The following is a 1,000,000-nucleotide window of genomic DNA, read 5'->3' as shown; positions in this document are numbered from 1 at the left end:
ACACAGTCACGACACTCTGTACAAAGATTAAGTGTACGCATTGAATAAAGATAGAGATGTATTAATTTGTCTAAGTTGAGGTAAGAACATAGTAAAATATTGAAAACAGTGGTGTTTTCCTTTAAATTTATGGATTGGTCACCCCCCCCCCCACAAATTTTTTTATTTAAAGTCACTGCCCCAAAACTGTCTTTTGTACAACCATTTAAAAAAAAATTCTGTTAGTCAAACTTTATACAGGTTTGGAATGACATAAATGGGAGTAAATGTTTAAAGAAGAAACATTTTAGGGTGAACTATTTGTTTAAGTTAACAAATAATAAATACCAGAAAACTATAAATAAAGGTAATAAATTAAAAGTTTAATAAAAAAAATTAACCTTATATATGGAATAATTGTTAAGTAAAAGCATAATCTTTTCCTCAAATGTTTCTGTTATTTTCCAGCTTCACATAAAGAAAACAAAACAAGATCTTTCTTTGTCTAATGCACAGGTTGTAGTTTTATTTTACCTCATTCACTAAACAGGTCAATGGTGCAAGATTACCATACATAGAGTTAAGATATATGCATTACACATCTAAGCTATACAGCGAATGGATTATAATTATTACAAATACAGGAGACATATTTACATTTTAATCCAAGTTCCATACAACATGTAATATTTACAAAATAAGTATGAAAATGAAGCCAATCTGACAAATAATGTACAGTGTTAATGGTTTAATGTTTTCTGTTGTTTTACCACAATGATATTGTGAGCATGATGCTTATTTGGTAAAATTAGACCTCTTTTGGGGGGGGGGGGGGGGTGATGATGTTATAATGCAAGGTTTGCTTTAAAGGCAGTATGGGAAAATGCATGACTGAGCACAAAAAAGTTTATTCCCTGATTTTAGAAAATAAAACTAACAATCTTCATCATAAATCTGCTCTTAATAACTATATCTCTAATCTTAAATTAAGTGCTCTTACACTATAGCCAAATTGTGATGAAGAAAAGCTCTATTAAAAAAATAAACCTCAATAGTCAGTCCCTAATAAAAATCTTTTTATCCCTTGTCTGATGCGTTTAAGGTACATTCAAAGAGTAAAACATCAAAATCTAAAACCATTTTCCTTTTGGGAAAACAACCAAAACATAGTTCAAGCTTTATTTGATCTGTTAGTTGTATAAACACATATTATGTGCAAAGAGCTGCAAACTAATATATATATACATTGCAAAATAAATACAGATAAAGAAATTCATTATGAATATCTATACACAAATCACTCAACAAAGATGGTAGAAAATGCTGAAAATCTTTGCCCTGACAAATAAATGTAACACACTCTTCATAAGTTAACTTGTACCTTCAATGCAAACATTATGAACTCATTTTTTTTTTTTTATAATATTCAATATGAACATTTTTACAGATGCTGTAACATTCAAACAGCTCAGTAAAGCTCCTTGGGTTACCCGACCCAAAGGCCAAATTTTCCCAAGCTGTTTTCATGCTTTCTCTGTGAAAATGTGTCTATAAGCAGCAAGAATATTGACTTGACCTTTCTGTCTGAATCTGATGGGCAGTAATTCCTGCTGGTTGTTTGGCCAGAGGACTCGTACACACCCAAAATCAAATCCATTTCACCAGACTATAACTCTGGCGATTTCACGATTTTCACTGCCTATCCTTTAAAACCTACAGAGCAAAGATTTTCATAACAACAATAAAAAGCAAAACACAGACCATCTGTTCCCTTCACTGCAAATATTGCCTGCATATACGATCTGTGCAGTGCCAATTTCTTCAAAACCCATTTTCTACCGACAGTGATGAAACAAACATTAGTGTTAGTGGTCAAAGTAGATATGTTTAAATAAGCAACAGAGAACCACTGAATAAAGTGTGAGTGCCCTTGCACAGCCTTCCACTGTACAGAATGAATTCGCCATTCATATAATGTAAAACACTGTATGTTGTTAAAAATAAGTTAAGATAATCAGTACAGTTAAGAGATACACTGAATGATCAATGATAGGAAAATCCAAACCCCTCTCATACTGTACTGTAGTGGGGAAGAAAGGCTGGTTTAATGATTTTTTTTGTTGAGGTTTATGGAGTACTTAAGCTTTTTTACTTGGCCAGAGGCAAAACCGACAATCTATCATTCATTTGTAACCAATCGGTATCTTACTTAAACATATCTCCTTCAAAAAAATCCAAAACTTATAGGCAAACCATCACAGCCACTGTGGCCTTATGCATTGTCTCTTAGTAATACAGTGAGAACAAAAAGCAAGGACTGTTTTTTCATGAGAAATTATGTACAGATTTCCATTCAGACTGATGTTCTGGTTAAGGTAATTTTTTGCACCATTGTTTTCCTAATCTACTGAGGGACTCATGTCGAGCACAACCCTCCTGCAAGCTACAGAAAACTGAGATATCACCACCGTCTTTCCCTGCTATCGTACTTCTCACGATTACATACGTTGCAAATGTTATGTTTTACATCCTTGATATTTGGATTTTGTGCCAAGCGACATTGCGACATGGTACGGTTCAGGTCCTATGAATAAACTGGTGTATGTACACGGCATAAGCCTCAACTATCTATCACAGCTTGCTCAGATTTAGCAAATCCATTAAGCCAATACTGAAATAACATTCAATTTTATAAAAAACAAAACAAATCTTTAAGCAGTGCTTTGGTCCATCTAAACATCTTCATTTTTTTATACACTAAATAGATCCCTTGTTGGTACATCAGCGAACTCGGTATCTGAAGCAAAGCCATTTTCTTTTTATATCTTATATCAGAGAAAGTTGATCATTAAGTTAATATTATTATTTATTTTGACCCAACAGAATATTTTAGGGGCTTTTATAGCAAACCAACTTTCTCTCAAGGCTTAGAGCGAGATGTTCCCGGCGGACAACACTGTTAAGGACGATCTTCACAGACAAGAGTAACTCAAGATAAAGAAGAACCTGCTCTGAAGATTCGTGCACACACAAAGACTATTACAACATGCTACTTGAAGGAGGTTCGGTTGTGACAAAACTGAAGACAGAATCAATCCGATTAATAACACAATGGGTTGGGAGAGAAATCGAGAGAGGGAGGAGTTTGGTGTTCACTGAAAGTTCATTTGTTGGAGAGGAGAAGAGAGCCACAGGTCTACATACAAGAGAAACTGTCAAGAACCACAAAGATTTAGAAGTCTTCACACACTTGGTACGTTGTAAAGGTAGACAGAGAAAATATGAGCACTATTTTAGCACGAGAGAAGATCGCCCGCTTAGTTCTTCATCAGACCGGACCGTCTCCTCGCCAACTTTGACCTGAAGATATAGGGAGGTGAAACAGATAATCATGCAAAATCATCAAAATACAACTAGCGGGTCCGTTTCGTGTGAGTTTACCTTATTGTTCCCGCTAGCAGTGGGTTGAAGGCATACAGCCAGTCATTCATGTCCTTGTCATTATTAGCCTGGAGCAGAATCCCTCTGTGCTTAGTGCACACAGCAAATGTGTTGGGTGTCTGAAGGGTATTAAAAATAAACAATCAGTTTTATTTTTTACGCAGGCATTTACACAACTACAGGTGCTGGTCACTAATTCCATTTTAAAAGTAAAACTTGTATATTATATTCATTCATTACAAACAGATTGATCTCAAATGTTTATTTCTTTTAATTTTGATGATTATAACTGACAACTAAGAAAAATCCGAAATTCAGTATCTCAGAAAATGTGAATATTGTGAAAAGATTCAATATTGAAGACACCTGGTACCACACACTAATCAGCAAGTTAACTCAAAACACCTGCAAAGGCCTTTAAATGGTCTCTTTTGTAGGCTACACAATCATGGGGAAGCCTGCTGACTTGACAGTTGTCCAAAAGATGACCGTTGACACCTTGCACAAGGAGGGCAAGACACAAAAGGTCATTGCAAAAGAGGCTGGCTATTCACAGAGCTCTGTACCCAAGCACATTAATAGAAAGGCGAAGGGAAGGAAAAGATGTGGTAGAAAAAAGTGTACAAGCAATAGGGAAAACTGCACCTTGGAGAGGATTGTGAAACAAAAGCCATTCGAAAATGTGGGGGAGATTGACAAAGAGTGGACTGCAGCTGGAGTCAGTACTTCAAGAACCACTACGCACAGACGTATGCAAGACCTGGGTTTCAGCTGTCGCATTCATTGTGTCAAGCCACTCTTTAACAACAGACAGGGTCAGAAGCGTCTCAAGACAAAAAGGACTGGACTACTGCTGAGTGGTTCAAAGTTATGTTCTCTGATGAAAGTAAATTTAGCATTTTCTTTGGAAATTCCAGAGTCCGGAGGAAGAGAGGAGAGGCACAGAATCTACGTTGCTTGAGGTCCAATATAAAGTTTCCACAGTAAGTAATGGTTTGGGGAGCAATGTCATCTGCTGGTGTTGGTCCACTGTGTTTTCTGAGGTCCAAGGTCAACACAGCCATATACCAGGAAGTTTTAGAGCACTTCATACTTTCTGCTGCTGACCAACTTTATGGAGAGGCAGATTTCATTTTCCAACAGGACTTGGCACCTGCACACAGTGCCAAAGCTGCCAGTACCTGGTTTAAGGACCATGGTATCCTTGTTCTTAATTGGCCGGCAAAGTCGCCTGACCTTAACCCCATAAAAAATCTATGGGGTACTGTAAAGAGGAAGATGCGATATGCCAGACCCAACAATGCAGAAGAGCTGAAGGCCACTATCAGAGCAACCTGTGCTCTCATAACACCTGAGCAGTGCCACAGACTGAACGACTCCATGCCACGCCACATTGCTGCAGTAATTCAGGCAAAAGGAGCCCCAACTAAGTATTGAGTGCTGTACATGTTCATACTTTTCAGTTGGCGAAGATTTCTAAAAATCCTTTCTTTGTATTGGTCTTAAGTAATATTCTAATTTTCTGAGATACTAAATTTGGGATTTTCCTTAGTTGTCAGTTATAATCATCAGAATAAAAAAAATAAACATTTGAAATATATTACTCTGTGTGTAATGAATTAATATTATATACAAGTTTCACTTTTTAAATTGAATTAGTGAAATGAATCAACTTTTTGATGATATTGTAATTATATGACCAGCACCTGTAGATGACACACTCACATAACCAGGTTTTACCTTAAGCATGGCCTGCTGGTCTTCGCTGTATTCCACCTGGGCGGTTGACAAATTCAGCACGCCCCTCTCCACCGGGTCCTTGTCACTGTTGTAGATAAACACGTATGGCCGACGAACCACCACAAAGTGCTTTACCCAAGAGTTAGAACGGGGCTCCATGAAGCTGAGGAATCCCTTTTTAGACACCACAGACCTGTGCGAGATCACCGGGCGGGTCAGTCACGTACATTTGTGAATAATACATTAACACAAACATAAACACGTTAATCGTACCCAGGTCTCATTTCCTCGATATCAGGCAAAAGGTTTAGGAACTCGTGTTTGCCGGCACGTGCCAGGTAGGATGTTTCCAGGATGGGCACCATGGGGAAGTTCTCGTAGTCGGAACAGGAAGGGCTGGTGGCGCGAGAGTTAGCTTCAGGGGTTCTGAAAATAACATAGATGTGAGAATCCTATAGATATATATAATAAATTAAAGTGTATCCAATGCACAAAACCGTACCGAGAGTCTGATAGAGAAGGGCAGGTGGAGGATGGGGTGAGAGTGGCACTGCTGAAACTAGTGACTGATGGGTCACGGCCCATAGGAGAGATATCTGATAACTGAGAAAGACAAGATCATTAAAGCCATGTACTGTATGTATTGACAAACTTGCAACTGCTGATTTTTCACAACATTACCTTGCAATCACTGATGCTGTTGCACATCTGGTTATAGTCACTGTTAAAGGTGTGCGTCAGGAGCCGGAGGCACTGAAACAAAAATGACATATTGTGTATAACGTGGTAGATGAACACAAATGCATGTAAATAAAAAAATTGTCCTTCATTTACCCTGGTGGCCAACTCCTTCTCACGGTCTACCAAGCTCTCGATGTCTGTGGAGTCGTATCCGCTGCTCTCGCTAGGCGTGATGGCGCTTTCGTAGGTGGTGGAGGAGATCTGAGAGGAGATGCTGGTGGAGGTGCTGAGGGTTCCACTGCTCAGACTGGGAGACAGAGACTCGCTCAAAGATTTAAGAGGAGTCGTCTCACCCAGTTTCTCACGGAGCAGCAGCAGGTGACGGGTCTTCTCCACCTGTTCAGAAATGGACATCAGAGTGTGATCACAGTTGCCTACATGATCTTTGGAAAGATATGATCCTCAATCTTCATACTGACCTCATGCAACTGCTCGAGTTTCTCCAGTTCCCACTGGTGCTCGAGGATCAGACTGTCTCCTCTGGGCCTCCAGCCAGCCAGGTTCTCCTCTCCACGCACGTAAGCCACTGACGTATCCAGAATCTTTCTTCTTCGGCGCTGCATGCCTGAAAACATTGTGTAAATGTAGAATGAGTGATTTGAAATCGTATCTTTATTGTAGATAACTATTTCTAGAAAAATAGCAATTGTGTAGTGACAGAATCAGATGTTAATAATTTTTCTCTGTACCTTGATACACCATAGAACTAAATAAGTACTACATTAAAGGAAAACACCAATGTTTTCCAATATTTTACTAAGTTCTTACCTCAACTAAGACAAATTAATGCATACCTATCTTTTTTAATGCGTGCACTTAATCTTTGTACAGTGCATCGTGAATGTGTTAGCATTTAGCCTAGCCCCATTCATTCCTTAGGATCCAAACAGGGATGAATTTAGAAGCCACCAAACACTTCCACGTTTTATTTTGTGCCACCATACTTACTCGTGTAACTACTCATGTAACAGTCTTTAAATAGGGAAAACATGGAAGTGTTTGGTGGCTTCTAAATTCATCCGTGTTTGGATCCTAAGGAATGAATGGGTTTAGGCTAAATGCTAACACATTCACGATGCGCTGTACAAAGATAAAGTGCACAAATTAAATAAAGAGAGGTATGTATTAATTTGTCTAAGTTGAGGTTAGAACATAATAAAATATCCTGGTACTGGTATTCATACAATATCATGGTATGAAAAAACATTGTATTGTATTCAATAAATCACTGTACTACCACATTACCTTCTTCGTTAAGGCTATGAGGGTGTTTCACACCTAAAACAAATGGCATAAAATGATATACAATACCGTTTCTAAAAAAAGAAACTAACCTGGGCTTCCTGTGTCGGCTATCTTGCACAAGCTGAGCTCATAGACGCCAGTTACTTTATTACTGTAATAGAAACAAACCAGAAATGTGTTGGCAAAGGTTGCACAACATTTACTAGAACCTAAAGCCCATTTTTACAAGCAGGACTTGTATAGGACTGTATAGGAGTATTTGGATATTCCTTTATTTAGACATTTTTTATATTGACATTTAAAGGTCCAGTGTGTAGATTTTTAGCAGCATCTAGCGGTGAGACTGTGAATTGCAACCAATGGTTCAATCCACAGCTCACTCCTCCCCTTCGAAACGCACACAGGGACGACGGCTGTGTCTGAAACCAGCTACTTCCAAAATAGGCAAAGAGTAGTAGGCGAGGCGAGTAGTATGTCCGAATTCATAGTATTCCAAAAACAGTAGGCAAAAAGTACCCGGATGACCAGCTACTTTCAGCAAGATCCCGCAGTGTTCATTTGATGGACCCTTTACTATTCCATGTGTCCCTGGGAGAGGAGTTTTCCACCGATAAAGAACAAGGAGATACTTTGTTTTATTTAAAAATGTACAAAAGCGGTAACGCAGCTCTATTAAAATGCAAATGCATATATTAAACAGCTGTCCCTTGTAGTGAAATTGCGCTAGTTTAATGTAATTTCAATTAGCAACTAACTTGTTGTTATGAAGACGTGTGTAATGTGATGTATCAACATGGCGGATGTGGTGCATCCGAATTCATACTATCCATATTCATACTATACTCTAGAGCAGTTTGTCCATTTAGGGCTATTGTAGAAACATAGTGGCGCAAAATGGCAACTTTTATGTAAGGAGACGCGGCGTATGTAGATAAAAACATCTCATTCTGAGGTAATAAAACAATACAGTTCATTATGTAAGGTCTTTAGACACCACTGATAATATAGTTATGTATATTATATTGCATTTCTGTCAAGAGATCCTTGTAAGTGTTACACAAGGCACCTTTAAGGTTTGATGGACTTAAAGGGACATTCCACTTTTTTGAAAATATGCTAATTTTCCAGCTCCCCTAGAGTTAAATATTCCCCTGCTATTAAAAGTAACCAAAGGGACTATTTACGGGCACTGCGTGATATCACTACGCCTGCTGCAGCCATGTTACATCAGCAAAGTCCTTGATTATTACGCCAGAATGAGAGAATAGTCCCTAGCCATATCTGCCTAGAAAATCACAACTTTTAATTTTCCGTCTGTCTTAGTACACAATGTAACTACAGAAGAGTCAAGTTTTAAATAGGAAAAATATCAAAACTCTTTGGTTATTTTTTAGTGCGATGCTAATTATCTAATCAGATTCAATGGATTGTGCTAAGCTATGCTAAAAGTGCTAGCGCCAGACCCGGAGATCAGCTGAATGGATTCCAAAACTGTAAAAATCTAATGTATAACTCTAGAGGAGCTGGAAAATGAGCATATTTTCAAAAAAAGTGGAATGTCTCTTTAAGATTTAATGAGATTAATATGAATGTATGTAAGGCAAAGTTTACACAGTATTTTAAGTGATACGAGTGGCAACTTTGTATAAAGTTTAGTTTTTTGTCAATATTTTGTCTTTTGTCTTGTCTCGTTTCATTTGTACAGCAAATGTTAAGGAACAAACAACGTTTTTCAAATATTATGACATGATTAAAGCTGCAAGCATAATAATTAAACATGTTATAATAAATATAGCTAACAAATTATGCAAAATGTATTTACTGAAATATAGAAAGTTAGATGAAAATAGAAGAAATACAACATTTACCCCACATTTTATCATTTCTCTTACTAATACAATTTGTTACCAGTCAGGGGTTTTGGAGTAACCACTGCCAAACAGGTTCCTCAGGGAGCGTGGAGGGGAGATCTTAGCATCACGGGAGTAGAAGACCATGCAGATGTCCTTGGTTATGATAGCAGGCTGGATACAGTGGTCAAGCTGCAGGGTAGAGGTCACAGTACACACGTCATGTGCGTGTTAAAGCTGCATACTAAAAAAATACTACAGTCCCGTATGTGTGAACAAGCACAGACACACAGAGTACCAGCTGACCTCCAAATATGCAGACAGGGTCAAGTAGATCTTCTCTCCGTATGGGGTGACGCGGTTCAGCAGGAGAGAGTTGTGGAGGGAACTGTCCCACACTGCCTCAAAACGGTAAAAGGTCCTAAACAGAGTGAAAGATACTTCAGTTTTGGGCTGGTATGAAAGTATATCATGTATATCTACAGACATACTGTATTATGTATCCTTTTTGAAGGAGACATTTCTATGAATCATTGCATTGGCAAATGCAATTCTACGCCATGAAAAGCGTGTGATATTTAGCACGTAGTTTCTCTAGCTTTACCTAGTCAGTCTATCTCTATTTGATGTATGCTAAACCATGTAAAATGTTAATATGTGGACAGGTGTTATATTACTAGCGATCGGGTGTGAGCTTGAAGCAACGTATGTGTTAAACTGTACTAAATGCAACAACAGTATTTAAATGGCACATACAGGTGCACACACAGGCCTTTCTGTGTCTTTATCTGCACTCACAATGCAGAAACGGTGGCTAAAACTCTTTCTCTTGAAAACCTCATGAATATAATTGGAAAACGGCGTTTATCTTTGCTTTCCTGATGTATTTCCTATTGAAACAGAAAATTGGGACAATGCCGGTCACTGAATTTTTTTTTTAGATGGGCAAAATGTTTTAGTTATATCACAAATATAATCTCCAATTGATTTCATGAGGTTTTTACTTTATTCTTTTTAGTAGAATGATTTAAGAGGGAAGCAATAGGTGGGTAAACAACAACACAGATGTACTTTAACAGGCCTGCTACTGTGACATCTACGGTTCACATAATCCTAAGAGTCTCATAAAGCAGTTTATGTTCAAATTGCTTTATGATCTGTTAGTTTTGATACCTAGAAATATCACAATCAATACACAAGCTGAAGAAAACCAAGAGTCCAACCGCAGCAGGAAACGTTCAAGAACAAAAAGAAAGAGACAAAACAAGCACAAACAGTCAGCCAACAGAAATAAATAAGATGAAAACAAGCACTGAGATTAAACGTCTTAATAAAATTGAGTGCATTAAAAAAACGACATGCACAGAATATATAAAGCATATATAAATATAGCAAATATAACATAACAAAATATATTTATATATACAATTACTGGCATAAGTTTTGGGCTCTTTGGATATCTTTGAGCCTGGAATCGTTGCCACCTTTTACCCCAAGTTACATATAATGCATATACTATCAATTTCATCCTATGTATTTCAATTATTATATATTTGCCTGCACTACTCTGCATTTACTGCTAAAATGCAAAATTGTGGGGGAAATAACACAGATGTTAATTATAAAAATATTTTGAGGAATGTTTGTAACCAAACCGATTAGAAGCCCCATCGACCCCATAGTATTCTTTTATTCTACTGTGTAAGTCAATGGGGCTTCTGATCGGTTTGGTTACAAACATTCCTCAAAATATCTTCCTTCGTGTTCATTAGAACACAGAAATTTATACTGGTTTGTAACAACATTAGGGTTACACAATGGTGACAGAATTATCCCTTTTGGGTGAACTATCCCTTTAAATTGAAATTATGTTTTTTATTGCTGTTTCTTATTTGGTTCACTAGATGTCGCTCTTGTCCTCTGCAGGTTTTTCTGCACTAATGTATTATTTCCTCTTACTGACAGCAGCAGTGATTCATTTTCAGTAAACTCTCCTTAATCCTAAGCAGTTAAGCAGATGCATTAGGTGAGCAGACCTTTCAAGCATGCCGTGTAGCCAGACAACCTACTATTGACTGCAGACATGATAAACTGATTTTAAACGACCACCGAGTACTGCATTCTGCATGTTTGTACATAATGTTCCGGTTGCCAGATTGTAATGTGGAAAACAAGTGTGACAAACCTGCTGGAGTTGTGGGAAGATTTCAAGTTTTTAGCCGAGATGATGTTCAGAGACAGGACTGCATCGGTAGCCGAATCGTCCACTTCTGGTTTATTCCTGATTCGACCTACAAGCGGCACAATAAATCACTGTCAGAGAGGAGTATCTAGGATACAGATTTTATACCTGGTGAGATTCTGAACATTCATATAAAAGACCTACTCAGCTATTCAATTTGTATATTTAACTGCACAGCACTCATACAAGACAACACGTACCGTTAACAATGTTGGATTTTTATAATAGGGACATAAACCTTTAAAAAAGGCATCTGTAGTATGATTATCCTGACATGCTTTGTCTGACTAATAGCATTGGTTTGGAGCAATACTCAAAGTTTGTAAAAAAAAACAAAAAAAAACTCACCAACCACCAGCTCTCTGACATCCTTCCAGTGCAGCTCACTGCCTTTCTCGTGGATCAGCGTGACTATGATTCTTCGCTGGATGCCCTGAAAACAGACACAAATAACAGACGCAGTCATTTAAAGGGAACATTTCATAAAGACTTTTTCCATGTTTAACTGCGATTACTGGGTACCCAGTGTTTTATCAACCTAGAAAATGTGAAAGCCCAGTAACTTAGTTTTGGTAAAGCATTCTCTGCAAGCATGTGAAAAAAATAGGTAGTTGAAATTTGGCTCCCCTTGTGATGTCAGAAGGTGATAATACCACCCCTTAATCTCCAACCACAGCGCTGCCATTTAGTGTAGAGATCAGCTCATTTGCATTTAAAAGGACACACCTAAAACGGCAATTTTTTTGCTCACACCTACAAAGTGTCAATTTTAACATGCTATAATAAATTATCTATATGGTATTTTGAGCTAAAACCTTACATATGTACTATGGGGAGACCAAGGACTTATTTTACATCTTAAAAAACTCTTGTGAAATGTCCCCTTTAAATGATTTACCTTGGCCAATGACAGCAAACAAAATTATCCAGTTAAACTACAGATGTACAGACTGTAGACATAATTTGAATAATAATAAAGCAGAGTAGAGCAGCAAAATATATAATTTCAGCATTAACATTGTGTGCACCTAAGCAATAGTGTAGTCACATCACAGAAGGTAAACATATCAGTCTACAATATATTTTTTTCTAAAGGAAAACTAGCATTGAAAAAAGGCATTTTTTCCAATATCGTCCAGTCTTAGAACAAAGAAGCAGTGGGAAATGAGCATTTAGAAATTATGTGTAATTTCTAGATACTGATAATATTCGATCACTTATTTTATTACAGAGCAGCATTCTAGAATTTGTGATTGGTACTTGGTCAAATACTTGACCACTGTATCCTTGGCCACCAAAATGATTCACTATGCTAGTAATTTACATAAAATATATATATATATATTTTTAACTAATGCTATTATTCGTACAAAATCAGATTTTGTTTACATATTTTATCCCTCCCAAACAACCCAGAACACTGCCTATTATAAATGATAACATTAATGATGGTAATAATAAATAAAGTGATGTTAATCATGCAATAGTTGTGTGTGCATGATATGATGCAATAGTTATAGTGAAAATAATTCAAAAATAATTTAAATCATGTTTATTTACTAAGAAGCTGCATAATCCAACAAATACAGTAAGTCAGATGAATATTATGACAAAATTAATCTTGGTACACATACCTGGTGCAGTAGGTAGGTACCGTGGCAGGGGAGACCGCCTGTGTGATCTACCACTGCAGGAATATACCTGTAAAAAAATAAACGCATTTAAAAACATGCAGACCTATCAATGAAAAAATACTGGGGGCATGTCTGCTGTCTCCACCGAAACCACACCCACTCGCGGAGCGGAATACGGTGCATGCTGCTGATGTCACCTGCTGACGTAGTTGCCAGCATACAGAAACAGAATACGCTGGCAAGTATATTGCACATTTATACTGGCTGTTTAAGTATTGTTTACAATTTTTGCATAATGCTTTAAAAAAAGTGGAAAAAACATTGGCATCTACGTCAGCGATATAGTCTAGTCGCGAACGTGCTTTGAACAAACAACCAAGGAGGAGAAGAAATTGTAGAATAAAAACGTTTTTCTTTGCGCACAAAAGTGTTCTCATCGCTTCATATTATTATTCTTTTCATTCTTTTCTGGGAAACGGATTGTGAACCTAACTGAAGTCAATGGGACAGACAAAAGCCTCACGGTTTTCATCAAAAACATCTAAAAATGTGTTATGAAGACAATCGGAGCACTGGGTGGTTTAGAACGACACAGTGGTAAGTGATTTATGATAAAATTATCATTTTGGGGTTAACTATCCGTTTAACTTTCAAATATTGCTACAACCTGAATGGATGCTCGTGATTGTGTTAGGGGCGGGGCCATGTTCTGTGGCGCCAGTGCATCATCGAACCACTGTTTTAGCCCCGCCCAAATAAACAAAAATGTGGATAAACTGTTTAACGTATACTCCACAACTAAGTACTAATTTACAGTCTTTGTAACATGTTTTCACAATACATTTTTAATTTTTATAAACAATTTCTAAAATGACTTTACACAGACCATCTATATATTTTGCTCTCTTTATTAATTAAAATACAAACAGAAAATAAAGGAAATAAGTGCACAAAAGCTAAAAACAAAACAAAATGGCTTTTTCAGGTCAAATACAGCATTTAGTGTGACCTCTCTTGTGACTAATCACTTAAAGTATTTTGAAAAGACTGGAGTCCTAAAGAAATTTGGGTTTTATTTCATTTGACCTAGCAGGTTCCTGTTATTGCTCAAATGTAAGGGGAGGTCACACTAAATATTTGACACTTTAGCTTCTGTTTATAATACTGCATACACATTTCCTGTATTTTCTGAGTTGCATTCTAATAAAAAGACATAAATTTGGTCATGATTTTAGCATTGCACAAACAACTCTAAAGGTGTAATGGTGGTCCTGTAAATGCTTCCTTACTCTCCAGTGGGCTCCAGTTCACTGATTTCGAACCAGGCTAGCAGGTCATACTTGCTCACACACTGACCCAGGTTGGACTTGGTGATGGTGTTCAGTTTAGTGGCTGGCACTGCAGAAAAAGCAGAATATTGATGAAGCTGGACATAATAACCAGAATACGGCATCAGGAGGCATAAAAACAAACCTCTTTTCATAACTCAGAAGGTCAGTTTCTATTCATATCCATTAAAAACCTGAGTGTGATTGATAAACACTGTAAACACTGTGAGTCATGTAATGGGAAAAAAACAAAGTGAAGGTTTAAGGGAGGGCCGTGAACCACAAGCAGCTCTACACTACACGAGAAGATCAATACAGGGTGATGTTTCTAAAAAGCGCAGCTGTTGTCCCGGACTTCACTTCCTGCTACGTGCGGCTTTAACTCAACGTATGACATCCGAGGTGGTAGACGAAAAAGCTGCGAGACGTCTAGAGCTCACAGATGAAAGAAAAACCCTTGTCACACTTGAGCTGTTCATAAGTGAAAGATCTGCTTATACAACGGTGGAAACACAGAAACATATTCATAGCACTACAGCTTCAAAGCAGAAAAAGGGAACACAAAACATCTGCCACCTACAATCTAAAGCTACCAATCACAAAAGAATTGACATCAAAAGTGACACTGAAAAACACAGCATTGGTAAAAGCTCATGTCTGAAGCTTTTTCTAATCCTGCAGGGAATGGGAATGCCTATGTTTAAAACACTTCCAGTGGGATTTTCCAGGGATGTAGATGAGGAAGGGTGGAATGTTGACTGTGATTGGGTGGGATTAAAATGCCTCACTAGGGTGATGCCAGGGACCGCCCACTTTAATAGGAAGACACCAGGTGATTGACATATAAAGCGTCCAATCAGATTTAAGCCAGATCTGCATTAAACAGACTGTGGGTGGCCCATGGCCATGCTGTTTGAGGCGTTGCACAGCACTAATTACTATCAAACTGAACTACGCTGCTCCTACATGTACCAACCGTGGTGTTTGGGCACTTTGAAAACCGGGCTGTTGGGTACGGGTAGAAAGGGGAAGTGGGCGAGCTGGTCTGCCCCGTCTTCCAGATTGGCGATGGCTGTGGAGGCCAGCGCATTGGCATGCTCTGAGAGAGTGTCCAACACTTGGCCATGCACGTACCCGCTCATCAGGTACTTGATCAACTCAATCTTGCGTGCATGGTCTGGCAGGAGGATGCCAGGAAAGAATATAGGGAGTGTGGATAGAGACAAAGATGAAAATAAATGTATGTGAAAAATTAAAATAAAAGAATGAATCATAAAGTGGCTATAAACATTTAAACCACACTAAAATGTTTTAAACGTAGTGAAATGTATATGTTTTGTTTCATTGGATGTAGAAATTATACATGCTTAATTTATTTAAGTGTTCAAAAATGTCTAAATACTATTTGGGCCACTCTTTAAGAAAGGCATTTTATCCTTTTATTTAAAGCAGATTTTATAAGACAAGTGTTTATAAACACTGTTTCTACAATCTACAGTATAAATCAAAAGAGCTCTACAGCTTTTTCAATTATCTCCAGCCTCTCTGCAGCACCTTCAGATTCATATAGTGATACATGTGACTCCATAAAATTGGGGCAGCTTGAGGTAAAAATCAATACTCTGTCAAAAAGGATGACAATTCAAGGCAGATCCCTTTCTTTTACAAAATGAGATTTGTTACCTATCAAAAAACAGACACAACATCTTTCATAATTTGATATATGAATCCCTTTTGAGAGGAGATAATGTATCAAATAAGATTTCAGCATTATTTAGAAAGTGTGAGGTATTGTAACCCCTTGTTTAATGAGCCATGTAATAAAAATGTAATAAGCATTAGTGAAGAGATAGAGATGTATGAATGCTCCGGGCAAGGATTATTTAGTTGATAAAAAATTAAGCCCTTTTAAGTTGAACATTCATAAAGACAAAGTGTCTGTTTCCGAGTTGTGCAGGTGGTGTACCTGGTTTAGACAGAGGCATAGGTGGTGGGTAGTACTTCCTGGAAGGCTGTGAAGGGCTAAAAGAAGCAGAAAATTCAATTAGACATTTAAAGAACCACAAACCTCAACCTGTATGTTGTTACAAAAGATTTAAAGTAGGCATGAATTAAAAATTTACCCTATTTGCTTTCTTAATACATTGTTTTAATCTATTTGATAGATTTTTCTTATCTTTCGGCTAGTCTTTTAAAAATGTTATTGTAAACTTAGGAATTTAGGAATTTTCACTGCATGTCATACTGTGTATGTGACCCATAAAACTTAAAACTGATAAAAATGTTTGTCATTCCAGAGAAAAAAAGTGTCAATATAACATATATTTGTTATTAGTTATAACCTAAAACATAGAACAAAATGTACATCATAACCCACTACATGTAACAACATTACACAACACATAAAACAAAAATTAACTCTTTCCCCACCAATGACAAGTAATCTCTCAGTTAAGACTTGTGGCAATCCATATTTCCGCTATTATCCACTAGGTGGCGTTCTTACCCAACTTTTAAAACACTGAAGCATCCACTGATCCAAAAACAGTAAAAACTTTTTATCATCGTTCTGAATCTGATCTCGAACAAAAGTCCTTTACAAAAATGCAATTATGTCAGCTTTTTGCTCAAAATTTGCTATTTTTGAAGAAACCTACCCATATTTGAGAGGTAATTAAAAGAGAAAAAAACTAAAGATAGGATATTTAAAGGGGTCATATTATGAGTTTTTTTTAAAGATGTAAAATAAGTCTTTGGTCTCCCCAGAGTACGTATGTGAAGTTTTAGCTTAAAATACTCCACAGATAATTTATTATAGCATGTTAAAATTCCCATTTTGTAGGTGTGAGCAAAAATGTGCCGTTCTGGGTGTGTCCTTTAAAATGCAAATGAACTGATAAAATGCAAACACTGATCGCAATGATGGTGGTTTGTAGCAATTGAAACTTAATTGTGCTGTCAATTATTATCTCTCTCTCTCTGCACTAAATGGCAGTGCTGTGGTTGGATAGTGCAGATTTAGGGGCTAATCACACCAACTGCGCTTTAAACGTTTCGAAACGCAAGGCACGACGAACTGCCTTTTTTAAAAAAGAGCAGTGCGACGCGGCTTTTTATATTGCTAAGCAACCACCGAGTCAGCTGTCTTTTCAATCAAATATTCAAGCGTGAGCGCTCTTTTGCTGTTAACTGTCATATTAGCAGAAACTTTAAAAAGAGGGCGCATGCTCTGACCTTGTTTGAGGGTGAGAGGTACACAAACGCGCAGTAGAGAGTGAGCGAGTGTAGTCCACCACAACATAAGGCCCGCCTCTCCCCTCATTTGATTGGACAATGGAAAGACGCCCATAGAATATCATTCAAAAAAGCCGCCTGCAACTGCCATAAACGCTTTTGATGTGACTGGCCCCTAAGGGGACGGTATTATTATAATTGGCCTTGCTACCTACCTCACAAAACAGGCGAAATCTGAACCACCTAATTTTTTACATGCTCGAATGGCTTACCCAAACTTAGTTACTGGGTTGATCTTTTTCACATTTTCTAGGTTGATAGAAGCACTGGGGACCCAATTATAGCACGTAAACATGGAAAGTCCGATTTTCACGCTATGACCCCTTTAAAGATAATTTTCTGCAAGGTATTCAGGGTTCCCACACCTTAGGTAACTTCAAATTCAAGGACCTTTCAAGGACTTTCCAGGGCCAATACCCTCAAATTCAAGGACTAAATGTGGGGACACATTTCAAGTGAGAGCAAGGTTACATCGTGTTACCTTTTAAGATACATTGTTACAGTTCCCTTTCAAGGGAACTCGCACTGCATCACTGCGGTGACACTTTGGGGACGCCTCCAGGGGTAAGTGCGTCTGAATGTGTATATCAAATTCAACCAATGGTGAGGCTTAACGACAAAGACAGGGTGACATGGGAGCCAGGAAGTACGGCGGCGTTACAGAGACGCAGGAAGTATTGCAAGGGAGACGCAGTGTCTCGTTCCCTTCTCAGGGAACAACAGTTACATACGTAACCCGAGACGTTTTCATGTGTCAAACAAAAGCATTTTGGTACGAGTCAACATTCGCATACATAAGATATAAGCATTTAAAAGCAAACAGCACGTGTGCTCAAACATCTAGAATTTTTATGATATTATCCTACACTACACAGGGAATAATATGGATTTTTTCCCAAAAAAACTTCTTGCATTAAATAGATTCAAGCACTTTCAATGACCTGCTTCTATGTATGTATTTTTTCAAAAACTTCCCCGGGCCTTGAATTTTCCCCCAGATTCACAAACTTTCAAGAATTTCAAGGACCCGTGCGAACCCTGGGTATAACACTTTTGTGAAAATCATTAAAAAAAAATGTTTTTTAAACGCTGGCAGAGTTAACATAATACAATACAACAACATATGACTATCACATATTTAATAGCAGACAACAGTATGTTACCTGAACATGTCCTGTCCATGAAGGTGCATTGGATGTTGTTGGTAATGGCCAAAGACTTCAAACACAATTGGATTGGTCTTTATGTATTCAATGAAGGATTCTGTAACCTCCACTGAGATCTACACAGGGCATAAAAACAGTACATATTCATATCTACCAAAAGATGTTCTGTAATTATCAGTCTGTAACTCTAGGGTGGTTATGTCACTTTTATGTTCATTTTCCCTCTCTTAAAAGCATCTTTCTCACTCCTTTTGACACTTACATTCTGTACATGATAGAAGCCCAGCGGGGAACCTTTTCCTGAGTTTTTCAGCGGCTCTGTGCTGAACGCCTCATCGTGACGATGTAGGAAACTGTTGGCAGCATGAGACGGGATTACTGATGGAAGCGTGACTGCGTATGCCTGAATCGTGTGTGGTGCGTAGGTGTGTGTGCTCTGTCTCAATAAAAGACGATGAGATGGGAAGGGTTGCCATGGAGACAGGCTTACTCACTTGAACTGGCAGAAGATGTCTGCGTACTCAGGCGGGACTCCGCTGGCCTGCAGGACGGTGACGCGGAAGGTGAAGGTACTGCCCACCTCCAGATGCTCTGCCAAGCTGTCGCCCAGCTTTGTTTCTACGTTCCCAAGCTTCAGGTCTTTCAGACAAAAAAATCAACACATTTATTAACTTAATATATGTGTGAACAGATTCAACCTGATATAACAGGAATTCTTAAAGGGATAGTTCACCCAAAAATGAAAATTCTGTCATCATTTACTCACCCTCATTTTGTTACAAACCTGTATAAATTTCTGTTCTGCTGAACACAAATGAAGATATTTGTAATGAAGCAGGAGACAGAAGCACCATTGACTTCCATAGTAGGAAAAAATACTACTATTGAAGTTTGGTTAAAAAATCTTTGTGTTCAGCAGGACAAAGAAATGAATACAGGTTTGAAACAACATGAGAGTGAGTAAATGATGAAAGAATTTTTTTTTATGGGTGAACCATCCCTTTAACTATTTTACTAGTAGGTTAATACTTATGAATGTATGTTTATTAGAGAAATAGCAAAAGCAAAACCCCTAAACCCAGACTGGGGTGAATACAGATTTTACTAAAACGTACGAATGAGGTCGTACAAAATCATACAAATATGCAATCTCATAAACAAGTTATGCATTGCTGAGACATATGTTGCCAGATCCCTGGGGATGCAGTTATTGCATTGAAAGTTTAGTTATATTGAAATTGTAAGTATAATAATAATAATTTTATTGCTTTTTTTATTCAAATCTAACCACATTTCTTTTTTATGCAAGCACTAGAAAAATACAGAATACATTCACATTGTGTCATTTTCTTTATACGGTAAATCTGCTTCTGTGGTTCTTATATAACTTCTATTGCTTTCTACTGACCTGGTAAAAGCCATTAAAAAAAATCTAGAAAGTTTTCAGGTCACTGAATCTGTAAATCAAATGCGACATACCAAAACACAACAGCATCTGTCTGAACGTGTAAGCGATTCTTTTCACACAGCATTTTGCAGAGCTCAGGGTTTGCCAGCTGCCTCATACTCACCCATTTCATTGATTCTGTTCATCTCTTCTGAAGGGGTAATGACCTCTGAACTCTGACCTTGGCCTTCTACGATTCGCAGCTCTTCCAAAGAGAGCCCGGAGCGTGTCATGACCACAGACGAGAAATCACTCTGGATGGGATAAGAGTAAAAGAGAGGGGAGAAAAAAGAAAAAGCTATAAAGGTGGGACTTTCTTATCAACAACAGCAGTCATACTGATGGGAGTAGTTTTTATATGGTTGCCATACATTTACAGGTTATTTAAAGTATACATTTTAACAGTATGCATTCCCTGGGATTAAACCCACATCCTTCGCGCTGCTAACACAATGCTATAATAATTGCATTTAACTCTTTCCCCACTAGGCCTGGGGCGGTAACCGAATTACCGCCATACCGCGGTCACGTGACCCATGCCGCGGGTCTGAGCTCCTGACCGTCATAACCGCAAAAAAAAAATACACTTGAAACATTGGCTTGCACTTGTGTGTATATGTGGGGATGTTATACACGCAGCTTGTTAACAACCGCAGCTTGTTAACTGAACATTAACTGATATGATTTTCATATTAAATTGTCATTGAGTAGAAATACAGGTGACGTTGTCTGTCACTCGTTAAAAGTAATACAAAGATTTTATCTAATTTGAACGTGCAAACAGCCGCAACAGATCAACAACAGAATCAGGTTTCATACATTATTAAATTGTCACGCAACATAGAGCACGCGATCAGTCCGAGGATTAATATCCAAAGAGGTTAGATTTCTCTTTTTCATCTAGCCTACAACAGTGGCCATTTCTAAAGCAGGACACATTTCAAAAAGTTTTGCTTTTGCGTCTTCTTTCTCCGTTTGTGGAAAAAAGACAGATGTTTATGGTAGGACAGACGCGGACTGCCCGGGTGCGCACGAGACAGAAAAAACGTGTTCCTGATGAGTTTTTATGGTTATCTGTAATACTGTGATTATCCACTAGATCCACTTAACCAGTTTTTTACACTTTGGTTATGTTTTGATAATCGTTCTGAATCTGATCTCTAACAAAATTTCTTCACAAAAATGCAATTATTTCAGCTTTTGCTAAAAAAAAAAATATTTTTGAAGAAAAATGCCCATATTTAAGAGTTTACAAGCCGAGAAAAAAAAAATAGATAAAACAAAGTTTTTTCCCGTTTTGTTTATTGTTTGTTTGAAAGCAGAGGGTCTGTTTTTTCATTTGATATATTTGTATGTTTATATATTTTAGAAGAAAATTTTCCTGGAAGGCATTTTGTGTATCTTTTGTGAAAATCACAAAAAATGCTGACGCGCAACTTAAAAAAATAAGAAAAGCTGGCGGGGAATGAGTTAAAGGGGGAATTACATGCTTGATTGAGAGTACCTTTTTAAAATACTCATCATCGAAGGAAATCTTGGCAGTGCCTGACTGACGCACACCGGATCCATAATCAGGAGCTTCTTCATCAGCTACATAAAAACAAGAGAGAGTAAATACACACGTGGCTAATCCGGTTAAAACAATCTAAAATAGTAACAAATACAGTACTGTGCAAAAGGCCACCATCACCAGCTTTTTTGTTTTATCAAAGTTTTAATGTCCATCCATATTTATTTTTCACTCTTTTTTGAGATACAAACAGAAAATACAGGAAATATGTACACAAAATTAAAAACAAAACAATTTTTAGAACTAAATGTCTTCTTCAGGCTGCAGGCATCAGTCAGTATTTAGTGTGACCTTTCTTGGCACGAAACACATCTTGAGCTTTTTTGAGGAGTCATTCGATTAGAATTAGCAATGAGGATTTAATTTCATTTAGGTTTAAGAGATCCTGCAGCTGCCTGATATTGCTCAAGTGAAAGGGGAGTTTACCCTAAATACTTGACACTTCAGCTTATACTTCTATACTGTTTTTAATACTATATACTTGGGCTGTCAATAGATTAAAATATTTAATCTAGATTAATCGCATGATTTCATGAGTTAACTCGCGATTAATCGCAAATTAATCTCACATTTTAGCTGTTCTAAATGTATCGAAATGTAACACTTTTCAAGTTTTTAATGCTCTAATCAACATGGATTTGGACAAATATATATGCTATATGCAAATTTATGTTTACAACAGCCTGTTTACATTTTCAACGCAACCATAAGCCATAGTTTTATATATGATTTTCCCTTTAGAAGACCTTCTTCTTTCTCCATTTCTGTTTGCTGCTGCATCATTTGTGACCTGTTCTGGCAAATTTAGTTGGGATGAGCAAATTTTCAAAGATTATTTATTTATAACTTAACATTCTCTATTAAAAAACTTCAAAACAATTGGAACAATTGTTGGAATCTGACAAAACATGACAGAACTACACCTGTTTACGCAAAGCAAAAACAATATCAATAGATGTTAAATATATGTTTTTCTTTAATTGTTTAATTTTGACATTAAAACAGACCACTTTATGATACTGTAGGCTAATGCAAGGGTTTAATATAATGTTACTAAACAGATACTTTTCCTTAACAGTTAACCAAACATTCACTTCAGACATAACAGATTATAGGTCCTACTTGCGTGGATTCTTGTCAAAACATTTTAAAACTGTAATTTTGTGAAGATGTCTATATCGGGGTCGCGCACTCGCGCGTTTGTGTGCATGCGCTTCAGACGTCAGTGTCAAGATTGCTTTTGAGTCTTGTCACTCTTAAAGTCGCCATGAAGTAGCGATTGCCTTATTTTCCTCGTGGTGACGTATATCCGAATGAAACGGCTTTTGAGATGAAATAAGGCAGGGCTGGATTTGAATTTGTCCATCGAGATCTGATTGGATTGTTTGAAGTTGGGTCGTGTTGCTAATTGCTAATCGCTGCGATCTTCTCCCGGACCCCGCCCACCTGCCATACTTTTGACCGGAAGTGAAGATTAAAGATTAACTTTTTAATCATTTTTGATTAAAGATTATGAGCACACACATTTTTTTTTAAAATAATGAAGCTCACAGATAAGTCATTTGTTAATAATACCACAATATAAAAAATATATATATAGTTTTTCATTTCAATTTCATTGCGAATTTAATAACTCGTTTAACATTAATCAGGTCCCAAACTATATTCTCTTCATAATTATTTTAACATCAAGCAAGCACTGCGGTCTATTTTCTATCATTTTTGAATGCTTTAAAAATGAAACCAAAATACGTATTTGCTTTAGATTATGTATTTGGGACAGTACACCTCTCAGGAAACATGATATAGATAATTTTAGATGTTTAATGACCATTTAGAGCATTGGATTCGTTAGACGAGAGCTTAATGTTCTTATTTTTATAAAAACCTCCGACTCATCTAGACAGCGCGGGTCACTTGCTGTGTCTCAATTTATCCAGCTGTGGGCTAGACCAAGGGTCAAACGGAAATTGCGTGTTGCGTTAATCGCTCTTTAATAAAATTAGTGCCGTTAAAATTAATTTGCGTTTATGGCGTTTTGACAGCCCTACTATATACGCATTTCCTGTATTTTCTGGTTGTATTCTAATAAAGAGACTGAGAAATAATTATATATGATCACTATAACATTGCAAAAACAAATACATATCTACACAAATCTAATGGTAGCATGGTGGCCTAAGACTTTTGCACAGTAATGTATATGTTTTGCACATACATGTTTATACCAAGTCTTCATTCATTCATGAATACAGAGCAGTGCTCACCAGCGATTGCTTGAACCCCCACTCGCAGGAATCCTCGCACATCTCCCTTCTCTGTTACTATGGCCACACGATGCACCAGGGGCACAGGGTATAGCAGGTTACTCAGGTACACGAAAGCTCTGGAGGAAAAGGGATGGGGAATTATAAAGCCGTCTCAGTGTCTGAGTCTGTCACGCACACGTCAAAGCACAGAATGTATTAGTATGGAGGGAACGGGGGTGACGAAAAAACAGGCTTTCGCACAGTGATTTAAACCCTTTCACAGCAGGGCCGTGAGTTCATTTCCATTTCACTGATTAACACCATCGCAGACTAATGAATATAATGTGGCAGAAAACAGTTCACACTAACAAATAACACAACACTATCAAAAAGATAAAAAAATAAAACACTAACATTATAACAGAAACTAACAAAAACATTATATTGTATGATTAATTAAGATCAACTATAGAAATGTGTATATAAGCCATATGTAACTATAAATTAAATACATTTTTATTTTATGAAACATGGAAGCATTAAATAAAAATTTTAGTCATGTAAATTTCTTTTTTTGATGTTGTAAAAATTTATATTACTTCATATATATAATCAGGCATAGTTAAGTCAAAATGAAATTTGTATAAATTATGTTAAATAATAAAACCTTGATGCATTTATGTTAGTATGTATCAAACCTGTGTATCAAACCCATGACCTTTGAATTGCTAAGCTCAACCTAAACACTACACTGTGTCCAAGTCAGTTCAGGTTGTATTGCCAAATAAAAAAATATGTCAGTATGTTGTAAGAGACTGAAGTATTTTTATGTTTTGATGCTAGGGGGCACACCGAGTCTTTTAATAGAGTGAATATCATGGTTTGCAGTCTGATAGCTCGCCCTCCCCCTGTGGGCAGCGTCAAGGCCAAGATGGAGGAGAGCTATCGCTGCATCACATCAGTGATGTCACAATGACGCAGGTCCACATACGCCTCTGCATTGATTCAGTATGTTGCCTCCCATTTATCTTTTTCATTTTGTATAATACACTGAAAAATTATAGCTCTTGCAAACATTGCCATACAATTATCAAAAAAAGAAAATACAGAGGGATTATAATGAAATGAAAAAAAAAAAACAATTATAAAATAAATGAAAATGAACAAATGCATGAGTGCTAAGGTTAAACCAAACCAGACATATGAAGGTTAATGAAGGCTGAGCTCTAATATGATGGACTATGGAGAGATGGAGGTAGTCGTATAGCTTTGCAAGCTGTTTTAAGGGGTCAGCATCTCATTTGCTACAATTAAAATTCAACATAGCTACTGTAAATACGTATGTGTATGTTTTCTTTAATGGTTAACGTTAAAATCAAATCCAAATTTTATGCAGTTTAAGCAATATGACTTGTTAACTGCATAATTTTTTTGTTTTTGATGTTATTAAAAAGAGAAAGCCAGGATTATCCAAGGTGAATTAAACAAAAACGTAAAGAAGTTTTAGAACTCTGAGATGCTAGATCCCAACTAACAGTTACACGCTACACTCTTTCAATCCTCAATTCTCTCTCAAGCTTTCAGGTTTTCCCTCAGCGGTGGTCGCCACCAACCTGCCCACCAGGATGAACCATGGGGATCGGTCATAAAAGGGGTCCTGCCCGTCGCTGAAGATATCTGAGCCCTCTTCCGTCCCAGCATCCGAGCTGGTGTCATCTACGAAGGCCTCGTCATCTATTAAGTCGCTCATCTCGCTCTGTCGTTCGTCAGCCAGCTCTGTAATCTCAGAGTCACTGGTGGAGAAGGTGGGGGAAGGAGTGCGGTCCACCAGATGCTCATTTACACAGCCGTGGAAAATAGGCGAGCTGAAAAGGGCATTTGGGTAGGACGCAGCACAAGCAAGAGTTTAAAAAGTTATTTCAGTGGCCCCTAAGAGGCAAAAGTTTAGATATCACATAATACAAAACATTATCATATTGCAGATGCCTCAGGGCTCCCACACCTTGATTGTTGTTTATAACCGATTATTGGATAAGAAATATTAGGAATATTTCAAAGCAAAATGCATCCACAGAGCAATTTGTAGCCTATTAAATCTTTTAGAGTTAAAGGGACACTCCACTTTTTTGAAAATATGCTCATTTTCCAGCTACCCTAGAGTTAAACATTTGATTTTTACCGTTTTGGAATCCATTCAGCTGATCTCAGGGTCTGGCGGTACCACTTTTAGCATAGCTTAGCACAATCCATTAAATCTGATTAGACTATTAGCATCGCGCTAAAAAAATAACCAAAAAGTTTTTTTCCTATTTAAAACTTTTCTTTAGTTACATTGTGTACTAAGGCCGACGGAAAATTAACAATTGCAATTTTCTAGGCAGATATGGCTACGAACTATACTCTCATTCTGGTCTAATAATCAAGGACTTTGCTGCCGTAACATGGGTGCAGCAGGCGTAGTGATATTATGCACTGCCCGAAAATAGTCCCTTTGGTTACTTTCAATAACAGGGGACTATTTTCAGGCACTGTGTAATATCACTACGCCTGTTGCAGCCATGTTACATCAGCAAAGTCCTTGATTATTATGCCAGAATGAGAGTATAGTTCCTAGCCATATCTGCCTAGAAAATCACAACTTTTAATTTTCTGTCGGTCTTAGTACACGATGAAACTACAGAAGAGTCAAGTTTTAAATAGGAAAAATATCCAAACTCTTTGGTTATTCTTTTAGCGCTATGCTAATGATCTAATCAGATTCAATGGATTATGCTAAGCTATGCTAAAAGTGGTACTGACAGACCCGGAGATCAGCTATCAGCTAAATGGAGTGTCCCTTTAAGTAAATGTTTTCATTCACTATTGAACTATCCAATTCATTTCCAGGCCTGGAAATCTTTATTTAAAAAATTCCCTGATTTTCCAGGTTTTCCATGACTGTGGGAACCCTGGCAACTGCGTATTTAATTTGTTTGATGTTTATGGATAAAGAAAAGCTGTTCTAATTTAATTTATGAAAAGATACAAAGAAATAAAACATGGAGAAAAAATTTAAAAAAACACATTCAAAGCAAATCCTACAAAAATTGGGTAACAAAGGACAAAAAAATATTATACATAAAAAATGAACATGAAATGAACATGAATAATTTAAATAATTACAAATGGATAAAAACATGACTATTATTCTAAAAGAAAAACGCTTATTAATGACATGGAAAACAATGTAAAATAAACATAACTTACAAACATTTTTAAAATTAGTGCTGTGCAAAGATTAATCACGATTAATTGCATACAAAATAAAAGTGATTTTTTTTTGCATAATATATGTGTCTGTACTGTGTGTAATTATTATGTATATTTAACTGCACACACATACATATATTAATTTCAGAATTTTTTTATTTATATATAATTTTTTAAAATGTATAGATCATATAGAATATATAAAACTAACAATATAAATACACATGTAAATGTTTCTTAAATACATACATGAATGTGTGTGTATTTATTTAAACATAATAATTACACACAGCACACACATATATTATGCAAAAAAAGCACTTTTATTTTGTATGCGATTAATCGCGATTAATCTTTGCCCAGCAAAATTAATGATTTAAAAATGAAAAAAAAAATATGACAATGCATGAAAAATACCAATCATACACATAATGAATGAATTACAAGCTTTCTCTTGCACTAAATAAAACACACAAGTATAAAATACATAAACTGCTTTAACTCAGATCAATGTACATGTCTGATATCATTTCACAGGTTTACAAAGCAAAACGTAAAAACATAAACCACAAAACAGGTTTGGAGATAGCCTACCTCCCGACCAGTTTAAACCAATGGAAACGGTCATAGAACGGGTCACTTCCAGTCAGGGCACATTCCCCATCTTCTCCCTGATTGGACGAGGCCATCTCCCCAGCACGATCATACATTTCTCGCATCTGGTCCAGCCTCTGCCTACAAGAGCCACACAAAAACATTCATTCATAAATAAAGGCCAAAATCTGTTTCTTTTGGAGAAAAGAAATGATGCATACTTGAGCTTCTCCAGGGACCAGTAGTGGGTGGCTCCATTCTTCAGGTCCTGGACTTCCACAGCCACCACAGTTCGAGGGAAAGGCCTTTCGTCGCGCTCTTTCTCCGGCTCTGACGGTAACAGCTCAGGGGGCAGCGGAGAATACAGTGTGTCCGTAAGTAAGACAAACTGAAACTGGACCTGTGACAGATTGTAAGGGGAAGGAACATTAAGATAGGAATCTGAATACATGAGGACTTTAAGCAAGACAAGAGGGTCAGTTTCAGTATAGGCCTGCTTTTGATAAAGTTAGAATCTAATGTAAATAATAAAACTGAATACAGATTTAAAAGAGCATGAGACTGTTCATCTATCCACTGGCTAATGAAAAACACATGAATAATTCCCCTAGCTCTCGCTGTAGCTATAAATACTAGCAAGCTAGAAAGAGTGCATGATAAATGCATAACAGCATTGTCTCAGTGCTCCACAGCAGGGGTCTTATGAGGTTATACACTCAGAGGAACTGAACGAAAGAGACATATGCAAACAACAGTTAGAAAACCAAGCGTGAAGTAATTGTTTATTCTCTTTTTGACCTTTGTGAGAACTGCTTAAAAAAAAAACAAGTCGTGTGAAAGCATTACAGATCTGTCCAACTTACAAACATAACCAAACTATTATAAACAATCATTTTATATCCATCAAGTTTGTGTTTTACCTTTTTCTTGAGCTCAACGCTGATGGCATTGGATTCTTTGAGATAGACAGCATTGCCCCACAGCTGGTCTCTGAGCGAGGTGAACTGGTGGTATCTCCACTTCCTGAAAGCCCACTGGGCCAATTCATACTCATGTTGGGTCCAGGGAACTGCAGCGGGTGAGTTCAAATATAGTCAAAACAAATACAAGGTAATGCGACTAGATTATGCCAAGTAAGATGCATTTTAGGATTGACATCTTTGGTGGTCCTGCAGCAATACTGCACCAACCAGTCTTATTTAAGGGATAGCAGTCTGTACATCATCTCTTTTTCCTTCCCCCAAAATCTGATTAGTGAATATGTAATGTCAATACAAAAACAGATACGGATTTATGCAGATGAATTAAATCAGACACGTCTTTGGACAATGAACGTCCGGCAATAATGTAGCAGAACACAAAGATGACAAAATTGTATTCAAAACACTACCTTCATCCTCTTCCTCTTCTTCTTCTTCTTCATCGGGTGTCTCTGCAGCCAGTGAACGCGTCTCCACCTGTTTCTGTAGCTCTTGTAGTTTACTCTCATAATCCTTTGAGAAGGTGTGATGAAGAGAGAACACAGCCGAAATGAGCCAATCAGCAGACGCTCCAGAGAGTCACATGTCACAAGCAACAGAGACACTCCAGTATTGATAGACAGGTTACATTTAATACAAAACCTTACTTAAAGCTCACTCCCTGTCTACAGAGGACACTGTTAATGACATTTCCCTACATGTGTACTGTCTGGCACCACACTTAATTATATGAATTTTAAGTTTGATTTCCTACTGTGGGGGAAAAGTGGCACCGGCACCAAAAATAGCTAGACTTTTACTACTTTAAATGCAAGTGACATTTTATTACATTAAAAAAAGTAGACTGGGAGAATTGCATTGCAACTGCGGTTATACATAATATTTCCTGACATTTAAAATGGATTTAGTTGTCCAATTCTCCAGCACATATGAATTTACTGTCCCAAAATAGCAATGGAACAGTACATTTACTTTATACTTTAAATGAAATTGATCTTGTACATTCAAAGTTAACTGGAAATAATACATACTGTGGATAATAAAACTTGCCCTGTGCATTTACAATGCATATCATCATGACTGGCAGTTTAAGACATACATTAATCAGAGAAACAAAATGGTACCAAGCTGTCACCATGGCAGCACACTTTAAAAAGATCCTAATATGTACCATTTAGGTACATTTATGTACCTTTGAGGTACTAATATGCACTCTTTGGTACCAATATGTACCTCTGAGCTACTAACATCAGGGTTCCCACACCTTAGTTAACTTCAAATTCAAGGACCTTTCAAGGACTTCCAGGTCCAATACCCTTAAATTCAAGAACTAAATGTGGGGAGACATTCCAAGTGAGAGCAAGGTTACATCGTGTTACCTTATATATACATTGTTACAGTTCCCTTTCGAGGGAACTTGCGCTGCGTCACTGCAGTGACACTTTGGGGACGCCTCCAGGGGAAAGTGCGTTTCGATGTGTGTATATCAAATTCAACCAATGGTGAGGCTTAACGACAAAGACAGGGTGACGCAGGAGCCAGGAAGTATATTGCTATCTGAAATATTGCCAAAGACGGTGTTACAGGGACGCAGGAAGTATGGCACGGAGACGCAGCGTCTCGTTCCCTTCTAAGGGAACAACAGTTACATACGTAACCCGAGACGTTTTCATGTGTCAAACACAACTATGCAAAAAAGCATTTTGGTATGAATCAACATTCACATATAGAAGATATAAGTATTTAAAGCAAACATTTTAGCACGTGTGCTTAAAAAGTCTAGATTTTTTATGATATTATCCTACACTACACAGGGAATAATATGGATTTTTTTCCAGAAAACTTCTTGCATAAAATAGATTCCAGCACTTTCAATGACCTGTATCTATGTATGTAGATTTTCAAAAACTTCCCAGGGCCTTAAACTTTTCCCCCAGATTCACAAACGTTCACGTATTTAAAGGACCTGTGGGAACCCTGTAACATGAACTCTTTAGGTACAAAGGTGTAGTTTTGAAAGGGTACCAGCTCAGTGACAGCTAAGGACCATTTCTGACCACTTTTTTTTTAAATCAGTATTAAAGCAATGTAATTTTAAGTTATTTGGCTCAGAGTGCACACAGTCATTACATTTCAAACTTGTCCACTTTATTTCAGCCATTGTTTGAAATTTGACGTTCAACAATATTCACAATGTAAAAGCATTATTAGTAAACCATCAACAGATCTTAAAGATCACATGTTGCACAAAAATGCCTCCCAGAACTACACACTATAATACATTTTGAGGCCATTTTGAGGCACTTGATGTTGCTATTGTGTACAGACAAAAACTGAACAAACATAATATAAAGGGTCAAAATGACTTTATACATTTCCTTAGCTCAACTTGTGGTTGTAAAAAGTTGCTGGCAGCACCGGATATCACCATACATGACTGTTATGGTAACGTTCTTTATTCAAGAAGGGAAATTTAGATAGCTAGTATAGCTAGATTTAGTCAGTTTATAAAGCAATGATTTTAAAGCAGTTTGTTATGACAGAAATCTGAGTGACTTATTTCTGTGCTACGCTAACATCATGCTAAAAGTGTTATTTCTATGCCATTTGTGACCCTAAGCCACAAAACCTCTTATATGAGTACATTTTTGAAATTGAGATTTATACATCATGAGTTTATAAGTAAATAAGTTTCCATTGATGTATGGTTTGTTAGGATATGACAGTATTTGGCCAAGATAAAACTATTTGAAAACCTGCAATCTGAGGATGCAAAAATGTAAAAAATATCTTTATGAAACATGATTGTTACTTAATATGCTAGTGATTTTTGACTTCAAAATCTATAAATTTGACCCGTACAATGTATTTTTGGCTTTTGCTACAAATATACCGATGCTACTCAAGACCAGGTTTTGTGGTCCAGGGTCACATTTGTGTAACAGAATTGCAAAAATAAAGACTGTAATAAACTTCTCATATTTCATTAGTCGGACTACCAAACTGAACAAAAACAATTATACTTTAATATAAGAAAAAATGCATTATAATATTTTAACATGGAAAAATTTCACCTTTAACCTCCTAAGACCCGAGCTTTGGTTTGGCTTGCATTTTAGATTTACAAACAAACTGATTAATCCAGGTGTGTCTGATTATTGTTGTTGTGACTACTGAGGTCAGGCACACCTGGATTAATCAGTTTGTTTGTGACTACTGAGGTCAGGCACACCTGGATTAATCAGTTTGTCCAATAATGGCAGACAGGAAACAAGGAGCTGGCTGAAGTTCAGGAAGTAGTGCAGCTGGGCATAAAGCCTATTGTTTTGCACCCTCAAATAGCTTTATTTCAACCAAATATTGACCTATCCTAACAAAACATACATCAACTGTAAAGCTTATTTATTCGGCTTTCAGATGATGTATAAATCTTAAAAAAAGACCCTTATGACTGGTTTTGTGGTCCAGGGTCACAAATAGTATGGTTCATTATACCATTTCCAATGGGCTTAAATAGAAAACAAGGCAGTATTTCTGGTAACAAAAACATTCAAGTTCTGTGCTGACATGAAATTTCTGACCTAGTTGGCTAACTCTTGGCTCTGGCCAGATGAGATGAAAAGATTTTTAGAACATGTGCTTTGGTAATGCAGATCTAGTAATGGGTCAGACTTGAGCGCTGAGGCAAACAGGTGCAAAATTTAGTTGAGGAAGAAAGTACAGTTTAACAATGTATAACTACATTAACCCTATGTGGACATAATTAGTAGAGAAGATTGTGAGTAAAGAAAAATCAGTGGTAAATTTAATTCAAAAGAGGAACGTTAAGTGGTCTTACATAAGATGTGAATTCAAGTGAAACTAAATAATCAACTGGTGTAGTGTTATCCATTTTATGCATCATACACCTGTCTAGCAAATATAAAGGCTCTCCCTAAAACTCACATAGTTCATCTACAAGGTTTTAAAATGAGACTTGGAAACCATGAAAATAGTCCTGTTAGAGTCGTTCCATTGGATGTGCTTGTAGCAGACACCAGAAAATAAACGCAACTGTAATCATGTCAAGAAGATCAACAGCCAAGTGTTCTAGAACACTGACTCAATCCCGTGGGAACAGATTGCACCCCCTATTGAGGATCAGAGTCTAGCAGACAGCACAGAGACAATAGATGCAAAGCACTCTCTGAAGCAGGTCTTTTATGGGGTTTCTAAATAACATTCCCTAAACTGCCTTAATGGACATGTTTGAGCCGAGTCTTTACTCAAAACTTTATCATTAGGGTTATAAATGGGGAAGGTGTTTGTGCATTAAAAAGAGATTTAAATTTAGTATTCAGTGTTAGTGTTTTGTTTATATATTGCTCTTATATTTAGGAGCCGAGTATAAAGCGTGAATTTCATTTTGACAGGCTACGTTAATGACACACTAAGGCACTTCGTTTTAAAAGCACTCCATAGTATTTTACTCATTTACATAGGGCAGTAAGGTAAACCTTTGCTGTCAGCGTTCATATTTAATTTACCATTAAACAGAACTAACCCAGGGACCCCAATCATCATGTGCTCAATTGATTTACATAAAAAGCAACAGTAAAAATGTCAATTCCATCTATGACACGCGTTTAAAAACATTCAAGGAGATAAAATGTAGGCTGTTAACCTTGTGATTCCAGCATTTTTTGAATACGTTATCTATGCACATTGAATGCACATGATTGTAAATATACTACTTCTACAACTTAAAATTCAAGTAATGATTCAACGTTAAAGGGACACTCCACTTTTTTGAAAATAGGCTTATTTTCCAGCTCCCCTTAGGTTAAGCATTAGATTTTTACCATTTTGGAATCCATTCAACTGATCTCCAAGTCTGGCGCTAGTATAGCTTAGCACAATCCATTGACTCTGATTAGACCATTAGCATTGCGGTAAAAAAAATAACCAAAGAGTTTCTATATTTTTCCTATTTAAAACTTGACTCTTCTGTAGTTACATCGTGTACTAAGGCCGACAGAAAATTAAAAGTTGTGATTTTCTAGGCAGATATGGCTAGGAACTATACTCTTAGGGGTTGCGTACACCAAAACTTTTACGCCCGCGGCCGGCGCATGTTTTAAATTGTTTCCAATGGAAGCTCGGCGTTTTTCAAATAAGCCAGCAGCTAGCGGTTTTTTTCCGCGCTGAAAACTTGCGCTCGACGGTTTTTCCGCGCTCGGCGCTGACCGTCGAGAGTTGAAAGAGATTCAACTTTGGGAGAAAAGCTCCGCTCGTCAATGTCAGTTCTCACACGGCCGCCCAATCACAGTGGAGGAGGGGCGGGACATTACCACAGCAACCAACCGGCTCGCAGCTGAAGTATCAATGCTACCAAAGCGCTCAGCTGAAGAAAGCTGGCACTCAGCTGAAAAACAGCTGGCATTCGGCGTCCTCAAGGCGTTTTCAGCCTCGTTTAAAAGTTTTGGTGTGTCCAGCCCCTTATTCTGGTTTAATAATCAAGGACTTTGCTGCCGTAACATGGCTGCAGGAGGCGCAATGATATTACGCAGTGCCCAAAATAGTCCCCTGCTATTGAAAGATACTTTCGGCTGCTGCATAATATCATTGCGCCTCCTGCAGCCATGTTACGGCAGCAAAGTCCTTGATTATTAAACCAGAATAAGAGTATAGTTCCTAGTCATATCAGCTTAAAAAAAAAATGCAAATTTAAATTTTTCGTCTGTCTTAGTATACGAAGAGTCAAGTTTTAAATAGGAAAAATATCGAAACTCTTTGGTTATTTTTTAGCGCAATGCTAATGGACTGTGCTAAGCTATGCTAAAAGTGGTACCGCCAGACCCGGAGATCCGCTGAATGGATTCCAAAACGGTAAAGATCAAATATTGAACTCTAGGGGAGCTGGAAAATAAGTTTATTTTCAAAAAAAGTGGGGTGTCCCTTTAAGAATTCCCATTGTACAGTTTTTATGAAATGTTGCAGTGGTTATTGCCCACTTCAATGGTTAAAGGATAGTTCACCCAAAAATGAAAAGTCAACGGGTGCTGTCAATTTTGTGCTTACAGTACCATCATTTATCAACATATCTTCTTTTGAGTTCAACAGAATAAATAAACTCACACAGGTTTAAAACAACAGGATGGTGAATAAATGAAAGTACTTTCATTTCTAGGTGAACTATCCCTTTTAATCTACTTAGACTGTCAGAACCAGCAGCAAAACAATGTTAACTGAGAAAAATCAGTGTGAATGTAGGGCATTTTTAAAAATCTGTGGTGGCATCTTCAAAATTCTCTAAAAACAGCACAATACAAAGTTCAAATTCAAACAAAGTTAATACTACATCAAGAATTGATGTGCGTCTCAAAATACTTGTAGTTTACAATACTTTGATCAAATGATTATTTGATTCATTAAGGTTCAAGAACACTGTGGAAGAACACTGTTGTGGTGGCTTGGACATCTTTTACCTGCCCACTTATTGCTAGACTTTCAACCCATTTGCATAGCTAACGTGGATAGGGGATCATGTTGATGTGAGGCGCTCGTGAAATGTGGTATTTTCCTGACAAATCAATGCAATTTGGATCACCAAATGACAACAAGAACATGTTACATTTTTTAAAACAAGAGTTGATGGGGACAAGCTGTCCAATGCTGTAATGAATCTCATGAAGTGTGAATTGTAGTGTCATAGTTCTGTACATGTATGTTCCCTCACACTGCGGTTTCTCGACCACCCTTTAAATTTGGGGCAGACATTTGCCTACGCATGCGGGGTGGGTTGTAAAAGTTGCTATGGTGGTTCGGGTGCTGATTGGGTGGGTACTGCTGGTAGTGGTTGCTGGGATCGATATTGTTATAATGATAGGGCAGTGGATGCTGGGGATGTTGGGGATAATGGTTATAAGGCTGGTTTTGGTTGTTGCGTGGCTGGTAGAAAGCCTGTTGGGGGTGAGGTGGCTTTCGGTTCCAAGATTGCAAAGACTCAGTGTCTGGGGATCGCTGGCTGCTGTTGAAGGAGTTACTGCGGCTTCGTTCGTGAACTTTTTGGCCTTGGTTATGTCTATGACTGAGGCCTTGCTCCAGATCTTTGCTTCTACGTTGTTCCATGGGATTGGGAAGGGTATGGTAAGATTGGACTGTGGGTAGCACCTGTTCTCTGGGCTCTGCCTCTTCACTTGTGCACTCCTCTTCCTGGACTGCTTCTTTGGGAACTTTTAACTCAATGACCTGTTCGTCTGTAATGATGATATGAGTGCCAGGGGTCCAAGAGTTGCGATGTTTGGGGTTACTCTTGAAGGGAAAGCGTAGCTTGCGGTCTTCAGGTGGGATGAAGCGGTGGGGGCCGCTTTGTCTGCGGAGCTGCTTGGAAATCTCTTGTTGCTGGAGGTTCTTCAGGCGTATCTGCTCTTGGCGCATCCACTGCATGCGTCCACGTCGGAATGAAGAATCATCATCTATTAACTTGGACACTTGCTCTTCAGTTTGTTCACCATTAGGCTTGTCCTCAGGAGCTCTACCTTCGCTGGAACTACGGGCCCGTATGGGTCCACCACAAGTGGGTTTCTCCTGGGCCTCATTGGAGATCAGCGGGATCACTTGTTCCATCTTCAGCATCTTGTTCCTGAGAGCTTGGATTTCTTCATCCTTCGTGTTGTTCTGCTTTTTAACCTCTTGCAAGATATCTTCCAATTTGTCTATGTGTACCTTCAGGTCATCCATATCATTTATACCTCGCCCATTGGTTATGACATCTTCAATTCGTTCATCCCCAACCCCTACAGTGTCCCACACGTCTCGGGCGACGGCTCTCCAGGAGTCTCGCTCATTTGGGTCTTTCTTGTTGTAGGCAGCACACAGTTCCTTCATTTTTACTATGGCCAGAGCCTCAATCTCTTGACGAGTGTGACGGAAATCATTCAGTGCCACCTCGTAGCAAATTTCTTTGACTGCCTGGATCTTTAAATCCGAGATGGTCACCCATTTGGAGTCCTTCGTGAGGCGACGACGCTGGGGGATTTGGTACATTTTGACCGGCTCCCGTCTTTTACCGCTGCTGGGTAAGCCACACTTTTTGACAATGGTTTGGAGCTTGCTGGGAGGAAGTTTCTCCCGCAAAGAGGTGATGAGTCTCCAGCTCTCCTCGCACGATCTCTTATCAGAGTCATCACCACTATCAGAATCTCCATCCTTGAGTAAACAAAACAGGAAACAAACCAAAAGAGTGCGAAAACAAAATGGGAAATTAAAAAGGGAAATCCAAATCAAAAGGAATGTTTTCTGTAAAGAATGAACAGTGTTGTGATATGCAAAATGGGAACCACTAAATATGAGCTGATGTTTTGCGATAATGAGTTATGATGAAAGCAGAAGCACCACTACAAAGTTTGATAAGTGAACTTTCATAATAAGCAGCTTATATATGTACCCTTTTGATGTATCATAATGATTATGTACATCGAACAAACAGTACTTTTAAATTGTATGTGAATCTTTACAATGATTTTACAGTAAAAGCCAAAGGTTTAAAGGGACACTCCACTTTTTTGAAAATATGCTCATTTTCCAGCTCTCCTAGAGTTTTTTACCATTTTGGAATCAATTCAGCGGATGTTCGGGTCTGGCGCTACCACTTTTAGCATAGCTTAGCATAATCCATTGAATCTGATTAGACCATTAGCATCGCGCTCAAAAATAACCAGAGCTTGGATATTTTTCCTATTTAAAACTTGACTCTTCTGTAGTTACATTGCGTACTAAGACCGACAGAAAATTAAAAGTTAAGATTTTCTAGGCCGATGTGATTAGGAACTATACTCTCATTCTGGCGTAATAATCAAGGACTTTCCTGCCGTAACAAGGTTGCAACAGGTGTAATGATATTTCGCACTGCCCGAAAATAGTCCCCTTGGTTACTTTCAATAGCAGGGCACTATTTTCAGGCGCTGCGTAATATCATTGCGCAACTCTAGGGGAGCTGGAAAATGAGCATATTTTCAAAAAAAGTGTAATGTCTCTTTAAATTATCAACAATTAAATACAGAAAATGTTTATGTGTTTAATGTACTTTAATAAACTTCAATAAAAAATTATCATTTATTTTATTTAATTCGAGTTAACACATTAATTCCCAAATTGCATATCATTATATAAAAAGTAAATGCAAGGCATGACTGTCATGATTATGAGAAAAATGCCAACAAAAAGGGGACAGATGTTGCTCTGATCTGCTGTTTTTGTTGTCACGATGGTTTCGTTCTTTTTGTACGGTTCAAATTCGTGATATCCTCTTCAGTAAAAGCTGCACCCCAAACATGCTTCAGTGACATGCAGCAAAGCTTCAATTCCTCATAAGAAGTCCTTGACAGAGAAGATTTGCTTTTAGAGGTTTTAGCTCTAGCAGTGGGTTAGACTCTTGCGTGTTTAATACGGGTCAGTAAAGAAAAAGAGAAAGGACAGGCTACAAGGTGGTTAAAAGCACTGACTTCATCCACTAAGTTAAGGCGGTTAGTTGAGAGAAAATGCAGTTTCTCATTTTCCAGTTCAAGAAAACAAAGGACAATACAAAAATCACAGTCAAATAACACAGGAGACAGCTGGTGATCATGTGTAATCGGTGCATTGTGGGATATCTGTCGTTCTGTAATGTGAGATTCTATGGATGAGACCATCGGAGCATTGGAGAGCTTGTCATCACTGATTAAGACCCCAGCATGGATAGCTGTGTTATAGCATGCCCTCTGTGTCCGGCCAGACACAGACGCTTACTCCAAATCAACTCAAAATGAAAGCTACAGACACCAATGAGAAACCACATTGTCACTAGCCTTCATCAACTACAGCAGAAATCTGGGTTATGGCCACAATGCATTGGAAATATCAGCAATTGCATTGAGAAAACCGACAAACAAAATCTACTCGGGTAAATAAAATCTGCTTATGAACACCGTTCAGCAACAAATGCTAAAATGGGGGTGATAGGTACCCTGTAAATTAATCTGTTAAACATGCTACAAAAACAAACCATGCAAAAGCAGCAAACAGAACTAACCAAGGAAAGGCCAATTTTACATCGATTTACATGGCAATCCAGTGCCTAATTCAAAATAGTGATGGGAATTTTAAGCATTTGGCCCATAAATAGTCGACTATTTTGATCTACACAGTATTATGGTCAGTATTTAAATATATATAAACTAGGAAAGGCGATTATTATTATAATCAGTACTCACTGACACAAGAATGCTTACTAATACAAAAGCCAAATTGGTTTTCTTCTGCTAATGCTGTTTTGCAAAGTTATATTCTCAAATCTATAAGAAGAAAAAAAACCTTGCTGTATTAAACTGAAAATCAGTCCATATCAGCAAAGGAGGCCATCTGGTAGCTCAATCCAGACAGTGTGGATTCAGTTTACATGCAAAGAGATTCAGCCATGCACTTGGAGAAGTACTTCTCTCTTTCACACACAGACACACACACACAAAAGTCTCAAGGTGTCAGAGCTAAGAGTGCAGAATTAGTGCTGCTTGGACTTCAGCAGAGCAAGTAGAAAACTATTGGCCCATTTCTCTTAAAAGAATATGGCACATCTTTCCCCTCAGTCTAATGAAAAAAATTGATTTTGGGAGGACAGTTAAGGCCCAATTGAATCAACAGAACACGTCACTATATACAAAATAAAAGAAAACGAGTATCAAACTAAATAGAAAGCACAAAGAATCAGCCTTACCAGTCGCTGTTGTTCGAGTAGTTGGTCCGCCTCTTCTTTCTCTTTCTTATACAGGATCTCCATCTCGGTTAGCCTGAATATAATACAGTGAGAAACCAATGAATCAAAAAGCTCCTCAGTGTATTTTCTTACCACTAGATAATCCTTCTTACAATTCATGTGTTCACATACCAAGCATCTGTGAGAGCTTAAACTTCACAAAAATGTAGATTTGGCCTTGTGTAGCTGGTGGGTGACTTCTTACTTTGCAGTGCATGCTGGCTTTGGTTGGCTATTCAACCCTAAACTATAAGTTAGCTGGGATTTGTACCACTGCTGCACTTAAAAATATTCTGGGTAATATATACAGTACTGTGCAAAAGTCTTTTTAGGGTAAATCCCCTTCCATTTGAGGAATAGCAGGAAACTGCTGGATCTCTTAAACCTAAATAAAATTACATCTAATTTCTTATTTTAAAGAAATTAGCCTTTTACTTCATTCTGCTCAAAAACACCCAAGATGTGTTTAGGGCCAAGAGAGGTCACACTAAACACAGACGATGCCTTAAGACATTTAGTCCTGAAAAAAAAAATTGTACATATTTCCTGTATTTTCTGTTTGTATCTTAATAAAATAGATTGAAAAATAAATATGGATGGACATTAAACTTCTAAAACAAGAAGTCTGGTGGTCTAAGACTTTTGCACAGTACTGTATGTATATATATATATATATGTATATATATATGTATATATATATATATATCCCATAAAATTGTTTAAATGAGTATCTATTATATAACAGGGCTCAACATAAAGGACTGCCCTTTTGCCCGGGGAAAGCGTGAGAGACGTTCGGGCCAGTAAAAAGTATTGTCACTTTCCCAATCGGGCCAGTGCATCACCCTCAGTCACTAAAATATATTTTCATCAATATATATATAATTTAACATCTTGGAAGCAGACATTTACTTGGGTAAAACACGACGAAAGAAATTATGCAATATTTTGCACAGTTTGCTGTCAGTTTACAAGTAAAGCAGAAAAGTTTTTCGTTGGAACATGTCTGTTGTATACAATTATATTTGACTTTTGAATTATTATTTTTAAATATGTGATAGACACTGAAATTTTTTTATTGGGGCCAGTGAAAATTTTGGCAGGGCAAGTGAAAACCTGAACCACTGGCCCGACCGGGCAAGTATAAAAAATGATTTGCGTTGAGCCCTGTATAATAACATCCTTTATAAAATCAGCTATTTTATTTTTCTTAGGGTTTTTTTTCAACCCCTAGGGACTCAGCTGACATTGGCTTAACTTAGCACCCACTTCTATACATCACATTATTACTACGCTCGCCAGTGCGGTTTAATCTTAGCCGCTTTATTGTGCTGCTTATGTTGTCCATCGATTTTTTTGGGGGGTGTTTTCACCTGCATCTATTTAACAATTGTGAAAAGCGGTAAATAAATAAATAAAATAAAATTGAATTAATTTTTAGAATACACTAAAAATGCAGGTTTGTTTCAACCCTTGGTGGGTTTTGACCATATTTGACCCAACCTTGAATTAAAACGACCCACATTTTTTGTACAACTTACATGATGTACTTTATTTTTAACCTGTAATTAAAAAAAAGAGGTTTCAAGGAATAAGTCTGAAATAATTTTTTGCAATAAATCAACACAATCCTTCAAATTATGTCCGTGAAGCTTTGTACTGCTATTAAAGGGGACGTTTTCGTGATCCCATTTTTCAAACTTTAGCTGGTGTGTAAGATTGCTGTTTGAGCATAAATAATGCCTGCAAAATTATAAAGCTCAAAGTTCAATGCCAACTGATATATTTTCTTTAACATAATTTGCTTTTAAAGCTTACTGCGAATGGCTGGTTTGTACTGCAGTGCTCTATTTCCTGGATATATGACGTCAATATAAGAGTTTTTGACTAACCTTCGCCGACAGGGATACTTCAGTCACCAGCTAAACTTAAATGGCTCTGGCTAAGCTAAGCTGCTGTACGATCACACCACACTAAACAAACTACACAATCAGAACTCATTACATATTTTTAAAGGAAAGACTTCATAGAACAAGGAAGACATCAGCCAGTTTTTAGGACAGTGAATACAGCGCTATACAGATAGGTAAATTGTGTAAAAAATTATGTGTTTTTTTTACACACGAAACATGAACATGTTATGTTGTGCACCGTAAAGACAATCAAAGCTTTTAAAACGCAGGAAAAACTGCCGCTTTAAAATCCCATTTGGACTTTAGTACCTTTTCTCCATCTCTTGCTTCATGTCGATACCCTGTTTCTCCAGCAGTTCTCTTTGGGCAAAGGTCCAGTCGACCGGCTCCACGGGGGTCTCAGCTGTCGGGGTTTTCTCACGCTCAGCGCGAGCCTGTTCGGGGTGGTTAAACCGGAACACGTGGTTCTTTCCCATGATAATCCGGTTACCTGAAGAACAAGTAGGTATGTATACCTTAATTGACACACTGTAATATACAGTCTCACATAGCAGAAATAAAAAACTGATCATTTTTACAATTCGACCTGCTGTAGCTGTCAGTGACTCACCTGAGCGCAGCTGGACTGCCGAATTCACACGTTTGCCGTTGACATATGTTTCAGATCCTTCACAGGGTTCCAATGTGACGATCACTATAGAAACAGCAGAGGAGCCATTAGCTCCAAACCAATATCTGTTTTTTGTGTCATCAACAGTTAAAATTCAGTCTGATTAACAAGGAAGATAGCAGTCGGGATAATGTAAGCTTGATCTAACCATTTCCATTGGCGTTCCTCTCACTGCGGAAGATACAGTGTTCTTCCTTTATGTGTGCTCCGCTCAGAACGATGTCCTGTCTTCTTTCTGCATCTGCCTGACCCACCCTGTCAAACAAAAGACATCCATCTCAACTATTACAAAAAATCCTCTAACATAGGCCCAGATCTTTTAGCAGGCGGTACTTTTGCTTTTTCTTACTGTTGCACCATGTGAACGGTGTGACCCTAAAGCCTCGTGTTTTTTATGCAATACATGAGCGTGCGTGCACAGTGCATTGAAAAGTGCTTCCTTAAAAAGCAGTTCATTTGACATACACGACTATATACTCCTGTGCACACATGCACGACCTAAGCATACAATGTTTCAAAAAAGCTTTCAAAAATCAGGCGATGCGCTACAGTACGCGCACACTTTTCTGATGACGGAAATTGCACCACGTGCACTGTACGCCAACCCTCGCATAAAAAAATGGACCATACTTCAGACTTAAGATCTGACTTTAAGAGCTGCTGTAGCTTAACCATGGGTGCAATTCCCATGGGATGCATGTTCCGAAAAAATTGAAGTTGCTTTGAATAAAAGTGCTCGTCAAATGTAGGTAATGCATAGCAGACAAAGTCCTAAGATCAAACATCACTCAGGGTTCCCACACCTTAGTTCACTTCAAATTCAAGGACCTTTCAAGGACTTTCCAGGTCGAATACCCTCAAATTCAAGGACTAAATGTGGGGACACATTTCAAGTGAGAGCAAGGTTACATTGTGTTACCTTATAAGATACATTGTTACAGTTCCCTTTCGAGGGAACTCGCGCTGGGTCACTGCGGTGACACTTTGGGGACGCCTCCAGGGGGAAGTGCGTCTGAATGTGTATATCAAATTTCAACCAATGGTGATGCTTAAAGACAAAGACAGGGTGATGCAGGAGCCAGGAAGTATATCGCTATCTGAAATATTGCCAAAGACGGTGTTACAGGGACGCAGGAAGTATGGCAAGGGAGACGCAGCGTCTCGTTCCCTTCTCAGGGAACAACAGTTACATACGTAGGCCGAGACGTTTTCATGTGTCAAACACGACTATACAAAAAAGCATTTTGGTATGAATCAACATTCGCATACAGAAGATATAAGCATTTAAAGCGAACAGTTTAGCACGTGTGCTTAAAAAGTCTAGAATTTTTATGATATTATCCTACACTACACAGGGAATAATATGAATTTTTTTTCCAGAAAACTTCTTGCATAAAATAGATTCAAGCACTTTCAATGACCTGTATCTATCTATGTATATTTTCAAAAAATTCCCAGGGCTGGGAATTTTTCCCCCAGATTTACAAATATGCAAGGATTTCAAGAACCTGTGTATACGCTAAAAACACTGGAGACGAGTCAATGTAGCATACAGAACATAAAACATCTGATATTGACGGACATGCTTTCATACCTTGTTATTCCATCTTTGATATAATAGAGCAGACATTCTGACATCAAAGGATCTTCATTAAGATTCACCAGGTGAGGTGTCTGTAGAGAAAACGGGGTCAGTGAGATCCTCAAAACAACATGAAATGATTCGAATGGCACAACATCTGCGGTTAGACTAATAGCAATATCAGATAAAAAAAACAAATTTAGGATTTAACTTTGGGGCTTTAAAACTACGACACGTCACAATCTAACACTACATGACCAACCTTTTTGGGAGAAAACACCCCATTAAAGTCAGTATAGAGTTCACACGGCCTTTCTGCGAATAGCTTTTGACAGGTAGCAAAAAACAAAAAGATGTCATAGACAAATAAATATGGAGACTAAAAAATGACAGAAGAGAGCTCTTGAGTGGGGTTGTACAAGAGGCAAGTGTTGATGTCCTTGAGTGTTTTTCCCTTGAACACATAATGTGATTATTGTTAATGGTGCTGGCAATTTGAACTAATGACAGCTTTCTGACGCACACGGGAGAAAGCACAGTGCCCGAAGATTCCAGATGCTGTCATCAGTCTTACCAAACGGCTTTATTTCATTATCTGAATAGCAGTCTATCACTAAATGTTTCAGTAACTGTAGTTGTCCATTTGCCCAAGGATTTGGAAAAACCGATTCCTCTTTTTGTCATATGAAATATAGCTGATCTACATCCGCTATGGAGAATCATGTCATTAACTACACCAAGAAATTAATTACCGCATACATGAAATGTTGTTTGTCATTTGTCTTGTACACTAAAAGGTACTAGTTGAAACTACAGTTAACAGTACAAATATTCACAAATCTATAACTAGGACTTTTCTACAGGAACTATTTCTATTAATATTGTCTTGTTATGACAAAGTTACTCTAAAAATGGGTAACACTTTACTTACAGGGGTGTTCATAAGACTGACATGACACCTTCATAATCATGACATGACACATGTTATGAACATGAAGAAAGTTTTATGCACTTTTATGACAACTGTCATTAAATGTCATTTGTTCAATTATGTAAATTTTAATGCCATGATGTCATTATTTGAATTAGGGATGCACCGATACCACTTTTTTGGAATACGAGTACGAGTATGAGTACTTGCATTTCAGTACTTGCCGATACCGATACCGAGTACTTAATAAAAAAACATGATTTAAATTTACAGGTAACAGCTTTAGTCATATAATTTAACAAAAAAACAAAGGACTAGTTTTCCAGTTAGTTGTAAACTCTGCCCCTTTGGACAACACAAGAGGCATTAACCCCTTACACACCGCTCAAACATAGACAATTCTCAAACCGTGGTATCGTTTCTAGGTATCGGGGGACTTTTAATGAGCACTTTAGAAAATGTGGTATCGAGGCCGATACCTGATACCAGTATCGGTGCATCCCTAATTTGAATTGTCTTTGTTATGAAAACCTGACATAAACCATATATCATAACTTGTCATAAATCTGTCTTAAACTTGACATAGCAGAACAATTACCATACTTAAGAAACTACCTAGCTTTATGGGTTAACATTACATTAAACTGTCATTTAAATGTCATTTAGTGTTAATACTGTGTCAAATAATTTTAAATACCTTAACAAAATGCAACAGACACATCAAAATATTAAACTTAACTTTATGTATGTGCACAATACAAAAACTGACAACTAACAAAAAATGAACAAAACATTTAATCAATTTAATTGAACGTAGTTAACTTTGCAGCGATATGGACCCAACGCTGCATGGCTTTACCCATTAATGTACCCTTTTCATTTAATTTTAGGTGAATCAGTTTTCCAAATGCAATAAAATATAATTTTATAAATTTGAATTATTATTATTATTGAAATAAAAAAATTAAAAATAAAAAACATTATGAACTGAATAATATTCATGATGTTGTTATAAAACTATTTGACAAAGTATTAACACTTAATGAAATTTTAATGACAAATTATATTTGTACCACTGTAGTTGAGGTCAAGAAAAATATTTATGATGCTGTTATAAAACTATATGACAGAGTATTAACACTTAATGACATTTTAATGACAAATTCAATTTGTATCACTGGTAAAAAGTGGTCAGTTATGTTGTCTTGGTAATGTCAAGTTGTCATGAAAAGTTATGATTTATTGGTTAATGTCAAGTTTTCATAACAAAGACATGTCAAACAATGTCATCTTTGCATTAAAAATGACATAACTGAACGAATGACACTTAATGACAGCTGTCATAAACGTGCATAAAATCTCCTTCATGTTCAAAGCACGTGTCATATCATGATTATGAATGTGTCATGTCTTATGAAAACCCCTTTAAGTAAAGTGTTACCTAAAAAGGTATCTCAGGAAACTCCACAAACCTGATTTGAAAAATAAACACTAAAGTCTTCGACTGACAGTGATGTTGGCCTATCAGGACCAAACTACAAAGAAATCCATTGCCAAAGGCATCAACGCAGTAAAAGAATAAAGAAGAGTGATCAATGATGAAATGTGATGAAAGACAAAGACTCAGGATGATGTGAGAAGAAAGGGACTGATGCAGATAGCGCGGTGAAAATTTGTTTACCTTTTTAGGAGAGAAGACACCCAGGGTTCCCCCATCCTCTCTTATGGCCACACCCATCTCTGCAAGAAGCGCTTCTCTGAGGGAAGACAAAAACCAGGAATATGAAATAACCAATACATCTGGACAAAACATTTTTTATACTGCATTCACAATGTAATTTTGGGAGTAAAATACTTCTTGTATGACAGGGCTTAAATTTCTGGTATGGTAAGATGACCAAGTGTGTCTGTGAGAGTTATGACCTGATGTGATATGAATGTGCATTTGATTTGGGCGAGATTTCACAGCTGAGCTGTGTCTGGTACAGGCAGGCACCAGCTGAACATGAGGGCACATAGCAGACACTCTACATATAGGCATGATGGGCACGGCCACAGGGACAATAGGAAGGGAGCCAGATGGCACCCAGACCCTCACTGACCTCTCCATACGGATGGCCTCGGTCTTCCTGAGCTTCTCCTCCCAGGTCTCATTCAGCTCAGCTATGATCTTCTCTGACTCCTGCAGAACCACAAATAAAGATCAGTGTAGGTCTATGAGATTTTTTTCCAACTATTTTATCACCTACCAGTCGAAAATCATCTGATCTCAAGAAAATGAAACAGCCTGTCCGTAGCACAAAGTATGCAAGACCTTTAGTGGGCAAAATGTCTGTACCAGATTGGCTTTTCCTCAAACCTGCCATTGTAATCTGCTTGACTTGTGTAATGCCAAGAAGCTTATTATGGTTTTAATGTAGTGAGCTTTTGTTTTCAGTCATATATGACAAGTTTTGAGCAGGTCATAAATTTCAGGGTTACATAGCAAATTCATTGATATTTGGTTTAAAGAGAACGAGACAGGGTCATACGTTTGGGAGCAATAAAACAACAGACTGTGGGGTAAAGAGCAGTAAATACGGTTTACTTAAACGTTTTAACTTTAAACGTGCCTCTATTATGTCTGGCTCTTATTGTCTTTGGATGTAAGGAAAAACGGAAGCATCTGGCCTGAGCAACAGGAAGCTCCCCCTAAATCCTTCCTAAAAGGGTTAACACCCCTGCCATCTGTTCTTCTAGCAAGTAACACTGTAAGATCTCAACTTAAACATGCATTGATTTTTCTAAAAAACAGATCATGACAAAGGCACGCTGTTAGAAACAGATCATTACCATAATATGCCATTATAAATGTACAAAATGCATCTTTTAAGGAAAAAGCTTTAATATAATGCCAACTCAGGGCTAACAATAAAACCCAGACCAGTTTTTAATTATTTTGATATCTGTAAGTGGGTGATTCTCGCAAAATTAGACTTATGAGCTGTCATGAAACATTTTGATAAAAAAGTAAATATAAAGTAAGAGTATCAAAAAAATAAGAAGCATACAGTTACAAACATCTCTTCACGTACTATTTTGCACATAATTTCAAATAATATCAAACAATTTGGTTGTTTTTTCCACATTTAAGGGTAACATTTTCATTACAGCAACGTGTCCATGACTGGATTTGGGTTCTTTGACATGGATATATTTATAATTAAAAAATCTAAAAAATAAAAAGCTTCAGTGCATGTTATACTATAAAAATTTACAGTAAAGAAACATGTGATGTTTGGTGATCATTGGTAAATGTAAAGACAATAACAAGGAATATAAATGTGTCCAAGACTAATTTTCTCATCCTCCGCAACAATTTTCGATCATTGTTTAAGCCCTCAAGGAACTAACATTTATAAAAAATGTTGGAAGGGACATAATTGACTGTGACACTCAAGATGGCTACCAGGTAAGCAGTTCTTATTTTTTCTCTCCAGATAAAAATTGAAATTTTGTTTGTCATAGTACAAGTAGACAATTTTTAGTTCTCATTACCAAAACATGAGTTTGTAAATGCATATATTTAATGTAATATCATGTTGCGGTAATGATAATTTTTGATAATGATCATTTAAAAAAAATTAAATAATTCTATAGGAAATATTTTTTAAATCCTTTAAAAATAATGGTTATAGTAAGTTCTGACCTTAATCTTATATGTGCAAATAATAATTGGCTTCAAGGGCTTTTTAAAAATTCTGATGCTAGGACACCTTCTAAATCTGGATTTCGTGAGAATCACCCAATTGTACAAGTGACTATGATGGGTTATGGACAGCTATTTCTGCAAATTCCAAATTTAAATAAAAGGTATAACAGCTGTAACTGGGACTGTATCGTTTAGGAAAGGTCCATATTATTTAAATACAGATCGGTTTCCTTTTGAGGAACTACTATTCACCCTTTTAGGTAAGGTCAGGTGTACTTTTAAAAAGGTACCACCCCAGTGACAGCTCTCTTACCTTTGAATCTGAGAGTTTATTGTCTAACGTTGCCAAAAAAAAAAAAACATATTTTGTGCCGTGGCTGGAAAGCGAACATGAAATGACCTGCATACCAAAAATTAGACACATTGTAAGTTTAACCAGACATCTCATCCCATTATGATACCTGAGGTAAAAGATGCACTTGTATCTGAATATAGAGTCATATTTCTGGCATATACACAAAGAACAAATCTATTTTTGTCCAATATCCTCCTGAACTGCGTCGTAGGTTGACGTCACGGCTGAGATTCACTTGCTGTAACCATGGAAACTAAAGGCTCTAGCCACGTATACTCTCCCTCCCTCTTTCTCTCTCTTTAATAAGGTGAATCTTTGGCGTATAAGTCCTATTACACAGTGTCCTAACCAGACGTGACGTGATATGATACCAAAGATGGGCAATTTGTCTATCCATACTGAACGTGAAACAGGGACGTAGCGGGTTGCAATCTATCCCTAAACACAGCAAATCAGAACAGTTTTGCTCTGTTTGAGATTTGTTCTGTTTTATGCAAAACGCACACATATACAGAAATGCATCCCTCTAGTTTTTATGTCTTTTCTTGTGCAACATCTTATATATTTTTGCTTTTAAACGTGTCTCTCCTGAGGGGCAACCTTCCGATCTTTCTGATGAAGCCAATACGGAAGTGACTTAAACTGCAATTCATCGACTGGCCGCTAGAGGCAGGCTCCAAAATGGAGTCAATTCCCATAGACCTCCATGTTAAAATAACCAACTTTACAGTAGAAAATAATATGTTTACAGCCTGGAACAAAAAGTGTTTTTTGGTCTATATAGCTAATTTTGACCTTGATGACAACTGTGAGGAGGGTGAATGTTTTTGTGACTCAGTTTAAATTTTATACAGCCTTAAAGCTCTGCATAATTTAGGGTGTGGCCACTTGAGTGACGGTTGAACAGTCAACGCTGTCACTAGAATCGAGCTAGGCGGGTGTAGTTTCAGCAAACAGCCACCTCAGCTTCACCCATGTCCCACCTCTTTAACCATTTTCGGTTGTTCAAGTGATGCGCGGTAACGCATGACCAAAATGGAGACGGCAGGCAACATCTACTTTAAGGTTTCAAAAATGCTCTTCACAAACCAATGGGTGACGTCACGGACAGTATGTCCAGATTTTTTTACGTTTTATGATTAATATTTATAATGTGCAGAACTTGAGATCACTGTCGCGACTAGGGATGCTAAACAATTAATCGCGATTAATCTTTAGCAGAATAAAAGTTTTTGTTTACATCATATGTGTGTGTGAACTGTGTATAATAAATTTGTATAAATAAATGTACACACATGCATGTATATGTTTTAGAAAAGTTTACATGTGTATATACATTTGTATATTTATGTATAATTTATGTTATATATAAATATAAATACTTAATATATACTTTTTTTTCTTAAAATTATACATGAATGTGTTCATATTTATATATATACATATTTATTATACACAGTTTACACACATATGTGATGTAAACAAAAACTTTAATTCTGCTAACGATTAATCGCGATTAATTGTTTAGCATCCCTAGTCGCGACATCGCAGAAATAAAAAAACGTTTCTAAATTTAACAGTGTTGTGGCAGGTTACGACAAAAACTACGATTAATATCGAAAAGATATCTGTTATCGCATGTCACGTCAAATCGGTTTAGGACAGAGTGTTATAAACATAACAGAAACACATTTTTTGTATCAAGTAATTTCATTTTACACTCCATTATTATTTGCCATTTCTAATTATTCACTACACTGTGCTGTTCGCTTAACTTTTATTTAAATTTTTTACGTGTTTGGATGGAGTGTATGTTTGCTTAATGTACAAACTGTTTTAATACAGACAGACTGTATATTTCTTTTCATGTTAATAATAACTTTGTAGAAATCCCTTTAAACTGCACATTTCGATTTGTTTACTTGACAAACAGCTGGTTTATCAAATATCACATTAAAACAGTTGTCAGAACGAAAGCACGTTAATTCAGGATGCCATTTAAATACCTCCCAGGTAACCATGGTGATCCAGAACAGAACATGCATATGTATGAGAAATATGCAAATCATTATTAGTGGAGCACTGCAAACATAAAAGGTCACCGGTTTCCTGAAGCACCTTTATAATCTCAATTTTCATTAATTCAAGAGGAAATGTCTGCAATGCCAGGAAACGATTATTCATTTAAACCCTTGACTTCTCTTTTTGTCATTTGGAGATGTACCTTTAGCCTCTCGATGGCCTCCTCTCCACCCGGCGTAGACATGATGCGTTCCTGGATGCTGGAAACAGACTGTAGACCTACTTGACTGCACAAAGACCCGGAGGACGGAGAAGCTGTCAGGCAGCCCATAGGTGCTGTGGAGAAATGGCCAGGCCGTTGGTTCTCTGAGGCAAGCAAGTATCTATGCTTATTGTTGTGTATATCTTTCAGGTCTGAGCCACAGAGGAGAGACAAACACGAGGAGGAAAGTGAAGCAGAAATGATGGAAACAGAAACGTGAGAAGCACAAAAGAGAGAAAAAGGGAGAGAAAGAAGAAAGAGGAGGAAAGAGCCATGTAAGACACAGAGTTCACATCGAAGGATTAAAACAAACAAGCAAGTCAAGACAGACAAGATACACAGGGCAGGAGTTTACACACCAGGTTGTTCAATAAGCTTGTTTAGATGTGCCACACTACAACTGTAGTTATCCAATTATAAATCAGTACTTGTTGTCAAGACTTGTTTTCAGTTTACTAGCATATTTATACTAAAATAAAATTGTAAAAAAAATGTAAAAATTTTTCTACAGATAAAAAAAGCTGATTATTTAGACTGATACAGATTGCAATGTCGATAGTTTGGTGTTATATTCCCTTGCATTAACTAAATTCTAAAGATTTCTATTCTTTCTGAATGTAATTCATTTATTGACCATTAATATTTAAGATTGAACAACATTGAACTAGTGCTGTTTCTTTAAATTTTCTATATATAGAGCTGAAGTTCATTGCATTTTTCTGGTCTCTTTTGATTAACAGGATATTTCTCCCATGATTATCGTCCGTTTTCATTTCGTTTTTGCAAAAGCTTATATTGCCTTATACCGATTATTAGGCGATATATTGATGTATCTCTAATGTATACATTTATTACCTTTAAAAATGTGCTATGTGCTAAGTGCTATGATTAGGTCCCCAGTGCTTCTATCAACCTAGAAAATGTGAAAAAGATCAACAAATAAATTATTTATATGATATTTTGAGCTAAAACTTCATATATGTGACACCAAAGATTTATTTGACAACTTAAAAAAAGTCTTGTGCCATGGCCCCTTTGAAGGAAATAATCAATATTAGTTAATGCCATTAAAGGTAAATGATTTGTGCGAGTACTGCGCATCCCGAGCGAATTATCATCAAGTTGTCGTTATCGTCCGGTGGCGTAGACGCTAATATAGTTATCATTATAGGTAACGCTATGGTTAGCGTTAAATTGTGGACGGCCTTTTAGTTTCAGGTTTTATGTGTGAATTATTTATAAGTTTTCACTTTAAAAGATAAAAGTACATTTTTGCAATCTTCAAATGAAATCAAAATTGCAATAATTTGCTTTGCTTCTGAAACTAATTTCTCTTTCCGCCGAAGCAGCTAGCTCACATGGGCTATTAAAATGTCAACCACTAACCAAATAGTTATTTAGACATGTAGTTCAATATTCAGGTCTGCCTTAATTTGGTATGAAACACCAATGTTTTACAATCCAATCAATTTATATTTTTGCCTCACTTTAATATCCTCCTTCATTCTTATGTGTGTCAGAAAACGGAAATAATGGGGTGTGAATGCGGTTTCATATTGATTCAAGATAAATTCTCTGAGAACAAGTCTTAATATGTCCTCGGGTAAACTTTGTTTTAAAAGTATTTAGACATGCATGCCGATTATGAATTGCATTTATCAAAGTTTAAAATTATATAATAAATATGCGCTTTAAGTGAACATAATCATTTCTTTATGGACTTGATTTTGACCTGGGTGAAAACTGGCATCCCTTCTCAGATGACAAAGAGAAAAGATGTTTAAAGGGGGAATGGAAGAGCTGCATAAAACATGCAGGCTAAAATGTTTTAACATCTTCACACCAGCCAATCATTCAAAATATCAGAACGCTTTCCAAAAAAAACCTCTGGTACACCTATAGGGACTGAAGGTTACAAAACCTCTCCCAGCATGCTTTAGTGTGAGTTTTCTTCTGCATGATTTTCATTCATCTGAAAAAAACTCTCCTGAAGCAACTAGGTCGGCATGGCGGCATTGCAGTGATGCATTTCAATACTACCGCGTTCAGATGATGCGGCTGAAGCCACACAGACCACGTCACGCATTTCAGTAAAATAAAAACTCTCAGAGCAAAATGGTTGTAGCGATCCAAAGCACATTGTGTATTCATCTCTCTGTGCATACCAAGAACTCCCAGACAGACTGAAAAAAACAACAGTCGACTGAATTCTGATTTGGACGTTTTTTGCTTCTGAAGCTTTCAAAAGAGAAACACAGCGTGTATAAGAAGATATGGAGAATATCAGGGAAAGGAAGGAGACACAGGTGCAATGAGGGCAAAATACAAACTAAATCTATGTAGAAATACTGAATATAGGTAAGTCTACGGTATTCCTACACTGCATGGCCAAAAGCTACCACTGCAAATCTATTCTGGAAACATAAGATGATAAAAACATGCACCTTTTTTCCGAAAGCTCAACGCTTCAGTTTGTAAACATAGTAATGCTTTAACATCGTGAATATCGTGACCTGCAATAAATAGTTAAACACAACACCTTTACTGGGAGAAGAAAGAGAGACGATAAGGGACAACAAATGTTGGAGATTAAAGGAAACGTGACATTAAAGGCATAGTTCACCCACAAATCAACAATTTAACCCACGTGAAATCAAAAACGCAAAGTGCACTTTTAAAGCCACATGAAAACACAAACTGAAGTTCATAACAGACAATCTTATCATATGGATTCAGGAGACTTTTTATGTTCAATAAAAATAGGCAAAGTGTCAAAGATTCGTTTCATTTTGTCTTTCACGGTGCAAAAAAATACTACCGGATTAGAACAACATTTGGCCTACCTATTGCATTTTTGTGTGTACTATTCCTTTAAATGCTTCCAGATGAAGTCTATTAGGTCTGTGGTTTGGGAGTATATAAAAAAATACCCGGCAATAAAACTGCGCCATCCCAGACGGTCTATCAAAGCTCAAAGCCTGCAAACGGCACGCTACCCAAACCCCGCCCATGCTATCCCTAAATTTGTCTGGGATTCCTTGCATCTCAAGCTTCAGCCATAAAAAAACGGAGGCATGCAGAGCCAGCATGTTTGTATTTCAAAAGGGGCAAAAAGCAAGAAACAAGCTACTGTTAGCGAGCAGAGAAAAAGAGAGAATGCGATCCTGTTGCTCGTATACACACATTTGCTTCCACTTCCAAGGCAATCATCCTCCATCGGATCGACTGAAGGGAAGGAGGAAGAACAGGAAAAAGTTGAAAGGACTAGTAAAGGAATGACTGAGGGAGGTAGTTAGATTAGACTTAGACTTGAGAACAAACATGAGATGGAAACATGACTTTACACAACAGCTGGCATGCAGATGTGTGGTTATACTTGACGTATTGTGTGTAACTCATCATAACACAGAAACGTACTCTACGCAAGTACACAAACGCAGGCGTTTCCAGTTGTACGGACTTCATTTCATGCCTCCTTGCATTGTGAAATGTATCAAAGCGCTATTAATAATGTTATGCAAGTGTATCCTCAATGTAGGCACATGAGTCAAAAATTTTTGTTTTGGAGGGCATCCTTGCAATGCAACGGCAAAGTATTCACATTTGCGTACTTGGAAAGAGTATGTTGTAAAACAGTCTTGTTAAAGGTCATCAGAATGCAATATCAAGCTGTACATAAACAGCAAACATCTTAATCACATGATAACACAGTGGGAATAACAACACAGGACAACACAGACTCTGTAAGATCAAAGCTGAAGAATTTGCCACTTGTGGGCACTGAACGAGACCTTGTATTTGTCTAGCTTTGGCCATCGGGGGTGCTGTGATTTGACTTACTGTCCAGAATGTCCCCAAGACCCTGGGCACGGAGGAGGTCCTTCAGCCGGAGTACCTCATCTTTAAGCTCACGCACCAGTTTGGCGTTGGGATCTTCGTTGATGACAGCATTGCACTTAATCTGCTTGGCCCTATCAGCGTATCTGTATAAACAAAAAATACATTTATGAACGTTATATTTACATGCACAACAAACATTTGGAAGGTAATTTTAACCAACACGACATGCAATGCATTCAAGCTATACATTTTGAGTGTGCATTGCTTGGGAATCAAACCTATAACCTTTATGTTGCGAGTTATCACTAGAAAACTAAAACTAGAAAGTCTTGCCTTAGGAGAGACTTATTACAGCACATCACAAACAAGGATGGTGAGTAACAGTGGACACAATGACGTTGAGTTGGACTGAGCACAGCAAGTGAAATCTTACCGGAGTGTGCTGAGAGTTTCATCATAGTTAATATCAGCAGGGCTCAAAGCAGCAACCATAGCGGTCCTGGAGTTTCCTCCTGGTGAGCAAGCAAACAAACAAAAACGACACAATTGAGTTTAGGTATGAAGCTAGGGACACACCAAGCTGACGGTCGGTGGTCGGGCAGGTTCTGAGTGTCGAATCGGTGATGGAGCTTGCCTAGATGTTGGATCATTGTGATTGGCTGTTTGGCATAGTGAACCAGTGCACCAGGAAAATGGAAGTGATGCTCATCTCTTTTTTGCATCTTTTATTCTAATACGGGACTATTTTAAAAAAGACTATAGCTCTTAATGCTGCCTACACACCAAATGCGAAGCATCACGTTCCTTGCTCTAGATTACTTGCCTGGATTATTTAACTCCGTGTCATGCAAGTTTTTTGCATGAGTTGAATATTTTTTAACTTGCACAAAGATGAGCTTGAGGCCGAATAGCGCATGTATTCGCCGCAATCGCACTGCCCATTTCGCATCCCCACACGCGTATTCGCATCTTTGGATTGACTTTGTGTGTAATCTACTCTCGCAAATCATCAAATTTGCATTTGGTAAGACATTACAGATTTGTCACGAATCCATCTGTGTTGGGCGAGATTTGTATTAAATTGTTAAAGCAACACCAAAGAGTTTTGGCTCTTTGCTCCCCCTACAGGTTAGAAGCGTAATTGTCCATTACCCACTGTCATAAATACTGAGGCATAGCTGGCTCTGATTGGATTGTAGGTCTGCCGTAAAGCAAGTTTTTGTAGTATTCACTCGGACTACAGGACCACTACCCGACGTTTGGAAACTTCTTTAGTGCGGTTTTGGCCGATAGAGGGCTGCAAAGCGAATGTGAAAGTGCTGTTCACCCTGTTTAGAGTGGATGAACGACTGAAACTGTTTTGGAAGCGTTATTTTAAGGTAAAAAAACTCTTTGGTGTTGCTTTAAGCGATCACTGCTTTGTTTGTGTTTTGTATATCACTCCAGCTCTTTTGGTTACCCGTTTTTAGTAATGAATACCAACTACTGCCACCTGCTGGTACGGAAAGGTATCTCACCCTCCGCAGGTGCAAACGGACATGCTACTTGGCAGCCAGCACTGTCTGTGTTATTTGATGGCATTGGTTTGTTGTGTCCCTACCCTAAGATGAGCCAATGAGACACCTTTCCTGAATCATAAAAAAATAAATCACATAGGAAGAGGTATTAATGTAAATAGTAAGCAGAATGTTTTGTTTGCGTTTCATTATGTATCCAATTATTAATATTTCTGTGATAACGGTCAGTACGAGCATAAAAACAAAACAGCTTTACTTACTAAGTAAATTTCTTTGATGGCTTTTTTTCCCCAACATAATAGTTGAATGGTTGTAATATTTAATGGTGCATTCACCCCAGACGCAGAAGAGCGAGTGATTTACATGTTAAGGCAATGCAAGGACGCGAATAGGCATCCTGCGTTGTGGTAAGTGCGAATGACGCGGCGCAGATGACGCATTCCACGCAAATTGAGCGTTGTCGCGTGATCCGCGCGAGTTGAAAAATCTGAACTTTGGCGGGAGCTTCAGGAGCCTGCTCTAGCAGTGACGTGATTACAGAAAGCGTATATAGGATTCAGATATGGGTGGGGACGGGGGACTCAATTATGTTATTATGAATCAACATTCATACCTAGATTCTCTCTGAGCAGCCATGTCAACACTGAGTCTCGATAAGGAATAAAGTCAGTCTTCTTTTTCTTCTTGCTCTGTTTCAAAACAGCCAGTAAACATGTTGGAAATAGCACTTTAAAAGTAGTTTTGAGCACTAGTGGTATAAGAAAGGAGTGATGGAGAAAACTATAAACACTTGATGCGGCAGGAACACAAATAAAGGGACAAGTATGACAAAATGGAGTTAAAAAATGTGATTCAATAGTTAGTGACAGTACATGGGTTACTGTGCGAAGATTACCTTGCTGGTACAATTATCCTGGGTAGGAAAGCATTGCCAAGAGAGAAAGACAGACAGCACACAGAGGTTAAGCACTGAAGACAGGCAGAGGAGACAGACAGGTATAATAACTACTACTCACCACTTCAGCCAATGCTGAAATAACCTTTCCAAGAGTGGTTAGAGATTTATTGATGTTTGCTCCCTCCTAAAAAGCAAAATATTCATGTTAAATCTTAATGACATTGTATATACATTGTATAATAATTCAGCTGCCATCATTTAGCCTTCACTTAGCCACACTATGACTTTAGCCTTTGCTGATGATATGACCAATTAACATTTCTGAAAACTTTGTTTCGCATTCCCAAAATATTTGTGGAGTTAAGAAGAGCTCAGTCTATTCCACATATGGCATGTAAAGCTGTGGGAAAGCAATAAAATGAGTCTTTACCTTCAGTCTGGTTCCTTTGGCTCCTGTCGAGTCAGCACGTTCACTTCCTGCCAGATCCACCAGGCTGATTTTGCTGACCTGAGACCAGACAGCAGAGATACAATAGGACAGATTAACACAGTGCAAATGAATCATTCGTTGAAGAGGGTTCTTTTAAATGTTTCAGTCAAACTGTTAACCACGCTCTTTATTCAAATGAATTGATTCACTTAAATGATTTTTGCTGCCTAATGACATTCAGATTAACACTAAACTAAATAGCAATTCGTATGGTACTGCATGTAAACTCATTGGTGCATGCCAACAAAACTGAGTTTTCATTTTATTTCTTTGCCCTTGAGTTTAGGCCAGCAGTGCTGCTGCCAAACCGAATGTGTAATATTATAGAGAGAGACAGAGAGGGGGGAGCCGAAGCGAGACCCGTGTAGTCAAATCTAATGTAGTAGATCTGTACAATAGCCATTGTATCCATGAATCCTACAGAGCCGCCTTTGTGTCCACAGATTAGACAATGAGCATCACAAACACAGACCCAGCTTTATCAATCTCTCTGAGTTTAGTTTTGTTCAGTACAGTTTTTGCTTTGACCTCTGTTAAATATCATAATGGCCAGGTTAGTATATAAGATCAAACCTTCTCTGTGGACAGATCTGTATCGGTGTCGTGCCTTCTCTGGGTGAAGACGATAGTGAAGACGGCGTGAGAGCGGCTGCTGGTTTCATTCATGTTGGTGGCGGCCACAGTTCTGAGGATAAAAAGTATCAAATGAGTAAATGTACCTTAAATTTCTGAAACTTACATGAAATGCAATTTAAATGTAATACATATTAAAGTAATGTTTACTTTCCAGACTATTTAAAAACCATTTTGGCAATATTTATTTATTTTTGAGTTTAAAATTTATCTAAATTTTCTGCTTTTGCATTTATACATTTTTAGGAAATCAATAATTAAAAGTTTGAAATAATATGACATTTATTATGGTATTATACCAAAATCCTGTATTTGTGTCACACTACATACTCTAGAAAGTGATGCCTAAAATGTTTATCAGCAGATTATAAACATTAATCCTGGAAAGTACTAGTAAGTGCAGAAATAAGACATCAACACAGCTCATGTGCCGGATGTGGCACAGGATAGGATATACTCGAGAGAAACAGGCATTACACGTCACAAATCCCAAAATAAATCCTTAGAATAGGCACGGGAGGATTAAAGGCACGTTATTTCATCCCAAGAGTCACATTTACACATGACTGTCAAGTCAAAGGCAGATCATCACAGGAAGAAAACATCACAAAACAATTCCATTTCCCACATGTCAAAAAGTCTACACCAATACCAATACTGCTGCCTATAAACCTCAGGTTTTCATAAAAATGTGTACATTAAGCCCTCATTTAGAAATCCCAATGCTCTAAATAGTCATAAAACATCTAAAATTATCTTTGTATATTTGTAGGTTTTCTGAAAGGCGTACCATCTTAAATGCTTAATCTAATACAAAAATGTGCGCACCCACATGCGCATCTGACATTTTGGTTTCGGTTTTAAAACATGCAGGAATTAGAAAATAAATTAAGGGTGCACCGATAAATGCCAATATACACTAATAATACGTGGCCGATAACTATTCTGAATCGCACAGACGATATTATTCACAACTATTTCATGTACTATGGCTTTTGATCAGTAAGTCCTTATCGATCTGAAATCACTGGTAGTTTAAGACGTTTAAAACATTAATTTGAAAAAGCAACACTTGTAAAACATAATCATTATTACATATTCTTAATTATCATCATGAAAATACCTAAAAAAGGTTTTAAGAAGAGCAATATAAATATATCCTTAAGCCATTTCCTGGAGCTGCGTGTCATAGCTACATGTGTATAGTTCTTCGTTTCACCGTAATTCATTGAGAAGCATAGCAAGCATCATCGACCGATATATCGGTGCACTACTAAAATAAATTGCAGGACTTGCTTGATGTTAAAATAGTTATTAAGAGAGATAAAGTTCGGTATCTGATTATGCTAAAAGAGTTATTAAGAGCGACAAGATTCGAAAACGATCTTCCTCACACTGACTGACAGAGTTAAAGCATGCACGCGATATGCGCGATACATAGACATATACAAAGGGCTCTATCTTACACCCGGCGCAATGCAGCGCAATGCGTGACGCAAGTGTCTTTTGCTAGTTTCCACTCTGCGCAATTATAATTTTCACGTTAAGCGCCACGTTGTTTAAATAGCAAATGCATTTGCATCCCCTTTTGGGTCCATAAGGGTTCTGGTCTGAAAACGAGGTGTGTTCAGGCGCATTGCTATTTTGAGGCAACTAAAATAGACTATGCCACTGACCAAAAAAAACCTGGTCTAAAGTCTAAAGTCAATGAGTACGTTTACATGCACAGAATAAGCGGATAACTATCAAAAATCTGCATATTATAGAAAACTGTTTTCATGCGTTTATATGCAAATCAATAAACCGGCTATGCAGACATCTGCGTTTACATGGTACTTGGAGAATTATCAGTTTTCTCGCAGGCAGTGACGTCACCACCTATAGTACATAATAGTCGATCAAAAAGCCAATGGCATATCTGTCTTAAGCTGTACTGTTGTATCTCTTCTCGTGTCTACAGAACCAGTAAATGTAACATAAGCTTCTATTTTCACAGTTTCTCTGCCAATTGCTTTAGTCAAGCGGGGGGTTTTATGCGTTACTTTGCGCTTACTTCCGCATGTGACATTTATCTTACATACGCGGAGACATGCGCACATGGACAAAACCGTGAGAAAGCAGGTTAAGGTGTTTACATGCCACGCGAAATCGGCGTAATGAGCAAAAAACTACCTGTGCCGATCGGTTTTTGCTTACGCCGTTTATGAGCTTTCCCCGATTAAAGAAAACAGTTTTACGCGTTTACATGACCCCACGTGTTATCAGTTTATTGAGCATAATCGGCGTAAGACTGTGCATGTAAACGCACTCACTGACGCAATATGTTTTTTGTTATTTAAAGAGCGCATTAGTTATATGCGCCTATAAACGGGAAGACAGCGTGGGTTTGCTTATCACATACATGAATGCGCAGCAGCACAAAAATGCTTTAAATATGAAAGACTAAAGGATTGAATGTAAAAGATTATTTTTGAGTCTCTTGGACATAAATGAGGACTCATTATGAGACGTTAGAAGTTGTAAAGAGCTGCTTCACCTGTAGCCTGGTAAGTAAATAAATGCTTTGCTTTAAACAAATGCATCTATTTTTAAAAGTTTTTTTTTTTTAATTCTACCTCACAGATTTATTGTACCTGAACATTTTTAATTAATGCTTAAAAAAACTGACGCTGTCCAAGTGCTGAAACGTGCGGAAAGCCGTTTGTAAATTCTTTATTTCCTGTTTGTTACAAATAAAGTATTTTTAGAGTACAAACCTTTTCTTACATACTTGTAAATTATTTTTTTGATGATATTGGATAGCCATACATTTAAAGAAATTAAAAGCCTGCTTTTTTACTTCCATGACTAAAAGAAAACGGGTTTTAAAAATTTTAATAAAAAAATAACAATTGCAATACAAGTGGAAAACAACACAATTATTTAACTTTAATCTTAAACTGGGGATCTTCTTCCTCCGCTTAGTTTTTCAGTTTACAAAGTCCGTCATCTAAATAGGAATTAGACATAGCGCCAGCGCAACTTGCTTTTAAAGGGGATGACAGCTGAGACTTGCACGTTACTCCTATTACTCATTAATAAAATAGGACCAACCCTTTTCGACCATGCACTCGGCGCACAAACCATTTTTCCCGTCGTTAAATTAGCAAAAGTGGATTTGGGCACGCCCATTTAGACGTTGTGCTGTGCGCTTTAGACAATGCGCTTAGATCATTAAAATAGGGCCCAAAGAAGTACAGTTTTAAAAATATCTGTATTGACAAGAATTTACCCAGATATAATCTGTTGGTATGTCTTAAGTGAATGTTAGGTTAGTTTATGTGTACCATTATAATTGATCCTTGCACTAAAGTAGATCTTAAAGCTGTCTGTCTCAATGTCAATCAAACAATAAAAGAAAGAAAAAAGTTGAACATATTTTTTCCTGTAGTATTGTTTTTGACATTGTTTGTGCCAAATCTATTCGTTTTACCAGTGATTTTAAGGTATGGATGTGGTGATTTTGATTTTGAACCTTGAAAAATATTTGACTTGGCTATTTATTTTGCTAACTATATCAAACAGGTGTAGCTCTGTCATTTTTCTCAGATTCTAACAAATCCTACATTGTTTTGACTTTTTAATACCTCATTTTCAACAATACAGTGTGGCTTTATTAAGTTTTATACCATGGGGCTTTAAAATGCTTTATTCTGATTGGTTGAGAAATGTTCCGTGGGTGTTGATTATTTTTCAATAACTGCACACCTATGTCTTAAAAATAGGCACAAAAGCGGAATAATTTACTCCGGTCCTTTGAATTAATCGAAAAAATGCACACCTGCTTCGCGTTGTGCAGCATAACCACTTCGAGGGTGCATTATTTTCTTATAATTCAACGGCCCGTCATCAATTATTCCTTACACTAAGAATGTCACGAAAAATCCAATAGTTGTTTGCTCTCACCTGGCTTTGTTACCAGCATCCATGAGGTCAGCAATGTCTGTATAAGACGTGACGGCCAATTTCGAGAGGTCTTCTACATAAGGCCCGAGCAGGGGATGTTCTCTGACACGTAGGTTTCCTTTGTTCTTAGGGTTAAGCAGATCCCTTACCCGCTCACAATATATCTCCATATAAGCCACCTACAATAAGCATATACAAAATCAACTTATATGTCTTATATGTGTCTCCTTAGTCCTACTTAGTCATGTTACATGCCATATCTTATGTAAAAGACAAAGCCACAACAAAACCACCAATTAGAAAATTTGTGGAGGATATATGTTCAATGATTCTGATCAATCAACACCCAATCGATTATAAACAGCAAGATTCATTGTAAGATGCATCTAAAAATTGGGTTGTTTTAACTATGGCTGGGTAAAATTTGGACAAACCTAACCTTTGGGAAATTAACCTATGCTGGGTTATTTCAACCTATGGTTGGGTCAAACCTGGACATTTATCTTCGGGTTTGTCCATATCATGAACCATGAATTTGCAGTGTGTTATTGTTACCAAACCATGAATAAAAACAACACAGCATTTTTAAGCATAAACTGTCCATCCGTACATTTAGTTTCAAATTAAATATAGTGTCAAGTGAAACTAAGGTCTGCAAACACAACTGCATTTGACATGTTAAAAACTAAATAGAAATCCATTAAAATGCGTTTTAATAGATCATGACTCAGTATCCAATAAGTCACACAAATGGACTGATGCTGTGTTCGCTGCTCACCTCCACCGAGTACGAAATCTCCTCATTGTTATTGTCATTGATTTTCTCGAAGAGATCTTCACAGAGCTGGTAGAGGGAAGAAAAAAGCACATTAGAGAGGAGAGAGAGCGATCGATAAGGAGCACAAATAACTCCAGGCCTGCTGGACCCACTGGAGAAGCGCTAATGCTTTAATGTCCTCTGCCAATGTCTGAGATCAGAAACATCTCAGTCATTGTGGAGCTCTTAAGCATGTCTTTTACTCGCTATCCATTAAGGTGACACGGATATGGTGTGCGTACCAGAGGAATGATTCCTTCCTGCCCCTCCTCCTGCTTTCCCATCATGGTGTAGGACTTGCCAGCTCCGGTCTGGCCGTAGGCGAAAATGCAAACGTTATAGCCCTCGAAGGCATGCTGCAACATCTCCTTCCCGATGTCATTGTACACAAGGCTCTGTGATGCAAAGCTGGGGTCGTCCGGCTGAAAGGAAAAAGAGGAAAACATTACAGACTGCTTTATTTTGTAGGATGATTAATTACAGCAAAAAATCTGACTACACAGATTTATTGTGCAAAGGGCCAGCTCAGCAGGAATATAAAGAGACACAGAGAGATCTGGAGGACTTACCGAGGTATGAGACCAGTAAGAATAGTCAAAGCTGAAAGATTTGGGTCCTTCTTTTGGGTTCTTGGGGTTCAAAATAGCTGGAAAAAAAAGATGTGAAGAGACATCAGTATAGACTAGACAAAACGTATTTTTTGCATTGTGTTTCACACAAAAAAGCATTAAAAGTTCCTTGAAATTACGACAAAACAAGATGATGCCTTTATTGTTTATTGACCAAGCTATTGTTGGATATAAATGTCTCATATGATCAAGTGACACACGATCAATTTGCACTTAAACATTGTATAAACCTTGTAATGAAGACTTTTTATTAATGACCCACACAGTAGATGCAAATGACAACTCCTAAAAATTATACACGTATGCCGAAATAGTTAGCTTGTTCGGAACCAAGCACACCTTCATCCAAATACTGTATGACACTTGCATTATATGTGAGCGCCCCCTACACTAATAGTATTTTGTTTCTCTCTCCCAGTCTCGTCCTCGAACCCAAGGACACGGAGACTAACAGACCCAATTCCTGCTGCCGTGAAGCACACCACTGATCTACTGGCCCCCCATCATCGTGATGCCCAGCCGATGTCTGACAAGCGACCACCGACCCCTTCCCTTTATTTCTAAATTTTTTAATTCTTAATAAATCTTATAGTATCCACCTTATTCTTGCAGGGCTCCAGACTGCCACCAAAATTTGAGAGTGTGCCACTGAATTTTACATCCAGTCGCCCATGTGTGACCAGTAAATTTGACTTTTTAGTGATGTGACACTGAATTTGCAACAGCACATTGTACTTTCTGCATCTAGCATTAAAGTATTTATTAGTAATACAGTGGAAATTAGTAGAAATGTGAATTTTTTGGTTAGAATGTTGATTTACGGTGTGTGCCCCTAAATTTTCTGGTTGCGCCCCTAAAATGTTCAGTTGGGGGCCACTGTGCTCCTAGTGAAAAAAGTTAGTCTGGAGCCCTGTCTTGGCGTAAATGCAGGCGCTGCCATCTATGAGCTCATATGAGTGAAACCTCCGGTGAGCCACTACAGCTAATGGTAGTCCTATTGCAAGGGATACGAATCTGCCGTTTTGACTGGCATTTTAATGCTTATTATGAAATTCAGGATGACGGGCATAATTTGTGCAGTTAGGGGTTGCCATAATAGCTGATACAAACGCAGTAAATCTCTACAAAACATTTGTTTTAACCATAATACACGCACAAGAACTGTGAATAAATGTGTATGTGGCGCACATGCATCTATTAACTGTATCCACACATCCATCCAGTAAAACTGACAGTGAACAATAAATACAATAATTTTTCAAAAACAACTAATATTATGCTGATAAAAGTATGCCGGTTTATTTATTCTGGTACTTTATATAAAATGCGATTACAGTACAGAATATATACGACATAAACTGCTTATTATTTAACGTTTATAATAGTTTGTGATGTGTTTGCATACTTTATGTTTTAAATGTTTTTTTAATAAGCAAATAATTTCATAAGATCATGTCTTCTGTACTGCATAATAACATTTCCATAAAACGAAAACAATGCTGAAAACATGTAATAGTAGTTTAATATGTTTATTATGGTTTGTTTAAATAACTTACAATGTGTTGAATGAGAAGCATAAGTTACTGCTGCTGTCGGATCGCATGAAGCGTCGCCATAAAATTCAAACAAGTCGATTAAAAATTGCCGTTTAAAAAAAAACTTACACCAGTTGTGACATTTTAAACCATCACCTGAAAAGGTTAAAAACAAGAAGTCTCTGTATATTCCATGTATTAAACACTCGACTGACTGTCCCACTGTAGAGATACTGGTATGTCTCTGTGCTTTTATATTTGCGCATTGAAGACCCGCCACCCCTGAGGAACAATATGAAACGATTGAATATATTTTCATATGATGTATCAGGACAATTCTTAATTTCATCCTCACACTGGCTCATATATGAAATTATAACCGTAATCATCATGGAAAACGGCACTTCTGGTTCAGTGACAGTACGCCCCGGAAGTTGCACCCATAATTTGCGTAAAGGGTCATGGGGCGTAGGAATAGTGTGGATAGTATTTTTTTACTGGAATGCCCAGTTCTGCATAGCGAAAACCAACCGCTTCCTTTAACTTTTAATTTAAATTATTGAAACTTTTAATTCCCATATTCCAATACTTAGGATCAGCTAAGTCTGGCTCTCTAGGGTTTTTTTCCTAGGCATTTTCCCCTTTAAGGGTTTTTCTCCTAGAGGTTTTTTTGTTTTCTTGGTTTTATTCATATAAAGCTGCTTTGGAACAATTGTGAAAAGCACCATATTTGCCCTACAGAAAATATTGCAATATGTATATTGCAACGGTGTGCAATAATTTGCATATTTTAATACTTTGAAAACCTATAACTGACGTTTCACTATTTAAAAACTGGACAAACTTTTTATTTAAGGCTTAAAATATAAAAATTAAAGATTATTTTAGTAAAACTCAGTGTGCGGTTTATGCACTTTTTAAAGTACACCTCTACACATGAATGCTCTCAACTTTTATTATTACTTAGTTATAATAGGTAAAAATCTAATTTATTAAAAGTTTAGGTTTAATTACAATAAATTGGAAAATAAATAAATAAATAAATTGTCTGATTAATCGTATATAAAAAATAGTTGCAGCCCTAATTAAATATGAAAAAAATTTATAATATTATTATAAAATAATTTATTTGCCAAACTTAAAGCATTATCATACTACTACATATTTATTACTGCATGTCCTTTTACATAGCGCAGTCCAAGTAAATAACACTGATGACACAAAATGTACAAGATCATATCTGTTGCATGTGACAACCCAAAAATCTTTCTTGTCTAACCACTCAATATTTCTTGCTGTTGAAATATGTTTGACATTTACATCTATGCATTTGGCAGATGCTTTACCCAAAGCATTTTATAGTGCATTCACATTTTTATAAGTGTATTAAACATCCTCCTCTGTCAATAAATCATAATGATGATAAATCTTCCCAGACAGACATCTAACTACCGTCCATCCACTCTTTCTGCAGGTTGCTAAACATCTCCGCAATCCTAATAAACGGGAATTTAAAGGCTTCTCTGGTATTTGGTGCATCCCAAACACTCAGCTCGGCCCTCATCTCGACAACTCCACGCCACCATAATGTTAAGCTTGGGAGCGAGCCGGCCATAAGGCTGTGGGACCGCAGGAATCTACTGTAGGATATTTATAGGGATCAGAAAGCCAGCTGCTACAGCAGTCCTTTTGGCTGACTTGGAGAACCCTTTGCGAGAGTGTGTCCATGCCCTGATCGGATCCAGACAAGCGCATTCCTCCGCCAAAACACGGGGTGGCGAGGTCAGTTGGCTGGGTGGGTGGAAAAAGGGAAAGGGTGTCTGACAAATGGGATGTGCATGCTCCCGTCCTAGCAACGATATAAACAACACCATAACAAGATGCTTTAGCCATGCCTAGTCCCACTTTAACAGAAGTGACTGACCGGCCCAAGAATAGAGAAACGTGGCATTTTTTCCACTTCAAAGCAGAAATGGAAGAAAGGAAGGTTTAGATTATGCTCTAAAAAGTCAACAGACTAATTAAGCACGAGTCTCACTGCAGTCGATGGTGCTTGAGGACCCCTGCTATGAGAAAATCCCTTTGTAGCACCTTTGGGATCTGGCTAATCTCACAGCATTCATCTATAATTCAGTACAAACGTGAGAGAGGGTGCAGCTTTACTTTCCTAGGGAAAAAATTAATTGAAAAATGAACATCTGTTTAGTTGCATGTCCATTTGGAAAGGCAAGCAATACGGTACGGTCACAGCTGTGAAAGCAGGTCCTCTTTTCGTGTCCTGCGTTCTCGCACGAGCCATGTGACCGAGGACAGCCCTGGGTCAGTCAGGAGAAAGAGAAGCTAAATAAAGAGTGATTACACCTCTGACCTAAGGGTAACTGGAAACTGGAGCAGTGGGTAAAACACATGGGGATTTACATTACCACGGTACCTCAGTTCCTCTTTCCTGGAACAAAATGCACAGAGGGGCTATAAATGCTTCACCTATCATGCACTGTCTTCATCAGACATATTAAGCCACTGATGAGATGGCAAGAGCAACATAAGTCTGGCCTTGCTCACATACTTATACTCAGAAACATGTGTCACTTACTCACACCTGTTCCTGCATCATTCTTCAGCCTCTTCTCGTGTCTGTCTCTTATCAGAGGCCAGCAGGTTCATTCCTGTATTTCCCTTTTATATTCAATTTTGCGATAATGTGATAAATAAATGTGATGCAGCTTGAATTATCATTCACACATTGCATCTCCAGATCCATCTGGTTTAAAAAAAATACAGTATGGTGCTAGTGGAGATCGCAGATTGCTTTGATGTTGCAGGCAATGTTTTAAAGTCCATATATTCACTTACTGCATAAAATGCATTGGGGAAACTTACTGACTTCTAACTAAACTCTGATATCTTTTTTTTTAAATCTCAGAAACACATCCTGCGTCACTGCTGCACTTTGGCAAACCATAGCAAAACCGAAGAACTGCTACCATGACAACCACCACAGTGAACAGTGGGCTTCAAAAACAAGAGCTGTCATTTGTGCTCCACAATTCAACATTTGCTTCGGCCTCAAAAACATGCACTTTATTTTCATTACAGAACTCGAAACCAAATTAAGTGATAATGGTTAAGTGACAAGATAAAATCCCTTAGAATGATACTACTAGACTGCTGGATAGTTGGATATTAAACCAATGAACACATACTAGATTTTTAATGAATAAAATGTTTTTAACAGAAACCTCTAACCGGAAAAGCTGCATGATGAAGTGAAACTAAAGGGTTAATAAACACAAACCGAAGCGCTTTCTATATGACGCACTCTGCATAATATTAAGCCTTTATACAACATAAATGTACAACATGCATCTATCTGCATAAAATGCAAGACTTCAACTAAGTTATTAACTAAGTTATGTACAGAAACTTTACTCCCTTTGTGGATGTGCATCATAAACAGCGAACTTTTAAACACGTCCAGTCAAAGCACAAGCTTCATAACATTAACCAGCTTTAAGTGTTTTGCTATCATTTTAGCGATTAGCTGTGTCGTCCTCTTACCTCAGTCAAGATGTAATGTTAATGCTCGTATGGCTCTCTGGTATCTCTTGACATTTGATGTTTAAATATAAGATGATAACCCATTGAACTTTTGACGGCGCTGTACATTTTGCACATGACTGACTGTATTTCAGAAAATCACAGCATCCTTTTAAACCATAGTGCCTCAGTGATGTGAGTTGTGGCCGTCTTCGCGGGCTGGCAGGCTGCCGCGCATTGCGTGGATCGGCGGGTTGCCGCGGCGCGGTCGCGCGGAATAATCTGTTTGTTTTTGAATCACGCATGGTTATGTTAATGATGTCATATGTCGGTCTGCGTAGCTCGACACGACGTCAAACACGCATCTCCAGACCCAGTCTTTACTACCATGTGCGCTTGTAATGCTAACCTGACATCCAAATGCCGCCATATCCACAATAAATAAATAAACCCACATGATGATCGTTTTCGTGATCGATCATCGATGCCACGTTCGAGTACTCGAGCAATCGTGCCCATCCCTAATATTTACTGTGTGCATAAAATGCAAATTTTCTGTATGCATGTGATTTTACTGAGCATATTAGCTAATTGTATTTATGTATGTGATGGTTTACTGTATATGGCTAAATTTGAAATCAGAATTTACTTTAAGTTACGTCAAGATAGCTTTTTACTTGCATGATTAAAAGAGTCTTTACATTGTCAAACCATAGAAACATTTAATTTATATATTTACAAATACATGTTAAAAATGAAAATATGTAAAGATATACATAATATATATATATATATATATATATATATATATATATATATATATATTTTTTAAGACCATAAAATACCAAAACATTCAAATACTATACTAAATAAAGTACATGATCATTTTGTACAGTGTTATACATTCTTTTGTTTATTTCTCAGTCATGGTTCTGGATCAAAACACCAAGATCTATAACACCTTTAGCCTAAATAAATCATTTAAATCAATGGTGCATTCACACCAGCCACGGGAGAGGTGGCAAAAACGTGATATTTGCGCGTAGTTGGACACTAGAAAATGTTAGTTTACTTTAGGGATGGGCATGATTAATCGACGATCGATAATTGATCGTTAAGAATTTAGTCGATGACGTTAATTTGTTATTGATTAATCGAATACTTTTTTTATCTAATGCAGGTTTCGTTGCCAAGCGTAGCGCGTGTCTTGAAGCAATTAAATGAATTTCACTGTGTGGCAGCAATTCAACATTTTACCACCAGGGTGCAATATTTGACACCATACTCTGTTATGAAAAAAAATAATCATGAAGAGGTCATGATTTTTTTGAACAAATGAGGTCTCTGTTTAAGAATGTGGCTCGCAGCTGCTGGTTCCGCTGCTTTAGAGCGCCGCATATTCAAGCGCATATATGGTCCGTTTGTCTATCTAAATGTAGTTTAACTGTTTGCCACAAGTTGATCTTGTAATAAAGGTCTCATGGAGGAAAACACGCTGTATTTTTGTATTCAACATTTTTGAATAGTAAGTTAAATAATTATTTTTTATTATAAAAAATGTATGATTAATCGATAGTCGATTGTTAATTCTCCCGACAATTGACTAAAAAAATTTAATCGAATGCCCATCCCTAGTTTACTTGCTTCATTCGCGTCAAATTCTAGACATTCTCTCTGAAATTCGCGTCATGGGAGGGGCTTCTGCGACTCCGCTGAGACCCGCTCACTTCTTGTAATCACGTCACTACTACAACAAGGTCCTGATTGGTTAACACTGCGTGGAAATCTGCCAAAGTACAGATTTTTCAACTCGCATGTTTCCCCAGGATGCCTATTCATGTCTTTGCATTGACTTAACATGTAAATCACTTGCGCTTGCCGCCTCTACCGCGTCTGGTGTGAACCCTGCACAAAAGTGTTTACTGCTAGAGGTTGCATTTTCAAAACAATAACAAAGAGGATGCTTGATGACACTATGAAGTAGAGTGGAATGATGGGAGATGTTGTTCTCACCATCCACAGATGCATGGAATTCCCAAGCAGAAACTGAGGATAGTTCGCATATAACATACGAGCCATTATTTAAAAAAAAATGGAAATTTCTCTAGATTTACAAATCCTTGGGAACTTTTGAGATAATGTAAGTACACAACTGAAAACACCTTTAGCCTAAATAAATCATTTAAATCAATGGTGCATTCACACCAGCCACGGGAGAGGTGGCAAAAACGTGATATTTGCGCGTAGTTGGACACTAGAAAATGTTAGTTTACTTTAGGGATGGGCATGATTAATCGACGATCGATAATTGATCGTTAAGAATTTAGTCGATGACGTTAATTTGTTATTGATTAATCGAATACTTTTTTTATCTAATGCAGGTTTCGTTGCCAAGCGTAGCGCGTGTCTTGAAGCAATTAAATGAATTTCACTGTGTGGCAGCAATTCAACATTTTACCACCAGGGTGCAATATTTGACACCATACTCTGTTATGAAAAAAAATAATCATGAAGAGGTCATGATTTTTTTGAACAAATGAGGTCTCTGTTTAAGAATGTGGCTCGCAGCTGCTGGTTCCGCTGCTTTAGAGCGCCACATATTCAAGCGCATATATGGTCCGTTTGTCTATCTAAATGTAGTTTAACTGTTTGCCACAAGTTGATCTTGTAATAAAGGTCTCATGGAGGAAAACACGCTGTATTTTTGTATTCAACATTTTTGAATAGTAAGTTAAATAATTATTTTTTATTATAAAAAATGTATGATTAATCGATAGTCGATTGTTAATTCTCCCGACAATTGACTAAAAAAATTTAATCGAATGCCCATCCCTAGTTTACTTGCTTCATTCGCGTCAAATTCTAGACATTCTCTCTGAAATTCACGTCATGGGAGGGGCTTCTGCGACTCCGCTGAGACCCGCTCACTTCTTGTAATCACGTCACTACTACAACAAGGTCCTGATTGGTTAACACTGCGTGGAAATCTGCCAAAGTACAGATTTTTCAACTCGCATGTTTCCCCAGGATGCCTATTCATGTCTTTGCATTGACTTAACATGTAAATCACTTGCGCTTGCCGCCTCTACCGCGTCTGGTGTGAACCCTGCACAAAAGTGTTTACTGCTAGAGGTTGCATTTTCAAAACAATAACAAAGAGGATGCTTGATGACACTATGAAGTAGAGTGGAATGATGGGAGATGTTGTTCTCACCATCCACAGATGCATGGAATTCCCAAGCAGAAACTGAGGATAGTTCGCATATAACATACGAGCCATTATTTAAAAAAAAATGGAAATTTCTCTAGATTTACAAATCCTTGGGAACTTTTGAGATAATGTAAGTACACAACTGAAAAATAACACTGTGCAAGTGTTTTTGGGATATTTAATTACAAAAATTTTATATACTGTGCCTTTAATATAACCAGTCTATAAACCACACTGCTGTGAATAACAGTTCAATACTGACATGTGGCTATGCTGTGAAGGCATCTGAGATTTTTCATAACCTCTCAAAAAACAAATCTCTCCATTCAACCAATTATGTTCAGACAAAGCAGATAAAACAGCCCTCAACCCTTCAACCAAGTGAGAAGCTGTCATTACGCAAATGTAAATTTAAACATGCTATTCACCACTCCCAGACAATATCCTGACCCCAATCCTCAAACCTCTCCAGTTCAGGCCAGCTTAAGATCATGTGATTACTAAACAGCAGTTCGGTTGCGTTCCAGGATATTCCAGACAGAAACAATTAAGCAAATTTGACCTTTATTGGTATTAAAGGCAGTTCACAAACAACAGTAGAGCTGGATGAAGTTGGCACAACATAGACACACATGCTTTATTTTTTTCACTGTAGGAAATTCAGACAGGGTGATTTTAACAGATTTTACCAGCTGACTAACATTTGTAAAGACACTGCACTGCATATACTCCTAAAACTAAAGGGTGCTTAAAAGGATCTTCATAGTGATGCCATAGAAGAACCTTTTTTGGTTCCTTAAAGTTATCTTTTCATAATCTAAAGAAACCTTCAAACAAAAAAAGGAAAAAATGTTAAAGGTTCCTAATGGAATTGTTCAGCCAAAAATGATTATTTTATGGCATCGTGAAGCCCCTTAATTTTTATGACTGTAGGGGCAAGCAAGCAAAACCCGACTGCCTGTTCAAAGTGAATCAAATAACAGGTGGTGATGATGCTTGAACTTAATTTGTACATAGTGCTGGATGACCTGAGAATAGCAGTCCTGTTTGACCCAATGTGTGTCTTTGCTTAGAATCCCATTGACTTCCACAGTCAAATCAATATCAACTGTTAACAGCCACAAACAGGAAACGAGAATGCTTTTTGCTTACAACGAACAAACACAGACTGCTGGAAATGTCACTGATGCAACTATTGATCCAAAATATGTTCGGTCACTGTGGGTCCACCACACTGCAAAACCAAGCCAGTTTCCACCTGCTAAGGTTTACGTCTCAAAAGACATGTGTGGTGGTGACAGACCCCACCTGTGAGGTCTTAAAGAGGAAAGCCTAAAGAGGGCAGAGCGGGTTCCCATCTGGAATGATCTGCAGCCTGCACATGCAACCATCTGCCTGTGGAGGCAGCAGAGAGCAACAAGCTACACATTCCCATCACAGGTGCTAAAGATCACAAGCGACCACAAATCACTCAGTCTGAAATTAGCAAATGCTAATGGACATTCAGAAGCTTGTCATACTAAATTCAAAACGTAAAGACTGTGTCCAAACTCCTTCCTCTGTACATAGTATGCAAGCTTATAAAATTATTTTGTATGCATTAATTCTAATGAAATGTCGCAATGATATATTTGCAAATAAATGAAGTAATGATGAATTTAAGTTAGCTACATCTGCATACACATGCAACCAGCAGTGACACACATATGATGACAGTGTCCTGCAATGGACATGTCTGCACATTTAAAATGCATGCTACAATGAAGTATACTTATACTGCGAATGGAAACACAGCCAAGTTATGACTCTCCAAAATAGTGTACACAGTATTAGCATATGGGCTTATAATTACACGAGTAATGACAACGACAATTCCTCTTGTGATCATAAGATAAACATCTTCCTCATAAACAGAATACAGCTGCATGAAATCATAACACTAACATTTGCCATCCATTACCCCGTGCCATCTGAGAAGGGCTTTGAGCAAGGGTGCATTTGAGGATACAGACAGATCAAGCCTGTTATATGCATTAAAGGCAGAGTATCTGATTTGATCCAGAAACATTTTTAGTTATGCTGGTTAAAAGTCTCCGCACATCCTGATAGCAATCACTATGTTAAGTTGTTTAAATGTATTTGTAGAAATTTATGTCATCTGTGAAAGACGTAGGAGCAAAAAAATGTTCGACCAATCATAGATCTCGGTCTGAATGGACGTTGCCTTTTTTGTCCCTCATCCGTAAGCGTGATTTGAATGCCACCACGCAGTCTGTTCACGCAGACACCATACGTCATCAGTGCGTTCACATGCGTTGAATTGACAACCTGCACAGGAGCCAACAAAACAAAAGATATCTTTTAAAACAACAACAGCAAAAACTGCCTGGATCAGCAAAGAGCAAAAACCCAAATTAAGATTGATAACTATACTGCTTTACCACGAGATGCAAAGAGCTGGCTGGATTCAGATATTCTACTTTGATGAAACATTGTGTTGCTTATGAAATTTGTGTTCATTTACGGTCGGATTAGAGTAATGATATAGTTACTACGTCTACACAACCGGAAGTGTGCTTTAACTAATTCTGATGTAAACCAGTTGTTTCTGTTGGTTATTTTGGAAATGTTATTTAAATTGTACTGCAAAGTTTTCTCACTGGTGAATGTGACATGAGATGTGACCGTCTGATCTGTGCGTGTTCATGTGTTTTGAAAGAGGCGTGACCTTGGATGGCGATTTGAATGGAGGGTGGGATCGTAATTTCAAAAATTAGATACCCTGCCTTTAATCTCATTTTCCCATGAAGAGCCCATAAAGGACAGTTCCTGTATGGCAAAGCTCAAATACTGGTTTTGACAGCTGGAAATTCGTACATATTTTACAAGTTGGCTAATTCATATGAATTTATATGAAGTTAATCGTGCAAAAACGTCCGATTATCATAAAAAACAATAACGAAACCCCAACCCCAACGTCACAGGGTCAAGGCAAATCGAACAAAAATGTAGGAATGTGATGGTACGAATTTGCCACCTCGTAAAAATACGTATGAATTGCCATGAGATAGCGTTGTTTTTTTAATAATCACATCACACTGAGAAGTCAGTTTAGCCTCAGCTTGCCATCCTCACAGTTTTCGAGTCGCCTGGTTTAGGAGAACAAAAACAGGAAGGCTGAAGAACAATGCTTCGGGTTCGAGCTCATTACATCATCAGTTATGCCTGTATGGAGGTCCACCTTATTTTAGAGCATGAATGATAAATGACGACTATCGTAAAAATTTTTATTTCAAACATTTTACAATGTTGTTTGTCTGGTAGGATATAAACATGACATAAAACAATAAAGTTCCCAGGGTTAAAATGATTGTTATTTGCCGTTGTAAAAACAAGAATGACTCACAGTACCTCTCCATCTGATCTCATTGTGTCTGATCATGTTTGATTATTATGTTTCATCACATGTGATCAAAGACGAAAGATTAGTGGACAAATAGAGACCAGATGTGAGTGAACATACTGGATATACGATATAATACAGAAAAAAATCACTAGAAAATTGAAGATCTGCCCAGCTGCCAATAAGATGTCCAGTGAGCCGCATCTATTTTCGTAGCACCAGATGGCCTGACATACTGACAACTTCTCAGTGAAAGGAAGGAATGGGCAGATTTCTGAACCTGGACCTTTTTGACACACAATACTCGAAGAACAGTCATGTGACACGCGCTACATACATGTGCAATCCCAAGAGTATACAAGCAGTAACAGATTTCAAATACATGCCATTTAAAAGGTTCAAGAATGCTGGAAAGTTGCATTCTGTAAATGGCTGATCATGAACTATTTCTACTATTCAAACTATAATAGTTTTAATACCAAGTCTCAAAAATAAATGTCAACAGTTGTACAGACATTGGCTGTAACAGGACCCTCTGTATCCCTTGGGGGGGGGGGGGGTGTCAGACATCGAAGAAAGATCTAACATACAGTAAGCAATGTGACACTTGCAAGAGTGTGCGTGACAATTACAAACAAATGCAAACATACAGATCATCAAAGGGAAACAGCACTGTGTGTTTCAGTACAAGTGAATGTGTATAGAAACAGATATGACAGAAAGGCTCTGTCAACTCTTTAATTTCAGCCTGGGCAAATAAACTTCTTCCACTCCTTATAAATCACAATCCATGCCAGTGGAAGGGGAATTTCCAGGAAGCAAGTCGGCCTTGTAACCAGAGAGTTGCCGGTTCGAGTCTCACAGCCAGCAGGTTGCAACTGAGGTGCTCTTGAGCAAGGCACCTTAACCCAAATACTCCCCAGGACGCTGTAGGGATAGCTGGCCACTGCTCCGTGTGTGTGATTGTTCATGACTTGCAGTGCATGTGTTTACTACTTACTGGGATGGGATAAAGCAGAGGTCACATTTCGATCTATGCGTTCCATTCTTGGCAAACATGTCACTTTCACGTTCACACCCTTACCCAAAATGACTTGAAGTCCAATTAAGGTCCTGTATAGTTTATAAATGTATGCGTTTCCTGGGTTTGAACCCATGACCTTAGTATTTCTAGTGCCAATGTCTACCAGTTAAGCAACAAGAACATGACCCATCTCACACTAAAGCAGTGTTCACACCAGACGCGGTAGAGGCGGCAAGCGTAAGTGATTTACATGTTAAGTCAATGCAAAAACACGAATAGGCATCCTGCAACACGATATGCGCGAATGGCTGAAGAAATTTGCCCGATTTTCACGTCGCCTTTACCAATCAGGACCTTGCTGTAGTGACGTGATTACAGGAAGCGAGCGAAGTCGTAGAAGACCCTCCCATGACGCAAATTTTTGCGTGAATGTCTCAAATGACTAGAATTTCACGCACCAATGAAAGGAGTAAATGCAAAATGTTCAAGCTTCCAACTACGCGCGAATAGCGCATTTTTGCCACCTCTACCATGGCTGATGGTAAGACAACACAAAAATGTAAGAACAACGTTTTTTGAAAATACTTAAAAAGCGCAAAAATGTACAGCCCACATTAACGTTTAAGATCCTTTGAAGGTTGTAAAACTGCTTTTTGCTTTATTTCACAATAGAAATGCCAGAATACTGTCAGAAAAAAATGGTCCCAAGCTGTCAGTTGGACACGTTACCCTATAAAAAGGTCCTAATATGTATAATATAAAACCGCTAGAGTGACAGCTAGGGACCATTTTGACATTTGTTTACTGACAGTGTAGAAATGCATTCTCCCATACAACAGAATATATTCTGCTAAGCCCTACAAATTCAAAACACTAGGGGGAAAGATGAAAAACAAGCCCACAAGTATCTGTCCGTTAGTGTTTGAATCTGTTCATTTCTTTGTGTCTCCACCAACACCATAATGTCTTTGGCCTAGCATGAGCTGAGAGTTCATTAGACTCCGCCCACCACCGACCCAAGGCTTGCAGAACAATGAATTGAACTTTAAAAAGGCCTGTTCACCGTCCCACACACTATAAACAACAACACCATTAGATGTTGCCATTTCGGGTTGCAGAGCTGGAGTGAAAACCTTCCAGATGGCGACTTACTAGCAGCAGAAACAAATCTGTGTCAGCATTAAATCCACCTAAAGTTGCTGCTAACACTGGGAAAAATTAGACATACAAGGATGCTTCCTGGGAATCAAACCCATGGCCTTGCTGTTGCTAGTGTCATACTCTTCCTGCAGCTCAAATGATACCCTATACACTACAACAGCTTTACAGTATGTGATACCATACCTTAAGACCAGAAAACAGACTGAATGTTTTGCCTTCTAAAATCTGCTTTTCATTCCCATGAATACAGAACGAAAAAGAGTAGTAGCCATGACCAGTCGTGCATGGACTGCAAAGCAAAGTTTACTCTGGGTCTGATGCACAAACCAGTGCTAGAGAGAGTGAGAACGAGAGAGCGAGAGAAAGAGAGAGAGACTGAGGAGAAGGCAAAAGAAAAGAGTAAACCACAAGAGATACAAAGAGACTAGGCTCTGCTCCAAAAGCTTGTGAGCTGCCTTGCTTCCGACTGTCTACATAGTCAGCTGACTTGTAAGGCAGTGTCCTAATCGAAAAACCTCACCCTGTTGAAAAAAACAGCAGCAAATCAGCATGGACATGCATGTGAACTATGCTGGTCTGTGCTGGTTTAGCTGGTGCTGATGCTGGTTTGGTGCTGGTTTAGCTGATGTTCACTAGCTAACCAGCACCAAAACACAACATATGCTGGTCTTGCTGGTATGCCCTTCCGCAACATTTTAAACCCGGAAGTATTGCCCTATGGCAAGCGGCTGCATGTCCGTGTCTGTTTTAAAGATCGCTCTAAATGGGATCTCTATGAAAAGTCCGTCACAAAAATGGAATTATCTCTGCTTTTTGCTCAAAATGTGGTGTTTTTGCAGAAACCTACCCATATTCAAAAGCTCATTACAAAAGAACCACTAAAGGTAGGATGAAACGTTTTTTTTTTTTTGAAAGCAGAGGGTCTGTTCTTTCATTTGGTATATTGTATGTTTATATATTTAAAGAAGAACATTTTCTGGAAGGCATTAAACTTTGGTGAAAATCATGAAAAACGCTGGCGCTGGCTGGCAACTTTTTTTAAAACCGCTGGCAGTGAAAGAGTTAACAATATGCAATAGGTACAAACCCCAAAGTAAACAATGACGCGAGTTATTGTCTCCAATGTTAATCTCTTTTCTTGACTTCAACAAACACATGGATTGTAGGTAACATTTTACTTTCTGGGATTGGTGAAGTAGACAAGACCCACGTTATCATAATTCCTCCCACTTGGACTCACAGCCTGTAAGTTAACTCCTGTTAGCATTGCGACCGAATCTTTCAAACATGGTAAGTCGGTCACAATTCCAGCTGATGTCAGAGGTATTCAGGCCAATCACAACATACAGATTAGCTGGCCAATCAGGGACACAGAGCTTTTCAAATCTGTGCGTTTCAGGAAGAAAGTGAAGTCTGAAGCTACAAAAATTTATGATATGTGGAAAATAATGTTTTTAACCATAAACCACGCAAACACATTGTATTAAACCAAATACACAAAAGAACGTTGTTTTTAGCAATTAAATAGGTGCACTTTAACTTAGATAACTTAATGGCTTTTTACACAACAATATTTGCAACTGAAACTGGGAAAGTCTTTATGCGGTAAGACAGTTAAACGCAAACTTTTGAAGATGGGTTTTAAAGTGTACCGTTTTGAATACAATTCCAGAATCACTTTTTGTAATAAACCTACCCAATCATCCATCTAAACAAAATCCTGCTTGATGTTTTTTGCTTATATTTATTAGTCTGTAGAAAAAATTTGTGAGTGTGAAGGTGTGAATTGTTTGTTTATAAGGTAACATAATCGCAATTAATCGTTAGCAGAATAAGTTTTTGTTTACATCATATATGTGTGTGAACTGTGTATTATAACTTTGTATAAATAAATGTACACACATGCATGTATATGTTTTAGAAATGTTTACATGTGTATATACATTTGTATATTTATGTATAATTTATATTATATATAAATATAAATACTTAATATATACTTTTTTTCTTAAAATTATACATGAATGTGTTCATATTTATATATATACATATTTATTATACACAGTTTACACACATATGTGATGTAAACAAAAACTTTTATTCTGCTAACGATTTATCGCGATTAATTGTTTCGCATCCCTACCATCTATGTAACATACCAATCACGTATTTATCTATGTAAATAAAGTGTATCTTTTTGAGAGCATTATCATGTGTATGTGAAAGTTTTCAGAAACTCAAAGGAGAAACTGTTTTTGTGTTTTCCCAAATCGTTGTCGTGTAAACTTCAGAAAAGAAAAATTAGAAAACCAATTACAACTTAAAAAACCTCTAGGTGACTATCAACCCATTGAGTCATTCATTAGAAAGTCATTCATTAGAAAGACACACAATAACACAGGCTAAACATGATAAACATCATTGCCATCTAGCACTGCTTGTTCTTATCTGCTTTAATTGTACAATCTTAATTAAATGTGCAGTATGCAATTTCCACACCACTGGGAGCAACAAAAGGAGCAAAATAAAAAACGTTTCTCAAAAATCTTTCATGCAAGCAGGTTACACCTCGCCAGTCGCCAAATCATCTCTGCACATTAGACTGGAAAGTATTTTGACACTGAAAAATGGCATCAACGTAATATTTTATTTTACATATGATATATATAATAATTCAGAGACAGGTCATCAACAAAATGCCAAATCATTTATTTATCACTTTCTGCCTCAGTGCAGATCAGGAATGTAGTCCTCACAAAATATAGCTAGGCCTCGATTCTTCCTGTGTAAGAGATGTTTTATGGACTATAACTGATTTTTGTTTCTAGCAAGGGAGACGTAAACATGAATGGATAGCTATTTTGTGCCATTACTAAAAGAGGAAATATGTCATGATAGCAGAGAAAAAGCCCGCCAAATTTAGCACAAGCGTATGATGCTTCCTCACGCTCATGCACATGACAGAGGCTGTTCTCAGCATCACCGCTGCATCTCACCCCCCTCCACATCTCATCATATCCCTCCTTCACTCATACATGAGATCATCTGACTGCTAGGAGATCAACACACAGCCACTATATGCAAACATACACGGCAAACACAGCTCTCCAAACGAGAATGTGTGAAACCAGTTTTCCTGCCCGCAAGTAAATGTGCTTAGTGTAAATACACCTTTGAATGACAACATATCAGTAGAGTATAGTTACAAGAAGCCGACCACAATGGTTTTATGATTGATGCAATATTTAGTTACATTTAATATGGCAGTATATACGGTTACTGTGAAATAAAATGGTCATCCATAACAGATTTTTCTATTCTGTGTATATCGCAGAATGCAAATAAGTGGGCGTGGCCAACTCGAGTGTGAAATAATGTGACGGAGAAACGTGAAATAACAAATAAACAAGTTATTTATGTAATTTCATAAGAAGCCCCAGTGAATCCACCGTGGGTCTCTCTTCTTTCAATACACAAGTAGTAAAAACAAAACTGATGTCAGTTCCCATTTTCTCTGCCCTAAAAAACATTCACTGTATATTGTAGGTGCATGTCACCCTTTCATGGTGCTAAAGCTGTTGGTTTCTGCAGCTGCTCACAGAGCTCAAACCATAGTATTACAAAAATGAGATTTTCCATCATGACTTTTCTTTCGCATGCTGTTAGTGAGGTTTTATTTTTGGCCTGCAGTAAATCTAAAAAACTTTCGGTGCTTCTCAAAGCCGCTAATGAAGACGAGCTGTGAGCAATCTCTCAAATCAGGTCACAGTACATCTGTGGAAAAACATTAGGGTGATTCACCTCTGACAAGCACTTATAATAATATACATGAATCAGATGCTGCAAATTACTGTTGTGGTCAAGAAAGAGACTGCATGGAGCACTAAGGATTTGAAGTTATTGTCTCTAAGTATTGTCCATTGTGCAAGCCTGGCTGCCAGCAGAATGCAAATCAAGAAATTTTCCCAGAATGCACAGCTGGACAGCAGCAGATGAAACCGAAAGAGACGTTTACATGCAGGTGGCATGCAATTTGCATTCCACAACACTTCTTTCTGCTTTTTCGTTGTCTTTTATCGAGGGTGAAGTCAAATATGTTTATGCTTCCTAAATCACTATTGCTGGAAGAACATGATAAGAAACAGCTTAAATAACTATGGGGTTAACCCATGTGTTCAGAGTTTAAATGGACATTTATTTAGGGGATATTGACACAGTGTCTCTAGTGTAATACGTCTGTCAATAGCGTGAAGCCAGTGTGTGTAACGGTCTACTTTAATTTAGATGTGTGTATATGTACAGTCCAGGAAGTTAGATTTTTAGAGACAGCTAATGTTAAAGAGGTAGAGATTGATAAAGCAGGCCTTGTGTACTAAGACATGAGCCATCTACTCTGCAGACTGAGGTGCTTCCCTGATGGTTCGCAACAGCTGTTCTACATCTAACCTTTTCTGTTGCGAGCACCAAGAGGTACCAAAAAAGGAAGCCAAACAGGAACTTTCAAGCAGCTGACAGGGAGAGAAATGAAGCATTACAGAAAAAGCAGAAATTGAGACTGAACTGTGAGAGGAACTATTAGAGAAAACCTGAAGCCTTATTCCTAGTCAATCATTAAAAGCCATAGATCATCCAGATGATTCAATAAATAAATAAAATGTACAATCGTAAGATCTACACATTTAAGAGTTGCTAATCCAAACCAGATGCATTTTATTCTGTATAAGTACATATATACCGTATTTTCCGGACTATAAGTCGCACTTTTTTCATAGTTTGGCTGGTCCTGCGACTTATAGTCAGGTGCGACTTATATGTCAAAATGTATTCATACTGACCATAAAACTTTAAACGATGATACAGAGGCCATTTCTCAATCTGAAGGCTGCAGCCTCCGGAGGTCGTGTTTCTAAGCTCATCAAGCTTCTAAGTCATCAAGACTGTCTTAATTCAGAATATTAACAATTATAAATGTAACTATTATTCTTAGTTAACCGTAAATTGTTGTCATATGTCTATGACTTGCGAATGTTTTGCTCAGTTAAGATAAACCAGGCTCGATGACGCATGCAGCTTGCATATGCGACGTCCGGAGGCTGCAGCCTTCCGATTGAAAAACGGCCAGAGATAACTTATTTCCTTGCTTTTTTCATAACCAATATTGTTGCATCGTCACTTTCTCCGTCGTCACCAGGATTTTCTGCAATGTTTTTCCTCTGATTTTTGTGAAAATTCCCGCTCCAAATCCACCATGTAAACCGACTGTGTTAAGGTTTGCCGCTTTGTTATACGTCATGCGAGTGACAGCCAAACACAGCAAATGAGGAGAATAGAGGAGATAAACGATCTGTTCTGATTGGTGAATGAATAGCATTTGGTTTTACACTGTGTGGGTGTAAGCAAGTTTGACTGACATAACATTTGGATTGTTGTAATGTAAATACGTGAAAACGTGAATGCAGCATCTAAATACTAGGGCTGGGCCGGTTTGGATTTTTTCTTCCCGCGGTCGGTAATCAACAAATTCCCGCAGTTTTGCGGTTTAATGGCAAGACAACCAGTTAAATAACATGCATGATTTATTTATCTTCAATACAAAACATGTGCAAATTACTTAAGGAACATGTAAAGTGAAATATTATTTCCTTCCACATTTCTTCAATTTCAACATTCAACAACTTGAACAATTAATATTATCAGTTTAAAAAAAAAATGTAATGCATTGTGCGTGTCTACACGTGCCTACAGACATTTCCCCACTTTTCTATCCTTAATTTATGAATGGCCTGTAAATGACGCAAATTATTGCTGCCCTGACGGTCTGGTAAAGTAACCATTTGTATGAGAAATCACTTGTACTGCATATGTGTCCGTGCTTGATTATAGCTTTGAATCTGCAGGGAGACGCGTGTGTGTGCGCAAGATGACGCGGTCCGTCTCTGTCTCGCACACCCGGGCAGTCCGCGTCTGTCTCGCGCGCGCCCGGGCAGTCCGAGTATGTCTCGCGCGCGCCCGGGCAGTCCGAGTATGTCTCGCGCGCGCCCGGGCAGTCCGCGTCTGTCCTACCATAAACATCTGTCTGTTTTCCACAAACGGAGAAAGAAGACGCAAAAGAAAAACTTTTTGAAATGTGTCCTGCTTTAGAAATGGCCACTGTGGTAGGCTAGATGAAAAAGAGACAATCTAACCTCTTTGGATATTCATCCTCGGACAGATCGCGTGCTCTTTATATTGCGTGACAATTTAATAATGTATGAAACCTGTTGTTGATCTGCTGCGGCTGTTTGCACGTTCAAATTAAATAAAATGTTTATATTGCTTTTACGGAGTCATAGACAACGTCACCTGTATTTCTACTCAATGACAATTTAATATTAAAAATCATATCAGTTAACGGTTCATGTTCAGTTAACAAGCTGCGGTTGTTAACAAGCTGTGTGTATAACATCCCCACATATACACACAAGTGCAAGCCAATGTTTCAAGTGTATTTTTTTTTTTGCGGTTAATTATAATTTCCTGAATAAATGTGACTTATAGTCCAGTGCGACTTATATATGTTTTTTTCCTCTTCATGATGCATTTTTTGACTGATGCAACTTATTGGCAGCACTGATTTACCAGAAAGGTTCTGTTCACATATGACCTGTTTAAGCAACACCAAAGAGTTTTTTTACCTTAAAATAACGTTTTCAAAAAAGTTTCAGTGGTTCATCAACTCAAAACAGGGTGAATGGCACTTTCACATTCGCTTTGCAGCCCTCTATCGGCCAAAACCGCACTAAAGAAGTTTCCAACCCTCGAGTAGTGGTCCTGTTGGAGTGAAAACTACAAAAACTTGCTTTACGGCAGACCTACAATCCAATCAGAGCCAGCTATGCTGCAGTATTTACGACAGTGGTAATGAACAATAACGCTTCTAACCTGTAGGGGGAGCAAAGAGCAATAAGTCTAGTGTTGCTTTAACTGCAATTTACCAGTAAAGACTGTATGTGTGAAAGGGACTATTGAAACCAATGGCATTAGTTTGAAGATGGGACTATCTGTTTACATTAATGCATTTGGCAGATGCATTTATCCAAAGCGACTTTACAGCACATTCAAATATAAATTTTTGGAATCGAACCCAGAGCCTTTGAGAAGCCATTGCGATGATGTAATACAGTGAGCTACAGGACTGCAATGTTTGCCTGAACAACTTTGCCAATGGCAAAGTACAATGACAGGTGTCGACAGGTGTAGTTCTGCGGCTCATTTGAGTCGACGGCCGCAAACCTGCAAGGGTCACCGAGATTACCGCTGTAGCCTGCTGACCTCAGCGAGTTCACAGGATTACAACCCTTATCAGGTCAATTGTTTTGCATGCACTTAAAACCCAAAGGCAAGATGACCTTCCTAGTGTGAAAATCCTATACAAATTCTTATCTCCTCCCTATTTCACTAGCTCGAGATCGATAGAGCACTTCGGTCTCTCCGTTTCAGAGTGCATAGCTTTAACAGACAACTCCTCCCCTCCTTTCCCTGTACAGGCCGTCCCTAAGGGTTTCTTGTCAGAATCACTCCGTGTACTGAGCACAGCAGAGTTGGAACAGCCTAAAATAAGGTCAGACTAGCATTAGCTGGGAGACAGAAGAGAATGTTTTATTTACATAAAGCAATTATATGTGCAGTCTGCTTTATATATAAATAATACTATAATACTATAATTTTCGCAAGTTTTGCAATTGAACATAATCTAAGGATGCTCTAAATTGTTGTCAGGGTATGGCTGTGATGTTTCTTAGGTGTTTCCAAGTGGTTCTCAACATGCAGCTACATGGTTGCTAGTTGGCCTAAATCAAATAATCCCACCCTGATATGAGTTAAGTCACTCATTTTGTGTAAATCTAGAGAATTTTAGATCTGTCTGTAGGTCAGAGGCATCATTCGTGTACATAGCACAAGCAGTATGTAATGCATTATGTAATAGATGCTTGCCTTGTTACTTAAGTCAATGAGGCATTTCATACATAGCTCACAGTATCTGCTCTTCTGCCAATCTGTCATTGATTTCGAAAACTCCCCACTCAATAGTTCTTGGTAACATTTATTCACGACACTATTGCTTCGGAGAAAATTATGAGTTTATTCCCTCAACACTATTCCTTCATGAGGAAGAAAAGGTCACAATAACAATAGATTCACTGTTGGATGAGGTAAGAAGCACAGATCTCTCTAGGGCTGTCACAGTGATTAAATAATCGTCTATCGTCGATTTCAGATCACCACAATGATTGCACAGCTCTCTAAAAAACACAAGGGGGAGCTGCAGCACCTGTATAAACGAAACCGTATCAGATTACTTTTAAATGTGTGTATTAATATTTACTGCCATGTAAACCTTACAAAAGATTTAATTTAAATAATCACAACAATGTGTGAAAATTATTTCAAACAAAGAAAAAAATTAAAAAGAATTAAATGTCAAACTAATAAAAACCAACTAATCTTTACAATTGTCACAATTTATTAAACAATTAACCGTCAGCCAAATTTCATAATCTTGACAGCCCTACTCGAGAGAAGAGTTTTACATCTTAAATCTCCATGCAACACTTCTCAAATACAAATGAGGCAATTCAACATGATCTCACGGGAATCCATATGTATTTAATGATTATATGGCTAATTTATTATATGGCTAATTTGTATAAGGGAATCGCAAAAAAACATATGATTTAAAAAAAAAAACAATAATAGTACCGCACACCTAACCCCGCCCATAAATCCAACGTCATAGGTGCGAAAGCAAATCATACAAAAAAGCCAACTTTATCTCCAGTCAAAGCTGAAGTGTTAATTTTAGTTAAAAAATCAGAACAAAAAGAAAAATCTTCATAGGAAACTGACAAACAAACTACATCCATGAACAAATCATGGCCTATGAAAAACCGTATAGAGACAAACATTCCTCTAAACACCCATCCTATGGATTCAGATCAGTGGATGCTACCTTGATTACCAACATCCAATGCAAATGAAATCCTTCTAGGACAAAACATTGAGGTCATCCGACTTTTCCTTTAACACTGTACCATGTGTGTATTTGTCAGGAGAATCCCTGATGGTTCATCATCACTGACTGTACTAAAACAACATTCCCAGCATACCATCTGCAATAGTGCCCTAATCAAAGGGGGGTGGGCCAAATGCCAACCTCACGCTCGGGTTTCAGTACGCAGCCTGCGCATGTGTGCTGTGTGACTGCAGTCTCTGAGCTTTTCTTCCTGTGAAACAACATTGCTTTGGCTCTCAGGTGATCTTCTGCTCCCCATAGACCTTTGTTTTCACAGAATCAAAGGCTCTTATAAGTAAACTGAGAATGCAAAAACAAAGAACGTGTGTAATGTTGACGAAATCATGTATGGCATGACCACTTAGGATGAGATAACACAACTGAATTTGGGTTTCTTTTATTCATTATTACAATTATTAATCCACAGAGAAGATATATTATTATATTGAGCGAAAAATTAGCATGACAGAAAGTTAAATCCCGCAAGTAATCTAGAGCGAGAAACGCAATGCCCCGTGTTTGGTGTGTATGCGCATAAGGCCATGTCTCCACCAAAGCATTTAGAAGCAGCTAATGTTGATATGATACTTCTTTTGTGTTTATCAGTTGTTGTATGATTCGCTGGTTGGTGGTTTGGGCTAGATGGGATACAGCTATGGCCTAAATCTCGCAAGATGTTGGGTTTAGGGTTAGGTTTTGGGGGAGAATGAAAACAGCGGTTCTGGCTACATGAGATACAGCTACGTCCTAAATCCCGTGAAACGCTGGGATTAGATTTAGGTTTTGGGGTAAGATTAGGATAAAACAGCGCTTATCCAACGAGATTTCATAAGATTTTAGCCGTTGCTGTATCCCTTCTAGCCACAAACCCAGTTGGTTGGTCCCTTCTCCACTGTGATTGGATAGCGGAGTGAAAAGTGTCATTTGTCCTTTAATTTCAAAAGGTTCTGTATGTGAACTAGGGTGGTCCCCATAATAGGTAAAAAAAATTTTTATGTTTAACTCTCACCCCCTAAATGTGTTAGGATCAATAAAAACACACTGTGCAAAATTTTGAATTGTTCCTACAATATCTAGAGGTTGCTCAAAGCCTTTGAATACTTTTGCAAAAACTATACCATTTAAAAACACACATAAAACTTGCTTCTTGGAGGGTAACTTTGTTCCAGTTATTTTAGTCTCTTCTGATCTGAGTAACCATATAGCGGACTTGCTCCGGTTGAGCTTCAGCCATTATCTCAGTGTATATTGTCTATTGTGCTTCATTCACATTGTGAATGTGAACAATACCTTTTTAATATGCCTTATGAATTTGCAGACCAGCATGTCTGTGGTCAACTCAGCTAATGTTACCTTGACCAGCTCTATGAATCATGTCTCAGTGGGCACCATGACTCACTGCTTAATATAACCAGCATGTTAAAAACCCATATGCTGATCTGATAACACCCAATGTACACTGTACACAGTCATAATATACATGCATAAGACTTATTCATCAGTCTGTATAGATTCATAAGCTTTTAATAAAAGCATCTGCCAAATGCAAAAATGTGACATCAGCTGACTAGTTATTTTTCTCTAACAGTGCAGTAATAATGAACATAAGGCCTAAGCTTCAGGTCAAAGTCATACATCATCTTTTCAATAGACTCAAAGATTCACCATCTTTTCAACAGACCAGCTCAGCACATCAACACACGGCCGACCCTCAGGCAAGAATTCTTTAAGTCATCTCACTTTTCAAAGCAAGGGGATTTCACACAAAAAGGCTTTTCTTTCCCTCCTTTTCTAAACAGAATATCATCTAAACTTATGGGCATTTCCAAATTTGCAATATAATCTATCAGCTTTAAGAACGTCTGTATCTTCTTTACACAAACTAAAGCCAGAAGTCATCCTGAACACTCTGTCTGGTATGTGACAAAATATGAAAAGCATATTGCAACAAGTATGCAAGCCAAGGTTTTCTTGAAAAATACTTACTGGTGGAGTTTCCTTGCATTTGTATAATGCATTTTGATTCTTTGCTGGTCTCCCTTGAGTTGAAGGGCCGTACTCTTACGGCCACTTTCACTGAGCCAGACATGGTTGAAGCTGTTTTGTTTCAATCCCACAGAAAGATATCCTACAAAGACACAAAATGTTTTTGTTCAGCATCAGAACTAAAGGTAAACACAGGTCACAGGTATGATTTATATGATATCCATAGACTGATTCTCTAAATCCATTGAGAAATCAAGACATGACCTTCAAAATGATCAGTGTCGAATAACATTATTTAACAGTGACACTGGAGGGCTGTTCCGAGCTATGCAGCATTTTAATTTAGATTATACATGAAATAAAAATTTGGGGGGTTTTATAAAAAATGTTTTATTAAAAACATGCATTAAAAAACTAGTGTGCACTATAACAATAGCAAGGATCATATTTAGAAAACAAAAGCATGTCACTTTTACAGTCTCTCATGTTTTTATGACATCACTCTGCACTCATCAGACTCCAGGCTCAGGTAAACTAAACACTATTGGCTATGTTAACAGGAGGAGGAGCCATAGTGCGCTCTATAACAATAACAAAGATCATATTTAGAAAATAAAAGCATGTACATTTTACAGCCACTTATGTTCGGCATGTTTTTATGACATCACTCTGCACTGTCAGATTGGCTCAGGTAAACTAAACGTTATTGGCTATGTTAAAAGCGGGAGGAGCCACTCATTACGCCCGACTTCCTGTTTCAGTAGAAATTACGTCAACACATAAAACAAAACTGCACATTTTAAGACACTCGGTGTATTTCTCCATATTAGCATAGCTGAGGTATCATGCACAATATTTGCACTTCTAAAAACACTGTCGCACCACAGAAACATTGAAAATTATTAACAAGTATAAAAACACTTTAAACAAATGGCCCAGGACCAAGAAAAAAACATTTCCCTCACACATGTAAAATCTTAATGTCCAATTAAAGCCTACTTAACACAAGGGTCTGTTGGGAAAAGCAATAAAAATCGTGTAAATAAAGAGTAGTGATTTGGAGTATCTGTTATATCTGGTACCGTTAGATGGTTTCTTCACAGACTCATAAACATGGCTGCCGCTCGCCTGCAGTTGCAGGGCTGGGCCTACATCACAGGACTCATTATTAAACACATTTTTCTGACTAACTGACACATAACAGTGATGACGTACCAAAATACATGGTCTGACACATAACAACGTCAGACTGTCTTTTTAATTTTTTACATAAGCATGCATCACTTAGGTAGGCGTGAGATTGGTTGCCTATTTAACTTGGTTTATTCGACCGGTTGTGGATTAAAACACAATTTGACTTTTTTATTATTTTAAATTTAAAATATTTTATGAGTTAGGAACAGCTGAATAGCATGATACCAAAAGAGGATGTTTTCATCTTTGCCCTTGTAGTCATTCATTGCATTAAGCATACGCCCATGAAATACAATCTGCCTGACTCTCGATGGAGAAAACACAAGCAAATATAACTGTTACTTCATTAAAAGGAATTTGTTTTTATGCTTCTCTTATCTCTAAGGAATATTGTGGGACTGAACACAATAATATGTAATGATACGCCGACTTTGCTGTCTGTTTAAGTGTTTAATAACACGGGTCATGATATTGATGCACTGCCATCATGTATCCGGCGTTGCTATAGCTGCACTCTCATCATAAAAATGTTTCGCAAAGCATAAAAATAATATAATAAGAGTATATAAACGTTTATTTACTGTAAATAATTTCAGTCAGGTGTTACATTGTGACCTTATGTTACATCCGACATCTCCTATGAACTCGCTGACATGCTTTGCATAACCCTCATACCGTTTTAATCATTCTGTCAATATCCATATTGTATGTGTAAATATGATCATTCATTATTACTTACGTAATAACACGATAACTAAGAAGATAGGGAGCTAGGGATGAGCAAATAAATATCCCGTAAATATCCATTCACAAAGGCGACTTCGCGGAAGCTCGAACCCGAACACAAACGTATGAGTAAGATGATTATTTCAGCGGAAATAAAAGACCGCACTTACCTCTATGTGTGCACGCGCAGAGAGGACGAGAACACCATAGAAATTCTGCACGATGCGAAATCTCCGATGCCGTCTACTACCAGCAGAAATAATCAGAAACGATTGACGGCTAAGTTCGTAATAGTTCCCTTTTTGCTATAAACACCCATTATAGCTGCGTTTCATTGTCCTCCGGGCGTCTCGCAGCGCTTAGTAAGCTCGCAGTTCTGTTCTATTTTACTTGAATCGTTACACGGCTCCTCTACCAGGCTTAGGATGTGGATGAATGCCTTGATTTACTGAAATGATTACGTCAACTGCCCTGTCAATATCGTGAATGACAGCCGGTCTGACCAATGAGATTACAGTAATGCATGAGCAATGCGTTACTTAGCCAATGAGAATTCCGGAAAATATAATGTGGGATGGATATGGGTGACGTAACACTGCAGGGTCGCTTACGTTGCGTGCCATTTCGCTGTGGTGTGGCACCGTCAAACACAAAACTAAAGGGCGCCGCCTAGCAGGATTATGTTTAAATAAGCGGTAATGAAAAATATCTTAAAAATTTAATATTTTGAAATCATAAATTGCTCACTATAATAAAGGTTTTAATGTTCTTAAAAAAGGGTATACATCTATTATCTGTAAAATAATATCAAAACAGACTGATGATGTCATCAAACAAATTTTGTAAATGATATTAACCACCTCAAAATTCATGTATATTAATTTATTTCAGCAACGTGAGGCAGAAGTGTTTAATTGTTAACCATTCATCTATATTTATGTTGCCAAGTATTGCCAATCTAATTTAATCAAAGCCAGTATGCATGAAAAAAGTGCAAAAGCTATTGTGTGTGCATTACCATTTATTACAGTTCAAAGACCTGGGTCCAAAAAACCTTGTAGCAAAGGAAGCACATACCTGTACAGTAAAACCTTTTCAAACGTCACTGAAAAACAATTCATTTCCACTCAAGTTGAACAACCGGGGTTAATATTAATAACAAGAGTTGATGGATATTTTTAATCCGAAATCAATTTTGGTGAACACAGAAAAAAACATGGTGTACTGGCATTTGTATGACAATCATGATACAACACAACTTCACATTCTCTCAATCGATCCTTGGTTTTAGGCTCCAATTAGAAAAAAGCTTATATAGAGGCCATACACAAGATATACTGCATCACTCCCAATCTGATGCTCCTCCAACATATTCCCCATCAATCCAAACCAACATGTTTTACATTTAGGACAATCTAGAGCTTTGAATCTGACATACTCCCTTCTTTGTGTTTAAAGGCAGGACTGGAAATGTGAACTACAGTATGTCTACAGCTAATGTTTTGTGAGGATACTGAATGTTCAAATGGAAATACGGGTATTGATTAACAATTTTCTTCCAAATAACACACAAACATAAAATGGATCCCATCCCTCAATGTTTTCCATTTAAAAAGACCCATTTAATTCCAGCAAAACAAAACATTTTGAATATATTAAATTTTTCTAACTGTAAAACTGCCTTTTTGTCGTGGTATGAACTAATTCAAAAATCAAATCCAAAATCAAAATGTTTCAAAAAAGTCTAAACTTTATTATGTTTCAATTTAGAACCACAAGCCTTGCAGACAGAGGCTCAATGAAGAAGATAAAGAGAGGCAAAACAATTTAGGTAACGTCGTATTTTTTCCCATTCAATTCAGTTCACTTCCAGCGTGGTGAAAACATTTCAACTGACGGCAAGCTTGGTTCACTGAGAAAAACGTCCACTCTGCTTCCCTCTCATCCAGGCTTGGATTCGCTCTTTCAGCTCTGGGACTGCAGAAAGAGAAAGAATATAACATTACAGCCGATCTCAACTACCAAAGTGTCACATGTGTGGCTACAGGATGATTACAGACAAATGTCTATCTGTTATGTTTTGTATAAGCACATGTGTGAATGTGTTTGGTACCTGGCTCCAGCATGCTCTCATTTAGAGGCTGTCTGTTAAAAGGATCTGTGGGAGAGTTCAGGAGGTGTCGCAGGATGATGGATCGGTCCATGATGTTGCCAGAGGGCAGCTGAACGGGGTCCGTCATGAGAGTGTCCATCAGTGGATCTAACATACAGGTAGGACGTCATTGTTATTTAATGATCAACAGTGCACTCCTGTTAGTTCATGTTGAGGTATTTATGTGTGGCGGGTTTAAGGGCTCATATGATGTTGCTAAAAGAACATTATTTTGTGTATTTGGTGTAATGCAATGTGTTTATGCAGTTTAAAAGACACATTTTCCACATTGTTGCTCCTCTAAGCCCCGCCTTTTTGAAACGTGTCGATTTTCACAAACTCATAGTTTTGAAAAGCACTATGTGGCTATCCAGTGCTTTGTGATTGGCCGAATACCTCAAGTGACGGAAATGTTATGCAAAATTATTGCAAAGCAGCTCTAGTTAGCAAGTGCTTTCGGCGGTGGCTTCAGCCTCATGCGCTGATTGGCCGGACTCATGACTTCCAACAAATCAGATGGTCGGTGGGTGGGCACTAGATTGCCTTGTTCCAACGTCTCTCACTAAATCCTTGGCTGCATCAGTGTCAAATAGCACATTTCAAAATTACATTACTTACTTTTTCAGCAAATTTGCTTTTAAAATGACCAATGTCGATAATCGGCAAAATGCTTAATATCGACGTCAATAATCGGTCAACCCCTAGCGTGGATAAACCTTTTTCTTTTACAAAGAATATCTCTCTGGGTTTGAGACTTTAATCGAAGAGGGCTGTCACAATGATTAAATAATCATCTCATCACGATTGTTTGACTTCATCGTGATGATTTCAGATCAATGCAATGAATACACATCTTTTTAAAAAACACAAGGGGGAGCTGCAGCGCCTGTATAAATGAGACCGTTTCAGACGCACTCCTTAACTGACAGTGTTATATACTTTATTTATATTTATTTAATTTATATTTACTGCCAGGTAAACCTGGCAAACGCTTTAATTTAAATAATCACAACGTGTGCAAATTATTTTATGAAAAAAAATTAATTAAACGTCAAAGCAATAAAACAGAAAATTAATTGTCATAATTGTCAAAATCCTAAACAGGCAATTAATCGCCACAATTTATTAAACAATTAACCATCAGCCAAATTTCATAATTGTGACAGCCCTAATTGCGACTTTACGGATCTTCTATATGCACGAAATACTTCTAACACTCCAACGTCCAAGAAAAACATGTCGCATCATATGACCCCTTTAAATCAGAACATGATCATTTAAACTTTATAGCAGTTGACACCTTCAAATATTTTTTATGTTACGCTTAAGACACTTGGAAATAATGTGAATTTAACAGAATAGACTGTATTTAAAATGATACAATTCTAGTTATACATTTTATTTTTCCTAGGAATTAAACCCATAAATTTGGAATTGCAGGTATATTGTCTTACCAACAGAACCACAGGAAGCATTTACTGTTTTGGATCTAATCTTTCTAGAAAGTACCAAGGACACACTCCACTTGACTTATGGTACCCACCTTTAAACTCATCTGGGGCGTCACTGTAATCCATCTCAGACTGAGAATTACGGGCTACGATCTCCTCTACCTTCTCAGACAGGAGTTTGAATTTCTCAATAGCAATGGTGGATTTTATGCCCGCCTTTCTCATTTTGGAAATGACCTCTTCAAAGAGCTCCCTGCTGTATGAGCGCTGAATATGAGCAAACAAACAAGAAAGGTGAAATATGCAAACCTGACCAAATTTCTTTATTTAAGGGATAGTTAAAAAATTCTGTCATCATTTACTCTCCTTCATGTTGTTCTGAACCTGTATTAGTTTCTTTCTTCTGTTGAACACTAAAGAAGATATTTTGATAAAAGATGGTAACCACACAGTTGACGGTACCCACTGACTTTCTTTCTTTTCTTTTAAATGCCATGCCAGCTTCTAAGGCTATATTCATGGAGAGAATAAAGTCTAATTATATAAAGTAAGACTAGAAAAGATGACCCACTGACTTCCAAAGCAGTAAAAACAAAAGCTATGAAAGTTGATGAGTATCGTCAACTGTGTGCTTACCATAATTTATTAAAATATCTTTTTATGTTCAAAAGAAGAAAGAAACTCAGGTTTAGAACAACATGAGGGTTAGTTTTTTATTTTTGAGTAAACTATCCCTTTAAGGGACAAAATGTCCTTCTTAGAAATAATTTTTAGGGTCTTTTTTCACCGCCACATTTTGTTTTTAGGTATATATTTTATACTTTCATTCCATTTTTCTTCCCAGCCCCTGATCGAGTTATACTTTTGGTGAGTGACTACAGACCTGGTCATCTGCAATGGCTTTAGCAAATCGGGCACAGTCCAGCTGCAGGTAGATATCAGTAAGCTGATCCAGGAGCTTCTTTGGCTCAAAACCGTACTTTTCTGGGTTTTCAACCTTCAAGTCTCGACATTTAGGCCCACACAGCTGCTGAAGGTTATAGTTCAACATGGCAGCTAGACGAGGGCCTAGTTCCTGTTGAATGCAACGGTGGATGCGTCAGCCATCATTCTAAAAACTAAATGCATTTATGTGCACACCAGGGGTGATTCTCGCAAAATTAGACTTATGAGGTGTCATGAAACATTTTGATAAAAAAAGTAAATGCAAAGAGTATCAAAATAAGAAGCATACAGTTACAAACATCTCTTCATGTACTATTTTGCACAAGATTTCAAATGACATCATACAAACCAATTTGGTTGTTTTTTGTGCACATTTAAGGGGAAAATTTTCATTACCGCAACGTGTCCATGACTGGATTTGGGTTCTTTGACATGGAAATATTTATAATAAAAAAATCAAAAAAATAAAAAGCTTCAGTGCATGTTGTATTATAAACATTTACAGTAAAGAAACATGTGGTACTTGGTGATCATTGGTAAATGTAGAGACAATAATAAGGAATATAAATGTGTCCAAAAAAAAAAAGTCTCATCCTCCGCAACAATTTTTATTCATTCTTTAAGCCCTCAAGGAACTAACATTTAAGAAAAAAAAATTGTTGGAAGGGACATATTTGACTGTGACACTCAAGATGGCTACCAGGTAAGCAGTTCTTATTTTTTCTCTCCAGAGAAAAGTTGAAATTTTGTTCATCATAGTACCTAGACAACTTTTTAGTTCTCATTACCGAAACATGAGTTTGTAAATGCATATATTTAATGTAATATCATGTTGCGGTAATGATAATTTTTGATAATGATTTTAATAGTTCTATAGGAAATATTTTTTAAATCCTCTAAAATCAATGGTTATATTAAGTTCAGACTTTAATCTTATATGTGCAAAAAAGCCTGGACACCTTCTAAATCTGGATTTCGTGAGAATCACCCATATACCCACAGAAAGCAGATACGGCATTGGTTTATTAATGTCAGCAGAACGATCTTTCTCGCACCTCCTCTGAATAAACTCAAAGTTCTGACCCTGGCAGCAGCTCAATTTTCCCTGACGACTATAAATACCTGCAGAGAGCAGAGCGCAGGAGATTCGTTTACATGCATGCAGCAGATGACAAATCTGCATGTTTATATCCAATCATCAAAGCTACATTAAACAGATTTCACTATACTGTAACTGTACCTGTTATGAAGGTTCTTCCCTTATTTGACTGTCCTGCTATGCTCACATACGTTTATTACGACAAATTACAAAATATGGTTAATTAACGTGTTGGTTTTTGTACTTACAGGCCTCAGGAAGGGCTTCTGGACCTTTTTGGTGAGGATATGGAACATGTCTACCGTCTCTGTGGCTAAAGCCAGGTAGGAACGTGACACCCGCTCATCCTGAGTCAGCTGGGATTGACGCCTTTGCTGCTGATCCTGAGGATCAGAATAACAATGCTTTGTTTAAAGGGGACATTACACAAGACTTTTTTTAAGATGCCAAATAAATCTTTGCTGTCCCCAGAGTACATATGTGAAGTTAAAGCTCAAAATACCATATAGATAATTTCTTATAACATGTTAAAATTGCCACTTTGTAGGTGTGAGCAAAAATGGGCCGTTTTTGGGTGTGTCCATTAAAATGCAAATGAGCTGATCTCTGCACTAAATGGCAGTGCCGTGGTTGAATAGTGCAGATTAAGGGGTGATGCTATCCCCTTCTGACATCACAAGGGGAGCCAAATTTCAATGATTTATTTTTTTCACATGCTTGCAGAGAATGGTTTATCAAAACTAAGTTACTGGGTTGATCTTTTTCACATTTTCTAGGTTGATAGAAGCACTGGGGACCCAATTATAGCACTTAAACATGGAAAAAGTCAGATTTTCATGATATGTCTCTCCTTTAATATCATTATCAGGATGCGGTCTCCTCCTTTTTATACAAAATACAAGTTGTTGCTTGTAATGTCTGATGTGCATGTCTTTATGGTGAGTTGTAAGATGAAGTAGTGATGTATCATCCATCACCGATTATGCAATTTAATGGCTTGGCAGTTAAATAATGGGTGTGGCTGTTATATCTGCTAACCCTAGGCAGAAGGTCCCACTGCTCTTTGTTCTTCATCTCCTCCTGGATCTCATGGATGCGTCTTAGAGACTCCAGACTCTCATCCAGCAGGAAAGTTGTGTCGTTAATCAGCATGTTGATGTAGCGCACAAACTGCTTTCCAGAGCTACGTAATGAAAGAAAGAATCAATGACTTATCTCATAATTAGATGAAGGGACTTCAATCTCAAAAAGGCCAAGTTTCATCCAATCAATATTGTCTAGATATATCAGTTCATAATAGAGGCTCACTTACTTGAACTCCTCCAGAAAGGTCCCTTGATGGCTAATGTTTTGCCACAGGCTTTTGAATATGGTGCTGATGTGGTAGCGAATGGTAAACTTGTCATAAAACTCACTAGTGGCTCCAGTGTGCTCCACATCTAGGAAAATATATTTGAACAATTAGTCTAAAACATATATAAATTGCTTAGATTAAACCAGTCTCCTTGGTGATCAACAGGAAATGCCCCCTTTTACCTGTGTAGAACTTCATGAGGGCGGGCACGAGCTGATTGATTGACAGCTGGTGGTTCTCCATCATCTCGAAGAACCTCTGGGTGCGTGGCTGCACTGCTGGGTTGGTGACAAAGAGCACCTCCACCAGCTTGGCGATCAAGTATGGATTCTTTATGTAGTTCTGACTGCAAATAAAGACCACCAGGAAGGTCACAACGTCTTCGGTGCATGGCTCGTAAAGGACCTGGGGAAAGTACCTAAGATACAAAAATCTGGATCAAACACTCAATATCTGGCATGATGATTCCACACAAGGAACCTTTGAATAAATATTGAACTGGAATACGTTATGGCTTTAAACGTACTGCACAATAAACAGCAGGAACTCGGCCACATCTTCAATGTAAAACTCAGGCAGTGCTGCAAAGCTTTTGGGAATTTCTGGATTCAGAGGCAGGCTAACGCTGGATGGAGATAAAAACACAGGAAATCAGGACAGGGTGTCATCTTGACCCTGAATAACACATATATTTATATATAAGATGATGTCAGTAAGGGTACTGACTGTGGATAGGCAGGCTCCACCATGCGCAGGATAAGCTGTATGACCATACTAAAGAACTGCAGACATCTGCGCAGCAGGTTCTCGTCCAGCAGCCCTGCATCTGCGCAGGCTTTAGAGCGTACCAGTTTCTGTTAACACAACAACACGGAATGATTTTAAATATTTAGACATTTTGGACAAATTATAATAAATGACCTGTAGGGTATTTTAAGCTGAAACTTCACAGACACATTCTATGCACACCTGGAACGTATATTAAATCTTGTACAAATGGGCATAATAGTAAGGGTGTCACGATTTCGTTTTTAAATCAAAATCGATCGAAATTAAGTCACAACCTCGAACTTTGAATAAAAAAATTGGAATCGTCGATGCTGCATGCCCCCATTTCACATCCGGTCTGCTTGCCAAGAGGAAAAAACACACGTGTTGAGTGCTGCGAGTCAACCTCTTTTAACTTTGCTAGCTACGGTAAGTTAAAAGATAGCAAAGATAGCGAAACTTCGCCCCGGTGGTAACAAGTGTGTAGAAAGAGGACCGTTCCTACGTTGTTGTATGTCAACTGATACTAATTAATGTCTTTGTGTCAGTTTATTGTTTACAATGGTCCGCAAATGTGCGTTTTATATATGTAACACGTGACCTCCCTACGTCACTACGCATTTACGTTAGGTCACGCTGGACCGGACCTAGACGAAAAGTTGTGGTTTAAAAGAGCATATTTTTTATTTTGTTTGTCAAAAATGACAATCGTTTCACTAGATAAGACCCTTATGCCTCGTTTGGGATCGTTTAGAGTCCTTTGAAACTCCGTTGAAAAAAACTGTTAAGTTTTGAGTTAAGTATTAAATGTTGGGCTCTATTAAAGTCCATTAAAATGAGAAAAATCCTGCAATGTTTTCCTCAAAAAACATAATTTCTTCTCGACTGAACAAAGAAAGACATCAACATTTTGGATGACATGGTGGTGAGTAAATTATCTGGATTTTTCTTTTAACAAAATGGAATATTCCTTTAAGAGTTATGAAAACAGCATTTAAACATGACTTATTTGGGTATAGTCTCACAATCTTGTCTGACGGTAATAAAAGCGCGTTTTTAAGGTGCAAAGGAATTTGACAGAAATTTTTTTGTTTAATCAGGTATGTGCGTGTACCATATTTTTCCACTGGCAGCACGACTAACATAGCAGGGCATCTCTGGGTTCAAGGTCAGATATTAAATTTCATAAAAGTCTAGTCTAAAAATGGCATAGCAACCTGTTATTTAAAAAAATAAATATCGAGAATCGAATCGTGGCCTTAGAATCAAAAATGTAATCGAATCGAGGATTTGGAGAATCGTGACACCCCTACATAATAGGTACCCTTTAACGCCAAAGACTGAAATCAAACATTAAAGCTACTAAATGCTCAAGAAAGTCTAAATGAATGAATATAAAATATTTCATAGAGGCGTTTGATAGTTGTGGCTTGAAAGAGACTCTGCACTCACCTTCAGCTGTGCTTTACATCTCTTCAGCATTTCCCGATGACGACTGGCCAATGGGGAATCTTTCCACTGGTTCTCACTGTTCTTCAGCTCCTCAACCGATCTGTAACACACACACACACACACACACACACACACATTTAGGCATTTGATCAATGACTTTCTGAACTTTTAAGAATTTTAAATGAGCACTTACTTTTCTTTTGCTATTGCTTAACTTGTACTATCAGTGTATATACAACAAAACCCAGAAGCACTTTGTCAAAATATTTTTTTCTATTTATTTATGAGTAAATTTTACTGCTATTGATTTTTAAAACTTGTATAATGAAAAGAAAATTACTGAAAAAACATCACAAGGAATATTTCTGGCTCATTGTTATGACTCCTGCCACCAGCAGATGTCACTAGTGATTAACCAAGAATGTTGCATCACGATAAACAAATTTAAGTGGTCTAATCCAGAGGCGTCCAGTTTATTGTGATGGACACAGCAGTAATAAAAAAGCTTTTATTTCAGGCATTAAGCCAAACAAAGATATGACATTTAAGCTACTCTTCAATAGTGCTACAACCTACAAACTTATCTTCATCACGAGACACAAAACAGAGCCGGATTAACCTGTCTCATCAGAAAGAGATTAAAAGCTTTTTTAGAAAGCATGACAGTCTGTCATATCTACAGCTGGCTATCTCACATCATCGATAAGTAATGAAAATATAAGCCACAAGTCAGAGTATCACAATAACTACCCAATTTGTTAAGCATAAAACATTTAATCACAAATCAAACATCAGAGATCTCTTCTCCTTAAACTACACAATGAAGCATATTCATGCCAAAGTGTGACAAAATCTACATTTGGACCCTTACATATGAAGCCCACGGGACTATACGGTGTCCCATTGTCCTTTGTACAATTCAGTAGGACACTAACAAGCACACCCTGTGACCTTGAAACTGAAAAAGGTTTCGGATGGTAACTTTCATTATCTTTTACAAAACCCTAAAGTCAAGCATGTTGGTAACATTATTACACAATTGGCACACACTTATATCCAAAATGACATGCATATACAAAGTATACATTTTTATCCTTTACCACTGAGCTGTACAGAAGCGCAAAAGCATCTGTGTGGCTCACCTGTTTAGATCCCGTATGGCCCTCAGTCTGCGTATGTAGCGACGACAGCAGGGCAGGATGGACAGGTGATGTGCGTGTAGCGTCAGGAAGAAACACTCAGTGGGAAACTTCGGCTCTGGAAACTTAGATGAGTCCGAATCTGCAGAATAACAACAAGAACGTTAAATAGAGGTCCTGGAAACAGACGCCAAACACCTATTATATGGAAACCTTTTTTATTGGGTTAAAGGGATAGTTTGGCCAAAAATTATATTAAACCCATGATTTACTCACCCCCAAGCTGTCCGAGTTGCATATGTCCATCGTTTTTCAGACAAACACATTTTGGGATATTTTAGAAAATGTTTTAGATCTTTCAGTTGATTAAATGTAATGTTACAGGGTCCACCCATAGTCCACGACCTTCAAGTCCAAAACAAGTGCGTCCATCCTTCACAATATAAATCCAAACGGCTTGATGATAAACAAAGGTCTTCTGAGGGTAATCCGTGCGGTGTTGTTGTAGAAATATCCATATTTAAAACTTTATTAACGAAAATAAATACCTTCCGGTAGCGCCACCATCTTAGTCGCGTCCGCATTCAGGATGAGAGCTTACGCAGCCTACGGAGGCTACTCTGCTGCTGCTCTGTGCCCCCGCCCTCCGAATTTGTCATACGTCACTAAGAAAAGTGCGTACACTACGCTAATACTCTCTCCTGAATACAGAGGAGTCTAAGATGGCGGCGCTACCGGAAGTAGGGCTGTGCAAAAAATCGACTGCGATTATCATGCGCGTGTCATCAGTAAAGCCGGTTCCGTGATTAGTATTAAATCGCCATCAGCTGCTTTCAGATGGAGCGGCATTTATTAAACAGACCCGTAGTTCACCGAGAAGCTAGGCAAAATCGGGTTCATAATCGAGGAAAATCGATTCCGATTTTCTATGCGATTTTGCCTAGCTTCTCGGTGAACTACGGGTCTGTGTAATAAATGCTGCTCCATCTGAAAGCAGCTGATGGCGATTTACTTCTAATCACGGAACCGGCTTTACTGATGACACGCGCATGATAATCGCAGTCGATTTTTTGCACAGCCCTAACCGGAAGGTATTTATTTTCGTTAATAAAGTTTTAAATATGGATATTTCTACAACAAAACCATGCGGATTACCCTCAGAAGACCTTTGTTTATCATCCTGGAGCCGTTTGGATTTAATTTGTGAAGGATGGACGCACTTTTTTTGGACTTGAAGGTCGTGGACTATGGGTGGACCCCGTAACATTACATTTAATCAACTGAAAGATCTAAAACATTTTCTAAAATATCCGAAAATGTGTTTGTCTGAAAAACGATGGACCTATGCAACTCGGACAGCTTGGGGGTGAGTAAATCATGGGTTTAATATCATTTTTGGCCGAACTATCCCTTTAAATGGCTTCGCCAAGAGCACCTGCAACCATTTGGTTAGACACAGAGATCTTTAACCACTAGGATACACCGTGATTCATCTTTTCAAGAGAAAAGCCCGCACTTACGCATCTCCGTGAGCCAACTCTTCAGCTCCTCCATTGTGGCTTTGAGTCTGGTTTCTTCTGGGCTGACGTTCAATCGACACTTGGGGTGAAAGATGTAGAGAGGATCCACCGTGTCCAGCTTGATCTTCATACTCAGCTGCTGAAGCACCCACAGGAAGTTCATCATGAATCCGTCTGTGGACACCAGCTTATCATCAGTCTAAAACAGGGGGAAAAAAAAGAGGAAAACTATTAATGCACAATTATTGCAACATTTCTCAAGCTTGAATGCAGTCTCCATTGCCTGTTTAAACCATTTTTGCTCACATTTTAGAGGCTTGAACCAATCTGCATTTAACTAGCCAAGATGGAAGAGACTTGCGCAACATACCTGCATCTGAGCCTTCTTTACATTACGGTTCACCAAAGCTGCCATGTAGCTCAGAGCTGCTTCTCTTGTTTCTCCATTAAGCAAGATGTTGTGCAGGATTTTAAATAGATCACCCTGGCAAAGTATACAGCAAGTGTTAAAGGGCCCATATTATGCAAAAGCCTTTCACAAGATGTTTGGATGTAAATGTGTGTTGGCAGTGTGTGAACATAACCCCCACCCTACAATGAAATAAAATCCACTCATTCTTTTTTTAAATCCCCCCATTAAACCAAAGCGGTCTCATTAGACATCCTATTTTGATTCTCTTGTTTTTGTGATGTCATACTGACAAAGCCCCACCTACAGTCACTGACTGCCTGTGTAACTTTTGCCAGAAGCTTTTTTAAATTTGTTTGTTAGCAAGCTGTAGCAGCAATGCAGCTAAAGATACTATTGTCTCAGACTGTATTCACAAGAAACAGATCTATTTTTAATAGAAAGCTGTAGCTCATTTGCATTTAAAGGTACAATTAAAGACAATTTCTTGCATCTGTAGGGTATTTTGAGCTGAAATTTCACAGACACATTCTAGGCAAACCTGAGACTTGTATTTTATCTAGAAAAATTTTTGGTGTTGGAATAAAATCATTATGATTTCTTGATCTAGGCCCTTAGGAAGCACCAATAAAAGAAAATATAAAACACACAAAGACCCTTTACTTGCAGTCATGCTCTAAATAAAAAAATCCTCAGATTGGCCCAGTTCAATATAAAGCTATAAGCAGTTGATGGTGTGATATCTCACCCTGGCAGACTCCAGATAGTGCTGAAGCGTCTGGCTGACCACACGAGTGTTCTCCATAGTTATGGCAGGGCCTGAAAAGTACTTGTCTCCCACTTTAGTCTAAACAACAGAAGAAGAAAAATAAAGCACTTTGTTCCATCATTGTTCTTTAACGTTGTACTTTACATTACATTGGTCTGATTTGTCTCATTAGTGAAATGACTTACGTCATCCTCTGCGAACACAGAGAGACTAAAGAAAGATCCGAGGAAGGAGAGTCTTTGAATTTCTCTTCCTGTACCAGGACTGAGAGGGTCAGGACACCATAATGGCAGAGAGGTCATCTAAAAATACACACAGATAAATATCACAGGCGTGACTTAAGATTATTAACAGCAACCTCTGTAAACCTGCGTGTCTTGAATTTTTCGTTAGCTCCTGCAAAAACCTACCAAACTGCATATGGGGTGAGTCTTCCCAAACTTGATTTCACAAAGCTCAGCTAAAGCCTGTAAAACAATGAAACATCAGTGAGAGATATAAATAAAGCCTGTGAAAAATACAGAAGAACGGTCTGCTGTGTAAACATATCTGGGTCGTACCCGTTATAAATGTACATTTTCATGTCAACCTAATTTGTTGTTAGATTTCTTTTTTCTAATTATTTGATACAAATTATTCTATATTATTACACGGCTTGCTGGAATGCTTGCTTCTGATTGGCCAGATGTGACATTTGCAGGTTTGTTTTTCCAACAACTGCTTAAAACGTATAAAGTAACCCGGATGCTGCAAATAATTTTGACAAGTACATTTTAACATTACACAAAAATGTAATATAAATATGTCTTTTAACTCTTTCCCCGCCATTGACGTGTTATCTCCCAATTACCCAATTTATGAAAAAAAAAATGAATCCAAACCTTATTTACTAATTTTAAACACTGTGTATGTTTTGATAATCATTTTGAATCTGATCTCTAAGAAAATATCTTCACAAAAATGCAATTATTTCAGCTTTTTGTTTCTGGCAGGCAACTTTTCAAAAAATGGCTGGCGGGGAATGAGTTAAAAACATATTTGACATTATATTTACAAATTATTAAACCAAATAATGCGTTTGAACATCTGTAAGTAAAGGGTTTTTCCTTACCGAAGATCTGCATTTGTTTAAAATGAGAAAATAAAATATTTCAAATCAATATTATATGAGTATCTTACCTTACTTATGAGCTAAATAGCAGTGTAATAAGCGGGATAATGTACAGGCAGCCAGTTGTTTTCACAAAATAAGCCCCTTCAGTGTCATACTTGGTCCTGATCACACTGTCGGGACAATTTTTTGCGATAACACCCTGCTGCCTATACATTATCCTTAACTTACAATACAAAAATTTATATATTATATTTTATATATATATATATATATATATATATATATATATATATATATATATATATATATATATATATATATATATATATATATATATATATATATATATATATATATATAACAAGACATTTTTACATTTTTGCAAGTTACAGAGCTCAAACGCTAAAGGCCGATTCATACTTCTGCATCAGACTTATGCGTAGTGCACCTCTCCAAGAATACATCAACTCTACGCGGACCGCAAGTGCCGTAATATGCATCCTCATATGCATTTCCACTTAGGGCACTAAAAACAAAGATGGACCAAGGTAAAGAGTGATATTTAAAAACTTAAAAGCTGATGCTTATTTAGCAACATGTCTCTCAGTTTTTGCCTTGATACCACAGGTTACAGCAGTAAGGGCGCACTCACCCCGGATTTCCACCGACTGCGGAGCAGCTGCAGATCAGCTCCGCTGCGTTACGGCTCCGCACTCCGCCGTCCGTCAATACCCACCAGATCCGTATTTGTTGCAGAGCGGCTGCGTGCTGAAGTGACGAGGACCCATGAGGTCTCGCAAATTCACGTGAAGATCGCGCGATACCTAGTTCTGTCTCTGCCCATTATTCTGTTGAATTATGACGTTTTTACAAACCAGCCCAGATCACAACACGAGAACTCACGTAGACAGAGCAGTACATCATATCCATCCAAAATTCAAAAAATAAGAAGGCTGCTAAACCATTTATTTATGCTATATCTTTAATGTATTTATTTGAAACTCCCACTGGCTCGGTTCTTGTCTATTATTTGTTGTTTCTGTATTAATGACTTTATTTGTGTGTGTTTGCAATGTTTGTATTGCAAATATTTAATTTAAAAAAACACGAGTTCTCGCGTATTCAGGTATGATCACGCGATAAAGTCATGGCTCCGCCCTGCGGAGCTGTCCGGCATCCGTCAAAAATAGAAGCTCTGCGTATCTGTGCCGGAGGGCTGCGGATGGCCGGAGCTGTGACGGATTCGGAGCGCAGTCAGTGGAAATACACACATTGACTTGAATGGAAACCAATTGACTCCGCCGCCGTTCCGCAACGGATCCGCAGCCGTTCCGCAGTCGGTGGAAATCCGGGGTCACACTATCCAAACCAAACCGCGCTCGGGCGCGTTTGACCCCGAAAGCCTGGTTTGATTGACTAGTGTGATCGCTCTGATCTGTGCCCGGGTGCAGATTGATTAATCGCGCCGCGGCCGGGTTGCAGAGGTGGGCCGGAGCGCGAAAGGCTGTGGTGTGAGCGCAATCGCGCCTGAGCGCAATTCAAAAGGTGAAGACGTCAGTTGCGCGACCACTCACCTTCATCTGCCTCGGTAAAAACCTTTTGATGCGCGCAGCGGGGTTACGTGAATGTCCGAGCTGCGCACGTGACACATCAACTAAGCAATATGATGACATGTGAGAGGGCTGTCCGTAATCGCGCACCGAACGACTCCGAATAAAAAACACAGACTTATCATTACGGTGGGTTCCAGTGTTAAGAGAGCGCTTTACTTCCTGCTTTTTTCAAAACAATCGAATCTTAATGACGAAAGCTCGCCCGGACTCGGATCGATAAAAAAGTACAGTGTGAGTGCGTGCATTTGGGGGAGTAGGGAGGGGTGACAATCGCGCTGGGGCATGGTTTGGTTTGGATAATGTGAGTGCGCTCTAACATGCACATGGACACTGCCTAATAGTGCCCTGAATAATGCACACAGACGCAGATATGATACAGACTATGGTGTATGTCTGATGCATTAGTATAAATCAGCCTTAATGAACAGGAACATCCTATTTAACAGCCATAATTTCACAGGCTGCATTTGTTTGGATTAAACCTCATATCTCAGTATGTTTTCAATAGCACAGCATGCAGTCTCGTACCATCAGAGGATACTTGAAGTTGTCACAGTCAAATGAACACTCTCTTGAAGCTTGAGCAAGCCCTTGCAGAATAGGAACGAAGATCTGAAAGAACAACAGCACTGATCAGAACAACAGACTTTTTTTGGGATATATGTGTTATTATACTGGCAGCCAATTACTTATTCCTTAAATTACCTGTTGTGTCATGAAAGATTGATGCTGATAGACAAAATGGCCACAAAATGGAGGTAGGCAACTTATAAATGTAATATTACATTTAGTTATTTAGCAGACGCTTTTGTCTAAAGCGACTGGATTAACATACATTAAGTATGTCTAAATAGACTACATGATCTACATATAAATAAACATTCTTCGAATGCAGAACTGTCTTTCCCACCTAGAAACACATCAAACACGTTTAATATCACATATTTCTATAATCTGCTGCAACCCCCACCTGTTTAAACACATCCTCCTCCTGGTGAGTCATGCGTACCAGCTCCTGGATAAAGCCGTATGGAAGGTTCCGGCACAGCATGTAGGGAACCAGCAGGGAGGGCTGTAGTGGGGCCCTGATTGATTGAAAGGAAATTGTGCATTATACTTTAGTACCCAAACAACAAGTGCAAAATTAGTTGATTCTTTTCATGCTGATTTTAAATTGTGCGCTTGACGTTTCTCAAAATATCTTCCTTCATGTTCATCAAAACGAAGAAGGTTATACAGGTTTGTAGCATCATATAGGTGACTAAATGATGACAGAAGTTTCATTTTTTGGTAAACTATCCCTTTAAAGTTTGTTTATGATCTGCGATTTCTCTCGAGAAACCACACACATACATTTTTTGTGATTTGATCATAAGATTACGTTACTGACCTGGGTTGTGTGAGGGCACCTTGAAGCACAAGTGCAGCGTGGGAAATACACTGGGAACGTATGTTGCTCAGCAGCTGACTGACAACTGGTTGACTGCACACCTGAAACAGTATAACATAACACCTAAAATGAGACTTACAATGACAACACAAACAATTTAGAAGCCGGCCAAGCCACTGAGGGAATTTCCCTGTGCTCGGAGATGTTTTTTGCTTTTACTTTCACATTTATGCCTCTCCTCTGGCCTACTGACAACTGAGATAAACAACTTCAATCAAAAGCAGTTCCTTATCATTCACACTATGCAGGAACTACAAGAGATTTAAAAGCAATGCTATTATGCATTGTGACACTGAACACATATTGAACAGTATTATACTGTATACAGCCAAGAAAAGGGCAATTTTGTTTATATTTCTTCCAAATTTCTAACAAAAATAATGTTGTTGTTGTTTTTTTTACAGAAACCTGAAACCAGGCAAACTAACAAAAAGATGCAATGTTTTCAGATCTTAAAGTTTATATTCATTTTTAAACAACACATAATGCAAATATTTTACATGTATTTTAGGCACAATTAAAAAACCCTGCTTTTTAATTTTCCATGTGTCTTCGTCTTCTACATTGCTTTTGGGTGACTTAATGTCACTCCTAAGGTTTGCTTTTGTTGGAATTCAACAGACACTGGGCTAAAATGGTCACAATACAGAGAGAAATGATGATTAAAGCCAAATCTAGAGTGGTCTCTTAAAGGGATAGTTCACCCAAAAATGAAAATAATGTCATTAATGACTCACCCTCATGTCGTTCCAAACTCGTAAGACCTCCGTTCATCTTCAGAACACAGTTTAAGATGTTTTAGATTTAGTCCTTAAAAATCTACGTACAGTTTACTGTCCATGTCCAGAATGGTAATAAAAACATCATCAAAGTAGTCCATGTGACATCAGTGGGTCAGTTAAAATGTGTTGAAGCATCGAAAATACATTTTGGTCCAAAAATAAAAAAAATGATGACTATATTCAGCATCGTCTTCTCTTCCGCGCGTCTGCTGTGAACCACATGAATAAGACTGAAGTCACGTGACTGCAGTGACGCTGCTGACGTGTTATCTGGTACGCCCCAGCTGTTGTTTTTTTTTGTGTGCCCGAGCTTCGTTTCTGAGGGAGACGCATGCTGCGAGTTTGAAAAAAACAAACACTTCGCAAACATATCTGAGGATCCGCGTCACTGCAGTAACGTGACTTTAGTGTCGCACATGCGCTTCACAACAGACGCGGAAGAGAAGACAATGCTGAATAAAGTCGTAATTTTTTTTATTTTTGGACCAAAATGTATTTTCGATGCTTCAACACATTCTAACTGACCCACTGATGTCACATGGACTACTTTGATGATGTTTTTATTACCTTTCTGGACATGGACCGTAAACCGTACATAGATTTTCAATGGAGAGTCAGAAAGCTCTCAAACTAAATCTAAAACATCTTAAACTGTGTTTCGAAGATGAACGGAGGTCTTACGAGTTTGCAAGACATGAGGGTGAGTCATTAATGACATTATTTTCATTTTTGGGTGAACTAACCCTTTAACTTTATCCATGGCTGTATATAATTATACAGAATTATCAGCAGCTACCTTTGGGGCTTTCCTCTCCTCCATACCAACACTGTCAAAACGCTCGATGAGGTAGTTCAACATCTCAGTCTCTTTACAGGACTCCATGGTAAATCGGTCACCAACCATGCCCCCTCCAGTTGCACCCACGCTATAGAGAGAGAGAGCGAGGGGATTTTTTTATATTTTTAAGACACAGAAACGCCCTTCTAAAAGGGATTTACACACTTGGGGGTTTCAAAAGTATAACCACAACCACACTGCTTCACCCCTCAAGAGAATGTCTAGAGTTTCTCAATTCTAAGCTTCCCGTTTTTAACTGTATAAGACAACATGGCCATCAAAAACCATACGAAAATCTAGTATAGGTAGAGTTGGGAAATATGGCAAATATTAACTTTATATACTGTACATACAATATATTTCCCTGGCAATGTATAACTGTACTAAAGCATATTAAAGGCAGGGTGCATGATTTTTGAGAAACGCTTTGGAAAAGGGAGTCGGGCCGAGTACCAAAACACACTTGTAGCCAATCAACAGTAAGGGGCGTGTCTACTAACCGACATTGTTGCCTTTGTTGCGTATGTGTGGGCGGGTCTATCAAAAGAAGGTCCAGATTCTATTGGGGTAGGGGCGTGTTTGTTTAGGTGATTTCAAATGTTAAAATTGGCTTTCAGAGATCATGCACTCCACCTTTAAAAACAAGTTTAATTTTATATTTTATCTGCCAGGTTTAAACCTCTAAAAAAACTAATGATAGATTTGATACCCTTAATACTATAAACAATGTAAGTGATGGCACAAACAAATCATGAATCAGTGTTTTAAAACAGATTCACTAAAGCAGATGGATTAAAATAACTTTGTAAGAAATATTTTTAAAAAATCGATGGCTATTTTAACTGAATGAAAAATCAAGGCATCGTCAAAAGACAATATTCAAATCTGTCATTTGGACTGGGTCATATTGCTAAAAAAATATTTTAGAGTAATGGTTAGAACACACTCAACCAACAAACCAAGCAGTGTTTGGTGATCAAATAAACTGATCACGTCTTGACATGTTATCATGTAAACAAAAGCAGAAGCTTTCAATAAATGAGATCTGGAGGCCAATAAACATCACGTCACGTCGAGGCAAAAAAGGAGACAGACAAGTTAAAATAAAATCGATTAAAAGATCAAAAGCAGGCCTCTCTCTCCATCCCTCCTGCAGATGTTTGGTCATGAGACGGCATGCGTTAGTGGACTCTAGTGTGAGCAAACACTCCACAGCACGCTTCTGACTCTCTTATTAGTTTGGTTAAACAAGTCAGCTAGCAAATCTCCTTAACCAGCCTAATTTGAATGCTTGCCAGTCAGTACTTAAAAACACAGATATCCTGTAGCACGTTTATCCTGCAAGAGAGTTTGAAGGTCGGATGGATCATATTTCTGCTGCAAGGACTTAAAAATCTTCATGGAATTGACAAGATTCCATCCACGAAAAGTGAGAAAAATGCTGATTCCTATCTGGGATGAGATAATCAAACTTTGCCCATCCAGACTACATCTGGCGTATTCTTTTGGGCGTTGCTGTGCCGATGCTGGGCGCGGCGGACTGCTGTTAGTGGCCAGGCGGCACGCTGAAGCATGCAACACACGTTGGCACAGGTACCTGGACCCAAACTGAACCGCAGAAAAATCCTCCTCCTCTGGTTCTTCATCACTGCTATCATGAGACAGGTCGGACAAGTTGAAGAAGAGGAGGGAGAAAGGACTGGTGTGGCCGTGGTGCGATGAAAGGAAAGAAGTGTTTGAGAATGGAATGACACAAACAGGCTATATAAACAAGACTAAAATGGACTGAACAAACACTGGAGAACTACGCAATGGATTTGCTAAGCTTGAAAAATTTAAATTATTTTTATGACACACGCACATCCTTATAGATGTCATGTTAGGCATGCAAATGTAATGCTTTTACATTAAGTGGGCACAACTGCACATCTAACAGAGTGAAAAGGTACCTAGATGACATCTGAGCAGCTAGCACAGTTCTTCTGGCCACAGTGTTGGGGGAGCTGGGTGGAAGGGGTAACGGCACGGAGGAGCTTTGATTGGCACCGTGTCTGGAGGAGGGGCTAGAGGGCATACCTGTGGTTGGCGGGGGCGTAAGCATACCGGATGGGACGGATCTGGGGTTTGGGCTCGTGGGAACAGAGGGGCTAAGGGTGTAGGGCCTGTACCTCTGGGAGATGGGCACAGGGGCAGTTGGAGGTATAGATGGGAGTGTGGTGGGAGTGCGAGAGACTGGAGGACTGGGGGGAACCAGAGAGGCTGCTGTAGAAGGGGTCGGAGGAGCCGGTGGGGCAGTTTGGGCACTCATTCTGGCAGAGCTTGGAGCTAGAGGGTTTGGGCTACTACCGTAAAGACTGAAAACAACAGGGATTGCACATATTATGACATACTGAAAGATAAAATACAGTTTATTGGATAGGTTTGGAATAACATACTAGTATTACTATTGATGAAGCATATAGTATGCGTGCTGTGCACAGTATCCAATTTACGTAGGAAGTATACAGTGTATAACATGCTAGAAATCTTGCGATTACCAAAGAAGATGGAAACAAAGAAACAGCAAATAAGAAAAATAGTACAAAAACAAATACATTTGGGAATGTGAGATGAAGTTGAATGTGAAAATGTTCCCATTAAAAGGACATTTTGGTGTAAATTTCTAATTTAACACACTTGCCTGGACAGAGAGCTGGCACCGAATGAACCTGCGCAGGGCATCATGGGACTGTCACTCTGGCTGGAGGGCGGGACGAGAGTCAGGTGACGATTCGGGGATCTGGCAGCAGTAATTGGCTGAGATGTGGCGGTCAAGCTGGCAAAGGGGTTACAGTCACGCGTACGGGTGGACATCATAAGAGCCTCCATTAAAATCTGGCCAATCAGGTCTTTGAAGTCAGAGTAAACTACGAGACGGAGAATTGTACTTTGATTACAGAAATGACATTTACCCCATACCCCCCATATTTCTCTGTAACTTCATACCATCTCTAGGATTCTTCTGAAATTCAGCAGCAAGTGAAGGAAGGAAGATGACATCATGGTCTTGCTCCTTCCAGGAAACACGCAAGATCTTACATATGAGCTGCAAAGCCTGCTCTTCAGAGACGTCAGGATTAGATAAAGAGTCCTGCAAATTATAACATCAGCATCATTTTTCACCCATCGTCCTTTTATTAATTTCTTCAGTTTGTATACAGAAACATTGTGATTGAAATTATATTTTGTGTGATGGCTTGGTCCAGTAGAGCTGTACTGCTGGTTACCTTGTCAGACAAGTTTCTTTTCTCTCTGCGGTCACTGTCTTCCACCTCCATGTTCTCTATTCCTGAGTCCACATCAACCTGGGACATGCTGAAGATCACGATAACATCTAATTTAATCGACTGCTCTCACTCAACTTTAACAATGCTTATACTTTTTGCAACTAATGAGACAAACATTATATGCAGTTTCTGAAGTCTATTTACAATGAGACATCTGGCATTCAGTGAGTGAGACAAATACTTCATCTCCAATAGCGTTTCATGTGTCCCAGCCTCTTTCGTCTTTGATTAGGAGTTTCAAGCGGACAAAGGTTCACAGATGTCTCACCTCTTCTCGCAGGAAGCTGTGTCAATGTCCATGCTTTGAGAGCGGGACAAAGATTGGGACTGTGTCTCCAGGCTGTTAGATGGTGAGCTGGAGAGAGAGCTTACCCCCTCGCTGCTCTGACTGCGGTAAGCAACCCCTGCAGTAATGGACAGCACAAAAGGAAAAACATAAGTATCTTTTCTTTAAAAACACTCTGCTTGCACTGCATCATGGAAAACATTGAGCAAGCAGTAAATGAGTTCAAGAAAACCTTTTGGAAACTTTTGTGCAGTGTTAACAAACACAGCATATGTTTAGTCAAAAAACAAATGTGAACACAAAATCGTATAAAAGATTGGATTTTGCAAGTTAACAGTGTTGTCAAAATTGTATCTTAAAGTAAAAAAAAATGGATAGCTGAGGCTGAATCGAGCATATGTATTAAAGGGATAGTTCTCCCAAAAATAATGTCATTAATGACTCGCCCTCATTTCGTTCCAAACTCGTAAGACCTCCGTTCATCTTCGGAACACAGTTTAAGATGATTTATATTTAGTCAGAGAGCTTGTTGACCGTTCATTGAAAATCTACGTACGGTATACTGTCCCTTGTCCAGAAAGGTAATAAAAACATCATCAAAGTCGTCCATGTGACATCAGTGGGTCAGTTAGAATGTGTTGAAGCATCAAAAATAAATTTAGGTCCAAACAAAACAAAAATTACGACTTTATTCAGCATCTGTTTTTTCCGCGTCTGTTGTGACGCGGATGACATGTTATCCAAAGACATGTTTGCGAAGACTGTAAATGAAGCCCGGGTGCAAAAACAACAACAACAAAAAAACTGCTGGGGCGCACCAGATAACACGTCAGCCGCGTTGTATGTCATGTGCGTCACTGCAGTCACGTGACTTCAGTCTCGCGCATGCCCTTCACAACAGATGCGGAAGAGAAGACAATGCTGAATAAAGTCATAATTTTTTTTCTTTTTGGACCAAAATGTATTTTCGATGCTTCAGCACATTCTAACTGACCCACTGATGTCACATGGACTACTTTGATGATATTTTTATTATCTTTCTGGACATGGACCGTAAACCGTACATGGATTTCAATGAAACGTCAACAAGCTCTCGGACTAAATATAAAACATCTTAAACTGTGTTCTGAAGATGAACAAAGGTCTTACGAGTTTGGAACGACATGAGGGTGAGTCATTAATGACATTATTTTCATTTTTGGGTGAACTATCCCTTTAAGTGATTAAGTAAGAAATAACTGCTGAAGACACAGGCTTAGAACAAACTCAAGCTTGTACTTTTGCAATGAACTGCTTTTTAATGTCACACCAAACTGAATCTGAATAGGTGTGGTACATGGACACAAGACGTAGTTGTTCCAAAGACAACACAGTCCAGCTCAAAGCAAATACACTTTCCATTATTTAGCCAGCAAAACAGGCTCATTGTTAATTAACCATGAAAAACACAAATGATTTAACTTTATGGTATCACAATGACCAGTGCAGAAAAGTAGCGAAACTTGTTTTCATCAATTGAGTCATACACCAAGTTAATAAAAATCTATATCATCCAAACTCCAAAAAACCATAAGAACCGACAGGCACAGCACAAGAGCGATTCGAAGAATCATGCAGTCATCAAATCTCTTTCAATGCGCTCTCGCTGTACTTTGATGTAATTCGCCTGTCGGTTCTTGACGAACACACCCATAGACTTTCTCCATCAAAATAAACACCCAAAACATTAATATGCTAAAGCTTGTTTAATAATCCCTGGACCAAAGCAAAAGGTCCTTAAAGGAATATTCCACTTTCATAAAAAAAAATCCAGATAATGTACTCACCCCCACGTTATCCAAGATGTTTATGTCTTTCTTTGTTCAGTCAAGAAGAATTTTTTTTTTTTTTTGAACACCATTCCAGGATTTTTATCAATTTAATAGACTTTATTTCAATGCGGTTTAAAACTGCAGCTTCAACGCAGCTTCTAAGGGTTCTAAACGATCCCAAACGAGGCATAAGGGTCTTATCTAGCGAAACGATAAAAATATGTACTTTTAAACCACAACTTCTCGTCTTACACTAGCCGTGTGATGCGCCAGCACAAACTTAAGTAAGGTCACACATGATGTATGCTAAGCTACCGCTCCAGTGTTAACAAGTGTGGAGAAAGAAGATCGTTCCTACGTTGTTGTATGTGGAATGATACTAATTAATGTCTTTGTGTCAGTTTATTGTTTAAAATGGTCCGCAAGTGTGCGTTTCACATATGTAACGCGTGACCTTTCAACGTTATTACGCAATACAAAAGGTCGTGCTGGCGCATTACACAGCTAGTGCTGGACAAGAAGTTGTGGTTTAAAAGTACATGTTTTTAATTTTATTGGCAAAAATGACTATCATTTTGTTAGATAAGACCCTTATGCCTCGTTTGGGATCGTTTATAGCCCTTTACGCTGCGTTGAAAATGCAATTTTAAACTGCATTGAACTGCTGAGGTTCAAAACAAAGAAAGACCAACATCCTGGATGACATGGGGGTGAATATTCCTTCAATACTGTAAAAATGAAACCAAGGAGAACCTTAAACACAGCTAACATGGCACACTGACCTAAAAAATAAATCGACTAAGAGACGGTGTAATCAAGACAAAAGATTATAACAGAGTGAAATGAAGCTTGTGTGTCTGTGTCCTGGGTTAAACCTTTGCCAGGGCCTGAGCTACCTCCAGTATGACTCTGCATTTTTCTCCAGAGCAATACACAGCGGGCAGAAAGCACCTACCTTAATATAAACCCGGACTTAAAAACCTTAAAAAATGGGATGTTGAATAAAGCAACTAACATCACTGACCTGCAAGCAGAGTATGCCTCATATACTCAACAATAAAGTTTTATTCACAACACATTCGAAGTAAAGACTCACTGTCCCATATTAACATATGCAACATTATCACGCAAAAAAAAAAATTCATGTTGCAGCACCCCAGAGTTGCAGATAACAAAGGCGCATTGGTCAGCCTGGTCTAGATGTCATATAAAAATCATGCTAAATGTATTAAAAATGTTGTCTTCTCAGGTTCTATTAAGTAAATTATTAACTCAATGACAAAATGTTGAATACTATCTCATTGAATAAAATGATAAACGCATCTGCTAAATGAATCAATCTAAATGAGTCAATACGATGGACTTTTACCTATAGCCCTATAACCCTTCCTGAAGGAAAAAGCCAGCGAAGCACTAACCTGATGCCCCCATCGGAGAGGTGGCAGGAGTGACATTTTGGGCATTAAGGCCCAGAGTGTGAGATGAAGCTGGTGGGACAGACTGTGATGGGGCTCCAGAGGGCCCGGGTAAGGGTCCTGGAGGGGTCTCTCTCTGTGGGGAGGTCAAAGGGGTACTGAGAGGGGTGCTGGGCTGAGACGTCTGCCCTCCGGCTAACCGGGCCAATCGCCTTCTTCGAATCTGAACGAGACAGATTAATCTTATTATAGATCAATAATTAGCACCTGTTTACAGTCTGGTCTCTAGTTGGCATATACAAAGGCAAAAGATTTGTAGGAAGATCTTTTTCTTTAACACTTTAAGTTAAATTACATGACATTAGACTATTTCAGGGATTTTATTTGGAGAAGACACACTCATGGCTTTAGCTTCCATGGCAAATACTGCCAGTAAAATGCCAAGGACATAAATTCGTGCAGAAAGGCAAGACCCAGTTTGAACCTGCCAATGATGTTTCATCTCTATTCACCAAAGAAATAAAGGTTTCACAGCTCACATTAAAATGAATAATTGTACCTACATGTAAGCAGCCATAATAATAATAATAATAATTATTATTCTAATAATTATAATATAGCAAACACACCAATAAGGCTACATATTTTGAAAAGTTGGAAAGTTCTGCTTTAAAATACTCAAACGGTTTGATGATGATTTTTACACTTTCAAGACCATTTTAAAAATAATGTGTCAAATGAAAAAAATAGTTAATTATTAAGCAAGCATGGGATCTATTTATTAAATCATTAAAATGAACAAGTATCATAGGTTAGACCTTATTTGCTACAGCAAAAAAAGGCCCCACTGAATAAACCAAACAATGAAATTCTGTAAAAAAAAATAGCAGCAAAAAGTGTTCAAGATTTAAAAGCTAAATGCTTAACATATAATAAAACACCAAATGATATTAAAATAAAACGACTTTATATTAAAAATGACGCTTGAAAGCACTGACAAACAAACAAGCCCATTGATTTGACGACTGACAATGCTTGTTGCGCATGATTTCGGTTTCTATATCAATATGCATGCTTTATTAACTTTAGTGTCAATAATTCAATATTTTACCATAACTGTAGTTGTAATTGATTAAATATCACATCCAACAATAATAACATTTATTTACACGACATCTTTCAGCCATTTTGATTTGCCAGTAAAGAAAACCTCCACAGATAAATATTAACTCGTGCATTTTCCAGTCGACTTCAAACGATAGATTATGATGATATTGTTAGATTTATATTAAAGAGAACAAAAGCAGATGGTCGAGGCGTGTGGCAGATCCCGGTTGGCAATTTATAACTTGCTAGCCAGCTGACATGAAATAACCAAATTTTTCACTATTTCACGTCTATGTCGGCACTGAAGTGGCGTAAAATGATGACTCAAACCCAACCATATATTTCTATGTGAACTAAGTTAATTTAATCAGAATTTGTGAGCTGTTGATTAGCTTGTGCTCTGCTAGCTTATCCAATCATTGCTGCGATTGTAAAAAGGGTGACAATGACAAGCCATTACACCTTCAATAAAACACAGAAACGTAACAGTCATGCCATGATGTGAACTGTTTCGAGCAGATTTGCTAAAAACTATGTGTAAATACTCTTACCTCCTCGGGACTGAGCTGCTCCATCGATTTTCTTTTAATTTTCAGCTTAATTATGTTGCTAGCCAGTCAGCTAGCTGCCTTATAACCAGCAAAAGTGCATAGTCTGAAGCATAAAACAAATATTAATAAGCGGTGATTGTCTAATTTAAATCTTTCTATTAAAACATCAAGCACGCGTGGTTGTTTTTCCTGACCAGGAAACGTTTTCTTCGATTACTGTGGAGAAGGTAACAAACACAAAAGTATTATTCGTCAAAACACCGACGCGGCCATTTTGGATCTGGAATCACGTGACGTGAGATCGACACATTCTAGGCTGCGGCAGTTCAGGAAACTGATTTCACTGCTGGGGAGACCTCAAGGGATTTGTTTACTTCAAAGCAAAGTTTAATTAGGTTAACTGAATGGCAAAGTTTATATTTTATGCAGATACTGTAGAGAATAAAGTCATTAGTTATTTCATAACAGCAACTTTATTAACAATTTATTGCCGAGATTTAAGGAAGTGTTTTCTCTATATTCTACTAACTACGGTAAATGTCGAGTCACTATTAAAATCCAGTGCGTCATTTGGTCTTGTAGGCTAGGAAAATTTATAATATAACTGTTTTTAAGATTAGTGGCGTTATATTACAGTAAAAAAACATACAATGTTTATTATATTTTTTTTTGTTTTTATTTCACAATAAGGAACTTTGACTGATGAAATGAATTGATTGATGGCCCTGTTTTATCTTAGCACCGATATAAAACTACTCCTAGAAACTTAAAAAAGAATAAAGATCAAATAAAATATAACAATAATTTAAATAGTAAAAAAACACAATTAAACAATATTAACAAGTAAAATTTAAGTGAAATAATTCTGGCAAACCCATAAACAAATACACACTGACAGCATTACGGCCACAGGCCATTAAGAAATCCTAAGCACTTTTCTCCACGTTTGTAAATGTAACTCTTGTTTCTTGATGTGATTAGAAAATGGAGGCACACAACAACTGACAACATTCAGAGCATACAGTGTTTCCAGTTGACAAACTAATGTTACATTGATTAAACAGTTACAGTGACCAGTTACACTGATACAGTGTTTGTAAATGGTCTCATGTCGCCCTCTAGTGACAATGTAATTCATGCCATGTATTCAATTGTTTACCAATCCTGGCTCAGAATGTATGTCTCATTGGTTGTAATTGATTAGTCTATGTTTTGGGACACATGTCGTATCCCCTTGCCCCACATTCCTTTGATTAAGAATTGAACAATTATGTTTACATCAGTGTATGTGTGTTTTTCAAGTAGTAAGCTCCTCCTCGGGACCTCAGACAACCCGTTTGAAAACTTGCTTGCAGACTTGATCTTCACAGTACAACTCCTGTGAAAGGTTAAAGAGTTTAATTATTATCGAAATAAACTCATAAATGACAAAGGTCTATGGGATATGAATTTCACTCTTACCAAATGGAGTTTATCATCCTCGATCCAGTGTGCCCAACCTCGGTTCTTTTTCTCACCGTTTTGAACACACACAATCTTGTTCCCCTCCCATTGAACCAGGGACTATTGACAGATAAAATTCAGTGTCATTTTGTCCTTCATCAGTTCAAGAGTGCATTAACGCAATAGTTGTGATCATTTACTTTAAACCCATATTACTTTATTTTTTAGAATACTAAAGGATTTTTCTGCAAATCATCCAAGCTGGTTTTTCATACAGTTGAAGTGAATGGTAACCACTTGTTATGCATGCAAACAATATGTGTTTGGAGTGCAAATAATTCACTTAATGCAAATATTTGAATTCGAACAGACAAACTAAAAGGAGATCTGAATTTTTCACTGGTCTGGTGCTGTAAAAATGTAAACATTGTATAGGCTACATCCTATACTGTCAAGAATTAAAGACATTTCATTAATTAATACAAAAAAGTGAATTGAATTCAGTATTACCTTGCAGTGTCTGTTATCCAGTCCCTTGGTAAACTCTTGAAACTCCTCATTCACCCTGAATGAAAAAACATAGTTTCTAAAAGTGCTGAGGGTCTTGATGACATACTGATCCCCCACCTGCTCGATCACTTTACGCAGTTTCAGCTTTAGGGCGACCTTACGGGTATACATGCCGATTCCTAAAAGATAACAGAGTTTTGGAACTATTAAGAGGGCACATTAAACAGAACATTGCATGAATACAAAAAAAACCCCCAAAAACACGATTTGATTTAACTTTAAAAAGTAAGTTGCCTGGTTGCCTTAAAATATTTGAGTTCATTCAACTTAAAAATATTAGTTGGCTCAGGAAAAGTTGTAAAAATTAAACTAATAATTTTTAAGTTGAATAAACTCAAAATTTCAAGGCAAACAGGTACAGTGCATTACAGTGCAGAAAGCAGTAATCTATTGTAATAGAAAAATTGAATTTTACCTAAAGCAATCATGTATCCTTCAAAGTTGACATTGCTAAGCATATCCCATGTACCACACATACTGGCAGGCATATTTACAAGAGACCGGATTCAATATTTGTAGTAATCTGAAGAAAGAAAGGTGAAGGATATGACAGAGAAAAAGATCCTCAGCATTTAAATCTGTGGCCGGCTCTGTGGGCGGTTCTTTAAACTTTTATTTGTATTCAGTGCTTCAAAGTTATCTGTCTGCGTGTTTTGCGTAAAGTAAAAACGTGTCTGACGGGTCTTTGTGTGTAAATATTTCAAACACACCTTCGAGCACAACACTGCCTGCTCAAAATAGAGTTTCTTACGCTGTGAGTGACGCTCAACATGATGATAAGACTTAAGTTTATACAATACTTATTGTCAAGTCTGCATATTAAAATAAAACAGGTAATAATGGTTAAAGGAATTATACGGCTTTAATTGATGACATTATTAGCTCATGAAAAGCTTAGATTTATACTAAACACATCTAAATACATTTATTTATTTTTTGAATCAAAAGTCCTTGTTGTGAAACTTTTGTTAGATGCTTTCAATCAACTGTTATTGTTTTCTTTTCCTCACATGTCATCTTTACTAAAAAATTCTTTCCACTGCAGTCAGAGAACTCATATGACACCATCACATGAACTGCACACGTAAAACATGATGTCAATTTCCAGAGAAAGATAAAGATTGATGCTGAAACGTAATTTCAAACAGACAAAGTTAAATAGGTCTAATGTAATTCCAACAAAACTAAATTAAATGGTATAATAGTAATACTGTAAATGTTTTATTATAATAACGATACCTTTTGAATCTTAAAGCCTCTTGAGAAATGAGACAAATCTGATCACAATCAACAAAACTACATAAAAGTGTCAAATGTGACTTTCAGGTGACTATTACACCCGCTAAGCTCTTCATATTATATGCAAATGAAATCAATCAGATACAGACAGAACCATAGAAAACAATGTCATTATTTAATCAATACATAAAGGCGAAAATCTTCTATTATTAGGGTTGTAAAAAAATATAAACTGGTAATTTTACTAGATCTATAAGACTAAAACACATGGGTCACATCCACATTTCCTTAGGCAACTCCTGGGGAATGATATAGAGACAACAGACAGTCGTAAAATAGATATGATCAGAGATCGTCTGTATACTTACACAGAAAACAAACTACTTTATAGTGCATGACAGCAAATAAGCCAAGAGCAATGTAGATACTCACTTTCTTCTTATTTACCTAACTTTTATACTATCGGGGGTGGTAGCCTTAAAGGGATAGTTCACCCAAAAAGGAAAATTCTGTCTTTTATTTTAAGCAATGTTTGTAACCAAACCCATCAGAGGCCTTCCTGAGTAGTTTTAAAGAAGTCAATGGGGTCTCTGATGGGTTTGGCCACAAACATTGCTCAAAATAAATGACAGAATTTTCATTTTTAGGTTAACTATCCCTTTAAGCCCTGTTAAGGCATGTGATCAGTTTGACTCTCTTATATTTTATGGATCATAATATTAAAGCAAATATAGCAATATTTGCCCCACCACATAGCTCTGTGAGCATTGCGTTAGCACCACAAAACGTCATGGGTTTGAACCCAGGGAACACACAGGGAAGAGCGGGGCACAACCTAACGCTTTTTGACTTTGGCTCTATCATTCAAAAAATATTTAAGTTAGATTAATCTTTTTTTTTTACACAGTCAACACACCTCTCTGCTACAAATGAACATTTAAAGTTTATTTGTGAGACCTATCATTATTGTACAATTACACCGAAAGTGACAGGAGTGCTAACGTTACAACTTACCCCATAGGTGGGGTTCATTGTAACAGATGGTTTGTTGTAACACCTGCTAGAAAATGTTGTTTAAACACAAATAATTCAATAAAATTCTGTCTATATAATATTGATGCACCGATGTATCGGCCGCCGATATTTTTCGGCTGATTTTTGATGAATTTGAAACCATCGGCATATCGGCTATGGCACGAGAAAGGCCGATACCGATTGTTTATTAATTAACTGCATAAAGAAATCCATTATATATAAAAAATGTTGTTAATGTTGTTAATAAAATAAAGGCTGAATTGCAAAAACCACCTTTGAAGGTTGTCATGCTCTCTTATTATATTTGTTTTAGCTTAATTTGTGCCTCTTTTATTATGTTGGTCAGTTGAATGTTAATTAGATCCAATCCATGTTCAGTAAAACTAATTTGATGCAGAAATAAACTAGCTTATAGACCAACTGTATAGTATTGTATACAAATGTTTAATATCGGTATCGGCATCAGTATCGGCCATAAGATGTCTGTTTAAATCGGTATCGGCCCAAAAAAATCATATCGGTGCATCCCTACTATATACTAAAGGTGCATATTGTTTATATATATCCATGATCCTTCATCTAACCATCCTTGTATTAAGCATCAATGCATATAAATAGATTTTTTAAAAGGGCTGCACAAGTAAGACAAAAAATTATTTTTGTCAGTTATTTCCCTTGATGTTATATTAACAGTTATCATCTTGATGAATAGTATTTACATTGTTTTCATTTCATTATCATTGTATACTGGAGGCTTAGTTGTAACACTGTGTTACAACTTACCCCACTGTGTAAAAATGTTTTCAATCCCACCTATCAGTTACTAAGAGTTGCTGACATGTTTTAAAATTGTTTTATGTTTTAGGTAACAAGACAGTGACTAAAATAATATAAGGTTGGATTTGGTGACTTACACACTAACTCAGAAATCGAAAAAAACTTAAGACGAAGAAATTTACTTTTTATGCCTCCAAAACACTCTTTGTTCAATATCTTAACCAATTCTTTTCACTAATTCACAGGAGATCATATTCTGATAGTAAGAAAAAATGACCAAAAGCACAGATTGCTCAGCCTTGTATAAATATATAAAGTAGCTGCGTTACAATTAACCCCGTGTTAGTTTGTGCCCCGCACCCCTACTGATAAAAAGTATAGATTGTGATGGAACATAAGTCACTTTGAGTAATAAGTGTCCTCCAAATGCATAATGTAATATTTTCTGCTTGGAAGACTCATCACATAGCACTTTAATAGCTCTAAAACACAAAATCAAAAAGTCAAACTTCTATATTTAGCATGTTGCAGTGAATACAGATAAAAACGATCTGATGCTTAGATATTTTTAGACGTCAAGTAAATGTCAGTGAACAAATGTAGCATAACCAAGGTTTGCCCTTTAGATTGCATTCTAGACTATAACACTTGTTATGTAAGCATTATTATGTATGATTAAATAAAAGCAAAATTATGCCACACTGCAGGTTTATTACCTTATAAAATGCAAAACGAATGATATAAAGATGTAGTGACTTTTAACATTTAAAACAATCTTCTTTATTAAAACATCTTTATTTGGATTTATTCATCATAAATTATATTCTACAAACCTCATGATATTGAATCAAATATTATCACCTATGATGATTCACAATAAAGTCAAATAATGGGTTAAAAAGAGCAGAAAAACTATGAATCAACTGTCAGACTGTCTTTGTAGGTAACAGGCCCGTTCTCCATCAAAGTCAGAGCTGGAGTCAAAGATGACCAGACTTATTAGTGCAAGTGTATCTTTGGAGAGGGGCAAGTATGACATCAGCATTCTTCTTCTCACTCTCTGCACTGTACAGGTTGTTCTCCTGAATATAGTTCACCACAGCGTCGGGCAGAAGGTAGCGTACACTCTGTCTCCTGCGCAGGGACCGCCGCACATGAGTGGCTGAGATCTCATTGGTCACCCATTCTCGAATCACATGTATGTTCTTGCGGTGTCTGTACAGCACATCAGACTGATTGATGAATTTCTCAGGGTCGCCACCACATCTGGTAATGCACGCCACGCCGTAGCGTCCCACTATCTCTTCAATGTCTTCTGGCTTCCAAAGGTTGGGAACACCAAAGGACTCCAGTACATCGGCACCACATAGTAGTTTCAGCTGGGGAGTGACTAAAAGTATATGGATGAAAAAAAAATAAAGAATTCATTTTAAAAAGGTTACCTTAATTGCAATTAAATTTTAAAGGGACACTCCACTTTTTTGAAAATATGCTAATTTTCCAGCTCCCCTAGAGTTAAACATTTGATTTTTACAGTTTTGGAATCCATCCAGTTGATCTCCGGATCTGGCGGTACCATTTTTAGCATAGCTTAGCATAATTCATTGAATCTGATTAGACCATTAGCATCACGCTAAAAAAAAAAACCAAAGAGTTTCAATATTTTTCCTATTTAAACTTGACTCTTCTGTAGTTATATCGTGTACTTAGACTAATGGAAAATTAAAAGTTGCGATTTTCTAGGCCGATATGGCTAGGAACTAAACTCTCATTCTGGCGTAATAATTAAGGACTTTGCTGCTGTAACATGGCTGCAGGAGGCGCAATGATATTACGCAGCGCCTGAAAATAGTCCCCTGCTATTAAAAGTAACCAAGGGGACTATTTTCAGGCAGTGCGTAATATCCATACGCCTGCTGCACTGCAGCCATGTTACAGCAGCAATGTCCTTACGCAAGAATGAGGGTATAGTTCCTAACCATATCGGCCTAGAAAATCGCAACTTTTAATTTTCTGTCGGTTTTAGTACACGATGTAACTACAGAAGAGTCAAGTTTAAATAGGAAAAATATTGAAACTCTTTGATTGTTTTTTAGCGTGATGCTAATGGTCTAATCAGATTCAATGAATCATGCTAAGCTATGCTAAAAATTTTACCGCCAGATCCGGAGATCAACTGAATGGATTCCAAAACTGTAAAAATCAACTCTAGGGGAGCTGGAAAATGAGCATATTTTCAAAAAAAGTGAGTGTCCCTTTAAAAAGGATATAGAGAGTGCATACAAAACGTAGTTAGGGAACTAGGGAATGCTGCAAAAATCATGTAGGAAGCTTGTGCTTAAAAATGCTTCATTGGTTACAAAAATCTTTGACATAAGTGTTACAAAGGTTAATTTAGAAAAAAATGCAGTCAGACAGTGCTAAGAGATGCAGACTATGCAAATAGTGTAAAGGCTGATAAAAGTAACAATGCATCTATACCGTCCCTTGAGGGAACATCAACCTGTAAACTTGTCAAATGGTGTGACATTTTAAAATACCCTCCCAAATAAATATTTGTTTCAAATGAGCTGTAAGGACTAGGTCTTAGTTAAATTAAGATGTTTAGGCATCTTTTATTAACATGTCTAAGAACAAGACCATATTGGTGTGTACAAATCAGACTTTTTTCATGTTTAAGTGCTATAATTGGGTCCCCAGTGCTTCTATCAACCTAGAAAATGTGAAAAAGATCAACAAAGTAACTAGGTTTGGTAAAGCGTTCTCTCCAAGCATGTGAAAAAATAAATTTGGCTCTCCTTGTGATGTCAGTAGGAGATAATACCGCATGTGTTTTAGTCTAGGACTAGCCTTGTCTGTAAAACCGGGGGAAGGAGTATTTAGGAATTATTTGCTGTACCTTCATTTGTGTTAATATAAGATGAACTCTGACAGATGCTTTCGTTTTGCTTCAGTTTTCGTCTCTTCCCACCTCTCACTGTGTCCACATCATCATTGTTGTTCTCACTGGAAATGAGTTCTTCATAATGGTGCCTTTAAAAATAATATCAAAATCATATAAAACATTATTTAGTGACAGCTAGTGCCACTCTTTAAAAAATGTAAACGATGCAAATGAAGTGGTTAATCCATCACTTAAAATGATAAAGGTTGTTGATGCTGACATCCAATCAAAACACCACAACTTTTTAACATGTGACATTGATTTTTTCACCAAAATGAAACCATTTCCATATTCTCCAAAAACATGTGATCTGAAAGATTCTCACCGTACTACTTTGGCTGTCTCCACCCACTCTGGCTGCTGACACTCCCAGTCATCCACTGTGATCCAATCAGAATTCTGGGTGGCAAGTCTGGCCATCTTCAACCGATGAGAGGCGTCAATCAGACCTTTCTTCTTATAGCTGTCTCCAACTGGAGATATTATACCCTTTACCACCCTGTATTTTCCTGAAATAAACATACACCAAAATATGCATCAAAACAGGATTAAAAAAAAATCTTGTGTATTACACAAGTGACAAATGGATTTTGAAGCCTATCACTATGCTGTACAAGTAAGGGATAATATACACTATAGTTTGTAGGGGTCTTGTATCACCCTAAAGGGACTTATACAAGCAATGCATGCGAGTCTGTGTTGTATTGTGGAATAACAACACTAGCCTGAAGTATCTTATTGCTTTTATTAAAGGTCACGTTTTTTCTGATCCCTAGTTAGTGTGTAATGTTGCTATAATAGCATAAATAATACCTGTGAAATGATAAAGCTCAAAGTTCACTGCCAGGCGATATATTTTCTTTAACAGAACTCGCCTTTCAATGACGTCAGTAGAAGCATTTTTGACTAAACTCCGCCCACAGAAATTTATGTCAGTTGCCATAGATATATACACTAGATGTCGCCTTGGGGTTTTAAGCATGCATCAAAACCGCCGCCATTTTAGAACAGGTGTCTTGTCATAGGGAGTAACTAGGTGAAGCAATCTGCAATCTCTGCCTGTACTTTGAATTCATGGACGACGACGGACTTTTGTGCTGCGTATGGATGTTAGGCCTACTATGCATTATAGTTAGAAAAAGTAGATTTTCATAATATCAAAACTTCAAAAAAATGTCTGGACTCAATGCTTAATACATGTCTGACTGTTGAAACGAACCAAAAGAAAACCAAGAAAATCACATTCATGACGATTTATGGTGATTTTATTTCCGTTACACCATTGCCTACAATGACGCTGATGCGGGGTTCCCCTGTTTCAAGATGGCGGCTCTAGTTGGCGCATTCGGTCCAATGAACTGCCATAGCCAAGGCGACATCTAGTGTACATATCTATCGAATCACAACACACTAAACAAACTACACAATCAGAACTCGTTACGTATTTCTGAAGGAGGGACTTCACAGAACAAGGAAGACATCAGCTAGTGAAAACAGCACTATAAAGATAATAAATTGTGTGAAAGATACCGCGTTTTTACCGAGGGGCAATCTTCCGATCTCTCTAATGAAGCCAATACAGAAGTGACTTAAACTGCAATTCATCGACTGACCACTTGAGGCTGGCTCCAAAAGGGAGTCAATTCCCATAGAGTCTCATGTTAAAAATACCCAACTTTACAGCAGAAAATAATATGTCCTGCCTCTTTACCCATTTTCGGTTTTCCGCGAGTGATTCGCGGTGACGCGCGGCCAAGATGGCGACGGCAGGCAACGCCTACTTTAAGCTTCAAAAACGATCTTCGCAAACCGTCACGGACGCTACGTTCATATTTTTTACGGTCTATGGTTTTTACACGTGAAACATGAACACATGTTACATGCGCACTGTAAACACAATCAAAGTTTAAAAAACACAGAAAGAACGGGACCTTTAAACGGTTACCACACAATACAAATATTAAAGGTGCATTGGGTCACCTTACATGTAAGTCACCGCCATGTTTCTACAGTAGCCCTAAATAGACAAACATTTCTATAGCGCGAGCTTTGTCACTACGTTGTCTCAGATTATGATTTGTTCGTCCTGAGGCGGCTACCGTAGCTTCTATGCGTTTCAAAAGGGAGGGGTGAGCTATAGTAAGGACTGAACCGTAAAATCTTTAGATGCCGCTAAATATCTACACAGTGGATCTTTAAAACAAATATTTTGTATCAACGCAACTTTCGCGAAGTAAAATCACTCAAAGCCTCCTTTCCGCTAGGTTTTGGCTAGATGGGATACAGCTTCGCCAAATCTCGCGCGATCTTGAGTTTAGGGTTAGGTTTGGGGGTAGGATTAGGATGAAAACAGCGATTCTGGCTAGATAGGATACAACTACGGCCTAGATCCCGTGAAATGTTAGGTTTAGGGAAGAAAACAGCACTCATGCGGCAAGATTTCACAAAATTTCTGTAGCTGTATCCCTTCTAGCCACAACTGGTTGTTATCCATGGATAACAGATCCCAGAATGAGACAGACCAATCAGAATAAAGTATTCCAGACAGTCGTGAAATAATATTTTTTATTTTCTTGCACGTACCACTGTCTTCAAGGTGGTCACGAGCCAGTTCAAACATGCGCAGGTGCATGTTTGTGATGGGGTTGAACGACCCGCATGCCAGCAGCACAACTTTGATTTCCTCTTGCGATGTCATTGATCACATAAAAGATGTTTCCTGCAGAAAAAAAATGTAAATGAGCTAGATATAAATATATGCAAGATATCTTTAATAAAATGTACAGGTAAAAACTTTAAATGCATGTTTATAAATTAACGGACAAATGTGTGGTAATAATGTGTCAACCGGCTAAAAACTGTTAGCTCTTACCAAATCAACAACACAGAGTCTCGTGCTTCCTATTTTAGTTGGTGTTGCTGTAAAACTGCCTCACGGACCCACAGACTTTACTAAACCCATAAACGCAGCGAAACGTTGTTCAGCGACAATACGACACACAAATGTAAAGTGTTTATTAATAATAGATCTTAATGTGACGGCTGTAAAAGTATGTGGAACAAATTATCAGTGCGAGTGACAGAGTTGCGTAAATCCGGTGAGTCGCTTCTCGTATTCAAGAACCTCAACTCTGCGCAACATTTACGCAAAAAGCAATGACGTGCTAGCAGTAGCAAACCACACCTTAGCATCTAGATTAGATAAACAGTACCGAACCTCACTCCTATTTTTGTTTCGACATAAGGACTTTTATTGGAGAATAAAGGACGGGTGGGAATTACGTCATTGCACTTTTAAATAACGCATTCGTGGACTATACAGTGTGCATTGTTTTTTTAGCTGGTTGTGTGCTAGCTACGCTAGCTGCGCAGGGACATGAAGAGTTGGATTTCTTTTATGAATGTGATATTGCCTGAATGCTATTAAATCTCTTTAGTCTAAAATAGTAAACGAAACTAAAATAAAAACATTTACTTTCATACTGCCAATCATTGTGTACTTATTCTAATTATATACAGAAATAACTGTAGTAGATATCAGATATAAACAGCTGATTCAGAACAATAACATAAATGTCATGTTCTGCATGAATAGATGAGAATGATAAAATGTGATATATTTTAGGATTTAAAGAATGGCGTCTCGGGGTAAATCAGAAACGAGTAAACTGAAACAAAACATGGAAGAACAGCTGGACCGGTTGATGCAACAACTGCAAGATTTAGAGGAGTGCAGGTACAGTAATGGCATCCTTTAAGTGAGACCTTTATTGATCTGCAACCACCAGTTCTGTTACAAAAACCAAAAAAATGCATGATATTTCTTTTACATTTGTATTATTTTAAGGTACATTTTTCATTTCAGGGAAGAACTTGATGAGGAGGAGTATGAGGAAACTAAAAAAGAGACATTAGAGCAAATGAGCGAGTTCAATGAATCCCTGAAGAAGTTTATGTCTGGGAATATGACACTAGTAGATGAATTGGGGGGAATGCAACTGGTGAGAAATAAAACTTTATTTACATTCTTTCAGACATATTAAAATCTTAGCCAAAAGTTTTATAATGTGAATGATGCCTATATAACTGTGCAAATATTCATCCTTCAGGCGATCCAAGCTGCCATCAGTCAGGCATTTAAGACGCCTGAAGTTATTCGGCTGTTTGCCAAAAAGCAGCCAGGGCAGCTGAGGACAAGACTGGCTGAGGTGAAGTTCTTTTGCATTTATGATAATAATATACAGTGAGATTTAACCCTATATATTTAGGATGATGATGATGATCTCAGATGTTTGGACACTCACTGTATATCCAAAAACTTGAACAATCATATCACACTGCATGCATTTATCAGATGGACCGTGACGTAATGGTTGGAAAGCTTCCTCGAGATGTCTATACTCAGCAGAAAGTGGAGATCCTCACAGCTCTTAGAAAACTTGGCGAGAAGGTGAGAAAGTTATTATTGACAGCATAACCCTGTCCTATAGCCACACCTGTTACTGAAGATTATATTGTATCATTTTTTTTAACAACTTTTAAATGTATCCATCATCAGTGTCTTACATTTTATGCATTCTTAAATGCACAGCTTACACCAGAAGATGAAGCGTTTCTTGCTGCCAATGCTAGTGCTAAACTGAGCCAGTTTGAGAAGGTCACTGCTAGCCTAGGTAAGATTACCCAGCAGTACTTTTACTATTACTGTTAATATAATTCACAAACAAACATTTTGTTGCCTTTCCAGGATCGGAAGATAAGATTATGGCATTGGCCAGTTCTGGCGTCGAGAAAACCCAGACATAAACATGTACATGGGTTGACATTTGTTGTGAGTTTTACTGTTCTTTTTTTTTACAACGACTGCAATTTCTTAGTTGATGGATGTGGTTAAATATGTGCTTAGGAATATTCATACAAGTATTTGTGTTGTATGCATCCTGCACATTTTATGACCTATTGTACTGATCTGGGTACAGTGAAAAACTGAGTTTACATTGTTCTGAACACTTAAACATGAAAGATACCTGATATTTTAGACATGATAGTGTTGTCTTTTCTTTTTAATTGTTATTGTTCATTTTTAGTCCTCTAGTTGTAATGTAATGTATTACAGACTGTGCAGCCAATTACTCTTTTGGTACGGAGTATTTGAAATAATACTATGAATTTTATTCTTATGTTTTTTTTGTGATTTTAACCAGTGTGATGTTTGTAAATATTTTGTATTAGAATATAATTGATGAAAACCTGCCAATGTTTGTTGTTTTATGTGCTCCACACATCTCATTTATTTTATTGCTTTGCACAACAGTATTGATTGTATTTTGGAAACAAATCTCTCCAAAATATATTGAGGACTAGACTGTGGTCTTTGCGGATCATACGTAAAAAAAAGGTAAAAAAGAGGAAACTAAAGACGTTTAGCTGTGCCAGTGCACTTTACAACCATGTTCAATTCATCAAAATTATTTAGGTATCATAATAACATTTGATCTGCATTTATCTAGGTTGTTCATTTTCAAGTATAATAATATAATTTAGTTAGCTACAGAATTAAATGATATTAATGAATTTAATTTTACAATAAAGTGTTACTGTCATATTACCATAAAACAGCTTGTCAACCCAGTAGTTTTACTAGGACATTAGCTGACTCTAAACCATTTGGCAGCATTGGATATATTATACTGTTCAACACTAGGAGGCGCTCTAATTCCAGAAACTTCTGCTATGATCTGCAATTCACTTTGCATTGATGCCTCATAAAAAATTATTTAAGCAAGATGAATGTAAATTGATTAAAAATCTTTTAGTGGTGAGCAAAATCTTCCTATCCTTTAAATCTTTAATAAATGTGGGAATGATGGATATTTTCCTTTAACGCTAAACATTAAAGTAGGCCTATCTGTTTATTACTCAGTATCATATAATTATGGACATACATTAAAAAGCATCTTAGTATGTAAGCATCTCCAGGGTAAAGCCTCTTGGAAAAGGAGCATCGAAGTCACTGATTTCACATTGATATCAATCTTTCACACAGCCTTACTCAGCCAATATTAAAGATATCAAGGTTATGTTTTCAAAAAATATTTTTATATTATGTAAGATGACTTTATGTAGAAAACTATGGAGGATGAAAAATGACTTCAGTGTATATAAATACATAAATCAATAAATGTAGATATACGTAAATAAATGAATAAATAAATGCAGAAATTAATAATAATTAATAAAAATGAATAAATAAAATATACATAAATAAAAAATGTAGAAATCAATTAATTATTGCAAAAACTATATATATATATATATATATATATATATATATATATATATATATATATATATATATATATATATATATTTCTACATTTGTTTATTTATTCATTTAATTAATTATTTATTTCTGCATTTATTTATTTATTCATTTATTTACTTATATCTACATTTATTTATTTACATATTTATTCATTTATTTATTTATATACACTTAAGTCATTTTTCGTCCTCCATAGAAAACAGTATACAACAAAAATCACTAGCTGATTTTTCAAAAGGGTCAATTTTTTTGAAATATAAAACCCTCCATATAACGCTGCAGTGAATGTGGACATGTAGTGTAGCATATATATATATATAAAAAATGCATTCAAACATTTTTCCCCATCTCATTATCCTTTATTTTGTTCATTAACAAGCATCAACTTCACTATAATTTTCCAATTTTAGAAAAGTGAATGAGCTTGAGGGCAGCATCCAACAATTCTACAACATCCCCAGTTTACATTTCTAGAGCAAAAAATAATTCAAAATGTGAACAATGACCACTGAAGACTGCAAATTCATAAACGCTAATCTTTGATTCAGTAGTATAATCGGTCCAGACCCATCTTCAGCTTCAATGTGTCATTTACAGAAAATATTTATATCTGTTACACATGCAAAGACGATGCCCCTTTAAATACACACCACCTGCAGCTGTTCACACCGAAAATATTTCATCTGGGAACGTTTCTGTGTCAGCATCCTAAAATTGTCAAACCACGTGACAAAATCACATTGTTTAAAATGCATTAAACACTGTTTCCCCTTAAGAACCTGCAGATTAATATTTGTATTGGGGAGGGGGGAAAGGACGACAGATATAAAGATTTGTGCGATTTTTAGTATAAACATCAAACAAATTTTGGTCTCATGAAGTGATCATCTGATCGGAAACAAAATGATTGAGAATACAATATGAAAACAAACATTCTGTGACTGTTATATTTGTGTCTTGTTATGAATTTCATGCTGCCCTCTTTATCTTTATCAGGAAATACACTTCAAGATCACCTTGCACTATACACAAATTGTTAAAATTGCCTAAAGTTCATTTCAATAAAGTACATCTTTTTAAAAGTGACATGATTTAGTACAATATTCATTGATGATACAGTATGGACCTATTTTAGCTACACATCAACATGAACACAAGACATCTATGTTGGACAATTAAAACGTCCACTATTGAGAAAACTAGCTGTTGACCCCCTAGTATAACATAAATGGAAATCAAATCAAATAAAAATCGCTTCTGTGTGTCTATAAGAAACCTAATGTTAAAATATATTATAAAATAAAATTACTAAAATGGCATGGATGAATGTTAGCTCTGTTATTAATGGGCTGTGATAGGCAAAAGGCACTCCTAACTCTTCCAGCTGAATTTATGAGGGGGATCTGTTGACCAAATCGTCAAAAGAAATAAAAAAAAATTAATACATAGGATAAAAAAAATAAGAGTCAACATTTCTGAACAAATCTTTCATTCTTCGCCCTTTCATTGGTCACAAAAACAGACCTTCTTCACAACTCCCCATCGTACCTTTCCTCATAACATAAAATTATATTTATACCACCTATCACTTTAGATCTTAAACTGAGAAAATTCGTGCCTATAAACAATACATCGACAAAAATGAATAAAGTACACCCTAAAAAATGCTTGGTTATCATCAACCCAGCATTGGGTCAAAAAAAAAAGGGATAAGCCCAGCCGTTGGGTTAAATTAACCAAGAAATGTTTATATTTGACCCCACAATGGGTTAAAAACCCTGCATTTTTAATAGTGTACCCTAAAGCTTTACTTCTCTCTTAACTAAACCATCAAAATTCTCCCAAATAATTAACATTCTTTTAAAGCCCACCGGGAACTGAATATATTCTCTGGTTTTCCAAAAACTGGATATTTTTTCCGAAAAATACGACCATTTTGGTAGTACGGAGCCCCTAAGGTGACATGGAGCAAAAATTAAATAAAGTTTAGTTTCGCGTGCACATGTGAAACTATTGCGTGCGCACGTAAAACTATCACGTTTAGTTTCGCATGCGCACGAGAAACTATTGCGTGCGCACGTGAAACTTTCGTTTTCACGTGCACACGCGATAGTTTCACGTGAGCACGTGGAACTTTCACGTGAGCACGCGGAACTTTCACGTGAGCACGTGGAACTTTCACGTGAGCACGCGCAACTTTCACGTGAGCACGTGAAACTAAACATTTAAAAAAATTCTGCACATGAAGGTTTCGCGTGAGCACAAACTAAACTTTAGATTTTTTTACTCCAATGTCAACTTAGGGGCTCGGTATTACGGAGAAGGGTGCATCCTAAAAAAATTCCAAATCGCAGTCAGAAAATGAAACTGATGCCACTACATGGAGAAATGCAAACCTGGAGAAGACACCATCACCAAAATAGAATAAAAGTTTACCAAATGTAAACAAATATCATTACACAACTCTACAGTACAGTTCCATGTACAATAAAATCTAGCGGCCGTACTGCAAAAATCTCATTTATATTGTATGTTGTATTTTTTACTAGTAAATTGAAATGTGTTGTGATCGAGGAAGGGTTAGCCCTTTTAATGTTTAAAAGAGTTTTAGGGGCTTTAAAAAGACAAGAATTCAATACTAAAACTAAACGTCATTGGGTTAACCCTGAATTTACGAACGAAAATGAATTAAATACAAAAATAAAAACATCCCCCCATTACTTTATTTTCAGTACCGTTCAAACGGACCATCTTGAGCTAAAATTGTCATCAACACGAGTCTGTTAAATACATCACAGACCTAACAATGCTCATATAACCGATCATCGATAGCACATCATCTCACACGGTAAAAAATAATTTTTGCGCCTACATTTTTAAGTAGCCCAACTTGGAAGTCACATCAACTTGTGACAAAGACTTAGCTTAACTTATTTTAACTTTATTTGATAAGTTACAGCAACTCATCACCTGTCAAGATTAAAGTACATGACTTCCATGTTGATTATACTTATGAATTTAAGTGCAATTTTGTTTTTTACAGTCACTACAGTCGCAAAATGTTTCCCAAATTGGTGCATACTGTGATTCCAATTGGTCTTTATGTATTACAGAAAACACAAGCACTGACTATCACTTAAGAATGGCTTAAATAATCGCAATGTTCCTAAATTGTACAACATACAGTACCACGCAATAAACAACAGTATATTCATCACCTGAATGTGATTATTAGTCCCCAAAACAAAAACGTCTGCGCCACCACTCGACTAAAACACAGAAGCTGTGGTAGCGTTAATGCCATTGCGAGCTCAGCTAGTATTAGCGTACGTATAGCCGAAACACCGAACCGATTCCACGCCTAAATAAAAATAAGATGCACACCCACCCGAGAGGAAAGACAATGGAGTCTGTCACAGAAACCTCAGCCGCTATCATGGGTTTCTCTATCTGTGAAGCGAACGTCTCGTACGAGCATGACGGAAAAGTTGAACTGAACATGCGAAAAGCATTTTTGACAGAAATATTCTACAGCAGTGTATTTTTGTCGTCGGATAGGCTTTCACGAACACATTGACTAATTACATGGTTTCATCATATTTACAAAATATCAAAAAGCAATTGTATTCTTTCATACCCATGATTGCAAATCTTGCCATGCAATATAAAGAGAGAAGAAAAATATAGACAAAAATGCCAACTTATTTCTCTTTCCGAAGTACTCGTGGATAAAGCAAAGAGTCCAACCCTTTTTTCCTCTAGATTCTGTAGCAAATCTAGCTTAAATTCATGTGCAAGGATTATACATTAAATCGTTCTCCCGACTCCATAGTCAAAATAAAAGTGCAGGGATGTGTCCTTACACGGCTCCAAAGAAAAGCAAATCGAAATAAATTAATAACTTGGATCTTGTGATAACTACACTACACAGAAAATCACCACGATAAGATGTCAGCCTCGGCTGGTGGAAAATAAGCTGCAACACCTGTCACGACAGACACCAGATATATTCGCATCTATATTGTACATATATTGTATAATTATTACGTTGTTGTTTGTACGCATGGCTCTGTAGGTAGGGGCTGAAAGGGAAACATGGGCTTCCATATTGGCAGAGTGGTGTGACTGTGCGAGAGTGTGAGTGTACTGATCTGTGTGTGTGTGTGTTTTAGTAGGTAAGGGTGGAGTCGTCCCATTCCAGCTGCTGCTGTCTGCTGGAGCTCTGCTGGTCTTCAGGCTCACCGGCCTCATCCTCGCTGCTGCCTGACTCTGCGCTGGTGATGTCATCTTCCTCCTCGCCATCCTCGCTCTCCTCCTCTTCCTCATCGCCTTCTTCCTCGCTGCTGTGCTGGTCCTCATAAGTCTAAGAGGTAAAAGAGAGTCTTGATCTTATGTACTGTGAAAAAACTCAAAATCTTCTGAACATAAAATCCTCAATTTGGTATTGAAGAACTTGTTTGAGTCACTAAAGTAAAAAAAAAATACTATTGTTACTAAACTCATGAAGTTTAGTAATGTAGCTCCACAAAATAGAAAAAGGGATACAAAAATGGGAAATTTTGATAACAGTGCTGTTTTAGATGGTTTGGCCATTTTAAAATCCTCTGCTATATGAGCGAGTGAGTTAAGTTAAGGACACACCTCCATGGGGTTGACGGTGATGGTGAGAGCCGAGTCGTCCCAGTCCATCTCGTTCTCTTTTCCGTTCTCCTGGTCCCTCATGGTGCGCTGATGAGCTGCGCGGATGCGGAACACGCCCAGGATAATCATGAACACCAGGAAGCTCACGCACACAACGATGACGATGGTGGCGGCACTGGGGACAACTGTGAAGAGCACACAAAGTGATGTTTCGAATAAAGCCGTTCAGATGACTCCATTTTTAATAATCCTTAAACTGCCCTACTTTTTAAAAACTCGAAGAATATTTTTGGCCACAACATTAAACAGATTATATGTTTGATTACAAGGTCTGGATTATGTTTTATAAGAGATTAGTGCAATAATCTGGAGGAGATACAGTAGGGATTGAGGTGGCCAATGAAGAGAGAAACACAACAGATGGGTCAGGGTTGGAAAGGTTAAAGGGACACTCCACTTTTTTTGAAAATATGCTAATTTTTCCGCTCCCCTAGAGTTAAACATTTGATTTTTACCGTTTTGGAATCCATTCAGCTGATCTCCGGGTCTGGTGCTACCACTTTTAGCATAGCTTAGCATAATCCATTGAATCTGATTAGACCATTAGCATCGCGCTCAAAAATAACCAAAGAGTGATATTACACAGCAGGCCAAAATAGTCCCCTTAGTATCTTTCAATAGCAGGGGACTATTTTCGGGCAGTGCATAATATCACTACGCCTGCTGCAGCCATGATACAGCAGCAAAGTCTTTGATTATTACGCCAGAATGAGAGTATAGTTCCTAGCCATATCTGCCTAGAAAAACACAACTTTTAATTTTCCGTCGGTCTTAGTATACGATGTAACTACAGAAGAGTCAAGTTTTAAATAGGAAAAATATCAAAACTCTTTGGTTATTTTTTGAGCACGATGCTAATGGTCTAATCAGATTCAATAAATTATGCTAAGCTATGCTAAAAGTGGTAGCGCCAGACCAGGAGATCGGCTGAATGGATTCCAAAACGGTAAAAATCAAATGTTTAACTCTAGGGAAGCTGGAAAATGAGCATATTTTCAAAAAAGTGGAGTGTCCCTTTAATGCTGGGTAAAGAATAAATACCTGAAGCCTGATGTGTGTTGGCGAGGTTGTGTCCTGACAGGTCAACTGAAGCATGCTGGACTTGGTTGATGAACTGAGGTTGGACCATTGCATTGTTAGCATGATCCATGGGGTTGGCTGTGTGGATCACGTTGACCTGATTATGTAAACAACAATGACGATCAATCTCCTGCCATATCCTTCTTTCAAATAGTGTAATGGTGCGTTTACACCAACCGCGGTAAGGGCATGAAGCGCGAGTGATTTCAATGTTAAGTCAATGTGAAGACGCGTTGAAGCGCGTCAGGAGGTCCCGCGGCGCGGAAGACGCGTTTCCGCCTCATTCGCCCGTGAAGCTCGCACGAAAGGCTCGAATTGAGCGTTGTGCGCTGTACGCGCGAATTGTGCTTTTGTGCATTTTGCGGTACACGCGAATTTGCGGCTGACGCCCGAGTTGAAAAATTTGAACTTTGGCAGAATTTCGCCCCGCGTTAACCAATCAGGAGCCTGCCTGCTGCTGTGGTGGCAGCCCCGCCCGGAGTCACTCACTCAACCAAGGCTTGATATTGTCCGTGCGCAGTCACCCAGAGCTATACGACACAAGTTCTTATTTCTATAGAGGAGACAGGAATAAAAAGGACCTCGCTTGGAAGAGTGTCAGTAAGGACTTTGGGCAACCTGGTAAGTTGTAATACACACTTCACTTTTAAGTCACGTGACGTTTATCGACCCGCGCCGTTTATTTTCCCCCTATAGAAAGGTTACCAAATACAAACTGGTAACTCTCTCAATAAATGCACAATCAACATCAGTCACCTTGCAAACAGACAACCGCATAGCACTTGCCCCTCCCACAAGAAGCAGAGTTTGCCTCTGACGCGCGTCAAATGCTTGCTTTTTCCGCGCGTCCGCGCGCGAATGCATTCAAAGTGTTCAAGCGGCAAACTAGGCGCGGTAGACGCGATTTTGACGCCCAAAACGCGTTTGGTGTAAACTCAGCATAAGAAGCTTTAGCAGTCTTTTGAAACCAGAAAAGGCTCATCACACAATGAATGATAAATCTGGCACCAGCTGCTTTATACAACATTTCTAAGACTCAAAACTGTAAAAAATAAATCTGATTGGACCCTTTATAAAATAGCACAATGAGTGGCAAAATGCAATTGAAAATGCAATTATGCCCTTATTATGAAGTAAGCTGACTACACTGGAAACTCCCACTGATCTGATATCAGTAGGCTATATATATATTTTTAACCCCTTCATACCCTGCGTCCACTGGAATGGACGTCACGTTTTGTGGTTCAAACCAATAAAATGCTCATGAACCAACAAAATTAGGCACACTGATTAAACACCTGAAAAATCAGGTCTGAAAGTGTTAAAGTCTTAATGCACATATACCATGGAATATTTTTAGCACCTGACACATTTCCACCAATTTATATCCCATCATACTGCTCAGCAGTGTGTGGTCAGCCATACCTCCACTTTAAATTCATTGCTGATGTAGCGGCCGTTGAGCTCAGAGCAGACCAGTTTGAACTTCCTGTCAAACAGAGCATCGGTGTGCCAGTTCCTATAGCGAATCAGATGCAGTACCTGTTCATAGTTTGCCATCGTGTTAACACCTGCGGACAAAGACGAGAACATCTTCTGAATCTTATAATGTTCAGTTGCTTACATCTGCCACAAAGTCAAACCTGACCGTTTTACCAATATAAAATTTATAATTACTATTATAGCTTCCATTATAACCAAAACGTTATGGGGCGTAGCTGTAATTTTGGTCAGTATGGCAAAGCCCTATTCTATATACCAAATTCCAATGACCTATTTTTCACATGCTTGCAGAGAATGCTTTACCAAAGTTACTGGGTTGATCTTTTTCACATTTTCTAGGTTCATAGAAGCACTGGGGACCAAATTATAGCACTTAAACATGGAAAAGTCAAATTTTCATGATATGTCCCCTTTAATAATTCTTCAGTTTTTCTGTGGTTTCTTTGTCTTTCAAGTAAAGCTGCTTTGAAACAATGAAAAATTGTAAAGAAGTGCTATATAAATCAATTTTACTTGACTATAAGCCAACCAAAATGTGATGCTGAATCTAATCTACCATGAACAACGCTCACAAGAATGATCCAACTCATTGATCCTATTGTAATAAAAGGATTAGTCCATTTTCTTAAAAGAAAATCCAGATAATTTACTCACCACCATGTCATCCAAAATGTTGATGTCTTTCTTTGTTCAGTCGAGAAGAAATTATGTTTTTTGAGGAAAACATTAAAGGATTTTTCTCATTTTAATGGACTTTAATGGACCCCAATACTTAACAGTTTTAATGCAGTTTAAAATTGCAGTTTCAAAGGACACTAAACGATCCCAAAAGATGCATAAGGGTCTTATCTAGCGAAACGATTGTCATTTTTGGCAAGAAAATAAAAAATATGCGCTTTTAAACCACAACTTCTCGTCTTCCTCCGGTCCTGTGACGCGCCAGTGCGACCTCACGTAATACGTCATCACGTCAAGAGGTCACGGATGACGTATCGAAACTACGCCTCAGTGTTTACAAGTGTGGAGAAAGAGGACCGAGCTGACATTGTTGTATGTCGAATTAAACAAATTAATGTCTTTGTGTCAGTGTATTGTTTAAAATGGTCCACAAATGTGCGTTTCATATATGTAATACGTGACCTTTCGAAGTTATTACGCAATTACGTGAGGTAGTGCTGGCGCGTCAAAGCCAGAGGAGGACGAGAAGTTGTGGCATATTATTTATTTTTCTTGCCAAAAATGACAATCGTTTCGCTAGATAAGACCCTTATGCCTCGTTTGGGATCTCGTTCTAGATTCCTTTGAAACTGCATTAAAATTTTTAAGTGTTGGGGTCCATTAAAATGAGAAAAATCCTGTAATGTTTTCCTCAAAAAACATAATTTCTTCTCGACTGAACAAAGAAAGACATCAACATTTTGGATGACATGGTGGTGAGTAAATTATCTGGATTTTTTTAAGAAAATGGACTAATCCGATAATAGTAGTTTGTTGACTGTTGTAGACAGGTTACCTGTGATGACAATGCCCATGTTGGAAGAACTCATCTCCAGACCTCTCTGCTGAATTTGGACCAGATCCACATCCAAGCTCTCATGATCTCCATTTAGATCATCTCCAACCACAGTCACCTCACAGGTGTCCAAGTTATGCATGATCTCCTCAGATACCACCGTCTCTTGCACTGCAAAAAACAAAAGTAATGGTATTTTATCTCTGATATATATGTGAATGGGAAAGTAAACTAGGAAATACTTACACGCCTTTCAACTAGTAGAAAACCTTACTGACTTTTTATTTTCCTCATACATAAGCTACACATTTCATCACAGAAACCATTACAAACAGTCACACTAAATTATCACATCAACATGATTATTCAAGCATAAACCTCTAGTATCACTCCAACAGTTTAGTAACTCCTCTTGCAGCCAATAGGGAAACAATTTAAAATTCTTCCCTTCTAAATTAATTTATTTAGCAGATGCTTTTTCCTCAAGTGGCTTATATTTAACATTTTGCCTTAAGAGCCAACAATCTTCCTTTTTTTGCTTTTTCTGCCTTCTCAACAAAATCGGAAACACTCTCATCATACCTGTAGGATCATCCTCTCCCTCAGCCTCTGCCTCAGCATCCACCTCAACCTCGCGGGTGATGGTGCTGACGATGCGTAGCTCGGGGAACAGCGTGACGCCCTCTGTGCTCTCGAACTCGGCTGCTCCGCGGGCAAAATGGTCAATTCCACTGAGGCTGATCTTTGGCTCCTCTGGCTGGAGGACCATCACGTAACCTTCAGAGTCGGGCACGGAGATACACGTCTCCTCATTGAAGCATCTGAAGAAACACCATATAGGAAGCAAATCATCAGCATTTTCACAACTATGATTGGATTTTTTGGAAAACAAACATTGTGCCCTAACTATCCTAAGCGCTAAGTAATTTGTATGTGCAAGTAAAAGCAAAACACTGCAGAAACTAAACACTTAATACCAATTATAACATATTTGCTGTTTAATATGTGGTTATGTAAGGTTTTAACTTAATGAGATTTCACTTTGGGTGAAGCTCTCTAGATTTTGATTTAATTGCATTGTATAGTACACAGCAAGTCAAAGTGTAACTCTACAATTAAAAATTAAGTTACTGTCAATCATTTTGTTGCTTAGCACTGAATGGCTGCTTAATTAATGAATTCTCTGTTGATGGAAACTAACTTGACTGTGGTGGTGACACGAAGATGACGGATGCCTGGTGTGGGGAACTGTCGGGAGTTCAGGTAAGAGATGTGCTGCATGACCTTCTCAAAGCTCTCAATGTCATCTCCCTCTAGGCTCAGAGAAGACTGGTTGGGGTTAAACTCCACCTGCAGACAGACACGAACAAACAGATCAAACAAGATGCCATGAGTTACAAAAACACTGGAACAGAACTTATTAGAATTAGAATAGAACTTATTCTTAGTTCCTTTCCTAGAACTTAGTAATTACTCTGTAATCATGTACTATGTACTATAATCCAACTGGTTCTATATAGCTTTTAAAAACAAAGCATTTTTGGTGTATTGTAATGCCAACGACTGGCAGACAGACAGACAGACAAAGCATAGACTAATAGATAGACTAACAAAAATTTAGATAAACAGACAGCGAAAGATTGGGAAAGAGTGAGACAGATAGAGTGTGATAGGTAGACAGACAGACAGACAACTAAGCAGACAGATAAATAGACTAACAAAGATTGAGATAAACAGACAGCGATAGATTAGGAAAGAGTGAGACTGCTGGAGTGAGACAGAGTGAGATAGGTACACAGACAGACATACAGATAAGCGGCAGACAGATTGGAAAAGAGTGAGACAGCTGGAGAGTGAGTGAGATAGGTAGGTAGACTGATGGAAAGAGTGAGACAGATAGAGTGTTATAGGTAGACAGACAGACAGATAAATAGACTAACAAAGATTGAGATAAACAGACAGCGATAGATTAGAAAAGAGTGAGACTGCTGGAGTGAGACAGAGTGAGATAGGTACACAGACAGACATACAGATAAGCAGAAAGACAGATTGGAAAAGAGTGAGACAGCTGGAGAGTGAGTGAGATAGGCATGTAGACTTATAGATAGACTAACAAAGATTAAGATAGACAGCGATAGATTGGGAAAGAGTGAGATAGCTGGAGAGAGACAGAAAGACAGCAATAGGATTGGGAAAGAGTGAGATAGCTGGAGTGAGACAGAGTGAGATAGAGAGACAGACAGACAGACCGATAGACATAGACAGATAAGCAGACAGACAGATAGACTAACAAATATTGAGATAGATAGCAATAGATTGGGAAAGAGTGAGACAGCTGGAGTGAGACAGAGTGAGATAGAGAGACAGACAAACCGATAGACACAGACAGATAAGCAGACAGACAGATAGACTAACAAATATTGAGACAGACAGCCATAGATTGGGAAAGAGTAAGACAGAGTGAGTGAGACAGAGTGAGATAGAGAGACAGATAGACATGGTCAGACAGACAGATAGAATAACAATAATTGGGATAGACAGACAGTGGTAGTTTGGGAAAGAGTGAGACAACTAGAGTGAGACAGAGTAAGATAGAGAGACAGACAGACACAGAGAGACAGACAGACAGATATATAAGCAGACAGACAGATAGACCAACAAATATTGAAATAGACAGTGATAGATTGCGAAAGAGTGAAACAGCTGGAGTGAGACAGAGTGATAGACACTGACAGACAGACAGACAGACAGACAGACAGACAGACAAACAAATATTGAGAGATTGTGAAAGAGTGAGACAACTGGAGTGAGATAGAGAGACAGAGAGACACAGACAGACAGACAGACAGACAAGCAGACAGACAGATAGAATAACAAAGATTGAGATAGACAGACAGCCATAGATTGGAAAAAAAATTAGACAGCTGGAGTGAGACAGAGTGAGATAGAGAGACAGACAGACCGATAGACACACACAGACAGACAAGCGGAAAGACAGATAGACTAACAAATATTGAGACTTTCTAGCGATAGAAAAAGTGAGACAGCTGGAGTAAGACAGAGTGAGATAGACAGACAGACAGACAAATAAGCAGACAGACAGATAGAATAACAAAGATTGAGATAGCCATAGATTGGGAAAGAGTGAGACTATTTTGAGATAGAGTGAGATAGGTAGGTAGGTTGGCAGGCAGACAGATATGGATAGATAGATTGATATGGATGGATTGATTGATTAATATGGATGGATTGATTGATTAATATGAATGGATAGATAGAGATATAGTGAGACTGGGAAAAAGTGAAACTGGGAAAGAGTGAGACAGCCAGATGGATAGACGAACTGCCAAAGAGTCAGATCCAATACACTACAGCTACTACACTTCTTGAAGTTACCCACCTTCACAGCTGAGGCCACTTCTTCTGGAAGCTGCACATCAAGACCTTCTTTACAGGTGTAGAGGCAGTCAATGACCTTCTTGTTCTCCAGTTTTCCAGTACGGATCATGAGTCCAGCCAGGCTGCCCCGGAAGTACTGAGTCATGCGGGCGCTGCCACCTGTTCAAACCCAGAGATAAACAGATTACAGCTGTGAGACTTCAAACATATGCCCTGCCGAGGGTTCAGCTCAAGCATGCTCTCATGACTGATGTTCATGCATGTTAATTCTGTCGTGCTGGCCCGGCCCGATGCATCTGGGCTTCTGCGGTCACACTGGATGATGGATGATCTGATTAAGGCCTGTGGCCACATGCAGCTCTTGGTGGGCGAAGTAGAAATGGCAAATGAATGGGGATTAACACAAATAAAGCACATGAATAAATTAATTAAAGCAGTTTGCATATACTTATATGGTTTGGTGGGGTAATTGATGATGTGTTTTGAAACATCATATTATTAAGGTTTTAAAAATGGTTCACCCAAAAATCTAAGTTTTGAGTGAACTGTCCCTTTAAGGGAAATGAAAGCCAAGTGATACTTTATCTGAATGTAATGTCTTACTGTATATACTATGACTGCATCTGAAAGACACCGAATGATGCAGGAAGGGTCAAAGTGACCTTAACCAGTAATATGACACAGAGTGATGCTCTAAAGTGGCTCCCGTGGGTAGCGAGGTCATTCGGTGAGATCAAATCACAGACACAACTGCGCTGACACGGCCAGCATAAACAATCCTGTAAACTGCAGCGTGGCTTGAAGCCAAATGCTCTGATTTGTCAAAGACACAGATACCTAAAGTCAGCTGAACTTCTTTTTGTGTAACTTTAAATTTACTGAGCAAAATGAGATGAAGCTAGTTTGATGAATGAATAAAACAGAAAGGTGAATAAAGAATATGACAGGCGGGTTTATGATCTGGCATCTCTTGTCTGGATTGCATCATGCTACACATGTTATGCAAGCGCAGACTAAAGCTGCATGCACATGCAGCCCTTCTGCAGCTGTGTGGCTTTCAGCTGCAAAAGAGCTGTACATGTGCAGGGATATATTGGGATGATGGGAAAGACGTGGGCAACCTGTCAAGGGCTCTGAGAGTGTTTGAGTTTCATTGTCATGTCCTGAGAGGTCTGTAGAGGTAAGACAGAAGAGCAGGAGAACAGCAAGGCTCATTATAGTCAATCATTTGATGCATTTTCATGAACACACAATTTCTTAATACTTTTAAAATACTCCACAGCAAACACAACCTACTTCCTAATACAGTGCATGTTTCAATTCCAACAAAAGCTTGCGGCAAGGGTTTCAAATTCAACACAGAGTTTCCATCATTGTGTACGAGGAGGAGATCAATAGATCATTAGTAAGTTTACCTTGCCAGCAGGCACCGATGGTGAGCTGGGTCTCAATCTTGGCGGCATGCAGCGGATAATCCTCTGTGACCAAGAAAGGCTCAAAGGTGGAACCATCCACAAACAAAGTCACTGCCGGGAACTCGATGTTCAACACGTAGTGATGCCATTCTTTATCACACACCTAGGAGAAGAGACATGGATCAACAAATTAAATCAAAGCTTTTTACTTATAATTGTGATGACTATCAATTTATTTTAAGATTATAAACACTAATTCATGTTTAGAGGAACAATCTTCTCCATTCACATTTGTGCATTAATCTATACATTTCTTTTATCACTATCTGTGTTTCCTGTGATCGAATGCATGACCCTTGTGTTGCTCTACCACACAAAAATGACATATACCTACCTTGGGAATAATCGTAGTAATGCTCTGAATTTTCTAGACTTGTATCATGGTGATACTGTATGTTTTGGTCTTGTATCATGTACTAGTGTTGGGTGAAATGCCCCATTGTGAAATCGTCCTATTATTAGCCTGTGAGGGGTGGGGCAATATTTTACTCCTTTTTTATGTGTTTATTTTTTACTTATTCATGAGAAGCCACTTGATTGGTGGACAAAAAAAGACTGTCATAACCGCAACCTTCTTAAAACTGATGCCATTAATCCGAGTGCATCATTAAACCCCAGGTGCTTTAATATTTCCTGCGTGCCCGGTAGTGTGAATAACACACTTGCTGGTTTTAAACCCCTGCGCACCTAACAACCTCTTTAGTGCAAGGAAATGTCAGGGCCACGCGTATTGCAGGCACATGTGCGAGGAAGAGTCCGAGTTAGGCGCATTACAAGTTCAGGTGCTGGGAGGAGTCCATGATGCGCGTTAAGGTCCGAGCAAGAGTCAAGGGGCTTTATGTATAAAAATATGCGTAGATTTTATCCCTAAGTTGCGCGTATGCATATAAGGCAGATTTTGCATATTATGCACAAAAGCTTTCAGGTTTATAAAACCATGCATATTCAAGAAACTGCGCAAAATTCTGTTCATAAATCCTAGTGAGCATCTTGTTCCCGAAACAACAATATATGGAGCGTGCAACGCTTAGTTTTACTAGGCATAATGTCGTCTGCATATCATTTTAATATGGAAAATATTGTTGTTGTCCCATTTCCAAAAAACGCTTCTTTTCATGACATTACAAAAACACTAATTTATATTAGCTTGGCTAAAGTATGTTAACATTTTTAAACAGTACAGTAAACATATCAACAAGTAAAAGAAAAAAAATCAACAAGTAAAACAAAAAGTTTTGAGTAGACTACATCAGAAAGTAGCCCTCCAGATTGTTTTATCCATTGTGGTAGCCCTTGCTCACAAAAAGGTTGGAGACCCCTGGTCTAGAGCATCTGTATGGTGCGCACTCATTAACGCGAAGTTTATTTTTTATAAATCCCAATATGTACGTGGAAAATTGCACATGCATATTTCTATGTCCATTTTGTGCGTACACAACTTTTATACATCAGACCCCAGGTAAGTGCGAGAAGGCAGTGGTGTAGTCTAGATTTTTGTAGTGAGTATACTGTGATTTTTCCCTCTCACCCTTATGCTCACTCGTCCTAGCGCGACACCTCATAAGCACCACCACACTCACAGATGCATACAGTAAAGATATTCATGTAACTTAGAGCATTCTGAAAGTGTACTCATAAACTCATAAACTGAATGTGTTATCAACATGTCAGTTTATTATAAGAAAAAAAAAAGACTTTAGAGCCAATGGGTTTACAGCTGGGGAAACTGGACTGATTTTTAGACTGGTTTAGTGTTAATCAACATCTAACTCAGGAACAAAAGTTACTTAACTGTTAATTAAAATTAAATAAACTGTTTACAATCTTCAATCCGTGGCAAACACATGCATTGAAGGAGAAAAAAATATTCACTCTTTCAATAGATATTATCTGACAACTATATGTTTTTAATTAATACACATTTAAGATGACCATGAATTAACTATAATTTGCATAGTCATTGATATTAAAGCTTATTTTTTGCATATAATATAAGCATTGTCTAAAAATGAAAATAGGCTTATACTTAATTATTATTACAAGACCATCCTGTAGCCTAAAATTTGCAAGTCTAAACTGAAGATCAACGCAGACATGAATTTCCTCACAGAAGTTTAAGATCATATACATCTTGTCAAGATGATCTTGAACGCAGATATATAAATGAAAACAGAGAAGGAAAGTTTAACAATGTGAAGCACAAGCAAACATGCAGAGGAACTGAAGGCAGCTAAAAACCATCAGGATATTATCACGGGCTTATTTTATTGCATTTGGAGCCTTACCTCCAGATAAAGTAATAAACTGGACTGATGATTTAAATGTTGTACTCACATGTGCGTTGTAAGCTCTATGGATTTTATGTTGCAGCACTGCTTCACTCGTTCACTTCTCAGTGTCGCGTGAGCAGCTACACTGCAGGTTCGACTTCATTTGGCGCTAAGCAGACCTCTTGGTGATGTCAGAGTACCGCGAGAGCGATTCAAAGCAGATTTCTCCATGTGATAACTGGAGTCGCTCTCGCGGTGCTTTGCTGTCACTTACCTGTGGCGTCACACCAGTCTGCTCCCCAGTCACTTTCGCGTCACTATAGTAATTTCATTTCATAGAAATTCATACGCCGATCGGATCGCGCAGTTCGGCAGGAAGTATATAGCCTAATATGTATTTCAACCCGCTAAAGTGGCAAGTGTAGCATGCTAATGATCAGTGCTTCACATGTATATTATGACTAAAAGTTTAAAAATGTCAAAAAACCATGCTGTTACGCATCCTCGCGCTATTTTTAGTGGGTATACGGAAATCCTTGACCATTTCTAGTGGGTATACGGCGTATACCTGCGTATCACGTAGACTACACCACTGCGAGAAGGAATCCTCTTAAATGAAGAAAAGCATGCAATGCACATGTTAATGTGAAACTATGATGATAATAAGAATAACTATAGCCAACAATCATCATGAAAGCCCGCTATTGGCCATATGTCTGACTATCGGTGATACACAATGGTATGGTCTATCAGCACAACCATATCATGTACCATGGTATTCTTTTAAATACCTTGGTGTGATGTGCAAATATGGTAATCACTGAGCACAATGCATTAAAGTATGCCCATTTGATACAAATAAGCTCATTTTTTTAACATAAATTTGTTAATAATAATTTCCTTCAGTAAGGTTTTGAGAGATCTGTTGGACCTTTAATAAAGTATTTTCACTGCCATACATGAGGTGCTCTATTCATAGCTTGGGTGCTTAAATTTAGTATGTAAGCAAATCACACAGAGGTGTCTTTCAAAAGCGACTGCTTGTAAAGAGGCACCAGTGGACTTACTTGGTCAAGTTTCCAGTGAAATTCTGCAGGTTTGTAGTTCTCGGATTCAGTCGGGTCCTGACGCAACAACAGCACAAGACGACAGTTGTGTACGTATAGAGAATAGTGGTGTCTGTTCATCTCTGCGGACACATAAACACAGAAATAAATCACAGAAATACATTTTGCAATTATAGCTTATGCTAACACACTTATCACGTGTGTCCTCTTAAGATCTGCATGTTATTTTGTATATATAATCACCAATTATATGATTTAACATGTGCTGCATGTATTGTACACGTGTCTCAATCTGCATAAACTGATACAAGCCTACTCACACAAAAAAATAATGAAACAACTTTCCATAAACAGGCACATAACTATGATGTAATCACCCTTACATAAGAGGCTCTAATAACTGGACAGTCTTCTTGACTCACAAAACTACAATGAACCATTCATAAGCTACAAAATTGATGTTACGAGGCCATTATTTTAGCGATATATTCCTATACGATACTAATCTTATTATTAAACATTTAAAGGGATAGTTCAACCCAAAATAATTTTTTTTACATATACTCATGTCATTTCGTTTTTTCCCTTCCGAGTTGTTAACTAGCAGAATGTCCAACCTGGTTTTATCCATTCAATGAAAGGAAACGATGACCACTGCTTTCCGCAGTCCTCATCCACTTTCATTAAATAGAAACAAGTTTTGGACAGAACTATCCTTTTAAATAAGATGAAGAGGACACAGAAACAGTCTTGGTGTTATGTCAATGTCATTACCGGTTTTGTCAGAATTGCAGAGGATGGTTTCTTTCTCCCTGCTTCCAGGTCCATGCCTCATCCACACTGAGATGGTAAAGGGTTCCTTCAGGCTGGTGCTTACCACACCCTCAGGGACCTTTGTGGCCTGGGTGCCATTGAACTCAAACACCTGGTCGCTGTCGTGCCCGTTGTCAGTGGGCAAGCCAATGGTCCAGTTGGCAGAGTTGCCAGGAGCTGGCAGTAACTCCACAGTACCGGCACTTGCACCTGTATGTGCATAGAAACAGTAATTGCATTATGGTTTTTATAGGCCTTTGAGATTATGCAATGTTTGCAGGTAATCCCATTGCTACAGTTTTAATGATATGCATTTTTGAAAGTATGCTAATTTGATTTTTATAGTTTTGGAATCCATTCAGCCGATTTCCGGGTCTGGCGCTACCACTTTTAGCATAGTTTAGCTTAATCCATTGAATCTGATTAGACCATTAGCATCACGCTAAAAAATAACCTAAGAGTTTCAATATTTGTCCTTTTTAAAACTCAACTCTTCTGTAGTTATATCGTGTACTAAGACCAACAGATAATTAAAAGTTGCAATTTTCTAGGCAGATATGGCTAGGAACTATACTCTCATTTTGGCATAATAATTAAGGACTTTACTGCCGTAACATGGCTGCAGGGGGCGCAATGATATTACTAGTCCTCTGCTATTGAAAGTAACCAACTTTTAATTTTCTGTGGGTCTTAGTACACGATGTAACTACAGAAGAGTCAAGTTTTAAATAGAAAAAATATCAAAACTCTTTGGTTATTTTTTAGCGCGATGCTAATGGCCCAATCAGATTCAATGGAATATGCTAAGCTATGCTAAAAGTGATACAGCCAAACCCGGAGATCAGCTGAATGGATTCCAAAACAATAAAAATCAATTGTTTAACTCTGGGGGAGCTGGAAAATTAGCATATTTTCAAAAAAAAGTGGAGTGTCCCTTTAATGGTTTATATTTTAATCTTATACGTTTGTTGTGATTTACCACAGAGCTTATGCAAGGATTTTTCGGAATACGTGTCTCTGTCGCAGCCCTTGCCGATGTGGTTTGTCTCTAACATAATAGTGGCCTGAATGGAGGTTATTGGCTCATCGCAGGTCTCCAGGTGCATGCTAGGAAACAATGCAAGACTTCCTGTGCCAGGTTCATATTCAATCCTTTTGTTAAATCCTGTTAATAGAGAGACAAATGCGGGTGACTCAAAACATACACAAAATGCTTTGCAATATGGATGTATATGTTGGTTGTACATGTATTAATGCATTTTATCATTCAGGCTTCGTAGCCTTATTGCAACTGCAAGGCTTATCAAAGAGTGCTTTCATCTAATTTAGCTTTATCCAACAAAAAACACAGCTGTGTTGTCCTTAAATGTCTTTCGTACCTTGCCAGCTGGGTTTACAGGTGGGCTTGATGTTGATTTTGACAAGGACGTCCTCAGAGGCGCGGTTTTTACCGCAGTCATACGCGGTCACTGTAAGTTTGTACATGCGCTCTTTGCTGTAGTTCAGCTTCTCTGTGTTCTTGATGTTGCCTGTTTGTTAATAAGAAACGACAAGCAATGAGCTCATGCTCTTTTCTTTAATATGACAAAAGAAATGCTATACAAACATGCAGCTGGGTGAACCATAACATCGAAGTGAAAGTTAACAGTACATTTATAGTACGATCAACCAACATTGATCATGCTTAAATTCAGTCAACACCTCAAGGTGACATACGACCAACATCAAAGATAAGGTGTGCTGAGGATTCTGAAATGGCTGCTTGTTTGCACAAATCAATTTTTATAGGCACACTATAAGTGTCATGAATAACAATGACCCGCAAGTCAATATCACTGTAAAGTCTATAAGCTGTAGCTTTAGCAGGAGTGTCAGACTGGCGGTGTCATAAACAATTTGGAAGGGTAGCAGTAGACATTTGTAGGGTACAAGTAGCAGATTAAGCTAGAAGTATAGTCCAGCGAGAGTTTGCGTGCAGTGTGTGACGCAAATTTTATCTTCAGAATAGTACGCCACTGCCGGATTTGCGCATACTTGTACGCATAGGCAGGAGAATGTAGTATGCAACCCAGGAGATGCATTGCATTTTTGCGTAGAACGTCCGCATACACGTACGAGTTAAATGCACATACGTGCAAACAAACTATATTCCGAGCTTAAGCATACCAGCACTTTTCTCTCAACTAAATGGCCGGATCAAATCGTTCATGACAGCGAACAACTCTACTTACCATCCTTGTCAATACTAAAGGGCACATCGGGGGTGACAATCTCATAGCTGCAGATCTGACTGAACTGGAACGAGCAGTCGGCATCCACGGCCTCCACCTTCATGATGCTGTCGTACTTTTTGCCCTCGATCACTGTGGCTTTGTAGGACTTCTCTTTGAAAACTGGAGAGTACTCGTTCATGTCATTTACTTGGATGTGGACAGTGGCCCTATGGGACATTAAAGCGTGTTTAATAAACTAGAATCAGATGAGGGGGGAAAACAGGCAAGTGATGTAAGTCAGTAACAGCTGGCTGATTGATCTGGACATTAAATGATGGTACACTGACATCCCCAGGGCTTTGTAGTGTACTGTCAGCTTGATCTCTTACATAATCTTTTATACATCTGGATCACATTTCACCCCATAAGAAAGATTATAAATGAATGCAATTCTACATATGAAGCTTTTTAGTGACAATTAAGATTATATTATTTATATATTTGCATGACAATTAAGAATCCGCCAGTAGTTCTCATTAGCAATGGCTTCAAGACATTGAGTTTTTTGCATTAGTGATTCTCATTAGATTCTTATTGCTGTTATAATCTTTACTGTTCATTAATTTTTAATGATTCTTATTTAATAGTGCATATATTTTAAAAGTTGTTTAACAATTAATTCAAAAACATTTTACTAAAAAACAAGATTTTTTAGTAAGAAGTATTAAGCAATAAGATTTAATTTGTGCATTATTGAAATGAGAAATGGGGTTGGGCATTATACAGTAGCATTTCTTCTTAATTTGGGGTTAAATATGACCCAGACAACATGTTATATTTGCTATCATGTCACATATCATTTGACATTTATTGCTGCTGAATGCAAAACAAAGTATTATATGCGAATTATTAGAGTGTTCCTGTAGCATTGCATTAGTAAAACATGAGGTCATGGGTTTGATCCCAGGAACATACATAGTGATAAAATGCATAGCTTGTAATGGACTGTGTGATTTAGATAAAAGCATCTACCAAATGCATACAAGTAAATATGTGACCCTGGTCCACAAAACCAGTCTTCCTCAGTAGCATGGGTATATTTGTAGCAAAAGCCGATACATTTTAGGGGTCAAAATTATTTATTTTTCTTTTATGTCAAAAGTCATTAGGATATTAAAGGGACACTTCACTTTTTTGAAAATATGCTGATTATCCAGCTAGAGTTAAACTTTTGATTCTTACCGTTTTGGAATCCATTCAGCTGATCTCTGGGTCAGGCGCTACCACTTTTAGCATAGCTTAGCACAATCCATTGAATCTGATTAGACCATTAGCATCTCGCTCAAATATTTTTTATATTTAAAACTCGACTCTTCTGTAGTTACATCGTGTACTAAGACCGACGGAAAATTTAAAGATTTTCTAGGCAGTTATGGCTAAGAACTATACTGTCATCCCGGCATAATGATCAAGGACTTTGCTTCTGTAGCATGGCTGCAGCAGGCAAAATAATATTACGCAGCAGCCTAAAATAGTCCCCTTAGTAACTTTCAATGGCAGGGGACTATTTTCGGGCACTACGTAATATCATTGCGTCTCCTGCAGCCATGTTAAGGCAGCAAAGTCCTTGATTATTATACCAGAATGAGTGTATAGTTCCTAGACCATATCGGCCTAGAAAATTGCAACTTATAATTTTCTGCGGTCTTGGTACACGATGTAACTACAGAAGAGTCAAGTTTTAAATAGGAAAAATATTGAAACTCTTTGGTTATTTTTTAGCGCAGTGCTAATGGTCTAATCAGATTCAATGGATTATGCTAAACGATGCTAAAAGTGGTAGTGCCAGCCCCGTAGATCAGCTGAATTGATTCCAAAACGGTAAAAATCAAATTTAACTCTAGGGGAGCTGGAAAATGATCATATTTTCAAAAAAGTGGAGTGTCGCTTTAAGAAAAGATCATGTCCATGAAGATATTTTGTAAAGTTTCTATCGTAAACAGATGAAAACTTTATTTTTGTGAGTGGATGCCATTGCTAATGACTTCATTTGGACAACTTTAAAGGTGATTTTCTCAAAACATTTTATCCAAAGGGACTTACAGTGTATACAGGGTACAAAAGTGTTTTCCATAGGTTTAAACCCATGACCTTTTGCATTGCTACTTATCGCAAACACTTCAATAGCAGCACCAGATCAAAAACAGAGCTCCTGGCCTTCCATTCATTGGAATACACTCTGATCAAATATACCCACTTGTGAGATTTCTTCATGTTGCCTCCATCAGGTCCTTCCCCACAGTCATATGCCTGAATAGTAAAGGTGTGCTCCTTCTGTAGTTCACAGTCCAGTTTGTCCTTAGCCCGGATCACCCCCTCTCCCGTCGACTTATCCAGCACCACCGCCTCAAACGGAACATTCTGGCCGTGGATCTTAAAGCCGCAGATCTCCCCTGGAAATGGCAAGGTACATACCAGTTTAGTCAAGCCCACCCTTATGCTAAAGGAAATGCTGTTTAGTGAAAATGAAACTCCACAACAAAACCAATAACACGCCACACGCAGCCAAAGTTGGTTTGGCAGCCAAAGGGATTGGGACACTGAGGGTGGGTGGGGGGTGAAGGTGTCTGTGGAGGAAGCCAGAAGCACTGTGGGATGGGTGAGTATACGGGAAGTGGAGGGGACGAGAGTTAAATAAGGGAATATTGAGTGTCTGGTCCAAGCCATTTGATCACATCGCATCCAGTCATGCAGTAAGAAACCCAGAATGCAGACAGGCATTTCACAGGAATACTTAATATACAAGGACAGAAAGGAAATGATAGAAACATATAGCTAATATCTGCAAAATCCTATTTAAATCTGTACACTTAAAAAGCTCACTGCTCATAAAACAAACAAAAGAAAACAAGGTTAAAATGTTGAAGTTAATCATGGGGCAATGAAAAAGATTTATGACAGACATCCAGCATCCTATCAGAAATTCAGGCAGTGCCACTTTAAAAACAAAAAGGAAAGGAAATATCAAACAAACAAGCAAACCCCCTCATATGGAGCATCAATTTCTCCTTAAAACTAGATTTTGAAGTGAAGGAAGTCTTCCTGTGCAATGTTGTCTCACGCAAACCCTTTGAAACGAACTGAAAAATGAAACAATAAAGAAATAGAGGAACAAAGGCAGTGGAACTTAAAGACTGGATGAGAGCAGGGGTTAGAAATATCCAATTGCTTGACATCCACATCAAACCGCAGTATATATGCCATGCTATATCTCATATGGTGTAGGAGATGCTTAAACTAAAAGTCAGACCACATCACAGACCGTACAGCAGAGAGAGTTTGCATCATTTAACAATCTCAGCAACGTTACTTTCTTTAAAAAAATGTAGGTTTGTTTGTTTTTTTACCCCAAAAGGTACATAAGTAAAAATACCCTTGCCCCTTAAAGTAAAGAAAAATCTAGGCTGTATCAGTAAACTCGTGCATTTATTTGGTTTTGTAGCTGATGCACTGTTAGGATCTGCAAACTTCAATGGATGTCTCATGCATTGATATTTCTAAATTCTGTTATGCCCCACGTCAAACTTGTCATCCAGTTGCTAAAGTTTCAATCGCAAAAAATTCAAAGGTGAGAGAAAACCAAACAAAAGAAGAACCGGGAAGAGAATAAAGAGCATGGCAAGAGGTTCTGCGTGAAGTGCCGATTTCTTATAATTGCGTTAGTGGGTTAATAAAACAAGGTTACAATGCGGAAGAAAAAGCCCATCATCACCTTCTTTGGTGAAGGTCACCTCAAAACTCTCTACAAGAAGGGAGAAAAGATAAACCCAGATCAGTCAAGAGAAAGAAGGAGATTGACAGAAACACAGAAGCAAAGAGAAGAGAATGAAGACAGATGTTACAGAAGCAGTCAAATGCTCAGAATACCTCAAATGAATTAATCGCACAAGTACAGATCGGTTTTAGACCGCCTTTTGCCGAGTATGTGAAACTTTACCTGCGCTGCCTCTATACTATACTGAAAACATAAATAATCTTAAAGGGATAGTTCACCCAAATACAAATTCTGTCATTATTTACTCACTCTCATGTCGTTATAAACCTATATAATTAACACAAAGGAAGATATTTTGAGGAATGTTTGTAACCAAACCGATCAGAAGCCCCATTGAATTCCAAAGTATTCTATTATTTTATCCTGCTATGGAAGTCAATGGGACCTCTAATTACAACTAATTAAAAAAAAATCCTAAACTGATCCATTTTTATAAAACAGATGCAGTACTGGATTATGAAAAAGTATCTTCTGTGTAAATACAATAATATCTTTTATTTCGCTATTAACTCTTTCCCCGCCATTGACAAGTTATCTCGTCAATTAAGAAAAAACATTTGCATAAAAAAGTGTTCCTGATAAGGTTTTGTGTTAATCTGTAATACAGATGGCTCTGTACCTGTGGATATGGTGAGAAACATTTTAAGTAATGCTTTGTAAAAATCCCATGGCGCTGTCCGAGTGCTGAAACGCTTCGGCTCTCCGCACGTTTGTAAATCCTTTATCTCTTGTTTGTATTTTTAGAGTACAAACCTTTTCTTTCATATTTGCAAATTATTTTATGAGATTACAATGATTATGTAGGATATCAATACATTTACAGCAATTAAAAGCCTACTTTTTGTACTTCTTTGACTGAAAAAAAAAGGCTTTTCAAGGTTTTAATCCAAAAAATTAAAATTTCAATAAAAATGAAAAAAACACAATTTTTCAACATTATTCTTAAACTGGTGGTCTTCTTCCTCCGCCTAGTTTTTCAGTTTACAAAGTCCGTTATCTAAATAGGGATTAGACATAGTACAACTGGCTTTTAAAGGGGATGAGAGATTAGACTCTCATTGGTTTATTGCACGTTACGCCCAAAACACACCCATTACTCATTATGAGAATAGGAACAACCCTTTTCGACCGTGCGCTCGGAGCACAAACCATTTTTCCCGTCGTTAAATTAACAAAAGTGGCATCAGACACACCCATTTAGGTCGTGCGCTTTAGACAATGCGCTTAGATCGTTAAAATTGGGCCCTATGTATGTTTTGATAATCATTCAAAATCTGATCTCTAACAAAATTCCTTCACAAAAATGTAATTATTTCAGCTTTTTCCTAAAAAAAAAATTTATTTAAAAAATAGCCATATTTAAGAGTTAATTTGATATATTTGTATGTTTATATATTTTTAGAAGAAAATTTTCCTGGAAAGCATTTTGTGAAACGTTAGTGAAAATCACAAAAAATGCTGGCGGGCAACTTTTAAAAAAATGGCTGGCGGGGAATGAGTTAAGTAACAATCCATTTGACATATTTATCCCAAGAGAGACCGATTATCTGATGGCTGTTATGCGTAAAGATGTTGTACCAATCTGCACCATGCTAATCTTGAGGTCAGTCTGAGCTGGATTATGACTGTATATAAAGCACAAAACAGCATAGATAGTTCACATTCACACTGAACAAAGAACAAAGACACAGAGTAAAGTAGGAAAATAGGAGAAAACTGCTGTTCATAATCCCTGTTGGGGTTAAAACATTACATTCTGCAGCCTTATGAAAATACAAGATTAACCAAAAATGTCTCTAAGCCTCTTTTCTGTTAGCTTGGCTGACAAGTTAAAGTCCAGTTTGACCCCATCATCGGCCCTTTATTGGTGGAGCTGTCCACCTTGTTTTTACCTCCACAATTACAGATGGATTTTCCATTAGGATCTGCTGTTGAAAGTAAGCCATCCGACTGAAGCCTTATGCCTCATTGGTGCATTCTAAAAACACTGATGACTGTACATCTGTACACCTCCCCAAAAATCCAAGTGCGTACTCCTTCACTTCCCATAAGTCGAAACACAATGAATATTGATTCCTTTCCTCAGACTGCTTTACTGCACGGTGGGAATCGATTAAGATGCAACATGAGAAACGATTCTGCCCGAGATGTGAGAAACAAAACCCCTGGTGGAGGGTCTTAATTGTTTACTTGATTATTTTTTGCTTTATGACCGTCTTAAGATTTGACTGTCCTGAAGGTCAACAGACCCGAATAAAGTTAATAAGGAAAAATTAACATCGAGCTGGCACTGCAGAGTCCTCCACTGATAGGAACGTAAAAGCTTTCGATAAAGTGCGTCATGTGTGCAGTGGAAATCAATGCTTGGGGCTGGTTTATAAAACACCAGCAGAACATCAATCATGATGGTGCATTTGTGGCCCTAATGGGACATCATTTTCACATACACAAAATGAAACAAACACAGCTGGGAAATGACAAAAGAATGAGGAATTAAAAAGGGTTTGGGAATTTTTTTTAATAATGCAGGGTTCCCACACCTTAGTTAACTTCAAATTCAATGACCTTTCAAGGACTTCCAGGTCAAATACCCTCAAATTCAAGGACTAAATGTGGGGACACATTTCAAGTGAGAGCAAGGTTACATTGTGTTACCTTTTAAGATACATTGATACAGTTTCCTTTCGAGGAACTTGCGCTGCGTCACTGCAGTGACACTTTGGGGACGCCTCCAGGGGTAAGTGCATCTGAATGTGTATATTAAATTCAACCAATGATGAGGCTTAACAACAAAGACAGGGTGACGCAGGAGCCAGGAAGTATATCGCTATCCGAAATATTGCCAAAGACAGCGTTACAGGGACGGAGGAAGTATGGCAAGGGAGACGCAGCGTCTCGTTCCCATTTCAGGGAACAGTTACATATGTAACCCGAGATGTTTTTATGTGTCAAACACGACTATGCAAAAAGCATTTTGGTATGAACCAACATTTGCATACAGAAGATATAAGCATTTAAAGCGAACAGTTTAGCATGTGTGCATAAAAAGTCTAGAATTTTTATGATATTATCTTACACTACACAGGAAATAATGTTTTTTTCCAGAAAACGTCTTGCATAGATTCAAGCACTTTCAATGACCTGTATCTATGTATGTATACTTTCAAAAACTTCCAAGGGCCTTGAATTTTTCCCCCCAGATTCACAAACTTTCAAGGACCCGTGGGAACCCTGATAATAGGAGGGGTTCCAGGAGACCAATCACAACACTTGCGGCCCACATTGGAACGGGGTTTGTGACATTTTTAGAGAGGAGCACGTCAGGCTACTCAGTACAGTCTACTGTATAGGTATGGCTGACATTCGGCAATGCTCCCTTTATTCATTACCAATATGCTTAAAAACTAATTTGCATATCCACCACCAACATCCATGAGAATGTAATGTCTGGACTTTACATCTAGATGTTCCATTTATCTATAGCTTAATATCTAGAGACAAGAAAACTCACAAAAAAGCAAAACCAGTAAAGCATTAACAAACAAACCCAGTAGCCCCGAGCATCAGAGCCTGTAAGATCATCTACAAGCTAAAGCTGTCCTTGCAAATCAGATTAGGATATAACAGCAAGTTTAATATCAGCCTGACAATATTAGAGATACTGTAAGATTTTGAATGAAAGATCTGGCAAATAAAGAGTGGGCTATATTCGCTCATTTTCGAAATGCTAAATCAGAGAAAAATTCATCAAAACCTATTAAATTGAATTATAGTTTTTGGCTTGCAAAATAAAAAGTTAAAAACCAACTAAAATTATTATGGTTACCTTCAGGAAAATCCTGCAGTGAACACAAAAATAGCACAATTTATGTTTCGATAATCAAATCACGGGAAAATGATCATGTACTCAATAGTAATTTATAAACTTAAAATCAGAGTAGCTTATGACTAAATGTTAAGGTTTAGAAAGCATGAGGAAGCAAAATGGCTGACAGCTTAATCTGCAAGCATAAGATGGAGGGTCTTACCTGCGTAACGTAATGGTGCATCTTTATCCAAAGCTATCAGTGGAGGGTCCAGGAGAACTTTGTCGTCGTTTTCCGTCACAATACCATGATACGTGGTCTCGATCCATGGCTTGTGCTTATTTACTGTGAAAAATAAGGAGAAGCAGTTTATTTGGTGCTGACTGCAACCAACCGCAGGGCAACTGACTATTATTTTGGTTTTCTGCGAGTGTAAGTACAACACTGCACTATCTTCAAAAAGGAAAATCACACACTCAGGCTAGGCAGTACGATTTTATGTCTTTTGTTCTGCTGTTTTACTTGAACTTACTCATGTGGCTATTAGCAGGCAGAACTGTTTAACCATATTTACATGTTAGAAAAATAGGGATAATGCAGAAAAAAGGATAACGCAAAACAAAAATTGACATACTGCAAAAATACAGCTTCAAGTCAAGAAATAAAGAGACAGGGGTGCAACACAAAGAATAGTTTGATTGTTTATGGTATCTGAGCAGGCGAGCATATATGTCACAGACTTGAACACAGAGAATTTAAAGGGGAAGTTCAATGATATTTCATGCATTCTGACTTATTAACACAGTTATAGAGTTGTTCCCTCATGCTTAACGTAGGCAAAGTGTCAAAAAAGCAGTTGAATGTGTTACTGAGTATTTCTTTGCGGAATGCACTTTGCCAGGGTTCATACAAGTTTCGGAAAGTTTTTTCGATTAAGGGTCCAGCTGATGTTCAGGGGTTTCCATACGTATCACTTATTTTTAATGGGCACTTCCCCCGGAAATCCCAAGCCCACCCGTCAATTAGTGGGAGACTCTAGAACGTGCAAACACCACATCATGCGACACAGCTTTGTTTAATCTCAAAACTCAACAATGTCATGAATGAAGAAATGTGTTTTTGGATGTAAGGAGAAGAAAGTCAGCCTTATGGAAACAATGGATATAGTTTATTATCCGGGGTAGCAGCGGAGTTTTGCGTGTGTGTTTGATGCGCTGGATTTCATTGAAAAGTCCCAACCAGGTCATGAGTTGCATGCGGTAAGTAAGACTTCTGTCTTATGTTGGAAATAGACACGTGCTGTTATATAAATGACACGAACATGTAGTGAAACATAAGTTTAACAGTGTTGTATAGTGTTGCATGACTCATACTCGCTCCTCCCGCGGTAGTCCCTCCTTCTTAATTTTTTCGTACGTTATCGGAAAGATTCGGTAAAGCTAATTTTTCTTTTATAAATCTGATTAAACTAAAGACTCTTTGGAGATATAAAGGATGTAATACTACTCTATAGGTACTCCAGATTAACATTAGAAATGCTGATATATATAGACATCTACACAAAATTAATTTTTTTTTATATTTATTTTGACAATATTTCATGCAAATATAATCTGTTATGTCTTAAGTGAATGTTTGGTTACCTGAAAATATCTGTGTGTGTAACATTATATTTGTTCCTTTTATTACAGTAGATCTTAAAGCTGTCTGTCTTAAACGTCAAACAAACAATAAAAGAAAGAAAAAAGTTGAACATATATTTTTTCTATAGATATTGTTTTGACTTTGTGTGTGCTAAATCTGTTAGTTTTACCAGTGATTTTAAGGTGTGGCTGCGGTGATTTGTTTTTGAACTTTCAAAGAACTTTATTTTTCTCAAAATTGACTTTGCTGACTATCAACTTCAAACAGATCTCTGTCATTTTTGTCAGATTCCAACAAATCATACATTTTTAAAAAGTCAAAATATAAATAAAACATGTTTTGCAAATGTTCTTATTACGACTCATTTTGCCAGCACAGGTCACATATTTGTAAATATATGGCTGAGCGATATTTAATAGGGGTGGAACGATACTGATATAGACGGTAATGTCACATTCCATATCCTGCTGGGAAAAACTACAGACGAATTACGAAAACTCAATATACTGCCCAGCCCTAGTAAAGAATTTAATGTATTACATTATAGATACCAATACTGACAAAATTGAAGAATTAATATCCTGTTAATAAGAACATTTATGATCATATCAAAACTGATGTCATGTTAATATTATGATAATATCGTAAATAATTCAGTGCCAGTATGCGATTTATACTTCAACATGCCGTTTAACATCTTGCCCAAATCTGCCTCAAAAAAATTGGCCAAAAGCAAAAAAAACACACACAAAACAATTTGACTAGTAATTGTTAAATTAGTCGATAGATTAGTTTATATAAAAAAATAGTTGATATTAAATCATTAGTAGCAGCCCTATATTGTAACATATTTAAAATAACCTATATTTGGTTATCATACCGTAGCTGTGTTATAAATTGACAATATAAGATTTTGGTCACAGACCCCACTTCTACTAACTGACATATCGCAGTTCTAGCGTGCTGTGGCATTTGCCGCCTCTGTTTGCTCAGCGTGTGGAATCTCAGTGGCTCATTATTGTTGACTGAAGGCTTTAAGCTCTGCTGGCTCTGAAAGGACAGAGGACAGATGCAGTTGCTGTGGTTTAGCTGTAGACTGCAGATTGACTGCAGCAGCACTGTCTGGACGCAGAGGTTGATGTGAAGGGCATATTGCTCTGTTCACAGGCTAATCAGTGCCCACACCCAAAATGTGAGGACATCAGCAGTTGCAGGGTGAAAGGCGATACTTCTGCAGTGCTGATCTCATTGTGTGAGCAACTGACAGTGAGGCAGAAGCAGGAAGTGGGGAATGAGCTCAGCAGATTGATGCTGTCATCAGCAGGGTCCAGAGTTGGCTAAATTTGAGCTTAGGGTAAGTTGAATCATTTAAGAAGCATAATGCACTTCCTAAAAGACATAACGTGTGTCATGTGTGTCTTTCAAAACATGACTGAGTGCCCAACTAATTTATAAGCATCAGCCATTTCAAAAAATAGTTCTGGTGCCGGTTGTTGATTGACTGGTCAATATGACATTGCAGTTTTGCTATAATACACAATGCAGTTACAGCTATGATGCAAAACTTGTTACTTTGATACTCTTGGAATACTGTGTGGAATGCTTGGAACATTCCCAAATCCTGCTGGGATCATATGGATCTGCATGTTCTGCCCAAACTTGTGAAGCTTCTGCATGCTGTCATGACATGATATTTACTCACCACCATGTCATCCAAAATGTTGATCTCTTTCTTGTTCAGTCGAGAAGAAATTATGTTTTTTTGAGAAAAACATTCCTTGTCTTTTCTTATTTTAATGAACTTTAATGGACCCCAATACTTAAAGGAATAGTCTACTCATTTTCAATATTAAACTATGTTATTACCTTAACTAAGAAGAGTTGATACATCCCTCTATCATCTATGTGCGTTCACGTAAGCGCTGGAGCGCGCTGCGACACTTCGATAGCGGAGTGAGGGAGGGTGTTACTGCGCGGAGTCGAAGTACTCCCATAAGTGCTATTACGCCATACAATATAGTTCCTCTTTTGAAATCCTCTTAGAAAAGCACTACGTTTTATTTTGTACCACCAAACTTGCTCGTATAACTACTCGTCTTAAATAGGAAAAACGTTGATGTGTTTGATCACTTCTAACTTTATCACAGTTTGATACCATTGAATGAATGGGGCTAAGCTAAATGCTATCGAAGTGTCGCAGCGCGCTCCAGCGCTTACGTGCACGCACACAGATGACAGAGGGATGTATCAACAATTCTTAGTTAAGGTAATAACATAGTTCAATATTGAAAATGAGTAGACTATTCCTTTAACAGTTTTAATGCAGTTTAAAATTGCAGTTTCATAGGATTCTAAACGATCTCAAACGAGGCATAAGGGTCTTATCTAGCAAACCGATTGTTTACGATCATTATTGTTTAAAATGGTCAGCAAATGTGCATTTTTATATATGTAACACGTGACTTTTGTACCTCATTACACAATTACGTGGGGTCGCGGGCTAGCGCGTCACAGGACCGGAGGAAGACGAGAAGTTTAAAAGTGCAGATTTTTTATTTTTCTTGCCAAAAATGACAATCAATTCACTAGATAAGACCCTTATGCCTCGTTTGGGATAATTTTGATTGCTTTGAAGCTGCGTTGAAACTGCAATTTTAAACTGCATTAAAACTGTTAAGTATTGGAGTCCATTAAAGTCCATTAAAATGAAAAAAATCCTGGAATGTTTTCTTTAAAAAACATAATTTCTCCTCGACTAAACAAAGAAAGACATCAACATTTTGGAGTACATGGTGGTGAGTAAATTATCTGGATTTTTTTTTTAAATGGACTAATCCTTTAAAGCGTAACTAAACCCCTGGTCAGAGCCTGACTCCACCCACTGCAATATTTGAAAAATGCAAGAAAAGTGGGCAGATCCCAACGGAGATAGAGGGGACGAACTAAGTGTGTGGTGAGATCGTAACAAGGGCGTGGTGAGCTTGAACCTGCTTACATCACGAGTCATTTCTTGGACCCAACATCCAATAGGAAAATTCAACTGCAGTAGCCACCGTTCAACCTCAAGAGGGCAGCACTCAGACGTTTTTACACCATATATTGTAGTATTAAAACACTTTATATCCAAATGTCAAAAAACTTACTAAAATCAATGAACAGCACTAATAAAGCATCATTCTTACAGATCATTAACTAAAAAAAGTTGGTTTGGGGTTTAGTTACTCTTTAATGTTTATATTTTTAAACCAGCCTGATCTCACAAATTTCTTTGTTAAAATCACAGAATATTTTGCTTATTTATCCAAGTCATTGTTACGGATGCATTTTTCTGTGTCCGTACCACAGACTTCCTTTTCTTTGTCAGTTTCACGTATTGGTTACTCAGTTGTTTTTCCTATGTTCTTCCTATTTTTCTTACGACTTTCTGTTACATAAAATGACATTCTAACCCAAACCCAACTCTTACGCTAACATTAATAGTTTAAAAATCCAGAAAAAAAATAGTATAAACCAATAGTTAAAGTGACATCCTAACCCAAACCCAAGCGACAATGGTTTAAAAATAGGAAGAACATTTGAGTAACCAATACGTGAAACTGACACAGAAAAGAAAGTCTGTGCTACGGACACGGAAACATGCAGAGATCCGTGACAATGACACGGATAAACGAGCAAATATTCCATGACTATACCACGGAAATTTGTGAAATCAGGTTGTTATGCTAATAAACATTTTTTGCAAAAGAACATTTGTAATGAAATACAAAAATCCTAAATTTAAGAATTTTTACTAGTAGTGATCTCAGATTTTTGGGCCACAAATGTAAATGAAAACATGCTAAATCTAAGAAATATCCATTCACTAAAAACAAATACCTTATCGACAAACATTTATAAACTCGTTCAAGAGAAACAACATCAACATCTAAAACTGCTGTACTGTACATGTAAATTGTACATCCACTGTAATAACATCTACCATCTCAAACTTTCCTGAAAATTGCATTCTGAAAATATCTGTGCCTTGTGCACCTGCTTGAGCAATTCTGAATGATTTATTGGCTTCTCTGTGATTTCTCACAGCTCACCCCGCAGGCGCAGGCCGATGCGACGCTAATTGAAGGATATAACCTCCAAAGCAATAATGATACCATCATATTCACATCCGCTCCCATTACACACCATATCCAATTTCACACCTTTAGGAAAATAACATGCTTGACAGAGCTATCGCTTCATTTTCATGTTTCTGTACCCTGTTAATTTTCAGATGCAATACCTTTGGGATTTAAATCTATGAAAGTTTAAAAACCAACAATTATATCTGTCTATCGACACTGCTAATGGTTGGGCTTTATGTGTTTGAATTGTGTTTAGTGTGTTCGGTAGAGTAGAAGCTGGGAGGGAGGGCAGTGCTATTGTCTGTGAAATTTGGGATCTGGCTCATAATTTGTCTTGGCAGGACTCAGGTGACTTGGGGCTGCTGCTTGTTGTCTCTGGACAGACTGTTAGACCGGACAACCCGGATAATCTACTTTAAACTCCCAGGTTAATAAAACCTTAAGAACTAAAATGAGTCACATGCACAAAAAGAGTGGATGGATTTCTCATCACTCCCGCCAAACTCCCTGCCATACCACAAACATACCGATAATACTGTGTATCATCACACACAAATGAACACAAGAAAAGTAGTTATCAACACTGAAAACCTGTTCACAAACAGCCACAGTGTGAATTCTAAAATGTCTAAAGATGCTCTACGGACAATTAAGTCAATGTGTCTTTATTTGGTGATGTTGTGGTTCATCTCAATAAGGGTACTTGAGACCTCTTGGAGAGCATTCATCCATGGCAGCGATCCCAGCTAAAGAGAACCACTAAACACACCAGCCAAACACCTGCTAAATACAGGCAACACTCCCACATATACACACACAGAACCATGTGCAAGCAGTTGTAAACCATATGGTGGTTTACATATCACTCACTTCGCTCACCAAAAACACATTAACCAATCAAACAGCAATCAAACCTTCTTAAATTTCCTTAAACCCCTTATTGAGTAATTAAACAGTTTATGCTTGAAACCCCGTGCAAATTTCCGGCTTCCATCATTACCGACTGAATAGTTGGGCATCAAAGAGGAAGGTCTGGTTATGAGGCTGGCAGTAAATGAAACGCATTACCAAAAGAGCTCTGATGTGGTTGATATAATTTTGGAGTGCTGTGCAATTCTGGCACATGGCATCATGCAGCCAGATGCTTCACTGTTAACGATTTCCCTGTATTTTTACAGTACGGTACTGGCAGCACGGTTGCCAGTAAGTTACTGTATTTTGGGTTTACAGTACTGTACTGTAATACCATTTTACAGTACACAAACTAGTACTGTATAGTTACAAAGCAGTACTGTACTGTAATTTTACAATATTTTATTACAGTAGTCTATTTTTACAGTAATTTACTGTAATGTCTATATTGACCCATAAATACTATTTATTACTTATTACAGTTAATACAATAATATTATATAAAATAGCTAGAGATTTAGGTTTAAATCTATAGTTATTAATATGGTAAAAATGCTATCCTTGACATGACATAATGAATTAAAAGGCAATCCAAGCAATGTTTGTATCAAAATTTTATTTAAAAAAACATTTAATTGAAACAAAACATTTAAAACAAGATTTTAAACAATAATAAACATATAATCAAGTAACATAAAACAAAATCAACAAGTATAAACAAGTTTGGAGACCCCTGCTGTAACATATTTAACTCTGGCAAATAGAACACTGGTCCATAGTTTGAAGTTTTCAGTTTAAAGTCCATCATCGACTAAAAGGTAACATTTCACTGTGGTAAAAAGAACACTGGCCCATAGTTTTAAATATTCTACTTGAATTTCATTTAACACTAAAAATAAATGCATTAAACTGGCAGACAGACCACAGTGGCCTTTACTTTGAAGTCGTCCATTCGAACTCAATCAGGGACTGCATGAAGCTGTTCACATGGGGGTCAATGGCCACAGCTTTTCTCTGCACCAAGTTCCTTGTCTTTTTGCTTGCTCCTTGTCTGGATGTGCACTTTTTCCCATCTTTGGAATTAATTCTATCCAGAAACCTGTTAGAAATATCATAAACATTAAGTCAACAAATATAAGATAGAAAAAGATTCTTAAAAAATTTAACTCAGCCTTGAATTTACCCCTATTCTGAAACCTTTTGCTCTTATTCTACTGTTCCACACCTAATTACATAAAAATACAGAAGATTCACTTACCGCTGAACAAACTCTTTCCTCAATGGACAGCATCCACATGGATCATGTCATGATTGAATGTCCTGAACAGAAAGTACAATTGTTACTGATTTGGACACAACTTTTTATTCTGAAAACAAAATCTTTTGTCAATAAAGTCCAGGGACACCTCTGCTAAATAAATACAATTATTAAATTAAATTTCTTATAACCAAAGTCTGAATATTTCTGTTTGTATATTTCTACATGGCAAACTAAGACAATTGTGTACATGTTGTGTATGGTCGTGTTACAGTGTTGTGTGTGGGAATTGTGAATGAGTGTATACATGGGTATTTAAAGAAGCTGTAGTGGTAAAGTGCAAACTTACCGAACAATGTGCTTGGTGTGTGTCTGGTGTCACCCATTGTGCCTCCACATCTGCCTTAACTCCTGAAAAGTGCAATGACACTCATGTAAACTACAAATAAAAAGTGATCAGCACATTCCTGTGTACTTTTACATGTGACGTGAAAGCATTTAATATTGCAGTCGAAAAAATACATGACTTGTAACTGTACATCATGTACTTGCCTGGTGCCTTTAAAGATGATCCATCTTACCCAATCCAGCTTACAAGCAATGGTAAGACTGTAAAAAAGACAAATGTTACAAAATCTGTTAGCCATAGAAATAAGTAGACATTGTGAAGGAAATGGTAAAAGAAAATTTAGTAACACTTTACTATAAGAGTTTATTCCTTAACATTTGGTAATGCCTTAGCTAATATGAACTAACAATGAACAATATATTTTACAACATTAATAATATTTGATAATGTTCATTGTGCAGAGACAAAGTGATTGATTTAAAAATGTATTAAGTGTTTAAATCTAATATCATGCTATGCTAACAAATAAAACATTACTGTAAGTGTTAAGTCAGTTGTAAAACAAATATATATATATATATATATATATATATATTAGTTGTTATATTATATATTATATATAAATATCTAAATAAGTCTTTTTTAAATTATTATTCTATAACATCTTGTCTACAGAAAATCTCTGAAAATGTCTCGTTTAGTGCAGAAAATAGCGATTTATAGTGACAAGGTAAAAAGACTGTCCCTTTAATGTTTTACCCGGACGGCTGCGGTGTAACACTATTTCACGCAAAGTTTTTTAACAAGTTAGTAGCTAGCTGCTCACTTTAAAGATAAACATGATCGCCTAAATCTGAGCAATCCTGGTGATGCCAGTTTTCTACACGATGTTATAATGGACTATTTTTACATCAAGAGATGAAGGATCAGATGACAGAGACGAGAAGACAAAGGTACGTAAATGCGGAGCCCATTCTCTTTTCGTGCATTGATTTGATGTGTTTTGGAAACTTATATATACAGCGTGTAATGCATCTGAAGTGGTGGAAACAATATGCCATAAAAATGTACTGGACAACTTACTGGGCGTGTAAAACGCTTAAGAGAAGATATTCTCTGCTTTTGCTGATATAAGTTACCGTAATATAATAACAACAACAATAAGCGCGGCAATCCCTTTCGTTCATCTGATATTAAGATGAGCCCAGGTCTGAATTATATTTGGTCGAAGTTAAAGCTGCGATGAGTTCGATGCATGTATCCAGTTAAATATGAGGTTTCTTGTTTTCACTTCTGTGGAGTAGTTCGGTATGCTGTGTACGGCGTGTCAAGTCCTATCTGTTTACAACCACGAGTCAGCCTTACCAAACAGTCGAACTTAATACTTTTCTCTGACGCTAACTGAACGGATGAAACGCCGTCAACGACCGTTATGCTGGGACCGCAAGACCGCGCTGGCGGGTTGTCTTTGTCCATTTCGTTAAAAATAGTTTCATTGTCACCACACTTTCAACACAATATAAACTCACCAAACCGTCATAATTTAGTTAAAACAACCCTATATTCATTTAAAAAGGTGTAAAGCGAGTTAAAGCAGCGGTAGACATCTGTGTGTAACGTTTACGTTAGCTTACTTTCTGAGGGAGATTGAAACTTTGTTGGCGACCGTTTTTCTCTCTCATTGCACGTTTAAAACAATATTGTGACAAACTATTGACAACATTCTTAAACTAAAAATTAAGTTTTCATGAAACAGAAATATTTCAAACTTACCGAACTGACAGAAATCAATCGTCCTCCTTCAGCTGCAGCCAGGAGTTGTGCTCTCCCTCTGTCTGTGTGATTTGACGTTGGCGCACTTTCTCTGATTATTGCAAGTACACCTGGCACATTACAGCAATGGCTACAGCAAGGTTACATCAAGACCAAAATATACTGTAAAATTTTCCCGCTCAAACAAATTTACCCAGAATGCATTATGAACTGCAGTACTGTACTGTAATGTACACATACAGTATAGTACTGTGGATTTTTACAGTACAGTGCTGCTAAATCTACAGCGACATCTAACAGTGTTGTTTTACATCCATTTCACATAGAAGCACTTCAGTCATATATTATGGGCTCATGGTGATGATTACTGCACATCATAGCATCTCATAATGGCAATAGCCGTTCAAAAAGTGCTGAGACATGTGTATGTGAAACAGATGACTATAAAGGGAAACACTTAATTCTGTCAAAGTCTAAAGAGGTTTATACAACGTGCAGTAAATATGTATGCTTTAAACAAACTCCTAAACCCCAAGTATTATAAATAAACAGTTCAACCAAATATGCAAATTCCCTCACCCTTATGCCATTCAAGATGTATAAGACAGTTGAGCAATTAATAATTTTATATTAACACAGTAATTAGTAATGCTTTTGTTAAAGGGGACATTTCACAAAACCTTTTTAAGATGTAAAATAAATCTTTGGTGTCCCAAGCGTATGTATGTGAAGTTTTAGCTCAAAATATCATATAGATAATTTATTATAGCATGTTAAAATTGCCACTGCGTAGGTGTGAGCAATAATGTGCCGTTTTTGGGTGTGTCCTTTTAAATGCAAATGAGCTGATCTCTGCACTAAATGGCAGTGCCATGGTTGGATGGTGCATATCAAGGGGCGTATTATCTCCTTCTGACATCACAAGGGGAGTCAAATTTCAATGACCGATTTTTTCAGGTGCTTGCAGAGAATGGTTTACTAAAACTAAGTTACTGTGTTGATCTTTTTATATTTTCTAGGTTGATAGAAGCACTGGGGACCTAGCCTGGGTGCCAGCTGATCTTAGCCCCGCCCACAACATTTTGAGAACGGGAAGATCGGTCTGGGGTTTCTGCGTTGAGGAGCTGCTATGCTAGACCCAAAGCTGGTCGAACCAATCAAATTGTCAGGGCGGGCTTTATACGATGATGGACAGATAATCAACAGTAACGTAATGAACTGCGTCACCAAAGAGCGCGTGTGTTGAATGGCTGCTGCTGTAGTGTTCAGATGTGTGGATTCTGACATTGAGTCTGTTCTAAAAGATATCGACAGAGCATTGACTTTTAAAGAGGAACAGAGAAACACGAGCAAAGCATTTGTTGATGTTTTTGTCCCTCCTACGGGATTCGGCAAAAGTTGGTCGCAACTGAAATGGGTAACGTTATCACGGCGATGCAACTCGGCGTGCATGACGAGATGGATATAATTAGCGGTCGTTGCCAGCTTTTTTTCGGAAGCCCAGAATCGTGGTTGCTGAATAAGGGGAGGGACATGCTAGGCTCCAATATTTTCAAGCGAACGTAATGGGTATCGTCGTGGATGAAGTTCACCCAACGTACAAATGGTAAGAGATAGTCTTAATGTATGACTTAGTAAATACTTAATGTTGTGATATAAACGAAATGTTGTAAACATAGTAGGTGTTGATGTACATTCGCTAACTCAGACTTAGTATAATCACAATGTTAGTGTCATTGTAGCGAAATAACTAGCAGTTCGGTCAGACTCAGGCTGCAAAAAAGACGCCTCACACCCCGTTGCTCTGATTGGTCGTAGGTCTATCCAATTGAGTGCAGAGGCATTTTTCGGTTGAGACACGCCTCATAATTATAGCTCAATGGAGCGGTATCAGACTCAAATTCTGACTAGAATTGAGTATGACAACGTCAGGCTACTGGGGACCCAATTATAGCACTTAAACATGAAAAAAGTCAGATTTTCATGATATGTCCCCTTTAAAAAAATAAACAAAAATCAACTATAAGCAAGTACATAACAATTAGTGTTCAAAATTTCTTCTTACCATACCACAATTCAATATAACAATGATTTTTAAGTTGAGCTTTCAGGTCTAACTTCATAGGAAGTTACGTGTATTTTCAATACGTATACGTTCAAAAGATAAGTACGTAAAGGAACCTGCAATTTTATGTTTCAAACAGAGATGGCGACAAAGAGGCAAAAGTTACAAACGGGAGCTTTAAAATGCTGTCAGTGTTGTTTAATCTTTTTTGCTCAAAACAGTGAAACTCAAAAAAGCACATCCATCCATCATTAAAGTTTTCCAAAATAATCCAGTGTGTTAATATGTTTTCTGAAGCAAAATGATACTAATGTGAAAGAAACAATTAATATTTTAAGCGTTTTTAGCAAAAGAAAAAACTTTCCCCGCCATTGAGAAGTTCTAGCTAGGGATGTAAAGCTAGGGATGCACCGATACCACTTTTTTGGAATACGAGTACGAGTACGAGTACTTGCATTTCAGTACTTGCCGATACCGATACCAAGTACTTGTTTGTAAAAAACAAAGTCTAGTTTTCCAGTTTGTTGTAAACTCATCCTCTTTGGACAACACAAGAGGCATTAACCCCTTACACGCCGCTCAAACATAGAAATTTCTTAGACCGTGGTATCGATTCCAGGTATCGGGGGACTTTTAACGAGTATGAGTACTTTAGAAAATGTGGTATCGAGGCTGATACCCGATACCAGTATTGGTATCGGTGCATCCCTAACTAAAGCCAAAACGTTTCTCATTTTAAACTCTGTGTATATTTTGATAATCATCCTGAATCTGATCTCTACCAAATTTCCTTCACAAAAATGCAATTATTTCAGCTTTTTGCTTAAAAAGTTGTATTTTTAAAGAAAAATACCCATATTAAAGAGTTTATAAGCAGAGAAAAAGTATAAATAGGATGAAACGTTTTTCCCCATTTTGTTTATTTGTTTAAAAGCAGAGGGTCTGTTCTGTTTCTTCATTTGATATATTTAAATGTTTATATATTTTTAGAAGAAACTTTTCCTGGAAGGCATTTTTGTGAAACTTTGGTAAAAATCACAAAAAAATGCTGGCGGGCAACTTTTCAAAAATGGCTGGCGGGGAATGAGTTAAAAACCTATTTCTAAAATCTATTTAAAGCTAGATTCAAAGAAACTGGTTCTGAAATATCTTTTAAAGAAAAACATATGACAACTAGACTTGACTTCTAGACATGCGATAACCAATGAGATTTAAACTTTGTCATTTAAAATATCTAGCTATCAGAATATCAGAGATGCTTGAGAGTGAAGTCTTTCAAACCACACCCAATACTCTAGCAGCAGGGTGGTAAGTTTTGGACCAACCAAATCGAGTATTGTGTTTGCTTACAATCTACTAAACATGATCATTAGAGCTAAATGGCCTACTTTCCAAAACTGCAGAAAACAATATTTTAACTTGACAAGCGTAACCACCATCCAAGCTCCAGATTACTGTGATTTGGCTAATATCAGCAAATTAAGCCATTTAGCCCTCATTAAACCTTTTAAATGCATGCGGACTGAAATTAGTGGCTAATGATGCAGTGGAATAGGAAGACACGGTTGACTCGGAACTGTCTCCCAATTACTAGCACTCAGAATTGGGGGATTTTAGGCCAAGAAAACGTCTGGCTAACTGCTTCCTGTGTGTGTTTTGAGGATAGATGTCTATAAGCGCTGTCTGCCACATTCATTTGGAGTCACCCGGAACAAGCCAGCATCCTTATATCTGAATGCAAACTGCTAATCTCAGCATTCCAACCCACATATTGAAGCTGGCAAACAGAGAATCGCATAGTTACAGTTTTTTACATGCCTATCCATGCTCAACTCACTTAGACAGCGCCACCAAAATTTAGGTTAAGAAGCAGACCACGTGCAGCCAAAGTGTTAGTGACTGATCAAAAATATTATTATAAGATGACTCGGCAGACAGCATGTGCCCAACACAGATGGAAGGTCTGGGTCACGGACTGTTGTGCTATGCCTGGCATGCAATCCTGTTAGCCAACATGTAAACCCATTGACATCTAATCCCATAATGAGATGCTCTTGTTTCATTTACTCACAAGGTCACAGACCTGTGCAACTTTACAAAGTGCTGTGATGTGACACATATGCTTTGAAGTGAGTCATAGGTCACAGACACAGTTATTCTCGTTTCATTCAGATCACACTATAATTTTTGGAACATGAAAATGGAAGCTTAAATTACAGCAAATGTAAGACACTTATTACATTTAAGCATTTGGTAAATTCTTTTATTTATAGCGAGTTCATTTAAGCTATACATTTTTTCGGTATGTGTGTTCGCTGGCATCAAACCCATGACCTTTGCACTGCTAACACTTTGCTCTATCAATTGAGCTATAGGAAGACACATTTTTTTTAGGAACTTTCTTAACTCTTTTTCCGCCAGCGTTTTAATAAAAGTTACCAGCCAGCAACAACATTTTTCATGATTTTCACAAAAGTTTAATGCCTTCCAGAAAATGTTCTTTTTTAAATACTATACACTGAAAAAAATTATTCATTCAATTTACTAAATTTTTTTAAGGTAAGTGGTTGCAATCAATTTATTTAAGCTACATTTAAACAAAAATTATTTGTTTTGTTTTGCCTTTCTAATTTTTTTCGTTTAAATGTAGCTTAAATAAATTTATTGCAACCACTTACCTTAAAAAAATTGAGTAAATTGAATGAATAATTTTTTTCAGTGTATACAAACATGCAATATATCAAATGAAATAACAGAACCTCTGCTTTCAAACCAAAAACACGTTTCATCCTACCTTCATTTAGTTCTCTTTGTATCACTTCTTAAATATGGGTAGGTTTCTTTAAAAACACCAAATTTTAAGCAAAAAGCTGAAATAATTAAATTTTTGTGAAGTACTTTTGATAGAGATCCGATTCAGAGCGATACACGAACATACACCTGTTTGCCCTATAGGGCGATACTTCCTGGTTTTATAAGTTGCGGATAATAGCGGTATTGGGGATTGCCGTAAATAGTCGTCATTGGCAGGGAAGTGTTTTCTCTTAATTGACGAGTTAACTCGTCAATGGCGGGGAAAGAGTTAAACATGATCAAATCTTATCAGGAAAAAACTTAAAAGCTAATTATTATTTTTTATTGTTTTATCTAAACATTATTGATTAAAGGCCAGCAGAGTTTTGGGTTTATTTAATTTCAACAAATAAAGCATAAATTTATGTATGGTAGCGGAAAAAAAGTCAGGAATAGTTAACGACAGGTCATTGAATTATTGAAAAAAATGCACCCCCGAGGTGGTAATGGACTTAAAGGAGAGTGGCTGTTAATCGTGGATATGCACTATTTTCGGATAATTAAACGGACCAAAGTAAACCATATGTCATTGTTTGGATGTTTTATTTTAAATCTAAAGTCAAAACTATAAAAAACTATAAAAAGCTTTTTAAATAATAATGTTGTTTTTAATAAACTTCTAACCATTGTTTAAAAGTCAAAAACCTGAGAATATTACATTTAGGTGGAGGGACTCCAAAGGAAACCAACAAGACCTATTCCGGCAATTATTTGGCCATAAATTACTCCACAGGGCAAACAAAATTCATCATTAAGAGCAAACGGAAGCAATTTATTCAATGTTGGCTCAGGAACCCATGAGAAATTGTTTGTATTGCAGTCAAGCATAAGCAATTACAACAAATACTTCTGTTCGGTCTAATTTAATCCACTATTAGAGATTGGGGGGGGGGGGTGGCGGGGCCAGTTAATGGCCATCTTAAAAATAGTAAGCAAGTCAAAATGATATTCTCAAACATGTGAATTCAACTCGCAGACCTCCGAAACAATAACAAGAGTTTGAATGTGTGCGCTCTTTGCATCGTGATGTTTGATTGATGAGGGCAGAGCAAAGGTTAGTGTGTCATCCATGCTCGTCCATCCATCTGCCAGAATCTCTCAAGAACCACCATAAAGATGGGACAGCATGACGTTTCACATCAGTATGCAAATCTGTGCTTGTTATATATTAAGCAGTCAAAACCCTCCAAAATTTTTGAGGAAAGCTTTGACCTAGCAGAACGAACTTCCTCCTGTGTTCTGTTTACGTATGCCTACATTTAAATAGGCTAGTGAGGGTGGCTATTTCCGGTCAGTATGGCCCAGAAACATTTTCTGTCATAGCGATCACACTCAAAGTGTGATCTACCATCTCCTTTGACAATTAACACTGCAGACGCCTCTGTTCTCACCTACAGTGTGAGCGAACTGCGATTTCTCACAGACCGTCTCATACAGCTGCTTCACTTGAGCGTCTATCACAGATAGTAAAAGTTAATGGTTGATCTACACCTTGGCAGATCACTTTTAAGCAACCCTCTTTTTGAAGTATCATAGGCAATCTGCTAATCTGTTTTGACATCTTTACTGAGTAGAACCCATTACCATGTAAAAAACGCAAGATGAAGACAAACCTAACCCACCATTATAATGGTCTGATCCGATACAAATTAGAGGTGTAACAAATCGTCATGACACACATTAATATACCTGTTTGATATCGATTCTGAAGTGCAAAGGTTATATGCACAATTCATGTACTACTGCTCTTTGATCAGTAAGAAGTCCTTATCAATCTAAAATGTGAGTTTAAGAGGTTTATAACATGCATTTGAACACAATCATTACAAATATTCTTTATCATCATGTAATTTCATGAAGAACAGCTAAATAAATGTGCTTATATGCATTTTCTGAAGCAAGCTGTGTGTATAAATGGTACTTCTTCTGTCGCGCATATTGATTTTCTGCACGAGAGCGCCCTCTGCCTTTTGGCCTTTTAACGTAATTCATTAAGCAGCATAGCTAGCAGAATCGCATGATTAATCATCCCAGCCCTAATAAAAATCATAACTATTTATGCTTTAGAACAAACACAGAAAGCTATTTAGCATAAAAATTATGACACATGACACATTATGACATAATTTTGGGTGTTATCTAAAAAAGGACATAAAGATAATTGTTTAAATTTTGATTATGTATGCACACACGGAAGACTTTTATACAGGTATGTTGATAAAACAACAATGTACTAAAAAAACAGCTTTTTGCATTTTTTTCCATATTGTTATCTAGAGGTTGAACAAATCATTGGATTTGCCGATAACGATAACTATCATTTATCTGCAAAAATTCAGACTGATAATTTTTTAGTTGCGCAACAGGGAAGACGGCGGGAAGCTCTGCATTACAAAGTAATAGAGCGCCCTCTACTGGCGAAATTAATACTAACACCATTAACGCCTAGTGCTGGATGTTTTGACACGTGATGTGATCCTAAGAACCGCAGGGATCAGGGATACATCGCACGTGGATGTAAAACAAAGTAAAAAGGTACAGTATAATACAGTTCATGTTGTCATATTATAGACGGTTTCAGCACTAACAACATAAACAAGTGGCTTTCGTGGTCAACACATAACTTACGGTAAACTCTGCTGAGAATAAATAACAACAAACTACTTTAAACGTAGTTTATTTATATAACAAGCTAAATAAACAACACGTAGATTACCTAGAAAATCAAAACATTAGTTATTTTCGACGAGATATTTGTTTAAGAGTTCAGTTTAGCAACTAGTCAGACCATTAAAAAAACTGAAACCGGAAGTAAAGTTCGGACCAGATGCATATCGTGTCAACGCACATGTGTGCGATGAAACGTCTATATATTACAATAACATACCTATAAAAGTAAGAAATAGATTAGATTAGGACTGAATGATACATCGGATTTTCATCGTCATCGCGATATGAACTCACGCGATGAACACATCGCAACAGACAGCCTTGACGCGATGAATGAAGGGAAAACGGTAAGCACATGTAATGAACGTTTGACCCGTCAGGTTTAGTACTGAAGACATGCCCTGCGTCCCAAACCGCATACTTCCATACTATATAGTAGGCGAAAAGCACTACTTCTCGTACTCTTTGCATACTATATAGTATGGAAGTAGGCAGTTTGGGACGCACGGATGGTTTGCCCGTTCATGCTATTAGGCCAATCAGGGGAACCCCCAAGTCAGCTACGCTCAGATTGATTTGTGATGTGTAAGTTGCGACGCTGTGCCTGTTAGCAAAAATGATGGCGAGGAAGGAGAGAAGAGTGAGGAAAATGTGTTGTCAGACGAAGACCTTGTGGTGAAAAGGAACAGCACTTCAGCTGGAATTATTTTGGATTTAGGAGAGATGACGCTGCAAACACAGGTACTGTGGAAGCGGTGATTCACATATTGCGTCTATTGTAGGCATGGGCCGGTATAAGATTCCGGCGGTATGATAACCTTTAGCAAAAATACCACGGTTTCGCGGTGTTGCGGTATTGCCATTACAACACTAATATGTGTTATTTTCAAATGCCAGGTACAAATAAAGCCTTTAAATTATAATATGCTTTCAAAAAATATATAATATTTTCGTAATGGATATTAAATGTAAACATCAAATCAATCACATGACTTAATGATTTGATGAATTTTGTATAAACACAGCTCATACCTTGGAGACGGTATCACAGAACATTTTAGTGGTTTTGAAACCTTGACTGTTTAAAACCTCGGTATACCTTGAAACCGGTAACCGGCCCATGCCTAGTCTATTGCACGCTCAAGTTCATTATTTCAAATGTATCTGCGCTCTGGAAGCGCTGTGGTCGCGACTCGCACGCGGTGCGACGCGCTCGTTATTTCCAGGTATTTCAAAAACATTTTAACTTTTCAGAATGACACAAGCGCAGCGTGCAGGTCATGTGACAATAACCTACGTGTCTAACGTTTTCCACGCATTTTTAGGTGCGACATGTGAATGGCCCATAAAACATGAAAAAATATAAAATATTTATCGCAACTCACATCGTCATCGCAACTTTAAACAATGTCATCGCACATCGCAACTTTTCCAGACATTGTGCAGCCCTAGATTAGATGCTGCATTAGTTGTAACTTATATGTTTCCAAACTGGGAGGATTTGAACATTAATAGGCTACTTTAAGCGTAGAAAAAATTTATTTTAATTAAGGTGCTCTTAAGGCATTAGGAGAAATCACAGGACTCGAAAGTACAATCGTTTTTGTCATAGGGTTGCACAGCGTCTTTTTTATACAACGCCAGTGCAAGGTTTTATGCCGTTTTATGATCGATGTACACACCGCAGTATAGTCAAACAGACAGAGCATGCTGTAGCGTTATGACAAACTTCTCAAGGTAACATGTCCGACCAAAATTTGCGTACCTAGGTCAATTTTTTTCAACAGTTTATGCGATACTGTTTATATATTTTGAATCTGTTTTTATTGTTCTTTGGTGTGTTATTTTGGTTTAGGATTATTTTAGTTTGTTACTTCAAGGTTTATTGATAGTTAAAAAAAAGTATATATATATTTTTTCCTTTTTACTTAAAAGTACAAATTATTTTGTCAATTCTTAAAAACAACAACAAAAAAATCTATCTGTTATCGGCAGTTAGTGCCAACCTTGGTTATCGTTATCGGCAAAATCCAATATCGGGCGACCTCTATTGTTATCAAAACAATTCCCGTTAACGCGCATGATGTCACTATTGTTTACACAGACACGATAGCGTTGTCGTTTTTAAAAGCTTGCACTTTGAAACCCCTTTTTTAAAAGGTGTAATTAAACAGCCAAAACAAAGCCTGCTGACCTAACGAGTAGTTTTCTAATTTGTTAGCGGTTTAACCTGACAGCCACATTTAAATGTTTGCACGGGAATTAAAAAATGGCACTGCCTGTTAAAGCGAACCTCATCAGTCACAGAGAATTGATTGTTCATTGAGTTTAGACACCCTCTGCACAAACGTAGGGTCTCTGTTCTGCATTGCCCAAACTATCTACCAGTTATATAGGATTCTTCTTAGCCACACCATAGCAGGGGTTCAATGTGTACTCAAGAAAGTTTCTGTTTGTCCACCAGAGCAAATGCAACAGAACAACATGGGAAAGCCGTTTTAGGGGCGAATGGGGGTAGGGCGGTGTGAATGGTGCTCAATCACAGTTTAGTATGAGGCACACAATGGCCCAGTGAGAGTGAAAATGAGCCACAGTCACAGAACACAGAGTTGTTTTTCAAGTCTCCGGAGGCTGTGTGGCACAGAGCTCTCCGCACAGGTAACACCTACTCTCTGGTTACCTGTTCCCATGGAGCTCACGGCACTGACGCCATGAGCTGCAGGATCCAGAGGGATGTATTTATCAGGCAAACAAAGGTGAAAAACAGATAGCGAATGGATGGGCTCTCTTTACAGTGTGTGTACTAGCTTGACCTGAAATGAAATCGGGTAATGAGGTTAGGGATAGGGTTACATTACGGCACTAAAAGGTTTCCAAATGGTCCACATTAAGATCTTGCTGAAGAATGATCTGTAAGCCTTTGTTCTGTTGTTCTTCAGTGACCCCCCTACAAAAAAGATTTTCATAGCATAGCATAAAGACTTCCACATCTGTTGGGCATATTCCTTTAGCTTAACTGCTAGTTAATTGGTAATAGAAAACAGACATACTGATGAAATCTATAGCCATAAGTGGCACTGGAAAAAGCATTCACATAATAAAATCAAGCAACAAATCATAAGCCAACTTCTCAGCAGATCACAGTAAGCAAAGCTATCATAACTAAAAATAAATCTTTAATTAATATGCTTTAGTAAGATCAACAATAGACCAAATATTCAGTATGACCCATTATTGACAGATCACTGACTCAATTCAGCTCGCAAAGAGGTCAATGAAACTACAACTGACTGCCAGCCGCCACTGTGACTTAGATGATTGTCTAAAGGCATCTCTGTCACCCCTGCCCTCACCAAAATCACAAAGTGCAGCTATATTTTTTAAAATAGACGCAATGGTTTGTTATCTGTTATGCTTACAAAGCCCTTGGAATTCAAGATTTGATATACATGATGAATATTTGAGTTGTGCCTAACAGCGGGCACATTGTGACGTTCTTATTGCGGCACGCGGCTCTGGCCAAGAGACCCTTTGTTTCCCAGAGTTCAAATTCCATGAATAAATAGCATAACATACATTATGGCAGACACAAAAGATAAACAACTAAATGAAACCAAGTAAAAATAAACCTTAAAAATATTTTAAAAGTAAATCAGACAGCGACTGTAACTGTGTGGTCTATGTTTCTCTGTGAGGAACAATAAGAGAACCTCCTCCTGAGTCCTGAGGAGAGTCTGCTCAGCTTTTTTTATCCTTCTTCTGCTCCCAGAATTAATGTGTGCTTCAAACAGCCTACACTGCAGAAGAGAAGTACTAATGGATTTCTAGATGCAAAACCAACGCTTGAAAAATGTTCTAGTAGTTTTTTATGAAAAGCATCCTCTGAGAATTTCCATCAAGCAATCTGTAACTTGGTAAGAAATAAAGCTACAGGATTCAGTCTGCTGAAACAGGCAAAACATTTGACCGGGGGCACGGGTGCCGACTGAGCAGCTGTTTATGTGAAACCTCCTCCTATCTGAAATGTGTTGCTGTGCTTAAGGGCTGTACAAGTTAAAATCTTCCTCTCAGACTTAAAGACTTTTGTTAACACATAAATCATGAGCAAGTCTAGTTTGAGAGTTTGGATTTTGTAACATTGTCTATTAAAACTTAAAATCTGACAACCATCTGTCAACAGCAGGAGTTCACTCTTCAATTTTAGTTATCCAAAGATCTTATCAAACTGAGATTTCATTCTGTCATCAATTTAACTTTAACAAACTTTAAAATTACAATTAAACTGCTCAAGATTTGAAAGTAACAGCTGTGTACTGACTTATGGCAGGTGCATCATGCACCGAGTATGAAACTACATTGCAACATTGTTTATTGGATGCACAACAAATGTATAAATGTGCATTTAAAATGTTATGGACGATAAAACATAAAATCCAGCAGCCATCTGTGAAAGCATTGAATAACTGTTAAAATAAACAGAAAGTAAATCACTTCAAAGCTGGTCATCTCATGACTGTTTGCCAGGCTACACAATTCAGTGTAAAGGTGCGGCTTTTACTCCACTTAACTGATAACAGCAGGGAAGTGAGCAGGTGTGTTTAAACAAAGCTGGGCAAACTCAAAGAAACCCTGTGTAATCCATCAAGACTAATAAACTTATCCTAAAATAACAAAAACCATGTCAGACACCCTTTGGAGTCTGCATACATACACAACAGAAACTCGAAATTTAGAGGAACCAAATCTGAATTTGCTGTCAACTTTAAATGGGAATTAGGTTTAAATAAAGTAATATTGATGTTAGAGCATTCAACCCACTCATGTGAACATTTTAGGCTAAAACAGGCTGTTCCTGTTGCTCATTTGGTAGAGCTTTCGCATTAGCAACGCAAAAGTCATTGGTTCGATTCCCACAGAACAATCATACTAATGAAAAATGTATACATAGAAGTTCCCTTGGATAAACATCAATGGTTAAATGTTATTGGACTCCTCCCATGAACAGAACCACAGAAAAGTCAAAAAATGTTTACTGACGGCATGCACATGGCAAAAATGAATATTATCGTATTTATTAATAAACGCAATGCATTTACATCACACATAAAGACATAATCACATTTCCACATTAAACAGTAATGTATAAGAGGTGTGTGTGTGAGTATGTGTGTGTGTGTGTGTAAGGTCTGCGCGTGCACCTGCAGCGATGTCCTTCAGTGCTATTTGGCTGCGAGTGTGCCGTGACAGAGATGAAGGTTTAAAATCAGACCACATACAGTAATCCACGCGGGATCTGCAATGCGCGCGGCCCTTTATCTCTACCCTTAATCATTTTATCAGTTCAAATAACAAAAGAATGACACATAAACAATGTATCGTATAAAACTGAATTAGTAGGTTGGGTATATTGAGTAGTCAAATTCAGACACATAAAAATTCAGATTTAAAGCAATATGCCTTTTGTACAAATATCTACATGTCTAAATTCTTGGCCACGGGTGTGGGCACCTAAAATTGTTGATGTAAATGATTGACAGTTAAAAATAGATGTCAAGAGACACGGATACTATAAGGTTGACATCCACTGCAATGAATTAAAGATAAATTTTAGCACGAGACGAGAAATTACAGAAGAGATAGATTTTTTATTAAGGTGCGATCGATGTATGAGTGCGCGTGACACTGGTGGACGCAACATCCACGCGCTGCGACTGAATTATTTCAGATATTTTTAAAGAATTCTCTCTTAAATGAGCATACTTACAGAAACATAAAAAATGTTTCATACATATCATAAATTATTATTTTCAGCTATTTTAATCTTCCAGCTCTTATATTACGTCCTCACTCGAGAGAGAAGGTTAATAAAGAGACAACGCTTTAAAACATTGAAATATAAAGAGATATTCTTATTTGTATATAAAAAAAATAATAATATTTTGGTCTCGCTTACCTTTAACTGCCTCCACCGCGCATAATAGTCCCAAAAGCAGACCGACTGCAGACGCGAAAGGTTTTACCTCACGGTTCCGCATCCCGTCGTTGTAAAGAACCGCGTAAAGCTTTAAACAGTATGATTCTGGCTCCTATCGGCCGAGAAAATCAGATTTCACTCAGTGTTATAATAATATCCAGAAGATGTGAATTTGGGATTAGTGCGGTAGATCTAAGATGGCTGCCGCCGCTCTGCTCTCTCAATCACCGTTCAGTCTCTCTCTCTCTCGCAGCTCCGCAGCTGCATCCAACGGGAGCGGTGCCCGACTGACGTCATCACTGTTATTGTGGGCGCGCGGGCCGCCCGCTTTGCCCTTTGCATAGTCAAACCACAGAGCAAAAAAGGCAGGGTGTGCATTAAAAACATGCGGTTTGGGTGTGTAAAAACAGTATATATATTCACCCTAAAGTGCTCAAGCGTAAACATTATGATTTGCTGTGCACATTCGGATTTATATTGTAGTGCTGCTGCATCGGGGCGTTAATTACCATGTAGCCTATATAATGATAAATGTAATTTTAGGTAGGTTACCCAGAAGAAATTTTGGTTTGCTGTTTTATAGATTTTGATGAAGCATTTAAGTATCAACTTATTCTCATTTGTTTCAAAAATAAATTAAAATAAAGTCTAATATAGCCTATCATTAGAAGTGATTTTTTTTATTTCCTTCTCATGACCTTTTCTGTATAAAACATTTATATACATTTGTTTCATTATTGCATTTTATTAACCCCGTTGGACTATGAGTTATAGGATATGTGTTGTTTTTTTTGTTTCTTCTGAGTTGAAGGACATCTCAAAATGAATGAGGGAGGCTGAGGGAGAGGGGTGGGGGTATAGATTTTCTTGAATGAGAGGTTAGAGGTCAAGCCTGAGGAATAAGCTATAGTTATTTTTGGTCCCTTTAAGAAGCTGTGTAAGATGCTGTTAACTGTCCTTACCTCTATCTATTAGTATTGTTTTTATAGCAACCAACTTTCTTAATAATGTAACCTTCATAATATTTTCAATTAGTGTTTTGGCTAAGTGGCCAATTATTTATCCTATTATTTATCAGCATTTCTCTGGTCACACCCAGAAACTCCTATTATTATCATAATGGCTGCAATGTAATCATAAAAAATCATACATTTTCAACAATTTAACACAAATCTGTTTTCTTGTTTTCCTGTTTTCTGAGTTTTTCTATATCAAACTTTTTTCTGTGTACTTTAGAATGATGACACCCAAAATTTTCCAGCCCAGCAATTTTTTGGTGTTGAAGATTACGAGATAGCTTTGTTCGCCTGCTGAGCCCACCCGTGGCTCTATTTACAGGGAGGAATTCTTTTAATTTTTCATCCATGTTGTTTGCTCAGTGAATCATCTTATATTGTAAAGAAAAATCTTTACAATAAACAACAATTCTCTATCAACCACTCAAGACATGCAAGAAAAGTCTATGTGAAATAATGCTATTCACCAAGCTTGATTCATCATCCCTTCCTAAAAGCAGGGGAAAATTTAGAGACCCATCTCCTCATGTCAAGCATTGCCTGCAGAGATAATAAGACTGGGTCACTTTAGTAGAGTTTGAATGTGCCACACTAAAACTCCAGTGCTTTTCTTTTATAACAAGCTTCAGTGTCTTCTTTCCTCTGTTTCCAATAGTAACAGACAGAAGAACGGGCAGTCATGGTGATATGGGCTGTTATGTGATGGAGGAACTTTATAAACAGGAATGTATGCCAGATAGACAGAATGCAGGAATGCACAAAACAGTTAGCTGTTACCGTAGCATATTGGTGCATTGCTCAAGTTTATGGAAACACCTTATTAAAGTCGCTTTGGATAAAATTGTCTGCCTAATGCATAAATGTAATTGCATTAATGAAATAAAATGCATGTCTGACTCACTTTTATTTTATTACCACAACAACTAACTAAACCTTATATAACATTTCTCAAATTTCCCACTACAGTTCTGCTCCTATTAGCAATTTTTGGCTTTATCTCGCATATTTGGCTGTACACTGGAGTTATACCATCCATCTTTAACTTTGGCTCCTGTCTGTTCGAGTACTGAATACATTATTAGTTAGTAGTCAATGTCATATTCTTCATCCTTTGTGCTGTTTTTAAATTGTCTTTGTGTGACGATTTGCTTTGGATGATAATAGGAGGAAAATTTTCCTCCCTTACGCTTTGTGAACCAGAGAGCTTCTTTGTTTTTGAAATCCTGTGCGACATTTGTTATTGAGTCCACCATGATTTCGGCTCAACAAAAGAGAAAGACTAGTGCAGTGGTGGGTGTTTTAAACCTGTTTTGAGACATCCAAACAGATAACATTAGTGTGCAGAAAGTGTTCAAAAGAATTTTTTGCATTTTGACACGCATTTGTGTGTGTGTGTGTGGTGTGTGTGTGTGTGTGTGTGTGTGTGTGTGTCTGTGTGGTCCCCTGAGACACAAAAACAAAGGAAAAGAGGAAGAAAAGGAAACAGACAATCATAAAAAACACATTTTAAAGACAAGATGTACTTGTTCAGCCTGTCACTGTGGTAAACAAATGTTCACACATTGCTGATATTTAATGATACTTTTTGCCTCTTGCTTTCTATTTTTGCCAGTGTGATGTTCTGTTTTTAATGTTTAGGGTTTCACTTTCAAGTGTGAATCTAATTCAAAATATGAGATAAGTTGTGGGTACTTTTAGTTGAGTCCTTATACAGTGTTGAATCATTTCTTGACATTAACATTGCCTCCATTGTATTTCATGCATATTCAAATGTGCTAAAAGGAGTCAATATTATGATCCATTTTAATTTATAACACATAATGCAAATCAGCTTCCGCTGATGCCGAACCGGGTTATTTACCTACACTCTAAAAACAAACGGTGCTAAATAGCACTAAAAATGGTTCTTGGCTGGTAATCATAGAGGCACCATTTAAAGTTCCATATAGCACCGATGAAGTACCTGTATAGCACCGGTGTAGAACCATATTGTGCTATGTTGAACCATCTGTGGTGCTATAGTGGTGCTATATTAACCCTGTATGGTTCTTCATAGGTGCTTCATAGGTGCTACATAGCACTAAAAATGGTTCCTCTATGATTATGAACCAAGAACCACTTTTAGTGCTATTTAGCACTGTTTGTTTTTAAAGTGTATAACATCTATGTTTCCTTAAGAGAGAGATAAGCTTCTGGATTCAGCACATGTTCTGTTCTCTACCAGGAATCTTGCAATGAAAACAGTGAGAGTACAGTGAGATAAAAGCCTATTAAAACTTTCCACTTATCAATTGCACTGTGGTGTCGCAGACTCGCAGACACTACTATTTTATTATTTATTTGTACATTTTGTTATATATATGTGAATAAAAAAAATCATGCACACTTTTCAACCCACAAATCAATCCATGCAAATCATTAAAAAAAATCCAATTCAAAAAGTATTGCAAGCTGAGAAAGCAATCTTCCTTTATTGATAACAAAAAATAAAATGCATTTTAAAAACAAATGTTTCGATTACACACTTTCTTCAATGTTTTATTTTACCAAATAATGTTCCTATATTTTCAAAGCATAAACCATATTGTGACGCCCAAGAAGTAAAATCAATAGACAAATAGACCATGTTTCCATGTTTTATTATTATAAAATAATAATATAAAACGACTCCTTTATTATCTAGTTTGATCTCCTGAGGGAAAATTTTTTTTCTAAAGTTTTGTGTTTCATTTAGCTGGTCATGATTTTTGTTTATTTAAACACTAAATTTATTGTTAAATCCATTTTCATTTTGCTAGTCATGATTTTTGTTTATTTAAACACTAAATGTATTGTTAAATGCATTTTCATTTTGCTAGTCATGATTTTTGTTTATTTAAACACTAAAGGGTGGTTTCTCGGACAGGGATTATCTTAAGCCAGGACTAGACCTAGTTTGATTAGGAAATCTAACTAGTTAATTAACATGCCTTAGTAAAAACATTACTTGTGTGCATTTTGAGACAAAACAAAGGGCACTGATGTATTTAAATATATGTAGAGTTTTGTTGCAAAACTTTTCAGATTTTTTTTTTCAGAAATCTCGTTTTTTGGTTGTGCATTCCAATTAATATAAATTCAACTGCAGTTGGTTTGTTTTGATTTATACCTTCATAACTTAAAAAATACAGCTAAGTAGCACCATAAAACAAAATAATAACATGATAACATAATAATAAACATGTTTTGGCAAAAATGTTAAAAACGGAGTTATCTCGTTTTGCAATGAAACTCTATGTCAATGCAAGTTGTTTTCAGTTTGGACAGCTCTTGCATTTATTTCAGTCTAGGACTAGTCTGGGAAACCACCCCATAATTTATTGTTAAATGCATTTTCATTTTGCAGTTTACTAAGAATTCAGTCATGCATATAAGTTTAAAACTGTGAATTTAAAATATTAATTCACATACTTCAGTATATTTAAATTATATGTGTAAGTTTTGGCAATCATTTGTGCACCAGAATAGATATTTAGACATATGTTAAATACAGGCTAAAGTCTCAAAATCTAATTATGATATTAAGAGCATCAAAGTTTTATTTCAGTCATTGATTTCAATTTTACATTAATTTTAATCTTTGGCATGACCTTACTCTTGACTATTAAACATATCAAGGTTATGTTTTTACAGAATGTTCTTTACATTTTTTTTCTCTCACAAAAATGACTTTCGCTGTGTTTTTAAAGACTTGGTCACATATTTAACTAATAGATTCAAACTTTATTTTTTCACATCTCATCACAAGGTTAGTATTTCAAAGGTTTTTGTACACCTGGAGAGATTTTCCTGCACTGTAAAAAATTACTCTGGAGGGTGTTAAATTTAACCCATGAAAATTAGTTATAATTTAATTAAGTATATAAGCTAGCAAGTAAAATAAAAAATAATGGGTATATTCTACCTTCACTATCCAATTTTTAACAGTAATAACTGCAATACTAAAAAAATAAGTAACATATACCCCAAAATATTGGCCTTAGCACCGCAAAGTGCGCATGAATCAACATCCAGGCGGGACTCGAGTCACCATTTTTTCATATCATATCGGCGGGAGAACTGCGGTTTGTTGACAGGTAAGTTTTTATTTAACTTGTTGATATCATCATGAATGGAATGTTAAGTTGGTTAACTGTAAAATCTACCAGAAGTTTAGTCATTTGCGTGCTTCTCTGTCTCTGTTGTTGACAGATTGATAGGTTAGAATATGTCAGTCAGGTTAGCTTTGAATGAAACATCGCCCAGTTCTTGCACCTGCGAATACGAATAAATATCCATATTTATGATTAAAATATTAACTTCCATTATTATTATTTACATGTCTGAATCTCGTGAACAGCGGAGCTGCTCAATATGAGTGGTTGAACTTGAGCAAGCCACGTGACGAGAGAGAGCAGCGGACGGTTGATGTACGATACAGACGGGAGGGCGTCGAGCAAACAAACAAACAACGGTAAAGCTGTCGATGCTAGATAATTACTGTAAAAGTTTTCTTGCATTTATCTGTTAATATATTGAGTTTTGTTTTAGAAGGGATCCATTTATGAAGCCATTTTATTATTATTATTATTATTATCATTTACGGATATATACTTAACGTTGCCTTTCGCTTTTTAATGTCTGTTCAAAAAAGTATTTCGGAGTTCATATGTTATATATGAGACTTGTATATGAAGTTGAATCACTTAAAATTGAATGTAAGTACTTCTTGTTAGTGTTCAATGTTTTATGCACGTGTACTGTGAGTTATAGCATAATATGAAGTTGTATTTTTGCACTTAATAAGTTTTAAATGAAGTTGAAATGTTTGTTTGTATCGATATAGCATGCTAGTCTACTGAGGTAAATGAGATCAGTTTTTCCTCTCATATTATTGTCTTCTTTAATTTTCTAATGATAACGTGAAGAACAGTATTTAGGAATCTTGCTTTTAATGGTTTTTAACATCTCATGAAGCCTTGGTTTATTTTGTTTTATGAAATAATATGTTCAAGAAGCTTTATGTAAAACTATGATATGTTGTATTTCACTTGAAATGTATTGGGGTTATTATACGTCCAATAATTAGTTTTAAATGTTTACAGAATGTTATTTGGTCAATAAAGCAAGCAATTTATGCAATCTTGTGCATGACTATTTTCTTATTCAACCCTCTCTGAATAAGTAATATGTAATGTTTCTTAATGGCTTATCATTATTAATAATAATTTAATAGATCTGTGCCTTAATACCAATAGGGTTAATGTTATTCATTTTTTTATAAGTAATTAGTTATGAAAAAAATAGGTAGACCTTACCTAATTTTTTTTACTTTATCATAGTAATTAAATTTAGGTACTTTTTAATCAAATATATAGGATATAATTTACTCAAACAAAGTGAGTGCAAATTGTTACAACAATTTTTTTGAGTAAATTCTATAGGTTGTTTTTTACAGTGTGTGCAAACATGTCATACACGCACAAACTGTGAGAGACAGAGCTGTCAGACGCCTGTCAATTATTGAGCTGTTATCTTTAGAGATGTTGCCAGTCCGGGTTGGAGAATATTTTCATCTGTTGCCTGGCAGTGGTGCCCAAAGAGAAGAGACAGAGTATGACAAAGTCAAAGAGAGCAGAAGACAGGAACTGTAGTCTTTGAAGCCACAAGGTCTTATTAGGATGGTGTTCAAAAATGCTGGTGAAAGAAAAATAGATTGCTTTCCCTGGAGATAAGACTAACTGGAATATGACCTACATTCAACCTGCCCTAATATCTTGTAATGTGCTCTGACTTGTTTATTAAAAATTGGGCGAGAACATCTACTGTCTTACATGAATAACTCTAGATCAGTGCTTCCCACTTGGGAATTTACGGGTAAGGGGGATGGATCCGATATGCTTTGAGCTCAAATAAAGATGCCTAAAATGTTTCACTAATAATTTTATAAAAACAACAAAAGTGTTTTATAAAATCATATGCTTACAATGACAAAATATGGTACATTCTCTCGTTTAAAAAAATATTTCAATTTTGCTGGCTCCATCTTAACGTGCATGTAACAGAAAAATCAATCAGAAAGACTGCTTTGGATCACAAAACATATACACTCTTAAAAATTAAAAGTCAATTTTTGGCTAAATGTTCCAAAACTAACCTTAAACATCTAAAAAACCCTTTCAGTTTCACAAAAGCTATATCTATCTATCTATCTATCTATCTATCTATCTATCTATCTATCTATCTATCTATCTATCTATCTATCTATCTATCTATCTATCTATCTATCTATTTATCTATCTATATATATAAATAGCTACCAATATGTACATCTGAGGTACTAATATTAACTCTTTAGATGCAAAGTTGTACTTTTTAAAAGGGTAACGTCCCAGTGACAGCTCATCTTTTTCTGACAGTGTATGTATTTGATATTATGGCTGTGTTGTCTTAAATCCAATTTCTCCATCTGTTTTGTGCAGGTGGGAATTTCTTTATGTCTTTGATGAAGGCAGCATCTTAAAAAGGGGGTTGATTATTGAATTTAAAAGATGGTTTAAAAGATCTCTGGCCAACATAAAAGCCCAATGTTGACATGCTCGTTCATGCCCCTCTGTCTCCCAACACAAAGCAGTCAGGGGCAATGCTTTTGCCATCAGACAATCACACACAACCACACATACCCCATCAGTCACCTGCAGACAAACATCCCCCCCGACACCTTTTTTTAGGTAACCCGAAAGCCCTTTACGGGTGAGAGCAACCCTGAAAGGGTCACTGGAACCTTGGCATGAAAAACCAGATTCACATACAATAGGAATGCAGTGTGCTAAACACTTACACACTTTAGATCTTCACACTTTAATTGCTCTATCATCTGCACACTGTTAGACAAAATGGTCAAAATATGTACCCCAGCTGTCACTGAGGCAAAAAGTCCAGCTTCAGCTTTGGACCTAAATACTTTTTTACTGGAAAGACAGTATATGAGAAAATCTGCAGCCATGGATATTCACATCTGTCATATTGTAGCCATGTTTATATGGAGCGTGGGTAAAGCTCAAGGTGGCTGGAGGGAAGAGGGGGGCGGTTGGATTTATGACCGTTTTCTGTGGAAGGGACAGTGGGCTTCTCCCTGATGAGGAACAGACCGTAATAGAGCTGAAGCTTGATTTAGCGAGGGGTATATCAAAAAAGATGGCAACAGTGTAATCCAGATAGATGCTCGGCCTCAAGACAAATCAGCAGCAAGTCGGCACAATCACAGAAAGATTTGGCTGAACACACCTCACACTATACTGAAGATAAAAAACTGAGAATTAATTTCCAGTTACTTAAGCCTCACATTTAGGATCTTTTAAAAACACGTTCCTTTGAAAATAATGAAAAAATATTAGTGTAAATAATATATAGTAATAAATAATAGTATAATAATCTTGAGGTATGTCATGCTTTTTTGTCAAGACTATTAAAAGTGAGCACACTAACTATAACTAATGTGTAAGAAAATATCCTTTGAAATTACAAACATTGTATACATCAGTGGTTCTTAAACTGGGGGCCGTAGCCCACAGGGGGGATACGAGATGGTATCAAGGGTCCCCAGTTTTATGACATTTTATAAAATTCATTAATTGATCATAAATTCTGTGTATTTTCACCTTAGAAATAGGCAACAGCAATACATAATATGAAATTAATATGTTTTGTTTCATTCAAATATTAAGTTTTAGATTGTTAATGTCATAAATTCTTTTGAGGGAAGCAAAAAAGTTTTAGAACCACTGGTATACATAATCTAACCACTCAAATCCCATTGGGCAGCTGTTTCTTCGCCAGTCAAAGATAAAATTCTGACACATCTGACGAAAAAAAGTCTTCGCTTTTTCGTGAATAATCATGGCAGTGTTCATGGCTTCTTGAAAAAGTTCAAACCTCATTGGACGGTCTGTTTAGACACAATGGTCAAATGAAGTCTTCGCTTTTTGTAGTACGAATAATAATGCCTGTAAGCATGGCTTCATGTGAATCTATTGTTTTATTTAAGCTTCTGCTTATCGCGAGAAATATTCCTGCCGAACATTCGCAGGAGTGTGAAGTATGATATACAAAAGTAGGAAGGATTCAAAGTCCTAGACATAGAAGATAAAATTTGCTTTTGCATTTTTCGAATAAAAAATACAAAGACTTACTTACCAGTATAACAATATTAGAAAGAAAGTAAACAGGATAATTTTCATTACTGACTTCATGCACAAACTGGCACCACAAGGTCATGAGTATGATTCCCAGCAGGGAGTACACACCAATAAAGCTTCAATGCACGGTTAGCTGCTTCGGATAAAAGTGTCTGGCAAATGGATGAATGAAACTTAAACATTATACCAGTATGATTTAAAGGGAACATATCATGAAAATCTGGCTTTTTCCATGTTTAAGTGCTATATTTGGGTCCACAGTGGTTCTATCAACTTAGAAAATGTGAAAAAGATCAACCCAGTAACTTACTTTTGGTAAGCCATTCTCTACAAGCATGTGAAAAAATAGCTCGTTGAAATTTGGCTCCCCTTGTGATGTCAGAAGGGGATAATATCTAGCACTATCCAACTACGGCACTGCCATTTAGTTCAACGATCAGCTCATTTGCATTTTAAATAAAAATTTCATTTGCTCTATTAAATAAAATATAGTGACATAATATAGCGACAGAAAATAAGTGTGTCATCATCCACACATTCCCAATAAACCTCATTATATCTGTACCATGATGCTCTCTCTCTCTCTCTCTCTCTCTCTCTCTCTCTCTCTCTCTCTCTCTCTCTCTCTCTCTCTCTCTCTCTCTCTCTCTCTCTCTCTCTCTCACACACACACACACACACACACTGTGTGAGCAGTAGTTCAGCTATTCTATGTGACCTTTCAGTTATTGATCTTCTCCAGCACCCATAGCTCTTCTCTCCCATCAGCCGCATATTAAATTCCTGACTGCTTGTATACCTGCAGAGTCAGCAAAGCTGAGTGATTCATATGTTTGTATAGAGGATATTTACTTGAAACAAATCGAAACATTAGCTTACACAAAAAAGTAAAGAACATTAGCGCTTATAAGTCAAAGTCATTAAATCACATCCAGACAGCTTTAACTACTTCCAGCTTTTCTTTTATACCTAAATATCTTTAACCGGGGCGCTTTGATGTCCCAGTGGTTCATTTTTATTACAACTTTGTTTAGGAAGGGTCAGAATTATAAAAAAATATTGTCCTGTTATGTTTGTATTTCTGTTGGTTGTTGTTAGTGGATGAATGAGATACTCGATAGTGACCCAGCAAGCAATAACCATTTTATCATCTATGTGATCTATCTACCATTATATAAACACACAACAGAATTGTAGTTTACAGTAATATACAAATCAGAATGAGCTTGCATTTGGTGATATTATGCATCTGGGTAATTCCCACGAAATCCAGATTTAGAAGGTGTCCAGCATCATAATTTTTTAAAAGCCCTTGAAGCCCATTTTTTTTCATATATACATGTCTGAACTTACTATAACCATTATTTTTAGAGGATTTAAAACATATTTCCTATAGAATTATTTACATTTTTTAGATTATCATTATCAAAAATTATCATTACCGCAACATGATATTACATTAAATATATGCTTTTACAAACTCATGTTTCGGTAATGAGAACTAAAAAGTTGTGCTAACTTTTGACAAACAAAATTTCAACTTTTATCCGGAGAGAAAAATAAGAACTGCTTACCTGGTAGCCATCTTGAGTGTCACAATCAATTATGTCCCTTCCAACTAATTATTTTTGAAAATGTTCCTTGAGGGCTTAAACAATGATTGAAAATTGTTGCAGAGGATGAGAACATTGGTCTTGGACACATTTATATTCCTTATTATTGTCTCTACATTTACCAATGATCACCAAATACCACATGTTTCTTTACTGTAAATGTTTATAGTTTAACATGCACTGAAGCTTTTTATTTTTTAGATTTTTTAATTATAAATATTTCCATGTCAAAGAACCCAAATCCAGTCATGGACACGTTGCGGTAATTAAAATGTTTCTCCTTAAATGTGGAAAAAACAACAAAATTGGTTTGTATGATGTCAATTGAAATCATGTGCAAAATAGTACATAAAGACATGTTTGTAACTGTATGCTTTTTATTTTGATAGCATTTACTTTTTTTATCAAAATGTTTCATGACACCTCATAAGTCTAATTTGGCGAGAATCACCCATATTTATTTATTCATTTAGCAGACTTACAAATGAGAGAGCATTAAACATTTTGTCTAAGATACCCAAAACCAATAAGAAAAGCATAATTCAGAATATCTGTCAACCAAAACTAGCCTGTTTAATTAAAAAATGTCTTTTAAATGTCATTTTCCTACAGTCCCACTGACACCTTAGGAAGAGTGGACCAACCTGTCCAGAATGATCCTGTCTGGAAAAGTCTCCCGTTGCATTCTTCAACCAAGCACGGAGGTATTTTGGGAATATGTCTTAGGATAAGATACTGTGAGAACAGCTGCTATCTAATTTTAAGTTTAGTGTTCGCGGATCTGGGTACTATGAAAACTATCCACAAGTCAACAGAGGTTCACAGTATTTATAAGTGTAGCACAGCTAAGCATAACATACCAGGTTCAAAATTATCCCTTAAGTTATGCAGTAGCAGGGGTTTAACTGCAGATGTCAGACTTCTGGGCGAACTGTAAAACTATGTACAACGATGACTTCATTTGAAGATTTTTATTAAGATGGCAAATGTAAAAATAAAACAGGAATGATTTACATGTGTTCCTGTAGCTCAATTGGTGCACACAGTCTGACCAATGCCAAGGTCATGGTTCATGTCAGGGGTGTATAGTGCTAATATGTAAAGCTTGAAGGGACACTCCACCTTTTTGGAAAATAGGCGTTAAAGATTTGATTTTTACCATTTTGGAATCCATTCAGCTGATCTCTGTGGTAATGATATTACGCAGCACTGCGAAAATAGCCCGATGGTAACTTTCCATGTTACGGCAGCAAAGTCCTTGATTATTACGCCAGAATGAGAGTATAGTTCCTATCCATATCGGCCTAGAAAATCGCAACTTTTAATTTCCGTCTGTCATAGAACACGATGTAACTACAAAAGAGTCAAGTTTTAAATAAGAAAAATATCAAAACTCTTTGGTTATTTTTGAGCGCGATGCTAATGGTCTAATCAGATTCAATGGATTATGCTAAGCTATGCTAAAAGTGCTTGCGCCAGACATGGAGATCGACTGAATGGATTCCAAAATGGTAAAAATCACATGTTTAACTTTAGGGAAGCTGAAAAATGAGCCTATTTAAAAAAAAAAGGCTAAAGGCATCTCAAAGGTGTGAACATCTGAGCCCATGGCAACAAGCTAAAGACAGTATAAAAATATAGCTTATACATTTAAGAAACACTAAGATAAGTATATCTTGTTGCTGTGGTTCTTCTTTGCAAAGAAAACAAGAACATACCGTCTTTATTTTTAGTGCCAGTAAGGACAAAAATACTGAAGCATGCCCTGGTGAGACACTGAACCCATTTTACATCTACACCCCTGTGCCAAAGAGCTCACTGGGATGTATTAAACTCTACAGTTTAGTGCTCCATCGAAAAGCCCAAGGCGATAAAATGGGTTGTTTAATTCTCTTCCAAACATCCGAGACACACCACTAACAGTAAACAGGCAAAGATCAACCTTATTGACTAGGAAAAGACACACATAAATTATTCATCCATCACTTCCATCACAGACCACTTTGGTTCACGGCCCATAACAAGATTCAAATTACACGCAACGAAGAATCAAAGAGGCTGTGCTCATCCGATGCCAAAAACATCTATGATACAGGAATGCGACGCAAGTGGAGGAAGCTGTCTGATTGAATTCAGGATCCTCGACTCTGCTCAGCAGGACATCATCAGCCTGGAGTCAGAAGAACAGCAGGATCTCCAGCATCTCTCTGCTGACTGATGAATGCTACGTCAGGTTATGCTGAGAGTCACTGCACGCCTGTCCTGACATCACCAGGATTAAACTAAAGACCATATTAACTGTTACACTCTCAGAAATAATGATATAAAAGCTGTCACTGGGACCGTACCCTAATATGTACCATTTAGGTACAGATATGTATAGATTTGGTAACAATATAGAGGTACTAATATGCGCTTTTTAGGTAAATAAAAGGTGTAATTTATGAAAGGGTACAACTCATCTGGTGACTGCTCATCCAATTGGCTCTATTTCAAAATAAGTGTTCGGAGTGTCATGTGTGTTGCTTGCGTTTTCAAAATATGTGTTTGTTGTGTCATTTAAATCTAATGGCTTTAGTCTTTAAAAGAGTTAAAAATGTGCTTAATGCCAAGAGAGGTCACACTAAAGACTGACTTTTACCTAAAGAATCCATTTTGCCAAATTGTGGGGTATTTTTAGATTTTGTGTACATATTTCCTGTATGTGACGTCACCCATTAGTTTGTGAAGATCGTTTTTGAAGCTTAAAGTAGGCGTTGCCTGCCGTCGCCATCTTGGCTGCGCATCACTCGCGGAAAACCGAATATGGGTAAAGAGGTGGGATGTGGGTGAGCCTGGCTCCGCCCTCCTACGTGCTTCCGCTTAATTTTCATTTCGCTTCAGCAGTACGTCTGGGACTGCTCTGTAGTGTTTCGTTTTCTCCTGCAAAAATCTGCAGGACCAATCAGCGAACAGATGGGGGTGGCTAAGAACGATGACGTTGAGGTCGTGCGTCAGTTTGAGTTGTAGTTCAGTAATGGCAGCGGAGAAAGACGTGAGAAAAGCTATTCGGTCCGTTGTTGCAAAACTGCAGAATATACAGAAGTTAAAGCCGGAGCAAGAACCAGGTTTGCTAAGTTTTGTTGGTCTGATTATTCGTACTTAACACCGGTTTCGGCGCATGATATACGTCACGACCACACGTTAGCGATTGGCTTTGGCAGATCCTGAGTGACTCTGCGCAGATCCAATAGTTTTAAACTTCAACAGAGGACCCTCTTTAACGGAAGTAACGCTTTGCAGTGGAGCTTGGCCAGACTCTCTGTATAAATGAAATGAATGTACGAGTCTGGTTGGGCCAGGCTAGAAGCCGTGGTGGCTGGTTGCTGAAACCACGCCCGCCTAGCTCGAGTCTAGTGACAGCAGTGGCTGTTTAACCGTCACTCAAGCGACCACATCCTTAATTATGCAGAATTTTAAGGCTTAATATAATTTAAACGGATGAGTTACAAAAAAAAGTATCCCCCTCACAGTTGTCATGAAGGGCAAAATTAGCTATACAGACCAAAAAGTTATTTTTTGGGCCATTTTGCCTTTATTTGATAGACAGTAACTGAGAGACGACAGGAAAGTACAGGGTGGAGAAAGGGGTATGGGATCGGCAAAAAGACCTCGAGCTGGAATTCAAACTCGGGTCGCCGGAAGTGCATCTGCACCATATGTCGGAGCACTGTCCACTACACCATCGGCTCCGACCAAAAACACTTTTTGTACCAGGCTGTAAACATATTATTTTCTACTGTAAAGTTGGCCATTTTTAACATGGGAGTCTATGGGAATTGACTCCGTTTTGGAGCCAGCCTAAAGGGGCCAGTCGAAGAATTGCAGTTTATGTTACTTCCATATTGGCTTCATCAGAGAGATCGGAAGGTTGCCCTTCGATTATGACATCCCTCCGATGTTGGGTTATGACGTCAATCCAACGTTGGGCTATGACATCACTTCTACAAAATATGCATACTACATAGTGCGTCCTTCAAAGTATTCATACTTCAAAGGATGCGTCCTTCAAAGAATGCATACTATAAAGGGTGTGTACTAAAAAGGGTGCATACTACAAAGGATGCATCCCTCAAAGTATGCATACTACAAAAGGTGTTATGACGTGAGTCCGATGTTGGGTTTTGATGTAAGGCCGATGTTGGGTTATGACATTACTCCGATGTTGAGTTATGACGTCCCTCCAATGTTAGGTTATGACGTTAGTCCAACATTAGGTTTTGACGTCACTTTGATGTTGGGTTATGACATCAGTGCGAGGTTGGGTTATAACGTCAGTCCAACATTGAGTTGAGGTTTGGGTTATGACGTCCCTCCGATGTTGAGTTATGACGTTAGTCCGACATTGGGTTTTGACATCAACTCGACGCTGTGTTTTGACGTCACTCTGAAGTTTGGATTATGACGTCCCTCCGATGTTGAGTTATGACGTTAGTCCGCCATTGGGTTTTGACGTCACTTTGATGTTGGGTTATGACATCAGTCGGAGGTTGGGTTATAACGTCAGTCCAACGTTGAGTTTCGACGTCAGATGGACATTGGGTTTTGACATCAACTCAACGCTGTGTTTTGACGTCACTCTGAAGTTTGGGTTATGACGTCCCTCAGATGTTGAGTTATGACGTTAGTCCGACATTGGGTTTTGACATCAACTCGACGCTGTGTTTTGACGTCACTCTGAAGTTTGGATTATGACGTCCCTCCGATGTTGAGTTATGACGTTAGTCCGCCATTGGGTTTTGACGTCACTTTGATGTTGGGTTATGACATCAGTCGGAGGTTGGGTTATAACGTCAGTCCAACGTTGAGTTTCGACGTCAGATGGACATTGGGTTTTGACATCAACTCAACGCTGTGTTTTGACGTCACTCTGAAGTTTGGGTTATGACGTCCCTCAGATGTTGAGTTATGACGTTAGTCCGACATTGGGTTTTGACATCAACTCGACGCTGTGTTTTGACGTCACTCTGAAGTTTGGATTATGACGTCCCTCCGATGTTGAGTTATGACGTTAGTCCGCCATTGGGTTTTGACGTCACTTTGATGTTGGGTTATGACATCAGTCGGAGGTTGGGTTATAACGTCAGTCCAACGTTGAGTTTCGACGTCAGATGGACATTGGGTTTTGACATCAACTCTACGCTGTGTTTTGACGTCACTCTGAAGTTTGGGTTATGACGTCCCTCAGATGTTGAGTTATGACGTTAGTCCGACATTGGGTTTTGACATCAACTCGACGCTGTGTTTTGACGTCACTCTGAAGTTTGGGTTATGACGTCCCTCCGATGTTGAGTTATGACGTTAGTCCGACATCGGGTTTTGACGTCACTCTGATGTTGGGTTATGACATCAGTCGGAGGTTGGGTTATAACGTCAGTCCAACGTTGAGTTTCGACGTCAGATGGACATTGGGTTTTGACATCAACTCGACGCTGTGTTTTGACGTCACTCTGAAGTTTGGGTTATGACGTCCCTCAGATGTTGAGTTATGACGTTAGTCCGACATTGGGTTTTGACATCAACTCGACGCTGTGTTTTGACGTCAATCCAACATTGGGTTTTAACGTCATCGCAATTTTCATATACAACCGAAACGGAACATTTGCCCACATTTGCAGCTTGACGTCAGGCCGCTTTGGCCCGTTCCACCTCATCCATTGAAATACAGACATTTCTGGTCACCCAGAAACCCCCAGAGCCGGCATTGTTAACATTAATAAATAGATGCTATGTGTCTCTAACTTTCTGCTCTGTCAATCATGATACTGCTGGTTGTAAAACCGCTTATCTAGCATTTTTTTGTTCCTTGTATCCCAAGGAAGAATATTTGTCAGGCTTTGTCAGGAGTTTCTCCAGTTTTCCCTTAAGAACCCAAACAGAATGATGATAAATATGCCTGGAAAATAAAAACAAATGCATTGCTGTTAACAAAAGTTTCCGAATGTGTTTTTAGGGATGGTGCAACTTATTGTAATTGTGCCACTTTCTTACCTAGGCATTTTAACCTTTATTACACGAGGACAGGTCATTTCAGGCCATCTTTTAAATTGTCAGCGAGACAAAACATCTCATGAGAATGCAGTAAATGTCGAACGTGTTTTGTGCCTAACATAGCATCTTAAAACACTCATGAAGCTAGGACGCTGGTGGAAAAGCATGGTATCTTGCATAGATGTGTGTTAAAAATATGTGACAAATGAATATAGCCCTACAGTATAATCTAACCTATTAACTCACCCTAGTAAGGATCTCATCATATGGTGCTTTGTCAACAACCATTACTGATCAACCATAACAGCACCTCTTTGAGATTCTCGGAGAAGAAATTTAGGTTAATGAATCAGCGAGGCCCTTAGTTAAAGTCTGACCGCTGCATAATTAGCATGTCATGTACTGTTTCTATGGTAACCACAGATAGCAGCTATAGTGATGTTACTTGTCCTGACAGGTATGGACACATGCTTTTCTATTAGGCCTACTTCTCACATAAGCAACACAACTGATATGAGTGAAAAGGTTTCAAAGGAAGCTTATTTTATATATCCTATATGGGCAATAAAACTGCATCCTGTCCATTGTCTTTCCTATTTTTGACTTTATCCTCATTTTCCCACGTGTGTGTCAAACCTAGAGTGGAGGTGGAAGACCTGATGGCAAAAGCAGAGGACATGTGAGATTGTGAGAAGGTGGACAGAAATGATGGGTAGCCTCTCTATATAATATACAGTATGAATGGTACATCTATTGCTTAGAATATAAAACGAATTTTGAGGAATATATTGATTTCTTAAAAAGACTTTAGCTGGGTTTTCAAAGATTGGGTCAGATATAGCCTGCTTATAAAGAGAACGTTGATAATATAAATAGAAACCTGAAGCATGTTGGTTTGAATATATCTTCTGATAACTTCAAAACTGTCTAAAGTAAGTAAACTGGTAATAAGAAACTAAATTAAATACATGGTGATTACGTAAAACTGCTTTATCCTATTCGTTCTTGAAAAAACAAATTCGGAAGACAGATGGTAAGGCTAATGTCCTCTTTGTAATCCAGGACAAACGGATGTAGAGATCTGGTTAAGTGAGATGAGAAGGATCCTGGATTAATCATCACGAGTTCAACTCTGGATACTCATTTAAACAGAGAGCAGTTTCAGGACAGGAACCACAGACGAGAGACAGCATGAAAAAACATTGGCTCTCCACCCACATGAGTCATTAAAGTCAAGCAAATCCGTAAAGTATACGACCGAAAATAATAAAGAGGCGTGCAGGAAGAGGATTTCATGACCTCTATTATCACATTTCGGTTGAATATCAGCTCTTTGTATTTGGATCTGTATGTATATTTAGAAATGAAAATAAATAGAGATGCTTTTTATATTCACAAAGAAAATGATCATTTGAATGATACAGCACATGACCCAAAGTGACTCAATAACATTATTATATCATATTTAGGTCAATGACGTGATGTTAATTATTTTGTATGGTTCAATTAAATGTAAAAGGGTAAAATTTCAAAATACATTTGCAGATTATTTGCATACATTCTCTGTTTTGAGGAGCAAGTCTAAAATGTCTGGTTTCATTTCATTTTGAAAAAAATATTTGTGTGGAGGACAAAAAAATGACAAATAAATAAATGAATAAATACGTAAATAAATAAATAAATGTAGATATATGGAAATAAATACATAAATACATAAATAAATACATGCAGAAATAAATAAGTAATTAATTAAATGAATAAATAAATAAATGTAGTAATATGTAAATAAATAAATAAATAACAAAAAAAATTGATATACGTAAATAAATAAATAAATAAATAAATGCAGAAATAAATAATTAATTAATTAAATGAATAAATAAATGTAGTAATACGTAAATAAATAAATAAATAAATGTAGATATACGTAAATAAATGAATAAATAAATAAATGTAGAAATCAATGAATTGGTGCATATATTTATTTATTTATGTCTTAATTTATTTATTTATTCATTTCTACATTTATTTATCCATTCATTTAATTAATTTCTTATTTATTTCTGCATTTATTTATTCATTTATTTCCATATATCTACATTTATTTATGTATTTATTTATTTATGTATTTATTTCTGTAAATCTACATTTATTTATTTTATTTAAAATACAAATATATTCATTACAAATGTGGAATAAAATATAATCATCATATAATTACATACATTTTTACATCCTATGTCAAAGATTATTTAAAAACAGAGCTGTTTTCAGCATATGTCCGGACTTATATTACAAAAACGCATTGGAATTTACATTTAGAAATAACTTAAAATTATATAAAATGATTAGCTATATAAATGATTATATAAATGATATAATAAGATTTTTTATGACTATGCTTACATGCCATCAAGGTGAATATAATATTTCATATTTCTCATTCTTTGGCACAATTAGCGGTTACACCATTTGACATTTTCAGCTCCATTCAGGCTTAACTTTCATTAGAATGGGGCAAATTAAATTTTTGAATTGCATAGAATCAACATAAATACATTATGTGCATCAAAGTAAACTTGATGCATGCTTTACATTTTTTTTTATTTAATATTATATATATTAATGTTTTTGAATTTCTCATCTTTACAAATTTTGCCACTGACCCATTTAGGTTAACATGTATTCACAGCATATTGCATTTTTCATATACTTTAATAAGCGTCTTTGAATTAAGTGTGTTATTATTGCCAGAGGGAGAAACTTCAGTCAACACGTTGAGTCCTGCTCTCCACATAAGCTTATTAAATGTCTGTTGGTCTACTAATCTAAATTTAGCAGTGACTCTCAGAAAAGAAAATGGTCAAAAAATAATCTCTAGCTGTCACTGGGGTGTTCCCCTTTCAAAAAATACATAACTGCACTTAAAAAGCTCACATTAGTACCTCTAATGTATACATCTGTACCTAAATAGTACATGTTAGGACTTTTTTAAAGGGTCCTGCCCCAGTGACAGCTTTTGTTGATCATATTTTCTGATCATATCTGACAAGTTTTCATTACTACTTTCCAGAAATGACAATTCCAACTTTCAGGGTTTTGTCATTTTACATCCCCTGTCATCAGAAATGTGTCACTTCTGTAAACCTTTTAAATGTATAATAAACCCTGTGGACCGGCACAGGAGAGACAGTTACAGATTTTATCGAGCCTCCACGCTTTCGGAGAAACATCAGGACCCTTATTTTGCACTCTAATCTCCCTTGACTATCAGGACAGCTTTTTAAATCAGCCAAAGTGACGGGCACTCATCCGAGCATACAGCATGCCTTCAAACCATCAGGCAACTTTTTAAACCAACATCATGAATACTCAAGTTATATCCTAGGGCAAGAGGCTTCATCATTCAAAGATCTGAGATGCATGTAAGCGTTTACAGTTTTCAGGCAGATCTCTGATGGATCCAGGATGAGGATAACTAGTCACGTGATGAAACTGTGTCTCCATGTCAAGCTCTTAAATTGGCGATACATTTGAGGACGATTCATTCCCATTTATATTCCACAGCAGCTGGCGCTTCAAGACCACAGCCAGCCTCCTCTAAATCACAGGATTTGACCATCTGTGAAAGATGGCATGAGGAACAGTGAACAGATGTTGGATATTATATTGGGAATTCCTGTAATCAAAATCTGCTGCAGCCCATACTGTACTGTACTGTAAATGGTTGTTTTGGATGGGTTGGCATCTAAACATGAAAGTTACATTATCATCAAGGACAGTATTGTAAATATTAGTATGATGTTTCTTTTTTTTATAATGTGCATACACCGGAACTGGAACATTTTTCAAGGGGGTACTATGCGAAGCTAGTCAGAACATTTATGTAGTGTCTCGTAATGTCAAAATATGTGTTTGGGGCATCATGTAAACTTATGTGCATCACTTGTCATGTCAAAATGTGTCTGCTGCAGACGCTTCGAAAGGGTTTAGGATTAAAGAACTCACATTTGCCAGATACTCGTTTAATCTTATGTGTAATCAGAGTTTACTGTTCATTAAGTCTCTTGTATTTTGTGAACGTGAGCGTCTCTTTTATCATAAACCCTTTCGACGCATGTGGAACGAACACATATTTTGACATGACGAGCAACACACGACACATATTTTGAATTTGCGCCCCTCGGAGGAGAGGTCGACGGCCGCCACTGCTTAAAAATGGCTTAAACATTTGGTCAACTGTAATGGACATCATGTTTTCAAACTTTATGATGGCAGTGAACCCACATATGATTAAGCTTTATTTTCTTAAATATATATCCATATATTGTATGAAGAAACATTTAGACTGTGTAAGCTAAATAGTTTTTGTTATATCAAAAAGGTAGCAAATTGTTTACAGACTTATATAATTGGCTACACACTCGACTTTTACAGTTTTTGCTTTGTCTTTTTTAATTTCTGGGGACCCCTTGGAACCTTCTGGGGGACCCAGTTTAAGGAGGATTTAAAGGCGGGGTGCATGATTTTTGAGAAACGCTTTGGAAAAAAAACACTTGTAGCCAATCAGCAGTAAGGAGCAGGTCTCCTAATCGACATCGTTGGCTGGATTGCGTATGTGCGGATCTATCAAAAGAAGGTGCAGATTCTATTGGGGTATGGGAGTGTTTGTTTAGGTGATTTCAAATGTCAGCATTGGCTTTCAGAGATTGTGCACCCCACCTTTAACTCTTTCGCCGCCATTGACAAGATATCTCGTCAATCAAGAGAAAACGCTTCCCTGCCAATGACGAGATTTTCCGTCTTTCCTCAATACCGCTATTCCTTCCGCAACTTTTTAAACCCGGAAGTATTGAACTATGGCAAGCGGCTGCATGTCCGTGTCTGTTTTAAGATCGCTCTGAATGGGATCTCTATGAAAAGTCTGTCACAAAAATGGAATGATCTCTGCTTTTTGTGGTGTTTTTGCAGAAACCTACCCATATTCAAGAGCTGATTACAAAAGATCTACTGAAGGTACCCAGCAAACATTGGTCGGACGGCAACGTCGTCTCCCTGGCCAAAAGAGGTCGCGGCAGGACGCCACAAATGGTGTACTATTGGTCCGAAATCAACGTCGTCTCCCCGTCCAAAATTAGTCGGTGCTGGACGGCACAAATGCACAACATGTCCTAAAATGCATTTATGTAGTCCTTGTGAAATATGCAAATGCTGTGCGTACACCTTGGTTAATACTGCAATAATTAATTTAAGTGAACAAAGTATATTTTTAAGAGGTTATGAATAGACGTCCACTCACGTCTTTTACACGTCTAGACTACACTCGTAGGAAAAAAAACATAATAATCTTTATGAAATACACGATTTGTATGCAAAGTAAATATATAAACTTTATCTTGTTTAAATAAATTATAATCACAAAGTGCCCAGTGTGATTGCAAAGCCACGCTGCATTTTAGTCATTATTTCAACCAGTTTTATTATTGAATGTATCCTCGTTTATACTGGCATTTTAAAAAGAATCTTCATCCACACTATACACCACCATAAACCCATGAAACATGACCAATCATGTAACTGGGCATGCGCATAAAAGTGTAAAATAACTTATTACTCTAATAATAGCTTACCTTTGCGTTTACGCAGCCTAGGGGTGTGCGATATTGACAAAAAGTCATACCTGGGTCCTTTGCTGGCAACTGTAACAGACACTATTTTTGAACCTATAAAAATGTGTTTGGGAAAGTCTTATACTGTTCTAGCTCCCCCCTACAACATATTAATATGATTAATAGGTTAATTTTGATTTTATAACTAAACAGAAAGGTCTTTATGATTTAAAAAGAAAGCATTCAAGTGAACCGTACTAAACAGTAGCGAACTTGAAGCAAAAATAAATTTTAGCAAATGCAAACTTCAATCAAACATAGTAAGAGGTGAAGTATTGCTTTAGCCTATACCAGAAATGCTTATTGCATTAATTTTTAAAAGTGTGCGAGGTCCGTGCACGTCCTCCGCTAGCAACACAGAATAGCTAAAAGCGCAAGCGCCTAAACGAGCATTATATATTAATGACGTTGAGTTTATTGTTTTTATTAATTTATATTCACAAAACTTATCAACAAAACATCGATTCAAATTAAGAGACAAATTATCTGAAACGAAATTCATTTTAAAGTAGCAAACAAAACTTAAATTAAACTCAAAAATAATGTCTGACCCATTACAATTCTCCCTTCATACTGGCCTTTACAACGCCTATATGGCGTTTAAAATGACAGTCTATCTTTCGTAAGCTAACTAAATTTAAACAAAACATAAACACATTAAACCCAACAATACTCAAAATTAATATAAAACAGACATTATCTATAAGGATACATGTTAAAACAATATAGCGATATAGCGTATTGTATAACAATATAATCCGATATAGCGTTTATAATAGCTGGTTGGTAGATGTTTACTATTTTTGGCAAAACCTCCGTTGCAAACCAACATTTACATGAATAAAATAATTTTTACTTTGAAAATGATGCGTTGTCAGGTTAACATCAGCTGTTCGTTTACATAAGACTCCGTCTACGTTCATTTACACTCAGAGCAACGTCTGAGTTCTCAAACTAAAACAGGGTCTTCAGCGTTTGGGAACGAATCCGTTTATGAGGGTCAAAAACGGTGATGTAGTGTAGATGAAAGGCGTAAACGTAGCAAAAGTAACGCGTTTTAAAGGATAAACGCATTAATGTAAACATAGCCTTAGACTGTACCCTTTCGAAAAAGCACATCTTTGTAACTAGAGATTTCATGTAAGTACCTCAGAGGTACATGGTGGTACCCACGAGCGCTTATTAGTACCTCAAAGTAACTATTAGTATCTCAGAGGTACAAAATGTATATCCGTACCTAATGATACATTTTAGGATCTTTTTAAATGGTACTGCCCCAATGATAGCTTGGAAACAAATTTTTACCATTTTTTTTTTACAGTGTGTAGGCTATCTTTGTAAGATTAAAAGATTTTATATGAGGAACTTTTTAAAGGGTACTGCCCCAGTGACAGTTTGGGAACATTTTTTGACAGTGTATTTAAATTTTCTACAGAAAACACCCATCACGATTACATATGTCACAGTTAAACAAAAATAAAAACTTAAGTGTCCTTCCTTTATTTATGTTTCCACACATTCTTGTTCTTCTTTGTAGTGTTGTATCTTATCAGACCTCAGAGAAGATTGCAGGGGCTTTCAGAAAGAAGAACAAAATGTGCCCTTATTATGGGCAGCTTGACACAATGTGATCTCTCCGGCTTACTGTTCTTATCACAAAAACAGGAGGTTTGGAGCCCACCGCTCTTTCATACTTCATGTTTTTTTTTTAGAAATTCCACTGGAAGCAAAAACATTCAAAACAAAAGCAATTTTAAACTCCTTTAATGGTTCAGTTGGTATAGATCTGGGATGCGTTTAAGTCAAGGGACGGCATAAAACAACCACTCAATTCGATTTTAAAACAATAAAAAAGCAATTCACATTAAATAGTTTACAGCTCGAGGGAACCGGGACGACATGCAGTGAAGTCAATGAACCCAGACATTCATATTTATGAATCATGTACGACATATGGCAGTTAAGACAAGTTGTATGCATCTGAATGGTTAAAAAAATCTGCATAGCCAAAATAAGAATTTAACAATGACTTTCATTGAGATAATGTGGCTGACAAGTGGACATTCATTAAGATAATTGAATTACTGAAAGAAGATTATTTAGATCTACAACAGCAATTTTTGTAAAATGTTCAAAAGGACGTCCACAGATTAAAAAAGGTGTACATTGATGTTTAATGCCGCTATAGGCTCTCATGACCATTACAGAGCTACTCAAACATACACCATAAACCATAAACCTCAAGACAAGCATGCGTCAGTTCAACACAGAGATACAATAATTATCTTAAGCAAGTTAACAAAACATTCAATACTGATGTAAAAAAAAAAAATTCAATTTATTCAAGTGTTAAAAAATGTTTGGATTTGAATCATTTTGTTATTGAGGACTGTACTTGAGTTTTACTTTAATTAAAAGTTTACGGTGGTGGGGCTCATGTTTGTCTACGCTTTAAGACATTGGAAAATAAATAAGGACCTAAGACATTCATTAGATACCTTTAGAAATATTTTACAAAAAAAATCACTATTGGCACAATTCATTCACTTTGCTACTTTTTTCTTATGTTCTGTACAAAAAAAGTATTCGAAAACATCGAAAAAACCACATTGTGATACATCAGGTCATTTGTAGTACATCGTTCTGTGAGTGTGTGCTTGCGTGCGGGCCTCGTATACATTTTGACGTATATATAAGTTATTCTGAAATTACGATGTAAACGGCTACTTAACTGCTAAACCCTGAAAATAAAAACAAACGAACACGTCCTGCAAGGACCCTGTGGACAACAAAACAAAAAAACTGCTAAATTAAACAGATTTGTCTCTAATAACGTAACCCATAAGGCGATTTAAATCTTTCTCGGTTTGACCAGAAAAATTAAACTCTTGGTCCGTCCAGTCTCTCATGGGAACAAACACGAAACGTCACTCACTGTAGCAACAGAAACGAAACTGAAAATCAAATAAAAAAACACCTAAATAAAATGGTTTACTCGCGGTAGCTCTTCCTGACTCATTTGCCATAAAGTCATCAGGTACTGAGGCCGCGTGCCCTGATAGTGTAACAGTTAGTGAGTAAGAGGAGGAAAATGGGGAAGAGACGGGAAGTGTGGCAATAAGCACACAGCAGAGCCCCGCCCCTCTCCCATCTCAGGCCCCGCCCTCTCCATCAACAGTGTTATGTTGTTAACTGTAGTGATTTGGCACGGCGAGAGGTCACTGTCTCCTGTCCTCAGTCTCTGATCTTGAGAAGGCCATCACCACGTCCTCAGCACCTGGAAGACAGACAAAACTCTTAAACTCACAAAATAGAGATTTTGTGTATTCGAAGCACGCAATAAACACATGTACACATACGATTACCCAATTGCACCACATTTGATACCCATCTTAACAACAGGCCCAAACCAGAATCTGGCAGCTGTGGCATAGGATGGTAGTGAGATAATCTCTAAAGACACGACACCTGCTGTACAACCTGCTGCATGCCACAGATAAGAGGCGTGACTAGATCTGCTCAAAGGCACCCAAAACAAACGCTCCTCTCAAGACACCACAATGTCACTGTTGCCTTGCAGGAAGTCTGCAGGGTGTTTAAAGGAGGAGTGAGATGGTTTGTGATTTCAGTCATGTTCGGGCCTCGCACCGAGAGGAGGCGCTGATCAATTCCAATCCCGAATTAATGATTCAGCTTGGGGTCGGAACACAAACCCCTGCAAGCCTGGTAAACAGGATTTGTGGATCCAGTCGTCCCGAGATGAACATGGATTAATAACATTGGCGCAAATGTGTAAACAGTAAATAAATGGTAGGTACATGAGGGGATTATTTCATGGCAGGTGGATGTTTGAAGGTCAAGTGATGTTTTCTGCACATGAAGAGCTCTCGTGTGCTTGGGTGTACCCACACCTTAGTTATCTTCAAATTCAAGGACCTTTCAACGACTTTCCAGGTCCAATGCCCTCCAATTCAGGGACTAATTTGGGGACACATTTCAAGTGAGAGCAAGGTTACATCGTGTTACCTTTTAAGATACATTGTTACAGTTCCCTTTTGAGGGAACTCGCGCTGCGTCACTGTGGTGACCCTTTGGGGACGCCTCCAGGGGTAAGTGCGTCTGAATGTGTATATCAAATTCAACCAATGGTGAGGCTTCACGACAAAGACAGGGTGACGAGGGAGCCAGGAAGTAAATCGCTATCTGAAATATTGCCTAAGATGGCGTTACAGGGACTCAGGAAGTATGGCAAGGGAGATGCAGCGCCTTGTTCTTTTCTCAGGGAACAACAGTTACATACGTAACCCCGAGACGTTTCCATGTGTCAAACACAACTATGCAAAAAAGCATTTTGGTATGAATCTACATTCACATACAGAAGATATAAGAATTTAACGAGAACAGTTTAGCACGTGGGAATAATGAGAATCTTGCATAAGATAGATTCAAGCACTTTCAATGACCAGTATATATATTTTCAAAAACTTCCCAAAGCCTTGAATTTCACAAACTTTCAAGAATTTCAAGGACCCGTGGGAACCCTGCTCACAGGTACATGTACCTAAATGGTACTTATTTCCAAATGGCCATTTTTTCTGAAAGTGTACTGTACAATGGCAATTGTGTTTTTAAATCCCAGTAACATATCAATAAAAGCCTGGGTGTTCAAATTGAATGAAGTGTTATGAAAGACAACATGACAAAATTGACTTAAATCAGCCACATCTCATCATTCGAATAAACAGTAAAAAAAATTATCTTTGAGCTAAAAAAATCCCTTTGCTATAAAAAGGTTTCACAGCTTTTGGCTTGAAGGGTTTTATTAAGAGGAAAGATAAAAGTAGTGCGCATTAGACTCTCAAACACACCCCTGTGTGTTCTTGTACCAGACTGCAAAGCGGCGGATGGATTTATATGCAGTTTAGGTTTAATGGTGCAGTTAGGACCTGGCATAGGTGGTTGTCTTTTTGGCAGACATCAAAGATTCTTTTAGTACATGTATACCGTGTTTTGACTGACCCTGGATAAGCTTAATAAGCAGAATGCAGAAAGTGGGCGGGTTCACATTTTAATTCCCTCTGCCTTTTATGTTCTCTAGTACATAAAATCAGACCATCACCTCCTCTTTGAGATAAAATTACTAATTTCATATTCTAGGATTTAAAGGGCCCCTAACCTAGTTGTTTTTAACAATATTAAAATAGTCTCTGGTATCCCCAGAATGTATCTGTAAAGTTTCAGCTCAAAATACACCACAGACTTTTCAATATACAATGTTGCGTAAAAACATGCTGTTTTTGTGTGTGTGTCTCTTTAAATGCAAAGAAAGCTTCTGTTCCCCTCCCTGTATGCAAAGTAGGGGGTAGAGCGCTTACACATGTGCTTTGGACTACATCAAAACATGTGTCTCTGGCAGAAAGTTGAACTACGTGCTCATAAGGCAGTCCCTCCAGAAAAACGTGATTATGCGATCGCATGATTCAACGCAAAATCAGCCAAAGTCCGCATACTTATGCGGGGGAAACTTTTTTTTTTTAAAATGCCGCACTTTTGCAGCATAAAATCACATATATCTTAGCAGAAAGTTGAAAAATTTTGCATTATCTCACACAAGCACAGCCATGTCCCCTGTTGCCATGGGAACGTTATGAAGTGACGTGATTATGTGACGTGAACATCATTGAAAAGCTGCAAACAGTTTTTGCAAGTCGCGCAGTTTTTGCATGTTCCTGCAATTTCTTTCCATAAAATTGCATAAAAATCCCGCATATTCCATCACATTTTTTGAAAAAAGGATTTTTGCCCGCAACGATCACAAAAAAACTCCATGTTTTACTGATAAGGACTGATAAGGCGGAGTCTTTGAGCGGTTATGGTTGGGGCATAATCACATTGCTAGGGGATCCCAAACAGCCTGTTTTGTATGACTGTTGCGGAGTAAAGTAGATCACAAAGAAGAATAGATGGATTTGTACAATAACAGGATTTTTCTGCACACACACTGGCGACTCACTTTCTGATAGAAACGATAGAAACATTTAAAAGTGAATGAATTAATTTTAGGTTAGGGGGACTTTTTTTAATCACCAAAGGTGCACTTTGTAGCTCACTCAAAGCCAATGTATAGCCTGTAGAGTTTTGAATGGTCACTTTTCTGGTATCTAGAACTCTGCAACCTTCGGGTTACAAGCCCCATTCTCTAACAATTATTCAACAAAACTAAGAATTTTCAATAAAGGAACAAACAAACCAGAAACATTAGCATACAGAAAAATGTGAGTTTCATCCCAACACGTTCAGGCGAGAGTGTTAACACCTTACTGAGAACTGAAAGATCACACGCTGTCGGCAGAGTTCACACTTATACAAGCTGTATGCCGTCTCCATGAATATGGGTCTGATTTGTGCCCATTTACACCTGGTGTTATAAGCCATTTTAGGGCCCACTCACACCATGGCCGGCTTGCAGAGGTGGGCTTGGGTGCGGTTTACTAGGGCTCAGGCAAGGACATGCAGTGTGATCGCAAATTGTGCCAGAGAGCGGTTCAAAAGGAGAGATGTCAATTGCGTGACCACTCACCTTCACTTGCCCTCGTCTGATGTGCGCAGCAGGGTTACGTGAAAGTCTGAGCTGCACACGCAACAGATCAACTAAGAGGCTGTTTACACTTGGCATTAACATGCGTTTTCGTCGATCGGATCACAAGTGGACGACGTTAATGCCAGGTGTAAACGGTGTTCAAAACGTTTTGAGCTCGTCCACTTTCGACCACTTTCAACCACATCCAGAGGTAGTCGAAACCACTTTCGATCGGATCGCTTTGGAGTTGCGGAACGCAATGTGGTTGAATGTGTTCGAACAGCCACACGCGACCGCCTTCTCTCCGCCCATTTATCTAATCTGAGGTATTAAACACAAGTTTTACGTCTTTTTTTGACTTCTGGCGTGAACATACAGTGAATAGCGCTATTTTTAGCCTTTCATTGATAAAACTACTGCGGGTGTTCTCCGTAGTTTCGTTTTGAAAGGGTGAAAGTTGCGCGATCCTATTTCATCAACTGCACTGAAAATTCAGAGAAAGCTCTTACATACACACGTACAAAACTCTATGCAGCATGTTTACTTGCTAAACAAGCAGTGTACTCCGACATAATATTAGTTTGCGTCCATATAAACTCATAATTACTCCCGCTCGCGTTTGAATGACCGACTCGCCCACCGTCTCATGGACCGTCCCCTCACAGTATTCAGGACAGAAGCGGTCGAAAGTGGACAAAAGCGACGGATTTAAATACCAGGTGTAAACGTAATGTGTCCCTCTCGTCCACTTGTGATCCGATTGATTAAAACACATCTTAATACCAAGTGTAAACAGCCCCTAAGCAATATTATAGGCATGTGAGAGGGCTGCGTGTCATTGTGCACCAAATAAAACAACAGACTTAACATTAGGATGGGCTCCAGTATTAAGAGAGTGGTTTACTTCCTGTTTTATTTAAAACAATCGCATCCTAATGACGCAAGTGCGCCAGGGCTCGGATCAGTCAAGGTACAGTGAGTGCATGCTTCTATGGGAGGTAGGGACAATCATGCTCGGGCACGGTTTGGTTTGGTCTGATATGACTGCGCCCTAAACACAGGTGTGTGATTCTCGCGAAATTAGACTTATGAGGGGTCATGAAACATTTTGGTAAAAAAAGTAAATGCAAAGTAAGAGTATCAAAATAAAAAGCATACAGTTACAAACATATCTTCATGTACTATTTTGCACATGATTTCAAATGACATCATACAAACCAATTGTTGTTTTTTCCACATTTAAAGGGAAATTACCGCAACGTGTCAATGACTGGATTTGGGTTCTTGACATGGAAATATTTATAATAAAAAAATCTAAAAAATAAAAAGCTTCAGTGTAAGTTAAACTATAAACATTTACAGTATAGAAACGTGTGGTATTTGGTGATCATTTGTAAATGTTAAAAACACTAATGAGGAATACAAATGTGTCCCAGGCCAATTTTCTCATCCTCCACAACAATTTTCAATCATTGTTTAAGCCCTTAAGGAACTAACATTTTCAAAAAAAATAGTTGGAAGGGACATAATTGACTGTGACACTCAAGATGGCTACCAGGTAAGCAGTTCTTATTTTTTTCTCTCCAGATAAAAGTTTTGTTATGTCATAGTACCTAAAAAACTTTTTAGTTCTCATTACCGAAACATGAATTTGTAAATGCATATATTTAATGTAACATCAAGTTGCAGTAATGATCATTTTTTATAATGATAATCTAAAAAATTTAAATAATAATATAGGAAATATTTTTAAAATTCTCTAAAAATAAAGGTTATAGTAAGTTCAGACCTTAATCTTATATGTGCAACAAATAGAAATAATTATACAAAAATTCGGATGCTGGACCCCTCCTAAATATGGATTTCGTGAGAATCACCCATTTGGTTGCTAACATTGTCTTCAGCTTTCAGTGGGATAAAATGAAAGAGCTTCATTTAAGAGCAAATTAGAAAAACAAAGCAGTAAAGACTGCTTTGTATCATAGTGGCTATACATCAAAAGACCTAACCGTCGCATCGAGACGTGTCTACCTAATACCATCACCACATCTTTGATCTTGTTCATCTTAGGCTTACATAACGCTTATATAACATCCAACCCGGCTAGGAGGGGTCACGGATAAGCACAAGGCTTTAAAAGCATCGACAGACCATGCTTAAAATCCTCAGTTGTACCAAAGTGTAAGAAAAGCAGAGGGAAGCACAAGAAACCGTGAACAGATTGATAACATTTTCCCTCTCCATCTTCTGCTTTCCATCCTCACGATTGTGCCACTCCCCGTGATGCATGCTGTGTCACAGGGGCACCAGCCAACACTATACAGACGTCAGAGCCCTGATGAGCCGTTGCCTGGCAACAGCTCGAAATCCGATTGCATCACGAGCTGGCAGGCTACGAACACCTATGAACAAACAGCAGCTATCTGCCTCCCCACATCACAGTCTCAATCACATAACTCCATGCTAGCTGGTTTAACCCTTTAATCGCATCTGTGATTGTGTTCCTGTAGCTGGAAGAGCATTTTGTAAGAAACGCAAAAGTTATGGGATTGAATTATAAATTGCTTTTATAATAGCAATAATATGATATTACAATCCTTGAACATCTCTGACAGTGATAGAAGCCAGTGGATCATGGCTGAAGACTTGATAGATGGGAATAGAGATGGTATTAGTGGATCAATGAGTGAATATGACCAGTGGTGATAAATCATGACCAGTGTGTGTGTGGGACTGACACACCACCACACATACACCCTCACACCCTGCAGCGCGAATGACCGTATATTAGATCTACAAAGAGAGATGACTCACAATCCCAGACTGTTCCACTAAGGTTTCATTGCTATTCAAGTGCTAAACTCTAATTTTATCAAATCAAATTAAGAGTTTTATCCTATAATACACCCATTAGCTACATTTACATTACGCATTTGGAAGACCCAAGACTTTAACTATTCATTAAAAGGTACATATTTTATTAGCATGCGTGTTCTCTGGCATACAAACCCATGACATTTGTTGTGATAATGTAATATTCAACCAATCAGCTTCAGTAATCTTTAGCTTCAGTAAAGATTAATGAAATATGATTTATGTTTGTGTTTTTTATGACATTGTGTTATGATTGACTAAATGTTTCTGTTGGAAGAGAACATGTGTTGGTGATTTGGCATAACTAGTTGATTCTGGGACATGTTTACAGTTTTTTGGTAAACAGTGTGAGAGTTTTGTTTACAATTTGTGATTTTGAGCATGAAATTAATGATTTTGCAAGTTGTGTGTTTTAGTTGTGTTGCTGCGTTATGAGTTTTGGAAACTTGTTAAAAGTATTGAAAAAAAGTGTCATAGCAATTGTAAAAAACTGTAAATATGGTCATTTTCCAGCTCCCTTAGAGTTAAAGGTTCTCTAAGCGAATTCACGCGGTTTAGACCATAAAACATTTTTTGTTACATACAGCACACATCTCCTCACTATCTGCTTGCTACCTGACCACTGATCAAACTGTAAAAAAACGCGATCTCTGTAGACAGCCCAGGCTCTACAAACTTCAATATACACAAATTGGCCAAACCTACACCACGAAACAAAACAAAGTTTTACAGCCAGTAAACGCCAAGAAGGATTTGGGGGTGGGGGTTGGTCGCATTAACGAAAGCACGGAAGGGAGGGGGAGGAGTTAGCTAAGCTCCGTTTGTTTGAAAACAGTTCAAATATCAACAACAAGTGACGTCGAACATATTCGCTTAGAGAGCCTTTAAACATGTGATTTTTACCATTTTGGAATCCATTCAGCCGATCTCCGGGTCTGGGGGTACTACTTTTAGCATAGCTTAGCATTATCCATTGATTCGGATTAGACCATTAACATTGCGCTAAAAAATAAACGAAGAGTTTCGATATTTTTCCTATCGTGTACGAAGACCGACGAAAAATTAAAAGTTGTGATTTTCTATGCAGATATGGCTAGGAACTATACTCTCATTCTGGCGTAATAATCAAGGACTTTACAGCCATAACATGGCTGCAGCAGGCGTAGTGATATGACGCACTGCCCGAAAATAGTCCCCTTGGTTACTTTTTAATAGTAGGGGACTATTTTCGGGCGCTGCGTAATATCATTGCGCCTCCTGCACACATGTTACGGCATAAATATGTGCCTTTTAAATGTTTTTATTTGCACACTACAGTATTCATCCTAACAGTATTGCAGTTTGTACGCTCAGCACTTCATGACACTTATTTGAAACATGGAGTAAAAATAAAACTATCGGTAACTAACAGTTTCGATATATGTCGTTCAAAGTATTGAATATTACACTGTAAAATCGTTAACTTAAAGTCGTTCTAAGCGAATCTGTGTGTTGATTTTTGAAATGTGTTTTCAAACAAACTGAGCGTAGTTAACTCCTCCCCCTCCCTTCCGTGCTTTCATGAACGCGCCCAAACCCAACCCCCAAATCCTTCTTGGCGTTTATTGGTTAGAATACTTTGTTATGGTTTCTGGTGTAGGTTTGGCCAGTTTGTTATTATTGCATTTTGTGGAGGCTGGGCTGTCTACAGAGATTGCGTTTTTTTACAGTTTGATCAGCGGACAGGAAGCAAGCAGATAGTGAGGAGATGTTTGCTGTATATAACAAAAAAAATGTTATGGTCTAAAACGCGTGAATTCGCTTAGAGAACCTTTAACTCAAACCATTTAAGTAAACCGCTTGCATTAGACCATTTTAGTTTGAAAACACATACATTTTAGTACTGTGAACTTGAGTCATGTGCAATTATGCACTTATATTTAAGTAGTGTGAACTTAAATTTAAGTGCACAACTGCATATGACTCAATTTGTTTAAGTTCACAGTACTCAAATGTATGTGTTTTAAAACTAATGCAACCGGTTTACTTAAATGGTTTGAGTTGAGTTAACTTTTAGGTTTTACAGTATCAGCCAAGATATCGGTGCATCCCAACATTTATAGTGCCGGTATTCCGGACAGGGTTTAGGCTAATCCAGGACTAGGCCTTATTTATATTAGGTTTTTACAAACATACCTTAAAAAAAAAACACTACAGGTGTGCATCTTGAGACAAAAAAACTAAAGTCACAGATATGAGATCAAATTAGTCAGGAACAGGTGCTTTTAAATTAAAGCAACTCAAACATGCATTTTAGTCTGGACTAGGATAAGCCCTGTACGGGAAACCACCCAATAATGTTTCTGTTAATAGCTTGACTTTATTCACTTCCAATACTTTTCCAAACTTTGATTTTACAATTGTTAATGACCATGAGAACCTAAAAATAAACATACTTTTTGATACACTGCATCTTTGTTTCTTTCTTTTCCATTTCTTGTGAATTAAAAAAACAACAACAACACAAATTTCAGTGAGAGTAAACTATAACCATAAATATTAGAATAGGCACAGGTCACAATCTTTAAAGGTCACGTTCTTTCTGATCCCATTTTTTAAACCCTAGTTAGTGTGTAATGTTGCTATAATAGAATAAATAATACCTGTAAAATGATAAAGCTTAAAGTTCATTGCCAGTCGATATATTTTCTTTAACAGAATTTGCCTTTCAAAGCCTACAGCGAACAGGACTTCCTCCTCTACTTCCTGCTTTAATGACTAATGACTGTTTTTTGACTAAACTCCGCTCACATGAATACGTCAGTCTAACGGCAAGATAAGTGTTGCCATCGAATCACAACACACTAAACAAACTACTACACAACTCGTTACGTATTTCTGAAGGGGGGACTTCATAGAAAAAGGAAGACATCAGCTGTTTTGAGGACAGTGAAAAACGTGCTATACAGATAAGTAAATTGTGTGAAAAATACTGCGTTTTTTGAAACATGAACACATGTTATATTGCGCACTGTAAACACAATCAAAGCTTCAAAAACACAAAAAGAACAGGATCTTTAACATCAATAGACGATAATAATATGAACAGCAGGTCTGTGATGGGACAGGCTAACAAATCAACCATCTACTCAGTTTTTCAGTTTTGCTAGTGAGCTACAGCTGGAAAACAAAATAACTGTAAATACATTTAACAATACAAATGAACAGATTTAGGCCTACAATAATAGCCTGAGAGCAAATGCATTATAAATACCTTAATGTGCTATTTCTCCTTTTTTATTTTAGCCAAAAGCAAAAGTAATTCATTCAATCCGTCCTGAATTCTAAAGCAGAATGCTGAATATTTTTTTCTTTGAGATTTTATGCGGTGCAGACATTACAGGAAAACAGCTTTTCGGGCATGGTTTTATAAATGCCTGACTCATTGGTTTGGTAATGAAGCTTCTTAAGAATGCTCCATGTCGCTCCGAGTGCAGTCTGGGATTACGCTGTCTGAGAAGGATTATACCAGCAGACGCAAGAAAAAAAAATGTTGACTCTGCTTGCAGATGGATAATACACACAACTAAATGAAGCATTGCTTTGAACTCTGTTTTTGAAGGGCAATCACTTACACAACGTTGCTATTGAGTCGATACGATCTTCACCAGTCCAAGAACAATTAAAGCTTGTAAAAGAGCAGCATCCTTTCAAACGCAGCGTGTCACACATACAGGGCAGAAAGCGTGAGTGTGCTGTTCCTACACCATTCATTTGTAAATAACAATGTGGCTCGCCTGAAGGTCCACTAATGAGACCCGTTCCTCACCCTCATTCACACACCACCATGGAGCCTCTGTCCACCCTGATCGCAACCCATTCCGTCGCCATGGAAACTGACTACTGTACAAAACCCAAGGCTAATGACAAAGGGATGCCAGTCTGTTTTCAATGGTGAGGTTCAGAGCTCAGACATGCTACTCACAGGCTTTCAACATAAATAAAATATATACATTTATATTAAGGATGCATCAATATATAGGGCAGATTATAGAGGTGGGAAAACACATCAAAACTCTTTTCAATTTTTTAATTAGGTGACAATGACAAAAGAATTGCAGTTTGCATTTGGGCTGTAAAAATATTAAGCCTCATGATATTTTGTTGGGAAATATTGTTTCTTTAAAATGCAATATTGATATTTGTAAAATAAAAATCATACAAGATTCATGACAGTTGTTTCGTTTGGAGTTTACATCCCGATCACTAGATAGCGTTCTTCTAATCTCTGAACTTAAACTAAGTACTAGCATAGGGGTGCGCCACAAACTGTTTTGCCAAGGTTTGCATGTGGTGGTGTGTTCTCAATGACAGCTTTCCTAAAATGATACTCTATTGCAGTAATCTCTAACATGTTTCCCGCAGGCACCAGGCGGCCCTCACAGAGTCTGTGAGTTGCCCCCCAAAGCACATTCTATTAATAGCCTCGATTTTAATGTTTATTTATTACATATTTTTATCTTAGCTTGGCTTCTTTTATGAATTTTAACATGTTAAACAATGCTAAAACATATCAACAAGTAAAATAAAATTATATCAACAAGTAAAACTAAAAGTTTTGGGGGGACTAGATAAAAAAGTAGCCCTCCAGATTGTTTTATCCATTGTGGTAGCCCTTGCTCACCAAAAGGTTGGAGACCCCTGTTGCATTCCTAAAATAGGTAATATCCCAATATATCGCCATGCTTGACAGTAACGCAATGCATCACAACATATTGCAAACAACCTCTGTATCATGAGACGCATTTTATTTTTGTGTTGCCTGGGTTTTAAAATACAATATGTTACATGGAACGAGACGTATCTTATGTATGTATATGAATATATACACACGCACAATCTAGGATTCAAATACATGCTCTTGGTGTTGCTAGCCCTATGCACTTTCAGTTGAGCTCCAGGAAAGCTGCAGCTAAGTGCAAAAGTTCCCTCCTCTTCCTCCTTTCCTGACATCACCATTCAGCCTCATTCCTTAAACTTCAAGGCCTGAGAACTGATTAAAAATACATAACATTTATAATATATGCCTATGGTAATAAGCTAATTAGATGAGCCCTAAATGCAAATGCCAGAAAGAAACACTAAGGTGTTGAAATTTCAACACACAACATCTTCATAAAATGTTATTATGCCCGTTTTTTTTTCTCATAAACCAGTGGTTCTCAAACTAGGGGGGTGCGAGATGGTGCAAGTTTTATGACATTGTATAAAATACATTAAATTATTATAAATTCTGTATAAAAATATACCTACAAACCAACAGCACTACACTGTATCATTTAATGATTTGTTTAATTCAAATTCTACATTTAAAATTGTTTTATGTCATGATGGTTTTTTTTTTGGTGGGGACGCGCGAAGGGTTGCACCCTACACAAGGCGGGACGCACAGTAAAAAGTTTGAGAACCACTGTCATAAACAAAGATGGGTGGGGGCTCCATTACACAAAGGGGTCTGTTCACATGAGAGAACAATAGCGGTTTACAGAGTGAAAAAGTTGCCACAGTGGTTGCCTCTATAGACTCAACAGTACATCTCTAGTCTATTTATTTCACTGTGTTGACTGCAAAATGAATTCCCATCCATATACGGTATTCACAAACCATAAAGCCAGCCCTTTAAATTTATGCCAAAAGTCTGAGAGACCTACAGATCATTCATATTTATAAATGAAAGGCCACGTAAGAGCTCACAAGAGCTAACTCGCAACATATCAGAATGAAGGGCAAATATAGATTTATCTGCATAGATCTATTAGCCGCTGGGTGACTCATTTTCCGAGGTGTTGCATGCAAACACGGGCAGCCCTCTGAGACATCTTAATACGTAAATAATTTATCTAACTGCAGTATATTCCCTCGAGATCCTGCTTCATTTTGGTCTTTTGCGAGAAAACATTATCCATCTTAGATCTAAACTACCATCCATTTGCAACAATATTACCTCTTACATTATCGGCTTTATTTGCTTAAAATAAGTGCCTTCGCTAAATGCATTCTTAGTGTTCACCTCAGAACACCCTTTAGCATTTCCATCGCCAGATTTATTTTTGGGTTCACACAGATAGCAAGTTTGTTTTAATGGAAACTGACAAATCTCAGAGCACATCCTTTAACAAGAACAATAGTCTGTGCATTGAATAAAGATCACTAACCCCAGTAATGGCAAAATAAAGAGTTTGTTCTCACTTTGAGAAGGGCTTACAGACGACTATTGTGTTGTTAAGTAAATGCATTTCTCTTTCATCTCAGCTTCATTAGACGGTGGATGATCACACGCTCTTAGTGAGTTTAATAAACAGAGATCGCTTTTATCTGAGGCAGCCATTTTCATTTGTTATTGTAGATGCATCGCATCGCTGTATCTTATTAAAATCCCACACATAAAAAATGTGTTCATCGGCGATGGAAGATTTCATAACAAACTCGAGCAAGAAGATGAGCAAGAGTATTTGTGGAGGAAAAATCCCAGAGGTGCATCTCTATTCTGCTACTGCATTATTTATTAGATCCTACCAAAAAGAGCTCAACATTGATATGCTTGCTTAACAACCGAGCTAGTATACATAATTAACGAGCACAAAATCTGTGCTCCATCCTTTTATACATCTAGTGTTATATGCATCTGTTTTTTCCAAAGCATGTGAATTTCAGGCATGGTGGATAAAGATGATAATGCAGTCTCATCCTAATTATGTGATATGATGCAACTAACAAGTTATTTCGCTATAACTTATCATCTTGGTTGAAAACAAAGGAGATCATCTTTGCAATACATGGAGCATTTGGCTGACAACAGGAACAATTTATGTTGTGCTAGTGCCCCCTTGTGTTGGGTCAACACTTGTGCAGCATTAAAAGCACATCCTTCAAATTTCTACTAGATTAATAATTTTATTGATTAATATGCATTTACAACAATCATTTACATGACCAATGCATAGTCAGAGTAAAGCATTGATGTTTTTGATTTGATAAAAACATATTTATTTTTTATTTTTTTTATTTTTTTTAAGTTAAAGTTCACCCAAAAATGATCAACTACTCTCCTTCATGTTGTTACATACCTGTATACAGTTCTTTGTTATATATTGTTTGTTAGATATTTTAAGAAATGTTTCAAACCAAACTCATCAGAAGCCCCATTGACTGCCATAGTATTCTTTTTCCTACCATGGAAGTCAATGGGGCTTTTGATCGATTTGATTTAAAAAATATCTTCCTTTGTGTTCATCAAAACAAAGAAATGTATACAGGTTTGTAAAAACATCCCAATGAGTAAACAATGACATAATTTTGGGGTGAACTACCCCTTTAAGATAAACCCTGTGACCTATGACAAGGACAAATTTCATTTTGTACATTTATGATCTCGAGTTACCCAACCCAACAGGCATGCCATCTTATCACCTATATCAGATTATAAACTAAAACATACAATCAGGAAAGAAAATAATCCTTCCCTGGCTAGTGTAATAAGAACCACAGTATCTTAAATATGCAAGGGTGGATGTGTGATGTCTCAGCTTTGCCATGTGGTGTTCAGGGCTGTGGTAAATGTTGACTTACCCTGGTCAATGGGGTGCTGTGGCAACTGACTCATCTGGCTGTGCACCACGCCTGCATAATTTCGCAGAAACGCTTCCTCATTTGGTGTCAGCTGCAAGGGTGGGGGAAAAATCATAACACATGGCAATGAAAAGTCAATGCTGGGTTCATAATCATTTTGAGACAATAAACTGTCTAGACTAGCTAAGGGTTAGTTTGAAGGGACAATGAAATGGTCACGAAATCTAGAAAGGCAGCAAGTTTATACTAAGCTTAGACTAAAACAACCTTTTTGCTTATTTAAATGTATCCAGTGTGTTGGCATTATTGATCAGAACATGTTAGTATACAAAATTTGTAATAATATTTCAAGCAAAAATTATCCAACATATATAAATAAATGACATTAACCCCTTAAAATGATACAGTCTACTACATTAAATATCAAGACCTTTTGGCTCACATGCTGAATTAATATGAGTTGGCAATGACATTTTGGGATGACAATAAAGCTCATTACAACTTAAACGCTTGTTGTTTGACTTACGTTTGATCCCATTTTCTTGAGCATGAGCAGCACCCGCACCTTCTGCTGGATGTACATCTCCTCAGGAGACTTGCCAGGGGCTTCCTCACGGTTCATCCCCCCTGCTCCTGAAGCACCGCTAAACCACCACACATAAACAGAAAGATAGTTTTCACTTTCATTTCAGAAACTGAAATTAAATGCATTCAGACTTAAAGTCTTACATCATCTATAGTCACATTTGTGGTTATTTTGTTAACTTTTATAGACACAAAATTATAGCAATGCAATTTAATGCATACTCGAAGAGCGAAATTTCTCTAGTTATTTTAGTTGGCCAAAGAGTCTGAATACTTGTGATGAAAATAAAGTGATCCAAACAAACTCTCAACAGCGCGAGACATGCCTCCCCAAGGGACCACCAGAGAAAATTTGGGGAGACGTGGAGTGTAAAAATAGGTTTCACTATATCGTACTAACAAGCTATTTCACATAAAAGATGCTCACATAACTCACATCATCGAAAAAACCTGCATTTACAAAAATAACCCAGTTCAAAAGACACAAACATTTCCTGATGCAAGAAGGCAACACAATACATTTAGAGCCAGGGGTATGTAAACTTTAAACAGGATAATTGGTGTAAATTGATAATATTAAGTTTCTCCCAAAGAACCCTGGTAATGTTTAGTTTGCTTAAAAAGGGAATATTTTTAACAAAATATTAACTCTTTCCCCATCATTGACGATTCATCGTCAATTAAGGGAAAAAAGCTTCCCTGCCAATGACGAGTATTTTCGGCAATCCGTAATACCGCTACTATCCACAAACTTATAAAACCCGGAAGTATCGCCCTAGGGCAGGGATTCCCAAAGTGTGGTACGCGCACCCCCAGGGGTACGCGAGCTGCCACCAGGGGGTGCGCGAGAGGAAAAATGTAATGGCGGTCTGTTTCTTTAAGTGGGATTTTCCATACAATAAATAAATAAAAAAATGAACAGTAAACATTTCCTTTTTAATCGCTTTTATTTTAAATAAAAAACTATAATTTATTAGTTTTTGATAGAAACGTAGAAGACAGCTGCTGTCTTTTTCTACGCACTGCTCTTCTGTTATGCACTGCAGCCGCTATATGCGTGCCAACTCGTTTCATTCATTCCATATATATTATAAATATGCTTAACTGACTGAAATCAGGGAAACTGTCATGTGGGACGTCTTATGATAAAGTTGTTAGTCACGAAGGAGGAGAGGGACCAAGAGAGAGAGACTTTTTTATGGCAAAAATAGAAATAATGAAATGTGACGAGACATGGGCACAGGATACGCGAGCAATGTGTTTTCATGCATGGTAAAGAGACCGCCAATGAATTATATAATAAAATACATAAATACTTACTGTAGAGAACTTATTAAAAGCTTTCATTTAATTTTGTTTGAAACTTGAGCTGTTATAATGAATCTGCAAACTATTATACACCTTTTGTGCGAACAGTAAAGGCTTTCGTGAATGTGTTTGATGGGTCTGCACGTGACGCACTGGTAAACATTAGGAAACCTCTCATATGTCATCTATTAGCTGACGGCAGTAAGTGTACGTTTTTTACCATAGTAAACTCGAATGGCGTCTAAATATCACAGTGGTTAAACGCATACACGGGGGCGCGCATCATCTACCAGAAAAAAAGTTTGGGAACCCCTGCCCTAGGGCAGGGGTGTCCATTCCTGCTCCTGGAGGACCGGTGTCTCAGCAGAGTTTTATTCCGACCCTAATCAAACAAACCTGATCCAGCTAATCAAGATCTTACAGACTAGATACTTTGAGGCAGGTGTGTTGAGGCAAGTTTTAGCTAAACTCTGCAGGACACCGGCCCTCCAGGACCGACTTTGGATACCCCTGCTTAGGGCAAACGGCTGTATGCTCGTGTATGTTTTGATTATTGCTCTGAATCTGATCTCTATCAAAAGTCAGTTAGTTTTATGGTGCTACTTAGCTGTATTTTTTATGTTTTTTTTATGTTTATATTTTTCATTTCAAAATTCCATACTTTTCCACACTTCCCTACAGATTTTTCAGACCATATTTAACTTGTTCTGATAAATTGTTTAAAATTTAACTGCTAACAAGTATGTTACATTCTAAACATTTAGTATTGGTGGTTTTGCCTTTTATTAGGATAGGAAAGTAGTTAGGAAGTGAGGTGGGGGAGAGAGGGGGGCGGGATGGGGAAAAGTCCATGAGCCAGGACTCGAACTACACTGTAAAAAGTGTTTCTGTGCCTTAGTAGATTTAACTAAATAAAATGAGTAAACGGTGTTACAATTTTTTAATTTTAATTTTTTAAATCAAAATATGAGTTAAAATAACATAATAATTTGAATAATTTTAGTAATTCTAAATGAACACATCATTGAGTAAATTCAACTTCATTTTATCATGTATAATCCACTTAAATTTGTAAGAAGGAAATTAACTTAATAATTTTGTGTTGAAACTACGTGATTTTATTATTAAACATAACAAACTAGGCAGTGGACTCGTAGTTCCCAGCATGCTTTCGCAGGACTGCATTTGGAGAGTATAATTTGAATTTAAACTCTATTTTATGTGTTTTTAACTAAAAAGAAAGTTTTGTTAGTTTTTAATGTTTATTTATCTTCGAGATTTGGAAGAGTTTCTGTTTCTTCTTTTGAGTTTTGTACTAACCATTGTTCAGAAGGCTGGTGCTTGTGCATAGACTGCATACTGAATTATGTCACGCTTTACAGCTGCCCAAAACGAAATTGGGTGGGCGCATTGATTGAATAAACAATTCGTGCCCTCATCTCACAGAAATATGAAGTTTAAATCAATGTTTGTGGAAACAACAACAAACCATAAAAAAAGTTACTTGTAACAAGAAAAGTAAATTAAACTAACAGAGTAATACTAGAACTATTAGTTAACTAAACTTAATTTTGTTGCATTTGTATTAAGTAAGTAAGTAATATTACAGTGTTTATTATACTTAAAAAAGGTTGCAAGTTGACTCAACCTTAAACTTCCCATGCAATCACTTGCCTCAATTTTTAGAAGTTAGATCTAGGTATTACTTTTTACAAGCACAACAGCCCTACATGGCGACGCACTTACCCACAATGCTATCGGCGCAAAACCTATGTAGGCTTAGGCTATCGTGTTAAATTTTTAAATACAGAAACAGAAGGGATGTTTATGTACAATTAAACAGAAAATTTGAAAATAGAGCTGAAGTCAAATGACAATGCTTTATTTGCTGTTAGGTACAGCAACCCTGAAAAGACTGTTTAAACAATACGCTAATTATAAATAAAATATTTAGAAATTCTATATAAAAATATTGCCTTTTGTGACCTTAACGTACAAAATGCTAAAGCAGTCATAATTTTTAAAGGGTTATTAATTTACCCAAAAATTAAATGTCTATCATCATTTATTTACCCTCACGTCATTCCAAACTAAAGCTGGCAGACTGATCCAATTGCCATAAAAAACGATTGAATATATAATATATATTTATTGTATACATATAGAAATTCTTAATTTTATATTTAGAAAACGAAAAAGGGAAATAGTCTGGAAACATAAATATTTTCCATACTTTTCCAGACCTGGAAATTACTCGAATCAAATTCCATACTTTTCTCCCTGTTTTTTTATGCAATAAAATCGGGGGTCACTAAGACTTTATAATTCTCTAAACAACAGCTGACACAACATATTCTGCTTTAAACCAAGATCTTTGCAGAAGCTTTAAACCATGACTGCGTCTGAAGTCTGAACGCTCTTCAGATCAAGGAACAAGCTGACAGCATCACAAATGGCCCTCATACATATTTAACGGTGGATCTATCCACGTTCCTGCTTTTAATCGTCTTCCTTACTTCCTAATGACCTGTTTTCAAACTCATACCCAGCGTGAAGTATACTCAAGGAACCTGACAGGAGAAATATAATCACAGGAGAGAAGATGTTATAACGTTACATTGCAAAGTATATAGGCAAACGATTCACGCCTGATACTGCAAAATCTATTTTCCAGAAAGCATCATCACAAACAAAGGCACAGTCTGCAGTAATACCATTTAATCCATAATCAATGCAATAATGCCTCCCACATCAATTCAATGTGAATAGAAATCACAAAGGGGAAGTACATCTTCCATTGAAAGAAAAGACAAATGGAGGATTGAAAATGAATGGCAATGGCAATGGTTTTTTGCAGGTTTTGTGAATCTGTCAGACTCGATCCTTTGGCAACATCCAGCCTGTGATGTCTCGCGCTCTTATCCGCACAAAGAGCCTCTAATACATGTTGACAGCTTGTTTGATGTGAGGTTATATATAATTGAAAAGCTGGCTCATCCCTCTATTTCAAGACAGACAACCGTAGGCTGTTCAAACACATCAGTCTGGTCCTGACTCCCCTCCCATGGCCTATCGCCGTGCATTGATGGTATAATAATTTCTTCAGGCGTTTAAAGCTGAAGTGTAAACTGTGTGCCATAAATCACCAAACATAATAGCAAAAACAGTCGGATGCCCAAACAGATAGCTATGCGGCAATCTCGCCTCATTGGTCGAGCCAATGCTGCACCGTTTCCATTTTCTTGCATCTTGCTTATGCATGTTAATCTGAGATTATGAAATCAATTTATACCGTTAATGCAAGCTGTTTTTAAAAACAATATGGTTTTATGTCATTTAAGACGTAAAGCGGTATCAAAACAGATGACACTGGCAAAATATCTAACCCAGATTTCATTCACAATCAATGAGCTGTGGCATCAAAAAGGCCCCCGTATTCAATAATAAAGCAAGCACTTTATTCTGCCGTGTCTCTCTGGCAGTCATGGGGGAAGAGAAGCGAGTGTTCGCTGAACATCAGGACTCAGATGAAAGCCAGAGAGGGACTGGTGTGTCAGCCCTGCTGCTCTGTGACACCAGGCACACCTTCAGGGGGGAGTTGGATCTCTCTCTCTGTCTTTTGATCATGACTGTCCTCCAAGCTGGAGACGAGGCAGACCAGACAGCAGTCATACACACTGCAGCTCACTCATCCCCAAACACTAGCTCACCAGATTTATACCCGTGTAAAGACCTGTGCACAACAACAACAACAATATCCATTCCAAAGGTTTGGGTGTTTTGGGTCTTCAGTAAGTTTAGGGGTTTTAATAAGATCAAGGGATGTTAAACTGGCAACACTGAAGTGGAGTGAATAACAGATTGATGAAATGCTGTTTATAGACTGATGATTGATGTTTCAACAATAAAGAAAGACATGACACATGTGTGACCTTGTTTGTGAAAACTAAGGCTGAAATGATGCATCGCGTTTCCCATTAAAAATATCTGTCTGAAATCGATTCTGTGTTTCATGCACAGCTTGTGCGTGTACTGAGGCTCTTTGATCAGTAGGAAGTCCTTATCAATCTAAAAACACTATGAGTTTGAGTCGTTGCAAAAAAGCAACACTCGTCAAACACATTTTTTTAAATAGTCGTTATTATCATGAAAATACCTGAAACAATTTGAAAAACAGTGATGTAAATATGATTATAGACATTTCCTGGAATAGCGTATCCCTTGTAACTGTACTTCTTTTGCAGCACAAATGCATGAGAGCGCCCTCTGGCTTTTGGATGTGGCTGCATTTTACCGTAATTCATTCATTGATAAGACACTCACTAACACGATTAATCGTCCAAGCCCTAGTGAAAACCCAACTAAAGTCATTTTTTGTGATTTACTATGGTCTACATAAAATAATACTACATAATGTAATAAATTATTTGAAATATAACCTAATCTCTTTAATATTGACTAAGTAAGGCTATGTCAAAGATTAAAATCAATTACTTTAGTTTACAACTTTTTTCCATTTCAATTATTTATTTATTTTCTTATCATGGTAATGCAACACGAAATATCACAACAACAATCCAACAAACACAACAAAAATACATTCCATGACAAAGATTACGATAAAGAAAAAATCGTATAAACTCCTAGCCCAAAATTCGAATTTTACATATTATTTATATTATTACACATTATTATATTGTATTATAGGCCATTTAATATTTAGCTATGTTAAGTAGGGATCGACCGATATGGACTTTTTTAGTGCTGATGCCGATACCGATTTATGTTTCATCAGACGTAGCCGATGGCTGACGATTTTCTTGAGCCGATATTTGGAGTCGATACTGCTTTTGCTCACTCAATTTACATCATAAATATGACACAATAGCCCTTTTCACACACAAATTCCGTAAAATACATGGGAAAGGCATCCGGGATTTTTCCAGGATGATTAAATATTTTGTTCATTCACACTGCCATGACTACCCGGCTTCTGATGGTCCCGGAAAGACACGTGACCTGTTGAAAGTCCCGCCCTCTCTTCTACGCAGCGTCTGAAGTTTGCATATTATTTGAAGAGTTTGGTTCCAAAACGCAATAAACGCCATTTTTGAAAAAAATGAGTTACTGCCAGAATTTTACGCAAAATCCATTATCCGCCGTGTTATTCTGTCATCTTTTCTCCCTTTTTTTCCAAAATGCAACAAACGCCACTCCCCCTTTTCTACAGAATGCCATAAATCCACTCCACAGATTACAGCGCACCATTCACGCAATGTAAACAAACAATGGCGGCGCGCTGAGTACACGGAATCCTAGTTTTCCTCATCTACTTTGTACTTCGTGATCAAACAAAAACAAAATAATACTTTAATAGCATTGATAAACCTGTGATGGTTTTCTGTGACGGGAAAGAAACGTAAGCCATCAACATCTAATAATTTACGCAAAAGGCACGGGTGCTTGTTTGCCCGGGCCGACAGCATCAAGGTTCTGTCATGATAACACATTGACCCCAGGGGATCTTATGAAAAAATTTCCATAATTTTACTCAAAGTCAACGAAAATCGAGCAGGACCAAAACATTTTACAGCTGATCGCTGTGAAAAACATTAAGCCACGACGTCAAGTATAACCGCAGCAATGACAGTGTTCTTAATATGACAAAGTAAATGTTTTGATTAATGACATTAATGTTTATATTTTTAATTAGTGTGTACAACTAGTCAACTAAATGAATATAACATGGCAAGGATGAATGCACATTTATATAGGCTATTGATTCAATAGATTTATAGCATTTTGAATAAAAACTTGTCATGGATTTATTGCATTTTGTGGAAAAAATAATCAGTTTTTATAATAAATCTTTGAAAATCAAGTTATGGATTTGAATTTTTTATGTTTTTATAACCTAAAGATGCTATGTGAAAGTTTGTAACAGAAAATAGTGGTTTTCATCTTGTCACTTTCTTGGTATAGAAAACATGTTTTTACCAAAATTTGTCAAAATGGATTTATTGCGTTTTGGAACCAAACTCTTCATTTATTATTTCTCTCTCCAGAAACAACTCGCGTGCATTTTTGTTTATGAAAAGACTATAAAGGAGCGCGTGAACGCACAGTTCTATGCTGGTGAATGATCTCAGCTTCAGAGTGGATATTTGACGAGCTCCCTGATCTCTGCTTTAAAACGGTTTTCAGACATTTCTTATCATGATTGTTTATATGCATTTAAAACCCGCATTTTGAGGAGCAGAACGATATATCTTGTTGGTATGACGCACGGGTATTTTCGTTTATTATAGCTCAAATGAGCACGTGACGCGATATTCTTTTATGCTGCTGAATGATCTCTGTTTCAACGCAGTAAGTAACCAGCTAACTTACCTGATATCTGCTTCAGTCCAGTTTGCTGTCATTTCTCGTCGTGAATGTTGTAAATCAATGTTGTGAACCAACTTCATGTTGCCATGACACGCGCGTCCTCACTGCGGCACGTGCGTCATTGTTTATGCGTCTCATTTATCATTTCCTGGTAACTGCTTCAATCTAGTTTGCAACATTTCTCGTGGTGAATGTTTATATGCATGTTATCTCTCGTTGTAAGGAGCTGAACCATAAGCTTTTGGTTTGATGACGCGCGCTTCCTCACTACGACACGCCCATTACGGCATTCTTGCGGCTTCTTGTTCACACAGAGGGTTATCCGGGTATCTGACTAGGTCCTCTTTCCGGCAACGATCCCAGAAGATTAACGGAACGAGTTTTTGTTCACACAGACGCTTGTCTGGCAATTTTACGGGTATTTTCTGGGACCAGAGGTCTGTGTGAATGGGGTTATAGATGCCAAATGTTACAAGTTTCAATTTAAAAAAGTAACATTTATTGAACTTACAAAAAACTATATTTAACAAACAGTAAAAACAGGTGAGGGTGCTATGGAACCATGAACTGCACCCTCCACAATGACGAGGAACTATCAGCAAAGGATATTGATTTCTAGCACTTTACTACTACAAATATATAGAGATGAGAAATAAAACCCTGTTTTGTCCAGGTATGATCAGCTGTTAGCCCGAGCTTTCGATGTGGTCATGGAAAGGTTGGTTGTTTTTAGTCACATGACCTGCAATCGCTTGTGGCTTTTTATTGAAATTATAGAAAACATTCCCCTAATATTACAAAAATTACATAGAAATTTGTTTATTTTGTTTTCTGATACATTGGGTAAAAAATTGACAAACCCAATCCACTATGTTGCAATTAAACCTATTCTGGGTTCTTTCAACCCATTGTTGGGTCAAATATAAACATCTAGGGTTAATTTAACCCAGCATTTTTAGAGTGAAAACTTTCTGCTACAACAGTAAATGATTTATAAGTATACATTTACGAAAAACTGAAAACCCTTTCTAGAAAATAAAATATTTAAAAAGAACATAATTAATTAACTTTTAAATAAATTACCATTCAAAAATGTATCATGGCTCACACTATCCTTTTAGCAAGCCACACACAGAATTTCTAAGTAATACTGATATCAAGTAATACATAATTTATTTGAAAAATATCATCACCAGGGTCATGCTTGCTTCTAAAGAGATGTCTAATCATGTGACTTTGTACAGTCCTTTGGGCGGACTTCTAAAAATAAAACACCTATCCACTGTTACAGTCATGACCCAGGTTGCACTGTGAATCCTCATTTGGTTGCACAGTTAAATTGTAGATAAATTCGAATTACACTTGTGTGCACCACAGAGTGCCTGTGTATAAATCCCACGCATAAGATAACTCCTCACATGGTGTCTTAGCCGAAATAAACCTGTGCACTGGTGCGAAGTCATAATACTGAGCAAAACAGACAAAAGATCAACTCATCCGTGACTTCTGCCACCATCCATGTAGGGATGGTGCACGAGCCCTGCAAGAAGATACACAAACCAGATATCGCTGCTATTTATAGACTCATCAAGACATTTGAATCCTCAGCTTGCAGCGACAGATTCCTCAATTGTACTTTGAATTCAATATGATGCCAAATTCAAAAAACAAATTTGTAAATATCTGATGTTTTTTTTTTATTACAGCAATAAAACCATCCTAAGGTTTACGTAAGGGATAATCCACGGCTAGCCATGCATTAAAGGGTTTTAATGCACGACGTAGAGGCGAAGAACCACCCGACGCGTAGCGGAGTAAAAACACACGGGTAAAACCAAACCCTATTCATTCACAAATCTTTTTATATGACTTGTGTGACGTATAACAAGGTGCAGAGAGAGAAAATTAGCGCCATGGCAGAAAATCATTGTGGCGACGGAGACGATGGACAACGCAACAATATTGGTTCTAATATAATAAAGACGATCACGATGTTTCAAACAATTCTTACAATTCTTACTTTTTCAAGAAAAACATTTATTGCAGGAATTTTTAGCAGGAATCGTGCAGCCCTAGTATTGACTATGATGTTTCCATAAGAAAATCCATTAATGACCACAAATAATCCCAGAGTTGTAATTTAGCATAAGCTGCATTCTAGCATCTGATGGTCGGCTTCAGAAGTTTGTTGACTTATTAAACCTGAACTTATCATGGTTAAAAAAAGTCCAACAACTTTCATCTTTAGTCCTCCTCAGGCAAGCATAGAGCAAAAGCTGTGATCAAAGAGCGAGAGTTTGAAACTCTGTTACTTTAAATTTACAAGTTGCTCCAATACTGTAATACATCTGCAAATTGTTGTATTTGTATCACAAAGGCCATTAATAAATAGACAAGCACTACAAAGACATATGCACGAACGGCAAATTTACTGCCTGAGGTGCCACTATAGATTTCTATGGCAAACAGAGTCAGTCCACAAGACAAATCATATGGCCAGAGAAAGTAAATGTCAGTGAGCCTTTTCAGTAGCATTAAAGGGACACTTCAACCATTTGCATTCATCTTTGTATAGTTAGAACCCCAGTCATGTTTTTAAATGGTCGTACATCATTTCCTCAGTTGCCACTGAGAAAGGAGAAATACAGATTTCAGTGCTGCACCTCCTTCTTTCAATGATGTAAAAATCATCATTTTGCATAATTGAAAGAAGGAAGTGCTATATCTTTGTTGAGGGAGTGAGACTACAAACACCCCTTTTCTAAGTCAAATAGGCACCAAATTCGAAATGTATGTTACATTTTGACTACAAATATGACGCACTTTAAATAAAGATTAATGTTTCTACGGGTGAAATGCTCCTTTAAGTTCTTTGAGCAGCTTTGCTGAATGAATAATGAATATAAAAATCCTAAAAATGCTCAGTTTTCGTTTAAGCTAAAGGTAATGAACAGGCAAGCAGAGGGTGCTAGTATAGGTTATCTAACCTTATATCAACTAACTCTTGACTAGACTAGGGTTGGACCAGAGTCATGGGGATTACTTTTAAATTGGATATATCTGCTTTTGAGCTCTCAAAGTGGCAGATCAGTTGACTTGCATTATATGAATCACTAGGGGTGTGACGAGACACGTAAGGGCTGGTATAGTCGTGCGTAGGTTTTCATTTATACTTTTGCGTCGTTGTCGCGTCAACGTGCAAACACACGGGCGACCGCTGGTGGGCAGTATCCACTCGTGTAACCACAGTAGCAGCGCGACCGTCAGAGAAGAAAAAGAAGCTTGGCAAGTTAACTCACAAACGAAGAAGAAACAGCAACTTGTTGTGTATAATTTGAGAAGACCAGCAATGATAGAAGTAAATAAACAGCAACTTTTGATGCAGTTTGAGTTAAATCACTTCTCAACTTGGCTCATCTTTGTTTTCACCATCACGAACGGAAATACCTATGACGCAGTTTTTTTTTACCTGACGGGAGGGGTTCTGGTGGACCAATCACAGCGCTTGCGGTCCACGTAGATCTGACGCACTGTTAAAATTTTTGCGAGGTGCGCGTCAGGCTACGAAGAGCTACGCACAGGCTATGGATAGCCTACGGTGTAGAACCTACGCACGACTATAAATCGCCCTTTACTCCACAAGACTAGACGAGAAAGGTTGTGTTAACGAGAACGAGATTTTTACACTTTTAAGAAATCCTTAATGATAAAATTTATGAATGGAAAACTGAAATCACATAATTTTGAAAAGTTTGAACTAATCTAGAACTGTCCCTAACAACTATTCTGGTAATTGATAACTTTCTTCAAAGTTTATTAATTCTGAACATGTTGCGTCTCATAAATGTTATGCAGAATAATTGTTTATTTAGTTTCAACAATTTTCACTCATTTACTGTAGTTACATTTGTGTTATAATAGCATCAAATCAGCCAATCGGCCACATTGCTTTCTCAATATTGGTATTTTCCATTAAAAAACGAGTATTGGCCGACCACGGACTGGCTCTGCATATTGTAAATCACAGAAAATGTAGCGTAACCAATTGTTTAGACATTTAAGGAAAAAGCAAAGTTTTTAGAATTAGTGTGGACACAATGTCACTGTATTTAACAACAATATAGATGAGAACCGATGATAACTAGGTCATAATTTATTATCAACGTATAACCCAGCATTGCAATCCTGCAACTTTAAATTTCAGAAACATGTAACTTGTTCAGAAACCAAATTAATTTAATCATAAACAACAATATGTGTGACGCTGACACAATTAAATGAAAATACCTCCAATAATACCATACAGATGATCCAAAATGAGCCCAGAAGCATTGTAAGACTTATTTTGCTAATACATCAAATCTGTCATCGGAAAGTATTTCACAAGATGGTTGCCATGCACCAGAGCGCTTGTCATGAATCGCAATACAAAACCAACTGCGGAGGGAAGGTCCCTTGAGGAATCCCGGTTGCAATGGCTGTTGGAGATACAGCTACACACTGAATGATAATACGATTGTTTTGCAATTAAGGAAAATATTAACTAGTTGGGATACAGACATTGGGTCCAAACTACAAAATCACGCTTTTCCTCATTATGTGACCATTTCAAAATGACCCAAACATAAATGATCACACGAGCGAGACCATTAACAAAGTGACAAGTGAGATCCCGCAAAAGGTCTCATCTTCAAAGTCAATGGAAGGGGATTGATGAAAAATTAAGCAAGCAGAGGAGGATTTCACTAATTGCCACAGAAGATGCCAGATTTAAGCCTGGATTTCAGCCTTGATCACGCAAAACAGCCCTTAAAGGCATAAACCAGCATGCTTAGCGTCTGACAGACAGAAAACCGAGAGGGTGGGGTGCCAAGCGACACGGGGGGCTGGGCACCCCTACCAAAAATTTGTTGAAGCTTGGCAGGAGGTCTGAGCCAATGCTTAAGCTTGTAGCTCAAAGGCAGCTGATGATCTCCCATTGGGACACAGAGGTTGAGCAGTCCATGAGCCCCACCTGCCCCCATCCTGAAACAGAGGAGGCTGTCTGTGATTCAAAATGACAGAAACCTTCAGCAGAATGTCAAGACTGAAGAAAATACAGTTTCACATCCAAGTTCACAAGTTGCTGGCCCTGCCCTGTTGGCTCTGGAAAGCCACAGCAATTTAAGTGCCCACTGCAGGCAAATGGCCAGATTCATAGCCACACGTTTAGATGACAGATGGAAGTGCGGAGGTATTTTGTATTCACAATGAGTTGACAGGGTGTGGAAAGACTAAAAATAGATGATCATCACCACTAAGACACAATAATATGGCATAAGTCATTGTGAGTCTTCTCTGTGCTTAAAGGAATAGTTCACAATATGAAAATTGTCTTGTCATTATTTAGCATCCCAGATGTGACTTTTCTTTTTTTTAGTTCAACACAAATAGTTTTATATTAAAATGCTGTCATTTTATCTTATATTATGGGTTTGGAAAGACTAAAAATAGATGATCATCACCACTAAGACACAATAATATGGCATAAGTCATTGTGAGTCTTCTCTGTGCTTAAAGGAATAGTTCACAATATGAAAATTGTCTTGTCATTATTTACCATCCCAGATGTGACTTTTCTTTTTTTAGTTCAACACAAATAGTTTTATATTAAAATGCTGTCATTTTATCTTATATTATGGGAGCCAACCTGGCAAATCTACGGAAACCACATCCATCCATGCATCACATAAGTACCCATATATTTTCATATTTAGATGAACTTTTCTCAATTTCTCAATTATTTATGTTTTTTAATACACATATTGTGCATTTGGCATTACTAAGGTGGTCCTCAAAATGAACTATTTCTAACCAATGAAATACCTCAGAGATGAGCATGAGGAAAAACAAAATTTCTATGGCTTTCCAAGACATTATCAATTCCGATGTGCTGTCTAGGCCTGGAAATCACGACCATAATATTTCCATAATATTTACACAACCATGGGAATTAAGGAAGTCTGAGATGACCAAATAAACAGATAAACAGTTAATAGGCTAGATAAAATAGATGCAAAAAAAGTAATGCAACTACGAAACTCAAACTCGGTAGTTTAGCAACTTCACTAATGAAACGATATCACGATAAACCTGGAACCACAAGGAGGTCTGAGGGCATTCAAACATATCTGTGCATTCACCAAAGCAGATTCATGAACTGAAATAGGTCGAAACACAGCAAACGCAGGAAGACCAGATCGCAAACAATATCAATGCACAAATAAGAAATAAATACGGTAATAAAGTATCTAGATGGCAGCCTGGAATGACTCCAGTCTCTCTTCCTGTCGCTTCCAGTCACTAGTCTAAGCGCGTGCATATATCTCTTATATCTCTTCAAAACGCATCACGTCAGTAAAACAGACTTTAATTTTTATCCAAGACTACATTGTTAAAGAAAGAAAAGTTAGTCCAGACGTAACACAGAAGGTGTTTATAGGCTAACTGTACAGTCGGGCTCTAACAAAGCCCTGAATGAAGTTCCCACAATTCCCATTCACTCTCAAACACACATTAGCGCGCTAGCAACAGAAAAACAGCCACATCGCTCCATTCCTCGCCTCGTTTCACGAGTTACATTACATATACAGTCACAATAGTCTCCGGTTTGACGCCTTACCTCTCCTGGTCCAGGATTCTGTCGTTTTTGTTGTATTTGAGAGCTGTGTTTTGTGTAAAGAGGCGTCCGGTTCCGGGGTCACATCCCGACAGTCGGTAGCGCTGGAGTGACTCAAGAGCGTACACGGTCTGCTGCTGAATCAGATCCTGCCGGAGCGGCACTGTTGCCAGCCACTAGAGGGCGCTGTTATCCTGTCATAAGCAATACTGTTCTTATTTGTTATAGCTCACCTAAATATGAATGAAAAGTCTTAAAAAAGATTTTTTGGGGGTGGACGGATGCAGCAGCAACAACACAAACAAACGGCTTGTGTGAACTAAACCCAACTTCCGGTAGACTTTCACATAGAATCAATAACAACAGAGTCCTTTTACAGTAGTTTATTTCTGATAACAAGGGAAGTAAATGACCATTGTTCATATATCATATGCATAAACCTATTACAATGAGCTAAAGTTATGTTATTGTGTAAAATAAATGTATATACAATGTTAGCTACTGGTCCTTGAAATCCTATCTGTCAAACCTTTCCGCACAGATGTGATCCATGCTCGTCGTCTCCACTCGTATTTAGCAAACCAAAAGAGTTTATTTTCGACAAGGTTTCAGATATCTTAGCCACTAGCAAGACCAATAAATAATTACCGGAAGTTTACTTCGGTTCAGGCGCGTAATCAAGTCAATGAAACAGTCTATTTAGGAGCCAGTTTAAGAGGGTTTAAAAATATATATATATTTTTACAAGTCAAATAATGCATTGTGGGCTTATTATAGTATTATATTGAATTATTTTGTATTATATTTAAGTACATTACATTATTACACAGCTACCTTGAATACTTGAATATGAAAATTGCCACAGTGCAGTTGACAGTGATGAATTAATAAATAATGGGCCAGATTATAAAGATCTGTCTATCAGCATTTTGAAACACTGAGGGCTTTACAATGTGTATTTAAAAATAGCACACACTGGGTATTCCACAGTAGCAGAATTTACCCACCACATACAGGGTGCGCGTACACAAACCACTGCTTTTTATTTCCCTCGTAGCAGCACAGGGGTACCACTAAACATAAATAGGTCGAACTATTGTTCAATGACTTTTATATTTGCACCTAGAGAAGTATTAGTAAACCTTCCTCAGAAATACGTACAGTATTGGTACCAAAGAGTGCATAAAAGTGCCTACAGTAAAGGTATATCTTGGTCCTAAATGTATCTTTGAACCTAAATAGACATACCAGTATTTAAAGGGTACTGCCTCTTTATGCTTATGTGATGCTTGGGAAATTTTAGACCAAACAGTCTTGCTTTGTCAATTTTGTTTCCCATTTCTCTTTTCCAGTCTCACTGTATAATGACTTTCAAATGCTGATCTGGCTTTTTGAACTTTCTGTCGTATGAAACATAAAATGATCTATTAACCTAGGGCCGGTATGACCAATTATAGTTTTACTTTTCTGACTGAAAGGAGATCTGTGTACATTTTTATGCAGCTGACTTAAAGGGGGCATTTCACAAGACTTTTTTTAAGATGTAAAATAAATCTTTGGTGTCTCCAGATGTGAAGTTTAAGCTCAAAATATCATATCGATAATTTATTAAAGCATGTTAAAATCGCCACTTTGTAGGTGTTAGCAAAATGTGCCATTTTGGGTGTGTCCTTTAAAATGCAAAGTAGCTGATCTCCGTACTAAATGGCAGTGCTGTGGTTGGACAGTGCAGATTAAAGGGAGGTATTTTCCCCTTCTGACATCACAAGGGGAGCCAAATTATAATGACCAATTTTTCACAAGCTTGCAGAGAGTGGTTTACCAAAACTAAGTTACTGGGTTTTTCTTTATCACATTTTCTAGGTTGATAGAAGCACTGGGGACCCAATTATAGCACTTAAACATTGAAAAAGTCAGATTTTCATGATATGTCCCCTTTATGTAAAAAATCTAGTCTAAACTTTTTATGCAACCAGCCACTAAAATTCTAAATTACAATGAATTCAGGTAAAGCAGTATAGTTTTAACATTTAAATGACCTAAATTCACCCTATATATTCGTTCACCTTACATATTTCCTACATAACGCTCCTCTCCAAAATCCATGTGTCCACGACTCCATGTGTTTCCATTTAAATATCAAAATCAACACTTTCAGGTTCAGAATCAATAATTTATGACAAAACAGAAATGGAAACACACTTCAAACCTCAAAACACATCTTATAGCAGTTGCAGCTTAAAAATGAAAACATCACATTTAAAAAAACAAAAAAAACATAATCCAGAAGTTTCACGGTTTGAAATGGCGTAAAATCATGGTGGCACACAACTAATGTCCAAGAAACAATGAGAGTTACCCAGTTAGTTGTCCAGTAGAGAATAATCCAAGCAAATACAAAAATCCCTTCATTATGTGACAACTGTTCTTCATTGCATTAAGGTGCCTTACATTATTACAATGATATGCAATGGGTAATTATAGCAGTATGTTTATATAAAGATTAGATCAATTTGAATTAGGCTTTGAATCTCTTCTTTAAAAATTTACATTCGGACATCTGAACATTCAAAATAAACAATGTTTACGCGTCTTTTGATGAAAGCAGATATATTTTCATGAGTCGGGTAGCAGTGACTACTGTGTTAATACATTCTGGAACTGTTAAGGTGTAACCGGAAAAAAACTTTTCAAGACTTGCTCAAAATAAGCACACAAAAGGCTCAATTCTTTACAAAGCAATAATACTGTTTCTCACACTGCCCTGATTTATAACACAATAGTACAAGACTTACACCCTTTAAATTCATTTCAGCAAACTCTTTGGACACGTCTTCAAGATGGCTTGTGTGTCACATCCCAAAGGCACAGAAAACCCACAAATACAAAATACTTAAGGCTCATTTTTACACACTGACATAAAAATGTCATATACACCACTATACAAAGGCTTTCCCGATAAACAATTTACCTATCATACAAATAATTTGAAACAATTGGAAATACTGGAATGTAAATATAAGACAAAATATTTACAAACAAACACGTTCATGTAAACTGATAAACAAAAAATGGCAAAACAAAATGTAAACGATACGAACACACAGTAATGTGCCTTCTTGTCCAGCTATTTGTAATTTATGTTGTACAGTTAAAAATGATAAATACATTAATCTCAATTGCTCTGAGCTTTTCTCTGTGCATGTACTGTTTTACACAAACAAACCAGTGATGCTAGTTAAATTAGTGGCACGCCAACCGTTTGTTAAATTAGTAGCTTGAATTTTCAGTGCATTGTGTCGCAAATACAACATATATCTGAAACTACACTCATGTGTAAGCAGTACATCTCAGTACTTTGTTTATCCGCTATTAAATCGCAGTTGTAAACATTTTATAAACAGCTGTCACCTATAATACAATGAATAACGTACACCAGTGCAACATATATTTTGTTCAAAGCTGCATCACTTTAAATTACCGCTGAGCAAGAGGATTTTGGTCGGTCTCCTTTTGCAGTGTGTGAACAAATGCCGTCTATCTGTTATCTTTGGCAAAAGTGTGCATCATCCAGTTCACCTTGGTCTTCCAGCTCTCTCGAAGAGCTTCATTAAATTTGACTTTAAAATTCTTCAGTGCTTCGTCTTCAGACTTTCCCAGGGCCAAAGAGTCCTTTGAGAGATATAATAATATATATATATATATATATATATATGCCTTATATACATACATAATCACAAAAAAATCATTAAAACGTTTCTCTTGACAAAGCTTTGATCAGACAAATGTTTTTAAATAATATTTTTTGTACATAAAAATGCAATTGTGCCTTTGATTATAAAACAAGTTTTAAATATGGATGAGCTTCATTATTTGTAATAGATGTTAGCTTCATTATTGTTTAATAAGCATCTCATGGTGTCACCTTAAAGTTCTCATGAAAGTGAAAAACTTTACTGTGGTATTCTTCTTACTTCTTTCTTATCTGTTAGTTTCATTATATTTTTAATTCACGTGTCCTTACTCTTTAATTACAAATAGTAATCTTCTTCTCTTCTCAAAACACTTTTCTTTCATTCCTGTCACAAGGAATTGGGTGTGGGCAGGCCCAGGTAAAGATCGTAGCAATCCGCAGTTGAAAACGTGACCCAACTTGGTTGTGGCTAGAAGGATACAGCTACGGCAAAATCTCACTGGATAAGCACAGTTTTCATCCTAATCCTACACCAAACCTAACCCTCAACCCAACATTTCATGGTGTTTAGGCCGTAGCTGTATCCTATCTAGCCAGAACCGCTGTTTTTATCCTAATCTTACCCCCAAACTTAACCTTAAACCCAACATCTTGTGAGATTTGTCCGTAGCTGTATCCCCTCTAGCCAGAACCACCCAACTTTTAACGATTCAATCAGTTCTAGAAGGACGAAATCAACCTTTTTTCTCATTTAAATAAAATAGCCATTTTACTTGGATATACAGCACGCCACGACAGGGAAAATAAGACAATCGCTACTTCCGTTTCATGACGATTTTAAGAAACTGCTTAATAAATGGCACATTTAGTACATTTACTGAAGCTGCTAAAACATACCTTCGATTTATTTTAGACTATGTATTTTCAATAGTTTCATTAATGAAGTAATTTTTGTTGTTATGCCTCTGGCTAATGCTTTAATCCCTTAAAGTGGCTTACAGTATATGTGTGTTGCCTGGGTTCGAACCCATGACCTTTTGACATTTGCCAACACAATGCTCTAACACTGAGCTATACATGAGCACATACGTGTACTACTATTTAAATGTTGAAAATAAATGACCCTTAACCTCTGAATGGTATTATAAATGATTTTGTTCAGATGTGATTTACCTTTAGATACTGGATGTCTTTGGAAGAACTGAGTTCAGGGAGACCGGCAGCTTTCATTAAGGCAAAGAGATTCACAAAAAGAGTCCCATTCCGACAAAGGATCTTATAAGCCTGTTCGCAACACTCCCGAAACCTGGCCAAGACAAGCGCGCACACATTAACATGGGAGTCATTTTTACATTTTACACCATTAAACTTCTGAATATGGTTTGATGGATTATGTCCCATAATTCATTTCATTCTATTTACATACTTCCTCATTATTATGGGCCAATAGGCTTTATGCCCAGCTGCACTACTATAGCTACTTGTTTCCTGTCTGCCATTATTGGACAAACTGATTAATCCAGGTGTGCCTGACCTCAGTAGTCACAAACAAACTGATTAATCCAGGTGTGCCTGACCTCAGTAGTCACAACAACAATAATCAGACACACCTGGATTAATCAGTTTGTCCAATAATGGAAGACAGGAAACAAGGAGCTGGCTGAAGTTCAGGAAGTAGTGCAGCTGGGCATAAAGCCTATTGTGAAATCAAGACATACTGTAGATAGATATGTGTACTAACCGTTCAAATTTCTCACTGTTGTTGGTCCGCCCCTCCTGAATAACATGGACGAAGTCGTACGTCAGGATAAAAGGGACACGTTCCCTGTTGATCCCAAATTTGCTCTTGAAGTTCCCCAAAAAGTGCCCAAAGTCTATATGGAATAACTACAGTACAGAGAAAATCCAAGATGTTAATTCTGGCCTTCAGTTTAAGAAATCATTTTTTATTCTAATTATTTACATACTTTATTATAAAGTGACAGCAATCATATGTTTCATATGATCTGATAAACTATATACGGTGGAGTTACATGCAGTTGACATCTTTAATCATTACTGAACATTATAAAATTACACTTTTTGGATGGGCAGTGAGTTTAACAAGTTTTCTTCCTACCTGACCCGTTTCCCTGATCATAATATTGTCACTATGCCGGTCTCCTATTCCCAGAACATACGTGGCTACACAGTAGCCTGCACAGGAAAGCGTAAATTCCTCAATGGCCTGATCCAGTTTATCCCTGTAAAAAAAAAGAAAAATAATTTTAATTTCAATTTTTCACCAGCTTTCATGCCAACTATTTTCAGTCTGCAAAACCTCACACACATATGTGCCAATGTACAGTTGCCACATATATGTTGCCTTTCTCATAGTGTTAAAGATTTTCAGATATTGGTTTTACGCTTGATGTTTTTTAGACTCAATGACTCACCTGTGACACTCAATGTTAATCTGAGAGGTGAATATATAACCATGATCATTTCTGCTCGACCCCCTTTTCTCATTAGCTCAAATTTCATAAGAAGCTGTACTACAATGAATCACTACAATTTACAACACATGCAAGGTAGATCTTTGACTACATTGTAAGATCCGGTGCACATCCGAGTTAACGCAACGCGTTCCGGTCTTAAATCTAGGATGGCAAGAGGGTGAGCTAATTATTAGAGAATTTCATTTCTTGGTGAATTACTCATTTAACGCTGCAATCTGTACGTTTTGACACTTAAGGGGGTCGCACACCAGACAGTCCGGTGTGCACCCCCCTTTAATCGCATCTTAGTTTGAAACAAAAAATTGCAGGTATCTGACAGCTCAACTTATAAATCATTATTATAAGCTTACTGACTGTTGTGAATCATGATACGGTAATGAGACTGAAAACCGATTGTTTGTGTAATTGCTCAATAGCTGATACATATTTTTTAATAGGTTTGCATCTTTATCCGCTTGTTTGGTCAGACGTCATGCACCTCTTCTGTGTCCAACGTACAGATACACACAAACAAATCCTATTATACACTCATACCATAATGAAAACTACCTAAAACACAGATCCTAATTTTTATCTCCATATCAAAATCCGAGGCCACAGTGCTAGTAGATGGCAAATTTAAAGTATTAAAGGAAACCACCACATTTTTTCAAAATTTTACGATGTTCTTACCTCATCTTAGACAAATTAATACATACCTATGTTTTTTCAATGAGTGCACTTAATCTTTGTACAGCGCGTCGTGATTGTGTTCGCATTCAGCCTAGCCCCATTCATTCCTTAGGATCCAAACAGGGATGAATTTAGAAGCCACAATATTACTGCGCCGAGTGCTGCAAACTAAGTGCTCTTCCGCCATACAATATAGTTCTCATTTTATCAGCTTAAAAAAATCGCCACGTTTTATTTTGTGGCACCATACTTACTCGTGTAACTACTCATGTAACAGTCTTTAAATAGGGAAAACATGGAAGTGTTTGGTGGCTTCTAAATTCAATCCTGTTTGGATCCTAAAGAATGAATGGGGCTAGGCTAAATGCTAACACATTCACGACGTGCTGTACAAAGATTAAGTGCACACATTGAAAAAAGATAGGTATGTATTAATTCATCCAAGTTGAGGTAAGAACATAATAAAATATTGAAAAACTGTGGTTTTTTCCTTTAAATCATAAAAGTCTTTATAGCGGAGGTACCCTTTAAAATAATTTTACCAAGAGGTCGAGGTTCGACTGGCCAAGTCAGCCCCTGCTACAACTACGTAATCTATACATTAAAAGCATAAAAATCTAATAAAATTGTTAATAGCCTTCTCCTTATATGTCAGACCTACTTCAATTACACATAGAAATGGATGCGTAATGTGGAGGAGGGATGCAATTGTCAGGAATGAGACAAGTGGCTGTACTGTGATTGGTTGATTCTGTAAACATGCTTCCCAATAATGTTTAAGGTTCAATACAAGCTAAGCTCTGTTGACAGCATCTGTGACATGCTGTCGATAGAGCTTAGTTCGTATTGAGCCCAGACCATTCCTTTAAAAACAACATAATCCTCCATCATTAACCTTCTGACCTATAGTGTGCCGGTAGCGCAACATTAAAGCCAGATCTGCTGTAACATTCATAGATAATCATCATAGTTCATTTTATTTGGGTTAAGAAAGAGTCACTAAATAGTGTTTGTAGGCCAATATGCTAAAACATTACACACACATTATATAAAAGATCACTGATGTATACAAGTACACTATATACACTAGGCAAGATAGGGTTGTGTTAAGCAATGCATGCAACACACTTTGTGGTTTTTTCTTGGAACTCGGCGACGTGTATCTTTAGCTGCCTGCTTAAGTTATCAACACAAACACAATCTGCACTTTAAGCCACTTTGGTGAAAAACACCTGCCAAGAACAAATGCAGTTGTAAACACTGCAGAATGCAGGGTACATTTACTTCACCGCTGCATCGTTTGCAACCAAAGTGCTATGAAAGTGTCAGATACACTAACAGGTCAAATGAGATGTTGTACTCTGCGTGAGGTTTAAAAAAAACCTAAAAAACAATACACACGGCTAAAGCAGGCGGCTACAGTCCACCACATTCACACCACACGGTCCTGTGTGTGAGGAAGAGGGTGTGATGCTATTGCTCACCCGGGGTTTTTGGACTTCAGCCAGTTAAGAAGAGCGTCCTTGTTAAAGGCAGCGGTCGCAGCGCTGTTGCTGTTGTTCCTCTGGATGTTGGCGATGGTGTCCGAGTTCTTCACCACCTCTATGAGACCCGTCTTATTCCCAGTCGACAGGCATCCGTACGGAAGCATCCTGAAATTATTGATTTTAAAATTGAATTATTCAACACGCCATCGTTTCCGAATCGATGCTAACCATTCAAACCTTTTCAATACAATTGTGTTTGTGGTTCACACTACTTTCGATTTCATATGTGCAGAAAGTCAACGATACGAACCTGAGGTCAAGTCCCTCTGTTTTCCACAGAACGTCCATTAACTGAATCATCTGAAGGGTTAACATATCCTGCCTCAGATCTAAAACCAAACACGACATATAAATATGTGCATTATGTGTACAAAAAACGTGCACCACATGAATTTGTCTTCATACCGTCTCCATTTTTAAAAATAAGTCCCAGGGTGTCATATTTGTTTTTGTACATCAGCCACAGTGGTTTCATCTTGGAATCCATGAACTTGCATTTGTCTGCACTGAAGGCAAAAAGGTCAGACATTAGAAAACAGAAAGCGTACACCCACACAAACTACCTGTAGTCTTTTCTTTCTAGTACTTTTAGTAGTCTTGACTTGTAGCCAAGCGAATGCACAATGAAATGAACTATAAGCAATTTTATCCTTCGAATCTTGGTGACTTCTTAGAAAAAAACGATCACAGATTCTTTGCTGCTGTATCGCACGCCATCGAAGTCACATTGACCACGAGTGGAGATAAGGTAACACTGAAACCGACTGAGATCTGATACGACAGCTTCTTATACGCTTTCTTACATAGCATCAAATTAAAATATACAAAATAGTATGGAACACATGGGCGTCATGCCTGGTGGATGTAAGAGGGGATGTGCCATACTCAATTTAGCATTCAATGTTATCATTTCAATGCAAAAATTTAAATGCATGAGGGAATTTAGAATGCAACATGCTATAAAAGATGGACATAGTAAATATAGTACCAGATTTCACACAGCACGATGCTCGGGTTAAGTGGCGATACGACATCAGAAAGGGCTTCCATGTAAGTGTCCTGTTTGATGCAAACTTTCATGTCTTCTGTAGTCTGTATCCTGGTTGCCTTCTGACTTCCTGACTTCACAAAGTCATTCAGAGCCTTCATCTTATTCAGAGCCTCATTCTACAGGAAACAGAATAGATGTAAGTATTTATGCATGTACGAAAATCCATGCTTGAGCGACATTCTTCAGTTCCCCTTTATTACAGTAAATCGGCTATTTTTAAGGTAGTAAGAGTAAGAGTGGGATTTCTTCTTCACTAGTGTCATCAAAAAAAATGAAAAGAAAGAAATATGATTTGAAACAAACTTTTCTCAAATTTTCCATTAGTTGTAGATACAGACAACCTAGCCAATAATAAATTGCAGTGTCAGGTTGGTTGGACTGTTCAAGCAAAACAACATTTTAATGGTACCACAGTGTTTTCTTTAACAGGGGTATCTACTTGCAAATAGCTTGCATATTAAGTTAAGATAGCAAAAAGTATTTTATTTAGGAAATTGCACACTTCTTTAACAATGACGAATCACAATCACGGAGGAGGTGCTGCTATCAAGAAGACATTTTTTTCCTCACCACTGGGCAAATGTAGCCACAAGATCTATTTTTATACACGTACATATATGTTCTTGAAAAAAATGCACTGTTTTGCCACTAAAGCAACTTCCAAGAAATGCCCCAAAGTGACAATTACCAGAAAAAGTCAGAGGCTAAATTTGGGCCCCAAGTGCCAACAAGAGCAACTGAGAGCAAGATAACATGGTTGCGCATTTTACATTAGGTGACAAAAGACGAGTCAATACCGATCAGTGGTGGCTCGTGACTGCTCATCCGAGGGGCGCAAATTGTGTCGTGTGTGTTGCTTCCGTTTTCAAAATACCGGTATGTGTTTGTTGCATCATGTAAACCATGTGCATCACGTGTTTTGTCAAAATAAGTGCCTGCTGCATGTGCGTCAAAACCATTTATGATAAAAGAGACGCTCACGTTCACAAAATGCACGCAAGACACTTCCATAACAGTAAACTTTGCCAGATACTGCGTAATCTCATGCGTAATCAAACGCAAGCGTCTCTCTTATCATAAACCCTGTAGACGCGTTTGCAGCAGGCACTTATTTTGACAAGACACGTGATGCACATAGGATCACTTGACGCGCAGAACACATATTTAAAAAAAGGAACCACACACATGACGGGCTACATACGTGTTGTGGCGAACTTCGCATCGAGTGCCCTCGAAAAAAGAAGTCACCGCCGCCACTGATACAGATTTACATTTAATGCTCAGCTCTACAGAGCGTGTTTGTCACTATGTAGTCTCAGATGATGACATGTTTGTCCTGTGGCGGCTACCGTAGCTTCTCAAAGCGTTTTGAAATGGATGGGTGACTTGCAGACTGAACCGTTGGTTGCAATTCGCAATCTCGCGACTAGATGTCGCTAAAATCTACAAACAGCACGTTTAAGACAATAAAGGCAAGATTTACTAAGAGCTTGCCCCAGCGCAAACCATCATTTTGGCATTAAATAACGAACGTGTGATTTACGAAAGACACGCAGTGGATCATTAACACGGAAAAGGTGTGGTCCAGTTGCGGACCTTATAGCATGTACATTTCTAGGAGTTTCCCTTTCAGACGCAAAATTTATTGGAGGAGATTATTTAAATGATTCACGCAATGTGATTTACTAACGTTTGCGATTTCCCTTTTAGCCGCAAAATTTATTGGAGGAGATTATTTAAATGATTCACGCAATGCGATTTACTAACGTTTGCGAGTGTGATATTACTGGTATTTGCGCCATATTTAATGCAGAAAAAAGCATGTCTTAAATAATTTTGTGCTTGAAATGGCTGCAATAGCTGATAGGAGGCTTGGCAGAGATCAGAGAGTGCGTGGTACAAGGCAGAGGATTTTTCCACATGTAACAGTTCATTTGTAATGCCAGAGGAACACATTATTCCAAAATATAGTTTTCCAAGCCATGTTATTTTTATTTGCTGAAGTAAATAAAAGAGGAGTCACTAGAAGTCACACAATCCCAGTTGTTTCAAAACTTCTTATAAACCTTGTTTTTTTTGTCCTCCAGTTTTTAGTGCACTATGGCTTAATTCATTAGCTGGGATTACACACCCAGCACTTTCTGTTGCAATATCTGTGGTGCTGAACTCAAGCATATCAGGTGTTAGTAGATTGTGTTAGTAGATCACCGCTCTGCTTATTTGCGACCCTGAATAACCTTGGTCATTATGGAAATCAGCTGTTGCGCCTGTGTTATTTAATTTGCACCAGTTTAATAAATATTATATATACACACACACATATACACACTATATTGCCAAAAGTTTTGGGACACCTGCCTTTATATGCACATGAACCTGAATGACATCCCATTCTATAACAGCTTTAACTCTTCTTGGAAGACTTTTTACGAGGTTTAGGAGTTTTTGACCATTCATCTAGGAGTTTATTTGTAAGGTTAGACACTGATGTTGGCCTTGCTCGTAGTTTCTGCTCTAATTCATCCCAAAGATGTCAGGACTCTGTGCAGGTCAGTCAAGTTCCTCCACACAAACTCACTCATCCATGTCTTTATGGACCTTGCTTTGTGCACTGGTGCGCAGTCATGTTGGAACAGGAAAAGGCCATCCCCAAGTGTTTCCAGAAAGTTGGGAGCATAAAATTGTCCAAAATGTCTTGGTATGATTAAGCATTATGAGCTTATGAGCTATTTTAATACAATTTATAAATTGTGTCTCCATATGTGAAATACAACCTATGGCCTCAATGGATTTATGACATTTGGAGTATTGATTTCAATCTTTGTCATGGCCTTACTAAGTTTAATATTAAAGATATCAAGGTTATATTTTACAATATTTTTTACATTTTGTAGGATGACTTTATTTATGAAAAACTGTAAATTGCAAGCAGGGTTAGAATTGTTCTTCTCATTATCCAACTGAGGCGACTATGAATTATTATGCAAAATAAAAATCACACCAGGAGGATACACACCAGCTACTTAAATCTCCATTCAACCTTGTTGTTTCTCTAAACACCACAAAATCATGTAGCATGACCGTGTAACATCTGTCTTTAAGGACTAAGCCTACTCGGGCAACTAGCATATAAATCCATCAAGACCATTTGAATCCCTACACATTAGCTATCTTTACATGCACAACATTTTGTCAAAACCGACTGAATTTAATCCGATTAAAGGTTATGACAATACAATTTACATGTTAACTAAACATCGCAATCTGATTCAAATGTTTGTGTACATTTCCGGAACCAAACGTCTGCGCGAGTGCACAGCCAGGGTTGCCAGATTCGCGTATCAAAACCATCCCGTTGGACAAAACTATTCAAAACTAACCCAAAAGCATTCCATGTCTTTATGGACCTTGCTTTGTGCACTGGTGCGCAGTCATGTTGGATCAGGAAAAGGCCATCCCCAACCCAAAAGTTGGGAGCATAAAATTGTCCAAAATGTCTTGGTTTGATGAAGCATTAAGAGTTAATTTCACTGGAACTAAGGGGCCAAGCCCAACCCTGCAAAACAACACTACACCATAATCCCCCCTCAACAAACTTTACACTTGGCACAATAAAAAAGTTTGTCATTCGTCTTTGCGTGAAGATGTCACGTCCGTAAACAAACAAGAGGAGCCGGCCGCTTCATTGCATGGCTCCAGCAAACAGTTGCTTAGAGTTTAAAAGTGTCATCTAGATGCCGGCGTTTAAACTGTAAATATTCAAAAAGGCGTCACGTAAATATATCTGTTTATTACGTTCTTACACATAGGGAATCCTCTGTTAAAACAGTAAAAAGCTCAAACTGCGAGGTAGTGCTAAAACAAGAGTTAATATCAGCCAGGCTTTTCAACATCTGAAGGGATTAAATACTGGAGCAAAGACGGCTTTCTCTGAACCGCTAAGGCATCTGGTTAAACACGTGCGTTATCAATAAGTCACAACAAACGCTGGAGATATTACTTTACTTCCGTTTTACAATAGATAACTAATATGAGTTTAGATGAGGGGGTGGAAGTGGCTCAGTGGTTCATGTAGGTTGTCTACAAATCAGAAGTTTGGTGGTTTAAATCCCCGGCTCCACCTGACCAAGGGTCGAAGTGTCCTTGAGCAAGACACTCCCGACGAGCTGGATGGCGCCTTACATGGCTGACACCGCCGTCGGTGTATGAATGAGTGCGTGAATGGATGAATGTGAGGCAAAACTTGTAAAGGGCTTTGGGCGGCCATTGGTCTGTGAAAGCCCTATATAAATGCAGTCCATTTACCATAGATCGATCGTTTTCAGATGCAGATGTACTAGGATGTACTTCTGTCATATGGATGTATAAAGAGAAATCAGGCATCAGATTAATCCGCAAATAACTGCAATTTTATATTTCAATCGGAGATGGCGACTTAGAGGCCATTGTTACAGACTGCTGCTTTAATATACTTAAAGGACAAGTTCGGTATTTTAGACTTAAAGCCTTGTTTTCAGATTGTTTATGGTCAAATAGAATGGTTTTGACTGAAATTTCGACATTTTCGGCTGCCCTGAGAATTTTCGCGTGTTTGTGTTTCAGCTCAGACCTCTACAATGGGTTTAATGGTGCACTGGAACAATCCTTCCTAAAATGCATTAAACTTTCGTTTACAAAGACGTGAAACTCACCGAGTGGTCAGGGGTGTTCACTGATATGCTCACACAAAAATCGCTGCAAAAGATGCTTTCCAACAGCTGTTTTAGCATTCGTTGTTAACTTGTGGACCTATTTACCCAAACGCCTCACACCCGTACATTCTTCCGCTTAGAGCTTGAATAATAGACACTCCAGCCCAGGTGGTGGCGCTAATCCGCCATTGCCAATTGCAAGAATAGAAACAAAGTTCCCGGCGCGGAGTAATACCGTACCTCACAGGACGTCTAATACAGTCAATGGAGTTGGTAAAAACTACGATAAAACCTGTTGGAATGCGTCTTTTGGAGCAATTTTTGTGTGAGCATACCAGTGAACACCCCTGACCACTCGATGAGTTTCACGTCTTTGTAAACGAAAGTTTAATGCATTTTAGGAAGGATTGTTCCAGTGCACCATTAAACCCATTGTAGAGGTCTGAGCTGAAACACAAACACGCGAAAATTCTCAGGGCAGCCGAAAATGTCGAAATTTCAGTCAAAACCATTCTATTTGACCATAAACAATCTGAAAACAGGGCTTTAAGTCTAAAATACCGAACTTGTCCTTTAATATAAAGGTGGAAATTCGTAGGCTGACTAGATCAAAATAACTGTCTGAATTGAACAAAAATGTGTTCTTGTAAAGCATTGCGTTAGCTAGGCGAAGATCATGGGTTTGATTCCCAGGGAACAGATATATACTAATAAATTGTATAGCTTGACTAAATTGCCCTGACTAAAAGTGCCAAAGTCGGAAATAAAATAGCGCTACGAAACCATTGCCCTGTTTGTCAGCGACGCTGGTTTAATCGATGACACAAATTTGTAGTGAAACCTTATGAAAACAATTCCACTTGTTACACTTCCACAGTAGCGTTAGTATTGCAAAAAAAAACATCACCCTTGAACACCAGTCTAGCAGCAGAATTTCAAGATTTCTTTAGAGGATGTTTATCTTCTCACCAAATGTCGACTCATTTCATGACTAAGCTAAAGTTGACTCTGTGCAACATCCATCACGTACAAACTAGCAGTATTTTACAATTGCTGCTACACTAGAACTACAGTATATATTCAGCTACAGTTTTAACGTTTAGAAGAAAATACATTGCTGTAGGTAATGCAAAAGAAGTCAGAAATGAGAGCAACATACCTGCTTCATCAAGCTCTTTATGTGGTAGATGCTTCCACGGCAGTAAGCCTCCAGAATAAGTCCAAATCTCAAGCTGACAGAAGGTACGTGCATTTCTGACCTTTAGAGAAAGCGAAGAAAAATTACACTTAAAGGAACGAAAGGGCAGAAGGACCGCAGATCCCTGCAATATTATGAAGCCATATTTACCTGAGGTGCCAAAATAAGAAGTGACCTATTTTCTTGCTGGCCAGAGCTCTTTCCAGCAAGAAACTGGTCAAGTCACAATCGAGGTAAGATTCATACTTCAGAACCTGCACCACTTGCAAGAGGTACTGAAAGAGCTCTTCATCACTGTTGGGGAAAAAACACAATTATTTTTATTTATTTATGGGCTATTTTAATTCAATTTATAAATTGTGTAAAATCCAAGCTAAGGTCTTAATGGAAGTTTGATTTCAATCTTTGTCATGGCCTAACTAAGTTTAATATTAAAAATATCAAGGTTACATTTTACATTATGTAGAATAATTTTATTTACGAAAAAACTGTAAATTGCAAGCAGGGTTAAAATTATTCTTCTCATTACCCTATTGAGGCGACTATGAATTATTATGCAAAATAAAAATCACACACCAGCTACATTTAAATCTCCATTCAACCTTGTTGTTTCTCTAAACACCACAAAATCATGTAGCATGACTGCGTAACTTTAAGGACTTAGCCTACTCGGGCAACTAGCATATAAATCCATCAGGGCCAAATCCCTCCACATTGGCTATGTTTACATGCACAACATTTAGTTATTCTGACTGAATATAATCAATAAAAGTTTACGACAATACAGTTTACATGCTAACTAAACATTGCGATCTGATTAAAATGTACAGTACTGTGCAAAACTCTTAGTTTTAATGTCCATCCAATCAATTTTATTAGAAATTAGGACTAATTTTATTTAGGTTTCAGAGATCCTGCAAATCTAATTCTGGCATGGTGGCCTACTGTAAGACTTTTGCAGTACTGTACATTTTATATAATCGAACCAAGTGTCTGTGCGAGCGCACTGCCAGGGTTGCCAGATTTGCGTATCAAAACCATCCCATTGGACATTCAAAGCTATCCCAAAAGCATCCCATTCACAGGCTCAGCCCAAATGTCAATAACTAATAAAGAAATCGTTTCATGTTTATCCTGCAGAAAAAACAACAACTGAAAAAGCAGAGGACTTGGCAACGCCACGCTGCACACAGCATATCTCATCAAGTTCACACTTGATAACACTCTTGATAAATGTACAAAGTCAAAGCTGAGTTAGAGTTGTTCTTAAGCAGTTTTCAGATATAGGAAATGAAAACAAAATTTTCGACTATTTGATTGTTTTATGTGGCCTAATGTTATTACAATACAGATGACCGCTGCATGACCACATTACCTTAATAATGCGTGTTGCCATTGCATTGCTACTCCATGTGTCTGTGGCGAGAATTATGTGAAAATACTATGTTAATATAAGATGTGAACTTGAGCACAATTGTTCTGCGAATGTGCACATTGTATTTTTGCATCCGATTTAAAAACAAAATACTAAGATTCAAGCATTTACATGCATACGTTTCTCCTGATGATCAGATCACAGGCAGGCTACACCACCCCTTTAAATACATGAAACCTTTTCAATCCGATTGAGCCATCAATCTGATTACAAATGGATTATTTGGTTGCATGCAAACATATCTATGAAAAAACTATATGAATAAAGAGGTTTCATCCATCTACAAAACAACATGCATGACACGGTCTGCATACACACACAACCCTCACTGTTTTTCAAAAAGTAGCTCAGTAAAGAGAGAGAGATAAAGAGCAGGTGTTGATCAGAGAGGCAATGTGCCACCCACCGCAACTTCCTGAGGCAACGGATGGTGAAGGAACGCACGTGAGGGTCAGGAAAACTGTAGTCCAGAAGCTCGAGAGCATGCAGAGCAGGAAGTTCTGGCCATTGCCGTAACAAACAAACCATCTGAAAAAAAAACAATACCGCAGTACTGAGAGGAAGCATGATGCCACAGTTTCCCATTCTTAAAAAGTCTAAACCAGGTAAAAAATATTACACTATCAACTCTATCATCACACATGAACACATGCAGTCGTATCACATGAAGCATTTGATCTCAAGCAGTTGTTCATCTTACCTGAGCCACATCTTCGTGTTTATTCCACTTAGTGATCAGCAAAAGTTTGGAAAGGCTTTCTGGGTAGCGCTGCCTCACTTCTGCTCGTAACTTCCACAAAAGCTCCTTCTCGTCCTCAAAAAACTCTGTGTAGTTTTTATTGTCCACTATCTCTTTCAGTTTCTGTTGCTGAGGAGAAACGAGACAGAATTTGGGCTGAGTTGCTTAGTCACCTTAAGCCTCGAACTAATTCATAAAGTCTGCACCAATAAAAGTCTGAGCCGAAAATCATAATAATAAACGTATTAAATGCCTTACAAAAAATCTTTAAGTCTTAAAAAAAAGATCAAAACAAATAACAATAATAAGATATTGGTCATATTTATAGACGGTTTCTGCAGCAACAACATAAACAAACGGTTTTTGTGGCCTTTACTTAACTTCCATTAAACTTTCGCAAAGAATCAACTTTTAAAGTAATTTTAGAGTAGTTAATTTCTGATAAAAGCAAAATTAATAACCACTAAATTAACTTCAAATTATATAGCGTGTATATAAGCGTATCAACTAAGACAGAGCTAAAAAACAGTGTAATATTAATGTATACAATGTTTGCTATAGATCCTTGAATTCTTGCCTGGCTGCCAAACCTCTCTTCACACAGTGATCTATGCTTTCACCCCTCGTCTTAAGGAAACCAATTTGTTTTTTTTTTTGTTTTCGACAAGATATTTGTCCCAGAGGTCAGTTTAGCCATCAGCCAGGCTGATAAACAAACACAGACCAGAAGTTGCGCTCCAGACGCGCAATTGTGACAACGTGTGTGCATCTGATAAAACCGTCTATGGTCCTGTACACACTGCATATTAATTCGGTTGTCAGTTCACCTTTAAATGCTTAATCCTGTTCTGTACACACACAATTCAGTAATTTACAAGAATGACAACCGCATTCTACAACCGAATTAACTCCTGCAAAATGCAGGTAGTGACAACCGCATTTACAGAAACTCTGCATAGTGTGTACATAACCGAACTGAACAACTAGTAGTTAATAAAGTGTTTAAACGTACATCATGGACATGACCGCTCTCTCTTCTGAAAAAATAAATCCCTAGAAGGGGAAAAAGTATGCGCGGTGCAGAAAATGACAGAGGCACGAGCGTTTGCTGACTAGTGTTGCCAGATCTTGCACGAAAAAAAAACAGCGAACAAGAAAAATCCAATAATAAAATGAAATAAATACCTCAAAGATCAAAATATTGGGACAGGCCCCTTCACACTTTAATAACACCAAAAACTTGATCGCTTCATGAGCCAAAAGCTCGGTATGTACGTACAAAAAAGACGAGGACCTGGCAACACTGCAAGACTTTGCTGTGGAGAAGCCCAAAAATGCGTACAACACACAACACCTAGACGGAGGTTAATTGCAAAACATAACGCTGTTAAATATTTTTGGTCAAAGATGTGAGTGATAAGCACGCGAGAAGGCAGAACGTTGCTATGGTTGTCTTTGTGTCAATCATCACATTGGAGTCTTGTTCCGTACAGACATGTAATGAACATTTAGGGGATTCACTCCCGCATTTAAATGCGATTGTCACTCCCGAAAGTTTGTAGTGTGTACGAGACATATATTTTGTTCGTCTTAAAGACCAACACATTTTATGTCTTACCTCTTCTTTTGTAGCAACAACTTTGTCACCGTTAAGACTAAGTTCGTTTAGCTGAAAACAATTTTAAAAAAATTATCAGCATATTAACGTGACATATTTTTAAAACATAAATATATTGCATAAATATGTGAGAAACCACAAAAGGGCACCTTTTCAATTGGTGGATAATACAGTGGGTGTGGTCTAATGTTGGGAAAGCGAACCAGGAGACCAGCAGCGCTGTCAATGTTTGGATTTTTCTCCACAGTACCCATTGGATTCAACAGATCACCCTTATCATCTGAAATTAAAAATACAGGCCTATTTAAACCAAATGGGAGGTCCTGTTTGTATATAAATGATCAAAAATTCAAAATGAGGGAACCAGTTTTGGAAGTGAATTATTCACACGTACTGCAGAATTCTTAAAATATCAAAGTTATGAAAGGTCCGGCTTTAGAAACATGACCCATCTTTTGGTTATAATTTCACTGTGTACGAGTACTGTACCTGGAACAGAGGGCCAAGTGGACAAGGAAAATTCCCCAGTCTTCAGTTGGTCCTTATAGTCAAACACCATCGTGTTCACCCAGGCCAAAGGGCAGTCCTGTGGAAAGAAGGTTCATTTAGTTCATAAAGAAAGTGAATAATGACGACATAAAACATGTACTACACAACAGTTTTTTAACATGGTAGCGGGGGCATCTAAACTCTTTTAGGTTTATAAAAACATGAGGGTGAGTAAATGATGACAGAATTTTCATTTTAGCGTAAACTATCCCTTTTTTTTCCAACTTTTAGAATAATAGCACTCTTAAAAAACAATATCTGCGTTTCCAATAGCGTTTAAATTGCATAAACTGATAAAACAAAATAAAAAATTGAGCCAATGGAAACACTGCAAATTTTGCATAAACTCCCATGTCTCATAAAAAAAATGTATGCTCAGGTATGTATGCTCAAATATCGCATTTTTTGCATTTACAGTAACCTGATGTGTGTAAGGGCGCACTCACACTATCCAAACCAAACCGCGCTCGGGCGTGTTTGACCCCCAAAGCCTGGTTTGTTTGACTAGTGTGATCGCTCTGTTCCGTGCCCAGGCGCGGATTGTTTAATCTCGCCGGGGCCGGGTTGCAGAGGTGGGCCGGAGCGCGGTTCACTTGGGCTCAGGCGCGGAAGGCTATGGTGTGAGCGCAATCGCACCTGAGCGCGATTCAAAAGGTGAAGACGTCAGTTGCGCGACCACTCACCTTCATCTGCCTCCGTAAAATCCTTTTACTGCGTGCAGCGAGGTAACATGAATGCCCGAGCTGCACACGTGACAGATCAACTAAGCAATATGATGACATGTGAGAGGGCTGTCTGTAATCTCGCACCAAACGACTCCGAATAAAAAACACAGACTTACGGTGGGTTCCAGTTAGGAATGCTAAACAATTAATCGCGATTAATCGTTAGCAGAATAAAAGTTTTTGTTTACATCACATATGTGTGTAAACTGTGTATAATAAATATGTATATATATAAATATAAACACATTCATGTATAATTTTAAGAAACATTTTTTATACATTAAGTATTTATATTTATATATAATATAAATTATACATAAATATACAAATGTATATACAAATGTAAACATTTCTAAAACATATACATGCATGTGTGTACATTTATTTATACAAAGTTATTATACACAGTTCACACACATATATGATGTAAACAAAAAACTTTTATTCTGCTAACGATTAATTGCGATTAATCGTTAAGCATCCCTAGTTCCAGTCTTAAGAGAGAGCTTTACTTCCTGCTTTTTTCAAAACAATCACATCTTAATGACGAAAGCGCGCCCGGACTCGGATCGATAAGAAGTACAGTGTGAGTGCGTGCATCTCGGGGAGTAGGGAGGGGTGACAAATCGCGCTGGGGCATGGTTTGGTTTGGTTTGGATAATGTGAGTGCGCCCTAAAAGGCCCATGATCATTCTTGAATATATCGCGGTATATTTGGTTGGAAGACAAGACAGAAAAGGTGTGTTCGACTCATAGACTGCCAAAAAATATGTCCGTAGTGTCCGCGATTTTACCCATAGGTTCGTGATGAGCTTTTTTGAAGCCATCTTGGCCGCACGTCACTTGCGAATAACCGAAAATGGATAAAGAGGTGGGATATGGGATAATCTGAGGTGGCTGGTAGCTAAAACCACGTCCACCTAGCTCGACAGTAGTGACAGTTCACATGTCACTTAAGGGGCCACTCCCTTAATTATGACAAATTTTAAGCCTTAGTATAATTTAGACAGATGAGTTAAAAAAAAGAAGGGTAAAATTAGCTATATAGACCAAAATCACTTTTTGTACCAGGCTGTATACATATAATTTTTTGCTGTAAAGTTGCGCATTTTAACATGGGGGTCTTTGTGAATTCACTCCCTTTTTGGAGTTAATCTTAACCATTTTTTAGATCATAAAAAAAACATTTCACTTAAAGTGACCCTTGAAGTTTAGTGTAGTGTACCTATTTCAATATGAAAATGGTCAGACAGAGATGCTTTTCCTCTTCTTGTTAACACTTATGTGGACTTCTCCTCTTGTTCGGTTAAAGAGAAGTAATACTGAAAGCAGAAGTGCGTGTATGTGCTGGCGTTGAGCCACAGCAGCCCACCATATACACACAAACACACACATACACTTTGACACCTGGGAATTTCAACATTGCGGCTTCAGTTACACGGCATACTATTTAACACGCAAAAGATGCATGTCGGTGAGTTCTGATTTGACTTTAACCAAGTGATCTTTCCTAACATTTACTCACATTAGACAGGCAATGGACCGCAACATCCTGTTATAAGGGTCTTAAATATTGCATCATGCTACTGTGTGCATCAAAACAACATGTAGTTTTATTTTAAGTGACATGAGAAAGTAAATGACTCAACAAGACACATCTACAGTCTAAATCTATGTTTATCAACCTTGTTTGTCTTATAAACTCTATGGGGTGGTTTCCCGGACAGGGATTAGCTTAAGCCAGAACAAGGCCTTAGTTTAATTATGAAATATAACTAGTTTGAACAAACTAAAAACATTACTGGTGTGCATTTTGAAGCAAAACAAAGGGCACTGATGTATTTTTAGATATGTCAGTGCAAGTTGTTTTCAGTTTGGACAGCTCTTACATTTATTTTAGTCTAGAACTAGTCTAATTACTGTCTGGGAAACCGCCCCATAAGGGGTCGTTCTCCCCAAAATGAAAATCTGTCATTATTTACTTGCCATCAACTTGTTCCAAACCTGTACAAATTTCTTTGTTCTGCTGAACACAACGGAAGATATTTGTAATCAAGAAGGAAACAGGAGCACCATTGACTTCCATAGAAGGAAAAAATACTATGGAAGTCGATGGTGCTCCAAAACGGTTTGGTTACATACATTGCTCAAAATATCTTCCTTTGTGTTTAGCAGGAAAAAAAGAAATAGATACAGGTTGAGTAAATGATGATTTATATATATTTTTTAGGTGAACTATCCCTTAAAGTAGCACATAAATAACTGCTTTAAGTTTTATATTGATTTAAATGTCTGTGACATTTGAAGGGATGAAAATGCATTTTTTTGTTTTACAGGTATAGCAAAGCAAAATCGAATGGATCTAAACAACATGGATTGTTTATTACAAATCTTTTGATATTATATTTTGATCCGAAAACTTAAAGGAAAACACCACCGTTTTTCAATATTTTACTATGTTTTTACCTCAACTTAGACAAATTAATACATACCTATATTTTTCAATGCATGCACTTAATCTTTGTACAGCGCGTCATGAATGTGTTAGCATTTAGCCTAGCCCCATTCATTCCTTAGGATCCAATCAGGGATGAATTTAGAAGCCACAAAACACTTATATGTTTTCCCTATTTAAAGACTATTACATGAATAGTGGCGATTTTTAAGCAGCAAAAAATGAGAACAATATTGTATGGTGGAAAAGCACTTCGACCTCGGCGCATAGTATCATCACTCCTGACTACGCCCCATCTCGCTCAAACTTCGGCAATATTACAGCGCCCAAGGTCAAAGTGCTGCAAACTGAGTGCTCTTCTGCCATACAATATAGTTCTCATTTTTATCCGCTTAAAAATTCGCCACGTTTAGTTTTGTGCCACCATACTTGCTCGTGTAACTACTCATGTAAAAGTCTTTAAATAGAGAAAACATGGACGTGTTTTTTGGCTTCTAAATTCATCCCTGTTTGGATCCTAAGGAATGAATGGGGCTAGGCCAAATGCTAACACATTCACAACACGCTGTACAAAGATTAAGTGCACGCATTGAAAAAAAAATAGGTATGTATTAAATAGTCTAAGTTGAGGTGAGAACATAGTAAAATATTGAAAAACTGTGGTGTTTTCCTTTAAAGTGATAGCTCACCCAGAAATGAAAATTCTGTCATTATTTTCTCATCCTCATGTTTTTCTAAATCTGTATGAATTTCTTTTTTTTCTGATGAACACAAAAGAAGATATTTTGATGAATGATTAATGAATGACAGCTGATTGTAACCGTTGACTTCCATCGTATTTGTTTTTCCTACTATGGAAATTAATGTGTACTGTTAGCTGTCTGTTGACCATCATTTATCAAAATATCTTCTTTTGTGTTCATCAAAATATTTTTTTAAACAGGTTTAAAACAACATGAGGGTGAGTAAATGATAATTTTTGGGTAAACTATCCCTTTAAGTGACTTAATAACAGCATTCACTATGAATGTGTTCATCAGTCATGCATCAACGAAGCATTATCAGCATTAATAGCGTCTCATTTCTCGTCACTCTGTATGTCTGTCTGGTTGCTAAGTGACAGTTTTGAGCTGAAACATACCGCACGTTTGTTCTTCTTCTTGGTAGGGCGCTTCTTGGTCTTTTCAATGACGCCGTAGAGGGCGAAACAGAGGCGGCTCATGCGAGGCAGGTCACTAACACTGATGTCGAACACCAGCTTCTGGTCCCATACTGGGTCAGAACAAACGGAGACCTCATTGCTGATCACCACTTTGCAAAGGAGCTCACTGCCGTGAAAAAGGCCAGCCTGAACCACCAGCTGAGAAACAGATTAGAATTTCAATGCTAAATATACTGGGAAAACAGCGATACAGTTTTAGTGAGAAAAAACTTCCAGTTGTCTGAAAATGAAATAATGCATGAATGAACGCAGTGAATGAGGAAGTGAAAGAGTCTGGTGGGAAAAAAGTAGCTTGCAGGAGAAAATAAGAAAGTTGTCACAAGAGCTGTTATCTCTGTAACTATTAGGTTTTGGGTAAAAAGTCAATAGATTTAAAGCTGTCCGTCTTACATGTGAAAATTATATTTGTGTAACAGCTGTAACATAAACAAGCAATGTTACAACACAACGTAACACATTAAGGAAAAAATGAACAATATAACAAAGGTAGATTTTGTGGGAAAAGTTATTGCATGCAATGTTTATATAGTTGATTGATAAACATATCTTTGGACAAAATAATGTGATTTTTTAATAATTAATCCTTATTTTTCTATTTAATGACAAGTTCTCGTTGTGACAACTTACCCCTATGTACTATCATGCTATTCAGCTATTCTTTTTGTGCATGTGCAAGAATTAAATGTTTCAGTAGACAAGACTTGGGCTACAGTATGTACCCAAAATGAAATACTGTAAACCAACTGATAAATATAAATATAAAAGCTCAAGTGGTTGTATAACTGTATAAAAATAGCTTTACTATAATAGTCTTAATATACCAGAACCATTCAACTATTTACGAGAAACACAAAGAAAGAAAATGCACAGTAATATTCAAATAGTAGCGTTAATAAATAACGATTAATGCTGGCATTGCTGAAAAGTTAAATGCAAAAAATTTTTTTTGCATAAAACAGTCTGAAAACAAAAGAGGAATTCCAATAAAGATTTTGATTGATAAATGCTTTGTCATCCCATTATATTAATTCAACATTGTCCATCACTGCAATGTTTGTTCCTCATGCTAAATGAATAAGCAGATAAAGCAGCCTGTAACTTGAGCTAGCGTGCGTTTCTCACGACTTTTATAAAGACGACCAATGACTGTTTGCATTGTTGTTGAACTAAAAAAAAGAAATGATGCAAGTGTTGAACATAAGCAACAGTGCTGGCCTTTTCTAAGAATCTAGGCCCAAGAGAGAGCCGTAAAGCCAGATAGTCACTCCCCACTTCCTGTTTTGATGTTTCACTTAACCGCTTCTGATGAATTATGGGAAATGTGTGGTCAGGGTCACATGACCACAGTGTTCATGATTTCACCCCTCACTACCTGCCACAGTTGAGATGCTAAACAACATAACTGCATCCTACCAACAATACACAGACACACACACAAACAAACAAACAACTAAACAAAGTAGCACACTAACCTTCATACCCTCATCCGCATTGACTCGACTGCCCTGTAAAAGGTGTATGTAGAACGGCTCCTGAATAGACCATAGCGATGATGTGTTTTGCTGTTGAGAAAAAAAAAATGTGTATTTAAAATTATCGCCCATTTCTTTTTTCGTTTCAAGCCTAAAAGCAGGTGTGGGAGTGCACCTGTGTGCGCATGTGAGCGTGCTCTCCGGTTACAGAAAAAACAAAACCAAACATACGAAGGGGGAAACCAACACGTGTGAATCTAGTGTTTCAAAAATTAACCAAGCGGTGACTTTGGTATAGTAAACATTCTTCAAATGAAAGTCTGGTGCATCAAACCACCACAGCAGAATACGTACTGTATTTACAGTAGAGGGGTGCTTTTTTAACACGGTCGCTTTTATGTCCCGGGGTAGATTGGATTCATTATATAAACACATTTTATACATTAATGAAAAGATTCAAAGGAAGAGCAGATGTGGACAGAATAACTTTTTTAACATTCCAGACTAAAGTCTCAATCAAATTATGAGATTGGGGCATTAAAAAATTTCAATTATTAATTTCACATCGAGTTAACACAGACTGGGTCACATTTATTATTATTATTATTATATAGAGGAGAACCGGGGCAAAAGTAACAAAGCGATTTCCTCCGAGCCCTGCTAACATTTGCATCCCAAACTATGACAGCGTCTTAAGCACATAAACCCTTGACAGAGCTGACAAATATTGCGTTATTTGTAGGGCTGGGCAAAAAAAAAATCGATTTTTCAATTAATCGTTTTTTTTTTAAACGTGGTCGATTAAAAATCTATTCTCAAAGGCCACAAATCGTTTTTTTTTTATGAAATGACCTGATCCTGTTTGATCAAGGAATTGCACTGTTTTGACTTTTTTCAGCATACATTTTTCATCTTGCATCAAAATTATATTGTATTTAACAAGTGTAATATACAGGTTGGTGGCTCTTAATTTCTTTTTATTAATTATCCACTTGTAAACTTATGTTCAAAGTTTTTTTAATAAATAAAGTATTTGTATTAAATCTATATTCATTGAGTTGAATCGAGAATTGAGTATAAAAAGTGGTCCGAGAATCGGAATCGAACAAAGAATCGATATCGAATCAAATTCGAATCTATAGCTTATGGATCGATCCGTAACATCTAAATCGATTCCCAGCACTAGTTAATTGCTCAATGTTTTCCGCGTGTAGATCCAGAAAGGTATTTTCAACCATTATAAGTACATTTCAAAAGCAGTCATTTTTGTCTTATAACGCGTTGTGTTTCTCATTTCATGTGTTACAATACTGATTAATCTACAGGTTATTTAGTGACCTAATACATCCTAAAGTTTGACTTCTTAGTTTTTCAAAATAAAAGTAAATGGTGTTTAAATGTGAGGAGATCCTGTCGGGACAAAAGTAACACTTGTTACTTTTGTCCTGCTGCTTATACTGTCGTATATGTAGAAAATGTATATTATTCTAATTTGATTTAAATAAATTTTCATAGTGTTCAAACTGTTGAAATTTTTTTTATTCTCAACAATTTAAGTTTGTACTGTTGGTTGCTTTTGAAAGATTTGATAAAACTAAAATTTAAAATGAAAATGTGATTTTATTATTTTTTACAAAGATAAATGACAAAAAAGTTTGCAGTTACATATTAACTAGGTCATAGTCATGTATATTTAATAAAAACATGTGTAACACAAAATCTCTTGTTTTGTTGTGTTACTTTTGACACATCTGTGTGTTACTTTCGTCCATGCTGTCCGGGTCAAAAGTAAAAATTCAGTACTTATGTTTAAAGTGAAATTATAAAGAAGTCGTTTTACATTTTTTCTAAATTCCACCTGGTATTGATAGACCACACTTGTGAGTTATTGACCACAGCAAAAATATCTCTGTCAATAACATTATCATTAAAATTAAGTTTTTCTGAAATATTTTACTTAATTGATTAGATCTGCACATCAAGAACCTATACCGCTTCCCTGGGGCGAAGAATTCAAAGTTAGCATTCATTAGGGCAGTGGTTCTTAAAACTTATTCGGCGTGCATCCCCCCAAAGAAAATTTATGACATAAAACCTTCCAAAACGTAATATTTGAATTAAACAAAACATATAAATTATACAATTTAGTGCTGTTGGTTAGTAGCCTTATTTTTTATTTATTTAATTACACAGAATTTATGAAAAATTAATTTCTTTTACAAAATATCATAAAACCGGGCCACCCCTGGCACCATCTCAAGACCCCCATTTGAGAACCACTGCATTAGGGGTTTTATCCACAACAATTTTCTTGGCATGGTTTAAAATTGAGGTTTATTTATTCCATTTAAAGATTCCCTTTATTTGGAAGTTAATTTCTATAGGACAACAAAAGTGCCTGAAAACCTTAACAAAAAATATACTCGTATTAAAAAAAAAATCTATTTCACGATTCAGAAAACGCATACAACCTGCAAGAAAGACATTTTTTGCCCTCTCTCATTAAGTCAAAACACTCCCGTGAAGAGGTCACATATGGCCAAACGGCCCTCAAGAGTAAATGATTGTGCGTGTGTCGCACTGCAAAGCGAGTTCAACGGGGTCGGACGCTATAGCACAAGCAACAAGAGGAACATGAAGAGCAGTTCCCCTGTTAATAACAGATCGTATCTGGTGTAAAACCACCTTCTTACCCTTTTCAGAGGCAGAGGGGGAGGTTTGGACTGAGCTCGGCTTCTGGACACCTGATTACTGAGACCGCCCTGTTCCTCCTGGTATTTGACGATGGACGAATGATGGACCATAGTCAGATGTGGAGTGACACCTCCACGCAAACAAGTAAAAATATACTGGAAAAAGAATTGAAAGAGTCGGTGATCACAAGGGAGATTCAGGTTCAAATCTGTCCCACTTCCCACATTACACACAAGTGTGACGCTGTCTTTGAAATAAACGCTGAAGTCTCAATCTTATTTTGAGATTAAGAGCATCAAAGTATTATTTCAGCCACAATCTTTGTCATGGTCAATATTAAAGATATCAAGGTTATATTTTCACAGAATGGTCCTTAAATTATTTAGAATGGTTTTATATAGAAAAAATAAAACACCTTTAGCTGCATCTCACAAATAACAAATCCCCTTTTTTAAATAAAATGTGAATAAACAAACTTAACATTATCATTGCTGAAAATATGACCACTTGTAATAATTTCTTAGAAGTACAAGCATTGACAGTACAGGACGGAAATGGTAGCAGAGATACCACTGCTTTTATCAGTTCCTGCTTTTCATAACATACAGACTATAAAGTACAAACCGACCAGACCCAGTAGTCCTGTAATAATCGCTGTCTAATCCTGCAGCCTGTTATGCAAGTCATATTATCCTCAATGTAGTTGATGTTTTGCAGGCTGGTAAATGTATGTGACTCATTTCTGCAGGTACTGGCAGTTTCTGAATCAACAACTCCTTTAGAGGTTTGAAGTCCTTATACTTGACGACCTTTTCAAGTCAAGGCCTCTGAGAAGCTTGAAAACTTGCAGATAAATTGAATATAAGAGAATGTAAAGAATAAGGGACAGAATACTGTAAGACACAAAACGGGGGTAACCGAAACGCGTTTTGGGTAGAGCAGCCTGGCGTTTTTAGCGTAGTAAATAAAGTTGACGTCAAGAAGATGCTTACTTCATTTCCAGTGACTTACTTTGAACTGGCCCAGTGGATAATTTCCATAAATGAACTCCGATCTCCCGTTAACCTGCAGGGCGTAATCCTCCGGCTTGTCCTGCTTCAACGACCGAAATACGGTGGACTTTTTTCTCAAGGCGTTCCGCTTTAGAAACATGGGTAGGTCCTGAGGATCTTGCTGGAGAACGAATGTCTCCTATAAAGAAGAAATACACACAATTAAGAAAATATATATTCTTTTGAAAATTGTACCCACCCAGATGACCTTTTAAATAATCTTAAAAAAAACTTTTACTTCAATGAGCACGTTAAAGGGACACTCAACTATGCTAATTTTCCAGCTCCCCTAGAGTTAAAGAGTAACTAAACCCTAAACCAACTTTTTTTAGTTAATGATCTGTAAGAATGATGCTTTATTAGTGCTGTTCATTGATTTTAGTAATTTTTTTGACATTTGGATATAAAGTGTTTCAATACTACAATATATGGTGTAAAAACGTCTGATTGCTGCCCTCTTCAGGTTGAACGGTGGCTACTGCAGTTGAATTTTCCTATTGGATGTTGGGTCCAAAAAATGACTCGTGACGTAAGCAGGTTCAAGCTCACCATGCCCTTGTTACGATCTCACCACACACTTGGTACGAGCTTAGTTCGTCCCCTCTATCTCCGTTGGGATCTTCCCACTTTCTTGCATTTTTCAAATATTGCCAGTGGGCGGAGTCAGGCTCTGACCAGGGGTTTAGTTACGCTTTAAACATTTGATTTTTACTGTTTTGGAATCCATTCAGCTGATCTCCGGGTCCGGCGCTACCACTTTTAGCATAGCTTAGCATAATCCATTGAATCTGATTAGACCATTAGCATCGCGTTAAAAAAATAACAAAAGAGTTTCGATATTTTTCCCATTTAAAACTCTTCTGTAGTTAGATCGTGTACTAAGACCAACAGAAAATTAAAAGTTATTTTTTAGCACAATGCTAATGGTCTAATCAGATTCAATGGATTATGCCAAACTATGCTTAAACTAAAAGTGGTAGCACCAGACCCGAGATCAGCTGAATGGATTCCAAAAAGGTAAAAATAAAATGTTTAACTCTGGGGGAGCTAAAAAATTAGCATATTTAAAAAAAGTGCAGTGTTCCTTTAATGTTTAATTAAAAAATTTGCAATCCTTTATAAAAGTGGGTGGTCACTGTTGAGCCAACTCTTACATGTTTGGTAACAACGACTTTTCTATGGGCCCCGAACTGTTCGTGATTACGAAAGAGGTTGACGATTCAAAAGATCTGGAGAAACCCATTAAAGAAACCTAAGTGATACTAAAAATGAAGAAGTCTCTTTTATAGTAAGGGTTCACTCACAATAGTAAGATTAATTACTCAGAAAGCATTCTTTTTCTCTACAACTACATTTCGGCTTTGATCCATGTTATGCAATATCAAAACAAGTGCTGCTGGAGTTTTTCTGACTCTTTCACATGCCATGAGGTTGAAGTAAATAAGTAAATGACATTCATATAGGAGTGGGTGGGGGATTGACAGGCAACACAGCACATATAAATACTATGAAAGGCTATGGAAAACTGGGTCACTTTGTGTGCCTGCAGATGCTGCTTAGTGACATCATCAACGTGTCAAAACGACTGTTTTGAAGATTTGGAATATCAAAGGCAGAAAACACATCAATCTAAAATTAGACTTCTGCATGTTTTGTGGCTAAACGTGCTTGTTAGCAGCACAAAGAGAAAGAATAAGTAATGCATTTCATTGTTAAATTATAATAGAAATTCAATTAAATCTTGTAGACTCACATCGCTGCCTTCGAACTTCACATTGACAAAAATCTTTTTAGCACTGCGTGATTTCCCAGAGTGTGTCACTGTACCGCACGGCTCCAAGTCACATGGGAAGTTGTACTCCATCCACTGATACCATGGCAACATCTGACGCACCTGAGCGCGGTCTTCACAAAACGCCCGCATTTTTGTTCGGAATTCGTTTACTTCGTGGTTCTTCTGAGAGTCAAATTCATGATGACCTGTGGAGACACGGTACATTTACATTTATTATTTGTTCAAAGCGACTTACAAGGTATACATTTTTATCAGTGTTCCCTGGGTTCGCACCCATGACCTTCTGCACTGCTATTGCAATGCACTGAGCTATACAGGAGCTATACATGACAAAGTGTGGATGCTAAAACACCTCTCGTTAAAATACTCAAAATATTTCAAATAAATACTTCAAATAAATGAAAAAAAAAATGTTTATATATTCAATTGCTATTTTTAATCCAGCTGCATAGATAATATAGTCAATAATAACACTGTAAGTTGTCATTAAAGTAAGAAACTTGAATAGTTTACCAAAATATGAAAATTGTGACATAATTTACTCCACATCATGCCATTTCAGATGTATATGACTTCCTTTCTTCAGTTTAACACAAACAAATAATTTTAGATTTAAATGTTATCTTCTTACTAGGTCAAAGTTAACTTCATGAAAACATTTATTAGCACACTGGAGTCTTTGGATTAGTTTAATGATGAATGGATTTGCTTTTTGGAGCTGTTGTCATGCTGGCTCCTATATAAGAAGATTACATAATAGCATTTTAATATAAAAAAAATGTGTGTTCAACTTAAGAAAGAAAGTCAAATACATCTTGGATGGCATGAGGGTGAGTAATAATTTTTATATTTTGGTGAACCGTTTTTTTAAAGAACATCTAGTAGTATGTTTCTATGATGTATGGACGGATACATATGAACTCGAGATCAATGCAAAATTAACCCTTCACATTTTTTCCTAAAATTGTTCCCCCAGCAAAAACAACATAATTGTAGAGCGGTGGTAAGCAACAGCAAAGCCATTTACGATCTGGCCGTGCTACGTGAAACAGACCTTTTCCTATGAGCGAGCTGATCTGGGTGGTGATGAGCTTCTCAACTCGGTCCCCTTCTCGTGCCACCAGATAGAAAAATAGCATAAAGGGTTGGACGTCACAGAGTCGACGCCGCTCGTCTTCCAGCTCCTCCCGCTCAGCGGTCATATTGATGCAGGTGAAGACGTAGGCATCAGGGTCACCGAGCGCACTGAAAAGCGGCTCTTCCTTGGCATTTTTCCACAACATCTAAGTCAAAAAAGTCAAAGTTAAAATGTGTTGCAATGGCAATGCCGCTTAAGCTTGGCATTCACAATCCGTCTGTTGTTTTGGACACTGGTCACCAACAGGCTAGGCTCTTAACCATCAACCAGCTTTTTTGACCAAAACCAAACAGCACTTTCAGAACTTGGACTAGCATCCCCGGGGAACAAAAGTTTAGAAATATGCTTTGAAACATTGAGCTACATTGAAGTTGTAATGTTTACATCAATGCGATCAGAGGTCTCCTCACCTTCTTGATGGAACTGATGGTGTCACTACGAGCTACGGGAAAGCTGAGGTAGATCCCCGTGGGGAGGAGGAACTCCATGTTGACCTGTTGCGGACCCTCTCTGTCCCAAACATCCTGCATGCCGTAGACCCCCGGCGGCATGATGCAGGAAACTCATCTACAGCCGAGCTCACTGCTAAACACAGACGGACACTTCAGCAAAGATCGAGTGACACAATAACGGACACGCAAGAAATGTTTACGGGCTGTTACAAACCACCGAACCATTTACACAGAGGCAGGGAGCGACCTCAAGAACCTCAATTAATTTGCAGCAAAAAGATATAAAACACAGCATATGGTGCCTAACAGGACATTCTGCTTGTAAATGTGTAGCAAGGGTTCACCATAATATCATTTTAGTGTTCATATCGACCCAAGAATTGGATTAAGTGAAAGTGAGCAGTTAGGGGTTAAACCAAAATAGGCCAAAATGAAAAGCATCTCTTGTATCACAGCTCTATGGTTACAAGTAGTTTTACTTTATCAATGGCAAAGAAATATAAAGGAGATTTCGAATGCACTTAGTCATAAACAACATAGGTTACTTTCCCACACGAGATACAGATTAATATTTATGGATCTATATCATGTTACATTACATTATAGCATATAATATTATATTGCCTATGTCTATGGCATACACTCCAGCTCTGTGATAAATTGTCTCACAGTATAGGGTTACAAAGCCAGAGGGCCAATATCCGAGAAACGTGGCGCACATCATCTCAATATCACCATTTTATAAATCAGTAGGTTAACGTACATTTTATAAGTCGATACGTATGTGATGCAAGAAAGTCGTAGCGATTAAAAAAAATGCACTTGTTCATTATGATGCATTATTTTAAAATGGCAGGTGTCAACATGTTTTTTGCATAATGCATCACGAATTATCCTACCTAATGCACATCGTGATGGTAAACATGAAACAAATGTGATAGTTGTAACTTGCCTTCAAGCCTCGCCGGTTGTTTGATTCATTTGTTCACCATCTTCACCATCTGCGATGCTCCTTTACTTTGACATTGAAAATGAATGTCTTCCGGATGATAATTGTGGCCAGTGATACAGAAGGTAGGGTTTGGAGGATCTGGTTATTTTGGAGATGAAGTGTTTATAATTCCTCTGGTGATTTGTGGAGGTAAAGTGCCTGTCTGCAGTGCGCGTTGCACACCGTGCGTTCCTAACTCGTAGGGATCGTCGACAATAGTTGTGTGGTTTCTCACTCTCTCTTCCTCTTTCTCTCTTCCTCCCGTCAGTCCCCCTCTCTTTCTCTTTTTTCTCTTTCTCTTCTCACTTGTCATGCAAAATAACACTTACAATTAATCATCTATATGTAGACAATGGATCCCACAATGTTGTAAAAGGCGTTTTTCTCGTTTGTTGTTGATATGTAAAATATATTATTATCAATAAATTACCATTTTATTTTATTTTTGCATATGCAGTGGCGTAATTTTGTCTAGCGTAAAGGGGCAATAGTGATTGTTAAAAATTAAATTTTATACGTACGTAACAAAGATTTACATTTTTACGACGGTGTGAAACTATAGTAACGGTCCCTAACTGTTTCTCAGCAGCACGCATCGGCGTCTGGCTTCCTTGTCATTTGTGTACACGGCACGAGTGTGACACGCTGCGTTATATTAAATAAATACTGGCTTTATTTTATGTGCAATCCGTTATAATAATTTCATAATTACTGTAGTCATCTAATACTTAATATTTTTACAGAGCATCTGTATGATTATTTACATCATCTCCTCTATATATTTTATATTGAATGTTCAAATTTAAAATTCAATACAAAAATGATTGCAGTGGAATGATTCTGTATGCTTACATTTTTAAAAATCTTAAAATAAAAATATTTTCTTTATTTGACCTAATTTTGCCACTTGTGTAAATTTTGCTGTTTACTAGCTGAACTATTTCCTCGTATTAAAAAAAAAACTGGACAGACTTGTCTTCCTGTGAGAGAGTGAAGGAAGATCTATTTCTGGATGCCAATGCCAGCGAATTACGATTATGGGTCCATGGGGAAGTCACTCAGCAGTACCAGTCATTCAAAAAAAGCTGTCTGCTCTCAGTTAGGAGATGTCTGTTGCTTAAAAATACTTGAATTAAACGACAAGGCCCTAACAAAACACTGTGTTAAAAACTTTACAGTGAATGTTAAATGCATTTATATAAAAAAGTGTCTTATTATCTAATTTGAGTAGGTTTATAATTCTCACACAATCTCTTTTGGATCTGGATCTGCTTGTTATTGGCCACATGCTGTTAATTAATCTGCATAGACATTTATAGTTTGTACATTATACTTTGGCCATCTAAAAGCAGACTGTGCTATGACGATAAATGGCTTCTTAATGCATGCCACCATTGAGAGTTTAGCAGCTCACAGCTTGTAAAAACAGGAAGTGTGTGTGCAGAACAGAAACTCACAGTCAAATAAAGCTAAGACCCCTGTGACCACATCCTCCCACCTTCACCCCTGCCCACCAGTCACTGCAGGGCAAAGTGCATCAGTCTGGCAGACAACCGATTACTGCAGGAAGATTACTTGAGGTGATGGGACAACCCAAAGCATGCAATGTCATTTCAGATTCTGACTTATGGCATACATAGCACATTTAATGTACAGTGTACATTTGAACAGATATGTTTATTGACCTCTTATTTTTTTCCCAGTTTGATGATCAGGAAATCCCAAGCCTGTTATTATATTTCCAAAAGCAAGACAATGTTGTATTAGTTTATGTTAGTTGTAAGTTTAGTTATGCACTCGGTTGTCTTTTAGTGTTTTAGTATGTAGGGTAAAATTAATAACTTAATAACATTAATATTAAATTTATAACCACAAGCTCCAATTATAAAATCAAAATTTAGTAATTTCCTCATCATGGCAACAGTTTTATAGCCTTGTCTATCCTTGGGTCTCTGGCATCCTGTCTTTTGAATTAACTTTTGTTTGTTGAACAAGCTTGTATTTTAAGTTTGACTTTTTATTGCCATTAAATGATTACATTATATTTTTGTCTTCAGAGTCATTTGAGGTCAGTACTTAACTGCTTAATCAGTCTTATGCATACCACATGACTAACCAAATGTGGGGGCAGTGGAAAATAAAGATTAGAACAATCACATTGAACAGACAGTATAAGTTTTTTGTGAACCGATGCAGTCCATTTAGAAACTAAGTTATAGAAGAATAATCCGCATTTTATTAAAATGTAATTAAAATTATGTTTAAAAATATTTAATATATTTATTGATTAATCAAACAAAAATAAAGACGAACAAAAATGAAGATTTATATAAAACACAACATTCAGTTAATATTCAGATACGGTTAATATATCTAAAGGCTACAAGGGGGCGCCATTAAACCTTTTAAGATATTTTAGAGGTCGTTACAGAAAGAAGTTAGCCTAATGTGGTCTTGTTTTCGATTACATTTTTTAAATTAAATGCTCAAAAAAGTCATAAATATATTTACTTTATTCGTATGGAAGAGCTAAATCATTTTTGTTTATTTTTATAAAATGTAATAAGTGAGATAAAAATGAATTATCTAATAAATGAGAGAATCCTGTGCATAATTATCAAAATTTTATCAGAGGAAAATCAACAAGTTACGAACATTTGCATATAAAAATATTTTTAAACTCCAGAAATACAGATAATAAACCTCTATTTAATATATAAAACATATTTAAAGAAAATACACAATCCAATGTATAAAACATTCTCGTAAACCAGAGTTTTAAAACAAGAATTTCCAACTGTCCTAAACAAAATATTTTTACAGTAAAATTGCTATGCAAATCGTAGATCCAAAAGATTTCAACACAAGATAAACAAATAAATATGCTTCATTAGCTTGATGCTTCCTTTAGACATTTGCAAAATTTTATAAAATAAAGTCTATCGGTTTCAATCAAATGCTCTTCAGATTTTTGTTCCAATTATTTAAAAATTTTTGTCACTTTCTTATAATGTAACAATCACGAATTAACCCATAATGCCAAATTTACCACAAAATAAAATGTGTTTTTCTCTTTAATCAATTTTAACTTCGTTTTCATTCATTTGTGAACATTACGTTTAACGTATTAATTCCAAAAACAATAGGAACGGACTTAACATGTCCAGGTATCAACATGAAAAATCTCGTGAACTGAACAAATAAAGATCCCAAATCTGTCCATCAGTCAAACGGATGATGCACGACTTCAGGATGCCTGCTGTGATGCTGCGGAAAGCCGCACGTGGAGACGGAGCTCGCGCCCGGACTCACCGGAGGGGTCATTCCGGTGTACGTACGCGCGCTCAAAGGCACCAAAGCACCCGGATGCCGGTGGTACGACCTGTAGGGAGGGTGAATGTGAGGGTGACCATGATAATAACTCACAGGAGCGTTGGCGTAATCATTTGGCGATAGGGGACGTGCGTTACCGAGCATAGGCTGCAGGTGCTGGAAGTTGGCAAGCTGCGTTGGAGAACCGGACTGGTGCTGACTCCAGGTGGGGCTGCTGAACGGGGTCTGCCAGAAAACGGGCTCCTGCTGCAGGCAGTAAGAGTCGGTGAGATGAAATCCAGACGCGCCCGGTAAATAAGGTAAAGCGGGCGATCGGTAGGGTCTCTTGACGCGCCTCCTGCGCCTGTAGTTTCCATGCTCAAACATATCTTCATATGCAGGATCCAGGGTCCAGAAGTTGCCCTTTCTCTCCCCACCGCTCTCCCGGGGCACTTTCACGAAACACTCGTTCAGGCTCAGGTTGTGTCTGATGCTGTTCTGCCAACCCTTTTTGTTCTTCTCGTAATATGGAAACTTGGAAACGATAAAGCTGTAGATATCATTAAGGGTCAGCCTCTTGTCCTCGCTTTCTTTGATGGCCATTGCAATAAGGGCCACGTATGAATAAGGTGGCTTCTCTGGGGCTTCAGCTCCAGCCGGTCTGTCCTCTGTGGTGCACCTGCACGCGTGGCTTTTAGTTTGATTCCCGGTGGTGGACACTGTGGAGTCCGACTGATCGCTATCCATTGTGGCAGCTGGTAAGTCCACTTGATATGGATGATCCAGGTCAGGTCCAGCACTCTGTTCTGCACTTCACATGAGTAAGGATGAAACTGTCCAGGTGTGCTACAGGTTCGATGAGACTCCGCCCACTCGTTCTCCCTCCCGTCTCTTTTTCCCACGGGCCAATTTTACTAAAACTCAGGTCAAAAGTTCGCAAATATGACATGAAAGAGGGTCGCAGGTGTGTTTTGTCTGGTTGTTGTATGTTTTGTAAACAGTCGTTTGATGTTCTTTTGTGCTGGACGACATTTGGTGGTGGTTTAATAAAATCAAAAGATCCATTTATTTAAAATTGACAAATACAGGCTGCTGCTTACACAGGGTTTCTACTGCCACATGAAATAATACTGTAGTAAATTTTGTATTTAATATAGCAAACTGTAGTAACATGACTATAGTACATAAGTTTTAAAGTATACAGTTTATTACAATAATGAATACGACAGAACACTAGCCTACAGTATACACTAAAGTTTAGTAATTTACTAAAATATGCCACACTATAATACTATAGTAAATACTACAGTATTTCCTTCTGAAATTATCTCTCCTTTATTCCTGACCTTTATAATGATGTTTTGCATGATTGCACAACTTATTGTACAAATTCAAACTTTTTCTAGATTGTAACTTCTTTGGGTTTTATTCATGTCTGAAGATCAAATACAAATAAAGTTTGTAAACTTACTTCAGACTCACCACTGCTGGCCTGTCCAATCATAGATCAAATGAGAACAATCAAAGCCAGCACTACATAAACAAACATCGGCATCTCTGATAACAAATTTTTGTTTATATATTAACCTGTTAATGTGTGATACGGTGTCATTTCACGAGATTGTAGCCTTCAATATTCTTGTGAACAGGATAGTTTTTAATTAAATGTCAGTTAGCAATAAATGTAGTTAGATTTTTTTTAATTGTTGCATGGTTATAGATTTCCATGTATATACTAATGTAAATAAGTTTTTTACCATCTTTTTATACAATTTAAGTTCTTGTGAGAATTTGGTTGTGTTTTAATATACTATTTGCTAATGAATATGATTAGGTCTGTAAATGTTTATAGGATAATTGATTAATATATAAAAACGTTGATTAAGAACTGATATACAAATATGAATGGGTATCATTTTACAATAAGGTTGTTAACAATTAGTTAATGAATAAGCTAACATGAACTTGAACCATAAGTCTACAGCATTTATTAATTTTAGTTCATGTTAATTTTAGCATTTACTAATATATTATCAAAATCAAACGTTTAATTAAACTGTTAACTTAAACCTAATAAGTCCCTTGGGGTCAATCTTACCCCCAAGCCACTTTTATTTAGTTAAAAAACATGGTTCCCCTCATCTCAGTGGAATAAGATTTTGTGACTTTTCCAGATTATCTGTCAAGATTCATACAAAAAAAGGGGGCTTGATTCGGTCCTTCTAAAGAGGTGTAAAAAAACACCAAAAGAGGCCCTTTGGGGGTAAAAATGACCCCAATTGAAATGATTGGAAAATGCAAAAAAAATCGTTTTTTTCTTGTTATTCATCAAATAAAATCAATGCATCCAGAATAAATCAGGAAATTTTGACACAGAAAGGTAGGCCTGGCACTAGAGCATAATGCAATATAGAAAAGACATGCTCAATCACACACACACACACACACACACACACACACACACACACACACACACACACACACACACACACACACACACACACACACACACAGGTATGAATGACACAGAGAGCATTTTTTACAGAATTTGGCAAAAAACAGCCATGCAAAACAAAGATGTAAAGTGCCCACACACATACAAACACACACAGACGCACAAACACACAGACTCACACACGCACAAAGTAAAACTTACACACACATAAAGACACAGACATACACAAAAAGACAAAGTCACAAACACGCACGCATGCGCACGCACACACACACTGACACACACACACAGACAAACACCCTTACATTTAGTCAAATTTCTGTGGCATTTTGTAAAAACAGACATTTCAAAATAGATTCAAAACGACAAAAAAATTCTACTATTTGAAATTAGTTTCTATATTGAATTTATTTTTAATGACCTTTCTAATGTTTATATAAACATAAATTCACAAAATGTTTCACTTAAGTATTGATGTTGAGCAGTTGGCCACATCCAGTAAAATGAATGGGTCTCTATGGGCATCTGCTGGTCAAAATGATTTATTTCCTAAACTGTAACCATAAAACGTTTTTTTTTCTATAAACCAAATGGTTGAATTCAACACATAACAACTAGATCAATATCTAAAAACAATTTAAATCAAAGATAATCATTTATGTGAATTTTTCATAAAAAATTGATATTTTACAGGCAAGCTAATGGTGTAGTTGAGGAATTGATTGGTAAACAGGTACAAAAGTACTTCACATCTCCCAAAACACGCATTATTGTATAGATGGGAAGTAAACCAAAAAAATTAAATATTATTTGTATCATTAAAAATGTATATATTTTTTGTAATCACCGTTTTAATTTCTATTGTCATTTTTACCCCCAGGGAACTCTAACATATACAGGAAAATAGGGGCTTATGAGGGTTAATAAACTAACATGATTAACTGTATTGCCATTAACAAGAATTAATAAATGCTGAAAAACTATATTGTTCATTGTTTGTTCATTTACTAAAGTTTAATAATACAAACTTATTGTAAAGTGCAAATAGAGTAAATAGTCACATGCCAAACTGTCTTCTCATGTCTGGCTAACCTCAAAACTTCAGATTTTTAGGAATGTAAATTACAATATCATCACAACTGTTTGTTTTACTTATCCTTATCTAACTGCCCAAAAGTTAATATGTTTTTAGTCTTAATAATTGTCTTACAATAAAATTAAACACTCTTCACACAATGATGCGTGTGTTAACTTGCCTATATTTCGGAATTTCCCACTCAGCTAGTTTCATCCATGGTGATTGCGACTTATGCGTGTGGGCAAATACATTGGCGTGTATGTTTCTCAATGTTAATAAAGTCCTAAAATTCATCTTCTCTACATAACTTCTGTGGTCAGTTTCCATAATAATAATAGCACAAAGCGGATTGCTGCTTTGTAATTCAAATCATGTTCTCCATTTCTGGGGAAATGGACATTGATGTCGTTGTAGTCTCTCACACAACCACCCACACTCAGAGCTGAAAACATACAATGTTGGAAGAATTGAGATTGTTATCACTGTCTCTCAGTAGACATACTGACGACACTGAACCAGTCATGAAGAAAGATAAACATTGAAAGTTCCAGTGTATTTTTAAAAATTCAGTTTTGTCGTTTAGTACATTTTGTTTGCTATAATTACACTTGAATGTAAAATTATTCAAATGCAATAAGTACTTTATTATTTAATTTATTAAAATGAAACATACCCAAATAGAAATTTTAATTAATTTTAATATTCAAACAAGAATACAATCAAATAAGACGACTAGTTTGACTAGACGACAACAGAAATGGCAAATGTTGTCAAAACAGTAAATGCAAAAATTTAAATCGACAACTTGACACATTATATCAAATGCCTCAATTATGTAACTTTTCACTTACTGCTTATTGAGAAAATATCAGACCATTACGAATTAATTTTAGAGGTAACATGCAAGAACAACTCAGCTTTTCCAAGTACAACGTACAAAAAAGCTCTGTAATTATTTTTTCAACAATTTTTCCCCAAAACACACATACTCAAAATGATCTGGAATACAGATTAAGCCACCTGAGGATTTTTCTGATGTTCACAAAGCAACTAAACCGTCCAATAAATGATAAACATATCTTATGCCTCATAAAAAGGGACAACAAAGTATTTTAGCAATGTTCACAAAAAAGGTGAAATGCTTATGGCCCGATATCACAGACAAGGCTTAAGTCTAGTCCCAGAATATAATGAATGTTTGAGGTGCCTTAACTTAACCCTCAATTGGTCTTTGGGGTCTATATGACCCCAATCAACATTTCATTAGTTGAAAAAGTGGTTTCCTTCCTTATCAAAAATATTTTTTTTTTACTTTTCCTACATTATCAATCTATACATATACAAAAAACTGGGCTTGATTCAGTTGTTCTGAAAGTATGTAAAACATTTTTTAAATAATCTCTTCTTTGGGTCAATATGACCCCAATTGAATAGGAAATGCAAAAAAAATCAATAAATCCAGCATAAATCTGAGGCCTTGTACTTGTGCACAAATGCAATGTAGAAAACCAGGCTCACACAAACATATATGGTACAAAAACACAAATTCTGTGGCATTTTGTAAAAACAGACATTTAAAAATGCATCGAAAACTACAAAAATTCTACTATTTGAAATAATATTTATTTTTAATGTCCTTTCTAATATTAATATATACAAAAATTTACAAAATGTATCACTAAAGTAGTGTTGTGAGCAGTTGGCCATATCCAGTAAAATGAATGGCTTTCTATTGCCCTCTGCTGGTCAAAGCTATTTCTTTCTTACCCCGGGGTCACACCAGCCGTGTCAAATTCGTGTCTACCACATCTAGTTTGCCGCTTAAACATTCTGAGTTTATGCACTTCATTCGCGCGTAAAGCGGCGTGTGAAATTCTTGTCATCGAGACATTCACACAAAAAATTCGCATCATGGGAGGGGCTTCTGCGACTCCGCTTGCTTTCTGTAATCACGTCACTTCTAGAGCAAGCTCCTGATTTGTTAAGGCAAAGTTAAAATTTTTCAACTCGCGCGTTCGCCGCGGCAATGATCAATTTGCGCCATTCGCGTTGCAAAATTTTTCAACTTGCGCGTTCGCCGCGGCAATGATCAATTCGCGCCATTCGCGTTGCGAGACATCCAGATGCGTGTCAACGCGTCTTTACATTGACTTAACATTGAAATCACTCGCGCTTGACGCCTCTACCGCGGCTGATCTGAACGCAGCATTAAACAGGAATTCCTTTAGGTTTATCTCTAACCAGCAAAAGGTGGAATTCTACACCTAACACCTAGATCAATATATCCATAAACAATTTAAATTAAATTTAGATAATCATTTAAGTGATTTTTTCATAAAAAAAATCTATATTTCACATGCACGCTAATGGTGTAGTTGAGGATTTTTGTGGTAAATGGGTACAAAAGTACTTCAAATCTCTCGAAACACAGCTTGATGGTATAGATGAGAAGTAAACAAAACAAAGATATATTATTTGTATTATTGAAAATTATGCTTTTAATTTTGGGGTCACATAGACCCCAAAGACCAGAAGTGTAAACAGGAAATGAGGACCATTTGAGGGTTAAAACATCTTGCATTAACATTTCTTAAAATATATCAGTTAAATGTTTGCAAAAAACAACATAAATGTCCCAATTTAAATAAGGCTTACTCCTAGTCCTGTCTTCACACCTAGTTAGTTTGAGCCCTCCAAACGCTCTCAGAGCAGTTCAGGATGTAAATGTGAACAAACCAAGTGATCTCAGACCCCCCTAAAAGGACCCAAAAGCGAACCGAACTCAGACCACGTCTGGAGGTGGTCTGAGTACGGTTCGGTTTTGGGTTCTTTTGTGGTTCGATTTCTTTTTGAGATGCGAAATCAATGAGGTCCCGGTCCGTTTGGCGTGGTTTTGACATTGTATCAAAATAAACTGCCGCACAGAAAGCTGGGTTCTGAGTTCTTCTGAAGTTGTGATGTGTACAAGAAAGGGTCTGAGATCACTTCGGTTCTGAAGAGGACTAAAAAAAGAACTGGGTCCTCTTTTGAGTCATCAAAAGGACTGATGTCACATTCAGCTAGTTCCTTTTCCGGTTCACTTTAAGTGAACTGGGTTTGGTTCTTTAAAAATGAACTATATGTGAAAACACCCTAAAACAAGGCCTATATGTCTTAATCTGCTTTGAAACACAGATTTGAAATGGAATAAATGTATAATGTAAGGTACAGGAGGATTAAAACAATGACTACAATATCCACAGACTCATTTAAATGTTTCATTGAAGTCATACAGAAGACACCAAAGCCAGCATAACTAGAACAAGATTTATTCAATCCTTTATGTACAAACAGTGTTGTTATCCTTCTTTTCCTCTGAGACGCAGCTGACATGATTTAATAATAAAACATCACATTGACAGTCTCAAACGCAAAGACACATAATCTAACTAGAATAACACAAACATATTGCACCTTATCAACTTATTATGATAATGACATGACGTGGTATTATCCTGAGGACGTAGGATAAATGAAAATACTTTATGTACATCGGTAACTGGCAAAGAAGCTGAATGAAACGTTTAATACAATCAGTCCAACATTCATCTGTTAAATTAAACACAACACGCTCATTCTCACACACATCCAGTGTTTAAAACCACCAACAAACATGCACAAAAAACATGTTTTTACAGAGCGAGCGAGCGAGCGCCATACTTGGTTTTAAACAGAGTTTAGGAGAATAAGATCTTCTCATGATGTATGTCTCATGATGTAGTTAAACTGCTATTAAACAATCCTTCTGTTGTCTAAAAGCAGCAATCGTCCTCCATATCGTTTTTCCGTAAGAACCCAGATGAGCTGAGCAAGGGACAGACCGGTGCACATTGCAGATGAGCTTGACCTCCTTTCTGACTTCTGAGGTCTGATCCTCATTTTCATCTCCAGTTGTAATACAAATAGAAGCTGATGAAGCTTAGGTTAACAGTCAGGCTGGCGAACAGTAGCCCGGGCCAAAGGGACAAGCTCAGAAAACCTGAGAGAAGTGACAAAATAATTTAAATTATATAGAAGAAATATCCAAAACAGAGCAACAATTGAAATTCCAATTTGGATCGGGCTCTTACCCTTCCATTCAGACTTGTTATCCGGAACATTTCCTGTGGTTGTGTCTGCATGGCAGTTTGAAGACCCAGAGGAGCTTCCCATTGGCTTTACTGCATGCTCAAACACACTGCCTTCATCAATCACAGAACCTGTATCAAATGAAATCAAATAAAAAATGTCTGAGCAAAACAACAAAAAGAAAATACTCAACATAAGCAACAGAAACTGTATTAATAAATTATATTTACTACAATAGAACTAAAACAGCCAAACAACAAATAAATATAACAGCCAGGAATATGTGAATAATGTGTTAACCATAACCTGTGTTATGTGAGCTTTAAGTATTGAAATCTAATCTGAGTCCCATACCATGATTTTGTGAGTGGAAGTGTGGCACATCAGGCAAAAATCCTCCACTGTGTACGTGGTTGTGTTCAGACAGGAACAGAGGTGGTGATGCCAAACTGAAAGGCTCCACAGAAGAGGAGAAAAGCTGCAGCTTTTGTCCACTAATGTTGAGTCTCGCTGGGCTGATGAGCGGCCGACGCTGCCTGGCAGAGCTGGAGGTGGAAGTGACAGAACCTGCCACTGAAGGGGCTGGAGATGGGGCAGGAGAGGAGGGCCGGCTTCCAGATTTTAGGGAAAAGTAGTCTATTTGATAAATGAAAGATTTTAATGTTGATTTTACTTACCGACGTTAAAATCAATTTACATGCAGTACAAAATTAAGCATGAATTTGGTTTAAATCAGGTCATCAAGAAAGATAAAACACCATTTCAACTAGTTCTTTGGAGTTACCTGATGGTGGCGACTCTTTGCATTGTGAAGATGGTCTACTTCCACTAAAGAGAAAACCAGAATCTACAAAAAGAAAGAATACAATGTTTTATATGCTACTGTATAAACCACAACATTTTAAACATTGTTATGGATTCTTGGAATGAACATGCGTGCACTTCATCTTTGCACAGCGCGTTGTGAATGTGTTAAACGTGTTACTGCGCCAGAGGTCAAAGTGCTGCAAATAAGTGCTCTTTCGCCATACAATAGTTCTCGTTTTTTATCTTCTTAAAAAATCACCACGTTTTATTTTGTGCCACCATATTTACTTGTGTAACTCCTCATGTAACAGTCTTTAAATTGGGAAAACATTGAAGTGTTTGGTGGCTCTTAAATTAATCCCTGTTCGGATCTTAAGGAATTGAATGGGGCTAGGCTAAATGCTAACAAATTCATGACGTGCTGAACAAAGATGAAGTGCACGCATTGAGAAAAGATAGGTTTGTATTAATTTGTCTAAGTTGAGGTAAGAACATAAAATATTGAAAAACTGTGGTGTTTTCCTTCAAGAGTGCATGATTTACGCCAAATTTTAAGTAAGTCGAACCTTTTCCTAAATCCCAATTCGAATATGATCATCCAAAATAGTATTTGAAATTACAATTAGTATGTTGAAATGGTTGGCTAGTGTAGATTAAGAGGCAGATTTATCCCCTTCTGACATCACAAGAGGAGCCAAATTTCAATGACCTATTTTTTCACATGCTTGCAGAGAATGGTTTACCAAAACTAAGTTACTGGGTTGATCTTTTTCACATTTTCTAGGTTGATAGAAGCACTGACTGGGGACCCAATTTTAGCACTTAAACATTGGAAAAAGTCAGATTTTCACGATGTCCCCTTTGACTGAAATGTAGGACTTTAGTCCCCAGATCAGCCATATTGAGCATTGCATTTTCATATCTTTGATATTATCTATAATAGCTGGTGGGAGGAGTTAAGTGACCAAACAATTATTTTTTTTCCAAATACAGTAATCATTACATAAGAAACAATGAAGAAAAGCTGAAATTAGAGTTTTTTATGTGCATGACTTAAAGGATTAGTCCATTTTCTTAAATGAAAAATCCAGATAATTTACTCACCACCATGTCATCCAAAATGTTGATGTCTTTCTTTGTTCAGTCGAGAAGAAATTATGCTTTTTGAGGAAAACATTGCAGGATTTTTCTCATTTTCATGGACTTTAATAGAGCCCAACATTTAATACTTAACTCAACACTTAACTCTTTCCCCGCCATTGACGAGATATCTCGTCAATTAAGAGAAAACGCTTCCCCGCCAATGACGAGATTTTCCGTCTTTCCGCAATACCGCTATTATACACCACGTGGCGCCCTTCCGCAACTTTTTAAAACCGGAAGTATTGCCCTATGGCAAGCTGCTGCATGTCCGTGTCTGTTTTAAAGATCGCTCTGAATGAGATCTCTATGAAAAGTCCGTCACAAATATGGAATTATTTTTGCTTTTTGCTCAAAATATGGTGTTTTTGCAAAAACCTACCCATATTCAAAAGCTGATTGCAAAAGAACCACTAAAGGTAGGGTGAAACGTTTTTTTTTTGTTTGAAAGCAGAGGGTCTGTTCTTTCATTTGGTATATTGTATGTTTATTTATTTAAAGAAGAACATTTTCTGGAAGGCATTAAACTTTGGTGAAAATCATGAAAAACGCTGGCGCTGGCTGGCAACTTTTTTTTTAAAACGCTGGCGGTGAAAGAGTTAACAGTTTTTTAAGGACTCTAAACGATCCCAAACGAGGCATAAGGGTCTTATCTAGCAAAACTATTGTCATTTTTGACAAGAAAAATAACAAATATACACTTTTAAACCACAACTTCTCGTCTAGATCCGGTCCAGCGTGACCTAACGTAAATGCGTAGTGACGTAGGGAGGTCACGTGTTACATCTATAAAACGCACATTTGCGGACCATTGTAAACAATAAACTGACACAAAGACATTAATTAGTATCAGTTGAAATACAACAACGTAGGAACGGTCCTCTTTCTCAACACTTGTAAACACTGAGGCGGAGTTTCGCGTTCGTCCTCTGTCACCTCTTGACGTCATGACGTATTGCGTGGGGTCACCCTGACGCATCACGACCGGATCTGGACGAGAAGTTGTGCTTTAAAAGTGTATATTTGTTATTTTTATTGTCAAAAATGACAATCGTTTTGCTAGATAAGACCCTTATGCCTCGTTTGGGATCATTTATAGTCTTTTGAAACTCCGTTGAAAACAACTGTTAAGTGTTGATTTAAGTGTTAATTGTTGGTGTCCATTAAAGTCCATTAAAATGAGAGAAATCCTGCAATGTTTTCCTCAAAAAACAAAATTTCTTCTCGACTGAACAAAGAAAGACTTAAACATTTTGGATGACATGGTGGTGAGTAAATAATCTGGATTTTTCTTTTAAGAAAATTGAATATTCCTTTAACACAATTTGCATCTAGTTAACATTAAATGCATAAACTTACTAGTAACAAAAACAATATAGAGTCGGCGAATTGGGATGTACCATTTGTTTTCAATGACTTTAGATGTCCCATACAGTTTAAAACAGCAGCAATTTCTTGTTTGAAACGTTTCTGTGAATACCACCTCAGAAAAAGTAGCGCTCCCAAAAAATATGAATAGAAATTCCAAGCAACTTTTAAATAAAGATCATTTCACGCTTTTATGCCGTCATGCCAGGAATGTCTCTTTATGAAGCCAACACAGCTGCGACCATACAGAGGAGCTTCCCCATCAAACCAATTAACATTTCAAACCAGACGGGTTGAGATACATGATGGAGCAGGTACAGTACACAGTTCACATAAAAGCTTGTGATGAAAAGCAGGCAGGGAGATGAGTGATACACGTCCTGCCGTGTTTAACAGAAGCATTAGTGCAAGATCTCATTAAACTCTCAGATCTGTACAGAGAAGAGATTAATGCTACGTACACACCAAACGCGGGGCATCGCGTTACTCGCTCTAGAATACTCGCGGGATTTAACTTCATGTCACGTGAATTGTTTGCTTGAGTTGAATATTTTCAACTTGGATGAATATGCGTTTGAGGGGACCACTGTGTGTTATTACAGCAATAAGTTGTGGCAAATACTAGGCTTTGGCCTTTCTAACACACCTGCCGAGGCGTTGGATCTGATTAAAGGAGGCTATCTGAGACTATATCGGATTAAAGCGTGCCATCTTATCTGGTCTCGTCTGAAGATCCAAACATGAAACAAACCGTGATGCTGCTGCAGTCTCACAACAGTCATTTAAACACCACTCCCAACATCCCTCTGATCCCCCCGGCTTTAAAAAGCCTGCGTGTATTACAAAAAAAAAAAACATACAGTTGGGTTCCTAAAGCACAGAACGAAAAAAGCCAAGGTCATGGTTTAACATTTTTAAGAAATGGGATGCAAAATATATAGATTTAAACAAATTTTATGTCACTTTTTAAAACATACAGAAATCAAAGCAAACACATACGAGTCTAATTATAACATTAGATGACACCGATCATCTATGAGCAAACTAACGTAAAGTTACTTCCTGTAACTCAAAACCCATCAGTGGTGGGAAAATCCCGTTAACATGCAGGTAGCCGCTTAACAGACCATTTCTCAAACACACTTTCCCTGTTTTTCGGTTCACTTTCAGTTGGCAAAATTCCCCCGTAAGGTGCGGCACAGTCTGGGGTGAAGAGTGAGCCGAGTAACTTCAGTCTGTCAGCCAGTGACCCATATCTTTCCCATCATGCACTTCTGCACTTCTTTCACAAAACAGCACCTGGGGCCTTTCCATCAGCACTCAGGCTTACCTCACGAACAAAATGAAGGATTTTCACAAGTAATAAAAATAACAGTACTCTAGTTTTTAAGCAAAATACTGTCAGTTGTGCTCACAGTAAAAACCTAACAAAGAAATGAAACAGGTGAAATGTAGTCACTCGATTTCATTTGACCTCATCCCATCGTACATCAGACATGCACTCACCTGCTCGGGCGAGGGAGGGGATGGTTCCCAGAGAGAGGGCTCTGTTAAGTCGCCCAGGCAGCGAGGAGGGCGAGGCCTTGCGTGTTCTGTGGTTTTGTTGGCGGGCGAGCAGCTGTGACAGATTTGGGGGAGGCGTGGGGATGAAGGAAGACGACCCAGACACAGGTGCAGACAGCAGAGGAGAACGATTACTATAGTACAGGTCAGAAGAACTACCAGACAGATACCTGCAACAGATATGATCCACTGCTGAGTTTTTTTTTAACAGAGCAAATCACCCTTAAAAATTACTCATTTGTTCAAATAAGGTAACTTGTTACATTGTCAAACATTTATACTGACGGCAGATGAGGGGTTTGTGAACGACTAGATAACTGAGTGCTAGATCTGCCTGGAAAATTCAGTAGATTTTCACATGTCATTCACAAATGTCTATGCATTTTCTGCCATTGACAGGTTTATTCAGGAAATTTGGGAGATATTTGACTTTGCTTTTAACAACAAATTAGAGAACGATACTCTGTATTTTTACGATTTTGCCATGTTTTATTGCAAGCAGCAGAATTATGCCAAAATTTCTTTACAATCAGCACAGCAATTTTGAAAATATTCCATGTAAACTTAAAAATTTGAAAGTTGGATCTAGTTAACAAAATAATTCAATTCTTAAGACTTGTCAACTTGTCAAACATTTTCTCACTGAAGCGAGTGACCAAGACCAAGTGAAAAATTTAAGGTGAAAAAAAATGACTTCAATTGGTAACACCTAATTTTTCATTAGCTTTAACTTAAATTTAAAAGCATTACTTAAAGTAAAAAATATTAAGTTGAATTTTTTTATTTTGGGGTGATATGGGCATATCACACTGTATGCGGCAAAATTGCTGCGTGGCAACACACTGAAAAAAAATTCTGGACATCGGTTGCACATGATTGAATTAGGTTTTCTTAAAATTAAATTAACATAAATTAACAATAATTTCATATAAAAAAAACTTAATTTAATCATGTTGAACTGGTGTACATAATTAAATTATGTAGATCTAACAACTTTAAAAAAAATTATACTTTTGAGAAAACTTAATTCAATCATGTGGAACCGGATTTTTTAAGTGCAGTTTTTCTTGTGTAGTGGAAGCGCTTAAGCAGCATTTAGTGCAAACATGTTTATCTTTAATGGCGCCTTTGAAAAGAGCTGTGTCCGAGGCAAAATTTTGGGTACAAGAGTAAGGCGTGCGGACCAACTCTGTAAGCGCCCCTGTTTTGCCACTTTCCGCACGTCTCCTATTGAAAATGAACTAGAAACTCGTGGCTGCCGTGTACCGTGTAAAATGCCTATTACCGATTAAGTTAATCCAATTTTTACTTTTAACAGTGTAGACTCGTTGGTTGTATTGATGTATGCTGTATAAGAGTATATATTTAATTATAGTTCATGTGAAAAAACTATAAACTACAACAGTAGATTTTATTGATAAAATCTTGTCAATGCAAAGTAATGTAAAATTTGCACTCCACATTACACTGCAAAAATGATTGTTTTCAGTAGAAATATCTAAAAATTCTTAAATTAAGATGCTTTTTCTTGATGAGCAAAATGACCTAAGAAAATAAGTCTAGTTTTTAGACAAAATGTATCAAATTTAAGTGAATTTGTGCTTAAAACAACAAAATATCTGCCATCTAAAAATAAGTTTAAGTTTTTCTTAAAAGCTTAATTCAAGAAAAAAATTCTCACCCCATTGGGAGTGTAAAATGAGTGATGTAACAAGAAATACAAGTAGCAAATATGTCAACAAAAATCTTGCACAAGATGCTGTCTGTAAAAACCAGATAAAGTCTCAATCTAATTTAAGATTCGGACCATCTAGGTTTTATTTCAATTTTTTTTTATATTAATTTCCATCTCTGACATATTGTCAGTCAATATTAAAAAGACCAAGGTTATATTATAAAGAAAGTTTACGTTATGTAAGATGATTTTATGCAGTAACAGTAAATCACAAAAACAGCTTCTATCTCAAACAATCTTCAATGTAATTTTTATGTCCAGCCACAATTCAGAAAGAAACGCCAAGCACACAGTTCTCAATTTAACAGTATTTTATTTCACTTGTGTAAAATTGGATTAAATATAGATTAAATAAACATGTATAAAAACACACCCCGAGCAGAATTGATGGATTGCTTTACCATGCATCTTTACTCAAAACACCTCAATCCAACACATTACTACTATAAATCCCAGCTTATGATTGATTCTGGACGGAAACGGTTTCACACACACTTCACAATGCATTTGCTTAATTCACATTACTTTGTAGTCAATCCAGATTAAAACCACTCAGTGTGACTGATGTATCAGAGAAATCACAGTACATATATTGAATGGCTAGTGTGAAATGAAATTTAATAAAATGTGTACCTAATAAATGGCTTTACGATCACTTTCAATTTGGTAACTAAACTTAGTTCATATTCATTCATTCTATATTGATTCTGGGTGAAAAGAAAGTTGATCTTAAATGCACCACCAATATTAAAATAGTCAACATTGCATACAATTAGTTTTTTGTGCTAAATCTTGCAGCCAATCTTTGCATCACCAGATACCTTCTGATACATCTGTGATTTAACCTTGACAGACTCAACTACATTAAACCATCGGTATTAAATTCAGTTTCACTTATCTGCTCATATTTGCAAACATGTGAAATATAGCTACCAAATTGATACAAAAGGAACATGAAAATACAATGAGTAAAATACAAGAAACTCATTTTTAGACTAATAAACAAACTACAGTGTAAGTATGATATCAATAAAAGCAAAAGCATCAAATATAAATACTAACAATAAGTGTAATGCTAAATAAATCTTTGGCTGTTTACCAGTCAACATGATCTTGAGCTAAAACAATTTCAAGTCTAGACTTAAACTACAATTAATAACCAACTGCCAGCTTTTGGGCGTTAGGAAGTTTTAGAAAAACACCAAACTAATTGTATTTTTAAGAATTGTATAAAAATGGGAAATGTGCCAGTACAACAAACGATTAAACTTAATCAAGCTATTAAAAAAATGAAACCTACTGTGTGCATTTACAGAGTATTACATTTAATTGGTTCAAGCACATGTTTTGGTAACACTAAATAAATATTTCAAGCTTATCTCTATGCCAGGGTCTCTAAAGTAGGTTGAGAGCCTGTTTGTAAAAGTTGAAATGGCTTTTATAACGGTCCATTGCATATCAAAAGATCAACTTATTTCAAACATCACAAAAAAGAAAGTTGTAGACATTGTGTAAGTGTCCATGTCAAATCAATAAGTCATATTAAAAGCGAACTTCACAGCACGTTACAAGCTACGTGGGAAATACAGTGATGCAAAACTAGAAAAAAATACAATCTGTAGTCATTCTTTTACATGATGTTAAACTCACATTCAAAAAAAGACAATTACATTTCCTTCCACAATACAACAATCAGCCCGATCCATCATTGTGAACAAAAAGTTATGAAAATGTCTCACATTTAGCATCAGGATTAGAGTCTACATTTATTCTTTTTAATTTATGTTTTTAGAAATACTTGAGTTGAGTGTTATTAGTAGTATAAAAAAAATGGCACATCATTGTATAATATAGTATACAACATGTCAAAGAGTGTCCCAATCTACCTCCATTCACATTATTTTATGTACAGGTTGATTATATACTATGCAAAGGTTAGCTTATTTAATAAATATTGCATCAATTTTGTATTAATAAAGATGAAATCAAACTGAATGAACACTATAATAGCCGTAATAATGATTAGGTTATGGCAAAAATCATAATTGTCGATTAATCCATTTGGTATAGTAATTGCGATTATTACTGTCGACATTTCGAAATGTTTTTAACTTTCTCTGAAGCAGCTGCTTGGTCATTTTTAGGGCTGCATAACGATTAATCGCGATTAATCGTTTGCAGAATAAACGTTTTTGTTTACATCATATGTGTGTGTGTACTGTGTATAATAATTATGCATAAATAAATACACATACATGTAGATATTTAAGGGCGTATTTACATGTGTATATAAATTTTTATATTTATAAATAATGTATATTATATATAAATATTTAATCTATAAATATTTTTTTCTTAAAATTATACATGCATGTGTATATTTATTTATACATAATTATTATACACAGTACACACACATATATGATGTAAACAAAAACTTTTATTCTGCAAACGATTAATCACGATTAATCGTTATGCAGCCCTAGTCATTTTTAAACATCCGAAAAAAAATATTAAAATGTAAAAAACTAATAATTGTGAGAGTTATGTTATGTTATTAGTGTAAAATCCTAAATTAATTGCTGAAGGACACGCCAACTTATCGATTTTAAAATCTGATTCACCATTGTGTTTGGTTGTGCTGCACAATTAATTGGTAAAAGATCACAATCTCTATACAAGCATCGATTTCATTCCTAACTTATAACGATTCGTGTGTCTATTAAACCTTTGACAGAAATTTTACCAGAACATTAAAATATGCGTGGGTGCTTTCGCGGAAAAGTCGTCATATAAAGTGGGATTTTAAACAGTGGGTTGCAATGACAACTTTTCATTGGATCAATCGCAAGCTTCATCTGCGTTTTAAACATGCTGTTTAAATATTCACACGCTTTGCTTATACGAATGCACAAGCGATGTGTTGAAACTTAAGCACGGATAAATTTCACGTTTAGTGTGCTTTGCTTTCACAGATGCGTAAGCAGCACGTTTAAAGCGCAAATGAAGTGTGCTTTGCTTTGTCGCGTCTGTCTGTAAATACAACATAAGTAGTTAGCTTTAGTATATTTGCAAACTGGGTTAAAATTAACAACCAAGGAAGCCTCTTCAAAATAATTATTTTAGGCTACTCTTGCTTTGTTTTGTTAAAGGGATAGTTCGGCCAAAAATGATATTAAACCCATGATTTACTCACCCCCAAGCTGTCCGAGTTGCATATGTCCATCGTTTTTCAGACAAACACATTTTCGGATATTTTAGAAAATGTTTTAGATCTTTCAGTTGATTAAATGTAATGTTACGGGGTCCATGACCTTCAAGTCCAAAAAAGTTCGTCCATCCTTCACAAAATAAATCCAAACGGCTCCAGGATGATAAACAAAGGTCTTCTGAGGGTAATCCGTGCGGTGTTGTTGTAAAAATATCCATATTTAAAACTTTATTAACGTAAATAAATACCTTCCGGTAGCGCAGCCATCTTAGACTCCTCTGTATTCAGGAGAGAGTATTAGCGTAGGGTACGCACTTTTCTAAGTGACATATGACAAAATTCGGAGGGCGGGGGCACAGAGCAGCAGCAGAGTAGCCTCCGTAGGCAGCGTAAGCTCTCATCCTGAATGCGGACACGACTAAGATGGCGGCGCTATCGGAAGGTAGTTATTTACGTTAATAAAGTTTTAAATATGGATATTTCTACAACAACACCGCGCGGATTACCCTCAGAAGACCTTTGTTTTTCATCCTGGAGCCGTTTGGATTTATTTTGTGAAGGATGGACGAACTTTTTTGGACTTGAAGGTCATGGACCCCGTAACATTACATTTAATCAACTGAAAGATCTAAAACATTTTCTAAAATATACGAAAATGTGTTTGTCTGAAAAACGATGGACATATGCAACTCGGACAGCTTGGGGGTGAGTTTTTGACCGAACTATCCCTTTAAAAAATGTGTGGGTCTTAAGATAGATTTTTCCTGCCCAGGTGGGTCCAGGATTGAACAAAGTTTGGGAAAATTATATATATAAAAAAACATTATAAAAAAATAATTTTTAAAGAGATTGCAGCAATTAATTTTGTTTCTGTTATTTAGTTTAGTTGGAATTCAAAATCGTGATAAAAAAAGTTATTCAAATTGCAATCTTAGTATTTGGTGCCTAAACATACTGCCGAATGCACAGAAAATAGCATATATGGACAGAAATGGGCTGTTATGGAGGATATTGGCAATTACATCATTGTTTCACCCATAATTGCAATCCCGATTAGTTTTTTGAATAATTGTGCAGCCCTAATGTTTATTTATGTAGACAAATACTAACCCAATCACTCTCAAACATCTACCCTGGCTTAACCATAAAAATGTCATTTACAGCGTCAAAAGTTACAGTCAGTGATTCTCTACTATCTTAGAGCGGTGTGATAAAATACCGAATCTAATACAGCTGACGAGTATGAAGTATTCAGTCCTTCCAGAAAAACGCAGAGTTTTTTGGTGATTGTTGCAGGTAAAAATCCTTGATCTTGTGGCACGTTTTCTTAAAAAATGCGATGGAATATGCAAGGATATTTATGCAATGAAATTGCGGGAACTTGCAAGAGATCTATCTTTCTGCTAAGATATATGTGTTTTTTGCTACGAAAATGTGGGAATTATGAAATCATACAAGCCCCGCATATTTTGCGTACGGAAATCTGCAATTTATGCTGCGAAAGTGCTGCGTATTTGAAAAAATAATTATGCTTTGAATCATGCGATCGCATAATCACGTTTTTCAGAAGGGACTGAGTATTACATATAACATATGTGACCAATATGTGATTTACTGCTTTAAATCTTACATAATGTTAAAAACATTCGGCGACAATATAACCTTAATAATTATCTTCATGCCAAAGATTGAAATCAATGTAAAAATCAATAATTGGAATCAAACTTTGATTCGCCTAATCTCAATACTAGATTATGAGACTTCATCTTGAATTTACATAGGGTCACATGGTTAGCAATGTACTTAGTGTTATCTATTTAACATAAGATATCCTCTATGAGTTTACACAGAGAAAGAAAGTATAATTCAGTGCTTGTATTATAGTTAGATAGATAGGGTAGATGGCACAATAGTGTAACTTTAACAAACAGCTTTGTACATATTAGGTGTGAATTTCATGCTGCTTTTGAATCACAAAGTCAATGTAGATGAGGAAAGAACAAAATACTCCTGGAACGGCATTACGTTTCTAGGTGAACAATGCACTTAGTACAGTAGTGCTTTAGACAGCTAGAAATATCTACTCGTGATTGAAGCTGTTACTTTACCAGCCAGAACAACATGTACCAAAACAAGAGGTCAAATGTCTCATTGATCTTAAGCCTTTAGCTAGGAGTGGTGCAACGGATCGCAGTTGATCCGTGATTCGTACGGATCACGACCCACGGTTCGGCTCGCATGTGATTCGCGGATTAATACGCAACTTTAAATAGGGAAAGTTTATCATTTGTAAGTATTATAAAGGTTTGCAAATGTTAACATTCAAGTGATTTTAAACAGTTTAACTGCAAAACGGCGCTAAAGTGATCAGTTTACTTTACGCACAAACGCACGCGTGCGGTTGAATGCGTCCGGTCCAGCTCGAGTCAGACATCATCCTTCAAAGATCAGAACTCTTGATGTTTAAATTTCAGAGAGTTGCGCTACTCTCTCTCATACTGTAGTGTATTAAAATACATTTGGCTAATAGAGCAATGAAAAACAACGTAACGTTTTTATGTGGGACGACTGTAATGCTGCGCCGTCTGTAATTCGCCCTCTGTCTGTGTCTGTGCGCTCGTTTAAGGGGACTCGGTAGTGCACAAACGGAGAGATGCAGTCTGTGCATATTTGGTCTTAAAGAGACAGTAAGCTCAATTGACCTACTTAAGTCTGTGTCATTAATGTTAATCAAAGAACCCAAGACAAAGAGAAAATCACTGCTGAAGCTTTAAAAAAATAATAATTACATTTAATTAATACAATAAATGCAGTGTTATTATTCATTTGATTTCTGTAACTAATGATTTTAGACCTTACTTAATGTGCAACCTTGTTCTTTTTATAAATGTTTGTAATTTCTTGATTTGTTATTAGAATTTTCCCATACTTTTTTTTTGCTGATCCGAAAAATGATCCGATCTGTGCCTCAAAATCCGTAATGTGATCCGAACCGTGAGTTTTGTGATCCGTTGCACCCCTAGATAGCATAACGAAAAACTACACATTTTAAAACAACTGCTTGCTGCATTACAAAAATGTCTGTCTTTGTCAAACTATGGATGCATAAAGTAAACTTTTCCTAATACTTCATCAAAACCACATATCAGACAGATAATATTCTGTAAAGCTCAGATTATGGGCATGGTGGTTCAAAAGCCTATATAAGCTCTAGCGAGTGTCTTAAAGGCCATGGAGGTTAATACTGTAGTGCATTAGTTTGTTAGTATAATGTGAAACTTTAATTAAAAGCACCAAACCCTACTACATGTCCCAAAAGTGTCCTCCCATACATATCCCATAATGCATCTTAGTGTCACTGTTCAGATTCTGACCTGCGACCTCTGGCTCTCCTCTGATTTGTCGATTTACGGGTTGCCACAGCGGCAGCGAATCCCACCAGACAACAAAGAGAAGTGATGCCAAACTTGACCGCTTCCAACCAATCAGGGATTTCCGCTTTAAGGTAAAACTCAACCAGGTAGAAACATATCACCAGGAGCCAAAGCACAGACGCCACAGCATCAATCCTCCTCAACCTGGATAACAAAGCAAGGAAGAAATACTTAGTTTAGGACATGTTGACACAAATATACTTTACAAGAAAAGCTCAACTTGTTTACCTGACAGGTCCTGCCATTAAGACGGCTGTGATGCAAGTCAGGAGACCAGCAGAGGCCACGGCCATTTGATGCTCACTACCGGATTGCCAGATCAGCCGGACGTTTTCCCTGGTCTCTTCTGGAAGAAAACCCACGAGATCACTCCACATCTTGCTGCTTTGGTTGGCTTTGGTTTCTGGGTCATTTTTGGGGGAAGGTTTACGCGGGGCAACTTCAGATCCAGACAAAGCCACGACTACCAAAAAGGCACAGGCGAGAAACGCAAGGACCCGGAGCAAGATCAACCAACCCGGTGTAGTGAGGGAATACGTGCTCTGTACGGATGCAAAAAAACAAAGACTACCTGATATGAGAACAGATCGCTTGATACATGCATGCCAAACTAGACATGAATCAACAGCAGCTGTACAATACTTGTGACAAGAGAACAAGCAAGAGAGAACAGGCTTTTCCTTATCTCTGGCAATCACTTACATCCATCTAACTGTAGTTTAAGAAAACACTACTGGTCATTAATCACACTTAGTACATGTTACACATGATGACTGTAAAATGACAGGTTCATCTGAGAAACTTTCGTAACATTAGTCATGTCACGCATCTGGCACCCAATCTAGTATCCTTGCATTGAACACTGCAACGTGTTAAAAAAATAAAAAATTTAATTAATGCATCTTCACGCCAAGTAAAAACGAACAATGTAGTCCTATAACGCTGGGAAGATCACCTTGACGAAGGCCTTATCTGCATCCCGGGTGCGTCTTAACTGGTGGTTGAACAGCACAGCTCTCAGTTGTCGGTTTTGGTGTTTGATGTAGTACTCCACTGCCGTTTGACACGGCCGACACAGTTTGTATGTCTGCTCGAGGTGATGCTTATACAACTCGATCTCTTCATCATAGTTTTCCTGGAAAAGTGACAAACAGGACGTTATTGGTCCTCACCTCTTATTTGTTAAAAAGCTAACAAATGTACCCAAGCAAATATCTGCATTATTTTTGAACCTGCTTAGTTTAGCTGCAATAAACAACACTGACCAACAAAAAAAAATGTAAGTATTCAATATTAAGAGAATGAGTGAGTAAATTTTAAACCTACATCATCCCTGGGGATGAACGATGCCAGCTGCTTGATCTTTAGAGTTTGGTTGGTGTTGCATTTCTTGCACAGGAGCATCTGACAGTTGACCCACTGCAGAGGCTTGGGAGTCTCAGGGACACCGGCTGAAACTCCGTGATTGAGATGCTCCATGTATTGAGCAGGAATGGGTTTGTTGTAGTCCCCATTCTACGGATCAAAAACATGTGCAGGACAAATCCTCAATTGCTGGTCACCAAAAGCACAGATTACATGTTGCATATGATAAACATCAAACTTCTTTCTGAACATTAACATAAAAAAAACCATTAATATTATCTAATATACAGTACTAGCCAAAAGTTTGGAAATACTTGCTAATTTTTAATTTATATTTTGTCCAAATTGTAATATAATAGTAAAGTCATCAAAACTATGTAATATCACAAATGGGTGATTCTCGTGAAATTAGACTCGTAAAAGTAAATGCTATCAAAATAAGAAGCATACAGTTACAAACATCTCTTCATGTACTATTTTGCACATGATTTCAAATGACACCAATTTTGTTGTTTTTTCCACATTTAAGGGGAAAATTTTCATTACCACAACGTGTCCATGACTGGATTGGGTTCTTTGACATGGAAATATTTATAATAAAAAAATCTAAAAAAATAAAAAGCTTCAGTGCATGTTATACTATAAACATTTACAGTAAATAAACATGTGGTATTTGGTGATCATTGGTAAATGTTGAGACAATAATAAGAAATATAAATGTGTCCAAGACCAATTTTCTCATCCTCCGCAACAATTTACAAACATTGTTTAACCCTAAAGGAACTAAATTTGGAAAAAATTAGTTGGAAGGGACATAATTGACTGTGACACTCAAGATGGCTAACAGGTAAGCAGTTTTTATTTTTTCTCTCCAGATAAAAGTTGAAATTTTGTTTGTCATATAGACAACTTTTTAGTTCTCATTCCCGAAACATGAGTTTGTAAATGCATATATTTAATGTAATATCATGTTGCGGTAATGATAATTTTAGATAATGATAATCTAAAAAATGTAAATAATTCTATAGGAAATATTTTTTAAATCCTCTAAAAATAATGGTTACAGTAAGTTCAGACCTTAATCTTATATGTGCAAAAAATTGGCTTCAAGGGCTTTTTAAAAATTCTCATGCTGGACACTTTCTAAATCTGGACTTCGTGAGAATCACCCAAATGTAAATATAACACTGTTGCTTCAAGTCCCTGTGAACAAGAAGTCGCGATCTACTTGACTTTTGTATTGTGACATATTTCCAAGTGAAACAGATTATCATACGAGGAGAATAGCGAGCGTGGCTTGTGTTTTCCACTGTGGTTTCATTCAGAAATGGAACTTGCAGCAGAAGATGGGGGTCTCCCATGCCAGCAAGCTGACATCATCAAAAAATGATCGGGGAAATACATTTTCAGATTTTACTTAACGTTTATGAGGACACATGAATTAAAAATAGAAATAAAGACCCACCCTGATAAATTGTATATAACAAACACCGCAATATTCCATTAAAAAATAAGAATTGTCCATTTTGATTTCAAGGGGACTTTGGGGCGGTTTCCCGGACCAGGATTAGCTTAATCCAGGACTAGGCCTTAGTTTAATTAGGAAAAATAACTAGTTTTAACAAACATGCCTTACTAAAAACATTACCTGTGTGCATTTTGAGATAAAACAAAGGGCCCTGATGTATTTTAAGGTATGTAAGTGCAAGTTGTTTTCAGTTTGGAGAGCTCTTAAAAGTGTTTAAGTCTAGGACTAGTCTAATCCCTGTCCGGGAAACCTCCCCTTTAAGTTTAGTCCCAGACTAAAATCTATGTTCAAGTGGTCTTAACTCATTGCCATTGTTTTGTCTCAAAAATCAAGATGCACACAAGTAATGTTTTTCTAAGTCACATTTATAAAAACACACAACACTTATTTTGAAATAGCGACGACGAGCCGCCACTGGTAATTTCAAACATTTTCACAAGAGTTTTAAGTTTTAAGGTGTTTCCAAACTTTTGACCAGTATCTCAAAACAATCCGCATGCAATCTATCTATACCTCTTGAAAACCATTATACTGATCACAGTATGGACAATCCCAGCAATTCCTATTCCCATAGGGGACCACTGTATCCCGATCGCAGAACCAGCAATTTACTTTGACATGAGTTGGTTTCTTTCTGTAAAATAGAAATAAGTAAAATTCAGTTAGGTATCAACAGCACTAAATAAGTGTAAATACACCAGCACAGGGTATTTATTTAGAAGCCAAGTCGAAGTTAACTAATGTAAAATCTAATCTATACTTCTATTCTTGTTATTTTTACCCAAACCCTGTAATGTCACAAGCAGTGTCTTTTCTCAGGTGCAGCAGGGATCTGATTAGTAAATGATGGTCACTATATGGGTTACTGATAAGGGAGATTACATTAACAAGATCAATGTAAGAGAATACAAATGACAAGAAAACATGGCTAAATGCACCAATTAAACAATCATTCATCACTTTGTAAACATTACTCAGAAACAACAAGTAATGAAAAAGTGCTTTTGTTAGTTAGAATGGATTAAAATCCCCGAAATTATATATAATTTATTCAAATATACTAAATTGTGTGGCTTCTACGTTAGGCTTGACTTATTTACAACCAATACAATTTCCATTAAATCCATTAAAATTCGTGTGATGGGTTTTATTGTTTTTTTTTTCAGCAAAGTTGGCATTAGTGTTATCTTATAATTAGTCACCATTGTGATACAAAACGAAATTCACAAACACTACACTACACTAAAACATTTTAGGAATTTCGCCCGCCACTCAAATGAATGCAAGTGTTATAACTGTTACATGCAAATACCGTTGCATGTTAACAATAGAAGACTAGGATTTACATACAGTCATATGTAAAGCATTTTCTACTAAGCAAAACATGGCTGTTATGCGAGGCCCAGTAGGGACACCATACCTGGTTGCAATCTTATAAAGCAGCGCTCCTCCCGCAGCAATCGCCGTCGCTCCCACACCACCAACAATAAACGGTGGATATTGTAGTAGTATGTGGTTAAAGGCCTCCATTGCGAAACCAAAAACGGATAGTAACGTTATTATTTACAGAAAACCACACGCTGCAGGAGCGCGTGCAGCAACAGATGCGTGCATCAATCTACAACGCGCTCAAAACAAGGTCATGACGAGGGCAGTATAATGATCTGTCAAAATAAAAGTCACTAAACTAACGCAAAAAAAGAAATAACAAAAACACAGGTCGTGTTTAAGCAATCTCGGGTCATTTCTAAACGAAAACTTTGGCATTTAAATTGCACTTAAATTAAAAATAATAGTAGTATACAAAATAGTATACTAATACTAGTAGTATACATTAACGCGTTTTCTAGACTTCAATAAAAATTAAATGCAAATTAATAATCATGAACATGTCAATAGTTATAGAAATCTTTTTTTTTTTTACAAAAACCATATTGTACTGCACACCTGTTTAGCACAGTTGTGACATTTTCTATTTTTCTTAATATATGTTAATATATTTATATTTTATATATTTTTACTCATATCAATTAATTTGTTTTTTAGATAACTGTTATTTTCTTTAGTTTGTTGCTTCTATTTTTCTATTTACTACTATGTATATGGCAGAATATCTACGTATATTAACTGCAATTACAGCTGCATTTATATGTGTATTTAAATTAATTTACTTAATTCGCGCTCGTACAAGAAAGTGAACTAAACAGAAATCATGTTTATATGGCATAAACGTCTGCCCTCTTTTGGCAACATGGGTAACTGCAAGCACAAGCTTTAAATGGCAACATATTACAAATGTACATTTATTTTCCTAAAACCTTGCTTTCCTAGGTATGCTTTGTGACTTAAAAATTAAGTCAAAATTTTTATCATATATAAGAAACTTCACAGTTTGTTTACTTGTCATTTAACACACAATGATAGTAGACGGCATGATCAATATCTCCCATATCACAGATTAACTCATGCCTTTCACCTTGTGTACAGCTTTGTGACACAAGAGATAAAACCTCGAACATTACTAGTAGGCTCAAAGACCATGTTTTCGTAGCTTCGAGTAAACAACAGGGATCATGGAATTATTGACAAATTTAACTGTGATAAATTCCTTCCAACAGGCTTGAAGGTGCACGGACCACATCTGGTAGTACGCATAACACAGATACAAAAAACTTTGTAAATTATTTATTAAACCATTGGATGGCTACATCAATGCTTGTCCTGATCTGCAGAACCTCTCAGACATGCCTCAAGAAAAAAAAAACACAGTAAACCGACAAAACATGTCTAATAAGGTGAATGGAATTAATTGGTCAGACACCAGAATGCTACAAAGTACTGCAAAGAGATGTAATGTATGGCGCATGATGAGATTTTCTACGCATTTATGTCAATATCATATCTATTCCAAGAACATAAAACCAAGATTTGCTAACAAACCAAAACCATACAACATTTATCATACAGATCCAAAGAAGTCAATGCCTGCATCCAAAAAGCTGCTACTTACAAATAAAAATAATTTACTTAACTTAAAAAGCACTTTCGATTTTTTATAGATGACCTTTTTCTGTACAATGATACAGTATACACAGACCCCAGGAAAAGCTATGCCATATGCGCCGTTCACATAACACATAAACAAGCAAAACGTGTTTTTGATAACATGTGCATTCAACTTAAATAAAAAAACGCTCCTTAAAGTCTTTGGATAGTCGAACGTTCTTCACAACGCAACATCCCTGTCAGGTCAAAATGTCTTTGTGTGCTTGTCGTACGAAGCCTCATTTGGAGGAATCACCCAGCAGATGGACTATGAGCTCATAGGTAGACAACACTATGGCCGTGTTGGGGATCTGTCTGATGAGCTGTGGAATGAGACCTCTGTAAAAAGCAGCGTAGCCTTCCTCTACTGCCACGAGCCGTGCCGTCTGAAAGAAGTACTTGTATTTGCTTCCCTCTTCTCGTAGTCGTGTCCGAATGACCTCTGGAGGGGAAATAAAGATTTTTTCATCATTAAACATAGTGCCCTGCGTAATCAAATGATTTGAATATGAGAAATTCACTTTTAGATGCTGTTTGAACATAATTGTGTGTCACCCATGTGTACACAATCCCAAAATCTGCCCACTCCTTTTTTAAACTCTCAACAGTGTCTTGGGACAAGCTTTTGGTGTTTTCTGAGCAAACTGACATCACTTTGCACAGCACAGGCCCCGCCCACAATTGCTAGAAGGCCACAGTTAGGTCATCATTTCTATTTTAAATCTTCTTTACATAATTCATTACTGCACGCTCATTATGAACAAAGAATTAACGTGATGTCTTATTAATTAAGTGTATGTTTTTGGTATAGATAACAGTAAACTGTGATGGAAGCAGCAGCTCATTTGCATTTAAAGAGACACACACACACAAAAAAGGGGCAAACCCAAAAAGGGGCTTTTCAACATGGTATAATAATATATATAGGGTATTTGGACCTGAAACATCATATGCACATTCTGGGGACTAATATTACAAAATATTATTTATATAAAAAATTGCCATCTTAGCTGACCTTTAATGGGACACACCACTTTTTTGGAAAATAGGCTTATTTTACAGCTGCCCTTGAGTTAAGGGTTTGATTTTTACCGTTTTGAAATCCATTCAGCTGATCTCCGGGTCTGGGGGTACCACTTTTAGCATAGCTTAGCACAATCCATTAAATCTGATTAGACCATTAGCATCGCGCAAAAAAATAACCAGAGTTTCGATATTTTACCTATTTAAAACTTGACTCTTCTGTAGTTACATTGTGAACTAAGACTGACAGAAAATTAAAAGTTGAGATTTTCTAGGTCAATATGGCTAGGAACTATACTCTCCTTCTGGCGTAATAATCCATAACTTTTGTGCTGTAACGTGGCTGCAGGAGGCACAAAGATATTACGCACTGCCCGAAAATAGTCCCCATGGTATCTTTCAATAGCAGTTTTAAATAGGAAAAATATGGAAACTCTTTGGTTATTTTTTTGTGCGATGCTAATGGTCTAATCAGATTCAATGGATTATGCTAAGCTATGCTAAAAGTGGTAACGCCAGACCCAGAGATCGGCTGAATGGATTCCAAAACGATAAAAATCAGATGTTTAACTCTAGGGGAGCTGAAAATGAGCATATTTTCTAAAAATTTGAAGTGTCCCTTTAAAATCCCCATAAAGGCACAGCTTACAACTATGATAAACAATAAGGGACAGGAGTGTCTTGTGAAAATTCCCAATTTGGAAAAACAACATTACGTTGGTTACGATCAGCTTTGTCAGTTTTTAGTTATTTACATCCTTGTGCAGCATGTTATTCCACTTCTGTTCTGATACACACCCAAAGCCTGTCATAAAAGTGCTGTCTTATTGCTACAGAAAAACCAACACGTCCATGTCTTTCTATAGACATTAGCTGATGCTTGTTTGTGCTGGATGATGGGTGTTTATGCATACCATGTGGATAAGCTATGCAGGACGCACAGCCCTTGGCGAAGGCAGCAGCGAGCATCAGGCCCAGGAAATCCGAAGCTCTCTTTTCAGTGTCAGTGGTGGGCGTAGTAAACCTGCTGTGTGCTAGGTGCTTCTTCAGCGTCTCGTAAATGAGAAAACATATCATGGTCTCGGAGATGCCAGCGTACGACGCCGTCAAGCCCCGGTAAAAACCTCGTATGCCTTCTGTCTTGTACACGTAGCGCGCGCATTGCAATGCATTCATTTTCTTCTCCCCTCGTGCCCTGGAGAAGAGACAGACAGTTCGGTGATTAGGAAAGATCAGGAATTTAACACACGATTAAATCTAAAGTAACAGATCCTGTCACTGATCCTGCGTGTGCAGGTCAAAACAAAAACTAAAAGGTTAACACTCGTAACCTTAAGTTGGGTTATGCAATATGAATGGAGTGTCAGAGGTACGGACTATTTATAGAGTGCCCCGTCTTACATACTTCTTTCATATGACCCTACCCAGCTACTGCCCAGTGTTCTTTATACTGTAAATATAGATCACAGATGCCAGACCTGACTTGTGCGTCAGGGTGGATATTTATGCAGTGGCTGTGGATCACATGCTAATCATCCTGAAACTTTATAACGGGTAGACAGTGGCAAATGGATTTCACACCCCCCATCAAAAAAACTCATTAACTTTCATGCTATCTGGGGATGCCCTCCAACTCACCCGCCACAAGGATAGAAAGGGACCCGACCCTTGATAATGTCCTTAAAGGGACACTCCACTTTTTTTGAAAATATGCTCATTTTCCAACTTGATTTTTTTTACCATTTTGGAATCCATTCAGGCGATCACCACTTTTAGCATACTTTGCATAATCCATTGAATCTTATTAGACCATTAGCATCATGCTAAAAAAGAACCAAAGAGTTTTGATATTTTTCCTATTTAAAACTTGACTCTTCTGTAGTTACATCGTGTACTAAGACCAACAGAAAATTAAAAGTTGCTATTTTCTAAGCAGATATGGCTAGGAACTATACTCTCATTCTGGCGTAATAATCAAGAACTTTGCTGCCGTACCATGGCTACAGCAGGCGCAATGATATTACGCAGCGCCTGAAAATAGTCCCTTTGGTAACTTTTAATAGCAGATGACTATTTTCGGGCACTGTGTAATATCATTAAAAAAATATCAGAAGTCTTTGGTCATTTATGATCGTAATGCTAATGGTCTAATCAGATTCAATGGATTATGCTAAGCTATGCTAAAAGTGGTACCGCCAGACCCAGAAATCAGCTGAATGGATTCAAAAACGGTAAAAATAAATGTTTAACTCTAGGGGAGCTGGAAAATGAGCCTTTTTTTTTTTTTTTTTTAAGTGGAGGGTCCCTTTAATGGCATCTATATAAACTATTTAGCTCAAGTCTGCTCCTGGATACCACTTAAAAAGATCATGTGTGTTAGAGCAGGGATTTTCAAACTTTTTGTGCGTGTGGACCACTATTTGTAATCAAGAATTTTCGCGGACCACCTCATAATACTCATAATAAAATATGTCTACACAAAGTTCTGAATATATCTGCACTTCTAAATAGGCTTACTAGCACTAAAACTATAACTGGTCATCACATCAGTACAACAGATTCTTAAAAAATATATCATTTTCTTAATAAAATATATTCTTTTATATTTTATTTTGCCTTTACACGGACCACCTGCAGTTCCCTCACGGACCACTAGTGATCCACGGACCACAGTTTGGGAATGGCCGTGTTAGAGTACGGTTGAAAACCAACATCTTCAGAAAGGTTATGTAATGAAAATAAGAGCAAAACGTGATAGCATTAACATACTTCTTCTCAAGCTGCATTCTTGTTTTGACCATCCAGATTGGATTCATCAGAGAGTTTGTGACAAAAGCTGAAAAACAAAACAAAATCGGTATCTAAACATTCACTTTTGAATCTATTGAAGTGTCTATTGGTTGCACATTAAGAGTCTGATAACTAACTCCCAGTTATTAAATGTACTGCTTTAAAGCGATTACGTAACACTTTTGGCAAAGCTTTACCTGCAAAGCCCGCCGAGGACATGTGGACCACTCCACTGTTTGGCACGAAGATGCCATTGAAAGTCTCCTTTGACTTTGAATAAGCAGCGAAATAGATGGCCCTGTAGACAAACAAAAAGCAAATATATCAGCTGAGCGATTATCTTTGTCTTTCTTCTGTTGAACTCAAACCACCCGCCACATCCCCCCTTCATGCATGATAGTGCAGAGTTCATTTGAATGCAAATCGTGCCGCTGAAATTGAAAGGCTGCCAATGTTTTAACTATCTGCCAAACAGCTTAAAGTGAGAGTTCCTGACAGTGCAGTCTGTTCCACACTGTGGAAGCGTCTGGAACAGACTGTGGGGACATCGGCACAAAAGCTCAATAAACACCCAGATTCACAGCCTGTGGGACACATTGGGCAAATCTGCTCATAATAGACCTGTCCTAAATTTATGGGCCAAAAGAGTTACAACGTCTTCTCAATGTCTTCTTACAACGTCTTCTTCGAATCAACTCCTTTATCTCTTTTAAAATGATTTTTATTGCAAAACAAGTTACAACAGGATGACATCAAGTTTGCTTTTAGTCACATACTGCATCGTTTAATGTTTTATAGCCGTGTTGTTATTGTCCCCATGTTTCCAAGAATAAGGCAAACGCAGCACTTATTTATACCAGTTTCATAAGTCCACCCTTCGTACTCAAACATGTCTTACCAGGAAACCGAATGCACAACAGACCTCGAGGGCCATTAAATAACTGCTTCCTCTTTAGTTTGACTTCACGTAAATCTAAACTCAGATTAACCTTGAGATTACATTCACAGCCTTTCTTTTCTTTACCTTTGACAGGAGCAATGTATATCAATTTCATTACCTTGAGGGTGCAACACCAACAAGATTTGGACCCAGTCCTCTGAATAGAGATCTTGGTCCTTCTTTCTCTAGTATTGATCTGAAGACAGAGAAGAGAAAGATTTAGACGGATGAACCCATAATGAATGGGAATGAACACAACATTAGATTAGGTTTCGTAAGTTTACTAATAATACTGCAGTGTGTTTTTCCCCAAAAAATTATTTCCTTCCTGATCCACCCATGACACAGACTCCAAATTGTTGAAATAATGCTTTTTCTTCATATCTTGTCCGGCAATTATTACAAGACTGAAACGCTACATGTAACACACAGAGTTGATGATACAGCATATCCTAAAAGGAAAAGTTTTCTCTTCCTGTTGCTCAACTGTTAAACAGAGCTAGCAGCACCAAGGTCATTCCCAGATTTGATTCCCAGGGTGAATTTTCATGACCCATGTCTGAGATGCAGTGAGCCTGATGTAGCGTTTGTGAAAAAAATTGCTTAAAAATGAGAGAAAAAAAATGCAAATAAACGGCTGTTTAGATTTAAGTACTCTCAGTTGAAATCAGTGATGGCTTGGACTCGGAAAGGCATTCCTTATGTCACAATTTAACAATCAGATTATTTTGATGAATGCAAATTAAAACAACAAACAAAATCGTTGATATTCCATAACTTGGAAAAAAAAAATCCCTAACTTTCAATGTTTGGAATACACCTTTTAAAATTCCATGATATTCCAGAAATTCCATGATCTGAGGGAACCCTGCATATTGATAAAATGTATACATTGAACGCACTGTCATTTGTTTTGGATGTAAGCATCTGCCAAATGCATTATATGTAAAACACTTCCTACCATCAATACTGGGTTTTTAAGTAACTAAAAGTTATTTTTTCCTAAATGTTGCACATAATTACATTTTTGGGGAGGAGGCGTTTAAGCGCAACTAAATAAAAACTTGTCTCTCTGGAGGTTTGACAGTCACGTAGACCAGTACACTCCCTGTGAGATGGTTGGTCAGTATCAACATGTGCGTGCAGACAGTAATTGGAGCACAGCAAGGAGGAATCATGTGACAGTGCAGGTTTTTGAAGGCCTTTGCTACTTCTGTGCGGTGACAAACTACCCAGAATAGACATTTACAGGGACATTAACGGCTCATGTACTGAACTCTTCTGCCCTGCCTGCAACCGGCTTGCACCGGCTTTAAACACCCCTTTATCAAGTGCAGCTGACGGCAGGATAAGAGCTGCTTGCATCATCACCACGAGGCTCTCAGTGTAATCTGCTTTCATGTTAAAGGGGAACAAATCCAGTGCCGCACTGGATATGTTGGCATATGCTTCTCAACAACAACAAAAAATGTTTAATTAATTGATTTACCTTTTGAACATTTTTCAGACACCAATTCAAGTAAATCCTAATTCAATTACGATTGCTGGATACAATAATCACTGAAGAAAATATGTGCATGTTCGCTCTCAAAAAAAATTTGTCCTCTGATAACTGGATTCTGGAATGTATTAACACCCTCCAGTGCCTTTCAAACATAGCAGGTATGTACCAATGATTTATTGCTTACTTTAACACCTGCAGCAGGCCGGGGGTGACGGTTCCCGGTCGTATGACACCGGCACCACTGACTGTGCCCAGCTGGACCTGAAACACAGGTCTGAGGGTGAGGCCTGAAGACTGTAGTCTGGTCTTTAACACCTCCAGGGGGCAGGTCATGATAGCACCCACTGTTCCACCACATCTGTGAATGTCAACAAAACAACTGTAAACAAATAGTTATGCATTTCAAAGACACATATATACATATATACATATATACATATATATATATATATATATACATATACATATACATATACATATACATATACATATACATATACATATACATATACATATACATATACATATACAGGTACTATTTACTATCAGCTTGCATAAATTGCATAGATGACATGCTAAGTAAATATATATATATATATATGGGTACTATTTACTATCAGCTTGCATAAATTGCATAGAAGATGACATGCTAAGTAAAATTGTAAAAAAAATATTCGTTTTAGAGACAAATACACCCCCATATATAAGAAGTTCGATGAAGGTTCACAATGCACATTTTCTTCATTTTACAAATTCTTTCAGGCAAATTCAGCTCGAACAAAACTTTAAAAAAAAAAAACTTGTGCATGCAAGGTTCAGCAATGCTCAAAGTTGTTTTAAGAGTCAAACAGGTCAAGGAGAGCAAACTAAATCACAACAAAATTACCCAAATGTGACGCAGGCAAAATCAATTGTAGGATCACTGATCAAAAAAGCAGCACCAGATAGACCTACATTAAAAATTGAATAAACCCAGATGCAAATCCTGATAACAGAAATGAAAATAAAAAGACGATGCCAATCTAAGAGGAGGAAAATTTCCAGTCAAACTGGCAGGGCAATTTCAGTAACATAAAATGTTTTTATCGCAACCTTACATAATACATGTTTATGTAGCTTGTTTATTCTTCCAGCTTGGACTTAAAGCAAACAAATTGCAACATAACGAACCCAGATCATGTTATACAGAACATGTTGAAAGATCATGAGTTCTGCCAGAAGCACAAGGTGCGTGAAGAGGAGCACAATGGCTTTAACCTCAGTATTGCAAATGGGACAGATTAATTACAAATCTGTTTAAGAAGTGCAAACTTCCCTAAATCAAACTCTGCAAGTATCATCTTGCTTTACAACCACAGAGAGCATGCATTTAAGGATAATGTTTTGTAATAAGCTTTTTGGAACAGACAAATAAGGCATGATTACATAACTCGTGACAAAGAAAAAACTAAAAGCGTGACAAACAACAAAAGAAAAACCCTGACGTGCCATTCAATGCAAGCGACCTAAATCGAACTAAAGGGTACAACTGAAACTAAAGCTGTGGTCAGTCTGGCACTGCATATTGATGCACTAATGTCTGCTATTTCTGCATCTAATAATTACAGGATTGTATATACACAGGACCTTTTCTGACTTCATCTGCACTTTTAGCAACAGTGAATTTTACAGAATTTTGTTTTATAATATTTGATAAACTACCTTGCTGTGCAAACTTTAAGTCTTCATAAAATTTCATAAACATAAAGATAGCAATAATAAACTGTATTTATTAACACATGCACTCCAATTGTCTATTTAAATATTAGTCACGCGTTAATCTAGATTCAAGGAGTAAAACTAATGCACAACTTGTTTGGCATGTAGAAGTCGTCTCCTGTGGGATTATAAGCATGTTTGGCATGGGTATAAATCTCTTTGCCCTTGCAAGAGACAACCGTTACAACACTCTTTACTGAGAACAGGTGGCATGAAATACACTGCGTAACACTGACGCATTAAAAATGCGCTAAAGGCACAAAACCGCTATTGAGAAAATGTTGACACATCACTGAAGTGAAAAACCTAAATGACCTTGAACATGACCATTTAAAGACCCGAAAAGAATCAACCAAGAGCTTCTTTTTTAAATAATCAAACATTTCTCAAACTAAATTATACAATACACATTTATATATGGGTTAATGAGGAAATTTTTTTTATATTTTAAAAATTGATGGAATTAATATTTTGAGTCAGGAACAATGCATTTTAAAAGCATCTTATTTTTATTTTATAATTATTTAAACACAATTTTTAACAGTTGTTAAACTTAAAATTTGTACGGACAGTTATGCCATTTACAAGTTTAAGATACCAAAACAAAAATTAGTTGTATTATTAAAAAACACTTAAAAATGTTTCAAAAAAACTAAATTGGCTTTACAGAATAAAGTGACATGTGATTAATGTACACAGTGGATCTTATAGTACATATGACCCCGATTACAAAAAAATATGCATGTCATATGCATTTATATATTTTTTGCTCAACGAGACAACATGTTTTTACATTTTACGTATTTATAGCAGCACGTGAACAGCTCGCGAGAGATGCGGCGCGTGGTCTCTCGCAAGGATGTCATTACCTAACGCGATCCTGCTAAGTGTCACTGACAGTACACACTGATATAACATTCGTCTACTCTCCAGACATCACTTTACAACATTTTTTTCAGTTTATCCCTTTACATTAATGCAATTTAATCACATATATGCCTGTTTATTATACATTTAAACACATCGCTTTAGCCGCGTCAATGCTAGCTAACGTTACAAGCTAGCAAGATCCGTCCTGTATTTATTTAAAAATATATATATATTTTGACACATGAGCGAAATCAATTATTCTTAAAATTGCTTACTCACAAGATAAGCTTGTGACATATTTTTAAAAAGCCATTACATAAACGTTTAAAGTTGCTTTCGACCTTCCAGTCTGGCAACCAATGTCGATTTTGATCCGGATATAAAAGACGTTTGAATAATTACACTTACCCCCCTGCGAAGAGATGTAACAAAGTGTCTTTCTGTGCCATTTCAAGCAGTCATCGTAATCCGATAAACTGTAAATGAATAAACATAAATAAATGCGGTCGCTCGGGCCAGCGGCCTGATGTGGTGTCCGCTCAACAACCGGCTTCACTGAACCCGGAACAAGGTGCTGAACTCGAGAAGTACCCCGTACTGATGCACGTCATAGGGCAGGACGGAGGTGTTGTCCATGACGTCACGTCATCACATCAGATCAGTCCACAAACAAACCTGTAAAAAATGAGCTGAAGAAGATGTAACACGATACTATGTATGTGAAATACTGTATACAGTAAGATAAATTATAATCAAATAGACAAAACATAATTTAATTGTGGCTGGAAACGTGCATTTTGTTGTATAATAACTACGTTATCCAGTAACACAAAATCTAAGAAATCATCACCCAACCTTCTTATAGTATAAACTATCATGGTGAAATATTAAACAGCATTATTCAATGCCATTCATGCTATTGCTTGATAATCACTAAAACATATAGGCCTATATTTTTTTTAGTTATTTTTTAGAATTTTATGATAAAATATGCTGTACAATAAGAGTTCTACAGCAAACCAAATGGAGAAGGGAGATAGTGAAAATTCATGCAAGGTCTCTGTTGTTGATTATGATATGAATGTTATGACCACTTGCACAGGCATTTCTGTCATAAGAGAGGTACGTTGGTTAACCAGAGCAGCCTATAAGAGTAGGGGGTGTGTAATGGGAGGTGAGCATGAAAAACTAAACTCACACTTATTAATGATGAACTGATAAATGGGTCATTTAGTGTTGTTGACACTGGCTTGTTTGTCTCTCATTTAAGGCAATTATCATCTTGTTGAAGATACCCCCGGTAAATCATCAACAGAAAAAGGGAATAAAACAACTAAAGGTGTCTATTGGTTGCACTTTTTAAAGTTAGACAAGTGTAAATATTTATTGTGAACTCATATGGGCATCCTGTGTGACTGGTTATTCCAGGTGTATATGCCAATTAAGATAAAAAGAAAAACTAAACACTTTTTTTGTTTCTATGTGATAATAAATATAACCATGAGCTCCAAAACTTTTTAATGACGGACATAAGAATACCTAATTATATATACTTCATAGCTATATGAACAGTTGTGGATGTTAGTGGTCACAGGCTTTACACCTGAACTGTTGGATATGTATCCTAATCCAAAAATACTGGCCATGTGCATAAGAGTTCACTGACCAACAATCTTGGAACGGTTGGAAAACACTTTACTTGCATAACATGGTTTGGCAAGTTATATTACGATCACAGATAAAGGTTAACCTTGGATCTGCTCAGATGAGAATGTCTGAGTCCAAAATTTGATTCAAGTAGTTGGAATATCAAACATAAAATAACACATATTATGGTCTTTGTATTAGATTATTCAAGATTCAAATTGTCATATACCCAGTGAGGAAAGCAGATTTCCCTGAGCAATGGAATTCTTACTTTGCCGTCCACAATAAATGCCAAGAGTATACACACATACACAGACTACAAGCATACATACATACATACATACATACATATAATGAAAGAAACATAATAATAAAAACTATGCTGCCTAAATTAAGACTATGTATAAGATATCTGCATAAGCAAATAAGTATGAGTGCGAGTATGAGTGCAAATACAATAAAACAATGGCAGTAATAACCTTAAAGGGGACATATAATGAAAGCATGTTTAAGTGCTATAATTGGGTCCCTGTACTTCTATCAACCTAGAAAATGTGAAAAAGATCAACCCAGTAACTTAGTTTTGGTAAACCATTCTCTGCAAGCATGTGGAAAAAATAGGTTATAAAAATTTTGCTCCCTTTGTGATGTCAGAAAGGGATAATACCACCCCTTAATCCGCACTATCCAACCACGGCACTGCCATTTAGTGCAGAGATCAGCTCATTTGCATTTGGGAAACACCCCAAAATTGCACACTTGGCTCACACTTACAAAGTGGCAATTTTAACATGCTATAATAAATTATATACATTGTATTTTGAGCTAGAACTTTACATATGTACTCTGGGGACACCAAAGATTTATTTGACATTTTAAAAAAAGTATTGTGAAATGTTCCCTTTTACAGATGTGCAACACTGAGATGAGGCTACATGAGTAATATTAACCAATATATAATGGTGGTATAGCGGCAATAACTTTACAATGTTTAAATGAGATAAAATAATTTAACTGATTATTCTCTGAGATGTATTTCGATTTCATATTCACACTATAAAAAAATTGAACAACAAGTTGAAATTGTTTAACTTATTTTTTTAAGTTAAAGTAACATTTAAAAATATATGTTGATGTTAAAAATAGCATTTTTTACAGTGCATGTTCATCTTTATGTTTAAAATTCTGCACATTTTAGAAACAATTAATAAAGTTAAAGAGTTAGCCTTGTTTCATGTTTATACTTGTCTTGAAACACAAAAACAAAGTTGTTTTACAAGAATGATCTTAAAAGAGTTAAATCCACATGTTATCTTTATCCTTGTTGTGGATTTAACAGCTTTACAAATTGTTAAATAATGACGTTCTGTTATAACTATATGATTCTAAATAAATGATGCATACAAAAATGTTATATTCTATTCAGGTTGCCTTAAATCATGCTGTATCTCCCTTTTGTCTATTTGAGACACACCTTTCCACCTACACCCTGTTAATCATGCACAAATTCATAATAACAATAACCACAAACATCACAAACAGCCTGCATAAAGAGACAGTATTTTAACGTTAATCTGAATAATGAATAGTTGGCTACTGAAAAGAAAAAGCATTTGCTTTATATATTCAGGAATCATAATCAAATTATTTTGATGTTGTGCTTTAATATTGTGAGTTTGTAATCTATATGTTATTAAATAAGCCACAATTACAGCCTATGTCTCAAATTCACACTGCTGACTTTTTGAACCAAAAACAAGTTGACTCTGAGATTTAAACCTGTAATCGATAAATTGTCCATATTGGTTTATCTACTACGGGGGGCAGGAGTATAATGGACATCGTCCTGCTTCACCTGACTGTGAAACAGCGCCATCTTCAGGAGAAAGTTTTGGAGCTAACAAGCATGCTCTCCTGCAATTCTCCTTCAATTCAAATAAATGTTTAAAAATATTTTATTTGGATTTTACCTGACGAGGAAAGCACTAATACGGTTTTGTCAACCAAAATTTATATTTTTGATTTCAAATCTTTCCAAGACAAATTAAACCGATCGATTACCAAACTTCAAACTAATTAACTGTTTGTTTTGACTAAAGTGATAAAGGTATACGGCTTGTAATCTGTTAAATTGTTATCTGTAAAGATAACAGTGATGTTATTTCAAGTAAAACTAAAAGACCGTGGAGAATTCCGTATGTAATTTTGCGGTAATTCAGAAACAATAGAGCATGTTATTTTACACTGTACTAAATATCAGGAAGAAAGACAAAGATTAATAGCACAATTGCAAGTAGAACATATGAGGTTAAACTTACAGGACATTTTACAAATAAGCACAGGTGGAATTTGTTTTAAGTATGTAATTTACTTTTTGAGGAATACAGGATTAATTAAAAGAATTTAGAATTATTATTTTTTTTTTTCTCATATTTGTTTATCTCATATTTTGAAAGGATTAAACTCTAGTACCACACTCCAGTCCAGATGGTGGCGGTAATGCACTATTAAAGTTAGTTGCCAACCGCCATTAAAACGGAAAAAGAAGAAGAAGAAGAATTCCGTATGTGGGAACCTTGGAAGGTTACGATCGTTGCATGGCGGTACATTAATCCAGCGGACCGGAAGTACATCGAGTCACATTGAACATTTTTGACATGACGAGGTATGTGTTACTGTTGAATTTTAAAACAAAAATTACATTTTATGGTTAGTTTATAGTTCTCTGTTTTATATTTAATTATTATATTTTGTTGTTATCATCCACGTGATTTTCCAGTAACATTATTTATGATTAATCTATGAGTCTGACTATGAACCCAGTCGCTGTTGGGTTTGAATGAAAGAAGTTCCTGTACTTTGTATTATAAAATCTCAGTTTAGCCCTACTAGACACTGGTAAAGGTTTAGTTACTTAACTAGTATGCCATTGGTTGAATAACTAAGCATTGGGTTTAGATATTCTATTTATGTATTGACTATTTTAAGGAACTTTCATTTTATTTCAGTTCATGATGCTCTGAAGGTGCACCATCCGTAAGACCATGTTTCTCTCAAGGGTGGTTTCACAGCTAAACCAGCTTTCCAGGGCATCTGGTAAGCATTTGCATCTTACAGTACTGATAAGCGTATATTTTATATGTTTGACTATGTCTCATAATCTTTATATTTCCCAGGTTTGCTGCAGAAGCAAAGCCAGGCGTTATGCAGTGCTGTACAACACTGTCATTCTATCCAATTCAAAGCTTTTCACTCAACAAACAAACGCCTCACATCAGCTGCTGACAACAAGTATCCACCAAAATTATTGACACATCTTGAGCCAGAGTTAGAGGAGGTCCTTGTGCCCCGTAAACTGTCAGTTTCTCCTCTGGAAACCTGGCTTTCCCTGCGCTATTCTCTCCCCCCTTTCCTGGAGGCTTCACCGCCTCTGGAAGAAGGTGAGATTATAAGTGAATCCATGATGCTGCCCCCGTGTGCTGTGCCAGTTCTGGAGGATGGAGAAAGCTCAACACCGCTACACTGCAAAAACGTGCTGGAGATCAGACGCAGAAAGATGAACAGGCACAAATACAGGAAGCTGCTAAAACGGACCAAGTTCCTGAGGAGAAGGGTAAAGGATGGACGGAGGAGGAGAAAGCAGGTTAGTTGTCTTGGTCATCTAGTACATTTGATATTTTTTGAACGTTTTATTTTTATGAAGATGTCATTTTTTAAAACCAGTCCTGTGGGAGTAATGCTTTTTGTAGTTGGGAATATCAAGTGTAAAATTATGTATTTTAAGATATGTCAGTGCAAGTTGTTTTCAGTTTGGACCGCTCTTACAATTATTTAAGTCTAGGACTAGTCTAATCCCTGTCCGGGAAACCGCCCCTTTAAGTATTGTGTTTTATTGAATAACTTGAAAGGTAACATTTTATTTGATAAGGGAAAGGCAGTGCGTACCTTGGTAACAAAATCATTGTTAACATTCAACTCTTTGCTGTGTTATTACAGGCTGAGTTTGAGAGAGATCTCATCCGAATTGCTAGACGAGCTGGACTGAAGAAAACCCCAGAAGGATGGACAATACCCAAAGTCTTTGTCAAACTGAGCCAGTCTAAAAGAGATTGAAAGGTTTAGGCAAGATGTAAATTGTGTAACTTAAATATTTGTGACTTTCATAATACATCTCATGTTCCCTCTACTGTATTTTGTGCAAAACCGTAAAATGACATCCATGTGTACTTATTACGGCAATAAAAATACTTCCCTTCTAACGTTTCATTAATGTAAATTGTTTTAAAAAATGTGTATTGCAACAGAAGGAACCCATTTCTAGAGATGTTTTGAAGGAAAATTAGGAATTATATGTGACTCTGTCTGAAATTCATAATCTATTTATGGATTAGAAGCACATATCATGAAAATCTGACTTGTTGAAGTGCTACAATTGGGTCCCCAGTGCTTCTATCAACCTTGAAAATGTGAACAAGATCAACCCAGTAACTTAGTTTTTGTAAACCATTCTTTGTAAGAATGTGAAAAAATTGTTCATTGAAATTTGGCTCTTCTTGTGATGTCAGAAGGGGATAATAACGCCCCTTAATCTGCACTATTTTTAAAGGACACACCCAAAAAACAGCACATTTTTGCACACACCTACAAAGTGGCAATTTTAACATGTTATAAATTATCTATATGATATTTTGAGCTAAAACTTCACATACGTACTCTGTGGACACCAAAGATTTATTTTACATCTTTTATAAGTCTTGTGAAATGTCTCCTTTAGTTTAAATTTTTTTCATGGTCTTACTCAGTCATCAGATATCAATGTTATATTTTTTACTGAATGTTCTTTACATTATATAGGATGAGTTTATGTAGAAAACAGTGAATCACAAATAAAGACTTCAGTTGGGGGTTCACAGGCAGAGTCACATATTCATCAAATCACCACTAGAGGGAAGCAAATCACCTGTATGCATACTGTTGTTTTGCTCTTTGTACTGTAATATAGTGTAAGGCCAAAGTTTACACCAACACTTAAAATTTATGAAACACCTTATAACTGGCTTTTAATGTAATGTAACTTTTTTAAATGTTTATTTACACGTTTAGTTAATTATATCAATTAAGTAATTAAGTAGTTATTCAACTCCAAACGTATAACTCCATATTAAAGAACCTAAAATAAACTCTTTCCCTGATACATGCAAACTTTTTAATCTGGAATTTTGTTGTTGAGAAGTTGAATGTTGATGTAATTGGAGAGAGTGTAGTATTTCATTATGTTTAATATGCAGGAGGAGGGGCATGTCAGGGGTAGCAGACGGCACGCTTTTGTTTTTGTCGCGGGTCGACAAACTCATCAGGTGAGGTATCAGACCTTTAAACGACGCAATTTCATCTGCCAATAGAATAAACGATCATCAGCACTTTTCTCGACATGTTCCTTGTGGTATACAGTGAGTAGACTAATTATTTTCTTGTTCCCATACCTTTTATTTAACGTGCTTACGTTGTTTAAGTTAATATTATTTTATCCAAACTTATCAAAGAAACAGTGTTCTTTGAGGTAAAAAAAGTTACATTAAAAAGTTAAGATGTAAAGGCTGCACACGTTGCGCTTGCGCAGTCTGGTGCAGGCGTCATGCCATCACATTCAGCCTTTATTCTTTATTACAACCATTTTTCATTATATACTACTCATGGAGATCACACTTTACATTGCTGTTCTGTTTTCTGTATAGATATGATATACTTATGCGTATATTTTTGGCAAAAGATAAAAAACACAAGTTTCTTTGTTTCCCTCTCTGTGTTTACACCTCTTGGCTCTTCTTCCCCATCTCTGTTTATTAAAGTCTGTGTATTTGCTTATTTAAGCACTTATTTTTGTGTTTTGCTAAATGAATTCTGTCATAATATTTGTTTTGTGTTATGAAAGAGTGTCTGTTACATCAAAGTGATTATCCAGCATCTCAGCAATAGTAAACAGTTACATATGCTGTGTTTCATTTCAAGGGATGCTGCTTTTCAGGTTTGTCAGTGCATGGTAAATTTTTGCAACTTTTTTTTTATTTCAATTCAAGTACAAAGCATGTGTAAATATTTAAGATTGATATATTTAGTTAAATCACTAAAGGGAAAACTTTATAAAAATCTTGATTTTAATTCTGGACTTGTTCTAAATGAGTCATCTGAGTCAATTGTAGTCTTTTTGTGTGACAGAGTCCGACACGTCATTGTTTAGTGCTGCCTGAGTCATGTTTAGACACTGTTATAAGTATAAAGAAAATGAAAGGGTTTGGGGTTTTGAATTTCCCTTTTTTTGGTGCCCATAATTTTCTTACCAGTTCAATGCTTAGACTGTGTTAAAGCCACAATATGCACCGTGTGATATATGTGATGTATTCTGGGAAATCCCATCACATGGTAAAATCTTACCAATTTTAGGTTTTGATACGATACAAATTCAAAATTTGTAGTTTTTGTTTTTGTTTCTTTCACAGCTTGTCTAAACAAAAGTTATGGTTATCTGAAGTCAGCTGATCGCTGTGATTTTCAGAAACGTAATTTAGCAAAAAACAGGTTTAAAGAGAGGTAATGAAAATAAAAGCAGAACAATCAATTATTACATAAAAGTCACTTTACTGTGGTAAAAGACTTATTTTAGGCACTATAAAAAAATTTAAAATGTTCCAAGATGACATCTGACAGGTTTTCCCAGAACGCATCACATCTTTCATGGATTTGTGTTACATTATCCACATAACTCAATGTACAAGACAGAAATTAAGCTCTGCTTTTTGCACAGGCCTACTAAATGGTTATTGGTGCCACATGGTGATCAACAGTAAAAATGACAAATTTTACCTCTTTGCAAAAGGAAAAACCACCAACAATCAAAAATGCATGATCATGCAATCAAAAAATGTCTTTATAATGGAAGTCAATGGGGCAAAAACAGCCACAAACAGCAAATGGGAGAGAAAAAAAATCTGATGCTGCACAAAAAACTAAAAATGCATCAAAGCCGATGTTTTTACTAATCTTTGGCATGCCCAAGACTATGAAAAATGTCAAATAAATCCAGTCCACAATCACACTTTATATTGAAAATCTGTGATTTTGTGTGTTTTTTTCCAAATCAGTGACGTCACTTATGAACTTGACAATTAAAGAGTTAAAATCATGGAATTTTTCTAAACATTTGTTAGTTTTGACCAGTACTGAGGTTGATTAACAGATGTATGCAAAAAATGTGAAAAAAGTTAGTGGCTTTTTTCGTTCATGATTTCCTGATGCCTGTCTGGGCTTCATACTACTCCCTTACTTGACTTTTCCAAAGGTCTCAATATGTACCATTTGGTACAGATATTTACCTTTAAAATACCAATACATACCTTTGGGGTATTAATATGCACTAATACACAAAGTACGATTGTTTACATTTTAAAAGGGTACTGCCCCAGTCACAGCTGAGAATGTGGAATTGAACACATTTCGTTTGCACATACATTTGCAATGCTTTAGATCTAAATAAATAGATTCTGTAGTTTTGTTTTTTTCTTAGACAACATTTGCTTAAAGTTATGGTTGTGCGATGCCCTTCAAATAGTCTGACTGGTTTATTCAATGTTTAGCTGCTGGGTTTCAGGCCTGACTGCTGGAAGAAAATAAATGGAACCTCTGTGTCACAAATTTCTTTGTGTTGGCGTAGCAGCAAATGAAACACTAGTTACAGTTCTTCTGCAGTTTTACCATTGAAATTTACAATCTTAAACCTTTTTTTATCTCTTTTTTTATCTTCATGCTGTTATTCTAATGCTTGCATTTCTGTTTTCATTTCAGTTTGGCCTGCTTTCCTCCTACCATGTGGTGAGTGAGTTAGCATACGGAGACCACTGGATTAGAAAAGCTGCATGTTTTTCATATAAAACAAAATAAATAAAGCACTGTGTGTCTTTAATTTTAGCCTGGGCACAAACCGGCACGCAGAGCGTCATCGTGGAGGCGAGGAATCTTACTGTTGCAGCGGGGTCAGATGTTGTTTTACCATGTCATAACCAGAAGATCGTTTGGAGGCAGGATCGCCTGAGGGACCGTCAGCGTGTCGTGCACTGGGATGTGATCCGGAGTCGACCGGATTACACTGTGGAGCGTGTTATAGATATGTTCTCAGGGGGAACAGAGCGCTTGTACAATGAATACAACAAGGGCCGTATTACGATCTCAAAAGATGCCTTTAGTGATGGCAACTTCTCACTGGTTATTAATAGTGAGTTTATACCTTCAGATCACTTAAATGTTATATTGTATATTTTTCACAATTTTTTCTGAAAATGAACTCCTGACCTTCACATATCCTTTTTTTTTGCAGACGTGGACATGAATGATAAAGGCGTTTATATGTGCAACCTACATCACCACTATTGCAAGGTCCACCAGTCCATGCAAATCCAACTCAATGTTACTAAATCACGTAAGAAACTTATTTCACGAGTGTTGGGGAAAGTTACTTTTAAAAGTAATGTATTATAATTTTAAGTTACTGACAAAGAAAGTAACTAATTGCGTTACTTAGTTACTTTTCATGGAAAGTAATGCTTACGTTACTTTTTAGTTACTTTTGCGTTACTTTTTCTGGGCTGAGGCTTGATCTCTTTCAGGCAGGAGTTTTTATGACTGAAAAGATCTGCATTTAGAAATTGCGTATTTTATCACAAAAATGTCGAGCTCTGGCTTCCCAACTGTTGAGTGCATAATGTGACTACGTTTAGTTTAATTCATTACATAATTTTTTTTAAACCAAATTAATTAAACTAAAAAAGTAAATTGCATTACTTTTTTAAAAACTAAATTGCATTACTTTTTTTAAAACTAAATTGCATTACTTTTTTTTAAAAAAGTAACTCAAATATTAATGTGTACATTTATAAAGTAATACGTTACTTTACTTGTTACTTCAGAAAATAAATATTATTATGTAATTCATGTTACTTGTAATGCGTTACCCCAACACTGGTGGCCATATTAAACAATGATCAATAAACAGTTTAGCTTTAAATCATTGCATACATTTATGCATATGGCAGACTCCCTGGGAATCGAACCCACAACCTTTGCACTGCTAATGTAAAGCTCCACCAATTAAGCTATTGAAACATCAAAAACATGAGCACGCTACTATATATTCAAGCATCCGTTTTTTTTAAATTTTAATTTAGCAGACGCCTTTATCCAAAGCGATTTACAAATTTTGTCTAATCCATCCTAAATGTCTCTCTCTGCAGCCCGAAAGGAAAAGCGTGTATTTAATGGCGACAAGTCCGTGTTTGTGGTTCTGGAAGGAAAGAGTGTTGTGCTGCCCTGTGTGAACCGTAGACCACTGTGGACGGATGGGCACAGGGATGAGGGCCAACAGCAGGTGGTTCACTGGGACTGGCAGGCTCCAGGGGTCAGCCGTGACCGAGCAGACCGCCTCGTCGACATGTATGCCTCCGGAGAAAACCGGCAATACGGACCCCTCTCTCTCCGGAATAAGATGAACATCTCGACCGATGCTTTTAAATTGGGGGATTTTTCCCTCAGCGTCCATAACATTCAACCCTCTGATAAAGGCCTGTTTTCCTGCCATCTTCACCATCACTACTGTGGACTACATGAAAGAAGAATCTTCCGGGTGATTGTCGGTCCAGCCGTCCAGCCATTCCCTCCGGCACGCACCCCTACCAAAGCACCAGAAACACCCACTGCCCGTCCTGCCCTGTCTGCTGATGATCCGAGTGAGAATTCTTTCATATTTTGGGAATTTTTGTTTTTAATTAAAGTTAAGTTTAATGGAAATATGCTTCTGGGGGAGGAATGTTGCTGGAGATCTGGGTTATATTTAAAGCCTTCATATTTTATGTTGTTTACTTTGTTAACATCTCACCCCCTCTCCCTCTTTCTCTCTCTCGCTCTTCTGATTGGCTCTCACTTGTTATTTCGGCTCTATCTCCACTGTCTCTTCAATGTTACAAAACTCTTCTAGAGTAAATGTTGTGAAAGTTTGGGAGCTTATGTGAATGTTTTCAACATTCACGCGGTGAATAGGTCATATTTGGCGGGGGAGGTTTTATTGGAAAAATGCTTCATACTTCCTCTGTTTAGCAATGGCTGAGCTCACTTTATTAACTGTAGCAGCCCCACAAAAGGTCAGAAAAAGTGCCTACTCTCGTGGGCTTTGCAGATTTCTTCATTATTCCTCGGACACTTTATCCCATCTTGCACAGGCAGTGAGCTGTTTGTCGACACGGAAAGCAACAATCTACAACATCTGTACAACATCTGGCTCGCCGTAACTTGAAAGCAAACTAGGGGAATGTTGTGTGTTAGATTCACATCTTTTCTTGTCTGTGAACATTTTACGCCAGCCCTTTACAGTACATAAGCAGAACAAGATGACTGGACAACTGTATACCATACAGATTTACTGTAGTGTCTGAATGTGACCATCTGGTAAAAAGCACAAAATTTAAACTCAGTTGAGATTTTTTTTGGCTGGAACAAGTACATTTAAAGTGCACTACAGAAAAATATGATATTTACCACCCAGACAAATTTGAATGATTAAAAAACCCGCCAAATAAATAAAATAAGTCTTGAAAATCTTGGAAAAACAGGCTGCTTTCAAACTCTAGGGGCGTGTCTACGGTCGGCACTGAAACCACGCCCACTCGTGGGAAAGCACTGCATAAAGTTCATTTTCTATAATCAAATTATCAACTGCATTAAAAAACAAAATAATTAACAAGAAAAATAAAGTTAAATACATACTTAAGTTCATAGCCTTACTACTTTAAAATTAAGACATTATTAAAAGTGCTGTAAAATTAATATATGTGCCTTTACCCCTGATCATTTACATAGATCAGTGGTCTATACATGAATATTAAAGGGGCAGTGTGTACATTTTAGAAGGATCTTTTGACAGCAATGCAATATTATATAGATAACTATGTTTTCAGTGGTGTATAAAGACCTTACATAATGAACTGTATTGTTTTTATTACCTTAGAATGAGCCATTTTTATCTACATACACAGCGGGTCCCCTTACACGGAAGCCGCCATTTTGCGCCATCATGTTTCTACTGTAGCCCCAAATGAACTGTTATAAAGAGCGTGTTTTTGCCACTATGTTGTCTCATACGATTACATGTTTGTCATGTGACGGCTACCGTAGCTTCTCTATGTGATTCGAAAGGAAGGGGTGCAATTCACAACCTCACCACCAGATGTCGCTAGGGGTGGGCGATAAATTGCCTGCGATTATCATGCGTATCTCATCAGTAAAGCCGGTTTTGTGATTAGTAGTAAATCACCATCACCTGCTTTCAGATGGAGCTGCATTTACTACACAGAGTTGTATTTCACAGAGAAGTTCGACAAAATCGCATACATAATCGGAGGCGATTTGTCCACGATTATGAATGCGATTTTGCCTAGTTTCTCTGTGAAATACGGCTCTGTGTAGTAAATGCCGCTCCATCTGAATGAAAGCAGGTGATGGTGATTTACTACTACTCATGAAACCGGCTTTACCGAGTAGATACACATAAGAATCGCAGCCGATTTATCGCCCACCCCTAGATGTCGCCAAAATCTACACAGTGCAGCTTTAAATATAGCCTACTGTCTAAAACAAGTTTACATTTACAATATTTTAATGATTAATAGCAACATTTATGTATGTTTAAAGACGTGTAGATGTGAAGGGGGGTTTATATGTGCGTCAGGTTTAAATGATACAACACTTCCGCATACTGTAGGATTCATTTATGTATCCTCGCTCATGACTCCTCAAGAGCCACTTCTCTTTCCTTGCCTATTTGTGGTGCAATAAAAAAAGAGATAAGATCGATCGGTTTCCAGGTCATAGGGTGTAGGACATAGAAGCAAAAAAATTTGAATGGATGTTCGCGATCGTGTTAGGCGCGGGGCAATTGTCTGTGGCTTTGGTGCGTCATTGAGCCACTGTTTTAGCCCCGCCCAAATATTTCTGAACACTTAAATATGAAAAAACGGAGTAACGCCACAATTCAGTACAAGCGTGCCGCACAAGCCCTGAAAAGTGATGCCAAAATGTCTCGATCGCCCCCCAGTGACTGGTCCCAGTATAGGTCATAAACCCCGCCCCCCCATGTTATTCAATAGGACTTGAGACCAACTAAACAATTTAATTACACTTCAATTATCCTTTTTCCAAAGCTGGCTTCTGTCATGTAATGTAGTTTTTATCATGCTGATGTAAATTCAAGTGTTTGTTTTTAAAATAAGTTTGTTATTAGGTAGTTATGCTATAAAATTGGTGGTGTCACGTCATGATTGACAGCAGTGATATGCACATTCTGCAAGAGCGAGGGCGGGGCCTTGATTTTGCGGCTTTACTTCCTGCTCACTACTGCGCAGGACTGGTCCCGAAATCGCTACTGCGCAGACTTAAGACCCACTATGTCAGCGATGTATCGGGACACTGGGGGGTGCACTTTTTACTAATGGAAGAGTGCCAACGGGCATTGTCCATCTTTTATTACAGTCCATGATTCAGAACTACACCGTGAAAAGTGTAAAAAAATACTTAGATTGGTAACACTTTAAAACATATACGTTTTATTAACTTAAATTTTCATACTTTAAGTGAATTTTTTTTACATTTCTAAGGTGTTACTAATTTAAGTCTTTTTTTATTTAATTCAACTTTCACTTTTTACAGTGTACATAGTTCATAGTTTTTGTAACTTGATTCAGCAAAACATTTCTAACATTTAGTAAAAATTCTCTGAATTGACTTTACAAATGAATTGCCTTGCCTTGCCTTTACACAACAGGTCTTTAGATTTCAGAGCTTTTAGACAACATTACACAAACAATTCACTAACGGCGAAATTCAGTGTCTTTATTTAGTTTATTCTGGCATTCTGACACTCAATTCCAAACACTATGGCAGATAAAATTCCTATGGTTGTGAGGCAGGAAATAAATGGAAAATTTCTCCAGACAGACTGACTGACCGTGGAGTGGTATTTCTCTCCGACTTCGTATTCTGGTTCGTCTTTTTTCTCCATTGCTGTAACATGACATCAGGTCTGGAACTCATTATGCCTGTTTTGACCATTTGCACATGAAACCCCATCCCTCTCCCTCACGCCAAGGCTTGGGTAAAATGGGAAAACCAAACATGCATTTTTGCTTACACAAAACAGAGACGGAACACATTTAGTTAATCAATCATATGTGTTTTTTCTTGCTTTCTACCTTATTAAGTACAGTGTAGAGTAGGGAAATATAAAAACAACACATCTTTAAAGTGGTCTCTTTTATCTTTTTTATTCTTTTTTTTTGTCTTGGTGAGCAGAAACAAACATGGTGGAGGCACCTCACGTCCTCAATGTGATTCTACCTGAAAATCAAACTCACCTGCTGTATCAGGTGGGCTACATCCTGGCCATCTTTCTGATTCTGCTCCTCATGCTCATAGGAATCATTATGAGCACGAGACACTGTAAGAAAAAAGGTAAAATGTGGATTAAATTAAAAGTCGATTAAATTAAATATGTTGTATAAAAGTGTTACCTTTAAAATCACAAACTTTCTTTTGACATTTCATCAAATATTAATTTCAGGGCATGAGTTTCAGGTTCAGAGGTCTCACCGGTAGGAATTAAAAATCTACTATATCAAAATATATATTATTATAATATTAATGGCATTGCTCGTCTACCAGTTCAGCTACAGCAACACAGAAGGTTTGAAATAAAAAGCATTGCTTTATTTTCTTGGCAGGGGTCGTAGGACATCCATTGAGCTTTGTGCCACAGAACTCCAACCCTACCATCAGGAAGACTTGCGGCTGGGTAAGACTTTCCATAAACGCTCTCAACTGCATCTCTGAAAGCCAAAATAGGTCATTTAAAAATAAAGTCACCAGAACAGATGCAAAGACTCTAACTAGACCTAGACTAGCTAAGACAACTGTTGTACTTAAAGGATTAGTCCATTTTCTTGAAAACAAAATCCAGATAATTTACACACCACCATGTCATCCAAAATGTTGATGTCTTTCTTTGTTCATTCGAGAAGAAATTTTGTTTTTTGAGGAAAACATTCCAGAATTTTTCTCATTTTAATGGACTTTAATGGACATCATGTCATCACGTATCGAAACTACGCCTCAGCGTTTACAAGTGTGGACCGTTTCGACGTTGTTGTATGTGGAATGATATTAATTAATGTCTTTGTGTCAGTTTATTGTCTAAAATGGTCTGCAAATGTGCGTTTCATATATGTAACATGTGACCTTTCCATGGCATTACGCAATTACGTGAGGTCGCGCTGGCTCGTCACACAGCTGGAGGATGAAGAGAAGTTGTGGTTTAAAAGTGAATTTTTTTTTGCTTATTATTCTTGCCAAAATGACAATTGTTTCGCAAGATAAAACCCTTATGCCTCGTTTGGGATCGTTTAGAGTCCTTTGAAACTGCAATTTTAAACTGCATTAAAACTGTTAAGTGTTGGGGTCCATTAAAGTCCATTAAAATGAGAAAAATCCTGGAATGTTTTCCTCAAAAAACATAATTTCTTCTCGACTAAAAAAAGAAAGACATCAACATTTTGGATGACATGGTGGTAAATTATCTGGATTTTTTTTTAAGAAAATGGACTAATCCTTTAAAGGAATACTTCACCCAAAAATGAAAATTAGCCCATATTTCGCTCACCTTTAAGCCATCAGATGTATTCGTGACCCTGGACAGCGAATCAGTCATAAGGGTAATTTTTTTATGAGATTTATACATCATCTGTAAGATGATTAAAAAAGCTTTCCATTAATGTATGATTTGTTAGGATAGGATTTTTAAAAATCTTGAATCTGAGGGTGCCAAAAAATCTAAATATTGAGAAAATCAATTTTAAAGTTTACAAATTAAGTCCTTAGCAACACATATTACTAATAAAAATATATTTTTATATATATTTATGGTAGGAAATTTACAAAATATCTTCATGGAACATGATCTATACTTAATATAATGATTTTTGGCAATAAAAAATAGATAATTTTGACATATAAAATATATTGTTGGCTACAAATATACCCGTGCTACTTATGACTGGTTTTGTGGTCCAGGGTCATATGACTTTCTTCTTTTAGCTGAACACAATCTGAGTTATATGAAGTAATATGCTGGTTCGTTTTAGCATTGTAATGGAATTGGAAAGTGCCCCATTTTAAAGCTCCAAAAAGCACATCCAAAAATAAAAACTAATCAATAAAGTTATTAAAGTAATTTTAGGGTGAACTATCCCTTTAATATGATATTTAATAAGCTGACACCTGACATAAAACTTAGTAGATCTTTCTGTACTGTAATGTTTTCATAATATTTACATACTTACTTTAGCTTCCACTGCTACTGTAAATAAAATCCTTGACTTGTTTGTCTTTAGACTACAAGAACAACATAATGAAAGAAAGAGCAGAAGCACACATCTATCCCCCTCCAAAAGTTATTGATCTTAATAGAGGTGATTACCCATAATTCCCAAGTCCTGAGTTCTTTATATAATGTAATGTATTTGCATTGTACTCATTTTTGCTTTTTCTCTCTTTTACAGAAATGGAAAGAATGTCATGGAAGTGATGGATATCGAGCTGCTGGCTGGTCCAGAGCAAAATAAATACAGAGATTCAGAGACTGAGGTTTACATTTGAGAACATAAACAGAAATACTGTCTTTCAACTGCAGCATAATTACGGCTTACAAGATAAAACCGAAACACACATCTTATAACACTCAAGTTTTATTATTGTTAACTCAGATTGGTAAGTTTTTGTCATAACCACAGTGTAGTGTAATAGGTGGGCAATTTTGAGTTAAATGAACGCATAGGTAAGAAGTGGTAAGGACATTTGCTAAATTCAGCTCTTGGTGATAGTCTAGAATTAAAATGACTGCTTGTTTTACAGTTCAACAACTCAATCAGGCCATTACACTGTGGCGCTTACCCATGCATTTATAGAGTTTTTTCCTCTAAGAATGATTTTTTTTCTAATAAAACTCAGGAAATAAGCTGTGGCATTTGAAGTAAAAATAAAAGATGGTACAGTACACAAGTACACCCCAACAACCTAATGGCAATTGTACTATTCTGATGTGTATATGTATCTACAGTATATATGTTTTCTTTCATTTTGAGTCTAGGCCTACTTGACCAGGACTTTTTTGGTCTATTGTCTTTGTTTTACAGTTTTAGTTTTATATGAACATGGCACAGAGCAGTTTATTTGGTTTTGACTCTTTTTTTGTTGGTGTCAGTTTTTTTCCTTGGTCACTAATGCTCATTTACATACTGTATGTTAGGAAGCATTTTATTTGATTTGAAGTGTATATTTATCATTAGTGTCAGTAGATGATCAGGCTGGTATAGAGGACCAATGTAAACTTTTAATAAAGTTTATTCTGATTAATATTTTATGTATGTGTTATTTATGGCTTATTATATAAACTATGTAGCTCCATAATTTCCCTTCCCACTGTGAACAGTTTTTGTAAGTTTATTTTATTTTATTTTATTTCATACAGTATGTTCTGCATATAGTTGTCAATGTGGAACTTATTCTAATCAGGAATTTGAGAAGTTTAAAGGAGTGGGTTTGCTTGTATTCTAAACCAAGCTGATAGAAAGTTGTTTAAAACTGTTTAAAGCATATTTAAAAAAAATTAATTTGTGTTAGCTAATGCATTAACTAATATTAACAAATACAACCTTGTTGTTAGGTGTGTTCATTGAGACAAACTCTGTCTGAGTACAAAAGAGTAGTCAGTGTGGATACTAACTAATAAGTAATTATATAATTATGTAATTTAGTTGTTTTGTTTTATTGTATTATAATTGAATTAGATTGTGACCTGGATATTGCAATACTATTGTTATGCGGTTGTTTATTGTCTGCCTTACTAAACCATGACTTCAGGAGTATTGTGTAAAGAAGAGCTGCCCCCTACTGGTAATATATGCATACACACTTACTCTAGAAGAGTAATGCAGTTATTGCAGTAAATCATGGCTTAGTTATTTTACCTACCATTAAAGCTACAGGCCAAGATACTCTAATGGCCAACAATGAAACACACACTGACAATCCATTATAAAAATAAAGTCTCGGGTGTGCAATAAACTATAATACATTTCCCCTATGATTTAATAGCGCTAAATGTATTTTTCTTATCGAGTACTTTAGAGTGCGTGTGTGTGTGTGCATCTAAACTGTGTCTTAGGTAAGATGGATTTAAAGTAGAAAAGTATAATTGATAAATGTATAACCATTAAATTGGGCTATAATGATCAATGATAAAAGACAGCAACTTTTAAACACCAGAATACAGAAGATAAACAAATGTGTACACCCATTACTCAATTACAAAAAGTAAAAAATAAAAGAGGGAGAAATAAATAAATAAATAATAAAAGAAAGAAGGAAATAAACAAATAAAGAAAAAAAGCTGAAAAAGAAAGAATAAAAACAAAAAAGAAAGATGGGTAAAAGGATGGAAGAAAAGAAAAAGAAAGAATTAAAGGTGGAATCAGGGAAAAAGGTAAAACAGACAAAGCTGAAAAGAAAAAAGAAAATGAGGAAAGTAAGAACTAAAGAACGATCGAAGTTAAAGAAAGTTTTCTTTTCGAAAAAAAAACCTTAAAAAGAAAAAACTAAAAGATGGAAGGAAGGGAAGTAAGAAATAAAGAATGGTCGAAAGTAAAGAAAGTTTTTTTTTCTGAAAAAAAAAACTAAAAAAGAAAAAACTAAAAGATGGAAGGATGCGAAAGAAAAAAAGAAAAAGAAAGAAAAAAGGATGTAAGGGAAAGAAACCTAATAGAGAAAGAATAAAAGGTGGAATTAAGGAAAAAAGAATAAAACAAACAGAGCTGAAAAGAAAGATTTAAAGGAGGAAAGTAACAAATAAAGAATGGTCGAAATTAAAAAAGCTTTCTTTTCTGAAAAAAAAAACTAAAAAAGAAAGAACTAAAAGATGGAAGGAATGGAAAGGAAAAAAAGAACAAAGAAAATAGAAAGAAAAAAAGGATGTAAGTTAGTAAAAAAACCTAATAAAAGAAAGAATAAAGGGTAGAATGAAGGAAATAAGAATAAAACAAACAGAGCTGAAAAGAAAGATTTAAATGAGGAAAGTAACAAATAAAGAACGGTCGAAATTAAAAAAAGCTTTCTTTTCTGAAAAAAAAACTAAAAAAGAAAAAACTAAAAGATAGAAGGGAGGGAAAGAAAAAAAAGTAACTAATAAAGAATAGTCGAAATTAAAAAAAGGTTTCTTTTTTGAAAAAAAAACTAAAAAAGAAAGAACTAAAAGATGCAAGGGAGGGAAAGAAAAAAGTAACGAAGAAAATTGAAAGAAAAAAAGGATGTAAGTTAGAAAAGAAACATCATAAAGAAAGAATAAAGGGTACAATGAAGGAAAAAATAATAAAACAAAGCTGATAAGAAAGAATAAAAGGAGGAATGTAACAAATAAAGAATGGTCGAAATTAAAGAAAGAAAAAACTAAAAGATGGAAGGAAGGGAAAGAATAAAAGAGGGAAATAAATAATAAAAAAATGAGGTGAAGAAAAAAAGCTTTCTTTTCAAAAAAAAAAACTGAAAAAGAAAACTAAAAGATAGAATCAAAGGAAAGAGAGAAAGAATAAAAGCGGGCAATACATAATAAAGAAATGAGGTTAAAAAAGAAAGCTTTCTTTTCTAAAAACCCTAAAAAAGAAAGAACTAAAAGATGAAGTAAAGGAAAGAAAGGAAGAATAAAAGAAGGAAATAAATAAATAATAAAAGACAGACAGAAAGAAAGAAAACTTAGACCGAAAGAGGGCAGTATAACTCTACAGTAAACTGTGGTAAGAGAGAAATCTCGTGAACTCTAGCAGCAGCTCATAGGGATGTGAAGCGTCCCTTCCTGTTTTACTGGCGATCAGACAGAAACATTGACGCTGTGATATAGACGCGCGAGGCTCGATTATGTCTGGAAACAAACTCCGTAAACGACCGGCAGGCTTTTTGCTGAAAACCAACAAGCAGTAATGTCGCCTTATAGGGCGTGTATGACACTTCACGAGTTATAGTCTACAAATATATTTTTGTACCGCGCTACTGCTGCAACCCTTGCTCCTTCTGTCAATGATTGTCCTACTCATATAAGCCTACTCATGGCGGAGACCAAAATCATATACCATATCGACGAAGAAGAAACCCCGTATTTAGTGAAGCTGACGGTTTCTCCGGAAAAAGTCACGTTGGCGGATTTTAAAAATGTCCTCAACAACCGACCTGTCAATAGTTATAAATTCTTCTTCAAATCTATGGATCAGGATTTCGGGTGAGTAGAGGATTGTGATTTGCTCATATTGTACTGTCTGTATTTATTTAACGATCACACCCATGATCGAGTCAGCATTATGGCAGTGCTGCCTGTCAAACCGTTGTGAACGCGCTCGGGTCGCTTGGTTGTTCGTTGTGACGTCGCTACAGTTGTTGCGGGCACCTGCTTTGAACCTGTGTTCTAATGCGCGCGACTGAGAACCCGTCACCACATGCACTGCAACAGAGCTAATTTTGTCAACTCCAGTCACACACCTAAAGTTGTCCTCATGGTGCATAGCATATACAGTACAGTAAATCATGCTGGTTTCCTTATAGCCCACAGGTTCACGTGATCACCTGATATTGACGTGCTCTGGTTCCCTTTAAGTTTAAAGCGTACGTCGGCCTGCATGGTGCAGGTGCTGTCATCGTGAAATATAAACACCTCAAAATGATCTATTAAAACTACGACAGCACATTTATTTATACTGCCGTATCTGACAGACGTGTACTTATATGCTGGTCAGATCAATGAAAGACCATGGCGTTGAATTGATTTCTTCAACATCAAGTATAACCTTTTAATCCAGTGAACTAAATGAGATCCTCATCTGTTCATACTACAACCCTTTGCAAACTCTTAAGTCATGAGTCACAGTCTTTTGTGTTTCAGTCATTTGCTGTCACTATAAAATGATCAGTATTTAGTGGAGAGAAACTAAAAGGGACAGCAGCTGTCAAACTATACTGTCACTTTCCAATTTGTCACTGTCTAGAGCGGATTAGTTGCCAAATATTTCCAAATGAAAACAAACACGCTGTCAGGTAATATAAAAATTAGCGGTTCTCTTTGATTTTCTGCTATAAGGTGCAGCATTGTTTTTGTTAAAATAAAGTCAGGTATGAGAAGCGTGCTTTTTTAGTCATACTTTATTCAAATTACATGGAAATGTCAACCCATGAAAAAAGTAAAAAAAAAATGTTTTTAGCCACATGTGATATCTCAGATGTCCATATTTGGCAGCTTAAATAATTATTCCGCATAGTTAGTGCAACTTTCAGAATTGTCTCATCCATGATGGAGAAAAGTGACATCCATAACGTTGTTTCTTCCTCATAAATGCACACATGACAATAAAATAAAATAAATATTATTTTTTCTTCAAAGAGCCGTCCCTTCTCCATTTGTTTTGGCATTTTAGTTCACAGAATTCCTACAAAGTATGTTGTCCTTTTTTCACATCCATTTTTTCTATTATAACAGAAAATATGAGTATAGATCTGAAATTTTTTGATGTCAGGAGGACTCATCAGAGATTTAGGAAAATTTAATCAGATGGTTCATTATATTGGTAATAAATACTTGTGTTGTAGTACTTGAGACCAGTCTTGGTGGTCTTGATCTTTTATCGGTCTTGACTGTCTTTGGCCTTGGTCTCAGCCCCTCAAAGTTTTGGTCTTGTCATCTTCTGGTCTTGGTTTAGGTGGTCTTGACTACAACACTGATAAATACTTTCTTTGAGAAATTATGTTGTAATTTTATGTTGTAAAGGGGACATATCATAAAAATTTGACTTTTTTCATGTTTAGATGCTATAATTGGGTTCCTGGTGCTTCTATCAACCTAGAAAATGTGAAAAACATCAACCCAGTAACTTATGGCGCTTTTCCATTGCATAGTACCCCACGGTTTTGTTTGGGTCAGGTCGGGTCAGCTTACCTCACTTGGCTTGGTTAGCTTTTCCATCTAGTTTAGTAACACTTCGGAGTGGGAGGGATTATAGGCGTGTCGTTATATTTGCGCTGCCTACTGCTGTGACATCATACAAGTGAGAGCGTCTTTGTACATCCCCATACATTCATTTATTCCTCAGTCCGCCACAAAATTAAAATTGACCACCACAAATAGATGTTTGCACATTGCGTTTATCACTACCTGCGTATCTCACATGACAGTTTCTGTACAAACACCTCAGTCAACGCACTCCGCTGAGCCTCATTAAGTTGCATTTAAGTATATATGCGGACGTGCGCGTCGCGAATGTGACGCCACAAACTGCCAGTCTGGAAAAAACAGTTATGGTGTTTCATCGCTAAAATGGAGTTTGGGAACTTACAGCAAAGCACAAATGACAATAGGTTTACTTGGAACAGCGAAAGCTAGCATGAAGGTAAAGCTAATCTTTTACATTAGAGCGATGACCGAGGTGGTGCTAAAAAAGTATTGGGTACTACGTACTGCACCCAATGGAAAAGCCCCCAAAAGTAAGCTGACCCAAACCAAACCATGGGACACTATGCAATGGAAAAACGCCATTTATTTTGGTAAAGCATTCTCTGCAAGCATGTTAAAAAATTGGTCTTTGAAATTTGGCTCCCCTTTTGATGTCTGAAGGGGATAATACCGCCCTTAAATCTGCACTGTCCAACCACGGCACTGCCATTTAGTGCAGAGATCAGCTCATTTGCATTTTAAAGGACAAACACAAAAACGGCACATTTGCTCACACCTACAAAGTGGCAATTTTAAAATGCTATAATAAATTATCTATATGATATTTTGAGCTACAACTTTACATATGTACTCTGGGGACACCAAAGATTAAAAGTTTGTGAAATGTCCTCTTTAAAATGTCATAAGGCTAGAATAGTTCTTTTTTTGTTAGACAATGTTGGCAATAATGTTAAAATATTAAAGTATTAAAAAGTATATTGCATCAGAAAGTGGTTTGATAGTTACAGACACATTATTACAGTTTCTTAAGCATAGCAAAACATTGGGTTAGATTTTTAGCTGACCCACCACAAAAATAACAGTAAAATACCTTTAAGTTTTTTGTAGCGTTTTCCCAAAACCTGACCACAGGGTTATGGATGACTCAGTTTGCACAGGTCTGTGTTTTATTTGATTCCTATTCAAACACTGCAGTGTTTCCAGATGTTTTAAAGTGATAGTGTTAAGCATTGGTGTAGCTGTACCTACAGTCTTTTATGTACTGCATGTATCCTCCCATGTACTTATAGTTCTCCTTGTACGTTTAATGTGTTTCTGGATCCCTAATTTAGATTCAGAGGTCATAGTCTGCTTTAATCAAAAGAGGCACACAAGCAGGGATTTTGATTAATGTCGAAGATATTTTAATGGAGTTTTAGGGAATGTTGTGGATATTTGTCACAGTTTCAGCCTCCTAAGCCCACTTAGAATAGCTAAGACTTACTGATCCTAAACTTTTTAAACATTATAGGCAAAACTTGCACATGACGGTGTTCTAGCGCAACCTTTCAAACAAACTTGCTTTTCCTGTTAACATAAGATAGTTTACTAACAGCGTTGCTTTCCTGTCACACCTAGCATTGAGTGCGTGGTTGGCAATGGTGATTGGAGATTGCGTGAACGAATACAACATTTGACATTTAAAGTCATATGTATAGCACTAATACCCTGTTCTAAACCTAAACAATCTTGACAAACTATATACTGTTAGAAAGCTCTAAGTGTGTAGTTTTCATATTTCATCACCATTTTGGGAGAATTATGACGTAGTGAGAGTCAGTTTCTAAAATGTCACGGGGCCACAGGTAGGCCAAATTTAATTTTAAATATTTCTACCACAAAAAATCATGACAAACTATATATCACTAGAAAGCTCTCAGAATGTAGTGTTCATATTTCAAGGTCATCTGATGATATAAATAATATAGTGACAGATTTTTTTAGTTTCTTCCTGGCACTTTCCTATGCTAAAATTATTTGAAGCTGGAACCTGGATGGTTTGAGTTTCAAGACAAATTGGCATATGGAGCAAAATTTTAACAGTACATAACTACAGAACTATGCTGACATGAGTCACAACACATAATTCAGAAACAGAAAGCAGTCCAAGATAAGTTGTTTCAGTTGCATTTGGTTTAACCCTTAAGTGGCGCACATACCCTTTGGGTGGGGGGGTTGCCACTGAAAAAAATGATTCATTCAAATTAATCAATTTTTTTAAGGTAAGTAATTTGCAATCAATTTATTTAAAGGTGCAATTTGTAAGATATTTGCAGTAAAATGTCCAAAAACCACTAGGTCAGTGTTATATATTTTGTCCATCTGATTACTATCAATATCTGTAATGGTTTCAACTACTTGTAAATCATGAGAAAATTTCCATTCAAAACATTGACAAGGGGCAGTGCAGTCTCCTGTCAATGACGTTAATATCCATGTGACCCTTTGTCACCGCCTTTACTGACGTAAATAACATGACAACAGTGGTCGAGCTCGAAAAAATAAAATGGCGGCCAAGGAAGCAGCTGGAGCACAAATTTAGTGAAAATAAACGTATATTTTCACTTTTTAAGCATTTTAATTGCATTTCTAGCGAGAAATTAGTATTGTAGTTTTCAAATATGTGATTAGTTATCACAAAGGCGCTCTCTGTTTATATTTCAAACACGCTGCCTTTGAAAAGCGTCGGAAAGCCTTTCTCTGAGCGGCCTACAGGCCTCCGAGGCCGAAGTCATTTCCTCAAGAGGCAGCGAGGCAACAAGTCCTCACTGCCTTGAGTTTTCGGACGCAGCGAGCCAGTGTTGTGGACAAATGCGGAACTATGTGATAGCGCCTGTCGGGCTACGCGCTTGCTTATGAACTTATGGATATCTCTGTACCGTCTGCCGCTGGTTGTGTCAGCTCCTGTAAGCGTACGGGCCAACCAAACGACCCAAGAAGAGTTTGGAACAAAACGAGGGAGGATCAATTTGTTGTTGCATTATCTGGATGGAGAGAGCTTCACGACAACATTTAACTAGACCGAGATTCTGATCCTGCTTGTGTTTTACGCGATGGGTGAGTTGTTTTGATTCGTAACCCTTCAAAAAACGTATGCTATTATATTGATCACAACATTAGTGTGTAGATTGTAATCAGCGCGTCTTCCCGCGGACGATATGCACATCAAAGGTATTGTACAGCAATATAAATGGTCATTTTAAGACACTTCACAATAAGATTTGTACTGTCAATACATTATGTCAAAAATCATTGTAGATTGTAAGTTGAAAACTTAATTCTGTGCTGTGTTTACCATCGAATTTGGACTAATACTGTAATATCAATATGACTAACAATTTCGTTTTGAACATCACATATAAACTTACATAATGAAATAAACGATGTCATCAAACGCAACATTTATAAGACTTGATTACCTTACGTGATTTCTCGTTCGCGTCTGATTGATGGCCATCAGTGGTTGAGTTAAAGACTACAAATCCCATAATTCCACGCTGCTTCAGAGCGTCAGTAAACAACATCATTGTTATTGTTTGATCTGGCGCCATCTAGCGGCGAAAATAATACAAACTGCATCTTTAAGCTACATTTAAACAAAAGTTTTTTGTTTTGTTTTGCCTTTCTAATTTTTTTGTTTAAATGTAGCTTAAATAAATTGATTGCAACCACTTACCTTAAAAAATTGAATGAATCATTTTTTTCATGATATTCACCTACAAATTAATATAACTCTGGCATTTTTTTTGGTCTAGACGCCTAATCTTGGTCTTGTTTTATAGACACTTTGGAGTTTTCACAGAAGTACCAGCAAGTGAAAATATTAAATAAATAAATTGTTATCACTGAAAAAAATTATTCATTCAATTTACTCAATTTTTTTAAGGTAAGTGGTTGCAATCAATTTGTTTAAGCTACATTTAAACAAAAGTTTTTAATTTAATTTTATTTTTCTAATTTTTTTTGTTTAAATGTAGCCTAAATAAATTGATTGCAACCACTTACCTAAAAAAATTGAGCAAATTGAATGAGCCATTTTTTTCCAGTGCAGTTTACATTTATTTTAATAATTACAAATAATTCAATAACATATACATTTTATAAATAAAATTATAAAAATGTAAATATTTAAAAAAGTAATAATGCAAACATGAAGCCATAAGTCTCAAGTAGTTCTGAATCAAATTTCAATGGTTTGCTGCATACTCTTGTCAAAAATTCATAAATTACTGTCACTACATTATATTACTGCAATAGGTTTTGAAATATGAAAACTTTCCAACAATATATAGTGTGTCAACATTTTTGAAGATTTTAAATAGTTTTATGAATATATAATAATTAATATGCATTCCTATGGGGGGGTCATGTAACAAAAAAAAATTCACTATATTGTTTCTGTTATCAGATGACATTGAAATATGAAAACTACATTCTGAGAGATTTCTATTGATATATAGTTTGTCATGATTTTTTAGGTTTAGAGTAAGGGTTTAGTGTTATAAATATGTAAAATCAAATTTGGCCTACCTGTGGCCCTGTGACATTTCAGACTCTCAATACACTGTAAAACCTAAAAGTTAACTCAAACCATTTAAGTAAACCGGTTGCATTAGTTTTAAAACACATACATTTGAGTATTGTGAACTATAACAAATTAAGTCATGTGCAGTTATGAATTTATATTTAAGTTCACACTACTTAAATATAAGTGCATAATGCACATGACTCAAGTTCACAGTACTTAAATTTATGTGTTTTAAAACTTAAATGGTCTAATGCAACCGGTTTACTTAAATGGTTTGAGTTAAGTTAACTGTTAGGTTTTACAGTGTACCTCATAACTCTCCCAAAACAGTGATGAAATATGAAAACTACACACTTAGAGCTTTCCAACAATATATAGTTTGTCAAGATTGTTTAGGTTTAGAGCAGGGTATTAGTGCTATACATATGTAAAAACAAATTGAGTGTACCTGTGGCCGTTTGACATGTTAAAAAACTGACTCTCACTACATCAAAATTTTTCCAAAATGGTGATGCAATATGAAGACTACACTCTTAGAGCTTTCCAGTGATATATAGTTTGTCATGATTGATTAGGAACAGGGTATTAGTGTTACAAATATATAATAACAACGTGGGCCCACATGTATACCCGTGGCATTTTAGAAAATGTCTCTCACTATGTCATTCCTTTACCAAAAATGGTGATGATAAATGAAATCTACACTCTTAGAGTTTTCAAACAATATATAGTTTGTCATAATTGGATAAGAATTCACATGCAAAACACTGAGGTAAATGTAGGCGTCCTTCTGGCGGAACAGTGACATTTCGCAGGATATAAATGTTTTGAGGCACACTCTCCTCATAAATGAATCAATTACTCTTCCTACGTAATTTATTTTATAAAACACTGTTGAAATATGTATTCTAGAGGCTTAGACCTTTCCAACAATATATTGAGGTAAACTTAGGTGTCCCACTCACGGGACAACACCACTTAAAGTGCTTTAATGCATTAAACATTATGTGTAGTCAATCATGCATTGTTCAGTCTTTAACCAGAACACAGGACAACATCTCAAATGAGGCCTCAAATGTCCAGCATCTGGTTTTAGAAAATCCTGATTTTTTTTTTTTACCTACACTTCAATGTTATTATTTCTTCACCCAGTATTTTAAGGTGAACTGTCCATTTAAGACTTAATCTAATTACAGGTTTACATTGATATGAATTGATAAAAATTGTTTGTAACAGATGCCTTGGGAAACACATCACTAGAGGCTGTTAATACTTAGACTTTAGCAATGTGTAGAATAACACAGCTATTAACAAATCAGCGATGAGGTGAACCCATGAACTCAGGGATGAAGACCTAGTCCTTATCAACACAGCATAACTAGCCTTACTCCATCCAAAATAAACCTCACTAATCCTTCTGTTACTGCCATAGAGCTCAACTGTGTGTGTCCTTTGTAATACTAAACATTGTATTGCTTTTGATAATATCTTTTATTATTATAATCCACCACAATCTGATAATAACCTTTCAAACCCGTTTGGAGGATGGACAGCAACGGCACATATCTCTGAGGGGCAGATCTGTGTCGGTAAACCTCAGTTGTGGTTGTTGGTTAACTTAATCCAAGATATCAGTTACAGTCAGGAGGTATATCAGTGGTGTGTATGTATGAATGAACACTGGAAATAATGGTTTTTAGAAATATTTAAGGTATCATGTATCCCCAACACTTATGTTTTAACTAACGGATACTCAATAATGGATTTTACAGTCGTGCCAGGTTAATGTATTTTTTATCAGGCCCTTGCAGACCTCACAGAAAGATTTCAAGTGTGTTTAATCTTTAAAGTGCTGCTGTCACGTGTTGTATTAAGAGATGCACTCATGAAAGACTGAAAGGGATGTGGCGTCCTGCTCCTGAAAGCTTGTAGGTTGATAATCTCCAGATATTGTCATACATATATAGAGAGAGATTTTTAGCAGGGGTTTCCTCCATTCACTAACGGATTATCTGGAATTAATCAGGTCTGGTTGGCTTGTTGCGTCTAGGTTCGGATTATTAGTTATAGGGTCATGCTGAGCTGAGCCGTATTTGATTTGGATATAGCTGGCAGCTGACGGTCATGCGTGGGATAAAATCCCTAAAGTAGATAATAGCATGATCACGTTATTGTCAGTCAGAAAATCCAGAAAAATGTGGATTTTCGAATAAAAGCTTATGTTTACATGCTGTAATTGACTTACGCTTGCTAGATCTAACTGCAAGCTTGCATCAGATTTACAGTTGTACATTTGGCAGGTGTGTTTATCCAAAGCGGCTTATGGTGCATGTGAGTTATTTAAAGTTAGTTTTGCAGCATCCCCCCTCCACCCCATCGCCTCCCTCTCAGTTGGTACCCAATTTAATTAAGGAAGGGCTAAAGTTTAGAGCCATTATATCGAACAACATGCCAGATATGTTTGATTTTGATAATGCAAATTCATAAATTTAAACAATATGTGAGTTCACTTAGGATTGAACCCAGGACCTTGGTGTTGCGAGCACCATGTTCAATTAATTAATTTCCTTTGTATAAGCCAAAAAGGCTTTTGGCTAAAACAAGAATGAAATAACTAAAATTGCTCAGTTTGTTAGGTGGTGTGCTGTTATTTTCTAAGTAACAGAATTTGTGATTTGTGAACTCGAAAAAAAATTGGGAACCTAATGTGAACAATTTGGATATGTCTATATCTCGAAAACCAAAGGTCTGATCGATTCAAAAACTTCACCAACTGGTTCGGCACCCTCGAAAAGGTATATCCAGATCTACATTTTGTATAAAAAAAATGCAGTACCGTATCTCAACTGGTGGAGGGGCAATTGAGTCAAAACCTTGTGCAATCGATTGGGTGTCCTCCAGTTAGTATATTTACCAAGTTTCAAGTCCAGGGGCGTCGCTAGACCCCTTTTACTGGGGCACGTGCCCCAGTGTAAATCTTTTGTGCCCCAGTGTAAATCTCAAGTTAAAATTTTAGCAGTTAACTAGTGCAATCCTTTACAAAGACAATCGCGCCAAAAACGGATCTTTATGCAAAGTAGTTATCCAATTTAGGCTTGTAAAAGCAACGAAGCATTCGCATTGACGCGTGCACGCACGTATCCATGGCCGCGCGCGTTTGTGTTCACTGCGCACAACCGCATTCAAAAGGTGACGCCACACGAGTGCTTATGAAAGCATAACGAAACTAAAGTAAGTTTCTAAATAATAATGCTAATATTATTTTGACTCGATCATTATTGGCTTCTGTAGATGGACATCAGAAATGTTTTGTGCAAAGCAGGGAAAGGGAAGAAGAAAGGAGAGATGATGAGTTTAAGTTAGACAAACTACATCCTGACCCTGTCGGGTCTCAAACATTAGGGGAAAAATCTCAGGAAAACCTCTTGTCAAGTCTATAGAATTGCATTGTTGCCGAGAAAATCAACAGATGTATGTGTTATACTGTTCTGTATTTTCAGATATTAAATTAATATTTAGTTCACTAATATTTAACTCTAGGACACTAACTTACATAACAGTTAGCAGTAACTATGACTGAGATTATTTAGTATAGGAGTCAAAATGACTGGTTTCTTAAAATATTCTTGTAAAAATATTCTTGTAAAAATAAGTTGTTAATCATTGCTATCATTGTATAATGTAGAAAATATTTTTCTGCTGTCATTATTTCCAAACATGTTAATAATGTTAGGTATGATGAAGATTACATTTGTACATATGTATCTTTCACAGTAACTGTTGCACTGTAGAAAAGTGGGTTAAGCAAAGGACATTGTATAGAAGTGTTGCACACTTCTTGCACACAGCAGGCTTTCAAAAGAAAGTCAGCAAAAAATGGGGGGCCTGTGCCCCAGTAAAGCTTTATGTCTAGCAACGCCCCTGTTCAAGTCTCTACTATAAATTTTTACATTTATATAGAAACTACTCAAGTTGGACAAGTTTGGGGTGGAGTTGAATGAGTTGCAGAAGTGCTATAATAGCGGTATTGCGGAAAACCGGAAATTCTTGTCATTGACAGGGAAGCGTTTTCTCTTAATTGACGAGTTATCTCGTCAATGGCGGGGAAAGAGTTAATACAAAAATGCGATTACAGTACAGAAAATATATGACATAAACTGCTTATTAGTTAATTTTTTTAATAGTTCTGAATGTGTTTGCGTGTACTTTTGTAATGTTTTAAATGAAAAAGCAAATAATTTTTAAATAACCTAATAATTTCATAAGCTCATGTCTCCATTTAGTGCGTAAGAAGTGATGTAATAATATTTTCATAAAATGAAAACAATACTGAATACAGTGTTTCCGCTATATACATTCTACCGTGGCGGCCTGCCACGCCTAAAACATCCCTGCCACGCCTTCGGTTGTGGATAGAAGCGATACAGCAAACGAAATCATGCCGGATGAACACTGTTTTATCCTAATCCTTCACCCAAACCCAACTCTAAACACAAAATTTCACACGATTGTAGGATGTATTTGTATCTCATTTAGCCAGAGCCGCTGTTTTCATCCTAATAATCCTACCTCCAAATCTAATCATTAACTTTTCTGCATTTACTGTATCCCTTCTAGACAAAACCCACGGCGGCAGCTCGCAAAATAGCCCTGTCAGACTGGCTGTCTTTAAAAATAAATAAATTCCTTTCTGGATTCGCGTTGTAAACTCATTTATAAATAAATCGCCTAAAATATCATAATTTCCCCCATGGGTTTAGTTTAATGCACAAATAGATTTAAATCAACAGATGATGATTAGGCTACGTCTCTGTTTTGAGAAATAATAATAAAATAAATAAGCCTACACGAAATATGTTACACTTAAATAATTATCAGATTGACAAAACGAATAAAAAAGTATTTGAGTTTGTGTTCTTTTTTTGTGACGCGCTCTAAAACCAAATCAGCAGAAAGCACGTCATGTTTTTAATTATTTTAAATAAATACAATGTTTTCTCCTTATTGTGAGTTTACACAAATAAAAATACAAAATTTACAGTTTCGAATGTTGTTTTACTTTTATCTGTATGACAATAAATTTAGGGTAATTTGAGGTGCAAGGTCATCACGCGTATGATGTTCACCGGCGCATATACACAGAAGCAGCGCAGGGCTACGAGAAATGACATAATTAAACTTTCGATTTAACATATTACGAGTTTTTTGGACATTCATTTGTAATCACTGTACTCATATTATCAACTTATCTGGCCATTAGTTATTCAGTATAGGCTATAAACGCAGCGCACTGCTGACCACTCAGCTGTCAATCTTCTGTGCTTTAGATCGACACTCACAAAGTTTCACATTAAATGATAAGATATTTGTCTAAAAACAAAAGGCTAAATACTGAATACTACTTATATGGGACTGCAAGACATTAATAGTCGAATCTGTTTGGAAGGAAACTTACATTATTCCCGTGGGAAGAGAAGTACGTTGTTAATAAAAACTTGAAGCAGAAGGTGAGACTGTTTCATCTGTTTCAGATAGGAGGGTCGGGGTACCCGCGGGTAAAACGCATAATATTTGAGGTAACGAGTGTAATAATATTAACGTGTCATTTGCGTTGTAGATGCAGGTTGGGACTCAATAGAGTTAATTGCGGGTCTAACATCCAACACCAAAAGGTTAGACCGTTAAAGGTTTATATTTAACTGCGCGATTTGCGGTGTGACCGGGTCGGGGTCTTTATGTCAAACAGGCCGGGTGTGGAATAAAATTGCTGCTGATGTCGGATAACTGTTCGGATGTTCTGTCAATCACAGCGGTGCGGATTATCAAACAGGAGTGCGTGACTTTTCTACAGCTCTGTAACACTAAACTTGCACACTACATTAAAACTACAATGAAAGATCCGTACGAAACACGTATTTTTTAAGAAAATACAATTTAGATCAATGATAGAAAAGCAATATGCTATAAATATAAGGAAAAGAAAATGACAGTATGAAAATTATATAAAAAAATACATGTTAGTTTACTGTAGCCTATTTTCTAAATTAAAAAAAATAATGTACATTTATAATCATCATGGGCGCCCCCTGCCGCCACACCTCTAAAAAATCCTAGAGGAAACACTGTGAATACATGTAATAGTTTAATATGGTTTGTTCAACTAACTTAATACAGTGTGTTGAATGAGAAAGATACTGCTGACTGTCGGAGCGCATGAAGCTTTATGTTTCGCCATAAATATGCAAACAAGTCAATTAAAAATTGCAGTTTAAAAAAAAACTCACACAAGAGGGACAATTGTGACATTTTTAACCATCTCCTAAAAGGTTAAAAACACAAAATCTTGGTCCATTTCATGTACAAACACGCGACTGACTTTGTGCTTTTAGAGTTGTGCATTGAAGACCCGTCACCCCCGAGCAACAACACAAAATTATTGAATATATCTTCATATTATATATCAGGCCACTTCTTAATTTTATCATCCCACTGGGTCATACATGGCAGGTGTACACTCTAAAAACAAACGGTTCTATATAGCACCAAAAGTGGTTCTTTGCTCGTAATCATAGAAGAACCGTTTTTAGTGCCATATAGCACCGGTGAAGCACCAGTGAAGCACCTGTGTAGAACCAAATAAGGGCCATATAGCACCACATATGGTTCTACATAGCACTATATGGTTCTACACAGGTGCTTCACTGGTGCTTCACCGGTGCTATATGGCACTAAAAACGGTTCTTCTATGATTACGAGCAAAGAACCACTTTTGGTGCTATATAGCACCGTTTGTTTTTAGAGTGTAGTCAATATTTACCATAACTGTTGAAATCATGTTTTATGCATGCTTCCACGACACTACCGGCCGGCTATTGAAACGGACGTCTCGCAAAAAAAAGGGAAATACGTCACATCTCTTACTTCCGTATTCAAAAATAAGGTGAATAATAAGAATAATTATTTGAATAATCGAATTTCTGACCCAACCCTAATCTCTCCATAGCTCGGCAAGGAAATATTTTTATTCAAGAAATAAAAAAGCCAGTAGCTCCGCCCCTGAAAGTGTCACACCCTCGACATTGGGCTCGTTGGAAAGGTCTAGTCAGGGCTATCCAGGGGACCCATCTACAAGTGTCAAGTCAAGTTGCGCCAAACGTTCCATAGAGCCTATGTTACTCGTTTTTTTACACATTTTATGCCCCCACCATCCCCTCCACAAAACTTTGGGGAACATCTTTGGGGAAAAGGCATGTCAAACTATGAAATCTTCTTGACTCAAAACACTAAAAATCACCATAGAAAAAAAACAAACACTTGATTGCATGACCAAACACACAAAAAAATTGACTCTTCTCAAAAATCATCTGAAATGACTCTATTTGACCAGAAACTGGCATAAAATCATGTTTCTGATCAACCAAAATGGTCATCTGAAACTTGAAAAAATTTGAAAAAAGTATATACTAAAATTTTTTAGGAGTGAAACAAATCACATCTAGAGACCATGATGATGTCATAGATTTTACAATTCAGAGAATCAGCTTTATTAACAACTGTATTGTCTTGTAGCCTATATTACCCAGAATAACAGATTTATACACTTGTAACAAAAGGCGTTAACTTTACTTGGTCAAACCACACTTCCTTATGGTCACCCTCCTGGTCCTTACTGCATGTTGTTGTATATGGAGGGGCCTCTTGAGAGGACACAAACACTTCCTAAACTTGGCTAAAGTTACACCCCAGTTTCCTGTGCTGGGCTCAGGGTTCTGGAGCAGAATGCAGAAACTCGCCTTGTTTTGTAGCTCTATTCACAAAACCCCTTTATCATCATCCTTCAGTCTCGCTCAACCCACTTTAACAGTCTCACAGCCGCATGGGTGACGTGACCCGGAAGTTCTGAAAAAATAGAGAGGAAGATGTTGTCATTTCAGCAGTCTGCTGGATTTTTTTAAGACATGAAGCTCTCTCAACACTTTATAAGCCTTGATACTAGGAATGCACTGCTAGAGTCGATGCTTTAATTTGTGTATTTTTCAGTAATCTTACATTTGTTCGTTTTGCAGATGGAGACTTTAACAGAATTAGAAAAAGTAAGCCTAGGAATGTACAGAGATGAAGGGATGACGGAGCATAAAGGGAGATGTTGTTAAGAAGTGTTTAGTCATTTTCAATGCCAGCCCAGGAGGCTAATTCACCACGGTTTCCCTCAGGAATCGCTAATGGGCTTTTAGAATAGCAGTTAGCAATTTATGAGTAAAATAGCATCTGTGGTAAACATGACTAAAGATGCACCACAAATCCTTCCTTCCTTCAGTTGAACACAAACAATTTTATATTAAAATCCCATCATTTTATCTTCTTATATCAGGCTCAACAAGGCTAAGCAACAAAATCACATCTATCCACCATTAAAGGGACACTCCACTTTTTTGAAAATATGCTCATTTTCCAGCTCCTCTGGAGTTAAACATTTGATTTTTACCGTTTTGGAATCCATTCAGCTGATTTCCGCGTCTGTCAGTACCACTTTTAGCATAGCTTAGCATAATCCATTGAATCTGATTAGACCATTAGCATCACGCTCAAAAATTACCAAAGAGTGATATTTTTCCTATTTAAAACTTGATTCTTTTGTAGTTACATCGTGTACTTAGACCAACAGAAAATTAAAATTAGCAATTTTCTAGGCTGATATGGCTAGGAACTATACTCTCATACTCCCATGTTACGGCAACAAAGTCCTTGATTATTACGCCAGAATGAGAGTATAGTTCCTAGCCATATCTGCCTAGAAAATTAGAACTTTTAATAGATAAAATAGATAACTGTTTACTAAAATGAAAGTATACACGAAAAATAATCCTTTATACTTTCTGCATGTAATATCAGCTTAGTCAAATATGGTCACGATCATATTAATTCTGTTTGCTCATGTGCAGTTAAAGCTTTCCAGTAAGGACATTATGGGCTGGTTTGTATGTGTATGTGTAAATGTGCTGGACCTGTGCTCTGTGACAGGAGACCAGCAGGTGTGTGACTGCTGAATCGTGCCTTACAGGGTTAAAGGGTAACCGTGTGGTATTTCTGTAGGGAATTTACAGCCTGGACACTCTGCCAACACGCTAACTTACTCTATTAATAACCTCCTGTGCCCCTGACACCCTAGCTGTGCCTTTCACACAAACATGTGCGCTCATTCCAATATATATCAACACACTGATCCTTAACACCCATACACCCACACACAAACACACAATATTTGCTTTACATGTATGTTGTTTATACTAAGCCACTGTATACATCAAACAACTTCAGTTTCGGTAGCTAATGTGAAAAGTGCATGGGGTACTAATGAGGCTGGGTTTATAAAACAGAGTAGTCGATCAACAGGGGCATTCAGCATTCCCATCAGCCCGGATTTCAGAACTACGTGGAAAATTCCAGGATTTGAGCGTGACACGATTTTAATATGCCTCCACTTTCTGCAAATGGACTGGAAAACTGGTGTGAAATTTTAGGTGCTGGTTTCACAGAATCTCTAATGGTCTGTGTTCTTCTCACAGGGTCGTTAAGGAAGAAATTTCGGATGATAACGCTAAGCTGCCTTGCTTTAATGGGAGAGTGGTCTCCTGGGTAAGTTAGATGCAAACTGATCTGTTTTTGCAAAGTTGCAAAACCTCAGTATATTAAGCTTGTAAATGCATGAAGCCCCTATAAAATGGCTGGACCGCCATCAAGTTTATTTCCTGTTAAAACAGGAAGTTGAAGAAGAACATATGGAAGAGACATATTTCTTTTTGTTTAAATAGCCAAAAGCCTTTTGACATCTAAAATGTGTTTATGAAAATATGTAATAACATTATCTTATTTTTTTAACCCCCCTACAACCACCTGTCATTTAAGGACCACTTTTCACAATCATATAAATCCAAAATCCTTGCAATTCTCGTCATACATTTAATAAAAATGTGACCCTGCCTATATAATTCAGGTTAAACGATCTTAATCTAATATAGATTAGGAGCATCAAAGTTTAATTTCACTCATTGATTTCAATCTTTCACATGACCTTACGTAAGGGATAATGTAGAGGCAGCCAGTAGTTATCGGGAAATAAGCCCCGACAGTGTGATCAGGACCCGACGCAAAGCGGAGGGTCTTGTATTACACTGAAGGGGCTTATTTCCCGATAACTACCAGCTGCCTCTACATTATCCCGCTTATTACACGGCTACTTGTCACATAAGAAAAAAAACGGACATGAATATGAATTTGAAACATTTTATTGGCATATTTGTTTTAAATTAACATTTTTATCCTTCCGCGAAACTTTGCACAGATGCATAAAATGATCGTAATACCTTATTAAGATCCTCTGCTTCATGCTTGTCTGTCTCCATTTTTTCTCTTTTAGCCAGTCTTTGAGAAGTTTTAATGCCCATTCTGTATTTTTTTGGTTGTTGGCTTCGCTGTCATGCTCTATTTTGTCAAGTTCAGTCTCAGTAAGCTCTCTGTGTCTTGTCGTGGTTGTCCAGTGTTTGTCACAAGATGGCGCCAAACAGTAATCTTTATTGATCTTTATTGGCGCGGAGCGATTTTACTCGTACAAGTAGTACCGGCTATGCGTTATTACTTTGGAGAGGTTATTATTTGAAAAGAACGAACCTGCAAATGTCTCAACTGACCAATCAGAATCGAGCATTCTAGAGAGCCGTGTAATAATCAGGGTTAGGACCTTACCTTACTCATGACCTTACTTAGGATTTATTTATTTTCATTTAAAAGGAATGTGACCATGTCTGTGAAATCCAGGCTAAAAGGGCACCTACAGTATGGTCCGATTGGTGTGTAAAGCCCTATTTGGACGAGATTAGTTTTACCGTGGTAGATGGTCTATTCACATGGGATTAGAAATCTCAGTAAAACATTCAGAAGTGGGAGGGGTAACTCGATTACGCAGCGCGTCACCTCTCTCGTCGTCACGTGCACATTACCTTGCTTCCTGATATCACATGTGCATATAACATGACACAGAGAGAAAAACTCAAAACACTGTGTTTAATTTCAATTTTGGGAGAACGTCAGTTTTAGAAACAGTTCCATGCCTTTGAGAAGTGAATTTGACTTTTTTGGTATTCAGGAATTGACTTGCCACTGACTTGTTTTCCGCCTAGAACGCAAGTAAATGCTTCTTTAAGTGCTTTTATTTGAAAAGAAACCCGCAAAATAATAGGTAGTGATGAAATTTACATGTATATTTACAGCTGGTCTATTCGCACTGGAGGTAATTTCTCCTGACCTTTTTAGAGTAGGTAAAAGTCGCTGTAATGATTACTGACATGGAGAATTCGGACGGGACTAAATCACTGAGAAGTTCTGATAAAAGTTGCTTTACCCCAGCTCCCTATGTTAAACTAATCCCGTCTGAATAGTACTTAAGTGTGTATTAGTACATGTTAAGGATATGCAAAAGGTACATACCCCAAAGTAATGATGCGAGTTATGACGCGTGTTACCAACACACGGAATGTAGTCAACAGTTTACTTCCTGGGATTTGTGACGTAAACAAGACTGACATTATCACAATTCCTCCCGCTTCGGACTCACAGCCTGTAAGTTAACTCCTGTTAGCATTGCATTGTGACCGAATCTTTCAAACATGGTAAGGAGGGTCACATTTCCACCTGACCTCAGAGGTATTCAGGCCAACCACAACATACAGATTAGCTGGCTAATCAGGGACACAGAGCGCTTTTCAAATCGATGTGTTTTGTACAAAATCAGTGCGTTTCAGGAAGAGTGGGAAATTTGGAGCTACAAAAATGTAAAGTATGTGGGAAATAATGTGTTTTTTGAACCATAAACCACGCAAAAACATTGTATTATACCAAATAACCTTGTTTTTTTAGCAATGCAACAGGTGCTCTTTAAATTTTATAATCTAATTCTGAGATTAGGAGCATCAAAGTTTAATTTTAATCTGAGATATGATTTTACTCAGTCATTATTAAAGATATCAAAATATTGGAACTGCCAGAAGTTCACAAATACAGGACTGTTTAAATATTTACATCTGATGGTGGCAAGAAATAATGATTAACAAATGATATTCTCTCCTGTAAAACACACATTTGCACTTAAACAAGCAGGCGTTCAGGTTCACATGACCTGTGGTGTTGTGTAGAGTTGTTTAAACTGCAGGTTTGTGGAGAGCTGTGTGTTAGAAATAAACAGCTGCAGAGAGCTGCACAGACGTTGGATTGCATTGACTACAATATGCGAAATACTTCCTGCTGCAGAAAAACATAATTTTCTGCTTATAAACCAGTTTAAAAGACCCACATTATTGGTCACTAACATATGGTGTGTTTTGGGTGCTGTTATGCTGGTGTTTATATCCATTTTTCTAAAGTAAATATAAGTTTGGCAGGAGCATGCTCATTTAATGTGACCTGCCACAATACTTAACTCTTTCCCTGCCATTGACAAGTTATCTCGTCAATTAAGAGAAAACATTTGCATTAAAAAACTTGTTCCTTATGAATGTTTATGTTAATCTGCAATACCCGCAATATCCGCACTTACCAAATTTATGAAAAGCGGAAGCCAAAACTTTATTTTACTCATTTTAAACTCTGTTTATGTTTTGATAATCGTTCTGAATGTAAACTCTAACAAAATTCCTTTACAAAAATGCAATTATTTCAGCTTTTTGCTAATTTATTTATAATTCTTTTTAAAAGAAAAATACCCATATTTATACCGAGCCTCTAAGGTGACATTGAAGTAAAAAAAAATCGAAAGTTTAGTTTCATGTGCTCACGTGAAACTTTCATGTGCAGAATTTTTTTTAAAGTTTAGTTTTGTGTGCTCACGTGAAACTATTGCGTGCTCACGTGAAACTATCGCGTGCGCATGTGAAACTTTCACGTGCGCATGCAATAGTTTCACATGAACATGCAATAGTTTCACGTGAGCACGCAATAGTTTCACGTGCTCGCGCGATAGCTTCACATGAGCATGCGAAACTAAACTTAAAAAAATTCTGCACATTAAGGTTTCGCATGAGCACTTGAAAGTTTCACGTGAGCAAATTAAACTAAACTTTATTTAATTTTTGCTCCATGTCCCCTTAGGGGCTCCGTATATTTAAGAGTTTTTAAGCAGAGAAAAAAATATAGATAGGTAGAAAAGTTTTTTAACCTTTTTGTTTGTTTGTTTAATTTGTTTGAAGCAGAGGGTCTGTTCTTTCATTTGATATATTTGTATTGTTATATATTTTTAGACTAAAATTTTACTGGGAGGCAGGGACGTGCACAGGGGGGTTGCTCAGGTTGCCCGGGCAACTGCCCATATGCCCTTCTCGACTCAAGTTGCCCTTCCGAGGTGGAAAAAAATAAATTGTACTTTTACTTCGTTTACACTATGCAGCGTTCCTTCGTTACTGTATTTTAATTAATTACGAAATTTGTATTTTATTTTTAAATTGCTATCTTGTGTTTCTGGCGCATTCGCGAAATAATGACTCGTTTGAGTCGATTCCTTACAAAGTGTTGCAAATAAATGAGTCTTTTGAGTCGATTCTTTACAAAGCGAATGGGCCAAACGTTTTAAATCGGTTCGCGAATCAGTTTGAATGAATTGTTCAGATCGCTGCAAAAACGGAATCGTCCGAAGCTGTTTTACTCGTAACCTATGTAGAAACACGCAGAATATAACCTGTTGGGTGACGTGGAAATGAATTTACCAATCTTTTAACTAAAAGCAAAACTTCACACATGTACCCACGCGACCTGTTCGTCGTCAGACACAGTTAAACGCGTGCAACCTCCAGAAGCATTGTAGCACAGATTGAAGAAAATACATCGATGATTGACGTCTGATGATTGTCTGTACTGTATGATGTAAGTGATTCTCACAAAACACACCTGACATGACAACGTAAGAAAACATGAGTTTTATCTAAAATCATTTTTATGTAAGTGTAAACTGTCAATGTCCTCAGACCATCTTAGGAGATTCTAACTTTATACGTAGTGAATGCAAAACTGTTGTCAGTTTACTTGTCTGATATTTCAGCTATAAGCTACATCAACATTGAGACTAGAGTTAATTTGTTAATTTGAAATGCTTGTCTATTCTGTGTTTGTATTCTTTTTTCTGTACTGTTTGTGTATGTTGCAGTTTTACAAATACTGTAGAAGTGCCTTTCATAAGTATTCTTCTGTTTGTTGTGGAGTCAAGAAATGTCTAAACATTAAAAGATGAACATGAGACAAAAGTACAGAATCTGTCACATAATTTTTTTTTAATGGTCACTGAGCTGTGTCCTGATTGTTTACACATGAAAAGCATAAATTGTGTAGGATCAGTTTGATTCATTATGTGCATTTGTGTACAACACACATAAGTCAGCATTTAAACTCACGGCCTATATGAAAGACTGAGAATAACAGGGTCTTTATTAAAATCAGCAAACATGTTTGCCTAATGCCTACCAAAAAAAATTGTAGCCTAGGCTGCTTGTCTGCAAGCTATGATAGCTAGCTGCTATCTGTCTGATTATTTAGGCTAAACGTGGCAAACTCAGCCTGGATTTATGAAGATTTTAACAGAGGTGGAAATAGTAGCCAAAAACTTTACTCAAGTAAAAGTACACGCGCGCAAACACACACACACACACACACACACACACACACACACACACACACACACACACACACACACACACACACACACACACACACACACAATACAGTGCCCTCCATAAGTATCAGAACTGTAAAGACAAGATTTTTCTGTTTGCTGTGGAGACCAGAAATTGGTAAGATAAATATCAGTATGTCACAAGTTTAGAATGTCACATTTTATTAACCTTTGTTTATGTTTCAACACATACATGCTTTAACAACAAAGAACAACAGCATTAAAAAAAAATTTTTAGGAGGGGGGTGCCCTTTATTTAGGTCAGAGCAACTGCCCCTAAAAATTCCTGTGCACGTCCCTGCTGGGAGGCATTTTGTAAAACTTTTTTGAAAATCACAAAAAATGCTGTCCGGCAACATTTAAAAAAAATGGCTGGCGGCGAATGAGTTAAGTAACCATATATGACAAGCTCAGATGCAAAACCCTCCAAGTGCGTCTTTCACTTTAATGTCAATGAAAATATTATTAGTCCGTAATTTAAATGCCTTATTATTTTTTTCATTTGTATTTAACAAATTTAAAGACTTTTGCTGCAAACCCTCTAATACATGCAAAAATATCCACTTCTAAAAAAGTCTCCAGTCACTCTTCACCGTCCTTTCTGAATAAACGTATAAGGCTCAGAAATTTGGTCAATATCTTGATATTTTCAGTAAACCTCCTTTAACTGAGTAAAAAAACTCTTTCACCATGATGTCATTTAATTCTTGACTTCTGGCAACAATCCGCTATTTCTGAATGGCCTAAAGTCCAGGATTAAGCGGATTTGAAGTGAAAGTATTTGATAAACATACAGTATAATACCTGCCGAGTGCATTCGGTTAATGTCACTATCTCATTATTGACGGGCAGATGGTGTTTAGTGGCTTTGCATATGAGCTCCTCATATACAAATCGTTGCTCACCTCAGCACCCATAAGCCTCATTCAGGCAGCTTGATTACAAAAACTAATTGAGAATTTCGGTACATCAGCTAAAACAGCAATATCAAGCATAAACCAGCTTGGACCAGCTTTGAACTTCATGATAGTCTAAGCTGGCATTTCGGCATAATCAACCGAATTTCTGTTTAATCAGTGCTTTTTGCAAGAAGAAACATAGTGTATGTTTATGGGAATGGCTACAGGTGTGTTTGTCTACACTTCATTATTTGGGTCATGAAAGTGCCATACCACATCTAAAGGCTCCTTCGCACATGCTTGTATTTTTCACACTCCTGTCAACTCAAACAAATACACTCTATTCTCTTGCTTCTGCTGGTCTACTTATTTATGCAAGGCCAGCAGCTAGTCTGGACACTTTCTTACTGCAGCCTTTGTGAGTTATTGTGTGTGTGTGTTTGGCTGTAGTTGGTGTTGGCTGAAGGCTCACACTCAGATGGAGGATCTCAGTGCACAGAGAGCCACAAAGATCTGCCACCACCCTTAGAGCGAACGGGAGGGATTGGAGATTCAAGGCCGCCCTCCTTCCAGTAAGTGTGCTCCATTTATCGTTTGACAAACCTTTATTAATTACCCATTTTTAAAGGAAAACACCACCGTTTTTCAATATTTTACTATGTTCTTACCTCAACTTAGATGAATACATACCTATCTTTTTTCAAAGAGTGCACTTTTAATCTTTGTACAGCGTCTTGTGAATATGTTAGCATTTAGCCTAGCCCCATTCATTCCTATGGCTCCAAACAGGAATGAATTTAAAAGCCACCAAACACTTCCATGTTTTCCCTATTTAAAGACTGTTACATGAGTAGTTACACGAGTAAGTATGGTGGCACAAAATAAACTTTTGTTTGGAGCCATAGGAATGAATGGGGCTAGGCTAAATGCTAACACATTCAAGAAGTGCTGTACAAAGATTAAAGTGCATGCATTGAAAAAAGATAGGTATGTATTAATTCATCTAAGTTGAGGTAAAACATAGTAAAATATTGAAAAACTGTGGTATTTTCCTTTAAAGCAACACTAAAGAGTTTTTTTTACCTTAAAATATCGTATCCAAAAAAGTTTCAGTCGTTCATCCACCCGAAATATTGTGAACGGCACTTTCACATTCGCTTTGCAGCCCTCTATCGGCCAAAACCGCACTAAAGAAGATTTCAACCGTTGGGTCGCGGTCCTGTAGTTCGACTGAAAACTACAAAAACTTGCTTTACGGCAGACCTAAAATCCAATCAGAGCCAGCTATGCTGCAGTATTTACGACAGTGGTAAGGGACAATTCCGCTTCTAACCTGTAGGGGGAGCAAAGAGCAAAAACTCTTTAGTGTTGCTTTAAAGTGGGTTGATCAGTAAGGACAGTTAAAGGAATATTCAATTTTCTTAAAAGAAAAATCCAGATAATTTACTCACCACCATGTCATCCAAAATGTTGACGTCTTTCTTTGTTCAGTCGAGAAGAAATTATGTTTTTTGAGGAAAACATTGCAGGATTTTTCTCATTTTAATGGACTTTAATAGAGCCCAACACTTAATACTTAACTCAACACTTAACAGGTTTTTCAATGGAGTTTCAAAGGACTCTAAACGATCCCAAACGAGGCATAAGGGTCTTATCTAGCAAAACGAGTGTCATTTTTGACCAAAAAATAACAAATATACACTTTTAAACCAGGATTTCTCGTCTAGGTCCGGTCCTGAAAGCGCCAGCGTGACCTCACGCAATACGTCATGACGTCAAGAGGTCACAGAGGATGAACGCGAAACTCCGCCCCAGTGTTTACAAGTGTGTTGAAAGAGGACCGTTCCTACGTTGTTGTATGTCAACTGATACTAATTCATGTCTTTGTGTCAGTTTATTGTTTACAGTGGTGCGCAAATGTGCGTTTTATATATGTAACACGTGACCTCCCTACGTCAATACGCATTTACGTGAGGTCGCGCTGGACCTGACCTACACTCTAAAAAAACAAACGGTGCTATATAGCACCAAAACAATTGCTTTGGATCGTAACGATAGAAGAACCATTTTAGTGCCATATAGCACCGGTGAAGAACCAGTGAAGCACCAGTGAAGCACCAGTGAAGCACCAGTGAAGCAGCAGTGTAGAACCATATAGGGGCCATATAGCACCACATATGGTTCTACATAGCACTAAATGGTTCTACACAGGTGCTTCACTGGTGCTTCACTGGTGCTTCACTGGTTCTTCACCGGTGCTATATGGCACTAAAAATGGTTCTTCTATCGTTACGATCCAAAGCAACAGTTTTGGTGCTATATAGCACCGTTTGTTTTTTAGAGTGTAGACGAAAAGTTGTGGTTTAAATGTGCATATTTTTTATTTTTCTTGTCAAAAATGACAATCGTTTCGCTAGATAAGACCCTTATGCCTCGTTTGGGATCATTTATATCAAGTGTTGAGTTAAGTATTAAGTGTTAAAGTCCATTTAAAATGAGAAAAATCCTGCAAATGTTTTCCTCAAAAAACGTAATTTCTTCTCGACTGAACAAAGAAAGCCATCAACATTTTGGATGAGATGGTGGTGAGTAAATTATCTGGATTTTTCTTTTAAGAAAATGGACTTATCCTTTAAGGACACATAAAATAAATATGAAATTTGTAGATGTTTCAGATAATATATATAATGGTTAAATGTTTTATAAAATTTAGCAGGTGGCAAATTTTTTAGTCATTTTTTTTGTTTCATACATTTTCAAAATATATAAAAATAAAAGTAAACATTTCTAACCAGTGAAACTGGTGATATCCAAAATGATATGCACTTCATTCAACATACTCTATACTGTATGTAAGTGATGTCCGACTTTGTACAATTGGCCAAAAGATCTTTGCTCTTTATTAAAATAATTTATTAAAGATGCATTGAATGTTCAGCTTAGTTTAGAGAGGAATTTAAGGAGGCTTGGCCAAAAATTACACGCAACAGATGTGCAAAGTTTATACAGACATAGCCAAGCACAATAACTACAAAATATTTCCACAAAAGAGGATCAAAAAGTATTAATAATAACAGATAAAATAGTAGTCAGTGTATGATTTATTACCCGTGAGCTTTTTGTTTTCTATTAATTTTATGTGTATTAATTTGAATAAAGCCCAGATTCCCCTAATACTCACAAGTACTTTAAAAGCTTAGTGTCCATTTTGTACCATACACTATTTATTTTAATGGTCTAATCTAACCTGAGGTGTCATTAAAAGCACATTTTGTACAAATATCCCCATACATGACTTTTGGCCAGTACAGTATGTTCCCATAGAAATGAACCCATGACCTTGGTGTTGCCAGCGCCATGCAGCTGAGCTACAGAAACATTACAGAACCGTTTATTTAATTTGATTTGTTCGGAGTTCCTGACCACAGTCACAGCACGAGCAGATGTCCAACATCCATCTGGAGAGTCAAATCTGTTTCTTATTTTCATGTGTGAATCACAATCCAAACTCAGCTCCTGTCTCTTGGGCCGCATTTTAATGGGACACATGTTTGCCCCACAAATCCCAGCATTTTTTTATGAACGTTAGTGTGTATTTGCCAGTATTCATATCTTTAAGTATTCATCCACAGCTGTTGAAAATGTTGTGCTTTGCCTTTGTGCATGCTCATTGAATATAATACTTTTAAATTCGTATATTTGTTAATATGATTTTAATTGATTCCACACCATAAATAAATCAAGTAAGTTCATGCTTTTTTTGGCTATATACAGATCTGAGTCGGTTATGCCAAAAATAGGAATTTTGGAGCCTGTCTGAACCAATCCGAGCTTCTTCAAAGTCTTTGATGAAGTCTTACAGTATTGACAAATGCATGGCTGGTTTTGCCACAAGCTTATTTTCCATGTTATGATATTGAGGAAGACAAACACACATTGAATATTCTCTTTGTTCGTATTGAAGGCTAAAATTAGATCAATGTGCTTCAGGGTGTTTTCAGTTTCGCAACATCCTCTGTGGATCTGTATTGCACCTGCTTAGTCTGTACATTTTATCTAATGTTTGACTTTCTGGCTGTTTATCTGTGCTCTGTTTCTTTTAAACCTCACCGCAGCAGAAAATTCTCACCAGTTGTTTTCTGTAGTGTGTAGTGCCATCTAGTGGCAGAATGTGTAAAAGCTAAACCACAGACCCATCTTCATCTTTCTCTCCCATCGTCCTCTTCACAGGAGATTAATAAGAATTCCCAGTCGTGTATAATCTCTCTATCTCATTTCCATTATAAAAGCTTCAGTGTAAGCGTTAGAAAATAACCAAATGTTATCTACTGCCTGATCCCTTTTACGCACTGCATTATTTGTTGGTCCTGGTGAATACATTTAGCGAGTATGGGTTCGACTGTAGCTTGAGCACTTAATCCGGATTAGTGGACATTAAAAGCACCCGTCTGTGTTGCCCCGCGGGCTCTACGGGATGTCACAGCTGCATTTATCTCCCCCAGGATCAAACAGACTGTCTGCCTGCCGTCCATTCAACCTTTAAAAACTCAAAAGCTTTAGATGCAACATGCACATATGGTCGAGCACCAAAAACTAGATGGATGGGATTATTGTAATATATTTATATTGCTAATTTTATAAAATTTCTCATAATATTTATAACAGCTGTAAATCAGTTTGTATAAGAGGCACAATTATACATATCTCTGTATGACACATATATGTGTGTTTTAATTAAATATGTGGATATTATTTATTTAATAACTTATAATGCTTTCTTATATACAGTAGTAGGTAGAGATTGCAATGCCAGGGTCATGGTTCAGTGCACATGCTAATAAAATGCATATTTTAAATGCACTCTATTGGATAAAAGCATCTATCAAATTCATAAATGGAATGATTGGCAGATGTATATTACAGTTTGTCACAATATATAATACATGCAGGTGAAATAACAGGCTTCTTCCAGCAGAGAGAGACATCAGCACACAACTTTATGTTTGAGGTAGTGGGACCTTACTGTAATAACTGTTATAGCAAAGCACATGTCATTTGTTTAAACAGAATCTAGCGGAGATTGATGACTCACTGGGACATTACCCAAGCTTTGAATTAACTCGATCACTTCTCTTCAGAATACTAATAGATTACATATATTTGAAAAGCAGAAAAAACTAATTAAAGGAAAACACCACTGTTTTTCAATATTTTACTATGTTCAACTAAAATTAATGAATACATATCTATCTTTTTTCAATGCATGCACTTTAATCTTTGTACAGCGCTTCTTGAATGTGTTAGCATTTAGCCTAGCCCCATTCATTCCTATGGCTCCAATCAAAAGTTTTATTTTGTGGCACTATACTTACTGGTGTAACTACTCATGTAACAGTCTTTAAAAAAGGGAAAACATGGAAGTGTTTGGTGGCTTCTAAATTCATTTATTCATTCCCTGTTTGGAGCCATAGGAATGAATGGGGCTAGGCTAATGAAGCAGAGGTATGTATTAATTCATGTTTTCCTTTAAGGTTCAGAAGCATTGCATGAATGTTACCCTGCCTGTAATTTTCTTTAAGGCCATTGAAAGAAATTAAACTTTGATGCTTATGATCTTAGAATTAGACTTTGGCCTGGTTGTTACAGGCAGGGTCACAAATATTTGTTTGTGCATTTTTAATTATATATAGAAAACAATCCCACAAATGATTATTTTTAACAGTTGCTATTGTTATATCTTGAATAAAAATTTGACAGACATACTCATCAGCACTGTGAGTATAACTGTTCAACTAAAATCCTATAGATTATTTTTACATGTGGTTTTGCTAATGTTATCTCATATTATGGAATATTTGCAACAATACCATACAGTAAATGTGACCCTGGACCACAAACCATTCATACGTACCATGGGTATATTTGTAGCAATAGCCAACATTGTATGCATCAAAATGATCATTTGTTCTTTATGCCAAATATGATCAGGATATTGTGTATATAAGATATACAGTATAAGTCTTAGGCCACCAAGCTACCATTAGATTTGTTGTTTTTGCAATTGTATAGTGATCATATATAATTATTTCTCAGTTTTTTTATTAGAATACAACCAGAAAATACAGGAAATGTGTATGTAGTATTAAAAACAATAGAAAAGTATAAGCTGAAGTGTGAAGATTTTAGGGTAAACTCCCCTTCCACTTGAGCAATAGCAGGAAAACTACAGGATCTCTTAAACTTAAATAAAATTAAATCCTAATTTCTAATTCTAATCGAATGACTTCAGGACTTCAGTCTCCTCAAAAAAGCTCAAGATGTGTTTCATACCAAGAGAGGTCACACTAAATACTGACTGATGCCTGAAGAAGACATTTAGTTCTGAAAAATTTTTGTTTTTAATTTTGTGTAAATATTTCCTGTATTTTCTGTTTGTATCTTAAAAAAGAGTGAAAATAAATATGGATGGACATCAAAACTTTGCTAAAACAACAAATCTGCTGATGGTGGCCTAAGACATTTGCACGGTACTGTATATTTGGTTAATTTCCTACCATAAATATATCAAAATTTGTATTCATTTTTTTTTGTGGATGGAGTGCTAAAGACTTCATTTGGACAACGTTAAGGGGAATTTTTTCAATATTTAGATTTTGTGCAACCTCAGCTTCCAGATTTTCAAATAGTATATCAACAGAAAGCTTATTTGTTTATTTTATTATATCATTTATTTATTGATTTATTCTTTTAGATGGTGTATAAATCTCCATTAAAAAAATTACCCTTATGACTGGCTTTGTGGTCCATGGTTACATATTCAGGGATGTATGTAATGTATCTATTTTTTAATTTTCCTGTTTATTATTAATTTTTTGTTATTCCTATGTAATTGTTTCTTATGTCTCTATTGCTTATGTTTTTGTTTTCTTTAAAGCTGCCTTGCAACAAAATTATGAAAGCACTATAGAAATTGATTTTAATTAAAATTTTAAGTCCCTTATAATAATAATTGGTAAATCTGTTTGAGTCTGTTTGAGGATCTCATTAAATTTGCATGGTTTTTGGTTTTTTCCACCACTTGAGTTTATAATCCCCCTTTAAAGTCATTCTAACTCAAAGTTTTGTCACATTGTGAATCTTACAGTTTTTATGTTGCCTAATTTCTCAGAAAAACCCTTTATCTTATGATATCTTGTGTGAAAATGTCTTTGCATAAGGCGTCAGCGTCACAGCAAGATGTTCTCAGCAGCTTAAGTTTCCTTTCCGCCCAGAGCAAAATCATTCTACCCACTCTGCTAGAATATCCAAACTTCTGCCATATCCACAGACACAAATTTATTCTCAAACTTCACAGCAAACCCATTTATCCTCACCAACCTGCATGGGGCCCAAAAACTCCAAACCGCAGCCCTGAAACTCAGGCCCTGGTTGGCACTAAATGCTCCATACTATTATCAAATAACCAGCAACAGCTATAAATCATACACCCGTACATAATAAGATATCTTTCGGCGATGCAATTGAATGTAGACGATCATACTTTCAGGACTTTCCCAGTGCGTTTGTCTTATTTATGTGACCAGGGTTTGGTGAATCAGCATAATAGAGATGATTTGAGACTAGATGATTAAAACCTCTGTCTCTGCATGTTTGTTTCTTTGTGTGCGTGTAATAGTGCCAACGCTGTGAGTAGTCGGGATGGATTGGACACGGAGACGGGCACGGAGTCTCTCCTGAGCCAGCGAAGAGAGAGGGAGAGAGAGCGAGCTCGGAGGAGAGCTCGTGAAAATGAGTGTGAGTGACTTAGCAAAACATATTGACTTTCACACCATACATATCACATAGCACCTGCCGGAGCCATGCAGTACAATAAGGAAACATATGATACTAACGTACAGTGTGAGTTACGCTTCATACCTCATTTGTTTTCCCCAGGTAATAAATATCTGGCAGGTGAGTGAAGTATTTCTTAAACAAACACAAAACAGCCTTGTTGCTGGTAAATGTAGCAGTTTTATGATAATCCTCAGGTTAAACCAGTAACTGTTTCTACATTGTAAAAAAAATGTTGCACTTAAATTTGAAAAAAAAAAAACTTTCTTGACTAGTTAGGAGTTGCTATAAATTATAAAGTTACTTCAACTTTATTTTTTATAATTTATAGCAACTCCTCACTAGTCAAGAAAGTTTAAATTAATTGTAAGTATTTTTTTAAATTTAAGTGCAGCAAGGAATTTTTACACTGATGTGATCTGCACTGTATACAAACATATCAACATAAGTTTTTGTTTTAATTTAACTTTACGAATTAAGTTAAATAATTTCAATTTGTTTTTAAGTTATTTCAAGTCAAAACCTTTAAATAGCAGTGGTGCAAATTCAAAATAAGTGTTCGGAGTGTCATGTGTGTTGCTTGTGTTTTCAAAATATGTGTTCTGCACGTCGAGTGATCCTATGTGCATCACATGTTTTGTTAAAATAAGTGCCTGCAGCACACGCGTCAAAACCTTTTATCATAAAAGAGACGCTCACGTTCACAAAATACATGCAAGACACTTAACAGTAAACTCTAATTACACATGGGATTATGCAAGTATCTGGCGAAAAGGAGAGTCTTTTTTATCATAAACCCTTTAGATGCGTTTGCAGCAGGCACTTATTTTGACAAAATAAGTCACCCGCCGCCATTGTTAAATAGTAGGTTCAATTGATTAAATTTGTATGCAGCACTAGCATTTTTTATAGTGTAGGTATATTTTCCGACTTATTTCTCCAAAAAATTCAACATTATCATTGTTCTCAGTGGTATAGACTTAAAATAAGGAAACTTAATTTTTTTGATTTACTCACTTCCCCTTCAATTTCTTTAGTCTGTGAAATAATAAAAAATCTTCAATATGAACAATTTGCAAGAACAGTATTTAATAATAAACACTCCAACTCCAAACATACAGGATGTTGCAGGATTCTTACGAATTATTTCTAGTCTGATCCTACTGAGATTCTCCGGTTATTTGCTTGGAGTTTGCTTGTTTAATGCTGCGTTCAGACCAGCCGCAGTAGAGGCTTCAAGAACGAGGGATTTCAATGTTAAGTCAATTTGAAGACGCGTTGATGCGCGTCTGGAGGTCTCGCGGTGCAAATGAGGCGTTTAGCGTGGTAGAAGCGAGTTGAAAAATGTGAACTTTGGCGGAAAAATGTGCCGCATTAACCAATCAGGAGCTTGCTCTAGTAGTGATGGGATTACAGAAATCGAGCGGAGTCTCAGAAGCCCCTCCCATGATGCAAATTTCCGCGTGAATGTCTCGATGACTAGAATTTCACAAGCGTCTTTTACGCGCAAATGAAGCTAGTAAACTCAAAATGTTCAAGCGGAAAACTAGACGCGGTAGATGCGAATTTGACGCCTCAAACGCGGCTGGTGTGAACCCACGGTAAAAGGGGACATTTTACAAGACTTTTTAAGATGTCAATTAAATCCTGGTGTCCCCAGAGTACATATGTGAAGTTTAAGCTCAAAATACCATATAGATAATTTATTAAAGCATGTTAAAATTGCCACTTTGTAGGTGTGAGCAAATATGTGTCGTTTTTTGGTGTGTTCTTTTAAATGCAAATGAGCTGATCTCTGTACTAAATGGCAGTGCTGTGGTTGGATAGTGCTGATTAAGGGGCGGTATTATCCCTTTTTGACATCACAAGGGCAGCCGAATTTCAGTGACCTATTTTTTAACATGCATGCAGAGAATGGTTTACCAAAACTAAGTTACTGGGTTGATCTTTTTAACATTTTCTAGGTTGATAGAAGCAATGGGGACCCAATCATAGCAATTAAACATGGAAAAGTCTGATTTTCATGATATGTCCCCTTTAAACAAGCAATTTACTGAAAGTTTATTTCTGTGTTAGACTTAAAATAAGGAAACTTAATTCACGCACTTCCCTTAAAGTTTCTTTATTCTGTGAAATACCAAAGAATTTATTCTGTGAAATATTGAAGAAGCTTCAATATAAATAATAAGCAAGAACAGTATTTAAAGGTCACTTTCTTCCTGATCCCATTTTTTAAACTTTAGTAGGTGTATAATGTTGCTGTTAAAGCATAAATAATACCTGCAAAATGTTAAAGCTCAAAGTTCAATGCCATGCGATATATTTTCTTAAACAGGGTTCCCCTTTCAAAGCCTACAGCAAACGGCCGGTTTGGACTACAGCCCTCTAGTTCCCGGTTGAATGACGTCAATATAAGAGTTTTTGACTAAACTCCGACCACAGGAATACGTCAGTTGCCATCTACGGCTCAAACGGCTCTGCTAAGCTAAGCTGCTGTCGAATCCCAACACACTAAACACAATCAAAACTCGTTACTTATTTCTGAAAGAGGGACTTCATAGTAGGGCTGGGAATCAATTCCAAAAATAATAGATTCCAAGGTTGTTAGGAATTGAGAATAGATTCCAAAGGTTGGAATCGAATCCAATAAGAGGAATCGACTCCTCTTTTTTTTTTTTTTATAATACACACAGATTACGATTATAATACGATTTCATTTGTCAACACAATCACGTCAGCTGTAAAGAAATAAAGTTCAGACTAAATAAATGGATCTAGTCGTGTGCAGGCAATCAGCGCAATGACTGACCCAATGAAATATTTAGAATCGGTTGCTGGGCGGGGTTTGAATTTACTCGTTGTAGTTTAGGATAAGAAGTATAACTCAACTGACAACAACAATAAATCACACTCACGCGAAGAAGAATGCAAGGTCAACATTAGTAGTCTGGTGCTATTCTTTTAAGTTTGTATGTGTAAAGTGCATGAGTCTGTTCCTGAACAAAATGCTTTTAGAATTTAACAGGGATTTTACCTATAGTTTTATGATACTGGATGAAATATATGTACCACATATAAAAAAAATCTATCTATCCACATACATAAGTGTATGTATACGTGTGTGTGTAGGTATGTATGTATGTAAATAGAATCTACCGCTTATGGTGAACATATTCCTAGTCTTTACACTGGGTCTACTGTCTACACCTGACGCTTTGTCACGCCCGGTGTAGCGTTAGAGAGATTCTCGCTGTGTGGCACGGTAAGACGCCACAATGTTAGACACGGTGCTGGTATAAAAAAGAATCGAAAGTAACACGAGGAATCGATTCTTGGAATCGATTCTTTCGATTCCAGAAACAGGAATCGGAATCGATTCCAAAAAATTCCGGAATCGAACAGCCCTACTTCATAAAACAAGGAAGACATCAGCCTCTTTTTAGGACAGTGAAAACAGCGATATAGAGATAAGTAAATTGTGTAAAAAATACCGATTTTTTAACACGTGAAACATGAACATGTGTTAAATTGCGCACTGTAAACACAATCAAAGCTGCAAAAACAGAAAGAACGGGACCTTTAATACTATAAACACTCCAAACTCAAAAGTTTCAGGATGTTGCAGAACTCTTAAGAATTCTTTCCAGTCTGACCTTATTGTGATTCTTCAGTTCCTTGCTGGAAGTTTACTTGTTTTAAACAAGCAATTTACTGAAAGTTTATTTCTGTGAGTGACCTTATTGCATGTTGACTTAAGTTCTCTGTAAAAAAATACCTTGAAATGTGAAGTCTTCCTTTGGAGGGAAAAAAATATTCTCTCATCAGCAAAGAATGTTCTCAGATGTTCCTTAGCCTGTTGTGAGCTTTTCAAAATTGAGAAATTCCCACATAAGTCTAGAATGTCCACAATCTTTATAGCAGTCAGATTAGCCCATTACTGTATGGAAGTTTAGTTTTTATTTATCACAGGATGTCTTCCTTCTCACAATCTGTGATGTATGAAGTAAAGAATTTGTTAAAGATCACTTTGTTATCATCCTTTATCTGCTACGATTATTTCCTTGTCCTCCTTTCTGTTGCCTGTGTCTCTTTAGTAAAAAATGCATTTGGCAGACTCTTTGCACTTACAGTGCATTCAAGCTATACATTTATACATGTGTTCCCTGGGCTGCTAATGCAATGGACGTTCTTAAGGCCTTGTTGTGTTTTCAACATTGACATCCTGATGTTTGCATTCCTTGTTTTATGAACTTCTTTGGATGCATCCCAACAGTGTTGTCCCAGTGCTGACCTCTGCTGGGTGTGCATGCATGAACAACATGGAAACTGGACAGGTGTGTGCCTCAGAGGCAGAAACGTTGTGAGAGGAGATCTCTTTTCTAGCCTAAGGTGCCTAGCTGAGCAATATTCAGTTTCCATTGTGAGAAATAGCAGACACACCAATTGGGTGTGTGGAACATACTTGTCATTGGAGTGTTGTAGATGTCTTGTCATCCTGTGTTGTTGGGCTCTCAGAGTGAACATTTTTTTTGACAAAAGTGGTCTTTGTACGAAGATTTACCTCAGACAAACATAAAGGAAAGGTTCCCTCATAGGAGAATTCCCTCATCATTTATTCACCCTCATGCCATTCCAGATGTATACAACTTCATTTGTCAGTTTTTTTACACATTTTTATATTAAATTGCTATCATGTTATCTTCTTATATTAAGGTCAAGATTTCATAGATTTTTGTTTCTAGTTTTTGTGGGTCAAACACAAAACAGGTCTGAAATCACATGACATTATCATCCATTTATGATGGTCATTACACCACCGCTGTGTAAACAACAGTATTTCCTGTTTAATTTTAACATATATCAGTGGCATTGTATTGTCTTGAGATGCACACCTGTAGTGTTTTTTGTAAGGTTTGTTGGTAAAAACTTCTTAAATGACCTAATATAAATAAGGCCTAGTCCTGGATTAATCTAAACCCTGTCCGGGAAACCGCCCCTTTATTTAATTTTAATGTGAAGCAACAGATCAACAACAGAACCAGGATTCATACATTATCAAATTTTCATGCAACATTACATTATCAAAGAGCATGCGATGAGTCCAGAGGATTAATATATAAAGAGGACGGATTGTCTCTTTTTCATCTACCACAGTGGCCATTTCTAAAGCAGGACTTATTTCTAAAAGTTTAGCTTTTTTCTTTGTTTGTGCAAAAGAGAGATGTTTATGGTCAGGGTCTTGGACAGACGTGATCAGCGAATGTCTTTCCGGAAGCGCGCAAGACAGAGGTTGACCGCATCATCTTGCACGCACATGAACGTCTCAATTTCTCATAGAAATGATTGCTTTAACAGACCATCAGGGGAGCAATAATTAGCGTCATTTACAAATACAGGATGGAAAAGTGACAAAATGTCGACACGCATGTTAACAGATTTTTTTTAACTGATAATATTAATGTGTCATAAATTCTTATCTTTGGTTAACGGTTAACCGGTCAATATAAACATGCCAAGTCCATTTGGAAAAGCAACAAGTTTATGCATCATTTTTCCATGTTACCAACACACCACAAATTACTTTTTAATCTTTTCTAGATGTTAGAGAAGTTGTGAATCTTCTGAAGAATTAATGACAATTGACGTTGTCGACGTGCCACAATATTTAAAATTACCACGCTGATCTTTATGTTGCAATATGCAATGCATCAATTGGCAAAAAGCTTAAAATATTAAAACGCTATTAATATAAAAAATGCTGTTTTGCTTCGGAAGACCTATATTAGCATACTGGAGTCATTTGTTGTTGGTTATTTAATGATGGATGCATGTGATTTTTGGAGCTTCAAGATTTTGACCCTCATATAAGAAAAAAACATGACAGCAATTTAATATACAGTTTTTTTGTGTTAAACTGAAGTAAAGAAGTCATAGACACCTGAGATGGCAAGAGTGTGAGTAAATTCATAAAATCAATATGAAAAAAATCCTATTTTGCTGAACTATACCTTTAAATCGCCTGCTATCTGTGAGTGATTATATCTGAGTAGAGCAGACTACACCCCTGCTCAGGGCAAAGTTGCTCTCTTGTGCATCTGTTCTGGTGATAGCTGATGTGTGAGCGAGAGATTGATGGACAGATGAGAGCAGGAACTGGCATAAAGGAGGTTACGTTTCATTGAGGGTTTGAAATGCTGCGAGCTGATGCGACGTGCAGCACTGTAATGAATGCGCTGCAGGACTGCAGGTAAGACAGATGCATCTTTCAGGCATTTTGTAGCAGGGTGTTTTTGGTAATTTGTTTCATGTAATTTGCATGGTTTAAAATACATGTTGGTTATATTGCTAAAAGCTTGTACTAAAATGTATTTTGATGGAATATGAAGTGTTTTACATCACATCTTTTAATTGCTGTTGAAAATCTTTCATCTGAATAATCTCACAAAGTGTAGTTGCTGTAGTATTCTGCAAAGATAAGAGTTTAGTGTAGATCTCCTGCCTGTTTTGATCGTTGTATGAAATATATCGGTCACTTAGATTAACGTTACATTAATGTTGCACTTCACAGATCATCTCCTGAAGCCGGATATAGAAGAAGTTTCCTTTTGTGCACTAAAACAAACCTCCTAATTGCTCACATCTGTGCCTGGAGCGATTGCATCTACCTTTAACTCTTCCTGCACTTCATCAAAAGACCAAACTGGAAAGGCCATGTTTAAACAAAGCACTATTAAAAGGATTTTCGGAAAAATCGTTTTTGTGAAAAAGTGTGCCACAGGCCTCCGCGTTTAGCACTAATGGTTGAGATGATACAATTATCTGCTTAACCCACACAAGGCAAAGGAAGGAAAGATATTGGTCTTTATTAGTGGAATGTAAATGGTTAAATGTGATTGACTAAGATGGCCATGGATTGATTTAAATGTTTGGCTGTGGTTCAAAATGAGCACATTGGAATGTTTTGGTTGTTTTCGGAGACCACCGCAGTCTTATCGTCCGGCAAGACCATTTCAGCGCATCCAATGTCACCCAGAGACTTCACTTCATCCCTTTCTCTGTATGTACAGTAAGCCCATGCTGAACTTTTTAACAGATTGATTCTAGAACCAAATATCTTGATAGGATGAAAATAAACTTACCTGAAGCTGGAAAAGTATTTCCAAATAGTCAAAAATAGTCTTGGAATTAGAATTGTATTTTAATATTTTTTTTCAGACTTATCACAGTAAATATTTGCTGAGAAAAAAATATAAAATTTGGGCATTTTGTGGAAGTCAAAGTATTGAAGAGATACCGACCACAGTGTTGCATTTTATATTTGAGTTGATCAAATTATTTTCAGTTGTTGAAAATGCAGTCCGACATCTTTGGTTGCTGTTTCTTACTTTTTGGTTTGAAGTTTAACGTTTAAAAAGAGTGTTTTAAAGGAGCAGTGTGTACGTTTTAAAGGGGTCATATTATGAATTTTTTTTAAGATGTAAAATGAGTATTTGGTGTCCCCAGAGTGCGTATTTGAAGTTTTAGCTCAAAATACTACACAGATAATTTATTATAACATGTTAAAATTGCCACTTTGTAGGCCTAGCAAATGTGTGCCTTTTGCGGTGTGTTCTTTAAAAGGCAAATGAGCTGATAAAATTCAAACCCTGATCGGAATGATAGTTTGAACTCAATTGTGCTGTCAATAATTTTTTCTCTCTGTACTACATGGCAGTACCGTGGTTGGATATGCAGATTAAGGTGCCGTATTATTGTAATTGGCCTTGCTATACCTCACAAAACTTGAAATCTGAACGACCAAATTTTTCACAAGCTTGCAGAAAATTGTTTACCAAATCGAAGTTACTGGGTTGATCTTTTTCACATTTTCTAGGTTGATAGAAGCACTGGGGATCCAATTATAACACTTAAACATGGGAAAAGTCAGATTTTCAAGCAATGTGAACTGTGGGTCCCACGCAGAAGTCGTCGCTTTGCCCCGCCACGTTTCTACAGTAGCCCTAAGTGGACAAACTACTTTACAGAGCACGTTTTGTCACTGTGTTGTCCCAGACGATCACATTTTTGTCCTGTGGCAGCTACTGTAGCTTCTCTATGCGTTTCGAAAGGGAGGGGTAAGCAGTTGACTAAGCGATTGGTTGCAATTTGCAATCTCACTACTGGATGCCCCTAAAATCTACACACAGCACCTTTAAGTTTGAGCTCTGTTTCACTTCATAATGCTTCTATTGACCGCCTTTAGCGGTCAGTTTTATAAATTAATTCTAAGCATCAAACTTTAATTTTATTCATTGATTTCAATGTTTGACATGCCTGTACTGAGTCAATATTAAATATATCAAGGTTATATTGTCAATGAATGTTCTTTACAATATGTAGGATGATTTTATGTAGAAATCAGTAAATCATAAAAAATTGCTTTAGCTGGATTTTCACAGGCATGATCAAACAGTAACTGTCATATGATGACAAGATTTCTAATTAGATTTGCGATTCCCAGAATGAATGATGTACTCATGAAACTTGTGATTTTGATGTGCTGTACTCACGTAACTTGTGATTTTGCTGTGGTGCTATGCAATTGTCTTTCTTGGCTTTTAAACAGTGTCTCGCTTGTTGTCTCCTTTTAGTCCCCCGGGTGAATGGTCACTCAAAGTCGGAACGTGCTAATCGTGACCCCGTCTATGACAGTGCGTCAGTGATGAGCAGTGAGCTGGAATCCAGTTCCTTCATTGACAGTGAGGAGGATGAGAACGCCAGCAGGTCAGACATGACCCAACCTTTCGTTTTCAAAAATAAAAAGCTTCATGGAAAGAAATGACCTAAACCCCTGTGTCCTAAGCGGCATTGTTTGTATTGCAATAGAAGCAGAATTCAGAACAGATAGAGGTCAGGCTGTTGTTGATGTACTGACCATTTTTGATAATTTCTGGGAAACCACTGGAACAGTCACTTTTGAACCTCTTTCATCTCGCTAAATTGGTGTAGCGTGGGAATCTTCTTTTGCTAAATCAGTTCACAGGCTGATCCCTGTCCTGACCTCTTAACCCTCTCTGACATCACAGATTGAGCAGTTCTACGGAGAGGAGCTCTTCATCGCACCTCATGCGCAGACACAAACGTCGACGGCGAAGGCAGAAAGTCACCAAAATGGACAGGGTGAGAACATACTGTGATTTTAAAGGGAGAGTAAACAACATATTGTATGTGTTTTAACATAAGTGTATTTGTGACTCTGCCTGTGAGTGATTTACTGATTTCTATATAAAATCATCCAACACAAAGTAGAGAACATTCTGTGAAAATATATCCTTGATATCTTTAATATTGACTAAGCGAGGCCATGTCAAAGATTTAAATAAGTACGAAAACAGTTTCAAATTGTGAATGACATTAAACTGTGATGCTCCTGTAAGGCTTTTGCCTGGATGTCACAAGCAGGGTCACATTTGTTTTTGCATGATTTATGATTTCAGTGTTTAATTTATGGTATGTTCTCTTCACAGTCCTCATCCTTCAGTAGTATTACAGACTCCACTATGAGCCTCAACATAATCACTGTTACCCTCAACATGGGTAAGAATTATTCACAGTTAATCACTAATTCACATACTCTTTGATTCACTTCATTCATTCATTTATTTGTTCATTATTTCAATTACATATTTCTTCACTCACTCAATTGCTCATTCATTCATTCGTTTGTTCGTTCATTCATTCATCCATCCATAACCAATTAATTTAAATATTCATTTATTCATTCATATATTCATTCATTAATTCACTCACTCACTAACTCACTTATTTGTTTACTCTCTCACTAGTTCATACACTCACACACTCATTTGTTCACTCACTCACTCACTCACTCACTCACTCACTCATTTGTTCACTCACTCACTCATTTGTTTAGTTCATTCAGCCACATACTCATTTGTTCACTCACTCACTCACTCACTCACTCACTCACTCAGACACTTATTTGTTCACTTACTCAGATATTTGTTTACTTACTCACTCACTCACTCACTTACTCACTCACTCACACACTTACTCACTTACTCATTTGTTTATTTGTCACTTCACTCACTCACTCACTCACTCATTTGTTCACTCACTCACTCACTCACTCACTCACTCACTTACTCACTCACTCACTCACTCACTCACTCACTCATTTGTTCATTTAGTTGAGTCACTTATTCACTCACTCACTCACTCACTCACTCACTCATTTATTCACTCTTTTGTTCATTTAGTTGAGTCACTTATTCACTCACTCATTCACTCACTCACTCATTTGTTTAGTTCATTTAGCCACATACTAATTTGTTCACTCACTCACTCACTCACTCACTCACTCACTCAGACACTTATTTGTTCACATACTCACTCAGTTATTTGTTTAATCACTCACTCACTAACTCACTCACTCACTCACACACTTACTCATTTGTCACTTCACTCACTCACTCACTCACTCATTTGTTCACTCACTCACTCACTCACTCACTCACTCATTTGTTCATTTAGTTGAATCACTTATTCACTCACTCACTCACTCACTCACTCACTGATTCATTCACTCTTTTGTTCATTTAGTTGAGTGACTTATTCACTCACTCATTTACTCACTCACTCACTCATTTGTTCATTTAGTTGAGTCAGTTATTCACTCACTCACTCACTCACTCACTCACTCACTCACTCACTCACTCAGACACTTATTTGTTCACTTACTCACTCAGTTATTTGTTTACTCACTCACTCACTCACTCACTCACTCACACACTTACTCACTCACTCATTTGTTTATTTGTCACTTCACTCACTCACCCACTCACTCACTCACTCACTCACTCACTATTTTGTTCATTTAGTTGAGTCACTTATTCACTCACTCACTCATTTGTTTAGTTCATTCAGCCACTTACTCATTTGTTCACTCACTCACTCACTCACTCAGACACTTATTTGTTCACATACTCGTTCAGTTATTTGTTTACTCACTCACTCACTCACTCACTCACTCACTCACTCACTCACTCACTTACTCACTCACTCATTTGTCACTTCACTCACTCACTCACTCACTCATTTGTTCAATCACTCACTCACTCACTCACTCACTCACTCACTCACTCACTCACTCATTTGTTCATTTAGTTGAGTCACTTATTCACTCACTCACTCACTCACTCACTCACTCACTGATTCATTCACTCTTTTGTTCATTTAGTTGAGTGACTTATTCACTCACTCATTCACTCACTCACTCATTTGTTCATTTAGTTAAGTCAGTTATTCACTCACTCACTCACTCACTCACTCACTCACTCACTCACTCATTCACTCACTCTCTCACTCACCCACTCAATCACTTATTGTAAATTCAGCCACACACTCATTTGTTTAATAACTACCTTACTTTTTTGTTCACTCACTCACTCATTTGTTCATTCAGTTGAGTCACTTATTCACTCAGTCACTCACTCACTCACTCACTCATTGTTCATTCAGCCACACACTCATTTGTTCACTCACTCACTTACTTTTTTGTTCACTCACTCACTTTTTTGTTCACTAACTCATTTGTTTAGTCAAACATTCACTCACTCACTCACTCACTCACTCACTCACTCACTCACTCACTCACTCACTCACTCACTCACTTGTTCACTTACTTTTGTTTACTCACTCACTTATTTGTTTACCCACTTACCCATTCACCCACCACTCACTCACTCACTTGTTCATTCAGTCACACACTCATTTGTTCACTGACTCACTCATTTATTTGTTTACTCACTCACTCACTCACTCACACACAAAATCATTTTTTAATTCATTCACTCAGTCATTCATTTGTTCACTCATTCGCTCACTCACTCACTCACTCACTCACTCACTCACTCACTCACACAGAATCATTTGTTCATTCATTCACTCACCCATTTATTTGTTCATTCACTCACTCTCTCATTTGTTCACTCACTTAATCGTGTATTCAGTCACTTATTCACTAATTTCTTCATTCTTGTATTCATTCACTCACTCAATCGCCTATTCATTCACTCATTTTTTATCCCTCATTTTCCCACCTTCCATCACCGTGACCCTTCCAAGTGTTTAATATCTCACTTGTCCTTTACTCCCTCTTCTCTATCTGTCCACACCACCTGTTTAAATATGAATCCTCTTATTGTTCAAGGTCTGGTGTGTGTGCTTTCTAAATATAGCCCTTCAATGAATACATCATTGTAAACAGTCTTATCTCTGTACACCACAGAGAAGTACAACTTCCTCGGTATCAGCATAGTGGGTCAAAGTAATGACAGAGGAGATGGAGGCATCTACATTGGTTCCATTATGAAAGGCGGAGCAGTGGCAGCCGATGGCCGGATCGAACCTGGAGACATGCTTTTACAGGTGAATGATAAGCATTTGCAAACCCCAACGGATTGCACTGAAATCCCATCAATAATAATTGATTTAAAAGAGGAAGGAAATGTTGTGACATATGAATATAAACATTGTAAACCATTTTTACAGAACTGAAACAAACTTGTTATTTGTTTCTTATTGACCTTGTAGCACAGTCATGATTTAGCAGATGACGTCCTTGGTCATTTCTTTTTCTTCCTCCTAAATGATCTTGTAGTCAGCTGGTATTTGTTTTTTATCCACAGTGGACAGAAAGGTGCTTTCATTGTCCATTATTTTGTTTACATTTGCATACAGTAATAGAGGTGTTTTCCCTCATCCGGTTGATCACAGTAACTTCACAGAAAAGGTCATGGTTAAATGACCCTGTGTTATTAGGTAATTTTTGATGATGGTGCCTGGATGACTGTAAGAAATGACGTGAACAACATAAGGAAGCTCAGTAGACTTGGAAATTGGCTTGTTAAAATGCCTGAGTGGATGTAAAGAGGGAAAATCCTTAAAACAAAAATGAAACCTAGGTAGTCTATGCCTTAAAATCCATTAAAAAAATATTTAATGAAAAGTGTGTTTTCCTCAGGTAAATGATGTGAACTTTGAGAACATGAGTAATGATGATGCTGTCAGGATTCTGCGGGAGATCGTCTCTAAACCCGGGTGAGAGCCTCTGCTACTTCTCAGTGGCAGCCCAAAAACATTTAGAAGGGGAGAGCGGGGCACAACCTAACGCTTTTTGGTTTTGGCTCAATCATTCAAAAAATTATTGAGTTTTATTAATTATATTTTTACACAAGCAACACACCCATTTCTGCTACAAATGAACATTTGAAGTTTGTTTCTAGTACTTACCATTCTTGGACAATTACATCAAACGTGACAGAAGTGCAAACGTTACAACTTACCCCATAGGTGGGGTTAATTGTAACAGGCAGGGGGTTAGTTGTAACACTTGCTAAAAATTAAGTTTGCAGGCAAATATTTCAATACTATTTTGTCTATATACTTGAAGTAGATATTGTTTATATACCTGTCTATAATAGACAGGTATCCACACTGTATTCATTCATTGAGCCCTTTTCTAACAATAGTTCAATTATAAATGGATACAAATGTCTAAATATGTGAGAAAAAGCAGCACAATTATGACAAAACATTTTTTTTATATGTGACCCAGTCTGTAATAACCATACTACAGTTTCAAAATCAAATTCTGAGATAAAGAGCATCAAAGTCTGATTTTAGCCATTCATTTCATTATGATTTCAATCTTTGACGTGACCTTATTCAATCAATATTAAAGAAATGAACAAAAATCAATTTGACACATGATTTTTGATAAGACAGGCACATTTATTTTGTTGGCAGTCAGCAATCATTCATGTGTAGCCTATTTAAAACAACGGCGAGGCTAACGTTAGCGGTTTTCATATCGTAAGTGCTGAGGGGTTAGTTGTAACACAGCGTTACAATTAACCCCACTGGGTCAAAATATTTTCAAGCCCACCAAAAAAGTTGCTAAGAGCTGCAGACATTATTCAAAACGATGCTATGTTTTAGTCAACAAGACACTGATTCATATGTAGGGTGGCCATTCGTGCCAGTTACGCTGGACACGTCCTTAACATGTTTTCGCGTTCGTTCTCCGGAAGTCGCGTTGCTCGACCACATACGTCATCGAGGTTCTCACATTTCAGTTAAAATACATTACAAAATTAAGATTTATTTCTTTTAAGACATACAATCATTGTAGTTTCATTATACCTTGAAATGTAGCGGTTGCTTTTCTGAAATGAAACCCGAACTATTAAACCTTGATGACGTATGCGGTCGACCAACTTCTGGAGAACGAACCCGAAAACATGTTCGGTATGTGTCCGGCGGAAGTGGCACGAATGGCCACCCTATTAATATGACATAGCATTGATTTGGTATCTTACACACCCAAATTAGAAACCGAAAAAAACATATGATGAAAAAATTTACTAACATGCCACCAAAACACTCATTGGGAAAAACATTATACATTTCCAACAATTCGCGGGAGATTGTCTTTTGGTAGCGTGAAAAAAATACCGGAAAACCAAAAAGCTCAACCTTGTGCAACAATTTAAAAGGTCCGTGTTACAACTAACCCTGCGTTTTTGCCCCGCACACCCTTACATCTCTCATGTCAAATATTGTCACTTCATGTTTGTTTTATTGCATACAGGCCAATAAGCCTAACGGTGGCTAAATGTTGGGATCCCTCCCCTAGAAGCTACTTCACCATTCCTAGAGGTATTAAAACACACATGAAAACCCATGCTGCATTTCTGTTTTCTGGATCAGACAAATTGCATGCTCAATTTTGTAGTAAATATGTAGTATATTTACTTTGTATTGGTCCTTTCTTTCAGCTGAGCCAGTGAGACCCATTGACCCTGCTGCTTGGATCTCACACACTACAGCACTTAGTGGGCCTTACCCCCATTACGGTACGACCAAAGTAAAATCTTATAAGACAGTAGTTTTTTTCAAATTTGTAGTACATTTCCAGATTTAATTTTGGATATGGCTGGCAACCCATAACTGTGTATTGTGTAATGTACTAAATAAACACGAATGCCATGCATGAGCACTGCTTTTGTCAGCTTAATGGCAGTCATCCATGAATCACACTTGACAATCATTTACTTCTTCATTTTTCTCAGAATTTGAAGACTTCCCTCTGTCGGTGTCTAAGACTGACATGGCAACTATAGTAAAAATCATGAAGTTACCAGATTCGGGCTTGGAGATAAGGGACCGGATGTGGCTGAAAATCACCATAGCCAATGCTGTCATTGGTTAGTGTTTTATGATCGTGGTGTGGTTGAAGTCGATGTACTTGCTGATATAGTTTACATTCATTGCACAGGAAGTTCATAGAGATAGTAGCCCAGCAAACCACAGAACTTTAAATATAAAATGACATTTAACTTATTTGTGTGACCCTTTTATCTGACCTTTTTGTTCACCCTCTGTGTTCCAGGCGCTGATGTTGTCGACTGGTTGTTTTCTCGGGTGGAGGGCTTCAAGGATCGGCGCGATGCCAGAAAATATGCAAGCAGTTTGCTGAAACACGGCTATTTGAGACACACCGTCAACAAAATCACCTTCTCTGAGCAGTGTTATTACACATTTGGAGATTTGTGCCAAAGTACAGTAAACACACGTCTTATTTGTCTTTTTTCTTTATTTGGCAGATTATCTAAATATTTATATTTTTTAAGTATTAATGTCATAAATAAACAACTGCATTACGTAATTAACATCTGATTGACAGCCATAAGTCAGTGGTTTAGACTTTAATACAAAAGTAAGTCTTTATCTTTCTTTTTTTAGATATGGCCTCTCTTAATCTGAATGAGGGGTCGAGTGGTGGGGGCTCTGACCAGGATCATGGTCTTGCTCCTCTTCCTCCACCAGGCACCAACCCCTGGCCCCTCGGAGGTCAGCCATACCCTTATCCAGGGTACCCCGCTCCCTCACCAGGGTTTCCTCCAGGATACACCGACCCCTGTCACAGTTTTCACAGTGGCAGTGCAGGCAGCCAGCAAAGTGAAGGTGTGTGTGTGAAGATGAGAGAGAAATACAAATGATTTATGGGTGATTCTCACGAAATCCAGATTTCGAAGGTGTCCAGCATCAGATTGGTTTTTTTTGCACATATAAGATTAAGGTCTATACTTACATAACCATTATTTTTAGAGGATTTAAAAATATTTCTTATAGAATTATTTACATTTCTTAGATTATCATTATCAAAAAGGATCATTACCGCAACATGATATTACTTTAAATGAGAACTAAAAAGTTGTCTAGGTACTATGACAAACAAAATTTCAACTTTTATCTGGAGAGAAAAAATAAGAACGGCTTAGCTGGTAGCCATCTTGAGTGTCACAGTCAATTATGTCCCTTCCAACAATAAAAAAAAAAAAGTTAGTTCCTTGTGGGCTTAAACGATGATTTACAATTGTTGCGGAGGATGAGAAAATTGGTCTTGGACACATTTATATTCCTTATTATTGTCTCTACATTTACCAATGATCACCAAATACCACATGTTTATTTACTGTAAATGTTTATAGTATAACAAGCACTGAAGGTTTTTATTTTTTAGATTTTTTAATTATAAATATTTCCATGTCAAAGAACCCAAATCCAGTCATGGACACGTTGCGGTAATGAAAATCTTCCCCTTAAATGTGAAAAAAAATTGGTTTGTATGATGAATAGTACATGAAGAGATGTTTGTAACTGTATGCTTCTTATTTCGATACGCTTACTTTGCATTTCCTTTTTTTTAATCAAAATGTTTCATGACACCTCATAAGTCTAATTTCGGGAGAATCACCCTTATGCATGTGTGAATAGAAGGAAATACCCCTCTTTTACTTTCAATCACCATGTATTTAATTTTTGCTTTCCTTTTTGGTTTTTGTTTGAGATGTTGATATTTCCTGTTAAAACTATACTAAATAGTCAAATGTGTTGGAATTTGATAGATAAAGAAGAAGGAAACTATTAGTGGGCTTATCATCATCTGGTATGTGGGATGACTTGGTACAGTACCAGTCAGAGTACTACATGTCTGAGTTATGTTTTCAGTAATTTTATGAACTAAAGCTCCCACATTCAGAAATACATCAATGAAATTAAAATAGAGTGTGGGAGCATGTTTGTCGCTCATTTAAATTTCTTGACATTATTTTTTATATCTTTTAAAATATAAAGTATAATCAGGCTTAACAAAAAAGTCTACTAAAAAAATGTATTATTCTTTATTGTTAAAAAAAGAAAAAAATCAACATAATAAATAGAAGTGGTGCTATTTTATTTAGAATTATACATATGAATTAACATTTACTGTATAAAGAAGAACAGGGGGCAGTTTTCCTGAAACCTGAAAGTTTTTTGGGTGAATTGTTTATTTAGATCCCAGATATTTATTACTTTATTTGTTATCATTCCAGTTACAATGTATAATCTTTGTTTCTGTTCCGTTAGACAATTTATATTTGTGGTCTGGCGAGTTTTTTAGCTTTCGTTTGGTTTCGGTTGCACTTAATCCTTTGCAAACAGTATATGGATGAGTAACCACAGATCTGTGAATGTGTATTTGTGACTGTGCAACATCATCGAAACCCTGAACTTTTAACACCAGTAAAGCTTACTCATGTTTGGCCGTCACATTTCAATGCTGGGATACAGAAACTGGGCTTTGTGGTCCAAATGACAGAAATTGGAGATGTTTGATAATTCTGTTATTCCCTTTTGTTTTTGCTGGACATTCGTAGACTGACGGAGTAATTCCTCCTTGGACTGGGGGAAGGCGGTAAGACTGGACAAACTCATTCAAACCGCCCTCGCGCTCCACTCCTCATCCTGTTATTTTAAAGATTGGTTGTTATAGCACATGACGTATTGGTTTTGGTTAAGCATTAAGAGACCCCAGTTGTAATGCTTGTGTGGTCTTTGTGTGGTCATGTGTGCTGGTGGACTTCCCCCTGCTGATGTGCATATTATGTCTGTGTGCATCAAACAGTAGAGACAGAATTAAATATAAACAAATTCTCATCATGGTGAGTCTTTAGATCAGCTGAGAAAACTGGCTATTTCCTGTGATGAGTACTGTTATGACTGCAATTTTATTGCGAGAAGAATTAGGCCTTGTGTAAATCACCCCACTGTCAAAGATATGATCATGCTTATTTGTTGTTCATTTGTGAATATGGTACATTCTTTTTCATTGTGTCCTAATATGTTATGTGTAACAAATATATATTTATTCAACTACCCCCCCTTATTTCTTCCAGGAAGCAGAAGTAGTGGCTCCAACCCCAGTGCTGGGAAAGAACGAAGGCCCTCCCCTCGCGAGAGGGACCATAAGGCGCCATGCTGTAGGGGCAGCGAAACAGAACTTGGCACATGGGTTGTAAGACGGGCACCCAGTCAGCTGAGTCATCAAAGCCACCCCCGCTCGGCTGTCAGTCAAGGTCACTCCACCCACAGCTACGCTCCCCCCGGGTTCAGCATCTCACAGCATAGCCACGCCTCCTTTTCGTATAGCCACGCCCCCTTTGTTCAACCCAGTCATTTGTCTTGTGGCCACAGTGAAAGAAGTCACGCCTCTTCCTATGGCCCTCCAGGTTTGCCCCCTCCATACTGCATTGCTCACCTCGCCCCCAAAGTGGCAGCAAGCAACAGTCCTCCTGGTGCTCCACCCGTTCGGGAGTTAGGAAACGTACCACCAGAACTCACAGCTAGCCGGCAGTCGTTTCAACACGCCATGGGCAACCCGTGTGAATTTTTCGTTGACATTATGTGAGAGGAGAGTGCCTTCGACGTTTTCTGAGCACAAGGCTTACTTTATGAAATCTGCTTCTTGAATGTTTGCTACTGATGATCCCTGCACTGAGAATGTACAAGCTGAGAGCCCGTTTTGAATCCTGTAAAGTGTAGCAGTCACCCAGTAATGAAAATTCGGTCATTATTACTCAGCCATGGGTCATGGCAATACTGTTTGGAAATAAAGCATGAGAAACAAAATAAACACGATACTTGCCACACTTTACTACACAATGAAATTCATCAGAACTATAAAATGACAAACTGTATGACGAACAGTTTGGGAAAACATGATGGGGAGTGACAAATGACTGAATTTTCATTCCCTTACAGGGATAGTTCACCCAAAAATGAAAATAATGTCATAAATGACTCACCCTCATGTCGTTCCAAACTCGTAAGACTTTCGTTCATCTTCGGAACACAGTTTAAGATGTTTTAGATTTAGTCCGAGAGCTTGTTGACATCAACAAACATCATCAAAGTAGTCCATGTGACATCAGTGGGTCAGTTAGAATGCCTTGAAGCATCGAAAGTACATTTTGGTCCAAAAATAACAAAAATTACGACTTTATTCAGCATTGTCTTCTCTTCCAGTTCTATTGTAAAGTGCATGCGCGAGACTAAAGTCACGTGACTGCACTGATGTGGAGGATGTGTTATCCTCAGACATGTTTGCAAAGTTTTTTTTTTCAAACGTACAGCGTGCGCCTCCCTCAGACTGTAAACGAAGCTCGGGTGCACAAAAAAACTGCTGGGGCGCACCAGATAACACGTCAGCCACGTCACTGCAGTCACGTGACTTCAGTCTCGCGCATGCGCTTCATAACAGACACGGAAGAGAAGATAATGCTGAAAAAAGTCGTAATTTTTGGACCAAAATGTATTTTCAATGCTTCAACACATTCTAACTGACCCACTGATGTCACATGTATTACTTTAATTGTGTTTTTATTACCTTTCTGGACATGGACAGTATACCGTACGTAGATTTTCAATAAAGGGTCAACAAGCTCGGACTAAATATCAAACATCTTAAACTGTGTTCCTAAGATGAACGGAGGTCTTACGAGTTTGGAACGACATGAGGGTGAGTCATTAATGACATTATTTTCATTTTTGGGTAAACTATCCCTTTAATGTGCATTCAGTGTTGTTTAGATCTGTGAATGACACTAAAAGCACAACTGCACTGCCAAAAGTCTTATTCTTGTTTTCTTATGAAATTATCTAAACATCCTAAAAGTAAAATATATTTTGTCACTGGAACTGTACCTTTTAAAAAGAACTAATATGTACCTTTGATATGCTGTTATACTCTATCTAGCAGGGGTCTCCATCCTTTTTGTGCGCAATAGCTACCATAATGGATAAAACTATTTACAGGGCTACTTTTAAGATACAGTATACTAAAAACTTTTCGTTTTACTTGTTGATTTTATTTTATTTTACTTGTTGCTATGTTTTATCATTGTTTAATGTTAACGTACATAAAAGAGGCAAAGGTAATATACAAATATGTAATAAATACATATTAAAAGTGAGGCTATTGATAGAACGTGCTTTGGCGGGCAACTCACAGACTCCGTGCGGCCAACCTGGTGCCCACGGGGACAATGTTGGAGACCACTGCTATATACTGATATACTCTTTAGGTACTAGTGTTACTTTTTGAAAAGGTACAGTGACAGATGTCTTGCTATCAGAGAAATGTAACAAACGTTTGGGATGTTTTCGCTTAAAATAAAGTGTTTGAGAGCGTTTTTCTGGTTTTAAGCAAAAATATTCAGTTCATTTCAAATTGATTTCAATACCATTTTTTACAATATTGCATTATACATCACAAAATTTTGTTCAGTTTCTCTGAAATCAAGATGTAAATGCTTGTCAAAGGAATATACCTTGTTTTAAGGATTTTTAGATAACTGCGGAAAACAAGACAAAATATGCAGTGTACAGAGTTCATTTAGACTCTGACATAAAAACCACAACACTACAGCAACACCGAATACAAAAGTGACAGGAAAACGCTTTTAACAGGAAGGTCAGTGTACCAGACCGTCTGCTTCTTAAACCCTGCTGCTCTGCATTTTGCACAAAACACAATCCAGATAGACGGTTTACATGTATCCATGTGCTGTATGATATTCGTTTCTTACATAGTTTCATTTGACTTTGTAGTATTCAGAATTGTCCAGTGACTGACAATCAGACATTATTAAGACATTTGACAAATTCAAACATTACTGAATGTGCTGTTTACTGCAAGGTTGCAATTCACACTTGCCAAAACCCTTCAGTATCACAGTAGCTTGTTGAGCTATTATTAAAATTGTTAAATAATGATCATGCAAAAATAATCATCTGGATTTGGTGCTTTTACAACACAATGTAGTGTCCATAACTGACTCCAAACAGTTGTCTTATATTTACCACTGTATTAAAATGCAGTAGTGAGAATGATAGTTGGCCATCATAGGTGATGTTAAAACAAAAAGATAGGCTAACCAAAGTCTCTTGGCAATCAGTGACTCGTGCTTTGTGTTCAGAAACAATAGTTTTTCTTTTATGTATGGAAAAGGGACATCATGTTTCTGGTAAAGTGTGATGGTAAGGTGTTGTGCAAGAAAATATGTCACCGTTGTTAGTAATGTCCTGTCTGCCTGAGCCGAACAGCAATGAAATGCTTTGTTCAGTTCATTCAAGCACTTTTGGAATGTAACTGTTCAGCCCTTTAGGGTGAAACACTGATTGCCGTGAAAGCTGTTTGCTTTATTGTTTCTTCACAAAAGAGGAATAAGGAATTGTAAATATAATAAATAAATAAATATATATATATATATAAAACTGAGAAAATAAAAATGATGTATTAAGAAGTGGCCAGATATTGTCTTGGAAGTACTTTTTGAACGGATGTGAATTATTCTTGATCAAGTTTGGTCACACTTAAAGTGAATTTACCAAAATACTACAACCAGTTCATTGGAAGGGAGTGACTAGGCTACATTTGGACATATACAGTTAAAATTATTCATGTCTCTCTCATTTAACCAATGATGATTTCAAATTTGAAACTTGATGTCACGCTACTGTATGTTTTTTTGTATAAAAAACTCCATTCAATAACTTGAGCCAGCTCTACATTGCTCCTAGGTATTGCAAACTCGGGATGCATAACGATTAATCGAAACTTATCATATGCAGAATAAAAGTTTTTGTTTACATCATATATGTGTGTGCACTGTATATGAAAAGTTTTGTTGCAAAACGAGATTAACTCCGTTTTTTTATTTTTCAGAAATCTCGTTTTTTGGTTGTGCATTCCAATTAATATCAATTCAACTGCAGTTGGTTTTTTTATATAAACCTTCATAACTTAAAAAATACAGATAAGTAGCACCATAAAACAAAATAATAACATGATAACATAATAATAAACATGTTTTGACAAAAATGTTAAAAACGGAGTTATCTCGTTTTGCAACGAAACTCTTCATATATAAATACACACATATGCATGAATTTATTTAAGAAATATTTACATATGTATATACATTTTGGGCCCTATTTTAACGATCTGAAACGCAAGTGCGAAGCGCAACGCGCAAGTGAGTTTGTGGGCGGATCTTGGGCGCTGTCCTCATTTATGTCCAAGAGACTCAATAATAATCTTTTACATTCAATCCTTTAATCTTTCATATTTAAAAGCATTTTTGTGCTGCTGCGCATTCATGTACCTTGTGATAAGCAAACCCGCGTTGTCCTCCCGTGTATAGGCGCATTTTACTAATGCGCTCTTTAAATAACATAAAACACATTGCGCCATTGACTTTAGACTTTAGACCAGGTTTTTGTTGGTCAATGGCGTAGTCTATTTTAGTTGCCTCAAAATAGCAAAGCGCCAACAATGCGCCTGAACACACCTCGTTTTCAGACCAGAACGCCCATGGGCACAAAAGGGGGCGCAAATGCATTTGCTATTTAAACAACGCGGCGCTAAACGTGAAAATTAGGGTGGAAACTAGCGAAAGACACTTGCGTCGCGCATTGCGCTGCATTGCGCCGGGTGTAAGATAGAGCCCTAAACTTTTTTTTTCTGGTCAGTGGCGCAATTGTTTTTTGAAACTGCAAAATAGCATCAGGGATGGTTTTTGCGCCGGAACACGCCTCTTTTTTTGCGCTGAACCGCCCAGGGAGCGCAAGTTCATTCCCTAGTTTGCCGACGTGCTTCTGTGGAGGGAAAAAATACGAATGATACATGCGTCACTGACAAAGTCAATTGCGCTGGGTGCAAGATAGGGCCCATTATATTTATATATAATTTATAATATATATAAGAACTTAATATATAAAAAAATCTTAAAATGATACGTGTTTGTATGTGTGTTTCTAGATACATAATTATTATACACAGTACACACACATATACATATGTGAACAAAAACGTTTATTCTTCAAACGATTAGTTGCGATTAATCGTTACGCAGCCCTATGCAAACATACTTTTGATGTATTCACCATGAACAGTAAATGACATTTATAAAACATTTTTTTAGACTTATTCAGCATTAACTCTGTTCTAAATGTGCTGCATATGCTAAACATACTCTGCTAATCAGTTACTCATAAACTGTGTCAACTTTTTTTTGAACGTGTGATGGAAAATTTAGCCCACCAGTGTGAGATACTTACTGGCATATACACCGAAGTGTTTTCCCTGCTATGCGCAAGAGATTTGCATTGTGTGATGTTGACGCTGCTCTTAGTTTGACGCACAACTCACATCTTCTCTGTGGGAGGAAGTGACACGAGGTTTAGCTTTAACCCTCAGCCCCTCAACTTTTTTTTTTAATCTTTTTAAAAGGCTATATGTAAGAAAATTCTTAGCACTTACGAGGAAGGAAAAACGTTCAAGTGGTTTTCAACTTGCTATGTGACATTTGACTTTTTAGCGTGACTTGCAGTTGTTAATTATGACTTCCCTTTAGCAGCACAAGAGAGATGCTACGTTTTTAAGAGTACTTAGACCGTCTCAGAACCCTTTTCGGCCACCTTAACTTTCCAATGAAAAGGTCATTGTGGGAGTAGGTGATGGGGTATTGTAGGAAGATGAAGCAGCAGAGTATACCAAGTTTCCTGTTTCACTGTATTATGACGTAACGTTTTATAGGCTACTACTACTGAATTTGATTGATCTCAGCATTTGAGTAGTCAGTCATTGCCCAAGAGCAGATGTCTGTAAATAACAAGACTATACAGAGAAACTGTCTGAGTCATTCAGACACTGAAAGTTGTAATATATATTATTTTGTATTATTATTTAATCACTGATATTGACATTCAGATGTTTGAATGCAATTCTACTTGTACCCTTCTTAAGTAATTAATCATTGGTCATGTTTAACAAGTAGGCTACAGCAGAAATTAATAGTGACTTTGGGACTCTTTATCTAGTTGAATGTAATAGACAGAACTGACAGGCGGATGACGTCAAAGCACCGCGAGAGCGATTCGAAAGCAGACTAGGCTTGTTTAAACCGCGTAGCCAAACCTGCAGTACTACAAGGCGAGAGTAGGCGGGTGCAGTGTGGGTAGGAGTGAAGAAAGTGCAGGCAAGCCGGACACTTTTTAAATCTCTCTGTGTTGTTGGTTGTTGACCACAAACGTCAGCAAAGGCAGAGATCGCGTTCGCGTATTTTATCACGTATTAGATGCAACTGAAATACCATGCATTTACATGAAAATGCTTAAAAGTAGAATCAACAAAGGTGAACTGATCATAACTGGAAAAAGCTACTTAGTAAATGTTGGGATGTATAAATCTAAATCCAGTGGGCATACAAATTATGTTCTGCTGTGTGAAATATAAACAGCTCACAGTTTAAAGGAATTTATTAAAAATAATAAATGAAATAAGTCAATAATATAAAAGTTGAAAAAAATAAATAAAAACTACTATAAGTGGTGGAGTTTTTAGAATTAAGAAGTCATCAGCTGACATCACCGGGCCAATGAGCATTAGTTGTGTCGTCAGCAAGTCTTTTCCCAGCGTGCTTTTCGTCAACGCAGTCGGTGGAGTCTCAACTGCGCCCGACTGCAGAATCCGACTAGCCTGCCTTGCCACCGCGAGAGTTTTTCGGCACAAGCGGAGCAAGTCAGACGTAACTCGGACACTGCGTCCCATATATATAGTATGGAAGTAGACGGTTTCGGCCGCTTTTCTTACCGCCATAGTATACATCTCGCGGCAATCGATTTGCGCAGAATTTGCTCATCTCAACCTACTCCATTTCGCGAAACGCTCTCGCGGTATTTTGATGTCATCCGCCTGTCTGTGTGCGCGGTGGCGCATAAAGTCGAACACATCTTGTAATGCCATATCTCACTAAAAAAGCACTCGCTCCCCCTCAGGTAAGCTGGAGAATGATGATTTATGATCTCCATTTAGATTTGTAGGATAATCTATGGGTGCATTTCTGAAGCTGTGATGTGTAAAGTGCAGCTTTAATTTTACCAACCTTTATTATTATATACAGTATGCTGCCTGTCAAATGAGATAATCTTGCCTGAGTATTGGAGGTTACGTCCTGGGGGGGGGGGTATTCCAGAAAGCTGGTTAGTGACATACCCGGGTATTGCAAATGTCTTCATGTATTCCCCGTGTGTGTATGCATTAACTCTAGGTTACCAGAAGGAGGTTGATTGAACTAACTCTTACCATGTGCCCCCAGAACCGACATGATAATGGTAAGCATGGTTATAGGTTAATCAACCGAAATTTCAGGGTTTCACTTATGGTAAATTAACCCCGCTTTCTAGAATACACCCCTGGGTAAGTTTAATATACTGAGATGCCGCCTATTGCTCCTTGTTTCATACCGTATAAAAGTTACAGTAATTTGACTCATTGCATCCAACAGCATAGACTACTAACTTGCTTATAAAGAACAGATTACTTTAAGTCTAATTATTGTATAGACCTTAAAGGACAAGTTCGGTATTTTAGACGTAAAGCCCTGTTTTCAGATTGTTTATGGTCAAATAGAATGGTTTTGACTGAAATTTCGACATTTTCGGCTGCCCTGAGAATTTTCGCGTGTTTGTGTTTCAGCTCAGACTTCTACAATGGGTTTATAGGTGCACTGGAACAATCCTTCCTAAAATGCATTAAACTTTCGTTTACAAAGACGTGAAACTCACCGAGTGGTCAGGGGTGTTCACTGATATGCTCACACAAAAATCGCTCCAAAAGACGCATTCCAACAGGTTTTATCGTAGTTTTTACCAACTCCATTGACTGTATTAGACGTCCTGTGAGGTACGGTATTACTCCGCGCCGGGAACTTTGTTTCTATTCTTGCAATTGGCAAAGGCGGATTAGCGCCACCACCTGGGCTGGAGTGTTTATTATTCAAGCTCTAAGCGGAAGAATGTACGGGTGTGAGGCGTTTGGGGAAATAGGTCCACAAGTTAACAACGAATGCTAAAACAGCTGTTGGAAAGCATCTTTTGCAGCGATTTTTGTGTGAGCATATCAGTGAACACCCCTGACCACTCGGTGAGTTTCACGTCTTTGTAAACGAAAGTTTAATGCATTTTAGGAAGTATTGTTCCAGTGCACCTATAAACCCATTGTAGAGGTCTGAGCTGAAACACAAACACGCGAAAATTCTCAGGGCAGCCGAAAATGTCGAAATTTCAGTCAAAACCATTCTATTTGACCATAAACAATCTGAAAACAGGGCTTTAAGTCTAAAATACCGAACTTGTCCTTTAACGTGCAAATACTATTGATTAATAACTAATAAAAAAATGCATATAAGAACAAGACAGTACAACGTAGAACCAGAAGAACTTATACAGTTATCAATGCCTGATTTTATGCAAAGCAACAAAAGTTTTACTGTCCTTGATTACTATAATGATTAAATGACTAGGTTACATAACAAGCGTGTTTGTATGGGGTTTTCCCTGTGTGACAGTGACTATCATACACACATCTAAACGTACTTGCACGAGTCCGCAAACATCTGGTTCTGTAAAAGATTGTAAAAGAAGGAAACAATTTAGGTTATTGTCAATGTACTGTAAAGTTAAACATTTGCCTTATCCACATTCCACTTTCCACAAGACTGAAAGAAATGGACGGAGGGAGAAAGAGAAATACCCGATATCCATGAATTCACAGTTTACCATTCAGCAATTATAACTTTCGTTTTTGTAAAAAGTCCATCGTTGTTTTGTAATGAAATTCTCTGTAATCTCTGACAGTTGAAATGTGCGGCTGTTGACTGAGTTGTACAAAGGCTACCAGACCAAACTACACTAGAGTGTATGGTACTGAATCATTTAATGCCAAAAAAGCCACACCCCCCGTGACGTCTCGCGCAAGGCTTTAAAGACGCGTGCAGTTTAAAAACGAGACCCTACAAATTCTCATCATTACGCGTTTGTAGCTGTCAGAACCACTACACTGAAAACAGTAAGATAATGGCATTCATTTTATTCTATTAAAACTTATAAATTGTATATCATATAATATATATGTATAATTGTATATTTAACAAAATGGGATGCATTCATTTGTCAAATTTAATGAGAACAATTAATGTTTGTAAACTTAATTTAGGTTTAGGACGTTTAAAAATTACAAAGAGTAACACATGTACTGTATTTCTATGCTTTGTACTATTATTATAGTTTATGTAATACCAAGTATGCTATATTATAATATAATATTTTATAATATGTTATTTTCTTTATTATATCTTGTTTTTATTAGTATTGTTCTCAATAATTAAATAAAAAAGGACGAATAATAGATTATTATTTAAATATTATAATAAATGTATTCATGATTGTATTTTTGTATAGGAAGACATGCTGGTATCTTTTCATAAACTGTGTTATTCACTGCTCATCCTGCTGAGTGTGGTACTCTGCAGTAAAGGTGATGGGAATGGCTGTGAAGACTGGACTATATCGGGTCAAGATGTGTGCTGCAAAAAATGCAAACCAGGTAAGCTACAGGACACATCTATACTATTCAAATGCATTTCTAATACAGTAATATTCAAATTGAATATTACATAAGCTATTTAGATGCGAGGAGAACAGAAACAGTATTGTGCAATGCGCCATGTTAAGCAATCTCAAAAAATAGTGCAAAGCTGATATATTCCTAGAAAAGATTTTAGCTATATTTTAGAAAGGCCTTTCACAATCAACACTGTATTTTTTGCATTTTAAACAGTTTAAAGATGCAATACTCATGTGACCATGAGAAGGAGGTTTCTTATAATTTTGAAAAAGCCACATGAAAGGGATGTGGTTTAGCATGCAAAGGGAAATCCATGAATTGTTTTTTTTTATATGCATAGACATCAATGTGTGGCTGTCCCAACACAAATGTGGCAGGAATCATAATGGTGTAAATGAGGTGCTGCTGTGTAATGCTTTTCTTGAATTGTCCAGTTCCAAACTTACAAACATATTCACAGTCTTTATTATTATTTTTTTAATATTTTGACCAAATGTGAGAAGGAATGAAAGACAGAATGAAAGTGTGCGAGGGAAAAGGCAGATAACTAATGATATATATGACTGTCCCACAATACAGAAGTCATGCTGTTCAACTTTTAAAGGAGCATTTGATTAATAAAATTAATAAAATAGTTTTCTCTGGAATCAAATTATTGGAAATCTGACCTTTAAAAAAATCTAGAATTCATGGAAAATCTTATTGTACCATTGCAACATTTATTAAATCTATGTAAGCTTGTGTTGTATTAAGAATAAAGTGATTGTCCAGTGTTGTACCTTTATGTCAGATTTTTAAATGTTGTAATTTTTTTGTGGTTTGGTTACAGGGAACCGCTTGGTGAAACCTTGTGGAAAAGACCCAACATTGCTCTGTACCCCCTGTAAACCCAACCATTACACACTCAATCCTAAAAGTTACTCTTGCTCGATATGTACCCAATGTGAAGGTATGAGATCAGTTTTACATTATCCTTGCCCACTCAACAAGATTAATTAATTAATTGTTTTTCATTTATTAATGAATGTATTATTAATTCATATTATTCATTATTAGTAAAACATGACTGTTTACCTCTATCATCATACCTGTATAAAGAGTTAAAATATGCTCACTTTTTTTTTTTTTTTAAAGATCCACAGTTTACTCTTAAAGAGTGCAGTACCGTGAGCGACACAGTATGCGGATGCAAGGATGGTTATCAGTGTGGAAACGAGAAATGTTCATTCTGTGTTACGAAATGCGGAGTGGGAGAGGAACCGCATTTCCGTAAGATTTTAATGCACTCTATTTCTGACACTTAGAAAGTGAAATCGTTTGCCAGGATTTTCTTTTAACACTGTATATTTGAATGCTTGCAGGATCCTGTAGAAAATGTCCTGAAGGGACGTTCAATGACAAAATCCACAGTATGTGCAAAAAGTGGAAAGAAAGGTATAGTACATTGTCTGAGTTTTGGAGAAGTTCCTCGTGTGCTACAATAATCTATAATCTGCTCATACTTTCTTCACTGTATTCATTAGTTGTCCTAATGGCCAAAATCTGAAGACCATTGGCAACGCATCAAGGGACCACCAGTGCATATCGAACAATGAAATTCCATTGCCTGAAGATGACAAGAAAAAGATATTCATAGAGCCTGACGACAACTCCTTGCATGTTATTAATAGGGAAAATAAGGGTAAGAATGTGATATTTACAGCTGTGCTTAAATGCTATGGATTTTACCTATAAAACCGGACTTTAAATCTTAACAATATGTTTTTGTAACTTTTAGATGAGATCAAATGGATTCCAGTCGCTATTGCTGGAGGTGTGGCAATGTTGGCTGTTCTTTGTATCATAGCGTCAGTGATTTCATGCGTTAAAGCACAAAAAATATCAGAGAAGCAAAAACTTGATACAACATCTGACCAAGGTAACTACTTCTGAAGTATGATGCTCTTACAAAATAGCCATCTCTCAACGTCTGCACTGTTTTATTCCTATCATTCATGTCATTTCAGAGGTGTCTGAAGATTCCAGGGTTATGGTGGAGCAGGAGGCCTGTAGTTTTCACCATCCGGAGCAGGAACAGGGCGGCAGCTCCGAATCCATCAACACGCAGGACTCGGCGTCGAAACTCATAGTGTGAGTTCATGGGACAGATACATTTTTGACTGTACGTGTCAGCTGCCGTGCCAACTGATTAATGGGACCAAAGATTAGAAGGACCTTTTCTTGCACATGGAGGTGTATGTGTTAATGTAGGCGTGCAGCAGACACAACGTTGACGTGTCTAAGAGTAGGCGACATGTGTCGCTGCTTGCGTCATATTGTAATGTCAAAAGCCTTTTGAAAAAAATACCCTGGTGGGCTTCCCCATATTTCTGTAAAACAGCATCATTTACTGTCTTGAAATGTTACTTTTTGTTTAGTTGAGAATTGTCAGAGAGATACTTGGTTTAAGAGGATTAACCAAATCAGATAATGATCACATCATAGAGGAAGTGCGCGCATAGTAGCACGTTCCTCCGCTGACGTCTTAACTAGAGTGCATACTACTGTTTTTTACTTTCTGTATGAGCTTTTAGGAATATGTTAATATTTTATACCTCAAATGCACTGAGTCACTTTAACTGTAAGTTTGTGTAAATGAAAGCAATATAATGATGTTTCTGTCTTACACTATAATAGCCTTTACTATACAGCTTGTGTTGTAAGTTTGCAGTACAATTAAATCTGCCTGTTGAGGGAATTCCTAAGAGTAAATTCCTAACAGGGAAATTTGAGAACTTATGTAGTTATTTGGAGATAAACGGCTCTAAAAATATATAGGGAGTTCCCCTGTTTAATATTGTATGTCAGGTCACCTGTAACATACCTGGCATGGAGTATAACACGTGAATAAGAATGAATCAGAGAATGACTTCTAGTTTCATTTCCTCCCACAAGCAGATGTGTTCGTGCTCCAACGTGTTAAAATCAACGGGTTAACAATCGGCTCCAAAAAGATTTATTATCAGGGAGTCAAAACTACAATAAGAACATCAAGGTAAAGCTGGGGGCGAGCAATGTGTTTTGTGCTCTAAAGGTCACCTGTTTATGTGTCACCACCATGATTATGCGGTGTTGACATAGATGTGTCATCATTTTATTATGCACAGTTTGTTGATAATAAAAATTTATTTTTGTACTTATATTGTAACTAACTTTTAATCTTGGGTTTATTTTCTAATGTCATAATTTGTATAATGTGCCGTTTACACAACAAATAAATATACCTCTTTCAAACTGAAACGAGACAAAATCCCTTTTCTGTGGCTCGAATAAATCTCACTTTCATTTCTCGTGGACAGAAGTGGGATTCTTTGGTATCTGTGGTGCTTCCAGCTGCTTTTTGAACATGCAAATAAATAGGGAGTTTTCAATTTAAGTATAAACATTTTAAATCCTATTGATGTTGTAAATGTAAAACTTTATTACTTGTAGTGATGATATTTAACACACAGACATGTATATAAAGATTTTGTGACTTCTGTACAAAGTATTTGCTTGTGAACATCAACACATTATTAACATAATGAAGTACTGAATATCATGAAAATACATAACAGCGTCACTTGGCCTGAGAGTAAAAATATAATATATGAAAATACTAAGGGCGCACTCCAGCCTTTTACCTGGTATATAACATATATAGAATATGCAAAGCGAATGCTAGGGAAGGGATGTGGTCTAAACATCTCTTTAACCATTTTAAAATGTGATTATAACAAAATATTCTGTAGTTTTGTTTTTGCTTCTTTTACAAATACCACGAATCCAGTCAATAATGTGCCAAGTGAGAATGACAATGCAAATTAAGACTGGTGCAGTTCCTGGAATCCAAAAAGAAAAGTACAAGAAAAAAAAAACTGTTCGCTTAACCTTTAGAGAACAATTACACAGAAAAACTCCAGAGAGGTTTACTCAACCATGTGCCATCTCACTTTAACACAGAATAGTACTTTTTTGGAATCCTAAAATCATACCAATGGGAGCTTTCCCCCATCAGTTATACACCAGCCACTGAATAAAAGTGAAACAGCAGTGTAAGCAAGTGTGACGCTGGCAAGTTCATCACGATTAACAATGGCTTTATCTGTAAACAGCTGCATTATCTGGATTGCTCCCATTTTGCTAATGAGATGCTGATTACAAAAATATCTTACAACAGAAGATTGGAAACTCCCAAACTTTTGGGAGTTGTATATATACTTTCAATCTTATATATATTGCATACGTAATTGCATACATACTGATTTGTCCTTTGTCCATTATCACTGCTGCTTGCAATTCTCTTTCTGTTTAATATTTTCCTTCTTGTCCTTGGGCTTTGCTCGTCCTAGTTTTTCATTTAGTCGTTTTGTGGGTGGCACAAATGTGGGTTGTTCTTCAGCTGGGTTCGGTGAATCTACTTGTTGGGGACCTTGATTTTGACAGGTACCTGTAGTATCACATAAAACAATGCATATTTATGATTTTATTATATCCAATTATCATAGATGACATGCAAAACAATGCCACTTAAAAAAAGTCACCACCATTCATTCTCAGTCCTGCATCAGCTATCTCCTGTCTTTGAAAGGTTGGGTCCAGTTCTTCTGCAATGTTCCTCACAGATTGCGGTTGTCTGTGGAAACATCAGACATTGATTTAATGGAACTGTATCTGTAAAATTATACAGTAAACCAAGCAAAACTGGAAAGAAATTGTGACGTACGCTGCCATTGAAACGGGGCTAGAGAGTTGATGGTCTGTGGGAAAGTTGTCAACTGGCGAATGAAGTCCATCTGAACCCGTTCTCTCTCTCTGCAACTTAAACAGCAAAACTCATATAAATTAATTTATATATTAGAACTATCACAAGCAAAGGCCGTTTCAAACCGGTTTTCTACAAATAACAACATTTGAAACATTGTAAAGTTGATACTGTATGCAGAATGCTGGCCAAAAATTCTTAGTTATAAGAAAAAATATAGTTATAAATAAAGGGCACGTTTTATCACATATCATGCCCATTATTTCAAGATTTAATAAGTGTTCGGTGTGCCCAGAATGTGTCTGTGAAGTTAAAATACCCCACAGATCATTTGGTGAGGGCGTTTTTGTGTGTACCTTTAAATGCAAATGAGCTACAGCTGTTCACTCCCTTACAAAAAAAGAGACTTCAGTGAGAGGTTTAAGTTAAAATAAATCTGATTCCTGTGAATTCAGTCTGAGACAATAATATATTTAGCCGCATTAGCACTACAATGTGCTAACAAACACATTTAGAAAAGCTTTTGGGTAAAATAAACCAGTCAGTCAGAGGCTGTGGGCAGGGCTTTGTTTGTGTGACATCACATTAACAGGAGAATCAAAACAGCATGTCTAATGAGACTGGTTTGGTTTAATGGGGATTTAATAAAGAAGGAGATTGTGGATTTATTTCATTGTGGGGTGGTTGTGTTCAAATACTGCCAAAAACCTTGCAAAAGTGGATTTTGCATAATATGTGCTCTTTAACACACTAATCCAAAAAAATCCACCAGCTGTTGCAATCTGGTGTTTGTTTACATAGTTGGGTTAAAAGGTCACTTGGCAATTCCAGTGAATCACGACTCACGAGACTAATTCACGTGAGCATAAACAAAGGTATGTTTAACCAGTTTAACAGCACCTACAAGAACAATCCACCAAATTCCCAGGAATTCAACAGAATAAAAAAGTAAACAAGAAGTTGGTCCAGGAAAAAATTCCTGCTACATTCATTAGGGGAAACTTTTAGGTAACTCATATCACCCCGTACCTCTCTTCGGTCATACTCGGTCACCATATTTCTATATTCTCTCCCAGGTCCGACAGGATCCAGCTCTGCAGACCTCCGCTTAGCTTTAATCTCTTGTTTTTGAATGAACCGTGCAATTTCCTGAGCAACAAACATTGACCAAAAGTTAGCCCAGGAATATAATCCTCTTAAAATGCATCTTTTAAGCTCTGCTAACCTCATCTTGAGCAACCTGTGCCAGTCTGAAGTCTCTAGGGCAGGTCTGTCTAGGAGAAGACTCCTGCTTGAATCAGAGGAAAATAAAAATGACTCAAAAACCACTTGAGGTGTACATTAAGACACAGAAAATGTGAGTGAGTGGGTCATGACAGAGCATGTGCGCTAAAGCTGAGAGGTATTATGCTGTGTTTATGGATAAGTCATTTAATAACAGTATTTAACTGTAATATGTCATTACAGCTACACATAAAGCATTACTAAGACAAACTGGAAAACCCCATTTTTCAGACACATACCTCCTCAACCAATTTCACCTCCTCCTCCTGAAGTCTCCGAGCCAGTTCCTCATCAAGGAGCACTTGTTCCAGTTCTCCCAGGTCAAGAGCTGCCATCCCACTCCTCCCAGCAACAGGTCCTGTAAGCCAAATCACAGCCAGCCGAGATTAAAGCAAGACCTGATGCATGCTTTTACAGAACACCACAAGCTTCAAAACCATCGAAATAAGTCAATTTAATAAAACACAGGAAAGAAGTGGAGACCATCACTCTGACTCAGTTAAATTATAGTCTTGAGAATAACAGACCCCAACAGAAACACAGGAGAAGAAGAAAGCCAGGAGGTAATAAATCAAATAATAAAATCCAAGTCCAAGTTAAGAAGACCCCAGAAGATGATGCATTGAGATATTGAAAGCACATGCACATTAACTTAAACACCACCGTTTTTCAATATTTTACTATGTTCTTACCTCAAACTTAGATGAATTAATAAATACCTATCTTTTTTCAATGCATGCACTTTTAATCTTTGGACACCGCCTAGTGAATGTGTTAGCATTTAGCCTAGCCCCATTCATTCCTATGGCTCCAAACAGGGATGCATTTAGAAGCCACCAAACACTTTCATGTTTCCCTATTTAAAGACCGTTACATGAGTAGTTTCACGAGTAAGGATAGTGACACAAAATAAAACTTTTGTTTGGAGCCATAGGAATGAATGGGGCTAGGCTAAATGCTAACACATTCAAGAAGCGCTGTATAAAGATTTAAAGTTCACGCATTGAAAAAAAAATAGGTATGCATTAATTCAAGTTGAGGAAAAAACATAGTAAAATATTGAAAAACTGTGGTGTTTTCCTTTAAGTCGCAGGGTTGCTGCAGGAGGAGAGACACAGAATCAGCTGAAAATAAAGAATATGTTTTAGTCTAACTGCAGAAGGAAATTAAGTAAATCACACAAAAAGGATTTTCAAACCCAAAATGTACAGGGGAGGGACGCAGAGCTCATCTTTACTGATTGAAGATGATTTGAAAGCAATGAGCAGAGGGGTTCGGAGGCTCAGTTGCAGGTCTGAACTCAGAAACGGGTTACCTGCTCTGGGGGAGTGAGTGCTGTGTGATGGATGTCTCTGCATCCTTCTCATTTCCCTCTCCAACTCTTCCTCCGAGCTCGATCTCTCTTCTTCAAACCTCCCCAAGTGTTCACTTTGGGATCGCCTGGCTCTGTGTTGTCTAGGGTAATGCGTATCATTTATCCTTTCCTCTGATAATGGGCGAGCTCTCTGACGCTGGTTTCTGGCCGCTTCCCATCTTCCAGTTTCCCTTAAAGGCCTCTCGTCCATCTCCATCAAGTGTGGTCTTACCCTACTAACCAAGTTCGAATCATCCTGGTTGGAAGTTCTTCTTTCTCCACGCACAGATGTCCGTCTGCTCAGCCTGACATCACCGTGGTAACTGCGCCGCATTGAAACGTTACGGCGAAAACCCTCAGTTGGAATTTGGGGCTGGTCACCTAAACTTTCTCTAGTGTGAGCATGATTGCCCCTTAACACCACAGGTGAAAGTGTACCCACATGGCTCCTCTCCCTAGCATCATGACCATTTTCAATTGAACTATATCCGTTGCCATGGTAACTGTTCGTACGTCTTCTCTCGTCCTGAAAACGGACGCGTCTTTCACCGTCCCTAAAACTCTCCACACGACCGCAACCGTCTCCGTGCCACGTTCGGCTGTGATCTTCTCGTACGCTACTGTGGCGACTGAGCCTAGTACCGCGATTACTCCTCTGCTTTTGTTTCAGCATTTTCTCAAGTCTATAAATAGGTTCAAAGAGTTCATCCTCAGAACTGTGGCTCAGATAACCTTGCTCATTCAAATCGGTCTTTATGACCTTGATCACGTCTCCCCATCCACCTGACAGGTGAGAAGTCCTGCTTCTTTGGCTGACAGTACTGTCGCTTTGACTTGTTGTGCTGCTGTTGTCTAGATCTAAATGAGTTCTGCCCATTATTCTCTGCCCTACAGTTGATCTGCTATCTTGGTATGCTTGACTACTATTGGTAGGCCTTCTGTGCTCAATCAAGTCCTCCTCGGAGTCGGAGTAAGGGGGCGAGAAGGAGTGCTGCCACCTTCTGGTTGGAGAGCGGTTGTAGTATCGATCCTCAGATGGGTGAACAGACCGAGGTGAGTAAGGTGGAAGACTTGTTGTCTCTTTAGTAAAGCCAACCATGCAAACACAAAGCAGGGGATTTGGGGACTGGTTAGAGATACTGTATGGAGGGTGCCAAGTAAAATACATGTAAGAATGACCATGAAAACTATTTGACGTCATGCAAAGAGTTGAACTCAAGTTTATAAAGCTGAGGGTGCGGTTAGTATGTTAAGAGTTAGGCGCTGATGGATGATAAAATGTAGTGGTGTTTTTACAAAACAAAGAGGAACTTGCCGATATGAATGAGGCTAATAAATTCAAATAAAAGCCTGCCATACAAAACCATGGTTACACTAGAAAAACCAAGATCAATTTGTGGTAGCCATGGTTTAACTCTAGTACCCGTGTTTTTTTATTTGTAGTAAAACACACTGTAAAAAAGTTGGTTCAACATAAAAAAGAAAGTTTTGACGCAACAGGTAACTTTCTTTTACATTGCATAGTTAATTTTTGTAAGGGAGAACAGTCTGGTAAACATCTAGATTGGTGTTTTTTATATTGCACAGTATGGCCCCTAGAAACTTTCAGAAACAAACATGAGTGAATGGAATTGTCTTTGGCAGTCTCAACTCTAGATGATGCCATGTTTTTTTGTTTTGTTATTAATGTCGTATTGCTTCACAGATGAATTGAAAAATTGCCAGTAAAGGCAACAGACAATTTCTACAGAGAACATTACATGCAAACATCTGACCTGATGTTATAACCGTGGTAAGGTTGATGTGTCTTGTGATTTAAAAGTGTAAAGAAATCACTTGACATGAAGTCATTTTCACTAGTCACAATATTATGTACAATGTTATATGAATTTCCAAAACACAAATTACACAACTGAGTAATTAGCACAAAAGGCAGCATTCTTGTGAAACTACAACTCTGCTATTACTTCAACACTATTTTCTAGGTTCAAGCTCGGTATCTGAATAATAGTGTGTAATAAATCAAGTAATACTACAAATGTTCTCTAGGCAAGTTGACTAACAATAGGTTAACAAAGACAGGCCACCTGAACTTTACTTTAACATATAAACAACAAGCCAGGTTACACAGGGCCCCAAAAATTCCAAGCCAATCAAAATGACATCAGCTCATAAAAAGGCAAGAGAGAAAAGATGCTTGTATTTTACCTCGACCATCTCTATTATGGTAACTGCCTCTGTTTCTCACACAAAGCTCCTCCTCCTCCTGTATCCTTTTAGCTATTTCCTGTATTAAAAAAAAACATACAAGATGAATATTTAGATATAGAACTGCTCATATTTAGGAAGGAGGGGTTGTTTAAAGAGCACCTATCGTCCGATTCACGTTTTTAAATATCCTTTGGTGTGTAAGTGTGTATTAGTTCATGTTAACGATATGCTAAAGGTACAAACCCCAAAGTAAACGATGACGCAAGTTATCGTCTCCAACGTAAATCGCTTTTCTTGGACTACAAAAAACACACGGATTGTAGGCAACAGTTTACTTCCTAGGATTGGTGATGTAGACAAGACCGACATTATCATAATTCCTCCCGCTTTGACTCACAGCCTGTAAGTTAACTCCTGTTAGCAACCGAATCTTTCAAACATGGTAGAGAGCATTACATTTCTGGCTGACGTCAGAGGTATTCAAGCCAACCACAACGTACAGATTAGCTGGCCAATCAGGGACACAGAGCTTTACAAATTCGTGCATTTCAGAAAGAGTGTGAAATCTGGAGCTACAAAAATGTACGGTATGTGAATAATATAGTTTTTTAACCATAAACCTCACAAACACATTGTATTATACCAAATAACATTGTTTTTTAGCAATGAAATAGGTGCTCTTTAAATTACATGATTTATTTCTTTAAAGGAACAGTCAATTTTCTTAAAAAAAAAAAATCCAGATAATTTACTCACCACCATGTCATCCAAAATGTTGATGTCTTTCTTTGTTCAGTCCAGAAGAAATTATGTTTTTTTTTTTGGAAAACATTGCAGGATTTTTCTCATTTTATTGGACTTTAATAGACACCAACAATTAATACTTAACTCAACACGTTTCAAAGGAATATAAACAATCCCAAATGAGTCATAAGGGTCTTATAGCGAAACGATTGTCATTTTTGACAAGAAAAAAAAAAATGCACTTTTAAACCACAACTTCTTTTCTAGGTCTGGTCGCGATGCGCCAGTGTGACCCCACGCAATACTTCATCACGTCAAGAAAGAGGTCACAGAGGACAAACGCGAAACTACGCCCCAGTGTTTACAAGTGTGTAGAAAGACGTTTTATATATGTAACACGTGACCTCCCTACGTCACTACGCATTTACGTGAGGTCACGCTGGCGTATCACAGGACCGGACCTGTCCTAGACGAGAAGTTGTGGTTTAAAAGTGCATATTTTTAATTTTTCTTGTCAAAAATGACAATCGTTTTGCTAGATAAGACCCTTATGCCTCGTTTGGGATCGTTTAGAGTCCTTTGAAACTCCGTTGAAAAAAACTGTTAAGTGTTGAGTTAAGTATTAAGTGTTGGGCTCTATTAAAGTCCTGCAATGTTTTCCTCAAAAAAAATAATTTCTTCTCGACTGAACAAAGAAAGACATCAACATTTTGGATGACATGGTGGTGAGTAAATTATCTGGATTTTTCTTTTAAGAAAATTGACTATTCCTTTAAACAATAAATTGACCAAAAACTTATGTTACTACTAGACATAAAGAGAAATGAAAATGAAAATTCTGTCATCACTTACTCATCCTCAAGTTTTTACTAATATATTTCTTTGTTCTGCTGAACACTAAAGAAGATATTTTGAGCAATGTATTTTTCTTTTCTACTATGGAAGTCAATGGTGTTCCTGTTTAATGCTCAATTACAAATAACTTCATTTGTGTTCAGCAGAACAAAGTTTGTAACCATGAAGGTGAATAATTGATGACAGAATTTTAATTTTTGGGTGAACTATACCCCTTTAAAGCCATAAAACTACTACTCTGGTTAGTTAGAGAAAAGTTAATTGTCAGTTACTCAGTTTCTCACATCTGGGTGACACCTAAAAATATAGACGCACTTATGAGGTTACACTCGCAAAGACAGTCGAAGCCCACGCATCAGCGGGGGGAATTTCCATACTTACGTCACATAAGACCTCAAGACATGCTTGATCTTACATCAAAAAGCCCACCTTGCAGATTTTTTAAACGGCTACATGTACTGCTTGCAACAAAGTGGGCAAACAAAGGGCACCATTTATAATATAACTGACCACAATGACAACCGACTTTCCACTGACTATGTACTTTAGAAACATACCTACGTATTCATCTACTGCAATCCATTTGCTACTGAACCTTACTGATGACTGTACAAAAATGAACCTCAACTTTAACCGTAATGCAGGATGTGAACAGTATAAACATTTTATTTTTTCCCCAGGCCAACATCTCTGAACTACAAACAGTTTGTAAATATTTAAACATACATTTCAGGTTCAAACTATGACTGCTGTAAAACCAGGACTTGAATTAAATTGCAAGAAATAGCAAGGCCAATAATATTTTACTACAGTGTTTTTAACTGTATTTTTTTTGTGTAAAAAAAACCCCAGGCCTGATAGATCTTGCAATAAACAGCCGTAAACGTGACTCACACAGAAGAGCAGCAAGTGTGAAATGACAAGACTGAGAAAAAGTACAGCCCATGACCAGAAGATGGTAGCGTTCTGCCTAGATGATACAACCAAATGAACGGTTTAAAAATGAAACATAATGCAGTCTTCATAAACTAGGGTAATTAGTTTACTGGATTGAAGGACTGTCTGGACAAATGTTTATTAGCCAACAGCTGGTCAAGTTTCCTGTTGTCCTGTTCAAAATGCTGAACTCTGTGTAGTAGAGAGCGGAAGCATGCAAATCTCAACAGAAAGAATGACTCTGTGTCTGTCTGTCTGTCTGTCGACAGACCTGCTGTTAAGTTGACATTTTTAGTTCATAGCACTGACAACAGAACAGAATGAATAAAAATTAACCTTAAAGGGATAGTTCACCCAAAAATGAAAATTCTGTCATCATTTACTCACTCTTATGTAGTTACAAACCTGTATAAATTTCTTTTTTCTGATGAAGACGAAGGAAGATATTTTAAGAAATGTTAGAAACCAAACCGCTCGTGGACCCCATTCACTTCCATAGTACATGTATTTGTTTGGTTTTGTCAAATCGAAATCCTGTAACCCTGAGTTTGTTCAACCATCTTCATGGTACAGACCTCTGAGGGTAAGAGCCATGTTCCAAATATCAAGGTACAAATGATCAAGGCTTATGCCGATGCTTAACTACTTCACCTTGCCACCCTAAAAAAACAGAACTGCTTTAAAGAGATACTCCACTTTCTTAATAAAAATCCTGATAATTCAACAGTTTACCGTTTAAATGCAGTTTAAAGGGGACATTTCACAAGACTTTTTAAAAATGTAAAATAAATCTTTGGTGTCCCCAAAGTACATATGTGAAGTTTTAGCTCAGAATGCCAAATAGATCATTTATTATAGCATGTTAAAATTGCCACTTTGTAGGTGCAAGCTAAATGTGCCATTTTGCATGTTACCTTTCAAATGCACATGAGCTGATAAAATGCAAACACTGATCACAATGATGGTGGTTTGTTGAAATTGAAACTCAATTGTGCTGGCAATTTTTTTCTCTCTCTCTTTCTCTCTGCAATAAATTGCAGTGCCGTTGTTGGATAGTGCAGATTAAGGGGCGCTAATATTAAAATAAGATCCCCTCCGGACATCACAAGGGAAGCCAAATTTCAAAGACCTAATTTTTCACATGCTTGAAGAGAAAGGTTTACCAAAACTAAGTTAATGGGTTCTTCTTTTTCACATTTTCTAGGTTGATAGAAGAGAAGAAGGACTCAATTACAGCAATTAAACATGGAAAAGTCAGATTTTCATGGTATGTCCCCTTTAAAATTGCAGTTTCAACATAGCTTCAAAGGGTTCTAAACGATCCAACCAAGGCACAAGGGTCTCATTTTTGGCAAAAACATTAAAAATATGCCAGCGCGACCTTATGTAATGCGTAAGCATGTCGAAAGGTCACGCATGACGTATGCAAAACCACCGCCCCAGTGTTTACAAGAATGGAGAAAGAGGACCGTTTCAATGTTGTTGTATGTGGAATGTTACAAATTAATGTCTTTGTGTCAGTTTATTGTTTACAATGGTCCTAAAATATGCGTTTCACATTTGTGATGCGTGCCCTTTCGACGTGCTTATGTGTTATGTAAGGTCGAGCTGGCGAGTTACACGGCTGGTGCAAGACGAGAAGTTGTGGTTTAAAAGTGCATATTTTTTATTTTTCTTGCCAAAAATGACAATTGTTTTGCTAGAAAAGACCCTTATGCCTCGTTTGGGATCTTTTAGAGCCATTTGAAACTGCAATTTTAAACTGCATTTAACTGTGCATTTTAAACTGTGAACTGTTGAGGTCCAATATAGTTTTTAAATTGAGAAAAATCCTGTAATGTTTTCCCCCCAAAATGTTATTTCTTCTCAACTGAACGGAGAAAGACATCAACATTTTGGATGTCATGGGGGTGAGTACATTTTCTGGATTTTTTTAAGAGAGTGGAATATTCCTTTAACATTTATAGGACGCTCAGCAGAAAAACTGCAACTCCTCTTATTTGTTACGGTTAAATGAAACAAAAATATCCGAGCATACTCAGCTGTTCTGGCTGTGACTCGCACAACATAAAGACTCTTATCTCCTTGTGTCTCTCCCTGAAGGGGGATTATTCATGCTGTGCTGGTTTTAAATGCACCTGGATTAGATTATTGCGCAGTATGAGTGGCTGATGCTCAGTCTTGTGTGGTCTCTGCCAGCACTTTCACTTAAATGGCAGACAGCACGAAAGGTGACTAGCTGAATGAATTAGACCATGGGCGATCCCAGCTGACTCATTAACTACTGATTCATAGAATTTCTCAGACAAAGCAGTTCAGAGGTGTAAATGAAAAAGCAGACGGGAGTAATGTTTACAGTGGTTTGAAGTTACTCACCTCGTCTTCCACCTCCCTCCTCCGGGCCTCCTCCGCACGCCGTCGAATCTCTTCCTGAATCATTTGTGCATATTCCGAATCACGTTCCTCCCTTAGAGTTTGAAATAAAGTCTTTACTAAAAACGCTTTAATCTGATAAAAACCTGTCTAATTCTCAGAATGTAGGATAGAAACTGTCACAATATCGAACACAGGTGGACTTTGGAAAGGTAATCAGTCACTGAGAATACAGAATAACTATTCAATTTTAGACAGTGACATGTTTTGTATTGATGTTTGCTTCCCTGCCAATGGCGAGTATTTCCGGCTTTCTGCAATATTGCCATTATCCAATAGGTGGCACTCTTCCGCAACTTATAAAACCCGGAAGTATCGCCCAAGGGCAAACAGCTGTATGTCCATGTAAGTTTTGATCATCGCTCTGAATCTGATTTCAATCAAAAGTCCTTCACAAAAATGCAGTAGGCTTTATGCCCAGCTGCACTACTTCCTGAAGTTCAGCCAGCTCCTTGTTTCCTGTCTGCCATTATTGGACAAACTGATTAATCCAGGTGTGTCTGATTATTGTTGTTGTGACTACTGAGGTCAGGCACACCTGGATTAATCAGTTTGTTTGTGACTACTGAGGTCAGGCACACCTGGATTAATCAGTTTGTCCAATAATGGCAGACAGGAAACAAAGAGCTGGCTGAAGTTCAAGAAGTAGTGCAGCTGGGCAAAAAGCCTATTATCTCACCTTTTTGTTACAAATGTTGTGTTTTTGAAGAAACCTACCCATATTTGAGAGGTGACAAAAAGAAAACAAATGTTGTTGAGGGGCTGTTCTTTCATTTGATATATTGTACTTTAATTATTTTAAGAACATTTCTGAAAGGCATTAAACTTTTGTGAAAATAAAAAAAATGCTGGCGGGGAAAGAATTAAGGTGTAAAAGCTTCAAATCTTACAGTTTTCGTGTGGCCTGCTGCTGAAGCAAAAGAGCTGTGTGTTTCTCTTCATCCTGGAGAGTCTTGGCTACACGGATGTCTTTCTGAACCAGTTGGTTTCTCTGTACATTAGAGGTGTAGTGCTGCTCAACTATGGGAGACATAAAATGACAGAACAGCATGTTAGCAAAATTTTAAAGCACTCATTAACATGGCTTAGGTGTGGTGGACGAAAAGAGAGAATTGTACTTACTCTCCTGTTCCTGCAGGTTATGTGCTAAAGCTCCATCTTCCAAAACAGCAAAACACTGGCAAACTGTGAGGAAAAAAAGACAATAAGCAAATAAAGATTTACAACAATTTTTGGGAAATTGTTGGAAAGATTCTCAGCTTTTACAAGTGGTCTATATTTTAACTTTCTTTTTATGGTCCCTGCAGTGTTTGAACCATAAGCTCAAGATTTAAGGCTGTAATTGCAGACAGACTTCACATCTGTGGAAAAATGACAGATGTTCAGACTGCCTTTAAAACTAGATTGCTATTTCATGTGGTAACTGTACTTAATTTAATAAAATGAAATATAAAGCTTTTTAGAAAAACTGTTTAGAGATTTGATTCATTATTTTCATGCAGCATGCATCAAAACAAATTTTATCCTTGAATAAGAACTGAACTCCTAGTACCAGTACTCATTTTACCCACAAATCACTCTTGATCCAAGCCATAATAACAGACAACAAAAACTGAACCTAAAATTAAAAAAACAAAATAACTTTTTAAATCCTGCGTTCAAGTACTAGATAACCAGAAAAACTCTCAACTGCTTTAGGAAGATTTATAAAAGGAATGATCAAAGCTCACTACATTTATGTATGTATACATAAACGCTACATTTATGGTGACTTCGAGTGCACTGAATCTATACAGTATCAGTATGTGTTCACTGGGAATCAAACCCAGGACCTTTGCACTGCTAACTCAGTGATCACTACTTAAGCTATTATTGGATCCTTACGGAGGTAACCATACATTGAGAAGCATAGCGAGCAGAATCACACAACAAATTTACGGTAAAATGCTGCTACATCAAAAAGCCAGAGGGCGATCTCGCGCATAAAATCAATATATGTGCCGCAGAAGTAGTACCATTACACAGGCAGCTCCAGGAAATTGATAGCATATTTATATAGCTGTTTTGCAAACATTTACAGGTATTTTTATGATAATAAAGAATATTTATAATGATTATATTTGTACTTTTTCAAATGCATGTTATAAGTGACTCAAACTGTGATTTTGGATTTATAAAGGACTTATCAATAGACGCAGCACATGAAATGCAAAATATTGCCCTTGCGATTCTGAATCGATACCGGACAGGTATTATAATGTATGTAGCGAAATATAATCGTCCCAACCCTAAGGATCACTGTATAAAACCTTAAGCTATAATCTAAAAAGTACAAACCGTAATGCAGACACAGAAGTGTTAGGGGCAACGCTAACGCATACAAAATGTTATGAGACTGAAAGTAACAAATGTACATGGACCAAAGGTTATAGACTGAATTACTGTCTTTCAATAAAAAATATTAAATTATACAAATTATTAAAGAAATATTAATAAACCAAGTTAACCCACAATCAATTCATCCCCAGCCAGCTGCCATATCGTCGCTGTCTGATGAAAACCAAGTATGTCCATTTTGCAGATTTTGCAGATTAAAAGTCCAGGTTCATTTCCGTATAAAGTATGCTTCACATATCTAAATGGCCAATGAAAAGTTGTGAAATCGTGTCATCTGATTTTCACGTATATCCATTTGGTGTAAAAAATGTCAATCACGGCGCGTATCTCCCGCCTTGTGGAAGCATCTCGCCGGTCTCGTGAAGTTTCATTGAAGCTCAGCACTGGGTAGCCGAATAAACATAGCCTGGTGAGACAATGACTTTCCTTCATCGAAGTAAACGTTTCCCCCCTGATGCCCCCTGACGCCAGATGTACGTCTAGGAGTGACTAAATTACGGTAGGACTGTGCAAACAAAGCTGCGAGATGGTGCCACACTGTAAAAAAAATTCTGTAGAATTGCAGCTGGGTTGCCGGTAATTTACCGTAGATTTAAATTTTTGTTATTTACTGGCAAGAGTTTGTTCAAAGTTAAATGAACATTAAACATTTACAAGTCTTTGTCTTTACAGAGTAAAACTAAAAAAACAGCATCAAGCAAAACATTCTGGGAAACAAAATCTGAAGCAAAAAACAGAAAAAGGTTGATGATGATTTCTGGTTCCCAGAATGCTTTGCATGAGGCTGTAATTGTATAGTTTTATTCTGTAAAGATAAAGACTTGTTAATATTTAAAATTTATTTAACTTTGAACAAACTCTTGCCAGTAAATAACATAAATGTAAATCTACGGTAAATTACCGGCAACCCGGCTGCAATAACATTGTAATTTCTACGAAATTTTTTTACAGTGCAGGGGGCCCCCAGTTTTATGACATTTTATGAAATACATAAATTTATCATGAATTCTGTGTAATTAAACCTAAACAAATAAGGCATATAACCAAAAGCGCTACTTTTTTGTATAATTTAATGTTTTTTTTATTAAAATGTTGAGTTTTAGAACAGTTTTTTGCCACAAATTTTCTTTGGGGGGCCACGAAGGAATGCACCGTACACTAGGGGGGCCGCACGCTGAAAAAGTTTGGGAACCACTGGATTATATCATTACACTGGCAAGAATATGGTTACATGTAAAGATGCGGTACCAAGTATGACAACGCTACATTCAACTACTTTTGAAATACAGTGTTTTTTTCACTTCCTGAAAAGTTTTGGACATACGTGAGTTTCATCGGGCAGCGACAATATGTAAAAACAGTAGCTGGTTATAATAGATCCTATTGAGACATTATTTAAGAAGTTAAAGTCTTTTTATGTGACAGTAATTTCTTCAATTTTGAAAGTGACGTAATAACCAATGGTAACCCATACTTGGAATGTGGCCTCTATCACTGCAGCACGCAGGAAACAATGGGGACAGGTGCCTTACTCAAGGCACTTCAGTCGCAACCTGCCGGTCGGGAGATTTAAACCAGCAACTCTCGGGTTACAAGCCCGACTGTCTAACCATAAGGCCACAACTGTGCTTTAAAACAGCTTGAATATAACTCTACACCCTTTTCTGATTTAGTGTACGCAGACCCATAAATATGCAAATGAATCCTTGCATCTACTCAATTGCACAGTTCCGACAATATACGAATATGCAAATTAGTCCTCGTCTCCACTGATTAATAATTTGTTAAAAACTGTAAAACTTTGCATTGCTGTTGTTGTTATACTCTCAGCATCAAAACAGTAACAAACCTCTGTGAGCCGGCCCATTCACAAACCTCAGACACCAAATTCAAGTTATTTCTATCAAGCCCATTTAGTCAATTGCAACTTGAATTTAACCATTTAAAAGACAGCCAAGTGTTTTACAAGACACTAAGTTTATAACTAACACAACAGCTGGAGTCATAGGCTGGGTTTTATCACTGCTACTGTGGTCAGGACAGAGAACATAAGATACTGACAGCAGTAAACCAAAAGCCGCCCACTTCCATGCAACCACAATATGACCCCCTGCTTTCCTTCAGGATGATCTGAGCAAATGTGCTGAAATATAGTAGCATGAAAATAATACCATACTGACTTCAGCATAACCTCTGACCTGCACAGCTGGTGGAAATCTATCTATAGGCTCAGCAAACCTAAAGCTCGCTGTGCAACCCAATCAACCGTCTGCTGGGGTGAACATGCCGACCCCATAAAAAAGTAAGCGCAGCTTTAGAGAAGTAATCCTTCTGTGGGCTATGCCAGCTTACTGGAAATGAACTGCAATAAACAAATCTGCCTGAGCTCACCTGCTGAGCATAACCTATATCAGGTTGCACATTCACCTAACAATATCAACAAAAGCTTGCACAGAGGTAATGGTTTCCAGACACACCAGAAGCCCAGGACAGTGCAGTAAAGGCGACAGGTGGATTTTATTTAGAGGGAAACTGTTCAGATAAGGAAAACAGAATGATGGTCCATGTCTTAGTACTCATAGAGACCTCCAATTCCTCTGTGAGACTCAGTCGCTGGTTTGTTTTGTCCAGCAGCTAAAAACCTCAGAATGGGGACAAAACACAACAAGAACTCTAATATCAATTGAATCAGCTTCAAAAATATTTAAAAATCCTAATGGGGCGTGAGTCTGTAAATGCTGAGCAAAGGGTGTGGCATAGAGAGAACAGTGCCGAACCGCGTCCATGCCACACTGATTCCACCACACATTTGCAGATTTCTAGGGCGCTATGTTTATATGCACCCTTAACAACAAGTAACTCTGTCATCCAATAAAAATAAAACATACATGTGCATCACATTAGCTCTGTGGATTAGATTCTAAGTATTTCAATCAGGAATCTTGCTTGTCCTCCCAAGTACAGATAAGACTGCATTTCTCTTCGCGCTAAAGTCTACGTGATTAGACAGTACTGATAACTTCTGGTCTTAACAATCCATAACAACAGCAAGATGTTCTTGTCCTCATTTCTCCATCGTATAAATCAACTAAGAGAGTCTTTGAAAAAATAAACACTCACAGATGCAGAATCAGACCGTCCTTTGCATGTTGCTAGAATGATTCAGTTAAAAACTCCACACCAGCTTGACCACCTGCGTACCTGCACGAAACACTATTACAACTAATCTATCTGTACAGCCCGCAGGCCCGGTTCTGGCATCATCAGCAAGTGTCTTACTGGGTCACCGTGCCGAATCCGATTGCTGGGAAAAGGGTGTTGACCTGAAGTCGTCTAACTAGTTTTACAGAAGCTGGCCCACAAAAGCATGCTCACATTTCAAAGACTGGGAGGCAGTATGCTAGGACGCATATATGAACACTTTGAAATCTGTGAGTGCTTTCGCCTGCTGAAATGAAAATGGAGCCTTCTCCAGTACAACAGACAAAACAGGAAGCGCCAGACACGGACGCTGGAAAAAAATAAAACATGTATGCGGTTGACCGACTATGGAGTTGAGACAGGAAGTGTCAATGCATCTTATAATTTAAGACAAATTTCAGAGTAACTAATTTAGTAACTGGGTCAGTAACAAGAACGGTTTGGCGAGATGAGAAATAAAAAATAAAAACATAAACCTGTTTTAAAAGCATGCATCAGGTTTATTTCAATGCACAGTGTATTTATGTAGGGTGACCATACGTGCCATTTTTCCCGGACGCATCCCGTCCAGGATTTCGGTGCGTCTTCCGGAAGTCGTATTTGTCGACCGCATACGCCATTCAGTTAAAAACATAAGATATACAATCGTAGTTTCATTCTTACCTTAAAATGTAACGGTTGCTTTTCTGTAATAATAATAATAATCCTGTATGACGTATGCGGTCGACAAATACGACTTCCGGAAGACGAACACAAAATCCTGGACGGGATGCGTCCGGGAAGAATGGCACCTATGGTCACCCTAATTTATGTTAATTTTATGCAATAAAAATTTTTACATTTGCACCATTTTTAAGAAAGTTACGATTGAATAGACCTGAAAATGTCAAATGGTGTAACCGCCAATTGTGCCAAAGAATGAGAAATATGAAATATTTTATCCACCTTGATGGCATGTAAGCATAATTTAGTAACTGGGTCAGTGACGAGAACGGTTTGGCAAGATGAGAAATAAAAAATAAAAAAATAAACCTGTTTTAAAACATGCATCAGGTTTATTTCAATGCACAGTGTATTTATGTTAATTTTATGCAATAAAAAATTACCATTTGCACCATTTTTATGAAAGATACGACTGAATGGACCTGAAAATGTCAAATGGTGTAACCGCCAATTGCGCCAAAGAATGAGAAATATTAAATATTTTATCCACCTTGATGGCATGTAAGCATAAGCATTTTTATATATTTCATTTTATTAGCTAATTATAAATCTAAATTTTAATGCGTTTTTGTCATATTTGTCCTGACATATGCTAAAAACAGCTCTGTTTTCTAAATAATCTTTGACAAATTATGTAAAAATGTATGTAAAAATCATATTACACTAAACTAGATGATTATATTTTATTCCACATTTTTATATAAATATATTTATATTTTAATTTAAAAAAAAATACCAGTTACACCAATTGACACAGACTGGTTACACCACATTGACATTTTTGCAATTATCCCCCAGATATTCTTTCAAAATGAAAGACTTGGTCATCCAAAAAGAGAATGTATTATTTAGACATTTTAACCCTTTTACATTTAATTTATCCATACGGACACAAAATAATTAATGTCTCGTCATTGACCCAACTATTTAAATATTTGCAGAGTGGTTAGTGTAGCTTCCGATGATTTATATAAGTATCCGACTGTACATATTTGAAAGCTAGAGAGAAGGAAAGGGTCAAAGGTTAAAGTGCAGAGAGGAAGGAGACTGCTTTTTCTCAAGAGAACCGGAGGACAGAAACCACATTCCCAAAGCATGCCACACTACATAATGAGAACTACCAGAGCAAACATTAACGGGAAGTGATAAGAGAAAAGACAAAGAGCAAACACAGATAAAGCGAGGGAGGAAAATCTAACAAAAGTATGAGATATGTGTGTGCTAGTTATGATACAATCACAACTGAATGCAAACAATCTGAAGAAAGGAAATCACAGTTGCTCACTGATATGTGCAACATTAGTTAATAGGGTGTTACAGACAGAGTGGTGGTCTATCAGAGCTTTGTTCTACAACCAGTGCTTGTTTAAACTTATAAATGCACAATGAGAGCATTGTGTACAGCATAAGAACGGATGGGGAAGCATCACTGACATTTCCCCTTCAAAAGAATCACCAAATCAAGCCCCTTTTACAAGATCTCACTGGAGAAACAAACCAGGGAGTGGAAAAACGGCAGCAGTGATAAACGGACAAAATTTTTCTTGCTGACAGGGAGTAATAAAGCAAACATCTGGAATGTTAATCAGATCCAAGACAACAGTAGAGCGAGGCATCTAAAATCTCCCCATCAAAGCAGGAATCAACCTGTCCACATACAGAGATCAGACAAAAGAAACTCCACGTGTTGAATTCAGAAAATCTACAGAGTCAGCGTATGAGCACAAATCTTTCAAAGCTGAACAACTGTCTATAAATATACATATGCAGTGTATGTAAATATAATATCATATCAGATAGATTCTTACCCTCCTGGACTCTGGGCAGGTTGGACTGATCCACCTCCAGCTCTGCCATCATTGATGCTCATGCCATGCAGATCTGAGAACAGTTATTATGAGAACCTGTTGTCATGAAAAACACATTCCAGTTTAGTTTATTTATGGTTACTTTGAACATCGACTTTAAACAGAAAAACTTTCAAGACTATAAAAATATTTTGTTAAAGAAACGTATTAAACTTTTCCACATGACGGATATAAAATGCATGAAGCTTTTCCATTACAAGTCCCCCTTATTTATACACAATAATAAAAATGTCAATGAAAATTGTTGCTTTATGAAAGTTTATTTACAGATGTTTATTAAAACATAATGTATGCTTAAAACGTAAAATATTTGTATATCATTGCTATTGTATCATATTTCAATTGTATCATATTTCAATTGTTTTTTTTTCTGTTCATGTTGGTATTTATGTACATGTGATTTGATTATATATTATTATAAACACAAAACCACCCCTTAACCACGTGAAAATACTGTAGTATGCAGAATTTGCTATAGTAAACTCCTAGATAGTTTTTAGCCTTACTTCAGTAAATATCCAAGTATGCTTGAGTATTTACTACATTTGATCAATTCACTCTAGTTAATATTACAGAATGTTGTAGTATACATTAACAAAGTCAGTGTGGCAATTACTCTAAAATACTACAGTATGATGATACAATCTACCACAGTGTACTATGGTAAATACTAAAGTATACTTCAGAATTTTTGGGTGAGGAAAAATTATTTGTTTTATATTTATGAACTTCACAAAACAAATGCAACAGTGTTAATGTATCTACTTCAGATGTAAGCTTAAAAGTAACTTTTTTTATAAATTGCAACGTGTGAAGACAAAATAAACTGTATGACAAAGCGAGCATGCGACTGCATTACTTATCCAAAAACCAGACAAAAACCCAAACAAAGCGACACAACAAACCTGTGTTCAAATCAAAACAGCAGAAGTGAAAATGAATGAGTGCGGTAGATGGCTATCACTTCCTCACGTTTACCACAACAATGATTCATCATAACGCGCAAATAAAACGCGTCCCTTTAAAACAACGATTCACATAACAACAGTCTCTTACCTGAACTGCGCTCTTCACTTTGACACAAATGTTGTGAAATAACGCTGAAACGCTACTTTGTTATATGCGAGGGTTAGTCATAAACGCACGCATGGATTTTAAAGTGTTTTAAAAGGACTAAACTTATAATTAACCAATTTCAAAGTTTCCGACACTAGGCGGACTGTTTTTGACAACGACACAAAAGGTGTGTTCGACTTCTCGCGGCGTTGCGCAGGCTAATCGGTTATTGTATTACAGTATCGCGAGAATTATTCGAAAGCAAATCTTTGCAATAGCTATCGCGGTATTCTGATGTCACACTTCGCACAGTCTGCGCAGCGTCATATGAAGTCGAACACACCTAATGGCATGCGAGGCTTTCACAGGGATGGCAAGCGAGCGCGGACAAACTTCATTTATACATTTCCCAACGTAACACGACTGTTCAACCATACTGCTGCATTACTATCATAAAACACTTCACTCTAGTAGTTTTAACGGTCAAATAATATTTAAGAGCACATATATTTTAAAAATAGCCTATTTATTAAAAAAATCTAATTATGTAAATGATCCCATGTCAAATGCTTTCATTCAGTCAAACTATAGTTTGATCCTAAATTATTATTATTACTTAAAATAAAAAAAGTAAATTATTTATACATTTATTCAACACCCAGAGGCGTGATATGATATGGTGCCCTCCATTGGTATCACTAAACAAGATGCATTTGTGTCTTAAAATTTATTCAATAAAATTCTAACCCATCTTTTACGCAAACTTGCATAAAATGTTAATTTAAATGTAATATTTTATACAGAATTAAAAAGATAGCATGCAACTGCGTCAGCAACAGGCTGTGGTTATCATCCCATGTAGCAAACATGATGTTGATATAAATGTACAGTAAGGCTATACACTACCGTCAGTAAGTTTGGATAAAAGCACCTGTCAAATGCATAAAATCAGGCATTTATGAAGCAAAATATAATATATTTATCCTTTTTCTTCTGAACAGATCTGTAGCTATTACTGCATACTGTGTTGTTGTTTTATTAAACTATATTGCATTGTGTTGCATATTGTACATTGGGTTTAATTTTGTGTTGGAAGCTATTCATCATAAAATGTAAACGTTAACAAATGCAACTCAATTTCTTATGTCAGCTCTTGCAAATGTTACACATGGATCAGTAACATTTTTTTATTTCAGTCAGTTACAGACAAATGCCACGTTTTCTCAGTAGTGATCTTGATGCTTATAAGCAACAGTGACACAGCTGTTTGTAAATTGAAATGAAAAGGATGTTGTTAAACCAGGTCTAATAGAAACTGTTTGGCACCATTTATTTAAAAAATATTTTATTTTAATATAGCAATAAACATGCAAGACTAGAATATTTTTGCCTGTACAGATTGAAAATTGACTTGTTAAAATTTACAACTAGATCTACATTTTTACTTCCTTCATTGACAATGTTGTTGGCATCAGTGTGGATGCCTGTGTTCCTAATAAAATGATTTAACCATCAATTCACCACCCATCTATTTGCAGAAAAAATTAAAGAGGACGTGAAATAAATTTCTATCTATATAGTGACTGGACACTTGTGGTTAAATAAGGCCGGGGACATATTCATAAAATATTCAATTTCTGTTCTGTGCTGTCTGAAAATTGATAGATGTCCATTTGCACACCTGTGTCTCCCAATTTATACATTCAGTAAAAAAGGTCAATGAGATTCAAAGGTGATAAACTGACTGCAGAGCTGATTCACTTACTGTTTTATTCATGGACACATTGACTTGATAGGATTCATATTTTAAATAAAACTTTCAATAAAAAGGTTTATTTATTTGAATACATTCAGCTTAGATAGAGAGGGGTATATAAGATACTGTATGAGAGGATCCATCCACTGTATTTTCAACAAAGACCTGACCTGATTAAACCGCCTGCAGAGATGTTCTGTAACCTGATGTTGGCCTGTTCTGTTCTTCTGCTCTCCTGCAGTCACCTGCTGGCACATCCTGTCACAAACACAGCTGAGATGACCTACAGCAGCCCTGGTGAGTAAATCCAAACCAATTTGATATGTAAATGTGATATTTAAGATCGACAATTCCGAGTTTAATCACTCTAAAAAATAAATCTGTAAAATAACGGAGAAAGGACAGCCAGCAGCTTATTACACAGACTTTTTTTTTTATCATCAATTAACAGAAAATATATTTTAATTGATGGTGTGCGTACAGTAAAAAAACATTTCCTATTATTTAACCATTATTTTTCCGTTCTTTTGATAGTAAAATACAAGACATTCTCTGTATTTTAATGGTACTGTATAACATACTGTAAAAAAACTGTCGATTTTAATTTATTCAATAGAGTGTGTGGTAAAACAGGTCATTTTAATGTTGTATTTATGCCAAAAAACAGAACACTTTCAATCATTTAATGGTATATGTATAAAAACAGCAAATGTTAAATACATTTGCATAATAACAGAAAATGTACTGGCAGTTCATTACTTACCACTGAAAAAACTTTTTTGATTTTCATGACTTTGTTGCAGCCCCTAAAGATGTTGAGATCAAGATCCCAAAATGCAATTTGAAAATAACGGAGCAACACCTGTGAATCACATACTACGATAATTGATGTTAAAATATACAGTTAATCGACTGTTAATTTACGGATATTTCTTACAGTGTATGGTTGTCAACATGTTTAGTGTCAGGTCTCAGATGTGGTGATCCAACACAATACCAAAACTGTTTATGGTACAAAATTGAACAAAAATAATCTTGCAATGTTAAAAAAGTTTATGATGCTGATGCCCCCCCCCAAACTGAGGCAATTTCCAATATTAATAAGTGAAAAAAAATGAAGCCTGTTTGATTTTGGTTGTAGATTCAGTGGAAGATGCTGGAGTCGGTACGGATGATTTCATTGATCTCCTGCAGAGGGCAACAGTAGGACATTCACCGCTGCTCACCAGAGACAGTAAAATCCTTTATCTGAACCAGACATTTATTCAGTAAAAATGCAATTACACCTTTGATCAGAACACAGGAAGTTTTAATCCCTTGAATCCTTACACTGAATGCTCTTGTTCTTCCACAGGTTTAAAAATGTCTGGACAGATTCCAAAAGAAGCTTTGAAAGAGGTACAGCAAAGAAAAAAAAGAAATACTATAGATATATAGCAGTTCATCTGTTTTATAGGTTTTATTGTGTTTACATGGAGATATACCAACAAGTCTCTTTCTCCCTAGGTTCTGGTTGAGAAACCATATCGCCTAATGCCTGCCGGTTCTCTCTGGAGTAGCAGGAGACAGTTCAGGAAGAGAGGAAGTGGGGCTGACTGTTTCTGGAAGTATTGTGTTTGAGAAATATGTGAGCAAGAACATAAGGGGAAGAGTAACAGGGCTTGTTTTTCAAACACATACACAGTATGAGGACACAAACAAACTTCATTGGTACTCATATCTTATGGGAGAGCCCATAAGCCCTCAACTTCCAATTGGCTTTATTGCTTTTAAGAATATAAATACTAAACTAATTATATTTTCTACCCCTACTCAGGTTTTACTATATTGTAAGGTCATTTTTATACACACAGTGTACACCCCCCTCCACCCAAATACGCACGCCTAAAGGAAAAAACACAGTTGCTGTATGTTTTAATAACCTCTCCAAAATAAATGCAAAAAACGAAGTATTCACATATGTGTAGTTTCTTTTATTTCATGTCTTACATTTAGATCCTCATGCAAAGAGCATGCAAGTGAAATTGAGGTGTTTGCATAAACCTTCATTTAAATTTAAATATTGACAGTTCCTCAAATTATCCATCAGCCATGAAGGCTGGACATCCACTTAGAAGGGGTTAAGAAATTATCCCTGGATACATCCATGGACTTACTGATCACACAGAAAAGAAAAAGACCAGTCAAAGTTTGAGTTATTAAGTTGTTACTTTTGTCAAATCGAGTCAATAAGAACAGTTTTATTTCATTACCTGCTGTGGACTCTTGAGGGAAAAAATCTTTGCACTCCTAAACGCGGCAGGTCTCTCTTCTCTAAAGTCCCAGCATCGGGCCACTGCATCTCAGGAGAAACCATCGGCTCTGTGACGTATCCTTCCTGGCGGTCCGCTAGGAGCTCTACCAGCTAACAGCACATACAAATATTCAGTTTGTATGAATAAATGAAACTATAAAACAATGAAAGATATATGATTACCTTTCTAAATTTGTCTGCAGCAGAGTTTACAGGCTGACTGTGACACCACGAGACACACAGCAGCAACAGACAGAGTGATATGCCAAACCTTCCCATCATTATATAGCTGAGAAATAATGCACACACAACACAATACATTCAGGAAAGGATTTAAGTTCAATAAGTCCATCTATACACACTGATATGGTATTATATAATCTAAAATGTGTTTTGGATAGAAGTACCCAAATGAGTAAAAATTCATCTTTATTTTTTAAACACAAAACTTAATACTGTAATCAATCATATAATGTACTGTACTTAGATAAACAGTCATTTGATTTTCTAGCACATTTTATCCCAGGAGAGCTGACCAAAGTGCTGAACAGAGTAAAAGAGAGTTAAACAACATCAAGTTAAACAACACTGACAATAAAAAATAACTAAAATCAAATACAGAGATACATTTTCCTTGCAAGGTGGATGTCCAGTGGCAAAAGGCAGGGGCTGCACCTGAAAAAAGCCTTATCACCATTCGTTTTTTTTAAAACCATGAACGTAGGACAAATTAAAATGTCCTGTCATTTCAAATAAAAGAAATGTAAAAAGATCAGTAATGGGGTTTGATCATTAAGAGCTTTAAAAAAAAACAAAATTTTAAACTGGATCCTAAGATAGAACAGGAGCCAATGGAGGGATGCTAGAATTAGAATAACATGTTTTTTTTGCCCTGATCGACATCTTTGCAGCTGTATTTTGTAATAAAAGCATAAATAACCTTCTTAAATTTTCAAAAAGAAATAACCAGTAAACTGATTAAAAGCTTTCATAACAATAGAGTATCTTTGCTTCGTCATGCAAGGTTAAGAGTCCAGGGCAGGATGACACCAAGATTCCTGATCTTGAAGAAAATTGAGGGAAAAATGATCATTATTGAGACCACTTCTCAATTTTGTTGAACCAAAGATGATCATTTCCATTTTGTCCTTATAAAGTTATCTGATGCATTTCTTAATGAAACTTAATGCTAAACAATGAAATGAGTAGCACCGAAAATCAAAAAAAAAAAAAAATTACAAACAAAAAGATTTTGCTTACCTGACAGCAGAAATTTCCAGTTGTACGGTGGACTGAGGCTACAGTAAGGAAGTATCACAATTTATATCATCAGCATCTCTGACCAGTAACTACAGTATGTGCTTGGATGCCGAGGGCAGTTACCCGGCCCATAAACCCTGCCAGTAACTGACCACATAACTGTCCCCTCTTCTGTCCTCAATAATAAAACAAAAATGCATCTTCAGCACAAACATATTTGCAGATGCAGCAGTCATTTCTTGTTATCATAAGGTTTTATAGTTATCAAGCATCACACAAAATAACTAAAAATTAACTAACCATTGGTATAATGAATCCTCAACACTAAATAAAAGCCCAAGGACAACTAGTTTTTCTTCTTTAGATGTGATCTTGCATAATCAATTTGTACAAAAATTTTTTTTTATTTTTTTTACAAAAAGTATAAAATTCTTGTCATCTTTTCCAATTAATTTGTCACATTCTAAAACAACTATCAGGTGGTCAAACGAAGCCAAACTCAACAATTCAACCCTAAATGCAATTATACGGTATATGTGTCAGTTGGTGCATTACATTAGCAGCATATCCCCAGGGGGAACACATAGTGATCAAAAATGTTTACCTTGAATGCACCGTTTTGATAAAAGCATCAGCAGAATGTATGAATGTGAATATAAACAAATATAAATATTATTAGTGGATATAAAGTGGATCAAACCCTTGTCTAAAGTTGTTCTAAAATTTTGATTAAATGGGACGTTTCGCAAGACTTTTCTAAAGATGTCAAATAAATCTTTGGTGTCTTTTGTGTTTCACATTTTTAGGTTGATCCAAATATAGCACTTAAACATGGAAAAAGTCTTTTTATGACATGATCCACTGTACAAGTAGTATATTTTGTGCAAATGCATAAACCTGAAGGTCTGATTGATCTCATCACAATCTGAAAACATTTCAAAGGCCATCTTAACATGCTTCAGTGGAAACAATCATTTTACGCAGCACCCGAAAATAGTCCCCTTAGTATCTTTCAATAGCAGGGGACTATTTTCAGGCCCTTCGTAATATCATTGCGCCTCCTACACTATGTAACTACAGAAGAGTCAAGATTTATCTAGGAAAAATGTCAAAACTCTTTTGTTATATTTTAGCGTGATGCTAATGGTCTAATCAGATTGAATTTATGCTAAAAGTGGTAGCGCCATACCTGGAGATCAGCTGAATGGATTCCAAAACGGTAAAAATCAAATGTTTAACTCTAGGGGAGCTGGAAAAGTAAAATATTTTCAAAAAAAGTGGAGAGTCCCTTTAAAACAGTGTTCACAAAATCATAAATATTTCTGACAACAATTACAATAAAGTTGTATTTTTTTAAATTAGTAAATGCATTAGCTAACCTCAACTTGCAATGTGCAATATAGTTCTTCAGCATTTATTAATCTTTGGTAATGTTAGTTAATGCCAATACAATAATTCATGTTAGTTCATTGTGCATTCACAGCTGCAACTTTAGATTTGAAAGATTAATAAATGCTGTAGTGGTATTATTCATTGTTAGCAAGTTCATGTTATGTTACATATTTTTTATTGAGATATTTCATAATGTTTTATTTCCAAGTTTATGTTAAAGGTATTGCGGAGGATTTTCTTTTTCCGGGTGGATCATCAAGACTATTGGTCCTCCTAGTTGTCAATCAGGAGTGTTGTGCAATTGCATTTTTTTAAAAAGTGGAGAAGGTGGTTCTTTTCTAAAATTCGAGAAAATCCTCCGCTTTAAATTGAACCCACCAAAGCACACATAAAGGACTGTATAAATACAGGTAATCAATGAAATGAAAGGTCATGCCGAAAGCAAGTGGTTTTTTTTTTTTGTTTTCCCCTTTTATTATTTTACAGCAGAGAGAATATAAAGCATTCAGAAAACATCTTTCATATTTTAAGGGCAATTCAAAACATTTTGCATGGCTTCAGCAGCTGAATTCACTTTATTAACATCCATCAATTCAGTGACTCTTTAACATGCACAATTACAAAAATAAACCGTTCAAACCAGGGCAAGGAAGAAAACGAAGACATCGAAACGAAAAAGGAACGGAAACAAGTCGAACTCAATGGGGTATCGGGAAGGGAGAGGGCTACATAATCGAGAAAGACAGAGAGAAAGACAGCTAGAGGAGAGGAAAGATCTAACACTAGTTTAACATGCAAAGTGTAGAGAGCCCCAAGTGTAGCTTGTAATAAAGGCAGGGCCGTTATTTTCTGGATTTCCAAAGGGATGAAAACGTGCAGCTCCGTGAAGGGTGTCGTATAAGCGCTGTCCTTAAACTACCGCATTCTAATCTCACAATACTGGCATTTGCATAAGAGTCAGCTACGTGTGTCCGATACATCACAGTCCCCATTAGATCTACTGGTCGTTGCTTATTGCTCTGTGTCCATGAGTGTTAAAACTAGTGGGATAATTTCCAGGGCCTCGGTTATCCTTTGTGTCTACCTTTCTAAAAACCTAGAAGTAAAGGCAGTCTCTATTAGTAGTCGGTGATGTCACAGAAAAACAAAAACCATGAGGTATCTTCTGTGGGCTGAGCTAAAGCATTCCAGATCAAAGTGGAATTCTCAAAACAAATCCGTATGAGGTTACAGCCGTTCATCTAAAGCTACAGTAACTGTTGTGATGATGTTGTGTACTCTCAGATGGAGTATATATACGGCAGTGTGACTATATGATCGAGAAGGTGCAGGAGTTTTGCACCGCCGAAACATCCATGCGTATTTACACAGCTATCAGACACGTTTGTATTCGTTCAAGTGCCAACTCAGCTCACATAGTTGATCAAAATAAAACCGAACAGCATGACGTATTGAGAATCACAGTAATTTGATCAGGACGGTCTGGCTCGTTTCCCTATAAGCAGCAGCTAATTTTCAAGCGACCTGCTCTACTTCTTTTTCTCCTGTTTGGCACCTGAGTTAGGATTCACACCCGAGGTTTCATCTGCACTAGTGCCACGGACACTTGGACGTGGAGATGGACACAGTTCGGTGGTGTGTTTTTATATGAGGTACACGTTTTTTTTGACCTGTCTCTGTAAATTAACGGTAAGTGAAGTGAAACTTAATGCGATTTAAAACTAAACAGGAAGCCGAATCCTATCGGAAATAAAGACTTAAGTTAAATATGAGCCAGCGGTTTGACTGCAAGTTACTTGTCCATTAGAAGCCCTCAAACTTTTGCAACCCATGAAACCAACTGCTTTCCAGAACAGTATTTCTTCTACCAAATCTACAAAAATAAGCATGCTTTGGGTGCCGTAAAGACGCCCGGTTATCTATGTTACCCATGCAAGCATAATAAGACTCGAGTTGCCACCGCAGTGCATTAGCTGACAACCTTAACTGTTTTCGGAATGGTGAACGCAAGGCAAGCCCTCAGAATATCTGGCAGTTCCAATAGAGGACACAAGTTAAATAAGACAAAGACATGAACTCACGGTGCAATGGCATGAAATAACAGAGGGAATGTGCAGACATGATAGGAAATAAAACCGACATAATTCATTTCGTGCCAATGCCAGTAATTCTCTCATAAACCTCGCATGCTGAAACACTTCTTGCTGGAGTGAAAATATGATCAGGCACTTCCAACATAAGAACTCTGAAGAAATGAAAAGGCGAATACAGAAGATGGAGGAATCTGAAGTCTTAAAGATATTTGTGCATCATCTTGATTATTTTCTGACAAGAATTTGATAACTTTGTTCTAAGTAACATTACTGCAATGTTTACTCATCTTTGGAGGTCCATCAGTCCCTAGACATCAACGTTTTAGCACCAAAAGACTCGCTCGGTATAGCAGTGTTGGTTTGAAAGAGGTCACTGACACTGTTGGCATTGTTTCAGCTTCTGTGTGAGAGATGAACTGTCATTACGGTCAACTCGGAAGATTTGATCGAAATCATATAGTATACTTACAGTAAAGGTGCATAATGCTGCTATAAGGTCCAGTATCCATCATAAATAAAAGAAATTTTACAGCGTTGCTTTAAAAAGGGGACATTTCACAAGACTTTTTTAAGATGTAAAATAAATATTAGGTGTCCCCAGAGTACATATGTGAAGTTTAAGCTGAAAATATCATATAGTTAATTTATTATAACATGTTAAAATTGCCACTTTGTAGGTGTGAGCAAAAATGTGCCGTTTATGTGTGTCCTTTAAAATGCAAATGAGCTGATCTATGCACTTAATGGCAGTGCTGTGGTTGGATAGTGCAGATTAAGGGGTGGTATTATCCCCTTGTGACATCACAGGGGGAGCCAAATTTCAATGTTTACATCATTTTCTAGATTGATAGAGAAACTGGGGACCCAATTATAGCACTTAAACAAAAAAAAGTCAGATTTTCATGATATGTCCCCTTTAACATGTTTGGGCCATAAAACACATAACAATAAAATATACAGTATAAATACAACCTAATGGGATATGTGATAAAATGCATTTTGAATTGCACCATCATGTGAGACCTGTGCATGAATTTGAGAAGTGAATTGATCACATTTTACTATGATTATCTGTTCAGCAATAATGAACCTTTGTTAAGCGGTAGCATTCACATTACTTGGCACCGTTGGCAAAAAGATTCTTGGTAGCCCCAAAAAACAAACAAACGAATAGATGTAAACATAACCATTTTTTGTCTAATGATCATTTTGCCATTTCTCCTACAGTACCTCATAAATACAATATTTTTCATAATTGCAGGAAAGTCATGCTTTAGCAAAATGTTCTTCTCAAGAACATTCAAAGTAAAATAAAATACTCTTATAGTGAAATAGTTTTACAGAGCATAGCCACTAATGCTTTTGATCATCTTTTTTTGTATCTTTGATCGTTTTTGTCATGCACATACAGTAGCTTGACTTTATCCCAGGTATTTACATTATGTACAAACGATACAACCATACTTCTTAGGCATTCGAACAAAACTATACAAATATTCAGATTTTTGATGCTAATCTGTTTTGATCCCTTTCAATGAGTAAAATAATATATTTCTAAAATACATTCCTGCTTCGATAAATGTTTTACTCCGCGTACCAGCAATCCTCGTTATATACATGAAACCGCTCAATTGTCAAAAATATGGATCTGTCTAACCCTCAGGTGTGGAGACCCCTCGAAGTATGTTAAATATATCAAGGCAATGTTTGTAACTTTTGCTAAAAACTAATGACCTTAAGAAGAAGATGAAGCCTTACGGGGAAGGGAAAACTAAATCTTGTGGCATTGGGTGTCTCCAGTACATTCACAGAGTTTAAAAAAATCTTTCTTGCCTTGTTTCAAACATACATAAGATCTGCCTGGAGCGAGAGATCCATCGCTATGTGATTTCATTGGGCTTAGTTTTGGCAAACATCATCAATTTAAAAACAGTTATTGATTTCATTTGTATACTTCTCGACTGAAATCAAATCAGCATTGGACGCATCACCGGGGTTTGCTTATTTGACTCCTACATTCATCAGCTGCCCACTTCTCTTGTAGTAAGAAGATGGGTGACTATTAGGAACATTAATGAATGAGGATTGAAGAACGTAGAAAAACTAATTCATAAACTATTCATTGTTTTTGGTAACAATTTGACCCACTGAACATGACATTTCGTCTTTGAAACACACTTTGAACAGGCCCGGCCATGTTTTTGTGTCGACTCCATATTTTGTCCTCATCTTCCTCTGCCTTTCCTTCGTGAGCCACTGAAGAGCAAAACTTCATCCATTCTGTTTATCCTTCAAACGAAGCAATCCTCAAAAATGACAATGAGATCCATTGAAAAGTGCAAAAAATGCCAAGAAGCGAATGTTATTCCTCCTAAAAACGTCATTTAAAGTTTGTCTGATCCACAGCTGTTGGCTCCTCCTTCATAAAAGAAACATTGAAGGAATAAAGAGATATGAAATAAAGGTGGTAGTTTAGTAGCAGTAGTATCAGTCATACAGTAGCGGTAAGAGTTTCAGTGTTCTTGCTGTTATTTTTTTCCACTTGTAAAACGTCTCTGGTTGAAACCGAAAAGATGAACAGAAGAGTCTGGAGAGTAATGTCACATTGGGAGGGGGCTCTTCTGGACGCTCTCATGTTCCTTGGCCTTTCTCAACTCTCTCGCTCTGAAAAAACAACAGATTGGCATTAAGGAACACAGGTGAAACATCTCACATTAGTTTATTTTAAGCAGACCAGGCCGAAACAGAACTGAACACAGCTGTGCAATGACAGTTTTGAACAGCAGATGCTACACACACTGATTTCACTCGGTAAGTGAACTGTATATCAAACACTTCTGCTGTATTATACTGCAAAAGACATTTGACCTGAACCTTATAAAGACCCTTTAAAACATTTGGGAAGTTGTATTTACAATACACAGAAGTTCTCAGATTGTCACTAAAGATTTGCCCATTTTCTTCATTGCCTCACCCTGTAAATTCTTTGCTAAGTTGATATACAGTAAAAAAAAGCTTAAAATAGACTGCATTTCATTTAATACATAAATTCACTGTGAATCACTGAAACCTTTTAATCTTATCTACTTCAACTGATTCTTTTGTCAATGTTGTAAAATCTAGATAGATAGACAGACAGGTAGATAGATGGATAGACAGCTAGACAGACAGACAGACAGAGATAGATAGTCAGACAGATATATAGATGGATAGACAGAGAGATGAACTGGTAGATAGATAGATAGACAGATATATGTACAAATAGACAGACAGGTAGATATATAGATAGCTAGATAGACAGACAGAAAGATGGATAGATAGACAGACAGACAGACAGATGGATAGCTAGATAGAAAGATAGATAGATAGACAGACAGGCAGACATAGATAGATTGATGGATGGATGGATGGATGGATGGATGCACAAACAGACGGACAGGTAGATAGCTAGATAGATAGATGGACAGATAGATAAACATAAAGACAAACAGACAGACAGATAGATAGACAGACAGACAGACAGACAGGCAGACAGACAAAAAGATGAACTGATGAACAGATAGATATACAGACACATGGAAATATAGAAAGACAGACAGACAGACAGATATAGATAGATGGATGGATGGATAGATAGACAGACGGACAGGTAGATAGCTAGATAGACAGACAGACATAAAGACAGATAGATAGATATATAGATAGCTAGATAGACAGACAGGTAGATATATAGACAGACAGACATAGACAGACAGGCATACAGACAGACAGACAGACAGACATAAAGACATGGAAAGATAGATAGACAGACAGATATAGATAGATGATAGATATATGGATGAATGGATGGATGGATGGATGGATAGATAGACAGACAGACAGACGGACAGGTAGATAGCTAGATAGACAGACAGACATAAAGACAGACATAAAGACAGACAGATATATAGATAGCTAGATAGATAGACAGACAGACAGACAGACAGACAGACAAATAGATAGATCGAGATAAATAGATACAAATAGATAGACAGATAGACAGACAGACATAGACAGACAGACAGAAAGAAAGACAGACAGGTATAAATAGATAGATGGATAGATAGATAGACAGACAGACAGACAGACAGACAGACAGATATAGATAGATGGATGGATGGATGGATAGATAGACCGACAGATGGACAGGTAGATTGCTAGATAGACAGACAGACATATAGACAGATAGATATATAGATAGCTAGATAGACAGACAGGTAGATATATAGACAGACAAAGACAGACTGCTAGCTGACAGACACATGGAAAGATAGATAGACAGACAGACAGATATAGATAGATGGATGGATGGATGGACAGATAGATGGACAGACAGACAGACAGGTAGATAGCTAGATAGACAGACAGACAGACATACAGACATAAAGACAGACAGATATATAGTTAGCTAGATAGATAGACAGACAGGTAGATAGATAGAGATAAATAGATACAGATAGATAGATAGACAGAAAGACATAGATAGACAGAAAGACAGACAGGCAGATATAGATATGGATAGATAGATAGATAGATAGATAGATAGATAGATAGATAGATAGATAGATAGATAGATAGATAGATAGATAGATAGATAGATAGATAGATAGATAGATAGATAGATAGATAGATAGAGAGATAGAGAGATAGATAGACTGATTAATTGAGTGATAGAGTGTCAGTTCCCATATATGGAAGAAAACAGACTTGACATCTAACTGGCCTTGCATTCTCCCAACTTAAGTACTTTTTCCCAGCATGCCTCATGATCAAAAAGCAAGACCTATCATTATCATCATGCAAGACAGTTTACACCAAACAACCTTCAGTTCTTCAGAATTTCCTTTTTATGAATAAAGAAGTACAGAAACTGAGACAGGAGAAAAGGTGTCACTGTGGTTAGTGTAAAGCAAGACCCCGCTGATCCGAAACCCTCAGGCATCTGCGCTTCAGGTTGGTAGCTGTCATGCAAGCAGGCATCAAGCAAAAGTGATGGAAGAGGCAAAACATGGGTCTTTTTGTGAGTGTGACGGGCGAGACAAAGATAGGAGAAGGACATACTAAATCGCTAAGGCTGCACTCACCCGCTTGAATAGTCTATGGTCCATCAAGGGGCTTAGCGTTAACAGCAAAACAACACCAGACAGCTATTAGCACACAGCAAATATCATGATGGAGAGGAAGGGGAAAGGAAAAGAGGCGCCAAGTGGAGGAAGGAGGAGGGAAAGGGAAGTGCACCTATCACTAAAGCACTCATGAATAATACACAGGAAAAAATAAATATATTTACAGTCCTACTGTAACTAAACAAACAGCACATTAACTAAAACCAAAAAGCTTCTGGTTTTTATATGACAAAGGAAGAATTGCAGTAAAATGGTGTGACCAGTAGGGGGCGATGTGGCAGTGGGACAATACCTGTGACGGCAACGTCTGAGAAACCTCATGATCTTGCGGGCGGCCTGATCTTGCCTCTTACTGAGCAAACTGCTTCTGAAACAGAAACACAAGCATCGATCTTGTACGCTACATTTAATTTGCACATTACATCTTGTACATTAACGAAATGTCTTGCAGGGCAAAGCTCAGAACAGGAATGCCATCCGGAACAGATTCATAAGCCACACTGGTTTATTATAGTGCATCAAGCATAAGTTGGAATCAAATTTGGGATGCGGTTACAGGACAATCATTTATCTCAGGTCAATAAATTGGAGTGCTGAGCTAGCAGCTGTGGAGTTATGGGTGGTACCTGAGTTTGTGCTGGACCAGCGCGCTGGTGGCAGTTCGGCGTCGAGGCCGCAGCCTGCCGAACTCTTTGTAGCTGCGGTAGCATTGCTGGATCAGCACGGCCGCCCTTCGGCTCTGCTGGAACTTCTTCTGCTCATGGTAGCTGCGAAACTTACTCTGGATAAGGATGGCGGCCTGCGTCATCTTTTTATAAAGTGCATACTGACACACACAAAGACACAAATTACTAAAATAAGCGCCTTTTTCTTGACTCACAATGCTGGTAAATGCACATTTTGCAAAAAATTTGCAAAAGCTGTCACTAGGGCGGTACCATTTAGGTACAGTTTTGGTACAAATATAAACCAGTGAGGTACTAATTTTTATTGTAAGGTACAGTATATTAAAAGGGTACCGCCACAGTGACAAATTTTGTACCTTGTATTTTGAGAGTGTATATACAATATATTACTGATACTTTTATGGTGCATTCGTGTTATTTTAAAGTCCCCCTATGGTGAAAATTAAGCTTTTAATGTTGTTTATACGACTATATGGTGTTTTTAATGTTCCAAGACAAACTATGTGCAGATTTATCAGTCAACATCATTGCTAAAGTTCACAAAAGTCTCAACACGAAGTTTGAAACGCCTCTGTTTTCATTTTGCATTTTGTAACCTATCACGACAACGCCACAGCTGGTGTGAATGAGTGGAGGTAGAGACTCATTTGCATATTTATGAGGTCTGTGTATTTAAAATGAAACAAGGGTGTAGTAGATTCAAGCTATTTGAAAACCAGTTAAAGCTATTTACAAGTTATTTTAACAAAACAAAACAAAAACATTTAACAATGGTATAAATATTAGTTCTGAGGAATAAAATTTTTGACTACAGAGGGACTTTAAAGCTCAATTGCAAAAATACAGTATCTCTTGACATTTTTGTTTTTTATAACTAGGGCTGTCAAAATATTAATCGCGATTAATCGCATACAAAATAAAAGTTTGTGTTTGTTTGTGTATTGTGTGTAATTATTATGTACATACATGTATAAATTAAGTTATTTGTGTATATTTTTTAAAAATTAAATGTAATATAAATATATCAAAATCTAAATAAATAAATATATATATATATATATATATATATATATATATATATATATATATATATATATATATATATATATATATATATATATATATATATATATATATATATTTATATTTATTTTTATTTATTTATTTAGATTTATATTTATTTTTATTTATTTATTTAGATTTTGATATATTTTATATTACATTTAATTTTTTAAAAATATACACAAATAACTTAATAACTTATATATATATATATATATATATATATATATATATATATATATATATACATATATATATATATACATATATATATATACATATATATATATACATACATATATATATATATACATATATATATATATACACATATATATATACACATATATATATACACATATATATATACACACATATATATACACATATATATATACACATATATATATACACATATATATATATATATATATATATATATATATATATATATATATATATATATATATATATATATATATATATATATATATATATATATATATATATTCATGTAAATGACATATGTGCATGTGTTTGTATTTATATATACAAAATAATTACACACAGTGCACGCACATATATTATTCAAAAACAAACTTTTATTTTGTATGCAATTAATCATGATTAATCTTTTGACAGCCCTATTTATAACATAAATTGTGCAAAAATGTACTAATTTAAACTTATTAACACCGGTTTCACACAGCAAGAGTGAGCAGTGCATGTTTTTTACGGCGCCCATGTTAAAGCATGCACACCACACGCGTGAGCAGCGCGTGCTCGCGTGGCAGGGGCGTCACTGAAGCAGCAGTGCTGCGATCGTTTCGACGTTGGTTCTATTTTAAATGCTGCTCACGCTCAATTAAAGTGACAGTGCATTGTTAATGGTTTAAATTGTCGTGGATTGACGCAAATTTTTTTTATTTTACCATAAAATCATAAATGTGACGCCGTGTGTGTTTCAAACGGTCATGATGTTGAGCAATTTAAAAGAAAGCAATGAAATATTTAAAAACACCAGAAGACTGCGCTGTCATTCACTCTCGGCCCAGCACTAAATAAGTCCTCATCTATCTTAATAATCTTCAGAGAAACAGATACATCTATAACTCTAAATCTTATGTTTAAACTGTTGAAGGGAAAAAAACGATCGACTGTTTCATGCTGTCAATCACTGAGTTAATTTTTTTATTTTATCGTAAAACTTAAGAGAATAAGATTTTTAATAATGTGCCATGGGGTTTTTATGTCTATAATTGTGTATTGTGTCTATATCTGTCATTACACGGGCCAGAACAGCACAAAAACAACAGTGTGGATTAAACAAATCACAGTTATATAATTTACACTGACCTTTTAAAAAGCATCTTGAAGAGGTTTTGCTCATAAATGCATGTAAAATAAAGTAATGTGAACTTGAGATTTTTATACTGTTATTAAACTGTACAGTATGCGCTGCAACGCAGCTGGTGTGAAAGCACAATGGCCATGCGCTGCTCACCCCCGATTTCCACCGACTGCGGAACGGCTGCGGATCCGTTGCGGAACGGCGGCGGAGTCAATCGGTTTCCATTCAAGTCAATGTGTGTATTTCCACTGACTGCGCTCCGAATCCGTCACAGCTCCGGCCATCCGCAGCCCTCCGGCACAAATACGCAGAGCTTTTTTTGACGGATGCCGGACAGCTCCGCAGGGCGGAGCCATGACTTTATCGCGTGATCATACCTGAATTCACGAGAACTCGTGTCTTTTTTTTATTAAATCTTTGCAATACAAACATTACAAACACACACAAATAAAGTCATTAATACTGAAACAACAAATAATAGACAGGAACAGAGCCAGAGGGAGTTTCAAATAAATACATTAAAGATAGATCATATATAAATGTTTTAGCAGCCTTCTTATTTTTTAAATTTTGGATGGATTTGATGTACTGCACTGTCTACGCGAGATCTCGTGTTGTGATCTGGGCTGGTTTGTAAAAACGTCATAATTCAACGGCATAATGGGCAGAGACAGAACTAGGTATCGCGCGATCATCATGTGAATTTGCGAGACCTCATGAGTCCTCGTCACTTCAGCACGCAGCCGCTCTGCAACAAAAACGGAACTGGTGGGTATTGACGGACGGCAGAGTGCGGAGACGTAACGCAGCGGAGCTATTCTGCAGCCGCTCCGCAGTCGGTGGAAATCCGGGGTCACGCTACGCATACGCGCTGCTCACGCTACGCATACGCGCTGCTCACGCTACGCATACGCGCTGCTCACGCTACGCATAGACGCTGCTCACGCTACGCATACGCGCTGCTCACGCTACGCATACGCGCTGCTCATGCTTGCGGTGTGAAACTGGCATAAATCTTTCTCTAACCTAGACAAAATCTTCTCTGAAATAATGCATAAAAGTGAATGGATTATAGTAAGTTACCTTCAAGGCTATCCATGTTAGCTTGTAAAGGTACAAAAAACAGTTTTGTGAATGGAAAACCTTGCAATCAATTGTCCATGCAGTCGAGATTTCTTAGATTTACATCTAAATAACGTTGAGCAATACATTAGGCTTTAAAATGGACTCAAAAGCAAAGAACCACCAATGTCAGAGTATCTTAAAGGATTACCTGCTTGTACTTCCTGTAACAGCGCTGAATGACAGCGGTGGCAACTTCCTGTTGCTCTCGCAGTGGGCGTCCCTGCAGGGGACAAGGAGAGGAAAAGGGTTGGTTGGAGGAAATGGCAACCCACACATGGTCAGCACCTGGGAGATGCCGACTAGGCTGTCTCATCCATACACAGGAGAGAGAAGGAATAAAGAGAGAAGACAAAGATAACTGGGCCCTGGAGAGAGGTATGATAGTCCCAGTCTTCAGCTGGCACTGAGGTGTGTAATCTCTGTGGAAACTCATTACAGGCAGCCACAGGAGACAACACGCTGCATTGACAGGTGGAAGAAGAGCAGGGCAGTCGCTCTTTATAAGCCAGGCCATGCGCTGGTTAAGCCACCTTACCCATGCGGAAGCTGTAGGGAACTGACTACTCTGTGTTTGTGCGTCTATAAAAAGTGCATGATAGAAGGAAAGAGACAGTACGTCTGATGTTTCACCAACCTTACCAACTAGAGCTGACGTTTAAATCCTGTCTCTATTTCCACATCAACAAAACCCTTCGGTACCCAAGCCCTGGCCTGTACCTTGTACTTGCGGAAAGCGGTCTGCACCAGCCGTGCGGCCTCGTAGAGTTCCCTCTGCTCTGGGTCGGACAGGGTTAGCTGGGCCAACTCTCGCTCCACTTTACTGTTGGAAGCTCGGAGAAACTCACTCCACTCGGCTGGAGCAGGCAACGTGGGCTTCTCAAACGGACCCTCGTTCATGGGTGAGTTACCCGGGCTCAGACTAGTGTTGGAGGATGGGGTCAGGGGTTCGTTGTATATGGGACTGAGATAGAAACACACACAAACGCAAAATAAGCTGGGATGTATGGAGACATCATATAATGCATGGTTTTGTGCTTTCATATGAAAAGTTTTCTGTTCGAATGCATTGAAGACATAGGTCAGTGGATAATGTGTGTGTGCGTCAATCACTGATCTATATAAATGACTGGATTGCACATGACGTCACAATTGTGAAGCCACCGAGCCGCCATATTGGTATGCCCAGACATTCTATTATATCAGTGGACGTTATCAGATTTTAATAATAAAACATCACTATACTAGTCTCAGTTTTTATATCTGAAGTCTCCCTGTACATTATTACAACGCAAACGTCCTAAGCATGTATATAGTTATTTACTGAAAGTTGTACATTTTGCTTTTTAAACAGTAAGTTACTATGCATTCATCTTCATTACAGTATCAGATCAGTGGACAGGCCGTAGCATATTTATTATTAATGACAAACGTGCTCATTCTGAAATCTAAAAAAATAACCATGCTTTGTACCATGGGTGATTCTCACGAAATCCAGACTTAAAAGGTGTCCAGCATCAGATTTTTTAAAAAGCCCTTGAAGCCAACTTTTTTGCGCACAGATTTAGGTCTGAACTTACTATAACCATTATTTTTAGAGGATTTAAAAATATTTCCTATAAAATTATCTAAATTTTTTAGATTGTCATTATCAAAAATGATCATTACCGCAACATGATATTAAATATATGCATTTACAAACTCATGTTTCGGTAATGAGAACTAAAAGGTTGTCTAGGTACTATGACAAACAAAATTTTAAATTTTATCTGGAGAGAAAAAATAAGAACTGCTTACCTGGTAGCCATCTTGAGTGTCACAGTCAATTATGTCCCTTCCAACAATTTTTTTGAAAATGTTAGTTCATTGAGGGCTTAAACAATGATTGAAAATTGTTGCAGCGAATGAGAAAATTGGTCTTGGACACATTTATATTCCTTATTATTGTCTCTACATTTACCAATGATCACCAAATACCACATGTTTCTTTACTGTAAATGTTTATAGTATAACATGCACTGAAGCTTTTTATTTTTTAGATTTTTTAATTATAAATATTTCCATGTCAAAGAACCCAAATCCAGTCATGGACACGTTGCGGTAATGAAAATGTTCCCCTTAAAGGTGGAAAAAACAACAAAATTGGTTTGTATGATGTCACTTAAAATCATGTGCAAAATAGTACATGAAGAGATGTTTGTAACTGTATGCTTCTTATTTTGATACTCTTTAACTGCATTTACTTTTATTTATCAAAATGTTTCATGACACCTCATAAGTCTAATTTCCGAGAATCACCCGCTAGCAATAATTTTCTGGTTTTGTAATTATGTTAGCTTTACAAGTTACCTTAACTTATTCAGAAAACGCTGACCGTTGTAGCTTAATGTCAAAAAACTTTATTTATACCCGTGTCAGAATGCAGCAGACACACTCACCTTAAAGTTTTTTTTTTATTAATCCCTTGTCCTGCCCGATTAAAACATAAACATTGCAAATAACACCAGAAGCAACAATTAATTTACGTACACATGTCCTAAAAATGAATCTTGTGTGACTGATACGCTGTAAACCGGGTGAATTTAGATCATGATTTTGAATGTAAGTCAATGACTTCCTCTGCCGATTGGGTCTACCAAGATGGCCGCTCGAACTCTGCTCTGGCTTCACCTCATGCTGTTACGTTAAGCGTTCTATTCACAATCCAGTCATTTATATAGATCAGTGGCGTCAATGCAAGATTTAGCTTATCTACCATATCTAAAAAAAATTAAATAAAAACAACATTATGGCATCAATCAGAAGTAGCAGCCCTCATGGGAAGCATGAGCTAATAAAATTTGAGAACTTCGGCTAAGAGCGACAGATTGATTTCTTCAGCTCACTCATCACATGGTGTTGGCTGAAGGATGTTTGCTAACCTCAGGTGGATGATGCTGGGCAGGTGCTCCACGTCCCCCAGATAACTGGCCAGCCAGCTCATGGTGTTGGTGAGCCCAGTGTTGTCCAGAGGAACGGACTTCACCGCTGGGAAATGCTCCCGTTTGATACACTCTGGAGTGGCCTCGATGATGTGCTCTGCCAAGCTCATCATGTTTGCCTGTTAGATGCAAAAAACAGACACACAGTTTTAACAACACGTTCAAGTGTGTTGAAATGTTTAGACACAAGCTAACCATCCAGGCAGATCAATCTAACCTCTGCACTGCTGAGATTTGGATTTTGGAGGTACGCACTGCTACAGTAACAAGCATCCCCACAGAGTGACATGATGAATAAAGCTTGACTGACTCTTGGCGATGGGAGTGAATCGATGGCAGGTGTATATTATGTGGTGACGGAGGCCTGGGAAGAGAGTGGGACCACAACTGCGTCTCTCTTAACTCTGATTTCAAATGTCAGCAGGACTGATGGTGGTTTATATCTCCCTTTTACTTCTGTTTGCTTGTAGCTGTGCTTGTTCTGACAAATGCCAGACTGGTATAATGCTAAATATTCTGCCATGTTAGACATGTCAACCAGTACAGATGCTGCTAAGCTGTTAGTAGATATCTAGGTATGCTTATCTCACCTGAAGGTCTTCCATGTGTGAGAGACAGTCCTGATTTTCCTGATCCTCCTGGTAGGACAGCATCTCCGTGTGTACCATTCCCAGCATGCTGAGGGGCTCTCCACGCTGTCGCAGCCGATTGGCCAGCTTCTCTTTTCCAATGCTGCTACCACCCTTCCTGACCGCCTCTCTAGTGCCCCACTTGTGTCCTCCACGAAAAGGGCCTAGCTTAGTTTGTGCCCCCAAACTCTCCTCAGAGGGGTTTTTGTCGGGGCTGGAGGGAAGTGTCTTAGGGCTGTTGGACAGTTTATGTGTCTGCTGATCCACATTTAAAGGAACTGATGGTTTATCCAGCTGTGGTTGCACGAGCTCGGGGTTGGGCTTGTGTTTTTTGGCGAGCGGAAGATCTCGCTGACACTCGTTGCTGTAGTAGCTGGAGGGCTCTGATCTTGGCCGTCTCAAATCTGTGAGGAAAAAAAAGGATATCACCATGAGATATGTTAAAAGGAGAGGCTCGGATTACTATTTTCCATTGCATTTGTTGTGTCTCTTAGGTGCTATTAGTGGTACTCCAAAAAAGACAGTTGGAATTAGATTTTGCAGTCCTGCTTACTGAGGCGCATGCAATAACCTGTTGCATTAGGCAAAGGGGGTCTGCTCTTATAACTCACAATAATGGGTCTTGAATTCATTTGTCCTTATTTACATTTTAGAGGTTTGATTAAGAGCAGTGCTATTCAATTAAAGTTTAAAAAGGTGCAGTTTCTAAATTCCCTTTCAAGCAATGCTCCTAGCCATCACAGCATTTGAAGAGTCAGTATCTTGCATCTTGTAAGTGTATTCCCTTGGTGGCAGCAATAGTGACATTTGAATGTAAGGTATAATAAATTAAAACAGACAAATTAGATTAAAAATAAGGCAAAACAGACTCAAGAGGCTTATATACTGCATAAAGAGTTACTTTTGTGTTTAGTTTATACTGAGCTTAAATGCACTGCAAGTCGCTTTGGATAAAAGCATCTGCTAAATGCATGAATGCAAATGTACTGACATTGCTTTTACATGGACTTTGTAATGACATATAAAGTATTTTATACATACTTAAATTGCAATAAATAGCTTTTTCTGAAGTTATACAAGTGATAAATAGGAACCAAATAATCAAATAAATGATATTTCTAAATAAAATGTATTTCAGAGGGATATAGAAAACGGTGAAACAGCTGCATCGGATGACAATAAATAAACGTCCATCAGCTTTAGCAAGAGGTCCTCACCAGGGTTCTGGTTGGTGCAGGCGGTCGTGGTGGTGTTTGCTGTACCAGAGTTTTGCCCACTGGGTGCCACCATACTGTCGCTATCCCAGCTGACCATCCAGCTGTTGGAGGTGGGGATGTCAGGGTTTGGAGAGAAAGACATGCTGGAGGTGGGGTGCAGGGAGGACGGGGTCTGCTGCTGCTCCTCTCTCTGGAGCTGCTCCAGACATTCGGCCAGCTTGGTGTGGCCGCGGGAGCGGGCGATAGACAGGGGCAGGCGACCCAGGGAATCTGGGATGGCCAGTGCTCTCCGGTCCCACTTATACAAGACCACTGCTGCCTCTAGGTGACCCAAAGCACATGCCCACATCTACAAGAGAGAAAAATAAGATGTGTTGCACAAGAGAGGTCAAATTTTCCTTATCGTCATCTATCTTTGAATACAAACAAAACTTAAAACTACGCTGCAAGATACTGTCATTCCTAAACTATGGAAAAAACTAGGTAAATGTAACAGTACAATGTATGTTAATAAGATTACATTTCTTAACATGTTATGTAGAGCATTTCTGTGTGAATTATTTTGTGATCCTGTTGCATGTCATGCAAAGAGGTTGTTTTGGATGCATTAAACAGCACAATGACATCGGAGTTGACAGCAAAGCTAAAACAGACAAAACGTCTTCTCATTCCAAGGGTTAGAAAGAAACAGTAAATGGTCATAAAATACTGTAATGCAATTATTTGGTGACATACCAGCGGAGTACAAGAGAAATGATCCACATTGAGAGGGTCCACCTCTAGCTCCAGATCAATGCTGTCTGCATGTTTAGTGCTAGATGAGAAATCAAACACCATTTGTTATTATTAAAAATGACATCACAACAAACAACAGACCCGACCCGAGTGCTCTTTAACTTACCGCCATTTAATGAGAGTCTGGATGAGGGTTGCATAGCCCTGGCCTGCAGCAAGGTGCAGCAAGGTCATGCCCCTAAAGGTCTTGGAGTGAATTAGATGTTTGGATTTGGCCCAGCAGGCCCGGTTCATCATCTTCTCACAAACAACTACCACACGACTCTCAAAGGAGCTCCCCGCCTGACCCGAGACACATTGCAGGAAAATAATTAGGTTTAATATCCTAACAAGTTTGAATTCATTCTTTAACAGCATTATAGATAAGGAAAGTTTCAAACTCAAAACTAAAATACCTGATTTAAGAATACCTGAGACTGGTTATTAGAGCCTCCATTTCCACCTCCTCCTCCACCTCCTGGTGTTCCTCCGCTGCCCTGCTGTTGCTGACCGCCCATCTCAGCCATCCTGCGCTCCATCTGCTCCAGACGCTCCAGGATGGACATTCTGAACTGGTTATCTGCAGATGAACCCGAGTAGAAACCACCTCAGCACAAGAAGGTAAACTGACATGTTTAGCTTCAAAAACACAAGTTTGAACATACATACACACCATATAAAATAATTCCTGTGCAAACTGACATGGTAGCATAAAAGCCAGTAAATCTGTCCTGTGCGACACATAACATTTATCGCAGTTTCTGAAGTTTTCCAAGAGTCTGAGATGGATGTTAGTCAATGATAGTCAGCAAAACATGGTTCACATCATGCTGCATATGGATTAACAGACTTAAATGTACATTCACGTAATTGGCAGACGTGTTTGTTCCTCGGGAAATAAACCCACAACCTTTGTGCTGCTAACAAAACAATCTACCCACTGAGCTACACAAGACTTTAAGCATAGTTTTCTCAATTGTTTTTCAGCTTCAGCTAACTGACAATATTCATAAAAACATGAAACCCGTAAAGAGATTCATTTTTAGCTGTTCAGATCGAAAAGGGTAACAGTATTATTTGGGGCTTCACACATGTCTAAAGCACACATATTGAAGGGTGCTGATTTTGGGTATTTGATCTGTCAATCACACACACAGTAACCACTGGAGATATGCAGGTGTATGAGAGGAGCAGCACAAGCAAACTACAGAATCAGTGCTATGAACTGCACTCGCCTCTCATTGAAGAGCCTGTTTCTGTGGCAACCTGCTGCTGAGCGGTAACCAAGCGACAAGGGCATGCTGGTCTGTGGCTTGCTCCAGTATCAGTTTATTGATGAACCAGATACAAAGCACAAGGAGAGATGATAAATGTGCAAGAAGCTAAAAAATGACTGCATCCTCCACAATGATGCAGTGAGCGGCATTTGTATTCTTTGAAGCGAGATAAGTTGTCTTATATATGGAGTACTAGAACCATAAACACAGTATGGAAGATTGTGCTTGGATGCCTTGTGGAAAGGTCACAAGCAGTGTTAAGAGATCATGTACACAGTGTCCTTGTATGCCAATTAAGGACACCAATCATAGACATACTGTCAGAAAAATGGCTTCTATAGCTGTCACAGGGGTAGTACCCTTTGTACAGGTCCTAACATGTACCATTTACTGTATACATTTGGTACCAATATGTACTTTTGAGGTACTAACGTGACCTATTTAGGTGCAAAGGTGTACTTTTTAAAAGGGTACCAATTCAGTGACAGCTAGGCACTATTTTTTGGGACAGTGCACATTTATGCATTTGGGAGATGTTTTTATTCAATGTGACTTAACTGTGCATTACAAGCTACCATTTTTTAGTTATTGTGTTGCTTATGGCACTTTTCCATTGCATAGTACCCCACGGTTTGGTTTGGGTCGAGTCAGCTTACTTTCGGGGGTTTTTTCACTGGATGCAGTACGTAGTACCCGATACTTTTTTTAGTACCACCTCGGTTGGGGTTCAAAGCAACCCCGAGCTGATATCAAAACGTGACGCGAAAACACTGTAGATCACTGATTGGTCTGAGAGAATCATCACTACCAGCGTCATTGCAATAATGTAAAAGATTAGCTTTACCTTCATGTCTCGAGCAAACATGTTGTCATTTGTACTCTGCTATAAGTTCCCAAACTCCCTTCAAGCGATGAAAAACATCCCCAGGTTGAGAATCAGGAACACCATACCACTTTTTTTCAGACTTGCAGTTTGTGGCGGCACATTCATGAAGCGGACGTCCGCATATATGCTTAAATGCAACTTAAATGAGGCTCAGCGTAGAGCATCAACTTACGCCACAGGTGTTTGTACAGAAACTGTCACGTGAGACCGCTGTGTAAACATGTGTTTGTGGTGGGCAAATTTCATTTTGGTGATGTATTCCAACAACGCTCTCACTTGTATGAAGTCACAGCAGTAGGCAGCGCAAATATAACAACACGCCTATAATCCCTCAAACTCTGCAGTATTACTAAACTCGATGAAAAAGCTAACCAAGCCTAAGTGAGGTGAGCTGACCCGACCTGACCCAAACCAAACCATGGGGTACTATGCAATGGAAAAACCCATTAATGGGCCAACACAAAAGATTCCATCAAAAGATCAATGCAAGTCTTTTTTTGGCTGTTTAAACTTTGATGCTCCCAATCTTATAATTAAATTAGCTTTAGCTAGGATTTCATGGACAGGGTCACATTTGTCTTTAAATATATCCAAAATGTAGACTCTGCTATTCACATATCCCATTTTATGTCTCCTAAGGTATTTTAGGAGTAGCATCTAAGGCAAAGTTGATACCTAAATGAACAGACTTAAGAACTCAAAAGTCTCATGAGCTATGAAAGCTCAACCCACAAATGTCTCTCTGTATAGTGGGCTTCAGGGTGCTTGTAAAACATCATTCAGCTACCATTTCAGGCAGAGGAGATACACACAGAGAGAGAAACTATAAAGAGAGAAACTGAATGAAAGTAAGCTCCCAGATCTGTGTGGCAGCAGCAGCAGCAGCAGCGGTGTTGACATGTCTTTGTTCAGACAGTGCTGCAGTCTGCTGCAGTGCAGATGATGTCATCTCCACCTGCTGCTGCGAGCGAACTCAAAATGCCACACACGTACACTGCAGAGAGAGAGAGGGGGTTCGGGAAGAGGGCCACATGCAGGGGGCGGAGATAGGGAACGATCTTCCAATCAACGCAATGATGAGCAACACTCTTCTATTTACTCATACTCTAAATGTGACTATAGAGCTGATGTACTTTGCATGGTTCATGGAAATTTTTTAGATGTCAGTTTTATCTAGATATAAGAATTAGGGTATGAGAGGCTGTGGTATATTGCGTATATAGTCACGGCTATAGGGCTCTGCATTAAATGGCTTTTAAATAATGGTTTACCAGAAATAAAAACAAAGGACACAAAAAATAGTAACGTATTTAAGAACCTTTAGAACAGGTTTTCTCAAACTTTCACCCACGGTAAGCAACTATTATGTTCAAGCGTCCAACTACGTGCAAATAGGGTTTTTTGCCGCCTCTTCCACGTCTGGTGTGAACGCACAGTAAGTCCAAAACTGTGGATAAGCAAATAGTCACGGTACGATAATTGTACATGACAATACTGTGGTATACCGCCACACAGGTATACCATTACAACCTTAGCCCAGAGTATATTATAATTTTTTACGTGTACATGAATGTACATGCACGGTCGAACGCACAACCTTGCAAGGCATAGTTTTTTTGACTTTCACTCACATATGCACATTGTGTCAACATGCAATGCATCTCCTGGGCTGCATGTATGTGTGACCTACGCGTACAATGTAGGCCCATGCCCGATTACAAAAATCTGGTGGTGCACGAGCGTATTATTCTGATGACCAAATATGCATTATGCGCACAGTATGCGGACCCTTGAGTATGCGTTAAACAAACTATACTTCTAGCTTTAGATAACACCAAATTATTTACAGCAACATCAATCCTTCAACAATCCTCACTATCTATTAATCATTGGCTATGCAGATTTCAATCCCATCAGCCCTACTTTCTGTGACCATTTAATGAATGAAAATCCTGGAAAAGGTCATTCTTAAGCTTTAAAGATTTTAAAAAAGAAGCAAGAGCACCATGGACTGGTTTCTCCAGCTCACACAGAAACACAGTCTGAATGATCTTTAAAATGTCTTTCAGGTTACATGTAGATAATCAAACACATTTGGCAAGAGTAAATAATGACTTTTTTGGTGCACTTTTTATCAAAGTAATTTCTCAAACACTGTGATGATGTCTTTCTCTCCAGATTAGAGGTCTTCTCGGGTCCAAAAAAATGTACCCGACCCAAAATGACCAAAATCACTTTTTACCCGAACCCGACGTGCATAAATAATTTTTATAAAGAAAAACCCGACCCAAGAAAAACCCAACAAAATTAGACCCGCGTGCGACCCGACACAGCGGCATGTGCATGGACTCGATGCACCCACGTGAGATATTTAGTGTCTTCTCGGGTCCATTTGGCAGAAACACATTTATTTTAAATTACCCAAGACCCAATGCCACTAATATTATACTCGACCCGTATCGGAGGCACATGTGAAACTTTTAGACCCGAACCCGCTCGAGGTCTCGGGTCAGATCTCAGGTTTTCAGATCTAAGTGAACCCATGAAGACCTCTACTCCAGATCCTGTGCCAGCTGACCTGAAGCGCCAGCATTTTAGCTCTTGCTTAGGTATCAACATCTGCCACTGTTTTGTGAGGGACTTCAGCCATAACCTTCTCTCTTACACTTTTCTTCACTGCCTTCAGGATGACGCACGGCCCTGACTCATGTTCACGGACGTCAGACATACAGTCCATTTGTGAGCCGAGAGATCCTGGGGAGTAATTGCTAAGAGAGAAAGAGAGCTGACAGACAACTCCAAGAGAGGAGAACTTCATTAAAGGTCTATTCACTATTTATTCCTGTGGGAGACTTGATGAATCAGGCGGAGCTGAAGACTGAGAGCGTGTATGTTTATTTTAAGCTCAGCAACTCTGTATGTTTGATGATTCTTTCTTCTCCAACAGAAACACACATACCCATAAACAAATGTAAGCACAAGATGCACACCTGGACGCATCACAGAGATATTAATGTTCTGTCTTCTTCCAAAATAGGTTACTGGAGACTCAACTGGTCTACCTCATGCTTCCTCATAGCGCTGAGTGTGCAGTTATGGTTGCTCACAGGCCAAACACCAGGCCTGAACATATTTATCATTGCAATAAACCACTCCAATAATGCACTGCATTAATATCTAATAATATACAAGAGGATACATTATACTGTATGCTTTATCTAGGCCCACACTAAAAAAATGCTGGCTTGTTTTTTAACCATGCTGGGTAAATATTGGACAGAACACACAGCTTTAAAACACAGGTTTAAAAATGAATCAATGCATTTTTAGTTTTGGTTGATATTGATATATAACCTAATCTGAGCAATGGTTTACTGCCCAATTTTTTTTAAATAAATAATGCAAACGGCAGAATAGTTAATAACATAAAATCATTGTTCAACAAAATCAACAGGTAACAGAAAAAACTTTACTATAACAGACTTTAATTTAGCCATCAGAAAAACCCATGCAAAGCCATCAGGTGGTAGATAATACCCCAGATTTTCAGAATGATGGTACACTAGAGAGAACCCCTTCCTGAGTTTGACTCTGCTGGTTGACACAAGCTGATATTTAGCAGAGAAGAGGGGGAGTGCCGCTGGCAGAGGCTCTTCCAGCTGAGCCCACCATCTGCATTCAGCATCAGATCACTCACACAGTGAAGTGGGAACATAAACGAGCAGGAGTCCAGGGATGACCTAACTTCCTCCGGAGCGACACATGCAGATGTGCTCTGACACTAGCTACTCACTCCATGACTAAAGACTATAAATAGGGTAATATATGAAGCCAGTATGAAAAAAATGCTTTACGGGATAATTCACCCGAACATAACATTTCTGTGATCATTTACTTTCTCCCATGTTGTTCCAAACCTGTAAGAGTTCATCTTCCTTCTATAGAAGATCAAAATGAGAATTTCCAAATTGCTCAAATATCCAGAATATCCAAACTGTTGTCAATCTCCAAATAGGCAAAAATGCCCAATAAAAGAAAGTCACGAGCAATTGATGCATGTCAGAGGTCGCACGCCTCTGGAGCAACTAGGGGTTAAGTGTCTTGCTGAGGGACACAATGGTATGTCACAGTGGACTCAAACCCAGGTCTCTCACACCAAAGGCGAGTGTCTTATCCACTGCGCTATCACATTATCCTACTATTGCTGGATAACTGATAATTCACTACAAATAGTCTGTTTGATGATGGACTTTTAACCTCTTTTTTGGTTTTCTGTGTCATCTATGAGTTCCCCTTGATTAGCAACGGTATTTCTGCTTTCTCAATGGTAATATTTCTTGGATTTTATTGTGACAGTCCTGTAAAATACGATGATTTGCTGCTTGGAATCCTTTTCATTTATTATTTGGCTGTTAATTTATTAGTTTTGGTGGTTGGCAACATTTGGAAAATCTGGGCATGGATTAGAAAAGGATCATGACTTAGATGTGCTGTCACCTATTGTCACAGGAGTGTAAGGGCTTACAGTAATACTACTTACTGTTGTTTGCACTATTGCGTGGCAGCGTTTTTATTAAATTAGCTTTATTAAGATCATTAACTCTTATGGGTTGTTGGGGACGTTTTCATCCACTATGGGTTTTTTTTGTCTTAATTTGGCCACAACTTTCTCTGTGTTTCAGCAAATAAAATGCTTTTTGGTGACAAATACTATATTGACACATATTTTGGGAAAATGCTTTGAAATTTGTCAAAAACTCAACAATACACACACGCACCTACGCACATATGTTGGTGTATGTGGTTTACGGGGACATCTCCATAGACGCAATGCATTTTATACTGTCCAAACTGTTATATTCTATTCCCCTAATAAAACCCCAATGTCACAAAAACCTGTTGCCAGTCTTTAATCTATGAAAAACTACCATTTAGTATGTTTTTTTAGCGTTTCAGATTATGGGGACACTCTCTGTGTAAACCAGAATATATTATAGCATAATAAACATGTCATTATACACTATTCATGTCCTGATAAACCACATAGATCAACCCCCCCCCCCCCCCCACACACACACGATGTTATACCCCATATAACTCAATGTACAAACCAGAAATTAAGCTTTGTTTTTGCACAGGCCTAGTGGCCTACTAAAGGGTATATGACGCCACATGGTGATCAACAATAAAAATTACACATTTTCACTCTTAGAAAAAGGAAAAACCAACAACAATCAATATATGGTGTCATGACTTGTCATCATGTCATGATGAACAAAAAATGTCGTTATAATGAAATTCAATGGGGCAAAAACCGCCACGCACAGCAAATGAAAAAATTAAATCAGATGCTGCACAACAACTAAAAAATGCATCAAAGCCAATGTTTTAACTAATCTTTGACATGCCCAAGACTGTGAAAAAGGTACAAAAAATCCAGTCCACAAACACTTTTATATTGAATATCAGTCATTTTGTTTTTGAACTTGGCAATTAAAGACTTAGGGTTAGGAATCATATAATTTTATAAACATTTTTATAGCCGTTTAATTTAGTGGATGTTTTCATCCACAAACAACTCGAAAGGGTAGTCAATTTAATTAATGCACAAGGTTAATCATGGGGGGTAAATTTGTCCCCACAGGGATAAAAAATAATTAATCAGAGGTGGAAATATAAAGAGCAGAAGTGGGGATAATCCCTGCCATTCCCCCCAGCAAATCGCACCCTGTGTACATGCGCTATTCCGGTTGGAGTGCCCAAGGACTTCCACTGTATGTCCTGCACTGCTTACACAACAGATTCAGTAGTCGATAAAACATTCAAAACTTGTATTAACCCCAAGAAAGAGCATTCAGCACAGAAATATTCACGTCATATGTCCAAATGGTTCTTTTAACCTTTGCTCATGTTTAGCATGAGTAATTTAACTCCTTACCTATGTAATAATAAGTCAGAATGCATAATACCATTAGACCCCTCCAACTGCGTGAAAAAGAGCAGTTTATAACTTATAAAATAACTTATTTTCTGTGTTAGGGTTAGGGTTGTAGAAGTTTTATAGTTTTCTTACAGTTTAAAGGAGACATATCATGCTAAATCCACTTTCTTAGCTCTTAAATGCATTTTGTTGTATATTTGTAGTGTTTAGAAGTACATAAAAGTTGAAATTAGTCTCTTCAGGTGCTTTGTTGATATCTTTATATTCTGTTTTGGTCATATTTTCCAACCGGTTCTGATTTTTCTATTATCTATTACGTTTTTTGAACAATTACGTCACAGTATTTGCAGCGGAACTGCTAAATAAGGACATCGACTGCCAGCCCAACACTACGAGCAATCCGCCATTTTATATTTCTCGCTGCGATATTGTAGTCCAAGCTCAAGGATGCAGAAGTTACGAGAGAGTAAATCAAAATGTTCGGTTGTTGAACCTGTGCCTGGTTGAGTTTTATTTTTCACGGAAATGTCATTTTTTAGTGCGCGAAGAACTTCAAGGATAACTATTTCACCAACCTCCACCAGTATAAAGTAGGATTTGCCGATAGACTTCGTCTGATTGAGGGGTCAATTACTTCTATCTTTGGAGACGACGAGCAGAGCACTTCGGTAAGCTGTAAATAACTTTAAAAACAGTAAAGTACACGGTTGTCATGGTTTAGCAGTGCTGTTTCTCAATCCGAAGGCTGCAGCCTGCGGATGTCGCATGTGGTCATCAACCCGGGATTAAGTTATAGCATATTACAACAACTTACAATTAACTAAGAGTAATAGTCAACTTTATAATTGTTAATATTCTGAAATAAGACAGCCGGCATTAACACACCATTGCGATACCTCCATATGAAGACGTTCCATTGCGATACCTCCATATTGTTCTGCAGGTTCGTCGTCTTCATTTTCATCTCGCTCCATTTCCGACTCTGGCGCAAACATGTAAGGCTGGATGGACAAGTCTTCCGTTGTTGACATTTTGTGAATAACGAGTGAATAAAAAGTTTCTGTGCCGCTAGATAATCGTATCTCTGCTATAAAACTACAAAAATGGCCGAACGGGGTGGAGTTTAACCGAGTGTCACCTCTGCAACCTGGAGAGGGGGCAGGGTATGACGTGCATTTAAAAAGACAGCACCAAAATGAGTTGCTCTCAGATGCACATCAGAAAAGGGGTAGAAAGGGGGCCTGTGGGGCTATAATAATGAGGAATTCAGACCCAAGCATTGCAGTTTCGCTTTATATAGACCACAAATAGATGATTTATATGTAAAAAGGACAGATTTAAAAGCATGATATGTCTGCTTTAACAAATAGTAGTTTAATAAACTATGATAGGATTTTCAACTATTAAAATGCCCAGCTTGTAATGCAAGTGCTATAACATTCTGTTTACAATTTTCTTCTTGACAAAAGCTTTCTTACCAAGACGACCAATTAAAGCACTTATATTACTCCAATCACAGTGCTAACGTTTATCCCACATTTCTTAAACATAAAGGGCAAAGATAAAGTTTCTAAACACCGAAACAACTAAACCATAAATTCTTAAAAGCAGAAAAGAGCTTAAGGTGTCAACAGTGCATGCAAGTCTCAAAGAAATATCCCCAAAAGGTTATCGTGACCACTGTTCCAAGTCAAAAAAATGACATAAAGCACCCTAAAGATAGTTATTATGAAAATCCTGGCTATCTCTGCGTTTGGTGCAGCTAAAATTACAACCTACAAAAAATGCTAAAAATGCTTTTCAAATTGAATGAACATCTGATGTTTCGATCCTCATCTGCACTACTACTGAGGCCTCCACAAGTGTCCTGGCCCAGAACCAAAATGCTTACACAAACAAGTATCTTTCAGTCTGAACTTCAAAAGCTCAGCGAGTGAATACTCTGCAGAGAGCTGCTGGATACACACATGCAAACATAACTTCTCTTTTTGCAGGTGTTACATCAAAACTGTTTAAAACACAGCATGAGTTGTTCCCTGATTTAACAGGAACTGACCATTTGGTCATCTGACCTGCTGTGTAAGAAAGCTCAACCCTTACAGGAAACGTTTATTCATGATGGCAGTGCCGACTGAAGCTGCACTGCGATCAAGGTTACTAGTGATTTAGTGGGTTATATAGCATGTGCCTGACCTTTCTGGAAGCCCTCCAGTCCTGCAGAAACCAGAAGGATGAGGAATTGAGGTTAAGAAGCTCTTTATCGCCCGATTCATGTGGTGACATTTTTGATGCAAGCTTCAGATGTAATGTGTGGGTCATCACAGTAAAAAAATAGACATGCTCATCCTAAATGGCTATCACAAACATACAGAAAGGAAAACCAAGAAGGATAGGCCAACTCGAAATCTAAATTACATATGAAATCATGATAAAAGCTTCAATGACAGTGAATGTGTGTGTGTGGCATAAATTGGTTTATAGCTAGAACATAGCATGCCATGGACCTGAACAATCTTTACTGCCATCTTCTTCTGGTTGAATGGATGCCTCTAATTCAGTATCCAGACAAACAAGCCACATATCAAATTAAATCAAGGTCGGGCTCCTCCATGAGCTAAATGTTTTACCCATACTCCAAGACATGCCTTGGTTAAATAGTCCTTGTCTATGTGCAGTTGTGTAACAAGGTTTATGCACAAACAAAATACTTCACCGTGCTTTGTAAAAGTGCCATACAAGCATACAGCCTGTTCAAGACAAAACCAGTTCACAAAATCTTCACCCATATTGTTACTAATAATTTTGCTGTTCATGTGAGTCAGCTACATTTTGCTCAGCCTTCCCTGTCATCATTTCGACAAGCAGGCAACAATGCTGACTACGGTGTACAATATTAAATATTTTTAGTGATAAAACTAACAGTGGAAATGCATTCATCAGCAGTTTGGTTTGGTACTCGTATCTCTATCAGCAACATCTCATTTCTGAATATACATCATTACCTGTTTCCACCAGTTACTTAAATGGCTCGTCATTCGTTGTAAAAAGACACAATCCTAAGCGCAAGCCTTGGCAAATCTAATTTTCAATCAATTTCAGCGAGCCTCTAACAATCTAAAGAGCCCTGCACCAATCTGCCTAACTGCTGTCTGATTTAACACTAATTAACGATTGTGCCCTTGAGGCATCCTGAGTGGAGGCACTAAAGTAGAAAGCAAGCATCATGTATTTGGGGGGGTGTTAAAACTACATTTATTTTTCACAGTTGTAATGTTTTTTTAACAGATACAAAGAACCATTAAGTTAACATTGTTAATGCACATGCCAAAACTAAAAGTTCAACAAAGAATTTGATTTCATAAATCAGAAACACACATGTTTTCATCAAATCGAACACCAAGTTCAAGAAAGATGGAGAAAATGATCATAAATCAACATGTTTGGCAGATCTCATAACTCAGCAGGAGCTAGCAGAGCGCAATCAGTCAAAAAAGCCTGGCGCTGTATAACAAGCTTGCAAGTCTTAGTGGTATATGCAGCTTTTGGTTATATGCTGCAGAAACACTGATGACAGGAAATAAATGACCAATTTCTCAACAAGATCACTTATATGACCTTTGTTTTCTATGAAATGAATGGAGCAGAGGTTGTGTCAAGCTTAGGTTAAATGCTCTGGCATTATCTTTAGTACTCTTTAAAAGATCGATTCAACCCAGTTTCCATTCAGTACAATATAAATAAGAGCATAAACAGAATTAATACTTTGGTTAAAACAAATACAATAAAACTTGTGTGCAAATATCATACTCTAAGATTCCAAGAATTAAAAAAAGAAATTAATCAAAAGACATATTATCAAATGTTATCATACCAGTATAATAGTATGCTAACATCCATAAAAGCACTGTAAATTTTGCACTATTTTATTTTTGCAACTGTTCATGCACCATCAAATTACAAAAAACCTACTTGATAAAACTGGTTAGGGACTAGGAAATGTATCAAATATAAGAACCATAGAGCTTGTATTTTGTGAAGTTAGCGGCGGGGGTCATCAGGTTTATCAGCGCACCCTATTACTGTATCTATCAACAGGTTGTTGAGCGTGGACATTTAGCAACAACCATACACGCGTGACGAATAATAATCATCAAACACAATTTATAACCACTGGCAATTTAACTGTTTTACTAGTCTCTTGTTTTGTAAATATTTTGCCTCACTTTTGCGCTATACGGAGCGTCGCTGTCCTCAGTGCTGAAAATACCAGCGCACATACACACACACGCGCGCGCAAACACACTAAAGTCAAGACTAAAGCAAAGAAACATAACAAAATTACAAAACTTCTTCAAAATATAGGCTACTCCACATTTATGATGTATGATATTTTGTTGGAGGGTAAGATATTTGTCATTTGTACATTGTACTTACAATAACAAATTAATATTTGTTCGAAATATTTGTTTTGATTACTCTAATCAATGTGCTATATAAAAAGTCCATTGTAACTATATTTTTCTATAGTGGGTTTTTTAGTCGAAATTGAAAGTTTACACATGTACTTTAGAAAGCTACTATACAGACTATAAGCTTTTTATAAAAATATAAAGCTTTAAGTAACGTTATCCCTTTAAGAGGTTGGATTTAACTTAGTCAGAACGGACGAACCTGTTTCCACAAAAAAACGGACTTCACTTTCTTTCATTCAACATCTAGCGAATATTTTACCAAATACAGAAATAGCAGGAGGATAAATGTAATCCACAGAATTCCGTATTTCTCCAGCCTGGGTAAAAAAACTGACTGTTCATACCAAACTTGTTTTCCATACATGGAAATGACATCTTGGGGTTTAAAGTAGGCTAAGCACGTGTAGAAACTCCAACCTTACGATACGAGACTATACACACAGACACAACGTTTATTTAAGCATGTCCAACCTTCTATTTTACTGTCCATGGAGTCCCCCTGCAAAGCAAACGGTCTCCTTGTCTTTAGGAAAGGCAAATGTCAATCATCGGCATCCTGACCAAAATGTTCCAAATGGTCTTGTCTCACGCAGTTTTCCCCTACACCTACTAATACTAGGCGATATATATATATACACACACACAAATATCCTTTTAAAGTAGGAGATTATAGTAAAATGTCTCATCAACAACAGGGTAAAGTGAAGAAGCGACGTGCAGGGGAGAAAATGTAAAGCCCGCTCACTTACTCTCGTACTCCCGCCCCTTTTTACTCCAACACTACTGCCCCCAGCGCGCGTGCCTCAATCTCCGCGCGATGAGACGCCGGGCACGTGCCGCAGGTAAACAGACGCCCTAGTTTTCCACGAGCCGTGAAGACTTCATCAGCAAAAATGGAAGAAAACGTATGTCTTTTCTATTAACAGCTTCAGGTTTTTAAACCGTCAATCAACTGCGAATGTCCCTATATATAACGGTCTTCGCGTTTTGAAAAAGAAAACCCGGGAATCTGTTATTGCACGCGGCTTCCAGTGAAATGGACAAATGATCGCGCTTCTTTTCTCACAATAATGGTTCGTTTTTTTCATTATTTGTATATTGCATACTTACTCCACGTGTGCAAAAGTGATGCTGGGGAGCGACATAAGTGTTCATATCCTTATTTGGACTCGTTGGGCGCTATGAACAGGCACATATATTTACAATATATAAATATTGGTCGTGCTTACAGTACACGACGACTCTTGATACTTCATTTTTTTGTCCAGCCTGTGGCTTCGTACCTGCAATGCTGCAGAGAAAAGCGACGCCCCGCCTCCATTCTGCATTATGACAAATCAAGGCAAGCAGCTGTTTGCCATTAGAACATAACAGCACACGGTAAAAAGAAACGACTAGCTTAGCATCAAACAGCAGACGGTGAGGTTAGTCTCAAAATCGTTTTATTTGACAGTAGATGATGCTGTTGTTTAATGGACAGGGGTGAGAGGGAGAGCTGCTGGTGAGGTGCAGAATCATCTTCAAGCAGGCAAGCGCATAAACAATCCAGCAACTGGATTTAGCATGAACCGGAGAAAGCGTCACGTCAGCCACGTCCTTTACTTTTACGTAATAAACGCCGCATGTTTGTTAAAAGTATATTCTGTTTTTATAGGGCTTTCACAAATACATTTTAGAACGAACAGTAGAGATAATGATAGAAACATATAAAATACATGGCAGTCTATTATAAATGGTATTAGACTACATTAGCATAACGCACCTGACTAAAACCTTACTGTAAGTTAAAATAAGAAACCAGTTCTTGCTCAGTAAGTATACTGTACAGTAACATGGTCTTATGTGTTGTTTATTGACATTCTACCCCCTGTTAATTTGATTTGGCTAATGCAATTAATACAGTAACTTTACAGCATTATAGATGGTTGATGGACAGCTTGTTCATTATGTCTAAGCTAAATACAATATTATACCTACATGTTATTTCCGGAGGCAAGAGCAGGGTAAGGAATAACTTGTAAACCAGCCTTGTGATTTCCAGCACATATATTTTTCACTGTACTTCAGTACATGCTTAAACCAGGACTTAGTCTAATTCAGTTAAGCTTGTTCTTATCCACTAATCTACTTAACTTACTGTAGCTACTTAAGTTGATAAAGCATTAAGATAAAACATACATTAGGCTTATTGAAAATATAGAAAAATAACATTTTGGAAAGCCATCCTAAACATAAGATTGCTACAAAATGTAGTCATAAATTTATTATGAACAGCTAAAAAAAATGTAAGCATGGTGTTACACAATCAGAATTTGGTAATAGTAACAAAAGCTTTATGTATTCATCCATCTTAAATCCCACTTGTACTATCTAGGGTCGCAGGCAGTGCTGGAGCCTTTACCAGACTTAGGCTGAGCTTTTTACATGACCTAATATACATATGACTTTCTAAACAACCAACCAACACTGTAAAGAAACTTGTACAACATCAAAGAAGTGAGCTGAACAAGTACACGACTGACTGTACAGTCCATCGTATGAGACCGTACTGTTGTTCCTGTTTGAATGGGGGGTGGGGGTTGAGTAGGACCCTGGTCCTCTTTCTCTGCCTTAAGGGCTGTCTGCATTGCAGCTGTCCCTTACCACAGGCTCCTCCACCATGCCCTAGTTTACCCTGTCAATGCACACTGCAGTAACAACACTCACCCCTCCACCCCCCTCCACAGACAAACAGCACCACACACAGGCACTCTTCACTTTACTCAGACTCACTGGAGACAGAGCACTTAGCCATAACACATACAAACACCTGCCATGTTACTGTATATGCCCTCAGTTATCCCATATATTTAATAGATGTTTACTGTGTGTGTATGCATTAACACATGCAGTTTCCCCTGTTTTGCATGATCCTAGTGTTTTGCTTTCCAAACATCACTATTGTCAAAAACATCCTGTATATGTACGGTAAGGTACACAAGGCCACTTCTTGCTGCCCAAAGCATTCATTGCCATTGTTGGTTTTGGCTGCACATAACATCAGCAGATTAGAGCTCGAGACGTCAAATTGGCAAGCATGTTGCTTTGTCCATATGCTTCAATATTTTCATAAGCTCTCTGACGCCACAGCCTCAGTTTGAGGTGGCCCGGCTTTCCCAGAACCATGTGTGTGGAAATGTATTTGGTTTATAAGGCTTAAAGAGAGCAAATGCCAAACAGCAACAGGAAGATTAGGCTTAAAACTTTACATTTAAAATAACACTAACAAGATGATCAAAGGAGGTTTGGTTGAAGTTCATTCATGTGTGTGGGTTTCTGCAATGCGTGTAGTAGAAACAGTTCAGATAAAGTGTTTAATAGTAAGGGAGGGAATCCACAGGTACCTTATAATGTAACATTATAGATATCTATCTTATAATATATTGACAAATATTGTGATTCTTTATAGGTGTACTTATTTTTGCTTATTGTTGACTCATAAGACATAAATTTGAATGCTCCTTCATTAGTAAGTTTCTTTGTTAAGGCTGCTAAATGAATAAATGTAAATTAAATACAAATAAAGAGTTTGGTTCCGAAACTTGATAAATGCGATTTTCTTTTTAAATTAGTTACCACCAAAATCAGTATTGTATCTGGTCAGTATTAAAAAGAAAATACTTAATTTTACGCACAATCCGATTATCCGCCATGTTATTGTATCATCTTTTCTCCCTTTTTCCCGAAACGTATTAACGGCACTCCTCCTTTTCTGCAGAATACAATAAATCCGCTCAACAAATCACAGCGCACCATTCCACGCATTGTAAACAATAGGGGCGGCACTTTGAATACACAGAATCCTAGTTTTCCTCATCTACTTTGTAGTTCGTGATCAACAAACAAACAAAAACAAAATCTAACTTTTGATGGAATTGATAAACCTGTGATGGTTTTCTGTGGCGGGGAACGTAAGCCACTTGGGCAACAGAGAAATGACAACTGTTTTCACACGACAGCTTTTGTCATGCTAACACATTGACCCCAGAGGATCTTATGAAAAACTTTCCATTATTTTACTCAGAAGTCAACGAAAATCGAGCAGGACCAAAACATTTTACAGCTGATCGCTGTCAAAAAAGTTTAGCGTCGATGTCCCAAGGATGACAGCAGCAATGACACACTGTAAAAAAATCCGTAGAAATTGCAGCTGGGTTGCCGGTAATTTACCGTAGATTTAAATTTATGTTATTTACTGGCAATATTTTGTTCAAAGTTAAATGAACATTAAACATTTACAAATCTTTGTCTTTACAGAGTAAAACTAAAAAAACAGCATCAAGCAAAACATTCTGGGAAACAAAATCTGAAGCAAAAAACAGAAAAAGGTTAATGATGATTTCTGGTTCCCAGAATGCTTTGCATGAGACTGTTATTGTATAGTTTTATTCTGTAAAGATAAAGACTTGTTAATATTTAAAATTTATTTAACTTTGAACAAACTCTTGCCAGTAAATAAAATAATTTTAAATCTACGGTAAATTACCGGCAACCCAGCTGCAATAACATTGTAATTTCTACGGATTTTTTTTACAGTGCAGTGTTCTTAATATGACAAAGTAAGTGTTTTGATTAATGCCATTAATGTTTATTTTTTTAATCAGTGAGTGTATACCACTAGTCAACTAAATGAATATAACATGGTAAATATGAATGCACATTTATATATTGATTCAATAGATTTATAGCATTTTGAAAAAAAAACTTGTCATGGATTTATTGCATTTTGAAAAAAATAATCAGTTTTTATAATACATCTTTGAAAATCAAATTATGGATTTAAGTTTTTATGTTATTATAACCTAAAGTTGGTATATGAAAGTTTGTAACAGAAAGTAGTGGTTTTCATCTTGTCACTTTCTTGGTATAGAAAACACATTTTTACAATGGATTTATTGCGTTTTGGAACCAAACTCTTCCAATATTGTGATACACTATATTGTGAACTATAAATATCTAAAAATTTCCAACTGTAAAAATATTGATGTAAAATCTTAACAAAAAAAAAATACCTAGCATTAGAATGACAATAAAGTATCAATAAAAATATAATTTTTCTACAGACTGCTCCCAGAATCTACTTTACATCAATGTTCGATGATACAGTTCATAAAAACAAACAAAAATCTTACATTTACAAAGATACACAGCCAAGCCAGATGTGAAGGAGCAACCAATATTTGGTTTGCCTTAAATCACCCAAAGCTCATCAGTCAGTTTGCAGATTGCTCTTCTCCTTGACCCTGAAGTATTAACCACTTATATAAATGACTGCCAGCTACAGTAGATTAAAGCACCGGTCACAAGAGGCTTCAAAAGCTCTACCTATTCTTAAACAGAGCTGTATTTATCCATTCTTCATCTATTCTGAATTCAGCCTTGAATAACACACATTACCTCTGTTAAATTCCTCAAACACATTATATCCAGCACCAAAAACTGATTCAGTTTCCAAACCTGCCCCATCTACAGGTCTAACAAAGGTTTAACTGCACCTGACCCTAATTCATATCAGCACATTCTCTCTGTATTCATAACATATTCTTCATCTCTATCAAAAACTTTTAATTTGTTAATACTGAATGTGGGATAATTAGACAAGCCTTGGGCCAAGACATCTGATTATATAATAACCTACTTGAAGTAAGTCAGTAATCCTCTGCCAGATGATGGGTTCCAGTATATGACATTTTTCAGAAATGGAGAGAAACAGAGGGAGACTTACCGTCAAGTGACAGCCAGTCATGCTGTGATGAAGGCAGGGAGGGCAGAGCCCGTGCTTTATATTCAAACACAACAGAGTTGGAGATGATCTGATTACTGACAGCCACCTGTAGAGTCACCAGGCCTGTGTCATGAGCTGCAGATACATAAAGCAGTAATTAGACAGATCAGAGAGTCAATATGAGACCATCACGCTCTTTCTTTCTTTACAGAGATGGCATCTAAAGCCGTTTAGAGGGATTCAAAAAATGTACACTTTTATGTTATGTATTTGAGTAAATACATAACTTTTATAAATAAAAAAATTAATTAATGGTATGGGCAAATCTCTAGACTATATATATATATATATATATATATATATATATATATATATATATCTAAATTATATAAACAATTAGGATCATATCTTTAGAAACATTACACTCTAAAAAAAAACAATATAATCCAGCATTTTGGCTTGAAACAACCCAGCAGTTTAAATTACAACCCAAATGAGCTGAGTTTGTCCCCTTTTGATCTGGGTTATTTTTACCCAGATCAAAAGGGGACAAACTCAGCCACTTCTTATAGTGCAGACATCCCCCATTCCCACACTTTGAAAAAAATTCTTGTTACACTTGAATTTAAAAGTTGAATAAACTTAAATTTACAATTAATTTAAACTTTTTTGACTAGTGAGGAGTTGCTATAAATTATAAAAATAAAGTTGGTTTTGGCTAACCACTGGACACACTACAGCTCACTACTGCCCCCACCTGGTAGTTCCCTTCTGTTGCCAGTTGCTGTTCGACAGAAGTCTTGATGTTCTTCACCAGCACAAAACTAAGCTACTGTAGCTACTTTCATTCAACTTTACTTTTATAATTTACAGCAACTCTTAACTAGTCAAGAAAGTTTAAATAAATTTAATAAAATTCAAGTTGATTAAAATGTAAAGGAATATTCTGTTTTCAAAAAAAAATTCTTTACTCACCCCCATGTCATTCAAAATGTTTATCTTTATTTGTGCAGATGAGAAGAAATTGAGTTTTTTGAGGAAAACATTCCAGGATTTTTCTCATTTTAATAGACTTTATTGGACCCCAACAAATGAAAGGTTCAATGCAGTTTAAAATTGCAACGCAGCTTCACAATCCCCAAACGAGGCATAAGGGTCTTATCTAGTGAAATTATTATAATTTTCGGCAAGAAAAATAAACTATAAAACTTTAAATCACAACTTCTCGTCTTGCACCGGCCGTGTGACGTGCCAGTGCAACCTCACGTCAAAAGGTCATGGATGATGTTTGCAAAACTGCAGCCCCAGTGTTTACAAGTGTGGAGAAAGAGGACCGTTCCGACGTTTTTGTATGTTGAATGATACAAATTAATATCTTTGTGGCAGTTTATTGTTTAAAATGGTCCGCAAGTGTGCATTTAATATATGTAATGTGTGACCTTTCGACGTGCTTACGCAATTACGGGAGGTTGCGCTACCGCGTCACACAACTGGTGCAAGACGAGAAGTTGTTTAAAAGTGTATTTTTTTTTCTTGTCAAAAATGACAATTGTTTCGGATCATTTAGAGTCCTTTGAAGCTGGGTTGAAACTGCAATTTTAAACTGCATTAAAACTGTTGGGGTCCAATAAAGTCTATTAAATTGAGAAAAATTCTGGAATGTTTTCCTCAAAAAACTTAATTTCTTAAGAAACTTAAAAAAATGGAGTAATCCTTTGAATTTTTTTACAGGGTATTTTCTCATTGCCAAAATTATTACATATAAGTATATTTAAAGTATACATAGTTGTATTACCCTTTATTTGTGCTAATTAAAAGAAATTTTTAACAGTACTGTACATTTTTTAGTTACTCTTTTAGCATTGTAAAAATAAACGGAAAAGGAGACATAAGGATGTATTACAGTTATTAGAATTACATTTCATTTTCTTTATGCAAAATGTATATGTTTTCTAATTGTTGGTGATATCTCTTAACAAGTTTCATGAAATGATCAGTCCCTGTTGTATGCATGAATGTAAAATTACCAGGACAGTAGCAACGTAACACTCCTGGCTGGATAAGGGATGCTGGGACGGAGATCTGATCAAACAGACAGGTGTAGCTACTGCTGTCTTCCTGCCATGGCCCAGTGATTAACACCTTAACCCCACCCTGAAACAAGCAAAACATATTAAGGTTTAAACCAAGATAGCCATCTTGTGGCTATCTTGGTGTAGTATAGCAGTGGTTCTCAAAGTTTTTCAGCGTGCGCCCCCCTTGTGTACAGTGCATTCCTTCGTGGCACCCCCAAAGAAAATTTATGACAAAAAACACTAAATCTTAAATTTTTTAATTAAGCAAACCATTAAATTATACAAAGTAGTGCTGTTGGTTAGTAGCCTTATTTTTTATTTAGGTTGAATCACACAGAATTCATGATAAATTAATGTATTTTATAAAACGTCATAAAACTGGGGCCCCCCTGGCACCATCTCGCGGCCCCCATTTGAGAACCACTGTAGTAGTGAATGTAAAGCACATGATGCCATCTAATGGCAGAGAGCAAGACTACAACATATGTAGGTTTAAACCAAGGGCACATTGCCATCTTGTGGCTATCTTGGTGTAGTATTACAATGCAATGTAAGTGAACAACTGAGAAAAATGTTGGAATATCAAACATGTGGTTCTTTATTTAAGATTTTCATTTTGGAGTTTTTATTAAACCAAGATACTGAGACTTGTATGTAATTCTATTCTGAATATTCAGAAACTACTGAGAACCTCTTATATTTGTGCAATTCAAATGTGATATTTCTATACACTGGTGATTTAACGCTACATCAAAAGCATGCCAGCAGTACTTTATTAAACAGACGTACCTCTGGGTAGGACCACTCTGGAGAATAGTCAGTGACGATGAACAGTCTTCCAGTGGCCTGCAACATTCCCAGAGTGCCCTGGGCCACCGCTGCTGACACTACTTCAGCCACATGCATGTAGGCCAGTGAGCCGGTCTCTCCTGACCCTCCACCAGCACCTCCACCCAAAGACTGAGGGCTACAGCAGGACTGCAGGCAGAGCTCTGCAGGGCTGTAACCTGCTGACCTGTTGGTTGAATCTTCTTGACCTTGCTGTTGGTTTCCACCGGAAGTGGCCGTTCCATCTGACCCAGGTGGGGCCACCAACTGATGGGTGTATAATGTTCCTGCAGCTCCCACGGCTGTAGCTCCACTATCCACCGAGATGAAGTCATTGATTAGGTCAGAAAATTGGTTACCGAACGAGATGTCAAAATGGTCCAGGCTGATTTCCATCCCTGTGCCCCCTCCACCGTTGGCTCCAGCTCCGCTAAGCCCATGGTGGGCCGCCACAGTGTTGTAGAGCCCCTGAACCAAGTTTGCTCCCTGCAGGAGTTGCTGTTGTGAGCTATTGGGCCCATTGGTAGAATTTCCATTCCTCAAAGCCATCGCCTCATTCCCTGCTCCATTTTCAGAGCTTTGCTGGAGGAAGTGCTCAGCTGCTCCACCTTCTCCGCCTCCGCAGGCCTGTAGGTGATCCCCAGATCTATCAGTCCCGTTTTCCGTAGCCCCGACCTGACCGGATCCCACGCCGCGGCTCTGATCCATCCCGACCACCTCCTCATGCTCTGGACCAAGACCTGGAAAACCTCCCTGATACTGCAGGAGCTGTAGGGAGCCGGCGTGTCCCTGTCCTTCGGTGGGTGAACCCCCATTGCAGTTGGATCTGTGCTGGGCCTGGTGGGTGTGATGGTGGTGGTGGTGGTGGCCGTTGCTGCCAGGCGATTCTGTTTTCACAACCTGCAGACCCATGTATGCCCCATCAGGTGAGTTATGATCCAGCATGTGGCCCTTTTGGGCAGAGTTCTGCCTACCCTGCTGGCTCTGGGCTTGCTGTGGAGCTTCTTGCAGGAAAAAGCTTGGAGATCGGTTCTGGTGAGCTAAGTTATTCATTGCCTGGCTGTAACCTACCGCAGAGCCACCGGAGGAGTAATCTTGCTTTGCATCAATGGCACTGAAATCCATTTGCTCCAAGGTGGTGCTGGGGCTCAAGCCTCCTCCAGAGGGCAGTAAAGAGGCAGCGGGTGTTAAGGTAAGAGAATTTTGGCCACCAGAACCACTGGACACACTACAGCTCACTACTGCCCCCACCTGGTAGTTCCCTTCTTTAGCCAGTTGTTGTTCGAAAGAAGTGTCCTCAGTCTTGATGTTCTTCACCAGCACAGAATTGAAGCCATAGTTTGTATCGGAAATAGACGGAGAGCGTTGCAAACCGTTAGTGTTAGCCGTTGAGGAGCATGAGGCGTGTGACGAACCATTTTCCTGCTTTAATCCGCTTCCCCCATATGTCTGGCCCTGCTTTGGGTTATTCAGAAAGCAGTCGGGATCAAAGTTCATAGTGGTTTCTGGGATTTTAATGCCGCCTGTGTCTAGGCTACTAGAGAGAACAAGCTCCTCAGAGACACCTGATGCAGACAGCATGGACAGCCCATCTGCTCCAGGACCACCTGCATCTGTGCTCCCACTACCAGGAAAGCTAAACTTGTGGCTGTCAGAGGTGACTGCCAAGACCAGGCCGTGGGAGGTGGCATCAGGGCCCATAATATGAGCGTTGGGCCCTCCAGTAGGGGACATGCTGTAGACAGGGTCCCCAGTTACCTCAGACATAAAGACACTCTGGGACAGGCTGCTCATGACGGAAGCAACGTGACCCATGCCTGTGACCGCTGGACTGTCAGCCATGTCAGGGTCAGAGTTCAGCCCACTGCTGATGGACACCGGGGAATTCTGGGTGGTGTCTGGCACTTCCACCTGATTGGTCGAGGAGACCTCAGTGCTATTCTGGTGCAGCAGGACAGGTTTGTGGACCTTGCCGTTTCGTTTCTCACGCACGCTTCCTCCGCCAGTACCCCCGCTGTTCTTGCTGCTGTGGCTGTGCTCTGTTTTACCCTCCGACACGTCATTGTTCTGGAGCTCGGAGTGGGTGCTGCTGTAGCTGCCTGAACGAGGGTCCACTTTGGGAGAGATGATGCGGTGTTTGGCGCTGTTACATTTGTGATGTACGCTGCTCCCAGCGCCTGTGGAGACAAACACAAACAGCTACTGGTTAGCCAAGTTTATTAATATTATCTATATAATTTCATGCATAATTAGTAAAGAAATTAACTGTCCCGCTGCCCTAAAAGTGACATTATCATTTATTTACATATAAATATATATATATATAAGAGCTGGGCATAGATTAATCTAGATTAATCTCATACAAAATAAATTTTTTTTTTGCATAACATATGAGTTTGTGCTGTGTGTAGTTATTATGTATATATAAATACACACACATTCATGGATGTATTTAAGAAAAACTTACATTTTTATATATATTTATTTATATTTTTATATATTCTAAATTATATATAAATAAAAAAATGATATTTAAATAAAACATTTCTAAAAAGTATATATATATAATATACATAATATTTACACACATCACAAACTCATATATTATGCAAAAAAGTACTTTTATTTTGTATGAGATTAATCTAGATTAATCTATGCCCAGCCCTAATATTAATATATATTATATATTAATAATATAAATATATATATATATATATATATATATATATATATATATATATATTAATTATATTCATTAATTAATTAATATATTATTATTATATGAATATATTATTATTATTATTATTATTATTATTATTATATCCCAAAATACATAATCATTGGTTTCTATTAATAACCATTAATTGTGACTCTCACTATAAAATCCAGCCTCAAGCCCCATTATCTAATTATGAGATTAAGAGCATCAAAATATTATTTTATTAATTGATTTTACATTAATTTCAATATTTGACACGACTTACTCAGTCAATATTAAAGATATGAAGGTCATTTTCCACAGAATGATTTTTTTCCATGATTTTTTTGGAGAAAACAAAAATATAAAGGAATATGCTGCGAATTTTATTAATGAATTTTCAGAGACTAAGTCTTGAAAGAGATCATCAATCAATATTAATAATTTCATGAGAAGCCAACTAAAAGCCTTGCAACAAAACACCTTGATTTTTTTAAATAAATGGTTGATATGTCTCATTAGTCATTTACTGCATACTTGGCAATTGATTTTTTTCTGAACACACAACAGTCCAACAATTTTAATTCATCCACCCCACACATTCATTTGTTTTAAACATGCATTTCAATTTGCCTCAGAGTAATTGAAACCCTATGGGAGCGAGGCAGAAGTGTAAAGTGCTTTTTGTATGATGATTTTATGATTAAAGAAAAGGTGAAACTTTCGTTGTGTACTTTAGTCAAGAAGTCCTATATATATATATATATATATATATATATATATATATATATATATATATATATATATATATATATATATATATATATACAGGAACATTAAGCCCCCAGTGGCATCATTGCAACAGACAGCTAAATATATCAGTACATCTCTAAAATGCTCAGCCTGGACTTTTCTCTAACTAGACAATCAGGTGGAGACTGAAGTACTTCTGAAGAAATATTTATAACATTTCCTATTCTGATTCCTGTCTTACTTCAGCTGTCTCTCCCCCCAGCCCCGCTGCCTGTCCCTTACCCAGCGTGCCCGTGCAGAGGCAGTTGTGAGTCCGGGGAGGAGGCTTGGTCTGGTGGCTGTCCAGTATCTGCTGTACCAGCTGCTCCACAGAGAAGCCAGAGCTGCTGTTCCCATTGCTGCAAGTCCACTTGATTCCATGAACTGCCGAGGGAGAGAGGAGACACAGTCGTCAGCCAACCAGCCGAGCCTTCCATCCCTCCCCCAACCCGCCTGTGCACTACCTTCCTGACCTCACCTACGAGACGCACTTCATGTCAAACCACTTTGACCCCTTACGGAGAAAAAGGAAAGTGCTTTATTTCTCTGGGGCCTATTTTCTGGCACAGGAACAGGCCAAGTTCAAGTGCAGACCTGAGCCTGTTCTGTTATGTGACTTTATCCAGCTGACAAAATTTTGTGCTTCGCTAGCTGCATTCCAAAACCTAGTGAGGTGATTTCACAGGCAGCATTTTAAAGCCCCTGACATAAAAGGCTATTATAAGAAGTATGCATCTTAATTACAGTATGCTGCCTCCTAGGATACCTTGTTTTGGCAAAATTTTAAGGGTGCATTACATTACAACAAATAAGAAAATTAAGTTGGACAACAAACTGAGAGAAATGCTAATGATACTGAATATTGATAGAAAAATTGAATACTTCAAAACTATTTTTTTTACCCAATATTCTACTAAGTCCTACACAAGGTGCTAAACGAGGGGCAACATTCTGATCTCTCTGATGAAGCCAATACGGAAGTGACTTAAACTGCAATTGATCGACTGGCCACTAGAGGCTGGCTCCAAAAGGGAGTCAATTCCCATAGACCCCCCATGTTAAATAGCCCAACTTTACAGTAGAAAATAATATGTTTACAGCCTGGTACAATAATTGGTTTTGGTCTGTATAGCTAATTTTGCCTTCATGACAACTGCGAGGGGGGTGAATGTTTTTTTAACTCATTCGTTTAAATTATATTAAGCCTTAAAGTTCTGCATAATTAAGGGCGTGGCCACTTGAGTGATGGTTAAGCAGCCACTGCTGTCCCTAGAATTGAGTTAGGCGGGCGTGGTTTCAGCAACCAGCCACCTCAGCTTCACGTCCTGCCTTTTTACCCATTTTTCAGATTTCCGCGATTGGTGATGCGCGGCCAAGATGCCGACGGCAGGCACCGCCTACTTAAAGCTTCAAAAACGATCTTCAGAAACCTATGGGTGACGTCATGGACACAGTCTATGGTGCTAAACGATGCAATAGAATAACTATTTTAGCTGTCAGAAGAAATTGTCTAAAAATGGTCCCAGTGCACCTTTGCACATATACAGTTCATATAAGTACCTTACTTCATATTAGTACCTTACAGAGGTCCGTAATTATATCAAAGGCTGCATATAAGTACCTTAAAGGCATATATTGGTACCAAATGTTTACGAATCTGTACAATGAAAAAACATTGGTGACAAATGATTAAATTATGTTTTCTTAAAATATTTTTTTTTTTTTAAGTTGTTGGATCTACATAATTTTATTATGTACACCAGTTCAACATGATTGAATCAAGTTGTCTTAAAATGAAATTAATTTTAATTAATGTAGATTTCATTTTAAGAAAACCTAATTCAATTATGTGCAACCAAATTTTTTTCAGTGTACCTAAATGGTACAAATTTGGACCCTCCAGAGGGTACTGCCTCAGTGACAGCTTGGGACCATTTTTTAACCATTTCTTCTGACAGTGTATGGTTCTATAAGGGTCATTTAACATCTACAAAACTTGTCAAGTTTAAGTTCTTTATAGAAGAAAATTATTATATAAGCTTAGACTATGAAAAGGTCCTTTTGGAGAACCAAAAAAGTGTTCTTGCAAAGTCACTCATTTAATTACAACCAGTATGTTGCCATATTATATAACTGCCAATAACAGACGGCAGAGAAACAAGTTATAAGGGCTTACAACAGAGCTCATTTCAGTCATGGTAATACCCCATCCCCTAAACAAGGTGCCTTTTGCGGTTTATACCCAGACTTATTCAGCTACCATCACGAAAACAAGCTCAGACACTTTTCTAAAAAAAAAACAATAACAACAACTAAAACAGTAAAAGAAATATAAAAAAGTGGATATCTTTGGAGAGGAGCGATATTTGGAATATCAAACAACCTCAATATTAATATGGCTTGTGCACGCTTTGCTACCTCAGTGGATTTAACAAGCCGAGGTGAAATTGCATGTTCAAGTACGAGGAGAGAAAAGGGAGAGAGAGACGACGAGACAAAAATAGATAAAAGAGACAAAAGCATTTGGCTTGAACTCGCAAACCAGTCGGAGCCAGAACAACAGTTGTCACACGCACAGCAGGTTTCTCTGCTCTGCTGAGCTCTGCCATTCTGCGCTTGGCCAAAGAATCACAGCAGCCATTACACCAGCACGACAATGCCCGAACGGACAAATCAATCTCACAGCGTGAAGCAGAACCAGAGTCACACCACAAGGTAGATCATGCAATAAAAGGTCACACCGGTTCGGTGACACACGCAGGGGGCGTCGGCGGTGAGAATCGTAAGGTGAATGATTCTCTCATTCTGATTTACAGGGATTCTCCTACACCTCAGTCTACAGCGGCCTGCTGTTACTAATGCGGTTCTCCAAACTATCTGCCTTTGCACAAAGAGCCCATCTGGTGAAGTTCCCCGTGTCTGCATGAACACACACTGATGCACATACAGAGTTTCAACTCTGCGTGATACTCGGAAATAAAATTTGGGTACTGGCTTAGTGCAAATATTTGTGAAGGAGGAAAGTTTAGGCTCAATATAAATGTACTTGTTATCATGCAAGTCAATGTGTCACGTTACAAGCATTACAACCAAAAAATTGTTCCTGTCCTTTCACACAGATTTCTGTTCTCAAAATAGTTATATTTAATATTGTAATCTCTACATACTGTATCAATTCCCCTCCGCAAAAATAGTCGACTGAATAGTGATGATTTTGAAGTAAGCATTTTCTCCTTTACCCTCACAATTTTTATGTCCATGAATTTTTATGAATGCAAGCAAATATTGCTCCACTTATTTACATTTTACTCTGATCTAGCAAAACGTGGTGATTTGTTATTCATTATATATGAAAGGTTTGAACTTAAGCCTACTTAAAATCTCAGGGGGTAAAACTTAATTAAGATCACAGGGGCTCAGAAGACAAAAAAGATTGAGAACTACTGGATTAAATGCTGCTGACAACGCAAGCAGAGATTCTGCTACAGCTGCCACATCCACCATCTCAAAGTTCTTCACTATTACACCCATCAACTTATATCTTTAATCACAGTCTCTTTATGAAACATAAATCACATCAGATATCTTGTATCCTGCTGTGCCTATATGTGTGTGTGTGTGTTCATAACCGCAGGCCGATCATTTACTCGTGCGGCAGTGAAGTGGAGCTTCAAGCACGGCTGGTCTCTGGTCTGGTAGATTACATCATCGGAGAGGACTAAGAGGTGGCTTGTCTCATGACCTCTCCTCCACACAATCATAAAAATAAAAACTCTGAAATAAATTTTCACAGCGATGCCATAGAAGAACAATTTCTTTTGTTAAAATTAAGAAACTTTTTCCACTATGAAATAATTAATTCTGTGAAAGTTCTGTGGATGTGAAAGGTTCTTTATGGAACCATACAGCAAAAAATGGTTATTTACAGTACAGGTCTTTAATCTTTTTCAGGCTAATGACCAATTAATGTTTAGAGAGGAGGAACAAGGACCCCATGTATCAAATAAAGATTGAATTTACATACTTTGTTATAATGGTTTGTTAAAAATATATTTAATAATTTTTGGTCACATACTGTTAAAGGGACACTCCACTTTTTTGAAAATATGCTCATTTTCCAGCTCCCCTGGAGTGAAGCATTTGATTTTTACCGTTTTGAAATCCATTCAGCTGATCTCCAAGTCTGGCGGTACCACTTTTAGCATAGCTTAGCATAATCCATTGAATCTGATTAGACCATTAGCATTGTGCTAAAAATAACCAAAGAGTTTCGATATTTTTCCTTTTCAAAACTTGACTCTTCTGTAGTAACATCGTGTACTAAATTGCGATTTTCTAGTCAGATATGGCTAGGAACTCATTCGGGTGCAATAATCAAGGACTTAGTTTCTGTAACAAGTTTTAAATAGGAAAAATATCAAAACTCTTTGGTTATTTTTTTTTAGCACGATGCTAATGGTCTAATCAGATTCAATGGATTATGCTAAGCTATGCTAAAAGTGGTACCGCCAGACTCGGAGATCAGCTGAATGGATTTCAAAACGGTAAAAATCAAATGCTTCACTCTAGGGGAGCTGGAAAATGAGCATATTTTAAAAAAGTGGAGTGTCCCTTTAACACTACATAACATTTTTTATTTTTAACTGTAATTTTTATCATTAGCCTATTAATGCATTTTTGTTTGATGCCTAAATTCATTATTTCAAAAAATTATTTTAAATTCAAACAATATTTGAAGGAGCCCCTATAATACCACTACGGACACTTAAAGGGCCCCGGACCCCGGTTGAAGACCCGCCTCCTTGAAACTGCATTCACAACCCATTTTAGTTCTGTATTATGATGTATTTTTTCAGACAAGAAAACTGATCATCAAAAATAAAATCTATAAAGCAAGAAAAAATTAAAAGCGAAACAGCCTCTGTGTAAACAGCTTTTGTATAAAAGTATACTGTATCTCGAACATATTAAAAAACTTCATGTGTGTTACTTCCAAAAATGTAACAATGCACTATTGCATATGTGATATTGCTTTATGTTTGTAATTATTATGTATTATTACACACACAAAATATAATCAATTTGTTTTTAATGTTTAATTTGACTGACATATCTGCAAATGTATTTGGCCTGTCCCAGGGTCATTTTACATTTTGTATTATGTGTTGGACACCACAGATCTTAAAATTAAAACTATTTACTTTAAAAAAAAATTTAAGTACTGGTTATTGTTTTAAATATGAAGATTTTGTATATTTTATGACATGGTCCAAATAATGTAATAAAAGTGAAATTTTAGTCAGATAGGCCGCTGCTTTGAAGATAAATTAAAACAAATCTCAGTAGCATTGTAACACACTTTAAAATCAGGCTATATAACAAAGCCGGCGGGTAAAAATAACTAATCTATCTTTTACACAACAATGATGAAACATTCTCGTATCGTGCAATGCAGGTGATGATGAAACCCCGACATCTCTGCGTTTCTATGCTATCTGATCTGCGAGAGGCAGAGAGTTCTCAACCAATCAACATTTACACTGATAAGTCTTCCTCTTAGGACCACCAAAATCCTCTGCACGCTCCGTCCTCCCTTTAATAAATGCGAGCTGTTTGCGTAAGATATTGTTCACTCAGGGGAACATGTTTGGTTTTTAAAGCTGATGTATAATGCACACATGAATTATACATGACTAATATAGTTTGCTCACTCAGACTCAGACTGTTGGCGAGCTGCACATCTGCAGCTGCAACACTAGGTGGCACTGTTGCTTTTCAGATGATAAACAGCTGTTTGAAGATTATAAGGGTGACTCTTGTGGACCTATTAGCCTAGTCTCAGCATATTGGGGCAAGCGATAGACATTTCACACCTATGGCACTGTCCACACCATTTGCAAAGCCAACAATCTGCGTGCATTACCGTGAATGGTTTCGAAGCAGATCGTGCATCAGGTGTAAAAAACGCATTCGTTTACAGCAGGCAACGTAAAAAGAAGCTCTTAAGCGATTGCAACGAAAGCTCTTAAGGGGATCGTAACACGCGGCGGTGATTACAATGTCAGCTGAGCTCGTCTGTATTCCCCTCGCAGACATCCTGTGTCTAAAAGTGCTGAGGCGATGCATCTGACTTCATATATTCATTACCTTGACAGGCCTGTCCTACTTCAAATGATCAATGCCAGCCATCACACATTGAGACGTGGCCTCACAGGACTCCAGGTAAACACGATTATATGCATGCCATCGTTGTATTCTTTAACTACGTCCTCATTAGAAATGTTCCCACCGGTCAATTCAGTGACCTAGACCTGTCGTTAACGAAAACACGAATACGGTGTAAGCATTATAGCAGGGAGGTGGTGTGCAATGCTGGACGTGAGAAGGGATTTCTGGTGAGTCAGACGCTTCTCCACCCACTTGCTGGCATCAATCAATACATCAGTGCCGCCCTCCTCTGAATGACTGGAAAACAACGAGCTACATCGCTCTGGACAGAATGAGATGCAGACAAGAGGCTCTGCTGACCCTGCGACACTCGGGCGCCTTGAAGTGGGCACACGCAAGGTAATGATTGCACCAGTGGGCCAGGCTAACAAATACAGGTTTACGCAATTCTTGAATAAATTAAACTACATTAGGAAAACAGCAGCAGAGTGCATTACATGTTTAAAAATGACAAAAGAAGTATCGCTGAAAAGTATCTGTGACCCCATCAGGGACCCCATCAGGACCCCATCAGTCTCAATCTTTGTATGAGATTAAGTTAATATAAAAATATTTAATATTATTATATAAAGGCTATAAAATTGGTATATGTAATGCCGTTATGTACCAATACTTGTTTTTTTTAAGTTTTGAATACGAAATATGAACCCATTTAAAAATTGTTTGAAATATATTTTTCAAAGCATAAACATTTAATTTCTAACAAGCAAGAAAAATGACTATCAAGCTATACAATCCATTCAGTAATTGTTTAAATTAAAGTTGTTATTAGACACTCACACATAGGCTTCAGCTGGCCGATGAGCTCCTCCTTTGTCCATTTGGCCCATTCTTTCTTGTCCGTATTGATGGAGCACAGAATGGGCCCACATGGTTTCCCACAATCCTCAATGGCCGGCACATTCAGGTAGTGGACCAGCACGATGTCTGGATTCTGCGAAAGGGAAAGGAGGAGAAAAAAAATGCGAAAAATAAGGTGTGGTTAGTAGAAGTGTCCGCTTCAAGTAAGAGAAAGCAGGCAACACAGATTGGTTATTAATACAATCTCCTTCTGTCACACACCCATAAAACTAGCATTGCACTGTAAACTTAGGTGACCAGATGTCCCCGTTTTCAGTAACAGTCTGTTTTTTGTGTTCTGTCCTCCACAAACCCACCACAATTAAAAGACGAAAACTTTCATAAAGGGTTTGTCCTCATTGTTTTAATTCATATATAATAACAAATAAGATTTCAATGATATTTCATCATTAATATTAAATGACCATTAAAGGCGGGGTGCATGATCTCTGAAAGCCAATGTTGACATTTGAAATCACCTTAACAAACTCACCCATACCTGTCAGGATCCGTCTGAAATCATCTGTTTTATTACATCTAGTCTTTGTGTTCGGGGTCCTGGCAGTACCATGTTTTATGTGGGAAATGTGTGGTTTTTGTATTGGTTTATTCTGACCACACTTTTCCCAGGTCTCGTCACTTTTTCCCCGATCCCTTACTTGTAATTATTTCCAGGTGTATGTAATTTACTTTCTCCCTATTTAAGAGTCCTTGTGTTTGTTTTCCAGTGCGCGTTCGTCTTGTTGCATTCCTGTCGTGTTTCAGAGTTTTCAGTTGTGAGTATTGAGTATATCTAGTCTAGTTTGTTATTTGTAGTAATGTTGGTTCATGTTTAGTTTTATGTTAGTTAGTGTAGTGTGATCCTGTCTTGTTTTACCCCCTCGTGGGTCTTTGTTTTTCCCCTGTTTTTGTGCAATAAATCCTTATTTATTTACGTCTGCATTTGGGTTCTTTTCTTGTCACATATCCTCACAATACCCCAATAGAATCTGGACCTTCTTTTGATAGACCCGCCCCACACATACGCAACCCAGGCAACGATGTCGGTTAGTAGACACGCCGCTTACTGCTGATTGACTACAAGTGTGTTTTGGTACTAGGCCTGACTGTTTTTTAGAAATAATGCATCCCGCATTTAAACTAGGAAATGTCCCTGCTTTTCATTTAAAAAATCTGGTCACTTTACTGTATACAGGTACAAAAAGGGTACTAAGCAAGAAACATTTTAAATAGTACCATACATAAAGTAATGGTGATTAATGTGTGTTTAGATCTGCCTAACACATTTGGCAGTGATCCAGCAAACTTGGCCACATGTACGGAGTGACGAAATTGGCAAATAACATGAAATATGTTGCACACTGCCCTAAACACACTGAAATGTATATCAGACAGGACAAAGTAAAGCAAACAGCGGGCCAGAGACTGACATGGCGACAAAATCATCACCTGAACTTTTTAACGTGATTAAAGTCGACATGAAACGGAAATAGCAAATGCCTAATTTTCCTCGTGGGGATGTATATCTGAGTGAAACCGGCTTTTGAAATTAAATAAGGCAGGGTTGGATTTAAATTTGTCCACTGAGATCTGATTGGATCGTTTGAAGTCGGGTCGTGTTGCTAATCGCAGCGATCTTCTCCGGGACCCCGCCCACCTGCCAAACCATATGACCGGAAGTAAAGAAAGATTGTTTTGAGGAGGGGAGGAGATTTGCATTTTTGATTAAAGGAATAGTCAATTTTCTTAAAGAAAAAATCCAGATAATTTACTCACCACCATGTCATCCAAAATGTTGATGTCTTTCTTTGTTCAGTCCAGAAGAAATTATGTTTTTTGAAGAAACATTCCAGGATTTTTCTAACTTTAATGGACCCCAACACTTATTAGTTTTAATGCAGTTTAAAATTGCAGTTTCAACAGAGTTTCAAAGGACTCTAAATGATCCCAAACGAGGCATAAGGGTCTTATCTAGCGAAAAGATTGTCATTTTTGACAAGAAAAATATGCACTTTTAAACCACAACTTCTCGTCTATCTTTGAACCTGTGACACGCCAGCGCGACCTCACGTAATTAGGTAATGCCGTGGAAAGGTCACATGTTGCATACAGGGTTATTATCGTAAACGAAAACTATCACGAAAACTGAAACTATTAGTGAAAAAACATTTTCGTTAACTGAAATAAAATAAAAACGAAGGTTTCTAAAAAAAACTAAAACTTAACTATAACTATAATGTGGACCTGTAAAACTAACTAAAACTAACTAAAATTTAGGAAAACAAAACTTGCGTTTTCGTTTTTTAAATGTTATTGGATCAGCAGTTGAACACGGAGTCACTCATATTACCGGATCATAAGCAAATGAGCAGATGTTGCTGGATAATTAATGACCAATAGGTGGCAGTCTATTAGACCTCGTGACCTGCACAGCAGCGTCACGTGATGTGTATGACGCTGTCAGGGCACTGGATCCCTGCCCCCGAACAGTTCGGTTCAGAAAACATCATCTTGTTGCTAACGGCTAGTTTAGTAAGACAATTTGTTTCTACTGGCAAACCATTACAATAACTGAAGAAGGCTTAATTATCTCAGTGTACTGTACACGGAAGCATTAAAACGTTAAATATGGCTGAAAACGCTGACGCCAACCGCTTGCTTGGCAGTGTTAGCTGACGCTTTTTGGTTGCTATGTTATACAGAACGTCCGCTTAACTATCTGAAACAATTATATGCCTTTGCGGATAATCAACAAATAATATTATATATTAATATTTAGTCAACAAATAAATATGTTAGTACAGCGATCTCTTCTGGTAAAGAAATGGACACTCATAGACAGAACATTAAACTTTGCATTGATTTTCAGTTGTTGTGCACAGACATAAGTTTGTACAAGTAAGATTTACTCTAAATTATCTGGTTTATTTTTAACCCAATGCTGGGAAAATATTAGACAGAACACATATGTTGGTTTATAAATAAACATATGCTGGGTTGTTTCAATGCAATGCTGGGTTGTTTTAACTCATGTTTAGGTTAACAACAACCCAGCATATGATTATTTATAACCAAACATGTATATTTATATATGTATATTATATTTACCCAAATAACACAACAAAATTTAGTGTTGGTTGGTGTGGTATTTGTCCCGGCCTTTGATTGAGAGTACTAAATAAACAAAACTTTTTTTTAAATCCTCTTATTCTCATCTTATTTTTAACATTTCCAGATTTGGCAAGGTGTATGTACACAACCATGATATTATGCTAAAGACTAAAACTATACTAAAACTAAATAAAAACTAAAAGTAATGATTTTTGAAAAATAGAAACGAAATCAAAACTATTTATGCACCACTAAAAAGAACTTAAACTAAACTGAAATAAAATAACACATTACAAAACGAAATAAAAATAAAAACTTTTTTTTTTTTAAAAACTATAATAACCCTGGTTGCATATAGGAAACGCACATTTGCAGACCATTTTAAACGATAAACTGACACAAAGACAATGATTAGTATCATTTGACATACAACAACATCGGAACGGTCCTCTTTCTCCACACTTGTAAACACTGGGGAGTAGTGTCGCATACGTCATCCGTGACCTCTTGACGTGATGACGTATTGTGTGAGGTCGCGCTGGCACGTCACATGACCGGAGATAGATAAGAAGTTGTGGTTTAAAAGTGCATATTTTTAATTTTTCTTGTCAAAAATGACAATCGTTTTTTCGCTAGATAAGACCCTTATGCCTCGTTTGGGATCGTTTAGAGTCCTTTGAAACTCAATTTTAAACCGCATTAAAACTGTTACATGTTGGTGTCCATTTAAGTCCATTAAAACGAGAAAAGTCCTGGAATGTTTTCCTCAAAAAACATAATTTCTTCTCGACTGAACAAAGAAAGAGATCAACATTTTGAATGACATGGAGGTTAGTAAATTATCTGGATTTTTTTAAGAAAATGGACTAATCCTTTAAAGGTTATGAGGGCACATGAATTTTAAAAATAAAATGAAGCTCACAAATAAAAAAAACCACAATATTCCAAAACAAATTACAGTTTTTATGTTCATGGCTGGACAGATGCCTAGTTATAAAGCTCTTCTCCATCTCTTGATCATCATTTGATGAATGACTCTTGCCATGATGGCTAGAAAACAAACACAGGCTTTTCAATAAACTTCTATTTATGGCCTTTTCACGGACAGTAATGGCACGACGTGAATTACGGCAAGAAAATAGCGATACGTTTTTGTAAATAGCGTTGATGCGGTTGGAATCAGCAAACAATAAAAAGTTCTGATTAAAACGAGTAACAAAGTTTAATCAAAGGTGCAATCTATAATAAGTTTAATTTACATATAAATGAGCCATGTTTGCATGGGAAAGAATGAGAATTACTGTATCTAAATCCACACGGTGCAGTGCTGTATCGGCGTAGATAACAGCAATTTAAGCTAAAGGAAATAATGTGCCGCGACTGTTTAGCAAAACATTTAGTTTTATGTTCAAAACAGCATTTGGTGTAGTTGTGTAAAGCCTTTAAAATTCAGAAAAGCACCTCTGTTTTTCTCTTACGTTATAATGCTCAAATCAAAGTGCGGGCCTTCTGTATATGTAAACAAATTGTGTCAATTTGGAGGCATGCAGCAAGTGTTGGGTTGATGCATTTTGACAGCTTATGAATAAAAGTGCTGTTTAAAAACATATCAAGCCAGTGTGAATAACATCAATTCTGTTCCGTAATCATAAATAGCGTTGATTACAAAACGCTGTAAACAGTCGCAGAACAAGCGGTCCCCTGTCACCACCACAATTACACACACACACAGAAGCCCACACATTCTGACGCGCCAAGGTTTTAATGTCACGTGAAACACGACTCTGTATGCGAATCTTTACACAGAAACGGCGAAGAAAAGGTCTCTTCCATTAGCATTTTTATTAGTTTTATGAGCAATACGTGCCGAGTGATTTGGGGGCTGCGGCTCTGTGCTTTCCCCTTGCACCTCGACATACGTACACCAAATCTATGCACACTGCATGCTCAGTGGGGTAATACACATATAGAAATATTCATACACCTGCTGGCACTTTTACAGAGAGAAAGAACCATGGTAACCACACATATTAGACTTGAAGCAAGCTTTTTCCAAACCCTCCATCACACACAAAGGTTGCAAAATGACATTTCTTTTAGCCTACTAACCGCTGAATTAAAAGCTAAATTCAAAGCACCGAGAATCAAGTCTTGCAATTCAGTGCGAGAACCTTCGATTGAACTCTTCAACCACCCCACTTGATATTCGGAGTGAACATGTCGAGATGCTTGAAAAATACCTTTGATGGATTAAAAGGAAAAGATTTGATCCAAAATTTAAATCCACAGGATATGTGTGTTCACGAGGGGATTTTAAGAGTAAATTCTGGTGTAATATTCTCTTTTATGTGGATGGGGGAGAGTTTGGGGAAGGTAAGCCGAGCTCCGCTGATCCTGGGGTCATTTGGACTTCTGCCGCTGAAGCCGTGAGCTCGCGGGAGCAGACACCAGCGCCACGCTCCCATATGGCATGAGCAGCTGTGGAAATCACCAGGCCATGCCCTCAATGCTTATCCAGCAGCATGAGAGGGGTAAATAAGACCATACACACATGCAACCGGGCAAACGCATACACATCCTTATAAATATATGAGTGCACATGGCTGGAAGAAAGGTGCAGGTCATATTTCACATTAAAATCTGTATGGGGATGGAAATAAGTGCATAAGTTTCATCAGAATGCCAAAACATCTTAATTTCATTATAACAATGATTATTGGGATTCATACAAAAAATTCTTTATTCTTGTCCTTTAACTGATACAAGATATATACACCAGTGTTTCCCACAGATCTGAAATTTACTTGTGGTGGTAGCTGGTGAAAAGGGCGATCATTATTATCCACCGACAAAAAATGGTCTACTATACATGTAACAAAGAACTAATAATGTGTGACACAACACAATACTTTGATTTATAAAACATTCATATTAATTTCACATTATAGTTCATTAATCTAACCACCCCAAACTTTTTTTGCCATAAACAAAGCTGACACTGTTTGTCAAAGCACCACGAAAACACTTTATGTTTTTGCACTGATATATGAAGCAATTTGATGACCCCTTTTATCAAACTCAATTATATACAATACTATGTACAGTATATTAATAGACAGTGCAGGTCTATAGATTATAAATGTGACTGATGTTATAATGTTAATAACTTCTATAAGATAGAAAGCAGAAGCAGTAAAAGTGCCTATTTCTCTTTTGCCAATTAAAAAAAGCTTAATCCACTAATTATTTCAGATTTAAAAGTCTACTTGCTGTCCCGATGACAGACTTTACATTACAGCTTTGCGTTTTTTATATCCTGAGTCAGCTAGAGCTTTGCTCATTCAGTATTAGCACTGCTTTTTGCTACAATCTCTGTGCTAACTGTTTAGATTTTAGTAAAGATATGGTCTATTAATAGTAAGATTAAAAAATGGGATAAAGAAAATGAAGCGGCGCGTGGTCGTGACAAGAGCCAGTGGCTATCGCCATAGAAACCGGAGGCACGCTAAAACAGCACTCGAGCTTTAGCACGGTAGCGCTCACGGCCGTTCTCCGATCGACTCGGGTTTTACACACAATATTAATCAGACTTGGGACCCGAAGTAATAAACTAGGACCGACCCGGACCCATCTGACCATTTAGAATATAAACCCGGAACCGTACGGGTCCCGCGTCCTCAGTGAAGAAAGACCTCTAATGGTAAAACTCTGCTCAAGTTCAGAAACATGAAAGGATACAATGTGACACTGAGGTTGCTTCGCGTCGCGCCCAATTCATTGAGAAACAGAGAGCACGTGAACGGACACTCAACCGGAGAGACACAACGTGCTTGCACGCAAAATGAAGCCAACTTAGATGCTATAAACACATATGCACATAAGCATATGCGACCATTTTGGTCGCAGTGTGTTCCCTGGCTGCTCCGTATGTGCTGCTGCAGTTGATCCAGTTTGCCGCGCTGGATGATGAGTTTATGACGCGTGCATCATCTTCACGGTCACCCGACCCCCACCTCTCTCTCGCGCTCTCTCTCTCGCGCTCTATCTTTCGCGCTCTCTCTATCTCTCTCTCTCTCTCTCTCTCCAAAACACGGGTCATCCAGTCGAGTTCAGAAAATACGGAAATTCGTGATTTTTTTTTTACCTGGGCGGGTCGCAATTTACCTGGGCGCAGCGCCCAAGTAGAGCCTATGTATGGGAAACACTGTACACACACAAAACACAGACCAAACAGATTTGTGTTGGATGGATATCGGACAGATGAGCCGAGACTGTGTATGTGCGGTGTTAATTGCTCATAAGCACACCAAGAATAAGGCAGATGTCCAATCTAAAATAAGACAGAAAAACAAATGCTTGCATATGCATAAACACCCAAATACACACAATGCAAAAAATGACTTTCTAGCTTAGTTTTCAGTACAAATATCTAAAAATCCTTAAATCAAGATGCATTTTCTTACTGAATAATAAGTCTAAATATTAGTCTAGTTATTAGACAAAAAAACATAAACTTTAAGTGAATTTGTGCCTTAAACAGGCAAAATTTAATAAATAAAATATTTGCCAATGGGGTAAGAAAAAACTTTTTTATTTAATTCAAGAAAATTCAAGAAAAATTTGCTTACCCCATTGGCAGATTTGTTTGCTTGTTTTAAGTAAGAATTCACTTAAATTGTATATTTTTTGTTTAAAAACAAAACTTTTTTCACTAACTTTTTTCCCTAAGTCATTTTGCTCATCAAGAAAATACATGTTGATATAAGAATTTTTAGATTTGTACTGAAAACAAGGCAAAAATACTAAGTACAAAAGTCATTTTTTGCAGTGCAACCTCTCACAAACATGCATGTGCACAACAGACCAACACACACATATACAAGGTGCAAAATTGCACCTGCCAATAGCCAGTATTTCATAGGGGATGTTTAGATTTGGTATTAAGATGTATTTTGGTCGACCGGATCACAGGTGGACGAGAGAGACACTTTCATGTCTACACCTGGTATTTAAATCTGTCTCTTTTTTTCCACTTTTGATCGCTTCTGTCCTGATTACTTTGAGGGGGTGGTCTGTGAGACTGTGGGGGAGTCTCTCTGTTGTCATTTAAAAGTGAGCAGGAGTAATGGCGAGTTTAATTGGACGTGAACTAATATAATGTCAGAGTCCGCTGCTGGTGTTGTAAGTAGTGTTGTAGTCAAGACTACCTAAACTGAGACCAAGTCATGACCAAGACCAAGACAGTCCGAGACCGAGACAAGACCAAGACTTTAAAGGGTCGAGACCAAGTCAAGACCAAGACAGGCCGAGACCAAGTCAAGACCAAGACCAGTGCAAGTCAGTGCATTAAAACACTTATAATAAAATGTGGAAGATGCATTATAATTTGTCTGTGCCTGTGTGTGTATGCCATCAGAGAAATTAATAAAATAATCAAAGGCATTGCAGATATGTGGGAATTTATCTTTGTCTATAAGCAAATAAAAGTGAACAAACACTAAAAAGCTGAAATCAACTTAACCATTTATTCTGAACTGTCTTTCCATGGCTTGCCATCCACTTAACACAATGCATGTGTTTTTAGTAATACAATTAGAAAAATTGTCATTGGGAGAAACTTAAACAATGCTTAAAAAATGCCAACATCATATGCCAAACCTGAATAAACTGCATAAAATTAATGACAAAAAGCGGTCGATTCCAAGACGAGACCAAGACCTTTAAAAAGTGGTCTTTAGACCGGTCTCGAGAACTACAACACTAGTTGTAAGTAAACCTGCTGCACACTGTTTTGTACGTGAACATGTAAGAGCTTTCTCTGATATTTCAGTGCAATTGATAAAATAAGATTGCGCAACTTACACACGCTCGCAAAATTAAACTAATGAAATACGCGGATATCAGCCACTTCAGTTTTATCAATGAAAGCCTAAAGATAGGGCTGTACAGTGTGCGTTCATGCTAGAAGTCAGAAAAGATGTAAAACATTATGCTCAGTACCACAGATTACATAAATAGTCGAAGAGAAGGCAGCTGCGTGTGGCTGTTCGAACACATTCAACCACATGTGCGTTTACACTACAAAAGCAATCCAATCGAAACTATCTCTGAATGTGCTTGAAAGTGGTCGAAAGTGGACAAGCTCAAGACGTTTTGAACACTGTTTACACCTGTCTTTACCGTTGTCCACTTGTGATCCGATCAACAAAAACACCTCTTAATACCAAGTGTAAACAGCCTCTTACAGGCCACATGTATTTTTTCAAGTTACTGTACTGTAGTGACAAACACATATTAGTGTCTGTCCTAAGGGTGTCACAATTTAGATTTTACATTGAAATCGATCGAAATTAAGTCACAAACTCGAACTTCGAATTAAAAAATAGAATCGTCGATGCTGCCACGCCCCCATTTCACGTCTGGTCAGCTTGCCAAGCTGAAAAAAACATGTGTTGAGTGCTGTGAGTCAGCCTCCTCTAACTTAACAGGAGACACCACGCGAGCTGCTCTTTACATGGGAAACAAAAAACAGCAAGCGCCTACCGCCTTCAGCAACAAAAAACAGCAAGCGCCTACCGCCTTCAGCTGAACTCAATCAAAGCATGCGTGCGTGCACAGCAGAGTGGCGTCTGTGACAGGACCGGTCGTTTCTCTGAACGGAGATCCTGAGTTTCACAACAACTTATTTCAGTTGGTTAAAAGTTATGAAAACAGCATTTAAACATGACTTATTGGGGTAAATCTCATCTGACGGCAATAAAAGCGCATTTTTAAGGTACTGACAGGAATGTTCATCTGACAAGAAGTTTCGTTTTATCAGGTATGTGCTTGTACCATATTTTCCACTGGCAGCACTACTAACATGGCAGGGAATCTCCGGGTTCAAGCTCAGATTTTATATTTCATAAAAGTCTAGTCTAAAAATGGCATAGCAACCTGATAAAAATCTTTATTTAGACATCATAGTGAAGCATAGACAGGAAAGTGTTGTGTGGAGATAGGGGAGCGGGATCGGCAAAGGACTTCAGAGACGGGAATCGAACTCGGGTCGTGAGCATCATGGATTTGTTCTTGATATATTCCACATATTCCAGTTTATAAGTAAATGCTGTAAAATAACACACAACATTGTCTCCCAGGTGCATATTACTTATAACAGAGGGTGAAAGTATCATTATTAAATTTTGATATAAACCTTGTCTTATGTTGCAACTCCAAACAAAGTTGACGGCCAACTGGCAAATAACTGTTATATTTATTCAACTAAGCCAAATTTCACTTGGCGAGTGTTAATTTTGGACCTTGCACACACACACACACACACACACACATTCTTTTTGGGTCCCTCCCACATAGACGCATTTGCCCCTGTTTTACAATGCACGTTTGGCAGACTTACAACCCATCCAAATACAAGTAATCTGCGAAGCTGTGCTTCAGTCGTAAATTCAATAGCGAGCCAGAAGCTTATGACGTCTATGGCTCGCTCTGTTCTTTCTCCGTCTCTTCTGAGAGCTTTTACGCACCCACACAATCTCGCTCACGCCCCCTCTAGACCTTCTTCTCTCCTTCCTATGGCAAAGCAACAATGAAAACGTGGAATGTCTTATAAATCTATCAGGACGCTTACTTCATTTAATTTAATTTCCTGCGTGCTGCTCTCTTTTAATAGTGCAAGTTCTTGTTCAACAATCTAAAGAAAGAGGCTTAAGAGGAAACTTTCGCCCTATTTTGCCCAGAAAATGAGATCTCATTAAGGTATTGATTAATTGCGTAATGGAATCTTTAGACCATGTTTGTGGTCCACCTCCGCTGAGGATCAGGGCTCGGTTCCAGGTTTGTTGAGAGGGGAGGAAGGGGTTGAAATTTGGATATAGATGCAGTGCGGGCAGGCGGTCGGGGTTGTGGTATTGCGCAAGTGGCATTTTTCATTATTAAAGACATTCATTAGAGCACAGCGCCTCACACTAGGTTTATCCCTGGAGAGCAAGGTATATATAGTTTGTAGTATTTATCCCTCCACTTCACCGTTAATGGCATTAAATGCTAAACGAAGGTAAAAACTTCATTAGGATCCTTTCTTTGCTCAAATTCAAGGAAATTGTTTCCTTACTCTACTGCTTTTCATTTGCAAGCACAGAAAACAATTAACGCTTGTTCTTCTTGAGCTTGAAGCTCAAAAAAAGCGAGGATCGCTTTTCTAAAGGCGCGTTTGTGATGTGTGTGACCCTCATTCTCGCGTCTACACGTACACACTTACATACACGCACACAGGAACCTGGAAGCACCGTGGTAACCTGGCAACTAGTAGCTGGACACCCACATGCATGAAGCCGGTGTGGTCATGAGCGCAGCCCCACAGCCTGACCAGAGTGCTATAAATATCTGGTAGTAATAGCTTCAGGGTCATTACTGCTGCTTGGGCCGTCTCCAGCCTCCAGCCAGCATCGGCTCCAATATGAAGGGCTGCCGAGAAGGACAGGATCTTATATAGTCATCTGCATTTTATGTATGATTTATTGGTGGGGGTGGGATGGCGTGTTCTGGTAGATAAGAAGAAATTGTTTGTGTGCAGGACTTATTTTAATAGCAGATCATTTCGGCTTCATATTTACCTGGAACACTACCTTCATATTTTACCTAGTTCAAATCTGGACATATAAAATAATGGGACCACGAAGAGAATGGTAAGTTTGGTGCTCCTGGTGACAGCATTATGTTTTACTGTCATGCTTTAAAGTTGCAGAGAACAGGAAGTCACAATCGACTTTACTCCGTATTGTGGCAAATTTACAAGTGAAACAAAATATCACACGAGGACACTGCAAAAAATGACTTTCTTAGTATTTTTGTCTTGTTTTCAGTAAAAATATAAAAAAAAAAATTACATTAAGATGTATTTTCTTGATGAGCAAAATGACCTAGGAAATAGTTTTCAGACAAAAAATATAAACTTAAAGTAAATTAGTGCCAAAAACAAGCAAAACAATAATATATATATATATATATATATATATATATATATATATATATATATATATATATATATATATACATATGGAATAAGAAAATTTTCTTGAAATAAGTTAACTTTTTCATAAACACTAAATTCAAGAAATCTTTTCTTATACCATTGGCATAAACTGCAAAAAATTACTTTCTTACTTAGTATTTTTTGTCTTGTTTTCAGTAGAAATATCTAAAAATTCTTAAATCAAGATTTATTTTCTTGATGAGCAAATGACCTAAGAAAATAAGTCTAGTTTTTAGACAAAACATATCAAATTTAAGTGAATTTGTGCTTAAAAACAAGCAAAAAAATCTGCCAATGGAATGAGATTTTTTTTGCAAAATTTTTCTTGCATTAAGTAAATTCAAGAAAAAAAATATTTTTCCATTGGCCAGATTTAAGAAAGTCATTTTTTTGCAGTGGAAAATGCTTTGCCCAAACCGTCTAGCTTACATCATCAGAAAAGGATCACCACCATTTTTTTAGACTTTAATTAAAGTGTACACTGCAAAAAATGATTTTCAATAAAAAAAATTTGTAGTATTTTTGTCTTTTTTTCCAGTAAAAAAATTCTTAAATTAAGATGCTTTTTCTTGATAAGCCAAATGACCAAAGAAAATAAGTCTAGTTTTTCAACCCAAAAAATCTAATTTAAGTAATTTTGTGCATAAAACAATCAAAAAATCTGCCAATGGGGTAAGCAATTTTTTCTTGAATTTTTCTTGAATTTAGTGTTTAAGAAAAATGTTCACGATTTTTTGCTAACCCCAGTGGGAGATTTTTTTTGCTTGTGCCGTTTTGCTCATCAAGAAAAAGCATCTTAATTTAAGAATTTTTTTATATTTTTACTGAGAACAAGACAAAAATACTAAGAATTTTGTTTTCTTTAAAATCCCTTTTTGCAGTGTACGAGGACACATGAATTAAAACAAAAGATCCACACAGATAAATTGTTTATAATGAACACTGCAATATTCCATTTAAAAAATAAGAATTATCAGAGTTGATTTCATGGGGACTTTAAAGCGATATGTAATTATTTCAATGTTAAAATGAGAAACTGAGAGAACAAGAAAGAAAGAAAGAAAGAAAGAAAGAAAGAAAGAAAGAAAGAAAGAAAGAAAATATAATAATTCTTACAGAATTTATGCTTAGTAGTTTGGCAGACATAAAGGAATTCAAAGACAGCGAAAAAGTGGCCTAACACTGCACTGAGTTGACAGCAGTACCCCAGAGGATTCTGGGACAGATCCCCTGACTCATTACTGGTGAGCTGGGTAAGTAACATACCCACTGGGTGTACAAGCAGACCCATTTCACTAACCTAAGTTACATAAATCACAGCACTTTTGATGTGCCGTAACAAATATTTAATTCTTTTTGTCTCCATTTGTCTCACTATTTTTAACTTGATTGAAGGGTTGTGCCCTCAAAATACTTCCGGCCTCAATATTGCAAAAGATGCACTTCAGACGTGCCATAGAGGTGAAAGCGACAGTCAGTGCAGCATCAAACATCTCATGAAAAACACAGTGACCTTTAAGAGAGAGACAATGCATCTGGCCAAACCTGCTGTGGCTGTTTTCAGTGGGGTGAAATAACAGAGGAGATTGCTGAAAGTGTCAGGATGAGAAGCATTACTTGAGTTCATGAGGGCCTGAAGTTTAGAGAAAGAGAGACTACGGTATGTACAGTATGCTAATGTCAGTGTGCGGTAAAATGATGGCATGTGTAATTGTGAATGAAATTGTTGGACTAAACTCATTTCAGGTTCTGGTGTAAGATAAAGGTATAGTTCTACCAGAAATGCAAAATTCTCTCATAATTCCCATCCATGATGTATATGACTTCCTTTCAGCTGAACAAAAACAAAGACTTGTACATAAAAATGGCTTTTTTTAAATGCAAATCCCTTTGTTGTATCACACGGGACTCAGTATATTAAAGCTCCAACATCCATCCATCCATCATAAAAGCCATTATTATTGTGATTCAAATGACTCCAAAAGGGTGAGTAAGTGAACTATTCCTTTAAGTGCGTGTCCACCATATGAAAGCAAAAGATCAAAGGCGTGTGGGAAAATCTCAGTGTGTGTGTTTATGTGTTATAGAGGTGATTAAAGCCTTGCCCTGGTGGGTGCCCTGACTATGGCATGGTGATGGATGAAGCCGTGTGTCCGTCATTAGGCAGCAGGCTGGCCCCTGGCACCCAAACCCAGCTCTTAAATGTATCCATACCTCGCTGTCCCCTAGTGCTGCTGTTCATTTCAAGGTCAATTGACTCAGTGCTGCGCAGGGCACAAAACATCCCCCTCTTTTCATAGTTTTATTTCCCATTACCGACTGTTGTGCCTGTGTGTGTGTGTTTGTACACAATCCCGTATGTGTGGGATTGCGTGCGGGTGTACGCGCCACGTCAAAGCCGATGGTGTGAAACAAATACCCTGCGGCTTGTGTCTGGCAACGAGGAAGACCCCTGCGTGAACCCTTTAGTGTTTATGAGCGTGTATATGCAGAGCACTTTAAAGTGCAAGTTGGTTAAAGTCTGTCACTTTGCATGCAGTTATAAAAGCGACGATCCTGTAATGTTTCCTGTAGATGAGCCAACGACAGGAAGAGTAAACCAGTCTCATATTTATTTTCATGCATTTTGCTGATGCTTTTTATCCAAAGCAACTTACTGTACAGTTTATTCTTTTATTAGTATGGGTGTTCCCCGGGTTGAAACCCATGGCCTTTGTGTTGCTAATGCAATGCTTCATTAATTGAGATACAGGAACTACTTGCTGTAAGATGCTCTGTTAAAGGCACAATATATCATTTATATATAATCACTTTATATATATATATATATATACAAAAACATTTTGATATGATTTATTGATAATTGTTTTACAGTGCTATTCTAGATGCATAGGCTGAGTTTGGGGGGTGCAGGGGGGCACTGCCCCCCCAAACCAGAGCCAATCATGATTTTGACTGAGCTATTTGTTTACCGGTAGCTGCCCCCCCAAGCACAAATGGCAAACTCCACCTAAGTCTAGATGGTCACGCTGGTATCCATAAAGCACATGGTCTACATATTTATTTGGGGTCCCATGGAACGCAGTAGGAAATGAGTGACAGCAGATAACTTTTCTTCACTGAACCAGCGCACATCATCCTCTGCTCCTGCAAAACCGTGACCTGCCTGTCTCTTTAGGCCTCGCTCTGCCCCTCTCCACAGACATGAGAGATGGTGAGTGAACTAGCGTTAGTGATTTTAACTTTTTGAGGAAGAGTACGGAGCCAACGCAAAGCACGGCAGAGCGCTTCTGCAGGAGCCAGCGGCTGAGGCCTGTGATGTTTAATTCAGCAGCCCATAATCACTCAGATGGAGTCAAGAGCCGGCTTTAAATAACTTAGCTTCCAGGGGCAGATCTGCTCAGCTTACTCAAGAGCGTGTGTGGAGCGTGTGCTTTATATGTTTGCCCAGGTGTCAACATGCAAAAAAGAAGAAAGTCTGTACTCTGCACTCTCATCGCTGTTCGGGTTCTTGCACACTGAATCATACTGGAGTTTTGAGTGCGCACAGAGGACGTTTTAATGTAGGTGTTACTGTAAAAGTACAGATTCCACCTTCACTTCCACTAGTTATTTATCTGACAGCTGTTGTAACATGGGCGAGCTATCTCTTTATTTGTTGTGCTGAGCGTGTGCCCTGAGCAGACCGGGAGCGGGCCGTCTGGGAGCCATCAGTCCTCTGTGATGGGCTCTGTGGAGTTTGGTGACTGTGGTCTTAATACTCAAAGCCCCTCACTTGAAGTGCATACGTCAATGAAGAACACTGCAAAGTCAGGGAGTCTAACCCTGTTAGAAAGATAAGCACTGTCCTTTAGTAGCGATGTGAAAATTGACATATTTTTTTGAATTGGCTATAGTTATAGGTTGCCTGAATCTGATAGACACGATGTTTTAGAAGCTTAGAATTTTGTGAAAAACGCTTACATAAAAATCTGCTTTAACATTGCTGTAAAGTTGCTCTAAATTACCGACATAGTTCCTTATTCATTAGGGGGCATTTACATAAGACGTGTTTTTATGTTCAAAACATCTAGATGGAGAACAGAATGGAAAAGAGTGCAGGGCTCTCAGGACGTATTTGTAAGGATGTGACTGACACGGCATTAAAAAAAAAAAACATTCAAAACAGCCTGAGATGTCACGCAAGAGCTAGTGCTTTAAATGGGAAGAATTTAAATTGTTTTCCGAGAGGGTTTTACAATGTAAACTGTCTAATAGCTAAAGCACAACATGCTAAATAAAGCACAGATGCAACATATATCTAAGCAATAAGGTACAAAAAGGCTGTGCTGTATTCTATAATAAGTCAGGGCTGAAGGAACGTCCTTAGGTTAGGTTAGGTTCACAATAAAGCCTCAAAATACATTATTGCTTTTATAAAACGGTTTACACAAAATATAAACATTAAAGCAAAAAAATGAATGAACTTTCATGAAGTAAAATGTTCAAAAATAATTTTTTACTGTATGTTTAGTAATTTCACTTTAAAGGGCACCTATTGTCCGATTCACAAATGTTCATTTTATTTTGGTGTGTAAGTGTGTATGTTAACGATATGCCAAAAGTACAAACCCCAAAGTAAACGATGACGTGAGTTATTGTCTCCAACGTAAATCTCTTTTTTGGACTACAACAAACACACAGACTGTAGGCAACAGTTCACTTCCAGGGATTGGTGACGGAGACAAGACCGACATTATCATAATTCCTACCACTTCGGACTGTAAGTTAACTCCTGTTAGCGTTGCATTGTGAGCGAATCTTTCAAACATGGTAAGGAGCGTCACATAGCCTGTGGACATCAGAGGTATTCAGGCCAATCACAATGTACAGATTAGCTGGCCAATCAGGGACACAGGGCTTTTCAAATCATTGAGTTTTGTACAAAATCTGTGGATTTTGGAAGAGAGAGAAATCTGGAGCTACAAAAATGTATGGTATGTGGAAAATAAATTTGTGTATTGAACCATAAACCACGCGAACACATTCTATTATACCAAATAGACAAAATAACGTTGTTTTTAGCAATGAAATAGGTGCTCTTTAATGTAAAAGAAAAGGCAGTGGGGGCTCCTGACTTCGTTTCCGAGGAGGCATAAGTGTGAAACTTGTCAAAACACCGCCATGGGTGTGGATCGTCATGTCAAAATATGTGCCTGTTACTGATGCTTCGCAAGGCTTTATAATAAAAGAAACGCTCATATTTGCTAGATACTCTCTTTATCTCATGTGTAATCAGAGGGCCTATGGGAATTGACTCTCTTCTGGAGCCAGCCTTTAGTGGCCCGTCGAGGAATTGCAGTCACTTCCATGTTGGCTTCATCAGAGAGATCGGATGGTTGCCCCTCAGTAAGGCATTTCAATTTGAGTGTCTTTCGCTGCAAAACCCTCTAAGTGCATGCAAAAAAGTAATCTCATAATTACTGGTTAATTGATAAGCAGATAGGATCAAACATAGACGCTAGCTTCTATAGCCTTCAGATGTCTTGACGAAGTCTTAGATTTGCCTCTGTTAAATCTGGAAATGGCCCAGTGCTAAAAATCTTGGACTTAAAACAGGAAGCGCAATGATGACCACAATCCACGATATGAGACATATATTGAATATCAGAAGGCAATATTCATCAAACCCAGCAATGAGAAGTCAAAGGGAGGACTGACCATTGAAGGGTTTTGGGGTACAGTCACTCACAAAACACCCCAGATGCTTTCAAACAAAGACCCTCGGCCAGTGGTCTTATATATGCAACTGAGTGTATGTCTCTTTAGAAGGAAAGAGGTTGGAGAAAGAGGATGTGTCGGCTGGAGGGTAAAGCTGAGGGTTTTAAAAAGTGAAGAGAAAGAAACACAAATTGCTAAAAAAGTGCTGAAACGTTGCAAGTAAATACCAAGCAATAAGTCAGTGAGTGGCCAGCAGAACTGAGACCCAAACAACTAAAATAATTACAGTGTATAATATAATCTTCTTGTGATCAATCCCTAGTTTTATATATTTTGTGCTGTTACATGTACAGTACAGAAACCTACTTCACTGTATAATGTGTAGCAGGAGACATAGATTGTAATCTTACCCAGCACGACACCAAAGAAACAGAAACAGTTGTCACTCATTGTCTTCGTCTAGGTTAGGACACAGTGTAAAATATAATCAAATCCCGCCCTGCATGAATATGCTAATATAAGCGAAATGCATTGCAAATTTTGTTACATATCGTTCTCCTCTTTCTCTGTATCAGTGAATGACTAATGCACAGTGAAGGTCAGTGGATTTTTCAAGTGCAGTCACCATTACGCAGAAAATACAAGCTTATGGTGTGCAAGCACGGCGACCTGAAATCACCTGCTATCGCTGGCAGCCAGCTGCCTTTGGAGATCTCTCTCTATCCCGGTCCAAACTCAAGGCCATGACAGAGACTGAGCAGCACAGACCTGCTGCCACGTAATAGGGAATTAATTGAGATCATCAATATGGTATTAATCATTAAGGCACAGGTGCTGAGATGGCACTTCTGGCTGAGTGAGCCTGCCAGCGACGCGTGCATTTAAAAAGTTTGCCCTGCTGTTTGGAAAGTGTGTGTGTGTGGGAGCAAGATGGAAAAGGTAGGTTGAGACAGAGAGGTAAAGAGAGTGAAGATTTTAAAGAGAGAAGAGGCTCTTTTATACAGCATCATTTAAACAACATGGATATTAATGCTCATATGCAAATACAATGAATACAGAATGGAGCGTTCAAGCTTAAAAAAGTTTTTTCTCTCATATGCATTTAGTAGGAAAGCATTAGCATTTCATTAAAATATATTACATTATTTTTAATTATAATAATATATTTTTTAACATTAATAATTACATATTTTTGTCCTTGCACACAATGCAGAAATGATCCAAATATCACAGAAGCTTTTACATGTGTATGTTTGTTTACTTAAATGTGACCCCGTGAAATCCAAGCTAAAGTCTCAAATTCTAATTTTGAGATTAGATGCACCAAAGCTTGATTTCACTTTAAATGTGATTTGATTTCAACTGTCTCTTTAAATTTGTTGACCAACACGCAGGAGGAAGTCACACAGCAAATCGCATCAGCATGAACATCGATGCCATTCTGGTGAGCAAACACAAAATCCATCAGTTGCGTTGGTCCCTCGGCGAGGTGGGGTGTGGATGAACGTCACTCAGCGCTAATCAGGCAAACACAGCACAAATTGCAGCGACTACATTAAGCGGTTGGGCACGGCACGTCTCCAAACATTCAAGGGTGTCTAACTGGGCGGACATACCATTACATAAATTAAACATGGCGCGGCTAGATGGTGCTAACGCTCAAATGATGTACAGCGTTGGGATCGATTCGGAGAAAGAAGCAGCTGGCTGAGCGGCGGAGAGGAGACGCGTGGCGTGCCTGAAAGCGGCCCGGCGTGGGGTCCTGCACCGCGCTTGAGCACGCTGCATATCAAACAAGCAGCAGGACAGGCATAGGAGTCTTGACAAGCTCACTCAGACAGGCGTCAGGGCTGAGCTTATGAAAAGTTTATGAGTTCTGCTCAAAACAGATTGATTTGGGGTTAAAGCAAATACCGAGTCAAAAAACCCCTGAAGCTGTGATATGGAACTGGATAAAGAAGACAAAAGCAAAGGGAAAGAGTGCAAGATGGAGAAAGAGGCTGTATGTATGAAAGTGACCATGCATTTTGCCGTAATGCATTCATTGTGGCTTTGTTGCAATTTAAAATCGTAGATTCACAAAAAACGCATGCATGGAAATGCAACTCTAGTGACTCAGCGTGAGGGTGTTTAACATGCGTGGCCATATGTTTGACCTCTCTGACACTCATAGCTAAAGCCTGGAGGTCTGCGTGAGGTCACCGCAGGTGTGAAGCAGATGTGGAGAACATCAGCGCTTCAGGTGAACCTAAAGGGCAACAAACACTGGCCTGTCAGTAGTCATTAGTCTGCAGTCTGTTTGTTGATGGCTTACTGCAGGTGCAGTATACAGCACTCATTTTTATTTTACCGGTGAACTGGTTTATACAGGAGAAAGTTTAAATCTGAGTTTGGAAGTTTCATCTTCCTCTTCTTTACTATAAAATATAAAAGAGAAACTCCTTACAGTTTAAAAAGCATATGAGAAAGAGACTGTAACAAGCTGTTTGATACTGTAGCTGTCTGGCTGCCCTGCCAACGACTTTATAGAAAAAGTGTAGTGGACGTTTTGACGCTCGAATGTATTCTCTGGAATCCTCTCAAGTGGAGGTTTCTGCCTTCTGATTGGTTGCCAACGAACATTTCTGCCTTCCGACTGGTGGTCGCCTAACCGCGTCATAGCTCATTACCATAAAGTTGAGCTGATTTCAACTCTCCTCATACTCTCCAGTACTTAAAAATACTTATACTACGAGTCCGTTGAATGCTTGAATTTGATTGGCTGATGAACGTTCTGAGGTGTGCAATTATTTACTGGGAAACACATGGCGAATGTAGTTCCAGGCAGCTCTCTTGACCGCATTACAGTTCCATTTCACTTCGCATAGTTAACTGTAATAACAGACTAACAAAAACAACATGACAGACGATTTTCCTAGGCAATAACAGTGCTGTTTAGAGACGCACAGAGGTAGCCTCGTTCACACAATCTCTCTATGTCTCTCTCGCTCGCTCGCCCTCTCTCTCTTTCTTTCTCTCTCTGTGTCTCTGTTGCTCTCGCTCTCTTTCTAATAACTTCATTAACTCTTTCACCGCCAGCGTTTTTAAAAAAAGTTGCCAGCCAGCGCCAGCGTTTTTCATGATTTTCACCAAAGTTTAAGGCCTTCCAGAAAATTTTCTTCTTTAAATATATAAACATACATATATATATATAGCAAATGAAAGAACAGACCCTCTGCTTTCAAACAAAAAAAAAACCGTTTCATCCTACCTTCAGTGGTTCTTTTGCAATCAGCTTTTGAATATGGGTAGGTTTTTGCAAAAACACCATATTTTGAGCAAAAAGCAGAGATAATTCAATTTTTGTGACGGACTTTTCATAGAGATCCCATTCAGAGCGATCTTTAAAACAGACACGGACATGCAGCCGCTTGCCATAGGGCAAAACTTCCGGGTTTAAAAAGTTGAGGAAGGGCGCCACCTGGTGGATAATAGCGGTATTGCGGAAAGACGGAAAATCTCGTCATTGGCGGGGAAGCGTTTTCTCTTAATTGACGAGATATCTCGTCAATGGCGGGGAAAGAGTTAATAACTGCATTAGAATGCTATCAATGGCTCCAGCCTCTATTGCCAGTTTTAAAATGACGTTTTGGAACAAGCAAAAGAGCCGTGGGATGAGACGCAGAAGAAATAGTCCTATTGACAATAGTGATTTAAGTACAAAAACCAGACGAATCCCTTTAAATATATCATGTGATCGATGTCTTGAGGTGTGGTAACAGTAGTATAAGCAGAATAATTGACTCCAGGCCATTGAATTATTGAAAAATAATGCACACCGCTTCGCATCATGGCGGGATCACCACCTCGGGTGTGCATTATTTTTTTAATAATTCAACGGCCCGGAGTCAATTATTCCTTACTTCATAAGCATACCAGTATGAAGTATGAATGTTGGGCCGCTAAGATACAAAAGCTGCTAAACTTCACCTCTGTCAAAAATGATATTAACTGAATACGTTCAGCACGTATTACACGTTCATCAAATCCTTTCACTTCAAATAGGTTTAATCCCAGCCTCAGGCCATTCAGAAATACTGATTTGTTGGCAAAATCCATTAAGAGTTTGATAAAAGAAGCTAATTTACAAGAAAACATGTCAGACGCACTTAGAGGGTTTTGCATCTTCAGTTTAAAATTCATTTATTACACTAAATTACAATCATTTTGATCCTGGTGTTGGATAAAGATGATTGAAAGATTCACTGTTCTCTCTTTTATATCGAGGCTGTGCTCCACATAAAACATCTCAGATTCATACTGTCCAACTCTGAAACAATAGGGGAAGTGATGTCATCAAATGCTGCTTTCTTCAAAGGGCAGGGTGGCTGGGGAGAACGACTCTTTGATGTAGCCCCTGGAGGGGCCCTGAGCCAGCCTGGTACAGAGAACAGAGACGAGTCTTCAGAGAGATGGGCCCTGGGCTCTACGGATCCCCGTACACCCACCCACACCCACACACCACATGATCAATGGCGAGTCTTAATCAATCACAACAATGTAACCTCCCTACTCACTCCTCTCTCCTTAACCTCTGCCCTACCAGAGATAGATAGCACATGTGGGCATGCATAAGCATGCATCCAAAAAAGGTAAAATAGATTTTAACATTATCTGAGGATTTTGAGAGGTCCTGTTTTTATATCTTTCTTCTAAATTTACATAATTTTACTGTTTATCTTCACCCTGTCTCTGTTTCATACTAAAATCTATGTTGATACTGGTAACCCAGCCATTTTACGTGCTCCTGTATAGCTCAGTAGTAGGGCATTGCTTTAGCAGTGTAAAAAGTCATGGGTTTGCACACATACTGATAAAATGTATACTGTAGATTGAATAAACCAAATGCATATAGGGAATGTAACCAAAGTAAGCACCAATAATCAGCTAATCCCAAAAATGCACATCAGAAAATGACTTAATACCGTAATGAAAGCAACAAAACTAAACAACAACATCCATTATAAATGCATTACACTGTTCACAATCACTGTTGTGGATAAACAGGTTTACCATAACCTCGCTCATATCCTTCCCTTTCACTCAGTTAATAGTCTGTGTGCTCTTGTTATGAACTGATGAACGAAGGAAGCGCTCGACGGGGGGCTTTACAGAGGTTTCAGTAAAGAGCATTACTTTAACAACGCATCTGCCTCTCACAGAGAGAATCAGTTCATATTGAAATAATTAAGGCGGTTGAAACAGCATCAATCAATCTACTGAGCATGTGCAGGAACCCACCACAGGAAGAGACCTCCGCTCAATTTGGTATCGTCTGGGGCCTACAGGCTAATTTGTTTACATCCATAATACATTCAAAGGATTTATCTAACTTGCAAATGAGTGTTCATTTAGTGGTCCGAGAGGTACTGTGGAGTGCAGGGAGCTGTGAATAAAGAGAGGAGAGGTGTAAAAGAGCAAGAACAGCTGGCTAGGCGTGGAGGAGGGTGCGCAGGTGGATTTAACCCTGTAACATCCTGATGAGAGCTTTCTAGGTCATCTGTGCTCTGTGAAAGCATGTGAGCATTTTATTAAATAGATATCTCATCTACTTGGATCAGATCGGAACAGGCTTGGATGGCGGCCATGTTTGAACGGCGACTAGTGAAGTCAAAGGTCACGTAGACAATTCCTGGACCCGTTTCAAGGAAAGAGTCTAAAAGGAACAACTCCATAACAGAGTGTCCAGACACACTCTGATCATACGCCAAATGCCAGTATGACAAAAGGTGTTTCTTTGGATGAGAGTGGAGCGAGTTAAATAACGGGGTCTCCTTTACAAGATGGCAGGGGCTGTTGTCAATGTCCTCTCTTGTCCGTTCTCTGCCTCTTGGCTATGACAGAAAGCAGTTGAGAGATACGTACTTTAAAAAGTGCTACTCACACACGCTGACAGCATAGTTGCTCATGACACACAACTAGTCACTAGACGGGCAAGAGCCAATGAGATTTAAAGTTATTGATGTGCCGTCATATTTACAGAACTGATCTGGGTTTCCGTTGATATGTAATGTATCGATCACCAATATCGCCAACACGTGCGACAGCCACTCAGATAGCCTTACGCAAATAACCTAGTTCAGAGCCAGCCAATTACATTTATGCAAGCTCGGAGAACAGAAGAGCATGTGTTGGGGCCACTGCGATTGGATGTTGGCCACGCTTCAGATATGCCTTCCGTCAAGCGTTAACGCTTAAGTATGAATGTACTTTATGTGCAGAGACAACTATAAGTCATATATAGATTTCTCCAAAACGTGTAAACACCAATACCTTGAAAGCATTAGGGGGCATGCACACCAAAACTTTTATGCCCGTGGCTAGTGTATGTTTTTAATTGTTTCCAATCCAAGTTTTTCAAAAAAGCCAACAGCTAGCGAGCTTTTTCCACGCAGAAAGCCGGCCCTAGGCAGTTTATCCAAGGACCGACTTTCGAGCCAAGCGTTGAGAGTTGAAAAATATTCAACTTTGGGTGAAAAGCTCAGCTCGTCAATGTCAGTTCTCCCACGGCCGTCCAATCACAGTGGAGGAGTGGCGGGACAAATATCCCAACAACCATCCGGCGCATCGTACAACTACTGATAAACAAAGCAGAAGTGGCAGAAAACAGGTGGCATTCGGCACCCTCCAGGCGTTTTCTGATGCGTTTAAGAGCTTTGGTGTGCACACCCCCTTAGCCTGCGTATCTGGGCATCCTGATTCATCTGACACACCAACACTGTATTCAAACTAACATCTGACCCAACATATGGTGCAAGGTTGGGGTGAGACTATCTTTTTGCCTGACAGTCTCTTGGTGTGGAAAATACAGTACACACTTCAGCTTGAATTAAACACTGTTGTGCAAGTGATAAAAGGTCAACAAAAACAGAAATGGAGAGGGACAGAATTAGAGATTTGTGGAAGCAGACACCAGATCTGAGGATCTTCAGAACTTCAGTGAGTCTGATGTCATGCTGAGATTTGGTCTTGTAAATTGAGGAGCTTCAGGCCAGACATTCACACCGTTGTTCAACCGCCAACATGCACAAAACAATATGTAAACAAACTCCCTAACAACTTAGTGACCACCTGCACACTTTTTTACAACTTAGCTAAAGCTTGGCGTTGTGTTCCTACAGATGCCTGTGTCTACACCCATCCCGGTCTTCTCCTGCTGAACGGATGGGGTCAGTGTCGCCCTACCAACACACGTGCTACTGCGTGCGCCTCAGCAAATGCTGAGCCAATATCTTACATAGATATGGCAAGGGCACTGATGAGAGCGAGCGAGAGGGACAGAGAGAGAGAGAGAGAAAGAGAGAGAGACAGAAAGGATAAAAGAGAAGAAAAATCAATACTATATCTCAACACTAAGCACAAACCAAGCCAGAGCAGCAGGAGTGTGCAGCTTGCTACATAAACTGGACAGCTTCATCAGGTTTTTTCAGCACACACACCATTTCCCTTCATTTCAGCCAGGCTGAGGAAGGAGTGCGTATGTGCCCGCTGGAAAAGCGTCTCCGGGTGCCTGTTGGCTCAGGGAACGAGCAAACTAATGCCACGCCTCCATTTCCTTGTCCAAACAATCTTTATTCCCCATTCCTTCTCACAAACACACACATACACTTCCTGAGCTTTCAAAATACCCACTCTAAAAATAGCCCGCAGGGAGGCGTCGGCCCGGCTATTATTATTACACGCACGTCCCACCCCACCCCTACCAAGGAAAGGGACGAGACTAATGCTTTTTCTGGTGCAGGCAATTAAAAAACTATTTGTCACCTGCCTAGCGCTGATGTTCGGGCCCCTGGCACAGGATTATAGCCCAGAGAGCAGGGACCCTGATCAGACCGACCTGGAGTTGAGATGGACAAATGAGGGATGGGAGGGAAGATAGAAGGACGGCTGTGGAGAACGGGCCTGGGAGGGTTGCTGATTTATACAGACAGGTTAATACCAGAGCAGCCAAGCCTTTGACTGCCACTGCCATCAGGAAGTCATGCAATATTTAAAGCCCGGAGAATTAAAGACACTCTCAAGCTTCGGGGCCAAAAAAATAGGAACGTATATTTTTGAAACCCTCCAACCTATTTGTAGTACAGTCACATATGCACAACAAACAGACACGTACATGCATGGGGCGTGAGAAGCATTGAAACACTTTTTAATACCTGATTTTATCTTCGAAAGCGATGCAAGGAGAGTTCTTTGCCAAATGTTTAAGTTGGTAAGTAGTAAGCAAAAATCCAATTGGCATAAACGTCACGTACATAATATTTAGAAATAAAACAGATTTAACCTCGCATCCCCTAGACTTTTACAAACGTCTTATGCCCCTGATGCGTGGTTTGCTCAGTTCCTTTGTTACCCCACGAATTTGAGACACCTGCATGCAAATGCCATTGCCGTTTCCATGATCAATACTTGACTAGTCAAAGAAACAAGCCACCGACAGATACCAGATCGCACAAAAGAATGACAGTGAGACTTCTTTAAAGGAGCATCTCCCCCACCAGACACTTCGAACAGGAACCTGGCACGTCTTTGATTGCTCCATTCATGCCATCGATTCGGCCGCAATACAATTAGCAATGTTTTTCAGACATGTCCTACTGAGAGCCGACAGGCGCTAGCTCAATCTCCTCAGACCGGCAGATATGTCATCGCTATCACGGTACAATTCTGCATGTTATGGCAGCAGACGTGACTCATAACCCAAACGGGGCCGACCGACTGAGCACATCTCCTCGTCCTCTTCATCATCATTAGGGAGATAAAGCAAGACGAAGAAGATCTGCGGGAGAATAAGAATAGAAGAAGCTGTTGAATCAGTTATGGGTTTTGTTGAGGAAGAGCAAAGGCCCAAAGCTTTTAGTTTTATCTTTCTCTATCATTTGTGAGGGTGCAAAGAGCACAGACGCTCCCTCAGGCCTTCTAAGGTGCAATGGAGATGGACCAGCAAAAAAAGGCCATCAAGGCTCTCTGGGTGTAGGGCAGGGTGCCAGATTCAGCTTCTGAGAATGGTTATGGTGGCACTAAATAGTCCTGTGGAGGTGGTTTATGTGTCCCCATGTGGCTGCCCCCCTCCCGGTTTCAGCTCTGACACACCCTGCATTGCTAATTTACAAGGCAGCTTGTTAATGGTGTGTGATTTACGATGCTCATTTGAATCTCTGATCTTTGCCTGATGAAATCATCGCATTACAGCGGATATACGGCTATACTACACATAGACACACGCATACCTGCAGGTTCCACCCCAAAGACGATCCGTTCTTCTCATTTGTTTTTTATACTATGGTTTGAGGCAACTAACAAATACATTTACATAAAACATGATGTGCATGAAAGACAGCAAGGCCAAGTTTAGGTCCTAAAATGTAGACAGGAAGCAAGCACAAGAAAGATTTAGACCAGCATATCTCACGTGAAATCGAATCAAACCTACACAACATCTTAGAATTCAGATGTGTAGACTGTAAATTAGACCTACACATCGTTTTACAGAATGAAATGAAACCTACTCAACATATTTCTTATTAAAACGAAACCTACACAGGACCTCACATCACACAAGCACATCCACAGAGTATTTCACTAAAATTGGGTAATTTCGGCTAAATTTGAGGTGTAAATTAAATGCTATAGGCAGATGTGGCTCTCCACTTTATTATTCATAGCTATTTGTTTATTTACAGCATCAAAAACGGTCCCCAGTTGTCACTACCCTTTCAAAAAGTACACTTTTGCACCTATAGAGGTTATATTAGTAACTCAAAGGTACACATTGGAATCAAATGCAGGCAGATCTGTACCCAAATGATAGATATTAGGACTTTTTAAAAGGGTACTGCCCCAGCTATAGGGACAATTTTTATGCCATTTTTGGACAGTGTAGATCGCACTATAAAACAAGACCCCAAATTAATCTAGGGCAGTTGAATAAACCCATAACACACTTTATTGTCACCTAACAGCCTAGTGTTTGGGTTAGAGTTGGGTTTGGGTAAGGATCAGGGTTCCCACACCTTAGTTAACTTCAAATCCAAGGACCTTTCAAGGACTTCCAGGTCCAATACTAAGGACTAAATGTGGGGACACATTTCAAGTGAGGGCAAGGTTACATCGTGTTACCTTTCAAGATACATTGTTACAGTTCCCTTTCGAGGGAACTCACGCTGCGAAGCGACAATGATAAGAAAATAGGACAAAACAGTTGAGTAACCAATACATGACAATGACACATAAACAGAAATTCTTGATAAGCTCACAAAAAACACGGAAATTCGTGACAGTTTCACGAAAAAGAATAAAAAATTACGTGACTATAGATCCGTAATTTTGTGTGACTGGGCTGGATATTGCTGATCTCTCCTGGTTTCTCACTCAGACGAAGCTGTTACTCCTCAGGACTGGTCAAAATCTTGAACTGATGTAGCAGTAACTAATTTTCAGTAGTACAAAATTGCCAATTACAAGCATTACTTTGTATGTTGATGAGCCCGGGCTTGCATGACATGTCCAGAGATTGATACGAAAGTAAGTGGACTCGAATTTGGGGTGAAAAAACTGGAAAAACATCACCTTCAAACTTTCCCGTCTCTTACTGTCACACTGTTTCATCCTTTGTGATGAGAAAATCACAACCGTCGCATCCCCCAAAGCTAATTGGATCTCTGATTTGTAATCAGTGCTGGACAAACGTGAGAGTTCTGGTCATTAGCTTTAGTTGCATTCTGGATGCGAGCTGCGTGTCAAAACATCACAGCGCAGATCAGAGCACTCCAGACACGAGTCCTGCAACAGCCCGGCCACGCGCACACACTTGTAAACGCAGCCGTCTGCCAACTGGCCCTGGTGTGTCCTATTGATCTGCCTTTGCTTACCGCCTACCGTCATCTGACACTTGCTCACCCATAGAAATTACAGGCAACACATCAGAAGGTGGGAGCGATCACAGAGGTCTCTTCCTGGCACTGATAACATAGGAACACAAATCTAAAGCAGGAAAAGTCTAAGATGTGCCAACTCGGATTTGGAGGACATACACAAATACCCTGGTAAATCTTTCGAAGCTGAAACGTCTGGGTCTTATTTCACACGTTTTTATTGCGTAAAAAAAATTAAGCCTACCTTTAGGACCATCAAGTTTTTTTGTTTGACAATTGGGCATATGAGTTATCTAATGAGCATCAAAGTTTGATTTCAATCATTGAATTTGCATTCATTTCAATCTTAGTCATGACCTTACTCTCAGTCAAGATATCACGGTTATATTTTCAGAGTTTTCTTTATATTATGTATGATGATTTTATGTAGAAAACATTAAATCACCAAAAATGACTTTTTTACCAAATGGTAACCCCTATTTTAAATACTCATTACTGAAATGTGCATAAATTAAAAGGTAGCAGATTAGATCAATTACTTTGATTTATAAATGCATTCAGTTACAATAATATATTTTTGTTACATTATGATAATGAGAAAATAAGAAGTCATTTCTTTTATATTGCGATATGAACATTTGGGGAGAAAAGGTGCTGAATAATGTTACAATGCTCATATACAACACAAACATATATTTCTTCTTTATATCTTTTTACTTTGGAGAAAAAAAATTGACCAGGACATTTGTACCATGGCTGCAGGAGGCGCACTGATATTACGCAGTGCCCATAAATAGTCCCTTGCTATTGAAAGTTAACAAGGAGACTACTTTCAGGCGCTGTGTAATATCATTGCACCTCCTGCAGCCATGATAAATAAAGTGTGTTTAATACTTATTCCCTGTGTCATTTCACTTTATTTATTATGACTCAACTTGTATACTTAAATGTTCTGATTTCTTTGTATGGATTCAATATTTTGTGTCAATAGCCCACTTAGAAATCCCCTTACTGATAAAAATGCTGATGTGTCAAATACTTATTTTCCCTGTTGTATACGCTGTATATTGTATTTTACCCCCCCCCCACACACCTCTATTCACACGCAAACCAACATGTACATGCACAAAAGCGAGTTAACCAGCCAACAGAGCGTAAAGCTTGCGGTCTCTCCAGACAGCATCCTAATAGAACAGTGATCACGCTCAAGTGCCTGCGTATCTCACAGCCCATGAAGAGCCATCAGTGGTGTGTGATGTGGGCTGCTGGGTCTATAGGTAAGAGTTGGATTAACACAATAAGGCAGGTCAATCTCCAGCTCTAATGTCCCAGACGCACAGAGGAAAACGGCCGGACACACTCGGCTGCCGGCGGCCGGCGCTCAATAGCAGGCTGAATGTCAGTTTGGCTCACTGGCGGACTCGTGCCCTTTCACAGAGCTCTGAATTATTAAGCAGCCATCTCACATCCTGTCTCTCTCTTTGCCCTGGGTCCATGTGAACGGCAGGAGGAGTTGTGGGCAAAACAGAAAGAGTGGAAGTTTGCAAAGGAGAGAGAGAGAGAGAGAGAGAGAGAGAGAGAGAGAGAGAGAGAGAGAGAGAGAGAGAGAGAGAGAGAGAGAGAGAGACAGAGAGAGAGAGAGAGAGAGAGAGAGAGAGAGAGAGAGAGAGAGAGAGAGAGAGAGAGAGAGAGAGAGAGAGAGAGAGAGAGAGAGAGAGAGAGAGAGAGAGAGACACATTTTTGGCTAACTTCTCTCCACATACTGTACAGTATAATGATATTGGATGGGGACCAAATACCAAATGCTGCCAATGAATTTGGAAAGACATGAGGGTGAATAAGTGATGACAAAATCTTTGCTTTACCAAACCTTAGTACTTCAGGTGCCAACCTTCAAATGTCTGTTCCATTAAACCCGATGAATAGTAGTCAGGCAGCAAACTACAAACATGTTGACGGTTTAACTATCTTTGCTCAGCAACTGTTGCTCAGCAGTTGACCTAAAAGAGAAAGCTGACTGTGGTAGAAGATTTGCGCTAATGCCTGCTACATCACTTCTTGCTACGATGCTGAGAAAGCATTACATACTTGTGTTATGAAATGCACGTTAACACATTTCATGAATCAACCACACGAAATATGGTCTGCTTATCATGTGCTCATCCACATGCATATGCGCTCGGCGTTCACCAGTTGGGTACAGTATGTTTGGGTCTAACCTTAAAGGGACACTCCAATTTTTTTTAAATCCGGCGTAATAATCAAGGACTTTGCTGTTGTACCATGGCTGCAGGAGGCGCACTGATATTATGCAGTGCCCGTAAATAGTCCCTTGCTATTGAAAGTTAACAAGGAGACTACTTTCAGGCGCTGTGTAATATCATTGCACCTCCTGCAGCCATGATAAATAAAGTGTGTTCAATACTTATTCCCTGTGTCATTTCACTTTATTTATTATGACTCAACTTGTATACTTAAATGTTCTGATTTCTTTGTATGGATTCAATATTTTGTGTCAAAAGCCCACTTAGAAATCCCCTTACTGATAAAAATGCTGATGTGTCAAATACTTATTTTCCCTGTTGTATACGCTGTATACTGTATAGGGCAAGTGTGGGAAACGGGTGCATATGTGAGTCAAAGGGAGATGGATGGAAATGGAAGAACAGCTGGATCACAAAGAAATTGGAGTGCTGGTATAATGTGGACCAGGTGGAGGTGGTGATGTTTACAGATCACGAGAGGAGGTCCTGTGAGATTTACTCTGATGTGGCCTTGTGTAACACTGACACAGCAGCTATGCTACATAGTGCAAACACATGCAAAGCACAATTCCCACAAAAAACCTAAAACAACTTGCAAAGTTTGATCAAGGAAGAAAATTCACGTCTTTATCTATGTTCTACACAGATTTGACTGTATGTGGGGCATGGAGAAGTAGGACAATAGGCTGACTGAAGGAACATATAGAACAGATGGTATTTCATATGAGGCTCTTGCAGCACGTATGACCTGAATGCGGATGAATCAAGAGGGCATCTATATATACAGTAAATACATGTGTGTGCATCAAAGCAAGAGCTTTTGGATTCAGGAAAGTATTTTAGCAATGAACAAAAATGACATCTTTACATAAACCTAATACCAACATTCTAGTATTCATATCAGCACTGTATAATTCTAGCTGGTATCTATCCACACTGGCCGTTCCTCTGCTGTAGCCGCAAGCCACGAGTCCTAAGACTTTTGAATCAATACCCAAGCACTGATCCGAGCGACAGCATAAACTTTCAACTTACCACCTCGGCACCTCATAACAGACATTAATCCCACGACTCTAAAATCAATACGCCATCATCTCTCTTTTGTGTATTCAGCACCCTAAACAATCCAGCAATAACAAACACAAGCAAACACGGCCTGTATTAATGTCCCCATCCATTAAATCCGTCTAATGAAGCTTTGACTCATAAATGACTCTGTCTAGGAGTGTAAGCAAAGTTAAATATACATTACTTGGGGCTGGAAAGTGTGCGGTCAGGGGTGCATCAAATCCACCACGCGTTTGGTGCGGCCACACAAACAACCGGCTATGAATAAATAAATGGAGAGAGGCACCCACCCAGACACAAAAGACCACTCTGCCTCGGGCTAATTTACACCAACCCAGCGGCCACAGGCAAATACAGAGAAGAGGAAGAGATGATGGACTTCAACTTTTCCTCATCAGTTAGGGCAGAAAATGGAAATATCCTGTTCATGGCAGCTTTTCCTGGTAATATTGATCTTTAAAGTGTGACATGAGCATGGGGTGGGGTTAAAATAAAGTAGTTTAAATAGCAAACAAGTTTGTTTTCAGCACCATGGACAGCTGCTAACACAATACTGCTTCATGCCAAATTTAGCGAGTTTGAAATCCAGCGAGTGTGTAAACAGATTGTGAATAGAAAAAAACTGAGTGTCCATCTCTTTTTCTATGTATGCAAGCTTGTTTAATTTAATGAGCATGTATGTGAGGTGAGACAGTGAGATGTATACTTCATGCAGGCATCAAAATACCCCATCCACCTTATTCTGATCCTAAGTGAAGAAACCATCAATCATTTGGGGAAGGCTCCAGAGGAAGAGAGAAAAAAAGAGAGAGAGAGAGAGAATGAGAAAGAAAGAGAGAGAGAGAGAGAGAGAGGGGGGGGTGTTGGTGCATGTTTGCTGCCAGTTCCCTGATTAATCTGGACAATATTCTGTTTTATGAGTCATTTCATTCCCCCAACATAGCTGGGCTCTCTTCCTCCTCCTCCTCCTTCTCCTCTTCTCACCCACAATAAAGAGGTCTCTGCGAAGGCTATTGACCGCTTTCTAAAGATCTGCCAGGCTGCAAGACAAATGAAGTGTGGCCTCACATCCAGCCATATTAATATAATAATGATATCCGGCTCTTTGTCCCCGGCCGCCACACCTCGGCCCTGTAATGCAAGATTTGATGAAGGAGAGCTGAGGAATTACATTCGATTAGCACTAAACAAGAGAACGGGACATAGAACGATTAAATCAATCAAGTGAGGGACTAGTATAGACACAGAGGTGTGTATGTGTGTGTGGGGGGCACACGGCAAGATAATATACCCTTAACAATCTGAATCTCTAAACAGCCATTTGCACTCCCAGCCATTCTATGAGTGAGAACTTTTTAGAAACACCAGTGAGGTGCAAAGGATGCTGGGTAACCACGATAATACATCTCCTCAGCAGACCTCCGCCAGTATGCAGAGTAAAAAGAGAAGCGGCGTGCAATACCGCCGAGACGTGCCTGGAAGAATGAGCCGCTATCTGAGGGAAAAGCGTTTTAAACGAGAGCAAGAGGAAAGAAGTGCAGAGATTCCTCCTAGGCTTTTTTTCTCATTACCTCCTCTCCTTTTCCCATCTTATTACTGAGACTTTCTCAGTAAAGAAGATCTAGGCTGGATAAAAAGGCCGTCACACTCGCAGTCTACGTTCTCTCTCAACCTCATCTTTTCTGCTCTCCACATGCTCCTCTCTCACTTTTATCTCTGTTTGTGGTCACATTTTCTGAAATGTAACTTTAAGACCTGGCCGTGCTGGATTATTTTTTGGATGGGGTTATGTACGCTCTCAGCGGCTGTGTAACCTTTCTGAATCTGCTCTCTGGGACAACGAATCGGAGGTTGTTGCCCTATGTGTTTGGTAATGGGTATCCTGGAACAACCTGATTAAGACTATCAATAATATTTTAGTGAAATCACAAAAACCTGCATTTAGAAATCCTTCTTTTTAATAAGCGCCGTCTTCAGAATTCACTCATTTTAAACTCTGTGTATGTTTTGATAATTGTTCTGAATCTGATCTCTAACAAAATTCCTTCACAATAATGCAATTATTTCAGCTTTTTTTTTTATATTATTTATTTTTTATTTTTAAAGAATTATTTAATTCTTTAAATACTTATTTATAATAATTTATATTTATAATATAATAATTATTGATTTAAAGCGGTGGTTCAATGGTATTTCATGCATTCTGACTTATTAACACAGTTATAGAGTTGTTTCCTCATGCTAAACGTAGGCAAAGTGTCAAAAAAGCATTTGGGTGTGTTACAGAGTATTTCTGTGCCGAATGCACTTTACTAGGATTCGTACAAGTTTCAGAAAGTTTTTTTCGATTACGGGTCCAGCTGGGTTTCTATTTGTATCACTTCTTTTTATGGTCACTTTCCCCGGAAAACCCCACCCATCCGTCAATCAGCGGGAGACGCTAGAACTTACAAACATCACATCACATGACACAGCTTTGTTTAATCTCAAAACTCAACAATGGCATGAATGAAGAAATGTGTTTTTGGATGTAAGGAGAAGAAAGTCAGCCTTATGGAAACAATGGATATAGTTTATTATCCGGGGTAACAGTGGAGTTTTGCATGTGTGTTTGATGCGCTGGATTTCATTGAAAAGTCTCAACCGGGTCATGAGTTGCATGCGGTAAGTAAGACTTCTGTCTTATGATGGAAATAGACAAGTGCTATTATATAAATGACACGAACATGTAGTGAAACATAAGTTTAACAGTGTTGTATAGTGTTGCACGACTCGTACTCGCTCCTCACGCGGTAGTAACTCCTCCTTCTTCATTTTTTCGTACGTTATCAGAAAGATTCGGTAAAGCTAATCTTTCTGTTATAAGTCTGATTAAAGGGGTCATATTATAGGGCTAAAAAGCACATTACTTTGTGTATTTGGTGTAATATAATGTGTTCGTGTGGTTTATGGTTAAAAAAATCTTTATTTTCCACATACCATATTTTTTTTAGCACCTCTAAGTACTGCCCATCTGAAACAGGTCGTTTGGTACGAAGCTCATCGTTGTGAGAAAGCGCGGTGTCAACGGGTGTGAACTGATTGGCCAGCTATCCAGTGCGTTGTGATTGGCCGAATACCTCAGTAACGTAATCGGAAATATGACGCTCCTTGCTAAGTTTTGGAAGATGAGCTCCCAAAACAATAGTGAAAGCCACGAGATACCATTGTATTTACTACTACCTTATCAACACGAGCCTTAATCGGACCGGATGGCATTTGTGAACGTAGAAACAACAAACAATCACTAATCTGCACTTCTCAAATTTCGCGTTTGGATCATCATTAGGAAATGCATTAAAACACAGGCTCGTCTCTGCACCAAACTCGTCTTTGAATGGTCAGTGAGGAAATGTATTAAATATGAAAACATCCGCTACTTATAGGATGTCAGTGTAGTTGCAAAGTTACAATTGCTCCACTTTTAAGACAAAGCCTTTTTGTACATCCAGCGGTTGTACTCCGCGATGTTTAGAAAGTAATCCTCCTTAAAATGTGCAGCACACAATCGAACATTTGGGCTGTACTGTTCTGAAACAGTGTTGTAAATAAAACCTAACCACTGGTTTCTTAATGTTTACTCTGTTGGAATGCCAACCAAAGTAGTTTTGCAACAAAACACAGCGTCTGCTCGACATGGCGAAAAAAACAATACTACAGCGTGATTATAAGATACACCCTCTATCTTTGCGTATATATGAGGGCGGTGTTATGAAAATGTTCAAACCAGTATGACGTCAAACTGCATGGACGTGTTAAACGAGCCGTTTTAGGTGGGCGTGGATGAGGCTTCACATTTAAAAAGAATATCTCTTTGGATTTGAAACTTTAATTTTTTGCAACTTTACAGATCTTTTATGTGCACAGACATCATTTAACACTTTAAAAACAAAGGAAAACATGCAATCTGACAATTTGACCTCTTTAAACTAAAGACTCTTTGGAGATATAAAGGATGTAATACTACTCTGGTACTCCAGATTAACATCAGAAATGCAGAAACAGCGTGTGTTATGTGAGCTTTAAAGAATTATTTAGAAGTATATACAGTAAGCAGAGATAAAATATAAATAGGATGAAACATTTTTTTCCCGCTTTGTTATTTTTTGAAAGCAGAGGGTCTGTTCTTTCATTTTATTTATTTGTATGTTTATATATTTTTAGAGAACATTTTTCCTGAAATGCATTTTGTGAAACTTTTGTGAAAATTACAAAAAATGCTGGCGGGCAACTTTCAAAAAATGGTTTGCGGGGAATGAGTTAAGTCTGAAAACTAAGACTGTGTGCTCTTACTTCTCCAAGCAAGAGTTCTTGTATTTTTTGTGCAGCGGATAAAAATACCCTTATGTTTCCTAAATCACACTGAGATATGGACACTGAGAGGCTATATGTAGTTTTAAAAATATAATGGCGATATATGGAATGGGTTCTTTTGATTTGGGCCAGTAATCTATCACCCAGAAGACCCAAAGCACCATCCAGTATACCCTAGCACCCGCATAACGAACGCCCTGAGCACCCAAAACACCCTAGCATCACAGCTGTAAATTTGACTTGGTCAAGCACAACTCAGGTTTCTTTTGAAAGGTTTACACTTAGTTATTATTTTCATTGACAACACATACAACTCTACAAAAGCATACAAAATTCAAATTTAAAAATTCAGATAAGCTACAGGAATAATATCATTCAGCATTCAAGTATGTATATTACACAATTTAGCTTATTAAGGAAATCAGGTATGTTTGGATAAAAACACAGGTCATCAAACAGTGATCAAACTCATAAGTGTCTCCAAAAATCCTAAAAGCACGAATAACTATAGCTGATGGTCTTTAAAAGTCTTCATTTGCATGCAGTTCCCTGTCCCGCCCTGGATCTCTGCCTGAATTGGGCTTTAGTTTCGAGGTTAGCTTTGATCAGTCATTGAGCTCTGTCTCCTTTGGACTGATGGGCTGTGTTTTATCTCCCTGCCTGCCTTCATTACATATGAATCAGAGTTAAAGGAATGCTGCTCAACTTCAAACGAAAAGTGTGAAAATGATGGAGGAACTACATCAGGTAAACTAAAACAACAGGTAGCAAAGCTTTTTTCTAATAGGTGTCAAATACTCTGGGAGTCTTACCTGTAAGAGCCAGTAGCACCTGCGGTGGAAGGTGGGGATGATGGAGGAGTGGACGTAACAGCCATACAGACACTGGAAGAGACACAGAAACATATGGTTAGTTTAGAAAGCAGCGATACCTATCAGTGGTTCACTCCACCAGGTGACCACATCTCGAAGTCAAAGGGCATGGCTATTTTTGAAAATCAAAGGACATAGAAAGGGGTTGGAAGAGGTTATTCAGGTCATCCCTTCTAGATTTCTTTTCACCCAAGGGAAGATGACAAAAAAACGTAGTTTAACAACTTTGTAGTGCTTTAAAAAAAGCTATTTCAGTGATGAAGTGTTCATTAGAGAAGTGTTCATTTTAATAAACATCTCATTTACCATACCATTTTTCTAATAAATGAAATAAACCAAAAATATTTGGCCAGGTGTACGGTGAGGTCAGGACTGAAATGAGTCATTCAATTTTGGCCTCATAGGGAAAACATCTGTGATGCTGCGCCTTTGCCGGGTTCCGGCTTTCTACCAAACACATTGTTTATGAGCACTCAAGCCAAAGAGCTTGGCTCTTTCTTGAATAAATCAAATATCCATTTCTATGGTTACGGCTTCTCTACAATGCACACAGGGAATATTTATTTACCTGTGGAGAATTGGAAACCAAAGCAGTCTGGGTGCAAAAATAGACACACACACCTGCACGGATGCATGTACACACATGGCCACAGATACATGACCAATTCAATATAATGGATTTTTCTGTTCTAAGGACACTGAATATGATTACAGCTATGTGTCCAGCGTTGGTTGTTTGAGACCAAACCATAGTGTATGGATGAAAATTACAGTTCAGTTCAATTGATTGTATTTTTATAGGACTTTTTATGTTATAAAGCAGAGGTCTCCAATGTGGTGCCAGCGGTTGGCCGCCAAAGTACATTCTATTAGTCTCAATTGTAATATTTATTTATTACATCTTTTTTATATTAGCTTGGCTTGGTTTACTTGTGTTAACATTTTAAACAATACTAAAACATATCAACAAGAAAAATAAAATAAAATCAACAACTAAAACAAGGTTTTGTGTAGACTATATCAAAAAGTAGCCCTTCAGATTGTTTTATCCATTGTGGTAGCCCCTGCTTACAAAAAAAGTTGGAGACCCCTGTTGTTTCAAAACAGCTTTACACAAATCAGAGCCTTGGCAAGAAACACTGATGGCAGCACAAAAAAGGGACAAACCTGAAGAGAAACCAAGTCTTGGTACACTGCAAAAAATTATTTTCAAGAAAAAAATTCTTAGTATTTTTGTCTTGTTTTCAGTAAAAATATCAAAAAATTCTTAAATTAAGATCCTTTTTCTTGATGAGCAAAACCACCCAAGAAAATAAGTCTCGTTTTTAGACCAAAAATATAATTAATGTGCAAAATTAATTATAATTTTGTGCATAAAACAAGCAAAAAAATCTGCCAACGGGGTAAGCAAATTTTTCTTGAAATCTTTTTGAATTTGGTGTTTAATAAAAGATTTCAAGATTTTTTTGCTTACCCCATTGGCAAATTTTTTTGCTTGTTTTATGCACAAAATCACGTACATTTTATATTTTTGGTCTAAAAATTAGACTTATTTTCTTGGGTCATTTTGCTCATCAAGGCAAAACATTTTAATTTATGAATCTTAAAATATTTGTACTGAAAACAAGACAAAAATACAAAGAATTTTTTTTCTTGAAAATCATTGCAATTAAGAGAAAACATTTCCCTGCCAATGACGCTTTCCTGTCGCGTTTTTATGGTAATCCGTAATTTTGCTACTATCAAATAGATGGGGCTCTTACCCAATTTATAAAAAATTGATGCAAAAACTAATTTAATTCATTTTAAACTCCATGTATGTTTTAATAATCATTCTGAATCTGATCCCTAACAAAATTCCTTTACCAAAATGCAATTATTTTTAGCTTCTTGCTCAAAATTTGCTATTTTTTAAGAAACCTACCCATATTTAAGAGGTTTTAAACAGAAAACAAATAGGATGAAAGTTTTTTCCCGTTTTGTTTGTTTGTTTGAAAGCAGGTGATATATATATTTATATATATTTGTATGTTTATATATTTATAGAAGAACATTTTCCTTGAGGGCATTTTGTAAAACTTCTATGAAAATCACAAAAAAATGCGGGCGGGCAACTTTAAAAAAAAAAGGCTGACTACAAGTTGATACAAAAACAGGTGCTTTACAGCTGGCTATTTATAACAATTGAGTAATAAACCAAAGACTAAAAACTGTAGTGGTTTTAATTCTTTATGAAACTGATGCCTTTTCAGCTATTTCAGGTTTAATATACAACTTTTGCCAGGCACAACCCTATCTGGTTGCCAAGTTATTTTATCCAACGATTGTATTCAGTGAAATTTTTGGCTGGCACCGTTACGAAACATTCAGATTGGATGAATTATCCTCAAAGCCGTAGTAAAATAGCCAATACTGTATATGCACACCTGCTGCCATCCATTCCTCCATATGAAAGAGAATGAAGAAGGAAAAGCCTTTAATATCAGACTTTTTGCACAGACATCTCTCATTCTCTGATAGTATATGTATGTGAATGTGCAATATGTAGCAGGCTGAGTACTTTAAATGCCTGTTCCATATTATTGACAGGTGTGTGCGGTTCCTCGCTGTTCTTCCCACTGTGTGGACTGGAGAGTGAATAAATTAGCCCCGGGCAGCTTCTGTTTACTCAATTTGAGAAATACACAAAGTGTTCAGCAGACATAAACAAGACACCTGGGCTGTGTCAGACCATAGCACCTGTCAGCCTTGATACGGGAATCAATACAAAGCATCCAATGGCTACACACAAAACACACTCTACAGGTAAGCACACAAACAATCCCAGCATGGTCACCAGCACAAGGCACATCTTGCATGCTGGTCCCAGCATGGAATGAAGATTCCCAGTATAAGATCTGGGCGTGGAATGCTGATTTGCTGGGGGATATGTTGTCCAACAGCGATGTCATGGTAGTGAACAGCATGACAGTACAGTGTTGGTCTGCCATCCACACCAAAACTTAACCAGATGCACGTTGGTTTCAACTGGATGCTCCAGTTGTTATGTATATACAATCAAGTATAAACCAAAACTATTGATGATATAATACACACAACAAGGCAAATGAGAAAATCAAATCTCCTAATGCAGACAAGCTTATCAGTAATTCAGGACAAATATCATTCAGCACTGTGCCGATTCTCTCTCAAGGCTGTGTGGCAATGTGACAAACTGACAATGACAGAAGCCATTATTTGCTGTCTGTGGGCTGTGACAAATGACAGCACATCAAATGGCAAGCAATTAAAGGATAATTATATTCCCAACATTACATAGGACTTTTCTCCATTTCTCAATCTGACTTATTCTGTCTCATCCGTTAAAGCAACAGCAAGACTACAAATTGCAAACTGTTCTCGATGTCCATCTAAAACATAATGTCACCGTTTAAAAGAACGTTAGTTATTATTTTTTACCTAAACCCATAATGCACTTTGGTTTAGGTAAAAATTTACATGGAGTGGTTCAGGTGTGTTACCGCTTAAAAGTTGCATTGTCACACAGTTGAATTGTGATGGTGGCAATGAAGACATGCCAATTGTGCACATATTCACTGGAAGCGTAACGTGGGACCATCCATCAATGCAGACAGGCAATGGAGGCCAACCTGCCGAAGATGAGAGACTCCTTCATTAGGCCATAATGATGTGTGAAGGCACTCTTAATCAGACCATGGCATCTTAAGTATGTTGCCAATTTGCTTTTTTATGATGTGGCGATATGTGCAAAGTGATTTATATATGAGGATGCTTAAAATGGACCTTGGTCAGGATTGCCACTATGTAATTTAACATGAATGCAATGAGGCTGTGTGGTGACGATGCACTGTATAGTATGAGGTTAATATTAAATGTATGTAAACATTTGCATGACAAACTACCTCTATCACATAGCCGTTTTCTAATAGCTTTAAGCTGTTGAACTTTATATGCATTGGGTTGCAACTCATGCACACAGCAGTGGTGCGTTTGATCAGTTTTTATTCTCAAAGTAACGCTTTGTAAATGAAATGTTGCTATTAGTGGTTTAAAATGAGGATATCTGCCCAAGATGAACTCAAACATAGAATAATAATAATGAGATTTTCAATCCAACATTATTTAACTTTAAAACAGAACAATATGACAACAACAGCACATACAGTATAGTGAACAGTAACTTAAAGGGACACTCTACTTTTTTTTTATAAATATTCTCATTTTCCAGCTCCCCTAGAGTTAAACATTTGATTTTTACCATTTTGGGATCCTTTCAGCCGATCTCTGGGTCTGGCGGTACCACTTTTAGCATAGCTTAGCATAATCCATTGAATCTGATTAGACCATTAGCATCGCGCAAAAAAATAACCACAGAGTTTCGATATTTTTCCTATTTAAAGCTTGACTCTTCTTTAGTTAAATCGTGTACTAAGACCGACTGAAAATTAGAAGTTGGGATTTTCTAGGCAGATATGGCTCGGAACTATACTCTCATTCTGGCGTAATAATCAAGGACTTTGCTGCCGTAACATGGCTGCAGCATGCACAATGATATTACGCAGCGCCTGTAAATAGTCCCCTGCTATTAAAAGTAACCAAGGGGACTATTTTCGGGCAGTGCGTAATATCACTTGGCGAGATTATGCTAAGCTATGCTAAAAGTGGTATTGCCAGATCTGGAGATCAGCTGAATGGATTCCAAAACAGTAAAAATCAAATGTTTAACTCTAGGGGAGCTGGAAATAGCCCCCTACACCCTTAAATAGTGCACTATTTGAAGAAACATCCATTTTTAGGGGTGTACGAAATCATAGTGGACATAATTGAGTGCACTCATTTAACCCCACAGTGCACTGCAATAATGAGTGTACATCCACTGAGGCTTACGGCAAATGAATTCTTACGTCTCGACGGAAGATGGTGTCCACACTACAGTGCTTCTGGTGAGCTCAAGTGTCCACATTCACTCACTCGTTTTCTTTCACTTGTTTGAGTGAACTATATTTGTGGAGTAATGTAGGGAGTAATGAATGCGAGTATAGGGGGCTATTTCAGACACAGCCAATGGGAATGTAGTTTGCATGATTTATTCATACGGTGATGCATGCTGGGAAATAATCCACCACTGTATATTTTTTTAGGTCTTTGCCAACTGAACAAAGCCACAGTACACAATAAAACACAAAAATAAACCCATTAAACACACTGTATTTATTTCCTAGTCATATCAAATTAAAAATATGATCTATCCTGACTTTTTGGTCAAGGGAAACCACACACAAGAGAGTACTTGCCTATCTTTACCCCAACTGATTTTTTTGCTAACCTTGATAGAGTTTTGTCTTAGCACTTGCTACACAAGGAATAATTTATCAGACAGTGAATCCAGTTGGGAATACTCAATCATACAATTTGAGGACGCTTTGGAGACAACTTGACGAATTGCCTCGTCGAGTGATATAGTGAGCCGAGACCTTGTAGATAATCAAGACAAATCTATTACCAATCACTTGAACATGTACATTTGTCAAACCATACTCTTTTCCCAGCAATACCATACAGATCTGGCTAACCATGTGCGTATATAACATGCATGCTATATAGTCCACACTTGTGTCCTGGTTATTAAGCTGTCAGTTCTGCCCGGTTCAACTGCAGTGTCACTGTTTCATTAAGAAGATCAGAAGCATCAATTAGGCATCAATAGGTGGACCAGCCTAAGGGCAGTGTTTCAGCCTAAGGCAGTGGCTCTTAATGCTGATCTTGGGATGTTTTTTTTATTTAACACACCTGATTCAAAGCATCCACTCATTAGTAGAGACCTCTAAGAACTGATTGTGTCAAATAAAAGAGACATAGAGAGTGTGCAGTGCTGTGGGTCCTCAGGATTAAGAATCACAGGCCTAAGGCAAAGACATAGCATGGCTTATGCCAACTTCGCTCACTCAACCTGTCAATATCTACTGTGCTAAACCCATACCGGTATAAAAAGCATGCTAGTACTCTTTGCACTAGATAGGGACTGCAAGATCCAAAATCCATAATCAAAATCCCTCCCACATCGGTCTTCTGTATCTGTACTGTATAAGGCCTTGTCACTTATTAAGCCCCTGTGGACCTCTCAAAGTCCACACTTTGGTGATGTAATGCCACACAGTGTGTTGGGTAGTCCATTGTGGACTCCAGACTTCGTACAAGTGTGCATCAAGGGTGCTTTACAGCTGCACTCATAAGCATCCTTCTGAAGCATCCAGTGAAATAACAAATGGGACGCCCTGTAGTTTTTTAGACCCTGCAGGTTTGAAGTGCGCGTCAATGTGACATTTGGGAGAGGGACTGTTATGATTTATAATTTAAGTAAATCCTGATTAGCATTCTTATACACTGTGTACTGTATGTGCTATAGAGACAGCCTGCATCAGATAATAAGAAATCTTGTCTTCTCCAGTGAGACACTACTGTAGACTTAGTCACCACCAATTCAACACCCGTAACAGTATACGATTAACAATTACAGTATACGAGTGTGAACAGCATAGGCGCCGATCCAGTGAACAGACAACCTCTATTAATTTTGATAAAAAAAGTTTGTTACTTTTGCTATAGACAATAATTACGATTCGTTACATCTATGACTTAAATTGATTTTTAAAAAGTACTTTTAAGGGCCGTTCGTATCAATTTGCGCTCAAGTTTATTATATAATAGGTGCGCGGCAAGCGCACTCAAATATAAACGCGTCTGAAACAAACCTCGTGTTTGACAGGGGAGTGCTTTGACAAGCAGAAGAAAGCGGCGTTTTCCATGTGTTTTAGATGTTAACCCTAATGCAAGAATTCTTCCAACAAGTGGTCGGAACTCAGAACAAAATCAACCTGGGCATAAAGCAGTGGCGACATCTCCAATCCGCAAATAACGCGAGTGAGGCTAGATATTATTGTGAGTGCTGGCAGCCTAGGGACAGCAACCTTCAACCCGGTGGCATGACAACACCGGCCCTCATAGCCAAAAAAACAGACCGGCCTACCAGAAATGTTCCTGATCCTCCCTATGACCAATCTGTCTAAAACCACGTGGAAAACGCAACTACACTGCTTTCCTCCTTTTTTCCAACGCATTTGGGCGCTCCTTCACATGGCGTCTGCCATTGCTAAGTGACCTAAGCGATGCCGAGCACCCACGTGCGGGAAAAGAAATTTGCGCATATGGTGAACGTGCATAAAAATAAATACATTTAAGTATTTACACTGTGGCTCTTAGTTGACACTTTAATCCAGCAGTGTGGAAACAATAAAGCGATTCCTATAAAATCAAATTAAACCACGCAGAACTGCCTGAACAAAAAAATAAGCCTTATGATAATGTAGTTTCTAAAAATACGTCTGACGATTGTAAATAAACAAAACGGTTTATATGCAGTCCTCGAAGAAAGAAATTAATTACTCGTACTGGACAGGTAAACACAGTCATACATCAAAATCAAAAAGCATTGAGAAAATATCCTACCATAAAGCCATATCACTAAACACAGTATAAGGATGGAGAGAGGGTAGGAGAAAGATAAGGAGAAGGAAAAGTGGGCGTGCTACTCACACCCATGCCCGTGACAGTACAACAAATTGTGTGTGTGTGTGTGTAAGCCCGTGCACGTCTCTACAGTTGAAGACACGGTGTCTGTTGATGTTAATGCCAGGCTTCTGGGCTCAGGGCCAAAGGCATTAAGTGGAATCGAATTCCACAAAACTAGCTTTAATCAGCAGGTTTTTAAGGTTAGAATTACCCTCCCTCCTCCAACCCGCCTGCCAAGGTTAAAGCCCTGCTGAAGAAGACTGAGGTAATGGGTTGATGGTGTGGCAAAGGCCTGGAGCTCCTCTGCTCCTCCACACACTAAAACCTCAGCACCGTCTCAAACGTGACAAACATACATACTGAACGTCTACTTTAGGGCTGCCACGGACAACGGCAACTACTGAAGCCTACTGTTTGTGTGTATTAAGGGGTGGCATGGCTCATAAAGTCAACACCAAACCCATTTCATACACTCTTAGAAATAAAGGTACAATAATAAAAGTTGTCACTGGGGCGGTACCTTTTCAAACAGGATAATTTTGTACCTAAAAGTATAGTAGAGGTATGGTACCTGAAAGAGACATATCACAGTCCTTCCAGAAAAAAGTGTTTTAAAAAGAAAATTGTGATTGTTGCGGGCAAAAATACTTGATCTTGCGGCACGTTTTCTTAAAAAAAGCAATGGAATATGCGGGATATTTATGCAATTTTATGCGATGAAAATTCGTGAACTTGCAAAAAATTTCGGGAATTTGCAAAAAACTGCGGGAACCTGCAAAAACTGTTTGCAACTTTTCAATGATGTTCACGTCACATAATCACATTACTTCATAATGTTCCCATGCCAACAGGGGACATGGTTGCACTTGTGTGAAGTAAATGCAAAATTCTTCAACTTTCTGCTAGGATATATGTGATTTTTGCTACAAAAAATGCAGGGATAATCACGCAAGCCCCAGAAATTTTGCACACGGAAATTAGCAATTTAGTCTGCGAAAGTGCGGCGTATTTGAAAAACTGCGGCCCGTGCATTAATATGCAGACATTGGCTGATTATGCGCTGAATCATGCGATCGCATAATCGCGTTTTTCTGGATAGCAGGACCATAGGACCTTTTTAAAGGTACCATACCAGTGACAACTTTGTAACTTTTTTCTTAGAGTATATTTACACTGTTATGAACAAATAATGTTGGGTTTGACTTTATCAGTTGAATTAAGGTATAAAAGTGGTTCCTATGTAGGACACTTAGCGACTTTAACTTCAAAAAGGTCATATTTTAGGGCTTTAAAGTTTTATTACTTTCTGAAAAATGATTTCGATGACAAACATTTTGTTCTTATAAATAATGTGAATTGTTTGCAACAAGGCCAGAAATCTGAATTAAGTGTGATAGGGCATAACAACCTTTGTTAATGTCAGAAAATTTTAGTCCCACTTCGGGACATAATCCATGATTATACATAAAGATACATAAAGAAAATAAAGCACACGCCTCTCCCAACCAGGATTTTATACAGTATTCAACAGTTATGCCTCAAATTCCCCCAACTTAAAGGGATAGTTTGCCAAAAATGATATTAAACCCATGATTTACTCACCCCCAAGCTGTCCGAGATGCATATTTTTCAGATGAACACATTTTCAGTTATTTTAGAAAATGTTGGAGATCTTTCAGTTTATCAAATGTAATGTTACGGGGTCCACGACCTTCAAGTCCAAAAAATGTGCATCCATCCTTTACAAAATAAATCCAAACGGCTCCGCGATGATAAACAAAGGCCTTCTGAGGATAATCGCACAGTGTTGTTGTAGTAATATCCAAAAGTAAAACTTTATAAATCAAAATAACTAGCTTTGGTAGCGCCGCCATCTTAGCCGCGTCCGCATTCAAGATGAGAGTGTACGCAGTTTATGAAGGGGTTCTGTGCTGCTGCTCTGTCCCACCGCCCTCCCAATTTGTCATACGTCACTAAGAAAAGTGCGTACAGTACGCCAATACTCTCTCCTGAATACAGAGGAGTCTAAGATGGTGGCGTTACCGGAAGCTAGTTATTTTCATTTATGAAGTTTTAAATTTGGATATTTCTACAACAAAACGGCACGGATTACCCTCAAAAGACCTTTGTTTATCATCGTGGAGCCGTTTGGATTTATTTTGTGAAGGCTGAATGCACATTTTTTGGACTTGAAGGACGTTGACCCCGTTTACATTTGATTAACTGAAAGGTCTAAAACATTTTCTAAAGTAACTGTAAAATGTGTTCGTCTGAAAAACAATGGAAATATGCATCTCGGACAGCTTGGGGGTGAGTATATGGGTTTAATATCATTTTTGGTTGAACTATCCCTTTAAGACAACTGGGCAAACATTATTTTATGTTATTCATAATTAAGTTTATAACATATGTAATCTGAATACCACAATATGTTAAGCATGAACAATAACAGCTGTCTACACTGTGCTAGAGGGGAACGTGAGCTATCAGACCTACTTGCATGGAAGAAAAGTAGAAAGAAACCATGTGATATCCTTAAACATTATCGGTTTTAAATCCTTATATATTACATCATTAGTAGAAAGACAGTTATAGCAGACGTGATGGCCATGAAATAAACTGTTAAACTGCACTTTACACATCCAGACCTCAATCAGGCCTAAGGCTGAGCAGACTCAGAGCACACAGCACCATCATTACTACCAGACTCTCCGTGTCAGAATGTAAGGGTACTGTAATAGACCATTAAGTCCATGTATGTGACAAAATGACTTCAGGCCTGAGGCTCGGCCAAGGCTTGGGAACAATTCTGTGGAAAAAAACATGACATTAACATGCCAGAGACCTGACTGAGAAAGAGCCAAACACCAACGCAGAAAACTTTTTTCCCACCTCTTTTCCTCTGTGTCTTCCTCTATCAGGGTGAAACAAAAATAAATGGCATATTCCTCTCTGTCAGAGAGCGCTGTTGATGTATGAGCTTCTAACACAAAGAATGTGGACCTCTGGGACTGTGTTATTTGCGTCTATGAAGGATAGCGCATAACTCTAAACCCAGAGACCGAAATGAGAAGAGACTCTCGCATGCTGGAGTTGAGTTTAAACTAGAAATTACATGCCTGAAGGGAGAGATTGTTGGTGTTTAATATAACAATTACGGCAACTTTCATGAAAGCTTTGAAGGGAGTTTATCTCCTAAATATAAAAAGAAAGGACTTCAGCACTGCGTTCCTTGTAAGAAATATCACGAGTATTTGAGAGATAATTCCCCTTTAACACCTTTGGAATAAAAACTTTGAAGTATAGGGGAATTGTCTCTCCTTATTTTCCATTCACACCCTCACTCTGTCTTACCAGAGATCCTATTCTCTCCTCTACCTCTTCCTGATCCCTGCCCACGGCAGGGCCAAACCCTTCCAGCGACTTGAATAATGAATCTGTGTCTCCATCAGGCGTACAATGCCATTATTCATGGAATTCTCTGTTTCATTACGGAAGCTAATGGAAGAGGCAAAAGGACACCAATTTCCTTCTGTGAGGGGCAACGGTCAGGGGTTACCAGAAAACAGGCTATAAGATTCTGGATTAAGCAAAAATCTGAGATCTGAGAGAGATAGTAATCTGTAAACATTGCAGAAATGCATTACACTTTTGAATGAGAATCAAAGGATGCATGAATAGCATTGCAAAATGCGAGACGCATTGTTTTATTCCCATTTGTGCAAAATATTTATGCACAAGCTCTGCTCCCTGGGGAAACTATTCTCATATTCGAATGGCTTCAAATGAGAGAAAAGCTGAGCAGACACAAACAATTCTGGAATGTGCTTTATCATTTAACTTAACATTACAGGAAACGTAAATGAATCTAATCTAAACCTTTTTTGGGACAAACACTGTGATCAAAAGGGATAGTTCACACAAAAATTAAAATTCTGTCATCATTTACTCACCCTTATGTTGCTCTAAACCTGTATGAGTTTATTTATTTTGTTGAACACAAAAGAAGATATCTTGGTAAATGATGGTTAAAGGGATAGTTACCAAATAATGAAAATTCTGGCATCATTTACTCACCCAAAAGTTGTTCCAAACCTGTATGAAAGAAAGATATTTTGTGTAGCCAAGCACATCTGGGGCACCACTGACTTCAATAGTAGAAAAAAATAATACTATGGAAGTGAATGATGCCCCAGATCTGTTTAGTTATTTAGCAAAACAAAGAAATGTATACAGGTTTGAAACAACTTGAGGCCAGAATTTTCATTTTTTGGTGAACTATATCTTTAAAGCAACACTAAAGATTTTTTTTTTTTACCTTAAAATAACGTTTCCAAAAAAGTTTCAGTCGTTCATCCACTCGAAACAGGGTGAATGGCACTTTCACATTCGCTTTCCAGCCCTCTATCGGCCAAAACCGCACTAAAGAAGTTTCCAACCGTCTGGTCGCGGTCCTGTAGTTCAAGTGAAAACTAAAAAAACTTGCTTTACGGCAGACCTACAATCCAATCAGAGCCAGCTATGCTGCAGTAAGCTAAATTTTTTACGACATTTTTCCTACTTTGGTAGTCAATGGGTACCATCAACTGTGTGCTTACCATCATTTATCAAAATATCTTCATTTGTGTTCATGAGGATGCATTTTGGGGTGAGCCATCCCTTAAAAGGGATTGTTCGGCCAAAAATGATATTTAACACGCAATTTACTCACTCACCCCCAAGCTGTCCGAGATGCATATGTCCATTATTTTTCCGACGAACACATTTTCAGTTATTATAGAAAATGTTTTAGATCTTTCAGTTAATCAAATGTAAAGTTACGTGGTCCACGTCCTTCAAGTCCAAAAAATGTGCATCCATCCTTCAAATAAAAAATAAATCCAATCAGCTCCATGATGATAAACAAAAGCCTTAGAAATAGGTGCCATGGAAAAGACTGAAAGCTCTATAATATTTAGTTTGATGTCTGTGTATGCACAAATTTCTGTGAGCTGTGCACACTGTGCCCCCTTAAAAAAATAGGTGCATGACGCCCCTGAGGACGTGGATCCTGTAACTTTACATCTGATTAACTCAAAGATCTAAGACATTTTCTAAAATAACTGAAAATGTGTTCGTCTGAAAAATGATGGACATATGCATCTCGGACAGCTTGGGGGTGGGTAAATCATGGGTTTAATATCATTTTTGGCCGAACTGTCCCTTTAAGGTAACATATTTTCTGAACATCTTTGTGATGTAGCTTGCATATCTCATTTGTATTAGCTGCGTAAAGACACAATTGACATCAAGAGTGCGTATCTTCATTGCTAATTGTCTGTTTTATAAGTTAGAATACAGATGTTATTAACGTGAATGTTATTACATTTTTTGAGGGATCTTTTCCTTTGACCGTTGAATATACAAAATCAACTAAATTAAGAAACATTAAGAAACTAAAGTTTTCATTTTTTTTTTAATGCTTTTTCATTGCAAGACACAAAAAAGATGTACAAAAGCAGCACTATCGTCGATTATATGAACTGCTTGACCGTGGAAGCCAATTGTGTTAGCAGTGATTAGCACACATTTATAGATCTCCCTGCTTGATGTATACACTCTCTTCATTTCTACCAGCAGACAAAAGCCTCCTACAAAATCGTTCAATACATAGAAAAAGAGAAAAGAGAAAAGGACGAGTCACAGAGACATCAGAGGACGAGCGCAGAGACTACTTGATTACCACGGAAACAACCAGAAAATCAGACGCTGGGATGAAGGAGGAGAAGAGGAGGGAAGAAGGAGAACAGAGGGTCGTACAGAGAAAGAGAGAGAGAGACTGAATGCTAACCAGCACCCAAACACACAGCGCAGGCTTTATCCTTCACAGCCAGAGGAACACCAATCGCAAACACATTTTCTCAAGCCCAGGCCCTGAGAGAGATAAAAAAGCAATTTGTATTCTATTCCTCCTCAGCGTCTCTTGCCCTGTTCCTCTGCCTGCATATTTGTAAACACGGCTTCGTCAGAGCGCCTTAATCTTACCCACACAAGAGCAGGACGCAGGGCGGAGGGTGGGTGAGGTGTGGAATAGGGTAGTTTGGGGAGAGGTCAAGGGAGGTCAATAAGGGCTAGAGATGGCTGATAAACTGAATATTTGCTTCTTATGTATAAGAAAACAAACATTTTGACATTATGCTTTCTTTATTTAAGGCAACAACAACATATCCAACATATTTAGGTACAGATATGTACCTCTTTTGAGTGTACGACAGATCAAAACACTCCAAATCTCCTCCGTGGGAACTAGAAATGCGCTCCCTTATACACCTGTTTAGTGGCAAACCCTAGCCCCACCCTTCTTCTGACATCACATTTGTCCTCTGTGTACACACATGAACGCCAACTGATTGGCTGCTCTGTGCTTCAGTGGGCCGGAGAAGGGCTGCTATAGTTTGGAGCAGGACGGAAAGCTTTCCCTCTCTGTCCTGCAGATCCAGATGGCTAGAAACAGTGCGAGACAGCTTGATAGTCTCGCAGATTGACAGACAGAGTGATTAGACCAGCATCACCTAGCAGGATAGATACAGGCCTGACTAACTGACTAACAAAATGGACAAATTGACCCCCAAATCAGCCAAATTAACACTGAAGTGGTTCGAGAACAAAATAAGTTTAATGGCCAATAATGTCAATCCAAATACAAATTTTCCCACAGTTTGGAAACTGTGGTGCACAACTCAAGAGAAAGAAAGAGAAAGGAAGACAAACTGTAGGAGAGACAAAAACTAAAGGAGCAAGTGTAAGACGGAAGTAAGTGAGAATGAGAAATGACACTTTATTCCAGAAGCTCATGTCTGGCTGACTTATGGGATGTTTTGTAAGCTGGCTTGGTGGTGTATCTTTTCTGTTCTCTTCTCAGAGAGATGGGTGGATGGAAACTGTCTCTATGTGCCCTGGGCAGCAAGCTTCTTTGCCCCTCTAAATATACACCATGCCTCTTCATCTTTTCATCACCTTCAGGGTTCCCACACCTTAGTTAACTTCAAATTCAAGGACCTTTCAAGGACTTTCCAGATCCAATACCCTCAAATCAAGGACTAAATGTGGGGATACATTTCAAGTGAGAGTTTTAAGATACATTGTTACAGTTTCCTTTTGAGGGAACTGCTGCGTCACTGCGGTGACACTTTGGGGACGCCTCCAGGGGTAAGTGCGTCTGAACGTGTATATCAAATTCAACCAATGGTGAGGCTTAACGACAAAGACAGGGTGACACGGGAGCCAGGAAGTATATCGCTATCTGAAATATTGCCAAAGACGACTTTACAGGGAGGCAGAAAGTATGGCAAGGAAGACGCAGCGTCTTGTCCCTTCTCAAGGAACAACAATTACATACATAACCCGAGACGTTTTCATGTGTCAAACACAACTATGCAAAAAAGCATTTTGGTATGAATCAACATTCGCCCCTGACAAATCTCGCGAGAATCACGACTTGCTTTACGGCAACGACGTCACACACGTTAGGCTTGTTCAACTTCATGTGGCGCTGCAAAAACCGACGGCCGGATGGCGTCAAAGTACCGCGAGAATGATCCGAGACAGCACTTTGACGTCATCCGGCTGTCGGTTCTTGCAGCGCCGCATGAAGTCGATCAAGCCTATAACAACAACTCCACGAGCGAATTTGAGACGTGATGGTAAACGATTTAAAAGTTAAGAAAGCACGTTCGGAAGAGAGTAGGAAAAGGAAAAGAGAATCTGACCGCGTTAGGAACCGGACAAGAGTCCCACTCGGTCAAGCTTTTACTCGTTGGCGTGAGGTAAAAGACAGCACTGGATGGGATGCTGATCTGGCGATCTTGTTGATGGACTAGTAAGTAAATCTCTTATTTGTAAACTTGTTTGCGGTCTATGTTGTATGTTGTTGCGCTTGATTGTAGCATGTCATGCGATTATCATGACAACAGTTGTCAATATCTCACACAATTATCAGGACATAAATAAGCCTAGAGGTTGTAAATAGTGTAAAGATGCACAATTTGCAAACTATTATGATAAATAGCAATAATCATTTATAGTGACATTATAAAGACCAATGTTATGAAATAATGCAACGTACACAATTAACTTTGTCATGGCGTTTTGTAATGTTTACATTACAATAAAAGAACACAAATGAAATTATACAGTAGACATAGACTATAGACTGTTTACTTGTGATTTAGCTGCAATCATGTAAAAACGTTATAAGCCAGCAAACGCAGCAGGCTGCTTCATTATTATAGGCCTACTCTACACTTGGAATAAACTTCTTATTATCCTATTACCATCATCAATAGTTTAGTAGACTATGCAGTAGCCTAATATTTGTATGAAATTGTGAAACATAACCTGGTCATTATCTTCGGAGGTGTACAGAATGGGAAATTATGACAGTTGCAAGTATTCCCCAGCGACTCTAGGGGTCGCTGTTTGACAAAAACGCCAAAAATGCATAGAGCGCCTTTAAAGAACATTTTCTTTTAAACGCTGGCGGGGAAAGAGTTAAGAGCATGTTTAAAAACAAGAGTAGGAATGAATAGCAACATGTCTTGGATGCAATTGCATATTTTGCAATATATACTGAATACACTGAAACCAAAGCAGACCACAACATCCATTCAGATGTTAACATGCTTGTTAAGAAAATATATAAAAATTGCATTAACCGTCACATTTGGGGTTTTCAAAAATTTAACTGTCCATTTCAGATACATTTTGGTGTGCAGTTGGCCTAACCTTGACTGAAGATGTTTTGTATCCCATCAACCGTCTGAGTGACACCTGCAAACCACTGACATTCAGACTGAGATAAAACCACTATGCCATAACAGTCCCCATCTCTACAAAACTTTCTCCAAGAGCGAGAAGACAGTAGGTAAGTTGGTGGATTGAAAGAGGGCGTCCGAGAGACAGGAAGCGAGAGGTGTAGATACGATAGCAAATGAGTTATGTGACATACAATATCTCTAGCTCTCCATCCTCTGAATAGTTTACCTTTCCCAATTACAGATACGGGCCGGTCCGTCTTATCCTGCCGATGCTTCTGTCCTTAAGCGCCTATCCCACACTACAGATGATGTAATGTGACACAGTGCAGCTGGTAGTTATCATGACTTTCATTGGTGGAAAATTGCCATGCTTTATTTCAGCTTACCGCTAGGCCCCTTTGCCGTCTCAAGGTTAGGAACGCTGACTCTGAGAATGAATGTGGACGTTAATGCCTTTCCACGTGCGTCTTTTTTGTTTCATCTCTCCTGGAGTGGATCAGGTCTGCTTCTTGATTTATATGCCACATGCATCATTAATCCTGCGACCATGCATGGCTTTACTGAATAATTGATCCTGGTGCTTCTGTAAGTAAATCTTTCAAACACCCACCAAACGCTGCCCCCCACCAAAAGCTTATGGTCGTCTGCTTAGAGACATGTCAAATAAAGAAAAACAAATAGAAAACATCATGTAAAGAAAGTTTTTGGTCTAAATAAAAGGAGAGGGTTTGTTTATGTGTGCATTAGGGTGTTAATGACTTTTCCTTACCACAAGAGGGAGCTACACTGCTCTGGTCTTGGCAAGCTTTGTGTGTGTGTGTGTGTGTGTGTACCCTTGAGGTGAGGGTGATACTTTTTGGAAAAACATTAGGAAACACTGAATCGAGTCTTGCCTCCTTAAAGATGTCGTAAGCATTTTTTGGAATATCAGGCATGAAACGTCCCAACTATCTGACAGATATCATGTCGATCGAGGGGGAGAGTTTGGAGAGAGGGCATGTGCTTGACGACAGCAAAAAGGTGGATGTTAGAGAGAAATGGCTCAAATCGCTTACAATGCATTTTGCCTCTAGGATGTAAAACTACAGATAATGCCACTTTCAACCAGTTGTTATGTGAAAAAAGGCAATTTCAACTTTACATAAACATTTTAACTTTTACTACTATAATATAAATAATGAAATAGCACTTCATGTTACTTGCAAAAAAATTATTTTATGGTTAGTGGTTACTTTAAAGTGCAAAACTAAGCTTTTTCGGGCTATGGCATCAAATTGCACACACACACACACAAATAAAATAAATGTTTCATGCCTTAATAATGCATGAAACAATAAAAGCAAATGAAAATAAACCTGGACATAAAACACAAAAACATTTCGAAACTGAGTATTATCATCACCACAACATTACCAGCTACACTAGAAAAACTGTTTCTATATCCATCCTCCCTAAACCGGTCTGATACTGCCAGTCACTAAACTCCAGAGGCTGTAAATAACATCCCATGTGCTGCATGGAGCAATACACACAAATCAGCCCACAGCAATCCTGTGCCAATTTACTGTTGCGGTGTCCGAGGGACCTGAAGTCACACCCAATGCGTATCTGTATGCATGGCCATCCTATCCCATTTACATGCAGTGCCCTCCGGGACAGAAATGAGCTTCTGTTTCTTTTGCGGGGGGACGGGAGAGATGACCCCGGCACCAGCTGGGTCCACAGAGACGGGGGGTTCTGCTAATGACCACAGAGCGGGTCATCAGAACAACCGGCGAATCAGACAGAACTCGCGCATCTAAGAACAAAATGTACCGAGCTAACTCAACTTGTCTGATGTATTAATTAAACAACCGTGCGGGCTTCCGACTAATTAGCATTTCATCCCATTATCGGGAGAGCTAGCCAGAAAAGGTGGAGTCGCTGTAGTGCAGAGCCAATCCTAAAGCTTGTGTGCCTTTAACAGGAAGTCGGCGGTAACACGACATGATTAATTAACAAGGTCAAGTGGATATCGCTTTGTGGTGTTTTCTAATGAGTCTCTGAATACAGAAAGACTGCAAGAACTGCAAGGATACGTGAAAGAGTATGACAATGAAAGAATGAGAGTGAGAGAGTTCTCCCATCAGCGCAATGTGCTGTTCAGTACAGCGTTCCATTAGCGTCCACCCACAAATGAATCTAATAAGCTGTCCGCTCACCCTGACACACAAACACACATTGTGCTTGTGTTTTCGTGCTTGTGAAAAGGCTGTCTCTTGGACCCCAGAGTGCCGGTGACCCTTCAGTTTCAGACCACTCTGAGTGACAGTATGATGAGTAGGGTTCGATAGGACCCTCTCCGCCGAATACGCTCGGGGCCCGCCATGCCCCCCAGCTCATTACCACAGTGAGTTTGTTTAGATATCTGACTGCATGGTCCTACAGCAATGACAGTCACGATCACTTTGGGGCAGTGACTGTATGTCTAGAATGGAATACTGACCACTAGCTTTATGATATTTTTATAAAAAGTTATTTTAAACCGCTGTATGTACACTCACCTAAAGGATTATTAGGAACACCCGTTCTTTCTCATTAATGCAATTATCTAATCAACCAATCACATGGCAGTTGCTTCAATGCATTTAGGGGTGTGGTCCTGGTGAAGACAATCTCCTGAACTCCAAACTGAATGTCAGAATGGGAAAGAAAGGTGATTTAAGCAATTTTGAGCGTGGTATGGTTGTTGGTGCCAGACGGGCCGGCCTGAGTATTACACAATCTACTCAGTTACTGGGATTTTCACGCACAACCATTTCTAGGGTTTACATAGAATAGTGGAAAAGAGAAAAACATCCAGTGTGCGGCAGTCCTGTGGGTGAAAATGCCTTGTTGATGATAGAGGTCAGAGGAGAATGGGCCGACTGATTCAAGCTGATAGAAGAGTGAATGAAATAACCACTAGTTACAACTGAGATGTGCAGCAAAGCATTTGTGAACCCACAACATGCACAACCTTGAGGCGGATGGGCTACAACAGTAGAAGACCCCACCGGGTACCACTCATCTCCACTACAAATAGGAAAAAGATGCTACAATTTGCACAAGCTCAACAAAATTGGACAGTTGAAGACTGGAAAAATTTTGCCTGGTCTGATGAGTCTCAATTTCTGTTGAGACATTTAGATGGTAGAGTCAGAATTTGGCGTAAACAGAATGAGAACATGGATCCATCATGCCTTGTTATCACTGTGCATGCTGCTGCTGGTGGTGTTATGGTGTGGGGGATGTTTTTTGGCACACTTAAAGCCCCTAAGTGCCAATTGGGTATTGTTTAAATGCCACGGCCTACCTGAGCATTGTTTTTGACCATGTCCATCCCTTTATGACCATCATGTGCCCATCCTGTGATGGCTACTTCCAGCAGGATAATGCACCATGTCACAAAGCTCAAATCATTTCAAATTGGTTTCTTGAACATGACAATAAGTTCACTGTACTAAAATGGCCCTCACAGTCACCAGATCTCAAGCCAAATGAGCATTTTTGGGATGTGGTGGAAGCTTCGTGCCCTGGATCTCCATCAACTGCAAGATGCTATCCTATCAATATGGGCCAACATTTCTAAAGAATGCTTTCACCACCTTTTTGAATCAATGCCGTTTCTGAATTCAAGGCAGTTCTGAAGGTGAAAGTGCGTCAAACACAGTATTAGTATGGTGTTCCTAATAATTATTTAGGTGAGTGTATTTGACTGTGTAAAGACCCCTTAATCGCCTACGTCACTGTGACGTCACCGCTCTAGCTGGAGGCAAAAAGTAAGTAGGAACTCATAGCAGGCAAACTAAAAGTGTGAGGTTTTAACTTTAAAATGTCATCTTGTTGTCTTTTTGGCTGCCAGAATAGAAGGAACAGCACTTTCCCCGGCAGACATTCCTTTACAGAAATCAAGAAGACAATTGTGGTTGAATGCAATATCATAAATAATGCTTGTGTTTGCAGTGCACACTTCATATCAGGTAAAATAATCTATGCATATGTACTAGTGTGTTGGTTTTATCTAGTACAAATCAGCAAGTTTCTGTTTTATAGGTGAAAGTCGCTAACCTTCAGCACTATTGTTTAGCTTAGATGTTAAACAAACATACAGCGATAGATGTGCGTGCCATCCTTTGAATGGTCTCTTAAAATAATCCATATTGCTAATCATAGAACACCCAGCGATAGGTAACAATAAGCCTTGACAAAATTCCCCAAACCACCGAAAGTAATTCATGTGTTGTCTAAGAAATATCCAAAACCTGGTTAAAATCCCGAGAGTTAATTTACAAAAATAGCTGCCACCGCCCCCACCATACATATTTGGACAGTTCTGAACCATCTTCTGCATCTATGTTTAATAAATCCCTCCTAAAACGTGCTAGCTTACGCTTGTCAACATTGCCTTCACGGCTCTTTTTGCCTCCAGCTAAGCCCCACCCACCCGGAGACGTTGCAATGTTTACAAACTTTGAAGGGGTCTATTGTGCCACGAATAATGATAATATTATGGTGGTATGATATTCTCAAAATAGCATTTGTGTGTGTATACATGCATGTGCATCACCGTGCCTATCCAAAAAGCACCACCTTGTCCTCCCTCACACCGTGGGAGCCTTTATCACATTTTTAACACCAAGCAGGGGGCCTATTACACAGCGGATTCTGTCCAAACTAAAATGCCACTCATAGTCAAATGACCATGTCCTGTACAATATTTCTGCAGCTTTATTCATCTGCTCTGTTTGCGACGTTTTGCCTTCTGTAAGTCTAATTGAAGTGCGAGATTTATGTAGGCAGTTGATGTTGGTGGGAGGGGGGTGTGGTGGTGGTGGTGGTTGAGAGCAGACGTTACCATGACGGCATATAAATGAAACCGAGCGCAAGCCCGGCAGAATGACAAATAGAACGAAACAGACGGCGCCTGGAAAAAACCACACACAATACAATCAGCTTCTTCAAACAGCTTAAATGATATTTAATACATTTAGGGGCAAATATAAACATGATGCATCAATACAGATTGATGGAGGTGGAGGATGAAAGAGTAAATATAGAATACCTCCGATTGATGTTTCGGGCATGAGCAATGACAGCGTGTGTTGCATTGAAGCAGAAGATTGAATTTCATGTTCTTGGAAATGGAGTTTGAGATGTGAGTTCTTTTCTATGCATAGTCATATTTTCATTTCCTCAAATGAAGAGCTGACTTGGAATGTTAACTTTAATATTTTCAACCTCTCTCTTTTCCTATAAAATGTCTGACTGGTAATGGAGGGAAACGACTTGTGTTTTACGTTAAAAGCGAACAGCTTATTGAACAGACGTTGTCTATGAGATTGAGGTGCAAAAGAGTAATGTGACATATTCTGTTCACTAGCAAAAACACAGTAAAAGGTACGAGAATACTGCAAAATTAATCGTGGAAGGATGGTTAAGCTGGGTTAAAATGCTGCTTGTTTTTTAATAAAGCTCCAGTGAAGGTTATAGACGGTTTCAGCAGCAACAACACACACAAAAAAAACAGCTTTTGTGGACTAAATACAACTTCTGGTAGACTTCCACATAAAATGAAGTCCTTTTAAAGTAGTTTATTTCTGAGAAATAAATGACAAGTAAATTACCTTCTTTCATATATCATATCTAACGCATATTAACTATTACAATAAGCTAACGTTACTGTGTAACATTTATACAATGTTAGCAACAGTTCCTTGAATTCTTGCCTGGGCTGCTAAACTTTTATTTTCAACAAAGTATTTGTTTCAGAGATCAGTTTAGCTGCTAGCCAGAGCGATAAATAAATACGGACCCGAAGCTCACTTCGGTTCAGGCGCGTAATTGCGACAATGTGCGTACGTCCGATGAAAGCGTAGAAAAATAGAAAAATTAACTAGAAAAAACTGAAAAAGTAACTTCACAAGAACACAATCAGAATTTAAGAAAACATCAAGTTAAAATCAAGCATTTTCTAAAACTGCGTGCACACTGCCAAACAGAATCCTTCAAAGGGATAGTTCGGCCAAAAATGATATTAAACCCATGATTTACTCACCCCCAAGCTGTCCGAGTTGCATATGTCCATCGTTTTTCAGACAAACACATTTTCGGATATTTTAGAAAATGTTTTAGATCTTTCAGTTGATTAAATGTAATGTTACGGGGTCCACGACCTTCAAGTCCAAAAAAAGTGCGTCCATCCTTCACAAATTAAATCCAAACGGCTCCAGGATGATAAACAAAGGTCTTCTGAGGGTAATCCGTGCGGTGTTGTTGTAGAAATATCCATATTTAAAAATTTATTAACGAAAATAACTACCTTCCGGTAGCGCCGCCATCTTAGTCGCGTCCGCATTCAGGATGAGAGCTTACGCTGCCTACGGAGGCTACTCTGCTACCGCTATGTGCCCCCGCCCTCCGAATTTGTCATACGTCACTAAGAAAAGTGCGTACACTACGTTAATACTCTCTCCTGAATACAGAGGAGTCTAAGATGGTGGCGCTACCGGAAGGTAGTTATTTACATTAATAACGTTTTTTTGTGAAGGATGGACGCACTTTTTTGGACTTGAAGGTCGTGGACCCCGTAACATTACATTTAATCAACTGAAAGATCTAAAACCTTTTCTAAAATATCCGAAAATGTGTTTGTCTGAAAAACGATGGACATATGCAACTCGGACAGCTTGGGGCTGAGTAAATCATGGGTTTAATATAATTTTTGGCCGAACTATCCCTTTAACAGTAGTTAATTTCTGATAAAAATAATAAATAAATGACAAGTAAATTACCGTTGTTCATAAATCATTTCTAACACATATTAACTATTACACTGAGCTAACGTTACTGTGTAAAATGAAGGTATAAACGGTTTCAGCTGTAACAACATAACCAAGCGGCTTTCGTGGTCAACACGTAACTTCCGGTAAACTCTGCTAAGAATAAATAACAACAAAGAAATTAAAACGTACTTCATTTATATAACACGCAAAATAAACAACACGTAGATTACCTAGGAAACCAAAACATTTGTTATTTTCGACAAGGTATTTGTTCAAGAGTTCAGTTTAGCAACTAGTCAGAACATTCAAAAACTGAACCCGGAAGTAAAGTTCGGACTAGACGCATGTCGCGTCACCGCACGTGCGTCCGATGAAACTGTCTATACAATGTTAGTTACAGGTCTTTAAATTCTTGCCTGGGTGCCAAACTTCTCCACAAAGTTGTGATCCATGCTCCTTGTCTCCCATTGTCTTTGGCAAACCAAAACATCTTATTTTTTAACAAGGTATTTGTTTCAGAGATCAGTTTAGCCACTAGCCAGAGTGATAAATAAATACGGACAGGGAGATCAATTTGGTTCAGGTGCGTAATCGTGACAATGCGCGTACGTCTGATGAAAGCGTCTATAGAAAAAGTAACTTCACAAGAACACAATCAGAATTAAAGAAAACATCAAGTTAAAATCAAGCATTTTCTAAAACTGCGTGCACACCGCCATCGACTAGCAATGGCAGAGCAGTGCTATTTCATTTATTTCAATGGAAGCTTGCCGACTGTTGCACACCTGTGCACACCAAAGCTTTTAAATTCAGCTGAAAATGCCAGGCGGACGCCGAATGCCAGATTTTTCCAGCTAAGCGCTTTGGTTGCTGTGATACTTCTGCTTTATTCATCAGTCGTTGTTCAATGCGCCGGTTGGTTGTTGTGAAGTTTATCCCGCCCCTCCTTCACTGTGATTGGATGGCCGTGTGAGAACTGACATTGACGAGCTTTACACCCAAAGTTGAATATTTTTTTAACTTTTCAACTTTCGCCACTAAGCGCTGAGCGCCGCAGAGGACCGGCTTTCAATGCAGGAAAACGCCAGCTGCTGGCTTTTTTGAAAACCGCTGTTCTTCCATTGGAAACAATTGAAAACATAAACTGTCCGTCGGCGTAAAAGCTTTGGTGTGCACGCCCCCTTACCGAAAGGACAGTTTCTCATTTCTTTATAGTTGTAACAACAGTAGGACAACCAGGATAAGGAACAAAATTTTTTAAAGAGATGGATGACGCTGGCGGCGTGCACGTAGCATAAGACTTTGAAAGCCCAAACAAATAAACTCACTTTAATGAGTAAATCTGTATTTTCTGTTCAAGTCACTGCTTATGGATCTGTTTGCGTGAACAATTTTATTGGTCTAGACATAAGCAGCTGCAAAACAGCACATAAGATAAGACAAAGGTTAAATGCCCAAATTGTTAAAGAGGCAGGGCGCGATAATAAAGTAAACAGTGAGAGTGTGTTTGTTGGGAAACAAAGTATGCGTACCTACCACAGGTGGGCAAGTGGGAATAATTGTGTAATTACATCAAATGCGTTCACAAGGACGACAGCATGAATCAGCTCTGACACGCACACGCACTCACATACCGACATCTGTAGCAGCTCTCAGCACCTGCAAACCTTGATCACTCTCTCCATACATAACCACCAATAAAGCCACCGCTGACTCCTTGTGAAACACAGCCAAGAGGGATGAGAGAAAGAGAGAAAGAGAATAGAAGTCTCGCATGACAGCATCCACTGAAACAGGCTTCACAAGCCGATGGCTCCTCATTTAATGTGTGACCCATCTCATCCCTTCGCCCACAGTGTGTGTATGTGTGTGTAAAATACTGGTATGGGATGCCCTGTGAGCGGAGAGCTTCAGGAGGCAGCATGCTCGACTGTGGCTAAGGGTGTTAATTAAAAGTCATGGTGAAGCCAACCAGAAGAGTAGGGCGAGCGGCACAGTGGGCGAGCAGAGACCCCGGGAACTGAAAAAGAGTGGAATGAGGAGCACGAAACGGAATAAAAGAATAGAGAGAAATAGATGGGGACAGCATGGGGTGAGAGCCGAGGATAATTACTTCTAATAAAAGCTAATGGAATTTATCCCTCTTGTCAGGTGTAAGATGATGTGATTATGGGTGAGCAGGCGGAGGGGAAATTGGGAACTGATCTGTTAATCCCCCATCCTCCTGCTCCATGGACGAGCGGAGGTCCGAGGGGGGCTATCAAAGGAGTGGAAACTAAAGAACAAGGGAAACAGAATGAACTGCAATGAAAGAGCCTTGAGAACAAGTGACATCTTCAAAGTGCCCATGGGGTCAATTAATGTATGTGGAGTATTAGACTTGAATTAGTCGTGCATTGAATCAAGACATGTTTGGGGGCTCCATGTTAAACTCCCCTTACACTTGAGCGATAGCAGGAACCTGCAGGATCTCTTAAACTTAAATGAAATGAAACCCTAATTTCTATTTCAAATCTACTGACTTCAGGACCTTTAATCTTCTCCAAAAAGTTCAAGGCTTAGTGATAATAAAGATCATACTAAATAGTGACTTTTGCCTGAAGAAGCAATTTTGTTCTGTAAACTGTGAACTTTTATCCAGATCTACCACAGCTTGCTGGCCTGCTGACCTTGACTGTACATCACAGCTCAGCAGACGCTGAGATAGCTGTGTCGATGTGATGCGTGTGCGTGTTTTTGGCACAGTGGAAACTAAAAATACACACTTCAACTTGTGATTCACACCACTTTATGGATGTATCAGCTTCATATCAGTTTTTCTGAGCTCTGTATGTGCGCCTTTGTGTGCGAGAGCTGCAGATGCAGAGATGATCAGTGCTTTAGTTATTGAACCGCAAGGCCTGATCTCTGTCTTCTCTATCTCTGTGCGTCACCTGTTTCAGGTCCTGATCAGATCAGGGGTGTAGGCCAGAGGTAAGTTGAGATGAGCAAGAGATTTAGACAAGATGGAAAGTGTGTTTACCATGAGAGAGAGAGAGAGAGAGAATGATAGAGGAGTGGAGTTGAGATAAGGTTGCGTGCAAGTTAAAACAACCTGTGCCAATATCAAACATGACCCAAGACATACAAACAAATCATCCTGTTTTTTTTTTGCCTGCGGTGAACAATACTAACTGTTTTCAATGCAACTGAGACTTATGAAAAAGTTGAAAGATGGTCAAGCTTTCTTCACATTCTCTTTGATAACTTATATTCCCCCATAAAGACAATAAGTCTTTAGTGTGTCTTTAGACAAAAATCTTTTACTGTGTGCTCAGCACATTGAAGAGATCATTTTAGTTATGCGTAGGTCCTGCGGCATAGCATTCATATAAACTTTTGCGTCATTGTCTGCGTTGATGTGCAATTACACATGCAGACCACTAGTAGGCAGTATCCATGTGTGTAACAAACAGTAGCCGTGCAACAGCCAAAGAAGAAGTGGCTTGTTGTGTATGAATTAAAGAGCACCTATTTCATTAAAATTTTATTTTGTGTATTTGGTATAATACAATGTGTTTGCATGGTTTATGGTAAAAAAACACATTGTTTTCCACATACCGTAAATTTTTGTAGCTCCAGATTTCACTCTTATCCTAAAACGCATGGATTTGAAAAGCTCTGTGTCCCTGATCTGTACATTAGCTGGAAATGTGATGCTCCTTACCATGTTTGAAAGATTTGGTTGCTAACAGGAGTTACCTTTAAGGCTATAAGTCCAAAGTTGGAGGTATTATGAAAATGTCGGTTTTGTCTACCTCACCAATCCCAGGAAGTAAACTGTTGCCCAGGAAGTTTGTTGTAGTCCAAGAAAAGAGATTTACGTTGGAGACGAAAACTCGTGTCATTGTTTACTTTGGGGTTTGCACCTTTTGCATATCATTAACATGTACTAACACTAGGGGTGCACCGAATCCAGATTTTTTGGGTTCGGCCGAATACCAAATCCACTGTTTAAGATTCGGCCGAATCCAAAACCGAATACCGAATCCTACTCGCATCCCTATTCCGTTAACACAGTAAAACACATTTATGAAGTAAACAATGTCCACAGCAGTGTATTTTTCATTTTATTTAATTTTAACTGTAAAAAAAGGATAGGCAACATTATGCCAGGATGACAAGTGGGAAAAACTATTTTGACAATTACCATAAGCCTATGCATAATGAAAGTGATGCGGGGCGACACGTTCGTTTTTCCAGGTCCGTCCGCGAAATGTGAACCGCCCCTAAGGCTCACTGAAAGAAAAAGCGGAAAGGCATATAAAGAAATGCAGATTTACTTTACCTGACGGGAGGGGTTCTAGTGGTCCAATCACAGCGCTTGCTTTCTGCGTTGAATGAACGCGTTGTTAAAATTTTGGCGAGGTGCGGGTCAGTTTACGCAGAGCTATGCACAGCCGACACATAGCCTACGGCGTAGCTATTAGATCTACCTACGCACGACTATAAATTAAACTTAAGCCACCATATTTACAGTACAATGCAAATCATTGCACAAGGCACTTTAGTGCATGTAATTTAAAGTGATAGTTTATCCCCAAAATTCTTTCATCATTTACTCACCCTCAGTTTGATCCAGACCTGTATACATTTCTTTGTTCTGCTGAATATATTTTGAGCAATGTTTGTAACCAAACAGTTTTGAAGCACAATTGACTTCCATAGTATTTTTTTTCTACTATAGAAGTCAATGGTGCTCCAAACTGCTTGATTACAAACAATGACTAAATTTTTAGGTGAACTATCACTTTAAAGGGACACTCCACTTTTTTGAAAATATACAAATTTTTCTAGTTCCCCTAGAGGTCTGGCACTACCACTTTTAGCATAGCTTAGCACAATCCATTGAATCTGATTAGTCCATTAGCATCGCGCAAAAAAATAACCAAAGAGTTTCGATATTTTTCTTATTTAAAACTTGACTCTTCTGAATGAGAGAATGAGAATATAGTCCTAGCCATATCTGCCTAGAAATTCGCAACTTTTAATTTTCTGTCGGTCTTAATACACGGTGTAATAACAGAAGAGTCAAGTTTTAAATAGGAAAAATATCCAAACTCTTTGGTTATTTTTTAGTGTGATGCTAATGGTCTAATCAGATTCAATGGATTATGCTAAGCTATGCTAAATATGCTAAATGAGCATATTTTCAAAAAAGTGCAGTGTCCCTTTAAGACAAGTACTTTTCAATGTTATTTTCCTGTTGTTTTCATGTTTGAGTCAAGTTTGATAACTGGTGATAGTATGACTTTATAAGTACTGAAATCATTCTGAATAGCACTGCCTAAGCAATGATGTATAGCCAAACAGACACCGACCAAATAATAAAAATAGGGAGCATTAGAACAAAAAAACACAGTGTTCACATACCCACAAACCTTTGTGCTTTCAGTGCCTGCTCTGTACAGGTTCAAAACTTTTTTCAACTTTGAACTCTTCGTCAGTTCTCTCAAATATTTCACATGGGAACCAGACTGAAGCGCTCTGTCACTCCGCAGTGACAGATGAGATGGTTCTAGTCTCAACACTGTCTATTGAAGAGTATGGTTATGTCGCACTCTCTCCTGCTAGTATCTTTTCCCTTATCCAGGAAGAACACTTTTGCTATGTATCTTATAAAGTCAGCTGCCTCTACTCAATAATGATCTGTTCACTGGCTCATTTAGCCCTAAAGCCAAAGTAGCACCTTCACAGGAGCAGTTCCCAGGACCTTAAGAGGAGACGAGGAGCAACTCCAATTCTGGTCGGTCTCAGGGGCAGACGGGTGATGTTCAGCACGTCGAATAGCAGCCGTGGGGCTATATTGAGCTTTAATCAGGTTGGGCGACGCTCGGTGAAGATCAATGCTTCATGCACGAGGTGCATTGACTGGGTCCTGCAGGGCCTGTCGACAGCCTCTCCCCTCCTAACGTTACGCCTAATGAGCCAATTAGCTGACAATGGTGCGGCCAGCATCTTAAACTGTTGTTTACTGATGATTAATAATTAATTTCTCATGTTAAGGTATGAATGAAATTAAAAAAAGCAAGAGGGACCCATTAGCTCCCTATAGTGGAGGCTTATTAGGAGCAGGCACTTATTTATCTGGTGCTGGGAGAGGAGGTAATTGTTCACAGAGTCAGGAGATTATAGTTCAGTGACCAACATTGGATTTGCAATTTAAATAGGCAGTAATGAGCGGTGCTTTTTTGAAGTGAACGCATGCATCATCTCTAATGCCCGGTAAACAATAGCGGCCAAGTCCACGCCATCCCCTCTATCTAACCATCTATCTTTAAAATCCCCTCTATACTTCTTATGGGTGTTTGTATAATTTACAGTACTGTGTAGTGGTGTACAGTAATAGTATTTAAAGTAGTTGCTTTGTTTTAACTGTATGCTATGCTTACTGTATTAACATGAAGCCAATTTGTTTTCATTTGATTAGTGACCACTGTAAAAAGTGTGCAGAATAAAACTGCTGCATTATGTGCATGCATTTGTATATGGCTTCACTGTACAACATGTACTCACAGGTATACTAATAAGCACACTTATCAGGACTTAAAGTGATTCAAAAGTGCCTTTGAAAAGGACTGCAGGACTCTTCAAAAACTTGCACTCTTAATTTATTCATTCTGCAGTGGGACACATCATTGATTTAGGCAGTTGGGGAGGAGAGTTGACAAAAATGCATTCTTAAAAAACTGATAACTTCTCTACAAAAAGTTACTGAATGTTTTCCAAGCAGAGTGGCATATTATGCATTGTTTGTTGCATTTTAAGCAGTATTGACAAGTTTCTTTTCATGTGATGTGTAGTGAGACTATGAAACGTCTCGGTTACGGATGTAACCCTCGTTCCCTGAAGGAGGGAACGGAGACGTCACGTCGTGACCGACGAATTGGGAACTCGCTTAGAGAGACCAATCTGCTTCGTATACTACTAAAACGCCAATGAACTTGGCATTGAGATATTTGCATAATGCTGGCGCCGCCCCGCCAGGTGCCTTTATAAGCAGCAGGTGCAAATAGGGAAATTAGCTTCTTTTCGCTGAGAAAGCCGGGAAAATGAGACCGGCCGATAAACAGCAGGTGGCAGCACCTGTGGCGACGGGACGTGACGTCTCCGTTCCCTCCTTCAGGGAACGAGGGTTACATCCGTAACCGAGACGTTCCCTTTCAGTCGGTCACTACGACGTCACGTCGTGACCGACGAATTGGGAATCCCTACCAAAACGCCACTAGGGGCTGACCTCTTCCAGTGTCTGCGTAAAGCCCTCCGGTTCCACTTAAGGAGGAGGAGATAGGTTTTAAGGCAGAAGGCCGGGCACTAGATGTTCCTTTAACCCCACAGAAGTGCCAGCGACTGGGAAGCGCCCTACCTGAGCGGGATAGGAACGCTGCGGAAGCCACCGCCCGTCTTAAGGGCTAATGGTGGGCGAAGTCAACCGTAGTTGAGGAATAAAGACAGCCGTGGCTGTGTAAGCAAAGCAGTGCTCTGCTAAGGGAAACGTGGGCTGGTAGGATTAACCCCACGGAAAAATACTCACAAAGGAACCCGGTGGGACACAATGTGGAGCCCGAGCCAGACACGTAGGTTTGCGAGGATACAGCTAGTGAAAGGCTGACAGCCAATGCTCCGCAACAAAGGCTGCCAAGGCAGCGGAGGAAGAACAATTCAAACCATTACGCATTTTTGTTCTGAAGGCCTTCCATACTGACACAGTTATGAAGCATCAGTTGGAGGCTGCAAGCCGACCTGCGAGACTGTTCTCCGTGCTCCCCCTGGTGAGGAAAGAACACGAGAGGATACAGGCTCGATACGAACACTGTAAAATCTAGTGAACGTATTAGGTGTCGCCCAACCAGCAGCTCTACAGATGTCTGTTAGCGAGGAACCACGAGCTAAAGGCCAAGATGAGGCAACACTCCGTGTGGAGTGCGCTCTCAAATTAAAGGGGCAAGGAATACCCTGAAGGTTATAAGCCAGGGCGATAGTATCAACTATCCAATGAGACATCCTCTGCTTAGTGACAGCTTTCCCTTTCTGCTGGCCACCATAACAAACAAAGAGCTGGTCTGAGGTCCTGAGGCTTTGCGTGCGATCCACGTAGAGTCGCAGTGCGCGTACGGGGCACAACAAAAGCCATGGTTGGGTCTGCGTCCTCCGGGGGCAGCGCTTGCAAGCTCACCACCTTATCTCTGAAGGGAGTGGTGGGAACTTTGGGCACGTAGCCTGGTCTGGGTCTCAGTGAGACAGCAGGACCAAACTAAAGCACGAATCGTCAACAGAGAATGCATGTAAATCCCCTACTCTCTTCATGGAGGCCAATGCTATCAGGGTCAGAGTTTTCATTGATAAAAACATCAGACTCGTAGACTGCAAAGGCTCAAAAGGGAGACCTGAAGGCTTCAGCACCATGGACAGGTCTCAGGCGGAAAGAGGGAGGGCGCGAGGGGTTTAGCCTGCGAGCGCCTCTTAAAATATAATAATTAAATCATGCTGGCCAACTGATCTGCCGTTGATAAGTGAGTGATAAGCAGAAATAGCGGCGATATCAACTTTAATGGCGGAGGGACAGCCTACCATCTATGTTAAAGATATAAAAGCACAATGTTAATGGGCATTCTCTGGGGTCCTCGCGTTTGCGAAGAGCACCGGGTGACGAAAAAGGTTTCATTAAGCGCGTAAGCCCGTCTTGTGGACGGTGCTCGAACCGCGTCGATGGTGTTAGATACCGCTTGCGATAAATCACCTAAACCTTGCGCGCGCTCAACGACCATACATGGAAATCCCACAGGTCGGGGCGCGGGTGCCATAATGTGCCCCTTCCTTGAGAAAGAAAGTCTTTCCTCAGGGGAAATCGTCAGGGAGGGGCTGTCGCGAGGAGCATTAACTCTGAAACCCAATCCAGTACGGGGCGACTAATAAAAGGCTCTCCTCGTCCTGCCTGACTTTGCACAGTGTCTGCGCAATAAAGCTCACTGGAAGGAATGCGTATTTACGCACCCCCCGCGGCCAGCTGTGTGCCAACGCATCCACGCCGAGGCTGCCCTCGGTTAGTGAATAAAATAGGCGACAGTGGGTATCGTCCGGCGACGCAAACAGATCTATCTACGCACAACCGAACTTCTTCCAAATTAGCTGGACCGTCTGGAGGTGGAGTCGCCATTCGCCGGGGGCGCAGCTCGGGAAGCGCGTCTGCCGCTGTATTGAGCGAACCCGGGATGTAAATGGCACGAAGGGACCTCAGATGCTTCTGACTCCAAAGGAGGAGATGACGAGCGAGATGCGACAGGTGACGAGAGCGCAAAACCGCCTTAACGGTAAATAACGCAACAGTCGCAATGTTATTGGTGTTGGCTAATACATCCTTCCCTCGCATCTCCATAGCGGAGCGTACAAGTCCCAGATATACAGCGCACCGCTCGCGGCAGTTGGGGTGCTATGCACACCCCTGAGACTGCAAGCCCGTCATACGTGGCTGATCATCCCGTGCTGAGGGCATTGCAATATACAGAATGCCAGGAGACCCCTCAGGGGCATATCTTCTATCGGAAATGCCGGGTCTACCACAGGGAAAAATTTAAATGACACGCAGGTGCAATGTTTACACGGTGTATGTCGGTGTGCCACGCTCTCCTCGAGACTCGATCGTAAGCCAATGCTGAAGCGGTCTCATATGAAGCAGCTCGGGCGGCGTCACAGCCGCAGCATGCTGTCATATGTCCAGGAGCTTCTGAAATTGTTTCAGAGGGACCGCGTACTTCCCTCGAATTAAACCGAGGCAAGTCAGAACTGACTGGTTGCGCGCTCTTGTTAAACACGCCAATTAGTCGATCGAGTCTTATTTCCATACTGAGAAAAAGGATCCTCTGCACGGGGCAAAGTTGCTCTTTCCCAGACGACCTGAAGACTTAAACGAGCGAGATGCCGAAGCATTAACTCTCTGTGTTCGCGCACGTCTGCCAAGAACGGGCTATTATAAGTCGACGTAGAAAAAAGCAGAATGCGAACAACGCTCTCTCTCTGACATTTTAATGCCGTGACTACACATGGAGACACGGAGAGAGAGAGAGACAGCTCGAATGGTGTACTTAGTATTAATATGCCCACCCCACGACGCAGAGCGAAAAAACGGTCTAAAGCGAGGGGAGATGGACACATAAGTACATGTCTTACAGGTCTAAGGCTGCAAACCGATCTGAATATTGAAATACGAGCCTCGGCGTTATCATCCAAAAAGAACACCTTCGTAGAGCCGGTGCGTAAATCAAATCGATCGTAACCCGCCGCGTATTTTGGGTACTATGAGATAAAGGCTGGAAAAACCCTATCATCATCATCTCGGTAAGAGGGACCGGCTCGAACATCCTTCGCCAACAGGATATCGATTTTTGCACGCAGTACATGTGCATCGGACGCTTTCACTACAGTGAAACGAAAGCCCGAATTTTGGGGTGTGCCGGATTCGTAACCGAGGCGGATCGTGCGTAAAACCCAACGAAACGGGCTGGGAACTGAAGCCAAGCACCCAGGCACCGTACGAGGAGAATAACGACACTACCGAAGTACCCGCGGTGGGGCAGCGAAGCGAGACAGGTGGGACTGCCGGTGCGTCTGCTGTGACAGCATAAACATCTACAGTATGTGTGTGTGACACTGACCTGAGCCCGCTGAGGGTAACGGTCATCTGGTCTCCTCTACGGAGAGCGCAGACTCCGATGAGGGTGCTGGTGGTCCGGTCTCCTCAGCGGAGAGCTCGGACTCCTCAGGTCACCCGCTGGCGATAGAGGAGAGGTAGGGGAGCTGGTGTGTACCCGCTCACGGCTCTCTCGATCCTCCGGAGACCTAGAGAGGGAAGAGGAATGCACTCTTATGTGTGGTTAAGTGGGTACCGGCCGAACAGCCGGTGGAACATATGCAAACCAAGGATTTTCCACCCGACCCTCTATCGGGGGAAGGAGCTCCATCTCCTGAAGAGTGATCCTCTGCCAATCCGGGTCGCCCTTCACTGGCCACTTAAACTCCCGAATTTCACGGGAAGCGGCTAAGCGGGCGGGGCGAGCTGCTGACGACCGGTTCCCCTGCGCTGCCGAGATGGGGTCCGAGGAGGGGAACGGAGGTGGTCGCCGCAGGACGCCGACGGCGAGAGGCAGACTGAGGAGCCGGCGTGGTGGACCAAGGGCAGCTCTCTTCCGCCGGGGCATGACCTAGGAGATCGCCTCAGTCTGCGCAGCGGAGCTGTACGACTCCCCTGGCTCGCCGAAGAGGCCGGTCTGTGAGACAGGAGCATTCAAGTTGTTCTCGTCTGCGTCCGTCATGTCAGCCAGACACAGCCAAAGGTGGCGATCTTGAACCACTGTGGTGGACATCGCACGACTGAAGGTCGCGGGCTCCCTCGTAAATCCTTGTGAGCCTGCAGCAACGTTATTGCGTGCAGGGCCGAAGCCGCCTCTCCGGCATGCCTGATGGGCAGCGTCCGTGACCGGACAACTGTCTACAAACACGGGAGGGAAGGGTTGGGTGGTCCCTCCAGGAACGCATCCCGCTCTACTGAAGGGGTCCCCGCCCTTAGCGGCTCCGTTGGTGAGGGAGGTGAGGGGTGAAGCTGAACGGCCGGACGGCCGCAAATCACGTCAGCTCTTCGTGCCGTCGGGAAAGAAAGGCACAGGAGGAGAGGACCGAGAGGCCCGAGCAGCTCCGAAGTACCAATCATGTGGGCGGGACGGTTCGGGCGGAGAGGGGTTAACCTTTCCAACTCTACCGTCTCCGCCGCTCGCGGGCACGGCCGCCATCTCCGGAACGACTCTCCCTAGGAGGAAAAATGGACACCCCTCTGATGCTGCAGAAGTGACGGGACCAGAAGGAGGTCCAATGGATTCGGCAGACATCGTAGAACACGACTCTGCAGTCTCCACCGGAGCCTCAACCGGCTGAGGATGAGAAGGCCGGTAGGTGGAGGACGCATCCTCCGTCCTACTCAGCGTAGTGACGCGAAGGGCGCCCTGCGAGCGCTTGACAGCCGCACCATGGCGGCGTCAGCACTGCAAAGGCGCGGACAGCGTTCCCGTAGAAACGACAGTCGTCTCCGCAATCCAAGAGGTTTATGCTCTCACAGAGAGAACAGAAACTCTCCACGAACGCAGCCCCGGAGTGCTCGATGCCTGAGCACGAAGACAGCGCTCGTGACCGTCACTGGAACCCTTATACTTCTCGCATCCAAGATCGCACGGGCGAAAAGCTATCCTGAAAAGGACGCTGATCTCCGCATATACGAGAGAGTGGCTGCCTTTAACAAGGCACAAAGCTCTCTCGTATCACTCTTTTAGGGAAATTCACTCAGATGCTTAGTTGATGAGCGCACAGGAAGGCAACGCACACACTAAACTCAAAACAATAAACAGATGTAGAGCCGTGGAATAAGCGAAGCGTCCGCTGTGATACTGCTAGTTCAACCAACTTCAGCAATCAAATCCCAACAGAGTAAAGTAGCTTCTCAGTAGCAGATAAAGCCGGCTTTCGAAGCGAAAAAGCTAATTTCCCTATTTGCACCTGCTGCTTATAAAGGCACCTGGCGGGGCGGCGCCAGCATTATGCAAATATCTCAATGCCAAGTTCATTGGCGTTTTAGTAGTATACGAAGCAGATTGGTCTCTCTAAGCGAGTTCCCAATTCGTCGGTCACGACGTGACGTCGTAGTGACCGACTGAAAGGGAACTGCTGCTGTGTGCACTGTTAGAAAAATGTTAAAATATGTATCCCACCCTTTAAAAAGGTCCTAATAGGTAAAGATATTTATACATTTGGTACCAATATGTACCTTTGACAAACTAATATGTATCTTTGAGGTAAATATAAGCCCTCTTTGCCACCAATATGTATCTCTGATGTACTAATATGTATTTCTTTAGGCTGTACTTTTTTAAATGGTAGGGTAGATATTAGGGCTGTCACTTTTTATTCGATATTCGAATATGCATTCGAACATGACGTGAAATATCCGTATTCGAACTATAAATAAACCATCCGGTTTTTAAAATGCCATGTGTGGCGCATTTTTTACAGTAACGTCTCGTAATAGGAAGGAGGCTGAGTGTGAGACCGACAACAGCAACTGTGCGCACGAGAGGGAATCAAATGGGACCAAAATGAACCTCATGTGCATGTCAAGATAGAATTATAGTTTGTATATAAAATGTCATATTGTTTATAGTGTTAAATATTATAGCAGAATAAAAATTTAAAAGAACGTGTTAATACGTTCGCATTATGAAATTAGCATGTATGAGGATAATTTCATCATTTTTACAATGCAATGTAAACTTTATATGAAACAACAACAGCATTCGTCTTGTAAACGGATTTGAAATGATGATGTGTTGACTGTCGCGCGTCACATAGACGACAGAGTCAAGTGAGATCTGCTTAACTCATCTATAAGTTTAATTTCATCTCAAGTATCAAGGGTTTGTGCTCTCTATCATTAAAAACGGTCAAGCAAACAGCACGGGCAGAGATAATGCACTTGTCAATGACGGCTCACAAACGCGCGGGTTATAGGCTGTATGTGTGCTTGTTGTCAATGAGATTACTTCCCACAAACACGCTCAAGCGCGGGATATGTGTGCTTGTCAATGACAGGCATTAAATCCGTCGAATTCCGCTGAGTTTTCTGCCAAAATTTGCGGGCTCGAATTCCGTTTGGGTCTGCCTATATACTCCTGCTGCTATTTAAGTTGTCACGTTATTGTTTGTAACTGTTCTGAATCGTTTTTTCTATATATATAAGTTTGTTATTCATAAATTGATAACCTGCTGTTTCAAACATTAAGTAAAAAAGTAATCCAGACAACCCTGTTTATGACTGTCACTGTTAATAATTTTGTGATTGAATCTCCATTACGGTGGTTTTTTTTTATGCGCACGGGGGGGGGGGGGGGTGCTAGATATTCAAATATATTCGGATACATTGCATGATATTCGAAATCCGTTCGAATTTGATTTTTCTCAAAAGTGACAGCCCTAGTAGATATTTTCACCTTTTTTGACAGTGTGTTTACAGACTGTGAGCTGTTTCTCTAATACTTCTGATTTGTTGTACCATGCATTTGGTTGGTTGTTGTCGTATTTGTCCCACCCCTCCTCCACTGTGATTGGACGGCTGAGTGAAAAGTGACATTAGCCCCTTTTACACAGTAATCTCGGTTAATTACCATGAATTTACCAGAATGACTTTATCAGTAAATACAAAAATGTGCTGTTCACACACACAGGGACGTTCCATCTTTTTACTAGTAAGATATCATTTATTCTCCAGTACCAAAATACTTGTAAACTCAGTGAGAAAGTGGAAGTTACCTCTAAAACGCTTCGTTGCAAAGCCACTGTTGTATTTAAGGAATAATTGACGACGGGCCGTTGAATTATTTGAAGATATAAGCACACCCATGGTGATAATGTGTCACAAAAAATGCGAAACAAAGTGCCGTTACACCTTGAGTGTGAAATTTCTAAAACATTGCTCCGTTGGTTTTTTTAAGACATTAACAGGTCATGTGTGCATTTATTGAAAAATAATCCATACCTGTGGAAAATTTTTTCATCCAATTAAAATAAAGCATTCAAATGCTCTGTTGTATAATTGTAAACAATGGCAAGTTGTTAGTTGCGCTCGACTTTAAAGGAATTGTTCACCCAAAAATGAATATCATGTCATTAATGACTCACCCTCATGTTGTTCCAAACTCGTAAGACCTTTGTTCATCTTCGGAAACACATAAGATGTTTTATATTTAGTATGAGAGCTTGTTCACCTTTCATTGAAAATCTATGCACGGTTTACTGTCCATGTCCAGAAAGGTAATAAAAACATCATCAAAGTAGTCCATGTGACATCAGTGGGTCAGTTAGAATGTGTTGAAGCATCCAAAATACATTTTGGTCCAAAAATAACAAAAATTATGACTTTATTCAGCATTGTCTTCTCTTCAAAAGTCACGTGACTGCAGTGACCCGGATGACGTACGACGCAGCTGACGTGTTATCTGGTGCGCCCCAGCTGTTTTTTTTGTGCGCCCGGGCTTCGTTTACAGTCTGAGGGAGAAGCACGCTGTAAGTTTGGAAAAAAACTTCGCAAACATGTCTATGGATAACACGTCATCCGCGTCACTGCAGTCACGTGCGCTTCACCACAGATGCGGAAGAGAAGAAAATGCTGAATAAAGTCGTAATTTTTGTTAATTTTGGAACAAAATGTATTTTCGATGCTTCACCACATTCTAACTGACCCACTGATGTCACATGGACTACTTTGATGATGTTTTTTTTTTACCTTTATGGACATAGACAGTATACCGTACATAGATTTTCAATGAAGGACCAACAAGCTCTTTGACTAAATCTAAAACATCTTAAACTGTGTTCCTAAGATGGACGAAAGTCTTACAAGTTCGGAATGACATGATGTGAGTCGGGTGAGTCATTAATATTATTTTCAGTTTTGGGTGAACTATCTTTTAAGCAGTTTGTGTGTTAAGCACCAGCATTTTGTAAAAGTGTGACGCTTCCATTGGAAACAACTGAAAAAATACACAAACCGCAGGAAAAAACACATTGGTGTACATTCCCCCTAAAGAACCTTCGACATAATTGTTCTTTGAGGAATCAAAAATGGTTCTTCTATGGCATCGCAGTAAGAACCTCAAAGCACATTTATTTTTAAGAGTGTAAATACTTTTTTTCTATTTTATTTATGACTTGTTTTCCAAATGAGGACATCCTTAAGTATCCCCAGAGGGAGATTTCGGATGTTTTGTCAGAATTAGTTCACTTTATTGAAATTTACAGGCAGTGATTCTGGGAAGTATCTAGAACACATATGCATATACTGTAACACACATGTACCCCGGCATGAATGCACATATTTGTCGTAATATTGTGTTATGGTCTTTCCACTGCCTTTTATCATTTTTATACTGCACTAATTGTATTTTCTGTCCCCTAACTCTGCGTTATACCCAACCCAATTTTAATTAAAATGTTATTTAGTATACTAATTAAAGTCTTGTCCCTGTTAGCCGGTCCCCACATCTACAAACACACACACAAACAGTTGTATCAGCATATGCAGACAGACTTCAACGTGTGAATTACCACGGGGAATTCAAACTTAGCGCTACGACAGTTTGACAAGATAATTACTGAATGATCACTCTTTCTGAATCCAGTATACCGGAGTGCATTAGCTTCTCTGTGGGGTGCAAACGCATTGACACCACCTGTCTTCTCGCAGAGTGTGTTTCTGGGTCATTCGGCTATTTCTGTCAAGACGAGAAGAGCCATCAACCTAAAAAAACAAAAACTCATTTTGGACTCATATTCTGCTCATGGTCCCGGTGTCAGAGCGCTGATGTAATGCGGGCTGGCGCGAAAGACATTGGCCTGCAGCCCACCTGACGTCATCGAGCGCTGCCGCCCGTCTTCAGCCTAAACTCTCACTCAACTCCCCAATGAGAACAGCCTGTCCAGAATACACCAAACAGCCGAGATATGGCTCGTCCTACACCTGTCTCTCTCTCTCTCTGTACCTGCAGCTCTTGTTCTTTTATAGCAAATCGAATCTTTCACTCTGAAAGAAATAATTACTCTCAAGAGAAAGGGGGACTGCCGGGGAATGCTGATATGACACGCAATGTCACCTTGCCACTCAATACTGAAGGAGTGAATGCACTGCCCACAGAAAGCCTGGAGAAAAACCGTAAAAAGAGAAGGAGAGAGTACATATGCTTGTGTGTGTCAGCAGGAGTGATATTGGTGAGAGTGAATATTTAAAGGACACTCTAGTACGGCAACGAAAGAGACCAGAGGGGTGTCGAGAGAAGATGCCGACAGGAAGCAGCTGTATGAGGGACAGGTTGGACCGCAAAGGTCACCTCTTCTTCACCGGATCTGTTGAAGCGGAGGATGGAGTACGGTTACAGGCCTTGGCTTTTAGCACAACGCCTGGTTGAGGGGTCACAGCCAGCTAAATGGCCTTTGTGTGTGAAACAAGGGAGAAGCACACGGCTAGAGGACTCACTCAACACTGCCTGACACCTGAGACTGTGAGCTCAACAAATAATCCCACAGCTCCATAACACACACACGATCTCTTCCTAACGCCAAGCTAATACAGCTTGCAGCATAGATATCCTACAGATATTTCATCAGGACCAGTGTTTTAATTTCTAATAGAAGAGGAAGGAGTGGGCAGGCCAGAAATCACTGACACACCTGAGCACACATCTACAAGCATCTATATATTTACATTTATGTATGAGGCAGATGCGACTTACGATTCATTCAGGGTTTACATTTGAAGCAAAACCCTCTAAGTACGTCTGACATGTTTTTTGTAAATGAGGCTCTTAATGGATTCTGCAAAAAAAAAAAAAACGGTATTTCGGAATGGGCTGAGGCCGGGATTAAGTGGATTTGAAGTAAAAGTATTTGATGGACGTATTATACATTCCAAGAGCATTTCGCATAATATCATTAATTTATCAAAATTTTGACGCAGGTGGCATTTAGTGGCTTTTGCATCATTTGATCAGAATGTGCATAAGCACTAATGTTTTTTTTTAGCTCTTTTCCAAAGTCTAAAGTGCTACCTATCTTGATAGTATTTCAAGGCATCATTATACTGGACACCCGGTGTTAAGGCTGTTGCAAGACGTGGGCAGTAAAATTTCACAGCCTTCTAAATTACCTCATTTTGGCCACATAAAGCAGCACTGCATGTTTCCCTTATGGATTAGGCAATCCCAGAATACATTGCATCAGGCTTAATAAAAATAATCTTGAATGGCTGACAGGGATAATACATTTCCCTACTGTAAATTTTATAATGAAATGCAATAAATGCATGTGGATAAAATTATTAAATACATTTTTTTATTTTTACACTCTGAAATGGTGGGTTAATTTCAAAAGTGACAAACCCAGCCAATGTGTTAAATTTACCCAGAAAATATTTATATTTGACCCAACAATGAGTTAAAACAACGCAGGATTTTGGGCAGAAACAATAGGTTAAATTGGAACCCAACAAGCTGGGTTCGTCCCTATTTGACCCCAAAATAACCAGCCTGATCTCACGAGAATTCGTACATATTTTACGAGTTGGCTAATTCATATGAATTCATATGAAGTTATTTTACAAAAAGTACATTCTCTTATTTAATTCTCATGAAAAAAAAAACAATGAAACCAAACCCCTACACCCCCCCCCAACCCCACACCTAACCCCAACATCACAGAGGTCAAGGCAAATTTCGCAAACTTACGAATGTGGTCGTATAAATTAATACAAATTAGCCAACATGTAAAATATGTATTAATTCTCAAAAGATAGTGTTTTTTAAAGTGTACCCAATATTTGCATGGCTTATTGTGTTCAATATACTGTAGTGTTTTACCTTATAATGATTTTTTCAGATTCACAAACTTTTTGGATGAACGTTACACAGCTTGAAACATGCTAACATCAAACTCTACTGGAATCAATATTCAAAGGTCTCTCATACATCTCATTCAAGTTAAGAGCCTTTCGTTATCTCTAAGAGTACTTTCTAAATTAGTCACTTCTCATGAGAGTACGCTTAAAATCCATGTGGATTTATCATAATGTTAACATATGCATGTACACAAATACAACAGACACAAGTCTCGCATGTACAAACCAAAATGGAAGTTGTTTTAAACATTTGCTTGAGTGCCTTCTGAATAATGTGCAAATATTACTAAAGGTCAAAACTCATTTGTCACACTGTGTGATTAAACTGTGAAACACTTGGCAATACCAATGTTTAGTTTCCATTTCACTAATAAAACCTGCCAAACATTTAGAGGACTTGTAGTTAAGAAAAAAAATGAGTAAAGGTATGTGTGTGTGTGTTTTGGTTGTGTATGGGGATTCTTTTGAACTGATGTGGTAGACTGGCACAAAGCTGGTGAGTGGTCAAGGGTGAAACTGATAAACAGTGAGAAATACAATATCAGGATTAATAGATATGCTTCATAAAAGCGTGAGTTTATAGCCCCACTGCAAGCTCTATCCAGCCCAGATTTCCCACTTTCCAACCAACCATTGAGTGATGCTCTGTGGTCAAGAAAACATATTGTGTTTCTAGATACAAACTATTTATACTGTAAACAAGTCCATAGTTCCTCTTTGGCTGAACTAGTATCAGACCGGTGACGCCAACCAAGAAAACCTCCCAGGATGCATTGCTGCAAGGCCAGATTACTCTCTCCCTCCAGGCTGGGACTTCATCTTCCTCCCAGCCAAAGGTACGACACCACCATCATGCTCTCAATTTTCTGCCCTGTGCTTCTGAGTTTTATGACTCTAATGCAATGACTCTGAACCCGGGCCGATGAGAGTCACGATAACTGCCCTGTTGAAAAGACCAACTCAGACCAACACAGAAATTCATGTCCAGGCTGAGTTATGCTTGTATGGTGCTGGTGGATCACCTAGACCCTGCAGTTCACCAGCAATGCATAACTGGTAAAGTAAGTTGATTGGCTAGAATAACTTCGTGAAGTGACACCGTAAAAAACAGCATGCTGGTGAGTAGTCAAATAAACGACCAAATCAGTGGCGGTTAGTGACTTCCGAGGGGCGCAAATTTGAAATATGTGCTCGAAGTGTCATGTGTGTTGCTCGTTATTTCAAAATATGTGTTCATTGCATCATGTGAACCATGCATCTTGTCAAAATACGTGCCTGCTGCACATGCGTCAAAGAGGTTTTTGATAAAACGCTTCACAAAATACTTGCAAGACAAACACTAAATGCAACACTTAAGAGTTTTTGCTCTTTGCTCCCCCTACAGGTTGGAGGCGGAATTGTCCATTACCAATGTTGTAAATAATTTAGCCTACTGCAGCAAAGCTGGCTCTGATTGGATTGTAGGTTGGCCGTAAAGCAAGTTTTTGTAGTTTTCACTCGAACTACAGGACCGCAATCCGACGGTTGGAAACTTCTTTAGTGAGGTTTTGGCCGATAGAGGGCTGCAAAGGGAATGTGAAAGTGCCGTTCACCCTGTTTCGAGTGGATGAACGACTAAAACTTTTTTGGAGACGTTATTTTAAGGTAAAAAAAACTCTTTGGTGTTGCTTTAAAACTAAAATCTGATTACACATGAGATTAAGCGAGTATCTGGCAAACGCGAGCGTCTCTTTTACCATAAACCCTTTACCATGAGTTCACACCAGCCGTGTTTGAGGTGTCAAATTCGAGTCTACCGCATCTATTTTGCCGCTTGAACATTTTGAGTTTACTCGCTTCGTTCACGCGTGAAAGCCGTGCGTGAAATTCTAGTCATCGAGACATTCACGCGGAAATTCACGTGATGGGAGGGGCTTCTGCGACTCCGCTCGCGTCCTGTAATCACCTCACTACTAGCTCAATTCGCGCCAAGCACTCGGTCCTTAACACTTACTTAAATCTTCATCAACACTTACACACTCAAATTAATTACCTTGTATACTGTATGTAGCATGTAACCCATGTAGCTTTCAAACAAACACATTCTGATATCGATGTAAACAATGCTAAAATGCTCACACTCGTACAAAAGGTAACAGATTAAGAAAGGTAAGAGATTTGGGAGATCTCTGTTGCATGGAGAGGGCAATTGATGTGCTGCTTACAGACGTTAGTTGGGCCGGTGGCATTGATAGAAGTGTGAGGAACACAACACCTGGACTCCAGACAGGAGATAAACAGTGTCATCACTCACCACACCGCTAGGCCTTTATTTATTCAGGAGCGCGTCGGAGAAGGGTGGACCTATGATCCGTAATTAATTAATTAGTTAATTCATTAAGAGTGTTGTTCATGCCACGCTGGCTCTTTGTGTTCGTATGGCTGATGATCAGGTCTTAATAATACCTTGTTTATATCCTGGCATAAATGTCAGAAAAACGTGATGGACGACGAGAGCGTTTTATCCGGGGGTACGAGCGAGATTTATCCTCCAGCTGCAGTCTGGGTAAGAGGCTTTTTGCGAAGAGTGGATCATAAATTACGCCAGCGGCCATGGCTGTCTGTGAAAAAGTAAGAGAGACGGGCGGAGAAAACGAAAGAGGGAGAGACAATCTGTGTTTAAAGGTGCAGCTTATTTACGTGGATGTTTTACACAAACAATGCTCAGTGCGAAACATTATTCAACTTCGGAAACTTCGGTGTGTCTTCAAATGAAAAAATAAAAACCATTGCGACTGTACGGTGAATATAGAGAAGGGTGAATATTGAGGGCGCATTTATGCTTCCTATTGTCATGCCGGGTGCGAGGGTGTAGCATTGTGGTACACGGCTGTAATAAGCCAGAGTCCCAAGGTAGGCCAGCCGTGTCACCCGGCTCCCAGCCGTGCACAGTGTAATACATTACATTGGATCCCAGCACCTACTACCCAGCACTAGGGTGAACTTTGAAAGATATTGCTTATAAAAGACATGACTCCCGGCGACGGCTAAGTCCTGTAGTTTTATTACACCTCAGGGCTACAGTGGCCTGTCTTTGGAGAGATAAGGTTGTACCCTTTTCATTTTCTATCCGCCGGCCGATATTTTAAGTCGGCTTGTTAAGAGGCGTGAGGGGAGAGCGGGGAAAGGCGAGTTGATGCATGGCTTTACAACAGGAGCCGGGCCCATAACGCTCAAAGGCCGATCATTACTGACCTTAATAGCCCGTTCTGCATCTGGGCTTGATTGATCGTGCCTAGCAGGTTGTGAAATGCTCCATCTGGAAGGAAGGATGGAAGGTGTGTAGGACCAAGAGAGAAAAGAAGAAGGGAAGAAAGGTAGGGACCACAAACCGCGAACTGAGCACTAGCTGAAGCATTGAGTGGACAAATAGAGGAGAAAAAAAGGGAGAGAGAGAGAGAGAGAGAGAGAGAGAGAGGAGAGGAGAGAGAGAGAGAGAGAGAGAGAGAGAGAGAGAGGGAGAGGTGCGATCATGTTGGGGGATTGATGGCTGTAGTGGGAAGCTGTGGAAACTTAACTGTGCTGAGAGGGCTTGCTAGTGCCATAAACACCATCACTGACATAAACAACAACACTTAGCTGAGCTATGTGTATACAATATTCATTTCAGGGGGCGGCTTGCTAACTCTTGTTTACTTGCCGAGCACTGGTTTATGTGAGCAAAGTGCAGCCAGCTGGGGTTAAGCGCCACTTTCTGTCTCATCTGAGGTGCAAAGAGTGTGTGTGCGTGTGTGTTTACAGGATAAATCACCTCACAGGTGTTGTGTGTGTGTGTGTGTATGAGAGAGAGAGAGAGAGAGAGAGAGAGAGAGAGAGAGAGAGAGAGAGAGAGAGAGAGAGAGAGAGAGAGAGAGAGAGAGAGAGAGAGAGAGAGAGAGAGAGAGAGAGAGAGAGAGCAATGCTTGTTTTAAATCAATGAACAGGAAATCAAGAGAGTTGACTCAGTTAAAGCAAACACTTGTTATCTTGATAACATAAAGCTGACATCACACAAGGGTGCGCTGTTCTATTTAGTGAGTAAAGCCAAGTACACACCAAAATATTTTTTTTAATCTTATCAGATTTTCAAAATGTGAGAGACCACAAACATGATGAAAAAAATGACAGCACACCACGCACCATCAGATTAACTTCACAAACAATGCGAGTCTCAGCTGAGAACATAGGAAATCTGGCAAAGATCTCGCAATGTTTCTTGCGTCCAAACGTGACTTCACAGTAAACAAACATGGCAAACAACGGGCATAAAGATATGTCAATAATACAATGGACTGCTTTTTTACATCTCACTTTGGACTGTGCATGCTGCGCCATGTAGTTGTTATGGTTTTATCTTTCATCTGGTGGCTTTCTGATTGGGTATCGCTTCGTTTCACATGACAATCTACAGCGTGTGTGTGCGTTTGTCCTCAAGGCTTCCCCAAACAACAGGATTTCTGCTCGTAAAAATATTCAACAGGTTGAATATTTACGATTTGCGATCGGAGCGGCCCCAACGTGCTTCCAAGCAGATGCAGACGTTCTTAACATACCGCGCACCACTGGAAAATCTGTTGAGGTAATCGATGCAAATATATAGCAAAAAATAGTGACTGCACACTCACTTGCAAAATAATTTTATTGTAACCAACGTTTCGGCAAATAGCCTTCGTCAAGGTATGTTTGCCGAAACGTTGGTTACAATAAAATTATTTTGCAAGTGAGTGTGCAGTCACTATTTTTTGCTATATATTTGGATTTATTCTTTTTGACTTGCACCTCGGACGGAGTGCGTTTGTTTCATTTTTTGATTATGAGGTAATTGATGCAACCACGAAAACAATCGGGACTCTACCTAGAATTGTCGTAAAGTAGCCTGGGAAAACCCAGACAACTTCTGGCAAATTTTGATTTGCTCTGCACGTAAGTCTGGCAAAGAGGCCATTCAAGCCCATTTGTAATCTGTCGAAATTGCGGCATTAATCCGAAACGTTGGGGCGGGCTTTACACGATGACGACAGCGCAGCGACGGCAAAGCAGATTTTGTACATTACTGTACTCGTTCGAATCAGCTATTGCGTCTGTTTTAAGCGATTTAAACTTTTTCTTTTCGTTAAAACTCAAGCAAAGAACAACACTTGAAGCCTTCATATCTAAAAATGATGTTATCTCTGTTTTACCGACTGGATTTGGCAAAAGTCTGACATAGCTCTGCATACTTCATCTCCTTCATCGCTCAGATTGGTTTTAGGTCTGTCCAATTACGCCCAGAGGAATTTGAGCGACGTCCGTTTGTGAGGCCCTTTGGAAATTATTTGTCTATGAAGCTTTGCCAGACCAGCCCATCCTCACCCCATGGCGTCAATATTTGACGCCACTTGACCATGCGTCAATATGTTACGCGGAGGGTATACCCTTCGCGTCATTTTTTGACGAACTGGGGACTTCAATACTATTGAGTCCGTTGCATTCTCTTTCCTATTTTCGTACCATTTTCTTACCATTTTCGCGTCGGTTTAGGGTTAGATTTACATAATGACATCCCTACCCAAACCTATCCCTAACCCCAATGTCAGGCGACAACTGTTTAATTTCGCGTACCTAATAGTATTGAAGTCCCCAGTTCGTCAAAAAATGACGCGAAGGGTATACCCTCCGCGTAACATATTGACGCATGGTCAAGTGGCGTCAAATATTGACGCAATGGGATGAGGATGTGTTGGCCAGACCATAACTCAGTTACTACTGAGAATGGTCTGGTTTTAACCAGGCTAGTCGTAAGGGGGAAAATCAGCCCAAATTCAGCCCTTATCTTGTGGTGTGTACCCAGCTTTAGCTGACACATAAAAGAAAATTGGAAAAATTGAAAAAATAAACACTTAATTGAATTTAGTATCTGCTAAAAATGAATTTAAAAAAGTAGTAAAAAATGTGTCTGTAATATTGCTGTTTATTTTAGTGTGAAAAGATACAATATTGAAAAGTGCTTCTTGTTGCTGCTAAATCTATCAAATAATGGCAGTTCAAATAAACTGATGCCATTTATTATAAAAACATCACAGTTTAAAGTTAATTCAGAGTAAATCAATGAATTTCCATTGTATTTGTTTACATCAGCCATCCTTATTTTCTGTATGTTTGTGTGTGAAACAGTGGTCATACAGTGAATACAGGGAACGCAGTGATCTAGTCAACTAAACATCCTCTTTACAGCTCAACGCCTCTGAAAACAGCAAACTGGTCAGCATCAGACATCTGGTGTGTGTGTGTGTGTGTGTGTGTGTGTGTGTGTGTGTCTGGGGTGACGGAGGAGCAGGTGGAATGTAGCTGACTCAACAGAATTTTCTCATTTTATTACCAAATCAGTCATGACAAACCCCTTACTCTTCACATGGAGAGGAGGGGACAATAGTGAACAGATTTATCTCCTAATGCAATATGACCTCAGTGAACAGTAACTGTCTCCTCTACCACACACACGTGTGTGAGGCTAATACAAAGGTAGTGTCACCTTTATAAGACACTTATAGACAATTCTGCGTGTTATAATGTGTTTAAATGCTTTATGTGGGAAACACATTTTTAAGGCTCTAATACAATATTTAACATCTCATATCAATTTCTATCATGGTGATAATTCAATAATCTCAATTTTTTCTCTGAATCCATCTTTTTCATATTACATTAAATCAACAAGAACTCCTGATTTGGGCTTTTGTATTAGATTTCATTGAGAATTACATTTTCTGTATTTTAGGATGAGATGGCAGTTGACAGGAGGCTGGGGAGGTTGTGTGATATGCTGTATGAATGGACATGTAGAGAGAGAGAGAGAGAGAGAGAGAGAGAGAGAGAGAGAGAGAGAGAGAGAGAGAGAGAGAGAGAGAGAAAGAGAGAGAGAGAGAGAGACAGATTGATGGCAGGGAGATGTGCGGGATTGTGCAGGACTCTGAGTGAGTGTAATGGAGTTCATTCATGAGTTACGGGTGCACTCCTCACCGCTGTAAAAGACGGATAAATCTTCTCACAACTGCCAGTGAAAAAGATACAAGCCTGTGGCATGATGGGACACAAACCAGAGGCTGCAGAATATTCCAGACATACAAGACACATGCACATGGGTGAATTCACTAAACAGTTCATGCACTTTTGGGTGATTCTCATGAAATCCAGACTTAGAAGGTGTCCAGCATCGGATGTGTTTTGTTTTATTTTATTTTTTTGCACATATAAGATTAAGGTCTGAACTTATAACCATTATTTTTTTAGAGGATTTAAAAAATATTTCCTATAAAATTATTTAAATTTTTTAGAATCATTATCAAAAAGTATCATTACCGTAACATGATATTACATTAAATATATGCATTTACAATCTCATTTTTCGGTAATGAGAACTAAAAAGTTGTCTAGGTACTATGACAAACAAAATTTTTACTTTTATCTGGAGAGAAAAAATAAGAACTGCTTCCCTGGTGGCCATCTTGAGTGTCACAGTCAATTATGTCCCTTACAACAATTTTTTTTGAAAAATGTTAGTTCATTGAGGGCTTAAGCAATGATTGAAAATTGTTGCGGAGGATGAGAAAATGTTTCACATTTAAATTCCTTATTATTGTCTCTACATTTACCAATGTAGTTGGTGATCATTGGTAAATGATCAACAAATACCACATGTTTCTTTACTGTAAATGTTTATAGTATAACATGCACTGAAGCTTTTTTCTTTCTTTTTTTTATTATAAATATTTCCATGTCAAAGAACCCAAATCCAGTCATGGACACGTTGCGGTAATGAAAATTTTCCCCTTAAATGTGGAAAAAACAACAAAATTGTTTTGTATGATGTCATTTGAAATCATGTGCAAATCATGTACGTGAAGAGATGTTTGAAACTGTATGCTTCTTATTTTGATAACTTTTTTATAAAAATGTTTCATGACACCTCATAAGTCAAATTTCGCGAGTATCACCATTTTTCACGCAAAACCTGGTTCTTATTTTACAACGCACTCAACCAAGCATTAATGTACTGCAGGTCCTTTTGCTCACATACACTGAAAAAAATAAAGGTGGATTTACTTTAAAAATATAGTGCATCATTTTTGCATCCATTTTTAAGCAAGTCCAATTTTCAGCTATTGATGCAACTGCTTAAAATTTCAGGTAAAACTTACTTAAAGCTCCACTGTGTACTTTTTTTGAGTTAATTCTTAGCAAAAACCCATGTTTTCTTTCAAAAGTATGTGCTCATTCATGTGTAATTACTTCCACCACACTAATCAAAGTATTCTCGTAAGTGTAGAATCTGCTATTTGCATACCGTCGAAACGCTCTCTGGCTGAATCCATGTTGTGCCTCCATCTTTGAAATACATTCGCCGACGAGGGACATTCCTGAAATTCAAGCTCCGCCATTCGCGCTTTCACTCTACACTCACGCTGGCCGATAGCTGAAGCCTCCGGAGGTTGCATGTGTAGGCGGTATACGTCATCAAGACAGTCTTATTTCAGATGATTAACAATTATAAAGCTGACAATTATTCTTAGTTAATTTTAAATTGATGTAATATGCGTGTGACTTGCGAATGTAATGCTCAGTTGATTTAAAAAAACAGGCTTGATGACGTATCCAGCCTGTGACCTGCGTAGCTGAATCCTTCGGATTTTACAACAGCCGCACACCGTGATGAACCTGCGATCTAATGCTTTGATTTGAAAGCCTGTTGAAGACATTATTCTCGAGGACATTAAAACAAGTTGGCGAGGAAGCGAAACGGGGATTTTAAACGACAACGCGACAGGTAAAACATCAAGACCAAAGTCAATATTGGAGTTAGTTTTCCAAGATGGGCTCAAGGGACACTGAAGTTGCACTTTCTATATTCTCCACAGGTAATTCAGCATATTCGTTTACATCTATACAGTCCATGTTGTAAACTTGAAGTTTTATAGTTCCTTGGCTAACTTTAGCATGATTATGGATAACACTTGTTAGTGTAAACATGCATGTGGTTTAATGTGTTCGAACAGCCACACGCCGTCCCTCCGCCCATTTATGTAATCTGAGGTACTGAGATAAATGTTTTTCATCTTTTCTGACCTCTAGCCAATGTTCCCTCTAAGCTGCGCGCGCGCGCGGCCGCGCAGACCAGTCAAAGTGGCCGCGCAATAGATTTGTCAGACCGCGCACATTTTTCAGACCGCACATAAACATTGATGCATTTGCTGTTGTAAAAGAATTAAGAGAGAGAGAAGGCGAGTGTTCTAGAAGGAGAAGAAACTTTCAACCAATCGCTGATCTTGCTACGGTGACAGACACTTTTATGAGCCAATGGTAGCAGCGCATTCAGTTCACACAGGTGCCGCTGCCAGCACAGAGTGAGAGCGAGTCAGATGAGCAGCTGCACGGGGCGACCTCAAGAAAGTGATTCAAAACAGTGATTTAAAAAAAATTATTGGATTCCTGAAGTGATGCGATAACTTGGAAAAGCTGTCGCTAGAGTGAGGAGAGAGCAAAATAGAGAATTAGAACGGAGGTAGATGCAGAATCACAGGGCATCAAAACACTGCGAATGAACTTCTTCTTTTAAATAAAAAGTTAAAATGTATGCTTTGGTGAGTTATATTCTAAATATTAACTTGACATTATGGCATAAGTGTTGCAAATTTGGCAGCAAACTATGAGTTTTATTAGTTTGTTTACATTGGCCGTTGGTATATATAACGAACGAGCTGAAGCTATTTACATTTGAAAGTTAAAAGTCAAGTAACGTAAATGTGATTAAACAATAACATTTTAAGTGTCATTATGTTCAATTAGTGTTGAAACCCTGAGATATGTTGTTATTTGAAATGTTTACATGATGCTTATTGATAAATCTGTTGAAATGAAGATTAATTACTGTTCTGCCTTGTGTTTTTACAAGGCTGGGTTTTGTTGTGAGAATTTCGAACATCTGTAAAGTTCTCCTGCTCCATCTTGGACACGCGAGACAATTAAGTATATACTGAAGGTGTATACAAAAAGGCGAGCCAACCAGAACTGTGCTTTGAACTCATCAGAACTGGTAGGAGGATATTTTTCCTTTTTGTTTTGGACAACTACTACGTGAATTCGCTGAAACTTCATTTTCAGTATTTTCTTGGATTTTCTTCAAAGGACACTGACTTTGAACTGAACTATTTGAACTATTTAAAGAAACAAACGGTCCTTTAAACCGAATCAATTGATTCATAAATTCAACCCAACTGAGTCATTTAAGTGAATCATGAATTTGGATTATAAACAAAATGAAACAGTGTTACACTTTTACAAGTACTTTATTTATTTATTTGCACTGTAGTATATGAGAACTGATTTTCAGCTTGAGGTGAACGGTTCAATCTGCTAAACCCAGGTACCTGGTAAATTCAAAGAGAGTGTTAATTACATGTATTGGGATTTATACACAGGCCCACATTGAACATTATACATGTGTATACACTAAACCCCGTTACACGCTACACTGTCATCTCTTTGAATCTCCTATGGTTAACGCAGGCTCGTGGTCATTTTCGGCAGGTCGTGTGGTTGCGAATTGCTCACAGTACTGAAATGTGCGCTCAGAAAAAAAAGAATTTGCTCAGTGCTGAAAAAAATTAGAGGGAACATTGCCTCTAGCACAAACACACGGTGACAGCCCTATTTTTAGCCTTTCATTGATAAAAGCGTCTGATCTGCGCGTCTTTCGTTTCATTTTACAAGCGTGTGAAAGTTGCTCTTACATATACACGGACATGTAACGTTTACTTAAAACATAAGCATTGTACTCTGACATAATATTAGTTCGCGTCCATTTAAACCCGTCATGGTTGCTTTTTGTATGTGATTTTAAGCGGACATATCATGACAATCAGACTTTTTTCATGTTAAACATGAATCTGTGTGCTTTGATGGATCACAGGCAAAGGACATTGCAAATTGTTCATTTTTTTCATTGCTTTTGCTTTGTAGCTACTGGAAGCCATGTTAACCTTGGCATGACACGGCCGGGCCACCGTGCGAGTTAAAACGCGTTCCGAATGGGGGGGGGGGGCTAGAAAGTAATATTCAGTTGCTTGTCATATAGACTTTCACCGCTAGATGGGAGTAGATCTTAGACAGTGGAGCTTTAAAAAGTGGATGCAAAATTATGCCCTATATTTTTAAGTAAATCCAGCGTATTATTTTTTACAGTGTAGTCGGGCCTGTTTTAGCAGCAGAAAGGTCATGGGTTTGATCCCAGGGCTCACACATACGATACAATGTATAGATTGAATGCACCGTATGTTGCTTTGGATAAAAGTGTCTTCCAAATTCATAAAAAAAGTACTAAGTCATAGTAGGTAACTGTATTTACAAAAGGACAGAACGAAACAGGTGGTGAATTTATTTAAAAGATATGTTTGTGTCCATTGCACAATCACGGGCACTTTCTGTATTCGAAACAGTCCATTCACATATCTGGAATAATGCTAGTCCCTAGTAATGTATGTTAGACTGGAGTAATTCAACATACAGTAGCATTTAGAAATCACGCAAATTAGCCCAGATTCTGTGGGTGGGTTTACGCTGATTTGCATAATCTTTAACGAATTGGGCACTAAAACAATGCAGACAATGTTGTTTAATGTTGTTTAATCAGCAGTCGCAATTCATTCCCCCCACACGCTTTTCCCACGTGTTTTCATACACATTAGCTCTATCTCTCTTTCCTGCACACGCAAACACACACACAATATATATATGATGTGTACTCTGGCATTAATTTCCTTCTCTCTTTATTGGCTGGGCTATAGAGGAGGCTAATGGCCCTTCACAGAATTACCACAAAGAATCTCAGCCTCACACAAAGCAAGGGCAGTCCTCTGCTTCACTGGAGCCCTGATAATGAGAACATAGTCTCTATGATCATGCACAGAGAGGAGAAGAAAGCAAAGTCCATCAAATCCTCAATATAAGCTGCAAGCGTCTGCTGACTCTCACTTCTGGCCTTATGGGAGTACAACATGAAATTAGACGTTCTCTGTAATCCATGCCACCAAATAATGATATCAGACTCAATGTTACATTAGATCAAATAAAAACATAAAACTGAATCTCAATTCCGGCTGCATAATCCAATATTCAAAGCCATTACACAAAAATTCCATACAACTGCAAATACACAATTTTGTGACCTCTCTTCACCATCTTACTGATGCCATTTTATAAAATCAATAAATCACACAAGAATGTCTTACAGTAATTTACCACTGCATTGTACTTAACTTTGGCAATATTACTGTAATGAAAGACTCTCTAGGCTTAGTGCTTTACTACAATAGTGCTATCTGGATATTATATTCTCCCTGTAGAAACCGAAACAACCTGATCCAAACTAGTAAACCGTATTAGGTTCAAAAATCGTTTTTTTTCATAATATTATTCTTTTTGAAAAAGGGACATTGCGACTGTCTATATCAATACATGGGGCACAGTATGATAATGTTAGGAACAGTGAATGCTGAACATCTGGTTTTACTTCATTGTATCAAAGTCTCAGATCCTCACAGAGGAAAGAGAGTAAGAAATTGAGTTGAGGTTACCTTAGAGCAGTGGTTTTCAATCTTGTCCTAGGGGACCCACTGCTCTGCACATTTTGCATGTCTCCCTTATCTACTGTAACAGACCTGATTCAGATCATCAGCTCATTAAGGGAGAGATCCATGAACAGAACTGGGTGTGTCAGTTAAGGGAGACATACAAAATTTTTGTATGTCTCCCTTAACTGACACACCCAGTTCTGTTCATGTATCTCTCCCTTAATGAGCTGATGATCTGAATATGCAGAGCTGTGGGTCCCAGATTGAAAACCACTGGCTTAGAGTACCTGGTGGGGTCAAGTTGGGTCAGATGAATTTGTGTACAGACACAGCTCACGCTTGAACTTGTTTAGCTAAGTGTAACCAGAGCTGAAAACTCTTGAGTACAATGAGATTACTAAGGAGCCCCTAAGGCACGTGAAACTATCGCGCAGGCACGTGAAACTTTCGCGTATGTGAAACTATCGCGCGGGCACGTGAAACCTTCGCGTATGTGAAACTATCGCGTGTGCACGTGAAAGCGAAAGTTTCACGTGCATACTCGATAGTTTCACGTGCGCACGCGAAACTTAACATTTAAAAAAATTCTGCACATGAAGGTTTTGCGCGAGCACATGAAAGTTTTACGTGAGCACGCGAAAGTTTCACGTGAGTACGCAAAAATTTCACGTGAGCACATGAAACTAAACTTTAGATTTTTTTTACTCCAATGTCACCTTAGGGGCTCGGTAGATTACCAAAGATATTGGATATAACAAGATTGAGCACTCATATTACTATAAATAGGGGACAATGTTGTCATGATCCTGCTGTCCTACCATAGTAATTCATAGTCATTCATGTCACAATTCTCCAAATCCTCGATTTGATTACATTTTTTATTCTTAGGTCACGATTCAATTCTCAATTTTTACAATTTTTAGACTATCTAGACTTTATGAAATATAATATCTGACCTTGAACACGGAGATGCCCTGCCATGTTAGTCATGCTGCCAGTGGAAAAATATGAAACACGAACATACCTGATAAAACGAAACTTCCTGTCAGTACTTTGCACCTTATAAATGCACTTTTATTACCGTCAGACAAGATTGTGAGACTTTACCCCAATAAGTCATGTTTAAATGCTGTTTTCATATCTAAATCAACTGAAATAAGTTGCTTGTTCGGTCGTGACACAATGCAATGCTAAATTTGGCCGCTCTGGCGCCATAAGTCCCGCCTTCCAGTTAAAAGAACAAAAAAACAATTCTGGAGGGGCTCTATACAGAGTCATTTGAGGCACTTGCCAACCTGTGCGCATGCACAGTAGCTGAAAGTTGACGTAATTTAATTGTTAGTCAGAAATTTGTTGTTTAATTGAGATTTTAGAGGTATCTGTCTTTCTCCATTCAAGTAGATAGGACTTTAGTCTTGCATGACTAGAGGCGTTGCAAACCTGGCTGACTTCTCTAAAGGGACTTTTACTCGTTTCATTACCAGACTAACACAGTCTCACCCCATTTCGTCAATATTTGACGACACTTGACCATTCGTCATATGTTGACGTGAAGGGTATACCTTTCGCGTCATTTTTTGACGAACTGGGGACTTCAATACTATTACGTCCGTTGCATTCTCTTTCCTATTTTATTACCATTTGCGCGTCGGTTTAGGGTTAGATTACGCAAAATTAAACAGTGTACGCGAAATTAAACAGTGTACGCGAAATCAAACAGTTGTCACCTGGCGTTGGGGTTAGAAACAGTTGTCACCTGGCGTTGGGGTTAGAGTTAGGTTTGGGTAGGGATGTCATTATGTAAATCTAACACTAAACCGATGCGCAAATGGTAATAAAATAGGAAAGAGAATGCAACGGACGTAATCAACATGATCTCACAAAGTTCCGTGGGATAGTCACGGAATTTTTTTCTCATTTTTCCGTGGCATTCTCACGGATCTCCGCATATTTCCGTGGCACTGCCACGGACTTTCTTTTCCGTGGCATTCTCACGGATTGGTTACTCAACTGCTTTTTCCTATTTTCAAACCATTGTCGCTTCGGTTTAGGGTTAGATTTGGTGTTTGCATTAGTATGTCACTTTAAGAATTTGTTTATACTATTTTTTCGGATGTATTCTTTTATATTTTCTAAACTTTAATCAATTGTTGCCTGGTGTTGGGGTTAGAGTTGGGTTTGGGTAGGGATGTCATTTTATGTAAATCTAACCCTAAACCGAAGCGACAATGGTAAGAAAATAGGACAAAACAGTTGAGTAACCAATCCGTGAGAATGCCACGGAAAAGAAAGTCCGTGGCAGGGCCACAGAAATATGCGGAGATCCGTGAGAATGCCACGGAAAAATGAGCAAAAAATTCCGTGACTATGCCACAGAAATTCGTGAGATCAGGTTGGACGTAATAGTATTGAAGTCCCCAGTTCGTCAAAAAATGACGCGAAAGGTATACCCTTCACGTCAACATATGACGAATGGTCAAGTGTCGTTAAATATTGACGAAATGGGGTGAGACTGGGTTGACCAGACACAATCTGAAAATAGTTAGTAATAAGTTATAAAATGACTTAACCTAATCATTGTTCAGTACTAAATTGGGTTACTCTGACAAATCTATAGAGTGTCTCGAAAACACTAATAATGAATGTGTGTATGTCTGAGACAAATGTGAGAGGTAGTGGAACTGAACATTTGTGTCTGAAATATAACGATACAAAGAAAATGCCGCTCTAGATAACTGAGCATATGATATTTAATACACTGGAGAAAAGAAGTGTTTTCATGCCATATTATTACAAGATACTTTTACTGACACCCCGATGGCCACTAGGAGACCTTGTGCTGGCCTGCGTGGAAACTGGTAATGGAGGCGTTGATAGATATTTCCCTCAGCCTCTACGGTTTGACGCCTGCATGGTCGCCCAACCTGCCGCCTGCCCGGCCATGCTCGGCAGAGCACCGGTGTCAAGGTAACAATGATTCATGGTGTGACCTTACCAGTAATGCCATCCTTAATCTACGCAAGTGGAATAAATGAAGTGGTTCCGCAGACGACACGTCAAAGAGTTTTTATAAAGACAAATCCGCAGGCACGTTCGACTGTGTACATATATTCATAACAGTCAGTGTGATGCAAAAAAAAGGGTTGGTGAGGTATACATCTCACTTTCTCTCTCTCTCGAATACACACAGCCCTCTGATTTTCCTAACACCTCCACATCGGGGCTGCCACCGATTTTCACTGTAGGAAAATTATATGACACACACAAAAAATGGTGAAGAGAAATAAAATAAAGCCATGAAAAGATAAGAACATACTATTTTCTTGTGTTAACAATTAACTTAAAGGGACATTTCACTTAAAAAAAAAAATGCTTTTTTCAGCTCCCCTAGAGTAAATAATTTGATTCTTACCGTTTTGGAATCCATTCAGCCGATCTCTGGGTCTGGCGGTACCCCTTTTATCATAGCTTAGCATAATCGCTTGAATCTGATTAGACCATAAGCATAGTGCTAAAAAATAACCAAAGAGTTTCGATATTTTTCCTATTTAAAACTTGACTCTTCTGTAGTTACATCGTGTACTAAGATCGGCAGAAAATTAAAAGCTGCGATTTTCTAGGCAAATATGGCTAGGAACTATACTTTCATTCTGGCGTAATAATCAAGGACTTTGCTGATGTAACATGGCTGCAGAAGGCGTAGTGATATTACGCACTGCCTTGGTTACTTTCAATAGCAGGGGACTATTTTCTGGCAGCGCGTAATATCACTACACATGCTGCAGCCATGTTACATCAGCAAAGTCCTTGATTATTACGCCAGAATGAGAGTATAGTTCCTAGCCATATCTGCCTAGAAAATCACAACTTTTAATTTTCTGTCAGTCTTAGTACACGATGTAACCACAGAGGAGTCAGTTTTTTAAATAGGAAAAATATCAAAACTCTTTGGTTATTTTTTAGCACGATGCTAATGGTCTAATCAGATTCAATAGATTGTGCTAAGCTATGCTAAAAGTGCTTGTGCCAGAACTGGAGATCAGCTGAATGGATTCCAAAACGGCAAGAATCAAATGTTTAACTCTAGGGAAGCTGCAAAATGAGCATATTTTCACAAAAAGTGGAATGTCCCTTAAAAAATGTATATAAATAACTTTAAGGTGACTGAATGAAAGTGTTATTTATAGACATATTGCTCATGTTGGGCATACCATTCGGGCTGCACTTAAGTTAGTCCAATTTGTGAAGAGATGTGGGTAGGGACTATGTTTTTAATTGTTTTTGTACAATTGCGTCATGAAGTATGGAAATCTCTGGTGCTGTTTTTCATCATTTCACATAATGTGCAAGCATAAAGTACATTTAAAGCACTCTTGTATAGCAGTTATTAGATAAGTCTGCCAAACTAATGAGGGTGACTGAGAGACCAAATAAATCCATATCATCCCCAGCCCTGCTTAAAAAGCTGGTCCAGCACACTGCCAGTCAGATCATCTCCCATTCTCCTGACAAGACAGAGCTGGATCTATCACCGGGGGGCGGCTGTCATGAGACGGTGTATTAAATCAAACGCAATAAAAACTGACAACCATTCGACAGCCTACAAGCCTTGCCCAGTGTCCCCTCCCCACATACCCTCCTCCCATAACCGGACTAAAGTCGGGCTGATTTATGTTCCTGCTAAAGATGATGATGATGACGATAATAATTAATCAAGGGCTCTTCCTGCACCTCCAGGAGCTTTTTGGAGTGACCTGAAAAAAGATCCATGGCCTGCTTTTCCTCCGTCCCCCTGCCAGTCCAGAGCTGCGGCGAGGAGAAAGCTCCATGCATTATCCTGCCATCACCGAAGCTATTTATATCGCCCAGTCTATCACTGACACTTATGATCCTCCGCCCGCTGTACAGCAGGGGCTCCGTGCAATTTCCTTAAACCTGCCCCATATATCGTCGGGCAACAACACAAGCCTATGCAAATGAGGAGCAGTCAAAGGACAGCGAGGTGACAACAAGAAACCAACATCTTCATTTCTCACGCAGGAAAGGGAGGGGAAGCCGGAGAATAAAAAGGGCCGCCCTGTCCGGAGGGAGAAGTTCTGGGAGCGCGTGGCACGTGCGGTTTGTGGGTGTTTTGAAAACTGTTAAAAGGAGGAAGGAGGGGGAAATAGATGCTCTTGGAGTAAAGCAATATTTTGAATTCCTGTGTGGCTGCATCAACTGTAGCCTGGAGCCACGGGGAAGCTTTTTGTCTCACCTCCCTTTTTATTTCCTCCGCTGGCCTGAAGCCGACTGGACGTGCCCGGCATGTGTTTAAAGCTAAAGCCTGTCCTTCTGCGCTCTGGATATATAAAAAACATGCACACACATTGTTGAAACACAGTGTCAGCACACGCAGCCCCTGTGACTGATAAAGAAAGCACAAATTGAGTACTGTACCATAAAAGACTCCAGAGAGAAAAAGGGACCTGTAATCCATATAGAAGAAAACAGAACTTTACAGCCAAACACATAAACACAAGGCCTGCTAGGAGAAGTATATCTTCACAATTACTCTCTCTCTCTCTCTCTCTCTCTCTCTCTCTCTCTCTCTCTCTGCAGTACACCCACTGTTTCACTCTTTTGTTTTGGTTTTTAGAAGTAACTTTTCTTTCTGTCCTGTCACTTTTAGGTATGCTGTATATACAGAATCAAGGCCATATCGGTCATCGACAGATATAAATGGTCAATACTGGATATTTATTACTATGTTCACCTATCAACAAACTATAAAAAATGCAGCATTTTTGTCAAATCAACATATATTACTTTAACTTAACAAATTAGGTTAAACAATTTCAACTTGTTTGTCTAAGTTATGTCAACTTATCACAAGTGAAACTTAAAATAGTAGGTTGAATTAACTTGTAAAACTTTAACTTCATGCTTCGTCCTTATTTTGTTACACTTTATTTTGATAGACCACTTTAGACATACAAATAACTTTGCAACTACATTTAACTAAATTTCATTAATTTGCAACTATATGTCAACTAACTGTCATTAGAGTATTAGTAGACTGTAAGGGTTAGGGTTAGGGAAGAGATTAGGGTTAGTGGAATAAGTTGGCATGCACCTGCAAAGATACTTACTGTATAGACAGTTGAATGTAGTGGCGGCTGGTCAAAGTTGGCCAGAGAAGAAAGCTATTTTAACACCGCAAAAAAAGATTTTCAAGAAAACATTTTCTTAGTATTTTTGTCTTGTTTTCAGTAAAAATATATAGAAATTCTTAAATTAAGATGCTTTGTCTTGATGAGCAAAACGAACGAAGAAAATAAGTGTAGTTTTTAGACCAAAAATATCAAATTTAAGTGATTTTGTGCATAAAACAAGCTAAAAAATCTGCCAATGGGATAAGAAAAAAAATCTTGAACATTTTTCTTAAACACTAAATTCATGAAAAATTCAAGAAAATTAGCTTACCCCATTGGCATATTTTTTTAGCTTGTTTTATGCACAAAATCACTTAAATTTGATATTTTTGGTCTAAAAACTACACTTATTTCCTTGGGTGGTTTTGCTTATCAAGAAAAAACATCTTAATTTAAGAATTTTTTGATATTTTTACTGAAAACAAGACAAAAATACTAAGAATTTTTTTTCTTGAAAATAATTTTTTGCAGTGAACATTTTACAAAAAAGTTAAATATATTATGCAAATTAATACAAAATAAAATCGTTCAGTTGTAATATTTCCCTGTTAGTCATGTTATCATTTATTTAAAAAAATAAAAACTGAATTTGTTGTGTGTGTGTCATGTTTGTGTGTCTGGGGCGCACCCCAAATGAGTGTCTATGTAGGTCAGTAAAAAGAGTAAAACATGTGACCTTAGGCTGAGCTCTAATTGGCTGGTTTCGGATCTGCCCTGCCACCACTGGTTCAATGTCTGTTGAAGGATCATCACAATAAAGTGTTAATAGATATTTAGTAGACAGTCTACTAATATTGTAAAGATTGGTAGTTTATAAGTAGTTGCAAAGTTACTTATAATTATTAAAATGTCTAAAGTGGACTATCGAAATAAAGTGTTACCCTTTATTTACGGTGCATTTTACAATAAGGTTGTGCTTGTTAAGTAAGGAATAATTGACGACGGGCCATTGAATTATAAGAAAATAATGCACACCCAAGATGCAATGCCGTTACACCGCGGGTGTGCATTATTTTCAAATAATAATAGTCAATCATCCCTCTTATATCACGGTTACCACAAACATTGCTCTGGTGCCTATTTTTAAGACATTTGACAAGTTGAGAAGACCCATGGTGTAACATTAGTTAATGCATTAGCTAACATAATCTAATTCTAGTTCGTAAACAACAATTCAACAGGATTATTATTTTTAGTTCATGTTTATTTTAACTAACGTTAACAAAGACTTATAAATTCTGAAAAACCTGTTAACCAATGCATTTATTAATGTTAACACAACCTCATTGTAAAGTGTGACAGATATATAGTAAATAAATATTTAAAAACAGATATATTTCATTTAAAAAACTGTATAATCTTAATATAAAATATTAAATAAATATTTATTAAAATATATTGATATCGATGCAACCATATTCACTTCTTAGTTTCCTCATGATTTTTACTTTTCATTGCCTTTCACTGGTTTCTGCTAGCCATGTCATATTTCAAATCCCTAAACTCAGCACCAGTTCATCACAGATGTAAACCGCCCACCCAAGAACTGACTACGCTGCCTTTTTGATATTTTACTTTCGTCCAAGTTTATGTGTCATTACTGTCAGGTCGTACGCGTTTACTGTGCCGACGTGCTTTAATGCATGTTGCCTTAGATTTCATCTCTGCTTGACATCATCACAACGTGAATTTACAGCAGCTGTGTCTGGCTGCGAGTCATCATGGTTTACGACCCACAGTCTATTTATACGTCCACGCCATCAAATGAAGCCACGGGAAAGACCCGAGATGCGAGATGTGTATCCTCAAGCTTCCCACAAGTTGGTTGATTTCCCTGGGCATCGCAACACACTGTGCCATTATATGCCCACCTACGCTGTCAGAACCTCACCACGGTTTTCTCAAAATACAACCCATGTAGCTTCTCCTGGCAGAACGAATGAATTTATTTTTACACCAAGATTCGAGTAAACCCTTACAGAACTTCAGGGCGATTGTGTGTGAGACAGTAAGACATAAGTTTTACTTATGGCTAGTTTGCTATGCTGGCAAGGGCAGAAGGTTAGTTTGTTGCTCGCTACGGCCATTTCGTTGCCAGCAGTGAATCCAAGAGTAATGGAAGATTGCCTGACTGAACTGGGAAAGAGATTTTAACTGAGAGATTTAGGCCCTGGAGCCATGAAGGAAGATGGGTGAATTGGTCAGTTTGCCAGAGGAGTCCTTAGTCTCACCCCACGGCGATCTACATAAGGGCCAACGCAAGAGACCCACAGGCCACGTCTGCAAATCAGCACTGCCAAAAACTATAACCTCCAATTTCTTCAAAAACACAAAAACAGAAATGTGAATTCACAAAACATCTGTCCTGTGCAGTAACCAGAAATCATCATTAAATGCGTTTAAACACTAATACTCTTCTCGCTTATTTCCCTTGATATTTTAATCATGTTGATTATAGAATTGAAAAGTACACGCCATGAACTTAATGTAGCTTACACATCTACAGTAAGCCGTTTGAATCATTTTCTTGCTGTTATATGTATACATCAGTAAATCAAGAGCGAAGTAATGGGAAATAAACGACTATCATCTGGTGCGATTTATTCTTAGTGATTCCCCCTTTAGAATCCAGTGGTGCCATTATACAAAAACACTTCCAAAGAAGAATAAATGGTTTTTTCCCAAACTGTCACTCTGGTAATTATACTTTTATAAGTAAAAACATGACCATTGTACAGGATTGCACTTGGGAAGCGGGAGGCTCCTTTTTACTTGGCAAATTAAACTCGCAGCTCAAGTCATAAAACAAGACATAATGTATTCAATTAGATTTTTTACTAGGGAAAATAGGGCCGTGGATGTGCTGAGTGGGCAGAGGATGAGGATAGCAGTTATACTGGGTTTCGCTGAGCCACGCGGAGTTAGCGCTGCCTGATGCCATGCTAGCCTTTAGGATCGGTTCAGACCTCCATAGGACCGCCATTAGCAAATGAATGACTTTTAATTTGCCTGCTGAATACACACACTGTGCGATTGTTGATTTAAAGAGGGCATCGCGCTTCTATCAGCACCAAAGCTCTGACATAAAAACACACAAACACACACCTACTCGCGCTAGCTGTATTGTCAGTAATGAGCAATTTAGGGAACAAATGTGATTTGCACGTAAACTGTGAGACATTAGCGCTCCGTGGGAGAGGAGAGAAAGCTGGGGAAGAAAAACAGGGCGCTTGAAAAAGGGAGAGAGAGAGAGAGAAAGAGAGAGCTTGGTTAGTCATGAGTGAAAGAAACAATCTCTCAGACAGTGTCGGCATTGTTAACGCTTCCTGCTACTAAGCAGGTACATTCAGTTCCACCAGTTAAGAATTAATTTTCCACCAGTAAAAATTAATGACAGAGAGGGGGAACGCAAGCAGGGGGATTGCCAAAAATTTGTGATATTTAAAGCAAAGTGTTCGTTTTCATATGAGAATAAAGTCTAGAAATGGGTATGCTACTTTTGGAACTGCCTTTAAAATTGCACAAATAAGAATGCACTTAAAGCTCACATAACACACACTGTTTCTGCTTATCTCATGTTACAGTTTTTCTGAATTGCTAAAACACTAAACCCCAATCTCATGAACCAAATACATGGTGGCCTAAACCTGTTTGTCAAATCATGCACTCTTAAACTCTAAACACAAACTTCTTACTAAAAGACACATTTTACACTGTAATGAACTTGTTTTATACATGCTAAACACAGGCAGGTCAAAGTTGAACACAACTACAACACAGTTGTCATCAAGAAAACACAACAACTTAAAATTGTACACACTTTTTCAAATGGTAATTTATACAATTGCGTGAATTGGAAACAGTCTGAGAGGCAGATAAAGAGTATGAGGAAGAACAGGACACCAAAGACGATGCAAATGGCAAAATTTGCAGTTGGATTGCTGACTTTTTACAAAATACATGCTGCTTATATTAACATTGAAAACTTACTATTACTTGCAGTACTTAACGTAAACTATTCATTATATTCACTAACTAAACTTGTGATTACAGTAATAGAGATTTTTAACGGTATTTGTCAAGTGTGTTGTTATATATAGTAAACAGGTATTTTCTGTAATCGGATGTCCTGGATGTTGTGTTTTTCATTTTCTAAGATAGAGTCTGATGGATGCTTTGTTAGACGGTTTCAGCAGTAACAACATAAACAAACGGCTTTCGTGGAACACATGTTACTTCCGGTAAACTCCGCTAAGTATCAATAACAACCTTTTAGTGTAGTTTATTTCTGATAACAAGCAAAATAAACAACAAGTAGATTACCTTAGTTCATATTTCATAGCTAAAGCATATAAAAAGACACTGAGCTAACGTTGGCAAAGTTCAAATCTTTCAACTCGCGCATTTGCTGTGGCAATGCTCAATTCACGCCATTCACGCGAACTAGACACGTAAATGAGACGGAATCGCGTGTACCACGCTAAACGCCTCATTTGCGCCGCGAGACTTCCAGACGCACGTCAACGCGTCTTCATATTTAATTAACATTGAAATCACTCACGCTTGACGCCTCTACTGCGGCTGGTGTGAACGCAGCATTAGCGTTAAATTGTGATTGTTATGGATCCGGTGTTCTGTCCAAGTCTGTTCCCCCTATGTTTCCCTTTAGTGTTCTGTTTCTTATATCGTTTTCATCACGTTATGTTTATTTTTTAGATAGATTAAAAGTTTAAATGGCTTGGCTACTGAGATGTGTGCATGGATGTTATGTATAGTATTGTTCTTTATTGGTAAATCAATTATTTTTACAGTATAATAAAAACAAATAAAATCCATATAATACCATTTATTAAATATTTCCTGTTTTCTATTATTTCTTTCTTATATTTATAGCCTACGTGTTTATTCAGGGTTTATACAGAAATCCTTAAGTTAAATTTACTACTTTTTACTACCTTTTTTACTACCTTCAGAATATTTTTTAAAACCATCACGACACTGAATTGCAAGTGTTAATCAGCGACCTTTCTATTATTTACACAGATTTTGACATATATAACATACAAAAAAAGAATTAAAGTGAAAAAATTCTTCTGACTGAAATATTTTTCAGGCCAAGTCATATTCCTTTACCTAACACTTTATGTAGGCGAGACCAATAGCATTTTAAGGGGAGATTTTTTTTGCCATAAATTCCACATTGAAGTCTCATGTGGCATATAGGTAGCTGTAGTTTGCAGGGCATTTCAGATTAAGGCGAAACAGCTAAATAACTCACTATATAAAAAGAAAACATGAATATCACCACCTTTAATTATTGTTTTATTAATTATTTATTAATTGTAAATGTATTTATTTTAGCATTTACTAATAATTTTTTAATCAAAGTTGAGACTGTTAACATTAGTGAATGCACCATGAACCACAGTCAATTACTGTAATGACATAAACAAGAATTAATTAATGCTTATATACTTGCAATATATTTTTCATTGTTTGTTTGTTATATAATGCATTTACTAATGTGAACAAATACAACTTTTTAATATCATATTATTCAGTACACATACACAAATAATCCAGGGTCTGTTCTGTTCACACAACAGTTTACAGCCACAGCTCTAATACAGTAACGTTATGTATGAATATAAACCCTGAACGAGTAACTCGAGTTAAACTCTTGTAGAATTCGCACAGGATGTCTGTAACCATAGTGACAGTTGTTAATTGAATGACTGTACATTTCTCAACAAAATATTATGTTACAATAGAGGCAGCGCTGATCTGCTAGTTTATGCGCAATGTTTCTGCTGTTTACTTTCTCCTAAGACCTAAATGGTCGTGTTTATATGAGGATATTTGCAAAGACGGGATTTTTGAGGCATATGTGTTATTTAATGCCAATAAAGCGCCAAAAATACGTACAACACATGCTCAATGAGAATCGAATGCGCGGCTTGCATGCTCTTCTGACACAGAAACAGCGGACGCACTGTTGTTTGTGTTTGAATGGCTTAAAATCACCTGTTTTTAAACTGCTGTGCTTAAATATATGTACAAATGTTACGTTTTGTGACCACACGCAAATGCAACTGCAAGAACCGACAGGTGGATGACATCAAAGTCCCGCGAGAGCATTTCGGAAGCAGTCTCCTCTTATGATTCCTCGTCAATCGCTCTCACAGGATTTGGATGTCATCTGCCTCTTGGTTCTTGTGGATCCACATGAAGTTTACCCACGAGTTAAACAAACCCGTTGTACCAGCCACTGGCTAGATCAGCATAGCATGTAAAAGCGTGCCGCGGATGATCAGTAACGTGAGAAATCATTTACCCCCAAAATACAGGACCCCTTACGTTAGTCATACTGTGCAAAGACACGCAATTACCTGTTTGGTTTTCTTATCCCACGAACTGAAAGGCTTGCCAATCTTCATCATTTCGCTAAGCCAAGTCAATCGTCTTTTACACCTTTATCGATCTTCAAAACATCGGAGCCTTCCTGCATTATAAGTTTGACCATGCTAGCTGAAAAAGTTTTACCTCAGCTTAACGTGATACAGTCAGACAAAACCCGGAGTGGATCCGGTCCGTAGTGAATACAGAACGCTTACAGCGGAGAGAGGAACGTGATTTGGTTCCACTCCAGGCTTTGATCACATCCCAGAGATGAAAGATCTTTGATTATTTGCCCAGATATGCAGGTGATTTGAACTAATTTCCAGGCATCATAACATTACAAAAGGCAATCGAAAATTTACTACCTCGTCAGATGACGCTTACTACTTTTTACTACTTTTTACTGGCCTTAATTTGGCATAATTTAATTTACTACCTTTTACTACTTTTTACAACCCCGCGGAAACCCTGTTATTCTAAAACCATTTCAGAAATTTCAATGTTTTGAGTTCAGGGGAAATGGTTTTGAAGGAATTGTTCAATTTTGCTAGGGGTTCTGTTAATTTGGTTAGAATTTTTTTTTTTTAAGTTTTGAGAAAATGAGTGATGGCTTCGAAAAATGTGTTTTAGCAATTCAGGAAAAACTGTAAGTACGAACTGAGTAGCATTACATCCTTCATATAAGAGTCTTTCGTTTTATCAGATTAATAAAATACAAATCAGTTGTACTGCTTCTGTCCTGGAGGCGTACCGCGGGGTAGCGAGTCACGAGCAAGCAACATGCACAAAACATTATCCCACTATCTCTGGATAACTTATGATTCACTACATGATGCAGAATGCCAACACAGACATTTAATGCAGTTTTACTTACCGCCAATGACTCATGACTTTGTTGGGACTGCCCCATTTCAACAAAATCCACATTAAAAAAACACACATGCACAACTCTGATGCTACCCCGGATAAACAAACTATATCCATTGTTTCCATAATGCTGGGTTATTTGGGAAGTTAAACTAGCTGAAATTTTCCTCACAAACAACAACACACTTCTTTGGTGATGTTGATTTAGCGTCAGCTCTTGATGATTCCACTATTCTTCCTGCACTGAAATTGGCCATAAAATAAATAAAGCAGGACTCTTACGTATGAATCTTTCATGTTCGAAAAAAACTTTCCAATATGAGGAGAAGTGCATTCGACCCAGGAATACTCAGTTATACATCCAACTGCTTTTTTGACACTTTGCCTATCCAACTCTCAAACAGTGTTAATAATCAGAATGCATGAAATAGCTTTAGACCCCCCCCCCCAATGTTGTGTTTAGTCATTTATGATAAAAGACATTGTATTACCTTTATAGCTTAGTAAAAACAAGAGCGTACAATAAAAAATTGGTTTTGATCTAGAGTGAGATTATTACTTACTGCTTCAAACAAGGAGGAACATTGCTATATTGGCCTTTTCCCAATGTAATATATTATATTATATTATTTGTATTTTTGGCTGTTGGCTCTGTCTGGCATTGTTCTGATTCCAAGGGAAAATCCATATTTCTGTGTTCTGGCCCAATTTAAAGCAGTGTCAGGAAGGATACTCCCTAGAAATTATTTCTTAAATAGTATCCATGCTTGTCCTTGTTATTACTTACTTACTTGAGCTACACGTAATTTCTAAAACCATAAGAATGCGAGGGCAGAGGTGTGTCCTTGCTTCTGTTGACACTAATCAGGTTGCAGATATGGCAAATGAGATACATACATACATTTCATTTCTGAGTTATTGCATTTTCAATAGAAAATCCCTCCAACTCTGACTCTCCACATTTTATTTGATTTGCATCAGGTTCAATCTTCTTTCATACAGAGGGTCGAGCTTTGTGTTCATAAATGTTTAGTATGCTTCGCCTTTCTTATGTGTCTGACTGTTATGCTTCAAAACAACAAGTTTACTACTGGCCTGTTTCAACTTCAGAAGGATAATGACGATGAATCAGGCCAGCACTAAAATAGGAAGGCAGCCATCCAAACCAAACTGGTATTAACAATTTAATAGCGCAAATCTTGCCAAAAGCCCTAAGAGGTGGGCCCGGAATCTACTTTCAGACTTCGTTGCAGGTTGCCAGATCTTTACCTAATCTAGCAGCTGACAAACACCTCAGTTCTATCACAAATACTCCCGAGAGCAAAGATTAGGTAAAATAAAGCAACGCTATGCTTCTGCATTCATTGCCCATTCCACTGCCAATTAATGGCATGATTAAAACAGACAAAGTGCTTGGCAAATGAACATAGACACCTCGGCCACTGGCGCTTGTCAATTATTCTACAGCGCACTGGGGAACATTCAAAAACAGAGATGGGAGAGAACATGAAGGTATAAAAGTGAAATAAGCGGATATAACCAGCGAATGAAAGAAATCAAATTAGACAGCGAGTTAGAGGGCACCGTAACAGATATCATTGGCTATAAAGAAGTGAGTTATTCAACCACCTAATACTAATCATGAAACATTAGACTGACTAGTCCTTAAATACTGCAGTTCCTAAAACAGCATTCCCTTAAAACAATAAACATATTTCTCTTCGGACCAACACATACACTCACCTAAAGGATTATTAGGAACACCATACTTATACTGTGTTTGACCCCCTTTCCAGAACTGCCTTAATTCTACATGGCATTGATTCAACAAGGTGCTGAAAGCATTCTTTAGAAATGTTGGCCCATATTGATAGGATAGCATCTTGCAGTTGATAAAGATTTGTGGGATGCACATCCAGGGCAGGAAGCTCCCGTTCCACCACATTCCAAAGATGCTCTATTGGGTTGAGATCTGGTGACTGTGGGGGCTATTTTAGTACCGTGAACTCATTGTCATGTTCAAGAAACCAATTTGAAATAATTCGAGCTTGGTGACATGGTGCATTATTCTGCTAGAAGTAGCCATCAGAGGATGGGTACATGGTGGTCATAAAGGGATGGACATGGTCAGAAACAATGCTCAGGTAGGCCGTGGCATTTAAACGATGCCCTATTGACACTAAGGGGCCTATAGTGTGCCAAGAAAACATCCCCCACACCATTACACCATTGCATTAATGAGAAATTGAACAGGTGTTCCTAATAATCCTTTAGGTGAGTGTATACTACAGTCATACGCAGTATAATATATTAATACAGCATATATTGTACAATATTAAATACATAAGTAAACTAAAATGTTATTGAAACCATCTACTAAAAAAGTTTTTTGACAATCCTGATGTTATATTCATCAGCGAGTTCTAGGCCAACTTTTGAAATCTGCTATTTTTGTCCTAATTGTTTTCAGTGCATAACTCAAACGTGTTTACAATAATGACAAGCAAAACAAGCATTATGACCAAGAAGCACACCTGAGAATAATGTACGCACAGCCACCTGTCACTCAGAAAGCGCTAGGGTACCAAATGGAGTTTGTTACAACTCGGAACGACTGACATTACAGAAAAGCTGGCATCATTACAGTTTTATTTTAGTATCAATTTGATACAGAAGTGCCGGTACCTTGGACATGCCTACTTCAGGGATAATATAATTGAGAAAGCACAAATAGCGCAAATAAAACAGACCATGTGTCTGTGGCCCCGCACCGCATGTCACGAAAGGCCTCAAGTGATGGGCTCAACAGAAAAGCCCACATAAACCACCCACAGCGCACACTGACGGCTAAAATATGATGGGCTCCCGGAGCCCATAAATCTTCTTTTTGACTCCCAGCCTCTCCAGCATCATTACTGTATCCCACCGGCCCATTTGGACCCCATTTCACTTAAATGTCAACTTCTCAGCCTTTCTCTAGGTGCCATTTGTTTTAGCGCCAATGGAGAAAAACAAGAAAATAAGACAGCCGCGAGTTAGGAGGTTACACGGTTGTGTGAAAATGTTTTTCTGACAGCTTGAAAAGAGTCAGGTTATCATTTAGCAGCAGTAAGGTGAAAAAAAAAGTCAAATTAAAATGTTGATGTGCCGACGCTGTGGATGCGTTAAAAAATTAATAAAACAATCAGCTTGCAGGATACGGCACGTAAAAGGACAATTTCACATCCAGCTGCCTGGGGCTTAATTGTCTGATATTTCCTAAATGTTACTGTTATTTATACATCAATCATCATTAAGAACTTAATGATATTCTTTTTGTTTAATTAAATTGAAATGATTTTCTCAGCTGTGCTTTAAAACAGAAGCGCAGGCAACTTGATAAGGTCCTCCATCAATTAAAAGCAGATGGTCCAGGTCTGCGTAAGTTCTCTACCTGAGGTCCATTCAGTAAGCTTGTGTTAAATTTTCATCTGAGAGTCTGTGTTGCTTTAAGACAACCCTCTAACTGCTGTGAAGAAGCTTAAATGCAAAGTGTAGAGGTTCGAAATCAGCACTTTTGAGTCCAAATCCTATCACACAGAAGCAGCACGGACTCCAATAAAACCTAGCCTCTGCATCTGTTTTAATCATTTATGCATTGAAATGCATTTTTATACTGCCGTTCTCACTTTTAGGTGTTTGAAGGTGGAGGTAAAGTTAACTATGACAGGATAGAGGGTGACTGTAAACAGCTCGTGGCTAAAACAGCAGCTCGGCACAGCTCATAAAGCTAGCGCGGGCACGTAAGACCGTATCCTCCTCAATGTTTTTGGAGAACACAGCTAGAGGGCAGGAGAAACAGGCTGAGGTGCTAAAGCTAATGCATCAACCATCTGGCTTTAGCCAAAACACAGCGCTCTCATCCAAGCTCTTTTTCATTTTCCTCTCTCTATATATCTCGCTCCGCGCTCTCGACAGGGCCTTCTGCTTCCGCATATGGGTAGCTTCTCCAGTAAACGAGCGAATGCAAACAGGAGGACGAAACCCTGAGGTCCTGCCAATACTGCTTGAGTGAAGTTGCGCGGTTGCTTTACATGCAAATGCATGAGTCGTGCTCAAAAGCTCTGGGTTGGAGATACAAAGTCTGAGTTTTTTCGGTCTGGAGGTCATTGTTCTGAAAGCTGGACTTCACTTTATGCTCCTCCACACTGTTGCTTATTGTAAAGAGCCTGCTGTGAATATTTCATGAGCTGTGTGAGAAAACATGACTGAGAGCAGAAGGTTTCAGGACCTTTTCTCCATGAGCAGAGCTTGGAGAGCATGCAGCTTAAGTACAGTGCTAGTTCATGTCTGCTCTCTGGTGGAATATAACCGCTACAGGTTAAAGGTTGAGGGTCACTTACTCATTCTTTATTTAAAGAGCTTGGTTCCAAAACACGATAAATGCCATTAAAAAAAAAAATTGTTACCATCAAAATCAGTATTGTATCTGGTCAGTATTAAAAATTCTTAATTTTACGCAAAATCTGATATCCAGCATGTTGTTCTGTCATCTTTTCTTTCTTTTTTCAAAACTGCGACAAACGCCAGTCCTCCTTCTCTGCAGAATGCAATAAATCCGCTCAACAAATCACAGCGCACCATTCCATGCACTGTAATGCAATTACACAATGATGGCGGCGCTTTGAATACATCATCTAATTTGTACTTCGTGATCAACAAACAAACAAAAACAAAATAATAATTTTGATGGCATTGATTAACCTGTGGTGGTTTTCTGTGGCAGGAAAGAGACATAAGCCATTAAATTTAAAATCATTTACGTGAGAGGCACTCGGGCGAAGGAAAAATGCCGGCTGTTGCTTGCACACGACAGCATTAAGCTTCTGTCATGCTAACACATTGACCCATGCAGGGGATCTTATGAAAAACTTTCCATTATTTTACTCAAAGTCAATGAAAATCGAGCAGGACCAAAACATTTTAAAGCTGATCGCTGTCAAAAAAGTTCAGCGACAACGTCACAACTAGAATGACAGAAGCAATGACAGCATTATTAATTTGACAAAGTAAGTGTTTTGATTAATGCCAGTAATGTTTTTTTCTTCTTTTATGAGTGTATACCACTAGTCAACTAAATAAATATAACATGGCAAAGATTAATGCACATTTGATTCAATAGATTATCATTTTGAAAAAACTTTATTGCATTTTGCGGAAAAAAAAGCAGTTTTTATAACAAATCTTCGGATTATACATTTTTTTATTCAAAAATTATGGATTTGAATTTTTAATGTTTTTATAACCTAAAGATGCTATGTGAAAGTTTGTAACAGAAAGTAGTGGTTTTCATCTTGTCACTTTCTTAGTATAGAAAACACATTTTTACAGAAATTTGTCAAAATGGATTTATTCCGTTTTGGAAGCAAACTCTTAATTTATTATTACATTTTAAAAAAGGAAAACAATTAAAGGTGTAATTTGTATTTTTAGCAGCATCTAGCAGTGAGATTACGAATTGCAAACAACCTCAATTTCGAAACGCAATGAGAAGCGATGGAAGCTGCCACAGGACAAGCATGCCATGTCTGAGACAACGTAGGGATAAAACGTAGTTTGTCCATTTAGGGCTAATATAAAAACATGATGCCAACTTCCATTTTATTTACCGCGGTGCATGTAAATAAAAACGTCTCATTCTAAGGTAATAAAAACAATACAGTTCATTACAGTATGTAAGGTCTTTATGCATATTAAATTTTATTTCTGTCAAGAGATCCTTCTAAAAGTACCCAATTTAAATAACACTAATATGGGAATGAGATAAATATTGCACATTTTAGCATCTTTAAAGTAGCCATCTTTCGTTATTTGCAATTACTTGAGAAACATGATTAGTATACAGGGCTATAGTCATATATTCATAAAAACATCCATAGAAAGGACAGCAGTAGAGGCATAGCTAACCGGACATCATGTGTTTCCATTCCCTTGATTAGTCTGAGCGTCTGCCTGGCTGGCATTCCCAAGGCATCCTGGGAGACGGGGGAGGAAGTCTGATTTATCAAAGCCTGGGCCGCCACAAACTGCTGTTCGGGATTCCACCATGCAAAACAACATTAGCCTAATGTAACCTAAATCTCATTCTCTCTCTCCATACTTTATGATCTGCCAGTGGAACACCTCACACGTTATTAAATTAGGTACAATAGAAGAATGCTGTGAAACAATGCTTATAACAGGGTGAAAATTCAAGCATTTCAGAGCAGGACTGGTGAGTGTAAAACTGCATAACCACACATCATAATGTCTGCATTAAAAAAGATATAGGCCTTGGTACAGCTGCTAACTTTTCCCGAAATGAAGCGGGTCCATTGTTTGTCTGAAAAGTTCTCCCCAGCTGTATTATGAACACAGACACTAAGAGATACACAATGGAGCCACCAGAGAGGTAAGAACAGCCCTTTGTGTTGGTGAAGTCTTAAGCCATGTGGATGAATTCCTTGCTTCAGCATTTCGGTACTGGGGACAGCTCTCGTGGGCCGCTCATCCCATGGGCCCCTCCTACCACTTTAACTCACGCTCACCTTCTGTTCATTTCTGGAGTTATGGGGAAAAATAGGCCATCGGCTGACCTATTTCAACAGGGCTGAGCCTTAAACCCTAAATCTGAATTACCTGATAAAAGGTTAACATGAATGGGAATGAAGGCATAATAGCTATAATAGGGACTATTTATACCCCAAAATCTCACAGAATTAGTTCCTTTTTTTTAGTGCAGAACCCTTTCAAAGTTTCAATTTGTGTGAATGACATTCGGTGTAAATGTGCACAAGTGCTATATTTACTCATTCACTCACTCACGCGCTAAGAAACAACAGCTGTTGTATTTCCCAAACTGCATGGGAAAAATAAACACATAAATGCAATAATTCAATAATAAAACAACTTTACGGTTGTAATCTTACATTACTTGCCCTCCGCTGCTGCTGCTCATATGAACATTTCTATGGAAATTACACAGAGCCCAATGAAATGCTCATGTCAAATTGACAAAATGCATATTACGCTGTTAAACGTGTTAAAATAATTACACGCTTTGGCAGCAAAGGCCAAACACAAGCCACAAAGCCATGTCACATTTTCTAAGATTCATAGCTAGATTATTACCAGATCAAGGCAGCACAGTGTATAGGACATGTATATGGCATTCATGCAGGGTGAAGTGGAATAAAAAGGCATTTTAAAGCACCTCCCCACACTCCCATAGGGAGATACTGGTGGGAGTTTCCATGATTAGTGGGCAGAGTGTTTTCATATAGCCTCCAAAAATCTTCGGGGGATTTTTAAAGGTCCCATAAAAGATGCTATAATAAATAGAGCAACTGAAGTGCAGAGGGCTTTAAAGAGGAAGGCTTTTTCACCTGAACCTGTGTGTAAGCAGTAAGCTGACTGGACATATCTTGCTAACAGGAGATGAGGAGGAGATGACTGTGGATGCGCTTCTTTCATTATGTATACAGTAGGGAAGAGCAAGGCCAAAAGTAACGCAGGGCAAAAGTAACAAAGCAATTTTCTCCGAGCTCTGATAACATTTGCATCCCAAACTATGACAGCATCTTAGGCACACAACCCCTGACAGAGCTGACAAATATTGCGTTATTTACTCACCGTTATTCGCGTGTAGATCCAGAAAGGTGTTTCTACTATGATAAGTAAATTCCTAAAGCGGTCATTTTTTATAATGTGTTGTGTTTTATGTGTTACTGATCGATCTACAGGTTATTTAGTGACCTAACACATCCTAAAGTTTTTTAAAATCCTAAAGTTTTTCAAAATAAAAGTAAATCGTGTTTAAATGTGAGGTGATCCTGTCGGGACGAAAGTAACACTTGTTACTTTTGTCCCGCTGCTAATACTGTTGCATATGTTGACAATTGATATTATTCTAATTTGATGTAATTTCATTTTCATATTGTTCAAACTGTTGATTTTTTTATACTTAACAATTTAAGTTTGTACTGTTAGTTGCTTTTGAAACATTTGATAACACAAATTTAAAATGAAAATGTGATTTCATTATTTTTTACAAAGATAAATGACAAAATATGTTTGCAGTTACATATTAACAAGGTCATAGTAATGTATATTTAATAAGTTAAACAAGTGTAACACAAAAACCTATCTTGTTTTGTTGTGTTACTTTTGACCCACCTGTGTTACTTTCATCCCCACAATTCATTAGTTATTAAAGTGAAATTATTCTGAATTCGTTTTACATTTTTACAAAATTCCACCTGGTATTGATAGACCACACTTGTAAGTTACTGACCACAGCAAAAATATATGTCTGTTTATAACATTATCTTTGAAAATTACGTTTTTCTGAAAATTTGTACTTTCGCCCCGCTCTCCCCTACATTGTGGTCTGTATCCAGTTGCAATATTACTGGTTACAATATTCTTGCAACCCCACAGACATAAAATTTTGCTATAAATAATACCAACAACTTCTTATAATTATTTATTAATTATTTAAATATTAAATATTTTTAATTCATAATTTTATTTTGTATTTAATAATTTAACAAATGTAATTATTTTAACTAGTATTGTGATTTTTTTTACCAGTGTCTCCATGCACTGTAAAAAATATTTCTTGTTGCACTTAAATGTTTAAGTTTAAACAACTTGAATTATCAAGTCAATTTGAAAAAATTGATAGGGCTTAAGTTCTTACATCTTTTTTTCTTACAACTTCTTATAATTTATATAGCAACTTCTAACTAGTCAAAACATTTGAAATGCCTAATTAATTCAAGTTGTTTAAACTTAAACATTTAAGTGTTGAAAAGAAAAGTGTCTACTTTGAAGATGGTTAGCTAAATGAAGTATTGTAGCTACACTTCAAAAATAAAGTTGCTACAAAGTCTTAATGCTATACAGTAGTAGAAACATTTTTGGTTCACCAAAGAACCATTCAGTCAAAGAACCATTTCTTTCTTACCTTTTTATAACCTGAAGAACCCTTTATATCACAAATAAAGCATATAAAATGGTCCATTCAGACAAAAAAGTTTTTCAATGGCATCTTGTAACACCTTTATTTTTAAAAAGTGTTAAATTGTTACTCTTACATTCAGCTCTGTTCTGTTGGCCTCCATCTAGCTGTTTTGAATGCAACAAACCATCCTCTTGAAAGGCCCTTCATAGTTTAAAAATTAAGCTAAAAAAATTTAACCTTCATTGAAACATTACATAAATACAAAAATATACTTTAAACCAGGCGGAGCTCACAGAAATCTTCCATGACCACCTAAAAAGTGTGGTCTGGACCCTAAGGTTCTCTCTGTAAAATATCACATTAAAGATTTAGCAAAGTGTAGTCAGTTGTGTAGGAACAGTCCAATGCCACCGGTCCACTGCAGGTTTAATGGGTTTAATGATATCTCACCTCAAATGCTATGAGAACGATGGGCACAATGCATCTTGACCTTCCCAAAAACTCTGGGAATAGTTTGTAAGCAGAATAGCTTTCCCTACTGATGAGGTGCTGCCACAGGACAGCTTCAGGCTGATGGGGTGACTGGAAATACGGTCTTTCTTTTTACAGAGCACTGACACTCGAGTCCTGCACAAAGACACACTCCACAGAGCGAGCGTGCCACTGGCAGATCAAGACAGAGAAAGATCATCACCAGAGAGATATGTGACTCTACTGCTTAACAGTCCAGGTCTGAAGCACTCCAAAGAAGCTCATTACACCGAAGAGCTCGCTATGCAAAAAAGATGATTAAAAGCTAACTGCGATGATTGAACAAGACCTAGTCTCCTATTCTCTTTTGAGTGAGCTAATTTGAGATGAATTGATAGTAAATGAGAGAAGACAAAAACATCCATTGGAGCCAACAACAATTCTGATGCTCATTTACTCTAATGGAGTTGATTAATTGAATGCTACGGCCCTCGGTTACCACAAACTGCAGAGAGGGAAACGCCAAACGAACTAAAACAAAAGATTTCAGGCATGAAGAAAAAGAGTAAGAGTGAGCAAAGCTAGGATTGTTTCAGGAAAAGGTCAGGCTGATTTTCTCTTTCCGAATATGCTGGCCTTTACAAATGAACTTGGCAAAGGCGATATTTCCACAAAGCCTAGACGATGTATCAAAGCTGTGTCCAAAGTTCAAACATCCAGCCCCCATTCCCTCCCCTCGCGCCGACCGATTGAGTCGCCATTGTCAGTAATTGTGTAATTAATGCCATGGCAGGTCTAATTTTGCAGAAACTGTGCTATAATTACATTCACACATTCATTAGCCAAACCGAATGCATGATGGTCGCTCAGCAGGTGGGAACCGCCGGCCGAAGGCCACTTGTTGTTGAAACACAATTGTTGTGTCAATTGCTCGATTAGTATGTGTGTGTGTGTATCTCCCTGTGTGTGTGTGTAAATCTGCTGATAGGACAGTTTTCTGTTCTCCACTGATAATTACCCCTCGACTACCGGTGTAAAATGACTGATCACAGGCCGATTCTTTCGATGGCTTGTAATTTTCTCTCTTTGTATTGTCTGGCATGCATAGGTATGCACCCGCGTCATTTCAAGAAAGGAGTGGGAATTTTACTGTATATGTATTTGGCAGACACTTCTTTTATCCAAAGTTACTTACTGTACAGTGCATTTCAAGGCATGCATTTTTACCAGTATGTGTGTTCTGGCTAACACAATGCTTTACACTAAACTATACAAGAGAATTGAAGGAATAGCTTACTGGAAGATGATGCCATCCCAGATGAATATTTGAAATTAAATAATATTGATTTTATCTTTTTAAATGGGGGTCAGGATGGCACAGCACCAAAAAGCACATACAGTACATCTATCAACAATCCAAATGACTCCAGTGGTATAATATACAGAAAGGAAAATCGGTATTTGAGTAGTTGGATTCTTACTGATTATATGGGGTGGACAAGTGTCTTTATGCAGCTAACAACCTCAAACAGGTGCATCTTATTTAGGATAATAAATGGAGTGGAGGTGGACATTTTAAAGGCAGACTAAGGGTGTTTTCACATATGTTGGTGCGCACCGGAATACATTGTATCATTTTCTGTTAGTGCGCTCCGTGTTCACATATGTTGTTTTTACCGTCCTCGAAACGCCGCACTGTACACCATGTGACAACGGTCAGCACTGTCATTGGTCTCTGACAGCTCTTGCCATCTCATGACCACCCCCATGTTTCCACCACAACCAGCCAGACAGAACGAGTGACGCTAGCAAGATATGGAGATAAACGATGCACGTCTTTGCGAAGTTTCTTTGCTTTAACACGAAATTGCGCAACTGTTCTATTAAAGCCCTTCTCACAGAACCAGCACTAATTTTGTGTGTGGAGGACAGCTGTGCATTTATAAAATCATCAGCTCAAACGTCCAAGAGACAGTGAATCTCTGCAACGGACCAAGATTGCCTTGTTTGTTGTTAACCCACAATATAACACCCGGCTCATGTCACGACGGAAGCCCAGTGGATCAAACATGTGGAGAACTTCCTGTATTTGGTTCGGCCCGAGGTCAAGCAGCGTTCACACCACAGATGGGTCGCACCAGAGTTCGGCGGCAGCCGCTCCGAGACCACCTGTTTAGTGCGCACCAGAGTGCGGCTGTTGTGTTCACACTGACCCAAACTAACCACACTCGGACCGAAACGTCATTTGGGCCGACCTAAACAGTGTATGTGTGAAAACACCCTAACAGGTATTTGAGTGTTCAAATACTTATTTCCAACTGTATCATACAAATAAATAGTAAAAAAAATCTTATATTGTGATTTCTGGATTTTTTTTTAGATTATGTCTCTCACAGTGGACATGCACATACGATGACATTTACACACCCCTCCATGATTTCTAAGTGGGAGAACTTGGAAAATAGCAGGGTGTTCAAATACTTATTTTCCTCACTGTACATGTATGTCTCCTAGGCAAAACAACTGTATGAGTATGTGCAGCTGTGTTAGAAACAATGGCTGTAAAGTGTCGGTATGGTTATAAGTATATGCATGTAGCCATGTACTAGCATATATTCATATGGTTGTAACAGCACTGAAGCTGACAGTGATTTTATCTTTGGGGGTCACCGGGTCACTGTAGTGCTCGTTGGTTTCTGTCACCGCATGCCCTAACGTCACACAAGGGCTGCATAACTGGCCACAGTGTTTGAAAATGTAATTTAAAATAATATGTCTTTTTAATTTGACAGGGGATCAGTTTTCTTGCTGTGAGGAATTAACATTCTGCGCGAGAAATCGTTTGTATATAAACTGCAGCAGTGCATAATACATCACATCGTGAAGAGGATGAATGATTATCGATGCATGAATCAAACTCACTTAGAATGCTGTCAATTTCTGACACGGTTTTCGCATTATTTCTGTATTATAGCCCTGTATGTGAGAAGGTACAATTCATGAAATCACTCACTGTATAGACTTCTCTGTCTTGCCTACTCAACTTCTGGATGTTATTGAAAAGAGATGTTCTTATATCTTCACCCTTATTGGTAGTTGTCAATGTGTCACTGCTCATATGCATAAAAGTTGTCTCACATTTATGCACTTGGCAGATACTTTTATCCCAAGCAACTTAGCTTTCAAGCTTTACATATGCGTATGTGTTTCCTGGGCATTGATTCAAATTAATTCAACACAATGCTCTACCAGCTGAGATACAGAAACTTTTCCCAACATTTCCAACAGGGACAGTCACTCTTGTCCCATGAAATCTGCAATTCTCATTGAACTCAGCCAAGCAAAAATTTTGCATTTAAAAGACGTGTATTAGCCTTTCAAACACAGCCCAGACCTCTAGGCTAAAACAAGGCAATATTTGAGCTGTCAGGTAAAATTGAATAGACTCCATAGGTTCAAGAAATAAAATCAACATCTGGTAATCACCGTTGACTTTGCCATGATGGAATATCAAAGTTATTTTGGCAAAAATGCCATGTAACCAAGAAGTGGCTTACTCAGAGCCAGACTATATCAGGTCTATAGTGAACCTAGATGGTGAAATAATGGCTATTGCTTGCTGGGAGGGAACTCAATGGGAACTTACAGTATGGTGCTTTTCCATTGTATAGTACCCCATGGTTTGGGTCAGGTCAGCTCACCTCACTTTGGCTTGGTTAGCTTTTCCATCGAGTTTAGTAACACTTCGGGGAGTGGGAGGGATTATAGGCGTGTCGTTATATTTGCGCTGCCTACTACAAGTGAGAGTGTTGTTGTACATTCCCATATAATCATTTGTTTCTCAGTCCGTCACAAAATAAAAATTGACCACCACACATAGATGATTGCACATCGCGTTTATCACTACCTCTGTCTCAAATGACAGTTCTTGTACAAACACCCGTGGCGTCAGTCGACGCGCTCCGCTGAGCCTCATTTAAGTTGCATTAAAGGGGAAAGAGAATGAAAAAACATTTTTACCTGGTCTTTGTTGAATAATGGTAGTCTACCCACATTCACAAACATACAAAAAGTTCTAGACATGCTCAACATCTCAGTCTCATAGTAATTCCTCTTTTAGAAATGTCAGCCAGAAAACGGCCCAATCTGAAAAACTGATGCTTATGACATCACAGGCATCTAACTGCCCCTCCACTTTAAAATAATTGGCTACAGTTTTTGAGTGGCAGCAAAGTCAGCCAATCAGTAATGAGATTGCAAGTTAAGCCAGTAGGGGGAGACAAATAGGTTCAAAACCACTTGTTTAAAATCCCCCACCCTAATAGAGCTATCTGAGAGAGGTTTTTAGGAAGCTTCTAAGGCATTACAGACCCAAACAAAAACATTTTTGTCGACACATCACAGAACAAGGATAAATACCCCGTTCAATCATTCTATGTCACCTTTAAAGCATATATGCAGACATGTGCGTCGCGAATGTGCCGCCACAAACTGCAAGTCTGGAAAAAAACTTATGGTGTTCCTGATTCTCAACCTGTGGATGTTTTTCATCGCTAAAAATTAAGTTTGGGAACTTACAGCAAAGCACAGATGACAACAGGTTTACTCGAGACAGCGCGAGCTAGCATGAAGGTAAAGCTAATCTTTTACATTATAGTGATGACGCTGGTAGTGACGATTCTCTCAGACCAATCAGTGATTGTCAATGTTTTCACATCACGTTTTGGTATCAACTCGGTTCGCTTGGAACCCCAAGCGAGGTGGTACTAAAAAGAGTATCGGTACTATGTACTGCACCCAGTGGAAAAGCCCCCAAAAGTAAGCTGACCCGACCCAAACCGTGGGGTACTATGCAATGGAAAAGCGCCATTCGTTTCCTGCCACCTGTAACATGACTTCTCACACAGCAACAAAGTGTAGATAATTCAATATCAGGCTTGATTTAGCCTGAGCTTAACTTGAAAATATATATTTCATTCATTGCAACTCTTTGCCTTTGAGAAACACCTTAACAAACCTAAACAGGGTGTTTGAGATCCAGAGCGAGTTTACTGCTTTGCTAAGAGGGAAGAGAAGATGCAAATCGGCACAAATGAAATACTGTCTTTGCCATTCCTCTCTCCAACTTTTATCAGTGTATATTCTGTGCTCATTTCCACCAGCAGGTGCTGCTGTGAATTAAGCCTAGAGTTGTAACAGCACGAAAACAGCCCAGCTCAGGTTGACATTTTGGCCTGCTCCCCGCGGACCGCGCGTGAATTTATGTGCGTATGAGCCAGAGCAGAAGTGAGGGAGATAGAGAAAGAGAGAGTTCATGAATCTGTGTTTGTGTGCGCATGTTTGTAGCTGCGCTGCTCGGCTGCACATTTGGACAAGGTAGATTTTGACCTTGTGCGAGCGGAGACAAACAGAAGCCCGGGGCTCGATGTTGGTCACTCCGTGCTGTCATTTCGAAGTTGGTCAACAGACCGACTACTGTAAAACCCATGAGGCCTTCGCACGCTAGCCAAACAAACATTCATGTGCAAAGAAACCTCACATTTTAAGAAATAAGACATTTACTGTCCGTACCACAAAAATTAACTGTTGACGCACTGGTAAGTGTTTTATGTCTCCTCAGCTTTTCCCGTCTGTTTGACCATCTCTCCGTGTGTTATTGACTTAAACGGCCTGCAGTGCATTAGAGGCACGATGTTAAATATTTGAAGGCATTGAATATGCTAATCTAACGGCCGAGGTGACCTTGAGAAAATGGGCTATTGTGTATTAGGCACCTCAATTCATTAGAAACAGTACATTAGCTACCATCCAGCACTGCATATCCACACATACAGTATCAATAATACATACACTGTACAGGGGTGTATACAATAAACCGTACACCTATTTGTTAACAGTTTTGCATACAGTATTTTAAGTGCAAACGCGTGCATCCTATTAAGTAACCATACACACATCAGCTCAAACAGACGCTAAATACATTAAAATAGTGCTGCGCTGTGCGTATTTAAATTTTCACACAATTGCGAACACACCTTTGTTTTATGTAAATGAGGGCCATTATAGATTATGTTTTATACCAAACTCAGAGTTTGTTGGCATGGTACAATTAACGTTACATTTTTATTGTATATGGAAGGAGATCTTTCTATATCGATGATAGCAGTAATTCATCAAATAGTAGCGAAAAGCGGTGCATCATCTACTACTGATCCACTGGGAAGATTACGCTAAAACATCACAGAAACATCTCTGTTTCTTGTGTCTCGAAGGCCCACTAGACTCTTATCGAATTCCCCGCACAGCCTTTCAATACACTACAAAATTTTAAATTTAATGTCATAACCCTACATTTACATGAGATCTATACAGGGGCCATTTCTGCAGGAGATCAAACGTGTTCACCCTTTAGAAGACATTACCAGATTACAGCTGAAGCAAATATCACCATCTAAAGCACTACAGGGAAATAATGAAGGCAAATGAGGTGCACATAAGCGTCATGAATGATCATTAGAATCGATTTCACATCTCTCCTTAGAAAAGAAGAGCTTTCCTTCAAAGCCCCACAGTGAAACATGACTGTCTCTCCTGCCGCTGACTGTCCCCTTCTTATTTTTATCATCACACAGACCAGACACACAAGCAAACACAAAGTCGCACGCACACAGAAACATGCAGACCGAAACTCACACATGCACACACAAACGCACATAGACACACACACAGATACACCCAGATACACTCAAGCACAAAGACACACAAATCCAAACATGCAGACAGATACACGCATCTTTCCTAGGGCTGGGCAAAAAAAAAAATTTGATTTTTCGATTAAAGGTTTTTTAAAACGTGGTCGATTCAGAATCGATTCTCAAAGAGCAGAATCGATTTTTTTTTCATATTTATTTCTGCAAACATTGAATGAAAGATTACCGTTAATCAAATGTCTAGTCTTCTTCACTAGATGTCACCCTCTTTTTTGCCTTGCGCGATGTTACCAAGGAGCTAGAGGCAAGCCTGTCATTCATTTATTCAGTGCTTAAAATGGCGGTTTCAGGTGCTTCATCTATATTTGAATCGAGAATCAAGTATAAAAACCACCCTGAGAACCGGAATCGAAAATTGAATCGAGAATCGAAATCGAATCGATTTGATAGCTTGTGAATCGAAATCGAATCGATCTGGAGAATCTGAATCGATACCCAGCCCTAATCTTTCCCATCTTTCAGAATGGGAAAGAAATGTGATTTAAGCAATTTTGAGCATGGCATGGTTGTTGGTGACAGAGGGGCTGGTCTGAGTATTTCACAATCTGCTCAGTTTCTGGGATTTTCACCATTGGGTGGGTTTACAACCATTTCTAGGGTTTACAAAGAATGGTGTGAAAAGGGAAAAACATCCAGAATGTGGCAGTCCTGTGGGCGAAAATGCCTTGTTGATGCTAGAAGTCAGAGGAGAATGGGCCGATTGATTCAAGCTGATAGGAGAGCAGCTTTGACTAAAATAACCACTTGTTACAACCGAGGTATGCAGCAAAGCATTTGTGAAGCCACAACATGCAGAACTGTGAGGCGGATAGGCTACAACAGCAGAAGACCCCACCGGGTACCACTCATCTCCACTACAAATAGGAAAAAGAGGCTACCATTTGCACAAGCTCACCAAAATTGGACAGTTGAAGACTGGAAAATTGTTGCTTGGTCTAATGAGTCTCGAATTCTGTTGAGACATTCAGATGGTAGAGTCAGAATTTGGCGTAAAAAGAATGAGAACATGGATCCATCATGCCTTGTTACCACTGTGCATGCTGGTGGTGGTGGTGTTATGGTGTGGGGGATGTTTTATTGGCACACTTTAGGCCCCTTAGTGCCAATTGGGCATCGTTTAAATGCCACAGCCTACCTGAGCATTGGTTCTGACCATGTCCATCCGTTTCAAACACAGTTTCAGTATGGTGTTCCTAATAATCATTTAGGTGAGTGTATATACACATAGAAACCCAGACAGACACACAAGTGCATGCACAAATCTGCACACATAGATTTACATATGCACACAAATTCAGAGACACACACAGAAATACACATTGAAACGCAGACACACACAAAACATGCACACAGAGACACACTCAAGACAGACACACACACTCTTTCAAATCTGCACACACACACTTATACATGCAGACAGACAAACAGATATACACATAGAAACGCAGTCAGACACAAACATGCAGACAGAAACCCACAAGGACATGCACATAAACACACACTGACTCAAACATGCACATACACGTACAGTACACATACAGTAGAAATGCACCCAGATGCACAAACTTGCACACAGACATACATACACAGACTCACGGTGTGCACACATTTGCAGACAGACACACTCAGAAATATACATAGAAACGCAGACAAACACACACAGCATTCACAAATCTACACACACACACACACACACACACACACACACACACTAGCATATACACAGAAACACACTCTTTGTCAGTAGATTAAATGTTAGTTGATGTAAATGGAGAGTATTAGCAGAGATCTGGAGGCTGGGTAAGGTTACACCGCACATATCAGTGATTGGAGGTGGATGGAGCTCTAGACATCAGTGATGGACAGCTGAGAGGTAAAAACCCACCTGCAGCTCAGACTGGGTCATCTCAGCAGGCAATGTGAATGCGTCAGGGCACACGGCAGAGGTTGTGGGGTCACATCCTGAATCATAGACTGCCACATTAATCACGCCATCACTTGCCACACTCACTCAGAGGCCATGGCACTGGAAATCAAATAATTTCTTTTAATTGAAAAAAGCCGAGCTTGTGACTAGGGAATCGTGTTGTGCTATTGGCAGAAAGCACAGGTGAAGTCAATACGACTCGATGGGTGTCGATTCATCAGCAGCGCTTAATGTCGTTAGCCCTAAGAGGCCTCTCTCGCTCTCTCCCTCTCGTACTCTCTCTCCACCAGTCACATGCTCTCTTTAGCTATCCATCTTTCGCTCTCATTACCTACTTCTCATTGGTTTCTTTGTGTGGCTGACCACAGGCAAGCATTTGCATAAACCTCCATTCCAGAAGAAAAGCTAAGCACTCCTGCACTTATCTTCTATCTGTCCTGCGGGGACATTACTTCGTACGAGATCAGAAATTGTGATTATGATATGATGATGTATTACCAGATGAATTCAGTACATATAAAGTATGTGGGGTAAAACACAATACTGGTGCAGGCGTGTTGGTAACATGCACAATTAATAATCATAGACAGGATATTTTCAGCAAGTTAAACTTTTATTTTTATTTATTTTTTAGTTTCTTCAGATTCACAACTTCTTTAACATAATTTCCAGTGATTTGAGGTGTGTTGGTAAAATGGATATTTGGACCAACATTGTGTATGTTACAAAAGAGACGGAAAAGTTTACACTCACCAACTTGTCGACTTTGCACACCTGTGCATACGAGTACATTGAACTAAATTCAACAGTTACAATTAAAACTTAATTACAACCAATACCAATCTGCTTCCACCATGTTATTTTAATTGACACGCCTCCATCTCGGAAAGTCGGAGCTCCAAGCGAATCCACAGTGCCCCACTGTCAATTACGACTTTGTGTGGGCTCATCTCGTAAACGCGATCGTTCCAACGTGACTTGAAGGCAGCATTAGACGAGTCTGCAATTCAGCTTTCCTTCTATCTTCACCCTGTTCTCTGCCGTCACGTGGTGTTAACTCCAGCTGTTTATTATCGCCGGCTCTCCGCTGAAACAGGTGATGAAATCATTTACGGCACAATTATCGGACTAATTACATGAAGAGGAGAGCGGAGGAGGAAAACAGAAACGGTGAGCTGGGGGAATTTAGCAGCAAGTGAACACCGCTGGGTATCAGCATGGGCAGTGGCACTGAAGCTGCTGCCAAAGGGCATCATGATGTGGCAGCGTATCTGTTAAACAGATATACATGTAAGCAGAGGAAGTGCTCTTGCTTAAGTCACCTCTACACAAAAAACAAACCTCTCAGCTTCAACTGACTCTCTCTCGCTCTCTAGGGCTGAACTGTTCATCTGTTTAGTGCTGTGCTGGGCCGGTCTAACTCCCTAGACAATTACTGTGTGTATGTTAGCCCAGGGCAGTCAGAGGAGACACATTAGTGTTGGTCAGTATCCCAGCATGCTCAGCTCACCTGGGTAATGCCCCCATGGGCTTGGACTGATGATATTCTGATCTCCTGAGCTCAGCTATTGTATAAAAACAGTTGGTGCCAATCAGCAGGACATCCAGTTATAAAGGCACAGTCAAAATGGAAAGAAAATACACAATTTGCACCAGAGTTTTGGATGATATGTGTCTGTAAATCAAACAAAAGTCTGTCTGCCTGCCTGCCTATCTATTTGTCTGCATGCCTATCAGGGTGTCTGTCTGTCTGTCTTAATGAACCAATGTCTGTCTTCCTGTCTGTTTGCCTGTCTGACTGTCTGCCTGCCTATCTGATTGTCTGTCTGCCTATCAGTCCGTCTGTCTGTCTAAATGAATCAATTTCTGTCTGTTTGTCTGCCTATGTCTCAGTATGCCTATCTGCCTGTCTTTCTGTCTGTCTGCCTATCAGTGTGTCTGTCTGTCTGTCTATCTGTCTGTCTATCAGTGTGTCTGTCTATCTGTCTGTCTGAATGAATCAATGTATGCCTGCCTATCAGTGTGTCTGTCTGTCTGTCTGTCTGTCTGTCTGTCTGTCTGTCTGAATGAATCAATGTCTGTCTGTTTGCCTGCCTATGTCTAAGTATGTCTGTCTGTCTGTATGCCTGCCCATCTATCTATCTTTCTGTCTGTCTGTCTGCGTGCCTGACTGTCTGTCTGTCAGTGTGTCTGTCTGTTTGCTTGCCTGTCTTTCTGTCAGCCTACCTATCTATCTGTCTGTTTGTCTGCCTGTCCATCCATCTTTCTGTCTGCTTGCCTATCTGACTGTCTATCAGTGTGTATGTCTGTCTGTCTGTCTGTCTGAATCAATCAATGTCTGTCTGCCTGTCTATCTCTCAGTTTATCTGTCTATCTATATGCCTGCCTGCCTATCTATCTGTCTGTCTGTCTGCCTGCCTATCTAACTGTATATCAGTGTGTCTGTCGGTCTGTCGGAATCAATGAATGTCTGTCTGCCTGTCTATCTCTCAGTATGTCTGTCTTTCTGTATGCCTGCCTGCCTATCTATCTGTCTGTCTGCCTGCATATCTGACTGTCTATCAGTGTGTCTGTCTGTCTGTCTGTCTAAATCAATTAATGTCTGTCTGCCTGTCTATCTCTCAGTATGTCTGTCTATCTGTATGCCTGCCTGCCTATCTATCTGTCTGTCTGTCTGACTGCCTATCTGTCTGTCTATCAGTGTGTCTGTCTGTCTGTCTAAATCAATTAATGACTGTCTGCCTGTCTATCTCTCAGTATATGTGTCTACCTGTATGTCTGCCTGCCTATCTATCTGCCTTTCTGTCTGCTTGCCTATCTGACTGTCTATCAGTGTGTATGTCTGTCTGTCTGTCTGTCTGAATCAATCAATGTCTGTCTGCCTGTCTATCTCTCAGTTTGTCTGTCTATCTATATGCCTGCCTGCCTATCTATCTGTCTGTCTGTCTGCCTGCCTATCTAACTGTATATCAGTGTGTCTGTCGGTCTGTCGGAATCAATGAATGTCTGTCTGCCTGTCTATCTCTCAGTATGTCTGTCTATCTGTATGCCTGCCTGCCTATCTATCTGTCTGTCTGCCTGCATATCTGACTGTCTATCAGTGTGTCTGTCTGTCTGTCTAAACCAATTAATGTCTGTCTGCCTGTCTATCTCTCAGTATGTCTGTCTATCTGTATGCCTGCCTGCCTATCCATCTGTCTGTCTGCCTGCCTATTTGTCTCCATATCAGTGTGTCTGTCTGTCTGTCTGTCTGTCTGAATAAATCAATGTCTATCTATCAATCTTTCAATCTATCACATCCACCTACCATCAACATGTTTACTCGTTTAAAATGATAATGTTCAGCATAAATTTTATACCTTTTAAATTGCTGAAAATAATTAAGGAACTAGAAACTGCAGTGATATTGCTTCATCCAGATACAAACATTTAGACTTAAAAACTTTAAACATAAACGCCCTTTGTTGAACCTATTAAAAGAAATATAACGGAAGATTTTTAAAATCTTTCTATTTATTCAGTGACAGTTTACATGTGGCATATGTGTCACAAAGACCATATCACATGATGTGTGTGTGTTTGGTAAAAGGTTTTGTGAGATAATCAGGGCTGAATTATCTCAACCATGTTGTTGTGAAATACTGGGATTAAGCTCCATTAAACACATAAAGCCATGGAGCTTTATCTCAAGATTTCAAAACAACAGGGTTTAGATACACAGCTTGCTCACTTACACACACACACATGCGCGCACACATACACACAGCCATAACACATCACCGTTAACACCCAAATTATAGATAACTAAAGCTGGAATAATGCTCCTTCTTTTTTTTCTACAGCACTGAAGACACTCGTCTTTAAAAGACACCGGTGTCCAGAGCAGCATGGGCTCTGAGTGTTGTCGTGACTGTTATAGATCACAGTTGCTATGTTCTCTGCAACTCCGTTCCCCAGCGGTTCTCTCTGTGTTAATGGGAATTGACCAGCCTTGTGTCCCTGCTCTCCACTCGGAGACGGCCCATTCTCCCCGACGGATACGGTCCAGCGAACCCTTCACGCCCGCCAGCCTCTGGCTGTGGTACGAGGCTGATGAGGTCACAGAGTTTAGGGGGGAAAGAGAATCGGAAAACTATAGAGACTTCTGAGCTGTGGAATCCAGCCAAATGACATTGAACCTGATACAATACTAATGTACGATAATGGAAGCAAAAAAAGAGAAATGTATGCCTTCACGGTTTAATGAGTTGTGCAGATCTTCTGCATTACGCACTTGCCATATTTATTGGGAAGCTTAAAGAGGCAATAACCTATGCTTATGTATTTATATTTTCACACCAGAGTCTGCATTTAATGTTAGATTGTTATTGTTACTTTTATTGAAATGTAATCTTGTCCATGTTTTGTTTTTGCCCTTACCAGCTGTGACCTTGAAAAGTTACGAGGTCTTCTCATGTTTCTATTTCACTATATAGTTTTCTTTCAATTTGATATTTTAGTTTGAGACCTGGCTCAAAACCTGGGTAATCAATGTAAGTTCTCCAATGAACAATACTTAGAGGTTTACCTTTGGTTACCTTTTAAAATGCTGTAATCTTCTCAAAGCCACAATATTTTAAAGTCAGTCCAATCTTACAGGTTTAACAGCAAAATCGAAATCTTTTCAAGTACACTCAGGAACCTGCAGCACTACCTGGGGGTTCACCTCCTCCTGCCTGGGAATCACTAGTATAGATGGATGAGCTTAGATACCTACACTTGTCTAAAAGAGATACCTTTCATGAAACATTTATAGACATGCGCAGAAGCAAGGGCAAACCTGCACACAACTAATGCACATAAACACAAGCATCAAACATACAAGGCACACACACTGTGTGGGCTGGAGTGTGTCCTTGCTCCGCTGTGGGCTGTATTGATCTGTGCTGGGCTCTTTATTGAAGTCATGATTCATGCTGTTGCCGTCTCTCCTTCACTCCTCACAGACACACGTCTCTCTCTCTCTCTCTCTCGCTCTCTCTCTCTTGCATATCTATTTACTGGGGTTTGTAACTTTATCACTTCTCCTCTAACTAAATGACTGGATGGTGGGCGTTGACTTCAGTAATGCATGCAGGCCAGCAGGGTTGTAATGACACTACAATTTAATACCAATGCCAGTGACCAATTTCGTTACTATTGCACATGTAACATGCTGTTGAATATACTTCTTAAAGGAAAAAAACACTGTTTTTGAATATACAGTATTACTATGTACTTACCTCAGGGTTCCCACAACTTAGTTAACTTCAAATTCAAGGACCATTCAAGGACTTTCCAGGTCCAATACCCTCAAATTCAAGGACTAAGGGGCTGTCCACACGGAGACGCGAATCACTGTATACGCATAAATTTGTTATCGTATTGGCGTTTCATCCACACGGATCCGGCGATTTCAGAGAGTGAAACCGCTATTTTTTGAAACCTGGTCCTAAAGTGGATAAATCTGAAACCGACACCCTTGCGGTTTCGTCTGTACAGCCAATCCGTATATTTTGTGAAGCGAAAACGTCATCACATCACGTGTCGGAAGCGTCACACGTATCAGCAACAACAATAACGGCGGATTACGTGATTGTGTTCGTGCTACAGAAGCTACTAAAGCCTACTAGCTTTATTACAGCAAAATCTATTGCGTCTATGCAATTGTGGTGACCAACAAGCGATAATGGACAACACCATACGTTGGCTATGCGCATGCTCAAAGTCTTCTTCTCCGTGTATAGTGTATATCTGTGGCAGAATTACAGCGCCCCATACTGGTCCGGCATATATACTACACCGCTTTCAGTCGGTTTCAGTGGTTCCGTGTTTACGGATTATTTTTTTAGAGCAAGGAAAAAAAATGATCGGATAGGGAATGCAACGGCTTCGTGTGGATATAGCCTAAATGTGGGGACACATTTCAAGTGAGAGCAAGGTTACATCGTGTTACCTTTTAAGATACATTGTTACAGTTCCCTTTCGAGGGATCTCGCACTGCGTCGCTGCGGTGACACTTTGGGGACGCTACCAGGGGTAAGTGCATCTGGATGTGTGTATCAAATTCAACCAATGGTGAGGCTTAACAACAAAGACAGGGTGACGCCTGAGCCAGGAAGTATATTGCTATCTGAAATATTGCCAAAGACGGCGTTACAGGGACGCATGAAGTATGGCAAGGGAACAACAGTTCTAAGGGAACAACAGTTACATACGTAACCCGAGACGTTTTCATGTGTCAAACACAACTATGCAAAAACATTTGCATACAGAAGAAGAAGCATTTAAAGTGAACAGTTTAGCATGTGTGCTTAAAAGGCTAGAAATTTTATGATATTATCCTACACTACACAGGGAAAAATATGGATTTTTTTCCAGAAAACTTCTTGCATAAAATAGATTAAGCAGTTTTAATGACCTGTATATATGTATGTATATTTTCAAAAACTTCACAGGGCCTTGAATTACTTCCCCCAGTTTCACAAACTTTCAAGGATTTCAAGGACCCGTGGGAACCCTGTTACCTCAACTTAGATGAATTAATACATACCTATCTTTTTCAATGCATGCACTTTTAATCTTTGTACAGCGCTTCTTGGATGTGTTAGCATTTAGCCTAGCCCCATTCATTCCTATGGCTCCAAACAAAAGTTTTATTTTGTGCCACCATACTTACTCGTGTAACTACTACTGTAACAGTCTTTAAATAAGGACAACGTGGAAGTGTTTGGTGGCTTCTAAATTCATCCCTGTTTGGAGCCATAGGAATGAATGGGGCTAGGCTAAATGCTAACACATTCACGACGCGCTGTGCAAAGAGTAAAAGTGCACGCATTGAAAAAAGATAGGTATGTATTAATTCGTCTAAGTTGAGGTAAGAACATAGTAAAATATTTTAGAACATAGTTTTCCTTTAACTTTTAATATTACCAAAAATATTGGCATTTTATTAAAACTATGCCATTTAGAAATAGTTCTATACTGAAGCACAATATGTACGATTTTTACAATAAAATGTCTAAATATCATAGCACAGTGTTAAATATTGTGCCTTTAGAAATCAATTTTTAAATAAAATAATTAATAATGAAACAATTCTAAGCAATACAAATCTAACACATCAAAACAACAGAACAAATATTGAAAAACACTTAATACTAATGACATTTACTATGTCAGCGTTTAAAATGCCATGCAACCTAACACAGATTCATTATTTTGAAATTGTGTGTCAGATATACCCATGTAGATTTACTCAAGCCATAAATAACTGTGTTTACATCAATACCTCACCAAGACAGCCATGTAGGCTTCAAACTTCACACACGTAGCTGCTTTTGGGGTCGTAAATTCCTACCCCTGCTGGCCAAAAAGAAGTCAGCATCCACAATGCCTACAGCTTATTAGTAATGAGCTCTGCTCTTACTCTATAGATAGTTTGATTTATATTGTATAGTGTAGTGGGACTGATATATAACTACGGCACAAGCAAGATATGTTTTACACACACACACATCCAAACCCACGCTCTGTAGACAAGGAGATTGCTCAAACTAATCTCAGATATATTTCGCAAGCCGAAACACTTTCAAAAGCAATTTAATATTATAGTTGAGTGTTGATATGCATTTATGAGAAAGTGTTATGCTTTGTGTATCTGATAATGCCTTTGTTGATGATTCTGTGCTCGGCGTCATCCAGAAGAAGCTCTGTATTGCTGACTAATGCCCTTCTGTGCAGTGAGACATATAAGCCCCCCTGAGTGAGCGCTTCATCTCCAACCAGCAGAAATTAATTGACTGAAAAAAATTTGCTGTTTAAGGTTGCAGTGGGTCACACAAGGCAGAGTAGCAATTGTTCACTGTTTGCCTGAGGCTGTATAGCGTTTATTGTGTCTCTCTCTGTCTGTTATGCGTGATATTCCTCTTTAAATCTTTTCTTTTCACTCTCTTTGCCACCCCTCCTTTTTCTCATCTCTCCTGTCCCCTTTTCTGAGGCATTTCTAATAGATCCATCTTTCTGCTACAGGGGATTCCTTAATCCCAAATCCTTGAAGAAAGATAGTGGATTTGGCATGACGGCTGCGGTGTGAGCATGCGCGAGCGGCTGTGCGTTCTCTCAAGTACGTACTACAAGTGGTTGATTCATATTGTGGACTCTTGTGTTGAGGCAAACAGAGTCTGTGGTGTGGAGTCCCTAAATGTTTCAGCTCACTTAAGCCCTTTTCACACAGACATTACGGAAAATGCATCCGGGATTGTTCGATTTTTGGGTTATTCACACTGCCGGAAAGACAAGTGACATGTTTAAAAGTCCTGCACTTGGATTTTTTTTTTCTCCCCAGCTCTGAAGTTTACTATTTGATATTTCTCTCTCCAAACCACTCGCGTGCATTTTTGTTTATGACTATAAATGAGAGTGTGACGCACCATTTTAGTATGCTGGTGAATGATCTCTGCTTCATTCCAGTTTCCAGACAGAAGATGAGTGGTCCCACAATTGACAATTAGTGATTAACATTTTTACATTAGCAGACGCTTTTGTCCAAAGTGACTTAACCAAATCGCCCCCAGGCGCGGTACAGAGCGATCAAACTAGTCAAACGAACCAGGCTTTGGGGGTCAAACACGCTCGAGTGCGGTTTGGTTTGGATAGTGCAAAAGCACCCTACAGTAAGTTCTACTTAATATTACAATATTTTCTGGACTATAAGTCGCACTTTTTTCATAGTTTGGCAGGTCCTGGAACTTGTAGTCAAGTGCGACTTATACGTCAAAATTATGCAGGAGAAACCATAACCGTCTACAGCTGGGAGAGTCCGCTCTATGCTGCTCCTGTATTAATGTAATTCAATGGATTCAGTGATGTGGAATGACTTTGGGACCTTTTGAACTTGATTTGGCTTGCGTGTTAATTTAGCCTATTCAGCATCCCAGGTATGTTCTGTATGCTATTGTGTATCTCAAATAACACCTATTCATCCTGCTGTTCTGTGCTATTGTTTAATTGAATAACTTACCTTTCCAGATTAAATGTCTGTTTTTTGGCTTAGTTTTTGTGAAAAAAAATTCTAAATGAAAGCGATGTATAGTCCACTGTGACTTATTTCCTCTTCAAAACGCATTTTTGACTGATGCGACTTATACTACGGGGCGACTTATAGTCTGGAAAATACAGTACTTTTTAAGTTAACTCTTTTACCGCGAGCGTTTAAAAAAAAAAGTTGCCAGCCAGCGCCAGCGTTTTTCATGATTTTCACCAAAGTTTAATGCCTTCCAGAAAATGTTCTTCTTTAAATATATAAACATATACCAAATGAAAGAACAGACCCTCTGCTTTCAAACAAACCAAAAAAAAAACGTTTCATCCTACCTTCAGTGGTTCTTTTGTAATCAGCTTTTGAATATGGGTTTCTGCAAAAACATCACATTTTGAGCAAAAAGCAGAGATAATTCCATTTTTGTGACAGACTTTTCATAGAGATCCCATTCAGAGCGATCTTTAAAACAGACACGGACATGCAGCCGCTTGCCATAGGGCAATACTTCCCGGTTTAAAAAGTTGCAGAAGGTATTGGTAATATCGGTATTGCGGAAAGACGGAAAATCTCGTCATTGGCAGGAAAGCGTTTTCTCTTGATTGACGAGATATCTCGTCAATGGCGGCGAAAGAGTTAAACAAACTTTTGTTATACAGTGTGTTAATGTTATCTAATGCGAATACAATTGTTTCTCATTTGTCCAAGTTAGTTTATTGGCATCAACTAATGTTTTTGAAGGTAAAAATGTTTAAGTAAATATACTGTATACTTAACATACTAAAGTTAATAAATAAAAGCTGCACAAGTATTACTTATTTTAAGTTCATGTTAAATAATGTAGTTAACTTATGTTAACAGACAGCACTTTATTGCAAAGTGTAACCAAATCAGTGAGACGTAGTTTGCAAAACGTTTAAAAACTATTCATAATTATTTGGGAATTAGATTTTTTCATAATATGTCTCATTTCATACATTTACAGATACATAAAAAAATTCTAATTAATTCTGAAATCAACAAATACCATAGCTTCTTAAACACAGAGAAAAGGAAATAAAACATGCAAAACATTGTATAAAACAAGGCATTACAACCGGGAGAAATGCTACACAAAGCCAATTGTGTGAAGAGAGAGACAGAGCATAAAAAACATGACATGAGAACGACTAAAAGGAAAAAGTGCTAAACTGTTTCCCCTGTTGCCCGGAGCAGCTGTTTTTTTCTGTTAAATTCCTCTTAAGAAGCCCTTTCATGTAAAATATCAACTTCCTCCATATCAGGGATAAAATAAGCAGCTCCGTGGACACTATATTGCTTTATATAAACATTTTAGCATTCCCTTTGAACTCCTTTCTGCGCTCATTACGGTGCCTTTGAAGGCTGGATGTCTGAACATTGCTACATTTTGATTTTACACTTGATTTTAACCTATATCAACAAACTAGTTTGGAGCTCGTACAACACATGTCAATAATGCATGACTTAGCCTACAGAAATAAACATCCTTCGATGTGTAAATCGCACAGAGCCAGAACCTTGAAAAGGAGCTGTGTAAGTCTTAGTCGAGAAAGTATTGATTCTTTACGTTTTTGCAGACGTTGCACAAAACAAACCCGTACCCTTTCTTGCATACACGGTAATGACGTCACAGAGGGTGACCATCAAGCTGCTATGGCGTCACAAAGAGACTCCAGCATTTCCCACCTGCGTTCCTCAAAATTCAAATCACTGATGCTCACAAAACTAAAACGGAAACCGAAAGGAGGTGTAACGCTGATCAACAAGCCACCAAATAAACATAGTCACAATAAACAGAGGTTGACAGTCGGCTTTGTGAACAGAGATCCCTCCTGGGAAATCCCTACGGATCTGACAACACAATTACTCTTAACATAACACATATCACTTTGAAATAGAAGCATCTGTTAAAGCATCAAGCTAGTCCTCTCTTTTCTCAATTTTCATGGATGGACGAGAGACATGATAACAGTCCAAGCCTTGATATTAGTAATTTAAAAGGATGAGGCAATATAAAACTTACGAAAGTGCTCGCTAGTCAGTTTAAAACTGCATGTTAAGTGCTGTTGCTTTAAAGTAGCTCTGCTGTGATTTGTGTGTCGAATGCTGAAATTTCCTCAACGGCTGAGCTGACAAACAGGTCGTGAGCTACACGCTCCTCTAGAGCAGAGTCAAGTACAGCATATTGAACCAAAACAAAGCCGTCTCTCCTTCATTACGCTCTCTCAATACTTCCTATGCATGGGTGTAAAGGTATTAGGACTAAAGGTGTTATTGACCATAAAAATAATCACTGGCACGAATGTAAGGTCATGGCAAGAATGTGATGTTGATGTGAAGTGCAATGTGTTTTTCAGCCCATGGCTTTACCTTGATGTAAGGTCTCTCTCATTTCCTCTCTCTGTTCTCCATTACTGTGGCTATACTGCACTTAAATGTCTTTTGTACAGCTCTACTGCTCAGGTAGATAATGAAAGCGAAAAGGCCAGACGTCCCTCGAATTGCACTGATCTGGCGAAAATCAGTGGCATTCATGTGACCTCCAAGTTTCTGACTTAATGTTCGTCTTACAAAAATCATTACGTTGGGTATTCTGTAGACTTTAATGTATTATAATATGCAGTCACAAGAGTTAAAGACATTATACGCTTCAGTTTAAAGGTCTATAAGTGTTAAAAAGGTGGTTTAAATTATTCATTAAAAAGGTATAAAGCTTTTCAATGTTTATTTTAAGTAACCTTCACAATATATTATACTGTATATACAGGCTTCAAGTAATAATTGAATAAACTATGAACAGCATCTTCTTTGTAAAAGGACACTGCACTTTTTTTGAAAATATTCTAATTTTCCAGCTCCCCTAGAGTTAAACATTTGATTTTTACCGTTTTGAAATCCATTCAGCTGATCTGAAGCAAAGAGTTTCGATATTTTTCCTATTTAAAACTTGAATCTTCTGTAGTTACATCGTGTACTAAGAGTGACAGAAAATGTGCGATTTTCTAGGCAGATATAGCTAGGAACTATACTCTCATTCTGGCGTAAAAACCAAGGATTTTGCTGCTTTAACATGGCTGCAGGAGGCGCAATAATATTACACAGCAGCCGGAAATAGTCCCCTTAGTAACTTTCAATAGCAGGGGACTATTTTGGGCACTGCGTGATATCATTGCGCCTCTACAGCCATGGTACGGCAGCAAAGTCCTTAATTATTAGGCCAGAATGAGAGTATAGTTCCTAGCCATATCGGCCTAAAAAATCGCAACTTTACATTTTCTGTCGCTCTTAGTACACGATGTAACTACAGAAGAGTTAATTTTTAAATAGGAAAAATATGAAAACTCTTTGGTTATTTTTGAGCGCGATGCTAATGGTCTAATCAGATTAAATGGATTATGCTAAGCTATGCTAAAATTGGTACCGCCAAACCCGGAGGTCGACTGAATGGATTCCAAAACGGTAAAAATGAAATGTTTAACTCTAGGGGAGCTTGAAAATGAGAATATTTTCAAAAAAGTGGAGTGTACCTTTAAAGCTAGACATAAACATACATAATATAAAAAAATGAACATAAACACTGAATTAACATTCACGCTGGATATAACACATTATTTATATGTCCAAATTTACCCAGATAAAACTGAAAACATATTTTCTTTGCCTGCCATCCATATTGACATAAAATATGCCCGATAAACACGTCAAAATACATTCAATTGTAAATACGCCTGATGTAAATGACTTTGTTGCTCCGGGCTGGGCTCTGAAAAGGGACGTTCCCAGGATGATGTCATTGGTCTGGCGTCAAAGACTGGGAAAATTTAATTATAGGAAAGTGCCAATATTTCATATACGCTTATTGTGTCACTATACACGTCAATTCCCCGAAACCTCCCTATAGAGGACATCCCATGGCTGGATTGATTGCGTCATTGAGGATGCGGTGTGATGCCAACTGTACGTATCGAAAACTCATTATAGTGGGTTTAAAAGAGATGATTGGAAGAGTAAGACGTTCGGACCGCACTGACTAGCACTTCCTTTTAATTAGCTGCGGCCGACGCTTTAGGAAGTCTGGCTTGTGCCAGATTTATAAAAACAGATCAAAGGAATAAGATGGATGGAGGGACAAAGCACTTTGTGAATTAGTTGTACAGCGCTCTTGTGAAATGTGTTATTGGAAGACTGCTATTGATCGTCATTCCACAGTCATAGTGGCATAGTGATGCTTCATTCTAGGTAAGAAACAATCGAATATTTTATATTTCCTTTTTTGCTGTCCTTGCTTTCTGCACCTGGCAAAGAAGAACAGGCCCTGCCATCGATTCTGAAGAGGAGAAAAGTGATTTGACAGTTCTCTTCATCTGTAATTCTTCTTACTGACAACATTTGAACAGACAGCAAAGCATCATGGGAAAACAGTCCTCGTGTACATTCAGAGCCAAAACTTCAACAAATCTCTCTCTCTCTCGCAGGGCTTGGAAGAACTCCAAAACCATAGCAACGGCACACCTTAGAAACATCATAACGGGATATAGGTTTGGTCTTCACACACACACACACGATATACGGAGATTGCAGGAGTGAGTAGACACATAAAGAAATACAGGAGAGCAAAAAGTAAAGCAGATAAAAAGAGAGGATTGGTGGAGAAGAATAGAGAGGAAGAGAGAAAATAAGAAAAGGAAGACTAGACTAATCGATTAGCTGAAAGTTTGGAAAAGCTGAAACTTTCCCTTTCTACTTCTATCAGTTTCTATCTGGTAATTTCACACAAGAGCTGGAAGCAGTGGATTGTTAAGAGAGTCTGTTTTGTCACTTCCTCCCTCTCGTCTCGCATCTGGCTTCGCAAGCTGTTGCTATCGGCGACCGCATCTGTATTGACACTTTGCATGGACACGCCCTGCTCACAACAGCATGTGGCGTATTGCAAAATAATAGCCATTTTCTAAACAATTACAGCCGCAACGTCCCCCTGGAGAAAAAACATGCTGATAATTGGATCTGAGGGCGGCCTGCTTTAACACGAATAAACACGGCTGCGTATCGCTGATCCTGCAAAGTGGCTGTTGCATTTAATCTGGACTGCGCGCTGTGATACCGTTGACATATTGCAACCGCTGTCCGATGCAAAGGTGCCCGGTTGATTATGGCATTAGAAACGACGCCTTCGATATTTGTCTTCATTATTAACAATAGGGAAAAGTGATTGAGTTGCAGGGATGCTCCATTAACCATACTTGCACGGATGATATGCCGCATTAGATGGAGTCAACTTGAAACAACGCACTGAAATCGAGGGGGGGGGGGGGGTTGCAGCGAAGTTGGCGCACTGGGGTAGTGCTGGTCTATGGGCATTGCAGGTGGAGGTTAAGAGAGGGAACTGCATCTAAATAAGCAAGCTTATTTCAATCTGTATAATTACCACTGGGTAATGAAAAACTCCCCCTCCATGCCACCCTCACTTAAGAGAAATCAATACTTGTTTGGGAGTTTATTACAATGCCTGAATCATGAGTTGGGTCTGGGGGAGAGCATCTGTGTACCAACAGAATTAATAGCCAATCAGGAGAGGGGAGGTGCTATGGCCATTCACTCTAAGTGGCATGAGAGCCGCTAGGGTCAATCTATGGGACTGGAGCCACAAATGATTTGAGTTTAGCTCTGAATGTCTGGCCAGGAGTTGAGTGGAACTGAATAGTAGGAGTTATTGGGTAAATGCTGGTTGGTAAGAATGGGTTGTTCGCTGGATAAAATGTTTCTCTTTGTTTCTTCACACAAACACACACACACACACACACACACAAAGATTTTGGCTTAGCTTATAGTTTTTGACGAGAAATGCGTAGCAAAAGTAAAGCTAGGGGTCATCAGCCTCAACCTCTAACTGGTCTCTTTACTGCCCCGTCCCAGGAAACAACATTGGGTAAAACAAAACTGACACCCAGGAATATCTGTTAGTTTATCTAGGTTGATCTAGAACTGTGATCTCAATGCTTAAAATTATTAATCTAGTTGTTAAATGTGACCCTGGACCACTGAACCAAATGTGACCACAAATCCAGTCATTAGGGTATTTTTCATAAGATGTATAACTGAATAAATAAGCTTTCGATTGATGTTTGGTTTCTTATGGGACAATATTTGGTCGAGATACAACTATTTGTAAATCTGGAATCTGAGGGTGCAAAAATAAAAATTAGTGCTGATGAAAAATTAATCGCATACAAAATAAAAATGATTTTTTTTTGCATAATATATGAGTGCACTGTAAAAAATCCAACTTTAAAATGTTCATTCAACAAAGAACATTAAGTAACTTGAACAAATATTTCTTTGTTGAAGGGCATCAGTTGATTATTTTGTGTTCACTAAATGAAAAGAGCATAATCATTCAGCTAACAAATATTATTTTGTTGACTGGACTTAGATATATAACTTTTTGTCCAATTCGTTCACCCAACTTGCCAAACCGAGTAATCTGAACAAGCAATTTAAAAAAAACAATGGTCGGAATGGTTCCCAGCATGCATTGCGACAGGTTCACTTCTTTGGTTAATATTTACTAAAAAAGATGACTGTTTTAATGTTTGCTGGATTTATTTATGTTGTTATGTTGTTAATGTTAGTTATATGTTGTATTTAGAGTAATTTTTAAAGAATTATGTTTGTTCATTGTTACCATGATTGAGAAGTGTGTGTTCAGTGTAGAGGGCAGCACAATGAGTTAGCGAGCATCATTGTTGCCTCACAGCAAAAAGGTCTCTGGTTTAAGTCAGACAAAGACTTTGTTTATGAGACCTTTCTGTGTACACCCCCACAGTCCAAAACATGTAGATTAGTTAAATTTGGATATACTAAATTACTCTTTACCTAACTTAGCCACTAGTTGAGTAAACATAGAAATTTGCTTATTACCTAATCAGTTTAAGTTGGTTCAACTTTTTGGTGTAAGTTGACATTACTCAGTAAATTGAGTTAGGTGAACTACATCATCCAAGAGTTGAGTAAACTCAAAAAAGCTGTGCAGCACGTTGCCTTGAAAATTTAAGTCAAGTTTTTATTTTTAACAGTGTGTGTGCTGTGTGTAATTATTATGTATATATAAAAATTCACACACATTCATGTATTTAAGAAACATTTACCGTATTTTTCTGACTATAAGCCGCAGTTTTTTCATATCTTGGCTGGTGCTGCGTCTTATAGTCAGGTGCGCCTTGTCAGTATGACAGTATGAATTAATTTTGACATTTATGAGGCAAGAGACATCATTACTGTCTACAGCCGCAAGAGTCCGCTATATGCTGCTCCGGTATTTATGTAATTCAATAGATTCAGTCCTTCCAGGTAAGTTCTGTATGTTATGGTTTATCGTTTGAATAACTGATAATATTACTTTAACGTACAGACATCTATTTAGCCTGATGTTCTGTCTGATATTGTTTAGTTGAAAAACTCGCCTTTCCAGATTAAATGTCTGTTCTTCGGCTTGGATGCTGTGAAATAATTTTCTTAATAAACGTGACGTATAGTCCACTGCGACTTATATATGTTATTTCGTCTTAATGACAAATTTTTGAATTATACGGCTTATACTCCAGTGCGGCTTATAGTCCGAAAAAACTGTACATGTGTATATATATTTATTTATTTATATATATTCTACATTATATATTAACAATAAAAATATAAATAAAAATGTTCTGAAATGTATATATGTATGTGTGTGTGTTTATATACACTGTAAAAAATAAATTGTTGGCTCAATGAATTATTTTTTAGTAACTAGTTCCACAGAAATTTTACGTTCACTCAATTTCTGTCTCCAAAGTGTTACCTGGATTGATGTTTTTTAGTTGGCCCAAACTTGACTCAAATATAAAAAAGTATGTTGGCTCAATTAGCTTTATAGTTCATTCAACTAAAATGTTTTAATCAGTTGAATCTTTAAAAACTTACAGCAAAGACTCTGTCAATTAAAATTTAAGTATTCACTCAATGTTTTATGTGTTACTTCAATTCATATTTATTATTTGGGATTTTTTTAATAACATTTTTAAATTATTTATCAAATAATTTATGCTGGTGTTGTAAACAAAAGAATTAACTTCAGTCACATAAAAACAAAAGCTTTTTATTCACTTACACTTATCATACAGACTGAACATACAGAATTAAGTCTTCTTTAAATAGAGGGCATAAAACAGTCCAAAAAGCCTCCAAAGTCAGTCAGAACATCTCCAGGGCCATTTAGGAGACTTTCCTCAGCCAGTCCAAGCGGAGACTGTCTCGCTATGTATCCTTCTGGTCCGCCCCTCACATCATCTCCGCTCTGGTTTGATAAACAGAGGAATATAAACACACACACATACATAAATAACATGTTTAATATAATAAAGTTTGACGGTGAAAGACTTTATTCCCTAAAATAACGTTAATGTTAGGCCAAATTTCCCTCAGACATCACACATAATTAAACACTATTGGGCGGTTTTCTCGGACAGGGCTTTTCACGGACTAAAATAACTTACTGACATCTCTTAACATATGAGTGCTATTGTTTTGTCTCAAAATGCACGCCAGTATTATATTATATAAGGTTTGTTTGTAAAAATGTCCGAATTATAATAAAGACCGAGTTCTAAACTCTGTCCGGTAAACCAACCCTATATCCAGGCTTTTTATCTTAACTAAAATAGTTCCACTTTACTTCGGTCACATAACATAACACACTTCTAATATATCTTTACAAAAGTATAATTACAAAAACGTCGAGTATTTGCCTCTTTGCCAATTAATATATTCTAAAATTAACATTTAATTACAAACACTTACCTGACGTGAACTTGAGGAAACGGCTGACTTGTGTCCTCCCTTGTGTGAATCAGTAAGTGATTCCAGCTGTTGCGTGCGGATTGATCTCAGATGAAATGACTGTGATCCAGATCCTTCCGAGTTAAAACATTTTAAATTCAAAATACACAGACGCACGCGCATACATGCACGCGCGCTGCGCGCGCACACACGCACGCACACGGGTACACACACGGGTATATTTAGAAGTTTTAAGATTGTTATGATATTGGGACTATTTCTCCACTCGCACCTTCAGCTCTGAAGTTCAAAATCGCAGGCAGTACGCAGCCCAGTTATAACAAATGTGAAAGATATGAAATATCATTCAACAGCGATATCATTTAAGTGCAATCCTAAAATATGATTTAAAACATACCGGTAAACCTTTTATTATTAAGTATAAGAAATTAAAATGAATTAAATCGTATGTTTAAACGCCACAGAGATATCAGAGCCAGCAGTCGGTTTCTGATGGGCTTGCCGAGGCGAGGCTGCGCTGGGTGGGGTGTGAGCGCTTAAGTGTCTGTGATTTTCTGGAGCTCATCTGGAGCTCTTCTCCGTCCGAAAGTGTCCGAGCACATTTTTAAATAGACGCTATCTATATTAACCGACCGCATATTTAAACTTAAAGCACATACATTCACGCCTGAACAACTCTTAAAATTACATTTTGTTACCAAATAACAGTAATATTGTGAGCATTTTTTTTGTCAGGAAACATAGCTGTCATAAGTCCACATATTGACCTGATTTGTCTTAATTAGTTCAGTCAACATAGCCATTCTGAATGTTGACTGAATTTGGAAATAACCATGCACTTAATGTTTTAAACACAGATTTATCTAGACTTAAAATAATATGTCTACTCAACTAAGCCCAAACAAGAAAGTTGGTTTAACTTATATATTTTTGCCCTTCCAACATTTCATTAATTGGATTTTTTACAGTGTATGCATAACAATTGCACAAAGTACACACACACATATATTAGGCAAAAATGCACTTTTATTTTGTATCCGATTACTCTCAATTAATCTTTGCCCAGCACTAATAAAAATAGAAAATCACCTTTAAAGTTGTCCAAATGAAGTCCTTAGCAAGACATATTACTAATAATAAATAAATTTTTAATATATTTACAGTATGAAATTTACAAAATATCTTCATGAAACATGATCTTTACTTAATATCGTAATGCTTTTTGGAATAAAAATCAATCATTCTAACCCATACAATGTATTGTTGACTATGTACAAAATACACCCATGCTATACTTATGAATGGTTTTGTGGTAAAGAAACATTCGCAGTACACATACAAATAACACTGTGCTTGCACAGTGTTATTCGTAACCACACATAACTATTACAGAAAGCATTTGCACCTCCAGTTTTACTGTGTCACACAACTCAAACGCAAGGCCTTGAAAATTCATGTTAAAGCAATAATCCATAACTTTTGCCTCTTTATCGCCATCCCTGCATGCAACATAAAACTCCAGGGTACTTGACAAACTTATCCCCGTGTATTGAAAAACAAAGGGCATTTCCTGCTAAATCCGACCCAACAGCTCAACTTATAAATCATCATTACAGGTTTACTGTAGTGAATCATACAAGGAGACAGTTTTCGACACTGTTTATGTACTCGCTCAACCAAAGAAAGTTAAGGAATGCAGATTTAACAAGTCTGAAGGGCAACAAGGAACCAAATACTGTACCCACCCTGAAACCATCCCTTATTTAACCCAAAACACAATAAAAGCACAACGAATTGAGAGCAGCTACCTGCGTATATGACACTTTACTTTTCTAGTTTTAAGCATTTTTTGTATTATTCATCAATTACGCCAGTCGAATTGATGGTGCTAAAAAGGCAAGTAATGGAAAGACAAAACATCTATCCTTGAACATGGCTGGCTGGACAGAAATTATTACGAATATAAATGAGTCGCTCTGCCGTGGAGGTGGAATCATGGATGATTGGCTTTCTGATAAGGCCTTTGCTACAGAGGGTCAGTTGAGGGAGAGGTCTGATAAAACTAGTAAGAGGATGTAGGCGGGTAGTGACAGACATCACTGTTTCAGGTGGCCCTGTTGCATTGTGGGAAGGAAGACAGGGTGGGCGCACATCTATCTCACCGTCTGTACCCGCAAATGAATTGAAGGGGAGACGTCAGGAAGCCAGGCTGCTATTTCACGCCCTGTTAAGTACTAATGCTGTAACACACGTCTTGCTCCAATTTTAGGGAACAAGGAGTTTTACTATGGAGCTCAAGGTTCATCTGTTATATAGAGAGAGAAAGAGGGAAAGTGGGAGAGAGACTCCAGAATCGCCATTTAAAGGAACAACTAAACCAGTCACAATGGAGTAGCAAAGCTGACATGCACAAATGACTTTTATCACACACCCACTTTAGGAACTCTGTTTCTCGATAAACCTTCTGATATACTATAGAGATCTAGATTGCATTAACACTACTAATAATGTGTCATCACAGTGCATATTTAAGTGTTGGTAAACATTTTCAATCAGGTTTCCTAAGCTCTGGTTTGCAATGCACCAAACATAGATCTGCAAAGTATTTTTTTTGTCTTTATGTCATCAAGTATTTATCGTTTTGGACATAAACATTAAAATACGGATGACTCATCTTGCGCTACAAATTTTGTTGAATTAAATGCTCCACAGAATGATAATAACTTCTCTAGCCTTTATCTACCAATACAATTCTGCAACAATGCACACCCACTTGATTCTTGAAGGACTTTCCCATTTTTCCTTTTATGAAGGATTTTTATCAACTGTACATTGCAAACATTTTTTTTTCTTTTAAAGACTGTGTGTGCTTTATATTAATTGGAACAAACTACAGATATGAATCACTGTGAATTATGCAATCAAATTGAAAACATACAGTACTGTGCAAAAGTCTTAGGCCACCATGCCAGAATAAGATTTGTTGGTTTTGCAATGTTAGTGATCATATATAATTATTTCTCAGTCTCTTTAATAGAATACATCCAGAAAATTAAGGAAATGTGTATATAGTATTAAAAACTGTATAAAAATGTAAACTGATGTTTCAAGTATTTAGGGTAAATCCCCTTCCACTTGAGCAGTGTTCGAATTATGTCAAAGCTTATGGGGGGTCCCCTAGCTAAGCCCCACCCCCTTATCATAGGGTCGCTGTGATCTCACAAAGTAAGATGTGATCCTTGATCAGTAATCATCTGATCCTGGTTTTAATCAAAGAAACCCCAAATTACCCTTAACTCAAACTCTAAAACATTTTTTACCCCTCAAATTAGTGTGAAACACTGGCAAGGGCAGAAATTTTACACAGAATAGGGGTGAAATAGGGTGGACCTCATTTTTAAATTACATAATTTTACTATACAGTATAGTAGTGGTTAAATGGATTACATTGCGTTTTTGGAGTCATAGATCGAATACTTTTCAGATCAGCAAAACTGGGGATGGGAAAATAACATAAGAACAAATTAAGAAATTATGAGCATAAAAAATTGAAAAGAACAAAGTTACAAATAAAGTAAGATATATTTAGGTACATAAATAGAATCAAATGAATAATAAGACTGTCTTCTTCATCGAATAATTAATCTGTTTTTAGATACAGAAGTGATTTTCCTTTATTTTCTGTTGTTTAATTAATATAAATGACAGAAACACAAGCAGATAAGAACTGCTACTTTCAGACCAACACAAACATCTGATTTCTTTCTGAACTGATTGCACTAACTTTAAAACATAACTGAATGTTTTTATGAGAATAGGTGCCAAGACTGTGGTATTTCCAAATAATTTTGTGTTTGATTGCTTCAGGAATCGCGCGTCTCTGTGCGTCCGCTTATGAGTGTTGCGTCCATTTAAGTATGTGTGCGCGACGCGTCCTTGTCTTTGCGCACATAAAACAGCCTACTTTAACATCTTCCGCTCAAATTTTTTAAAATCGCTAGCATGTTAACATTTGCAAGGTTTAAAAAACACATGCAAAAGATACTTTCTATAAATATAGTTATTTATTTCTGAATGATGCGTATTTGAGCGATAAACAGGGCCAGACGAAATATGCGGACTTTTTTTTTGCTTTATCTCTGGAAATGTTTTGGAAAAATCTGCGGAATTCTGCAAAATGATTTTAAATGTTTTAAAAATTATATTAGATAATTTAAGCTATAAATATTACAAAATTGCATCTAAAATAATTACTTTTTAAAGGCTTAAAATGAAAATGAATACACCAAAGCAATGAGTCCTCTGAATTAAACCGGACCAACATGAAGCAGATAATGTGCTTGTCAAGATAGAATTATAGTTTGTATATAAAATGACATGTATTGTTTATTTTGTTATATAATATAGCAGCATAAAAAAGCTTGTATTAATACGTTCTCATTATGAATTAAGCACGTATGAAGATAATTTCATAATTTTTACAACGCAATGTAAACTTCATATTTAACATAACAAGAGAATTCATCTTGTAAACGGATTTGAAATGATGATGTGCTGCTGAGTGCCGACTGTCGCGTCACATAGATGACAATTACAAGTAAGATCTGCTTAACTTAGTGATAAGTTTTATTTCATCTGAAATATCAAATGGTTCGTGTTCTCTATCATTAAAAACAATCACAGCAAACAAGCACAGGGTTTATGTACTTGTCAATGCCACTCACAAACGCGCGTATGTGTGCTTGTCGTCAATGAGGGTTGGTCACAATTAAACACGCTCAAGTGGAATTTATGTGCCCTGGTGTTAAGTATTAAAGAGACTATCATTTATTATCATTTAAGCGTGATTTCTTGTGCTTCCCCAATAAAATATTTTGTGTGACTGGGTGGACCAGCCGTCAGACTGAGAGGATAGATTTGCCACTGTTTGTCTGTCAATTCCTCCAGAAAACAGCATGAGGCGCACTTGCGAGTTTATTTATTTCAGACAGAAGTCATTTGAATTAGTTTATTGTGAAATTGGGACAAAGTTTCGCTTTGTGACACGCAACATGAGAATTTTAAATTCATGTAGTATTTTAATTTTAATAAAAACCAGGGGACCCCCCTAATTTATATTTTTGTGCTTTATGGGGGGTCCCTTAAGGCTTATAGGAGGTCTGGGACCCCCCCAGACCCCCTTCAATTCGAACACTGCACTTGAGCAATAGCAGGAAACTGCAGGATCTCTTAAACCTAAATAAAATTAAATCCTAATTTCTAATTTTAAAGAAATTAGTGTTTGTACTTCATTCTGCTTAAGAACACTCAAGATGTGTTTAGTGCCAAGAGAGGTCACACTTAACATCGACGATGCCTAAAGAAGACATTTAGCCCTGAAAATATATATATTTTTTTTGTAATATTTCCTGTATTTTCTATTTGTATCTTAATAAAATAGATTGAAAAATAAATATGGATGGCCAATAAAACTTCTAAAACAACAAGTCTGCTGGTAGTGGCCTAAGACTTTTGCACAGTATGTGACCCTGGACCACAAAACCTAAGGGTCATAAGGGTCAATTTTTTTTATTAAGATTATTAAGACTAATACATCACCTGAAAGCTGAATTAATAAGCTTTCCATTTATGTATGGTTTGTTAGGATATAACAATATTTGTTCGAGATACAACTATTTAAAAATCTGGAATCTGGGCGTGCAACAAATTAAAATATTGAGAAAATCGTCTTTCAAGTTGTCAAAATGTCTTTAACAACATATCATTTTTTATATAATTACGGTAGGAAATTCACAAAATATCTTCAACAAACATGATCTTTAGCTAATATCCTAATGATATTTGGCATAACTAAAACCGAGATCATTTTGATACACTTGTATGAAATACATAAAAAGTATGTAACAGTGAAAAATATATAAAATAATTTATTTAATGCTACTGATGGAAGGTACAACCACAATCTCAAAAGAAATAATTTTATGAAAGTGGCTACTTTGTCTGAATTCATATGATCTTATGTGTGTTTTAGTATGATCCGATTGAAAGACGCTTGGTTTAGGGTTGTGGTTATGCTTCATTATTGCTTTTTCTAAAAGAAAAAAAATCGTACATATTGGTACCATTCATTTAATTTAAATAAAATAGTTACAATTTCTACTGTATGAGACCAGGCTGTAAATTCCACAATGGAAAAATGAATGTGATTTATTTTCTTCTGTGCTCTACAGCAAGTAGCAAATCATGGTTTTACAATTACATGTTGTGTAAACTTAAGCTTAATGGCTATTTAAAAAAGGGCCTTTGATAAATCCCTTGAATACCCCTTACTTCTCCCTTTCTTTAACCTCATTCACACAACACTTTGATCCCAGAAAATAAAATTGGCAGACAGGCTTCTGTTTGAACGCAAGCATGCCCTGTGAATGTTCTGGGATCTCTCCCGAAAAGAGCACCTAGTAACATTCCCATGACACTCCCGGAAGGCCCTCTGTGAGTGAGGACGCGAGTGGTTTCTGGAGAGAGAAATAACCGATAATAAGTGAAGTTTAGAGAAAATACGAGATCTTTACAGAATGTGTAAACGCAAGCGCAGATTCTGTAAAATCATTGGCAGTGTGAATGAACCAAAATCAAACGATTCCGGACAAATCCCGGATGCATTTTCCATGTATTTTCCGTAATGTCTGTGTGAAAAGGGCTTTTCTCGCACGCACACACAAAAGCAGACAATAGGACACCTCAGTCCGGTGAAACTGCTCTAAAGGTGAAGGTCATGTAATTTACTGTATGCGCATTTGCAGTAAACAGGTCTGAGGCAGACTGATAGGGCAAGGTTATTATCCTGAAGAGCACAGCTCTGATTGATCGCTGCCTGCTCGATCAGGGAGAGCTACAGGAGGATGTACAGAACGCCTGCACCCCCATTATAAGGTTGCTTATAGCAGGTGAAGTATGAACACAAGACCATCAGAGTCCATTCACTGCTGGATCCATCTCAACTAAGTCCTCATCATGACCTATGGCCATTTGACTTTTTGTTTTTTTTTATAAATCATGTTTAGACACAGAGTGGGATTTTTCAAGCATGCTGAGTGTTAGGAAGAGTTTCACGGAATTCGTCTCTCTCTCTTTCTTATTCTGCTTGCCAAACACACTGAGTCCACTTCAGTGTCCAAAGCTGTCTTGCCACTACTGAAATTAGCCCACTGTAAGCCACAGCCATTTATACAGAAAAAAACATATGGAAGCATGTAAGAGTATAAGCCTGCCAGATGACAACATGGGGATGCTGGGTGAGAGATACAAAGAAAGGGCAGAAGCGAGAAACATGTTTATTTGAGTCAGCAAAGGCTTATTTGAGTGAGCTCAACTCTGAGTTACCTCAGCTCGAGAGAGATCTTTAGGCAGAAGTGAGCGTATCTAAGGGCAAGTGAATAGCACTGACATGACAGAGCATTATATATGGAGAACTGCGTATGAAGAACCTGGCAGTATTTCTCTACCAGTTTGAACTTTACAGGACTTATACAGGGCTGCTGTACTGAGAAACTTTTAGCACTTTTAGCAGTCTTTTAAGGATTGGTTTATGCAAAAATATACATTCTGGCATCATTCAGTTACCCTATTGTCGTTTTAAACATATAGGAATTTCTTCTATGGAACATAAATGGAGGAAAATATGCAGACGGCAAAAGTTATTCTTTTCTATTCAGTGAAAGCAGACAGTAAGGTCGTCACATTTCAAAGAGAAGAAAAAGTATCATTAACACCATTTATAGTAAATACAGCTACATATTGAATGTAGTATTCACGTAAGTATTTCTGTAGGTTTTTACAAAGGCTCAATAGCTTTGTGTAAGCAACAGACAGAAATGTCATTACTAACTCTTTCCCCGCCGGCGTTTAAAAAAAAAGTTGCCAGCCAGCACCTGCATCTTTCATGATTTTCACCAAAGTTTAATGCCTTCCAGAAAATGTTCTTCTTAAAATATATAAACATACAATTTTTCAAATGAAAGAACAGACCTTCTGCTTTAAAAAAAAGTTTCATCATACCTTCATTAGTTCTCTATTATATCACCTCTCAAATATGGGTAGGTTTCTTCAAAAACACAAAATGTTGATAATTCCATTTTTCTGAAGGACTTTTGAGATCAGATGCAGAGCGATCCTCAAAACATACACGGACATACAGCTGTTTTCCCTAGAGCGATACTTCTGGGTTTTATAAGTTGCGGAAGAGTGCCACCTGGTGGATAATAGTGGTATTGCAAAAAGCCGGAAATACTCGTCATTGGCAGGGAAGCGTTTTCACTTAAAGGAACACGCCCACATTTTGGGAATTTAGCTTATTCGGTATAGTCACACCGTATATACAAATAAGAAGGTGATATGAGACACAGCCATCTTTTAACAGTATACATACTGGGGACTATATTCTCAGAAGGCGAAGCACTGCTACTTGGGCGGAGTGATTTGCACAACTCTGACTGAACTCTCTGCTCCTTACCAGGGGGCTTCTCGGGTGCTGCGAGCAAAACACTCCGCCCAAGTAGCAGTGCTTCGCCTTCTGAGAATATAGTTTGTATACTGTTAAAAGATGTCTGTGTCTCATATGACCTTGCTATTTGTACATGGTGTGACTATACAAATCACAACACATAAATAGGAAAATGTTCACGTTATTCTGTCAATTATTAGGAGCAGTTTTTCTCTGAGATGAGAAAGGTATGTATGGACTTATCTAACTCTGGGGGATACGGTGAATAAGCTAAATTCCCAAAATATGGGCGTGTTCTTTTAAATATGTTTCAATTTTCAACTTCATTTTTTTAACATTTAAATTTTTCTTAAAATGTAATTTAAATTTTTTATTGAAATATAGACAGTTTCAGCAGTAACAACATAAACAAGCAGCGTTCGTGGAACACACATCCTTTTAAAGTAGTTTATTTATATAACAAGCAAAATAAACAAAATGTAGATTAGCTAGGAAACCAAAAATGTGGTATTCGTTCAAGAGTTCAGCTTAGCAACTAGTCAAACCATTAAAAAAACTGAAACCGGAAGTAAAGTTCCGACCAGACACGTAATCGCGTCACCCCACGTGCGTCCAATGAAACACTATAAAAAGTCAATGGACCCCATCTCTAAAGTGGACTACTCCTTTAATTGGTAACACCAGAAAATGTCAACTTTTTTAACTTAAATTTATCACTTAAATTCTTTAGGTGTTACCAACTAGTAGATTCAACTGTAACTTCTTACAGTGTGCATGAACTCGCGTAGTGCCTTACCGCTTACTTCTTAAGAAAACTAGTCCTTCTATTTTACTATCTGCTAAGAATAATGTAAACATTTAGCTAAACCACAAACTAAAGAAATTCATACAGATTAAGAATAACATGAGGATAAGTAAGTAATGTCAGGAAATTAAATTTTTAAGTAAACTGTCCACTTACTAAGTAAAAGGCTGTTGAATGAAAAGACAATCTGTAGAAACTTCAACTTTATCGTAAACATCTGCTGTGAATAAATGCGCTGCCAAAAAATGACTGGCAGAAATTCGGCAGTTAAGTGAGGTCTGTTCGCTGTCTAATGAGAGCTCTACGAAGAGGGAACAACCAAAGAATAATGCACGCCTTGGCAAGTGTATCGCCTACGTGCATGTGCGCTTTGTAGTTTTTTTTTAATGCAAGTTCAGGTCTCTATGTGTGAAACAATCACACGTGATCGCGACAAGAAGCTCAACTGTCTTGGGGACACCAAAAATGACAAATATTCAGTACAACCCTCAAAAACAAAAGAGCAAAATCTGGCACAGATGCTGTTTGGTGTGTGTGTATATGAGTATGTGTATGAGTGGATATAAATCAAAGCGAGCTCTCACACACACGCACGCAGCGGGGCAGTGCCAGGGCGCGGAAAAGCAGAAAAGGGACCCGCAGTCTACCTGTGATGGCAGTGGTTCACAGCATGGGGGAAGATTAATGCCGGCACTCTGAAGCGGAGCAAACATCCTGCGCTTAATAAGGTACAAACAATTGCTTCCATTTTGTTTGCTATCAAGGGAAAACTAAACCCGGGCTTCTGTGGAGCATTTTTTCATTCTCTATGTGGAGAAAAGTCAGAGCTGACTCGGTGACACAGTGCATGTACGACACAACAGGCCAGAGGTAAGAACACAACATAAGGATACTGTTCATATGCATACCCATTATTTGTATTAGACAGCCTTACCTCCACTCCCTGTACTTTCAGCTTCATGTGATCCTCTCGTGTTGTCTTCCCATCTTTCCGTTTTTTCCAGCAGTAGCCGTCCTTTCTGTACTTCACCTTCTTCCTGTTGTATAGGATCATCGACCCATTCTGTGGCCTAGATCCAGAAGTGAGAGAGAAAGAAGAAATTTTAGTTTAAACGTCAACATCAAATGGCATTCACACTAATTTTTCTTCTATACAGCATAATTCTACCAGGATATTCAAGAAGAAAAAGCATGATTTTTCCATTCGGTATTGATTTAGAGAAGTGGGTGTCCTATTCCAGAATGAAGCCAAACCTCAATGTAAGATTAAAGTTGATTGTGAAGAAGCACTCTTCTCATGAAACTCTATCAACAACCCCTGCTAAGATTGGTGAAGGTCAATGTTACCATCCAGAACAATGTATTTCAATGTATGCTAATGGTCAGGCTTACTTTCCAATCTATTGTGATTTGGTTTTATTACAGAGTAAACTAATGCATTAAAGAGCAATTCTAGAAATATGGATGTGACATTTGCAGTCAAAACTTCAAATATAATGTATTTATTACTAATATACTGAGCCATCTGTTTATATTTTCCTAAACCCGTGATGGAGTCCAAACATAACAGAAAAATATCAGTCTATACACGTTTTCTGTTTTACGCTCCTAGAAATGAATACAAGAGGTACAAAACTTAACTCGAAATTCTGCTGGGTGATTTTTTTAACCCAATGCTGGGAAAATATTGGACAGAACACATGTTGGGTTATTAAATAAGTAAGGAATAATTGACGACGGGCCATTGAATTATAAGAAAATAATGCACACCCAAGGTGCAATAGGGTGTGCATTATTTTCAAATAATTCAAAGGACCGGAGTCAATTAATCCTCTTATACCACGGTTACCACAAACATTGCTCAGGTGCCTATTTTTAAGACATTTGACAAGTTAGGTGTGCGGTTATCAAAAAATAATGCATACCCACGGAACATTTCTCAGCCAATCAGAATACAGCATTCAACAGACCCGTGGTATAAACCTTTATTAAGCAATGCTGGTCAAATATAAACATTTTCTGGGTTCATTTCAACCCAGCTGCTGCTCGTCCCTAGTGTACCTAAAAGATGCAAATTGGTACCTCAAAGGTATCTATATCTGTACCAAAATGGTACATATTAGGACCTTTTTAAAAGGTACCATCCAATTGACAACTTCTGTATCTTTATTTCTGAATAGTATCTTTATTACCAGAAAAATGCACAAACAAATGGAGAAGGTATGGCTATTTAAAGCAGAATTAAACCCTAGACATTTTAGCCTGTTATTACGGGTAATTTATGTCCATTTTGCATATTCCATGAGAAAAAAAGAAGAGGCGTTCGGCGCGAAAGACGCGTTTCCGCCTCGGCGCGAATTGAGCGTTGTGCGTGGTACGCGCGGTGCCCGCGAATGGTGCTTTTTGTGCATTTTGCGGTTCACGCAAATTTGCGGCTGACGCCCAATTTGAAAAATTTGCACTTTGGTGGAATTTCGTGCCGCGCTGCTCAAAATTTTTAATATGCAGCCAGCACTTTCGTCAGGAAGATTTCGAGTATTGTTTTCACCCCAGCTTTTCCGCGGACTCAGGTAATGTAAAATGGTAAAAATATCTAAAACATAATTTGGCTTAGTTGTTGCTTGTTTTATGTAACTACGGTAAACATGTAGAAAGTTATTATCATGTTGTTATTATTTTGAACACGAGCAAAGCAAGCTAACATTAGCTCATCCTGTGCAGCTGTCAATCAATGAACGTCTACTGTCAATCATCTCGCCTCAATCATCTCACTATTTAGACATTCAGAACTATGTAGTCGTGCATTTTTCTTACAGTGATTTTGATTAAAAAGTTTTAATTTTTTTATATGGAGTTCGTACATTTGATGGCAGCAAAATCAACTACATACATGTGATGAAATATAGTGTTGGAGCATAATGTTGTTTTAGGGTGGACTTCCGCTTTAAAGGGCAGAAAATATTTATTTAAAATTTCCATTTGTGTGGTTATGAGGAAGAAACAATGTTGTGGATCTGACAATTATGACAACTATGGAAAATATATTTTTAAATGTTAACAGAGACCACACATGGGTATTAAAAGCATCAAATACTGAAATCTGAGATACCAGTATGGATAAAAAACGAATTTTTATGGTTAATATGCTCCACATATTTAAACAAAGCTGCATTATTAATATTAACATCTTAAAAAACTTCTAATTATTGTCTAATTAGCTAATTTTTAAATACAACTGCAAAGACATTAAATAAAAACACCCACAGATTAACTCTTCACAAACAAAAACGTATATAGGGTCAATTTTCAGGTTCATGCTGACTTTACGCTACTAAAACTTGGCTTTGTTTGTTCGTCAATGGAATAAAACTGTATATTTTATATAGACCAGCGCCTCGCACACGCAAATGATTGCCGAAGTACGTCCCGCGGGGAAAACACGGGAAAAAACATCCTCACCGTTTCATTCATAATTCATTCTCACTTTACCGTTCCACTGGCCTCTGGTTGATAATGATAGTGTGAATGTATTTGAAAAAAGCCCTGGTTTGCTTCTCTTTATGACAGTACACATGTTCCCAAACACCTTATAATTGCAGGGTGAGAAGACGCCTTCGCACCCAGGCGCGCACGGTGTCTGAGTTGCACACTCAGTAAAAAGCTACAGGCGAGTGCATTAATGTGCATCTATGGCTGGCAGAGTCTGGTTAGGTCCCAGGAGGCTGTAGTTTTGTTGCTTGTGAGTTAGGAAGTGTGGGAGTTCTGGCGCTTCAGCAAAGTCTCAGCCATGAAACCAGATGCAGTTAACGTCTGTTAGCCAGCCATCACTCTACCCCAGCACGGCAGCAAACATATTATACCTCACCTCTATCTCTCTAACACTCCCAATGTACCCGAAGAGCCCTGCCTCTCTGGAAACGGCAAGTCATTGCCTGCCTGCATTGTCTTGTTTATTTTATCATTTATTTCCGGCACAGATTTATTTATAATACTGCATACATCAGTTTGGAGCTCAGCTCATGGGGCGTCTTGTTTATCTTGCAATTGCTCATCAATCATTTCCGTGGACGAGTCTCGGGGGCTGATGGGGGCCTTTCTCTCCCCATGCCGTGGCCCCTGACAGCACCTTTTAATTAGAGATGCCAGTCAAAATCTGTCATGCACAATCCTCAATCCCTCTCCCACAGCCAATTTGTCAAGTGCCATGCGTCGCTTTGCCCATCTCTCTTTTATTCCCCCCTTTATATAAAACCACAATTTGTCATCTGTTGACCTTAACCGTAATTAATTCTGCTTTCTAATCCCACCTCCAATCTCTCTTTGTTTCCAATTCCATCGTGTCATCATCTAGGACCCCTCATCCTCCGCTCACTCTCTTCTGTCTGAATGTCACTCTGAAAGACTTCCTGCTGCAAAACATCCATTCTTCCCCTCTCTGTTTCTCTGTGAGCCTGGGACCATGTCGACACTGTTTAAGTCATTAATCTGCTGGCTGTGATACGTGCTGTGGGATTAAGCCTGAGACACAAGGACAGCAAGTGGCACGAAAGGAACCGGAGGAAAATCTCGGTAGAGTTGAGGAAGTACAATAACCTAATCAGATTTCAAGCACATCACTCCAAAGCTGCATTTGTTGTCTATTCAGCACTCTTATTTACTCACACAGGATGCATTTTTTTGCAATTGTTAAATCATTAGTCCATGCACACGTAGCACATTGCGCATTGACTTTGTTCTCTTGTTTTTATGAGTAAGAAGTTTTTTCACAGTGGCACTTGCATACATCACATTGAGGTCTACTGAATAATACCAGGAGAAATCTATCCCCTATCCCGTGCACACGTCCTCTTACTCAGTAAATATCCATGTGTTTTCCGAGAAAACTTTAAATGTTTGCAAAGACCACGGATTCCTCGCATGTACCTACGGAGCTAAAGGTAAGACAACAAAGAAAACCATTTTTTAATGTATCCTTGCTTTTGACAAAAATGAATAAAAATGAATAAGGCAGAAAATTCATAGAGTTCACAACCTTCCCCTTGCCATAGAGAGCTTGTGGAATTGGGGTTAGGTTCGGAGGACAAAGGTCTTCATGCCCTACTTATCGGCACGAAGCACGGGTTACTAGCTGTTCCTTTTATCAACTCGAAAACATGCACCACTTTTCAATTTAAAGAACTTGAAGGAGAGCACCGAAGCTCTCCACCTCGAGTCACAGTCATCTTCTCGGGCGCAGTGTCTGTGTACATAAGCCATTCAATTACACTTACCAGAATTATACATATTTATACGTTGCAGTGAAATGCCAACTTCTCTGTTATCAAGGCACCACGACAGGAGGCTCGTGTGTCTCAGAGGCCTAAATGTGACAGATTAATATGGAAATTTATCAGAACAACTCAATGTGATTCAGTCTCTCCAGGTTAGCGGAGAGGATAATCAGCTCTGGCCTTCAGTCTGCACACGGACTCATCCAGAATCTCAAGAGAACCTTCATTTACCAAAGATAATAGCATTCGCATATTTAGTTTAATCATTCAATATGGCCAGCCAATGAGTGGAGGTCTAGGCCTAGATGAGAATGTGTCTGGCAATAAAATAACTGCTGTACGATTGTGTCTCAAATTCCCAAATGATGTTAGGACATCACTGGAATACTGTCCTATTTATTTTCATTTTTAAAGTGGTTTCATTTCACTACAAAGGTTTTAGAGCTAAGGAAAAGAATAGCATCACTCAATTAAAATTTTATAGATGTTTGATAATATGGGGTTTAAAATATTTAAGCGACGTGTACACTCGAATCGTGATTGAAACATTACACACTGAGGTCAGTTTTAACACTTAATATCAGCTTTGTGTAATTCCCATTTCGGTCTCTAACTGTCATGACTGGCAAGGAACGCCAAGTGCAGGTAATGATGAACTTAAAAAGGGTTTATTTAACACAAAAGCCCACGTCGTGGAAAATGACATAATATTCACTGTAGGGCTGTGACGGTGGCAGTTTTTTACCACCGCGGGGGTAACGCACAAATTCACCGCAGTGTTGCGGTGGTTATAGATACAAACACACTATGATGAGACTTCTAGACTTCTTGTGTGTGTGGGGGAGCGCGTATGCACGTATGCACACATGCACAATGATGGATATAGGTCTTATACATAATGTAAACGATGATCAGATATACAGTTCTTAACAAACGTGCGTGTTTATAGTTAAAACGCGTTCTGATGGTGTACTGGTAGCACAGATTGATACTTTTTCTTGACCAAGAGAGAACAGCCATTTCTCAATCCGAAGGCTGCAGCCTCCGGAGGTCGCATATGCAGGCTGCATGTCATCAAGCCTGGTTTATTATTTTCAGACATTTGCAAGTCATAAGCATATTACAACAATGTTTGATTAACAAAGAATAATAGTCAACTTTATAATTGTTAATGTTATGAAATAAGACCGTCTTGATGACGTATGCAGCTTGTAAATGCGCCCTCCGGAGGCTACAGTCTTCGGATTGAGAAACGGAATATCTTGCCTCATTGTTCTGCCCCCAAACCAGCGGGTCATCACTGATATCAGTTGCCTTCCCTTGCAAATAGCGCATTAACTCCGCGTCTGCTGGCGAGATTGTACTTTATATTTTTAATAATTTGTGACGTGCACACCCCCGAAGGGGGGGGTTCCCGACCGCAGGGCGCACTCCACCACCGTCCCAGCCCCAATAACTGACCAGACAAACACACTATGATGAGACTTCTAGACTTACTAGACTCTTTAACTTAACAATGACAGACTAGCCAAATAACCAACAAACCAAACAAAACGATTCAGTAAAGGACAGCAATGATCACCAGCTATACCAGCAACAAACCAGCATGGACCAGCATGGCAATCGTGGAGCCTTAAATAGGAAAACTAAACAACATAACTAATAATGAATAATTAATGAGGAAACAAGGGGGCGGGGACAGAGATGAGACACGGAAGCACACAGCCCAAACAAAAGGCCATGTGCTACCACACAAAACATGGGTACTGCCACAATCCTGCCATGTGAATTATGAATTAAAGTGACAGGCTGGCAGGATCATGACACTAATATCTTATAAGTGACAAAAATGCCAAAAAATAAATTCAAATAAAAAATCTAATAGCAGAGGGGGTGGCTTGTACTGAAACATGAACTAATACACATTATTATGTTAAAAATTAATCTCGCACTGACATGAATCAAACAAATATTCAGATTAACCAAAGGTAGGGAAAAGCGACCAGTATGAGACAATGCTATTATAGAATAAAGCTGGCTTTAATATTCATCTTTGAATATACAGAGGCCCAAAAATTAGATTAGATAAAAATACTTATATACATCATACAAAATTTTGATTAATTTAATTTGTGGATGTACAGTACTGTATCTAGCTACTTTCTTCAACTTTTCCATAACTACAGTATAGTTCATCACATTAACTATGGACATGTTCCACTAATGTCTGACAACCATAAAATGTCTTCATTTGGAACAGTATATCTACTGTTTTATAATTTAAAACCTATAAAAACGTCTGCTTGTGAAACGTTTTGTTTGAAAAGTATGCTTGTGCTACAGTACCCCTCCTTAAAATAAATGCCACTTGGGTTGATATGTTGTTCTCTACTGCAATAATGTTCATACATTTTTAATTGTGGCTTAAGTGTCCAAATACTTTTCGGGTGCCCCAGCGGCTCTGAGACGATACACCCAAAAGTGTAGTGTGAAAATTACAACCACAGTAACTGTGATGAAGAAAAGTTGTCATCAAAGTGCATTAGCGAGGGTGAAATGTTTGCTTGGGTGATCTAGTGGTACTAAAGGACCAGACCAGGCAGTTCTTCTAAACTGCTACAATTCCCTTGGAAAGAGAAGGCGGTTTGATTAATGCAACACTTGTTGTTTTTCTCAGCTCTAGACCTGTGAGTATATAAACAGGTGTGTGTGTGTGTGTGTGTGTGTGTGTGAGAGAGAGAGAGAGAGAGAGAGAGAGAGAGAGAGAGAGAGAGAGAGAGAGAGAGAGAGATAGAGAGAGAGAGAGAGAGAGAGAAGATCAGGAAGGCTGAACGCAATCTCCACAGAAGCGAGTTAGCGTGTGTCATCAATTTCCTATTAAGCTTTCAGACCCCATATCTAACCCCCAGTTACAGCCCACCAACATGGACACAGATACACACTTCATTCATTTAGATATATAATGTGCTCCATAAGAATGGACATAAACTGTTGCGTACCCAGTTACTTACAGGTGCATACTCTCTCTCTCTCTCTCTCTCTCTCTCTCTCTCTCTCTCTCTCTCTCTCTCTCTCTCTCTCTCTCTCTCTCTCTCTCTCACACACACACACACACACACACACAAACACACACACACACAAACTGAATATGAGATAAACCGCACACAGCATCCAGCACTGGTGCACAACACACACAGAGAGAGAGAGAGCAGTCTGTCAATCTCCACTGAATCAGCATTCAATTCAGCATATCATTCTCTCAAATCATAATGACAGCTTCAGAAACAGTGATGCATCACAGACTGCTTTTACCCACACATACACGCGCACACGCACACACAAGATAATATTCCACTTACTTAGCAATACCATGTGCTGGTGCTAGAGGTTTGCTACCTAGGTCAGTGTTTCATGTAACTTGGGGTTTGTATTTAAAATGAAGGAGAGAAATGTATAAATATTGAATGTTTCATTTAAACCCCTGCCTTTTAAAGCAGGTCATGCTGGTGGGTCAGCTGGTCTTCCAGCTAGACCATCTCAAAAAGTGACCAAAACACAGCTAGACCAGCTTGCTACACCAGCAAAACCAAGCTGGGAGACCAGCTAAAACCAGTTCACTAGCTTGTGCTGGACTTATCTGGATTTTTCAGTAGGGACATTGTTTATCTTCCACGCTCTATTTTCAAGCCTGTGAAAGCTGTGGATCTGTGCACTGAACAGAAAATTAAAAGCAACATCAGGTTCAGTCTTGAATTTGTTTTGATGGAATTTCTCATTTTTGAAGCGCAATCTGTGGAGTGCAACCTAACTTGTCTTTTGGTGCAATTTGCACAAAAGACAATTAGCCAAATGTCAACTTCTCTACAGACTTCTCAAACACGTGTCAGCATGAATCAGAGAGCGGTGCGGGTTCGATGATGTGCGGATAAGCAGACAGAATCATCAGGAAGTGATGGATGTGTAAAACTATTTTAAATGTAAATCTTCCACAGCCCCGAGATTGAAATTCATCAGTCGTGTAGATCTCTTGCATCTCTGAATCCTACTCTTATCCTCCACCTTTCGCAGCACTCTCACATGAGAAAACACGTGTCTGTTGTTACATACAATACAGAAGCATTCGAAAGTCTCTGAATTGAAAATCTCCTTTGACCTTGAAATAAACAGAACAGAAAAAATGCCACATTTTTAGTGTTTAAACTTGAAGTGCATTCTGTAGTTAAAGGAGGAGGAAGGCATAATAAAAGTCCTTAGAAAAAACCAAAGGGCAACCTTCCGGTCACTATCCCTGCTGAAAAAAACAGCATCAAACCAACATGGATTCCCATGGATAATTCCCATGCTGGTCTATGCTGGTTTGATGCTGGTTTAGCTGGCGGTAATGCTGGTTTGGTGCTGGTTTAGCTGGTGCTAATGCTGGTTTGGTGCTGGTTTAGCTGGTGCTAATCCTGGTGCTGATGCTGGTTTAGCTGGTGTTCACTAGCAAACCAGCACCAAAACACAACATATGCTGGTCTTGCTGGTATGCTGGTTTTTCAGCAGGGATCGTGAAGCCAACACGACTGCTCGCTAGAAACTTGCTCCAAAAGGGAGTCAATCCCATAGTTCCCCATGTTTAAATTCCTAACTTTATAGCAGAAAAACATCTGGTACAAAAGTGTTTTTGCTCTTTATACCTGTTTTTGAATTTCATGATAACTGCAAGGAAGGAATATTTTCGTAACTCATCCGATTAAATTACATAAGGCATTAAAGGTCTGCATAATTAAGGGCGTGGCCACTTAATTGAACTACCACTGCTTTCATTACCGTCGAGCTAGGTGGGCATGGTTTCAGCAACCAGGTACCTCAGCTCTTCCCACATCCCGACTTTTTACCCATTTTCGGTAATCAGAAATCATGCGTCGTGACACGCTGCCAAGATGGCGATGGCAGGCTCAGCCAACGACTGGCTTCAAAAAAGCTCTTTACAAACGTCACAGGCACTATGTCCATATTTTTAGAGAACGGAAAAAAATTATATGGAAAAGAAATGATTTTTTTTGTGAACTTTTCATTAAAATTATTAAGGTGATGATTTAATTAACAAATATAAAAATATAAAAATATATTTATTAAAATTTTTGTGTTCAACAGAATAAAAGAAACTCAGGTTTAGAACAACTTAAAGGTCAGTAAATTATTACAGAATTTACATTTTTGGGTGAACATTCCCTACAACTAATGTTAACAGACAGTACCTTATTGAAAAGTGTTATCGAATTGGTGTAGTTTGCAAAACATTATAAGTCTTTCGAATCCCACTGCATGCATATGATAGTTAACTAGACTGTAAGAAATTCAGTTTGCATCTATAAATACTGTACTGTGTCCTCTGCCATATTAAAACAAACACAACATATATCAATAATGTAAGGCAATGCAAGGACTGAATCTGACCTTTCCAGCAGGTTAACTCTAAACTCGATTCTCTATATCTGATTCCCTGAGAACTAATGATCACCTCTTCCAGCACAAAACAGATGTTCCAGGCAGCGTTATCGTGATGGGAAAGAAGCGAGACAATTTAAAAAGATTATAAATTACAGTGATTCGCACAATGTGTCTTGGCCTTCCTGGACCTATGGGGTAGGATAAGAGATGTTGGAGGGAAGGGGCGTCTGTGCTTTTTATCTACCCGAACAGCCACACAGATGGAAAGTTCAGCCAAACAACTGCAACCGATCGGACAGCTGATATTCAGACAGAAGTAAGATGTAGTTATGACATCACAGTTTCTACTGGGGATGGTGGGACTACAGCCTGCCCGATCTCCGTTCACTGATGTTACCGAGCAAGCCTGCCGGTCTGTTCTCTCTGCTGAGGAATGACACTGCTGTAGCCGGCTTTAATTAAAGCTTTTGAAGAGCAGGCAGGCGTGCGTGAATAAATCACCGAACGGGCTGGCATCAAAGCATTGGTCGATGGGGCTCGGGAGGCTGTGTCTGTGTGGGGTGGGCGCTACATTGGCCTCATTCTTCAAACGGACCTCTCTCAGCCTGTCCGGTTCCTCCCACTGGGAGGCAAATTCATTTCTTTCCACTGTTTCACAAAACGCTCTCGGTGCATTCTCTCAATCTCGAAGGACCGGCGGCATTACAGTGAGACGTGGGCGAGCAAGCATGAGCTTCTATGCAAATTGCGGTGGCCGTTCATGAGTGTTAGTAAAATCTAATCTATTAAAATCTCGTTCCCTGCCCCATCCCTGAAACGCGCTGCACATGCTGCCTGTTATTCGTTAATTTAAGTGAACGGAGGCAGCGTGTTTTTCGGTTCCAGTGCTGATAGCTGGTGGGATTATTTTAAATGAGATTTATCTGCTTCTCTCTCTTCTGCTCTGAGCACGCTGTTCACCGTCTGATTTCTCGCTGTGGTTACTTATTATGACATTTGGTGAAGAGGATACTTTGTACTCTCAATAAAACTCGGGTGCGCAGGAATTGCTCGCTGCCTAATTTCGTGTAGCAGCTCGCAAATACCTAAGCCCTCCAGAGCTTTTCCTGCGCTCCTGCTAAGAATAGCCATGCAATTAAATCTAAAACTGCCACCGCAGTAAAAACCTCACAGAAGCGGAATTGGCTAGAATTTTACCAAATATTCAGCTGTGTTTATTTGATTATGCGTGCGACTATTTAGTAATGAGCGTGATGCATATTCAGAGTTCCTCGCTAGATAAATACGACGTTCTTTCTCTGCGGCTCATTTGATGGACGTGTCATAAATTAGCACCACAACTACAATTATCCAGATTTCCTCCAGGAACACGAACAACAGGAAGCAGAACTGTCTATGAATCACCGTGGAGACTGTCTATCCTCCAGTGAAAGTGATATGGTGGGAGTGGTGGGACATTTATCATTCCTGGAGACATGGAGATTCTATTTCTTTTTCCCTCTCGTAATAATTTCAGGCGCAACGTGGTGCTGACACTCATTGAGGGAGAGAGTGGGAGAGAGAGAGCCAGAGAAAGGGAACGCAGACACTTTTATAAGCGGTTAACAGCTGGAGGGAGGCCTGTTCGATGATCTCATCATTCCTCTACAGCAATTCAAAGATCTGGTTGAACACACTCCGCTCCTCTGTAGAACCTGGCAGATAATGTAGGAAAAATGCTAAAGCCTCTTGTTTACAAGCTGCACGACATTTGTGTTTCCAGATCAAAATACAAGCTCTGTCACATGCAGAGACGAAGTGGGACTCATTTTCAGTCTTGGAGTTTGATGCCTTAGACCGGCCCACTTTAATTTATGACTGACTATATTAAAATAATCAGAGGCGGACACTACTTAAGTATTTTTACTTTCTACATAAAAGTACATTTTCAAGTATTTTTATTTTAACAGTGTTTTTCTTTGGAAAACATACATTCCATATATGGTTTATATTTAATATTTAAGTACATTAAACATCTAGGAATATTCGTATAGTTGAATATACTCAAAATACAATTTTAATGTAATTGGGTATTAAATAAATTTTAATATGCAATATAAAAGGAACACACAGTATGATTCTATGCTTTAGAATGTTGTGAACATTTTTTAGTAAAGTAAAGTAATTTTTCCCCAAGACAAACACTCTAATAAAGCTTGGAAAATGTAACTAAAATATTTAAGTAGTGTCCACCTCTGAAAATAATATCGTTAAATCCTCAGTAGCCTTGTGCACTGTTCTCTGCAGCCTTGCTATTCATTGTATTTTTCAAATATATCATTTCCAATTTTAATGCAAATACAGTAGCCTAAACAATTATGATTTTTTCCATAATTGTACAACCCCTCCATAAGGTATTTTAATATTATTTAATTCAAAAACTACTGAAAGGGAACACGTGTTTGTGTTTTCCCCTTTATTTATATTTCTTAAAAAATATTGGGTATTAAGATTACCTGTTGGGTTGATAAAGTTTGGAAACCCCTTATATACAATACCCAGCAAGATTTATCAAGTATGCCGGGGAAAAGATGTAAAAAATATGAAAATCATCATCTTAATTTTTTTGTACTTAGATCATGTATTGCCAAATGACATAATGTAGGCATAAAAAGAACAAATACTGTATATACTTGAAACATCATATTCAAATTAAACTTACTTTTTACGAATAAACTGAATAAAAATACATTTTTGTTACTCTTGCAATAGACGATGAATAATGACTATTCATAGAAGATTCATTGTTACGTCTAACTGACTTTTATTTTTAAAAAATATGATTTGTAGACCCTTTTACTTTTAGAGGCCATTCGTATCAAGTCACGCATCTAGACGCATCTGAAACAAAACTCCTGTTCACAGGCGAGCGCTTTGAAAAGCAGAAGAAAACCGTGCGTCCTGCATTAAAATTTTCAAACCCCGCAATAAGTGATGGAAGCCTAGGGACAGTAACCTTCAACCTGGTGCCATGACAACACTGGGCCTTGTGGCCAAAAAAACTAGCTGGCCCACCAGGAATCCTCCCGGTCCTGCCTATGGCTAATCCGGCTTGGTCACATGGCAGCAGATAAAAGTGTTAAAGTTTTAGGTAAGGTTTGGTTATGAAACATTTCAAAAGCTTTCCCAATGTCAAGATACTCACCCATAAATAGGGCTTTTTCGATTAATCGTTTTTTTTTACATGGTCGATTCAGAATCGACTCTCAAAGAGCAGAATCGATTTTTTTTTCATATTTTTTCTGCAATATTGAAGGTAAGATTAACGTTAATCAAATTACTAGTCTTCTTCACTAGATGTCACACTCTTTTTTTTGCCTTGCGCAATGTTACCAAGGAGCCTGTCATTCTTTCATTCAGTTCTTAAAATGGCGGTTTTAGGTGCTTCATCGACGTTGATGCCACCTTCACATAAAAAGTAAGAGGTATGGAAGCATTTTAGATTTCGCAAACAAGACGACAACAATAGTGTTGTGGCTTTTAATATCTTTTAATCAATTTCCCACTTGTAAACTTCTGTTCACTGTTCTTTTTATTAATATAGTATTTGTATTAAATCAATTTTCATTGAGTTGAATCGAGAATCGAGTATAAAAACCGACCCGAGAACCCTGAATCGAGAATCGAAATCGAATCGATATGATAGCTTGTGAATCGAAATTGAATCAATCTGGAACATCTGAATCGATACCAAGCCCTACCCATAAAATGACTTAAGTTTATTAAAAAGATACCTGCAACAATGACTACAGTATGTCTCTTTACCTATGTCATCATTACTCTTTATCTAAGTTCTTTATAGTGATTGTCTTCTTTTTTATATTGTGATGTATATCCGAGTGAAACGGCTCCTGAAATGAGAAAAAATATAGGGCGGGACTTAATTTTGTCCATCGAGACCTGATTGGATCCTTGGAAGTTGGGCCATGTTGCTAAAACACTTTTATTTTTACACTTTTTAAGTCATGACGTAAGGAATACTGTTTCAAGGTCAATGCATCCACTCATTTTAATAGAGGAAATTTTTTAAACAGCCGTTTATGAGCCCTTTTTATTCATATTACACATCTAATTGAACATTTAATAAACTCACAGTGTGCACAGCAGTCTCCTGGCTCAGGGAATTAGCAATAGCAATAAATGTATAATTCGTAAAAAAAAATACTTGTCCATGAATTCATGTCTGGTTATCTCGGATTTCATTATGGAGATTAAAATAAAAATTTTTTTTTAAATAAAATAAAAAAATTAGGATCGGGTGTTTTGGTAGTTTTGCATTATCATACAAGTGTATATTATTAACATGATTTTTTTGTTATTTTAGAATTTGAGATCGGTTGGAACCGGAGGATTGCTAATCGCTCCCGTGCAGAAAAAGTCTCCCTCGCGCCATTCCTCATGAGTGGAAATGAAAAGAAATAATTTTGATGAGGGTGGGAAGTAATCGTTTTTAATTAAAGATTGTGAGGGCACATGAATTTAATAAAAATAATGATGCATATAGATTAGTCATTTGTAAAAACATTACAATATTTCTATAAAAAAATAAAAGTTTTTCATTTCAATTTCACAGTGACTTTAACATCTGAATACTAACAATTAGTGAGTCAATCGAAAATATATTTTTACTTTAAACAAAAATTTTCAACCAGAAGTTTTTTTTTGTTAAAAATAAACAAAATCAGTTATTGAGCAAGTATTCAAAAATCTGTGTTCAAACCTGTCTCCTTACCCAATTTCATCATAGAGCCAAAAGTCATGGATTGCACACCTAGGACTAAAAGTAGACTGTAGAAAACAGTGAACTGAGGGGGAAACTGCTTTTTCTGCAATTTCTGCAGTGTTTTGGAACATCAATACAGTGTAGCCTTACAAGAGCTGTAAATGACATAATGGTAAATAAGACGGAGCGCTTTGCCTGTAAAATTTCCTTTCCCAAAGTCTCTATTTTCCCAATATTACTGACTGATATGAGAACAAACTGTCTTTTGGCCTCCCATGGGATCAAATGTCAATCCAGGGTTTATGGATCACCTAGGTATGGCCTTTACTCACCAACCCAGAGTCCATGTCAATCCCTTATCTCATATTTATAGACATCACAAAAAGTGATGTGACGAGAAAAAAAGGTTTGATCTCTTGGTTTATTTATGTCCAAAAGCACCGATCAGCCAGAGTTAGGGAGGATAGGTGTATGTGAAAAGTTGTGTATAAGGCATATATACAGTAATATGATATGGTGCATTTCTGTTTTGGGTCTAAGGTCGTCTAGAGAAGCTACAGTTGAGGTGCATCTCTCTCTGGGTGGTAGAGCGAATCAAAGAGTCTATCTCACCTTTCACCCATCAATCATGACCCTCGCACGCCCCACCAGCGCTGCACACTTAATTGGAGATCAGAGACCATCACCCATTCAGTGATGGCTTACACTTCATCCTTCGCCCAAACAAACACACAAACTTGTTTTTCATCATTTTGGGGACTTCAAGACTGCTCTCCAAGTTCACGAAGAAAGCAAGTGCACATCTAGTGAACTGTTTCCAGAAAAATAACATTTCTCTGGATAAGTCTGTTACAGTAGCAAGAGCAGATCATAGATGATAGATGAGACAATGGCAAATACAGAACAGAAGAATTGCAAATTGTCCTCGTGTACTTTATTGTAGCACATCACTTCATTTTAGACAAGAACCCAAAGTCATCTCACAGAGCGTTCTGTCTCTAATTTTCTGAGAAAAGAAGCGGGCAGAGGCAATGCTGGCATGTGAACCTTGTTTTTGGTACGCACATTTCATCTCTCCTTCTAACTTTCGAATGGATGAGTTTTCTGCTGTGCTATCAGAATCCTCCAGTAGAGAGAAGTGCACTATAAAAGCCCCGCTGAGAAACCCTCAAAACTTAGAATCATGGTACAAATAGTGGAGGGGAAAAACAGATGCCTACTGGGCAGCGTGCTCCCTGGTGGAGCTTCACTGTGAGGGCTGTTCCATCTTGTTAAACCTCATGTTCGATTTGGGCACTGAAACCCTTTTATGTAGCTTACAAAAAAATACTGATCTTATGATGACTGATTAAAATCTTACATTTTATATATTGTGCATGAAAAATGTAATAATATATTACACACTCTAAAAAATAGTTGGTTCAACTTAAAAAAGTAAATTTACCTGGTTGACTTAAAATTTTGAGTTAATTCAACCTAAAGTTGAGTTAACTAATATGTTAAGTTGAGTTAACCCAACATTTTAAGGTATAATATTTTTCCATAGAGTAATTGATGAAAGAGTGTTTTGGTAAGTAAATTTTTTCATCATTCATCCACGACGATACCCATTACATTTGCTTGAAAATATCGGAGCCTAGCATGTCCCTCCACTTATTCAGCAGCCACGATTCCGGGGTTCCGAAAAGAAGCTGGCAACGACCACTAATTATATCCATCTCGTCGAGCACGCTGAGTTGCATCGCCATGATACCCATTTCAGTTGCTTCTTTAACTTGGTCCTCTATAAGTGCGACCAACTTTTGCCGAATCCCGTAGGAAGGACGGCAAAAACATCTTTCCGATCAACAAATGCCTTGATCGCGTTTCTCTGTTCCTCTTTTCAAATCAATGCTCTGTCGATATCTTTTAGAACAGACCCAATGTCAGAATCCACACATCTGAATTCTACAGCGGCAGCCATTTCGTTGTAAATAGATTCAACACACGCGCTCTTTGGTGACGTGGTTGATAACGTTACTGTTGATCATCTGTCCATCATCGTATAAAGCCTGCCCTAACAATTTTGATTGCTCGACCAGCTTTGGGTCTCGCATAGTAGCTCCTCAACGGAGAAACCCCAGACCGATCTTTCCGTCCTCAACATTTTGTGGGCGGGGCTAAGATCGGCTGGCACCCAGCTAGAGATTTGTGTGTTGCTTGTGTAAAAATATAATTAATCAAACTAAAAAAAAATGATTATTGAGCCAAAATCAAAAATGCTCTCCCCTACTATCTTTTGATTAGGTCGTAGAAACATGCGTGATCCTACCTTTGAAAGCCCAGCTGTCTTTTTGTGATTTACTGTTTTCTACATAAACTCATCCTACATACTCTAAAGAACAAGCTATAACAAGCTATACATATCCTTGATCTATTTAATATTGACTAAGTTACACCATGATTAAAGACCATAGATTGAAATTAAAGTGATTAGTAATTAGAAATATGAGACTTTGGCCTGGATTTCACAGGCAGGGTCAGAATCTGAGAGGAATACATTTTTATAAACTGCTATTATTTTACAGCATCTGGGAACCCGAACATAAAGATCCTGTATTAAAATGAATCTCAACAGAGCATGAGGGCTTTAAAAACTAAATTTGAGTTAGAAAAAGTCAGCAGTTTTGTATTGATGAAAACGAATAAGGGTCGTGTGTCAGAAGCTGAGGGGTTGCATGGCCTTCTGCAGCCTTTGGTCTTGGCAGGTTCTCCTCTGGCCCGGGAGTGAGAAAGGTCTCCTTCCTCCTAGCTAAAATCTTAGCATCTGAATGATGGAAATTGACGTCTTTTGGATAAAATCACAGGCTGTGGAATTAAATATCCTTCCTTGACATTTAGTCCTGCGCTCTGCACGTCATCGGACGTACAGAGGCATTGTGGGATGCCAGTTTATACTCCCACTATGAACATGTGCATGCTGTGTGTGTGTCGATAGTGCAATGCACAGTTTAAGGCAGAAACCTGTCACTCACTTGTCTCCAGAGGGAAAAAAGCGATGGAAAAAAGTCGACTAATGAGGCCGAGTATAGAGCAAAGAGCGCTCTTTTCCCATTGTCATGTAGAGAGAATGGCAGTGAAACTGACAAAGGGTGCCCGACACTTTAAGACTGTCATTAAACTTTCGCCCGAATGCATTTTACGACTACCTTTGTGTGTCGGAGGGGAAGAGGATCGTAAAGCAATGCTTTGTCTAGTTGCGATCGATTTATTTCCTTCGTTAAGGCCGTGACATTGCCTGCTTATGATGTCCTCACGCAGACTGTAATTATACAACTGTTCCCGGTTTATTGACAGAACTTTGTTATTTTAATTAGGCTTTATTGGTCTGCAGGAGTCGCAAGAGCAAGTTACGGTGTCAGGCGGGGATGATCGATGACAGATGTATTTTGGGAAACGACGAGAACCAGTTATGTGATAAGGCAAGCTGATTGGCTTCGAAAGCTTTTACACAACATTGTTTATTCACGAAGGCCCCTGGAGCCCCGGATTGCAGATAAATGAGTGAAGGGGACACAGGACTGACACTCCGGTCATAATAATGATGTTTGTGTGTTTGTTGGTGGGTGTTACAAATGAACGAGCAGGCTGTCGGCAGGAGGTTTCACGCTGCTGCGTGTGAAGGTGACCTTTGGGGGGGAGAGGCCACCTGCTTGCTGGGACGGGGTGACAGCGGCCCACCTGTCCTGACGGCGAGGCACAGAACACCCATCTGCACCCCGCAGGGCGTCCTCTCCCCCAGGGCTCACTGACCGCCACTGTCAGCCCCTCCAACCCGTCTTCCCGGCAGAGCGACAGCAAGACAAGCAATTGCGGTGTCCCCATCACATCACCCTGAACTCCTGAAGCTTTTAGCATACAGTAATGATGAGTCATTCATAAGATAGGAGCTTGGATTTGATGGAGCGGTCTGAGCATACACATCCTGGTAGGAGGTTTGTCAATGCTCGGCTTTCACAAAAAGCTCTGCAGGTGTCTGCTGTTCTACTATTTTTGGCTACCTTCACTGCAGTCAGGCAATACTGATGATTCTGTGCATAAAAATACAATGTATGGGTATAGTTTTGACCTTTGTGTGTCCCCTTGACCTCGCTGTGCACCACACCCTGTCCCACATACAACTGGTCAGCTATCTATGCATGCAAAACAGTGTTGTTGGCACATAACGCTGATGAATAATGGAAAGGTGTTGGCATGGGTAAAAAAGTTTACTGTTTTTATTAAAAAACTGAAACGACATTTACATTTTTTCTTAGCTTTATGTCAGTCTTGAATAAAATGTAATTTCTTTTACAGCATCAACTGAATTCTTTTCTGTAGACTGTGTTGACATAAAAGCACACTATTGAAAATCAATCACTTCAATACATTACAAAATAAATAAAATTGCTGTTTGAATCGTCTTACAAGAAAAAGGCACTGACACTAAACTTGGCAAGCTCTAAAGCTCACAAGAGTTTTTCTTGGACACAATATTATAGATTTCTTTAGGTATCTTTAACACACAGAATCCTGCCAGTTTATTAACTGACTAACCAGACATTAAAGGGATAGTTCACCCAAAAATGAAAATAACATCATTAATGACTCACCCTCATGTCGTTCCAAACTCGTAAGACCTCCGTTCATCTTCGGAACACAGTTTAAGATGTTTTAGATTTAGTTCGAGAGCTTGTTGATCCTTCATTGTAAATCTATTTACGGAATACTGTCCATGTCCAGAAAGGTAATATAACATCATCAAAGTAGCCCATGTGACACCAGTGGGTCAGTTAGAATGTGTTGAAGCATCAAAAATAAATTTTGATCAAAAAAAAAACCAATCTGACTTTATTCAGCATTGTATTCTCTTCTGCATCTATTGTGAAGCGCATGCGTAAGATTTTAAGTCACGTGATTGCAGTGACGCGGATGACGTGCTATCCTCAGACATGTCTGGGAAGGTTTTTTTTTCAAACAGCGTGCGTCTCCCTCAGACTGTAAACGAAGCCCAGGCGCACAAAAAAAACTGCTGGGGCGCACCAGATAACACGTCAGCCGCGTCGTACATCATCCATGTCACTAAAGTCACTTGACTTTAGTCTCGGGCATGCGCTTCACAACAGACGCGGAAGAGAAGACAATGCTGGATTAAGTCGCAATTTTTGTAATTTTTGGACCAAAATTTATTTTCGATGCTTCAACACATTCTAACTGACCCACTGATGTCACATGGACTACTTTGATGATGTTTTTATTACCTTTCTGTACATGGACAGTATACCGTAAATAGATTTTCGATGAAGGGTCAACAAGCTCTCTGACTAAATCTAAAACATCTTAAACTGTGTTTCGAAGATGAACGGAGGTCTTACGAGTTTGGAAATACATGAGGGTGAGTCATTAATGACGAATTTTTATTTTTGGGTGAACTATCCCTTTAAGGTAGCTTAGGTTTCAGACACATCATCAAAGATCCCAAAGTATACAATTCATCTTTTCATCGTTTTTATTTATTTATTTTTCCCCACTTTACAGAAACTGTAACATAAAGCTAAAGCTTTTTACAGCAGTTTTTCAATAAAACGAAAATGTAATCCATAATTCATCAGTATAAGAGGCCAACATTTAATCAATTTCCTCTTTATTATTTATTAGTTTTACAGCACATGCCCACAATAATGATCAGCATTCAAAGGATCGTGGTGAGATTTTGATCAGAATGTTTTTCTACTTTTCAAAGGAGGCCTGACAAAAACCGAGAACCACTGATCTACAGAAACATATCGTCCTGGTGTCCACTTCAATCTCACATGCACTCCTCCTTGTGCTAAAATATCTACTGTGTATACATTGAATTAATTACAATTTTTAAAGGTAAGTGTTTGCAATTAATTAATTTAAGCTACATTTAAATAAATAAAAAAATAGAAAAAATAAATAAAAAAATAAAAACTTTTGTTTAAATGTAGCTTAAATAAATTAATTGCAACCACTAACCTTAAAATTTTTTTTGTAAATTGAATGAATCATTTTTTTTCAGTGTACCACTGACCATTTACCAAACAGATAGTCAGAGAGGAAAAAAGATTGTAGACAGAAGCAGAACAAAAAGAATCATCACACATATTAGGAAAAATTTACAATGTTTTGGTTTTAATCTGTTAAATCCCTGAACTTGTATAAACAAGTTAAACAAATTCAAATATTGACCTTGGCTACTTTCTCCCTGGCACTATTGTATATTATACTGATTTACAGAGCACAGTGTGTTTGTGATCAATCAGACTGGATTGAACGGAATAACTGAATAAGGGAATACTATATATCCCTATTCCACCATTTTCTCTCTCCACTGTTCTACATGATCGCCTATTGAATATGTGTGAATCGGTGGAAGTCTCGCTGACTGTTTACACAATCTTTATTCATCCAGCAAAGATATCGAAAAAAAGTTGCTAAACTACTAATACTCACATAACTCAAGTTTTGCAAAACTCACTTCTAAATCTGAGAAGTGAAAAGTTAACCCCTAAATACAGGCCTCTCTATCATCTCTAAAAATACAGTCATAACTTGGCTGGCAGGATGCACCCTCTGCATCTGTTCCCCTATACTGATCTGATTCTCCATCTAAGCATTGAGGGCCCTGTACAAAACCAGGGCCAGTTCATGTTAGCCTTGCACTTTTGCCAATAATGACAACTTTCAGACCCTTCACAACGAAAAGCAGAATACCACATCAGCTACTTTTAGTCAAAGCTGTTCCTCACAGGGGACCGATGAAGAGTACTCTCCAGTGGGTCAGCCATGTTCTTTGTGGTGGCTCAGTGCCGTTATTTTGTGGTCCGCTGTGAATTGTTAGAGTGGCTTCCTGTCTGAAATATTAATAACTGATTTGCATGAATTTAGATGCTGTCCTAGGCAGTGTATTCAGCACTGTGTCGTTTATTTTTTTAAGATATGAGCCTGGATACTGTGAGATAAAACACATTTGTAGGTGTGAGCAAAAATGTGCGCAAATTAGCTGATCTCTGCACTAAATGGCAGTGCCGTGGTTGGATAGTGAAGATTAAGGGTCGGTATTATCCCCTTCTGACATCACAAGTGGAGACAAATTTCCGTTACCTACTTTTTCACATGCTTGCAGAGAATGGTTTACAAAAACTAATTTACTGGGTTGATCGTTTTTACATTGTCTAGGTTGATAGAAGCACTGGGGACCCAATTATAGCACTTAAACATGGAAAAAGTAACATTTTATTTGGAGTTAATTGTTATTATTTATTAGTTTTTAGTATTAAATTAATTATATTTATGATCAATTATATTTATAATTTCTCTCGCTTTATCCAGTCTTGAATTTACTCTTCACTGAGCGTGTAAACACTTTTTTGGATTGCCTTCTCCACAAGGCACATGTGAAGCTACCAAAGAATTTGGTGAGGTATCTTGCAAAGCACATCAATTAGTTGCCAAACTTAAGCGGGGGCATCTGTGATCATCAAAATTCTGCAAACAGAAGCAGCGCGCCAGATTTTCTTTTGTTTTAACGTAACACATTTTTCTCCGCTTTGTGACCATGCAGCTATTATTTTCTGGAAGAGTCCAGAGATTTGACAGTACAGATATAGTATTCACAAGGCCAACTGTCCCTTCAATGTCAAAGCAAAAGATAGCATGATATGTGCCAGGATGAAATGGTTCACCGGAGAGACAAGAATCATGTCACATATGAAATAACAGTGAGATGCAGACTGGAAGTTAACGGTTGAAGCCATCAACGCTCCAACAGGGAAATGCACAGACCTGATCTCATTACTGTCAGACACACGTCGCACCTTTAGGGTGCAGGTGACCCCGTCACAGCGCTCACGGCGCTTACGGACTGAGTTAATCATTCAGTTTTAATCACCAGGATTTTCTTCCTCATCCTCTCTCTCACTCTGCCATCAGCTTCTCTCTCTGCCCCGGCCTCTGCCAAGGTCCAGCTCATTTTATTCTAATTGCCTGTGCCCTCAGCTGAGACTGATCTGCCTCATTGTCCTTATCCTCCAATATTTCATCTTCACTCTACCTCTTTCCCTGCTGAACTGACCGGTTTAGATCAGTACGATTTCCAATGCTACTCCAGGCTGGTTTATGCTGGTTGATACATGTTTGGATGAGCTGGTCCACACGCTGGTTATTTCTTCTCCTTTTTCTTTATTTTACTTACACCATTCCAGAATCTACGGCTATATTTATTGCAAGAACCAGTTAATCCATACACAAGTTCTATTCAGACATGTTGATCCATACACAGGATTGGGGAGGAACAATTTGGCATCTTCAACTTGCATGTTTTTCCTTCCCAGAGTAAACCCACGCTGACACAGGAAGAACATGGGAGTACAGATATAGTATAGTACTCCACAGATCACGGATCAACTGCGATCCGTTACACCACTACAATCGTATTAGTATTAAAAAACAAACATCTTGAGATACTTGGTAGCCTACAATATTTACCTCTTATGATTGAGCATTAAAGACTTGGGCTTGAGTAGTCTACTTGCTGGTGGCAAGCTTTTCATTTCTCTGATGAGTCAACGACGACCGGAAGTGAACTTCACCGAGTCATATTGCACATAAATCTTGTCGAAGAACGAAAAAAAATAACGGTATTACCAATGGTTCATGTAGGTTGTCTAGAATGTCTACAAATTGGAAGGTTAGTGGTTCAATCCCCAGCTCCACCGGACCAAGTGTTGAGGTGTCCTTGAGCAAGACACCTAACCCCAGCTGCTCCTGACGAGCTGGATGGCGCCTTGCACGGCTGACACCGCCGTCGGTGTGGGTGAATGTGAGGCAGAACTTGTAAAGTGCTTTGGATGGCCATAGGTCTGTTAAAAGCGCTATATAAATGCAGTCCATTTACCATATATTTTTTGAAAGTTTTTGGTTTCGTTTCTGTTTCTTGCAAAACATCGAAAGTTTCTGTTTTTAGTTTTCGTTCCATGAACCGGTTCAAAACATTGATTGCACGTGCACTTTCCCTTAACAATTCATCAACAACCTAAAGCGGGCACACCAGCATCTAAAACACAACATATTGCTGTTGTCCAGCAATGCCAGTCTGTTCAGCAAGTTTCCTCTCAAGTACCTGTCACACTTTACACCCTTCACCTCACATCACCACCACCCTCGCTCGCTACATCTTGCCATTTCTATTTCTCCTCCGGCTTCCTGTCTCTGTCTAACACCGTCGTCGCTTGCTGTCACTCTTTGTGCCGGTGTTTCCAATTTTCTCTGTTCTTCGTCGTCCACTGACCCTTCATTCTGGCGGACAGAACAAATAGCCTCCGCGCTGACCGACCACAAAAGCGTGGCGGCTGACTGGCGCGCACAATGGCATGAGAAGAAAGAAAGGCAGTCTGGTTCCATTAGGTAAACCTGACGCTTGTTGGAACCAGTCAGGTACATCCACAAAAAGAGGCTGCACAAAGGCATTGAGCGACTTTGGTTTGAAAGCGGGAAAGCTTGTCGAGGAGGTGGGGGCTGTTTTACTAATGCACTAAATGCACACCTGCTTCCATCGTAACTATCACTTAAACGGGTGAGCACAAAATCATCCAAATGTGGGCTCATACAGTTTGGCAACAGATCGAGACCTGTTTAATGTATGAACTTCAGCTTATGACAGCAGTGCATCTATTATAAGTTATTAGTAGAGAAATCCATGAGCAGGATGTTTAGCGTTATTGATGAAACCGTTGATATGGAGAGGTGCAGGATTACGCTTGTCGAGAGTCTGAGCGCTTCGTGCGTTTCATTAGCGCTAGCCGGCGTGTGATTGAAAGGTCAGCATTCGTGAAAAGGTCAAGCTCTCATAATCCGCCATCTTCGAATGTTTCCCATTCCCCACACTTAAAGAAATGTACAAAATCATTATTAGACAATGATGAAAATGAACAAGATGGTATATTACTAAATACCACTTGAGAAAGATAATGATAAATAATTTCATCTTGCTTCGTCTGGTCATCAAACCTTGTCGCTTTGAAGAGCCACAGAACACGAGCCGTCATGGGAAATCAGGGCCAAAAAACTCATCTTTAATATTTTCTTTCTTCTACTTATCAACAGCCCAGATACGTTTTCATTACACCTGTGTATAGCTCTTCAAATAAAGCACAGAAGCAGAAACTAATTACTTTTTAATTTATTGACTAATGGTTGCAGCCACAGCAGCCCGTTCCAACAGTTCTGCAAATGCTATGCTTAGCTTTGGATTTGTAACCGAAATAATTTATCATCTCGAGCAGATTAAATTGAAGCGTATAGACCATAACCGCAGCAATTTATAACATTTTGTTTCGGGAGAGGATTTCTTTTCCTGTGAATTCCCAAAACACAACCGTTCTTCCAGATTCCAGATTAATAACATCCTTTTATCAGTACGTATGCGGTGCTTTCCTTCTGCACTGTTAAGTGGTAAAACATTCAAACATTTCATACAGTACATTCACAGGATGATATAACTGCCGCTTGTGAAGCTGCTGGTCCAGCCTGGTCTCACTGTTAATACGTAGTTTTTACACGTAACTTTAAAAAACAAAAAACTTATTTTTTGGTACGTTTAAATAGATGCTAAAATGTACAATGTAGACGTATTTACAACATTTAAACGTAGCATTATTACGTTTTTTCAGCTAAAAAGCGTAAAACATTTACATATCTTTCATTCCATAAAGATTGCTGTATAATTTCCCTTTAACCATTTTAGCGATATGTTACCACCTTGACCCTACACTCTTAAAAAAAAAAACGGTGCTATATAGCACCAAAAGTGGTTCTTTGCTCGTAATCATAGAAGAACCGTTTTTAGTGCCATATAGCACCGGTGAAGCACCGGTGAAGCACCTGTGAAGCACCTGTGTAGAACCACATAGTGCCATGTAGAACCATATTTGGTGCTATAGTGGAGCTATATGGCCCCCATATGGTTCTACACAGGTGCTTCATCGGTGCTATATGGAACTAAAAACAGTTCTTCTACGATTACGAGCAAAGAACCACTTTTGGTGCTATATAGCACCGTTTGAATCCTTACCCCAAACCCAAACCTTACCCTAAACCCAAACCCTTTTTATACAAACTGTTTAAATACATAATGTATTCTTTTAATATTATGCAACGTAACGGACAGATATGTTTAGGAACATTTTAGTAACAATATAGCATTCAAAAGATATTTTAAGCACCACAGTCCTACGCAAAACAGTTTATTAAAATAATTTAACGTAACTGTTAGAAGAAGCATAAAAGACAGACAAGTGTTGTCACAACAACTTATTTATTGCGAATATTGAAATCAGTACCAAAAGTAGTTAAAATGACTATGTGCTGTAGCCAACACTCTAAAAACAAACGGTGCTATATAGCACCAAAAGTGGTTCTTTGCTCGTAATCATACTAGAACCATTTTTAGTGCCATATAGCACCGGTGAAGCACCAGTGAAGCACCCTTGTAGAACCATATAGTGCTATGTAGAACCATATGTGGTGCTATATGGCCCCTATATGGTTCTACACAGGTGCTTGAATCCAACAGAACGTTGATTCGGCTTCCCTCTGTCACGGCGCGCTTTTTTAATTTCAAACGTAAACCAACGAAAATGGAAATAACGCAAATATGTCACATGGCACGCAAAGAGCCAATAAGTTTTTGATATCACTGCCTCTAAAGCAATGTGTCGTAAAGCTTTTCGAGGCGCGGTATTTGAATTCAAATTTATCGCTGGATAAAGGGCTGGATAGTGTACGATTTTAAAGATGTGGATTACAGCAAACAAATAAAAGTATTATCTTTTGTAAATTTATGTTGAATTTTGTTGTAATTATTGCTTAGTAGTAATAATAATGTTTTTGTGTGTCATGGCAAACAAACTAAATATAAAAAAATAGTTAAATAAATACAGAAATGTTATTTATTTTAAAGTTTTTAAATGTTCAATATTGTAAAATTCTCTGTATATCATAATCATTTCATTAGGTAAATGGGTAAACTGTCTTAAATAAATAAGTCAGAAAATATGACTGAAAACATGACATTATTATGGGTAAGAAACGCCAATGCCCGCAATTTTAATATTTATGAATAGGAATAACTTGCGTACAAATTTGTACGTTTGTAAAGCTGTAAATACGTAAATAATTTACGTATTAGTCCTGTCAAAACGTCTATATTATACACTTCAGTGTGTTTTAAACGTAAGTAAATGTATGTATGTTACAACCACACTGAAACGTAAATACACACGTATTCTCATGAGATCAAGTTGGCTGGTTTTAATCAATGAGGGTTCGAAGCTCAAGCTCCTCTGCTGGGCTCAATCCGTGGTCTGCTGCTGGTTTTGTGCAGCATGTGGCAGAAGACAGCTCGTATGTTTTTATGTTTTATAGTCTGGTCCTGAGGGACATTCTCAACACTGCTTTTCTCTTCCTGAGGGAGTAAATCTTTTCATAGTATTCATACATCTCATCATTTTTCAGCTTTTCTACACTGCCTTTATTTCCTGCTGCTTTCAGTGGTCCAAACAGTATGTATCCTAATGCATCCTAATGGATTAAAGTCTATGCTTTTGAAAGGTCACGTGTTTTTAAAATTTGCGTTTTGTTCATCTGATCAGGTACCTTAAATCTACTTATTTCCTGAAACTCAAACTTTTTATTGACTTTGACTGGAGTTTGACAAGCAGTGTAACAGCAAGGCACACAAAAGGATTTGGGGATGGGACAGTGTCTCTGCTCAGGAACATCTTAGTCCCTGTGGTGTCCAAGGGAAAGGAAATAGTGATGAATTAAACAAACTCGTCTAAGCTCTCCTCTACAGGCAGGACAAAAAAGCCAGGTCGGCTTTATTCTCTCTTACTTTTTTGTCGTTTTCTTTTCTCTTCTGCCCCATTTCTCTCTCTATCTTATTCTCGCTTCTCTTTCTGTTGGCAGAACTCACGGGCTGATCAATAGACTCCAGCCAGTCTATGCTTAGGAGCTAAGAGAGCCTCTCCCTTGTAACCCAAAATAAGAACATAAATATAACACACATTCACTCTCTCTCTCTCTCTCTCTCTCTCCTTCTTTGTTGGTGACTTCAGTATACAACAAGAGTAAGCTGATGGCCCATTGCCAGACATGGAGTATCAATGGTGGGAGAAGGTGTACCGTACGAATCTTTATTTTTTGCCATTTATCTTTTTTCTTGACTTTGATGTCATAGAGGTCACTATTGATTTCATCTTTTGGCTGATGCGATAAGCAATATAAAACCACACTTAAACAAGCACAATGAGAGATTTTAAAAACAAAGATTTATCACAAAGAAAAACAAGCCTCTTTGCAAGCAGAATAAACAGTAGCCACAAAAATCATTAAGGATCATTAAATACTATTTGGTTCAAGCTGAGTTTTTAAAGTGTATCACTAATACATTTCTGAGCTATTAAAATCCTGTTCATTATCAAGGACACAATTAAAGGCAGTACTTTCTCTCTCTATTCACATATTCCTGCGTCCTGTGAGTCTATGGTGAACGGCATCTTTAAAAAATATTGCACTGATAATGGCACCATAAAACAGATAATTTTACAGCTAGGTGATCTCAGTCTTGAATGCACTTGAAAACCATTTTCAAGTGACATAAAGTTTAACATAGCGCTACATCTGCCGAGCCAATGGCTTCCATACTACATAGAACTGACTATTTAATTACGGAAAGGGAAACGAATGGAGATATAGGGCAGTGAGATCCTCCCTGCTCTCCATCAATCTGCTTTGAGGCAGATCGCTTCAAAAAACATACCGATCTGATTAACTTGCTAAGAAATACTTTAAGGAACATTCTATCATAAAATCTTGCCTAAATACATGTAAACTTGACTTGTACTGTACTTTTTCTGAAGAGAATGTGTTGGTTGTCTTTTACTTTGCATATACAAAACCCGACACAATGATGCTTAAGTGCTGTGTGGTGCTGTGGTTGTTGAGGTGTTCTGGGTTGTTAAGTGCTTGTTTATTGGTGTATTGGTGTAAGTCAAGTACACTTTTACCCCTTATTTACAATGTACATGTCTGTAGCGTGTTACGATTCCGACACGACAACTGGAGCTGATTGCAGTCAATGTTTGTGTTTATACCATAGACTGTATAAAACATGGACATAGGGCTCTATCTTACATCCGGCGCAATGCGCGACGCAAGTGTCTTTTGCTAGTTTTCACCCTGCGCAATTATCATTTACGTTTAGCGCCACGTTGTTAAATAGCAAATGCATTTGCGCCCCCTTTTGCGCCCATGGGCGTTCTGGTCTGAAAACGAGGTGTGTTCAGGCGCATTGTTGGCGCATTGCTATTTTGAGGCAACTAAAATAGACCACGCCATTGACCAACAAAAACAGCGCAATATGTTTTTTTATTTAAAGAGCGCATTAGTAATATGCGCCTATAAACGGGACGACAGCCCGGGTTTGCATATCACATACATGAATGCGCAGTAGCACAAAAACGCTTTTAAATATGAAAGATTAAAGGATTGAATGTAAAAGATTATTATTAAGTCTATTAGACATAAATGAGGACCGATTATGAGACGTTAGAAGTTGTAAAGAGCTGCTTCACCTGTAGCCTGGTAAGTAAATAAATGCTTTGCTTTAAAGAAATGCATCTGTTTTTAAATGTTTTTTTTTTAAATGCTACCTTACAGATTTATTGTATATGATGACACTGTACCTGTGGATATGGTAAGATGATAAACATTTTTAAGTAATGCTAAAAAAAACTCATGACGCTGTCCAAGTGCTGAAACGTGCGGAGAGCCGTTTGTAAATTCTTTATCTCCTGTTTGTTACAAATAAAGTATTTTTAGAGTACAAACCTTTTCTTACATACTTGTAAATTATTTTTGATGATATTGGATAGCCATACATTTAAAGCAATTAAAAGCCTGCATTTTTACTTCCATGACTAAAAGAAATGTATTGCACGTTATGCCCAAAATACTCACATTACTCATTAAAAAATAGGACCAACCCTTTTCGACCATGCGGTCAGCGCACAAACCATTTTTTCCGTCGTTAAATTAGCAAAAGTGCATTCGGATACGCCCATTTAGACGTTGCGCTATGCGCTTTAGACAATGCGCTTAGATCGTTAAAATAGGGCCCGTAGTGTCCGTGACATCAGCCGTTGGTTTCTAAAAAGCATATTTGAAGCCCAAAGATGGCCATCGCCATCTTGGCCATTGTTGCTTTACTGTGCATCAGCATGGTTTATTAATACTAGATGACACATTCTCATGTCTATCTGACAATTTAAACATACATGAGCTATTTTAGTGTTAATGTCCACAGAGAAAAACCTGATCCCTATCACAGAAAAGCAGTACAGGATGCCAAAGTTAAACACTTAAGTACTTAAATAACTTACTCTGAGCAATCGTAGTAATGACATTTGTCTTATCCAGTTCCACTAAAACAGGCAGACAGAGTCTCTGATAGTAAACTCAAGCCAGATAAAATGCACACTTGCTGTAGGCACAACTTCTCTACTGTGTGCAATCCATCTAAAACATGGCAAAATAAACAAGACTAGTGACTTTCAAAGACTCTTAGGTCATAGTGACAGATCTTGGCCACAATAGGCATTTGCCTTTGTTTAGTACAAAATAGTCATAACACAAAAGCCTCTTATAGGGTATCCCATGACTGGCACAGCTCTGCCAACCGATCATTCAGGTGCTAACAGAAGTGCTATGCTAATGGACTCCCATTTAAAGAGTATGAATTACTAATGCCTAAGCCTTCCCAGGCAACTTGATTTCAGAGCTAGCCACTTGAAAGGGCACAACATAAACTTAATACATCACGCGTATAGACCACTACAAATGGAAAGAGAGGCTCTGCTACTTTCAGTCACTAAATTATAATGTGCAGCTGGGAACATTTTGGTCATCAGACCCTTACAAAGTGTCAAGTGATCTATGAGCAGTCACAGGCCTGTAGATAGAAGGGATTCAATGCAAAACTACAGCGAACACACACATACACAGAATCCATTTTGTGTCACCATTAACATAGGGGGACTTTTTAAAAATTGGTAAAAGCCACGATGATGAATAAATGTCACTCTATGCTTTGTTATGCTAAATAAAGTAGATATTACTTTATAAAAGAGCTATCTATGCACTTTTCAATTTACATTTCAAGTCACCCAAATTTTGCTCAGAATTGGAAAATTGCCTAAATGGTCCGGCTAATTAGTTTTGGTTTTGGCTTGATGTGCCCAAACGTTCCAAGTAAAAAGTCTGCAAAGTGACAGAAAAGTTCAAAAAGAAAATCCGAATTAATATTCGTGATTTGTACAGCTGTTGGTAAACAGAACTACTCTGGCCCTCTCAACCATCCATCTCTCCATCTCTGGCATTCTTCCTTGAGTTAGGCATCTTTTCAAACAAGGACCTCCTGTTGCGTCTGGCCCATGCCTGCTGCTCGGAGTGAGTGCGGCACAACAGCTCTGACACCCTGATAGATAGGATTTGCAGGAAGCATATGGGACCAGGGGCTGGCTTTCTTCCGCCCACTAAAGTACGGCATACAGCTGCTTAATGGCTCACATTGATCTACGGCGCAAGGAAATTATTTTTCGTGAGTCACCTGCCTCCACCTTGCATTCTGTTTGAGCACTAGAGACGACAGGAGACGCACAACCTGTGCCCTCTTCCAGCTGCACTCCAGATGTATGGAGGAGTGGAGGGGATAGGAACAGGGGTACTGTAGTGCAGTGATACCTTTAAGTGAACGTCTGGGGCTTGGGTGAGGGCAGGGTTAGAAAGGAGAGGAACACAACCTGTTAAAGGGAGAGTTCACCCAAAAATTGTAATTCTGTCTCTCATGTTGTTACAAACTTGAATACATTTCTTTGCTCTGATGAACACAAAGGAAGATTTGAGGAATGTTTGGTAACACACCGATCAGTTGGGACTCCATTGACTTCCATAGTAGGAGAAAATAATATTATGGAAGTCAATGGGGCTTCTGATGGGTTTGGTTACAAAGAAATCTATACAGGTTTGAGAGCAAGTAAATGATGACAGAATTTTCATTTTTGGGAGAACTATCCCTTTAAGGTAGAGAGGGTGACAGCTGATGCCCCATTTCTTGAGCATGCATCTTATATAAACAGATTACTTTTTGCTAAAAAAGCAAAAATGTCTGCCGTAAAAAAATTTTTTTTACATTAACAGTTTACATAAAACTGTAAGAAGTAATGTTTTTCTACAGATTTACTGTAATAATGTGACATCCACACTGCTATGCTGGAACTCCCAGCATGCACAGATGCATGAATAAATTATGCGGTTGCATTGTTTTACTATTTGCTGTTTTGCTCATGCTGTTATTGTTTTTGTTGTCACTTTTAGCGTGCAGCACTTGTTGATGTTTGTGCATTTCTGGTTGAGGAATTATAATAAAGATTCTCGCACTGTAAGTTGTTGCCTTGCCACACGGTTTATAAAGCACCACTGCAGTAAGCAGCAGTTCCAATTTTATAAGTTAACATAGTATCCTCCCACTTGTGAATTGGTAATGACCCGTGGCAAAACGTAACACACTAAACCATAAAATACAACCACACTTCTAACATTATTGCACTTGTTGGGAGAGAAGTAATTTAAATTGAATAAGGTCCAAGTCTCCAACCAAAGGGAATACTAATCACCATAATGGTGACTTCAAACGAGAGACGCTATTTACAACAAAACAGCATCAACAACACTAAATAAGAGCTAAAACCTCTATTAATTCTAAATAACACGTAATTACACATCCCTATACATCCCCATGCCTTGCACAAGCATGCATAATTCAATGATTCAATGCGAGAGCGTATGGGTACAGTACACCCCCATAGGGTGATCTCTCAATGCAGCACACATTGGGTATTTTTTTATTTATATGTATATATATATTCAATAAAGCATTGTTTCCTGAAGGAAAATGCCCTAGTCTGTTTTGTTTTCACAATAAAAGTCTAAATACAGTATTTTATTGTTAAGAATGCCTGGTAAAGCTTGTAACATTCAGGCAGTATTTTAGAAATACGGGCAGAGCACAGCACAAAGGTCTTCACGGCAAACCCTCAGCAGTCTCTTGCCACACAATCCTGCGTTACAAGGCCTAGGACACACATAGACACTCATGCATGCATGAAGAATTACTGATCTGATAGACCCACAAGTTCATCTAGATTGTATTTCCAATCTGTACATTAAGTTTTGCCTTAATACTAACAGACCTGCCACTTCCTATTAAATTATTATTCAAACAACAATATTAAAGTCAATAAAACTCATCTGTGAGCATCGTCTTAGCATATGTAAAAGTTTTTGCTGTGACAGTCATTTCTTTATGCTTTAAAGGGACACTCCACTTTTCTTTAAAAATATGCTCATTTTCCAGCTCCCCTAGAGTTAAACATTTGATTTTTAGTGTTTTGGAATCCATTCAGCCGATCTCCGGGTCTGGCGCTAGCACTTTTAGCATAGTTTAGCATAATCCATTGAATCTGATTAGACCATTAGCATCATGCTAAAAAATAACCAAAGAGTTTTGATATTTTTCCTATTTAAAACTTGACTCTGCTGTAGCTACATCATGTACTAAGACAGACGGAAAATTAAAAGTTGTGATTTTCTAGGCCGATATGTCTAGGAACTATACTCTCATTCTGGGGTAATATTCAAGGACTTTGCATTCACACTTGTGTGAGCAGCACAGATGTAGAGCTGAAGCAGCAGTGCTGTGATAGGATCTATTGAGCCGAGTCTATGTAGCATCTATACATAATATCCACTCGTTCAACTGTGATAGTAGGACGTAGGAACCCAAGATGATTTCAAACAGCAGTTTTGAGACCGTCTTTGTAAAACTCAAATTTTGTAAAGAAAATACTCAGCAATGGTGTTAAAGGTGCAGTGTGTAATTTTTAGAAGGATTTCTTGACAGATATGCAAAATAATATACAAAACTATATTATCAGGGGTGTATAAAGACTTTTCATAATGAACCGTTATGTTTTTATTACCACAGAATGAGATGTTTTTATCTACATACCGAGGGTCCCTTTACATGGAAGTCGCCATTTTGTGCCACCATGTTTCTACAGAAGCCCTTAATGGAAAACTTTTTAACTAAGCTGTCTCCGAAGATGACATGTTTGTCCAGTGGTGGCTACCATAGCTTCTCTATGCATTTCAAAAGCGAAGAGTGAGCAGTGAACGGAGCCATTGGTTGCAATTCGCAACCTCACCACTAGATACCGCTAAAATGTACACACTGCACCTTTAAAGCATATTTAAAACACCAAAGCAATGTATGATGCTTTAAAAATTAGAAGTCAGCTTTCCATGTATTAGTAACAAGCATCAAGTTATTTGTCTTTTTAATTAAAATTTTGTATTATTATTTTTAATAAATATTAGGGATTTTTGGGCCGATACCGATTTAAACAGACAACTTCTGGCCGATACCGATGCCGATACCGATATTAAACACTTGTATACAATCCTATACAGTTGGTCTATTAGCTAGTTTATTTCTGAATCAAATTATTTTTACTGAACATGGATCGAATCTAATTAACATTCAACTGACCAACATAATAAGAGAGGCACAAATTAAGCTAAAACAAATATGATAAGACAGCATGACAACCTTCAAAGGTGGTTTTTGCTATTCAGCATTTATTTTATTAACAACATTAACGCATTTTTTTTTTAATACATATAATGGATTTCTTTATGCAGTTAATTAATAAACAATCGGTATCAGCCTTTCTCGTGCTATTGCCGATATGCCGATGGTTTCAAATTGATCAAAAATCGTGCATCACTAATAAATATTTACAGTTATTTACGTTATAATTATAATCAAAAGCAAAAATGCATTTAAAATGCCATTTTTATGTAATATGACAAACTTGACCAAAGTGGTTTTGCACGTATTTGGCTCCCCCTACTGGCTTAACTTGCAATCTCATTAATGATTGGCTGACTTTGCTGCCACTCAAAAAATGTAGCCAATTATTTTAAAGTGGAGGGGCAGTGAGATGCCTGTGATGTCATAAGCATCAGTTTTTCAGATTGGGCCGTTTTCTGGCTGACATTTCTAAAAGAGGAATTACTATGAGACTGAGATGTTTAGCATGTCTAGGACTTTTTGTATGTTTGTGAATGTGTAAAAATGGTTTTTCATTCTCTGTCCCCTTTAAAATAACTTAAGTCATATACTGTACATCTGGGGTGGGATGAGGGCGAGGATCATTTAAATTTTCTGGTGAACTATTCCTTTAAATTACTCCTCTGTTCTGTATTACTGACTGAATAATTACTTGCAAAGACTTAAAGCAATGTTTATTCAATTGAGGAATACGAAAAGGGCAACATGCCACTGTTTTTAATACATTTTCTTTATTAAATAAAAAAGCCGATAAATAACATTCTACTGTAAATTGTAAAAAAGAACTGCAAAATCATAATCATAGTCTAAACTCCTTCCTTTTGTCTTCTTTAGGTACTTTTCATCTCCTTTCCTCTGTCTCCCTGTCATTTCCTCTTCTCAGTTCCTCCTCACATTTTAAGTCTCATTCCGACAGTCATCTTCTGCTGGTGTTTACTAGATTCAACCTCGGAACAGACGTCGCCTCGCATGCCGTCCGTGATTCAATTAGTGCGATTGAATCACGGATCCTTAATTAAGCCTTTTAAAGGAATCATGTGGCGTGCAAGAAATCCGAGGAAGGGCCAGATTAGATAAAGAACAGTGAGAACATATGAGCTACAATTGGTTTAGTGCCATCCAGCAGTGTCCTGTGAGGACTGCCAAAAGTAAAACTCAGTATGGGTCAGGGATCACAGGAAGAAAAAACACATCACTGTAAAGGGCTACAGCTGAGGCTTAGGGAAAGAGGACTGGTCTGAGATCAGAGACGGTTCATTAAAATGAGCCAGATCACACCGAGACGGAATGAGAAAGAGTGTGAGACAGAATAAGTCCCAAATTGTTTGTCTTGACAGAACGAAGCCTACAGTTAAAATCGGATGGAATGAGACTCAGAATTGAAATCATAAAGACTGAGTCTCTTAGGCTTTCTTTAGACAGGCAGCAAAAATTGGATTTTTTTTGGCATTTCCAACTCAAATCCGTTTAGTAGTATGAACTGTGTAAAAAACACTCATATGAAATCCTATTTTTGCAAACCTCATCCAATCCACACCCACGTGTGGTTTGAAATTTGATTAAAATAGGATTTTTGAAATTCGTGTCAATCTGAACAGTCAGAGGAAGGTTTTTTCTTCATTCGCGACTGTTCAGTCTACAGCTGTGTCTGAAGTGATCTAAGAAGTAAACATGTTTTAGACAAAGCATATGCATGTAGTAAAAAAATGCCTTTGAAGCTCGATGGGTACACTCTCAGAAAAGAAGGTAGAAAAGTTTTTTAACTTTGGCACAGATACTGTATGTACTTTTGAGGAACCAGTATGCACCTCTAATATAGCAATGTGTCCTTTTGAGGTACCAATAGTGTACTTTTTAAAAAGGTACACTGTAAAAAATACTTTGCTGCCTTAAAATTTTTTGTTGAATCAACTCAGATTTACAAGTCAGGGTCAACAGAGATAGGTTGTCACAACTTATAAAATATAGTTGAGAAAAGTCAACTTAATTTTTTAAGTTATAACAACTCACCTGTAATTATAACAACTCATCTCTAGTCAAGATAAATAATAATAAGTTGAAATGACTTGTAAATCCAAGTTGATTCAACAAAAAAATTTAAGGCAGCAAAGTATTTTTTACAGTGTATACTTTTATACCTTCTTGTGCTTTTTATCTGAGAGTGTATTATTGTGTCTCTTGATGTTATGCTTACATCATTACAATGGCAACCTGTTTATACTGGCTGAACAAATGAATCTGATTGCATTACAGTTCAGAGAGTCCTAAAGATTGAATTTGAAATACAAAACGGATCAGTTGCAATGTGAACAGAGCCTCAGTTAAACTCATATTACCTGAACAGTCTCAGTCTCAGATGGCGTTCGTGGACGGTTCAGCAGACCATCTGACGCATATTGCACACAAAAATTGGAAGTGCTTCCATGATGCTCAAATGTGATTAGCTGGATTTACCCAATATCTGGGAGTTCACGGTTCTTGTCAGTCGGGAATGAAAGTTGTGTTTACAAGTTTTCAAGCTGCTACAATGAGTGCTTTAAAGGATTTGCCAAAATTTATAAGGCTTGAGGCGCTGCGTTTTTGAAGGATATTCAAAAGGTTGTTTAAACACATCATAGAAAGTAAACAAACTCTACTAAAGTGGGTCTTTATTTTTGGCTTGTCACATTAATCATGCTGTTTGCCTGCAATGTGGGCATTTGCAGAGTGTTTGTTAATATATAAAGAGATGTATTAACAGTTTCCAAGAAAAATATCAGTTTTAGGAAAAATATACATAAAAACATGCATTAGGGTGATTCTCACGAAATCCAGATTTAGAAGTCCTTGAAGCCAATTTTTTTTGTTGCACTTATAAGATTAAGGTCTGAACTTACATAACCATTATTTTTAGAGGATTTAAAAAATATTTCCTATAGAATTATTTACATTTTTTTAGATTATCATTATCAAAAATTATCATTACCGCAACATGATATTACATTAAATATATTATAAACGCATGTTTCGGTAATGCAAAATTTCAACTTTTATCCGGAGAGAAAAAATAAGAGCTGCTTACCTGGTAGCCATCTTGAGTGTCACAGTCAATTATGTCCCTTCCAACTATTTTTTTTTTTTGAAAATGTTAGTTCATTGAGAGCTTAAACAATGATTGAAAATTGTTGCGGAGGATGAGAAAATTGGTCTTGGACACATTTATATTCCTTATTATTGTCTCTACATTCATCAATGATCACCAAATACCACATGTTTCTTTACTGTAAATGTTTATAGTATAGCATGCACTGAAGCTTTTTATTTTTTAGATTTTCTAATTATAAATTTTCCATGTCAAAGAACCCAAATCCAGTCATTGACACGTTGCGGTAATGAAAATTTTCCCCTTAAATGTGGAAAAAACTACAAAATTGGTTTGTATGACGTCATTTGAAATCATATGCAAAATAGTGCATAAAGAGATGTTTGTAACTGTATGCTTCTTATTTTGATACTCATACTTTGCATTTACTTTTTTTATCAAAATGTTTCTTGACACCTTAGTCTAATTTCATGAGAATCACCAATTATGCTATTTAAATTACAAAATCGAATTTGTGTCCACAGCTAGGAAATGCAAGAAATCTCTTCCTCACTTTATTTTCAAATAGTTCCCCCTTCTCAACTATTTAAATGTCTATTGCTTTATAATTTATATATTTTACCCAGTCTATGCAATTTTTTTTTATTAGTTTTTACATAAAATAATCCTTTATAGTAATTTAAAGATACATTCTGTGAAAATATAAGTAATCAGAGAGAAATCAGACTGCACCAGCGACAGAGGTAAATGTGCCCGCTGCCCCCCCCCCAAACCAGAAAGAACAACACTAGTAGATGCTAATGTTATCTGATTTCAAAAGATCTTGTCAAGATGTCATCCAAATCTGGTATAGAGACACAATGCAGAGATACGGAATCAGATGCCTTTTTAATCTGTTTGGGCATCTTTACCCTGAGGATCCGCATGGTAGCTGTTTGAACAGACATGCACAGCATCACCCTCCGACTGAACCTTTGCTCTAGTTTATAGCATTATCGTGTTGTGTACTGCTCTTTGGAAATGCTTTAAAGGGTTTTGATGTGTCAACACATTTTACATTTGAAATATAAAAAGGCTAAACCTGTTCCCAGCTCAGCAGTAATCCTGCATTGCCCTAATTGTGGAAGGCATCACCTGCTTTGACAAAACAAGACAAAAAACAAACTGATCGCTGATCTGCTGGCTGTTGTTTTCAAATGCTGGAACAAAAAATGGGGACCGCATTTTCTTGCAGTTCATCTCTCTCCATCACTGAGATAATCACAGATAAAACGTGATGGGAAATCTGAAAAATTTCTGTAGCTGGAGAGATGCAGAAAGAACTGATGTTTTTGTGTTTGAAGTAGGGTAAATGGAAGGTCAAGGAAAGAGTATGAGGAAAGAAAACTTTTTCTCATTTACAATCTAAATGTCTGTTTATGTCTATGTGTGAAGCAAAATGAAAGATGGTACGCATGCAGACACACATGCTCAAAAAGGATATAATATAAACAACTCATGCCAGCATTGAAAGACACGATGTGTTGGACCAACACCAAATCAATTTCTGTCAGCTGAGACACTCACATAAAGAAGGCTATCAAGCGGACCAGAAGTAATTTCTTATAATTAAAATTTTAACCAGTTCATTCAAAAGGGCCCTTGCCTATCATCCATACCCCATCCAAAAGCGCACATTGGGAGCCACTGGCAGACAAAGCCCTCGGTCCAGCCAAGTTCTGCCCATTGCGGGAAGACCAGTCCAGATCATGGATTGTACGTAATAAGACCTTTTTATTCCATTATGAGAGCAAAGTAGAACCAAAAACAGAGATGAGTATTAAATGTGATCACTGGAAAAACACCGTCTGAACTATATGCCCTTTAGTAATGGAGCCGTAGCACAGACTGTTCCTCAAAGCAAGGGAATTTAAGGATATTTCAGCAGGGCAATTTCCTGCCTTTTCACCAGCCCGTGTCATTTTAAAACCTGGCCACCCTTTTAACAATCACCCGGTCGAACAGGAGTCTGAACAGCGGTTTCCATGCTCCTACAGCAGTTAATTCATTATTTTCTCTGAGGGGTTGATTGCAGAGGGAGGTGATTTATGGCGCACTTCATTGCTGATTCAATGGGCGCATCACCTGTAAATAATTGACACTCTTCATGTCCATTTCAACATCATCATATCCAAATCAAATTGATGCATCTCTCTCTTCTCAGAGCGAGGTCAGCAGCAGATCCCGCTTTGAATCTATGACGCACGCTTGATTATGCATCTGGAAATTTCATCCATATTGCATGTAGAGCTATCGGTTCCCCTAAAAAGAACAACATAACTAGATTTGCATTTCCTGAAGGAGATAGCAGTGCTTGAAAGACAGCAACAAAAAGTTGTAGGTAAGTTTAGAATTTGTTTTATATAAATGCCAATTCAAAACACTTTGCTGATTTCTGTGGCAGTGCATGAGAATCAGAAGTCTGTTAGACTTTAACTGAAAAGTAATGTCATTATTACTGATGTTTCCTAATAGGAAATTAAAAAATTCAGATTTATGGTCGATTTATGGTCACACAAAATTTGATCAATTTATTAGTGTCCATGTTACGAAATTCAGCTTTATTCGTGCATTGAGCACAAATGTCTTTTCGTGACACTCGCACAAATTTCTATAAATATAAATTTCTTGTGTCTGTGGCACGACTTTCTTGTTCGTGTCATTTTATGTATTGTTTTATCTCTTTTTTTCCCCTTATTTTTAAATCATTGTCGCTTGAGGTTGCGGTTAGATTTGGGGTTTGGGTTTACCTTTATGTATTCGTTTCTACATGTTTTTTTTTTCCGCTTTTAAAACTATTCTTGTCTGGAGTTGGGGTTAGAGTTGGAGTTTGTGTTAGGATTTCTAAAAATGTAACAGAAAGTGTTTCTAACTCCAACCCTAAGTGACAATGGAAAGAAAATAGGAAAAAACAATGAGAAAACAATACATAAAATGAAATGAAAAAGAAAGTCGTACAACACACACGAAAAACTATTTATAGATATTTGTGCGAGTGTCAAGAAAAAGACTGACTTTCGTGCCATGGACACAAATTAATCAAAAATTAATCAAATTTTGCGTGACTATAACACGACTTTCAGTGAGATCAGTCTGGGTATTGCAATGTGCATTTGTTAAAGGGACACTCCACTTTTTTTGAAAATATGCTCATTTTCCAGGTCCCCTAGAGTTAAACATTTGATTATTAACGTTTTGGAATCCATTCAGCTGATCTCCGGGTCTGGCGCTAGCACTTTTAGCATAGCTTAGCACAATACATTGAATCTGATTAAACAATTGCACCGTGCTAAAAAATTACCAAAGAGTTTCGATATTTTTCCTATTTAATACTTGACTCTTCTGTTCAATTGTGTACTAAGACTGACGGTAAATTAAAAATTGCGATTTTCTCGGCAGATTTGGCTAGGAACTATCAAACTGGCGTAATAATCAAGGACTTTGCTGATGTAACATGGCTCCAGCAGGCGTAGTGATATTACGCACTGCCCTTAAATAGTCCCCTTGGTTACTTTCAATAGCAGGGGACTATTTTTGGGCTGTGCGTAATATCACTACTTGATTATTACGCCAGTTTGAGAGTATAGTTCCTAGCCATTTCTGCCTAGAAAATTGCAGCTTTTAATTTTCCGTCGGTCTTAATACACAATTGAACAGAAGAGTCAAGTATTAAATAGGAAAATTTTTTAACTCTTTGGTTATTTTTAGTGCGATGCTAATAGTGTAATCAGATTCAATTAATTATGCTAAGCTATGCTAAAAGTGCTAGCGCCAGACCCGTAGATCCGCTAAATGGATTCCAAAACGGTAAGAATCAAATATTTAACTCAAGGGGAGCTGGAAAATGAGCATATTTTCACAAAAAGTGGAAAGTCCCTTTGAATGCCTGTGTACATGTACAAGTCAAATTAAGGGTGTTTTCACATATACACTGTTAAGGTCGGCCCAAATGACGTGTCGCTCCGAGTATGGTGCGTTTGGGTCAGTGTGAACACAACAGCCGCACTCGGGTGCGCACTAAACGGCCGCTCCAAGACCGCTCTAAACAGGTGGTCTCGGAGCGGCTGTTGCCGAACTCTGGGGCGACCCACCTGTGGTGTGAACACTGCTGGACCTCGGGCCGAACCAAATACAGGAAGTTCTCCACATGTTTGAGCCAATCCTGGTCCGTTGCATAGAGATTCGCTGTCTCCTTTACGTTTGAGCTGATGATTTTATAAATGCATAGCTGTCCTCCACACACAAATAGTGACATCACGGGCTTTTTAGCAAAAGGCTCCGTGAGAAAGGCTTTAATAGAACAGCTACGCAATTTCGCGTTAAAGCAAAGAAACTTCGCAAAGACATGCATCATTTATCTCCACATCTTGATAGCTGCGCTCTCCCTGTCAGGCTGGTTGTCGTGGAAACGTGGGGGTGGTCAAGAGACGGTAAGAGCCCAATGACAGAGACCAATGACAGCGCTGACCGTTGTCACATGGTGTACGGTGCGGCATTTCGAGTAAAGTAAAAATATATATATGTGAACACGGACCGCACTAACTGAAAAATGATACAATGTATTTTGGTGCGCTCCGAGGCCGCACCACGGTGCGCACCAACATATGTGAAAACAACCTAAGTATACTTTGCAAAGCTGTGCATTCGACTGTGCATGTAAAAAACAGTATACAGTACTTAGGCCTTAAGACTACATCTACTTCCCAGTTTAAAGTCTGTATACACACAGGGAAACTGAATTAATTTTGGAAAAGAACCAGAAGAAGAGGATGTTTGAAGGAATATCAATAAAGTACAGCCCCGAAAGGACTCTAATGAAGGATTAATAGTGTTGCTATTTGTTTTGAACAGCTTGATTTAGTTGGATTACGTACAGTATTTAGCTGACAAGAGAACATTTACTCTACCAAACAGGATCAATGAAATTAAATTAGAAAGATGTCTAATAGAAAAAGATAAACAGAGCCAAAATGATTTCAGAAAGACAACACGTCTTATATTTTAGAGATACTCTTACTCTGACCATCATAATAAGTCCAAGATCAACGTCATAATTCAACGTCTCAACAGAACAAAACAATTAGGTACGAATCAAATGACTGAATTATCCTTGACCCCCAGAAGAAATTGCCTGTTTCTACTCATTTTTACGGTTGTTCATTAAATCGTCCCTAAACCTTGAATTGATAGCCATTTTTAACTTCATGAAAAGTTATAAATATTAATTTTCCAATTTCAAATGGCTCTTACCTCTCTTTTCCTATCTTCCCTTCAAACACACATACCAAAAATGGCTGAATAATTTATCAATTGGCTTCTTACACTTCAGACAATTAATTCAGCGATGCAAAATTAATTATGGGTAGTCCCATCCAAACCCATCCTTTCACAGTCTGTAATGGAGCATCTGAAAGAAAAGCTATACGGCCTGCAGTCAGAAGAACTCAGTGCAGCTGAATATATTAATGTCCGTGGTGCTTTAAATAACGTTAAGACAATATTGTATAGTTTCCTCACAGGAAACCTATACGTTCATGTGTGTGTGTGGGTCTACGAAAGATAAAAAGCAGACAGGGAAAGTGACAAAGTGAAACAAGTAAGTGAGAAAGAGAGTGTACTGAACGCGTATAGCGATGGCCCGGGCGCTGCCGTGCCCTAAATCAACGGTATCTGTTCTTGGAGCACGTTGTCCTGCTGCCTGTGAGTGCTACAGAGAGCCTTGGCATGTCAGATGGGTTATATATAAGCTATTGATTTCAGACGCCCTCCTGCATGTCTCTCTGACTGTGTCTGTACACACAGAATCGCTCCTGTCTGACTGACAGCACACTGTTCACAGCGTGGTGGGACTGATGTGTTCTGGATGTGGATTAATGACCTGTAACGGGGGGCATTGTGTGTTTGTACCACACACAAAGAAATGTAGACACGCAATGGTGAGTTTTTCGTGACGTGAGAATCTCATGTACACTCGCACACCCACATACTGTACATGTGCGCAAGCAGGTCCAAAATTAACACTCACCATATGCATAAAAATAGTCTTAGGTAAGTAAATAAAATAAATCACCAGTTGGTTGCTTACTATTTTAAGAACTGTCACAATGCCACAAGACAGAGAAAAAAATAACTTGAGTTATAAAATGACTAAAGTTTGTTTCTCTCTCTCTCTCACTCTCTCATATTGGACCCTACTTATATATGTAGCCAAAACACACCCACAGGCACGCTGTGTTCTTCCTGTGCAAATCCACCCGGCAGGAGACCTGCAGATGGATCAGGACCTGTGTGTGTGTGTGTATCACTGAAGTGTGGTGATGTGGTTACTCACGAATCTCCCTGGAACGAACCCAGGTACTATTTTTCTAGCCTTCTTACATAACACAACTCACACTCCCTCTGTCGAGTTTCCCGTCTGCTCAACTTTGTGTTGGAGCAGGACTGATCGTTCCCTGCTCCGGGAGAGAAGCTGCGGGTCGGCTGCATCTGTGCCACCCACAGACCCTGTTCTTGTCAACTACAGTCAGCACGTCTTTTAGTGATTTGTCTTCTTTATACTTGTACTGACCACATGGCACTGAACAATCTCAAAGTTCCCAGAGGAAATTTGTATTGCTCAGACTGTAGCTCATGATAGTGTTCAGCAGTAGACTCCTCGGTTATTTAATTTAAAGCTGAAGTGTGTAAGAAAACAATCACCAAAATCAATGGCACAATAAATTATTGTGTTTGAACGATTCTTTTGTCTTCAAAAGAAGACAAACAGATAGCCCCGTCCCAACTTTTAGCATTGGTCGAACTAATTGTGGTTTTTGGTTGGGAATTCGCTTGTTAAGTCGTAAATTACTGCAACTAAAGACACTCAATACTATTTTTTATCTCTATAACAAAATTTGAGATCACCAGACATGGACATGGATTATTTACGAATTATTAATATATTGCTGTCGGTCAATATGTTCACTATGAGTTTATAAAATTATAATAATATGAATAAATAGTGCTCATAAACGGCTGTTTAAATAATATCATCTTTTGAAATGAGTGGAGGCTTGGACCTGGAAACAGTAATCCTCACGTTATAACTTAACAGGCGGAAGATTGTCACAAAATGTTGTTTTAACAGCACCGCAAAGCCACAGGATTTACAATTTTTTAGGTCTCTGCATAATAAAAAGAGCAAGTGAACAAGTGTTTTATTAACAAATTCGGTAACGCTTTACTTGAAGGGGTGTTCATAAGACTGACATGACACCTTCATAATCATGACATGACACGTGCCATGAAAATGAAGGAGATTTTATGCTAGTTTATGACATCTGTCATTAAGCGTCATTTGTTCAATTATGTCATTTTTAATGCAAAGATGACAGCGTTTGAGATGTCTTCGTTATGACAACTTGACATAAACCAATACATCATAACTTGTCATTACAACTTGACATTACCAAGACAACAAAACTGACCACTTTTTACTAGTGATACAAATATAATTTGTCATTAAAATGTTATTAAGTGTTAATACCCTGTCATATAGTTTTATAAGAGCATCATAAATATTTTTCTTGACCTCAACTACAGTGGTACAAATATAATTTGTCATTAAAATGTCATTAAGTGTTAATACCCTGTCATATAGTTTTATAAGAGCATCATGAATATTTTTCTTGACCTCAACTACAGTGGTACAAATATAATTTGTCATTAAAATGTCATTAAGTGTTAATAGTTAATAGTATTAGAACAACGTCATAAATATTCTTCAGTTCATAATGGGTTTTTTTAAGTTTCCTATTTAAGAAATAAAATCAATCAATTCGTCATAATAAATATTTAAATTAAAATTAAATTAAATTAAAACAGCACAATAATGGGTTAAGCCATGCAGCGTTGGGTCCTATCGCTGGAAAACAGTTAATTAGATTAAATTATTTAAATGTTTTGTTAGCTTTTTCTTCTATGTCAGAAAATTTCAGAGCTCTCTGTATGAGGAAGAAAAAGTTCTGTTAGGTTTCATTTTTTTTGTAAATTGAGCACATACATAAAGTTAAGTATAATATTTTGACGTGTCTATTGCATTTTGTAAAGGTATTTCAAATTATTTTACATAGAATTAAATGACAGTTTAATGTAATGTTAACCTATAAAGCTAGGTAGTTTTTTAAGTATGGTAATTATTCTATTTATGACAAGTTATGATGTACTAGTTTATACCAAGTTGTCATATCAAAGACATTTCAAACAATGTCATCTTTGCATTAAAAATGACATAATTGAACAAATGACACTTAACAACAATTGTCATAATAAAATCTCCTTCATGTTTATGACACGTGTCATGTCATGATTATGAAGACGTCATGTCAGTCTTATGAACACCCCTTCAAGTAAAGTGTTACCACAAATTCAGTTTAAATATCAACTGTTTTAAACATTTCACCCTTAATAACTTAGGACAATTAAAATTAGAAAAAAAAAACAATGAAATTGTTATTATACAATAAGGGTAACACATTATTTCGATAGTCCACTTTAGACATTTTACTATTAAATAAGTAACTTTGCGACTACTTATCAACTACCAATCTTTAGAGAATAGTAAACTGTCTGCTTAATATCTACTAACACTTTATTGCGATGATATCTCAACAGACATTCAACTGACTATAATATATCTTTGCAGGTGCATGTCAACTTATTCCACTAACCCAAACCTCTTCCCTAACCCTTACAGTCTACTAATACTCTAAATGACACAGTTAGTTGACGTATAGTTGCAAATTATTGAAAGGTAGTTGACATGTAGTTGCAAAGATATTTATAGTTAGTAGAATGTCTAAAGTGGACTATCAAAATAAAGTAAGACTATACAGAAGAGGTATAAAATTTATATTAATAGCATAACAACTTTTGGACAATGATATTGGACCCACTCACTTTTTCTCAAATTTAGCGCATATGTCTATTCACTTGTCAGAGCGCCGTCAGTCAAATCCATTCCACTAGAGGAATCCCCTAATAAATAAAACTCATATCCATTTTAGCTACAGCCTGGCCCTCCACACTGCTGCTTTCTCGAATCCATTCCACTTGGCTCATTTGCAGTAAAAGTCATTTTTAATGATTTACTGTTTTTTTTTATCAGAAAATCATCCTACATAATGTAAAGAACATATATAGAAAATATAACCTTGATATATTTAATATTGACTGAGTAAGGTCATGACAACGATTGAAATGAATGTGAAATCAATTATTAAAATCAAACTTTGATGCCCCTAATCTCCGCATTAGATTGTGAGACTTTAGCTTGGATTACAAAGACGGGTCACATATGTTTGAGTTCTGAAATATCTGACTTGATCTCTCTAGAGGAGTTAGGAGGAGATTACTAGGGTCTTTATTTGAGGAGACAAATCTGAAACTACTTCAGCAAACGCATCAGCTTGCTTTCTAGGCTATTAAACCTTACCGTTGCCTCAGAGCAACAATCGAGAGTTGCTCAAAAAATTGAGAGAAATCTAATCGATTTCTCAAGAGTGACACCACACACACTCAATGACGAAGACAGAAATGTAAAGCAGTGAGGGTGGGGTGAGGTAGCTCAGACAGGGATACTGTAAATGAAACCAAGAGAAGCTTGGGAGTGTGAGATACAGAGGTGTTACAGATGATTACAATCATTTAGCTTCTGTAGGCTATCGTGTATGTGCGTGTGTTTATGTAAGTGTGCTTTAATGTCTGGAGAGCAGAACTGGGGCTGTTTGGAGCTGACAGACCGCCGGTGTGCTGTGCATTGGTGCAGAAGCGCTAATTGAATTAAGTCTTTATTATTACACTGCAGTGGCAGCACATCTCCCCATTTCGGCCCGCTTGGCTGACACTTTCTCCTTGAACACCTGCTTGACATCAACTTTTCTTTCCAGCTTAATTATTCAAGCATCGCCTCATTCAGAGGGCCGCCGCCGCAGCCTCCCGTTACACTGCCAGCATTAGTGTTTACACTTAGCCACGCTCTTTGAATTGTGCTTGAATCTCTTCAGGTTAACCTCTCTGATCCCTGCCCACTGGCACGTGGACAAATGGCATGCTGAGGTATTTCCTGCGGCCGCTGGGCGGGCAACAGATCTCTGGACAACAGAGACTGTGGATTAAAGGAACACACCACCGTTTTTCAATATTTTACGATGTTTTTACCTGAACTTAGATTAATTAATACACACCTATCTTTTATCAATGTGTGCACTTAATCTTTGTACAGCGCCTCGTAAATGTGTTAACATTTAGCCTAGCCCCATTCATTCCTATGGTTCCAAACAGGGATGAATTTAGAAGCCACCAAACACTTCCATGTTGTCCTTATTTAAAGACTGTTACATGAGTAGTTACATGAGTACGTATGGTGGCACAATATAAAACTTTTGTTTGGAGCCATAGGAATGAATGGGGCTAGGCTAAATGCTAACACATTCAAGAAGCTCTGCACAAAGATTAAGTGCACGCATTGATAAAAGATAGGTATATATTGATTAATCTAAGTTGAGGTAAGAAAATAGTAAAATATTGAAAAACTGTGGTGTTTTCCTTTAAAACATAATCAAACGTTGATTCCCCCCAAAAATAGATTGTGAGACTTCAGCCTGGATTTTTACAGAAGGGGTCACATATAGTAAAATTTGCATATGGTCTTTAAATTGAACCCATCTGATGATCGGCATGGAGCTCCACAGCTCACTTAGACTGATGTGCTTCTATAAACACACACATTAAACCATGTGACTTTTTCTAGTCTGTCAGTCTCCATTTCAGTCTACATCGACGTTTCCTCATTTTTCTGCCGTCTATGCTTCTTTTTAGCACTCTCTCCTACCTGGTTTCTGATGCCCCCTCCCTTCTTCAAACCACATCCATCATAGCTGAGCCCATCTCCATTTAACTCTGCTTTCTCCTTATCGACATGCTTCCATTTTCCTCTGCTTTATCCCTCCATCATCTTCTCTCTCGTTTCCCTTTCCATTTTTCATTCACTCTGCTTCCCCTCCAATTGACTTGCCTGTCTTTTTCCTGTCCTCATTCACTTTCACCGTCTCTTTCCATCTTTCTCAAGGGTGGGAGTGGCTTTCGCCCAGGGGGCTAGTGGGTGGCACAACTGCCCTTGGTCAGGCCTTAGGCTTGGCAGCTCTTTTGTGTCCTTTCAGGGCACATGGATGGATGGGGGCATTGACGTCAGTCTGGAGAGGCTTTAATCACTCTGGGGAAGGTTACAGATGTTTTTGGCCTGCTATATCTTTGGCCTATAGACTCAAAGTCCTTTCTAATTCACCTCAGTTTTGATCTTCTAGCTACATGAGCTTGGTTTCACACGTCAATATGTTTCAAAATGTGTCAGGGCGCAAGTATGCATTCGACGGTGACACAATAATAACGGGCATTAGGGTAAACTGTAATCGTCTGGCCAGTTTTCTTTGTCAGGTCCAGTAATGTCAGGGCAAAGCAACAGTTTGAAGAAAAATGGCTTGGCTGTGTGAATAACAGTGAGAAAGGTCTATGCATGGGGAAAACTATATTTTAATGAATATTAGTGATATATATATATGTTGCATATGCAAAAAACTGCCACACTATACAGCTAATTTTAAATAGCTATCAATGCAGATGGATGCTCTTGGAAACCAGATGGTGTGGTTATGACATTTACATTTGCAGAGAATTATTGTCAAACCAAGCAAAATCCAGTTTATAGCTAGCTACGTAAAGAAAGCACATCCGGTTTCATAGCACAAAAAAATATGACAGTAAATCTATCAAACCTTAAGCATTAAAGTTTGTTACAAGACTGCACATTTACAATGCGTTGGCTAAGCATTTGTGCCTGTGTTTGCATACATCAGTACTGTATAGAGGTTGTTTCCGGTCTTTTTTCCAGTGTTTGCCGTCACCAGCCCATACTGTATGTGTCATAAAGCACTATGCAAGAGCTTCAGTCGCTGTCACAGACATTCACAAGACAGTGACACTCAGTTGCCGTTTGATGAGATGAAAATACAAAAAAGTACAAATACACACACACACACACACACACACACACACACACACACACACACACACACACACACACGCACGCACATGATCTGTTCCAAAACATAGTGAGCTGCCTATGTAGGCAGAAATGTAAGTCATCATACACTGTCAGAAAATGGTAAAAGCTGTCACTTGGGGAGGACCATTTAGGTACAGATATGTGTACATCTGATACCAATATGTAGCTCTGAGGTACTAGTATGACTTCTTTAGGTGCAAAGGGCAGGTGGCGACAATTTTTTGAATTTTTTTTCTGATGTAGTGTAGTCATGTTTCAAATATAAAGGCTCCTTCTGCTGCTTCTATCTAAGATACCTTGTTTTAAACTAATTGTAAGCCATGATCGCAACTTTCAATTAGGGCTGGGCCGATCCACTTTTTCTTTTACCGATACGATTTCGATACCTGTATTATGAGTATCGACCTATCCCGATCCCGATCCAATACTAGTATTTTTCTTGATCCATTTAGAATTGTGTGTGTATAAACACATATACGCACACATATACACAAGGTTATATACCCGATCCAGCAAAAAAGGTCGGATCGACACCCCTACTTTCAATCAAAAGACAATCCCAAAATGCATTGCAATAAGTATATTGAAATATTCCAAAATGGCAGATAAAGCGACATACATTATTATAAACATAATTCACTCAATGCCAGTGGCGGCCGGTGACTTCTTTTATCAAGGGCGCTCGATGCGAAGATCGTCACAACATGTATGTAGCCCGTCATGTGTGTGGTTCATAATTTCAAAATAGGTGTTCTGCGTGTCGAGTGCGTATATGTGCATCACGTGTCTTGTCAAAATAAGTGTCTGCTGCAGATGCGTCTAAAGGGTTTATGATATAAGAGACGCTCGCATTTGCCAGATACTTGCATAATCTCATGTGTAATCAGAGTTTACTGTTAAGGGAGTGTCTTGCATGTATTTTGTGAATGTGAGCGTCACTTTTATCATAAACGGTTTTGACGCGTGTGCAGCAGGCACTTATTTTGACAAAACACGTGATGCACATGGTTCACATGATGCAAAAACACATATTTTGAAAACACAAGCAACACATGACACTCCGAACACTTATTTTGAATTTGCACACCTTGGATAAGCAGTCACGAGCCGCCACTGCTCAATGCTGAAAAGCAGTAATTATAATATTAATGATAATAATAGTAATAATAATAATATTGTATATTTAACCAATAACTTGTGCGTGCTTATCCATATGTATTATTATTAAAGTAGTCTATTGTTTCTCTGGCAGTCTCTACTGCATTTTTTTGAGTAGCCCTATTTAAATGATAAGCAGTGCTGTCTAAGCACAGCATTTCAAATCAGTTTCAGATTACTGTTGTTGCCCTAAAAGTCAGCTTTCTATATACACTCTTAAAAAATCGCTGAGTTATTTTCAACCCAGCACTGGGTCAAAAAGGGACGAACCCTTTGGCTGATCAAAACATTTTCTGGGTTATTTAACCCAATAGCTGGGTTCGTCCCTTTTTGATCAAACGCTGAGTTGAATATAAACCAGCATTTTTTAGAGTGTCTCACAAATGCACATGCAAAACAACAAACGCATAAATCGACTCAACATAAAACCATAATTTTTGTTTATAAGAGTCATATTAGATTGTGTTAATTTAATGGTATTCTGTTGCTGTTTATCTGTAACCCAGCCTAAGCCCTTTCTCTGAGCAGGCAATGTTGTCATAGGTTTTAATCAAAGCTGTGTGGAGTGCTTTGCTGAGATCTGTTCTGGAGTGCATGCTGGTATGAGGGGTGATAGAAAGAACAAAACCGAGATGAAGGAAAAGAGAAACAGAGAAAGAAAGATGATGGCGTATTGCATGAGACCACAGAGGTGGGAGACTCCAATGTCACTGCAGGTCCTCAGAAGAGAGCTACTTATTGTTTGATAGCTTCAATATAGGAGGCAATAGCAAGCTCAACAGGAAAAGAGCAGCTGACCTATCTCTTGTATAACAACACCTCTCTCTCTCTCCTTCTCTCTCTCTCATCAAGATTCAAAAACAAGCCACTACAGAGCTGCCATATGACACTAATATGCTAATATGACAGCTGAGAAAATTACTGGCAGCTCTGAGAATGAACATTAAAGAAAAAGTTCACACAAAAAGAAAACTGCTGTTGTCATCCAGTCACCACTTACTACCACTGTTAAAGTCTGTGTAAAGTCATTGCAGAGAATTGTTTCTAAATACATTATACATGTTAGAAATGGATTGCTGAAACTTGATAAAAAGTGTGTGGAGTTTACCCGTTTTTCCCATAGACTGTCAAAAATATTGACGTATTGTTGGTGACGTCACCCATAGGTTTGTGAAAAGCTTAAAGTAGGCGGTGCCTGCCATTGCCATCTTGGCCGTGCGTCACTGCGCATCAATCGCGGATAACCGAAAATGGGTAAAGAGGCGGGACATGAGTAAAGCTGAGGTGGCTTGTTGCCGAAACTACGCCCGTCTAGCTCGATTCTAGTGATAGCAGTGGCTGTTTAACCGTCACTCAAGTGGTAACACCCTTAATTATGCAGAACTTTAATTAATTAATTTATTAATACATGTATTGCCTGGTGTGCGAACCCATGACCTTGATGTTGCTGGTCTCTTGCTCTAGCAGTTACTCACAAGAACACTTGGATTGGCTACACCACTGTCTCTCCTCACCGCTATATAACTATATACTGTAAACTATATGCTTGTATTTATCATCAACCTATGTGATATAAGTGAGTCCTTTGCAGGATTTTGTGTAATCGCGTCCTATTTTCTGTCAAGGACTAAGGTGTGGGATGGCAATAATGAGAGAACTGTATTGCTGGATGCCATCCAAAAACATATGACGTAGACCTGATTCAAGCCAACACAGTGTATGAAACTGACTGAAGGACAGGTGCCCTCAAACATTAATAAACTAAATCCTGGAACCAAGCTTGTGTATAAATCATTAAGTACTTCCATATCAAATCAGCATATAAACAATGGAGAACAGCTTGTCAAGGAAGCCAGTAGGCCTACTGTATTTACTCAAAACAAACTGAACGTGGCGTACTTTGAGTTGAAAGAAGCATTACTGGAGGTAGTTCAAAGCATTCAGACTAAACCCTGTTGCAAAGAATAAAAGAAATAGCTGTTTAAATTAAAGAACAGAATCTCTTTAACATTTTAAGAATTAGGTTTTCTGTACTCAGAATTCAAGTGCCGTTTGAGATCATGAGCGCTGCCGTGGTTTAAGTCCAATAATCTTATTTTTTCCAGTCTAGACTAAAGAGAGTTTCTCATTAAAGAGATCGAGCGTGCATGTGATTGTGTGTGCGTTAGGAAAAATAGCAGTGAATCCCAGAGCTTTTCACGGAGTCAGCGCTGCGGGGCTTCGGCCCGAGCTCACCTAAATCAAAAGGCGGCCCGGCTTTCATTAACACTTAATGCACAGCTCTACTTTTAATAGAAATGGAAAGGGAGATGGCCGCCAGTGTAATTTAAAGTACGCTGTGCTGGAGTTGTGGGAGATTTTCTGGACTTTGACAGGTATGGCCTGAATTAGCTGTACTGTTGTTCCAGTGGCCGGCGTGCAAGCGTTCCTATTGATTTTAACCATTGTTGCACTTCCTGTCTAAAGAGGAATGTTTATTACAGAAACTAAGCACATCAATCAGAGCTTTGGTATTTTCTCTCTGTGTTTACTAGGGATGGGCACGAGTACTCGATTGATCGATCACGAAAACGATGATCATGTGGGTTTATTTATTTATTTATTGTGGATATGGCGGCATTTGGATGTCTGGTTAGTGTTACAAGCGCATGTGGTAGTCTGGAGATGCGTGTTTGACGTCGTGTCGAGCTACGCAGACCGACGTATGACATCAGTACTACCATGCGTGATTCAAAAACAAACAGATAATTCCGCGCGACCACGCCGCAGCAACCCGCCGATCCGCGCAATGCGTGGCAGCCCGCCGATCACGTGAAGCAGGCCACACCTCACATCACTGAGGCACTATGGTTTAAAAGGATGCCGTGATTTTCGAAAATACAGTCAGTCAGGTGCAAAATGTACAGCGCTGTCAAAAGTTCAATGGGTTATCATCACATATTTAAAAATCAAATGTCAAGAGATACCAGAGAGCTATACAAGCATTAACATTACATCTTGACTGAGGTAAGAGGACGACACAGCTAATCGCTAAAATGATAGCAAAAGACTTAAAGCTGCTTAATATTATGAAGCTTGAGCTTTGACTGGACGTGTTTAAAAGTGCGCTGTTTATGATGCACATCCACAAAGGGAGTTAAACTATCTTTTTTTTAGATAACTTAGTTTTATGTAGATAGATGCACGTTGTATATTTATGTTGTATAAAGGCTTAATATTATGCAGAGTGCGTCATATAGAAAGCGCTTCGGTTTGTGTTTATTAACCCTTTAGTTTCACTTCATTACGCAGCTTTTCCTGTTAGAGGTTTCTGTTAAAAACATTTAATTCCTTAAAAATCTAGTATGTGTTCATTGTTCTGTCATAGTTTCTTCAAAATTAAGTTTTATTTGAGTGTTTTTAATAAAAATATTTTCATTTTCACCCCTTTGATTGCCCCGCCCCCAGTTAATCGAGTACTCGTTCTTCAGACCTATGGATTAATCGAAATGAAAAAATGACATAAATGCACATCCCTAGTGTTTACTTAAAGATACCTCAGCTATCTATCTATAAATAATAAAACTTATATATATCGACAGCATGCAATAATTTAGTGATTATTCCCATGTTTGTACAGTAGTGTGTCAGTAGTGTGTGAGCTTAATCTCTTGGTAATACAAATAAAATATTCTGTTTGCCTTTTCACAAGCTTGGGCTGAATCCTCACATGTTTATTCCATGTGTACGGTGTTTTTTGTGTATGTGTGGGTCTACAGCTCCAGGCTATGCCTCCATACATGCACAGCCACCTGCTTAGCTATTACACTCTCCATGGCCCATTGACCCCTGCCTCCCTTGTCTCTCCAGTCTGGCCCGGCCAGAGGCTGAGTCGGTTGCTTTCGCCTGGCGCCTCGGAGCTGTTGGCCTCCACCGGGAAGAGGAGGAGCACATAACATGCTCTTCCAAAATCACTTAACCGTATCTCCCTCTCATAACCCTTAAACCTTGACCTCCACTATACCTTGACCAGTGTGTAGCTGTCAGTCAAATAGCTGCTGTCATCTCATCTCTTTGTGTTTCGGTTTCTCCTCCTGAAATACTCATGCTGTTAGAAACAACACATGCTGATATAAAACATGCACACTGCCTAGTTTCTCTTCGTACACCTACAGTAAACATGACCAAGCCAACTTTTAGGCATACTGTACCACACCAATAGCCTCAAAGCCAGACATAAACAAAAGTGTAAATTGAAATTCATGTGGGCATTAACAAGCATCACAGAATCCCATACTCCCTATGCTTGTGCCATAATCGCTGCTACAACATTCCACTACAAACAGGCTGCACGAGAGCTCCTCCCTTTCCTCGCTCACTGATAATACATATTACGGAGCGCATAGGTTTTAATGAGTAAGTGCAGAGATGTACACGTTATTCATGGCTTCACTTTTTGTTGGAGATAAAAAGCCAAGAGGGTGCTCTTCAACTCATCTCCTGCAATTACACAAGGAAATGTCTTATAATTGGCTTTTGCTTTATGTCCAGCTATTATCAAGGTCCCTTACAGGCATTGAGGCAGAGGGAAAAATTGGGTGGAGGCTGGAGTACTCAAGGTCCATTTGCACATGAATTAGGATTGTTAATAACAGCAGGGCGGTGCGGAAAGAGTCGGAGAAACGGAATGGAGGAGAACGAGCTAGAGAGATATGGCAACGTGGGATGAATTCACGTAACAGTTTTTCCACATTTGTGTGCATTAAAACATTTTCACAAACCAGTCACTCGAAGATAAGCAAACAAGCTGCTAAACATGTTACTGTTCAGTAAAGAAACATTTAAAAAAATATATCATCAATAAATGAATAAATAAAGCAAACAAATTATTAGTGCTTGGCAAAGATACATCGCGATTAATTGCATACAAAATAAAAGTGATTTTTTTTGCATAATATATGTGTGTGTACTGTGTGTAATTATTATGTATATTTAACCACACACACATACATATATTCATTTCAATTTTTTTATATATATATATAATTTTTTATTTATTTATATGTCATATATAGAGTATATAAAAATATAAATATAAATATATATATATATATATATATATATATATATATATATATATATATATACACACATGTAAATGTTTCTTAAATATATACATGAATGTATGTGTATTTACATAATAATTACACACAGCACACACTCATATATTATGCAAAAAAAATCACTTTAATTTTGTATGCAATTAATCGCGATGAATCTAAAAATATTTAGTTTACATCAGGTTCTGATTTTTTTTTCTTGCCCATGTATGTTTATTTAAACTTATTTATTAAATTTGATACGGAAATAATGTAAACAGTACATGCGAATAAAAGGCGATAACAAGGGGTGCAATTAATTCCTACTGAAGTCCGCCCATGCATTAAACAAAGTGGGAACTGGGTGCTGAGATCTTTGATAGCTTTAGTTTATCTCAGCCGCAAAGGTGGCGGTCACTTCCTGTGCGCAGAAGAAAGCGTGAGAGTTAGCAGTTTGTTTAGCACAGAGGAAAGGGGACTCAGAGCTGTCTAATAGTATGGGAACGACTTTCTCTAATTGGGAGAGAAGAGGGAGCTCTGGATGTAGGTGAGATGAAATCTGTTCTGTTTCGAAAAACTGTCTGAAACAGGAGACTGAAGGGCTTAACCTGAGGCCAGGGAAAATAAACTGAAGAAACACACACATACAATTGCCACACTGTAAGCTTCCTAAAAAAGCCTTGACATTATGCAATGGAAGACAACAGAAATGGGAGTGAATCTGATAACGTCATGACCCTTATTTATTCCCCAAATTATACAAAAACAAAAACATGTTGGTGACTAAAAGCATCCAAAATAAATCAAAGCTCTATTATATACTGTATTATCATCTGAAGTGCAGTTGCCCTTTGCCTAGAAATTGTAAAACCTCATGTCATTTTATCAAGAAGCTTCTTAGGCTGCTTTTTCTTCAATATGCAGTCATCCATTTCAAAAATAATATTTTAACATAAAATGTTAGTGTTCTAATAAAAATGTATCTGTTTGGCACAGGTACATTTTTGTCTACAAAAATAATGTCAAGCATTTAACCATGCAACTTCAGATTAAATGCTATTTCTGATGAAGATCATGGTTAACATTTCAGTCAAGTGTTCTAAAACTTTTCACTGGTAGTTTATTTTTCTCAAAAACCAATTAAACATATTTTAACATAGACATTTTTGAGGACACAAAGCATATTTTTGCTTCAAATTTACTAATATATACATACACACAAACAAGTATATCCTTTATATATAAAATATATAATATATAAAATTACCTATACAGTTTCCACTGTCGCACCATTACAAATTTGAGAAACGAGGACAAGCGATACGCTAAAAAGCACATACAACTATTCAAATGCTCATTTTAAGCACATGTATTTGATATAAGTACTGCAATAAAAGTTAATGCCACTAATGGAAAGATTATTGGAAACATGGGAATAGAAAAGTGGGGGCATCCTCTGCATATTATACACCCATACATACATACATACATACATACATACACTGTAATTAATGAAATGTTGGACGGGCAAAAATATATAAGTTAAACCAATTTTTTAGTTTGAGCTAGTTGAGAAGACATATTATTTTAAGTCTAGATAAATCTGTGTTTAAAACATTAAATGAATGGTTATTTTCAAATCCAGTCAACATTCAGAATGGCTAAAGTTGACTGAACTAATTAAGACAAATCAGGTAAATATGTGGACTTATGACAGCTTTGTTTCCTGACAACAAAATGCTCATAATATTACTGTTATTTGGTCACAAAATGTATTGTAAGAGTGGTTCAGGCGTGAATGTATGTGCTTAAAGTTTAAATATTCGGCGGTTAATAAAGATAGCGTCTATTTAAAAATGTGCTCGGACACTTTCGGACAGAGATGAGCTCCATATGAGCTCCATATTATGAGCTCCAGAAAATCACCGGCGCTTAAGCGCTCCCGCCCAGCGCAGCCTCGCCTCGGCAAGCCCATCAGAAATCACACACAACTCACAAACAAGCTCAATGTAGATTGAGTTTTACTTTCAAAGTCACAAGCAACTCTATTCAACTCTATAATCAAAACTATGCGTGTCTGTCCTGGAGAATGAACAACGGGTATCTGTAATGGTATCTGGTAAATACAAAGGCGACATATCATGAAAATCTGACTTTTTCCATGCTTAAGTGCTATAATTGGCTCACCGGTTCTTCTATTAACCTAGAAAATGTGATCATTGAAAGATCAACCTAGTAACTTAGTTTTGGTAAACCTTTCTCTGCAAGCATATGAAAAATATCGCCCCTTATTCTGCCCTATCCAACCACGGCACTGCCAATGTGCATAGATCAGCTCATTTGCATTTAAAAGAACACACCCAAAAACGGCAAATTTTTGCTCACACCTACAAAATGGCAATTTGAACATGCTATAATAAATTATCTATATGATATTTTGAGCTAGAACTTTAAATACGTACTTTGGGGACACCAAAGATTTATTTGAGATCTTTGAAAAGTCTTGTAAAATGTCCCCTTTAATACGTTTTTCTAAACTTTACTTATAATCAAACTTAAATGACAGTTTGTAAAGTAATTCTCATTACTGTAATAAAGAATTGGTATAGAGGCCTTTTCTACAGTGTCAATGACAATGTACAATCCTGCCATGATGTACAATTTAGACACTTGTTTTACCATTACAATCATGACATTTGGAGAAAAATGTGCCAAATGTTATTAAAATACAAAAACAAAAAATGATCCTAAAAATAGAGCCATCCACAACACCACCATCTCAACACAGCTGATGCTTGACAAGTGCAACTCCAGTATACCTCAAATTTATTATAGCTGGCCTGGCGTACAGCCAATAAACTGTTAAAATAATGCACTTAAAAATATTAGAAAATACTCTGATTCACCAGGGGCTGCTTCACACCCGGGGCAAGCTATCAGCCATAAACCCTGATGACAGATCCGTTCACTGGGACAGACACATGCAAACACACACCTGTTCACAGAAAACACACGCTTCGTTTTCCTTTTTGGGCATCAGTCAACTTCTTATCCTTCCACCACTTTTCAACACCTAGACTGAGCCTAGTTCACACCGTCTTTTATTAGCAGACGTTTAATACGCTGTTAGATATGAACACATTACCATCACACTCACAGAAGAGATGAGACAAAGCATCGAGCTAAGAGGTCTGCTAATAGGCTATTTGGAGTTATTAATAATCCATTACTGTCAAGCTTACTTAAAAAATAAGTAAACCCTTTGAAACTCCCATCAATGTCCTCCAATATCAAACACCCAACTTTTAATAAGGCAGAGATTATCAAGGAGTTTTTTGGAGGAATCCCAAGCTAATGGCTTCATTTGTTGATCAACTCTGGGAACTGGAATTCTTTGTAAAGGGATTCCCAATGGTGAGCTGATAAATGAACTCTCTTACCGTGTTTTAGGGGATGTCGTCAACCATTCTTCATGCTTTTCAAATGTTATCAAGTATGCTGCGATTTCCTGGCAGACAGAAAGTAAAGAAATAAGAAAATGTGTTAGTACAGAAAATCAGTAAAAGTTTTTTAACAGCACATATAAACAAACCACCAACCCAAAAATTGTAATATGCCATTACAAAGATAAGCATACATTATTATGAAAATATGTAACATGACCAAAAAACACCACACAGTGCCCTTTGAACTTCAGGACATACGCCCTAACCCAGCTCAATGTTTGAAGCCCCAGTTCACTAACCCTTTTGAATAAATAAAATGAAAACCAGCAAAAAAAAAAAAAAACCATTTTATAGTCCTAACACTATTGTTTAGGAGTGCCTGTTTGATTACCGTACCAAAACAGAAATCTTTTCTTTGGATACACACCAAGCATGACAGCAGAAGATGCAATTTCTTGTACCAATGTTAACCCAGTCATCACTGTCATCCAACAAAAGAGACAAGTGGATGAGTGAAACGTATCCCATCATTCCTTCACAAAGCTAATCATGGGAAATGAAAGCAGATCGGGAACTGACAAGCAACCTCATGATTACCTGTGACAGCAAACCATTCATTTTTCACCGAGGGCATTTGTCATTTGCTCATACAAAGACAGCAAGAAATGCAAAATGATCCCATCAAACAGGAATCTGATTATTTCCTGGGTTTAAGACTTTGTTCTAGCTACAGGGTTCCCACAGCTTGGTTAACTTCAAATTCAAGGACCTTTCAAGTACTTTCCAGGTCCAATACCCTCAAATTCAAGGACTAAATGTGGGGATACATTTCAAGTGAGAGCAAGGTTACATCATTATACCTTTTAACATACATTGTTACAGTTCACTTTCGAGGGAACTTGCGCTGCGTCACTGCAGTGACACTTTGGGGATGCCTCCAGGGGAAAGTGCGTCTGAATGTGTATATCAAATTCAACCAATGGTGAGGCTTAACGACAAAGACAGGGTGATGCAAGAGCCAGGAAGTATATCGCTATCTGAAATATTGACAAAGACGGCATTAAGATGGAACAGAATCCATTCAAAGTTAACCAAAATGTCTTAAAATATAAAGAAGACACAATTTTGATTTTGCTGACACGTGCATTTAAATGATAAGTAATCATATATATCGATCCAGACTTTCTGACTTTCCATGTAACAGTAATCAGAAATGTAATAGATTTTTCTTAAGTAAGTAAACCATAGTTTTCTTTTTTTTCTGTTTTTATGCACAAAAGGCTTCTCATCTCATGCACCAAAATATATGTGGTTCAATAATATCTTTATTAAATATAAAAATAAACATATGCCAAACAATACATCAAGCATGCTTTCTAGAACATTAACCGATCGGTTAAAGTAATCTAGATCAATCACACACTACAATCAATTTCAACTTTCTCCACACATCTAAAGTTGACACAATTTATTTACTAACCTAATTAAACACCATAAGCCTATCAATAATAGCCCAAATTCTATACCAATTTCCAACCATAAAGCTGTATAACCCTTGAGAGATGTAATGTATATTTATAGTAAGGAACTACTAGAACTCCTGCTAGAACTCTATGGTTTAACTCCTGTCATGCTTGGCAGTAGAGCCATCCCTGGAGGTACCAGGGTGCCAAGACTGGCAGTGCCCACACAGTGAAGGCAGAGGTTGGCGTGATGGCCTGCAGGTGCTGTCTGAGAGATAGTGCTGTTCTGATTAACGTTCGGTTTTCCTGTCATCACGGCCAGAGGGAAGGAGACCAAGAGGCTGTGGAATATGACCATGGAGAGTTAAAGAGGTGGAGAAAATCTCTCCATCATTAAAACTACACACTATTCTGGCTCAGCTGCGAGGTTAAAGCGGGATATAACAAAGTGAAACGCAGCAGAGTTGCTGTATTTTAATTCGGTAGCTTCGCAATGATGTCCAAGTCTCGCACAAACTATCCAAGTAAAAAAACATTTAATTTGTTTCTCTAATTAAAAGAACACTGTGCCTTACTAACCACTCAATTAAAACATTTAATGCAAGCTCTTAAGAAAATTCGTTTAGTAAAGTTGTTCTTGCATCCTATAGGTGCGCACTGCTAATGGGCAGCTGTGCTTGGGAGTAGTTTGTTTTAAAAGCAAGAAAGATAGGTCTTTCGTTGACCTTGAGGGCCGTTTGAGATTCTTCTTCATTGCTTTCCCATTAAAAGTCAACAAGCCGACCTCAGTGCCGAGGGGGTTTAAGCCAAGAGGCCCGGTCCAGTAAATAAAAGGCGAATGCTGGCATTGCCAACCCGTCCCACCCGCTCCCCGAACAGATGTCGGGGATAATTCTAACCCCCGATCAACCATAAAGGTGCAATAACCTCACGGCAAAAAAACAAACAAAAACAGGCGAAGAGCCATTAAACATCTGCGAGAGACAAAGTTTGTTTGCCGTTATAATGAGCGGCTAGCTCACTTTCAGCTTGATTGGCCACAGTTGTCAAGTGTGTGCATCAAAGTCTACTGTAGCTAGCAGCTGTCCATCTATGAGCTCTATCCACGGGCATTACGGCAAGCCTCCTCTCAAGCACTCATGAAATACTTAACATATTTAACACATGAGCTACCCTCTTTCTCTCTTTATATGAGCTCTGGGAAGGTGATCTGTTAAGGTGATGGACCTGACGACATGCTTAACTGTTCAATGCAAGCATGACAGGACAGCGCCCCATGGAGATGCATGCTTCGCACCGCAAACACTGGATGTCAAAAGAAGTGAATAACCTTTCAAACTAAGAACAATGAGCCACTAGGCCTGTTACATCTAAGCAGTATTTTAGCATTACTAAAAAGATGTTGACATTGACATTAGACAGTAAAATCCATGCATCAGGAGCTTACTTCAGAAAAGCTGATTATTGGGAACCGTATCTACTTGCACTTGTTTGAAATGCTCTTATTATGCTTAATCGTGTCACCTTTACAAGGAAAAGCACCTTATATCAAACAATGCTACATTTTTTTCTATGTCCTCTTCTGGTTTCATCTAAGGGCAAATGTGCCATTTCCCAAATGGGTGAATGAGAAACTGGTGGACACATCTCTGATTCAATTTTGAAAAAGGTTCGCTACTAGAAAACCGGACAACAAGCACCTCACTTATTCATTCAAACTGTCACTGCCAACAGCAGTGAGGGCAAGCGGGTATTTTGTGAATATGGGAAAGCGTCTGGCGATTTAAAATAAAATATGACATGTACTTTTCGCTTTCCTTTGTTTCTGATATGGTAAATTGACACAGTAACACCGCAATGTAAAAGAAACACAATATCTTTTTTATTTTAAACAAGTTGTGTCAAAGAAGCCAATCTGATAAAAGCAAATCCCATCGCATTTATTTTATGCCGATGTTTCGTCGCCGTACTTGTGTCCCTGGCTGACCCGTGACTCGCTTGTTCGTCGCCGCTACCATTCGTCTCTGACGCTCATATTGATGCGGGTGCGGATAGGTGACAAAAACCTCAAATCTGCAGTTTGAAGTGACAGGGCTGATCACTTGAAACAACTATAGGTGCTCCATTAAAAGCACAGACAGACATCTCACTGGCACTATCCCAGCGCCCATCATACACTTGTCTCTAAACACCATCCATAACGCATCTCCGCGTTCCCATGAGCCGTCGAGCATTTGAGCCGACAAAGACTAAAAAGCACGGAAACGTTCTCGGTGGAATTGAGAATACTAATACCCTATTAAGTCTAATGCGGCACTTTGGGAGCGTTTCATTTTAAGGTCTCCATGTCTCTTTTAAGCTTGAAACAAAAAAGTGACTTGTAAAACTGATCAAATGGATTCATCATTCACAGCATGGGTTTTTATGGGTAGCACTATGTCAGCCTCATTCTTTCAACCCCACACTCTGTTTTTTGTACTTTGCCAAAAGGAGTCGTCTACTAAAACTAACTTTCATGCTTTCCCCTGCGCTGTATTCTGTTTAAAGGCAGCAATAAGTCCCAGTTATGGAATGAGATGGAATGAGTGAATGGATTATAGACGGCTTTTGGAGCACACTGGATATTTGCTTATTTTATACAACTTGGGTCAAAAAGACGATGCTACATGCATGTTACATTGAAAAGTGGATTGTATGTACAGTAGTCAAAAGTAATGTCTGGGGGGAACTCAACTAAACCATCAAAATATCAGTTGTATGGTAGGAAATGGAAAAGAGGCTAAACTTTTTAAGTCTGTGTAAAGTCTAAAATAAAAATGTGTTAGGAACCATGCAGACAAATTTGAATGATTTAAAAAACCAAGTAAATAAAATTAGTTATCAAAATCTGGAGAAAACAGGCAGGACTCTCCAATGCTGGGGGCTTGTCCGCTGTCACCAATGAAACCACGCCCGCTGCAACCTAAATGGATGCTTGTGTTTTGTTTTAGGGGTGGGGCCATGCTCAATGTCTCCATGCTCGGTGGCTCCAGTGCATCATTGAGCCACCATAAATTCTTCTCAAAGTTGAGCTTCAGTTTATTACTCCAAGCACAACAATGCAACAAGCATACAAAACGTTAAATGCATATTTAGTCAAATAAATGAGCGAATATATCAAAGTTCAAAGTTGGATATCACTACTATATTTCTTAAAATCCTCAAACTTGGTGGTGCCCTCTGTATTACTCAATATAAGATTTTGACCTTGTTTTACACTTGAGAGCAGGAAGTCTGTGCAGGAGGGGCAGATGGATATGAGGGTGGGGAGGTGGTGAGGTCGGGAGACGAGCTTCTCAACTGATTCTATTCTCCACGTTACCTTGTTCTCAACTGGAAAGTGGGGTCATCTGATATTTTCTGCAGGGCAACCCATGAAACTGACCTGGCCGGGGCAGGGTGCAAATGGATTTGAGGAAAATCAGGGGAGAGGATTGAACTACCCAGGCATCCCTAAGGACGAATTGAAATGCAATTAGACACAGGAGAGAGTGATACGCAGAGAGGGATGGCTAGGGAGGGAACAGGAAGATGAGAGGATAAATGAAGAGAGAATGAAGGTGTGAGAGAATAACAGAGACGGGCGAGAGTTGGTGGGGGATGAGAAAAGGTCAAGGACTCCAAAATAAGCTGTGAAGCTCTGCTTCTCTCACACAGCTCATTAAAAACAAGCACGCCATTGTATTTTTCCGTTTGCACGTTTAAACTTAAATATGATCAGATTGCAAAATAAAGAACATTGAATTCCTCTTTCACATATGAAATTTGGAAGGTCATCAGAACTGAGAGTGAAAGCTCAGCAGAACACTGTGTGTTTTAAATAATAAAGATATTAAATGTGCCCCTGCTGACAAGACCAGACGGAAATGCCAGCATGGTTCAATGCTAGTTTGGTGCTCAACAACAACAAAAATGCATTAGAAAGTCCATGCAGGTTGACCAACAATATATGAGCACCAAACCAGCGGTGGACCTTGTCCAAGACTTTCCCTTTTCAACAGACATAAGAAATACAATTAATTAAGCTACAACTTTATAACATTCTCTAACAATCATTAATCTTGTTGCAGATGGCAAAGCAAAAAAGCTATTTCTTGACTAAGTTCCAAAATATTCAAGTGGTACATGAGTTCAGCCAAAAGTGGTCTGGAAAGCCAGAGAAGAGCAGGGAGAGAATGGCGAGAGAGGGAGAGAGCAAACAACAAAAGCTCTCTGGCTCCTGACAGCTGCACTTGGCATCTGCTGGGGTGGTGTGGTGCTGTTCTACGAGTCCCTGAACAGGGTTAAAAAGCTTTGCTTTCCAGTCAACCACCTATTAATCCCAGCATGTGGCCTCCTCGAGCTGCCCAAATGAGGAAGGGGCCGACGCACGCAGCCGACTCGCAGTTACGGCCCCCTATTCAATACTCTTGATGCTCAGTGCTGTGCTCCCTTCCGAGAGTGGTTGGCCACCGGTCTGCCGACTCGACAGAAAGAATTGGGACGTGGTGTACGGGTCTGCAGGATGCACAAAATCTGTGTCAGCACGCATGGAACACATTTGGAAATGGGCGAGATGGAATCCATTTACTGCACAGAGGCGTCCCTCCAAGCTCATTTGAAACTCTCCTCAGGCCCTTTGCCCTTTCCCATAATATGCTTTTAAAGGGTGTGGGCAGATCATTTCTCCTTCCCAGCACTGGTCAGACAGACAGCTAGTCTTAACCGGCCAAAAGCCTACATTATACATACAGTTGTGCTAAGATCAATTCAGAATTGATCCAGAATAGCTTAGATGTTTTCCAGCTGGTGGTCAATGTTTGGCTTGGCATGCTGATTCGCCTGCAGGGCACCTCCCAGGGTCCCAGACACTTCGAGGACTCTTGAAACAAATTATCCCCTCTCACTGCACTGAATCTTCCCCATCAAGAGCTGAGTGAGTGGCTGAGCTCCAGACGTTCAGTCTGGGCCTTCTGTTTTCACAGCCCAGCATCCGAGCACAGTAACAGGCAGAGGATGTGCAGTGGGAGGGGAAGCTCGGCGGCATGGGGAAGGGGGAGTGTTGGCACTTAGTGAGATTGGTTTGCAGCTAGTGCCAGATCCCACTGCATGGGATGGAAATGAAACTGCTATTTGAGAGGATGTCATCATTTAGGGCAGAAAAAAAACAAAACACAAATGCCGAAGATGGTCAGCGAAACATCCCTCCCTCTGCCGTCTACCATACGAGCCCGACAGCCTGGCCTTGGCGGTGATGCGCCAAGGTTTACTTGTGTATGAAATGTAGAGAGTGTGGGAAGGCACACTCAATGGAGGCTAGTGAACAATTCAAATCAAAGGGAAACAATTATCAGACCTTGTAGTTCGTGCTACTAAATACAATGTAATTCAACCCATGATGGGTTCTTTTAAATCCCTTTCTGGCTTAATTTACACACGCAGCTGAGTTTGTCCATTTTATTACTCAGCATTTTAGAGTTTTGAGTGTATAGTGACAATCTTTGTCAAGCCTCTAAACAGACAAAAGAGCTTTACAAAAATAGTTTAAACAACACGTGCACTACAGTGAGCTGTTAACTTGAGGACAGATATTTGTGAGAAATCAAATGCCAAGAAAATATTTAGATCCGCTACTCCTTAAAAGAAAAAAAAAACTATGACTAGTGCCTAAAATTTGCATGATAAATCCTTCTAATTCAAATTTCATGTGAAAGCAGTGAAGGAAAAGGGAAGTTAAGTATGCCCTCTCTCACTTGCCTTGGGCACCAAAGCTCAGGCGCACATCCCTTCCTTATCCCGCTTTTTATGGATGTGGGGGAGGATTGAGCAGTTCTTCGGCTGGGACACAATAGGATACACAATTCCCCCATGTGGCGATGTACAGACTCATTTGTAAATGTCGTCCATTTGTTCCCACTCCATCTACCTCCACGGGGAGCAACCAGGTTCACTTCCTGCTGCACTCTCCTCCAATCTGCCCTTTCGTGCCCAAGGTCGAAGCCTTCTTTATCATCTACTGTATTCTGCAGGACATCACCCCTCCACAGCCTCTTACCAACCATACTTCGCCCCAGTAAAGAAGGCAAAGTATTGACTCTTCCGCCATGACCAATGTAATTTGTGAAATGCATGGATTTTGCTGTGGACAGATTTAGGCCTTTGACCTTTGTACCTAAAGGGTGCATATTCCTGTTTTACCTCAAAAATATATATTGGTATTTTAAAGATACATATTTGCACCTCAAAGGAACATATCGGTATCCGACAGTGTACAATAAAACTAAACAAAACTCATTTGCATTGAAAACATTTATAACACAGACCCTACAGTGTATAATGCCCGGATATTAAGCCCTATACTCATAGCTTTTTATTTGTTTAATAGAATGTCACTGATAATGTCATTCCTGTAACTCAGTTGGTAGGGCATGATATTTGCAACGCAAAGGCTGTGGATTTGAATCCCAGGAATATACATGCATATTGATGAAAAATGAAAAAAAATGGATAGCTTGAATGCACTTTAAGTTGCTTTGGATAAAAGCGTCTGGCAAATGCATTAATGTAAATGTAAATGAAAATGATGATGTCATATTGTCATAGTGATGTTATGATACTCATCTAATGTAATTTGAGTAGGTCCAATGTCCTTTTAAAGCATTCGCCCCTTAAACTGCCATTCAAACCTTGAGTGATTTAATGGTGGTGGCAGCGTCATTCCAAGTGTAATCTCTGTGAGACAGACTCATTTTGTGGGGATCATGGGTGGAGTGGGAATTAGAGTAAGAAGTGAGTCTAATACAGTGTCACTGAGTCTCATTGACGAGAGTCCCTGTGGCGTTCTTGATGCGTGAGAAACTAGGGCAGGAGACAGAGAGACTTTGATGCCCTGGTGCACCTGATCATTCACACGACTAATCACAAAACCCAGTTTCAAATAGAGACAGAGACTCTAAAATTGGGGGAACGGCTACAGAAGAGTCAGCCGACAACAACACTGCCATTTAAAACCTCAAAAGAAGGAATGCATCTATATAAACATTGTAACCTATCTAATATCTAAAAAATCTAATGTGCACAGTGTATATATTCATTGTAATTTCACATTTATTGTTTAATTCCTGTAGATCAACTCGTTGAGAATTGTGTTAGCAGCGCAATAGGTCATGGGTTCGATTCTAGGGATCGCATTACAGTATACTGATTTAATCTAAATATGTTGTAATGTGCTGTTTGTGGCTTTGGATAACAGCAAAACAGGATAAACTTGTGGCATGAATTGAGAACTCAACCTGACTAAAGCTGTGTAAATTTAGACTTGACCATCATTACTTCAAAACTCGAGGCAGACTTTAAAACAATGACTTGGACCCATGCCTGGTCTCGACCTAACTCCTATTCTCTGGAAATAGGTCTGTTGGATGGAGCCTCAACTTTTGCACAGTTTGCCAGCCTGTTTATTTCAGACTCCAGAATCAATTAATGCTGGAATTATCCAGTGAATTCCACTATTCAGCACAGCAAATGACTGGAGCACCCTTGCGTAAAACCAATTTCGAACTTTCAATTCAAGACAAGCCCACAACCACCTATTGGGCTCTGTGCAAAATCACACCTCACTTGGACTGTCCTGCCAGTGCGGGTAAATCCACACCAACTGTATTGATAACGGTAACAATTTTCAATAAGCTTGTATTTGTTAATATCGACATGCATTAGCCAACTTCAACTAACAGTAACCAACACTTTTACTTTATGTTAATTTAAGCATTTACTAAAACATTTTTAAAAGATAAAGTATCAGGATTTATTGTTGTTTATATGCAGTGTTGGGGAAAGTTACCTAAAGTAATGCATTACAATATTAAGTTACTCCCAAAAAAGTAACTACCTGCGTAAATGTGTACATTTAAAAAGTAATGCGTTTCTTTACTCGTTACTTCAGAAAAGTAATATTATTACGTAATACACATTACTTGTAATGCGTTACCCCCAACACTGTTTATATGTCCATATATATCCAACACCGTTTATATTAATCACAATTAATTGTATACAAAATAAAAGTTTGTGTTTGCGTAATATATGCGCGTTGTGTGTAATTATTATGTATATATGAATACACACACATGTATACATTTAAGAAAAAAAAATTGTGTATATATATTTTTCATATATAATATCAATTATATCAAAATCTAAATAAATATTTATACATGTAAATGTTTTTAAAATACATGCATCCATGTGTGTGTATTTATATATACGAAATAATTACACACAGTGCACACACATATATAATGCAAACACAAACTTTATTTTGTATGCGATTAATCGTGATCATTTTAAGACAAGCCATGCGCTAATTTATCATTCAACACCATTGCTGAGTATTTTCTCTATAAAGCTGGAGACAGTCTCCTTCCCATGGTTTAAAATCATCTTTGTGATGCACAAACATGTAACAAATCATACAAACATAGTTGAACGTGTGGATCACTATGCAGCACAGCTGCTTCATTGCTGCAAACACAGTTCACGTATGAATAGTATGAAACCGAACTGAAACTGCAGAATGTAGCATCTATTTACATATATATCTATGCTCCAAGGTGGTGCGAAAGACTGGAGGTGGAGACTAATTAGCATATTCAAATATGTGGTCCATAGATGAATTTAAAGTATGAAGCTTTGCATAAACACAATCTTATCATCCGCAGTTGTGGGCGCTTATATAGTTATATATAGTGGTGTGAGCAGGCACGTCTACATAATAATTTTAGGAAATTCACACCTGCTTGGAGGCTTAGTTCAGTAAAAACTTATTCTTATAGATCAATTCAAAAACTCCACGTACAGAAGCCTGTGTTCAGATGAGTCATATCACGAAAGAGTAAGAATCTGTAATTCCTGTACACAGGAAGCAATCAACCCACTTTTGAGAAATGGTACAGAACAGATGTAGACAGTAAAACGAAACGAAGCCTAGAAATCACAGAAGAAGCCGGCAGGCAGGATAGACTCTCTGTTCAAATTAGTTGCTCCCCTAAAGTGAGCTTTAATAGAGCACTGAACTCTACTCTAGTCATCACTCAGAGAGCATCGCCTCTCGCTCTCTTTTTCTTTCTCTCCTAGTGTTGTTCCTGGCTGTCCTGCCGTTGAACTGCCCACTTTGATTTGTCTTTGAGAAAGAAGGCAGGTTTTAATTGAAGTCTGTTTGTGCTATCTGCTCGACGCATCGGCCACGCTGCAATTGTTTGGCCATCAGAGCAGCAGACAAGCGTTGCGCCTGCCCTCCGCTGCCTCCTTCCGCCACGATCACAATGAAGAGTCAGAGCGACTGCGTGAAGGTCACACTAAGATTGAGTCAAATCCAGCAAAATCTCTCCTTAACAGCATTTACCTTTCGAATAACATCAATGCAGGGCTACAGTCAGCCTAGGGCCAATAATGTCACTTTACTTGAGTTCAGAGGTGTAATGCTAGATTTTATCAGCCAAGAGAAATAAAAAATATATTGTTCAGAGGTTGTTCTGTCATTGTTCACAAGACCTTACAGCACAGAACATTGATATCATATACATAAAAATACTTCATGTACAGTAACAGTTAAAAGTTTGGACATAATTTATGTTTTTGATAATTTTTATTATAAAGGCTTATAGTGAAACATTTTAAAATTATTTTAAAATAATATATGTAAGACTGTCTGTGAAATCCAAATTATGAGATCAGAAGCATCAAAGTTTGAATTCACTCATTGATTTTACATTGTATTCAATCTTTGTCATGGTCTTTCTCAGTCAATATTAAAGACATCAAGGTTATATTTTCACAGAATGTTCTTTATATTATCTAGGTTGATTTAATATAGAAAAATGTATTTCATGAAAATGACTTTAGCTTGTTTTTCACAGATAGGGTCACATATTTGTAGACAATGTATCAAATGCAGAATTTTAGTTATTTTTAATGGATAAGTTGGAGCAGAGAGTGAAGGCAAAGCAGCCAAAAAGTGCCAAGAAAATACATGGGAATTCCAATCCTGTGGGAGGGAATATCATACTCATGCTGGTTGGGAGAATGCCAAGAGAGTCTGCAAAATAGCTGTCAATATGTTAGCTTCGAATAGTCTAAAATATACATTTGGGTGATTCTCATGAAATCCAGATTTAGAAGGTGTCCAGCATCAGAATTTTTAAAAAGCCCTTGAAGCTTTTTTTTGCACATATTTTTAGAGAATTTAAAAAATATTTCCTATAGAATTATTTAAATTTTTTTAGATTATCATTATCAAAAAGTATCATTACCGCAACATGATATTACATTAAACATATGCATTTACAAACTCATGTTTCGGTAATGAGAACTAAAAAGTTGTCTAGGTACTATGACAAACAAAATTTCAACTTTTATCTGGAGAGAAAAAATAAGAACTGCTTACCTGGTAGCCATATTGAGTGTCACAGTCAATTATGTCCCTTCCAACTATTTTTTTTTTAAATGTTAGTTCCTTGAGGGCTTAAACAATGATTGAAAATTTGTATAGAGGATGAGAAAATTGGCCTTGGACACATTTATCCCTTATTATTGTCTCTACATTCATCAATGATCACCAAATACCACATGTTTCTTTACTGTAAATGTTTATAGTATAACATGCACTGAAGCTTTTTAATTTTTTAGATTTTTTTATTATAAATATATCTATGTCTAAGAACCCAAATCCAGTAATGGACACGTTGCGGTAATGAAAATGTTCCCCTTAAATGTGGAAAAAAAAACAAAATTGGTTTGTATGATGTCATTTGAAATCATGTGCAAAATAGTACATGAAGAGATGTTTGTAACTGTATGTTTGATAGCATTTACTTTTTATCAAAATGTTTCATGACACCTCATAAGTCTTATTTTGCGAGAATCACCCATTTGGATTTCTTAACTTTTTTTGGACATTGTATGAATCCAACATTTAATCCTGAAGAACCCACGGGTCAAATTTGGCCAATGTTAATTAATGCTACAGTAAGAGAAGGGTTCTTGGGTTCTCCAGGGTTAATAATATTAGTAATGTCATCAAAACCTAAGAAAGTTTGTCCAAATGTTTAACTGATATTGGAGGTAATAAATAAAAGTAACAAAAATTATTCAGATTTCTACTTCATGTAAAAATCGACAGCCTGTCTGCATTTAAATTCGGTCTGAAATCTGCGCACATCAGCGCAATCTGATTTGCAGACTATGCCGTCTGATGCGAGGACCCCGTCACCCCATCAGACACGACTGGATCAATAAGACTGATGACCTCTTGTTCTGTGAGTTTACCCACTCTTCAGCCACCTCATCTGTTTTTTTCTTGTACCACCAGTAGCTACATGATCTTCTGTAGACATACCGCAAATCTATTAATTGACACCTGATTCAATTTTCTCCTTTGCTGAGACATGACTGAGTCTCACTGCGTTGAAAGAACAATGTTTAGTTGTTAATAAAAAAATCATGTTAGAATTAAAAAGCTCAGTCTGGGGGATAGAAAGGTCATGGGTCATAATCTTGTCTCATTTACACTTCACTTGCACTGTGTTGCAACCATGTTTTGCATTATAACTAAAAGATGCAGTTTAGATTCAGAGCATTTGCTCGGCTCCAGTAAAGCAAATGTTGCAAATCCTTATCATATTCCATTTCTTTCATTTTTCTGTTTGCATTATTTTTCCAGGCAAGAACCAAGATGACAAATAAAACTAAACAAGATTTGCATTTCCTAAAGGAAACAACAGCGTGTTGTAGGCAGAAAAAATAGCCTTGATTTTCTAGGCAAGCTTATGGTTTCAGGGGTTTTGTAAAGTTTTCCATTGGATTGTGTAAAAGCAGATATAAATAGTTAAATATATTCATAGACCAGTCACAATTCAATATACAAACAGAGGTATGAAACAACATCAATCTGGTATGCAAATATTATCATGATGTCATTGCTGTTATACTGAATTATTAATGTCAAAAAGTATATAGGAGACATCAAAGGCCAGATTTACTAAATGGGGCAAATTAGCGTGAGAGCGCAATTCCAAAAAAGCGCCAATGGGAGTGGTAATATCTGCGGGTTATTAACTAAAAAGGTACAAATTAAATAACATAGGCACAACGGGGGATTTCCATACTGTAATGACCAACGCAATCTAAGAGCAGCGCAAAATTAGTTAAGGGGCGCAAATAAGCAGAGCTAATTTTGAGTTCAGCACCACGGACATCACAGTTTACGAAGCCATAGGACACTGAAAAGTGAAGGTTTACAATAGGATTTAAAACACCTGGTGACTTCTCTTTTTTTTACTTGGATTGGCAAACAATATTTTTAATAATATGTTCTCTGGTATTCTAAATAAACTGTTACATGTTAAAAATCCTCTGCCTTGTACCAATTTCAATTTCAGCCATTTCAAGCAAAAAATTATTTAAGACATGCACGTTAAATAATGGCACAAAAACAGTAATTCACACGTGCAAACTTTAGTAAACTTCCATAAATTTTGCGTCTGAAAGAGAAACTCCTAGAAATGCATATGCAATAAGGTCAGTCGCAAAAATTACTAGTAGTCCACACCTTTTAAAGCACTAATTGTTTACTGCGCGTCTTTAGTAAACCGCAACAGTCGTTATTCAACGACAAAATTATGGTTTTTCGCTGGCGCAAGCCGTTAGTAAATCTGGCCCCAAAACTTGAATCCTCTTAAAAAGTTATGATTTCTGTACAACTAAAAATACACAACACACCGCAGGCAAAAATATCTACAAAACAATTTGAATGGAGTCTATATGTTCAGTGGTCCATATTGAATTAATTGAAGAAGTTTAATGCTTAGGGTTAGGGCTTTAGAACAAACCCCTAACCAGAATGTTTGAGGAATATCAATACAGAGCTGCCTTGCAAGCACTGTAATAAATAAATCATTGAGTACAAAGATGAATTTAGGTGTGAGCAGCTGCCAAGGCATAATATAATTCATGGCCATGCATCAATGTTACTGGCAACTGCTCCGGCACTATGAGGCAAAACTCACAGTGCCAGGTGCAAGCACATCAATCCCCTCATCATAGAAGAGCACAGAGAGACAGATAGAGAGTGAGAGACAAGCAGACAGAGAGAGAGAGAGAGAGAGAGAGAGAGAGAGAGAGAGAGAGAAAAAGCATGTATTGCATGTGGGGTATAAAGAGAATTACAGTCAACAGCTAGTTTGTCATACGTACATATGAACTACGAACTACTATGTTAGCTTGTTTAACTAATTTCAACTTTTCACATGGCTTATGCTGCCTTTACATGAATTATCACTGGAATTATTGTAAATTGTAGTTTCCTTGTTGTGAATTTGACATGAATGCCATTTTTTTTTATTTTACCACCAAAATCAGTATTGTATCAGGTCAGTATCAAAAAGTACATTCTTAAATTTACGCAAAATCCGATATCCACCATGTTATTCTGTTATCTTTTCTCCCTTTTTTCCCAAAAACACAATAAATGCCAGTCCTCATTCTCTGCAGAATGCAATAAATCTGCTCCACAAATCACAGCGCACCATTCCATGCACCAAACCACAGGGGATCTTATAAAAAACTTTTCATTATTTTACTCAAAGTCAATGAAAATCGAGCAGGACTAAAACTGATTGCTGTCCAAAAAAGTTCAGCAACGACGTCCCAAGGATGACAGCAGCAATGACAGTGTTATTAATATGACAAAGTAAGTGTTTTGATTAATGCCATTAATGTTTTTTTTATCAGTGTAAACCATAAGTTAACTAAATGAATATAACATGGCAAAGATAAATACACATTTTGATTCAATTGATGCAACTACACCAGCTTGTCTTGTCAATAAAGTATTGTATATTTATGTATATACCTGTAAAAAATTATTTGATGCATATTGTATGATTTAAACACAGTTGAAAATAGCATGTATTTGAGAAAAATTACACAATCGTCATTAAGCTATTTCTCCATAGCAACTATTTCTCCACAGCAACTACACCACCTTGTCTCGAAAGCATTGCATATTTATCTATCTTTAAAAAAATCTATTGATGCTTATTACACGGCTCTCTGGAATGCTTGATTCTGATTGGTCAGTTGAGACATTTGCTGGTTCGTTCTTTTCAAATAATAACCGCTCCAAAGTAATAACGCATAGCCGGTACTACTTGTACGAGTAAAATCGCTCCGCGCCAATAAAGATCAATAAAGATTTATGTTTGGCGCCATCTTGTGACAAACACTGGACAACCACGACAAGACACAGAGAGCTTACTGAGACTGAACTTGACAAAATAGAGCATGACAGCTACGAAGCCAACACACAAAAAATACAGAATGGGCATTAAAACTTCTCAAAGACTGGCTAAAAGAGAAAAAATGGAGACAGACAAGTATGAAGCAGAGGATCTTAATAAGGTATTACGATCATTTTATGCATCCGTGGAAAGTTTCCCGGAAGGATAAACATGTTAATTAAAAACAAATATGCCAATAAAATTTTTCAAATTCATATTCATGTCCGGTTTTTTTCTTATGTGACAAGTAGCCGTGTAATAAGCGGGATAATGTAGAGGCAGCCGGTAGTTATTGGGAAATAAGCCCCTTCAGTGTGATACAAGACACTGATCACACTGTCGGGCCTTATTTCCCGATAACTACCGGCTGCCTCTACATTATCCCTTACATATTGTATGGTTTAAACACACTGAAAATGTATTTGACCAAAATTACGGAATTGTCAGCAAGTGTCCTATCTGTATACCATTTTGAAAGTTTGCGGTAAAGTGGTAGATATACGCTTGACAACAGACTATTTTAGTCAGAATCTGAAGATGGTCTTATCTTGTATAAATTTTGCTCTGTCTTTAAATATTTCTAATTCTCTACGACAACAAAGTACTTGAACACGATGAACTCGTAATCACGACTTCCGAAGCGTTTAGTAGGAAATTTCCAATAGCACATAAAGGGAGCATTAAAGGAAAACAACACTGTTTTTCAATATTTTACTATGTTCTTACCTCAACTTAGATTAATTAATACATACCTATTTTTTAATCTTTGTTAGCATTTAGCCTAGCCGCATTCATTCCTATGGCTCCAAACAAAAGTTTTATTTTGTGCCACCATACTTACTCATGTAACTACTCATGTAACAGTCTTTAAATAGGGAAAACATGGAAGTGTTTGGTGGCTTCTAACTTCATCCTTGTTTGGAGCCATAGGAATGAATGGGGCTAGGCTAAATGCTAACACAATCACAATGTACAAATATTAAAAGTGCATGTATTGAAAAAAGATAGGCATGAATTAATTTGTCTAAGTTGAGGTAAGAACATAGTAAAATATTGAAAAACAGTGGTGTTTTCCTCTAACTCTCAGGGTAAAATCCCAGAAGATCTGAGTATCATGAGGTTTCAGAACAGGTAAAACTCTTCTTTAGTTTTAAAGTGCCCTAAATTTAGTATTTAGTTTATAATAAATATCATCTAAAATTACACCACTTTGATACTACTGTAGTACTTTGGTTACCTGTCAGACTGACATACAATCCACTCCTCTCGCCCCCTTTTTATCTATTGCCGAAATTCACATGTAGACCGTTAAAATATTGACATTAGTAATAATTGTGCTTGTATACAGTTTATATGAAAAATGTCAGCTGAAAGTAAAAATTCTCCTTCCTGAATGTCTCTGCCTCAGAAAACCTTCCCCTTATCTTAGTCAAACGCTTAACTCTAAAATGACAAGTGATTAAAACTTGTGCTCAAGGAAATGTTGGGGGAAACAACTATATTAAGTTTGCACTCAAACTGTTTGTGTACACACCTCGTATTATCTGAATTCAGAGCAAATTGAAGAGGGAGGTGCGGAAAGTGTTAGGGTGGTTGTTTATTTCATGTTTCTTCTCTCTGCCTTTTCAGCAATCCCAATGTTTTGCTGCTGGCAAACTCACTGAGCGGTTGGGAATTACTTATTTAACAGATAGCAATTCTTCTGTTGTCAGCAGAAAAAAAGGAGTCTTGTCCATAACGGAGAAAACCAATGCGGTGTGAAATCAGAGGTCATTTAGAGACAAATAGCGTTAGCGGGAGAGAGCAGAGGTTAGGAATTGTCCTCTTCTTCCAACATTAATTAGTGTCTAAACAAAACATGACATTACAAATGGCCATGACAGTATTTAATTATCTTTTCAGTTTTTTTAAGAAGGCAATAAACATTTCGTTCTGTCTTCACCAGCAACGGTTTTGTCACACTAATAACAGTTTCACTGAACAGTTCCTGGGGGCTAAAAAAGCATTCATCAAAAAATCAGAATGTGTTGTCTGCTTGGTCGTAGTGTAGCTACAGTATGGGCAAAACCTCAGGCAAAGCAGAAATCCATGGCTACTATAGGTGTTATGTTCTTGCTACAGACAGGAGATAAGATCCTCCATAAGGATATAATAGGAATGTTTTCATTCTACTGTCTGCAAAGACACTAGCCGTACCATACAGCCGACTGAGCATGGGAGGCGAGGGGATAATAAATAAGAAAAACATCTGCATTCGGCTTATCTCCTAGCAATGCTGTTTAAATGGCATGTCCATCATTTTCTGGATCACAGTGGTTATTCACGGCTTACAGCAGCGGAAATTCTTTGAGCAAGAGGATCACACCTCAGTCGGAAGGACAGAGATAAGGACAAGCCTGAGGCACTTAGACACCTCACCACAATGCTTTAACACGGAGCGACATTCTTGTCAAAAGATGGTAGAATGACAAGCAAGACAAATCTGAGCTCGCATTTCTTCCTCCATTTAATATTCTTTAGACTGGTTTTAAAGTCTCAAGGTTTATGACGGACAAAGTTTGTGCAGGTTTATAAGAATTAAATGTGCCATAGAATAAAAAACTGTATTTACCTGTGCATAGATAAATAATAAGAGTTCTGTACATGGTAATGACATATCGTAAGCTTCAAACGCGTTTGTTTCCTCATTCTTATGTAAACCTTGTGCATGCAAAAAACAGGCCAATCTCAACATAACATGGACTGTGATGTAACAGTCGAGATGTATGCCCCAACATGTTTACTAATGTGAGCCACGGTAGAGGCGTCAAGCGTGAGTGATATCAATGTTAAATCAATGTGAAGACGCATTGACGCGCGTCTGGAGGTCTCGCGGCGCGAATGAGGCGTTAAGCAATGGTGTTTTTTGTGCATTTTGCCTTTGAGGCAAATTTGCGGCTGACGCCCGAGTTGAAATATTTGAACTTTGGCGGATCAGTAGCCTGCTTGCTGCTGTGGCGGCAGACCAGACCGGAGTCACTCATTCAACATGGAGGAACGCTTGATATTGTCTGTGAGTAGTCACCCCGATTCTATAGAGACAGGAATAAAAAGGACCTTGCTTGAAAGAGTGTCAGTGAGGAGATTGGGCAACCTGGTAAGTTGTAAATACACATTTCACTTTTGAGTCACGTGATGTTTATCGACCCGCGGCATTCCCGCTGTTTTTTTTTACTATTTTCCCCTTATAGGAAGGTTACCAAATACAAACCGGTAACTCTCTCGATGAATGCACGATCAACTTCAGCCATCTTGCAAACATACAACCGCATAGCACTTGCCGCACCCACAAGAAGCGGATTTGGCCTCTGACGCGCGTCAAATGCTTGCTTTTTTTGACGCGCAAATGCATTCAAAATGTTCAGACGGCAAACTAGACGCGGTAGACGCGATTTTGACCCACGGTTAGACAGAGCAGAGAAAGCCAATCAGACCACAGCTCAACATTATTATTCATGACCCTCCCAAATAGGACAAAAATAGACAATTTTGATCAAAGGACAAATCCTAGGGTTGTAAATAAACATGTAAAAACATTTCTTTTGCACTTATTAAATTATATACCTTTTATGTGGATATAAGAGAACAATTTAACATATTATTTCAATGCATTCTTTGGCACCTTTATTTTTTTATACTTAAAGGAAAACACCACCGTTTTCAACATTTTACTAGGTTCTTACCTCAACTTTGAATTAATACATATCTTTTTTTTATTGCGTGCACTTCACCTTTGTACAGCGGGTCGTGAATGTGTTAGCATTTCGCCTAACGCCGAGGTCGAAGTGCTGCAAACAAAGTGCTTTTCTGCCATACATAAAGTTTCCATTTTTTATCTGCTTAACAAATCGCCATGTTTATTTTGTGCCAACGTCCTTACTCGTGTAACTGCTCATGAAACAGTCTTTAAATAAGGAAAACATGGAAGTGTTTAGTGGATTCTAGATTCATTCCTTTTTGGATCCTAAGGAATGAATGAGGCTAGGCTAAATGCTAACACATTCACAAAGCGGTGTACAAAGATTAAGTGCACGCATTGAATAGAGATTGTTATGTATTAATTTCTATAAGTTGAAGTAAGAACATAGTAAAATATTGAAAAATGGTGGTGTTTTCCTTTAAATACCTAAATCAGGGCACCCAACACACATCAGCATGTCTTTTATATTTATACTCTAAAAAGGTACAAATGTTGTCACTGGGATGGTACCTTTCAAAAGGTCATACTAATTACCATTTTGTACAGATATGTACCTTTAAGGAACCAGTATGTACCTCTAAAGCAGTGGTTCTCAAACTTTTTCCACGTGCGGCCCCCCTTGTGTACGGTGCATTCCTTCGCGCGCCCCCCCCCCCAAAGAAAATTTATGACAAAAACTGTTCAAAAATTTAACATTTTAATTAAACAAAACATATTAAGTTATACAAAGTAGTACTGTTGGTTAGTAGCCTTATTTTGTTAGGTTTAATTACACAGAATTCATGATAAATGAATGTATTTTGTAAAATGTAATAAAACTGAGGGCCCCCTGGCACCATCTCGCGGCCCCCCTGGGGGCCCCGGACCCCAGTTTGAGAACCAATGCTCTAAAGTACCATTGTGTACCTTTGAGGTACCAATATGCATCTTTCGGTACAAAAGTGTACTTTTTTGAAAAGCCACCGCCCCAGTGATAACTTTTGTACTTTTTTTGTACCTTTTTTCCTGAGAGTGTAGTATGTATATATGTTGCAGATCCTTATAAAGTTATCAGACAACAAGTTGTTAACCCCACAGACACTTTAATGTCATTTAGAACGTAATAATAATGAAATTCGTTATATTAAAAGAACGCAATGTATTATTATATCCTGTGTGTGAAATCAAGGCTAAATGATCATGAATTAAAGTTTGATTTTTGATCTTTGACATGACCTTACTCAGTCAATATTATTTTCATTATTTTTATGTTGAAAACAGTAAATCACAAAAATGACTTTGGATACTTATTTAAAAAGAATAATTATTCATTTCTAAGTACTTATTTAAAATCACAATATACCCAAACAGGGTACCTACTGTAACAAGAAACATAACATCTGGATAGATTTGCAAATGTACTCATTTGAAGAAAAAGCCTCAATCATTTACCAGCAGCATATTCCAATCCTCAAGCACATTTATAAAGGCTAACGGTTAAAACTGATAATTTTCTAAGCCATGTACAAACCCGAAATCCATGACATTTTGCACATCCCTCCCCAGACACAAACCGGCACTAAGGAGAGCCACACATTGTCTGCAAACATCATTAAAAAGTTAATAATTACATTAGCTTCTTAAATTATGTAAACGCCCAGGGTTTCACTAAAAAAGCTGAGCATTAGTCAGAAACCCACAGAGACAGCACAGGAGACTGTTTAAAGCCAGATGTGTAAGTCCCATCCCAGCCAGAATGACTGCAGTCCTGCACCCCCACCGGTGCGGAGCCTTGCCATCAAACCTTCTCCCCAAAGCACTGCACACGCATCTATCCCATCGCTTGTCTAATTAAACATAGTTAACATTCATTTCAAGGTCTTATGCAGATGAGCGAAGAGGGAGAAAAGGTGCACGGCGCATTAAGAAAAACAACATGGAAGTGGGTGTTGGGGCAAATTGAGATTTGGCTAGATATCTTCAATTTGACCTCATTCATCAATTAATTAGAGCTATTAGGGGGTGGTGGACTGGAACAAGCGCAAGAGTCATGGCTGTCTCATTCCTGGCTCCTGGTAAATGACTTCTGCCACTCCTCTCGTGCCTCTCAGCTGACACGTGTCACTCAGACTGTCACTTCTCACTGATGCCAGTACACGAATAAAAACACACAATGCTTTGACCAGGAGGACGATGGAGGAACCTATTGGTTTTGGTCCTTGAGAAAAGCAAATCTCCAAGGCCAAGTTTTAGTGTGTTACACAAGCAATGTTTTGGATCAATAAGGTGAAACCCAAATGCCACAGAATTCGATAAAATGGATAATCTATCATTTACTTATTATTTATATAACATAATTGCAGAAGCTAAAGAATGCCAGGAGAATCCTGGAATAGCGACTCATGAAGGTTTCAGATTTTCAACATGGGACCCATGGGCAGCCATGCAGAGGACCACAGTGCAACATGGACCCCAGGGAGCAGACGCTTAAAGTCATTCGCCTTCAGCCTATTTTCAGATCTGTTTCCAAACACAGGCTGGTAAAGCATTGCCTGAGCCCCCAAATCTCACGTACACTGTAACATGAAATCCCTTTGGGCTCTATATGTGATCTTCGCATCTAAACAAGGAATGCACATGAGTACCCAAGAGTACATGAGCACTAGGGAAAGACAGCGATGATCAATCATGAAACACAATAATTGTGTAACTTTTTTCTTTAAAACATTTTATACCAGTTGGAATACTGAAAATCATTAGTGAACTATAGGCATGACAAAAAGGGCTAAATTTTTGCATTTTCAGTTACTACTTTAGTTAGAAATAGTGTTTAACAACCTAGGAAGATTAAGAGCTGTTCACATAAGATATGTGCCCTTTTAAACAAACAGCTGTTACGAAACAATCTAACAAAGATATGGGGTGTTAAAGGGATAGTTCACCAAAAAATGAAAATAATGTCATTAATGACTCACCCTCATGTTGTAAAACCTCCATTCATCTTTAGAAACCAACCCATTCTCACCAAAAAGCGTACAAATGACACGCAGTGTGATTATCGTGCAATAGATACGCCAAATTCCGATTTTGCGTGCATATGATACGCCAGTCCTTCCCATTCACTTATATGGCGAATCGTTTCGTGACGTTTTATTTATTGTTTTCTCATTTGTTTTCTGTTTTTTTTTACCATTTTCGCTTGGGTTTAGGGTTAGAACAACTTTTTGTTATATAAAAATGACATCCTAACCCAAACCCCAACTCTAACCCCAACTCCAAGCGACCATGGCTTAAATATAGATAAAAACTTAGAGAAACCTGTATATTAAATAACCTACTTAAACAAATCTGAAATCTAACCCTAAACCCAAGCCAAAATGGTTTAAAAAACAGAAAACAAATGAGAAAACAATAAATAAAACGTCACGAAACGATTCGCCATATAAGTCAATGGGAAGGACTGGCGTATCATATGCACGCAAAATCGGAATTTGGCGTATCTATTGCACGATAATCACACTGCGTGTCATTTGTACGCATCTTGGTGAGAACGGGTAGTTAGAAACACAGTTTAAGATGTTTTAGATTTAGTCCGAGAGCTTTCTTACCCTCCATTGAAAATCAATGTACGGTATACTGTCCATGTCCAGAAAGGTATTAAAAACATCATCAAAGTAGTCCATGTGACATCAGTGGGTCACCCTAACCCTAAGCATTGAAAATACATTTAGGTCCAAAAATAACAAAAATTACAACATTATTCAGCATTGTTTTCTCATCCGGGTCTGTTGTGAACCATTTTCACAAGACTGCAGTGACACGAATGGCGTACGACGTTGCTGACGTGTTATCTGGTGCCCCCCAGCTTTTTTTGCGCCCGAGCTTCGTTTGCAGTCTGAGGAAGATGCATGTAAGTTTAGAAAAAAATCTTCTCAAAAATGTCTGAGGATAACACGTCAGCAGTGTTGTACGTTAGCACGTGCATTCGCAACAGATGCGAAAGAGAAGACAATGCTGAATAAAGTCGTAATTTTTTCTCTTTTTTGGACCAAAAGGTATTTTCGATACTTCAACAAATTCTAACTGACCCACTGATGTCACATGGACTAATTTGATGATGTTTTTATTAACTTTCTGGACCTGGACAGTATACCATACATTGATTTTCAATGTAGGGTCAGAAAGCTCTCGGACTAAATCTAAAACATCTTAAACTGTGTTTCCAAAGATGAACGAAGCTCTTACGAGTTTGGAAGGACATGAGGGTGACTTATTAATGACATAATTTTAACTTTTGGGTGAACTACCCCTTTAAAAGGAGTTGAAACGCTCCCTTAAAGTGATACTCATGACAGTGTACACAAAGAAAACAAAATATAGATAAAATTAAAGAGCAGCCATATTCTGAACAGAAGCATTAACTTCCTCAACATTCCCTCATCCCTTTCTCAGACTCTCTTTCTCTTTAAACAATGTGAAAAGACTGTCACCCATGTGGTTATATTTGAACAGGAATGGGCCTGTAATCCTAAGGTTTGAATGCAGGACTCGAGCCGGCTGCACGTAAAAAGTCACATCTGCGTCGGAGAGCTACAAAAGCGCGCGGGTGGAAATGGCCGAACGAGGCTGAGCTCAGTGACGAAGAGGAAAACGATGATGAAGTACGACATTAGCGCAGTGATTAACTCCTCTCTTGCTCTTCCTCCTCTCCGTTCGGTCCCATTTCCTCCAGCATGTCAAGCTGTTTTGATCATTCCGTGCGAGGTTCCCTCGACTCGTCGTCCATCTGTGTGTAAGAGAGCTAAAGCCAGTGTGCAGTTATATGGAAAACTCCACATAGATAACACCTCAGGATCCCCCCATTACGACAAGCATTCTAAGCCACAAAAACGCCTGAAATTTTCATGAGATGGAGCCCCATCTGGTGAGCCGACTAGTTCACGTATAACAACAGTGGTGATTATGGACACAAATGTTACGGTACAAAGAGAGGGTGTTATGTTAGGTTTAGCCTTCTGACTCATGTCTAGTTATGGGCTTTGTCAAGCATGCAAACTCCTCCACAGAACAAATACAGAATTTATAGACTTATCTGACTGCAGGATTGCAGAGAAAATATTTAGTTAAGCAATAAAAGATCTCAGAAAAGATTAGAATCTACTGTATAGACCGTTTCAGCAGTAACAACATAAACAAGCCGCTGTCGCGGTCCGCACGTAACTTCCGGTAAACTCCGCTAATAATAAATAACAACAAAGTTCTTTAAACATAGTTTATTTATATAACAAGCAAACAAAACAACACATAGATTACATAGGAAACCAAAACATTTGTTATTTTCGACGAGTTTAGCAACTAGTCAGACCATTAAAAAAACGAAACCGGAAGTAAGGTTCGGATCCAGACGTGTATCACGTGCGTCCGATGAAACCGTCTATATAAGAGCTGGGGAATATATTGGTATGCACTACAGTTGTATGTGCTTTTAATTTGGCTGTTAGTAAATAGTGCCCGAGCTGTCACTGTGGCAGTACCCTTTAAAGGGGACATTTCCCAAGACTTTTTTAAGATGTCAAATAGTTCTTTGGTGTCTTCAAAGTACATATGTTAAGTTTTAGCTCAAAATACCATATAGATAATTAATTATAGCATGTTAAAATTGCCACTTTGTAGGTATGAACAAAAATGTGCCGTTTTTGGGTGTGTCCTTTAAATGCAAATTAGTTGATCTCTGCACTAAATGGCAGTGTCGTGGTTGGGTTGATTTTTTTCACATTTTCTAGGTTGATAGAAGCACTGGGGAACCAATTATGGCAGTGTAAAATTTTCATGATATGTCCCCTTTAAATAGATCCTTACAATTAACCATTTAGGTACAGGTATGTATATTTTTGGTACTAATATGTACCTCTGAGGTACTAATGTGGACTCTTTTTAAAGGGTACCACCCCAATTACAATTTTCTGACCATTTTTTAAATCAAAATAAAATCAAAACTATTATAACTTAATCAACATTTTATCATCCTGCTTCTTGGGGTCTCAGTCTGAAATTAAGTTTTTTCTCTATTCTGGCATCTTTTTTTTTATTTTGTGGTACAAGTCATCAACTTAAAAAATTTTTTTTATGAAAGTTGTGTGCACTATTGTGACCCGTGCGGGCAAATTGAGTCGGAATGAGCAAATTTTCAAAAACGAGTTATTTATATTTTGACATAAAAAACGATGTATGATTTGTTGGAATCTGACAAAAAATGAAAGAGCACAGCTGTTTGAAGTTGATACAGTCAGCAAAATCAATTTTGAGAAAAATCGAGTTAGAGAATTTTGAATTTTGAAAACAAAATCACTGCATACCCTAAAAATCACTAGTAAAACTAATAGATTTGGCAAACAAAGTCAAAAACAATACATATAGGAAAAATATATGTTTTTTTCTTTCTTTTATTGTTTGATTGACATTGAGAATGTAATGCAAGGATCTCATGTAACGTTACACATCAGATATAACAGTTAACCAAAAATGTACTTAAGACATAACAGATCATGCATGAATTCTTTTCAAAACAAATATTTATATGTATATGTGTATACTTTGAGGTCATGCAAAGATAATTTTCAGGTCTTGGCATATCAATCGAGTGTCTAACTTTATCTCTCTTCAAAACACTTTTAACATCAAGCAATTCCATCACTTTACTTTTTAATTCATGTATGTTTAAAATCCGAAACAACAATTTCACGCGCATGTGGATGGACACGCATCTTTGTATTACATTAAGCATTTAGGACAAATAAAGATCATTTTAGATGTTTAATGGCTATTTATAAAACGGCTTGTTCTGGTTCTTCATTCTGATTGGTTGAAACGCGTTCTAACCCGTGATAAAATACCCCGGTGACCCCACGGTTCAGACCGCTTTACAGAAGTATCACTGCGCCAATGTTGCTACATACTGATTTATGAAAATAAAAACCACAGTCTTCAATCATTTTTTTATTTTTCTACATTTGCACAATTATGGCGATATCCAGATAATGTCAATAAATATTGTTGAGTCATTTTCTTCACAAAAATTGAATTATCTCTGCTTTTAGCTGAAAATTGGTGATAACTTATAAGAGAACAAATGAAGGTAGGATGAAACGTTTTTTTGTTTTTTTTGTTTGAAAGCAGATGGTCTGTTCTTTCATTTGATATTTTATGTTTATTTGAAGAAGATAATTTTTCTGTAAGGCATTAAACTAAAACTGGGTGGCAACTTAAAAAAAAAAAAAAACGCTGACGGGGAAAGAGTTAAGCATGCATTTGCACGATATATAAGTTAATGTATAAGTTAAATTAGATGAATTTTGATTTATAAAATAAACAACACAGTCTTAAATCATATTTTCATTGTGTCTTTGCTGCGTCTGTGTTGGTTGTGAACTGCGATCTGTTGCAGCCACACTTGATTCTGAGGAACTACTTTGTTTGGCGGATAACTAATATTTGTACTAATATAATAACAACTTATTTCTGTTTTATTTTATGAAAACCTGCTATGTATATGAAGTAACTGTTTTATAAAAGCAATAAGTCCCGCGAAGCAGTGGGGTTACAGTGCATTTTATAACAGCTAAGGGGGTTTTAGGCACTCCGCTTCACGTCGTGCCTAACAACGCCCCCTAGCTTTTATAAAATGCACTGGTAACCCACTGCTTCTTGGGGCTTATTGCTTTATTAGAGCATTGGGATCGCTATTGAAAACCTACATTTCGACCAAAATTGACATTTAAGGGCATTTCACATACCTACCTATAACGATAACTATAACTATAAAAATAAAGTTTTGAAAATCGTTTTATATTAAAGAGAATAGCCATACCACAACTATAACGATAAAGATACAATGCACCTGATGAACAATAAACCATTCACAGCCAATCAAATCTATCTGAACTTTAAGTGCACGTGCACTTGAAATGACAGCGGAGAAGCGCATTGCTGAGGGCCATAACATAAAATGACCTCAGGTATCCAGCGCTGATGCAGTTGCTGTGAAATTCACTAAGTAATGCTTTTTCCTCCCACACTCACTACGCCAAAAGGTTAGATATAATTACACAAACTACTATATTCACTGTTTAGAGTTATGCAAAACATGTTGAAGACATCTGCTGGTTACCCGCTGTGTAAATGCAACAAGAACAGCATATTTACATATTCAGTGACATGTAAACAATTGCAAAAGTTTTTATTACAAGAAATATCCAATATTAGTTAATGACATTATAGGCAAGTGCTTTGCGCGAGTGTAGCGCGTGTGAGTGAATTATCATAAAATTATTGTTATGATGTGGACGCCAAGATATTTATCGTTATAGTTAACATTAAGCGATCAGCAAGGTGTATTCTTGTTAAACAGAAAAGCATGTGGCATTTTATATACACTGATAAACAAAGCGACAATGTCCAGCTTACACAGGACCTGCCACCTGTTGTCACAACACACATACTTAACAAAGTACTCAACCCAATCCTGATATCATACAAAGCGCCCATCAAAATGAAATTGTGCCTCAAAGGCAATGATGTGGAGAGTTTTGCATGTCTGGCTCATGTTCAGGATGCATAGCGGGCCTGCAGGGAGGCAGGAGCGGCGTCAAACACGTTTCTCAGAGCGGAGCTTCAGAGAGTCCTCTTTGATATGCAGATTCTCGTGCCGTGTGGAAGGTTCATCACCAGCATGCTACGCTGTTTGTTAGCATTCTTTATTATTACAGCAAAAGCGCAAAACAAGAATAAATGGTCTCTTTCATTCGCAAAGACAGATGAAAAATTGAATCATTATGAGAATAACTATTGTTTGCCAGGAAAAAGCCGTAGGGCTGTTATTACAAGAGAATATGGATAAAGAAAAACTCGCAGCGAGAAAGAACTGATTTCATCAACTGTAATTCACCCTCTCAGTTCAAATTATCCTCTGATGTCTGCTAATACGCATGTGCTGACGGAAAGAGATAACATTGTAGATGTCAAAAAGCACAGCGTCACGGCAACTCCACGCAGCAGGCGTGACAGAAAGTTGGCCATGCACAACAACAACACCCACCTTTCCTTAGCCATCACACTCAAGGAAACATTTCAGTCTCTATTACTAATTCTATTAAAATAGTGTTAGAATATTTTGGGTTTGATCATACCTCATTAGGACAGTTGTTTAACCTTACCCAACCAACCAACCACAAGGACACAAAGACAAAGTTCTAGCATCCATCACCTGTCTCTCGTAACCCTGGTCCACCCCGGAGACGTGCATTTAACTCTTCTCGGCTCTCCTTACAAAGTCCCTGCAGGTTTCAATGAAAGCTCCACTTTCGATGGGCGAATAATTGCAACACTTTCTCTCCCTGTCTCTCATATATTATTTAGGTTTTAATTTGAGTTTTTTTTGCATTTGAAGACAAGTAAGCCACCTGCAATATAGCCTTTCATCAATTAAGTAAATCCAACACGAGTCAACAGACACCCCTGCTGAGAATGACCATTAAAGAGGATATTGATATAACACACTCTCCCCGGCCATTATCCCCCTAATTCATGCGTAATTGCGTCTGTCAGGGCTTTTAAACTTTCTCCACATTTGTACGGAGAAAGCGAGGCTGTGCGTACTCTCATATAAAACACGTCCACATAACTGTCGTTGCATCCGTTGCCTTCTATCTCGCTCGTATTATTGATTGTTTTAAAATCTTTGCTGGTGAGAAGATTAAAAGGTCCTTTCAGCTTATTACAAATGGCCACCAATCTGAGTATTCGCTTTATCCAGTTCCTTCTCGACAAACTGTAAAAGAGCAGTCGGCCAATCTATCAGAGAAATTCTCTAAGGCCATAATAATATGCAATTGGTGCGAAGCTAAAAGAGAAAACTGCTTTTCACAGGGATCTATTGCTCATTGTATCTTGCGTGTCACACGAGCCGGAAATCGATACTCATCAATAGTCTATTAATAGCCCGGTCGCCGTACGGTTCAGTCTGCAACACAGACTATCAGAGAGACCTGCTAGTGAATAGAAGAGAGCTCAATAAAATCTGATATCCTCCTCTGTTAACACAGAAAGCCTCTTAATCATCTCCCTTTCCCATTGAGTTCCTGGTGCTTTTTGTAATGGGTTTACTCGGTCCAACGTTAAACGATTCTCTGGAGGATGGAGGGATCAGTATTTTGAGTGTGTGAGTTCATGCAGGGGCGCTTGATTATTTGAAGGTTACCCCATGAATGCACACTATGATGAAATATTGAATATAAAACACTTTATAGTAAATGTTTATTGCTACAACTCTGGAAAAATTCAGAGATTATTATTATAAGTTTGCCTTTAATTTCGATTAAAGCAAACCTCAGGAGCAGCATTTCAGCAAGTCACCCAACAGCAATGTAAAAGACTGAGAGCCGTGCCAAGACCCATGAAAGCTGCGATTAAAAATCAGGGTTACTCCATTAAATATTGATTTTTAAACTCGTTTCTAAATACATGTAAAACATTAGCATTGTGCAGTTTATAACAGAAATATCAACTTGTTTCTTTCCAGTATTTGAGGTCTGAAAGCATTGCATCTTTTTGTTATTTTTACCAGTTTGTTCAATTATATTCTGTAAATAAATGAAAATAAAAAACATTTGTGGACGAAATGTGTTTAAGAATTAAAATTTAAATTATATTATATTATTTAATATCTAAAAAAATATATTTTGCCCAAACACATACCTCTGCAGTATGCACTAACATAAATGCTTAAGGTCAACAATTAACATGCATCTTTTACACTGTAATAAGAAATACGAATTTTAAGAATATTAAAAAATATTTTTGTAACTAGTTATGCAATAAATTTAAGAAACTAATGTCTTAATAAAATAATAAAATTTCCTCAAGCACAGCAGTACGCTGTGTAACTTTGATTATAAAATCAACAATTAGAATTTAATGTTGTCTGCAACTCATAAGTTGCACGAGTCTGCACTTTGCTGCAAAATAAGCTATGATATTCCAATATGGTAATAATGATATTGTAATTTATGCCAATAATCAAAGTTTAGCTTGTCTTAATTATAGAACATAATTGCAGTTCAAAATGAATTTAATAATGACAACAATGATCAGGCATTAAAGAGCTGATGGTGGTACAGGCGAGTTGAGAGTTTCACTAAAACATTCAACCTGCAAATTCACCATATTATTCTGTAACATTACATGACACTGTCCATGGCTCTCTATCATATAATGCGACATAATGTGGTTGCCCATAGTCACTCTCCAGGCATCTAACCAACCCATGTACTAACGGTAGTGAGAATACATCAGATTCAGTCTTTCTGCATTCCAGCTGAGGACGGATAACTATCTGACGCCTGTGAGTTGGTCTCCAGGCACCTAACCCGACCAATCACTAATGACGACCCATGAAGGACAAATCCAGAAAACTGATGGTTATCCAGACTAGAGCAGCACAATCCTATCACTTTGCCCGTCCCCAAGCTCTTAGTGAGGGACAGCCATCTGGGACATTGGGCAACAGACGCATTTTGGAGACATAAGGTCACTGTCAAACCCAACAGATAAGCCACAGCTCCTCGCCTTCGTCCTCAGCTCCACAGCCTGCGGTTTATTGCCCGGGCTTTTGATTGGAGGATGGGGTCTGATCATGTGATCTCCCCTCACCGCGTTCAGCAGGGACCCACCCGCTCCGATAGCATGGGGCCGTCACATTCGTCTCTGTCAGAAAGCGGTGTGCCATCCATTCATCAGCTTTGCCAGGCACTGCCACCCCCCGCCCTGAGACTGTGCATATCCAGGCCTCACTACATTCCAGTCATATGCTGGAGCCGCTCACCGCAACACTGATGTTTTTATTTATTAGGCTTCTTATTACCCTGGAGGTAAAAATCCAAATGCACTACCATTGCCCATACAATAAACCCATTTCCCACTCTGAAAGCAAAAAAAAATCTGGGCTAAAGTGCAGTTCTTTGCACACCGGCCTATTTTCTATTTGTTTATGCAGGTTTAGACCGGTCTAAATGGCAATTCCACAGCATTACTCTTTCCTCGACCGATGAATTTGGTCATAACTCATAAACTTCGCCTGGAGCGTGAGCCCTCTTCAATCTTAATGTGAATATGCAAGGAAAAACCTGATTCTGCTTTATGACCCGCGTGCATTTTTTTTTTTAAATGAATTTTTACGATCATTTCAAACACAGAAAGGCTTCATCTAGGTGTGACCGGGAGATTCGTAAGCAATTTGGTCAATTTCAGCATCTCAAGATGTGTGAACCCCTGGTTCAATACTGTCTGCAAAAGAAGTATTATTGATCCCCGGGACGGTAAATTCAATATGGTCTAAAGAAGTTAAAATTGTGGATCTACAAGCCAAGCAATTCAATAGTGTTCAACTCATGCAGTAGAGAGGATCTGGGTCCTGTCTGATTCAATACAACAAACTGGGAAAAGGGGGCTAGGAGGGCCGGGGAAACCAACAAATGCAATACTGAGCTGCCTGCGAGGAGATCTAAGAGTCAACAAATTTAATACAACCTCTTTATCTCCTCATATGTTCTGGCAACTAGATTTAGTGAGAGGAGGTCCCCCAAGTCCCCTGAGGGAGCGGATAGAGTGTTTCTAAATAAACCAGAGTGTTTATTGCGTATCCCTTTCAGATGCCGAGCCAAGCCTTGCTTTAATTATGACAAATCCATGCCATGTGCATCTCATGTCTGCCAGTAATGAGGAACGTTTACTAAAAAACAGTTTTACATCTTCCGAAGAAAACATAAAGGGTGCTTGTGCATGCAAAACCCAACATCACTACGTTAGGTGCGTTGCCAGATGCTCCCATAGCTCAAAAAAATGCACCTGCCAAATGCATAAATGCTATGTGGTTGTTGCTATGGCGTTCTGGGTGATGTTACTAAGAGGTTGCTAATTGTTTCAGATAAAACAAGCTCACTTACATACATCTATAATATTCTGATCCTTAGATATGACCCCCTCTAGTGCAAATCTATCTGGGATTTTGTCACCCACCAGGCAAGATCGTAAGTCAGATTACTTTAAACAGTAATATCACGCCTCTCAAGATTTGAGTTATCATTCATGTCTCTAGCGTAAGAAGTGCAAGATGAGTTGCACGTCAAAATTCAGTTTAACCAGCACCACTTATATGAGTGATGCTAATGCGTGATCGAGACACGCAAAAAGTTAATGACTTGCTCATTTTAGGTATTACAATATCAGCATTGTCAGGAATTGGAAGCACAACTGAGAGGCTTCAACCTGATTAAAATAATGGTATCCTGGAGGAACACAATGTAAGGACGGTTACGGGACCACGTGGAGTGCACCAGGGCCTCACGCACGGGGAAGATGATTTTCTCTTATCTAACGCAGGACATTTATCACCGTGACCAAATTACAGCATACATTAAGAAACGATACCGCAGACTTGTGTTCAGCAGATACAAGATGAATGTGATGTACGCCACTCATGAGGATAGAATTAATTTTAAGAAAAGTGAAAGCGCGGCATCGCCTCTGCCAATAACAAAGTAACTCATTTGAATATCTGCCGCATTCTCTCAGGACATTAGGATGAGAGAGTTTTCGCTAAAACCAGGGAGCGTCGAATGTGCGTAATAAACATTTTTAATTGCAAGCTTTGTTTCTTAATTTGTGACCAGTGACATTAAAATTACCCATTAAGTACGAGCTAGCGAATGCGTTGCTCTGACAGGGCGGGCGGGATGTGCGTGAGGGAAATTTTTAAAACTAAAGTTATGCTTTCAACATAAAAAAGATGGCCCAAAATGGATGCTATAGTTGTAATCCTGCACAAAGAGGCGGCTAATAAAAATCAGCTCAAGGCAGATGAAGCACCAGTAATTCAAATGCATTCAAGGCACCCATAAATGAACTCAGCAGAATGGTGCTATTTTGGTCCCTTTTCTTCTGCTTATAGCCTATCTCGCCCTCCTCTGCCTCACAGTAGCACTGCTAAATCTATTTGGGAACGCTGCTAGGAGCAATTGAGTGAAAACGGCTATGTGAACATCTTGAAAATAGCATCTGTCACGAAAATCTGAAGGCTGTGCATGGTAAGACTGGTTAAACAGCCATGTTCACAGTGTTTGGTGGCCTAGGGTGAAATGAATGTATCAGGCAGATGGGTAAAAAACTGTGTGGGAGTTGAGCCACTTTCTACAGAACGGCTCAGTGATCAAACATATGACTTGGCTAATCAATGTCTCAATTTAGTTCAGAGTCGAATAAATGATTTTAAATACAGCAGCTTGAACCATATAGAGTACTATGGATAGCTTCGATCCTGGTTGCTGATTGATATAAATATAAAGCACACAATGTATGCACTGTAGCAACGACACAACATGGTAAAAACATACATGTCAAAATATGTATGCTTGTATATATATCCTAGCAGAAGGATGGCACTGAATGAATTTGCTTTAAAAAAAAAGTTTAAATGAAAGAGACTTTAAATGTGCATTTTTTCCTGTGTTTTTTAAGCTTTGATTGTGTTTACAGTGCGCTATATAATATGTTCATGTTTCATGTATAAAAAATGCGGTATTTTTCACACAATTTACTCATCTCTATACCGCTGTTTTCACCGTCATAAAAACGGGCTCCTTCAGAAATACGTAACAAGTTCTTATTGTGTAGCTGCTCCAGTGTGTTGTGATTTGACAGCAGTTTAGCGACGTTGTCCAGAAAGGTTCCTGTGGGCGGAGATTAGTCAAAAACTTATTGACATCATATACCCGGGAAGTAGACAGCTGCAGTCCAAACCGACCGTTCTCTGTAGTCCTTGAAGAGCGAACTCCCTATAAGAAAATATATCGCTTGGCATTGAACTTTGAGCTTTATCATTTTGCAGGCATTATTTATTACATTACACACTAATGGCGCTTTTCCATTGCATTGTACCCCATGGTTTGATTTAGGTCAGTTTGGGTCAGCTCACCTCGCTTTGGCTTGCTTAGCTTTTCCATCGAGTTAAGTAACACTTCGGAGTGTGAGAGATAATAGGCGTGTCGTTATATTTGCCCTGGCTACTGCTGTGACATCATACAAGTGAAAGCGTCGTTGTACATTCCCATCCATTTATTTATTTCTGAGTCCGCCACAAAATTAACATTGATCACCACAAATAGATGTTTGCACATTGCGTTAATAACTACCTCTGTCTTACATGACAGTTTCTGTACAAACACCCGTGGCGTCAGTTGATGGGCTCCGCTAAGCCTCATTTAAGTTGCATTTAAGCATATGCGGACATGCGTGTCGTGAATGTGCCGCCACAATCTGCAAGTCTAGAAAAACTGTTATGGTGTTCCAGATTCTTAACCTGTGGATATTTTTCATCACCAAAAGGGAGTTTGGGAACTTACAGCAAAGCACAAATGACAACAGGTTTACTCAAGACAGCGCAAGCTAGCATGAAGGTAAAGCTAATCTTTTACATTATAGCGATGACGCTGGTAGTGACGATTCTCTTAGACCAATCAGTGATTTACAGTGTTTTCGCGTCACGTTTTGGTTTCAGCTCGAGTCGCTTGGAACCCCAACAAGGTGGTACTAAAAAAAGTATCGGGTACTACGTACTGCACCCAGTGGAAAAGCTCCCAAAAGTAAGCTTACCCTACCCGACCCAAACCAAACGGTGGGGTACTATGCAATGGAAAAGCGCCATTTTTAAAGTTTGAAAAATGGGATCATGCCTCCTTCTCGAACCCCAATTCACAATAGTAATCTTAAGTCTCAAGTAATTTAAATCTTAGTATTTCGCGTACAGAAACTCAAACTTTGTCATCAAAATAGTACTGTACGCCCACCGCTGTTTTTTGTAACCATATGTACTTTGTACTCATACCGTATGGCACATGCATGTACAGTAGTATATAGGCCAGGAGAGGTATTGCAATTTGTCGCATTGCATATCCATCTAACTTCTGTCTATGCATCTGTTATGCTTTGCAAAACTCTGCGTTCGATTGTGCGTGTACGCTCACGTATTCATAAAAAACTAACTATATTCCAGGCTTTATACTGTAATAATGATTTACTGTTTATGTTAAAATGTCAGTTGTTCTTCAACATAAGTATATGCTGTAAAGTAACTTGCAATTTTATGTTTCAAACAGACATTGTGACAGAGAGGCAAAGGTTATGGATTGCAGCTTTAATATATTAATTATATATAGGTTCCGATTTATTACAGACACTTGGTCTCTGCCATTGGGTGTATTGAAAGTTTTGCTGACCTAATCATAAAGGTCATTCATCTTTCTTTCTAAATAAAAACTATCACAAAGATCAAGACTTAAGATTTACTCAGTGTTTAAGAAAAACAACATCAGAACAGCACTGATAATTCACCAAATGTTCCGTTTATTTCCATTTCAAACCAGCAAATCGGAGTAGAGCTGACATTTAAATCGATATTCCCAATGACCCTTACAGTACACCTCTAAGCAGATTTTCCAAGCAACCAAATTGCCTTTTGAATTGATTTCATCTGCTCCAAAGTAATGAAACAGACTCCAAAACCCTGAATTAAAAAACGTGTCAATCAAGCAATCTAAGCATGAGCATCTCGGTCAGTAATTAAAGATCTGATAACAGCTTTGATCGATGATTTCATAAAGAGTTTTTGAAAGACGCCGTCGACTCGGTTCCACCCCGTGCTTAAAAACGACACCGTCCCTACTCGTGTTTTGTCAAAGGCAGATAATTTGAGTTCAGCGTGAGCCCCTTGAACCTCAAAGAACATGTTCATTTCCATGACTTTGATTTCATTATGCATCAAAGATAAGTGTCTCTCTCCTTCTCCAGCCCAGAACTCTATTTGTCAATGTCATCGAACAAAGGCAAGGGGCGACTTATTCATGCCAAACATGCCTCCAGTTTCAACTTTTGGTTCCCGGTTTGAACGCTCTTTTTAATTAAAAAAGGTCTCCTTTCTTCTCTTTTAGCAGTAGCGAGCCTCTGATACCCCCCCCTCTCTCTCCTTTCTTCCAACGTAGTGCCAGCCCCTGTGAAGAGTCAGGCATGATAACATATCTTTCAATTACAGTTTTAATGTGACTCCCATTCTTCTACCACTCAGTGCCATCCCCTCTCAACAGAGCATACCTGCAAATGGAGAAGTGACACATGGGCCTGCATAGAAACGGCTTCAATTACAGCACTCACGCTTGGGTGGCGAGCGGGGAGTCTTGCTGTGTTATCAGCGGAGGTGCGCATGAGCACGCGTCAGGCACGGCTTCGAAAGCACAAACGAGAGGGAAGATACACCCCTCCTTCCTCCATCCACCCAAACCTGCTTCGCACCCTTCAAATATAGACAGGAGGGCAGATTGAGGCCTGAGATTAGCAGACGTGTGCTCACAGAAGGCCAGAGAGATACAGTATTGAGAATGAATGGCTGTGTCATGTTGTCAATGTAACCTTGGCAACAGTCGGAACATTATTTTTGTCCCCTACTTGGCCACAAGGGTGGTGGATAGGTGTAGTTTAGAAGGTTGGAGGGATCTTATAAACTGACACCAAAACAGTTGTCACAGAATGATGTAAATAAACACCACTGTTTAATGAACAAGGAACAAAGTATCTGATAAACCAGAGGTCTACCCCTTAAAGGGATAGTTCAGCAAAAAATGAGAATTATGTCATTAATGACTCACCCTCATGTCGTTCCAAACTCGTAAGACTTCTGTTAATCTTCGGAACACAGTTTAAGATGTTTTATATTTAGTCCGAGAGCTTGTTGACCCTTCATTGAAAGTCTATATATGGTATACGGTCCATGTCCAGAAAGGTAATAAAAACATAATCAAAGTAGTCCATGTGACATCAGTGGGTCAGTTAGAATGTGTTGAAGCATCAAAAATACATATTGGTCCAAAAATAAAAAAATTACGACTTTATTCAGCATTTTCTTCTCTGTTGTGAAGCTCTTGCGCAAGACTAAAGTCATGTGACTGTAGTGACGCGCATGACGTGCTATCCTCAGACATGTTTGCAAAGTTTTTTTTTTCAAACTTACAGCGTGCGTCTCCCTCAGACTGTAAACGAAGCCCGGGCGCACAAAATAAAATAGCTGGGGCGCAGAAGATAACACGTCAGTCGCGTCGTACGTCATCCACGTTGTATGTCATCCGCGTCACTGCAGTCACGTGACTTTAGTCTCACGCATGAGCTACACAACAGACGCGGAACAGAAGTCAATGCTGAATAAAGTCGTAATTTTTGTTATTTTTGGACCAAAATGTATTTTTAATGCTTCAACACATTCTAACTGACCCACTGATGTCACATGGACTACTTTGATGATGTTTTAATTACTTTTCTGGACATGGACGGTATACTGTACGTAGATTTTCAATGAAAGGTCAACAAGCTCTCGGACTAAATCTAAAACATCTTAAACTGTATTCCGAAAATGAACGGAGGTCTTACGAGTTTGGAACGACATGAGGGTGAGTCATTAATGACATTATTTTCATTTTTGGGTGAACTATCCCTTTAATGGATAGAGAAGAAGATCAGGGACCCCCAGTACATGCATCAAATTAAGATTAGATTTACATACTTTGTTATGATGTGTTAGAGATATAAAAATTTTATACATTTAATACAAAGTTTTAATTTTTTAGTTATTGGCCTATTAATGCTTTTTGTTTGATGCCTAATTTCATTTTTCCCAAAACATTTTTACTGATCTGTCAAACTTTAGCTTTAATAAACGACCATACAACAAGCTATTAAATCAGCTCCACTCTACCCAAGTACTCTTGTTTCTGTCTGTCAAACTTCTTGTTATTAAAACTAATATATCATTCATAGTTGAAAGGGCTCCTGTTCAAGAGCACATTCGGTTAGTTTGTGATTGAAACAACACTTCATTTGGTTGTTCTGTGATTGTTAAGTCAAAGTACTGTATTAAAATCTAATCTGTTCACACAAACCTGGCTTACACTGATGGGCCGTGGACCATTCTTCATTGCCATTACTCCACCCCTTACTATCATCTTTCATCCGACGCCGGCCAGCTCTCCACCCTGAGCCCAGATCGCCTCCTGTTGAACCCTCTAGAGCCATTTATTGTCCTACCTTCACTTTGTTCCTGTCTCTCTTGCTCTTCGTCCACCATCGATCTTTGTAATCTTTGTTTGTCTGTGCATCTCCACACCATGTTAATCTTAGTTTTTTGTCTCCTTAGGTTGCAGCCACAATCGCTTACCTCAAAGTATAGTACTTTCCTGCTATTTTAAAACATGGTATGTAGCTAGTCGCTAGTTATAAGCTGGCTGACCAAAAGATGTTTTTCAAGCTGGCACAAACGAATGACCATCTTACAGTAGCTAGAAAGCAGATGCCAAGTTCAAAACTACCAGCTACCAATTTTAACTAGATTCTTCAGAATGGTTTTGTGAACTGAAACATGCTTTTTGTTGAATACAAAACTACAGTAGACATAGGGGAAATATATCAAATCTACAAGAGAAGATGAAATCCACAGCATTCCAGACCAATGAATGTGATCCTTCATTATACTAGCACTAAACAAACAGGTGCATATTAAAGGAGGCATGATTTAAAGGGGTGCTTAGCAACATACGAGGCACATGCAATAAACTCTGTGCATCTGTATGATGTTAATGGCAAAAACAATTAAGTCAAGCCTGCCAAAGATGTTAACTCTTCTTGTGCTGTCGTACATGAGCTTCTCCAATTGTAAACAAACCTATTCATATTTTAACGAGGCATGAAGTGTATATACATATCTACAGAATGTGTGTGTGGGAGTAAAGTCATCTTGCGTGCTATTTTATTTCCCAGATTTGCAACCACAACAAAGCAGCGTGCGGTATTAAAAAGGTCCATATAGACTAGTGACATCCTATAATTCTTTATGAGAGCAGCGACTTTGATGACTTGACATCTGTGGACTTTGATCATTGCTTCACAATATGGTTAATAAAAATTACGCCTACCCATCAGAATTGCGAGAAAGCTATCTCTGTCTTTATATTCATCTGGGCTAAATTATGATTGAGCCTCAGAGATACGTGCACAAAGACGGTCTATCAATACAAATATCAAGACTATAGTTTCATATTAATGTCTGATCTCAGGTAGTGTGAATGAAAATATGTTTGCATTAGTGCTGGGCACAGATTAATCGTGATTAATTGCATGCAAAATAAAAGTGAGTTTTTGCATAACATACTGTATGAGTGTGTGCTATGTGTAATTATTATGTGTGTGTGTGTGTGTGTGTGTGTGTGTGTGTGTGCGTGCGTGCGTGCGTGCGTGCGTGCGTGCGTGCGTGCGTGCACCTGGTAATTATCAGGTTGTGGGGACCAATTGTCCCCACAAAGATAGGAATACCAGTGTTTTGTGACCTTGTGGGGACATTTTGATGTATTTCATATATTTTGAAATGTGTACATGTATGGGTGTGTGTGTTTAAATATACATAATAATTACACACAGTACACATGCATACAGTATATTATGCAAAAACTCACTTTTATTTTGTATGCTATTCATCTTTGTCTGGCACTAATTTGCATACAATGTCAGAAAAAATGCTGTCAATAGGGCAGTACCTTTTAACAAGGTTCGTTTTGAGCATAACAATACATATTGGATCCAAATGTATACATATGTGCATTATATTTTATCCAACAAAGGGTTAAAAAAAATCCAGCATTTCGGGTTGAAAATAACCCAGCATTTTTAAAGTGCAGAATTACTTTTACACAGTATTTGCTCAATACACAGAAAAACACTTTAAATACTTTTCAATACTTTAAAAACATAGAGGGCCCTATCTTGCACCCAGCGCAATTGACTTTGTCAGTGACGCATGTATCATTCGTATTTTGCGCCGGCGCACAGCGGGGTTTTTCCCTCCACAGATGCACGTCAGCAAACTAGAGAATGAACTTGCGCTCCCTGGGCGGTTCAGCGCAAAAAGGAGGCGTGTTGCGGCGCAAACCATCTCATATGCTATTTTGCAGTTTCAAAAAACAATTGCGCTACTAACCAAAAAAAACTAGTCTAAAGTCAGTGGCGCGTTGCGCGTGGTTCATTATGCTATTTTAAGGGCGCATGCTTGACCATAATGTATAGCGTGCACAACGCGCATACACTTTGCTTATCTAATCTACACAGATGCAACAGTTATTTTTGCAAATCATAAATTGTTACACTTAAAAATATTAATACACGAGATAAGGGGAATCATAGTGGTGAGCATTTTAGTGATAGTTTTTATTTATTCTCATGCAAATAACGATTAAAATATTTTCATAACTTTGTTGTGTGGCTGTATTACGTTTATTTTATGTAAATAATAGTTAAAATGTTTTCATAAGAAACCTTAATGTATATGAACTTGATTTGTAAGTGTACTTTGGGGTTGGACCTTGCTTGCGTTTCTTGGGTCCGATTTCAAAGCCCCCAAACCCTTTCAGCGGTGAGGGTGGACGCAGCGATGTCCTCTGCTGGCGTCAAGTCCTGAGGCAGATCCACCTCCTGTTACACGGCGTGCCCGATTTATGCTGGCAAGCGTGGGATTCCCCCGTACAAGGACGTCGGTCTCCTCGGCTGTGAACCGCTCCTGGCGTGCGCCTGGTAAATCCGTCATAATAATAGCAACCCGCCATGGAACTTGCGCCCTTGCGTTTAAAGGGAATGTTGGCTAGCGTTCTGATTGGTTTATTTGACGTTACGCCCAAACCACACCTATGAATAATGAACCTACTTCAGACCAACCCCTTATTGATTTGCGCCCGGCGCAAGAGTTATTTCTCACGCCGGGAAAATAGCAACAGCGCCCAAGATCCGCCCACAAACTCACTTGCGCGTTGCGCTTCGCACTTGCGTTTCAGATCGTTAAAATAGAGCCCAGAATGTACATTGTCAGAAATAAAGGTACAAAACTGTACCTTTTCTATTACTGGGGCTTTTTCCCTAAGTTTCCGTTTGGTACCTTTACATGAATTAAAAACAGAATACAATTTTGGGTAGATTACCGTACCTTTAGAACCTACATTGTTAGAAAAAAAGTCAAAATATGTACCCTAGCTGTCAGTGGGGCAGCACCCTTTAAACCGATAGTTCGGCCAAAAATGATATTAAACCCATGATTTACTCACCCCCAAGCTGTCCGAGTTGCATATGTCCATCGTTTTTCAGAAAAACATATTTTCAGATATTTTAGAAAATGTTTTAGATCTTTCAGTTAATTAAATGTGAATGTACGGTGTCCAAGTCCTTCAAGTCCAGGCCGAACTATTCCTTAAGGAAGGTAATTGTATGGACCATTAGGTACAGATATGTAAACATTTAGTACGAATATGTACCTTTGAAATACTAATATGTATTTTTGAGGTAAATATAAGCTCTCTTTGGTCCCAGTATGTACCTCTGAGGAACTAAAATGAAATCCTTAGGTGCAAAGCTGTACTTTTTGAAAGGGTACAGCCCCAGGGTACAGTTTTGTACCTTTATTTCTGAGAGTGTATATTATTTTTTAAATCTTTAACCAGTTTGCTGCTCAAGAAAAGCCTAATTGTCCAGGAAGGCTCTGTCTAATTGTATGGTCATAACCCTAACCTTATGTTATTAATATTAATATGACTAGATATATATATAAACAAAACAACATAGAATATACAATAAACTCTAAATATAATTCAAACATTTAATGCAATACACCTGTCAAACACCTGTCTCCTCAAGCCCTTTATTTGTGGTTTGCAAGCGGACAGAATTATTGTTTGATAATCTCAACATGGCCAAATATCAGATAAAACTAGTATCGAAATGTGCTGGCAGCCTTTCACTACTTTACATGCATACGGTACACAGTGATCTACGAACAATCACACTTTAATTCCCTTATGCTTTGTGACTTTAATTTCACCCAGTGAACACAAAGGGTTCCCTGTTCTGTTGTTGGGCTGTGATCAGGTGTAAAAATAGCAGCAGTACTTTAGGCCAGTTTGGCTGGCAATGTTCTTGGGGAAGACAGCTGAGTATGGAGAAGCAGCTTTGATCAGTGTTGTATTTTTAAGCACTAGACCAGCACTGAATCTCACCGAATCCCCATTGACTCGCCCAGGGCTCCCAGGCAGGAGATGGCAGTGTAAGACAGACAGACGGGTGACACTGTTCATCACTTTACATCTTGACCATGTCAAGATTCAAATACTGTTTTACTACTGTACTTACTTATAAGTACATAGTATCTTTATACTGCCTTTTATCGAAGTATATAAATGAAAAAGGTTTCATATAGGAATGTACTGTTTTCACTGTAGTCAAATGTCCTCTGTACATTTCTCATGACCTCATCACATTACATGTTTAATTCAGCAAATTGACTCCGGTTATCAACTTGACAAATTATCAACAAATGGTTATTTGGCATTTTTATTCCAATTTGGTGCAAAACTGCAATCTAATCAAATAATGTCTCAAGAAAGAAATATTTTAAACTGCTAGCTCATATGTTCACATATTAGTTCATTCATCCTAGTTGAAACGGAAGGTCAAATCCAGTGCATTGCATTGTGGCATAATGTGTCCCATACAGTAGTATGCACTATTACTTTAAGTAATTTTATGCACACAGATTATACTGTGCACTGTGTGTGCATGCATACTATATACTGTTTCTGTTTTAAAGATCAGATGGGGGGCCCCATACATAGATTCATCCTGGGCCCACAAATTTGCTAAATCCTCTACTATGGGTAATATACTTATGCCACAATAGTTAGCCTGTCTGGAACCGAGCTGACTTAAACCACATCACTGAGTGACACTTGTGACACTATATACAAAATCAACAGCTTCAGAGGTACAGGCAGTGGAGTGCATTGTTTGTTGAACTGGCTTTTGATGTAATGTCCCTGGTTCGATCTGCCTTTTGCCAACCTCGCTTTTCTCTCTTTCCCTGTTACATATCACTTGAAAAAGCATTTATTTTCTATAAAAACTGCTAACCACCGTCTCACTGGGAAGACGCAAATATTCTCCACAGACATTCTTGACTGTGATAGAGACACGAGACTTGAGAGAGGCCTGGTGTTTAAGAAAAGATGCTAGGGATCATTGTTCATGGGTCTCTAATAGAGTAGAGCTGAGGAGCCAGGAGCGGTTATACAGACATCGGCAGCACATCTGTGTGCCGATAAAATATTCAACAGCAGGCCTGCTCACCGAAGGAAGGCGCAATCCGGCATCTCATACCTTCAGCAAACGTTAATCATTTATCAATAAGTATCTTGCACCAGGCAGGGGAGCTAGGCTTGTTAAAAACAATCATATGACACAGGGAAGAGGCAATCATAAAAAATATATTTTCCAGGGTGGTGATTCACCTCCCAGTTCTGATATTGTTGTTTTTTCCTTTATTTTTGTAGAAGAACTGACTTCAGCAGAACACCTTTTGCTCCTCAGGGCATCAGAGGTTTCAGACAGCAACATCTCTTATGCCAACCTCAGAGATACCAACGTCAAACCAGCAGAGCATACAGTAAAGAGCTGGGATCCAACTATGACGCATATGCTCAAATGCGTAATTTCTATCAAATATTGAATAGAACTTACAACAATAAAATAAGAACAAACTTACAACTTGCTGGGAATAAAATAACACAATGCAAGCAGTTTTGTCAAAGCAGAAGTTTTCCATCTTTATTGACCTTTACAAAGACTTTGGCATCTGTGTCTTATAAAGCTTAACTTTATGATAAAACCACTCCTACATTCAAAAGCACAGGAAAGGGATGGGGTTCAAAAGCTGAGGGAGCACCTATTAACCTTGGACAAGGTGTTAAATGTCATTATTTTCAGCTGACGCTAAAAGAAGACCTGGAAAAAGCTTTTCTCCAGGCGAAACTGCATGTAAATCACTCGTTCCGAAGGAAATTACTTCCCCGGGCTGAGCGTTATTAATCTAAATTCTCTGTAAGTCAAATTGTTGCACATAATAAATATGGAGCAGCTTGTGATGTTTATCCGCTGTGACATTCCATTCTTGCAAAACATTTTTTTCCTAGTTTGCGCTCCGTTCATGTGTGGATGGAGCTTTTCAAAAAGACAGCTCCGTGCCCGCGCCATGTGGCGCAGAAACTGGACGCGGCAGGGTGGCGCTGGCCTGGTGAGGTGGAAACAGGGCTGAGACGCAGGGCTTCTGCTTTGCACTCTAAAACTGAGGATATAAAGTCTGTCCTCATTGCATTCTCCAGAGGATCTTCATCCAAGAACATCCCTGTCTACGCTTTGCTCCATCAGCCACCTCCTTAATGTGTTTTTAATGGCTGTAAGTAAAACGCTTCTCACTCGCATAACATATATGATCGAGTTTGCAGATTTAAGGATAAACCACAGACTTTGTTGTGAAAATATGGAGCAACTATATATAAATATACAGTATGTCTATCTTTACATATGACAACATAGATTTATGATGCGGAGCTAGATCTAGCAGATGCCTGGGGATAACTGCACAAACATACACGCACTTGTACTGTACATCTCCAAGCTGTGGTCCTGGCAGCTGTGTGGGTCCAAATGAAAGCCAGTAGAAAGCAAGCCTAATAAATCCACAGTCTGCCATATTAAAATAAGGAGCCTTGACAGAGAGATCATTTGCATTCGTCACGACACCAAACACTCCGTCATCTCCCACTCAGAGAGGGGACTTGTGCTACCCACATGCTCGAATGAGCACTGAAATAATAATGCTGGGATTTAGCCTTTAAAGCAGGTATTGTGGCATACTGTGGCAAGGCCTACTGATAATTTACTGTACAAGGGGCTCAGCTGGGCATTCAGGCTTAGTGACAACATGGACATTAGGGAGGCTAGTGATATCATTAACAAAAGCTAAACAGAAATATTTTGTTAACGAAAAATTGTGAGATAAACCAAACTATAATACATTACATGATGCCAAAGTTAACTTAATGAGTTCCTGTATCTGGTAGAGCATGGTGAAAGCAACACCAAGGTTATGGGTTTGACTCAAAAACTGATAAATTGTATACTAGGATAAAAGCATCAGCCAAATACATACATGTAAATTAAACTAAAATCAAATGAAAATGTCTGCAGATTAATTTTAGTTTAAGGAATATTAACTAATTCCCACTCTTTGGTTATTTTTAAGCGCGATGCTAATGGTCTAATCAGATTCAATGGATTCTGCTAAGCTATGCTAAAAATAGTACCGCCAGACCCAGAGATCGGCTAATAATATTTTTAACTCTAGGTGAGCTGGAAAATAAGCCTATTTTCAATAAAAAGTGGAGTGTTCCTATAAGAGGAAATGCTTCCCTGCCAATGACGAGTTTTTACGGGAATCTATGGCCCTGTCCCAAATGGCGCACTTCATGTGGACTTTCGGTCTCGTGGTCTTAAATTGCGCGTTCTCGCTTAGTCTACGAGTCTGTAGGGTGTCCCAGCTGTAATTTTTAAGCTTTGAAGTGTGCTCATCAGCGCCTCCTTTGCCCCCTTTGATGCGGTCTTCAGCGAAGCCCGCACTGCAGCAGGCTTCGCGCACTTTACCAACCCAGAAGTCATTGCGAAAGGGCAGTCAGACCAATCAGACGACGGAAGGGAGGAGTTCACACTGACGGGCAAATTCTCTACCTATTTCCGGTGTGATGCTCGAGTCTGTCCCAAAATACGACTCCGGTGCACCCACGTGGACTCGCATCAAGGGTCCCTAAAGTCTGGACTACGTGATGTCATCAAAGTGTGGACTCTGAGGAGGACCACAAGTCCGGAGTGTGCCATTTGGGACAGGGCCTATATTTCTGCTATTATCCACTAAGTGGCGCTCTTCCACAACTTATAAAACACTAACGTATCCATGGTTTCAAAAACAGTAAAAACTTTGTGTATGTTTTTATTATCTCTCTCAATCTGATCTAACAAAAATCCTTCACAAAAATGCAATTATCTCAACTTTTTGCTCAAAATGTGAAACCTACCCATATTTAAAAGGTGATAAAAAGAGAACAAATAAAGTTTTTTTTGTTTGAAAGCAGAGAGTCTGTTCTTTCATTTGATATTTTTGTCTTTTATATGTATTTGATATATTTGTATGTTTATATATTTAAATAAGAATTTTTTTTTTGAAGGCATTAAACTGTTGTGAAAATCATTAAAAAAATGCTGGCGATGTCTGGCAACTTAAAGAGCACCTATTTCATTGCTCAAAAACAAGACTATTTTGTGTATTTGATTTTTTATGATTTTGGTAATGTGATAATGCAATGTGTATGCGTGGTTTATGGTTCAAAAAACACATTATTTTTCATATACCGTACATTTTTGTAGCTCCAGATTTCACTTTGTTCCTTAAACACACGAATTTGAAAGCTCTGTCCCTGATTGGCCAGCTTATCAGTACCTTATGATTGCTCTTAATACCTCTGACGTCAGCGGAAATGTGAAAAAGTTCATTTACAGCCTGTTTGTCCAAATTAAAAGGAATTATGATAATGTCGGTCTTGCCTACTACAATCCGTGTGTTTGTTGTAGTCCAAGAAAAGATAATTACGTTGGAGGCGATAACTCACGTCATCGTTTACTTGGGCAAAAGTAATACCAAAGGAAATGTAAAATCGTGAATCGGACAAGTGGAGCCCTTTAAAAAAATAAATGAATGGCGGGGAAATGTTAACAATTTTAAAAGTTTGCTAAAACTGTCTTCATTGTATCCAAACATTAAAATGAAAACCATTTAAAGTGTTTATGTAGCTCACTATAGAGCCTTGTATAAGCGTGCAAAGTAACACACTCTCTAAAAATGTTTTATGTTGTTTTAATATTTGGTCATATTTGGTCAAATATCGACAAACCCAACCAATGGGTTATAAATTAAATTAACCACAGGTAACAACAATCCAGCAATGGGAGAGATTTTATAGAGTGCAGTTCACACACATACTGATAAAATGTATAACTCAAATACAATGCAAGTCACTTGGGTAAAAGTCTCTGCCAAATGCATAAAAATATGAAATGCTTCCAGATATCGATAACACTAGACAGCACTAAAAACTTTATGCCATTGAACATACAGTATTAGAATATTCAAACAACACTACAATATAAAAAACAAAGCTAAAACAAACAGTCAAATTGCACAGCAAATTCAATATACAACAAAAAAAGGAAAGCTAATAAAAACTGGTGTGCATGTGATGGCAGGGTATAGGAAGGAGGTGGGCACTGCTGGCAGGGTTTATTATGCAGGTGTAATTGCACACGTGTGGGGAGAGAGCAGACTCAAGGTCAGATGAGGTGGGCTCATCAGCTTTAGCTGCTAGCAGTTTAATTAACTCCTCTGAGGGACCCTTCCAAAAAGCCTCTCATTTCACATGCAGGAGAATACCAACACTTATAGACGGGTGTCACACCTCGACACCTTTAGGAAAACAACGCTAATGTGTATTTGAGTAGAAGTAAACATCACGAGTGCTCCTCTCTCTGAAAGGAAGGAATTTAGCAGATGATTTTATCCACAGCAGAATTCAGTGCATTTAAGTATAATGTATATTTTATCAGTATGTGTGTTCCCTGGGGATGGGACCCATGACCTTTTGCCTGGCTAACGCAATGCTCCACCATATAAGGTAAAGAAACACAGTACCTCAATACATGGACTCAGCCCATTAAAGAAATATTTTGCTGATACACCACCAATGTATCTTTTGCAATTAATCTTTTAGTAAATAAAATAGTATGCAAAATGCAAAACTTGTGCAACTTCACAGTTGGTGTAACTCTGCATATCTATTACCCTTGGGAATTAAAAACGAACAAATGGATACATAACCTTATCCGTGGTGCTAGTTTGGTATAACGCATTTGAAGGAGGGAGCTGTGGAAGTGGCCAAAAATGTGTTGCCAGGGTGCATCGTGACTGTGCATTTAACTGGTTTAGACAATGCACACCTTAACCCACAGAAAGGACACACTCTGAATCTAGAGGACAGCCAAATGCTGGCATCCTGCAATTCTTGGTGCGGCTCGCCACATCAGGTGCAGAATAAGCAAACAAGTCTTAAAGAGTCTGACGCGACAGGGCCAGGCCCAGAAAGTGCCATTAGCGGTTGCTTTATGAGCCTATTATCAAGATGTTGGCTGGAGAAGATGTGCTTGTCGGGGTTGTTGAGGACAGATTGGTATCGCGTTGTTTGCGGATCAATCCAGAACTTTAATTAGCACGGGGTCGAGGCGGGCAGACCCCCGGCATCAGGTACGGCCCTTCCGAAAGGAGCTTACAGGTACCCGCAGCCCTAATCTCTCCACCCATCACACCCAAATTAAAGCAGCAAATGGGAAATTGATTTCTAGCCCCCTGTCCGCAGCAATATCTCTCTTTGTCTTAAGGACATTAGGAGGGTTTGCTCCTCGCCAAAGCTGTTCTTTAAAATGTTCATTATTGATACTGAGAAGAAACTGGCATGAGGCCAAAACAAGCCTACCACCCTTTTGTATCTGCGGTTGTGAGTTTTTCACACCTGACTGCCGGCGGGAAGGTGGGAACCCTGCGTCTCTAGCCGATCGTGGAGCTTGACAGCCCCGCTCGCTAGCAGCCGATAATTGGAAGGTCTTGTGTTTGCTACCTCTCCACACCTATCATTCGCCTCAAAAATCTCCAAAATGTATCCAAAATGTATGAATGAGTCAGCATCTTTAAGAAATCATACACAGAACTAATAGGGTGTAATCCATTTCCTATCCTATATGTCACGTCACCAAGATCCCTCTTTGGGTTGTAATCTGTCAACGCTTCCACTTATGCCCGAGAACTATTTTTCATTTGAACGGAGCTCACGAAGGGGAAATATATTCCTCCCGCTAAACATTTCTCAGCAGTCAGCAGGTGGGAACTTAAAGCGTGCCATGTCACTCGAAGCACGCTCGGCTTTCAAGCAGATTCGACCCAGGTGCGCAGGAGACAGAGAAAGAGGGTTTGATAATGGCAGAGACAGGTTAACACCGTAGGCTGCTCCGTTCTCTTGGGTTCTCTCGTGCAGGTTCTGTCCTTCTTTTTGCTGAAAAGGTGAAACGTGAGTTCTAGTGCGGGCACAAACAGGTCCTGGTGGTAAAAGCCTGATAAATCTGTCTGTATGGTGGTGCTCTTTTCTCATTTGTTAAGCAGCCATGTGTGAAAATGTTAATGAAGGCCTCTATAATCTAGGAGATTCTCGGTATTAAAATGTTGCTCACGTCTTAAGCTTTCTGCTTACACACTGACTATTGTGTACATCAATCCTTCCACTGTCGGACTAATAATAGATCTAATTGCCTCCGTCGGCCTGGTAGCTCTGCATCTCCTCTTGCACTCTGTTTTAGACAAATACATTCACTCCCCCTTTCGTTGTCCCTGGATGTTTGAGACCCCTGTGTTTGTGGCTCTTAGCCCATTTTGGGGGCTTTGAGGCCATTAAGAGTCACACTCTGTTCTGGAAAACCAGTCCAAAAACTTGATGATTCATCTTGCCTGACAAATTTTCATCCAATCAAATCAAGAATGAAATTGCTGCTACATAACACCACCTGCCTCCAACTAAAAATAGTAAGTAGCAAATCATGACATACATTAGCCTCACTGCCTATACAAGAAAAGTATAGGCCCTTTGGTATGTCCCGCCAAAATGTCTGGTTTTATTAGGAAATGCAAAAGAAAACTGCACTGCTAAAGTGATTTCATAGGAGGTTTAAAGTGATATACATGTAGGTTTTGTCATGGTAAACTTCCTTATTCGTACAAGATAGTGACACACCAGTGCCCATCTCCTAGCCAGCCCTCCTTCACCATAAAATATTAAGTGCCCATGTGCCAAAATATTTACCAGGTCAGACTCATGCACAGCAACCCTTTTCTACCATTCATAATTGATAAGACTAAATAAAAATATACCTGGCCATGTGACATTTCCATCTGACCTCAAGGACTTTCATTTATCACACACTTCTTACCCTGAGAAATACATATTTCCCTCTATACCTCATATTTTTACACCTGCTTTGGTCCCTGCCATTACCATGCAAATATACCATTCCCTTTGTTTATTGCCTCTATTTAAACTCGTTCCTTATTCTTTTCCTTTCTGTACTTTTCTGTACTTTTATGTATACAAAATATTGTGCAAAGGGCAAAAAACGACTAGACACCCATTCTGCCTTGACATCTGCAACGAATTATAGTAAATACAATAATGTATGTATATAATCCCAAAATATAACTACAGTTCTGCCAAAATATTCACACACCATAGAGACACAAACCACATGAACTGCATACATAACAAAATTGTAGCAAATTTGTGTCTTTAAAGTGCACCGGTTACATTGCTAAAAACAAAGTTATTTTGTGTATTTGGTATAATGCAATGTGTTTGCGTGTTTTATGGTTAAAAAACACATTACTTTCCACTTACCGGATATTTTTGTAGCTCCAGATCAGCCTGATCTCACAAAATATGTGAAATAGTCACGCATTATTTTGCTCAGTTTTGCGTGACATTGTCACGTATTTTCACCATATTACGTGCCCCTGCCACGACTTTCCTTTCCGTAACAGTTTCACGTATTGGTTACTCAACTGTTTTCCTAATTGTCGCTTCGATTTGGGGTTAGAACAACTTTCTGTTACATAAAATGACATCCTTACCCAAACCCAACCCTAACCCTAACGTCAGGCGACGATGGTTTAAAAAGCATACGAAAAGGGGCGTGGTTATGACTCCAAATAGGCGCACGCTTGTTTGTGAGCTCCTGACTTTATTTTGTTTAAATTCCTGAATTCCATCCTTTTTATTCACCCACACGGATTTAATTAGTTTTATTAACTCTTCGTGGTGATCTAAAAATCAAGATGCCGTCAAAAAAACGCAAAGCTAAGGTTAAATTAGACTCCAGTCGTGAAACACGAGGAAGAGGGGGATGCTAGTAGCATTAGCTCATCGGATACAGTATGCAGCGCACCTCATGAAGAATTATCATGTGCCAACGCATGCCAAAAGTCGGATTTGATTCAAAAACTGGAACTTATGAGAAGTGATTTTGCAACAAAGTTTGACGTAGTTCTAAACGCGATACAGGATGTTAAAAAGCATACGATTTTTTTTTATAAACCAATACTTTAAGTGACATCCTAACGCAAACAGCAAATCTTACCCCAAACCGAAGCGACAATTGTTTAAAAATAGGAAAAACAGTTGAGTAACCAATACATGAAACTGTCACGGAAAAGAAAGTCGTGGCAGGGGCACGTAATATGGTGGAAATACGTGACAATGTCACGCAAAACTGAGCAAAATAATGCGTGACTTTTTCACGGAAATTTGTGAGAACATGTTGCTCCAGATTTCACTATCTTCCTGAAACGCAGTAATTTTTTACAAAACTCATCAATTTGAAAAGTGCTGTGTCCCTGATTGGCCAGCTAATCTGTACGTTGTGATTGGCCTGAACACCTCTGATGTCAGCAGGAAATATGACGCTCCTTGCAATGTTTGAAAGATTCGCTCACAATGCAGTGCTAAACATGAGTTAACTTACAAGCGTGAGGAATTATGATAATGTCGGTCTTGTCTACATCACAAATCCCAGAAAGTAAACTGTTGCCTACAATCCGTGTGTTTGTTGTAGTCTAAGAAAATAGATTTACATTGAAAACGATATCTCGTGTCATTGTGTACATTTAGCATATTGTTAACATGTACTAATACACACACACCAAAGAAAATGTAAAAATGTGAATCGGACCACAGGTTTTAAAGCGGGAGTGGCTAAATAAAGGTTCTCACTATGGCTATCCTATGATTTCCAACCTGTAGGGGGCGATATCCAGTGATTAAATAGCAAGCTAAATAACTCTCTCTTGGGAATAATTTGGCACCCTACTCTCCTTCAGAATGAGAGGAGCAGGTGGGCCGACCCCAGGGTTCGGAGTCCATCCAATTAAGACACGTAGAGCAGAACACATTCCTCTACAGTAACGCCCCCACGCACACACACATTCTCATACGTACATTTCGTGGACAGAAACACAGAAACTGCTAACATGGGCTCCTTTCCCAAATCCAGCTATGTCCGCCTTAGAAAATGCAAAAGAGAAAAGACTGTAGGCCAACTCAGACTGTCACTGATAGAGATGAAGAGAGCTGTCCTCCAAAATCAAAACTACATTATCAAACTGGCATAAAAAGAAGAAAATTAGACAAACAAATACAAATATTTCCCTCTCAAGATCTATATGCTGATTTGTTGTAACTTTGTTTCAGCAGTAAAATGGCATTTAAAACATTTTAGACAAGTAAAGAAATGTGAAGTTTGTTTTAATTTTGAAATTTCAGTGAGCTTGGAGATTCCTCCAACACACTTCACATAGTAGTGTGTAAATTATATTTTTCATTTGCTGTGCAATTGCACTGAGAATAATAATAATTTCTTTATTTATTCGGGTATTTGGTGCACGGAGTAAAGCAGACTTCCCTTGAAAATAAATAGTTGTCAGATAACCATCTCATAAGGATGAAAACTCCTTAACCCTTACGCAGGATAAAGAAATACGGTTTGCATTTCTGAAAAAAAGTGAAGGGGTATATGATATAATTACGATATTTATCTTTCAATAAATTTTACAGTAAATGCACAGAGCTCTTTCATTTTATAAATCCTTCCAGTCAGTGGCGGCTCGTGACTGCTCATCCAAGGGGCGCAAATTCAAAATAAGTGTTCGGAGTGTCATGTGTGTTGCTTGCATTTGTGTGTTTGTTGCAAACCATGTGCATCACGTGTTTTGTCAAAATAAGTGTCTGCTGCACACGTGTCAAAACAGTTTATGACAAAATACACGCAAGACACTCCCTTAACAGTAAACTCTGACTACACATAGATTATGCGAGTATCTGGCAAACGTGAGCGTCTGTTTAATTCTAAACCATTTAGACGCGTCTGCAGCAGGCACTTATTTTGACAAGACACATGATGCACACAGGATCTTTTGAAATGCAGAAAACATATTCTGAAAAAAGAAACCACACACATGATGGGCTACATACATGTTGTGACGAAATTCGCATCGAGCGCCCTCTGAAAAAGAAGTCACCGGCCGTCACTGCTTCCAGTCCAAATCAATTACAGAAACTAAACTGCCAACACAACTCAAAATTATCACAGTATTGACGTGACAACCATGAGCACATTACTCTATGACCTCTTTTGCATACCAACACCAATTCAGTATTCAGTCCCTGTGTCCACCACGTTGAACATCAACTACAACAGCAAATAGAGGTCACCCAATAACACAGGCATAAGGGTACGGTAGCCCAAAAAACCTGCCTGTTAAATAATAAACAATTAACTTGAAGAGGTGTTGAAACTGTGGCACAAAACACTAAAAAACAGCCAGATGTGATGCACGAATCACAGCAGAATATATATATATATATATATATTTATTTCGTCTTTGCCGTGTCCACTAGAGGTCAGAGAGAAAGTGAAAAATGGCACAAATTGTTAAAGATAGAGCACTTATATGAAATAAAATGCTACAAAGGTGTAGATTATGGCTACTTTAACTCCCATGGGTGTTGGTGAAGTTTATAGTCATCACCATCTCTAGAACTGTCACTGGTGTTAGATACGGATACTGTAGAAACGCCAGAGGCATTTCAGATAAAACAAAAAACAGATGAAACAATCAAACAGAACAACAGATTCTGCTATAGCCCCCCATTTAACCCTAAAAGTGAACAATTCTGGTTATACCTCTACCCAATGTTCCCTCTAATTTTTTACAGCACTGAGCAAATTCTTTTTTTTCTGAGCGCACATTTTTAGTACTGTGAGCAATTCGCAACCACACAACCTGCCGAAAATGACCACGAGCTTGCGTTAACCATAGGAGATTCAAAGAGATGACAGTGTAGCGTGTAACGGGGTTTAGTGTATACACACGTATAATGTTCAATGTGGGCTTGTGTATCAGAAGAGAAAGGCACGGCTACTGGAGAGATGACAGGTAAGTAAAAGATCAACACAGAGTCTTGGTTTCTGATTATTTGTAGATTTATATTGAAAATATTAATTTAAGAAAGTGTTTCTCTTTTCTGTATCTTGCTTAAGGAATATAAATCTCAAATACAAGAAACAATATGCAATAAATCCCAATACTCCTCTCTTTGAAATTTACCAGGTACCTGGGTTTAGCAGATTGAACCGTTCAACTCAAGCTGAAAATCAGTTCTCATATACTACAGTGCAAATATATAAATAAATAAATAAAATACTTGTAAAAGTGTAACACTGTTTCATTTTGTTTGTAATCCAAATTAATGATTCACTTAAATGACTCAGTTGGGTTGAATTTATGAATCAATTGACTCGGTTCAAAGGACCGTTCCTTTAAATAGTTTAAATAGTTCAGTTCAAAGTAAGTGTCCTTTGAAGAAAATCCAAGAAAATACGGAAAATGAAGTTTCAGCGAATTCACGTCCTAGTAGTTGTCCAAAACAAAAAGGAAAAATATCCTCCTACCAGTTCTGATGAATTCAAAGCACAGTTCTGGTTGTCTCGCCTTTTTGTATACACCTTCAGTATATACTTAATTGTCTCGCGTGTCCAAGATGGAGCAGGAGAACTTTACAGATGTTCGCAATTCTCACAAAAAAACCCAGCCTTGTAAAAACACAAGGCAGAACAGTAATTAATATTCAATTCAACAGATTTATCAATAAGCATCATGTAAACATTTCAAATAACAACCTAACTCAGGGTTTCAACACTTATTGAACATATGTTATTTTTTAATCACATTTACGTTACTTGACTGTTAACTTTCAAATGTAAATAGCTTCAGCTCGTTCGTTATATACCAACGGCCAATGTAAACAAACTAATAAAACTCATAGTTTGCTGCCAAATTTGCAACACTTATGCCATAATGTCAAGTTAATATTTAGAATATAACTCACCAAAGCATAAATTTTAACTTCTTATTTAAAAGAAAAAGTTCATTCGCAGTGTTTTGATCCTCTGTGATTCTGAATCTGCCTCCGTTCTAATTCTCTATTTTGCTCTCTCCTCACTCTAGCGACAGCTTTTCCAAGTTATCACATCACTTCAGGAATCCAATAATTTGTTTTAAATCACTGTTTTGAATCACTTTTTCCTCTTAATAAATATTTTAGTTTCTTGAGATCGCCCCGTGCAGCTGCTCATCTGACTCGCTCATCTGACTCGCTCTCACTTTGTGCTCGTGCTGGAAGCGGCACCTGTGTGAACTGAATGCGCTGCTACCATTGGCTCATAAAAGTGTCTGTCACCGTAGCAAGATCAGCGATTGGTTGAAAGTTTCTTCTCCTTCTAGAACACTCGTCTTCACTCTCTCTTAATTCTTTTACAACAGCAAATGCATCAATATTTATGTGCGGTCTGAAAAATGTGCGCGGTCTGACAAATCTATTGCGCGGCCACTTTGACTGGCCTGCGCGGCCGCGCACGCGCGCAGCTTAAAGGGAACATTGCCTCTACCTCTGGTTATTTTGCATTTATATATATCATATATATTATATAAGTCTCTATTTTACCGAGCCCCTAAGGTGACATTGGAGTAAAAAAAATCTAAAGTTTAGTTTTTATGTGCTCACGTGAAACTTTCATGTGCTCATGTGAAACTTTCATGTGCTCACGCAAAACCTTCATGTGCAGAATATTTTTTTACGTTTAGTTTCGAGTGCTCGCGTGAAACTATCACGTGCCCGCGTGAAACTATCGCGCGCGGACGTGAAACTTTCGCTTTCACGTGTGCGCACGATAGTTTCAGGTGAGCACGCAACAGCTTCACGTGAGCACGAGAAACTACAAAAAAATTCTGCACATGAAGGTTTCGCGTGAGCACATGAAAGTTTCGCGTGAGTACATGAAAGTTTCGCGTGAGCACATGAAAGTTTCACGTGAGCACATGAAAGTTTCACGTGAGCACATGAAAGTTTCACGTGAGCACATGAAACTAAACTTTATTTAATTTTTGCTCCATGTCCCCTTAGGGGCTCCGTACTATTTATATAGTCCACAGATCGCATAAAATCCTGAAACACAAACCTTTTATTTACACAAATCGTTTAAGATTTATTCAATAATCTTTTATTTCTTGAATAATTTGTAGCTGTTTGTTTTTTGTGCTCTCTCACTCACAGAGTGACATAAGTGTAGAAAGGTTAATTGTCTCTTGCATTAATAAAAAAGTGGAGGGTTGTGGGCAATGACTGACATGAATGGAAAGGGCTTTCTTACTAGCTGATTTTTCTTTTGCTGTGTGATCTGGAACGAGGGTCAATTTCCAACAATTGTGATTTATTAATAATGACATTCCGTGCACTTTGTATGACATTCTTTTTATAAGGGAGTGCAGATAATGTGGTCGTGCCTGTACCGAGGGCCATCTTCCCAAGTCGACTGTTACAGGCAAGAACATAAATTGTATCCCACCTCCGCCTTTAGTGACATGAAACAATTTCAGTGATGAAATCTTACAATAGTCTCTGGTGTGTTATTTCACATTACAATTTACTCAGAATTGAATAAAGTTTACTTGGGTCATCACGGATTGGACTATAGTATTTATTGTAAGCATTATTGCAAAAACATATTTTCTAAATCAACTAGTTGGTGGGTTGCCTGAATGACTAATTGACTAATCTGTCTTAAGGATGCTTTGTATAATTATGTTAAACCTCGATGAAATGAGAGTGTTTGCAGAAGAGAGGCTCAGCTGGAACAGAAGGCAGGTGTCTTAATGTTTAAAAATGTCTTTTTTTAACTTGACACACTATTTAAAATATTTTCAACCACGTTTGTGAAGGTTGCATAAAAAAGTAATGTTGCAATTCATAGACGCCTGTATACATTATACTATATGGATAAAGCTACAGTATGTATGGATTTAGACAACTTTTACAAGGTTTCACTATGCAAACTGTCTAAAAGCACAGAATGCTAAAAAGCCACCAGTGACCAAATGTCAAAATTAAAAGAAAAACAAAACAAAGCTATAAATGTATAGCTTGCATGTACTGTAAGGGGCTGTTTACACTTGGTATTAAGATGTGTTTTCATCGATCGGATCACAAGTGGACGAGAGAGACACATTACGTTTACACCTGGTATTTAAATCCGTCTCTTTTGTCCACTTTCGACCGCTTCTTTCCTGAATACTGTGAGGGGACGGTCCGTGAGACTGTGGGCGAGTCTCTCTGCTGTCATTCAAACGCGAGCGGCAGTAATTATGAGTTTATATGGACGTAAACTAATATTATGTCGGAGTCCGCTGCTTGTTTAGCAAGTATACATGCTGCACAGTGTTTTGTATGTTTATATGTTGGAGCTTTCTCTGAAGTTTCAGCGCAATTGATGAAATAGGATCGCGCAACTTTCACGCTTTCAAAACGAAACTATGGAGAACACCCGCAGTAGTTTTATCAATGAAAGGCTAAAAATAGCACCGTTCACCGGATGTTCACGCCAGAAGTCAGAAAAAGACGTAAAACTTGTGTTTAATACCTCAGATTAGATAAATGGGCGGAGAGAAGGCGGTCGCGTGTGGCTGTTCGAACACATTCAACCACATTTGCGTTCCGCAACTCCAAAGCGATCCGATCGAAAGGGGTTTCGACTACCTCTGGATGTGGTTGAAAGTGGTCGAAAGTGGACGCGTTCAAAACGTTTTGAACACCGTTTACACCTGGCATTAACGTCGTCCACTTGTGATCCGATCGACGAAAACGCATGTTAATGCCAAGTGTAAACAGCCTCTAAGTTGCTTTGGATAATAGCATCTGCCAAATGCATGAATGTAACCTCACTATTCAAACAGTTGACATCACTGTAGTTTACACAACATATCACACTTATACACAAAGGAAGTCCATTGTATGCTGTAATTCAAATAAGCATATTGTAAAAATCTGTGTGCGTTTAAGGAGAGCCATGCTTGTAACTCTAGAAACAATGTGCTGAAGGTCAAGCAGCCTTCCCATCAGCTATGTGTGTATGTGTGTGTGTTTGCATGAGCATCAGATCAACTAAGTATATACTACGGGCTGCCCATCATTGACCACCTTCCTCCCTACTTAACTCTCTGTGCCTGGATCGATGTCCTGCAAGCCCTCACCTGTAAATAAGGCCAGACATTTGACACTAGCATGCATCTGTGATGTAGCCCTCATTAGACCCCTCTACAGCCCTCTGACCAGCCTGCATTAAACCCTTACACAAAACAAAAGAGAGAGAGGGAGATAATGAGTGGAACACGTGTATGAAAATAGAGAGACAGGCGGATGGTGAACCCCTTATTATAGCCGCTGTCCCCAAGGAATGGCTCCCCAGTGGGGTAAATATCCAGCGGGTGTTTGGGGAATGTTTAAGACTTGGCTTATGATAGAGGGTATTTTATGTAGCTTTCTAATTACAGCTATGATAGATTGCAGGATTTCTTTTCTAAGATTGTTCATTAAATGGCACATGGGAAGATATGATGAAATCAGCCAAAGTGTGAGGTAATTAATAGTGAAAGTTCCTGCTGCAAAGACCGGTTAAGGATAGCATAATTTGTTTTAGGTGGTCCAGGGTGGTTTATGCTGATCGAACTGGAGGTTGACTCCAATTTTATAAAATATTTGAATGTAGGGGTGCGCGGGACTCCAATTTTATAAAATTTTTGAATGTAGGGGTGCGCGGGGCAAAAACTAACACGGGGTTAGTTGTAACACGGATTGTTTACATTGTTGCACAAGGTTTAGCGTTTTGGTTTTCAGGTATTTTTTTTCACTGCCAAAAGACGATCTCACTCAAATTATTGGAAATGTATAATGTTTTTCCAGAGAGTTATTGATGCACGAGTGTTTTGGTGGCATGTAAGTACATTTTTTCATCACATGTTTTTTTCGGTTTCTACGTTGGGTATGTAAGATACCAAATCCAATGCTATGTCATATTAATCAGTGTCTTGTTGACTAAAATATAGCATCGTTTTGAAATATGTCTGCAGCTCTTAGCAACATTTTGGTGGGCTTGAAAATATTTTGACCCAGTGGGGTTAATTGTAACGCTTTGTTACAACTAACCCCTCAGCACTTACGATATGAAAACCGCTAACGTTAGCGTAATTCTTGCCGTTGTTTTGAATAAGCTACACACAAATGATTGCTGGCTGCCAACAAAATATCAAAAATGGTTTGTCAAATGTATTTTTGTTCATATCTTTAATATTGATTGAATAAGGTCACGTCAAAGATTGAAATCATAATGAGATGAATGGCTAAAATTAAACTTTAATGCTTATTATCTCAGAATTTGATTTTGAAACTGTAGTATGGTTATTACAGACTGGGTCACATATAAAAAACTTTTGTCATAATTGTGCTGCTTTTTCTCACATATTTAGACATTTATATCCATTTATAATTGAACTATTGTTAGAAAAGGGCTGGATGAATGAATACAGTGTGGATACCTGTCTATTATAGACAGATAAACAACATCCACTTCAAGTGTATAGACAAAATAGTATTGAAATATTTGCCTGCAAACTTAATTTTTAGCAAGTGTTACAACTAACCCCATCCCTATTAAAATTAACCCCACCTATGGGGTAAGTTGTAACATTTGCACTTCTGTCATGTTTGGTGTATTTGTCCAAGAATGGTAAGCACTAGAAACAAACTCCAAATGTTAATTTGTAGCAGAGATGTGTGTTTTGCTTGTGTAAAAATATAATTAAAACTCAAACATTATTAGAATGATTGAGCCAAAACCAAAAAGCTTTAGGTTGTGCCTTGATCTATGCTGAGAATATGCTGATCTGTTAAACAAAGTTCGAAGATCTTTATCAGAAACCGTGTTCCCAATTTCTCTGATTCCTGGGTCAATGTTTTAAGCTCTGTGGCTGTGTATGTGCACACCTGAGCCTTGTTGGTTTTCCTGCTACGACCAAGATGGAAAAAGCTGTTTTACTGCAGGGTTTATTTGTTTGCTTGTTTGTTTCGTCTTTCTCTTTCATCTTTGTCTTTCAAGGCTGCCCTCTTCTTTCTCTCAACCCTCCCCAGAGAGAGAGAGCGAGCGAGAGAGGGATCGTGAAAGACCCTTTGAAGGAGAGACGAGAATTGAAATGGGCTGCTGCTGAAATGTGAAGGAGAGAAGATGAAGCAAGTCAATCTGCCTGTGAAGACACAGGACAGAAAGGACACAGAATAGTAGCAAAATGGAAGAGAAAGAATGAAAGATGCAAAGAGATCAGGAAGAGACAGAAAGACCAAAAAAAAAAAACAATGGTTAGACCATCAACAGGAAACGTGGGGTTACATTGCCATGAGATGCTTAGTTGGTATGAGCCAAAATCAGTGCACATGCATAACTACCACATAAAGGAAACCAGACCCTGCATCCCAATTCGCCTACTATCAACAATAAATGGAAGTCGAAATTATATTTGGTATGTCCCATGTCTTTTAATGCACTCAAATCTTTCCAATAGCAAGGCAATACTTTTAGTAGGTGAATTAGGAAGCAGGCATCATCTCAAACTTTAAAAAATGTGAAGTGTAATACCACAGGGAGGCAGTGTTGTGAATAAGCTGACTTAAGTGAGTTTTTAAACCAACCTGCATCATCACTGTAGCTGTTACATCAAAACCAGAGTTCACATGTAAACGATCCACATCCCGGATCACACCAACAACGAAATCCAAATGAAACTTTCCGACACACTCCAGACAAGCCAAACAACTCTGATCACTTTTTGGGAAATCACAGAAGGAATCTTTCCTGTCTCATGTAATTAAGATTTGCGCTCTGCCATTAGCCGGGCTTTGTTTTGTGTTATTTTGTGAAGTGTGCACGCTGCGCGTGGCTTACAGCGCAAGCTCTGTAATTAGTGTGCCATGGAAGAATGCAAACAGAGAGAGAGACCAGCGATGAGGAACCACATTCTGATCAGAACAAGAATGATCCTTTATTTACTGGTCCTCTTCTGATGAGCCTGTCATTTATGTTTTTGCCAGTCTGTTGTTTTTTGTGGCTCAAGGGCACGCGTGAGGAGCAATAATAGATCCAAGTCACACAAACGCACACATACGCTTTCTCATCTGTATATTCTGTCGAGGGCTGGATGTCTCTTGTGAGTACTGTATATGGAAAGAAAGCACGGTAAATATTAATCATGCTGTTGACAATGGGACCATCGAGCTCTTAGATAAGCTGACTGGTCTGCCGTGGCAGTGCAGAACCAATGAGGAAACCTTTCATCTGACCCGAAATCATGGCTTGTTTGTTAAAAATGGGTTTTAAAATGGGCATTTTTAAAGAGTCTAATCTAATCATGTGGCCCCTTTGAAACATTAATTTAAAGTGCCCAGGCCTTTACTTGTGCTCTTAAAAATAAAGGTGCTATATGATACCATAGTAAAACCATTTTTGGTTCCATAAAGAACCTTTGAAAGACACAAACTATTCAAAATTCACTTTTACAAGGTGTTTTGACAAAAATGTGTTTTGGCAGTGTGTGAAAACAACAACTCTACATTGAAAAAAATCCACACTCTATTTCTTTTTAATCTCCATTTAACCAAAGCAGTCTAATTAGACATGCTGTTTTTATTCTCTTGATAATGTGACATCACACAAACAAAGCCCTGCCCACGATCACAGACTGCCTGGTTAAAGGGACACTCCACTTTTTTTGAAAATATGCATATTTTCCAGCTCCTCTAGAGTTAAACATTTGATTCTTACCGTTTTGGTAAACATTCAGCTGATCTCCGGGTCTGGTGCAAGCACTTTTAGCATAGCTTAGCACAATCCATTGAATCTGATTAGACCGTTAGCATCGCGCTAAAAAATAACCAAAGAGTTTCGATATTTTTCCTATTTAAAACTTAGATAGTCCCCTTGGTTGCTTTCAATAGCAGGGGACTATTTTCGGGCAGTGCGTAATTTCACTACACCTGCTACAGCCATGTCACAGCAGCAAAGTCATTGATTATTACACAAGTTTGAGAGTATAGTTCCTAGCATATCTGCCTAGAAAATTGCAAATTAAAATTTTCTGTCGGTCTTAGTACACAATGTAACTAAAGAAGAGTCAAGTTTTAAATAGCAAAAATATTGAAACTCTTTGGTTATTTTTTTTAGCGCGATGCTAATGATCTAATCAGATTCACTGGCTTGTGCTAAGCTATGCTAAAAGTGCTAGCGCCAGCCCAGGAGATGGGCTGAATGGATTCCAAAACGGTAAGATTCAAATGTAAACTCTAGGGGAGCTGGAAAATGAGCATATTTTCAAAAAAAGTGGAATGTCCCTTTAATTTTACCCAAAAGCTTTTCTAAATGTGTTTGTTAGCACATTGTAGCGATAAGGCGGCTAAAGTTACTATTTTCTACGGTCGCAGATTGGTATCGGCCAATAACGGCAGTAATGACTCGATCGGAACTCACTGAATTTGCCGATCTCATGATCCGATCTTTCTGTACATTTGTCATCACAGGGCTCCTGAATGCGGCTGCAATTTGAATAACCCGTAGCTCATGTGTGATGTGCAGATTTTGATTTACAGAGATATGTGTATTTTCTATGAGGACGCACTCCGGTCCTAACAGTCTTCACATCCCCATCAAACAGCGTATACAACGCATATCTATCGCGGACAGTTTCATCCTCATGCTAAAAGTTTATTATTTGCATGCGTTTTAAAATTTTGACAGTTTAAACTTTCAATCTGTGGTATTACTTTATCTAGAAAAAAATTTAACAGTTACAGTCATCAAAGAGCTTGCATATCAGCTTGAAGAATCAGTATCGGCATTGGTATTGGCCGATCACAAAGACAATAAGTCAGTAATCGGTATCGGCTGCAAAAATCCTGATTGGACCATCTGATCAACCGCATGCAGAGGTGCATAGATGGACTAACAACGACTGGAGAATTGTGAGATCAGAGTGCTTGTTATAATTTCATATGGCTCTCGCGGCACAATGATGTCTCTCGCCAGCTTGTCTGTGCAATGTGCAGTGGTGCAGGGCCCTACACAGTTTGCGTAGCCTGCGTATACAGAGGATCGGCTCTGATTTTAACTAAAAGTACTCACTGTCTTTTGTTAAGGGAATGAGGACCAGTAGCTCATCTGCATTTAAAGGTACAGACATGAAAACACAGCTTTTTACTCCCAATCAAATAGGGGCATTTAGGACATGCTATAATAAATGATCTGTATGAAGTGTTTTGGGCTGAAGCTTCACAGACACATTGGTAGGCACTAAGACTTATATTACCCTTTTGTAAAATGGCCATAATATGTGCCCTTTAATATCTTCTGTTTCACAAGAACCTATTGTAACACCTTTATTTTTAGGGCTGTAGAATAAAATTTGGAAATAGGAACATTACACTCTTAAAAATAAAGATGCATAAAAGTTATTTATGGAACCATACAGCATGACAAGGAACCTTTATGTTTAAAAGTGTATGATTTAAATTCAGTGATTCTATTCATTAAATACCAGGACATTTAAACCAGGATTATTAAACAGTTCCACTGCTCTGAATGCAGAAATTTTCTTTAAAGTGGTTTTACATACGATTTAAAAGAACATGCTCATGTTTCATAAATAAATGCAATGACATTTTTCTGAAAATGAATAATTCAGGGGTTAAAAACGAAGATATAATTTATGTAGCATCTGTATGTTTTGCAGTGTTTTGGCATGTTGTGTTCCTGCTACAGTACACAGAGTCAATAAAGGGCCAGTGAGCATCTCTCCCTGGAGGAGCCCAAGGCCCCTGCCTCCTCACACGCTTTATACAGGTGATAGAAGGCTCTGTTTATCAACTCTCCACCAGGGAATAACACACAGCCTTGTCCTCTTACACCCCTCTTTTTCTCACGGTGCATGGAAATTTGTTTCATCCATCCATTCCTTTATCCCTGCTATTCTCTCGAAGGAGCCCTTTTATTCTCTCCTTCTCTTTTCTTATTTCTCTCTATCTCTGACATGATTTTTTTCTTGCTTTTTGCCACTCAGCAAATCTTCCCCTTCACCTTTCAGGGGCTTCTGTAGGTCCACAGGACTCTAAGACCCTGGTTTCGCTCTGAAAGCCAAACGACACCTTCAGCGCTGCACCGCTCAAAGAGCAGAACTCCCATTACGTGTGCCTGTAACGTTTAACTTACTCAGCATAGTGCACAGAAACATTAAGCAACAAAAGACGACGCAAAAGAGAAAGAGAAATGAAGGGACGCCTGTGAGCAGTGCAGATAGTGTGCTTGGTGTTTGCAAAGCCCAAAAACCATTTCCATTTGTACAAAAAAACTGCTTATATTTTGCCCAGTGGATAAATTGTAAAAGGTATTATTTTTCAAAAAGGGATTGGACCAATAACTGGAATTACAATTGGCTGGGAATAAGACGTTGATAAAAAGGTTCAATTTACATGTCAAAATTATGTGTCATCTGGTGTTTTCTCACTGTAAAGAGGAAGTCTGCAGAGGACAGCTCTTATTATTAGCTTTCACAGATTTGTTTTATTTTGCGTTGTGTTTTTAATAAAAGTAAACAGAGGAAGAAAACATTCCTTGGTTTGAAGATAAAACTCTTGCTGTCTTCTGTAAATTGAATTTTTTCGTTTTAAAAACCTTTTTTGAAAAAATAAACTATTGTCAGAACGGTACACCAATGGAAAAAGTTGGCCTGATGGCTGTCTGTGGGTTATCCCAGGAAAAGGTGAACATCCTAAAACTCCTATGGCTTCTCAAAATGTCTGTCACTTAAAATACAACTTTAGCATTTAGTTGTTTTGGTTAATTGAGATGGTCGATGTAATATCTTACAAAGTAAACTTTGTGCATGCTGGAAGTCAACCAGCTAAACATTCAAACCAATTTGCATATCAAAATTGATCCTCTTTTAAAATGCCACTGAAGCCAAAGCACCACTATTCAAAAAATGTACCACCTTCAACTCTAAACTTCACAATAATTAGTGCCCTTAACCAATCTATTTATACAAAACACACCACACAAAAATGAGACAATATTGAAAACTGTGCCCCTGCCATCAGGGCCGGAGTGGGGCCACTTTTCGACCCGGGAGTTTTAGGCCCAAGACCGGCCCACTTTTTCCATGGTGTAATTCCAAATTAGCACTTTGTCCAAATTGGATATATGAAGCAAAAGTTCAGCTCCTACTATTGTGTAGTTTTTATTAATACCATGGTTCAACCAATAATGTAAAGGTTAAATAAAAATTCACTTATTCACAAAAAAAAATAGTAATAAAATATAATAATAATACAAAGTCATTTTACTGCATCTGCATATACAAATCAAGCTTGAGTTTTGTTATCAATATTAAACATAATATTTGCAAAGTCTATGAATTGCACATATATGAAAGGCTTTTAATTAAATTTTATATTTTGCTTGTGAATAGGTTGACAACGGTATTAGCCGAATAATTATGTTGCTAATCCTAATCTCTCTTTACCTGTTGCCACTTGTGTTTGTCCTCTTGAAAATAAATCGTTAAGCTTGGCACATTTGGCAGCATCCTCCTCCAATGCCTTTTTCAGACCCTCCTGGCCTCTTCCTCCCTCCCACCCATCTTCCCTGAAACGTGTACCGTTACGGTCGGGCCGGCTAGCAATAGCCTACCTGAGAAAAGTTTTGGAAAAGACATGGACCGAACCAACTCTATTGGATGGGAGAACTTCCTTACATGCCACAACCCATGCGGTGTCAGAATGCAGAACATGTGTAGTGTTATCTAAGAGAAGATTGACTCACTAACGTGCCAAATGTTAAAAAAAAACTTGACCGGCCCAAAAGTTAATTCTCCCGGTTCTCCCGACTACCCACCCCGGGCCTGCCTGCCAGTGAAAACCCATCTAAAGTCTTTTTTTCCCAACATAAAATCACCTTACATAATAAAAAGAACATGCTGTGAAAATATAACCTTGATATATTTAATATTGACTGAGTAAGATCATGTCAAAGATTGAAATCAATGATAGAAATCAAACTTTGAGGCTCCTAATCTCAAAATTACATTGAGACTTTAACCTGAATTTCACAAAGAAAGTCACATTTACCTCAAAATAGACTTTTTTATCATATTGTCATTTTATACATTCATCCCACATTGCAGTTATTGCAGTATATTTTCTTACTGTATAATGTTTTACTGTATTATAAATATGTAATGTATTTGTTATTTCTTATTCTTCAACATCGTTCAATTGGAAAGCAAAATAAGAATGTAATTGTACTGTGCATCTGACAATAAAAGCTTTGGATATACTGATGCTTACTGCATAAGATGCTGTATTTGATAAGACTTTTCTCTGAATCAGATTTCAGTCAATTCTACCAAATGCAAAGAACGTCACGACCCTCAGCATATATAAGAGACAAACAGAAGTAAGGTGTTGGCTGAATTGGGGTTCAAAGTGAAAGCAAGGACACAAAACAGTGGCCCTTAAGTAACACAAAATCAATTCAAACAACAATGTGCCGGCTAGGACCGTGTGAACCAACAAGCTCTTTTAGGTTTTCTGGGTTTAGCTCTGTAACAATCCCACCCAACCCTTCATCATTTCCTTTTACCCGGACACACGCACAGCTTGCAATTGGTTTATTCCTAGCCACACTTTCTATTATCATAAATCTATATATCCAAACCACGATACAATCCTCATCTTTCTCACTCACTCATGGGTTGTATGTCCGCCTGCTGACACCCTGTGACCAGAGGGTGACTTTCTCCCGGGTGCCGCAAAAAACCCAAGAGCACAGGCCAGGTGTGGTGTCTATGGTATGTTGGCTCGCATGCATGAATTATTTGGGTCTGCCGATGTGTGTAATGAGATCTTGTGTGCTCTTTCTAAGCTGACATTTACCACCAACACATCAGCAAACCACAGAGGCATGTGAGAATATGAGGAGGTGAGACTGCACACCACCAGTCTGTGAGCCTGGCCACCCCAGGTATCAAAGGCGAGGGAAAGAACAGGCCGACCCGAAACCGACCATGCGGCTGAAATCATTACTGCAAAACTTTCGACTGTGAAAGTTTCATCTAAAAGCATGTGATAACTCCTGAATATTTCAAACGCTGTCAGAGACCTCTACCCAATCATTTCAGGCCAATTACCTGTTATTGATCATTTCAAATGAATTGCTTTCTGATGACTGACTGCATTCGACTTATTCGGCTATATCTGAGACACTTTGGTGAGGACCGCACTGTTGTTGGAGTTGTTGACACGAAGAGACCGTGGATCAATCACCCGCCTAGGATCTCTCCGACATGGAGTGCAGTCTGCAGCCTCACCAGCATGCGGTAAAACAAACACGCAGTGAAACAGACACAGGGTCGGACGCCCGCTGGGAGAACCAAGGGTCCTGCTGAGGCACCCCTGCTTCTATGCCAGTCAGATCACAGCCTGACACCCTGGTCCGTCTCATTACGGTAAGCCCTAGGGACCCCTGGCCACACTACACCTCCATAATAACGCAGCCGGTTCTCCCTGCCGCAGGGGCATCGCCATTAACATTCACCACCGACTGAAAAACAACAACAAAAACTGCAGAGAAAGAAAGCTCCGCAGACAGCTTTCTTACTGAGAACTACAAACTTTGCGAGATGTCTTAGGCACTCTCTGACTCTCGCACCTGTGTTGCCTTACGAAACCAATGAGATTACTGATGTTCAGATCAGACCCAAGCGCTTCTGCCGGTGGAACATACAGTATATGCCCCAGAACAGCTGAAGTTAAATCAAGCATTGCCAAGTATTTTCTTACCTGTGGTGAAGCAGAAAACGCCAGATTTCCAAGGAGCCACAGGTCCAGAGCAGACATGGAATAGAGGAGAAACAAAAACGATTTAAAAGTTAGTGGAAAAGCTCAGCAATGATATGTGGAAAAAAAGCTTTTATTAAAGAGACACTCCACTTTTTTTTGAAAATATGCTAATTTTCCAGCTCGCATACAGTAGAGATAAACATTTGATTTTTACCATTTTGGAATCCATTTAGCTGATCTCTGAGTCTGGCGCTACCACTTTTAGCATAGCTTAGCATAATCCATTGAATCTGATTAGACCATTAGCATCATGCTAAAAAATAACCAAAAAGTTTCGATATTTTTCCTATTTAAAACTTAACTCTTCTGTAGTTACATTGTGTACAAAGACCGACAGAAAATTAAAAGTTGTGATTTTCTAGGCAGATATGGCTAGGAACTATACTCTCATTCTGGCGTAATAATCAAGGACTTTGCTGCCGTAACAATAACTTGACACATGAGTTTACATATTTATACAGTTTTTATTACTATACACACATTTCCTGTATTTTCTGGATGTATTCTATTAAACAGCCTGAGAAACAATTATATATGATCACTATAACATTGCAAAAACAACAAATCTAATTCTGGCATGGTGGCAAGACTTTTGCACAGTACTGTATGTAATTATATTATACTTTGAGCCCGGTAAAGGCTGAAGTATAGTTCCATTACTAGGCATACGCAAGGGTCGGCGTACAGTGTGCGTGGCACAATTTTCATAATCAGAAAAGTGCATGCGCCTACAGGAAAATGTAGTATGTAACACAGGAGATACATTGCATTTTGCAATGTGCATGTGCCGAACGTCTGTCTACACGTATGAATCAAATAAACTATACTCTGTCTGCAAGGCTGTGCGTTTGACCGTGCGCGTACGTTCACATACACATAAAGAATATATGACTATAAGAATGTCTTAGCTTGGCAGGTGGAAGTCATAATCAAAACAGCAGTACACTTAGGGTTGCCTTAACAAAAACCAATAATAAATAAGCAATCATTCAGCGGCTGCTTTTACTCAAAGGTTTGGTGGAGGTGTTTAAGCGATCTTGGTTATGTACTGTAGCATAATGCAATACGTATGAAAGAATAATATACTCTTAAATGGCTATTAAAAATACATGATATATTATGTGTCCTTTTCACCTCTGCTTCATCATGAACAAGAAAGGTAGATGTAGCTCTACTCTCACAATGACAGACTTCCTTATCCTTCATCAACAAGGTAACACCAGATTTCCGTTTCCACAAACTAAATGCTTATTCAACCATCGGTAACATGCCATCCATTACCAATTATGACTAACAAGGTAATTTGTGTGTTACCTCTCTCAGCAACATACCTTAACATTTCCCCAGAGACAGAGGAAATGGGGATGTACCTGTAAACTACACTGTGTGTGCACTCCTGGCCTGCCCCTGGCTTAACTGTCAATCAAATTGTGCATGGCGATTATCATAACCTGTGAGGCAAAAGCCACGAATGGGCATCCAGACTTACATGTTTGCATGTACATGATCAGGCTTTGATTAATTCATGAGACTTTTATAGTTCTTAACATAAGCAACAGGGGACGCTTAGCCAGCATTTGTATATCTACATATTTCTTCTACACCGGCTTCTATGACACTTTTATCACACTTAATATATTCAGAAACAAAATCCCTGTTTGCACACTCATCCACAGATACATCTCTGAGGAGGTGTGTGCTTCGTATTGTATTTTTATTCTTTTTGTTTTTTCGCAGAATATACATGAGATCTTCCTGTTTCTTTCTGACATTAATAATTGTAATGACAGAGACAAGGTTGTCAGGTTAAAAGCATTATTAATCCCTTAAGGATTGTATTCGACTCAGCTGAACATTGTATTTAACATATTTTAAAGAGATAGCTCACCCCAAATACAAATAGTTGTTTCAAACCCATATTGCTTTCTTTTGTGAAAAGGAGATGTTAGGTTTAAAGTCAGGAGTTGACACCCGCATTCACTTTCACTGTATGAAAAATGAAATTAAAGTGAATGGTGACTGAGCCTGTCAGTCCTCTGCTTTTTGTAACAAGGAAAAAATAAGTCACAGGGGTTTGGAACAACATGACAGGATATTTTTATTTTTAAAGCCTAGGCTGCACTTAAGCCATTGCCAAAGAAATAAAACTGCTTCACCACCTTTAAACAAATACTAGTAACCTGAGAATATGCATGGCAAGCTTGCAATGAAAACAAAACGTTTTATTGGCTTTTTCTTACTGGTACGTATCTTCAAAAAGAGTGGAAAATCTTTAAATACTATATTTCTTGAGTCATCTGGCTATGCCTCTATTATGGTTACCGGAGATACAGAAGAACTTTAAATGGATAGTTCACCCAAAAATGAATATTCTGTCATCATTTACTCTCTATTGTGTTGTAACCAACCTGTATATATTTCTTTGTTCTGATAAATGCGATGAAAGATATTTTGAGGAATGTTTTTAACCAAACCAGTCAAAGGCCCCATTGACTTCCATAGTAAGAAAAAAAGAATACTATGGAAGTCAATGGGGCCTCTGGTCAGTTTGGTTTCAGAATTTTCATTTTTTAATGAACTATCCCTTTTAAGGGACATTTCACAAGATTATTTTTAAATGGGACATGGCATGAAAATCTGACTTTTTCCATGTTTAAGTGCTATGATTGGGTCACAAGTGCTTCTATCAACCTAGAAAATGTGAAAAAGATCAACCCAGTAACTTAGTTTTGGTAAACTATTATCTGTAAATGTGGAAAAATAGGTCATTGAAATTTGACTCTCCTTATGATGTCATAAGGATGCTATAAGGTATTTTGAGCTAAAACTTCACATATGTGCTCTAGGAAAACCAAAGATTTATTTATTTAAAAAAGTCTTGTCACATGGCCCCTTTAAGATGTCAAATAAATCTTTGGTGTCCCCAGAATGCTTATGTGAAGTTTTAGCTCAAAATATCATATGGATCATTTATGATAGCATGTTAAAATTGCCACTTTGTAGGTGGTAAGCAAAAATGTGCCATTTTTGGTGTGTCCTTTTAAATGCAAATGAGCTGATCTCTGCACTAAATGGCAGTGTCGTGGTTGGATTGTTCAGATTAAGGGGCGGTATGATCCCCTTCTGACATCACAAGGGGGGCCAAATTTCTATGACCTATTTTTTCACATGCTTGCAGAGAATGTCAGAACTAAGTTACTTTGTTGTTATTTTTCACATTTTATAGGTTAATAGAAGCACTGGAGACCCAATTATAGCACTTCAGCATGGAAAAACTCAGATTTTTATGATAGAGAGTTTTTAATATATTTAAATAATGTTTACCCTGCACAATAAATCAAACTGATTTAGTCATCTGGCCTCGATTCAAATTTTCTACAATCATGTAACTTGAATAAATAAGAAACATCACACAAAAAAAAAACTATAGATCAACATAGGAAAAACCTGTGGACTAGACGTGTATGATTACTGCTTAGACAGCCCATCATTAACCCCACCGTCACCCCATTAATCTCCATCACGTCGCACCAACTGTTGCGTCTGCTCAATCACGGAGGTCCGCCGCCTGCAAACATCACCGTACCGCACAGCAGCGGCGTTGGAGGTTCGGCAACGAAACATTCTCGCCCTTGTGACATGGGAGCAAGCTGTTTTACAATGAAGCTGGAGAACACAACATGCTCTAATTGATATGACCTTTAATTGCCTCGCTCGCCGCAAAAAGAGAGAGGAGAAAAAGACATCAAGGCTGTCCGCTGTGGATTGAGGGGGAGTCCGCACGCGGCCTACACATTCAGGCCCCCTGGACATAATTAAACCTGCATAACAAACACTTGCTCTCCGACCGAGCCGGTCTATAGAAAACAGCCCGGAACAGGAACGGTTCAGGACACGCAATCAGCCCGAGTCTGTAAGCACAAGGGAAACTTGCAGAAGCCATTGTAATGAAGACAAAACATCATACTTTATAGAGCACGAGGAAAATTGCACATTTATCTCATGCAGCCGATTTCAATGCTTTTAGGAGGATGATTTTTGGTCAGTGCGGCTGGTCAGCAGGGAGACGAGGAACCTTTAAACAGCTTTTTATAGAGGTATTACTGTACTGTACTGTATATTCCCCAGCACACAAAGCTAATGTAACGTATACTTTCTCCGAAGCACACCATATTACACACCGTATTAAAATGAGTATGTGTAAATCCAGAACAACCCAGGGTGACAAAACCGACTCTATTAATGTCACTGCAAACTTTGTCTTCCGATAAGACGTCATTCTTGTCCAAATCATATCATAATGTCAAACAGGAACTACCTGACTGTGATGGAGTGAGTCACTCGGCTCATTTGTGGTGGGGACACACAGTAGGTTTTCCTGCCTACAGCCTGCCACCAGCAGCACAGATGTCTAGACTGCAACTCATTTGCTTTCCTGTGGCTTGCCAGGTAGTGATTGTGAAGGCCTGTGCTGAGCTGAAGGGAGTGGATGTGTCCTGATTAAGAGCGTGCTTTATTACGGGTTCTGACAGACATGCTGGATTAGCCCACCTGCAGGCCAGTAAAGGGAGCGTCACCAATCGCAGCCTGCAGCGGTCGGCAGACCCGCTTGCCTTAAGCGTTTTATGCACATGCTACTGATAAACAGCATGTGCAAGAAAACTTGACAATATGACAAATGAGATCTTTTCAAAGTCTCTTATTACAGAAAAGCCACACGAGCAAATGCACAAAACTTGTGATGACATCGTATGAATCCCATTTGAAATCTATGTGATCGTATGCGTATGTGTAGAACAATGAGAGAATGTTGAGACTTTTGCTTAAAAGGCACCTATTGTCCGATTCACGTTTTTACATTTCCCTTGGTGTGTAAGTGTGTACATGTTAACGATATGCAAAGGGTACATACCATAAAGTTAACTATGATGCGAGTTATCTGTTTCACCGTAAATCTCTTTTCTTGAACTACAACAAACACACGTATTGTAGGCATCAGTTTACTTCCTGGGATTGGTGATGTATCTTAATTCCTCACGCTTTGACTCACAGCCTGTAATGGCGCTTTTCCATTGCATAGTACCCCACGGTTTAGTTTAGTTTGGGTCGGGTCAGCTTACTTTTGGGAGCTTTTCCATTGGGTGCAGTACGTAGTACCCGATACTTTTTTTCGTACCACCTCGGTTGGGGTTCCAAGCGACCCGAGCTGATACCAAACGTGACGCGAAAACACTGTAGATCACTGATTGGTCTGAGAGAATCGTCACGTCATCGCTATAATGTAAATATTAGCTTTAGCTTACTGCTAGCTTGCGCTGTCTCAAGCAAACATGTTGTTATCTGTGTTCTGCTATAAGTTTCCAAACACCCTTTTAGCGATGAAAAACATCCGCAGGTTGAGAATCCGGGACACCATAACAGTTTTTTCCAGACTTGCAGTTTGTGGCGGCACATTCGCGACGTGCACGTCCGCATTATATATGCTTAAATGCAACTTAAATGAGGCTCAGCGGAGCGCCGTCGACTGACGCCACGGGTCGGTTGTTTGAACAGAAACTGTCATGTAAGACAGAGGTAGTTATAAACGCGATGTGCAAACATCTATTTGTGGTGGCCAATTTTAATTTTGTGGCAGACTGAGAAATAAATGAATGTATGGGAATGTACAACAACGCTCTCACGTGTATGATGTCACAGCAGTAGGCAGCGTAAATATAACGACACGCCTATAATCCCTACCACTCCGAAGTGATACTAAACTCGATGGAAAAGCTAACCACGCCAAAGTGAGGTGAGCTGACCCGACCCAAACTAAACTAAACCGTGGGGTACTATGCAATGGAAAAGCGCCATAAGTTAACTCCTGTTAGCATTGCATAGTGAGCATAAGGAGCGTCAAACTTCCGGTTGACGTCAGAGGTATTCAGGGCAATCGCCAAGTAGGGGAGACCGGGTATGATTGTAACACTTTTTTTCTCCAGCACCAAAAATACCTTTTAATTTTAGCTACATGTCTGAAACTTTTAGACAATGTACCCACATTTGTCTACTACAAATAGAAACAGTTTAAATTTCTACAACTATGTCACAGACTTTTTGAGATGACGTCAAATACAAGATGGTCCTTTGTTACAACCTACCCCATCACTGTCACCCATTGTTTAGCTAGCTGTATTAGCATGGTGCTTTGAAATTAGCAGAAGGTTGATACACCATTCTTTACTAGAGAAGCTAAAGTTTGACTTGATACAACGCATACAACATTATCTACAACAGTGGAAGTGCTAAACAAAATATTATCTTGTTAGTTTTTTTTACTTTCTTAACTCAGAATTAGATTTTCTGCTGTAGCTTTAGGAGAGATGGCAATACAGATGGCAACACCTCCATGTAGGATCATAAAGGAAGTCTGAGAAAACTGAAACTGTCACATGACTCCTATCTTATCCCTGATTCCTGGAATTGGTAGTGTTACAACTCTCCCTGTGTTACAACTATACCCGGTCTCCCCTACAGATTAGCTGGCCAATCAGGGACACAGCGCTTTTCAAATCGATGAGTTTTGTACAAAATCATTGCGTTTCAGGAAGAAAGTGAAATCTGGAGCTACAAAAATGTACCGTATGTGAAAAATAATGTGTTTATTCAACCATAAACCACGTGAACACATTGTATTATACCAAATATACAAAATAAAGTTTTTTAGCAATGAAATGGGTGCACTTTAATCGTTTTTCAAAAAAGACATCAGTCATGTTAACATAGTCTTAAACCGTACTCTGATTTGCCAAGATATCAAAGTCTGCAATTAAATATATACTTTTTAATCTTTTCAAAACTCATCAATCACAATTTCTCATCAACTCCTTCCAAGATCATCATTACGTCAGCCATGCTATACATATTACTTTTACAGCTTAAATGGGACATTTCACAAGGCTTTTTTAAGATTGTAAAAAATGTCTTTGGTGTCTCCAGAGCACATATGTAGAGCTGGTTTTCCACCAACTGCGGAGCGGCTGCAGATCGGCTCCGCTGCGTTACAGCTCCGCACTCCGCCGTCCACCAATACCCACCAGTTCCGTATTTTTTGCAGAGTGGCTGCGTCATAGATATGTATTAAGGCTAGATGTCTTACGGCGGAGTCTCTAACGTCATCACCTGGCGGCCATCTTACCTAAGACAGCTCGCTCACTCGTTGCATTGAGTTTAATGGTGCAGGTACTTTTAAATGACCATAACTTGCTAAATTTTCTACCGATTTTCAAACGGTTTGGGTTTTTACAAAGTTATTAACGTGGCTATAATTCTGGATGCTTTAACATGTTTCATGAATCTTTTATTTATTTTTAGTATAAGTACGCAGTGTCATAGGTACATCTTTGACATTTATAACAAACCAAACCGTTTGAAAATCGGTACAAAATTAAGCAAGTAATGGTCATTTAAAAGTACCTGCATCATTAAAACTCAATGCTACGAGTGAGCGAGCGCCCTGTGGTAAGATGGCCACCAAAATGCGTACGTTCCACTCAATTGGCCACCAGCGCAGGCAAGACATCTAGCCTTTATACATATCTATGGGCTGCGTGCTGAAGTGACAAGGACCCACGAGGTCTCGCCACTTCACGTGATGATCGCGTGATATCTTGTTCTGTCTCCGCCCATTATGACGTTGAATTATCACAACACAAGATCTCGCGAATTCAGGTATGATCACGCGGTATAGTCATGCCTCCGCAAAAATAGAAGCTCTGCGTATTTGTTACGGAGGGCTGCAGATGGCCGGAGCTGAGACAGATTCGGAACACAGTCAGTGGAAATACACACATTGACTTGAATGGAAACCGATTGACTCTGACGCCGTTCCGCAGCCGCTCCGCAGTTGGTGGAAATCCGGCGTTAAAAATGTCCCTTTGTAAGTGTGAGCAAAAATGTGCCGTTTTGGGGTGTCCTTTTAGATTCAAATGAGTTACTCTCTGCACTAAATGGTTGGATAGTGCAAATTAATGGTGCGGTATAATCCCCTTCTGACATCACAAGAGGAGCCAAATTTCAATGACCTATTTTTTCACATGCTTGCGGAAAACGGTTTACATAAAACTAAGGTACTGGGTTGATCTTTTTCACATTTTCTAGGTTGATAGAAACACTGGGGACCCAATTATAGCACTATAGCACATTTATAGCAAACTCTGATTTTCGTGATATGTCCCCTTTAAAGATTTTACTGTATTGTGAACAAATGTCTCAATTGAAACAGACACAGCAGCACCATTAACTTCCATAGTAGGAAAAATTACTACTTTAGAAGTCAATGGTGCTCAAAAATGGTTTGGTTACAAACATTGCTTAAAATATCTTAATTTGTGTTCAGCACAACAAAGACACGAATACAGGTTTGCAACAACATGAGGGGTGAGTAAATGATGACAGAATTTTCATTTTTGGGTGAACTATCCCTTTAAAGCATTACTGTATATTGCACTGTTAGCAAGTTATCGCATATTGCATTTTCCTTCAATTCTGTGCAGCCATATCAGCAAACTAAATAAAATCTCCTGAGCTACAAAAAAACTGAGCCCCCAAATACTATTTAAAGGCACTATTTTAGCTTTGTCTCGACAGTGAAACACTAGTGCTCAAAAAAGTCTGTTAAATTGATTATCTCAAAACTCCTTTATGTGACCAAGGGTTGACAGATAGTGTTAGTGTGTAGAAAAGGTTTTGTTCACTTTCTAACAGTCTTCTAATATCTCATCTCCTGCCAGCAGCACACAAACCAAGGCCTCGGAGAAGGTCCTGACCCCTTGGCCAAATCAATCCCCAACGCTGGGCAAAAGGCTGTGTGGGTAGTTGAATTAGGCCAGGTATGGATGCCCTTTCGTCTGCACTGTGGCCCAGTGGCTCTGTCAAATCAACATTTGACACAAGTGCAGATTAAGTGACACAGTTTCTGCCTTCACTTCACCTCTTGCAATGAGAGCCAGCCTCTTTTCAACGGCTCAGCATTTTTCCTCCCTCCACTCCACACTACCTCTTCCTGATATTGTTCCCAATTGGCGGCGTGTTGTGCTGGCGAAAGAGACAGAGTTATATCCGTTTTCCTTTTCTAGACCACTACAAAAGGTCAAGCTCACTCACTTTACAAATTATAGCTGTGGTGTTTCAATGGCACTAATCACATGGCTCATCTGGACATGTGTGGTATTTTAGGTTATATGTGCCCTACACATTGGTCATCCCATGCCCACATCTTCGCTCCAGTGCCGGCGGTCAGAGTGGTTCAATCAAATGTGGGAACAAACAAGTATTCAAAGCGTTTGCATAATGATGATGCCCGTGGGCCAAATTATTCATGTGAAAGCCATCTTGTGTTCAGAAACTTAAAATAGCTGCCTCTAATTGTATCACAATTGGCTTAGCTTGCACTGTGCAGCTGTGAGCCTGTCTGTCATTTAACTGATTATGGCATATGTGCCAACCAATCAGGTGGCTCATCATACTGTCTGCGTGCTAAAGGACTCAGCAGTGAAAGTTTTGATGGAGAACAAACACAGTCAGGAGCGCGGATGCCAGAGAACACGCTGAACGCAGAATCGCTTCATCAAATGCAAACTCATTTTTAATGCTGTTGAGCAATGGAAGCCACACTGACAGAGTTCAATTAAAAACGGTTGTAAAGTGAATCCTAATCCTTATTATGCATTTAAAGTACTGTCATTAGGAAGTCGACAATGAAATACACCAAAGAGAGGGAGATGCTAAGGAGAGAAGACCCCCGCCGAATGAAAGCACATCATGTCATTGAGCTCACATAGCTTTTACCCAGCTGGTTTAAACTGGTCTTTTATAGTCTCCCAGCCTGCCGCTCATCTAGTTCACCAGTCTGACCAGCCAGCCTGGGAGACGAGAGAACCATCTTAGCTTGATTTAAGCTGTTTTTCTCAGCAGTCTACATGCCGTCATACCAGTGATGGAGTTTTATTGACACAAACACACAAACGGCTGACCTGAGGGCCAAGCCCTTGATTACACCAAGACTGATGGAACATGGTTGAATTCCTAATTCTGCTAATGCCAGACTATTTACCACATGAGTGAGAGCATGCCCAACGGCTGGGATTTTAGCAGTGATTTCAGAGAGACAGATGGATGGTTCGTTCGCAGGGATCATGTTGCTGAGATTTCTGCACTGTATTTAAAGCACGGGGAACGAAACTTGCAAAGTCTAGAGGGCTGTGCAGAAGCGAAAGTTCTTGAAGCGGGTCACTTCATTCTTTTAATTGCTACTGACTTTTATAATTTCCAACAGAAAATACCCATCAAGGATCTAGGACTCATTCCCCGCCAGCCATTTTTTGAAAAGATGCCCACCAGCATTTTTTTGCGATTTCCACAAAAGTTTCGAAAAATGCCTTCCAGGAAAACTTTCTTCTAAAAATATATAAACATACAAATATATCAAATGAAAGAACAGACCCTCTGCTTTCAAACAAACAATAAACAAACAAAACGGGATTTTTTTCATCCTATCTATATTTTTTGTGCTTATAAACTCTTATGGGTATTTTTCTTAAAAAAAAAAGCTGAAATAATTTGCATTTTTGTAAAGGAATTTTGTTAGAGATCAGATTCAGAATGATTATCAAAACCTACACAGAGTTTAAAATGAGTAAATAAAGTTTTGGCTTCATTTTTTTCATAAATTGGATAATCGCGGTATTGCAGATTAACATAAAAATTCGTACGGAATACATTTTTTTAATGCAAAAGTTTTCTCTTAATTGACAAGATAACTCGTCAATGGCGGGGAAAGAGTTGAAGAATTAGTTCACCCAAAAATGAAAATTTTGTCATCACTTACTCTCATGTTAATTTAAACCTGTATGAGTTTCTTTATTTTGATGAACACAAAAGAAGATATTTTGATAAATGATGGTAAGCATACAGCTGATTGTAACCATTGACTTCCATAGTAGAAAAACAAATATTATTTAAGTTTTGTGATAAATGATGAAGAAAATATTTTGATAAATGATGGTAAGCACACCGTTGACGATTCCCATTGAATTCCACCATATTTGTTGTTCCAACTATGGAAGTCAATGCTTACCATCATTTATCAAAATATCTTCTTGTGTGTTCATCCGAAAATAGAAACTCATATAGGTTTAGAACAACATGAGGGTGAGAAAATTATGACAGATTTTTCATTTTTGGGTGAACTGTCCCTTTAATTATAGACTCAATATAGTCTAGTTATGAGTAACCTACATTCAGCCAAAATAACCTGGAATTTGGTTACATGTCGTTTTTGCCAAAAATCATGTAAGCACAGTTAACAGTGATTACAAGGTGTTTTGCTTCATATGTTTATTTATTTATTTTATTTTATTTATTTTTGGGCTGTGGTTAATTGTCTATTAAATTTAAATGTTTTAGCCTAGACGACTGGGCTGTGTTTGGATGCCTATAAGATGTCTTTTAAATGCAAAATTGTTTCCTGGGTATCAATTTAAAGGGATAGTTCGGCCAAAAATGATATTAAACCCATGATTTACTCACCCCCAAGCTGTCTGAGTTGCATATGTCCATCGTTTTTCAGACAAACACATTTTTGGATATTTTAGAAAATGTTTTAGATTTTTCAGTTGATTAAATGTAATGTTACGGGGTCCACCCATAGTCCACGACCTTCAAGTCCAAAAAAAGTGCGTCCATCCTTCACAAAATAAATCCAAACGGCTCCAGGATGATAAACAAAGGTCTTCTGAGGGTAATACGCCCCGTGTTGTTGTAGAAATATCCATATTTAAAACTTTATAAACTAAAATAACTACCTTCCGGTAGCGCCACCATCTTAGTCGCGTCCGCATTCAGGATGAGTGCTTACGCAGCCTACGGAGGCTACTCTGTTGCTGCTCTGTGCCCCGCCCTCCGAATTTGTCATACGTCACTAAGAAAAGTGCGTACAGTACGCTAATACTCTCTCCTGAATACAGAGGAGTTTAAGATGGCGGCGCTACCGGAAGGTAGTTATTTACATTAATAAAGTTTTAAATATGGATATTTCTACAACAACACCGCACGGATTACCCTCAGAAGACCTTTGTTTATCATCCTGGAGCCGTTTGGATTTATTTTGTGAAGGATGGACACACATTTTTGGACTTGAAGGTCGTGGACCCCGTAACATTACATTTAATCAACTGAAAGATCTAAAACATTTTCTAAAATATTCGAAAATGTGTTTGTCTGAAAAACGATGGACATATGCAACTCGGACAGCTTGGGGGTGAGTAAATCATGGGTTTAATATCATTTTTGGCCGAACTATCCCTTAAAAAAGTCAATTCTGCGTTATGTGCATAATGTGATGTACACTAGGATTTACTGTATAATTCATATAACTTGAAGAGAATATGATTAAACACTATGCTAGGTCTGCTTTAGATCCATCTGCAGCAGGCACTTATTTTGATAACACACGTGATGCACATAGGATCACTTGACACACAAAACACATATTTTGAAATTACAAACCACACACATGACGGGCTATACCTACATGTTGTGATAAACTTCGCATCGAGCGCCCTCAAAAAAAGAAGTCACCGGCCGCCACTGCCAACCACTAAAGACAGACCTTGTAGTTTCTCCCTTGGACTACGCTAGATGTAATCTAAATGAGCATTTGAGTTAAGGGAGACAAAAATCAGACGACACTGGAAAAACTAGGTAGTGCTGTTTAATTACAGATCTGTGCGATAACACTCCCAACTTGCTCATACCTGGGTATCGCTTTGTTCTGTTACCATCTTCTAGAGCTTGCAAATGATCATAAGAATATATGCAAAATATGCTCTTGGGTGTTGCCATCTGACACAGAGCCCAAATGTGTTCGCTGCTCTCATTTGAAAACAATGGAGGGGTGACCTTTCATAAGGGCCTATTATTTATAAGCTCCAATAAAGCAGAAAAGCAAGATGCCAGGGTAACTATTAATTGATGATAAACATTGGTATTTTGTTCTGTTTTAGCTGTAAGACTCAACCTGGCAAATTTGTCATTTCTTGTTTAGCGAAATGATTTGTATTCAGACTCTGTATATCACATGACACATGTGGTGCTCAATTAATCGCTCTTGATTTAATAACAGAGTCCAATTAGTTTTATTTTCATTGCGATCACATCGCCCATTACATGGGAAATTAAAGACATGAAGTGCCAGCTTTAATCAGTAAGAGATGCTGATAAAGTTAGTTTGTAAGAAATGTGCATCATATTTTATTATGTGTCTCTCTAGAATACTTGCTTCTAATAGGTCGGTCATTAACTTATATTTATATATTTTATACAGTACAGGGTTACAGAATGTATATTAAAAGCTAAGCTGCAGTGGCGGCTCATGACTGCTCTTCCGAGGGGTGCAAATTCAAAATATGTGTTCTGAGTGTCATGTGTGTTGCTCGTGTTTTAAAAATATGTATTTGTTGCGTCATGTGAACCATGAGCATCACGTGTTTTGTCAAAATAAGTGCCAGCTGCACACGTTTCAAAACAGTTTATCATAAAAGAGATGTTCACGTTCACAAAATACACGCAAGACACTCCCTTAACAGTAAACTCTGATTACCCATGAGATTATGCAAGCGTAATCTCAGCTGCCGGATTCCTACATAGTCATGCTAGTTAGTCTCTAACTAAGATAATTTCAAAATTGAAAATGCTGTCATCATTTACTTATTTCAGTCCAAATCCACATGGCTTCCTTACTGTGAAAGCATATGCGGAAATCGCAGGGGTGGGGATTGGTCAGGAGATACCCCATCATAAAAAAACTATTGAAAACCACACTGTGTATTGTAAATAATATAATGATATATATTAAAATAATTGTGTAAGTAGTAAAACTATACAAAAGCAAACAAGGCAAAAATGCATTGTAAGTCTAAAAACATTTTGAGCCTCTCAATGTTTTGGTGCACTGCCTGGTTTTCCTCTTTACCTCTCCTATACACAAATCCAATGAGAGAGAACTGAAAAGTTATTCAGTAGTTGTAAAACTCCAGTAAGTTGGCTGTCAAGGGCAATTTATTTACTTTGAATATCAGATGAAGTGATTCTTTTCTCTTTAACTCTTTCCCCGCCAGCGTTTTATAAAAAAGTTGCCAGCCAGCGCCAGCATTTTTCATGATTTTCACAAAAGTTTAATGCCTTCCAGAAAATGTTCTTCTTTAAATATATAAAGATACAATATATCTAATGAAAGATCAGACCCTCTGCTTTCAAAAAAAAAAAAAACATTTCATCCTACCTTCATTAGTTCTCTTTTTATCACCACTCAAATATGGGTAGGTTTCTTCAAAAACACCCAATTTTGGGCAAAAATCTGAGATAATTTCAATTTTCCGAAGGACTTTTGATAGAGATCAGATGCAGAATGATCTTTAAAACATACACAGAGTTCTTTCTCTTTCACTTGAGGCATTACTTGCGGGTTGTATAAATTGCGGGGAACAAACAAGGTGGATAATAGCGATATTGTGAAAAGCCGAAAATTCTAATCATTGGCAGAGAAGCGTTTTCTCTTAATTGACGAGATAACTCATCAATGGCGGGGAAAGAGTTAATAGAGATAATGCTAGGGGATCCCCAAAACAGCCTGTTTTGTGTGACTGTAGTGGTTTAAAGGAGATTACACAAAGAAGAATAGATGGATTCAGGCACGTGCACAGATAGGGCTCAACCTGTGCAGAACACATGCCCTTTTTGTCCTTACACTCCGAAGTGCCCTTTTTTGGAGGTGTTTTATTATTATTATTTTATATATATAAATTAATGCTATTGTTAAACATTTACCTCTGTCTGTGTGTTTTACAAATATATTTATCAAGTAAAATTATTAAAAAACTAAATATTTTTGGATCCGCTCAAACTGTCTGTCAAACATCTTAACTCCGCCCCAGAGTGCAGCGAGCTGAAGTTCCACAGCAGTCAGAGGCAGCTGAACGTCTTGCAACGGTAAATAAGTATCTTGTTGTTTGAGTACAATGCTGTCTCATTACGAAAGAAACACTAGTATGTATATAACGGCGCATGTTTTATAAATTTGAGCAGAGCCGAATTATCCATAGACGGGATTGGTCGAGTGGGCACAAACTGCGACCAAATTGAGTTTTTGACAAAGCGCGAGCAGTTTTTAAACAAGTGTTCACCCATGTGAAGGGCACACGTGAAAACAATACGGAATGCACGGTCGGGTTTTTACCGCTTTTTTTGCATGACGCGTCTCAATCGTTAAAATCGCTAAAATGTCTAGCCTACATTAACACCAAAAACAAATCAGATTAGAAAGGTCTTAGACATCAGATGCCCAGTTGGGAAAACTGGATAGAGACGAAAAACGTGTAAAGGATACAAGTATGTACATTATATTGCCTGTCACTCATTATAGTATGCAATCTGGATATAATTTATTGTATATGCATGTATCTTATGCATTGAATTAGTCAAGGGAGTTGTATGATTGTTGTATGATTATTTGGTTCATAACTTTTTATTCTGAAATCAACTGCATAGAGTTAAGTCTACTTAGTATTTAGTATATTTATTAGTAATGCAGTTATTTGCACCTTCAAAAGACCAAGGTTCCTGGTCCTCAGCACAGTTTTTGCCAGGTAGGCAGAGATACATGTTGAATATGCTAATGGTATGGCTATAGTATAGTATAATCTCCTATTTTGATCTTTAATCTCCTATTTCCCCTCTTCTCAATCACATATCAATCACACAAACATGTTAACCAAATAATAAAAATGAGCTTATAAAACAAACAGAATACCTTTTTTTTCTTCAAACATATTTTAATGTAACTTTATGTAAGCAGAGGAAAAAATTATATATTCTACAATTAAATAAGAGCAAGTTCACAAGAGCACTTCACAAACACATGACTACAAATAGGCCTAATACAGACAAACACCCAGGATGTAAATTGTTAAAGCCAACTTAAAAGGGCAGATATCGTTTGCACTGTATAATGCCAAGCTATCATAAAATGTCATTTTTCATTCATTAATAGTGATTTTTTTCAATCATTAATAGCGAATAAATATAAAGCTATTAAGATGATTATTAAGTGATATTTATTTGGAGGGGGTGCCCTTTTTCAGTTTCAGCACATGCCCCTCAAAAGGTCTGTGCACGGCCCTGGATGGATTTGTATAATAACAGTATGTTTCTGCACACACACTGGCGACTCATTTTATGATAAAAACACATTTAAAAGTACATTTTCTAGGATAGGGGGGCTTTAAACAATGAATATACAGCTAGCCTAAACCCAGGCTGCCTTGCGCGCAAATTTATTCACGCTGCCAGTCTAGCATGAAAACTATGGATCTTTTTTGCCCCTGAAAAAGGGAACCAATCACAGAACGGGGAGGGGCAGCAAGACAATCAGGACGTCTATGCGACACACCGAAGCAGTTTTGTTTATCCAACGCGGGAGTAGATGTGAAGTTACTTTTCAATGCAGCCTTAGATAGTGTTCTAAGTAGTTTTGAACGCAAGTTTATTTTTAAAAAAGAGCAACTTTTGTCTTGGATTTCATATCCAACAAGGATGTTTGGATATGGCAAAACATGATAGCCACTGAGTTTTATAGGACCAACCTGCTAGGCATCGTCTTCGACAAAGTCTATTTAAAGGAACAGTATGTGGTCAAAGCTGGTACTGCAATCACAAAACTTGTGGCTAAAACTGGTACTGCAATCTCACAACTGGTGGCTAATATACAACATGACAGCATAAACATCAGTTGAGGGCTGCAACTCCACTTTTTAAATGACAATATCCTGGTCGGACCACTGTTGTCAGTGATATAAGTATTTGAAAAGAAAATGATTTCTTAATGTCTAGTGACATATCAGAGCCATTTTATGATTAATTGATAAACATTTCTTACATACTGTTCCTTTAACTTATAAATGGTAAGTGGTATTTATAAATATTGTCATTATGCCTGTACTGTGGTTGTCACAGTGCCACTAAATTGTGTTGGTTTTCAATATCAATATACAGCTACTGGTTTAGTTGCATAGCTTTCAGCTGTGTGCACACGTATCGATGAGGGTTGTTTACGTTTGAATTTATATCACTCTACATACGTCATCTGGTATAATTGAAACGATTGGCTATGAGCTACGTACAGACGCATTTGATAGACATTCGTAGAGCCCAATAACGGCTCTGGGCATTCGTAAACCACGCCTCAAATACGAGAAAATGAGCATATGGTTCCCAGACCACGTTACATTCTCTATGAGACTGGTCTGGTGTTAGCCAGGCTAATATACAGCACTGTTTTTCATACAATTGAAGTGGATGGAGACTGGGGCCATCACTGTTGTATAAAAAGTCATGAAGCGTAAGGCTGCAAATGATGACAGAACTTTTCATTTTTAAATGAACTACCCCTTTAAGTCTAAATTACAAGGGAAATTGAACGTTTACATGATATGTCAACCCCATCTCATTATAAAACAAAGGAAAGATAAACTTACAGGTTGGATATGCTATTATCAGATTTAGATGTAATGAATCATATTTCGATTGCATTTCTACAGTTTTAAAAGCCAGTGGGCTGAAACATGAGTTAGGGGCATTGCAGGATCCCAGCCAAGCAGGAAGACAGAAGGAGAGAGAAAGAGAGCTGTGTGTCTGAACACACAATAGAAGAAAACCTTCAAGGTCAAAGAGAGGGAGAGATATAGTGAGACGAAGAGAAACAGACAGAGTAAAAGAGAAAGAACACAAGGGAGATAAGCAAAGAGGAAGTAATGAGAGAGGGAGTAAAAAGGGATGCTCAAAAAAACATTTCCGAGTAAAAGAGACGATGCTAAAAGAAGTGAAAAGAGGGACATTAACAGAAGGAAGTAAAAGTTAGAGGGGAAGCTCTAAAGCACAGAACAGGAAAGTGCAGAGATGTCGGAAATGAAAGTGGAAGTAATGGGTGGGTATCAGGGGAAAGAAAGTGGAGTCAGAAAAAGGAGGACTGATGAGATTCTCTCGCACTATAGAGGAGTGGGGGGAGTTAAGATAACTGAACGCTTTGGAGACGTCTGACTGAAGTGTATAGTGCACATGAGCGTAATGGGAAAAGTGCAATAAAAAAGGCTGTCATAAAAACGTCAAGCACTGCATTGTTTTAGAAATTGCCCTGTGTGGACATACATTCAGGCGTGAAGCTACAGCAAACCTATTATCTGCTTTTCTGTCACTTTGGATTTTCCCTCGCAAACCTAGGACCAGATTCAATTTCAACACCAGATACGTCTGCTTTCCAGACCATCGCCGCCCTGGCAATCAGTACAGAAGAGTCGAAGCGGTCATGTGTGTGTGTGTTTGCGTGCTTGCTTGCGTGCATGGGCGAGTCTGCGTGACTCTCTGGAGCAAGGACGGATCTGTTATTTAACACACTTCAGTCAGCCCACAAAAAAAAAAACACTTAGCAGCAGATTTTCTGTAGATTGTCTTATATGTGGAAGTGTCACTGCTGTTATACTAAAATGGCCTTGTACAAGGAAGCACATGATGTTCTGATACCATTCAACTGTCTGGAGAGTTGATTTTTTTGTTGCAGAACTTTTTCCAACCAGACTGTACTCAGGTACCATCCACACAAAAGGCACCTGTCTTTCAAAGTCATTATAAAACAGCCATAATTTAAAAGAAACATCTCATTATAGACATCAAAGTGATGCTATCATTTACCTGCATGACTGTACACCAACATAGCTGCATTATTGAATGTACACAATACAGAGTTGTTTTTGGCGCACACAAATTATATAAGCTAAAACTGTGCACGGGTGCAGTTGACCCACAAAGCCTGGTTCGTTTACCTAGTGCGATCGCTCTGTAACGTGCTTGCAGAGGTGCGCTCAAACGTTCACTTGGGCTCGGGCGCAGAATGCGCAGTGTGATCGGAAATCGCGCCAGAACGCGCATCAAAAGGAGAGACGTCAATTGCGTGACCACTCACCTTCATCTGCCTTCGTTAAATCCTTCTGATGCACACAGCAGGGTTACATAATGTCTGAGCTGCACACACGACAGATCAACTAAGCAATATGATAGGCATGTGAGAGGGCTGTGTGTCATCGTGCACCAAGCAACTCACTGAACATTACGACTTAACATTACGTGTGTTAAGAGAGCGCTTTACTTCCTGTTTCCTTACAACAACTGCATCCTAATGACGAAAGCGCACCTGGGTACGGATCGCTGAAAGTACAGTGTGAGTGCATGGGAGGTGGGGGAGTAGGGAGGGGGGAGAATCACGTTGAGGCGCGCTCTGGTTGGGTTAGCCCTAATGTGAGTGTGCCCTTTATTAAAGTCAACCTCACCTTGTCCCAGACATTTTGTACCTCCAATCAATCGGTTTCTTAACCAGGGAAGCCACGTCTCTGTGGACAAGCTTAAGGCCAAGTCACCTTGTTCAGAACGACCCCTGTGGTCAATCATTTTCATGAAAACTTAAAAATATATCTTATGGTCATCAATCGTTACGATACTCCCAGGCTGTAGGAGAAAGTGAGAACAGTGGCTTCAGGTTAACATCTGACAGCTGAAAGATAGGAGCTGCTAGCCTCGGACATGGACGGCTTTTGTTTACCAGACTCTCTCAGTATGTCTAATCAGAAAGGTGCAGTGAATAGAAAAGGGTCCACCTCTAGATGAGAGAGAAATATGATGGGTTTTTTGGAGGGGGTGTAGAGGGTGACATGTAAGACACTGGCTGAAACCTCAGCACTCACACAGATTTTAGATAGCAATCAGTACTCCAGGTGAAGCAAGACAAGCTGAGGGTTAAATCACACTTTTAGAAACACCCATATCCCGTAAGTCTGCCAGGAAAAAACACCACCTCTTCTGCATGCAAAACTACACTTTCTAGAAAACATGACATGTGCTTGTCCCTATAAAAGTAAACAACAAGCAATGTTCATGTGTGTAGCACATACAAAAAACTGCAGGACAAGTAAAGGTTGGGGGTTTGTTTGAATACCTAATGGTATGTATGAGCACTAGTAGTAATGCTTGCTTTAGCAGGCACCAGCTGTGAAATGTTGACATGATTTGGTATACAGTAGCACCTCTTGCATCCGAGGATGCAGATTTACTGCCTACACTGTGTGACAGAATTATGGGAAAACACACATACACACATATAACAGACTCTAATTTTTTACTTGGCTTGAAATTTAATTTGCAATAATAGCTGAAAATTGTATAATGTACAGCTGTACCTTAATGTAACTTAACAGCTATAAATTCATAAACAAACTGTTAATGTTTGTACTGTATATCATGCAAATCATGATTTGTTTTCAGCTAGGGGTGTGCAATAAACCGGTAGAAATTAGTCTATTTTTGATTTTGTTTGTATTTTGGACTATCGTCTCTATCAAGGTTACACGTCCAATTCACTTTGCTGTGCGCTGGTTCATGAAAAACAACTACACGTATTAAAGCACCAAAGTTTGAAAACAAGTTATTCTAAGCCATTAAAACACAAACAACAGTGCTAAGGGGGTGTGCACACCAAAGCTTTTATTCACGGTTGAAAACAGACGCCGACTGCCAGCTTTTTTCTGCCGACTGCAAGTGCTTTCTTCAGCTGAGTGCTTTGGTTACTGTGATACTTCTGCTTTGTTTATCATTCATTGTACGATGCACCGGTTGGTTGTTGTGATATTTGTCCTGCCCTCCTCCACTGTGATTGGAAGCCGTGTGAGAACTGACATTGACGAGTTGAGCTTTTCACCCAAATTAAATATACTTCAACTCAGCACTGAGTGTGAAAAAACATCAAATGCCGTTTCCGCCGAAAGGCTTCAAGAGCAGAAAAAAGCCAGTTGCTGGCTTTTTGAAAAATGCCACGCTTCCACTGGAAACAATTAAAAACATACGCCGGCCGCCAGCGTGAAAGGTTTGGTTGGCACGCCACCTAAATGTGCGCCCTGTTTCTGTGTGAGAAGAGCCACGCTTTCGCTGCTCAGTGAGCTCAGGGGCATTTTTGTCGTTTTATTAGCCTTAAATAAACATATGCACAATTTCCCATCTCTGCAAGTATCTTCATGAACCCAACCATTTAGGGTTAAGAGAAAGTAAACAGCTGAAAAGAAAACGCATGTGTAACAGTATATTGAGTTCGGACTTTGGTCTTAAAGGGGAAGTTACCTAATTTTACTCCTGTCTGTCACTCATGTTAATCAAACAGAATTGAGAGAAAATCTCTCACTGCTCTTGACTAAATCCCTTTTCTACCTTTAATAAGATCATTGTTACCAAGATATAAAATAAATCCTATCATGATATAAGATTTTGGTCATATCGCCCACCCGTAGTGTCAGCATCAACATCTGCAATAGTCACATCGCACAAAACCAAAAAAATGTTTTCTTAGATGGGACAATGCATATTAATGAAGGTATGCTAATCGTAGTTGACGTGAATACGCCAGATTTAGCACAATGCTAATTTTCATCCTTAGCCACAGACATACAAATAAATACAAATAAAATCATTTAATACATTACATTCAACCCAGATTTCAAATTTAAAAGCCATAAGAAATCACATGCTAGATTTACAAATTTAAGCACAGCACTGTCCCAACAAAGCAAACAGGCCATCCTTATCACTGAGGCCAGATTGTTTTGATATACATGATAACATTCTCTGTAAATCCATCCTTACAGTAGCTCTTTCTTTGTTTCTATTTTAAAACGAAGTCAGGCAGTAATACTTAATTGAGGTAGTAAAGCTTAACCCAATGAGGTACCGCAGGTGTCTGTGCACAGAGAGTCATTAATGAGCCACTATCCAGTCTATGAACCACAGTCACCTCGCCATGGCAACCTTCTGGATCCCAGCCGACTACACATGTCAGACTCTGTGTCGCCAACATTCAGCATGTGGCACAAATGACAGGTAATTAAGACAAACAAACATACACACTCTCTCTCTCTCTCTCTCTCTCTCTCTCTCTCTCTCTCTCTCTCTCTCTCTCTCTCTCTCTCTCTCTCTCTCTCTCTCTCTCTCTCTCTCTCTCTCTCTCTCTCTCTCTCTCTCTCTCTCTCTCTCTCTCTCTCTCACTCTCTCTCTCACACATTCTACTTATCACATTATTCATGACTCATTGAATGCCTATCAGAGATACTGAAACTGAACAAGCTATTGTGTGTTTATTATAAGGCTTAAATGACCTGGCTTTCATATCAGATAACACTTGCCTTGGAGATAGCTGTCACATTGATTTCTGTCATCCTCAGGAATAAAACTAGACAACAGCAGTCGTAAACGGGTACGGTGGAATGTTTGCATAAACAACGCTTGATGAATCCTTATGATTATGATATTGCAAATGAGGCAAAAATTAACTTCACACATTAGGATGCGGCCACATAAGTACTACTGCAAAACAATCTTCACTTACAGTATGGAAGCGAGTAACAACAAATTAGTAGTCAGAGGCTCACAAACTCTGTTTAATTTAAAACCATGACCTGTTTAAGTTCATTGGCATGAGTGAAGATGAGAACATGGGAGCGAACGGAACGACAGCGCACCGCATCAATAGACTAGCGGTATACCTGGATCGCTCCCAAAACCTCAGGGAGACTTTCAAACACCCTACACCCCCTTCTCTTTAAACTCTTCTCTTTGATCTTCACCTTTTTAAAGTAAAGACACTTGCTGGATGTTCCAGTAAGAGTTTCAGATCTTGCCCAAGCATTCCTGAACTTCCACAAAACCAACACATTTTTCACACCTAACCTAAACTAAACTTCTGGCCCTTAGTATAAGTGCATTCAGAGCTGCACATTACTCTGGTGGTGTTTTAGTATGGCAAGATTCGGAGTGCTTCTTTTGCCAACACAGGTGCTTTCTCGACCCATTTATTTACAACCTCTCCTTCGTATTGATCTCCTCTGCTAAACTCCTGGAGAAAGAAGTATTTCCTCTTATTTGCACCGAGATCCGTGTGACCTCAACCAATTAACAGGCCCCATCCAATAAGAAAAGGGGCATAAAAATCCCTGGTGCTTTGCTTCATGACAAGTAATAAGAATAAAAGGAGTGTATCAGTCTCTATCTCACTTTCAATTTGCTACCAACTGTCTGGATTTCGCTTAGTGTTAACCTCTCGTCTACAGGTATTACACAGACAGGGCGAGATATCTTTCTAATAACAGTTACAACAATGACCAGTGAGCTGGCATTGGAAAACAAATCCTATAAAAATCAATACGGTGAATAAATGTAGTTGAAATCTCTGTAAACAAAATGTAATGAAAACGGTTGCTGGGAAATAAACATCCATCCAAAAAAACCAACAACCGGCAAAACACACATACTGAGGAATTACTGCCTGCCATTTTGCTAATGAGATAACAATGACTTGATGATGACAGGGATATGCTCGCATTTGCATTTCACATAAGGTGGTGATGAGAAAGGACGTCCGGGACTCGTGCAGCATTATTTTCTCCATTGTTTTAACATTTTTTGAAAAGGAAATGAGACATAAGCCGCTCTAATTAGTTTACTTATATTATTAACCGTTACGAAAAATCATTACTTCCAGAGATTTAAAAGTTCAACACGCAAGAAAATGAGCAGATTAAGGACTCTGAACATACTTTGCTATTACGTTTCCTCATTGTTTGCACAGATTTAGAGTGTTTCAACAATCTCAAAGGTTAAAAAAATCTCTTCTCCCCTGACTTATAAAGAGGACAGTAGAGTTAGCAAAGAGTGAATCTAATCAGCTGCTCCATTCCCATAAGCCTTTGCTCTTAGCATTAACACAGTCCTGGGGCCTCATTTATAAAGCGTGCGTATGCACAAAACGGGGCTCAAAACGTGCGTACGCCACTTCCCACGCAAAGGATGTGATCTATAAAAAACACTTGACGGCATTCTGGAGACAATTAATGGGAATTGGCGACACAGATGGCGAGAAAGTGAACTGAAATCAGATTGAAGAAAGTAAATATGACAAGAGCGATTATAAGTATTGATAACACACAAACACATTTAATTTCACTCTATATCATACGTTAATCCGCGTTATTATGAGAATTAAGTAGTGTTATTTGCGCTTGAACTGAGTGATAATTGTTTCATAAACATCTTATTAATTCAAACTTACATCAAAAATCTTTTTAAATATTTAATCAGCGCTGTCTCACAGTCACATTACGGGAACGCGAAATGACCCAACTGGAGGAATAGAGGATAGCATGAAATACGCATCCATTAGATCAGTGGTTTTCAAACTGGGGGCCGGGTTTTATGACCTTTTATGAAATACATTAATTTATCATGAATTCTGTGTAATTAAACCTAAAAAATTAAGGCTACTAACCAAAAGCGCTACTTTTTTGTAAAATGTAATGTTTTTTTATTAAAATGTTGAGTTTTAGAACAGTTTTTTGTCACAAATTTTCTTTGGGGGGCCGCGAAGGAGGGAGGCCACACACAAGGGGGGCCACACGCTGAAAAAGTTTGGGAACCACTGCATTAGATAACTGCAGAACACAGTGTAAAAAATCCAATATTTTTTCTTAATTATTGTTTATTTTTGTCATCAAATGTCAATGTGTGGAAATATGCCCTCAAGCTCCTGGACAATCGTTTCTCTTTATGTTATCATTATAATAGTCTTAATTATGATGTTAATAAAGAAACATGTAGCCAATCGCCTATTATAATTAAATGCAAGTCTGTTAGGTAAAAGGAAATTACTATTTATGTTTTTATAATTATGAGATATTTATGTTTAAAAATTTTAATTATTCATTTTTTATATGTCTGCTTTTTTATAGCAGAGGAGAACGCTTGTGATGGTGGAGAACAGTCCGCATATATCAGACGCGTACACAAAAGGAGCAGAAAACACATATCTACTTAATTTTAGTGATACCTCTCATTTATGCTGTGATTTTGGCAAGGTGTAACAGCATATAATTGCTGTAAAAATATATAAATGCTGCGGTGACGCCTGTGTGTAATGCTGCGTCCTTTCAATGCTCGAGGATTACAACAATGGCTTGCGTTTATTGGCTGTGCGCATTTAGCTAGCGAGCTAACAATTGGATGCCAGTCTCATTAATATCACGATCAGCATTCAGGAGGTGATTTGCATTGACTCTTTATGGTTAAAAATGGGCGTGTATAGGGCGGGATACGATGCAGATTCACGTATGCACACTTTAAGGTGATCTATGATTTATAAAAGGAACATTGCTTGCTGGTGTGCGTACGCATGGTTTAATAAATCTGAATATTTTTGTTCGTACGCTATTTTTGGCTTTTATGCGTACGTAGACTTTTAGCAAGGATCAGTGGCGGCTGGTGACTTCTTTTTTTTAAGCGCACGATGCGAAGTTCGTCACAACATGTATGTAGCCAGAGTTGTATAGTACTTAAGTATTTGTACTATCTGCATAAAAGTAAAATTTCATTTAATCATATTTTATTAGTGTTTTTCTTTGGAAAACATACATTCCAAAACACATTATCATAATTTTTACTTCACTACATTTCATAATTTCAAGTTTTTGGTTTATATTTAATATTTAAGTACATTAAACATCTAGTAATTTTTTGTACTTTTACTTAAGTAAAAAAAAAATCGTACTTTTACTCCAGCAAGTAAAAGTACACAATTTTTATATAATTATGCATTAAATCAATTTTAATATGCAATATATAATGAATACACAGTATGATTCTATGCTTTAGAATGTTGTGAAATTTTTTTAGTAAAGAAAAGTAAATTTTTTCCTAAGACAAACACTCTGATAAAGCACAGATGCTTGGAAAATGTAACTAAAATACTTAAGTATTATACACCTCTGTATGTAGCTTGTCGTGTGTGGTTCTTCATTTCAAAATATGTGTTCTGCGCTTTGAGAGATCGTATGTGCATCACGTGTCATGCCAAAATAAGTGCCTGCTGGCTTGAACTTGAACCTGAACTTGAAAGGAGACGCTCGCGTGTGCCAGATACTCGCACAATCTCATGCGTAATTAGAGTTTACTGTTAAGGGAGTGTCTTGCGTGTATTTAGGGAATGTGAACATCTCTTTTATCATGAACGGTTTTGACGCGTCTCCAGCAGGCACTTATTTTGACAAAACACGTGATGCACACAGGATCTCTCCACACGCATGACACATATTTTGGAAAAGGGAAGCACACACGTGACAATCCGAACACTTATTTTGAATTAGCGCATCTTTGGAAAAGCAGTCACGAGCCGACACTGGTAAGGATCCTATGCACAGTTTTACAAATATGCCCCCTGGTCTCTGGTGGTGCTGAGTGACAGGACTTCTCCACTTTACTTCTGATCTGGGAAAAAAATCTTTATCTTGTCCCACTGTCCACCTTAATGCACATTAAGATGTCTAAAATTCAATTATGGACACCTTTTAACCAGGTTCTAATCTCACACTCATCACAGGTAGGATTGGGACTGATGGACAGTTTCACACTTTACCTGGGAGAAGAGCAAAAGGGAAAATAGCCACGGCATTAGGCTTGTATGTCAGCTGGTGATGGAAGAGGGATGGCTGGCTGAATTTCAGACCAGAATTGAGACCATAAGGGATAAAAATATATTCATGACTAACTATGCCTATAGGCAAAATCTGCAGATGTTATTTATGCTGATTTTGGTGCAAATATATGGAATTTTAAGAATCTGATTTAAATGTGGTGCCAGATTTCTGGAGTTGCGGGACAGATTTTGTGTGGGTCTACCAATGCTGCCATGAAAAACTGAAATTCTGTCAAAAAAGAAGACAAAAATGTTGTCCTTTTAGACAATGAGCTGTCCCATGATGGACGAGTTTGGCTCAGATTTAAATAACTGTTTGTTTTGTGAGTTTCTTCCTCTGGCACACTTGCACAAACAGACATATATAACCCAGCGTGACAGGTGACCTTTACAGGCCGGAGTCAGGTCTCCAAGCCTGTCAACCTGTCTGAGAGTCATCTGAAAAGCTAGCATGAACGTCATGGGTCCGGCCTCCTCCCGTTGACGGCTGCCTCCATTAACGTCCTACGTCCTGATGTGTACTTTGATTGGCAATTCCCTCACGCGAGCTCTCCGGGATCGACTGCTGTGGCACGGAGCAAGCAAACAGACACGGCATATGGAGTTGACCTCAGCCGTGCTTTCCAGGATGCTTACGTTTCTCACATGCGGGTGGCTAATCGCAAAAGTTAGGGATGTGTTCAATGCTGCACGGCTGGAAGTTTTATTGTTTACGGAGACATGCGGTGAGGTACATCGGTGGCATTTCGGGCACCGTGGCATGTGGGGTCGGTGGCTTGACAAATGCACCACTGCATGTAATTAGATGGTGTTTATTCTGTCGATGAACCTGTCAGGAGTAAAGACGGACCCCGGTACTATTAAATAAAGTCAATAGAGCTGGGTACTCTGTTCAGTTTTGCTATCACCACAAAGGTGTGGATGCACCGCCCACCCCGCCTGGCCGCATCCTGCCCAACTTAATTTATCTGAGAGATAAGCAAATGGATGGGACACGGCGTCAGACCGGGCGTCATTGACAGGCCTGGTAGAATGAGTGACACCACTAATAGCTCCGTCCCATTACCTCACTACAAGCTGCTGCTTTATCTGCTGTCAAATGGGTGTTTGTTTGCTTGTAGGATGATAATATTTACCAGGTCGTAGCAGATCAGACATAACAAATGTATTTGTGGGTTTTTCAGGATTCTCAGTATGAAGAGAACATAGTAGAAGGATGAAGTGTGCAACCCAATATATTTCTGTAATGTGACATTGTGTGAATCCAAGCTAAAGTCTCATAATCGAATTATTATAGTTTGATTTTAATCATTGATTTCATTCTTCTACATGACCTTACTCGATATTAAAGATAACATTATTATATTTTCACACAATGGGTCTCATTCATGAAACACGAGCAGAACGAATTTTTGTGTAAATCGTTCGTAAAGTCCTTTTGGCGTACATTTTCGGATTCATGAAAATGTTCGTATTTTCCAAATGTTAGTTGGTACGAAAGAAATCTACACCTGCTCCTAGCCACGCGTAAATTGAGTGTTTAACATCCGAACGTTTCAATAAGGCTGTATTTTAATTCACCGTAATCATGTACATATTACACAGCATTTTGTAAAAAATATTATACAGTAATTATATACGTTTTTTCTTTTAACTTTTATGATAAGCTCCAGTAATAGCATCTGCAAACGGAACACTTTAATCAAATAAATTATTGATTTCAATAGAGCTGGGCAAACGAAATTGTTAAGGAAATTGTTTCCTATAAAATGGCCAAAATCAGGCATAACACATTTACGATGGCTAATATATAGATTTGGCATAGCGCTGCGCAAAAGGCGTATTTTTAGAGACCGTGCAGACTTACTTGCCGAGAATGAAGACTGGTTAATTAGTCGTTTCATGCTACCCAGACCAGTTCTTTTGTGAAAAGTTAAATCTGCTCAAATGTAAACTGCTTGTGTATTTCCTCTAAAATTATATATTTTATATTTTTGAATAAGATTTTTTCGAAGTTAACTAATTCATAGTTAACTTATGTGGAACTGTTTGATTAACATATGAAATTTCATTAACAGCATCTGTAATGTGCTGCCAAGCTTCCTTTTTTTAGGACCCGAGACGCCATGTATGCTTGAAAATAAAATTTGGCTTTTTGAATTAAATTCTGATAATAAAACTTCAATTTCTGCATCTGATACATTTTTCTTTTTCATTTGCTTTTAAGAAGACATGCTGAAATCATTCGTTTGGTGTCATAATATGATGCCCATATATAGTTGTCAGTTGGATTTAATGGGCGGGATTTATGGTAATTGAGAATAAGCGTGCACGTGCATCCCATGTACGACTTATTGGAATTCATTAACAAATACACACATTTAACTATCAAATCTGACGTTTACGAAGTATTTGTGAATCAGGAGGAAAGTTTTCGGGAAGGTGTGTTTACGTGCAAATCACTCACATATTTACGAATGTTTAATGAATGAGACCCAATGTACTTTATGGGGTGGTTTCCTGGAAAGGGCTTAGTCCCGGACAAAAATGCCTATTTGAGATGTCTTAACTTTAAATAGCAAGATACAGAGCTGTAATGTCTTTTGTGAGGTATGTTTGATAAAACTACTTAAAGGTGCATTGTGTAGGATCTCTTGACAGACTAACTATATTATCAGTGGTGTATAAAAACCTTACATAATGAACTGTATTGTTTTAATAACCTTAGAATGAGCTGTTTTATCTACATACACCGTAGGTCCCCTTACATGAAAGTCACCTTTAGGTTTCTATAGTAGCCCTAAACTGACAATTTTTTCTAAAGAGCGTGTTGCGTCCCTACGTTGTTTCAGACAACGACATTTGTCCTGTGGCAGCTATCATATGCATTTTGAAATTGATGGGCGAGTTATTCGTTGCAATTCGCATCTTAAGCTGCATTCAGACTAGCAGTGACTAGCAGTAGCAGAGCGACGCAATCTCATTGATTTCAATGAAAGCTTGCCGATTTCCGGCGACAAGAGCGACCGCTGGCGAATGGATGGGGCGTGTCCAGTCAAGCAACAAGGTTGAGAAATGTTTAACTTTATGCAAATTATGAACGACTTTCGAGAGCGACTACCAATGAGAACGAAGCAGTGGAGTCACGTCATCCATCTCTAGTCAGTTACTGGAGTGGATGATACCCATTTCTTATGACAACCAGATTTGAAAAGCCTCTTTTTAAAAAGACAAATGATGCACAGCGACAAAGTCGCTTAAAATGTGAATGTACCTTTAACATTAGATGAATGTTTTAATATAACTAGGGCCTAGACCTGGCTTAATCTAAACCCTGTCTGGGAAACCGCCCTAACATCAGTAGGGGTGCGCGGGGCAAAAATTAACGCAGGTTTGTAACACGGACTGTTTACATTGTGGCACATTTTTTTCATGCTGCCAAAAGACGATCTCCCACAAATTATTGTTATTGATGAGTGTTTTGGTGGCATGTAAGTAAAATTTTTCATCATAAGTTTTTTTCGGTTTCTATGTTGGGTGTGTAAGATACCAGATCCAATGTTATGTCATATTAATCAGTGTCTTGTTGACTAAAACATAGCATTGTTTTAAAATATGTCTGCAGCCCATAGCAACTTTTTTGTGGGCTTGAAAATATTTTGACCCAGCGGGGTTAATTGTAACGCTGTGTTACAACTAACCCCTCAGCACTTACGATATGAAAACCGCTAACGTTAGTGTAATTCTCGCAGTTGTCTACACACGAATGATTGGCTACACACGAATGATTGCTGGCTGCCAACAAAATAAACGTGCCTGTCTTATCAAAAATCGTGTGTCAAATTGATTTTTGTTCATATCTTTAATATTGATTGAATAAGGTCAAGTCAAAAATAAAATCATAATAAAAAGAAATGATAAAATCAGACTTTGATGCTCATTATCTTATAATTTGATTTTTGAAACTGTAGTATGGTTATTACAGACTGGGTCACATATAAAACATTTTTTTGTCATAATTGTGCTAGTTTTTTCATTTGTATCCATTTATAATTAAACTATTGTTAGAAAAGGGCTGGATGAATGAATACAGTGTGGATTCCTGTCTATTATAGACAGATATATAAACAATATCCATTTCAAGTATATAGACAAAGTAGTATTGAAATATTTGCCTGCAAACATAATTTTTAGCAAGTGTTACAACTAACCCCCTGCCTGTTACAATTAACCCCACCTATGGGGTAAGTTGTAACGTTTGCACTTCTGTAACGTTTGGTGTAATTGTCCAAAAATGGTAAGTACTAGAAACAAACTTCAAATGTTCATTTGTAGCAGAGATGTGTGTGTTGCTTGTGTAAAAATATAATTAATCAAATTCAAATATTTTTTGAATGATTAAGCCAAAACCCCAAAAGTGTTAGGTTGTGCCCCGCTCTCCCCTACATCTCTAAAATGACGTTAGCTGGGGTTTCACATGCTGAGTTATAATATTCAGTGATTAAAAAGTAGGGAGGGGTTAAACTGAATCTATTGGAAAGTGATTGGTAAGTGAAAAGTAACAGAATAAAGGTTAAAACAAAGCCTAAATGGCCATTTGCTACATTTTCCGGTAGTGTGTGTGACTTAGGTAAGGTCAGCCCGAGGACAAGGAGAAAGGTATTACCATATTTTGATAAAAGATTAAAAGGATGTTTTCTTTGGAATAACAGGCCCTGATGAATAATTTTTATCTCATCTTTACTTTAGGAATTCTCTCTGAAGATATTTACCTGGGACCAATATGGAAACTAATTACATTAGGTATATTAACAATTGTGTATTTTAAAAAGATGAAATCGAGTAGCAAATATGCAGGAAACAGCTAATACAATAGACTTACAAAAGAATGAAATGGATTATCCTCTGTCCTCTTTGGTCTTCTACATGCTGTGGTAAAATGTGCTCTGTGGGGTCCAGGTGCTGAGCTATGTAGACCGAGGGATATACTGCTTTAATTGGAGACTTACTGATCTTGCAAGACAATTCCTTGCCAGACGTTATCGGCAATGTTTCTGCCACTTTTCTGCTGCGCAATCACAAAAATGATATTGGTGACAGCAGGTGATCCATAAAAGCCATTTTAAATCCTTGTTAATTATTCTTTTAGAAGTCTAATGAATAAAACAGATAAAACCAGGATAAAGATGAATCTATCCACCCAACCGGGTATAGCAGTGGGGGGGTTGGTGAAACCTATCTATACTGATTTAAAATAAAGCCATCATGTTTGATACTTTGGGTGTTTCACTCATAGTTTTAGTGTACTCATAAAAGGTTTGCCTTCATACTTATTTTGTTTCGATTTCTAATTAGCCGGCTGGCATTTTCAATGAAATAATGAGAGACTGGGACAAATTAAGGTGCTATAGAGAGCAAGAAATTAAACATGCATATGCTCCTGAGTGTAAAGCAAGACAAAATTTCATTACAAATTTATGTTCAGTATGCTACACGCTGCAATAGTAAAGATTGTATAAAAACAATATGTATCAATGACAACAAGCCCTACAGTTTCTCACCACAATATGTAACAAATAGTGCAGGGAGTTAAGCTACCATTAAAACAAAATTAAAATGCAAAACAAAACACATGCTGACTTACAGACATTGCTACACCCCTATCTAGCTCCTCTGAGTGTGATTTTTTTTTCGACATTAACAATTGATTTTATCTCTTATTTAGTGTAATATGCAGACACAACCAGAGTGTTCGTCTGACCAACCCTACCAGCCCAACAAAGTTCAACCAACTGTGCCACCCTACTGTATATTGTTTCTTTCATTTAAACACCCACTGTCACAATAAAATCACTAAAAATGTGTGTTCCTGTAGCTCAGTGGTAGATCTTTCCATTAGCAGCACAAAAGGATGTGTGTTTTGATTCAGAATACGCACCTACTAAGAATAATTTATATCTTCTAATACCCTGTAAGTTGCTTTAGATAAAAGCATCTGTCAACTGCATAAATGTAAATACACATTTACTTACAAAGGCCATTGTTAAAGGGATAGTTCACCCAAAAATGAAAATAATGTCATTAATGACTCGCCCTCAAACTCATAAGACCTCCGTTCATCTTCTGAACACAGTTTAAGATGTTTTATATTTAGTTCGAGAGCTTGTTGACCCTTCATTGAAAATCAACGTACGGTATACCGTCCATGTCCAGAAATTTAATAAAAACATCATCAAAGTAAGCATCGAAAATACATTTTGGTCCAAAAATAACAAAAATAATGATTTTTTTTAGCATTGTTGTCTTTTCCGGTTCTGTTGTAATCTGTGTGCACGAGACTAAAGTCATGTGACTGCAGTGACGCGGATGACGTGTTATCCTCAGACATGTTTGCAAAGTTTTTTTTCAAACTTACAGCGTGCATCTCCCTCAGACTGTAAACGAAGCCCGGGCGCACAAAAAAACAACAGCTGGGGCGCCCCAGATAACACGTCAGTCATGTCGTACGTCAAGAGAAGACAATCCTGAATAAAGTCATAATTTATGTTATTTTTAGACCAAATTGTATTTTGATGCTTTAACACATTCTAACTGACCCACTGATGTCACATGGACTACTCTGATGTTTTTTTTACCTTTCTGGACATGGACAGTATACAGTACATAGATTTTCAATGAAGGGTCAACAAGCTCTCGGACTAATTCTAAAACATCTTAAACTGTGTTCCGAAGATAAACGGTCTTATGAGTTTTGAACAACATGGGGGTGAGTCATTAATGACATTATTTTCATTTTTGGGTGAACTATCCCTTTAACTCTCAACCACCCTTGGCCCTTGGAAAATATGTTTTTTTGTAGTAACATGATTTATTTTGTCGTTTACTGTATTGTTTTACTACAGTCGCCATGGTTTATTGGTTTTAACTGCAGTAAAACCATTGTTAATTTTCGTAAGAGCTATCAAGAATAAAATCTCAGAAAAGTATCTGTCCTTTATAAATTTCCCCATATCATTCTGAATTGTACTAAAGCTGTACTGTCAAGATTTAGCCCATGTGCTTTGACTGTAAGTCATACGAGGGAGGACAGAGAGTAAAGAAGCATTGCTTCAGCACGCCACAAACTTTCCCCGTCCTTTCACAGCCTGTCCTCTTCTGCTCAGAAATGACTGGTGTGGCGAGGACTCAAAGTGACAAAAGGCAGAAAGCCGCTGTTCCCCGGGCATCTCCAGCCTGCTGGCGGATGAATAATTAACCGCTTTGAAAGAGTTAAAACGCCACTTACATCACAGGCAACCCCTCTCGTACTGGTTCTCATTGGGTATTCATGCCAGATCAGCACGGCACACATGACTGGTGCCTTCCACATTAGTGTATTTCACAAAAACTGACACAGACTTAAGTAGCCGAGAGCAGGAAGTGCTGATGTGGCAGCAGACCCCTTTACTCTGATTCACGGCGCGAGAGCAATGCTTTCATACCAGACTAAATATACACGCGGCTGCACAGAAGTCTGCACTGTGTGACTGAATGTCAAAGCCTGGTACTCGAGCTGCCTTCTTCACCGTACTTCATTCCAATGCGCTCTTGTGACATTTCGCTCTGGGCAATTAAAAGGCAAAAACATTGTAAATATGAATTGAAAATCTGCTGTGCGAGCAGCTTGGCTGTAACTGTGTGACTCAAGGAGAATCGTGGTGCTTGGTCTAGCAAATACGATGCAAATTGCTCATCAGACTGCAAAATCGAATGCCTTAATTATGAGAAATTGTGGAGAGAGGAAAAACAACATAAAAAGGCTGGAGTGTACAGACAATATTACAAAAACAGTTAAAGAAGGGGATATAAAATAGCATTTTAGGTAGCAAGAGAGAGAAAGAGAAAGAGTAGCTAAGGGTAGCTGTTCTGTGCCAAAGCAACTCAGAGAGCCAAGCTGGAAATGTAGCATTTGATCACCGTGAATCTCGGGCATGGACCATAAATACATAATAAACAAAAATTAGCTGAGGCGAATGGCATACAAAGTGTTTTATCTGCTGCGATGCTGCCACAGAAGCAAAACGTAGCAAGCCGGATGCATCCATATTGATGCGGGGTGAGGAACAGATTTGTTAACACATCTTTAGCACCACAACAACTAAACTGTGGTAAGAGGGGGAATGGCAAATGTGTAAAAACAGATGCTATCATGAAAACAATGTGCATAATAGAGCAAAATTAAAGCATTAAAAGACGTGCATTAAAATTGCTACTACATATTTCACAGGAAAGAAATTAGTTTTATTATATGTGACCTTTGCTGGCAAAATGAGTCGGAATGCTTATTTTAAGCTGCAGGTTAATGAAAGTATAAATGTTGATTTTGGTCGATATGGAGGTTTTCATAAAAATAAGCGATCCTAATGCTATAAATAGTCATTAAATATCTAAAATGATCTTTATTTTTACTGAGAGGTGTACCGTCCCAAATGCTTAACCTACTCAAAGATACGTAAGATACGTCCATCCACATGAACTTGACATTTTGCTTTCGGCACCAGATTGATGTTAAAAGAGTTTTAAGAGCCATAAGACATAAAAACGATCTTCCTTGCATTGACTGACAGATTCGCGTGGACACAGACGCACGGGCGCGACCCTGATATATGCACATATACACAGAATTACAGTTTTAAAAATATCTGTTTTGATAAGAATTCACACAGATATAATCTGTTATGTCTTAAGTGAATGTTTAGTTAACTGTTAGGAAAAATATCTGATGTGTAACATAATATTTAATTCTTTCATTACAGTAGATGGTAAAGCTGTCTGTCTCAATGTCAATCAAACAATAAAAGAAAGGAAAAAGTTGAACATATATTTTTCCTATAGGTATTGTTTTTGACTTTGTGTGTGCCAAATCTATTAGTTTTACCAGTGATTTTAAGGTATGGGTGCGGTGATTTTGTTTTTGAACCTTAAAATGTTTTAACTTTATATGAGGAACTCTGTACCGAGCCCCTATAGTGACATTTAAAGTTTAGCTTCATGTGCTCACATCAAACTTTCGTGTTCGCACGTGAAACTTTCGTGTGCAGAATGATGATTTCACGTGCACACGCGAAACTAAACTTTAAAAAAAAATTCTGCACATGAAGGTTTCGCGTGAGCACACGAAAGTTTCACGCAAAACTAAACTTTATTTAATTTTTTCTCCATGTCCCCTTAGGGGCTCCGTAACATTGGCTCTTGTAAGCAGGTTCAAGCTCACCACGCCGCTTTGGTCAAGCATTGTTGACCCAGTCTTATTTCAGGCAGAATGTACATAGAAAAGATGCATTGTTGTTGTTCGCCATTTTTAAATGTTACAATGTCTCGTGTGTAACAGCTCAAGTATACAGTATGTCACTAAGACTGTCTCTGAAAATCAGACTAAAGCTTAAAATCTTATTGTGAGATAAAAAGCATCACAGTTTAATTTCAAGCATTAATTTCACTATGATTTCAATCGCTGACATGACATTACTGAGTCAACATTAAAGATATCAAGTTTATATTTTCACAAATGTTCTTTACATTATATAGGATGATTTTATGTGGAAAACAGTAAATCACAAAGAAATACTTCAGCTGGGTTTTCACAGGCATGGTCACATTTATCTTTAATCTTTAAGAATGTTGCATTTTCTCTGAATATTTGATTTAATGTACTGTATTTTTCAAAATTAAATTTGCATTGCACAATATATTATCTTATCTGCAGACATTTTAGGTATCTATAAATACTGATAACTGTGGTCTAAACAATAGAAAAATAAATAGTTCTGTATTAATAAAGTACAGACAAAGATTTTGAATAGCTACAGGTTGGATTGTATGTTTGGTACGAAATGGGTATGGGGGGGCCTGACCCCCTATTTTTTCATAGGGCCCAAAATTGCTAGCGGCGCCCCTGCACATATGAACAGTTTGCCCAAGATTAAAATTCTCAGGTTCATTTAAACCAGTATGACTTTTTCTTACTAGAACCAATATGACATATTTTCAAAAAATATTAAGAAGTCTACTGGTTCCTCTGTGCCATGCAATGACATTAAATCTGCACTCAGGGTGTCAAACTTCAAAAAGGATAAAAACTATAAAACTACAGGTTTTTGGGGAAAACATAATAAAACATCATCTTACTGAAGTGACCATCACAAAATACAAAGCCTGTTTCACTTGGAAACAAATCTTTAGAAATTCAATACAACTCCTATATAATTAATGCCCAATTCCACAACTGCCAATAAGCATAATTCAGGCAGCTAGTGTTTAAATACACATCTAAAAAAATAGCACAATTACGATCACAAATATCAAGATTTGCAATTACAATCACTCTCTCCTGCAAGTTACAGCAAGAAGTGCAGGTTGATGAATTGTGTACTGAATCCTTTGTAATGGAGTTCAGAGACACAACTGCAGGAAACTGCTACTTCCAATTTACAGAAGCACCCAACTGCCAGTAAGCAAGTCACAGCACACAAGCGTGCTCTCCTTCACCGTGCCATTTGAGGGGTGTCACTATACCTCGCCCCAATGTTTGCGTCTGGATTGTCACAAATGGCGCGATAACAAGCATGTGGCCCAGTTTGCATGTGTACAATCTTCCCTGCAAACCTGACACTTGTGACAATAGTCCATCAGAGCAGATCCAGAGATATGAGGAATGACAGTGGCTATGTGGGGGGTATTAAAAATGGAAAGGGTGCACTGGCGGCAGAATGCAGTGTGTAGGGCTGGGGACACAAACTAACGCGGGGTTAATTGGAACAAGGCTACTTTGCATATTTATACAGGGCGGAGCAATCTGTGCTTTTGGTCTTTTTCTCTTACTGTCAGAAAATGATCTCCTGTGAATTAGTGAAAAGTTTTGATGTGTTTTATTTAAGCTATTAAAAAAAGAGTGGTTTGGGGGAATGAAAGCAAATTTCTTCATCTTATATTTTTTTCGTTTTCTGAGTAACATAACATCATTTTAAAACATGCCAGCGACTCCTAGTAACTGATAACTGGGATTGAAAACATTTTTACACCACGGAGTTAGTTATAGTAACACAATATTACAATTAAGCCTCAGATATACAATGATAATAAAATGAAAACAATGTAAATACTGTTAATCAAAATGATAACTGTTAATACAATACCAGGGGAAATAACTCACAATTATGCTTTTTTTGTCTTAATTGTGCAGCAATTAAAAAAAATATTCATATGCATTGATGCATAATACAAGGATGGTTAGATGAAGGATCATGCATGGATGAATTTGTGAATATCTATCTATTATAAGCAGATCCTCTCACCTAAAGGATTATTAGGAACATCTGTTTAATTTCTCATAAATGCAATTATCTAATCAATCAATCAATCAATCACAAGGCAGTTGTTTCACTGCATTTAGGGGTGTGGTCCAGGTCAAGACAATTTCTTGAACTCCAAACTGAATGTCAGAATGAGAAAGAAAGATGATTTAAGCAATTTTGAGCGTGGCATGGTTGTTGGTGCCAGACAGGCGTGTCTGAGTATTTCACAATCTGCTCAGTTACTGGGATGTTCACGCACAACCATTTCTAGGGTTTACAAAGAATGGGGTGAAAAGGGAAAAACATCCAGTATGCGGCAGTCCTGTGGGCTAAAATGCCTTATTGATGCTAGAGGTCAGAGGAGAATGGGCCGACCGATTCAAGCTGATAGAAGAGCAACTTTGACTGAAATAACCACTCTTTACAACCGAGGTATGCAGCAAAGCATTTGTGAAGCCACAACACGCACAACCTTGAGGTGGATGGGCTACAACAGCAGAAGATCCCACCGGGTACCACTCATCTCCACTACAAATAGGAAAAAGAGGCTATAGTTTGCACAAGCTTATCAAAATTGGACAGTTGAAGACTGGAAAAATGATGAGTCTCGATTTCAGTTGAGACATTCAGATGGTAGAGTCAGAATTTGGCGTAAACAGAATGATAACATGTTTCCATCATGCCGTGTTACCACTGCACAGGCTGGTGGTGATGGTGTAATGGTGTGGGGGATGTTTTCTTGGCACACTTTAGGCCCCTTAGTGCCAATTGGGCATTGTTTAAATCCCACGGCCTACCTGAGCATTGTTTCTGACCATGTCCATCCCTTTATGACCACCATGTACCCATCCTCTGATGGATACTTCCAGCAGGATAATGCACCATGTCACGAAGCTCGAATCATTGCAAATTGGTTTCTTGAACATGACAGTAAGATGATTGTACTAAAATGGCCCCCACAGTCACCAGATCTCAACACAGATCTCTCTTTGGGATGTGGTGGAACAGGAGCTTCGTGCCCTGGATCTGCATCCCACAAATCTCCATCAACTGCAAGATGCTATCCTATCAATATAAAGCTTTCAGCACCTTGTTGAATCAATGCCACGTAGAATTAAGGCAGTTCTGAAGGCGAAAGAGGGTCAAACACAGTATTAGTATGGTGTTCCTAATAATCCTTTAGGTGAGTGTATAAACAATATCCACCTTTAACATAATTTGATTGAATTATGTGTAGTTAAACAAAATTTTCTAGCAGCTGTTACAACAAACCTCATTTTTTTCATTTAACCCCACCTATGGGGTAAGTTGTAACGTTTGCACTCCTGTCATTTTCGGTGTAATTGTATGATAATTGTAAGATAAGTGTTTATTTGTAGCAGAGATGTGTGTGGTGATTGCGTAAAAAAATATTAATCTAACTTAAATATTTTTTGAATGACAGAGCCAAAGAAAAAAAGCATTAGGTTGTGCTCCCCTACTAAAACTTTATGTGCGTCTTAGAAAATTAATTAGTGTTGGGCTGTAACCTTGGCACAGAGTCCCAGTGTTTCCTAAAAGGTCTTGATGAAGCACAATGCAAAATGGGATCTGGCTGTACTGCAAACTATTGACATGTGAAGGGTAAACTGAATGGGGAGGGTTTGGGAGGCTGTTGAGACACTATTGTATTACTTGAGAAATATACTTTAAGTAATTTCCTCAGAGCTTGAATCCGCCTTCGGTGTTTCACCTCTTAATTGGAAGAACAATATTAAACATCCTTTATGTACATATAAAGTTAGTGTATTCATTAATTAGCCCTGAGTGTTTTAAGCAAGTTCACTTTCATCACTGCCTTTTAAGAACCATGCATCGATGGCGCCGAGCTACAGTAAAAGAGATATTTCGGGCCTTGCGTTAGGCAGGCGCAGGCAGGCGGCGTGGGAGATGCAGCCGATACATCTTTGTGTGAGTAATCTCTAAAGACCAGTGTAATTGATTTCTTGTTTGCACCACAACAAAGAAAATTAGATAAAACAAAAGAACTCTTTCCAATATGGCACCAAAAAAGTGAGAAAGTAAATAAATGCATTAGATAAAGCTTTTGCATTCAAATGCACAGGAGGCAAACTTAGCAAACGCATTAACTAAACACAAAGCATCTATTCCCAAATGTAACGTCTTCACTTAAATGAACAGGCCGCTTTTCATCTCCTTCGATTAATTCTTTAAGCTCTGCTGATGAGTCCATGAGACTACGCCGCAGTTACTTATCCTGATGGTGAAACGAGACCTGCGCGACTGATCCGAGGTCAGAGAATTAGTTGCTCTGGGGTGCGTGAGCACGTTTTTATAAAACTGGCATTGCTGCCCTTATTTGTGATGCTAATTGCTCTGTGAGGCACGAGGATAAAAATCCGAGGCATTGCGCAAAGGGCCACGGGAAGGTGCTCCTCCTACAGGCTGGTCTGTTATAAAAGCCATTTCATAACCAGGTCACAGTAAAGACTCTCTCTCTCACTCAGCAGCTTTTAACCAACACTGTATCTAATCATCACTGTTTTCACTGCCTCTGTCACCCAGACTGTTCTCATTCTCTCTTATCTATTATTCCCTCTGGATACTGATAGCTAGGAATTACTCCCAGGTCTTTGTAAAGTGCACTATCTGCCAATAAACATCTCTAAATGGATTTAAGTTGAGCACGGATGTGGCATACCACCTCAATGGCAACACTGCGCCTTGGAAAATTCAATACCTGACAATATTGCACCATCGAAACGATTTCCTGGTTGTAAAATGAGAGACAGACTGATGAAATAGCGTAACATCTCCAATTGTCTACCTAAAACCGGAGCCCTCAGGGGTCTCTATTATGAACTCTACTGTATACCTAAAAACGTTGTGGAATGCTCTGTTGTTTTTACAACAAGTTGTCTGTTGTTTTCCAAAAGTAAACTGCCATTCATTTTTTCCATAAGGCTGCCGTTCTAACATATAACCTTTAAAATAGACTCAGCGTGAGCCATAAGTCAGTATTATTTCAGCATCATTTTTTATTTAAAGTTTATTTTCTAAAATACTGTAGGAAAAAAATCAACATTTGCCTGGCTGTTATCTTGAAGAAAGATCCCATTTTTATCCAGCATTAGTAGAAGTTGTTGTTTCCATGAATGGAAAATAAGTAATCTCCATACACTTTTATGTATATTAAAGGGATAGTTCGGCCAAAAATGATATTAAACCCATGATTTACTCACCCCCAAGCTGTCCGAGTTGCATATGTCCATCGTTTTTCAGACAAACACATTTTCGGATATTTTAGAAAATGTTTTAGATCTTTCAGTTGATTAAATGTAATGTTACGGGGTCCACGACCTTCAAGTCCAAAAAAGTGCATCCATCCTTCACAAAATAAATCCAAACGGCTCCAGGATGATAAACAAAGGTCTTCTGAGGGTAATAACTACCTTCCGGTAGCGCCGCCATCTTAGTCGCGTCCGCATTCAGGATGAGAGCTTACGCAGCCTACGGAGGCTACTCTGCTGCTGCTCTGTGCCCCCGCCCTCCGAATTTGTCATACGTCACTAACAAAAGTGCATACACTACGCTAATACTCTCTCCTGAATACAGAGGAGTCTAAGATGGCGGCGCTACCAGAAGGTATTTATTAACGTTAATAAAGTTTTAAATATGGATATTTCTACAACAACACTGCGCGGATTACCCTCAGAAGACCTTTGTTCATCATCCTGGAGCCGTTTGGATTTATTTTGTGAAGGATGGACGCACTTTTTTGGACGTGAAGGTCGTGGACCCCGTAACATTACATTTAATCAACTGAGAGATCTAAAACATTTTCTAAAATATCCGAAAATGTGTTTGTCTGAAAAACGATGGACATATGCAACTCGGACAGCTTGGGGGTGAGTAAATCATGGGTTTAATATCATTTTTGGCCGAACTATCCCTTTAAAAATGTTGTAAATTAGTTAAAATGTTTTATCATGCAATGGTTCTAAATGCAATATTTTAGCATGCACCCCCCTTGTGTAGGGCACATCCCCTTTGTAGGCTTTCACAGAGCATTCATGACATAAAACGATCTCAAACTTAGAATTTTTATTAAATTAAAACATAATAAATTAAACAAAGTAGTTATGTTGGTTGGTATGCTTATTTTTAAGTTTAATTTCACAGAATTTATAATAAATTAATATATTTTATAAAATGTCATAAAACTGGAGCACCCTATCACCATCTGCCTACCCCCAAGTTGAAAACCACTGTTATAATGTATAGTCAATTTTATGATTATGGGTGATTCTCACGAAATCCAGATTTAAAAGGTGTCCAGCATCCGAATTTTTTAATAGCCCTTGAAGCCATTTTTTTTTTTTTTTTGCACATATAAGATTAAGGTCTGAACTTAAGATAACCATTATTTTTAAAGGAATTTAAAAAATATTTCCTATAGAATTATTTACATTTTTTAGATTATCATTATCAAAAATTATCATTACCGCAACATTATATTACATTAAATATATGCATTTACAAACTCATGTTTCGGTAATGAGAACTAAAAAGTTGTCTAGGTACTATGACAAACAAAATTTTACTTTTATCTGGAGAGAAAAATAAGAACTGCTTACTTGGTACCCATCTTGAGTGTCACAGTCAATTATGTCCCTTGCAGCAATAATTTTTTGAAAATATTAGTTCTTATATTCCTTATTATTGTCTTTACATTTACCAATGATCACCAAATACCACACGTTTCTCTACTGTAAATGTTTATATGCACTGAAGCTTTTTATTTTTTAGATTTTTTAATTATAAATATTTCCTTTTCAAAGAACCCAAATCCAGTCATGGACACATTGCGGTAATGAAAAATGTTCCCTTAAATGTGGAAAAAACAACAAAATTGATTTGTATGATGTCATTTGAAATCATGTGCAAAATAGTACATGAAGAGATGTTTCTAACTGTATGCTTCTTTTTTTAATACTCTTTCTTTGCATTTACTTTTTTTATCAAAATGTTTCATGACACCTTATAAGTCTAATTTCGCGAGATTCACCCTTATGTCACTAACAAACGTTCGATTTATTGAAACATGCAATAACTTTAGTATTGTGCACTGCACCGATGTCAATTTTTATCTTAGAGCTGGTTGGTTTAGTTTATGTTTTTAAATTCCTATGGAAAAATAAATACACTTCTAACAGTATATCTAGAATTCTAGTCTTAGACACCTATAGGCAAAGGTGAGGTCAGCACAAAACTGATATCACACAGAGTAATATGAGCATTATGAATTCAGTGTGCCTTACACAAGAGGGGGGTTAAACAGGGTTGCCTTCTCCTCTGACAGAGAGTCAAGACACTGATGATGCTGCCACCAACTCTATCGTTCATCCTGCTGTAATAGTGAAGCAATTACAGATAAGACGACGCTGAACGCGGGGCATCTGCTGTGCACATATCTATATCACATGCCGAAATGGTTCTGGATCCCCTTTATAGAAAGCATCACGCCCTTCCCCTCACCGTTCCACAGCAGACGCAGGGGTGAGTGAAATGTGTGCTGTATATAAAAAGCGGTTATTGTTGTGTTCAATTTGTTCACACGCTGGGTAATGTGCGCATTTTGCTAAAAGAATTCCAGCATTTATTAGGCGTTTCCTGAGGGCAAACAGAGTGGAAGGGAATGTAAATGAAATGCTTGTTAGAGGGTCAGATGAACTTTTAACATTCCAAGACTCACCTAAAAAGGCCCTAGTAAACAATTCTTAAGTTGAGAAGTGCCCGTAAGAAGCATCTGACCACAGCTTGTGCTCTCTTCAGAAATCTGCTTATATTTTTTTTCAGTGCACATATGCCCTGGCTGTCCCCAAGGTCACGATTTTACCCCGTCCTTACTAGTGAGCTTAATTAAACTAACAGGGTTGCCAAAACCCTGGTGTTTCCAAGAGCCATGTGAAACTGCAAAGAGTGGCCCATACAGGTAAACAACGAATGGGTGATTCTCACAAAATTAGACTTATGAGGTGTCATGAAACATTTTGATAAAAAAAGTTCATGCAAAGTAAGAGTATCAAAATAAGCGTACATTAAAAAACATCTCTTCATATTTTGCACATAATTTCAAGTGACATCATACAAACCAATTTAGTTGTTTTTCCACATTTAAGGGGAAACGTTTCATTACCGCAACGTGTCCATGACTGGATTTGGGTTCTTTGACATGGCAATATTTATAATTAAAAAATCTAAAAATTAAAAACCTTCAGTGCATGTTAAACTATAAACATTTACAGTAAAGAAGCATGTGGTATTTGGTGATCATTGGTAAATGTAGAGACAATAATAAGGAATATAAATGTGTCCAAGACCAATTTTCTCATCCTCCGAAACAATTTTCAATCATTGTTTAAGCCCTCAAGAAACTAACATTTTCAAAAAAAAAAATTGTTGGAAGGGACATAATTGATTGTGACACTCAAGATGGCTACCAGGTAAGCAGTTCTTATTTTTTCTCTCCAGATAAAAGTTGAAATTTTGTTTGTCATAGTACCTAGACAAATTTTTAGTTCTCATTACCGAAACATGAGTTTGTAAATGCATATATTTAATGTAATATCATGTTGCGGTAATGATAATTTTTGTTAATGATAATCTAAAAAAAATGTAAGTAATTCTATAGGAAATATTTTTTTAAATCCTCTAAAAATAATGGTTTATGTGCAAAAAAAAAAAATGGCTTGAAGGGCTCTTTAAAAATTCTGATGTTGGACATCTTCTAAATCTGGATTTCGTGAGAATCACCCGAATATATCATCAGGCTAGTTGATCCTGTTGCTCAGAGAGTAAAAATAGTCAAGGTCTGTTCATTTATATGATGGGCTAGACTGTGTGAAACGATACACTGATTCTGTTATTGCATTTATGTCATGGTAGACCCACTGTGGAATATTAAGAAAAATCAGATACAAAGCAGAAACTAGAGTGCTGTATAGGCTAAAAACTAAAGTATTAATTAAAAACCAAAAGTGATTTGATTTGTATTTCTAAAATATTTAAACCACTACAGTTACTACAAAATACTCAAATGTTTACCCAACATAAACGAATGCAAAAGCGATTAAACGCCCCCTTCGTCAAAAATGAGATAATGACATCAACCGAAAGCTCTCGGCTCATTTTTTTATAAGAAAACATGTCTGGTGCACTAAAAGGGTTTTGCATCTAAGCTCCTCAACTATGTATAACCAATACTGTTACTTATAAAATTACTCGTACTAGATAATTGGTGACTTTGGTCCTATCACCCATCTCTATTTACATAATCAATAGGGTGGGGCTGTGAATGAAAGTGGTATTACAAAACGTCCCACTTTTTCCTTGAAGCGTGTATGGTAACAAATAAACGAAATACTCTTGAAATACAAGCCATTTAATTTCCACTGTCTCCTCAGAGGAAGTGGGCCAGGCCCTGGAAAGAGTCCGTCCAGGGCATAAATACGGGAATAAAATTTATCAAGCATATTAAACAGCAAGGCATGGCATGGAAAAACAGGGCGCATTAAAAAAGCAGAACGTGTGTGGAAAACAAAAGTGAGGGAAGAGGCCATAAAGCCAGGAAAGCCCTGGCTGATGCCAGCCTGCCCCATCTGGGAGATAAAAATGAATGATTCCGCTCCGCATCTCCATCCAACTGCATCTCTTTAGTGCTTAGAAGACGCATGAGAGCAAGTCAAAAGAAATATAATGCAAAAAAGGGGGCAGCTCTCTTCCAAGTTCATCTCTGCAAAATTCAGCTGGAGGCCGAAGACCGCATTTGTTCCGTGTCTTGAATTGTTGCATATAAACTTCCTCTGAGTCCCAGGGCTTGTGTGTTTCTAGAGCTCCTCATGCTGAGATCAAAGACAGAATAATTACAATGATAAACAAGGTGAGAGTCTATATTTCTCCAGCCTGAAACATACACACCTGGTTTACAAGATGTCTTCCCTATAGCCATTCTCAATCTCCATAATTGGGTGTACACATACCAAAACACGTGTACTTGGGGAAATTCAATAAAAGGCTTATATACTGAATGCTGTATCGACATGGCCATAATCGTACATAACTATATTCCCACCTGCCGTCTCCTCTGACGGTTAGTATTCGTGAGGTTAGGGGTCTCGTGGTTTTATAGGGCATGAGTGGGTGATTTACACTCCTACTCTGAATCGATGGAAAACGAGCCGAAGCCTTGCCACTTAATCAATGCTTCCACTTGTCAACACAATCCAAAGTATCCCTTTGGTTTTTCAATTAGTTGTAGTTGTATTAGTTGCGTGCATAATTGGACTTCACAAATTTTAATAGTGAGAAGTGATTAGACATCAAAAGCTGGCAGGTGTTAGCAAAGCAGCTTGTCCCTGTTTTGCACTTGCATGGTTAGGTGTGAAGACACCCTTCATACAGAGCACAGAGACTCACAGCCTTCTTCAGTACTCCAGATTGAACGAATGATTCCTTTATGTGGATAGGTGGATGGACCCACGATGCCGCTAATGTTTATACCTGATACTGGGCAATCCGATCACAAATGGACAACGCTAAATACAGGAATGAACAACGTCCATATGTTTTGTGATTAAATCATTCAAATCATATGTAAAGGAATATGCAATTTTCTTAAAAGAAAAATCCAGATAATTTACTCACCACCATGTCATCCAAAATGTTGATGTCTTTCTTTGTTCAGTCGAGAAGAAATTATGTTTTTTGAGGAAAACATTGCAGGATTTTTCTCATTTTAATGGACTTTAATAGAGACCAACATTTAATACTTATCAACACTTAACAGTTTTTTTCAACGGAGTTTCAACGGACTATAAACGATCCCAAACGAGGCATAAGGGTCTTATCTAGCGAAACGATTGTCATATTTGACAAGAAAAAAAAATGCTCTTTTAAACCACAACTTTTCGTCCGGTCCAGCATGACCTAACGTAAATGCGTAGTGACGTAGGGAGGTCACGTGTTACATATATAAAACGCACATTTGCGGACCATTGTAAACAATAAACTGACACAAAGACATTAATTAGTATCAGTTGACATACAACAACGTAGGAACGGTCCTCTTTCAACAGGAGTTTCACGTTCGTCCTCTGTGACCTCTTGACGTCATGACGTATTGCGTGGGGTCACGCTGACGTATCACGACCGGATCTAGACGAAAAGTTGTGGTTTAAAAGAGCATATTTTTATATTTCTTGTCAAAAATTACAATTGCTTCGCTAGATAAGACCCTTATGCCTCGTATGGGATCGCTTATAGTCTGTTGAAACTCCGTTGAAAAAAACTGTTAAGTGTTGAGTTAAGTATTAAATGTTGGGGTCCATTAAAGTCCATTAAAATGCGAAAAATCCTGCAATGTTTTCCTCAAAAAACATAATTTCTTCTCGACTGAACAAAGAAAGACATCAACATTTTGGATGACATGGTGGTGAGTAAATTATCTGGATTTTTCTTTTAAGAAAATGGACTAATCCTTTAAGGAAAGTTAGAAATGCGTGTGGCCTGTATTTGCACTAATGCAACCTGATGAGGCCTGGACAACAGCAAAGCCGTTTCAGTCAAGTGATCCTCCTGGTACTGTTTGCACTTCATAGACTTTACAGAACTTCTTCAGTATGTCTGATACCAACATGCATTATCACAGACCATTTGAAATTAGCGACTAATTTTCCCCAAAATCCCATTACAAATATGCATGAGATATTAACTTCTTAACTCTTCTAACAAAGACACGAAAATAACCTTGTACAACAATGTCCAGTGCAAACCATGGAACAGACCAAAACAGCAGTAGCTGAGATTCCAACCTGGATCGAAACATACCATTTTTCCCAGTGACCTTAAAAGAAACGACAGCCAGCCCATCCGAGGCCGAGGGAAAACGGACCTCTTTTTCAGTTCTCACCACCCTACTGTTAAAGAAAATGAGCTTTATCTGTGGGACACTCCAGGTTACATGAATAATGCCCCCCTTTCCACCTGTGGGCCCCCTGTGAAGCCCATCATGGTGTTTAATGGGAAACGATCCATTTTTAATTACCACTTTCTGGAATGAAGAGGTTTGGAATGGGAAGCACTTAGATAAGCGTTGAGAAGTTTTGCAGATGTAAGTTGGCCCCAGGCAGCTCGAGTACAATCAATGGGAACATTTCCTGCTCCCCAAGGTGACACGAGACTTCCAAAGTGCTGTCAGATAATTACCAATACATAGAGGATATTAATCTGAAATTAATGTGCACCCATTTGATTAAGTTAGGAGGGCATGTGTGGTATGTGAGTTATCAGTGTGTTCAAGTTTAATTCCTGTGACATTAATCCTTTGTTCACAGGGATATCTGTCTGTGATGTGGAATCCACGCGGCATTCTGAAAGAGAACATGGAGATGTGAAGATAGAGAGAGTCTTTATTATGCAAGATAAAGTAAACAGCTCTCTCAAGAATCAGTATGGCAAGCAATAACAATCATTTTTCGCTTTTATTAAGTTGTCTGGGCCCACTGCAGATGTAAGGAGAACAATGATTCTTCAGAAGACAGGATAAAGAACTTTGAATGCACCACAAGGTGTGTATGAATTCTGTCAGAGATAAGACATTAATAGATATGCAATTCTGAACGTTCACCGCTATCGCCATTTGTTTTTCCCAATTGGTGGTTAAACGGCGAGCATTTGCATCGGCTGGACTCGCACAGGAAACAAACTTCTCTCTTCTTTTTAAACACAAGAAAAACAAATATTGTAGCATTTGACCAAAAAGTATGGCATCATTAACAGAGCAAGAGGTAAATGTCAACTTCTGACATTGATCAGAATGCAATAAACATCTGCTCAACACAGTAAACTACTAGATATTTCCTCTTATCTTCTGGGAGATAAAAGAAATAAATCTTCTCCAACACTGCAAATATTTCTTCTAAGCATGTTTTGGCATTATTGTATTTCGTTTAGATGTCAAACCAATCCCAGCAGACACCAAACCATTAAGAGTTGCTGCTGAAGGGCACCTTTATTAGCTTCACGTTCATTGGGCGAGCTCCTGGTGTCTTGCATCTACTGCATGTCTGGGCGGAGCCGGACGCAAACAAGTAACTCTAATTAAAGTTGAGTTAATCATAAATAGCTGGAAAGGGCCACAATCTAGGCATATGTTAAGAATAAATTACTAATTATGCCAGGCGAGTAACAAAACAAGTCCCAGACTGCTCGAGAAGTCTCGGCACGTTACTAATATATGAAAGGTATAAACAAACAGCAATCTGGTTGTTTAGCTTCTCCAACCCACTTACAAGGATCCAATTATGGCAGATCCCCGGAGCCAGCAATACAATCAGCGCTGAGAGTGCAGGCGTTATGATTAACTGTGAAGGCCACATCCACAATGCGCTGTTTCTAAAGCCAAATGGGCCACCTTTCAGGTCGAATATGCAGAAGATCAGGTTGAGGAAAATGAGGCGCATGCATGTTGTGTTTCACCGCTTACAACAGAGGTGCATTTTTACATTTCTGTGCACTTTAAATTCTGCTGGGTTATTTTTAACCCAATGCTGGGTAAATATTGGACAGAACACATGTCGGGTGATTCTTGCGAAATTAGACTTATGAGGGGTCATGAAACATTTTGATTAAAAAGTAAATGCAAAGTAAGAGTATTAAAATAAGAAGCATACAGTTACAAACATTTCTTCATGTACTATTTTGCACATGATTTCAAATGACATCATACAAACCCATTTTTTTTTTCACATTTAAGGGGAAATTTTTCATTACCGCAATGTGTCAATGACTGGATTCGGGTTGACATAGAAATATTTATAATTAAAAAATAAAAAAAGTTTCACTGCATGTTATCCTATAAACATTTACAAACATGTGGTATTTGATCATTGGTAAATTTAGAGACAATAATAAGGAATATAAATGTGTCCAAGACCAATTTTCTCATCCTCCGCAACAATTTTCAATCATTGCTTAAGCCCTCAAGGAACTAACATTTAAAAAAAAAAGAAATTGTTGGAAAGGACATAATTGACTGTGACAATCAAGATGGTTACCAGGTAAGCAGTTCTTATTTTATTAGAAATTTTGTTTGTCATAGTACCTAGACAACTTTTTAGTTCTCATTACCGAAACATGAGTTTTTAAATGCATATATTTAATGTAATATCATGTTGCGGTAATGATACGTTTTGATAATGATAATCTAAAAAATTTAAATAATTCTATAGGAAATATTTTTTAAATCCTCTCAAAAATACTACATTCGCCATGTTGTCTATGTCATGTGACCTACCAGCGTCAACTCCATTCACAAATCCTCTCCCACGGCCTCATGGGATAGTAAAGTGTCCATCGAATGCACACTTTTACAGTTCAGCCAAAAGTAGTAGGTCATTCAGGTACTTTTTGTCTACTCTGTGATTTCGGGCGTACTTCTTTTGTCACGTATTGTTCCTCATCTACTATTTAGTAGAAAAGTATGCGGTTTCAGATGCAGCCATAGTTGCACCTTTAGGACCGAGAATTTCTTTAACAATTCCGGGTGCTGTGATCTGCCCAACATAGATCTGCCCTACTCGCTGTATTTTTTGCTGAATTTTTCATCCTTCAAGTGCAGCTCCACCAGACCCGGCCCCAGAGATGGCCACGGTAGAGCTGAGGCTAGCTGCTGAGCAGCATTTTATCGAAGATTTGTTCTTGGAAACACCGCTTTTGTTGCCAACGTCTGCATTCGAAGCTTATGATTTGAAATGTATCGAGATTCTCTGGTATCAGTAAAGCGCATGCAAAAGCAGATGAAACGGGCAGCGTTCGAGTTATTCCAAGCTGCCGTATGCCCAAGTCTCCTGTGGGCCCTTTCATGGCATTTCAGACGGAATGAGAGCGAGCGGTGGAGAGGTTGAGGCCGCGATGGATGAGAGGAGCTTCTTTTGCCATTCATCATTCAATGCTGGAGGTCATGTGCAGTTAGTCTGTAGGCTCTCTGGGAGCTGTAAAACACTCTCCCTGATGGCTGGCTGTCAAGTGCGCTGAAGCAAAAGGAGGGGGAAAACACACACACCATACAATATGATTTCTTCACAGCCCCGGCCAATCAATCCTTTTGCCAAGCTCTGGCCTGCGGAATCCCGCTCTCCTGTAAGCATTATAGGAGAGCGAGTCTCCAGCGCCCCGAAGATGTTTCATTATTTAGCAAAAGCGATTCTAATGGATGTTCGTCGGGAGCGGAGTTATTTGAGGTTTGAAATGTTATCAGTGTCACATTTCAGCGAAAGAAGTGATCTCTGCTTTCATCATATTTCACACAAGTCCCAAATTTCACATTATCAATGTCTGTCATGTTAATCTAGACAGTCTGTGACATACAGCTGGAGGCTAAACAGCATGATACGGTCTACTCACATACAGCCTGGAGACCATCTAACATGCACAAACAGTGGTCTTCTCCATTACTAAAGCTCAGTTTTTTTTAAAGCCTTGTCGTTTAATTAGACAGCCGTCATCACCAGCAAGCCACTCAACCTTTTTCGCCTGCCAACATTTCATTTTTCATTCCAATTTGATTAGAAGCCATATCTGAGAGCCACACAACAAAAGCCGAACCATTTGTGGGATATGGCCATGACAAAACAGCCTTTCTTTATGATTAGTATGCCAGCCAATGGGAGAGCTCAAAGGGTGGGGGTGGCGTTCATTAGTGAGGTGTTGGATGATTTTCAGTCCGTAATCACATCTGCGAGTCTTACTGACCTTTTTGCATTTTTTCTCTTTTGGCTATAATCAGATCATGTATTATTCAAGTACTCTGTTATATGCAGTCTGCTCACCATTTTTTTGCTCAGTCGCATAAAAACCAAGTTTTCTCTCTGGTTTCCCTCTGGTCTAATGTAGTGATGTACCATAAATTGCTCAAAACAAATGGTCAAAATTTGGTCCCAAGCTGTCACCGGGGCAGTACTCTTTTAAAAAGTACACGGTTGCACCTAAAGAGTTCATACTAGTACCTCAGAGGATCAAATTGGTACCTAAAGGGTACATATTAGGACCTTTTTAAAGGGTACTGCCCCAGTGACGACTTTTTTTACCATTTCTGAGAGTGTAGTGCTAAAATGTACATTAGGGTTGTGCCAATAGACGATACTATCGTGTATCGCTGATCGTCAGACAAATGGCTGATAGCGGGCTTTCATGACAATAGTTGGCGATAGTTATTATTATATCATCATAGTTTCACATTAACATGTGCATTCAGTTTTAAAAAGGTTGCGGTCATGACAGTGTTGCCCTAAGTAAATCAGCTCCTTTTTTGTCCACCAATCAAGTGACTTGTCATAAATAAGTAAAAAAATTACAACCCATTCTCACTCCCCAGGCGTCAAAATCTGAAGCATGTTCAAACGCTTTCAGCGTCAGTATGAAGACACGAATGCGTCACTATATGGACAAAATGGGCACTCCGTTGCTTTCATGCTAATCCCTCAGCATCGGATATAGACAAAAGGGCATCCCGGATGCCGACGTCAAGGTGGCATAACCATTGGCAGGATCATGGCGCTTCTTGACGTTAAGTACTCAATTTTTGTTCCAAATTTTTTACCATTGTCACTTGGGGTTGGGGTTAGAACGACTCTCTATTATATAAAATTACATCCTTACCTAAACCAACTCTATCCCTAACCCCAAGCATCAATGGTTTAAAAATCACAAGACAAAAAGTATAAACAAATACTTAAACTGACATCCAAACCCGAACTCCAACACCAACCCCAAGCGACAATGGTTTAAAAATTGGAAAAAAATTGAGTAGTTACTTCAATTTAGTTATCCTGCCGATCGTCGCAAACGTTGATGTTGCATAACGTGACGGCACCACCTTCTGGGATGCCCTTTCGTCTATATTCGATGCTGAGGGATTTTGACGCCTTGGGGAGTGTGAATGTGTTGAAAAATTAACAAATAAATAAATCAGTAAACTATTGCCCCGCCCCCAATACTATCGTTCAGGCTGACGATAGGACAATCTCAAAATGGCGCATATCGTCCAACACTAATGTACATACCTGAAATCTGATAACTATATAAATGTTTCCATATTTTTGCTTTTTCTCTAGAGCCAAACAGGTTATTTTCTATAGCCTGTCTTTTAAAAAGCATGATTTGAATAAAACATTCAAAATGTTAAGTGCAAAAACACAATAAAAACGACCTTGTGACCACTTAATATTTTTTATTACACTTTTTGATATTCACACCACTCTTTAGCACAATTATCTTCATAATTTCGTTGTATTGTTTTAACCTATAAAGTTGCTATGGATAAAAGTGTCAGCTAAATGCAGAAATGTAGATGTAAATATCAAATTTTCGATATATATTTCCCATCATGTAGCTATCAATAAAAGTAATGGTAAAATAGCCAAAAATACAAAAAAATTGAAACAAAAACCTTGACATTTTGTGGAGACATTGACTAGGAAAAATGTAAAGTGTGGGAAGTGGGCATAGTGAGCTTTACTGAGAACCTGACATATACAAAGAGGTTTGCACAGCGTCATACTAACTAGGTTATTAAGGGATTAATTACAGGGTTAACAGTGGGTGTCAAAGCCCAGCCTGCATGTAACTCTCTCTCTCTCTCTCTCTCTCTCTCTCTCTCTCTCTCTCTCTCTCTCTCTCTCTCTCTCTCTCTCTCTCTCTCTCTCTCTCTCTCTCTCTCTCTCTCTCTCTCTCTCTCTCTCTCTCTCTCTCTCTCTCTCTCTCACACACTAATCTGCTCTCTAGCTGACCTGCCTGCCTAAGATGTTCAAATAAGACAGAAGTGGGGGGATACCTCTTGCCAGAGCCCTGAGGCTGCAAATAATACGTTCGTGTTTGTGAGTTGTTCTTTAACAAAATGCTTAAAATGGGCAAATGAGAGCGGTGCTTATACAGCAAAATTGGTGCTAGATGGAGCAGAAAGTGCACAAATGTTCTATGACATTCCCATAATGAGGTTTCATATTGATCCGACTACACCGAGCAGAACTACCGGCTCGTCTCTCTTTTCTATTTTAACCCACGCTACACGCTCCAGGCTGTCATTTATTTGGCAAGACTCCCTGGTCCTCGCGCACAGACAGGTGGCCCATCTGAACATATCACTCAAAAACATCATCAGCCATTCATAAAGTCTATTATTTAGTCGGTTTGAACACGAAAAAGGAGATAGATGGACTGTATTTGGAGGGCAAGAAGAAATCATGTCAGCAATGCATGCTGGGAGCTCAGTTTCAGTACACTGTGTAATGTAAGGATATATTATGGAAATGTGACTTTCTACAAGACCTCTATAAGCCTAGTCACTAAGTGACATTTGGAATGAATTCATAATGCAATAATACCTGACTATTTTACATAAAATATGCCTGACAGCTACACCAGGTGCCTGTGCTAAAATTTATTGCTGGTATCCTAAACCACAGGCAAGGATACATTTTTTTATTTACATAAACACAACTGATGAATATGCCCAAGCTACTGGAAGTGTTAATAAATAACAAGTTTAAATTTTTGTTGAACATTTCGTGAATGAGAGATTAAGATCGAACCCATGACTTTGGCATTGCAAGCACCATGCCCTATAAATACAGCAATTGGTAGAGAATGATGCTTGCAATGTCAAAGTCACAGAACACAAAAACAACAGAAATGTTTGAATGCACTCCAAGTCACTTTGGACAAAAGCATCTGCCAAATACAAAATTGTAATGCGGGTCTAAATGATGTCCAGATGTCTTTCTAGCAAAGAGCTACTGGCTTGTCATTACCAGATGTAGCATGCAATAAAAACTTCCGCTTTCCCCTACAGAATGACATTTATTTTAAAGAAAAACAACAGTGGGCGTTTCGACAACCAGTTATTAAAAAACTCTAAATTCAGGTGTGACTCAAGTTTATGAACCTTAACAAGTGCAACCGGCATTATTCTTTCATTTCGTTAGCATCTTAAAGGGACACTCCACTTTTTTTGAAAATATGCAAATTTTCCAGCTCCCCTAGAGTTAAACATTTGATTCTTTCCGTTTTGGAATCCATTCAGCCGATCTTCAGGTCTGGCGTTACCACTTTTAGCATTGCTTAGCATAATCTATTGACTCTGATTAGACCATTAGCATCGCGCAAAAAAATAACAAAAGAGTTTCGATATTTTTCCCATTTAAAACTTCACTCTTCTGTAGTTACATCGTGTAGTAAGACTGACAAAAAGTTGCCATTGAAAGTTACTAAGGGGACTATTTTCCGCTGCTGTGTAATATGATTGCACCTCCTGCAGCAATGTTACGGCAGCAATGTCCTTGATTATTATGCCTGAATGAGAGTATAGTTCCTAACCATATCTACCTAGAAAATCACAACTTTTAATTTTCTGTCGATCTTAGTACACGATGTAGCTACAGAAGAGTCAAGTTTTAAATAGGAAAAATATCGAAACTCTTTCGTTATTTTTTAGAGCGATGCTAATGGTCTAATCAGATTCAATGGATTGTGCTGAGCTATGCTAAAAGTGCTACCGCCAGACCCGGAGATCAGCTGAATTGATTCCAAAAATGTAAAAATCAAATGTTTAACTCTAGAGGAGCTGGAAAATTAGAATATTTTCAAAAATTAAAAAATCATAATACAAACTGTGAGCATAAAAATCCTTCCTAACATAAGTAATGATTCCCAACATGGGATTGCTGCAGTTCCAAACAGAAGGAAGGACTAACACCAGCGAACTAATTACATCATTTCATTTCCCTCCTGATTTGAAACGCCTGAGCTGTGCCATGCTAATACAGATAATCCCAGGCTTTACCACAGAAACCTTGTATCTAAAACAGCCACACAAGTCCAATGACAACATGACAATACGGTCATATTTAAATCAGAAAATGCGTCTGCTGCTCTGCTTAGACACAGCATGGAGGCAAAACTACCGACACCCCTGGGGTCTTCAGTACTGAACAGAAGGGCGTCAGGACGTTTCCTTCTAAGGTCACCATTTATCATCTCCATATTATTCAAGTGTGCGGTGCGGTACGAATGTGCCACTCAAATGTGGCATCTACGGGCCGAGTGAAGCAGAACGGCGATTCAGACGCCCACTCCTACCCCCCTGTGCGATTAAGCGCTCACATACCTGCTCAAGCTGAAAGGCAAACATGACCCATAAAGGCCATTTCTACTCGACTGCATTCCACTTTTCATAGCGTGAGGGATCTCAAACCATCCATCAATCCATAGGTCAACGTGACAACACTGTGCCATTTAGTAAGCAGCACAGAGTCTAAAAACTGGGGGGAAAAGCAGCTGCGGGAGACAGAATAATTTCTCATACGCTACAGGTGCGGTATTTCCCCTCCTTCTAGCCGAAGTCATAGTAAAATGCTGCAATAAAGTAAAAACGAATTTGGTTCAACAGGGCTATCCGGGAAAACTTGAGCGCTCTTGAGCACTTCATCTAGTTTTTAAATGGGTTGAGACTCGTAAATTACATTACAGGCGTTGAATGATTCCAAACGTGCACTCTGGAATACAGTGAGGACTTGTTTGTGCAGCTTGGCAGCATTTAATTTGGCTTATTAACACAGAAGGACCTACCGAAAACAGGTTGTTTCATGCTGTCTTTTAAACAGTAAATTAATCTTTAATCATTAATACATACTGTTTTCTTCAAGGTCTTAAAGACGGAAACTTGACAAAGGTGGTGCAACATAAAATGCAGAAGCGGCACGACTCATTCAAAAAAACGTATATCAGAGTTTATTAAATCTGTGGATTCGCGGAGTAAAATAATGAAGCATTTAAAAAGTGATGTGTGCTTCACTGGGCCCTACCTGATCTTTACCAACAAGGGAACACCAATCTGCAATATATTAGAGGAGGGGTTTTAATCCTAGCCTGTCTCAAAGCTAGCTTCAAATCAGTAGTAGTCCTTTGTGACTCCCTCCATTTCAGTTTTTCTCAATGCATATCCTTTTTAATTTCATCTGAGAGGCATCCGCGGCTGTCATTGATTTGGTGAGAAACTTCCCTGGCCGAACTGTGATGTGCGGTGCGGCTCTTCTCCAGGCGCTGTGAGCGGTTTTAATTAGAGCACTCTAGTTAGGCACCGAGGGGCTCTCCACCTTCCACACAGCAGCCATGGCAACACTCTCTCCTAGCCCAAATGTGCTTTTAATTGAGTGACATCTAATCAGGCCTTGAAATACAACACCGGAGCTAACAAAGCGGGCCGGAGGGGGAAAAGCCAACCTGCGAGTCAGCCAGCGCTTGGAATGCCGCTTACAGTGTGGTTTTACTGCTGGTGCTGAAAGCCCCCGAATAACTGAGAACCCAAGGTTTGACTGTTCCCCACATGAGTCTATGTGAAGAGTGCATGCACTTCACCAAAACACAGGCCCTTTGATGTGCTGAGATTACAGAAACTCCCACAAGAAATAACCTTCATACAGAATTCATGAAAGAAGCATCTTAAAATTAATACTTTATACGCGGTTGCTTTTACTAATATAACAAGAATGCATCTCTCAGACGTTTGGTTTGGACACGCACAATGAATCGACACACTGTCAGACATGCGGCATCCTGTTGACCGTACGGTATTGTGAAGGGAATCATACAGCTTATCTGCCCCCGAGGCATGACCGCAGGGTAACATCTCCCTGCACTCTCGCTCTCATCCATGAACCTCAATCTTCTCTTCCTTTTCACTTATTTGTATTCCGAGCCTCCGCAGACTGGCGGGTAATCTCGGCCCCGTCCTCTGCTCCCTCTCTTCCACGCCCACGTTTCGTCTTCCCCTTCTATCAAATAAATTCAGGGGATGTTCCCCCCGAGCGCAAAAACAAAGCGGATGACCTTTGCGCTTCGGTGTCATCTGCACAGCTGAAATAAATGAGATTTTAAAAGCCGCTCCGCACGCGCTAACATGACGCAAAGGCGAGGGCAGATTGGATCTTATATAGGGCATTATTTTTAATACAGCCCACGGTTTGGCTGCAGTTTGTGTCCGAGCTGAAGACTCGAGATCAGGAAGTTATGTGCCATTTAACGTGGAGATGAACCTGGCTTCTCATTCAAAGATTAAAAAATCATATCATCATGTTATTCAAAACTTACGTGCGTTTCTATCTTCTGTTAAAGGAACATGCCCACATTTTGGGAATTTAGCTTATTCACCATATCCCCCAGACTTAGATAAGTCCATACATACCTTTCTCATCTCCGTGCGTGCTGTTACTCTGTCTGACGCAGCCCCCGCTAGCTTAGCTTAGCACAAAGACTGGAAGTGAATGGCTCCAGCTAGCAAACTGCTCTCAATAAGTGACAAAATAACGCAAACATTTTCCTATTTATGTGTTGTGATTTGAATAGTCACACCGTGTAGAAATAACAAGGTCATATGAGACACAGACATCTTTTAATTAACAGTATACATACAGGGAACTATATTCTCAGAAGGCGAAGCACTGCTACATGGGCGGAGTGATTTGCTCGCAGCACCCGAGAAGCCCCCTGGTGAGGAGCACACTGTAAAAAATAAATTGTTGGCTCAATGAATTATTTTTTAGTAACTAGTTCCACAGAAATTTTACGTTCACTCAATTTCTGTCTCCAAAGTGTTACCTGGATTGATGTTTTTTAGTTGGCCCAAATTTGACTCAAATATAAAAAAGTATGTTGGCTCAATTAGCTTTATAGTTCATTCAACTAAAATGTTTTAATCAGTTTAATCTTTAAAAACTTACAGCAAAGACTCTGTCAATTAAAATTTAAGTATTTACTCAATGTTTTGTGTGTTACTTCAATTAATATTTATTATTTGGGATTTTTTTTAATAACATTTTTAAATTCTTTTTCAAATAATTTATGCTGGTGTTGTAAACAAAATAATTAACTTCAGTCACATAAAAACAAAAGCTTTTTATTCACTTATCATACAGACTGAACATACAGAATTAAGTCTTCTTTAAATAGAGGGCATAAAACAGTCCAAAAAGCCTCCAAAGTCAGTCAGAACATCTCCAGGGCCATTTAGGAGACTTTCCTCAGCCAGTCCAAGCGGAGACTGTCTCGCTATGTCTCGGGTCTGCCTCTGACATAATCTCCGCTCTGGTTTGATAAACAGAGGAATATAAACACACACACACATACATAAATAACATGTTTAATATAATAAAGTTTGACGGTGAAAGACTTTATTCCCTAAATAACGTTAATGTTAGGCCAAATTTCCCTCAGCCATCACACATAATTAAACACTATTGGGCGGTTTTCTCGGACAGGGCTTTTCACTGACTAAAATAACTTACTGACATCTCTTAACATATGAGTGCTATTGTTTTGTCTCAAAATGCACGCCAGTATTGTATTATATAAGGTTTGTTTGTAAAAATGTCCCAATTATAATAAAGACCGAGTTCTAAACTCTGTCCGGTAAACCAACCCTATATCCAGGCTTTTTATCTTAACTAAAATAGCTCCACTTTACTTCGGTCACATAACATAACACACTTCTAATATATCTTTACAAAAATATAATTACAAAAACGTCGAGTATTTGCGTCTTTGCCAATTAATATATTCTAAAATTAACATTTAATTACAAACACTTACCTGACGTGAACTTGAGGAAACGGCTGACTTGTGTCCTTCCTTGTGTGAATCAGTAAGTGATTCCAGCTGTTGCGTGCGGATTGATCTCAGATGAAATGACCTGTGATCCAGATCCTTCCGAGTTAAAACATTTTAAATTCAAAATACACAGACGCACGCGCATACATACATACATGCACACGCGCGAGTACGCGCGCGCACACACGCACGCCCCCGGGTACACACACGGGTATATTTAGAAGTTTGTTTAGAAGTATATTTAGAAGATTGTTATGATATTGGGACTATTTCTCCACTCGCACCTTCGCTCTGAAGTTCAAATTCGCAGGCAGTACGCAGCCCAGTTATATCAAATGTGAAAGATATGAAATATCATTCAACAGCGATATCATTTAAGTGCAATCCTAAAATATGATTTAAAACATACCGGTAAACCTTTTATTATTAAGTATAAGAAATTAAAATGAATTAAATCGCATGTTTAAACGCCACAGATATCAGAGCCAGCAGTCGATTTCTGATGGGCTTGCCGAGGCGAGGCTGCGCTGGGCGGGGTGTGAGCGCTTAAGTGTCTGTGATTTTCTGGAGCTCATCTGGAGCTCTTCTCCGTCCGAAAGTGTCCGAGCACATTTTTAAATAGACGCTATCTATATTAACCGACCGCATATTTAAACTTAAAGCACATACATTCACGCCTGAACAACTCTTAAAATTACATTTTGTTACCAAATAACAGTAATATTATGAGCATTTTGTTGTCAGGAAACATAGCTGTCATAAGTCCACATATTGACCAGATTTGTCTTAATTAGTTCAGTCAACATAGCCATTCTGAATGTTGACTGAATTTGAAAATAACAATTCACTTAATGTTTTAAACACAGATTTATGTAGACTTAAAATAATATGTCTACTCAACTAAGCCCAAACAAGAAAATTGGTTTAACTTATATATTTTTGCCCTTCCAACATTTCATTAATTGGATTTTTTACAGTGCAGAGAGTTCGCTCAGAGTTGTGCAAATCACTCCGCCCAAGTAGCAGTGCTTCGCCTTCTGAGAATATAGTTCCCTGTATGTATACTGTTAAAAGATGGGGCTGTGTCTCATATCACCTTGTTATTTCTACACGCTGTGCTTGATAACAACACATAAATAGGAAAATGTTTGCGTTATTTTGTCACTTATTGGGAGCAGTTTGCTAGCTGGAGCCAGTCACTTCCAGTCTTTGTGCTAAGCTAAGCTAGCGGGGGCTGCGTCAGACAGAGTTACAGCACGCACGGAGATGAAAAAGGTATGTATGGACTTATCTAACTATTGGGGATACGGTGAATAAGCTAAATTCCCAAAATGTGGGTGTGTTCCTTTAAACACAACAGCAACAGTTTAACGAAATCTTTGAGCTACGTTCATCCATATACTGAAATTGAATGAGCCATCAACCATAAAGAGCCACAGAAAAGTATTCCATCTTGTACTATATATCAAGTCTGCTGAATCTAATCATGCAATAGATGAACCGACTGAAATTTGAGTCCTCATTTCTCAATCTCGGTTCGGTACTGTATACTCAAATGTGCATCAACGCGATTGGTGAAGACATCGCAACAACAAACACCAGAGACTCACAGCATCTTCTTTTGAGTAACACAGATAATATAAGTCACAGGTTTAAAAGCTAGCAGCTTCTATACATCTCGCAGCCGTACTTTATGTATAGTCAGATATAGTTGATATAGATATAGATATAGTTCAAACAGGTTAGCTTTGTGTCATTTTGTAAAACATGTTGCACAATGGACTAGTGAGACAAAACATTTTGTTCCTTCTGTATGGCCCCAGACAGCAGTAGACTTCGGGACCGAACCGCACTGAATCCGGAGGTACAGCAGAGCTGCCGACTTCGGAGCGGATGCGCCCTGGAGTCCACTGTTATTTGAGTGTACACATATAGCGAAATGACAATAAAGCCCAATTGAACTTGAACCTTGGGAGTTCATTTATATATTTAAGCTGGCTAGTTTAATAATGCTTTCAGCACTAATAACAGTGTAGCTTTCCTTCTATACTGTTCTATTAAGAGGCGTATACATCAAAGCGTTTAAATACTGGGGCAGTTGTAGCCTAGTGGTTAGAGTGTCGGGCTTATAACCCCAGAGTTGAGGCTCACGATTGGTGGGTTGTGACTGTGGTACCCTTGAGCAAGGCACCTTAACCCCAATTGCTCCCTGGGCGCTGCAGTGATAGGTGCCCACTGCTCTGTGTGTGTGTGCGCGCATGCGTGTATTCACTATTCAATGAATGGGTTAAATGCAGAGGTCACATGTGTTACCATACATTGGCAAATACGTCACTTTCCCTTTTTTTACTTTCACACAGCTGAAAACAACAGGCGGATGCCAACTGTGGGCGCTTGCAAGCGTTTCTTTAGCAAAGGGCTTTAGTTGCTATGATACTTCTGTTTTGTTTATAAGTTGCACCAATTGGTTGTTGTAGTATTTGTCCCAACCCTCCTCCACTGTGATTGGACGGCTGAGTGAAAAGTGACATTGATGAGCTACAGCTTACAGTACTGTTACATGATTTTTTAACAAAACCACAGAACAGTGTAGAAAATGCGCAAAGCATACAGATTATGAGTGTGTCTACTTATCAGTCCCATCAGAATTTAGCGACTTTTTTTGGTGATTTTTGCAACAAAATTACAAAAAAAATTGCTTGAAAAAATTTGCTTGCTAGAAGAAGATGTGCATGTGCGTTAGTAAAATAAAAGCAAAAGTCCACCCTGTATTATGACAGAATATTAGTTCATTTTATTTATTTTTATGACTCATGTTTAATTGTTGCGATTATTTTGCAATGAAATGAAAAATTATGCCGGACCGTAAGAAAATTGTGACATTTTCTTGATTTTGCACTGGGTTCCGCGATTGTGGAATCGTGAAAAACTGCGGGGACTGACTTTATGTATGCAATTAAATGCGGGGTGCGTGATTGTTAAAAAACACTTTGGAAAAAGAAGGCGGGCCAACTACCAAAACACACTTGTAGCCAATCAGCAGTAAGCTGCATGTCTACTAACCGACATTGTTGACTGGATTGCGTACAGTATGTGTGGTGCGGGGCTATCAAAAGAAGGTCTAGACTCTATTGGTGGGCTAGGGGCGTGTTTGTTTAGGTGATTTCAAATGTCAACATTGGCTTTCAGAGATCATGCACCCTGCCTTTAATGTAAATACAATAGTATTATTAATGCAACTTGGGTATTTTACCGTCCCCCTTATTTCCATCTAAAGATCAGAGATCTAGATTAAAGTAGACAGTGGATATAATAATGGGAATTACCCGTCTGCTGAGAGCGACCTTGTGCCCTGCATTTCTCCACCTCCTCTCCAGAAACACTGGCTGACAAGATGTGCAGACAGCACTCAGAATTCAGACAAACAAATGAGGGTCAAAAAGAGAAATCCCATCAACACACACCCACTTTCTTGCACAGCATGTATGTGTGACAGTTCAGCATGCTGTGAAGGTGAAGCTTCATATGACAGTGGGGAACAAGAGAGAGAAGTTCGCATAAGACAGAGCAAGGACACGCTTGACCTCAGTCACACTTCACATATCAGCTGCAAGAAGGGGCGGCAGCCACTACATGGAACCGGCTCGTCAAGGCAGACAGGCAGACAGGGATAGAGGAATAAGTTCAGGGTCAGCTTGATGGGCACTTGTTAGTGCACACTGGAGGGCATCTGTAGACACACTTTGGGTCCGGGACGGCTCGTTACTTTACAGGACAAAGAAGCTTCCTGCTTGTTTTTGAAGAGGACAGAGAAGATAAAAACAGTAATGAATAAAGAATGTGTAGCAATCTTTGTGGTGTTGCCGTGCACGTCCCTGTCTGTTATCTGTTACGGTGCGAAGACAAGAGGTGACGTTTTCTTTGCTTAGACAAGCAAGACAACAGCTCAGGGTGGCAACCTTCATACTGGCCTCTCTCTGAGGCTGCCAACTCATCTCGTGTCTAAACCGGGCTTTGCACACTTTCTGCCTGTATATGCAAGCACACACACACACAACATACTTGTAAACTCAGGGTTTGTCTGGAGGGAGCAACCATACATCAAATTTTAATTACAGAATTACTGCAAGATAACCAGAACATGCTGGAGCTGTTGATATGAACCATGTAACAGTGTAATTACTGGCTACTGATTGTGCTCAAGCAGCTATAAATGAATTATCCAGCCTTCTATTTACGTCAACTTATAGATTTAGGCACTGCTTGTTGTGGAAGATTGGGGAGTTATAGAGAGACACAAGAAACAAACAGGCCAATATGCTGAATTCACACATCTCCCAGCAGCACACATTATTCTTCCTCTCTCTCTTTTTCTATCTTTCTCACACACACAATCACATATTGAGAGCTCAGAGAAACAAGCAGAGGAAAAACTGAAAAAGAAGGATTCTGCGTGGATCATCGAAAGGCAAGTGTATAGAGCAGCATCAAAAATAATTCAACTAATAAAAAGAGGAGAAAATATAACTGAAAGCAATTTAGTATCAGAAAAGAAAATGGGACTGAAATAACATAGGTACTCAGGGAGTGCTGGTCGTGTCTACATTGGATGCAAGTGGCACTTTCGCATTGTTTATAATCAATAAGGGAATGTGCTGGATTTTTATACCTGTCCATTTCAAATAAAAATATTCTTTTGCTTTTCATTTTATTTGTTGCATAAACCAAAGTAAAGTCTACATAGTTATAAGGAGATCAGATGCAAAAACCTCTAAACGCAACCTGAATGAGATAATGACCGAATGCACTCTGCATGTATTATAAGTTCATTAAATACTTTCGCTTCAAATCCGCTTGATCCCGGCTTTGGGCCATTCATAAATACTGCTTTGGTGGCAGAATCTGCTAAACGCCATCTCGGTTTTTAAACAAAGTCCTCTAAGTGCCGTGGATCAAATTCCAACTTGGGTCCCTTGTGAATACTTCGACTTGAATACAGCTAAAATATGGATCACATTGATCACACCGCACCCAATGTTAGGTTTAATTTCTTCATTTTTGCATTCTGACTTTCATCATTTGCAATGTTTCTAGTTGCATCTTTAGTGATTTTGCAACTGTTTACTATGTCTTGTCCAAAGAAATAGGTTTTTGAAGGTTTTTGCCTAAACAGATTGCATGCACTTATAGGGTTTTGCAGTGAAAGACCAATTAAATGACTAAAGTAACATTTGTGAAAAAAGGCATTTTAGTTACTGACTAATAACCTATTAAAGTAAAATTACTGAACCTAAACATAAGAGCAGTGTTGGGGGTAACGCATTACAAGTAACGAGCATTACGTAAAAATATTACTTTTCGGAAGTAACGATTAAAGTAACACATTTAAAAAAAAAAAGTAATGCAAGTTACTTTTTTAGTTTATTAATTCGATTTAAAAAAAATTATGTACTGAATTATACTGAACGTAGTCACATTATACTCTATGTGTACACCCCTGTATGGGAACAGTTGGAGTCAGAAACTGAGATGGCAGGCCAGAGCTCGACATTTTTGTGAAGAAATATGCAATTTCTGAATGCACTTTTCAGTCATAAAAAACACCTGCAAGGCCTGAAAGAGATCAAGCCTCAGCCAAGAAAAAGTAATGTGAAAGTAACTAAAAAGTAATGTAAGCATTACTTTCCATGAAAAGTAACTAAGTAACACAATTAGTTACTTTTTTTGAGAGTAACTTAATATTGTAATGCATTACTTTTAAAAGTAACTTTCACCAACACTGCACAAGAGCCTGAAAAATGATCATTTACAGTACAAGAAAACTTGACAGTAGGGTTTTGCATTTAAACTCATCATATTTTCTTACTATTTTAAATTTCGCATAATTTAGTTTTAAAAGGAATTTTAAAATAACCTTTTCTTCAATGTTCTTCTTTAATTTACTGTTTGTTAATGTAGACTTAAGCTTAAAGCTGACTGGCCCATGTTTAGTGAACATTACTGTTAAAAACAGCCTCTGGTTGTTACCGTGAGACAACATTGCAACATCATCATTAGTGTCACCTCTAGTGTTGACAAAATGCATGTAACAAACCACACGGGATCACTAAAATGAATCAACAGCCATAAACAGAAAGGTGCACTGAAATACATATGATAGAGTTACGATATAAATAAGGAAGATCAGGGGTCAAGGTCTGTGTAAGATGCGTCTCTGTAAATAAATGTTATAACGGTGTATACAAGCACAATGAATCAAGTGCAGTGTTTACCACAGGATCGAGTGCACCCCTCTTATTCCCAAAATGAGTCATGTATCCGGTTTATATCTTTCAGATCCAAACTCAGGTAGGATGACAAACTCCTTGTCATGCTTTTCTAAGTTGAATGTGCTTTTAATAAATACTCCCAGCTGAGAGTGAAAAAAATGTGAGTGAAGATTTCAAAAATTAAACACCATCTTTTTATCATCCTTCATTGAATGGGTGAGTCATAAATTATATCTGTATATATTTGAAACCACTCTAAAAGATTAGGGGAATTAAATGAGACATACGAGAGCTCTGCCTTAACGTTTCACCTAATATGCTTGAACAAACCTCAAAGACATTTCCCTGGTGACATTTAATGTCAGAACATACACCAGACCACCTCTGTCATGGAAGTACAGGAGTGCATATCCATATATTAAGGATGGTGTTGCATGTCCTTTGCCGAAGCTCTCCAATACAATGTGATGATAGTGGTGCAGCTAAGATAGGCACAAGGCCATTACACAAGCTCATTACATCTTTGTAAAGAAATGTAAGAGGTGCTTGCCTGTGCAAAACATGGCGTCAGGTTGTGAGGGCATTGCAAGATTGATAGGGAGTCTTGGGTGGCTGCCGGCCTGAATTAAAGCATATAAAAGCCAAATGATATTCTAATTCATACATCTAAGAGCACATTTACACCTGGTATTAAGATGTGTTTTTGTCGATCAGATCACTAGTGGATGAGATAGATGCATGTCCGTTCACACCTGGTGTTTGAATCCATCCCTTTTGTCCACTTTTGACCGCTTCTGTCGACGGGATGGATTAAAACACGAGGGGAAGAAATGATGAGTTGATGCACACTAATATTATGTGAGAGTATCAGTACTTGTGTTGTTAGTAAACATGTATTTAGCATCGTCCACTTGTGATCCAATTGTCCAAAACACATACCAGGTGTAAACAGGGCCTAAGGTTCTCTTCAATAACCTGTGCAATTTGAAGTGCCAATCATTTCTGTAGAATATTGGGGGCCAAGTAACATAAAACATTTAAGTTTAATACATTAAACTTGAGATTTTTAACAAAACTGTAACTTTAATTTAAACTTTAGTAATATTAATGCTTGTGTTATTAGCAGCACTAAATAGATCAAGATATCAAAAGATTTGTTTTTGAAGACCATGTGATTTAATGATAAGAAAAGCATCACCCCTATCAAATTTATATTGACATAAAAAAGATGATTTTCCCTCATAAACATCATGTCATTGCGTATTTATTGTGATCCTCGGCTGATTTAATTATCAAACTCAGATCAATTCAAGCCACACCAATGTGAATCTATATTTCAGATTAATAATTGAACATTAACTATAAAACTCTTAAACTTAAAGCCTCATTTTGAGGTCCTACGACTGCAATCCGTAGCTAAAATCAATTTGATCGGATTATTGCCGTGTAAAATCAAAACAAGGTGAAGAGAGTCCAACAAGTGTTTTTTATCAGTGATGAGTTTACAGGGCATACAGTGTAAGCAGTATGAATGATGGGCACTTTGTGCAGACATAAAAGCATTGTGATCTTTGAAGGCATAGCTCACATAAAAAATTTAATCCTATCATGATTTACTCACCTTCGTGTTGTTTCATACCTTTATGAGTTTCTGTCTTTTGTAGAATACAGAAAATGTGTGACTTGCATTCAATGCAATTCAGTGCAAGTGGATGGGCACCATGGCCAGATGTAGTTACCATTCACATTTATGGATATTAGTTATTTGGATATTATGCTAAATAACTAATTGGTTACCGAACACAAGCAAAAATTAATTTCGGATAACATGAGGATGAGTAAATGAAAACAGTTTTTGTTTTACTCTCAAAAGCCAGCACCTGGGGCAAAAATGGACAAACCCAGCTATTGGTAACGTAGGGCTGGGCGATATGACCCAAAAAATTATCGAGAAAATGTTTTCCATATCAGTCGATATCGATAATTATCATGATAAATAACAAATCTTTACTCCTGTCAAATTTAAAGGCAGATTTTTGCTCCTGAATGAAAATTGTAAAAACCAGACAGTTAATAATGGTTTTAAACTACTTTTTATTCAGAACATGACAAATACAAATACTAAAATCTTGTGTTAATGCATCTGTATTAAATGTTAATCTATTTGTTGTGAAATCAACACATTTCTGACACAAAAGCAGCAGACGACTGTCACTTTAAGACTCAAGACAGACTGCTTTAAGTTTCAATATACTGAGTAACAGCTGTTTATGTTCACTTAAACAAGAAAGAAAACTTAGTTCAGTGATCACGCGTGTGTTATACATATAAGAGCTATACACGCTGATAAATGGATGTCAAGAGTGTCACGTTGCTGTGGAAGAGCACATACGCAAACACTATATTCACTGCAGTGGTGGATCTGCTGCTTTTCGCCAGTTTCCTGAATTTGTGAATGTCCTGTAAATATACTTTTAAAGCTGTGCGGATGTGTGTGCGTGTGCAAGGCGGACGCTGAATGAAAGTACAGTATACTGCACCTATTGTGTCTGCTGTGTTTGACGAACCCTGTTTGCGCGTCCAACATTACACACAAGAAAATGTTTCCGCGCATTTGGATTCCGTGATTCCGTCCGCGTTATCCGCATCACGAAAATCATAGGTCTCTACTAATAAATGAATAACTTGCCTCATCTTCCACTCCTTCAAGTCTAACTGTCACTGCGATTGTAAACCAAGAGCGCGTGCCGCATCCAGAAGTGCTCGCGCAACATTACGCACAGTGCGTAAACATTATCGATCACTTATCGAACTGTCCTTATCGTTTCATCGAAAAAGTTTATATCGGGAAAATTATCGTTATCGAATTATCGCCCAGCACTATTGATAAGTAAGTAACCCAGAAAATTTGTATATTTAACCAAGCATTTTGAGTTGAAACAAACCAGTATAGGTTAAATTAGAACCCAATGGGTTGGATTTGTCAGTTTTTGACCCAATGCTGGGTTGAAATTAACTTACATTTTGGTGAACTATTCCTTTAACAACTATTTCTTTAAAGCATGTTTGAAGAACTTGTCTCTTAAGCTGTTTTCTTTATATTCTTTGAAAGTCAGCTTTAAACAGCCGAGGTCAAGCGTAAAAATCTGAGGATTTTTACTCTGCTTCATTTGGGTCAAGTTCAAACCCTTGCTTTGTCATACGTTCAATGGTCAAAGACTACAGACAGCAGAAATGTGATCTTGTCCAAAAAAAACCCTGGAGCACAGGAAATGATGTTATTGTGCAGCAGAGACAAAGCAATTCCAGCCCCATTAAACAAGAGCTAATCATCAAAGACAAATTACACTTCAGTGGGATATGCAAATTCCAAATGAGATGCAAGTCATCAAAAGATATGCACAATTATATTTGGTAACTTCAAATGGAAGGAGTCTTGTTTCAAACCAAGTTTCCAGACAATGGCATAAGCGTTCCTGATTGTATTAATGGGCTTTCCGTACATCAGCCATGACACGTACCTTCGCATGCAATCTATTTCTTCGCCGATGGATTATTCCCCCCATCAGATGAAATGCAGTTAGTTTAAAATGGAGAGGCACGCAGACACAATTACCCATTCTATAGGGACTCACTAAAGAGCTGATCGATACACGTAGTATAGCAGGTTCAATTCCTTTCCTTTGCCCAAAATATTTATTCCGGAGATGTTCCACAGGGATAAGAACTATTAGATTCAAACAAAGTGTGCCCATATTGTCGTTAGAGAGCGAGAGCAAAGAAAAGAAACAGGGAAAGATATAAAGATAGAGAGATGCAATGAAATGCACATTCCTGCATTCATTCTTTCCCCATCAATAAAACCAGTGACACTAGATGAGCCGAAAGGATATTGTGCAGAATGGCGTTAGGAGAACAAATTAGAGAGAATGAGAGTTTAGTGAAGGTCAGAACTCTAGGGGGACAGCAGCTTTGGCAGAAGACACAACCTTCCAACATTTTTCTTCAAAAGCCGTAATATCAGTCAGACGCCTGTTTCCACCTGATTCTTCAACCAATTAAAGTAGTTATTGTATACCATTTGAGGTCAAGGTGTTGAATCGAATGTTCTTCAAGAAACAACTTAAAAGCTATTTGATGCCATACCACCACCACACTCCCTTCAAAACATGATGGAGCTTATCATGGGAGAACAGCATGCAGATACTGTCAGACCTGCTTTCAAGTCATTCTGATTAAAGAGTTGCGTTTTTTGCCAAAATGCCATCTCCGCCTCTCCATCCCAGTGGACCTCGCAAGGGTACTGATTTGGGCTTTGTGGGCTTCATCAAAGTCTCTAGGCTGCTTTTAAAATCAAAGGTTAGATGTATCACATTACTACATTACTTTAAATAACACAATCGTGTGGTGTTCCTATAAAGAGGACTGGATGAGCTTCCATCCAGCTCTGTTTGGAAAGGTCAGAGAGGTATCAAAGAGGTCACCATTCTGAACCACACGTTTCACAACTCTGGAAATAAGAATGAAAGGCATTGAACAGAAGAATTTGGAAAGATTTTTAATTCCAGGTTTAATAGCAAAAATGCTCGCTTGACAGGCTCAAAAACCTTGGTGGCTTTGTGAGAAATTGAATATATGTTAGAATAAATGCTAGAGGTTGACCATTAGCTTTTGAATAGTAGTTGATGTCCTTGAAATCTTAACTATCGTGAGTTTATCGTGAAAAGTCCATGTGACATCATATGCAGAAAACTTTTTCCATGAAGCTGCACAAACAAAAATATGAGGAAAAAATTTGTAAAGGCAAACAATTCTTGGTCATTATGTGTAAAATCTATTTAGTGTTGGTGTCCTTGGATTAAAATCATAAGTATTGTGAGATTTTCTTGAAAAGCTCATTTGGAAAACATTTAGCATGAAGCCACACAGAAATTTGTAATAACATGAAATATTTTGTCCATAAAAATGTCTTTTACTTTTAGATTTCCATAAAATGTCTTCAGAATATCTACCACCTTAGGCTGCAGATCGGATCAGATATTGAGATATCGGATATTTCTGCACGTGTGTGAACACAAAAAACTTACAGAGATACAATTTTTTCCTATCCGATCTGAGCCATTTCCGATTGTGGATTTTTATCGGATACATATTCTGTATCCATCATACAACCGAACTGCGTCTAAACACACATATCTGATTCAGCTCGATTATGACGTCAGTGTTCCACGATGGATTGCGCTGACAGTCATCATTTCGCACCTGAAGTAAGGAGGAGTTGCACGTGGTTGCACCTGGCCGCAAAGCCAATGCAAAATAAAGAGCATTAAAGCCAAGTATTAGGAAGATAAGGATCACAAAAACTGCAGTATTCAGGACAGAACGACCTGCCCATTTTATGAGCAACTGGAGCGAATTTTGGGCGATAAACCTAGCTGACGACCCCTCGAAGTTCTAGACAGTTTTTCAGAGGAAGACGTGATGAGAGAGAGACAGTGTGGATGATGTCGAAGGTAATCATTAACAATGGCCTTTACTTTACTAAGTGATGATGAAATTAATGTTAGATAGCTAACACTATACCCAGTTAAGCCAGCATTCTGTCTGGGCGGAAGTTTAATGTAAACACGGACATCGGATATGAGGCGTATCTAAAGTATGTGTAAACAGGCAGGACAAAAAAATTGGATATGATAAAAAGACTGGATCTGTGCATTAAGATTTAAAGTGTAAAGCACGGGCCCTATTTTAAAGATCTACGCGCATTGTCTAAAGCGCACAGCGCAACGTCTTAATGGGCGTGTCCGAATCCACTTTTGCTAATTTAACGACGGGAAAAATGGTTTGTGCGCCGAGCGCATGGTCGAAAAGTGTTGGTCCTATTTTTTTAATGAGTAATGGGAGTATTTTGGGCGTAACGTGCAATAAACCAATGAGAGTCTTAGCTCTCATCCCTTTTAAAAGCCTTTTGTGCTGGCATTATGTCTAATCCCTATTTAGATGACGGACTTTGTAAACTGAAAAACTAAGTGAAGGAAGAAGATCCCCAGTTTAAGATTAATGTTACATAATTGTGTTGTTTTTCACTTGTATTGAAATTGTTATTTTTTTAGTAAAGCCTTTAAAACCCGTTTTCTTTTAGTCATGGAAGTAAAAAAGCAGGCTTTTAATTGCTTAAAATTTATGGCTATCCAATATCATCAAAAAATAATTTACAAGTATGTAAGAAAAGGTTTGTACTCTAAAAATACTTTATTTGTAACAAACAGGAGATAAAGAATTTACAAACGGCTCTCCGCACGTTTCAGCACTTGGACAGCGTCAAACAAGTTTTTTTTAAGCATTACTTAAAAATCTCTCATCTCATCCACAGGTACAGAGTCATCATATACAATAAATCTGTGAGGTAGCATTTGAAAAAAAAAAAACATTTAAAAACAGATGCATTTATTTACTTACCAGGCTACAGGTAAAGCAGCACTTTGCGCCTTCTAACATCTCATAATTAATCCTCATTTATGTCCAAGGCTCAATAATAATCTTTTACATTCAATCCTTTAATCTTTCATATTTAAAAGCGTTTTTGTGCTGCTGCGCATTCATGTATGTGATAAGCAAACCCGCGTCGTCTTCCCGTTTATAGGCGCATATTACTAATGCGCTCTTTAAATAACAAAAAAAACATATTGCGCCATTCATTTTAGACTTTGGAGCAGGTTTTTGTTGGTCAATGGCGTAGTCTATTTTAGTTGCCTCAAAATAGCAACGCACCAACAATGAGCCTTGAACACACCTGGTTTTCAGACCAGAACGCCCATGGGCGCAAAAGGGGGCGCAAATGCATTTGCTATTTAAACAACGCGGCGCTAAACGTGAAAATTATAATTGCGCAGGGTGGAAACTAGCAAAATACACTTGCGTCGAGCATTGCGCTGCATTGCGCCGGGTGTAAGATAGAGCCCCTAAAGTTACCTTCACTCTCATCTCCAAGACTTCTCTTACTGTACATTGTCCGTCACAGGGGAGCCCAGTAAGAAGGGCCAAGTAAAGAGCATAGTTCCTATCTTATATTGGAGCTGTCACATGTGTGTTTGGAGCTGCGAGGCAGACAGGCAATTTTAGCAATGTAGTGAGAATCAATACCCTATCACGGGCTTCGCGTGGAGTGCATCATCCTTCAGAGGCGGCGTAATTTATATTGTTTTTGTTCCCATGCAAACAGCACCGATAGGGAATACAAGCATAGCACAAGATGAGCAAAAACTTCACAGAGGGTCTCATCTCAGGACATGAATAAAGTAAAATGTGCAGTGTCTTTAACCATTGTGAGTCTTAAATACCCAAAATGCACCACTTTATTTGAAAATAATGCACCGCTCGGTGGAGGATGCTTTGCCAGACAGTTTTACTGATATTGCTGTTGTTCACCAAAACGCCCAGACGTGGCTTTAGTTGTCCTTTCATTGTTTTCCGCCTCTTTCATAAAACTGTAATTATTAGAGTTGGTCTCTTGTCAGGACTTGTCTATCAGTAGACACAGATGCATTTCTATTAAGGGTTTAAAATGGACTATTGTTCCTTCAAAAAGTTTGTGATGCCTCTATTATGTCTGTGCAAAGAAAGCCTGGAATTTTTCCCTCTTCGATTTGCATATCCATTGTGGGAAAACATCTGAGGAAGGAACGAAAATAAATGAGATGCCGCAACGATTTAAATTGGCTTTATCTGGACATTAGCGGGGAGTGTTTTTCTCATGAAAGCTTGCGACAACAGATGTCCTAATCTGACGCCTACAACACCTCATTCAAACTATTGATCATGCCCTTAGAAAAGAATAGAAAAAAATCGCATTTGTTATTGGTCACAAACAAATTAAAATGAAAAAAGCTTTAGACATCAAGCAAGTGAATAAAATTGTATTCTGCATGGTCAGTTACAGCCAGCTTTGCACAGTTCTTATAATTGCTTTGTGGTGTTAATGAACCATGTGATCCTACATTAGCTCGAGCCAATATCAGACTGCAATAGTCTGCCTGAAAGCGTCAAGCCAATAATTCTGTTGATTCCATCTCATCTACCAGGAACAATATTCAGACATCCAACCCCAGACATCGGCACGATCTGTGGGGGAGTAAAAAAGTTGCCATGGTAGCACCAGGACCAAAGTCTCTGCTTGTTGACCCAGACAGGCAGGTGTCTCGAAATCACATCAGAGCAAGAGATGAGGCTGTTACAGACTCAATTTCAGCATTAAGGCCAGGATCATAATAGAGGCGGTAATGACACAGCCTTTCTACCCCCGGCAACAGGGTCTCCACACCTTCGTGCATCTCTCTGCCTGCTTATCGATCAGTACACATATAGCTGGAAGAAAATCTCTGTTTGAAACATCAGCAGTTTTTTTGAGAACTTCTGCAATTGTTTGGCCTGGTGCAGCTCTCTCCAATAGTGCCAAGTGGCCTAGCTTAATTTAATACTGGTCTCCCCTCTTTTACCATATAACACAGCTTGATCTTCAGGGTGACCCTGTGGCTAAAGAGAAATCCACCTGCAAAGCTTTTTAAACATCAGAGGCCCCCACAAAAACACAACAAAAGCTGCAATAGATTGTCTCTTTGCAAAAAATGACCTTAAAGGTGCCAAAGAATGCATTTGAAAAATATGTTACATTGTTTTCTGATATCTATATAGAGGGTATGTGGCATTATTAAGTGCAAAAATTATCCATAGACAGTTTAACGTGTCTATTTACAACCTTAGAATTTGCCCCCAGAATGAAATGGTCTATTATTACCTTATTAGAAAGGGTCATGAATAATAATGTTGAGCTCTGCTGTGATTGGCTATTTTACAGCACAGCTCATTTGAATAGCTCTGTGTGTGTGTAAACAGACCTTATGTTTGAGCCTGTATTAGACGAAGATACGGAATTTGAGGAATATTCAATTGTTTGGAGAGTGTTAATAGACGTTTCTGAGTGGAAAGTTTTTGTTTGTTTCAGTCAATAGTTGAACTTCAGCCTAAATGTTAGCATATAGCGTAACTCAGCAATCACATCTTTGTTTTAGCATTGTAACAACATTGTACTTAATTTGATGTGTAATTTAATGTTGGTGATTAAATTAATGTTGTGTTATGTTGAAAATGGCCTGTTTTCCAGCTGTCTTTTGCATTGGTTTACATAAGAATGTCATTACTTTGTACAGAACTCTTATTATTCATCTATGCCAAGGTAAATACAGTTTGATTTTATGTTCACGACTATACATTTGGCAAATTCTGGTATAAATATAAATATAAATATTTTTATAAATATGATGCAAATATAATGGAACACACTTTAGCATATGAAAAAAAATTAAAATTAAAATTAATTAAAATTAATTTTTGAAAAGGTGAATAATTGGGACTGACTCAGTGATAACAGTTAAAAATGATCAAGGTATCTTATTTTGCTATAATAAAAAAGCAGTTTCAAACTGATGTAATGATGAAAAATCACATTTAGGAAAAAATCTGATTATTTTGATATTTAAAGGGGACATATCATGAAAATCTGACTTTTTCCATAGTTAACCTCTTGAAAAGCACCCCCATTCTGGCCCGAAACCATGAAAATACCTACTTTCACTAAAAGGGTTACTAAACCATTTATAGTATAAGCATAACTGTGGTATCATTAGATAGAAGACACTTTGAGCTTCGTTTTCCATGTTTCAAAATTATTTTAAGATAAAAATGTAAAAAGTTAGAGAGGCTGAAGTACATTGTAATAAAATTTTTTTTGCATAACATCTTTTTTAACACTAAAAATCTTAATGATAAATATATGTGTGAAACCTAAAAATGCAATGAGGCCAAAGCCACAAGTCTAAAGAAGTTATATTTCACGTTTGAAGTCAATAGACCCAAAAATGAGGTTCTTGCAAGAGTTTTTGTAAGACTAGTGCCTTTTCTAAGTGTCAGCCTCAAAATAAAAGTCTTTTGTTTACATGCATACACGTTCGTTCTTTTTATTGTTTATCCTTATATAAGCGTATAAAATGCCGTATCCACACCAGGAAATAAAGCTTCACACAAAGATCGTTGAATTCGTGTTCTAATTGGCTACACGTTCTGTCTATCAATATTTTCCATGAAGTCATTGGAGGAACGCGCGAGTCAGATGACGTCACGATATTTGACAGCGCTGTTTGGATATTATGTATTATACTCCCGCCTACTTGTACAATCAAGTTTGAGTGCTGGTTTTGAACGCGAGTGTGATCTCATATACAAGTGTTACGATGGATGTAAATAGTCCTCAGATTGTATATTATAATCTATTACAAGACGTGCATCTGAAATCTGATGTAAACAATGGAAAATATATCCATATTTCACGGATTATACACATTTGTGGACAAAAATGGTCATTGGATGTACTTTGTTGGAGAGTTTTTATGGGTTATTCACACATCTGAAACAGACTGGATTCGATTCGCGTTCCTTATACCAGCACAAAGGTAAGGAGTCAGTTTATATTATGCATGTTGTTATCTGGACTTCTGTAATAAAATACTATATTTATGATACTAGAGCAGTTTAATCTCAAAACGGACACCATACACTGATGCTAAACCCTTAGACCTTTTAAACGATGTATAGTAGTGTTATTATTATTCTTGTTTGTACACAGTAGGCTATATATATATTGTTAGCAGCATAAAAAAAACTGACGTCTTTCCGTGCGCGAGCTAGTGCGCGTCGAGAGGTTAAATGCATTTCTGCATTTAACAAGACGTTTAGACAAGACATTTCTGATCTAATGTCACGGGACCGTGTTGGGCACAATGAATAATAACACAGAAGGTGTGTTAGTATAGGGACAACACATTAAAGGTCCTGTGACATTAGATCAGAAATGTCTTGTCTGCAAGTGTTCATTTTTCACAAAATAGAGTAACGCAAGTAACAAACTCATTTAAATTTCAGTAATTGTAACTGCGTTACTTGATTTAAAAAAAATACTTTACAGTATTACAGTAACGGAATTACTTTGTAACATGTTATTCCCATCACTGTTTTTAACACAACTTGTGTTGTCCCTTTTATTTATTTTAACCTGATATAACACATTAAATGGCATGACACACACAATGTGTAAAAAATGTATACATCCTTTTTTACAGTGTGGAAAATGTGGAGAAAGAACAACACAGTAACTTAGTTTTGGTAAACCATTCTCTGCAAGCATGTGAAAAAATAGCTCATTGAAATTTGGCTCCCCTTGTGATGTCAGAATTACATTAATCTGCACTATCCAACCACAGCACTATATTTTGTGCAAAATCAACTCATTTGCATTTTAAAGGACACACCCAAAAACTGCACATTTTTGCTCACACCAACAAAGTGACAATTTTAACATGCTATAATATATGATCTATATGATATTTTGAGCTAAAACTTCACATATGTACTCTGGGGACACCAAAGTTTTATTTGACTACTTAAAAAAGTCTTATGAAATGTCCCCTTTAACATTTTGGTTAGCCACCCATCCCCAATACCACTACAGCCCACTACAGAGGTTTAGGGAGAGCTGCTCTAGAGCTTGGGGATTGGGTTTACAAAGTAAATAAGATGTTTCTGTAAAGTGGTTTTTACTCTAGGGCATTTACTCTAGGGTTGCTAGGGCATCACTATATGGTTGCTTAAAAATTAAAGGATAAAGTGGCCATCCCAAGTTTGTATGATATTCTGGTCACTAGATATGCATTGACTCTTTTTACTATAACCTTCCACCACCAAAAATCTTTAGTTTGATTGCATACAAAAATAGCCCCCTCATGAAGCCACAAATTTAAGATCACATTTATGTCCATGGCACAAAAAAATGTAAAATACTAAAATGTACTGTGAAACAAACATTAACTCGGCTTGTTTCATTCCATGTTATACAGTCATGTGCCGTTACGAGCTCCTAAATGGAACACTGACTCAATCATAAGTGCAAATAATTCAACAATATACACAAAATCACTCAGCCATGGGTTTCTGTGCTTCCGCTGAAAATAAAAACATGCATATTTACAATCCCTTCACATCTTCCCAACACACCAATTTGCATCTGTCTCGAAACCCTAACCAGAGTAAGAAACTGTCAACCTCCCTCTTACCACGCTAATGATTTCGAAACCAAAGTCAACTTGAAAGCCTAACATAAATAATCATTATTCATCATGTCATGGAAATAAATTAAATCAGTTTGTCGACTATGAAACGATTTATAAAGGAAGCCAACAGCTAATATTTATCTCATATTCTAGCCTATGCTTACAGTAAATTAAACAGGTGCACCTTAACCTTGTATTTGCCTTTAGGGCACGGCTGATTGGCAAAATCCCCACTTACCAATTTATGGGTAACATTCAGTGAGTGGTATATAAACAGCCAAGGACTAACTCTTGATAAAACAGCACTTCCTCTTCACTTTCCCCTGACAATATGTCTAAAACCTGCATTTAATTCAGCAACTTCCAAGTGCTTGCCTTGTCATGTGTAAAAAAAGAAAGGAGACTATATCAGTGTACAGATGACAAAATATAAGACGCTACAAGATGTATAAACACAAACCAATATTTCCTCTGCTGATACAAATATACATTCTACCAGCCGGTGTGCTGTCTAGTGTCAACAGACAGAACAACGACTGAACAATCAATGACATCTTGGCAATGGCTCAGAAACATTCATCTCCCAAATATACATTCAGTCAGAGGCAAAAAAAAATTGCAAGCATTACAGACCAAACTGTTTGATCAAACTGTTTGCCATCTACAGATTTTAGGTACAGGTGATGTGGGTCAAGGGCCATGTGAACATGAGGTCAAATCTACTTTAGTTCGCTCGATGACCAAAATTTTCTCACTATTTAGGGTTGTGTTGAATGTAAAGATTATGTGCAAGGTCCACTCATATTTGTGTGTTTGACAGAGCATTTGCATGTGTGTGTGTTTGTGTACAGTCCAGATGGAGCAGGGCCATGCCGCACAGTTTGAGTACCCGCAGAACGATTGGTACGAGCTGTCATAAATGGTATGCACCTGCCCCACATACATCAGCCCCTCCCACTTTCATCATGAAGCCAGCACTTCAGCGCTGGAAAATGGCCTCATAGATCTGCTGTATCCATCAGCATAACATTACGAACAGCCTCACAATAAACCCTGAAGCAATGCTATTCCACATGGAAACTCAATACTTAACTTTGGTAGAAAGAAATCTATGCAAATAATACATTTGTGATGTAAAAACATCACATTTGTGCCACAGACTGTCTGTGAGGTCACTAAGGGGCGAAGCAGCCACACCCTAGGCCAAATCTTTGAGTCTCAACTCCTTCACTTTGAGCTTCAATTTTTTTACATGTGATCATATGTGTTTCACAAGGGATTTACACAAAAAAATTACAAAAACACATGTGAATTTATTTGCACATTTAAAAATTCATGTGACTTTTCTGTAAGGGCAACAACACAAACACACCATGTCTCCACTTTGCATTCGCACTAGATTATTTTCACCTAGACTCTTTATTTTCGCTGTTTGGTATTCTTTTGCTTTATTTAAATTAAATGCAAATAAGAGGCATGACACTGAATCTGTGAGGTTTCTTTTATACTGCCACAAATGTGAAATTACACTTTTCAGTTTTGGTGATATTATATTCAATGAAGAATGACCTTAGAACCCAGCAAGCAATTTTGCGTTTCAAAAACGTCTAATAGCCATCAAACACTGCTCAGAAAAATAAATAATGTCTAACCATAGCCTAAATATAAACAAAATAAATAAGGGATAATGTATAGGAAGCTGGTTGTTAGCGCAGAAATAAGCCCTGACAGTGTGATCAGGGGCTATTTCACTATAACAATGGGCTGTCTGTACACTATCACGCTGATTACACTGCTATTTACCTCATAAGTAAGGTAAGGAACATTAAATATTGATTTTAAATATTTTATTTGCTCATTTTTATTTTATTTATTATTTTCGCTTTTAAGATAAGACATTCAAATGGTGACACAATATTTGGTTAATCATTTAAACATATAAGGTCATATATGTTATTGACTCTTTCCCCACCAGTGTTTTAAAAAAAAAAATGCCGGCCATGATTTTTTCTTTTCACAAAAGTTTAATGCCTTCCAAAAAATGTTCTTCTTCAAATATATAAACATACAATATCAAATGAAAGAACAGACACTCAAATACAAAAACCTTTTCATCCTACCTTCATTTGTTCTCTTTTTATCACCTCTCAAATATGGGTAGGTTTCTTCAAAAATACCAAAAGTTGTGGAGGACTTTTGATACAGATCAGATTCTGATATGATCAAAACATACACGGAGTTCTCACTGTTTGACCTAAAGGGTTGCTTCTTGGTTTTATAAGTTGGGTAAGAGCGTCATCTGGTGGATAATAGCGGAAATATGGATAGCTGGGAAGCGTTTTGTCTTAATTGACGAGTTAACTCGTCAATGGCGGGGAAAGAGTTAAAAGACATACACTGTAAAAAAAAGTTTTTTGCCAGTCAATTCAACATATTATTTTAAGTTTTTACCTGTGAATAGTTGACATAACTTATAAAAAAAGTTGAAATTGTTTAACTAAATTTGTTAAGTTAAAGTTACATAAAAATATACATCATGAATAAATAACATACATAAAGATTAGTGCTGCAACGGATCGCAGTTGGTCCGTGATCCGTACAGTTCGGCTTGCATGTGATTCGTGGATTAATATGCAAATTTAAATAGGGAAAGTTTATCATTTGCACGTGTTTCAAAGCTTTGAAAATGTAAACATTCAAGTGATTTTAACTTCAATCAAGAGAAAATGCTTCCCTGCCAATGACGAGTATTTCTGGTTTTCTGCAATACCGCTATTATCCACCAGGTGGCACCCTTCCGCAACTTTTTAAACCCAGAAGTATTGCCCTATGGCAAGCGGCTGCATGTCCGTGTCTGTTTTAAAGATCGCTCTGAATAGGATCTCTATGAAAAGTCCGTCACAAAAATGGAATGATCTCTGCTTTTTGCTCAAAATGTGGTGTTTTTGCAGAAACCTACCCATATTTAAAAGCTGATTACAAAAGAACCACTGAAGGTAGGATGAAACGGTTTTTTTTTTTGTTTAAAAGCAGAGGGTCTGTTCTTTCATTTGGTATATTATATGTTTATATATTTATTAGAACATTTTCTGGAAGGCATTCAACTTTTGTGAAAATCATGAAAAATGCTGGCGCTGGCTGGCAACTTTTAAAAAAAACGCTGGCGGCGAAACAGTTAAACAATTTAACCACAAAAAGGCGCTAAAGTGAGCAGTTAACTTTACGCACAAATGCACGTGCGGTTGAATGTGTCTGTTCCAGTCAGACATGAGAGATGTGTTTTAAAAAGCAAGCAAACATAAAATCTTTCTGTTCTTGACAGAGCACATACAAACAAAATTATCTCCACAGTATTCTTTTTCTAATAAAAACATTTGTTTATGTCTAAAGTGTGTTTTTAGATTAGAAGCAGATACCAGTATGTGCCTATTTGGTCTTAAAGAGACAGTAACCTTAATTAACCTGCTTTAGTCTGTGTCATTAATTTTAATCAAACAACCCAAGACAACAAGAAAATCACTACTGAAGCTCTAAAAAAAATAATAATAACATTTAATTAATACTAAATAATAATAAATCTTTTATTTAATTGATTCGATTTCTGTACCTAATGATAATTTTAGACCTTACTTAATGTGCAACTTTGTGTAATTTCTTGATTTGTTATTATATTTTCCCCATCCTTTTTTTGCTGATCCAAAAAATTATCCTGATCCATGCATCAAAAATTGAACCGTGAATTTTGTGATCCGTCGCACCCCTAATAAAGATGCGTGTGGGCTCACATTCAACATCAAAATGTGTGGTTTGTTTGTGTGCAAAACTGTGCGCCGTTGGCCTAAAGTGAGTCGATCTGTTATATGTGTAACTTTTCAATTTAGCTGCCCCATCCAGCTTACACAGTGTCGAGTCTATTGCTCTTAAGTGTTTCATCACTAAATGCTATCCAGGAGGTACTGGAGGAAACATTACAGGTAAAAATGAAAGAAAAATCATTGAATCGTGATTGATGTGGCCCATTTCCCTCGGAGATAAGCCACTGCCTCGCTCTCAAGAACTGCAACAGACACCATTCTTCTTGCCATACAGTATGTGCTTATTTTATGTAATTCTCCAAAGTACAAAAAAGGAAGCGAAACAGAAGGCAAGGGTATATATTATGTGTGTTGTGTGCTGAAGAAAAAAACACAAATTTACTTTTAATTTATTGTTTGTTTTTAGTAATGTAACATGAATACTCTTACCCAACAGACGCTCTTAAAAAATTCAGTCTGTCCTTGAGAAGTCTAAAGTTGTGTTTGTTGCTCATAAGACGATGGACTGCATTAACAAATCTGTTTCTAGAAGTATAGTCCTGTTTTTACACATACGCGAGGCGACACGGTCACACGTGCACGTACAGAAGAAAGTAGTATGTAGCCCAGGAGATGCATTACATTTATTTTTGCGCATGCATCGAACGTCTGTGTAAACTATGCTAGGCTGTGTGTTTAACCATGCACGTATGTTCACGTACACGTATAAAACAGACTGTACTCCAGGCTTAAGTCGGCTGTAATCTCCTATCCAAATAGTGCAAAAGCAAAGAGTGCAGAAAAAGAGCAATTCTCAACTTCATCTCAGGCAAGGAGCTCCTGCTGTGAGCGCACCACTGCTCATTTAAGTGGAGGACGGGCTGTCAGCCCAGGCGTCATTAGAACAAACTACAGCTGCTCTGTGTGCTATCACAGATACAGGAGACCAGCAAAAATCCCCTCACATGAGCCTTCCGGTCATAATATTTGAAAGACACAAAAGCATATTGTGTATTCTCCATTGTTGTCTGTCATACTGTATGTGCTATTTGCAACCGTGTATATATGCATGCTAGAGACACTAATAAACAGAATGAAGATGAAATAAGAAATATTGTGGCTGATTCAGTCTTCAAAGTAATATTTATGTAGCTGTCAATATTCTAAACCACACTAGAATTTTTATGAATAAAGAGCCTGGGCATGGGGTCAACTGAGCGAAATAAAGCCGTACATGAATATAAGCAATCATTTTTCATAATAGTAGCAGCCAATAGCTTACTCTAAAAAAAGTAGGCTTAACCAGCACATCAATGTTTCTTTAAATACAAGCCCAGATGAAAAAGAAGAGACGGCTTCAGACTGGCAAAGTAGGTTTAATCAAATGTTCCTCTACTGAGGACTGTCAGTGATGGTGAGTGACACATTCATCCGGTCTGTTACATAAGCAAAGCATCCTGTGCAAAGCTTGATTCCAACAAAGAAAGCAAAAAAAACTCCTTTCTAGGTTTCTGGGGTTTTTCCTCCATTCAAAGTTCCCAGGAAACTAATTTCCTTGACAGACAAGCGCTCCATAATAGATGGAACACTTCCCGCACATTAAAAGAATGGAGTTCCAAAACAACAAAGACAGGAGCCGCTTTAAAAGTCCAATCTCACATTTCACATTGTCACGCTGCAAAACACTCTCATCAAAGGCTATTGATTTTCCATTCCAGAGCAAATGATGATTAAGGCAAATCAGGCCTTTGTTTCATAGCTCAGACTCGTCCTTTCTGAATTTAGTGGCATTTGGGTATTTACTCCAATAGACTGCTGAGAGAATAAGAGAAAGAAGAAACGCCTGATGCCTCTGAATTTACAGACCAGTAGAGTTCTGGGTGACCGATACATAACAGGGTTGATACGATACAGATACACTGTTACGAAATACAACATGATGCCAATTAAGAAATGTGCAAAAGTTTTATATAATATTTAACCTAAGCAGTACGAAAGTGAAATGTGTCTGATTTCAAATGACATCATACAAACCAATTTTGTTGTTTTTTCCACATTTAAGGGGAACATTTTCATTACCGCAACGTGTCCATGACTGGATTTGGGTTCTTTGACATGGAAATATTTTTTATTAAAAAATCAAAAGAATTAATAGCTTCAGTGCATGTTATACTATAAACATTTACAGTAAAGAAACATGTGGTATTTGGTAATCATAGGTAAATGTAGCACAATAATAAGAAATATAAATGTGTCCAAGACCAATTTTCACATCCTCCGCAACAATTTTCAATCATTGTTTAAGCCCTCAAGGAACTAACATTTTCAAAAAAAAGAAATGTTGGAAGGGACATAATTGACTGTGACCCTCAAGATGGCTGCCAGGTAAGCCGTTCTTATTTTTTCTCTCCAGATAAAAGTTAAAAATTTGTTTGTCATAGTACCTAGACAACTTTTTACTTTTCATTACCGAAACATGAGTTTGTAAATGCATATATTTAATGTAATATCATGTTGCGGTAATGATAATTTTTGAAAATGATGATCTAAAAATGTTAAATAATCTATAGGAAATAGTTTTAATACTCTAAAAATAATGGTTACAGTAAGTTCAGACCTTAATCTTATATATGCAAAAGAAATTGGCTTCAAGGGCTTTTAAAAATTCTGATACTGGACACCTTCTAAAACTGGAATTCGTGAGAATCACCCAGTTGCACTCTAAAAAATGCTGGGTTATTTTCAACCCAGCATTGGGTAAAAAAATGGACAAACCCAGGCCGATGGGTTGTTTCAACCCAAAATGCTGGGTTGTTTTTAGGGCTGAACGATACATCGAATTTTCATCGTCATTGCGATATGAACTCACGCGATGAACACATCACAACAGACAGCCTTGATGCGATAAATGAAGGGAAAACGTTAAGCGCATGTAATAAACGTTTGACCTATCACGTTTAGTCCTGAAGACATGGTTTGCGCATTCATGCTATTAGGCCAATCAGGGGAACCCCCAAGTCAGCTACGCTCAGATTGATTTGTGAGGTGTCAGTTGCGACACTGTGCCTGTTAGCAAAAACGATGGCGGAGGAAGGGTGATTCACATATTGCGTCTATTGCGCGGTCAAGTTCATTATTTCAAATGTAGGCGCGCAGTATGTGCGCTCTGGAAGCGCCGCGGTCGCGACTCGCACATGGTGCGACACGCTCGTTTTTTCCAGGCTGTTCAAAAACATTTTAACTGTTTAGAATGACAGAAGCGCAGCGTGCAGGTCATGTGACAATAACCTACGTGTCTAGCGTTTTCCACACGTTTTTAGGCGCGACTAAAACATGAAAAAATATAAAATATTTATCGCAACTCACATCGTCATAGCAACATTAAACATTGTCACCACACATCGCAACTTTTCTTCACATCGTGCAGCCCTAGTTGTTTTAACCCATTATTCGGTCAAATATAAACATTTTCTGGGTTAATTTAATCCATTAGCTGGGCTTGACCCTTTTTGACCCAACGCTGGGTTGAAAATAACCCAGCATTTTTAGAGTGTATTATCAAAATGGCCAAATACTGGCTGATTGAGTAATTTAGCCAATTACCATGGTATAGTATTACCAAATTAATGCTATATGGAAAGCACACAGGTCCAATCAAGGTTTGTGTGTCACTTCACATCACAACCACTACAAGCAGACAGGACCACACCAGAAGTATATGAAAGACTGGATTTACAGCCTTATGCCTGAGCAACTCAAAACTTTTGTGCCACTGTGAGGTAACATATAAACTACATCTGAACCTTTTGCTCCACTGCCCTCCAGGCTGGGTGACCTTAAGAGCTAATGCTATGCAAAACCACAGGACACCAGGCTGCATATACAGCAATCTCTCCAGACTTCAATTATTGTGACTCCCCTTTAGCCCACCTTCCTTGATGGCTAATTACAATTCCTTCAATAAAGATGCCTACAGACCCTGGCTTCCTCTGAGTGGGGAACCGCCTATGGTCTCCATGTCCTTCAGGAGGATCCCAGCAGCAAAAAAGCTCCACATGGATGAGCACAAATCCGGGAGTTCATGCGAGCTACTTGTTGTCACCATGTTAGCCTGCTGTTCTCCGAAATACCTTCCAAAACCTGTCGTAGGCATTTGCCATTTCTCCAAAACACAAGAAAAACATTTGCTTTGCGATTAAATACACACAACCAATTGCTCTGATGAATGGGGGTCACCATGATACAGCTGCTTGTACTAATTGCACTGTTTTATGAGTTATTACTCTCTAATTCCTCTTCCAAAGTCACGTTAATGCTGCCCTGAGTATATCTCATATGAGGCTGAGTAATGAGAGCAAGACTTTCATGCTCATTGTAATCATTTGTCTGCTGCAATCACTCCCCCCGTTGCTCGCAACATGGGTGTTTTATCTCTAGATTTGTCTATTTTATGGGAAATGGAGTGATTCACGTGTCTATAAATAACCCAACATACAGTATTACTTCAGATTAAGTCACTTTGGATTATGAGAACCGTTTTAATGATGCAAGATAATATGAGAACTGTATCAACATCAAACTTGTAAATGAACTGAAGATCCAAAGTAGAGATTCTCCGATATTAATCCGATATGCACTGTTTTTAAACTATCGGCCGATAAAAAGTGCTTTTATCGGCTGATACCGATTATTGGTCAATATATCGGTGCAGCTCTACTCGAAAGTCATTACATAATTAATATAAATGAAATGCAGAACAAAGAATTTGTCTTAATATGAGCAGAACCTTAACATATAGAGTAATAACAGACAAGGGAATGCACATAAAAAAAAAAAAATTTTTAAGTAAGTGGTTGCAATCAATTTATTTCAGCTACATTTAAACAAAATAATGTAGATTAAATAAATTGATTGCAACCACTTACCTTAAAAAAATGAGTAAATTGTATGAATAATTTTTTTCAGTGCATGGAAGTACAAATATACACTGTTTTAACTCTTTCCCCGCCAGCTTTTTTTTAACAAAGTTGCCAGTCAGCGCCAGCATTTTTCATGATTTACACAAAAGTTGAATGACTTCCAAAAAATGTTCTTCTTAAAATATATAAACATACAATAAATCAAATCAAAAGAACAGACCCTCTGCTTAAAAAAAAAACACGTTCATTAGTTCTATTTTTATCACCTGAGATAAAAGCTGAGATAATTCCATTTTTGTGAAGTACTTTTAATAGAGATCTGATTCAGAGTTAATTCGTCAATGGCGGGAAAAGAGTTAAAGGAACACGCCCACATTTTGGGAATTTAGCTTATTTACCGTATCCCCCAGAGTTAGATAAGTCCATACATACCTTTCTCATCTCTGTGTGCTGTAACTCTGTCTGACGCAGCCCCCGCTAGCTAAGCTTAGCACAAAGACTGGCAGTGAATGGCTCCAGCTATCATACTGCTTTCAATAAGTGACAAAATAACGCAAACATTTTCATATTTATATGTTGTGATTTATAAAGTCACACTGTGTACAAATAACAAGGTAATAAGAGACACAGAAATTTTTTAACCGTATAAATACAGTATAATCCATGTAGCAGTGCATCGCCTTCTGAGAATATAGTTCCCAGTATGTATACGGTTAAAAGATTGCTGTGTCTCATATGACCTTGTTATTTGTACACGGTGTGACTATACAAATCACAACACATAAATAGGAAAATGTTGGCGTTATTTTGTCACTTATTGTGAGCAGTTTGCTAGCTGGAGCCATTCACTTCTATTCTTTGTGCTAAGCTAAGCTAGCGGGGGCTGCGTCAGAGTTACAGCATGCACAGAGAAGAGAAAGGTATGTATGGACTTATCTAACTCTGGGGGATACGGTGAATAAGCTAAATTACCAAAATGTGGGCGTGTTCCTTTAAAAGCAAAACCACAGCACTTTAATATCTAATAATATCTAATTCAAAACGGGCAGTATATGAACAATTATCACATGCCATACATCTGGACACATTTGAGACAGACAACAGGCCTTGCAAACTTTTAAATTGCTAAGTTATGTAATGTGCTTTTATTTTGTTTCGTCTTTCTAAACTTTGCATTCTGGTGGATCTCTTAAAATCTTTTTATTCTAAGTATAAGAGCCCTGTCACTCAGTCTGTTTTATCTGCATGTAAAAACATCTTAAACTTTTGGTAAACTCCAGTGAAAGTGATACCAACACTACTTAAAAAAAGAGACATCTGGGATAAAGGCAGTTATTATTTGTTCTTGCTGTCAGAGTAGTTCACTCAAAAATCAGCACTGTGATATTGTTGTCAAAACTCTATAGCTCTTGTTTTGCTAATGTAACCAGCAAAACAGGAAAACACAGAGATTCATAGCTGTGTGGAACAGCACGGGTCCAGTCTTCAGAGACAGAGACGTGCCTCGTTTTGAGTACAGTCCTCTAGATGGACAGATGGGAGGGCAGCAAATAGCTTTGTTCTCTATGCGTTACTACACTCATAACACCATATGCCAAAGTACTAAACATGATAAACAAATGAAATTCTGAACTTTTGGTCATGAGCCTACAGAAATCTGTACCAAAATGATGAACATAAACAAGCAATAAGGGTCCAAACAGATATGATCCCATTACCCTCAAAGTCACATGACCCAAAATCTGCTCCACAGACTACACAGGGCGTCACGAAAGCCAACCAGCCCAGCTTGGTTTTGTTGCAAATACATGTGTCTCTATCTTTCTATCAGACACGGTGATTGTCTTTTCTATTAAGAGACTCCTGCAGATTTTCCCCTTAATCCTATCAACTAATGTGAAGCTGCTGATCCATGACTGTCTTGAAGGTTATCTTGTGCTCGCGTCGAGCCCAAGGGTATCTATTATTTACATGGTAGCCCACCCACTGGGGAGGTGCAAATGAACAGCCAAACTTTCCAGTCTATAAGTGCACATACACATCAGATAACACGCCCGACCAACTGATGGAGGACACGGGTCTGAAATTCCTATTCCATCCCTATATAACAGATTATCATCCCTATCAGCGTAGAAGGGATATTTGCGGTTTAAATCAGAGCTTCGTCCGTGGTGGTGCCTGGGGGAGCCGTTTTTCCGAGACTGTTGTTTGTCAACAAACAAGCAAATGTCTTTGAAAGCTATGTTTCGAGCAACAACATTTGTAACAGGAAACCCTAAGGACATTTTCGCTCTGAAGTGCAGCACTTGCATGTAAGTGGAGAGAAATTTCAAACAATAACGCAGGCTTTATTTCCAGACATAATATCCTGTGGCTCGCAGCCCACTGCTCATAACCGCTCATGCTTTCTTACGTTAAACCTAAAGGCTGAAAATGCTAACTTGTTGCATTACATCTTTTACCTTCCTCTAATTATAGACACATTAAGCTTTTCACAGGATTAATATCGACGTATGCGTTGTTGGGATCAGAGGGCAGCTATCAAAAAGCATTCATATTTACACACATATTGCGAGTAAATTCTCTGTAAATGCGTTGATGAGTGCATACGACAACAACGCCTTTCAACCTCCACACAATCAAACATCAGTTCACACATAATTTGCGCTCGTGTGTTACGCAGGCTAATCCGCCAAACCCTTTGGCCTCGAAGCCGAAGCATGGCAATTACACCGGCTTTTAGCACCACCGGCCCTGTTTGATAAGAGTGTGTTGATGGCATTTATAAAAGTATGAAGTTCTGCCTCTTATGTTAGATTTTTTAATCTACACAATAATGCCAGCTTGGCTCGCTCATTCAAGTCAAACAGGCCGTGGAAAAACATGCTGTGTTAACAGGAAAAAACAAGAACATCCCGAGACACAATGACACAAGTCGAGTTCAAATGAATAATTATTCATGACTGTCAATCAAATAACAGCTCTGGTCACTCCAATACCAGCTGGATAATGTGTGCTGGACCTATACAAGGAAAAATTTGAAAATGGCTTTCTCGTCAGTCGCTGTTTTGGAGAAAACCTCGGTTTAGTTTGTTTGGTCTTCTTAAGGATTTACAGCCGACCGTAATCGTAAAACTAGGAAAACAAAGCAAATTCATCAAACGGCTTTAGATTAGTCAATTATGATCCCTAAATGGGCTACACGAAGAGGATGGCAAGGCAAAAATAAATCTGTTAAATAAATAATTGATAAACAACACAGGCAAATGTTTACATAAATATCTACACATCGCTTTATGCATTACAATGTTCCTTTGTGCATGCCCATATTCCAGATTTCCAGGTGTTCCTTTGGAGTTTGCAGATAGGCGGCTTTGATCGGAATATCAGAACGATTCTGTCTTTTATCTCAGGGAGTAGAGTTTGGTTAAGGAGGAATTTGGGCTCAAGGTTTAGCTCAGGCCTTGAAACGCCCTCGTCTTGCGTTTCTCATGCGAACCCACTCAATCCTCTCATGTAAGCTATTTGGTATCTACTACATCAATCTCCTGTTAATTCCCTCCTGCATATATTCTGCTCAAAAATTATTACTGCCGTCCCGCACAAGTAGTAACGATAAGGAACGGGAACGAAGGACGTACCTCATGTAAAAAGCAGTTTTTAAATACAGGTTTTAAATTTAGCTCGCATTAAGACAAACATTGGGGATTTGCTTTCTAAGTATGTCAAGCACATCTCAACTTCTATTAACTCCTCCATGGCTCGTGTATAAGCCACAGGCGTGTTATTATTATACATGGCCTCAAAATAAATCAGACCTTCTCAAAAATAAAAAGAAAACTAAATCAGCACAGCTTTCTTTTTTACATTCAATTACTCTAAAAGCAGGAAGGAGCCTTCAGGTGGTGGTTTACTAAAGAGAGCCAGAGTAGAAATCTATAGTTTGCTCCAATAAATAAAAGTAATTTTCTTTTGCCGAGTATGCATACTCTCATATCCTCTGTTGATTCAAGAGGCTATAACTCCAGGGTCCGGGTCCACCGAAAAGCAGAGCAGAATTACAGAAGTAAACACACAGGCAGCAATGCTTTTTTTCCTCTCTAGACACTATCCACAATTAGAGGAGGGCTTCTGTTATTCCTGCAACATCTGCAACATCAATCCATCAACATCAGACAAAACCTATGGCCAGCTTTGATGAGAGGAACTCTGGGAATGAGGAGGAACAAAGAAAAAGTATGGGCTGAGCTGAAAAACTAAATTATTTAACCTCAGAGACAAACTGATAAATTGCTGCATCGCAGGTCAATATATTACAAGGACCTGTTGACCACACCGCTGGTAGGATTTATAATGCTCAGGGCAAGATAAAGGCCATTGATTGTCTCCCGCAAGGTCACACGCAGGCAGTTTTCATCTCCGGGTGTCTCTATCTGTGTCAATTTTCTGGAAATTTTCGCAATTTGGTTAAAGGCGGAGTCCACGATGTTTGAAAAACGGTTTGGAAAAGGAGACGGGCCGACTACCAAAACACACTTATAGCCAATCAAATCAAATCAAATGCCGGGTTGCGTATGTGTGGGGCGGGTCTATCAACGGAATGTCCAGATTCTATTGGGGTAGGGGCGTGTTTGTTTAGGCGATTTCAAATATCAACACTGGCTTTCAAACATCATGGACTCCGCCTTTAATCAAATTCACAAACTGCTGGAGCAGCGTACAAATGGAGGAACATTTCCAGCCACTTGACAGGAAAATAAACTTGCAGCACATATATTGGTTCTGGGGAAGAAAATGGTCTGATTTTACATTATTTATACTAGTCGGAGGAAATGTAACAAGCAATCAGTGGGACAAATGAAACATTGACCCTTCTGCAAGAGAAACGAATACAGAGAATCAAGGATCTACAAATAGTTCAAATAACCGTCTTACTGTGATCTGAGCTGCTTGCCGTTTATCAAATATAACATTCATTATTCTCCATTTAAATCTCTCGTTTTCAGAAAGCTGATCATTACTGCAATTTCAGAGAATGCTAACAAGAGCTATGAGCGACAGATACACGATTTGCTTGCAAACTAGAGATCAAAGCTGTTTTTATCAAGAAACATTTATCTACAAAAACAAATGTGCGATTCCTATTTCGATTCCAATTTGGTAAAAAAGAAGTCCATATTTACATACCAAAACATATGGTCATTTAGCCTATACTTATTGCTGACTGTTATGCAAACTATATTTATGAGCGGTGTTTATAAGGGAAAAAAACAGGTAAATACAGTACTTCTTTTTTTATTAAAGTAAAAATATCCATATCCAACCATTTGAAGAGTTCAGATGCAAAAACCGCTAAACGCCACTTCCGACAAAAATGAGATAATGATTGTAACTGAATGTTCTTGACACATCACTCAAAAAAATGAACTTGGTTGGAGTCAGTTTTACTAAATAATTTCTTGTTCACTTTACTTAACAAACACAAGTAACGGCATATGATTAATTTAACTTAGTAATTTCAACAAAAGACTGTGTCTTGTCAGCTTTACTCCAAAATTATTTGTTCAGCCAATAAAACATTGTTGCGTAAAAGTAACAGATTAATAAAACCAATACAGACTTGCATCTCATTGGCTGATGATGCTGCAGTGTATTATGGGTAAATTGTTGTTCTGGCAGGGTATTGTTGTACCCTCTTGCAAAAGTGTAGCACGATTAGATAGGTACCTGAGTAATAAGTGGCCAAGTATTAGTTAATTAACTTGTTCTGATATATTTTAGAACAAAACAAACCAACAAATGGTTTGAAATGTTACAATGCATTTCAAATATGTTTGTGATATGTTTGATAAACTATAATTAAATAAAGGTTGTATTGAGCAGCTGCACTCTGATTGATTGATTCGTTGTTATGGAGTTATTAAATCATAATTTTTTTCATCAATTAAATGTTTCATAATAGTGACTTTACTAGGATTTCTTTAGTCCATGTAACATTTAAATTGTCAATTTTACACAAACTTTTTTAGTAAATACAACTTAAATTTTATTTGTTGGCATTACTTAACAAAGCTATGTGGAACCCACTTGACGAAGGTTTTTTAAGTAAATCAAACTTTTTATTTTTTTGAGTGTACAATACATTTATTGAATACTTTCACATCAAAATCTCACCCTCAGGCCATTCCGAAACCGGTTTGTTTGCAGAATCCATAAGAGTCTGATAAAAAATGCTAATTAACAAGAAATCATGCCAGACGCACTTAGTGGATTTTGCAAATTAACTCCTTATTTGGATTATTACAAATATGGTTACTATAGTTAAACAATTGTAAATTTGTGATTACTGTGGTTAAATACCATAGTTAAACTATGGTTACTGTAGTATAAAAATGGATACTTTTCATTACAACTTGAGCAACTGAGATATCAGTTAACACAGAGGTCATAGGCACATTCACTTGATTTAGGCTTTGTGAAATAAAAAAAATGTGAATAAATACGCAGGTCAGATAACATGAATATCAGGCTATCTTAAAATGCACATGTAGGAATTGATCATTTGAATTTTATAGTTAGGATCCGATTCCAGAATTGAAAATCGTTTTTCGATTCTCCTAGTCAAAGTCTTTCCACAATCCATGAGTTCTGTTCAATCCGTTCATTCGCTCCATGACTTTCTATCTCTACTGTAAATTGCCATGACATAATTTCAACATTTCGTTGTCTCAAATAAGCAACACAAAGGTATACAACAATGCAACATACACCATAAAAAAGGTCCACAGTCTCTATTTTATAAACTCAGAATGTTGGTGCACCAAAAAGCACGTAAATAGCAGAGTGAAATCTAGATTAATGGTTTATCAAGCACATCTAATGAAGATCTGCGTGTGGATGCCACGCCGCTTTAGGTGAATTATCTCTCAAGAAAACACCAAAGGAGAGAGAGAGAAATTTACAGCTCTCATCCTGTTTGTAATTAAAGAGCAGTTTTCTATCTGTGGTGAGAAAGCGTTTTCAACCAGGTGAAATCTGAACTGTTAAAATGAGTCTCCTTTATTTATAACTTCAGCTGTTCAAATATTGCTTTAATTAAAATATGACAAAACTGTAAAGTGAAAAAGTAATTCGCTCTATCATGTAACTAGGCTAATATAATAGTGGCACAGTTGTTGTGCTGAAGTTAGTTACATATTATATTCAGTTATACGGTTAAACGAGCCAAAGCAAGATTTTCAATCTTATATGTGAAACAGGACCACTAAACCATTCATAAGATTTATACATCATCGGAAAGTGGAAGAAACTTGATCTTTACTTATTATCTGAACATCCTAGGACCCAAGTTTTTGTTTGTCATTTTATTCAGATTTCTTCCAGCTATTTTTGGGGATAGGAAGAAATGAAAGCGTCAGCGTAAATTCTACCAGGAAGACTCTAATACCACGTCATTCATTCATAAAATCGGCTTACCAATCACAGCTCAATGCCGACTATTTAAACGCTGAACTAACACTCTCTCCTGCTGCCCGTAGGTGCCGTAGCTGAAGTTCGCCTCCATCCTCCCCACCACCACCAGGTTGTTCCCTGTTCTTTTGTCCGGGGGTAGGCTCCGCCCCTGCCTTCAACATCAGGCAGGATCTGCCGGACTACAGCTAGACCCGGACGAAAGGCGGGGCATACGCCAAAAGAATCTATACGCATCTATTTAATTGAGACTGATTTGAATTTCTGTCTTTTAATTCAACATGGAATAAATGTCATTCAAACGTTCACTTGCCTTTATGAGTCTTTATGGTAGAACCATTATAATTACAAAAAAAATATTTTAATATGAAGCAGTGTAATTGTCCACATTTGTGTAGAACAGGTTACTTATGTTTTTGTGGTCCAGGGTCAGTGTTCGAGTTATGTCGAAGCTTATGGGGGTCCCTTAGCCAAGCCCCACCCCCGTCATTATAGGGTCACTGTGATTTCACAAAGTAAGAGGTGATCCTGGATCAACAATCATCTGATGCTGATTTTAATTAAAGAAACCCATCATTACCCTTTACTCAAACCCTAACCAGTTTTATCCCTCAAATTAGTGTAAAACAGTGGCGAGGCTAAAAAAGAGTGGACCTTGGTGAAATAGGGTGGACCTCAATGCCTACTCTCAAATTACATAATTTTACAATATAGTAGTGGTTAAATGGATTTCAATACATTTTTGGGTCATGGATCGAATAATTTTCGGATCAGAAAAACTGGGTTGGGAAAATAAATGAAGAACAAATTAAGAAATTATAACCATTTAAAAATAGAGCAAAGTTACAAATAAAGTAAGATCTAACAGTAGTATTTAGGTACAGAAATAGAGTCAAATGATTAATAACACCGTCTTCTTCATTGTATAAATTAAATATAATTAATCTTTTAAAGCTACAGAAGTGATTTTTCCTTTCCTTTTGTCTTCTGTTGTTGAGAATTTTAAATTCATGTAGTATTTTAATTTGAAAAAAAAAAACAGTGGACCCCCCAATTTATAGGAGGTCCGGGAACCCCCAACCCCCCCCCCCCCCCATTCGAACCGTAGATGTAAAAAATAGACGCAGTGTCTGTGACATCACCCATAGGTTTCTGAAGATTGTTTTTGAAGCTTAAAGTGCGTTTTGCAGGTAAAATTTTTCCACGAATTTGGGCAATTTGCTTGTTGATAATAAAGCAATAAACCCCGAGAAGCAGTGGGTTACCAGTGCATTTTATAACAGCTAAGGGGCGTTGTTAGGCACGACGCGAAGCGGAGTGCCTAAACCCCCTTAGCTGTTATAAAATGCACTGGTAACCCAACGCTTCGAGGGGTTTATTGCGTTTATAAAACGGTTACGACATATGCATAACGTTAGCGGGATTTTATAAAATAAAACCCAAAAAAGTTGTAATTATATTAGTACAAATATTACTCTTCCGCCAAACAAAGTAGTTCCTCAGAATCAAGTGGGACTGAAACAGAGCGCAGTTCCCAACCAACACAGACACAGCAAAGACACAATGAAAATATGATTTAAGACTGTGGTGTTTATTTTATAAATCACCATTCATCTAATTCATACATTAACATTTATATCGTGCAACTGTTGAAGTGATGATCAAATATGCTTGGAAGCATGCTGAACTCTTTCCCCGTCAGCGTTTTTTTTTTTAAGTTGCCATAGTTTAATGCCTTCCAAAAAATTATCTTCTTTATATAAACATAAAATATCAAATGAAAGAAAAGACCATCCGCTTTGAAACAAAAAACATTTCATCCTACCTTCATTTGATCTCTTATCACCTCTCAAATTTTTTTTATTAAAAGCGGAGATAATTCCATTTTTGTGAAGAACTTTAGTAAGAGATCAGATTCAGACGGAGCCATGAACAGTACTACACGGTGTTTTCAGTGAATGCGTCAGTGTTTAAGTTGGGTAAGATCGCCCCCCAGTGGATAATAGCGGACGTATGAACTTGAGTAATAAAATCCTCAGACAACGTTTTCTCTTTATCGACGAGATGACTCAACAATATTTATTGACATTCATCTGGATATCGCCATTAATAGTGCAATTGTAGACAAATTAAAAATATGATTTAAGACTGTGGTGTTTATTTTCATAAATCAATACGCAGTCAGTGGCGCAGTGATACTTATGCAATGTGGTCTGAACCGTGAGGTTACCGGTGTATTTTATCACGGCTTAGAACGCGTTTCAACCAATCAGAATGAAGAACCAGAACTGCCCGTTTTATAATAAACATTTAAATTGTTATCCATTGTATTTTATGTTGTTGGTTATCATAAAACGGAATAAAAAACGAAAAAGTACAGCGGTTTGCAAGGATTCTCCTTTCCCCCTCAACGCACTGCATGACGTCACGTTGGGGAGAGAATTTGCCTTAAGAGCATTGAGAGTGACTAGAGAGATGAGTAAAGTACAATATTCAGATTATATCAATGCAAATTATAGATAAATACATAGATATAGATAGACTAGATAGATAGACTAGATAGACAGAACGACAGATAGATAGATAGACAGACAGATAGATAGATAGACAGACAGACAGATAGATGGGCTAGTATAGAGAAATAGGCAGAAAGCCAGATAGCCTTAGCATAACTTCGTGTAGAAAGTAAACAAACAATTAACATACTCGTGCATGCTGGTTTGAGGGGGACCATAATCCTGCTGAAATGGGTGTATGCGATCTTCAGCACAAACGAATTCAGGCAGCATGACTCAAATCCTGGAAGCTGAGTGAGGCGTCACGTCGTCACATCTGGTCGCGAGGTAAGAGCCTCGAACACCGATCAAAACGCACACATTTCCCTACAGCCAGTAGCGGAGTTTCAGTCGGGAGAGTCGGGACTTTCCCGGTTGGCCGGTCTGATAATAGTTATACATTGTGAGTTATATTAGCAACACCGTCTGTCGGTCTGATGTGCGGCCGGTTCCCGCAGCCCGCTGGTCAAACTATGCAGCCTCTCTGCTCAACAAATATAAAAGTGCTCAACCCGTTCGGCCGGTCCAATCATGTCCAGGATTAATAAAAATACGGGGATCAGTGATTGGTTTCTAGCCTGTCATCCTTTGATGTAAAAAGCCGCCGAACGCCTGTTTATTGCAGTATGCGGTTGGATTCAAGCCCGCTGCAGCTGCTGACCGCTGCTTCTGTGTATAAAATGATCGTGTGATTCGTTATGATCGCATAAACAATATAACAAAACTTCCTTTTATTTCACATAAAAATATATTTTAGATATTATATGATAGACTAGTAAGTGTGGATTAAGGATGTTTAAAACTCTCTAGCCTGGTGGTCAGGACATGAATGGATTGAATCAGCAGATTTGCAAAGTTTTATTTATCTCCACATATATCATAAATAATAATTAGCAGGGTAACTTTGCAGTATACCACATTATATATTTCCTATTATGTATATATGATTTCCATATTATAAACGTAAGTATTAATAAAACGGCAATAAATGTCTCATCTATTTCTATAGCTCTGGCTGAGGCTTTCATCTACTTCTACCCAACGTGACGTCATCGCCGAATTGCTTAAAAAAAACCGTTAATACCAAAAACATTAAAAAAAAGGGTCTTTAAGACCTTTTTTGAGACATTTTAAAAATGATATACATATCTTGAGTGATTTATGTACCCATTAATCAACAGTGGTGGTTAACCTGCAACACGCCCTTTAAAGTAGTCGGTGCCTGCCGTCACCATCTTGGCCGCGCGTCACCGCGCATCACCGCGCATCACTTGCGGATATCCGAAAATGGGTAAAGAGGCGGGAAGTGGGTGAAGCTGAGGTGGCGGGTTGCTGAAACCACACCCGCCTAGCTCGACTCTAGTGACGGCAGTGGCTGTTTAACCATCAGTCAAATGGCCACGCCCTTAATTATGCAGAACTTTAAGGCTTAATATCATTTAAACGGATGAGTTACAAAAAAATTCACCCCCTCACAGTTGTCATGAAAGGAAAAATTAGCTATACAGACTAAAACAATTTTTGTATCAGGCTGTAAACATATTATTTTCTCCTATAAAGTTGGGCATTTTAACATGGAGGACTATGGGAATTGAGTCCCTTTTGGAGCCAACCCCTAGCGGCCAGTCGATGAATTGCAGTTTTAACCACTTCCGTATTGGCTTCATCAGAAAGATCGGAAGGTTGCCCCTCGATTCGAACACTGTCCAGGGTTACATATGGTCTTCACTAAAATCATCAATCATATAATATTTCTGTAGCATTATGGGATAAGGATAACTTTAATCGACACATCTCTGTCGTAAACAACAGAGCGGTCCTTCATAATTGAATGCCTACTAATTAAGTTTTTTCACCAATTTGAAACATCTAATTACTATAAGAGTGGCCGTAAATGAAACAAGAGCATTTCAGAGGCTGATAGCAGCACAGAGGGATGCTGGACAGGCTTGATAAGTGAAAAATCAATTTACAATAATTAACAGTATGCCTCAGTCATTCATTTACTGAGACACACTGTTACCTCACTTGTGTTTTTTTTTCTACATCTAAAACACAAAATCTCACCACGTACAGTATGTACTAATAAAACACTGGTTTCGGTTTAGCGGTACATGAAAAATATGCGTGTTAAGTTAGTTTGCGTGTGTTAGCATGTTTCTATGCGTAGCTTCGGCACAGAGGGATCGGAGGGGAAGGCACACGGAGCGGACTACTAACTAGCTCCTTTCATTTTTTAAAAATTGCAGCGGCTCTCTGAGAGCTGGCTGATTATGTAAACATGACTTAGAGAAATCTTAAGCAGTGGAGAGAGCAAAGCTACCGCAGCCCTGTTTTACCTCATCGACAGATATTTTGAAAAGCGAAAGCTCGGTGGAATTTCAATAAAACCTCAAGGTTTCTCTAAAGGGCGAGCTAGAGGGAGAAAAAGGGTTGGTGCGTGTGACGAACTGGTCGGACACACCCCACCGACACCTCAACCTTTCGCCCATGCACAAGTAAATCTTTTTTGGTACTGATGGCGAGTGAATACGAAATTGCAGAACCTACTCTACAGCCTATCGTGCAGAGAAATATTTTTGCCTCTTTCTGAGATACACATCTATCACATGGCACTTGGCCCGAGGTGGCATTGAAACACAAACAGGAACACGAGGCTTCCAAGTCACAGCTCAGCATTTACAAACCAAAGATATTTCCTGGTTGGCATGGTCACTGCTGGATTTATTTCAATATGACGATATTGTGTTCAACACAATAGCATAAACGTGCTGCAACCGCACACCTATGGCTAAGGGGGCTGTGTGTTCGCATCCAAAATTCGGCTCATTCAAACGGATGCAGCATTCATAGTCTAATTAGATTTCAGCAAGAAAATCTGTGTGTAAGGTGATTATGAATCATGCGGGCTCGCCTCCCCTTCTGAATAATTACTGCTTACTTCATTCATCAAAACTGAATGTCGGGTTTAAAAAAGTGTGTATAAAACCACGTGCTGAAATTAACCAATTGGACTCTGATGATTTAAGTTGGCAATTTAACCAGCTCTAATGAGAGCGAGTGCGGAAGATCCTCTCCTGGGTACATAACCATGTCTGGCACCTTCGATCATTTCTAATCAGTCTACAATTAGAGAGAAGACATTCTGTGACTAAGTAGCAATTGCTATGCTCTCTCATCCCATATACCATAAGCAGCAACCAGTGGCATTAACGATTATGGCCGTGTCAGCCTTTTTAGCTTGGCATTTACCGAGATATGGATCTATGGTGGACATGGGCCAACATCTAGCAGTGCAGGAGAAAAACTCTGGGGGCCGACCTTAGTGAAGGACACCTGTCAGGGGGTTTCGAGCATCTGACCAATGTGGCAGAAGTAACATTTAGGAGCATAAAACAGAAGATGAAGAGCGACCTTTCATATTGCGATTTAATGGAATGCCGGAGTCCCGTAAAGGTCAGGTGGTGTCATCCATTGCTGTCCAAAGACAGCCCTACAAGTAGCATAAGGTATAGTGATATATGAAGCTATAGATTAAAGGTTTCTATACGCTAATGGGTACAAATTTCAGCAGAAACAAGCTGTTTGTAACTAAGCTGTAGAGTTAAAATTGTTAAAGATGTTTGAAATGTTTTAGGAGATCCTGTGAGTGCTGATCTTCAAAGTGTGAAAAAAGGACAATCAGATTTCCCAATCGCACACCTTAAAAATTTCTGCTACTGCCATAAATTACATTTCTACAAAACATGAAATAATGTAATCCGGCAAGTATCGTTGCACTGGCTAAACCCTCTAGATTTTGACATGGGCACAATGTTTAACTTAGACTTTAATGACAATCCAGTTAGCTGTGAGTTGTGCTGCCAAATCTCAGGTTTTGGTCGACTACACTTGTAATGCTTCACACTTATGCAATAAATGTTTGTGACCTGTTGTCATGACAGGATTTTACCATCAAGGAAAAGTGCATTTGTCAGCATGAACTTCTTCCGAGTTTCTAAAAATGATTACCATAGGCGGCGTGAAAGATGCATCATGGTATCATACATCAAATGAAATAGGGTCATCTGAGGATAAACAATCACACAAAACCTGTTTTGGCTGAAGAAGAAAGAGCTACAGTAGCAGTCAGCGTCAAGAACAGTGAGTAAAGAGGGCAGAGAAGCAGAGCAATCGAAGGCCTGCTGTGTCCGGGGATGTCCGTTAGATGGAGCTGCAGATGGGCTGGAATCCAAACGCAGCGAGTCTCAGCTTCAAGGACCTTTAAAGATCAAAACCCGGCACATAACAAGAAAGAGAGAAAAGGAGGAGGGAGCCCGCGTGCCCTACCACTGATTAAGCTAGAACTTCCTTCCACTGAAGCATCAGGATGGTGGAGTCAGGCGAAATATCTGTGAATCACCAGCTCCACCTCTCGCCATACTGATGGAGCGGTGCCCAACCCCAATGCACGGTTCCTCTCATGTTACCGCTTCTAATGTGAACATGAAGGGCTTCCTGTGAAACTGCTGAAAATAAAAAAGGTCCTGCTGGGAGATATGGATGAGGTCATTTCCGCTGGCGATATAAAAACGGATTGTGCTCGTACAAACTGATTCGCAGACTGCGTCTGACCAGGACGAAATACGAAATAAAGCATGTGACCGAACCTGAGGGACATGAGAACCAGGACACTAAGAATGCTGAGTTAGCCTTGATATGCTCCAGCTCCATGGGGTCAAGACATAAAAACAACAATGGTCAATGTCCTTCGTAAACAAGTTCAAAAGAGCTCTAAAGGACAAAGGTTTACTTCTGGGTTGTATAAGGGGTGAGAATCAGTCGGGTCTGGTGAAATTATATAGATCTGCTTTTTTAATGTAAAGCTGCTTTGAAACAATTAAATAATTGTGAAAAGCGCTATATAAATAAAATAAATAAATAGAATCTCTGGGTCACAATAATAATGTGACCCTTTGTGATTAGGTTACAGTCTTATGATGTTGTATAAAATCTGATGTTGCAATTTTTTACTCATTTATTTATCATGTAAAATGTCTTTGCAGAAATATTTTCTTGTTTTAGGTTATGATTTTTGTAAAACATAAATAATTGAGTGAGCATTTGCCTAATTCTTAAAAGATTAGTCCATTTTCTTTAAAAAAATCCAGATAATTTACTTACCACAATGTCATCCAAAATGTTGATCTCTTTCTTTGTTCAGTCGAGAGGAAATTATGTTTTTTGAGGAAAACATTCCAGGATTTTTTTCATTTTAATGGACTTTAATGGACACCAAGACGTAACACTTAACTCAACACTTAACAGTTTTTTTTCAACGGAGTTTCAAAAGAGGCATAAGGGTCTTATCTAGGGAAACGATTGTCATTTTTGACACAAAAAATAAAAAATATGCACTTTTAAACCACAACTTCTCGTCTAGGTCCGGTCCTGTGATGCGCCAGCGCAACCTCACGCAAAACGTCATCACGTCACCTACGCCCCAGTGTTTACAAGTGTGGAGAAAGAGGACCGTTCCGACATTGTTGTATGTCGAATGATACTAATTAATGTCTTTGTGTCAGTTTATTGTTTAAAATGGTCCGCAAATGTGCGTTTCATATATGTAACACGTGACCTCTCTACGTCACTACGCAATTACGTGAGGTCATGCTGGCTCGTCAGAAGAAGAGAAGTTGTGGTTTAAAAGTGCATATTTTTTATTTTTCTTGTCAAAAATGAGAATCCTTTCACTAGATAAGACCCTTATGCCTCGTTTGGGATAGTTTAGAGTGCTTTGAAACTCCGTTGAAAAAAACTGTTAAGTGTTGAGTTAAGTGTTAAGTGTTGGGGTTCATTAAAGTCCAATGAGAAAAATCCTGGAATGTTTTCCTCAAAAAACATAATTTCTTCACGACTGAACAAAGAAAGACATCAACATTTTGGATGACATGGTGGTGAGTAAATTATCTGGATTTTTTTTAAGAAAATGGACTAATCCTTTAAAAAAATATCACCTCATGAAAATGTGAAACATAATTGTGAAAATGAAATGTGATTTTTTTTCTACGTAAAGTCATCCTACATAATGTAAAGAACAATATATATATAAAGATATAACCTTGATATCTTAAATATTAACTGAGTAAGGCCATTGAAATTAATATGAAATCAATGATTGAAATCAAACTTTGATTCTTCTAACCTCATCATAATTTATGTCTTTAACCTGGATTTTCCAGTTTTGAGGTAATATATTGCAATACTTTCCCAACTCCTAGCTATTACAATTTTTTAAATTAAAAGACAATAAAAAAAATTTAAACAATAAGTTGTCAGCTCCTCACAGAGATTGCAGTCATAAACTAAGGGTGGTTTACATGTACGCCCATCTTCCAGGCAGCTCTTAGGGTTCTATAGTCTGCCTGTGAGAGGAAACCGCTAGCTTCAATAATTAATCCTGTACAAGATCCATCAATCACTTCATCTCTGAGAGTCAGGGAGATAGATACCAATCCTATTTATTTCAAGTGGGGGTGAGCGGCAGGGGTATGGATTACCAGGGTATGCGCGCTAGGCTGGCAGACTCCATGAAATGGAATAATACATCAGACTTCACTGTGTGCACATTGGTTCCCCTGCCATTTGATCCAGAGAGCTGAGAACACGATGGCATTTACTTTCAAACTCTTGTAAATATTAGCCGCACAACAATGCACTGAGACAAGCATGCAAATAAGCGCCACGCAGCAGGCGAATCCTTTTCCTTTAATCTGGTAAATAAACTTCAAGTCTTCCACAATGCAAAAGCCTGGCCCGGCAGTTCAACACTGAAGGTAGAAATCTATTTTTCCACCCTTGAATAACTTTGCACCTCACTGAACACATGAGGCAGAGGGGAGAAAGATGGAAGATGAGAGGAACAGAAAAGAAAGGAGGAGGTGGAGCGGCGTGGCGTGCGATAAAAAATGAAAGCGCAAGCTGGGTTCAATTTAGAAGTTCCCATAGGAGGTGAAGTGACCTGTATGTGCAACAATAGAGGTCAGGCAATTTTGAGCAGGCACCCTTCACTCTAAAAATGGCTGGGTTATTTTTTAACCCAAAATGCTGGGTTGAGTCTGTTGGGTTGTTTTGCTGGGTTAATTTTTAACATTTTAAACACTTTTTGGGTAGTTTCAGTTTTCTGGTTGTTGGGTTAAAACTGCTGGGTTATTATACTGGGTTGTTTGAAGAGGCTCACGTGCTTCGCGCCTTTGATGTTTGAATGTGCTCAGCAACGGTCGTCGTGAAAGGACAGAGTCACTGGAAGCAGTTGTTTCAAGGTAAGTTTATATGTTTTTGTAAACATTTCATGAATATAAACAAGATTATAACATTTTGCGAGACAGCAACGTGTTAATTTATACAGACTAAGACGACGGGTGTAATTTAGAGGAATGACGACTGTTACCTCAGATCCCCATTTACAAAAATTGACTCGAATAATCGTTCTAAGATGTTTAATATGTCATATTAATAAAATTAATAAAATCGATGTTACAAAATCCCCATCATACGGTTGATTACGTTAACTCATGACAATTTCTGTAAGCCTTTAACAAAGCGAGTCAAAACCGGTACCGAGTCGACCTCCGCAACGTTTCGGCTTTTTGTGTCACACACGCGCATAGTTTTCCCAGCTTAGCAATAGCGACACTATTAAATTAAAGTTGATGACAAACGAGTTGCTTTCTTGTCATTCGATATGGAAAGACAGACCGCGAGGCGCGAGCACAAGTTAACTTAACCGGCGGCGGAGAATTGCGGAGCCGGCGTCTACTCTGTCACTGAGAGGCAGGGACAAGCAGCACATTCACTTCACAGTCGGTACGGCGGGTAACGCGTCAATAAATGAAAACGAAACAGCGTTTCCAAGAACCGGTGTCTTATATGTATATTGCTTGGTCCTCTCTTTTAAAATGAAACAATAATGTCAGTGTTTGGACATGAACTTGAATACATAAATGCATTTGTCACCAAGACACTGCGTGTCACTGCGTGTACAGTTTAACAAACATTTATATGTGTTATATGAATGAAGATGTGTTATTGAGTCGTATTTAGTTACTATTTTATATTAATTTAATAATATTCTTGGGTTGTCTCCTGTGATTTCAAGTTTATATTGACCAACCCTCTGATCTGTGGCTGATACTGTATCAGAGATGTTATGTTTTTAGCAGAGATCAGATGTGATGTTGTTTTCCCATTCTTTTTGTCTAGAGAGTGCAGAGTTTTTATGTCCATCCATTAATAAGGCTAGCAAGACCTTCATACAACTTCAGCCAGTAAGTATAACATTTAATAACTCCTATTTAAAATGTATTGGGAATGTCTTAATTATCTGCTGCATTTTATTCTGCAGCACTTTATTCTTTATAGTCAGATCATCCTATTTGTCAGTCTGTGTGGTTTGCAGCCTTTGTTGTTGGCACAACAGTTAAAGGAGTGTAACACCAAAGTCTTATGCAAACCGATGACAGGCCATTGCATTTTTGGGGGGAAAAATCTCACACGTGGTGGTAAAGCGGCCAGGGATGCAAAAGAAAGTCTTATAATTTTTATAAAATGTATAATTCACTTGGCCCACATGGTTTTCTGAACACTTAAATCTGATCATTTAGTTCAGACCACTAAAAGTTTTTTCCTCTTTTGTAGATTGCAACAAATGTGGTGGAAGTTCTTCTCTGGACAGAATCCTCGAAATCCTTTCCTTTATTTCCTGGCCATGGGAAACATGCAATCAGTCTCTCTGATGGAGCCAATACGGAAGTGACTTAAACTGCAATTCAGCCAAGATGGCGACGGCACGCACCGCCTACTTTAGGCTTCAAAAATGCTCTTCACAATCAATGGGTGACATCACGGACACTACTTTCATATTTTTTTTCAGTCTATGGTTTAAAGGCATTTTACGTGCTTGAAAATAAATACCCCAGGCAATGTGCATCTACTGTAGTCTGTCATTTTCCAAATGGATGAATCCTCTGCTGTTCGGTTCCTTTGTACATCTTTGTTCATGAGGAGTAACTTTAATAAATTAAGTATTTTTAGTCAAATACATTCCATACTCTGAAACTTGGAACATCTGTTCTGTAAAAAACATCTGTAAATTATTTTACTTTTAATTTAACAATTACATTGTTTATTTTCTTACACTGCTGCAGTTTTGTTTATGTACATTTCAGTATTTCATTTATATATTGTATATACTTATATACAAATTCTGTTTTAAATTCAAACAAATTGATTTAACCTGTTACATTGTTACTTCAATGTGCATAATTTCTGATATTTAATAAATATATTTATACTTGATGTCAGTAAGCAGCAGTCCTTTAAATGATTTTGCAACTGCCAACTGTAAAAATTTAAGAGTTTGTAGTTATTTTGAAGTCAAATAAACATTTATTTGGTGTTCACAATGGTCTTGATTTACAATAAAGCACATGATAAAAATAACCCAGCAAGAATAACCCAAACCCAGAATATTAATCTCATAAGTGGTTAAAATGACTACACGTTGGGTTTTTTCAACAACCCAACCTGCTGGGTTAAAATGTGTTACCCAGCGTGTTGGGTTACTTTAACCCAGCATGTGTTCTGTCCAATATTTACCCAGCGCTGGGTTGCCAATTGGGTTGTTTTTAACCCAACCATTTTTAGAGTGTTGTCATCACAGCGTACTGGAGAACCCTGCCTCAAAGCCAAGAGAAAACTGAAAAGTCCTTGTAGCGTTCAAGACCCCAGAATGACCCGTAGGTAGGACCTTATTACAGACATAGACAGCTCAGCCCAGGCAACACAACTAATGCTTAGGGAAACAGTATGATGGTGAACAAAAGTGAATGAATAAAAATAAATGCACAGTGGTGAAATGCACCAACAAGCCCTCATAAAGAAATGTGACACCATCGATAAGTTATGAAAAGCACTGCGTTGCAAAGATTTTACCACAGTTGAAGTGTATTCTTAGGCATGAATTTAATTTATCGCTGATAGACCATTAGACTAAAAGATTAAGCTAATATTCAAATAATTTAATAAATTAAATAATGTGGTGCATACATTATTATCATTACACAATTCAATATTTACAACGCAACCCAGCCGCTTATAATTGTAGTGTTATAGTTTAAATGACTATAAACGCTTTGTTGTTTTCCTCACTTAGTAAGTAGCATTGGAAAGAGCATCAACTAAATGTAAATGGTCACTAAAGTCACCATAATGCACAGCCTTTCATGGCTTACAGCGTAGTGTTACAACAGCTTCGAATGCATACGGACTCATCCGAGCAGAATCTAGTTCAACAACAAACAAAAAGACTCAAAACACTGATCATATCTGACTGCAGCCGCCTTCGCATTACAACCATTACTATCATTATGTGGGAGAACTTGTCAACACATTCAAGCGGAGAGTAGTTCTCAAAAACATAATGGTCTAAATGAAATACTGGCAGCAATCCTACTATTATAAAATATTCAACAGGAAATAAACACAAATAAATGAATATCTAGCCATATCAATAACCAAATAACAGGAAATTGTTTTGGTTTGCAAATGAAAGGGAGATTACTTATGCAAATCGAGATCCCCAGAAGAAGGAGGTGGCATTTGAACCCTAATCTCAAATCCAACATCTGAGAAGATTCAGCAGCTCAACCTGAGCGGCCCCTGAGCGCCCGATTTCAAATTCAAGTCATGCTCCGGACACCTGTTCATAAAAATGTTAAAGCGTTTCTCTCACCCAAAACAAACAAGTAAACATGACCTTTAATTTTCACTGATTGCCCCAGAGAGGCTAATGAACTTCTCAGTAAACTCTTGCAATTCATATGGGATCGTTTTAATTAGTCACAATTCAGAGAAACATCCCATTTACAACATCAAAAGAAGATAAACATTCAATCACAGGTAGACTGAGGTTACATTGTAGCAAGCGTTAACCACTAATATGAATATTTAAAAAGTGTAAAGGGCTTTCAAAATCATCAAACTCCTATAATCAGCTAAACAGAACCAGAACCCTCTTATGTCTTAAACAAATAGTTCATCCAAATATGAAAATTCATAGTTTACTCACCCTGTATGACTTCCTTTCTTCACAATCTTAAAATGCTGTCATATCTTCTTATTTTGGGCTCAAAATGGCAAAGCTCCAAAATGCACATACATCCATTATGAGGTTATTTAGCGATCAATATGTCACATATCCAAGTAAACAGAGATTACACTGCAAAAAAAGGACTTTCTTACTTACTGTAGTATTTTTTGTCTTGTTAGAAAAGTACAAGTATCTAAACATTCTTAAATTAAGATTTTCTTGATAAGCAAAATGACCTAAGAAAATAATTCAGTTCAAAGATGGGGTAAGGTAAAAAAATCTTGAAAAAAGTTTATTATAACACTAAAGAACAAATTTCTTACCCCATTGGCAGGTTTTTTGCTTGTTTTAAGCACAAATTCACTTGAATTGTATAATTTTTGCCTAAAAACTGGACTTCTTTTTTATTTAATTTGCTCATCAAGAAAATACATCTTGATTTAATAAATTTTATACAAAAATACTAAGCAAAAAAATAATTTTTTGCAGTGTAGTTTAAAGAGTTTAAATATGGCAGCACATCGATAACTTCAAATCTTATTGGTTCTCACATCACATGACGAAACCCGCATATGATAACTATTCATGCATCATGTCAATCCTTAAATAATCTCTAAACATTAATCGTTTTTCTCACAAAAACTGTTTCGCTTCAGAGAAGACATTAATTAACCTACTCAGAGTCATTTCGATTACTTTAACTCTTTCCCCGCCAGCATTTAAAAAAAAAGTTGCTCGCCAGCGCAAGCATTTTTCATGATTTTCACAAAAGTGTAATGCCCTCCAGAAAATATTCTTTTTTAACCTGCTAAGACCTGAGTTTTGGTTTGTCTTTTTTCAGATTTCTACCAGCTTTTGGGGGGTTAGGAAGAACTTATAAATATAATAACCAAATATTTTTTCTAGGAACATGAAGCAGCGTATTAGTCCATGTTTGTACAACAGGTTCCAGTTACACAGAATTAAAGGATTAGTCAATTTTCTTAAAAAAATCGAGATAATTTACTCACCACCATGTCATCCAAAATGTTGATGTCTTTCCTTGTTCAGTCGAGAAGAAATTTTTTGAGGAAAACATTCCAGAATTTTTTTTTCATTTTAATGGACTTTAATGGACCCCAACACGTAACAGTTTAAATGTTGTTTAAAATTGCAGTTTCAAAGAACTCTAAACGATCTCAAACGAGGCATAAGGGTCTTATCTAGCAAAACGATTGTCATTTTTGACAAGAAAAATAAAAAATATGCACTTTTAAACCACAACTTCTTGTCTATCTGCAGTCATGTGACGCGCCAGCGCAACCTCACGCAATACGTCATTACGTCAAGAGGTCACGGATGACGTATGCGAAACTACGCTCTAGTGTTTACAAGTGTGGAGAAAGAGGACCGATCTGACGTCGTTGTCGAATGATACTAATGAATGTCTTTGTGTCAGTTTATTGTTTAAAATGTGCATTTCATATATGTAACACGTGACCTTTTCACGGCATTACGCAATTACTTGAGGTCGCGCTGGTACGTCACATGACCACAGATAGACGAGAAGCTGCGGTTTAAAAGTGCATATTTTTTATTTTTCTTGTCAAAAATGACAATCGTTTTGCTAGATAATGCCTTATGCCTGGTTTTGGGATCGTTTAGAGTCCTTTGAAACTCCGTTGAAACTGCAATTTTAAACTGTTACGTGTTGGGGTCCATTAAAGTCCATTAAAATAAGAAAAATTCTGGAATGTTTTCCTCAAAAAACATAATTTCTTCTCGACTGAACAAAGAAAGACATAAACATTTTGGATGACACGGTGGTGAGTAAATTATCTGGATTTTTTTAAGAAAATTGACTAATCCTTTAAGTATATGGTGCAAACAACAAAAAAAATGTATGTCCACATATGTGGACTTTTGATAGAGATCAGATTCAGAGCGATCCTCAAAACATACATGGAGTTCTTACTCTTTCACGTGAGACGTTGATTTCATGTTGTATAAGTTGTGGAGACAAATAATAGCGCTATTGTGGATTGCCAGAAATACTTTTCATTGGCAGGAAAGCGTTTTCTCTTATTTGACGAGTTAACTCACACTAAAACTATTTGTTTGTCTTCAACTGAAGAAAGGAAGTCATGTGAAATGGCATGATGGTGAGTAAATTATGAGAAAATGTTAATTATTTGTTAAACTATTCCTTTAAACAAAACATTGCAATGACCTTAAGTTGATCTATGGTTTGGTGGGGTAGTGAGTGAGACCCTTCAGCAACGAAGGCACTGACACCAAAAAGAGCAGGCGAGAGATGGAGTTTACCAGCCTAAATAACAAGCAGTCTGGGCTCTAAAAGGCGTAGACAGGCCAATACATCAGCATGCTGGCCATCCAGTGCTGGAACAGATCTCTGCCAAGCTAGATTTTAGTCTGGGATCAGACAGTTTGCCATCCATAATAAGAGCAATATGAAGCAGCCACTACTGACATAAAGAAAACATTTACTTTCTGAAGGAAAAACAAGAGGAGCGAAAAATATGAGCGTGTGTGTTTGACGCCACTGGAAGTCAATACAGTCTGTCTGCTACATAAAGAGTGCTGTATTATCTTCACTGTGAAACTGAGCGACAAATGCATATACAGCGCTGATAGAAATGATAGCTATAAACAAACACATCACTGTCTACTACCTACTGCTGAAGCTCTATGTAGATATAAGCTATGAACGTAAGTTAGTTTTGTTTATTCTGTTTATAGAGATGCAGGAATTGTGACAGATTTAACCCTTTCAAACACATGCCAGACTGTTATGTATGTGACCCTGTCTGTGATTTACTGCTTTTTGCATACAATTATCATTCATAATGTAAATGTAATGTAAACATTCAATCTTTATACTGACTGAGTAAGGTCATGTCAAAGATTGAAATCAATAAGTACAATTAAAGTTTGATGCTTAGATTATGAGACCTGGTCTCAATTTACATATTGCAATAAAACGTACATAACAAAGATAGTATATATTAATAATAGGCATTATTATGGGCCATAATATGAATGCCCAAAATATTACAATGTGTGTATTCTTAATAAATTATATATATATAGCAGTCAAGGCAGTTTCATCATAACAAGCTTGCGGCAAGTAACCCCAAGTTGATACTACAAATGGGTAACATAAAGGTTATACAAAGGTTTCGCTTTCTTCGTTTATTATTTGTTCAGTCTGTGCTCACAAAACAATCATTATATTTTCAAAGCTACGACAGAGTGATGTGGATATAATTGAAGCCATGACCTGAAACTGTTATTGAATAGATGTGATGCAGATTCCACAGGAGGGACGGCAAGTGGGAGGTCGGGAAAGATTCAGTTGGGAGACGGAGATAAAAGGAAGGACGTTCCCTTTATTGTTGGACCCAGGCAGAGGAGTAAAAGTAATCAAACGTTGGTAACGTAACAAAGCGTGAGTCCGATTTCTTAAAAGTGACATCATCTTTATTCTTACTCTTCTTAAAAGATAAAGGGGTCTACAAAGCAAGGTGAAATCCCAAAGACATTACAATACTCCTTAATTGAGCAAGGAATAGCTAATGTATGACATTTGAGGTGAATTTAAAGAGACAGCTCACCCCAAATGAAATTATCACTGGTCCCCATCCACATTCATTGTATTAAAACAGTAGCTTAGACATGTGATCCCTACTTTTGTTCCATGGAAGTTATATTGGTTTGGAAACATACAAGAGTGAGTAAATTACAGATCTATCCCTTTAACCTCTCTATTGTAATCTTCAGAAAACCCATGTACAGGGAGGATCTCGATGCATTGAAATGAAAAACAGGATTGCTCTGATCAGTATTTAATCTCTAAATGGATTTCACCGGCAGGTGGACAACCTCCCCTGAGAGGTATCATATCATCTCTGGTTTGGTGTGGGAAATGCAGTAATTTCTTGCCCAGTTAGCCAAACCTCTCTTTATCCATCCTGCGTAACCAGAACCATCTCCCTGGACGTTGCCACCAGACGCTACTGTAACCGGAAGATTCAGTTCTCTCTGTCCACAACTCTCCCCGGGCTGCTCCAGTGCCATGTGCGTCCGCAATGGCACCCCAGCAGGAACAGAGACATATTGCACACGGGCACCGAGCCACGGCAGTACCGGCCAGAGCGGATTAGTCGTGATGACAGGGCATTAAATGTGTAGAATTCCTTAGTGGAGCAGAGCCGATGCGCACTCCTCCCGCAGTTGGGCTTTGGGTTCAGAGCCGAGAGAAGGTTCACAGGTCTTTAATGCTTACCACTCATTAGAGACTGAATGTCACACTAGCTTAGCTCCTTTTTCCTGCCTATCTCTCTCTCCCAGAGGGTCCCTCCTAGAGACCGGCACTTTTCCAGTCTTCAGATAGCAAAGTTGACACTTTTCAACATGCTGGACACCCCACGAGAGCCATTTTTGATGAGAGGCTATCCTACAAGTTTGACACACATCATCATTTCTTGCCTGGACACACATGGCTCTCAAGCTAAACAAAACATACATGAAAAGGACTTTGTCAAGCAGAATGGAAGGTGTGCTACTAAACTCGCCTCTTTTTTTGTCCACCTTGTGCTTTAAAGGGAACATATCATGAAAATCGGACTTTATCCATGTTTAAGTGCTATAAATAAGTCTCCAGTGCTTTCTATCAACCTAGAAAACGTGAAAAAGAACCACCCAGTAACTTAGTTTTGGTAAACCATTCTCTGCAAGCATGTGAAAAAATGGGTCATTGAAATTTGGCTCCCCTTGTGATTTCAGAAGGGGATAATTCACCCCTTAATCTGCACTATACAACCACAGTGCTACCATTTAGTACAGAGATCAGCTCATTTGCATTTAAAGGACACACCCAAAAAACTGCACATTTTTGCTGACACCTACCAAGTGGCAATTTTAACATGCTATAATAAATGATCTATATCAGGGGTTCTCAAAGTCCGGACTCCGGTCCAGATCCGGACCCGACGGTAACTTGATCCGGACCCGCGTCCACTTCATATTTACAAGTGCATTTATTTCTATATGATTGATTGAATGTGTGCATTTGCTACGTTACAAATGCATATTAAACTTGTAAACCATTCGTTTAGTTTTTTTTCTTTTTAGATTTAAGAGTATTCCTGATCCGAAAATAAAACGAGTTATTTAAAGATTTCCTGTGTCACGCTGTAGCCATCACACCCAGATATTATGCAAAGCTACTTCATGTACTATGGCTTTTGATCAGTAAGTCCTTATCAATCTGAAATCACTGTTGGTTTGAGTCGTTTAAAACATGCATTTGAAAAAGCAACAATCGTCAAACATAATCTTTATACATATTCTTTATTATCATGAAAATACCTGAAAAGGTTTGAAGAACAGCCATATAAATATATCCTTAAGACATTTCCTGGAGCTGCGTGTGTCTGGTTCTTCGTCTGCAGCGCATATTGAGTTTCTGCACGAGAGCGCCCCCTGGCTTTTGGATGTAGCGGCATTTCACCGTAATTCATTGAGAAGCATAGCAAGCATCATCAGCCAATTTATAGGTGCACCCCTAATTTTGGTCAGTGTCTCTGAATACCAACCACACTTTTTTGCCATGGTTTATGCATCTGATGGAGAATAAACTGTGCCATTTCTCTAATTAGGTTGATCTGTATTTTGCACCTGGTTACTTTTGGCATATTTCTTGTGTTTATGTTTAAAAAAAGTTTTTACTTTAAATGCAAAATACACTTATGTTTTTTCCAAACTATTTGTTTTGATTTGTTATATAAAGAAATTATTTACATAAAGTTTTTCCGGACCTATGAAAATGATGAGAATTCAGATTTGGACCTTTGAATGTAAACTTTGAGAACCCCTGATCTATATGGTATTTTGAGCTAGACCTTTACATATAAGTCTTGTGAAGTGTCCCCTTTAAATATATACATAAAAATATATCTTAACAATGCTAATTGTGAGAGAATAAAATGATATTGGGATTTAACTTTGTGTCATGCAAATTTTCCACTTGAGTTGAATATTTTCAACTTCCCCAGAAGACACGTTTGAAGCAAATAGTGCATGTTTACAGCAATCGCGCCGCCCAATTTGCATCTTTGCCTTGACTTTGCATGTAATCTCAAACAAATAGTAAATTCACTTTTGTTGTGTACTTCTCATAACACGCAAAGGATTCATGCTCGTATTAATTTATTTATTAACTCCATTCCAGCATCTATGTATATATATTTATGACAGTCTATACACAAGTTAATCTGTACACAAGTTGGGGAAGTACAATGTGGCATCTCCAATTCACCTAACCTGCATGTCTTTGGACTGTAGGAGGACACCGGAGTACCCAGAGTAAACCCACGCTGACGCAGAAAGACCTCCGGCCCAGACGAGGCCTTAACTGAGAGCCTTCTTGCTATTAGACAACAAAGTGATCCAGTGATCCACTGTGGCGCCCCAATTTCTGTTCATAAGACTAACTTCAGAGCTCTTTACAAATTAACTTTCAAACTCTTGTTTGGTACAGAATCTGACCTGAACAAACGTTACCATTTTCTTTTGATTTCTGTGTACGGAAGCCATTGTCAGATCTCATAGATCTGCTTTCTAATTAGTTTCCATGTTTGCCTCAAACTCTGTTATGCTGTTTGTTGAAAGCCTTTCTTCATCCTTATAAAGGACTGTGGTGCTGTGGTTGTTCCAGTTAAATAAATTGTCAATCCTTGGCCCGCATTTCTTTTAAATCTCACTCTGACAATTTAAAAGCAGAGCAGCGCTTTTGTGCGTATCACCTCCCTTCCCGCCACCCCCTCTCGCCTTAAACCTTCTTCCTCATTTTGAGCAAATTGGTTTATCTAATTTTCCAGCAAATGCTTGAAATGTATTCCGACTCACATTCTGCCCATGAATGCACAGGGGGAGAGATATAAAGATAGATATAAGTACAGCCCAGACCATCTTGCAGAGAAAAGAAGACGGGTTCCCACATATGACGTCTGACAGCATTAGAAGTTACACCCTATACCAATGCCTCAAAATTTCTGTACTTTTTTTAGCATATACCAAAATACAAAACAAACTTGTCAACAACAACTCATCTGTCTTAACTTCTTGCTCATTTGACAAACAGGAAAACTTTAAATGTGTCTAAAAAAATGAAAGGTTTCTCAAAGAACGATTCAAAGGTATTTAGAAGAACCTTTTCATAATTAAAAGAACCTTTTGAAACAAAAAGGTTCTCCAGATGTTAAAGTGCACCTATTTCATTGCTAAAAAACAACGTTATTTTGTGTATTTGGTACAATACAATGTGTTTGCGTGGTTTATGATTCAAAAAACACAGGTTTTACTCTCTTCCTGAAACGCACAAATTTTGTGTTGGCCATCTAATCTGTACGTTGTGACTGGTCAGAATACCTCTGACGTCAGCCGGAAACGTGACGCTCCTTACCATGTTTGAAAGATTCGGTTACAGGCTGTGAGTCCGAAGCGGGAGAAATTATGATAATGTCGGTCTTGTCTACATCACCAATCCCAGGAAGTAAACTGTTTCCTCCAATCCGTGTCTTTGTTGTAGTCCAAGGTAAGAGATTTACGTTGGATACGATAACTCGTGTCATCATTTACTTTGGGGTATGTACGTCTTGCATATCATTAACATGTACTAATACATACACATCAAAGGAAATATAAAAACGTGAATCAGAGAATAGGTGCTTTTTAAAAGTTCCTTATGGAGCCATTCAGCCAAAAATGGTTCTTCTAGGCATTGTGTAGCACGTTTATATTTAAGAGTGTAGAAGAATTACATCACCCTGAATAATTCGCAAAACCCTGCCCCACACACTCACGTTTACCAACTTATGGTTATTTCAGGCAGAAAAATGAAGATGCCAGAGCAGCGGGATGGATATGGAGGAAATACAAGAGGTGTCACATTCAATAAGAGTCACGCAACCAGCAGCAATGAGACTGCTTAATACCTCTCAGTCTGCCATTAATGAGTCACTCCAGCCCTGGCACACGGCACACAAATGCCCTTGCTTTTTGGGGAAGGTTGCCTTCCCTCCTACCTGTGGAACCGACTATCCCGATCTAAATCAGAAACAGCACAACGTCCTTTCTCCTGTTCTGCATGTAGGTGTTGTTCTCACGTCTGTCTGTGCAACCTGACAGATTTTTCTTCACACATTATACCGGGCTCAACTGAAGATGATATCATTTCACAATAATGGCTGACATCCTCAAATTACTTCCAAAAAAACATTAATTCATTTTGACTGCAAGCACAACACTGCAGGTCAAACCCGTTAAACTATCAGCTTCAATTAGGAAGGCAGGCGTTGATCTAAAGGAACGTTTTTGTCTCCCTCATACCCTTTGACTACTCCAAACTAGACTAAAGATATATGTGAACCAGTCTGTGAAAACCCAGCTGAAGTCACTGTTTTCAACATAAAATCATCCTATATAATATAAAGAACATTTTGTGAAAATATAACCTTGATATATTTAATACTGACTGTGTGAGGTTATTGAAATCAAATTTTTATGCTCATTAGATTTTTGAGACTCTAGAATGGATTTACAGACAGGTTCACATATACATTCCCTTGAACCAAACCAGACTTAAAAGATATAAATACATACAACACGTAATGCCTGATGTAAACTGGCAACCTTTGAGCGACAAGTGCATTAGTTATCCAACAAAAATCTGAATTTTCAACTTCACTATGCACCTCATCATATTCCATGGAAATAAACCCAAATAAACAACCATATCCCACAATGACATATTTGCACTTCAAAGACGAATTATTCAACAAAACGAAACAGAGCCTCTGGTTACCAGAACCACACAGGGAAAACAACCGAGCTGAATAAGACAAGACACAAACATTTAACGGCGGGTGCTTTCGATGTCTATTTTGGGATTGACATTAGTATTCAAACTGTTTGCCTTAAAATAAAAGGCACTTGTCACTCTGTAAAGAAAAACAGAGGGATAAAGCAGAGCATTCGATTCATAAATATCCCTTTAAGAGGCCTACGTCTGTGATTTGTCAGTGAGGACTTTTGGTACAGCTAAAATTGATGTAAAGGTGATGTGCGAGTTCAACCCTGTATCACGAAATTATGTACCTATAGTCACGTAAATTTGTGAGTCTTTTCCGTGACACTGACACGTTTTTCCGCCTTTTTGCATGAACATGTCACATATTTCTGTTTACTTGTCATTGTCATGTATTTGTTACTCAACTGTTTGTACTATTTTCAAACCATTGACGCTTCGGTTTAGGGTAAGATTTGATGTTTGCTTTAGGATGTCACTTTAAGTATTGGTTTATACCTTTTTTCATGATTTAAACCATTGTCGCCTGGCATTAGGGTTAGAGTTGGGTTTGGGTAAGAATGTCATTTTATGTAAATCTAACCTTAAACCGAAGCGAAAATGGTAAAAAAATAGGACAAAACCAACCTGATCTCATGAATTTCCGTGGCATAGTCACGGAATTTTTCCGTGGCATTCTCACGGATCTCCGCATATTTCCGTGGCCCTGCCACAGACTTTCTTTTCCGTGGCATTCTCACAGATTGGTTACTCAACTGTTTTGTCCTATTTTCTTACCATTGTCGTTTCGGTTTAGGGTTAGATTCACATAAAATGACATCACTACCCAAACCCAACTCTAACCCCAACTCCAGGCGACAATTGATTAAAGTTTAGAAAATATAAAAGAATACATCACAAAAAATAGTATAAATAAATACTTAAAGTGACATACTAACGCAAACACCAAATCTAACCCTAAACCGAAGCGACAATGGTTTGAAAATAGGAAAAAGCAGTTGAGTAACCAATCCGTGAGAATGCCACAGAAAAGAAAGTCCGTTGCAGGGCCACAGAAATATGCGGAGATCCGTGAGAATGCCACAAAAAAATGTGCAAAAAATTCCGTGACTATCCCACGGAACTTTGTGAGATCATGTTGCACAAAACGGTTGAGTAACAAATACGTGACAATGACACGTTAACAGAAATACACGACATCCCCGCAAAAAGGCGGAAAAACGTGTCAGTGTCACGGAAAAGACTCACAAATTTATGTGACTACTATAGGTACGTAATTTTGTAATACTGGGTTAGCGAGTTATATATGTGGCTATAGCAGGCATTCAGATATTATAGAGCGAGGCACACCAGCTCACCTGAGTGCTCCTCATCAGATGTCATTCATTTAAAAAATAAAATGAGGGGGGCTTTTAATAAAGAAACGGAAAACTAAAAACACTGAAAACGCGCACATACACAAAACACTAATGTTCTCTGATGATATTGCCGCCTGTCACTTAATGTGAGAAACCCATGCATGCTTTATGGGATCAATTGCAATAAAACAGCAATGCCTTGACTGAGCTATGAGTTTATGAATCTCCTTTGAGAAACTCAGTCATTTAAAATCCCTCCAGCTTACGGCAGCGAAACAATGTTTAGTTTCAATCTCCCTGCAGCCGTCGCACGGAGGGAGCCGCGCCGCACAACAGACTGAACACGAACAACAAATAAAATGCAAAAATCAAGCAAGCCACCGTCTCATTTCCATTAAATGATAAAGTAGCTGGGCTGAAAAGAAATGAACTAATTTAAAATGGCTGGCCTGTAGGTCAAGGACAGCTGGAGCAAACAGTCTCTGATTTTTCCTCCCACAGTCATACAAATAAAAACATTTTACATTTTCATTTTCAATACCGAAATCTAAGAGGGTTGTTATCTTTTCTTATTTGTTTGATGCATTGTGTCTGAAATACCTTTAGGCTTTGATAAACGTACTTAAAACGCATTTTCATATGCAGATTATTGAGTATATGGATTTGTAAGATAGCCCAGCTTTCACAGAGGAAACAGCATGCAGGCATTTGCTGAAAGCTAATAAACAACAGAGCCAGGCTAAACAACTCGCATGATTCTATAATAAACAATTTTTCATTATAAAATGACTACTTTATAAGGCTCACGCAATGCTTTGAACCCTGGGAAAACATTTTAAGAAGTCTCGAAACGGTACAAGAAATACTACCAATCAGGGCAATAAGCTCTACGTATCTACAGAGACACTAAGTCGGACTCAGAGGAAATGAAGAAAGACTGAGATGAAGAACAGACGCTCCAATGAGAATTTCAAGGCTCGTGTTCTGGACTAAATAGCTCTGTGATGTCTATCGACTGGATGTTCACTCATCAACTAGTTAGAACATTTTAAAAATCATATCCTGCCTATATTCCCAGGGAATTAAAACATCCATGATGTATAAAGTGGTGCTGGAACAGATGGCCAAAAATGATATACAGTGAAATTTTCACTTACAAACCGCTGTGCAGTTTGCTACCAGAATATGCTGAAATATTGAATGCCAAAACATAAATGTTTTATGTGCAGCTCATAAACTACTGCGAAATTAAATTTCCACCAATGTAAAAATTAGACTAATGTTAATAAACACTTTATGAACCAGCTGTTTCCAAAAACGCTCGATCTATGTCCAGCACGTAAGAATTACAGTAAGAAAAACACGGTGCTGTTTCTAAAACCTCTTCTTGCCACAAAAACGAGGAAATCTGCTAATATCTGAACTGACTGCAGAGTCTCTAGAGAGGTTTCCATTAACACATTGTGTCCGTTTCACTGCCTGAAATAAACGAGGTTTTATCTCTATGAAGTCAGCAGGAGTTAAAAAAAGACAGCGGCAGATGGCGGAGAGAGGTGACCTTACCTCATTGGTGTTCCACCTGTGTCTCTCTTTTGGCAACGTGGAGCATTTTGGTAGACATTCAAGCAGCTTTTTAGGCAGGTATATTTTCAAATGTCCATGTTCATCTGTGAAGAAAAAGCACATAATGTTTTAGAGCAGAGCAACAGTAGATATTTATTTTAGTAATCAATACATGTGATTTATCACAATTCTGTTAACATATGGGGCAGTTTCCCGGACATGGCTTATCCTAGTCCCAGATTAAATTGCATGTTTGAGCTGCCTTAAATTAAAAACATCTTGCACTGACCATATTTAAGTGTCATTGTTTTGTCTCAAGATGCGCACCAGTATTGTAAGGTTTGTTTGTAAAAACGACTTAAATGTCTCAATATAACTAAGGCCTGGTGCTGGATTAATCTAAACCCTGTCCGGGAAACCGCTCTATAGGGTGATTCTTGCGAAATTAGACTTATGAGGTGTCATGAAACATTTTGATAAAAAAAGTAAATGCAAAGTAAGAGTATTAAAATAAGAAGCATACAGTTACAAACATCTCTTCATGTACTATTTTGCACATGATTTCAAATGACATCATACAAACAATTTTTTTTTTCACATTTAAGGGGAACATTTTCATTACCGCAACGTGTCCATGACTGGATTTGGGTTCTTTGACATGGAAATATTTTTTATTTAAAAAATCTAAAAAATAAAAAGCTTCAGTGCATGTTATACTATAAACATTTACAGTAAAGAAACATGTGGTATTTGGTGATCATTGGTAAATGTAGAGACAATAATAAGGAATATAAATGTGTCCAAGACCAATTTTCTCATCCTCCACAACAATTTTCAATAATTTTTTTAAGTCCTCGAGGAACTAACATTTAAAAAAAAAAATGTTGGAAGGGACATAATTGACTGTGACACTCAAGATGGCTACCAGCTAAGCAGATCTTTTTTTCTCTCCAGATTAAAGTTTCAATTTTGTTTGTCATAGTACCTAGACAACTTTTTAGTTCTCATTACCGAAACATGAGTTTGTAAATGCATATATTTAATGTAATATAATGTTGCGGTAATGACTTTTTGATAATGATAATCTAAAAAATGTAAATAATTCTATAGGAAATATTTTTTAAATCCTATAAAATTAATGGTTATAGTAAGTTCAGACCTTAATCTTATATGTGCAAAAAAAATTGGCTTCAAGGGCTTTTTAAAAATTCTGATGCTGGACACCTTCTAAATCTGGATTTCGTGCGAATTACCCACCAGTATTGTTTTTTTTTAAGATTTGTTTGTGAAAATCTAAACCCTGTCCGGGAAACTGCCCTATAGTGTTCATAGGATGGATGCAATACATTTACATTTATGTATTCAGCAGATTTTTTTATCCAAAGTGACATATATTTTTATCAATATGTGTGTTCCCTAGGAATCAAGCTCACACCCTTTGTGCTGCTAATGCAATGGTCTATCTGAGCTAGAACAATAGCAAGCATCTAATGTTTTATTTTAGATTCAGATTATCCACTGCGGCCATTCTGCATTTTTCATAAACCGCACATAACAAGGATCATAAATTAGCAGGTGCCAATTATTCTGACTGCAAAGAGCAGCTACAGTAATAAGCAACTTATAGAGAGAAGGTAAAACGTTTGAGTGAATGAAGTTTTGAATTAATGGACCACATAGTGCCGTGAGGAAAAAGAAATATTGTGACATATTGTGATGAGAATCATCAAACTTTGGTTGTTTCGGCGGTGGAAGTCCACTCTCAAAGGCTTAAGGGAACTGATGCTAAGCTTTATTAAGACTTTAACTGCCCAATAAAGTACAAAGCCACCCTGATCCTGACTGCTAGAAAGAACAGTAAAAGCACAAATGCCAGCAGAAGATAAAAGAAAAAGAGAATACAATTTGTTCAGGGGCAATTAAAGCAGGGCTATATGTCAGGCTTTCTTCTATTCTTTACATGTCTGTCTCTCCTTCCCATTCCTAAGGGCTTGGCAGGCCAGTCAAATCACACCATTTAACTTTCATTGTTAAATGAAAGTTCACTTTCAGGGCAGAATTTACAATGAAATTGTCTACAACTGTGAATTGAGTCCAATTATGATCACCTTGTTATGACCAACTGGTGATTATATATATTCGCCTGTCACCAGCACCAACATGACATTCACATCCCATTCCAATAAAGCCCTAGCAATATGGCAGGATCGTGGAAGGAGGTAGGAAGATTTGGCCACACAGCAGTTGTTTTCTCTGTACGGGGGAATGTTTGCCTTCATAATGTCATACTAAAACCATCCAACTGAAAATGAATTGCCATTGATTTGGACAAGGGACCATAATTATGTACAGAAAGTTGTCCATGTATAGGAAGTCCAACCCAGTCTCACGGAGTTCCGTATAAATAGCACAAAGTTTGAAATCGGTGCAATACATACGCCAAATTCCTGCATAGGATACGCCAGTCCTCCCCATTCATTTAAACGGCACATCTTTCTTGTCATTTTATTTATTGGTTTCTCAATTTTTTTGCTATTTTTTACCATTGTCACTTGGGTTTAGGGTAAGAACAACTTTTTGTTACATAAAAATGACATCCAAACCCCAATTGTACCCCCAACTCCAAGTGACCATTGTTTAAAAAAAGATAAAAACATGGAAAAACCTGTAAATAACATCCTTAAGCAAATCTCAAATCTAACCCTAAACCCAAGCGAAAATGGTTTGAAAAACAGAAAAAAAGAGAACCCAATAAATAAAACGATAAAAAAGATGCACCATTTAAGTGAATGGGGAGGACTGGCGTATAATATGCACGCAAAATTGGAATTTGGTGTATGTATTGCACTATTTTCACACTTTGTGCTATTTATACGCATCTACATGAGACTGGGTAGGGAAGTCACAACACTTTCAGGAAAAAAGAAACAAAAGTTGTCACTGGTATGGTATCTTTAAAAAAAGTTCCAATTATGTACCATTTTGGTACAGATATGTACCTTTGAGGTACCAGTATGTACCTTTTTGGTACAAAAGTGTACTTTTTGAAACTTTTTGACAACTTTTGTGTACCTTTTTTTCTGAGAGTGTACAAACTTTTTGCTTGTTAGTCCGTAATACATCTACTATAATTTTAAAAGTTTGGATAATCTTAGTATGAATTTCATGGTGAAAGAGAAATGTACATGACTAAGCCCCAGTTTTTAATATTTATGTCTCAATCATAACTTTGTGAGCTTAACTTGTTTCAACACAAGCACGATGATAGATAACCAAGACAACCCAAACTGTAAGATAATATCACCATCGAAAACCCTCTCACCATTTTGCTGAGTCTCTAATTATGACACAACAATCATTTTAGTTGTGTACTAAATCCTGTAAATGGATACGCTTGCAAATCAGTCGATGCGCTTACACGCCACCGCTCGTGTCATTGATGACATATCTGCTGCAGCCTATTACACCATCTCCATGTTTGTTACACAGTCGACCGTTTATGCAAAATTGAAATTACCCTTCGATGAAAGCCCGTTCCTTCATATCAGCAGTTTCTCGAACACCATGACAGAAAATAACCCATAATATGAGAAAGATATTTGCTATTTTCTGACAGTAGCATCAGCCAAACTAGCTGGTGATCCTGTTTTGAATCTTTCATCCTTCTCCAGTTGTCATACAATCAACAGTGATATTGCAGACATCTGTATATGTCAAAGAATAGGATTTTATCATTTGTTTGGACTGGGAAATGTGGGCCTAAATGACATAATCACATTATGGATCTTCAGTGTTTTTTTCATCGCCCTCCGTCAACACCCGAAATATATTAATTCAATGAAGAAACGTTGAGAAAAATCACTCATCACTGTCTGCAAAACCAAATCTGCTTTGTTTTCCTGGTCATAATTCATGTTATAATCATAGAATGAGGTGACTGGAAGAGGTTAAATATGAATATATTGAATCTAAATATAAACAACTTCCTCAAAAGTTTTCCAGTGAGTTGTAGTTTAGAAATCCTGACTTTAAGTTGTCCTTCTTGTCTTCCTATATCAGCTTTGAAAATGGTAATGGTGACTGTGCTCAACAAAGCCTTATAGTTTATTCACGGAATGTGATTCTCAAGTGTGTTCGTCTTGTTACCTGAACCCTTTTCAATTTGTCTGAGAACCCCAAGAAGACTCAGGCTTCCTTTTGTGAATATAAAACAAAGTCCTGTGTCTCAAGCGGAAGCTGACCAGAAATCAAAGATATACACTTCAAATGGTAAACTTTGTGTCCCCAGTGCTTCTTAAAGACAAAGTCACCCTGCCTGTCCGTTCTATAATGCCTTTTTAATTTGCTTAGATGCTTCGAAGTCATAAAAGACTTTTTGGAGAATATGGATTTAAAGAATGACTTATATCTTAAAGAATTAAAACGGTGGGTTAGAGAAAGGGAAAAATAACTTTAGGAAAAAAAATTTAATCCCAGCCTGAAGCAAAGTACTAACAAAGGGTTTACAGCGACCACAATAACGCCATGAAACAGCCGAGTGACTCTGTGCTCTTCCGTTTGGTGCACAGCCACAGAGATAATTTTTCGGGACGTGCTGAATGCGACATACAATGATGGGAAAGATTGTACAGGGGTACATGAGTTTTACTATAGAGAACAGATACTGCTATCTGAAATTATTTATATTGCATAGAGCACCTGCTGATGATAACAAGGCATCTTTCTATACATACAGACAAAACAGATGTATCTATGTTTCAAGTGGCAAAAGTAAATCAAAAATTATTAAAAAAAAACAATTAAAAAAATTCAGTCATAACATATAATATGCCAAATAAAAAATATAACTCTGTAAAGTCCTTATAAAAATAACCGTAATTTGGGTGGATTTGGTTGATTACTTATTTGTATTTGTATAATTTGTTTTATTACAAATATCATAGTTTGCTGTAGTGAGACTGTAATGAATTTCAGTTAATTTTGGCCTGACAACAAAAACAAATTCAGCCCAGTCTCACAAAATTACGTACCTATAGTCACGATACTGCCATGAATTTCCGAGTTTTTTTTTGACCGTATCACAAATTTCTGTTTATGTGTCATTGTCACGTATTAGTTACTCAACTGTTTTGTCCAATTTTCTTACCATTGTCGCTTCGGTTTAGAGTTAGATTTACATAAAATGTCATCCTTACCCAAACCCAACTCTAACCCTAACGCCAGGCGACAATGGATTAAAAATCAGAAAATATAAAAAAATAAATCAGACAAAAATTGTATAAACCAATACCTAAATAGGTATCCTAACACAAACACCAAATCTAACCCTATACCAAAGTGACAATGGTTTGAAAATAGGAAAAGGCAATGTCACATAAACAGAAATTCGTGATACGATCACAAAAAAACATGGAAATTTGTGACAGTATCACGTAATTCTTTAAAAAAAAATGTGACTATAGGTACATAATTTTGTGAGACTGCGTAGCTTAAACTATAGTTCTGATGTAAAAGCAAGGTAAAAAAAATGGGCTTACGTTATTATGATAAAAAAAAAGTAATTTGGCTCTATAGTTAACATTATAATACTTGTTTGAATGAAGACAACTGTGATAAGTAACAATGTTTAAATATTGCATTCATAATGCACAACATAATGTGTATAGAGGCTTTGGACACAACGGGAGTCTAAATAGACATTTTCACAAACACAGCAGGTGCAGTCTTGCAGTGCACTTTAAATGGCAAAATGAGTTTATGCGTTGTTTATAACAGTAAAATATCTAATCACTATACTAATGTTTACAACAAAGAAAGCACGCTGGATAATAGTGTAGAACAGGGGTCTCCAAATTTTTTGTGAGCAAGGGCTACCATATTGAATAAAACAATCTGGGGGTGCTTTTTTGATATAGTCTACTCAAAACTTTTTTGTTTTACTTGTCGATTTTATTTTATCATTGTTTATCATACATAAAAAAGCCAAGATAAAGTAATACATATGTTATAAATAAATATTAATATTGAGGCTATTAATGGAATGTGCTTTGACGGGCAACTCATAAACTCCATTCGGGAGACCACTAGTGTAGAATAAAATGTCATATCAAATTTATCTAATTGCAAACTACCTCTAATATGTCTGTTTGTAGGTATATATGTATGCATGTATGTACAGTATAGGTAAACAGATGGACAGATAGACAGGCAGGCAGATTTCAGGACCCAGCCCCTTCAAACTCAAAGAGATCAACCCAAATGTGTCCAATACATACTGGGACTACATAGACTTACAACTTATCTGGAATATTGGACAATGTCAAAATAAAGAGTTTTGGCATTCACAATGCATAATAAATTAACTAACTAAAACTCAAAGCATCTCTTGAGATGGTCTGAGAACAAAGCCAGTGTTCACTTCACTATATATATAAAAAAAGAGATTTTAGACAAAACTTGTGTTGTGAAATTCATGTCATGTTTGAGTGTGGTTTGTGATAAGCACTCATATCTGAACATACAACAGTATACACATCGTATCAGACGTCAATCATCGATGGATTTTCTTCCTTCTGTGCTTCAAATGTAGTTCTGGAAGCATGCGTCACTGCCTCAAATGTGGCGCGCATTTAACCGCATGACGAAAAGTTTGCGCGCATATGACTGGTCTCTATCAATAAAGCACGTTTGCACTTTTGGTTTCAGTAAATCGATTCTTATCACCTTAATTTAACACTCTGCGTGTTCTAGTCCCTTTATACGAGTGAGAAATCGAACTGAGCAGCGAACTGAACAAATCATTCAAACGGATTTGCAATGTGTTGTAAATAAACAACTCAAAAGACAATTTTTTTTGCAATACTTTGTAAAGAATCGACTCTAAAGAGTCATTAATTCGCAAAAGCCCCATAAACCGCAATTTGGACTAAACACATTGTGTAATAAATTTAAATAATGTAACAAAGGCCCGTCGCACCGTGTAACAAAATAAAATTACATATTTTTCATTTAATATATATACTCAAGTAAGAGTAAAATACCAATTTTTGTATTTATTCTTAAGAGTAGGTATATTTTCCAAAATCTTACCTAGTAAATGTAACCAAGTGCAGCGCATTACTACCCACCTCTACGAATCATTATGAACTTATACCTAAATTAATTCTTATCAAAATATGAATTAATGTTGAGTTAAGGCATGTACCAATCACAATCTAATAAAGAGTCATCATTAACTTAACATGACTCATATTAATACATACATGAATAATGGCCACCTTAGTTCCATACCTGTTAATTAAAACATTAACTAACACTTAACAAACGTGTCACTTTGTATTTTATGATGACCCTTCATTACTATGTGATTAGTAGCCTACTCTTCATTAATTTATTGGCTAAGAATTAATCAGAGGCGGCTGGTGACTGCTCTTCCGAGGGGCACAAATTCAAAATAAGTGTTCGGAGTGTCATGTGTGTTGCTCGTGTTTTCAAAATATGTATTTGTTGCGTCATGTGAACCATGTGCATCATGTGTTTTGTCAAAATAAGTGCCTGCTGCACACACGTGAAAACAGTTTTTTGCTAAAAGAGATGCTCATGTTCACAAAATACATGCAAGACACTCCCTTAACACCAAACTCTGACGCATGAGATTATGTGATTATCTGGAAAATGCGAGCGTTTCTTTTATCATAAACCCTTTAGACGCGTCTGCGCAGGCACTTATTTTGACAAGACACATGATGCTAGTATCTTTCGACACACCGAACACATATTTTAAAATTACGAACCACACACATGATGGGCTACATACATGTTGTGACAAATTTTGCATCGTGTGCCCTTGAAAAAAGAAGACACTGACGCCACTGGAATTAATTTAGGTATTTGTTCATGGTAATTAATGCACTGTTATTATAAGCAAATATTGTTTGATACTAGTTAGAGTTGTTTTAAAGCGAACACGTAGATGGACCAGTTACTAATGTATGGCAGTATTCTCAAGTGAATTGTATTATTTAGATTGATAAAAGCTGATTTAATTGGTTTGGACTGATCGCTAGAAAGAGTTTACTGATGCCATCTACTAACACAGAAGACAAATGTTACTAATTAATAAATGAATACAAATTAAACAGACTTGATATTTTAATATTTAATTATATTGTGGTTTACATTTAGCAGAAAAGTAGTTTCAGAGGTGGAGCAACTAATTACAATTTGATGACAAAACTGCATGATTAATGTTGCAATTTAACCTAGAACATGTATTAAGAAGGAACATTTTGTCTTGGTTGTCGAGAGGTGGGTTGTTGGGCCTTGGTCATCATCACCAGAATCAGATAAGACGGTGTATGCCTGCGCGTCTGTAATAATTTTAATACACATACTCTGGAAATACCCAAGGCCTGCCACTCATCAGAGACAACAAACTCATTCCCTCTGACACACCCAGTGCTGAAACAATTCACTCCAGTGCCTGTAATAAACAGTATGAATACAAGCTTCCACATAGGACAGTTACTTCAATGATTTACTATCTGTATGAGAATAATGAAATGGAATATTGCGGTTATAAAACAGTGCAAGGGACCATAATTAAAAGAAAAAAACATCTCGAATCAGCTGTCCACCGTGTTCGGTATAAATTAAATGGGGACGTTTATCAGTGTAAAATGCTATTAGGGACTTGAAGACAGGTACGAAACTGACTTGTGCGGAATATAAGCCGGCATGGAGGAGAGTGAAAAACATTTTCAGCTCCGATTAGATGACTGGTTGTTAATTAAAAAGCCCTCATACTAATAAAATCCTTTCTAACTCCTCCCAGAGCTCAACTTGAAAGACCTCTTGAGATGTTTGGGCTATGCTCCCTTTTTCACCAAATAAAATGAATGACATTAAAATGAGGCCTCGTTGCTCTGCAGTTAAAAGCAGATGGAGAACAGAGCAGAATGTTAATATACTAAACTTCTAACGCTGGCTGCTTTAATAAAGAGCAGTCTATCAGTGTCAACACGCTCTTATCTGACATTATTGCTGCTCCGGGACTGGGAATGAGCTCCGGCATCATAAAAAAATACAAATGTGTACGGTGCCAGAGAACAAACAGCATGAAACCATTTGCAGAGTAAAGGGGGATATTATGTCTGCAGATACACAGTAGTACCGGGGTCCGTCTTTGTAAGCCGTGCACACCAACAGAAGAGCATCAGAGGATGAAGTCTGGTCTAACAACCCAACTGCATCCAAAAATGTGTCTGCTGAGCCTCAGCTGTAACGGCTTCCCACTTTGATCTTGTGGATGCAGACGACACGTCCCGCAGCGCGTCTCCAGCCTCTAATTCCACCTTGTTTTCTTTATTTTCTTTCCTTAACAGCAGTGACAATGTGGACATTACCATAATTCTGTCTCCCAATCGGTGAACAACAATTTAGTTGTCAGATCCTAAAGTGCAAGGCATGTTGAAACCATAGCCTATTTATATTGGAAGACGTGCTGTGCTAACTTGAGCTGAGCCAATTACGACAGCATCTCTGATCAGGAGGGCAACTAGTCAGGTGTATGTGGAACATAAGTGCAAAAAACAAAGAGAAAAGCAGATCATAATACACTCTGTTGACAACCAAATTTACAACAGGTTTGACTCTTAAAGTGACACCTAGAGTTACATAATTAAGTTTTACCATTTTGGAATCCATTCAGCCAGTCTCTGGGTCTGGCGGTATCACTTTTAGCATAGCTTAGCACAATTCATTGAATCAGATTAGACCATTAGCATCCAAACCAAAGGGTTTCAATATTTTTCCAGTTTAAAACTTGACTCTTCTGTAGTTGCATCGTGTATAGCTGAGGACTATATTTTCGGGAACTGCTTAATATCACTACGCCTGCTGTAGCCATGGTATGGCAGCAAAGTCCTTGATCATTACACCAGAATGAGAGTATAGTTCCTAGCCATATCTGCCTAGAAAATCGCAACTTTTCATTTTCTGTCGATCTTAGTACACGATACAGAAGAGTACATTTTTAATAGGAAAAATATCGAAACTATTTGGTTATTTTTGAGCGCGATGCCAATGGTCTAATCAGATTCAATTAATTATGCTAAGCTATGCTAAAAGTGGTACCACCAGACCGGGAGATCGGCTAAATGGATTTCAAAATGGCAAAACTCAATTGTTTAAATCTAGGGGAGCTGGAAAATGAGCCTATTTTCAAAAAAGTGAAAGGTCCCTTTAAATTGTCCTGTTTAGCTTGTCAAGCGCCTTTGCTGCATCTGAAATCCATAAAACATAATAGGTAAAAATTATTATGCGAGACGAATTCATAGTATCCGAAAAAAATGTTCCCGGATGACCTACTACTTCTGGCTATATTTTAAAGTGTGCATACGGTTTATCTATCCCGTGAGGCCATGCAAGCTATAGGAGCCATACCATAAATCTATGAACTGAGCAGCTCTCACAGAGAAGTGATTTAATTACCAAGAAATGTATTCCTTGTGATTTAATTGTACTTGTTAAACAGTGCAAACATCAGTTATAGTCCTTGGTCAATAGACATATGGCTCACATGAGAATGAAAACATGGTGGATGCAGTATGTCCGAAATCATACTGCACCCACGCATACCATATAGCACGTATGGTTTTAAAGATAAAGCAATAGGTATTTCATCTAATTCGGTATCACAGTACACGATTTCAGATGCAATGCTTTTCTATTTTTGTGATAGCTTTGAATAGCATCTGTAACCATGGTGACAGTGGCAAATGTAAATATTATAAATGGCAACTTCCATGGCATCATTTCATTACATTTACACATTTGGCAGATGCTTTTATCCAAACGTGTAATCATGCTGTATATTTTTATCAGTATGTGCGCAATGCTAAGCTACAGGAAAGTCCCGATGTTAACACAATTACATGACAATATTTAATAAATGAGTCCACTCAAAGCCCAATTCCATCAGTCAAAACTTAATTAACTGACAGTGCCTTTGAATGCTTTTTTATACCGAGTATAGAAGGCAGAATTTGGCTTGTGACCAAACCACAAAACTGATGGAAGCAGCTATGATAGAAGACAGTCACAGAATCTCAAACCTTCAAATGGCACACAACTCTCACTTGTGTTAATGTACTGAAAAACTGATTCACCATCATGCTATAAAAAAGGCTAAGAAATAGAAAGTGAGATAGGATAGAAATGAGTAAGTAGTGGAGGTGGCAGAAAATGTTTTTTCCTGCTTTGGCTTGCCACCCACTCTGAAGGGAATTCTCTCATTAAAAAGGCAGGTAGGACAAAAAATATCAAGCAGGACTTGACACAGCTGAGCCGGCAGACACATGAGCACACAACAAGCTCGTTTTGAACTCAGAACATCTAACTGCTGGATTGTGGGTGTTTGAGGGGTTTGAGTGGGATGGCCTTCAGTCCAACACTTACTAACTGGAAACAGAATTTCCCAAAAGACATGTTGTTGCTTTTTGCAAGATGCTTCTGGTGATCTCTTCAAATAGGGCTTTTTTTGTTTATTATTTCAGGGATATAAAAGACAACTACCTTCTGAACCAGTCTGTTCACTTTATTTGGGCCCTTAAACACTTAAGTATGCCACAAACTACCATGCATGCCTAGCATAGATCGCTGCACCAGTGCAATCCAGGGACATAAACTGGACTGTTACCATTTTATGCATATGACATAGCGGGTCAAATTTTTGTGCTAAAATACCACACCAAGTAGCAGCATGATTGTTTACTGAATTCACCTCTGACACCTTATGCACTATTGTTGGTAAGAAAGTAGCAAGTGTGTCACAGTAGTGGACATATATTTCTGTGGGGAGAAGACAACTGATCCTGAGATTATCTGAGATGCCACTGCTGAAGAAGACGGTTTAGGAGCTTTAACAATATCAGTCACGCCAGCTTGAGCTAGTCTCACCCTAGAGACAAGTGTGGGTCATGAAACTTGAGAGGTCTGAAAAAACAAATCTAAAATCAATATCATCCACATCGCAAAACTCTCTGCACTCTCCCTCTCTCTGTCTGCGTGCCTGCGCAGTGAGTGACAATTGCTTTTAATTGGTGCTTTTCTCTGCGAGGTCCAGGGTACAACTTCTGATATAAAGGGTAAGGTTATCATCAATGAGACATTAAAACATCAATAGCTTCAGATTAGGCATTTTAAAAATCCTTTACCATGACATGACTTCTTTTCCAAAGCTTAGGTCTAGTTGTGTCTAAATTTGTGAATAAATTATTGATTTTTTTTTCAATATGCACCCCCTCCACAGCAGTAACATGCTGTAGGCAATTGGCTGTGTCGTTCTTTGCGTAATGAAAACATAAGAGACTGTAGCTTTTCCCCCTGTAGTCCACCCATAAAATCACTAAACATTAGAAGAGACGGTATTTGCAAAACCACTCTCAGCTGCAGTATCGATCTGCTCAATAGTGATCTAATAAAACTCTTGTGACCAAATAGCAAGAGAATAGGGTTGAAAAAATAATCAGATTGCTACTATGGTGAAATATTATTCAACTTTTATAAAGTAGACATAAAACAGGACCATCATAAAAAGATGAAAAGGCTGTGCTTCCTTTTTTTTTAAATGATCTTGTAAAACCCAATTTTTTTTCCGTCATTGAATTCCTGGCTGCTCTTATTGAAGAGCCGTAGCCATTGGGCTATTTGTTAGAAGTCCGCCGTTGCACAAAACCCCTGATCCAGCTATCACAGCTCAACTGATGAACTCAATTTAAACTAAGATCTGGTGGGGCCACAGACTTCTTAGGCAAGCTTGTGCTGTCCAGAGATTGGACTGTCATCTAAATTTAACTCCTAGAAAAAATATGATTCAGAATAGCTTCTGTGCTTCAAGAATAGAAGTAAAAATAGAGGTGCTTCACGGTGCCATAGAAGAACCATTTTTATTTGCTAAATAGTTCCATAAAGAATCTTAAACATTAAAGGATTAGTCAATTTTAAAAAAATCACCACATTACTCACCACCATGTCATTCAATATGTTGATGTCTTTCTTTGTTCAGTCAAGAAGAAATTATGTGTTGTTGTTTTTTGTGGAAAAAAATTCTGGATTTTTCTCATTTTTAGGGACTTTAAGGGACCCCAATACTTAAGAGTTTTAATGCAGTTTAAAATTGTAGTTTCAAAGGAATCTAAACGATCTCAAACTAGGCATAAGGGTCTTATCTAGCGAAACGATATAAAAAATATGCACTTTTAAACCACAACTTCTTGTCTTCCTCCGGTGCTGTGACCACCTCACGTTATATGTCATCACGTCAAGAGGTCACGAATGACGTATCGAAACTACGCCCCAGTGTTTACAAGTGTGGAGAAAGAGGAACGTTCCGATGTCGTTGTGTGTCGAATAATACTTATTAATGTCTTTGTGTCAGTTTATTGTTTAAAATGGTCCGCAAATGTGCGTTTCATATATGTAACACGTGACCTTTCGACATCATTACACAACACAGCCAGAAGGAAGAAGAGAAGTTGTGGGGTTTTTTACTTTTCTTGCCAAAAATGACAAACTTTTCGCTAGAAAAGACCCTTATGCCTCGTTTGGGATCGTTTAGAGTCTTTGAAGCTGCTTTGAAACTGCAATTTTAAACTGCATTAAAACTGTTAAGTGTTGGGGTCCATTAAAGTCCATTAAAATGAGAAACATCCTGGAATGTTTTCCTCAAAAAACATAATTTCTTCTCGACTGAACAAAGAAAGACATCAACATTTTGGATGACATGGTGGTGAGTAAATTATCTGGATTTTTTAAAGAAAATTGACTAATCCTTAAACCTTTAAACAATTCTTTGTGGTGAAAAAAGATTCTCCAGATTATAAAAAAGTATAAAAATGGTTCTTTTAATAACCTTTGACTGAATACTTTGAGGAACCATCACTGTGAAGAACCTTTTTACTTAAGAACCTTTATTTTTAAGAGTGCTTGCCTTTACACGTATTAAAGGGATAGTTCACCCAAAAATGAAAATTCTGTCATCATTTACTCACTCTCATGTTGTTACAAACCTGTATAAATTTCTTTGTTCTGATGAACACAAAGGAAGATATTTTGAGAAATGTTTGTAGCCAAACCATTCGTGGACCCCATTTACTTCCATAGTATTCTTTTTTCCTACTATAGAAGTGAATGGGGTCCACAAACGGTTTGGTTACAAACATTTCTCAAAATATCTTCTTTTGTGTTCATCAGAACAAATACATTTATACAGGTTTGTAACAACATGAGAGTGAGTAAATGATGACAGAATTTTCATTTTTGGGTGAACTATCCCTTTAATTGTTATTTTTCAAAACTTTCACTGACCATGTTTTTCACAGATTATCCCCAGAAGATCAAATAGGACGTATGTTTAAAGCTCTGGTGAGCTCCTTACAATATTTAGAGGTTTCTGCTAAAACATTACGGATTTAAAACAGGCTTAAAGCACAAGCCACAGGCATGTGTTTGAGCATGCATGAAGGCTCGAAAGCAAATAATAGACAGCTGTTAGAAAAGCCATGCAGAAAATAAGAAGAACACAGTCTCAAAGCAATTCACATCCGGTCAATTTACATATCACTGATATTCCACTCTCTGGCTCTGTGCTCAGCAGGTTTTCAATGAGTCTGTCTAATCAAAGCGAGAGAATCACTGCATGAAATCATTAAGATACAACTTTAAAACCACCACATCAATAAATCAATGACTCAAAACAAACCATCAATTTCCTTAAATGGATGTCAATCTAAGAACGAATGATTGCCTGGAAAAGGCCCAAATCTAAACCACTATTACCACCTCGCTGAAAGTACTTCCACGTTGTGAGAAGCCCGACCTTGCCATTATCATGAAGGGAAATAAAAAAGCATTGATTGAAGGATAATAGCGAAAGCCCTTTCAAACAACATAATGTTGACTTAATCGTATGCTGCCAATCACAGGCAATCAGTCACACTTAAATTGGATAGTTGTGAGATAAGGTAAGAAAATGTCTCTTGTATGACTGACTGTGAGTGACTAAAGACCTCTTTAGGGAATAATGTTGAACCGTTCAGACCTGGCAACCGTTGTGCAGCTTGTGACACTGCCTTAGATCTTGAGGATGACAGATTGTATGTTTAACAGCCAATCAAATACCAATAAACCCCTTCATATTTTTATTTGAGAGAAATAAAGAACTTGTATAGCACTTTAGTCAGAGCGCAGGAGTAATAGATCTTACATTTGTTTCATATTAACAGACATCTTATAAAAGTTTGACGTATTTATTATAATATTAAACTGATTTGTATGACAGAAAGCCCAACTGCAAGCATACCATTAAAACTTTGGCCACCAAGTATTATTTTTTGACAAACTCCTACTTCTGGGAAATAGCACTTTTATGTAACACTCTTCTACCGGGAATAATCCACAATCCAGAAGGTGTTGCATCTTCAGTCATTCAAGCGATTTGTATTATTGTGAATAATTTGACACCTGCATTTGCTTTAATGGAAGTAAGTTTTAATTGACGCTTTAATCAGTGCCCTTTCTTTAAAAATAGATTACGCTATTTCTTTTTCATGCCTTGCGCTTGCATTAAAAAATCAATAAAATGCTTGATTAATTGCAATGCTGTAGTCTTGGCTGAGCAAAAGGAACATGGTGTCTAATCATCATGTTAGCATGATTACCACTTCATTATCATCTAAAGCAAGAAATTGAATGAAATGGAAAACCCGTAACATTATGAGCAAGGGACAGGCAATAAAGTAAGTAATGTATGTAAAATGTGTTATAAGGAGCAAATTACACTTAAAAACGCTTGTGTAATTGGCGTAAGAATACAGTACAAACTTGATTTTATTATCTAAATGTGCATTGACTATATTACACATCACTGAGCAGAGTTTAGCTGCATACAATGCTGTGTGAAGCTATACAAGTGACCAGCAGGCAGCCTTGTTAAAAACACTGAATTGGTTCAGTGAGACTTGGGTACATCTGAGTTCTCCACATAGAGTACATTAATGACCAGCAGCACTGATGCAATTCTCCCAATTCTGGCTTAACTTACATTTCACATACAGAGAAAGTTATTTGAGGACTACTTCTAATAATAGCAAAACTATCCCAGCTGATGACTAAACTCCTGCAGTCTTGTTTTCCACCTAGTGTTGCCAATTTTTGGCTCTACGCTCACTAGATCATTACAAACATCTTATCTAAAAGTTATCTCCATTCAGATACAGTGGGCGGCTGGCCTGAATCCACGGTTTTAAAGAAGCCCACACCAGCGACTTAATTCAGCTACCAAAGTGCCTGCAACAAACCGAAGAGAAAAACGAGCCATCTTATGTATTTTCAGCCTCAGCCAAGCTCACCCATCCATGAAAATCCCATCTAGGGGAGAGAGGAGGTGAGGACCTGAAAGCATACACACGCACATTCACACACACAGCAGACAGTAAGAGACACGCCAGGAGATCCCCACTAAAGCCCTTTATCCTTATCATAACTACTCCCACAATTACTCACATGAATGGTTTACCTGCTTCTGCCAGGCCATGCTGCATTTTAACTGTCCCACCTCCGGGCACCAAACATTAGACAGGCACGCACATCGGTTACATCACTGTGCGAGCGCGAGGGATAGGCGCGATACGTACAGCGCAGGCAGATGCACACGCACACACATACACTCAATCTGAAACAATATCAACATGACTGCAAACAGCCGCGTCTGCCGTTTACTTTACATCTCTGGGCATGTTCATTAAAATCTTTGAGCTTTGAAGCAGCAAGGACTCACTCAATGGAAACAGCATAACAAGCAGACGGCATAACAAGAAGATGAGGCTGATTTAACTCCACTTAAAAATTTACCACAAAAAAATGAACAGCCTTAATTATGCAGATCAACCAAGTCTTCAGAAGTGAAAGGAGAAGAGATATACTGCCTATTAAACATGAAAACAGTGCCACTTCTGGGGTAATCAGAGATCCACACAGCACATTAAACCATATTAACATACACATGATCCAAAACAAACAAATACTGCTTTATGCCTAAAGTACAACATAAAATATGCATGTTTTATACTCTAAGGGGAACATTTCTAATTTAGCCTAGACTGATGATTTCAACAAATGGTAAAGCCAACCCATTCTCACAAGATGCGTACAAATGACACGCGGTGTGATTATCATGCAATAGATACGGCAAATTCCGCTTTTGCGTGCATATGATACGCCAGTCCTTCCCATTCACTTATATGGCGAATCGTTTTCTGTTTTTTTAAACCATTTTCGCTTGGGTTTAGGGTTAGATTTTGGATTTATTTAAGCAGGTTATTTAATATACAGGTTTCTATATGTTTTTGTCTATATATAAGCCATGGTCGCTTGGAGTTGGGGTTAGAGATGGGGTTTGGGTTAGGATGTCATTTTTATATAACAAAAAGTTGTTCTAACCCTAAACCCAAGCGAAAACAGTAAGAAAACCAGAAAACAAATGAGAAACCAATAAATAAAACGATACGAAACGATTCGCCATATAAGTGAATGGGAAGGACTGGCGTATCATATGCACGCAAAAGCGGAATTTGGCGTATCTATTGCACGATAATAACACTGCGTGTCATTTGTACACTTTTTGGTGAGAATGGGCTCGGTAAAGCTTAGTCTGCAACACACACAGGCTGTGATAGGAGGAATGTCTTAAAAAGGTTGCCGTGTACTGGAGCACAAAGTGTGGCGTTCTTACCCACCCACCATCACTTTCATTTCTGATATTGACAACACAAACCCCTGTCAAATCACTGTCCCGTCAATCATCACAGAAAGCTTCCACAGTAAGTCTCGAGAGAGGAAAAGACAACAAAATAAAATCAAGAAGTAAATAAATGAATCGATGGATGAATAATAGATTAGGCAGCAAGTGGCCCCTTCGAGCAATGCCACAAATGCAATATTAATAAGCAGCTCTTACTGTTCGTCTCTGTGTCATCACTGACACTCTTAGGAGCAGCATGGGCTGAATAACACACGGCTGATCTGTACATTCGATCCGGATTACGGATTTTCTTCAGTCCTTCAGGAAGCAAAGAGAGAGTGGAGAAAAGAAAAGAATTCTGGGAAAAGTGCACATTCCCGGATGTACAACGTGTCAGCATTTTTTACTTTCCCCATGCACATAGCAGGAACTGTTTGCCGGGGTCTGCCCAACCCCTGTCTCCCCTTTCCGCAAGCCCATGCATCCCAAAAGTGTCCATCTCCATGCTAAAGAACACCTCTCCAAAACAATCTGCACCATATAGCTTTAAAGTTCAGCATGCCTATTTGCTTCTGCCCTTTTATCATCAAACACATTTAAAGGGGCATTTAAGGGGATTACTTTGGCCTAAGGTGCTGCCTTGTGGGGAGAAAATGCATTTTCATTTGCAGGCAGGGATATGGGAAATGCAAAGGTAAATCCTGTTTCCTTGTAACTAGAGACTGCATGCACATTCAGAGTATCATGATGTATTATGGACGGACACATTATTAAAAAAAAGTTTATATAGTTACTATAATAAGTTTCACAAGTAAACAAAGTCCAATCGATTTGTTTATAAATACCTAATATTATGTGTGTGTGTTTGCATGCCTGTCTATTCTTCTTATATATTTTCACAACGCTTATCCACCTACTAATAAATCTTGACTTGCTGAAATAAGCATTAAAGAAACAGGAATAAGGGCAGCCATCACATTCATTGTGATCCTAGGGCTATTTGGTGAGGCTCAATTTTGTCTGCATTTTAGTAAGCTGCACCAATCGATAGAGTTAATGTGTGTTTCTGTGCGAGGCAGGTAGGGAAGGATCAAGACAAGGATCTGAAAGGATCTGTCACGGCTCCCCAGGAAGAAGTGGCATCACTATCTATCCTTACCATACTAATTCAATTAAAGTAGTAGAAAATCGTAAAGGATACCCGCAAACTAAGTACTGGGAAGTAAGTACTATGCAGAATGTACTGTATGTCAACTTTGTCCATAAATACATTTTTGGAGACTGGTATATAAATAGCCACAGCAATCTTTTAAAGTAAATGCTGCCTTTTGCCATTTCTCTGAGACAACAAATTTAAAATCAACATGACATGCCAAATATTTTTCATAATGTGCATGCGAAATTGGATTTAACAAGAACAAATGTAGTGATGGGACTTAATTTTATCCATCAGGAATTGATAAGATTGTGAAAAGTACATTTCTGTATGACAGGTGGTTGGAGGAAGTGGGTCTAAAAATAAGAGGGCCTGGTGACATCAGCCAAAACAGAAAATCATTTCAAGGGCAAATCAGATATTTTTGCACACAATTTTCTTTGGAAATACACGCATTGATGATAATTTACAATAAGACAACAGATCAATTTTGATCTCATGTTGACTTTAAATTGCTATCTAGAGATAAAGGCAATCATCATACACATGTTTATGTGTAAAGTTACGCAGTCGATCTGAATCTGCTCCCATCAACCCAACCCCCTCCTTCCACAGATACAGTCCCAGTTCCTAGGTATTTAAAAAGTGAGCTGGGTCATATCAGGAGACAGAAGAACGCTATGGGGTGTGTGAGACATTAACCATGTTTTCATAGCAGCCTCCAGCTAAGAACAGCCTGTCCTTATGTGCAAAAAACCCTGCCAAATAATAAGGCCCCGGAGAAGAGTGCTCTATGCAAACACTTTAAATGCTTCAAGGACAAAAGGTTAAAACACAAGCAACAATCAGTGCTAAAAAGGCATGCAGCACATACAGTGACAAATTCACCAAGCATACATGCTGAAAGTCCGTAGGCCTAAAATGTAAATATAAAACACTGTGAGCCATAGCAAATTCTGAAGTTAGATATAGCTATACAGTGCACTATGAGGTGTAGAACAATGGCTCCTCCCCCATACATTGACCTGACAAGCATGACAAAAATAACTGAGCCCATTCTGCAATAGGAGTCACAAGTCAGGGTTTCTAAAAAACACATGGAAACTGAGATGCAATGTCAGGAAGCAGGCCGGTGTAAGACATATTTGTTTGCATCAATGTACACAGAGGCATGCAGAGACTGGCAAACACATGCGTAAACACACAAGCACACATTTAAACAAAGAGAAAGCTAGTTTAGGTAGTTAGCCTCAGTGCTGTTTTGAAAACAAAGGTAGATATGTATTTATGGCACACTGCCTGTGGACTAAGCTGACACAGTATTAAAAATATAACAGTGATCACTTAAGAAGCTCAATACCACCCCCCTGTGGACCTTGACTTGTTCCCCTGTATTGTCTGAAGTTATGTTATTGATGTCACTAATATAAGACTAATTTATTCTATATTTTATTATGCATAATTTATTACTCGGCACAGTGATCAAATTTTTCTAGCAGCTTCCTGTGAGTTATTCAACACCAACTACAGAGAAAAATTCATCATCCTAATATGAATTATCCACTCGTTTTCCAGTCTTCAAAGGATCCTCAAAGGTTAATTTGTTAACTATGAAACACCATGTTACAATAATTGCATCCGCTTGAGTCAATCGTATAATTTCAAGATATCTGTTATTATGATTCGCTTATTAAGTTTATTTTAACTCAATGTCTCCACCTCGTGGCTCATAAAGCATTATTGGCTTTGATTTGTTTCTGAAGGTGAATTGCAAACAAATATATTCGCAACTAATAATGACTTCAAAACGTCACTGTTTTTTGCATATAAATTAGGAAATCCGTTATGTGTGCTATGTACGAGTGCAGACGTATCAAATGTAAATATTTTGTAATACTGAATCGGTAAGTTTACGACTGATAACACTAATAATCAAAGCGACTGTTTAACCTATCATTCAGACAAATATAACAACGGCATACAGTAAACAAGCATTATAAACTGACATTATAGCTTAATCCACGATTGTCATTGTCTCTTATTATTATTGTCTACTGTCATTCATTCTAGAGAAATCCAAAACGTTAAGAACTCTATCAAAGGAGAAATTGCTTATGTATGATCTTCAACAACAACTCTATTTTTTGCTAAATAAAAAAATTACATTATTATCAACTATTAAATAAACACATGACACTACACTACTAAAGGTATGCAAGGATATGCAAATATCTGTACCCAAGGTTATTCAGGTATCCAGTTCACTGATGTCAACTATTGTCTGCGTTAATCTGAGGTAAATGGGACGAACGGTAAAGGTGTCCTTGAAACGAATTTCGCAAATCAAACTGTTTTGACCAAAGATCACAAAAACTTAAAATATAAACAAGGTCAGCTGGAGTCTGTGGACGCGTGAAACTGTCTGAGAGAAATACAAAGCTTTTTTGAAACTCCAGGCTGTATGATAGTTTTAGGTCAAACTACGGTCTACAAAACTCCAAACCCGCCAACTCAGAAACAATTTACGCGACCGAGGAAGCTTGATAAACGGGGAAAAAATAAGTTGTGAATCGACAACCGCCGCGAAGCACAAGTTTTGCTTTGAGCGCGACCGTTAGGCTGAGGGAAATTGAGCGCGAGGCTGATTTTTGTTTATTTCCAGACATTCTCGCGCTTTTGCTCCTGTTTGTTTTTAAACATATGTGATGCACGCTGCTGGCTAGCTACCGATGCTGGCTAGGGTGATGTGATGTCTCCGTGCTGGTATAACGAGTGTGTCAGGATAAACACAGAGGCTTTACCATCCCGAAAGCTCCTCGGTTCTCAACTGGCGGCTCTCCCCTGCCTGCCTTTAAATTTTTCCCCTCGCACACTCTTCTCGTACAAGTAAAATATCCCCGATGTTTCTGACTTACCTTCCGGCTTGTTTTCGGCAGCCATTTCCCCTCCGCGCGCCACATCCTCCTCCTCCTCTTCACGAGCGTTGGGTACCACGCGCGTTCACGCCGAGGACAGCAGCACGAGAAGGGACTGGCGAGGCAGAGGCGAGCCCAACCAGTGCGCACTCACCATTGGCTGTCGGACTATGACTGACCATGTTGTTCTGAAATGGTCTGTGAGAGCAAAGCAAACATCCTCCCCTTCAAAGTGTCTGTGAGAACCATTGGGCGATGTGTGATGTGTAGGTACACTTTAAGAAGAACCGAACCAATCCAAAGTGAGCGCTCGTAAAATGTTCTCGTCAAGATTAAAAGGCAATGTATATGTTTTAAGTTGCTAAATGTAAAGACGGATGATAATGGAGGTTTCTTTAACCTACGTCAAAGCGTTACGTTTTGAGCTGACTATATGCACCTATTCGCTACAGGACAGGGTTTACAAATTATGTTCATGGCACCCTTTATGCATTAAAATTAGATAGGGTTGAAAAGAACTACATAACATTGGGCTATGGGTTGTTGTTATACGTTTATTTTGATGATGTAAAACAATAAGGCTGTTAATAATTATGGATAAAATCACGTCCATTCCAAAACAACTGCTTCCAAGTGTTGTTAAAGCAATGTATAGCCATATGTGAAGTAATAGCGGTCCATTGGTTAACCTTGAAAATACAACATTGCGCTGGGTGCACTTTAGCGTTGCGCCGTGGTGCTGAACGGACAGCTCCAGGTGCATTGTGCTCGTGTCACAGGGTTTTTTTTAAAGAAAAGTTTAGAGTCCTATTCTTTTGAAAAAGTCTTACAGTTCACAGAAAGTAAAGCCTTTAGAGCTGAGCATTGAACATGAAAGAGTTTTTGATGGAATAGTCTGTCCATAATGCTGTGGTTTTGGTCAATTTCAATTGTCTAGAAAGCCTCAAAACTGCATTTAGGATTGTGAAAGTCGCATTATACCCAAGCTGATTAATTATTCGTTAGATTAAGCATTCGTTAACTGTACTGAGCGTATAGATAATGGCTTTAATATTTCCTTGCCAGCATCGAAACACCACCATGAAAGGAGGATCTTTATTGCTTGCAGTCATAAGCGTTTTCAAATTCGTATCTGTTTATTTTCTAAAAGAAAGGTATTGGAATGTTAAATAAAATATGTTAAATACGTGGAGAAAACCTTCGGACCAGCCAATAAGACTGACCATTGGCATAAACAGAATTGCGTCTTAATATATTTTCGGAACAGCCTATTTATGGATTGAATAAAGCAAGTTTGATGTATAGCATCAATGTAATTCAGGATTCATTAGTCTGCTACAACAATTTGAGACACTGTAAATCCCTCTGGTACTGAAAATTGTATTACATAGCACAATTACTAACGGAACGTCAGCAATATATTGTACAACATGTAGTTAGCTAGGTATCACACACAATCAGTTTTACTTGAATAAAACCAGTTATCTTAGTAAAAAAAAAAACTACCCAGTCTCAAAACACATGAAGGAACGTTATGTGTTTTTAGGTTCACTGTAAGAAAAATGCACTATGAAGTTAAGACAAGTTGGTTTTGCAAGTTAATTCAACCTACTATTTTAAGTTTCGACCTGTGATAAGTTGACAAAGTATAAAAACAAGTTGAAATTATTTAACTTAAAGGTGTAATGTGTAACTTTTAGAAGGATCTCTTGACAGAAATTTAATATAATATACATAACTATATTATCAGTGGTGTATAAAGACCTTGCATAATGAACTGTATTGTTTTTCTTACCTTTAAATGAGTCGTTTTTATCTACATACACTGCGGGTCCCCTTACATGGAATTTGCCATCATGTTTCTACAGTAGCCCTAAACGGACAAACTGATCTATAGAGCGCGTTTCGTCCCGACGTTGTCTCAAGCTGTGTCCGAAATGAGGGGCAACCTTCCGATCTCTCTGATGAAGTCAATACGGAAGTGATTTAAACTGCAATTCATCGACTGGCCGCTAGAGGCTGGCTCCAGAAGGGAGTCAATTCCCATAGACCTCCATGTTAAAATTGCCAACTTTACAGTAGAAAATAATATTTTTTCAGCCTGGTACAAAAAGTTTTTTTGGTCTGTATAGCTAAGTTTGCCATTCGTGACGACTGTGAGGGGGGTGAATTTTTTTGTAACTCATCCGTTTAAATGATATTAAGCCTTAAAATTCTGCATAATTAAGGGCGTGGCCACTTGAGGGACGGTTGAACAGCCACTGTTGTCACTGGAGTCGAGCTAGGTGGGCGCCTTTTTACCCATTTTTGGATATCCACAAGTGATGCGCGGTGACGTGTGGCCAAGATGGCGATGGCAGGCACCGCCTACTTTAAGCTTAAAAAATGATCTTCAGAAACCTATGGGTGATGTCACGGACACTACGTCTTTTTTTTACAGTCTATGGTCCGAAACCGCTCCCTAACCACTATATAGTGCACTATGTCGGCCATTTTGTAGTGGTGTCCGAAACCTGAGTGAACAACTTCATTCCCTACATTCGTTCACTACTTTTTACCCACAATGCACTCTGATTTTGAGGGTACATTCGATGTACACTCACTCACTCACTTTTTCCCATTATGCAAACTGAAATCAGCTGACAGTAAACACCAAAAATTTACATTTATACACTTTTGTAAGTTCTTGTTGTCAGCTATTTTCTATGTTTTAAAAATAAACAAATAAAAAATAATTGTGATATATTTTATTTAAACTATAATAAACATTTTTAATAAACAATAAATAAACAACTGTAAATAAAGTTGTTTTGTACTCTTTATTATCAACTAATACAATAAACATGACAAATGTGACAAACAGTAAGAAAGTAGACTTTACAGTTTCACAGTACAATCAATAAAGCCACACAGGTGTAAGGTTTATGACGAATCTCTGCGACAGCTCTCTTTGACGCATAGTATTTACGTCAGTGAAATTACGTCCGAAATCGCTCACTCATTTTCATTTGCTTCTTCCCCATATATGGACTCAATTGACTTTTGTTATAGGGAATAGTGAATGAGGGAGTGGTTTCGGACACAGCTTCAGTTGATTACATGTTTGTCCTGTGTTGGCTACCATATGCGTTTTTAAAATTGAGTGGCGAGCTGTTGGTTGCAAAATCACAATCTCACCACTAGATGCCGCTGAAATTTACACACACCACCTTTAATTTGTTAAGTTAAAGTAACATAAAAATATAGGTTAATTTGACGAAAATGCTGCATTTTTAACAGTGTTGCAATGTAGACAATTCGTTTACTTTGTGCCTCCATTGTTTATTAATAGGTTACAGTATATACTGGCCCATCCGACTGTTATAAGTAAATTTTAGGATCTAGTCTGATCAACTAATCTGAAAACACAAAGGTCACTAATATGTTATGAATTACTGGAAACTTATGTAATGGCTTAGTCTGACAAAGCTACAACTAACTCTACAACTACAACAAACCAATTAAGTCCAAAAATGCATATTTTATAGGCTATTGACGATCAATTCATTTTTTTAAATCCTTAGTTTTAGATCTATTGCATTGCTTAGGCTGCAGCCTAACATCCTAACTCCTATCAGTTAAGCAACCATTGTGATTTCAATTTGGACACTATTTGGAACACTGAACGACTTAAGAGAGCAAGTCTCTGTAATATGGCCCCTGTTCTTTTATTATTATGACGTCGCAGCTGTTAGGAAAAGATTTGGCAACGTAATAAATTACTTGGCAACCTGTAACAAAAGCTTACGCATGTAGATACCTGCTCTAGTTTATGTCCTTCCCATAAATTAGATGTGAATTTATATTGGAGATTCATTTTAATTCATTTATATGGGCACATTATCCCATCAGTAATAAAAAACAGAATTAGTAAAAGTATGAGCTTGATTTAAATATCATTCGTTTCTATTCTATATTTATCATTAAAACTGTAAACCTATTTCTGTGGCATCTTTTTAAGAGATAAACCAATTTAATAATTTGTTAACAAAAACGTACAATCTGCGCAGCCCACCATCCAATCATCATAATATGCATTTTTATGTGAATAAAGCCATCACCCTTTCCTTCATTTACCTTCCGTCCTTTTTATTTATTTACTGCTCATTGTAATTTTATCTTTGTATGTATTTAAGCGATGGTTGTTGTCGTTATATCTTTATTTTAATAACAAGTATGAAGTTTTTACGTGAACTTTCCTCCCATCCTGAGGGTGGCGCTGAAGGGCTGCGTCCGCTGCAATTCTGTCCCCCAAAGATCAGCGTAGTTCGATCTGACTGGGCGGGGGGATGAAAGGTGGTAAATATGGCGGCGGCCTTGGACGAAGATGAAATCGACAATGATGATTATTATTCTCTCTTAAATGTCCGTAGAGAGGTATGGCATTTTCTTTTTACTGGGAGGTTTCAAATGAGGGAGCCGAGAGGAAAGCGTGAAAGCAGGCGATTCAGATAACATGCTTTAAAACCAAAATCCGGCAGCATGTCGTTAAGTTGTGGTACATCTAGCACACGGTGACCCTTACTTATTATTGTCTTTATGGAGAAAACCGACTGAATGATAGGCAATAAACCTGATATATTATGGCATTAACCTCTATTATTTTATGATTAAAGCATAAACTTCTGAGGAGGTAATTCTAGCAATTAAAAACTATCGCCTTCTAAAACTTAAACAACTTCTGAAAAGTTGACTTCTTGAAGATTTATCGCAGTAAATACGTTTATTGAACAATCGGTGTAAAATACAATGTTTTAATACGTTGTCTACATTAAAGTCTTATCTTGGGGACATCTAGCAGATGTTGATGTGTGTTCATAAAAGTCCCTGTTTTGCTTGTCGCATGAAGTAGATTTTTATAAATTAAAAGTCCCGTGATGTTTGCTTCACATTCTCACCTTTATGTGTGCATTTTCAAAGTGAAACTTTAAGTTGTGTTTTATGATAAATGACCAGAGAGTTAAATACAACGCGTATTTATCTGTATATTCAGGCTACACAAGAAGAGCTCAAGGCATCATATCGTCGTCTTTGCATGCTCTACCACCCAGACAAGCACAGAGATCCAGAGCTAAAGAGGCAGGCAGAACAACTTTTTAACTTGGTGCACCAAGCATATGAAGGTATTCTTGTACACTCAGTCTGCCAAAGCCTCTGACAAACAAACAAAGAAACCACTTACTGAATTTTTTGTTTTATTGAAATTATCTAAAGCACAAGTGTATAATAACTCATAAACATTTGATGATTATGTAATGTCATTTATTTTCTTCTGCAGTGCTAAGGGACCCACAATCCAGAGCAATATATGACATATACGGAAAGAGAGGACTGGATGTTGAAGGATGGGAGGTCAGTTAAATACATATTAGCATTAAATGCCACAGTGCAAAGGAATTCAAGTAATATCTCAATATATAATATAAAAGATTTTATTATTTAATGCATATAAACTTTCTTTGCACATCAATAACTTGTAGGTGGTGGAGAGGAAAAGAACTCCAGCGGAGATTCGTGAGGAGTATGAGCGACTTCAAAGAGAACGAGAGGAGAGGAGACTACAGCAAAGGACCAACCCTAAGGTTTAACCAAATGCTTTTAAAAAAACACGCCCACATTTTGGGAATTTAGCTTATTCACCATATCACCCAGAGTTAGATAAGTCCATATATACCTTTCTCATCTCCGTGCGCGCTGTAACTCTGTCTGATGCAGCCCCCGTTAGCTTAGCTTAGCACAAAGACTGGAAGTGAATGGCTCCAGCTAGCATACCGCCCAAGTAGCAGTGCTTCGCCTTCTGAGAATATAGTTCCCAGTATGTATACTGTTATAAGATGGCTGTGTCTCTTATGACCTTGTTATTTGTACACAGTAGTATGACTATACAAATCACATCACATAAATAGGAAAATGTTTGCGTTATATTGTTCCTTATTGGGAGCAGTATGCTAGCTGGAGCCATTCACTTCCAGTCTTTGTGCTAAGCTAAGCTAGCGGGGGCTGCATCAGACAGAGTTACAGCACGCACGGAGATGAGAAAGGTATGTATGAACTTATCTAACTCTGGGGGATACGGTGAATAAGCTAAATTCCAAAATGTGGGCAGGTCCTTTAAGCATAGCCCCTATCACCATTAACTTTAAGTCTAACAGTTGTTTGCTGTGTCACTCAGGGGACAATAAGTGTTGGTGTTGATGCAACTGACCTCTTCGATCGGTACGATGAGGATTATGAAGAGATCTCTGGAGGTGGTGGTGGCGGCGGATTACCGCACATTGAGATCAATAGGATGCACATATCCCAATCCATAGAGGTTCATCTCTTACTTAATTTCATATGTTTATAGAAATGTCATGTGCCATGGTGTGCTAAAATGCAGGTGTTTATATGTAAATACAGGCTTTGCATTACATATGTATTGCCTTAGTTGGTTTTTAATAATTTAATAAGCAAAGTAACTGATTAAGCAAAGACTTGAGTGCTCTTATAGCTCAATTGGTAGAGCATTGCATTAAATGTAAATGCGGTCCATAGGCTCCTCTGACAACCACAGATACAGCCATTCTCTCTGGCTCGCTTTCCACGCACAATGGCAATGGAGGCGGAAACATAAACCTGGCCCTGCGACGGGTCACCTCTGCTAAAGGCTGGGGAGAGGTTAGCTTTCAATAAATGCTACAGTCAAATTTTAAAGAATGCTGTATTATAAATAAACTGAGCATGATATGTGACATGATTCATACGTGTTTTTACAGGTTGAGTTTGGGGCGGGAGACACACATGGGCCTCTTTTCGGCCTCAAGATATTCCGTAATTTAACTCAACGGTGGTGAGTCCATCGTATCTTGTTAAATTCATTTATTCTTTTTATACTATTATCACTTTTATTTATCTTTACAGGGTTTTTTTTAATTGCTTTGTTTAAAAAAATTTTTTTGTGAAGCATCTATGCACACTTGTAAGTGTTATGTGTAACTGCTTATTGTACACTGAGTTACAGTTGTATTTTTCAGCTTTGCGACGGCTCATTGTGGCATGCAGTTTTCATCGCGCGGCGTACGGCCAGCTCTCACTACTATGGTTGCACGCCACCTGGACAAAAACACTATGGGTTACTTACAGTGGCGCTGGGGAGCTCAGTCTTCCATGAACACCAGCATAGTCAGGGACACCAAAAGCAGTCATTTTACCTTTGCTGTGCAGGTCTGTTGCTTTATTTAAGATTTAGATTTTATTTAACCCTCCTTCGTAGTACTTATTTCTTTCTTTGTTGCAATAGTTGGGAATTCCACATACGTTCATCATGATGAGCTACCAGTACAAATTCCAGAATGAAGATCAGACCAAGATCAAGGGCTCAGTCAAGTATGTGTCAGTGGATGATGCCTTTTCATTTGCTTTATAGAAATACATCAATATGGATAAGCATCTAATGCAGTGGCGGCTGGTGACTACTTTTTTTGAGGGCGCTCGATGCAAAATTTGTCACAACATTTATGTAGCTCGTCGTGTGTGGTTCGTAATTTTAAAATCGAGTGATCCTATGTGCATCACATGTCTTGTCAAAATAAGTGCCTGCTAAAGGGTTTATAATAAAAGAGACGCTGGTGTTTGCCAGATACTCGTATATTCTCATGCGTAATCAGAGTTTACTGTTAAGTGAGTGTCTTGTGTGTATTTTGTGAACGTGAGCGTCTCTTTTATCATAAACGGTTTTGATGCATGTGCAGCAGGCACTTATTTTGACAAAACACGTGATGCATATGGTTCATATGACGCAACAAACACATATTTTGAAAACACAAGCAACACACATGACACTTTGAACACGTATTTTGAATTTGCGCCCCTTAGATGAGAAGTCACGAGCCGCCACTGATCTAATGTCTAACAAAATGATGCTTTGTTACGATAAGATTTTTGTTTACGATGCAACAACAACAGTGGTGTTAAATGCTGTCTGGCTGTTGGACGCTGTCTAAACATCGATATCACATCATAAGGAGATGTCCGATCTATACCCCTAATACAGTTGATATTGTGCATTGTTTCTGCTAGGTCACCTTGATTTTTTTCAAGGTGTGCTCCTGAATATTTTTTGTTTGTTTGTTTGGTGTGTAGAAACCTATTCCTAACTTAAACCCAAAAATAACAGGTTAATAAGAATGGTATACAAGCCATTGTCATATGGCTCAATGGTAAAGATGTCTACACTGTGTTACATTGCAGGTCAGGGTTCTTCGGTACTGTGGTGGAATATGGCGCTGAGACCAAGATTAGTCGTCACAGCATCCTTGGTGCTACCGTCAGTGTTGGAGTACCTCAGGGAGTGTCCCTCAAGATCAAGTAAAGCATGTTTATGATTAAGGATTTTTTACTATTTGCTGCTTCTCAAAATCACGCTTTCATCTCTTGGATCTCAGGTTGAATAGAGCCAGCCAGACGTACTTCTTTCCTTTTCACTTAACGGACCAGCTTTTACCCAGCGCTGTGTTTTATGCCACGATCGGACCTCTTGTATTCTACTTGGCCTTCCAGCGACTGGTCATAAGGCCTTACGTTCGTGCTCAGCAGGAGCAGTAAGCCTTTTAGCTCATATCACATTCCCCACCTGTTTCGTTCAGTTTATCCAGTCTGGATATATGAAGCATATATGAAGTATGACCCTATTCTTTTTTTATTTAGGGAGCTTGAGAAACAGAGGGAAAGCTCTGCCTCTGACATCGCCAAGAAGAAGCAAGAGGCAGAGGCTGCTGTAAGTGCATAATGTCTTAATACACTGGAAATAATTTATAATAGGCAGCCGTTAAAGTGGTCATAACTTTTCTGCGCAGGTGTTTTGTGTTCAGATAAAAAAACAATGAGTTAGCATAAGGCTATCTTTTCTATCTGCACATCAGTCTCTGTGTCACGGTGATGAATGCGTGCCTTCACTACGTGCATATACAAGCAGTCTTATTGAAATCACTTTTTACTGTAGGTTCTGCTGATGCAAGAGTCTGTGCGCAGAATTATCGAAGCGGAGGAGTCCAGAATGGGTGAGACCCAATAGCGTGTCTGCGATCAATACAATACAATTGTGATGAAACAATGATTTGAATTTTATTTTCAAGCAAGGATCATTGACTCTGTCTACTTTTATATTAGGTCTAATCATCCTCAACTCCTGGTATGGCAAGTTTGTAACAGACAACAGTCGTAAACATGAAAGGGCGAGGGTCATTGATGTAACAGTGCCTCTTCAGTGCCTGGTGAAGGACTCCAAGCTCATTCTCACAGAAGCATCTAAGGTAAATCACGGTTTGGCAGGGAGTAGCAATGAATTATCAACTGGATTTCTAAATTTTTATTCTAGTATTAGTTTCTGTGTCGTGTCTCTTGTATACCCCAACCACGTTGTGCACCTCCACACGTAAAATGCCTGGGTTTGTATCATGATCCTAGTTCAGAATCGGACAAAATTTTTGAAGCGGGAATCTGTGGCGTCAGTAAGCGGAGCTTACACTACAGACCACAGTTTGAAAAAACTTTTTTAATTGTCGGAAAATGTACAGTTAAAAAATGCTGAGTAAGGGACCGATCACACCAAACGCGTTTATGGCAGTTGCAAGCACCTTTTTTGGATAATTTTCTATGGGCAGTGAGCGTTATGCAGCGAGCCAAACACCTTGCATTTTTTGTCGCAGCATGCCTTTTTGAAGGAGGGCTGGGAGAGGAAAAGCGCCCAACGTCATTTGCGTTTTTCCTTTTTCCAATCGAATCGGGAGAGGCAGCACTTACTTTGTGGCAACAGAAGTTTACAGTTGTTTGCAATAACCAGACTGCGATCACTGAAAGCACAGCCATCCGATGCAGTTTTGCCATTGTTAAAAAGAGGTAAAACTGATAAAACCTTAGCGACTGTAAGTGAACAATAAATAAAATAAATGTTTAATAATTGTGAAAATGTAGGGGGTATTTTTATAACTCCTGTTATAAAAATACCAGGTCCGTGTGGACTAGGCCTTAGAACACGATGTAACTACAGAAGAGTCAAGTTTTAAATAGGAAAAATATCCAAACTCTTGGTCATTTTTGAGTGTGATGCTAATGGTCTAATCTGATTCAATGGATTATGCTAAGCTATGCTAAAAGTGGTACTGCCAGACCCGAAAAAAAAAAAAATGTACTCAAGGGAGCTGGAAAATTAGCCTATTTAGTTAAAGTGTCCCTTTATCATACATCATTGCTATTGTTTCGCTTTAAGATACACACCAGTATTTTTTTTGTAAGGCATGTTTGTAAAAACTACTTAAATGTCCTGATATAGCTAAAACCTAGTCCTGGATTAATCTAAGCCCTGTCTGGAAAACTGCCTCTAGAAATAGTTGAAAAATCAAACACAGCACAGCAAAAATTATTATGCTTATATTACAAAGTTGTTTTACAAACCAAAGTAAAGAACATGATATATAAAACATAAACTGTTTCTTTATTAATGTTTGCTATAGTTTTTTTTTGTGTGTGTTGCAATGCAACATTATTATGTTTTGAATTAAAAAGCACAACATTTTCCAAAGTACCCACCCCTTATAATTGTAAGCGCCAAAGTACTTAAATATTAAATGTAACAATATAATTTATGACATAACCATATAATAGTGTAACACCAAAGGGATTTTGGTTACTGGTGATGTTACGTAGGGTGTTTAGCTCCCTTGTGGTGAAAATGTGAGCCGGTACTATGCGAGTGGCTGGTCAGGCTTAGAGGGGGTGTACGCAAAGCATTTAAACGTGGCTATAAACACCAGGCGAACACCGACTGTGGGCACTTGCCAGCGTTTTTTTAGCTAAGCGCTTTGGTTGCTATGATACTTCTGTTTTAATTATCAGTCGTTGAACGATGCGGCAGTTGGTTGTTGTCAGAGTCGTATAATAATAGAGTTACGACACTCACATAGACGTCCGTTGTAAGAATGGAATGCGGAAGTAACAGCGTTTCATGTAGTGACCGGTAGTGACGCATAGTTCCAAACGCAGCACTGAAGCCCATTCATTTCAATGGCACCTGCTGGTAAATCGATGAAATGACCGTTTCTCTTTACATTTTCGGACATTTCATTAATATAGTCAACAGTGATATTTTATGAACTCTGCTGTAGGTAATCATTATTGTTAATAATAACTAGTAAAAATTTTATATTTTAATGAGTTGTGTATAATGTGTGAATAATATAGATTTAATGGTTTAATATGTTATTACTGGTGGCCATCTACTTTATACTTATCTTATTTATATATTACGAGTAACACTAGGGGGCAACAGCGACAAGCTAAATGCCTTATAAGAAAGTCACACTGCTTCACAATGCTGCTATGTGTTTCATTGTGTTTGGTAAGTAATACGAGTGATGTATCCTCGAAAATCATGTATGATTATATTAACATTTAATGTGAATTTAAAATATGAATTTAGTGTGTTTCTGTTATGCTTCACTGTTACAAATAACCGCGTTGGCGATCTTTTTCGTGATTTTAATATAGTAAAAGTGTAGGTATTATGTTTTTAGCAGATTGATACTTATATAGCCATATTTTGCTACAAAAATAAAAGATAAACTGTGTTGCTGTAGTTGGTATAGATAACCACAGTTATATTTGGGTCACAATTAACTGTTTATCTTTATTAACTGATTTACTGTATTTCCATCACTCCCTAGTAAAAAAAAACCGTTATAAACACAGTAAGTATAGTGATCAATTCCCATTACAAGCTAATATTTACCTAAAATAGCTAAAAACCTATGCAAACAGATTGACAGCCCTGCTTGGTTTGGAACTGTAGAACGTTACATGAATCACGTGACCGCGCGGCGGCGAGATCAAAGCGTTTCGTAACTCTGTTATTATACGACTCTGGTTGTTGTGATATTTGTCCCGCCCCTCCTCCACTGTGATTGGATGGCCACGTGAGAAGTGACATTGACAAGCTGAGCGTTTCACACAAAGTTGAAAATGTTTCAACTCTGGGCACTCCGCACCAAACGCGGAAAAAGCCAAGTGCCGGAGCACAGCACTGAAAAAACGCCAGCTGTTTTTAAAAAGCGCGTTGCTTCTTTTGGAAACAATTGAAAACATGCACTGACCGCCGGCGTAAATTACTTTGTGTACCACCAGCTTCAATGGTAATGCAGATCCAGCCCCAGTGAAAAAGGGGCAGTATATGCTTTTCCATCTCTAGCTAATGCAAGCCTGAATTTACTGCCTTCAACATCACATACAGTCAAGCATTTCTCTGTATAGAAAATATAAACTGACGTTTGGCATTGCTGTAGGCATTAATTGCTTGTTGTGCATGTCCTCAGGCTGGTTTACCGGGCTTTTACGACCCCTGTGTAGGCGAGGAGAAGAGCCTGAAGGTGCTGTATCAGTTCAGAGGTGTGATGCATCAAGTTCTATGCGGTGACACAGAAGCACTCAGGATACCAAAACAATGTGAGTACAAGCAAGAAATTCAGCAGTTATTTGTTTAAGCGTTTATTTTAAATGCATTTAATCTTGACTTCACGATGACAAATGTCTTACTGTGTTTACCAGCAGTAAAGATTAATGTTGCTCTCCTTTGTAATTTAAAGCCTGATGTTTTTTTGTGTTTCCTCTGTAGCCCACAGGATTGATAATGACAATTAGGAACGTGTATCTGTTGAGCTGAAAGGGACAGCTTGGACTGGTATAGACTGATGAGACACAGATTTTCTGGAGTACACTCTGTGGACTTTAAAGTCTTCATATACCTATTTATCATTCATTTTGTGCCGTTTTAAATACTATTCAAAATGATGTCTGTTTGGAATTAAGAGCATTTAATTCATTTGCTGGATTTTCTCAAATAAAATTCTTTCACAGAAAAGAAACTGTAACGCCAAAAGTTAAATATCAGATGTATTCCCTTATTTGTTAAACTCAGTTTTTAAGTAAAAGCTCCGCCCTCCCCAAAATGATGATGGGTACTGTGAACTGTACTGGAGCATCTCTAGACCACAATGGTGCCTGTAATCTGCACTCAACAGAGAGCGATATTTCACCCTCATTACATCAGAAAGAAAACGTTGCTTGATCCAGCTCACTAAATCCCATAAGAGATGGTTTACCTCAGCTGTCAGTCATATTTCTGTGTTTGACTTTTTTTTATCACCAACATCCAAATAGCTTGCTAAGTTTTCAGGGGCAAAGCATGTTCTTTCCCATGCTATAAGATTAGCAAAACCCTTGCCTGTTTAATTTCCAAAATGTCTTTAGGAAAACTTGCGTTGTATTCCAAGTAGATTTCATTCCCCCGAGTCTAACATTTGGAGGTCCACCTCTCATATTTCACATCAGCTGCCAGTGCCATAGGAATTAAAGGGGCCAGTGCACACAATATAGCGGGATTGTCTATATAAAGGCTAGTCTCCCACCTTGTGTTCAAAGACTTGAATAGCAATGGATGAACATTTGTTGAAACTTCATTTAGGTTCCACCATGTTTAATCCCTGCATTTAAGTGCCATACAGATCTATACCCCTAATACTGTCTTTTCATTTAAGCTTTTGGATGCCTTTTGGTATGTTTATGCAAGAAAAGCAATACTTAATTTGATGGGCTGGCAGTATGGCATCTCTTTGTTTCTGGTTAACTCTAATTTATATGAAATGTCTCAATTCTGCACACTTGCCATTTGAATGATGATGTTTAAATGACTATACCTGTATATCTGTAATTGCTGTCTAGAGTGTTAGCAGCAGGTATAGACTGTCATTTTAAAATAAAGAAACAATGGAAATGTACAATGTGTTTGTATGATACATTCTCCTACAGTCCAATTTATTCATAAGAACTGCAACTTGACATCTTGTTACTAGGCAGAAATGTTATCAAAACCATCATACAGTGAAGTTTTAAAATGTGTTTGTCAAATTATACATTTGTTTAAGAAATCAACACCTTAGTGTAACCCAAATGTTATAGGGATAACAATAATTCTGTCTGATGAACACAAAGAAAGATATTTTGATAAATGTTTGTAACCATGAGCCCCATTTAGTTTTCATAGTATTCTTTTTTCCTACTATTGAAGTGAATGGGGCTCATGATTGGTTTGGTTAGAAATATTCCTCAAAATATCTTCCTTCGTTTTTACCAGAATAAATAAATTGATACAGGTTTGTAACAACATGAGAGTGAGTAAATGATGACAGAATTTTCATTTTTGTGGTGAACTATACCTTTAAATCACTTCAAATGCTTGGTTAGGTCTTTAAGGCACTGTCACCTTGTTTTGGGAACTGTCTGTGGTAATGTATGTCTCTGCGCTCCACTTTACGCCGTAAAGTCAGAAGCTGTCTTTGTGTCCCTTGTAGTTTAAGCCTCATTCTTTTTATCACTCTGCATTTGGTCTGTAATCTTTTCTGTAGCCATATGTTGGCATCTAAAACCTCAAAGAGATGGGCTTTAGTTGTGCATGGATCCAAAATGGCATATGTGTGGTCTGTGGCTGCTAAATCCTGGGAAAATTAAAAACAAACAAACAAAAAGATGCATGAATGTCACATATATGCACCAGAATAGATATGAGTTGACTGTAAGGTGAACCTTTACCATTGTGGTTTGACACCCAGCCTCTAAATTAATGTAAGAAACCAGTCGAGTGTCCTTTTCCAACCTTTGAGCATCCTCAGCAGAAGAATCTTTACTCTCACGTGCAATGCCATCCAATTTATCAGCAGGCCTTTTTATTATCTTCTTAGAAACTGTTTGCTGACGTCACAAAAATGACAATAGCAGATTAGAAGTACACGTTATGGTTTTATTACACTCGAAATGACAGCCGTTGTAATATTGTGACCTGATTTACCTTTGCATCCTCAGGTGGGATAGTGAAGATTGTTGGCACGGCGTTCCATAACAGATTTCTGCGGTTGCCGAAACCACTGAAACAGTCAGGGGTGAAATGAAGTGAACAGATGACCATGTGTTTCCTTGGATGAAAGTCGTCTCGTCCGATGTTATCTAACCATTGTTTCAAAACTGATGGTTTACTGAAAGGAAACCTAACAAGGATAAAGACAAAATATTTCAATTAAATCTAGTGCGTGCTACGTTAAATCTTTATTAACGTGTTTAAAATATTATGACAGTGGGCTATCTCTTATTACCTACCTGTGAAACGTTATCTCAGGATTTGTTTTATTGTACCTTTTGGTGCACTTAAATGCAGAACAACTTTTCGGCATTTTGCCCCGAACAAAGATGGCGACTATCAAGCCCCGCAGTGTCTCAAAATGATTAAAAGTCGTAACACGTGGATTATCTTTAGCCTGCTAGTTATATTTTATTATATTTTCTCTTGGCCCATTGAATCACAGTCCCGTTGAATAAAGCAAATTCCTTTATAATTATAGGTTATAATTTTGCTAAAGAGCATTGTTTTTCAAAATAAAAGTCTGTGTGCAAAATAAAAAAACTGGATGAGCACGTCACTTAAAGTTTTCAGTTGTGTCAGTAAGGGGTTTTTACAGGTCAAATATACTTTAAGTTTTAATTTGGGTATAGGAAAGTGTGATTGATGCTGAAGCGTTGTTTCTGAAATACGATTGTTTTACTTTAAATAACACGTTTTAAATATAAAGTTTCTAATTGGTAGTTTATTTAATACGGTACACTTTTCTCTAAACACTTAGAAAAAAGTACACAAAACACAAAATATTAAGTAAAGTGTTTGGGGGGCGATGCCCGTACAGTGCTGTCTTTAATTTCAGTAACGTTTGATCTCGCCGCACATAACAATGGGCGTGGCCTCACAGCCCGTCAGATGCGTCAGATGAGCCGTGGCTGTATGAGCGAGTAAAGAGGGGGATGGGAAGAATTGTTTTTGTGTTGCATTCCTGCAGTGTGTTTGACCTTTGACCTCGTTGTTGTGTTCTCCTCGTCTTGCATTCCAAAGTGAGGATTTCCTGCAGTATGCCAAAGGCGTTAGTAGTGGCTGCTGGGGCTTGCCTGTTCTCTGCCCTGCCTATGTTTACCACAATCTAACCAGTACGTTACAAAAACTCCTTGGACTGCGCACACATCGCTTCTACTGCAGCAAAAGCAACGGATTACCTTTTTGATAAGTGCTTTAACGGAAACGCGAATACATTTTCATCTTGAGAATCGAAGGAAATTAAAGACCTTTTAGCTAGCCTAGCACGCTAGCGGGTTTGCCGTATATCACGCACGCGTTTCATATCCGCCGACTAGAGCTGAGCCTTTTGCAGAAAACCCGCAGCCGCGAGACAACGTTGAGGAAATGAAGGACAAACAAAAGAGAAAGAAGGAGCGTACATGGGCAGAAGCAGCTCGTATGGTAATATTTTTCATAATTTTAACGTAATGACAATGTTTTAACCCCCTTGCCTGAGGTTTAGGGTGTCGTATGGGAGCCGCGAACAAAGCTGTCTCGCGCAGGGCTCGAGCTGTTTTCGGCTTGGACACATGCGCGCGTCTCGGCTGCTGTTTGCGTAGCTAGATTGAATGTGTGGTGTTTCATAAACCAGTGTTTGCATATGCGTACATCTGTTTTTTTAATCCACGGTGCCAGGGACTGCCTTATTGACAACACAAGCTTACATTTCTAGTGTCTGTGTCTCCTTTGAATGAAAGAGCCCGGTTCGCTGATAGCCTAGCGTATTAGCAGCTCTGCCTGTTTGACCCTTTGTTTGCGGGGCTTCTTTTTCCTCAGAGCTTAGGGTTATACTTGAAATACCAAGTATTTCTGTTTAAAGTAGTATATATGTTGTCCTTAAATACTAATTTTAATAAAGGAAAACCTAGTGTACCTTCAATACCCGTTGGGTTTCTTGTTTTAAGCAGGGGTTGATATAATGCTAGGCCGGTTATCATATTACGTTGGTGTGATCCATTGATCTTATGTTAATTTTCTGTGTATGTATATATCAAACCTACGATAAAATCTAAAACGATTTATCTCATGCAATGAATAAATGAACTATGCATTATCTTTATACTTCTCACTGTCGGTCGTATGTTTATTGGTTAGTAGTCCTGTAGGCTGTATGTCTACAGATTATATTGCTTTATGTGAATGGTGCATCCTGCTGTTTTTCACTTGTGTATAGATGCTGCGTCGTCATGGTTTCTTTTTGCCATTACATTCATTAAAATATCAAGACTTGCATTTAAGGTAGATCATGTTTACAGAGAAATTACCCTTTTGTATGTCTGACCTGTAGTCTTCATGTCAGGGGTATATTGTGTAGTGTATAATGTGTCACAGTACATCTTTAAATGCTATTTAGACTTTGACGGATACAAGTGTCAAATACAAATTATGTCTTTGCTGATGATTTCTATGGTTTCAGTTAATTTTGGGTGGTTATAGTCATTATCTCTTTCAGTTCTTTGTTGGGGGTTTTTCAGTGATAGCTCTGCACAAAGAAGCCAGACCGTTTCCAAAAATTTGCCATTTCTTCGATTTGGTTGTGATTAGTTTAAGATTAGGAAAAATAGTTGAAACTACAAACCTTATTAGATGAAAGTAGATATAGATGTGCATCACTTGACAACCACCTCCCACCACTGATATCTTTTACAATTCTGTAATATGCATGTAATGTACATGAAGGTTACTAAGTCATACCACCTAAACAAATTTCAGACTGTGTTATTTTGCAGGTATTTCATGCAGTTTTGAACATAAGGTACTTGGGAAGCAGGTATGGGCATGTTTGGAACCAAAAAGAGGAACCTACCAGCTTTATTCATATAGCAATGGGACAGGCACACCAGGAAGATGCGGGCAGGCTCACACCTAAACAGATTGTCTTGCAAAACTTTTTATATACACAGAATACAGGCAGACAGTTCAATACCTGCAATACCATATATTCAGTTTCAGCAATTCAGGTGCACATTTCTTTTATTGGAATCTGTTGCGAAGAGTATTACAGTGTAAGATAATAACTTTGAAATAAAAAATGTGGTGTAAAATGACATTTTTATGAATCATTTGTCTGTTAAAGATGTAACGGATGCTTAGGCTCTGGGTGTAGGAATATCAGATCATCTGGTGATATACCCGAATAGGAAGTGTGTAGCATGTCACCTATTTTGGTGTTTCTGGTCATTCACCATGGTTCCTTCCTTGAGATTATTGGCGTGTATGTAGGCTTTCTTGCTGAATTGAAAAGACAGATGACTGTTTCAGGGTATCTGTGTGAAATAAAATTATGTTCTCATTACTTTCAATGGGTTTTTTGGCCACTTGACCGTATTTGAGTGAAGCCATGGTTTGTTTCCTTTTGGTTCTTTTTGGCTAGTTTTAATAATGCGTCCTTTTGGAATAAATTGGTTGTTTCGGGGAACAAAAGAAAGATGAGAATCAGGGTTTTTTATGCAGGTTTTTTATTACCCCATAATTAAACCTGCTTTTGTAACTTCAACTCCTTGCCGAGCTTGATATGTCTTTATTCCACTGATCCATTAGTAATGCACCTTAAAAAATAGCTTTATATGAGATGGCTAAAAAGATAAACTTTACTCTTTGTTCTTTAACAAAGACAGATCCCTAATGTATTTATTAGTTGTTTTGGTGAGTTTGCATCAGACATTCACCTGTATGTTCACTCATTTAAAGGAAAACACCACTGTTTTTCAATATTTTACTATGTTTTTACCTTAACTTAGATGAATTAATACATACCTTTCTTTTTTCAATGTGCGCACTTTTAATCTTTATACAGCACCTTGTGAATGTGATAACATTTAGCCTAGCCCCATTCATTCCTTAGGATCCAAACAGGGATGAATTTAGAAGCCACCAAACACTTCCGTGTTTTACCTATTTAAAGACTGCGACATGAGTAGTTACACAAGTAAGTATGGTGGCACAAAATAAAACATTTGTTTGGAGCTATAGGAATGAATGGGGCTAGGCTAAATGCTAACACATTCAAGAAGCACTGTACAAAGATTAAAAGCGCACGCTTTGAAAAAAGATAGGTATGTATTAATTCATCTAAGTTAAGGTAAAAACATAGTAAAATATTGAAAAATGGTGCTTTCTGAATATTAGTGTGTTTATTTTCATTTGGTTTGGCACAATGAAATGGCTTAGATGGGGAAAAATTGGCACAATGCATGACTCTTCAGAAGCAGTGTATAAATGCATCATTTCTTTCAATTGCATTATGTACACATGAGCTTGGGTGCCTGCCTACTAGGCTGGGCTGTGTTATAAATAACTAGGAGGTCTGTCTCATAACATGTAAGCTTAGTAGTTTGGTTGAAGTTCTTACAGCTTGACATTTTTCGTGGCTACTTGCACTGCTTCTTTACAGGAAGTGCACCTGGGATTTTATAATTAAGTGTATCAAAATAACGATGTGCTGTTCTAGTAGGGGTGTCATGATTCTCCAAATCCTCGATTCGGTTACATTTTTGATTCTAATGTCACTATTCGATTTTCAGTTGTAACTTTTTTTGAAGCACAAATAAATGCTATGCCATTTTTAGACTAGACTTTTACTAAATATAATATCTACTTTAACCCGGAGATGCCCTGCCACGTTAGTCGTGCCGCCACGCACATATCTGATAAAGCAAAACTTCCTGTCAGAAGAACATTCCTGTCAGTACTCTGCACTAGGGCTGGGCAAAAAAATAGATTTTTCAATTAATAGTTTTTTTAAATGTGGTCGATTCAAAATCGATTTTCAAAGAGCAGAATCGATTTTTTTTTCTTTCATATTTATTTCTGCAAACATTTAACGTAAGATTAACGTTAATTATTAGTCTTCTTCACTAGATGTCACCCTCTGTTTTGCCTTGCCCAATGTTACCAAGAAGCGAGAGGCAAGCCTGTCATTCATTCATGCAGTGCTTAAAATGGTGCTTCATAGACTTTGATGCTTGAATCCAGTATAAAAACCGACCCGAGAACCGGAATCGAGAATCGAATCGATTTGATGCCTTGCGAATCGATACCCAGCCCTACTTTGCACCTTAAAAACGCACTTTTATTACTGTCAGACGAGATTGTGAGACTATACCCCAATAAGTCATGTTTAAATGCTGTTTTCATAACTCTTCAGCAACTGAAATAAGTTGTTGTGAAACTTAAACAGATCTCAGATCAGAGAAACGACCGGTCCTGGCACAGATGCCGTTCTGCTGTGCACACGTGCGTGCTCTGTTCTGATTAAGTTCAGCTGAAGGCAGGGGGTGTGGCAGCATCGACGAATTAAAAGATAGAATCGAAGTTCGTGGTTGTGACTTAATTTAAAATCGAAATCGTGACACCCTTAGCATGTAGTTCTATTTGAGGATTATGCTTGCTGAAACGATGTGTATTTTGTGATGGAGAAAAGCTGTGGATTGTTGAAACTAACACTGTCTTATAAAATTATGGGTTGTACTAACAAAGTTAAGTTACTTACTCGTTGGTTGAGTTGAATTGTTTTTGACTGCTTGCAGGTTCTGGAGAACTTTTCCGATGCCCCAATGACACCTAAACAGATTCTGCATGTCATCCAAACAAAGGGGCTCAAAGAAATGAGGTCTGGTAAAAGTTCATTTTATTTACCACACAGATCTATTACCATTTTTATTGATTTCAATAACAGTGCATTTAATAGTGTGGATTATGTCTTAAACATGCTGTTTTGTGTTTTTTCTTTTTCTTGAACCTCCTCAATCACAAAACAGAAGGTGAGATGTATTAATTTGCCTTCATGCACGATCACTTCCGCATTTTCATTCAGGGGGCTAAAGAACATCCGGTGCTGCTCTGGAAGCTATTGATCTTTACCCAGCACTGTCAAAACGATTGAGAGAAGATTATATGCTCGCTGCTTACTTGAACTTCTCCAGATAACAATAAATCATGTTTGTCACATTGTTGAAGATGTCACCTGACACACTGGCAAGTAAACTTTAGAAACACTTTCAAACTCTACGTTTAAAAATCCATGGGCAAATTGGATGGTATTATAATGCTATTGTCTATTAACAAATCCAACGCGGTAGGCAGGATACCACTGTATCCACTTTACACTGATTTTATTAACAATTTTCAGCACTTCAGACAAACAAATCTAAATGACTCAGAATAGTTCGCAAAACAGATCTTTGGTTTTTGTGTTCCCTCTTAGGTTTTAGCAGTGACAGGTCATACTTCAACTTGGTCATACATAGACACTTAGGGGTGGTTTCCCAGACAGGGCTTTAACCTAGTCCCAGACTAACTTGAAAACAACTTGCTTTGACTTATCTCAATATATCAGTGTTGTGTTTCAAGAAGCACTCCAGTATGTCAAGGCGTGTTTATTCATATATTATGCTTTTAAAAATGACTTAAATATCCTATTTTAACTAAGACCTTGTCATGGCTTAACCTAATCCCTGTACAGGAAACCACCACTTAGTGTTTTGTTAATGTACCATATCTTAAAAATGTTTTTGCTTACCTCCGGTTGTTATGTAACAAACGTGTGAATTTTCAGTTTAAAAGCAGGACATAAAGGATAGCTTTGACCTACGTTTTATATAGTTTTCCAGGGATTACATACATATTTATTTACAAAACAGTGTAATGCAATAAAACAGGCCGGAATAAAATCTGAGCTAGTTAAGAAGCCCTTAACACTGAGCCTATCATTGTTTCGGTGGTAATTTTATATAGATAATTGATGATAATTGTGATTTTTTTTTTTTCGTAACATAATGTAATTAAAAAAGTTTGTTATTAAATGTTTATTAAAAACACATACACACATACAAAAAAGTGTAAACAAATAGAACTATGTGAAGTTACATATACATTATTTTTATTTACAGTTACATTATGTTGTACAAATAAAACACAAGTTAATTTATTCCTTGTGTTATGTAATTCTCAGCATCAGCTAATGCTAAATGCTACTGCCTTGACCAATGCGCTGTTCTTCAGTAGCAGAGGTGCTGGCTCGATCACTTCTGCACTCCTGAAGTGATAATAGTATCAAGGTTAGGGTTCAAATCATTATGTGTAATACTGTAAATCCATGTTTGTGAATATTCAGAGCAAAATCCCTGAGTAAGCTCAAAACTAATTACGTTTTTGTATTATAGCACTGTGGCATGTATAATACATAATATAATAATAAAATCTATTTTACCAATCTTTATTATTCGCTAATTCCCAAAAAGAAAACCGCTGCAAAAGCAATTACTTAATACAGACCAGAAGAGCTTTAGCCCCCTGAGATTTTACTGGAAATACATAGGGGATGTGCCTAAATTTTGAATTATTTTCCAACCTGGACATTTGGCATCACTTTCTTCACCTGTACTCTCTTTTTTCTTCTGCAGTGGCACAGCCCCACTGGCCTGCCTGGTCACCATGCTTCACTCTCAGGTCAGAGGAGATCGAGTTAAGAACAGTATTTTTTTCAAGCTGCCCGGAAGGATGAGTCTGTTTACCTTAAAGGTAAAGACACCATAAATGCCTCACGCACAAACTCATTCACTGAACCGGTCTCGCTGTGTAACCTATTCCGTGCCAGTCGGACCGAGTCATCACGGATATGGTTTCATTTTTCACTATGGTCTGTGATAATAGCTTTCTTTGGAATGTAACACAAATGTACATTTATGCATTTAACGACACGCTTTTATCCAAAGAGACTTGCAGTGTATTACAAGCAGGGTTCCCACGGGTCCTTGAAATCCTTGAAGGTTTGTGAATCTGGTGGAAAAAATTCAAGGCCCTGGGAAGTTTTTGAAAATATACATATATAGATACAGGTCATTGAAAGTGCTTGAATCTATTTTATGCAAGAAGTTTTCCATATTATTCCCTATGGAGTGTAGGATAATATCATAATTATTCTAGACTTTTTAAGCACGCATGCTAAACTGTTCGCTTTAAATGCTTATATCTTCTGTATTTAAATGTTGATTCATACCAAAATGCTTTTTTGCATAGTTGTGTTTGATACATGAAAACGTCTTTGGTTACGTATGTAACTGTTGTTCCCTTAGAAGGGAACCAGACGCTGTGTCTCCCTTGCCATACTTCCTGCATCCCTGCAATATTTCAGATAGCGATATTCTTCCTCGCTCCCGCGTCACCCTGTCTTTGTCGTTAAGCCTCACCATTGGTTTAATTTGATATACACATTCAGACGCACTTACCCCAGGAGGCGTCCCCAAAGTGTCACCGCAGTGACGCAGGGCGAGTGACCTCAAAAAGAAACTGTAATACTGTATCTTAAAAGGTAGCATGATGTAACCTTGCTCTCACTTGAAATGTGTCCCCACATTTAGTCCTTGAATTTGAGGGTATTGGACCTGGAAAGTTCTTAAAAGGTCTTTGAATTTGAAGTTAACTAAGATGTGGGAATACCATGTTTCCAGGGTTTGAACCCATGACCTTTTGGGCTGCTAACTCAATGCTGCATGACTGAGCTATACAGGAGCATGCGAGTTAGTTGTTGCCTTGGTAACGCAAGAGTTTACAGACAATATGCAATGTAAATGGCGAGCACGTTATGGAGGATGATTATTATCTTTTTATATGCTTTCCTCAAGTAATGCACTTTACCAGCTACAGAGAGAAACTTGTAGCCTGGCAACAGACTAGTGAACAATCCTGAGCGGTGACCTCACTACACCTATACTCCTGTATAGCTCAGTGCTAGAGCATTGTATTAGGAGCTCAAAAGATCATGGGTTCGAACCTAGGGAATATTTATCCAATAGAAAAATTTATTTTTTGTAATGCACTGTATGTCGCTTTGGATCAGAGTGTCTGGCACATGTATATTCTATCATTTAGGTTAGACAACCATGCAGAGAAATTATTTGTAGCCATGCCGAACAAGGCACAAGTCGGAACATAACTGTAACCGTAACTGTTTGTAAATGTTCTCAGAGCGGTTTGCCCTGACCGTGGAAAAACTCTGTATGATTGCATCTCAATAACCACACCAGAGTATGTTCTTATATCTTTCTTTTCCCCACGATGGCCACAGAAAAATGCCCTACAGTGGACAAAGAGTCCGACAGCAGGTGAATCTGGAGATATGGCCGGCACACCGACATCATCCACCGCAGCAGCAGAAGGTGTGGAGCAGGAGAGCTGTGACTCCACGGAGACGGCTGCTGCTAGTGGTGAAAATGATGGTTTGTGGACACTTCATTCTTTTTGTTACTTTGTCCCACACATTGATTCATTCTGCCTATTTTGCAGGCTGATAAATTAAAGAAGCGTATAAAAGCTCTGGATGGTAGCGCCCCATCTTTTCTTTTAAAAAAAGCTTTGATTCCAAATGAGCATTAAATACCCTGCGCTTAAGAAGCATGCAGTGCTGGAGAGACATTGATTTCTTTTTTTGCTTAGGATGTGTGTGTTGCCATGGATACTGTAGCACATGACACATCCAGCAGTGACCTAGATGAGAGTATTTTAGTATGTGTATTTGTGTGGCGTGAAATATTACGCTTTAATCGGGTGTATTGTTACATTCACAGTGTTTTACATATTCGTGTCATTTGAAGATTTCCTTCATCCTTATCAGACAGCAAAATCTTTTTTTTCCAGATTTAGCTGTGTGTCTCTGAATTTTCCAATGTAATGCATTTTACCAATTGGGCATTGTTTTGCAAATTACATGTGATGTTTTCACATTTGATGATTTGGATTAAAGTGTATATATATATATATATATATATATATATATTCCTCTTCTTTGTGTAGTCAAGAAGAAATTATTTTTTTGAGGAAAACCTTCCAGGATTTTTCTCATTTTAATAGAGTTTAATGGACCCCAACACTTAACAGTTTTAATGCAGTTTAAAATTGCAGTTTCAAAGGACTCTAAAGGATCCCAAACGAGGCATTAGGGTCTTATCTAGCAAAACGATGTCATTTTTGGCAAGACAAATAAAAAATATGCACTTTTGAAACTGTTAAAGGGACACTTCACCCATTTGCATTAAGCTTTGTATAGTTAGAACCCAAGTCATGTTTTTGAATGGTGCTTCATTTTCTCAGTTTCCGCTGAGACGGGAGAAATACAGATTTCAGTGTTGCACTTCCTTCTTTCAATGATGTAAAAATCATAATTTTGCATCATGGAAAGAAGGAAGTCCAATATCTTTGTCCAACACCCCTTTTCTCAGTCAAATAGGCACCAAATTCTAAATGTATGTTATATTTCCGCTACAAATATGACACAATTTCAATAAAGATTAATGTTTCTACGGGTGAAATGCTCCTTTAAGTGTTGGGGTCTATTTAAGTCCATTAAAATGAAAAAAATCCTGGAATGTTTTCCTCAAAAAACATGATTCCTTCTCGGCTGAACAAAGAAAGACACCAACATTTTGGATGACGTTGTGGTGAATAGATTATCTGGATTTTTTTTAAGAAAATGGACTAATCCTTTAATGTGAATCTTGCAATGCCATTGTGCTTTTTGACAGACTTGAAAATGTAAAACTAGCAAACATGCTTACCGGATATTGCACAGTATTCACCACATACCGCCTGCCTTTTACAACATGTCTATGTAAAATATGCACAGTTAAATGTTTGATATTGTAATATGCTAACACATTTATAAATGCTACATGTAACGTATATCCAGTAAACCTGGTGTTATGCTACTGAAGGATGTGGTATCTTTAAACATCATGTCTGATCAAATATTGATTGAAGTTTTACACTTAAAACAGTGATTTTATTTGTTATTTTTATTGCTTTTTAGCTGGGTTTTATTTATTTGTTTCAGGCGCCAGGAGTATTACTTGTCCTCTATAATGTGCTCGCAGTGTTTTCTAACAAAATGCAATGTGAACAATTTAAAATAAATTTGCTGAGCAGAAATGATTGACAGCTGCTCTGCTGGTTTCTTTTTTTTTCCTTCCAGCCTCTGTGGATGAGACCTCTTCCAGTGCATCTTGCTCCACAGAACCACAGACCAGACTGAGTCGCTCCTCACAGGTACCTGCAGTGCCTAACTTAACCATTTAGTCATCACCATCATCTAATTCTTACATGCAGGACCCTTCAAGAATGGATTTTTATCTCACCTTCATCATTAAGCACAGCACTCAATTCCTCTTCATCATATACATCCTCTTCATCAGTCATTCTTACATCTGTTTTACACAATGCATGATGTCACTGTGTGAAAAGTGATTCATTGGTGTAGTGCAGTTGACGTTATGAGTCCGATCAAGAAAAGCCTGCAGGTTTCGCTGATTAATTTTGTCAAGATTACGACCTTTTGTTCTTCTGGTCAGGGAATTCCTTAGTTTGTTATGGTCAGATTCTAATCTGGTCATGTGCTGCTTATATAATCATTTACTGTAAATGTGCATCACTCTTTCCTTTATTGCTTGGTTTAAGGGTTTACTACGGTGGCCGGGAAAGGACCTGCACGATCCAATTAGTTTTGTTGTCGCCACGGCATATTAAAGGTATAGCGGAAGATTTTCTTTTTCCGGGTGGATCATCAAGAATATTGGTCATCCCAGTTGTCAATCATTCTGGTGATATGTTGACTAGGGCTGCACGATGTGAGGAAAAGTTGCGATGTGCGATGACATTATTTGATGTTGCGATGACGATGTGAGTTGCGATAAATATTTTATATTTTTTCATGTTTTAGGGGCCATTCACATGTCGCACCTAAAAACGCGTGGAAAACGCTAGATACGTAGGTTATTGTGACATGACCTGCACGCTGCACTTGTGTCATTCTGAAAAGTTACAATGTTTTTGAGATACCTGGAAATAACGAGCGCGTCGCACCACGTGCGAGTCGCGACCGCGGCGCTTTCAGAGCGCACATACATTTGAAATAATGAACTTGAGCGCGCAATAGACGCAATATGTGAATCACTGCTTCCACAGTACCTGTGTTTGCGGCGTCATCTCTCCTAAATCCAAAATAATTCCATGATATAGCTGAAGTGCTGTTCCTTTTCACCACAAGGTCTTCGTCTGACAACACATCTTCCTCACTCTTCTCTCCTTTCTCGCCATCGTTTTTGCTAACAGGCACAGCGTCGCAACTGACACCTCACAAATCATGAGCGTAGCTGACTTGGGGGTTCTCCTGATTGGCCTAATAGCATGAACGCGCAAACCATCCGTGCGTCCCAAACTGCCTACTTCCATACTATATAGTATGCAAAGAGTAAGAGAAGTAGTGCTTTTCGCCTACTTTATAGTATGGAAGTATGCGGTTTGGGATGCAGGGCATGTCTTCAGGACTAAACGTGATAGGTCAAACGTTTATTACATGCGCTTACCGTTTTCCCTTCATTCATCGCGTCAAGGCTGTCTGTTGCGATGTGTTCATCGCGTGAGTTCATACCGCGATGACGATGAAAATTCGATGTATCGTTCAGCCCTAATGTTGACGTAAGGCCGTCGTACGTGCTCGTCTCTAGGTTCGCTTTCTCCACATGCACACTTTCAGGTGTATGTGTGTGGTGGGGCTACGGTTTCAACCAATCATTGAAGCTCGGGTTCTCATCCTGTTTTTTCAAAATGTCTGAGGGTCGCAAGAGAAAAAGTGTCTACGAATTGTATGACAAGAAGAGAAAGGCTTATAAAGAAAGAAACAAGACCAGAGTGTTTTTGGGAGATATTTTCACATGCTGGCGTGCGCTAAAAGCACAAGTTGGCCTTCCCACGTGAAGTTTCTACTCGACAGGTAAAGTTTGGCATGCTATTTGGAGCTACTCCAAATAGCTGCTAGTAAAAGTTGATGTAAGCTATGATTAGCAATGCTAGCCCTGGCACAAGTCACGAACCGGGCAAACACTATAAACATGCCGACAGCAACTTGTAAACAGAGCGAAGAAGAACTAGGCTTGTGCATACTCTCTCGTGCACACGTTTAATAGAGCAGGTAAGGTGTTGCGCATGAATTTGTTTTGTTTTTTTAAGTGAAGGGGCGGTTCTTTTCAAAAATTCAGGAAAATCTTCCGCTATACATTTAACTTTTACTTTAACCGCACAGCATCACATTGCGTGGCCATGACATCAAGTTTGTTGTTACCTCGACAAAATGATCTTTTGGCCACGGCATATTTTCATGTTCCCACGAGTTAACATGTTGTGCCTTTAACACACTATGGTTTACTTCATATTTCGTGGCCACTACATATTTTCACATTCCCACAAGTTAATATGCTGTGGCCACAACGAAACTAAGTAAAACATGCTGGTCGCTTCCCGGTCACCATAGTTTGCTTTTCTTTTATAATACATACAGATGGAAAAATGTAAACCATAAAAATCCACAGAATATACTATGGGTGCAATGGAGTGCAAACTTAATTTAAATATAGAAATATGTAACAATGTGATTTAAGTTCTGAATCTAGCAGAAACCCCAGCACTATCAGCAAGTTTTAAAATGCTTATGAGTACTACCTGCATAATGAATTGCTGCCGCTTGCCATTTTGGCTTCTTGTTTGCATAAAAGTTGAACATTTATCAACGTCCTGATGTTTTTACTGCTTGGTCCACTCTACTATCAATCCCCTGTGTATGCCAGTCACTTGGCTCACATAAAAAGTGAAATGAAAATGCCCGCTTTTCTTTACTCACTCCACACCAGTGGGAAACATAAGGTTGGATGCTGTCCGTCCCCTTAGAATTTAATAATTTAATGCAGAATAATCTTTTTGTCAATCATCAAATGGATTTCCATCTTAACATCTCCTCATGAGCATGCCATTGTTTTCTATGTTTGTGTGTGTGCTGCTCATGATTATTTCTCTCATCTCTTACAGTCAGGCAGGCAGAGGAAGAAAGCTGTGATGATGCCCCGTGTAGTGCTCACTCCTCTCAAGGTCAACGGGGAACACGTCCCATCAGGTTACGATAGCTCTTTTTCTTGCTCACCCTTCCTTTTCCTCCTTTTCTTTTTGTTTTCCCCCTACTCTGCAGTGGTTTGTATACCTGCTCCCTCTGATTGTGGATGCTCTTTAATCTCAGTGGCCTGACGGTGTTTTTAATTTTACGCACTGACGCTCTCTAATCATTTATAGTGCAGTTATCTTAAGAGCAGTTTTCCCACAGTCCTGTTGCCATCCGCCTCATCTTTTCCTTGGTTAAGTTTGCACTAAAACAGCATTTTTTTCTAGAAGCCACTGACGTATTTTTCACTTGAGAGTCAATACCCCTCAATGTGTGAGCCGCATTTCTGGTTTGTCTTGTCAGTCCTGCACTGTTACCCTTGGATATCTGCTTTGCATTTGCACCTTAAAGATATCCATTCACCCCTCTCGCTCTTTATCTCTGTGCCTTGGGATATTCGTCCCTTTGACTTTCGTGTTTCACGCACATGCCAAACCTTTGCCTGTCACTTTGGCCTCTGTAGTGCAACTAGTCTTCATGCCTCAGCTGCCCTACCCACACTCACCCGTTCTTAGAGAAGTCTTATCAGCCTTCATCCTCCCCAACCTTTACCCTCAGGAGCAGCGGGGAGGCGCAGGGAAGGTTCTAGGGGGGGTCCAGGCCCCGCTCTCCGTACCCGCTCGGAGCTGGGCTGGAAACGCACCCAGCACTTCAAGAGCATGCGTGGCCTTCGTTCAGGTACAGAGGATGAAATCCCAAGGACAATTAAAAATTATCCCCAAGCCTCTTACTGTCCCTAAGAACATCAGTTATTTTTAGGGAGTCCTCCTCACCTGCCCCCCAGGTATTACGTTGTCATCTAGAAAAGGAATATATATATAAATAAACAATTAGTCTTACTTCACTAAGATATTAACTTTAGTGGATGGGTGAATGCAAAAGAGTAGAGTCTGCTTGTTTGCCTTGATGCTATGTGAATCTTGTAGGGCTCTCTGCAAATCTGCAATAATAAAAATAATACAAAAGTATAGTAAATACTGTGTTGAATGCTTATAAAATTCAACATATCTGCAAGCATACTACTTTTGATTCTGTAATGGTTACATGGTTAAATCAGCCTACCGAGAATCTGTTTGAATTACCTTTAAGTGTTTTTTAGGAAGTGTTGTTGCATATTTATGTTACTGGACAATATGTTTTCATTATTTGCTTTACTGGATCTCAAGCCTGAGGCAAAGCTTGTTTAATTTAAAATCTTAACAGCTAATATGGGGCTTAAACACCATGCTTTACCTAGAGATTTGCGTTACAAACTCTGGGTAAAACAGGATAATTGAACTTATTTATGCATGTTTATTAACAGGTTCATCATATATTCACTGGTTTTGAATGCATGTGTCTGCAGACCAGTGAAAAACTATGAAGATTGTCTTTGCATGCAGAAATCCATAGGCCAAATGTAGCCATGAAATGTATACTTAATGCTGGACTGTATTTATAGGTCCAATGAAAAGAAACCGAGGAGGAGTGGAGGTGGATTTCGAGACACCTGGCTCAATTCTGGTCAACACCAACATTCGTGCTCTCATCAACACGCGCACATTTGCTGCTTTCCCCTCTCATTCCCAGCAGCAACTTCTTCAGCTTCTCCCAGAAGTTGACAGACTGGTATGTGTTAAAGATTGTAATTATTTTAATTCATCTCTTTCTATGATATTGTTTTCTCACCTAAACTCTTGGCTTGTAATGCCTAGGTTGGCCCTGATGGTCTTGCTCGGCTAAGCAGCTCAGCGCTCAATAATGAATTCTTCACTCATGCATCTCAAAGCTGGAAAGAGCGGCTAGCTGAGGGTGAGTCTCCTACTGTTCGACAGACATTGCAGTGTGATCTTATGTGTTTCTCTGACAATGGTAAATATATAAAATGAATAAAAAAAGAAAATATTGTTGCTTAATTGAAGGTGAGTTTACACATGAGATGCAGGTTCGCTTCAGGCAAGAGATGGAAAAGGAGAAGAAAGTAGAGGCATGGAAGGAGAAATTCTTTGAGGAGTACCATGGCCAAAGGTTTGATGGCCTTGTAAAAAAATCACAATATTAGTCATTTTAATTAAGCTCTGGAAAATGTTGAATTATATATTTTTTATTTGTTTCTTTAGGTCTGGCCTGACTAGAGAGGAATCATTAAAGCTCACAATGAGTGATCCAGGAGATGTTGCAGGGGCAGTTCTAGAATCGAGCTCTGCCGCAGTGGCTACACCCAAAAGACGAAGTGTTGGAAGACGACGGAGGGAGGGCCGCATCAGACGCCGTTCACGGGCTGACCTCAGGCGTAGGGCTCGACGCACCCTTTGCAAAACACCAGCTGCCCCTGTACCATCAGCAGAACCAACAGAAAGCAATATACCTGCAGACGTTGAACCATCAGTTGCATCACCAGTCCCAGAAGCCACAGCAGTTCAGGGAGAAGTGGTCCTTCAAACAGAACTTGGACTGGAAGGTCCGGAAGAAAACCTTTCTGTAGAGGAGGTGCCCTCCCCTGTTCCTGTACCTACCCCTCCTCCAGCCTCCGCAAGCTCAACCTGCGACGAGCCAGAAGTAGAACCAGAAGCTGCTACACCCCCGTTGCCTGAAGTAGCTGAACCAGTTGTTGCATCCACATCCTCGCCTTCCTCTTCCTCCTCTTCAACATCGTCATCATCATCCCCTTCTTCATCTCCCTCCTCTGCCTCAGACAGACAGGCCTTTGTTGCAAGTTCAGACTCCTCTTCTTCCTCTTCCTCCTCCTCCTCTTCCACGGCTGCTGTTGTCACTGACCCACTGGATGATGGGGCTTCAGTCATTACCACTGGCACAGCAGGCACAGGTGCAAGCAGCAGAGAGAGCAGCCCAGCAGCCAGTCCTTCCACAGCAAGCCCAGCTATTCAGCTCAAAGAGCAGAAGAGGAGGCCAGACGAGTCCCAGGCCTTCACCAGCTTTCCCGAGAAAAGGGCGCGGCTGGATGAGCGTCAGTCCTTTCGTAACACAGTTGACTGTGTGCACTCAGAAAAGCCACAGCCTACAACAGAGGAGCCCAAGGTCCCGCCAATCCGGGTATGGTTAACCCTTAAGTTTATTTGTATTTACTTTTTAATCCTTGTTCTTCAGTATCTCATTATGTGTGTTTTATTCCCATTTCACTAGATACAGCTGTCCCGGATCAAACCGCCCTGGGTCAAGGGGCCGCCAACGTACCAAATCTGTCCCCGCATCGTCCCCCCCAACGAAGGGTCGCGGCGCTCTGGGACGGGGGCGCGCACCCTGGCGGACATCAAGGCCCGTGCCCAGCAGGCCCGTGCCCAGCGAGAAGCCGCTGCTGCTGTTGCAGCCTCTGGGGATGGGGGAGGGCCTGGGGGGAGCGGCGCGGGGGGTGGTACTGGGATACCGGATCGCTCCAGCGGGAGGCGTTCGAGAGAGCACCCAGGTCCCATTGAACCTGGAGGAGGAGGAGGTGGAGGTGGAGGACGAGTTGATTTGGAGGACCAGGAATCGCCTGCAAGCTCTCATTCGTCTGGATCACAACTACAGCTGTCCAGTGTAGATTCATCAGATCAACCTCAGGCCTCTACCCCACTGACCGCACCATCTCCCTCATCTGTGTCTTCAAACCCATCTCTGCCACCATCAGAGTCTCCGAAAACTCTTACACTATCACCACCTGCAACTGACAGTCCTGCATCCCAAGACCAGGTTGAGGATATTTGTGGAGTGGAAGAGGTGACTGCCTGCCCAAGTGACAAAGCCTCAGATCAGACCTTAGACACCCCAGTGCCTACGCCAAGTGAGCCAGAGTCTTTTTGCAGTCACCAAGAAGGAAGAGGCGAGGAGTCCAGTGAGAGTAGAACAACTACTCCTATCTGTACCTCATCATCAAATGATGCCATTTCTTTAGTGCCCACCTCTATACCAGATTCGCTGCCAAGATTTGGTGCCCAGGGTGTGGATGTCATCAGGACCCTGGCAGCAGCTTCTCAACCCTGGGAAGGTGAACAGAATGGTGGTGAGCACCACCCAGGGACAACTGGAGTTATCCAGCATGGCTCAGACTTGAAATTTCCCAAAGAGACACTTGTTGTGGCCCAAAATGGATGGGTAGAAAATAATGAAGAGCATTCTGTGAGAGAGGGGTTAATACATGAACATAAGAATGGGGGAAGTGATGCTGATGGCAAGTATGAATCAAACTCTCTACCCTGTCTACCAGGTAATCCTGGTGAGGAAGACACGGGAGTACACAGTGATTCAACAGAGACTGCATCAGATTTTGAAAATGAAACTCAAGAAGATGAAGCACTAGACTGGCCTCTAACACGAATGGATGGTAATGGCATGCAGGCACAGAATACAAAATTACAGAATCAACCTGTCATTCAGACCCCAAACTGTCTTCCTTCATCAATGTTAAATCCTCCCCAGCACCAGCAACCAGTTATACAAGCCCATGTATCTAACCCCACCCATACCCAAACTGTCATTCAAGCTCGCTTCCCTAATGGTTTGCCAAACCAGCCAGTGATTCAGCCTCTTAAGCAGCATACAATTTGTACCCCTGCCATAAACCATGTTCCGGACAAGACTGCCACTGTCCCCTCTCAAGCCCAAGTACAAGCATATCTGACGCAAGTAGAAAGGGACCAAAGCAGAAATCTACGGTTGAATGAAAACAGCAATGGTGGTAAACTGTTTGTCCCAACAGAAGATGAAACCAGAGTTCTCAGCAGAGGGCCTGTAGAGGATTATGGATTAAAAAACTCTGCACTTCCTCCAACTGGCAGAAGAGTCCAAGGTTTATCTCGGACAGTTTCATCCGTAGAGGCCAACAATCCTCTTGTCACCCAGCTTCTTCAAGGCAGCCTACCTTTAGAGAAGGTCTTACCCCAACCTCACTCTGTCAGCAAACTGGAAATTAATCGACACCCAGGTGCCCTTGCAGGTAATTCAACCAGTCTTCAACCTGGGGGACCTCCAAGAAACCCAGGTCTACGTTTTAGAGGCCCATCTGAGACAGGAGGGGCCACGGAACCAGGTGGCTCTGAGTTTCAGCATAAAGCACCATCAGCTCGAGTGTCTCCTGGACCTATTCGAAACTTTGGATCTTCTCCACCAGGTTCCGCTCCTTCACGAATGGCTTGCTTGTTTGAGGAAATGAACCCAAGATCCACAAATCAGTTTGGTCCTCAACAACTAGGAGGGGCAGTGCCCCCAGGAGCAGTACCTGTCATAACATCCCTCCCCACAAACTCTTCTGCCAGAACCTCAAAGGATACAAACCCTCAGAATACTTCAGTTTATGAATCAGCTGTCATTAAAGAGCACCCTGGACCTCAGCCTCCACGGGGTGAAACTCAGGAGAGGCCGGCTAGCTTTCAACAGCATCCTAACAATCTCTCCCAGTCTGTGTTAAGAACCACACCCGATGCTCCGTCACCTCCACATGGAGACCTTTGTCCTTCTGAGGTTGTACCTACTGTCAAGATTAACTGGCGCCCATCCAAACCCCAACCACCTCAGACATATCAGCAACAACTCTCTCCTAAAGCTACAGTTAAAAATGAGGTCTCATTGCGTCCCTCGTGCCAACAAGCTCTTGCCAAAAATTCACATGCTCCTGTTAGTGGCAGTACTACATCTGTTGTAATAACCAAAAAGGAGGTTCTGAACACTCTGGACAATTTTCATGGAGGTGGAGCTATTGAAGGACTACTAAATATGGAAATGTCTCTTGGCAGAATGACCAAGAAAGAACAAGTAAAAAATAACTATGCCCGTCAAACAGACACCTCAGTCTCCCCAATCTCCTCCTCCCCTTCCTCATCTGCCTCTAATCTCCCTTATCAGCTATATGGCAAGCTACCAAAACTCCAGCAGAGTGGTGGTGGAATCAGCAGTGGGTCCTCAACTAGCTTCAGTTACACTGCTAACGTTTCTGTGGTGGACGGTAGTGGCTTCTCTCGAAGCTTAGCTGATGGTGTGTTGCAGATAAGGCCACGCATGAGTGTCAACAGTGGTGGAGGTCAGAATGCCACACTTAGCATTCAGGCCTTTGCAGACAGTGCTGCAGAGGAAGTGGCTCTGAAGTGTTCCTGTCGACTTAAGGCCATGATCATGTGCCAGGGCTGTGGTGCTTTCTGCCATGATGATTGCATTGGCCCCTCGAAACTGTGTGTATCATGTCTGGTGGTCAGATAGTTTGATGCAGCTTCACCAAACTGAGCCCATTGGTCAGAGCAAATGCATTGGCTATTCCAGACATATTCTGGTCCTTTGTCGGTGGTTAGATACCACAGGAAGTCTCGGACTCTCGTGAGCACATAAGAGGCATGACTCTTGAGTATTGAAATACAGTAGGGCTGGAAGATTACTTGTAAGATAAAATTCAGTCTGTATTTTTGTTGCATATTTTTTCTATTGCTGTTATGGTGTTATTATTATTATTATTATTACAACGATATTGTTATTATTATTATTATTATTATTGGTATTATTACGTGAATATACATGGCACAGTTGATTGTAAATTGTGCCTTTCTTTTCCCCAACAAAACATTTACCTCATCTACTTGACACCAGTCATCAGTTCAGTGTGAAGATGGTGACGTTACTGTTTGTTTTCTTCTCCGGACGCCTCTCTGTGAAGAGAGCTTTAAGAGAATTTTTGTGTGTTATGTCTTGCAAAGAAATATTTTTTTAATCATTAAACAAGAAAGTGACATTTGTTATTTTGTAAGTGATTTCACTTTTTTTGTTTTCATTTTTTATTTACTTATCCAAAGTGAAGTCCAGTCTGTACTTGGCAGTTAAGCACAGTATTCAAAACTAATAAAGCTGAAACAGAGCAGATTTTCTCTCTTTGGACATTTTTTGTTGTTTTATCAGAAAAATATACACGATAAGCGCATAACAAAAACACGAATATCTTGGTATTTGTTTTCGTCTTTGTATATGCAGACAATATCTCTTTAAATGTTAACTATTAAAGATGTATCTCATGTCGGCAGACTTGGAATGGTGATACAAATTAGTATTTAATCTATGTTCCACATACATACCAGAGACTCTAATGTATATTTATGTCTCTGAATTACCTCCATTATGTTGCAATGTTAATAATGTTATGTTCTCCATATTTAGATACTGCCTCATACAAATTATTCTGTATACTTGATATTGTCTAGAATACACATTAGGGTTATTTATTTACCACATTTACACTCATTTGCATGGTAAGGTAATATAGGTAATAAGCAAATGTGAGATTACAGAACATTTTTCCCTAACATTGTTATGTTATGTTTACAATAGGTTTGTACAAAAATTTAAGCTCAAAGGGACTTGTGCCATTTTTAGAATAAAGAGTTTGGTTTGACAGCAACTATAAAAGTAAAACTTTTTTCTAATTTGTGCGTTCTGCATCACTGAACAATGTGCACATCCTGCAGACAAAGCATAATTAGGAGCACCATTAAAAAAGTTGTTTGTAACCATTTCCAATAAGGTTGTATTTGTTAACATTAAATGCATTAGCAGTAAAGGCATTAGCTAACATAGTAGTTTTTGTTTTAGTTGATTAATCTTTGTTAATGCCAATATAGTTATGCATGTTAGTTCATTGTTTATTAATTTTAGCTAATTCATTAACTAATGTTAACAAATACAGTACAAGTATAATTCTTAAATTCGTCATTACTGATTGTTAGACACTCAACGTTTTTACACTTGTGTTTGTATTCACATAATATAAGTGTAATAAATTACACAAATAAGACTTGATTATACAAATTTATACACCAGAGGAATACAATTGGATATAACAGCTGTAAAAACAGACAATTTTACAAACATAAAATATTAATACACATAGACTTTTGGACTAAACACACATGTAATTGTTTCATAATAAATCTTGGTTCTTCTGTATTCATTTGTAAGTCACTCAACACAACTGACATGATTTTGTGGTGCTTTGTAGTACTCTTTGAATCCAGAAAACCTTGACAGAACCTTTTCACATCAAAGATAAATTAAATTGTATGTACGTTGATCAAAGGTGAAGTATTTAGAAGAGTGGTGCAATGTTTTCTATAAATGAGGCGACCAAAACCGTGGTAAGCTGATAACTATAAAAGTTTTTATTAGTTAGGGAATGATGTGATTTTGAAAGAAAGTGGTCGACTTGTCAGGGTGACAGCTAGGAAATGTTGTCTACTTCTCTCTGTAGTAAAGAAGATACATCTTGAGAGGCTCTGGCAAAGGCAGACTGAGGATCCTCTCCCGCAAGATGTTAAAAGGAATATCTGACACCAAAACACTGCCCTCCTTCCTCCTCCCGTTCTCCTCTTGTTCAAAAGCCCTCCTGCAGTCTTCATCATCATCTTCGTTGTCTGATGCTGACTGGTTGTTGTTGTTATCCATGGGTCCAGGGATCAGGCGACTCATAAATAAATAACTGTTGGTAAGCAGAGCGGTATCGCGGGGCTCTCGTTTATGTCTCAGGTTATTTCTTCTCTTGGATCCAGTTCTCCTGGGTAGGGGCATGGACCCAGACCCAGATTTCTTCAGAATTTGCCGGATGCTGATGCGAGCCAAATCCTGGAGACTCCGCACCTCAAACATGACAGCTGGGGAACATGAAACAACATTACCAAATATTTTTGACAAAATATTTGCACATGCATTCATTCAAAAATATTACTATATATTTTACTATACAGTGGAGGAGATGTAGTCTGAGACCAGACCATGTGTGTACACTGTATGTGACTTACGCAATGACACCGCTCTTGGTTTGCCATTTTCCCTGTGTTTTGGGAGCACAAGCGGTGCAAAGGATACAGCAATTATCTTTCTCGTCTCCCATGTGTTATATCCTGTCCGAGTAATTTTAGTAAGCTGAAAAATGACAAATATTAATAAAAAAAAAATGTCTCTCTTTGAAAAGCATTGTACGATTAGTTAGATCATTCACCTTTTCCTCCAGTGGCAATACTAGGATACCCCCAACTTTCAACAACTTCCTCATGTAATCCTCATGTTCTTTCTGGACCCCTGCGCCGCAGTAAACCCTGTCATACTGCTTGGATTCAGGGGCAATCTCCAGACAGTTACCCACCACAAAGGAAGGTTCACAGAAATCAAACCTAGACCAAAAAGATACATGTGACTGAAGAAAAAGACAAACTACACTTAAAACCTAAACCTAAAAATGAGTATTCGTGAAGCGTAAAGATAATTCACCTGTCAAAACTATGACTTGTCTTGATAAAGAAGTCCAGTTTCTGATAAGCATACTCAATAACATCTTCATGCAATTCAACACCATGATTCACACCAAATGGCCCTGAAAATGAGACAGCATGCACAACTCTTCATTTGTGTTACTGCAACAAACTACACTAGTCTACAACACCAACCTATGTCCTGCTGTGTTCTTGAAAGTGGAGGTACTAGAATTTTCTGGTCAAATAACATTAGTTTGACCTAAATTAGGTAAAAATAAGAACAAACTAGCATCCAGATTTTTATTAACTTACCCAGTATGAGTCCCACCATGGTGCTGAGATAGCCCGTGCCACTGCCAAGGTTAAGAAATGACAGGCCAGGCTGTAGATCCAGGGCCTCCATCACCTCAGAGTAGATACAAGGTGCAGAAAGGTGGATGTTGCCATGTCTCCAGGCCAGATCCTTGTAGGCACTGTCACGAAACTCCTCCAGATAGTAATCGGCACGATCAATGGCTCTGAATGCATGTTCGACTAGATCAGAGCGAATGTACTGAGCCTCTTTCAGGTTGTCAATCAACTCGTCGTTGTCCTCACCAGCACTGACCGCACCTCCCATTTTAGCCCTTTTATAAAGGAAAACATACATTGGTATTATTAAGATTATAAGACCGGACACGGAGAACTTTGAGTAGTTTTTTAATTTTTTTAAATGCTGTAAAAATGACAAATGTCAAAAACTGCTCTTGTAAAATTGTCTGAGCTCTCTTTTCAATAAAAAAAGTAAAAAAAAAATTATAAGACACCATTTTATCATTAAACCTCATCTGTGGAATTGTGTAAACTTACAAAATTGCTTGTGCTCTCTTTAAAAAAACATTATTTAAATTAAATATATATATATTTCATGAGGTTATTTATTATATCTAAACCACCTATAGTGCTACAAATAATTTAATGTAAATCTGACAATAAGGGATAATCGCATTTATTTATATCAAGACCAATCCAATCCAAAATACTTGAACTAAATCTATCTATTTGTAATATTCTTTTAAATCAATTACACCCCCCCCCCCCCCCCCCCCCAAAAAAAAATGCTTCGGCAGTGCGCGGACGGTGGCGCTGTTCTGCTGTACACTTTAAAGCTTCCCCGGAGACTCTGTGGCAGAAAACGCATATGTGAGGAACAGTCCCACCAATCACCGCGCGTCTAAAGCCAAACTCACAGGCATGTTGACTTCATGTGGCGCTGCGCAAACTGATCGTCGAAGTACCGCGAGAGCGATTCTAGAGCCCAGCTTTCGAATCGCTCTCGCGGTACTGTGATATCATACGCGTACCGCATAAAGTCAAACGCACCTATTGTTGTACACGGCCACATGTTTGTGTTGAACATCCGGACACTTTTTCTCTCTTCCAGACATAAAAACACATTAAAGCCAGTGATTTTAAATCACGACTCGTCGTTCATTGTGCACGCGAAACTGCAAGTTAAAACGAGTGGCATCAGAAAATGTACTAATGTAATAGTCGTTTAATGATCAAGCGTGAATTTCTTGAATTGTATGATAGCAAACACGACTGGTTAAATGTAATTTGCCTTACCTGCAAAGGAAAGTGGGGGGAAATGAAGGCAAAGACGGGAGAAATAGAGTATTGGTATAATTTAAACTCGTCACAGGAAAAACCTCGACGACTTTACAGTCGACCAAGCGTAATCGAACTTGAACGCAAATTAACGTGTCTTGAACGAATAGCTACTGTCCGTTTAGGTAATCCACTCCTGTTGTTTTATATCTCTGCTTCTGTTCATAAACGCAGACCGCGAGCACTGCTGGATGTAAACATTGCCCAGCTGACTCTCTCTGACGTCACGCAGACGAACTGGAATTTGGGCCACGACGAGCACATGGGTATCCCTTATATTTATACACACTGATATTAAAATACTGTATTGTTTTGTTTTGTCACTGTATAAAAGTTTATTTAAATATGATAATTTTAGTTTAATACTGTCAATCATTTTTTAAATCTTGTTTATCGATTTAATTTGAACAACTGTTGTATAATTTATCAATGTCCTACCAAATGAGCTACATGAACACCGTTATATAATATTATTAATATTTAATATTACAATATAAACTAGAAATCATTTTAAATGTTTTAAAGGAAAGTGTATGCACACTGAAAGTATTCAATTTGTATTGGGGTCAAATATTAACAAGATTTTGTCAATATTAAAAGTACTGGGCTAGATATCTAGTCAAATACATACAAATATATATATATTTAAAATGTTATTGTAAACGTTGAGCCGTCGAATGTGAGTCGCTTTGTATCCAGTAGGGGTCAGCCAAGTATCCTTCTGAAGGAATAAGAAATCTATGATCTCTGGTTTGATAAATATTTCTAGTCATAGGGACCAGTGTTAAATAAAAATATGTTTTTACACAATTACGTCACAAAATCTAAAACACACTCTGTTGTAGGTGATAGAATTCCCATTTATTTTATCAACAATATGGGCAAAGACTATCCATATGCAGCCACCACTAACACAGAGACATTTACAAAATAAATATGCAACAGGATCTCCATTCAATTTGTTCTTAAATACTAAATAAATAACAATAAATACATCATATCTGTTCAACCCACTTCACTCTGGAGGGTGTCAAAATACTTTTATGGAAAACAGAACTCATTAAATAAAGCAGAATATTAAAAAACAATATAAAAATCGTTAGGTAGAAAATATTTGCACTTAAAAAATGAGATTATAAATCTCTGCCTTTAAAATAAATAGTAAGGTTTATAAAACAATTTGCTGTTCATATTCTTAAAATATTGCCTCTTTCACAGCACAGAAGGGCAATGTTTCTCCTCTTAATAACTGTTTAAACGCTGTGTATAGAATCTTGTTTCGTGAAATAAATTAAGTCCATAAATAGACACTGATTAATTAATAAATAAACAAAATAAACCTTAACATGAATAAATAATAAATTAAATGTATACACTTCAAGGACCCAAGTTAAATAGCGGTAATAATAATAATCATAATAAATTACAATAATCACATGACGATGGAACTACAAACTATTCATGGAAGTGCAATCTATGTTCTCAAATACGATAAATATTACTGAATGGAACAAGAGCACATTTACACCAAATATGAGACGACATTATCATACAGGTTTTAAATGTATCAGTGCTGCATACTAATCATATTTTTATAGGGAGGCCATTAATCATGGATTCACCTTCGGACATTACACATAAAAACACTCTGGTGCACACACATACGTAGACTCAACGCCCCAACAGACGTACGACAATCTCTCGACTTATTGTTCACAGCAGCCTCCAAAGCACTGAGAGTAGTAGGAAAGGCAAATCAGTGTCAGTGAGAGTTGCTTTATAAAACAGTAACAAATGCTTTACTCCAAAAAATACCCTCAAAAGAAGATGAGCCAGCTTGGTTTAAGAGGCAAAGGATTGTATCTCATCAAAATTGCTAAGCAGCATAATTTGGAATTGGAATTTGGTCCTTTCATCTGAGTTTCACAGGCCTTCTTCGCTTTAGTAGGAGACCTGAATGTCCTCCGATGCTATTTTAATGTTGTTGGACTGTTTCTGCAACCCCATTGTGTTTCACACCTCGATGCCTTTGACGGCCTGGTTGATTGACTCAAGCAGGGCTCGGTTCTCCGGGTTCTGATAGCACTCTTTATCGGTGAACATGTGGGTGAGTGTGTCCACATAGGTGTCGAAATTCTGTTCGGTGATTGGCTCTTGCTGTAGTAAGCAATAAAATACAGTTTGTTAGGAGAACGGTATGGTAGAAACGACTAAACTGGTATAAATAAGTTTGGTGATTCAATTATTTGTGTAGGCCACAGTTGTTACAACATAATGAGATGCAGTAGACTGACCATCTGTGGTAGACGGATGTTGGCAAGACTGCGGATGAGAGCCTGGCTCAGGCCTGACAGCTCCACGAACATAGCCTCATTCTTCTCCTCAATGAGCTTGTTTTCCTCCTCCATGCTCTTCAGATTCTTCTCCATGGATGAGATCTATAGAGAGATCAAAATATTTAGTTATCATAAACTGAACTGCATGTATCTTGATTGCTCGTGGCATTTATTTAAAAACTTGGTAAAGGCAGACCTGTGTGTGAAGGTTAGCCATGTCTGTCTCCATCTCACAGTTTGATTCATTCAACTCATTGATCTCTTTGTTCATCTGTTTGATGTCCTCATCGTTATCGAGAACTGACGGGATACAAAAACAAAACCCACATTAATAAAAGAACAGAATAGACATATTAGCGAATAAAGTAAACTTAAAGGGATAGTTCACCCATAAATAAAAATTCTGTCATCATTTACTCACTTTCATATTGTTGCAAACCTGTATGAATTTCTTTGTTTTGATGACCACAAAGGAAGATATTTTGAGAAATGTTTCAAACCAAACCCCCGTTCACTTCCATAGTATTATTTAAAGAGTTTGGTTCCAAACTAGCGATAAATGCCATTTTTTTATTAGTCACCGCCAAAATCAGTATTGTATCTGGTCAGTATTAAAAAGTAAATTCTTCATTTTAAGCAAAATCGGATATCCGCTGTGTTATTCTGTCATATTTTCTCCCTTTTTTTCCCTAAACGCGATAAACGCCTGTCCTCCTTATCGGCAGAATGCAAAAAATCCACTCAACAAATCACAGCGCACTATTCCACGCATTGTAAACAATAATGCTGGCGCTTTGAATACACACAGAATCCTAGTTTTCCTCATCTACTTTGTACTTCGTGATCAACAAACAAACAAATACGAAATAATACTTTGATGGCATTGATAAACCTGTGGTAGTTTTCTGTGGCGGGGAAGAAACGTAAGCCATCAAAATCGAATAATTTACGCGAGAGGCACTCAGGTGAAGAAAAAATGCCGGCTGTTGCTTGTTCTCCCGACAGCATCAAGCTTCTGTCATGCTAACACATTGACTCCAGGGGATCTTATGAAAAACGTTCCACTATTTTACGTCAACAAGTCAACGAAAATCGAGCAGGACCATAACATTTTACAGCTGATCGCTTGCGGAAAAAAAAAGTTCAGCGACGATGTCCCAAGGATGACAGCAGCAATGACAGCGTTCTTAATATGACAAAGAAAGTGCTTTTATTAATGCTATTAATTTTTTTTAGAATTAACTAAATGAATATAACATGGCAAAGCTGAATGCACATTTATATATTGATTCAATAGATTTATAGCATTTTGAAAAAAAAATTGTCATGGATTTATTGCATTTTGTGGGAAAAAATATATAGTTTTTATAATAAATATTTGAAAATCAAATCATGAATTTAATTTTTAATTTTATTATAACCTAAAGATACTATGTGAAAGTTTGTAACAAAAAATAGTGGTTTTCATCTTAGAAAACAGATTTTTACTGCGTTTTGGAACCAAACATTTACATTTTTTCCTATTATAGAAGTCAATGGGGCTCATGATCGTTTTGGTTTTAAACATTCTTAAAAATATCTTCCTTTGTGTTCATCAAAACATAGAAATTTATACAGGTTTGTAACAAAATGAGAGTGAGAAAATAATGACAGAATTTTCATTTTTGGGTGAATTATCCCTGTAACTATTTATATTTGAACTCACCGTCACTTGCCCTGAATTTCTTGCTGATGTAGTCATCTCCTGGAAAGCGTGCTCTCTTTTTGTTAGCTGAAGCTCTGGGGCACCCTGATAGACTGAGAACAGATTAAAAAACTTGTTATTGTGAGCTTACATCATCCTTTAATAAGTCTATATTACAAAACAGAGACATTTGCACAGTATTTCCTACAAAACTCAACTCTTGCAGTTCAGTTTCTTGATTAAAGTAATTTGCAAGTCAGAATGTAAATACGATTGTTTTGCTCTGTCCTAAATAAAAATCGTGTCCTCTCTTATAGATATTACTATACTATCACCAGACTGTACCTGCGATGAGTGAGGAAACTGCCATTGGCATGCCCTGATCCATCACATCCTGGCGTGGGGCAGGTTGGGCCCTCAGCCTTGAAGGCTTTCCAGGAAAATGGTGTGCCATTTAACATGCCCTCTTTCTGTCGGCGTGCTGCCAGTGGGCACCCATAAGCACTGCGGTGGGTGGCGTATTTCCCACTGATATGCCCCAGACTGTCACAACCTGGCACTGGGCACCTGCACGGAGGTAAATGATAAACTGGCTGTTAGTTTTGGCAAACTAAATGTGGGATGTTCGTAAAAATAGCACAATGGTTTCTTTTGACAATACGAGTATACATTCTCAAAAATTTACCTGAGAAGCTCAGATTCATCTTTGTCATCCTTAGTTGGAGTGGTTTTAACTCCTCCCTTCTTGGCACGTGGGCATCCAGACAGACTGGTAAGAGAATATATAAAGTTAATGACGGAGCTTTATGAAATACTACATTTGACGTTAGACATTTAATAGGTGAGAAGATTCACAGTGAAAAAACTTAATCTGCGCTTAAATATATATATAAATTAAAAAATCTTTTTAAAAACTTGTTTAAAAGCATGCATCAGGTTTATTTCAATGCACATATTGTATTTATATTAATTTTATGCAATAAAAAATTGCATTTGCACCATTTTTATGAAAGGTAAGACTGAATGGACCTGAAAAATGTCAAGTGGTGTAACCGGAAACTGCGCCAAAGAATGAGAAATATTAAATATTTTATCTACCTTGATGGCATGTAAGCGTAATCATAAAAAAATATTAAAATATGATTTTATTAGTTATTTCTAAATGTAAATTTTAATGTGTTTTTGTAATATTTTTCCTGACATATGCTGAAAACAGCTCTGTTTTCTAAAAACTCTTTGACAAATGATGTCAAAATGAAAAATGTAAGAAAAAAAATCATATTACACTAAACTACATGATTTTATTTTATTCCACATTTTTTTATATATTTTCATTTAAAAAATACTAGTTACACCAATTGACACAGACCAGTTACACCACATTGACATTTTTGCAATTATCCCCCAAATATTTTTTCTAAATGAAATAAAACCAGAAACCACTACATTGACCCTTATGTAAAACATATAAAATGATATGCCAGTGGGTAAGAAAAATAAACCTAAGAGTATTCTCTAACATACTTCTTAAATAAATTTTGTTATAAGGATGATTATCTATTCAGTGTTCCTGTAGCTCAATTGGCAAAGCAAGTTGCTTTGGATAAAAGTGTCTGCCAAATGCATAAAATATACGTAAATAAATGTATCTACTATAAAACTGAATATCAAAAATATGTAATCTCTCCCCAAATAGATGTGAAGGGTAAATGTGATGTAAGATTTTAAAACTGTACCTTCTATGGGAAGCATAGTTTCCAGTAATGTGGCCTGATCCATCACAACCTGGCGTAGGACATCTGAAGGTTGAGAGAAAATAGATAGAGGGACATACAGAAAAAAGTGAGCGAGAGATACAGTACTAGCGTGGAAAAATACCCTGCTATTATTATCATCAAACTGTACTGTACACTCTAAGAAAGGATGTGTTCATTTTTCTACATATTTTGTGTAATGCTATTCAACACATTATGTGTTAATTTTGTGTTAAAATAAAATACAAATAACACAAAATGTGTTGTTCCCATTAAAACAGAGATGTGTGTATTCTGGGACAATGCATTTAGGGTGTTTGTTTTTAATACATCCAGTGTAGATCAAAATAAACAGTTAACATTTATGAGTTCACTGTTTGCTGATTTTCAGCTACACAAAAAAAATGATTCATTCAATTTACTCAATTTTTATGGTAAGTGGTTGCAATCAATTTATTTAAGCTACATTTAAAAAAAAATACCCCAAAAAATTGTTTAAATGTAGCTTCAATAAATTGCAACCACTTACCTTAAAAAAATGAGTAAATTGAATGAATAATTTTTTTTCAGTGTAGTTTGGTGCATATCTGTTACACAGTCCCTTGTGAAAGTGATTACTGGATCAAAGATCATAAGAGTGACCAGCAAAAGAGACAGTAAAGACAGTACTCAATAAGCAGATATTCAGTATAGAGTCAAGTTAAAGCAGTAATCGGTAAAGTTGAGGGCTCATTAGAGGAAAAATAGACGTACTTGAGTTCAGCAGTGTGGGCAGCCATGAGGGTCCGAAGACTTTTATCAGCAAGGGGACAACCAGAGAGACTGAAGAGCGGTAGAAAAGCAGCAGGTAGAAAGGGTAGAAGATTGAAAGAGGATATAAGATTGAATAAGGAATTACCACCACATATTGTAGCTAGGTATACATTAATGTTTGGTGAAGTTTAAGCAGTACATTTACATTTCATCAGCTTTTAAAGATGTAACTCAGGAAAAAAATAATGAGATAAAATTAATAATGAATTAATAGTTGCTTGGTTAGTTAGATAGGTAGTTAGCTAGGTTGGTTAGTCAACTAATTAGGTATTTGGGGAACTGCTAGTTAGGGTCATGGATGAACTAACTAAGAAGATATTTGGGTAAATGTTAGTTAAAGGTATGGATAAAGTATACAAGGCTGTATGGCTTAAAAAATAGGACTGTTAAAGTCGCCAAGTGAAAGGAACTGAAGTAGAGTTGAAAAAGGGATGAAAACATATAATAAAGGAAAAAGAAAACAGAAGAAAACAAAAAGAATATCTTGTAACATTCGCCATACCTGCGGTGAGATGCATAGTTCCCGGTTATATGTCCACTGCCATCACAACCTGGGGTGGGACATCTAAAAAGAGAAAGAGGATGATGTTACATTCCGGGTTAAATTATTCTAGTTTTTCCGGCAATCCGCAATGCTGCCGCTATTATCCACCTTAACCTACCCATATTTGAGAGGTGATATGGTAGGATGAAAGTTTTTTTGTTTGTTTGTTTGAAAGCAGAGGGTCTGTTCTTTATTTTATATATTGTGAGTTGATATATTTAAAAAAGAACATTTTCTGGAAGGCATTAAAGTTTTGTAAAAATCATCAAGAATGCTGGCGCTATCTGGCAACTTTTTTTTAAAACGCTGGCGGGAAAAGAGTTTAAATTTCTGTGGTAGTAATTTGCTGCTGGACACTCACAGCAAAACCTCCTTCTTGCAGTCCTTAGGCTGGAACTTGACTTTGAAACTGGAGGTGGTGACCTCACCAGGGTACTTCCTATCATCCAGGCTTTCCTGAGTGCCATCATCATCTTCTCCATCAGAGGAGGCATACGAGTGTGTGGTGTACTCAATCTGAGAACATTAGCGCATCGAAAAGTAAGGACTGTGACGGCCCAATTATAGATGTATCTCACCACACTTGCTGTTATAAAATAAATGGTATTTACCTCTTCTGGCTCCTCCTCTTTTTGTCGGTTCGACTTGGTGTAGTCCAGAGGCCCCTCCCACTCTTCTTGTTTGTAGGTGTGGCTTGAGTGGGGCGAGGTGACACCATGGTGTTGAGAAGATGATGATGAGGATGAGGAAGGGTCTGGGGACGTCACTCCTTCCATTTTGGGTTTCTTCATGCTGAGGTCTAAGGTGCCGTTCTCATCAACTTCAATCTCCATGTCCTGGATTGAAACAGGACGATTTGTAAGCGATATAAAAATAATAATTTCTGCTTTGTAGACCTGTCACGTGAAAAAAGCTAGACTCAATGACTGATAGGTACACAAGGACGGGTACACACCTTGCTGTTTTGATCTGGCTGTCTGGTGCTGAGGTTTTCTGGCCTCTCCCAGCAGCGGGTGGACAGGTTGAGAATGGCAGTGGCAGCCATGTGAGCGGCTTCAGCGTCGTGGGTATAGTCGTACCCGCTGGAGGTGGAAGAGGAGCTGCTTTTGGTGTAGCCTCCGGACAGGCTGTGGCTCGGGGATGGGGCTTTGGGGAATGGTTTAGCTGTTAATAGGAATGAAATAAGAAAATTATTTGATAAGTTGCTTGCTTAGGAAAACCACACCATTTAAAATCCATATGCATGTGATTAGTATATGTGATCCACAAAATCAGTCATAAAGGCTTTCCATTGATGTAGGGTTTGTTACTGTGGGTTCACACCAGAGGTGAGTTCAACAATTTGCATGAGTAGATTACATACAAAGTCAATGCAAATACGCGATCAGACGCGTCCTCGTGTGGGGCAATGCGAATGACGCGATATGGGCGGCGCGTTTGCCGCAAAAACATGCACCATTCACCTCAAACGTGTCTTTGCCCAAGTTAAAATATTCAACTCGAGCAAAAAATTTGCATGACACGAAGTTTAATCCTGCGAGTAATCTAGACTAAGAAACGCGTTTGGTGTGTACATAGCATTAGGATACAGGAAATTATTTGGCTTGCCCCTTTGGTTACAACTATTTGAAAATCTGAAGTCTGAAGGTGCAGAAAATCTTAATATTGAGGAAATCTGATTTAAATTTGTCCAAATTAAGTCATTAGCAATACATATTACTAATAATAAATACATTTTTGATATTTATGGTAGGAAATTTACAAAATATGTTAATGGAACATGATCTTTACTTAATATCCTAATGATTTTTTGCATAAATTATTTTTGACCCATACAATAAGTGTTTCTCAATGTCAAGGAAGGATCCTCGGAAGCCAGAATTTCGAGGATGCTACGTCATCGACATCCATCGAAGGACTGTTCCAATGTCGAGGATCCTCGGAATTTCAACCAAGGACTGAGTCCTTCTTTCGAGAAATATCCCATATACAGGAAAGGAACCATATGTGTATCCTTTGCGCTCTTCGCACTTTCAAATCACCCACAATCCTATGCACGCAGCACCAAAAGCTCACCTTTTCACTGACGTAATTATGCAATGACGTGCACTTGCTAGCCTGTTCCATTTACGTGTTCTTCGAATGCTAAAGAGGAGCCTCGCCTAGCCTCTGAAGTAAGTGACTTGTAAGGACCAGTCCTGCCAAGAAAGTATCCTTGACATTGAGAAACACCTAATGTATTGTTGGCTATTGCTAAAAATATACCCATGCTACTAATGACTGTGGTTTTGTGGTCCAGAGTCACGTATGTGCTTTTTATACAGTACATAAGGACAGAATCCTTACATTTGAAGGCTTTAGGTGAGGTTTCGCTGGTGGGCAATTTGGGGGCAAGCATGCGCTTACCAAACACCTGCACATCGAAGCTTGCATAGTCGAAAGACACCTTGGAATACTTCTCCAGCTCCTTGGCCAGGTTAGCCCGAGGGGTGGCTGGCATTGCATTGGGCCTGTAGCTGCCATACTGAGGGATCTCCAGCTGTTTTACAAAACACATTGGCCTGCAGAAAAAAAGAAGTAAGACTGTGAAGATCACTCTAAAGATTACTTAAAAGATAGTCTTCTTAAAACTATTTCTTAGAGTATTAAAGTGATAGTTCACCCAAAAATACAAATTCTGTAATTATTTACTCAACCACATGTTACCTAACCTGTATGGGTTTTTTCTTCTGTTTAACGCAAAAAATATATACACTCACCTAAAGGATTATTAGGAACACCATACTAATACTTTGTTTGACCCCCTTTCGCCTTCAGAACTGCCTTCATTGAATCACCTATATTGCTATCCTTTATTGATAGGATAGCATCTTGCAGTTCAAAGAGATTTGTGTGATGCACATCCACCACATCCCAAAGATGGTCTATTGGGTTGAGATCTGGTGACTGTGGGGGCCATTTTAGAACAGTGAACTCATTGTCATGTTCAAGAAACCTATTTGAAATGATTCAAGCTTTGTGACATGCTGGAAGTAGCCATCAGAGGATGGGTACATGGTGGTCATAAAGGGATGGACATGGTCAGAAACAATGCTCAGGTAGGCCATGGCATTTAAACGATGCCCAATTGGCACTAAGGGGCCTAAATTGAGCTAAGAAAACATCCCCCACACCATTACACCACCACCACCAGCCTGCATAGTGGTAACAAGGCATGTTGGATCCATGATCTTATTCTGTTTACGCCAAATTCTGACTCTACCATCTGAATGTCTCAACAGAAATCGAGACTCATCAGACCAGGCAACATTTTTTCAGCCTTCAACTGTCCAATTTTGGTGAGCTAGTGCAAATTCTAGCCTCTTTTTCCTATTTGTAGTGGAGATGAGTGGTACCCGGTGGGGTCTTCTGTTGTTGTAGCCCTTTGGCCTCAAGGTTGTGCGTGTTGTGGCTTCACAAATGCTTTGCTGCATACCTCGGATTTCAACGAGTGGTTATTTCAGTCAAAGTTGCTCTTCTATCAGCTTGAATCAGTCGGCTCATTCTCCTCTGACCTTTAGCATCAACAAGGCATTTTCCCACAGGACTGCCGCACACTGGATGTTTTTCCCTTTATCACACCATTCTTTGTAAACCCTAGAAATGGTTGTGCGTGAAAATCCCAGTTACTGAGCAGATTGTGAAATACTCAGACCGGGCTGTCTGGCACCAACAACCATGCCACGCTCAAAATTTGCTTAAATCACCTTTCTTTCCCATTCTGACATTCAGTTTGGAGTTCAGGAGATTGTCTTGACCAGGACCACACCCCTAAATGCACTGAAGCAACTGGCATGTGATTGGTTGATTAAATAATTGCATTAATGAGAAATTGAACAGGTGTTCCTAATAATCCTTTAGGTGAGTGTATATTTTGATATAAAGATGGTAAGCACACAGTTGACTTCCATAGTAGTCAATGGATACCGTTAACTGTGTGCTTACCATCTATGATCAAAAGATCTTCTTTTGTCTTCAACCGAATAAAGAAACTCATATAGGTTTAGAACAACATGAGGGTGGGTAAATTATGACATAATTTTTTTGGGTGTAAACTGTCCCTTTAAGGAACCAGCTAAAGACATACCTGAGGACTCTGTCTGAGTTTGAACTTCCAGTGGATGGATCGCTGATAGAGGTCTGAGACTGTGGCTGCTTTTCATAGGTCTTGTGTTTTCCTGCGGCAGCAATCGGGCAGCCAGATAGACTAAAAGAGTGAGAAAATGTACGAAACAAAACATTATGGTTATTAGAATAGAATAGAATAGAATAGAATAGAATAGAATAGAATAGAATAGAATAGAATAGAATAGAATAGAATAGAATAGAATAGAAGTGTAAAATAGGGGCAGTACCTGCGATGTGTGTTACGATTGCTGTTGACATGTCCCTGACCTGTGCATCCAGGTGTTGGACACTTCAAAACGTTCTCATGCATTGCCAAGACTGGGACCAAAACAGAGACGAAAATAAGTATAAATACGAATATAAGTATAAATGTTACACAAAGCATATAGTATTCATGCAAGAAATGCTTACTCTCTGGAGGGATTCGATCTTTGTGTGGGCACCCGGAAAGGCTGCGGTGGTGTGGGTACAGTCCAGTCACATGACCTGTCCCATCACACCCTGGAGTGGGGCACTTGATTTCCTTCTTATCTGATCTAGATCCTTCTATGTCCAAGAGTGAGATGGGAGACATAAAGCACATTAGGTTGACTTGTCTTGAACACATGCATGATGGTACACTACTATTCTGGACATTTCACTGTAAGTTTAAATGCATCAACATTTCTGTTCACCTTTGCTGTAGTATCCTCTGCGACCTGTGACGTCCATGATTTTACCCGACCTATCCTCTGGACTGTGGTACAATTGTTGCCCAGGAGAGAGGCTCTCATCGGAGCTGCGCCCTATCTGCTCGGCTTTCAGTGCAATGGCCTGTTCCAGCAGTCCCAGGTTACCCCGTGTCATGTCGTATGTCTCTGAGTCATCCGTAACGTCTGACCTCTGTGACATGCTATCTAAGTCGTCATCTTCATCTATCTCTTCCTCTTCTCCATCATCTTCCTCCTCTTCTTCTTCTTCCTCTTCTTCTCCATCCGAGCCCAGCTCGATAACCACAGTGGGCGAGTCTTTATCTGAACCGTCGTCTTCGTCGTCATCCTCCTCCTCATCGTCTTCACCAAGAGGGTGGTTTGGGATGCTGTGTGTAATCACGTGCGGTTCTAATTCCTGAGCTAAAGTGGTGACCGGGGCAGTTAAGGAGTTAGAAGGAGCCTGTTCCTCCTCTTCATCACCTTCTACGTCATCATCTTCGCTGTCCTTCTCTGTCTCCTCGGTCTCTTTGGTCTGGACTTTGCCAAAGTCTCCACTATAGTATTGGTGGTCTAAGTTGTTCTTCTGGCTGGAACATTGCGTTTCCTCTTCTCCCTCCTCCTCTTCATCTTCGTCTTCCTCTTCTACTGTTTGCACAGGCTCATCTGTCTCTTTCAGTTGTTGGGTCACTCTTTCCTCTTCTGTAATTTCTTCTGCTTCCTCCTCTACCTCTTCTTCCCGAGCCTGAATATCAGTGGCAACCTGAAGACCCTCTTCAGGATCGCTGTCCATGGTGATTTGTTGGATGGGTGCATCCTCAGCATTTTCCGGCATTTTCTCACTTTCAGTCTCTGGTTCTGGACTTGAAGCATCTCTAACAGGTGACTTTTTCTCGTCTGGATCTACTACAACTAAGGAAACAATGACAAATGATTCTGTCATCATTTACTCACTCATATGTTGTTACAAGCCTGTATAAATGTCTAGGAATCAAATCAGAAGCCCGTGATTTCCATAGTAGGAAAATATATATTTTGGAAGTTAATGGGGCTTCTGATCTTTTCAAATCCTAATGACTAATACCTCTCATCATATCTAATAGTTTAGTAGCCATGAACCCACCTGTCAGTGCTTCAGATGTCGATGTGTCTTCCTTCGCGTCAACCTCTTTATCAACAATGTCCTCTTCAGACTCCGCCCCTTCATCTTTTGTTTCCGTTTCACTGTTTGTGTCACTGTCTGCATTGAACCCATCATCCATGGCCAGCTTAAGAGGGTTGGGCTTCTTTTTGGAGGGTGGTTGATTTTCCTCTGCCTCCTGAAGTTTTCTTTTCTTAGCTAATGGACAACCCAATGCACTAGAAGGTATAGAGTTGAAAGATTAGGTCCAGTTTTTCCATTCCTGGCTTTAGTCCCAGCTCTTATGACAGACAAATCTTACTACAAACCTTCTGTGCCGTGCGTATTTTCCACTGACATGTCCTAAGCCGTCACATCCTGGCGTAGGGCAGCTGTTAAACAAAGATGCTAATTAGATATGTTTAGAAAGATGAAAGTTTAGTAGTCTTAATAAATATAAGGAGTACAGCATAACAGCTCATGATCTCACCTGTATTCTTGTCCGACGAGCTCAAGAGGAACTAATTTATGGATGGAGATAAAACAGCCATGTCAGTCATTAAAATAGTAAAGACAATTAAAGTGTCAGCCGCAATATATGCATTTTAGGTAGTTCTCACCTCTGATGCCTTTTGAGCGAGTTCTTGTGCGCTTCTCATCTGCGTCTTGGCTCATCTGGAACACATACACATGATCAGACCTTTATTAGGCACAATATATTTATCATGGATTTTATATATTATTATGTTTAGGCTATACTATAAACTACCTATATCAAAAGAGTATAATTTCACTGTTCATTTCCTTTTCAAATTGTCTTATTGATTTAAACTAGATATTGATTTAGATATTGATTTAAACTCAATCCATATACAGCCTGTGATTTTATCCCCAGATCTGAAAAGGTCTGAATTTAGACACATGAGTAGCCCTGAATCCCATTATATGCTTTGAAAGTGTAAATGAATGATGCACATCCAATTGGTTGTGATGGGGAAGTGAAATACAAGACAAGGGAGAATGAGAAAGAAAGACACGGAAATAGAGAAAAAAGAAATTTGAAACTGACAATAGGCAGAGAAATGAACAGTGGAGGTACTGTATTTGGAGCCTGTTTGTTTTGTCATAGCAATTATTTCCACTATAAGACATCAGCTTTTGTTTAAAAACGGCTGATGATCAGGGCACATTATATTTTCCCCTAAATTTAAGAATGGCATGATGAGTTTGTATGATCTCCACTTCTAGAGTTTCACAACATAATACTTTAAACAATGAGTTAAAAGCAAAACTATCGGTATCTATCACTTTCTGTAGATGTCATTCAAGTAATCAAGGAATCAGCACAGAAATTTTGTATTGGTGCATCTCTAGAATAAATGTATATGCACACACACACACACACACACACACACACACACATAAAATGTCTTACTTTTATTTTCTTAATCCTCCTGTTCTCCCAGCTGCTGATTCTGTCCCCTCGTGTCCACCTCTGGTTCAGCAGCTGCCCCCTAAACTCATTCTCTAATGAGAGAAAAATTTAAAGAGACACAAGAATTTTAGCCATATTGTTTATGTTTACATAAGAGAAACTGCAAAGTGCATAACAAAATTGTTGGAAGATTCCTATGAAGGTTTTTCAGAGTTGTTCATTGTGTGAATTGTGTACTAACACTATGACCCAGAGGAGCCCACATGAAGTATAGTAGGCTAGTTAGTAAACTGTAGTATAGGTTACTGTAGTATTCTATATTAAAATACAGTAATTATTTTATAGTATACTACAGTAAGGTTCAAAAACATCATGTAGTAGGAATTTTAGGCCTACTACAGTTTACAAATACTAGCTACATCATTTTTTTCATGTTGGAGAGTCCTGCCCCCCCCCCTTCTTAATTTTTAAATTACATAAGTTTGATTTAAATATGCAGTGAGCGAAACATCAAGCAAACACACAAACTGATGCTTGTGGAGCAGTTGGGACCCTGCGAAAAAGCAAACAAATCTCCACTTGTAATGCAGAGTCACACACAAGTGTGACATCGTTTATTATTATTGTTAACATAATTTTCAATGGGGTGACAAAGATGAACATCCCTAATTTGGAAGCAAGCGTTCCCCAACAGCCCCCTGAAGTCACATACACTTTGGACACTAAATGGGCTTTCAACAGTAGGCCGCGTGCCTTCATGGGCCTGGTGTTGATTATACACCCAGCCGCGACCCAGCTGTTTATTTAAGGTCGTCATTACGTGTAGTCTGATTACGTTTTATTTTGCACCTGGTGCTCAGCTACAATGCACGCACGCACGCGCACGCACAATCACACACACAGGGAATTCCCAAGAGAACCGCAACAATTTCAGCACTTGCGGACGTGACTGAGTGAGCAATACGCATCACAAACACTTTATTTTAACTCGGTGTTCCGCATCTACATTACATTAGCCTACATTTACGCATTTGGCAGACGGTTATCCAAAGCGACTCACAGTGAATTCAAAGTATGTATTCTTATCAGCACATGTGTTCCCACATTATTGAAGTCTATTTAGTGTGGAGTCGATTTGGGGGAAAACCAGTTAGAGCTTATTTTTCCATTTATACCCATGCATCTATGAATTGGGCCTGCGGAGTGATTCATAAGGGATAAATGCATTTACGTTTAAGTAAAATGTTTGAGGTAACATGAGTTGAGTTTCTTTTGTCCCGCTAGGCTCTTGCCTTTTAAAAAAATCACTAGGATGCTGCGCAAGTGCGCATAACCTCTTCACCACGCCTTACACGATAAGCCAAACCCTCCGCCTTTCAAGACTGTACACTGTTAAAGTAAAAATACTCGTCTGTGAAACTCTTCTCGACTGTGAAAAAATACGTAGTACACGAAATAAATACGTCTACAGGACCGGTGGCCTCCACCTGACTGTATTTCTTAAACGTATTTTATTTAAATTTCACGAAATTTACACGTAAAACTCTATAATATAACGTCGGTAGCATGGTTTGTAGTATAACGGAAGTGTTTAAAGCAATTTAAACCTACAGAGGTCCTAAAACATGCATCAGTAAATATATCGACATCAATTTGAATTCAAAACGAAACAAATTGCGATCATCTTATAGGTAATTGTGTATTATTATGTAGGCCTGGTCTGAAGTAAACAGATGGCTCGCTCGCATTGTTTTGTTTCTCCAAAATAACGCACGCGATACAAGACCATTAAAACTAAACAAAACATATGCTGCTTGTCCGTTGCTGAAAGGTTTCTAATAACTACTATTGTATTCACTGCCACAAAATACAATGAATTTAAAGATAGGCTTTGACTTACTATGAACAAACTTTCGATATATTTGCTTTCAAACTTTAACCGTATTTCAAATGCGTTTATAAACAAGCACGCTAAACGTAAAATTATTTATTTACATCTGAAAACTAAAAAACGGACATATTTGTTATAGAGATGAAATAGAGGCCCTATTAAGTTTATATGCTTCTTGAAGATAAATCCGCCACATAAAAGGCAGTACAATTACCAAAACATTTTGTAAAAGCGTTTTTACACATTACGATTGTGATCAAAACAATTATTACAGAAGATGAAATGTTGCGAAATGTAAACACGATGAAATGACACTGCTTCTTTAAGAGATTACAAGCCCGGCGTCCATTTGGCTTCAAGAGTAACGGATATAAAAAACTAGAATCCCTTTATGAACATTGAATTTGACATACATTTAACATCAGCTTTCAAAACAGCAAAACAAGATATAAATACCATATGCAAACGCTTTCCATTAACGGTGTTTTTCAGCAATTTACGATCGGCCTCTTGCTCTTTGTAGGCTCTGTCTGTTAACTTCGGTGTTGTGCACCTCCCCATTCAGTCGTTAAAAACCTCTAATATTTCGCACCGGATCAGCCCCAAACCTCTTCATGTTGTAAGAAAGGCACGTATATCCTTTAATCGGCGAGTAATGTTGCCAGAAATGTTACAAAAATTATTTCTCCGTGCGCTTTGTCGGCGAAAACGATATTGACTTACCTTTCGCTCACAGGCCCATTGTCCACCCCTCCTCTACCCTGCGCTGTGACATCATCATCATAGTAAATCATGTACAACACAAGATGGAGAGAGGGTCCCTATTGACCCCCACCCACCCGATATTAAAACACATACACACACACACACACACACAGTAGATTTTGACATTAAGGGAAAGTCATTTGACTCACACGTCAGCAGCTAACTATATTGACTTTTTATCGAAAGTAGAAAAAATGTAGCGTGTTAGTTTTTGTTAATTTAGCTTTTTATAAAATAAAACAAAATTCTCTAAAATCTGGGAGCATTTCGTGCTTTCATGAGTCCTGCTGAAAGTTCAGCACCCAAGACAGCGCTGTTTCAGTACCATGGACAACAGCACCATCCGTGACAGAGCGCTGTTTTCAGCGCCCACAGAATCGTGTTACAATGGATCCTCCGAATATACATTTACGCTTTTTTTTACGCAATATGCAGCATTTTAGCTAAACACTTTATCAGTAAGTGTAATTCTGGAAATGAACCTATGTAATTTACGTTGCTTACGCAATGCTCTATATGAACTACAGGAGCCGAATAGCCTCCATTTAAATAGCCTAAGTTACACAACCAAAAAGCAAGCAGTTTAATTTCACCATTAAAACTAGTTTTGCCTTTACATAAGATAAGATATTCATCTGACTATTGTTGGCTGATACACGATAATATTAATCATGAATACATTTCACGCATGAAGTGTCCGACTGGGTCTATTTTTTCTTGCGTAATGAAACATATTTTTGCTTCAAAAGCGTGAACTACTTTATAATTTTTCACAAGCCTAACAACGTGACCTAGTTCTGTGAAATGTGATCACATTAATTGGATCCGTCTCGGTAGACAGTTCAAAACAATATGATGTTGTAAAATTTGTCAGCAAAATATAAATATGAATAACGTTATATATATTCTTAACTCATATAACCAGACCAGTGAGTAAAAACTAGAATATGCAGTTATTCTACATTTAAAAAACTTAGACCTGCTAAAAAACTTGGAAGGGGTGGCGGGGGGTGGGGCTCTTAACTCAAAAAAGTTTCGGATCGTTTATGAAGCTGGCAAAAGCCTTTTGAGAGTTTTGCATATTTAATGAGACCCAAGTTCTTCGGTTACCAGCTGGAACTTTGCTTAGCCCTCGTCCTAAAGTTTCATACAGATGGATGACCCAGCATACAATTAAAGCCACAGTCTGTTCCCACCGGCCAGACATTGTGTATAAATATTACATAGGACGCCAGCTGAGCACAACACCACGGAATCCCCCCCATAGCCAGATGGACTGATCCGACAGTGTCCCTCCCTAATACAAAAGTTTTAATATGCCAGAAGTCCGACAGCCTAAGAGTTTAAAGCACAACTCCATCTGGGAGACAAAAGTTTTCTTTGTTCCAAAACAGTCGGGGTAGGGATTCAGTTTAGCAAGTTTAAAGCCTACAAAAACTAGTACTTGGGTACACGTTCGTCAAAACAGAATGTGTAAGTGTTTTAACGCAACATCTCTCCTGTCGACTAGCTATTATATCAAATCTTAAAATGAAAGTAAAACAACGCACGAAAACAACATGTGCCTGCCAGCCAAGGTAAGTTTAAATTCTCTAAGAAATAATCAGTCAACAAATGCCAAATTTATCATCTCTGCTTTTTATAAATTAGATTTATTATTTAAATTATTCTAAGTAACAATCAGAGAAGTTTTAGCATAAACACATTATCAAAACCACGCGCACCACCTCTGATCGTAGCATGACACGAGGAAAAGAAACTAGTTCAGAAGTAAAGACAAATCGAGGACTTACCGAGAAAACTTTTACACAGCTTCATCTTTGCGGTGATTTCTTCTCCTTTGTCACCGCAAAACTCTACTCAACTTCATTACAGAGAAAGTTACTTTAAAGAAAACTTACAGTGGTGGGCGGTCTTATTTTGCTTTCTGTGCGTCCTCCAATCAGATGCCGCCGGGTTCTTTTTGTTTCCCGCAAGGAGCCAATCAGGACGCGTCTCCCTAGCAGTGTCCCCAAACAATGACCTCTGAAAATGAAAACAAAAGCTTGTCTTGTGCGCCTACAGTCATGTGTCAAGACTCATGACGAAGTCCATTTCTTTTAAAACAACTGCAAAACTTCAAATTGAAAGTTAGTTTATATTATATCTAAAATATTTAACCACTTTAAAATGCGTTTTTGCATTTCCTCTAAAATATACATTTTAATACACACAATCAAAACGAGCATAGCCTGGAGTTATTGTTTCCTTAGTTTAGTTTAGTTTTAAAGATGCTGAAAGTTCTTTTTTTACCCAGTGATCCAGGATTTCATTTGGTTGGGCAATGTGTTGTGCAAATGTAATTGGTTCAATCCCAAGGAACACACATACTGATAAAATGTATAGACAAAATGCACTGTAAGATCTTTATGCTTTAGATAAAAGTGTTTAACAAATTCAAAATTTGACTGTAACTTAATCATATTTATTTAATTTTTTTTTAAGTTTTTGCAATGTTTCTTAAATATCCCCAAAAATCCCACAGTCTATAAATCAGGGTATCAGTTAATCAATGAAATCTCATGCCCTCAGTCAAGGCACTCTCTTTCTCTCCCAAACTCAATCTGTGCTGTCTGGTGCACCTCTCCCCCACTCTCTCCACTGTCAGGCCAGTGTGAAGGCATATGTGCTGGGTTACTGCTGGAGCACGTAGGCCTCTTCACATGAGCTGAAGTCTTACCCCCCCATGACAGATGGACCTGCTGATAATGATGCTGAGAACCCCCCCCCCCCATCCACCAACTTGCTGTTGCCAGGGAAAGGAGGGGAACCATTAAATGTATAGAAGAAGCCATTGGTGCTTATTAAAGCATCTACACTATTAGTGGACACCAAGCCTGTAGGAAGTGTGAAATGCTTTTAGAGGTTTATCTGTGAGTAGTTTTAGAGTGCATGATGAGTGTGCATGAACTCTCCATCATGGCTCATAGCAAAAAAAAATTTTTTAACATGTTAGATCATTGCGTTTTGAGTACTGATTGCTTTACTTTAATTATAGAGAATTAAAAATAATAATTGATCATTAATAACATTATTATATGTTGCTTTGATTTATTATTTGAATTATTTTCATTCATAATGGAAGAGAATAAACATGTATTATTATGTAAAAATGTGTGGCTTTAGTAGCTTTATGTTGAGTTGTGGGTAAACTTCTGTTAATGTATGTGCAATATGTCTACTTCAGGGACTAAATCCACTCACTCTCCATCTCTATACACGTACACACTGCCCCATTACAATAACAATGGAAGACCACACTTAAGGGCGGAGCTTAGAGTGTGATTTCCAGGCCACTGAGCGAGAGTCTTGCTCATTGAGCTTTTTGTGTGTGTGTGTGTGTGTGTGTGTGTGTATGTGTGTGTGGTGAAGCACTTCTTGGCACAGCTGTCACCCTGGAGGGCGATATCAGGCAAAAGCAGCTAGTCTCCTTTTTTGAGGATCTTGGGAGAAAAAAGGGGGGAGGGGACAGAGAGATGAAACAACTAAAGTTTAGATGTAAAAAACGAAATAATTAATGACTCATTTAGATTTTTTGCGATTTTTCTCATGGTATTGCTTACATTCGGGTGACCTATCCATCCAAACAAAAAAATTGTTTAGGATATTCTGCTAACAATGCCTGAAAATCTGATTAATGTTTACATATTTAAATCAACATTTTAATGTAATTTAAAATAATAAGTTAGACTATAAAGACATTATTACCTAATAAATTACTTATTATTTTGCATACAAAAAGAAAACCTTACATGATTGTAAAAAAAAAGTTTTGGAAAGTTTTGGAAAACTACTCACTACAGTCATGTAAATGGAAAGTGGTCTATATTCTTTGTCACAACAGATATGAAGCTACGCTTAGAGGAAATCTCAATGAAAGAATTAAACAAAAGTAACTAAACAGGACTTGAGCGCTTGTCATACTATCCATCCTCTGCTCTCTCTCTCTGCTAAGACAATCTCATCCCAAATCTCTGTTCCACCTGTCCCCACAATTTCCCGTACTACTTATTCACATACTACATTGACCATCTTGACCCATACATGATAAATTCACTCATGTGACCACAGAGGTCTAGTAGCATAGCTCTATACGTCTGGCTTTTAGCCTGTCCATTATGCAATTCTGTGTCATCAAGCTCTTAAATTCGATGATCTGAGTGGTGCTAATACACTTTCAATTCTCAATTAGTGATTTGATACAAATGGCCCCCACCATTTCTCACAAAATAGCCTTTGTATTTAAGATGGCACCTGTGCCCGGTGTTCGAAACACAGTAGCCATGGTACTGAGAAATATTTCTGAAAATTACAGGCTAGAAAGCCTCGTTGCTAGGGCTCCAGCCCTCCCTCCTTTTCAGGCCTAAAATGGAGCTGACTAGACATCTGTATGCAAATGATCCAAATAGTATAGAAGGTACATACATTGGAGGGGGTGAGACTGCTTTCCCCAGCACTACAAAGGCTAAATTGGTGGATATTGTGAGCATGCACAGCTGACTGGCTGGACATTCCTATTCAAATATCCATACTCAGTCACCATCTGCAACTTTTTAGATAATAGCGGTTCAAAGTAATCACTGGGGAGGCCATTCACAAAAGGCTAAGCAATTATATATTTAAATTCATTTATCAGATGTAAAACATTAAGGGTATTAACATTTCCTTCCCTTTATATTTTGCTAGTGTTTATAAGGGTCTACTCAAAAGTATACAATGTGTGGTTTCTCCTGCAGCAACTTTGTATGTTGATTTTAAACATTACATTTAAAACCCTCTAAAATTAATTACATAAATTCTGTCATCCAAACAAAAATGTAAAAAAAAGGTTTATTGGGATTAACATATTAATTAACAAGTTTATTTTGAATCAACTTATCTTAACATTTACAATATTTGATTTGTAACATGAACTGAAATTTAATAAATACTGTAAGTATTGTTCATTGTTAGTTCATGTTAGCAAATGCTTTAAGTAATATTAATAAATACAACCTCATTGTAAAGTGTTACCATTTATAAAAAAAAAAAAGTGCAGCACAAAGTTAAAACAACTTGGTTTTGCAAGTCACTTCAACCTTCTATTTTAAGTTTTGGCTTAAAAAAGTTGACATAACTAATACATTTTGGTTAAAGTAACATTAAAATATATGTTGATTTGACAAAAATGCTGCACATGTTTTACAGTGCACAACATTTATTTTTGACTGAAACTTGATGTTTCATAAGGTAATTTCCTGAAAATTAAATTTCCATCACATCATAACCATATTATGTTAAATTGTAGCTTTTATTGTGACAACTTCCACTTTCCACAAATAGTTTGACAACCTGCTAATGGCTTTTAATGAACCCTACACTGAAAAAATAAAGACTAGATTTACATAAAAATATTTTAAATAATTAATATTATTTAATTATATAATATTTAATATTTAAATAATTAAAAATATGCAACTTATGCAATAGCTTAACATTTCAAGTAAAACTTACTTAAAAAAGTGGATGCAAAAATGATGCACTTGGTTTTGCAAGTCAATTCAACCTTCTATTTTAAGTTTTGGCTTAAAAAAGTTGACCTAACTATTACATTTTGGTTAAAGTAACATTAAAATATATGTTGATTTGACAAAAATGCTGCACATGTTTTACAGTGCACAACATTTATTTTTGACTGAAACTTGATGTTTCATAAGGTAATTTCCTGAAAATTAAATTTCCATCACATCATAACCATATTATGTTAAATTGTAGCTTTTATTGTGACTTCCACTTCCCACAAATAGTTTGACAACCTGATAATGGCTTTTAATGAACCCTACACTGAAAAAATAAAGCCTAGATTTACTTGAAATATTTTAAATAATTCATATTATTTAATTATATAATAATTAATATTTAAATAATTAAAAATATGAAACTTATGTAATAGCTTAACATTTCAAGTAAAACTTACTTAAAAAAGTTGATGCAAAAATGATGCACTATATTATTAAGTAAATCCAGTGTATTATTTTTTACAGTGTATATCCTTTTCCAAAATATATATATTTTTTGTATGTGCCTATACAAAAATTGACCTAATAAATATAATTTTTACAAGTATTTACTGAAGTTAAAAGTGTAAAACTTGTGCCTGGTCTCACTTACCTTTTGTGGACATGTTTTTGCTTTTTAGTTTTTGTTTAATTGCATTCATGGCTTTGTTACTCAAAGTTTCCTATCTATTATAATTTAACTGAATCAGATCATTAATAAATAAGAGTCTAAATAATACTGTACTTTTTAAATGTAGTAGCAGGTGTACAGATTTCTATTATACTCAACAAAGTGTTGCTAAGGGCTTCTGATCGGCCCAATCAACAAATGAGAAAAGTAAGTGCTTCCAGGTCTCCTTACAGAAGTATGCCGACAATCAAAGTCACCATGGGACAACCACACCGGTCAATGGTTGACCTTTGACCCTCAGAGGTGTTTGATACAGAGGGGTCGCGACCTCAGTTGATCTCTTTATTTTCAAGAGCAGGTGCTGTAGGAGAGATGACCCTAGAGAATGCCAGGGCAGGGTCAGTGCGGTCAGTTCTTATTTACTAGTTGTGATATGGCACACGTGCCACTTTCCCAAGAGAGTCAAATATCAAGTCAGCACCGTTGACAGTTCAGCTTATGTATGATCACGTGCATATGCTTTTGCATCATGGCTAAACACACAGCACTGCAATTTTTTCTGTATATTGCATAGGCGGCACAAAAGTCATAGGCTTGATTCCAAGGGAATTCATGTGCTAAAAAAATCTATACTTTGAATGCACTGCAAATTCGTAAATGTAAAAAATGATCAAAAACATTCCCTAGCTGTCTAGGGCGGTACTTTTTAAAAGTGTACACCTATGCACCCAAAGAGTACATATTAGATGCCAAATGTATACATGTCTATACCTAAATGCTACATTAGGACAAGTATACTGCCCCAGTGACAGCTTGGGGCCATTTCCTATTTCTTATTTTTTTGTGAATGTATGATCAAATATCTGTTCATGTGCAGTATTTGGCACAAATGTCTTGGATAAATTGCTTTATTCTTTTTAACAGCGCTGAAAATGGCCCTGTTCAGGACACACGCAGACATGTTCACACATTTAAGCACCCTGAACTGAAGCGTTAAGAGGGCCTGATGTCCAAAATCTGGTTTCCTCACTCTGGGCAGTGAATGAAAGGTGCAGATTTGCTGAGGAGACCACCCGAAGTAAACTCATTAAGGGTCCAATAAAAACCTTCTGTCGGGACGGCAGGACTCCTACAGATACTCCAGTGACAATACAAACAACAGCAAGAGCAGAGAGAGAGAAGAAATCCACAGACAAAAGAGTCCTCTAATTAGCAGAGCACTTCTAAGTGACATATGCTCCTGGAATCGGGGGTGAAGAATGACGGAAGTGAAGGAGAAGAGAGTGAAGAGGAACTGCTCAGGGCGTTTAGACAGCAGGACCAGTGAATGACTCCTGAGCCATAAAGACCACAAAAGCCTATCAACTGTACTGCTGCGCGGAGATAAGCAAAGCATCAGTCTGTGGTTATTCTTATTTATAACAATAGATGCTGAAACAACAGTTTTAAGTAACTCTGTGGGGTGGTACAATGATAATGTTTTATATCGACATTCAACTCAGATTAAATACCCAAAAATTGTATATTAAATACTGATATGCTAGAGACAAGCATTGCATCTTTATGTATCATCTGTGCTTTTATTGCACACTATGTCCTTGATTCTTTTAAGACTAAATACCTTATAACACCTTGTGAAACGCAAATAGCATACACTCACCTAAAGGATTATAAGGAACACCTGTTCAATTTCTCATTAATGCAATTGTCTAATCAACCAATCATATGGCAGTTGCTTCAATGCATTTATGGCTGTGGTCCTGGTCAAGACAATCTCCTGAACTCCAAACTGAATGTCAGAATGGGAAAGAAAGGTGATTTAAGCTATTTTGAGCTTGGTATGGTTGTTGGTGCCAGACGGTCCAGTCTGAGTATTTCACAATCTGCTCAGTTACTGGGATTTTCACGCACAACCATTTCTAGGGTTTACAAAGAATGGTGTGAAAAGGGAAAAAGATCTAGTATGCGACAGTCCTGTGGGCGAAAATGCCTTGTTGATGGTAGAGGTCAGAGGAGAATGGGCCGACTGATTCAAGCTGATAGAAGAGCAACTTTGACTGAATTAACCACGAGGTATGCAGCAAAGCATTTGTGAAGCCGCAGCACGCACAACCTTGAGGCAGATGGGCTACATCAGCAGAAGACCCCAATGGGTACCACTAATCTCCACTACAAATAGGAAAAAGAGGCTACGATTTGCATGAGCTCACCAAAATTGGACAGTTGAAGACTGGAAAAATGTTGCCTGGTCTGATGAGTCTCGATTTCTGTTGAGAAATTCAGATGGTAGAGTCAGAATTTGGCGTGAACAGAATGAGAACATGGATCCATCATGCCTTGTTACCACTGTGCAGACTGGTGGTGGTGGTGTAATGGTGTGGGGGATGTTTGCTTGGCACACTTTAGGCCCCTCAGTGCCAATTGGGTATCGTTTAAATGCCACGGCCTACCTGAGCATTGTTTCTGACCATGTCCATCCCTTTATGACCACCATGTACCCATCCTCTGATGGCTACTTCCAGCGGGATAATGCACCATGTCACAAAGCTTGAATAATTTCAAATTGATTTCTTGAACATGACAATAAGTTCACTGTACTAAAATGGCCCCCACAGTCATCAGATCTCAACCCAATAGAGCATCTTTGGGATGTGGTGAAACGGGAGCTTCGTGCCCTGGATGTGCATCCCACAAATTTCCATCAACTGCAAGATGCTATCCTATCAATATGGGCCAACATTTCTAAAGAATGCTTTCAGCACCTTGTTGAATCAATGCCACGTACAATTAAGGCAGTTCTTAAGGCGAAAGGGGGTCAAACACAGTATTAGTATGGTGTTCCTAATAATCCTTTAGGTGAGTGTATATGTGTATTCATATATAGGTTTGTAGCTACTAAGTCTTCAATTATAGATATTTTTATGTTTTTCATTGCATTATTTGCATACATATATGAATTATACTTGCATATGTGGATGTGTTTATTGTGTTGTGTACCTTAACATATATTTATGGGTGAATGGTTCATGAAAAATGCTATTGATTTTCACACCCACTGTACTATGATGGATGTTTGCTGGGATCACGAGGTCATGTGTATCTCTTACAGCTCAATAAAGCAGTGAGCTCAGTTCCCATTCTCATGTCTGAGGTTAACGACTGAATAAATCTCAGCTGCAACTCATTTCCTTCTGTTGTACATTATAGATACACTTGGCAGTTTTTTTACAGGCTAGATAAAAATTTTATTTGGTAGAGCAAAAATTCATTGTAGTCATTCATCCTGTCCTACTGTTTACATCATTCACATAATAGGATCAGAGGTACTTCCTCCTAAAAAATGTTTTATAGGACGTATGTAATGATTGTAAACATGACTATCATTATTGACAAAATGAGCAGAAGAGCTGTGTACAGTGGAGCTGAATTTGGCTCTCTAGCGCCACCTTTTGATGTGTTGATTCTGTACTTTATCACTGATCTGCCCCCTGCTGGAGAGATAAGAATCTTTAGGAAAGAAAAAATTACTATGGCCAAAAATGTGTTTTGAATATATGCTAAATACATTTTGTAGAAAGTAAGCTTAATTAAATTAAAAATAATTTTTAATTTGAAAATATATTTAGTTTTAACCTTCATATACTGACATATATTTCTAAATTTATTTCATGGGCAACAAATACATTTAAAATTTTACCACCTATACAGCAAAAATATATTTTCCTGTCTAAAATATAAAAGGTTTTATAAAATGTATAAAGTATAAGTATAAAATGTATAAGAAAGTAAAAAATGTAAAATAATATGTATATTTTTGAAGTTGAAAATATATTTAATATTTACCTTTTTAAACGTTTTTCTTCCAATACATGTGAATATAAATGCTTTGAAATATATTTATTTGTAAAATATATTTCAAAATATTCAAAAATGTCAAGAAGAAAATTAATGATGAAAATATTTTTTGTTAACCTATTTTAAAATATATTTCAGCACATATATTTTTTTGTAAATTATGAAATAATTTTTTTAATTATATTTGAAAATATATAGTTTTTGTCGTATTTCCTATGCCAACCTTTCAACAGAAAAAACAGTGAAAAAACAAAACAAGAGATTGTGCAACAACAAATGTATTTATTGTAGACAGAACAATATATATAGCTCAGAAAAGGCTAACTGACAAGCAATATCTCCTGAGATTTGGGAAGATGATTGACAGGGAAAGAGAAATCACCATCAACATCTCTATTAGATCTGCTGGTGTTATTGGTCATCAATAAATGTCTAGTGCCAAGCTTGTTCCCCAGGCAACAGACTAGATGACAATATTTTTCTTTATTTAGTTCAAAAGCAAAAGAACTTGCTATACAAAAGCAAAAAGCATTGCCTTTCATGTTAGAAAATTAATAGTTATAGTTTTTTTGCCTTTTACTGGACACTTTTGTTTTGAAATGAATGAATAACACCATGTGTTCTGGCTTTTAATTTTCTTCAGTAATGTGCCACCATTGTTTGCCATGACTGTAATGTTGGCAATTATAATTCGAATTATACAGTGTTGTCTCATGCTGGAAAATGTGAATGCAGGTTGTATAAAGCTTTCATTGTCTTAAAGTATAAGTGCTTTTTATAAAAAAACATTTTACAATGCAGTAACTTCAGTAGTGATGAATGCAGCCCAGCCATTACTTTAGTTGTCATCTGGCCAGTAACCGAGTATCTTTATTTCACGTATGAATTCACCATCACTATGGGTTCCCTGCAAACTCAAGGCTGTTAGCCAGAAATGTTTATGATTTGTATATGGTTAACAGTATATTTTCTGGACAATGTCCATGTTTCCCAAAGTCAATACAGATCCACTCAAAAACTAGACTGGGCATTTTAAACCCATTAATAAAACATTTAAATCTACACGTCTACTCATTTGTTGCAATGCTAACCTCTACCATATATATATATATATATATATATATATATATGTGTGTATAAAGGCAAATATATTAACATACAATGTCCTGACATCCTGCAGCATGCTTGCAAACTTCTGCATGTAATAAACAGGTTAAATAAGAGAGCATGCTGTTTATAGACCCTTGCTGTTGTTGTAAAAGGAAAGGAGAAAAAGAATATTCCTAATGCATCTGTTCCCTGCCATTACTAACAATTAGATCAGCACCACTGATTTATCCATTAACAAAGGGTGTGAGGTAACATGCTGTTTTATAAGGCTGGAAATGATGTCTAAGAAAATAAAGCAGAATTCTCATGAGAGTACCACATTTGTTTGAGGTTTTTTACTAATGCTAAGTAAGGAAGTGATAATGTGATCCAACCCTAGCATTCACTCAAGCTTTACTCACAGATAATCCTTTTAAAATCATCCGAGATAAATCTATGCACATGAAAATGTGTGGCTTTGTGTTCATAAGTATGTTTAAATGAAGGCCTAAATTGTCTATAGACATGCATTCCTTATGACTCTTACCGAGTCACCAAATTAGACACCCTGGATGAGCTCATCTGAAAAGGAATGAATCACTTCAAATGCAAGAAAATTAGTATGCACAGAAATGTTATTTCAACATAACTTAGTGATGCACTATTGAAAATGACTGCAATGTCAAAAAATCCCTTTTAATTTTCTAAACTTTTTCTTCCATTCAGAGCAAAAGCTGTATACTGTACATTCAAAGTATAAAAATGGTAACAAAATGAGGCATGGTTTCAGTCATTCTGAAGATCTTTCAGTGGCCTGTTCTCCCAAAGAGCTTTTTTCTTTCCAAAATGTATGTGCTTTAAATGTTTCACTGTGGGGTGGTGGTGTCTGACCGTTCAAAAGATTTAGTAAATCTTTAAAACTCATCAGCATTGAATTAAAAATGATTGTGTGTATCTAAATGCATGTACACCATGCATCTATAAAACCCAATAATCGATGGCTCTTTTACAAATATTTGCTAAAAAACTGTGTTATTGTTAGTATGATAGTGTGATTTTTACATGCTGTTTTTATGCTGAGTGTCAAAAAGAAATCACAAGCCACAGTTTTTAATTCATGAATCTAAAATGAAGCTTCACTCTTAAAAATGCTGGATTTTCAACCCAGCTTTGGATCAAAAAGGGCGAACCCTATAAACCCTATGTTGAAAATAACCCAGCATTTTTTTTAAGTGTAAATGAGAGAATATTTAACATAGATCAAAGACTGACACAATGGAGAGTAACGCACATCTATACAAAGCACAATCATCACAGACAGTGTCATTGTCTATACTTTAAAGAGATTGAAAGACAAAGAAATGAGGAGGGAGCAGATGTTTTGCCTCCTTCCAAGATGTTCCTGACATTTCATTTGTATACTTCAATTTAGTTATTTCTTGATTTGCACTTGCATGAGAACAACTCATAGCACAAACGCTGCCAAAACCAAGCTATATTGGTTTAAAAAAAAGATCAGAAATGGCTATGTTTAAAAGAACATATGGTAGTCTATTTCCGTCTATTTCAGAATGCTTTTAGTGCCCTCAACATTTCTGCTTAAAGTTCATATTAAAACTGCATCATTTTATAGCCACCTGAAATGATGGCAGTGATAAGGGTTTGGTTGCTTCACAGTCTCTGTGCACTTTTAAGATACTTTTAACTTCTAAACAAACAAACAAACAAACACATATAAAATAAACTTTTCTTAAAACAGTCAGATTCATAGAGTTGCAGAAAATAGCTACTACTAAATAACTTAAACACTTACATTTTAAAAGGTTAAACAATAACCCTTTTCCCAAGTTGCTATGGAGTCAAATCAATTCTTGTTTTCTGCATTGGCAACCCTTCTTCACCGCCTGTCAATCACACTGGAATCAATTCTCATCCCTTGGCTTCACCTAAAGGTTGAAAGTGCTCATGGGTGTCCAAAACCCATTTTAATTTCTATATTTCTCTTTGCTCACACTTCAGCACAACACTAATTTCAAGATGCTGTCAATAAATAGTAGACAAGTGAATATCATCAGCAAAAGTTTACTTTTATACAGTAAAATAATTATTATTTTAAGGTACCAATTAACACTTGGAGTTTTCTTGTACAGTATGTGCTACCTAGACCCATATTTTTTGTTTGCTATGGATCTACTAAGAGAAAATGTAATGACGTTTGATTTAAGAGCAGAAAGCTTTTATAAATCATACAAAATGACACTTGTGTTCCGTAATACTTTACATCACCAGCAGGGGGCAGGACGACATCATTACGTTAGTCACTTTTAGTTTATTACTGTGAGCATTTATCAGATAATCTCTTTCTTTACTGATGTGAGCTGGTATTATAACAAGGAATTCAGTTTGATTATGTGAAATAAGTTTGAATTGGCAAGTACTTTACAAATTAACAAATTACATTAACATTAAAATACATTTACAAATTAAGTTAGACCATCCCTAACCTGCAGGCATTGTGCTTTCTGTATCAGACATCCAGGAGGTAAAACTCTGTATTGCGACTAGCTGTTAAGACTAAATATCTAGCAAGAATATAAAACATTGAACTATTTTTTTTATGCTTTATTAACAACAACAGATAGCATGTACAGTGCCATATATCTTATAACAGAAAAAATTCACATGCCTCAACAAGAAGGAACAAGAAGAAGAGAAAAAAAAACAAGAGGGTACATAGTTAGATATACATTTTAGAAAAAGATATACATTATATTATACCTTTCCAAAGGATTTTACAATGCAATTTGAATATAGAAAATATACTTTATAGATCAGCACCATTTATTATATTTTATCTTTAATATTATGTGAAAATGTCACAGGAGGAGTATATATTAATCACTTTGATTGCTTTACTATTTTTAGATTTTGACAACACATCTACAAACATTTTATCTCCTTTTCAAGCACAATAAAAAGAGGTTTGCCTTTTGTAAACTTTCATTTATGGATGTGAAATTTACAAAGAAATAAAATAAAATTTATAATAAACTCAACATCTTTTAAGGAGTGATTCTTAGTAAAATAACCCAAAATCACATGTATTTAGGATACTGAAAAGGTTTTTAAAATATTCTCAGCTATAACTTCACATTAGCATTGAACTAATTTATGTTAGCTCTAAAACATAAAACATTTAACAAACAAAAAAAACACACAATCAAAATGATTTTATAGATTTACCTTTTAAAATAAAGAAGTTTGCTGACATGTTTTCTTGTAAATGAGCATCCAGACTCCTATTGGATTCTGCCAACAAACCAATATTTCTGAATGGTCTGAGAATGGCGAGGATTAAGCAGACTTTCTTCTTCCTTTACTTCTTTATGCCATTCCAGCATCTACAAATATATTCATGGCGAGAACCAGTTAATCCATACACAAGTTTTATTCAGACAAGTTGATCCATACCCAGGTTGGGGTAGGGACAATTTGGCCTAACTTGCATGATTTTGGCCTGTGGGAGGGGAGAACATGCTAACTCTACACAGAAAGTCAGGGCCCTAGCCAGGACTCGAACCAGGGACCTTCTTGCTATGAGGCAACAGTGCTACCCACTGAGCCACTGTGCCACCCCAACTTTAAAAACAGATTTAAACATTTAAATAATATGTGCCGAGAGCATTCGGTTTCAATATCTCATTTTTGACAGAGTTGGCGTTTAGAGTCTTTGAATCTGAGCTCATTAAATGTTAACAAAAGTGTGAAAAATTGACAGAAATTCCTACTGAGCCCATGCAGAATAATCTTCATATTTCAAAATGTCTTATTCGGTTTATCGAGCATATTACAATCACCCTCAACTGTCCCATTCTTAAATTTATAATATTCCACTTCAGGAGGAACACTTGGGGACATGGTTTTATTGAGCATTTAGGTTACCAATATTATAAATTTTATTATGTAAGACTTCCTATTGGGCATTATTTCTTAATGAAGTGCACCTGAGGGCATGCACTGCAAAATAATGGTGATACAAAACACATAGGGTCCTTTGTGTTTGTCACATTTCATATGGATGTTTATGAGAAGAACAAATATTAATTCAGCAATGTTTGTTTCTACTCTGCACTGGCACATGAGCTTGTAAACATGCATAGTTTGAGGCACAGTCATATATGTAGACACATAACTACAAGTGAGGACATCTTATAGACTTTCACAGGCAAATTATTTTCTATTCCCAAATCAAACCTGTTGATATTTAAAAAAAAGAGTAATGATTTAAATGAGCCCTAATGGTAAGAAACACCTGAAAGGACATTTTCAAAAAATAGGCCACCTCAAGTATAGCCAAATGTGCACACACAAAGGAACATTGTGCCATATCTCGCTGGCTCATTTCTTCCTGTCCTCAAGCCTCTGCTTTTGAAAGTCGCTCTTTTATGGATGGAGGGGGAAAATTGATTGCCCTTACATATCACTGAATGTTCTGTACCAGAATAGAAAATATCCATTCATTTATCTCCACACTCTGAGGTGCAGTGGTGTTAGCCACGTGTACTGACTTATAAACACCATGTAGCCCACAGCACAACCTCACTATAAATATTTTCCAGCTTTACCTCTCTCTCTTTCTCTCTCTCTCTCTCTTTCTCTCTCTCTCTGTCATACTGGATCACTAACAGCCATTTTCTGTAAATAAGACAGCACAGGCAGAGCCTATTGCAATTTTTCCTGTCAGTTCTTATTTAAGTCTACATTTTATCTATCTCTGTGCATTATATTGTAAATATAAAGATTGTGGAGAATAGAGGCCAGAGTCATAAAGTATGAGCAAACTGGATATTGTGAAAGCAGCTGAATTCAGTATTTTTATCGAATGGTCCTTATATTTATATGCGGCTCATGAACATTAAGACCATATGTTCAATACCCTTCTGCATTTTTGGTATTTGTTTTGTTGTCATGTGACTGTTTCTTTAAAGTTTCAGATGGCTGAAAGCCAAACAGTGTTGCTGGCTCAAATTAAATTTTACAGGAAACAAAATGAATTGCCACGAAGCAGTCAAAGTGTGATTTATCATGTTTGTGATCTTGAGACCACTATGGTACATTGGACAGCAAATCTGGCTGTGCCTTTGTGCAGTGCCTTTCAGCAGAGGGCAGCTTCTCTTTATCTCTCTAATGCAATAAATTAAAGACTAGCAGATATGCAGTGTGACCAAATATGAATGTGCCTAAATGAACGACAGATCAAAAGAAAGTTTCATCCCTTTTAGTGAATATTACAGAAAAAGGAACAAAATATAGATTATTTTTCCAGCATATGTTTTAGATAGATTTTAATCACTTAAAGAACTGTAACCTAGCCAGCAGTATAAATATCCATATGGACATCTTGCTCACTTGGGAATTGATAATTTATAAAGAACTAATTGAAAACATACTGATTCTCTCTCAAAACCTCCACACAAACATGATAAAACCTGCCGGTACGCATGCGCAAACTGTGATTACAGTAACGACCAGAGATGCGCGCTGCGCTCAGGCGGTACCCAGAACTCCGCGCTGACATTTTCAAAGATTCATCTCGCTAAATATGACATCCAAAAGGGTAAGAATCTCTTAATCTTGGTTTGTGCTCGTTTTTTTTCTGACATTTCAACCAGACAGCTTTTAAGTAGCCTACTTTCCAAAGTAATTCTCTCTTAGGAAGAAATGACGCCTGTTTGCATGCTCGTTGTGAGACATTTCAAAGTTTTTCTGCGTTGTGTCGTCTCGTCAGCAGCTGTAGGTGCTTTAAGATGGAGTTGATGGACGAGCTTTCCGACAGTGATTCTCATCTGGTCCAGCAGATGTACAACGACACGCTCCTCCAGCGGAATTTAAGCGCTTTAGATGATGCAGATGGACCTTTACCAACTAGCATAAAGATCACGGTCGTCGTGGTTTACCTAATAGTGTGCGTTGTGGGACTCGTGGGAAACTGCTTGGTCATGTATGTAATTATCAGGTGAGAATAAGGGTTTTAGAGATATGCGTGGTTTGTTTGAAAAGTTTACAGTTAGGTTTGGTATGGTTAGTGTATTACTGAACTTCATGCAACTTAAGCAATATCCAATTTTGAAAAAATAATCATTTAAAAGATTATTACTGGATTACAAGAGCTGTTTGTGTACAATTTCTCACAAAATCTATTTCAATGTGACTCACACTTACTATCTAAGCACTCGACATACTGTTTACTTTACTTAAAGGGGACATTTCACAATACTTTAAAAAAATTAAAAATAAATCCTTGGTGTCTCCAGAGTATGTATGTGAAGCTCTAGCTCAAAATACCATGTAGATAATGTATTATAGCATGTTAAAATGTTTACCACTTTGTAGTGCTGTTTTGGGTGTGTCCTTTAAAATGCAAATAGCCCGATCTCTGCCCTAAATGGCAGTGATGTGATTGGATAGTACAGATTAAGGTGAAGTATATCCCCTTCTGACATCACAAGGGGAGCCAAATTTCAATGACCTATTTTTTCACATGCTTGCAGAGAATAATTTAACCAAAACTAAGTTACTGGATTGTTTTTTTTATATATATATTGTCTAGGTTGATACAAGTACTGGGCACCCATTTTTTGCACTTAAACATGAAAAAAGTCAGATTTTCATGATATGTCCCCTTTAAAACTTGTACATTACATGATAAAATAAGCTTGCTCTTATTATTCACATCTACTGCTTGTTCTCTTTTCATACCAGACTTGTATAATGTTGTAAAGCGGCTTGTTTACATTGCTAAATTAATGTTTGGTTCTTCTCCAACTCTCTCTCCGGCTTGAAACAGCTGTAGACGGGAGGCTAGACATAGCTTGTGTTTAATTATATAGTGTATATATAAGCATTTCAGCATTTAACATTTTTTAAAACAATTGCTTGCCTAGGTGTCAAAATGTCATCAGATTTGATAGTGAGATTGAAAACGGTTTGACAGCTTTAGGAAAATACTAAATATTGTTGTTACAAACTCACACTCATTGATTTCCTTATTGTTTGCTTTTACATGACAGGCACAACTATTCAGTAATTTTGGCTTATGCTATTATGTTTTATTATTGTAACTGTGAAGGATTTAAATTCTTATCAAATGCACAAGCTTAAAGTGACACCATGTAATTTTTCAACCTTCATAATACATTTTCAAGACCCTTGTGATAGTACATCGACTTTAAATAGGTTGAATGACATGTCTACCATAGCCTGACGGGGTCTGTATCACTTTTACTCGTATTTTAAAACTTAGGGTTTCTGGTAGTAACCAGAGCACAAAAAAAACTACAAAATTCGACTGCTTTACGGCATACGTCACTTCCTCCACACAATTTGTTTTTAACGTGAATTTTGCTGGAGGCTACTTAAGGAGTGTAGAGAGCAGTTTCTAATATGTGACTCTGTGGCACAGTCTTTAGTGTCACGGACCTATGACACGGGCGACCCGGGTTCGATTCCCCTTTAAGGCAATTTTTTATATAAACTGTTGATTCATACATAAATGCGATGTTCTTTATAAATTACGGCGATTATATTGCATATAGTTCCCTGTATTCAGATGCTGTGTTCACGTATTTACCTTTCTTTTTACTGTGTCTATGATATTTACATTACAATCCAGGATGCTATAGCACTCAAACTTGCTCACAGTGTAAAACCAAACCCTATTCATTCACCAATCAGATCCGAGCGTTTCTCTCTTCTCTCTTCCTCATTTGCTGCGTTCCGCTGTCACTCGCGTGACGTATTACAAAGCGGCAGACCTAAACGCATCGGTTTACTTGGATTTGGAGCGATTTTCACACAAAAAAGAGGAATAACGAGCGCCATTGCGGAAAATCCTGGTGGCGAGGGAGAGAGAGAGGATGCAACAATATTTGTTTGGAAAAAGGCAAGGAAATACGTCTGGCCGTTTCTGAATTGGAAGGCTGCAGCCTCCGGAGGTCAAATATGCAGGCTGCACACGTCGTCAAGCCTGGGTTATTAAGGTAAACTGAGCATTACATTCGCAGGTCATAAGCATACTGCAACAATTTACGATTAACTAAGTATAATAGTCAACTTTGTAATTGTTAATATTGTGAAATAAGACAGTCTTGATGACGTATTAGAAATACGACATCCGGAGGCTGCAACCTTCAGATTGAGAAATGGCTTCTGCCACAACGAGTTCCTCATCAGAAAGTTGTAACATGACTGCGTTTCTCCCTGTTGTCTCAAAATGTTGATCGTTTAGCATTTTAAATGTTTAGTTTTTAGTTTAGTTTTAAGGTTGGCCAGTTCCTTTCCTTTGCGACAGTGCTGCGGCGCTTGTGGGCTCTAGGGGCGCTAGAAGTGAAAAATACGTGTCTAGCACCCCCTAGTGGCCAAAAGTTTCATGGTGTCCCTTTAACTGCATCATTACAAAGTGGTAAAAAATAGTATTGGTGTCACCTACTATAGTCTTTATCAAAGGGAAATAATGGTTGAAATGGCTGTTGTATGAGTGAATGTGATTTTGTCTTTATGCACTGCGTGTTCATGCATTCATGTGTATGGTCATTATTCACAGACGTGTTGATATATCGTCCTATGGGCCTATTTTAAAACCTGTTGCTAGGCTGGTTACTAAGCACTGCTTGCAGAAATGTCTTTTCCTCATAAGACTAGCCTGTCTCAGCATTCCAGACTCATTGAATTTGGATGACAGTGTCTAATAACTCTTATGGTTTTAAAGCATTTTAACAAGGTTTCTGAATACCATTACTACAGTCCTGCTTTTGTATGCATGAAGATTTAGATTTAAAGTTAAACATTTCAAAGAATTTTAGATATAAACAGTGATATGTATATTAAAATAAAAAAGCATAAATGCATGATATATTTCATAGAAAGAGTTTAAATATAAAATAAATATAAATATACAACTATTTCCTGGCATTTAATAATATAGTACCTTACAAATTATTTTGTAAGAATAATTTTTGACCTTGCCTTTGAAATCCAGGCTAAAGTTTCATAATGTAATTTTGAGATTAGAAGCATCATAGTTTAAACATTGATTTCACAATGATTTCACTCTTGATGACTTTGTGTAGAAAACAGTACATCACAAAAAATGACTCAAGGCACAGGCAGGGTAACATTTTTTTAATTATATAAAAATGTTGAAATTACTCATTGTAAATATTAACATAGATATTCAATTTTTTATAAAATTTATTTGTAAGGATTTTTAATAACTCTGATAGCAATAAAAAGTTATGTTAAAATACAGATATTCATATGAATGTATCATCAGATGCTTTTATCCCTAGGCAGCGTTTGAGGGCGGGCAGGGGGGTCACTGCCCCCCAGACCAGAGATAATTATGATTTTGCCTGAGCTATTAATAAAATAGAAATGTGAGAATTTATATTATATTTGTCTTATGTAAACTTAAGTCTCAAATACTTTTAATTAATTTAAACCATGGCTGCATCCGAAAACTTCTTCCTTCTGCGGCAGCATTCCAAGGCAGGAAGGCATCAAGGCATGTCCGAATCCAATGTTAGGTTTATTTCCCGACTCCTGACATTGTTCCCACAATTCTATGTGTGTGTGCGTAGTATAAATAAATATATATTTTCACCTTTTACACATTTTAATTGCATTTCTAGCGAGAAATATTGTAGTTTTCAAATATGTGATTAGTTATCACAATGGCGCTCTCTGTTTATATTTCAAACACGCTGCCTATGAAGTGTGTCCGAATGCTTTTCTTTTAGCAGCCTTCATGCCTCTGGAGTCATTGCCTCATGAGGCAGCGAGGTAACAAGTCAGCTGCCTAAGTTTTTGGACGCAGCCGACATTTACAAAATTAGGAACTCTCGTGCTAATCTAAAAATATTGCAGTACCCTTGTTTGCCAATAGGTTTCCCTAAGCACAAGCGTGAAACTACGGCTATGCTTTTATCTAAACAACTTACATGCATGCATTTACCCATGTAATTCTTTTTTTTACTAATGTGCCCTCATAAACTTCAATCAAAATTTGAACATGTACTCTTGTGGCGATCAGTTTTTGAGGACGTCACCTATATTATGGCTTGGGCATGAGCATCTGTTAACTCCGCCCCCTCCAACTGTTGTTCTGCTGCCAGTTCCATTTCTGAATGAAACGTCTACTTTTCTATATCCAATCAAAGCACGGTGAAAAAACCAATTCATGCCCACTATTTACCATGTGTGATTTTCTGTTTTTATTTGGAAATACTGTGTCACAGAAGTTGATTGCGATTTCCGGTTCACAGGGACTTTAAGTTAAAACAGTAAATTCTATTTTCATTACTGTCATTTTGTACATTTTCAAAAACATGCTTAACTTGTATCTGATATTTGTAACTGCCGCAGGTACACAAAGATGAAAACAGCCACCAACATTTACATCTTTAACCTGGCCCTGGCTGATGCACTAGTCCTGGCCACGCTTCCTTTCCAAGGCACAGATGTCCTTCTCGGTTTCTGGCCGTTTGGTCTGGCTCTGTGCAAGACTGTGGTTGCCATTGACTACTACAATATGTTTACAAGTGTCTTCACTCTGACCTCAATGAGTGTGGATCGATACATAGCGGTCTGCCACCCTGTGCGCTCCCTGACTGTTCGTACGCCTTTCCGGGCTAAACTGATCAACGTGGCTGTGTGGGTGTTGGCATCTGCTGTAGGAGTTCCAGTCATGATCATGGGCCAGGTGGAGGAGGTCTTTAATGGTAGACGTGTCTTTCCTTATCTTATTCGTGTTGTTTATTCATTGTATATTTGGACAAAATACTATGGAAGTTTCAAAACGGTTTGGTTACAAGCATTGCTTAAAATATCTTCTTTTGTCTTTAGCAGAACAAAGAAATGCATGTTTGTAACAACTAGGTTTTCAATTGTATTATTTTTATTTTTACTTAATTTCTCGACTTCACTTCTCTCCAGGTTTTGAGTGCGTAGTTGCCCTGCCCAACCCAAGAGGACACTGGGAACCTGTGTTTGCGACTTGTGTCTTCCTCTTCTCTTTCTTGATTCCTGTGGCAATCATAAGTTGCTGCTATGGCTTGATGGTACGACGCCTACACAGCGTACGTCTCCTTTCAGGCTCAAAGGAGAAAGACCGTAATCTTAGGAGAATCACCTACATGGTACTGTCTGTGGTCGCTGCCTTTGTGCTCTGTTGGATGCCAGTTCAGGTCTTAGCTTTGATCCAGGCCCTGGGGAAGGTGGATCTCGGCGGCAGCCGGTCTGCAATGGTAGCCATGCACTTCTGTATTGCCCTGGGATACGCTAACAGTAGTTTAAACCCTGTCCTCTATGCCTTCCTGGATGAAAACTTCAAACGATGTTTCCGTGAATTCTGTGTGCCTGCGAATTCTGGTTTGTACCTCGAAGAAATGCGCAAAAAGTCACTGAGGCGAGAAGTGAGAGAATGTGGTGAGGTAAAAGAGGCAACGGCTTTAAAGGATAAAAGGGAGGTTATTGATGTGTGTGCCATTCCAGCGTGTGTAAATTAAAATTGGCCTTTGTATGGTTACCTCTTGAATTCGAAGAAAATTGCAATTGGCTGGTGTGAAAACAGAGGCTTTTGTCTGGTTATAATTCAATTTTAACAATGTACAATTCTTTAAATGGGATAAAAGGGCTTTTTATTTTAAAAATTGCACTTTCTTTTTTTGACCTCTGTGTACTCTTTGCATTGTTTAATGTAGCCCTCAGATCTTTAGATTAATATTATAAGTTGTGCTGGACAAAGATTAATCGCACACAGTGATTTTTGGCATAATATATGAGTGTGTGTTGTGTAATTAGTATGTTTATATAAATACACACACATTCACGTATGTATATAAGAAACATTTACGTGTGTGTATATATATTTATTTATATTTTTATATATTCTATATTGTATATAAATAAATGATGAATAAAAAATGATATATGAATAAAAAAACATCTAAAATGAATATATGTGTGTGTGTGTAGTTAAATATACATAATAATTACACAAAATACACACACATATATTATGCAAAAATTGCCCAGCACAAATTATATGTAGATAATATTATGATTGCTTTTAGCCTTAATGATTAAAATGGTGTGTTGGAATTGGATATGCTACTTATGTGATTTTTTTAAACAAATCTGTAAACACCTATAATCTTTAACACAAATGTATGAGTTATGTACATAAATACATATTGCAAAGAAATTATTGTATTAAACATACCTAAACATATATGTAACACTGTCTGTGAAATCCATGCTAAAGTCTACATTGAATTATGAGATTAGAACCGGGGGACGCATCATGAAAATCTGACTTTTATCATGTTTAAGTGCTATCATTGGGTTCCCAGTGCTTCTATCAACCTAGAAATGTGAAAAAGATCAATCCAGTAACTTAGTTTTGGTAAACTATTCTCTGTAAGCATTTGAAAAAATTGGAATTTGGCTCCCCTTGTGATGTCAGAAGGGGATAAATCCGCCTCTTAATCTGCACTATCCAACCACGGCACTGCCATTTAGTGCAGATATCAGCTCATTTGCATTTTAAAGGACACACCCAAAAAATTCACATTTTTGCACATACCTACAAAGTGGCAATTTTAACATGCTATAATAAATTATCTGTATGGTATTTTGAGCTAGACCTTACCAATACGTACTCTGGGGACACCAAAGATTTATTTTACATAATTTCTTGTGAAATGTTTGATTTTACTCATTGATTTTAAAATGATTTCAATCTTTGACTTGGCCTTATTTAGTCAATATTAAATACATCAAGATTATATTTTCACAGAATGTACTTTTTGTTGTGTACAAAACAGTAAATCCCACAAAAAATGACTTTAGCTGGGTTTTCACAGACTGGGTCAGATATTAACTACAAATATTTCTCAGTATTTAAACATAATGTCCCTTTAAAATCTTTTAAAATATGTATATCAGAACAGAATGTTATTAAAATTATTTAATGTTATGTGTTTATGTCTCTGTCTATTTTTTCCTGATTTGTGAAACACAGCTGAGTGGTAATTGGGTAAAGACTAAGACACTTGTTGATTTTTACATTTTACTTTAAGGTTATACTGCAATGATACTAAGGCTCCTGAGATCATGTGTAGTTGATCTCTGTTATATGGCCACTTTAACTAGCAGGAGTGAAGGGTCATAGAAACATCTGTTTATGTCTGTACAGTGAAATATAGAGATGTTTTCCAGATGCTGTTAATGCTTCATGCTTTGTATGCCATGCTTTTCTTCTCACTTCAGCCTATATCTTAATTTAACTCTTGACTGAACAAAGAAAACAAAAATATACTGTAGATAAGCTTCTTGTTCTACTTCAGGAAAATAACAAATCACATATACAAAATGATTTAAAAATGCATGTTATAATAACACAAGCAATTAAAAATGTAATTTACCTAATTAACCATGTGTTTTTTAATCAGTGCTGAAATATAAATTGGTTGAAATGCATTAAGACTTTAGCTTTTGTAAACAAGGCCACCAGCATTAAAATCAATGTCCATCACTGAAAAAGGAGACCGTTGTGAAAATTAATATCCATAAATAATTAAATGCTACCTCTGCTTTGAGAAGTTGCTTGTCAAAAATAAACTTAAATATTTATAAACAACAAAACACATAATTGTAAGCACCCATTTTTTGTTTTTGTTTCAATCATTGCAACTGTGAAGGTAAGAACTACTTTATTAGACCTTACTAGACTGACATCATAACCATGCATTCTTTCAATCAGTTAATGTTTATTACTTTTTTGTTTATTTGATTAACTGTTAGTGATAATAGTGTTTGTTGTGACTAACATAGTGAGAATTTAAAATGTGAGTAGATTGATGCTGACTTTGAACAGATCACTATTGATGTGAAACTACTGTAGTTTTGCTGGTTTAGTTTTTTTTTAAGGGATAGTTCATCCAAAAATTATAATTCATTTACTCACCCTCATGTTGTTACAAACCTGTATATATTTTTTGTTTCGGTGAACATGATGTAAGATTTTGAGAAATGTTTGTAACCAAACCATTCGTGGACCCCATTTGCTTACATAGTATTCTTTACTATGAAAGTCAATGGGGTCCACGAACTATTTGGTTTACAAACATTCCTCAAAATATCTGCCATTGCGTTCATCAGAACAAAGAAATGTATACAGGTTTGTAACAACAGAGTGAGCAAATGATGACAGAATTTTCATTTTTGGGTGCACTATCCCTTTAAAGGGATGAAATATATTGCATTAGTGCCACTTTGTGGTTGATTCAGGATTTTGTTTTTATACAGAAAGTGGTGAATATGGTTGGGTTAGTCATAGCATGTGTTCTTTCAGAATGTACTTTTTTTCTTATGCAGTAACTCTGTGACTGACAGCCTCACAATATCTACATGGTTGTGAATAAATTACATTTTTGTACTCTCTTCTCTTTCTTTTAAATACTCAAGTCAAGGCAGTACCAGTTTAAAAGTATGGTTAGACATCTCGATTGGGTTTGTGCATACTGGGAGCACATAGAAACAAATGAATCTTGTTTTTAAAAATCAGTTCCTCTCTGTCTGTTTATAATTTACTCAACTCTCACGTCTTTACTGTTACCAGCAGGTGGTAGCACTAGAACACAAAAACTGCTCTGTCGCCTGACAAATACTTTTGTAGTTTAGCTGTGTCAAATCAGCAATACTTTAGCCTATTTGTTAGTTTGTTCACTTTTTCATCATTTTAATATTTGGTCTTTAAAATTTCATTTAGAAAAGGACTGTTTTCTCACAAAGGTTTCAAAGAAATGACGTTTGGTAGATATGATATTATTAATGCAATGTAAAATGCTTTCATAATTATAGCTGATCTTACCTGAGATATCCAATAAGAAAGAGAAATCTGAGATCTATTTCATATCCATTATTCTAGACATCAATGAGATTAAATAGAGAGCAAATGGAAACTTTCAAGTCTCATGCATCTCTTATACTCTACTGTATGTCTTTTGAGAAAAAAATGTCTCAATTTGCCAAGTCTGCAATCAATTATCGGTAATATTGTCGATGAACGGTTAAACCAAACATTTATTATCAATTTTCTACCCTATATATTTTACCCCTACAACTTAAATTCATTTAAAAGCTCCATTCTCTTAAATTGCAACCACTGAGCAATACAATTTTCCTATTTCACCTTAAAGGAAAATTCCACCATTTTTCAATATTTTACTATGTTCTTACCTCAACTTAGATTAATTAATATATACCTATCTTTTTTTAATGTGTGCACTTTTAATCTTTTACAGAGCCTCGTGAATGTGTTAGCATTTAGCCTAGCCCCATTCATTCCTATGGCTCCAAACAGGGATAAATTTAGAAGCCACCAAACACTTCCATGTTTTCTCTATTTAAAGACTGTTACATGAGTAGTTACACGAGTAAAGGGCAATTTATAGTCGTGCACGTAGGGTATCCGTAGCCTGTGCGTAGCCTGACTCGCACCTTGCAAAAATTTTAACAGCGCGTCAGATCTACGCGGACCGCAAGCGCTGTGATTGGTCCACCAGAACCCCTCCCGTCAGGTAAAAAAACTGCGTCATAGGTATTTCCGTTTGTGACGGTGAAAACAAAGATGAGCCAAGTTGAGGAGTGATTTAACTCAAACTGCATCAAAAGTCGCTGTTTATTTACTTCCATCATTGCTGGTATTCTCAAATTATACACAACAAGTTGCTGTTTCTTCTTATTTTGTGGGTTAACTTGCCAAGCTTCTTCTTCTCTGACGGTCGCGCTGCTACTGTGGTTACACGCGTGGATACTGCCCACCAGCGGTCCCGCGTGTGTTTGCACGACGCGGACGACGACGCAAAAGTATAAATGAAAACCGACGCGGAACCTACGCCATCACTGCTACGCCGTAGGACCTACGCACGACTATAATGAGCCCTTAAGTATGGTGGCACAAAATAAAACTTTTGTTTGGAGCCATAATGAATGGGGCTAGGCTAAATGCTAACACATTCAAGAAGCGCTGTACATAGATTAAAAGAGCATGCATTGAAAAAAGATAGGTGTGTGTTCATTCATTTAAGTTGAGGTAAAAACATAATAAAATATTGAAAAACGGTGGTGTTTTCCTTAAGTCTAAGAACACGAAGCGTTATATTTAACCTTTTTTAAGATAGCCTGTATAATGAATCATTAATCACAAGCTTATTGCCTATACACGTACAGCCTTACAATACTAAATACATTTAGCGACGAAAACAGGTTAGTAGATGCTGTAATACCGAGGACCGTCCCTCCCTCCCTCATCCCTCATCCCTCCCACACAGACACACGACCCCCCTCTCTTCATCGCTCCCCTCCCACCGTCTCTCTTTTCCATCCACTCTCTTTTCTACAACAAACATGGCCGCGAAATCAGACGGCTCAGCCGTGTCTTTGCAGAATGACATTCCGCCGACATGCCTCCCCGCTCCGGAGAAACGCACGCCCCAGAAGGAGCACTCCCTCCTGGACTGCTGCTGGACCCTATGCGCCCTCTTGGTGTTTTTTTCGGACGGTGCTTCGGACCTGTGGCTGGCTGCCGACTACTATCTCAGGCGGGACTATTGGTGGTTCGCGCTGACACTCGTTTTCATCCTAATACCGTCTGTGGTGGTGCAGGTGCTCAGTTTCAGATGGTTCGCGTACGATTACTTGGACGCGAACGGGAGCGGAACGGCCGCGGCTGCTTTGGTGGCGGCGTCCAACGCGGAGGCTCAGTTCAGCACCAAGGACAGCGAGCAACGGGGCGCTGGCCGGTCTGCCGTTATCACCGGAACCCGGAGCAGGACCGACGCGTGCTGCAGAGTCTGTGTGTGGCTCTTTCAATGCATCGTTCATATACTTCAGCTGGCACAGGTGTGGAGGTATGTAAGTGTGCGTACTTGGGAATTTTTAATATGTGGTAAAATCCTAACGTGTCACATCAGCAGTTCATACCTCCATTGTTCATCACATGGAGTGTCCTCTCTCAAGCAAAAGTGTAACACACCCACCTTACACTCCTGAATATAAAGGTATCTTTAAAAGTTATTTGTTGTGTGGTTCAATAAAGAACCATTAACATCAACAGAACCTTATATGTGCCATAAATGCAGACTACAAAGTAAGAAAGAGCTTTTGACTGAAAGGTTCTTTGGGGAACAAAAATGCTTATTTTGTGGCATCCTTGCAAAACCATTTTAAGCACCTTCATTTTTAAGAGTGTAAGCCAAGTCTAAGTGTGAATATTGGCCAAATGAGTTGGTTACTAAGACTTGTGTTATACAAGAGAGGACTTCAGCTTAAGTATTTTGCACAGATTTATATAAATTCAGCATCGTCTACAACGTTTAAAAGAATTAATGGATAATTGTAGGACATCACAATAATACTGCCGGTCACTCTGTTTGAGTTTTTTTAGTCAGTGAGTGAAAGGAAGCCTCTTTTTTATTACCACCGTTGTGTATTTCCTGTTGCCAGTTCATCATTATATCCAAGCCGTTTGGTTCCAGGCCCCTCCTCCTCCACCTCTTATGAGCTTCTGGGTCAATAATCTCCCAGAGAGTCTCCTCCAGTCATTCAATCTGTCCACCAGAAATCGCCTTATGTACACTCTGAAATCCTTCTGTTTTTACGGCATCGCACTGGATATTCCTCTTTTTTTGTATTGCTTGCCATTGGTTCAATTTTAGAGCGGATATAACAGATTTGTTTTGATTTATTTTAAAACGGGGCATGTTCTGTTTTCTGCTAAGCTTCAGTGTGGTTGTGGATGACAGACGGCACTCAACAACATTTGTAAAAGCTTTGCATCAGAAAGGCAAAGGTCGTGGGTTCGATTTCACTCATGCCGATAAAATGTACACCATTTGGATGTAAGAGTCGGCCAAATGCATAAGTTAAACATTTAAAGGGATTAAAATATACTCTGTCAGGAAAAAAATGTTCCTACTGTAAAAAAAATTCCATAGAAATTACACTTGCAGCTGGTTGCCGGTAACTTACTGTAGATTGAAATTATTAGTTACTGTATTTACTGGCAATATTTTGTTCAAAGTTAAATAAACATTAAACATTTAAGACAAAGTCTTTTTATTTACAGAGTAAAACTAAAATAACAGCATCAAGCTAAACTTTCTGGGAAACAAAATCTGAAGCAAAAAAACTGAAAAAGGTTCACTGTAAAAAATTGCTGTAATTATGCAGCTGGTTGCCAGTAACTTACTGTAGAAGATAAAGACTGAAAATGTTTCATGTTCATTTAATTTTTAACAAACTGTTGCCAGTAAATAACATAAATTTAAAATCTACAGTAAGTTACTGGCAGCTAGTTACAAGTAATACCCAGTAATACTGTAATTTCTACAGAAATATTTTACAGTGTTGATGATGATTTCTGGTTCCCAAAATGCTTTGCATGAGCCAGTTATTGTATAGTTTTATTCTGTAAAGCTAAAGACTTGTTAATATGAAAAATGTATTTCACTTTGAACAAACTCTTGCCAGTAAATAACATAAAATTAAATCTACGGTAAGTTACCGGCAACCAGCTGCAAGTAACACTGTAATTTCTACGGAATTGTTTTGAAAGAGTATATTTAGTATACATTTAATACCTTTGAGGTACTAAAATGAACTCTTTAGGTACTTTTTGATCATTTCTTTTCTAACAGTGTAGAAAAGTAGAATTTAATTGTACACCTAAAAAACTTCACTATGTGAACCCAGAGTTCAATCCATTCACATACACTCTAAAAACAAACGGTGCTAAATAGCACTAAAAGTGGTTCTTGGCTCGTAATCATAGAGGAACCATTTTTAGTGCTATATAGCACCTATGAAGGACCTATGAAGAACCATACGGGGGTCATATAGCACCACTATTGAACCACATATGGTTCTACATAGCACTATATTGTTCTACACAGGAACTTCTTCGGTGCTATATGGCACTTAAAATGGTTCCTCTATGATTACGAGCCGAGAAACCCCTTTAGTGCTATTAAGCACCGTTTGTTTACTGTATAAACACACATGCATAATGCAGGCATGTGTTGTGAATGAATGCTGTGTATTTGTAGTTACACACACAAAGGCAGCGATGTGTGTTGATTAGCAGTGACAGGGCTCAGTTTCTGTGTGAGTGGACATTGCCCTGCTGGATCACCCGCAGGTGTTTGCTGTCATTGATATCACAAAGCTGCCAGCATTTTCAATCAAACTACATCTGTGCTCCTGTCACAACACACATGCTGCCTGTAACTGCTCTTCTTCTCCCCTTGACCTTTTGGTTACGGATCCATGTTTCTTGTGTTCTTGACCTTTTCCATAATGCCATCATTCTGTCATACCACATTTACCATAAAAAATTATTTTACACTGTTTTAGACAAATTTCAGTGATTCAAAGCAAAGCAGCCAGCCAGCAAGAAGGCAGGGAGTGGGGAATAATTTGTAACTAATTTAAATAAATCGAACCATTAGCACATTTTATTCACAAATTAGCCTTGAGGAATTTAGTCTAAGCCCTGCTGAGCACCAGTGAATATATAATTCACTCAAAACAGTTTCAGCAACCACAGACAAACAGCATTGGCACTGCAGGCTCTCTCTCTCTGTCTCTCTTTCTCTCTCTCTGTGCTTGGTGCCTGAGTACCAGCATATTCACATTTTTAACGTTTACCTCTGTCTGGCCTCTCACAGACCCATGGATTTTTGATATTGTTCACCTCCGTCTACTTTCTGACTGAATCTTTGCTTAAAAGCTTCTGAGCAGAGCTTTCCAAAGGCTCTGTCTTTGTTTGATTGGCATTAGCAGTAATGCCTTTAAATCTGCCATCAGCACGGGGCTTGTCACATCTCTGCATTAGAGGGATTATAGATGTTTACCTGCAGCAGTCTGTGAGACAGAGAGTGAGACAACTGTGAGCTACTTCAGACAGACGAGGAGCTATAGGCGTAGTAGAGTATATGTAAAGGTTAAGACTTTTTCCATGTCTGAGATGTTTGCATAAAGCTTTAATTGCATTTTAAATTATGAATTGGGCGTTTATCTGATAATTTACCATTGTGGATTACTCAGTTTGTGTATATAACATTTAAACGGGTCGTGAGTGACACAAGAATGGGTATGCAATGATAAAGAATTCAGAAAAAAAGATCTGTGGAAGATGCGACTCAATTTGACTGACTAAATTTAGAAGTGAGTGGGATTGTTTCTCCCAAAAAAATAATGTTAGTTAAGGCCAATGCAATTGCTCATGTTAGTTCATTTTGCATTAAAGGGGTGGTTTAATGGTATTTCATGCATTCTGACTTATTAACACAGTTCTAAAGTTGTTTCCTCATGCTAAACATAGGCAAAGTGTCAAAAAATCAGTTGGGCAGTTGAGTATTTCTGTGCCGAATGCACTTCGCCAGGGTTCGTACAGGTTTTGGAAAGCTGACGTTTCAGGGGTTTCTATACGTATCACTTCTTTTTATGGGCACTTCCCCTGGAAAACCCAGCCCACCTGTCAATCAGTGGGAGACGCTAGAACTTACAAGCATGTCATCACGCGGTTTTGGAAAGTTTTTTTTCGATTACAGGTCTAGCTGACGTTTCAGGGGTCTCTATACGTATCAGTTCTTTTTATGGGCACTTTCCCCGGAAAACCCCACCCACCCGTCAATCAGTGGGAGACACTAGAACTTACAAACATCACATCACGCGACAGCTTCGTTTAATTTCAAAACTCAACAATAGCATGAATGAAGAAGTGTGTTTTTGGATGTAAGGAGAAGAAAGCCAGCATTATGGAAACAATAGTTTATTATCCGGGGTAGCAGCGGAGTTTTGCGTGTGTGTTTGATGCGCTGGATTTCATTGAAAAGTCTCAACCGGGTCATGATTTGCATGCGCTAAGTAAGATTTTCTGTCTTATGTTGGAAATAGGCACGTGCATATTATATAAATGACACGAACATATAGTTAATCATAAGTAAAACAGTGTTGTACAGTGTTGCTTGACTCGTACTCGCTCCTCCCGCGGTAGTAACTCCTCCTTCTTCATTCTTCCATACGTTATTGGAAAGATTCGGTAAAGCTCATCTTTCTTTTATAAATCTGATTAAACTAAAGACTCTTTGGAGATATAAAGGATGTAATACTACCCTATTAGTCCAGGCAAAATAGCGTTTTACGACAGACTAATTGTAAAATAATTTTTTTCACCATAGATCATTTCTATGAGGTGTCCAGAACAACATACTAAAAGTCCTAAGAAATCCTAGTTGAGGAAATATGTTAATTTCTCATCAATCCGAAATGTGTGTCAATAAGGCCATACTACAGTACAACCCAATGGGGCTATTTTTTTCCTTTACTCCTATCAAAATGAAACTTTACACAATGAAAGTACCCATGAAAAGTAAATTTTTTTGTATTACAAGTTGCTTTGAAAATTAAATTTAATATGCAAATGAGCTATACACTAATCGAATATGCCCAAAATACACCCAAAAGTAACTTTTTGGTATTACAAGTTTCTTTTGAAATGAATTTGAATATCCACATGAGCTTTACACTTATTTAATATGTCCTAATTTGCATAGGCAGAAACATCATTCATATGATAAATATATCGGCCCAATGTTCATCCAATCATCCTGCTGCTTTTAGACTGGCCTCTAACCTGAAAACTGCCTGGCTTGGTAGTTCCTGCCAGCTGTATAACCCCCACCGGTATAATCTTCAGGGTCACGGAGGAACACAAGCCTCCCCACCACAACAAGGTAGCAACAGAAGGGGAGGCCTTTTTCGTGTTTTTGTTTTTTGGTGATTTTGTTTTTACATCTTTTTTTAAATCCAGCCTGGATCCTCGACCCCTTCTCTGTGGCTCATGGTTCTGGCACCTCCTATATCAATTCCTGGTTTGTTCTTTGCTTAGTTCTTCCCCTCTGGGTCATATTCATCTGATAAATCAGGCAACTGTGAGTTTGTACAGCTATTACCACAACATTTTCCACAAATGTTAGTGCAAGGGGGTCCATGTTTTTTGCATGTGCATCTCTTTGTGCTGCAGTCTTTCTTGCAACTACAGTGGACGTAACTATCAACTCCAAAAGTGCAGCAGTAAGTAAACATGATTTTAAATGGTATGGATCAATCTTTCTGCAAATGTAATGATTGAGCTGAAGTTTAGAGCTGCTGTGTGCATCATGCCATCCAGATCTGAAGCCCGGAAAATGCCGCTATAAAGTATAATGTGGTTATAATGTAACGCTATAGCCTAAAATGTAAGTGAGCATCTTATTTATGTATTTAATTTTTTTCGATTCAATTTTATTTATATAGCGCTTTTCACAATTTGGTACCTTTTAGACCTATGCGTATTGGTTTAGTCACAGCAGTGATTAACAAAAATTCGGCTAAGACCAGCATAAGCTGGTAACTGGTTTTTGCTGATTTAAGGTGGCAGTAGCTGGTTTAAGCTGGTCCTCCCAGCCTGGGAAAAAATTGACATGGTGTTGGCTCGTTACGCTGCTTGGCTGATCAGTCATTATTGGCATTAATCTCCCATCCAAAACATGGCACCCCCAAGGTTTTGGGTCCATAGGTTCACTTCCCCCTTTCCACTTCATCATTTGGTAAAAGACCCAACGACTATGGAACTTTGCAGCTGCTGACGTTGGAGGAAGAGATTGAGCTTCCACTGGAGATGAGTTCTGAGTTACTTTAATAAAGAATTGCCTGTTATCTCAGCATGTCCAGTGATTCATCCTTTTGCCCCCATACAGTGATACTAGAGCTTTTTCACCTGCAATGATGATGCCTTTTCCCACATTTTCCTGTGACTGGCTAAACACCTTAGCTTGTTTGAGAAAGCTCGTGTCATTCTTTACTTTTTTCAGTGCCATCCCTTTCCTATGCCAAATAGACGAGATGTAGAATTACAGCCTCAAAATGATTGTGGTTGGATTGTTTGAAGAGCTCGATGTGTCATCTTGAATGGAAAAAGTCTGAAATCATTTAGTTGCTTTTAAATAAAAATCTATAATATGGTATAGGTTTTCGTTCCCTAATTAAAATGTAAGTATGGAAAACAATCAATTACACATTCTTAATAAAAATGTCATTTAAATTCTGAAACATAAGAGGATTTTATATAAATTGTTTCAGCACTGACTCATAATAGTGCCCCAACAAAATAAATGGCCAATTGCACTGCATTGTAATGAATGTATTTTGTAATGCAATTTTTTTTACCCATATCAATGCTGCAAGGAAACCTCAGGTACATTTATGCTGTTATACTAGTGACCTTAAGAAAAAAGGAATCAGTCTTTCTTGTGTTTTGTTAATAAATTTACTGTATTGATCTATTTTTTAGCTTAACATGCATTTAAATTGTACAGATTTTGCTAGTGCTGCAATTCAGATTGCTTTAGTGAGGCAATTTTATCAGATGAATATAACCCAGAGTGGAAGAACCAAGTAAAGAACAAACCAGGAAATGATATGGGGGTGCCCGAACCAAAAGCCACAGAGAAGGGGTTGAGGATCCAGGCTGGATAAAAAACATAAAAAAATGTAATAACAAAAACACACACAAAAAACACAACTCTCCCCTTCTGTTCAGGCTTGTGTTACTCCGTGACCCTGAAGATTATACCGGTGGGGGTTATACAGCTGGCAGGACTTACCAAGCCAGGCAGTTTTCAGGTTAGAGGCCAGTCTAAAAGCAGCAGGATGATTGGATAAACATTGGGCTGATATATTTATCAAACATATGAATGATGTTTCTGCCTATGCAAATTAGGACATATTAAATAAGTGTAAAGCTCATGTGGATATTCAAATTCATTTCAAAAGAAACTTGTAATACCAAAAAGTTACTTTTGGGTGTATTTTGGGCATATTCGATTAGTGTATAGCTCATATGCATATTAAATTTAATTTTCAAAGCAACTTGTAATACAAAAAAATTTACTTTTCATGGGTACTTTCATTGTGTAAAGTTTCATTTTGATAGGAGTAAAGGAAAAAAATAGCCCCATTGGGGTGTATTGTAGTCTGGCCTTATTGGCACACATTTCGGATTGATGAGAAATTAACATATTTCCTCAACTAGGATTTCTTAGGACTTTTAGTATGTTGTTCTGGACACCTCATAGAAATGATCTATGCTGAAAAAAATTCTTTTACAATTACTTCTATTTTTTGCTCCAAAATGAGTTAGTTTGCCTGGACTATATAGGTACTCCAGAATAACATCAGAAATGCAGAAACAGTGTGTGTTATGAGCTTTAAGTAATGTTAACAGTAAGACCTTGTTGTAAAGTGTCAGCATGTTTTTTTTAGAAAATGTGGCATTTTTGTTTTGAAAAGAAAAAAATGGTCCTTAGCTGTCACTGGGGCAGTGCCCTTTCCAAAGGTACACTTTGCGCCTATAGAGTTCATATTACATCAGAAGTACATACTAGTACCAAAGAGTGCATTTAAGTACCTCAAAGGTACACAAAAACACCTGCTGTGTTGAGAGAAATGACAACATCCTCTAAGCTGAGGAATATTTACAATATTTTACTATAAAGCCCACGAGAGAAGATTTATTTCTGTATGGTCATTTAAAGTTTTATTAAAGTCATTTCTTTTTTGCCATAAAGTGCTACCTGATGCATGCAGAGGTTTAAATGTGCAGTTTAAAAATAAAAGGTGCAAAAGAGTCATTTTCACTATGTACATTCAATTTTTGTTCACCTAATGTAATGTTAAATGACTCCATTATTCACCTGTGCTTTCAACGCATTCAGCCAGAGAGAGGTTGGACTCTGATATGTGTTGATTCAGAAGTTTGTTGGTATTACAGCAAACAGAATAGCTGTTTGTTATTGGGTCCATCCCTCAATGGACAGTTTAATTAGAAGTTCCCTGTTGAGCAAGCCAAGAGTTTGTTTAAAATCCACATTTCCTTCATTTCCAGCTGGACTGTCTGAAACCCAAACATTTGTATTGGTCTGGGTGATCAAGAGGCAGGATTACACCACCTTAAATAGTCTCAGCTACAATGAGAGCTGTTATGAGACTGGTTTTCTTTGTGGACATCAAAGTTAAGCTCTACTGAGTCCGGACAGCTTAATGCCTTCTTGAAACATATTCCTGAGAGTGAATTCGCTGAGATTAACTGTGACAAGACAAGGAACCTATAAAACTTAAGACAGGGTTATTGTGTGGTTGATAAACTGCGGGACAGTGTGGGCAGCTGTGGATTTGAGGGAGATTTGCCCTCGTCTGTGAATATGGCTGATCTGAAAGGTTGAGTAATGCATAGAGTACAGAACCTTTAAATACATCTCCACCGAGTCTTGATTTTTATCTGCTGTGTCTAAAATCTATATTTGACATCATAAAGCGCTTACTTGCCTTTACATTTCTCAAAGCCAGTGGCGGGTAGTGACTGCTCTTCCGAGGGGCACAAATTCAAAAATGTGTTCGGAGTGTCATGTGTGTTGTTCGTGTTTTCAAAATATTTGTTTGTTGAGTCATGTGAACCATGTGCATCACGTGTTTTGTCAAAATAAGTGCCTGCTGCAGATGCGACAAAACTGTTTATGATAAAAGAGAAGCGCACATTCACAAAATACACGCAAGACACTCCCTTAACAGTAAACTCTGATTACACATGAGATTATGCGAGTATCTGGCAAATGCGAGCGTCTCTTTTATCATAAACCCTTTAGACGCATCTGCAGCAGGCACTTATTTTGACAAGACACGTGATGCACATAGGTTCACTTGACGCGCCAAACACATATTTTGAAATTACGAACCACACACATGACGGGCTACATACATGTTGCGAAAAAAGAAGTCACCGACCGCCACTGCTCAAAGCCATTTAAATCATTAAGCGTTAATTAAAGCATAATATTTAGATTTTTTTAGATTGAGATTTTTTGCCGTTTTGGTTACTAATGTCAAAACCATATAATCTCCAAAAATGAAAGGTACAAGAAGGTACCAAAGTTGTCACTGGGGCGGTACCTTATCAAAAAGTAAACTTTTGTACCTCAAAAGTACATAGAGGTACGTACTGTTTCCTCGAATATCTGTACCAAAATTATACATATCGGTACCTTTTGGAAGGTAACGTCCCAGTGACAACTTTGTACCTTTTTAAAGGCAGGGTACCAGATTTGATCCAGAAACATTTTAAGTTATGCTGGTTAAAAGTCTCCTCACAGCCTGACAGCAATCACTATGTTAAGTTTTTTAAATGTATTTGGAGAAATTTAAGTCATCTGTAAAAGGCGTAGGACCAAAAAATGTAGATCATTGATCTCGGTCCGAACAGACGTTGCTTTTTTGTCCCTTATCCGTAAGGTAAAATAAATGCCACCACGCAGTCTGTTCACGCAGACACCATACGTCATCAGTGCGTTCACATGCGCTCACCTCCCATCTGTAAACAGAGGGAAAATGGCAAACTTTTCTGCTGAATTGACAACCTGCAGGAGCCACAAAATGAAAGACATCTTAAAACAACAACAGCAAAAACTGCCTGGATCAGCAAAGAGCAAAAACTCAAATTAACATCGATAACTATACCGCTTTACCACAAGATGCAAACAGCTGCAGGAGGCAAACGGTCTGAAGAGTCACTGCAGAGTCAAAATAAACCCCTGTTTATTTTTGTAAGGTAGGTACACGATACGTATTGAGATGGATTCAGATATTCTACTTTGATGAAATTTGTATTCGTTTACGGGTTAGCATAACAATAGTTACTATGTCTACACAACCGAAAGTGTGCTTTAACTAATTCTGATGTAAAACAGTTGTTTATTTTGGTAATTTTGGTCATGTTATTCACTTTGTACTGCGAAGTTTTCTCACTGGTGAATGAGACATGAGATGTGGACGTCTGATCTGTGCGTGTTCATGTGTTTTGGAGGAGGCGTAACTTTGGATTGCGATTTGAATGGATCGTGATTTCATTGCTAGTCGGCTACCATTAGCATTTTTCAAAATTAGATACCCTACCTTTAAAGGGGTCATAGCGTGAAAATTTGACTTTTTTCATGTTTAAGTGCTATAATTGGGTCCCCAGTGCTTCTATAAACCTAGAAAATGTGATAAAGATCAACCCAGTAACTTAATTTGAGTAAGCCATTTTCTGCAAGCATGTGAAAAATTAGGTCGTTCAGATTTCGCCTGTTTTGTGAGGTAGGTAGCAAGGCGAATTACAATAATACCGCCCCCTTTATCTGCACTATCCAACCACAGCACTGCCATTTAGTTCAGAGAGAAAGAGGAAGAAAGGAAGGACTTTACAGCACAATTGAGTTTCAATTACAACAAACCACCATCATTGTGATCAGTGTTTGAATTTCATCAGCTCATTTGCATTTTAAATGACACACCCAAAAACGGCACACTTTTGCTCAGGCCTACAAATTTGCGATTTTAACATGCTATAATAAATTTTCTATATGGCATTTTGAGCTAAAACTTCACATACACACTCTGGGGACAGCAAAGATTTATTTTACATCTTAAAAATATCTCATAATATGACCCCTTTAAGTGTAGTTTTACTACAGTAACCATGGTTTATCCATGGCTTTTATTGCATAATGTAGTAGAAAAAAATTTAATTTAATAACTTCAGTGTAAGTTTTGGATGTGTAATGGATTTTCCCATAGTATCTATGTTCTTTTTTGACAGGTGACAGGTGCAGTACATAACAAATTTTGATGCTGATGTTATTCAATGACATATTTTGACAACACTTGATAAAAAATGTGTTCCTGCCGTATTATAGTGAAACCATTTTTTGGCAGATTTTGAAAGCCTTTGGGTTTTGTTAAGCAAAGTAGTGGGCTAAGCTAAACTGCAGTGTCTGTCAGTTGTCTTCATGGAGACTTTGACAGCTATTCTCCCGGTCTGTGTACTGCTAGATTTTCCTTTCAGTGAGTGCTTTTTTACTTGCACCGCCAGTTGTGAAGAGGATGTGGAGCGATTTTATAGAACGTATCAATTTAGTGTGATTCATTCTGTCAATCTCCTGGCATCCAGAAAACACTCCTATTACTCTCAGTACCCTTGAGACAGACTAAAATATCATGGCACTTCCTGTCAAAGGAAAAAATACTTAACATCAAGTCAGATTTTGCAGGGGGCCCACATAAAAATATATTTCTCTGGTACAACTGATAATTTTTTGCTTCCAAATATGCCAAAATATGTACCCCAACTGCTACTATGGCAGTACCCTTTAAAAAGGTCCTATAAGGTAGAAATTGTTTACATTTGAGGTACTAATATGTACCTCTAAGGTACTAATATGAACTCTTTAGGTCCAAAACTCTACTTTTTGAAAGGGTACCTTTCCAGTTACAGCTTGGGTACATATTGTGACCTTTTTCTGACACTGCAGTTGAGCTAATAGACTAAGCTATAGACATAACTAAAACCTTTTAAAATGTGCTTTTATTTAATTTGCCATTTTGTGATACATCCATGTTCTTTCCTGGCTGTATCTCAGGTATGTTCATGCCTTATATCTGGGAGTGCAAAGCCGCTGGCGTGGACACCATGGACACAGACATTTCTACTGGCGAATGATGTTCGAGAGCGCTGATATCAGCATGCTGAGGCTGCTGGAAACCTTTCTGAAGAGCGCACCTCAACTCGTTCTGCAGCTCAGCATTATGGTCCAGACCAGCCAGGTTCTGCCCTTGCAGGGTAAGTCACTTTACATGAACTCCAAACAATGACTATATATGTCCAAGGATATCAGATGGTTAAGCCTGTGCTGTTTTATGTATTATATGCTATATGGAACATTATACACATTTAAATATATGTACCTATTATAAATGCAGAGTTTTTTATCTTAGTTGGATAAAATATGGACAAACGGGTTGGGTATAAATGAACCTTCTTGGTTGTTTCAACCTGTGATAGGGTTAAATATGATTTTTTTTAGTTTAATTTAAACCAGCAATTGGGTTTTGTACATATTTTACCGCGGAATGTCATGTTTTATACATCTAATTTCAGTGTGGCACAACTTGTTCATAAACTCACCATCTTTGGAGATCCGAGTAAAATTTTCCAGCATGGGACTACACTGTCAGAAAAATAGTCCTAGCTGTCACTGGGGCAGTACCTTTTAAAATGGTACACCTTCGCACCTAAAGAATTCATATTAGTACCTCAGAGGTACATATTGGTAATACGAAAGAGTCCATATTAGTACTTAAAGGGATAGTTCACCTAAAAATGAAATTAATTTCATTAATGACTCACCCTCATGTCGTTTCAAACCTTCAAAGACCTCTGTTCATCTTCTGAACACAGTTTATTAAGATGATTTATATTTAGTCCGAGAGCTTTCTGACCCTCCATTGAAAATCTATGTACGGTATACTGTTCAAGTCCAGAAAGGTTATAAAAACATCATCAAAATTGTCCATGTGACATCAGTGGGTCAGTTAGAATTTGTTAAAATACATTTTGGTCCAAAAACAACAAAAATTACGACTTTATTCAGCATTGTCTTCTCTTCCGGGTCTGTTGTGAAGCGCATGCAGAAGACTGCAGTGACGCTGCTGACGTGTTATCTGGTGCGCCCCAGCTTTTTTTTTGCGCCCGAGCTTCGTTTAAAGTCTGAGGGAGACACACAATGTAAGTTTGAAATTTGTTTTTGTAAACATGTCTGAGGATAACACGTCAGCAGCGTTGTACGGCAGCAGCGTCACTGTGCACGTGCATTTGCAACAGACGCGAGAGAGAAGACAATGCTGAATAAAGTTGTTATTTTGGACCAAAATGTATTTTCGACGCCTCAAAAAATTCTAACTGACCCACTGATGTCACATGGACTACTTTGATGATGTTTTTATTACCTTTCTGGACATGGACAGTATACCGTAGATTTTCAATGAAGGGTCAGAAAGCTGTCAGACTAAATATAAATCATCTTAAACTGCGTTCTGAAGATGAACGGAGGTCTTACGAGTTTGGAACGACATGAGGGTGAGTGTGTACCAGATGTATAGGCCTACCTGTTTAGCTCAGTAGGAAATTTTAAAGGGTATTGCCCCAGTGACAGCAGACCATTTTTTTACCATTTTCTTCTGACAGTGTACATAGTAATTGTAATTCTTAACCTAATTAACCAAAAAATGATCTGTGATATGTAAAGACAGTGGGGTTACATGCATGTTTTATGTCAGTGTGCAAAACCTATATTAGTTTTTGTCAGAAAAATATTCAAGTAATTTCATTAATGATTAAATTCAGATCCGCACTCTGTAGTCTCTGTAGTTAGGGCACAATTTGTTTTATTGTGCCCTAGAGGGGCACCATCCAACTTTGCAATGAATAAAGAGAAACACCATTTAACACGAAAATTACAGTCATCAAATAATGATTTAGAAAATTACCAGAAAATTAGAGATACACGTTAGTGTCATCGTGTATAATGGTGACATTTTACAATCACCGTTAATTGTAGTTTCATTGCTCCAATCTATCTCCGGCTCTGTCAGGAAGGAACAGGACATGCCACGGTTACAAACCCACCCGTCAGATGCCTCTGATCACAGACCGGCGAGAACTCTCTGCTGCATTAATACTGCACTACGGGAACAATTGTTGCCACTGTCAGATGTTCCCTGGGGAATTTTATCCAAATGTCAAACAGCAAACTGTGACTCTAAAGAACAGTCAGAGATGGTTAACTGCAGGATGTGATCTTTATTGAAAGGTTTCGTTCCTGTTTCTTTTTGTGTCGTACTGACAATAGGTTCGAGAGGAGAAGGCTTGCTCGTATATTCAGTAAAATTGCTGAGTACATCATTTATACAAAGATAAAAATGATCTGCCAAAAATAGTTCAAAGCATGGCATACCCAGTTCTCAGGAGATAACCAGTGGACACCCTAGAGTCAGCAGTGTACAGACTACAGAAAGCAGTGCAAGATTTTTCTTTTGGTTTGCACTGACCTGCACTTTTATAGTAAAAGGTTTTTCCCTCGTGTTCTATATGATGTTATTAACGGATATGGCTGGGTGTGCCATAACCACGCAGGATCACATTCAGAGCAGTGAATGATAGCTGGACAAATAACTAATGACTGTCTTCCTGCTGATTAAAGGAGATCCTACATTTGACTTCTCCTGACTAAGTGGGTGAGCTGATGAATGGTCAGAGAGGAACCTTGTCAAATATTCATGAGAGCTTTTTCACCCTCTTCAGCACTCAGATTTTTTGTGGTTGTTGTTGTTAAAGGGAGTTGTGGGGTTTTCTCTCTTTCTTTACATTATATTAATGGATTATTTGCTCATCTTATGCTGTAGTTTTGCAACGCAAATGCATCAATGGTTTGCTTTTTAGCCAAGAAAAACATAGATCATTAGTATTAATTATGAAGGCATTATACGTAAGATTTTTGGATCGAAATACCCAAAAACTACTAGCACAGTGGTATATTATTTCTTTACCTGTGTTCTTACAATATCCCAAATGTTTTCTATAATATTTGAATATAGAGAATTTGCCGTTTTAAATAGTTTCTATCAAGTCACTCTGTTGAGTAACATTAAAACATCTATAAACATGATAGACATAACTGCGATTTTGTTTTTGTATGGCGACCTCTAGCAGTATAAATGACTATGTGCCTTTTAAATTTCTCACTTTGGACTTCAGATTAGTATTTTGGAAAAGACATTGTTTAACGTTTTAGACTTTGACATCTTTTAAAGGCCCACTTCCCTTACGAAAATTAACCATGGTTTTATTGTGGTAAAAGTGTAGTAACCATTTTTTTTTTGGTGTATTGATTACTATCAGCAAATCTTACGTACGTTTCGGCATATGCCAGATCAAGTGGGCGTTCCTTTCTGCCATATGTATGCTCTCTGGCTTCCGTCTATGATGTCACGCCCAACCATTGGTGGAATTTGATATACATACTCAGATGCCGTTACGCTGCAGGCGTTCCCCATAGCGTTAGCTCTGACACAGCATTGAAGTTCCCTCGATAAGGAACGTCTCGCGTTATGTATGTAACCATTGTTCCCTGAGAAGGGAACGAGACGCTGCGTCTCCCTGGCCATACTCCAGGCGTGCCTGTACACCTGCTTCGGCATATGCCAGATAAAGTGGGTGTTCCTTTCAACCGTATTTATGCTCTCTGGCTATGACATCACGTCCAACCATTGGTCGAATTTGATATACATACTCGGATGCCGTCAAGCTCTAGGCATTCCCCATAGCGTCAGCTCTGATGCAGCGTTGAAGTTTTCTCGAAAGGGAACGTCTCGGGTTACATATGTAACCCTTGTTCCCTGAGAAGGGAACGAGACGCTGCGTCTCCCTTGCCATACTCCCAGCGTGCCTGTACACCCGCTTTCGGCATATGCCAGATAAAGTGGGCGTTCCTTTCCACCGTATTTATGCTCTCTGGCTTCCGTCTATGATGTCACGTCCAACCATTGGTCGAATTTGATATACATACTCAGACGCGATCACGCTGTAGGCGTTCCCCATAGCGTCAGCTCTGATGCAGCGTTGAAGTTCCCTCAAAAGAGGACGTCTCGGGTGACGTATGTAACCCGTGTTCCCTGAGAAGGGAACGAGACGCTGCGTCTCCCTTGCCATACTCCCAGCGTGCCTGTACACCTGCTTTCGGCATATGCCAGATAAAGTGGGCGTTCCTTTCCAGTGATTTATGCTCTCTGGTATGTATATCGATCTTGATATACAACCCCAAAACAGAAAAAGTTGGGACACTGTAGAAATTGTGAGTAAAAAAGGAATGGAATAATTTACAAATCTCATAAACTTATATTTTATTCACAGTAGAATATAGATAACATATCAAATGTTGAAAGTAAGATATTTTGAAATGTCATGCCAAATATTGGCTCATTTTGGATTTCATGAGAGCTACACATTCCAAAAAAAGTTGGGACAGGTAGCAATAAGAGGCCAGAAAATTTTAATGTACATATAAGGAACAGTTGAAAGACCAACTTGCAACTTATTAGGTCAATTGGCAACATGATTAGGTATAAAAAGAGCCTCTCAGAATGGCAGTGTCTCTCAGAGGTCAAGATGGGCATAGAATCACCAATTCCCCAAATGCTGCAGCGAAAAATAGTTTTCTGAGCTTCTCAGAGAAAAAATGCAATGAGATTGAAGTTATCATCATCTACAGTGCATAATATCATTCAAAGATTCAGAGAATCTGGAACAATCTCTATGCGTAAGGGTCAAGACCGGAAAACCATACTGGATGCCTGTGATCTTCGGGCTCTTAGACGGCACTGCATCACATACAGGAATGCTTCTGTAATGGAAATCATAACATGGGCTCTGGAATACTTCCAGAAAACATTGTCAGTGAACACAATCCACCGTGTCATTCGCTGTTGCCAGCTAAAACTCTGTAGGTCAAAAAAGAAGCCATATCTAAACATGATCCAGAAGCACAGGCGTTTTCCCTGGGCAAGGCTCATTTAAAATGGACTTTGGCAAAGTGGAAAACTGTTCTGTGGTCCAACGAATCAAAATTTGAAGTTCTTTTTGAAAAACTGGGATGCCATTTCATCCGGACTAAAGAGGACAATGACAACCCAAGTTGTTATTAGCGCTCATTTCAGAAACCTGCATCTCTGATGGTTTGGGGTTGCATGAGTACGTGTGGCATGGGCAGCTTACACATCTGGAAAGGCACCATCAATGCTGAAAGGTTTATTCAAGTTCTAGATACATATGATCCCATTCAGACGTCGTCTCTTTCAGGGAAGACCTTGCATTTTCCAACATGACAATGCCAGACCACATAGTGCATCAATTACAACATCAAGACTGCATAGAAGAAGGATCTGAGTACTGAAATGGCCAGCCTGCAGTCCAGATCTTTCACCCAAAGAAAAGATTTGGTGCATCATAAAGCGAAAGATGCGACAAAGAAGACCTAAGACAGTTGAGCAACTAGAAGTCTGTATTAGACAAGAAAAGGACAACATTCCCATTCCTAAACATTGGTCCTCCTCCAGCTGTTCCTTTATATGCACATTTAACTTTTCTGGCCTCTTATTGCTACCTGTCCCAACTTTTTTTGGAATGTGTAGCTCTCATGAAATCCAAAATGAGCCAATATTTGGCATGACATTTCAAAATATCTTACTTTCAACATTTGATATGTTATCTATATTCTACTGTGAATAAAATATAAGTTTATGAGATTTGTAAATTATTCCATTCCTTTTTTACTCACAATTTCTACAGTGTCCCAACTTTTTCTGTTTTGGGGTTGTACATACTCAGACCCCGTCATGCTGTAGGCATTCCCCATAGCGTCAGCTCTGATGCAGCGTTGAAGTTTTCTCGAAAGGGAACGTCTCGGGTTACATATGTAACCCTTGTTCCCTGAGAAGGGAACAAGACGCTGCGTCTCCCTTGCCATACTCCCAGCGTGCCTGTACACCCGCTTTCGGCATATGCCAGATAAAGTGGGCGTTCCTTTCCACCGTATTTATGCTCTCTGGCTTCCGTCTATGATGTCACGTCCAACCATTGGTCGAATTTGATATACATACTCAGACGCGATCACGCTGTAGGCGTTCCCCATAGCGTCAGCTCTGATGCAGCGTTGAAGTTCCCTCAAAAGAGAACGTCTCGGGTGACGTATGTAACCCGTGTTCCCTGAGAAGGGAACGAGACGCTGCGTCTCCCTTGCCATACTCCCAGCGTGCCTGTACACCTGCTTTCGGCATATGCCAGATAAAGTGGGCGTTACTTTCCAGTGATTTATGCTCTCTGGCTTCCGTCTATGACGTCACGCCCAACCATTGGTCGATCTTGATATACATACTCAGACCCCGTCACGCTGTAGGCGTTCCCCATAGCGTCAGCTCTGATGCAGCGTTGAAGTTCCCTCGAAAGGGAACCATGTTTTAATTGTGGTTTTTGAAAACCATAGTTATCAAAACCATGGTTATTTTGTGGTTACCATGGTTTTACTACAGTAACCATGTTTTTTTTTTGTTTTAACTGTAGTAAAACCATGGTTAATTTTCGTAAGGGTCAAGTGCCTGCTTAAAATGTTCAGCTTTGTTCCACGTGTTGGGACAATTTCCACTGAAACAGGAAGTTAGGGCTGGGCATATTGAGTGGCCACTCCCACTTTTAAAATTGCCAGTAGTGTTTAGTTTACCTCATAACCTGGAATTTGCTTAAAAGCTGGAGTGCCGAATGAAGTAAGTTTAAAATGCTTTTATGTTCTTTTAATGTGTTGAAGTAAACTAATTTATAGATATCCGTAACATATTTATACTTCAAGCTATTAACCTTTACTTTTGATTTTATGAGGACTTTAAACACATGAGAAACATGAAAACATGCTGCCTTGGAAAACAATTAAGATTTTATATTAAAATTAGCCTCTTTAATGATTTTGGAGACCTACAATGTTGTTTTCCCACACCATTTATATACTCTCTAATACATGACACACCAAATAAATCCTTAACTCAATTCCTATTTTTTTCCAGCAGCTTGAAATGGAATTAAAATGGAAATAATGGCATAAGTCGACTCAAGTCTGTCTGCTTCCACCCACCCTGCATCAATTGTTCTTTCTTATTGTGTTTATAGGTTTGTCTGCCTCAGCTTCTCTGGTGTCTCTGGGATGGATGATGGCATCTTATCAGAAGGCATTACGAGACTCTCGTGACGACAAGCTTCCCATGTCATATAAAGCAGTGATGGTGAACATCCTTTGGCACTTGTTCACAGTGGGAGCGCGTGCCATGGCCTTCGCTCTTTTTGCCTCCATCTTCCAGCTCTACTTTGGCATTTTCATCGTGGCCCACTGGTGCGCCATGACGTTCTGGATTATCCAGGGCGAGACTGACTTCTGCATGTCTAAATGGGAGGAAATCATCTACAACATGATGGTGGGCATCGTGTACATATTCTGCTGGTTCAGCGTGCGTGAGGGTCCCACGCGATGCCGTCTGCTCCTCTACAGCCTCATAGTTCTGGTTGAAAATGTGGCCCTTACTGCCATTTGGTACATATACCGCAGTCCACGTACCTCTGACTTTTACGCCGTGGTGATAGTTTGTGTGGTGGTTTGCAGCTACGCCCTGGGCACGTTTTTTATGTTTGTCTATTACTGCCTGTTGCACCCTGATGGGCCTGTGTCTGGGACCTATATTGGATGCTGCGGGGTTCGGGTGAGTGCCGTTCCAGATCCCTGCATTTCATCGCCCACTTCTGCCGCTCCTTTGGATGCGGTCAGCAGCCCTCCACGGACGCTGCAGAGGACTAAAGGAGGCGAGGCGTTTGATGGTGGGGATGTGTTCAAAGTGCGGCCTGTTGTGGGCTCTCGAACCCCCGCACCTCGCCTCTCACCAAGGACAGAGGGGCCGGTAATTCGCATCGACTTGCCCAGGAAACAATACCCAGCGTGGGACGCCCACTTCATTGATCGCAGACTGCGAAAGACCATCTTGGTACTGGAAAGTGCGGCTCCGGTCACACCAAGGATCCAGTATCGGTGTCTAGGCACACCCAAGGAAGTGATGGAGTATGAGACGACAGTCTGAAAATGTGTTAAATTAGCTGCTTATCTGTGCGAATATAGGATGTAGTACATACGTGTGCAAAGTCTGTCCTCTCCAGCATTATAAGGCGGAGACGCAATGGATGTTTGGTGCTGTAGATGGACTTTTTATCATCTGTGTAGGCACCTGACATGATGCACTAGTGTCTAAACAAGGGCCACACTGGTAACATGAGACCACGGGTTATTGGGTCAGAGCTTTAGGAAGTTAAGCAGGAAGCCGATCATATTGAGATATAGGAGTAACAAGGTTACAAAACACCTATCAATGTAGTACATCAACAGTGATGGTGCTTAAACACATCATTAACACCATTTCAAACCATTCTGGATGTTTTTATTGAAACTTTTGGGGCCTGAAAAGCAATTACTGAATCCATTCGGTAGTAATGTGCTCTGTTCCTCTGAGGTTGTGATGTGTACAAGGCCTTAATGAGTTTAATCTTGGCCATTCAACATCTGAAAGGTGCATTCCAGCCATCTTTAGCAGCTGTTAAGTTTCAAACATCGAACAAATTGTGTCTGTGGTTCTTTCACAAAAATAAAATAAGCTCCTGATAATGTTTTCAGGCATTGTTAAGCACAGAATGGACAGGTTTCAATAACAAGATTTCTATTCTCCTTTAAAACTATTCATGTTTTTAAAATGAAGCTCCTCACCATCAAGGCCACTTTTAAGTAGACACATTTCAAGGAAAAAACAAGAATCACTAAATAATGCTGTATTTCAGTTTTGTACATAGGATCATAATGGAGATAATAGCTCTGATGCTGAAAAGTGGTTGGGTGCATCTACAAATAGGATTTCATAAATGTTTATCTAAATGTCAAAGAATCCGGATTAAGCTTATTTATTAAATGCCTGTAATTTGAAAGTGAGAATTGTATTACAACAGTAAGGGATATCCATGTCTAAGCTAAAAAATGTGTATGTTTCTCATTGATGTCACGGTTAAAAGGAAAAAAGTCATATAGCATTATGCATTTGTTTACGTTTTGAAACAGTTCTCTTTTTATGATTCATTAAAAACTTAATCAGCCTTATGAATATGCCATTTCAAGTAATTTACATTATCTGGTGCAATAATACTCATAAGTGTTTAAATTGTGAAATATACATTTAAAAATGCATATGAAGAAATCTACGCAGTATCTTGTTTTTTTGATCTAGTATTTCTTTTGTTCTACATTTATTTAATTTTTTTGTTTTTATTGTCATTGTTCTTTCTTTCCTTCTTTCTTTCTTTTCATTGGTTTAAAACTTAAATGACAGCTTTGTTGTAAACACACCATCATTTTTATTTAACTAAATATTGGGCTGTTTGTTAAAAGAAGTTGATTATCCATTTTTTTTAATACTATGTTGACCGATATCATGTTATTGCCATTAACAGGAACAACTTTTGGCATAACTGTTCTCTATGTCCATTTTGTACTGTGTTATCATGTTGGTGCTAGCTGGAAAACCTCAGCACAGCTTCTGTATGCTCTATCAATGTGGATCATATTCATTCACTCTGGTTAATGCTGGATTTTACCGTAGACACGCTGAAAGACGTTAAGCCTTACACTGCACCTGCAAGACTGTTGCTGTCGACTATGAAAAGAAAGAAGTCGAAACTTCAGCCATGTGTTTTATTTGGAAAATAAAGCAAAATTGTGTGTTTACTGACCTGACCAAAGCATCTACAATGTGTGTTTTGTTTTGCTTTTGATGCTAAAATGAAAACTGAACCGTTAAAAGTATTATTTTAACTTACCTTTAAAGGGATAGTTCTAAATCTGTATAAATTTCTTTTTTCTGATGAAGATATTTTGATAAACGATGGTAAGCATACAGCTGACGGTACCCATTGAATTCCATCGTAATTGTTTATCCTACTATGGAAGTCAATGGTTACAATCAGCTGTGTGCTTACTATCATGTATCAAAATTTTTTTTTTTGTGTTCTTCAGAAAAAAAACTCATACAAGTTTAGAATAACATGAGGATGGTTCACATTTCTTGGTTTTAAAAAAATTATTTTTTTAGGTTTACTGCACTCTTGTGGAGGACAGTCGAATAGCAAGGAAGTGTGATGCATTTGCCATTTTTACATTCATACTGGACCTTTTATCTATATGGATTTTACTTAGGAATTAAGTTCATTATTTTGATACCTACAGATATAATTGGCATCTTAATAATAGCATCCCCAAACAATTGATAATTCAAACAGTGCTCATTCACAAGCTTTTAAAACCCTTGGTATAACACTATTATATAATATGTACTTGCTGCCAAGCATGGCATAATCAGGATGACTTATCCAAGACTTCCCTCATCACAATTTGGCTGGGTTTTAGAGCCAATGATTATGAAACTTGAATCGATTCTCCTAAGGGAAAATACATTTGTCTGGATTAGAAGACAGTTATAGACAGACAGCTGTGAAAATCAAACAAATAAAAAATATTTACAAACTAATTAGGTTTTTATTGGATCAGTTGAAAAGTAGATATGAAATATGAAATGTTACCTCAACTGTTACTGTATTACATCAGATAAATCAGATATCACAATCAATTGCTAATTGCTCACACTAGTTAACATTTTGCAACGAATAGTATCATAGATATTCTGTCATTACAAATAAAAAGCACTACTAGTGAATACAGAAAATAAATGTATAAGTGAAAATCAAGGTCAAATTAAATATACACGAAATTAAATTAAAAAACAAGCACATGGAAGATATGCACAAAAAATAAAGGTACAGATTGTAGGCCTACACATAATACACCATAATAGACTTGCATGATGATATTTATTAAATACATTTAATGCACATTCTTAAACACAATTCACAAACCTGTGTTTTTATTAGAGGATGTGGCAATTCTGATCAAAAACAGGCTTACACGAAGTAAAGCCCTGCCTTAAAATCATTTAAATTTAGAAAATCTTTTTTTTTTAGTTATTTAATTATTTTGGTGACAATTATTTTGGTAATATTACAAATTCATTATTCATGAACCAAGACGTTTCGTCCAATCAGCGGTAATAGTGGTAACTCTCGCGTTACTTCGATGTCATACGCAGTTTGGTCTGCGCAGGGCAGCATGACGCGAACACGCCTACTGACTCATTTATATGCATCTTTCAGGGGTTCTACCCAATAATATGTAAGTGGGCGTGGTCACAGCCGGTCTGATAGCTCTGTCTGCTGTGTTATCTTTTCACACTAGAATGGCGGCCGCTGCTTGCGGCGTTCGCGGTTGTCCACGAGCTAATACGGCCAAACCACACAAAGAGCATGTGAGGAAAAACCGGAATTCCCGTCGTAGACAAGCGGCCCTTTTGTTTCTCAACAACATATCTTTAGACGGCCGACCGGTTTACAGTTTGAGCAACGGAGTCGTTGGCCCTGGGGAAGCCGAGAGCCGGTGCGTGGATGTCGGAGCGTCAGGTCTGACGGATCTGTCAAACGCAACCTTCTCCCAAATACCGTTGACCACCACCGGCGGAACTGCGAACCCTTTACCGAGGACTAACACCTGCCCTCCTCCACTGAGCCCAACGACGTATAATCAAGGCACTAGCGACGTTTTTACGGAGGATGTGCGAGCAGATTTGTCGGTCCAGGGATCCCAGCTTTCTCCGACCACTGGACCGTTGAATCCAGTTTTTGGAGCCAGCAAATCAACAAGTCAGGTTCCGATCTCTAACCCCGTACCCGATCCCCGACAAAGGTGTGTTTGGTTGGCAAAACACTGAGCCTACACATAATCGTTCCCTGTCATAGATTGATTGCATCAGTAACGTCATTACTATCAATGTAGACTGATTACATTTACAATGCACCTGGTTGTCTCATCTGATTACTGTTTATTATTATTTTACATTGAATTACAGCACTGGATTGCTGTAGAAATGTTTATGCCTGGATCTTATCCCTTATTTGGCGCGTGACAGGTTGAAGTCGTCAAAGCTGCCCATTAGCTATTATTACAAGTGTTACGTTAGCTTATGTAATGTGGTTGACAACTTTTTTTAAACATTGCACAGTATAGAAATAAAACATAAATCTAGAGGAGGGTCAACTTCCGCCTTTCTGTTTACAACTTTCATTTTCATTTTAGAAGTAAGAGCTCGTTTTCTAAATATGACATAAATATGTCTTTTAAAAATGACAGAAACACATAAGGATGCATTTTCGTGAGATTGACTTAAATATCTCACACAAAAAGATTTAAAACTTAAATTTTTTTTTTATTAAAGTAGTGTTTATTCCAGTATGGGGTTCTATTGGTTCCCGCTAACATCCCACCAATGGAACCCAACAACACCGCTCATTAGTTTTCATTATCATCTTTAGATTCTCTATGATAGTTTCTGTTGTTGTTTTCAACAGGGAAAGCCGTTTAGCAGCACCTAACCAAAGCTGTGAAAAGTGTGTTCCAGTGATGCAGTGTTTGTTGCTCTATTGAACAATTGGCATTAATAAAACCGAGATTAAACGAAAAGGTTTTACAGTTACAGTTTGTTGTGTTAGTAGTAAACTGCTTATCCTAGTTGCCAAATTATACAAAAAACAATTGTGTTTATAATCTTGGGATCAGATTCAATATGATCAAAGGCACGTTGGACAGATGAAAGGATGTATCACTGTTGTGTCACAGTAAATAACTAAGAGCTGTTTCAATAAGGAGACTGCTGAGTCAGTTGAATAAAAGGCCATCAACCTGTCACAACAAGCTTTGTCTGCCTAAAGGTGATGTTGGTCATGTGAAGCAAACATCATGATCTCTTTAAAAAAAATGTACATCACTTCCTGTTTGTCTTTATGTCTGTTTCTCTTTCTTTCTCATGCCCTGTCTCTCCATCTTAATCTTCTTCTGCCCCCCTCACCCTCTCATCTCATTGTCGATTGACTGATGGTGGTCTTGTGGTCTTCAAGATTTAATTTATAGTGAGGGGAAAAAGGATTTAGCCTAAATTTATTTTCAAAGTAATCCATCACTTAAAGGGATAGTTCACCCAAGCATTTTAATTCTGTCATCATTTGCTCACCCTTACGTTGTTTTTAAACCGGTATAGAGACCCTGTTGACTTCCATAGTAGGAATACAGAATACTATGGAAGTCAATGGGGCCTCTGATCAGTTTGATTACAGAATATCTTCCTTTGTGTTTGTAACAACATGAGAGTAAGTTATGACAGAATTTTAATTTTGGGTGAACTTTCCCTTTAAAATTGAGAGATGGTTTCTATCACTGACACACGAGCTGTTATGTGAGCAACTTGAAAAACATAAACGTGCATTTGTTTAATTTTTTTGATTGTTTTGTTGCAGGACACGTAACCTGTCTGGGTCTCCGGGGCCAAAGGTTTCCAAGAAAGTGCACTTCATTAAG

General features: G+C 38.0%; 25 protein-coding genes and 5 long non-coding RNA genes across 76 annotated transcripts in view; 12 read left to right on the top strand and 18 right to left on the bottom strand.

Moving 5' to 3' along the window:
* Nucleotides 1–805: 805 nt before the first annotated feature.
* kif1b (kinesin family member 1B) lies at nucleotides 806–90,988 on the bottom strand. 9 transcript variants are annotated; one of them, XM_065285563.1, is made up of 49 exons: nucleotides 90,715–90,988; nucleotides 88,625–88,766; nucleotides 63,656–63,732; nucleotides 63,329–63,508; nucleotides 63,048–63,113; nucleotides 62,270–62,448; nucleotides 58,265–58,376; nucleotides 57,632–57,709; nucleotides 57,320–57,385; nucleotides 57,199–57,216; nucleotides 56,917–56,992; nucleotides 55,220–55,298; nucleotides 54,787–54,929; nucleotides 54,130–54,171; nucleotides 50,887–51,098; nucleotides 46,719–46,798; nucleotides 46,298–46,373; nucleotides 43,698–43,777; nucleotides 42,252–42,358; nucleotides 42,044–42,127; nucleotides 41,743–41,923; nucleotides 39,482–39,554; nucleotides 29,160–29,262; nucleotides 28,690–28,838; nucleotides 27,991–28,169; nucleotides 27,770–27,910; nucleotides 25,540–25,791; nucleotides 23,945–24,063; nucleotides 21,612–21,697; nucleotides 20,232–20,361; nucleotides 19,155–19,299; nucleotides 18,923–19,013; nucleotides 18,658–18,776; nucleotides 16,167–16,222; nucleotides 14,162–14,270; nucleotides 12,873–12,939; nucleotides 11,587–11,671; nucleotides 11,182–11,287; nucleotides 9,303–9,417; nucleotides 9,055–9,188; nucleotides 7,236–7,297; nucleotides 6,321–6,466; nucleotides 5,995–6,237; nucleotides 5,842–5,913; nucleotides 5,663–5,763; nucleotides 5,434–5,586; nucleotides 5,161–5,353; nucleotides 3,421–3,539; nucleotides 806–3,339 (listed from the first exon to the last, which is right to left on the bottom strand). In XM_065285563.1, the coding sequence occupies exons 2-49, from the start codon at nucleotides 88,725–88,727 to the stop codon at nucleotides 3,297–3,299; spliced, it is 5,430 nt and encodes a 1,809-aa protein (XP_065141635.1). In that variant the 5' UTR covers nucleotides 88,728–88,766; nucleotides 90,715–90,988; the 3' UTR covers nucleotides 806–3,296. The 9 variants fall into 9 exon arrangements, with proteins under 9 accessions (XP_065141635.1, XP_065141638.1, XP_065141641.1 ...); XM_065285566.1 differs by having other exon boundaries at nucleotides 50,887–51,020; XM_065285569.1 differs by lacking the exon at nucleotides 25,540–25,791.
* On the bottom strand, nucleotides 30,876–34,284 carry LOC135775407 (uncharacterized). The gene is made up of 2 exons (XR_010543874.1): nucleotides 31,982–34,284; nucleotides 30,876–31,938 (listed from the first exon to the last, which is right to left on the bottom strand). It is a non-coding gene; the product is annotated as an uncharacterized lncRNA (long non-coding RNA).
* Nucleotides 90,989–91,936: 948 nt separating the features above from the next.
* On the bottom strand, nucleotides 91,937–118,178 carry ube4b (ubiquitination factor E4B, UFD2 homolog (S. cerevisiae)). 3 transcript variants are annotated; one of them, XM_065285560.2, is made up of 30 exons: nucleotides 118,090–118,168; nucleotides 117,896–117,998; nucleotides 116,241–116,460; nucleotides 112,994–113,129; nucleotides 112,666–112,753; nucleotides 112,385–112,529; nucleotides 112,080–112,305; nucleotides 111,349–111,753; nucleotides 110,997–111,098; nucleotides 109,358–109,487; nucleotides 107,720–107,820; nucleotides 107,300–107,414; nucleotides 106,858–106,941; nucleotides 104,013–104,069; nucleotides 103,788–103,904; nucleotides 103,582–103,680; nucleotides 102,795–102,908; nucleotides 102,425–102,623; nucleotides 100,908–101,046; nucleotides 99,766–99,865; nucleotides 98,272–98,399; nucleotides 98,072–98,170; nucleotides 97,728–97,963; nucleotides 97,504–97,630; nucleotides 97,230–97,374; nucleotides 96,440–96,574; nucleotides 95,031–95,222; nucleotides 94,240–94,414; nucleotides 92,658–92,804; nucleotides 91,937–92,521 (listed from the first exon to the last, which is right to left on the bottom strand). In XM_065285560.2, the coding sequence occupies exons 2-30, from the start codon at nucleotides 117,917–117,919 to the stop codon at nucleotides 92,454–92,456; spliced, it is 4,053 nt and encodes a 1,350-aa protein (XP_065141632.1). In that variant the 5' UTR covers nucleotides 117,920–117,998; nucleotides 118,090–118,168; the 3' UTR covers nucleotides 91,937–92,453. The 3 variants fall into 3 exon arrangements, with proteins under 3 accessions (XP_065141632.1, XP_065141631.1, XP_065141633.1); XM_065285559.1 differs by having other exon boundaries at nucleotides 117,896–118,178; XM_065285561.1 differs by lacking the exons at nucleotides 110,997–111,098; nucleotides 111,349–111,753 and having other exon boundaries at nucleotides 117,896–118,177.
* Nucleotides 118,179–118,600: 422 nt separating this feature from the next.
* Nucleotides 118,601–128,913, bottom strand: rbp7a (retinol binding protein 7a, cellular). Of its 3 annotated transcripts, XM_065285555.2 has the most exons (7): nucleotides 128,776–128,913; nucleotides 128,487–128,622; nucleotides 126,229–126,412; nucleotides 125,886–125,992; nucleotides 119,849–120,051; nucleotides 119,357–119,458; nucleotides 118,603–119,273 (listed from the first exon to the last, which is right to left on the bottom strand). In XM_065285555.2, the coding sequence occupies exons 2-7, from the start codon at nucleotides 128,599–128,601 to the stop codon at nucleotides 119,220–119,222; spliced, it is 765 nt and encodes a 254-aa protein (XP_065141627.1). In that variant the 5' UTR covers nucleotides 128,602–128,622; nucleotides 128,776–128,913; the 3' UTR covers nucleotides 118,603–119,219. The 3 variants fall into 3 exon arrangements, with proteins under 3 accessions (XP_065141626.1, XP_065141627.1, XP_065141625.1); XM_065285553.2 differs by lacking the exons at nucleotides 118,603–119,273; nucleotides 119,357–119,458; nucleotides 119,849–120,051 and adding an exon at nucleotides 123,747–124,349 and having other exon boundaries at nucleotides 125,859–125,992; XM_065285554.2 differs by lacking the exons at nucleotides 125,886–125,992; nucleotides 126,229–126,412; nucleotides 128,487–128,622; nucleotides 128,776–128,913 and adding an exon at nucleotides 120,324–120,481 and having other exon boundaries at nucleotides 118,601–119,273; nucleotides 119,849–120,027.
* On the top strand, nucleotides 128,873–131,160 carry lzic (leucine zipper and CTNNBIP1 domain containing). Of its 3 annotated transcripts, none has more exons than XM_065285558.1 (7): nucleotides 128,873–129,001; nucleotides 129,529–129,639; nucleotides 129,769–129,904; nucleotides 130,013–130,111; nucleotides 130,258–130,353; nucleotides 130,495–130,576; nucleotides 130,651–131,160. In XM_065285558.1, the coding sequence occupies exons 2-7, from the start codon at nucleotides 129,539–129,541 to the stop codon at nucleotides 130,707–130,709; spliced, it is 573 nt and encodes a 190-aa protein (XP_065141630.1). In that variant the 5' UTR covers nucleotides 128,873–129,001; nucleotides 129,529–129,538; the 3' UTR covers nucleotides 130,710–131,160. The 3 variants fall into 3 exon arrangements, with proteins under 3 accessions (XP_065141630.1, XP_065141629.1, XP_065141628.1); XM_065285557.1 differs by lacking the exon at nucleotides 128,873–129,001 and adding an exon at nucleotides 129,024–129,174; XM_065285556.1 differs by lacking the exon at nucleotides 128,873–129,001 and adding an exon at nucleotides 129,032–129,185.
* A 1,848-nt stretch (nucleotides 131,161–133,008) lies between these two features.
* Nucleotides 133,009–183,785, bottom strand: clstn1 (calsyntenin 1). Of its 4 annotated transcripts, XM_065285549.2 has the most exons (19): nucleotides 183,502–183,785; nucleotides 160,126–160,248; nucleotides 156,035–156,064; nucleotides 154,520–154,715; nucleotides 152,281–152,489; nucleotides 151,429–151,578; nucleotides 151,029–151,214; nucleotides 150,011–150,259; nucleotides 149,237–149,358; nucleotides 145,840–146,002; nucleotides 145,546–145,596; nucleotides 144,426–144,583; nucleotides 142,227–142,375; nucleotides 141,608–141,846; nucleotides 141,026–141,196; nucleotides 139,435–139,580; nucleotides 137,971–138,106; nucleotides 136,870–137,054; nucleotides 133,009–136,591 (listed from the first exon to the last, which is right to left on the bottom strand). In XM_065285549.2, exons 1-19 carry the CDS (start codon nucleotides 183,581–183,583, stop codon nucleotides 136,397–136,399), a joined length of 2,940 nt encoding a protein of 979 aa, XP_065141621.1. In that variant the 5' UTR covers nucleotides 183,584–183,785; the 3' UTR covers nucleotides 133,009–136,396. The 4 variants fall into 4 exon arrangements, with proteins under 4 accessions (XP_065141621.1, XP_065141623.1, XP_065141622.1 ...); XM_065285551.2 differs by lacking the exon at nucleotides 145,546–145,596; XM_065285550.1 differs by lacking the exon at nucleotides 156,035–156,064 and having other exon boundaries at nucleotides 183,502–183,784.
* Nucleotides 167,251–170,234, bottom strand: LOC135775401 (uncharacterized). Its single transcript, XR_010543873.2, has 5 exons — nucleotides 169,961–170,234; nucleotides 168,391–168,447; nucleotides 168,188–168,249; nucleotides 167,839–167,900; nucleotides 167,251–167,679 (listed from the first exon to the last, which is right to left on the bottom strand). It is a non-coding gene; the product is annotated as an uncharacterized lncRNA (long non-coding RNA).
* Nucleotides 183,786–207,814: 24,029 nt separating the features above from the next.
* ctnnbip1 (catenin, beta interacting protein 1) lies at nucleotides 207,815–238,229 on the bottom strand. Its single transcript, XM_065285547.1, has 4 exons — nucleotides 238,070–238,229; nucleotides 223,655–223,772; nucleotides 223,129–223,219; nucleotides 207,815–209,343 (listed from the first exon to the last, which is right to left on the bottom strand). Exons 2-4 carry the CDS (start codon nucleotides 223,748–223,750, stop codon nucleotides 209,285–209,287), a joined length of 246 nt encoding a protein of 81 aa, XP_065141619.1. The 5' UTR covers nucleotides 223,751–223,772; nucleotides 238,070–238,229; the 3' UTR covers nucleotides 207,815–209,284.
* Nucleotides 238,230–238,548: 319 nt separating this feature from the next.
* pik3cd (phosphatidylinositol-4,5-bisphosphate 3-kinase, catalytic subunit delta) lies at nucleotides 238,549–271,992 on the bottom strand. Its single transcript, XM_065285546.2, has 23 exons — nucleotides 271,716–271,992; nucleotides 270,722–270,896; nucleotides 270,228–270,456; nucleotides 269,132–269,358; nucleotides 267,338–267,517; nucleotides 266,326–266,481; nucleotides 263,633–263,722; nucleotides 262,080–262,298; nucleotides 257,699–257,795; nucleotides 257,359–257,489; nucleotides 257,210–257,260; nucleotides 255,553–255,720; nucleotides 255,259–255,380; nucleotides 253,568–253,711; nucleotides 253,379–253,478; nucleotides 247,466–247,644; nucleotides 246,883–246,983; nucleotides 246,728–246,806; nucleotides 246,415–246,582; nucleotides 243,880–244,003; nucleotides 243,502–243,647; nucleotides 242,934–243,066; nucleotides 238,549–241,738 (listed from the first exon to the last, which is right to left on the bottom strand). The coding sequence occupies exons 2-23, from the start codon at nucleotides 270,860–270,862 to the stop codon at nucleotides 241,604–241,606; spliced, it is 3,120 nt and encodes a 1,039-aa protein (XP_065141618.1). The 5' UTR covers nucleotides 270,863–270,896; nucleotides 271,716–271,992; the 3' UTR covers nucleotides 238,549–241,603.
* Nucleotides 271,993–274,467: 2,475 nt separating this feature from the next.
* On the bottom strand, nucleotides 274,468–276,385 carry foxl2l (forkhead box L2-like). Its single transcript, XM_065286666.2, has one exon. It carries the CDS (start codon nucleotides 275,811–275,813, stop codon nucleotides 274,977–274,979), a length of 837 nt encoding a protein of 278 aa, XP_065142738.1. The 5' UTR covers nucleotides 275,814–276,385; the 3' UTR covers nucleotides 274,468–274,976.
* A 5,498-nt stretch (nucleotides 276,386–281,883) lies between these two features.
* On the bottom strand, nucleotides 281,884–300,502 carry tmem201 (transmembrane protein 201). Its single transcript, XM_065285545.2, has 11 exons — nucleotides 300,278–300,502; nucleotides 299,371–299,491; nucleotides 297,291–297,479; nucleotides 296,920–297,099; nucleotides 296,193–296,506; nucleotides 295,905–296,108; nucleotides 287,528–287,754; nucleotides 283,491–283,553; nucleotides 283,061–283,342; nucleotides 282,709–282,837; nucleotides 281,884–282,617 (listed from the first exon to the last, which is right to left on the bottom strand). Exons 1-11 carry the CDS (start codon nucleotides 300,385–300,387, stop codon nucleotides 282,520–282,522), a joined length of 1,917 nt encoding a protein of 638 aa, XP_065141617.1. The 5' UTR covers nucleotides 300,388–300,502; the 3' UTR covers nucleotides 281,884–282,519.
* Nucleotides 300,503–301,527: 1,025 nt separating this feature from the next.
* On the bottom strand, nucleotides 301,528–311,362 carry slc25a33 (solute carrier family 25 member 33). Its single transcript, XM_065285544.2, has 7 exons — nucleotides 311,196–311,362; nucleotides 308,344–308,517; nucleotides 306,774–306,851; nucleotides 305,913–306,013; nucleotides 305,695–305,761; nucleotides 303,840–304,120; nucleotides 301,528–302,344 (listed from the first exon to the last, which is right to left on the bottom strand). The coding sequence occupies exons 1-7, from the start codon at nucleotides 311,234–311,236 to the stop codon at nucleotides 302,142–302,144; spliced, it is 945 nt and encodes a 314-aa protein (XP_065141616.1). The 5' UTR covers nucleotides 311,237–311,362; the 3' UTR covers nucleotides 301,528–302,141.
* Nucleotides 311,363–314,986: 3,624 nt separating this feature from the next.
* aurkaip1 (aurora kinase A interacting protein 1) lies at nucleotides 314,987–316,697 on the top strand. The gene is made up of 4 exons (XM_065285543.1): nucleotides 314,987–315,099; nucleotides 315,443–315,530; nucleotides 315,611–316,077; nucleotides 316,431–316,697. Exons 2-4 carry the CDS (start codon nucleotides 315,479–315,481, stop codon nucleotides 316,545–316,547), a joined length of 636 nt encoding a protein of 211 aa, XP_065141615.1. The 5' UTR covers nucleotides 314,987–315,099; nucleotides 315,443–315,478; the 3' UTR covers nucleotides 316,548–316,697.
* Nucleotides 316,698–317,732: 1,035 nt separating this feature from the next.
* Nucleotides 317,733–328,936, top strand: mxra8b (matrix-remodelling associated 8b). Its single transcript, XM_065285542.1, has 10 exons — nucleotides 317,733–317,884; nucleotides 320,274–320,300; nucleotides 320,398–320,700; nucleotides 320,803–320,904; nucleotides 321,716–322,207; nucleotides 325,821–325,979; nucleotides 326,089–326,119; nucleotides 326,249–326,319; nucleotides 327,914–327,991; nucleotides 328,082–328,936. The coding sequence occupies exons 1-10, from the start codon at nucleotides 317,866–317,868 to the stop codon at nucleotides 328,105–328,107; spliced, it is 1,308 nt and encodes a 435-aa protein (XP_065141614.1). The 5' UTR covers nucleotides 317,733–317,865; the 3' UTR covers nucleotides 328,108–328,936.
* A 2,460-nt stretch (nucleotides 328,937–331,396) lies between these two features.
* dvl1a (dishevelled segment polarity protein 1a) lies at nucleotides 331,397–383,268 on the top strand. The gene is made up of 15 exons (XM_065285540.2): nucleotides 331,397–331,845; nucleotides 347,698–347,767; nucleotides 354,191–354,312; nucleotides 361,416–361,534; nucleotides 370,204–370,336; nucleotides 370,639–370,732; nucleotides 371,080–371,149; nucleotides 373,863–374,002; nucleotides 374,598–374,674; nucleotides 376,227–376,294; nucleotides 376,414–376,491; nucleotides 376,708–376,842; nucleotides 377,028–377,195; nucleotides 377,381–377,602; nucleotides 379,858–383,268. The coding sequence occupies exons 1-15, from the start codon at nucleotides 331,676–331,678 to the stop codon at nucleotides 380,367–380,369; spliced, it is 2,178 nt and encodes a 725-aa protein (XP_065141612.1). The 5' UTR covers nucleotides 331,397–331,675; the 3' UTR covers nucleotides 380,370–383,268.
* Nucleotides 383,269–388,377: 5,109 nt separating this feature from the next.
* tnfrsf9a (tumor necrosis factor receptor superfamily, member 9a) lies at nucleotides 388,378–392,708 on the top strand. Its single transcript, XM_065285539.2, has 8 exons — nucleotides 388,378–388,871; nucleotides 389,264–389,408; nucleotides 390,259–390,378; nucleotides 390,564–390,698; nucleotides 390,791–390,863; nucleotides 390,953–391,110; nucleotides 391,207–391,347; nucleotides 391,436–392,708. The coding sequence occupies exons 2-8, from the start codon at nucleotides 389,270–389,272 to the stop codon at nucleotides 391,561–391,563; spliced, it is 894 nt and encodes a 297-aa protein (XP_065141611.1). The 5' UTR covers nucleotides 388,378–388,871; nucleotides 389,264–389,269; the 3' UTR covers nucleotides 391,564–392,708.
* Nucleotides 392,709–392,865: 157 nt separating this feature from the next.
* On the bottom strand, nucleotides 392,866–413,464 carry ccdc187 (coiled-coil domain containing 187). Of its 6 annotated transcripts, none has more exons than XM_065285533.1 (13): nucleotides 413,275–413,464; nucleotides 412,159–412,254; nucleotides 405,152–405,214; nucleotides 404,920–405,049; nucleotides 403,973–404,063; nucleotides 399,059–399,137; nucleotides 396,812–397,930; nucleotides 395,736–395,854; nucleotides 395,438–395,503; nucleotides 395,242–395,361; nucleotides 394,174–394,268; nucleotides 393,995–394,083; nucleotides 392,866–393,897 (listed from the first exon to the last, which is right to left on the bottom strand). In XM_065285533.1, the coding sequence occupies exons 2-13, from the start codon at nucleotides 412,208–412,210 to the stop codon at nucleotides 393,731–393,733; spliced, it is 2,190 nt and encodes a 729-aa protein (XP_065141605.1). In that variant the 5' UTR covers nucleotides 412,211–412,254; nucleotides 413,275–413,464; the 3' UTR covers nucleotides 392,866–393,730. The 6 variants fall into 6 exon arrangements, with proteins under 6 accessions (XP_065141605.1, XP_065141607.1, XP_065141606.1 ...); XM_065285535.1 differs by having other exon boundaries at nucleotides 395,438–395,500; XM_065285534.1 differs by lacking the exon at nucleotides 413,275–413,464 and adding an exon at nucleotides 413,124–413,249.
* A 1,737-nt stretch (nucleotides 413,465–415,201) lies between these two features.
* Nucleotides 415,202–416,900, top strand: uts2a (urotensin 2, alpha). The gene is made up of 4 exons (XM_065286665.1): nucleotides 415,202–415,327; nucleotides 416,172–416,264; nucleotides 416,385–416,428; nucleotides 416,537–416,900. The coding sequence occupies exons 1-4, from the start codon at nucleotides 415,222–415,224 to the stop codon at nucleotides 416,648–416,650; spliced, it is 357 nt and encodes a 118-aa protein (XP_065142737.1). The 5' UTR covers nucleotides 415,202–415,221; the 3' UTR covers nucleotides 416,651–416,900.
* A 95-nt stretch (nucleotides 416,901–416,995) lies between these two features.
* Nucleotides 416,996–417,618, bottom strand: LOC135776046 (uncharacterized). The gene is made up of 3 exons (XR_010544020.1): nucleotides 417,507–417,618; nucleotides 417,283–417,434; nucleotides 416,996–417,185 (listed from the first exon to the last, which is right to left on the bottom strand). It is a non-coding gene; the product is annotated as an uncharacterized lncRNA (long non-coding RNA).
* A 2,806-nt stretch (nucleotides 417,619–420,424) lies between these two features.
* camta1a (calmodulin binding transcription activator 1a) lies at nucleotides 420,425–889,872 on the bottom strand. 13 transcript variants are annotated; one of them, XM_065285522.1, is made up of 24 exons: nucleotides 889,710–889,872; nucleotides 885,855–885,956; nucleotides 867,839–867,942; nucleotides 679,484–679,551; nucleotides 620,264–620,399; nucleotides 506,109–506,180; nucleotides 468,797–468,950; nucleotides 462,032–462,172; nucleotides 458,260–460,475; nucleotides 457,423–457,549; nucleotides 455,396–455,530; nucleotides 437,472–437,635; nucleotides 437,183–437,358; nucleotides 437,017–437,095; nucleotides 436,282–436,630; nucleotides 435,026–435,468; nucleotides 434,376–434,554; nucleotides 432,175–432,418; nucleotides 431,606–431,677; nucleotides 431,416–431,436; nucleotides 427,860–428,059; nucleotides 427,526–427,597; nucleotides 427,192–427,222; nucleotides 420,425–424,732 (listed from the first exon to the last, which is right to left on the bottom strand). In XM_065285522.1, exons 1-24 carry the CDS (start codon nucleotides 889,732–889,734, stop codon nucleotides 424,700–424,702), a joined length of 5,343 nt encoding a protein of 1,780 aa, XP_065141594.1. In that variant the 5' UTR covers nucleotides 889,735–889,872; the 3' UTR covers nucleotides 420,425–424,699. The 13 variants fall into 13 exon arrangements, with proteins under 13 accessions (XP_065141594.1, XP_065141596.1, XP_065141592.1 ...); XM_065285524.1 differs by having other exon boundaries at nucleotides 427,526–427,600; nucleotides 437,487–437,635; XM_065285520.2 differs by having other exon boundaries at nucleotides 427,526–427,600; nucleotides 889,710–889,871.
* Nucleotides 807,025–807,926, bottom strand: LOC135776045 (uncharacterized). Its single transcript, XR_010544019.1, has 2 exons — nucleotides 807,738–807,926; nucleotides 807,025–807,233 (listed from the first exon to the last, which is right to left on the bottom strand). It is a non-coding gene; the product is annotated as an uncharacterized lncRNA (long non-coding RNA).
* On the top strand, nucleotides 851,971–853,932 carry LOC135776044 (uncharacterized). The gene is made up of 3 exons (XR_010544018.2): nucleotides 851,971–852,221; nucleotides 853,162–853,226; nucleotides 853,597–853,932. It is a non-coding gene; the product is annotated as an uncharacterized lncRNA (long non-coding RNA).
* Nucleotides 889,873–894,000: 4,128 nt separating the features above from the next.
* On the top strand, nucleotides 894,001–903,556 carry dnajc11a (DnaJ (Hsp40) homolog, subfamily C, member 11a). Its single transcript, XM_065285516.1, has 16 exons — nucleotides 894,001–894,125; nucleotides 894,742–894,871; nucleotides 895,027–895,100; nucleotides 895,229–895,330; nucleotides 895,921–896,061; nucleotides 896,283–896,405; nucleotides 896,504–896,577; nucleotides 896,762–896,951; nucleotides 897,028–897,113; nucleotides 897,978–898,094; nucleotides 898,172–898,327; nucleotides 898,434–898,503; nucleotides 898,729–898,786; nucleotides 898,896–899,038; nucleotides 902,093–902,222; nucleotides 902,392–903,556. The coding sequence occupies exons 1-16, from the start codon at nucleotides 894,054–894,056 to the stop codon at nucleotides 902,415–902,417; spliced, it is 1,692 nt and encodes a 563-aa protein (XP_065141588.1). The 5' UTR covers nucleotides 894,001–894,053; the 3' UTR covers nucleotides 902,418–903,556.
* A 99-nt stretch (nucleotides 903,557–903,655) lies between these two features.
* Nucleotides 903,656–905,172, bottom strand: thap3 (THAP domain containing, apoptosis associated protein 3). The gene is made up of 4 exons (XM_065285519.1): nucleotides 904,926–905,172; nucleotides 904,621–904,816; nucleotides 904,365–904,523; nucleotides 903,656–904,270 (listed from the first exon to the last, which is right to left on the bottom strand). The coding sequence occupies exons 1-4, from the start codon at nucleotides 904,997–904,999 to the stop codon at nucleotides 904,016–904,018; spliced, it is 684 nt and encodes a 227-aa protein (XP_065141591.1). The 5' UTR covers nucleotides 905,000–905,172; the 3' UTR covers nucleotides 903,656–904,015.
* Nucleotides 905,173–905,578: 406 nt separating this feature from the next.
* Nucleotides 905,579–925,507, top strand: asxl1 (ASXL transcriptional regulator 1). Of its 5 annotated transcripts, XM_065285508.1 has the most exons (12): nucleotides 905,579–906,111; nucleotides 910,239–910,332; nucleotides 912,122–912,231; nucleotides 913,778–913,928; nucleotides 915,677–915,750; nucleotides 918,562–918,646; nucleotides 919,247–919,366; nucleotides 920,130–920,296; nucleotides 920,383–920,479; nucleotides 920,590–920,695; nucleotides 920,788–921,721; nucleotides 921,812–925,507. In XM_065285508.1, the coding sequence occupies exons 1-12, from the start codon at nucleotides 906,055–906,057 to the stop codon at nucleotides 924,854–924,856; spliced, it is 5,040 nt and encodes a 1,679-aa protein (XP_065141580.1). In that variant the 5' UTR covers nucleotides 905,579–906,054; the 3' UTR covers nucleotides 924,857–925,507. The 5 variants fall into 5 exon arrangements, with proteins under 5 accessions (XP_065141580.1, XP_065141581.1, XP_065141578.1 ...); XM_065285509.1 differs by lacking the exon at nucleotides 919,247–919,366 and having other exon boundaries at nucleotides 905,957–906,111; XM_065285506.2 differs by lacking the exons at nucleotides 905,579–906,111; nucleotides 910,239–910,332 and adding an exon at nucleotides 911,664–911,768 and having other exon boundaries at nucleotides 912,114–912,231; nucleotides 921,818–925,507.
* A 325-nt stretch (nucleotides 925,508–925,832) lies between these two features.
* On the bottom strand, nucleotides 925,833–929,644 carry pcmtd2a (protein-L-isoaspartate (D-aspartate) O-methyltransferase domain containing 2a). Its single transcript, XM_065285517.2, has 6 exons — nucleotides 929,494–929,644; nucleotides 928,198–928,511; nucleotides 927,902–928,004; nucleotides 927,633–927,804; nucleotides 927,433–927,556; nucleotides 925,833–927,285 (listed from the first exon to the last, which is right to left on the bottom strand). Exons 2-6 carry the CDS (start codon nucleotides 928,502–928,504, stop codon nucleotides 926,870–926,872), a joined length of 1,122 nt encoding a protein of 373 aa, XP_065141589.1. The 5' UTR covers nucleotides 928,505–928,511; nucleotides 929,494–929,644; the 3' UTR covers nucleotides 925,833–926,869.
* A 745-nt stretch (nucleotides 929,645–930,389) lies between these two features.
* On the bottom strand, nucleotides 930,390–948,656 carry myt1a (myelin transcription factor 1a). 6 transcript variants are annotated; one of them, XM_065285510.2, is made up of 23 exons: nucleotides 948,527–948,656; nucleotides 944,078–944,169; nucleotides 943,263–943,317; nucleotides 943,133–943,163; nucleotides 942,972–943,034; nucleotides 942,646–942,881; nucleotides 941,508–942,434; nucleotides 941,245–941,379; nucleotides 941,061–941,151; nucleotides 940,793–940,912; nucleotides 939,013–939,227; nucleotides 937,622–937,830; nucleotides 937,278–937,502; nucleotides 937,028–937,182; nucleotides 936,625–936,687; nucleotides 936,063–936,131; nucleotides 935,292–935,354; nucleotides 934,241–934,324; nucleotides 933,901–934,122; nucleotides 933,577–933,668; nucleotides 932,068–932,171; nucleotides 931,830–931,973; nucleotides 930,390–931,692 (listed from the first exon to the last, which is right to left on the bottom strand). In XM_065285510.2, the coding sequence occupies exons 1-23, from the start codon at nucleotides 948,549–948,551 to the stop codon at nucleotides 931,549–931,551; spliced, it is 3,564 nt and encodes a 1,187-aa protein (XP_065141582.1). In that variant the 5' UTR covers nucleotides 948,552–948,656; the 3' UTR covers nucleotides 930,390–931,548. The 6 variants fall into 6 exon arrangements, with proteins under 6 accessions (XP_065141582.1, XP_065141583.1, XP_065141584.1 ...); XM_065285511.2 differs by having other exon boundaries at nucleotides 941,245–941,376; XM_065285512.2 differs by having other exon boundaries at nucleotides 939,073–939,227; nucleotides 948,527–948,655.
* Nucleotides 948,657–963,388: 14,732 nt separating this feature from the next.
* On the top strand, nucleotides 963,389–970,940 carry LOC135775380 (delta-type opioid receptor). 2 transcript variants are annotated; one of them, XM_065285503.1, is made up of 4 exons: nucleotides 963,389–963,501; nucleotides 963,673–963,900; nucleotides 968,307–968,662; nucleotides 968,877–970,940. In XM_065285503.1, the coding sequence occupies exons 2-4, from the start codon at nucleotides 963,692–963,694 to the stop codon at nucleotides 969,446–969,448; spliced, it is 1,137 nt and encodes a 378-aa protein (XP_065141575.1). In that variant the 5' UTR covers nucleotides 963,389–963,501; nucleotides 963,673–963,691; the 3' UTR covers nucleotides 969,449–970,940. The 2 variants fall into 2 exon arrangements, with proteins under 2 accessions (XP_065141575.1, XP_065141576.1); XM_065285504.1 differs by having other exon boundaries at nucleotides 963,414–963,501; nucleotides 963,676–963,900.
* A 3,402-nt stretch (nucleotides 970,941–974,342) lies between these two features.
* Nucleotides 974,343–996,305, top strand: xkr7a (XK related 7a). Its single transcript, XM_065285502.1, has 3 exons — nucleotides 974,343–974,857; nucleotides 986,501–986,700; nucleotides 993,631–996,305. The coding sequence occupies exons 1-3, from the start codon at nucleotides 974,355–974,357 to the stop codon at nucleotides 994,584–994,586; spliced, it is 1,659 nt and encodes a 552-aa protein (XP_065141574.1). The 5' UTR covers nucleotides 974,343–974,354; the 3' UTR covers nucleotides 994,587–996,305.
* Nucleotides 996,306–997,801: 1,496 nt separating this feature from the next.
* cables2a (Cdk5 and Abl enzyme substrate 2a) overlaps nucleotides 997,802–1,000,000 on the top strand; it is a 13,020-nt gene continuing 10,821 nt past the window's right edge. For all 3 annotated transcript variants that reach the window (XM_065285501.2, XM_065285500.2, XM_065285499.2), the window contains exons 1-2: nucleotides 997,802–998,335; nucleotides 999,940–1,000,000. In XM_065285501.2, coding sequence (XP_065141573.1) covers nucleotides 997,833–998,335; nucleotides 999,940–1,000,000 — 564 coding nt within the window. In that variant the 5' untranslated portion in view covers nucleotides 997,802–997,832. The remainder of the gene's footprint in view (nucleotides 998,336–999,939) is intronic.

The sequence above is a fragment of the Paramisgurnus dabryanus genome, chromosome 21 (genome assembly GCF_030506205.2).
Source record: "Paramisgurnus dabryanus chromosome 21, PD_genome_1.1, whole genome shotgun sequence".
NCBI classification, from domain to species: Eukaryota; Metazoa; Chordata; class Actinopteri; order Cypriniformes; family Cobitidae; genus Paramisgurnus; species Paramisgurnus dabryanus.
Note: the sequence above shows the minus strand (reverse complement) of the source record. Positions and strands in the feature narration are given on the sequence as shown.

What these genes read in the sequence shown, in the direction of transcription:
- rbp7a (XM_065285553.2), bottom strand. Translation starts at nt 128,601, where the DNA reads ATGACATCGCAAGAGGAAATCAAAGTTGTGCTGCTGGCATGCGGGTCG. An exon ending in TGACCACCTTGAAGACAGTG is followed by an intron (nt 126,413 to 128,486) that starts GTACGTGCAAGA and finishes TGTTTATTTCAG; the next exon opens with GAAAATACAGGGTGGTAAAG. An exon ending in GAGACAGCCAAAGTAGTACG is followed by an intron (nt 125,993 to 126,228) that starts GTGAGAATCTTT and finishes TTATTTTTAAAG; the next exon opens with GCACCATTATGAAGAACTCA.
- kif1b (XM_065285563.1), bottom strand. Translation starts at nt 88,727, where the DNA reads ATGTCTGGCTCAGTGAAAGTGGCCGTAAGAGTACGGCCCTTCAACTCA. An exon ending in TACTCCAAAACCCCTGACTG is followed by an intron (nt 7,298 to 9,054) that starts GTAACAAATTGT and finishes TTTCTATTACAG; the next exon opens with TAATAAAGTAACTGGCGTCT. An exon ending in ATCGAGGAAATGAGACCTGG is followed by an intron (nt 5,354 to 5,433) that starts GTACGATTAACG and finishes GATCTCGCACAG; the next exon opens with GTCTGTGGTGTCTAAAAAGG.
- lzic (XM_065285558.1), top strand. Translation starts at nt 129,539, where the DNA reads ATGGCGTCTCGGGGTAAATCAGAAACGAGTAAACTGAAACAAAACATG. An exon ending in AATTGGGGGGAATGCAACTG is followed by an intron (nt 129,905 to 130,012) that starts GTGAGAAATAAA and finishes TTCATCCTTCAG; the next exon opens with GCGATCCAAGCTGCCATCAG. An exon ending in TGAGGACAAGACTGGCTGAG is followed by an intron (nt 130,112 to 130,257) that starts GTGAAGTTCTTT and finishes TGCATTTATCAG; the next exon opens with ATGGACCGTGACGTAATGGT.
- dvl1a (XM_065285540.2), top strand. Translation starts at nt 331,676, where the DNA reads ATGGCGGAGACCAAAATCATATACCATATCGACGAAGAAGAAACCCCG. An exon ending in AAGTCACCAAAATGGACAGG is followed by an intron (nt 370,733 to 371,079) that starts GTGAGAACATAC and finishes TTCTCTTCACAG; the next exon opens with TCCTCATCCTTCAGTAGTAT. An exon ending in CTACTTCACCATTCCTAGAG is followed by an intron (nt 376,295 to 376,413) that starts GTATTAAAACAC and finishes CCTTTCTTTCAG; the next exon opens with CTGAGCCAGTGAGACCCATT.
- tmem201 (XM_065285545.2), bottom strand. Translation starts at nt 300,387, where the DNA reads ATGGAGGCCTTTAACCACATACTACTACAATATCCACCGTTTATTGTT. An exon ending in CTTTATAAGATTGCAACCAG is followed by an intron (nt 299,492 to 300,277) that starts GTATGGTGTCCC and finishes TCTATTTTACAG; the next exon opens with AAAGAAACCAACTCATGTCA. An exon ending in CAAAGAGTCGCCACCATCAG is followed by an intron (nt 283,343 to 283,490) that starts GTAACTCCAAAG and finishes TTTATCAAATAG; the next exon opens with ACTACTTTTCCCTAAAATCT.
- pik3cd (XM_065285546.2), bottom strand. Translation starts at nt 270,862, where the DNA reads ATGCCGCCGGGGGTCTACGGCATGCAGGATGTTTGGGACAGAGAGGGT. An exon ending in ATCCACTGGGCCAGTTCAAA is followed by an intron (nt 266,482 to 267,337) that starts GTAAGTCACTGG and finishes TTCTTTTTCCAG; the next exon opens with TATATTTTTACTTGTTTGCG. An exon ending in AGAAGAAGAACAAACGTGCG is followed by an intron (nt 257,796 to 262,079) that starts GTATGTTTCAGC and finishes TTCTTTCCACAG; the next exon opens with GACTGCCCTTTGGCCTGGGT.
- camta1a (XM_065285521.1), bottom strand. Translation starts at nt 889,734, where the DNA reads ATGGCTGCCGAAAACAAGCCGGAAG. An exon ending in TAACATGGATAGCCTTGAAG is followed by an intron (nt 428,060 to 431,415) that starts GTAACTTACTAT and finishes TGTGTGTGTCAG; the next exon opens with TATGCACTTTATAAAAAGAT. An exon ending in CTGGTCCAGCACAAACTCAG is followed by an intron (nt 427,601 to 427,859) that starts GTACCACCCATA and finishes TTTCTGTTTCAG; the next exon opens with AAGCAGTTTGCTCAGTAAGA.
- ube4b (XM_065285559.1), bottom strand. Translation starts at nt 117,919, where the DNA reads ATGGAGCAGCTCAGTCCCGAGGAG. An exon ending in GGTGCCAGCTCTCTGTCCAG is followed by an intron (nt 111,754 to 112,079) that starts GCAAGTGTGTTA and finishes TGTTGTTTTCAG; the next exon opens with TCTTTACGGTAGTAGCCCAA. An exon ending in CTGTGTTCGCAGAGGATGAC is followed by an intron (nt 103,681 to 103,787) that starts GTAAGTCATTTC and finishes TCTGTTGTTTAG; the next exon opens with ACTAAAGTGGGAGACAAGTA.
- foxl2l (XM_065286666.2), bottom strand. Translation starts at nt 275,813, where the DNA reads ATGGATAGCGATCAGTCGGACTCCACAGTGTCCACCACCGGGAATCAA.
- clstn1 (XM_065285549.2), bottom strand. Translation starts at nt 183,583, where the DNA reads ATGCGGAACCGTGAGGTAAAACCTTTCGCGTCTGCAGTCGGTCTGCTT. An exon ending in CGCGGTGGAGGCAGTTAAAG is followed by an intron (nt 160,249 to 183,501) that starts GTAAGCGAGACC and finishes TATTTTTCACAG; the next exon opens with TAAATAAGCACAAGCCATGG. An exon ending in CATGGGCATTGTCATCACAG is followed by an intron (nt 139,581 to 141,025) that starts GTAACCTGTCTA and finishes CTTTGTCCGCAG; the next exon opens with GTGTTAACACGATGGCAAAC.
- myt1a (XM_065285510.2), bottom strand. Translation starts at nt 948,551, where the DNA reads ATGAAGCTGTGTAAAAGTTTTCTCG. An exon ending in CTCGTCGGACAAGAATACAG is followed by an intron (nt 943,035 to 943,132) that starts GTGAGATCATGA and finishes TTTGTTTAACAG; the next exon opens with CTGCCCTACGCCAGGATGTG. An exon ending in CTCACCTAAAGCCTTCAAAT is followed by an intron (nt 937,831 to 939,012) that starts GTAAGGATTCTG and finishes TCCTATTAACAG; the next exon opens with CTAAACCATTCCCCAAAGCC.
- uts2a (XM_065286665.1), top strand. Translation starts at nt 415,222, where the DNA reads ATGTTCTGTAACCTGATGTTGGCCTGTTCTGTTCTTCTGCTCTCCTGC. An exon ending in GATGACCTACAGCAGCCCTG is followed by an intron (nt 415,328 to 416,171) that starts GTGAGTAAATCC and finishes TTTTGGTTGTAG; the next exon opens with ATTCAGTGGAAGATGCTGGA. An exon ending in CAAAAGAAGCTTTGAAAGAG is followed by an intron (nt 416,429 to 416,536) that starts GTACAGCAAAGA and finishes CTTTCTCCCTAG; the next exon opens with GTTCTGGTTGAGAAACCATA.
- xkr7a (XM_065285502.1), top strand. Translation starts at nt 974,355, where the DNA reads ATGGCCGCGAAATCAGACGGCTCAGCCGTGTCTTTGCAGAATGACATT. An exon ending in CAGCTGGCACAGGTGTGGAG is followed by an intron (nt 974,858 to 986,500) that starts GTATGTAAGTGT and finishes GCTGTATCTCAG; the next exon opens with GTATGTTCATGCCTTATATC. An exon ending in CCAGGTTCTGCCCTTGCAGG is followed by an intron (nt 986,701 to 993,630) that starts GTAAGTCACTTT and finishes TTGTGTTTATAG; the next exon opens with GTTTGTCTGCCTCAGCTTCT.
- ccdc187 (XM_065285533.1), bottom strand. Translation starts at nt 412,210, where the DNA reads ATGATGGCAGAGCTGGAGGTGGATCAGTCCAACCTGCCCAGAGTCCAG. An exon ending in CCTGCCCAGAGTCCAGGAGG is followed by an intron (nt 405,215 to 412,158) that starts GTAAGAATCTAT and finishes TTTTCCTCACAG; the next exon opens with TTTGCCAGTGTTTTGCTGTT. An exon ending in CACAGGTTGCTCAAGATGAG is followed by an intron (nt 395,362 to 395,437) that starts GTTAGCAGAGCT and finishes TTTGTTGCTCAG; the next exon opens with GAAATTGCACGGTTCATTCA.
- aurkaip1 (XM_065285543.1), top strand. Translation starts at nt 315,479, where the DNA reads ATGTTTCTCTCAAGGGTGGTTTCACAGCTAAACCAGCTTTCCAGGGCA. An exon ending in CCAGCTTTCCAGGGCATCTG is followed by an intron (nt 315,531 to 315,610) that starts GTAAGCATTTGC and finishes TATATTTCCCAG; the next exon opens with GTTTGCTGCAGAAGCAAAGC. An exon ending in GACGGAGGAGGAGAAAGCAG is followed by an intron (nt 316,078 to 316,430) that starts GTTAGTTGTCTT and finishes GTGTTATTACAG; the next exon opens with GCTGAGTTTGAGAGAGATCT.
- mxra8b (XM_065285542.1), top strand. An exon ending in GAGACACTGTAAGAAAAAAG is followed by an intron (nt 325,980 to 326,088) that starts GTAAAATGTGGA and finishes TATTAATTTCAG; the next exon opens with GGCATGAGTTTCAGGTTCAG. An exon ending in CAGGTTCAGAGGTCTCACCG is followed by an intron (nt 326,120 to 326,248) that starts GTAGGAATTAAA and finishes TTTTCTTGGCAG; the next exon opens with GGGTCGTAGGACATCCATTG.
- LOC135775380 (XM_065285503.1), top strand. Translation starts at nt 963,692, where the DNA reads ATGGAGTTGATGGACGAGCTTTCCGACAGTGATTCTCATCTGGTCCAG. An exon ending in GTCATGTATGTAATTATCAG is followed by an intron (nt 963,901 to 968,306) that starts GTGAGAATAAGG and finishes TAACTGCCGCAG; the next exon opens with GTACACAAAGATGAAAACAG. An exon ending in GGTGGAGGAGGTCTTTAATG is followed by an intron (nt 968,663 to 968,876) that starts GTAGACGTGTCT and finishes ACTTCTCTCCAG; the next exon opens with GTTTTGAGTGCGTAGTTGCC.
- dnajc11a (XM_065285516.1), top strand. Translation starts at nt 894,054, where the DNA reads ATGGCGGCGGCCTTGGACGAAGATGAAATCGACAATGATGATTATTAT. An exon ending in AGCAAGAGGCAGAGGCTGCT is followed by an intron (nt 898,504 to 898,728) that starts GTAAGTGCATAA and finishes TTTTTACTGTAG; the next exon opens with GTTCTGCTGATGCAAGAGTC. An exon ending in ACTCAGGATACCAAAACAAT is followed by an intron (nt 902,223 to 902,391) that starts GTGAGTACAAGC and finishes TTTCCTCTGTAG; the next exon opens with CCCACAGGATTGATAATGAC.
- slc25a33 (XM_065285544.2), bottom strand. Translation starts at nt 311,236, where the DNA reads ATGGCACAGAAAGACACTTTGTTACATCTCTTCGCAGGGGG. An exon ending in GGCCTGCTGCAGGTGTTAAA is followed by an intron (nt 306,852 to 308,343) that starts GTAAGCAATAAA and finishes CTCTGTCTTCAG; the next exon opens with ATCAATACTAGAGAAAGAAG. An exon ending in GTTGGTGTTGCACCCTCAAG is followed by an intron (nt 306,014 to 306,773) that starts GTAATGAAATTG and finishes GTTTGTCTACAG; the next exon opens with GGCCATCTATTTCGCTGCTT.
- thap3 (XM_065285519.1), bottom strand. Translation starts at nt 904,999, where the DNA reads ATGCCGAAAAGTTGTTCTGCATTTAAGTGCACCAAAAGGTACAATAAA. An exon ending in CCTGAGATAACGTTTCACAG is followed by an intron (nt 904,817 to 904,925) that starts GTAGGTAATAAG and finishes TATCCTTGTTAG; the next exon opens with GTTTCCTTTCAGTAAACCAT. An exon ending in CTGGGTGTCAAACCACAATG is followed by an intron (nt 904,271 to 904,364) that starts GTAAAGGTTCAC and finishes TAATTTTCCCAG; the next exon opens with GATTTAGCAGCCACAGACCA.
- pcmtd2a (XM_065285517.2), bottom strand. Translation starts at nt 928,504, where the DNA reads ATGGGAGGTGCGGTCAGTGCTGGTGAGGACAACGACGAGTTGATTGAC. An exon ending in CATGGTGGGACTCATACTGG is followed by an intron (nt 928,005 to 928,197) that starts GTAAGTTAATAA and finishes TCTCATTTTCAG; the next exon opens with GGCCATTTGGTGTGAATCAT. An exon ending in TATTGCCACTGGAGGAAAAG is followed by an intron (nt 927,557 to 927,632) that starts GTGAATGATCTA and finishes GTCATTTTTCAG; the next exon opens with CTTACTAAAATTACTCGGAC.
- tnfrsf9a (XM_065285539.2), top strand. Translation starts at nt 389,270, where the DNA reads ATGCTGGTATCTTTTCATAAACTGTGTTATTCACTGCTCATCCTGCTG. An exon ending in TATTAATAGGGAAAATAAGG is followed by an intron (nt 391,111 to 391,206) that starts GTAAGAATGTGA and finishes TGTAACTTTTAG; the next exon opens with ATGAGATCAAATGGATTCCA. An exon ending in TGATACAACATCTGACCAAG is followed by an intron (nt 391,348 to 391,435) that starts GTAACTACTTCT and finishes ATGTCATTTCAG; the next exon opens with AGGTGTCTGAAGATTCCAGG.
- ctnnbip1 (XM_065285547.1), bottom strand. Translation starts at nt 223,750, where the DNA reads ATGAACCGTGAGGAAGCCCCTGGCAAGTCTCCTGAGGAGATGTACATC. An exon ending in TCAAGAAAATGGGATCAAAC is followed by an intron (nt 223,220 to 223,654) that starts GTAAGTCAAACA and finishes CCACCCTTGCAG; the next exon opens with CTGACACCAAATGAGGAAGC. An exon ending in ACAGCACCCCATTGACCAGG is followed by an intron (nt 209,344 to 223,128) that starts GTAAGTCAACAT and finishes TCTGTCTTCCAG; the next exon opens with GTGCTGAGGACGTGGTGATG.
- asxl1 (XM_065285508.1), top strand. Translation starts at nt 906,055, where the DNA reads ATGAAGGACAAACAAAAGAGAAAGAAGGAGCGTACATGGGCAGAAGCA. An exon ending in AGAAATGAGGTCTGGTAAAA is followed by an intron (nt 910,333 to 912,121) that starts GTTCATTTTATT and finishes GCAGTGGCACAG; the next exon opens with CCCCACTGGCCTGCCTGGTC. An exon ending in CGGGGAACACGTCCCATCAG is followed by an intron (nt 918,647 to 919,246) that starts GTTACGATAGCT and finishes CTTTACCCTCAG; the next exon opens with GAGCAGCGGGGAGGCGCAGG.